Source organism: Bubalus kerabau, chromosome 4 (genome assembly GCF_029407905.1).
Source record: "Bubalus kerabau isolate K-KA32 ecotype Philippines breed swamp buffalo chromosome 4, PCC_UOA_SB_1v2, whole genome shotgun sequence".
In the NCBI taxonomy this organism is placed as follows: domain Eukaryota; kingdom Metazoa; phylum Chordata; class Mammalia; order Artiodactyla; family Bovidae; genus Bubalus; species Bubalus kerabau.
This window is the reverse complement of record NC_073627.1, coordinates 88,721,851-89,875,283: the sequence shown is the minus strand read 5'-3', so window position 1 is coordinate 89,875,283 and position 1,153,433 is coordinate 88,721,851. Positions and strand designations below refer to the sequence as shown.

Genomic DNA, 1,153,433 nt, shown 5'->3' with positions numbered 1-1,153,433 from the left:
CATACAGGCTGTGAGGGCACATTGTGAGTGTGCCTGGGGACCAACATAATTTCCATGAGGACATTATGTATTTTGAACAGACTTTCTCCCAGTGGAAGCAGGTGTTTAACGATAATAATAGCTAATGTTTGGTCAGGTGTCAGTCTTTGAAGCATTTAATATGGTTGAACTCTTCTTAATGAAATTGTTATCTTGCTATAATCTCCATTCCACAGATGAGGAATTGGAAGCACAGAGTGTTTGGTCCAAGACCATCCAGTTGAGAAGTGGGGGAGTCACATGCAGCCTAGTTGGAATATCTACAGCATCCAGCCCTCAGTCACTCACTCTTTCCTAACATTCAAGAGATGGGGCAGGATATGTGCAGTCAAGGCAGGCTGGCCTATGCCTCTGCCTGCTTTAGAGATGAACAGGCATGTGCCCATTAATCTCTTGGATCCCACTCTCAACAGGCAGCTAGACTGGGCTCTCTGGGTGAGGGAAAGGGAAGTTTGCACAAAAACAGCACGGTCCAACTTTTTAAGATGAGTGCCTAAAGACAGGTCTTTCAGAGACATGGAGTTAAGGGGGTGGAGTTAACAAAGACACTTGTAACTGGGGTTGTTCACGAACTGCACAAAGTGAGGAGTGTTGTAACTAATGAGGAGGGGAATTAAATATGAAGCTGGGAAGGAAAAGCAGGCTCCAGGACTTCAGAGAGCTCTGCACCAAGGAGTTTGATTTTATCCTGCAGGTCAGTGCTTCACCAATGTTTCCACTTTAAAATCTTAAGGGAATGATTGCCTATCTCTGTAAGTTCCCGGTCAGGAGCCAACAGCCCCAAGTGTGAAATTCCTCTGGAATTCCATGTTTCATCTTTAACAGCCAGAAAAATATACTCCATAATATATTTTCATTTGTTAATGTAAAAATTATGTTTTAAATTTATCACCAATGACATTACAAAAGATCCATTGTATTTATCATGTGCCCTTGCTTATACCATGAGGCTCCTCACCTAGAGAAGGACCCCTCCCCTGGTTTGAGAATCATAGGTCTAGACAAGAGGAGCCATTGAAAGGTATTAAACTAGGAAGGGACATCATTCAATTTGAATTTTAGAAAGCACTCGGTGGCAACAGCATAGGGGAGGGAGTAGAGAGGAGGGAAGGCAAAGGAGAGGGAGACAACCGGTTAGGAAACAGTGCCAATATCACAGGTCAAAGATGGTGTAAAAAGCCAGAAAGAAAACAGTATAGAGCCCTTTGGCTAGGTGTGTCTGTGGAGAATAAGAACCAAAAAGAGGTATTTTTCTCAAGACTGAAAGAAATGTCTAGAATTCAGTCTAGAAGAGGACCTTTGCTAGTTCTTTAAAAAAAATTTTATAATCTAATGTTGCTGCTGGATTCTCAATATTCAGACTCTGCATGAGTTTATGGCACCAGCAAAGTAGGGGCACAGAGAGAAAGGGAAAGAGAAATTAGAAAGAATACACCATAGTGCCATCCTACATCTAAGATCTATGCCATTTTGAGAGATGAGGTTATCTAATGATTTGATACTGTTTTCCTTTTTACTTGCTTATGGGAGTGTGGGCACTGTAATCTTTCAGGGTGATGCTCCTTAAACTTTAGCCCAGGGGGAGGACACTGAGTTCCCATATTTTGGGAGCCTGAGCAGACCAGAGGACAGGCTATGAGTCATGCACACTCACCCAAAGACAGAAGGGTTTTCTCAATTGCTGATGCACTTTCATTGGTGAGGAAAGTCACAGAATGTACTGAGTATTTACAAATGGTTCCACTGCTGGAAAAACTGGCATACAACAGCACCTGGAGGCCTGGCAAACAAATGTCTAGTCTTCACAATGCTACACAGGCTCACTTCTTAGATCCCATATGATGACATGGTTGGATTCAGCCAATAAATTTTCTCTGCCAATGGAAATAGTATTTGTATAAACAGTTAATTTGCCGCTGCTTCTCACTGCAGGCATGAAACTCTTATTTTCCTTCCCAACTTAATCCTAATTTGAATCCTGGTTTTATCAAGAGAAGATAAATTGTTAATTTTCTCTGACTCTTTCCAACAGGGCTTCCTAGTTGCTAGCTCTTCATATCTGACATCCTCATTTTCTGGGCAAAAATAAAAAATAAAAACCCCAGTAATATTGGGGATAAGTTGTAAAATAATAAAAATTATAATGATAACGTATCTCTTATTTAGCACTTATTCTATGCCAGAGCCTGTGCTAAGTGATTTACATTCATAGTCTCAGTTGATCTCCACAAGAAATCAATAAGATCTGTAATCATAATTATCAGAGATTGAGGCTTAGAGATGGCAAAGCTGAGATTCAAACCTTGGCAGACGAATTTCGAATCTGTCTCTCTTCACCTATGAGCTATATTGATTGTTCTTCTGCCAAGAAGTTTGGGTCCTTCCATTCAGGGGATAACTCAGCCAGAATTGGTCTACACACATCCCATTTTGAGCTCAACATTTTTCTGCTGGTAGTACTTCCTGAAGCCTTTCAGTGATTCACTTCCGGGTCACCTCTACCCTCTGTGAGCCTTGTGAGACATTTAAACATCAGAGCCACATTTGTTCTTTTGAGCTACAGCACTTCTTTTCCTGGGGACATGCTATTTTCCTTAGGATTAAAACTGCCCTCAGCAATAAATATTAAAAACCTGCCCAGTGAAAAGAGCAGCTTCCTCAGAAGCTTATGAGGATTAGAATTTTTAAGAAGGCCCTGCTACATACGACCACCCCTCTTCTTCGCTACCCCTTTGTGTGCTCCTGCTTGGGTGTGCTTTCAGCATCAATCAGATTTGGTATTTTGCGCAAATCCGTTCATACTAATTGTCTGCCCATATTGCTGTATGCCTCGGATAGAATGGCCGGGGGGAAATGGAACCTCACTCCTTCTCTCACCCCTGGGGGGATTCAGATTTCATGTGCTTGATCTTCGTTGGTGGCGAGATGAAAATGCTTGCTATACACAGCGGCTTTCCTCCCTGACATTCAATGGCAGCCCTGCTGATGGGGGACCTCAGCCATCCTATTTGTTAGTGAGCCACCCACGGAAGACTCAGACCAGTACAAGCCAGGAATCAGCTAGCTGGGGCACGGAGTCTCTCTGTGTGTGGCGAGAGACTTGTGCAAGTTGATTATTTGGGATATGGATTGTGGTTCCACTGCTTCATGGTATGAGAATAGTGATCCCCAGTTTACTTGTCTATAAAATGAAGATGATAACACCTACTGATTGGGGCTGGCTGCTGAAATAATTAAAGGTCTTATATAAAGTGTTTAGCATAAAGCTTGGAGCAGAAGAATGCTGAGTGTTAGCTTTACCCCGCTCCGCTCTCTGGCTGGAAGCCTTAATGGAAGATGAGGTATTTGTTATCCATGTTCCTAAACATCCCCAAAGACTTGTGGTTCCTGCATCGAAAACCACATTCACTGTTCCCAGCTAGTTGGGTGTCCTTGGGCCTGAGCTTCCCCATATGAATATATGAGTGTGGAATTTTTTTTTAAGTATATAGTAATTACATTCTTGGACAAATGGTACATTTTCTAGAAAAACACAGAATTCTTTCAGCACCCAAAACTGGGTAGGAATTGCTTGATATATGGGTAGCAACTCAGAGAAACTAATGATTTACAATAAATACTGTAAAGAAAAGTCTGGGTAAGCTCTATATTTCATCCCTCTGGCAATGAGCTATACAAAGGTTTGCATCTTAAATCAACTGGTGGTTGTGCACCAGAAGGATGTGGTCTAAATAGATTTGTATGACAGGGCAATTACTCATCGTGGAAAGGATCCCAGCTGTCATCATGGCTTCTCCCTAAGCAGTCAGTGAACAAGCAGTTAGGAATTACAGGGCTGACCTCCTGTTTACTGCCCCAAAGTTCTCTGAGTCAGAGTCACAGAGGAAGTTCATCAGCAAGACCCAGGAGGTACAAAGTGCAGTCCGTGCCCACAGCTGGCAATGTGACATCTAGGAGGAACCTGTTTTCCCCACTCCTTCTTGTGATTACTGGTGGCAATTTTGGCAGGGAACAGAAGGGCCATACTGGTACTCCCCCAATTCAGGATCTTCATGCGCTAAGGGCTAGCTGTGGGGGGGTGCGGGGCAGGGGAGGGCAGCATGGAGAGGAGCAGAGACTGTAGTCTTGGGGACTGGAATCCCAACTCTGCTAATCACTGACTGTGTGACCTGGGACAAGAAAACTACATTTCTCTGACTATTTTCCTAGCTAAAAAATGGGGGTGATAATTCCTACTTACAAAGATCATTGTGAATGAATGTGTATGAATGTGGCTGGTACTCAGCGAATGTCATTCTATCTTATATTAATTATAGTTAATGTCCACACAGTGCTTCTATATGTCAAGAGCTACACTAAGCACAGGACATGGATTTTGCTCACAACAACTCCCTATTTTATAGACAAGGAAAGAGAAATAACAAGGGCTTCACTGACTTGCCTGTGCATAGCTGGGATGGAGGTAGCATATGGCAGAGACAGGCTTGACCAGGCAGATTGGATCCAGACTGCCTTGCAGTTGTCACAGGGAGGAAACTTACCTTGGATTAGAGTTTAGGGAGCACCTTCTGTGCTGCCTGTAAATAATCCTCAAGGATTCTGCTCAGCCTTGCTGAAGAGTGAGAGAGAAATCAGAAATCTCAGAAGTCACCATGACATAGAAACCCACAGACCTGCCACAGAAGCTCAGAGGGAGTTGGTGACCACAGGAGATACCTATTCCTTCTCCTATGGCTTCCAGCTCCATCACTTTTTGCATTTGGGCACAGGCAGGTGTTCTGCTTTGCACCACAAGACTTAGACATCAGAGGAGTATTATTTAGACCAATAACACTGTCACGCTGTGCCTCCTCAGCACTGTGTGTACACAGACTGACAAGCCTGCACTGCCTCACCAGCAACTAGATCATGTCTCTGTACAACACGTGTTGCTTCTGTGTTAGGAAAAAAAAAAAAAAAGCATTTTCTTCTACATTGTCTACTGCTTTCCCCTCCTCCCCCACTAAAAATAATCAGTTTAATATCCACTTGAAAAGATCATAGTGTAACACCAAGAAAATCCACCGATGACCCAAGGGGATGATCAGACATGAAAACAGAAGGATCTTTCCTACACTTACTGTTAAAGCAAACCATACGAGACAGGTACTCTTATTAAACCCATTTTGCAGATGAGGAAACTGAAGGTAGCTTCTCCAGGATCTCATAGGCAGTCAGCAGGGACTTCAGCTCAGGCAGTCGGACTCTGAGAGCTCATGCTTTTAACCACAGAAAGGACAGGTAGGTGATGGAGACTCCAGATTGGTTTATTCAGAGTGACTGTCATTGAGGAGGCCACAGAAGTGCCTGACCTTCCCTCTTCTTGATGTAGAGTGGCCAAATCCTTCTCCCAGATGTTTCTGCCATCCCTGCCCACTCCCTGCGTCTGATGATGCCAGCAGGGCTTGCCTGTAGGGGCTGACTGTCCTGTACATATCAGGGTTCTTATTAGCTGTGGCCTCCATACACACACTCTGCCCACGTGTAGAACTGGCTTCATGGGTGTGCATTCACACAGTGCCATGCACTGAGAAGGGTGCTGTGCTTGGTTCAATGCCAGGCTGTTCCTATCTTGAAATTCTTAATAATTTTTGTCATGTTTCTCTAGGCCTCAAAATTATGAAGCTCATTCTGCCTGCTTCTTTGGTGTTCATTTTATGTTTGTCAAAGTGATAAGATTGTGGTTAGGTGATTTTGTGTGGCAAATCTCATAAGAGAGGATTCTCTACAAAATGCATGGAGAATGGTCACTGCAGGTGATAACATGGCAACTAGCCAAACCGTTGAACAAATAACACACACTCACATTGGAAACCTACGGCTGTGACAATGGGTGCAAGACTAAGACTATGCCCCTGAGACTCTCCTCCAGCAATTAGCTGTGTATCCACAGGTCAGCCCAAGTCCACAGCCATGTCCATGTGGTAGACACCCTGCTGTCAGAGAAATGCACCATTATGAGACATATTGCTTTGTTTAATGAGGTTTTAATGAGATTATGAGGTATCAAAGTTTTCATACCTGATGTAGTAATCCTACTTTAGAGGATTTAGGTTAAGGAAATCCTTTTTTAAAAAAGAAAAAAATGTAAAAACTCTGATATTCAGTGAGGTAGCAGCAAGAATAAAGGAGAAATGAAACTAAATATTCAGAAATACGGGATTGGTTACATAAATTATAGATCTCAACTCAATGAAAAGTATGTGGAGGTTGATGAACGTTTTATCTAAAGGGCCAGAGGGTAAATATTTCAGGATTTGTAGGCCATAGTTTCTGTCACAACTACTGTGTTTTGCCATTTGTAACAGCCATAGGCAGTACATAGACATGACTGAGTTCCAGTGAAACTTTATTTACAAAAGCAGATTGAGCTGGTGAGAAGTAGTTTGCCAACTCATGGCACCATCACTGAAATGACAGTTATTAAGACTGTATTAACAGGAGATAGTTAATGAAAAAGGCAGGATAAAAAACAGCATAATCTCGATAATAACAACTGTGTATAATGTATTTGTCTATATTTTTTAAGCAAGTAGTAGTTGGGCTGGAGAGCTAGGATTATGAGATGATTTTCTTCTCTTCGCTTTGAGGGAGATTTTCCTAGTCTTGATATTCTTTCATATATGTAACTCTGAATATGTACAAAGTAGATTCAGGTCCCTTCAAAACAAGTCTTTCTACCAAGCAGTCAAAGGATGATGAGAAAGCATGGACTGTGCTCACACATAACAGGCTTTTCTCCCCTAATCTTTAAACTGCTATCTTTAGATGTTTCCCTCTGGCTGGAGTAAAATCACTTTCGCTGACCTGGGCTCAGCTGGGCCTGTGGTCACTGTGGTGGTTGCCCTTTTCCAGGGAAGCTGGGTGCACCATTGGGCACCCGAGAATTTGCGAAGGGGAAAGGGAGGAAAGAGAGGTGACATTCTTTACAAAGTAAGGAGAACAGTGTTGACTCTGTCTTACCACGAATCCTTCCAGTTAATAACCGAACACAAGCTATCAAGAATCTGTGTTACGAGACCACCTGCCTAAAAGACTCTCTTGTTTTGTTTTGCTTTATTGAACTATGGGGTGGTCCCCATTAGTGGATTTCACTGTATACAGATTTAGTCAAAGCCATTATTATATTTAAATTTGTTGAGCTGGAGTTTAATAAGGGATTTATCCCCAAAGGAAATCGACTTGTCTTTGTATATGTGTTCATTTCAAAATACAGTATCTTGTCTCATTAAATCCCAAAGAATGGGGGATTATAACAGAACAAAGCAGGCACTGCTTTTATTAAGCAGTCCCAACAATGTGCTGTGAAGACAGTGAGCTTTCTTTTCTTTCTTTGGGATTACATAATTGAACTTGAGTTGATATAAAGAGAAGATTTCTGAAAGAGGCAAACTTGAAAACAATATCATTTCTTAAAAAAAACTTTTTTTTTCTCTTTCCTTCGAGGATCTAATACTAAATAAGAGATTTTTCTTTCTAGCGCTCCAGTCTGTTAGTTAGCGCAATGAAATAATTTCCCAAACTATAGCTCTTGTTACCAATTATTGTGGAAATAGATGGGCTATATCCAAAGTCGAGCACTGAAATGTCACAATAAAATTCACAGAGAGAAGAGTGCCTGGAGCAGTCTCTTTAATTTTAATCTGCGTGTATCTGATAAGCACCTCGAAGATAAAACATTACCATTGCCTTCATCCACAGTTGATCGTAAAGTCTAACTGGGAGGCTCTTTTCCCTTTGTACAAACTGTTGCGTCCTGGAAATCATCCATGGCAAGTATGGGGACAAAGACAATCAATCACCTGGCAATCCTAAAAGTAGAAGGGCTTAGGGAGTAGTGATAATAATTAAACATGATTTGAGGGCTTGCTCTGTCACTTATACTATATATGTGTACATGTGTTCAGTTGCTCAGCTCTCCAGGGTCCTCTGTCCATGGGGATTCTCCAGACAAGAATACTGGAGTGGCTTACCATGCCCTCCTCCAGGGCATTTTCCCAATCAGGGATCAAACCCAGGTCTCCCACATTGCAGGCAGATTATTTACCGGCTGAGCTCTCTGGGAAGTGCGTATGCCTTATACTATATGTTAACTCATTTAATCTTCTCAGTAGCCCAAGGTGTAGACACTAATGCTTTACCCATTTTACAGATGAGGAAATAAGTTCGAATATCTTGCCTAAGGTCACAGAGTTAAGAACTTGCTTTTTTTAAAAAACAAACAAACAACAAAAAAAACCTTTTATTTTACATTGGAATATATAGTTGATTAACAATGTTGTTAGTTTTGGGTATATAGCAAAGTGATTCAGTTATATATATATATACATATATCTATTCTTTTTCAAATTCTTTTCCAGTTTAAGTTGTTACATAACATTGAGCAGATTTCCGTGGGCTAAACGGAAATAATAAGTGGGTCCTTATTGCTTTTCCATTTTAAATACAGCAATGTATACATGTCAATTTCAAACTCTCTAACTAACCCTCCCCTACTCTTCCCCCCGGTAACTTTTAGTTCCTTCTCTAAGTCTGAGTCTGCAGTTTTGTAAATAAGCTCATTTGTATAATTTCTTTTTAGATTCCACATATGAGATATTTCTCTTTCTCTGTCTTACTTCATGCAGTATGACAATGTTATGAAGATATTGAGCAAGATTTAAACTCAGGTCTCTGAGATGTTCAAAACCTCAACTCATCCAGCATGTTGCTTGCCCAAAGGGAAAGCTTCCAAAACCTCGGGAAGGGGGTGCATTTCTTGAGTGTATCAAAGGAGGCTTTTCCCAGAAAAAAGTTCTTTTGGGTGGAGTGGAACAAAATAATTCTACCTTGTTGGCTAAATGTGAAATTATTCTATGAAACTAAGGGCCAATGATTGAAGCAGGTACTAAAGATGGAGTAGAGATGGAAAAAGATAAATAGTTCAAAACGATCAGAAATTCAAGGATCTCATTCCCTGCTTCTCAAAAAATAAAAAACTTAAGGCTATTGATCATATATATGAAAATGACCTGAATTCTGGGGGTGGGAGGCATAGGATCAGCTGGTAACTAGCATTTTAATAGCTTCTCTTAGGAAATTCATGTATGTCATATCACATACATGCGCTTATACACAAGCATAGTCACTCAATTTATCTGGCTTAATAGTGGACTACATGATATACTATATGTAGTATAATACAATATATATACATTGACTCTTCTATAATATTTTATAGTATTTTAACTTCAAAAATTAAAAATTCTAATTTACCTACCTTCCTCACTTAAAGAGCATGTTAATCAATGTTTTCTTAATGACAGGGTAGTAATCAGAAACTATGCATTATTGTTTTCTAAAATGTATGCCTTTAAGTCTCATTAAGGTCTAGGGACTATCTGCTCCTACATTACATGACACCAGGCTGCTATTCTCTTGGAAATATATAAGCTGCAATTTGGAAAATTCTTTGTGGTGCCAAGAAAATAATATGTACTTTGGAGATTTAAAGACCTGGATTGATTTCCAGCTGTGTGTTTTTGGGTAAGTCATTTAAGTTCTATGAGCCTAAATTTTTCTCATCTACAAAATGGGAATAAATTGTAATACTTGTACATATGACTTGGAACAAAGTTAAAAATGTAAAGTAAATGGAAATTATTCTTACTATGTCACCCTTTTTGTCAGTATCCTGGGTTCCTACTATTAGCGCTATTTACTCTATTAAATCCTCACTATTAATTAGCTTACTCTTTCATGCTGTGGACTGACATACTAGGTGACAGCTGGTGGTGGCTCAGTGGTAAAGAATCCACCTGCCAATGAAGGAGACACAGGTTTGATCCCTGGGTTGGGAAGATCACTTTGAGAAGAAAACAGCGACCTACTCCAATATTCTTGCCTAGGAAATCCCATGGACAGAGAAGCCTCATGGTCTACAGTCCATGGGGTTGCAAAGAGTGGGACACAACTTAGCAAGTAGATGACAACAAAGAATAAATAGGCTCTGAGCAAATAATAGGCATAGTTTTCATGGCTGCTTAAAATCAGACTCCCTGTTCCAGATTTGTGTTCTAGAATCTTGAACAGGATGACAAACAAGTTTCATCTTGTATGCCAACTCTGATCTCTTGGAAGTGGCTTCCTGGAATGTTGGCTTGAAAAGAACTCTGCACTCCAGTCCTGGCTCAGTGTGAAAGACGGCAGCGATCAATTAGTAATGTCTGCCTTGGGCAAGGGATGGAGGTGGGGTGAGACAGGTGATACCTGTGCCACATATTTGCTGAAACTAATCTAGGTTCTCAAGCTTTCCTATCCAACTCAGTTATCTTCATATAAACGAGGGAGTATGTACATGTATGACTATAAGTAAGTAAGGTCGCTCAGTCGTGCCCGACTCTTTGTGACCCCGTGGACTGTAGCCCACCAGGCTCCTCTGTCCATGGGATTCTCCAGGCAAGAATACTGGAGTGGGTTGCCATTTCCTTCTCGAGGGGAACTTCCCGACCCAGGGATCAAACCCAGGTCTTCCGCATTGCAGGCAGACGCTTTAACCTCTGAGCCACCAGGGAAGAACATGTATGACTATATGTGTATACAAATCCACAAACATATCTGTATGTGTATATACATCTACTTATATATCTATAAAGTATCAATTTTATTGAAGTCTGAATGCATTGGGGATTCTAACATGACATGGTTTTATTTTTCACTAATCACTGTTCTAAACTGTTATGTCAGAGGCCCCTTTGGGCATATCCCATTAGTTTTTGTTAAAAATGTAGCTATTTAAAAAGGAATTAGTTCAGCCCACTTTGAAAGTCTAACCCCAAAACTATTACAGATTCTCTCCTTTTCTCTGCAGTACAGGCTTAGTCTATATTTCAAGAGACTTGCAGAAGTGAAATCAAGTGGGTTTCTCCTTTAATTCATTTTCCTCCTTTCTCTCCTGGGTCAGACTCTGGGACACCTTCTCTCCCTCAGCCCCATCCAATTCTGGGTCTGTAGATCCTCTGGAAAAGGAAAGAGGGGAGAAGGTAGGGGTCCTGACTGCCTGTCTATAGTCGGAGGCATCTTTGATCTCTGGCTTGGTCTGGTTTTGTCTGCCACTGGTAGCCTGTGCTCATGGGATAGTCTCTTCATGGTTTTAGGAGGTGACGGCCATCTTCATTCCATCCCCCCATTCCTGAAGGGCAGTCACGTTACTTTTGTAGACAGAGTTCCACACATTCAATCCCTTCTCCTGATGGGGTAACCATCAGTTGGGAGACACCTTGGTAGCCCCAGAGTTTCTGCCTCCTGCTATGGAGCCCTGGGAAATCCTTTTACATACTCTCAATGATAAGGTGGGTGGGAATTCGTGCCTGATTTCTTCTCAAGCACAATAAACTGCTGTGGGCTATCTTGCTGTCATCAGAAACTTCCAAGAACGAAACAGATCCCAGACTCCATAGTCACTCAAGCCACAAACTCTAGAGGATGCGTCGAGCTCTCCCATTTACTCACTCTCCACCCTCTGCTTCACCATGCTGGCAGGACCAAAGGGAGTCTTCAGGGTGCCCGTCAAAATAGCATGCATTTAAGTGAAGAGATGCTAGTCTTCCCTTCACTGGGGAACCTTCAATCTCTAAATCATTCTCTTGAATGCTCCTTTATGTTCATATGATTCATTTATAGCTGTACCTTTTGAACCTGATACTGAGCCTAACATCAGCAGGTCAGGCAGTCAGAAGGGAAAGAAGGAAGTAAAGTAGGGGAGAGCAAGGATGAGCCACAACCCACAGGGATGAAGTGGAATCTGGGTCAGTCTTTCACTGTCTCCAGCTTCAAAGACAGGACTCCTGAGAAGCTGGTGCCTTTTGTCATAGCACAGAAGGCACGTCTGACCCAAGAGTTCAGCTGAAGCAGGAAATCTCACAAGAACTAGAAGAGTCATGGGCTGGGCTCTTCTGCCTTATGCCTGGAAATCAGTGAGCAGGTTCCAACAGAAGGCTTGAGCTGCAATAGCATCTCATCTTCTGAAAGCAAAGATGGCTGCTGCCTCACTTCTGCCTTTTGTTCCCAAGAGAATTTCTCTTGTGGCCAACCCTAGCCCAGACCTTATGAAGAAGGGGATTCTGGAAAACTTAGTTCCAGCTTAGTTACGTTGATCCAGTGTAAAATACCCCCAGGCTTAAGACTTTTAACTCCAGTGTTTCTTTCATCCCTCCATGACCCTGTCTTCCTGTCTTCTCATATAGATGTGAATGGATATAAGAAGTGGGGAGTGGATGGTGATAGCAGAGCTAATCTCTTAGTAGACCTGGATGAGAACCAGCCCCAGGTGTTGGAATGTAGGGTCCCTGAATCTTGTTACTTACAGTTTCAGGCCCCAGTCACCATTTCCAAGGCAGCAGGAAAAGTCCTACTATCTAAGACTGTATTTGCATAAGATTGTATTTCATTAAAGCACTTAAGCTTCTAGCTTACAATCCCATTACATAAGATTTTTTTTTTTCTATTTTAAATGAATTTTTCTGAGTGGGATGGGATCAATACTGGATTGTGCTGGTATAGCTTTAGCTATTTAGACATTTCTATGATCACCTGAAAATGTTCACAAGTGTAATAAGCAAATTTTAAAAAGTATACATGACAATTTCACTAATGTAGGTCTGCACCACAGAATGCAAAATCTAAACCAGTGCTTTTTAAACTATGAAAGGAATGTAAAAAATGATATCAAGTAGATCCTTGTTTATCCTAACTATATAATCCATCCCCTTTCTTAGCAATATCAGATTTCTACAGGATCAAAATGTTATTTTTAGCTTGATTCTATTGTATTATTAAAGAACTCAGAATCCTTTCACTAGGATATTGTTTTTAGGAAAAACATGAAAATGTAATAGATACTCTATTGATTGATACATACAATATCTAATTCTAGGACTTGGATTAGAAAGCTATTTATTCAAGATATAAGTGAGATGTATAATAGAGAAACTTATGAAACAGTTCATGAGGTTAAGTGAGTGGAGTTCTATGTTGATTCCCAAGTGATTTCCTGAATATGTTTTGCTTATAATTTTTGCTACATTCACCCATATCCATCCACTACCAAAAAGGATCTGAGGTGACTGATTTTCTAGATTTAACCTAATCCTATGCATAATTCAAGATAAATAAACTATGAACTATGTATGATTTATTTTACTCCTCAACTAAAGCTGTATAAATATTTTCTCAAAGTACTAAGTGTTTTTTAAATCATAGAGGATGTATTTAAGTTCAGTGACTGATTTGTTGAAAGTGAATATAACAAAAAACCTCCAACAACATACACACACATAAATGTTTAGGAGAAGGTATGGGAGGATCCACTCCCACCTGTGAGTGGCAGATCTTTGGGGAGGACAGTGAGAATGCCCAGGGAGGGAGAAGGGGGTAATTTGGTATTAGGGGAGATAAAAGAGGGCTCCCTCTTGTAATTTTCACAATATAAATGTGTGTTTTATTTACTACTTGTACACTTAAGGAAACAAGTACTGTTCTAATGAAAAGACGACAGATTTAAACTTCAAAAAGGCATAGGTCTGAATCAAAATAAAATCAATCTAAATATTCATAATAACATGTGCCTGTTAATAATTATAATCTTTTCTATGTTAAAGTATAATTAATTTAAAAATATTGAAAAGCATGCCTTGTGTGATTTCAATTTTATAAAACTATTATCTATCTACCTACCTACCTATTATCTAATCTATCTGTGTACCTATCTATCAAGTATGTGTCTGCTTGTGTTTCACAGGTGTGTGTGGAGGAATTGGTACAAGGCTAATGTATGCACTAAGGCATTAAAGAGCTCATCTCTAGGTGGAGACTGCAGCCTGTCTTCCTCCTCTTATGCTACCTGTACCTTTATTTTAAAATTTAGGTAAAAACTGTTAAATCATAGACTCCAGTACATTCAACAGTGTTTAAATGAGAATATATGGGAAGAGTCCTTCCTACCTGGTACTTTCCTTCTAGTCTTTATTTTTCCTTTGTCCCCTTGAAGATCAGAAGTTGAGTCATCGTCTACACTCATGAGTACATGAGTACTTTTGACACCACATTCTGTGTGCATAGACATAATATGAATAAGTGTATTTATATATTTTCTGTATATACATATTGAAATACAGGAGAAGTAGACTGAAAGATGAATATTTTCATGTTAAAATAAGTAACTATTATTATACAAATAATTAAATATCTTCCCTTTTTAAAGGAGTTCCATAAATTGGGAGGGAAGTGCAGGTAGATGTGTGTGTGTGTACAATCCATTTTTTTTTTTTAACAAAAGCATTTAGTGATATTTATTTCCTTCTTTATGAGGAATTGTGGGAAGGCTATATAAATATATATATATATATATACAGATACATGTGTGTGTGTATCATTTTACACAGATTCATGCATGCACACAAGATAAAATCTAAGGCAGCTGTCACAGCTGTAGAAATCCAGGCGGGTTGACAGAAGCTGCAGTACCGGGAGAAGGAGCTCTGTTTCTCTTTGCCCTGGAGTGTTTCCATGGTGAGAAAGCTGTTAGAGAAGAGACAAAGCAATGAGACAACACAGGTTCACTCAGAATCAGACTGCAGTACCAAAGAAGTTTGCAAGCACACGGATGGGTTCAGTGCAGCCTCCTGTATGGAAAACTCTGTCCGTTGTTCTTGTGCTGTTTTCTCTCCAACTTCCTCCCAAACTCCAGCTCAGATTGTGGCCCTCACGTATTGGGCTACTCCTAATAGCCATTTACTTCTTTTCCATCTGGTGTCTCTCATCATATTATTAGTTGAGGAGCCATCGGTCCCCTCTGCACTAGCGTCGCTTCCCACTCTACCTGTCAGGAGCTGGGAGAGGACAGTCTGTGTCAGCATTAGTTCTCAGCAGACTCGCCTCCACGGTTGGACTCAACTGTGATCCAAACTCAACTCCCTCAGGTCCCTCCCTCTAACGGACCTTAATCCAAGAACTTGATGTGAGGAAAGTGAGTTGGTTGTTACTAAAAACCAGCCACACTAACAAACCTGGTGTGATGCTATTATCCAGCCTTGGATATTCCCTTGAACAGGTGTTTACTTGCTAATAAGGATGAATATTACAGATCTGAAAGGGGTAAAATCATATACTGAAGTACCTATTGTATAACAGACATCTGTCTAGGCATGTTCACCTGAATTAACTTGTTTGATTTAAGAAGATGGTACGGGACAGGTATGACTGTGAAGTGGGAGGAGGTCTGGGGTCAACACCAGAATAATCAGAATAAAATATTAAATTTAATTAGGGCTATATGCTTCACTTACTAACATAAGAGAACGTGAAATGACACTGTAGTCTACTGTCATTCACATACTGAGCAGTCTGAAAAATCAGCCTACTCAATTATAAAAACTACAACAGACAGGACTGTTAAAGCACACTCACTATATGTTTTCACAATAGATTTGAGCAAGAACATGGAAATAAAATGCTTGGTCAAAGGTTTGAAATGATTCATTTGACATAATATCAAAGTAGTGCAATGGAATATAGTTAATAAATTCAGTTCACAAAGGATGGGTTTCCCATACCTGCATTTAAAGCATATTTAATGTTAACCCCTCTGCATTTGCATGGAAACACAAAGGGAACTCCAAAGTGAGGTAAACAGGAGGTGATAGAGAAAAGGGACAGAATTACCAGCCTTGGTTACTGTTAATAATTACCTGGGTAGCAATGATTGCTTTTGGAAATTACACAATCTTTGTAGCTGTCACTCACTTGTGACCTCAGATTTCACATGGACTGGAAACCAAGGAGTTTGGTTCATTTCACAGGCATTCAGAAACTCCCCCACCTACCATCACCAATTCAAGTTATGGTCAAGTACTTTTTCTCTGATCTTGCTTAGAAAACATTCATCTGTGGGAGAAAAGGCACAACCTGCTTGGCCTTAAGTTACCTACTTTTTCATTTACCCAGCTCTTGGCTCCTGGTGATTTTGTTCAGGATTAGAGAAGAGTTAGCCAAATGCCCAGAGAAGCAGCTGTTCCTCAAAAACAAACCAGGAAGGAAAACAATAGGACCTCCTGCCCCTTAATCAGAGAAGGCAAATGGCTGGGCAATGTGTCCAAAAAGGGATGTCTTTAAGGAGTGCCCACCATTCGAATTGAAACATATGTTCCAATGAGCTAAGGCCCATGGACATCCTAGAGCTAGGAACTTCTGTACTGTAAAAGACTATGGTACTCGGGCAGAATAAAGAGTCAAAGAAGACCAAGCTGACTACTCTAGCCTTTAATTTGCCGCATCTCCACGGAAATGCTTTCCCATTTTCCCAGTTGTCTCTGTAAATCAATTTAGAGCTGCTTTGCTTAGACTCCAGGCAGACAGAGTGGAATCACAGCCCTTCCAAGAGGTGTGAGTTTCTCCCATTTATCATCCTGGGGGCTTGCTTCAAAGCCTGGTTGGGGGACTACTTAAAGGAACACAAATCCAAACAAAATGGGACTGTGCTGTCTGGATTTGGTTAAAAATCTTGAGAATGTGTGGCAGAAAATTCCAAGCACAGACCTGGAAAGCAATTGGGAGGAGACCTCACAAACGGCTTAAAAAAAATAAACAATTGTTGAACTCCCACCCACAACACATATACACGCACGCAAGCATTGGGACTGGAATAGGTATGTGAACTTTGTTGGAACCCACAGTTGGTTTTTCCGGCTTTGGCCTTCAGCAAGCAGGTTACTCCTGAATTACTGACACCTCTGCCAGACTTGACTGCCTTTTCACATTTATTGGTTCCCATTCAACCCTGTAAATATTTAAGCTGTCTGTGGCATTGGAATGTGATTATATGATCTTACGTGATTAGAGTTAGTGGATTCCCTGATAAGAAAAGCCTTGGAGTTTACAAATGTAAAGAAAGTATAACAATATATGCATGTATGTGGTACATGTGTGTGTTTGTATATCTAGCTAATTTCAGTCACTGTGAAAAGAGGAGACAGTTTTCAGGCCAAAAAAGAGATCTAGTCCTGAAGCATGAAGCATCTGAACCTAAAGAGCTTCGGACTAGTATTTTCAAGTGCTTTTCAGTCTGTGGACATCTGTTGACTTACTGGAAAACACCTGAGGGGCAAAGTAAAGCCTCGTAATTCAGCCATCTGGTCATCTTCTTGTTCAAGCAGCTGTCCCTCTATAGCCCCTTCCCTAGACCACCAGACCAGTAGCTTTCAATGCCTTTTGATCTCAGTCTTTTGTAAGAAATCCTTTTTACAATGCTATGCAGGATGTTCACGATGCAGTCATAGATCCTGTGGAAAGAAATGTTCATAAAATAATACCCAAAGTGCATTTTGATATTTTCTATTCTATTCTGTTTTATTTTCTTTAGTGCTTGTCAGGACCCACTACATTCATTTTATGTCTCACTAATGAATTGTGTCCTGCTGTTTGAAAACCCTGTAGTAGAATTAATACTAGAAATGATCATCGCTCTGTATCCCAGCTCCTAATACTTGGTCACTTGGTAAGCATTTGTTAAATAAATGAGTGGTGAATACATAAATGAATAAGTTGAGGCTAATATTCTATATTCGAGATATATAAGGCAGGGATGTTGGCCAACCTGGAAAACTATCATTTACAAATTAATCAGAAAAGATAGAAGCATAAAATAAAAGATAAGTGTCACCTTAGGTGGTGGGTGATTCTGGATACTTGGGAGAACATTACTACCTGCCGGCAGCTCTGCCGTCGTCATTGTCTTCACTGTAGTAGAGTACTGCTATTCAGTTCAGTTGTCAGCCGTATCCAAACCATTGCTATTCTTTGGTGAAAATATTAACTAAGATAGCGGCAATAATACTAGCCTGCTCTTGTTGCTTAGTGGCCATGGACCAGTTTCTGTGTCGCCAGATAAAGCCATAAGGATGGATGCCACTCGCGCCCCTCTTTTGTTTTGAATATTTATTTATTTATTTGGCTGCACCAGGTCTTCGTTATGGCATGTGGGATCTTTAGTTTTGGCATGTGAACCCTTATTTGCAGCATGGGGGATCTAGTTCCCTGTCCAGGGATCGAACCCAGGTGCCCTGCATTGGGAGTGCAGAGTCTTAGCCACTGGGCCAGTGGCAAGTCCTGCTGTCTTTTCTTTAAAAGCTTCTACTTTGGCATTTTTCTCATGCATCTTCCAATCCAGAAACCAAAGGAACTGAAATCCTAATCACAGGTGAGTTTACAGCTGTTGGCCAGTATAGAAAAATGGCATTGAGGTCTGTGAGAGAGGCAGAGGTGGGAGGGTCAACATCCCCATGCCAGCAGCTTTTACAGACGGCTGTTCAGTGAGCAAAGAAGCGAGGGGACAGGAAAGAAGGGATGATGCATCGTGACCATTGTCCTTAAAGAAAAATACTAAACCATCCTGTGGAAACCTCGCCATGACAGTAGGGAACACAGTGTATTAGTTAATATTAGTTAATATTGTTCCCTGATCAGAAGAATTTGTTTTCAAATCCTAACCTGCTTACCAACTGTGTGGTGTTAGTTAAGTTGCATATTCTTTCTTGGCCTCAGTAATAAAATGGGGACTATGTAGTAATAAAATGGGGACTATGTATGATCTATTTCATCTGTTTTAGGCTGCTTAAAAGCAGAAATCACAAATGCAACTGCCTCCAGGGGTCTGAATTGAAGGGGGTCAAAATTAGGGAGTGCTCCAATACTTTGGCCACCTCATGCAAAGAGTTGACTCACTGGAAAAGACTCTGATGCTGGGATGGATTGGGGGCAGGAGGAGAAGGGGACGACAGAGGATGAGATGGCTGGATGGCATCACCAACTTGATGGACAAGAGTTTGGGTGAACTCCAGTAGTTGGTGATGGACAGGGAGGCCTGGTGTGCTGCAATTCATGGGATCGCAAAGAGTCAGACACGACTGAGTGACTGAACTAAACTGAACTGTGAACTATAGAAAACTGAAGAATGCAGGTCCCATTTAAAGACATTCAGATTTATGTGCAGAAAACAGAGTTTCCACCTAGGCCAGTTTGGCCTGCATGCCACCAGTTTGCAATTATTTAAGACAATTATCATAAAACACTTCACATAGAGCCTAGCACATAGTAAGCACTCTATAAATTGGAGCTATTTTTAGCTATTATTTCATCACTTAAAAAAAAAGGCCTCTGGAACTATTTGAAGATTCTCTTTAAGAGAGAAAATAAATGGCCTCAGAATTATTCCTTTGTATGCCTCAGTTAATGGCATCATTAAAAATAAACGGGCCTTAGGCCACCCAGGGATGAAATAAGTAGAGGAGCCTGCAGTCTACTGTCTGAGGATGAGAGAATATATATAAGCTCATGGTTAAAAAGCCAGAACCATCCCTGAAGGGCAAGGAACTCATAAGGGAGACCCTTGGACCCATGTTTTAGGGACCTGTATACTGTCATAGGGCTTCCCAGGTGGTACTAGTGATGTAGAACCCACCTGCCAATGCAGGAGATGAAACGGAAGAGATCAAAATCCAGGTTTGATCCCTGGATTGGGAAGATCCCTTGCAGGAGGGCATGACTACCCACTCCAGTATCCTTGCCCGGAGAATCCCTTGGACAGAGGAGCCTGATGGGCTACAGTCCATAGGGTCGCACAGAGTTGGACACAACTGAAGTGACTTAGCACGTACACACTCATTGTCGCAACAATGAGCAGCAATACAGTCCTTTAAGGGAGCTGAGATGAATGCATTCCTGCCAGCTGATATTAAATTCCAGCCCTCCTTTCCAAAGCAAAGTGATACTAGATGGTTTTAGAACCAGGCAGACATGGGTACAAACCTCAGTCCCCCCCCACTTGCAATATACAAGGTGGATTGAACCAGTCAGCCCCTCAGGAGTCTCCTCTGTCATGTCAAGGATGGTAATGGGTTAGCATTAGTGATCCAGCAGCATAAGAGGGGCTCAATTCTTTTAGCCTTCCTTCCTCTCCATTTCCTGTGGGTTGCTTTAAGTTGTTGCGGCTTATTTTTTGCTCAAACATCATCTTGATTTCCGTGTGGGTAATAATGGGGACAGGACAGTGCCCAGAGTCTCATTTGTCCTGCAGGTTCCTTACCCCTCCACTCCCTTCCCAGATTAACTCCCATGGGTCCCAAATGATCCAAATGGCTTCCCACCCTTTCCTCACTCTGCCATCCTTCACAGAAACATGCCATTCTGCTGGGGCTTCCGCCCTGCTCACAGAGCCCATCAGGTTTACTAGAAAGCTCTCCAAAGGGCAATAAAAAGTTTATGTCAATCGCACGCCCACCTGCAGCATCTCTGGAGTACACAGCCTCCTATCCATCCTCCTCCTTTGATTCCGGGCTTTGTAAATCTTTTACCAGATGTTGTCAAAAGCCTGGCAGATCCCCAACTCCTTCCCTGATAACACTTGGTCTCTTTAAACAACCTGGCAGCACTTCTAAGTGAGAAAAAGCCCTAAAATAAAATACACCATGTTTAGTCTCTAAGGTCATTTCCTGGCTTTGTCCTGCAGTTTCTGTTTCCTCTAACTAATCACCAAGCGACAGTCCTGGATTTATTGTGGAGGCTACTTGAAAGTTTGGGTGAGCTTCTCAAGCAGGCTACACACCCCCTCCATCACTCTTCCTCCTACTCCGCAGCCATTTATCATTCGCTGTGATTTAGTGAGGAGGCTTGAGGTGCGACGGTAGCAGGAGCCAGATCTTTGTCACTGAAGCTTTTCAGAAGGCAAAGGGGCTAAACCCAGCTTGATCTGCAATGTGGAGCATTGTGGGCACAGTGCAGCCAATGGATCACAGCTGGTCTGGGCAGCTGCCTGCACACACTCCTGGCAGAAACTGTCAATGGGAGCTGTGCGTTCACCTTGACATGCTCATCATTCATTTCCAACTTTTATAATGATACCTAACCTTTTTAAAAGATTTACGTGCGCAAGGTGAATCACTTTATTTCATTGACTATCCACAGCAGGCATGCGAGATAAGAACTCTTATTATACAATTTTTCAGACTCCACAGCTCAGTATGGCAACCTGAGTGTCTTACTGCAGAGTTCATGCTCTTAACCCAAATCTTTGTTGAGCTGTCCTATACTTGACCTGCAGTGCTGATCCTCTAGTGCTGAAGGGTTCCTGATTGTGAAGAAAAATAATATAGTAAAATTTACTGAGCACTTATGAAATGCCAGGCAGTATTGAGAAACTATGGATTATCACATTTAACCCTCACAATAATCCTAGGAGTGCTAGCTCTTATGAGATCTGTCTTACAAGTTCCAGTTCCATTGCAGAAGCAGAATTTGAAGCCTTTAATTCTGATACTGGCTAGTTACTGGGACCTGTGTGTGTGTCTGTGTCTGCATGTATGGTACGGTAGTGAAATGAAACAAGCAAACAATGTGACAAATAGTACAATGTGACAAATAGTACAGTGTGACTTGGCTCGTTAGAATTATACAAAGGGTGCTCTGCATGCATCGAAAATGGGCCTATTGTGTTAGTCCATTCACACTATCATAGCAGAATACCACAGACTGGGGTGGCTTACAAACAACAGAAATCTAGTTCTCACAGGTCTGGAGGCTGGGAACTTTATGATAAAGATGCATAGATCTGGTGTCTTGCGAAAGCCCACTTCCTGCCTCATAAATGGCCATTCTCTGCTGTGTCCTTACATGGAAGAAGTTTTGAGGGGGCTCTTGTTTGTCAGACACCTATCCCAGTCATGGGGAATCCATCTTCTTCATCTAATTGGCTCTCAAATGCTCCTCCTCTAAACACCATCGCACTGGGGGTTAGGTTTTAGAACACAAATTTTGGAAAGACACAAACATTTGCGGCACTCACATTAAACTGGAGGTTTTGGATTGGCATCACAGAGGAGGTGATGTTGGAGGTGACCTTCGAGGTGTCACCGCCACATTAGCATGTTCAATGGGGTCTCTCTGGAGCCCACATGGCAGACACAGGGAGCAGCATATGCAGAGGCCTAAAGCCAGGCAGGGGCAGGCTGGGGCCAGGTGCGGTGTGGCTGGAGGGAAGGGGTGTGGCTTTAAGAATAAAGCAGAGGCCAGATGTGAAAGGCTTTTTAGCTATTCTATTGCATGAAAGGTATGAGGAGGTTTGAAGGGTTTTGAGAAAAGGAGTAGGGGGGGTCGCATGTGTGTTTTTGATAAATTACTACCTAAGGGAGAACCAGAGAGAGGAAGACATACCTGAGGTCTGCGGAGGGGGAGGCAAGGAAGAGGCTGCCTTAGTTACTGAGCTCAGCAGTTACTTAGGGAGAAGAACCTGAACTCCTCTCATATGATTACAATCACGTAGGAATGTCATGTCCTGGCTGGTACAATTGCTTCTCTTAGGAAGACTCCAAATCAATCAGGGGACCAAAGAACTGGACCCACGGGCTGAGCCAGTCATTGGTCACTTGTCATGTTCCCTCTGTTCCTGTGGGCTTGAGGGCCTCCACACAGATACCCGCACAAACCCCTCTTTCCAGCTCCCTGTCTTTGCTTAGGAAGAAGCAGATATATTGTCTCTTAGAAGGTGATGCAGCATAGCTAAGTGATGACTTTCCCCAGCCATGGCTCCCATTTACTCCTACCTCACACCCTCACCAGTACTTTCTGCCATAGAAATCCCTCTCTGTGAGGAACATGGTTGTTACCCAGCTTGGTCTTTGCTCCCAATAGAAATGTCATGTATGTTGTGACAATGCCTCCCTGCCATTGATAAAACATAAAAGGACCAAAGACATAAATTTCCTTCTGAATGCATATGTACACATACTTCATAAGCAGAAAAAAATCTTATTTATTCAAATGCTAAGAATTTGTTTAATTAAAAAAGAAATAAAAGAGTAAGCCACTAACAGATTATAAATAAGTTTTAAAGTAATAGAGAATAATTGTGAGGGAAGTGTGTACTATTATTTTTTTTTTTTAATCAAAAGATTGCTGGGAACAGTAACTGTCTGTGACAGAGTTGTTTGAGGATTCAATGAGATGGGCTGTGCACACGACTGGATGTGGAGCACAGACTTGCAACACATCAGGTCCAGGGAACAGGTTCCGAGGACAGAACTCTAGCCTGCAGGTAAACCTCAAAGCTGACCAGGACTCTTGCCCGGGTAGACAGACAATCCAGGACTCAGTCACAAGTTGTCTCTTCTTCTCTAGGGGTAGTAGTGTGTTGGTAAATGCTTAATAACCAGCACTGGGGTGGGGGGGGGCGCGGGGGTGAGGAAAAGCCCTCATTTGAGAGTGTCCCAATTTCTGAGGTGTAAATACTCCCGCAGTGACTGATTTCAGACTGCTAATGTGATGTCAAGGAAGCAGAGTTGGGAAGATTCGCATAGCTGTCCCTTGGGAGCCACTGTCTGTTTCCTGCACACAACTGCTTCAGGGGACTCTAGATGTCCAGGCTGACTGGCTCCTGCCTTGCTCCTAAGCCCTGACCTATACCTTGGAGAACTGGCTATTAACCAGCCATCTAGTCTGGTGCTTTGGTAGGAATTACCCTGCCCCACTGTAATTGGTTCATGCTTTGGGTAGGAATTGAGGTTGGAGCTCTTGTCTCTTTCAAATGGGAGATGTGTGTGTTAGTTGCTCAGTCATGTTAGACTCTTTGAGACTCCATGGACTGTAGCCCACCGGGCTCCTTTGTCCATGGAATTTTCCAGGCAAGAATACTGGAGTGGGTAGCTATTCCCTTCTCCAGGGGAACTTCCCGATCCAGGGATCGAACTCAGGTTGCCTGCACTGCAGGCAGATTCTTTACCAACTGAGTCACCAGGGACACCCAGATGGGAGATACTCTAATTTAAATTCCCTGATTTTCTCTGTTATAATGATTTTAAATCTCTTCACTGTTTAATTAACAGAGAAGATTTGTTTCTCCCATATTTTTGGCCCAGAGCAATTAAGCCACCAGCAAAGTTTGCAGGGGAAGGAAAGATGATCATTTAATTAGAGGTTAAATAATTAATTATTAATTATTGAATTGAGTTAGCATTCATTAATTAGTTTGTAAAGTGCAATAATTACATCTTTTGTGTTTTAATATGGAACTATTTGATAATTATCTGCTAAGTCAATTATGTGGCCATTAGCATTTTGCCCAAGGGTTAGGTTACCATTGTTTTTTGTCTTCTGCAGACTGCAGATGACAGAGAAATGTGGTAACTTGGTCCTTTCACATAAATGGTATCCTGTTTACAGTAAAATGTTAGACAACTTGGGTCACTGAGTCAACTAACGCTTTGCAGTTATGTAGACAAAGAGACAGACAACTCTGCATTATTTACAGTAAAAAGAATTCTGTTAAAAGAGAGTTTCCTGTTGTGAATGAGATGGTTGTGGGAGCTGGTTCTAGTGGGAAGGACCCAGGCCAGGGAGGAGTGGTGGGGTGAGGTGATGATGGGTGTGGGGGTGGGGAAACACACACAATGTGAAGACTGCTTCTATTTCAAGCTGGCTTAGAGCAGTGTGTATACTCAGTTGTGTCCAACTCTTTGTGACTCCAAGGGCTGTAGCCCACTAGCCTCCTCTGTCCATGGGATTCTCCAGGCAAGAATACCGGAGTGGGCTGCCACTTCCTCCTCCAGGGGATCATCCTGACCCAGGGATCGAACCCGGGTCTCTTGCATTGGCAGGCAATTCTTGACCACTGTACCACCTGGGAAGCCCTTATGATGACCTAACTATTCCTCATTCCCAGCAGCTGATCAAAACTAGGAAGTGACAAGACACAGTTCCAATTTCTTTCTTTTTCGGCTAGTGTTTTTTGCCTTTTGGGGGCAAAAGACCCCTTTGAGAATCTCAAAGATACTCTCTGAATAATGTACCTACAACACCAGCACCAAAGTTTGAGTGCAGTTTCAGAGTTCATAGGCTCCTGAACTGCCCTCCTGAACTCATCTAAGGATTCTCAAATTTGGATGTGAATGAGGATTATCTGGGGAGTCATGTTAAATGCAGATTTTGAGCTCCATACCCACATATATGGATTTCCTGGGTTTGGAAATCTGCATCTTAAACAACCACTTAATGGAATTTTGATGTGTCTGAGAAATGTGACCCATGGTTCTTCAGATTAAAAATCCCACTTAGTGTTTTCAAATAGACTTTGAGCATCCAACTCAGACAGACCTAGATCCAAAGTCAAAAATTTCTCCACTTAACTGCTAGGCATGTCATTTAATGGGTTTAGGGTTCTGTTCCTTCATCTGTGAAATGGCTGTGATACCTAACTTGCATGGCAGCTAAGAGAGAAATGAATGAGAAAACCAATTGGAAAATGCTGGCCATGAGAAATGTTCAGGATCTCTCTTTTAATATTTAGTAGATAAGGTAGAATCTTGACAGAAACAATTTGTAACAATGGAAAGAATTCACATTTCAGTGCCTAGGAAAAACTGAACAGTTGCTGAAGAAGTGTGTAATTTTTAGTTTATGTTTGTGGTATCTGCTGTCAAAGTACATCATTCTAGCTTTGATATAGTCAGTTATAAATATCAAGGCCAAGGGGGAAGGGCATTAGAATGGAAAATATAGGGACCACCTTAGCACTATAAATATTTTTTAAAACTTCATTGGAGTAGTGAGGATGAAATTGGCCAGAGAGAGAAGGTTATAGACATGGGTGGGTGGGGGGGGTGCGGTTTATCAAAGATCTGAATACACCTCAGAAACACAGCTCCAGACCAGAAGTCCTCCATGCTTGGTTATCGACACACCCCTTCCTTACAAAATGGTTTCAATCTGCCTAAAATTTTTCTTTATCACAGGAATATTCTTCAGGTTTTGTAACAAAAGTTGATATAAAAGCATAAGATTTGCTATACACAAATTCCACTTGTGAACTACATCTCAGATGAAATGAAAGATGCTTGTATTGATTTTTCGGCAGCTTTCTTTAAGTCACTGCATTACGTTTGCCTTCACCCCATTCTTCAAGATATTTTACAAATAGACTGAGCTACAGGGGAAAATGTGCTTATTTGTAAGCACTCTGGTCACTTTAAGATTCAAAAAACCGGTAGATACTGTAAAATAGAACTAGTGTTAATCCCAAATTTGGTGTGAAAAAATAGGAAAAAATCTCAATTTTACAGGAGTTTATATTATAAAATTATATTAGTGAACATGTGTGATGGAAATTCATACTGTATTTCCTCTATGCAAATATCATAAATTATAACATTTCCCGGGTTTTCTCAAATAACCCATTGTTCTAGAATGTAGTTAAAATATACTATGTAATTAAATAGAAAAGATAGTAGGGAAAAATGCTATGCTAGTTTTAGAAATATAGTACAGTAGGGAAAAATAGAAGCAATAAATTTAGTGGAATATTTTTGACCAAGGTTTGAGTCCTGGTTCTGTCTTTTCCTGACTTTAGGAGAAAACATGTAAGTTCTCAGAATGTCCACATGCTTTGATATGCATACCCTTAATTTGATGTCTAGAATGATGTAAATTCTAAATAACTTTAAGTTAAACTATGCTGATTAAATAAGACAGTACTTGTAAAGCACTTAGAGTGCCCATCATAAAGTATATACTCAGTAAATACTAGCTACTATTACCAATATTCTTCCTTTTGAATTGTTGAAAACATAATTATATAGGTTTGCTAAGAATATGCTAGTTCCTGGAAAACAGAGACCTGCAATGAAAAATAAAGCTGAAGAATAAAATTTCTATCCAGATTTTAAAAGGCGCATCTGTCTACCTTTGAAAGGTTTCAAAGTTGATGATGCTAGGTCGGTTTTCATCTCACCCAAATTTCTCAGCAACACATGTGCCTTAACTTTTCCTGGAAAGGGAAATATCAATAACAGAGCAGTTCCTCCTTATATGAAATGGCTAGGATTATATTTTAGCTCATAGGAGTAAAGAGGGCAAAGAAAAAGGAAACGGAGAAATAAAATGACTTACTAAGGTAATTAGAAAAGAATTAGTAAAAAGAGAGGATGTAGAGAGGGTATGAGGTTGCTAAGAACTCAGTGATTCTCACTAAGGAGAAGTTGTGGAAGTCAAGAGAAGTGGATTCGAATAGCTCTGCATGCCATCTCCCAAGTGGCAAGGACATTTTGCTTAAGTTCTTGGGCAAGAATGAATAAAGCACCGGTCCCATGCAGACAAGTCAGGTGCTTAGGATTTGGGCAATGTCTAACACAGTGGTCCTCACCTAGGGTTGATCTCACCTCTCAGGAAATATTAGGCAATGCCTGGAGACATCTTTGATTGTCATGACTCTTTAGAGAAAGAAAGGAAGAACAAGAACTGAGATGTGTTCTCAGGCTCTAGTGGGTAGAAACCAAGGATCCCGTTTGACAGCCCATGATGGACAGCACAACCTTCACAACAAAATGGTCCAGCCCGAATGTCAACAGTGTCAAGGTTAGAAATCCTGACCAAATGCTAGCTCACAACATAATTTTTAGGATTATGATGACAATATCACCTTAAAAGGCTAGGTCTGATAATATCAGAATTGGCAGAGTTTAGAGAAAAAAGTGATAATTCTCCCTTGTTTGATAAAGTAAAGGTTTCGGCCCTTTGGGCTCATCTTCATTCCAGAACATGATAAACTATTTTAAAATCGAGTCTTCTCAGAATAGTTGTGAAAACTAGGGGCACTGGCTATGGATCTAGGCTTCCTGGATTGAATTCCAGCTCAGCCATACTAGCTGTTGAAGCCTGGACAAGTTACTTAACCTCTGAGCTTCAATTTCTTCATCTTTTAAATGGAGATCATAAGACCACCTTCAGGAGGTTGTGGGAGATGAACAAGTTGAACGATGTAACATACTTGGCCCCAAACCTAGCAGCGGAAGTGCTCCTTAAATCTTTGTTATTATCTTACTCACTGTTCTAATTGTTCATCCTCAGGCTGCCATGCCCAGTAGGGATGTTCTTTTGTTACTTCTAAGGGTTGAAGTTTACAGGTGAAAAGTTCAAGACAGGAAGCCTGACTCTCAAGGCAGAGCTCTTTGCACATGACCCTTTGAGTAAAAATTCAGTAGATACTTCAGAAACACTGAGCGTGAGGCAATCTGACACGTGGTGCTGTTACTTCTCCTGCCTTCTTCCCTTCTATGATCTTTCTTCAGCTGAATCAGTAAAAGTACCAGAAAAGAAGGCTTTTCCCCCAAATATAAAATCAGGAATTAAGCTAAAACCACCAGCCTCCTCATTACATTTAAAAAATACTGGTTTCACGAAAAAGAAGCAAGAATGGATTGTTAGATTACAGCCTTGATGTTACAGCGGCACGGACAATAGGAAGAGCAAAGCTACATCGAGGCAGAGAATAATTGCTGCTGCTAAAGAGGCAGGAAAGATAAGCCAAGAAATGTGCTAGAATGAAAGAATCAAATGGATTTTTTTCTTAAAGTTATATAAATTTTTTAAAAAGCAGACGCAAAATATGTTTTTTAAGTAAGAAAAATGGATGAGTTTTAAATGGAAATGGAAATTCAATGTAATATAAAATGTCACAGGAATAATAGACTAAGAGGGAACAGATGTTAAGACTTAAATTAAAAAGGTGTGGGTGAGGGAGAAATAGAAAGCAAGAGGAAAATATAGACAGAGTGGGGAGAAGGAGGTGAGAGAGTGTGGTGGAAAGATGCTGAACCAGTCTGGACCCGCGAGTCCTAGGTTTGGTGTGTCTCACTCTGTGACCCTGGCAAAAATTCCTGAACTTCCGTGGTCCATGACCCACATGAGGGGTGGGCTAGATGGAGTCTGCTGTGTCCAGAGCACTCTGGGCTTGCCTTGGTTAATTGCAAGAGTCTAGGACAGAGCTCGGAGAAGGCAATGGCACCCCACTCCAGTACTCTCGCCTGGAAAATCCCATGGATGGAGGAGCCTGGTGGGCTACAGTTCATGGGGTCGCTAAGAGTCAGACACGACTGAGCGAATTCACTTTCACTTTTCACTTTCATGCATTGGAGAAGAAAATGGCAACCCACTCCAGCGTTCTTGCCTGGAGAATCCCAGGGATGGGGGAGCCTGGTGGGCTGCCGTCTATGGGGTCGCACAGAGTCAGACACGACTGAAGCGACTTAGCAGCAGCAGCAGCAGGACAGATCTGGAGTCTGGAACTGGGCATGCCCACTGGAATGGGGCAGTTAGAGGAGGGATTGGGTGAAAGGATGGAAGGAAGTCCAGTCCAGGGCAGAATCCAGTGTCTGGAGGGTATAAAAATAGTGATGAGCACTAGGGAACAGAAGGAGCTGCACATAGCAAAGGTATTCCTATGGGTGACTGGCTACAGCAGGTGAAGCAGGCAGGCAGGAGACTGACATTGTGGATATTGGCAGTGAGACCCCAGTTCCTGGGCTCTGGTTTGTGTGCATGATGATACTCCTTAGTGACTCATTGGTGAGACAACTTGGAGCTCAGTGCTAGAGACCTGGAGGAACTGGGCACAGGAGATGATGATGGCAAGCAGCTGTAAGAACTAAAGGACACAGTGGCCACCAACTCACAGAAGGGAGGATAAATATCTCTCCTGTATTGGGAGGGGGCAGGGCTGGAACTATAGGGCAGGAAGAGCAAGGATCAAGGGTGACATTGAGAAAGTTCTCTAGAGCTCTATTATTCATCCATTCATTCCCTCAGCTTTGGGTCAACAGCATATGTGGGGCTCTTAAAGTTGTGCTGACTTGTAATCACATCTCATGGCTGCTACTTCACAGCTTCGCGACACTGGGCAAGTGACTGGACATTTCTAACAGTCTATTGTGAAATAAGGTTGAGAATATCCACCTCATAGGGTTGTTGTAAAGTCTTTAAATATGTGCTTGGCACTGCTAAATTGCTTCAGTCATGTCCGACTCTGTGTGACCCCATAGATGGCAGCCGACCAGGCTCCTCTGTCCCTGGGATTCTCCAGGGAAGAATACTGGAGTGGCTTGCCATTTCCATCTCCAATGCATACATGCATGTTAAGTCTCTTCAGTCGTGTTGGACCCTGTGCGACTCCATAGACGGCAGCCCACCAGGCTCCGCTGTCCACAGGATTCTCTAGGCAAGAATACTGGAGTGGGTTGCCATGTGCTTGGCACAGTCCCTAACACAAAGCATGCCCTTCGTAACTGTAAGCGATCCTCATGCATGCAGTCAAGATTTACTCAACACTCGCCATCTTTTGAATCTAAGTCAAGAATGATGGAACATTTTGTTGTTGTTGTTATTTTAGAGAAATCATGGTGCTAAATAGAACAAAAGCAGGTATGTGTGAGAAGTTTGAGAGCAATTTTTGCTCTGAGGAATGTGAAAAGCAGCGGAGAAACTCATGCTAATGCATACAGTGTAGAATGATTCCAGGTTTAGGGTGGGAAAGAGGGTTGGTTAAGATGGAATACAATGAATCGAATGCTGGCCGTTTTGTTGCCAGGACTTCTGAGCTTACAGCAAGACGAAAGAGAGCCTTGCCAACTCCATCCCAATGTGCGTCACCCAGTTCTTTTGAACTTCCACCAAATGACCGAGGCGAGCATGGCTTCTAGTACAAGAATCTGAGTTCCATTTGGGGCTGCTTCCGTGAGTTCCACTGTCAGATTTGTCCTTTGTGCCTGCAGGAAAATATATCAAGTAAGTTGGGTAGTTCCAGAACTCTCTGGGATTGTCCAGAGTTCTCCACAGCTTCCACTTGATCATGGAGAGGTGAGTCAAGTCACCCATCAGGGCTGTTGACAGCTGGCGTCCCACCTGGCAAGCTGACCCAGGGAAGGAATACTACTTACAGCCTACTTGAGGTGCTTTCCATATTCCCCATATGACTGAATCCTCACGACAAACCTGAGAGTTGAGCCTTTTGTCCACAGGTGTCAGATGAAGTCTAAGAGTTAAGTCATTTTCTGTGGGTTGCATGGGCTATACAACTGGGGGACTTGAGCACAGGCTTGCTTAACACTCTCAAGGTAGTGCTTTCATTCTTTATTTTACAAGAGGCCTCTCTGCTAATAATAGGCGTTGAATTTTTAGAACATTTAGTTTTTTAAAAGAAAAGTGAAAGTGAAGTCGCTCAGTCGTGTCCGACTCTTAGCGACCCCATGGACTACAGCCCACCAGGCCCTCCGTCCATGGGATTTTCCAGGCAAGAGTAGTGGAGTGGGGCGCCATTGCCTTCTCCGTTTTTAAAAGAAGTAAAGTCTAAAAGTCAGGCAAGTTAACCTGTATACATGCACATGAGCTGAGTGGTGTGTGTGAAAAAGAGAGAGAAAAAGGGAAAGAAAGTTATCTCTTCTTTTACGTATAGAGCAACAATGCCTCCCCACTCATTTTCATTCCAGTGTAATCTATGCACATGCAAAATAATTACTTCTTCCTGTAGGAAGTGTCAGTCCTCCGAGCAAAGAAGAAAAGGCTACAGCATATGTTACCGACACATGTTTTCGCTAGTCTTGTCTCTGTTCCGCCTGCTGTGGCAATCAGCTTTTGCAAATACTGTCACTTACCAAATACAAAAAGCATGTGAATGCCCAGCCAATGGCCTGGGATAAACACAACCAGGCTTTCTGACTTGGAACATCCACCCAGAACAGAGTCTTTGTTTCAAAAGAACAAAACCAGCCTTGTATCATCAAAATCAGAGGGGGCAGTGAGGGTAGAGGAAAGACATGGACCCAACCCAACACACGGCTTTGAGTCAACCTCATACATATGAAGGAAAATTGATAGTATCTGATAGTGGGTGTGCTCAATCCAGCCAAGCCAAAGATGGGGTGGGGCTCAAAAGCACTGCTGGAAGAGTTGGGATCTGGCCAAATGGCTAAGTAGCCAGTTGGGGGTCTGAGAAGCGCATGCACAGAAGGGCTTTGAGCTCTGCCTCTTGGCTGGATGCCCACTCGTCAAGTTCTTGCAGAGGGTGTGTTGGCAATGGGCACTTCTAATCCCAGAAGCCCTTGACAGGTAGGCTGTCTGCCGAGACCAACCGCGCCCCCCAACAATCCCCCTCAGGTGCCAGACTGCACTTCGGACACAGCAGCTCCGAGAACAATGATGAGACAAAGGAGGGGAGTCTGGCACTTAGAGTGGAGAGCCTGTGGTCTCAGGCATTTGTTTGATGATTCCTGGCCTGGTAAGTGTGGTGCTGAGAGGTGCATTGTCCCTGGTGGGAAGACTGTGGCAGGATTGGTTAGGGTCAAGAGGGCACAGCTCTAGACATCTCCAACCTACCATTAGTCCAGCACTTTCTAGAAGGCAGCCTCTAAGTATATTTATATAGTGAACAGTGACAAGAAGGTAGAAACTCCTGGTATTGGGGAAAGGACAAGAACAGTTTCATTTAAAGAGTCTCCCAAGAGACGGACATACGTGCGTGCATGCATGCATGCTGTTGCTTCAGTCGTGTTCAACTCTTTCTGACCCTATGGACTGTAGCCCCCCAGACTCCTCTGTCCATGGGATTCTCCAGGCAAGAATACTGGAATGAATTTCCATGCCCTCCTCCAGGGAATCTTCCTGACCCAGGGTTTGAACCAGCATCTCTTATGTCTCCTGCACTGGGAGGCAGATTCTTTACCACTGACATCACCTGGGAAGCCCAACTGACATTTACATACTACTTTATATAAAATAGGTAACTAACAAGAACCTGCTGTGTATAACACAAGGAACTCTACTCAGTGCTCTGTAATGGCCTATATGGGAAAAGAATCTGAATAAAGAGTGGATGTATGTATATGTATAACTGAATCACTTTACTATACACCTGAAACTAACACCTTGTAAATCAACTATACTCCTATAAAAATGGGGGGGCGGGGGGAAAAGAGTGTCCCAAGAAAAATCTGAATTAAGTTTGCTTCCTGTGGAGCTCTGGGATATTGAGAAGGCATCAGGGGTTCCACTTGTATAAGGATGTTTGAGCCTTCTGGGAGAAATGCTAGAGAGAACTTTCAGAGTCTATAGTTAAATACTACAATCCCTAGAACTAAGGTCCCTGAAGGGACAATGGAAACCAAAGTGGCCTAAGCCTTGAGGACTGAGGCCTGGAGGACGTACTGCTTCTTCCATGCAGGACTGGACATAGTGCCAAAGAAATGCAAATGATTCTTTTCTACTGCACAATCAGAACTCTTCTGATTATCCTATTTTATTTACTTGTCTGTCTTGATGCCACCATGCATACAGCTACTACTAACTCATTGGGCTTCTATAATCTCTAGCGAAGCCAAAATCACCACAGCAACTCATAAACTGGTCATTGTTAGACTTGCACGTGGCTGATGTAAGCTTCATCTTGCTGTGCTGTGATTTGTCTGATGCTTGGCTGTTGACCTCTGACTAGGGCTTCTTGAGATCAAGAACCATCTTTTCTACCTCTGCCTAATGATTGGTTAATAGCACAAGGTCTGGTACAGAGTGAGTGCTCAGTATATTTTTGTTGAATTAGATACAAACTTACTGATTTAGTTGCTCTAAATGTGTCTGTGTGGGGGTCACTCACTCATGCATTTGGCAAAAACTTATTGAGCATCTACTATGTGCTAGAGTCTGTGCCAGTCACTGGGTATACAATGATCAAAGGAAGGTCACAGCCCAGTGGAGAAGACAGACACACACACCAAGTGATTACATTTATAAACCTATGATTGCGAAAGAAGAACAGATTTCTCTGAGAACATGTAGCAAAGTGAGGTGGAGAAATTTCCCTTAAAAAGTGACACATAAGCTGAAATTCAAAGGGAGGAAGGATGAGGATTAACAAGGCTCAGTTCAGTTTAGTCGCTCAGTCGTGTCTGACTCTTTGTGACCCCATGAATTGCACCACGCCAGGCCTCCTTGTCCATCACCAACTCCCAGAGTTCATTCAAACTTACGTCCATCGAGTCGATGATGCCATCCAGCCATCTCATCCTCTGTCGTCCCCTTTTCCTCCTGCCCAATCCCTCCCAGCCTCAGAGTCTTTCCCAATGAGTCAACTCTTTGCATGAGGTGGCCAAAGTATCGGAGTTTCAGCTTTAGCATCATTCCTTCCAAAGAACACCCAGGGCTGATCTCCTTCAGAATGGACTGGTTGGATCTCCTTGGAGTCCAAAGGACTCTTAAGAGTCTTCTCCAACACCACAGTTCAAAAGCATCAATTCTTCAGCGCTCAGCTTTCTTCACAGTCCAACTCTCACATCCATACTTGACCACTGGAAAAACCATAGCCTTGACTAGACGGACCTTTGTTGGCAAAGTAATGTCTCTGCTTTTGAATATGCTATCTAGGTTAGCCATAACTTTCCCTCCAAGGAGTAAGCGTCTTTTCATTTCATGGCTGCAGTCACCATCTGCAGTGATTTTGGAGCCCCCCAAAAAAACAAAATCTGACACTGTTTCTACTGCTTCCCCATCTATTTCCCATGAAGTGATGGGACCAGATGCCATAATCTTAGTTTTCTGAATGTTGAGCTTTGAGCCAACTTTTTCACTCCCCTCTTTCACTTTCATCAAGAGACTCTTTAGTTCCTCTTCACTTTCTGCCATAAGGGTGGTGTCATCTGCATATCTGAGGTTATGGATATTTCTCCCGTCAATCTTGATTCCAGCTTGTGCTTCCTCCAGTCCAGCGTTTCTCATGATGTACTCTGCATATAAGTTAAATAAGCAGGGTGACAATATACAGCCTTGACGTACTCCTTTTCCTATTTGGAACCAGTCTATTGTTCCATGTCCAGTTCTAAGTGTTGCTTCCTGACCTGCATACAGATTTCTCAAGAGGCAGGTGAGGTGGTCTGGTATTCCCATCTCTTTCAGAATTTTCCACAGTTTATTGTGATGCACACAAAGGCTTTGGCATAGTCAATAAAGCAGAAATAGATGTTTTTCTGGAACTCTCTTGCTTTTTCGATAAGTAAGTCATAAAAAGGGAACACGTACATGCTATTCTTATGTGCCAACACTGTTCTGCTTACTTTACATACATGTTTATTTTATTCTCCCAACAGCCTTAGGATGGAGCTATCATCATTATGTCTAATTGTATAGGTGAGGATATCAAGGCGTAAGAGGTTAAAAACTTGACTGAGGTCACAGACAGTGAGTAATAGGCGAACCTGGTAGCCTGGCCTTGGAGTCATGCTCTCCATATATAGAAGAGCTTGTACAAAGGGCCTGGGGCTTAGCAAGCAACAGATCTTCTTAACCCCAGGCTAGACAGGCTCCCAGCTGTCATCTTATCAAATCCTTCCCAACACTGACAACTCTCCTTTCCTCAGAATTTTGGCAAGGGAAATATTTTCCCTTTTGTTTTATCTGTAAGGCATCTTTCATGGTGTTAACTCACAGCCATTTTTAGAGCCAAGTCACTGAGGATGAGTGACCTAAAGGAAGGAGGAAAACAAGTGCCCACTGCATGGAGTGGCCAGGAAGTGTCTCATTACTTGTTGAGAGGCTTGTTGGCATCTGCTAATTGCTTTGGAAAAAGAGAAGAAAGGAAAGGAAAGGAACAGGCTGACCCAGAAGATTTCTCCATTGCATCTGGAGACTGTAAGTCACAGAGCAAGGATGTACTTAGGTGGACAAAGCCAAACCTTTGGCCAGAATGGTAGCATCAAAGGCTTTTTCATGGGCACTTGAAATTGGTTGTCAACAGAAATGCAAATTGAGCCCATCTTTGTCTTGAAGCCATATGTCCACTGGGACAGAAACAACATTTTCCCTGCTGAGAATGCTGTTCAGGGTTTACTTGGTTACAGCTTGAGCAAGTACTGCATGGTAATCAAGGGGGAATGGTAAAGGGAAAATAGAACACCCAAAGAATTATAACCAAGCTTAGACAACCTTTAGAAAGAAAAAGAGAATTCACAAGCTACTCATCTCCCATCCTCAGAGAATCTCATTTACTATTTGATCTCACTTACTGCCTTGCAATTTTTTCAAGCAAAGTTTTCTCTCTCCTTAAAAGTGTTTCTTCACAGTAAATTTCCAGGCTATTATCCCATCTATCTACTTTCTCTTAAAACCTAGGACTCTTTGTTTTTTAATTTCTAATTCCAGTCTCCATGTGGAACAACCAGGAAGATCACTTAAGGAGCCTTTGTTTCTTAGGGGATTGCTGTTCCTGTCCTTTATTATGTAATTCTAGTTTGTGGCACTAGAGCTCGGGAGGGGGTCATGTTCAGCAGGAGTCTATCAAGGAAGACTGAAGTTCAGAACAACATCTTCCTTATCTAGGATTATGGGATTATCCTATTGCATAGGATCCTGCGAGATGATCTTTAGGAAGTGCTTAGCAAAGCATATCACAAGAGTGAAAAATCAGGTTAGATGTTAGCTATTATCATTATTAAGATAAGGGGACCAAAAGCAGTAACTGGAACCAAGATTACAGTAAATAGGTAAGTTGTGTGTGATCAATGAACAAATTATAGGTGATCAGTAGCTCAGTCCTGTCCGACTCTTTGTGACTCTTTGGACTGTAGTCCACTAGGCTTTTCCATCCACAGAGTTTTCCAGAGAAGAATACTGGAGTGGGCTGCCATTCCCTTCTCCAGGGGATCTTCCTGACCCAGGGATCGAAGCTGCATCTCCTCCATTTCCTGCATTGTAGGTGGATTCTTTACCACTGAGCCATCGGGAGAAGATAATAATATGAACATATAAGTAGATAGGCTGGTAGTTAGGAGTTAGGCTAGAGTGCATAATATGGGAAGAGAACATAGGCAGGGGAAGGATCAAGTGGATTGTATATTTATCCCTGCTTGATTCCTTGTGTGTTCGTCGCTCAGTAGAGTCCAACTTTTTGCAACTCCATGAACTATAGCCTGCTAGGCTTCTCTGTCCATGGAATTTTCCAGGCAAGCATACTGGAGTGGGTAGCCATTCCCTTCTCCAGGGGATCTTCCTGACACAGGGACTGAACACATGTCTCCTGCATTGCAGGCTGATTTCTTTAACATCTGAGCCACTAAGGAAGCTTGATTCTTTACAGCAGGGAAAACCCAGAATCGGGATGTAAATTCCCAGATTATCAGCAATAACTGCCATGTATTGAGCACCACTATATGCCACGAATAACACAAAATGCTTTAAATAAGTTGTTTAAATATAATCCCCATCAAATTGTGAGTTTAGCTATTATAACCTTGGAATGCTTAGCACAGTGCTTGGCACATAGTAGATGCTCAGTAAATATTTGTTAATTTTGAAACACTTTGCAACATTCTTAGTTTATCCCTTTTGAATGCACATAATTTGCTTGGCAATTCAAATGTGGAAGCAATATTATAGATGTTTGCCTTTTAAGCATCTGAAGCACAGAGCCCATGCTGATGTTAATCAAGTCTATTGCTAAGATCTTTGTTCATTGGTGACAAGACTTTTCTACATTGGCCTAGATTGAAAGAAAGCAGCACAAGCCAATGATGTGCCAAAGGGGATATTATGAAGAGAGATTGCTTCAAGTTTTACAGACTAAATTGGCAAATGAATAACAAAGTAATTAAGGGAGTCAACATTCAAAACAAGGAAGTGAAAATCTGAAACAGGCACCAAGACAAATAAGAGTATGGCTTCAGCTGGAAATACCAATTGATAGAACTATCCAGATACTAAAAGGGAAAAAAAAAAAAAGAATTTTCTAATATAATTCCTTTTAGTATTTTTTCTTTAAATAAGGATCTCTATTTCTCATGTGAAAGAATTTTATAAGTAGTGAAACCAAGGTTTAAAAATTCTCCCAGAATAATTTAGGCCTAGGATGCTTCTTTCCCGTCCTATTTTTAACTCTTTGAGGGTAGTTTATCAACAATCCTGGGTATTGGGTGAATATTGGAATCTTCTATCCCATTTAGAGGACAGGTATTATGGTTAAGAATAACTGTATGTGGCAAGGATTTTCCTGGGATTTATCTAGCAATATAAAACTTATTGAGATGGACAGCACACTCTATTGACTTTCAGGAAAAAAAAGGATATAGTCTAAGCACGAAATGGATTATTTTCTGTTTTGTACTTTTATAATAGCTATTGTTTCAAAAGTATCATATCAATCAGTCAACAACTATATGTTTGAACACCTATGAAAATGCCCATATAATTCAGAAAGTCACAGTCACTGAGTAGGTATATTAAGTCGTTCAGTGACTCCAATGATATTTTTCCCTTGGAGATCTTGCTAGCTTGTAGTTTAGCAGCTATAATATTTTTGGCAGTGTATAGGAAGCCACAGTCACTAAAGTGGGTGACTCTTATTCATTCCTAAACATAATCAATCTCTCTCACTTTCTTTGTCTCTCCCTCCTTCCTTCTTTCCCTTCCTTTCTCTCCACCCCCCATCCTCTGCCACCACCACACACACACACACAATCACTCACACGGTTTCAATAGTGGTCCAACAAGGGAAACAGAAGCCACACTAAGTATTTATACAAGAAGGCATTTAATCCAGGTGACTGGTTACAAAGATGATGGGATACATGAGAGCCCATGCTGCATGGCAGCCATGGAAGTAACCCAGAGATTAGCAACATCAGAAAGAATTACCATCCTAAACTGGAAGGATTTTAAAAACTCAACCATAATCAGAAGTCACTAAGTGGAAGCTAGAAATGTACTGCATCTGTTCAGAGGAAATTGGAGCAATAAAATGGAAATAGCCAGTTGGGAAGATGGCCACAGATACAGAGAGAAGGGGAAAACACCATGGCTTCTTCTGCCTACAGTCTCACTAGAGTGACCCATTGGCCAAACTTAGCAAGAACCCAGCTTACAGGGGACACTGGGAAATACAACCTTCAGGTCTCAGTCACCCTGCTGAACTGAGCAGAGGAGGGAAGGGACAGGGGACACACCTGGTATCCACAGGCCAGAAACTAACATAAGCATATACCCCTATATGCATGTGCACGCACACACACAACTTGGTTCCAACACCAGAACTGTCCCTCTTTGAATCTGAAGATAATTGAATCAATATAAAATAAGGCTAGCCATTCACAAAATAATTTGACTTTCCAAGTGTACTTGACTCTAAGATTCCAGAGTATTGTCTTTAATCTGGTCAGGGTATAGCCTAGAAAAAGAAAGGCATAATAGAAACCCAATGGTTACCATGTATTAGGATCCGTATTTAGTGCTTTTCAATATTATATCACTTTATCTTCAACCCCATAAATTTATCACAGTTTAAGCTTATAATGGTATATTCACCTCATTGCACAAGTGAAAAAACTGAAGAAAGTAAATACATTGTCCAGGATAAGTTTTAGAACCCACATAAGATAGTCTGACTTAAATTTTTTACTGACAATATACAGGCTGTGATGCAACTGATAAAAGGTGTAAGCTGTTAATTTGCTTTGTATTTTGCTGTTTATTGTAGTGATATAGATATTGAAAAGAGGCAAATAACAACTTGAACTAAAGGATAATAAAAATATTATGACTTTCAAATTAACAAGAAAAATGGGAAAAATTATATAATCAGAATAAGGGAAGAAAAGGAAAGATTGACTTTAAAAAACAAGAATTATTGGAAAGCACATAGTAATATAGTAGATTTAAGCCCCTGCTGCTGCTAAGTCGCTTCAGTCGTGTCTGACTCTGTGCGACCCAATAGACGGCAGCCCACCAGGCTCCCCCGTCCCTGGGATTCTCCAGGCAAGAACACTGGAGTGGGTTGCCATTTCCTTCTCCAATGCATGAAAGGAGAAGTGAAAGTAAAGTCGCTCAGCCGTGTCCAACTCTTAGCGACCCCATGGACTGCAGCCTACTAGCCTCCGCCATCCATGGGATTTTTCAGACAAGAGTACTGGAGTGGGGTGCCATTGCCTTCTCTGAGTGTCCCTAATTCTATTAAATGTAAATGGACTAAACGTACCAACTAAAAAATTATCAGACTGGCTAACAACCTAAAACTAACAATATGCTGTTTCAAGTGACACATAGAAAACAGGACAGAGATAATTTAAATGTAAAAGGATAGAAAAAGTTTAAATATAAGAGGATAGAAAGAAAAGTTATTTGGATAGCAAATACTAACTAAAATAACAATGATAATAATACCAAGCAAAAAAAGTTTTATTAAAAATAAGGAGGGATATTCTATAATGATAAAGTTTTATCAGACTTAAAAACCAGTCTAAATTTTTATACATTGTGTAAAACCTTTAGAGCATATAGAGGAAAACTGACAGAAGTATAAGAAGAAACAGACAGTTATCACAATACCAGGACATTTACATATCTGAGTAAGTGGTAAAACAGACAACAAATCAGTATGGATAGAGAAAATGTGAATAACATAGTTAACAAACTGAACAATGTGATTTAAAAACTTGACATAATAGACACATATAGAACAGTTTTGCCAACAACTGCAATAGAATCATTATAGTGAAGCATATGTTGAAATTCTCCTACAAGTTACCATAATCTGAGCCATAAATTAAGACAAAGGCACTCTCTGACATGGTGGGTTTCTTTTTCTTTTTTTAATTTCCCACCCCTCTTTACTTGCCTTGGCCTTCATATTTTATTTTGAAGTATTTCTGAAATTTATGGTCATCTTGAAGTATCTGCTAATACTTAGGAGTGAAACACTAGACAGCTGGTTTTAAGCTCTGAGTATGGGAGGCAGGGCTTTCCATCATTCATTAGGGGACCCTTACTGTCACTGTATGTGGTCATTTCAATGATTCAGTTTCACTGAGAAGGTACCTTTAATCCCCTGTTTTCTCATATGTAAACTCAGGATAGCAATTGTCCCTAGTTCACAGGGCTATATTGTAAGGATTAATGAGACAAAGCACTTGATGTGTTCCTGGCATACTGAAGTATTTACTATATATTAGCTATTATTATTTGAAGTTTTCAACTACTCTCATGGTTTTGGTATCATTGAATCAAAATGTTGATGGTACCCAGATATATATAAGCAATCATTTCTGTAACATCTCCATGTTACAGAAATGATTTCTTTCTGTAACATCAGCCATTTCAAACATATAACATCCACTCTTTCTTCACTCAGTAAATAATCACTCAGTAAATCATCACTGTCTTAGTAAGCTCAAGCTGCCATAACAAAATACCTTAGACTGCGTTTGCATAAACAACAAAAATTTATTTCCCTCATTTCTGGAGGCTGAAAGCCTAAGATCAGAGTGCCAGCATGGTCAGGTTCTGGTCAGGATCACTTTCCTGGCTTTCAGATGGTCGCCTTTTCACTGTGCCCTCATGTACTGTAGAGAGAGTCAGTTTAGTCTCTTCCTCTACTTATAAGGACCCTAATCTCATCATGGCCTCCCAAAGGCTCTACTTTCAAATACCATCACATCAGGGTTAGGGCTTCTACATAAGAATTATGGGGCAAATAAACTTTAAGTTTATAACAACCACTTTTGCAATTGCTCAAATGAGAATCCCAACTCATCCTTAAATCTTCCCTTTAATTAGTTTATGGCCTTTTCTCCCCTAATCAAAATGGAAGCTATTAGACAGCAAAGACATTCTCTGTCTCCTTTTTGGGGGGTAATGGAAAGTGAGTCTCTGCATTGGCTGTGTCTGAATCAGCATGTAAAATAGAATAAAGGCACTGAAATAAGGAGCCATCGTACTTTACCACACTGAGTTGTGAAACTTCATTCTTTTAAAAGCTGGGTTTGTTTCCAACTCCTTGATCTTCCTTTTTTCCAAGTTTTTTCTGTTTTTGTTTTTACTTGTTTCATTCACTTCCAATTACTTTAAGATAGAGCCTCATTCTCTCCTCCATTTAGATTTTGTTTAATCTTTAGTTCTCTCTCCTTTGTAAGATTTGCTGGTGAGAGCTTTACTTAGTTCCGAATTATGTTCTGACTGCCATTTCCAGGGCCCCTGGGCATCATAAAAAAAAAAAAAAAAAAAAAAAGTCCTTAGATTCTTGATGGCAGACTGTTGAATTTGGAAATGTAGACTCCTTTCAGTTATTTCTGGCTTTCTCTTTCAGACTGTGCTGGTAGGCCTTTGGAGCTTCATATTGCTTATTCTTGGAGACTTCCTGGAGCGTCAAAAATGACTTAAAATGATTACTATGCTGTGCATCCGCATATATGACATTCAATCGCCCAACTCTGAGCTGAATTTCAATGAGATTTGTGTAAATGAATCAGAAACATATGGATTCCATCCTCCCTAACTACCTCTACTCTTTAAAAAAAAAAAAAAAAACCCAGGATCTCAGCATTTATGTTTCACTGGATATGAAAGGTCTGAAACAGAACAAGTAATGGCAAATCAGAGTGAGAGAGGCTTTCCCATTCTTGATAGCCATCTTGTCTCTCATATATATCATCCTAGTCCATGATTAGGGGTTGTTAATTTCTGCTAAATTTCATTGTCCTCTTGCCTTGAGATTTTCCTTCCTTACTATAGTTCCCTATAAACCAACCCCCTGCCTTTTGTCCTTCTGTCCTAGAAATAGTTACCTGTTGGTCACTTCCTTGCCCTCCTGGCACTCACATCCTAGAGAGATGACAGAAAGATATATTATAACCAAGGAATTCTAATAACATTGTGAATGTGCCACAATAGAGGAGCATAAAAAGAATTCTGAGGAGACAACAACTTTGGGGGCATTTTGTTTTTTCCTACCTTTTGCTTGCTTTACTTTTTACTCTATTTTACTTTATTTCCTTGCTCTGGTTTCCATTTCCAGTCTTTTTCCTCCCACCTGAGTTTTCTCCAGTCACATTGGCTCTTTCCAATTCCTTGTAAAAACTCTTTCCTTCTAGTGCTGCATAAGGAAGGCAATGGCACCCCACTCCAGTACTCTTGCCTGGACAATCCCATGGACGGAGGAGCCTGGTAGGCTGCAGTCCATGGGGTTGCTAAGAGTCGGACATGACTGAGCGACTTCACTTTCACTTTTCACTTTCCTGCATTGGAGAAGGAAATGGCAACCCACTCCAGTGTTCTTGCCTGGAAAATCCCAGGGATGGCGGAGCCTGGTGGGCTGCCGTCTATGGGGTCGCACAGAGTCAGACACGACTGAAGTGACTTAGCAGCAGCAGCAGTGCTGCATATGCAAAAGGGGTTTGGTACCGTCCTCTCCTAAACTCTTCTCCATTGTCCTGAATGGAATCCTCACAGTTGGAGCCTTTTGCTGCTCTTAGGCTGCCTCAGTCTGGTGTAGGTCTCCAGAGAACAGAGCCAGCTCCTGTGGGGCACAAGCTGAGCGACTGCATTGAGATCTCCAGTTGCACAATACAGAATATGTGCCGTGAGTGGCCAAGACTGATGAAATCCTGTCACAGTGAGGAGACAGAATGAAGTGTTGAGTTACATGAGTATATATACTCATAACAGATACAGTACATAGGATAGTCAGCAAGTCTGATTAATGTTGCTCTTTTCCCCACTGATACGTGTGTTAATTTAGTCACAATGCCCTCAATCATAAAAAAAGAAATATTCCTCTATGTAGTTTTTTTGTTAACTACAACAGGGATTGTGTCATTTCTCTTTTTACCACATCTGAAGCATTCTACTAAAAGACAAGTTAATTCTATCAGTCATGTATATGTCAAGCCAGAAGGTTCAGATTCTCAATAATGTCCCTCTAAATCACTCATGCTATTTTTAATGCTGTTGTTTCTAAAAGACTAAATTTGAGAATATTACAGTCTTTACCATTTATAAAGTATTTAATAATTAGTTATAAATATTAGTGGTCCAATCCTACTGTTTCCATGTACCTGACAAAGTACTTTACTAGCACGAACTTTGCGCGTATAACCCATCCATAAAGGAACTTGTGTTTTTAGCTCCTGTCTTCTGTAGTAGGGGTAGATTTGCCTATCCAGTCTTTCCTAACCAGATACCAGTGATTTGTGAGATAGCTGATCATAGTTGGGACTGTGGTTAAAAAGTAGAGAGAAATCTCACTGGCTCACATGGAGATAAATGGATATAATGTTTGCATTTGTCCCATTAGCCTCCTAATCCAGACATCTGAAACTCATTGTATTCTCAGATGGAGTTCCTATTCCCACAGAATATATTCATCCTTGATGATGACAATTCACATATGTGTAATTCCATTAATACCATTAAAGTTGAAGTTGTTTGTTTGCTTGCTTTCATTTGAGAGGAATGATGATCCATTTCATTTATTTGGTATTTGACAGTGTTCAGAACATGTTCTCATAACTCTTCAAACTGTCTGAGGCGGATATTATTATCCTCATCTTACATATGAGAAAACTGAGACTTAAAGAGATTATTTGACTCCCCCAAGGTTCTGTAAATTGCAAGCATCAGAACCAGGATACAAAACCGCATCATCAGACTGTACTCTAGTAGCTTATCAAAATTATTCCCATGTTACTTTCCATTGCACTTTGTGGTTACCCTTCAAAATTTCTCATTTTGGTAAACAAAGACTTTAAAATAAAGTCTAACAAAGGAGCTCAACACTCAACATTAAATTTACTGTTCAGAAACTTCCTGGCTCACAACTAGAGACTTCTAAGTGATGGAAAGAGGGCAGTTAACATGTTGCAATGTTCTCTCTTTCAGCCATAACTTTTCTTCTAAGTTTATGGTTATGGTTTGGCTTTGGAGTACAAAACCGTAAAACTTAATTGAATATAAGTCAGATCAAGGTCTTTTCAAGCTGGACATAGTGTGAGTAACACAAATAGATGAATCAATACTTTTTTTTAAATTTCAGTTACAAAGACCTCAGTGGAAAACATAACTCCTCACTTATAAAATCTGCCCACCGTGAAGCTTATATTGTGTGACATACACACAATTAGGCCCATAACTATTATTATTAAAAATTAAAAGTATACTATAGAACTCATATCTAGAGGCCCAAAGTATAATTCTGATACAAATCTATGTCCTTCAAAAAAACCCAGAAATATTTGTGGGTGAAAATGCAGAAGAAAAATGACTCCCCCATGTAAAACCTTTTACCAAGTCACATTTAAATACATTTAATTCAATAAATACATTATACTTTCCTAGTCTAATTTCTACTGTCCTAGAAGTTAAGCCCCTTTTTATTATGACAGAATAATATCCACATTCTGATATTTTAGAACTCTTCAAAATGCTACTTTGATGTTATATTTTGCATCATATTATTGTAGTTGCATGCTCTTTTCCCAGTTTCTAAATCAACACTGTCCTATATTAAAGGTAGAGAGTGTGCCAACTACAGATTAAGTATTTAAGTATTAAGTATTTCAGCTAAGGCTGGATAGTTATGATGGTAATGGTCTCCCAACTATGTTCACTTCCTTTCCCTGGAACTGGTAAATATGTCCCCTTAAAAAGAAAAAGGAAGGTTGCAGCTCTGATTAAGTTAATAGTGAGATGGCAAGATATCCTGGATTACTTGAGTAGTCCCAATGTAGTTACAAGTGTCCTTGTAAATAGAGGTAGAAAAACATCTAGAGAGGAGATCAACAAGGATAAAGAGAACGTGAACAATACTATAAACCAACTAGTAGACCTAACAGACATATATAAAACACATCACCCAATGACAGTAAAGTACACATTCTTCTCATGTGCTCAGAGAATATTTATTCTCCAGGATATACCATAAAGCCACAAAACAGATCTCCATAAATTTAAAAAGATTAAAATCATACCAAGTATCTTTTAAAACCACTGTGGAATGAAACTATAAATCAATAATAAAAGAAAAACAAAATTTTACAAATATGTGAAATTAAGCACACTAAACAACCAATGGATCAAAAAATCAAAAGGGAAATTAGAAAATACTTTGAGATAAATAAAAATGTAAACACAACATACTCAAACTTCTGGAATGCAGCAAAAGCAGTGCTCAAGGGAAATTTATAGTTGCAAAAGCCTACAGTGAAAAAGAAAACTCTCTCTCAAGTAAATGGCCTAACTGTACCTAACGTTACTCAAAGAAAGAGAAAAAGAAGTACAAACTAAACCTAAAACTAGCAGAAGGAAGAAAATAATAAAGAATAGAGCAGAGATAAATGGAATAGAGAATAGAATAAAGTAGAACCAACAAAATCAAAATTTGGTTGTTGGAAAAATTTAACCAATCTTTAGCTATAATAACTTGAGAAACAAGACAGAGGATGCAAGTAACTAAAATCAGAAGTAAAAATGGAGACATTATTATCAAATCTCACAGAAATAAAAAGTGTTAAAGAATACTATCAGCAGTTAAAAGCCAACAAACTGGATAACATAGATGAAATGGACTGATTTCCAAAATCATATAAATTATCAAAATTGACTTGTGAAGACCTAGAAAATCTGAACAGGTTTATAACAAGTAGAGAGATTAAACCAGTAATCAAAAACACTCAACAAAGAAGAGTCCAGGACCAGGTGGCTTTACTAGTGAATTCTACCAAACATTTAAAAATTTTACAACAATCCTTCTCAAAATCTTCCCCAAAAACATAAGAAGAGAGAACACTTTCTAACTCATTCTATGAAGTCATCATTCTCATGTTACTGAAGCCAGAAAAAGACATCACAAGAAAACTATAAACCAGTATTTCTCATGACCATCAGTTCAGTTACTCAGTCACGTCTGACTCTTTGCGACCCCATGGACTGAAGCACACCAGGTCTCCCTGTCCATAACCACAGATTCAAAAAATTCTTAAGATATTAGGAAACCAAATTTAGCAACGTACAAAAATCATTACAGTCAAAAGCCAAGTGAGATTTATCCCAGGAATACAAGGTTGACTTAATAGATGAAAAATCAACTAATATAATACATTATTGTAGCATAATAAAGGACAAAAACCTATGTGGCCATCTTACAGATATAGAAAAATCACTTGACAAAATCCAACACCCATTCATGATTAAAATCTCTCAGCAAATCAGGAATAGAAGGGAATTTCCTGAATATAATAAAGGGCACCTATGAAAAATCTTCAACAAGTATCAAACGTAATGGATAAAGACTACAACTTGTAAACTAAAGAAATTAAAGGAGGGAAGTAGACTATTTGCTGATGACGTCATCCTATACATAGAAATTCTTAAGGAATACACACACATATGGACACACGATGAAAAACTACTAAAACAACTTCCTGCAAGGTTTAGGATGCAAGGGCAATACGAACCACGCAATTGTTTTTCTGCAAATTAGCGACAAGAAATCCAAAAGTAAATTTAAGAAAATAATTCCATTCACAAAGAATGAATCAGAATAAGATACTTAGTTCAACAAAAGAAGTTCATGATTTGCATGAAAAGTACAAAGCACTGCTGAAACTAATTAAAGAAGATATCAATAAATGGAAAGACATTCCACTTTCATTGATTAGAAGATTCAAGAATTTTTTGTAGAAGTGACAAGATAAGACTAAGATTTATATGGAAATGAAAGAATCTAGAATAGCCAAAACGATTTTTAAGAGAACAAAGTTTACTTACTATAAGGTTACAGTATCAAGATAGTATAGTATTTGCATAAAAATAGCCCTGAGGATCAGTGGAATAGAATTGAGTTCAGAAATAGAACCTGACATTTATGGTCAATTGATTTTTAACAAAGGCTCCAAGACAACTCAGTGAAGAAAACATAGTTTTCAACAAATGTTTGTACCAGCACTACACACACACACACAGAACTCAAAGTAGATCATAAGTATCAATGTAACAGCTAAAAATATAAAACATCTTGAAGAAAACATAGGAAATCTTCATGACCTTTGGTTAGGTAATGATATGTTAGATATGCTACCGAAAGCCCAAGCCATAAGAGAAAAACTGATAAATTGGATTTTATCAAATTAGAGCTTTTGTACTTCAGAAGACACCATTAGGAAGATGAAAGGACAAGCCACTGAGTGGGTGAAAATATTTTCAAATCGTATGTCTGATAAATGCCTTGTATCTAGAAAATATAAAGAAATCAATGTTCAGTGAGAAGACAGTCCAGTTACAAAAAGAGCAAAATTGCATATGACTGGTTAACAAGTACATTAAAAAGTGTTCAACATCATTAGTTATTGGAAAAATTAAAATCACAGTAAGTTACCATTGTATACCCACTAGAATGGCTCAGATTTCAAAAGACAGAGAAGGGAATTCCCTGGCAGTCCAGTCGTTAAGACTTGGCCCTTTCACTGCTATGGGCCTGGGTTCAATTCCTGGTTGGGGAATTAAGACCCCACAAGTCACACAGTGCCCTCCTCCCCCCAAAACATACAACATCAAGTGTTGGTAAATATGTGAAGAAAAATGTACAGCCACTGTGCAAAAGAGTTTGGCAGTTTCTTAACAGATTACATAAGCTTATCAAAGGACTTAGTGATTCCAGTCTTAAGAGTCTACTTGAGGAGTGAAAACATGCACGAAAACTTGAACATAAATGTTCATAGATGCAGTGCCACAACCCAAACAGGAAATAATCTAACAGTCTGGCAACCTGACAGCAGATAAATAAAACATGGTACCAGCGCACCCGGACTATTATACGGCAGTCAAAAGGAATTAAACAACAATACACAACTGAAACACAGATGAGCCTCAAATATGCCATAGTAAATGAAAGAGGCAAGATCTACCAGAAGATACACTGTGTGATTTCATTTGTATGAAATGCATGGAAATGCACATTTATAGAAACAAGTAGATTAGTGGCTGCTGAGGGAGGGGGTTTGTGAGTGAGGATTAACTGCAAATAGGCTTGGGGAACGTTGTGAAGGTGATGAAAAGGTCCTAAGATCAGATTGTGATGATGGTTGCACAACTTTGTAAATTTACAACAAAACACTGAATTATGTACTTATAGTATATAAACTATTTTCCAACAAAGCGGTTTTAGTTGTTAGAGGGAAGATAAGTTAGCCAGGGGAAAAACAATGAAGATTAAGCTCTTCTTTGATCACATAGCCTGCTGTGGTTACTTCTATTCCAGCAGTTAATAACAGTCTTTTCAAATCAGCTGCCTTATTCTCTGATTTACATTCCCTATTAGAAAGGTCAACAGAGCAAGTTGATGAATCTGGTAACTATTCTTTCCTGCTCAGGAAATTATTCCACATTAGGTCTTTAGGTGGAGTGTACCAGTCTTGGCCAACTGACATCTCAAGCACCTGGCACTGAGACCAGAAACAGAAATCAGGAAGAGCTGGAGACTACAGAGAACAAGGGCACACGATCTGCAGTTGCCAAGAAGATGTGGTTTGTGGGACTGCTCAGTGCACTCCAAGAGCCCCGTGTGAGAACTGGCTATCAATGTGCCTGCCAGTCAGCCTGAGGCAGGGAAGGGATCCCAGCACAGAAGAGGAAAGGGGGAGAGAGGACAGGAGGAAGTGAGGAGAGAGAACAAAGTGTTGGCAAATCACCCTGTTGCAGGCAATTTCTGCTACTCCAAAAACAGTATCCAACTGACGAGCCTCCAGAGACATGTGAAGGCCATTTGTATTATCAGACAAACTGAAAACACTTGGTTCAGGGCCCTAAAACTGTGAATCCTAGAACGTTATGATCACATTTCATAGCTGTGGGGAAAATTAGAAAAGGAAAGACTGGGCAGAGGTTCAAAGAAGAAATGCCTTCTGCCAAACCAGGTCACCTGAGCTTCCTGTCTAAGCATGGACCCAAGGAGAATGGATGAGACAAAGGGTCTTATTCGTGAATCAAAATTTACTTCAACAGCAAGGCAGGCTGGGACAGGATGGGACTGGGTTCACATCTCATTTGTATTTTTCCCTGTGAAAGGTGGAGGATGCAATAAGAAGGCTCGTCCCATGTATGTGTGCGTGGATGTTTTCATGGGCCAGGCAGAGGAAGAAGAGACACATGGGAGGAGGTGGTGCTCAGAGGATGCACTTGTTTCTTGAGGGCCTGCATGCTGAGCACTGTTGGGCACTTTTCCTTTATTTAGTTCCTCTGGCAACTTTGTAAGATGTGTGTTATTACACCTACCTGACAGATGAGGAACTGAAGCTCAAAAATCTATCCTACCTGTAAAATAGGTAACATTATCCATGATACACATTATTTACAAGTAAGAACTTCAGGCTCCAAATTTTGAATGGCCAGTATTATTATTGTTCAGTCGCTCAGTTGTGTCTGACTCTTTGCAACCCCACGTACGGGAGCATGCCAGGCTTTTCTGTCCTTCACCATCTCCCGGAGCCAGTGTTACATACTTAGTAAGTGACAGAGCTGGGCTTTAAATTTAGGTCCATGTGAGCCCAGAGCTCCTATTTTTCTTTTATAGCTCACTGCCCATTCAGGTTTGGATAGTTTAAAAAAATATTCAGCTTTTCAGCTTTGGCTCTATTTCTTGTTTCTGGATGATAATAAGCCAGCCAACAGTCCTCCTGGGAATTCTTTTCGCCTCTAGGGCTAGAAGAATAGAAAAACACAACCATGCCCTTGAAGCCTCACTAACAATCACGACTATAAAGGCTGGAGTCAGTGCTGAGAGGATATTATTAACAAATGGCTTAAGAAAAACCTTCAGAGCGTTTGCAGCCACCCACACCATTTGTAAAATCTGAGGGAGGAAACCTGATCCAGAAAATGGTTGGAAGGAAACAAACCCCAGTATCAGAAAAATAAAGAGGGGGATCATTGCCTTCAGACAACTTGTTTTATTGAGAGCAATAAAAGTGTTCCAGTTGATTCAACAAAAAATAACCAAAAACAAGGTCATATTTTAAAAGGCATTTACAGGACTGTGGGTTTCATTTCCTTTGCTTTTAGATCTTTAGCCTCTCATTCTGAGCAGCAGATGCGATGCTGTCGTATAAGGAAGACCACCTGCTTTCCAGGGCATCTCTGCAACAAATAGCTTTGAGGGAGAGAGAAGAAAGATCACAGGATGAAAAGGAAAGAATTAGAAAGGGGGAAACGGGAAATTAAGAGTTGGCTTAATGCACATCTTCTGAATTATTCAATTGCTAAAAAGCCGACAGATTTCTTTTGACACTTGACTGTCTCACAGTGTCGATATCCATATTCCACTTTTTAAGGACCTACTTAAAGAGAATTCTGTCCATCTGCACAGCCCAGTTTTGTGACATATTTATCTTTCTTTGCAAAATGGAGGCATAAAAAATTTATAGAACATGGGTATTAATTAAATGGTGTTTTAGTTGAGGAAAGTTGCTCAGCTTGAAAATGACTCCCAAGGGTGAATCTTTTTGTAAAAGAAAGACTCTTTTGGAAATTAAAATAACCCACAGTCACTCATCCTTCTCACCCACCACCACACACACACACAAAAAGGCTTAGTATTTTTAAGTTTCAGAGTTTCTAAAAATGTGTTAAAAACTTGTACTTGAGGCAACAGGTATGACTTGATTCACTTGAAATTATAACCTCAGGGGCTAATCGTTTGGAGAGAACTGTGTCCCCACATGCCAAGGGAAATAAGACATTAAGGGAATTATTCATACAATTCTGATCAAATTGACATACTCACCTGAAGCACACCAGTAATAAAAGTAACAACAGGAAAATGTCTACAGTTTGAAGTTTCAGGAAATAATTTGTTCTAGAAAGTTGTATTTTCCATATAGTGAAGGTTTTCTTTTTATTAGACACACAAATATTATTTTCAGTTTTAAATAGTTTTAAGATTTTTGTCAAATATATCATGCATTGCTTTGCCTTCTTAAACAGTGCTTATTTAGTTATAATTCATTCTATTAACACTTTTAAAAAGGATCTCAGAGAACTACTAAGCTATAGTCTAAACATAATTAGAACTCTCTTCGCTGTTGCAGGATCTTCATATTAAACATCAGCAATAGCACAAGACTATAATAAGGCAACGCCCTTAGGAAGATAAACATACTTGGTCCTTTACTCTGTGGTGGCCATATCCTCCTTTGGTGTTTTAATTCTTGTGTCTGCTTCTTGAAGTTGCTCTGTCTCTTCCCGTACTGCCAGGCAATCTCTTTTTGTTCCTGTTACAAGGCTCCCTCTGATAGTACCCTCCCTCTCTTAAAAACTATCACTTCTAATATTCTACAAGCTCAGAAACCAAATGATCCACTAGAACAAAAAGGTGCTAAGTAAGGACCAAGAGAGCACCTGCTCTTCTAACATATAGCCCAGCAACCAGAAAAAAGCAGGTTGGAATAGGATTTTTCTAAAAGTAGCATTGACAGATGACATTCAAGGTGCAATATTTGGGACATGTTTTTGTTTAGTCACTCAGCTTTTGGAGGGATGCAACACTTACTTGCATGGCTAAAGGAAGAGCCTTTGAGCTAGGCTGGAATTTTTCCTTTCTAGATTTTGCTGATGTTCTTGTGCCTATGTTTTCTGTGCTTGGGCATTCTTAGAACTTGAAACTCTTTGAAGAGTATTCTTTGCTTCTGTTAATGTAGTTGTTTAAAAGTGACTTCAATAAACACACCTTCAAATGTTGATTTTTGGGGGGGTTATTTAACCTCCTGGAATCTACTTTGCAAAATGAGCATTAGAACTCACATTTTTTTACCTGGGGCAGCTTGCTTCACTCAGGACACTGCCAAGATAAAGAAGTTAAGGTCTAAGCCTTTTAGCAAGGAGATTCTTCCACGGCGCAAACTTGGCTGTCACAGTACTTCCTATGCAATACCACCAATATCCTCTCCTCCCTTCAGAGGAGAAGAGAATCCAATCAGAGTCACACAAAAAATCTGAAAACTGTGGATGATGTAATGTTGATTTTGATGACATGTATGCCCAATAACCATAGCTTTCTTTTTGGTTATTAAATATATTCCAGATAAAATAGTTGACAATAATTGAGATCTGGATAAGTAAGATGTTTCAGCACTAGAGAGGACTAGATAAGTCAGAACAATTCTCTACTTCAACGCTCAAAACACAGATGAGGCTATTGCTTCCGTGGTATTACTGCCAAAATGTAGAAGCCAAATCTAATCATAATGAAATAAATAAATGCCAAATAAGGGCCATTTCTATAGAAGGCTTACACTCTTCAAAAGTGTCAAGATCAACAACGACAATCTTAGGAACATTTCCAGCCTGAAGAGTTAAGAGACATGTTTTTTAATCAAACCCCCCCCCCCCAAACCTTAAAATTGAAATATGAAGAGATTTAGGGCAACTCAGTAGGAGAAATATGGTAGGGAAAAATGAATGACTACCAATTCCTTTTGATAATACTGTATCTTAGAATTTGCTCTATTCTGATTCTAAAAGCAATAGATTCAGTTCATAAATGTTGTAGGAAAACAGTATATCACAAAACTACATTGAATCTCTTCTTCACACACTTTCATAATGATAAATCCTCAATCCAATTATCAAGATCCAAAAGTTTTCTTGAAAAATTCTTATATCTACGTATCTTTTAGAATGAGCTGAGATCATGGGCCTTCCACTTTCCAATTCTTCTTATAAGGAATTTGAAAATCATCACTCTGTTCTCACAACAAGTAAAAAGATAAACAGTCTGAAAAATCAACAACTCTCCTTGGATACATAAGAGAAGAGACAAAAAACAGATCTCTGTGCCCAAGATTGGAGAGACAGACAGGTGAATACAGGGAGTCACAGCTTACTGGAGTAGAGATTCATGAGTGGAAACCATCTGATTGGAAACTACTTAAGTTAAAACTGCTCAGGAACAAGTGCCAGGGCAGGAAAACCTAAAGTTTAATTGACAATTACTGCAAGCTTAGTGTGCACAATGCTGAGTGTTAAAAAACCTTCAGGTGACTTAGTAATTGGTAGCCCCTCCTGCTTTTGTCCCTGGAGAAGGGAAAGGCTACCCACTCTAGGATTCTTGCCTGGAGAATCCCCATGGACAGAGGAGCTTGGCGGACTTCAGTCCATGGGGTCGCAGAGTCGGACACAACTGAGCAACTAAGCCATGCTTTTGTAGGGCTTCCTAGGTGACTCTAGTAGTAAAGAACCCACTTGCTAATGCAGGAGACATAAGACTTGTGTTTGATCCCTGGGTGGGGAAGAACCCCTGGAGGAGGGCATGGCAACCCACTCCAGTATTCTTGCCTGGAGAATCCCCTGATCAGAGGAGCCTGGCAGGCTACAGTCCATAGGGTCTCAAAGAGATGGACATGACTGAAGCAACTTAGTAAGCATGCAGGCTTTTGTAAAATTTACCTCCAGAAACTTAACCATGTTCTCATAATGAATATTGAGGAAAATCTCTTCTGACAGGGAAAAAGTAAGCTGTTTGAAATATATCAGAGCATATTTTTTAAAGCCTGCTCTTAGGAGAAACTAGTTGGCTAGAGCCTAACATGCTGAGATGTTATAAGGGAAATGTCCAACTGCAGTCAATGTTAGCCTTCTACATGGAGAAAGAAAGTATTCAACACTGGCACATTCTAGCCATTCTGTGTCACCTAAGAGGGGAGAAAAACTGAGAAACAATTGTGAAGTTCACAATCCAGACACATAGGTTCACTAGAAGACTAAGACCTAATCATAGGATTATAAAATTCTTCTTTCCCCACACCATGCCACCACTTTACTAAATGCCTATTTATAGCAGTTCCTTTCACATAGTATGTCGTGTCCAACTATTAAGAAAAAAATTACAAGGCATACTAAAAAGAAAAAAAACACACACACACAGAATATGAAGAGACAGATCTGCACTGGGACGACCCAGAGGGATGGTATGGGGAGGGAGAAGGGAGGAGGGTTCAGGATGGGGAACACATGTATACCTGTGGCAGATTCATTTCAATATTTGGCAAAACCAATACAATATTGTAAAGTTTAAAAATAAAATAAAATTTAAACAAAATAAAATAAAAAAATAAAAATAATAATAAAGTAAAAATCAGAAGCAGGCATGGCAGGGGGATTGAACCTATCAGTCCAGAAACTTAAAACTGTTTTGATTAACATGTTAAGGGCTGCAATGGATAAAGTAGATACCATGCAAGAACAGAGGGACAATGTAAGCTGAGAGATGGAAATCCTAAGAAAAAGCACAAATAATTTCTAGACATTAAAAATATTGCAACCAAAATAAAAATTCCTTTGATTTGCTTATTCTAGACTAGAAATGGGTGAAGAAAGAATCCCTGGGCTAGAGGATATATCTATAGAAGCTTTTAAAACTATTGAACACAAAGACTGAAGAAAATGGAACAGAATGTCCAAGGACTGTGGGATAACTACAAAAGACGAACCATATATATAATGGGAATACCAGAAGGAAAAGAGAGAAAGGAACAGAAGAAACATGTGAAACAATATTGACCAAGAATTTCTGCATATTGATGTAACAAAATAATCCATAGATCCAGAAAGCTCAGAGAACAGTAAGCAGGATAGATGCCAAAATACCCACACCCAGGCATCTCATTTTCAACCCCAGGAAGTCAGAGAAAAAGCTCCTGACAGAAGTATGAGGGGTAAACAAACCTATAAAGAAACAAAGATAAGAATTATACCTTCCTTCATCTCACAAATCATGCAAGCAAGAAGAGAGTAGAATGAAATATTTAGTGTTGAGAGTAAAAACCACAACTACAGAATTCTGTACCCTGAACAGTTACCCTTGAAAAGTGAAGGTAAAATAAAGACTTGTTCAGACAAACAAATTGGAGGGAATTTGTTACCAATAGACCTACCTTACAAGAAATGCTTTAAAATGCTTTTTTATAGGGAAAGAAATTAATATGTCATAAACTCAAATCTTAAAGAGAGAATAATGTAAATAAATTAAAAACTTTTATTTCTCTACTTAATTGATCTAACAAATAATGTGGGCTTCCCCGGTGGTAAAGAATAAGAAAAAGTGGTGAGGTGGTAAAGAATCTGGCTTCAGTGCACTAGAACACCTGTAATGCAGGAGACAAAATGATCCCTGGGTCGGGAAGATCCCCTGGAGAAGGAAATGGCAAATCACTCCAGTAGAAAAGCGTTTATTTTTCTACTTATTTGATCTCGCAAATAACAGTTTGAAAATAACAATAGCAACAATGTATGTTTACATATTGGAGAAGGCAATGGCACCCCACTCCAGTACTCTTGCCTGGAAAATCCCATAGATGGAGGAGCCTGGTGGGCTGCAGTCCATGGGGTCTCTAAGAGTCGGACACGACTGAGCGACTTCACTTTCACTTTTCACTTTCATGCATTGGAGAAGGAAATGGCAACCCACTCCAGTATTCTTGCCTGGAGAATCCCAGGGAAGGGGGAGCCTGGTGGGCTGCCATCTATGGGGTCACACAGAGTCGGACACGACTGAAGTGACTTAGCATAGCATAGCATATATATATATAAAATTTGTGTGTTAAATGAATATAAGAGATAAGAGAAGGAATTAATATTATTTTTATAAGGTACTAACACTATCTGTGAACAGATAGCGTTATTTGATGGTGGACTTCAATTAGTTGTAGTTCCCAGGTGGCACTAGTGATAAAGAACCTGCCTGCCAATGCAGGAGATGAAATCGTGGGTTGGATCCCTGGGTTGGGAAGATCCCCTGAAGGAGGAAACAGCAACCCACTCCAGTATTCTTGCCTGGAGAATCCCCTGGACAGAGGGGCCTGATGGGCTACCGTCCATAGGGTCGCAAAGAGTCAGACCCAACTAAAGTGACTTAGCACTGCTGCTGCTGCTGCTAGGTCACCTCAGTAGTGTCTGACTCTGTGCAACCCCATAGATGGCAGCCCACGAGGCTCCCCCATCCCTGGGATTCTCCAGGCAAGAACACTGGAGTGGGTTGCCATTTCCTTCTCCAAGTATATTGAAAATTCTAGGGCAACCACTAAAGAAAAAAAGGAGTTAAAAATAGAAATATAATATGCTAAAAAAGAGAATGAATCAAATAAAATTCTTAACTAAAACCATAAGAGGCAGAAAAAGAATGGAAAGCAAAAATAAGAAAATACAAAAGTGACAAATAGAAAATAGTAACAGACATGGTGAATAATGGGTTTCCCCAGTGGCTCAGTGGTAAAGAATCTGCCTGAAATGCAGGAGATGCAGATTTGGGTTCAGTCCCTGGGTTGGGAAGATCCCCTGGAGGAGGACATGACAACCCACTCCAGTGTTCTTGCCCGGAAAATCCTATGGACAGAGGAGCCTGGTGGGCTCCAGACCATAGGGTTGCAAAGAGTCGGACATGACTGAAGCAACTGAGCACACACATGCTGGATAATAATCCAACTATATAACCATCACTTTGAATGTCAATGGTCTAAATATATCAATTAAAAGATAAGGATTGTGAGTGAATCAACAAGAAAGACTCAACTATATATTGTCTACAAGAAAAATCACTTTAAATAGAAAAACACAAGCAGATCAAAAACAAATGGATGGAGAAAAACACACCATGGTAACACTAATCAAAAGAAAACAGGAATAGCCATCTTAATTTCAGGTAGGGCAGACTTCAGAGCCTGGAGCATTATTAAAGATAAAGAAGGGAAACACATCATGATAACAAAGAATCAATTCTCCAAGAACACATAACAGTCTTTAATATGCATGTGTCTAACAACAGAGCATCAAACTACATGAGGCAACACCTAATAGAATTGCAAGGAGAAATAGACTGATCTGCTATCATAGAGACATCAATACCCATCTATCAGAAATGGACAGGCAGAAAATCAGTAATGACATGGTTGAGCTCAATAAGCCCATCAGTCAACTGGGTATAATTAAAATCTGTAGACTATCTCACTCAACAAAGGTGAAATACACTTTCTTCTTGAGCTCACATGGAACATTCACCAAAACAGATTACATTCTGGGCCATAAAACACACCTAACAAAATAAAGAATAGAAATCATACAACATCTGCTCTCAGATCCAGTGGAATTAAACCAGAAATCAGCACAGAAAGTTAATAGGAAAACCCCAAAATATGTGGATAACAAACAACACACTTCTAAGTAACACATAGATCAAAGAAGAAATCTCAAGAGAAATTAAAACATTTTGAACTAAATGAAAATATAATTTATCAAAATTTGTGGAAAGAAATTGAAGAAGGCACAAATGAATGGAAAGATATTCTGTGCTCATGAATTGGAAGATATTGTTGTTAAATGTTCAATATGCCCAAAGTGATCTACAAGAAAGCACTCTACATTTAGTGCAATCCTATCAGAATCCCAAGGACATATTTCAAGAAACAGAAAACACATTCCTAAAACTTGTGTGGAACCATATAAGACCCCAAATAGCCAAAGCAATTTTGAGGAAGAAGAATATAGCCGGAGGCACTCATTTCCTGATTTCAAGTTATATTACAAAGCTATAGGAATTAAAGCACGTTGGTATTGGCATAAAATAGACACAAATTTCAATGGAAGAGAATAGAGAGCTCAGAAAAAAAAAACCACACATGGGTATCAATTGATGACTAAGAGGCCAAGAATACACAATAGGGGAAGGACAGTTTCTTCAATTTTGGACAGCTACATGTAAAAGAATGAAAGTGGACCACTATCTCATACCATTCACAAAGATAAACTCTAAATAAAGGACTTGAACATCAGACTTGAAACCATAAAACTCCTGGGAGAAAACATGGGTAAATTTCCTGACATCAACCTTTGCAATAATTTTTTAATTTGACACCAAGAGCAAAGCCATCGCTGGCACTCTCTTTGAGGACTTGCATCTCTACCTTTGTCTTCCTGTAGCCACCGAAGGTAAACTTTTGAATCACAATTCTTTCCCAATCCTAATCAAGCTCCCACATTGAATTGTTGCCTTAAACCAGACTCTAAAACTCCATAAATATTCAAATTTTTCCCTCTGCCCTCTGAAAGGCACTAGAATTCTGTCAAGACAAGACTGCTTAGCCCACAGTTTATGCTTTCTACAAAAAGGTGAGAATACTTTCAGGGTGCTTGGACAAATATATTTCATGGCCAACAAGCTTACTAATGCCTCAAGCAATACTGAGCTTGAGAAATTGGAGTTGCATTCATTAGCAGAGGTATAGGGTCCAGAGTGGCAATTACACAAGTATTTGTACTATAAATATTACCTTTAGCATGGGAAAAATAAACTCAGATTTGTCTTATTAAGAGGTTGTTTTGATGATATTTTCAAGGAGCCATCATAGTACATTTGATTGAGTTTGTAAATGAACCAAAGAGACCTCAGGCAGCATATTCAGGTTAGAGAGTGTGTTTTGGCATAGCACAGCATTCCTGTGAACTGCTAAAGCACCTAACACTTTGCAAAGAATAACAGAGAGGCAAAGCTTTCCATGGAGATCAAATTATAAAGGCCTGATACTTAAAGTTTCTATTTAGTGCAAGAACATTAGGAAAGTCTGGACAGATGCACAGAACAATATATTAATATTAACGATTCATAGCAGCTAAGGAGCTACAAATAGTTCTTTAAAACGAGACTGTTCAGCCCACATTTTATGCTTTCTACAAAAAGGTGGAAAGAGTACTCTCAGCATGTCTGGACAAATTTATTTCATGGCCAGTGAACTTTCTAATGCCTCAAGCACACTGACCTTGTGAAATTGAAATTACTTTCATTAGAAGAGGTATAGACTCCAGAATTTCTAACCATTGCCATCACTATCATCAACAATGCCTCATCGTCATCCTAAAGTCATATCAGGATAAAACAGTGCAGTGGCTAAGGATGGAGGATTAGGATGGAGGGACTGTATTTGACATGTGAGATGGATATGAATCATTGGGGAATAGGAGGTGGACTGTAGTTGGATGAATAATGACCCACCAAATTTGTCATCCTAATTCTCAGAGCCTGTGAATGTTACTTTATAGGGCGAAAAGGGCTTTGAAGATATAATTGTTAGTATTGAGATGGGAAGATTATCCTATATTGCCTAGTTGGCCTGATGTAATTACAATATCTTTATGAGGGACATCAGAGAAGTCAGATAGATTATTAGAGTTCAGAGTCAGAAAGTTCAGATTATCAGAAAGTTCAGAGTAAGAGAAGGTGAAATGATGATGGAAGCAGAGAGGGGAAGGATGCCCTTTGAAGATAGAAGAAGGGGGTCATATCCAGGGAATACAAAAGTAGCTCACCTTAGAGCATTCAGAAAAAAGCAGCCCTGTTGACACTTGAATATTAGCCAGGGGAAACTGATTTTGGACTTCCGACTTCCAGAACTGTAAGAGATAAATCTGGAGTGGTTTAAACCACTAAATTTGTGGCAATTTGTTACAGCAGCCAGAGGAAGCTAATACAGACAGAGACATTATACACAGTTCCACTAACTAAATTCAGATACTACATTCATTTTTGACTTCTCATACTTCTAGGGTTGCATAACAAATTATTATACATGTGAAGTCTTAACACACATGTATTATCTGTTTTCATAGATAAGGAGTTCAGGCATGTCTTAGCTGGGTCCTGTGTGTTGGCTGGGGGTCTCATCTGTGGCTTGAGATCCTCTTCCAGCTCCTGTGGTTGTTGGTAGAATTCATTTTCTTGCAGCTGTAGATCTCATGATGTCTTGGAAATTGTCTGTTTCTTCCATTTGACTCCTAGAGATTCTCTTTTAAATGACTCATCTGATTAAGTCAGGCCCATTCAGGATAATCTTTCTTTTGATTAATTAAAAGTCAACTAATTCAGAACTTCAATTAATCTTCAGAATCTTCTCAACTTTGCCAGGTAATATAACCTAATTATAGGACTGATATCTCATTCTATTCGCAGATCCTGCTTAAGCTCAAGTGGGGGGGGTATCATATAGCGTACATAAGGCAGTGAGAATATTGGGGGCTCACTAGAATTCTTTATAACACAGACACATAAAATGTCATTTTTAAGACATTTTAGATGACATAAAATCTTAGATTCCTAAATTAAAATTCTCATACTTCTAGGATTTACAGAAAATCTAATCCTAGCAATTGAGGAAGTTATTTTTGTAGATACATAAATATGTTTTAGTGTAAGTGTAGATACACAAAATACGAATAAAGTTTTACATCTGTCTATATATATTCTTTGGCAGGTCAGGAAGTGACAGTTAGAACTGGACATGGAATAACAGACTGGTTCCAAATAGGAAAAGGAGTACGTCAAGGCTGTATATTGTCACTCTGTTTATTTAACTTATATGCAGAGTACATCATGAGAAACGCTGGACTGGAAAAAAGACAAGCTGGAATCAAGATTGCTGGGAGAAATATCAATAACCTCAGATATGCAGATGATACCACCCTTATGGCAGAAAGTGAAGAGGAACTCAAAAGCCTCTTGATGAAAGTGAAAGTGGAGAGTGAAAAAGTTGGCTTAAAGCTCAACATTCAGAAAACGAAGATCATGGCATCTGGTCCCATCACTTCATGGGAAATAGATTGGGAAACAGTGGAAACAGTGTCAGACTTTATTTTTCTGGGCTCCAAAATCACTGCAGATGGTGATTGCAGCCATGAAATTAAAAGACACTTGCTCCTTGGAAGGAAAGTTATGACCAACCTAGATAGCATATTCAAAAGCAGAGACATTACTTTGCCAACAAAGGTCCATCTAGTCAAGGCTATGGTTTTTCCTGTGGTCATGTATAGATGTGAGAGTTGGACTGTGAAGGAGGCTGAACACAGAAGAATTGATGCTTTTGAACTGTGGTGTTGGAGAAGACTCTTGAGAGTCCCTTGGACTGCAAGGAGATCCAACCAGTCCATTCTGAAGGAGATCAGCCCTGGGATTTCTTTGGAAGGAATGATGCTAAAGCTGAAACTCTAGTACTTTGGCCACCTCATGCGAACAGCTGACTCATTGGAAAAGACTGATGCTGGGAGGGATTGGGGGCAGGAGGAGAAGGGGATGACAGAGGATGAGATGGCTAGATGGCATCACTGACTCCATGGACGTGAGTCTGAGTGAACTCCGGGAGTTGGTGATGGACAGGGAGGCCTGGCGTGCTGCAATTCATGGGGTCACAAAGAGTTGGACATGACTGAGCAACTGATCTGATCTGATCTGAAGAATCTTAGCCCAAAAAATCAAATTATGAAACAAGCAATCCACTGGAGGCCTAGGCTCAAAATTCAGATCTCAACAATTCTTGCTTAAAGTTCTACCCACTATACCATAATATAATCAGTATTTGATTATCAGGAAACACATTATAAACTCAGAATTCAGATTTATATGGTGTTGATGTCAATAATTTCCAGCAGGAGACTATAATACAAGTCCTCATAAATGCTGGTGTTTTCCCTTCACGCCCCAAGGGAAGCTTTAATCATCCAACATGATCAAATAAGTGCTAACACTGTGTTCTTATTGCCTTTTTGTAGGTATAAGAAGTTGACATGGCCTCATTACTCAATGCACACACACTATTTATGAGGTTCATGTCCTGACCATTTAATCATGGAGCCCAATAATTTATTATTCATTTAGGACAATTAATAGTTTTGTTGACAAATCACTTTGAAGCTGTAATTTGGCATTCCTGATTAAATCATGGCCAGTAGCCTCATGAAACTAATCAGGAAGAAATAAGAAAAGGGGAGGGGGAGAGACAGACAGACAGAAGCAGAGAGGGAGAAGAGGCGAGCAGGAAGATAGGACTTGTATCTTTATTTTTCAGTCTTTTTAGTCATAATATTTTCTGGTAGAAGCCAGCCTGTCAGTACAGATCAAGTTTTTATTCAATATGCAGACCCTCTAGTCATAGTAGGGATCTAGGAGAATTAGAATTTTCTCTAACATCCCATATTGCTTCTATTTTTCTCTCCTCATTTGTCTTTTCCTGGAAATCAGAATTTCTACTGCAACTCTACGAAACTCTAGGACAGAAGCTGGGGGCTGTGGCTTCTGGTTTCAACTCTGCCTCTAACAGCTTATGTGATCTTGGCAAATTATTGTTGGCCTTGGTTTTGCATCTGAGAAATATCAGAAGATTTTTAAACTCCATCTAGTTGTAAAATTGTATGATTCTCGATTGAACTGAATCCAAGTGAAATTCAGTATCTATTTAGTGAAACATTATTTTGTATCACAATTTTGGTATTACTACTTTTATTGCTTTTTAATAGCTTGGAGGCAACTCATATTAACTATAACAGCAAAGTAGAAATGAAATTGGGAGCAGAAATAATGATAAAACTGCCATCTAATGAGCACTTAGTATGTGTCTGGTGCCATGCTAGGTGCTTTAAACACTTTATTTACTCCTCAGGACAATATTCTGATAGGATTATTACCTCTACTTTACAAATGGAGAACTAAAGGCATCTTAGAATGGTTAGGTGACCTCCCCAAGCTTGCATTGCTAAGCTAGTCAGCAGCAGAGCTCAAATTTGAATCTATATCACTAGAGTCTGAAGACTGTGCTTTTGAGGTTTAAGCTCTTCCGATATCACCTGCTCCATTCACTTGCATTATGGCCAATCAAACCCAACATTGTTAGACAGTGAGGTTACCCAGACTAGGCAGCATATGCTGTTGTTCACACTCTCCTTCCCACACCCTTTGGAGCACACCAGTGGGAGACTGAATGGCTTGCAAGTGTGGGCTTATTCCTTCCTGCTTTCAAAAACTCCACAGGGTCTCTGTTTCTCTTGTCAGCATCACCATGGCTTTAAGAATCAGGGAAGTTCAAAGGCAGATCTTCCTCTGGAAAAATCTGGAAGACTGCACTACCCCAGTCCAAACTACTTGCCCTTGCTAGTGTACAATTGCTGGCAGAAAGTGACCTATCTTTCTTTCCCATTTTAAAAGAAATTATTATAGAATTAATACATGATGTAAAATTTAAGACTGATTAAAAGGGTAAAAGTAAAAAGTTAGAGCCCCTAGAATGTGATACTTGGATGAACATGAGAAATCACCCTGATCCTGGGAAAGGAGAATTCTCAGACAGCAGAGGATGAGATGGTGAGACAGCATCACTGATGCAATGGACATGAATTTGGGCATACTCCACGAGATAGTGAAGTACAAGGAAGCCTGGTGTGCTGCAGTTCATGGAGTCTCAAAGAGTTGGACATGACTTGGCGACTGAACAACAACAACAAAAATATGCTGGTGAGTTTGTACAAGTCACTCAGTTCCTCAGTATGGTAGGAATAGAACTGGTGCCTAGTTCTCTGACTCTCCTGCTTTGGGGCTTTTGCTACTGCTGGGCAGTTCTGATTAAAGAAAGAACACAATATACACAAGAAGAGAATGCCAGGGAAGGACCAAGGTAGAGATTGAAAAAACCAGACATTGTAACTGCAAGCCAAGGAGTGCCAGAGAGTGACTCACAATATACGTTGTCCTCTTCTTTCAGTCCTAAGGGAAGACCAGCCTTCAGCTGAGTACCTCTTGCCTCCTAGTTGCCCCCAACTTTCTGGGGGGAAATATGAGATGGGGAGAAGCTCAGAGGCATTTTTTAAAGTCTCATTCATAGCTTGACCAGATGTAGTAATGCTCTGACATCAAAGAGTTAGACATCCTTTGCAGCTGAAGAACTTTGGGGAGGAAGAGACCTCTATTACCTGGAAAAGCTCCCAAGAGCCTCCAGTGGCTGCAAACTTGATTTCTACGATTCCCAGGTCAGCCCTAGTGAATCCTTTCTGATATTTTCGTTTGTTTGTTTCTTCCCAACTAGCTCACTCTCTGCCTATTCTCTCTGAACATCCCTTCCCAAACACCAGGGAGACAAAATAATACAGATGCAAGAACTGATTCAGAACTGGAGTTTAGGCTCCCTCAAAGACAATATGTAGGGTGTATGTAAGTGCTGGTGAAAGTGGTGTGCAGAGGGGCGGAGCTCTGGGAGAAGGTGTGGGGTTTGTTCTCTGGCACTGGATGGCACAGGGTTTTCCAGTAGCCTCTGGGGAAAAGGGTTTTTTCCAGCCTGTTAGCATCCCTGTTCTTTATGGGTGCTGGTGGAGGGAATCCCCACTGGCCTCGTGCTGGTCTGGCGTGGCCAAGCCTATGTGCTTCACATTCACTGTAAGAAGTAGGAGGGAGCCTGAGCAGAGTCCCTTGGTGGGAATTATAATTCTTCTATCCTCCCTAGAGAATATTTCTAGGGTCATTAAAGGACTCCCCATTGCTTTCAGCCTCTCCCTTCCAGGGTGGGTATGGAGGAAATTAACCAGAACGGCAACATCAGTTGTTATTCCATGTTTGGCAGCTCAGTCATGTCCAACTCTTTGTGACCCCATGGACTGCAGCACGCCAAGCTTCCCTGTTCTTCGCCAACTCCATGAGTTTGCTCAAACTCACATCCATTGAGTTGGTGATGCCATCCAACCATCTCATCCTCTTTCATCCCCTTCTCCTCCTGCCTTCAATCTTTCCCAGGATCGGGGTCTTTTCTAATGAGTAGGCTCTTTGCGTCAGGTGGCCAAAGTATTGGAGCTTCAGCTCCAATATTCTTTGCAATGAATATTCAGATTGATTTCCTTTTGGATTGACTGGTTTCATCTCCTTGCAGTCCAAGAGACTCTCAAGAGTCTTCTCTAATACCAGCAGCATCAGAGCAGCTCCTATTCTACCCTCTGCAGAGAGCCTGGCTCTGTGCTCAATGTGAGGCTTCCAGCCCATCTCCCCACGGGTGAAGTGACCTGAAGCCTGAAGAACAAGATGGTGACATTCATCTTCTTGTCCTTCTTCCCTTCTCCAATACAAAAATAGTCTTCAGAAACTCTAGCTGTGAGATAGGCACCAAAATCCCACTCAGGCAGGCCGTGAATGTGAGCTGGCTGCTTCCAGAACCATTCCACACTCCTCCAGTCCCTTCCTACTACTCTTTCTGTGCTAAGCTGGCTCCCTCTCTCCTCTGCTTTCCAGTTAGCCTCTGACCTCTCAAGTTGCCTACCCTGGTTGCTCTGACCTTTTCTTTTTTCTGCAAAAGAGTCCCTCCCTGTCCCTAAATCTTCATCAGTAAACACTCCCCATGGCACCCCTCAGTCTGTACTTAGGAAGAAAATAACTGGGAGATAAGCTGAAATAAAGAACAGTAGACAGTTTCTAGTGAGCTTGACATGGCTATGCTCCCTTGAGTATGTATACCTTAAAATACTAGTATCTTGATGTAGTGAATTAAATGCTTGTACTTGCATGCTAAGTCACTTCAGTCATGTCCGACTCTTTGTGATCCCATGGACTGTAGCCCATCAGGCTCCTTTGTTTATGGGATTCTCCCAATGGGACTACTGAGTGGGCAAGAATACAGGAGTGGGTAGCTATTTCCTTCTCCAGGGGATCTTCCTGACCCAGGGATCAAACCCACCTCTCTTATGTATGTCTCCTGCAGAAGAGTTCTTTACCATTAGTGCCACCTGGGAAGCCCCCATGAATTAAATGGTCCCCTTCAAATATATACCCATACCCTAACCCCTGGAGCTTGTGAATATGACCTTATTTAGAAAAATGATCTTGGCATATGAATTAATTAAGGGTTTTGGAATGAGATTATCCTGGATTTATCCTGGTGGTCCCTAATCCACTGACAAGTGTCTTTAGAAGAGAAGAAACACACAAGGCCATGTGAAGACAGAGACTGACGGGGCAGAGACTGGAGTTTACAGTCACAAGCCAAGGGTCTCCTGGAGCCACCAGAACCTTCCTAAACATAACCACGCTTAGCAGGTTTTTGCATAAGTCTTCCTGCAAGTTGCTGAGCAAATATCAGCTTACGTGTGCTTATTCTTTTGTTTAACACAAGTGGGATTATATTATCCTGTCTTGCCTCTTGTCTTTTCCACTTAGTATATCATGGATATATTACACATTGGCCATAAAAAGATTTGCTCACCTTTTGATGACTGTAATATTCTCATTGTATGGCTCTATCACAATTTGACTATTCTCTATGGAAGAACATTTAGCTTATTTCTAGAGTTCTGCTCTTTTAAATAATGGTACGATCACAACAGTATACATACATCTTTGTGGTTTTGGCAACATTTTTTAGAAATGGAACAAATTTTTTAGAGTAGGTCAAAGGGCATGTCACCCAGTTAGCTTCCAGAAGGATTGCACCCAGTTTTACTTTCACAGGATTTGAGAGGACCCAATTCCCAGGTCACTGACCATACCAGGTACGATCAGCAATTTTAACTGCTACTGGCCTGTATTTTTCATATTTTTCATGTTATTGGGTGGGATAGGGAGAAAAATATTCCATGCCTGGGAATTATGACCTAAAACTCAAATAAAAATTCTAATTAATGTTATTTCTTCCACCTAAGGGAAAATATCCTCCCCAGACAGATTATATTGTAGCTTTATTCCCTCAACCCTGACATGTACTGTTGGGTTAACCCCAGCTGTTCCTCATCACCTTTTAGGGGATTCTCACTGTGACCTGAAAAATATTTTGACTTTTCAAATCCTGATATGATGACTTGAATGGATTTCATGCTACTCCATTAATCTTATGCCAGAGAAACTTGTCTGTAGCACATCGTACCTGAGGTCTCTGTTCCAGTTGGCTCAGATTTTATTTAGGGCTTGTTTGACGTTGATTGACAACATTCCAGGAAATAAAGATGCAAACTTGATATCCTCAACCAGAGTGCCTGCCAGAGAAACACAGGCTGCTGTATTTCTTTGGGATAAATTGCCTCCTATTAACCCTGATTTTGTGTTTGTGCACTTAAGGCTTCTCAGTTGCACAGCAGCAGATCCAGGTCCTGAAACCTCCTTTTTAAGCTAATTTCTGATTCCCAGACATGTCACATGGAAAGAATATGTTGGAGTGCCCCACATAACCTCCGTCTTATTGCAGTTTAGTCACTCCTGTTTGCAGAGCTTTGTGACTGACACCCAAGGCAGCAGATGTGAGGTTCTGCAAACCCACCGTTCTCCTTGCTCCTTGCCAGGAGTGCTGTAGCCCGAGATCCCACCAGCTGCCACGTTCTGTGGTGATTTTCTCTCTGCATGGCTGTTCCCCAGCACTATTGCCAATTGGCTGCCTGTCAGCACTGTGAGATGTGCATGTTGCTGTGCTCTGCCCTCCTTTCCCATCTCTTGACGTTTGGCTGTCATCTAGAGATGGAGAGAGAGGATGCTCTGGATATCCCACCTCTCTTCCCCATGGTGGGGGTGGGGGTATGCTGCTGGCTGTTTCTTAGAAATGGACTTTAACTTAGCTTTCTAAGAACCAGTTAAGAATGTCACACTATGTATATTTTACCCAGTAAAACAGCCCCAAACAAACAGAAAAACAAATTAACAGCTGAGTGTGTGTGTGTGTTAGTCACACAGTCATGTCTGACTCTTTGCGACACCATAGACTGTAGCCCACCAGCCTCCTCTGTCGATGGAATTCTCCAGGCAAGAATACTGGAGAACCCCTTTCTCCAGGGGATCTTCCTGACCCAGGGATTGAACCCATGTCTCCTGCTTTAGAAGCACAGTCTTAATCACTTGATGGCCAGAATGTCCCATTATTTTGCTTCCAAAAAAGCCACCAAAATAAGATATTTGATCTGTCTGCTCCTTTGCATTATTATGTGTCTTAATAGAAAAACATGAGGGCAATCAGGCCTCGCCATGACATGCCTTCCTTGATGTCTAGGGTGCTGGTTAGCTAAGCTAATGAGGTACTATACTGTTGGTACTGGGGATATTAAGCATAGTAGATTTCACTGGGGCAGCACGTGGTGAAATCATGAATTTGAGCTTCTGAAACTTTTGTCTCTTGATTACAGTAGAGTCATGGATATTTTCTCCTCTGTATCCCCTCTAAGCTCACCTTTTATATCACTATATAGTATCAGATCACATGAAGTCAGGTGGGAGGCATGATGAACACAGCGCATTGCCAGACCTTTCGTTCTTCTTAGCCTTGCTACTTCCTCTCTGGAGTTTCAGGGAAGGCTGCCTTCTACCTCTGATTTCCCCTTCTTAGCAGCTCTGCAGCACCTCACACCTGAGAATAAATAGCAGACCACATCTTTTTCATACTGCAGCTCAGGTATGAAAGGAACCTGAAAAAAAGGTGAAAGAAGTAAGAAGTGTGCCAAAAATTGGATAGAGGTCAAAGATGGAAGTGAAAAGAATCACGAAAAAGGATTTTGATCCTGGCAATGTGGCCTGATTGCAGTACCTTCTTCTGTACTGTATTAGAGATGCATTAGCAGCTGAATCACCATTTCCTTGGCCTACTGGTGTCTGGAAATCATTTTAAATACCATTTAGTAGCATTTAGGTTATTTTATGATAACACAGTACCCACTGAAAAGATTATTAAACTCGTATGTGCAGTGGCCTGGGAAAAAAAAATAATAAACCTTATCTCTTTGAATGATAATTCCCACAATTGCCCCTTCAACAATTATTCATTTAAAAGCCCTTCTGCCTACATTAGAACCTGAGATAAATTGGCATATGCTAATGCAGGGTTCTGCTGTGGGTTTCTCCTTTAGGAGTTCAGGCTGTCATTACCTACCAACTGATGCTCAGAATCCTCTACCCCATTCCCTTTAGCTTGTTGTCACTGTTACGTTGTTTACTGTGAGCCAAAGTCATTTCTTTTCTATTCCACATACCTATCGCTCCTTTGACAATGGGTTTCCAGGGCAATATTGCAAATAATAAGCCCATGGTCAGAGCTCTCTTGCTTGCCTCCCCAGGTAATACCTCATTGGGAAATAGATCTCAGCCTTTCACTATGGAATGGGGGGATTTTGTAAGAAGCATCACTTTTCACGGCTCACAGAAGCCCATAACTCACTGGAGGGAGATAATGTTGTCAAGCGAATCCTCAGCTTCTCTGTGGATCCCTGAAAGATGAAGCAGGTTAGCCGTGTGCTAGATGACTCGGTGTGCCTTGGGAGAGTCCACACTGATCATCTCTCCCCAAGGCCAGATCTGGTGACTTGTATGTGTTAGTCACCCAGTTGTATCCAACTCTTCATGACACCACAGACTGTAGCCCACCAGGCTCCTCTGTCGATGGAGTTCTCCAGGCAAGAATACTGGAGTGGGTTATCATTCCCTTCTCCAGCTGGTGACTCAGGGTAGCCTGTAATTGGCTGGGAAAATTGGGAAACACTACAAATCAGAATTTCCTTCCTCCGTCCTTTCCTTTCTGTTTTCCTGCTTTCCCCAGAGCTGATGATTAAACATTTGCCACACCCAGCCACCTCAACAGACTCTCTAGCATGAAACAGTTCCCCAGACACAGCTGGGCAGAAACCAAGACTTGTTCACTGCTGGAGGTTCACTGTGCAAGTGGGCTGCCGGTTCTCTTCCCTGGGTAGCAGCACCAACTCTCTCCTGGCTTATTATTTCTGGGCAACTTATTCAGCCCAGTACCTATACCTTTAGCTTCTCACATATTCATCTGAATCATAACCAAGAAATTTCTGCAGTGAAAGTACCATGAGCCTGATTGTACTTGGTTTTGAAAAGGAAAATAAAAAAAAGCTTCTTCTCAATGATTTAATTATGAAACATGTTGAGAAGTTTGGAGCACAGTTGAAGGTTTTGAGAGCAAGAGGAGAACGGGAAAGGATTGCTTCTATTATTACATCTATTGTTTTCCTAAAACACGGTAAGCAGGACAAGTCCCAACATCTGTTTTAAATTCCTTTAACGTAAGCCTTTAATTACTAGTGAATCAAAATTTTATTATTTAAACTCTTATCTTTACTCTAATGTACAAGAGAAAGATTTTGATGGAGGATGAAAGATATGGAGGAAAAAGGGTTTGTGAGCATGGAGCTCCCAAATAAAATATTTCCCACTTTATTTTCTCATCATAATTCCTAGAACTACCCTAGACTATATTAGTATTGTCTGACTAATATTTTAATTACACTGTTGTACTTAAGTAGCATGAAGAGTACAAATGAAAAGTAAAGTTTACTCCCCATCCTACTGTTCATAATTAATGGCAAATTTTTGTTGTGTACCTTTCCAATCAAAAATAGAATATTTGAATGCTAAATAGACTGTTGCATTTGTTGATTAAATATTCATTACAAGCCCACAATAGTTTCAAAGAATGTTTTTCCAAGTATGCTTTTACTCAGACATACAGACATCAAACAATGTTCATTAATATTAAAAACCTGGCTAGTTTGCTGCATTAATTACAAAAGCTTGTGGTTTTGCTGCTTTCCCTTTGGAATTTTTTTTTTTTCTTTCAAAGTAACCTGAATACAGTAGAGGAAATGCATGGGAAGTGAGAGTCCAGAGCTGACTTAGCTTCTCTTGGCAGGATTTTTTTGCCCTGAAAGATACAGGATACCAGAAGAGTGTATCCTGCCTGCCTCCCAGGTCCTCCCACACCACTGGACTCATAACACCAAACACCACCACCTCTTCTCCTCTCAGAGCAAAGGACTCTTCAGTAGAGTCACATCTACCAAGAATCTCATAAAATGTTCATAATGGCAGCCACCGGATATCTCCTCTCCAGTAGTACTAACGGCCTGTCCTCAAATGCTCATTCCTCCTCTCTCCCACTGTTTCATTTATTGGACCACAAGGGCTATGTTGCCAGGGCATCTACTTCAGGGCCTCCCACTTCTGTCTTCCAGGGCCCTGAAGCTTGAGATTCTTCCAGGTGAAGAGGAAAGGGTGGGGTTCTGATCCTGTCAAAGTGGTCCTTGCTGCCTTCACTTGTTTAGACATAGCCTCTGGACAGTTCTCCTGTCAGGAGAAGTGGGAGTGACCAAGTTCCTAGCTAAGGGCTCCTCTGTGGCTGGGGGACCTCCCCTCACAGGTATTGTTTCCATTGTTACAATCTCATCTGTCTCAGCAACAAAGCATCTACTTCTGGGGCTCTAGTCTTTGCTACTTCATTGTTCCATCCTTTTCTGGGTAACTCTCAGCTTCCTTGTGACACACAGGTCCTAAAGCCTGAATGTACTATCGTTCAGTCATGTCCGACTCTTTGCAACCCCTTGGACTCTACCCCACGAGGCTCCTCTGTCTATGGGATTTTTCAGGCAAGAATACTGGAGTGGGTTGCCATTTCCTCCTCCAGGGGATCTTTCTGACGCAGCGATTGAAGCAGTATCTCTTGTGTCTCCTGCATTGGCAGGTGGATTCTTTACCACTGTGCCACCTGGGAAGCCCGAATAGCCCTAACCTATTTGATATTACATTCATCTTTTTGCATCTTATTGAATTCATTCATACCCTTAAGCACATGAAGGCTTTCCTGGTGGCTCAGTTGGTAAAGAATCTGCCTGCAGTGCAGGAGACCTGGCTTCGATCCCTGGGTCGGTAAGATCCCCTGGAGAAGGAAATGGCAACCCACTCCAGTATTCTTGTCTGGAGCATCCCATGGACAGAGAAGCCTGGTGGGCTGCAGTCCAAGGGATCACAAAGTGTCAGATACAACTGAGCGCATGACTGAGCACAGAGCCTTCAAGGGCGGCTGTGAAGATTAAATTCGCCATAGTGAAAACTGTAGCTGAACCACATCTACCTGGCTCTTGTCTGGAGTTTGCTGATTTTCACTGCCTCTTCCCCTCCCCAACACACTAGTCTAAGGATTAGAAGTTAGAGAGAGAGACCTTGATTCATTCTGGCTTCAAACAAGGACATTCATTCATTCAATAAATATTTACTGAGCACTTACTGTAAGCCAGATACTGTTCTAAATGCTAGAGATATCAAGGAAGATTCTTAATCCTCCTTAGCTTCCCCATAGTACAACTGAAACAAGAATGGAATGTTTACATAAGAATAGATGTTACTAACGGAGACATAGATACAGAGAATCCAAGAAATTGAAATTATTTGGTTGACAAGATACACTTGATCTCTGTGTAGATCATGTATCAGGCCACATGTGAAATCTCAGCCTCGATTTTAGATCCAGCACTCGGGAAACCATTTACATAAATCTACTGCCTTCAAAGTCTAAACCCCTTTGCTCAAGTCTCAAAGAAAGATAATATTTCCTCTCCTTACAGCTGAAATCCTATCTTACTCTGCCTTACTCTTACTTTGCAGGAGGCAAAGTTGATATAAAATCATCATGTATTATTTGGATGCTCTATAGCCTGTCTTTCTTTTCTTCCTACTTGATCTAAGAAAGATTTAAAAAAGATTTGTTGGTCTTCCATTTATAGTTATCTTTCTTTCAACTTCTACTTGTATTTGTATGCCTATTTTTATTGTTTGCTTTAATATATAATATATTTGGTTCATAAAGCTTTAGGGCAGCAGCTCCTTCTTTGTAGAACGAAACCATGGCCAAGAAAAATAGCTGTCTTGGTTCTGTTTAATGATTTCTGATGTGAATTATACTTTGATAATATTTTGATTCTTGCTTCCTTTATGTTCTCAGTTTTTAAAATATACTTATGCATCCTTTTCATTTTTGAGTCACATTTTTTATGTCTTTTTGAAATAGCATATAAATGAATTTTGTTTTCCATGAAATATTTTTCTTTAGGTAATACAAACACCAAAAAAATGTAAGACATCTTGGGTTACAAACTTTGTCTCTCATAATTTCTGTTGCTCCATTATATTCTCACATTTAAAAATTTTACATGTGAGAATACAGAGGTTTTTAAATGCCTTTATAGTAAACCTATTTTTGTCTGTCATGATGCTTCAGTTCACTCAGTCCTGTCCGACTCTGTGACCCCATGGACTGTAGCACTCCAGGTTTCCCTGTCCATCACCAACTCCTGTAGCCTGCTCAAACTCATGTCCATCAAGTCAGCCATTCAACCATCTCATCCTCTGTCACCCCCTTCTTCTCCTGCCTTCAATCTTTCCCAGCATCAGGGTCTTTTCCAATGAGTCAGTTCTTTGCATCAGGTGGCCAAAGTATTGGAGTTCAGCTTCAGCGTCAGCCCTTCCAATGAATATTCAGGACTGATTTCCTTTAGGATTGACTGGGTTGATCTCCTTGCAGTTCAAGGGACTCTCAAGAGTCTTCTCCAACACCACAATTCAAAAGCATCAATTCTTCAGTTCTCAGCTTTCTTTATGGTTCAACTCGCACATCCATACATGACTACTGGAAAAACCATAGCCTTGACTAGATGGACCTTTGTTGGCAAAGTAATGTCTCTGCTTCTTAATATACTGTCTAGGTGCTCACAAAGTAGTGATTCTGGAAGTGTGGTCTGAGGACCCATGGTGGTCCCTGAGACTATTCAGGAAGTTCATGAGGTCATAACCATTTTCGTAATATTACTAAGATATTCTTTTGTGGTGTCGACATTTGTACTAATGTGCAAAAGCAATGATGCCTTAGCAAGAATCAAGGCAGTGGCATCACTGTGCTATTAGTTATTGTATATTCTATTTAATGATAAGGGAAGGAACACAAGGTGTGTTCTGCAACACACCTGAGTATGATGACTGACTTGAGGAAAACAACGGGGGCAATTGTTTGAGTAGCAAACTGAACTACCCACTTCATGAAACACTCCTTTTCTCTTGAAAGGACAACTAAGAGACAAGCTATGGTAAATCAAACTTCAGTATTTGTCAGGCATTGTCTTTCAAATGGACTGAATGAAATTCATTTTCAGGAAAACAACTGACTCTATTTGTTGTCAATAATAACATTCAAACTCCCAAGTGAAACGTTAGAGCTCTGGAAAACTTTTAAATGACCACTGTGACCTTGTTAGCAATTTGTAGAAAAATCCAATGCCTGGATTTTTTGGATGATATCAGTGTTGATATTAACGAATGTGATCTTTAAAATTTGTATAATGAAATGTGTCACATTTGGAGATCTGTATAGCTCAGGGAAATAATATATTTTCAAATGATTAATGAATGAAGTTGTAATAATAATATATAGGTGGAGATCCACCCAAAGTGTAAGATAGATTAGTGGATTTGGCTATAACTGAGTATGAAAAGTTATTTAATATGATTTCAGTTTCCATATCACAATTAACCTTTAAAAACTACCACATTTTAAATTGGGGTGCAGTATTTTTAAAATATCCACAATTGTCTGAAATGGCTTATACTCTTTTTACCACTACATATCTGAGGGATGATAGCTATTTTTCACACACTTCAACGAAAATAGCATATTAAAACTAATTGAATGCAGAAGTAAATGTTACTGCTTCTGTCTTCTACTAAGTTAGACATTGAAGAGATTTGCAACAATATAAAATAGGGTCACTCTTTCCAGAATTTTCTTTGTTTTGGAAAATAGAGGGTTCTTTTCTCACAAAAATATACTTCTTATGTTAACATGAAATAGGATTAAAAAACTAAATGTAGAAATGTTTTTGTTAAACTCTAATTTCTAGTATCATAATTGTTGATAAATACAATCTATATATAAACAAAGTCCTTTGGGGTCCTGATTGATTTTTAAGAGTGTAAAGCCATTGTGAGACCAAGAAGTTTGAAAATGTTGTTATATAGTATGAAACATTACATGTTAAAAGTACTGCCAGAGTGTGACCAAAAGTGAGTCTTTCTATAGATTTTTGCATGAGTTAGCCACCTTAATCTATAAATCATTCTTTCTCTCAAGCATATCTCCTTGTGTGTATCATTTATTATTACTTGTTATTTATTTACTATCCTTTAGGGACACCAGCTATCCATGTTGAATCCCCATTTTCCATCCTCCTCATCCTCTCTGATCAGGTTTGCTTTCTTTTTTACTTTATTCTATGGATTTCAAGTCTGTTATCGTATTTTATACACCTCTTGTTGAAACTTATGTTGCGTTTTTATCCCGGCATTTTATCTCTTCTTGGCTTTCTATTTCTGTTTATTTTTTGCAAATAGTTTCCTGATAGTTTTTTTCTGGAATAAAATCTTATGAAAAAAGAGAACATTATTTTGGAAATTTAACTTTTCTCTGTCTTCTAAAAAATTATTATGTAATATTTCTTAGGTTCAGGCTGGATTTTCCTTTTGTCTTTGTTAATTTTTAATTAAGTTCTTTTAAAATTTGTTTTGTTTCTAAAAACACAGTGTTTGGCTGAGGTGACATTAGGCCTGCTCACCGCCTTTTCTGTGTCAGTCCCTCCAGTCCCCAAAGCCACAGCTGAAAGGTACAGTGACACATGGGAAAAAGTGAAAATGAAGGCGTTAGTCACTCAGTCTGGTCAGACTCTTTGCGACCCCATGGACTATAGCCTGCCAGAATCCCATAGAATTCCCCAGGCAAGAATACTGAAGTGGGTAGCCATGCCCTTCTCCAGGGGATCTTCTGACACTTAATACACTGACATTGTATTAAGTCTTAATTCAATTTCCAACGTCCTGTGAACTTTCCCCTAGTTGAAAACTACTTTACCAATAGTCCTTTTTTTTTCTCCACAATCTGATTCTTGGTCCTGTCAATCAATATTACGTCATGAGAAACTATAATTCTTGGCTTATACTTTATAATAAATATATTCCACTTCTACCCTACCTACAACCTTTTACTTAGGAGCTACAACTATGAGAATTAACTGTGTCATTACCATTACCCCTCATCTGCTTCCTCTAGGGATCCTTAATGTTAACCTATACCTCTGATGGGAATAATCTAATGGTTGAGAGCAAGGTTGATGAACAGAGTACTCAGGTTGCCTAAGAATTCATCACACCTTGAGATGCATTCTGAGAAATTTGTTTTCAATATAATTCAACCTGTCTACTTTTAGAGTCAGCAAAGATTCGCCTCCAGATATTGGCAATGGGTTATCTAACAGATTTAGTGTTCAGTGTTGATATGAGTTTTTTCTCTTTTTTCTGTTTCTTTATAAATACTGAAGTGGATATTGGGAAACAACATAGTAGAGACTAATAGACTCCACTTTGAAATTGTTGGCAATATTAAACCAGTCTCCAAGTTACTGTAACTCTGTATGTGTATGTGTGTGTGTGTGTGTGTGCGCACGCGCACGTGTGCATGCAGTCAGTCATGTCTGACTCGTTGTGAACCCCTGGACTGAAGCCCACCAGGCTCCTCTGTCCATGGAATTTTCCAGGCAAGAATACTGGAGTGGGTTGCCATTTCCTACTCCAGGGGATCTTCCTGACCCAGGGATTGAACATGCATCTCTTATGTTTCCTGCATTGGCAGGCTGATTCTTTACCGCTGTGCCACCTGGGAACCCTATGAAATAGTCCTACAGTTTCTTCTACTGAAAATACAGATCAAACTTCTTGTAGGATAAACAGGGTACCCGAACTTCCCCTTAAGGTGGCTGGGGCAATCACAATACGGATGACACCCAAGTAGACTAATATCAAGACTGGATCCAGGGTTTCAGAACTTTGAACAGTCTGAAGCAAATGGCACCAGGATATAAATATAAAAGTTGGGGGAAAGACTCTTGGGTCAAAGCAGAGAGCACTTAGTCATTAGTTCTTAGAAAGGAGCAAAGGTCCAGATATAGCTAATGAAACTCAAGGTCATTTATTCAACAATATTATTATACATATTTGCTAACTGTAAATTATTTTATCAGTGCTTAAGCCTAGGAAATGTAGAAATCAAACAGGAAGCAGGAATAAAATAAGTGGGGGAGGTCTAGAACTTTTGTTGGAAATAAGGCTATGATGCCCAAAGTGTTTTCTTCTAAGTTGCAAGGCATCCTGATTTTAAAGATTTAAGAACTAGATACATACTGAAATATTTCCATGGCATCATACACACCCTATGTATCTTTATTTGATCTCCTATCAGTACCAACTGAATTCAGATCAAACCCAGTTTTTCAAAGAAAAAAATTGACCCTGTGTTCCAAATGTAAGTAACTCAGCATTGTGTGTGACCGTTCAGTCATGTCTGACTCTTTGTGACCCCATGGACTGTAGTCTGCAGGGCTCCTCTGTCCATGGAATTCTCCAGGCAAAATACTGGAGTGGGTTGCCATTTCCTTCTCCAAGGAACTTAATGTTAGGGTCTAGCAAAAGACTTCTTGTCAGCCCCCCAAAGATACTGCCTGGCTATTTTCTCTTTAACCCTAAAGTGGGAAGAAACATTCGATCCATCTTGTCTCTTGAATAAACATGCTAGGTTATAAGTCTGCCTTCAAGTGATTTCTGCAGAATCCATATCCCACTTGTGGCTGTCTCTTAGTAGAAGGCAGAATAAAGATACCTGTAAATCCAAGTCAAGCTCTCTTGCAAAACCTCTCATACTTTCTTTACTTACACAAGGAGTAGCCTTGGGGTGGTATTTTCAGAGGTGCTGCTAGTTTCTCTTCTTTCCTCCTCTGCCACTAAATTTTGGATGCAGTGCTCCTTTTCAAACATTGATTTTAGAATACGTGTAACTTAATGAAAAGAAAGCCAAAGAGAAATAAAAGCTTTAAGACACATCATTATGCAGATAATAATGCCTTAGCTGCTTCTGCTGTCAACAGAACAAAAAGATAAAGGTGTATGTACCAGCTGACAAATTTAGGTTAGACACCAGAGGAAATGAATATTACCAATCAAAAGATGACAAGAAGAAGACATAGGTTCCCCAAGGGAGACTGCATGACTTCCTTTGTAGGTTTTTGAAAGAAATGGTTGACATTTCTATTTCTCATAGAGAATAGAGTTCTATCAGGGCATAGGGGAAAATACCTAATCACTCTCTGGCCAGCCCTTACCAATAATAATTGTAAATCATATAACTGTAATAATTCATTCACCTGGAAAAGGACACTTGCCTTTATGGCCTTCTTCCTTAATTACCTTTCTGAGTTGAAATCTGTTCATGGGCTGGTTTTGGGTACTGATTTTGCCATTCATTTACCAGGCTGATCAAAGTGTACATATCCCATAAAGTCTTTAAACTGTAATGAACTTCTAGAACTCTTCCCCTCAAATGAATAAACAAAACAAGGAAAATAGTAGGTTGTCACAGGATAAAATGAAGACAAACTGTTCCATGTTTGTGTCTGAGGTCAGATCCCAAAAGCTTTCCCGAAGTATCTTCCATGCTTCATCCAGGGCCAGACTGAACACCAGACCTACATACAGCAATGAAAGATTGGAACTGTAGTAGTTGTGTGTGTGTTTTTTTTTTTTTTTTTTTTTAATGCCTGCCAAGTAGCCTGACAAGACTCAACTGTACTTTCTAGATACCTCTAGTTTTGTGATGTGTACTGTTTGGTTCCATAGAAAAATAGCTTTGATATGTAATGCTTTGATAATGATGGAATGTTAATAGGATTTTTTTCCCCCTCTGGTCTTCTCCTACCCAGATATGCCCAAATTTTATCTTTCCTGACAATCTCATGTCTCCTCCCATAACCACTCATTCCTGAGCATGTTGTGCAAAATTTCTGTGTTGTGCTGACAAGTTGCATTTTAATCCCTTGTCGTGAAGTTCATTTCCATCTCTTATCTTTCAGTTCGCAGCGTAAATGCCCTTTCTCACAGATTTCCCTGATGTTAAGATTAGATTAAGTATCCTCGCTGCATATACTCCATGTTCAGCTACATTTCCCTTGCACAGTTCTCATTGTAAGCGAGAGATACTTGTACAAAATCTGCATCTCACTAGATTCAAAGTTCATGAGGGTCAGAAGCTTGTCCAAGTTCACTGCTCTATTCCCAACATCTAACACAGTGCCAGACACTTAGTAGTTATTCAGCCGAAGTTGTAAATTTCGAATAAACCCATGCCACCATTAACACTCAAGAAGGTCAATATTACTTCTTACGACCACATTCTCAAGTTTTCAGGCTTCCCTGGTGGCTCAGATGGGAAAGAATCTGCCTGCCATGCAGGAGACACAGGTTTGATATCTGGGTCAGGAAGATCCCCTGGAAAAGGGAATGACTATCCACTCCAGTATTCTTGTCTGGGAAATCCCATGGATAGAGGAGCCTGGAGGTCTACAGTTCACAGGGTCGCAAAGAGTCAGACATGACTGAGTGATTAATACACTCAAGTTTTCAGTTTTAATATTCTCTTTCACAATTAGTATTTATTTAAAATTCCTTCCACCCTGATTACTTCTCTTATTAGGGATGGTTTCCAGGTCTTGGTTTTGCATTTTGTTTTTCTTTGTCATTTCCTCCCACCACCATGTCATCTTCCTGGCTCTTTTAGTTTGGAAACAAGTAAAATTCTTAAAAAAATTTTTTTTTTCTTTTCTTGGGGGGGCCATTCTGTGCAGCTTGTGGGATCTTAGTTCCCTGACCAGGGATTGAACCTAGGCCCCCTGCAATTGAAGTGCAGAGTCCTAACCACTGGACAGCCACGGAATTCTCAAGAAAGAAGCAACATTCTTAACGATACACTTTTCCTAGTTCATGGAGACTGCTTACCTTGGAACAGGTCTTTGTTCTCAGAGGACTTTTGTAACAGCCCCCTGAGGTAGGAAAACAGACAAGACGATATTTATTGCTCTTGAGGAATGGTGTGATGGATCACTTTGGGCCTCATAAAGACCATCCCACCCAATACCCACTTGGAGATTGAACTCAGAGCTCTCTGGTCAGGCAAATTTATAAGCAGGCCAAGGAATTTCCTGGAAGGAAAGGAATGGAGATTTGACCTTTTCCCTTTTGAAAATGAATGATGCTATAATCTCTAATAACTTGAAATGGCATCAGCTCAGCTTGAAAAAAAATTTTTAAAGAAAATGATAGACACTAAGAACTGCCAAAATAAACTGACCACGAGGGAAGACAGAGTATAAGCATGGAAAAGAGATCATGGTGGAAGCACGGCCTCACTATTGAAAGTCTGGATGAAGATCTGAGAACCCAGAAGCCCTGAAGGCTTCTGGTGACATAGGATTAATACATCTGAGATTAACTCTAAGGAGAAAGACCTCCTTTTTCTCTTTCAATAATCCTTGAAGCCTCCTTTATTCTAGTGAACAGGGACAATATCTTATGGTACAGCTCTTCCATTTTACAATATGACCCCATATGGTAACCACAGAAGCTACAGGTTAAAGCTTGGGTTCTCTCCAGTAGACTAGACTCCTTAGTTCTTTCTTTTTCTGTTCAGTTCAGTTGCTCAGTCGTGTCTAACTCCCTGCGACCCAATGAATCGCAGTATGCCGGGCCTTCCTGTCCATCACCAACTCCCGGAGTTCACCCAAACTCATGTGCATCGGTGATGCCATCCAGCCATCTCATCCTCTGTCGTCCCCTTCTCCTCCTGCCCCCAATCCCTCCCAGCATCAGGGTCTTTTCCAATGAGTCAACTCTTTGCATGAGGTGGCCAAAGTATTGGAGTTTCAGCCTCAGCATCAGTCCTTCCAATGAACATCCAGTACTGGTCTCCTTTAGGATGGACTGGTTGGATCTCCTTGCAGTCCAAGGGACTCTCAAGAGTCTTCTCCAACACCACAGTTCAAAAGCATCAATTCTTCAGTGCTCGGCTTTCTTTCTCTGTAAGGAGTTGAAATTTAGCCTATGCCTTCTGCAATGAGTAAGTCCAGAGTGTACTGGAATGAGGACTCCCATAGCCCATAGCTGGGGCAAAAAAGGTTCCATGAAATATATTAGATTTTCTACTTCTCTGGGCAGAGAGAGGATTGAAAAATTAATATGAATAAAAATAATTCAAGGAATATGCATAACCTCCAGTCTTCTCCAGACTGGTTAAGCAAGTCAGACAGAAGAGAATTAACATAGTAGGCCTGCAACTTAGACTTAAAGCCTGTTACCCTTAGAAAGGCTCGTTTGCAAGACTAGCCTTTGACTGGCATCTGGTGACCTGGATTTCAGGAATGTTCCCATGACCCTAACTGATAAGAGGGTCTCACTGTTCCTAAACTGTTTGTACAACCAATATGGTTTATACTGAACATCTGCTTTCCTTCTAGGAGTCTTGCAAATTTCAGTACATGCTAAGTAGAGGGTATCTCTAAGACCAGTCCCCATGAAAACCTTGGACCCTGAGTCTCTAATGAGCTTCCCTGGCAGATGTCACATGCATTATCACAACTCGTTTCTGGAGGAATTAAGAGTGTGACTCCACTGTGAGAGTGGAAGCATGAGCCTGGTTTCCTCCAACTTTGGCCCATACACATTTCCCTTTTGCTGGTTGGGCTTTGTATCCCTTTGCTGTAATAAATCACCGCCATGAGTCTGACTGTACACTGAGTCCTCCTAGGGAATTATTAAACCTGGGGCGTTATCCTGGGAGCCCAAGAAAAACACAAGAAAAGCGCACAAGTAATATCCATTACATAGGATGTCCCTTTTTCAATGTGAGTAGCAGATTTTGCCAGATATTTCCATCAACATTTTAAAACATTTTCTCATTTTATGTTTATTATAGTATAGTTTTGTGTACAAACTTTTGACTCATTTTCCTTACACATTAACTGCTGCTGCTAAGTCACTTCAGTCGTGTCTGACTCTGTGCAACCCCATAGACGGCAGCCCACAAGGCTCCCCTGTCCCTGGGATTCTCCAGGCAAGAACACTGGAGTGGGTTGCCATTTCCTTCTCCAATGCATGAAAGTGAAAAGTGAAAGTGAAGTTGCTCGGTTGTGTCAGACTCCCAGTGACCCAATGGACTGCAGCCCGCCAGGCTCCTCCGCCCATGGGATTTTCCAGGCAAGAGTACTGGAGTGGGGTGCCATTGCCTTCTCTGTACACATTAACAGAGTTATGTTAATTTTTTTTAATGGTTCCTATTTCAATGTCAAGCCATCTGAACTGAAAGAGATTTTAGAAGAAATATAGTCCTACTTACTCATTTCAAGAAGAAACTGAAGCCACAGCAGAAGAAATAAAAGATGGGCTTCCTAGCTTTAGAAATGAGGACTCTGGACATGTGGCTTTTGGAAACCACTTAAACCCTACAAAGGAAGTCACTGTTTACAGTATTTGAATTTGTGACATTAAAGCAAGAAAAATAATTAACATATAATGTAGTTATAGAAGGAAATTTTACTCTTACTTTAAAATAAGTATTTATTTATTTATTTATAACTGGGTACTTACTGACCCAGTTATATTAGGAGTTCAAGAAAATCTGATGATATGTGGTACCATCAGCCTGGTAAAAAGTTTTATAAATACTTAATCAAATCAACTCCAAAATAAAATCTCACCCAAAGTAGTCCAACTTCTTCCACTACATACACTGCTTTTTTCACTCTTGCCTTAACCGAAATAATTGTTCAAAGGCTGGGTTGGCTCAGTTCAGTTCAGTTCAGTCGCTCAGTCGTATCCGACTCTTTGCAACCCCATGAATCACAGCACGCCAGGCCTCCCTGTCCGTCACCAACTCCCAGAGTTCACTCAGACTCACATCCATTGAGTCAGTGATGCCATCCAGCCATCTCATCCTCTGTTGTCCCTTTCTCCTCCTGCCCCCAATCCCTCCCAGCATCAGAGTCTTTTCCAATGAGTCAACTCTTCGCATGAGGTGGCCAAAGTACTGGAGTTTCAGCTTTAGCATCATTCCTTCCAAAGAAATCCCAGGGCTGATCTCCTTCAGAATGGACTGGTTGGATCTCCTTGCAGTCCAAGGGACTCGCAAGAGTCTTCTCCAACACCACAGTTCAAAAGCATCAATTCTTCGGCACTCAGCCTTCTTCACAGTCCAACTCTCACATCCATACATGACCACAGGAAAAACCATAGCCTTGACTAGACGGACTTTGTTGGCAAAATGTCTCTGCTTTTCAATATGCTATCCAGGTTGGTCATAACTTTTCTTCCAAGGAGTAAGTGTCTTTTAATTTCATGGCTGCAGTCACCATCTGCAGTGATTTTGGACCCCCCAAAAAATAAAGTCTGACATTGTTTCCATTGTTTCCCCATTTATTTCCCATGAAGTGATGAGACCAGATGCCATGATCTTCATTTTCTGAATGTTGAGCTTTAAGCCAACTTTTTCACTCTCTTCTTTCACCTTCATCAAGAGGCTTTTTAGTTCCTCTTCACTTTCTGCCATAAGGGTGGTGTCATCTGCATATCTGAGGTTATGGATATTTCTCCTGGCAATCTTGATTCCAGCTTGTGCTTCCTCCAGTCCAGCGTTTCTCATGATGTACTCTGCATATAAGTTAAATAAGCAGGGTGACAATACACAGCCCTGAAGTACTCCTTTTCCTATTTGGAACCAGTCTGTTGTTCCATGTCCAGTTCTAAGTGTTGCTTCCTGACCTGCATACACATTTCTCAAGAGGCAGATCAGGTGATCTGGTATTCCCATCTCTTGAAGAATTTTCCACAGTTTATTGTGATCCACACAGTCAAAGGCTTTGGCATAGTCAATAAAGCAGAAATAGATGTTTTTCTGGAACTCCCTTGCTTTTTCCATGATCCAGCGGATGTTGGCAATTTGATCTCTGGTTCCTCTGCCTTTTCTAAAACCAGCTTGAACATCTGGAAGTTCACGGTTCATGTATTGCTGAAGCCTGGCTTGGAGAATTTTGAGCATTACTTTACTAGTGTGTGAGATGAGTGAAATTGTGCAGTAGTTTGAGCATTCTTTGGCATTGCCTTTCTTTGTGATTGGAATGAAAACTGACCTTTTCCAGGCCTGTGGCCACTGCTGAGTTTTCCAAATTTGCTGGCATATTGAATGCAGCACTTTCACAGCATCATCTTTCAGGATTGAAATAGCTCAACTGGAATTCCATCACCTCCACTAGCTTTGTTTGTAGTGATGCTTTCTAAGGCCCACTTGACTTCACATTCCAGGATATCTGGCTCTAGGTGAGTGATCACACCATCGTGATTATCTGGGTCATGAAGATCTTTTTCTTACAGTCCTACCATCCTTTTCCTCTTCTTGGTCTCCAAACTGTAAGAGCACAAACTACATGAGAACTGTCTGCAACCCAAACAGTAATACGTGAGGCTATTGTTCTTACATTTTCCCTTTGGTGGCGTATTATGACTCACTGGTGCATGAATTAAATTTTAAATTACTTTGAAGGCAGAGAAAATGTTGGCCCTTTGAAAATTCATTAGCCCAAGAATACTGGAGTGGGCAGCCTATCCCTTCTCCAGCAGATCTTCCCAACCCAGGAATCAAACTGGGGTCTCCTGCATTGCAGGTGTATTCTTTACCAGCTGAGCTACTAGGGAAGCCCTTGCATCCAATTACTCAAATGATTATAAAGTTTCACATTGATCTTTCCTTGGTTTGGGGCAGGATTTAAGAAAAATACATTTCTGTGTTTCACCAATTCTAACATATACATTTTTTTTTTTCAAATTTTAATCTCTTGAATCAGGATTCATTTTACAATCAATGGCATATCAGGTTTGATTGACAGCACTTTTCCTTGAAGTAGTGTTAGTCGTTCAGTCATGTCCAACTCTTTGTGACCCCATGGACTGTAGTTCTGCCAGGATCCTCTGACTATTGAATTCTGCAGGCAAGAATATTGTAGTGGGTAGCCATTCCTCTCTCCAGGGGATCTTCCTGACCCATGGATTAAACCTGAGTCTCCTGCATTGTAGACAGATTCTTTACCATCTGAACCACCAGGGAAGCAAGAATGCTATTGGTTATAAGATGAAATACAGCAGGCATGTTTAAAGTATCTATTAATTCAAGTAAAATATGCTGTTGAATACATTCCTGCTCTCCTTCCAGTTCTACTTTCCCCTTCTCCACCTTGCTTGGGGCCCAGGAAGCTGAATTGTGTACATGGCATCAACCAGGCTCCCTTGCCATACATGCTTTTGGTTAGATGTGGTTAGAGGGAGGCACTGGCAGGCAAGCTGGAGGGCAAGGGGAGAGTGAAGTGGGATATATATTCCCATTCTACCCACTTAAGGATCACCATGAATTGGATGGGTCCCCCCATTGAAGGCCAAGGCTGCTGTCAGTCCATCCATCACCCTCCAAGTTGTTCTTTGCCTTTGATCCTTGAGATCTAGGGTTAGTGTCACCATCCAGGTGTTAATAGTCCTGGGTATTGTACCATCTCTTGTTACTTCTCTAAATGATGCCTACACATCTGTAAATAAGTCCTTTATTAGTCTCTCCTCAAATATCAATCTGAATATGCCATCTATTTTTGCCAGGGCGCTAACTGATACATACTTCCTTTAGCCCTTGGTTTAGAAGCCTCTTCATCAGTTGGGAGCTTTTGAGAACTGCAGGCACTTGGGCTCTTCCCAGTTCAGTTCAGTCACTCAGTCATGTCCGACTCTTTGTGACCCCATGGACTGCAGGATGCCAGGCTTCCCTGTCCATCACCAACTCCCAGAGCTTACTCAAACACATGTCCATTGAGTCGGTGATGCCATCCAACAATCTTATCCTCTGTTGTCCCCTTCTCCTCCTGCTTTCAATCTTTCCCAGCATCAGGGTCTTTTCTAGTGAGTCAGTTCTTCACATCAGGTGGCCAAAGTATTGGAGTTTCAGCTTCAGCATGAGTCCTTCTAGTGAATATTCAGGACTGATCTCATTTAGGATTGATGGTTGGATCTCCTTGCAGTCCATGGGACTCTCAAGAGTCTTCTCCAACACCACAGTTCAAAAGTATCAATTCTTCCTCACTCAGTTTTCTTTATAGTCCAACTCTCACATCCATACATGACCACTGGGAAAACCACAGCTTTGACTAGATGGACCTTTGTAGGCAAAGTAATGTCTCTGCTTTTTAATATGGTGTCTAGGTTGGCCGTAGCTTTTCTTCCAAGGAGCAAGCATGTTTTAATTTCATGACTGCAGTCACCATCTGCAGTGATTTTGGAGCTCAAGACAATAAAGTCTGTCACTGTCACTGTTTCCATTGTTTCCCCATCTATTTGCCATGACGTGATAGGACCAGATGCCATGATCTTAGTTTTCTGAATGTTGAACTTTAAGCCAACTTTTTAACTCTCCTCTTTTACGTTCATCAAGAGGCCCTTTAGTTCTTTGCTTTCTGCCATAAGTGTGATGTCATCTGCATATCTGAGGTTATGGATATTTCTCCTGGCAGTCTTGATTCCAGCTTGTGCTTCATTCAGTCCAGCGTTTCTCATGATGTACTCTGCATATAAGTTAAATAAGCAGGTTGACAATATACAGCCTTGACGGACTCCTTTCCTGATTTGGAACCAGTCTGTTTTTCCATGTCTGGTTCTAACTGTTGCTTCCTGACCTGCATACAGATGTCTCCAGAGGCAAGTCAGGTGGCCTGGTATTCCCATCTCTTGAAGAATTTTCCACTGTTTGTTGAGATCCACACAGTCAAAGGGTTTGGTGTAGTCAATAAAGCAAAAGTAGATGTTTTTCTGGAACTCTCTTGATTTTTTGATGATCCAGTGGATGTTGACAATTTGATCTCTGGTTCCTCTGCCTTTTCCAAAACCAGCTTGAACATCTGGAAGTTCATGGTTCATGTACTTTGAAGCCTGGCTTGGAGGATTTTGAACATTACTTTACTAGCATGTGAGATGAGTACAATTGTATGGTAGTTTGAGCATTCTTTGGCATTGCCTTTCTTTGGGATTGGAATGAAAACTGACCTTTTCCAGTTCTGTGGCCACTGCTGAGTTTTCCAGATTTGCTGGCATATTGAGTGCAGCACTTTCACAGCATCATCTTTTAGGATTTGATATAGCTCAACTGGAATTCCATCACCTCCACTAGCTTTGTTCATAGTGATGTTTCCTAAGGCCTACTTGACTTTACATTCCAGGATGTCTGGCCCTAGGTGAGTGATCATACCATTGTGGTTATCTGGGTCATGAAGATCTTTTTTGTATAATTCTTCTGTGTATTCTTGCCACCTCTTCTTAATATCTTCTGCTTCTGTGAGGTCCATACAATTTCTGTCCTTTATTGTGCCCATCTTTGCATGAAATTTTCCCTTGGTATCTCTAATTTTCTTGAAGAGACCTCTAGTCTTTCCCATTCTACTCATTTCCTTTATTTCTTTGCATTGCTCACTGAGGAAGGCTGGCTTTTTTATCTCTCCTTGCTATTCTTTGGAGCTCTGCATTCAAATGGGTATATCTTTCCTTTTCTCCTTCACCTTTCACTTCTCTTGTCTCAGATATTTGTAAGGCCTCCTCAGACAACCATTTGCCTTTTTGCGTTTCTTTGCCTTGGGGATGGTCTTGATCACTGCCTCCTGTACAATGTCATGAACTTCCACCCATAGTTCTTCAGGCACTCTATCAGATCTAATCCCTTGAATCTATTTGTCACTTCCACTGTATAATGGTAAGGGATCTGATTTAGATCATACGTGAATGGTCTAGTGGTTTTCCCTACTTTCTTCAATTTAAGTCTGAATTTTGCAATAAGGAGTTCATGATCTGAGCCACAGACAGCTCCTCCCAGACCTACTGAAATGGAATCTTCACTTTAACAGGATCCACAGACGATTTGTGTGTATTTTAAAGCTTGAAAATCACTCATTTAACATATTGGTGGATATAATCAAATATAACATAGAATGTTAACAGCTTATTCAGAGACTATTTTCTGGTCCTCACTGTCTGTTGATGTATGCTTTCCCAACTCTTCCTCCATTCTTTGAACCAAAAAGAAAATACAAAATCTAAAGTGAAAATGTCCTTATTTGACAAACCTAAAGAATCTTTTGTAAAAAGTTGTTGATTCTCATCTCAAAATAGTTTAACTTTAATTTCAGTGGAGCATTTGGAAGAAAAAGGAGAGGGAAACAGTAGTTACAGATATAGTAATGAACAACAACTTGGCCTGTCTATGCCAAACACCACTAAAATAAGAAAATAGTAGAGTTAACTGGAGAAAAATGTTTGCCACATTGCATGCAAGTATTGGTAATTGGAGCCTCATTTGTCAGCACTAAGCCATTCCCATTGATTTTTCTACTTCTGCAAACTGGAAGTCGGGATGCAGAATGAAGAAATAATTGTTAACCAGATCTCTCTGGATAGAAAAAAAGAGAACATTTAGTCAAATTAAGAAAGCAGTCTTCAGTAATTTTTGACACTTGTCTGGATGTAGAAAACAAGGCAGCATCCCAGGAGGTTTTAGAACCTGCAAATTTGCTGGTCTGTTTAAAATGCTCCACACATTACTCAAGGAAAAATCAGACATACCTTGTATGCAGGTAGCTTTTAAGGCATCCTTCCAGGTTTAAGAAATTTATGAGAGTGCAGTTGCACTTACTCATTCTCCTTACCATGTAAGATTACCTTACTTTGTACTAGGTGTTCTTGAAAATAATCAAAAACTTCCTTACATTAAAGGAGAAATGTTTGATTTATAACTTGGGTTTAAACCTATAATGAGGCATTCCATTCTGAGTGATCTCATGTACCTGAAGCAATGATAGACCCAGGGTTTCAGTGAATGAGGAGCCCTGCCTGGATGGACGTTCTTCAGAGTTTGGGTCACCCTTTTTTCTCCCTGCTCAGAAAGTGTGGCCTCTGGGGCTCTGAAAAGGGGCTTGGCTGAAGGTGAATAACCTCATTTTTCATGGGTCAATCTTGAACAGCCCTTCCCCCACCCTCATGCAATCCCCACCTTCATCCTTAACATCTTTCTTCTATCTAGGTGGTAGTGGCCTTAAATCTCTAGATGACAGGCCCATAGTTATGTGGTGGGAGGCACCTGGTTAGAGTGGGAAAAGTAGAAGTGAAGCAGGTAGCTCTAGGTTCACATCATGGCTCTGTTACATCAGCTGTTTGGCCCCAGCTAATGGGGGACAAACAGCTGGTCATCTGTTTGATGCCCAGAATTTTTCTAACACAAAGCCTTCCCTTGCCATTGAGTACCTTCCAATTTCAGTGCTGATGCCTTGGTTTTCCAGGAATCACCTGGAAGGGCTGTTTCCCAGGCTTCGTCAAGAAGGCTTCCTTAGTCCTTTCTACCTCATAGTTCTAGGTAGCAAAGCAGCATAGTGTGGTGACAAAGAACAGACTCTGGTCTAGCCTGCCTAGGGTCAGATCCTGATGACATCATTTAGTAACTGGGGAAAGTGAGTTCCATGCTCTGTGCCTCAGTTTCCCCTATGAAGACATAATTATTACTCTTTTAAAGGCTTGTTGTAAGGATTCAATGATTAGCATATACAAAGCACTTAGAACAGTGCTTGTTGAATAAAAGTGGGCTTTTACAATGTTTATGATTATTCAGTTCAGTTCAGTCACTCAGTCGTGTACGACTCTTTGCGACCCCATGAATCGCAGCACGCCAGGCCTCCCTGTCCATCACCAACTCTCGGAGTTCACTCAAACTCATGTCCATTGAGTCAGTGATGCCATCCAGCCATCTCATCCTTTGTCGTCCTCTTTTCCTCCTGCCCCCAATCCCTCCCAGCATCAGAGTCTTTTCCAATGAGTCAACTCTTTGCATGAGGTGGCCAAAGTATTGGAGTTTCAGCTTCAGCATCAGTCCTTCCAAAGAACACCCAGGACTGATCTCCTTTAGAATGGACTAGTTGGATCTCCTTGCAGTCTAAAGGACTCTCAAGAGTCTTCTTCAACACCACAGTTCAAAAGCATCAATTCTTCGGCGCTCAGCTTTCTTCACAGTCCAACTCTCACAATCCATACATGACCACTGGAAAAACCATAGCCTTGAATAGATGGACCTTTATTGGCAAAGTAATGTCTCTGCTTTTGAATATGCTATCTAGGTTGGTCATAACTTTGCTTCCAAGGATTAAGTGTCTTTTAAGTTCATGGCTGCAATCACCATCTGCAGTGATTTTGGACCCCCAAAAAATAAAGTCTGACACTGTTTTCCAATCTATTTCCCATGAAGTGATGGGGCCAGATGCCATGATCTTCGTTTTCTGAATGTTGAGCTTTAAGCCAACTTTTTCACTCTCCTCTTTCACTTTCATCAAGAGGCTTTTAGTTCCTCTTCACTTTCTGCCATAAGGGTGGTATCATCTGCATATCTGAGGTTATGGCTATTTCTCCTGGAAATCTTGATTCCAGCTTGTGTTTCTTCCAGCCTAGCGTTTCTCATAATGTACTCTGCATATAAGTTAAATAAGCAGGGTGACAATATACAATGACGTACTCCTTTTCCTATTTGGAACCAGTCTGTTGTTCCATGTCCAGTTCTAAGTGTTGCTTCCTGACCTGCATATAGGTTTCTCAAGAGGCAGGTCAGGTGGTCTGGTATTCCCATCTCTTTCAGAATTTTCCACAGTTTATTGTGATCCACACAGTCAAAGGCTTTGGCATAATCAATAAAGCAGAAACAGATGCTTCTCTGGAACTCCCTTGCTTTTTCCATGATCCAGCGGATGTTGGCAATTTGATCTCTGGTTCCTCTGTCTTTTCTAAATCCAGCATGAACATCTGGAAGTTCATGGGTCACGTATTGCTGAAGCCTGGCTTGGAGAATTTTGAGCATTACTTTACTAGTGTGTGAGATGAGTGCAATTGTGCAGTAGTTTGAGCATTCTTTGGCATTGCCTTTCTTTGGGATTGGAATGAAAACTGACCTTTTCCAGTGTTGTGGCTACTGCTGAATTTTCCAAATTTGCTGGCATTGAGTGCAGCACTTTCACAGCATCATCTTTCAGGATTTGAAAGAGCTCAACTGGAATTCCATCACCTCCACTAGCTTTGATCGTAGTGATGCTTTCTAAGGCCCACTTGACTTCACATTCTAGGACGTCTGGCTCTAGGTGAATGATCACATCATCGTGATTATCTGGGTCATGAAGATCTTTTTTGTACAGTTCTTCTGTGTATTCTTGCCACCTCTTCTTAATATCTTCTGCTTCTGTTAGAAGCATACCATTTCTGTCCTTTATTGAGCCCATCTTTGCATGAAATGTTCCCTTGGTATCTCTCATTTTCTTAAAGAGATCTCTAGTCTTTCCCATTCTGCTGTTTTCCTCTATTTCTTTGCATTGATCTCTGAGGAAGGCTTTCTTATCTCTCCTTGCTATTTTTTGGAACTCTGCCTTCAGACGCTTATATCTTTACTTTTCTCCTTTGCTTTTTGCTTCTCTTCTTTCACAGCTATTTGTAAGGCCTCCCCAGACAGCCATTTTGCTTTTTTGCATTTCTTTTCCATGGGAATGGTCTTGATGCCTGTCTCCTGTACAGTGTCACGAACCTCAGTCCATAGTTCATCAGGCACTCTATCTATCAGATCTAGTCCCTTAAATCCATTTCTCACTTCCACTGTATAATCATAAGGGATTTGATTTAGGTCATACCTGAATGGTCTAGTGGTTTTCCGTACTTTCTTCAATTTAATTCTGAATTTGGCAATAAGGAGTTCATGATCTGAGCCACAGTCAACTCCTGGTCTTGTTTTTGCTGACTGTATAGAGCTTCTCCATCTTTGGCTGCAAAGAATATAATCAATCTGATTTTGGTGTTGACCATCTGGTGATGTCCATGTGTAGAGTCTTCTCTTGTGTTGTTGGAATTGTTATGTGTGTTGTTATGATTATTAGGTTCATTAAAATAGATTCTCCAATAAACATCATGACTTAGGGTAAAATTTAGCTTTGCTGGTCATTTCTTTACTGAAACCCTCATTTTTGAAAAGTTTTATTAATATTTTTACTAGATAATTATTGATTATAAAGAAAATTTTGAAAAATGCAGCACTGTTAACATTTTAGTGGATTTGCTTTCAAATCTTCTTCTCTGAACATGTTTTTGATTAAAATTGAAATCATAAAAATAAATTTACACGTAGCCTTTTAAAACAAACATGATATTACAAATATATTCCCATGCCAGTAAGTATTCTTTGAAAATGTATTTTGAAATGGCTGTACAATATCACATTATACTGATACCATAAAACACATTATATGGATATCACAATTACACCATCCTGTTTGCTGTTTTTATCCACTTTTATCCTGCTTTTTTGTCTATTTCTAATTACTCTTCATAAACAATAATGCTTTGATGTTCTTCTGCATAAATTTTTATGCACTGGCTTCTGCTTTCAGTCAAAATGGAGTAACAGAGCTCAGATTTAATATTCCCATATTGAAACTAAAACAACGACAACAAAATGAAACAATGGTTTCAGACATTGAACAACAGGCAACTTAGGACAGTGATCCCTGGGAGTGGAGAAACAAATGAGATAAATCTTACAATTTAGATTATTACCTTAAAAGAGGTTCCATATCATATCCCTGACTGGGAGAATCCAGGAGGAAGACAGTGGTTATACTATGCTGTAGAGATGGGGTTGGGAGTTCGAGAAGTCCAGGTGGCAGAGTGTTAAAGAGGAGAGAGCTGCATCTACTAGCTGGACATTAGACTGGCTGTTACAAATAATGTTGTGGGAGCTCTGCACAGGAATCCCACCCCCACCTAGTACATGTGTGAGAAAACACTCTCTGAGACTAGGGAAAGAACCACATCAAAGGAGCAGTTGGAATAACACATGCAACTCATACATGTCCCCACCAACTCTATGCAAAAACCTCATAATACCTGGAGTATCAGGAAAAGTACTCAGAAGGGAATCACCTCAGTTGTGGGGTAAAATTAGCTGTAGACTAAAAAGGCTGCTCTGGTCCCACCTAATAAAGCCTAAAAGCAAAGACCAGAAAGAACAAGCTTTCCAGGAAACTTAACTGCGTCACTTGCTAGTGTTTTCTAATAGATGAAATCAGAGGAATGAAGTATATAATCATAAAAGTGCCACACTACACCTAGGGAGAAATGTCTGGAGGAAGGCAAGCCTACACTGCTGTAGAGAATGGGCAATGTTCTGGTCCAGCCATGTCCATTCATTTGTTCATTCACTCATTCAAGTATATAAGGAGCACCTATCATGTACCATGAACCTCCATACATTTTAGCACAAAATAGTGGAGTCAGTCCATTTACAGAGCTGGTGAAAGTGAGTGTTAGTCGCTCAGTCCTCTCTGACTCTTTGTATCCCCATAGACCGTAGCTCACCAGGTTCCTCTGTCCATGGAATTCTCTAAGCAAGAATACTGGAGGGGGTAGCCTTTCCCTTCTCCAGAGGATCTTTCCAAGCCAGGGATTAAACCAGGGTCTCCTGCTTTGCAGGTGGATTCTTTACCATCTGAGTCACCAGGGCTGGCGCTCAGTCACTATTTTAGGAACCAGGACATAGCCAATTGCATTTCACTCTGGCCAGCCTTTCTGGAATATACCTGTAAAATGAAGGGAGTGAGATGTATCTGATGGACACATCAAACCTGGTTTCCTAAGACCAAACTGCTTCCCCTGAATGTTTGATTTAATTTGTACTAAAGTCACAAAAGGATCTGCTGGTTGAGACCACCCTGTTATGAAATTTGCTGATGCAAATTTCTGGGGCAGGACACACTGAAAGTTCTGTTTTTCTCCTGTTATTGGATCATAGGCTCAATGAATGGACTGTTTGTGGTGTGTTGAATCTCTCCCATCTTCTTCATTCCAAAATTGTCTATTAGATGGTTTCAATTTGAGACAATTTTCAAGCAATGATTGCATCAAACTAGAGTCTAATTGGGGGAAAGTAATTTCTGGCAAAATCCCAAGCCAGGAGATTTTCTATCTGAGAAAATTATATACTGAAGCTGCCAACTCGGAATGGAAAGCTTAGCAGCCTTAAACACGACTCTGCCATTGTCCATTTCTGTGCCCTGTGTTTGGTGAAGAGCCACACGGGACAAAGCAGAAGTTACTAGGATCTATTCTGCAGTTTTCTCAAGACTGCAGAATAAATATTTGTTCCATTGAAAGGAAACTTAGTGGTAATGTCTAGTCTATTCTCCCACCTCAGAACTCAGCACAGACCATGCTATTGTTCAAACTGCTCCTGCACTGGATTGCGATTCTCACAACTCTAAATCCATTCAAAACAGGTTGAAACGTAACTTATCCAAAAGCTTTTTCTGTCTGCTCCAGCCCTCACGTATCTCCTCTCTAAATGCCTGCAGATCTTAGGATCCATAAGCATTTAGTGAGGTGTGGATTTCAAAAGAGAGCATATACATTGTTTATGGACTGTTGTGAAGGAGAAGGCCAAATCATCCATCACAGCACAAATCCAACTCAGAGTCTACCTCCTCCTCAAGGGGCATTCTCCAATGGGCCCTCACAGTGTCCCAGGCTTACTTCCTTCTCAGTATCTACTGCACTGGGTTATGGTCTTTTCAATGCTGGTCTCTCTCAACTACTAACCATGAGTTCCTTGAGGCCTGAGATCATGGCTGGGATGTATTAACATTCCCAGAATATAGTACAGAATAGCACTACCATGGATACTCAAGGAATGAGTGCCAAGTGAGGGAATAAATGAATGCATAAATGACTGAATTCTAGAAGCCCAATTACTCCTTGTGGATCAATTCATTGATTCTGGTACAAGGGAGCAGAAGAAGGATTGTTTTCCTCTGTGCTTAATGAAAGTTGAAGATGGTAGGTAACTCAGATCATCCTTAGCAAGCATGAATTATACTAAGGGAAAGGAATGAGAAGCAAAAGCAACCATAGTCATGTTCATAATAATGTAAGGCCCTGTTAATACCCAAAATACATAAGATCAGTTATGTAAGACCTGTCTCCATCTTTTGTACAACTGAACACTGTCTCTTTTTTTCTACTCTTATTCCCCAGGAAACCCACCTCCACCACTTTAGAAGGAAATCAAGCCTGTCCCTCTCATTTCATTTGGTAGGATTAAGCTAGAAATGTATTTTGGCAGAAACTGATAGCCCCATGAACACCCATTATCATTTCTAGCCAAAAGTAACAGCTCCTTTCCTACCATCTGGGTGTGGTCAAGTAACTAGGTTCTGGCCAGTGAGGTATGAGCAGAGGGGAAGCATATGACTTCTGAAAATTTTTCACAAAAGATGGAAGCATGTTCTCCCCTCCTTTTTATCCATATACCAGAGGCTATAATGTGGAGGAGGACAGAGCAACAGCATGGAAGGAGACTGCATCCCTGATATTAGGCTACATACCAGCCCCTTCCATGAAAGGAGATAATTGTTATTTTATGATTTCAGGGCTTTTGTAACAGTGGCCTAACCTATATCTTAACTACTACTTGTTCTTTAGGCAACAAGAATCTAGCTCCTACATCTGTATGGGATAATACATCTAAGAGGGGACTAGAGAAAAGATATTTTATGACAATCCTAGAGAGCACTTATAATAGTCCTCCTTTTAGAAAATGAAGACACTGAAGTTCAGAGAAATCACCTACTGGTACAAGGTCATATGGCAACTAAAGAGCCTCTTGATAAAGGTGAAAGAGGAAAAGAGCTGACTTAAAACTCAGCATTCAGAAAACTAGGATCACAGCACTCAGTCCCATAACTTCATGGCAAATAGATGGGGAAGCAATGGAAACAGTGACAGACTATTTTCTTGGGCTCCAAAATCGCTGCAGATGATGACTGCATGAAATTAAAAGACACTTGCTCCTTGGAAGAAAAACCTAGACAGCATATAAGAAAGCAGAGACATTACTTTGCCGACAAAGGTCCATCTAGTCAAAGCTATGGTTTTTCCAGTAGTCATGTATGGATGTGAGAATTGGACTATAAAGAAATCTGAAAAAAAAAAAAAAAGAAAGCTGAGTGCCAAAGAATTGATGCTTTTGAACTGTGATATTGGAGGAGACTCTTGAGAGTCCCTTGGACTGCAAGGAGATCCAACCAGTAAATCCTAAAGGAAATCAGTCCTGAATAATCATTGGAAGGACTGATGCTGAAGCTGAACTCCAATACTATGGCCACCTGATGTGAAGAACTGACTCATATGAAAAGACCCTGATGCTGGGAAAGATTGAAGGCAGGAGGAGAAAGGTATGACAGTTGACGAGATTGTTGGATGGCATCACTGACTCAATGAACATGAGTTTGAGTAAGCTCCGGGAGTTGGTGATGGGCAGGGAAACAGTGTGTTGCAGTCCATGGGGTTGCAAAGAGTGGTACATGACTGAATGACTGAACTGAACTGAACTGAGCGACTGAACAACAGCAACAACCTGGGTCTTATTGAGTCCAAAGCCCATACTCTTTCCACTTTATAATAACAGGAATAGTGACAGTAATATTAATAGTCGACATCTACTAAATGCTTATCACATGTCAAAATCTGTGCTGAGCATTATGTGTGAATTATCTCATTTAATTCTCAAAACAGCTCTTTGAAATACCAGCTACTATAGTGTCATTGATTTTATAGTTGAGGCAAGTGAGTTTACAGTTTAATTAAATAACTTTCCTAAAGTCACAAAGCTAGTAAGAGGCAGTTTAAAGTGTCACAGTTTAAACTGTTGTCTGACTGACTTGAGCTGCAGGTCCCACCCTCTGCTTGACTATGAGCACATCCTTAGGTTAAATTCTTACTCAGTTAGAAAAGGAATATCTAGTTCGCAGTTTTTGCCTTAGCCTGTAGAGTAAGTCATCCTTCTGAATTCAAGGGTCTAATCACCATTTGGTGACACATGTGGCCAGTTCGACCCCAGTGTAGAGCTGGTGAAAAGTAAAAGGAAAAAAACCCCACATTTTCTTAAGTTATCTAATGCACGAGAACTATATAGTAAGACTCATTTGCCTACCTGCCACTGCCAGTGTATACCTTCTTCACACAGTGGTAATTTGCACATCCAGATCAATGAGTTATTGAATAGAAGTTGAAAGAAATTCACTATATACATTTAGCTGTTTAAGTTTAATCCTGCTAACATCCTATCAAGAAGCTAGGGATCTTATGAAGGATGACTGATGAACTATAGACATGATTAAGTTTTCATAGGCCTTTGACTGAGGCTTGAATGATGATCAGTACTTTTTTAGTGGCCACTGTGGACTTCCTCTTTTATAAAAAATAAAACTATTAGTGTTGTTCTCAAATATAGTTTTGTTTTTGCTTTCATTTTAAATAATATATTCTACTATTCTATGATTCTTTTAAGTCATATGTTCCTATCAACAATTCAACCTGGTATTTGCATCTGAAAATCAGTTGAAAATGAGGGAGAAAGAAAAACATGAGAATAAAAAGCATTTTCAAAATTGATCTGCATAACTCAAATAACAAAACCTGACAAAGGCATTATAAGACAAGAAGATGGTAAACCAATATCTCTCATGAACATACATATGATAAACAGATCTGTGGGAGCTCCTAGTGTTCGTGCCCTTGTATCAGTTCAGTTCAGTTCAGTTGCTCAGTCATGTCCAACTCTTTGCGACCCCATGAATCGCAGCACGCCAGGCCTCCCTGTCCATCACCAACTCCCGGAATTCACTCAGACTCACGTTCATCGAGTCAGTGATGCCATCCAGCCATCTCATCCTCTGTCATCCCCTTCTCCTCCTGCCCCCAATCTCTCCCAGCATCAGAGTCTTTTCCAATGAGTCAACATTTCGCATGAGGTGGCCAAAGTACTGGAGTTTCAGCCTTAGCATCATTCCTTCCAAAGAAATCCCAGGGCTGATCTCCTTCAGAATGGACTGGTTGGATCTCCTTGCAGTCCAAGGGACTCCCAAGAGCCTTGTCCAACACCATAGTTCAAAAGCATCAATTCTTCGGTGCCCAGCTTTCTTCACAGTCCAACTCTCACATCCTTATGTGACCACTGGAAAAACGATAGCCTTGACTAGATGGACCTTTGTTGGCAAAGTAATGTGTCTCCTTTTGAATATGCTGTCTAGGTTGGTCCCTCTAATTTGAGTGCTGTGGGAACTGCAGCTTGTTTCTAATCAACAGAATATGGCAAAAGCAATGAGATGTCACTACATGACATTTATGTACTATGTCTTGTTAGTTGGGAGACCCGAATGGCAAGAAAGTGAGGGTTCACTCAAAGAACTGAAAGCAGCCTTCAGACAATAGCCAACAAACAACTGGGGCCTTCAACTGTACAACCACAGGGAAATGAATTCTGCCAACAACCTGAAAAGGCTTGGTAGGATATTCCTCCCTAGCTGAGCCTTCAGATGAGAATACAGCATGGCCAACACTTTGACTGCAGCCTTGTAAGACATTAAGCTTGGACCCAGTTAAACTGCAACTATCTAGCCCACAGAAAGCTGTGAGATAAGTTTAAAACTGTGTTTTAAACTTTAGATAACTTGTTATGCAGCAATAACACATGTGTGAAAATTGTCAAGAAAATATTAACAGATTAAACTCATCAATACATTTCAAAATTGTGAAATCGGTTCAACATTCAAGAATCAATTAAAAAATTTGTCACAAATGGCAAATGAGGTAGCATCATATAAAAGGTGCAGAAAAAGCACTTGAAAAAATTTGATACCTCTATAATAAATATTCCTAAGTGAACTAGGGAAAAAAAAACAAATACTTCTTCAATTTGATAAAGGGCAAACCAACAGCTAACATCATATTAAATGGTGTAAAACAGAAAGCTTTCCCCAAAGATTTAGAACAAGACAAGGATATCTACCCTGACCTTTTCTGTTCAACATTGTACTGGAGTTCCTGTCCAGTGCAATAAAGAAAAACAAAGAAGTAAAAGTCATAAAGATTAGAAAGTAAGAGGTAAAGTTGTCTTAATGCAAACACAACATGATTGCTTACCTAGAAAATCCTAAGGAATTAGTTTCCTATTGCTGCTGTAACAATTACCACAAACTTAGTGGACTTAAACCACACAAACTCATTATCCTCATAGTTCTATAGGTATAGAATGTATACCTAGATGTATATGAGTTTCCACAGGACTGAAATCACAAGTGTTGCCAAGGCTGTGTTTCTTTCTGGAGGCTCTCAGGGAGAACTGGCTTCCTCAACTCTCTGCCTTCCAGAGACCACCTACATTTCTTGGCTTGTCACCCCCTTCTTCCATATTCAAAGCTAGCATAATTGCATGTCTCTGACCATTATTTGCATACAAATATTTTTTTTCTCCACCAGTATTTTACCTTTAAATTTTCTTCGTGGTGTCTTTTGAAGACACCACGAAGATTTAACTAGAAATGTTAAATTTTGATTAGGCCCATATAACACATTTTTCTTTTATGGTTAGCTCTTTCCTGTGCCCTTTTAGGAGTCTCTGGCTAACTCTAAGTTCTATAGGTTCTACAAGGTTTATAGTTTTATCTTTTGTATTCAGGTCTATGATCATTTTCTGATCCATTTCAAATGAAAATTTGTGTATGGTATGTGAAAGGGGTCAAGTTGGCTATCCAACTGATTTAGATCATTTGTAGAAAAGATTAGCCTTTTTCCTTGAATTACCTTGGTGTCTTTCTTGTAAGTCAATTGATTATTTATGTGTAGGCCTGTTTGCAGACTATTCTATTCCTCATATACTTGTCTATCCATTACCCAACATCACACTGTCTCAATTCAGTTCAGTTCAGTCGAGCAGTTGTGTCCAACTCTTTGCGACCCCATGGACTGCAGCACGGAGACCTCCCTGTCCATCACCAATGTCTGGAGTTAACTCAAATTCATGTCCATCCAGTTGGTGATGCCATCTAACCATCTCATCCTGTATTGTCCCCTTCTCCAACTGTCTTCAATCTTTCCCAGCATCAGGGTCTTTTCAAATGAGTCAGCTCTTCACATCAGGTGGCCAAAGTACTGGAGTTTCAGCTTCAGCATCAGTCCTTCCAATAAATATTCAGGACTGATCTCCTTTAGAATGGACTGGTTGGATCTCCTTGCAGTCCAAGGGACTCTCAAGAGTCTTCAACACTACAGTTCAAAAGCATCAATTCTTTGGTGTTCAGCTTTCTTTATAGTCCAACTCTCACATCCATACATGACTACTGGAAAAACCATAGCTTTGAATAGATGGACCTTTGTTGGCAAAGTGATGTCTCTGCTTTTTAATATGCTGTCTAGGTTGGTCATAACTTTTCTTCCAAGGAGTAAGCATCTTTTAATATCATGGCTGCAGTCACCATCTGCAGTGATTTTGGAGCTCAAGACAATAAAGTCTGTCACTGTTTCCATTGTTTCCCAATCTATTTGCCATGAAGTGATGGGACCAGATGCCATGATCTTAGTTTTCTGAATGTTGAGTTTTAAGCCAACTTTTTCACTCTCCTCTTTCACATTCATCAAGAAGTTCTTTAGTTTTTCTTCACTTTCTGCCATAAGGGTGGTGTCATCTGCATATCCGAGGTTATGGATATTTCTCCTGGCAATCTTGATTCCAGCTTGTGCTTCTTCCAGCCCAGCATTTTTCATGATGTATTCTGCATATAAGTTAAATAAGCAGGGTGACAATATACAGCCTTGACGTACCCCTTCCCCAATTTGGAACCAGTCTGCTGTTCCATGTCCAGTTCTAACTGTTGCTTCCTGCCATGCATACAGATTTCTCGAGGCAGGTCAGGTGGTCTGGTATTCCCATCTCTTTCAGAATTTTCCACAGTTTGTTGAGATCCACACAGTCAAAGGCTTGGGATATTAAATAAAGCAGAAGTAGATGCTTTTCTGGAACTCTCTTGCTTCTATGATGGTCCAGTGGATGTTGGCAATTTGATCTCTGGTTCCTCTGCCTTTTCTAAATCTAGCTTGAACATCTGGAAGTTCATGGTTCACATACTGTTGAAGCCTTACTTGGAGGATTTTGAACATTGCTTTGCTAGTGTGTGAGATTAGTACAATTGTGTGGTGGTTTAAGCATTCTTTGGCATTGCCTTTCTTTGGGATTAGAATGAAAACTGAACTTTGCCAGTCCTGTGGCCACTGCTGAGTTTTCCAGATTTGCTGGCATATTGAGTGCAGCACTTTCACAGCATCATCTTTAGTATTTGAAACAGCTCACCTGGAATTTCATCACCTCCACTAGCTTTGTTCTCAATTACTGAAGTTTTATTGTAAGTCTTAAAATTAGGTAGTGTGGCTCTTCCAACCATGCTTTTCTTTCTCAATCTTTTGTCAAAATTCTTTTGGATGTTCCCGATGCTTTGCATATCTTTGTACATTTTAGCATCACTCTGATTATTTCTACAAAAAAGAAAAGAGCCTGCTGGTATTTCAGTTGGAACTACATTGAATTTATTTAGATCAATTTGGAGTAATTGACACGTTAGCAATATGTAGTCTTCTAATCAGTAAACATTGTATAGCTCTAATTTTTTAAGGCCTTAATCTTTTAGGAAATACATAGTTTTCAGTGTAGACATTTTAGATTTATATTATGCTATTATAAATGGAAATTTTAAATGTAATTTCACCACTGCTTGTCTAAGGGCCAGCAAAAAAAAAAAAAAGAAAGAAAGAAAGAAAGAAAGAAAAACTAAAGTTAAAAAGCTTAGGTGCAGATTGCATTTACAATGTCCTTTAACAAAAGAATTAACATCATATTTGATGTTACACCTGTCAATAAAAGTTGGTTGAGTGCCTACTAGTTGCAAAACTCTAGTTACCCCAAGAACATAAAGTTGATCACATACAAATCCTTCAGTAGATATTTTGGAGATATATCAGTGCTTATCAAAACTGTCCACTTCTTCCAGTGAGTTTTTAACTCAGTGATTCCCAATCATGGTTACACATTAGAGAGACCTGGGGTGCTTTAAGAAAACACCAATACCCCTATCCCACCCAAAGCTACCCATAAGCAGAAATTCAAAACTTCTCTCTCGAGAACTCATTCTGAAGTATTATTGTCCTCAGCACATTCATTTTGGCCATAGTGCTGTTATTCTTCCTTCTTAAAAAAAAACACTCAGGCCCCTTTTAACTGTATTACTTTTCTTCATACTCACCTAGAGCTTTATACATAGCACACATTATACATAGCCTCAAAGAGTGGGTGGGTGATCGTTTGCTAACAAAAACAAAAAGAAAAGGGGAAATCTGCTAAAGCAGCATTCCGAGGCATCTCCTGAGAATGTGTTCATTGGACTGAGGACATTTCAGTGAGGTGAGCTAGGAGACACCAAATGTTCCAAACAAGCCTGGCTGCATAATTTGCCCAGCCAGGTGCAAAATGAAAATGGAGGTGCCGTGTTCAAAAATTATTAAGCATTTCGAGACGGTGATAGGAGAGCATTTTTATCCAAGCATGGAGCCCTTCTAAGCACTGGTTCCTTTCTGACTGCACAGCTTACTTGTCCATGAAGCCAGCCTTGGTTCCCAGGACCAGAATGCTCTGTTTACACTCAACAGTTATGCATACTTGCTGGTAATCAAGAAGGCATAGTAAAGAAGTTGATTGTATTTCCATCCCAATGGCCTTGTCAAAAACAAAAACAAGAAAACAAAAAACCCTAGTTTAAAATTTTTGATTTATCCTTACCTTGACTCCTAGAGAATTCACTGGAGACAGAACCACCCTCTCTTCCTGTTCTTGTTTTGAATAAACATACATATTTTTAGAGTTGCAAGTTTTCTTTATTGACCAATTTCCATAAAGCTTAAAAATCTGAGTTAAGGACTCAGTTCAGTTCCACTTTTTTTACCCAGAGCCAGTCACTAAATGCCATTCCTGTAGCTTTCAGCTTTTAGCTTTTAAAAAAGAAGTATCTACTGAGTACCCTCTAAATGCTTTATATTAATTTTCTCCCTCACAGTAAAGTTTTATTATAAAGGAGGAAATATTTTCTCTACATTTCAAGTGACAAACCCAAGGCTCAGAAAGGTTAAATGATTTGTCCAAGAGGGTACAGAGAAGTAATTAACATCATAAACTTGAAATCAGGCAGATCTAGGTTCAAATCTCATGTTTGCAGTTGTACGCATGAGACTTGGAAAAACTACTAAACTATGAACTAGATTTTCTGTAATTATACCATGGAAAGAGTAATATCTACCTCATAAGATTATCATGTGGATTGAGATAAGTAAAGTGCTTAGTACAAGGTAAGCACACCATCAACAGTAGTGCTTATTATTAAAGTCACATCTAGTAAGTAAAAGTGCCAAATTTTTACTCTCTGTCTGAAGATAGCATTGGTAAATTTCCACTCTCTTGTTTTAGATAACCCCTGGATTAAAGAAAAAGCAATAAGCATCAATTACCTTAAAGTTGAGCTTAAGGCTAGGACAAGAAACTTTTAGAGGTAAATACTGGGGAAAGTCAAAATACAGTGCTGACTAGCATTTTGAAAATAACACACCTAAGTGTTCAAGGCCTTGACTTCTCTTCCCTATTCCTGATGATTAGGCTTAAAACACCAAAAGTATCTTCAACTCATAGAAGAACATAAAGTGTTGTCTTATAAATGCACTTAAATGAGTTGACAGCTTTTCCAGTAATTTCTATCTATTCCTTGAATGCTTGGCCCTTGTTACCTCCTATTATGATACAGTTTTTGATGAGAAAGGGCGAGGGAAAGAGAATGGGACCAGAGGATTTTCCAGGTTCCTCCAGCTCAAAAATAATCTGTGATTTTGTACTGCAGACCTATAGAGAGAAACAGCAAATATGTCATTTTAAAAATTTAAGCTTACCAGGTGTTTTTTTTTAATTACCAAAAAACACCCTGCTTATTATAAAAAAAATATATATCTGATAATACAGGAAGTTAGAAAAATTTCAAAGAAACAGTTGGCCTAGTTTCTGCCCTCAAAGCCAATCTTATTCTGATGCCTTTTCTTCAGGGGCTTTATTCCAAGCCTTTGGCTGCACCCTTCTGCCCCTGCCTTCCTCCTTCCTTTGTCACTGACCTAGGTCTTCATGCTGTCTTTCATTACCACCACCACCCACACACTCCTCGTGTGCTATGGTCAAGCACTGAAACCTGACCTCCCACAGGGTCCCCATCCACCAGACTTCTCTAATCCTCTCACTCTCTGCAAGGTTTTGCAAGCACTGGGCTTCCTTCAGGGCTTCAGCCCTCTGCCCAAGCTAGCCTGGTAATGAACCTGCTTTTGATTGGCAACTATATTCCATGGAGGCCTTACCATATTCAGAAGATAAACCAGAGGGTAAGAATTTCAGGTAGCCCAATGAAAGATCCATTCAGTGGAGATGAGACCATTGAATGTATTAAACAAATGTGTGCTCAATACAACTGGAGGCAGCATCGTGGCAGAGTAAAAAGAACATGGACAAACAGATGTACATTTAAATCCAACTGCTCACTAACAGGCAACTAACTTAACTTCTCTGAACCTCTGAGAAGTGCTAAGGCCAACTTCATAAGCTTGCCATGCAGCTTTTAAAAATGCAAGTATAAAATGCCTGATCTGTAAGAGTTCCTTTAAAGGATTAAATTAGTGAAAAGTGCTGTGAAATTTTATAAAATGAATCAGACATGATTCATGTCCTCAGGGAGCTTACTATCTAAGAGAATAAATAAGACATACATAAAAATAACATGAATATTGATTTTTAAAAACTCATTAAGACCCAGGTCCATAGACTTATTTTATAGATGAGGAAACAGAGGCTCAGAGAAAGGGAAATGACTTGACCAAGTTTACATAAGTAGGAAATTGCAAGGCCAGAATTTGAACCTTTGTCTGCCCAAATATATACTAATACACCAAAGGTGCTTGCTTTTATCGCTATTTATAAGACTAACCCTGGATACCAGAAAATACCATCTTGCTCAAGCAAAATGTGGCTTCCCTGGTGGCTCAGACTGTAAAGTGGGAGATCTCTGGGTTTGATCTCTGGGTTGGGAAGATCCCCTGAAAAAGGAAATGGCAACCCACTCCAGTATTCTTGCCTAGAGAATTCTGTGGACAGAGAAGCCTGGTGGATTTTTCATCTTCACTTTCAACCTAGGATCCCAGAAAATACCATCTTGCTCAAGCAAAACTGTAGGTCCCATTTTGAAATTTTTTCTACTATTTAGGCTGTGACCCATCACAGAAAAGGGTTGGGAGTTGAGGCAGTAGATTTTAGGGCCTTGAATTTAGGTTTTTGACCCCCCTTTTCAGATGAGACTATACATATACTCACAGAGATTCACTGTGACAACTTCAATCACATGACTTAAAACTAGTCCTGCTACTGGTTCTGCAAGGTGGCTTAGAGTGGTTCAATTTAAATATTTAAAATGTACCACATTTTTATTCTGCCATTTTGTTATTTTTATCCTGAGAGCTTCAAAAAATGGAAAAGGCTGTACTTCTCTCCATTAATGTTCTGATTTTCATCAAGGCTCAAACAGGAAAGAATCACACCATCATATATGCTGGGCCTTAATCCTTCCATATAGCCCATGTACTTCCTCAGTAACACTGTACCCTAAGAAAGAGGAGCAAAGACTTCAAAGCCTAGGGAATTTCCTCTAGAACAGTTACTACCATTACCAGGTGGCCAGGCAGCAGGATGAGTCATCAGGGCCTCTGAGTCTCTATACAGATCCTCTGGGTCTTACCCAGGTAAGGTTGTCACACAGGCCAGGTAGCAGCATCGTTATTCTCAACCACACTTTCTGATAACAGCATGAAAACTCTGACCAGACTCATTTTGATTGTGAGGATGTCCATGTTGAATTGTCATAAAACTTTCTTTTTTTTTTTTTTTTTAATTTTATTTTATTTTTAAACTTTACATAACTGTATTAGATTTGCCAAATATCAAAATGAATCCGCCACAGGTATACATGTGTTCCCCATCCTGAACCCTCCTCCCACCTCCCTCCCCATTCCATCCCTCTGGGTCGTCCCAGTGCACCAGCCCCAAGCAACCAGTATCGTGCATCGAACCTGGACTGGCAACTCATTTCATACATGATATTTTACATGTTTCAATGCCATTCTCCCAAATCTTCCCACCCTCTCCCTCTCCCACAGAGTCCATAAGACTGTTCTATACATCAGTGTCTCTTTTGCTGTCTCGTACACAGGGTTATTGTTACCATCTTTCTAAATTCCATATATATGCGTTAGTATACTGTATTGGTGTTTTTCTTTCTGGCTTACTTCACTCTGTATAATAGGCTCCAGTTTCATCCACCTCATTAGAACTGATTCAAATGTATTCTTTTTAATGGCTGAATAATACTCCATTGTGTATATGTACCATAGCTTTCTTATCCATTCATCTGCTGATGGACATCTAGGTTGCTTCCATGTCCTGGCTATTATAAACAGTGCTGCGATGAACATTGGGGTACTCGTGTCTCTTTCCCTTCTGGTTTTCTCAGTGTGTATGCCCAGCAGTGGGATTGCTGGATCATAAGGCAGGTCTATTTCCAGTTTTTTAAGGAATCTCCACACTGTTCTCCATAGTGGCTGTACTAGTTTGCATTCCCACCAACAGTGTAAGAGGGTTCCCTTTTCTCCACACCCTCTCCAGCATTTATTACTTGTAGACTTTTGGATCGCAGCCATTCTGACTGTTGTGAAATGGTACCTCTTGGTGGTTTTGATTTGCATTTCTCTGATAATGAGTGATGTTGAGCATCTTTTCATGTGTTTGTTAGCCATCTGGATGTCTTCTTTGGAGAAATGTCTATTTAGTTCTTTGGCCCATTTTTTGATTGGGTCATTTATTTTTTTGGAGTTGAGCTGTAGGAGTTGCTTCAGAATGGGAGAAGATAATAGCAAATGAAGCAAATGACAAACAACTAATCTCGAGAATATACAAAACTTTCTTTTTTAAGAAAGGTTGTGGGACTTTCAGTTTCTGGTTTGGCAAGAAAGGAGCTTGGAAACTGCTGTTGCTGCTAAGTCACTTCAGTCATGTCCGACTCTGTGAGACCCCATAGACGGCAGCCCACCTGGCTCCACCGTCCCTGGGATTCTCCAGGCAAGAACACTGCAAGTCTATCCTAATAAAAAGAAAAAACTGAAGAAACTTAAAAATCAGCAATTCTAAGAGAAGTTGGATCATGGAACCAACCAGTGCCACCCAAATGTGAGAGGTAGACAGACAGACACACACAGAGAATCACAACTCACCAGAGCAGGAAACTCTTTGGGAACAAGTGCCAGGGTAGAAATATGTGAACTGTAATTGCTGAATTGCTGTAGGCTCAGTGTGGACAAGTCAGAGTCCAGGGGTACCCAGCCATCTGGGATGGGGGCAGCCACACTTTTATGAGTTTTTACCTCTACAAGCTCACCCCTCTTGCTTCCTAGAGGAGGATTGGAAAGTAACCACTTTGAAATATGCCAAGCACTGTGTTCTTCTTTAAAAGGTTGCTCTCAGAAGAAACTTTACCCAGAGCCTTTTCTGCAAGGGTTTTTATCAGAGCCTAAATGACCTGGAGGAAGGGAAAGACCCAACACCATGTGGCTCTAGACTTCATTCGGATGAAAGGGAATATCCAACTCTAGCCCATTCTAGCCATCCTGTCCCACCTAAGAGGGGACTGAGACGTACTTGTGAAATTTCACAGTCCAGAGGCACAGACTTACTCAGAGACTGAGACCTAATCATAGGACTTAATACAAAGCTTGCCCTCCACCCACATGGCATCACCACATCACTAACAGCCTAGTTATAGCAGTTCCTTTTATCTCGTTCATCATGTACAGCTATGAAGAAAAATTGCATACTAAAAGGGAGAAAACAAAGTTTGAAAAGATAGAGTAAATATCAGAGCTAGACTCAGATAGGACAGAGATGTTGGATTATCAGACCAGGAATTTCAAAGAACAATGATTACTATGTTAAGGACTTGAATGGATAAAGTAGACAGCAGCGCTACTAGCAAGGCAGTTATCAAACTCCTTCCCAAAGTGATTCAACCCTTTTATACTTCTCTGGACGCTGTATGAGGTTCCTGTGGTTCTACATTCTTGCCAACCATTAGTACTGCTCAAGTTTTTGACAGGCTTGTAGGTATGAAAACATATCTTTCTGTGGTTTCAAATTGCAATATATTGGTTAGGTTTACCATCTCCTTGTATGTTTTTGAAAGCATGAGTATTTCTTCTGTGAAACCCTGATTTATAACTTTCACCTTTCAAAAACTAGGTTGTTTGTCTTATAGACTTGTAGAAGTTCTTGTCTAGATATGAAACTCTGTCAGTTAATTGCCTTTAATCTCCCCATTTCCACTAGCTTCTTCCTGGAAGTCAATCAACAAGGTTAACTTTCTGTAGGAACTTTCACCATACATGCTCACCTAATTGTCTCAGAATTCTTTTCAGAATCTGACAGGTAAAACTTTAAAAAGACCCTTGAACACGATTAATACAACTAAACATACTTTTTCTTTCATTCTTACCCCATAGTTAGGGAAAGTGCCGGAAATGAATGAGTCTAAGGATCAAAAGTTTTCAACAGAATCTTAGTTGAGGAATTTTGCTAATTCACTGTTCCTCTTTATATTTTTGGTTTGAGAGCACAATTAAACATACATATATTTTATATTCATGAGTAGCCTTAATTCCCCTAATTATACCAGCTCTGAACTGTAGCAGCAACAGAAGGTATCAGGGGAGGGCTGGGAGAATGTGGAGCCAGAGGCAGGAAACTTTATTGATGTTGCCTCTGTCTATAGGGTGTATCATATTTTTAGGAAGAGGCGGGAAAAACACATTCTGAACTGGTTTCAGTTACTTACGTTACAAAGGGGATATCCATGCCTAGAACAGCTTTCATGGATTTATTTGCCAATTGACATAAATTAAAACCAGACCAAACTTCATTCCAAATCTTGTTTTTTTCTTCCAATGATTTCCCTTGTCTTCTCCCCACATTCTGTCTACTCCACCCCAAACCCTTCTTCTCTTAATGTCTTTAAAAATAATCTTGCTTTGCATACATTTTCTGCTTTCTCAAGAAAACATTTTCCCAAAAAAAAAAAAAAAAGAAAAGAAAACATTTTCCCATTCCATTCTGCCTGAGGGAACGTTTTCTTCTCTCCTTCATTCCTTCATTGTAATCCTTTCAATTATCTATGAGTCTCTGCCTCAAATCTCTAATAAACATTTGGAAAGAAGGAGAGGGCTCAGGCTTGTTGATTGAATGGTTTTGATGTTTTTGGTTGTTTTTTGTTTTTTGTTTTTTTTTTGGGGACCAGGAAACTTCAGTTTAAGTCTAACATCTTCTTTTAAGAAAACATCCTTTTCATATTAAGGCAGTCATTTACATTTGGGGTCATTTTAACAACAAATGAGAATTCCTTAAAATCATAAAAACTTCTAAAGCACAAAAGCTTATCCAGCTCTGGAGAGACAGCCTGCAATGATGGAAAAAATAAAGAACATTATCCTTATTAAAACCTGTGTTCACCCAGTTTTCTCTATTCCCAGGGTAGGGCTTTCCTGTGAGCCTCAGTTTCCTTCTCTATAAAATATTTAATGCGTAGCTATGTTGTAGAGAGCTTCCCAGGTGGCACTAATGGTCAATAACCCATCTGCCAATGCAGGAGACGTAAGAGACGCAGGTTCGATCCCTTGGTTGGGAAGATGCCCTAGAGGAGGGCATGGCAACCCACTCCAGTATTCTTGCCAGGAGAATCCCATGGACAGAGGAGCTTTGTGGGCTACAGTCTACGGGGTTGCAAAGAGTTGGACTTGACTGAGTGACTAACTTTCACTTTTGCATGTTGTGGAGATTTACAATAAGCTGAATAAAAAGCCGGAGAAGGCAATGGCACCCCACTCCAGTACTCTTGCCTGGAAAATCCCATGGTTGGAGGAGCCTGGTAGGCTTCCGTCTATGGGGTCGCACAGAGTCGGACACGACTGAAGCGACTTAGCAGCAGCAGCAGAATAAAAAGCAAATGTTTTCTCATTGTTCTAGTTAGAGTTATAACTTGCACTTGATCTTAGCCAAAAGGCCAAGAAGCAATTAGAGTTATAACTTAAAGTGAAGGAAATTAGAAGGATGATGTGACTAAGAGGTGGATGGAAAATGAGGAAACATATATCACCAGGAGCATTAACTGGGAAGCTCTGAACATCAGCAGCTACAGTAACTCCAGGCAGCAGGCTTGGGAATGAATCAGCTAAAACCATTACTAGCTCCATGGCAGCTCCTTATCTGAAGGAGAAATGGTCCCCTTATCAACAGCCAAACCTTTCCCCCAGTCAGACAGCTAATGTCCCAAGGAAAATGGGGATTATTTTTGGAAGGGAATGAGGATGCCTGATAGTCAAAAATCAATGAGAGCTGTCTACACAGGTTATTAGACCTAATTTCATTCCCTGAATCTTGATTTTACTTACATTCCCTAAAATATAATTCCAAGGAGGAGATTCAAGAGATATACCTACTTCATGTGAAATACAACAGTCAACCACCCATAATGACCCAGTCCTTATGTCTGCTCAAATATTAACATCCTTTCAGTTCAGTTCAGTTCAGTTCCGTTGCTCAGTCATATCCGACTCTTTGCGACCCCATGAATTGCAGCACGCCAGGCCTCCCTGTCCATCACCAACTCATCACCTCCTCCATGAAACTTGCCTCTGCCATGCCAAATTGAAGGATTTTCCTCTCTTGGAGCACCACGAACCCAAACTGACACCAATACTGAACATACACATGTTGCAGTCCTAGCTATTTGCACGTGTGTGTGTGTGTGTGTGTGTGTGAAACAAAAACCTTACAAAATACTTAGCCTTAATATGTATGAGGCATGTTGATATTTTAAAGTTCTAATTATTTAGTCAGCACTAAATAGTCATACTCAAGTGATTTCACAATCCACTGATGAGTTTCACAATCCAGTGAGTTTCAGATAGCTTGAAAAATATCAGAGTTGTAATGGAATGTGGACTATAGACATAAAAGAACCAGATTCAAGACTTGGTTCTGTCACTCAGATGTGTGGGCTTAAACAAGTCACTTTACCTCTCTGAGATTCAGACTGTATCAAACAGAAGTCATAACAAACCCTTTCTTCTACCTAAAATGACTGTGAAATGATACACAAAAAGCATTTAATAACATAGTGCCAGAAACATAGTAGTGTTAGCTATTATTAGTATTAAGTACTTAATAAGTAACAGAATTGGAATCAAAGATTAGAAGACTGTGAAGTGGGAAGAAAAATGTAAACTCAAATATAGTAAATTTACATCATTCTTCAAATGGACAGGATCTGTCTACAAGCCTCAGGTGACTTCACTACTATTGGAAAACCCAGGAAGGGAAAGTCATGTGTACAGACTATAGAGAGCCTTTCTTTTTAGTCAGATTATCTGAATAGTTCTCTTTCTTGATCCTGCCATGAATAATGATGGAGAGTGACCTGGAGTTTGGAGTTTTCAATCAGGTTATAAATGTCTTCATGGATCCATCATCTTCATTCCCATTCTCCCCATGTATGTGGCCCAGTCCCATTTCACTTCTTCTTCTCTGTCTCCACTCTCTGTACCACAGTCCACATGGTAGCTCAAACTAGAAACTTGGCCTCACTCCTCAACACCCAGTCTCTATCTCTTAACAACAAATTCTACCTTCAAAATATTTGTATTCACACAGACATTGCCCTAATTCAGACTTTGCTCAATTTTCCTTGGACTGTAATCATCTATTAAATGGTCTTCCTGATAATCTCCTCCTGTCCCCAAACCCACTTTCTGCTTTCTACTGTGCTCCCTGAGTATTCTTTCTAAAACATAGATCGATTTTCATGTAACTGTCTGTATCTCCCACTTCTGTCACCAACCTGGGCTTATATATGATCCATGGTTCCGTAAAGCCTGAAAGATAATCTCCCAAATTTCTTTAATATTACATTTGAGGCTCCCTACAAATTAACCCTTGGCTACTTTTCATTCAGAAACACAAGCTGGAATCAAGATAGCCGGGAGAAATATCAATAACCTCAGATATGCAGATGACACCACCCTTATGGCAGAAAGTGAAGAGGAACTCAAAAGCCTCTTGATGAAAGTGAAAGTGGAGAGTGAAAAAGTTGGCTTAAAGCTCAACATTCAGAAAACGAAGATCATGGCATCCAGTCCCATCACTTCATGGGAAATAGATGGGGAAACAGTGGAAGTAGTGGCTGACTTTATTTTTCTGGGCTCCAAAATCACTACAGATGGTGACTGAAGCCATGAAATTAAAAGATGCTTGCTCCTTGGAAGGAAAGTTATGACCAACCTAGATAGCATATTCAAAAGCAGAGATATTACTTTGCCAACAAAGATCCATCTAGTCAAGGCTATGGTTTTTCCTGTGGTCATGTATGGATGTGAGAGTTGAACTATCTATGTCTCTCACCAAATAGTAAATGCTTCAAAACATGAATATCTTTCAGATTCTTGCAATCCCACAATCCACCCCAGCGCCTGAGAACCCATAAATAATGTCCACTCTAGGAACAAGAGTATAAGCCATGTAAAATGGAATAGTGTGATCAGAGATTGATTTAATCAGGACTCATATTATCAGCTCATGATAAAAGAAAGAGTAGGAAAGACAGGTGATTCACATAAGTTAGAAATGAGTACATATTATATTCCACACAATTTTTCTTCTCCCCTCTGTCCATTTTTCAGTTTTTATGATTGTGGAGGGACTGGTGTGGGGGAAAAAATGTCATCTTCAAATGTGCCCAGATAAGAGACTCATGCTCTGAAAGTAATGTTAACCTAATATTTGTTACTGGATCATATATCTTAGAAGATTCATGTAAATAGGAACTGCCTAGAATTCCTAGTATTTTACTACTAATAATAGTGTTAATATCATCTCAGCAGGAGATTATGATCCAAAACTACAGTAATTATAATTTACTTGACTATTAGCCTACATTCCTATAATGTGTTAAAACCAGATTATTCAGAACAACATTCAAAAGAGAACATGGAGTTTTCGAAGGCCCCTTCCCCCAGGATCTCAAAATGTATTAGTAGTATCTCCATTTTAAAAAAAGTAAGATTTCCTATAGAATTGAGAGCTCAGAAATTAATCTATACATTTATAGTAAATTGATTTTCAACAAGGATGGTAAAACTGCTCAATGGGAAAAGAAAAATATCTGCTACAAATCATACTGACACACTGGATATACATATGCAAGAAAAAATGAAGCCTGACCCTTATCTCACACCACATATAAAAGTATGGTATATCAAAGACATAAAACTCTGAAAAAAAATAGGGATATGGGGATAAATCTTCATGACCCTGGATTCAGCAAAAGATTCTTACTTATGATACCAAAAGTAGGAACAACAAAATTGAAAATAGATAAAAAGGATTTCATAAAAATTAAAACCTTTTGTGCATCAAAGGATACTATTAAGAAAGTAAAGACAATCCACAGAATGGAGAAAATACTTGCAAATCACTTATCTAATAAGGATCTAGTTTCTAGAATATAAACAGCTCTTATAATTCAGCAACAAAAGAGGCAAAAAAAAGCAAAGCCCAATTTTTAAATGGGCAAAGGACTTGAGTAGATATTTTTCCTGAAAGAAATGGACATACAAGTGGCCAAGAAGCACATGAAAAGATTTTATAAATCCTTAGTCATTAAGGAAATGCAAAGCAAAATAATAATGAAATACTATTTCATACCCACAAATATGAGCTATAATTTAAAACAAGCAAAAAAAAATTTTTAAACACATGAGTTGGTAAAGATGATGTGAAGAGACTGGAATCTTCACACTGGTAGAAGTATGGTAGAAATGTGAAATGGTGCAGCTGCTGTGGAAACCCATTGGTGGTTCCTGAATAAAAACAGAACTGATAGGACATATGAATACATTTGTTATAAGGACTTGGCTTACTCAATTATGGAAGAAGTCCACGATCTGCCACCTGTAAGCTGGAGACCACGGAAAGCTTGTGGTGTGATTTAGTCTGAATCCAAAGGCCTGATAACCAAGGGAGGTGCTTGTATAGATTCCAGTTCGAAGAACCTGGAGCACAGAATGCTAGAGTAGATCAATGTGCCAGGTCAGCAATCAGGCAGGAGGAGCAGAGTTCTTCCTTTTTCCACCATTTTGCTCTATTCAAGTCCTCAATGGATTGGATGATGACCACCCATATTGGGGAGTGCAACCAGTTTACTGAGTCCACCGATTCAAGTGCTAATTTAATCCAGAAACACCCTCCCAGACCCACTCAGAAATAGTATTTAGATAAATATCTGGGCACTGTGTGATCTGGTCAGGTTGACACACAAAGTTAACTATCACAATAAGCTTAACGTAGAATTACCGTATGACTCAACAATTCAGAAGAATTGAAAACAGGTGTTCAAATGACAGCTTGTACCAGAATATTCATACAGCACTATTCATAAGAACCAAAAGGCAGAAACAACTCAAATGTCTACCAGCTGATAAGCAGATAAACATAATGTGGTATATCCATAAAATTGGATATTATTCAGTCATAAAAGTGGATGGAGGATTGACATGTAGTACCACATGAACCTTGAAAGCATTGTGCTAATTGAAAGAAACCAAGAACAGAATACCAGATGTTGTATGATTCCATTTACCTGAAATATTCAGAATAAGAAAACCCAAAAGATAGAAAGTAGATGAGTGATTTCTGGAGGTTTGAGGGAGAGAGGGGAATGGAGTGACTTCTTCATGGTTGTGTGGTTTCCTTGGAGGTGCTGAAATTGTTTTGTGAATCTCCTAAACATTACTAATGGCAAATTTTATGTGTCATTTACCACAATACAAAAAGTCAAGATTTCCTAAAATGTTTCTCTGGCCTACCATTCCCAGTCTCTTCAACCTGAAGCTGCTGTGAAGAGATTTTCTTCGACTCTAAACAGTCCTCAGCCAAACACCTTTGTCACCTTACCTCAATTCTCCCATGTATAATTCTAAAAATAGCTGATAATTGTGTGCCAGGAACATTTTATTTATTTCTTAATTACTTAAAAAACTCCTATTACGTTACACCCTCTATATAAGAAACTGGAGATAGCACATTGAACAAGACAAATGAGAAATCTACTCTCAAAGAACTTAAATCATAGGAAAAAGGCAGGAAGTAGATAAATGAAACATAATTTTATGAGCACTCAGGGTTATGAAAATGATAAAACAGAGTGATATGATGGAGAAGGATAGGGAGGGGGGAATCTAGTTGAGCTGAGATTCTAAATGCAGAAAAGAGCTCATTAGGAGAAACCTTCCAAGCAAAGGGAACTCACGTGCCAGAGTCCAAGGCAGGAAAGGGCTACAGTGGCTAAAGCAGAGTAAATGAGAAGTGTAGGCATGCATCAGATCCTATAAAGAGTAAATGAGAAGTGTAGGCATGCATCAGATCCTATAAAGCCTGTAAGTTTATTGGGAAGCCACTGGAAGGTTTTAGGAGAGAGAAACCATGATCCGATTGATGATTTAAAAAGACCACCACTCTGGCTGCTGTGCGGAGGCTTTGTAGGATGCAGAGTAGAAGTGTGGAGACCAGATAGGACAGAGTTATGTTAGATTTCACATGAGAGACAATGGTGGCCACAGCTGAGTGGGAGTTGCAGAGACAGAAAAATCACCCAGGACTCCTTGCCCTGTCTCCCGCTTCTCTCTCTCTCTCTTTTTTTTTTTTTTTTTTTTGCCACTCCTGCCTTTTGGACATCATACAATACTGTATGCCAAACCCAGCCTCGGGACTTTGCCTCATCAGACTTTGCTCCCACTTTCTCAGCAGGACCTACCCTGTCCTGGTCACTGTGAGGGCAGAGAGAGGCAGAGGTCTGAGCACATCCATGAACAGCAACAATAACAAGAAACACAAGAAAGCACAGTAGCCAAGATTTCTTCTGTTTTCTAGAATGTGGGCTCTGTTGCAAATAAACTGGTCCAGACACTTCCTGTTTACAGAAGGAGATCCTGCAGTTCAAAGCAGAGCAGGCTTTAAAAGGAGGCTTGGCCTCTGACGTGATTCCATGCGGACGATCCCACAGACCACAACTTGGAAAGCAGTTTATTTATCCCATTATCAATGGGGAGGGCAGACTGGGTGCCCAACTTCTGGTCACCTCAAGTTTTCTTTCTGCTCATTCTCAAACTGAACCAGAGGCAGGTAAACTAGACAAGGAACCCAAGTTAGAGAATTTGAAGGAAGGGAAAATGACATTCATCAAGAATATGTCTTGGAAAACAAAACTTCTTCACACTTCAGCTTCCTTAGGGAAGGCCCAAGTTTTTAAAGGAAGATGCCTCACGTGGATCCTGTGTTTAAAGAAAAATATAACTTTGGTGTAACAAGAAGTCAAAGGCCTAAAAAGTAAGATGAGAGAGAGCTGGGGGCTACAGGAGGCTTCCAATTATACTTAATTCAGTGTGTATAAGAAAGTGGAAAGGAAGAGCGGCTGAAAGCTGGAGGGCTCCAATAGATATTTGCATAAGTTCAGAAGTGTGGCAGTCAGAGGGACAAAGGTCACCCTAAATTTTCTTAAATTTATAAGCAGATAGCCAGACCGCATGTGCAGGCTATTGAGTAAAAGCAGCAGTGATCTAAGTGGGTTGAACGTACAGGTTTAGCATTGTAATAGAATAGCATTTACCGGCAGGTTAATCTAACATATATAGCTAATGGAGTGCATAATCATGACTGTGCTTTGGGGTAATTAGGCATAAATGGTAAACAGTTTACATAATTAAGCATAATTGGTTTTACCTTTATATAACTGAACACATTTTAGCTTTTCTTTTCTCACTTTAAGTTTTCTGCATCCATTCTGCTATTAGAAGGGCTGATTTTCCCTGATATTAACACTGAGTTATCAGTGTTAATATTGTAAGGAAGGAAGACCCAAACCAATTAATGTATTACTGTGAATGTTCAGTCTCTCTTCTGCCTACTTCAAACACTTTAGACAGCCTTTGTCCTCCAGAGAGGTTCCTTCCTGGTTAACAGTTATTGGGGCTTTCCTGTTCAGAAGGAGAAAGAAGAAAAGAAAAACTGATACTAAAAAATTAGCAAAAAATTTGTAGAGGAAATTGCAATGGAAGGGAGGTGGATGATAGACAAAAAGAGGATTCTTTGAGTGATGTGTTATTGCATTAAGAAATAGAAATAAAATCTTCAAGTTATTTTGAAATTTCTTTTGATGGCTAGATATTTATTATTTTTTTACCATGATACAGCTGTGAAACTGGACCACATGGATCTTGATGGTGTTGATGACATTTTAAGTGTTTTACCGATTGCCATTATCAAACACTGACACAAGTATCTTTTAAAGGTCTCAGATCTTACTCTATAATCATCTAAATTCTACTTTCTGTCATTCCCAAACTATGTGTCAAGGCTGAGGACTCTTGGATTCTATCCAATTCTCCTCTGTCAGTCTCTCTCACCCAGGATTTTCTTTTTCATATGTGGAAAGCCTTGTGTACAGAAAAGACTATTTACAGCTATTTGGCTGATTATAACTGCTGAAACCATAAATACTAAAACCTAGGTTTCCTCATGTCTTTCAGTTCAGTTAGGTTCAGTCGCTCAGTCATGTCCGACTCTTTGTGACCCCATGGACTGCAGCATGCTAGGCTTCCCTGTCCATCACCAACTCCCAGAGCTTGCTCAAACTCATGTCCATTGACTCAGTGATGCCATCCAACCATCTCATCCTCTGTTGTCCACTTCTCCTCCTGCCTTCAATCTTTGCCAGCATTAGGGCCTTTTCCAATAAGTCAGTTCTTCACATTAGGTGGCCAAAGTATTGGAGCTTCAGCATCAGTCCTTCCAATGAATATTCAGGACTGAATTCCTTTAGAATTTGCTGGTTTGATCTCCTTGCAGTCCAAGGAACTCTCAAGAGTCTTCTCCAACACCACAGTTCAACAGCATCAATTCTTTGGAGCTTAACTTTCTTTACAGTCCTCTCACATCCATACATGACTACTGGAAAAATCATATCTTTGACTACATGGACCTTTGTTGGTAAAGTAGTGTCTCTGCTTTTTTTTTTTTTGTAAATTAAGTTTTTTATTTTTATTTATTTTTTTTTATTTTTAGACTTTACATAACTGTATTAGTTTTGCCAAATATCAAAATGAATCCGCCACAGGTATACATGTGTTTATGCTGTGTAGGTTCGTCATAGCTTTTCTTCCAAGGAGCAAGCGTCTTTTAATTTCACGGCTGCAGTCACCATCTGAGGTGATTTTGGAGCCCAAGAAAATAAAGTCTGTCACTGTTTCCACTGTTTCCCCATCTATTTGCCATGAAGTGATGGGACTGGATGCCATGATATTAGTTTTCTGAATGTTGAGTTTTCTGAATGTTAAATTCTGAATGTTGAATCTCATGTCTTTAGGTTTAGCTTATAAATGGTGTCATTTTATTTAGAAAACTAGAAATTCTATCTCAAAAGAAAAATATAACTTGTATTTTTTATTTGTATTATGTTTAATTATAAGTTTAACAGATTAGATGCCACTAAGGGTCCAGTAAAAGTGTTAGTCGCTCAGTCGTGTCTGACTCTTTGCAACCCCATGGACTATAGCCCACTAGGCCCCTCTGTATATGGAATTCTCCAGGCAACAATACTGGAGTGGGTAGCCATTTCCTTCTCCAAGGGATCTTTCTGATCCAGGCATCGAACCTGTGTCTCCTGCATTGCAGTCAGATTCTTTACCATCTGAGCAATTGGTAAGCCCAAAGGGTCCAACCCATTTACAAATTAATTAAAACATGTTAAACACTTTATGATGGGGTTTTGATGTGTCAACTTGGCTAGGCTACAGTTTCCTGGTTAATTAACCAAACATTAATCTAGGTGCTGCTGTGAAGGGATTTTGCAGATGTAATTAGCACCCTTACTCAATTCACTTTAAGCAAAGGAGATTATTCTGTGTGAGCCTGACTTAGTTCAAAAGCCTTAAAGGCAGAGCTGTGGCTTTCGCAGAAGGAAGAAAAAAAGGAACTCCTCCTGTGGACAAAGCTTTGGCCCATGTTTATGGAGTTCCAGTCTACGCATGGTCTTCTCCCCTAAGGACTTTCCTAACCTCAGACCTCTTAGCCAGTGCCCACAATCGCACAAGCCAATTTCCCTATGATAAACCACACACACACATATCATACATTCTCCTGGATCTGCTTCTCAGATTGAACTCTAACTGATACACATTTCAAACTTGGTAAAGCTGATTCTCTCACAAACTTCGAATAACTGACAGGGCTGACTTATAAACCCTATGAGCAAAACTTTGATTATTCTAATAGAAGAAATGTTAAATTAAAAACACACACACACAAAACAGGTTTTCTTAAACTTGCAAAACTGTTTACAAAGCTAATCATGTTCTTACTTTTTCAAATTTAGAAAATCACAAATCTAATAATAATTAAGCATTGTAAATTAAAATCACAAAGCAAAGATGCCAGCTTCTTGAAGTGTCAAATTAAAGTTTCAAATGCCTAACTAAAATAACTGATACAATCATCATGATAATCAAAACTTTTTTCTTAAAAACACAAAGTATAATAACTATAGGTTTAATTTATTCCCCTATATCTACATTTATTTATATAAGTTGCCAAAATTGCAATGTTGTTTACCCAATTTTTAAAAAAATCATAAAAGTAAAATTGGACTTGAATCAGGGTAAGAGAATTTATAACTCAGGCAAATGGTACGAACAACTGAACAGTAATCTCAGCCAGCCTAAAATATGCTCAAGAAACCTCATCTCACAAATGTGTCAGAGAGTTTTATAGACAAATACTTATGAGAAGTAGCTGAACATGAATTTCAGTTTGACCTAATAAGGTAAATTCTATTTGAATCTTCCCTGTTTTGACAGAGGAAAAACTTCCAAAAAGCTGGAGGTGTCTGAAATGAAGAGAAGGGGATGTCAATGAAAGGAAACAGGAGCAGAAAAGAGAGGCCCAAGTTAGGGAACTGATCCAACGATGGGCAAATATTTGTTAAAACCTTCATGACAACTTTATACTCAGCCGATGCTGTACAAATGGAGGGCAAGGGAAATATTTAAGAAAGCTTCCTGTAGAAAAATCAGCAAAGCTTGATGAGGTCACAGGAAAATTCTAGTATAATTTGAGAAATGATACTTCAGGTCAGTCAATTGATTCTAAACCCTACCTATATCAGGACTTCCCTGGTAGTCCAGTGGTTGGGACTCTATGCTTTCAATGCAGGGGGTGTGGAGAGGGGCAGGTTTGATCCCTGGTCAAGAAACTAAGAAACCCCATGCCGCAACTAAAGATCCTGCATGCTGCAACCAAGACCCGGCCCAGCCAAATAAATAAGTAAATGCTACCTATACCTCAACTTTTGAAGAACTATGTCAGATGAAGTTAAAGGGAATTGAGGAAGGGAGGAAAAAAGGAAAAGAAAAACCAGCACAAAAAGAAATTAACTCCCAAGGCTGAGAAAGAGAGGTCTGGAGTCTCAGAGGCCAGGAAAACCACAGATCCCCCAGCCACTTCCAGGAGAGGTGAAGCCACTGGGACCCCAAGAAAAGAAGCAACAACAACAACACAAGCCTTGGGTTAAAGGATCTAAAGAGATTTTTGCATAAAGTTTTGAGAATATGGATTTAGAGACTGGTAGGAGTAAGAGTCTTTAGTTTGCCAACAAAGGTCTGTCTAGTCAAGGCTATGGTTTTTCCAGTAGTCATGTATGGATGTGAGAGTTGGACTATGAAGGAAGCTGAGCACTGAAGAATTGATGCTGTTGAACTGTGGTGTAGAGAAGACTCTTGAGAGTCCCTTGGACTCCAAGGAGATCCAACCAGTCCGTCCTAAAGGAGATCAGCCCTGAATATTCATTGGAAGGACTGATGCTGAAGCTGAAACTCCAATACTTTGGCCACCTGATGTGAAGAATTGATTCATTTGAAAAGACCATGATGCTGAGAAAGATTGAAGGCAGGAGGAGAAGGGGACAACAGAGGACGAGATTGTTGGATGGCATCACCGACTCAATGAACATGAGTTTGAGTAAACCTCGGGAGTTGGTGATTGACAGGGAGGCCTGGCGTGCTGCAGTCCATGGGGTCGCAGGGTCGGAGACGACTGAGAGACTGAACTGAACTGAACTGAGGAGTGAGAGTAGCTAAAGATGTAAGAAAATTGGAAAGAGAGAGAAGAATTTTCCAGAATGTTATTAGATTCCCTTTAATTTCCTTTGAAAATTCAAATAAAGTCCTGAACTACATTTTAAAGATTTTTTTTTTGGCTGGACTGTGTGTCTAACTACAACAGCAGCCTAAGTCCAGGCCACCAGGCAGCCTGGGATTTATTCAGATCACATATTTTGGAAAGTGATTCACTTAATTCTTCGATGCAGAAATAGAGAAGAATACTTTCTGTTGCTGGAAAAAGTACAGATTTATCAGTTGCTTTTTCCAACAGAGCCAATCTGCTTTACACGGGGTCATCTCTATTCTTTTATGTGGGGACTAGAAACCTATTGTAGATATACTTCTAAAGGCAACACATTATGTAGGTTTCAAAGAAAATCTATAACACTGGTGATAGTGTCCATTTATTTAGTAAGTTATTCAGCAAATATCTGTGAAGAAGTTACCACATGCTCAGCACTGGGCTTAGGTTCTAAGATTAGAGAGATAAGACACAAACTGAGAAATTTGCAGGCTGGTGAGGAACATTGTGAATTGATTCCTCTAGTCATTTTGGAAATTAAGTTAGCCACAGCTATTAAAAGGAATACAAATTTCACCCAACTCAGTAAATCCATGCCCAGAAATTTGACCAAGTGAAATAATTTAAAATCTTTGACTCTTAATTTAATTTTTAATTAATTTAAACTTATTTGAAAATTTTTGTGTTGAATAACTTTAGTCAGCCAGATGTCAGTTCAAATCCTGTTTCTGCCATTTATAAGACTACGACTTAGCTTCCTGGAATTGTGCTATCGGTAATATAAAAATAAGGATTCTAGCACCTGGAGTCCTTGTAAGTCATCGCAATTAACTGAGACATGTAGAGTTTATCATTGTGTCTGGGACATGAAAATGCTTAATAAACAATAATGTCTCCTCTGAACCACAGAAAGGTTACATTACATGTCGTTGTTGTTTTGTCTCTAAGTTGTGTCCAACTTTTTGTGATGCCATGGACTCTAGCCCACTAGGCTCCTCTGTCTGTGGGATTCCCCAGGCAAGAATACTGGTGTGGGTTGTCATTTCCTTCTCCAGGGGATCTTCCTGACACAGGGATAGAACCCACATCTTTGCTTGGCAGGTGGATTCTTTACCACTGAGCCACCTGGGAAGCCCTACATCTATATATAAGTTTCTAAACATGCAAATGAGGCTGAAAAAACATGTACTTTTTGGATTGTTTTTATTTATTTAAATTTTAATTTTCTACAGTGTTGTTCTGTAGATGAAACTTTGAGCCCCAGATTCTGAATTATGTTAATATATTTCATTGTGTTGGGGAACGTAATGCTTTTTCTTTTTCCAAAGGCAAGACACGTTTTGACACATAATAAGGAAAGAGCAATCCTTCTTGGTATCCATGTACCCTCGTGGTTGGGTGCTCAGCCTCACTACATTAGCCATGCAATTATTAGCCACTCAATAAACATTTATTGAAGATCTACAGTGGGCTAGATACTGGCCCATGGTTTCAGAATGAAACCATGTGATTCTTGTCCTCAAGGGGTCTATTTCTGGTATTTACAGACAAATAAATCTATTATTATAGGACAAGTAAATCCTATCACAGAATTACATCCAGTGCTACTATGGGAGCCGGGAGGAGAGGCACCTAAACCAGACTGGTTGGTTAGAGAGGGCTTCCTGAGGTTGTGCTTAAGCCGAGTCTTTAGAATGATGAGAAGTAGTAAGATTTAAAAAAGCAGAAGAGTCATGCCCAGAAAAAAGAAAGGTATATGCAAAGGCAAGGAAACAGCATGATTGATAATGGAGAGCCAAAAATAATCATTCTGCACTTCACATTTACATTATATTCTCTGGAATTTTGTTCTTCAGATGAATTCAAACCAATTTTCTCAATTACCAGATATTCTCACAAGACAAGAAAGGAAGACTTAACTCTGAAATTACCCCCCCAAATATTCACCACTTTGCTCCTTGATGTTGGCCTCTCTCTACGAATTACAGAACAAAGCAATGATTCAGAAGAGCAAGGAGGCAGAGCATCAACTAATACATTGGTTTTCTTGGCCATGTTAATCTGGCAGAAGATTGACTCCATTGGAGGAACCAAAAGCACTGAACATTTACCCAAAATGCATCTGCGTACTTTTCCTTTAGTGCCTTTCACCTCCAATCATGAACTTTTCAATTGCATTAAAGATAAGAAGTAGGAATGGATAAATTGAGAACAACTGGCCAAAAGGGCATGTTTCTTGAAAATATAATAAATGGAGTCACATCTCACACAGGGTTTAGTTTTAACAGTTAGAAATCAGACACAATGAGTGTGGTCAAAAGTACTCTTGAATATCTCATAAGCCACCCACAAAGAATAACGTGTATATTTCATGTTGACAACCCTGTTCTTCAGTATTGTGTGTGTATAAATGTATAATGCCTACAGTAGTAAAAGTCTATAGTAAGTGGCACGTATGCAAAATAACATTTAAGCCATTTTTATGTAAATTATTTAGAAGAGCACTTGGAGAGTTGAATTTAAAAACGAACATATGATGGGTCTCTACTTTATAAATCCCTGTTCAATATGTAATGTCAGTCCAGGAATTTAAGATCTTTGTAGGCCTAAGGACTAATTCCAGCAGAAAGAGCACTGGACTTGGAATCCAAAGACCTGGGATCAAGTCCTGCCTCAGTCACTAGACACAAAGGTCCTAGGGGTTTCTAAATCCTTTGGTGTCAAAGCCTTTTGTAGTGTTTTTCCAAGACAGTAAACGTTCACATTTCTGTTTGACATTTGACATGTTGGCCCCATGCACCAGACGTGGATATGAAAGAGCACTGGGCAGCTCAGCCAGGAACCCATGACTTCTACCCCTTTCTGTGCTTAGTAATCAGAACTAATCAAGAATCTTTTTATTTCCCTTAAATACCTTCACTCATTCTCTTATTTACTGCTTAATAAATATTTAGACTATTTTTAGAATGGACTGTTTTAAAAGTATAACACAATCTTTAAAGAGAATTAAAGAGGTTTCCCCAGTTTATATATGGAATGAAAAACAGCCACAGGAATCATGTGTGTGGTAAGTTGACCACAAGTTATTTTTCAGAAAGCAAGTCTCATTCAGGATTGACAATGACTGTGTTCAAAAATTAGGGAACAGAGCAAACAATGAAGCGTTAACCTATCTGCCAAATTGGTACTAGGAGGGAGGGAAAAAAAGAGGAAGATGGAGACAGAGGGAGGAAAGGAGATCAACCTTGGCTTCACTGGCTCTGCCCTAAGAATTCCAGAAAGTTATGGGTATGATCTTCACTGTCTCAAGTCCCCTCATCTGTGGATCCCTCAGAACTTAGGAAAACCAGCTAACTTGAATCTTAACCTCTACACACTCTAGCAGAGATGGCCCTTTTTATATGAATGGCTATATTTCATTTTTAAAAGGTGGTTGGTAAACTGGGTTCCTTTGGGGATTTCTACAGTATCATGGGTCTGTTTTCCAAATAATTCAAGCTCAATAAAACTGCCAACTGTGCTTTGTCACTTGATTTTGTTTTTCAAATATGGGTAATTTAATCCATATGTTGCTCATTCATAAAAATCTCTACAATGCAGTTTAAGATATTTTAAGAGCCACTTGTTTTCCCAGGAGATACTGGGGCTTACTTAATACTTTTCTAGAAACTGTTTTTAAATCAGATTTCAAAACAGGAGGCTCTCTTTTTCTTATGAAATCTGGATCCTGAAATTTTAGGTTGGGTTTGAAAAGTGATTCCAAATGTTGGGTCTTGTATTTTGTTTGTAGACCACTTGCTCTGAGACCCATTTCAGTGGGTAAGTCATCTCAGCTTTGGAGCTTAAAATCTCTTTAAAGGGAAGAAGGGTGACCAAAGAATGCAAGCAATATTAGTCAGATCCCATTGCACAACTTGTTTTAGGAGCAGGCATCCCAGGAGCTAATGGAAAGATCCTAAATTTCCTTCCGTGTGTGCTGACTGTATTTTCCCAGGGAACTAAGGTTTCATTTAGAAAATTACTTTTTTAGGGTTCTAATTATGCTACTTCCCTGCAAGATTGACTCACATCATGCAGACATGAAGTGACACGTCTGTTGCAAGAAGAATCCTCCCCCAATGGATGTGGCTCAAGTTTTAACCTCAGAGAAGTTGTTTCACTTGCAGGCAAAGGCCTCCTTCACGATGCCAATTCAGAAGCTCTGCCTTATTTCCTCCCCTTTCCAACTTTAATCTTCAGAAAGATAAAATCTGCCTCAAGAACAGAACAGAAATCTGTGCTCACCCCGATGTCCCCCTGCGTCATGGTCACCCTCCACTTTCTTTACTCTGAAAACAGCTGTAAATGCATTCCCTTCTACATTGCTAATTGCTGGGGAGGCTGAGAACGCAGAGACTGCAAATGCGGCTTTGTTTTTCCTTGCCATTTTAAAGTAGAGCTGGTCTTTTAACTGCTTTGGGGGAAAAAAAACTCTACTACCCAAATGGAAGAGGCCTGAGAGAATTCCCTATTACATCATGATTAAACTATAGGGTCTCCAAAGCTGACTGCCCATATTAAAACCCCAACTCTGTCACATACTAGCTGTGGGACCTCAGTCACTCTAGTCCCTCTGTGCCTCAGTTTCCCATATGTCAAATGGAGATGACAACAGTCCCGAATAAAGAGATTGCTCTGAGTAATGAATGAAATTAAACAGGTATGGAGCCAGGCATTCAAAACACACCGGCGTTACCAGGATCTTTCTCCCTTCTGACTAGTTTTGCCCTGTCAGCCAGCAACACCCTTCTGAGAATCCCCAAAGATTTGTTTCAGGAGACGTACACTTCATGTGTTTCTACTTCCCATTTATTCCACAGATATCTAGCTAGGTGGCAGACTCTGTTAAGCGTTGTTGTATTATTTTGTTCCCCTAAAAATACAGACTCAAGATTCACTTTCATCAAATGGTAACAGAGAAAACCCACTACTCCATTCAGCCTGTCCCCAGCTTCTGTCTGATTCAACATGCTGAGGCTGGAGGACCCAATTTCTTCCAAAGGTTCACCTACACCAGAGACTCATTAAATGAAAAGAAGCATGGATGCTTCTGAGAGAAAAAGGCTAGATGACATCAGCACTTTGTATTAACATCATTCACTTGGTAGACCCAGGCTCCTGACCCAGCTAAGAAGCCCCTTTCGCATGGGAAGAGCCCACACCGCTGAAGGAGACTAAGTGATGCGTTCTCTTCCGGTGCCCAGGGACCTATGTGTGCTGCTCATTAGTGGTAAATGGTAGCTGCGTGTGGAAATCCCTGCACATTGAGAAGACAATACAACCCTCAGGAACCATAAGTCACCTGCACTGATTCTAAAACTGACTGAGATGTGGCTGGAGAGTTGTTTGTTCAGAATTTAATTTGATGCACCAGCCATTGGACCGGCTTTTATTTGGTGTTAAACTGCTACACTTCTAAGCTACTGGAGCTGACTCAGGTGTTCTTGAGGTTTTGTCTTCCTCCCCGCCCTGCCTCCCACCCCCAACCCCCAGGTGTGCAGCAAAGAGAGTAGAATACATTTCTTTCAAAACTTGCTTCTGCCCTTGTTGAAAAGCACCCGTGTCAGGGGAAAACATGCTGATCGAGTGACAGTAGACTGTGGTGCCTGTAGCAACCGCTGGACTCACAGCTGGGCACAGCTGGATGAGGGTTAGGTTTGGCATCTTCCAGGGGTGACCTCTCTATACCCTTATAAAGATGAAGGCCCGCTGGAAAATACAGCCCAGTGTATTTATAGCTGTTGGATACAGTTCTAACAGCAAGTGAAAAAAGAGAAAATATGAGCCCCTTATTTCCAGCCCTCAGTTAACTAGCCACCTGAAATCCTGACCATAGAAATTTTCACCTTCCTGCTCTGCACCTTCGTGCATCTCCTTCCACACTAGCTGCTCTCTTTACCAAGCTTAGCCTGAGCCACCCATGGTCATACTCCATCTCCAAGGACATGGTGTTCCTCCTCTCTATCCACACCTTTCCTTTCTCCCATGTCCCTGTCTGGCTCAGGTGATTCCTCTCCTGCTCCTTCACTCACTCCCTGCCTCAGCTGTCCATTGGCTGGCTTCTGGCTGCACTTGACCTCCTAGCTTAACCTGGGCTCTGAGGTTAGCCATATTTAGGTGACCTTTACTCATTCATCCCTTTCAGATGCTTCCATACCCAAAGGATAATCCACATGCCCAATCACTCTAACCATCTGTAGGAAATGCTCCATTTCAGAGCTTGTCCCACAGGACTTGAGAGAAGTCTTGAATTAATTATTGCAGTTATAGTGAGTGATTTCACTTTCACTTTTCACTTTCATGTATTGCAGAAGGAAATGGCAACCCACTCCAGTGTTCTTGCCTGGAGAATCCCAGGGATGGGGGAGCCTGGTGGGCTGCCGTTTATGGGGTTGCACAGAGTCGGGCACGACTGATGTGACTTAGCAGCAGCAGCAGCAGCAGTGTGTGCCCATAGAAGTCATCCTTCTAGGCTCCTCTCCAAGCCTTTTCCTTCTAGATGCTCTTCCTGATGGTCTCAGCCAGATTTGAATTCTCCCACCTGTGAATTCCCACAGCTCTTTTCTCATAAGCCTTTTACCTCCTTAAACCTTTTAGTGTTTCCTCTGTCTAAATTATCTTCTCTGCAAGATTATGACCCTCTGAATGTAGGAACTATGTTTTTATTAATCTCAAGCCTAGTCTTTTACTTTTTGTCATTATACACGTGTTTTGTTTGATTAATTTGGACTGAGCAACCAAATTGTCACTTGACAGTACTGGTAATCTTCAACCTTGCACACTGAAGGTTCAGTTCAGTTCAGTTCAGTCGCTCATGTTCATAAATCAATGCTTTTTATAAGCGATATTTGCAACAAGTATTTCTACATGTTTCTTTGCTGTTGTGGCTAAGCCATGGAGTTTGAATAAGTGACAGAGAAGCTAAAATTGATGAAGAACCCCACCCAACATGAAAGAGGAATAGCAATCCTTCGGCAAAAAGGGGGAATTCAAAGAGAAGAAAAGGAAGGAGATCAGAAATGGGAAGACACTGACTCACCCAGGATTCAACTCACTTGGATGGGGTTTAGTGAGCGCGAAATTTGAAACCTTGGATGAATTAGAGAGGAAGGTAGACAAGCAGAAATTCTAATTTACTGTGGTTATACTAGATAGTATAATCTTCATAAGAAGAGATGAATCCAATATAGTCACCTGGGAGTGCTGAAGTGGTGGTCTCAGAAAATTGGGTAGCAAGAGAGCCTGAATGAGTATATTCATTAGTATGTACAGTTGACTCTTGAACAACATAGGTTAGGGGTACCAACCCTCAAGTCTTTGGAAATCTACTGATAACTTCACAGCAGCCCCCCCCCCAACCACCCCCAGTATGTATGTGTGGTTCTACATAGGTGGATTTAACCAAATGTGTACGGCATAGTTCCATAGTGCATATTTATTGGAAAAAAAAGCCAGTATGAGTGGGCTGATGCAATTCAAACCTGTAGTGTTCAAGCATCAACTGTATAAGCACAGTTGTGGGGAAAAAATCAATTTCCTTTATTCCTACTTGAGGGACCCAGCAAGCTCTAGCATAATAGCATAAAGCTGTAGGCTGAAGTAATGAATCCATGCTAGCCCTATCCTAGGTTGGGACTGATCTTTGGACTTAATTTTCCTATCCCTGTAGTCAGCTGGTGGCTGCCTTCTGCCCTGACTCTGGCCCCGTCAAAGGCTTTATTATCTCCTGGATTTCCCACATTTAGGAAGTCAGTGTCCGAACAAGATTATTATTAGTGATTTTATGCTTTTCAAATGCCTGGTGGGCTATTTAGTAGCTATGTGACCTTGAGCAAGTTTCTGTGTCTGCAAATTGATGATCATTATTTCTATGACACTTAACTATTGTGATAATTAAGAATTAATACAATGTGTGATGAACCTGGTTGGTACACCCAATTTCACCACATTATGAAATCAATTACACTTCAGGTTTTCTCCATCTGCTACATGCCTTTGCTGCTTCCCATACCTCTGCTCTCTACTTTATTCCCTTCCATCATTTTATGGACTTGCCATCACAATTATCCTTCCTACCCCAAGACTGTTCATGGTCCTCTCTTTTTTGTGGTTTACCCCTTAATCATCTAACGTACTCTGATCTTCCCTATTTTGAACAAAATCTACTCAAGTTCAACTATCTTGGCTTAGTATCATACTTTCACTTCCAAAATGATTGTTAAGAGTGTTCAGCTACATGCTAACTCCTTGTCACAGCCTACAATCTCAATTAACTATAATCTAGGTTATAGATTCTACTAGATTCTATCCTACTTGAAAATGCCCTTTCTCTTGATTCTTTTCAATAACCTAGTTTATCACCAGTGACCCACCCTTCCAAAAACATTACTTGCATCCTTGAATTATCTTTCTAGAAGGGAAAGACACTTTCCTTTCTAGAAATTTCAGTGCCTTTAAAGAGTAAAATTCTGAGTCTTCACTTTAGCATTCACTCTCCATGACCCCAGTTTATCTTTCTACACCTGATATTTCCATAAAGACAAAATTAGAATAGAGTTTCCTGATGAAAGAAAGTTCAGAAAACTTTGCTTACTATTCCCTCTTTAGAGATTCTTCATGTGTATTGTGATACTACAGGCTGTATGAGGAGCTCTGGGGCTTCCCAGGTGGCTCAGTGCTAAAGAATCTGCCTGCAGTGCAGGAGACTCAGGTTCGATCCCTGGGTTGGGAAGATCCCCTGGAGAAGGAAATGGCAACCCACTCCAGTATTCTTGCCTGGGAAATCCCATGGAGAGAGGAGCCTTGCAGTCCATGGGGTCTCAAAAGAGTTGGACACAACTTAGCAACTTAACAACAACATGAGGAGCTCTTCAGGAAAGAAAACTTATTCAATAAGTCCTTACCTATTGCACAGTAAAATCTACAAAATATTTTTATTACTATTTGACTTTTTAGTGAACAAGTCTTGTTTCAAGTTGTTTTTAAGCTACTAAAATAAGTATCTGGGGCTCTATATTTGCAGCCCTTTCCAAGACTGTTTTGGACTTAGATGTAGTGTGTGACCAATATCAACTGGATTTCTAGGTTGCTTCCTAGTATAAGCATGACTTTTTCTTATTTAAAAAAAGTTTTATACCACATTTGTCTGAAATGAATAGGAAGGCAATGAACTATAGAGTCTCTATGACACAAATATTTTCTTTAACTCTCCCAAATGGCTCATTTCTCAATATCCTATATGACTCAAAGGGAGGATGAACAGACTTTTTTAAATTACCTCCTAGAGCCAGAAGTCAAGCTGATTCTGTTCAAGTACACAATGGTATATATAATTTACAAGTTTATGAAACAGACATGATTATACACAATTTTACCAACGATAAACCAAGGCTCGGTGTCACCCACCAATTAAGTGACACTTTATTCAAATTCAGAAATGCTGGTTCTAAAAATCTGTACTCTTTGCACAAAACGGAAGCCTTTACCAATAGTGAGGCAAACAACAGAAACATGCCAATGCAGGTGATGAAAAGGAAGGCCACCCAAGAAAAGAAAACCATTTGGCCTGGGTGATTATCTTTGCCAAGAGTAGTGGGAGGAGCAGGAACTGTAGGTACCAGGTGCCAAATCCAGTCCTACCGTGAAGAACCAAAATGAAGGAAGCCAAAACAAAGAAAAAAAAATCCAATAATGTGCTCAAATTGCCTCAACTCCTGCAAAGCTGTTTGCTCTAGGAAAAAAAATCAACTGCAAGCCATTTTTCTCTCCTTGTCTTCATGCTGATTATCTGGTATAACAAAAATTTGACTCGACTATGCCAAGTAGGTTATCTGCTGCAGAAGATGATGAAACAAGAAACTGTAAGCTTCCATTAGAGCCACTATGTTTTACTCTTTTCTCCCATGTGTTTCCCACTTCCTAACAATTACATTCTTGAATATTCATTGAATGCTACTTGAATGAATGAGTGAATGAATGAAAATAGGTTTACATAAGAGAAATATTTAAATTTCCTACCAACCCCTTCATTAGTTTTGGCAGCCTCAATATGTATGGGGGCTTCCCTAGTGGCCTAGATGGTAAAGAATCTGCCTGCAATGTGTGAGACCCAGGTTTGATTCCTTGGTTGGGAAGATCCCCTGGAGAAGGGAATTGCAACCCACTCCAGTATTCTTGCCTGGGAAATCCATGGACAGAGGAGACTGGCAGGCTACAGTCCGGAACAAGACATTTACAAGTAAAATGCTTTCAAAATGTGTATTCTGAAAAGAAGAAATGTATCAACATTGCTTGTGGGTGGCTGAGTACATCAGTCATCAACATGTCAATATTTCTACACATATGACTGTAATATTTTGATAGTGCATTATCACAACACCTAGTGTTCACTCAACACTTCCATGCATTCCTGACCTCAGAAGCAAATCAAACTGTATCTTGTGGATCTACATTGAGTGCAAGCCCTGCTGAGAAAAACCTCTCCACCTACAAGACACTGATATTTTTTATATGTTACCTGCTAAGTTGGAAGAGTACAATGAAAAAAAAAGTGACTTGGTGGCAGCATTTCACTAGATATTAGAATGACATGATCAGAAAATAAAATAAGAAAACTTTTGTTCTTGATGCTTTTCACCGAAGATTCTAGGACCTTCTCTGAAAATCCAGTTCTACAAGGCTTTTTCTGCAAAATTATTGGCAGATAGGAACTTTTCAGCTAGCACGTGTCAAAGTCTCTGCCAGGAATGTAAACTGTACAATAATTTTTTTCTGCCTTCAGACACCTAGAACAGAAACCTTAAACACCCAAGTGTCAAAAGAAGACAGATAACCCAATAAATTTGCTAGAGCAGGGACAGGGAAAACAAACACAGCCCTTCTGTTATACAGACGTCTGTTAACTCGCTTGGACCACTAGCCTGAAACCTCAGCCTGCCACACGTCTTTCCTGTCGGGCTGTTTATTTAGACTCCTGTAAAGCCTCTTGGCACCCATTTTTAATTTTCAGCTTGCTTCTTGTTAGTTTTCTGAAAAGCATAGCAAGATCCACTGTTTAACAAAAACACACACAAACCAGGGAAGGAGGAGATGGATAGTGGGAGGCAGTGGGTGCAGGCAACTCCCGGCAAGTGCAAGAAGACCACATTCCTGGTCCCATTTGTTTGTAACGGGGTGCAAGGTTTGCAACTGGGGTCATTCCATCACACGTGCTCGGGTTTAACTCTCTGTTCATCCTCAGGAAGGGTTTTGCTTCATGTAGTCTTGTAGTCTGCATTCACTCATGAAACATTTTCTTCATGCTCCTTGCTAATGTGTAAGAAAAAGAGCCTTCAGTGGCACTTTATATTTCATTCTGGTGGCTTTGATCAGAGGGCTCGAAGAGGCTGCAAGCAATCATCATGTCCCACTAAAGAGGAAAGATAATAGACTGTTGAATTCAAAGATCATCATCAAGTAGTAGTATTTTTCTTCAATGTGACTGATAATCCATGAAGCAGCAACTATTTATCAAGGAACTGTTACATTCAAAGTGCTGGACCTGATCTATGGGAAAAGTGAAAATATTTTGGGAACCAAAAATTGGAATTCAGAGTCTTACATGAAATAACTGTGGCAGGTTCCAACTCAAGAGGCAGTCCAGACAATGAAGTGTGGGTGCCCAAAGTACTAGAATTTATAGGCATTTTGAAGTCTTTAGGGGAGCCATGTTAAAGACTGTTTAAAAGTGGGCTGCTTGTTCTGCAAAAGCATGGCTTAGGGTCTCTGTAGTTATGGGGAATATAAAATTTCTTCATCTCTGCACTGTCTCTTGGCTCCCAGCCTCGTATAGTTGGAAGCAATCTCTCAGTTTCCTACAAGCCCAAAGACTCAATTTATACTTCTTTTATAGTTTTCATCAGTTTCTACAGTGAATAGTAATTTATCCTGGAACATAGTGATTTCCTTAAAATTGTGAGGTTGTCAGGGACTGTTGGGTAAGAGAAGGAAAGAAAGAGATTCTTTAAAAAAAAAAAAAAAAAAAAGTAAATTTCACCCATAATTCAATTACATGAGTGTGTGCTTATGTATGTCTGTGTGCCCACATGCACATATGTGCATATAAAGGAAGAAGTGACAGTCTCAGATTATCTCTAACAAACAATCCCACCCCTCCCCCAGGATTAATCGCATTAGTATTTAAAGGCATTACTTTCCTAGATTTTGTTCTGGTGCTTAAATCTGATCTATCAGATCAGATCAGATCAGTCACTCAGTCATGTCCGACTCTTTGCGACCCATGAATCGCAGGACGCGAGGCCTCCCTGTCCATCACCAACTCCTGGAGTTCACTCAGACTCATGTCCATCGAGTCAGTGATGCCATCCAGCCATCTCATCCTCTGTCATCCCCTTCTCCTCTTGCCCCCAATCCCTCCCAGCATCAGAGTCTTTTCCAATGAGTCAACTCTTCACATGAGGTGGCCAAAGTACTGGAGTTTCAGCTTTAGCATCATTCCTTCCAAAGAAATCCCAGGGCTGATCTCCTTCAGAATGGACTGGGTGGATCTCCTTGCAGTCCAAGGGACTCTCAAGAGTCTTCTCCAACACCACAGTTCAAAAGCATCAATTCTTCGGTGCTCAGCCTTCTTCACAGTCCAACTCTCACATCCATACATGACCACAGGAAAAACCATAGCCTTGACTGTCAGACGAACCTTTATATACATATATTACACAAACCGCCACATATGTACTTCTTTTCCACAAAGATGGAATTTACTATACCTATTGATACACAACTTGTTTTTATAATTCCATTATATTATATGTATATCTGATGAAGTACATATTGTTCTATACATTCTTTCTAATAGTTGCATAGTATACTTTTAAATAAATATACCATCTTTTATATAACTAATTCCCCAGCTGGATGAACACAAAACTCATTGCCAACTTTTGGTTTGACAAACAAGGCTGCAATTAACATCATTATGTATATTTTTTCATGGTTGTTGTTTTTTGTTTAGTTGCTAAGTCGTGTCTGACTTTTTTGAAACCCCATGGACTGTAGCCCACCAGGCTCCTCTGTCCATAGGATTCTTCAGGCAAGATTATTGGAGTGGGTTGCCATTTTCTTCCCCAAGGGATCTTCTTGACCCAAAGATTGAACTCACATCTCGTGCATTGGCAGGCAGATTCCTTACCACTGAGCCACCAGGGAGGATGAGATGGTTAGATAGCATCACCAACTCAATGGACCTGAATCTGAGCAAACTCAGGGAGACAGTGGAGGGCAGAAGAGCCTGGTGTGCTGCAGTCCATGGGGTCACAAAGAGTTGGACATGACTTAGCAACTGAACAACAAAAAATGTATTTTTTCACTGATTTTAGTTACTGCTGAAAGATATTAATATCTTCCTAGAAATAGTGATGCTGACAACCGGGACTCGTCTTTAGTTATTCATGTCTCATAAGAAGGAATTTGAGATGGAAGGGGAAGAGATCATCAGCAACATAAGCACAGAGGGTCTGGAATACAAATGTCAGCAGGGCCGATCTACATGCTGTTGGGAAAAAAGGAAGCCTGAGTCTCTAACGTCTGGTGTCTGGTCTCATTGGGAAAGGATCTCTGAGAGAGCAGTGCTTCCAGCTCTCTTAGGTGGTCATTTTAATTCTAATGATTATTAGGTAAATTTAATAGCACCTAATTCCTATAACTTATTCAGATTCTATTCTCACTAAATGACATTCTCTGCCAAGTCTGTCTTTTGGGTTTGTGTAACTCCTCCCTTGAGACACGGATCCTCCCAGCATGCCCATGAACTCCTTGAATGTACAGAATTATTGTCCTGTGGGCCATTTGAAAGCCATCTTGTCATTAATGGCACCAACAACTTGCCCCCATGCTATATCTTCAGTTACATGTTTGGATAGATGATCACAAGCTTCTAGAAAGTAAGAGCCACAGTGGTTTGAGTTTGTCAGTCCTATAGCTAGAGGACAGTGGCAGAGGGGACACTGCTAAGTCAGTTTCTCAGCATCTTCACATTGAGATCTTCCTGGTTCAGGCTGTCATCCATGACATCAGTACTACCTGCTGTTGACTCTACTGTCTTCAGTCTCACTCTCCTCAAAAGCACTCTTAAAGAGCATCCTATTGTTTATAAAATAAAGTGCAATCCCCTAAGAGCTGGCATTTAAAACCTGAGTCCATCTTAATTTAGTGGTCCAATTTCTCACTACACTACACACTTTTTTATTCCCATTTCCAGGTCTCTGCTTTTACTATTCTTTCCACTTGAAAGATGCTTCCATTCCCATCACTTTGTCATTGAGAAACACAAACTGTATTTGTAAGATAGAAGGTAGAAAAGTCTCACTGAAGGGTGGGAACTTCTGTGGAAATGTGAAGGTTTGACAAGGCTGGAGACTTGTGTGGGGAGGAAGAGTTTGGGACAAACCAGTCAGAGACCTAGCTCCCTCCCTCCCATCACTGGCTTTTCTTTTTGAGCTATGGTGGCTAACCAAAGAATATGGTCTTTTAATAATTAAAAAATATTTTCATAAATAGTTATTGTTGTGTATTATTTTTATAAAGGTAAAATTGGTATTTTATCTCAACCTTTCTTGGGTGGCCAAGGTAGAAAAGCTGTGAAACAGACATTAAGTCTTTATTTGTTAGATTAACATGATACTGCCCCTTGGAACTGAATAAAAAGTGAATTATTCAATGAGGGGGAAGAAAACTTTCTAAACTCAACCAACATGATGCTTATTTTCTTTTTGAACTTGGTTCATTGACACCACCACCAGGCAATCATTTATGAAGTTGTTTTAGAAACAATTTGGCCAAGTTGGTCAGATTCATGTTAATACTCATTGTAAATTTAACATTTTTTTTTCTTGAGAAAAACATAGAGATTTTTTAACAAGTTGTTAGATATTATTCTATAAGGCAATTCAAGACCTAGAGTACTTTATTCAGAAGGATTCTTATTTTATTTTATTATATCATGTGGAATATGTAATGTTTTCCAAGTTTCAAGGATAAATCTTTCCTAAAAGTTGCCCTGACTTGCTGTTTACCTTGCTGTAAAGAACAGAGGGAGACCCAACCATGAACCCATCTCAAATGAAGTTCAGACTTAAGGTTGAATACCTTTGCTTCCAATCAGTTCTGCCCCCAGAAAAGTTATAAAAAGATCCAGGACACCTCTCTCCTTTGAATTGGCTGTTCAGTTCTCTGAATACCCCCACCTCCAAAGCTGAGATACTCAGATCTGCTATACTTATGAAAAAGGTAAAAATTTTCCCAGAGCATTGAAAACTACATGGCAGTCTATTTTGTGCAATAAAGCTTTGACACAAAAATAAATGGGCCACATCACATCAACTTGACTGGTTTCTAGATCTCTTGATGTCTGGAGATTGCTGCTTTATATCTTATTTTAGAAGAAATAAAAACTGGGCCGAAGCTGGAGAAAGGAGCTAATTCTGAGTTTGGCAAGTGTCCAATATAGATGTGCAGTAAATAGGTGATCAAACAGAATACAACTCCAAGATTCAAGCCTTTAATCAGAGTTTATGATTTCTTTCTAATGGAAAACTTCATCTACCAGTTTTGGAGGACAGCCTGTGTTCAGGACCTATTTTACCAGTCTTGAGCGGATAGCATCACAAAAGAGTGCAGTTAACCAGGGGCAAAGGAGAGGATGGGATGAACTTCTGAAAGCAGCGTTTCCATATATTCACTACCATTGTATAAAATAAATAGCTAGCAGCATGCTGCTGTATAACGTAGGGAGCTTAGCCCAGCACTCTGTGACTACCTACACGGGTAGCATGGCAGGGGTGGGAGGGAGGCTTCAAATGGAGAGGATATATACTTTCAACTGTTTGCACTGTTGCATGGCAGAAACCAACACAACTTTGTTGGAAAGGCTTTTAAAGGAAACCGGCCAAGCACAAAAAGAAAGAGAAGGCAAAATAGAACTCTCTCAGGAGAGGAAAGGTACAAAGAGCTATCAGATGAATCTGTTTCCAAACCAGGTACAACTTACCCTTGAAATTAAAAAAAAACTATCCGCCTGTACCTTTGATGATGGCGCAAAGCCATGAGAGACATTTTTCCAGTGAGAGTCGAATGTGAATTATGACTAGTTTAGAAGAAAATGCCTTTCACAGGAAGTCTTTGGCAGCTGTGGAAGCTGGATTTAGAAAGGAGTTAATTTAAGTGCACAAATAAATGGAATCTATATACATGGGTATTAGGAATGTCATTTTTGACATTTAAAAAGAATAGATCTTGACCTCAGTTGGAATATATATGTGATGTGTCTCCCATCTCATTCCTAACATCACTAACTGGTGCATTACAACTTGGAAAGTAAATGAAGAGAAATGGCATTCCGTCACTGGATCAACATGTTATTTTAGAAATCCCAGTTTTAACACAAAGAATATGTTGACAATGGATGGAGCGTGCACTCTCTGAAAACCTCACACAGCGCAGCTGGTAAATCACCCAGAAAGCCAATTCTATATAAATGCTTATGGAACCTCTAAGGGGAAATCCAAAACTTTTTTTTTTTTTTTTAAATCACATCGAAAGTGAAACACAGTCTTCCAGCAGTAACAAACTGGGAAAGTGAATGGCAAAACTCGGGTTTCTTTCTCCACTTGGGAAGCCAGTCTTTTCTTCCTTTAAGTTATTTATTTTAATGGGAGGCAATGAGGGCTTGTGTTTGTATCCAGGTTGATTCTAAAACATTGAGCGGATTTATATAACAAATCCTCAGGAGGTAAAAGATCCTGATGAGAAACTCATCTTCTCTAACTTGTAACTACAGTGTCTAATTCAGATGACCTCCTGGTAATTCCAAGAGCTTTCCTCTCTAATTCCAGTCCAACTTGGCTGTTGGGCCTCAATTTTCATCAAGCTTCTCTTCAGGGCTCGGCCACACACACAGTAAATATGCACATCAACCATGAAGAGATTTAATATTTTTGTTTGTTGGTTTTGAATTCAATGAGCTGAATTTGAAACAGTTAGCAAATAATCACTTTCCAAGAGGTGATATTTTTCATCTTGAAAAGACCATTGTTTTCTTTAGTGCCATGTCTAAGATCAGAGATTAGCCAACTTTTTCTGTAAAAGGCCAGATAGTAAACAGTGTCTGTACAACTCCTCAATTTTGCCACCGTAACACAAAAGCAGTCATAAATAGTACATCAACAAGTAGGGTTGTGTTTCAATAAAACTTTATTTAGACATATATATGAATTTCATATAATCGTCATGTATTAAACAATATTATTTTTCTTTGGCTTTTTTTCCAACCATGTAAAAATACAACAGCAATTTTTAACTTGCAGACCGTGCAAAAACATGACACATTTGGTCCAAGGCCCAAACCTTGCTGACCCCTGTCTGAGAACCTCAGAAGAGAAGAGAGTGCCAAAGGACACTTCCAGGAGTTATTAAAAGATGCAGTCCCTCCCTCAAAGGTTAAGGTCAACTAGGTATGATAGTCAGTATTGTTGTCCATGAACTATTCCCTGATTTGTACCTGGGCACAAAGATGATAACATCATCCTTTCCCACACCTCTGTAGTCAGTGTGGTCACAGGGCTTAATCTGGCCAAGGAGCTATGGGAGGAAGTGACAGGTGCCCCCCCAGGTGAAAATGAAAGAGCAAATACATGACTTACCAGATTCCCTTATCAAGTTTAAAGCAGTTATAAATGGCAAAGTACCAACTACTGGCCTTTAGAACAAGAAGTAAAGTTCTGTTGTATTAAGCCACTGAGATTTGATGGTGATTTGTTATCATGGTTTAGCCCAGCCTGTACTAAATGAAGTCAGCTTGTTGTACATTATGATCAGAGAACACCTATGGCTTCTTAAAATGAAACATTTAAGCCCATTTCAGCAGGAGCCAGTCACTTTGCCAACTAAAAATCAGCTACCAAATACATCATGAATTTATTACCCTTGAGTCTTTTTGACTGCAGAGAAAACCATGAAAAGTATAGATAACTTTAAGTGATACTGTTCAATGTAGATGAAAGTGTTATAAGTCATTTCATTATCTGCTGCTTGGAAAATAAACTTCTGGAACCTTTCTGGAAAGCCACTTTCCGATACATCAAGATCTTTTACAATTTTTCAAACTTTTTGGTCTCCAGGCAAGACAGAGGAGCCTGGCAGGCTACAGTGCATAGGGCTGTAAAGAGTTGGACACAACTGAGCGCCTGAGCATGCATGCACACTGTAACAGCAAAGCTCAGGGGCTTAATGTATTTCCTGCTCACTTGACAGTCTGGTCAAGTATTTGGGGGGCAGCCTCTGTCTGATAATGCCAGCACCCAGTTTCTGCCATTTCATGGGACCACCATCTTCCAGGGCTTCCGTGGTGGATCCACTGCATTCAGCTAGCCATAAAGCAAACAGAGCTAGTTAGGAGGAAATGGCTTACACTCTACCTTCATTCCATTGTCAGAGGACAGTCGCGTAACCCATGTGACTACAGGAGAGGCTGGGAACGTAGTCTCCTTGTGCATTCAGAAAGAGGGAAAGAGGTTGGGAAACATCTAGGCTGCTTCTGCCATGTTCACTGCAGGCAACTGCGAGGAGCCGTCTGCTGTCAGTTCTCGATAATACATACTTCTGCTTCAGCTCCAGTTCTTTACTAAATGGACTCCTCCACGCAGTCAAGCTTTTCCTGCCAGATTCCAAATTGGTTTTGAATCTGACCTCTGAGGAGCTTTTCTAAATTGCTCCAATCAGAATGAACTTGTCCCTTTCTCCATGGTTCTGTTGCATGAATCTCTACTACAACCCTTCTCAGAGACTGACTTGTATGAGAGGAAATCATGTTATGTTTCTCCATCAGAGAGAAGGTGCTCTGGGCACTTTCACACAATGGGCTCTCAGCAAACGTTAACTCCCTTCCTTTGCCTTTCCATCAACATCTGTAAAAGCTAACGGAACAAAAATGCACTGAGCAGCACTTCACATTAATGCTGCGGGTTTTAGCTCTCCCTCTTAGCAGATATTATATGAAGAACATTTATAGGAAGGTCCAGAAGAACCATCCAAGAAGCGCATGGGCTTTAAACCCTCATTGGGGATTGATTTAAGAACCAAAGGATCTAGCATAAGATTTCTTATTCCTCTGATAATCCTGTCGTATTTTGCAGATTTTAAAACCCTCTGTGGATTTTTCCTTTCCCTGGAAAATCCAAGTTCTTCTGTAAATCAACTTTTCAGCCCAGTGGGTATGAAAACAGCCTGTGTAGTGAATGGGCTTCAGCTTTGCTGAGTTTGCAGGCAAATGGAAAGAAAAGCAAAGAAATAAAATAAAAGTGAGAGGTGTGAACCTTCCCCATCCATCTTAATGGAGTGCTAACCTTCCTGCCTCAAGGTGACCATTTGAATTCTAGAACTATTAAACAATGAGCTGAAATCCAAACACTCAGTCTGGGAGTGAAATCTCCTTGAGAAAGGACAGCTGTGTCCAGTTTTGACTACAGTTCGGGCTTAAGAAAACAAACACACACCAAACGAAACTGATCTTGGCTGTCCTCTGTCAGCTTTAGGCTCTAGAATCTCCCCTCTTTGCTCTGCCCTGAAAAATTCACCCTCTTTAAAAGGTGGATGGAATGCCAAGCATGGTCTTGCTGTTTGAGGTGGCACCTGAGTTGGGGAAACTTAAATCAGAGACTATCTTTCATCAAGGAATGTGCCTCTTAGAATTTAGAACCTCAGCAATGGTTGGTGTCCACCATTTGGAGTGATTGGTATGGTGCCAAGTATTATCCTTGGCCCTGCTCATTTGAATCAGGGCTCAACAAACACACATGGATGATATGGTAGAAAGGGGCCAAAAGAGAACAAAGACTAGCCAAAAGAGCTTAACAAGAACCCAGAAAGAGCGCAAGAGTACTCGTTTCTAAAGCATTCTGCTTGGTCGCCTCCTGCTTTACAAAATAAAAGAATTGGAACCAAACAACAAACAACTGCCTGCTGTTTCTGATGTTTGGTAGCGGGGTAAAAAAAGAACACCTGCCTGGAAGTCAAGTCAGACACGGCTTCATTCCCAGCTTTAGGACTTAGCAAGCTGCTTTACCCCTCAGGCAGATGCCTTAATTTCCCTCACCTAGGCACCTCATCCTTAAATTATGAATCATAACATTGCTTCGTAATTTTGTTAAATTTTGAGAACTAAAGGATATCTTGGATATAATAAGCAATCATACTATAATACTTACTCGTCTGTGATGAATAGGGACTCAGGAGAAATTTTCAGGGAGTCTTTCCTAATAACAGACATCCCTTCAGATTCTCCTAACACCTTCATTTTGCCTGGCCAATGGCTGCAAACAAACCAACAAGCAAAATCCCACTGGAATCTATATGAAGAAAAAAAAAATTATTGGAAAGCAAAACACCAAAAGGTGAACATCATTTCAGATTGTAGGGAGTTGGCTGGTTTCTGGTTTTCCCTCTTTGTCTGCAGTTTCCAAATTTCCTATGTAAGCATATATTAAACATTTTAATAAATATTTTTGACCAGAAAGGAAAGAGTGAAGAATCAACAAACAAAGAGTGATCAGTAGACTAGTTTATTAAGCAGCCGTTTGCAGGTTGTTAGACATAAACCATGCAAACCTACCCTCCAGGTTTTAGGGGAGAGTTCTAAGTGTGGCTATTCCATTCCACGTGCTTGATTTGCTCCAGTGTATATGGTTACTCTATATACCAAATGCTGTAACACATTAGGGAAAACACACACAATCCCACCTATCTGAAATTTTAGATCCTAAAACAGTTCTGTGTGCATATTAAAATGAGGAAATCAAACTATGTGATGCCTAAGCAGAAAATGAGCACATTGGAAAGTGGTAAGTCAGGAAGTTATACTAAATACAGAGAGCACAGTGTGTTTTTAGGCAGAGAACTCCAGTTCCTATGGAGTACTTCATGTTGGTGGAAGAGATGGCAAAGGAGAAGAGAATCCAGGGTAGGTGAAAAACAAATTAGAAATGATTAAAAACTTTACACTGAGGATGAAAGGAATGCAGCAGAGAAGGGGTGTTGGGAACAGGATCCTGGAATTAGGATGATTGTAGAGAAATTCACACGTCTTCAGCCCAGAACAAAAGAGTTGTGATCCTATAGTTCTGTTAGATAACAAAGTTACCTATGATGCAGCTAAAATCATGTTAACGTTTTTGCCAAGTTAGTGTTGTTTAATGTGAAAAATTGGATACCCTACTTAATCAAAATGTGTTTGGCTGTATGTAATAGAATGTGTCACTAAAAGTGATTTGAATAACAGAAGCCTAGTCGGAGAAGGCAATGGCACCCCACTCCAGTACTCTTGCTTGGAAAATCCCAGGGACGGCGGGGCCTGGTGGGCTGCCGTCTATGGGGTCGCACAGAGTCGGACACGACTGAAGCGACTTAGCAGCAGCAGCAGCAGAGGTAAAGTATCTCAAGGTTAATGACTCAATAACATCAAAGATCCAGACTCTTACAGGTAGGTTTCTCTCTGCCACCTCCTGAGTGCCATGACTCCCTGCATAGCTGCAATATGACTGTGACCATTCCAAATATCATATCCTTATACAATCTCTGACTCTTTGCAGACCTCATGGACTATAGCCCACCAGGCTCCTCTGTTCATGGAATTCTCCAGGCAAGAATACTGGAGTGGGTAGCCACTCCCTTCTCCAGGGGATCTTCCTGAACCGGAGATTGAACCCAGGTCTCCTGCATTGCAGGCAGATTCTTTCCCATCTGAGCCACCAGGGAAGCCCTGTACAACCTCCTAGAAAGTAGGAAAGAGCCATAATGGAGGTGGGCAAGGAAAGCCAGAGTAGCAAAGGATTTCTCCCCATATGTCTCTCCATCTTTATAAGAGAGAAAGGTATTTCACAGAAATTCCCCCAACAAACTCCTCTGTATATTCAATGGTCACCACTGGGTAAATGGCCACCTCCATCAAGAAAGGTAGGAAAGCAAGTATCTGCATTTTCCATTTCTGATGTGGGCTGTGGTCTCTACCTGCAGGAAAAAAACAGGGTAGCAGTTAGCTGTTGTATAGAGAATCAACAGTAGGCATTACAACTACTGTTTGTAAAATAAAACACGTTCCTTCTGTTAATTTACTTTCAACTTCTCTATTCCTGCAGAAGATTTGCTATTTCAGCAAGTGATTCAATGGGGTTACTTTAGCAGATATTTCTTAAAATAAAAGTACTTGGACTCCATACTATGCCCCCACCACATACACACACGCGCGTGCACACACACACACACACACACACACACACACAGCAAACACTCCTAATACTCGCCTCTATTTTATTTTATTTTTCTCCTTGCTCTTTCCAAAATATTTGTTCCTTGGCTGAAATTACAGAATAAGATAATCTCACAATTACAAAAAACAGTGTTTATTTCTTGTCCTTTGGATTTTTGTGGACTTTCCTTTTTGGTTTCAGATGCTATTACAGGAATTGTGATAACAACAACAAAACCCCCAAGAGCCAAGAATATGTGGTTTCTACGACTGTTTACCTTTTTTTCTGCAAAGTTTGAAAGCAATATTTCACAAAAACTTTTGAAATCCCACAATAAATGATGAACATTTATTCATCAAGCACTGAAAGAAAACTAAGCAAAAATAGAAGTTAGGCAAAAATATAGTGCATATTAAAGTAGTTTCTATTAACTTACTCAGATACCATGAACATAATTTCAAACACCAAAGGTGAATATACATTCACAACAATTTAATTTTTAAACAAATAAAAATGATTTCTGAATATTATTTGAAATCAAAAGCTGTCTGTCTGGAAGGGGTTAAGAATAATTAAACAGTGAAACTAAAAATGGGCGACAAATTTTTATCTGTTTTGTTTTACTTTCAAATAAAAACTAAATGCAACACAAAATAAGAAGAGCAATTTAAAATTGTCATGCATTATAATAATTGCTTTGTAATTAGAGCACTTCATCTTTTAAAAGAGCTTATTACCTGTATAGTGCATTCATCTGCACAAACATTCCTGAATTCCCTAAGGTAATTAGCTTATGAAATATTGCTGCATGGCACATCCTCTCTCTTCATTACTCCTGAGATTTTATAAAATACAAGAACTCTTACCACAGTGTTATGTTGTGAAATGTAATTAACAGAAAATATTGTATGATACCCATGTCAAACATTACTTGGGCAAAATGCAGAGACCCTAAGTATTTCTAGATGACCTAATTAAGCAGACCAAATTTATCTCACAAACCTTGACACCATAAACCTTCACCAGAGAAGACACGAAAGGCCTTGGAAAGCATCTGATTCTGTTAAGCCTCTCTTAACCACACAGCTTCCCAAGACTCCATATCACACAATGAATCTATGAAATGACCCAGGAGAATTCCCTTCAGCTCCTTTTCGGTGAAGTCCTTATCTCTCTAGTCCACTAGAGCCAATCCCACTTCTCTTCTGGCTCCTCTTTATGATCTCTCTATTACTGTCTTCTTGGAAGCCATAGACCATAAGAGATCTTTCACTCATCAGTACTCCACTCAAGGCACATATGTTGCTGAATTCTATCCAGTAATTCAGAAGAAAGGAAACTTCCTTTTGCTAGACAGTGACATCATATAGTTTTCTTTCCCTTTCCTGTTCATATTGAATCCTGCCTTTGCTCTTCTATCTACTAATTGCTCCACCAATGTCCAGAGTTTACCTGTGTGTTAAAGTCTTGCACCCTTGTACTATTCTCTTAGTACTCATAACAAGAAAAGTATTTCTTTTTAAAGGTAACTATTGTTCAGCATTGCAGCATATCAACCAACAGTTCCCGAAGTCAACAGCACAAAGATCCAAGACCAAGGTAAAGGAGGGAAATGTTTTGATTCATCAAAATCGAAATTGCTTTTCCAGCTAAGAGCAGCTGTCATGAGAAGTGACTGGTTCTGAGACTAGGGTGTCTGTTAAAGCCACTATCACTTGTATCCAAAGCAATCAGACAATAAAAATGATTTTAAAACATTATTATAATTTTCTTAGATTAATTCATTTGTTGGTCATCAACTAAGTCCTCATTATTTTGATAAATAACTAGGGTCAAGACCTAGGAAAAATAGAAAATAACTGTTAAACTGAAAATATTTTCTATTCAGGAGAATTATTACCAGTGGGATCAAATCTCCATACAAAACTATAAGATCAACAAGAGGGAATAAATAAAACTTCACATAATCTACATTTATCATTATCTGAAAATGCTACACACTTCAAATTACCCATAAAAAATAACACCAATTTTCAAATTTCCTCGGAGCTCCACTTTCACTACGTATTTATGAATGCAGAGAATAGAATGAGGTGGCTTGAGAGACTCCATGAGAAGGGGTGAAGAGAGTAGAGTACCTGGGATGAAAGACAGAAAAACAATCACTCTCAAAAAGATAAAATTATCATTAATTGCTAAAAGATGTGTCTTGATATTTCACAACTACGTGAAAGGGACTTGAAAGTAAAAGATGTTGGGGAGGGCAACTTCAGAGAAGTATTGCTTTGAAGGGAGAAGCAGATAAATATAGAAAATAAGGTGACCTTTGGAGATGTAACAATGAAGAGAAAGAAATAGAAAGGAGAAATAAAAATTAATATTCTACAGAAATTAGGTAAATAAGATACTATACTGTAATCATTCTTCCTACCCTTACCACCATCAGCATCATACCTTACAGAAATTTCACTACATGATACTAAGGAGGGCACTTTTGAAACTAGAAAACATGACCACAAAATACCTAGAAATGAAATCTAAAGAGCAATCCAGATTAATGCAAAGATCCTCCAAGGATAACATAAGAAAACAAAAACTGACTCTCGGTTGAAAATTCTGTCCCATGAAACATAGGAAGAAAAAATAATAACCCTCAAAGTAAATGAAAAATCCTTGAGCAATCATTTAGGGAGATGTTTTAATGCCTAGAATCAGAAATTTAAAAACTGAAAATAGTGAATTGCTGGAACTCAGGAAAGAAATTTAAGAAAAAAACAATTATGAAACACTGAATAAATTACTAGTTGCACAAGGGAGACTAGATTTAAATGAAAATTTAATAAAAGATATTTAGAAAAGTTCGGGAAACAAGTAAGAGAATGAAAATGAGAAAAGAGGGAACAATGACAAGAGTAAAGAAGGCAACAAATGTCCAACATATATGTAACTGGAAAACAAAATTACGGCACATTTGCACACGGTTAATGGGGATGTTAACTGGTGCAGCCACTGTGGAAAACACCATGGAGGTTTCTCCAAAACTTAAAACAGAACTACCATATGAGCCAGCAATTCTACTCCTGGATTCACATCTGATAAAACCAAAAATATTAACTCAAAAAGACACATGCACCTCAATGTTCTTAGCGTTATTTACAATTGCCAAGTTATGAAAGCAACTTGTGTCCATCAACAGATTAATGGATAAAGAAAATGTGAATACACACACACAACACACACACAATGGGATACTATGCTAAGTCGCTTCAGTTGTGTCCGCCTCTGTGCGACCCCATAGACGGCAGCCCACCAGGCTCTGCCGTCCCTGGGATTCTCCAGGCAAGAATACTGGAGTGGGTTGCCATTTCCTTCTCCAATGCATGAAAGAGAAAAGTGAAAGTGAAGTCATTCAGTCATGTCCGACTCTTAGCGACCCCATGGACTGCAGCCTACCAGGCTCCTCCGTCCATGGGATTTTCCAGGCAAGAGTACTGGAGTGGGGTGCCATTGCCTTCTCCAATGGGATACTACTCAGACATAAAAAAGAATGAAATTTTGTCATTTGCAGCTGGGTGGTCTGGGAGGGCATTATGCCCTCCAAGTGAAATGAATCAGACAGAGAAAGACAAATACTGTATGATATTGCTTGTTTGTGAAATCTAAAAAATACAAAAAAGGAAAAATAAAAAAACCTAGTGAATATAACAAAACAAGCAGATTCACAGATATGGAAAACAAACTAGTGATTACCAGTGGGGAGAGGTCAGATTGAAGAGGGGAGCAGCAATATAGGGGCAGAGGATTAATATATACTGTAAAATACAGGGAAAATAGCCAATATTTGGTAATAATTATAAATGGAGTATAACCTTTAAAACTGTAAATCAATATACTGTACAACTGTAACATATAATATACATCAAGTATATGTTAAGGAAAAATACTGGAAAAAATGCTGTATCATGGAAGTGAATATTTAAACTATAACCAAGTAAAATGTTCCAGAAATAAAAGAGCATTTGACTCTATATGTTGCAAAGGCCTACCTTATGTTGGGAAAAATTGAGATAGAACTATTCTGACCAACCACTAGACCTAAACTTTAAAAAACAAAGAAAAAAATCACCAGGAACTTCAGGCAAATGAACAAATTACCTATAAGGACCAAAAAGTCCTTAATCTGATAGCAGAGTTTACAAGATCTATTTTAAAAATACATCCATAGTGAAGCTGAATTTTCAAGGAATTCTGAGGAGGAAGTGCAAGTCAAGAATTTTATGCCTATCCAAGGTTTGCTTCAAGTAAAAATTATAGAAAAATTTTTTGAACATCAGTAACTCAGGAAATATACACATGAGTCATTTCTAAAGAATCTACTAGAGCAATGTTTCTTAACTTTTTATTTTCCCATTATTGCCCCCAAAGGAGTCTTTTAAGTTATGCCTGCACACACACACCCACAATCATGAAATGTTAACATCTCACATACACTGTATATCTGTTTATGTACCATTGTTTTCTTTTGTTTTTTTCAAGATTATATATCTAAGAAATTTTCACCCGAGCCCCCAAAACCAACTTTTACTCTCTTGGATGTACTGAAGAACAAACTATTCTTTAAATGAAAAACTTTGGAAAAGTACTGATGAAGCATGTATTTCATTGTAGAGTTAGAACTAAAGTAAATGGTAGGGACATGGGTTGAAAAATAGTATTTAAACATCTTGTATTCTGACAAAGTATAAAGAATATTAACCACCTCCCACCAAAAAAAAAAAAAGGAAAATGAAAAAGGAACGAGAAATGGTAAAGTCAAATAAGATCAATTTATTACTGTATAGGTAAGAGGTTGATGTCAACAGATATCTATTTAATATAGGCAAGCCAGAGAATAAAAGAATAAGCAATATATATTTATAAACCACATATGAGATTCCAGACTGGAGGAGAAAAAAACATTATGAAGGACAGTACTGGAACAAAATTGGCATATGTTCAATAGAATAAAGCACTGTATGAGTGTCAATCTTCCTGAATTTGAGAACTGTATTTTGGTTATCAGTTCAGTTCAGTCGCTCAGTGGTGTCTAACTCTTTGTGACCCCATGAACCGCAGCATGCCAGGCCTCCCTGTCCAGATTTTGGTTATATCTGAGGTTACTGATATTTTTCCTGGCAATCTTGATTCCAGCTTGTGCTTCATCTAGCCTGGTATTTCGCAGAGATCAAATTTCCAACATCTGTTGTATCATCGAAAAAACAAGAGAGTTCCAGAAAAACATCTACTGGGCTGGAAGAAGCACAAGCTGGAATCAAGATTGCCAGGAGAAATATCAATAACCTCAGATACGCAGATGACCCCACCCTTATGGCGGAAAGTGGAGAAGAACTAAAGAGACTCTTGATGAAAGAGGAGAGTAAAAAAGTTGGCTTAAAACTCAATGTTCAGAAAACTAAGATCATGGTATCCAGCCCCATCACTTCATGGCAAATAGATGGGGAAACAGTAGAAACAGTGGCAGACTTTATTTTTTGGGCTCCAGAATCACTGCAGATGGTGATTGCAGCCATGAAATTAAAAGACACTTGTTCCTTGGAAGGAAAGCTATGAATAACCCAGACAGTATATTAAAAAGCAGAGGCATTACTTTGTCAACAAAGGCCCGTCTAGTCAAAGCTATGGTTTTTCCAGTAGTCATGTATGGATGTGAGAGTTGGACCATAAATAAAGCTGAGCACCGAAGAATTGATGCTTTTGAACTGTGGTGTTGGAGAAGACTCTTGAGAGTCCCCTGGACTCCAAGGAGATCCAACCAGTCCATCATAAAGGAAATCAGTCCTGAATATTCATTGGAAGGACTGATGCTGAAGCTGAAACTCCAGTACTTTGGCCACCCGATGCAAAGAGCCAGTTCATTGGAAAAGACCCTGATGCTGGGAAAGTTTGAAGGCTGGAGGAGAAGGGGATGACAGAGAATGAAATGGTTGGATGGCATCACTGACTCAATGGACATAAGTTTGAGTGAACTCCGGGAGTTGGTGATGGACAGGGAAGCCTGGCATTCTGCAGTCCATGGGGTCATAAAGAGTTGGACACGACTGAGCGACTGAACTGAACTGCTTTATTGACTACGCCAAAGCCTTTAATTGTGTGGATCACAACAAACTGTGGAAAATTCTTAAAGAGATGGGAATACCAGACTACCTGACCTCCCTCCTGAGAAATCTGTATGCAGGTCAAGAAGCAACAGTTAGAACTGGACATGGAACGACAAACTGGTTCCAAATTGGGAAAGGAGTATGTTAAGGCTGCATATTGTCACCCTGCTTATTTAACTTACATGCAGAGTGATGGCTACACAACATTATAAAGCATCCTAAAGGGGATTTGATCTGAGTTAGGAGGACATGGAGGATGTGGAAGGGCAGAAAGTGAGGGCCCATTGAGCATGAAAAGCCGGGAGGACTTGACAAGTTGCATGCTTCCATGAAGCAACGTGGCACTAGGGACATTTTTGTTCTTACCTTAAAGGCACTTCAGTAAAATCTTTTCCTTCTAGAGTAAAGCCTCAGTGAAGCTCAGGTGGGTCAGGTGATCAAATAAGCAGCTTAAAAATGGAGTAAGGAGCCTTCTGTGTTACTCACTCAGTTGTGTCTGACTCTTGGCAGTCCCATGGACTGTAGCCCACCAGCCTCTTCTGTTCATCAATTCTCCAGACAAGAATACTGGAGTGAGTAGCCATTCCCTTCTCCACAGGATCATTCCTACACAGGATCGAACCTGGGTCTCCTTATTGCAGGCAAATTCTTTATCATCTGGGCCACCAGGGAAGCCTCCAACGAGCCTTCTATTCTTCCCCAAATAAGCCATTTTTCTGAGTAAAGTGATGTCTTCTGATTTAATTAATTTTAAGTTAAAGTTAAGTGATTTATGATTTACAAACTTCTAGCTGCAATTTTAGTTAGATGAGTCAGATGGTAAATCAAACCACAGAGAAAGAACCAAGAGCCTGAAGATCAATCAGAGACCATTCTAACTGAAATTTCAAGTATAAAAAGAGAGGTCAGCAAAGGTTTGGGAGAGTAGTAAGAAAGCTCTTGCAAGAACATAGTCATTAAAATAAGTTTGTGTAATCTCCCCCACTAGAAATAAACTCTGGAAGGATCTGGAAACAGCAATGTCTTGGGAACACAGTGTACTATCTTGCAGATGAAAAATGCCAGCCATAGACACTGTTGGACATGCATAAATTTTATTTCCAGGAATTCAGCCAGGGATACAAAGGAGAGAGTTAGTTGATATTGATGACTATGACTCTTAGGTCTATTTTGAATATAAACATCCATCTCCATGCCTATTCTTCTCTCACTAGTTTGAGAAAATGGCTAGTCTTGATCTATAACATACTGAAATTGAAAGATGAAAAACCAAGTTGCAAAATCTGTAAATACACACTTAATAATGTAACACTTAAAGTTCTGGAAAGTATACAGTAAACTTTTAATAGTTACTTACAGTGGGAGGTGAGTGGGGAGGATGGTGAAGCAGGGAAAAGTAGAGAGAATTTCCCTACTATTTATTGTTCCTCATGTGTTTTTTTCCCCTTGTGTGCTTTAATAGTAACAATTATTTATCAACACTTGGTATGTACTTGGTGGGTTTCCCTGGTGGCTCAGACAGTAAAGAATCCGCCTACAACACGGAGTTCAATCCCTGGGTTGGGAAGATCTCCTGGAGAAGGAAATGGCAACCCACTCCAGTATTCTTGCCTGGAAAATCCCAAGGACAGAGGAGCCTGTCGGGCTACAGTCCATGCGGTTGCAAAGCATTGGACATGACCGAGCAACTAACACTGTGTGCTAGGCACTCCTCTAAGAGTACATTAGATGCATTAACTCATATAATACTCGCCTAAACCTCATGAAGTAGGGACTATCATTATCCCCATTTTGTAAATAGGAAAACTGAGGACCGAGATTAGCAACTTGCTCAAGGTCACACCCCTGGTATGTCAAAGAGCTAACGTTCAAACACAGGTAGATTTGCTCTACTGTACTGTACCTTCAAGCACCCAACAATTGGATACTCAGAAAAGAAGCAAAATTATAATTCATGTAAGGAGTATGACACTTAGAAGGAACTATTGCTATCTAGACCATAAATTTGTGAGTCCTCCTGCCCAGAACCATTATCATCCATGTAGGAGTTGCTGTTGAATTTCTTGGTCTCATCACAATTGCCTGAGCCTAATTGGAGAAGGAAATGGCAACCCACTCCAGTGTTCTTGCCTTGAGAATCCCAGGGACGGGGGAGCCTGGTGGGTTGCCATCTATGGGGGCGCAGAGAGTCGGACACGACTGAAGCGACTTAGCAGCAGCAGGGTCAGAATGGGTAGGGCTGGTGACTCAAGCTGTCCAATCAGAATCGCCCTTCTGAATTTCTTCAGCTAGACCTGGAGGGGCGTAGAGATCCCCATTCAGTGGTGGGAGCTATGGGCTATGAGGCTCCAAAGGGCTGGAGCAGCCGTATTTCCCATCTTTTGGCGGACACAAAGTAAGTGAGAAACAAGGCAGCGAGTAAACAGAGAAACATCGGAGACGGAGAACTTCAGCCAGGGATCGTCTACATCTTGAGCTACGGTGGCCCCCAAGGCCAAGGGGCAGGTCTGCCCTGCCATAGCCTGCCTGTTCCACTCCTCTGTCACTCCCGAGAGACCTCCCATCAACCTTACATTCCCTTTCTTGTTTACACAATTTGACCTGGGTTTTAAATGTTTTTGCCTCTACTAGTTTGATCTGGTTATTGCATGTGGCAACAATAAATCATATTTATCAAGGGGAAAAGGAATCATTTTGATATTTTTGCTCTAAGGGCCCAGAATTCCAACTTTTGGTGCTAAAAGAATTTCATGCAGTAGCTCCAGAGAACAAAGAAAAATGTATAGTCACTTGAAAGAAATAAATTTACTACTTAAAAAATTCATTGATTCACAAAAATTTATAGTTTTGAGCCTAGTTATTTCGACTGTATATCTCCATAGAAAATATTAGATGAACTGGTATTTATTTTTACTCATTTCTTTGAAGTGCTTTAGTTTTTTCACTTATTCTTCATAATATGGGCCTTTCGTCAAATATATGTGTGTATTTGTTCTATATTTTCATAAGACTTTTTATATAAACTTAAAAAAATACCTTATCAAACTTTATTTCCTGGCTTCTAAAATAGTCACCAAAAGTTCTGCTGGTACTGTATTTACTTCACCTATTTCTCTGCTCACCATCTTTAGAAGGAAATATTCATTTCCTTTCTATAAATTATTTCTCCCCAAGGAGCTACTTTGTCTTCTCTGAAGCAACAGAACAATACCTACTCTAAAGACTCAGATCAGAGCAGATAAAGAGGTGCAAATGACCCTTTTTCCTGAGGAGCAGGACTTCAGGAAGAGGTGTCAACGCTGGTTATGCAATCTGATCAAGTCTTGAGAGGAAGTGTGTGGTGTGTTTGGAACCTACAACGTAAGGCTGGGGAACCAAATTCTAACCTGTAGTAGCTCAAGTGAATAATAAATTAATTAAATATATTCTAAAATAAAAGTAAAATATGCAAGACAAGAAAACTAGTATTTATTGAGTGCCTATTATGCCATATGGGCTTCCCAGGTACGTCAGTGGTGAAGAATCTGCCTGCCCATGCAGGAGACACAAGTTTGATCCCTGAGCCGGGACAATCCCCTGAAGGAGTACATGGCAACCCACTCCACTATTCTTGCCTGAAAATCATGTGGGCAGAGGAGCCTGGCAGGCTACAGTCCATGGGGTTGCAAAGAGTTGGATACCACCAAGCATGCGCGCATTATGCCATATATGGTATACGATGTGTGATTTCAACAAATACTCAGAATAACTCTAAAAGCAAGAAATAAGCACCCCTCCTTTGAAGATGAGGGAAGCTGAGTTACAAAGAAATTACATATATTGCCCAAGCAGACATCCTCAGTAAGTGGAGAGCCAGAATTTGAACCCCTATCTGTAGGCCTCCAGAGTCCCTGCTTTTCCCACTCTATCACACTACCTTTAAGCAAGCCATTATTTTACTTCATCCATTCTAAGAGTTACTCTACCATTGATAGCATCCAATATGCAAGAATTTGGATTGATAAGATTCTATTTATTCCTTTAATATAAGCTTAAATATTTTCAGTCTTACAGGTACAGGTAAAAAGGTGATGATTTGAACGCATCCTGATGAGTCTATATCCACAAATAAAATCACACTGTTTTCCTAAGCCAATCTTGCCAAGACAAAACGTTTCTTTAAAGGCAATAAGTCATTGCAAGGGTCCTGCAGCCCATCAGCTGTAACTGTCCTCGAGCGTGAGACTGCTGTCTGCCTCCCCACTGCAGCCTGCAAAGGGCTTTATTATTACCAGCCGAGAGCCACGGCAGCTGAAGGGCACGTTGTCACTACAGTTTGCTCTCCCACATGTCAACATATTCTGAGAGCTAGTGACATCTGATTTTAGCTCTTTGCTGCCTTCTGTTCCTCTGGCTTTGACAGATTTTAATGAGACAAATGCTAGCTGTGGGTTTCCTGTCTCTGTATTCTTCTACCACCTTACCCTTCAGAAACTCACTTTCTGCTGCTGTCTTTGGCAAAATGGCAAATTCAACATGACAAACTACTGATAAGGAGAAGTAGACTTATGCCCAGAGGGTAAACTTAGCAGAGCTTTCCCACCGCATCTGACACTGACCCCTGCCTTTACCTCTTCAGTACTGGCAACCAGACCTGCTCCTGACATTCAGGGATGTCAACATCCAGTGACTTGTGAGAGAGCAACAGCCCATGCTTCTAGGACTCTGATGTAATAGGAATGCTAGGATATGTGTTGGGAATTGTGTTTGGCTCAGGTTCTTAAGCAAGTTGATAGATTAGTGGTTTCTTAAAGAAACTTGGTTGAGTCAGCCCAAATACCTAGGAGGATGCTCAGAATAATGACCATTTATTGCGGATTAGTTACATGTCAGTTATTTTGTGTATTTTTTTAATCTGTGATTTAAGCTTTTTTTAATTTTAAATGTATTTATTTTTTAACTGAGGGCTTCCCTGGTGGCTCAGACAGTAAAGAATCTTCCTGAAATGTGGGAGACCTGGAAGGATAATTGCCTTACAGAATTGTGTTGTTTTTCTGCCAAACATCAATAAGAATCAGCCATAGGTATATTGTGTATATTTTCTTAATTATCCTCAAGGTTGAACTATCAACACACTCCTATGACACTGAAAGACCAGCTTTCAGGTTGGACAGACTTGTATCTAAAGTCATATTTCTATCACTTGGGGAGATTCCTTCAGTTGGAAAAGTTTCTTTCCATACGGCTGACCTTCATCTAGGTGAACTGAATTATTGTGACCACCTCTTCCCTAATCTGCTACCAGGTTTCCTAATATCACAATTTAGACGCTCAAAGTTTGGGGGCAGCTGGAAGAAAGAGGAGGTCCTAGAAATCCTGAGTAGGTGGGGCAAGACTCTGGGCACACACAAGGTTTATGCTTTGCTCTCCTGGAGAGTGATCACTCATAGATTGCCCTGTGGTTCAGAGCAGTGGAATGTCATCAGGACAACGGTTCTGAGGTAGTGTTCCCCGTTCCCTCCAGCTTGGTCAGAGCATGTGAGATATTGAGAGGACAGAGGGAATGAAAGACGTGGTCAGGGGTACCTACAGGAGACCCAGACTATGACATTATCACAGCTGAGAGCCAGGTAGGATTGTCAAACACTAGCAGATGCTGATCCAAGTCCAGAGGCCAGGTTGGGGCCCCTTTGACCACCAACAGAAACTGGAAAAGGACACAGAGGCCAGAGAGCCCTCCTCCTGTGGCCATGTTGTTATTTCTGAAAGCTTCCCTCTGTGCACAGATGTCTTCTGGAAGAAAGAAAAAATGAGAGGGAGGGGAAAGAAGTCCTGAAAGACTGTGCTTTATGCCAAAGTGAATGGATTAAGACTGAGATAATAGCATGTAAATTGACTAGGAAAAAACAGCATCACAAAATGGAATACAATAGATTGTGTGCTCTAGGACTTAAAAGTTGAATTCAAATATACAGAAGAAAAAATTACATTTTGGTACCTTTGAATTACAGAGTATGCTAATATTACCTGATAGACATGTTCTTCATGCTTTTATCTATTGCTTAAAATTACTGAACAAAATTGGACAAAGGAGAGTGCTTGGGACATGACTAAAGAATTGCTTCTAAAATGACATCAATCTATATGTCAATATCCATTGATTACATTGGTTCAACTAATCACAATGCAATATATTTACAGTCTTTATGTCCCATACTTTCCATGAAGATATCAATGAAGAGTTGGTCATTGCCTGGTTGAAATCAAGATACACAATATTTACATAAAGTATAACATAATAAATAAGTGTTGGCATTGGAGTTAGAAAATCTCTTGAATCCTGTAATTTACTAGCTGAGTAAGATTCTATAAATTGCTTAACTTTTCTAAGATTCCATTTTTAAAGTTTTATTATCTGTTAAATGAGGGTCAAATTCAGCAATAGTACCTGACTCAAAGATTTGTTATGAAGATATGAGCATCAGCTGAGTCACATATGTAGTGTTAATCACCACATAGATGTCAGTTGTCACCTCTTGTTATATGCGTAAGTTTTACTTAAAACTCATTATTTTAGAAAGAAATGGTTGATTCAGGTATGTCTTTGTATTAAACCTATGTTGGCTCCCAGTGATCTCTATTTAACTTTCTAAGTGCTTATAAGCCATCCATTTTAAAATTCCAAAAATCCAAACATTTTGCCAAGGATCATTTCAGAAATCCTTTGCCCTTTCATACTCAGGAGCCTGGGTATGTCTACTTCTCAGAAACAAGGACTCTTTTGGCATCTTTCCAGCTCCCCTTGATTCCATGGAGATTATTGGCATGGTTCAGTGATCACATCCACAGTTCCTATGTTTCCAGAAATATTAACAATCAGAACCTTAGAGACTTGGGCATAATTTTCACCATCCCTTTTTGCTTCTCAATTAACCTGTTTTTCTTTCCCTACATCAAGTGAAATGCACAAACCTCTTAGTCATATTGGTTTGCTTCTCTCCAGTTTGAAGATACTCATCCTTAATAGATGAGAGGGGACAAGCGAGAAGTTCAGCGCTCTGCTTTCTCTTCATTCACTTGTAACATTGCATAATGTGTTGAGGACAAGAGATCTTTCCTTCCCATTTCTCTTCCTTGCCCTGAACTAACCTCAGCTCACCCCGGGCATAGACTTCCTCACACTGACAGTCTTTGCGGGAATTATTCTCTTTGGTTATGAGCCCTTCCTGCTACCTTCGGCACATGCTCATGTCAGTAGAAACTGTCTTCAGAGAGAGCCTATGCAGGAAGGTTCTTGGCATTTGAAACAGCTCCAGGTACCCATCCGGAGCCTGGGATCATGAGCGATACTGACTGGAAGTCCCATTGGTGACCATTGGCAAGGCCAGTCCAGCCCGACAAGCTTCCAGCATCACTAAGTCACCTTGTCCTGGGGGGCACATAAAGAAACTCAGGAGAAAAGGAACAAGTTCATGTCAGTACATAAGTATCAAGGTGAGGAAACAATTTAAAGTAAATAACCAAAATCTTAACAATTGATATATTTGAGCAATAATCTGATCTTCTACTTGTCTGAATGTTCTAATATCTCTTTAAGAGGCAAGAATTACTTTTAAAATTGTTTTATACAAACTATTTAATAGTTCAGTGCTCCCTAGAATGACGATAAGACAGATGTTTGTTTTTTTTTCTTTTTTAAACTGTCTTATTTTTAAAAGTTACTTAGAAGAAACACTTCTTGGAGAGAAGACAATGTTTGACTGACTATAAAATCGAGATCCAACTTAGTGACTCATAACGGGACGTGGGAAAAGAAATTTTATTTCCATTGAGCATGTATTGAGTTCTTATTATATGCTCAGTCCTCAGATAGCTGGGGGGAAGACTGAGTATAATACCTGGTTCCTGATTTCAAGAAGCATTTTTTTAAATTAAATGCAATAAAAATGTGTCCTATTTCATGTTATGAAACATAAATATAAGAAAGAAGTTCAGAGAATAGGAAGATGAGCATGAATGGAAGCAAAATGTCTCCATGTGTTCTCTACAGACATATATTTGTTAGTATATTTAAGGTTCTGAGATGTCTACAGTGAAGGGAGTCATTTAACTTTGCATAAATATTAATACTATCATTTCCCAAATGTATTTGACAATAGGGGCTCTTTTCTCATGGAATACCTTTAGTATCTTGCAGAGTTGCCCAACCTTAGAGCTAATGTTGCCAAAAACAGATTTATGTAGGATATGCTGTGGAAAATTCTTCAAGAGATGGGAATACCAGGCCACCTGACCTTCCTCTTGAGAAATCTGTATGCAGATCAAGAAGCAACAGTTAGAACTGGACATGGAACAACAGACTGGTTCCAAATCAGGAAAGGAGTATGTCAAGGCTGTATATTGTCACCCTGCTTATTTAACTTATATGCAGAGTACATAATGAGAAACACTGGGCTGGAAGAAGCACAAGCTGGAATCAAGATTGCCGGGAGAAATATCAATAATCTCAGATATTGAGATGACACCACACTTATGGCAGAAAGCAAAGAAGAACTAAAGAGACTCTTGATGAAAGTGAAAGAGGAGAGTGAAAAAGTTGGCTTAAAACTCAACGTTCAGAAAACTAAGATCATGGCATCCAGCCCCATCACTTCATGGCAAGTAGATGGGGAAACAGTGGAAACAGTGGCAGACTTTATTTTTGGGGACTCCAGAATCACTGCAGATGGTGGCTGCAGCCATGAAATTAAGAGAAAATTGCTCCTTGGAAGAAAGTTATGAACAACCTAGACAGCATATTAAAAAGCAAAGACATTACTTTGCTAAAAAAGGCCTGTCTAGTCAAAGCTATGGTTTTTTCCAGTAGTCATGTATGGATGTGAGAGTTGGAATATAAAGAAAGCTGAGCCCTGAAGAATTGATGTTTTTGAAGTGTTGTGTTGGAGAAGACTCTTGAGAGTCCCTTGGACTGCAAGGAGATCCAACAGTCCACCATAAAGGAAATTAGTCCTGAATAGTCATTGGAAGGACTGATGTTTAAGCTGAAACTCCAATACTTTGGCCACCTGATGTGAAGAGCCAGTTCATTGGAAAAGACCCTGATGCTGGGAAAAATCAAAGACTGGAGGAAAAGGTGATGACCGAGAATGAGATGGTTGGATGGCATCGCTGACTGAATGGACATGAGTTTGAGTGGGCTCTGGGAGTTGGTGATGGACAGGGAGGCCTGGCGTGCTGCAGTCCATGGGGCTGCAAAGAGTCAGACATGGCTGAGCGACTGAACTGAACTGAACTGCACTCATTCTGAGCTTTGAAGAATGGATCGCTTTTTTGATGGGCAGAGGATGGAGGATGGAAAGAATCCTATGGACGTGAACACACAGACTCAAGACATCATAACTAGGGTCCAGGTTGATCCTGAGAGCTGGAAGCAGGCCTGGAGGGAGTGAAGGAAGTCAAGTGGTCCTGATGGAAGGATCAGAGGGGTGCTGAACAGTGGTTTGCAAAACATGCATCTACGACCATCTGCACCTGAATTTTCTGGGGTGCTTGTTGTAAACTCTTCAGCCTCAACCTCAGTTCTACCAAAGGTGGGTCTTGGAAATTTGCATTTTATAATAGCAGCCCAAGTGATTCTTAAGTGCTCTAAAGTTTATAGGGAGTGAAAGCCAGGCTAGAGAATGAAAAAGAGATTTGACAGGAAAATGAAGTTCAATGGAAAAAGGTGAATCCCCACACTCGTGCTTTCATTCATCTAATGTGTACTGAGCACTTGCTGTATGCCAAGACCTACCCGAGGTGCTGAGTCTACCTTGCAGGTTGTGACTGGAAAACCCCAGTCATGGAGTAAATTACATCCAATGATCAATTATGACACATTTACTGTATCTGCCTCTGGCCCCTTGACGAGTTCTGAAATTTTGGCTTCTGCCTCATCTCGAAACCCATCCCCATATATCCGCCCCATTCAGTTCAGTTCAGTTCAGTTGCTCAGTCATGTCCGACTCTTTGCGACCCCATGAATCGCAGCACTCCAGGCCTCCCTGTCCATCATCAACTCCTGGAGTTCACTCAGACTCATGTCCATCGAGTCAGTGATGCCATCCAGCCATCTCATCCTCTGGCGTCCCCTTCTCCTCCTGCCCCCAATCCCTCCCAGCATCAGAGTCTTTTCCAATGAGTCAACTCTTCACATGAGGTGGCCAAAGTACTGGAGTTTCAGCTTTAGCATCATTCCTTCCAAAGAAATCCCAGGGCTGATCTCCTTCAGAATGGACTGGGTGGATCTCCTTGCAGTCCAAGGGACTCTCAAGAGTCTTCTCCAACACCACAGTTCAAAAGCATCAATTCTTCGGCGCTCAGCCTTCTTCACAGTCCAACTCTCACATCCATACATGACCACAGGAAAAACCATAGCCTTGACTAGACGGACCTTTGTTGGCAAAGTAATGTCTTTGCTTTTGAATATGCTATCTAGGTTGGTCATAACTTTCCTTCCAAGGAGTAAGCGTCTTTTAATTTCATGGCTGCAGTCACCATCTGCAGTGATTTTGGAGCCCAAAAAATAAAGTCTGCCACTGTTTCCACTGTTTCCCCATCTATTTGCCATGAAGTGATGGGACCGGATGCCATGACCTTCGTTTTCTGAGTGTTGAGCTTTAAGCCAGCTTTGGTAAGCGAATTTCGGCCCCAGTCCACTGCTTTGTGCCTCTCTTCTGTTTACCCACCTACTTCTGGCCCCCTGCATCTTCTCTGCACTGCCCCTGCCTCCTTGCCTTTCTCACTGGAGCATTATAGCCGAGCTCCTGCTAGCTAACAGACTGACCTCCCTGGTGCAGGCTGCCTCCTCTCCATCTCCCTGCCTGGAGCTTCACGTGTGTCCACGGGCAGACTCCCAGTCGCTGTGCCTGGACTACCTCACTACTCCTTCATGCTGAACCCTTTCTTTGCCGACCACCTACCCAAACTACAGTCGACTTTTGCTGTTGATCCAGGTCATTTTGTAGAATCAGCTTTGGGGTCAGTCCTAAGTCTAAATCTTAGTTCCTACATTTTTCAACCATGTGGCCTGAGGAAATAGAATTATTTCTCTGAACCTTAGTTTTCTCAAGTGAAAAAGGGGGATGAGTAATAATAATGCCATTCCAGATCATCAAGAATGAAACATGATGGTGTATTTTAAGCTCCTAGTGCAAAGCCTGGCACATAGCAGGTGTTCAATCAATGAGAGGCATTTTATTCGTCTTGGGCATCTTTGCCTTCCAGGCTGTAATTTTCTTTTAGCATCTACCTCCATACCTGTTTCCACAAATTCCAGGGATGGGGGCTGTTTTCTGAGTCCTGGCTCCATGTACACTCTGCAAAAGTGGCACCTATACAACTTTCAAAAGGTGATATGTGACTAGTCCACCAGCAAGGCTAAGATGAAAAGCCATGAGAGGAAGCAGTGTGAAAACAAAACATCAAGATAGTGTCCCTCAACCAACCAGCAGAGCAGGTCCTGCTCTCCCCCACTCCCCATCCCGTGCATGCACCCAGGCTTATTGCCAATGGTGTCAGCACCATTTCAACCCCTGCCACCACTCTGCCACAAAACAGAGCTTAGCTGACCACAAATATGGCATTAGCCTGATAAGCTCATGGGTTCTAAATAAGTCCAGTTTTTCAGAAGGTAAATTTCCTGTCCTTCATTTAATTGCCCTATAATTTGCCAATCACAACAAGGCTAACATTTCCAAGAATGGATAATAACAGGGATAATTCTCTGCCTACATGTTCTTCTTTCTCTTAGGTTAAATATCTTCTCTCCATCACTTACTTGATGAAGTCCATACTTCTTAGCCTAGGGCACAAGGGCCTATATGATCAGATGCATGTTGCTCACCTCAACAGCCTCATCTCCTGCCACCTTTCCATTCTTAAGCCTTTTGCTGCTGTCATTCTGAAATTCTTGCAGTTCTAGAACTCTCTTGTCTCCCTCTATTTGTACGTGCTGCTCTTTTTACATCCTTTCCCCCAGTTCTTTGCCTGGAAAACTTCCATTCAGACTTGTCATTTCCTCTAGAAACCATCCCATCCCCTCCCCGCCCAGCCTTGGCTAGGTGCATCTTCATGCTCAAAACATTTGTGGATTTGGTGGCAAAGCACTTATCAGACTTTATCATAATGAAGCATGGATTGATGATCAGTCTTGTCTACACCTTTGCCACTCAAAGTATTAGAAATACAGAATCTCTAGGTCCATCTCAGAGTTGCTGAATCAGAATTTTTGTTTTAGCAAGATCTGCAGGTGATTCCTAGGCTCACTGAAGTATGAAAAGGCTTCCCTAATTTAAGACAGACTTGGGAGGAGCCTCAGGAGGAGAACTTGTCTTTCATCTCTGAATTCCCAGTACCTACGATGGTACTTAGCACAACATAGGGGATTTTTGGCACCATGCCTGTACTTGAACCCCACCTGGCCTTCTGATTTGGCTTTGTATCTCTATTGAGAGCAAAATCTGTTTTTAAGAGAGGCTTTTGTAGGACTCCTAACACAAGCAATGTTTTATGGGGCCCACATGGCAACATAGAGCCCCAAATCTGGGGCCTGACCAGGATCACAATGGTCCTTACAAGAGGGATGCAAGAGGAATCAGAGTTGGAGGAGTAACAGAAATGACAGCAGAAGCAGAGGTTGGAATGATGGAAGAAAGGGATGAGGAGACAAGGGATGAGGCCAGGGATCTAAGGGATGAGGACAGCCTCTGGAAACAGGGAAAGCAAGGAAACAATTTCTCCCCTAGAGCTTACTGTAGAAACCAACCCTGCTCAAACCTTGATTTTAGCCCAGTGAGATCCATGTTTTAGACATTGATCCTATAGAACTGTAAGCAGAATAAATGTGTGCTGTGTTAAGTCTCCAGATTTGTGGTAATTTGTTACAGTAGCACTGGAAAGCTGGTATAAGTAGGAAAGCTGAGTTATTTTTATTAATGTGAATTTTTCTGTTTAGACAAGCTGGGGCATGAAGTAACATCTGGGATACTCAAGCTAAGCTCCAACAGTCCTGGTCTGCCAGGAACTGGTTATATTTCCAGCTGATTGGCTCTTGGAAAGCTCTAGAAAGAAACCTACTCCCTTGGGTGGGTTGGAAGAGGGAGGGGAACAAGGGCCTGGTTCTATCTCAGTTTCAAAAGCATTTTGTGGGCAGATTTACTACTCTATGCAAGAATGTTCTCCCAAAGGCATCTTCCTAGCCTAACACCCTGAGCAGTTCTCAAGAGCCAAGCTTCCAGATGGCAACGATGGATTTTCATCCTGCATTGATAAATTGACCACTGAGAGCTCTGGAGTCTTGATGGGGAAAGTTAGTCATCACAACCATGGAGTGAAAAGCCTGGGGACCATCAAGGCAGAAAACCAGTAGCTTCTATTAATAAATCAATCCTTTCCCAGAGGAACGTTAAAAATTTTTATGACTGTTGGTTTATGGAGAAACCTTAAAGAAGACAAAAAAAAGGAGCGGGCAATTTCAGATCTGTCTAGACCATGAAATCCACATGACATTATGATTCTTATGGGCCATTTGAGCTCTTCTCTTTGAAAGATCTCATTAAGAGTGCAGCTCTCTCTGCAGCTTTGAATTTCACATGGCTTGAGCCTCCCTTGGGAGAGCTAACAATGGTCTAGGTGTCGAAGAATCCCAAACACTGAACAGTTTCCTTGGTGTCCACAGCTAAAGTGACTCTCTCAAGATCTCTGCAAATCGCATTACTTTAGCTACGGGCAACTGATTCTGAGCCCCCATAGAGGAGGTTTCTCCTGAGTTTCCAACCCTACAAACAAGTGGCAGTGACCGCCGCATGATATTGCTTCCAAAGGGGAATGCCCATCTCACCTGCTTAGATCAGTGTTGTTCTCAGTCCAAGGGCAGCAGGGAGAAGAGGGGAGATGGGCTGTCTTTCAGGGTCTCTGACAGCCACCGACAGGGGCCTGAGCCACGAATCCAAGAGGAATGACAGCTTCATTCCCAGTCCCCCACCAGGAAGCTGAGGCAGAGGTTAATTAACTTCCTTTCCACCAGTTCCCTGGGAGAGTTTCCACTGGTTCCTAGATGTATGAACCCACAATACTCCCTGCAGGAGATCTGGGGAAGTAGGCAAAACTAGCTTGTTGCTCGCTGGGTCTTTGTTTCTCCATCTCTTGAAGAGAGCCAGGTAACTCACTGCCTCTAAGTGGAAAGTGCAACGGGCAGCACAGTCTTCAGGGAAGATAGACCAGGTTTGTAGCTGGCTTCTTAAAGGAATCCTTTTAGGGCCCCTTCCTCTTATAGACATCTTCCTACTCCTCTCAGATCTATGCCCTGTCACATGAATCCAGTTGAGACAGGTAATATATGAAAAATGTAATTGCCTATTATATACATTTAATAAGCATATAAATATCTACTCTGTGCCAGAAACTAGAAAGAACAGGTTAATAAGGAAAATGACATTTAATGAGCATCTGCTACAGACTACATCGTGTGCTTTTTTATACTTACAATTTCATGGCCTTCTTTTTTCAGATGAGAAGAGCAAGGCTCAGAAAAGTCAAATAATTTACCCAACATCATACAACTAGTAAGTTATGCACAAAGCAAGAATTTAAGCTGACTCTCTCTCGCTCCAAGCCTGGGCTTTTTCTCTACTAATTATGAACTTGAAATCTGGAATGAAAAACAAAACAAAAAACCTAGGTTCAAATCTTGGTTTTACTATTTAGTAATTATATGACTTTGACCCAATAACTTAAATTCTTTAAATCTTAGTGTTTTCCTCTTCAAAAGGGGGATGAAAAAAATAAAATCTATTTCAAAGGATTAATGAGGGTTCAATTAGATAATGTTTATGTGCTGTTTAGAACAGTACTAGGCACACAAAAAGTTCTCAAAAAGTATTAACTATACATGATTTTTTTTTCATGCTATTCTCAAGAGACTTATCTTCTAATGGTATTCCTTTACCAATATACTTTCACTCTTCTAAAATTAATATCTACGAATTGACTTTTGAAGATTGTTTCTCCAATAGCAAAAATCTCAGATTGAGTGATCTCGAGTCACGCAAGGTCATTAAATTGGCCTAATCAAGCTGTAGCCACCATGTTTTCTAGACCACTTTTTCTTGGGACAGACTTTTAGATCTCTCACTTCCACTCATGAAAATGTCCATTATTGCTTTTAGTTTGTAAAGTATCCTTGATGATCTCCTTAGTGAATGTCAAGTTTTTTTTATAGTCATTGTTTTAGTAGACATAAAAATATCTCAAAGAATTTTTGTAGAATCACAACTTTAAGATCCTGACTCACTTTTTTCCTATAAGGTCTTAAGTTCGTAAGTGGTGCCTTCCCTTGCCAGGATGGTTAACAGGGACTAAATCCTCACAAAGAAAAAGTGCGCACAAGAGGGGGTGATTGCCTCAGACTAGAAGAAAGGCAACTCTACAGACAGATGCGGAGCATTCTGGAAGTGTCTGGTGAAGCCGAGAAAGCACCTATGACTAGGTAATCCCATTCTTTAGCCGCTATTTCAGAGAAATTCTCACGTAGATCCATCCGGGCCTACCTACAAGGAGTGGCCCTCTTGAGAAAATATAGTTGTGTTGACAGGTAGAATGTTGTGGTGAATATCCCCTAAGGATTACTATGCAGCAGATAAAAGTAATAAATTTGACTTAATTTCAGCAACATGGATAGATTATTAAAAAATCTAGGGTGGAAAAAGAGAGTGAGGTTTCTAGCAAAACAAAACATATAGGTCAATTAGAAGCATCTACACGCAAGACAACAAGACTTATTTTTGAGGGTATGCACATATTATGGATACTGTCCAAACATATTAAAGGGGCTTACATTGACCAATGAAGATAATATGCTGTGCTGGGGGTTGGGGCCAGAATGAACTTAGCTTTCCATAGCTCAAATCCGACCAAAGAAAACAAAATATAAGGGACATGCAGGTCAATTGCACTAGGCATGAACAGAAAAGCATTAATTACCCAAATTTGAAAAGAGGAAACAAAGCTCCAAGAAAGCCATGGCATTCTAGTAGCTCAAGAGCAGGATTTCCATGGGCCGAGGGGGACAGGCTTTTGAAGGCAGTGAAAGTGAAGTTGCTCAGTCGTGTCCGACTCTGCGACGCCATGGACTGTAACCCACCAAGCTCCTCCGTCCATGGGATTCTCTAGGTAAGAATACTAGAGTGGGTTGCCATTTCCTTCTCCAGGGGATCTTTCCAACCCAGGGATCGAACCCAGGTCTTCTGCATTGCAGGCAGACGCTTTAATCTCTGAGCCACCAGGGAAGCCCTTTGAAGGCAGAGGCATAAACAAAGGCTCTGAAAGAAGAAGTTAATTCCAGAAAAGGATCCAGCGTGCATATCAGAGAGGGGTTGGAATAGAGATGCTGAGAAGGTCAAGAAGATGGATAAAAACTGGAGGGGAAGGCCTGCAAAGCCACCATAAAGACTACATTTTGAATACATTGGGCAACCAGGAAATGTTTTAAATTTGGGAAGATGTACGTATTTAAGAAAAGATATTCTGCGAGTCAAGTTAAAAGTAGATGAGGAGAGTATAGACTACAGTGGGTAGAGCGGAAATAATTTAGATCACCATCATGTGGACATTTGTTATAAATGCAGATTCTTAGACCCTATTTCAGTTCACTGTACCCAAAGGTGTCTAAGTAGAGCCCTGGAATCTATATATTTTTAAACTAGCTCCCAGGTGACTCTTAGCTCATTGAGGATTAAGAACTATGTCATTTTCAACCACGGCAGCATACAAGAATCAGTTGGGAAATTTTTAAAATTCTTGATACCCAGGCAACTCATCAGACCAATTAAATTGAAATCTCTGGGGTGGGGTCTGGGCATCAGTATATTTTAAAGCTCCATAAGCAATTCTAATGTGCAGCCCAGACTGAGCACATCCTGCACTCCAACAAGCCTTCTTTAGAAAACTCAGGAGCCAGCAAGACTTCTCTTTATTCCATCTTCATTTAATCTCCAGCTAATTTGATTCTCTACTTAATTGGATCAAAGCCGCAGGCTCTAAATCACTTATATTAAAAATATAAATTACCCAACCTTTTATTTCAAGAACCCCCAGGCACCCAGTATAGTGCTTTTCCATCCCTGGTTCTGGACAATTGACATTTGATTATCATAAAAGGACTAAAGTTGGAATTAAATAAAAGTAGCAAGATCCTTGCTCTGGTTTGGTCTGATGAAAAGAAACAACACCAGGTGGTAGAATACGGCCACATACTTTGTATAGTAAGTACACCTTGAAACCGTATACATTTAAAACTCAAACATACACAGATATGAGATACATACATCAATTAAAGTGACAGGAGTGGGTTTGAAATAAAGAAAGCAACAGACTAGACCTGCAACCTTGAGCAGCACTAAGATACATAAATTATGCCTTGGGATTCTATTGTTTTTCAGTCAGTGAACAGACTTCTGATTTAAAATGGTGCCTGGCTGGAGTTTCCTCCTGTATCTTCCCAGTTTCCCACTAAAATATCATCTATGGAGACACAGAAAAACAAGGAAACTTGAAAAACTCAAATCACCCAAAACAAGGACTGTCAACTCAGGGCCAGAATCTGGGAAGACTTGCCAAATATTAAACAGAAGGAAATAGAATGTATTTTTTAAACCCCACTGATATCCTCTAATGAAATGCAGCTAATCCTTTAATGCAAAAATAAATATCTATTAAATGAGATTCTAAAATTAATACTGGATGCTGAAACCCATAAACAGGATAGTTTGTTTAGAGATGAGAAATATTTAGGATGATAATAAAGAAAAATAGAAAACACAATAGAGAAACATACAAAAATAACTGAATAATTGGAAACAGAAGGTTCTTGAATAAGAAAATGCTATATTGCTACTGAAAGTAATCTGTGAATTCAGTGACTTCTCTGTCAAAGCCCCAATGGGGTTTTGTTTTGATTTTATCTTATTTTGCTTTAAAACGTGGCAAAATGATTTTAAGATGTATTTGATGCAATCATCCAAGAGAAAGTGGCAAGAAAATACTGGCAAGAAAGATTTTTTCTTATCAGATTTTAAAATGTATCTTAGAACAATAGTAATAAAAACATAGGAATAACAGAGGACTAGAACCAGTAGAATGGAGAGTATGTAAATATGAAATTTAATATGTGATCAAATTAGGCATTTTAAATTATCAGAAAAAGGACTGAGCTGGCTCTCTGGGAAAACAAAATTGAGTTCTCCCTCTGTTTTTACCCTGGGTAGGATTCTAAGCAAATCAAGGACTTTAAACGTTTAAAAATGAAGAAGAGTCTTTCAAGCATATTATCAAATCCAAAAGTCAAAAAGTAAAGACTAATAAACTTGATTATCTGTAAATCTTAAATTTGTGTGCAGAATAAAGAAGTAGAAGGAAGAAGAAGAGAAAATCCTGTCATCAACCAGTAGTTATGGGCTTCAGATAGACAGTACTCTTTGGCGGCTTAAGCCCCAAGTCCAGATTCTGCAAGGCCCTCTGCTTCCTCCTCAAGATTTCTGTACACACCCTACACTCATATGCTCGTGGTCACTACTCAGCTTTCTTAAAGAACCCTTGATCCAACTCTACATACATCTCCCTCTCTTTGAAGGGAGAAATGAACCAATTTGGTTACTTTTCTTTGATTTCCTCAAAATCACAGACAAAATATTTACATATTTAATGAAATTTATTGAATGTCTAGGGTGAGGAAACATGTACAGCAATAGCAAATTGAATATTGAATAATTTTGTCCTAAAAACTACTTCATACACTCCACTGATTGGAAGAAATCATTAACAGTATTTTCCTGCAGGCTTTAGCCCCCTGCTCTGTCATCTTTTCTCCCAGTATTTCTTTTTACCTCCTGTATCCTCACTTCTCTGCATTTTTCGAACTTCTGAAATCTCTATTTTATTGCTAAATGTAAAATACATTAGAAAAGTTTAAAAGTTAAATAGCAAACACCTGCATCAAGAAAGAGATCACTGAAACTCTAAGACACTTCTCAAAAGAAAACCACATGCACATACAAAAATACTCTTCCCCATCACAACCACCACTCCTAGAAACAGCCAATATTTTAATTATTGTGCATTCTAAGCTGCTTCAGTCCTGTCCAATTCTTGGCGATTCTAGGGACTGTAGCCCACCAGACTCCTCTATCCCTGGAATTCTCCAGACAAGAATATTGGAGTGAGTTACCATTTCCTTCTCCAGGGTCTGATTATTATTTGTGCCCTTAATTTTTTAAATAATTAGTAATCATGTCCTTGTTTTTCTTTGTAGGTTTACTACCTGAGCATACATCCCTAAACTATATAATTTAGTCTCTTTTTTACCTTTGTATACAAATAATGACACCCGCTGTGTTCTTTATGCCTCTCTTTTCTTTCTCCCAATCCATGTTAGTAAGATTTATCCATGCTGGAGCATGTAGCTTTAATGTATTTGTGTTCAGAGCTGTATAGTTTTCCATACCACAGTTTATCTATTCTGTCCTAATGGCTATTTAAGTTCTTTTCAGTTTGAGGAAATTATAAACAAGGCTTCAGTGAACATTATTGTGTGTGTATGTGTATCTGTCTATCTATACAGATAGATATATATACACACATATAGATAAACATATCTTGATATAAAAAGCATGCATATTTGTAGAAATTTATATATGTATATATATCTCCATCTCCCTTGGTCATGGGATATATGTATCTACATTAGGAACTTTTCTAAAGGTTTTACAGTCCCACCAGCAATTTTGAAGAATCCCTGATATTCCATATTCTCAAAAACATTTAATGGCAGTAAATATCTGATAGGTGCGCTTTTCTTTATGTTTTAATTTACATTCATCTGATTATTAATTATGTTTTAGAAATTTTCCATGTATTTATTGGTTTTTGGATGTCTTCTTTTGTGAAGACAAACTCCACTATATTCAAATATTTTGTTCATGTTTTAAATTGGTTGTCTGCTTTTTTCTCTCAATTTGTAGGAGCTCTTTAAAAAATGGCTTTGTTGGCTTTAAAAAAAAGGAGTTGGCTTAAAACTCAGCATTCAAAAAACTAAGATCCAGGCATCTGGTCCTATCATTTCATGGCAAATAGATGGGGAAACAATGGAAACAGTGAAAGACTTTATTATTTTGGTTCAAAAATCACTGCAGATGGTGAATGCAACCATGAAATTAAAACATACTTGCTCCTTGGAATAAAAGCTATGACCAACTTAGACAACATATTAAAAAGCAGAGACATTAGTTTGTCAACAAAGATCCATCTAGTCAAAGCTATGGTTTTTCCAATAGTCATGTATGGTTGTGAGAGTTGGTTTATAAAGAAAACTGAGTGCCAAAGAATTGATGCTTTTGAACTGTGGTGTTGGAGAAGACTCTTGAGAATCCCTTGGACTGCAAAGGTATCAAACCAGTCAATCTGAAAGGAATTCAGTCCTGAATATTCATTGGAAGGACTGATGCTGAGGCTGAAGTTCCAGTACTCTGGCCACCTGATGTGAAGAACTGACTCATTGGGAAAAAAACTTGATGCTGGGAAAGATTGAAGGCTGGAGGAAAAGGGGATGACAGAGGATAAGATGGTTGGATGGCATTACCAACTCAATGGACATGAGTTTGAGCAAGCTCCACAAGTTGGTCATGGACAGGGAAGCCTGGTGTGCTGCAGTCCATGGGGTCACAAAGACTTGGACATGACTGAGTGACTGAACTGAACTGTAGGAGTTCTTTATGTATACTGAATACTAATACACATCAATTATATGTGCTGGGAAAATCTCCCACTTTTCTCTATTTTATTGTGTCTTTGTTTAACATCTTCCAGCACTCCACTGTGTTTAGCTGTCTCTGTGATTCATTGTTTTCATATAAACTGAATCTTCATATTTATGACCTAAATTACTAATTAATGTATTCTCTTTAGAAAAATTAAATTTCCACTTCAAATACTGTCATGGCAGGTGTTAAAATGATAAAAAATTTTATCTCACTATACAAGGTTAAGAGACAAATGAGTAGTGTTTTTTAATTTTTTTTTATTGAAGCATAATTGCTTTACAATGCTATGTTAGTTCAGTTAATATTCTGAGTATACAAAGAAGTCCTAAGCCACAAGAAAAAGTCAACAGACAATTTTTAAATAGGTAAAAATATGAACAGGCAATATAAAAAATAAAAAGTATTTACCAAAGGTCAATAAACACATTTTTGCTTAATGCCATTAATTAAAGAGATGTACGTAAATATAATTTGATATAAATATTAATCTGTAAATCAATGATATGAAAAAGTTTTACTAACCTCTGTGCTGGTGAGAGTATGAGAAATGAAGACTCTTGTGAACAGTAAATATAAATATAAATTCATTTGAATTTGGTGGGAAACTATTTGACATTATGCATTAAGATAAATTATTGACTATGCCAAAGCCTTTGACTGTGTGGATCACAATAAACTGTGCAAAATTCTGAAAGAGATAGGAATACCAGACCACCTGACCTGCCTCTTGAGAAACCTATACGCAGGTCAGGAAGCAACAGTTAGAACTGGACATGGAACAACAGACTGGTTCCAAATAGGAAAAGGAGTATGTCAAGGCTGTATATTGTCACCCTGCTTATTTAACTTAAATGCAGAGTACATCATGAGAAACACTGGGCTGGAAAAAGCACAAGCTGGAATCAAGATTGCCCGGAAGATTGCCGAGAGAAATATCAATAACCTCAGATATGCAGATGACACCACCCTTATGGCAGAAAGTGAAGAGGAACTAAAAAGCCTCTGATGAAAGTGAAAGAGGAGAGTGAAAAAGTTGGCTTAAAACTCAACATTCAGAAAATGAAGATCACGGCATCTGGTCCCATCACTTCATGGGAAATAGATGGGGAAACAGTGGAAACAGTGGCAGACTGATTTTTTAGGGCTCCAATATCACTGCAGATGGTGACTGCAGCCATCAAATTAAAAGACGCTTACTCCTTGGAAGGAAAGTTATGACCAACCTAGACAGCATATTCAAAAGCAAAGACATTACTTTGCCAACAAAGGTCCGTCTAGTCAAGGCTATGGTTTTTCCTGTGGTCATGTATGGATGTGAGGGTTGGACTGTGAAGAAAGCTGAGCACCAAAGAATTGATGCTTTTGAACTGTGGTGTTGGAGAAGACTCTTGAGAGTACCTTGGACTGCAAGGAGATCCAACCAGTCCATTCTAAAGGAGATCAGTCCGGGGTGTTCATTGGAAGGACTGATGCTGAAGCTGAAACTCCAATACTTTGGCCGCCTCATGTGAAGAGTTGACTCATTGGAAAAGACTCTGATGCTGGGAGGGATTGGGGGCAGGAGGAGAAGGGGATGACAGAGGCTGAGATGGCTGGATGGCATCACCAACTCGATGGACATGAGTTTGAGTGAACTCTGGGAGTTGTTGATGGACAGGGAGGCCAGGCATGCTGTGATTCATGGGGTTGCAGAGTAGGACACAACTGAGCGACTGAACTGAACTGAACAGAACTAAACTGATTAAAGATAAAACCATGTCCATACCATTTGAATCTAAAACCTAGCTTTGTTAAGTTCACCTTAAGGATATAATTGCCTAGATATGAAAAGACAAACATGGGAGCCTCTTCAATGCAGCATTATTAATAGTAATGAAGAGAAATGACATGCCCAGAAGACCCCCAATCTAGTGGATGATTTCACAGGATGGCAACATGTCCTGCCGGCTTCAGCCTGCATTGTCTACGAGTAGATTTCAAAAGGATGACCAATAGCTGGGTTTTTTGTTTGTCCAACACTTGTAGTCAACTTTTTAAATGTAAATTTATTGTCTTCATTTAAAAATTAATAGATTTCACTTCAAGCATTGCCTTAGGACTTCTCTAGAAAAATCAGCAACTCTGAGCTATCTGTATCTCCACATGATAACAATCAGCTGAAACTGGAGATAATCTCTATAGTTTGACATTTTCTTATACCATTCCTGGTCCACTTGTGTATATTACCTGCCTAATACCTGTGTTTTAAGTGTTAGGTATAATGGTAATTAGGCTAATAATTCATTACATCTTGCCAGGGGCATTGAGCTATCAAAGGTTTGATACACCCACCTTTTAAATAACTTCTTTCTCCTAATTATAAAAGTAAGGCATAGACGCTATAGAAAAGTTAGAGGCATAGAAATGCATAAAAAATAAATGTCAGTAATCTGATCCTTCCTAAAGATAACTCTGGTGGAATTTGTGTATATATAACTTGAAATTATGCTTGGTATTCTGCTATTTTCCAGACTTGCATGTCCAAGGCATTGCAATGAAAGCAATATTGCATCATTTTGATAACTGTGTAATATTCCATGGTACAGATGTACCATAATTATTCTTCTAAAGTTGGGCATTTAATTAGATTCTTTGTGTTTTGTGGGGGGAGGGGTCTTTTGTTTTTTTGGGGTTTTTTGTAATATATAATGCTATAGTGAAGATCTTTTACTACAGTTTAATGACTTTCTTTTTGTAATATCTATAAGAGGGATTTCCAGAAATGGATCTTCTGGATCAAAGCATATGAGCATTTTTAAGGTCCTTGATATAGACAGGATTGCCAAATTGCTTTCCTAAAGGTTAGCTGGATCAATTTGTATTCTCATAGTAGAGAACAGGCCCGTTTTTAAGTTTGTATGTTTTCCCCAGGATACAGATGGTTTGGGGGCCATGTCTACTGTGATTGCTTCTAAAGTCAGTTTAATTCTGTTGAATGGGGTCATTATCTATATCAGTTAACACCTAAATAACTTTTGTCAAGCAGAGTCTTGCCAGACTCCAGAATGAACCCAAGCAGAACTGAACCAAAGAGACGAATATCATTTCTAAGGTCAGGTCTGCATACTTGCCCACATGCGTAAAAGGTGGAAAATGAAAAGGTACAAGAAACAGTCACCATGACCTCCCTGACTTTCCCCATAAATGCTTTCCAGAGGGCCATCTCAAAGCCACAAGTTTGCTGAGGACTTTGCTGCCACTTGGCCTCATCAAGAGTGAGAGGAGTTACAAAGCGATCCACTTTCAAAGGCAGTTCCCTCCAGATGTGTCAGCCCCAGGTACCAAGGCTCCGTACCAGATGTGATCCCTGGGAGCTGAGGTGAGGGGAAGAGGTTGGCGTGCACAGCTGCAGGTGATGAGGTCATCAGCACAGTTTGGGGAATGGAAGAGTTCACTCGGGAAAGGAAAAAAAAATGTCACTTTTCTTTTTTCTTGTTTGAAGTCACTAAGCTTCAGGGTTCAGGAGGGAATTGTTGCTCTGACTTTATTCTCTGGGAGGCGGGTGGCTGCCTGCCAGAGGCAGCTGCACGCAGGGTCATTTGCATTGCATGTCCTCTCTGGTTTTGAAGGGGAGCTCTTCCTTCCCCTTAGACCGTCTGCTTCTTTCGAGTCAGGGCCACTGCCTCACACAGATTGTATTCGCCCTTTAATCTTTTCCCCACCCCTCCCTCTCCCTGACTTACTCCATGCAGTTTAACAAGCTTCCCAGACAGGTCCTGCGGACTCATCCCAATCACTTTGAAAGCCAGCTGGCAGACAAAGGAGGAATTATTTCCTACACTCCTGGTGGCTGGGTGCTGGAGAGAGGTACTTTGGGGGACCCACTGGGGTCCCCTTGCGTCTCTCCCTCTCTCTCACCCTTCACCCCGAGGTGCTGACACCTAGTAGCTGGGACCTCAGCTGGGTCTGACCTCCTGAAGCACAGTTAAGACTGCTGAACTTTCAGCTGGCCCTGACAAACCTAATGGGGCCCTGAGAGAGCAGTTTCCCAGAAGGAGAAGCAAATTCTCTTTTGTGTCTGGGCACATTCTTGAAGTTTCACCAAGGTGATGCCGGGGCTAAAAGGGATGGAGAGCTGGTTCTCTGATGTGGAGAAACTTGCTTGCAGTACAATGAGGCACCTCTTTTCTTTTGGAGGGTGCAGGGAAAAGAAATCAGAGAGGAGTGAGACAGAAGGTAGCCTAGGCAGGAGACAGGGACACAAGGCCTTTTTTTTCCTCTCTGCAGAAAAAAAAAGCTCATTTCTAGTGAGCCAATTGCTTATTAAGTGACAAGAATGTTTCAGGTGTCATTTTATTTTCTCTCTCTCCAGTTAGAGATGATTTCAGCCATTATTTTAGAAATGATACCAAATGAAGAATAAGTGGTCCATTTCAGTTTGATCTTTTTAAAATTCAGACTGGATAGAGGCCATGTGCCTTGAACCAATCAAAAGAACAGAGAGATGTAATAGTCACTGTTGAACACGGATGTCACGGAACAGCCGCCGTGTTATTAAGCCCCCAAATGTTCCTCCTATCCTCAGAGAATCTAGCAATCAATAAAGCAGAGGGGTGCTTGGTAGCTTCAGATGGACTTTGCTTCTTCCCAGTGGCATTTGGGAGGTCTTGATTCTTACTATTAATGTCACTATGAAGCATCTTGAAGAGGTTTTGAATTTTTAATTATTTAGTGTGAGAGTACTTCTAATTATCTAGAATCTAAATAACCATTCTCCTCAATATTTTCTCCAACAATCCACTTTGACAGTAAACAGGCAAAAAAAAAGGAGGGAGGGGGAAGTAACATCAGACATTTAAAAAAAAAAATGTGTTTCAAAGACAATCACAATCTCCCAAGCTTTCTGATATCCAGTTTTTATAGCGAAGATACTGAAATGCTTGAAATAAGAAAGAAAAGAGCTAGGGCTTCCCTGGTGGCTCAGTGGTAAAGAATCTGCCTGCCAAGGTAGGAGACGTGGGTTCGATCCCCGACCCGGTAAGATCCCACATGCCTCGGGGCAACTAAGCTCAAAGGCCGTAACAACTGAGCTCATGCTCTGCAACTACTGAACTAGAGTGCCTGGAGCCTGTGCTCTGCAACAAAAGCCCCCACAGTGGGAAGCCCGCACATCACAAGGAACAGTAGGCCCTACTTGCTGTAACTAAAGAAAAGCCTGCCCAGCAGCTAAGGCCAGCACAGCCAAAATAATAAATAAGTAACTTTTAAAAAGCCTGTGTTTAAAAGGAAAGAAAAGAAGAAAAGTACCTTTATTTCCCTGACATTTATATCAGATGCTGGTTAACACTGCCACACACCTCATTTTGTTTAATCTTCAGCATAACCTGACAATATATTTTATCCCCATTTAACAGACTAACTTCTGATTCCATACATTTCAAACCCAGTTTCTCCTCCTTCATTAAGTATATATTTTCAGTGCCAAGCACCAGGGGACATGTTCATATGGAGAGTTATCTTCTCCTTGTGCCCTGCCTCTTTGTGTCACATTGCCAGTCTGAAGGCATGTACCTGGAAGCCATTCTTATACCAAGATGGACAGCAATAAAGTAACCATACAAAGAAGTGGCTTTGATCCTCATAAATCTAACTCACTAAAGCCCAAACTGAGTGAATTTCCAACTCACCTGCTTTGTATCACTCCAACTCCACAAAATGGGGGAAATACAGAAGTCGAAACCGAAACAGCAGTCAACTCATTGGACTTAAAATACCTTATTTTTGATACAAACATGTGAACACATTGCTAGGATCCCTCTCAGGGCCTCAAAAGGGGCCCAGAAGCTTAAGCTTTATTAGCTTCATGGTAAATTGGCCTCTGCCCAGGGATCCTGCCATTGTCCAAAGCTTTTGGCATTGACTTCAGAGCTTACTTCATGCTTGTCTGAATAGTTTTGCTGGTAGCTTTATGGGTTGATTGGACTTTGGGAAACAACCAAAGTCTTTTGGACTCAAATGTCATGGGGTTCAGGTAATTGGTCAGGCTGTGGAGTCCCCCTTTAAAGGCAAAGGGTTTTCTTCTGTTGCTCATTAACTATATCTGAGAATAGTTCTCTGAAACAGGGATTGGCCCTGCAAACCAAAAAATACAGCCCAGGATCATTCCAAGATCATTCAACAGAGTACTCGCGTCTCTCAAGACCCAGAGTTGGCCTGTAACTTGGCCAGTTGTCCTGTTCCTTCAAGTGCACAGAAAGCAGAACCCAGGGCTGGGGTGCCCCTTGGCCGCACACGCCAGACATGGGGGACTTGGTTATCCTTACAGCTAACAGCTCTCAGGAGCTGTCTTTGGGGAAGGGTTTTGTTGTGCCCAAACTTCATCCCATGGCTTTAATCCCACTGCATTTGTCATCTTCAGCCTCACTGAATACAGAGAAAGAGAGGCTTCAACCAGCTTGCCAGAGAGGTAAATAGGTTTAAACTTCACCACAGATGGCCTCATCTCTCAGTGCCAGATTTTCATCAACAACTGGTGTAGCTAGTGACAGGGCAAAGAACCACGGCTAAGCCTGGCTCTTGTCCACCTTGCTGATAACAGACACCACGTGGGTGGGGGGTGGGGGACAGAAAGGGAAAAATGGAAGTGAGGGATTGTGGGGTGAAAGGGAGGCATCGTGTTAGAAGCCAGAAAAAAAACACTGCAACAGGAAAAGAATGAAAACCTAATATTCTGTCTGATTTATTTATTTACTAATTGCCTGCCACATTCCATAAAAGACTGATTCCCCCCATCCCCGCCCCTTTTCTTCTGAGTTAGAGCCAGACCAAGCTGAAAACTGCCCCTTTCGTTCCCTTCTTTGGGTTTGTTTATAGGGAGGGGAAAGGTAACAGTTAAAAATGACTTGTCATTTTAAAACGTCATTCTTCCTCTCTCCCTGTCATCAGCCTCTACTTTCCCACTATTCTCAACTTCTTTTCCTCAAAAACAGGGCAATTACAGCAAGTATGCTTTTGCCAGTGCTGTTCGGCCATACTTCAGCAGTTAACTAGAATGAGGAGAAAAAGAGAGAAGCATACAAAAAAATTCAAGGGAAGGAAAGGAAAAACATGAACTGACCTGTAATCTTTGGGAAGTTGCCAGAATCCTTGGCTAAGAAACCAATTCCATTCCACGGTGCGTGTGCATGGGTGTGTGTGTGTGTGTGTGCACTGCACATCTCTAAGCCTGAGTGAGCACAGAACATTCAACTCGCCATGAATTGCTGCGATATATGAAGCATAAGAAGTGCTACTCGAGGCAGTCATGGTCCACGCAATTATCAAAGAACTGCTCTCCTGATCAGGTTTTGTGCTCAACACACCAGAAAAAGAAAGGGAGCGCCGATGGCTGCTTGCTTGGCATTTCTTTGTAGTCCGGCCCTTTTCTTCCCCTGAGGTGGTTGTTGTTGTTAACCGGGGTTGTGTGAAACCCCTTCTGTGCAGGAACGAGTTTCCGCTTTGAAGCCGGAGAGTCTTTGTTCTTCACCTAAGTTGGTGCCATTTTCGACAGGAGCATTTGTATTGAAGTCTGGTCAATGCCTGCCACCCAGAATTCAGTGAGGCTATTTGCCAGGTGGGAAAACATTGTGATAGTCGGACCAGACGGGACAGGGTGGGTTGGGGGCAGAGGAAGGATGGGGAGGCATTGCCTGTGTATAAAAATGCAGAATAAGACACTGTAAAAGTTGGCTTGGATTTGGGGGGAGTCAGAGTTCACAGTCCTCCTCTGGGATTTGAATGCTCCAAAAATGACTGGGGACAGAGAAGAAGAGGGGAGAAAGGCAAGTGGGATGTATTGCTGGATTATAGAAAAAGAAGTGGGAGGGAAGGGTAGAAATGTATGTAATATATATAGAATCCCTTAGTAACTGGCATTGAGACCAGGAATGGGTTTAGAAGGTACCAGCATGGAAAGCAGTAATTTTCAGGGTTTCCCCAGAATGTTTCTTCTAATTTCACTTTTTGAAATTTATACTCAAAAATTTTAATTTGGAAAACAACTCAATTGCGTTTTGAATCTCTAATACACCAACGTAAAGTGGATTTCCATTTACCCAGAGTTAGGTTTCAAGATTGGCAAATATTGCTTTTTAGCCAAATTGGCTTGAATATCCTTAAATCTCACATTAATTACATATATCCCTGAATAGTAATGCTTATTCACACTAAAGCTGAGGAAGCATTGACCTAAAGGGATAAACAAACAAACAAAAAGAGTGGGTTAGCTTGTCTGTTATCCTTTCCCAGCACCATCCAGTCCAGCTGTGATGCGGGTGAGAGTAGAGAGACCTCTCTGGGGCTTGGCAAGAGGATTTACTCCTACTCCTTTCAGTGTAGAGCCCCCATTACCTAATACAGGACATGATTCTTTTGTTGTTGTGACAAGCTAGATGATGTAATTCCTTTTTATGGCAGGGAGTTGTCCCTAAAGTTGTGTGTAAATTTGCTCCTAATTCAGCTCCACTGTATATCAAAGCATTCGCTGTTGGCTCAGTCAGTGCTACTGTGGATTAGCAGGTGAACTCAGGCAAGTCACTTAAGGTCTCTTCAAGTCTATGTATCCATGGTCTAGATGGCTTCAGGATTCCCTTCAGTGAGAACTGTTCATGCTGCTATTAACACAATCAAAACCTCATCTTTAGGTGGACAGCATCCCACTGGGCATTAATTGTACTGCATTGTAGTCCCATGACAGGGTCATTCAGGTAGGGAGAGGTGGTCAGCATATGAAATGGTGAAATTTGCTCTGTCCTGGAGCCAGAAGCTGTCCCTCACACTCTGAATGAACACCTACAATCCTGGACTTGGGGTCCAGGGTAAAATGGGAAAACACATTATTACTAACTAGAAAAAAATACATCTCAACCCAGACTCTAGTGCCGGGGCACTTCATCATTCCTGATTTTTGAGATGACTTGTAGTATATACACATTGCATGCTCAGTCACTCAGTTGTGTCCAGTTTGTTGTGACCCCGTGGACCATAGGCCAACAGGCTTCTCTGTCCAAGGGATTTCCAGGCAAGAATACGGGAGTGGGTTGCCATTTTCCTCCTCCAGGGGATCTTCCCAACCCAGGGATCAAACCTACCTCTCCTGAGTCTCCTGAATTGGCAAGCAGATTTTTTTTTTAACCACTGAGCCACTTGGAAAGCCCCACAGTGCGTACACATTAGCAGATACCTAATGTGTGAAAAGGAACCCTTTCAAATCAACATCATTTGACTATTTATTCAACATTTATTTATGGACAGAAACTCTCCTTCTAGAACAACAACAAAAAAAGTGTGTTCAGGAACAGATTCACATGACTAATTCTTTGGCTGAAATAAACTCAACATACAGAAGAAAACTCAACAAAAGTTTATTAAGAAGTGGATTCAGAGTTTGAAGTTAAAGGACTTAAAAATATTTTAAGTATAGATGTAGTGAAGACTTAAAAGCCAAAAATTATTGCTTATATCCTTTGAACTAGAAGTGAAGATGCCCCAGAGGCATCTTACAGGGTAAACCATCAAATTGCATTGGCTGGAAAAGCATATACAGTAGCTGAGACAATAAAGCCTTCTAAAGTTGAATTGCTAAATACCTGCTATATGAAAAGTCAGTAAAAAGAATTCAAGCACTGTCACATTCCAATACTACAGTAACTCCTTGAGTTAAAGGTTTAGCTGGAAACATGAAGACTGAGTTGCCCTCTTTTCTGTAGAATTGTACTTTTGCCTCACAAATGGAAGAATCTACAAACAACGATTTTGCTTGTATTGATATTTGTCCAATATCAGCACCAACGAATCATTAAAGAAGATTATCCATTATTTGAATGCCTGATAACAAGCATGAGTAGTGCTGAAATAATGTTCCATACATTTTCCAAAAAAATCTTTTGATTAATTTTGGAAAAACCACATTGACCTTGTGTTGATGTTACAAAATAATGGGGGATAAAACTGTTCACATAGGGCTCCCCTGGTGGCTCTGCAGTAAAGAATCGTCCAGCCAATGCAGGAGATGTAAGTTAGATCCCTGGGTTGGGATGATCCCCTGGAGAAGGAAATGGCATGGCAACCCGCTCCTGTATTCTTGCCTAGAAATCTCATGGACAGGGGAGCCTGGCAGGCTACAGTCCATGGGGTGGCGAAAGAGTCGAACATGACTTTGTGACAAGATGACAATGACAAAATATAGGTTACATCTCATTATGCAGAAAAGACCTTTGAAATACTTAGAACAATATGATCATAAGATATGAAAGCAAATAAACCCCCCCCCAATTATAAACAATTGAAAAAAGCTGCTTGCATCTTGGCACAAATCAGTGATGGCACCAAACTGTGCCAGGAGTTACTGTATTCTTTACACACCAGAAGTAAAAACAAATGCTTGTTGCACTTAAGGTGATGCTTGATGAAGCAATAAGAAGATTACTTTTTATTAAACTTGACCCTTCCGCCCACATTTAAAAACTCTGACAAAATGGGATGTAGACTCAAAGCACTTCTGCACATTGAGATATGATTTACTTCTATGAACATATTGAAGAAAAGCACTTACATGCTTCAGTTGCAAGCTGAGTTACTTTTTCCATGGAAAGCCATTTTTACTTGAAAGAACGACATATAAAAGCTGAGACTATTTCGAGCTGGATATTTGGCTGAGGTTTTCTAGAAAATGACCTAAGTAAACCTATAGCTTTAAAGAAAACAGCTGATACTATTCACTGCCAGGGATGAAAGCGGAACTTTCAAACAAAACTGCAAATTTTGGTAAACTTGTCACCATGAGCTTTATGGTTTCCTGATACTTGTGTTCTCTTCTGATGACATCAACAGTGATGTTTATGAATTTTGTAATGTCTTATGTTTGTGATATTTTATCATGTTATTACATATTTTGTTTATATTATGATTTGATGTTTTACAAGGAAACACATCTGTGGTTCACTCAGTGAACCAATATTTTCCAAATAACTAATACCTGATGTTACAAAATCCTGCCTGGTTAAAAGATCCATTCAAAATACAACGTGGGCCAATACATTTTTGTGTGACAGAATAAAAAAAATGTTATGGATTAGTTTCAGATTCTACATTTCAATTAACTTTTAGGAAACTACCACTTATCAAGTTTTGATGGAGCATCAAAGAATTTCCACAATCATCTGAAAAAGCTATTGAAACACTTCCCCCTTTTCCACCTGCACAACTGCGTGAGGCTGGATTTTCTTCATGTTCTTCAACCAAAATAGCATATAGTACTCTTTTTGGTAAATTTTTGTGAAAGAAAAAGAGTGGTAAGATATAGTTACTTTGAAAATATTTATGCTAGCATGTAATTTCTTTAAGAGAGTCATTTAATTCATCTTTTACAAATTTGTTTTAATTTCTAATAATATATATATATAGTCCTCATAAAAGTTTGGGGAGATAGTCAATGTTATTCAGGAGAATAAAGAAGCCCTAAAGCGCAGAAGAACTGATGCTCTTGTACTGTGGTGTTGGAGAAGATTCTTGAGAGTCCCTTGGACTGCAAAGAGATCCAATCAGTCCATCCTAAGGGAAATCAGTCCTGGGTGTTCATTGGAAGGACTGATGTTGAAGCTGAAACTCCAGTATTTTGGCCACCTGATGCAAAGAGCTGACTCATTTGAAAAGACCCTGATGTTGAGAAAGATTGAAGGCAGGAGGAGAAGGGGACGTTAGAGGATGAGGTGGTTAGATGGCATCACAGACTCATTGGACATGAGTTTGGGTAAACTCCGGGAGTTGGTGATGGACAGGGAGGCCTGGCGTGCTGCGGTTCATGGGGTTGCAAAGAGTCGGACACGACTGAGCAACTGAACTGAACTGAACTGAAGTAAACAATCACTATAGGAATGAATGCTTCAGTGATTCACTTTAGTGTCTGAAATTTTCCTGAATTCTGTAATGCTGTTCTTGGCCTCACTGACCAAGAAAAACTCCTGCCATCACAATGTCCAGGTTGTGAAGAAAAACATAAAGGAAAGATCACACATTCTTTCACATGCCTTCCAAGATCCTCCATGACATCCCCTCCAACCTCACCTCCACCACTCCCTGCCTGAGACTTTATATTTCAGCAGCATCAAACTACTAGTCACATGCTTGATTATTGCCCCCAGAGCCCAAAATCTACACACACACACACAGACGTCACAGTTCTAACCCTGAACTTTGAAGGTTCAGATCAGGCTTGGACACGAGGCATGTCTCTATTCTCTGTGCTACCATAATACTCTATGCTTCGTTTTCTCATTGCACATGCAACACTTTGCCTATAATTGCCTCTTTGTGTGTATGTCTTCCTTTCCCGACTATCAGTTCACACATTCTTATATCCTCAGTACCATACACAGACTCTGACACCTAATAGGTACTTAATAAGAACGAATTACACTGAAATGGTTCCTTCTCATGATAAAGCTTAGGTATAAGTCATCCAAGCCCCATTCAATTTCACTTCCTTTTATTGAACAGTTACATGTAACAACGACTATGGTGAGCATTCGGGATTATAAATATTTAAATCAGTGACCTTACAGTCCAATGGAAGACAGAGAGACTTGAAATGACAGACTAAAATAAGCAAGCTATATACACGTGTTTCTACAGAGCTCAGGAGAAGCATAGTCCTTCAACGGATACCTAGAACACCTTCCATGTGGCAAGACACTTGTGCAAGACCCTCATGGAAGCATGTGCCCTTAGTGAATGTAAAGTCTTATGAAGGAGACAGGCATTAAACAAACGTCACACAAATGAGATGCGTAATTACAAACAGTGAGCAAGACTGGGAAAGAAAGTTCATAAAAAGATACTATCATCAGGGATCAGTTTTGACTGGGGAGGGAAAACAGATCAGATTAGGTGTTTCTGAGAAAGTGCCCTGAATGTGCAGGTGGGTGGGTGCGCGATGGAGTAAACCATCATTGGAGGAGCAGAGGGAGTACTGAGGAGAGCGGTGAGAAGGGTGGGTCATTGGTTAGGGCAGAAGGCTTGCCATGAACGTCAGCACTTGCCAGGTTTGCTGGGCTGGAGAGCTGGAGGAGGAAGGGAGGGATGAATATGGTGCAGCACCCAGGCCTGAAGAAGCCTAGGGCCAAGTTTGGATACTTCTGTGTTCCTCTTGTGATAGGCTGAACCACGATTCTGGGTGGTCTGCATTCATCTCACATAAGCCCTCACAAGATAAATAGAGCCTGTTTCCTCAAGTATCTACTGCTAAGAGAAAAGTTTTCTTATGTATTTTTCCATTGGCACTTCCCCATAGGGCACCTAAAAACTTGATTTATCATAAATGTTTCACCCAGAATACGTGTACAGTAATACGAATGTAGCATATTTAAATGCACTCCTCAAACAAATTTGCTGGCAGTGACCACAAACCATAAATAAAGAAAAAAATAGCGCAGCTGTGGTTGTTTCCAGAACAACTAGATAGACCCCTACTCGGGCTACTGCCCAGAAGCTGACAAATAGCTCAAGAGAGTCGTGGCGATATTATGGGAACATCCATCCTGGGGCTGGGACCAACTCTTACTTAAGGGTTGGCCCCTCCAATGGGAGGAATTTACTAGCAAGGCCCCATAGTTTTTTCAGCTGGTTTGCTAAAAAAAATAGGGAGAAACCAGGGCTGACCAATGAGCAGCCTACGTCCTGTCGAGTAATTAAGGTCCACTGCCTAAGTGGCTCAGTGCCTGCCAAAGCAGGGTGTGTGGGTTTGATCCCTCGTTTGGGAAGATCCCCTGGAGAAAGAAATGGCAACCCACTCCAGTACTCTTGCCTGGGAAATCCCACAGACAGAGAAACCTGGTGGACTATAATACAGTCCATGGGGTGGCAAAGAATTGGACATGACTGAGCAACTGAGTTTGCACACATCTTAAGGGTAAACCCCAGCTTATCCATGAACTTGCCCTGTGACCTCGGTTGTTAACCTACCTGTCACTCATATGTTCCTCTGTAAAATGAAATAATACCAGTTACAGGTGTTAACTGAGATCATGGAAATCCATGCTTGGCACAGCATTCACTACAGGTCATCTGTTCTTACCATGACTCCCCAGCCTCAATAAGTCAGCAAGGAGGGTTTCCAAGGCTCAATGTGCCAGGCCTCAAGACCAGCCTAGCTGTCCGCTTCACCCCTCATCTGTAACCATTCATTTGGCATTTGAAGGACATAGTTATTGTAAGAAATCACCCCGTTTTTAGTCTTCGTGCAGATAGCACTCATTTCATGAAATCCTAGCCAACAAGCCTTGTGAGATTTTACCCCCTTTCTTATTGCTGTAACTTCTATACCCTGTAAAAAATATTCTAAGAAAGTTCTCTATTAAAATCTATAACATGGTTCTAAAAGAGCCCTTTCTTTGCAGAATTTGCCAACTGCTTCCTTTATGGTTCTGAACAGACACTGCTGCCTTGAGAAGAGCAACCTCCTCCCCTGTCCCTCACCTACCCTCCCAGCATGGGGACGCCCAAGTCCCCACTCAGACGGGAGCACTTTCACGAGCCCTCACTTGACACCCACCAACATCCTGAAACCAAGCGCCCGCCACATTCACCCAAGACTGGGCAAAGCATGAAGTAATCACAGATTTTGATATTTTTCCACCCTCAAGCACCCTCAAGGTCCAATGTGCCTGTGTGAGTAAAGTGACTCTCTCTTACCTAACCCACAGTGGAACAAGGATCAGTAGAAACCACATCAAGATTGTGCTTGGTGAGAAGTTAGAAAGACTTTCAAAAGTATACATTTGGCTTAAGCATTCCTGAAATATGAAATAACTAGAATAACATGCCTCTCTGACCTTTGCATAGGGCCTTTCATTGGAATATCTCAGGACCTCAAATGAAAGAAAGTACTTAGAACCTTGAAACACTTTTTAAAACCTGCAGACAGCTTAATGTGAGGGGTCTTGTGAACAGTTCGTTGTCAGGAGTTTCTAGCAAGTGTTATTTCTTCCTGAATTCCAAGAACCAAGTGCTCTGATGTTTACATTCACACAGGATGAACAAGCCCACCATAGCATTAAAAAGGACAAAATACCTGATGTGGTTTTCTTTGAGGGACAGGGTTAACACCAGTACACACACATCCAGGCCCAGTTTCTGGCAAGGTGGCAGAGAGGCAGGTGGCCTCCCATGGTTAGCGCCACACTAACACCACTCACACAATTTAAAACAAGTGCTGGGAACCAGAAAAGTAATTTTTGACAATAAACAAATGGCTCTTTAAAAAACAAAAATCTGTAGGGTGATAGAAAGCAGTGATAAAAGACAAGCATTTGGCTAAACAGCATTTAATGAAGAAAAAAAAATGGACAGAATCATCATGCTGAAGGTTCTCGTACATATGAAGGGTGCTGAGAGATAGGGTTTGTGAGTAACAAGAGGGGAAGAGAAATCTGAAATGAGCTGATCATTGCAGTCACACTGCTGAATTCTTCTTTTCTACTTCAGTCTGGACAGTCAACATAAACCCTTCAGCTCTAGAAGGGGTCCTGGAACAGGCAGAGGTTTTGTAACGTTTATGGTTTTTTAGGTTTTATGAAGAGAAGCTTGACTTTGGCATTAGGAAGAAGAAAAAAAAAATCATTACGGCCATTAAGACGTATGTATATCTGATTCCAGGACCTCCCTCAAAAAAGCTGCTGGTGCTCAAGGTACGAAAACATTGTGCAAAGTTTTAACAAGCATTTGCTATTCTGATTGGTATGGGCACTTGTCTCTTCTACCTTTAAAAAAAGCCCTCTTACGTTTATGGTTATAAAATAATACATACTGGTATTTACATTTGTTATAAAACAATACAAATAATCGTACAGCTAAGAAACTCAGAATGAATATTGAAAACAGTTATACATGGATGTCAGTCTAAACAACTGCACTAAGCATGGCTGCGAAACAAGTGTTGTCTATAAATTATTCTTAAAAGATTAGGTATAAAATATAAAAACTAATTATAGCAATAATTGAATAAAATAATTTAGTGTTAACTACTCAAATTATGCTTTCAAAAGTTGGGAAATATGGAGCTGGAATAAAACATGACAAAATATAAGAATATTAAATTATTTGTCTAAAATACAGGATTTCCAAAGAATTCGTGGTTATTTTTTTATTAATAACTAAGAAGATATTGGTCAAAGGACAATATTTTTAACTTTTTTTTTTGTATGGGATATAGCTGATTAACACTGTTGGGACAGTTTCAGGTGAACAGCGAAAGGACTCAGCCATATATATATACACGTGTCTATTCTCCCCCAAGCTCCCGTCCCATCCAAGCCATTAAAGAGCAATTTTTTAACTTAGAAAGAAATAGAACTGAGGTGGAAAATGAGCCTTCTAGGCACTGCAAAAAATAAAAGAAAGTAAGTTACAGGCTACATGGGGGAAAACAAAGACACCTACAGAGAATAATTAAAATATGACATTAGAGGTAAAATCAAACTAGCTACATCAATAAATGAATTGAAGTCATTAAAATACAGAGAACTTCAAAATAAATTTTTAAACTCAATGATAGTTTATTAAAAGTGAAAAATTTTATTAAGGTTTATTAAACCATAAAGTAAAAAAGATTTTAAAATATTAAATGTATTCCCTTTCCTGTCCCCTGGAAAAAATATAGGTGTCATAATACTAGTACAATAAAAATGAAAGTTCATGGCAATAAGCATGAGACACAATTATAATTTCATGTGGATAGGTGGTTCAATTCATAATGAAGATATGTCAGCAAATTTTGTGTGCCAAACTCATTACATACAAATGTATAAAGGAAAAATGTTTAAAATAGGGGAAAGTGACAGAAAAAAAAAAATAGAACTGTTCAATGAAAAGAACCCTCTCAGTTTTAGATGGCTCTCTAAAGCAAAAGTACCTGGGACATGGAGGAGCTGAAAAATAGCTATTGATAGGAATGATTTATTAAATCATTCCACAGATATCTACAGGTATCCATCTCAAACATTACAGCCTACAGATGACACTTTTTTGGCTCCTGTGAAACATTAAAAAAACCAGAGAGTGTTGTACATGTATAAAATGTAGGTAAATATATACCACCTGATCTGCCTCTTGAGAAATCTGTATGCAGGTCAGGAAGCAACAGTTAGAATTGGACATGGAACAACAGACTGGTTCCAAATAGGAAAAGGAGTACGTCAAGGCTGTATATTGTCACCCTGCTTATTTAACTTCTATGCAGAGTACATCATGAGAAATGCTGGGCTGGAAGAAACACAAGCTGGAATCAAGATTGCCGGGAGAAATATCAATAACCTCAGATATGCAGATGACACCACCCTTATGGCAGAAAGTAAAGAGGAACTAAAAAGCCTCTTGATGAAGGTAAAAGTGGAGAGTGAAAAAGTTGGCTTAAAGCTCAACATTCAGAAAATGAAGATCATGGCATCCGGTCCCATCACTTCATGGGAAATCAATGGGGAAACAGTGGAAACAGTGTCAGACTTTATTTTTTAGGGCTCCAAAATCACTGCAGATTGTGATTGCAGCCATGAAATTAAAAGACACTTACTCCTTGGAAGGAAAGTTGTGACCAACCTAGATAGCATATTCAAAAGCAGAGACATTACTTTGCCAACAAAGGTCCGGCTAGTCAAGGCTATGGTTTTTCCAGTGGTCATGTATGGATGTGAGAGTTGGACTGTGAAGAAAGCTGAGCACCAAAGAATTGATGCTTTTGAACTGTGGTGTTGGAGAAGACTCTTGAGAGTCCCTTGGACTGCAAGGAGATCCAACCAGTCCATTCTGAAGGAGATCAGCCCTGGGATTTCTTTGGAGGGAATGATGCTGAAGCTGAAACTCCAGTACTTTGGCCACCTCATGCAAAGAGCTGACTCATAGGAAAAGACTCTGATGCTGGGAGGGATTGGGGGCAGGAGGAGAAGGGGACGCCAGAGGATGAGATGGCTGGATGGCATCGCTGACTCGATGGACATGAGTCTGGGTGAACTTCGGGAGTTGGTGATGGACAGGGAGGCCTGGCATGCTGTGATTCATGGGGTCGCAAAGAGTCGGACACGACTGAGCGACTGAACTGAACTGAAATATATATATTTATAAATATTCACAATAAAATGTATATAAAAGGTAAACATTTATAGAGACGATATGCTTTTAAGAAATACAGAATTTTATCAATCTCTTGTAAAATTGACCATACTGTAAAAAATCCTTCATTTTAAAAGTCGAAATAAGCATCAGCCATTTGAAAGCTTTAAGATGTTCCTTTAAGCAACTCTTTATTAAAATAAAAAGTAAAAACTGGAATTATATATGATTCATAAAGTAATTAAATAAATATCATAACCTCTAGGATGAAGGCAAGTTTATATCAGATAAAACTTCAGTCTTAAATGTTTTGATTATTAAGAAGGACTAAATATAATAAGCTAAGCATTAAATTTAAGAAGCCAGAAACACATTTGTAAGAAAAATTGGAAGAAGGTATGGAGGAAGAGAACATAAATAATTAACTTAAAAGTAAAAAATAAATAAATATATTCAAACATAAAAATACTTTAAAAAGTTAACATAATTTCCCAACTGCCTTTCCTTAAATCTAAAAAAGAGAAAAATAGGAAGAAAAAGGTGTGAATAACCATAGACATGAAGATTTTTAAATTATAAGATCATATTCTGTATACTTTTATGCTAATGATAAAGTGGACAATACTCTCAAGAAATAGACACTATCAAACTTGGCTCTGGAACTTAAAAAAGTGTATAAACTAATAATCCAACTCAAAAAATTTGAAAAAGCTGTCAAATAATAGCAATAATATTTTTTGAGTGCTTACTATGTGCTTTGCCTTAGATCAGGTACTTTATTCACTACCCCTGATATAACAACCCAGAAACGTAGGTATTATTATACACATTGCTCTGATTCCATATCACTCTGTATTTCTCTTATCAAAAAAACTCATTACATTCTGCTGTGGTCATCTGTCTTCTCTACTAAACTCCACCAGGCTCAGTCCACCATGAGCAGCCCCTATGTTCCCAGCACCCACATTCACATAAAGCCTGAGACATAAGGGTAACTCAACAAACTATTAAAAGAATGAGAACACTGGGAACTCGTATAGTATATTTGTAGTGTAGTGTAGTATACTGCAGTATGGAAAAGCTACAGTCCAGTCTCACTTATGTGGGCTCCCTGGTGGGGCTAGTGGTAAAGAAGCCACCTGCCACTGCAGGAGACATATTGAGATGTGGATTCAATCCCTGGGCTGGGAAGATCCCCTGAAAGAGGGTATGGCAACCTGCTCTAGTATTCTTGCTTGGAGAATCCCGTGGACAGAGGAGCCTGGTAGGCTACAATCCATAGCCTGCACAGTCTGACATGACAGAAGTGACTTAGGATGCAGGCGTGCACTCACTTACGTATATGAATGTGAAAACCCTACCCAACATATGTGTGCGTGTCTTTAACTTTAATGTAAAAGTTGCATTCCTAAGAAACCTCATATTATTGAGAAATGTTTTATTAAAAAATTCTTTCAGTGGGATGAAGGGGAAGACACACAATAACAAAGATGCTTTCCTACAGAAAGTTGAATAATTTTTCATAGAAAAAAATATGTGTAACTACAGCAAACCTACACCGAGCAAACCCATGCTTTGATTATGATGTATGCTTAAGTCAGGCCTTTTCCTGTATCTCCCTGTGCTGTCATTAGCCCAGGCCCTTATACCGCTTACTAATGTTTTCACCTTTATCAGACCACTTTTCCTTTTTTCTTGTACTGTTTCTATTGGTAGGCTGATGACTTCAGCTATCATCTTTATAGTGCTGTGCTGTGCTATGTGCTAAGTCGCTTCAGTCATGTCCGACTCTTGGCGACTCCATAGACTGTAGCCCGCCAGGCTCCTCTGTCCCTGGGATTCTCTAGGCAAGAATACTGGAATGGGTTGCCATTTCCTCCTCTAGGGGATTTTCCTGACCCAGGGATCAAACCAGGGTCTCTTATATCCCCTGTATTGGCAGGAGGGTTCTTTACCACTAGCGCCACCTGGGAACTCCAAGCCTGGTATTTCCAACCATATTCTGCCCCTGAGGTAGAGGGCCTCTGACCTAGGCTAGTCCCCTGAGACTGCCTCAGCCACAGTGAATGACCCAGGAAATGAGCACTAATCCAAAGTAAGTGGACCTTTTAACCCTAGAGAGAAAGCATGTCTGTTGCTCACACTTGTTCCTGGCCTTGAGGTCTTGCTGTTTAGCCATTACTTCAAGTCTTCAATTTTCTCAGTATCCTCCCAATAAATCCTTTTGTAGTGTTGGCTGTAGTTCAATTTAGCCTGAGTCCATTTCTGTTACTTACAAGGGAGGGAAAAACACCTTAATTGATAGGCCTATTTTTTAATGATAAATCCTAAAGCCATTCAAACAAAACAAGAGGATTTTTCCTTCCATTTCCATTGCAGTGTTAATACCTGATATCAGTTAGTGCCTTGGGCAGTTAGTCCAATGCAAATGTGTTTCCTAAATAATGCATCATATTGTATCCAGTTTGCCTCAGGAAAATGTGTGCTGTGAGAAGAACACAGTCCCTAGAAGAACAGGATGACCTGTCAATAAATTAAGCTTGATTTTGTTTTCTTTCTCTGTCTCCTTTCTCAAAGAGGAAATAGAACAGCCTTAGTCTTCCTTGGAAAACGAATTTCTTCTAAGAAGAGGTGAGGGGATGGAGTCTGGGAATAAGCATATTTAAGAGACTTATACAAATCTTGGCCTCCCGAGGTAATAAACCTCTACAGATGTGAGTTAGACCATAAAGAAGGCTGAGCACTGAAGAAATGATGCTTTTGAACTGTGGTTCTAGAGAAAAATCTTGAGAGTCCCTTGAATAACAAGATCAAACCAATCAATCCTAAAGGAAATTAACCCATTCCAATGAATATTAGAAGGACTGATGCTGAAGCTGAAATTCCAATACTTTGGCCACCTGACGCGAAGCGCCGACTCATTGGAAAAGACCCTGATTCTGCGAAAGACTGAGGACAGGAGCTGAAGCGGGAGACTGAGGATGAGATGATTGGATGGCATAATCAATTCAATAGACATGAGTTTGAGCAAACTCCAGAAGATAGTACAGGACAGGGAAGCCTGGCGTGCTGCAGTCCATGGGGTCAGATACGACTGAGCGATTGAACAGCAAATCTATCTTTATCAGAGAAGAGAGAATTATCAAGTGTTTCTGTTAAAGTGTCAAAAAAGAAACATTTCTTTTTTATATTATGGTATACACAGACCATGATAATATTTGAATTGTACATTGGGGTGAAAAAAAACAGGTTGGTTTTTGAAGTTAGTTGTGGGGTTCCCAAAAGACACTCCAGCTAACAACACTTGGTTCTGACCCCCTATCACTGTCTCTCGTGGGGCAGTGATGATCACCATGCCTCACCTGTAATAGGTTCAGTGGACAGGTATCCTGTGCTTTTCAGTAGCACCACTGAACAGAAAATGGGTTCAATTTTGGAACAAAGGCTTCTCACAGTATGCTTATAAATAAGCCTGTATAATAATGCTTCTGATCAAGTACATAAAGATCTTGGCCTCAGTTGAGAATAATAATTCATAGTCATGATTGGCTGTTTTCATCTTTTTTTCAAGAAATAGAGAGAGGAAAAATAATTAAATGTGTTTTGAGCCCATGAAACCTCAGACACATAAAGGAAATACAAGCAGGTTATCTTGAAAGACTCTTAAAAGCTGGTTAAAAGAAATGTGTACATATGCTCACCAGAAGAACATAAATTTTCATGACAGACCCAAACTGAATATATTCATACAAGGGAATACTATACTATGGAATACTATATACTACTACTACTAATAATAATAAATACTAATATTTATATATTTATATATAAATATACTAATAATAATACCAATAGAATACTACACTATAATGAAAATAGGAGATGTATAACAATGTAACACATACATGAAACTCACAAACACAATGTTGAATGAAAGAAGCCAGGTGTAAAAACTATATATAAAGTTCAAGATCAGGCAAAACTGATCCATGCTGTTAGCGGGTGAGTAGCGATCAGAAGAAGATATTACCATAGTGGGTGAGGGGAAGTGCTTCTAGAGTTCTGGTGATGTTCAACATCTTAATCTGGGGGCTGGTTAAACAGGTATGTTCAGTTAATATAATTCATAAAGTTGGAAATCTATTATTTGGGCTCTTCTCATATGTGTACAATATTTGATGTTAAAATGTTTACCGATAATATTTAGAAAGAAGAACAAGCAGAGGGTGTGTCTTCTAGGCCTGTGGGTCCTAACCTTTTTAAATGTATGGCACTCAGAGACAATGATAATATTTGAATGCTCTTTAGAGTGAAAAGAGAGATTGGGTATAGCATGAAGAACTGGCCCAGGGGCTCCGGCTTCCCTGGGGACTGAGAGGATCAATTTTTTTCAGAACCCTGCTTTGTCTTCATTAGCAGGGAATCTATGACTTTCCCTTCTAGTTAGAGAGATCTGAGTGCACAGCCAGGAAGGACTGGAGGAACATGGCATCAGACACATAGACTCTAAGAATCGCATCCTCTCTTTGTATCCATTGACCTTCTGTGGCTTCCAAATTCAATTAGCCAGGTTTGACCACTGCACAAGCATTAGAGACCCCATTTGTCTTAACTGTGTTAGCCCACTACCCACTAAGGCTCTCACCCTACTATTGCTTTCCAGATCTCTTTCTCCAGAAGAGTATCTGTTTCAAATTATTGTCCCCCAGATGTTTTGGGTTCTCCTTCTCCAATCTGAACCACATCTGGCTATTTCCTGCCTATATTCCTGATCTCAGGCTGCTTTTGTATTGCTTTGCTATATTCATTGGAACTTGCAACACCTTCCATTTTGCATAGTTCATGCATTTTGTTCAATCAATTATATCTGTCTTTCAATGATCTCAAAGAAAACAGTGATCTGGGAATCAGAAGTCCCAGATTTATTTCCTGAGATGATGCTATGTGGCTTTAGGTTAGCAATTTGTCTTCTCTGGATATGATCTGTAGATTGAGGTGACCATTTTCTTGGCTCTCCATCAGAGAATATTCCGTGGGAAGGAGGTTCCCATAATGATGAACCTGGAGCTTTCAAAAGATATTCAAGGGAAAATTAATTTTAAACAATGAACTGTGCTTCCACCATCATTAGAACCTATATCTCCAAATCCATCCATTCAGATGCTCCTGTTGGTTGTCACATCATAGTCTCCATGGATTCTGTCTTTCATATTTGTCCACTCAGTCATTGGCGTTTCCCATTTGACTCTTGGTAACGGAACAATTTCTATGTCACTGATGTGTAATTAGACTTTGATATTCTTCTCTGTACTCACCTTGTTAATCTTAAAGCTGGAAAGAGAGATATTATCTTTGCCAAAATAAAAAACATGTTATCCTAAGGACCTATGAGGCTTCATCCATTCTGCTTTGAAAATCAATATTACTGACCATATGGCCCCTTTTCCCTGAAAGCTAGGAAACTGGGCCAAATTGGTAGCTGGATCACAGAAGCAGTGCCGGTTTGACCTGCACATCTCCTTTCACATTTCAGGGCACCTCTTTACAAAGAAACTGGCATTATCAAAAAATAGACCTCTGGCATCTTCCAGGCAATGGTCTGCTTCCGTTTTTTTCAACATTTCATCTTTGAATTATTGGTTAATGTTCAGTTAACAGTCCCTCCTTGATGCCTTAGAAACCCCAGTCATGTTTCTATTACTTTGAGTTCCTGCCACTTTGGATATGCTATCCCTTCTGACAGGTTTACTCTGGTTTGAAAAGCAGTGGTGGGATCTACATTTTATATTTATTTCATTAAGCAGCTGATGCATCTTTTGTTGCAGGCAACTTCACCTTCCTTTTGTAAAATATAAAAAATTTCAAAAAAGAAAACTCAATATTTTCATTCCAGAACTTCAGTATGATGCAAAGGTAAAAACCTAGAAAAATATTTTGTAACATTCTAAATATATCTCTCCTGTCAATTGTTGCCCTCTCATTTAAAATATATTTTTATGGCTCATATGGTAAAGAATCCACCTGCAATGCAAAAGACCTGGGTTCAAACCCTGGGTTGGGAAGATGCCCTGGAGGAGGAAATGGTAACTCACTCCAGTATTCTTGCCTGGAGAATTCCATAAACAGACGATCCTGGCAGGCTGCCATCCATTGGGTCACAAAGAGTTGGACTAAGAAATTAACACTTTGATATTAATTAGACATTGAAATGAAGCAATGGGGTAAAACTGTTAACCTAGAATTTTCACTTTTTTGAGACAAATTAGTCCCAAGTCAGTCCCTTCTTTACTCTTCTTAGGGAGATAGAGTCATCACCAAGCCCTCCAGCTGCTCAGAATCCCTAAATGGCACATGGTGAGGTATGGATCCCTCCAGAACAGGATAGAGAAAGGAAAAGATGCGGAGATACAAAGGACTGTAGATCTTATTAGGCAAATGTGGGGTAAATGAGTAACAACAGCCCTTAGCTATTTATAGTTTTAATGGAGCCAAGGTGACCAAAAATCATTTGATACTCAAGGAAAATGATTTTGTGTATAAGGGGACCCCAATGATGAAGTGTTGGTGGCTTAATTCACATTTTAAAAAATGAGAAAGTTAGGAAATTGAGAAAGGAGAAGTGTTAATGAAAGAGTACCTCTGTTATTGAGGGTGAGGGAGGTAGAGACCAGGGCTTCCCAGGTAGCTCAGCTGGTAAAGAATCCACCTGCAATGCAGATGATCCCACTTAGATTCCTGGGTCAGGAAGTTCCCCTGGAGAAGGGAGAGGCTACCCACTCCAGTATTCTTGGGCTTCCCTGGAGGCTCAGATGGTATAGAATCCACCAGCAACGCAGGAGACCTGGGTTCAATCCCTGGGTTGGCAAGATCTCCTGGAGGAGAGGACATGGCAACCCACTCCAGTATTCTGACCTGGAGAATCCCCATGGACAGAGGAGCCTGGCAGGCTACAGTCCATGGGGTTGCAAAGAATCAGACGTGACTGAGCGACTAAGCACAACAGCACAGAGATAGAGACCTCCAATTTTGAGTTACTCAATGTGGTTTTTTCCACTTCAGTATTCTTGCCTTGAGAGCCCCATGAACAATATGAAAAGGCAAAAAGGTATGACACTGAAGGATGAACTCCCCAGGTCAGTGCCCAATATGCTATTGGAGAAGAATGGAGAAATAACTCCAGAAAGAATGAAGACAGGGAGCCAAAGCAAAAGGAACAACCAGTCTTGGATGTGACAAGTGATGGAAGTAAAGTCCAATTCTGTAAAGAGCAATATTGCACAGGAACCTAGAATGTTAGGTCCATGAATCAAGGCAAATTGGAAGTGGTCAAACAGGAGATGGCAAGAGTAAACATCAACATTTTAGGAATCAGTGAACCAAAATGGACTGGAATGGGTGAATTTAACTCAGATGACCATTATATCTACTACTGTGAGCAGGAATCCCTTAGAAGAAATGGAGTAGCCACCATAGTCAACAAAAGAGTCCAAAATGCAGTACTTGGATGCTATCACAAAAACGACAGAATGATCTCTGTTCATTTCCAAAGCAAACCATTCAATATCATGGTAATCCAAGTCTATGCCCCAACCAGTAATGCTGAAGAAGCTGAGTGGTTCTATGAAGCTAGAACCAACACCCAAAAAGGATATCCTCTTCATTATAGGGGACTAGAATACAAAAGTAGGAAGTCAAGAGCTACCTGGAATAACAGGCAAATTTGGCCTTGGAGTACAAAATGAAGTAGGTCAAAGGTTAACAGAGTTTTTCCAGGAGAATGTGCTGGTCATAGCAAACACCCTCTTCCAACAACATGCGAAGACTTTACACATGGACATCACTAGATGGTCAATACCAAAATCAGGTTGATTATATTCTTTGCAGCCAAAGATGGAAAAGTTCTATACAGTCAGCAAAAACAAGACTGGGAACTGACTGTGGCTCAGATCATGAACTCCTTATTGCCAATTCAGACTTAAATCAAAGAAAGTAGGGAAAACTACTAGACCATTCAGGTATGTCCTAAATCAAATCCCTTATGATTATACAGTGGAAGTGACAAATAGATTCAAGGGATTAGATATGATAGATGTAGTGCCTGAAGAATTACGGATGGAGGTTCATGACATTATACAGGAGGCGGTGATTAAGGCCATCCCCAAGAAAAAGAAGTGCAAAAAGGCAAAATGGTTGTCTGACATGGCCTTACAAATAGCTATGAAAAGAACAGAAGCTAAAGGCAAAGGAGAAAAGGAAAGATAAACCCATTCGAATGCACAGTTCCAAAGAATGGCAACAAGAGATAAGAAAGCCTTCCTCAGTGATCAGTGCAAAGAAACAGAGGAAAACAATAGAATGGGAAAGATTAGAGATCTCTTCAAGAAAATTAGAGTTACCAAGGGAATATTTCATGCAAAGATGAGCACAATAAAGGACAGAAATGGTATGGATCTAACAGAAGCAGAAGATATTATGAAGAAGTGGCAAGAATACACATAAGAACTGTACAAAAAAGATCTTCATGACTCAGATAATCCTGATGGTGTTATCACTCACCTACAGCCAGACATCCTGGAATGCAAAGTCAAGTGGGCCTTTGGAAGCATCACTATGAACAAAGCTAGTGGAGGTGATGGCATTCCAGTTCAGCTATTTCAAATCCTAAAAGATGATGCTGTGAAAGTGCTACACTCAATATGCCAGCAAATCTGGAAAACTCAGCAGTGGCCACAGGATTGGAAAAGGTCAGTTTTCATTCTAATCCCAAAGAAAGGCAATGACAAAGAATGTTCAAACTACCACACAATTGCACTCATCTTACACGCTAGTAAAGTAATGCTCAAAATTCTCCAAGCCAGGCTTCAGCAGTACGTGAACCATGAACTTCCAGATGTTCAAGCTGAATTTAGAAAAGGCAGAGGAACCAGAGATCAAATTGCCAACATCTGCTGGATCGTCAAAGAAGCAGGAGAGTTCCAGAAAACATCTACTTTTGCTTTATTGACTACACCAAAGCATTTGTCTGTGTGGATCACAACAAACTGTGGAAAATTCTTCAAGAGATGGGAATACCAGACCACCTGACCTGCCTCCTGAGACATCTGTATGCAGGTCAAGAAGCAACAGTTAGAACTGGACATGGAAAAACAGACTGGTTCCAAATAGGGAAAGGAGTACATCAGGGCTATTTATTGTCACCCTGCTTATTTAACTTACATGCAGAGTACATCATGTGAAATGCCGGGCTAGATGAAGCACAAGCTGGAATCAAGATTGCCAGGAGAAACATCAATAACCTCAGATATGCAGATGACACCACCCTTATGGCAAGAAAATGAATAAGAACTAAAGAGCCTCTTGATGAAAGTAAAACAGGAGAGTGAAAAAGTTGGCTTAAAGCTCAACGTTCAGAAAACTAAGATCATGGCATATGGTCCCATCACTTCATGGCTAATAGATGGAGAAACAATGGAAACAGTCAGAGACTTTATTTTGAGGGGGCTCCAAAATCACTGCAGATGGTGACTACAGCCATGGAATTAAAAGATGGTTGCTCCTTGGAAGAAAAGGTATGACCAACCTAGACAGCATATAAAAGAGCAGAGACATTACTTTGCCAACAAAGGCCCGTCTAGTCAAAGCTATGGTTTTTCCAGTAGTCATGGATGGATGTGAGAGTTGGACTATAAAGAAAGCTGAAGAACTGATACTTTTGAACTGTGGTGTTGGAGAAGACTCTTGAGAATCCTTTGGATGATGAGGAGATCCAACCAGTCCATCCTAAAGGAAATCAATCCTGAATATTCATTGGAAGGACTGATGCTGAAGCTGAAACTCCAATACTTAGGCCACATGTTGTGAAGAACTGATTCAGTGCAAAAGACCCTGATGCCTGGAAAGATTGAAGGCAAGAGGAGAAGGGGACGACAAGATGAGATGGTTGGATGGCACCACTGACATGATGGACATGAGTTTGAGTAGGCTCTGCAGTTGCTGATGGACAGGGAAGCCTGGTATCCTGCAGTCCATGGGGTTGCAAAGAGTCGGACACGACTGAGCCACTGAACAGACTGAACTGACTGAAGGGGGTTTGTAAACCCCAGGACGTTCCCATTAGTGGACCATTTTGCTGACACATTGTAAACATGGATGGCAAGAGAAGACAATGAATACTTGCTGGTGAAGTGAACCAAGGGACAGCCTCCTATTAGCATGTGGATGCCCACAGTGCAGAGTGGGTTTCCAGGCAGTCATGGGAAGAGCACTGGGAGCCTGCAGCAAGCAGGTCTATTACCTCTGCCAGTGTTGGAGCAGGACACTGATGTTGAGAGAAAAAAGAGCCAGAAAAAAAAAGTGAGAAAAAAAAAAAGAGTAGGGATTTTTGAGTAAGTCACCTAGAGCTGGAAGAAACATTGTTTTGTTCTTTTTGAGCCTCTTTGGCATGCTGCCTTGACACTAGGCCAGTCTTGGAGATTTTGATAATATTTCCTGAATTGGATGGATTTGGGCATTCTAGCCAATACATTGTCTGTGCCAAGCTTCTCCTAACTGGCAAGTAGTGCTTATGTTAAGCAATTTTTAATAGTGCCTTCATTGGTAGATTATTAAACTTTAGGTAAATCAACAGTAGCTCTTCATCAAGAAGGTCAATGACCCTTAGCACAGGATAAGTGCCAAGAACACTTGTATTTCTTGTTCTTGCGTCTGTGTGGTCTTTGGACATTGGCATGTTTAGTAGGGTACATGATGGAATACTGAGTGCATAAGACTTAACAGTTACTAAACTTGCTCCTGGGTCCAGTTGTGCCATGACTAGCTATGTGATGTTTGGAAACTGACAACTTCATAATTTCCTCAATTCAAACTGTAAAATGGGAACTAATAGAATAGTGATTAAAAGCAATGAATGCATTCAGCACTATACTAGATCTTTGTGGTGCCAGGAGGGTTAAAGAAATATGGCTCACTTCCTGCTTTTAAATGGTCTGTTTTCTCTACTTAACAGGATTGAAAATACTAAATAGGGTGGTTTATATGCTTTGAAAAAGTGTAACATACTATATAAACACAATTTATTATTGCATTTAGTAAACAAAAACTGCTGGTTCCTATAGATGAAAATAATTTGTTTTCCTGACAACATGATGCTTCCATGTATTTCTCAGGATTCCCCATCCAAGCAAATGCCTGGCTCTTAAGGTCAATGACAGCATCCTATAACATCATCACTAGGCAAAAATGGAGGTCATCCTTTCCTCCTTTGTCATTCCTTCTATTTCCAACTGACTCCCCTCTCTGTCCTCCCTTACAAGGGCCTGGTGGAAAAGTAATCCCTTTGTTTCACCACTACCTTTGATGCCCCCCCATGCTGACTCCAAACAGCTCATGTTCACTAAAATTGAGCTTTCCTCCTATTCTCACATATTCAATCAGAGCTCCAGATGGGTAAGCAGGAGATCCCAGATGGCCTGACCACTTCCTGGATCATAAAGCTTCTCAGTATATAAAATAGAAATCTCTTTGATGATCCATGTATTTGTCAGGATTTGTTACACAACACATGTCCCAAGCAAGTCTCCTGTGATTTCCAGCACCTCTGTCATAAGCCCAGAAAGGCAGTTGGTTAGTTTGTTTGTTTATTTAGCTTTCACTTGGGCAGTTGGTTGCAGAGTTTCCTATTTGTTTTTTCTGCCTGCCCCATCGTCCTTTAATTTAGAATGCAATCATGATGCCCTTCCTTTTAAAAAATACATGAATGCTAAGATCCGGGATGAACTGCTGATTCTCTGAAATAATGCCATGTTCTTAATTATTGGAGATTATTTCTCATCATTTATTTTTAAATTTCTTGGCTCTCATTTACCTAACTGGAAAATGTCTAATTCGAATAAATTTCATCCCCAAAGGAAATGGTCAAGATAAATCTTCCTTTAAATATATGTATTTATTTAACAAATATGTAATGAAATCTTACTTTGTGTCACACTGTTCCAGGTGCTTAGCATACAGAGTTTACAAAATAGACGAACATCCTTATCCTTGTAAACATATTCATTCTCATCTTACCAGAACTTATATATTAGTGAGAAAGAGAAACAGTGAAAAGAATAAGAATGAGAAGGGAGAGGGGAGGAAAAGGAAGAGGAGGGGAAGAAGGAGAAAGAGGAGGAGAAAAAAGAATAGAGAAGGGACCATATGAGTGTGTGTGTATTTTTTTTTTTAATTGTGTAAGCTCCATGGAGAAAAAATGGAGAGGACAAGGAGGAAGCCAGGAGTGGAGATGCAATTTAAAATTTTAAGTGCTAGGACTAGACTATGGGGAACAAAGGAGAAGCAGAAAGCTAGTGGTGGCTTAGGATAGGGTGGTGACAGTGAGAGTGGTGAGAAGTGGTCACTTTCTGGGTTTATTTTTAAATTAGAACCAACAGGATTGTTAACAGACTGAATTTGAGAGAAAGAAAAGAAAGTTAACATGAGAGAAACTAACTTGGGGAAGAAGGTGAAGGATTTGTTTCGGATGATGAGGGTAGCAGAGGTGATATTTAAAGAAAGAGGAGAAGTTATGAAAGAGTAATTTAGGAAGAAACAATGTAGGAGAAAAAAGATCTGAAATCATAAGAAATAATAGTTTTCTAAAATCGAAAGAAGACATAAGTCCTCAGACTGGAAGTACAAAGTCTTAAACTGAATATATAAAAATAAATCCACATGTCGCCACTAGAATGAACCTGCAGAACATCAAAGAAAATAAGAAGACTTTTAAAGCTCTCAGATAGCAGGCTTTTCCTTAGCTGCAATCAATGCCAAAAAATAACAATACTATCTTCAGGGCTCACCGGAAATAACTGTCAATCTGCGATTTTATGCCCTAACAACCTTTCAGTTGTAAGACAAAAAGAAGTCCTTTTCACCATTCAAAAACTTGGAGTATTTACCACTTACTGATCCTCACAACGGGAACTATTAAATGATTTACCTCAAGAAGAAAAATGAACCCAGAAGGAAGAAACAAAACAGCACACACACAAACATGCACACCTCAAAATAACTATTTATTTTGAATTTTTAAAAGTACAATAGAAGCTGTGAACTCAATAAAAAGATGGGGTGGAGGCATCGTTCCTTGGTAGTAGAAGCAGGCTAATGGATCTTGTAATGTTTGACAGGAAGACAGAATTATTACATAGCTAAAGGTTGCTGAACATGGGTTTGGGTGAACTCCGGGAGTTGGTGATGGACAGGGAGACCTGGCGTGCTGCAATTCATGGGGTCGCAAAGAGTCGGATATGACTGAGCGACTGAACTGAATGGAACTGAAAGGTTGGTAGAAAAATGTACCAGTAAATATTGTGGTAAACGTTTAAGAGTAATAAATAAAATGGCAGGAAAACAATCTAGTTTATAAAACAGCAGAAAGAAGAAAAGAATGTGGGTATCTGTCTATGGCCATACCACCCTGAACATGCCCAGTCTCCTCTGATCTCGGAAGCTAAGGAGGGTTGGGCCTGGTTAGTACTTGGATGGGAGAATGTAGGTATCTTATTAGTCTTCTAGAAGAAAGAAGTAAAAGAAAATAAGCAAGAATGAAGAAGGCAATCAGAAAACCTAAAATAAAAAAGGTAGAAGTAAACCCAAATAGGTCAGAACACAAGCAATGTTAAGTATTTTAACTTACCTAATAAAAAATTAAAATGAGAAGCATCAAACTTGAGAAGGAAACCTCAAACCTCTTCTTATTTATAGGTGATGTGATTGCCTACAGAAAATAAGAGTATACAAAGTTAGAATCGGTAAGAGAGCTCAGGAAGAGTTTATACAAACATCTGTCATGTTCCTATGAACTAGTAATAACCAGAGAGAAATATAATAGAATAAAAGTTACCACTCAAAATATCAATTGAATGTGTTTTTTTAATCTTAATGATACATCTAAGAAAAGATATGCTATAATTTTATGGGGAAGACTTTAAAATAGCATTGAAGGACACAGAAACAGACCTGAATAAATTCAGTGATATACCATGTTCACTGATGGAAAGTTTTAATAGCATAGAGATATCAAGTCTTCTCAGATTGATGTGTCAATTCAATTCCACACAAAATCTAACAGAAACTTCCAAGAAATTTTAAAAAGTTAATCCTAAAATTTATATGGAAGAAAAAAGGACAAAAATCACCTGGAAAATTTTGAAAAACAAAATGAGTAGTTGGACCCTATCAAATACCATGATTTATCATAAAGCTATAGGACATAAGTGATCATGATATTTGTGCAAGTGAATAGACAAATAGATCAATGGGATAGGATAGCAAGAACTGAAAACAGATCTGTGTATAGGGGGAAAATGGACTCATTACAATTAGTGGGATAAGATGGATTATTTAATAAATGGTGCTGTGATAATTGGCTACTTATGTACAAAATAAAATTATATCCCTAAGCTACGTCCTAAAAAAAAAAAAAAAAAAAACAATGGGTGGATAAAGATCTAAGTGTGAAAAATAAAAGCTTAAATTTTTTTAGAAGAAAATAGACTGCTTTTATATTTCCAAGCTAGAGAAGAATTTCATAATAACTGTACCCCTAAAAAGTACAAAACCTAAAAGGAAATATAGATAGATAAATTTGACTTTATAAAAACTTTAAACTTTTGCACATGAAGAGACACCACAAAGTAAAAAGTCAAGTCATATACAGGGAGAAGGTATGAGCAAAATTAACCCAAAAGGAAAAAACCCAAAATACATAAAGAACTCCTGTTACCGAACCAGTCTGCTCACCTGCTCAGTAAAGCCGATCTACTGACACCACGCTGTGGTGAAGGAAAGTGCAAGTTTATTGCAAAGATCAACCAAGGAGCGAGACAATCTGGAGTTGGCATCATCAACCTGGACCCACCTGGCCTGGGGCTTGTGGGCAGCATACAGTTAACTTCTTACACCTTGTGGGGATTTCACTAGCTGTAAAATAACTCAAGGATGTGGCTCAGAATATTATCTCTACCCCTTAGGGAGGAACTAAAGGTCCTTGATTTTGTTTAACGGCTAAACTACTAATATTTGTCTTGCTTGACTGTTTTCTTTTGTTTCTGCATTTTCTCACTTTTCTGATTAAATCTGTGCTTCAGAACTCAGGAAAGACCTAGGAAGCTAAAAGTTTTTCTACAAACAAGAGGCACGGGGAGGACATAGGAGTGGGAAGGGGGTGGTCTGTGGACCAGAAGGCCCCATGGGGTCCTGTTTAATTATATTCCTAGAAGTTACCAAAAAGAACAAAAGGCAATGCATTATGAATGGTCAAGTTACAAAAGGGAAACATTACAGATTCACAAACATGAGGAGTTGCTCAATTTGAGTCATAATCAGAGCAATTCAGTTTACAACACTAATGATATAACCAATTTGCAACCATAAATTTAATAAAAATTAAAGTCTGAAAACAATAATAAGTATCCCCATTCATGGCAGGTGATAAAACCATACCTGGCAGAAAAATAAATCAGTAAAAACTGTTTTGCAAAGCCAGGTAGTATCTTCCAATGTAGATGCTGTGCATATCCTTGGCAATTCCTCTTCTAGGCAAATCTCAGAACGGTGTTTCTAAAACTTGAGGTTTTCACCCATTAACAGATAATGAGATCAATTTTAGTAGGCAATGAACAGAATGGAGGGGGAGGAGGAAGAGAAGAGAGGCTAGAATAAACACATTTAGACTTTGACTCATCCATGAATGTGTGTGTGTGTGTGTGTGTAGATGAGGGATATAATTTTGCTTTATTTTCTACATAAACAGCCAATTATTCCAGCACCATATATTGAATACTCTATCTTGTCCCCACTAATTCAGTAAATTAATGAAATCAATTTAGTGGGAATAAACAGAAGGAAGGGGAAGGGGGGAGGGGGAAGAAGGGGAAAGGGAAGACGAAAGATGAGGGGAAGGGAGCGGAGAGGGGAAAGAAACATCAGAATATATCACAGGTTGGTAGGTGAAGTCAGTACTGGCGGTGCCCTGCCCAGATCCCTTTTACTGGGCGAGCACACTCACCCCACCTGCTCTATTAGCTGCTAACTGCGCACACCTGCACTCTTACCGCGACTTGCCAGTAAGCGGAGAGGAGCCTCTTTACCTGGACAAGTCTGGGCAGTTGCCCCGCCCCATCCCCACGCCCCCCAGGTGGCCAGCAGCCAATGGCTGACGCATGAGGGGTATAAAAGCCAGACTCGCCCCCGGCATGGTTAAGCAAACTTGCGGTGCCATTTGTAGCTCAGGTTTTTATGTTGGGTTAAACGGAGGCTGCTGCTGCTAAGTCACTTCAGTCGTGTCCGACTCTGTGTGACCCCATAGATGGCAGCCCACCAGGCTCCCCTGTCCCTGGGATTCTCCAGGCAAGAACGCAGGAGTGGGTTGCCATTTCCTTCTCCAATGCATGAAAGTGAAAAGTGAAAGGGAAGTCGCTCAGTCGTGTCCGACTCTTAGCGACCCCATGGACTGCAGCCCACCAGGCTCCTCCGTCCATGGGATTCTCCAGGCAAGAGTTCTGGAGTGGGGTGCCATTGCCTTCTCCCTAAACGGCGGCTAGTTTTTTAGCAGAAACCGCATCTTTCCTAAGCTTCTTCGTCCCCTCTCGTCTTTCTCACACCAGCGATACTGTCTCAAACTCAAGCTCTGCTGTTCGGGAACCTGACCTTAGGCCTAAAGGGGGGGTGGTAAGTGCTTTTAAGGGTGTGTGTAGGGTGTGTAGGTGAGGTCTGAGTGGCCCAGTGGGTAAAGAATCCCCCTGCAGTACAGAAAACACAGGAGACGTGGGTTGAATCCCTGGATTGAGAAGATCCACCGGAGGAGGGGCATGGCAATCCACTCTAGTATTCTTGGCAGGAAAATTTCATGGACAGGAGCCTGGCGGGCTGTAGTCCATAAGGCTGCAAAGGCCACTGAGCACACACACACATGTAGGTGAGAAAGGTTATGATGTAAAATAGGGTCTTAAAGGTTTAAGCGCTTCTGCTCCAGAATCTTGTAAATGTTCATGCGCAAGGAGATAGGGACAAGAGTGTCTGTTGTGAAAACTCGAGTGTAATCTGCTACCAGTAAGAGGACAGATAAAACATGTGTGAAAATAACAAACCCCTTGCTCATGTTAGCCTTAGTCCACGAAGGACTAAAGGTTGAAGAAACTTGGGAAATTTCAGCCTTTATGAGGTGGCACTGGGTGATTCTGATATTTTTTATGCTTCTCTTTTCTACACTTCTCTCTTTATTTGAAATATTTAATGAACAAGATAAAAGCCCTAATCCTCACTTACTTGCCCACTCACCTTCTCTTATACACCCCCATGGATAAATGAGGAAGCAATGTGTTTCCCACTCTGATAAGTTATGTAAGTTTCTCTTGTTCTTTATTCTAAGGATACACAGGAGAACTAGGTTATACGGAGGCTCAATAAACTCCTGGTCTTTACAATCAGCTGATACTCTCAATTGCCATGGGGCTGGGGTTATTGTTTAATTGTGGTTCTTGTTTACTCAAGTCTTTCATGAAGTAAGAAAAATACGTGGGAAGGAGAATTGGAAGGAGAAAGTCAAGTGAGAAGGCAAAAGAAACCGTGAATCTCATAGTTTCAGTGAGAACGCCATGGTTTAACATGGGGATGGTTTATTTCCTTGCAGTTCCTAAGGGTGAATCGGAACCACTTGGGAGAAAGCCCCTGTGGTCAACTATATTTTTGACTGCAGGTGATTTCCTTTTTTGATTCTGCTTTTTGAATGCCTAAGGAAATCAAGGAAAAGCTGACATTCCCTCCCTTACCAATTGTAGCTTCTCATGCCGCAGTTCCACGAGGAGTAGAGGCTTCCCATTTTTCTATGTAGAAGCTCCCAATAAATGCATATTTTATTCCAGCTCATTTTGGAGTCTGGTGAAACATATGGGAAATTTGCAGGAGATTGAGTCCATCAGCCAGGCATCAATCTGGAATGATTTGTGGCCATGTACATATAAAGAGACCATAGTTGTCCGCTAACTGCATACATATGGCATCCGGGAATATAAACTCACAGCCTTTGCCTTCAAAACCACATGCTACCCAGGGAGGTAGAAGTGTGGTTCACAACATGTGGGTTGTGACCTGGAGGAGTCTGCCAACTTTTGGCAGGTGGGCAGCTAGAGATGAATTGTGTGCCTACTGCAATTTCCTTTCTTTGAGGTTCCCTTGGGTGTACACATGCACATACTCTCTAGGCCATAATGTATACCTGGAGTGGAGCTGGAGCAATGCTGATGAAGACTTGGACCAATACATATACATATTCCTGTCTCGTCATTTTGTGGGCACATTCTTCCATCTGTCTTTATTTTAAATACATTACAGATACATGTTTATATATTTCATGGACCTATGCAATTTTTGTAATCTCTATCAACCATGTGTGTGTCTTACAGCCCCTATGGGGAAACCTGACCGTCTGCAAATAGGTATATCTAGCCAGGGAGGTGGGATCTGACTAACATCAGGGAAATAATTTAAGACTAGAGTATTTGTTCTAATTTTGAATTAACAGGAGTAACGGGTGTGGGGGAGGCCCTACTTGAATAGTGGTCTTTCTTATTCTTGAATCAGAAGCAAATTTCCCAAATCTTTTCTAATCAATGAATTTTATTGTTCATTCTATAAATCCAATATCCACAGTAACTTCATCTTAGCACTGTAATAAAGTGAGTCCCTTTTAGACTATTTGACTCAAGTTGGTTCTGAATGGCTTGAAATGTTGCCTCTTTGCAAATGGTCAGATTTTCATATATGCTATGACACAGTCAATTGCTTTAAAATATAAATATGGTATGTTGACTCTGCTGCTGGAGTCAATTAAATATTTTAGCTGCACATTGCCAATGAAAATCTTTGGTTTGTTTATGGTTTCTTTGGTATGTGATGGTGGTAACCTCACTCTTCTTCAGGCTTGTGATGCTCTAGTAACCTGGCAAAGTGGTCCATATCTATTTGCATCATCTTTCTGGTGTTTTAGTAACCATTTAGCCATGAAAATATTTAATGACAGCTCAACCCCTTGAGTTGAAGGTCTCGTAAACTAATGCACAATCTTTTGCAAGCCTACACATTTCGAAGAAATGGCCTGAGCAGAATGAATTAAAGATGACTGCTGCAGAAGTCAACTATGTTTCTGTAATGCACTGTAACAAAAATAGTGTCTGCTACACCCTTCCAAGCATGGCCATCAGCATAGCCTTAGGGCATTCCAGAACAATCTAGGCAGCCAATTATGTTCAATAATCGCCTGAGCTCAGACCCAAAGACTTGATCTCTTAATGTGATTGCCTGAAGTTTTCCCACGTCTCTATTGGGATAACTGCTTCATCCATGTCTCACACTCGTGGCCCAATTAACACTCGGGATTGTGTGGTATGCAGTGTGTGTTTTTTCCTAAAACTAGTCTCAAAAATTTGCACCCCATCCACCATGAAAACAACCTGTGCCATTTTAGCTATTTGGAATTCAAGTCTAGAATTTTTTCCAAATGGGACCTTCACTTCCCTCTACAAATGGGCTTCCGCAATGGCTCAAGCAGTAAAGAATCTGCCTGTCAATGCAGAAGACATGAGTTCAATCCCTGGGTTAGAAAATTCTCCTGGAGGAGGGCACGGCAACCCACACCAGTGTTCTTGCCTGAAAAATCCCATGGACAGAGGAGCCTGGTAGACTACAGTCACAAAGAATAGGACTTGACTAAGCATGCATGCACATTCCCTTTACAAAATCAAAGGGCCCGAGGAAGTCAGTCTTCCATAAAAACAGGTTATCATTCCCCTCCCCCCACATCTTCATCTCTTGTAGCAAAAAGAAATGCAAGAAGCTTTGACATGACAAAATCCTTCACTTCTATATTCTAAGTTCACAAATTTTCAAACCTTATGCACAAATTCTTTTAGTCACAGGTCTTGAACAAATGGAATTTGCAACTGCTTTGACCTAGTGTCTCCACAACTGGAAGATATGCTGAACTGTGTTTTCCAAAGATCAGACCTTATGGCTTGAAGTCAAAGGCCTCAGATTTCCTTTTCTTCTCTTCTGCAAGACACTAGCTTTTCTCCAGCTCTTGCTCTCAGGTACAGAGCACGGACTCGGGTAGGAGGCTCACAAATGCATCAGCTGTGCCTACAGTTTACTCAGTTTCATGTATGTAAGCACCCAGAGCAGGAAAATTGATGGTGGAGTATGAATTCCCAATTATGGGAGTACACAATCAAATTTAAAAAAAAGAGGGGAAACATTAGTGTGGAGAACAAAGAGGACAAGATAACTCAATCTTCCCAGGTGTGCAAGTGGTAAAGAAACCACCTGCCAATGCAGGAGACATAAGAGACACGGATTCAATCCCTGGGTCAGGAAGATCCCCTGGAGGAGGGTATGGCAACCCACTCTGGTATTCTTGCCTAGAGAATTCCATGGACAGAGGAGCCTGGCAGGCTATGGTCCACAGGGTCGCAAAGAGTCAGACACGATTAAAGTGACCTGGCAAGCACCAGGGAGCTCAAGTGGAAGGGGTAGGCTGGTTTGCGGGAGGATGGGCACCAGAAGTGATGATTTCCTCAGATGCTCCCTACTATAGCCCTGAGAGGGAAGGAGAGAGAATATCATCCTCCCTGATCCAGGAAGGGATTGAAGCCTAGACTACAAGCAGATAGGCCCCAAACTCTTGTTTACCCACCAACCCCACGTGTAGCTGGAAGCACACAGAAGAGAGACCTCCTTCAGAGGAAGGAGAGATGATAGTGAGGCTGAGGCTGCTCACTCCAGGGAAGGGGCAGCTGTTAGCACTCCATGCAGGATGAGGCACTGTGGGGCCTGTAGCATGTGGATTCTTCCAGAAGGCCCCAAGGCCACCAGCCAGAACCAGTCATCCCTGAGAATGCAGATTTCCATGGAGTCATGGAAGAAGATACCTGCTTTGGGCCAAAGAAAGGAATTTAGCAAACCCGAAGAACCTGGAGGCAGGTGATAAAGGGGCAATTGTCATAAGCTATGTTATTTCTCTCCTTGCTCTTTTGTAACCCCCACCATGTCTTCCCTGGAGGAAGACATGCTATTGACATTTATTTCTTTTACATCACCATAGCTCTTCACGTGCCTTGAGTCTATGCAAAGCTTCTTAACTTGACTAGAAGTAATATAGCACAGTGGTTAGAGACTGATGACCAAGGTTCAAATCCAGACTCTGCCACTCAATAACTTACGTATTATGTGAACTTGATGAATTGCCTTAGCTTCTTTGTGCATTGATTTTTTTTTTCTTTTAATTCTTGTTTAAGTAATTGAAGACACAGTGCTCACACCCACCTCAGAACTTTAGGGGAAGGATGAACAGACTAATAGACATAAAGAACTAAAATAGTGTCTGGCCCATGTTAGACACTCCATAAACACTATGTACAAGTTTTTACTTGTTTAAATTGGAGGCCCTTGAGTAAAAAGGGCCTCATAAAAGAAACTTCATTCACACAATAGACTGAAAATGTCAGGCCCTGGGCAAGCGTCTAGAGATAAAAAAATAATTGTGCTATGCAATTCATGACTTTGTCAACATCTTCCTGCAACAGTTTACCATCTTAATTTCCTAATCTTATGCTCTTTTTCTTCCCTTTTTAAAAACTTTTTGCAATACAATATTAATCACAGTGAATAAACTTGGATTTTTCATGATTTTTCTTTAATATTGGTCACTTGCATACTCTATAGACTTCCCAAGGGCAGGATCTGGGATCTGTCTATTGTTGTATCCCCACTGTCTAACCCAAAATCACATATGAGATGCTCAATGAAGGTTTGAGTGAAAAAATGAGGCAAGAGGAGAAATTATCATTTTCCAGAAGTTCTCACTAAAACTCAGCACAGCGACAGAGACAGGTGGTAAATGTTAAATATCTTACCACCAGCAGTGATGATGTGCTTCCTGAGAGTAAACCACATGCTTCTCTGTGCTACAGAAGTCATTTCTCTGAAAGATAACATGGAAACCCTGCTACTCCATCTTCAGGTTACTTCCTCATCCGAAACCAGGAAATGTGGCATCTTGGTAGCCAAGCAGATAACTTACCCTCAATTTAAATATTCAAGAGAGGATACATAGATACTATTTTAGTAGGAGACAGAGGAGAATGTATCTGAAATAAGTGTTCTCATTATACATGGATGGCTGTTTATTGATTTCCAAAAATCTTTATGCCAGTGTGTTGAAAGGGAAAGGATCATGAAAGTAAGCACTCTGCATAAACCACAGGTTGTGAATCAAAAATTTTCAAAGATAAATTTTTCTCTGCACTTATTTCTCTGCCAAAAGGATGGCCACTTCTCTTGTCCATATCCACTGTCACGTTTGAGAAACACAGAGCCAAGTTGAATCTCAACCAATCATGTCTGGGCTTTCCGGCCAGCAAATGCTGAATTTACAATCGTGTACTCAGAAACCCCTGAATAATTGAACTAAAAAAAGACAGCAGCATCCTGAATAATTGAAAGGATTCTGCTGCATAAAATCAGTCTTCTCCAGCCCTGAAAAGTAGAATTGTTTTCACCTCCTGTGGGTGGAACTGTTTGCATAGTGGGTCACAGCAGGGAGCTTGTTGGGGCACTGGTACCAGCCGGTGGGGCGATTATGCTATCTGAAAGGTATGCGCCTGAGATTTCTTAATGATGGCTGCCTGCTTGTTTAGTCCTGCAGGTAATCAAGGATGGTTACGGGGAAACGTGAGCCAGATCAATGAGGGATAGAGGAGGTGGGGACAGACAACCACAGCAAGCCCGCAAAGTGAGGTGTGCCTCACGTTGTCAGGCAAAGCTGGAGACTGAATCACAAAAGCCAGAGGCTCAGAGGAGCCCTCCAATCTGGGGACTCAGGGTTGGAGGGAACCCCCAAGTTATGCCTTTGGCTGACTTCTGCTTTTGTGATCCTGAAAAATTTGAAAAGGCAACCTTTCAGGAAGTGGTTCATTCATTCATTCACTCATGTATTTATGCTTTATTGAGCATAAAGTATAATCTTATATATATTGGCCATTATCTTCCACAATAATGATGGCCCCCATTTAACAAGCACCTTCTAGGTGCCAGGCACTGTGCTAAGTGAAAGTAAGTAGTATTATCACTGTTACAAGAGAAACTGAGACGCAAAAAGCTTCAGTAGCTTCCCTATGGTGATGCGGAGGTGGCAGAGCTGGGACCCAAGTCTTTCTGACATCAGAGTCCTTGTTTCCTGCTTCACAATGCACCACCTTCCTCTTGAAGGTTTTTCTGAGGATTTCTAGCTGATGACTAGAAGCTAATTTGTTAGAAGGAGGGGAAGAAAAGGGAGGGATGAATTAGGAAGATGTGAGAACATCAACTAGTGAAGACCAGAGAAACCCTGTGTTGGGAATGATTTGCTTTTCTGTTTATTCACCTGGCACTGAAAAGAAGTCAGGCTTTTATTCAATAATTGTTAGTAAGACTTGATCTTAGTAGCCTTCACATAGTTCTGGGGAATAATCCAGACCTTTGTTCTGATGAATGACTTAGCCCTATCTTGGTGAGGAGGGTCCTCCTTGTTCCCCAGACAGAAGTCATCTCATAGCTCCCATCAGATCAGATCAGATCAGTCGCTCAGTCGTGTCCGACTCTTTGCAACCCCATGAATTGCAGCACGCTAGGCCTCCCTGTCCAGCACCAACTCCTGGAGTTCACTCAGACTCATGTCCATCGAGTCAGTGATGCCATCCAGCCATCTCATCCTCTGGCGTCCCCTTCTCCTCCTGCCCCCAATCCCTCCCAGCATCAGAGTCTTTTCCAATGAGTCAACTCTTCGCATGAAGTGGCCAAAGTACTGGAGTTTCGGCTTTAGCATCATTCCTTCCAAAGAAATCCCAGGGCTGATCTCCTTCAGAATGGACTGGTTGGATCTCCTTGCAGTCCAAGGGACTCTCAAGAGTCTTCTCCAACACCACAGTTCAAAAGCACCAATTCTTCGGTGCTCAGCCTTCTTCACAGTCCAACTCTCACATCCATACATGACCACAGGAAAAACCATAGCCTTGACTAGACGAACCTTTGTTGGCAAAGTAATGTCTCTGCTTTTGAATATGCCATGGTGTAGTATAATTTTGAGTTGCAGACGTAAGAGTTAGATGGTTCTGGAAGGCCATGCTCCTAGGGTTCATTGATCAAAATACTCCAGAAGGCTTGGATGAAGGTGACCTCGCTGCTCCATGACTCAAGAGCCATCTCGGCCTCATGGAAGATCCAAGGGCCCCAGGCTGGAAACAGAAGTGTGGGTGGTCCAGCTGAGCCTTAAAAACAACAACAACAACAAAAAGAGGCCTGCTCCTGACTATGCAGACCCAAGTGCATTTATGAGGTTCGACACCTGTCAAGTGCTTGGATACTTTCACGTGTTAATTCACTTCACCCTCACACTCACTCCAGGAGGCTGGGATATTTCTCATATGTTATAAATGGGGGAAAAAATGAACTCAAGAAGTGTAGCATCTCATTCATGGCCGGGCACCCTTTACGCAGAAAAGTTGAAAATGCAGGCCCGCACACCCAGCAGCTTGTCCTTTTTACAGACTGAGAGCCCCTTGAAGTCATCTGTATCCACATGGAAACATCCCTTAGACTGGACTTCTGAGTGCCTTGTTCCAGCCCCTCACCCCAGATCCAGCTGAAGGTGAGGTTGACGAAAGGGGTCATGTTCTGGAAACTCATGACTATGGAAATTACACATGAAAACTAAGCTAGTTAGATGATAAAGCAGTCTATGCTTTAGGTGTGGTCTGGGGTACAAGCACATTCCTAACAAGGATACAAATGCAGGGCCCCAGTTGGCCCCCTTTTCTCTCTCCTCAGGCTGCTTCTGGCTCTGAGGGGCCCTTGCCTGCCTGCCTTTGGACACTCAGTTGTGCACGTCCAAGCTCTGTGCAAGTGCCACTCAAACAGCCAAATCCTGGAAGTGGGCTGGGACTAGGGTTGCCAGAAAACATACAAGATGCAGTCGAACCAGAATTTAGATAAATAACTTTTTAGCATTACGCATGTTCTAAATATTTCATGGGACATAATTATACTAAAAAAATTTGCTGTATCTAAAATTCAAATTTAATTGGTCAGCCTGTATTTGCTACCTCTAGCAACTCCAGCTAGGACCCCTTGGTGAGGGAGTTCCAGGAGACTAGGCATCCAGTGTATAGCCTAAAATGAAAGGGGGGCAGGGGGGCAGCAAGGCGTCCCTGGGTAGCAGAACTATCCAGTTTCCCAGACTTTTTGCCTCCCAGGAGGGGCCCTCTCAAGCCTGGAGCCTGGGGTAGGGATTCCTGGTGCCCAGATCTAAGAGCAGTCTGGTAGTCTTGGAAAGCCAGCACATGGAGGGGAAAGGCCTTCAGCTATAAAACAAAGAGACTGGGCTCCACCATGAGCCCTGGGCAAAATCACGTTCTCTTTCTGAGCCTCAGTTATCTGAACTGTGTATAGAATGGAGGCTTTCCTGGATTCCTATTTGTCAGAAACCTAGCCTGTGCTCAACACTTAGTAGGTCTCAATACACCTTCAAGGGAAATCCCCGGTGGCTTAGAAGGTAAAGCGTCTGCCTGCAATGTGGGAGACCTGGGTTCAATCCCTGAGTTGAGAAGATCTGAGAAGGAAATGGCAACCCACTCCAGTACTCTTGCCTGGAAAATCCCATGGACGGAGAAGCGGCCCCACTCCATGGGGTCACAAAGAGTCAGACAGGACTAAGCAACGACACATTTGTAAAGGGAGATCAATGCTAGGAGAATGCTGTGAGTTTTTCTGCTTCCTGCTTTCTGTTAAGTTGATTGACCTCAGCTGAGCTGGGAAAAGGTATCATATCAATGTTTCCACTGCTTATACCTGGATTAGGAACAATCACTCTCTGCTCAATGTAGCAGCCAATGAAGCTCAAAGAGAGAGAGACTGGGGCTAAGTTTTCCAGGAGAGCTGAGGGCTTATTCCATTCCCCACCTGCCTTCACTGTTCCTCAACATCTATATCTGGGCTGGTAGGTAGGTGAGGCACTGTCGTTTCCAAGGGGAGCGGGGAAGGCAAGTAACAGAGCAGACACCTTGCCTGGCCTGAGGGGCGTGAAGTTGTTACTCACTTACCTCACAGACTTGTCTTCTGTCTTGGGTGGAGCCAGCCAGACTTCTATGAGAATTTTAGCCCTTTTGTTGTAACTCAGGGCTGCAGGGCTGCACACAAAGGGAGCCCGAGCAAACTCACCCCCAGGCAAAGTGCTCAATGTTTGAGGAGAGAGGCAAATGAACTTGGACCATCATGAAAGCTAAGACTCTTTTCTTAATTTCAGTCTCATTCCTAACCACCACTCCATGGAATCTGACTCAGGGTATCTTTCTGTTTAAAAGTCCAGAGTAAGAAGTAGGGGGGTGAGGGTGGTAACGACAAGGTGGCTCAGAGTCAAAATGATCAGCTTCCTTTTTAACTTGGGTGATTTAATGGGAGTAGAATTTGTTTGAACTTTAAGGCATCCAGGTTTCTTTCTTTTGCAGACTACAAGAGTTTAAGTTGACTAGGGGCTGAAATGACCTTGTTTAGGGGCTTGGACTGTCCCCAGGACCATTGTGGTTCTGCATTTTGATGCAAGCAGATGAGATGGTACAGGGTGGGTGGGGGTTCCCAGGAAGAGGCATTACCCAGAGTTCAGATGGAGATCTGTCAGTTGAGGTGATAACACTTCTCCAGCCCCTTCTGCATCTCTGAGGGTCTCGTGTAACCAGATGTAGAGCCTTTGTCCCTGAAAGACCATTGCACGAATCACCTCTCTGCCACATCCAGGTACATTCATGAGTCTTCATAAAAAGTGAAGCTGCTTTTCCCTCCTTCCTCTCCTCCCTTCAGATCCACCCTTCTCCCAGAAAAAGGACTCTTCCTTCAACTTTGTTACAGTAATAAAGAAAATATAAAAATAATAAAGTGCAGATATCTTAGCTAATAAAAACCATACGTCTTTAGAACCCCCACCACCACCTGTAAGGACACATAACCGCTTTGCTCACCTGATAATAATACTGAGGGGGGGTTTTTTTTGGCCCTATTCATGTTAGTGTCTATGAGAGTGACTGTTTAGACAAATACTTGGCTTTTCAGGCAGGAAGAGAAGGGGCAACGAAGGATGAGATGGTTGGATAGCATCACCAACTCAATGGACATGAATTTGAGCAAACTCCAGGAGATGGTGAAGGACAGAAGCCTGGCGTGCTGCTGTCCATGAGGTGGCAAAGCTTTGGACACAATTTAGGGACTGAACAACAACAACAAATACTTTTCAGCTTGACTGAGTTTTGAAATCAAATAATTAAGCACCTACTACAAGTAATAAAATAAGTTGCCAATTATTTTGGCAAGTTGCCAATGCAATTTAGCAAATATTTTGACCGCTAGGGCAGTGGGTAGCATGATGATCAAGAGCAAATCCTGACTCCACCACCTACTAGTTGTGTGATCTTGAGCAAGTTACTTTAATCCCTTCAAGCCCAGCTCCCTTACAATATGAATTACGAAAACACTGCTTCATTGGGTTGTTGTGAGAAATCATGTGTGTTAAGTAGCCATCACAGTGCCTGGCACTATTGACTGGTAAAGGAATAAGGATAATCATGTGGTTTCTGTCCTTTAAGGAGCTTACTACCCTGAGTGAGAATAAAGGAAGAAAATTGCCACCTCTCTTGGAAAAGGATGTACTACTGTGCTCAGTAGGTATATTAATCAGGATTTTTCAAAGAAACATAGCCAACAGGAATATACAGACAGAGGGAAGTTTGTTTTTTTTTTTTAATGAGGACTAGTTAATGCCATCAGAGAGGCTAAGAAGTCCCATTTTCTATCTGTAAGCTGAAGGCCTGGGAAAGCCGGTGGTGTGGTTCAAGTCCAAATCTGAAGGCCTGAGAACCTGGGCAACTGGTGGTATGTAAGTTCTGGTCAGAGTCCAAGGGCCCAAGAAATGTGGAAGCCAATAGTGCAAGATCCAGACCAAGTCTGAAAGTCCAAGAACAGGAGCACCAATGCCCAAAGGGGATTGAAAATGCCCCAGCTCAAGCAGAGAGCAAATTCCCCCTTTCACTGTCTTTTCATTCTATCAGGCAGATAGGATACCACCCACCCACACTGGTGAAGGTGATCCTCTTTACCCAGTCTACCTATTCAAATAAACCACTATCACACACACACACACACACACACACACACACACAACACTATCACACATATACCCAGCAATTATGTTTTACCAACTATCTGGGCATCCCTTAGCCCAGTTGAACTGACACATAAAATTATCACAGGGGTCCATGAGCCACTAAACTCCACACAGGCATGGGTGGAGAGGGGGGAGAGGAGTTTGGGGGGCCAAGCCAGGCCTTGAGAGTTCACTAGCCTGCACTGAACAGGTTGAAGGGACAGAAAGAGCAGAGGTAAGTCATACCATCATGACTTCTAAAAAACACAGTCAGCAAATGCCTGGTCCCTTCTAAATCAAATTAGTTGCCCCTACTCCTAAAGCTTACCCCTTCATTTCTCCTTGACATTTTTCTCTAAATTTTAATGACTGCCCAGCCTTGTTCCCTAGGGCCTCAGTGGTAAAGAATTTGCCTGCAATGCAGGAGACTGCAGCTTTGATCCTTGAGTAGGGAAAATCCACTGGAGAAGGAAAGGGCAACCCACTCTATTTCTTGCCTGGGAAATCCCATGGACAAAGGAGCCGGGCAGGCTTCAGTCCAGGAGGTCACAAGAATCAGACGTGACTTAGTAAACACCACCAGCAACCTTGTTCACCAAACACATCTTCTGCCCTGAGCATCCTATCCACCATTCCCCATTCCATGTACTAAATTAGCATCCCAACTCAGTAGTTCTGGCCCAGTTCTCAGTCAAGCTCCAGGAGATTTGACACTTTGTCTTCTCCACAATTTCCACATGAGCTTGGCTAAAATACTACTTTGCCTCAGTGTTCCTGTTCATAAATAGACACATGCCTTCTAGCTACCTAGATAAAAGGAGTCTGGTAAGCTTCACAAGCCTACAAAGTCTCAATAAATGGAGTGGAAAAAAAACCCACTTAGAAATGGGCTTCCCTGGTGGCTCAGTGGTAAAGAATCCACTTGCCATTGCAGGAGGCACGGGTTCCATCTCTGATCCTTAAGGATCCCACATGTCATGCAGCAACTAAGCCTGCGTACCACAACTATTGAGCTTGTGCTCTAGAGCCCAGGAGCCACAACAAGAGAAGCTTGCACACTATGTCTATGGTAGTAGCCCCGACTCTGCAACTAGAGAAAAGCTTGAGCAGCAACGAAGATCCAGAACAGCCAAAATAAATAAATAAAACTATAAAACAAGGCCAAATTTTTTTTAAAAAGACAAATAAATAGCAAAAGAATGCCATCTGACTCAATTCACTGAATTGGTGGGCTGGCTTGGTCATATCCAAGAATGCTGCTTACAGATCAACTGGAGGCAAGGAAATCCAACTGGAAGCTCAGGCTCCAGCAAGATGGACCTGTATGTGTTAAGAATTATCCCCCAAGTTAACGACTAACCGCAGTTCATCCAACAGGAGATGTCAGGTCTCCCACAGGAGGGTCCCAACCTCTAAGGCTCTAGCACAGGAAGGGGAAGGGACTTTGGAAGAGACGGCTGGTGATTCTGGCTCACGTTGAATGTGTTGGGGTTTTCCTCCCCTCACCACATCCGATTCTAGGATGCAACACCTGACAAGGGAAAGAACCTCCTTCTAACTGGCTGCAAGAAAAACATCCTGAGGCTAATTAAAAACAGAACTTAAGCTCAAGTAGAAGTAAACATCGCTCAATGAATGGCTTTGTCATTTGCCAAAACCTCACTTCTTTGCTGCCTTCATTTAGTTAATTAGCCTTTCACTGTCGATCTGCTGCTGTCAACTAGGCAGCGTATGCAAACCACATCTCTAACGCCAGTCTTTGAAAGATGGGAGGGAGGGCGTTGTAACCAACCTACAAGCCAATTGCAAAATGAAAAGTTTCATTTCCCATGCATAAGGTGCCAAGATCTTTCTTCAATAACCTAGCAGAGTTTTCTTTCTCTGCTGGTGGAATTTCAAATTAGCAGAAGCTTCCGTGGTTTCTTGCAGACCACCTCAGTTACAGATGAAAGGGCCCCCCAAGCCCCCATTTTGCATGTTTTCACTTCTCCTTTTATTGCTAAGCTTGCACTTACATTCTTAACTTTCTGGGCACAAGTTTTTTAAAAACTATAAATTAGCACCTTCATTCCCTCATAGTTGACATCTGCATTTCAAGTGAGAATGCTTATATGCCTTTATGATACTGATAGTTTCATAAACAGGTGATTTTAATGCAGAATACTGACCTGGCTCCGTCATTTTTTGTGATTGTGTGTATCAAATATTTCATAAATATGGAATATTATAAAACTTCATAGCATGCTAAACAGTATATAATACTGTTGGTGAATACATGTATATAAGTAGTACAAATATTCGGACATGCTTGAAAATGATAAACATCACTTTCAGCTATTGAGGAAACCTTTCACTCAGGATACTTTTTTCTAGCCAGGTTGTAAACACGTTTACACACACACACTATTACATGTAAAAACACATTCTCAATTTCATTTTATATATATATTATATGAACAAGGCATTCTGGAGTTTGTCTTAGAAGACTTCATTCTACCTTTAAAAGAAAAGGAAGGCAGAGCAAGTGAGAGTTTGTTGATGTGGGGGGGTGTTCATGACCTCACTTTCAAGGGTTTTGACTGCCTTCCAGTAGCTCCCCTCCTGGGTTCATTTTTTGAGGCAGGCTCAGGCTTGGCTCAAGGCCAGTGTGACAATCAAGGCTGGCGCAGTCTCTTCTTTCAGAGATTATTTCTCAGGTTTCTTTGTTTTATTGGTGGATGGGAGGAGGGACAGTGAGCAACCGGGAATGGGAGGGAGAGGGGGTCAAGCGGGAATCTCTCAACTCAAAGCGGCGTGTCCCGCTGCCGCCCCACAGACGGCCAGGCTCACAGCCTGGGCGGAGGGCTTCAATTAATCCAGTGAGTCTGGGCAGCCAGACTGATCCCTTTGAGAGGCTCCAAACCCGGAGGAGCACCCCTGACTCAAGCTGTCTGGCCAAGGTGGTTTCGAAGAATGATGAACTCAAAGGAAAATTAAAAAAGAAAAGATAAAACTATCAGGTTAAAATACATGCCTTTAAATAGCCTATGGGCCAGACACCAAAATGAGTCTTTATAAGCTTCCAAGGAGACAATTAAAGAAACTGGGAACAAGCTGAAGAACCAGATGATTTCAACATTGGAAAGAGCAGAAGGAGGGAGGAAGATCAGAAAGGGGGCCCCCAGGCCAGCAGTGGGGGAGGATGAGCAGACGGACCTCACCCCCAGGCCAGCCAGAGGAGCCCCCCACCCCACACACAGCCCTCTTGTGAAACGTGTGCCCCCAGATCCTGCTGGCCTTACACCCGCCTTCAGCGGGGACTAAAGAGGAGAGAGGGCACCAGCGCTGAACATCTTTGAAATTCTGCTTGGGTTCCAAATGAAAAATTGTTCTGCCTTCAAAGCCTAATGGAAGTTTGGTGAAAACATGTGCTTCCCCCTTAGGTTCAAAAGAGAAATTAATATCCCTCTCATTTCTCTGTGCATTTATATTTCCCTTTCTCAAGCAGAGAGCAGAAATTATGATAAGAGGCATCCTATAAAAATAGAAGGTATTACAGAATAACAGTTCTGCTCCTTTATAAAAGCAGATGTTTCCATATTTTCTTTAAAACAGAGAAACACAATTTGCTTTAAAGTCTACCATAGTACCAGCGTAACTAATAAAAAAAAATCAGTTTTTAATAGGACATTATCATAATTATTTACTCCTATTCCATTTAAAAACATTGTGTTTGCAAGGCAGATGTCAGAAATGATGTCCATAAACCTTGGCAGGAGATAGCATTGGGTGCAGATTACAGGGAACTTTCACATCTTAAATCATTTATTCCTATAAAGATTTTCTTTTCTGATGAGAACATTTTAATTTTATAATAGGAAAAACAAAATTAATTGAGCAGAAATCACCAATCAATAGTGGCTCTTTTCTAGTAAACCCAAGAATCTTTTTCCAACACAGCCATTCAGGAGCCAATAACACAATTCAACCTGGCAAGTGAAGTGAAACTTCTGTGTCACCCAGGCACTAGGCCTTAAAGAATGAAAACTCAAATCCCTCCAACAGGGACTAGACTGCTCATGGAAATAAAATGGGTGGGATGCCAGTCCCCATGGACACTTCATGTGAGAGTGCTGAATGAAGCATCTGTCCTGGATGAAGGGGCAGCCAAGCCGCTCCAGCTATTGTCTTCCCATGTTGAAGTGCATGTTCAACATTGCTTTATCTTCATATTTTTTAGTAAAAACCTGAGCATGGGAGCATGTATCTCAAAATCTCAGTTTTTCAACACTATGCTGCTGCTGCTGCTAAGTCACTTGTTGTGTCCGACTCTGTGTGACCCCATAGACGGCAGCTCACCAGGCTCCGCCGTCCCTGGGATTCTCCAGGCAAGAACACTGGAGTGTTGACACTATGCAGCCTAAACAAAATGCACGTTTGGGTCACACACAGCTCAGAGGCCATCACTTTGTAACCTCTGCTATTAGCCAAGTCTGTAATCCTTTCCTTTCTCTGAATTCTGAGCATCTGGGTAAGTTTCGTGACTTGATTTCCTGGAAGCACTGCTCTCACCTCGATTAATGAGATCCCTAAGATGCATCTGGACAAGTTGCTCATATATGCAAGGCACCAGCTGGCTCCAGTGTTTGCCTCCTCCAGACAGAAGGGTCAGGGCTAGTCTCTGCCCAGCGCGGCTCCCAGCGAACAAGAAGACAGTGGAAAAAGAAAGGCCCGTTTTCCTTAACATTGGCAAGAAAAACCGGAAAGAGGGGGGTCTGACCAATGTTTGGGAAAATCTCAAAGGTTACATATTGTCTGAGAATTTCCAATTCTGTCTCTTCCCGAATGTCTTGCGCTCTGTGGTACTTTCTCCCAATGAGGTTTCCCAGATATGCCCTCACTCTTCTGGTAATTTTTTTTCCTTCGTCTATACCCCCAGCTGTCTCAACACCTAGTCCCAAATTAGCAAGAATGTCTCCAAAAAATGTAAGACACCCACTCCAAATTGTCACACTCTAGAGCCCCTTCTGGCTCCAGGCTCCCCTGAGTCTTCTGTTCTGCCTGACTAAGCAGCTGGTGCTTTGCTGCTCTGAGCTCCTGCCATCTCCGCTTTCATTGTTGCCTCAAGGCTCTCTGACCTTCCAGTGGGATCATTAGTTAATCTTATCAACTAATTTGCTGAGGAAAGACACCAGGCTTTTGGCCTTCTGGGGGAGAATAACAATGGAATTCTAGAAACAGGGCACCCATCTTTGTAGTCTGTCTCAGGCCAATTATCTCTGTAGTGTGTATTTGTGGGCAGGCTAGAGGGAAGGCTTGACCCTTAGACCTTAGGTGGGTAGGCATCACTCCCATAATTATCCTAAAGGAGGGGAAAGGGAACAGTGTGATACAGCCCAAAAAGAGGCCTGATCTTAGAGAAGACATGTCTACTATATGCATGCATATGTGCTAAGTCTCTTGAGCTGTGTTCAACTCTTTGCAACCCTATGGTCTGTAGCCTGCTGGGCTCCTCTGTCCATGGGATTCTTCAGGCAAGAATACTGGAGTGGGTTGCCATGCCCTCCTCGAGGGGATCTTCCCGACCCAGGGATTGAACCCGCATCTCCTATGTCTCCTGAATTTGCAGGCAGATTCTTTACCACTAGTTTCACCTGGGAAACCCATGTACTATACGATCTTACTATTAATATCTCAGTTCCCATTTATAAAATAAAGATCCTAACTCCAGCCCAGCCTTCTTCCCAGGGCTTTTATAAGACTTTATCAAATCACTTGTGAATGAGTCTTGAGCTAAACAGATAGGTAGCTATTAAAGAGTTGCATTTAGGGCCATAGATGCTTGAATTTGGCATGGCTTAGATAATCATTGTTTGCATTGTCTCACTTCTGAGAGTTACCAGGTGAACAACAGGAGAAAGACAGATCCCACTGCTATTTATCCTAGGCTAAGTTTCCAGGGCAGGGTTCTCAGCCTAGGCTCTATATTAGCATCATCTGGGGGAGGTTTATAGACCATAATGTTCTGAACCAATTAATTTCTGAGGTGGTAGGACCCAAACATCAGTACTCGTTTAATAGCCCTCAGGTGATTCTCTGCACACAGGGTTGAGAACCCCTGCACCAGGGTGAGTCAGCAGCATAGAGATTAATTGGAGTCTTCTTCCATCAATCATGCAACCACACTTGAGGGACAGAGTGACACGGTCAACTCACAAGGGGTCAGAGCACCCTTGGTTTTCTTTCTCGGCAAGTGGGTCAGCATGGGCGATGCTACGTCATGACCCACTCTGGGCGTTGCATTTACTCCTCAGAACTACTGGAGGTTTCATGTCAAAGGTTTTAAAAATGTGACAGGGGCTTGGAAGATGGAGGGCAGTGAGGAAGAATCATGTTGGAGAAAGGGAATATGAGGTTGAAAGAAAGAGATAAAAGCAAAAAAAAAAAGAGAGAGAGACAAAGACAGGCAGGGGGTGGGGTGCAGAGAAGCAGCAGCAGAAAATAAAACTGCTGATAATGGCTTTCAGAATTCAGACCTGCTTTCAAACCATATGGCAGAGATATTAGCTTGCCTGTAATTACTACAACATTCTCAACTGCAGAATGACTTTCATTAAAACCCATGGATTGAGGCACTTGGAATTTGTGAATAATTTTGCTTTGAGCTCCAGCTCTATTATGCTTCTGTTTGGAGTTGATATTTTTTTAGGGAGGGAGAGACTCCACTTGTTCATCAGGCAACTATTTTGGAAATAATGCTGTCAAAATCCACTTAACGAGCATTTGTTGAGCACCCATCATGTGCCAGGCTGTGTGCTAAGAGCTGGGTAGTAGGAATAGATAAAAAGGACTGATCCCGTCCCTTGGCCACATCCATTCAATAAATATGTTCAGGATCAACAGCTTGCCAGGCACCCTGTGAGGTGCTAGGGCTTGAGAGAACCCTGGAAACTGACAGGAATGCAGGCAACTACTTGTAGTAGGGTCACTTGAATGTAACCCATCAGACATCCATTAGGCTGCCTCCAGTGATGAAGGGAGGAACATGGTAGATGCATTTATCCTTGACTGCAGGGGTACCTAGAGTGACAAGCGTGACCACCACTTAGTGAGCCATGAAAGAGACAGAGGTGACAACTTTCCATTTCCTGATGCAATCAGGTTCCAAGCAGGTTCCTGCATGGAGAATGTCCCTCTCTTTCTAGAATGGAATGTGACCAAAAGAACTCCCAAGTTCAGGGTTTAGCTCATTTAATATCTATACCACCCTTGCTAGCCATTTGCCACTTAGCCCCGAGAGGACAAATTGCTTGCCATCCCTGATCAATTGGTAATGACTGCTCAGAGTACTGCTGATAAGGTTTCTGAGCTCAGAGGCAAAAAGTTTGGTGACTGATAGGTAATGTCTGCCAATGCATTAAACCATATAGTTTGCATCCCTCTCTCAGCCCCATCGCCTTTGTTATCTATTGCTGCACAACAAACCACTCCCAAGATAGTAGCTTATCAGTGTGCATCAGTTCCTCATCAGTCTGCAATGTAGGCAAAACTCACAGGAGACAGCTAGTCACAGATTAGGGCAGAAGATCTCCTTCTAAGATGGCTCATTCACATGGCTAAAACATTGGTCCTGCCTTTTGGCTGGGAGCTCAGATGGGGCTACCCACCAGGGGCCTTAGTTCCTTTACACATGAGCCTCTTTAAGGGGCAGCTTGGGCTTCCTCACAGCATTGTGGCTGGGTTCCAAGAGACAGTAAATGAAACTTCTGGTATCTTACAACCTGGTCCTTGATGATGACCGAACATCCCTTCTGCCATATCCTGTTTGTTGAAGTGGTCACAGAGTCTGCTCAGGTTAAAAAGAGAAGAAAAAGCATCAGCAAAGTTGTGGCCAGCTTTCTTCAACCAAATTTTTCTATTTTGTGAAGCAAGTCGAGTCTAAGCTTCAACTGTTGGTTGAGTTTATCATAAAAGTGGTGGGGTGGGGAGCTCAAGACTGATGACTTGGGCAAAATGGTTTAGAATGTGAGAAGTATCCTTGCAACCGATTCTGTGCTACTCTCTCTGATGTCCTTCCTGATAAGCCTCTGCTCTCCAGTACCTTCTCAAGAACTTCAAAGGTTTAGTCCTTGGTGAAGGCAGAGCACTGCCAAGCCTTTGCCAGTTGTTCTAGGAAGTGGGCTGTCTGTACTTCATAATGTTTTCCTCTCTCTCTCTACCAACTGAGGCCTCCACTTTCCCCATTGTGTCTTTTGCCCAACCTCTACTTCCTGGGGTAATTGTCCCAAAGCTTCTCTTGTCCCACTCTTCCAGGCTCTGTCATAGCATTATAAAGGCTGTGGCTTTCCAAACCTCGCTGTCAACATCTGTGCCGGGGAGGGGATGGGCTCATGATTTCTAGAGCTGTGCATTCAGCAAGGGTTTTCTGATGAGCCCAGGGAAGGGAGAAGTTTCTCCTACCTCTCCCAGGTAGTAGAAGCCATCTTTGGAGTTAATAAATTCTAAACAAGTTTATGGCTCTTTTTTATTTTTATTTGCTCCTGCCATACCCATCGAGAATGAAGTGGCTCCCAAAGAAAGAAAGGAAATTGGGAGGAAAAAAAAACAAAACAGAAAACTCTAACATGCACTCTCTCTTCCCTAAGGTGAACAAATGTGCGCTGACAATCCTATTTTTAGAACAAAGAATTTCTATTTGCCTTTGGTTACTGAAAGCTTAATCACTTCATAAAATCAGAGGATTCAGCACTCTAAGGTACTGCTGCTGCTGCTGCTAAGTCGCTTTAGTCGTGTCCGGCTCTGTGCGACCCCAAAGACGACAGCCCATCAGGCTCCCCTGTCTCTGGGATTCTCCAGGCAAGAACACTGGAGTGGGTTGCCATTTCCTTCTCCAATGTATGAAAGCAAAAAGAGAAAGTGAAGTTGCTCAGTCTTCGACTTAGCGACCCCATGGACTGCAGCCTACCAGGCTCCTCTGTCCATGGGATTTTCCAGGCAAGAGTACTGGAGTGGGGTGCCATTTCCTTCTCCAACTCTAAGGTACTAAGGTACTCTAAATGAGAGGCACTATCAACCTTGTTTTAAAATTGGTTGTGGGTTTTCCAAGGTATATTATTTCAGCTTATCCACAATGTCTAGGAATTCTCCCAAGTCTCTTGGTCTACCATATACACTACCAGACTGATTTGATCCTAATTACAATTAGTGATAAATACTCGGGAAAAATTTTTGAATTTAACAATTAGAGATTTCCAGACAGGCTGCCAAAATAGAAGAAAGCTCTCACCTAAGCTTTAGAAATGTAAAGCTCCTAAGATTAAAATCTGCCTCTTTATAGTTGTTAACCAAATTGAAGAACAATGTCATAACTATTTTTTTTCATGTAAAATTTGCTATTTTTTAATTGGTAAAGCCTGGTCTTTGGAAAGCATGGAAAACACCAAAAAAAATTTTTTTTTAATCACACCATTGACAAAAGACAGCACTGTTCGCATTTTATTTCCCCAGAACTGATAGAAAAAGGAGAAATGACCCTGTAGTACATTATTCCTGGCTACCCAGATTACTCAGAATTTTACTTTTGAGGCAATAAAACTGACCCTCCCAAAGGCGTAGTGTTCCAGTGGGGTCAGACGCACATAGTTTGAATTTTGGTTTGGGGCTTTTCCTACCTGTGCAGCCCTGGAAAATCCGTTATCTGCAGCTGCCTCAGTTTCTTCATCTGTAAATGAGAATCATCAGGACTGCCTCCTGGGCTTTTGTGAGGGTTGGAGATACTATATGTAAAGCTTCTAGCACAGTGCTTAGCAAAGGAAAGTGGTCTATGTTGGCCCAAAATTAACTTTTAATGAATTTGTGAACTGGATTCTTGAGGGACTCCTAACAGATTTGCCAGCCACAGGAGTCTGAGCCACCTGCAACTTGGCTGCCAGAAACGGGCCTTCACCTCAGCATAGCCCAGAAATAATTAGGTCTTGCCAGTGGTAAATAACTTGCCTGCCAATGCAGGAGACGGAAGAGATATAGGTTAGATCCCTGGATTGGGAAGATCCCCTGGAGGAGGGCATGGCAACCCACTCCAGGATTCTTGCCTGGAGAATCCCATGGACAGAGGAGCCTGGTGGGCTACAGTCCATGGGGTCACACAGAAGTCAGACATGACAGAAGCGACCTACACACTAAAACTGGAAAAAAATGGCTCTTTTCCACTATGTATGCTTTATCACAGGCATCCTCTCACTTCATATTTGGGCATCAGCCTGTATAAAATGGAAGCTATCATTCTAGAGCACCCACCATCTGGATGCTTCACTCTGGCTCCCCTGAACGGACTTCCTCTGAGGAATGTTCTCTCTCATTCTCCCCATTCTTCTCATCATGTTCTCCTGCCATCCACTCTGGAGTTGGTACATTTTTCTACTATCACATGTCTCTTTCTAATCTGCAAAGTTGGTTGTAATGTTTTTTCTTGAATAGGAATTTTTATCTTCACCCCCCTACCCCCTGTACCTAGCAGAGCAGCACTTAGTAAATGTCAATAAACGTTTGCTGAGTAAATGAATCAGAGTTGAGTAAAAGGGTGCATAAACAGAACATGTGTAGATTTACCTGAACCTACAATAACACTGCGTGCTTTCCATAACCCAAGATCCAAGCCATTTTCCAGATCATGAGCGATAGACATGCACTTTTTCCTCTCTTCGCTACTGATTTGTTCTGAGGTTAACTGGGGAGGTATTGACCAGCAAGGTTCACCAAGACCTGGGCAGGCGAATCTTCAGGGGAGAATTTGTTACAGTTCAGGTCACCACGTGCTTTCTGGGGAGAAACTAGGAAGCTTGTAGAACTCCAAGGGCACACTTTCCACTGGACTCCAAGTGAATGACGGCCCCTGCATCACAGTGCCTCTTCTTATATGAATGATGCCCTCGGGAACAGTTATAGTCCAGTGCTAGTTTCACCCTATAATATGTGTCCCTTTGGGAAGAATTTTGCAATATTTTTCAGTGCTGTTGGAATAAAGCCAAGCCTAAACACTTCCATGACTACAGGGAGGAAACCAGCTTATCCACTTCCCTTGGGCCCTCCTGGTGTCCTCCATCAAGACCCACACAATTAAGGCTCTGAGTCAATCTCAAACCTGACAGAGATACACATCTCCTCCTCTCTTGCCCCAGGCTCTTACTGGTCTCATTCTTGCTCTGCACCTCTGGGCTGGCCAGGTGTCTGGAATGACTAAATTTTGACAAGAGACCCAGAAGCCACTTCCTCCTGCCAATCTGACTTCTATCACTGTCAGCCCTGAGGGCCCCCATCTCCAGCAATACCAGGCAAACTGTCAGCACTCACTAAATAATGCAAGAGATCAGGAGAAGCTGATGTATAACAAAGGCTGTGGAGAACAGGGGCACTGAGGTTACTATGCCCCCATTCAGACAGCTCTGACCAAGCTGAGCCCCTGACTGGGGTAAATTCCACAAACCACTCTGAGCCTCAGTTTCTACATGTATGAGGTTAGGATAATGATACCTACTCTACAGGATTGTTGAGGGAATTAGAGTTCCTATTCAAGTGTCTGAACAAAGCTGGCGCCTATTCAGCCCTTGATCAGTAATTGTGGGCTGTTCTTTCTCAGATAACTCAGTTTATCTCCTCCACCCTGGGCAGGACCAGCAAAAAGCTGAAAGTCAAATCAGTCAACCTTGGTTCACATACTACAGCTGAACCTTGTCCTTTCTCAAAGATTTTTTTCTTATGAAAACACCAAGTCAAAGAATTTCTAAAACAAATCTTTCCTCCATGGAATGGCGAAAAGCGATGAGCTAAAGCATTTAAAACAATCGGTTCCATCACTCACTCACCAGAATTCGGGGCAAAGGGCAGTCTCAGGTTCGGGTTCCTCCTCTGAAGATAGGAGAATGAATGATATCTACATTAGTTGGTCATTGCGAAGATTAAGGGAGATAATATGGAAGATCCTCTGGGACAAAATGTTAATACTAGTTCCTCCCATTCCTAAAGTTTCCATTTTATAGAAAACTGAGATTTAGGGACTTCCCTTGAGGTCCAGTGGCTAAGACTCCACACTCCCAATGAAGGGGGCCTGTGTGCCACACCTAAGGCCCGGTGCAGCCAAATAAACAAACAATTTTGTTTTTTTCAAAAACTGATGTTTAAAGGCTTAGGCAAGTCACTTAATCTCTGTGAATGTCACGTTTGCATGTTAAGTCACTTCAGTCATGTCAGGCTTTGTGCAATCCCATGGACTGTAGCCACAGGCTCCTCTGCCCATGGGATTTTCCAGGCAAGAATACTGGAGTGGGTTGCCATGCCCTTCTGGAGTGGGTTGCCAGGGGATCTTCCCAACCCAGGGATTGAACCTGCATCTCTTATATCTCTTGCATTAGCAGGTGGGTTCTTTACCACTAGCACCACCTGGGAAGCCCCTCTATGAACGGGCATGCCTATAAAATGGATTGATATAAAAGGCCTCTGAGGGACTCTCCATGCTAAAACATGTAAGTCTCTGAGCTACAGCTGATGCATGGACTCACCACTGTTACAACATCTTCTGATGAGTGAGCACTGAAGTAGACCACTGAGTCCAGGACTCAGACCAAGATCCGGACCTTGGGTCCATCAGCATGGCACTGTTACCTTTTGAAGGATATTTCTAGGCCAATCAGAGAAGCAGCACCCTACAAATGTCCTGGAGCATGCCCCTGCTCTTACAGCACCCACAGCAGGGGATCCACGTAAATGATTATCCATACTGCTGAGATCTCTCCAGTCACATGAGCATCACAGCCAAGAGGACAGATGTGGCTGCTGGCAGACCACTGGACAGGCACTGCCATCCCCTGTGTGGATTCTGGGCAAAGGCAGAGATTTAAGTGTCCCTAAGTGGTGGTGATGATGATGATAAAAGGGAGCTGAAACTATTTAAAATAGCTAGAACATGGAATGGCAACCCATTCCAGTACTTTTGCCTGGAAAATCCCATGGATGGAGGAGCCTGGTAGGCTGTGGTCCATGGGGTCACTAAGAGTTGGACATGACTGAGCGACTTCACTTTCACTTTTCACTTTCATGCATTGGAGAAGGAAATGACAGCCCACTCCAGTGTTCTTGCCTGGAGAATCCCAGGGACGGGGGAGCCTGGTGGGCTGCCATCTATGGGCTGCCATAGAGTCAAACACCACTGAAACGACTTAGCAGCAGCAGCAGCAGAACATGGAAGCAACCTAGATGTCCATCAACAGATAAATGGATAAAGAAGTTGTGGTACATATACACAATGGAATATTACTCAGCCATTAAAAAGGAGCACATTTGAGTCAGTTCTGATGAGGTGGATGAACCTAGAGCCTATTATACAGAATGAAGTTAAGTCAGAAAGAGAAAAATAAATATCAAATACTAACGCATACATACAGAATCTAGAGAGATGGTACTGAAGAATTTATTTGTGGGGCAGCAATGGAGAAACGGACGGAGAACATACTTATGGGCATGGGTAGAGGGGAGGAGATGGTGAGATGTATGGAGAGAGTAATATGAAAACTTACATTACTGTATGTAAAATAGATAGCTAACGGGAATTTGCTGTATGGCTCAGGAAACTCAAATGGGCTCTGTATCAACCTAGAGGGGTGGGGTGGGGAGGGAGATGGGAGGGAGGTTCAAGAGGGAGGGGATATGTGTATGCCTATGGCTGATTCATGTTGAGGTTTGACAGAAAACAAAATTCTGTAAAGCAATTATTCTTCAATTAATAAATAAATGTAAAAGAAAAAGAAGGGAGCTGAAGAAAAGTCATCCCATCCCTGCCTTCAGATAACTGCTTTTCAAGGTTTCACAAAGGCCCAGGTTCCCTTGTCGTGCACATCCACTAAGCACCTAATTGGCTTCCCTGGTGGCTCGGCAGTAAAGATCTATCTGCCTGCCAGTGCAGGAGACACAAGTTTGAACTCTGGGTTGGGAAGATCCCCTGAAGAAGGAAATGGCAACCCAGCCCATATTCTTGCCTGGAGAATCCCATGGACAGAGGAGTCTGGCAGGCTGCAGTCCATGGGGTCACCAAGAGTCAGACACCACTGAGTGATTAAACAATAAGCACCTAATACATGTTTCTTTCTAGGGCAATTCAGGAGACACACATCACCATAAGTCACGGTGTTCCAAAACTTCCTGAAATATGAGAGCTACATTTCACAACCTATATTCTTAACACCAAGAGGCTCTCCAGATTCAGTAGGTCCCGCACATGTGAGTTTGAGAATTTCTGCATCCTTGGAGATTTACAGTTCACTTCATCACAACCGAGGCACTGAGCAATGAAACGAAAGCTAATTTGATCCTATTTAATTGACAGGTCAAAAGTTAATGTAAAACCCAAGACTTTTTTTTAAAAAAAATGAGAAGCAAATGTTCTTCAGACCGAATTTGGAAGCTGCCATGCTATAATTTTAAAAAAAGTTTTTATTTTTAAAATATTTTTGGCTGTACTGGGTCTTCATTGCTGCAAGGGCCTTCAGTAGCTGCAGCGAGCAGGGGTACTTCGTTGTTGCTCTGCGTGGGCTTTTCATTGCAGTGACTTCTCTTGTTGCGGAGAACAGGCTCTAGGCGCAAGGGCTTCAGTAGCTGCAGCTCAAGGGCTCTAGAGCACAGGCTCAGCAGTTGGGGTGCACAAGCTTAGTTGCTTTGTGGCATGTGGAACTTTCCTGAACCAGGGATCGAACCAATGTCTCCTGAATTGGCAGGCAGGTTCCTATCCACTGAGCCACCAAGGAAGTCCATCCTATACTTTTAAATGGAGATTAGACGTCCTCTTTTCACCACAAATAATGGTATTTTCACTATGTTGCAAATAGTTTTCACCATCACTATCACCCACCCACACTCCCATCCCTACCCATCTCAGGTATCATGTTAACTTTGGAATAAGAATATGGCAACTGCTTGCTCATATCCCACTTAGAACTCAGTTTCAAGGTTAGTGTGGCCTCTTAAGCCCACTGCAGGGCCAGGCCCCCCTCCCCGACAGCTGCATTTTCTTTGGCGTTGGGGGGCAGGGGAGCCTGGGTAGCAGTGATCCTCATTAGTGGTAGGGGAAAGACAGCATTCTGACTACAGGATTCTGACCTTTGAAGGGGTGTTGGGTAGGCAGTCAGGGGAGACCCCAAGGTGAGGAGTTAGATGTCCCATCCTTCCGGGAGCTCCCATACACCCTCTGAAGGCACTTTCCCAGAGCCTAGAGCAGAGTCTGCCACTATCAGTGAATGAATGAATCACTTTTTTACATTGCAGGACATCATGCTCTTCCATATACGGGAGAATCTTTGCCTCTGGACTGTGAAACCTGTAAGGGAAAATTCATGTCCTCTTAGTTTTGTATGCCCGGTGTCCACACTGGGCCCAGCTTGGAGACTTAACCAACAAGGGGGTGACTGGGTGAATGATCTTGAGCTTCTTGCGCCTGCCTTCTGGGTGCCAAGAATTGGAGGTAGAGCACCCAGCCCTCTCTCTATTTTCTCTTCTCCCCCTTTCCACTTCCTCCTTCTCACCTGGGTTCTCTGCTACTTGGTTCCTGTGCTGGCGAGAGGGAGAGAGAGACAGGACTGGCCTGAGGAGAAGCAACCCTTCTAGCCATGCATGCACGATGAGGTTCGCACTGACTGGGAACCAAGACTTAGGGATCAGCTCCCTCACTCTCAGAGTTGGTTCACAGCACTTTGCTGGAGGTCACTCTGGAAAACTGGACATGCAGGAGGAGCCGGGAAGTGGGGAGGGAGAGAGGATGTTGGGGTTGAAGGAGGACAGGGGTAGGAAGATAGGAGAGGGGGATTGGGAAGCACCAAGGAGGGAGCTCCCTCACCCCCACCCCACCCCCACCCCCACCCCAGTCACTGGCCACGAGCCCCAAGCTCTTCCTTTGCATCAGGCCTCTAATCCCACCTCTTCAGGCTCAGCTCTCTGCTCTCACAGGATGCAGGCACTCTTCCAGGACCCATCTGAAGACTTCAGTTAAGACCTTTCCCATCTGCCCACTGCTCACAGTAGGTAGTCTCTGAGCAGAAATAAGTGCTGCGTCGGGGGAGGAACAGGAAAGTGGGCTTTCAGAGGGGTGCCCTTCCAGGACTCTAAGGACCTGCCATCTGGGACATCGTCTCCAACAAGAAGCCACAGGAGCACCACTCACTGTGGACACTTGGCAGCTAGGGATTTTTTTTTTTTAAGGCACAATTTTGCAGCTAAAGATTTAAAATTCTCTGCTTTGACATTTTGCAAGTGACTCCAATGGAGCACTGGGGAGCAGAGTCCTACATCACTGTGCCTGAGTCATGAATTTCAACGTCCAGGAATTCAGGCTGGTATGGGGGAGGGAGCCCTAGCTGGGTCCTAGATGTCACCTAAACCTCACCAGTTTTGTGGCTCACTTAATACAAATGTGTATGAACCTTTCACTTTCCCTGGTAGGGTAGCTGTTACTATACCAGTTGTATAGATAAAGAAATGAGATACACATGTGATGTAATGCCATTTGATTTGGGGAATTATGGATATAATCCTCTCAGAAGGAAAAAGTGAAGTGAAAGTTACTCAGTCATGTCCCTCTCTACGACCACATGGACTTCTCCAGGCCAGAATACTGGAGTGGGTAGCTGTTCCCTTCTCCAGGGGATCTTCCCAAACCAGGGCTTGAACCCAGGTCTCCCACATTGCAGACAGATTCTTTACCAGCTGAGCCACCAAGGAAGTCCAATTAATTGGAAGTGCATGCATACATGCTAAGTCGCTTCAGTTGTGTCCGACTCTTTACAACCCCATGGACTGTAGCCCGCCAGGCTCTTCTGTCCATGGGATTCTCCAGGCCAGAATACTGGAGTGGGTTGCCATGCCCTTCTCCAAATCAATTGGAAGGACTGATGCTAAAGCTGAAGCTTCAATACTTCAGCCACCTGTTGGGAAGAGCCGACTTGTTGGAAAAGACCCTGATGCTGGCAAAGACTGAAGGCAAGAAGAGGAGGAGATGATAGAGGATGAGATGGTTGTATGGCATCACCAATTCAATGGACGTGAGCTTGAGCAAACTGCAGGAGAGAGTGAAGGACGGGGAAGCCTGGCGTGCTGCAGTTCATGAGGTCTCAGAGTCAGACACAACTTAGTGACTGAATAACAGCAACAAGCCACTCAGGAATACCCACCTATTTGGTGATTCTGGATCCAAACCCCAGTGCCCCATTTCTCAACTCATCTTTCCCTCCAACTCCTTAATTCCCCAAACTCCCTTCTCATTCATCTGTTCTCAGCTCTTAAGTTCTGAAGGAGGTGGGGTACAGTGAGAAGGGGAATATGGGGAGAGAGTAGAGTTCTGGATGTTTCTTTTCATCCCCAACATCTGTTTCCTCTGCTTTCTTTGTCTCCCTGACATCAGCTATCCTTTAACATCCAGACAAAATCAGCCCGAAATCCCCTTCTACAACCAGAGAGAAATATAAGCTCCCCTCAAGATTTCGTCAGCTTCTCAGAAGTGTGCCTTTCCCTGCTGCTGCTGCTGCTGCTGCTGCTAAGTCGCTTCAGTCGTGTCCAACTCTGTGCGACCCCATAGACGGCAGCCCACCAGGCTCCTCTGTCCCTGGGATTCTCCAGGCAAGAATACTGGAGTGGGTTGCCATTTCCTTCTCCAATGCATGAAAGTGAAAAGTCAAAGTGAAGTTGCTCAGTCGTGTCCAACTCTTAGCGACCCCATAGACTGCGGCCCACCAGGGTCCTCCGTCCATGGGATTTTCCAGGCAAGAGTATTGGAGTGGGGTGCCATTGCCTTCTCCGTGCCTTTCCCTAGTTACCTCTATCTCATACTTGGTTTTTCTTGAATTTGTCAATCAGGGTCATCTAGGCTTCTATTGTTGCTTTTTAAAAAAATCCTCTTCTTGGTATTGACCCAGACAAAGAACTCAGCCCCTTCCTCTTGATGTCTTAATGTACTTTCCAGTCTCACTCACATGGAAGACTATATTTTTACAGGAGGTTGGGGATCATAGTAAGGTGTTTCTACACAGTACTGTACAGCCTGTAATTGAAGAGCATTATCATGACTATTTATAACAAGCCCAGTCACTCATCCTCTCCATCTCTCTCTGCGCAGCACCTCCTCCCTCTCCCCAGTAGATACTTTTCCTTTCTCAGCCTAAACTTCCATCCTACTCATTTATTCATTAGCCTAATTAATAAATATTTATTGAGTGCCTACTAGGTGAGAGTCTGGGAATACAAGAGTAAACAGCAAAGCAATAATCCTTGTCCTCATAGAGATTACATTCTAAGGAACTCTGCAAACCCTCATTTGGGAAATAAAAAGGTTTCAACACAGTAAAAGCTTGAAAGGTGATGTCTTAGAATCTTTAAGAAAACATTTAGAGTCAACCATAGCAGGTTGCTGATTTTCCTATTTATTCCTTTTAAAAGGAAGGGGAGCTGGAGGGAGGAACTGGCTCCTGTGTTTTGGGATCCAGTTTCCTTTTTTACTTTCCTCCTCTTTGAAAGGACTATTTCCTCCTCTATTCTCTTAGGCCGTGCTAACCACCTCCTATTTCCTGCTTAACCCTCTCTGAGACACGCAAAACTGCCCTTCCCACCCTACCCCCACTCCATCTCACCCCTGCTTTTAAGGTTATTATATCCAAGGGCTCCTTCCCACTGAGCCCTGTTGCCCACTCATCTACCTCACCACGCTTTCTTCTCCCACCTAAATTAATTCTCTTGGCCTATTTTGAAGATGTTATCTGTGCTGGCAGGATGTGCTGCTTTGTAGGTCATTAAACCGTCCCCATATAATTTACCGATCCCTCCAATGATGCATGTCTGACTGTAGATATCACCAACAGATGTCTGGGGAGTTACATTCTACCCAGAATCTGCTCTCCTGCAGTTTTAAGAGTTAGACTGTGCATCTTTATTCTTCCTTTCCTCCTGGGCTAGTGGGTTTCACCAGACATGTGCTGCCGTTTCTTTTATAGGATTTCCTTTTTAATTTCTCCAGCCCATACCCAACAGATCATCTTTGGAAAGTCACTTTACAACTGGCTGCGATTATCAGGACATGGAAGGCCTCTGTCACAGCACTGCTAGGTGCAACAGACGAGACCTTAGACGGCTTTCTACACGTGCCTCTATTCCTGTGGCATCTGAAGAAAGAAAAGCTCCAGCAGGAAACTGGTGCAGATGTCACAGATGAAAGGACAGCATCTAACAACATACACTACCCAAATGATTCTGTACTTTTATTATTTACCTGGACTCCATCTTGCTTAAAAAAAAAAAAACTGGGGAGGGAGGCTCTAGAGGGAGGAGACATATGTTTACCTATGCTGATCCATGTTGATGTATGGCAGAAACCAACACAATATTGTAATTATACTTCAATTAAAAATAAAGTTTAAAAAATTTTAAGGAGGTTTACAAAAATGCATGGTAATGTTATAATATGTAAATCCCAACAAAAAACAGGATGCAGCAACATGGATGGACCTGGAGATTGTCATTCTGAGTGAAGTTAAATCAGAAGCAGAAATATTGTATGACATCCCTTATATGCGAAATCTAAAAGGATATGATACAAATGAACTTATTTACAAAGCAGAGATTCACAGACTTAGAGAATGAACTTACAGATACCAGTGGGGGACAGGGGGTAGATAGAGGAAAGGGGATTTGGGATGGATAGGTACACATTGTCATATTTAAAACGGACAGATAATCAACAAGGACCTACTGTGTAGCCCAGATAACTCAATGCTATGTGGCTGCCTGGATGGGAGAGGAGTCTGGGGGAGAATGGATACATGTGTATATATGGGTGAGTCCCTTCACTGTTCATCTGAAACTATCACAGTATTGTTAATTGGCTATACTCCAATACTAAAGATTTTTTAAAAACAGTAAGGAAACTCAGTTAAAAAAGAAAAATGAAAATATCCTTTTGCAAGAATTGTGTATAACTTGCCGGTTATGAGAGTCTTTGTAGATCTTTGAAGGCACTGACTAGCTTTGGCTCTGAGCTTCCTAATGGCCAAAGCAAAGAGGAAAACACAGCTTCCTGTGAAGCCCATCTGGAGAGGGGAAGGAGGTCCTATTAGGGCACGTTTATTTTTTCACAATGACTTGAGAATATTCTGTACATCTAGTGGGTGGGGTCAGTAAGCCTAAATATCCTGCAGTACATAACCCTCCATAGCAGGGTTGTCCCATCCAAAATGCCAATCACACACCTTCGAGAATGACTGACTTTTATGATTCATCGAGTCTAAAAGCCAAAAATTCAGACTAGTAATTCAGGAGAAGCACTGAGATCAGAAGACAATATCCTTCTGAGACCTAATAGGGACTCGGTGGTGTAACAGACAACATCAAGACCCTCTAAGTAAGAGATGTAAGATTTCTATCACCATTCCTAACATCATCCAGAGAGAATTGCTGTTGAGGGTTTTCATGGTTTGACATAGCCGTTAATGGAGAAGTTCAGCCTGATAAATCTGTCCCACAAATGTGTGAAATGAGTGCCAGGTTCTGTTCTAGACCCTGCTCTGGTACCCCTGAGGGTTATAGACCCCACCTCTATCTCAAGGAACTGATCGTCTAACAAGGCCACAATCCCTTCAAAAGCAAGTTAGGAAATTGACCAAATAAAACTCCAAACTGTCTCACTTATCTCTCTGATAAACATATAAACCAGTCTTTGAAATAAACCAATAGACTGATCAGGCAACTCAAAACAATGAAGAAAAACTATGGCAGCAATCTCTGAGAAATCTGTTTTGTTCTGGTCAGGGTGCTTGGTGCAAGCTCTAGAAATTTATTCTGGCTCCCTTCGGCAGAAAAGAAATTTGTTGGAAGATTATCAGTGACCCACGGTATGTGTGGGAAGCCAGAGCCAAGTGAAACATCAGTAGGAGACTCGCCACGGAGCCCAGCAGCAATGCCCTTGGTGCGGCGCAGCTACTGCAGATGAAGATGAAGAGCCAACAGTGCTTGTCACTCAGTCCTGACCCAAAATCCTAGGCTGGGATCTGGTTGGCCAAGCCTAGGTTACACTTGGCGGCCAGGGTGCAGATGAAGAGCATCCGCATCCACCCTCGGCAAATTCTACAGAGGGAGGAAGGCTGTGTGTCCAACTACTACCACACCCAATAGAGGATGCGCACAGCTGAAACGTGACGCTTGTCCCCAGCACCCGATTTACATCTCCACTCAATCAACAAGTGTGTGCTTGACACTATTCTGAGCACCAAGGATGTGAGTGAGGAGACCAAAGTTTCTGCTCCCATGAAGTTTATAGTTTAATGTGTGCGTGGGTGGTGGAGTAGGTAACGAACAAACTAATTAAGACACCGTGTGTTATGGCCTCAAGGACTCTGGGTATAACAAAAAGTGTGGTTAGAAGAGCTGGGGGCTGCGATTCTACATAGACTGGATGGGGGTATCATGTCATATGGATGGAGGGTCATGCAGGTATATGAGGGAGGAAAATTTCCAGCCAAAGGGACAGCAAGTGTAATGCCTGAATCAGGAGCACACTTGCTGTGTTTACAGACCAGCAAGGGGCCTGCAGCTGGAGTGAAGTGGATGGTGAGACTGGATAAGCGGGGAGATGATGCAGGGTGCTCTCGGCCACGTTGGGGACGTGGGCTTTAACCTTAAGTGAGCTAAGAAGCCCTTAGAGAATTTGGTCAGAAGAATGGCTTGATTCAACTAATGTTTGAACAGGATCCATCAATCTTCTGGGTTAAGGATCAACTTTTCAGGTGCAAGGGGGAGGCCAGTTCACCCCTAGGTCCTCTCCTGACCACTGCCCTATGACTGTGGAGTGGAGAGTTTACAGGAAAAGGGGACCCTGGCGAGGTTCCAGACAAAACTATTGAAACTCAGGAATGTGAAGGGTCCACTGTGTTTCACTCTCAGGGCTGAGGGGAGAACCAGGCCTCCTAACTTGGTCCTGGGATATTTTCACCAAGCTGCAATGACAAGTTTGCAATGACAGAGGAAGCTTGGTGTGTCTTTCTCTTTTGCCCAAGGATGATGGAGCGTGGCGTACATTCTGGGGATGAAGAGACTGTCCTTCTCGGGCCTCTCCCCCACACTGGGAAAGGAATAGAAGCTTGAATGGCAGAACTAGACATGACGGTACCTTTTCCTGCTTCAGTCACCATCCATGTGAAAGAGGCAGTCTTTATGCACTACATGTTGTAACACGTGGCTTTCTTCCTCAACCTTCACCCCAGCCTGACTCCAGACGATAGGTTCAGGCTGGACTCTTGATCTGAGCTGTGGAATCTGAAGGCTGGCCAAGCAGTTGAGATGATGCAGCCTGGCCCAAAAAAGACAAGAATGGCCAATCAGAATCCCTCTCTGGAATCTGAATTAAGAAATACCAATAAAAAGAGGTTCTCAGCAGTGGCATCTGAAGCTAAAAGTGAATATAGATGCAGAGCTGGGTTAAGGCTTATGGCAAACAACTGGTGAAGGAGCAGACCTACAGAGAAAAGCACAAAGGCCTGAGTACTGTGGTACCCATAAGAGTCACAGGAGGGGCTGGGTCATACTCACGCCAGAGCATTCACAAGGAGAACCACGAACCATCTTTGTCCAAATTCCCTGAGACCAGCGGTGCTGCTTTTTCTGAAAATGGGTATATGTACAGTAGCATCTCCTTCTGAATGTCCAAGCCTTAAAGTACCCACCTCTGCTTAGCCAGTCTCCACACAGGAACACACCCAAGATAATGTCACACATTCTCCTTAGAACCACCCCTTCATATAAGTGAGATCATATAGTATTCTATCTCTGATTGACTTATTTCATCCAGTATAATACTCTCTACATTCATCCATGTTGACCCAAATGGCAGGGTTTTGTTATTTTTTATGGCTGAGCAATATTCCATCCTATGTGTACATGTAACATCTTTTTTATCTATTTGCACACACAGAGGTTGCTTGCATATGTTGGCTATTGTAAATAATGCTGCAGTGAACATAGGGGTTCAGATATCTTTTTAAATTAGTATTTTCATGGGAAAAATCCCCAGAGACATAACGGCTAGATTATATCATAGTTCTGTTTATAGTAGAACTCCATACTGTTTTCCATAGTGGCTACACCAATTTACATTCCCACCTACAGTGCACAAGGGCTCCCTTTTCTCCTCATCTTTGTCAACACTTACTTCTCGTCTTTTTGGTAATAACCTTTCATACAGGTGTGGGGTGATATCTCATTGTGGGTCTGGTCTGCAGTTCCCTGATTAGTAACGTTGAACATCTTATGTGTCTGTTGGCCATCTGTATGTCTTCCTTGGGAAATGTCTATTCAGAGTCTCTGTCCATTTTTTAAATGGGTTATTTGGTTTTTTCTAATGTTGAGTCATCTCAGTTTTGTTGTACATTTTTTATATTAACCCTATATCAGATGTATCATTTGCAAATATCTTTTCCCATTCTGTAGGTAGCCTTTTAGTTTTGTTGATAATTTCCTTTGCTGTACAAAGGTTTCTTCATTTGTAGTCCCGTTTCTTTTGTTTTTGCATTTGTTTCACTTGCCTGAGGAGACATAACCAAAAATACATTGCTAAAATTTATTTCATAGTGTTCTGCCTATGTTTTCTTCTGGGGGGTAAATGTAAGACCTGACACTATAAAAGTCTTTATCAGTTTTGAGTTTATTTTTGCATATGGCATGGGAAAGTCCATTTTCTTTTGCATGTAGCGGTCCAGTTTTCCCAACACTCCTTACTGGAGGCTGGACAGTAGCTGTAATTTTGATGTGTCTGTGGGAGGAGGCGAGCTCAGTATCTTCCTACTTTTGCCACCTTGACCTCCCTCCAAATCTGCCTTTAAAAGAACTAATGTTGATTGGGTAAGTCCATCAGCAACTCATTGATCCATTTCTAACCAAGATGTCTGGACAATCCTCCTGCCAGACTAACAGCTCACTTGGCTCATAAAATTAAATGCTGGGGAGTTCTAGATTTTTTACTGTCTTGTTTAAAGTATAATTGGAAAGATAAGATCACATTTTAGGAGACGGAAAAATCTTTTCTCAGATCAATGAACTGACCATTTCATCCCCACCATGAAAATAAGTCTTCTTCCATTGGCTTGTGGAGCTGGTCACAAGTCCTGGCCTCAGGGACTCGCTCTCATGGCATTAATGATTTTGATCTTTCAAGCTAAGTATTTATAAAGTTTTCCAGTAGAACCATCCAAGGTCAAAATTGAGATTGCCATCCTTAGGATCTTCATCTGTGTGTGCCTGCCATCTAAATGAAGCAGTAGGGTCTGGCAGAAAGGAGGCTGTTGCCAATGGCAGTCATTGTCTTAGTTTGGATCTCCAAGAAGCAAAGTCTGAGATGGGGATTCTTAAGAAGGCAATGTATTAGGGGAGTGTGCTCAGGAGAAAAAGAGCAAGAAAATGAGAATAGGGCTGAGGAGAAAATAAATGAAGGATATGGCTTAGATGGCTTCAGTGTGGTCCCATCAGGAGCTCTGGGACATAAATTGTACCACAAAGTTGATCTTATGTCCAAGAAGGATTACCTTCTACCCCTTGTCAGTCATCAGCCTCCGGTGGGAGGTGGGATATGCATAACTCCAGATGGAGACAGCCTCCATGTGACCAAGGGCAACTCTGCAAAGATAGCAACTGTGAGTTGCTAGGAGCCAATAGAGCACTGGAGGACAGGGTGGATCCACCTGGTGAGGAAGGTCTGGGCCAGTCACCCACTCATCCTGTAGAAGCAGCAGGAAAAGATGGGGTGCAAGTTTCCGACACATTCTGTCCCTGCACAGGACAGAAGACACTTTGGGGCACCCGAGAAGTTGTCCTGAATGACTGTATAAACAGCAAGTGTGACCACTGTTACCAAAGAAGAATTCTCTAGTACTGGAGCAATGTCAGATTTTAGATTGATGGTTTTGATTTTGTCTTTGTTTTCATTTTGAAGGAAATGGAAACCCACTCCAGTGTTCTTGCCTGGAGAATCCCATGGGCGGAGGAGCGTAGTGGGCTGCCGTCTATGGGGTCGCACAGAGTCGGACACGACTGAACCGACTTAGCAGCAGTAGCAGTAGCAGATGTTCAATGAACCTTACTTTCCCATCTCTCTTCTGCCTATACTGGCCCTAAACAAAGCTGTATGAAGTAGGTTCTCACTTTCCCTTTCCACTGTGGCAACCCTAACACCGTAACCATAGAACCTTAGCACCTCTCCTCTCACAGATGTATGATGTCACTGTGCTACCAAAGATCAAAATAAGGCCAAACAGAAAATTTTCAATAAAGCATAACTTCAATGAGAGCCTATTGGAGGATCATATATATACATATTATTAGTAGAGAGTTTGAATTTCCACAAACTGAGCACAATCATGTAACCAGCATCTAGATCGAGACACAGAACATGACCAGCTTCCCCTCTCCCAGAAATTTCACTTGTGGTCCTTTCCAGTCACTATTCCACCACAAGGGAAACCATGATGCTGATGAATTTTGCCTGTTTTTGAACTTCACATAAATGGAACCACATGTGTCTTTTGTGCATATCTCCTTTTGTGCCATGTAATGTTGATGAGACTCACCCATTTTATCTGTAAGGGTAGATTGCATGTTATCATTGCTGTATAACATTTCCATATGGGGACTATACAATAATCTATCTATTTTACTAATGATGAATATTTGGGTTGTTGCCAATTGTTGGCTATGACAAATGGTGCTTCTATAAACATTCTAGTTTATATCTTTCAGCAAACATGCTTATGGGCTTCCCTGGTGGCTTAATGATAAAGAAACCACCTGCCAATGCAGGAGACATGTGTTCGATCTCTGGGTCAGGAAGATCTCTTGGAGAAGGAAATGGTAACCCACTTCAGTATTCTTGCCTGGAGAAGTGCATTGACAGAGGAGCCTGGCAGGCAACAGTCCATGGGGTCACAGAGTCCGACATGACTGCGTGACCAAACAACAGCAACAACAAAGCATACATAATGGATTAATCTGGGAAAATTGACCTCCCTATAGTATTAAATCTTCTAGAACATGAACATGGTACATCCTTCCTTTTATTTAGGTGTTTTAAAATGATCTCTCAACAATGTTTTATGCTTTTCTTTGAAGTCGGTCAACATCTTCCCTTAGATTCACTCCTAGTGTTTTATTAATACATTTTTGATGCTATTGTAAATGGTATTGGGACTCTGTGGGGCTTTAAGGGGGCTTCCCAGGTGGCTTTCGTGGTAAAGAACCGACCTGCCAATGCAGGAGACATAAGAGATGAAGGTTCGAGCCCTAGGTTGGGGAGATCCCCTGGAGGAGGAAATGGCAACCCACTCCAGTATTCTTGCCTGGAGAATCCCATGGCCAGAGGAGCCTGACAGGCTACAGTCCAAGGGGTTGCAAAGAATCGGACATGACTGAAGTGACTGACTGACTGGGATTTTAAGGAGATGGAAATTTTCAATAGCTTGACCTTTATTGCCTCTCCAGACAAGTAATATAAGATTTCCTTTAATTAAACTTGTAGAAGGAGGAAAATTATTCCAAACTGTTAAAGCTGGCAAAGGGGAAAACAAATGGGATCAGAAGTTGCAATTAGTCCATTTCAGTCATCAATGACAAATTCCAGCTTTCATCATCAATGGTATCTAATAAGTCCTAAGAAACCCTTTTCCAGAAAAGTACCCAAAAGAAACAAGTTGAAATTCTGTGGTTTATGTAAAATAGATTAATTCTCTTGATCTTTGGCCAGAGTTTAGTACTTTCTCTGATTTCAAAAATTTGAAAAGGGAGACAAAATCCAACATTTATATACTCTATTATGTGTCAAGTGCATTTACATAATTATCTCTTAATTCTCATGATAAACCCATATGCTGTTAGCATTTACTCGATTTTACAGTTGAGGAATCTGAAACACAGATTAATGCCCCAAATCACACTCCATCAGTGATAGAAATGCAAATCCAGGCCTGACAGATGCCAAAGGTAATTTTCCCCTCCTTTAAAAGTACGTTAATTAATATCTTTTCAACTATTAAAGGAATGTTCATTATAGAAACTCTGAAAAATATAAAGTATGGACAACTGGTTTTTATAAATACATATTTTTCAGTTAATATTGCTTCATGGTAACTACCTTATAATCTTACATATTCTTCTGACATCATTCTAATGTATATATAATTTTTATCAGTTAAATCCAGCATATTTTTTTAACCAACTATCTTTCATGCTGGACCCTTAAATTTTTTGTGTGTGGGTTATTCTTTTTTTATTAATTAATTTATTTTAATTGGAGGCTACTTACTTTACAATACTGTAGTGGTTTTTGCCATACATTGACATGAATCAGCCATGGGTGTACATGAGTTCCCCATCCTGAACCCGCCTCCCACCTCCCTCCCCATCCCATCCCTCAGGGTCATCCCAGTGCACCAGCCCTGAGCACCCTGCCTCATGCATTGAACCTGGACTGGCGATCTATTTTACATATGATGGACCCTTAAATTTGTTTTTCATAGAATTGATAACTCTGCAATGAACTACATAGGCATTTGTATCATTACAACTTTGCATACACTTACAATTTCTCCTTTATGATAAATTCCTCAAAATATTCTCCCAGGTTAAAGGAATAGACGTATGTGGAGGCTCTTTAATATACCTGGCCAAGTCCTCCCCCCTACACCTGATGCCCCACACCCTTGCGATGGGTCACTGTTCCCACTCCCCACTGTCTGAGAGAGTGCCAACCACTTTGTCTTTGCCTGTGTTGGGTTTTATCACTTAGAAAAATACTTAACAAATTGGATAGGTTTAAATCATGTAAATTTATATTTCTTTAAGTAATAGTGATGTTAGACATTTACTTATAGGCCACATGAGTTTTCCCTTTTGGGCACCACTGTTTCTCAGAATATGGTCTGGTAATTCTGGATTACCTGTGTTAGAATGCTGAGGTGCACAGGGAATAGGCAGATTCCCAAGTTTCAAACCAGACTTGATCAGACCTTAGTTGGTGGCCTAAGAGGGGAATCTGATTCAGTTAGTGCTTTGCTATCAATTCATATGCTTCTAGACTTTGAAAACCACCATCCTCCTTCATCCTGCCTCTGCCAAGTCTGTCCCTAGGAGTCACAGGCCAATAGCCAAGTCTCCATTCCATGAGAAGCAATAACCCTCACAGGATGCTCTTGCTCATCTATATCATGTCAAATGTGCTTTCAGGCACATTAATAGTTGCAGAGAGACTTGTTGAATGTAATTGTTCAATCCTGGCCATGTGGATAAACTACAACACAGTTTCAGTGGTCCAGGGTAGGCAGCCACTGTGAATTTAGCCTCTGTGCCAAGAGATCTTAAAAGCAGAGGGTACAATTTTTATTTTGAAGTGTTCAAAAAAAAAATACTGTAAAAGCTATGAAAGCTATACCTAGAAAGCCTAGCAAAATAACATGCCATCCAGTGCTGGCCTCTGAGGGACAGAGGGGAAGTACAGCTGGGTGGGCTGCTCAGCCTCTCTGAGCTCACCCCCCTCCACTGACTCCAGTCTCATCAAATAGTGACAAAAGGATTGTTTTTCCTGAGGATGGCATGCGTATGTTTACAGGCAATTGGTTTCCGTTTCTCATGCCTTACAGGGAGTTCTAGGGACATAACATCTGCAGTGGTATTATTTGGGGGTCAGCTATTTTTTATTACGCTTGTGCAATTCAAACAAGCAAAACTTAATTTCATTAGCAGTTTTAGAACTTTATAGCCCAAGGAGTACCTATGGGTTTTTATTACCAAGAGGCCAAAAGACCCGAGTCATAGGCCAGGACTGGTAGGATGAAGAGAGGATGACACACCACGTTCTAAGATGCAGACCGTGTGGGAACCTCTTAAGGAAACAAGCTAAAAATGTCCTCTTCCTGGGAAGGAAGAGAAAACAATTTTATGTATGAAGCCCCTTAGTCCTTCAGGTGCTACATGCTTTCATACACTCCCTCCTTTATCCTCATGACACTGACCCAAGGTGGCTCTTCATGTCTTCATGTGGTTGGTACCCATACCATGATGACTTGACCAAATGAAGGGTTGTTTTTACTTATGTGCAACATGTGTAGAGAAAGTGCCTTTGACAGAGTTGGTGCTCCATGGATGATCAGAGATGAATGAATGAACAAAGGAAGCAACAGCAGACACTGACCTGTGGCCTACTGATGCCAAAGCCCCTCTTCCTGTTGCATCATGCTGACAGAGGGCTGGGCATCAGCAGAGTTGCCTTTTCTGGCCAGAAACTATGTGCTGGCTTGACCCAGAATGGACATATTGGAATGTCTATTGGACTTATTGGAATGTCCATAGATTCATAGACATGCTCAAAATTTCAGAATTTAACCACAGGTGTCTCTCTCCCTCTCTCTCTCTCTCTCACACACACACACACACACACACACAGGTGCCATCACACAGTGATCATAATCAGGGCTGAGATGCCCACTTCTTGAACTCTACTGCCCCAACCTCAGCTGAGCTCTGCCAGGAAGAGAGCAAACAGGGCTCCCTTCACCCTGCTCCCAACCCCTCCTTGAACCCTGCCACTTTCCCAGCCCAGCAGAACTGTGCTCGCTGCTCTCTGCTGAAACCCAGGGAGGGAAATCATTTTCTTTCTAGCCATGCTGAGCACAGCATGCAGGGTAAGGCTGAACTCTGTCAAACAAACAATGCAGAAAACCCAAATTAATACTGAGATGGACCCAATTCTCTGACAGGCGTGTTAAATGTGATTAAAGCTGCATAGCATTCCCCACATACCCATCTGCTGCATTGAGGAGCCCACAGCTGTTCTAATTTCCGACGACGTACAGTGTCTTGTCAGTTGTGGCAAAAGCATCTCATCTTGCGCAGTCTCCAGGCCCTCCCTCCTTCGTCGGCTGGCCCTGGCCAGCTTCTCTAAGCAGTCGCTGATATCCACATGCCTCTGGCCGCGGGTCTGTGGAGGAATGTGTGAGCCCTGGCTGGTGCAAAAATGTGTGATCACAGGGAAAACTTAGCGCTTTGGCGGCTGGAATGAGTCTCTTGGAGCCTAAGCTGTGGTGACGCCACCACCTGCAGCTCCTGCTGGCTTAGGCTGTGGGGTGAGAGGAAAGAACAGGCACGAAGCATTTTGGATGCTAAAGGGAGCTGCCCCTGAGCAGCCCACCAGCTACCACAGAAAGAGCTACCATAGGAACAGATTCTGAAAGCTCTTGAAATCCAGTGAGATCCTGAAGGCTGAGGATCCTGGGGAGAGGCAGAGAAGCAGAGACAGATGGGGTTCTACTGGGTGAGGGAAGGGGGGTCCACAGAAGCCACTGGACACCTTGAGACCCAAGAAAAGGCAGAGGACACTTCATTTCGGGATAAGAACCAGGCTGGCCAGCATCTTCATGAAAAAATTTTAAATGTTGCCCCTACAGGAGTGTGGTCTTGAGCCAGGATACACACCCGGCAAGCATAGGATTGTTGCCCTATTTGTCCCTTGGACCAGGAGTCCTTGTGCAGTGAGCCACCTCTGCAACCATACCCACCAGCTCTGGACAAAAGAAGAGGTCACAGGTTACCTGAGGAGGTCACCATCCGAAGCAGGCAGACAAGATGAGGGGGAAAATACCTGCCCTCAAGCAACCAATAGGAATAAAGCTAGCATATGAATGTGGAAAATACAAGGGAGCCAAAAAGAAGAGCCAGGAGAGAAATAGCAAAACAGAGTAGCAAGTGGATTCAAAGAAGTTGAAGTGTCTTCTTAGCTTCTGGTGGTTTGCCAGCCAGCTCTGGCATTCCTTGACTTGTAGATGCATGCCAATCTCTGCTTCAGATGTCACAAGGCATTTCCCCATGTGCCTCCATCATCCTATGGCTTATAAGGACACCAGTCATATCCAAGGGAATTCTTTCTAAAGGACTGATTGTTGCTTTACATCCCATATGAGATGAAGCGTCATAACTTGCTCCACCCAGTTGACCAGCCTGGGCAGGGCTATTGTTTTCTATTCTGGGAAAAACCTGGGCTGGGGCTTTTACTTGTCTCTAAAACAATTCAAATTTTTCCCTCAAAGCCCCTGTTTTTTAGGTCTGATGAACCAGTACTACCACAAGCTAAATGCAGAAAACAACAGCTCTGGATTAAGAGAAAAACCTAACCGAGCATAACCCCCTGAGTTCTATCAAAGATATCAGAAGTTACGTATTGATTTTTCTTAAAGAAAAAATATGAATTGAAAAAGAAAAGCTGGCCATTATATGAGAGCTACAGTTTAATTCAGTAAGCATTTGCTGGACAAATACTATATTTCAGGCAGGAAGGATGCAAGAAAAATAAAACATTCTGATGTCAAGGAGCGCCTGGTGGTGACAGAAGTACCACATGCAAGGCCACAGGACACCAGGGGACAATGTCAGGAAGTCACGTTCCTTCAAACCCAAGCTCTTCCTTCCCCTAAACTTCAGATCACATCTGTATCACTCTAAGATAACTACAAAATTTCAGTTGTCAGCTAGTAACAACACCAATTTTAGATCAGGTGTAAAATAATCAGATAAACACACAGATACATCTGTGTGAGTGTATATGTATAATACACATCAGATCAGTCTCTCAGTCGTGTCCGACTCTTTGCGACCCCATGAATCGCAGCACGCCAGGCCTCCCTGTCCAGCACCAACTCCTGGAGTTCACTCAGACTCATGTCCATCGAGTCAGGGATGCCATCCAGCCATCTCATCCTCTGTCGTCCCCTTCTCCTCCTGACCCCAATCCCTCCCAGCATCAGAGTCTTTTCCAATGAGTCAACTCTTCACATGAGGTGGCCAAAGTACTGGAGTTTCAGCTTTAGCATCATTCCTTCCAAAGAAATCCCAGGGCCGATCTCCTTCAGAATGGGCTGGTTGGATCTCCTTGCAGTCCAAGGGACTCTCAAGAGTCTTCTCCAATACCACAGTTCAAAAGCATCAATTCTTCGGCACTCAGCCTTCTTCACGGTCCAACTCTCACATCCATACATGACCACAGGAAAAACCATAGCCTTGACTAGACGGACCTTTGTTGGCAAAGTAATGTCTCTGCTTTTCAATATCCTTGACTAGACGGACCTTTGTTGGCAAAGTAATGTCTCTGCTTTTCAATATCCTATCTAGGTTGGTCATAACTTTCCTTCCAAGGAGCAAGCGTCTTTTAATTTCATGCCTGCAGTCACCATCTGCAGTGATTTTGGAGCCCAAAAAAATAGTCTGCCACTGTTTCCACTGTTTCCCCATCTATTTCCCATGAAGTGATGGGACTGGATGCCATGATCTTCATTTTCTGAATGTTGAGCTTTAAGCCAACTTTTTCACTCTCCACTTTCACTTTCATCAAGAGGCTTTTTAGTTCCTCTTCACTTTCTGCCATAAGGGTGGTGTCATCTATACAAATACAGTGTGTATATGCATTTAAAAAAAAAACCCAAGTGGGCATCAAAAATAAAACCAACTTTATGATACAATAGACCAGTTAGACCTAATTGATATCTATAGGACATTTCACCCCAAAACAATGAATTTCACCTTTTTCTCAAGTGCACACAGAACCTTCTCCAGGATAGATCACATCCTAGGCCATAAATCTAGCCTTGGTAAATTCAAAAAAATGAAATCATTCCAAGCATCTTTTCTGACCACAATGCAGTAAGATTAGATGTCAATTACAGGAGAAAAACTATTAAAAATTCCAACATATGGAGGTTGAACAACATGCTGCTGAATAACCAACAAATCACAGAAGAAATCAAAATATGCATAGAAATGAATGAAAATGAAAACACAACAACCCAAAACCTATGGGACACTGTAAAAGCAGTGCTAAGGGAAAGGTTCATAGCAATACAGGCTTACCTCAAGAAACAAGAAAAAAGTCAAATAACCTAACTCTACACCTAAAGCAACTTGAAAAGGAAGAAATTATGAACCCCAAGGTTAGTAGAAGGAAAGAAATCTTAAAAATTAGGGCAGAAATAAATGCAAAAGAAACAAAAGACACCATAGCAAAAATCAACAAAACCAAAAGCTGGTTCTTTGAGAAGATAAATAAACTTGACAAACCATTAGCCAGATTCATCAAGAAACAAAGGGAGAAAAACTAAATCAACAAAATTAGAAATGAGAAGGGAGAGATCACAACATACAACACAGAAATACAAAGGATCATAAGAGACTATTATCAGCAACTATATGCAAATAAAATGGACGACTTGGAAGAAATGGACAAATTCTTAGAAAAATATACCTTTCCAAAATTGAACCAGGAGGAAATAGAAAATCTTAACAGACCCATCACAGGCACAGAAATTGAAACTGTAATCAGAAATCTTCCAATAAACAAAAGCCCAGGACCAGAAGGCTTCACAGCTGAATTCTACTAAAAATTTCGAGAAGAACTACACCTATACTACTCAAACTCTTCCAGAAAATTGCAGAGGAAGGTAAACTTCCAAACCCATTCTATGAGGCCACCATCACCCTAATACCAAAACCTGACAAAGATGCCACAAAAAAAGAAAACTACAGGCCAATATCACTGATGAACATAGATGCAAAAATCCTTAACAAAATTCTAGCAATCAGAATCCAACAACACATTAAAAAGATCATACACCATGACCAAGTGGGCTTTATCCCAGGGATGCAAGGATTATTCAATATCTGCAAATCAATCAATGTAATACACCACATTAACAAATTGAAAAATAAAAACCATATGATTATCTCAATAGATGCAAAAAAAAGCCTTTGACAAAATTCAACATCCATTTATGATAAAAAAAAAAAAGCCCTCCAGAAAGCAGGAATAGAAGGAACATACCTCAACATAATAAAAGCGATGTATGACAAACCCTCAGCAAACATTATCCTCAATGGTGAAAAATTGAAAGCATTTTCCCTAAAGTCAGGAACAAGACAAGGGTGCCCACTCTCACCACTACTATTGAACATAGTTTTGGAAGTTTGGCCACAGCAATCAGAGCAGAAAAAGAAATAAAAGGAATCTAGATTGGAAAAGAAGAAGTAAAACTCTCACTGTTTGCAGATGACATGATCCTCTACATAGAAAACCCTAAAGATTCCACCAGAAAATTACTAGAGCTAATCAATGAGTATAGTAAAGTTGCAGGATATAAAATTAACACACAGAAATCCCTTGCATTCCTATACACTAATAATGAGAAAACAGAAAGAGAAATTAAGGAAACAATTCTATTCACCATTGCAACGAAAAGAATAAAATACTTAGGAATATATCTACCTAAAGAAACAAAAGACCTATATATATAAAACTATAAAACACTAGTGGAAGAAATCAAAGAGGACACAAATAGATGGAGAAATATACCGTGTTCATGGATCAGAAGAACCAACATAGTGAAAATGAGTATATTACCCAAAGCAATCTATAGATTCAATGCAATCCCTTTCAAGCTACCAATGGTATTTTTCAGAAAACTAGAACAAATAATTGCACAATTTGTATGGAAATACAAAAAAACCTCGAATAGCCAAAGCAATCTTGAGAAAGAAGAATGGAACTGGAGGAATCAACCTGCCTGATCTCAGGCTCTACTACAAAGCCACAGTCACCAAAACAGTATGGTACTGGCACAAAGACAGAAATATAGATCAATGGAACAAAATAGAAAGCCCAGAGATAAACCCACACATCTATGGACACCTTATCTTTGACAGAGGAGGCAAGAATATACAATGGATAAAAGATAATCTCTTTAACAAGTGGTGCTGGGAAAACTGGTCAACCACTTGTAAAAGAATGAAACTAGAACACTTTCTAACAACATACACAAAAATAAACTCAAAATGGATTAAAGATCTAAACATAAGACCAGAAACTATTAAACTTCTAGAGGAAAACATAGACAAAACACTCTCTGACATAAACCACAGCAGGATCCTCTATGACCCACCTCTCAGGATATTGGAAATAAAAGCAAAAATAAACAAATGGACCTAATTAAACCTAAAAGCTTCTGCACAACAAAGGAAACTATAAGCAAGGTGAAAAGACAGCCTTCAGAATGGGAGAAAATAATAGCAAATGAAGCAACTGACAAAGAATTAATCTCAAAAATATACAAGCAACTCCTGCAGCTCAATTCCAGAAAAGTAAAAAACCCAATCAAAAAGTGGGCCAAAGAACTAAACAGACATTTCTCCAAAGAAGACATACAGATGGCTAACAAACACATGAAAAGATGCTTAACATCACTCATTATAAGAAAAATGCAAATCAAAACCGCAATGAGGTACCATTACCCGCCAGTCAGAATGGCTGCTATCCAAAAGTCTACAAGCAATAAATGCTGGAGAAGGTGTGGAGAAAAGGGAACCCTCTTACACTGTTGGTGGGAATGCAAACTAGTACAGCCACCATGGAGAACAGTGTGGAGATTCCTTAAAAAACTGGAAATAGAACTGCCTTATGACCCAGCAATCTCACTGCTGGGCATACACACTGAGGAAACCAAAATTGAAAGAGACATGTGTACCCCAGTGTTCATCACAGCACTGTTTATAATAGTCAGGACATGGGAGCAACCTAGATGTCCATCAGCAGATGAATGGATAAGAAAGCTATGGTACATATACACAATGGAGTATTACTCAGCCATTAAAAAAATACATTTGAATCAGTCCTAATGAGGTGGATGAAACTGGAACCTATTATACAGAGTGAAGTAAGCCATAAAGAAAAACACCAATACAGTATACTAATGCATATATATGGAATTTAGAAAGATGGTAACGATAACCCTGTATGCGAGACAGCAAAAGAGACACAGATGTATTGAACAGTCTTTTGGACTCTGTGGGAGAGGGCGAGGGTGGGATGATATGGGAGAATGGCATTGAAACATGTAAATTATCACATGTGAAACAGATCGCCAGTCCAGGTTTGATTCATGATACAGGGTGCTTGGGGCTGGTGCACTGGGATGACCCAGAGGGATGGGGAGAGAGGTGGGAGGGGGGTTCAGGATGGGGAACACATGTACACCCATGACAGATTCAAGTCAATGTATGGCAAAACCAATACAATATTGTAAAGTAAAATAAATAATTAATTTTAAAAACAGAGAGAGAAAAAAAACCTTTATCACAGTCATCCCATGCCCCAATGTAAGTTGAGGTCAGCTGAGAATGTCAAATAGCACAGAAAAGTCACATTGAGAAAGCAAAGGCATTTTATCCTTAGTGAGGATAAGAAAAAAAAAATAGTCATGTTTGAGTGCTTATCATGTGCCAAGCATTTCATTTATGTTTCACATCATTCTTTTATTTAATCCATGTATTTGGATTATCTCATATAATCCTTACCTTGACTCGGAGAAGAAGGTCCATAATTTCCTCTTTTTTACCAGTGAGCAAGCCGGGGGTTGACAAGCAATTGACTCAATAAATGGCAGAACAAGGATTCAAACCTAGGTCTCTTGCATTCCAAATACAATCTAGGGTAAGGTTCTAGAATGAGCCCCAAGGTCCAGGCTGGGCTCCAAGTGACCAAATCAGCAGTTTTACATTAATTCTGATGGAGGAGAGAAACCACACAGGGAGACCAAAGTAGCTGTATCCAGGGGCGAGGGCGAGGCTGTCAATAGGAAATCAGGCTGCAGCTTGGAGGCCAAGGGTTCTGAAACCTTGGGGGAGGAGGGGAATCGAAGCTGAGCCTGGGGAAGGGTTGGACACATGATCTGTGAGTGAAACAGGGGTGTCTGGGCTTCTAACCAGTCATTGGTGGGCCTGCCTGCCTAAAGAACGGTGACGGTCTGGAAAAGACCCAGAAGACTCAACAAATTCTCACTGGGCCTTCCAAGCAGCTGGCACCTCCCTGGCACATACCCGTCTGCAGCAAATAGAAGCACTTACCCAAGAAAGAGCCAAAGCAGGCCCCAGGCAGGCAGCTGCCAGGAGTCCCATGCAGAGTCAGGCAGAGCTGGGTCTGGCCTGTGACAGCTTTCAGATACAACACAGGTAGCTGCCTGGGGCGCTCCCTCGGAGAGGCCAAGCACAGCCCAAATAATGGACCACAGGCTTCAGTGGTCCTCCCGACCAAGCCTTTTTAGGTCACAGAGGATGCTGTGTTTATACTCCCCGGGACGGAACATCCTTTGCTCATAGCCCGTGCCCCACCCCCACCCACCACCTCCCTTCCTCTGGCAAATGGCTGGACTCTTAGCAAGCTGTGCAGATGTGTCGTGAATCACTGTCAGTTCAAGTACACAGTATTCCCTGACTTTAACCCCCATCTGCTTGCCCCACATACCTCCCTCTCTAAGTGCAGATGGAAGCCGACTCCACAAAGCAGGAGCTCCCTACTCTCAGCCACAGTCAGCCAGAGCAGGCAAGGCAGCCACCACACTGGCTGACCGAGACCCCGGATGCAGAGCCAGGGTCAGTGTTGCCCTAGAAGCTTGAGATCCCCACAGCCCTGTGAGCGAGCGTGGATCACGTCTATCACAAGAATGAGGAAACAGGCTCAGGGAGGCTGATCTGCACAAATGCTGATGTGAATAAAAGAGCTGAGATTCAAAACTAAATGTGTTCTTTCTCATAGACAACATCTCAAATCAATTATTTTTATTAGCAGTCATAATAGCAGCACCTTGGGGGCTATACTCTGTGTTAAGTGCTTCATATGTATTAAGTTATTTAATCCTTCCCCAAAGCGCTGAGGAAGATAAGGATTGTGATCTGTTTAGAGATAAGACTCAGAGAGCTCAGCAGGCAAGAGAGGATGAGGAAGAAGGCAGTGAGCCTCCCACCCCCTGCAGTCCTCATTTCTTTGACCCCTCTCCTGCCAGAGGCTACTCAGTGAATCTGGGCAGACTGAGACTCATGTGACTTCAAGTCCTTAGGTCCTCCACAGACCCTTGCTAGGGGTGGAAGGATCCAAGGGGATGGGCAGCCATGGAGTGTCTGAGAGATGTTTTGGTGGTTGAGATATTTTTATGTGTTGGGCTTCCCTGGTGGCTCAGCCGTAAAGAATCCACCTATCAATGCAGTTTGATCCCTAGGTTGGGAAGATCCCCTGGAGAAAGAAATGACAACCCACTCCAGTATTCTTGCCAGGGAAATCCTATGGACAGAGGAGTCTGGTGGGCTACAGTCCATGGGGTCGCAAAAAAGAGTTGAACACAGCTGAACAACTAAAACAACAACAAATAATATGTATGTATATAGAGATATGTATGTCTATATACACATATCAGCCTCATAAAATTGCTCCCTGAGGAAAGCAGAGAAAGAAAAGGTGGGTTGGGGAGGTCTGGAGCTACAGAGGCAAAAATGTACATTGGAAAACTTGGAAGTTTCTAAACACCATGGGCGTGGGCAGGATGGTCAAAGGAACAATAAAGATTAGCACTTCCCTGTGGCCAGCCCTTCATCCTGGGTCACGAAGGACCTCCACAGACTCAAATGCATATTTTATGTAGCAGAGACACAAATATTCTGTGTATAAGGCAAGATGACATAGGGAAAAGGAGCATGGAAACTTGGGAAAGGATATTGAGCAGGTGGGAATATATGGAGGGTGGTCCCAAGAGGAGCCGGCCATGCCAGAAAGAAGATTGATGGGCTCTGGAATGAATCACGTGAGTGATGGTAGAAGCTACTCAGCGTCAGTCATGTCCAGCCACACTCCTCATGCTCCCTGGAACACGATCCTTCCTTGAGAGGTGTGCAGTATCTCAGTTGGGTGTTTCTCTACTTCATTGGTAATTTCGGCTATCATAGGACAGGAAGGGATGGCTCCCAACAAACTCACTGAACTGCTGTATTCCTGAAGACCTAGAATGGTCCACAGGGGATTGGAGAACAAGCTTCTCTACTCCTCACCCCAAGACCAGCACCAAATTCAGCTTTTATTCATCTTCACTAAGCATCTGCTAGGCCCAATGCTAAATGCAGGTCTAATTTGGAAGACAAGGAAACTTGGTCAGGGAAGGGGCATGCCCAGTCACAGAAATCGAAAGTGGCAGAGCCAGGATCCAAACCTTAGACCTCATGCTCCACGTTCTCAACACGCCATGTTGCCTTTCGGAAACATCAGCCAACTCTGTGCTTCTGTGGCAAACATCATGTTCGATAATTCTGATTACTTTGAATTCAGAAATGCCTATCAGTTATATCAAGATCCACAATATAAGCTTACCTTTATATCTAGTACTTTCTGAGAGAGAGAGAGGAGTGTGTGTGTGTGTATAATACAGTATTTTGAAATAGAGATAGATGACTGATAATGGATAGATAATGGAAGGATAGATGGACTTTAAATTAAGCTTTGGTCTTAGCTCCTCCATCAAGCTTGGTGATCTTGAAAAACAGTTTTGTTTTTCTGTAAAATGACCCGGTCAAACCCTCTCTCACAGGATTCTTGTAAGAACACAGTCTCTAACAATGCCTGGGGTACTCATAGACTCTCACTATTCTTCTCTGTCTTAAAACTGCCCTAGAATTGTGTCCAAATTTCACAGCAAGGACCCAACTCAAACATTGTTGAAAACATGCGGAACGTCTGTTTTTGACATCAAGTTGGCCGGAAGGTTTAACAGCCTAGTACCCATAATGTCCCACCCAAGAACCTTTCTTCAAAACAAGTTCCTGTTACAGAAACAGCCAGGGTTTTCAATATCCTCCCTCTCCTCATAAAATGCCCCAACCAGCTAAAGCCATCCTGCCTAAAATATTTAATTAATACCCTCACAGCGGTCTGGTCCATATTAAAGAATCTTGGGGACCATGTCTTAGGGGCAGCTCTTTATTCTAAGCAGCTCTATGTGTTACAGATAAAGCACTGGAGTGTGCTTTCTATTAAGAGCAGGGAGGCTGTTCTGCCCACTGCTGCAAACCCCTTTTGTCATCAGAGTGACACATTAAAGCATAATCCAAGTACAACACACAAACAAAAACAGTGGAAATCCACCCACTTAGTAAAAGGAGTCCCGGTAAAACCACAAGAAAGGGCTGGTGATTAGCCGAGGGGATTAAAAACTTGGATGAGCTCTGCCTTTACCTCGGCTCCCCACTGAAGAGGCCACAAACTCATTCTGCTCCCCAAGCAAACAAGAGCCAACCTAGAGGCACTCGCTGTGCTCTATAGTCCCCTCCCAGCATCTTCTGGGCTTCTCGGCCTTGGGCAGGTAAGAGGAGCCTGGGCTAACAGTCTGCCCTTGTCAGAGGCAGGCCCACCCTCTGCCCACATTTGTCTCCCCAGTCAGAAACTGGCAAATGCTTCTTTATACTTTTTGGTGTTAGAGGAGTTGTTGGCCTTGTTGTTATAAAACAGTGTAAGCTCAATTTTGAAAATTTTGGAACAAACAGGAAAATAGGAAATAAAAATTAATCTTAATCCTACCACCTAGAAGTGTGCATGTATGCTCAGTCAGTTGAGTCCGACCCCTTGGACTGTAGCCCACCACGCTCCTCTGTCTGTAGGATATTCCAGGCAAAAATACTGAAGTGGGTTGTCATCTTCTCCAGGGGATCTTCTCCACCCAGGGATCGAACGGGCATCTCCTGCATTGGCAGACAGCTTCTTTACCACTGCACCACCTGGGAAGCCTCAGGATACATTTCACTTCTTCTCTGTGCACCGTTTCACATGACGATCCCATAGATTTCCACTCCATTTCCTGCCTCTTGTCTTACTGTTCCTCACTGAGCACTTCCCTCTGTCATTTCTTTTTCATCACCAAGGAGGAAACCACTATAGGCTGGCCCACCAAGACTAGAACCCATCATTTCCTTGTGATAAACATGGAGGTTCTTTGAATTTTTCCCTACTGTAATCAGTGCAATGATAGCATCTTGCTACATCAGTCTTGGTCCATTTTTTGGATTATCTCCTTCAGACAGACTCCCCCAAAAGGGTATGGCTAAATCAAAGACTAGGAATATTTTGCAAGTATTGATATCTTTTGCTAAATGTATCTCTCAAAATGCTGTACCACTGTATTGCTTACATGTGAGAACGTCTATCTCACTACACTTTAAAATTATTTTTTAATTACTAAGATATATAGATAGCTACATTTTTTAAAGCAGAAAACCACCAGGAGGCTGTTGTCCTTTTTTATGTATCATAAGAGCACAGTTACCCCGTCTCTGCTGGCGCTTCCATTTACACAAAATGGAGTTCTGGGCCCCCTAAAAGAAGGGTGCACCCCTCCTTCCACCTGAATGAATTGCCAGGGAACACTGAGGGTTTTTGCAACATCCAACATGGTTGAGAGCAGGGATTTAAACGTCGGCCCCTGTACTGCAGCCAAGATCTTCGAAGAGTTTGTTTATTTTTCTCTACTTCTCCCTTTGAAAATCAACAAATTTAATGCATTCGTTTAAAATCCCACAAGTCTGTTCCCTTTCCCAGGAGCAGAATGAGTAATCTAGTTCCCACGTTCTGACAGTCCTGTCTGGGGGCCACAAAAGATGATAGCCCCCAGCCTCTGTAGAGCCAGGGGTGGTTCAAATAACTGGACATTTGCTAACACAATCAAGCAAAAGGACGTCTGTACCAAAGCCTTGGAGATCGTCTAGCATTTAGCTACCCATTATTCCTTCCTACCAGAGTTTCCTCCACTTGAATGTAGCCAGAGCTTGACATTTAACTGAGCTTTGCTATCAGAAGATTCCATTGTTGTCTTCTTAGAGTTGCAAGTGATGCTTTTCTTGGGTAGGCAGAGCCTCTTGGTGTAACCTCACAGTGTTCCAGGTCTTTGCATCCTATTTGAAGTTAACACGGAGACATGGAGGTGGGCACCCAGCTCAGTGTGTGCTGAGTATTCTAGGCTCTGGGGGTTTGGATAGGTGAGACTTGGGAAGTACTTTAGCCTTATCATCCCTAACCAACAGTGACTACACAAGATATCCCCAAGCCCACTGAGGGTCTCAGGTTACATCTCATGATGTGGCTGTAAAGCCATCCCAGGTATGGATCAGTTAGTTTCAGGTTTTATGCCGAGTGACTGTGAGGCTAACTTCCGTTTGCCCTCTGAAGGCCTGGCTGGGATTTGTTGCTGCCCCTACACAGTCACAACCTGGGTCTACCCACTTAAGGGACAGGCAGGCAGGTTAACTATTTCACTGCTGCATACCAGCTCCATCCCACATCCCCCTAACTCCCAGCCCACAGCCCTAGGCATCCATTCTGCAAACACTTAGCAGGCTCAGGGGAAAGCTGACCATCTGACCTGAGTTCTCCTTTTTTAAAGGAAGAGAAGATATTGAGGACAAGTTCATTGTACTGAACACATTTAAAATTTGTTTTAAAGTTTTAAAAATTACAGAGAAGAATTAAAAAAAAAATAAAACAACTCATCAGCCAAATAATCCCTATGGTTATTTTACATAAAACACATCTGTAAGTTTAGAAAGTTTAGGTTATTTAGAAAGGTACAAAGTTAAAACGATGAAAAGGCAAAGTCTACTTTACCCATCAGAATAAATATAAAACTCATAATATATTTTTCCTATTTAATTATGCACAGTTTGAATCATACTAAGAGCACAATCCTTACATAAAATGAAACAGCCTTGCACTATTTTCATCATTCTGTTTTATAGAGGAGTCAACTAAGGTAAAGAGAGAAAAAAAAAATAACTTGCTAAAGTCTCAGAGATACTAAGCAACAGAGCAAGGATGTGTATCTGTCCAGAGTCACTGGACCATACATCCCAGCTCCTTACAGTTCACCTGGGTCATCTGATAACAGACCAGCATTTCTGCTGCCAGATCTAGCATCCACCAACCCATGCCCCTACTCAAGTCTCTTAATGTCTCTCCACTTCATATGCCCTCATTGGGGAACTGATTGGGTATGGGAAATACCATTTTGAGACATGCTTTTTAAAGAGAATGGACTCTACCAAGCAGGGTGATAACCATTTTAGTAGTTACAAAAGAGTTAGTGTAGGTGACTACCTCTTCCTGTTAAGGGCTGTAAGATAATGGCTATTAACATCTTATTAAGATTTAGATCAAGAGTTGACAGTAATAGTTGGTTGTGTGTATATGGGGGGGGGGGGTGTTTGTTTTTATTTTTTGTGTTTTTTCCTTGCCTTACACCCCTTTTGAAATGGGAGGGAAAGGGAGATTAAGCAAATAAAAGTGAAATAGTTACCAATTGTTTGCAGTATCTACAGTGTAGTGGGCACTTTGCTAAGTGTTTTACGTGTATCAGCATATTTAAGCACGTAACTCTGAGGTAAAAACTATCATCCCAATATATATATGAGGACATTGAGACTCAGGGAGGTGGTACCATCTATCCAAGGCCACCCAGTGGTAAAACAGTGTTAGGGCTAGTTTGCTAAGGCTCCCGTAACAAAACACCACAGACTGAGTGGCTCAAACAATGAGCATTTACTTTCTCATAGTCCTGGAGGCTGGAAGTCTGAGATCCAGGTGCTGGCAGGGCTGGTTTCTTCTGAGACCTCTCTCCTTGACTTGTAAAAGGCTGCCTTCTCCCTGGGTCTTCATATGGTTGTCCCTCTGTGTGTTTCTATGTCATCTCTCTTCTTACAAACTCACTAATCCTACTGAATTAGGGTTAGTTTTGTTCAGTCATGTCTGACTCTTTGCAACTCCATGGCCTGTAGCCCACCAGGCTTCTCTATCCATGGGATTTCCCAAGCAAGAATATTGGAGTGGGTAGCCACTCCCTTCTCCAGGGGATCTTCCTGACCCAGGGACTGAACCTGAATCTCTTGCAATGCAAGAATACTCTTTACTATCTGAGCCACCAGGGAAGCCCTATTGAATTAAGGCCCACCCTAATGACCTCATTTTAAATTACCTACCCCTTTTTAAAGACTCTGTCTCCAAATATAGTCAGATTCTCAGGTATGGGGTTAGGACTTCCACATATGAACTGGAGAGGTTGGGGGGTGGCAATTCAGTGCATAATAGGTAGCTGAACCAAGATTCTGATCCAAATCTATGATGATGGAATCTGGTATTGTTTCTGTTGCCTTATGTTGCTTTGGAATTCAGAAAGATTCTTTAACACCTTTGGCCAGTTTCAAACTGATTTAGGGAAGGACAAAATTGACGATATCTGTTGATATTTATCATCACTATAGCTCTTAACCATACTGAGCAAAGAAACTCAAGGCCCAAAGCACAGCAATTGATTGGTCTCTACAGTACACAAATGCAAGATGATGAGCCTTTATGTGGCCAGATTGTTCATTTTCCCCCAAAGGCTCCACAGATAGAGGAAAAACCTGAAGACATCTGCTTAGCCATGGATGGGATTTAGGTGCACATTCTTGGCTGGGATCAAGACATATCCACATCCTGTCTAGGGACGCTCAGGCAGAGCCCAGGTCTAGCCATGTGGAGTGCCCACAGGTAGAGCAGGGCATGACCAGATGGCTGGGTCAGGTGCCTTTGCTTCCTTTCATGAATAATACAGCCATGCCCCTTTACATTCCCTTATGTTCTCATCCCAGATGGACTCACTTGACTATTACCTTTATAATTTTTATCAAGCCTATATTCAACCTATATTTTTTTGTGTACAATTCCTCTACAATGTGGGATTAGTTCCTGCTGTACAACATGAATCAGCTATATGTATACATATACTGCCTCCCTCTTTCAACCTATACTTTTTTTTTTGAAATCATCTTACATGTTTTATCTAAATTTCTCTTCAAAAGGAAGATTTATAGAATTGTCTTAAATGAAAAACCTATATGTTCTGCTACAGATAAAAAGTAGCCACAAAAAAGTACAAGAAAACAACATATGCTATTAATTTCTAACTAGATAGAGGCAGTGAGCAACTCTATCTGTTTATAAGGGGGATGGGTCTGGGGGAGAAAGGATATGAGGAAATGTTTAAAAGAAGTGTTTGAGACATTTTAGTATTAAAGTGAGATTTTGTTTGAAATTAGTTGGAAAGTTGGAAATAAACTTAAAACAGGAATAGCTCTTACCCTATGATCGATGTTCTCTGGGTCTCTGTCCTACCTAAAATCAATTCCACTCACATCTGGGAAATGCTGCTTTCTATTTTTCAAAGCACTCTCATGACAACCCTCTCACACAAGCAGAGCAGATATATTTTATCCTTGTTTTCTAAGTGGAGAAAATTCCAGCAACTTGTAGGCACTCTTAGAGCCTCCTAAACCCCAGGCAAGCCTCTTAATTAGAGTTGAGAGTTGGGCGACTGTTCTCGGGGGGCCAGGAATGCAATCCAGACCTGGGGAGGAGGGGACGGCAGGAAACACTTACTGCTGAAGAGATGACTTTCTATAGTTGGCTCAGCCCCTCTGCTGGTCTCGAGCCAAGTGCTACACAACTGGAAACCAAACCTAAGTTCATACACACACATGCTAGACCCAAGCTTCCGGGACCTTGCCTGACCAGGCTGAGGAGGGTGTGGGGACACTGTCCGCTTAGCCCAGGGAAGGAGGGACCGCTCTCTTCTCTTTGCTCAGCTGCAGCAATTAATTTGACCACAAGATTTACCAGCTTTTTCCTTCCCTGCCTTTGTTTTACAAATAGCTATCCCAGTTCTCAAGTCAGAGGACCGCTAAATCCTGGCTCTTAAAGTGTCACCTGGGAGCTTGTCAGAAATGCTCAGTGTTCCGTCCTCCCCACCGCCCTCCCTACCACACAGGCCAATGGATTCAGAATTTCCAGCTTAACCAAGTCTCTGGGTGATTTGAGAAGCATTGCTTTAAAAGATGGCAGTCAAGAGGTCATCCTGGATCAGGCCATGGATCATTCAGCTATGTGACCCCCAGGCCCAGAGCTAGGAGCCACTGCTCTGAATGTTGCAACAAGGACAAGCATGGTTCTCACCTAGGGTCTCCTTCTTACCAGCTAGGGGCTCTTGAACAAGTTACTCAGCCTTTCTGGGCCTTTGTTGTGCATACGTACATGCTAAGTCACTTCAGTCATATCTGACTCTGTATGACCCTATGGACTGTGGCCCACCAGGGCTCCTCTGTCCATGGGATTCTCCAAGCAAGAATACTCGAGTGGGTTGCCAAGCCCTCTTCCAGGGGAATCTTCCCAACCCAGGGATCGAACTCACATCTCTTAAATCTCCTGCATTGGCAGGCGAGTTCTTTACCACTAGCACCACCTGGGAAGCCTGCTGCTGCTGCTGCTAAGTCGCTTCAGTTGTGTCCGACTCTGTGCGACCCCATAGACGGCAGCCCACCAGGCTCCCCCGTCCCTGGGATTCTCCAGGCAAGAACACTGGAGTAGGTTGGAAAAACAAGATCTACATCCCAGAGTAACGGTCCATGAGAGGAATGGGAGGAGTCTGTGAGAAGCCCTGCCCAGCTCTTCCCCCAGTGACCCAGGGCACTCATGCGCACACAGGCATGGAGCGTGAGGTCCAGCCTCTTCTCCAGGCCCTGGGGCCACAGCACTGAACAGGACAGAGAGGATCCTGCTCTTGGGGTGCTTCCATTCAAGGGGTTAGAAAAGAAAGACAAGATCTTCAGTAGTGATAAGGACCCAGAACAAAAATCCCATGAGAGAGAAACAGGACCGGGACTTGGCACCATGAACAGGGTGGTCAGGCATGGGCAGGTCTGAGGAAATGACATTCCAGCCAAGACCCAAATGAAGGAAAGGGGCAGCCAGGCGGAGATGTGAAGGCAGAGCCTTCTGGACAGAGGCTACCACGGGCAGAGCTAGGACAAGCTTGGTGCAGAAGAGGAAGAGAAAGGTCGGGCTGGCTGGTGTGGAGGTGTTAGGAGATGAGGCTGCAGAGATAGCTGACTTCATTTCTATCACCATGACGATCTCTCCATGGGCTCATCCTTCAGCTTTGTGATCATCCACACCTGCCCATCAGCTCTACTCTGAAAGTCACTCATGTTCACTGGCAAGACAGAAGGCAGAGAGGCTTGGAGACCAAGAGAGCTCCTTGTTTCAGTGTCTGGCTTCACAGGGATGTACCTGCCTGTGTTCTTAATGGGGGAAAAAAATGCAGACCACCCCCAAGTGCTTTAGAAGGGAGAGTGAGACCCTCCCAGGAATATAGCCTCATGCGCTTTGGCTAGACGGAGTGGATGGACATCTCTGGGGTGGGATGATTTTCTGCTAATTTCACGATTAAGCCAACACAGATGTCAAATAGTGCGAAAAGCATTCCCAAAGCCACCAACAAGATCAGATTTGGAGTTTTCACCATATTCAGGGTGTTAGCTCTGAGCCAGACCTGATAGTTCAAGGTTGCCTCAATTGTGTGAGCCAGAATTCAGGGAAATTTGGGGCAAAAGGGCAAACAAATAGCTTGCCTCAGAGTCTTACATTTCACATGACACCATGTTATAGATCCAGAATCACAGTTCACCAATAATAGTTGCTGCTCCTCACTTGATCCTAACAACCCTGGAGGCAGAGGAAGTCTCCCCATCACAAAGGACAGTTCTGATGCTCAGAACAGCCTGGAGGCGTCACTAGGACTCAAAAGCAGATCTTCTGGGCCCTGACCAGTGGCTTGTGAAGTGGATGAGGCATCACCATAGGTGGCATACCCCTGTCCTTCACAAACTTCACAAACAAGAACGTCTCCCTCCCAACCCCCTCCACTGTTCCAACCTCCTGCCGGCCCTTCCCACTATTGCCATTGCTAACTTTGGTTTATCCTCTCCTTGCTATCTCCATTTTTGCCCAAAGCATAATCCAGGATAATCTTCCTAGTTTAAAATCAGCATCTTAGGGACTTCCCTCATGGAGCAGTGGCTAAGATGCCGAGCTCCTAATGCAGGGAACCCAGGTTCAATCCCTGGTCAGGAAATTAGCTCCCACATGCTGCAACTAATCGATTCTGCGTGCTGCAATGGAGATAGAAGATCCTGTGTGCCACCACCAAGACCTGGTGCAGCCAGGTAAATAAAGTAAATATTAAATCAGCATTTTCATTTCCCTTTGCCGTGTACCCTAACATACCCCCCGTCTCTGGGAATAAGGACTGTTTTTGGAGGGGGCTGAGCGCAGGCAGTATCCCCCTGAGCTGCCATTACTTGGCAATAGCTTTACACTGTGGACAATTTACTGCTACTCTTGAGAATTCACCACTTTCATCATCACCTTCGCGGCTCCAAACACTCAGCCAGGTGTTTCTAGTTTGGGGTGATTTCATCGTTAAGAATCTTTAATTCTGTAAACTTGATTGGCGTGATTCCTTTTTTAAGAAACCCTTCCTACATCAGAAGGAAGACCAGTCCCTCCCTCACCTCTCCAAAATATTGAGACTTAGAGAAAATTTAAATTCCACTTTGAGTGCAAACCAAACCTGCAAGATTCAGTTTCAGGGGAAAAATGCACTCAGAGCATTTCGGCTGGAGAAGGGGCAGCCATTTCACAGTCTTAATGAGAACATGCTTGCCTCTGACAGTCAGCCTAGACAGTGTTTATAGCTGTACCGTCTCTGTGCAGTGTGCGGCATCCCACCTCCTCCCAAATGGGGCCATTTGCTTTGAAGAATGCCTCAGAGGCTGCACAAATGCATTCAACTAGTTCCTTTGCTAATTACATCACACATTCCGGAGTTACCGTGGCTGGCTGAATCTAATTACGATAAATGCATCTACATGGAGATTTCCTAAACACCCAGAGAGAGGTTTTGAAGATTTCAAGCTTTGGGGGGGAAAAAAAAAAGGCTGTAATGGAGTCTGGCCACATTGTTCTGTTGGTCTGGGGTAATCTAAACACAAGGCAGGGCTCTGTGTATCTGCTTCTTCCTGCTATAAACCCTTGACGGTGCCATAGGAACAGAGTGTGCCTTCCTCACTGGATGGCTCCCCTTAGAAACTCGGTATTACGAGCACAAGTATCCCAGCTCTTTGGGAAAATTCAAGACTCACACCTGCCTCTTTCATTTCCAAACCTTTACTGAGCATCCGCCTTTATTAAGAGCTCTGGGTGGTGATATGGGGAAGACAAAGATGGTTAGGTAACTCAAGGTAGGCCAGTATGTGGAGGATCCTGAGCAGTCTTATTATTTGATGCCACTTTTAATGAATATTCTTTAGGTATTTGTTAGATATTTACTTAGTGGGGATGGGGAGAAAATGATTTAACAATCATTGTATGTAGCCGTAAATTCACTTACTTGACCTCCACTGGCTAAAATAAAATATTCTTTAAAAATTGACCATTTTCTAGAGTTTGTGGTTTTTTCCCCCAGTTTTACAAACCAGACTACCTCTTAGGCAGAGGGATACATTGAAGAGTTTTGAATTCAAGCAAGAAAATAATTCATCCATTGCCAATAAATAGCTCCCTACCAGCATTATGTGGTTTCAGAATTATGGCTGCCACCGCAGGCCACTCTTCCCTGGGTAGTGTGGCCATTGGTTCACTGTGAAAATTACATGTGTGTGTCACAAAAACTCTCAGCAAACTTAGGTGGATGCTGGAAAGAGATACTGTCTTTCCATTCCAGGATGCTATCTACTATAGCAGGAGAGAAATTAACTCACATTTTGTCATATACCTGAGTTCATCGGCACTACGCACACATTTTTTCTCATTTATTCAACAGATATTTATTATGTGCCTGCTGCTGCTGCTAAGTCGCTTCAGTCACGTCTGACTCTGTGTGATCCCAGAGACGGCAGCCCACCAGGCTCCCTTGTCCCTGGGATTCTCCAGGCAAGAACACTGGAATGGGTTGCCATTTCCTTCTCCAATGCATGAAAGTGAAAAGTGAAAATGAAGTCGCTCAGTTGTGTCCGACTCTTAGCGACTTCATGGACTGCAGCTTACCAGGCTCCTCTGTCCATGGGATTTTCCAGGCAAGAGTACTGGAGTGGGGTGCCATTGCCTTCTCCAACAGAGGAGCCTGGTGGGCTATAATCCAAGGGGTTGCAAAGAGTCAGACCCAACTCTGTGACTGAACAACAGCAACAAATCTAAGTATAGGTTTCTCAAGTAAAGGAGAGGAAAACAATATGTGCAAAGCATGAGGCAGGCCATATTGGTAAAGTTCCATGAAACAAACAAAATATATATCTGTATTTCCCATGTTAAAAGCTGGAGCAATGCTTAATGCAGAGACAAGAAAAATATTCCCATTAAAATCAGCAACAAGGCAAAGTTTTCCATTTTCACTACTACCTTTTAACACCGATCTATCAATACACTCAGAGAAGCTAAGGACCTAATGAGTTTAAGACTTGCCAGGAGGTTAAATTCTCAGTATGTGTAGAAGATATGATCATAAACCTAAGGGAAAAAATAAAAATAGGAAAAAATTAAAATGAATGCGAAAATTCAAAAAGGTCGTTATAAACAAAGTTAGTACTATGAAATCAGTAGCTCTAAATATGGGAACAATAATCAACTGGAAAATATAGTAGAAGAAAAGGTCCTATTTATGGCACCCCAAAGAATAGACTAACTAGAAATAGACCTAAACTTTGATTTCAAAGAAAATACTGACAGAACTTGATCTCACTAAACAAACTAATTTTAAAATGTATATGAAAAATGCATAGTAACAAGAATATCTAGAAAATTCTGAAAAAGAAAAGAAAGGCAGACTGGTCCTACCAGCTGGTGTTACATAAAGTTAGAGTAATTAAAACATCATGGGACTGATTAAGAAAATAAAATCCAGAAATAAACTCTAAAACATATGAGAATATAATATGACAAAGGTGGCATTTCATATCAGTGTTTGAAAAACACAATTCAGCAAATGATACTGAGACAACTAGGAAGCCATTTAGAAAAAAAAAGTTGGATTATTAAATTTATTATCAGGTCAAAGTAAATTCTGGTTAGGGGTAAATCACTAAAAAAAAAAATACTAGCATTATTTTATAATCTTAGAGAAGGAAAAGCCTAAGTATGGGGAGAAATCTGAGAAACAAGAAAAGAATAAAATTGATAAACTCAAATGCATAGAAATTTAAAATTGCATCACAAACAGAAGAAAGTTGAAAGACAATGGCAAGAGATCTAGGAAAGTTTTTATAACACATGTATCAAAGGACCAATTCTCTAAACACATACAAACACTGTAAATCAATTTTACAGAAAAAGGCCAAAACACAATAGAAAAATTGACAAAGGAGCCAATCAAACACTCAAACAGCACACACAAATGCTAACACACATCTACTACAAATAGATTTAGAACACATAAAAATGTTTAAGAGAAAGCAAATAAACCAGATTTCTCACATTTCAAATTGGCAAATATTAAGCCCCTGAATGCAGCCCTCTTGGAGACAGTATGAGGAAACAGTCCTTACCGTGTTATTGCTGGGACTGTAAATTGACGCAACCTCAAGGCAGGGTAAGTTGAATACTTCCATAGAAACCATAACACGTATATCCTTCAACCCTGCCTTTCCACTGCTGAGAATTTATCCCACTGGCACATGTGCAAAAAGATATAGTCTCAAAGCTGTTCTTGCAGCATTGTTTATATTAGCAAAGGAAATAACCTAGGTGATAATCAATAAAGGACTGGCCTAATAGATTACAGCATTTCCTTACAATGTTTCAACAGAAGCCATTCAGAGGTGATATGCTCTATCCGTATAAATATGGAATTACTATCAAGATAGTGTTTCAAAGTTTTAGAATAATGTGAAAATTTTACAATTTATTATTCTAAATCTCTAATCTCCCATTTCTGCAAAATCAATCAAACAAACAAAAAATGCATGCATTTATGCATGTGTGTGTGTGTAAGAGACCAGTACCAGTGATTGCCTTTAGGGAGGGGAACAGGATGGTTGAGATATAGAGATGGGAAGGACTTAACTTTTCACATTTGGATCTCTGGAATCATGTGCATGCATTACCTTTTAAAAACCAATTAAGCAGCAGAAAGATGAAGACCATAGTCATTTTACCGTGCAATTTGAGATTACATTGTGCAGTGGGAGGAACAGAGATGAAACTGAATAACAAAATGGATCTTGTGGAATTTTGAACATTAGAACATTCTTAACACTTAGCAAAGTGCCTGGCCCATTTTAGGTGTCCAATAAATGTTAGCAATTATTACCCACAGATTACATAACAGAATCACACATCATTTAGTGAGGTGGGAGGTTTGATTTTGCAGGTTTAACTAGAGTAGAGTGAATTCTCCTGTTACCCTGTGTTGCAGATGGTGGCGTCTGGTGAGAGCCAGCTGTGAGTCCCGGGGGCCTGACTTTGAGGTGAAAGCTGGCGCTTGGCCTGGAGCCACAGCTGGTACCCAAGTATCAGCCCAGAGGACATCAGCCCAGAACACACCTTTCTTCTTGGGCAAATAGACCTTGCAGTAAACACCTGTCCATCCCTTAGCACTTGAAACTCTCCCAACCAAATGGGCCAAGTGCCCACATCTTGAACACAATAAGGTATGGACACCTGACCCAAGCCAAGGCAATCAGATTTCCTTCTTTGGGAATACAGAACTTGAACCAAAGGAGAGTCAATTTATCTTCCCTGTGAGGCTGAGAGTATAATCTGTACAGGTGGGAGTTGTAGATTAGAGCAGCAGAAAATTTCTGTCTTCCCTGAGGAAAAAGGAGGTCTTTTACTTTTCACAACAGAGGGTTTCCAGTTTCTGGTTCCAATCCCTTCCAGAAGCACAATTATGTTAGTGACTTTGTTTTTCATCTGGGTTCTTAAATTTTGTGCCTTTTTACCCCCTTAGGCTAGGTGAACTTGATTTCTATTTTCTGTTTTGTTTTTTTCAATGAAAACATCCAAACCAATACAGGCAGTGAAAACAGTAAATCTCAACCTCTTGATAGTAACAGAGGATCGATCGAGGGGAGAGCCAGAGCCTGCCCATGGCCTTCCCAGCTCCTCCAAAGACTCACGTGCCCACAACTGGCCTGGAGGCAGAGGAATACCTCTGAGGCTGCCATCTTGGGCCTCCTCTCCCATCTAACAACTTAGGCAAAATAGGATGTCCCTGGAGCAGGGGCTGGAGGCTCTCACCATGTGTTCAGAATCCTCACGAAAGCCCTGGGCTTCCAGTGCAGACCCAAGAGTTGGAATTTCCTGCTGCTCTGGCAGGAGGAGAGCTTAGAGTCAGCTTTGATTTTAAGAAAATAAATAAATGTGCATTTTCACACATGAATTGTGGACTGAGGTTCTCAGCCACTCGATTTGTTGCATGTCAGACTTCCCTAAGTCCCTGACAGCCAAGACAGTCAGCCTTAGCTTACGGCCCAGTGCAGACTAAGTGCCTGTCAATATTTGCTGAATTGAGCGAGTGAGCAATCTTGGAAGGCAAATCTTGGAACAGCGGGCATTAGCTGCACGAAGCCTCCGCGCTCACTGTCCTCTAAAGCTGGTTGCCCCAGAGCAGATGCTGCAAGACGGCCTGGGTGGTTTCTGTCTAGGCAAGCATCCCTTCCTGGCGAGCAATACCTCTGAAGCTGCCTCGCATCTCGGGGCTTCATGCCCATCTTTTGAATTTTCAAGTGCCCCAAGCTATTGTGAATGCATTCTATGTTTATATTCCAAGCAGCTTGAATCTGTGCCTAGCAAAAATGCAAGTTGGAAAGTTAATTCATTCCTTTATGTCAAGTTAATTGCAATTTCACCCTAATCCTCTCTTGTCAAAGACGTTTCTACAATGCAGGGAGTTATCTTTTACAAGAGACACTTCAAGGTGATTTAATAACAGCACTTGCTATGAGTCACATTTTCCCTGTAGTCATCCACTCTTTGGCTTGGGAGAATAGAGTTTCAAGTATAGAAGAGAAAAGGCATTTGGCTAGGCTTAGAACCCACTTACATGCTCTCAGCCAAATGCACACCTTCGAGAAAGAACACCCTAATGAGTACTTGCAACTAAGGTACTAAACAGATCTTTCAAAGCAACGCCATTTTTGTTTGCTTTAGGGCAACTGCTATTCATGCAGGGCTCTGAAACTTCTTAAGACATTTAGGAGTTTGACAACTGTGAACAAAGGGGAAATTCAATACTGAGATCAATTATTAATTCAAAAACAATTTGAGTTTGGATTCAAGTGCACACAAGGTTTGCCTGCTAGCTGCACTCACCCAGCTTAGAGTCTACTGAGTAGCTTCCTCATCCTCACTCTCCTTCTCTCAATTGGAATACTAGGAATTTATGTCCTAGAAATCCTCCTTTTTCTCTTTTTTTTTTTTTTTAATTTTTTACCCTAGCTTCCTAGTAAAGGGAATAGGAGTGGATTTCTCTGATCTAACAATTTTTCCCCTGCATGGTGGGGGAAAACTTCCGTGTGCTTTATGCTTTCTATTTCTCATCTCACACTAACGCATACCAAAAGGCAGAGAAAGAGCACTGGCTGGATTGTGGCTAAGGACAAGGTGATTTGAGTCTAAAAAGCCAGCAGGTGGCCCCATCTTGAAGACTTCTTGGCCCCAGAGAAGTCAAGTCTCCCCCCACAGCCCCGCCTCTAGAGCCCTCATCTAATGGTAACATCTACCCCTGAGAAATTGCAGCTGAAGAACAGAACTCTCAGTAGAAACTATCTTCAAAAGACTAACCATAATGTCTCCCAGAAAAACATACACAATACACTTTAACATCAAGACTAGACAATTAGGACAGGAGGACCCCTTTGCCAAGTGCCACCTACTCCCACCTCCAGTTGGAATTCCCTGGGCATGCCGGCACTGGCGTTACTTGCTGGAGGCAGATTCCTACCCGTACTTACAAAAACCCAAACTGGCTACTCCTCATGGAGTTCTTAGCGTGTCTCTTTCAACCGGATTTCTAAAACAAGGAACAGTGTAATTGGCAGGTAACAACAGGTTAACAGGATCGTCTTAACAAGGTACTGGTGCATTTTCAGTTGACTTTCTCTGGCCAGGATGTTCCATACAGATGTCTGAGCCATGGGAAGAGATGCCAAAACACCAGAGAGCTGTAACCCAGACTAAAAGAGTCTGGCTTGTACCTTAATGGGGGGGCGGTGAGGGGGGAGGCTACTGACTCACCCTTGTGTGATGTCATACTTTGAATATGATAAGTTCAGATATAAAATTACTTGGGAGTTTAGCCGCCTTGAAACATTTGTGAAATGAAACAGGATAGAAGTGAATTAAATGGTGGAAGGCGTTAACTGTCTATGCCACACTTTCAAAACTTAGAAAAACAAAAGAGCAACAGCAGCTGTCTCTGTGCTGACAATCATTTCTTATCCCAGAAATTGACTTTGCTTGGTTGAACTGATTCCTTTGCCTTAACTGAGAATCTAAACTACCAGCAAAGTACCCTTATGTCCAGGATAGATTCCTGTGAAAATAGAGCAGAACCTTTGAACCAGGGTCCCCTGTGGGTCTGAGTGTCTGAGTCTCTCTCCAAGGGGCCCACCATGTCACCAGCCATGACTCTGTGGGGAGCAACTCTCTACCCTTGCCTTCCATAAGTTGCGTTACTGTCCCTGATGACCTTCGTATGAGCTAATGACCCCACCTGAAAGGCATAGACACTCCTTATGTGATTTCAAGGCAGAGACTTAAGCTGCCATAACCACAGAGAGTTTAGCTAAAGCCCAACTAAATCTCTAGGTGTGGGGCCCTGGGTTCTCTCCAGGACTGAGAACCACTGATTTATGTTAAAACAGCTGTCTTGGGACTTTCCTGGTGGTCCAGTGGTTAAGACTTCACACTCCCAATGCAGAGGGCCCGGGTTCCAGCCCTGGTCAGGGTACTAGACCCCACATGCCGCAGCTCAGAGTTCATATGCCACAACTGAAAGATCCTGCATGCTGCTGTGATGATTGAAGGTCCCATGAGCCATAACTAAGACCCAGTGCAGCCAAATAATAAAGTATTTAAGAAGGCAACTGTCTTTCTTGACCAAAATATGTGGGCCAATAATACACCCTGTCTTCCTGACAAATAATACAAGTAAGTGCTTTGGCAAGGTCTTTCTGTCTCTCCCAGCGTTGGTGACAAGACAGCTGGAGAAGGATGGCTGTGGGGTAGGAACACAGTGGTGCCAGGAGCCAGACGTGTAACTCCCAAAGCAGAAGTCAGTGCCCTAAAGTGATTGAAAGGGGAGAGCTAAAGGGAGATCTTTACTATGAGATAGGGTGAGGAGCCCCAAAAGGAAGCCCAGGCAGTGCTAAAGGGGACACAGAGCAGGGCTGTCAGCAGGGAAAGGCAGTGCTGGTTTACAGACAGAAGGAAGTCAACTTCCACATTGCACACCCAGTGGGATGGCCATAAGCATGGACCTGCGTCCCTGGGCACGCCCTCTCCTCAGCTCACTGGGTGCTTAAGGTCTTGAGCGGCTGTAGTTAGGTTCTGCATATGAGAGGCAACTTGGAAGGGGATGTGGGTTTTAGTTCAGATCAGCAAAATGTGTGTAACTTCGTGGGCATCAGGTCCTAGGGTTTCAAAACCCTCAACATTGATACAATTCAGTGATAAGAAAGTTAAAAATCTAAGCCACTCTGGAAAACCCACATGAATCAGTCACTGAATTATGGTTTTCCAAAGAAACAGAACCAATAGGATATCTGCAGACATATAAGAGGAGATTTATCATGGGCATCAGCTAATGTGACACCGGAGGCCAAGATATGCTCCCATACAGTGTCTGCAACCTGGAAAAGCAGGAAAGCCAGTGGTCTAATTCAGACTGGGTCTAAAGACCTGAGACCCAACAGCGCCAGTGTTTCTGGGAAGAAGAGAAATGTCTCGCTCTGAGAAAGAGAATTTGGCTTTCTCATGACTTTCTGTTCTATTTAGGTCCTCAGTGGATTAGATGTTGCCTGTCTACCTGGCTAAGTTAGCTGTGATCATTGGCACTCCACTGGGACTCTGGCCATGACAACCTGTTTGCTTAGCCCAACCACACTACTGGCCCAAGGATGGTCCATGACATTTGGGATGTCTTGCTCTAACAACTTGAGAGTAACCAATCCCATTTTTTTTCTACACTGTGCAAAACTTAAAACTATTCCCTTAATAAATCATGTTGGGTCTCTGTTGCTGCTGCTGCTAAGTCGTGTCAGTCGTGTCCGACTCTGTGTGACCCCATAGACGGCAGCCCACCAGGCTCCCCCGTCCCTGGGATTCTCCAGGCAAGAACACTGGAGTGGGTTGCCATTTCCTTCTCCAATGCATGAAAGTGAAAAGTGAAAGTGAAGTCGCTCAGTCGTGTCCGATTCTTCGCGACCCCATGGACTGTAGCGTACCAGGCTCCTCTGTCCATGGGATTTTCCAGGCAAGAGTACTGGAGTGGGGTGCCATTGTCTTCTCCATGGGTCTCTGTTACTGGGTCCTATATTCTCTCTCCAAGTTCAGGAGCCCAGAACTGAGTCTTAGTTGCATATTAGTATCACCTGAGAAGCTTGAAAAAATGTTAATGCCTGGTACCCCACCACTCAAGATTCTGATTTAATCGTGCTAAGGTGGGACAACGATGATAGTATTTTTTTTTTAACCTTTGTTAGGCTTCTTAATATTTCAGCCAACTTCTGCTCATTGTTTTTAGTGAGTGGGCACTTATAACCAACCTCCTGCCTGATTAAATGCAGCACCTATATTTCCTCCTTGACACTGTTCAGCAATTAGCCATCTCCAGTTTCCTAAGTGGAAATCTAAAGATTATAGGGACGTTCTTGGCTCACTGGAAGCCTGATATTTTTAATGAAACTAAAATACACCAACTCTTCCTGGTGAATTTATTCTAAGAGGTTTCTAAGAATTCTCCATAACATTGAAGGTTGGTAACGTAGAGTTTATTGACTCTCATAGCAGGAGGGTGTGTTTGTGGAATAGAGTTCTCCTTGCCATCTTCCAAACCTCTTCCTACTATCTTTGTATTTAATGGCCTTAAAAGTACTGACATTGAGGCAACCTGCATTTTCAATCCAACTTTAATCCAAAAGTCTCCATTAACAATGTTTTTATCAACTGCAGAAAAATCTACTCCCAAATTCTGCCCCCATTTCTCTCCATCTTACAAATAAAAGAACAAACTAGCTGACTGACCCACTTGAATCTTATCTTGAGGAATTTTTAAGAAAATGCTTATGTTAAGGGTTGGGGAAAGAAATGGTGAGGACCGAATTCACTTTAGGCTCCCTTGTAGTTTCTCAGGGAACTTCAAATATATGTCACCTCTTGATTCTTATGTTTAATCCTCATTATGAAAGTGGGAAGGTGAGTTCTCCACCCTGCAGGAATTTCTCAAGGCTCTTTCAACCCAGTCAAAACACCAGGTCCTGGTTCTGAGATACTTTTCAGACTGCTCTGCCTTCTGGATTTTCACTACATTTTTGTCTGTGTTGCTACAAAATTCATTATCATGGTTTGATTAGCTGGGTTGTTTCCTGTCTCTCTCCCATGAGGTCCTTCAGAGCTGAGGCTGCATCTTTTCTTCTAAATATATCCAACCTGACACAGGAGGTACTCAAGTGTGGGGTCATAAAGAATGACCCAACAAATGAAGAGTCAGTTCCCCCCAAAGATGCCTGAAAGTGGTCTAGTTGGAGGACAAGAGAGAAAGGTCAGGACCGTGGGTACCCTAGCAGGGCCTGGACTGCAGAGATTTATTGCTAAGTCTTCTGCTTTTGCCTCCATTTGTCCACTGTTGTTTTGCCAATCAATATCATTAGTTGTTGAATAACATTCATTTATACATTATTTAGTAGGGGCAATCAGTCAAAGTCCCCATGATTGTGGCCCAGCTTTTTAAACTTGCCTCTTATCTGTAAACACATTTCCTGAGCTGCTCTATCTTTTCATCTTGTCTAGGTGATCTATAGCAATATCCCCGAACCTGCCTATTTTCTTTTTAATCCCCTGATGGATTATAAATAGCCCGCTCTCAACCTTCCCAAAGCTTTGAAGGCAAATTCCGGCTTCCTAAATTACTATCAACCTCTTGCTCCACACTCAGACCCCTTCAGGAGACTGCACTCCTTCTCCAGGACAGATACACAAAGCCTCCTACACTTCTCTGCCCTCAGGCTGAAGTAATACTACAGCAACTACCAATGTGTGGAAAGAAAGCACGTGAAAGAAAACAGTGAGTAAGAGGGAAGAGAGAGCCGCAAGAATAGATGTGAGGGAAATCCAAGGAATACAGACATGAGGCCAGGAAGGCAAAAATGAACAGAGGAAACCCGGGAGAGCCTGGGCTTGCTCTCTTTGACATTAAGGCACCACACTTGTGGTAAAACACCCAAATCAGTCCAACCTGCTCTGATGTCAATGCCATTATAAGAGGCAAAATGGCCTGGAAAGAACTCAACTGTCTGCCTTATGGATCCTTTTTACTCTCTGCACAGAGAAAAAGAGCCCCATTACCCACCTTCCTAGATTTCAGACAAGTGCCTCCATCAAGGCACATTGTGGGGTTTGGGACCACAGATTTTTGTTTTAATTGGAGGATAATTGTTTTACAATGTTGTGTTGGTTTCCACCATACAAAAACATGAAATCAGTCATAATTATATATAGGTCCTCTCTCTCTTGAGCCTCCCTCCTGCTCCCATGCCACCCATCTAGGTCATCAAAGAGCGCCATGCTGGGCTCCCTGTGTTTCAGAGCTTTCAATTCACTTTAATGAACACCTCAGGATATTCACTTCCAACAGGACCAAGCTCCCAAGACACCCTTGAGTCCCTGCTTGTAAAAGCCACTCACAGGGCAAAGTGGAATCTTCTCTTCCCCAGGTCCCCAGGTCTGCCATTCAGACCAGAGGTGAGCAGCCACGGTGCCCTTCTCAGATTTCCATTCTTTCTGTGGATTCACTTTGCATTTCTGGTTATGGCCTAATCCATTGAGAAGCACTTATTCTCAGCATACCTCTTGAGCAAGCTCTAAGTTGCTGCTTCTCAGTACAAAATCATTCAACTAGAATGTAGCTGCAAGAGGGGAGAATTTTTTGTTCCCTTCTGAACGCTCGCAGTCTAGAACAGTGTTCTGAAAGAAACATTCCTGAATAAATTAAGATATTATTCTTCCCTCCATTTTACAGTTGAGATGAGAAAGAGTTTAGGGTGACTAATTTTAACTTGTCTAGGTCATTGAGCCAGTACATGACAGAGCTACACAAATAGTAGTAGGGCTTATCAACCTCCCTCCCCAAGCTCAACATGCCTCTGTGGGAAACATTTTTGCCAGGATCACTCAACTGGGGGTTCAGTCCAGTTCAGTCGCTCAGTCATGTCTGACTGTTTGCGACCCCATGAACCACAGCATGCCAGGCCTCCCTATCCATCACCAACTCCCGGAGTCTACCCAAACTCATGTCCATTGAGTCGGTGATGCCATCCAACCATCTCATCCTCTGTCGTTCCCTTCTCCTCCTGCCCTCAATCTTTCCCAGCATCAGGGTCTTTCAAAATGAGTCAGCTCTTTGCATCAGGTGGCCAAAGTACTAGAGTTTCAGCTTCAACATCAGTCCTTCCAATGAACATCCAGGACTGATTTCCTTTAGGATGGACTGGTTGGATCTCCTTGCAGTCCAAGAGACTCTCAAAAGTCTTCTCCAACACCACAGTTCAAAAGCATCAATTCTTTGGCGCTCAGCTTTCTTTATAGTCCAACTCTCACATCCATACATGACTACTGGAAAAACCATAGCCGTGACTAGATGGATCTTTGTTGACATTCGATAGATGTTTAGTAAACAAATTAATGTCACTGGAAAAGAAATTTTAGATTTTCCTAGGAAAATATTGGATACTGGTCGTCTTGTCCAGGCCAGCCAATTACATCCACCTCCGTGAAAATGATGGTGACCATTTGAGAAATTTGGTTGGGGGCCATAGAAGTTAATCACATTTGAGAAGAAAGTCATAATCCTAATGGAAAGTTTGAAAAACAAAATATATAACTAGTAGAATGGAACCTCCTTGATAACAAGAAAGAAACCCGGAGCAGAATCTGTCATGTTAGTTCTGCCCAGGAATACACAGAGATGGGATGTGAGTTCCACAAGTCAAGCTGGGAGGTGGGCTGCTTTCCAACTACTAAAAACATTCCAGAAGGAAAGACAAATGGCCATGACTTAGAAAGCAGAAAGTTGAGTTGGTGAAGCATAAACAGGCAGTCTACGGAAATCCAAGCTGACACCTTCTAATATATATATCTTTTCTTTCTCTGTTCCCCCTGTGCAGGCTTCAGAGTTTTGCCACATTTGCTCTCAGGGGAGGAGGATGGAGACCAGCTAAGGAACAAAAATTCCTTCTCTGTTTCCTTGAGTCTGTCCAGGGGTCTGGGATATCAGGAAGTGCCTTCAAGTTCACAGCTCTTTTGGGTCAAGAAATAACATTGCTCCTTATCCACTACCAAACTCCATCTGAGAGGAAGATTAGTGCCCCAAATGAGGACTCACCCAGCTGGCAGCTCCAGATTCCTTTTATTGACATGACAACAGAAGGAATCTCTCCTTAAGTGTCAATTGGACCTAGTGACTTGCTTCTCATGAATAGAATATAGAAAAAGGTAATGGGTGTCACTTCCATGATTAGATTATAAAACCATGACTTCCATTTTGCTAGCAGACTCTCGGCTTGCTGGCTTCTCTCTGCAAGCTGTCAGCTGGAGAAGCTCACACAGCAAGAAACTGAGAGTGTCCTCCAGCCAACAGCCAACAAGGAACTGAGGCCCACAGTCCAACAGCCTGTGAGGAATTGTTGAATCCTGCCAACAACCACTAAATGAACTTGGAAGCACATCATGCCAAACTGGAGCCTTGAGATGACTATAGCCTAGCCAGCCAGCAGCTTGACTGCAGCTCTTGGAGGGGCTCTGAGCCAGAGGACCCAACTAAACCAGGCCTAGACTCCACAGTAACTGTGAGATTAAAAAATATGTGGTGTTTTAAGCTGCTAAATGTACGGGTAATTTGTTATGTGGCAACAGATAACTAATACAAGAGTAGCAAAAACATGAGATGCATGTTGCAGAGGTTCATGCTAAGGGTACCATGAGAACACAGAAATTTGGGGTCAGAGGATACTTAATAGTATACTGTTAAGTATATTGTGGAGGGGAAGAGTAGGGGACCCTACCTAATAATGCAAAGCTGGCCTTGCTACTCCTACCCACTACAGCTGCCCATTTATCTGGTGGGTGAAGCCCAAGTGTGTTAGTCTGGCAACAAGGATGGCCAGCATGTGGCCTTTGCCTACTTTTCCAGTTTTCTCTCTTGCTTTCCCCCATCTGTAGCCTATCTTTGAGTCAAATTGAATTAGATGTAATTGTCCTCAGTACTTTCCCCTTTGTCCATAGTGGGCTCTCTTCCTGGAATGCCTTTCTGTACCAGGCATTCCATGCCTCCTGGGTTTTCTGTGCAGCTCCATGCAAACCCCCATACCTGGCCCTATGGTGACTCCCTCATACCACACATTGCCCTGCCCGCAACTTCTGTTTTTCTTGCCTGGTATTCCATCTAGCTCTAAGGCTCAGGGCTTATCCTCCAAGTTACTCAAAGTCTGGAAAATCCCTCAGTCAGCAGCCAATGAAATAACCATGGGGTGGACCTTCTAGGAAGATGAACAATTATTTATTGGCTAAATTATAATTTCTATCACGCTACTGAATACAGATACCTGACACCTTTAAATCAGTGGCATCTTATCTTGTGGACGCCTTCCATTTTGAAGAAAGAGAAAAATTGATGACTTAGTTTGTCAAAAATTTTGCTTCCATACAAATAAACTTATTGTTCTGATGGATTTCAAAGCAAGATCAATAATGACCAATAATGACCCTTGGAGAAAAAACTTTGAATTCTATGAATGTAGGATGACTTGGAAAAAAAAAAAATACTACTCCTCCTCAGTCAACTTGGAATCACCATCATCTTTCATCCACAGAAAACATCCAAAAGCTAAGTTGACATCTCTATTCCTTTAGGTCATAAGTCAACACTGTAGTCAAATCTGTGGAGATTCCACACAGCAAGTGACTTTTGAGTTTTTATAAGTTGGTGAGGTATGAGGACACCATCAGTGGGCTGGGGACTCAACTATGTAAATATGCTGGGAAAACACCTTTGAGGAGGATTGGATGATTCTGTACAAAAATTCTGGAGCCTGAACATCCATACCATAGACCCTATTGAGGCTAACATAGTTACAAAGGAGAAAGCTAATTTCAGGCAAACAATTTTTCCACCTTGGTTACCGAGTTAAAGACACGAGGAAATAATCCATTTACCGAAAGGCAAAACTAAAACAAGAATAAACAGTGATCTTCTTATGCTAGAATTGCTAACAAATTGGATCGTATAAAAGAAACTAAAAAGGTCTACCTGGTGCACAAAAACAATCAGGAAACATTCAGTATTTCAGGGCCAACACGTTGTCTCCATCAGAGGAAATCTGACTAGTGCCTTCTTAAGTACCTCTGCTTTATTTACACCCAGATATGATTTCCCTCATTCCTATGTGTGGTACTTTAGAGTGGTGGTCTCCAACCTTTTAGGCACCAGGGATTGCTTTTGCAGAAGACAGTTTTCCACAGACCAAGGGGTGGGAGAGGGATGGTTTCTGGATGATTCAAGTGTGTTACATTCACTGTGCACTTTATTTCTATTATTTTTACATCATTTCTATTATTATTTTATTTCTATTATTATCATATCAGCTCCACCTCAGATCACCAGGCATTAGACCCCAGAGGCTGGGGATCCCTACTGTAGGACATCCCTCCCTCTTTCTTGCTGTGAACCGATCAGATGACCTAACAAGGAAATGATACATCACTGTCCAGACAGCCCTCAACGGAGCAGAAAATCCAAGGAGAATCAGTTAAGCAAACTGGCCCATGCTACTCATGCAATGCCCCATCCTTGGTATGCCACCAAACCAAGACCAGGAATACTGGCCACAAGGGCAAATCAGCCAAATGCAGGGAACTGAGAGTGGATTTGTGGGCTAGATTACAAATCAGTGGAAGTAAAGGCACAACTTTAAGTTCTTGGCCTCAGGATCCTAAGTAGCTCTACAGTGTTAACTACAATTTCCAGGTAAGAGTCACCTAGAGAACTTGTTAAACCCATAGCTTTTTAGCTGCAGCCCCCAGAGGCTGGGGTAGACAAGCATTCCAGAAATCTGTACCTGGAACAAGTCCCTGATGAGCATTGGGGATCCCTGGGAAACAGAATCCTGATAGCTGAAGGTGCCAGAAGATTGTTGCTAGGATTGTAACCTCCAAACCTGGCGGCCTGTTAGAAACTTTAACGATCAGGATCTGTGGCCCCTATTCTAGGCTTATTAAATCACAATCTCTGGCAGTGGGAACCAGGACTTTAATTTTTTACACTCCTATCCTGGCTGCACGTTAGAATAATCTAGGGAGCATTTGAAATTACCGATATCCAAGGCTTCATGCAAATGAATTAAGTCAGAGCCTCTGGAAAAGGAATGGCTTGTAAAAGCTCCCTGGGTGATGCTGATAAAACCAGACCACAGCTCAGCATATGGTACTCACTGGGGTAGACGGTGTAGGATGCTGCTGACGTCATCGGGTTCTCATCTTCATTAAACAAAACGGAGCAGCGAGGAGCAACTACACGCTGACTCGGTGGCGCTGCAGGGCCGGCTCCTGTGTTCTGTCAGTGCCCCAGACTGCTCCCTGTGCGCTGTTTGAACTATGTATTCTGATGCTGGGAAAGAGTGAGGGCACAAGGAGAAGGGGGTAACAGTTGATGAAATGGTTGGATGGTATCACTGACTCAATGGCCATGAGTTTGAGCAAACTCAGGAAGACAGAGAAGGCCAGGGAAGCCTGGTGTGCTGCAGTCCATGGGGTCGCAAAGAGTTAGACACTACTTAGCGACTGAACAACAACAAATTTACTTTTGGCCATTCTTTAAAAAGGTTGTGAAACTCAGATCAGATTAAGAAGTTTGCCATCAGCCGTGAGAGTGAGAAGGCTGGGAGCCCAGAGAGGCTGTTTGGTCTGTCTGCCAGTTAAGGATTTCCATATTGCTTCAAACAAATCCTAACCACATGATGACATTGTAGCTCAGGAGGGAAGAGTCTCTGTCCCAGCAAAGTGGGAGGGAAATTCTGTAGGCATCACGGTTACATTTTCACAAGCTCCTCAGGAGACTGGTTGGCACATGGTAGATACTCAGTAAATATATGTTGAATGACAGACTGAATTTCCATCACCACAGCCAGAACCTTAAATAACCTTCAAGATGTTCACGGTGGATTTTTCAAAAATTGCGACTACAGTCATCACAAAGGATGATGCCGTGAACTATTAGAACTGGAGGCAAATTTACTTTCATTTTTAACGTGGGATGGACAAATTCGACTTAGTTACCTAAGCAGAAGTTGATTTCCTTAAACTTCCAGAAGGATGGGGATTTCAATACTGGCATCCTCCCACTGTGGTGGACACAGTAATTGCCCCCCAAAGATGACCATATCCTAATACCTAAAACCTGTGAATATATTACCTTACGTGGTAAAGGGGCAAGTTTGATTATGATTAGTAAAGAATCTTGAGATGGGGAAATTATCCTGGATTCTCTGGATTGTCCAAAGGTAATTACAAGAGTTCGTAAAAGATGGAAGGAGGAGGCAGAAGGTAAAAGTCAGGGAGATGTTTTATAAAGCTATACTGCTGACGTTGAAGATGGAGGAGGGGACCGTGAGCCAAGAAATGCAGGCAGTCTCTAGAAACTGGAGAAAGGCAAGGAAACTGATTCTCCCCTGGAATCTCTGGAAGACTTTGTGCAGCCTTGCTGACATTCTGGGAGAAGGCAATGGCACCCCACTCCAGTACTCTTGCCTGGAAAATCCCACGGACGGAGGAGCCTGGTGGGCTGCAGTCCATGGGGTTGCTAAGAGTCGGACACGACTGAGCGACTTCACTTTCACTTTTCACTTTCATGCATTGGAGAAGGAAATGGAAACCCACTCCAGTGTTCTTGCCTGGAGAATCCCAGGGATGGGGGAGCCTGGTGGGCTGCCATCTATGGGGTCATACAGAGTCGGACACAACTGAAGCGACTTAGCAGCAGCAGCAGCCGACATTCTGAGTTTAGCCTGTGCTCAGTCGCTTCAGTTGTGTCTGACACTTTGCAGCCCCTTGGGCCATAGGCCACCAGGCTCCTGTGTCCATGGGATTCTCCAGGCAAGAATACTGGAGTGGGTTGCCATTTCCTCCTCTCCAGGGGGTCTTCCCAACCCAGGGAACAAACCCGCATCTCCTACGTCTCCTGCACTGCACACAGATTCTAAGTTTGCACTGTTTTAAGCAACTAAGTTTGTCATAATTTATTATAGCAGCAATAGAAAATTAACACATCACATAATTAAGAGAAAAAAGAATATAGGGAATAGTAGTCACTAAAGTGGGCATTTCTTTGCCTTGCAACATAGCAAAGGGCTATACGGGGGTCCTCTACAAAGCAATATGGCCAACCACATCCCATCAAAACCGTGGTATGGCTTTTAAGAGTACAATACTGAAATAAGAGTTAGGGAGATACTTGCTATAAATCAGATCACAGGATTACAAGATAACAGTTCAACATAGTATATATATCTGCTTTCAAAAACAAAAGGAGTAATATCATCCTAAGGTCTACATGATAACTGAGTAGAATGACTGTCTAACCAAGGTCACAACCTTGGTTTATTCCAGGTAAAATTGCCAATATTATTGAGAGGCTGGTCACCCAACCAAACACCCTTTACCAAAATAGTAAGCCATGGGTGCCTTAAGATGGCAATGATGATAACAATGTATAATAATCCCCCTTCAGAAGATGTTATGAAGTCATGTTCGAAAGGACAGGCTCTCTCTCTGTCCTTCTAAGACCCTGGACTTCCTAAGACTGGAAAGTTTGTAGCCATACAAGGGGGAAAACCAAATGGGCTCGGAAAGGGGTTGAACCTATGACCTCAGCTTCACCAACATTATCTCCACCAAACAAGCTCACCAAGAGAAAATGTGCTCAATTCAGTTTAAGGTGACCCAGCCCTGAGGCCAACTAGAAACCTGAACACTATCCCATTACCTCTGTCTGCTTTTCTTTTCCAAGCTGGAAACAGCTACCAAAGCAGCAGTCAGTTGTGTAACTGATAACTGTTTTGCAAGAAAGTGCATGTGAGGATGGCCAATGCTCACAGCTGTTTGAACCACGGGCACATCACAATAGGTGGACAACTAGAATAAAGACACTTGAGGCTGAACAGCAAACAGTAACAAGGTCCTGCTATGTGTTGGCAAAATTCTCAACCACAAGAGCGAATCAGAGGCTCTCATCAGACTCCAGCAGCAGAAGCACCGTAAAAATCACTCTGGTGCATGCCAAGTGCTCTTACAAGTATCTCATCTCTGTAACAACCTTAAAACAGAAGTACATTTTTATTCCCATCTCACAGATGAGAAAACCAAGTGACAAGAAAGGTTAAGGGTTTAAGGACTAGGAGTGGCAGCTCTGGGATTCAAAACCAAGCCTTTCTGACTCCAGCATCTGTGGTTTGTGTCCCCATAATACACTACCTTTAAAACAGTAGCAGAATAAGGGAATTTTGGAGGAGGAGGCAGTAGAGTGTGACAATGTAGCAACCCCCTTGCAAGCCAAGAGGTTTATTTACAGTCATTCATTCACTCAACATTTTTGGAGTCTTTGTTCCGTCTCTACTAGGAATTATACCTGTGCAACCTAGAACCACTAAAACATCAAAGGATATCACATAGCAGGGCATGAAGGCAGAGTAAAGAGCAGCAAAATTCCAGAACACACTCCAACAATAAGCAGGGAGAGGGTGTCAACCCCCAGGAAGCAGCAGCAGGAGCCAGAGTGACTCAGCAGGTGGCAATGAAGAGGTGACATTTGGTGCAAAGGTGGAAGATATCCTGTGTGAAAAAACACCACAACCTCAACATGCAATAGGCTCTGGGAACAGGGCCAGGGACCCAACCTGTTGGGTCCATACACATATCTGTATGGTGCATCTATTGTAGAAAGCACTGATCATCTACAGCCTATTCACCTATTCAGTTGATAGGCTCCGGCTTGGGGTGGGTCGGGGGGCAGCGGTTGATGATGGGCAATGGCCCAGGGGCCACTTCAACACCTGTAGATCTTCAGTAACTTTGAAAATGCCCTTTCCAACCTGGATCCTAAGGGCTTGCCCCTACCTTGAGGAGGATGCTCTTGTTACCATACATAACCCAACCACTGTTTATGATGTACAGGCAGAAATCTGAGGGTAGAAGCAGAAACCTGAGGGTAAATTTTCAGTTCTCCATGTCCAATAGTGCATTCCTTGGAAATACGATGCCCTGCCACATATTCTAGTTTGCCAAAGACAACCCACTTTACTCACGTTGTCCTGGAATAATTCTCCAGTGTTCCACTTTGGATGGTAAGTGGTCACCTAACCCAGAAAACAATTTCTGGGGATATTAACAGCTCTACTGTCCTTCTGTGAACCTGCAGCACCCCAACTTTAAGTTGTAAGCCTTGAATGAAATATAGTGTAAAATTATGTTGATCAAGGAACTTTAAAGCAAAACATCTGTTACTGTCTTCTGCAACTCCTGTTGTTACATACAACCTAAGAAATAGTGTTCAAGTTAAACCAGTTTGGTGGTTGTTGGCAGAATATATGGCTTCCCAGAGATTTACTAGAGGAGTGAGTGATGAATTTCCAAGAGGGTCAGATACTGGGCAGGTTTCCCAAACTCGCTTTAACTCAAAACCTTTTTTCATAAAATGTCAAAAGAGGTCAATGTTTTACAAAATACTCCCACATTTTCACTCAACAAATATAGGGACCTAGTTTGTCCAGGAATTGTTCTAGGTCCTGGAGTCAGCAGTATAACAAGACAAAGCCTTTGTCCTCATCAGGCTTTCATTTCAGTTGGAGGGGGGTGCGGAGGGGTGGGTAGGAAATAAACCTGTAAACAAGCATACATCATAATGTGGAAAACAATGATCTATTCCCCCAGTGATGGATATTCAAAATAAAGACCACAAGAGTCATCAATTCTGAGGAATATTCACGAAGCAACCTGTCTTCAGACAAAGATCCATGTCTGTCAAAAGCCATGAATTGATGGGCACCTATCTTCTGAGTAGAAGTCTCCCATAACAAGTCTCCCCCTTTGAACTGAGTGTACTTCCTTTGTCATCAATATATATGTGCCTCTGGGGGGAGTCCATCTGCCTTTGGCTTTTGTTCGTGGACTATATTCATAACATGTGCTTTTAATACTCTTTCGTGTCCTATCTAGACTGAGGTATTATTTAAAATAGCATCTCTTTCCAAAGGAACGTGTATAGTTGCCTAGCACTCAGGGGATAAATTAGAACAAATGGAGAGTTACTACACTCTATGCCATACATCCCATCCCCTAGAGCTGGGACACAGGACAAGGAGGTGCTTTAAAACACCCGCACACACACACACCCCCCCTACCCTTTGATTCTGTGCAGAACAGAGACTCATATTTAAATGAATAAGCTAAGTTAAAACTTTCCCTCCTGGAACAAAGCAAAAGGAAAGCCTCTTTATGTTGCAGGGGCTATAGATGCCAGGGGCTGAGCCTGTCCCAAAGCTTCCCTCCGCTGCTCAAAAACTAAGCCAGCTTGCTGCATTTAGCACTTCTCCCCAGACCACCCACCCAGACACGGATACACAAACCACATGTGTGAGGAATGCTGTTCGGCTAGGAAATCGGTATCAGTATTTCAGCCTTATTACTTGCACAGACGGCCCTTTTAGTGCGACTCATTTGTTTTATCTTTTCAATAGCTTTGATTATTTTCTTTTAATGGCCTGGATTTATCCTTTTCTACCCTTTTGAAACTTCAGAGCTCCGCAGTGGGGGCCACATGTGCTGGGAGACGTGTTACCAGGCAGAAGGAGCAAATTGCTTTGCCTTCACGCACCACCATCTCCCTGTTCCCTGTGGCCACCTCTTCCGTGCACATGATCCCAACACCCTGAGTTATTATCAACGTGGACTCAGGACCTTCTCATTCCAGCAGATTATTTTTGTATGGCTATAGGGCCCAGTTATAATTAATGGAGTGTTTTCTCGTTTGTGCCTTGTATGTCTCTCCCTAGCGCTTGGGAACCACACTGGTTACCCTTCTCTAATTAAGGGGAAATTAAGACCAAGAGGCTGCGCCAACAGCCCAGGGCAAGTTAACAACCTCTGGAAAAGACTGGAAATGCCTCCAAGAGGAAGAGGCCACATAAACAGGAAGGTGTGGATACTATTACCGGGTGGAGAAAGCAGAAGCATTGAAATGTGCTCAGGCTTTTCTAGTTGGGTGGTATTCTGAGCAAGGGAACCCATAAAATACTCTTAGTTACTCCACTAATCAGAACAAATGAGTCCATTCGTTTTGGACACCGTATCCCCAAATTCCCAAGCAGAGAGGTCTGGGCGTCAGGTCTCACTTCAGCTGCCATCTCTCTCTCCAGGACTCCCTGGGTATACAAGTGGGAATGCGATTCTGCGTATGGCATGGGGCGGTGGAGGGAGGGGGATGGGGAGGTTTGGGGGGAGACTGAGGTTCAGTGCACTTCCCATGTGAGAGCACTTGGGAGACGACATCCTGTCTTCAGCAAGCCCAGGATGCTTACTCTGACTTTCTCCATGTTGGAGAAAATGCAAAGCCATTATTTTAAAATAAACAAATGAATATCTAGGCTGAAACAAGGGGAAAAGATAGTCCAATTCAAGCATGGTCATTAGAAAGCTTAGCTGTCAGATGAGCCCATTTGGGACTGAGGCTTCCACACCTAAAACCAGTTGCTAGTTGATAAGATACAAAGCAGTCCACTATCGTCCCCTCAAGGGCTTGTCACCTGAAGATAAGGTTTCTCAAATCTGGCCTCTCTACTCTTAAGCAGCATTACATAGAGCATTACATCCAATCCCTTGGTTCCTTGCAAAACCAAAAGCATTCTCTCCTCTCTGTTGATACAGTCTTTCTCCTTCCTGTCTAAACAAGGTAGCATTTCTTGCCGCTAGAGTAAATGCAAGACCTTTGTTAAGTTTGTAAACAGAACCTCCCAGAGAAAAAAGGGGAAAAAGAAAAAAATACCATGCACAAGTAACCTGGTTTATTCCAAGAATGTACCCTACCATTTCTTGCCCAATCTTTGCAGAGCTGAAAAAATGTACTGGTTTTAGGACACAGAATACGGTGCTAGACCCTGGGGACTCAAAGATGAATGGAGCAAAACTGTGTCCCCAGCTGTTTCTCCTCTCATCATTTATTCTTCCTTAAGACCAGCATCACTTCTTGAGAAAGGCTGGGGGCTCATTTTTCTTGTATGCAAAGGGAAACCAAATCTTGGTCAAATGACTCTTAATCAGGAAGACTGTACGCTGAAAAGAAAATGGAGCCACAACAAATTTGATATGAATTTAAGTAAAACACCTATTTCTGTCCATCTGTACTTACATTTCAACATGGGTTTTAGAGATGGGAAATACATCTTAACGAATGCCTTGTAGTTCACATAGTAGCATCTACACACCATACACAGTGTATCTTTCAACATTACTACACATACACACTCCATTAAAAAAAGATACTGACAGATTTATAAAACGTGCTGGCCTTGCACTGATAATCTCAAGAATACAATTACTTAATTTATTTTTGCACTGCCTGGTAGCCCTAGCCACCATTAGGGATCTGTCAGCATTTCCATCATAACTCTACTTTCAGAATACTGGAGTACAAGTGCCAAAATACATATTTACAGTTTACAGACAGTGGTGGCTTTGTCTTCCTTTGACTTCTTCAATGCATCTTTACAAGGGATATTCAAGGATGGCAGTGCCTACATAATAAAAAAGCATCATAGAAAACAAAAGAGGTCAAAAGATGTAGACTTCCAGTCCAAGACTCGACTAAACCATGGGAATCGACTCCTCAACATTCATTGCAGTTGTAGCAGTCTGTACATTATACTCATAGCTTTAGAGCGACAGTCCAAAGCAAGATTTTAAGGTATGTGTACGTATGGAGTACACAGCATTAGTACACAAAAGTGCTAAGGGTGGAAAGTAACAAGCATACAGCAAACAACTCCAGAGCAGATCACCTCCACAGTGAGAAAAATGAACACACACCATCCAATAGCAACACGGGCCATTTCCAACACGAAACATCCACCTCCGTTACCTAGGGACACCTAAAACATTTTAAGAATAAAGTCTCTCTCAAATACAAGTATGTCAACTTATTCACACGTGTGGGGCTCTAAATAGTATGTGGGATGGTATGCAAGCTGAAACTTTTTTTTTTAAAGAGTAGCTGGGTCTGTAAAAGTTACCAGCAGAAACATTTTTGGTAGAAGACGTGTTTAGTGGAAGGAAACCAATTTTATTGGTTCTTCCCACAAAACAGGTGGGTAATTATTCAGATTACAGTAATTTGCTTTGCAATTTAAAAATGTTTGGGACACTCTTCTAGGAATTTTTTCTCCTAGAGATTTTGTCTCCTGATCTTAAGTTTTTATGTCCTCCCCTACTTTGACACAATATACAAGCATATATAGACATATCTATTTGTCTATATCTATTTGTCTACATAAAGACAGGCGGATTATAGTGAAGAAACAAAATAGCTGCACACATTTTTGTTGCTAACATGCCTGCTATAAACTAAGCATATCTTTTTCTAAATATCCAGCTGCAAAACCAGAGGCAAATGCTAATTGATAAGGGGAGGGGAGGAAGTACTGTACATAAATTGTTTTTTCCTTTGAATTGCTGAGGGAAAATTTAAAGTTTATTATACTCTGGTTGGCTTAAACCATATTCACACTCACCCAATTAATTTTATTGGAAACATCATATATATATATATATATATATATATACACACATACACACACACACACACACACAAGAAATTAAACCCTGCCATTTTCCCTTCATGCTTAAAAAAAACTGAAGCCACTGTTAAAACACACATGTCAAAAATACCTTAACAGGTTTCAAAGGTGAGTGTACATAAGCTTGGCAGAACTCAGTGGGTTTCTAACTATTAGAATTTAATTGAAAGGGGTTTATCATTTCTGCATTTAAAAATCAGATGAGAGCAAAGAGTTCAACTTAAAAAAATTAATAATATGACTCTTATTCTATTGGAATTTCATGAAAAACTCATTTTTCTGTCTCAGTGAAGGGTTAAATTTTCCTGAATTTTATCCATTCCAGACAATATTCTGAAGACATTTGCTTTATTACCTAAATTTTAGGCCTAAAGTTTATCACTGTAATAGCTACCCTTCTTACTATCCTTTGTGTCTGCTTACTTATGTTAACCAGTTTCTTGGTCAGTAACCTAGGGAACAAAAACATCTTTACATTGCCAAATCACAGTTTTGGTCACACAATTAAAACACAAAAATAAAAATGGCCCATACTACATATATACATTTCTAGTTAAACTGCACAGATATTTTAGTTAAGCTACATACATTTCTGGCTTAATTAGAATGTGTGAATTAACATTTAGAAAAATTTCAAGAGTTTTAAATGTCGCAAACAATTCCATATAAGCATTGTCCGCCCCTTTCACCTGTAAAGTTAAAAAAAAAAAAAAAAAAACACAACTAAAACCACACAATTCATCAGTCACCTGATGTTCAAAATGACTCAAAGTTCCTCTGTAATTAAACAGTGAGAAGTGGACTACGAAACAAATGCTTCAAGGATGGTCCTGCCAATCATAAGAGTCATAACATTATTGAAAAAGTACATTTGTCCTCAGAGAGGATGCTTTTGAGAAGTAATTTACAAGGAGCATGGCTGTATTACTATTTTTTTCCTTAAAAAAAATTATGTCTTTGGATAGAAAAAAACAATGTAAAAAAAAAAAAAATCCCCTTTTTAAAATGCAGAAATAACTCCATTATCAATCTGCATTTACATTCCTGCCCAAAAGAATGGGTCTGGAAAGACCATTTTCTGTACAGACCCTAGTTAATCTCTGTATGAAAAGACAGCATCTGGCGTGGGAATCAACAAGGGAGATACTGGTCTATTAGCACACATAGAGACTTTCTTAAGGCTGATCCAGTGAACGAACCTTTGGATCCAGAAGTATTTCTTCATTTTCTTTTCTTTTCAGTTGAATTCCTAGCACAAAAACTTGGAGCTGAGCTGTTCGTAGTTTGCATGTCTCCACTTACGGAGAAGATGGAATAATGACACCAAAAGTACTTTGGGTTTTTTTTTTTTCTTTTAAAAATAATTTGCTTTCTTTTGCATGCCACAGGACAGATTTCTAGTTTCAAAACAGGGTACATCAAGAACAAAAATATCCCCCCTCCCCAACCATCTTTATTGTCACCAATACAAGAAATCCTTCTGGAAACATAAGCAAGTGACTAAATAGGTATCGAACCACTGAATCTACAAGTTAATACATAATCTGTTATGGCAGAATAATCAAGAGTTTTCCCCCAAAGATTTTAATTTTTCAAATATAAAAGAGTCTAAGAGGATCATATGAGAACAAACAAAGATCTCTTACTCCAGGTTTGATGGTAAAGATGGGTAACACACTGGCAGCTGAAGAAAGCTGAACCTCTTACTAATAAATAGACCCAAATTAAGAATTTCTACAACATTTCTTTAGAAAACAGAATCAGAATTCTTTTTTTTTTTTTCAATGATGATCCTGTGGAATGCATTCACTTCCATATTTATCTAATATCATAACAGTGAAACAGACACAAGGATGTTGATGGCAGCTCGACAATGTAGGATGCAGGACGTTTACAGGTACACGTTTGTTTAAAAGTCCTACAGGTTTATTGACTAAGGCTAGACAGCAATTCATATGATCCTATTTGGTGCATTTACTACCATGGTCCAAGATCATTCATTATATGGATACAGCCAAGGACTGTAACTTTCAGGAAAAAAAGACCACAAAGAAGAAAATCAGGGTGGCTATTTGGTCCCCCCAGTTGATCATTTGTGTCCTGGAACTGGAAAAAAAGGTGGAAAATACAGACTGCAACGAGTTAAGGGACTTGGAAAAAGTTGCTGGAGAGTGGCACGGTATACAGAGTAAGGTCACTGGGCTTGGGATGGCAAGGGCGCTGCATTGAAAGAGCATCCACGGGACCGAGAGATTAGAATGTCTTGTGGTGTCATTCCCTCAACGACTCTATAGTATGCGATTAATAAATAGATCAGTTATGTAATAAGGCAGTGTGTTGAATATGCATTCGTCCTGTGGAATGAACCACCACAGAGAGAGACACGTGATACCATACACATTCTTTAAGTTTTCTCGTGTTGTGTTTGATCTGTTTGTTTTCAAGGCTATCCAGGCTAACTCTTCCTGGGGATCTCCTTGGAGAGAAGAGTGGTCCACTGAGGCTGGTTTGCTGAACCTCTCCTTTATCAAGAGATGATGACTGGCTTTAAAGAAAAATAAAGCTGAAGGTTGTTTGCTTTTTATTTTTTTCCCTTTTGGTTGCATCATTCTGAGTGTTTTCATATAAACAAACAAGGAAAAAAAAAATCACAACCAAAAAAAAAAAAATAGTCTTTGATGCATCCAGTTGTTGTATCCTCAAGATGTTCCAGATGTTTCCAGGTAACTCTGTAGTTTACGAACTGTGGTTTTGTCCAGCGAGCAAAGGTCAAAATCAAATGTTGTGTTTGTGATATGAAAGTGTCCAGTTTCTTCTATAAGGTTCACAATCTAGAGGAGTGAAGAAGAGAAAGTTTAGGCAATAAGCAATAGGCGTCAAAATGCAAAAAGAGACGGAGAGTAAAATATGAAACCCAAGGGGTTAAGAGACTCATTTATAGAAAAAAGGTCCCATATTATTGATGGCACCAAACTACCTCTTAGCCAATTTGGTAGGTCAAAGGAATATTAACCCTTTGAACTTCTCAATGAGAGCAGGTTACCTGTTCTCATCATTCATATTCTTTAAACTGATTCCTAACTTTTAAGTCATCAACAGACTATTTTACTATAGGGGTGGGAGTGAGAATGGGTAGTTAGTGGGAGATACAATTTCAAGACCCTTTTAAAAATTAGTTACTGACCCAAAGGACAGTGGCTGAACTTAACAGATGAAAGGAAATTCCAGCCTAGGAATAACAAAACTCCTTATAAAAATATGTACATGCAGAACAGATACCAATATAATGATCATTTTTCTTTCAGGTTACCTTATTGTTGAAAGTTTAGAAAATGCAATAAACCCACCAAAAAAAAAAAAGGAAACCATTTCCATCTCCACCTCCCTAAAGATATGGGTAGTGACTATAGAGGGGCTCAAGGAAGACTTCTGGGGTGCTGGGACTGTTTCATTGCTTGATTTGGGTACTGGTGACAAAAGATGCATTCACTTTGTTAAAATTGATCTAGCTGCACATTTTGTTCTGCTTCCACAAAAAATAAATAAAAATCTATATTCATTCCAACAGTCATGTTCAGTGGATGGCCTTGAGTGTTTGGAGGTAATAAGTATTATCTACAGAAAGAAAAGATGCCTTGTCTCCCCATTTGGAATAGCTATACCTCATTCCTTGAATTGGCTCCAACTTCCAGAAATATGATCAACAACAGTGGCAACAGGGGCACGGTTGGTTTTGCCGGGTTTTCAGGAGGACACTTTCTAAGGTTTCAACATTAACAATGATGTGGTTATGATTTGAAAGAATTTTGTATCCTGTTATGTGTCTTTCTATTCCTGTTTTACAAATAATTTTATCAGAAATAGATACTGTGCCTGGGCAGTGTGGGTTTTAGGTATGTTTGTTGTGAGTAAATTGGAATGGAGGGAGGTTAATTTTCGCAAGCTTTGTGAAGGAAAGAGGAAAATCACCATCAAGATGAAAGAAAAACTATTTGTGCAGAGAAACCAACTGGCAACCCATTTGGCTTATTTGTAGTTGTCTGTTATCCTCTATCACTTGCTTCTGTTCTTTTTCAGTCATCCTAAGAGGAGTAATTTTAATTATTCAGTCTATTATTTATTCAATGAAGTTTTAGATTACCTAATCTGGAGTTGAAAACAGCAGAATGGAAACTTTTGACCTTTTCTTCTTACAATTAGTTTTCTTCAAAAAACAGTAAATTTGCGAACTGTTCCCTATGGGTCAGTGGCTCTCAATAGAAAATGTGCTCCCCATTCCTGACATATTTGACTGCCACAGAAACATAAAAGGCACAGTGAACCTCATTCCAATTAATTGCACAACTCCAGACTGAGCTGTTATTGCCGTATTCAACTTCTGAAACTATTTTTTTTACAGATACAACTATGGGTTTAATAACAAAGCCAGTTACTCCCCTTGCAAAATCATGACAGTCACAGCAGACTGCCTACCTCCTATTCATGTGTCCCTTCTTCTTTCCTAGCAGAAGCTTGACTTTCTGGAAGTGGCAATACCCCAGCTAAAACACTGGCCTCCCAGACCCACTTGCAGCACGAGGCAGACACTGCTATTCACAGTTTGTCAAAAGTCACTGGGCTTTTAGGAAAAGCTTCAGAAGGGTGTGGACTATGGGCAGGTGGCTTTTGCCCTCTGCTCCCTTCCTGTCTGGAAAGAAGATGCAACTCTGGAAGTGCAGCAGCGTCTTCCCCTCATGTGGATGAATCAACGATATGAAAGATGGCAGAGCAGAGTGGCAATGAGTCTATGTCCTCAGTTCCATCTTTTAAGCCACCACACCAACCAAGAATCACTTACCTCCAGGCCTATTATTATATGGGGTGGCAGGGAGGCAGGATGCAGGGGTAGAGAGGGAGCCTTACTTGCTTAAACCACTAGACTCAGGGTTCAATTACATGCATCAGGAGATTATCTGAAGGCGTGTTTCTGATTATGGTTAAAGTACGACATTCATGTAAGCATTTATCAAGCTAGATCTTATTAACACTAAAGATCTAAAATGAACTCTCGTTGGCTTTATTAGTTAATAGTTACAGGGTAAGTCACCCCCATACATCTATATGCATAGAGAAACACGCACATACAGCTATGTCCACAAATACAAGCCTTTCAAGGCAATCCAATACTTACTATATATTTAACATTAATTGAATCAAGAGTACTTTCCAGAGTAAATTATCTTTTTGCTACATCGATTAGAAATACTAAAGACGAACTGAAAATGTGTAAACTTCAGCACAGCAACAAACAGCCCCTTCAGAGAGCTCTTTTAGGATGGAAACAAATAGCCTTTCAATTTATGCAATAGAAGCAAATGACAACTATCCCACAGTGTGGCTCCTCTTCTCAACGAGCTGGCCAGCAGGTAAATGCCCAAGCATTCAGAACAGAGAATCCTGAATTTGGCATATTTAATCCTGACTCTTTTCATACTGTTCATGGGGTCCTCAAGGCAAGAATAATGAAGTGGTTTGCCATTCCCTTCTCCAGATCATGGCATCTGGTCCCATCACTTCATGGCAAATAGATGGGGAAACAATGGAAACAGTGACAGACTTTATTTTTCAGGGCTCCAAAATCACTGCAGATGGTGACTGCAGCCATGAAATTAAAGGACACTTGCTCCTTGGAAGAAAAACTATGACCAACCTAGACAGCATATTAAAAAGCAGAGACATTACTTTGCTGACAAAGGTCCATTTAGACAAAGCTATGGTTTTTCCAGTAGTCATGTATGGTTGTGAGAGTTGGACTATGAAGAAAGCTGAGTGCCAAAGAATTAATGCTTTTGAATTGTGGTGTAGAAGAAGACTCTTGAGAGTCCCTTGGACTGCAAGGAGATCCAACCAGTCAATCCTAAAGAGATCAGTCCTCAATATTCACTGGAGGGACTGATGCTGAGGCTGAAGTTCCAGTACTCTGGCCACCTGATGTGAAGAACTGACTCATTGGAAAAGACCCTGATGCTGGGAAGGATTGAAGGCAGGAGGAGAAGGGGACGACAGAGGATGAGATGGTTGGATGGCATCACCGATTCGATGGACATGAGTTTGAGCAAGCTCCAGGAGTTGGTGATGGACAGGAAAGCCTGGCAGTTGCAAAGAGTCGGACATGACTGAGCAACTGAACTGAACCGATCCCAACTCTGCTCTTTGAATGGCATTGGACAGAACATCAGAACCTCTGAGCCTCAATTTTCTCAACTGTAAAATGGGGACAATGCCACCCGTTCTACCTATCATGCAATGTTGTTTAAAGGATCAAATAATATACAGAACATGAAGCTTCTTTATAAGCTGAAAACTGCGACACAGATGAGGGCAACATGATTATGACTACCGTGTAAACATAAACTTATCCTTAATTATCCAGGAGGTAACTATACAACACATGAGTTTTCACACCCAGTGCTTTTTCCTCTGCCCCTCATTGACTGTTGGCTATTTCATCAGCACTAAAACAAATGAAGCAGGGAAAATGCCAGAAACTAAAAGTCAGAAAAGATCTCCTTAAAATTAAAAAAAAAAAAAAAAGTATAATAAAAGTTTGCAGGAGGGAGGAAAGAAAACAGGGAGAATAGCAGCTGCAGGAAAGTAGTTGAAACAACAAGGGATTTCCCGGAGGGTCAGTGGTTAGGATTTTGCCTTCCGCTGCAAGCAGTGTGGGTTCAATCCCTGGTTGAGGAGCTGAGATCCCAACTCACGGCGAAGAAATCAAAACATTAAACAGAAGCAATATTGTAGTAAATCCAATAAAGATGTTAAAAATGGTCCACAGCAAAAACAAAAAAATCTTTTTTAGACGACAAACTAAAACCACAATGTGGGGGTAAAGAAGTACAGTCCTTCATTTTCCCTTGAAAATGACAGGTAACTCACCATTATAAGAAAATAAAATTCTGTGACTCAATCTGGTTGCTTACTAATTACTAAACAATAAATAGAAGACAGAATAAAAATACCTTCTAGAAAAGGCCACTTGGTTTTAAAGCAAATAAACGCATTTACTCACTAGGATATTCAACCCCCTCACCTCACGGGCACTGTACTATCTCACAGGTTCTGGGGCTTCGATTACAGCTCTCCTGCCTCGTCCACAAACTTCACACCCCACCCTGCCTGCAGCCACACACACACAAAGAAACGAAGGGGATCTGATCAATCTCACTAAATGAACCCTGCATTTTTATGGGAGCTTGTAAGAATGCATCAAGGTGGAGGCAAAGACGGCCTTCGAGCAGTAGCAGTGCCAACAGATGGGGCGTTCAGGACTATTTGCCAATGGGAACAGCATTAATGATTTGAATTATTAGAGCATGAATCTACACCCTCAATTAAGTAAAGACTTCATAAAGAAAAATAAATGTGGGTTCCTTTCCAGGAATCCTGATAGTTAGAACATCAGAAACAGAGCATTAACATGCTTTATGGTAATGACACAAGCCACACAGCCTACAGACACCACCCCGCTGGTCCCTGAAGGACGCCCTGCTGCCGTGCCATAGGATTCCCCGATCTGCAAATGCACACGCTGCCACCCTGGTGTCGTTACCTTGCATCATACTGCAATGATGAATCTAACTCCAAAATAATAGTAATAATAAAAGACAGAGTGACTGCAGAGGGGGAAAGCAGCCAGGGGCACGCGGTATGTTATAGGTAGTGAAAGAGGAAGAGCATGTAAATTGCTGGGCCCATTCTTCAGATGATAGTGGTTGTGAAAATATTTGTGATGGATTATTTCCTGCCACATCAGCTTTGGAGGGGGTACTATGCAGGTTTGTTATTTTTTTTTAAGGGGTAAGATCCACTTGTTTAAGTCTACGGCTTCTTCCCCCAACCCTGGTTATAAAAGTCATAAAAAATTATAAAAAGGTAATAAATTATTTGTAGTCTGATTTTACATATATTTGCATATATATATACATACATATGTATGTATATAGGCTTCCCTGATGGCTCAGTGGTAAAGAATCTGCCTGCAAAGCAGGAGACAAGGGTTTGATCCCTGGGTTAGGAAGATCCCCTGGAGAAGAGAGTGGTAACCCACTCCAGTATTCTTGCCTGGAGAATCCCATGGACAGAGAAGCCTGGCAGTCTACAGTCCAGAAAGTTGCAAAAAGTCAGACACAACTGAGCGAATGAACACACACACACATACACACACACATACATATATATTTTTTAAAGGATTCTTTTCACCCAAACAGCCTCTTCACTGAGTGAGAAGTCATGAACAAGTTTTGCTTCTGCCTGGAGGGGAGTCAGGGCTGACAGGTGAGCTAGGTTTTCCTGCAGAATGGCCCCTGCTGTGCAGACAGGGAAGCCCCCTCTATGTGACAACATGTGCTCTGTTGGGGTTAGGAAGTGGGCCATCAGGCTCCAGTCTTCAAGGAATTCTAAAATACAACAGGAGATTCTCCAGGGTGGAGAAGATCACTTTCGGCAAAACACTTCTCAGGGAGAGTTCTCCACATTGTTGTAACACTCTGCCATACCATTTATTCCCTATCTCCCTAAAGAAAATTCTGAGTATAATAGCTGTTACCTAAACTGCTGAACCAGCCTCTAAGGAAGCCCTGGTTTTCCTCAGAGGTTATTTTTTTTCTCCTGAGGAGGATGCAAGCCCAGACGCAGAGCTGGAACTGCAAGAGAGTTTAGAAGTCTTCAATCTCCCTTTCCAAATAAATGTTAAACATGTGGTTTAAAGAAGAATGGAATTATTAGTCAGTCCAAGGTACTGACATCTCTGGTTTTGGCTGTGTCCACTGTACTACATTGTACCTGATGGAAAAGGGCCTTAAGAACACAGCCTCTCTTGATCCAATGCTTTCTGTTCATTAACCTAGATGCCGGGTGCCAGCACTGCATGACCCCAGAATAAAAAAAGAGATAAACCATTTTTTGTGAGCCAAATAAAAATGTCAGGCCAGATTTTCCGATAGGATCCCTTTCATAGGAAAAGAACTGGGATAGGATCCCGGGCTCACTAGAAATCCTGTCTCAGGTGCTGTGGTCTGCATGGCAGAGAAGACGTAGACTCGGTGGAATGCAGTCCACAGGATGCGCAGCGCTCAAGGTGGGGAATAACATCAGTGCTCAATAGTGCTATGCTTTACAATAGGAATTAATTAAGCAGTAAACCATGACAGGACATGCATCATGGTATCATAATCACAAGCCTCAGCTGCATTACAAGGCAAAAGGCCAAAGACTGAAAGCTTTCAACCAGCCTGGGAATGCAATTAGGTTGAAATGCTGTGGGCCCTGGAGTGCCTTTATGCCAGGTTAAAAATTCATAGATATCACTCTCTCCCTCTAGAATGCTAAAATAATCCACTTCCATGAAACTCTCCTGTTAAGCCACCTTCCCTCACAATGCTTTCAAAGGTCAAAATAAAGGGCAATGTGAAATTGGGAATGCCAATGACACCCCATGGTAAGACCCTGCCCAATGCCATAGTATCCTCGATTCACTGGCTGGCTTTCTGTGAGAAGGGGGTCCCAACGCTGCCCAAACATCTATCTTGCTCTCCTGTGAGACACTATTTAGGTCCAATTTGTTCAATAATAGCTTTGTTAGACAGCTTTTCCACAGTGGTTCAGAGCTGGTGCTCAGGAAAAAAATGGGAAAATCAGCTAAATAGATTTACTATCACCATTCAGGCAATGGGCCCCAAATAATTGCCAAGTGGCAGGCTAACCGACTAATTTTCAGTTGTACAGAAAAAAATTGAAGAAAAATACTCTCGATATACTAGGATATGTCTTAGAGCAAGCCACTCAGATCCTGCTCCCTGACCTATTGCACACTTAGATAGACATGCAAGAAATGCAACTTATCCTCAATTAAGAATTATAGGTCTGTAGTCTTCTGTTCAAGTCTGAAACTCTAGAAGTTTAAACCTTATCAAACCGATCAGGGAACTTGCAAAGTTTGAGAGTATGTATTTATAGATTTAACCAAAAATGTACACAGAATACAAATGTGACCATCAGCCATTAAATATTAAACACACACACACATATACACACAGCTGGGGTAGATTAACTTCTAACATCAAGTCATTTGAAAGCAGTCTTTAAAAAAAATTCAAGCAGCAAAATAATCTACAAACCTACCCTGGAATTTAGAACACAACCTTCACTTTGAGTATTAAAGAAAAATTATTTTATCTTTAATTTTTGATGCAATGGGAACACATACTATAACCGTATGAAAACTAAAAACCACCCTCCTTCTCAAAACATCAAATTGTACTAATAGAAATGTCCCCACTCAAAAGTATTCCACAGTTGAGTTCATAATAATAGAATGTATGTTAAACAAGATAAGACAAAAGAGGAAAATATTTATTTTCCTTAGAATAGCATTGGCAAAGGTTACTAAATTGAATCACAAATGTTTACAGCACTTGACTGCAGTTCTTATCACTGCTTTCCCATGAAACCAGAAGCCTGGCCCCAAAGGTTTCTGCATTCCTCCCATCCCTCCGTCAGCCCACATGACAGCATCAGACGGCTTGAGATCAGTATGTTGCAGCATCGTCACTTCCCCAAGTGCCCCGTTTTCACTGTCTGTGGCACCAAGGAAGCCCCAGGTAGACTTCCAGGTAGCCTTGGAAATAAGCCCCCTCCCCAAATACTCTGCAGGTGGCACTGGCCCAGACAGCATGCGGCCAGTGTGCCTCCAGGTGCTGTCACACCAGCGCAGGGCAACCCAGACCTCAAGGCTTCTGGCAAGGGTGGTGTTCAGAAGCCCTCCTCACCTGCTGCAGAATGTGTCTTTCCCTCAACGTCATCAGCCTTCTGTGAAGCTCTACCAGTTCATCGAGGTATGCCTGAAAGAGAATGGTATGCCCCCAATGACAAGCATTTAGGAAACAGTTCAAAAACAAAAGGATAAACAAGTAAGAACATAGCAGAGGTGGTTAGAGGTTGCACATTCTACCTTCTACCCTAAGCTGTGTGGATCCACTGCCCAAGGCCTTTGCAGACCAACTCTCCTTTGGCCAACTAGTACTTTTTCAAGGCAGCTTTTTTACAAAATAGGGCTATTTGTGAACTTATTTGCTCCCAAGTGAACAGGATTAACCCTTTCCCAACCATGCCTCTAAAGAGAGAAAAGGAATTCAATGAAAAAATGTGAGCTTAAGCATATTATCACAGTACATATTCTTTTTTTTTTAATTATTCTTCCATCTTAGGCTTTTTTCTCTTAGTTATAATGTTTCCAAGTTTGAACATGGAAGTATCAATGCACATTACTATGTAATTAGGGCAAATTGGAGGGGGGGAAAAAACAACCTCTCCTGGTCATACCTAACATGGCCAGTGAACAGCAAGTAACAGGACAGAAGAATGTCTTACGAAAAATAGAGGTCCCTATCCAAATTAGCATCTGGCTTGTCAAGAGTTCCCCTGAAAAGGCAGAGGTGCACCTTCATGTGCTCAGACTCGCGTCTTTGTCAGCATAAATGCCTGGGTATTCTTTGTGCCATTTGCAATGAGCGCAAATAAAGGTTTGTGAGGCATTATCCAGGCCTACCCCGATCCTGCAAAGCATGTGAGGACCCTGCTTACAACAGGACACAAACCCCCAACAACCCTTGAAGTCAGATTTTGGAAGCGTGACTGCACACGAGGGGAAAACACTGGGATCAGATGTCCTGCTCACTTTAGTCTGAGATTCCTGAACCCTCCACCTCCACCACAGCTCTCTCACCTCCTAATTCCATGTGCCCAAAATCCCTTGGCAAGCATGGATAGCAAAAGGCCAAGTTTATCTTGTTTACTGGAGATGTAAACAAGACTTGGAAAATAAACTACAAAGCACTGGGAAGAAGTGCCTGTCATTTGGGAACTTCAGGCCCTTCTGATGAAGAAAATGAAATGAGAACCAGCAAGAATGATCAAGGGAAACACAAAGAAACAGAAGAGTTGTCAGTGCTACGTTCCTCACAGTAACAGACTAGAAACCTACCTTGTCACATTCGCCATTCTTTATTTGCTTATCTGATTTGCTTTGCTTTATTGGACTTTTCACTTCAAGAATCTAGGGACCAAAGAGAACACAGTTAAATTTGATTGCTAGCACTGCTTGGCTAACCTGCCACATAAACAAAGGCAGTATGAATGAAATGCATAATAACATCACTTTCCAAAGAGCATTTTTCCTCCTCACATTTTATTTCTTCTCCTCTAATCTGACTTTCTCTCGGAAAATAAACTACTTATATCTGAAATGCTGAGTCAGGGCAATAGAACTTTAAAAAAAAAAGTGACGATAAGGAAATTGATCTATGCTTCCAAGGCTGCTTCTCTTTAGTGACAACACTCTCACACACATGCACAGCAGCTGAGTTGTAGTAGATTACAGTCCCCTCTGGCAAGAAATTTTTCTTATTCATCCTGTTGTTTCAACATGACTACCCGTGTTCAGTGCAGTAAGAATAAGACAAACACTCAAATACCCTTTCTAGTACCTGCCTCTCGGATTCTAAAAAGTACTCCTGTCTACTAAATTGAGGAAGGTTTGGAAGTGAAGGTGGCTGTCACGCTGGCTGCTCCCAACTTGGAATCCTCCTACTCAAGAAATAAGAGCCAGGACCATTTTCTGTATTCTAAGAAATAATGTTTACCCATGATAAAATCCCCAGTGCCTTTCCTTTGACCTGAACCAATTATAGCTTAGGTTATGAATAGCAGTTTTGCATCCTGTTCAGATGGTGGGGAGTTACATTTCTAATTAATAAAAAGGAGAAATACATTATTACTTAATAAACACAGTTGATTAATTAGCACTTTCAAAATTGAGAATTATGCTTAAAATGGTGAGAACCACTGAAATTATTGATGAGTGTTTACAGACATATAAAAACATAAAGGCAAAGGTAATTTGTCTTTTTCATTATATTCTCATTATCAAGTGAGTTACAATCTGAAGCTAATATTGAGGGGAAAAAAATGCCAAAAAAGGAGATATTGAAGAAGTTTACTCTGCTTTAGCACACACACACATACACACACACGTCTCACGGTTCTGTTCAAAGGTCTACCACTTCCAAAATGCACAGATTTTTAAAATGAGTCCACATTTATTTTGTAATTTAACTTGTAGAGAGAGCATTGATTGGGCTCAGAAACCCAAGTTCAGGTACCAGCCCTATCATTCAATGGTTTTTGAACTTTGACAAAAATGAGACAAATAAAATGAGAGCTACGAGCAAGGGAGCATCCAGGTTCCCATTTAGCCATGAAATTTTCTACTGCTAATAAGCACTTTACTTGCTGAGGATGACATCCTAGAAAAGACCAAATACTTCTCAAAAGGAATACATATTCATTTGAATTTAGGAAAATGTATAAGAAGTGAGCTCCTAACAGCATCTTGCCTGAGAATCTTCCTTCGTTTTTAAGATTAAGATACCAGATGACCAACGTGACCGGGCTAATTTCAAACATAATACTTCTGGCAACACAAGGAAATTACTTAATCGCAGAGGCAAAGCAATAGCTTTTAGTAAAGGAAACCAAACACCCCCACTACATTCAGAACTCCCTTCTCTATTTTGGCTGGAAATGAGACCTCGAGGGAACATCCGTTTGCACTGAGACCTAGGAGTAAGTAGGTCAGTAGATGGCACTCCTCGCCAACTCAGATACAGGGCTGGGCCAAGCAGAGCCGATCTGCTGTGAATGCAGGCAAAAGGAAAAATACAGCCCCTGTCTGCCTGCCTTGTGCATTAGAAAACTGAATTTTGTTCCCATCATATCCTTCCCCTGAGTACCCCGCCATTCCCTGACCCAAGTCATTGTTCTCTGGGGACCAAGTGACCGAGAACTCTCTATGGGGCACACAGAATTATGAACAGGTTGAGAGAGTTCTACCACCTTTTCTTCAAAGCAGAAAATAGAACACGCAGGGTGCTGAAATCCCATCCTACACATTCCATAAGGGCTGCGGCACAGGAGGCCCAATGACACTGAAATCCTGGTTTCTTTCTTCTGAAGCTGCAGAGGCAGGAACAAAAGCCCCGGGTGTCAGTGATCCGCCTCGAGTTACTGAGTGGCTGCCCAGAGAGGGCTCAGTTAATCTTCCTGCTTTGATCTCTCCCTGCTCCAAAATAAACAGCTTTGTCAAAACCTCATTCTGAGAGCTGATCCATGCTGAAGACAATTGTTTTATTTATGATCATTTCTTATCTTTAAGGAAACGACTCCAGAATAGAAAAATATGGCACCTTGTCTTCCACAGGCCGATTTCAAACCAGTTTAACTGGATGGACTCTTTGATTTCATTCAACACGCCTCGCAGGCTGCTAGGTGATTTATGATATTCTGAATATTAACTTGGGTCCGATGAATCGCTTCCTTCCTTTGAGGCCCCTCCCTCCCCTCCCTCCCCTTCAATACTTTCAGCCAAAAAGGATCTAGAATTTTGATTTTGTTTGAAATTCACATAAAGAAGTTTGAAGTTAAAAAACAAAAACAAAAAAACTTTGGTGAAAATGGCACAGCATTATTCCTCTCTATTAAGCTGTAGGGAGAAGAAACAGCCACCCAGACTGCTGAGAGGCACCAAGTACGCACGTGACAGTCTCTGAAAATAGAACTATGATGAGTTGCACTTCTATCCTTAATCTGAGGATCTGGCTTGAGAATCAGATTTTCAACATTATTATTTTTCTGTATTCTTTTGTGAGGACTGACAACTCAATTACTCAGCAGATGGATTCTCTACCGCTGGGTCTTTGATGTTAACAATCACTAGTAGCTCCTAACAATACTCAGGTTAATTACTTGCTTTGTTGACATATGGCTCTCTCTCTTTGTTCACTTTTTTTCCAAGAATTAGAAATGTCTGACTCAATGAGCACTTTCTCTCTTCCCCAGTCCCTAGAAAATTGAGAAAAAGTAAGGAAACCATAGCTTTGCCTGGTAATTTATAGAAACTTTGAGACTATTATCAACCTACACAGAGAATAGTCAAGGGATATGAAAGAAGAAGACTCAAGAGTCTGCCCATTTCATAGTTTGGCCTTCCTGGTATGTTTTCGCTTATTTCATGTGAAATTTCAGATCATCACTATCACACACACACACACACACACACACACACGACTAAACACACTCCAGTTCTAAGACACAGGTCCAGAGGAAAAAGCACCCTTGGGGTACATATATTTCCTACCCTAAACTAGTTAAAACTGAAAGCATATGGACCCCCTTATTATGCTTATAGGTATATGGAGAAAGTGACATATAACTGAGTATTCCTGACAGATTGATGACTCACATGTGTGAAGCTACATTTGTCAAATAAACATATGCCAAGAAACCAGTGGTATGCTATTTAATCGGATAAAGCAAATTTTACCCTTTCTAGATAGATGGTACCATTTCAATTTTGTTTTGCTTTTTTTCATCCTGCCAGACAGTCAATAAAAAAAAAAGTCTTGACAAAGAATCTAAACCTTTCCCTGAAACCAGGGTCACGTCAAGACTGCAGCAGATCCAGGAAGAGACTGGGGCAGTTCTGTCTGCAAGGTAAGATGGTGGCTTGTTGAAGCTGCATTTACTTAGCAAGCATAGTCTTCACTCCACCTGGGAACAATGCTGAAGGAGACTACTACAGGGCACAAAAGCACAGCCTATAATGCCCTGCACTCCTGGCCCTGCCAAGGCCACCGTCACCGCCCAGGAAGAATCCCAATTTCAACACACCACTCACTGGAAGCAGAAATCAGGCCTACGTAGGTTGAAATTGGATATAAAAATATATTTCAAGGTCCAAATGCTATTCTATTGACAGCTTATACTGAAGCACACAATTACAAAAGAATCCTCCAAGTTATCCAGTCAGCCAGCCTAGGGCCCTTCTCCACTGACTGGCAATGATGGCCATGCCCATGGTCCTCACTCTCCCCAGCCATGCTTGACTTTGGAGTACTGGGCAGCCACACTTGAGGGGACGCTGGCTGGGTCACGGGTATGGCTGGCCCTGGAGGTGGGGAGACACATGGGCTGTGCGGAGTCAGGATAAGGAAGAAGAAAGTACAACTCCTTGCAGGCCAGCCTGTAACGGGTGACGAGGTTGGGCCTGCAGTCACATGCAGGACACAAAGAAACTGCAGTTGAACTCCAACTGGTGAGGTAAAGAACACTGATATTATTCCTACTTAATAATGGAGGCTTTAAGTTGTAGATCAATTAGATGAGGAATTTTAAATTTTAAGAGATTTTTGCTTTATATGAAATTTGAAATGAAAAAGTCTTCGGCTATAAAAATCACATTTTCCCCATTAAAGAAAGATCACAGATTTCAAGGACAAGGCCACTTAAAACAACAGGTAGGACACCTGTGAAACAGAATACTTTTACAAACCACATTTTCAAGTTAACATTCATACGGTAACTTGAATTAAGCAATTATTGTGAGGTCTCGTGGAATCTGTCTAAATAAGGAAAAAAGAATAACATGGTAATAGAGAATCAACCTAATGCATAATGAGGTTTTTTTTTTTACAATACTTGAAAACAGCTTATTTTATCAAGTGTTTAAAATAATCATTCGTTTAACGAAAGCTCTTCATCACAGCTTTGCAAGCTCTGCCTAGACCTATCCAAATAACTATATTCTTTACTCTGATTATCAAATTAATAAGCTTTCTTTAGCTGGACTTATAACAACAGTGATAATGACCATTGTTTACTCTATAGTTTATAAATGATTCCTTACAATCCCAAGTGATAATCCTTTTTCCCTGGATAAGCACAGAGGCAGAGCACCTGTACTAACCATATATCATCAACTGTTTGCTAAGAGGTATGAACCATGCTTCATGCTCTTTACACACACTTTTTTGTTACCCTCTCAGTAGCCAGTAAGGTAGACATTAATATCCTCATTTACAGATGAGAAAACGGAGGCTAAATTAAAAAAATTTTTGTACCAATAAACTACTATAAATCAGTAAAACAGAGAACCAGGCTTTATACAGCTCCAAAGGTCATATTCTTCCCAATTGACAGGGGGGAAATATACAGAAGTCAGGAGTAAATGGGTAACACTTTTTGTCACCATCCTGTCCTGCATCTATTGACATTTAACTAACTCATCCAATACCATACTTTTGTGACAACTTAAGTACTTTTACCCTATGTGTTTAGTCCTAAGGTTGTAGGTTCCCAGCTATTTGCTGTCAAGAGGGACTTTGTTTAAAATTTAAGGGGCAAAATGCCTGGCATACTTTGAGTTCTGCAGAATCGTGAGCAGTGCAGACCCGGAAGCTTACCTGGTTGTTGCTGGCTTTTAATAAGGGTGGCGGGGGGTCATGATGTAGGGGTGACGAAGCAGAACTGCTTTCACTATCACTGCCATCACTTAAGCTAACTCTGAAAAGAAACAGAGAAGTCAGTCGCAGCGTTACAGGCAATTCTTGAAATATCCAAAGAATTAGGGGTAGAGAGCAAGGCATCCAAACATTCATCTTCGGGAACTTGTTTTAGCTCATACAATCGCTACTACGTGCCAGCATTTACTTTGTATCTAGAAAGGGGTTAAACATTTGACTTGCTCCTTCTCATTTAATAATCTCCATTTCATAGGTAAGGAAACTGAGACAAACTGGATCACTCACATAGCGTCACAGAGGTAAGAGTGCTGGTTCTAGGATTCAAATCCAAGCAATGTGACTCGCAGCCCTGGTACTCGGCCAGTATATTTTGCTGCCTTCATTTATTCATTTATCTCCCTGTTCCAGATCCATCCACCTACTGTCATAAGCATGTCACCCAAGCTGGAAGTTCAGCAAAATCAGACAGTCCATAGGTTACTACCCTTTTCGCCCTTCCTTTTCCTCTGCCTATTTGTTACAGGTGAAAATTTTACAAGTACGGTTGAAATACAGGGTGCAGGAATGGAAGTAACTGCTAAGAAGAATGTGGACCACGGCCCTGCAGGACTGACAGTTCAGGGTGATGTCTGAGGGTGGGAGGTGTGAAGCTCAACATGACAGACCCATCACCAATCATTTCCACTGTGTCATGATGCAAAGTTGACCCTAGTTCTGATGCAATTCCCTGGAAATACACCACCGAACAGGAAAAGACAGTGTGTTTGGGAAAACTGCTTTAGAAAAATACAGTGTCTTTCAACAATGAAAGACAATAAAAATATCACCTCATTTTTTTCTTCCTTTCCATTCAAAATGGAATTTTCTTTCAGCGAGAATAGGAGATACGTCTTTATTTACTCTGCTGAATGTGTGCACTCTTTTAGAAATGTCCTTCAGGGTTTGCTCCCTCGCTTCGGTTATATAGTAACCTAATACAATATTCTTCTCAGAAACAGAAAATGCTTTAGAAATCGGATAGTTTTCCTGTCGTTCTGAATAGGCAATCACATTCCAGCCCTATAATACATTCAGATAGACAAGACACGAGATAGGAAATGAAAAGGATACACTGGGACGTTCTTTTAGGAAAAAACTGACGGAACTTGTTTTTCTTAACTAAATTACATTAATGAAGTGTTCAGTTGAAGCGCTGCTTTAAAATGCTTCTTGACTGAAGTGGAAGGCTGAGTATTTAAACTGATTAAACAGTTGAGACTTCACAAGTGCCATGAAGATCAAATGTTACCCGGGCGGGGGCTGTGCCAACAGCATATGTCAGGAGGGAGGGAGAGCCTTGCAAACAACACACATCACACATCAGTCAACTCACAAACATGTATGATCTGACCCATGTTGACTCAGGGGACAAGGCAAAGAGGGAACAGGCCACAGCCCATCACAGAGTGTCTAGATCGTCTACATACTAAGTTGGGAGATGTCTAAACTGGTTATGCATTTTTTCACCAGCTAAATGTAAAAACAGTCAGTGGTCAGGATTTCGATTGTTATAAAGATGCTCCTCGCCTACAAGTGTCAGTTCATTTTTAGGGGTTTTTTTTTTTGCCCCATCAGTTTCCTTCTTGTCAGATTAAAACTTGTAAAGGGAAACATTATAAGGCCAAGACCATAAGGTTCCTTATGTCTCTCTTATTTAAAAGGAATACAGATGGGTGATTTTGGGAGATGAGTAGAGAAAAAGGAATTGAGTACAGCCATAAGGAAGAACCACTGAGAGATGGGACAGGGTATATATTCTAAGGAGACTTTTCTCCAAGGACACGAAGGAATTACCAATTAGCAAACACATGGTCTGTCCAGTTTGGGTTAAGATCACATCATTGTGGGGAATTTTAGGGCCTGCTACCCAGTAATGGATAATGAGAAAAGACTTAATGCAATATATTATCAATGTAATTGGATTTTAAGTTCAAATAGATTCATATTTTTTCCTACTCAAAACCCATTAAAGTAAGCACAGCTATTTGTTTTGCTCATGATAAATAAAATTCTCGAGGCAATTTCAAGTTGACTATTAATTATAAGTGACATGAATTAGCATCTTTCCAATGCAGAAGTATGCCTCGCCGCATTAAAGCTACTTAAGTAATAGCGCACTTAAAAGGAATTTAGTTTCTGGAAAACACACAGGTGATCCCAGTTTTAATTAGGTCACACATAATTCATTGAAATCAATCATGCATTTCTAACTACAAACAGCGAACACATTTCCTCAAATTCTGAGTTATGAATACCTACAGCAACGAAGCTACACAAATTCTTCAAATGAAAGCAGAGTTCATTTCAGCCGCCGGTCCAGCCACCATGGCATTTACTTTGAAGAGCAAAAGCTTCCAATAGGACTTTTTCTCTGTAAAATTTATAGAGGAAAAACCTCTCCTTTCTGAGAACAAGGGATAAAATAGTTCCCTGGGGAACAGTGAGTGTAAGCATGCCAAGGTGCCCCAACTTAAACTTTGTAAGGCGTATAATCTATAAAAATAGTATATATTATATACAAATATCGTGTATTAACATCTATAAATGGAATCTAGAAAGATGGTACTGATGAACCTATATGCAGGGCAGGAATAAAGATGCAGATGTAGTGAACCAACTTGAGGACACAGCATGGGGGTGTTAAATAGTGGGAAGCTGCTACATAACACAGGAAACCCAGTCTGACACTCCCTGATGACCAAGAGAGAGAGAGTTATGGCTAATCTGTGTTGTTGTATAGCAGAAACTAACACAACAGGATAAAGCAAGCACCCTCCAGTTAAAATATACACACACACTATACTATCGAATTACTATGCTGTACACCTGAAACTAACATAATATAGTAAGTCAACTATACTTTAATAAAAATAAATAAAACAAATTCAAAATGCTTTAAAAAAAATGAATGTGACTATTTACTTGCCATCGTTTTTGGTGTTTCACATTTTTGCTGTGGTTATACTCTTAGATCCAGTGAAAAGGTATGATTCCATCCCAGGGAACCTCATCTCTACCAAGACACTCACCTGCGACTTCGGCTGCCCCCTCTATTTACAGGTCTCTCCATTTCGGAGTCATTGTCATTATCCTCTGCTTCATCTGATTCCTCCTCATTGTCATCAGAATGCAGATCTTTCATTATAGACCTTAAAGGACCTGAGCAATGAGAATGAACCACAGGCAATCAAATACACTTAGCCATAGCCGACACAGGGATAGCTCACCAGCACAGAACATTGCTTACAAATTACCATCATCAGATACAGTTATACAATTTACATGATAAATCTGGTAGTTTCTGGAATGCAACCTCTGCCAAAACACTACTTTCATAACACATGCCCCAAAATGTTCTTTACAAAATCTCTTATTTCCTAGGAATTTTTTTCCTATGCATTTTTCTTCCCTAAGAAAAATCACACCTAAAAAGAAACAGAAAGATCTGTTAGTAAATTGAATGTTTTGTTAGGTTAATCCATGTATTGAAAAGTTGAGACTAATAAATCACCATGGTTGTAACTTGTTCTTAGCAAGGCGGCCTTTGTGTGGTAGTTTTTGATCTATTAAGGTTTAGCTGTTCCTTTTATTTCAAGGTCAATTTCAGGTCAAGCAAGCATTTCAGTCAAGTTCAGATTATAAAGTATTTCAATTCCATGGTGCAATGTCCTATTTCTGATCTTCATATTGATCTTGGACACAAGGTCTTGTTGCAACAATTTTGTTTAGCCAGTTTTATTTTTTTGTTATTTTTTATTATTTTTGTGTAGCCAATTTATACTTTTTAAGAATTTCCTGGCAAAATATTGGCATGAATTTACCTAAATAAGACCATGTAATAAAACAGTGCCCAGAACATTCAAAACAGTATCCAGTATTAGATGGTAGAGAAACATCAAGGCAGAACTAATTTTATTCTAGAATGTAAAAAAAACAAAAATTAAATTCACAGAAAAATGCATTAATGTGGCTTATTTTCATCATACTACTATAAATGTAATGAAATCAAAATACATATTTCTAATCTTAACAGAAGAGATTGTAAGGACAATGGAGAGAGTGAGAGAGGCACTTTCATCCTAGATTAGCCAATTCCTAAAGGCTAATCTGTGATAGGACTATCTGAGCTATCATTGCCTTACTTCAAAATAAGTGTTGACTCTGTGTAATCTCACATTCTTCAAACTCCAAATTTCTCTGCTTTTGTAATGGGCTTTTATCTTGGGAAGTCAGTGGAACAAGAACTCTAAACAGCCAAAACGAACAGTGTCTTTTACTTTTTTCCTGGAAGCTTAGCCTTAGCCTAAACGCACACAACAATTTAATCCTTTTCAAAACATGCAAGGCCATCAGGAATTCAATGCAGTCAATCAAAAAAAAGTAATGTGCAACGTGATGCTCAGAAACAGATTATTTCTTGATATAATCTGTTTCCCTGTTTAAAAAAAAAAAATTGAAAAACGGGCCTGTGTTTGTAGAGTTTCCACACATGAAAAATGGAACATATATTTAGTTAATGTTTCAGTTTAAATTTTTTTACTAAATTTATTTTGAGTTTGAGTAGAAGAAAATATATTCTAAAGACAGCAAATTAACACTCACCACAGAAAAAAGTCTATTAATCTGTAGAAAAATAATAAAATGAAAGATGTCCAGGAGGGGGGCTAAAAACCTATTTCTCTCTGTCAAAGCCTCTCAAGTCTAGCTTTCACTATTGTATTTCCTTTGGGAACTCCCTGGAATGGGCTGTGTCTATAATCCTTTTGTAAAATGGGACTCTGATGGCAGGGACTGGAAAAAGGGGAATTTCTAGAGGCTGGCCTCATACATCAGAACAATACTCAAGTGCATTCCTAGGGGAAATAAATACAACTGCATAAAAGCCAAGTTATCATTCAAATAATAAAACAGTAGAAAATAGGCCATAAATCAAGTCATTAAGATGTTTTATGAGAAAAATGTTTCCGAGCTGGCCCGGGAGATGTGGATACCTTGTTGCCTGGTCTGGGATGGTGTGAAGCTGGAGCTGGAGCTGGAGCTGGCAGGACTGGGCTGTTCAGACTTGAAATAAGAAGAGAAAAGCACCATCAGTAAATGCATAGGATGCTACACACCTAAAATTAGAAACACCATTGCTGCTCAAACAGATTTTGCCCTACAAAAACAGTCTGACACTGTGCTAGAAAATGACTACAAATTGCCTCATTTCAAAAATGCTAACACAGGAAAGTCAGTGTCCTTTTTGTTTTGTCCACAATAGTTTCATTAGATGCAGAAACAAGTGTAAAACCTCAAGGATAATGAGGGACACTCGTAAGGCAAGAAACCTGGCTTTGATTCCACTCCTATGTTTACTGTCATCCGCGTTGCTTTCTGAAAGATACCTTGATTACCCTTTCTGCAACGTTTGATTGACTCAACTGGTTAAAACATAGTGGTAATGAGGCCAAGGTCATTAGTTCAATCACATTATGAGCCAGTTAATTTTACTCTGGTCCAAGGCCATGACCCAACCCTAACCTCGTTCATCCACAGTTCACAAATGGAGGCCAGTGATTGCAAGGAGACCTGGCCAAGTCCCACAAACGAGTCAGGGGAAAATGTTCCCACCACTTAAAACAAAACACACCCTTTAATTCCACAGTACAGTGATGCAGGGAAAGAGCATCATGTACACACGCCACTCTCAACACATTCTCTTCATTCCTTAGTACCCAGAACAAGTTCCACATCCTCCTTGACCCACCAACTCAGAGTTCTCTTCCTTTCCCAAACCCACTGAAAATGTGGATCATCCGTTTGCTTAGAAGATCTGCTATGGAATCATGCTACCTCTGATGTAGATGTTTTTTCTTTCCAGTAACCTGCCAGCACTTGAAAAAGCTGGGATTGGAGCCTCCGCCTCGTGCTTCTTGTTATGCCCTCATACTCAGCAACACGCACTGCATACAACAGGCGCTCTTTCTCTGTGACATTAGGCCCTCTGGTCCACCATCTGTTTTGTTTTGTTTTTTTTTTTTAAATTTATTTATTTTAATTGGAGGCTAGGCTAACTACTTTACAATATTGTAGTGGTTTTTGCCATACATGGACATGAATCAGCCATGGCTGTACATGTGTTCCCCATCCTGAACCCCATTCCCACCTCCCTCCCCATCCCATCTCTCAGGGTCATCCCAGGCCACTGGCCCTGAGTACCCTGTCTCACACATTGAACCTGGAGTGGTGATCTATTTCACATATGATAATACACATGTTTCAACGCTATCTGTTTTTATGAGACTTTCTCGTAGGTAACAGTGGGAGGAGAAAACAGATGGACAGAACTATGCAGAGAAAGTGATCATGCCATCCAGACACTTGAATTGTACACATTTGAGGCCCAGTTTGGAGAAGGCAATGGCACCCCACTCCAGTACTTTTGCCTGGAAAATCCCATGGACGGAGGAGCCTGGTAGGCTGCAGTCCGTGGGGTCGCTAGAGTCGGACATGACTGATCGACTTCACTTTCACTTTTCACTTTCATGCACTGGAGGAGGAAATGGCAACCCACTCCAGTATTCTTGCCTGGAGAATCCCAGGGACGGGGGAGCCTGGTGGGCTGCCGTCTATGGGGTCACCCAGAATCGGACACAACTGAAGTGACTTAGCAGCAGCTTAGCAGCAAGGCCCAGTTTGGGCTTCTCTGATGGCTCAAGATGGGAACGAACCTGCCTGCAATGCAGGAAACCCAGGTTTGATCCCTGGGCCAGGAAGATCCCCTGGAGGAGGGAATGGTAACCCACTCTGGTGTTCTTGCCTGGAGAATCCCATGGACGGAGGAGCCTGGTGGGATATAGCCCACAGGGTTGTCATTAATTTAAAATAACTTAATGTTGATCAATTTGGTTGGAAGAGGGCATTATTTTTCTCCCATTTCTAATATGCTCATAGTTTAAACTACATGCTCATGTCACTTGAGAAACTTCTGAGGTCTTCTCACGGTCAGGACACATCTTCGTTGCTCAGTGGGTGACTACGTTTATCACGGCCACATGGAGGACAACCTGGAGCACAATCAGAAGCCACTCCATGAGGATGAGAATCTCAGTTCGATTCACACTGCAGTTTCTCCCCCTTGATCTTCTCAGCTCCCCTCCCTTCATTGAATCCACTACCCCCTCCCCTCCAAGCAGCACCAAGCTCCACAGACTCAGACACAAGGAAGCACTTTCAGGCATTCCTAATGCATACTTCATATCCCGAGGCTGGATGGGAAAACAGGTGTCAGCAATCTACCACTCACCCTCCAGGAAAAGAGCCAGACGGGACCTCTAATGAGCAGCAGGTGGCCCACCAACCCACCACCCCTGCAAGTTTTCCTTGAAATTTGCAGCACGAGGTCCACATTGCTATTCGTGACCCACAAAGAAGAGCTGGTGGACAAGTACAGAGGCCTGTGAGAGGTACCCTTCACTCTGTCCAGTGTCTTCCACTTCCCAGACCCTGCGGTGAGTCACACAACTGAAAGGGGAGGCAGCACAATGCCCAGCCGCAGACATTTCTCTGGGGGTCCGCAAAGCACTCCCGCTCCTCTCCAAGTTGCTCTCTTCAGCCATGAAAAGTGTCTGCAAATGGTAATATTTTGATAGTTCTGGAAACCATTTTGGAGCCAAAAAAGAGGTTTCCTTAGAGAGAGCTGCAATCCCCATCCTGCCTGGCCAGTACACGCTATGCTGGACTTTGAGGAGATGTTCTGCCAGAGCTATTTGCTGTGAGTGACATTAATTAGGATCAAGAGGACAGTGGCCATCTCTCCAACTCCCCCATGCTAAATGTGACCCATCTGTCTCAAGCATCATGCCAATGCTGGAACCAAACCTGGAGGCAGCCTTCTTTTAGCTTCCTAACCATAAAAAGGTTAATAATGCCACAGTTGCTAACCATCAGAAAACTGGCAAATGCTAAAGAACATAATACAACCAGAGCAAAAGGCTTTCTATTCAATGTTTATCATTAACACCCTGGCTCTTTCACCAAGCATTTGAAGGGGTTTACAGTAGAAGACAGTCATTCAGTGAGAATATTAAAATGGAAACTTTAATATGGAAACTTTTCACGGTTGAAAGCAACGGAGGTGGATGGAGAAGGATAAAGTGTTGAATGGTGGGCAGAAAATTCCCATGTCCAGAAGGTTTTTTGCCATCAGGACAAGGACTTGTAGAATGTGAGAGCTAAGGAGACCTCTGAATCATCAAAAAGAGTGATTGTCATACTTCCATGAGCAGTAGAGAACCAACTGGGAGAGCTGGTAAAATGCAGACTCCTAGGCCCCACCCAGGGTGTCTAAGTCAGGGAGAGTGATAAGAACCTGGATTTCTTACAAGCTGCTGTTCTGAGGGCCAACCAGACTTTTGAGAACCACTGGCCAAAGACTCACAGATTCATAGCTGTGAATATTCATCGGAATCAGCTAGGGGGATTCTACACACGAGGAGACTCTGATCCAATATATTTGGCAGGGCCAAATCAGGGAAGCCCTCTCTTTTTATACATGCAAAAATATGTTGTTAAAAGAATCATAACTTTAAGAAAACATAAGAGTTTGCATCATGAGAAAAAATATAAACTTATCGATCTATCCAGAGGTAACAACCCAGCATAATCTTCAAAGTATTTGGCAAAAAAGCCCCCTGACAGAACATAGCTGCTGCTGCTGCTGCTGCTAAGTCGCATCAGTCGTGTCCGACTCTGTGTGACCCCATAGACTGCAGCCCATCAGGCTCCCCTGTCCCTGGGATTCTCCAGGCAAGAACACTGGAGTGGGTTGCCATTTCCTTCTCCAATGCATGAAAGTGAAAAGTGAAAGGGAAGTCGCTCAGCCGTGTCCGACTCTTAGCGACCCCATGGACTGCAGCCCACCAGGCTCCTCCGTCCATGGGATTTTCCAGGCAAGAGTACTGGAGTGGGGAGCCATTGCCTTCTCTGACAGAACATGGCTACCAGTGAATAAAAACATTCATGAAGCATGTATAATTGTGTTTTGGTGGATAGACCTTACACTAACCAAAGGTGACCAGGACAAAATTCAACTAGATGTTAACTACTCAAAAGCCATTCTGCTACTAGATGAGGCTGATCCAGCCTTAGATTTTATCAAGTCCAACAAAACCAAGCTGGAGGTCACTTTGTTTGTTTTAAAATCAGATTTACCCACCAAAAACACAAGTCAAAGATGACTATATAAAACTAGGTATGGTTGTGTGTGTTACAAAAAGTTTTCGCCATAAACAGAGCTAGATTAAGATCTTAACTAGGCCCCAAGGATTGAAGAGATTATGTATCTTCCTTTTCCCTCCCTAGGTGTGCCAAAAACTAACTGCAGGGAATTCCAATGAGGTTCCGATGTCCCCCTTAATTTAAGACTTATTTTTGAACATTAAAATTTCCACTAAGAAAAAAAGTTTTTTGTGTGCTTCTTCTTGCTTATGCCCTAAGCACGTGTTTAGCTGATGTACTAAGCAACGCACACTAGACATGAAGTTTCTTTAAACAGTCTGTTCCACAGTGACAAAAGTATAGGCTGAAGAATCTCAAATTCTATTGCTCATTAGTATATGTTTTTAGGAAGATTACTTAAGCATTAGTTTCCTCAGTGAGGGCACTGAACCTCATGTAGAAGTGCTAATGTTAAGTTGATATAATAAAGTAAAAAATCCTAGCCCATGGCTTATATAACGGCAGCTAATCAATACTTAGTTGCAACTACTTTTTACAATAGATCATAAACGCCTCTATTGCCTAAAACAAGATATATCTTTACTACCAAAACAATGGGCCTACCAAGATTTGCAAAGCAATCTTCAACATTAAATGGCTATGCAAAACCATTTTGTAATGGATTTTCTATGGAGGATTATTCTTGTCCAAGACAAGTAAGAAAAACCGCATGTTTACAACTCCTAGAAGTTAAGTCCTAGAAGTGTTGTTGCTTCAAACAAGAACACCTGTCAATGTAGGTCACATGATAGGACTTGTAAAATCTGCCATTGTTTCTTATGCTTGGAGCAGATTTCCTCTTAGGTAATCAGAACCCAGAATTTTCATCTTTTCTAATGGGCAACTATATTTTTGAACAAAATTTCAACTTGATCTTTAAAACAATAAAAATAAAGAAAAGGTGGGAGAATTATATATACCTTTCTTCAGGGGAAAGGCAGAGAATATGGTATAAGTAAATTATTTTAGACATGTTTTAGACATATTGCTACTTTATTTTCACAAATTTCTGTTTTGTTTAGGAAAAAAACACATACCCTGCAATAAAGATTATCTTTTCTTTGCACAAATATTCAGACTTTGTCAAGGATGAGTACTAATCAAAGAAGAAAACACATATGTAATACACTTTTAAAAGACTACATCATTCATGATGTATATCAACTAAATTTATCATAGCAATCATTTCACAATATATACATATATCAAACCACTATGTTATGAACCTTAAACTGATATGATGTTTTATAACAATTATATCCCAACAAAACTGAGAAAAAAAACTACCTCATTTAGTTTCTCTATGATAAGAAACTAATCAAACTCAACTTTCAAATAAACATTTGATTTTAAAGAAAAATGACATTCAACATCCATTCTAGACAATGTTCTTCATCCTATGAACACACTCTTATCAATTCCCATTAATAGGTAATATATTGTGAGAGCTATGTCAATAAAAGGTAAGGTAAAAGTTAAGCTAGGAAATAAGTATTAAAAGTTACAAAATAACACTTAAATTTAACAAGGTTATTGCAACAGTTAGAGAAGGCAATGGCACCCCACTCCAGTACTCTTGCCTGGCAAATACCATGGATGGAGGAGCCTGGTGGGCTGCAGTCCATGGGGTCGCGAAGAGTAGGCCATGACTGAGCAACTTCCCTTTCACTTTTCACTTTCATGCATTGGAGAAGGAAATGGCAACCCACTCCAGTGTTCTTGCCTGGAGAATCCCAGGAACAGGGGAGCCTGGTGGGCTGCCGTCTATGGGGTCACACCCAGTCGGACACGACTGAAGTGACTTAGCAGCAGCAGCAATGCAACAGTGAATTGTCAAAAGGCTAAAAACAACAAGAGTTTTAATCTTCATTTGGTTTTACATTAATAACTTTTTCAAAATAAACATGCTAAAAGAACAAAACCTTATTATACAGAAAGGTATATGAAAATAAGAGTAGAAAAATCAGTCAATAACTCTAGCCTCTTAATGGATCTTTGTGTAGATCTATCATGGTCTTTATTTCATTTGTTCTGCCATGAGAAAGGCAAGTAGTTGTATGGACTAAATGTGTTTTCCCCCAAAAAAATTCTATGTTGAAGTCCTAACCCCCATGTGATGGTATTTGGAGATAGTCTTTGGGAGTAATCAGGTTAGATGAGGTCATGAGGGTGGGGCTCTCAGGATGGGATTAGTGCCCTTATTTAGACAAGACACCACAGAACTTGCTCCTCCCTCGCTTCTCCTATGTCAAGATACAGTGAGAAGGTGACCAGCTGCAAGCTAAGAAAACAACCCTCACAGAGACGCCAAATTGACCAGCACCTTGATCTTCCCAGCTGATTTCCCAGCTTCCATAAATAAAAATATTAAAAAAAGTTTCTGTTGTTGAAGCTACACAGTCTATGGTATATTATGGCAGCCAGAGCTGACTAAAATAGCAGAACACATTTTTAATCTCCATTTACTGGTGATGAAATTGAAGCACAATAAAATGAAGTGACCAATGGGTCACTCTGGACTTTCCAGGTGGCTGAATGGGTAAAGAACCTGCCTGCAATGCAGGAGATATGGGTTTGATTGTTGGGAAGATCCCCTGGAGGAGGGCATGGCAACCCACTCCAGTGTTCTTGCCTGGAGAATCCCATGGACAGAGGAGCCTGAGGGCTACAGTCCATGGGGTTGCAAAGAGTCAGACATGAGTGAAGTGACTGAGTATAAGCATGGGTAATATTTAGGTGGATTACAACCAAGTTTTGTGACTTCTAATCTAGCCCTCTTTATACTGCACCTATTAACATTAAAGAAGATCTATCAGTTTAAAGCAGAGTTCTGAACAGACTAACACCACTTTATAACACTAGTCATGGAACAAAGTTTTCTATGTCACTGGGAAACTGAATACCCCTCTAAGGGACAGCTTGTGAGCAGCATCCAAAGCAAACTAGTGGTAAAAACACTTCACCCCTGGGGCTGTATGTCTGTATTAACTGCTTCTAACATTCGTCCAATCAATACTACATTAGATCCTGGCTACTCACCTCACTAGTACAGTAAGTTTTTTTCTTTTCTTTTTTTCAAGAAGCAAGTAAGTTTCCCCTCTGAACTATCCTGATCCTCTTGACACTAGCATTGATCAAGAAGACTGGCAAACACATCAAGCAACACACTACAATCATTTACTTTATTTGCCTTCAAGGGTGAACTATCACTTTCCCCAAGCCATGAAATCCAGGGTTTAAAAAAATAGATTTAATGCTTTAAATAATCTGTTAACAACTCTTTCTTTGAAACCAAGGTTTAATTGGAGAAAGAACACTGGAGTAGGAAGCTGGAACCCTTATTGCCAATTACTCAGGTCTGTGAGCACACGGAAGAAAGCACATCTCTCTTGGGCAAACCCTCTCCATTTGTAAGTATCATGACAACGTGAGTGAATCCGATGTTAAATTATAATTGTATTTAGTCTCTTGGACCCTTGTATTAGCAAAAGCTATTGTTATGTCCACCATATGCTGGTAATAGAGGAGGATCCTAAGAACTACCTTACCTATGGTTAGCAAAACAGAAAAGATATCTATTTCTATTATATTTTCAACTTACAGACAAAGTCATTCTGGGTGCCAAGATAATTGGCTTTACATCGAGGTGCCTCTGTTTTTACAACTGCATTTGTATTCTTCATTATTATTGCCATCTTCACTATTATTATTAAGTGCCGTCAACATTTGTCACCATCCCTCCCTGTCTGAGAACACAAAATCCCATTAGGAAACGAACTGGCCTTGGGGAACAAGGGTCTATAAATCTTTCCATAAGACCCTTTTCCACACTTGGCTATAATTTTCTTTCAGCTTCTTCTCTTTTAAACAGAGGAGCCTCAAGTCTTTTATCTCTCATCACCAGTTGTACTTTGAAGGCTGCTACTGACTATTGTGGACGGAACATGTGATCTTTCAAAAAAATCCAGTTGTTGCAAGATGGTGCATGTGCCAGGTGTGTTCTGAAAATCACTCACTTGTTAAGAGCTTTAGGAATGAGAAATCATCTGGAAAAGACCATGTACAGTTGTGCCGCCTCTAAGCATGTAAGCATTCCCTGAGTAAAGACTGCACACATTCATTTTGATATTTGGCAAAACTAATACAATTATGTAAAGTTTAAAAATAAAATAAAATTAAAAAAATTAAAAAAAATTAATAAAAAATAAATAAATGTAAGCAAAAACCACACACACACACACAAAAAAAGACTGCACACAGAAGTTGAGTTTCACAACTGGCCGTTAATTATACCACCTATTTGTAATGTTAGAGACATCTTTTAACTAGTCTTTTTTTTCTCTTTCATACATTTTAAAAGTAGAGGAAGAAAAAGTTACAGGAGAGTTTAGAGCTATAATGCCTCACAAAAGAGAAACAGGAAGAAGAAGAAGAAGAAAAACAGTTTCCTGATAGAATTGCCGCATAATTAACTGTTATTGAAGCTGACCAATGAACATCAAAACACCACTGCTCATCAGCCAACAATAAGATCACTTAACTGTTGTCAGAACTACTATTCAGTTGCTTGTGAAATAACCCACCTGTGTAGTGCACGAGACACTTGAAATAATGAAAAAGTGTCAGTGGATTCTTTGTATAAGGGCAGGGCCCAATAGAATAAAATACTAAAAGTACATTTTATGTGGTTATAACTCTCAGTTTGGGATTATAACATTTTAAATATAAAAGTAAGTTAAATCGAAGGAATTCAGAGTATCATAAACATGGTAAATAATTGAAATCAAGTAAAACAGAGATATATCTAAAGAGATCATCTTGACAAGACATTTACCTGCATTTCCTTGTTAATTTTAGACCCTTACAAAATGGCTTACTTAAAAATGGTCATAGAGTAATTGATTGACCCAATAGAATCTTTATAGACCTACACAAATGTCAGGACGTTTTATTAATTTTAATCTTTTAGCCATCTTAGAGAATTTTCCCCATTAAATGTGAAGCTTAGATTTACCACCATAGCCGCAGCATTAAGAGTTCATTTTATTCACTAAATGCTTATATCCATGGTATTTGGACTTCCAAAAACAACCAAAACTCACTGGGGAAAAAAGTACTGATTTAAAATTAACCAATCAGCATCAGGTTAAAAATGCAACACTTCTCATGGTCAGTCTACACAACAAAGATTATTAATAGTTGCAAGAACTCTTTCTTTACAAACCTGTATCTTCCTAATCAGAGTAATAGTGTATTTTTCAGGTTATTTTACTGGAACCCTTTCTTCTGGATGACAGCATCTCAAAGTTCCTTGGGTGTGGATATGCACATGTGTTCACAAAGATGTGTGTAATTTAATCCATAGGGGTAAGAGAGAATAGGACCTTTTTCATGTTTATTTTCTGTCTTTACCTTTTAAACTTTCAATTTTTTTGTATGTGTTTTCCTATATATGTTAATATGGCTATTACTATATGTATAATCTGGAAATATGCATATACTTGGGGGCACATGTCTATTAAGAGAAGAGTTTTAATATCAACTCTATAGATAGTCAGTTTTAATTCTGTAATTTACCTGCTCAAATCTTAATTATATGACAGATTTCAAATTCTGGGGTGATATGTGCTAAACCTATAAGGCACCATCATTACAATTTACTCAGGGACTGTCCAGATTTTTGTATTTTGTGCTCAAAATTGACTTAGAGCTTAAATGTTTAATTTTTAAGTTAAAAGTATTTCAACAGAGTTCCTTAACAAATAAGAGGCAACACAACCTATTTAAAAGATTTTAAAGTACATATATGTCTTCTTAAAAGTCCAACGAAAAAATACTCTACATGACCTCCTTCTCCCCAAAATTTGAAATTACCTTCACTGTGGCTCTATTTGAAGCTCTCATTTTATAGTATTGGCTGAAAATTACACAATATTAAGTGAAACTGAAAATTTTTTTTAAAACAGGCTAACATCTAAATATTTTATACTTGCATTCACTTCTCTTAAAATATTAAGTACTAACAAACATTTTAAAAAATAAAGCTATTTTTTAAAATTCCCTTCTATCAAAAAAAAAAAAAAAGAACTAAAATAGCAAAAACACAGCACATTTAAAAGATTGTTCTCATGTGAAAACATTAGGAGGTGAACTTTTTGTTCTCAATGTACTCCCTTAAAAAACGTAGTATTTAGAATCAACAGATTCCCTATTAGTAATATTAGATTCTTGTCAAGAATAGGAGGAATGTTGCTGCTTATAAGGCTGTAAAGGAACCTACATTTCCATGCACACATCTTATATAGGCCTAACAGTTGCTTTTCTTCATAAATCAATCTATTGTTGCACTTCATAATGAGAAGGCAGATTTACTGCCTTTTACCGCCTTTTCTCACCATCAGAAAGATGCCTATTTGGGTCATAGAACGTTTCTCTTCTTCAAGGGTGTTTGGGATTAGGGAGGCAGGGGCAAGAACCTTTAACATCTGCTCCCTTCAAGTGAATGACACCTCCAGTTCTCACAGCCGGAATGTTGAAAAGCAAATACCCATAAGTTGATAAAATTTTCTAACCTGAACAAGCACAACCCTTGAAATCCACTGAAGACACACACATCTCTAAAATACACATTTGGGATTTGAGGGTTATACTGTAAAAAACAGTAAAACGTATCATTTTGATTGCTAACATTGTAATTCAAATGCCATGAAATCATCATCATAGTTAGAACAATAGGAGTTTAGAATAAAGACCTCTGAGCCCATCATCTTGAATTTTCTCTAACACTGAAAAACAATCTAAAGTGCTGGGCAGTAAGACTAACATTTGTCATCTCAGTATTTTGTGCAGTAATAACAAAATAGTTTATAATATAGACGTACACTCTTCTGTTTTTATTTATTTAATTTATTCTTCCCTTAGGGAGAAATATTTAAGATTTGTGAACTTTAAAAACAAGAGAAAGACACTTGTCAGCATCTAATGCTTAACCATCTGCCTTTTAAAAATACACACACATGTACTTACCCGCTCACTCTAGTTAGGCTAAACATTCTTAGCAAGTAAGTAGAGTTTGATGGATCTAAACAGAAGTTTCAGTAACATAGTTATACTTTTGGAAACACAGCTATCTTTAAACAAGGCATCATGATTTCTATGAGCAAATGCAATCAGCCATAAATTAACAGCAAATAGACACCATCCAAAACAAATAAATAAAAGTGAGGCAGGTATTGGATTCAAGGAAGAACCTCTTTTTTTGAAGAAAACGAAATTACGTCTTCTGTCCATGAATATGGAGTATTGCCTAGTGAGCTAACACTTCTTGTTACTTTGGGCTATCTTTTGTCACTTAAGCAATGCTTTCTGACAGTTTTACAGGCTGTTATCCCAAGGACTTCAGTATTTATGGCCTTTATTCACTTGGGCTTTCTGCTCTTATCCACTAGTTACTAATCACTAAATAGATTTTTTTTTTTATGGGACTGAAATTAGCTCAAAGGATGTCCTTTGACAATGGCAGCTCCGGACAGTACCGGCTAAAGGTCTTCTCCTCAGCCTCTTCTTGTTCTCCTCAATTTTCTCTTCCTTACAGACAAGTTAATGAGGGTTCAGATCCACGCTGTTCAATTAGAGCAACAGCACAAATGATTTACAGTATTCTTAGAGGACAGTTTTGAAACATTTGTGAATTGATTCTCAGAAACTCATTCAATTTCAATAACTCAACGATGATTTAAAGACCTATATTTATTTTTAATCTTCATGAAACTTGTAGAATCATTATTCAGGAAAAGCTACAAACCTTACTATACATATTTATAGAGCGACAAATTCTACAAACCTTACTATACACAAGCATGCATAGACGTTTCAAATATATACATTATATTTTAAAACTTCGGCACATTTAGTTTACAATATGGTACTCCAATTTCTCCCTAGACAATAAAGGCTACTTAATACCTTTTTATCCACTACACTTAAAAGAGCCAAGTGCTGAAAAGCAAGTAGAAAACACAGACGCTTCTTTCCCCTTAATTGCATTTGACTTAAAACATCTCCTAAGAGCTTGGTTTTTATCTTATGAACAATGTGTAATAGATTACATCTTCTACCAGAGGGCTGCTAGAAGCTTTAAAGTCAAATTACTCTGGAAAGCAGTGTATTTTTATAAACTAAAAATCTGAAAGAAAACTAAAAATACTGATATTATTCCTCTCATAAACTTCTGGATGAACTAAGCAGAGGCACAGTTTCTTGAGTGTGTGCTAAGCAACGGGGTGGGAAGGGAGTGGGGAAGGGGGAGGGGAACTAGCTCTGAGGAGCAGTAAAGCTCCACATACTGCTCTACAACACAATTCACCAAATATGACTCTTCCTGGAATGAAAGGGATTATTATGATCAGCTTCTGTTTTCTCTGAAATTATGCTGGAATGAAACATTTAAACAGGAAATGTTATTTTGTTAAAAAAAAAAAAAAGAAAAAAATTTTTTTCTTTAGTCTTTAGATATTTTCATGTCTGGGTAAAAACAATATGTTTTACCCTGTCAGAAAAACAGTTTTAACTTATTGAGCTTAGTATTTACATGAAATTACTTTGCCCATTTATATATAACATTAATTATTTGGACATCGAGTGACTGCATTTACTTTATAGAGACCCATGTGGTAAATTCGTCTTGAATGTGGTTCCAAGAAATTTATTTCTGCCAATGAATGTACATGCTTTCTGACATTCCAAATATAAAAGAATATAACTCTTTCTATAGGAAATTTTGCCTAAGTCTGAATGAGTGCTATGTTCTTTAAATTTTGTTACTTCTCTTAATTTATATTTGTCACATATATTAATATGTAAGCCTAATTCCATTCAAACTGTCCTACAGTATGACTGTTAAAGAAGTTAAAAATTAAATACTTGTATAAGAATTTACATACTCACAAATTTTAAGAAAGTAAGTTAGTATATCTACGATTATCAAAATAATATTAAGAAAACAGCATTTTAATGCACAATTAAATGATAGCTAATCTGTATCAAATATTCTAGTGGTTACATGACAAGGAGTGTCCTGTTATTTTTTTCCATAAGTTAAAGATAATATGTAGCTTGCTTTTACATCTAAAAATATGTGAATGGAAAAAGAAAAACACTTTGTGTGGATGGCTTTGTAAAATATGATAAGCTATATAATTATAAAAAAAGGAAGAAGAGTATTATTCTTTTCTAAAGGAAAAGATTCATTACAGATTAGTAAGATATTTATGTCTAATAGCTTCTTTAAAAAAAATAAGTCTATAATATAATAATCATGAATAGAAAAACTTCAATTTCTTTAATATTCATTTTAATAATTCCTGGGTAAATAAAATACATGTAAATACTTCAAAGGCATAGGTGAAGGGCATCTTTTATTATTCCTACCTTAAATCACACCAGGGCTCCACTATAAAATGAGTTATCATAAAAATTATACCTCATTTTAGAAATACTTTTTTAATCTAATTTTTCTTAGATTATAGCATGCTAGGTGCAAATCAGTGATCTGAAAATGAAATTCTATAAACAAAACCTGTAGGTCTTTTCCTTATTTCACCACCCTCACCCCCTCACCCTTTCTTTCATTACCTTGTAGAACATCCTAGAAGCTATCTTTCCTACGAAGTTACTGCTCATGGTAAATAAACTTAACATACGGATGGCCTTTAAAAATCAGAAATACAGCAAGCAAAGAAATCACCCTCACCTCTTTTAAAAGAAAACAGAGTAGCCCTCAGGAAAACAGAAGTGCCCCAAAGTTCATGTGTCGGCAAGGACTTGAGAGCTGTTAAGAATGATCCTCTTGAAAAGAAAGAAGTCTCCTTAGGCACCCACATGTATATTTAGATTAGATTGGCAGTTTAAATGACAGCAAACACATGGTCATGACTTCCCAATTGCTCACTCATCCAACACACACACACACAGGCTAATCAGAAGCAAACATCCACCCTGAGCTGTTTTAGAAACGGGCTTCTTCCATCTGATACAGCCGTATGTGTGGTAAGCATACTTTCTGCTGGAGAGGTCAGATGTCAAACACTGAACAATCTCTCCTAGTCTACCCGGATCTTGAATCACATTGCTTGAGTTTTCCAGGACATTTCTCTAAAGTCTGACTTATCAACTTAAGTCACTTGAGTAAACTGCCTGCTCTGTCTAACCTGCAGAATGTTATGAAGTACACAGTCAAGAAATGGCCACGGGAAGGTTCCAGGATCTATTTGTCTTAGGAGTATTATAACTGTAAGACCTGCCCATCCTATCAGTAATAGCACACACTCCTATTCCGTAAACAGGGCAAAGTCACTACAGAGGATCACATTTGCTTGTGCAAATAAAGAGTAGCAGAGTTAAAAGGTAAAGATACTGAACATGAACTTTAAGCTCCTATTCATTACTGGGGTTCCAATAACATTTTCCAGTATATAAAGGAAGAAAAAAGAAAACACAGAAGGCACTATTTGGAAGCAACTATGAACTACACCTACAACACTGCTGTGCTATATATGTTCATATTACACTGTGTTGTATATATGCACATATCTTGAGATTCATAACTATTAAGATGTGTTAGATTCATAAAGGGATTCCCTAGTAGCTCAGCTGGTAAAGAATCCACCTGCATTGCAGGACACCCCAGTTTGATTCCTGAGTTGGAAAGATCCTCTGGAGAAGGGACAGGCTACCCACTCCAGTATTCTGGGCTTCCCTGCTGGCTCAGCTGGTAAAGAATCCACCTGCAATGCAGGAGACCTGGGTTCGATCCCTGGGTTGGGAAGATCACCTGGAGAAGGGAACAGCTGCCCACTCCAGTATTCTGCCAGGAGAATTCCAAGGACTATGAAGGCATAGGCTATCCACTTCAGTATTCATGGACTTCCCTGGTGGCTCAGATGGTAAAGAATCTGCCTGCCACACGGGAGAACTGGGTTCGAGCCCTGGGTTGGGAAGATCCCCTGGAGGAGGGTATGAAAACCCACTCCAGTATTCTTGCCTTGGAGTGGAGAATCCCCATGGATAGAGGAGCCTGGTGGGCTACAGTCCATGGGGTCACAAAGTCAGACACAACTGAGCCACTAAGCTCAGCACAGATTCATAAATATTAAGATGTGTTAGTACATGAGATACAAAAAGTCAAATGCTCTGTGATAGAGGAACAAGTTAGAAGAAATGGCAAACAATTTTGCACTTAGATCTAATGCCAAATACTCCAAAAACTCAAGACTAATACGAGTGTGAAGGTGAAAAGGGTAGGATAATAAAACGATTTGGGGCTCAGGTTCTGGAAACCCAGATCTGGTTTGAATCCCAATTCCACCACTTTCTTGCTGTGTGACCTAAGCCAAGTCACATGCCTTCTCCAGGTCTCAGCTTCTTCATCTCTAAGTGAGGAAATTGAATTAATAACAGTACTAGTTCATATGGATAGCATGAGAACATAGTTAATGCAAGCACAGCATTTAGGACAGAGCATGGGATAAATGGGGCTTCCCAGGTGGCGCTAGTGGTAACGAACCCATCTGCCAATGCAGGAGATGTAAGAGAGACAGGTTTGATCCTTGGGTCGGGAAGAACCCCTGGAGGAGGGCATGGATACCCACTCCAGTATTCTTGCCTGGAGAACCCATGGACAGAGGGCTATAGTCCATAGGGTTGCAGAGTCAGACACGACTGAAGGGACTTAGCGTGCACACACACACGCATGGGATGACTAAAGAATTAACTGCTACTATCACCAAGAAGAACCGTGAAAGTCTGATATGAGAAAAGTCACATCTGAGTCCATTTGGCTTCATCTGAGTCCATTTGGCTTGTCCACCTCTCACCCTATGACAATCTTCCCTGAAATATATTGGACACTTTCAGAAATAAGGCAGCCTCCTTCAACTGACCCTAAATTTATTTTCCCTCAAACTTCTCTTAGAGCAGGGAGCTAGCTGGCCAAATGCCTCATTAAATGCCTGGTATAAAAAAGACATCCTAGAAAGGACTTCCATAGAACAAAGATGAGAATGAAAACATGGCCATTAATCTAAATATAAATCACCTACTGGAAAGTAATAATTACTGGTCAAGTAACTTACTGGTCAAGTAAGAATTAAGAATTTGCAGAAAAATGAAAGTGAAACTCATTTAGGGCATTCCACTGACTGAGATTCAGAAGTTTATCCTCCTACAGAAAAATGGGGGACCCCAAGAATATCAATAAAAAGATCCATTTAAAGGAAATAAATATCATGCTGTGTTCTTGATATTTCATCTCAATTTTACAGATGTATACACTTCTGTCATAGGTTAATTTCTTAGTATTAAAAAGACAAAAACAGATGGATTCTGATGGTTTAATGGCAGAAATACTTGTCCTGTGGTCTGTTACTTTATAAAAATATTAGTAAGGAATTCAGAAGTGGGGTGAAACCTCAAACTTAATTGAAACTCCTTTAGAGTGTCTGACAAATTAAGATTGTAAGCAGTCTTTATTATATAACATCTGCTCATGTGGTAACATCAATGTCAAGTTATTTCCCTTTTTTCTTTAAACCCACAGTCACTACATGCAGTTCCTGCACTTCTCGTTAAGAGGTTTTGATATATAGTCAAGTAAGCAAATTTGATGTACTTGAGAAATAAGATTATTTCCAATGTTAATACTATCCAAAACTTGTTCTTAATATTCATCTGTATCTATCATTAAAATGTAATATAACCTAACACAGTTATCATCAATAGGATGCAGGTGTCAGATAATTATATTAGTATCAACACTACAGGCAAATTAAGATTTCTTCCCATGTGATGGAGTTCTGATAAATATCAATTCCTTGGCTTACTGAATCTGAAGATCAAAAGGCCTTGCATATGGCACTAATAAATCAAACAGAGTCATCAAATCTACAGTCTGTTTTCTTTGGCTAAAACTGCAAAGTTTTACTCGCAGAGCCTTATCTACTCCTAAAAATTCTCTGCAAAACCAAATTTAGCTTACCAAGAGTACAGAAAATATAGCACTCCCCAGCTGCACCCTCCTGGGACTTTTGAAGTTCAGGGATACTATTGTGTAGTCTAGGATATCTGGTCTTTTCCTCTTCTGTTCTTTTCTACATCTCACAACCAACTGAAAACTCATCCAAAAAGTAAAACGCTACCCCTAGGTTCAGACTGAAAAGTTACAAAATACTTCGACTTATTAACAAGACCAAACATAAATAAAGGTACTAAATAGAAACTTCTAAGTTATGATGAACATATACTCACTAAAAATACTAAGATATCTTACAAAATTTGTCTCTCAGATACCAATAAGAATTCCTGATGTTGGGAATTCTACAAAAGTATTTATAGTCTAAATAGTCACTTTCTGATAAACTGAACCTAACTGTGTGTGACTGTGGTGTTATTTAAAACAGAAGAGGCTAGGAAGAGATAACAGAAGCAGGATGAAAGCCCAGAAAAAACCCCACTATCTTTCAGTTGCTTTCTCTAAAGAGAATATTCTGATAGAGAAACCATTCTCTTTCTTAATATTTCCAATCTTGAAAGAAATACACAAATCAGTGATGGAATCAGGTTGTGTCTAATTTTTTTCTCTATAAAAGTAGCTTGTAGCTTTCAAAGTTTTTTACATAACCATATTGAAAACATACAAACAAAAATAACAAAATGTATTTCTTTGGCTCAACTGAAACTACCTTAAAGCAGTAAGAAATACTCCCTTTTCATGCCCAAAAGGATTTTAGAAAGGTTTAATAATTTGTCCCAATAAGCAGAAATCTCAGCTAAACATTTTTGCCCGCTATCCAGAGTTTTTCAACATTTGCATTGTTATGTAAAACTCAAAAATCGTTTGTTGTAAGGGCTGGCCTGTGCAGTGAAGAAGATTCAGAAGCATCTCTGGCTTCTACCCACTAGATGCCATTAGCATTGCTCCTTGCCATCCCCTCCCCCACACCCAGGTGATGACAAAAATGCCTCCAAACAGGAAAGACCTTCTGTGCAGCACAGGGAACTATATTCAATATCCTGGAATAACCTATAATGGAAAAAGAACCTGTAAAAGACTAGATATGTGTATGCATATATACATGCATATATTTTACATATATATACACATATATATATAACTGAATCACTTTGCTGTATGCCTGAAACGCTGTAAATCAACTATACTTCAATAAAATAATTTTTAAAGTTATAATCAATATATTCTTTAAAAAGTCTCCAAACATTGCCAAATGTCACAGGGTAGGAGAAATCAAGTCACCTAGTTTGAGAACCACATCTCTAGACTAATATTTTCTTTACAAGCCAACTACAGGAGTTTCATAGACTCATGTACCATGAATTGGCATGGCATTTCATTTTAATAAAGTTCTAATTCTGAGATCTCCAGGAAATGACACCTTTGGCCTGACAAGATCCATTTCAATGGGCTCTCTCTGGTATTTATGCAAAGATGCATTTTGGAAAAAACTAGAATCTCTTTCTTCTGCACTATTTGCATTCAGTCTCCCCCTTTAGTATTCCGGCCTATCACTTCACGCCACTTTAGTTCTGGGTTGAATCCACCACCGTCTCTTAGACTGAAATCAAATTCCCATTTCCAGTTGGCACTGCCATGTCTGTATTCCACACGCAGAATGAGGACAGATGCATGCCATTTGGTGAACAGTGTCCAGAAAGCACTTTGTGAGACTTCATACATAATGTTATCTGAAGCAAAAAAGGGTTTCCAGTTAGAACTGGTGGATACAAGAGTGGTATTATGAATCAGTTTACATTTAGAGAAAGCTTGTTCTGAGCTTGAAGTGACACAAAACAATGTTTACAGAATAGCTTCCAAGGCACAGTATGTCACACAGTGGGGAGAAGGATCATTCAAACAACTCTCTGGTCAGGAGTCCCAAGACGACTACTCCCTAAGAAGCCAATAAACCCAAAGTCTGTCAAGTTAGCCTCTGAAATTGGGGGTTTTCTTCTTCTTGGCTATAGCTTCGCTAAAGAAACACCAAGAAAGAACTAGTCTGGTCTCTGTCATCAAGATTTGTTTGGAGGCCCAAAAGCTGGACAAATGAACCTTCGGGAGTGGACAAAGCCTATTAATAGAAGCTTTCAGCTGCCACAGACATCACTGGAGGTGACAGGACCCCATTCCACAGATGCCCCAAGCTTCTATGTTAAAGATGTGCTGGAATGATACAGCCCAAGGAATACATGACTGCACTGACTATTGCAGACCTCAGAGAATTCCCGGTAAGGAATGCCAACTGCCTTTTAGGGCTATTCATAATAGCCAATCTGTTCCAATGGTGATAGCCATGTTACTTTCTGGATAGGAATGTGTGTGTGTGTAAAACTCCACACTGTTCTGAACTGAACCTAGATAATGAATTATAATCCAACTATGGCTGTTTTTCTCTGATATCCATTATTCATCTACATACAAATTCTGCTTCTTAGGGAAGATGCCTTTTAAACCCTTTTCATCACTGATTAATTCTGTTGTTCTACATTTTGCTTTGTGTATGAGTTATCTGAATATTGATACTAACTGCTACATAAGCAGTTGAAGAAGGAAATGGCAACCCACTCCAGTGTTCTTGGCCTGGAAAATCCCAGGGACGGGGGAGCCTGGTGGGCTGCCATCTATGGGGTCGCACAGAGTTGGACACGACTGAAGCGACTTAGCAGCAGCAGCTACATAAGCATGAGTGTGAGGCTATAAGTGAAAGTGAAAGTTGCTCAGTCGTGTTTGACTCTTTGCAAACCCATGGACTATATAGTCCATGGAATTCTCCAGGCCAGAATACTGGAGTGGGTAGCTGTTCCCTTCTCCAGGTAATCTTCCCAACCCCGGGACTGAACCCAGGTCTCCTGCATTGCAGGTGGATTCTTTAACAGCTGAGCTACCAGGGAAGCCCAAGAATGCTGGAGTGGGTAGCCTATCCCTTCTCCAGTGGATCTTCCTGACTCAGGAATCGAACTAGTATCTCCTGCATTGCAGGCGGATTCTTTACCAACTGAGCTACCAGGAAAGGAGGGTGAGGCTATAAAGTACATCTTACTTGGCATTCTTTATAGAAAATGTTGATAACTTTTTCCCTGAAAGAGTCCAACAGTAAAGTTTTAGACTTCACATCTATACATTCTTTGTCAGAACTACTCAACTTTGGCCTTGGAGCGTGAAAGCAGCCACAGACAATACATAAACAAATGAACATGGCTGTGTGCCAAGAAAACTTTATTTACAAACACAAGCAGCATGCCAGATTTAGTCCAAGAAATAGAGTTTGCTGATTTCTAACCTACAAGTACTCAGCATAACTTCATACTTACAGTGGGTTAAACCAAATTTCTCTGATTTAATTTACCCTATTATTTCTCCTGCTCCATTTCTGTTTATATATACAAAATACATTGTGGTTTTATCTTGAAAAAAAAAAAAAAAAAAAAGCAGCAGCTTAATGATCTCAGTCACCAGCTATGTGGCTTACAACTCCTTTAAGACACTCTCCTCTGGCAACTAAATTTTATCCCATAAAAGAGCAGTGTTCAAACTGTGTTGTCCAAGTTTCTCACAGTTAATACAGAGACATAACTGTTTTGATTATACCGAAAAATGAGTTTTCAAACTAATGATATTATTGATTGGACTTCCCAGGTGGCTCAGTGGTAAAGAATCTGCCTGCCAATGCAGCAGACATAAAAGACGCAGGTTCAGTCCTTGAGTTGGGAAGGTCCCCTGGAGAAGGAAATGGCAACCCACTCCAGTATTCTTGCCTGGGAAATCCCATGGACAGAGGAGCCTGGTGGGCTACAGTCCATAGGGTCGCAAAGAGTTGGATACAACTGAAGCGACTTAGCATGCATGCACACATATTGTTGATTATATACAAATAAAAATCTCATCAATTAAATAAATTACTCTCTACCAGATAAACAGCAATTCCTCTGACAAAGCAGAACCTTGGAAATGCAGCTGGAAAAAAGTTACAAACTTAGGATTCCAAAGTCACTGCAAACACCTACAGGAAAGCTATCCAAAGGTTACTCATTTATCAAGTGCAATTACGAACTTTTAAAAGTTCAAAAGTATTTAAAGTGGTAAGTTGTGGTGCTGGAGAAGACTCTTGAGAATCCCTTGGACTGCAATGAAATCAAACCAGTCAATCCTAAAAGAAATCAACTCTGAATATTCACTGGAAAAGCTGATGCTGAAGCTGAAGCTCCAATACTTTGGCCACCTGATGCAAAGAGCTGACTCACTGGGAAAGACCCTGATGCTGGGAAATATTGAAGGCAGAAGAGGGCAACAGAGGATGAGATGGATAGATAGCATCACTGACTAAATGGACTTGAGTTTGAGCCAACTCTAGGAGAAAGTGATGGATAGGGAAGCCTGGTATGCTGCAGTCCATGGGGTTGCAAACAGTCAGACAAGATTTAGCTACTGAACAACAAGTTTTAGTTATCTGGAGGGTCAACTTCTGTAAACAGAAATATAAGACAGGCTCATGGTGGGGGTGGGGGGAGTTTGTAACATCACAATCACCCAAAATAATATCTAATCAAATAAACATTTGTGCTTTAAGTTCAAATTAACATTTAGAAGATCAATGTTTTGATTCTTATCTAGAAGAAACTTACCACAGTAGAATCTTTAACCATACTGATAGCTGTGTAAATCTCAAAACAAAGCAAGCAGATCAAGTACTGGATGAGGAGAAAAACTTGTACTTGATTGTTTTCTTTTGAATACTTATTTTGTTCTCAAAAACAGTAAAACTGATCAACTAAAAAGAAAAACCAAAGGTTGATGAAGAAGATGGTAAAATTTATCTTAAAAAAAGAAAGAAAAAAAAAACTATTTCCCCCCCCAAAGAATCTCCTATTAAAGAACAAAAATGTAACTGTCAAAAACAAACTGCCAACTTCCAAAATGTCCATGTTTTTCTAAACAGTTGCATAACTATATCAGATCAGATCAGTCGCTCAGTCGTGTCCGACTCTTTGCGACGCCATGAATCGCAGCACGCCAGGCCTCCCTGTCCATCACCAACTCCAGGAGTTCACTCAGACTCATGTCCATTGGGTCAGTGATGCCATCCAGCCATCTCATCCTCTGTTGTCCCCTTCTCCTCCTGACACCAATCCCTCCCAGCATCAGAGTCTTTTCCAATGAGTCAACTCTTTGCATGAGGTGGCCAAAGTACTGGAGTTTCAGCTTTAGCAACTACAAATAATAAAGCTGTGGGTAGGGGCATATTGTCCTGAGGATACCTAAATGACTGACCCAGAGGGACATTCCATGGGGAGAAAAACAACCCATCTCCCTGAACAATTACCAAAATTCTCCAAACTTTCTCAAGATGCTCAGAAGTAAGAAGAAATAGAAAAGTTATACCAATAAGAATGTCAGGGATTCTGAATGCTGTTGTCAGATCAGAACATAGTATTTCATCAGTAACTCATTATGTAAAAATAGCAGTATTCACAGTAGGGAAAAGATGAAATCAATCAAAATCTCTTATCAACTGATGAATAGATAAGCCAAATGTTGAATAGACATGTAATGGCATATTATTCAGCCATAAAAAATGAAGTTCTGCTACATACTACAGAACAGATGAGCCTTGAAAATATCATGCTAAGTGAAAGCAGCCAATTACAAAAGACCATATATCATGTGATCCCACTGGCATGAACTGTCCAGAAGAGACAAATCTATAAAGACAGGAAGTAGATGCACTAGGGCTGGGGGAGATGAAGGAATTGGGAGCTGTTAACTAAAGAGCAAAAAGTTTATTTGGGGGAGACAATAAAAATGTTTTAAAATTAACCATGGCAATGTTTGCACACCTTTGAATATACTAAAAACCACTGAATTGTACACTTTAAATGGGTTAATTACAGGCATGGGAATTATATCTCATTAAAGTTGTTTGGAAAAAAACTATAATGAATATATACTGATACTTGTTCATTCAATTGTTTTCCTTTTTCTTATTCTGTCCAGTAAGGCAATTTGATTCAAACCCTATGTTTTTAAAGATTAAAACATAATTAAGTTATGTATACTTTGGGGATATTTAGTACATCAGATTATTATGGCAGTTTTTAAAATGGAAATGTTATGAGACTCAACCAAGAGACTTTAATGGTGAATTTGGCAGTAAAGTTTCCAATGAACTACAGATAAAGTGTAAAATATTAGCCAAAGAAAATAGTAGTAGATTTGATAGTGTTACATTAAGAAGGATATAAATTAGAAAAATATGTTGAGATATTTGGAGATAAAAGGTGGTTAAGTTTAAACAGAAAACTGAAAAGTGGGAAATTAATTTTTCTCCAAGATTGTAAATATAGGCAGGGCTTTGAAAATAAAACTTAAACCTTATTACATAGACAAAGATATACTCACTGACAAAGAAAAGGCAGCATTAAGGTAAAATGAAAATAGAGATGTAAGTATACAGACAAAAATAAAAATCAGATAAAAATCAGATGAAAGCACCGATCACAAAATAATCATAAATTAATTCCTCTGTGTAAAGCATATCAGAAAATTTTGTACGTCAAAAGCTATCTTTTATTGACTTGTTCTTATATGCCTTATATGTTCTTATAAGTGTGTCTGGCAATGTATTAGCACCCTGGGAAACCAGTGCTGGGCAATCCAGATATGATTCCTGACCCACAGGCTTTCAGTCTAGCTTATGACTTAACATTAAACTGCCTTTTGCTTCACTTTTACAAAGAACTCTAACAAACGGGCTGCTTTTATTTCAACATTTAAAATCAAAGCTAGAAGTACAGATTAACAGTCAGATAAATCACTTCCTTCCTATAATGGCAGGACAAATTAGATATTTCATAGGTTCAACTGAGGTGTAATTTACATGCAGTAAAATGCACAAATCTGGATATATAGTTCAATTAATTCTTACATAGGTGTACACCCATGTAGACACCACAGGTCAAGGTGCAGAGTAGTTCCCCTGATAATGATTATAGTTTGCTACTATAGTGTTGATACTAGATTGCTTGCTGGCTCCCAGCAACTCTCCTAGGGCATTGGACAGAAGATTTTGTAAAAGGAAAACCAACTGATATTAGTCAATCATTCTGAGGAAATAAAACCACATCTAGATGACTGGTTGTCTTCACATAGAAAATACTAGCTCATTTCTAGCAAAGGGAGAAAGATGGGATAAAGGAAGCAGAATGGGTTCCTGCAGAATGGACAAATATAAGTGGTCAATAAGAGTGACTTTGCATGGGGGGAATTCTCTTGATTTTCCTCACATTTATTTTGCAGGGAAAGTAGGTAGTGAGAAGAAATTGTTACCATAAGGCATGGAACCAAAGACATCAAAGCTAGATTTGACGGCAGCCTAGGAGAATCAAAGAGCAGCCTGAAACACGTGGAATAATTGTTTCATCCCATCTACCCATCCATCTGGGCTTCCCTGATGGCTCAGTGGCTAAAGAACCCACCTGTAATGCAGAGACACAGGAGATGTGGGTTCAGTCCCTGGGCCGGGAAGATCCCCTGGAGGAGGAAATGGCAACCCACTCTAGTATTCATTCTTGCCTGAAAAATCCCATGGACAGAGAAGTCTGACGGGCTATGGTCCAAAGGGTCACACAGAGTTGGAAATGACTGAATGACTAAGTATACATGCATACGTATACCCATCCATCTATATATTTATTTAACATTTTCATTAGAAAATATTCCAGCCTGTGAAAAAGACCCTGGGCTTATCTGTCTCCTGACTCACTTCCCGTATCTACCTCTTTTAAATTTAATCACATGCTGTTGCATCTAAGCATTATTTCTATGAGCTACACTATTTTTTCTACAACAAGGTAGGGCAAAAAGATATGTCATTACCAAACATCACTTTGTAATGCTGAAGTTAATTGAAGGAAGCCAAGGATGTGACAGATGTCTAATGAAGAGCTAGAAATTATGCAAGTTTGGGAAAGTTAACGTTTTAGTATGTATCTACTCATATTTCTTCCATCTTATTGCACTACAGCCCAGGTGCTGCAGAAGCTTAAAGACTGAAAACAACTAAAGAAAAAGACAAAACTATATGGAATTCAGTAGAGGGAGTAAGAAGGGGCCTATCAATGCTAGCTTACCACAAAAATCAGCGCAGCCAGTGGGTAAGAGAGACCCTCCCTGGATAAATACCATACAACTTGCTCATCTTAGGCTTCTCCTGAGCTGCTTTATCCTGCCTCAGCTCCCTGAGTTGCCAAGAAGCCAAATCCTATTGATCAGAGCACAGAGTTACTTCCAAGAATACTATTTCAAAAAAGAAAGAGAATTATTATGTCTCTTTTCCCAATCTTGCTTCCTTAAACCATGACTGGTGGCTCCTAGACCCATCAGAGTTCACAAATTGCTCTAAGAACTCTATTTCTACTTTGTCAGCATCTTTAAAATGTGGCACCAAACACGTGACTCAGATGTGGTCTGATGGGGGCAGCAGGTAATGGAGCTGTAATTTTCCATGACTGACACACAGTGTTTCTATGAATACAGTCTCAGATTAAACGAGCTCACAGAGCACTAGTGAGCTGCTGTAACCAAGATCATCATCCCACCCCTCCCCACCTTAAAAACCGTCTCTAAGGTCAATGTCCCTTATCCTTTACCAATCAAAACAATTACTTGCTTTTAAATGAAGGAGCTTACATTTATCTCTGGTAAATTTCACTTTCTTGGGTTTAGCCCAGCATTTCTATTTGATAAGACTTTCAAATCTTAATTCTAAAATAATATGGAATATATGATCCTTCCCATTTTTAGGTCACTGGTGAGCATGCTTTCCATCTTTTTTAGGAAACTCACTATAAAAATAACAAACAGGACAGCAAAAATGCAAAGCTCTGCAAGAGCTCTCCACAGGGGATCTCTTGACAGGCTGATATAGATTTTTTTAAGGGCACTGTTCAGGAGGTACAAATTCACCTGTCTCAAGAACCATGCAGCTTTCATATCTCCTCCACCCGATCTTAATGTATCATTAAAAGACTGATGAGTCACTGTATTCTCCAGTCAACCTTATAATTAGAATATTAGATTCCTTAAGTACAATAAGCTATTAGAACCTAGTGACAGCCAGTCTTTTGCAAATGCTCCTTGACTACATATTTCAAATTCAATTCTAGAGTTTTATTAGGAAATAATATAGGACTTACCAATTCAGTTTCTAGAATAGAAGGAATTGTGAGGTCTACTCATAGATCATGCTTACTTTATCACTGTTTGTTGACTGTTGCAGCTCCAAGGCTAGAGGAGCCTTGTAGGTTGCAATTGCTGGGAGTCGGACACGACTGAGTGGCTTCGCTTTCACTTTTCACTTTCATGCATTGGAGAAGGAAATGGCAACCCACTCCAGTGTTCTTGCCTGGAGAATCCCAGGGACGGGGGAGCCTGGTGGGCTGCTGTCTATGGGGTCGCACAGAGTCGGAAACCACTGAAGCGACTCAGCAGCAGCAGTATATTATATTACCTTCAGCGGACTTGCTATAAAGATTTCCCATCAATTTCAAAATTATTCAATGATGGTTTGGGTTATTTGATAAGAAAAGGCCAATGTCTGAAAGTTGTAAATGTTCAATGCCTTTTTTTTTTTAATGTTTATTTATTTGGCTGTACCAGGTCTTAGTTGGGGCACATGGGATCTTTAGTTGCAGCATGTGGATCTAGTTCCCTGACCAGGGATTGAACCCAGGCCCCTTGCTCTAGGAGCACAGAGTCTTAGCCACTGGACCACCAGAAAAGTCCAATGCCTTCTTTCTTTATCTCCAAAGCTATGCCTGGCATAACTATGTTTAATTGCCTGGCGAAAGTAGTGCTAATTGAGAGGGGGAAAAGTCATTATTGGCCCTATGTAATAATTAATCCTGCTTTTTAAAAGTACCAATTACTTAATAGAAATGGCTATAAGACCACAGACAATTGGAGTAACAAGAAAAAGTGATAACCCTAACTTGAGATATTTTAATACTTGTTACTGTCATCTTGAGAGTCCCTTGGACTGCAAGGAGATCCAACCAGTCCATTCTGAAGGAGATCAGCCCTGGCTGTTCTTTGGAAGGAATGATGCTGAGGCTGAAACTCCAGTACTTTGGCCACCTCATGCGAAGAGTTGACTCATTGGAAAAGACTCTGATGCTGAGAGGGATTGGGGGCAGGAGGAGAAGGGGATGACAGAGGATGAGATGGCTGGATGGCATCGCTGACTTGATGGACTTGAGTCTGAGTGAACTCCGGGAGTTGGTGATGGACAGGGAGGCCTGGCGTGCTGCGATTCATGGGGTTGCAAAGAGTCGGACACGACTGAGCGACTGAACTGAACTGTCATCATCGATTTTTAAACATATATAATAAACTGGTTCTGATTATTTGATGCTTTACTTGAAAGCATTTCATCATTGATTAATAAGAGCTATCATTCCCACAAAGTTTCACATCTAATGAAAAAAGATTCAGAGCCATTTTAATTATCCTTTACAACATCACAATCAAATCTCAGTGCCACCATCCCTGCTTCAAGCCAGGTGAGGAAAATGACTCTTAAACGCTTTGTAGAATTTTTACCAACTCCTCCACAAGGAGCTGGCTGGATTCCTATATAGTCTACCGGCTGTGGACTAAGAGACTCAACACAGAGGACCTGACTCCCCAGAAAGAGGAAAGGACCTCTTCCAGACTCAGAATCGAGTTTTCAGAGGGAGGCAGGGGGACTAGAGAAGCTCCTCCCAACCTGAACACAGAATAAGATGCTAGCTGTGCCAAACAGGTAGATGGTGAGCAGTTTTAAGACATCTGACTGTGGTTCCCCCACCTAGACAACGAGCCAATTGGTAACTGGCCCTGATTAGAGAATGAACAGTTCAAGTCTACCAGAAAGCCTTAATCAGGGGTGGGAGTGTTGGGTTGAGTTCTATAAGGAGGGGAGTTAAATGGTGATAATTTAACTCAATACCCCAGTAGGAAAATTTGGGGTTCACAAAGAAGACATCAACTCCATGAAGACAACAATTCCATCAAGACAAGAGAGGAGAGAACTACCCTACTCAGAAGACAGAGTTGTAACTTTCCTCCATCTGTCTTTAAGAGATCACCTTGTCCAGGGGTTGTCTTTATTTACACAGGCTGTAAGATACACTTGTAAAAATCACAGAAAGTATTCTTAACTTTTTCCTCATATAAGACAGGAAAAATAAGGAACAGAGTAATAGAAACAAAAAAGCTTGGGGGAAATAAAGCTTCCAGAGAAAAACAGAAAGTCCTGGCCTATTCTATCTTTTTATTTTTTAATGGATCTATTAAAGAAGCTGTGTCCTGATATTGTGTTGGCAGGTGGGGAGGAATTTCAGTGCAAGGTGACCCATGTGAGAGAAGGGCAGCTGAAAGAAAGGCCCCACAAGAGTCATGAAGGCCATAATCTCCCCAAGTTCATCGGTCACCACCTGTGAAGCTCATACTGTATTTGGAGAACCAACCCATAGTGTCTCTCAAAGCAACAGATGGATCAAATGAATTAGTCGGAGCGCTTCCCAGGACGCCAGGCATACAGCACTTTGGAGGGAAAGCAGTTCATCAGTGCATCCTGTGACAAGAGCCTGACATCTGCTTAATCTTCTCCCTCAGACTCCAACCCCACACTGGATATTTCAAATGGGTAACAACGTGAAAGCTCCATGTGGACTTCCCTTTCATTATTATTATTTCAAATGCTAAATGTTATCTACTTAAAGATCTTACCTTGGCTTCCTGCCTTGGCAGAAGGCAAGATTTTTCTGCTAATAAGAGCCTGGAGGCTCTACAAGACCATGGGAGTTTTCAAAATATTCCTACATATTCATAATAGTCAAATTAATAGATCTGATGCCAGATGTAAAGTGGCATTTTATAGGTAGCTTTAAAAGGTACCAATGGAGTAACTTTTAAAACTACTTTAGAACATGCAGCCATGAATCTAAACTACAAGCTTGTTGCCTTTTGATCTTGGCTGTGTGCTCACTGTCCTATAACTAACTAATCAGAAAAGGTTTGGCATATTTCTTCCCTGGAAAGATATCTGGCATTCAGGAAAGAAATTTAGGTTAAACACCTTTCAACTATCCTCTCAGTAACAATTAAAAGCTTTTCCTTTGACTTACTGACATGGTTCACAACTACACACAATGAAGGCAAAATAAATCTTTCCTGTGCGGTACATTATACGCTCTTAGATGGATTAAGACATGCTATCCAAGTCTGCATTTTTACAGGTTTTAGGTCTGCTAAAAAGCCATCATAATTAGTGACAGCTCGAGCAGCAGGTAAACAGGGTAAAGGAAAACCACTGGTAAGATCTACTTTGGGATCTTCTGACCCTGAAGTCAGGACAGACCTGGACTTGTTTTCTGAGCAAGCAGAGTCCCCACCTTCATAATTCACAAGCTTAATTGGGAGACAAAAGGAAATATACTGGGCAACAGTTACCTAACACGTATGAACAAAGCATCCACAGCAGCAATTTTACATCAAGCAAAACAAAATGTGCCAACTAGAAGAATAAAACGCTTAGTATAGATCATGTTTTCAGCTACACATTTAGATAAAGTCATCTCTTTAAAATCTTTTGAGCAGCCATTTAAAATTTGAGAAGTCCTTTATACAAAGAATCCTAATAATCCATGAGGTGGGCGTTATTAGAATCCCCATTTTATTAAAAGTAAGGAGGAAGGGGGAAACAAGTTGAGAAATATTCAGGTTCTACTACATTTACAAACTAGCAATGATGTGTCATTTGGTTCACGCAATTGTGGAAGCTCTTAATCACATTTCAGAAATTATGAAATTAAGATTCAAAGAGGTTCTTTTGCCTCAGATCACAAAGCTAACATAACTGTCAGACCTGGAGCTTTTTCCCAGTTCTCAAGACTTTTTCTGGGATATCGTTTTCACTTGGTTTATAAAAATGCACGGTCTGTCTTCCTCACCAAAATATGGACAACCTGCTTTCTGGGCCTGACACTCCATGGTCACAAGCAGATATCTGGATCCAGAGTGCATCACATAAGCACACTGATGCTTAAGGAAAAGGCGGACGGCGTAGATGCTGCCAAACGCGCTGACCCCATAAGCTCATCTGGGAAACACTCTATGTAAGAGGTCAGATAAGGAGGGGATCATCGTTCACAAAATGGAGTAACAGGGGAAAGGAGAGGAAAGACATGGATGTTGATGCAGTCTCACCTTACCTCAAGGTTCAAAGAAAAAGTACCAGAATCATAGGTGAAGGGCAGTCAAGATTTCTGGCTAGTGGACGTCTTTCAGATGAACATCTGAAATAGTCTAGAACTAGTCAAAAAATTAACTCACATCCCTTAAATATTTTACCTTAACTAAAAGCTTATAAATATTACTATATATTATTCATTATAGTATACTATATAATATTATATGTTAACAATCATATAGTATATAATATATGTTAATGATTATGCATATTATTGATACATATTAACCAATTTTTTGATGTCGGATCAAGAAGTTTACTTTGAGTGAAAAAGTGCTTGTTAAATAAACCAGCTTCAATACATTATTAGTGATTACCACCTATAAGCAAGAGTCCAGAGACTTGCATAGTTATTGAAAAGGAAAAGTCCTTCTAGATGTTTAAGATTTTTTTCTTCCCTCAGTGTAAAACCTTCACTTCACGTTTCAATTTCGTTTTTTGCAGAAACAATCACTTTTTGTGTATGTTACTGGTTTATATAAGATTTAACTAATTAATGCAATTACAAGTGGAACACTCATACATGTTTGAGAACAACTACTTGGCTTCTTGGTGAGTTTACCATTCAATCTATGCAAGCAGGAGTGTACAGTAGAAGAAAGCACCCCCCAGCAAGAAGCAACAGCGAGGATGTTTCATAGGCAAATGGAGAGTCCTGTTAAGAGTGCAGGTCCATCAGGGAAGCTTCTGGGTGCAGATCATGCAGGGTCACTTAACAGCTGGGTAGAGGGGCTGCAGTTCAGGGCACACTAACACACAAGTTCCAGCTTAGGAGATGCCCAGAACTGGAGATAGAAGGGAACACATCTTGAAGACACTGCAGATTCTGTTTCAGACCACCGTAACAAATAAATATTGCAATAAAGCTAGGGCCACAGATGTTTTGGTTTCCCAATGACTATCTATTAAGTGTGCAATAGCATCATGCCTAAAAAAATGTATATATTTTAATATTTTAAAAATATATTGCTGGGACTCCCCTGGTGGTCCAGTGGTTTGCCTTCCAACACAGTGGATGTATATTCGATCCCTGGTCAGGGAGCTAAGACCCCACACATCCCACGTCCAAAAAAGCAAAACATAAAATAGAAGCAATACTGTAACAAATTCATAGACTTTAAAAAATGGTCCACATCAAAAAAAAAATCTTTAAAAAAAAATTTCTAACCATCTGAGCCATAATCTTTTGGTTGGCGAAGGGTCTGAAATATTCCAGGAATTACCAAATAAGACACAGAGACATGGAGTGAGCAAATGCTTGTGAAAAAAAATGGCGCTGATAGACTCGCCCAAAGGAAACTTTCCACAAACCTTCAATTTGTAAAAACAAACAAAAAACCCCACAATATCTGTGAAGCACAATAAAAATAGTTACATCTGTGTGAGTTTTAGGATACCTTAGTAAGGTTTCAAAGTACCTATGCTGGGGCAATGCATTCCTTAAGATATGAAAAGATGGACGTGGTAACATTTTCCTCTCCAAAATGATGGCTGCTGTGTTTGGTCCATTTTTTTTCTTTTAATAGATTCAACCTCCCACAGTGATAAATTATACTGGTTATGATTTTAGTTTTATAGTAGAATGATGACTCTCTTAAAACCACCCTTAGAAAGGCTAACAGTCTCTGATGACTATAATTAAATATATATTCGAGTATAATTAAACATATATTTGAAAACTAAGATGATAATTCTTTAGGGAAACTAAGTGAATCCCCCATGTCTTGCTTCTCTCAGCATGTTATTGTTCAGTAGAACTCTCTCTCTTTTGTTTTTCTAACAATGCTTGCCCCTTGTGGTTAGGAACTTAAATTGTTTGTGAGTATGGTTTCATTCATTCTTCCACATATACAATAAGCATTTAATTGGACAGTTGCACATACTCAAGTGTGATGGCTTAATAATTATTTAACAACCAAATTAACATTATTAATTTAAACTAATCTGTCATGGTCATTATGCAACCTGAGGAAACAGAAGGGGGAAAAATAGTTCCTTTTATACAAGTGGTTTTTTACCAGTTCATTTCAAGAGTACATATAAACATTAGAGAGAATATAACCATATTTCACGATCACAAAGACAGCAAAACAAGGTGGTCGTATAGCTCTCATGTTATCATGCCTCCACACAGTCCCTATAGGAAACAGGGAGGCAGAAATTTCTTTCACTTCAACATCCTGTTATTGAAATTTCTCTGAAAACGATTTGCTTTTTCAAAATACAGAAGCAAATGTTTTGGGATTGTACACTCTGACATCCCTCTGTTGTCTCAATAAAAGATTAATTTGTGGTCCTCCCTCCCCTTTATTATTTTTGTGGTTTAATACTCCTCATGATAGAATCAGTTAACAAAAAAAAAAAATCTCGGGTCTTTTCATGGCCGTTTTCAAGAGCTCCATACTCCTTGGCTAGTTTCTGTCCTCCAACATAGAGGCAAAGGCTGCAAAGACTCCTTGGTCCCCAACTGATCCCAGGATTCTGTTGTATAAACTTATTCGTACAAGGGTGGGTTATTCCCTGAACTGTGGTCATCTAAGAGGGCCAAGACAGGTCTACCAGGGAGTCTCCCATTCTGTGTGGCCTGTCCACTCTACCCCCATTAAGGGGAGGAGCCAAGTATCACATTTCCAGATCATCTGGATGTATTTGCAGTTAAGACACTGCAACTATGAATACATAAATCAGTTAAGAGAAGTCAGTTACAAATATATAAACAAATCTTTGCACTTTTTAACTCAAAATTTCTTGAGCACCAATTAAGTACCAGGCACAGTCTGAAGTGCTGAGAATTCAGATAGTTAAGCATCTATATCTTCCCCCCAAACACCTTACTGATCAGGAGAAAAACACTTTAAGATGAGACAGTAACAACTATAATCAAAATATAGATAAACTGTTAATGGAGGGAGCACACAGGAGGGAGGGATTCATTAAAGTGGGGCAGATTATTTAGAAAAGTTTCAGAGAAAAGATGAGTATTAACCAGGTCATAAAGGACCAAGGGTATTTCATGAGGACATTAAATAGCATGGGATGATCAGGAAATTCAAGATGGCTAATATATTAGGATCACTAAAGTATAAGAGCAAAGAAAGATGAGGGTGGATAGGACACATTGAAGAAGTCTTAAAAGCAATGCTTAAAAAGCTAGCTATTGTTAAAAGATGCCAGGAAGCCAAACCCACCCCTTTGAAAACTGGTGTTCTTTTTTTTTTTAAAACAAGAGAAAAGAATCAAGCGCCATGTTTGACTTTCCCTATGCAAACTAACTGCTGGTTAAACAAAGGGTAGAAGAAGAAGAGTTTCTCTTGATAGGTGAGTTCTGGCTGATATTATCCATGAAGAAAGAATGATGGGATAAAAATACCACTGATTCACAACCCATAATGGACTAATGCATCCAGGGTCCAAGCGTCAGTGGGTACTAACCTCACGAAAAAAGAGATGAAGTCACTTTATAGGCCTCCCAATTAAAGACAACAACTCTGTCCATGAAATAGTCTTCCCCCAAAACCAAAACCAAAGACCTAACTTAAATCTGGCCATATCCCTAATTTACAGAAAATACACCACAAAGATACTCTCAGCAAAATTCAAACTTAGAAATTTTATAAGGCAAACTATCCATTTTTTTTCTTGCACTTGTACAGAAAAAAGAGAGATGAGAAGATCTACAGACTTGTTGTTTAGTCACTAAGCCTTGTTCAATTCTTTGTGACACCACGGACTGTAGCATGCCATGTTGCCTGGAGAAGCTACAGATTAAAAGTGACCTAAAAGACATTTTTACAAATTACAAAATGTGAGCCTTACTTGGGTCCTCATTCAAACAAACTGTAACAACAAAAAGAAAATTTATGAATTTTGATTCTATTGCAAATTTGCCCAATGACTAGATATTTGATATTATGAATTATTAATTTGCTTAGATGTGATAGGGTATTTTAGTTCTGTTTTTTAAAAGTTCTTATCTTTTAGAGATTCACACTGAAATATCTATGAGTGAATCAATATGACATCTAGGATTTTATTAAAAATTATACTGGGGGAAGAGTAGATGATACTACAGTTGAAACAAGAATGGTCAGCTGTTAATAACTGCTGAAGCTGAGAGATGAATGAACAGGGAGGTTCATTATGCTATTCTGCATATTTTGTGTATATTTGAAATTCTCATAACAAAAGATTATAAAAAGAAAAGAGAGAACTTAGTGTTTAGCATACATAGGATCTGAGGTTTTGAAATATTGAGATACTCTTTAAAAATAGTGATATTAAAGATATTTTGAAAATGACCCATAGTACCATTTTAACTAGTTGTTTTAGATTCTTTCACATATCTCCTTCCAGAATCTATCTATGTTTTAGATAGTTATATAGAGAAGGGTCGGAGAATAAAAGAGACAAGTAAGCAGTGATTGTCCAGGGAGAGATTATAGAATAGAAAGGAAACAGGATGGCAAATTAAGGTTGGTAGAGGAAGACCAGTTGTTGGAGGAGACTCACAGAGAATGGTTAGAGGGCTCAGGGCAGACATAACAGGGCCAAGGAATAGAACAGAAAAGCAAGTCAAAGATGCCAGAAAGGTAAAATCCAATGCTTAGAAGATGTTATCTACATAAGAATCTGGAAGGCACTGGTGACCTTTACCGATGGCAGCTTTAAGGATAGTTTCTAAAAGCCAAACCACAATGGGATGAGGAATGAGCTTTTGAGATGTCTGTCAGCAGGAAAGGAAGTGAAGAGATTATAGCGTGAAGAGCATCAAGGTTAACTGGAGAGCTGGAGGCTGTATGAGAGGCTGGTTGGTGTGAAAGATGCTGTACTCTCTTCATTACTATTGTAGAAGAGACTAAGGGGAACAACAGGACACAGAGGCAGATACAGAAGATACTGGAGGGTAGGAGAAGGAAATGGCAACCCACTCCAGTGTTCTTGCCTGGAGAATCCCAGGGACGGGGGCTGCCATCTATGGGGTCACACAGAGTCAGACACAACTGAAGTGACTTAGCAGCAGCAGCAGCAGCAGCAGGAGGGAGTAGGACCCAACTCAAGTTCTACCTGGTAAGAATATCAGCTTGTCCAAGGAAAGGCTTCATTTATGCTGGAGGTTTTTAAAGCTCTTTCCATGTTTTTATTACTAAACAATATTAAGGCCTCTGATTTGTCAGATATTTAAATGTGCCATTTTCTGTTTTGCCCATATCATGATTTATTTTTTTCCCCTGAAATATACCAAGCCATGATTACTCTGGTTGGTGTCTTCCCCATGACAATCAAGGATGACCAGGGAACAGGTCTATCAAATCTTTCACCAACTAATCTCTGTAATACCCACTGAGACTAACACACTATCCTCACTTAGACATGATATGGGGCTTTTCAAGGAGATTCTGCTGAGGATGTGAAATGTAAGGGCCATTCATTCAACAAAGAGACGTAGAGCGAGATGCCGGACCAGGAGGTCTCATGCCTAGTGGGTAAAACCACTCATTGCTGCTGCTGCTGCTGCTGCTAAGTCACTTCATTCATGTCCGACTCTGTGTGACCCCATAGACGGCAGCCCACCAGGCTTCCCCGTCCCTGGGATTCTCCAGGCAAGAACACTGGAGTGGGTTGCCATTTCCTTCTCCAATGCATGAAAGTGAAAGTGAAAGTGAAGTTGCTCAGTCATGTCCTACTCTAGCGACCCCATGGACTGCAGCCTACCAGGCTCCTCCATCCATGGGATTTTCCAGGCAAAAGTACTGGAGTGGGGTGCCATTGCCTTCTCTGAAAACCACTCATTAGGAAGCAGATAAAAATGTTCAAGTGGAGAAGGGTTTGAGAAAAGGAGTGAAGAATGTATGAAGGGTTATAAATTGTTGCAACTGGCACATCAACATCAACTGGCACACCAACCAGGCGCCTACCTCCTGAAGGCCTTTTGGGGGGGCAATGAGAGCATCCTGATCTTGGGCAGGTTATAAAACCTGGTTTCAAGGTCTCCTCTGCAAAAGACAAGTTGTAAAAGGAAATTTCCAAAGTCTTCCTGCTTTTAAAAATGCTAGGATTTTCTAAAGGGTGAAATAAATGCTGTATTAAAAATAGATGTTCATGGTTTCCAAATTTGGTCTTATATCTTTAAAAGAGTACATAGTAAGCTGTGGAGGGTTTTCTAAAAAGAGAAGAAAGACAACAAAGCTATTAATATGATTAAGATCAAAAGACAGGCACCATGGAACACATCACCACCTTCCTTTAAACCTTAGTTTTAGGAGAGGGATCTGAGACTCACTGGTCTTATTGTACAGTCCAAGGAGGACTGTGCATGGCTTGTCTTTAAAAATGGAGAGGAGGGACTTCTCTGACTGATGGTCCAGTGACTAACACTCAGCACTCCCAGTGTAGGGGGCCCAGGTTCAATCCCTGGTCAGGAAACTAGATGCCATATGTCACAACTAAGAACTTGCATCCTGTGACTAAAAAAGATCTCACATACCACAACTAAGACCTGGTACAGCCAAATAAACAAATACTGTTTTAAGTATGAAAAAATAAAAACATAAAAGTGGAGAGGTGACTTGTTGCATGTTTCTGAAAGTTAATTGCTAGACAGTGAATGCAAGCTTCGTAAGCAAGTGTAAGGCATGACTCTCACATAAGGTTATCAGATAACGTAGCACTTTAAAATAACCCATCATGGGACTTCCTTGGCCATCCAGTGATTAAGACTCTGTGATCGCAATGTAGGGGGTATGGGTTCGATCCCTGGGAGGGGAACTAAGACCCCACATGCTGTGTGCAATGTGGCCAAAAAATAAATAAATAAAATAATCCATCAAAAGATCAGAAACAAGTTTGATGTTCACCTTTAATTAAAATAACCCTGGAGAATAACAAGAAAGAGGAGGAAACATGAAAATAGAGTGAGCACTTTACAACTCTGAAAATGTGTCAGATCACTTCACGTAGAATCTGTCAGATACTAAACATTTTAATCCAGGGTGGACTTTCAGCAACACTCTGTTTTGATTCACAACATGATCTAAAGTTAGGCCAAGTGGAAAGTGACTCCTTAGAAAGAGTACTGAAATTAAAAATATGTGATGACCGTGGATTATAAATCACTAAATTCCTAGACTGCAGCTTTGCCTCTTAATCTTTACAAGAACACCTCCAACACCGGGTCTTCATAGAACACTATTAGTAAATTACTAAACAAAAACGTTAAGTCTTTGTCTATGACATATTTAAAATTTTTGCATGAATTAATACCTGAGTGGAAGTTTGCATTCATAATCTCATCACTATTGTTAAAATCCTCATTTTACAGCCTACCACTATAAAGTTGATTTGGTTTCATCTTTAGATTCCAAGTTGATGCTGGAGGGCCATGCCTCTCCTGGGCCCAGGATGCGGGCCCAGGGATGGCCATGTTCTAGGACAAGGGAACTCTACATTCCTAATAGTTTCAAAGGATTAGATCTGGTAGACAGAGTACCTAAAGAACTATGGATGGAGGTTCATAACATTGTACAGGAGGTGGTGACCAAAACCATCCCAAGAAAAAGAAATGCAAGAAAGCAAAGTGGTTGTCAAAGGAGCTTTACAAATAGCTGAGAAAAGACGAGAAGAAAAAGGCAAAGGAGAAAAAGAAAGATATACCCATTTAAATGCAGAGTTGTAGAGAATAGCAAGGAGAGATAAGAAAGTCTTCTTAAGCAAACAATGCAAAGAAATAGAGGAAAACAATAGAATGGGAAAGACCAGAGATCTCGTTAAGAAAATTGGAGATACCAAGGGAACACTTCAGACAAAGGTGGGCACAATAAAGGACAGAAACTGTATGGACCTAACAGAAGCAGAAGATATTAAGAGGTGGCAAGAATACACAGAACTATACAAAAAAGGTCTTAATGACCCAGATAACCATGATGGTGTGGTCACTCACCTAGAGCTAGATAGACATCCTGGACTATGAAGTCAAGTGGGCCTTAGGAAGCATTGCTATGAACAAAGCTAGTGGAGGTGATGGAATTCCAGCTGCTCTATTTCAAATCCTAAAAGATAATGCTGTTAAAGTGCTTCACTCAATATGCCAGCAAATTTGGAAAACTCAGCAGTGACCATAGGACTAAAGAAGGTTAGTTTTCATTCCAATCCCAAAGAAAGACAATGCCAAAGAATGTTCAAACTATTATACAATTGTGCTCATTTCACATGCTGGCAAGGTAATGCTCAAAATCCATCAAGCTAGGCTTCAGCGGTATGTGATCTGAGAATTTCCAGATGTACAAGCTGGACTTAGAAGAGGCAGAGGAACTAACCAGAGATCAAATCGCAAACATCTGTTGGATCATAGAAAAAGCAAGAGAATTCTAGAAAAACACCTACTTCTGCTTCAATGACTATGCCAAAGTCTTTGACTATAAGTACAACCTTAAGACGATACAATGTGGTAGATAGGAGCTCACACAGTCACACTGGCCGGGTCCTAGCCTCTGGTATAATGTGTAAGAAAAAAGCTAGTAAATCAGTACATCTGATTGGATAGACTCTAAAGAACCACCACTTCTAAATATATTCTGCAATTCTACTGCTTTGAAAATTATATAAAGCATGAGTTGATCAGCACTGTGAAACTCAAAGCCAGCTCACTGCACCCATTATTCATAGCCAAGAACCCAAGTACTGTGGCTTTATTATTGTTTAGTCACTAAGCCATGTCCAACTCTTTTTGACCCCATGGACTGTAGTACACCAGGCTCCTCTGTCCTCCACTATTTCCTGGAGGTTGCTCAAATTCATGTCCATTCAGTCAGTGATGTCATCCAACCATTTTATCCCCTGCTGCCTGCTTCATCCCTTTGCCTTCAATCTTTCCCAGCATCAGCGTCTTTTCCAATGAGTACATGACTAATACATCTTACTTCTTATTCCCCGCCTTTCACTGAACTGTGGTACCACTGTCAGGGGGTCAGAGGAAGCCAGGAGGTCAGAGAGTTAATGCTGCTAATTAGTCTTTTTTCTTGAAAAGATTTAATCAGTCCCACAGTGGTTTTAATTTGATGCAATTCCTTTCTTTCTCAACAAGGTGTAATCGATGGTACAGTACATGGGCTTGGGCATGGTTTAGACCTGGATTCAAATTCTAGTTCTGCTGCTTTCACATAGTAACATGGGGGGGGGGGGGATCTATCTCACATATTATACAGAATAAATAAGAGGCTGCAGAGTGAAATGTGACTAGGACATGCCTCACGAAGTTGAGTTCAATTAAGGTTTTCTTCATTCCTGACAAACCAGTTTGATAAATTAACTGCAGGGATTCGTACGTAAGAGCTCTCTTCATTTGCAGTAAGGTCTACACAGATTTGTCTACATTTGTTCCTCCAATCATAAACTGCCTTCTCCAGACTTCCCTGGTGGTGCAGTGGTTAGGGATCCATCTGCCAATGCAGGGGACACGGGTTCAACCCCTGGTCTGGGAAGATCCCACATGCCATGGGGCAACTAAGCCCATGGGCCACAACTACTGGAGCCCACGAGCCCACGCTCAGCAAGAAGAGAAGCCACCACAGTGAGAAGGCGTGCAGTGCAACCAGACAGCTGCCTCCACTCACCGCAACTAGAGGAAGCCTACACACAGCACCGAAGACCCAGTGCAGCCAAAAGAGGGAAAAAAAAAAAAGAACGCCTTCTCCTACCCACCTACCCCGAACCCCACCAATGCATGCTTCCCTTCCCTCACAACTGAGCCTAAATTCCAATGTGGTACCATCAGTACCACCGAATCCAGTGTTTGTATATAGGAGTGAGCGACTGACTGAACTGAACCACATAAATATTTTCAAATGTCATTAAATAAGACAAATGTAATCAAAGAACACTAAAACCAAACATGTTTAGAAGGAAATGTTCGTAGTTACTCAAAGGGACATGATGATTTTATCATATTTAAAGCAAAAACAGAAGAAGAGTCAGAAAATAAAGCAAGGGTCAACAATTTAATTTTCAAAAAACACCAGTCCTGTGATTCTAAACACTCAGGTCCTAAACCAGGGCATTCTAGTAATTACCTTACTTATTTACTTAAGTAACATCTGAGGACCCCATACATATATTTTCTTCCCATGACCAAGCAAGGCAAGGAAATCTCCTTTTCTCTGTGTCACCGACTCTGACAGTTTCTCCCTATCCCAAGCCCCCACCGTCCCCATCCCCCACATCTTCAGAATTCAAAGGCAAAGCCTGTTGTCTCCACACACTTCAGTAAATGCTTTTCCATTTTCTTTCAACTAATAGAAGGATCTTTGACTTTATCTGGGAACATCTCACTGTGCAGTCACCTTTAGTGACCTAAAGAAGCCTCTTAGGGGTAATTTTTCTTTGTGGACCTTGACACTGCCTTGAAAGTTTACAGTCATAAATTGTTACCCACTGAGAACAATTTCTCAAACTTGGTTAAATAATTACATAGACACCAAAAGAAAACCACCCTCTACCTAAATCCACTGCATTATCTTGTCTCCTAATTCAAAGAAAGCCCAGTCGATGTTTTGAATACCTTAGAGGCATTGTAACATGAAGTTACAAAATGGAACTAGAAGATTCAAAAAAAATCTTCAAACTGGAGGACAGCATTTGTTATTTGGTGGCACCTTCTGGGAAAGCTCAAAATTACAGCTCAGCTCTGTTATACATAAATTCTCACACAGAAGCAAGGTGGGGAAACTTTTGAGAGCTGGGAACCAGTGCTGATGATACATCACAATAATGTTAAAATTCAGAACTACGAGGGTGGGTTTTATTTTAAGTGAATATGTGTATGAAGTGAGAGGTCCCTGGATGTTTCATTGCACATCCCTCAGTTCTGACTGTGCATGCCAAACCCACCCATGAAGACAACCTGTCACCTCCTGAAGGCTGTTGGTAGAGCCCAAACAAATGGAGAGGTCAAAGAAACAGGATTCATAAATGGAATAAGAAATACGGTACCAAAGGCTTTCATCAAAACACATACACACACACACGAGACTTCCCTGGTGGTCCAGTAGTTAAGATTCTGCACTTCCAAGGCAGGAGGCAGGGGTTTTGATCCCCGATTGGGGAACTAAGATCACCCTTGCCAACCAGAGTTGGCCAACACACAAATAAACACAAAAGGCTTTCATAGCAATGATGCCAATTTCATGAAGCACATCTCTGTAATCACAATATGAATTCCTGGAACAGTAAGATTTCCCTCACCCCTGAATCCTCTTGAGTGCATCCTCTACCAAGTAGGATCAAATTCTGGCTCTACTTTAAACACGGTGATGTTGGGCAAGTTTCTTAATCTTTGAGCCTCAGTTTCCCCATCTATAAAATGGGAATAATGAGTCTTTCACAGAGTTGTTTTGAGAGTTAAGTGAGTTAAAACAAGTGAAGGGTGACTGGCACATAGAAAGCACTGAAGGAAAGTTTAGCTACAAATATCAGGCATCATGATGACATGGTAAAGCTAGTTGTGCAAATACCATGTTGAGTCACATTCTTGACTTTGTGTCTAGATGACAGATGGGACAATGACATAAAAATCACGGGCCCTAGGATAAGAAACAAGAATGCACTGAACAGGCAAAGCAGCTTCCTTAAAGGAGGCTCACGAAATTTACTGGGAGAGAGAAAATTCAATACAAGCAAGTGAAAATGGTGAGTGCTGGCAATTCTTGATGACAACCAATTCTTCAATGATAGGGCCCCCTGTCTGTTCATGACCCTCAGCTACCTAAGGGCTTCTAAGGAATAATTTAACTTAAAAACTGAAAAACCATTCGGGCATGGTATAGCACCCAAACACGGAAGAGAAAGAGCCTCTTAGTTTTTTGTTTTAATATATCCGGTTTAATTGTTTCAAATGCTTTTTGGAATAAGTGAGGAATGTGTCTGAACAAAGGACCAGTGGACTGGCTAGGCTGCACCTCCTCCATCTGATCACATTGAGCACAGACAGCAGACAACAACCAACCAAGCATTAGGAAACAGGTCAGGTGCAATGTCTCCTGGCATCCAACAAAGTTACCTTTCTGCCAAGGATGTTAAAGAATGTTCCACCCCAGGGCTACATCTACAGAGGAGAAGTACACGCCTTCAGGTACTGTTTACTTCCAGTTATAATATGCAGAGAATAGGAGTCCAGAACAAGAGAGCACCCCCCCCTCCCTAGAGGGTCAGGGCAGCCCTTTAATGAATGGCCTCTCCAGCTGCTCACTCACCATCCTTACAGACTTTACAGCTCTTGCATGTGCTGGAATTACAAGTCATTAAAAAGCCACTTTGAAAGCACAATAAAGACCTTCTTCTCTGACTGCCACAACGTTCCATCACATAAAAACCTGAGGCCAGTGCTTCAACAGCAGGACATTTACTGCCAGCTCCAGACAGTGTAAGCAGGGCAGGGGACAGGGCGGGGCCAGAGGAAATGAGGCCCCACAAAAGCGGGGCTGGGGGGCAGTGCAGGGAGGAGAGTTTCTTTTTCCTTCTTCCTTTTTTTCTTTCCAAAGAAACTTTCTGCTAAGCTGGTTTGAAGTCTTTACTCTGTATCTGAACCACCAACCACCCTCTGGAAAACCCACTCCATCTGATGAGATTTCATTGTTCTTTGTCAAGATTTTATCTAAGAAAACACTGGTAAGCCAAACTATCAAGATATGATTAAAATTTCATTTCTCACACTGCCAAATGTAGTCTGCCCATTTACAAGGAAACATAATGAAAACTTTTAACTTCTGTACTTTTAAATTATGATTAAATCTCTACAAAGCAAGATTTAAAAAAAAAAAAAAATGAAGGCAATGATAAGGAAATTACTACCATAACTGAATCTGATCATAAATGGTTATTTTGATTTTCTTTTACTGTTTTTCCCTCTTTCCTGCTATGAATACTGAACTTCCTCATATCACAAAACAACATCAACTCAATAAACTTCCCTTTAGAAGCAGAGTTACATGAAAAAGAAAAACTAGGGAACTACAGTTAAAGGATTTGTTTTTATTCTAAATTAACCTTTCAACAAGTTAATGAAAAACAGAATTACAAACTTCTAGTTGACCCAGACACACTCAGATCCTTACCCTTTCTTGCTGCTAGTTAGTGCCAGTTACTAGCAAGAACAATCACTTGCCACAAGTGACCATTATGGCTACAGAAAGATGAATTCTTCAACCAAGAACAGCTTTACTCTAATGGAATCACCTAAGTTCTTAAATGCAAAGTATTCTTAATGCTGACATTTACATACACAACAAAAACAGGCCCTTATCATGTTTTCAGTCTTTGCGAAATGTTCACCCACTATAAAAGTCCTTCTGCCTCCCTCCTCACCCTCCCAGCTTCCACCTCCCAAATTCTGTAAAGGAAAATTATTGATGGACTTTCATGTGACAATTTTAGGTTTCTTTATAAAATGAGAAGCATTTCAGGAATTTCAAATCCTATTTAAAAATTACTCTTTCAGTCATATTAATAGTAATCCAAAGATAAATCATTTCTTAGGATGTTTTCTTTTAATAGTAATAGCAATAAAAAAAAAAAAATCTACCAAGTGCCTACCAATGCAGTACTAGGTAAGCTCTAGCCCTTAATTTCATTTAATTAAAAAGCTAAAAAGATCCTGGGAAACTTTGGCTTAACTTTTTATTTAATACTGAGATTCCCTGTCCTGTATTTTTCCAGTTACCATATTACACGTGCACATCACTATCAAGGCCGTATACCTCCTCAACGCAAAATCCAGGGCAAAGTGACATATATTTCAAATGCTTTTTCCCCTTTAAAACATTAAACCCACACTTGAAAAAGTACACTAGAATTCTAAAGTATTTCTGAATATAAAAAAATCTCCTTCAAAGCTATAGGTAATAAGGACTGCCAGAAGCCAAATCATGGAACAATAAATAGCTCATAACATTTTTTGGTTAGTGTATTAAGTGCTTTACCTAAATTGACTATTTTCACAATAATCCTGAAAAGTAAAGGCAATATCTCGATTTCACAAAAGTAAAAAATAAAGAAAAGAAAATTAGAAATATAGAAGGTCAAATTATTTGCCCAAGATTACTGGTAGAGCTGGGATTCAAAACAGCTTATCTGACTCACAGATTTAGAGAACAAACTCATAGTTGCCAGAGGGGAAGAACAGGGGGGAGGGATAGTAGGGAGTTTGGGATGGATGTGTACACATCCCTATATTTAAAATGAATAACCAACAAGGCCGTAATGTATGGCACAGGGAACTCTGCTCAATGTTATGTGGCAGCCTAGTGGAGAGGAGTTTGGGGGAGAATGGATACATGTACATATATGGCCTGAGCCCTTTTACTGTCTACCTGAGACTATCAGAACATTGTTAATTGGCTATGCTGCTGCTGCTAAGTCACTTCAGTCATGTCCGACTCTATGTGACCCCAGAGACGGCAGCCCACCAGGTTCCCCCGTCCCTGGGATTCTCCAGGCAAGAACACTGAAGTGGGTTGCCATTTCCTCCTCCAATGCATGAAAGTGAAAAGTGAAAGTGAAGTCGCTCAGTCGTGTCCGACTCCTAGCGACCCCATGGACTGCAGCCTACTATACAAAATAAAAAGTTTATTAAAAAAAAAACAACAGCCTGTCTGACACCAGAGTACAGACTCCTAATTACTTGATTACTACCTCCCTACCCACATGCACATCAACAAATAAATTATTCCTCAAAAATCATACAGGCATATAAACCAAGGATACACTTCTTTTTTCTCTACTCACATACAAAGTATATAAAAATCAGGGACTTCTCTGGTGGTCTAGGGGTTAACAATCCACCTTCTAATGCAGGTGACATGAGTTCAATCTCTGGTAGGGGAACTAAGATCCCACATGCCATAGAGCAGCTAAGCCCACAAACTGCAAACTTCTGAGTGCGTGCCACAAGTGGAGAGCCAGCGCTCTGCAACAAAAGACCTCATGTGTCGCAGCTAAGACCCAACACAGCCAAATAAATAAATCAATATTTTTTAAAAACCAAAGTATATAAATAATAACCAAGACACATACGAAGAGAATCAAATGAAGAAACATACGAATCAACAATCTAAGCTTCCTAATCCATCTTAACAGCACTGATTTTTATTTTTTATATAAAACCCAAATCTAACTTAATTATGGAAAAGCTTTTTTTAAAAAATTCTTCATTTTAATCCTAATTATCCTGTGCCAAGACAAGATACTTTCTTTACAGACATACCAGGTGAATAACCCTTTTCCCCTGGCCCTTCCCAATTCCTCACACTTGGTTCAATTTCTTTTTGTGTCCTTCTACTGTTTCCAAAGTCCATGATCTCTGCCTGCTATGTGTTAAATTACCCTCTACCCGGCCCTCCACCAATGAACATAAATCTGACTGATGTTCAAATAATGAAGCCGGAAAGGTCCTCAGACAGATCAGGTCATCTGATCCTACTTACTCAGATGCAGACAGGCTCACCACCAGGACAAAGGGAATGGTGTCCTTGAAGGTGGGTCTGTCCCAAGCTATCCAATCAATTGCTTGCCAAGGGAAGGCTAGGGGTAGCTTAGTGCTGTCCATTACAATTGCTTCCTGTTACTTTGGTCTTAACCACAGAAGGGTCACCAGGTAGCAGAAAGGCCAAACACAAGTTACCTTAACCAGTGGATAAAGAGAATTTCAGCTCTCTTTCATCCTCCTTTGCAAACATAAAGTCTTTTGGACCCTGGCTTACTTGAAACAACTTTTGGTCAATTCTTTTCTGTTCTACCACCTATATGTAGAATATTAAACCAATAGCAGCAACGATAAAAGCACTACTAGAAAACCAATAAGGAAAGTACAGCTGTTGGATTTTACACCCAAATAACCCCAAAATGAAGTACAGCAAAGGCTAACAGAGTTTTGCCAAGAGAGTGCACTGGTCATAGCAAACACCCTCTTCCAACAATACAAGAGACAACTCTACACATGGACAATACCAAAATCAGATTATATTCTTTACAGCTGAGGATGGAGAAGCTCTATACAGTCAGCAAAAACAAGACTGGGAGCTGACTGTGGCTCAGATCATGAACTCCTTATTGCAAAATTTAGACTTCAATTGACAAAATTAGGGAAAACCACTAGACCATTCAGGTATGACCTAAATCAAATCCCTTCAATTATACAGCAGAAGTGACAGATTCAAGGGATTAGATCTGATAGACACAGTACCTGAAGAACTATGGACAGAGGTTCGTAACATTATACAGGAGGAGGTGATCAAAACCATCCCCAAGAAAAAGAAACGCAAAAAGGCAAAATGGCTGTCTGAGGAGGCCTTACAAATAGCTGAGAAAAGAAGAGAAGTGAAAGGCAAAGGAGAAAGGAAAGATATATCCATCTGAATGCAGAGTTCCAAATAGCAAGAAGAGATAAGAAAGCCTTCCTCAGTGATCAATGCATAGAAATAGAGGGAAACAATAGAATGGGAAAGACTAGAGAACTAAAGAAAATTAGACATACCAAGGAAACATTTCAAGCAAGCAAGAGAGTTCCAGAAAAACATCTACTTCTGCTTTACTGACTATGCCAAAGTCTTTGACTGTGTGAATCACAATGAACTGTGGAAAATTCTTAAAGAGATGGGAATACCAGACCACCTTAAACTGCCTTCTGAGAAATCTGTATGCAGGTCAAGAAGCAACAGTTAGAACCGGACATGGAACAACGCACTGGTTCCAAATTGGGAAAGGAGTATGTCAAGGCTATATATTGTCACCCTGCTTATTTAACTTATATGCAGAGTACATCATGTGAAATGCCAAGCTGGATGAAGCACAAGCTGGAATCAAGATTGCCAGGAGAAATATCAATAACCTCAGATATGCAGATGAAACCACTCTATTTTTAGTATATGTGCTGCCGAAGCGAGCACCAGATGACACCACCTTTATGGCAGAAAGCAAAGAGGAACTAAAGAGCCTCTTGATGAAAGTGAAAGAGGAGAGTGAAAAAGTTGGCTTAAAACTCAACTTTCAAAGAACGAGGATCATGGCAACTGGTCCCATCACTTCATGGCAAATAGGTGGGGAAACAATGGAAACAGTGACCAACTTTACTTCCTTGGGCTCCAAAATTACTGAAGATGGTGACTGCAGCCATGAAATTAAAAGATACTTGTTCCTTGAAAGAATAGCTATGACAAACCTAGGCAGATATTAAAAAGCAGAGACGTTACTTTGCCAAAAAAGGTCCATCTAGTTAAAGCTAGGGCTTTTCCAGTAGTCATGTATGGATGTGAGAGCTGGACCATAAAAAAAGCTGAGTATGGAAGAATTGATCCTTTTAACTGGGTTGTTGGAGAAGACTCTTGAGAGTCCCTTGGACTGCAAGGAGATCAAACCAGTCAATCCTTAAGTAAATCAGTTCTGAATATTCATTGGAAAGACCAATGCTGAAGCTGAAACTCCAATACTTTGGCCACCTGATGCAAAGAACTGACTCTCCGGGAAAGATCGAAGGCAGGAGGGGAAGGGGATGACAGAGGACGAGATGGTTGGCTGGCATCACCGACTGAATGCATATGAGTTTGAGCAAACTCCGGGAGTTGGTGATAGACAGGGAAGTCTGGCATGTTGCAGTCCTTGGGCTTGCAAAGAGTCAGACACAACTGAGCAACTCAACTTAACTGAACACCCAAACGCTTTTAGAGGCTTTCCTTGTATGATATGTAAACTAATACAAAAACCCCTGTTACGATCACTGGATAGGTGGCTCTAATATGTCATGAACCATCTTAAAAATTTCCTATTTACCAAACGGAATTACAACTCTAACTCTTCATTCCAGAAGGTTTTTCAAGATATTGCTTTGGATAAATTTATCAAGTTGAACATGAAATTTAGGAAAAGTTGTATCTTAAAAATTACATATGAAAGGGAGGGAGCAAGAATCAAATAAAACTAAGAATACACAGAGTTAGCTAAAGAGGAAGATCATTTGTGATAACTTCATGTAGAAAGCTCATTCATTCCATAGTGCTTTATGGGGACTTCCCTGGTGGTCCAGTGGTTAAGATCTGCCTTCCAATGCAGGGGACACGGGCACAATCCCTGTCAGGAGACTAAAACCCACATCCTGCAGGGCAACTAAGCCCAAGTGGCAACTACTGAGCCTGTGCTCTAGAGCCCGAAAGCTGCAACTATTGAAGCCCGAGAGCCACAACCATGATTCAATGCAACCAAATAAAAAAGGATTTTTTTAAAAAATAGTGTTTTATTAATGTTATTTGGTCTTCTCACAAATCAGCAAAGATTCAAGAAAGGTGCATTTCAAAATTTTGATGATGACCTACTACTGTAAGAAATATACACACAGTCTTTAAAATAAAAATTTTACAAAGCATTACTTACCATACTAGTTACAATATATTCTTATTTCCTTTTTTAATGCTGGTGATGACATGCTAAATTGACTTCATGGCTCACTAGTAAATCACAAACCACAATTGGAAAACCTCTGTTCTAGAACTACAACAGGAAAGAATATGGAGAAACAAAGTTGCTAAACTTGATGATCTTGATAGACTGGTCACACCCCAACAGCATCAATGAACGTTTCAGAGTGACTTCAAATAAAAGTCAAACATACCAAAAAAGTTCTGTACTGAGAGCAAGTTTCAAATTAAGAGGAGAGGAATAAAGCAAAGGAGGAAAAATAAATGCTTGTGAAATCCATTGCTTTCATCTCCATTTCACAAATGATCACTTTAAGGCCTTTACCAAACACTGGAACAGATTACCCCATCTCCAGTGTTTATATGCTACTCTGCCCATAATCTGATTTAAAATTTTGACATGAGCTCAAAATACTCTACAGAGACTAGGGAGGAAGGAGGTGGTCTCTTGATCTGATGCCATGTCCTAAACCTGGCTGCCTTTCTACCCAGACCAGTGCAAATGGAGAATCTGCTAAGGCCTCCTAGCCCTTGCCAGCCTTTGAGCTAGGAACTTTAGTGTAGCCTCTCTATGTAACAGAAAGAAAAGTATTCTAAAATGATCGGTGATTTTTAGCCAGAAGTCTTCCCTGAACATTGTTTAGAAATACTGATATCTCAAAGGGATTAGTGGGACCAATCATGACTGATAAGTAACAGCAGAGGACCAAAGTTAGAGAAAAATGGGAAGTGAGGAAGAGATAACTTCATAGTAAATAATGTTCATTCTCCAGAAATAGAAAGGAATAACTATATAGTACTGTCACTAGAAATGTAGGATCTCCTACATTGGAAGGAGGTTAGAAGAGGTAACCTGAAATTCCTTTTCAACTCTAAGAAATCTATAATTGTAAGTTTAAGTCTTAACATCAAACAATATTTTGGGGGATTATTAGATGGCCAGATGTTCTTTAAGGAATACACAAAAGATAATACTACCAGTCAGCAAACCTTGTAATGAAGATTATACTCTTCCCCTTTCTAAATGGGCAGTTATATTATGGGAGGAAAAATTAAATATTTCATTTTCAAAATACCATTATCTGGTTTCATGACACACATATACATCAAAATGTATCAAATCACACATTTAAAATATATAGTATATTGTTATAAAAATTTTGCCTCAATAAAAGTACTAAAAAAATACTATCACCAATTTTTAGTCTATATAAAAAAACTACATAATTCTGAACAAAAAGATCAACACAGTAACTGTACCCTAATATTTTGTTTCTTTTTAAAATTTACTTTCTGATGTATTCTAGTTTCATCGCATTCTTCTCACTTTCTTAAATCTGCAGTCACTGAAAAGCACAGCAACTAAGTGCTGATGAGCATCTAGATTTTTCAGCTGCTATTCAAATGACCCACTATTATACTATGGAATATATCTTTCCTTAAACAACTTAAATCATAGCCTACACATCTGCAGATTCCTTAATGATTTCATTTCCTTCTTTCTATTGGTCAAGCAAATTCATTTCTAGGCCATGTCTCCTTTCTTGCTACCATTTTATGGTGCAACTGTCATTTTTCTTTCTCCGTCTTTATCCTGAAGCTATCGAAAAATTAACAAGGGAAAGGAGAAAAAAACAAGCAGACTACTCACATCAGACTTAGAGGACATATTCTCTTCCACGTCAGAATCATTGGGATCCACAATATCATCAAATGGTGGTAAAGTTGATTTCTTCTTCTCTGATGTCTCACTTTCAATTTTGACCTTTCCCATCTTGACATGAGATTTATCTTTTATCTGTTTTTTATCAGCAGAACAAGTGAGTATCAGTGGTGGTGCGCTAGAAAAACTTTTAAATAAAGCCTCTGAGCTACTCTTTTTCCTTTTTTTGGCTGAGAGTTCTTCAGAATCTGAAATGGGGGGTCTTTTACTAGGAGCCTTCTTATCTTGCTGTCCACTGGTGATCGTGAGTAAGTTACTGTCGGGTTTTGGCTCTTTTGACATGGGTTTCGGTTCCTTGAAGGCCATCTTAGGAACAATTTTTTCTTCTTTCAGTGGCTTATTTTCTTTGGGTTTCTTAGAGGATTCTTTGGAAGATTTGTTGTGATCCCTGGAAGGTTCTTTGAAGGCACTTTTATGTTCTCTGGAGTCTTTAGAAGGTTTTTCCTTGTGCTCCTTCATTAATTTGTGAGGCTTGGAAAAACTGGTGCTGCTGCTGCTGCTGCTGCTGCTGCTACTGCTGCTGCTGCTGCTGCTGCTGCTACTGCTGCTGCTGCTGCTGCTACTGCTGCTGCTGCTGCTGCTGCTACAACTGCTGCTGCTGCTGCTGCTGCTGGTATGGATACTCCTGTTAGGATCCTGCAGAAAGGTGGGAAGAAAAGCAAACTCTCAAAATGAAACGTCAATGAAGGCTAAACGCCAGTCCCCTTGCACTCCAGCTCTTCAACATGATCCTCTGTTGAGTGCTCCCAAGTGCATTTTAATAGAACCCGACAACCACCATAGAACAGGTGGGAGTAAGGTCTGCAAGCAACAGTGAGTGCGGGCAACCGTGATCGAGGAATTTAATGAGGCAAGTTGTTTTCTCAATCATGACAAGCATGGCGTTCTGAACATTTCAATTCAACAAATGTTGGCTCGATGCTTGTCCTAGAAGAGACAAAGCTGGGTAACACATGGCCCCCATTCTTAATAACTATGACACATCTATGATGAATAGCTAGCTGTTTGGGAGCTACCTATAAAGGGCTACGATGACAAAAAGGAGAGAGGAAATTAATTCTGTGGGGGGATGGAGAGAAGAATAATTCAGAGATTTTTGGAGAATCAACACCTCAGTTAGGTCCTCAAGGATAAACAGGTAATTTCTAGACATATAAGAATGAAAAGGTACATGGAGACCATGGATTATAATGAACTAAAACAACTAAAACAGATTATATTTAGGGAGTGGCATACAACTACAGCAAAGATTGAAAAGGAGGTAGGAAAAAACAGCCAAGGGTCACATACTGAGGTAGATAATATTAAATTTTAATAACTTTTTAATATGAAGAATCACAAGACCTCAAAAAGAAATAAAATAATTCTCAATTTTAGATAAAGAGCAATTTTTTCTAACCAAACTTCTTCAGTTAAGGAATATGTCTCCCACCCACTAGCAACAACAAAAAAAGCAAAAAAAAAAAAAAAGGAAGAAAAATGAAGGGAAAGAAAAACCTAAAAGAACAAAGATTTTGGGCTTCTTGTTCAACATGGAGGAGTAGAAACACATGTACTCATCACCTCCTGTGAGAGCACCAAAATCACATCTAGCTGTTGAATAACCATCGACAGGAGAATGCTGGAACTCACCAAGAAAAAATACCCTACATCCAAAGACAAAGAAGAAGCTACAGTGAGATGGTAGGAGGGGCACAATGATGATAAAATCAAATCCCAAACCTGCTGGGTGGGTGACCCACAACCTGGAGAACAATAATACCAAGGAAGTTCTCCCACTGTTGTAAAGGTTCTGAACCTCACATCAGGCTTCCCAGACTAGGGATCCTACACAGAGACTGGGAATCCCTAGGGAATCTGCCCTTGCAGGTCAGAGGGATTTGATTATAGGACTTCCACAAGACTGGAGGAAATAGAGATTCCAGTCTTGGTGGGCACAAACAAAATCTTATGCACACCAGGACCCAGAGGAAAGGAGCAGAGCCCCCACGGGAGACTGAATCAAAACTACCTGCTCGTGTTGGAGGGTCTCTGGTGGAGGTGTGATTGGCTGGGGTTCACCACAAAGACAGGGGCCCTGGCAGCAGCAGTCCTGGAAGGTCCCCCTTGGTGTAAACCCTCTTGGAGTTCACAGTTAACCCTACCATACAGCCCACAGACCCCAGGGCTGGGTTGCCTCAGACTGAATAGCTCAATCCCATCCATCAGCAGATAACCGGATTAAAGCTTTACTGAGAAAGATCCTGCCCACTAGAGCAAGACCCAGTTTTTCCCACCATTAATCCCTCTCATCCAGATGTCTGTCTACACAAGCCTCTTAGCCTCCTCCATCAGAGGGCAGACAGAAGAAACAAGAAGAACCACAATCCCACAGCAGCTAGAACAAAAACCACATTACAGAAAGTTAATCAGAATGAAAAAGCAGAAAGCTATGTCACAGATGAAGGGACAAGATCAAACTCCAGAAAAACAACTAAATGAACTGGAGATAGGCAACCTTCCAGAAAAATAATTTAGAATAATGATAGTGAAGATGATTTAGGATCGTGGGAAAACAATGGAAAAGATGCAAGAAATGTTTACCAAAGACCTACAAGAACTAAAGAACAAAAAGAGATGAATAATACACTAGAAGGAATCCGCAGTAGAATAACTGAGGCAGAAGAACAGATAAATGACCTGGAGGACAGAATGGGGAAATCACTGCTACAGGACAAAATATAGACAAAGAGAAAAACAAACAAAAAAATTAAAATAGCCTAAGAGACCTCTGATCAGATCAGATCAGATCAGTCGCCTCAGTCGTGTCAACTCTTTGCGACCCATGAATGAGCACCGCTCTGCCAACCCGAGTCCTCAACGCCATGAGTCAGTGATGCCATCCAGCCATCTCATCCTCTGTCGTCCCTTCTCCTCTTGCCCCCAATCCCTCCCAGCATCAGAGTCTTTTCCAATGAGTCAACTCTTTGCATGAGGTGGCCAAAGTACTGGAGTTTCAGCTTTAGCATCATTCCTTCCAAAGAAATCCCAGGGCTGATCTCCTTCAGAATGGACTGGTTGGATCTCCTTGCAGTCCAAGGGACTCTCAACAGACCTCTGAGACAACATTAAATGCACCAACACTCACATTATAGGGGTTCCAAAAGGAGGAGAAAGAGTAAGGACCTGAGAAAATATTTGAAGAGATAATATCTGAAAACTTCCCTAACATGGGAAAGGAAACAGTTAACCAAGTCCAGTAAGCACAAAGTCCAAGGCAGGATAAACCCAAGGAGGAATACACCAAGACACACAGTAATCAAACTGACAAAAATTAAAGACAAAGATAAATTATTAAAAGCAACAAGGGAAAAATGACAAATGACATACAAGGGAATTTTCATCAAGTTATCAGCTGATTTCTGATTTGTAGAAACTCTACAAACCAGAAGGGAATGGCATGATATATTTAAAGCAATGAAAGGGAAGAAACTACAACCAAGAATACTCTACCCAGCAAGACTCTCCTTCTTATTTGATGGAGAAATCAAAGGCTTTCCAGCCAAGCAAAAGTTAAGAGCAGCACCACTAAACATTTTACAATGAATGCTAAAGGAACTTCTCTAAGCAAGAAACACAAGACAAGGAAAAGACCAACAGGAAATAAACCCAGAACAATTAAGAAAATGGTAATAGGATCATACATATCAATAATTACCTTAAATATAAATGGATTAACTGCACCAACCAAAAGACAAGGATTTGGCTCTGGAAAACATGTATATTTCTGCACTTCTACTTACCACATCACTCTGCTTGACCCCCCAAATCATATGTAAACTATTTTATATTGTTAGGCTAATCATGTTCCCATCATGGTTTACAAGTGTAATTATCTTTTTTTTTGGTCTGGCTATTGATTGTGAAAACTGATAAACATCTTTTACCATTGTGATTATGTAACTATTACTCATTTAATACCACTGCATCATGATTGGTCAACGGAAAAATAATAGAATTCTATCTCACCAAAACTACCATTTACTAGAAAAACCTGTAATCACCTTTTAAAATCCAGATGCATGTCAGAATTATCTTGGAAAATCTGAAAAATACAAATGCCCATGTATTGCATTTTTTCTCCAAAGCTCCAGATGTTTCTAATGAGCAGCCATGTTTAAAAACAACTGGACTATATGATGATCTTTTACTTTTATCTAGTTTGTCTCACTTTTTCTAGTTCATATTCAGTGCTCCCATTTAATTTAGTTTATGTTTTCCAATTTCTCCATCTCTTCCTTTTTTTCTCTTTTGATATTTTCTCAAGCCTTTATCAGCATAGTAGAAAAGCTTTTCTATACATATATATAAATAATATACATAATATATATATTTTAGAAACCTATGAACTTTTTTGCCTAACTAAAAATTTATGACATTTTGGTTCCATTTGTTTGACTTAGTATGAATACAAAGCTAGATTTCTCATTAAAAAAATAGATATGCAACAAGCAACAAGGTTTACTGTATAACACAGTGAACTATAGTCAATGTCTCATAATAAGCTATAATGAAAAATAATCTGAAAAATAATACATGTGTATATGTATAACTGTATCAACCTTGCTGTACACCTGAAACACTGCAAGTCAACTATACTTCCAAGCAAAATAATAAATAAATAAATAAAAGGACAAAGATTTCACCTAATGGTCATCAAATGGACTGAAAATCTTCCAGCAATTACTATTGTATAATCATAAGGAAAGAATTAATCTCTATTTCATTTTAACTGTGTTACCAATATTTTTACTCATATAAATACCTCAGAATATAAAACCTATAAATAAGCTTTCTATCTAGGAACACAGTCTGAGTTCATACTTACCAGTTTCTGAACCTCTATCATGAATAGTAAGAAGAAACAGAAGAAGATAAAGTAGATTTTTGCATCTGGACATGCAAAAACCCAGACCAGTACTAAAAGACAAGCTCTTTCCTGCTTACTTCCACTTCCTAACAGAATCACAGGCAATTAAATGCCCAGGTTTTCAACTAGAACCTGTTAATATCTTTCACCTGTAACTTACCCACTGAAGTCTAATGATATGTAAACCAATCTTATATTCCTTAAATATCTAGCAGGACCCAGGAAAGACCAGTAGTCAAAGACTATGCTTTTCATGAAAAGGAACAATCTACCAATTGGGTCTATACAAGGAAAAAAAAACACAAAAACAAAAAACCACACAAATATATATAGATCAACTTCATAAAGCCATATCCCAAATGAAAAATTATTGTTTTATGATAGTGGAATATACATTTTTCTTATTATAAAAAGTTGTGTCTTATTTGCTCAACAAAATGACATTTGTCAACAAAATGACATATACCAATTATTCCATTTATTATTCTCAAGTGAGCATTTGATGTAAAAATTATGAAATGAATGAAGTTACTAAGGAAAGACATGCTTTTATCCATTAAACTAGATAATTCCTTATAAAATATTTTAATCTGAGATTTAAAAGCAGAACGCTAAAGTCAGTACATATTCATATTGCTGAAAGGATGTTATTTTATAAATCCTATTATAAGACATTTCCTGGCATGTTAAGCAATACTATGAATAATAAATATAAAGTATAATGGACAAACTAAATTAAGGAAGAACATTTTGAAATCTAATATCCTTGAGGTTTTTTTTTAATTGGTTTGTTAACCCACAGAATATTGGCAATTTGCAAACAGTATTCTAATTATGGCTCTAGAACACCCAAGCACTGCTGTTTAATATTCAGTCTTCATGGAGTATTACGTACAGTTTTATAAATACACAAATTTTAACCTACTAACATATTTTCTAGAGTTAAGAATTTAAAAATAATAACATTTCTGCACCAAGAAAAAAAAAGGACTTCTATAGGGGTCCTTCCATGATTTATTTTCAAAATCCTTTTGTAGGACAAACAATTCTTAAGGCAAAGTACATAGTGGTAATGACACAGGTTCTTGTGTCATAGAAAGTTCAAGTTCTCGTCTTAATTACATACATATGATGTTAAGTACAAAACTCAAGAAGTTTTATAACTTTACTCCCCTTGTTGGTCTAGGTATTAAATGCCTACTGTCACCTTTTCACCCACCCAACAAATCTTAATATAAGCAAGTAACCAATTATTCTGGCTCCTTCCACTTTATCCAAAAGCTTTCTTTAAGCTAAAGCAACTGAAAGTTAAGGGAAACATAAAAAAAAAAAAAAAGAAGAAGAAGAAAAGAAAAAAAGAAGGGAAACATTTCATAATAACACCCCAGACAAAAAATTAGAAAATAACAAAAAGGTGAGAGAACAGTTTCTATTCCAGAAGGTTACATTTTCTTTGGCCTGGGCCTGTGATAAATGGCAAAGTTCACATGTAGTCACCTGCCTCCATATTCATACATATAATAAATGTAAACAGAGACTTAGATACAACATCAGGAAGTAAATTCTTTCTGACACAGAATAGAAGCTTTCACTAATTCTCAGCTTATCAATCCCATATAAATTGGGGATCAAGTCACTGACCTTTAAAATTTTTTACTGAACTATTAACCTCAATATTAAGTGCCACTAAGCTGCACAGAGTAATTACCATTCAATGTGAAGTTTACACATGTTGTATAATTTAAATTCTCTTTGCCTGAGGCTGATTAGCACAAACTGAATATCAATATTAGGGAGAACATGTGTGCATAATTCAAATCTCAAATATTTAAGGCCAATGTTTAAACATAAATATACATACGTTTGTACTAACTTTACAACATATGAATATAGGGTACAGTATTTTCTTTCATCCACTGAGATTCAACTGAATGCTTCCTTGTTTTAATTTTCTGGAACAGAATGGGTCCCTTTAATTCATAATCTTCTAATACTGCTGCTGCTGCTGCTGCTAAGTCGCTTCAGTCATGTCCGACTCTGTGCGAGCCCGTAGACGGCAGCCCACCAGGCTCCCCCGTCCCTGGGATTCTCCAGGCAAGAACACTGGAGTGGGTTGCCACTTCCTTCTCCAGTGCATGAAAGTGAAAAGTAAAAGTGAAGTCACTCAGTCATGTCCGACTCTTAGCGACCCCATGGACTGCAGCCTACCAGGCTCCTCCGCCCATGGGATTTTCCAGGCAAGAATACTGGAGTGGGGTGCCATTGCCTTCTCCGCTTCTAACACTACTTGTTGGCAAGTCCAGTAGATGGCTTATGAAAAGAACAGATTATGACTATTGGCCAGAAAAAGGTTTTCTGATTATACATGACTTTCAATGTCCATGTTATTACATCCTTTTACTAGCACCACTGATAACACAAAGCTGACTCTTCCTCCAGCTCCTATTTCTTCATCTATCTATCCTCTTACTCTTGGTCTCTGTCCTAGTGTAACTGGCTTCTGTGTTGCGTAAAGATATTCAGATCATTCATATCTTGTTTAATAAAATTTGCATAAGAACAAATAAACTCTCTCAGAAGTGTATCTAAAACCAAGAAACTCTCCAAAAGGAGTTTATTTGTCCAAAGCATGTCTTAAAAGGGCATTTCCTAGACTATTCCAAGTATAGTACAGTCCACTTTCTAGTAAAGTCCAAGAGGTTATGTATATGGGTTGGAGAAAACCATGACAGTCAAAGATAGGCTTTCCAAATAGAAATTTCTTCTGTAATGCCATTAAACACATGATAAAGGCACAGAGGGATGAAATACCAACTGAGGCTATGACTAAGCATAAAAATTCAAGACTCTGGGGAGAAAAAGAACCCTGGATTTGACTTACCTTCTCCACTTCAATCCCAGATCCAACCCATTTGCCTCTCCTGAGCCAGCTGGTGATATAGAGGCCAGCAGGTAGTGAGCAGGGCCTGAAGAATGTGGCCATGGATTATAAGCATCTTGAAAGAGGACCGGTGTAGGACTTGCTCTGCTCTGGGCTCCAAGCAAGACCCAGAAGAGTTCTACACATACATAAGTGCACAAGTGTGTGCTCAGGAGGCACTCAAGAGGAGAAGGAGTCCCTTGTCCCCCTGAGGCTGGGAATGCAAGAAGATTAGAAGGAAGGCACAGCATCCTCCAAGTATACATGAAATATACAACATGCCTGCTGCTTCAGTACAGGCTGAGATTTTTTATAGGATTAAAATAACCTAAGGTCCACTAACAGTCGACCTGAACCCCAATGCACATGTGAACCACATACCCAATGACAGGAGAGAGAAGGAGAGAACAGACCTAACAGATTTCCCAAAGGATAGGGACAAAACAGAGGTCAAAAATAGTGTGACTACTTAAGAAGAGTTGAGCAGAGAGCAAAAAGTAATTGCTACAGATTTTAAGAAAATAAATTAAGTGAAAAATTTAAAGGTAAAATCTTCAAGCTGAATAATTCAGTAGATAAATTAAAAGAGAAGATGGACTGTAAATGGTGACTAAGAGTGACTAAAGGATCAACTGGAAGAAATCTCAAATTATGAACTGAAAATATGAAGAGGTGAAAATCATAAAGGAAAAAGACCAAGGCCGAAGAACAAGGCCGTGAAGAACAGATTAAAGCAACCTAACTAACATACCAACCACAGGAAGAGTTCCCAAAGAGTCTCTAGGAGGGGGAAGAGAAAAATATAATAGAAGAGAGGCAATAGCTAAAGTAATATGAAAAAAAATTTCTGTAAACTAAAGAAAAGATTGAATTGCAACCTTACAGGGCATTCCAAGATCCAGGCAAGACTAAAGAAGAAAAAGGAACACCTTCAAGAATATCACACTAAAATTCCTAAACTTTAAGGATAAAAAGGAAATCTTACAAGTTACCAGAAAGAATAATTACTTAACACTAAAAAATAATCAAATTAACATTGTACCTTTCATTTGTAATGCTGGAATTGACAAGAAAGAACAGTAACATCTAGATTGCTAGGAAAAAAGCAGTACAAGCTAAACATCCTTCAGTGGGAGAGAAATGTTTTCCAAAATTAAAGATTCAAAGATCATATCACCTACTGCCCCAATTAATGAAAGAACTTCAGAAAGGATTCTAATGAATCAATAACTGAATCAGAAATAAAACCATTCATGTAACAAACAAAGAATGTAATTATTTTACCTTCTATACAGAATTAACTAAATGAATAATAAAATATACATAATGCAGAATAACTGTTCAATACGAATTTTTAACACAGAAACATCTAACATAAATCTGGACCTAAAAATTAAATTATCTCCAAAGAAATTTAGGAACATTAAAGGAGAGAATTAGTGTATGAAGGTGAGGGAAAATGTTGGTATCATTTTTCATGTTAAAACAAAGGGAAAAATTGGATTTATGAACAATTGAAAGGGAAGGTGGCCAATAATGAAATGGAAAAATACAGAATAACTGACACATAAATAAGGGAAAACTTGGAAATAAGTATAAACTTGAAAATATATGCTAAGTTAAGAAAAATGAAAAAAGTCACAAACGTAAATAAGTAACAAGGTAAAAATTTTTTTAAAAATCGCACATTAGAATTCAAAAGAAAGCTGAATTCTCCCACTAAAAGACAGACTGTTAGATGAGTTAAAAAGACAAGGGTCATATACAGGCTGTTTATAAGAAACATTTAAAATTGAATGACTAGGAAAAGTTTAAAATAAAGGGAAGAGCCAAGAAATATCAGCTAAAGTGCCCCCCAAAGAAAGCATGAGTGTTATATTAATATCACACAATATGCAATTCAAGGTTAAGCTGACTAAACAGCATAAACAATTTAAAAGTTAAATTATATAAAGCAAAGGGTATTGAATATGCAAAAAAACTTATTTCAATGAAATAAGAAATCAGTACATTTTTGTCAGAAATACACAGATAGACAAAATAAAGGGAAATGAATATAGAAATAGTGAAATTGATTAATACAATCCACAAACTTGATTTAATAACTATACAGAAAACTTCCTATCTCTTAAACAAAGCTTATAGTTTTATATATGCCTATGAGACACTGATAAAAATTAATCATAAAGGTATCATAAAATGAATTTTAAAATAATCTTTTAAAAACATCTGAATAGATTGTATTGGTAGATCATACTCTAATAAATTAGAAAGCTAAAAAACTAAAAGCAGAAGAAAATCAGTCAAAAGAAAAGAATGAAAAGATCATTTCATATAAAAAATATAGGGGCACAGGAAAACATTTGCCCTAAAGAAAATGTATTGTTTTTATTGCATTTTTTATTTTAAAAGCAGAAGAGGAGAGAAACTAGTCCTAAAAATATACTTACTACTCACTCTAAGAAACTTTTAGAAAAAGGTCCACAGATATAATACCAAATACAATAAAGTAAATGAAACCAATTTCACCAACATTTCTGCTCTAAAATAATAGTGTTCAATGTATATGTAGGAATCAAATTCTAAAGAGAAATTTAACAAGTTAATTCCGATTTAAAGGAGAGCTATACTCTACTTTTTAAAATCTACTAAAAGAGGTTATCCCATGGACAGAGGAGCCTGGCGGGCTACAGTCCACGGGGTCACAAATAGTCAGACATGACTTAAGAACTAAAAAGCAACAAAGAGAGGTCAAGTTTCTTGAATTTAAAATTTCTTACATGTAAAAACCATGATCTTCCATGAAAGGAATAAAATCAGTGAAAGGATAGCAACTTATAGATATCAGTATCTCAAAATAGGTAGGCAAATACCAGAAGATAGAATCAAACAGTTCAAAATGGTTGAAAGAGAAAGAGTCCAGGGAAAGGATGGAGCAAAGTGGACCACTGATGATTTTTATAGACTTTTAGCACCATTTGAGTTTTGTACTATAAATGTTTTATTAAAAATAAATTTTATAACACAATGAGATGGTGAAGCAGAAAACATTTTTTAGTTTTAAAAAATGAATCAAAACTTACTTAAACATCAAGGCTAAAGAGAGGCAACAAGGCCCCAAATTTAACATGTATCACTCAATCAATAGGGAACTGAAAGAACATTATACAAATGGAAAAGAAATGGCATTTGAGAATAGCAACAAGGGTCTTTCATTCAATAACAATCTAAATGGCCTGCGCATAAAAAGAACATGAAATATTTAGACTACAAGAAGGAAAAAGAAAAGTGTGCCATTAAAGGACACAATGCTTTGGAATGTTTTACTTGTTTTGATTTTTTAATAACGTGGTACTGTTCTTGAAGGTGATACTCCACCAGGAATTTGAAAGAACTCTACAGTACACACCTACAGCACAGAGAGAGAGAGAAAGAAAAGAAAACCATTTCAAGATCTGTCCAGGGAGGGGCAACAGACAGTTTGAAGAAATGAAGACTCATCCTCAATTCCTCAATTTGCCTGGATCTAAATAAAAGACAACAAATAAAGATATAAAACTACACCTATAGCTGCTGCTGCCGCTAAGTCACTTCAATCGTGTCTGACTCTCGTGACCCCATAGACGGCAGCCCACCAGGCTCCCCCGTCCCTGGGATTCTCCAGGCAGGAACACTGGAGTGGGTTGCCATTTCCTTCTCCAATGTATGCATGCATGCTAAGTCACTTCAATCATGTCCAACTCTGTGTGACCCCATAGATGGCAGCCCACCAGGCTCCTCTGTCCACAGGATTCTCTAGGCAAGAATACTTGAGTGGGTTGCCATTTCCTTCTCCTATAGAGATACAGGTAAGTGCGGATTTTGCACAAATGACAGAAGATGCAGCAACCGTTCTATCAGTTAAGCGTGAACCAACAAGGAACATGAAGGAACATCAAAAGATGATGTTGATCATTCCAAGAGAGAATCTAAACAAGAATAACAGACATAATCAGCCATACCTGGCTAGGAGTCCTGCCAATTCTTTATAAAGAAAGACTGGCTTTAATAACAGGTACAAAGAACAGTTACATCTAAGAAGCAAAGGAGACCCATTTGAGGACTTTTAAAGAAAAAGTCAATATTAACAACTATCCACCTAAGGAGGATCATTCAGGAGCAATGTGGGAGAGAGGCTGGAACAGGCAGAGGGTGAAAAAGGAAGGCTGCTTAAGGAACCACTGTACTGACAGTGATGGTGGTGAGAGCAACAGGAACGGCTCACTGACACACTTACAGTCCACACACCAATGTAGGAGTTTTACCACTATCTTATGAACCAGCTTCTATTTGCCCATTTTCCACGTGTAGAGACTGAGGCACAGAACCTAAAATGTCCAAAGACGTATCCATAATTTAGCGCTAGAATTGAGATTTAAGCTCCAGCAGTCTGCCTTCAATGCCTGTACTATCAATCACTATGCTTCTGTTGACTCTCAGAAGGAGAGCTGGTATCCAAACCAACTTTTCATCTTGCCAACATAACCTGAGCTGTAAATGAAAGAAGGATGGGAAGAAACAGGGAGGGAATCAATGGCTTTAAAAGAACATGCCTGCAGTCTAGGCGTAACTATATAAGGAAGTTCTATTTAGTTCCAGCAGAGGGGGTACAATATATCACTTTGGGGTAGGTATTAATAGCAAATAACATATTTTGAAACCAGAGGCTCTTCCTGTATGTTTCAAGTGACTTAAACTTCAAGTCTTTTGTTACTAAATAAATATTTCAAATTTGACGGACATTAAAATAGTTGTGTTCTGTCTTAGAGAATGAACATACGGTCACCAAGGAGGATGGATGGGGGAAAGGGATAGTTACTGCGTTTGCAATGCACATTGTACACGTTGCTATATTTAAAATGGATATCAGGGACCTACTGTATAGCACAGGGAACTCGGCTCAATGCTATGTGGCAGCTTGGATGGCAGGGGAGTTTGGGGGAGACTAGATACAAGTATATGTATGGCTGAGTCCCTTCGCTGTTTACCTGAAACTATCACAACATTGTTAATCAGTGATACTCCAATACAAAGTAAAAAGTTAAAAATAAAAGTTGTGTTCAGAGGGCGTGTTTGGTATTAGAACATCAACCTTTCCTATAATATTCTTTCAGAACATGTTATCTCTAATCATTTTAAAGAGTATCACAAAATTATAGGAAACATTTCTCTCATAATTCAGTTTTCAAAATCAATGTAAAAATCTGCCACATTATATAATTCAAAATAACAAAAATTTATAGTGCTCAAATAAAATAAATGCTCACCTCCAAAAAGGGTGAGTTGAGGAGATCCCTGAATAAGAAAACTGCAGAGATTTTATAAAGGCCTCCATATTTGGAAAGAGAGGAAACTGGGGAATTTTAGCACAAAAACAGGAGGCAATAAAGAAAAACAATAATTTTCAAAATCACAAAATAAATGTTATAAGAAAGGAAACATGATAATAGTATATATCTTGACAGTGGCAACTTTTACAGTCACAGCTGTGAACAACATTTACTGATTTTCAATTTCTATATTTTAACCTGCTCAGTTCTACCACTTCCTAAAGTGACTTAAATTTCCTTGTCAGTAAACTGGAGACTATAATATCACCTATACCATCAAGGTCAACTAGATGATTAAGTAGGTTTAATATATGTAAAATATCTGTGTGTGTATACATTGTATGTATTATAAAATTATATATATATATATATATTTAATACATGCAAAATGCTTGGCACATAGCCAGGACTATCTAAGTACTTTCAATTACCACCACTAGCAGCCATGAAATTAAAAGACACTTGCTACTTGGAAGAAAAGCTATGACCAACCTAGATAGCATATTAAAAAGCAGAGACAGGAGGAGCCAAGATGGCGGAGGAGTAGGACGGGGAGAACACTTTCTCCCCCACAAATTCATCAAAAGAGCATTTAAACATCGAGTAAATTCCACAAAACAACTTCCGAATGCCGGCAGAGGACATCAGGCACCCAGAAAAGTAGCCCAACTCTTCGAAAGGAGGTAGGAAAAAATATAAAAGACAAAAAAAGAGACAAAAGAGGGAGGGACGGAGTTCCGTCCCGGGAAGGGAGTCTTAAAAAGAGAGAAGTTTCCAAACACCAGGAAACCCTCTCACTGCCGAATCTGTGCCGAGCTTTGGAAGCACAGAGGGCAACATAAAAGGGAGGGGAAAAAAAAAAAAAATAAACAATTAAAAATCGCGGACTGTGAGCCCTACGGGAACTCCCCCAGCGGAGAAGCAGCGCAGACGCCTGCACACGGCATTAGCAAGCGGGGGCTGGGCAGGGAAGTGCGGCGCGGGCTGTGTCCCTTAGAGTAAGAATCGGGCCGAATGTCCTGAGCGCTATCTGAGCGAAATAATTTGGGCTAGCAAACCAGACTGTGGGATATCTACCACGCGAAAAGCCAGCCCTAACCTAAGACACCGCCAGGCCCGCGCACAGAACAAAGGACTGAACAGAGATAGCCGGCTGCAGACCTCCCCCTCCGGTGACAGGCAACCAGAGCCGGAAGGGGGCAATCGCAGCCCCAGAGAGACACTATCTATAAAACTGTAAGCAGGCTTCTTTGCTAACTAAAACTTCTTGGGGGTCTGGACGGTCAACATGTGCCTGAGAAGGTGCGCCGGTTTTACACCCAGATAACCGAGTGGCGGGGAGGCGATAAGTCGCAGCATTGGCGCCCGCCAAGCACCTCATCGCCTGAGCTGCTCGACCTGGGAAGAACACAAAACACAGGCCCAACCGAGTCTGCGCCTCTGAGGACTACCCGAGTGCCTGAACCTGAGCGGCTTGGACCTGGGAGCTCAGTCCAGGGCCGGCCTCTGATTGTTCCCGGCGGAACAACCTAGAGCCCAAGCAGTGTGGGCAGGGAGGTTACACGCGCCGTGAGCGGGGGCAGACCCAGTGTGGCTGAGGCACTTCGAGCGCACACCAGTGTTATCTGTTTGCAGCATCCCTCCCTCCCTCCCCACAGCGCGGCTGAACAAGTGAGCCTAAATTAAAAAAAAAAAAAAAAAAAAATAGGGTCCTCCACCGTCCCCTTTGTGTCAGGGCGGGAACCAGACACTGAAGAGACCAGCAAACAGAAGAAGCTCTAACAGAGGGAAACGCCTTGGAAGCTACAGGCCATAGATTAAAACCCTGTGGTTACTACGGATTACATAGGAAGGGGCCTATAGATCTTGAGAAATATAAGTCGGACTAAGGAACTGCCAAAAATGAACTGAACCCACAATACTCACAACAAAACCAGAGAAAGACCTAGATATATTTTTACTATTTTTACGATCAATCTTTCTTTCTTTCTTTTTTTTTTAATTAAAAAAAAAAATTTTTTTTAAGTCCTCTATTGTCCTTTAATTTTCACTTTTATAACTATTACTTTGCAAAAAAAAAAAAAAAGACCCTATTTTTTTTTTTTTCTTCTTCAGCAAACTTCATATATATATTTTATAATTTTTTGACCGTGGTGTTTTTTTTTTTTTTCTTTTTCTTTTTTCTTTTTCTTCTTTTCTTTAACATTGCATTTTTGAAATTCCAAACTCTACTCTAGATTTTTAATTTTAGCCTTTTGATATATGTTATCAATTTTGTACCTATAGTTTTTTTCATAATTGCTGTGACTTTTTTTTTTTCCTCTGTTTCTTTCTCTTCTTCTTTTATATAACATCGTATATCTGCAATTCCAAACTCTACTCAAGATTTTTAATTTATGCTTTTTGGTATTTGATATCAATTTTGTACCTGTATTTTCTTTATAATTTTTGCGACATTGTTTTTGTTGGTTTGTTTGTTTTCTCTCTTTATTTTTCTTCTTCTTCTTTTTTTTTTTTTTTTTTTTTTAACGTTGTATTTTTGAAATTCCAAACTCTACTCTGGATTTTTAATTTTTGCTGTTTGGTATTAGTTATCAATTTTGTACCTGTAGTTTCTTTATTACTTTCACGACCTTGTTTGTTTTTCTTTGTTCGTTTTTTCTCTCTTTCTTTTCCTTCTCCTTTTCATTAACATCGCATTTTTGAAATTCCAAACTCTACTCTAATTTCTAATTTTTGTTTTTATGTATTTGTTACCAATTTTGTACCTTTAAGAACCCAATCTTCAGGACCCATTTTTCACTAGTGTACGAGATTACTGGCTTGACTGCTCTCTCTCCCTTTGGACTCTCCATTTTCTCCACCAGGTCACCTGTATCTCCTCCCTAACCCCTCTCTACTCTACCCAACTCTGTGAATTTCTGTGTGTTCCAGACGGTGGAGAACACTTAAGGAACTGATTACTGGCTGGATCTGTCTCCCGCCTTTTCATTTCCCCCTTTTATCCTTCTGGCCACCTCTGTCTCCTGCCTCCTTCTTCTCTTCCCTGTATAACTCCGTGAACATCTCTGAGTGGTCCAGTTGTGGAGTGCACATAAGGAAGTGACTACTGGCTAGCCCACTCTCTCCACTATTGATTCCACCTCATCTCATTTGGGTCACCTCTAACTCCCTCCTCCCTCTTCTCTTCTCCATGTAACGCTGTGAACCTCTCTGAGTGACCCTCACAGTAGAGAAACTTTTCATCTTTAACGTAGATGTTTTATCAGTGGTGCTGTATAGAAGGAGAAGTTTTGAAACTACTGTAAAATTAAGACCGATAACTGGAAGTAGGAGGCTTAAGTCCAATCCCTGACTCCAGGGAACTCCTGACTCCAAGGAACATTAATTGACAGGAGCTCATCAAACGCCTCCATACCGACACTGAAACCAAGCACCACACAAGGGCCAACAAGTTCCAGGGAAAGACATAACAAGCAAATTCTCCAGCAACAAAGGAACACAGCCCTGAGCTTCAAGATACAGGCTGCCCAAAGTCACCCCAAAACCATAGACATCTCATAACTCATTACTGGACATTTCATTACACTCCAGAGAGAAGAAATACAGCTCCATCCACCAGAACATCGACACAAGCTTCCCTAACCAGGAAACCTTGACAAGCCACCTGTACAAACCCACACACAGCGAGGAAACGCCACAATAAAGAGAACTCCACAAACTGCCAGAATACAGAAAGGACACCCCAAACTCAGCAATTTAAACAAGATGAAGAGACAGAGGAATAGCCAGCAGATAAAGGAACAGGATAAATGCCCACCAAACCAAACCAAAGAGGAAGAGATAGGGAATCTACCTGATAAAGAATTCCGAATAATGATAGTGAAATTGATCCAAAATCTTGAAATTAAAATGGAATCACAGATAAATAGCCTGGAGGCAAGGATTGAGAAGATGCAAGAAAGGTTTAACAAGGACTTAGAAGAAATAAAAAAGAGTCAATATATAATGAATAATGCAATAAGTGAAATTAAAAACACTCTGGAGGCAACAAATAGTAGAATAACAGAGGCAGAAGATAGGATTAGTGAATTAGAAGATAGAATGGTAGAAATAAATGAATCAGAGAGGATAAAAGAAAAACGAATTAAAAGAAATGAGGACAATCTCAGAGACCTCCAGGACAATATTAAACGCTACAACATTCGAATCATAGGGGTCCCAGAAGAAGAAGACAAAAAGAAAGACCATGAGAAAATACTTGAGGAGATAATAGTTGAAAACTTCCCTAAAATGGGGAAGGAAATAATCACCCAAGTCCAAGAAACCCAGAGAGTCCCAAATAAGATAAACCCAAGGCGAAACACCCCAAGACACATAGTAATCAAATTAACAAAGATCAAACACAAAGAACAAATATTAAAAGCAGCAAGGGAAAAACAACAAATAACACACAAGGGAATTCCCATAAGGATAACAGCTGATCTTTCAATAGAAACTCTTCAAGCCAGGAGGGAATGGCAAGACATACTTAAAATGATGAAAGAAAATAATCTACAGCCCAGATTATTGTACCCAGCAAGGATCTCATTCAAGTATGAAGGAGAAATCAAAAGCTTTTCAGACAAGCAAAAGCTGAGAGAATTCTGCACCACCAAACCAGCTCTCCAACAAATACTAAAGGATATTCTCTAGACAGGAAACACAAAAATTGTGTATAAATTCGAACCCAAAACAATAAAGTAAATGGCAACGGGGTCATACTTATCAGTAATTACCTTAAACATAAATGGGTTGAATGCCCCAACCAAAAGACAAAGACTGGCTGAATGGATACAAAAACAAGACCCCTGCATATGTTGTCTACAAGAGACCCACCTCAAAACAGGGGACACATACAGACTGAAAGTGAAGGGCTGGAAAAAGATTTTCCATGCGAATAGGGACCAAAAGAAAGCAGGAGTAGCAATACTCATATCAGATAAAATAGACTTTAAAACAAAGACTGTGAAAAGAGACAAAGATGGTCACTACATAATGATCAAAGGATCAATCCAAGAAGAAGATATAACAATTATAAATATATATGCACCCAACACGGGAGCACCGCAGTATGTAAGACAAATGCTAACAAGTATGAAAGAAGAAATTAACAATAACACAATAATAGTGGGAGACTTTAATACCCCACTCACACCTATGGATAGATCAACTAAACAGAAAATTAACAAGGAAACACAAACTTTAAACGATACAATAGACCAGTTAGACCTAATTGATATCTATAGGACATTTCATCCCAAAACAATGAAGTTCACCTTCTTCTCAAGCGCACATGGAACCTTCTCCAGGATAGATCACATCCTGGGCCATAAAGCTAGCCTTGGTAAATTCAAAAAAATAGAAATCATTCCAAGCATCTTTTCTGACCACAATGCAGTAAGATTAGATCTCAATTACAGGAGAAAAACTATTAAAAAATCCAACATATGGAGGCTGAACAACACGCTGCTGAATAACCAACAAATCACAGAAGAAATCAAAAAAGAAATCAAAATTTGCATAGAAACGAATGAAAATGAAAACACAACAACCCAAAACCTGTGGGACACGGTAAAAGCAGTCCTAAGGGGAAAGTTCATAGCAATACAGGCACACCTCAAGAAACAAGAAAAAAGTCAAATAAATAACCTAACTCTACACCTAAAGCAACTAGAAAAGGAAGAAATGAAGAACCCCAGGGTTAGTAGAAGGAAAGAAATCTTAAAAATTAGAGCAGAAATAAATGCAAAAGAAACAAAAGAGACCATAGCAAAAATCAACAAAACCAAAAGCTGGTTCTTTGAAAGGATAAATAAAATTGACAAACCATTAGCCAGACTCATCAAGAAACAAAGGGAGAAAAATCAAATCAATAAAATTAGAAATGAAAATGGAGAGATCACAACAGACAACACAGAAATACAAAGGATCATAAGAGACTACTATCAACAATTATATGCCAATAAAATGGACAACGTGGAAGAAATGGACAAATTCTTAGAAAAGTACAACTTTCCAAAACTCGATCAGGAAGAAATAGAAAATCTTAACAGACCCATCACAAGCACGGAAATTGAAACTGTAATCAAAAATCTTTCAGCAAACAAAAGCCCAGGTCCAGACGGCTTCACAGCTGAATTCTACCAAAAATTTAGAGAAGAGCTAACACCTATCCTGCTCAAACTCTTCCAGAAAATTGCAGAGGATGGTAAACTTCCAAACTCATTCTATGAGGCCACCATCACCCTAATACCAAAACCTGACAAAGATCCCACAAAAAAAGAAAACTACAGGCCAATATCACTGATGAACATAGATGCAAAAATCCTTAACAAAATTCTAGCAATCAGAATCCAGCAACACATTAAAAAGATCATACACCATGACCAAGTGGGCTTTATCCCAGGGATGCAAGGATTCTTCAATATCCGCAAATCAATCAATGTAATACACCACATTAACAAATTGAAAAATAAAAACCATATGATTATCTCAATAGATGCAGAGAAAGCCTTTGACAAAATTCAACATCCATTTATGATCAAAACTCTCCAGAAAGCAGGAATAGAAGGAACCTACCTCAACATAATCAAAGCTATATATGACAAACCCACAGCAAACATTATCCTCAATGGTGAAAAATTGAAAGCATTTCCTCTAAAGTCAGGAACAAGACAAGGGTGCCCACTTTCACCATTACTATTCAACATAGTTTTGGAAGTTTTGGCCACAGCAATCAGAGCAGAAAAAGAAATAAAAGGAATCCAAATTGGAAAAGAAGAAGTAAAGCTCTCACTGTTTGCAGATGACATGATCCTCTACATAGAAAACCCTAAAGACTCCACCAGAAAATTACTAGAACTAATCAATGACTATAGTAAAGTTGCAGGATATAAAATCAACACACAGAAATCCCTTGCATTCCTATACACTAATAATGAGAAAACAGAAAGAGAAATTAAGGAAACAATTCCATTCACCATTGCAACGGAAAGAATAAAATACTTAGGAATATATCTACCTAAAGAATCTAAAGACCTATATATAGAAAACTATAAAACACTGGTGAAAGAAATCAAAGAGGACACTAACAGATGGAGAAATATACCATGTTCATGGATTGGAAGAATCAATGTAGTGAAAATGAGTATACTACCCAAAGCAATCTATAGATTCAATGCAATCCCTATCAAGCTACCAACAGCATTCTTCACAGAGCTAGAACAAATAATTTCACAATTTGTATGGAAAAACAAAAAACCTCGAATAGCCAAAGCGATCTTGAGAAAGAAGAATGGAACTGGAGGAATCAACCTACCTGACTTCAGGCTCTACTACAAAGCCACAGTTATCAAGACAGTATGGTACTGGCACAAAGACAGAAATATAGATCAATGGAACAAAATAGAAAGCCCAGAGATAAATCCACGCACATATGGACACCTTATCTTCGACAAAGGAGGCAAGAATATACAATGGATTAAAGACAATCTCTTTAACAAGTGGTGCTGGGAACTCTGGTCAACCACTTGTAAAAGAATGAAACTAGAACACTTTCTAACACCATACACAAAAATAAACTCAAAATGGATTAAAGATCTAAACGTAAGACCAGAAACTATAAAACTCCTAGAGGAGAACATAGGCAAAACACTCTCTGACATACATCACAGCAGGATCCTCTATGACCCACCTCCCAGAATATTGGAAATAAAAGCAAAAATAAACAAATGGGACCTAATTAACCTTAAAAGCTTCTGCACATCAAAGGAAACTATTAGCAAGGTGAAAAGACAGCCTTCAGAATGGGAGAAGATAATAGCAAATGAAGCAACTGACAAACAACTAATCTCGAGAATATACAAGCAACTCCTACAGCTCAACTCCAGAAAAATAAATGACCCAATCAAAAAATGGGCCAAAGAACTAAATAGACATTTCTCCAAAGAAGACATAAAGATGGCTAACAAACACATGAAAAGATGCTCAACATCACTCATTATCAGAGAAATGCAAATCAAAACCACTATGAGGTACCATTTCACACCAGTCAGAATGGCTGCGATCCAAAAGTCTACAAGTAATAAATGCTGGAGAGGGTGTGGAGAAAAGGGAACCCTCTTCCACTGTTGGTGGGAATGCAAACTAGTGCAGCCACTATGGAGAACAGTGTGGAGATTCCTTAAAAAACTGGAAATAGACATGCCTTATGATCCAGCAATCCCACTGCTGGGCATACACACTGAGAAAACCAGAAGGGAAAGAGACACGAGTACCCCAATGTTCATCGCAGCACTGTTTATAATAGCCAGGACATGGAAGCAACCTAGATGTCCATCAGCAGATGAATGGATAAGAAAGCTGTGGTACATATACACAATGGAGTATTATTCAGCCATTAAAAAGAATACATTTGAATCAGTTCTAATGAGGTGGATGAAACTGGAGCCTATTATACAGAGTGAAGTAAGCCAGAAAGAAAAACACCAATACAGTATACTAACGCATATATATGGAATTTAGAAAGATGGTAACAATAACCCTGTGTACGAGACAGCAAAAGAGACACTGATGTATAGAACAGTCTTATGGACTCTGTGGGAGAGGGAGAGGGTGGGAAGATTTGGGAGAATGGCATTGAAACATGTAAATATCATGTATGAAATGAGTTGCCAGTCCAGGTTCGATGCACGATACTGGATGCTTGGGGCTGGTGCACTGGGACGACCCAGAGGGATGGAATGGGGAGGGAGGAGGGAGGAGGGTTCAGGATGGGGAACACATGTATACCTGTGGCGGATTCATTTTGATATTTGGCAAATCTAATACAGTTATGTAAAGTTTAAAAATAAAATAAAAAAAAAAAAAAAAATTTAAAAAAAAAAAAAAAAAAAAAAAAAGCAGAGACATTACTTTGCCAACAAAGGTCCATCTAGTCAAAGCTGTGGTTTTTCCAGTAGTCATGTACGGATGTGAGAGTTGGACTATAAAGAAAACTGAGCGCCAAAGAGTTGATGCTTTTGAACTGTGGTGTTGGAGAAGACTCTTGAGAGTCCCTTGGACTGCAAGGAGATCAAACCAGTCAAAGGAAATCAGTCCTGAATATTCATTGGAAGGACTGATGCTAAAGTTGAAACTCCAATACCTGGGCCAACTGATGCAAAGAACTGAGTCATTTGAAAAGACCCTGATGCTGGAAATGACTGAAAGCAGGAGGAGAAAAGGGGACAACAGAGGATGAGATGGTTGGATGGCATCACCGACTGGATGGACATGAGTCTGAATAAGCTCCTGGAGGTGGTGATAGACAGGGAAGCCTGGCGTGCTGCAGCCCATGCAGTCTCAAAGAGTCGGACATGACTAAGAGACTGAACAGAACTGAATTATTATTACTACTACTGCTACAGACAAGCACAGAAAATGTAAAATTTCTATTATATAAGACACTGTTATCTCCTGTGACGATGCAAAAGTGTTTAGATGATAAACATGAAATGTAGATATATAAACAGAGAAGGGAAAGAAACTCTAGTATACCCTGAGGCTACAAAGTTTACAATCAAGAAGCAAAATCCATGATTAGTGGCACAAGAAATAAACATGCAGAAAGCTATATACAAGGTAAGAATTAAAAATGGTATCATACTGGGAGGAAAAGAGATAGAGCAAACAGATTGGGTTCTCGCACAGAAATAGAAGCATAAGCACATAGTTTGGAAACTTAAAAAAACTTAGGCAGTAAACCTAGAACTTAAAAAAAAAAATAAAGAATAGAGTAAGAAAGAAAGTTAAAGCGCTTCCTTCTAGGAAATGGAAAGAAGATTGGGGAAGAATACTATATAGGACTTCTGGATTTTCTTAATATCACCCTTTGCTAATTCTTTTAAACTATGTAAGTGCACTATTTTGGCAGAAAATACATGTCTTCAACCTCCCAAATGTACTTTTGTCTCTCCTCTTCACATACCCATTTACACTTCAGAGATTTTGTGAAATAAACTTTGTGTTTGAAAAATAAAACGAGAAGCTGTTCAACTACATCACTGCTATGTGGTTGTTTAGTCACTCAGTTGCGTCCATCCAACTCTTAAAGACCCCATGGCTGCAGCACGCCAGGTTCCCTGTCCTTCACCATCTCCCAGAGTTTGCTCAAACTCATTGTCCACTGAATCGGTAATGCCATCCAACCATCTCATCCTCTGTCATTCCCTTCTTCTCCTGCCTTCAATCTTTCCAGCAACAGGGTCTTTTCCAATGAGTCAGCTCTTCGCATCAGGTGGCCAAATTATTAGAGCTTCAGCATCAGTGCTTCCAATGAATGTTCAGGGTTGATTTCCTTTAGAATTGACTGGTTTGATCTCCTTGAGATCAAAGTCTTGTCCAGCAGTACAGTACGAAAGCATCGATTCTTCAGCGCTCAGCCTTCTTTATGGTTCAACTTTCACATCCATACATGACTACTGGAAAAACCATAGCTTTGACTAGATGGACCTTTGTCAGCAAACTAATGTTTCTGCTTTGTAATATGCTGTCTAGGTTTGTCATAGCTATTCTTCTGAGGAGCAAGTGTCTTTTAATTTCATAGCTGCAGTCACCATATGCAGTGATTTTGGAGCCCAAGAAAATAAAGTTGGTCACTGTTTCTACTGTTTCCCCACCTATTTGCCATGAAATGATGGGACCAGATGCCATGATCCTCATTTTCTTAATGCTGAATTTTAAGCCAATTTTTTCACTCTCTTCTTTCACTTTCATCAAGAGATTCTTTAGTTCCTCTTTGCTTTCTGCCATAAGGGTGGTGTCATCTGCATATCTGATGTTATTGACATTTTTCCCAGCAATCTTGATTTCAGCTTGAACTTCATCCAGCCTGGCACTTTGCATGATGTACTCTGCATATAAGTTAAATAAGCACGGTGACAATATACAGCCTTGATGTACTTTTTCCCCAATTTGGAACCAGTCCATGTCCCATTGTTCCACGTCCAATTCTAACTGTTGCTTCTTGACCTGCATACACATTTCTTAGGAGGCAGGTAAGATGGTCTGGTATTCCCATCTCTTGAAGAATTTTTAACTTTCTGTTGATGTGGTTTCAATGTTATCTCTTCTTCTTCTTTTTTTTTTTTCCCCAAAGCAAACTACAATCAATCTCCAAGCTACAAATTTAGCTTGGATACTTAGATTGCATTTTGAAATTTATTCACTATACTAAGATCATTAAAAGATGAAGAAAACAAAACCTATAAATCATATTTACAATTGAGAAATGGAAACTGAAAAAAATTTCTTTCCGTTCTAAAGAGAATGGAATTAATAGTTAAATTTTCATTTCCCTAGCCTTCTGTTCAAAAGCCTTAACAGTAAACCTAAAATATGTCTTCTTCAAAATTAAAAATATATTGAAGTACTATATGTGCATGTAAATATGAAATTTAACTGTAAAGTATCATTTGCAAGAATATTAAATATTTCACAAAATAATACTCCAAGTAAATTTCCAAATGTCTTCCTTTCTCAAATGATTAGTTTTAGCTATATTCTATGTACTAAAAAATACTTTTGTTTCACAATTCAATCTCATTTAAATTGATCCATTTTATACACTACTCCCTCACTTGCTACAGCTTTAAGTCTAAATTATAATTAAGTACTGTTAAAGTAAGTTATATTTAGAAGACTTTGCAGTTTCAAGCAAACTTCTGTTTACATTTGTGGTTTTAAATTAGAAACTCAAAGTAATAATTATATAACTTCTCTTTCTAGATATATATACTTTGCACAATTTCTTTGTACAAGCTCTAAATAAAACATATTGGTCAGATCATTTGGTCTCTTTCAGTACTAGCTGGAATTCTGACAATGAGCCTTGATAAGTAATTATTACTCACAAAGAATAGTCAAATCTTCAATGTTTAATGTATAATACTAATCACAATAGAGTGGCTGGAGGCATAAGATGAAAAATCGTGCCGATATTTAAAAATTCAATAAACCTACTGTAAAAATAAAAAACCCAAAGAGAGATACAATTAAACAAGGGGAAAATATAATCAGGGTTAGGCTGTATTGCCACCTTCTCTCAATAGTTCTTCAATTCATATTTATTGAGTCTCTAACAATGCAAAGTACAATGCTGAAACTGCTAGACATACCATGGTTTTGGGGGGGAAATCCTTTTAATTGGGTGATATATAGTAGCCTCTTTGGGAATACAATTAAATATTTGATAATTATAAAACTCTTCACTGTGGAGCTTATTAAAAAAAAAAGAAAGAAAGAAAATTCCAAGAGTGATGAGCATATAAAAGAGATAGAGATAGAAAGAGAAAAGAGAAGGGAAGAGTTAAAAAGTAAACTGTGAGCTATAGTCAGGCATGAGAGATGAGGACACTTAAAGGGCATCATAGGTCCACATTCTCATGAGTTTCTAAAGACCAAACTTGGGGCCTAACTCAATAGGCATGAGTTTGAGTAAACTCCAGGAGTTGGTGATGGACAGGGAGGCCTGGTGTGCTGCAGTCCTTGGGCTCACAAAGAGTTGGACAAGACTGAGCAACTGAACTGAACTGAAACTTGGGGCCTACAGCATATTTGGAGACGTGAACTTCAGACTCTCTCAGAAATCCAGGAGAAGCCTTGACAAATCTGCCACTGGGGAAAAGTACTCTGCATTCAGACCTCAGGATTGCCAGAGTTCAACTAAATCAAATAGAACTCACGATTTTAAAATATCCCTAAACACAAAGAAATAAGCCACTATGATCTGAGAGTCTCTAAAAGGGTCTTAAGGGTCTCAGATACTGGAATCATCAGATGCAGAATATAAAATAATGACATACAAGTTAGGGAAAGGGAAAATGTTGGAATCCAAAGCAATAAGAGATGAGTTTGCTCAAACTCATGTCCACTGAGTTGGTGATGCCATCCAACCATCTCATCCTCTGTCATTCCCTCCTTCTCCTGCCTTCAATCTTTCCCAGCATCACGGTCTTTTCCAATGAGTTAGCCCTTTGCATCAGGTGGCAAAAGTACTGAAGCTTCAGCATCAGTCTTTCCAATGAATAATCAGGACCAGTTTCCTTTAGAATTGACTGGTTTGATCTCCTTGCAGTCCAAGGGACTCTTTTACCTGTGGCGGATTCATTTTGATATTTGGCAAAACTAATACAATTTTGTAAAGTTTAAAAATTTAAAAAAAAAAAAAGAGTCTTCTCCAGCACCACAGTTTGAAGCCATCAATTTGTCAGCACTCAGCCTTTTTTATTGTCCAGCTCTCACATCTGTACACAACCACTGGAAAAAACACAGCTTTAACTATATGAACCTCTATCAGCAAATTGATGTCTCTGCTTTTTAATATGCTGTCTAGGTCTGTCATAGCTGTTCTTTCAAGGAGCAAGTGCCTTTTAATTTCATAGCTATAGTCACCATTCACATTGATTTTGGAGCCCAAGAAAATGAAATCTTACACTGCTTCAACTTTTTCCCCATCTATTTGCCATGAAGTGATAGGACCAGATGCCATGGTCTTCACTTTTTGAATGTTGAGTTTTATGCCAGCTTTTTCACTCTCCTCTTTAACCATCATCAAGAGGTTCTTTAGTTCTTCACTTTGTGCCATTAAAATGCTATCATCTGCATATCTGAGACTGTTGATATTCCTAGGCCCACAAGAGTCTATCATTAAATTTTCAGGAATTTTGTCAACAGTTTTTAAACAAGGCTTTTGTGTGTATGTGCTCAGTTGCTCAGTCATGGCTGACTCTTGCAACTCCATGTACTATATGTAGCCTGCCAGGCTCATACCATGGAATTTTCCAGGCAAGAATACTGGAGTGGCTTGTCATTTTCTACTTCAGGGGATCTTCCTGACCCAGGGGCCAAACCCCCTGTCTCCTGGGTCTCCAGCATTGGCAAGTGGATTCTTTACCACTGTGCCCCCTGGGAAGCCCCAAACAAGGCTATTACTAAGTGTTAAATGATAAAAAAAATATATATATATATATAAGAAGAAAAGTATTAAAAACAGAGGTAACAGATAATCAAAATTCATCACTCACTAGTTTACTACATTTACTATTATCTGTGTTCTTGAGGTTATTATTGATGTTTATTGTATCAGGATGGTGGAAATATTTCACAATTACATGCCACTGCATGTCTATTTTCAACCCTACAATTATTGACATACATGGTAATAGAGTATTTACACCACAGAAATGAGCAAACACTAAAACTCAGGAATGTTTCCTCCAGAGAGGGAGATGCTCTATCTCTAGGGGTATAACCCTGATTTAAACAGATAAAAAACTTCAAAAAAACAAAAGAAATATTTTCAAAGCATTGAAAGTAAACATCAACCTAGAATTGAATAATCAGCAAAACTACTTTTTATAAGAAGGATAACAAGCAAAATTTGTACAGTTAACAAAATTGAGAATTCACTAAAAGAAAACATCACTAAAAGAACAATAGGATTTACTTCAGGAAGAAGGAAAATACATTCAAGAAGAAATTATGATAATACAACTAAGCTAAAAATCAAACAAATTATTTTTATTTAAAGAATTTCCACACATTTGGAATTGTAAAAATATATTTCTAAATAATTCGTAGGTAAAAGAAGAAATTAAAATGGAAAATGTCAAATTTACCATATGGAACTAAGAAAATACTACATATTAATACTTGTGGGATGTAAATAGTTAAAGCAATAATTAAGAGAAAACATTTTAGCTTTAATGCTTACATTTGAAAAAAATGACTGATAGAGAATTTTTCATAATAACTCAAGCAAAAGCAGACTATAAATATTTTTTTTTTAACTAAAAAATTCAACAACATAAGAAAAGTGCTTTGCGGTAAAGAATCTGCCTGTGTTGCAGGAGACTTGTGATGGAACCCTGGTTCAGGAAGATACCCTGAAGGAGGAAATGGCAATCCACTCCAATATTCTTGCCTGGAAAATCCCATGGACAGAGGACCCTGGCAGGCTTCAGTCCATATGGTCGTAAAGAGTCAGACACAACTGAGCGACTGAGCATGCATGCACAATAAAAACCAGTCTTCTCGCTAAAACTGACCCCAAAAGAAGTAAACATCAAGAACAGTCCCTCATTTAAGTCAAGTATGTAGTTTAAAATCTTCCTACAAAGAAGGTATCAAGCCCAAAAGATTTGATAAGCAAGTTCTAGGAAAAGACAATATTAAACTTACAGAAACTCTTCCAAAAGATTAAAAAGAGAGAACATTTCTCACTTCCTACAGTGAATATTATCAAGTACAAAACTTGCCAAGAAGAGTAAGAGAAAGAAATATCCAAACTAACCTCAAGAATATGAATGCAAAAATTTTAAATAAAATATTAACATAATTAGTCCAATGGAGGAGGGACCCTAATAGGACTAGACCAAATTGGTTTTATCAGCACTCTTAACCAACTAGTATTAGGAGATAAATTCCTTAACATGAAGAAAGATAGCTACTGAATTCCCATGCAAACATTATTCTAAATGGTCATTTGTTAGAATTATTCTTTTTAAAATCAGGAATATTTATACCTAACATTTTACTAACACAGGACCACAAAAGGCAGGGGAAAAAAAGAAAACTGAAAATGAGAGACATATGTCGTTATTCACATGATATGACTGCCTACAACGAAAAACAAAAAGAGCTTTATGGAAAAATTATTGGAATTAATAAGTTTAGTAAGATAGAAATATGCAAAGGTAAACTGCATGTTTACACATCAACAAAAAAACAGGGAATTCAATATGCTGTTTATAATAGCAATAAAAAATATGAAGTTCCTAGGAATAAACAAACCATACAACTATGTAAACTTTTATCAGAAATATCTTAACACTTCAACAACACTAAAGAATACCTAAATAAACTCATAGAGAGATTAGTTGCATGGATAAAAATACTCACTATCTACAAATTCAATGAAATTTCAATCGAAATCCCAACAGAGTTTTTCAAAGAACTTAAACTAAACCTAAAAAAGAAAATGTAATAGAACTTGTCATGCCATATAGCAATTATAAAACTATAGTAACAACACTGGGGTATTGCTGCAGAGATCAATGAACTGACCAAGGGAACGGAGTTGAATCACACCCCTCCAACAGTTTCACAAATATTTGAAAATCTGAAATTTGACAGGGTAGGCAACTAGAGATCTTTGAATAAAGCACAGACAACTCAATAAATTGCTCTGGGACTGATTTTCTATATAGGAAAAAATTTAAATTAGACTCTTACCTCATACCATACATAAAATCAACTCCAGATGTTTGAAAATATTTAAATGTTAGGCAAAACTTTTCTCAAATGTGTTGAGAAAAAAATACAGTAGATCATCTATATGACTATGGAGTAGAAAGCATATTAACAGGACACAAAAAGAACTAGCTATAAAAAAATCTGACCACATTAAAATTAAGAATTTCTATCAAAAGATATAAAGAAAATTAAAAGCCACTAAATAGGCAAAGTAGGAAAAGATATCTATAACAAGTATAACTAACAATGCATTCATATTTCCAGAATTAAAAAAATCTTCAACAAATAAATAGAAAAATAAGCAGAAGACATGAACAAACATTTCAGAGAGAAAGAAACATGAACGGCCACTAAAATGTATGCTCAGCCTTAATACTAATCACTTAAATATAAAATAACAGTGAGATATTATTTAAACACTCTATAATGGGCATTGATGAACAAGTTTAACTAGAAAAGAGAGCAATGGTACTTCTTTACACATTGCAGATATAGAATTCTAAATTGTGGCAACTACTATATAAAATAATAAAAAGTTAAATATGTGAATATCCTATTGAGATAGGAGGGGTGCAGAGCACAACCTTTAAAAGAATGACACAGCTGTTGAAGACACGACATAAACTGGTTAGAACCAACCAGGTCCAAAATGGTGGACCTTCCAGTGGACCTTGAGCCTCATTATATGCTCACTGTTACTACATTAGCTAATGACACATTCACAGGTGCCATGACAGTTCTGAGGCCAATCATAAAAGGCCAAAAAGTAGGTGGTGACCCAATTTCTGAAAATCCCTGCCCCCTCCCCAAAACAGTTGGAATACCCCTCCCATTCATTAGCCTATGAAATTACCCTCCCCTATAAAAACTGACAACCCCTCACCCTGGAGCCTCTCACCTTCTGAGATAGCCCATACTTTGTTTGTGGAGTGTGTTTCTTCCATAGACTCTTGCCTTCTGAGATGGCCCTCAATCTGTTTATGGAGTATGTATCTACCTTAATAAATCTTCTTTCACTTTACTACTGCTGCTGCTGCTGCTAAGTCGCTTCAGTCATGTCCGACTCTGTGCGACCCCATAGATGGCAGCCCACCAGGCTCTGCTGTCCCTGTGATTCTCCAGGCAAGAACACTGGAGTGGGTTGCCATTTCCTTCTCCAATGCATGAAAGTGAAAAGCGAAAATGAAGTCGCTCAGTCGTGTCTGACTCTTAGTGACCCCATGGACTGCAGCCCTCCAGGCTCCTCCGTCCATGGGATTTTCCAGGCAAGAGTACTGGAGTGGGGTGCCATTGCCTTCTCCGTCACTTTACTACAGCTTGCTCTTGAAGGCTTTTCTGCACAAAGCCAAGAACCCACACTTGGTGCCCCATCCCTGAGATAGGCCTGAGACCTGGGACATGTGTGACCATCCTCTGGCCTACCCCCTTTCTTTCCTGCAACACTATGACTTGGAAATTTCATTCATGAGTATATACTCTATAGCAATATTTCTCAAATGTGTCAGCAGGCCAGCAACATCACTATTACCTGGATACCTATTAGAAACAGATTTTTAAGCTCCATCCCAGACCTACCAAATATGACTCTATGCAGCAAAGCCCAGGAATCTTCACATATACTGACCCTCCTGGTAATTCTCATGGGCCCTAGAGTTTGAACCACTTGTTTAGAGCTATGCTATTCAAACAGAACTTGTTAGTGAGACTAGAAAGCAAGAGTGGATTACATTGCTATTTATAAGTCAACCTGTATAAAATAAAGTAGATTGAGTCTCATGTAGTACAGGTAAGTATTGATTTGTAAAAGTTTTGTCTCATTTATCTATGTATACTTCCATGAGTGGGTATTTACTTTATTACAGAAAACATATTTCTTACTATGGGTCACCATCATAAAACTTCGAAATCCACCACCCTAGAAAAACTTTTGTATATGTGTACTGGAGACATAGCCTACAAAGTCTACAGTTTCATCATTCAAAATAAAACAAAATAAAAAGGAGTAGTCTAGACATCTAGATAACAAGAGAATAGATATACCAATCATACTGTACAGACTAGTATAATGCAGAGAAATCAATAATATGCAATAACAACAGCAAATCTTACACAGTGCTGAGTAAATAAAGCAAATCACAGAAAATTACATACAGTATCACACTATTTTCACCAAAAATAAGCAAAGCTGAGCAAATATAAGAACACATACAATTGAGCTAAAACTATATTTAAAAGCTCAGGAAAATGTAGGAGCACAGTTACATCTGGGGGACACAAAACAGTGGACGGTAGAGCTGTATACAGGTAATCTGAACGGTACTAATGTTCTCTCATTCTTAAGTTGAATGGTGGACTCATGGTATTCTTTTTATAATTTATACATAAAATACATTTAACCGTCATATATATCAATTATAGCATAACATTTTTATTTTAAGAAAAACTCGTAATACCTGATGTCAAAATCCTTGAGTTTAGTAAGGGAAATAACACATTCAGATTCAATGGACACTTATCTATTAGCTGCTTTGACCAAAGCATACACATAGTCTCACTGAATACTTTAAGAGTCCTGAGAGGCAGGTACTTGGCAAAGAATAGGCAATCAAATATATTTTGAGTGAATAAATGCCCAAATAATTTTATAATTCAAAAAGAGAGTTTGATTATATGCTGTGTATTATGGTCCTACCCATAGGAGTTGAATGAAATAAGAGATGATTAACTCTATTAATAGAAAGGAACTTATGCTCTATACTTACTGTTTCTACAGTCTAATACTTATTACCAAATCTATAATGAGAAAAATCACTTTTCTTGCTGGAATTATCTCCGGTTAAAGGTAAGAAAAAAATTAACAAACTACAGGGTAGAGCTAACTAATATAACATTTCTACATTACTAGGATTTCCATCTTGCACTTAAAAGCCAAGTTAGCTATGTGCAAGGCACCAGTTCTCCTCAGGGTAGGGAAGAGCAGAGCTATAATGATACAAGAAAATAAATTACCAAGGCTAAAAAAAATCTATGACATATTTAGTCTATGCACTTTAATAAGAACTACACTTTAAAAAGTGCAAAGTCAAATCCTTTTTTCATTGAATACACATTAATATAAATGAACACACTGGAAATGGCTGCCTCACAAAATTATTTCCATCCTTCATAAAGAACTATTTCCCTTTACAGGGCTCCCACAAATGTATGCATTATGTTTTTCAAACTTAGTTCATTGTTGTGTTCCCCCCCAGCACCAAACACCCCCAGAACCTGGAATAATGACCAACCACTAACAGACACAGAATTAAGTATTTGTCTTTGAATGAACTTACAAACTTATTGAGCATTTATAAAGGGCACTTGGGGATACCAGATCAAAAGTGTTATAGTATATACACATATATATATGTGTGTATGTGTGTGCCCATGTTGATGTATAATAAATATAAGAACAGACTTAAATTTAAGGAGGAATGGGATATTTATATTTTCTCTAAGTATCTCCCAATAAAACACTTACTAATTACAAAGGTGAAAAAAAAAGTAATTTGCAGTGGAGAAGCCGGCTGACACCATCTGAATCAAGTGTTCAGAGTAATATTGCAGTAGTAATGGTAGGGTACAATGGAAATCATGATCATATGATTGGAAACAATGAGAGGAACCCAGTATCACTTCTGTAATATTCCTGCCAGAGATGCATAGACTGAATCTGGTCATGAGGAAATGTCATACAAACCCAGATTGAGGGCCAGCTACTAAATAATCAGCCTGAAATAATTCAAAGAAGTCAAGAAAAGACCAAGGAACTCTTCTCAGATGACAGAGACCAAGGAGACATAATAACCAAATGCTACATATGATTTTAGACAGGATTCAGTTCAGTTCAGTCACTCAGTCGTGTCTTTGCGACCCCATGAATCGCTGTATGCCAGGCCTCCCTGTCCATCACCAACTCCAGGAGTTCACTCAAACTCATGTCCATCGAGTCAGTGATGCCATCCAGACATCTCATCCTCTGTCGTTCCCTTCTCCTCCTGCCCCCAATCCCTCCCAGCATCAGAGTCTTTTCCAATGAGTCAACTCTTCACATGAGGTGACCAAAGTATTGGAGTTTCAGTGTTAGCATCATTCCTTCCAAAGAACACCCAGGGCTGATCTCCTTCAGAATGGACTGGTTGGATCTCCTTGCAGTCCAAGGGACTCTCAAGAGTCTTCTACAACATCACAGTTCAAAAGCCTCAATTCTTTAGCGCTCAGCTTTCTTCACAGTCCAACTCTCACATCCATACATGACCACAGGAAAAACCATAGCTTTGACTAGATGGACCTTTGTTTGCAAAGTAATGTTTCTGCTTTTGAATATGCTGTCTAGGTTGGTCATAACTTTCCTTCCAAGGAGTAAGCATCTTTTAATTTCATGGCTGCAGTCACCATCTGCCGTGATCTTGGAGCCCCAAAAAATAAAGTCTGACACTCTTTCCACTGTTTCCGCATCTATTTCCCATGAAGTGATGGGACCAGTTAGGCAGGATACTTCTGATATAAAAACAAAGGATATCAGTGCAACAATCTAAAACTTGAATGGGATCTGAGAAGCAGAGGCTGGTAATGTATCAGTGCTTCAGTGCTAAATCCTGCCTTTGATAACATTAACATGCTTATATAAGAGAATGTCCTTGTTTGCAGAAAATAACATATTCAGGGATGACGGGACATTGTGTTGGCAACTAATTCTCAAATGGTTCAGGAAAGAAAATCTCTTTGTACTAATAACTTTCCTATAAGTTTGAGATTATTTCAAAATCAAAAAAAAATTGAAGTATATAAAGGATTTAGAAGAACCCCATGTCTTAATCTGTGCCCAGTGGACTAAGGAACCCTGGGAGGGACATCAAAATCAGAGGATGTTCAAGAAGCAGCCTCAGTCTGTTTAATTTGCTCACTTGGTTCTCTCTCCAAGGACCCATATCATGTTAAGAAGAGCTAAACTGCACCATATTTCTTCTAAGTGGAATCTAAACACCATTCCAAAACAAACTAAAGCTTTCTAATAAGTTATATTTGTCAACTAACTTGAGGCTTTCCTAATATAATAAAAAGCAGTGGTTTGATCTCAAAAATGCCAAATGAAGTTGCATTTTTAGACCATACACAAAAACAAAGAAAACAAACACATCTGATCTGGGGCTCTAGTTCATCTCCTCTCCATTAAAACCAATTGTTTCTGTTGAAGTAAAAGACAATAAACTTGTAATACAAATTCAAGATGTACTTGGAAACAACTTATCTATTGCTTATTTGGGAAAATCTGTTCCACTTGGTACAATCTGTTGTAGAAACAAAACAATTTTATATACATTCATTATAATCATCTAATGGGTATACACAAAAGACCAAAGGAGAAAACGTTGTTGTTTTTGCCACCCTTTGTCTTCAGAAGCCCACAGAACCTGCTCGGGGTATGACAGCAATGGGGTCCAGTGAGAAAGTGTCTGGTCCCCCAGAAAAAGCAGTGATTGACTCAAAGCACTGCAGCTTTTTCTCCTAAAAGCACACCCAGGCAGCCTGGATGAACAGGTAGACATTTGTCTTTCTTTCTTTCTTCTTTCTGTTCCTTTTTCTTTTTGTAAAGAAATCGATATGGGTTATTTTAGTTTTCTGAGAAGATGAGAATGCATTTTCCCTTGAAACTGACGAAGAGTAGAGTTGGTAAAAAGAAAGAAAGAAAAATCCATTGTTCATTTACTGTATACCTAGTACCTGGCATTAAGTATGGCCCATAGCAGGCCCTCAAATATTTTAGAAGTACTTATGCTTTCTAAGGATAAGGCAAGTGCTAAGCTTAAAAAATACACACACACACACACACACACACACACACAGATTGGTACCTGAAGACAAGGGATAGGACAAGACTTAGCAACACTTAAGAATGTCCTCTCAAACTTGATTTTCAGAAGAAAGAAAAATCAGTTTTGTTCAGGGAATTTCAATATATAAGCAAGAAACAAAAGGGTAAAAATCTTCTGCAAGAAATCTTGTAGGATTTGAAAGGCATCTTGGATTTGAGCCAAAGGCATCTTGAACCTGTCCTACCTGTCCCAGATTCAAGTATTCTGAACCATCTTCAGGTCAAGTATCCTGATTTTAGTGCATGCGTGTATGCCTGGGTGTGTGTGTGTGTGTGTGTGTGTGTGTGTGTGAGAGAGAGAGAGAGAGAGAGACAGAGAGAGAGAAACAGAGAGAAGGGAGAGGGAGAGAGAGAATCCCAAGAAGTTAAAAGCAGTTTCCCAAAGAAGTGGCAAGCCAGCCTCAGTAAGCTGATTCTAATAAAGCATATTACCAGCCAACTTTCCAACCCTGAGGAGAAAAATCTTTTAATATCTAAGCATTCAAAATCACTCCTACCCCATGACTTATTTGCATCTCTACTTTGAAAAACCTGGGAGATTACAAACTTATTTGTTGACTTTATTATAGCCTTTTTCACATGCTGGCTAATGCCAAGAAAAACCACTTCTAAAGTCATGCATACCCTTGCTATTCAACTGAGAAAAAAGACTCCAAAAATTATGCTTGTATCTAATTCATAGAAAATGAAAATGCAACCCATCCCCACAGATAAGCTGATGTTGACTTTAGAAAATTTGGGTGGTGGGAGAACAACTTCCTAATTATCATTTTCTTTACATAAATTGGATTTTCAGACACAAGATACAGAGAACTTCAGTCTACAAAGCAAGAAACAAAAGGATAAAGTTGGCTACCAGCAGCAAATGCATGGCTCTACTCTGGCAATTTATCTATTAAGGGCTTTGGGTTTAATCCCTGGGTTGGGAAGATCCCCTGGAGGAGGGCATGGCAACCCACTCCAGTATTCTTGGCTGGAGAATCCCATGGACAAAGAAGCTTGGCGGCTACAGTTCAGGGGGTTGCAAACAGTCAGACACGACTAGGCAACTAACACTTTCAGGAGGGGACTTGTGTATAATAAGCTTGTCCTAGTGGCCTGACGGAGAAGGCAATGGCACCCCACTCCAGTACTCTTGCCTGGAAAATCCCATGAACGGGGAGCCTGGTAGGCTGCAGTCCATGGGGTCGCAAAGAGTCAGACACGACTGAGCGACTTCACTTTCACTTTTCACTTTCATGCACTGGAGAAGGAAATGGCAACCCACTCCAGTGTTCTTGCCTGGAGAATCCCAGGGACGGCGGAGCCTGGTGGGCTGCCGTCTATGGGGTTGCACAGAGTCAGACACGACTGAAGCGACTTAGCAGCAGCAGTGGCCTGAAGGCAACTAAAAGAAGTGTCCCTGGAGATTTGTTTTATTTTTAATACTTTGCCGCTTTTAATTGCATTTTTAAAAGAAAACTAACATTCCTCTATGTTATGATAGAAAGAATATGCCAGAACAGTGAACAAAAACACTGGCTCCGCTATGCCTTGGTTGGCCAATCATTTCAGTATTTGACCACTTACGCATTTACAAAGCAGGAAGCTTGACCTATTGTATCAGAGAATCTCTTCAACTATAAAACTGCATGTAAACGCATGTTTTTCTCCTTTTACAAATGAGGAAGCAGAAGGATGGAGATTAGTAATTTGTCCAAAGTTACACAGTTACTAAGTGCCAATGCTAGCATCTGGGCGGGGGGGGGGGGGGGGGGGGTCTGTTTTCTAGAGAATTCTACTCTTCCCACTGCTGTGCTGTTTTCTTCATCAAAAGACATCAGAATAAGGTGTTCAGAACACAAAACAGTGAGAAAGTGACCACCTATCACAATAGTCAATATAGGTTGTATAATTACCTTCAGAGCTGATTAATCAAGGAAGATCTTTGTGCCTGTGAGATATTCACCCCTGTGTTGCTCTGCAGGTCAGAGGCTCATACATCTTTAACCTCAATGCATTTTCTTTTAAGAAAGGTAAATCAGAATAAATATTTAATTATAACATGTTTTCCAATTAAAAAGCAAAAAAGAACTGAAGCCAAAATCAGGAGTATGTATACAAACCACAAAAATCCGTTCAGGAGAAGAATAGAAAAGATGACCACAGGGGACATTATAGATGGAGAAGAAGAAAAGCCCAAGAAACCTGACCCTGGCAGGGAGCATGATGGACATAAGAAATGGAGCCCTTCTTCATCAAGAGGAGGAAGAGTAATCTAGGGAAAAAATACAGAAGGGACATAAGGGAAAGAAGACTCATGAACTAGTTCCAGCCCTAGCCTGGGGAACTATCCATGTGCTGTGCTCAGTCACTTCAGTTCTGTCTGACTCTTTGCTACCCTATGGACTGCAGTCCACCAGGCTCCTCTGTCCATGGGACTTGCCAGGCAAGAAAACTGGAGTGGGTTGCCATGCCCTCCTCCAGGGGATCTTCCCAACCTGAGGATTGAACCTGTGTCTCTTATGTCTCCCTCATTGGCAAGCTGGTGCTTTTACCCTTAGCACCACCTGGGAAGCCCAAAGGAACTATGAAAGTGAAAGTGTTAGTTGCTCAGTCGTGTACAACTTTTTGCAACCCGATGGACCATGGCCCACTAGACTCCTCCATCCATGGAATTCTCCAGGCAAGAATACCTGAGTAAGTTGCCATTTCCTTCTCCAGGGTATCTTCCCAACCCAGAGACCGAACTCAGGTCTCCCACATAGCAGGCAGGCTCTTTACTGTGTCAAGAGTCAGATCAGATAAAGTGCATCTTAAACTTGGAACAAAGTGGAAGGCATTCTTAAGCAAGAACGGTCACTGTTAAGCTCCAGAGTAACCCTAATCTGGAGCACATTGATGCTCTCTTTACCATAGCACTTAGAGCTCAAAATTATCAAAAAGGAAATGTCCACCTTATTTCATCATTACATAAAAAAAATAATAAATCACCACCCACTGTGTGAAATTCGCAATAGCAAAGGCTATATTATTCAGCTGGTCTTCCAGTTTTTGTAGCCATGTCCTTTCAAAGTGTTAGCCTGGTTTAGCACAATAGTCTGATCAAAAGCCTTCTTGCTCCCTGTGCTTAAACCAGATCTTTACAGTGATCTGTGGATGATAAATAATAGTATCATGAGGTAAAAAGCACAAAGCAGAGGGGCAGAATAAGCAGCCAGGCTGAACCTTCAAAGGACATGGCCATTCAAAACTGGAGAACAAATTTTCAAGAAGTTTTATTTATTATTTCCCTAGAAATAATAAATCACTCCTGTCTAGACTATCTCAGGCAAGACAGTTTTAACATCAAAATCACTTTTTTGGCCTGGACCCATAAATAGTGCCATGACTGTAAATGACTGTCCAGATGGTGCAACAAGGATGCCTGGCCAATGGGAAAAGGACTAGCTGCGGTCCCGCCGTGCTCATCCTAGCCACGCCATGTTCCCCGGTCTAGGGTTTCATGAGGTAGAGGAGGAAGCACTTATTTCTAATTTGCCCAAAGATGCCACGGACACAGTATGAGCAGACTTCTGTCTGTATAACCCCCTATAACCCACTCAAATCCATCTCTTCAGTCACCCGGAGTTCATGTGAAGACTAAAATTTGCAAGGTTAACCAAATTTTTATTATATTTCCCTTTTACGCAAACTATAGTTGAGTGGACTAGTTTGTTTTACAGATAAGGCATTCTTATTTTACTCAATGTTTCCATTAATGTCTTTTTATATTAGGGCTTCCCTGGTGGCTCAGACAGTAAAGAATCTGCCTGCAATGGAGGAGACCTGGGTTTGATCCCTGGGTAGGAAAGATCCCCTGGACAAAGGAATGGCAACCAACTCCAGTATTCTTGCCTGGAGAATTCTATGGATAGAGGAGCCTGGTGGGCTATAGTCCATGGGGTCGCAAAGAGCTGGACACAGTTGAGTGATGTAACCATCTCATATTACCCACAGGTCTCCAATCTACCCTATAAAGGGCAGAAAGGCAAAAACAGCATTTACAAAGACAAGCTACCAAATATACACCTATAATAACCTATCAGATCAGATCAGATCAGTCACTCAGTCATGTCCAACTCTTTGCAACGCCATGAACTGCAGCACCCCAGGCCTCCCTGTCCATCACCAACTCCCGGAGTTCACTCAGACTCACGTCCATCGAGTCAGTGATGCCATCCAGACATCTCATCCTCTGTCGTCCCCTTCTCCTCCTGTCCCCAATCCCTCCCAGTATCAGAGTCTTTTCCAATGAGTCAAGTCTTCGCATGAGGTGGCCAAAGTACTGGAGTTTCAGCTTTAGCATCATTCCTTCCAAAGAAATCCCAGGGCTGATCTCCTTCAGAACGGACTGGTTGGATCTCCTTGCAGTCCAAGGGACTCTCAAGAGTCTTCTCCAACACCACAGTTCAAAAGCATCAATTCTTTGGCGCTCAGCCTTCTTCACAGTCCAACTCTCACATCCATACATGACCACAGGAAAAACCATAGCCTTGACTAGACGAACCTTTGTTGGCAAAGTAATGTCTCTGCTTTTGAATATGCTATCTAGGTTGGTCATAACTTTCCTTCCAAGGAGCAAGCGTCTTTTAATTTCATGGCTGCAGTCACCATCTGTAGTGATTTTGGAGCCCAAAAAAATAAAGTCTGACACTGTTTCCACTGTTTCCCCATCTACTTCCCATGAAGTGATGGGACCGGATGCCATGATCTTCGTTTTCTGAATGTTGACCTTTAAGCCAACTTTTTCACTCTCCACTTTCACTTTCATCAAGAGGCTTTTGAGTTCCTCTTCCCTTTCTGCCATAAGGGTGGTGTCATCTGCATATCTGAGGTGATTGATATTTCTCCCAGCAATCTTGATTCCAGCTTGTGCTTCTTCCAGCCCAGCGTTTCTCATGATGTACTCTGCATATAAGTTAAATGAACAGGGTGCAATATACAGCCTTGACGTACTCCTTTTCCTATTTGGAGCCAGTCTGTTGTTCCATGTCCAGTTCTAACTGTTGCTTCCTGACCTGCATACAAATTTCTCAAGAGGCAGATCAGGTGGTCTGGTATTCCCATCTCTTTCAGAATTTCCCACAGTTTATTGTGATCCACACAGTCAAAGGCTTTGGCATAGTCAGTAAAGCAGAAATAGATGCTTTTCTGGAACTCTCTTGCTTTTTCCATGATCCAGCAGGTGTTGGCAATTTGATCTCTGGTTTCTCTGCCTTTTCTAAAACCAGCTTGAACATCAGGAAGTTCACAGTTCACATATTGCTGAAGCCTGGCTTGGAGAATTTTAAGCATTATTTTACTAGCGTGTGAGATGAGTGCAATTGTGCAGTAGTTTGAGCATTCTTTGGCATTGCCTTTCTTTGGGATGGGAATGAAAACGGACCTTTTCCAGTCCTGTGGCCACTGCTGAGTTTTCCAAATTTGCTGGCATATTGAATGCAGCACTTTCACAGCATCATCCTTCAGGATTTGGAATAGCTCAACTGGAATTCTATCACCTCCACTAGCTTTGTTCGTAGTGACACTTTCTAAGGCCCACTTGACTTCACATTCCAGGATGTCTGGCTCTAGGTCAGTGATCACACCATCGTGATTATCTGGGTCATGAAGATCTTTTTTGTACAGTTCTTCTGTGTATTCTTGCCATCTCTTCTTAATATCTTCTGCTTCTGTTAGGTCCATACCATTTCTGTCCTTTATCGAGCCCATCTTTGCCTGAAATGTTCCTTTGGTATCTCTGATTTTCTTGAAGAGATCTCTAGTCTTTCCCATTCTGTTGTTTTCCTCTATTTCTTTGCATTGATCGCTGAGGAAGGCTTTCTTATCTCTTCTTGCTATTCTTTGGAACTCTGCATTCAAATTTTTATATCTTTCCTTTTCTCCTTTGCTTTTCGCTTCTCTTCTTTTCACAGCTATTTGTAAGGCCTCCCCACACAGCCATTTTGCTTTTTTGCATTTCTTTTCCATAGGGATGGTCTTGATCCCTGTCTCCTGTACAATGTCACGAACCTCATTCCATAGTTCATCAGGCACTCTATCTATCAGATCTAGTCCCTTAAATCTATTTCTCACTTCCACTGTATAATCATAAGGGATTTGATTTAGGTCATACCTGAAAGGTCTAGTGGTTTTCCCTACTCTCTCCAATTTAAGTCTGAATTTGGCAATAAGGAGTTCATGGTCTGAGCCACAGTCAGCTCCTGGTCTTGTTTTTGCTGACTATATAGAGCTTCTCCATCTTTGGCTGCAAAGAATATAATCAATCTGATTTCGGTGCTGACCATCTGGTGAGGTCCACGTATAGAGTCTTCTCTTGTGTTGTTGGAAGAGGGTGTTTGTTATGACCAGTGCATTTTCTTGGCAAAACTCTATTTGTCTTTGCCCTGCTTCATTCCGTATTCCAAGGCCAAATTTGCCTGTTACTCCAGGCATTTCTTGACTTCCTACTTTTGCATTCCAGTCACCTATAATGAAAAGGACATCTTTTTTGCGTGTTAGTTCTAAAAGGTCTTGTAGGTCTTCATAGAACCGTTCAATTTCAGCTTCTTCAGCATTACTGGTTGGGGCATAGACTTGGATTACTATGATATTGAATGGTTTGCCTTGGAAACAAACAGAGATCATTCTGTCATTTTTGAGATTGCATCCAAGTACTGCATTCGGACTCTTTTGTTGACCATGATGGCTACTCCATTTCTTCTGAGGGATTCCTGCCCTCAGTAGTAGATATAATGGTCATCTGAGTTAAATTCACCCATTCCAGTCCATTTCAGTTCGCTGATTCCTAGAATGTAGACATTCACTCTTGCCGTCTCTTGTTTGACCACTTCCAATTTGCCTTGATTCATGGACCTGACATTCCAGGTTCCTATGCAATATTGCTCTTTACAGCATCGGACCTTGCTTCTATCAGTAGTCACATCCACAGCTGGGTATTGTTTTTGCTTTGGCTCCATCCCTTCATTCTTTCTGGAGTTATTTCTCCACTGATCTCCAGTAGCATATTGGGCACCTACTGACCTGGGGAGTTTCTCTTTCAGTATCCTATCATTTTGCCTGTTCATGGGGTTCTCAAGGCAAGAATACTGAAGTGGTTTGCCATTCCCTTCTCCAGTGGACCACATTCTGTCAGATCTCTCCACCATGACCCACCCATCTTGGGTTGCCCCACGGGCATGGCTTAGTTTCATTGAGTTAGACAAGGCTATGGTCCTAGTGTGATTAGATAATAACCTATATCAAAATATAAATTTTTCCAAATAACACACCTAATTTGGCCCATCCCACTGCAACAATAAACCTAGACCATCATTCTTTTGTATTGTCAGAACCATTAAGAAACAACCTCAAATTTGTGAAAAACAAATTTTCACAAAGTTCTTTTGTCTCTAATTTCATCTATAGTATTTAGGTCTTAAGCCAGTGACTTTAATTTTGAGAAGCTGAGAGTATAAGGAGAAAATAATAACAAACAAAAACATAGAACACATTACCAGTAACTTCTTAGCAAACAACCAAAAATTTTACATCAATACTCCTAAGTTTGGGAATATGTCTTTATAAAGAACTAGAATAAAGTAACTCATGTAGTCTAAAGTGTATGAAATTCATGTTTAATATATTAAGTGCAAAACACAAACATTTTGTACAATCCTATCTACATGAAAAATGCAATGTAAAATACACATTACAATCACTAGAGGGATTATAAATGATTCTTCTTCTTTTTGCTTTTCTAGAAAGTCTACATTGTTCTAAAGTTAGCATACATTTATTTTAAAATCTGTTAAAAAAAAAAAAAACAACACCAGATTCCTTCTTGAGGCTAAAGCATGTTCTTTCTTAGCAGAAAACCATCATTATGTCAGTCCTGAAATGGAAATCTTTCATTTTCACCTTTCTAGGTAATAAACAATGTGGTTTAAACCAAAACATAATAAAAAACCTATAGAAAAAAGAGGCTGAGTCAATGAATAAAATAATTATATTCTGACTGCTTAACTATGTACCACATTTTATTTAATAATCTCAGAAGGAAGGGGATAATTCAGATTTATACCAATCTACAGCCCAAGGTAAATTAGTAGCAGATTCAAGAATTGAATTTGTGCCTTTAGATTTCAAATCAAACATTCTTTATACCACACACCATGGCTGTGTCCTTTGTGGAATAAAGGATATTATGTTAAACTACCTACCATTTGTCCTTACTCCTCAAAAATAAGACAAATATCTATTTTAAAAGTCTCAGATATTTATTTCCTAAACTGCTACTACAGATCCTAACCACTGTCAAGTTTTCTTATAACTTACAGGAAAAGAAAAATTTATAAAATAGAATGTTAATCTCTGTTTCCCTTTCCCTTTTCTACTCCCTCCTCCCAAATTGTTTTTCTTGTAATATTATAGAGTATGAATCCAAAAAATATCCAGGGGTGACGATCAACACAAAAATTACTTTACCATCCTAGGAGTCTGGGAATGGATTCAGATATATTAGATAAACTTTCTGTGCAGCTTTGAAACTAGGGCATAAAGAACCACCTGAGCCAAGAAGGGAGAAAGAAAGTGAACCAATAGTTTTCAACTATACTATTTTTGTATTTAAAGAGAGAAAGAACTATTCATTTCTTAACTTGAAATTCTTCGATTTCTTCTTTTCTTGGCTTTTTTTGTGTGTGTGTGCGTTGGAGACAGGAGCTAGGGGCAGGGCTATGTGATGGTTTTCTTTCAGATATTACAGCATTTCCTTTCAAGACTAAACTAAGGTTCCTACGCAGGGTCAGCTGAACTGCTGCTCCTGAGTGGCCAGCCGAAAGCAGCGTGGTGCACCATCCAGCACGAACAACTCAAACACTCGTCACGGCTTTCCTACTCCACACTCCAGGAATATCTGCCTGTTTCTTTCTCAGCTTAGCCTGTGCTCAACTTAGGCAGGAAAAGTATTTGAACTTTGGACTCAGTGAAAAGTGTGCCTCTATATTTTCCCCTCCTTACTGAACAGGTAAACAGGTAACCTAGAAGAAAGGAACAAATGAAGGCAGGAAGATCTATGCCACAGATGCTCTTTTGGTGCATATTTTCAAGTCTTTAACTGTCCTTCAAACAACATATGTGATTTTCAGAAGATGTTAAACTATAAATTAACCATGAAGTATGCTGAGTGACATAAATAACTTTTCTACTATCATGACCATACTTTCCAATTGATTTCATAACTTGGACATTCTAGTTATCATGTATGTATCTGTTCTACTTTCATGATTTACTTCTCCAGACTTTTGGTGAGGGGCGGGGGCTGGGAGTCAAAGAAATGGAAAGGAAAAAACACTAAATATGACATAAAATTGACCTCAATTCTGAGAAACAACCAAATAGATGAGGCTGCCTTCTTGATCTTACATTCATTTAAATATATCACCTTTTATCAGTGCTAGTGAAAAACGGCAGCATCCTTTTATCTCTTGAGGCAGACGTTTACAGGATGATATATATCGAAAAATTACATAAAGGCACACTAGTCCCAAAACAAATATCCAAAAATTCAATGAAGCTGTCCAGTAACAGCAACTAAAATAATTTTCTATGTATTATTTCCTTTGAGTTATTTTAAAAATAAGCAGCCAGTTATCCCTCTCTGGGCACTGTTAAGATGAGTTTGCCACAAAAGCCACTTATATTTTTAGAAGCCAAAGTCTTGACAAATCAGTTCCGAGGAACATAATTTGTTACATGCTGAAGAATGCCTGAAAACACAGACCTTGGTTAAAGAGGCTTCCGTATCTTTTTGTAACCTTTCCAAATGTAAGTATGTGGGAAGAATACTCATAAATTTAAGCTGAACTGAAACATTTAGAACATCTCCAATTTAGAACACATTAAAATGCGGTCTTTGAAGGAAATGAAAATGGCTTTAAACATATGAAAAGATGCTCATCATCACTTGTAAGAGAAATGTGAATTAAAAATGAAATATCATTTTTCACCCATCATATTGAGGGGGAAAATGTTTAATGAATCACTGTATGGCGAAATAGGCACTCTTACACATTGTTGATGCAAGCATAGAGTAGTATAACATCCTTGGCAGGCAATTTGTAAATGTCTATCAAAATCTAAATTCCACTTTGCCTTGGAGCCACGATTTTACTCCCAGGAATTTATCCTACAGATACACTCATCCATGTGCACAAACAACTATATAAAAGGTTATTCACTACAGCATCGTTGGTGGCCTGGAGGAAGACTCATTATATGTCATTTTGTATTGGATGTGTATTTACCTATTAAAAAAAATTAAAATTTGAGGGGAAGAGAATGTGATCTGTACTGTTTAGAAATTCAAAGTGTTCTGAACTCCCCTACAAAAGGAAATACTAAACCATCCTACACAAGATTCATTCCAGAACCCTGAGATCAAATGCTATGTTCAGATGGCTTGACACGGCTGCATTAGTGAAAGCCCCTTATCATAAGATCCCTTTGGCCCTTTAGTAACCAAAACCCTTTGTTGGGAGTCCACTGTGGGTCTGATTTCTACTTCACAATAAGTAGTGCTTCAAAAAATTCCAATTTATTCCTTGCAAAAACATATCAGATATAAATGAGACTGTCACTCTGAGAAACAGGACTGCATTATGCTGCAGACTTAACACAGACTGAAAGCATGTTCCCCATGTCTTCTCCAGCAAATCCTGCCAAATGGGCGTCTGAAACGTCCTATTGAAACAGGTGGTGTCTGAACAGAATTGGATTTCTGCCTATAGAAACCCTAGTTTTAACAACTGCTGTGGTTAGTTTTAATTTTCAGTCCTCAGAATTAACTGCTTGCCAGCGATTCAGAAATAGACTGAACAACATGTTTAGACCTTGCTCTGTTTAATTGAGGAAAGAAAGAAAGGGGGAAAAAAAGCCCACCAACACCCTACCACCATCCCATAAAAAACAACAGAACCAAAGCAGACCACTTGATTTCTAGGCCAAAAAAAAAGGGAGCAGCTGTAAAACAAACTCAACTCTCTAAAGATGATTGTCCCTTTTGTGCCTTCTTCACAGAAGCACAAGATGTACATACATACTCGCTGAACACACTACTTAGGAAATCTAAGGGTTTTGAGAAACTTTTAATCTTCTGGAAATTTAGAATTAAGAACAATGGTAAGAATCGATCATTTTTCCAATGAAAATGGACATCTTAAAAAATGATATTGCCAACAGACCTCTGTTTCAATTTATACAAGCAAAATACAAACAGCCAGAATGCAAATTCCTTGAAGAAAAATACAATGGGCTAATTCCCTTTAAACCCAAAGGGTTGGTCACACTTGCTGGTGATAAAACACATATTCTTGTGAATAAAGCTACGGTAGCTTACACTAAATAACGAACTTTTTCCACTGTACCTTTAAGTGCTTGATATAAAAATGGATAAAGCTCTAGTTTTCTAGGCCAGCAATCAAATGAAAAGGAATCCAGGGACTGGTAATCTACTATTGAGCCACACAACATGGTTACCCATTCTCAATGAAGGCAACACTGTCTTGACCACTATACAGATGATGAACTGAGATTCAAAAACATGTAATAATTTTCCAAGGGTCATTCAGTTAAAAGATGACAGAGATGAGGTTTTAATTTAAATCTGCCTGATTTCAAAATGTCTCCAATTGTCTCATACTCCCTCCCAAAAGAAAATTGAGAGATAAATTAATAAAATGACAAGTTTCAGTTATATGACAAACATTGTACCATTGCTTTGCCAACACCCACATAAAAACTCATCCTCTCTCAATCAAAAGTGATGGATGTCAAATCCTTCTGCATTTTTCAGTGTGACTGAATTCCAGCTATTAAGAAGGTGATTAAGTAAACAGAGAGAAACCCATCTATCGTGATCGTAACTCCTTAAAAAAAAAAATCCTGACATTGTAAAGAGCATATTTGAAAATCCTTCCACATGGATTCATCAGTTCATGGAAAAAAAAAAGTATCTCGGTGAAAGTGAGAGTTGCTTCCCAATGGGGTACATTTGATCCTTTTGCTTATAACTCAAGTATAAATAGATGACATCAAGTCTGGCCCTCAGAAGTTTATAGTTCACTGTGCTCTACCTCTCCTACCAACGAAAGAAGAAAATAAGATCTCAAAATGAAGGCAATCTCCTTTCAGAAGTTCTTAGATTATTATTTTCCATTTTTAACCTCTGGCCTGGTTTAGTTACTAAGTTGTGTCTGACTCTTGCAGCCCCATGGACTGTAGCCTGCCAGGCTCCTCTGTCCATGGCATTTCCCAGGCAAGTATACTGGAATAGGTTGCCATTTCCTTCTCTGGGGGACCTTCCCGATCCAGGGATCAAACCTGTATCTCCTGCATTGCTGACAAATTCTTTACCAACTGAGCCATAAGGGAAGCCCCGCTCTAACCCCTATCTTCTGTCTTTTTCTTACACAGGCCCCAGAGAGGCTAGCTCGTAAACCAAATCTACAATTTCCCTATAAGCTCCAATGACATCTCTCATTTAAAGAAAAATACCTGCATGTAAATACAATCATTTTGTATTTCTGTATTCTCTGAAAATGATGCTTAAATCCAAAGATATCCTTTCCACAAATTTTTGTCTCTTTTCTTTGAAAGCAATGATTCCTTAATTTTAGATAGCTATTCAAGAGAAGAACACAGACAGTGTAAGCTTCTTCCAAGGGGGAAGCACACCAAGATTTCTTTGACACTATTTAGAAAAGAATTACAACTTTTTTTTAAGAAAAAAAAAAAAAAAGAGTAAAAAGAAGAAAATCTCACTGACCCCCTCCCCAAAAAAAGTTGTCATATAGCTTACAGGTTTATAGATTATGAAAATCTGCCATTTTTCAAGATTCTTCTGGCAAAATGTTCTTTGGAATCATTTTCTTCTGAAAGCTGAAAATCATTTTCTAAGATGTTGCCAGCTCTAAAAACAACCTTTCTGATCCCTTGAAAAGCCAAGTTCTCCTTTTAATAGTGCTATGTACTTTTGTTTTCAAAGAAAAAAGTGAAAAGAAGGAACTACAGCCAAATGATAAGTTTACTCTACTCGTGCCTCAAGCTATACATGATTTCACATAGTACATATGAAGAAGGGATCGATTTTTTTCCTTTAAAAACAATATATACCTCCATGGTACATATGCAATATTTAAATATGAGGAAAAACAGCACCCCCTTTCACCCCAGGCTCCAGTTAACAAAAATGTTTATACAAAGAAACAGTCATGAGCATAAGATTTTCTAAAGCAAAAGCAACAAAAGCAAAAACAAACAAGTGGAACTACATCAAACTAAAAAGCTTCTGCCCAGCAAAGGAAACCATCAAAAAAATGAAAAGAAATGGGAGAAAATACTTGCAAATCATATATCTGATGAGATTAATATCCAAAATATATAAAGAACTCATACAACTCAATGGCCAAAAAAAAAAAAAAATTCAAACAGTATGATTTTTAAATGTCAGAGAATCCAAATAGATGTTTTTCCAAAGAAAATATACATATGGCCAACAGGTGCATGAAAAGTTACTTGACATCACTAATCATCAGAAAAATTCAAATCAAAATAAGCTATTACCTTATACCAGTAACAATGGCTATCACCAAGAAGACAAGAGATGGTAAGTGTTGACAAGAATGTGGAGAAAAGGGAACCCTTGTGTGCTATTGTCAAGACTGTAAATCCTACAGTGCAGTCGCCATGGAAAATAATATGAACCTTCCTCAATAAATTAAAAATAGAACTACATATGAGCCAACAATCACACTTCTGGGTATATACCCAAAGGACATTAAAACAGGATACTGAAGATATAATATATCTGTCCTCCTGTGTTCACTGTAGCATTTTTCACAATAGCTAAGATATGAAATGATGCTAAAGCTGAAACTCCAGTACTTTGGCCACCTCATACAAAGAGTTGACTCATTGGAAAAGACTCTGATGCTGGGAGGGATTGGGGTCAGGAGGAGAAGGGGACGACAGAGGATGAGATGGCTGGATGGCATCACCAACTCAATGGACGTGAGTTTGAGTGAACTCCGGGAGTTGGTGATGGACAGGGAGGCCTGGCGTGCTGCAAATCATGGGGTCTCAAAGAGTCGGACATGACTGAGCGACTGAACTGAACTGAACTAAAGATATGAAAATAACCAAAGTGTCCATCAACAGATGAATGGATAAAGACAATGTGGAGATTTGTGCATGTGCACATGCGTACATAACAGAATATTATTCAGCCATGAGAAGGAAGGACATCCTCCCATTTACAACAACATGGATGAACCTTGAGAATATTAGGCTAAGTGAAATGAGTCAGACAAAATGTATGATATCGCTTATACGTACAATCTGAAAAAAGTTAAACTCATAAAAACAGAGGCCAGAATGGTACTTACCCAGGGGTGGGAGAGGGGAGGTGCGAGAGAAGGGAAGGTATGGATCAAAGAGCACACACTTCTAGTTATAAGATGAATAAGTTCTAGGGATCTGATGTGCAGCATGATGGTTATAGTTACTAACTAAATTATATATGTGAAATTTGCTAAAAGTCAAATGATAGAGAAATGGTAATTACCTGATGTGATGCAGGTGTTAGCTAATGCATGGTGATAATGATTCTGCAATACACAAGTGTATCAAATCAACATGCTATAACCTTAAGTTATACTCCATGAAGCTGGAGAAAAAGATCTCCAGTCAAATCAAAACGGCTTATAAAATAGCTGACACCATGACAGTATGCATTAATAGTAAAGAGTTGGACGCTACTTAGCAACTGAACAACAACAATGATAAAAATTAAAATGTCAGGTGAACAAAATATTAGGTATACAACAATCTCAGTAAGACAGTTTAATAGTTCAGATTCTCTCATTTCCATCAAAAACTATTTTAACCCTCCCATGTGAAATGGACAGAATCTATGAGATTACTAGTATTTCAAATGAATTTTTAAATGTTAATTTTACTACAAAATTTACTCAAGTCAGTCACTTAAAGAACTTATGTCAAATAATGGGTGTGCTTGAGTACTTCACATTTTAGAGTTGTCAAGACACAATGTAAATCTAATGGGGGAAAACAGGCAGGCTTCGAATAGCACTTAAAGAAATACAAAGAAGGGAAGTTAGAAGTCAAGGAGGATAATTCTGAGATAAAAGCTCAGTGGAGAGAAAGACAGAAATCAACGAGAGACCTTATCAGGGCGCAGTGCTGCACTCTGCTGCATTATCACTGACCTGTAACCTCTTCTCCAGCTCACAAACAACCCTTGAGTACTCCAGGACTAAGTGGATGTTTTAAAAAGTTCTTGTGTCATATTTACTTTTTCCGACGACCCTTATCAGAAGCCTGATGTACTCAAGCTCCATAATTCACATGCTCCAATTACCTACCTAACTACATACCCGAGAGGAATAACCAGAGGCGTAAAATGCCACCCTCTTAAAAAGAAAAATAATGGGAATGATTAGGATTTAAAATGGACAGGCTCATTTTTAAGGGCATAGTCACAGATAAGTAGCATCAACACTGTGCTCTAGATAACTAAAAAGAATCAAATAGGGTTTGTTTAAAAAACATTCCTGAATAAATATATAATAAATCCCTAACTTTAAAATAAGTTGTATGACAAAAGCCCATTTCTTTACCAAGATACATTTCCCCTTGAAGTACTATAAATGGTCATTCATTTCCAAAGCTGGCCCATCAATATCTATTTAACCCATAATCTATTGACACGCAATGCAGTGTGGAATGAAATGTGGTAGCAGTTCTTGTAAAACTTCAGATGAATGTTGCCCTGTATAAAATCCAATTCTTTCCTACAAAGCTCTCAGGTAGAGTTTATCAGTGAAAGGAGACATCTTAAGAAGTTACCATCTACAATACCCTTCATATAATAAGCTCATGAATGCAAAACTTCAAAAACATTTCAGTAAAACTAAAGGAAGGAAATCCTAAAGAATGCACTGGGAAAAAAAAGGGGGGAAATATATATAATAAAAAAAGAAAACAACACACTGCAAAATGTTACGGGATCTGAACTGCCTACATAATATGACACAAGGAGTTCAGCTAAAGTAGAAGCTGATGGTCCCAGTAGCACTCAATGTTAAGTAGATTTCGACCCATCAATAATGTTTGTCTGTGCAGCTGACTTCGCTGCAAGCAAACATTCCATGTTTATGAGAAATTCCACTTAAAAGTCTTTCCCTATCCTAGCCAATTCACATGGGCAAAAACTTACCATGCTAATTATCATTATCTTAAAAAGAAAAATCCATCTATTACCTACACACAATTCAAACAAACAAAAATCTGCTTTTAAATGAAAAATACGTAATTTGAATGAGTACATCTTTTCTATTAATTTTGACCTTAAAATTTGGACAATATAGTTTTTAATGTAACTTTCAATACACCAAAATAAAATTAAGGCACTGTTCTTAACTGAAAATAGTTTGGGTTTGGATTGCTGTCACAATAAATCTGAACTGTGTAGACTACACGTGCATGCTAATTCACTTCAACAGTGTCTGACTCGTTGTGACCCTATGGACTGTAGCCCACCAGACTCCTCTGTCCATGGGATTCTCCAGGCAAGAATACTAGAGTGGATTGCCACGCTCTCCTCCAGGGGATCTTTCTGACCCAGAGACCAAACCAGAGTCTCTTGCGTTGTCTCCTGCATTGCAGGCGGATTCTTTATCACCGAGCAAGCAGGGAAGCCCAAATAAGACTATAAGGCTGTTCTAACCAATAATGTAATTTCAGACTCATACCTACTTAAAATATTGTTTGCTTACCTCTTCTTTTCAAACCATGAGTACACAGTGAGGTCATTAAGGTGCTTCATTTCTTTTACCTCTCTCAAAACACTATCGTACTTCTTGACACACTGCTGCTGCTGCTGCTAAGTCGCTTCAGTCGTGTCCGACTCTGTGCGACCCCAGAGACGGCAGCCCACCAGGCTCCCCCATCCCTGGGATTCTCCAGGCAAGAACACTGGAGTGGGTTGCCATTTCCTTCTCCAGTGCATGAAAGCCAAAAGTGAAAGTGAAGTCGCTCAGTCGTGTCCGACTCTTAGCGACCCCATGGACTGCAGCCTACCAGGTTCCTCCGCCACGGGATTTTCTAGGCAAGAGTACTGGAGTGGGGTGCCATTGCCTTCTCCCTTGACACACTAGGAGCTAGCTTTTTATGGGAAGGCTTTTTACAAGAAGATGGTAACACTTACCCCTCCTGCCTTCAGCAACTTTCTTCTGAACTCCTCTGTGGGATTGTTGAAAGTCAGTTTTTCACAGCGGAGGTGATTCACTGGTGGATGGCCTTCAAGATGCAGGAATAAGTCATAATCAAAGCGAACTTTCTTAGGTTCTTCCTAAATGTTGGGGAAAAAAAAAAAAAAAGAAGAAGACAGAGAGTTAGGCATAAATAGAGATTTAAAGCAAAAGTTTACTTCTGATAAGGATCAGAAAAGACCCAGAGGTCTAACAGCTACAGTGTCAAAGAAGTACCGGGGGGAAAAAATCATCATGGAACTATCTACAAAGCAAAATGGAAACACCTGAAAAATTAGTTTTTCTTTGAGGAAAACTGAAAAGAATAAATTCATCATCTTTCTTGCAATCTCTCAAGAGGTATAACACCACTAACACAGTCACTCAGCTGGAACCCTAAGACACCCCTGAAGCCACTCTTCCTCCCCTGACTCTACCACCCTACACCCATCATCAAGAGCTGCCATTTTCTCTTTTAAAATATTTCCTGAAGAAGCCCTCTAACCCATAACTGGCATGCTCTTACACATTGCCCAAACTACTATAAAATCCTTCTTCTAATAGTTCTTCCCACTTCAGGATAGATTATCAATTCCTTCTTCATTCAGGCCTCCAAATTATCCATATGAAACAAAAACCTAGCCATTTTTGCTCCTTGATTAAAATTTCACAAGTTCCCAATGCCATCAGAATAACAATCTGAGCTCACCTATACGCCACTTAGGAGAAGGCAATGGCACCCCACTCCAGTACTCTTGCCTGGAAAGTCCCATGGACAGAGGAGCCTGGTAGGCCGCAGTCCATGAGGTCACTAAGAGTTGGACACGACTGAGCGACTTCACTTTCACTTTTCACTTTCATGCATTGGAGAAGGAAAAGGCAACCCACTCCACTATTCTTGCCTGGAGAATCCCAGGGACGGGGGAACCTGGTGGGCTGCCGTCTATGGGGTCGCACAGAGTCGGACACGACTGAAGTGACCTAGCAGCAGCAGCACATGCCACTTAGGATTTTCAACATCTACTCTTGGTTCCGAGTCTCACCATAGCCTTTCCACCCATCTGATGGTCTAGCCACATGCTGTGGTTGGTTGCTCCCAGATTTTACTTGTTCTCAGTTAACTCTGGGTTTCACTCTTGCTTTACATTACTATGGTCATTACCTACCTCCATTTCTCCACCTTCTGCTTTACATGGGTAACTTCTACTCATCTCTCTCTCTTCAGGTTTTACTGGGAAGGCTTCCCTGAACTCCGATCCTAACCACCTCCCCTCTGTTCTGTGTGCCTCTCTCTCTTATCCTTGCCACGTCTTAGAATAACTCTCTTCTTACTATCTCCCTTTACCCTGCTGGATCATAAGATCTTTGAAAGTAGGAATAATGGCTGGGTCATCATTGTACCCTCAACAACTAGCTTAGTGCCCTGTGCATCGTAAAAATGCAATAATGCCTTGGAAATGAATGAACATGTGGCATTTTCCTGGAGGACAAAACAGCACCATATCCAAGAGAACACAATAATTATAATTCCATGATACTCAAGGTTCTACTCTCCAGCCATTACTTTAGCTAGCTAAACATCTAAACCTTTCCTGATTCTCAGGCATCCACAGGGAAATGAATACTCAGCATAATAATAACAACAATATGTTTTTTAACATTGATCTCATTTAATTCTCATAGCTCTCCTTAGGGTCAGTTGTCAGCTCTGTTTCACAGATGAGGAAATTAAAGCACTTAGAATTTATTACTTTATATATAAGTCCTTGTGTATTATAGATATTAACCATCTCTGTGAAATGTTACATTTTTTCCATTTGTCATTAGCTTCGCCATTTTACTTTTTTAATAACAGCTATTTATGTTTTTTTAATAATAGCTTTATTGAGAAATAATTCACATATCGTAAAATTTACCCATTAGGAGTGTAATACTTACTGGGTTTTAGTACATTCACAGAGTTATGAAATTATTACCACCTTCTAATTTCAGATTTCCATCACTCCAGAAAGATATCTCAAACTCTTTGGTAGTCATTACCCAGTCCCCCAGATCCTGCATCCCCTGGCATCACTAATCTATTTCTGTTTCTATGGAGTTGCTTATTCCAGACATTTTGCATAAATACATGAACATACATAAAATATGTACACAATATTTTGTGATCTTTTGTGACTGGCTTCTCATACTCAGCATGATGTTTTTGAGGTTTATCCATGTTGTAGCATCTGTCAGTTCCTTTTTACAGCTGAATAATAACACATCATATGGGTATTCTTGGTTTTGGTTATCCATTTGTTGGTAAATAGAAATGTGAGTTGTTTCCATTTCTGGCCATTATGAACAATGCTGCTAAATTTCTCCTGAGTATATACCTAGGAGTGCAGTTTCTGGGTAATAAGGTAACTCTATGTTGCACATTTTTTAGGAACGACCTTACTGTTCTCCAGGGTGACTGCACCATTTTAAAATCCCACCAGCAACATGAGGAATTTGTGTGTTTTTTTAAATACAGTATTTTCTAAAACTACACGGTCAAATAAACAATGTTTTTCTTTTTCGAAAAAGAGTTTGTTATATTACTAACACATAATATAACCAAGTGATTTGAACCCAGTTCTTTTGACTAAAAAATCTTAGCAACTGAAACTGTCAGAATGTAGGCATTACCTTCTATATATTCATGGGTCTTACCTCTTCATTCAAACTTACCTAAATCATAGTCTCTACTCATTCACTCACTATCTCTCACTTCTATTACTCATCTGGCAGAAAACTTGCTACTTCTTTCCTTGATCAGAATGCCATTCTCTCTCAGGGTGCCATTTTTCTCACACTTACTGGCATTCCTTCTTAGTTTTCATCACAAGCTGCTGCGTTTCCTTTTTCATTGACTCTTAAATGCCCTTTAATTTTTCGCAAAGTTCCCCAGGAAGACAACACCCACTTTCATGAAGTTAGTTCCTCCTATATGACCATGACTCCCCTCTCTTTACCTCTAGCCCAGCACCTGACTCCATTTGCACGTGTTCCAGTCTAACCACACCTCCACTGGGATGAACCGCAGCAGCAGCAAAGCCATGCATTATCCTAAACTGAAGTTATCTTCATGTGTCCTTTCCCCTATACTCTATAGATGGCAAGCAGAAACCAAGGCTAACATACCCAAAAATCATCCCTAACACTTCCTTCTCCCTTACTCATCACAGTCAAACTGTTCCTGAGGTCTATTCAGTATTCCTCCTTAGGAGCTCTCAAATCTATCCCCAGCGCTCTAGTCACCCTAACCACTGCCTTAGCTTGCACCTTGATCATTCCTCATCCGGTTGCCTCTGTTTTTAAACTTACCCCTTTCTACCACCCACAATGACAAGAGAGTGATCTTTCTAACACAAAAGTAAGATTACTTCTTCCTACTGACATAAAAGCCTTTAATGGCTCATCATTTTCTACAGGATAAAATCCCACTTCCTGGTAATAACCATTACAGTCTTTTAATACCTTTCCTGCATTCCCTTTGTGCTCTTACTATGCTCTGTCCTTTCACAAAGGTGAAGCACTTGCTGTTCCCCAGTGTTTCCTACTATCTCAGTCAATTTGCCTTTCACATATAGTCTTCCCCATTGTCAAAAATGTTTCCCCTCCCAGCAGACAGACTCATCATTCAAGACCTAACTGAAGCAAGAACGCCTGTGAAAAGTCTCCCAAACCCTCCCAACCCATCTGAATTAGACACCGTTGTTAGAGCATTCCTTTACTAATGTAATTATCATAATCATTTTTTTTAGCTTATCTGCCTTTTCTCTGAATTGAAAATAGTCATTATAACCATAGAATTCATTTGAAAAATAAGAAGGGCCATTTTCTATCTTACAATTGGGAATGCAAATTGGTAAAGCCTTTGAGAAGACACACTAGCAATATCTATCAACATACTAAATGCATACAATGTTTAACTCAGTAATTCTGCTTCTAAGAATCTCCTCCACAGAAATACTCAAATATGTGTGCAAAGGTACATAAATGTAGATATAGATATAAAATACAATGTTCGAGGTAGCATTGTTTATAACAGACAAAAAATGTGGATAATCTGCATGATATCATTACCATGGAATACCATGCAGATATTTCCAAAAACTTGGAAAGGCATATCACTAGGGGAATTAAAGGCAAGTCACAGGAAAATATTAAAATGTGATATATTATGCTCTTGCCAAGCTCTACACAGACATACTTTTTTATCTATGCAAATGCATGGGGAGAAAACTGGAAAGGCCATACCAAATAGTTAACAATGATCAAATGAAGTGAAAGGAATAACGCCTAAGTTCTATTCCATTCACTTTTACTAGCAGTATACTCCTGCACACTTTTTAAAGGAAAAAAAAAAAAAATAGACTGATGAATATAATAATTACCAGAAGAAAAAGAGTGAGGTAGTAACATCACTTTACAGTTCATATCAGTTTAAAACCAAGAGCAAAAAGAAGAAAAAAAAAATCACTTTTCAGTAAAACTAAGGCTAAATGAACACAGAAAGTGGCTATCTTTGCATGAATCCTAAGGGCAATTTTCTTTTAAAATTTTTTATAGTACCCATAATATAAATAAAATATAATATTTTAATATAAATAAAAATAAAAGTACCCATAAATGTGTGTTCTGACCAACTGAATATCTTTCTCAGAGGGCTGACATCAATCTAACATCAATCTATGCTCCATAGAAAAGATTTTTCTTCAAAGTTCAAACAAGGAAGCATATACTTATTCTCCATATAAAACGGATACATTTCCTAGAGGTTGGAAATCTGGTTTTGGCAACATTAAATTATTCCTCTCAGTCTGCTTCAGACCTTGACATTTACTTATGTACTTTTCTGAGGACAGAATGAAAGAGAGAAGCATGGGATCTTTTCAAACCTGAAGTGCTACAGTCAATTATGTCTCAGTGGGCCTGTTGGTTTAGTTTCTGAAACACACATGATTCTCACAGATAGGCTTGTTTCATTGCATACAACCACAAAATAAGAGAAGAAACAAACAAGAACGCAAAACAAGCACTGACACTCCACCACCCCTCTTGACTCTGACCTCTCAAATAAGTGAGCAAAACTGAAGACAAGCTTATTGTAAGCAGGAAAAGTACTAGGATGGAAATGGGACCAAAGACAGGATGATATATATTGAATATGCGGTGGCAGGCCCCTTCTAACACCAAGTGCAGGTCTTTTGCTGCTTCCTCTCATCCCCTATGAAAACTTGAAATAATACTTTTTTTAAATAAACCATTATTATAATGGATGTTCTTTCTACAAGACAGAGTTAAGTAAACTCCAGGGATAAATACAGTGATATACACTCAAAAGAAATGAAATGAACATTCTGGAGAAATGGCCCAGACCTACTAAATTTTCACCCATGGGTCATTTCAGTAGGAAGAGAAATAAGAAATATATCCAGCTTGGAGATCCAGAATAAAAGACAGCAAAATTTTGGTTTCTAAGATAGTCTAAGATAAATTAAGAGAGATGACACAGTAATCATTTTAATTAAAGAATTAAGAACATACAGAAAAGTACTTAAAATACTACACCCATGCATTTTCCACTGAGTTTAAACAGATGATAACACTTACACCATGTTAGTTTGCCTTTTTCTCTAAAGAAATAAGTTTTATAAATACAGGCCTTTCCATCCCTCTTCCCCCAGTAAGCCATGCCTTTGGTTCCTGTGCTGTCCTTTCCACTCAGGCTCTTGTACTACATATGTGTGTCTCTGGAACCTCATTTATTCTTGGCTTCACACATAAGAGATGGCTGCATACATAAGTGATATCGTAACTGTATACAACGACTTCTGTAACATTTAAGTCATCATTTTTGTTTTATAGACATGTTCATCTTGCTACATTAATTGCTAGATAGCAGTGTGTGCATTATTAACCCATCAGTAATTAACACCCATCTCTACAATTAGGTATATCCTGGCACAGTGGTAAAGAATTCGTCTGCCAATGCAGGAGACCCAAGGGATGTGGGTTCCATTCCTGAGTCAGGAAGATTCCCCTGGAGGAGGAAATGTCAACTCACTCCAGTATTCTTGCTGGGAAAATTCCATGACAAGAGGAGCCTGGTGGGCTACAGTCCATGGGGTTGCAAAGAGTTGGGCATGACTGAGCACATGTATGTATGTATATATGTACTTTTTCATATTATAAACACTGAAATACTTTTCATTGTGCACCTGGGGGCGGGGGAAGGGAAATGGCAATTATTAAGTATAAAATCTTAAAAGAAAATCTAAAACTAGAAAATAGAAATCAACTAATCTGGACACTAAATAGAATACCTACTAAACAGTGGTCAGCCAACATGTCTATTTCACACTGGCTCCCAAGGAATAACTATTTTCCATCTCAAGTGCATTTTTCTTCTTTCATATTTTAAGAAATTGAAACTTCCTCACAAGTGAATAAATAGTATGTCTTTCAGTCACAAGAGTTGCTCCCCAAATTACCAAGAAGGCCGCATTTGAGGTTGGCCACGTGTTACACACATTACTTGCTGCCTCTTCATCCTGCATTTATTTTCTTTTTCAATCAGGTGGATGAGGAGATTCCAATTATTTCTGTAAAGAAGGGAACTTGGCAGTTCAGAAAATATATTTCTCTGAAGAAATGAGAGCTTGTAAAAGTCACCAGAGAAGTTAAGAACAAAGTAGGAGGCAAGATACTTCATTGCAGCATTATTTTCAAACTAAAGCTTTCAATGTACCTTTTATACACTGCCGGTAGAAATGTAAAATAGTACGGTCATTTTTGGAAAACAGTTTGGCAGTTCTTCAAAAAGTTAATTTAAACACAGAGTTACCACACGACCCAACAACTCCACCTAGGTATATGCCCAGGAGACTTGAAAACGTATATCCACCCAAAAACTTGCATATGAATGTTCATAGCAGCAGTATTCATACAGCAAAGATGGAAACAAGTCAAACGTCCATCAAATTATGAATATGAATATAAATAAAATGTGGCATATACAGTGGGATACATTATACAATGGAACAGTCTTCAGTTATAAAAAGGAGCAAGTATCGGTACATCCCATAACATGGATAAACCATGAAAATACACTAAATGAAAGAAGCCAGACACAAAAGGCCACACATGGTATGGTTCCATTTATAGGAACTGACCAGAATAGGATATTACAGAGAGAAAGGAAATAGATGAATGGTTTAAAGGAAACAGATTCATCCCAGGAGTTGGGAGAGGAAGAAATGAGGAGCAGTTGCTGATGGAGGCAGGGTTTTCTTATGAGGTGATGAAAATGTCCTAGAATTAAACACTGGTGATGTTTGTACAATATATTAAAACCCACAGAGCTGTACACTTTTAAAGGATGAATTTTATGATGTGTAAGTTATATCTCAATTTTTTAATGAAGGAAAAAAAGAAAGCTAAAAACTAATTTCTTAAGGGAAATCTTGAAATGAGAAAAAAACAAATCCATACCTCAGCGTGAAAGCATGTCATATGAACAGACATAAGCACATCTCACCAAATTCTGATGTGATGAAAAACATGTGAACATTTCAGCGGTATTACTACTGAGGAAGGTAATTATTCTGGCAAAGAGTGACTTATGCTAAGGAACAGAGTTAAGAGAATTGCCCATGGAGAGAAAGACCTAGATTAAGAATCTGGTTTTAACACTTTCCAACTGTGTGTGGCCTTGGACAAGCCATGTTAAAAAAAAAAATCTTTCCATGACTCAGTTTCCTCTCCTGTAGAGCAGGAATAATAACCTCTCAAAAGTTCTTATAAACCAGCTGAATAAAGTAACATATGTAAAAGGTTTAGCAAACTGCCATGGACAAAGTAAATACTCAAATATTTACACAGAAATAGATTATGTGTAATACTGTGTAATACCACCAAATAATGTTCCCAAAATACAAACATAAAGAAAAACAATTTAAAAGGGTAACATGTGTAGGAGGATCAGGGAGCAGCAATGTGGCACATGAGGAAACTGGCTTTTGAAAAAAATTTTAAAATATGGAAAATAAAATCTACCCCTGTTTTCTACACATTCCAACTTTTAAGGATAGTTTCATTAGAGCTTATTTAAAAGCAAATTATCTCTTAATCACAAAGAGGCTTTTATTGAATCGAAGGCTGAACCTTCTATACATTGAAAAAGTCGGTGGAGGGACTTTCATGGTGGTCCAGTGGTTAACTTCACCTTCCAATGCAGGGGATACGAGTTTGATCCCTGGTCAGGGAGTTAAGATCCCACATGCCTCTCTGTCAAAAAATCAAACCATGAAACAGAAGCAATATTGTAGCAAACACAACAAAGACTTAAAAAAAAAAAAAAAGGCCAATGGAACACAATATTGCAATCAACTATACTTCAATTAAAAGGAAAAAGAAAAAGTTGGTGAGGCAGTATTCCAGGAGTGGCTTATCAGGGTTCTCATACTTACTGGTGTTTGTTTACCTGGAAGGCCAATAAAGATGCAGATTTCCAGGCCCCATCCCAGAGATTCTGATTCAACAGATCTGGGATAGAGCCTGAGAATCTCATTTCCAACCAGCTCTTGGGTGATGCCAATGCTGCTGGTCCAAGCACCAGACTGTGGAACACTAGCTCGGATGACACAACATTCTAACAGCTCAATTCTTTTTTTTTTTTTTTTTTTAAAGTGAATTATCTCACTTTGGGGCAGGTTTTAGGAACTATGATTACCTTAGTAATCAGGAAAGGAATGAAAGAAAGAAACAGGGTGATTAAAAATAACAGCTAGTATTTACTAAGTGCTTACTTACATATGAAGCATCATTCTAAATACTCTACATTGCTTTATTTGATCAATTCCCCTGAGCCACTTTACAAGGTAGGTACTCTTATCCTATCCCCATTTTATAAATAAGGACAGTCAGCCCCATAGAGGTTGAGCAATTTGTCCAATATTATATAGTCTGTGTGTTTTGCCATATATGCACTGCTGAAATTTTTAAAATCCAGTAGAATTCATCATATCCACTTCCTGATATAACCGGAGAAGGCAATGACAACCCACTCCAGTACTCTCACCTGGAAAATCCCATGGATGGAGAAGCCTGGTAGGCTGCAGTCCATGGGGTCGCTAAGAATCAGACATGACTGAAGCGACTTAGCAGCAGCTGATATAACTGTATATTTGTGTGTTCTGTGTGTGTATCAGATAAAGATCAAATAAAGAAAAATAAAAGACAATTCTTCAAAAGTCTCAAAATTCTAGAAGTATGAAAATGAGAAAAAGATCATTTCACTGAAAAGCCATAATTTCTCTTTTCTATTTTACAAACATATATTAATCTTCTTTTTCAAATTGATAATCACTCTTCTCTTAAAAGAGACATTTAATGAATTTCACATAATCTGATTCCTCAGAACTGAAATTATCTTTCTCTAGCCACTTCCTCTTTATTTAAGGACAACAATAGCCAAAATTCCTAGAAGACAAATTTGACTTTTTTTCAAAACCATCTGGTGATCAAAGTGCTTATAAATCAAACTATTTTAAACATTGTTTGGTTAATGAAGGATCTTCTATTGAAAGATTAATGAGTAAAGATTACATACCTTGTTTTTAAAATAAACCTCAATTGGCAAAATGAAACCAGCATACCCAGATTCTTCTACTTTGTAAGGTGGATCTTTGCACACTGAAACATTAAAAAAAAAAAAAAAAGAATATGTGAGATGAGAGTTATAGGCAAAGAAAAAGACATTCTTCTTTCCTTTAAAAACAAGAAAAAATAAATAAATAAATCCCATTCTTCCACCTACATCGTTCTAAATTTTCATGGCACCTGGCCAAGCCCCAGCTAACTCTCTGAGTTATTATTTCTTGTTTAGAATCTACAATAATAATCAGATCAGATCAGATCAGTCACTCAGTCATGTCCGACTCTTTGTGACCCCATGAATCGCAGCACGCCAGGCCTCCCTGTCCGTCACCAACTCCCAGAGTTCACTGAGACTCACGTCCATCTATAAATCAAATACATTAATTATTTATCCAAGTCTTGATAAGGGATAGAGCATCAGTGTCACCCATGGTCATGAATGACTTGACCTCAGTTGTTAAACCCTGCCCTAACGCTTTAGGGAAACTGAGGACAGCTCCTTGTGACCCAAAGCTTGAAATCAACTATCAGTTTCCTAACAAACATACTATCTATGTCTAGTCTGTGATGTATATCACTCTACCCCAAACCTCTCAGTTCTCTGAGATATCCTAATTTTCATATCAAAAAGTGGCAAGACCACCCTCCTTCCTTAGAAAAATCCCAAACCCAGTATCTCCCAATGTCATTAAGACTCACTATTCTCCATTACCTCCACCAAAGAATATTTACTGAAATATTGTGATACATATAAACACTTCAAATCTATTTATATCATAAGTATATATAAGAAACAATATGGTTTTTGTATTCTTATGAAGAAAGACTTATTAGACTTGGGAAATGAGATATGCCCTATGAGCTAAATATGATTCACCCCACTAAAATTTCCATTCATTCAAAATCAATCACAAGCCAACTGAAACTATGCTAGCTAAGGCTGCATATTGGTAGTTAATATCACAAAGAAGTCGAAATGTACATGTTGTACATCAGGACCATATAGCACATAACCCAGGTCTGCAGGGCTCCAATCGACCTTTTCAACCTTCCTCCTTTTGTTAGCCACCAAACCTCTTATACTGGATCCAACTGCACTGATTCACCACCAACAGGCCCAGTATTTCCCACCTATGATCGGTCCTCTTCCTGTCTCTCATTCTTTGATTCTACTCTTATTATCTTCTGCTAGTTCCAATCCCAGTTTCCTTATAAAACCTTTCCAGCCCACAAGGTACTATCATCTCTTCTCCCTTTACCCTTCTGAAGTATTAACTGTCTGAAGTACTGATTTGACACTTAACAGACTTCCTTTTTATCATATATTCAGGGACCTCATCTCTAATTCCCTTTCACTTCTTAAGGACAGAAACATTTGCTCAGGAACATGAAGAGTGTCCAGGGCTCGGGTACACCTGGATGCCAATCTGGGATCCATCTCGAATTAGCCAGGCCACCTTTGCAAAGTTACACCAGTCGTCTGAGCCTCAGGTGCCTCATCTGGACCATGTAAGGGTCAAACAGGATGATGTATGTGGAAGACCCAGCACAGGTCCTGGCACACACAAGTTCTCAAGATGTGACAGAAGCGAGGCAGGAGCTCTAACCTGTACAATACCCAATGGTCACGTAACTTTTTCCAATGAAAACAGAAAAAAGAAAACAAGTACAAAGCCCTGGATTTGGATTAGAAGACTGAATTCCATGGCCCTGGACTAAGAATTCTCTAGACAGCTCCAGCTCCATTCCTTTTAAAAGGGAGGGACAGGTATACAGTGCTATATTTAAAGTGGATAACCAACAAGGACCTACTGTATAGCACAGGGAACTGCTTAATGTTATGCGACAGCCTGGATGGGAAGGGAGTTTGGGGGAAAATGGATACATGTGTATGAATGGCTGAGTCCCTTGGCAGTCCACCTGAAACACTATTAATCGGCTATACTCCAATATAAAGTAAAAGTTTAATGTAAAATAAAAGAAAGGGAACATGAGTTAAATAATTTTTAAAAGAGAGAAAGAACACCATGTGTACATTGTAAGCACAGCTGTCAAGACTCAAGAAGATTACATATGTGGGGAAATACAAGTCTAAGGCATTTTTAATGCAGAAGATGAGGACGATGTACCTAAAAATTGGTTAGACATTCCATGGATACGAATACGATTACAAACAGTTATACTGAAGACAGGATTTTAACATTAGGCTATCTCCTGTAGCCCACTTTAGGAAAATTTCCCCAAACTGACATCAGAAGTAAATGATGAATGAGGCATCTCACCTGACCTTACAAGTGTCTCTAATAAAAAATGAAAAAAGCAAAAGGACTCAGAGTGGCTTCAGCCCATCATCCACTGACCACCTGCCAATCTATCATGAATTATCAAATACCCTGAACGTTGAGTGGGGGCGGGATGCCACTAAATGCATGGGCACCCCACCCCACCCCACCCAGAAAGCATGACATTTCCAGGCTGCGGAGCCCCTTTTCAGAACAGCAGTTTCACTGGCCAGGTTGCTTGGGATTTAATCATGCCAATATCATTTGAAGGAAGTTTATTCCGTGGGCTGCTATACATGCCAGAGAAGTTATAGCTGTTCCTCTATACACCCTTTGGTATAATTCATTTTCTCTGTTCTGCATGCAAATTGCTCCTATTATAGAAAACAGCTGTTAATGAGCACATCTTATAGTTGATGGTCTTAGTTTTCTTTTTTTCCACCCTCTAAAGGAAATGATCTGTTATGTATTACTATTCCATAGAAGTCTGGTTTTATAAGAAACTGTTTACCAACTCATACCTCAATTATTTTTAAATGCAGTATTTTTCATCAAAATGAACAATGTCTGTTGAATACCCTGAGTTCTTAATTAGAAGCAAACAACAGAAATGTTTTATTCACAGTAAACAGGACAGAAAATCAGTAGCAGTGCAAACAAACTTATAGTTCTAATAAGAAAAAAAGTCAAATTGGGGGAAGTAGTTTGGTTTATTTATTCAACTGTTTTATAATCAGAATCATTAACACAAGTCTCTAACCCTAAGAATCTATTAAGATCTATGTAATAAGATGCCAAATGTCATAAGTTATTGAGGGTATACCCATCTTTAGAAAGCCATCAAATTTTTTTAGGTGACAATAAAATGAGAGATTCATATTCACTTTTAAATTATATGCATTAATTAAGTAGAAATCACTGGGAACTCTTATTCCTTTCGAAATCCAGCCCAGATTTTAGCTCTTTCAGAACGTCTTCCTGTTTTTCTTCCAAGCTTCTCCTGCTGCACTTATGAGGCAGGCTGATAATATTCATTCACCTCTCAGACTCCTCACTAGACTAAGCAACATAAGGTCAGCAACACCACCATTATTATTTGAGCACCAAATAATAGGTGCTCAATAAATGTTGAACTGAATTTCTTAAAGATTCATGCCACTCTTGATTTTGGGGTTAGTCAATGTAAACTTGGAAAAGGCGATAGCACCCCACTCCAGTACTCTTGCCTGGAGAATCCCATGGATGGAGGAGCCTGGTGGGCTGCAGTCCATGGGGTCGTGAAGAGTCGGACATGACTGAGCGACTTCACTTTCATGCATTGCAGAAGGAAATGGCAACCCACTCTGGTGTTCCTGCCTGGAGCATCCCAGGGACAGGGGAGCCTGGTGGGCTGCTGTCTATGGGGTCACACAGAGTCAGACAAGACTGAAGTGACTTAGCAGCAGTAGCAGTAGCAGCAATGCAAACTGGTATACGTAGAACAGATAAACAAGACCCTACTGTATAGTATAGCACAGGGAACTATATTCAATATGCTGTGATAAGCCATAAGAGAAAAGAATACAAAAAAGAATGTATGTATATGTGTAACCGAATAACTCTGCTGTACAACAGAAATTAACACAACATTATGAATCAACTACATTTCAATTAAAAAAAAAAAAAAGACTCATGTCACTCTGCTGATCTACCATTGCTAAAGAAGTTGCAATTCCACAAGCAGCAATGAACTGATATTAACCAAATTCCTCTCCAAACTCCCTCCAATCAACATAATATTATAAAAATGGTAGAAGTGATCAAAAGTGTTGCCACAGAGAGGTCTTCTCTTGAAAGTTGAGTATCTAATGTGGAACTGGTTCTAACTTTTGTTAAGGACATGCCCCAGCTGCCCATTGATAATTATTGCTTTTACTTTATTCATTGTGCTAAGCTCGATAAAGGACAGAAATGGTATGGACCTAACAGAAGCAGAAGATATTAAGAAGAGATGGCAAGAATACACAGAAGAACTGTACAAAAAAGATCTTCATGACCCAGATAATCACGATGGTGTGATCACTGACCTAGAGCCAGACATCCTGGAATGTGAAGTCAAGCGGGCCTTAGAAAGCATCACTACGAACAAAGCTAGTGGAGGTGATGGAATTCCAGTTGAGCTATTCCAAATGCTGAAAGATGATGCTGTGAAAGTGCTGCACTCAATATGCCAGCAAATTGGGAAAACTCAGCAGTGGCCACAGGACTGGAAAAGGTCCGTTTTCATTCCAATCCCAAAGAAAGGCAATGCCAAAGAATGCTCAAACTACCACACAATTGCACTCATCTCACACGCTAGTAAAGCAATGCTCAAAATTCTCCAAGCCAGGCTTCAGCAATATGTGAACTGTGAACTTCCTGATGTTCAAGCTGGTTTTAGAAAAGGAAGAGGAACCAGAGATCATATTGCCAACATCTGCTGGATCATGGAAAAAGCAAGAGAGTTCCAGAAAAACATCTATTTCTGCTTTATTGACTATGCCAAAGCCTTTGACTGTGTGGATCACAATAAACTGGGAAATTCTGAAAGAGATGGGAATACCAGACCACCTAAGCTGCCTCTTGAGAAATTTGTATGCAGGTCAGGAAGCAACAGGTAGAACTGGACATGGAACAACAGACTGGTTCCAAATAGGAAAAGGAGTACGTCAAGGCTGTATATTGTCACCATGTTTATTTAACTTATATGCAGAGTACATCATGAGAAATGCTGGGCTGGAGGAAACACAAGCTGGAATCAAGATTGCTGGGAGAAATATCAATCACCTCAGATATGCAGATGACACCACCCTTATGGCAGAAAGTGAAGAGGAACTCAAAAGCCTCTTGATGAAAGTAAAAGTGGATAGTGAAAATGTTGGCTTAAAGCTCAACATTCAGAAAACGAAGATCATGGCATCCAGTCCCATCACTTCATGGCAAAAAGATGGGGAAACAGTGGAAACAGTGTCAGACTTTATTTTTTTGGGCTCCAAAATCACTGCAGATGGTGACTGCAGCCATGAAATTAAAAGACACTTACTCCTTGGAAGGAAAGTTATGACCAACCTAGATAGCATATTCAAAAGCAGAGACATTACTTTGCCAATGAAGGTTCGTCTAGTCAAGCCTATGGTTTTTCCAGTGGTCATGTATGGATGTGAGAGTTGGACTGTGAAGAAGGCTGAGCGCCAAAGAATTGATGCTTTTGAACTGTGGTGTTGGAGAAGACTCTTGAGAGTCCCTTGGACTTCAAGGAGATCCAACCAGTCCATTCTGAAGGAGATCGGTCCTGGGTGTTGTTTGGAAGGAATGATGCTAAAGCTGAAACTCCAGTACTTTGGCCACCTGATGCGAAGAGTTGACTCATTGGAAAAGACTCTGATGCTGGGAGGGATTGGGGGCAAGAGAAGAAGGGGACGACAGAGGATCAGATGGCTGGATGGCATCACTGACCTGATGGACGTGAGTCTCAGTGAACTCTGGGAGTTGGTGATGGACAAGGAGGCCTGGTGTGCTGCGATTCATGGTGTCGCAAAGAGTCGGACACGACTGAGCGACTGATCTGATATGAAGCCGTCTAGAAAGGAAACATACTAAACTCTCTCTGGTTTCTGTAGAGACTGGGTATTACCATGGCTTTGGGCCGAATGTCCCTTCCAGTTGGACTCCTCTTCCTGCTTCCATTGCACCACATCAGCGCCCCTAAGAAAAATGAAGCAGGTACTATATGGCCATCTTGCTGTCCCCAACTGCTCTGTGCATCTGGGATTAATGTCTAGGCTGGGCAAAGCCCTGCCACTGAACATAGCCAAGACTTTACATTCCTGACATTTTGAAAAGAACAAGAATCAACAGCTGGATTTTTTGTTTTCATAAGCACATGCATGCATGTGTGCATGCACACACACACACAGAGATTCTGCCATTGCTTCTATTCAGCCCATTTCAAAACAGGTATTTCCAAATTAAAAACAAAAAATGTTTTCCCACTTTCCTTATTTCCCTGAAAATGTATTAAAGATAACATCAGGCAATTCATGAATTGTATTGTTGAGTTGTTTTTACCTTGTTGACTTTTTTTTTTTCAAATTAAAATGCAATTATGAAAATCTAATTGTTTTCTATGCAATAGAGAACAGTGGCCACAAGAGATAACTGCCCAAATAACTTTCACAAAGTTATACAGAAACAGCTAGATATAGTTAGCTAGCTGGGCAGATGTGAAACACATGGCTGCCTTCTCAGGATTCACCACTCCAGGACCACTCAAAGCTGGAAAACCTTCAGCCAATGCTGCTGCTGCTAAGTCGCTTCAGTTGTGTCCAACTCTGTGCAACCCCATAGATGGTAGCCGACCAGGCTCTGTCATCCTTGGGATTCTCCAGGCAAGAACACTGGAGTGGGTTGCCATTTCCTTCTCCAATGCATGAAAGTGAAAAATGAAAGTGAAGTTGCTCAGTCATGTCCAACTCTTCGCGACCCCATGGACTGCAACCTACCAGGCTCCTCCGTCCAGGAGATTTTCCAGGCAAGAGTACTGGAGTGGGTTGCCATTGCCTTTTCTGTCAGGCCACTAGGACAAGCTTATTATACACAAGTCCCCTCCTGAAAGTGTTAGTTGCCAAGTCGTGTCTGAGTCTTTGCAACCCCCTGAACTGTAGCCCACCAGGTTCCCCCATCCCTGGGATTCTCCAGGCAAGAATAGTGGAGTGGGTTGCCTTTTCCTTCTCCAATGCATGAAAGTGAAAAGTGAGAGTGAAGTCGCTCAGTTGTGTCCGACTCTTAGCAACACCATGGACTGCCGCCTACCAGGCTCCTGTGTCCATGGGGTTTTCCAGGCAAGAGTACTGGAGTGGGGTGCCATTGCCTTCTCCAATACTCTACAACAAAAACGGCCCTGTCCCTCTTCTGGGTTCAGCCTTTTTTCTCATTGATCCCATTAGCTGATCCTAATATACAAGCTATGATCAAGCCCCACCCTCACACTAGATTAATTCTGTGCTTTCCAACGGCTAAGGTTGTGTCTCAGGCCTCTTTTCATCTCTGAACCCAGCCTACTCTTTATGAAATGCAGTAGAATTAATAAAATGTAACTTTAGTATGACCTCAAAGGAAGAGATGGAGCAAGCCTGGAAGTTGAGAAGAAATGCCTGGGTGGCAAACAGAAAGTATGAGCCTGAGTTTTGCATCAGGAAAGTAACAGCCTAACAGAATAGTCAGTATAAGAAGAAACACTGAAGATGATGCAGACAAAAACAGGTAATATGGAAGAAGCTTATATACTTCCATAGAGAATTCACACCATACACACTTAGAAATTCACATCCAAACCCAGGGAGGGTAAAATGGATAACATATATAAAAAAGGGATTGTTAATTTTGAATGTTACACAAAACTCCTAGACTTGGAGTAAGAGTTCACAACTCCAAACTGGCTATGTTGAAAAAATCTTAATGATGATACATAAACACAGCTTCATTGTTTAGTAACTTGGGATCTGTATGTATAGACTCAGAAGATCCATGACTCTCTCCAGAAGGGGGAGAAAATAGATGATTTTTTTTAATGTATACACATTTTCAGCTTTCGGAGAAGTTACATCACTAGCCCAACTAGCTGAGTTAAATCAATACATTTCATCTGGAGAAGACCTAATTACCTTATTAAAATAAGACCTCCTTCATAATCATTTCTTCAAGGATCATATAACAAGCCAGCAAAGGAGTACAAAATGGCAACCCACTCCAATATTCTTGCCTGGAAAATCTCATGGACAGAGGAGCCTGGCGGTCTACGCACTCCATGGAGTCACGAAGAGTCAGAAGACAACTGAGCATGCAGGCACACACACACACAGATTGCAGGATTTTAGTTCCCTAAATCCCAGTACACAGCTGTGAAAGCACAAAGTCCTAACCACTAGACTGCCTGGGAATTCTTGCCATGTCTTAAAATGTCAGTTATCTAGGTGCAAAATTCACCAAAACACTACATCATATACTTCAAAGTTGCAAAAGGCTGGATTTTAAATGTCCTCATCACAAAAAAAGAAATGAAAATTATGTGATGGAATGACGGCGTTAGCTGATGCTATGGTGGGAATCATTTTGCCATATATAAATGTATCCAATCAACATGCTAGACACTTCAAACTTACATAATGTTATATGTCAAGTATATCTCAATAAAACTGGAGGGAAAAAATAAGCCAACAAAATACAAAAACTGCCTAAAACAACATATCATTAAGAAATGTTCGGAAATATTAAATGTAAGTCTTCAAGCTTATATCTTTCACTAAAGTTGATAGCGCTGACACCAGTTTGCCCTGAGTTCCTTCAATATAACTCAGTATATAGCACTGCTTCAGCTGACTGGCCCAGTGGAAACACATATCCCAGCTAATATGATAAGAAAGAGCAAAATTAAATCTTCAGAGAAAGTTCAACCTAGAGACAGACCTAATTCTTTTATTAAGAATTATTAAATCAAGAGATCTATCTTAAAGAGACTATCACTTTTAAAGTTAAACCTTGGGCAAAATATTTTTCAGAAAACCATACTGCAGAAGGTTCATCAGGAAAAGCTACATGGAAAATGATCTCTTAGGGAAACTAGAGAAGTAACAAAGAACCTCACAATATGTGGCAGGAGCATCTTCATTTCAATACGTACTATCACATCAAAAAATGAAAAAACAAAACTGGTCATTAGAACTGTTAGTAGAAATGTAAGTTTTCAGAGCCACTATGAAAAACAGTATGGCGGTTTCCTCAAAAAACTAAAAACAGAACTACCATCTGATCCAGCAATTCCACCCCCAAGTATATACTCAAAGAAAACAAAAACATTAATTGGAAAAGATACATGCATACCAATGTTCATAGTAGCATTGTTTACAACAGCCAAGATACAGAGGCAACCCAAGTGTCCATCAACAGATGAAAGGATAAAGAAGATGCGGTGTACATATACCACGTGGAATAGCACTCAGCCATAAAAAATAATGAAACTTTGCCATTACAACAACATGGATGAACCTGGAGGGTATCACACTTGGTGAAGTAAGTCAGACAGAAAACAAATATGTTATCACTTATACGTAGAATCTAACAAATAAAATAAGACAAATCAATGAATATAACAAAACAGAAACAGACTCACAGATACACAGAACAAACTAGTGGCTACCATTGGGGATAAAAAAAAAAAAAAAGAGGAAGGGGCTTGATATGGGTAGGGGATTAAGAGGTACAAACTGCTATGTATAAAATAAATGTACTCATAAAAGCTACAAGGATATGTTGTACAGCACAGGAGATATAGCCAATATTTTATAATAAGTTTAAATGAAATATAAGCTATAAAAATTTTGAACCATTATATTGCACATCTGAAACTAAATATAATATTGCTTTTCCTTATTTAATCAAATATATTAAAAGCCACTGAAAAATCTAACTTTCTAAAATAATCACCTCGTGATTTTTGGAACAGCGTAAGTCACCAATCCTTGGGACAGTCCTTCAGCATCAAAGTTTTACCCAGTTTTAACCCAGGTTTTACACTTGGCCCCTCTATCACTGAGACTGATACTGCTTCTTATTTAGAGGGAAAAAGGGAATGGAATGTCTTCATTAATAAAGTTATCCTACCTTCTCACTTTTTTCAATTATGTTAGCCTAAATAATTCAATTCAAGAGGCACTATATAATCATAGGGCTACAAAGATAAGGCTGGCTTCCCAAATGCCTCAGTGATAAAGAATCCATTGGCCAATGCAGGAGCCACAGGACATGTGGGTTTTATCCCTGGGTTGGGAAGATCCCCTGGAGAAGAAATAGCAACCTACGCTAGCATTCTGGCTAGGATATATCCATACACAGAGGAGCCTGGAGAGCTACAGTCCATGGGGTCCCAAAGAGTCGGACACGACTGAGCAGACACACACAGAGATAAGGCGGAATCCTGCTCTCAAGCAGATGACAGTCTAGCCAAAGACACTGTCCGCTAAGTGCAGGTTCTATTCTAGGGACTGGAAATAGAGCGATAAACACAGCTGACACGGCCCCACACTTATTAACCTTATGTCCACTGCTGGGAGGCAGGGAGGGCGAACAGGAGAGAAGAAAAAATACATGTACAAGAAAATACTGAGAGAGTATTGGATAATAGGGACTTCAGTGAAAATACAGCAGGCTGATGTGAAGAATATTGGGAGTTCCTCCTTATTTTAGATGAACATTTCCCTCCCTGAGAAAGTGACATTTAAGCTGAAACCTCAAAGAAAAAAAGGAGCAGGGTATGTGTTGGCCAGGCAGGAAAAAAAGCCCTATTTATGTTGCTTACAGAGACAGACGTGTAAACAGCCTAAAGAAAGCCTGTCTTTACACCTGCCTCCAGGGCTGCTCACCCGGATTTTCCTCTTCAACTGAGGTGAAGGCTACTTCCTCCTTCCTGAACATTCTCTCCCATTCTGTATCCACCAGTTAACACTCACAAACGTTTGGCTCTTAGAATCTCACAGTTTGATTTCTCAAATCTTAAATTCTCCCAATGCTATGAACTCCCAAGAAAACAAAACACCTACTTACAAAATCTTTATGAAGATCCTTCATCATGAAGGTTTCTTTAGGGAGATAGAATTCTTGGGATTTGTATAATCTAAAGTAAGAGTTGTTTGTTTGTTTAAGTCTGTCCCTTGAAATAGAGCTCCTAAACACAGTACAGAGGGAAGCATCTAGATTAAAGAACGCCAACCACAAAAAAGGAGTGGATTTTAAGTGCAATCTGAGAAAAAGAAAGATCGTAAGTATAAAGCTACCTACTCAAGGGGAGGGAAACAATGCTGCAAGGGGAAAAAAACCATATGAATCAAGAAACGAAGGAAGAATACAGAAGTGATGACACTCGAAATATTAGAATACAGAAGTTATGATTTTCTCCCTTTCATATTAAAGGGATATTTTTCAACTTAATTTTTTTCTTTTAATAAGTGCACAGTGTGTAAGAGCCACTTTTAAATGTGGTACATCCATCTTTTCATGTAGAGCATGCAATTCTTAATACTTGCCCTTTAAGTATTCAATGCAAAGGATGATGAAGTGATATTACACGCAAGATAGATATCGACTGCATTAGGGTGAAAGAAGTGGCAGTGTGTTATAAAAAATAAACAAATACAGTCAATTAAAGTTAACACTCATTTTCTGTTTTAAAAAAAAATATACAACCGCCTAAAAGATGACTACAACCTAACTTCACAGAAAGTCCAAAAGATAATCATCCCCAAAAGGTCAATGATCCAAATTTTCTCTTCTTAATTTATTTTTGCTTTATTCCTTTTCAGTAGGGAAAAAAAAAAAAAATACTTCCAGGAAAGGAATCAAAATTGTCCTAACTTAAAAAGAACTTAGAAAGAACTAAAAACAAAATTCCTTTTCAGCATCTTGTGGATTCTACTTTCTTTTTTCTATTTGGCATTTTGCACAGAAATAGCCTATCCTAAGTACACTAATTGATTTAAGCTCCATTAGATATTACAATGGCATCCCACTCCACTACTCTTGCCTGGAAAATCCCATGGACGGAGGAGCCTGGTTGGCTGCAGTCCATGGGGTCTCCAAGAGTCGGACACGACTAAGTGACTTCACTTTCACTTTTCACTTTCACGCATTGGAGAAGGAAATGGCAACCCACTCCAGTATTCTTGCCTGGAGAATCCCAGGGACAGGGGAGCCTGGTGGGCTGCCATCTATGGGGTTGCACAGAATCGGACACGACTGAAGCGACTTAGCAGCAGCAGCAGCAGCAGATATAACAAATGAAGACAGAATGGGGCAATGCTCACATGAGGGCAACTGTTCATACATCGTGCATACAAGAATGCGGTTCCTGTTACGCCTGACGATCTTTCAACCTTCCCAAATAAACCAAGGAAAATACTGTAGCTGCACTCTTGTAAAACAAGGGTTTTAAAACTGATTCCAGAAAACCCTATACTCCAGCAGTATGGATTGCTTTCACAAAAACAATAGAGCACTAGCCCCAAACAATGAAAATTTAAATAGCCAAAGGACCAATCCTGAGTTTTAGATACAGAATTAGTGTCCTTTTTATGTGAAAAAAAAAAAAAAAAAAAGAAGTAAGCCACTGCTAAAATAAACTCCGATATCACTGCTCAAATATACATTATAAAAATTTAACCATATCATTAAAGTTATGATTTTTTTCCTTGCTCCTACTAAACACAGTAGTGATTTAGTGTTTTCTGTCTGTCCTGACTATAAAAGTGAGCTACACTTATTTTTCAGTGAGATTTGCAGTTCTGACATGTCTTTGAGCTAAATAGAGATACATAGTAAGAGGAGAAAACCAGCTTCCACTCTTCTTGAAAGGGTCAAATTTTATAAAATACCTTCTTCTTATTAAATGCAGTACTAGTTGTAAGGTAATTCTCATGGTCTCTGAATTCCAGGATTTAATGGGGAAAATAGTACAAACATAAAAGCTAAATCAGAATGAACACAAAACCCACTAACAGTCAACATTATAGGTCAGTTTGGTCAGGCGCTCAGTTGTGTCCAACTCTTTGCAACCCCATGGACTGTAGCATGCGAGGCTTCCCTGTCTGTACCAACTCCAGGAGCTTGCTCAAACTCATGTCCATTGAGTCGGTGATGCCAACCAACCATCTCATCGTCTGTCGTCCCCTTCTCCTCCTGCCTTCAATCTTTCCCAGCATCAGGACCTTGTCCAATGAGTCAGTTCTTCACATCAGGTGGCCAAAGTATTGGAGTTTCAGCTTCAGCATCAGTCCTTCCAATGAATATTCAGGACTGATTTCCTTTAGGATAGACTGGTTGGATCTCCATGCAGTCCAAGGGACTCTCAGCGGTCTTCTCCAGCACCACAGTTCAAAAGCATCTATTCTCCAGCAATCAGCTTTCTTTGCAGTCCAACTCTCACATCCATACGTGACTAATGGAAAAACCATAGCCTTGACTAGACGGACCTTTGCTGGCAAAGTAATGTCTCTGCTTTTTAATATGCTGTCTAGGTTGGTCACAGCTTTTATTTCAAGAAATAAATATCTTTTAATTTTATGGCTGCAGTCACCATGTGCAGTGATTTTGGAGCCCAAAAAAATGAAGTCTCTGTTCCCATTGTTTCCCCATCTGTTTACCATGAAGTGACGGGACCGGATGCCATGATCTTAGTTTTCTGAATGTGTAGCTTTAAGACAACTTTTTCACGCTCCTCTTTCACTTTTATCAAGAGGCTCTTTAGTACTTATTCACTTTCTGCCATAAGGGTGGTGTCATCTGCATATCTGAGGTTATTTATATTTCTCCTGGCAATCTTGATTCCAGTTGTGCTTCTTCCAGCCCAGCATTTCTGATACAAGTTAAATATATACTCTGCATATAAGTTAAACAAGCAGGGTGTCAATATATAGCCTTGACGTACTCCTTTTCCTATTTGGAACCAGTCTGTTGTTCTAACTGTTGCTTCCTGACCTGCATACAGGTTTCTCAAGAGGTAGGTCAGGTGGTCTAGTACTCCCATCTCTTTCAGAATTTTTCATAGTTTATTGTGATCCGCACAGTCAAAGGCTTTGGCATAGTCAATAAAGCAGAAATAGATGTTTTTCTGGAAATCTCTTGCTTTTTTGATGATCCAGCAGAGGTTGGCAATTTGATTTCTGGTTCTTCTGACTTTTCTAAATCCAGCTTGAATATCTGGAAGTTCACATATAGCTGAAGCCTGGCTAGGAGAATCTGGAGCATTACTTTACTAGCGTGTGAGATGAGTGCAATTGTGCAGTAGTTTGAGCATTTTTTGGCATTGCCATTCTTTGGGATTGGAATGAAAACTGACCTTTTCCAGTCCTGTGGCCACTGCTGAGTTTTCCAAATATGCTGGCATACTGAGTGCAGCACTTTCACAGCAGCATCTTTTAGGATTTGAAATAGCTCAACTGGAATTCCATCACCTCCACTAGCTTTGTTCGTAGTGATGCTTTCTAAGGCTCACTTGACTTCACATTCCAGGACGTCTGGCTCTAGTTGAGTGTTCACATCATCGTGATTATCTGGGTCATGAAGATCTTTTTTGTACAGTTTCTCTGTCTATTCTTGCCACCTCTTCTTAATATCTTCTGCTGCTGTTAGGTCCATACCATTTCTGTCCCTTATTGAGCCCATCTTTGCATGAAATATCCCCTTGGTATCTCTCATTTTTCTTGAAGAGATCTCTAGTCCTTCCCATTCTATTGTTTTCTTCTATTTCTTTGCATTGATCACTGAGGAAGACTTTCTTATCTCTCCTTGCTATTCTTTGGAACTCTGCATTCCAATGGGTATATCTTTCCTTTTCTCCTTTGCTTTTGGCTTCTCTTCCTTTCACAGCTATTTGTAAGGCCTCCTCAGACAGCCATTTTGCCTTTTTGCATTCCTTTTTCTTGGGGATGGTCTTGATCCCTGTCTCCTGTACAGTGTCACAAACCTCTGACCATAGTTCATCAGGTACTCTGTCGATCAGACCTAGTGCCTTAAATCTATTTCTCACTTCCACTGTATAATCATAAGGGATTTGATTTAGGTCATACGTGAATGGTCTAGTGGTTTTCCCTAGTTTGAATCTGGCAATAAGGAGTTCATGGTCTGAGCCACAGTCAGCTCCTGGTCTTGTTTTTGCTGACTGTATAGAGCTTCTCCACCTTTGGCTGCAAAGAATATAATCAATCTGATTTCGGTGCTGACCATCTGGTGAGGTCCATGTGTAGAGTCTTCTCTTGTGTTGTTGGAAGAGGGTGTTTGCTATGACCAGTGCGTTCTCTTGGCAAAACTCTATTAGCCTTTGCCCTGCTGCATTCTGTACTCCAAGGCCAAATTTGCCTGTTACTCCAGGATATTCATATTTATCCTGGCAATCTTGATTCCAGCTTGTGCTTCATCCAGCCTGGCATTTCACATGATATACTCTGCATAGAAATTAAATAAGCAGGGTAACAATATACAGCCTTGACATACTCCTTTCCCAATTTGGAACCAGTCTATTGTTCCATGTCCGCTTCTAAGTCTTGCTTCTTGACCTGCATACAGGTTTCTCAGGTGGCTGGTCAGCTGGTCTGGTAGTCCCATCTCTTGAAGAATTTTCCACAGTTTGTGGTGATCTGTACAAAGGCTTTGGTGTAATCAGTAAAGCAGAAGTATATTTTTTTCTGGAATTCCCTTGCTTTTTCTATGACCCAACAGATGTTGGCAATTTGATCTCTGATTCCTCTGTCTTTTCTAAATCCAGCTTGAACATCTGGAAGTTCACAGTTCACATACTATTGAAGCCTGGCTTGGAGAATTTTGAACATTACTTTGCTAGCATGTGAGATGAGTGCAACTGTGTAGTAGTTTGAACATTTTTGACATTGCCCTTCTTTGGGATTGGAATGAAAACTGACCTCTTCTACTCCTGCTGAGTTTTCCAAATTTGCTGGTATATTGAAGTCAAGAGACACCTGGAGTAACAGGCAAATTCGGCCTCAGAGTACAAAATGAAGCAGGGCAAAGGCTAACAGAGTTTTGCCAAGTGAACTCACTGGTCATAGCAAACACCCTCTTCCAACAACACAAAAGAAGCCTGTACACATGGACGGCACCAGATGGTCAATACCAAAATCAGATTGATTATATTCTTTGCAGCCAAAGATGGAAAAGCTCTATATAATCAACAAAAACAAGACCAGGAGCTGACTGTGGCTCAGATCGTAAACTACTTCTTGCAAAATTCAGCCTTAAATTGAAGAAAGTAGGGAAAACCACTAGACCATTCAGGTATGAACTAAATCAAATCCCTTACGATTATACAGTGGAAGTGACAAATAGATTCAAGGAGTTAGATCTGATAGCCTGAAGAACTATGGACAGAGGTTTGTGACATTGTACAGGAGACCAGGAATCAACACCATCCCCAAGAAAAAGAAATGCAAAAAGGCAAAATGGTTGTCAGAGGAGGCCTTACAAATAGTTGAGAAAAGAAGAGAAGTGAAAGGTGAAGGAGAAAAGGAAAGATATACTCATTTGAATGCAGAGTTCTAAAGAATAGTAAGGAGAGATAAGAAAGCCTTCCTCAGTGACCAATGCAAAGAAATAAAGGAAAACAATAGAATGGGAAAGACTAGAGATCTCTTCAAGAAAATTAGAGATACCAAGGGAATAATATATTGTGCAAAGATGGGCACAATAAAAGACAGAAATGGTATGGACCTAACAGAAGCAGAAGATATTAAGAAGAGGTGGCAAGAATACACAGAGGAACTGTACAAAAAAGATCTTCATGACCCAGATAATCATGATGGTGTGATCCCTCACCGAGAGCCAGACATCCTGGAATGTGAAGTCAAGTGGACCTTAGGAAGCATTACTACGAGCAAAGCTAGTGGAGGTGATGGAATTCCAGCTGATCTGTTTCAAATCCTAAAACATTACAGGTAGGGACCAACAAACTGAAAATCTCGGGAAGAAACTAGAGAGAAAGAAAGAGGGAGTCAGTCACTGGGTTTCATTTTGTATGTTTAAAGAAAGCAGGTATGATACTGCCAAAAGGAGGAAAAAATTTTTAATGAGTGGTAATTATTCTAGAAAAAGCTTAGTAGGAAAAGATTATAGTCCATCTGGAGTGTGGGAGAAACATTCCAGTGGATGGGTAACTTTATTAGGGATTTCTTCATGGTTCTTTTCAATCTTGAGATACTAAGGAAATAAGTTCCCTAAGAGGAAGGTAAAAAAACAGGATATTAGAAAAGAATTAAGGAGCCGGTGGCTAGCAGCTTTAATCTTATTTGGGAATAATAGAGAATCACTTAAAGTTTTTTTGAAAATAGAAATGAAGGTATCCAAGTTAAGCCCAATACACACTGAGTTGTTGCTCCAAATGAGCCAAGAAAAGGGAGAAGTGCAGAAACTTAAGAGTGAACATGAAGAAAGAGAAGGAAAAAGAGGCTGCAAGTTAAGATGGTCCTAGAAAACTACTGCATCCCTAATAAAAGTGAGAGAATTCTCAAGCATATGGCCAAAGTTTACTGAAGGAATTGTAAAAATGTTCGCTAATCTAAAGCAGAGCCCCTTGAAAACTTTTATCAGTGGGTGGCATTTTGTGGTGGAGGAAATTATTTGTAACATGGAGGTTTATGGTCAAGAGCCAGAGCTTTGGAGAACTCTGTGGTTCAGATCCCACCTTGGACACTCACATAATATATTGTGTTTTCTCAGTTACAAAAGGGAGTCGGTGCTATTACCTACATCATCCAGCTCTTGAAGCTTTAAGAGACCATCCCTGCTAAAGGCATAAATGAGATAATCCCTACAAAGCTTTACAACACTTTCTGGAAACTAGAAACCATCCAGTAACCTAACGGTAGTCAAACACAAACCATAAACATTAGAGAACTTCTTTTGAACTTTCCCCAAGATCTTTCCAAAAAACAGATTTAAATTTACATACTTACCATCAGTTTAATTAAACATTCTGGTTTTATTTTGAGCCTTAGGGATTCTTGACAGGGATAGATGAAAGAGGAAAATATTCTTCACTTTGGAATTCTTTCGACTCAACTCACCACTAAAAGTCCTCACAGGAAGTTCACAGAGTCAGCCCACCTTCAGACTCATGAAGCCTAAACTAGCACAGATTGTGAAAAAGCCATAAAGCTTCTAAGGTTATGTATGGGCTTCCCTGGTAGCTCAATTGGTAAAGAATCCGCCTGCAAGGCAGGAGACCCAGGTTCAGTCCCTGAGTAGGGAAGATCCCCTGGAGAAGGAAATGGCAACCCACTCTGATATTCTCTCCTGGAAAATCCCATGGACAGAGGAGCCTGGCAGGCTACAGTCCATGGGGCTGCAAAGAGTCGGACATGACTTAGTGACTAAACCACCTAAACCAAGGTTATGTATCATAAACAGTAACACTAGAATACGGTACTAAAACAAAGCAACAGAAAAGAGAAGCATAATCCAAATTTGAGTCCTGTAGTGTAGTAACAGATAAATTAGCCAGAAATCAAGAGATGCGGTTCTGGCTTCATTTCTACCACAAATTTGCCATCTGACCTTTGGAGAGTTTCTTTCACACACACTGGAGCTCTTCTGTGGTATAAAGAAGCCAGGCAGCTTCTAGATCTACAATTCTGTTATTCCAAAGACAAGTCATATATGTAACTTCTATTCTGACTTGAAGGCAAATGCATTTTACCTTTTAGTATCTTCCTTTAAACATAAAACATCTATCAGCTAAATACCATATATCTGCTATAGCATAGCCAGGAAATCGGGACAAAACAAAAGAACAACAGAAACAAAAGAGATTCAGAATCACACTTGAATTATTAAAAAGGTTTCATCGTAAGTGCTTTTCAGAAGAGAATTTTTATTAGACCAATAAGTAAATAAATACTGGATTTCTTTAATAGAGGAAAAAAATTCTATAAATTAATTTTTCGTTTTCTACTTTCCATTTTGATTATTAAGTCAGACTAAATCTACTGAGTGAGAGCCTGTTTTACCTGCATAAATCAAACTAGAAATTCAATTCCTCGGGAACTTGACACAATTGAGCAATAGCAGCAGATCAGCTCAAGTTATTAAGGGATGAAACATCAGAACATACTGGCAGCATTTATGAGAAGCATCATGCTTTTAAAAAGCTGAAGTCAAAAATTAAATCAACTGTTTGCACATTAAGCATAACACATTATGTTAAAAAAAAAAACCCTTGAGTGTTATGATTTTACTATATATTGCACTTGTAACACCCTTGTTCTTGATCACACTGAAACATATTACATTGCTTTTTAAATAGAATGCACCCTGCCACAATGCACTCAATATTAATAGTATTCCAGAACAACATGCCCATATGAAAGACAGGCTGATGAATAGGTTTATGTCCTATTCAAGGAGATGAAACAGCTCAATAGCAAGATTAAATAAGGCTCCTGCCAATGACTGAATCTTAAAGTCAAAGAGAAGAACACAACTCAAACCAAATGTTACTGGTAAAGGTCAAACAAGAGAATAATTAAGACCCTAGCTTGAAGAGCTAGCTAATGTTCACTCATTCAGTGTAAATCAGAAGAAAAATTCCTCCTCTTAAAGTGGGACTATAAAAATTTTTACTGAGTCGGCTTCAGAGATCCATTATAAAAATGAATGAATGAAGGTGAACTAAGTCCCAAAATAACCTTTAGAGGAAACCACTCCTATTATGGAACTATTGCACCTTAAATGCAAAATTCCCTAGTGTCACACTGTACTTTAAAAATTTATTCTAGATTTATTAAGTATCAAATATTAATAGAAATAAGAATTTTGCTAAGAGCCTTGATTAATTCTTTTGTAAAACTCTATTATAAGCCAATTCATTATATAAAAAGAAAGTTTATAAAGAGTAAACCAGCAGTTTATGTTTCCAGGGGTTTTTTTGTTTGTTTGTTGACTTGATTTTCCCTCCACTAGTGACTTCCCTTTCACTTTTCACTTTCCTGCATTGGAGAAGGAAATGGTAACCCACTCCAGTGTTCTTGCCTGGACAATCCCAGGGATGGGGGAGCCTGGTGGGCTGCCGTCTATGGGGTCGCACACAGTCGGACACAACTGAAGTGACTTAGCAGCAGCAGCAGTCCCAACTCATTTTAACAGGAGATTTAAATGGATGAACGTATTTCTATCTACACACACTAGCTACAGAATGGAAACACAAGCCTAGCTATAAGAAAATCTGGGAAGTATAAAATAGTGCTAAAACAATAGGAAAAAAGAAAAGTTGCTTTTCAAGCTAGTAAATATTTTGAAGGCATTGTAATCCCATCTGGAGAAAAGCTTACTACATTGAAATTTATCATGGGAAAATAGGTACATTTGTGTTTTTTTAAAATCATTCTGTACATGCACTGTCATACCCTATTTTGAAAACTCACTATCTAACTTGTTTCTCTTCCAAATAACCATATTTTTGGACAATGTCACTGGTATCACCTAATAAACTAAGTAAATTACATGAATTAATATGCATATACCCCTATAATGCCCATGGAGTAAATACAATCAATAAGAGAGAATACCAAGAAATCAAATAAGCTTTCCTGACTTTATCAATTTCTTTTCCCTATTATTCTATTTTCATGAAGAAATGCTGGTAGATAAAATCTAAATCCATCTAACTATAGTTTGGGCTCAGGGAGGGTGGAAACTAAACAACAGAACTGAAAATATCATAGGAAGAAGTTTTTAATATTTTATAATGATGATTTATTTATAAATAAATACATTTGTTCTCACACATACTCCCACCCAAATAAACACATACCTTATATTGCAAATAAGTCATTTTCTTTCTTATGACAAACAGCAGTAAGATATTTAGAGACAGCAAATTTCAAATAATTTCTTCCTCAGAGATAATAATAAAGGTATGATTTATTTAACACCTTTCACCAAGTCCCTGAAAGATGGCTGATGTCAAATAAATCTATAACGTAAGGAAATAAGTAGCACAAGAGCCCTGCCAGCCACCCCTTTTTACAGATGGAATATGACAACTTAAGCAATTTACCCAGAGGTCAGGGAGCTAATTCCTGGCATTCAATCAATAGATATTTATTAATGGCTTCTATGCCCAGCACTCTGTGCTGAATGCTTGGATGAAAAGTATTATCTTCTTTTTGCTTATTTGCACCTTCTCATTTTTCTACAAAAGAAAAAAAGTCTTGTACAATAAAAGAAAAATGTTTAAAACAACAATAATAATGAGATGCTGAATGAATGTGGAGAAGAACAAGGTATCTGGAATATGAAACATTTGGAAAGTAAGAAAAAGTGAAATCAAAGTCTCCCATCTGCATGTCCCTTCCAACACATATACCTTTTCCTATGAAAAAAAATGCAATATACCAGTAGTTGAATTTTATAGAGAAACCTAATTTAGAGCTAGCAAATCTGTGTCCTTTGTCTCATTCTGACATTTCCTAGCTGGAATAATTAATTTTAGGCAAGTTACTTAACTTCTTTCTACCTCAGATTCTTCTATCCATAAAAATTTTAAAGCATAAAAAATTTGGAGCACTGTGTAGCTCCAAAGTAATATGTAGGCGCTTATGAGAAAATCATCTTATAACTGCTAAATTCCTACAATTTTTCCAACAGTTATGCATATTTTCACTGAGTAAGGACAAAGGAAAGGTGCCATTTAGACAAAATTTCTGACAAACCAAGAGTTTGGTGTTAGAGATATTACAACACAGCCTCTGTCTGCACTTATGAATATCTCCCATCATTTCATGCTTTCAGTCTCTAGTAGAATCTGGATATTATGCCCCTGCCAACAATGTAGCAGGGAAGATAAAGACCTTAAAAAATTAACAGATTAGGATAACATGGTTCTGTTAAACTATTAAAATGAATGATATAAATTTGGAAGTTTCTTAATTTCATGATTAATTTGGAAATTTAATTAATGATTAATGATATGAATGATCTAAATTTGGAAGTTTAATTCCTTTACCAATATAGCTTACTTGGACTTCATATTTTATGAAATGCTTTTGTTATATCTCCATGGCTTTAACCCTGGTTTCATTTAGATAATGTGTACGCCTGTCAAAAATAATGGTTTCTTGAGATTCATTTTGATATTAAAAATTCAGATATCATTTAACTCTACTAGGATTTTCAGTTTGCCTAAATTTGTTGAGATAACAGAAACTATATTAATAAGCTGTGTACTATGCTAAGCGTGTGTGTGTGTGTTAGTTGCTCAGTTGTGTCCGACTCTTTGCAACCTCATGAACTGTAGGCCACCAGGCTCCTCTGTCCATGGGATTCTCTAGGCAAGGATACTAGAGTGGGTTGCCATGCTCTCCTCCAGGGTATCTTCCCAACCCAGGGATTGAACCTGCATCTCTTATGTCTCCTGCATTTGCAGGCTGATTCTTTACCACTAGTGCCACCTGAGAAGTCCATTAATAAGCTAATATGCAAATTTTTCAAATCATCAATAGATTCCCTATGTGAGTTATCTGGGGTGGTTCCCATCATTACCACCATGGTCTAATTATTTCCAACAAATGTGCTACTGGCCATTCATTCATTCCTTTCATAAACACTGCACACATTACATACCATGACTAAAAATGCAAGCATGAAAAAAAAATGAGAATTTATCCTTGAAGAAATCATAAGCTAGGCATTTTCTATACAGACATTTTAGATCCAAATTAAGAAATTCAATTAACTCCCTTCTCTCCTTTCCCGGGCTGCAGTATAAATGAATACAAGTGCCAAGCCTCTGGTAGCAACAGTTGACCATTCCAGATAGAACAAACTTCAGGATGGTCTGGAACTACGTATGTAAGCAAATGCATATTTTAACGTAACAGCTCTTAACCGATACCAAGTAAACCCAGTTTAGAAACATATTAAGTTCTAAACCATATGATTTTGTTAATCATATTAGTTCAGCCACTTAATTATAATTCAATTATAATTCAATCCTTTCCTAGTCAGCCTAGAGCCAGTCAGTTCACCCTCTCGAACAGACTTCAACTGCCATTCTTTCCATTTTCTGTGGTGTTACCAGCACCACACTTAAAAAAGTTTCTTAGCTAGGACTCCATTAGTTTAGACTCCATTAGACCACTACAACAGTGGCCTCTGGATCAACATGACCATCACCTGAGGAAACTGTGCAACATGCCAACCAATTCTTGGTCCTCACCCCAGACCTCGTGCATCAGAAACTCTAGGGGAGTCTCTGGCAATCTACTGCCCGAAGTTTTCCACATGATTCTGATGCCTGTGCAAGTGTGAGAAACACTGCCCTTGAGACCGTCTCTCACATACTCAGCCAGAGCAGAAAGTCTTTCTGTGAATCACTGTTTCTCACTGCTTCAGTTACATGGCTGTTTTTCCCTCCACCAACTGGGTGAAGTTACTTCCTTCCAGATAAACTACATCACTTTCTAATACATGATTAATTTTGAAAGGACCAAAGGATTGTGTACAATCATCCCCTACAGTTTCCTTTTCTGACGCTACTTAATAATAGAAAAACTGTTATAACATTCAATTTCTCCCACTGTAATTTGTCTAAAAAGAGAGAGAGAATGAACAACAACAAAATAAAATGTTCAGAGTACCCTTATGATTCTTAACGTGATGATAGCCCAAGAGGTATGTCTATTTACTGCTCAAGCAATGCCTACCAGAAAGACACAGACATGGTCATAGAAGGAACTTTCAAAACATCAGAGGCTAAATAACAGTTGCTTTTCATTTGTTGAGTAGGAGTAGGACTAAGTCCAATAGTCAAGCTTAATCCACCAGATAATGTGCAAACTTTTCCCATAAGAAATGTCAAGAACAAAGTAATCCCATAATGTCACTACTATGAAAACCATAATCCTATAAAGAAAAAAAAAGGAAAAGACAACAAAAAAAATCCAACTGTGCTAATAAACTCAGAGCAAAGTAGTTGCAGGCTATTTAACAGGAATGGACTCAAAGCCTGGCCCATGTACAACAATGGAGCACAATACATAAATAATTATTGTGCAACTTGCAAATTCTTACTGCACTTTCTAGTCATTGCACAGATAGAATTTATTGTACCACACTCTTGCTTGATGTCTGCTCCTAGAAGGCTAGAGATGATGCCCAATAGAAGCAGGAGCATCAAAGTTGTCTCTACTCAAATGCCTAGAGACATGAAATAATGTCGACTCCCTTAACTGATAAAATAACCAGCCCCTTAACACACAGGGGCCCTGACCTTGCTGCAGCTGCTTCTGATTTGTGAATGTCAGCTGGGAGTATCTTTTTCTGTCTCTTGGCTCCTAAACTTGTAATATGTCATTCTGAGGATCCTACATTATTTCTATAACTCTAATTACTGGACTGATTTGAAACCAAAGGTTCTTTGGTAACTTCAGCTCAAGACCACACAGAAACTTTTATAATAACCTATTTAAATGAATGAGTTGTGTAAACTGGAAGAGAAGGTTTGGAGTAGTGGTAAAGAAGTAACTGTTATTATCTAAACGCTGGCTAAATTCAGAAGACTAAACACCTTGAAAATTAGGTTTGGGCAGATACATAAACGTTCAAATGCAGCTGAGAGTACTTTCATTTTCAGTGACTACCTGGCCCACAATCAATATTCACTATACTAAGTCAATTACTTTCAAGTTATTGCTGATAAATGAACTAACCCTACCTTGTCAGTCTGCTCCTGTACATGAATCCACTTACTCATATATTACAAGCCTCAGTCTGAAAACAAAAGCCTCTGCCTCATTCAGCATAGCCCATGAGCATCCTATACACCTTAGCTTCCATCCCATCCTGATCTGATTTCACCCTACGGACAGTTCCCTCTCCGATCTAGCTGTTAGTTCAAGAAGACAGTGCCCTACAGGCAGTCTGACCAAAAGGATAAAGAAGCAGACCAAAGAAGTATCCTATGACTGTAATTTAATGAGAGCAGCTTTCTCCCACAGTTCTAAAAGTAATTCTGAAGACAATATCCACTAAAAGCACTTTAAATAAATATACTCATCTGCAGGGATATGTTCTAAATATTTCTAGTCTAAAGCCCATCAAATACTTGTCAAATAAACTTATCAAATATCTTTAAATGGTTGATAGGTGCAAGAAACAGTGTTCTAACTGACCAAGGACTTTACTGTCATAAGTCAATATCTAAAGCTCATGGATGAACTAGAATAATTTGATTCTATGAACTGGCTACAAACCACTCATCAACCCAAAGCTTTGAGGTCACCTGACATTACAAAGCAATTGCAAGAGAAAATAAAAAGAGAGAATGAAAAATCCTTTGTCTTACAATTTGATTCCTGCATTTTAAAGGTCGGTATGATTTATACAACCTTAAGGCTCAAAGTGAAGTTATTTGTGCTGATGGGAAGACAGTCTAGAAAGCAGAAATTCAAACACAGCAGAAATGCCAACCACTAGATTGTTAATGGCTGTGCTTTCTACAGTAAATTTTTATAATGTGAAAGAGGGCAGCTAAACAGATATCCCTCAATAATTCATCTAAAAAAGGCACATTAATACCCCTAAGCCTTAACAAATTTTCTCAAAGATAACCATCATATCTCCCCTTCCAAGAAGCCATCCTGCACTCTATTCACTTGATATAATTTTCAAATTCTGATCTGCTGCATTAAAACTAAGGCACAAATCACCTTCAGTGAAGAAATATGTAAGAATGTATGAACATTTATTAAACGGGTTCATACAGTTTGCTACAATTAGGCTAAGGTATTGAATTAAGTCATGCAGATATTAAAGGCAATCCAACAGCATCAGAAATGTACCATTTACAGCTGATGGGAAATGGTGCTTAGCTCACTGGGACTGGCCCAAAGTCCCTGGGTCAGGAATGGGGGCCCGCATGGGTTGTATGGAAAAATCACATTTGACTCCCACTGCTTTTCTTTACATTACCTACCTTTTCCCAAAAATTGACATATTCTAAATATGAGGGCCACTGACCCACCAAAGTTGAGTCCTCCTTCAAAATACAGACATTGTGAGTGTTGAACGTAGCATATCAGTCAGGGTGCTATTTAGCAACAAAACTGTCCCACCTGGGCAAACCATACATTTCACTAAGGCATATTTCCTAAATATCCAATATGAGAATGCTACCTAAAACTTTTCTCAACTGTTCCAAATTTACTTGATCCAAAACCAGGTAGGAAATGATGGTCCAAACATCAGTCCTTCTATTTGGTGAAGACATTTCTGGATAAAATGTCTTATGATAAATAAAGCTAACAAAACACGGGAAAACTAATACAATACTTGAGCAATGTACACACTCTTTCCATTTTGTGCCATTTCCTCTACAAGGACTGAAGGGGCGAGTCAGTGGGTTGGTTCTCTAAACAAACTAGAGATGACCCAAATCCGAGAAATACTTTACAGTAGAGTCCTGAGACAGCAACTTTACTTTGATCAATATACCCCAGAGTCAAATACGTTATCTAGCAAAGGTTCCCCGTATACTCCAGTATGCCTCACCCACACGTTCCTTCTTTATATTATGTAAATATAAGTTACAGCAGTCACTTGTGAAACAGTACAAAAAAAAAAGTCAATGATTTACACCTTTAAGACAAAAAAGAAATGGCATCTTAATTCAAACATCATGGAGAAATAGATGTTTGAATAATTGGTGAAGTGAAGTCGCTCAGTCGTGTCCCGACTCTTTGCAACCCCATGAACTGTAGCCAACAAGGCTCCTCTGTCCATGGAATAAATGGTAACATAATTATAAACCAAAATTAAACAAAAGTTTTCCGAATTATACTGGAACTCTCTTAATCATATCATACCTGGTTGACATTCCTTGGAAAGGCTATGAAACCCAATCTTCTAAAAATTTGAAAGGAAGAACGTTTTACTTTCTAAGACAGTGTCATATTGAAACCCCGCTATGCTCATCTAAAAATAAGTGGCATCTTCATCCTGAAGACTGATATTTTATTGATTTCTCAACCTCAAACACTAATTGTTGATAATGAAGATGATAAAAGTCATCAGTTGGCTAAAATGCCATGGTTTAAATTCATGTCAATTACTATGGAGCATGTTAAGGAATCTATTCTTTAAAGCAAAACAAAACAGTCTTTATCATCTGTGAATAAAAGCCAGGCTCTAAAACCTATGGTCTTTTGTTTTTTCCATCATGCTATAAACATGCTATAAATAGTCTGACAGACAGCTTCACCTTCAACTGAACCAACCCTGGCTACAACAGGGATATGGACTTTTGTCTCCTCCCTTCCCTGGGGCCCAGTGGGATAAATGCCAGAGGGATTCCACGCAAGCTTTAGATGTCTTGGACTTAGACCCTATTTGTTTTGGAACCATGGGTCCCTTTCTTATTAAATTCTCCTATTTGCCAGGAGAAAACTGGAACAAAAATGAAAAAGTCTAATGTGTTGACTTCAAGGTTTGTTCCATCAGTTATGATAGGAAATTTCAAGACTTTTTTTTTTTTTCTTTCCTTTTTAAGGCAATAAACTCGACAAGTTGCTTATGGCCTTTGCTTTTTTTGAAATAGGCTTTTAGAAAAGTGAAACAGAGGCTCTGGTTTATAACTGCATTTGGCTAGCAAACCCTGATGCAGCTGCACTTGCATCTGCAATTTAAAATCTTTGAAAGTAGACCTCCAAAAATGAAAACAAACCCAACACTGAAGCGGACCGTTAACCTATGACCAGAGGATGATAAAACTGGACAGAAAAAAAACTCAATGATACCTTCCTCTCCTACCTGCTCTGGGGTCCGTGAGGCCTAGGCCCAGATTCAGTCACACACACAACTTCTCCCTGAGACTCCATTTCTTCCACAAAATGAGGGATGAAGACAGTGTCCTTTCAGGCTCCACGGTCCTTCCATTCCAAAGAGACACTGAGAAGAACCAGCCCTTAATGGTCTGAGTTATGTTTGCAAGCTAACATCTACCTGAACACGGGATGCTCAATCACTGGGATATAAAAGAAACAGAGAAAATTTCAAAGAGAAAAAAAAAAAAAAAAAAAAACAGTTTCTATGACTGTATGTTTCAGATTACAAACCAGTAAAACATTAAAGTATGTAGGGTTTTGTTTTGTTTTGTTTTTAATTGCATTGCAAAGCCTTTGCCAACTCCACCCCCTATTCACAAGTGCAAAAGTAGAAGCACAATCATTGTCTGGGCTAGGTCAAGAAAAACACAGCCTCTTTCAGATACAAAATGCCCTAAACCTTGCCCTAGGGCTGAGTGTATGAGGGATGAGGAGGTCCTTTGCCACCCATCCATGACCTGGGATTCCTATTAAACTGACAGCATTTGCACTAGGCTTTCCTGGTGGCTCAGATGGTAAAGCGTCTGTCTACAATGCGGGAGACCTGGGTTCGAGCCCTGGGTTGGGAAGATCCCCTGGAGAAGGAAATGGCAACCCACTCCAGGACTATTGCCTGGAAAATCCCATGGACAGAGGAGCCTGGTAGACTACAGTCCACGGGGTCGCAAAGAGTCGGACACAACTGAGCGACTTCACTTTCACTTGCACTTGCACTTTCACTTGCACTAGGAGCAACATCCTGTCCTCAACCTCTGCATGTTAACTGAAATTAACATGGCATACTTCTCAATGTTTAGAGGGCTCTATAAACACTGCTGGCTCTCCATGAAGAGGTAACCAGAGGAGAGGGGATGCAAGATCTGTGCAGAGTTCTTAAGCCTTGTTCTGTCCCCCTGTGCCTAGCACAATACCCGGCACAGAACAGATGCCCGATAACCCTACACCAGTTGACGGGACAGACAGACCTCTTGAAAGTTCACCAGAGATGTGACTCAGAATTCCAGCTGGTGAACAGCAGAGGGGGCCACTAAACCCTATGCAGGGACAACTCAAACTACTGATCATGGTCTTATAAAGGCTCCAAGATGAATTAAACATCTCTTCCTCTGCAAATGATCGAAACACTTAAGACAGAAGAGACAGCTATGGCAAGGTGAGAAGAGCTCAGGTCTGGGAATAAGATGACCTGGTTTTAAATTCTAAATCCGACACTTAATAGCTATGACCTGGGGCAAGTCATTTTAACCTCTCAGCTCTCCTCCAGTGTAACCAGGGAATACTACTTACTTCACAGTCTAGTTGTATTTAGAAAGGAGGCCAGGTCTGTGAAAACACCTGGAGGGAGGGAGGGAAGAAAGGAGGTGGGGAGGCGGAGACAGGGAGGAGCGGAGGGGAGGTGCGGAGAGAAAGGAGAAGAGAGGGAGGAGGCGCTGGCTCCAGCAAGGGGAAGTTCCACTTCTAGGAACTCAGAACGGAATTTTCCATAGCGGGCTGGAGTAGAATAGCAGCTGTGGGAATGCACTTGAGAGACTATGAAGAAAGAGATTGACAGGACCTGATGACAGTTTGAATGTGAAGGCTCTCAATTAAAGAGATCCTGGCCTGCCCTCCTCTGGCAGGGCCTGAACTCGTCCCCTCCCCCCCTCCGTGTTATTCCTAACATGATGGATCTCTTTCATTACTGAGGAGGAGGAATAATTTGGAAGGCACTGCTTAAAATGGTTTCCTTTATATGTCTAATGTCCTAGGATGACATAATCCTGCTGGCCCATTTGGTTTTTTATTTTTTTATTTTGGGGGGGTGCAGGGGCAGGGGATACTGCTGGTTCTTTTGATGCTATTAGGTTTCTCAAGAAAGTTTTTAACTTTGTACTAGAGCCCCAAGGTGATTATGTGAAAGGTGCTCTTTGAGCAATAGGACAATTTCTCTAATTAACTTGTTTATTATGTTTTTACTGTTGTTGGCCATTCTTTACATCTGGAGCAAACTATTTGCTTTCTTTCTTACGTCATTTTTTTCTTTTTTAAAGAAGAACATAGGTGATTCCATGTCTCCACTGCAAATTCTTAAAATAAAAGTTTTTCAAATTAGTCCCCAGTTCTAAGCTGAGACTTTCTGCTTGGAAGAGTTAACTTAATTAACTCAAAGCAAGCAATTTAGACAGGAGAAAAGAATAAGACTTAGAGAAAGCAGGTACTGTGGTTTATCTGGATCGCCACTAACTAAATAACTGTAAGAGTCAAGGTTAGGCAAAATTTCCCTGTGACTCAATTTCCTTAATCAGACATAAGTGGCAGTATCTTTCTTCATCTTCTTGGGATGTTGTGAAAAACCTTTTTAAAAAAATAAAAGTATTCTAGAAATAAAGAGTATGAAAATCAACATGTGAAATGTCACAGAGATAACAGTATTTATCTGTGGGTAGAACCAAATTTTGAATAAAGACTGTGAAATATTTTTCAGGGAAATCATGCACAACATGTTTTAATTTCCATAACTTATAACAACGCTGGGGTATATATTACACAACAGACTGACTCATGCCCAGGTATGAGTAGAAATTTCCTAAAGCCTATGCTCTGAACCAACCCAACAATGTAAAAGGTGAAAATATCATAGCCCATAACAAGGTACCGTCCTTTCCGCAAATACAAGAGGTATATTATCTGCCCCCTTCCACTGCCACACCCTGTATCCTTTTTCCCACCAACCTGGCCTTTGGAAAGTGGGTTTAAGGCAACAAAGCAAAATGCGAAGGTAAAACATAGGAATTTAGTTACTCAGTGGTGTGCAGCTCTTCGTGACCCCATGGACTGTAGCCTGCCAGGCTCCTCTGTCCATGGAATTCTCCAGGCCAGAATACTAGAGTGGGTATCCAGTCCCTTCTCCAGGGGATCTTCCCAACCCAGGGATCGAACCTTGGTCTCCTGCATTGCAGGCAGATTCTTTACCACCTGAGCCACCGGGGAAGCTCACAGGAATGTAAATAAAATAAAAAATTAGCAGAAAGAATTGATGCTATTTCCCTGAGAGCCAAACTATAGGCCACAAACCTGGGGTCTTTCCATTTCAATCCTTCTTGTGGCCTTCCCCAAAACAAGGGGGCCTCGGAATCAGTATGCATGTGACATAGCTCCTCCACTGGCTCCTGGGACTAGGCCTTCACTGCTTTCACTCCCAGCTCCTGGTCTTTCATACGGAGGCTTCTAGAGCTAGAAGTTTCCTTTCATGCAAACAGATATACCTGAATTCTCCCAGCAGAGCAATGACAAATTGCTACATGAAACTCAGTGATGGTGAACTAACAGCTTCAGGTGGAGCCAGTATACTGGTGGCCTACACCAAAGCCACCTCTCTCTGCAAGGAGGGCCAGGATTTCTTTTCCTCCATATGTTGGAGAAACAGCCTTGCTCTTCTGGTGGGCACTCAGAGCAACTGTGCTCTTCAAGACACAAATGTGTTTCTGAACAACCCAGCAGAATCAAATTATAACCCAATTAATTCACAAAACACTCATGTACTAACTCACTTAAACAAGCCTTCCTACATCTTCAGAAGAAAGGCCATTCATTAAGAATCCAATCATTTTAAAATCTCAGAGTTCCTCATGTCATGATGAATACACAGTAGATACTCAATTGGTTCTCTGTTGACCACCTGTTAAGTACTAGATGCTACACATGTAAAGATCACTGGAGCAGAAAGACCCTGTGTAAAGGAGAACAAAAGACAAACCTGTAGAAATAAATTATTATAATGTCAGAATTGCAGTTTTAGAAGTAACGGCAAGGTAAGGGTCAGAAATGGTTTCATAGAAAGTATTTGAGAGATATTCCTAAAGCTAAGCCTTGAAAAATAAGTATTGTCAGTAAAAACTTACTTATGATTCAACAACCTGAAGTAAGAAGAGAGAATGAGAGTGAGAAAACTATTGCCAGTCACTCTACTGAAGTTGAGCTTTCCTTAATGAACTCTCTAAGTTTGGGGCAGCTGGAATATTAATATACTTTTCCTAATGATGAACCTATATGTTTCAGCCAGAAAGCTAAGAGTTATTCAATCTCTCATTCATATTCTTGGCCATTTCTTAAATCAAAACTTACAGTGAGGTACCACCTCAAGCCAGTCAGAATGGCCATCACTAAAAAGTGTTGTTGTTCCTCAGTCACTAAGTTGTGCCCGACTCTTTGTGATCCCATAGACTGCAGCACACCAGGCTTCCCTGTCCCAGGGTGTGGAAAAAAAAGAGAACCCTCCTACACTGTTGCTGGGAATGTAAATTGGTGCAGCCACTATGGAAAACACTATTGAGGTTCCTCAGAAAACGAAAAATAGAATTACCATGTGATCCAGCAATCCCACCCCCGGGCATATATCCAGAAAAAAACTATAATTCGAAAAGATACATGCATCCCTATGTTCATAGAAGCACTAGTCACAATAGCCAAGACATGAAAGTAACCTAAGTGTCTATCAACAGATGAGTGGATAAAGAAGATGTGGAACACACATACAGTGGAATAATACAAAGCCATAAAAAGAAGGAAATGATGTCATCTACAGCAACACAGATGCAACTAGAGATTATCATACTAAATGAAGTAAGTCAGAAAGACAAAGACAAATATCATACCTATATGTGGAATCTAAAATATGAAACAAATGAGCCTATCTGTGAAAGAGAAACAGAATCAGGGACATAGAAAACAGAATGGTGATTGCCAAGAGAGAGGGTAGGATTGAGACTTTGGGATTAGACGCAAATTGGTATACACAGAATGGATGAACAACAAGAGATATATAGCACAAGGAACTATATTAAATATCCTATAATAAATCATAACAGAAAAGGATATGAAAAAGAATGTATATATGTAAAACTGAGTCACTTTGCTAGACAGCAGTAACTAACACAACACTGTAATTCAACTATACTTCAATAAAAAATATATTAAAAACACTTACCAAGGAGCCACTGGGGAAGCTCCAAGAACAATTTAAGAGACACCTAAATGGGTAGCCTCAAATTCTACAGTCATCTGATTTTATCATACCTGATGTCACTGTGAGGTAGCTACCAGGAATTAGGAATCAAATTGCTCCATATCCACCCCCCCCACCCCCCCATCTAGATCTTCCTCTCAAGAATGTATCATGGGTTAACAATGCCTTGTACTTCTTAGTCATGGAGCGTTGGGAAAAAATGTAATTACTTCACGCACTCTTGGAAGAGGTTACAAGCTGCTTATCAAAGTCAAGACTGTGAAAAGTTAAAACAGTATTTTTCTAAAAGTCGAACAAAAGAAAAGTTCCTTCCGTAGCACTACAAAATAAGCAATGCCATTGATTTGGGCCAAAATCACCCTAATGGTAACTTGAGCCAACTACAACTTCAGAGAAAAAAAGTTTTAACTTCTTCCTGTCACTGTCAGGGTGGTGGGTGGTTTCCTATTCAGTCAGAGCACATAAACACAAAAGTCAATGATTTAAAGGGTCTATTACCCATGGGAGGACATGATTTTAAAAAAGACATTATGGATACTGCAGAGTAAATGGAATGGGGAAAGAGCTGGCTGTCCGCTAAAATAACTGTGGTGGGCCAAATCCCCACTACATGTTTTTTCAACCACAGCCTCATCTGGTTAACTTTCCTATGATTTCACCACTAGAACCAAACTGGCAAGTTGTCTTTCAAACAAATATTAAATTCCAGGGCCAGAAGGAACAGAGAGGTCATTCAAAACACCTGCAATTCAAGATGACCAAACCTTAAAGCCATCCTCAAATAAATAAAAACGTAACAGCTTCTTAAAATTGTGCCGAGAAGGCATTTTAAATGTCTAACTTGACTGGCATGCATTTATTATGCTTGGTATTTCAGGAAATATTTATTGACTTCTCTCCAAAGTCTCTCCTGCCATAGTTTAATTCTTATTTCATCATTTCTTATTTCATCATTCCAAGTTACATTTTCTACAATTTTCAAGTATGCATTTCAAGCTCTTTTCATCTCCAAATCAAGGCATTACATTTCATTTTTCCTGTAGTTTTTGGCAATATACAATCTATTACTATTTTAGACATTTGTTTTCTTAGAAATTTAAGCTAACTTTGAATTAGATAAGTTCCCACTATTAGCTCTCCACTTTAGCATGCAAATGAGAAACCAACTTTCTTAATATACACAGAGAAGACATCGTTCAGTGAGAAAGATTTTTGTAAACACTGCCTTTTGAAAGTTCATCTTCTAATTTTATCTTATTAGCACGCCAGGCCCATGAGCCTCTCCTAACGCTTTACCACTGAGAGTAGGTAATTCCCCATTTCTCCTGAAGCTAAATCCTCTGACACCCAGAGATCTTGTACCTACCTTCCTGTTCATAAATCTTCATAGTCTCAGTACACAGTCCACCTGACATCTGAAACCTCCAACCTGAAGAAATGTGCTCTAAACTCAGTCCTGTTTAGATATATGTCAATCCAAGAAAGTCTGCTAGCAACCAGACTTTTCATCATCACATCCTCTATTTTTCTTAGTCATACCTGAATTTAAATCTCTAAATGGTGCTATCTCATAAAGATATAATACCATACACTATTAGGAGTCCCTATCTATTACCAGTCATAAGGCTGAACAATAGATTATCATAAAAATACAAGTTCAAATAAGCCCCAAAGACAAGAATGCATTAATGACTCAGATAATGTAAGAGGTTTTAAAGGATTGGTTTCATTTTATTATCACAATTTTTTAATCAAAGAAAAGTTCAAATGAGTGTACATTTACTTCTCAAGTAATGAACCCGTTTTGTGACGGGGGACACCCACACATCTATTCTTTCCATTTACACATCCCTATTGTTTTTCTTGTACAAATCATAAGTTTGACACATTATCCCATACCCTGTCGGGTGATTGTTTATATCCTAAAAATGGGTCCTCCACCTCTTAACTCACCCCATCTCCAATTTTCTTTGCTGATCTTAGAACTGTACTTAACTCTTCAGATGCTAAGAATTGGAACTGACAAATGACAAGTGACTCTGGCATCTTCAGGTGCAAAAATGTTGTGAAAAAGAAAAGGACAGCTGCTGCTGCTAAGTCACTTCAGTCGTGTTCGACTCTGTGCGACCCCAGAGACGGCAGCCCACCAGGCTCCCCCGTCCCTGGGATTCTCCAGGCAAGAACACTGGAGTGGGTTGCCACTTCCTTCTCCAATGCATGCAAGTGAAAAGTGAAAGTGAAGTCGCTCAGTCGTGTCTGACTCTTAGCGACCCCATGGACTGCAGCCCACCAGGCTCCTCCACCCATGGGATTTTCCAGGCAAGAGTACTGGAGTGGAGTGCCATTGCCTTCTCTGGAAAAGGACAGCTAGAGGCCAACGACTATGAATCATTTCAGAATCCTTAAGGGAAATGGCAACCCCATACCCAGTAACCCTTACCAAGGCAATTGATCAGAAATACTCCATGGCATACCATCATAGATACTCAAAACATCCTTAAAAATAATTACAACTTTTTAAAGTAAAAAAAATATATATATATATTTTTTTAATGACAGACCAGGAAAACATTAACATCATATTTCAAGTTTAAGGTGCCTCTGACAGTAAACAGATGTAACGCTCCTTTATGCTACACTAGAAGAAAACATAGCCAGGAAACTCTAACTTTGTACTGAGTAGTAGACATAAAGGACATTTAGAGATGTTAAAATGTAGATCTTAAAATCTATGAAATATAGTAGTGATATAATTATACTTGAGTATTTGTGGGTACATGAACACATTATAAGAGATTTGGTTAAAGAAAATGTGCTCAAAGGGGTAATCCAGCAAAGTTGATCAGGGGGTGAAGTATCATCAAATCAAATTTATTTTCCTTCTGGTATCACTATATTTTCCATTTAGGCCTATTTGAAATTTTGGTGAAAATGGTTCTTCTATCAGACTCAGTTCAGTCACTCAGTAGTATCCAACTCCTTGCAACCCCATGGCCTGCAGCACACCAGGCTTTCCCGTCCATCACCAACTCCCAAAGCTTGCTCAAACTCCTGTCCACTGAGTTGGTGATGCCATCCAACCATCTCATTGTCTGTCGTCCCCTTCTCCTCCTGCCTTCAATCTTTGCCAGCATCAGGGTCTTTTCAAATGCGTCAGCTCTTTCCATCAGGTGGCCAAAGTACAGGAGTTTCAGCTTCAGCATCAGTCCTTCCGATGAATATTCAGGGTTGATTTCCTTTAGGTTTGACTGGTTTGATCTCCTTGCTGTCCAAGGGACTCTCAAGAGTCTTGTCCAGGACCACAATTAAAAAGCATCAATTCTTTGGTGCTCAGCTTTCTTTATAGTCCAACTCTCACATTCATACATGACTACTGGAAAAACTACAGCTTTGACTAAACAGACCTTTGTCAGTAAAGTAATGTCTCTGCTTTTTAATATGCTGTCTAGGTCTCCCTACTATGTACCCACCTGGAGAAATACTACTCATCTTTCAAATCTCAACCCCAAAATTACTTGTCTTCCCTGCCTTCCTCAATAAGACTTTTCTGACATCTTCCTCTTAAATTCCCCCAAATTACCAATTTCTCCTCTGGCATCTAAATGAGGATACTTATCCTCATTTTACTGAACTTGAAATTTGCTTCTCCATCCCTGCTACTATCTGTAACCTATGCTGCTGCTACTGCTGCTTAGTCGCTTCAGTTGTGTCCGACTCTGTGCGACCCCTGAGACGTCAGCCCGCCAGGCTCCCCCACCCCTGGGAGTCTCAAGGCAAGAACACTGGAGTGGGTTGCCATTTCCTTCTCCAATGCATGAAAGTGAAAAGTGAAAGGGAAGTCGCTCAGTCGTGTCCGACTCTGAGCGACCCCATGGACTGCAGCCCACCAGGCTCTTCTGTCCATGGGATTTTCCAGGCAAGAGTACTGGAGTGGGGTGCCATTGCCTTCTCCGATCTGTAACCTATAAAATCTGCCAAAAGAACTATTCTTTTCTCCTTTTATTTTGCTTGTCATTACCAGGGCCTAGTATGGTGCTTAACCTGAAGCATTCAAAACAGTTGATAAAATACTAAAATTTTGAACATAAGAACACTATGACCCAGAGAACAATAACTATATAATCGTACCCACATCTTGGATATAGTTAACGACTGTGGCAAAGGTTTTTGAACAAACGAATCAAACTTATACAAATTCCCTGATATAAAATCTATAGTTATTTTTCTTAATCAGATCTTTAAAGCAACAGCATATTCAAGCCTCAGTTAACAGCTTGATTTTTACATTAAAAAATACCTGTTATATTTAAATTTATTTTGATTGGTGAAATTCTTTTAGGGAAATATAAATCCCACACATGATTTTAAGGCAGTTTTCACTAACTGGCTCCTAGGACAACTGATTTCTATATGTATGAAAATCTAAACAATTTATTTTATTTTCAAAGAAGACATTTACTGTGATATACATTAACTTGTTTATTTCTCATATATATGCCCTAAACTTAAAAAACTATGAAATGTCACCAACATAATAATGTACAGAACACTAAGCAAAGACTTTTAAAATGACACTAGAAAGAGATATATATTTAATTACTAAGTTTTTAAAAAACAAAACTGCTATACTTTCTGCTTTAAATTATCCCATATTCATGAAAAAATATATAAATACACACACACATATGTGTGTGTGTGTGTGTGTAGACTGATTTAATACATATAGAAAACACTGGAAAGCTACAAAACAAACTTAACAGTGATATGCCCCTGGGAGTGGGACTGGAAAATAAGGACAGCTTTTTATAAGGACAGCTTTTTATAATCTTAAAATGATAAATAAATCAATGCTATTAACTGCAATAAGGCTGAACAAACAAATTTTACTTGGCCTAAAATTTTCACTGTAATTCATCAGTTGTCAAAATGATGATAAAATTCTAAGAATGGATTCTGCACACAGATGGACAGATCATATTATTTTCGGCCATAAAGTAACACTTCCCTCACATGCCAAGTTATGGTCAAGTCATACATTTCCTAAAATGTATTTTTGTCTGTCATCAGCATACTCAAGTGCTGAGCTCTGCTTTTTGTGTTTGCCAGAATGGTATCATTGAAATCTTGTATGTCTTCAACAGGAATGACCACTAATAACAGCATAATTCAAAATTATTTTGAAAATCCTAGTGAATATAATAAAGATTTAGAAAAACAACCAAGAGCCATACATATTTACTTATAGAAGATTACTGTCTACTCAGAAAAATGGATCCCTGGTCGGGGAACTAGATCCCACTTGCCACAGCTAAGACCTGATGCAGTCAAAGAAATAAATAAAATAGTTTTTTTTAAAAGAAAGTCTATTGAAAAAGTATTAGTATCAAAAGGATTTCCAGAAATAAAGTAATATACAATAATATATTGATTTCCTTCATGGCCTCAATAACTACTTTCTGGAATAACCACTTCTGAAATACAATGGAACAGAAGTCTCCATTTATAAAAGCAACAAAAACTTTATGAACTCAAGAAATACAGATTACCTATAATTACAGCTATATAACTTTAGTGAGAGAAATAAAAAAATAAGACCCGAATAAGTGAAAAGACATGACATACTCTTAGACAAGGAAGATGAAATATCACAATAAGATTAATTTCCCATAAATCAATCCATACCTTTAACACAGTTCCAACAAACATCCTGTCCCCTATAGGCCAACATTAACATAAAGTGGTCTTGATGATTAATGAGAGAAATGGGGAAAGCACACGAGTTGGCAATCCTCCAAAGCAAAGAGCAGCTAGTAAATATATGAGAGGCTATTCCACCTCGCTGGGATCAAAAAATGCCAAAGACAATTTTTCTAAAAGATTGGCAAAGAGTTTAAAATAAGATAAGGTCAACTTATACAACACAAATCAGTATCAGACACATTGCAATAAATCTTTCTACCTATTCTTCAAGGTTTAAACTTTTTGGCAAAGGTGCTCCCACAGTGCCCCCAGAGCCTTGTATGCTTGCTCTTTTCAGTAAATGTCTAGAAGCACCCATGAACTGGTTTACTCTGCAAAGGTAAGGCACATACATTTTAGTCTTTATATCAGCATTTGTTGATTAATAAAAAATTGCAATAGACATGAATCCAGAAGGAAATAAAGAGCCATTTAACTATCCATGACACCGTAACAACAACAAAACCACTTTAGAACATTATAGAAATGCACTAATGATTATCAATTGTTGGTTGTCAAGATTCTAAAACAGAATAACTTTGTGAAAAATAAATTATTTACATACATAATCAGCTATGTTCATCACCTAAAATTATAACACAAAGAACATCAGTGAAAATGTTCTGAAACTGGTACAGAAAAGTTGCAAGACAGAAAGTGAAAGTGAAGTTGTTGCTCAGTCGTGTCAGACTCTTTGCAACCCCATGGCCGGTAGCCTACCAGGCTCTGCCATCCATGGGATTTTCCAGGCAAGAATACTGGAGTGGGCTGCCATTGCCTTCTCCAGGTGATCTTCCCAACCAAGGGATCGAACCCAGGTCTCCTGCATTGCAGACAGACACTTTACTGTCTGAGCCACCAGGGAAGCCCAAGACAGAAGTAGTCAATACTAAAAGATTTCTCATCTCATCTTCATGTGTTCTCCTGGTCTACTAGGTGTTAAGGAGGAGAAAACGGTAAAAGGGCTCTTTGTAAAGCCATGGTTTCTGTTTACCTATGTGTGCATGCTAAGTCACTTCAGTCGTGTCTGACTCTTTGTGACCCAATGGACAGTAGCCTGCCAGGCTCCTCTGTCCAAGGAATTCTCCAGGCAAGAATAGTGGAGTGAGTTGCTATTCCCTTCTCAAGGGGATCTTCCTGACCCAGGGATCAAACCCACATCTCCTACGTCTCCTGCATTGCAGGCGGGTTTTTCACCACTAGCCTCCTGTTTACCTGTAATTCTGACTATTCAAGGTCAAAATCTTGCTGCTATCTGGCAAAACCACAGGACCTTAACTACTCGAATGCAATTCTATTTACATTCAACAGATCACTCAACTGTCTACAAAAAGAACGAATGTGATTATAATCCTCCACTGGGAGAAGCTTACAGACACTACTCAGAAGACAACCTAAGCCATTTTTTAATTCAAGCCTTGCTTTCCCATGCCAAAAATCAGAAAATTGGTTCATATTCCTTAATCAGTACTATTCAGAAAACTCTTTAGTTATCAGGCAAAGTATCTACAATCCAAATGGTATAATTTACCAATAGTGCAATCTCATCAAGCTAATTTCAAACAACCTGTGGCATATGAGACATACTGCTGTCAAAAATCAAGGCATTAGTTGTCTTAGAAAACAAGGAATTATTACCATTAAATACTAGTAGCACAGACTAAACATTCAAGATGGAAAGTCAAATAACCTGAAAAAAAGCTAAATTGAAATATATATATATTTGAAAGATAGGAATATCAGTAAAACCCATAACTCAAACTTCAAAGCTTTACTTTTTTCAATCAAAGATGCTCTATTTTAAAGACAAGTTATATAGTCATATATTCCTAGTGTTGAAATCCTCCAGATGAAAAGGATTCAAAATATACAAGGCAGGTAAAGGTTACTTATTAATTTCTTAGGCAATAAATTAAACAGATGCCTATAAATCAAGTCTTCGTCCTTGTCCCTGGACCCACCCTACTCAGGCTTTGAAGGATAAATTCTTAAGGTGAACATTACAAAAACAAACCAATTAAGTCAAATTCATAGAGACAGAAAGGAAAATGGTGGTTGCCAAGAGACAGGGGAAGAAAAGGATGAAGTTATTGTTTAATGGGTACAGACCTTCACCTTGGGATGATGAAATAGTTCCAGAGATGGAGAAGGGTAACAATTGAACAATGTGAATGTTCTTAATGTCACTGAACTATATACTTCAAATTGGTGAAAATGGTAAATTTTATGTATATTAGCCACAACTTTAAAAAAGTAGTAATCGGATAAGTTGACCCATAAAAGTTGAACGAGGTACATCAATTTTAAAAAAGGCTGAAAAATTGTCAATACTTCAGAAAACTTTAAACACAGTGCTAATCACTTCCCTGATTATAAACTAATGACTTCAGAAAGAATCACAAATTCCTCAACAAACTAAACAAATACACTTCTAATTTATTCTGGTAACAGGATAGCTTTTCAAAAATAGTCCAGAATAAGCAATACAGAAAATGTGGATCTTTCAAAGAGATTCTAAAAGATCTTTCTCCTGAGAGAAAATTTGGTTTTTTAAAAAAGCTCATATTCAGTTTAAAAGTAGTTGAAGGAAAAAAGCAAATGCCCAGTTTTCCATGAGAGAAACCAGACTGCCAGATGAAACTGCAAAACATATAGAAAGATCAAAGAAATAGTGAATAGACACTGTTGATCCTAGATTTAGAGAGAAAGGCATTTTTGAAAGGACTAACCAACCATACTGAACGTTCACCCAGCCCTTGTGATGAAATTCAAAGGCAGCAAGGTAAACAAGGAACTTTGGCAAAAGGTGCTTAAATTTTCTGGTACAAAAGAGTTACTTTACATTTTGCACCTTTTTAGGTGGAGAGAAGAGACAACATCTAAGTGTCAGAAAAAGCAAGAAAGATTAGAAGACATCATTTATGAATGAAAGGAACAAAGTAAATACTTGTCCACAAAAGGATATTAAACAAACTCATTTCTCCTGGTATAACACAGGATTATAGGGGTGAAGGTTGTAGCAAGTGGAGGGCTGAGGAAGTCAATTTAATGAAAAGAGTAAAAGAAAAAAAATTTTTTTTGTTTAATTTTAATGAGTAGAGTCCCTGAGACAAACAGGTGTTCATATCTACAGAGAAAGGCCTATGGAAATATCCTAAATACAGTATCATTAGATAGCTTTAACCATTTTTTCAAAAATCTTGCCATTTTAAAGGTAAGAATTGCTACCCTTTTTTTCTTGCCAGGTCCCCAATACATCTAATAAAATCAAAATTATCAAACAAAGACTGAAATTTGTTTATCAGGGAAAATCTAAAAACGGTAAGAGGAACAGAGGCTGATTATCACCTTGCAGATGTGTGTAGTCATAGGTTCAATAGTTAAGGATACCACCCTGAAGAGGCCAATAGGGTACCTGCTTCTGCTGGGGCAGGTGGCCACCTTTACACTCAGCTATCAACAGTGTTCTATACTCACAGATCAGATAAGATCAGATGAGTCGCTAAGTCGTGTCCGACTCTTTGCGACCCCATGAATTGCAGCACGCCAGCCCTCCCTGTCCATCACCAACTCCCGGAGTTCACTGAGACTCACGTCCATCGAGTCAGTGATGCCATCCAGCCATCTCATCCTCTGTCGTCCCCTTCTCCTCCTGCCCCCAATCCCTCCCAGCATCAGAGTCTTTTCCAATGAGTCAACTCTTTGCATGAGGTGGCCAAAGTACTGGAGTTTCAGCTTTAGCATCATTCCTTCCAAAGAAACCCCAGGGCTGATCTCCTTCAGAATGGACTGGTTGGATCTCCTTGCAGTCCAAGGGACTCTCAAGAGTCTTCTCCAACACCACAGTTCAAAAGCATCAATTCTTCGGCGCTCAGCCTTCTTCACAGACCAACTCTCACATCCATACATGACCACAGGAAAAACCATAGCCTTGACTAGATGAACCTTTGTTGGCAAAGTAATGTCTCTGCTTTTGCATATGCTATCTAGGTTGGTCATAACTTTCCTTGCAAGGAGTAAGCATCTTTTAATTTCATGGCTGCAGTCACCATCTGCAGTGATTTTGGAGCCCAGAAAAATAGTCTGACGCTGTTTCCACTGTTTCCCCATCTATTTCCCATGAAGTGATAGGACCGGATGCCATGATCTTCGTTTTCTGAATGTTGAGCTTTAAGCCAACTTTTTCACTATCCGCTTTCACTTTCATCAAGAGGCTTTTGAGTTCCTCTTCACTTTCTGCCATAAGGGTGGTGTCATCTGCATATCTGAGGTGATTGATATTTCTCCCAGCAATCTTGATTCCAGCTTGTGTTTCTTCCAGCCCACCTATCTTCAAATACAAGTTACAGAAGACTCGGGTAAGAGTACATACAAGTCCAACAAATGCTAAAAAAGCATAAGGCAAAGAAATTCAAAACATGTGGTCCAATGACAAAAGGTCAGTTGTGGCAGCTTCCTGTACTCTTGCACCCAAGCTATGTTATCTTTGTGATATGATGACAATCAAAAGTAGGAAAAAAGGGGAAACTCAATGTTATGATTCATCTTTCCAAGGAGGCACAAGAGATATTAAAACTTTCACACTACTCGTGATGATTCAGAGACAGAAAATGAATAGAATCAAAAGGTAAATTACATTCAAGTTATCAACCAGTGGCAGGTATTTAAATAGCTATATGACAAACTCCAAGGTCCCATGGATCTGAAAAAAGTAAGGAACAGTGCCTACCTACAAGGAATTTACAATTTACTCTATGCTCCTGTGGTGAAGATACGATTTCTTTCATCACTGTTGGTTGCCTCCAAGGCAACTTTTCACCACCACTTTTGAGCACCAGGATGGGGAGAATTTCAAAGCTGTCCCTCAAGACTCCTGTCCTCTGGTTATTCAATCAAACACTAATCTAGGTACTACTGTGAAGAGATTTTTGTAGATGTAATTAAGGTTATTAATCAGCTGACCACAGGCTATGGAGACCATCCTGGATTATCCAGGCAGTCTCGAGCTGATCACATGAGACCACAAAGTGGGGAGCATTCTCCAGCTGTAAAGAGAGCGATGTGGTACAAGAGGAAGAAGAGATGCAGTAGCAGAAGAGAGGTTTCCCAGTTGAGAAGGCTGTGCCGTGCCCTTGCTGGCTCTAAATGCAGGGGCCCACGAGCAAGAACTAGAGAGCAGCCTCTAGGAGCTAAGGGCTGGACTCAACCTTACAACCAAAAGGAATGAGATTCTGCCCACAATCTGAATGAGGCTGAGAGCAGATTCTTCCAACTCTTCTAGTAACACGCCAGCCAGCTGACAACATCTGGATTTCAGGCTCACAAAACTCTGAACAGGGAAACCAGGTAAGCCAATCCTAGCTTCTACAGAACCATGAGATAATGAATACGTGTTGTTTTAAGCAGCTTTCTTCTGGCAGCAATAGAAAATTAATGCAAGCACTTACATGGAAGTGATAGAAGACAGTAACTCATTTAATTCTCATAACAACCCTGAAAAGTTATCCCTCTCCGTTTTACAGATGAGGAAACTGAGAATAGAAAGGTTAAATAACCAGCTTACTTACAAACTGGAATCACTAATGATCAGAGTGGCTTACATATACTAAAGTCATTGATAATACAGAAAGAAAATCAGGGGGGAAATACAAGCCAAAAGTGAAACATATTATTTAGTTTATGGGAAAGACTGACAGACACAATCAATCACGAAAATGTCTATAATGAGAGGAATGAAATTTGTTTCCTAACCTTCAAAATGTTATTGCTAAAGACAGCAAAATATTTTCAAGAATTTGGATTTCTTTACTTTGAGATTCAGTCAAAATTCAGATATCAACAACTGTTACATTCTAAAACAATAATTAACAAAAGTACAAATATTTTGAGGGGAAATATGCAGAAACCTTTAAACAATCATATTTAGACCTTGAACTTTACTAATTAATAGTACTTTCCTCTAGCGATGATGTTTTCTTGTTGGACTTTTAACCTTGAACTCTTGATTCCTAGAGTTGGAGGCAAAAATCTCAGAACACAGAAGGTCCTTGGCTGATAAAATACAAAATTTCCTCTCAAATAAACCAACCTTGGATTTCCAACATGTAATGGGAATTTAAGTCATTAAATGAACACCTACTTGGTCTTTTATGTACGAATAGCGGAGAAGGCAATGGCACCCCACTCCAGTGCTCTTGCCTGGAGAATCCCAGGGACGGGGCATCCTGGTGGGCTGCCGTCTACGGGGTCGCACAGAGTCAGACACGACTGAAGTGACTGAGCAGCAGCAGCAGTGTACTTGTGTTGTTTTAGATTCAGTAATAAAATATTTTTTAAATAGCTTATTAGAAAAAACAGAGACACAATTTCCAGTTTAAGAAATTTATAGGAAAAAGTTTATATCTGGCCATAGTTGAAATTTTCAATGCTAATGTCCTATTTTTAAATATCTTTTTTATTATGAATTATGTACATGCATTGATATCTATCATTAATTTGCAGGTACTCCCAACATAAACTGCATATACCTATTTAGATTTTTTTAAGGCTACTAGCATACTAATTCAGAGAAGGCAATGGCACCCCACTCCAGTACTTTTGCCTGGAAAATCCCATGGACGGAAGAGCCTGGTAGGCTGCAGTCCATGGGGTCACTAGAGTCGGACACGACTGAGAGACTTCACTTTCACTTTTCACTTTCATGCATTGGAGAAGGAAATGGCAACCCACTCCAGTGTTCTTGCCTGGAGAATCCCAGGGACGGGAAGGCCTGGTGGGCTGCCGTCTATGGGGTCACACAGAGTCGGACACGACTGAAGCAACTTAGCAGCAGCATACTAATTATAATTTAAGAAAAGAATGTGGCAAGATCTTTCGAACCTGTACCTTTCCTACAGGCTAAGAAAGGAACTTAGAGGTAATTTGGTCATGTTCTAGTTCTTAAATTGGATGGTAAATTCATGGCTGTCCATTGGATAATCTTGCTTTGTCACTTACACATTACCTATGTTGTCCTATATGTACTAAGTGCTACATAAATTAAAATTAACAGGTGGTACAGTTTCTTCAAAGTATAGTCACAAACATAAAAATAAAATTATGAATATTGTATTTCATGACTTCCTATATGTATATAGACACTAATGCCTTGGAATTTATAGGAAAAAAAATCCTTTACAAAACTTTAACTATACAGAACAGCACAAAATAGTTGCAATCCAGAAAAATGTAAATCTACTTAAAAGCCCAAATTTCTAAACTAAGAACTTTAGTAAATTATATATAGAAAATACAGCTTATAGATCTGGTCTTAAAAACCTTTAGTTCTGGCTATAAATCCTTTACCGAAGACTATAAGGGTAACTAACCTATTGCTGATAAGCCAGAAGTCTGGGTTGTTTTTAACTTTATGGAGTAACTAGGATGGATCCAGTTGACAGGATGGAGTATCTAGTTGATTACCTTGCCTCTAACAAACTGGCTAAGAAAGAGTATTACAAATCAGTCTTCAGTCTAAATTGTAATCTGGTTTCTGTTTTTTTTTCTACTACAGCTATTATTCTTGTCTCCTTTTTTTAATTTGCTTAGTGAATCACAACTATCTCAATACTTTTGCCCTAAATTAAATTCCAGAGAGTCAGGCATTAAACATTACAAACTTGATCTTATTATTAGAAACTTTATTGTCAAGTATTCTCTTATTCTTATTTATTAGCAGAATATTTTTTTAAGGCATTTGCCATGTAAACAATTCATTTCTTTGGAAAACATCTTACCTCTCAAAACTTACCAAAAGACAAGTTTCTGGCCTTTTCCCCCCACTACAACAAGTGTTAAAAACAGGTGTCAAAGAAAGAACCAGGTTATTCTGACCTATCCAACTCCAGCTTAGCTTCTAACACCTTGTCATAACATCCTTATGGGATACAGTGGCTAAGCAGTAAAGAATTCGTCTGGAATGCGGGAGATACAGGAGATGCAGCTTCAATCCCTGGGTCAGGAAGATCTGGAGGAGAGCACGGCAATCCACTCCAGTATTCTTGCCTGGAGAATCCCATGGATAGAGGAGCCTGGAGGGCTACAGTCCAAAGGGTCGCAAAGAGTCAGAACAACTGGGCACTTGCACAACGTCCTTATTTTTTAAAACCCAGGAAGGCTTAGTATTTCTTTGTAAACAGTCCCTCAACTTCACAGACGAGCTTTTAAGGAAAGGTTTTCTATAAGACTTAAGAATATTGATTTCAGTTCTGGCAATCTGTTCTAAGCAGAAAACTCTCATCAAAGAATAGCATCATACTCTTATGATGTTCATTATAGTATTATTCACCTGCATGCGTGCTCAGTCACTAAAGTCGTGTCTGACTCTTTGCGACCCTATGGACTGTAGCCCCCCATGCTCCTCAGTCCATGGGATTCTCCAGGCAAGAATACTGGAGTGGGTTGCCATGTCCTCCTCCACGGGATCTTCCTGACCCAAGGATCGAACATAAATCTTCTGCATCAGCTGCATTGCAGGCAGATCTTACTGCTGAGCCACTAGGGAAGCCTGATATTATTCATCTGAGAAAAACATAGAAATCCACTTAAATTCTGATAAGAAGGAATGGCTACCTAAGTGGTATACCTTTTACAAATGGAATATGACACAGCATAAAAAATCATGTTCACTGCTAAAAATGTGCAATTACATGAGAAACAGCTTATGTTACAGGAAGTGTGAAGAAAAGGACAATTACAATTTTTGAAAACTACATTAAAAATATTAGAAAGGATACAGGGTATTTTTTTATTGTTTTTTCCCAAAAGGTATATACAATGTACATATACAATTTTTTTAGTAACACCATAGCTACAGTCCTTCTGCTCACATTTTATGGCATGCGGCTATCAATACCTCCTTGCTCACTTTCCCAGAATGCATACTTCTAACACATTCAATCATCTGAAACACAGATGAAAATTTTTCAGATAGAAACTAATAGCCTCTGTCTTTCAGAGGACGCACTTGGGTGTGTATTATCTGAAAACTATTAAACTATCATAGTTAAAAATAATTGGGCTATCAATTATTATTATAGCAGATAAACACAATTTGACTTTCAGGATCCCTGGGGATTCTCTTTCCCACACGTGTCAGAATCCTAAGGAACTTTCACTGTTGTTGAATGATTTCTATGATCCATCACATCATCTATAGAGACACATCATTCCCCCATTCTTCAGGGAAGATCAGATTTATGCAGCAACCCAGAAAGCTTTAAAGATGATCATTTAATCTTCAATTACACTACAAGAGTTTGACCTAAATTTAAGAAAAACTAGGCTACTTTAAGAAATAAGCAAATAATTCCTTGAAGTAGTTGATCTTATCTCCCTCTGAACATTTTTTTCTTAATCCCAAATTCACATTTCAATGATATTTCTCAGATAAATCCAGCTGCTTGAAGTTCTCTTTGAAAATATTCAAAACCAATACATTTTAATAGCACTTGGGGCAAATTTACCAACATCTTACAGGCTGCCCTTCTTTAGGGGCTCAAAAAAAAAAAAAGAAAAAAAGACAGTTAAAAAGTATTTTCAAATTAGTCTCCCATTTTCATTTTTCAAGCAGACAAGTTTCCCCATCATGAACATTTCCTCATTACTAAACTATTCTTCATAACCAATCAAGTTGGCCCTGAGTTTAATACCCACCACACACTCATTTTTATTTTATATACACTGACATTCAATGATATAATTATTTCATTAGTTTTATAGATACCAAAGGGATATTTCCAGGGGAAAGAAGTTGTACTGTACATATATACAAAATGATTTTTCCCCCCTCACAGGGAAATTTGCATCTTGATGAGAGGTTGTCTTTTAAACTACTCTACTTTCACACATTTAATAGGTAATAAATTTAATAAAATTTAATAAAGGTAATAAATTTATAGTTAGTTGAATGGGAAATGCTTGTGCCTCATTTCTGCCAAACCATAAGCAAGCTTCTTAATTAAAGGGAGTTCACCACTATCTTTTCACCTTCGAGGAAAAACTGGGGATTGTGAAGACAGCCGTTTCTCTCTATTTCCACCACACCTGCTGCGCAGTGTTGAATATTATGCTCCACCACACCAAAAACGACACTCAGAAACGCCTACTCCCTTGTTTCTCAGAGTGTGGTTCACAAGTCAGTGATGTCATCACTCGGGAACTTGTCAGAACTAAAAATCTCAGACTCCACCCCAGACCTACTGAATCACAATCTAAATTTACCAAAATGCCCAGGTCATTTGTCTGCACTTTGAAGCGTAAGAAGCACTAGTCTAGAAGTTCAGGTAGAAGGCAGCACGGTAAACGATCTCCTGCTTGCACATGCTAAGCTGTTGTGAAAAGCTGCAGAAAATCTACAGTCAGCAACATATAAATCACTCCTAGAGATTGTTAATAAATCTTTTAATTACATCAAGTCTTTCCACAAAGATAAAAAACATGCAAGTGACTGATGCTTTGTGCCTATTAACAGGATTTTCACTGCACTACCAGAACTAGATATTTTTTAATAACAAGCTGAAAATACATACATCTGTTCTCTATTCTCTAATAGAAATCTTGCTAAAAGATATTTCCTCTTCTGTTCAAACCTAAAATGGATCTTGTGGATGAAATCTATTTTTAATTGTTCCAAGTTAAAAATGAGTCAAAGCACCTTAATAGAAAAATCCTAACTGATCAGTTTTAGGAACCAATGTAATTCACCTTATAAATGAATGAAGTATGCATATTTAAATCACATATATAGCCCTTATCATAGTCTGTGGTCTCACAGTAGGTCTCATAAGGGGGTACCTGTAACAAAGGTCCTCACACTTTCAAGAATAACTTTCATAAGAAAATATCAAATGTCAGGCTTCTGGGAATTTACAATACAATGTGACTCACAGAAGTGTAATTTATACAACTTTCCAAAGGTGGATCCAATACGTAACATGGTACACCTGTACTGACCCATGCTCTATTAGTCTACAGATCTTTAAACAAGCTGCTTCTATAAGGACTTCAAATATAGCCTACCACAAAAGTGTTTTGGGAATAACTTTATCCCCCTACAATCCTAGTCTTGTTCTAAACAGAGCCCTTAAGTAAATTAAATCTTTAGAAAAACACACTTTTTTTTGTTTGTAAAGAAAGAAACATTTCCTGGATGCCAGAGAATGTTTCCTTGAGAAACTGTTTATGTTACTGTGTTGAAAAGGTGTTTATGTTGCTATAAACACCTTCCTTGTAAGAGGGTATGCAGAGTTTCCCCATTGTTTACATTGTAATCAGCCTTATTCTGAAAAGATCTACCCTGATTCCTCATGCCTGGACTCATTCTTCCTCCATTCTGTCCCAATTAGATCACTCTCAAAGATATTCTGTATTTGTTTAGCAAGATCGACTCATCTCATGCGAACAAGGGAGTTTAGGTTCATAATCAGGACTACAATTACCAACCTCATTAATGAGCAAGCTGTGGTGGTTTGTCCACTTCATTAAGTGGAAATTACATTTCCTGGAAAATTCTTGTCTGTGTAGTTCCAGGTTAAAGTTAACCAAAGGTAGAACTGGCCTAGACTTGGAAGAAAGGATCTGCATGGATATGGCAACCAATATTCTCTGAAGGTTGTCATGGTTAGTACCGTGACCAGACATGGCTGTGTAGGTGGGTTCAAGCTTATCTTTGCTCTTCTCAGATCCCTGTCCAATTTCCAAGCTGGTCCCTCAGGTCAATAGTGACTCCAGGCCCACCAACAGACCCATAGATGGTAACTCTATGGAGGCACAGCCTTCCACAGACCCACTCCCATGAGCCATGTCTTATGTTTGGCTTCTCAGGCTAACTAACTGGAGACTTCACTGACACTGTGACTTGCCTCCTGAACCTTCAATTCCCAAGCACCTTTCATTAATGTTTAAGGAATAATTTCTATAATAAAACTCTTACTCAATAATCCATTGTAGTCTTCTTCCATGATTAAACCCCAACTGATTTGAAAGGCTTGGTTTACCTGTTAGCTCTGCATTGAATGGTCTCCTGCCATTAATGACATGGCATATTCAACAGTAAATGGCACAACAAACTTCGCTTGCTGATGCTCAGCTGTGCTAACATATGGCCTAAGGTTTAAGCCTATCACTAAACCCTGCCTTTTTCCCATATAACTTTTTTCTTTTTGTTCTGGCTTCATTGAGACATAATTGACATATAAGAAATCTCATATTTAAAGTACATAATTTGATATGTTTTCATCACAGTCAATAAAATACACATATCAACCCCAAAATTCTTCTCACCTCTCTTTAAAATTCTTTTCCCTATCTGCCTTGCCCATATCTCCCATCTCTAGGCACCATTGATCTACATTCTATCACTAGAATTATTTTGCATCTTCCAGAATTATATATACACATGGAATCACACAATATGTACTCTTTTTGGGGGTGGGCAGGGGTATCTGACTTCTTTCAGATTCATTCAATGTTGCTGTGTACATTAAAGCTCCTTTTTATTATTTAATAATGTTTCACTATGTAGATCTCTAACAGTTTATTTATACACTCACTTATTGGTGGACATTTGAGTTGCTTCTATTTTGGAGCTATTATAAATAAAGCTCTCAAGCACATTTGTGTAAAAGTCTTTGCATGGACATATACTTTCAAGTCTGTTGATTAAGTACCTATGATTAGAACTAGGAAGGTATATGCTAACATTTTAAGACACTGAAGGACTATTTTCCAAAGTGATTAAACCTTTTCAGTATCAATTAGCAATTTATGAAAGTTCTGGTTGCTCCATAACCTCATCAACATTTGGTATCGTCAGTCTTTTTAAATTTAGCCATTCTAATGGTTAAAATGGTGGCATAATGATATCTCATGGTAGTTTCAATCTGCATTTTCCTAATGACACATGATACTGAGCATCATTTCATGGGCTTACCTGACATGTGTATTTCCTCTGTTGAAGTGTCTATCCAAATATTTTGTCAATTTTTTAGCTGGATAGCTTTCTTATTACTGAATCGTTGTTTTGTTATTCTAAGTAGTCACTAAGTCATATCCAACTCTTTGTGACCTCATGGACTGCAGCATGCCAGGCTTCCCTATCCTCCACTATCTCCCAGAATTTGCTAAAACTCATGTCCACTGAGTCAATAATGCCATCCAACTATCTCATCCTCTGTCGTCCCCTTCTCCTCCAGCCCTCAATCTTTCCTAGCATCAGGGTCTTTTCCAATGAATCAGCTCTTTCCATCAGGTGGCCAAAGTATTGGAGTTTCAGCTTCAGCATCAGTCCTTCCAATGAATATTCAGGGTTGATTTCCTTTAGGATTGACTGGTTTGATCTCCTTGCTGTCCAAAGGACTCTCAAGAGTCTTCTCCAGCACCAAAGTTCAAAAGCATCAGTTTTTCAGTGCTCAGTCTTCTTTATGGTCCAACTCTCTCATCTGTACATAACTGCTGGAAACGCCCACAGCTTTGACTATATGGACCTTTGTCGGCAAAGTGATGTCTCTGCTTTTTAAAGGCTTTCTAGGTTCGTCACAGCTTTTCTTCCAGGCAGCAAATGTCTTTTAATTTCACTGAATCGTAAACCCTTTAAATAATCTAGATTCAATTCCTTTGTCAGACATATGCTTAGCAGATATTTTCTCCCAGCCTGTGGCTTTTCATTTTCATAACTTCTGAAAAGCAGAACTTGTTTCATTTCCCTACTTTAGGCACAAAGTCTGTCATACTAAAGCACTAAAACATCTTTGATCCTGGAAGTCTGAAATCAAGGTGACCAAAGTGTCAGCAGGGTGATGCTCCTGCTGAAAGCTCTAGGGTAGAATCCTTCCCTAACTCTTCTAGCTTCCGGTGGTTGCTGGCAATTGTGGAACTCCTTAGCTATGGTAGCATAACTCCAATCTCTGTGCTGTCTTTGCACAGCATTCTTCACTGTGTGTCTCTGCGTGTCTGTATCTTCACACTGCATCCTCATAAAGACACCAGTCATTGGCTTTAGAGCCCACACTTAATGCATTACAATCTTAACTTGATTACATCTGCAAAAAAACCTATTTCTAAATAAGACCACATTCACAGGTGAGGGGGTTAGACTTTCATCCTATGTTTTTTTTTTGGGGGGGGGTACAAAATTCAATACACAGCAGGTGCACAGATTTTAATATTAAAAAAAAAGCACACTGAATGATAAATTATTCAACATGAGTTCTAGCCTCCTTGACAACAGTCTGTTTTTGCCTCTTTCACTGTTCCCATAGAGATATCCCCAAGCTCATTTGCAGAATGTCTTGCCCATGGTCTTACTTCCTCAAAACAGATGGATTCCTTGCAAGAGTCAGTTCAGTTTAAGCTTCTGCCCTTGGTTCGTTTGTCTGTACCAACTATTAGGTAAATGAACATGAAGAAAAAAAAAGTTGCCATGATTTTCTCTGTTATGATCTCTCCCACTTGGTCTTCCCCCAACTAGGGTACTAAATTTGGAGGGAACAGGGTTAGTTACAGTTAGTTAGTCAGTGTTAGTTGCTCAGTTGTGTCTGACTCTCTGTGACCCCATAGACTGTAGCCCGCCAGGTTCCTCTATCCATGGAATTTTCCAGGCAAGAATACTGGAGTGGGTTGCCACGCCCTTGTCCAGGAGATCTTCCTGACCCAGGGACTCCTGCATTGCAAGCGGATTCTTTACCTACTGAGCCACCAGGAAAGTTAGTAACAAATCTAAATCTAAGAGATGCGTCTAATTACAGACCTGTCTTCCTTCAGCATCACCTAGAAGAAAACACAAATTGCTTCTCCAAAGAAACATGTTCTAATTATCAACTGTTGCATATTAAAGCACCCTAAACTTAGTTTAAAAATAATAACAGCCATTAACTATCTTTCCCTCAGGACGTTGGGAAGATCTGGCTGGGCAGTCCTGACTCAAGAGTTTCTCATTTCTCACTTGGCGGCAGACAGACGGTAGCTGGAGCTGGAGCGACAGGGCTCTCAGGAGGCTGAGGGCCCTTTCCTGTGGTCTCGCCTCAAAACACGATGGCCTCAGGACAGTTGGACTGCTCCTATGGTGGCTGCAGGTTTCACAATCAAGTCTTGCTTTCCAAGAAAACAAAAAAAAGGAAGCAGCACTGCCTCTTATGATCTCACTTCAGAAATCACAAAGGGTCATTTCTGCAGGACTCTGTCAGCTGAAACAGTCATAAAAGCCCACTTAGTTTCAAAGAGGAAAACACAGACCTCTCTCTTGATAAAGTGTCAAAATCAAATTGGAAGATGAACATGTCAGATGGGAGATAACACTGTGGAAATCTTTGGAAAGCAAAATTTGCCGCAGAACATATCCTATGTCTCCCCGGGGCTCTGCTCCATTTACATTAAATGCCAAGCTGAAGGTATATACTCAAATTCCTAGCACTCAATATTTTCCCCATTCTTGTTTCTGCTGATACTGCCTTCCATCTTGACTCCTATGGTCTAGCATACACTAGTGATTTAGGCCCTCTGGGTATTCTGTGTTATAAACAGTGGATCCAGAATTCTTTACTCAAAGTCATACAGAGAAACTAATGGCAACCACTTAACTCTCTGTAATTAGCAATTCCCCCCATTCCACCCTTTTCCTCATGATGAAGGCCCAGAAACCGAGGTTCTATTCTAGCCCTACCAAAACTTATTCAGAACCATTTATAATTCAGTTTCAAATCATTCTTTCATGGGTTTGAAGTTAATCCCTCACTGTAACATACACACACACACACACACACACACACACACACACCCCAACACCTTCTTCAGTCAAATGTGAATGTCTTTTGGGTCATTCATCAATTATGGTTCATGATAGCTATTCATTAGTCTGAGTGCCAAGGAAATGTCCCATGATCCGTTCTACTTCCATAAATCAGGATAAATCTTCATTCAACTACACCATTTTTAGGCACTTCCTTTAAGATTCCCTTCTTTTCTATAAAATACAATGGAAAATAAACTAAATTTCATACAATAAATATTTATGGAACCCTGACTGCCTGCCAGGCCGTCTGCCATGTGCTGGGCCACAGAGAGAAGTAAGACACATTCTCCTTCCCCTTATGGAGCTAAGCTTCCAACATGGGAGGCGAATTTACCAGCAACCACTATACAACTTCACCACAAACAAGATATGACTAAGGTTTAAGCGACTTGTTTAAAACCGTAAATAAAAGAGATTACCCAGGTAGGCAAGGAGAAAACATAAGAGCCCAGAATATAAAGAAGACATAGCTGGATAAGGACGCACCAATGAACTTGAAGGTTCCTCTTACAGAAATACTCCAGGTCCTTGACGGCTTGTGACCAACCATAAGGCTAGAAAGGCATGCAAGTGCTAATCTGTGTTGTTCCTTACACGATATCATGAGGAATTGAGTTCTACAGGCAACAAACAGCAACTAAATATTTCTAAGAGGTGAAAAGACTTAAGGAGACCCAAGTTTTCAGAATGACAATTGGGCACTATGTGGGAAATGGTTTGTGGGAAAAGAGCCTGGAAGTAGGAAAAACTACTAAGTTCAGGCAAAAGGAAAAAAGGGCCCAGGAATGGAATGAACAAAGCAAATACAAGAACATCCAATCTGGTGACAGATACCTTGAACCAGGGCTGGAGGGAAGGCGGGCGATAAAAGCATCCTGTCAGAATAAGAATCTACAGAAGTTGGAGAGAATCATGTGTCAAAGTCAAACAGATCAAAAGGCTAAGAGAAGAAATAAACCAAGACGACAGTGATTTTAAACTTACTTTCTGCAGGAAGCTTGGTTAATTATAGAACAACATCACTAAACGACACCCTAAGTGACAGACTATGAGCTAAGTACATAATCACAAACTCAAGGAGAGTAACTTTTCATCCTGGTGATCGTCTTACTCGCCTTATAAACCACATTTCTCTCCTACCACAAAACTAGAAGGTAGAAACCAGAGGCCCTGAGATGTCAGGGAACAAGAAACTTTAAAAACAAAGTCATAAAGAGGAATAACAGAATCAAAATGGAATCTGTACAAAGTACACATATATAACAGCAAAAATAACAACTGGCATAGGATGAAAACTGTAAGAGGTTAGCCTGTAAGCTCTCAAATAAAAATGTTCCTATAGGAGTAATTCCTCATCCATTCTTACTTTGGCTGTAGCCCTTCTTCCCATGCCTCACTTGAAGATGTCTGAAAGGCCCCCTGGTAGCAAGCATGTCTCTTATTACAGACAAGAAATGAGCTTGTAGTTGCACCTTCAACAGGTGGGTTTTTCTCTTCCCTTTTGCTTCTCTATCCTCACCTTGGGAGGTTTATATTACAGGTGAGCAGTAGGTCTGGCACATAACATTAGAATATCTCCAACCGCTAACTGTTCATATTAGCTACAAGCATTAGATACCACTTCTGCCTGATCCAACTCTGCCATTTTTCAGCTGTGTTTTGTTTTGTTTTAATATTTATTTATTCATTTGGCTGCACCAGGTCTTAGTAGTGACATGTAGGATTTTTAGTTGCAGCATGTGGGATCTAGTTCCCTGACTAGGAATCAAACCTGGGCCTCCTGCATTGGGAACATTGAGTCATAGCCACTGGGAAGTCCCTCACTGTTTTAAACGTAAGCTGAAATGTCTTTCACGATCCATCTTCACATTCCCAAAGACAGCAAGAAAAATATGCATTTCTGTTTTGTCATCTCTGAAAAATAAGCGACAGTGGTCACTAACAGGGGTCACCTACCCAGCTTGTCCAAGAGGAGAGGCTGGTGAGCACTGTGGGGGCACCACTGGCTTTCCCCTGCCACTGCAGCCTCTCCATCCTGAACAGTTTCCAGGGCCATAACCATCGAGTAAATACTATTTTTTTTTTTACCTTTTAAATATTAAACACCCATACAAAGCCAGTCTTCAGTGAAACATGTTGTTGGTATAAGGATACAGATTTCTGGCTTTGAATCACATCCAGTTATTATGCATTCCAAATCACATGCCAAAATTTTAATGAACTTTCAAATTTACATTTATGAAAACAGACCTTGGCACACATAAATGGGTTATTTTTCCATATCACTTTTCAAAAGGTGCCTCGTAGCTAAAATGATTCTGAGCTGTCTTCTGTCATTCAAAATGAACTCTACAAAAGAACTAAATGTTCCTACTTTTACACTAATTTATTCTACATTGGTTTTACTCAGCATATGGTAAACATATGGGAAAAAGAAGTGTATCTGGAAGCTGTTAGAACTGCATGTAATCAAAATCTACCAGTAGAAATCTAATTTGATTAATTGAAAATTAAAGTAGTAGTTAATCACTAGCTATTTGAGAAAGCAGAGGGGAGTGGGTATCACTAAAAAATGAATCGTTCTCAAACACACAAAATTAATTCTCTTTGTTCCAAATCAACACTTACTATTCAATTGGCAACAGCAAGGGTTGCCAAGGCACTCCTAAAATCTTCAGTGGGTCAGCCCTGGCTTAATGCTAAAGTGAGCGGTAAATTTTGAAAATGAAATCTACTTTTGGCAAAGAACCCTGTTCCTTAAAACATCACTTTAAGAGCTAATTGATCTTTTAAGAGAGAAGGAGATAAGTGGAACCCAGGTCAAGTTTTCCACCCATATCTAACTCCAAATTTTCATGCTGACATACCATCTACAAATTCACATAATGTGTTAGCTGTGTATCTAGAGCAATCCACTTCCTACCAAAAGAATATCAGCATCTGATGAAAACCTGAGAGAATTTTTCTTAAGTTTTCTTAAATTTTTCTTAATTTTCTAAAATTGCCTGCTCTAAGTGACCAGGGCCTAAGATCAAAACTTTTATCATTTTCTAAAGATGACAATGGTATTATCATAAAAGATATTTATGGTATGATCAAATTTTATATAACCTTTCCAAAGCCTGCTTTAAAAGTCAGACCCTTATTCTTCCCTCCCAAACCTCTGGGATAACACTGTAATCAAAACCAAAATTAATCCCATGTTCAAAGCTAGCATATGATTTCTCAGGATTACTCAATTTCCTCCTGCCCATGCATGCAAGATTTTGCTTACTAACTATAGCAAGTTCACTGTCTTCTTCAAGGCGGAGCCTCAGTATTAGAAGAACATTAATCAATCACATAATTTCATGCAGCCTATTTCTAAACTGGAAAAAACAAATCAAATCAGGATAATAGATAAATCAACATTTTAAATGTTAAATGTTAAGACCAAATAAAATAAAATGTAAACAAAAAGTTTATGTTACAATAAGACTATATCATCAATCCAAATGAAGTTAAGTTCATTTGGTTAACCTCTAGGTTAAGTGTCAAAATATAACACATTAAAAAAAATAAAAGAAAACAGCTTATACCGGGTTTGAAGCAGGCATACTAAATGTGAAAGTAAGGAATATTAAGATACAGAATTTTACATTCCCTGCTGCTTAATACAAAAAGGGAGGTTCTATTTCAGTGTTATCACAATAAAATATTTTAGGGTCCACTATTGACCAGAATCACAAACAGTACCATTGCTTCTGAGACTGCTCTAAATTTAAAACATTGCAACTTTCCTCTCATAAAATCCATTTGTATTGGCCCCAGAAAATCCAAGGTAAATGCAAAACCCACAGAATGCTTGAAATGCATAATGAGGACAACAGATCTATTCCCTTACCTTTCCCCCACATTCCACCCTTGCTCTTTAATGAAAAAAAAAAAAAAAAAAGTCTTCAGTCTTATCAGTTTCCTTTCACAAACACTCTGCTTCATGTATCCTCCAGAGGCCCATCCACTAAAGGCAGAATGAAAGTGTTTACAGATGGTAGAAAGAGATAGGGGAGGACACCACCCCTGAGCCAACACTATCTTCCCAGGATCTAGAGACCTAAAGAGAAGAAATTCTAGTCCACAAAACCCCAGTCATAGCTTTAGTGAGGAACTGAAAGTAAATCTTAGAGGTAAAGAATGAAGACAAAACATAGCTAAAGATTCAGGCTATAGGAAAGGATTAGACAGATAAGCACAAACTGCTTTAGAAAGTCAGACTCCAAACAATTCAAGTCTATAGAAACCAGCCTCTTGAATTAAAAAGAACTAAACAAAAAGGAGGACAGTTTTTAAAAAATGTTTTAAACCCAGATGGCAAACTATATTTGCCATATTCACTAAAATAAGTATAAAGACTCCATCAACCCAACTAAAAAAAAAAAAGAAAAAGTATGGCTAAGAATCCCAAATTTTACTCTACTCAAACCATTTCTATTTTATGGTATCACTAATTTATACACCTGTCCTCTCTGTGGCCTCAAGGAACTAGGAACCAAAAGAGCATAATACATGATTTCCATTTAAATCATTCCATTTTAGAAGTCAAGTTATTCTGTGTTTGGAGAAGGGTGGTGAGGACATGACAAGGAATTACAAGCCAAAATAAGCCAGTGGGAATTAGAAGAAGTAGGGCTCTGCTCTTTTCATGCAAAAGAGATCCCTATTGTGGTAGGCACCATGTTTTTCTAAGTACGCACAATGCCCACAGTTAACATTTTGTGAAGATCTAAATGAACACCAGGTCAACTTGAGCTCCTCAAATTCTCTCCTTTCAGAGTCCAGACTGGGGCCCCTTCACATTCTGGTAGTACAATAACTGGCTACCTAAGCTGGTGATCTTTTTTTTTTTTTGAGTATGTTCACTATGGGCAGTATGCTCATTAAAATGTGTGCTGAAAGGTATATTTACTGGGTTCAAATTTCAGATGAATATAGTGGGAAGAAATGTTTACTATATTCTTTGTAATTCTTCTTTATCTTCAGATAAAAGCGGTTATTACTCTCTAGTAGTGCCTGGTCTGAGTCATTAAAACATCCTTGTTGGAGGGTTGTTTCTTTTCTACCTTGCTTCTTCACCCGAGACAAGTACTCATTAAATGTCTGCACTTGAGGTTTGAGTTTGTTTTTAAGCATAAGTAACTGAAATACTGAGTGATACACCATATTAAAAACAGCTCACCACTGCAAAACTAATTATACCACGGTTCAAATTGTTTTTGTTATGTATATCTCAATGCATCTTTCACTAACAGAATAACTTATACCTTCTATCACATGTATCTCTAAAACAGATTACAACTATTTCATTAATACCACGGATTTTTGTTTTATATTCTGCAAAGTGACTTCAGTAACTTTTATTGTAAGAAGAACTATCAATCAGAGCACAATGCAATGGCCAGGGTACAGTATTTTTAAAACAAGTTAATTTGAATCTGGTAAGCACCACTTACAGACTTGGGCAGGCCACTTGGCTTCTCTGAAAATTGGAGTCCTCATCTAAAGATGAGAATATCAACATTATACCCTATTTATCTCAGGGATATTAAGAGGATCAAATGTGAAAATGTTTTATATATCCTAAAAATCCTATACATAACCATAAAAGAAAGAACTGATAAGCTGAATTACATAAGCATTTACTATTTCTGTATGGCAAAAGACAAGTGATAAACTAAAAAAAAAAATATTTTCAACACATCTGTCAATACCTCTAAAGGACTCCAAAAATTTGATAAGTGAAAGAATCCAAGAGAAAAAAAGATGATCAAGAAATAGAAAAAATGCAAATAAATTAAAAAATATAAAGAAAGATATTTAACCTCACTGGTAGGCAGAGAAATGCAAAGATCAAGTTTGCTAAAAACGGACATTCTCATACACTGCCTTTTTGGAGGAAGAGGGTATAGTATGAAAGTCTAGAGTCTTCTGGAAAGATACATACATTATTTAAACTTTAAAAGTCATATATCCTTCAATTATGGGCTTCCCAGGTAGCTCAGTGGTAAAGAATTCAACTGTCAAGCAGGAGACATGGCTTCGATCCCTTGGTCGGGAAGATCCCCTGGAGAAGGAAATGGCAACCCACTCCAGTATGCTTGCTGGGAAATCCCACAGACAAAGGAACCTGGCAGGCTGCACTCCATGGGGTCGTAAAAGAGTTAGACATGACTTAGCAACTAAACAACAACAAAAACATCCTTCAATTAAGGGACCCCATTTTTCGTATTTCTTCAACTGAACTTAAAGCACCAGTATTTAAGATATATATTCAGGGATATTTTCATTACTGTTTAGAAGAACAAAAACTGGAACTGCAGTTTCCATCAATAGCAGAAAACCTGAATAAATCACAGTTGATTCTCTCTATAGAATATTTATTTATTAAAAATAATGAATTCTATGTCTGCATCTGTTGATCTTGAAATATGTCCAAGATACATGTATGTTGAACTGAAAAGTTCAAGTTGGAGAATCATGTAAATGGCATTATCTAGTTAAGTTTTTACATGTCTATTTTATTAGCCATATGAGAAAGATATCGGAGAAATATACCATAATGTTAATACTAGTCATCACAAACAGTTGATACTGGTGGGGCTGATTGTGTTTATTTGCACATGTGTATGCAGGGATATTTATTCATTTCTGGAGTGACTGACTTATGAAAATTAAATGTATTACATTTTATAATTTAAAAAATTTTCAAGAAAAAATAAGATGAAAAGAAACTGTTCCCAATATTAGAAAGAATACATACAAATATGCAATTAAAAATAAATAATCAATATTCCATATATTCTTTCAAATAGGAAAAAAGAAATCTACCAAGACAATCAAAGTATACTACAATGAGTTCTACGTTGAATACTTCACAATATTCTATCTCATCACTCCTTGTCCCAAACTGCTACCAGAAGTAAAAATAAGAGAAGTAGAAAAAGTTAAGCTATGAAACATCATTAAACACGTCATTTCTAAATGCATAGATACCACAGGTGCTCACACACACACACACACACACACACACACACACATTACTCTGTCACTGAAGGGAAGGAAAAGCAAAAGTGAGAAGACAGGTACCTGCAGCTGAGGTTGAGGGTAGGGGATGGCAAGAGTAGTCACAGCAGACATTAATAATCAATCATGTGTTCATTGATATGGAGCTGAGAATTCCAGTCTCAGAACTGAAAAGCAGGAGAAACCCATCTGCCTTCCCTGGTTCAGAAAGGCAGATAGCCTAGCTGTCTTTGCCAGAGGAAAAAGGCTTACAAGTCTGAACCAATGATGAGTTGCACACCCTTGCCTACCCTTTGCTACCTAAGCAGTTCAAGAGCAAGTCTTCAAAAGTCTTCCTTCAATAAAAGCTACTAAAATGCTCATTCTTGATCTGCCTCTAAGAAGGGCTACAATGGTGTAGTTTTAGGGATTGTGGAACAATAGATCCCTCCCCATCTGGCAACTGGTATGAAATTCCATTAACAAACATGTTTTCATTCCATAATAGATCCTTCTTAATTTCATATGGCAACAGCATACCAGCATGAATTGGTAATATCGGACACTTGTCCATTTTGATAGGTCCTCCTTACCTTTAACCAGCAGTTATTAAATTGTGACCTCAAGACTAGCAGAATCAATACCACCTTGGAACTTGCTGGAAATGCAAAAATGATCAGGCCTCACCCTAAAACAAATGAATCAGAAACTTCAGGGGAGGAAACCAGTTCATTTTTCACCCAGCTTTCCAGTTTGTTCTGATTCTGATAACCACTAAAGTTTCAGAACCACTGCGTCAAACTACCCGTGTGAAAACAGCATCAATATCTGTAGGTGTTTTTATCCTGCAGGCCTGCAAAGTTTAATAGCAGTAATGCTATTTCAGTAGTAGCATAACATATAACGACATCATTAAGTAAATTTCGTCTGTTATTTGGGGTTTTTTTTTAATATAGCTAATTTTTTTTCAAGAAACTCTGTTCCTAGAAGTCAGTAACTGAGGTTACTAAAATAGCTATGGCAATCACCAGAACTGCCTCTAACCTCACTGCCACTGACAAAGCACAATACATGACCAATCCCTCCCCATACTAAGGATACAGTTTGCAGAGCCTGCCTTTTGACTGGAACGCCTGCTGTTTATGGTACTTGCCTTTTTTTGCATCACCAGCTGTAAAAATGACTTTACTTAAATGTATAAATCCATACTCCACAGCATAGGACAATTCAACAAACACAGATGATCTAACATCTACTATACATAAGACACCATATGAAGAACAGCATGGAAGGCCCTGACTTCAGCGAATTTACAAACTAGCTGGAGAATACCATGCAGAATGTGGCAGAGATTCCCAGATTTCCACCAAAATCTGCTCCTCCCCCTTCCGTGCTTCACAATATTTCCCGGCTTCCTTTGTAGTCGAGTGGTTGTATGAACAGCTCTTACTAATAGAATGTGAAAAGTGATATATGACGTTAGACATCTTAGGCTTTAAACCATCAGATATGTCTCTCCTTCTGTCCTGTCCGCAGAAAACCTGGACCTGGTGGCCACAGGGCTTCAATCACGCAAATGACAATGTGTCATGGGATGGGGACAAAAAGACTTGAAAGGAATCTGGATCTCTGAATAAACACAGGTCCCTCAACCTGGATCATGCCTATCAAGACTTACATAAATGAGAAAAACATCTTTGCTATTGAAGCCACTGTATTCTCAGGTCTCTTTGTTATAGCCTCCTGGCATAGTTTGACTCATCGACTATCTAAATCCTAATGTACTAAGTGGTATACAATACAGAAGGGGCTGCAGAGAGGTGGTCCCCTCTATAGGGGGCACCAGAGAGAAAACAGAAGTTGCAGGAGTCCAGTAGTAGAAAAGATTGTCAGCCCCCTAACCCCAAACCCCAAGCAAAGTAGAGGGAAGACATGAGAGAGGGTGTGGCATGATTTGCTAGGGAACAAGCTACTGTGTCTGGTGCTGAGTCATAATGCCATTCACAGGGATTTCAGTTTGACGGCCCTACGTACAGTTGTGCCTCAGTGAGCCCTGAGACCGCAGTCGTTCTGAACTGTTTCTGAAACCCCGATGTAACCTCAGACTATCCACTCAAAAATACACGTGCAAAAAAAAGTTTTCACACGTAAAAAATTTCCGTACCATTTCAAAAGGCTTGCGCCCCATACACCAAGTTCATGCACAGACTCCCTGATGGAAATGTTTTGTGATCGCGCTTATGTCTGAAAAAAAAATGATGTACATTCTGCATCAGAACAACATGGATTCTGTGAAGGTTTTCACGCAACAAATGATGCACAGGCAAACGTCACTAGATGTGTTATATTATGTACCACGGGAATATAATACATAATGACAAAGAAATACAAAATGAAAGCAAAGTCACTAAGAAAGGCATCCAGAAGATGTTAGCCATAAACCCCAGACCCAGCTCCAGGTCTTTACAGCTGTGAACACTGAACATTAGCCCTGCTTCAGATGTGTCCCCCTGACTCCTACAAGACTTCAGCAATCCCACCTGTGATGTACATGAAGGACGAAGCAGCTCCATCATAAAAGCTTGGAAACAATGTTAACACTAAGTGGCTCCTCTGATCACAACAAGGCTTTATGTGTGTACTGAAAAGCTATAGCAACTTTAAAAAACTGATGTAGAATTGACATACAACATTATGATTCAGTGTCTGTAAATACTGCAAAATGATCACAATAAGTCTAGTTAACATTTTTAAATCACATTTAAAATCACAGTCCAATCTGATAGGTAGTCTTACAAAAATAAATAGAAAAGCATAAAATTCTAAACACATACACAGCCAAATACTTTAAATTACAGCCAATCAGAAAACTTCAGCAGTCTTACTGTTCTCGTTCTTTGGCTTATCTGCAAAACTTTCATTACCTATCAGGTCCCCCTGTTGTTCCTCACTTTCTGTGTCTACAGAATGTTATTTTATTAAATAATTGTCATGCCAAAAGGCACACACTACTATAAAACTTTATCTGCGATGCTGAGCAGAAACATCTATTTCTCTTTTGTCAAAACGTATTATAATGCTCTGTCACCTACAGAGTGTGTAGTATGATTTCCAGGTACACTTGAACTAAAAAAAAAAAAAAAATCTGTTTTTCTCCTAAAAGGGTACCAATAGTTGCAATGATGTAAAAAGATTATGTGGTAATCTTGAATAGGCAACATATTTCATGTTTCCAAATATCTTAGCTGGTTCAATAGAAGACTAAAAGGTAAAATCTTTCCTAAGTATATTATTTTTACACTATCATGAGATAATTGAAAATGTGTTCTAATAAACTTGACTCACACATTTTAAGTACCTACTTAATTTTCAGTAATTTGCTGGAAATTACTAGCCAGTGAAGGATATATGTTCCACTTTATTAACTATAAGAAATAATTATACTTAATATGGTATCTATTTTTTAAACCAGTTTAATTCGATTTGTTAATGAACATTTACTTACTGCCCATGTAGTAATATAGGTTTTTTTTCAGACTTTAAAGAGTTCAAAGTTTAACGTTTCATAATGCTTATTGAATATCAGTGTCATTAGAATCCTGAACATATAACCTTAGAGACATAAAATGGTCTCTAAGTCTATACTAGGATTTTTTTTAGTGGGCTAATAGTAGAGGGCTATACAAACATCAAAATAGAATCTCACACACTTAAATCATAGCACTATCCACTGAGAGGAACAAGAAGAAATGGCACTCAGTAGCAATGATCACAAAAGGTGCCCCGATCTAAATACTGCTGCTGCTGCTGCTGCTAAGTTGCTTCAGTCGTGTCCGAATCTATGCGACCCCATAGACGGCAGCCCACCAGGCTCCCCTGTCCCTGGGATTCTCCAGGCAAGAACACTGGAGTGGGTTGCCATTTCCTTCTCCAATGAATGAAAGTGAAAAGTGTAATTGAAGTCGCTCAGTCATGTCCGACTCTTAGCAACCCCATGGACTGCAGCCTACCAGGCTCCTCCATCCATGGGATTTTCCAGGCAAGAGTACTGGATCTAAATACTAGTCCCCAATAAAAGAAACCAAGGCTCTCTGAAAAACTGGTTGAACCTAGGGCTGGGAAAATGAAAATATAAGATGCACTTGGATAGTCTCATGGAGTCAGAAAATTTGAAAACAGGGCAGTTCTGGGAGTGGGAATGGAAACACGTCTTAAAGCCCCAGGAAGCAACCTGCAGGAATTCCCACTGGCCAAAGCTGGGACAACTTAAATAACAAAATACACAACAATAGTAACATGGAAAAAAATATCCATGTGGCATACTGATATAAACAAACAATCAGGGAGAAGTGATCAATTTTCTTTCTGGAAGAATTCCAGTTAATAAATGAGAAGAAATAAGTAAAACTTATTTAGAACTGCTGCAGGAAAATTCATGGATGAATGCCAAAACAGGTGGGCAAAAGTTTAGGCAGAAACAAAATATCATATAGTCTCAAAAGCATCTTTCCCAAAATATTTAATAATTACAAAGAGAAAAATGGTAACTTTACAGTGGAGTATCCTGGTAGATACCACTTAAACAAAGGGAACAAAGTAACAAATATTGACAACATGCAGCCCCTGAGATGATGCACTGAGAATGGCTCAGCAAGGCTGTGCTATTCTTCCCAGTACCACATAACCACAGTCTAATCATGAGAAAACATCAGTGAACCCCAAATTCAGGGATATTCCACAAACCACCTGGCCAGGACTCTTCAAAAATATCAAGGTCATGAAAGACTAGGAAAGACTGAGAACTGCCACAGACTGGAAACTAAAGAAACCTGACAACTAAGTGTGATGTGGGATGTGAGACTGGATTCTGCAACAGAAAAAAAAGACTGCTAGTAGAATTGATAAAGTTAAAATAAATTCTATATTGTACCATAACTGTTTTATGTTTATTTAAAATGTTAACATAAAAGGAGCTAGGTGAAGCATGGACAGAAATTCTTTTTCCTATTTTTGCAAATCTTCATTAAGTCTAAAATTGTCTCAAAATAAAAGCTGTGGAAAGCACAACAGAAAAAAATAAACCAACTGCACCATCAGCAAAAAATTACCAGCTATAAACCTGACAAAAACCACAAAATAATTATAGAGAACATTATAAAATTTTATAGGACATAAAAAAGAAGGCAGGAGTAGAGGAAAATACACTAAAATCACAGGATAAAAAAAGCTAATAATTCTCAATAAAGGTTAAGATGGATCACTATTTTGAATTTAAAACGGGCAGGGACTATTTTCATTTTGCTGGTCCTGTAATACTTTTTAAAAACTTAATGGTTCAGTTAACTAACAGTGAGTTCAATCTTCCTACATGACAAAGATCTTCCTTCATGACAAAGATAAAAGAAAAAGCAATGCTTTTAAAAAATTAAATTGGTGAATTGAGATATGTAAATGTTACAAAGAATCAAAATTAAGGATGAAAAATGAGAAATAAAAGTTAGTCTTCCAAAACTAAAAAAAAAATAAGGAAAACTACAGAAGTACTTATTAAACAGAAGAAATTTATGTAAGTATTTAAATTAAGACTTCTAACAGTTCTCCAAACACTTCTAATGTGGTGTCTAGACTGGATTTGAAACACAAAAAGGATATTAGGATAAAAACTAAATAAGTCTGAAAAAAGTCTGGAGTTTATTTAACAGTGATGCACCAACATTAGTTTCTTAGCTTTTACAAAAATATCATGGTAATGTAAAACCTTAACAACAAGGAAACTGGGTAATAGCTACACAAGAATTTTTTGTACTGAATTTGCAATTCTTCTGAAAACTTCATTCATTTCAAAATAAAAAGTTTATTAAAATATATGTCTTATAATTTTTAGTTGTACAAAATAGTTCCTGCATTCGATCATGTCATTTTATTAAACCATATTGGTTTACTTGATTATATGGCAATTTTTTCACACATGTACATACATATATTCATTCCAATCCCAAAGAAAGGCAATGCCAAAGAACTACTGCATAACTGCACTCATCTCACACACTAGCAAAGTAATGCTCAAAATTCTCCAAGCCAGGCTTCAACAGTACGTGAACCATGAACTTCCAGGTGTTCAAGCTGGATTTAGAAAAGGCAGAGAAATCAGAGATTAAATTGCCAATATCCATTGGATCATCAAAAAAAGCAAGAGAGTTCCAGAAAAAACATCTATTTCTGCTTTATTGACTATGCCAAAGCCTTTGACTATGTGGATCACAACAAACTGTGGAAAATTTAAGATATGGGAATACCAGACCACCTTACCTGCCTCCTGAGAAATCTGTATGCAGGTCAGGAAGCAACAGTTAGAATTGGACATGGAACAACAGACTGGTTCCAAATCAGGAAAGTGTACATCAAGGCTGTATATTGTCACCCTGCTTATTGAACTTATATGTAGACTACACCATGAGAAATGCTGGGCTGGATGAAGCATAAGCTGGAATCAAGATTGCCGGGAGAAATATCGATAACCTCAGACATGCAGATTATACCACACTTATGGCAGAAAGCAAAGAACTAAAGAGCCTCTTGATGAAAATGAAAGAGGAGAATGAAAAAGTTGGCTTAACACTCAACATTCAGAAAACTAAGATCATGGCATCTGATCCCATCACATTATGGTAAATAGATGGGGAAACAATGGAAGTGAGAGACTTTATTTTCTTGGGCTCCAAAATCACTGCAGATAGTGACTGCAGCCATGAAATTAAAAGACGCTTACTCCTTGGAAGAAAAGTTATGACCAATCTAGACAGCATATTAAAAAGCAGAGACATTACTTTGTCAAAAAGGTCCGTCTAGTCAAGGCTATGGTTTTTCCAGTGGTCATGTACAGATGTAAGAGTTGGACTATAAAGAAAGCTGAGCACCAAAGAATTGATGCCTTTGAACTGTGGTGTTGGAGAAAACTCTTGAGAGTCCCTTGGACTGCAAGGAGATCCAACCAGTTCATCCTAAGGAAATCAGTCCTGAGTGTTCATTGGAAGGACTGATGCTGAAGCTGAAACTCCACTACTTTGGCGACCTGATGTGAAGAACTGACTCACTGGAAAAACCCTGATGCTGGGAAAGATTGAAGGTGGGAGGAGAAGGGGACGACAGAGGATGAGATGGTTGGATGGCATCATCGACCCGATGGACATGAGTTTAAGTAAGTTCCAGGAGCTGGTGATGGACAGGGAAGCCTGGAGTGCTGCAGTCCATGGGGTCGCAAAGAATTGGACACAACTGAGTGACTGAACTTACTGACTGACATACATACATAACTCATGATACACATGGTTGAACTCACAGAATTCATTGGCTCAAATGGAATAAGCTGAGCTACAATCATATATTGACTCACAAAACTTATCAATTATCAGTTTAAAAGTACTTATTTTGAGTTTAGTTTGTACCAACTAAGTCCCATTCGAAGTGCTCTGAATTCCAATTTCTTTCATGTAACATAAATCTAGTAAAATAGAAAGGCATGTAAATAACTGGAGAATCATATAAAGACTAATACAAGAAAATAATTAGAGAATAAAGAGAAGACCACCGGAGTAAAACCATAGAAGAGTTAGGTACACAGAAAGAAGGGATGACTGATTACCTAGAAGACAGAACAGACTGTTTCCTAGAGGTGATTGTTGAACTAGTCTGGAATGAAGACTGGATACCTGGAGAAGGAGAGAGAATGTCTCAAAGGCACAAGGACAGGAGAATTCAAGGCACATTTGAAAGTGGCAAAATGTTAAGAGAGAATGCTGACCCACGGCCACAGTACAACAACTACACAAAAAGCCATAGAAGCAGTGGTGGGTGTTTGTGGGTGTGTGTGTAAAAGGGAGACAATGGATCTCAAATGAGTTAACATTTAACAAAAGATTGACAGGAGAGGAGTATTTAATTGTACCACAAATCCAAGTCTCTACAGAGACTCTTGCTTCAAAACCATATTACTATAACTCTACCATAAAAGGAACATTCAAACTGCAAAGAATTTTAAGTGTACATGCTCTAGACAGGAAGAAAAAATTAGGAAAATGTGTTCTCAAACACTGTATGAAAAAGATGACAGTGCTTTCTGTCCTTTAAATCAGAACTGAATCCTGAATTTAATGAAGAGAAATCTCTTATTGTCCATGATGCCATAAGCAATTAAGACCAGCTAGAACTCATTAATTGCTAGAAAAACAGCCATAGTATGCTCATTCTATTTATCCAATGCAGCCTAGTATTCAAGATCAATGGCAATCTAAAACAGGAGATATAAAAAATGAATGCATACGAACCAAAGAGAGAAAGACATCATTTGATAGTAAAAGGGACTTATCCTTTAATTGTCACAAGTTTCTTAATATTCTTGAAAACATATTGTGAGGAGTTTCCTCATAAACTAAATGTAAAAATGTAAAGCACATTTATTCCAGAACCCAGAATCAAGTTTTGATACAAAAAAAATTTAGGAAGAAATAAAGACCCTCTTGCTATCACCAAACTATTAATGTTTTTTAAATTACCACTGAAGTAGATGAACAAGCTTTATACAGAAATCCTTTTGATAATTCACACTTCAAATAAGACCACCAAAGTCACCTCTTTCAGCTTTGAAAGCCACCAAAGAAAGCATTAGTTTAAAAACTAAACTAATCCTGTACTGTACTTACTGTTCTTAGACTTGTATTCTACTTCTGCTTTATTGACTATGCCAAAGCCTTTGACTGTGTGGATCAAAACAAACTGTGGAAAATTCTTCAAAAGATGGGAATACCAGACCACCTGATCTTCGTCTTGAGAAATCTGTATGCAGGTCAGGAAGCAACCATTAAAACTGGATATGGAACAACAGACTGGCTCCAAATAGGGAAAGGAGTACATCAAGGCTGTATATTGTCACCCTGCTTATTTAACTTAGATGCAGAGTACACCATGAGAAATGCTGGGCTGGAAGAAGCACAAGCTGGAATCAAGATTGCTGGGAGAAATATCAATAATCTCAGATATGCAGATGACACCACCCTTATGGCAGAAAGTGAAGAACTAAAGAGCCTCTTGATGAAAGTAAAAGAGAAGAGTGAAAAAGTTGGCTTAAAACTCAACATTCAGAAAACTAAGATCATGGCATCTGGTCCCATCACTTCATGGGAAATAGATGGGGAAACAGTGGAAAGAGTGACAGACTTTATTTTTTGGGCTCCAAAATCACTGCAGATGGTGACTGCAGCCATGAAATTAAAAGAGTCCTTGGAAGGAAAGTTATGACCAACCTAGACAGCATATTAAAAAGCAGAGACATTACTTTGCCAACAAAGGTCCATCTAGTTAAGGCTATGGTTTTTCCAGTAGTCATGTACGGATGTGAGAGTTGGACTATAAAGAAAGCTGAGCACCAAAGAATGGATGCTTTTGAACTGTGGTAAATGAGAAGACTCTTGAGAGTTCCTTGGACTGCAAGGAGATCCAATCAGTCCATCCTAAAGGAAATCAGTTCTGAATATTCATTGGAAGGACTGATGCTGAAGCTGAAAACTCTGGCCACCTGATACTTAGGCGAAGAACTGACTCATTGGAAAAGACCCTGATGCCAGGAAAGACTGACGGCGGGAAAAGAAGGGGACAACAGAGGACGAGATGGTCGGATGGCATCACCAACTCAATGGACACGAGTCTGAGTAAATTCTGGGAGTTGGTGATGGACAGGGAGACCTGGCGTGCTGCAGTCCATGGGGTGGCAGAGTCGGATACAACTGAGGGACTGAACTGACTGACTGTACTTGGACATAGATAAACTGGATATTAACGCTTAAACATTATTTGGAGGAAAACAATGGGACACTTTAAAATTAGCTTTACCTCTCTGAAATATTGATAGACTCTTTCTGGATCCCAGTACTAAAGTCATTACTCTTTAGAAGATAGAATTATTGCCCACTAATGGAGTTACACTTAAAGGTGGCTCTGTTTGTCTTATATCAAATTTCAAAGTCATATGTAACATTTATTTCCTCTTGTTTCAAATATCCAGGGAAGTTCCTGCTCAGCATGTGTAGCATAAAGAAGAATATAAAAATAAATAAAAAATAAGTATTCTGTCCCTTAAAATACTATTTGTATCAAGACCAGAATTAATAGTATCCTTATCCTGGTTCCTACATGACAATCTCCATGAAAACATCTATGAAACTATCTCACAGTACAATGGCATGATAAAATATTTCTGCCAGATGAAATTTACTGCTGCTGCTGCTGCAAAGTCGCTTCAGTCACGTCCAACTCTGTGCGACCCCATAGACGGCAGCCCACCAGGCTCCCCCATCCCCGGGATTCTCCAGGTAAGAACACTGGAGTGGGTTGCCATTTCCTTCTCCAGTGCATGAAAGCGAAAAATGGAAGTAAAGTCGCTCAGTCGTGTCTGATTCCTAGCCACCCTATGGACTGCAGCCCACCAGGCTCCTCCGTCCATAGGATTTTCCAGGCAAGAGTACTGGAGTGGGGTGCCATTGCCTTCTCCTGAGATTTACTACATAAAATAAAAATTTTCTTCCTAATTTTCTAAAGCAGAGGAACAGAATGACTGACTAACTAGAAAGAACATTTCAAAATAAAAATACTGAAGAACATGACTGGGGTGCAGGGTCGGTAGCTGTCATGAATGGTCCAACACAAGCTTTATCAATGGCCTCAGGAATGATTACCACACATGTTCAGGCTTCCCCTCCCATTCAGACGAATCCAGCCCACCTCTGAGTGAGGCTTCGGATGGTCACTGATGCTTCCCAAACTACACAGCCCCCCATCCCTGCTTAGTTTTTTAGATGTATCCCAAAGGGAGACAAGAAATTAAAACTCTTGCTTCCAAAGGAACACAACAAATGAAAGACCCTTGTGTGGGAGCCATGGCAGCCTCAACTGTCTGGAAGACCACCTACTCACTAGGAAGGGGAATGGGGGAGGGACGCACAGGATGAAGACGCAGAGGACAGGGAAGTGGGCACGAACGAGAAACTGAAGAACTAAAGAAGCAAGACTGGACAAAAAGGAGCAGTGGAAAAAGCACTTGGTTCCTTAACATAAGTGAGTTCTAGCAACAGGAAGACAAAAATCAGTTTTTGAGTCTTTTTTTTTTTTTTTTAAAGGGCCAAGGTTTTTAAATGAAATTTAAAGCTCTTGTTTTTGTTCCTCCTATCAAATGTAACAGTATCCCCACTACACATGCTTCTTATTTCATTCATTTGTAAACCATTCCTGTCAACTCTCAAATGCAGGTCTAGTCAATCTCAAGGTCACTGGGCACACATGCTTCTCTGTTTAATAGGTTTGGGATACAACGGCTTTGCTGTACAATTTTTTTCAGCTCTTTTAATGTGTCAGTTCAGGCTTTTAATACCTTTCATCAAACTATTACTCATAACTGGTCTCACAAGACCCATAGTAGTTTAGCTCGAAGTCTAACCCTCTAAATTTACATGTTGTGACATTCTTTGAAGGCATTTATTTAAAATCATGGCAAGGGTATTTGTACGGAGACCAAATAAGAAATATCTTTTGTAATTTTGGCCATGGCTAAGGAAGACTTAGAGGTCGACAAGGTTGGAGGGAATGGAGAATGGGTAGGGTTGCTGTAGAGAAGATATGCATGTTTAAGATTAGAAAGCACTAAAATATCTCATGTGAAAATTTTCATAAGGTACTAGAAACATAAGAATCAAGTAAAACCAACAAATGTTTATTGGGCAATTAGGCGCCCACGAACTGCCAAGGACTTTGCTGACAATGATTAGCTTTTTGTAAAGTAAACTTATTGAAGTTTAGTATACATGCATACAGAGAAGGCAATGGCACCCCACTCCAGTACTTTTGCCTAGAAAATCCCATGGACGGAGGAGCCTGGTAGGCTGCAGTCCATGGGGTTTCGAAGAGTCGGACACAACTGAGCAACTTCACTTTCACTTTTCACTTTCATGCATTGGAGAAGGAAATGGCAACCCACTCCAGTGTTCTTGCCTGGAGAATCCCAGGGAGGGGGAAGCCTGGTGGGCTGCCGTCTATGGGGTCGCACAGAGTCGGACACGACTGAAGCGACTTAGCAGCGGCAGCGGCAGCAGCAGCAGCAGCAGCATACATGCATACAGAAAAGTGAAGCAGATCCTAAGTATACAACTTGATATACTTCTCAGCAAATCAACAAACCAGAATAACCACCACCCAGTTCAAGAAACATATTATAAGCTTCTGAGAAGTCTGCTCCCCCAAACTCAACCTATCCAAAGGTGGTTGTTGTTCAGTCGCTCAGTCATGTCCAACTCTGTGGCTCTGTGGACTGCAGCACACCAGGCTTCCCTGTCCTTCACTATCTCCTGCAGTTTGCTCAGACCCAGGTCCATTGAGTCAGTGATGCCATTCAACCATCTCATCCTTTGCCCCCCTCTTCTCCTCTTGCCCTCAGTATTTCCCAGCATCAGGGTCTTTTCCAATGAGTTGGCTCTTCACTTCAGGTCGCCAAAGTACTGGAGCATGATTCTTTTTTTGAACTTCCTAACAACAGAACTGTGGAATACATATTCTTTTGTGTCTGGCCTCTTAAATGTTATGTCTGTGAAATGCATTCATACTGTTGAGCATAGCAGTAGTTGGTTCATTTCTCTAATGTACAAAATTATATTTTTCCAGTGTAGAAACATTCAACAATGTATTTATCCATCCTAAAGTTGATGGACAGTTTTAAGTTATTACAAGTAGTTCTGCTATGAATATCCTTGTACATGTACACACACATACATACACACATTCCTAGAAGTAGAATATATGGATCATTGAATATGTCTATGTTTCAATTTACTGACAGTTTTCCAAAGTGCTTGCACCAATTTACATTCCTACGAGCAGAGTTAGAGTTTCAATTGTTCCACATACCTGTCAACACTTTATTGTCTTTCTTAATTTTAGCCATTCTGGTGAGCATGTAGAGGAATTACATTGTGGTTTAATTTGCATTTCCCTAAAGACTAATGAGATTAGGCAACTTTCATATGTTTGTTGTACATACTGGACACTCATGGAGTGTTAGTTGAGGTCTTCTATCCACTTTTATTACTGGGTTGGCTGCCTTTTCTGTATTTTGATTTGGCCGAGTCCTTTATATGTTCTAGATACAAGTGCATGGGCAGAAGTTTGTAATCTATTTGATACAAATATGATATATACACATGAAAAAGGTCTCAGTTCAGTTCAGTCGCTCAGTCGTGTCTGACTCTTTGCGACCCCATGAATGGCAGCACGCTAGCGCTCCCTATCCATCACCAACTCCCAGAGTTCACTCAAACTCATGTCCATCAAGTCAGTGATGACATCCAGCCATCTCATCCTCTGTCGTCCCCTTCTCCTCCTGCCCCCAATCCCTCCCAGTATCAGAGTCTTTTCCAATGAGTCAACTCTTCGCATGAGGTGGCCAAAGTATTGGAGTTTCAGCTGTAGCATCACTTCTTCCAAAGAACACCCAGGACTGATCTCCTTCAGAATGGACTGGTTGGATCTCCTTGCAGTCCAAGGGACTCTCAAGAGTCTTCTCCAACACCACAGTTCAAAAGCATCAATTCTTCTGCGCTCAGCTTTCTTCACAGTCCAACTGTCACATCTATACATGACTACTGGAAAAACCATAACTTTGACTAGATGGACCTTTGTTGGCAAAGAAATGTCTCTGCTTTTGAATATGCTATCTAGGTTGGTCATAACTTTCCTTCCAAGGAGTAAGCGTCTTTTAATTTCATGGCTGCAATCACCATCTGCAGTGATTTTGGAGCCCAAAAGAATAAAGTCTGACACTGTTTCCCCATCTATTTCCCATGAAGTGATGGGACCAGATGCCATGATCTTAGTTTTGTAAATGTTGAACTTTAAGCCAACTTTTTCACTCTCCTCTTTCACTTTCATCAAGAGGCTTTTTAGTTCCTCTTTACTTTCTGCCATAAGGGTGGTGTCATCTGCATATCTGAGGTGATTGATATTTCTCCGGCAATCTTGATTCCAGCTTGTGCTTCTTCCAGCCCAGCGTTTCTCATGATGTACTCTGCATAGAAGTTAAATAAGCAGGGTGACAATATACAGCCTTGACGTACTCCTTTTCCTATTTGGAACCAGTCTGTTGTTCTACTTATAAAGTCTATGACTTTTTCACTAAAGATCCTACATCTCAACAACCAAATCTATTTTAAGATTTAGTTCCCACCATCGTAGATCTTGAAAAAGAGTAATTAGATTAGAACACTGGAAGTTTCAGAACTTCCTATAGGTACTGCTCACCTTCTAACATAATGCATTTCAGAAAATGTGCTCAAACTGAATATCCAAGAGTTGAATCTGAAAAGTCCAACAACAGACCTGTTGAAGTGTCACAATTCTAAAACACCTTTAATTCAGAATGACATCATTTTGGAACATCTTTGGGTGAGGAAAAAAAACATTAAATGAACACATCTGTAAAGGAACACATTTATTGTAAGATCTGAATTTGATAAAAGAGACAAGTCGTACACCTTAGAATCAAAGAAGCAGAGTAAATGTTATAAGAAATGATCTATTCCCAGTGCAATCGAAGTTTATTAAAATCCCTAATTATCACTCACATTTTTAGAAATAATCTTCAACAAAACAGTTTTAGCATTCAGTACATGTTCATTAATTGTGTTCTTTTACTTCATCATTAAACACAGCTTAAATCTAATGAGCATCTAATTGAGGTTAAAGACCCATCCTAATGATTTTCATCTTTATTTCAAAAACATTATTATAGGCTACACTACTGTGTATGTGTATATATAAACACAAACACACATGTGTTCAGAAACACACAAACCTCTGTGATTTCAACTTATTTTTATAAAATGGGGTAATGCAATTAAGGATTTAATGGATTACACAAATATGTAGTGCTGTGTAGAGAGACAGAGCAGGCCACCAAAACCCAACCGTACACGGAAAGTGGCCATATCAGTCTCCGCCGCCAACTGCTGTAACAACCAACCACAAACTTGGTGGCTTAGAACAACACACATTTAATCTCTCACAGTTCTAGAGGCCAGGATTCCAAAAGCAGTGTCTCTGAGAATAAATTAGACATCAGTCAGGTGGCACTCTCTCCGGAGACGCCAGGGGAGAATCTGCTCCTCGCCTCTTCCAGCTTCTGGTGGTTGCAGGCATTCCCTGACTTGTGGCCCCACCACTCCCCCCCCCTCCCCGCCTTCATCTTCACAGTGTCTCCTCACTGTGTCTGCCGAATTTCCCTCTTCTTTCCTCATCTTAAGATCTTAATCAAATTTACAAAATACTCCTTTTCCATATAAGGTAAGATTGACAGATGCTAGGGACTAGGACTCAGACAAATCTCCAGACCACATCCAGGCCTAGTACAGCACCCTGCTGTAGGGTTGTTTAAAGGACTCATCAGTTTGTATGTCAGCGTCCAAACTGTAGGAGAGGGTAATGCAGGGAATTTCAATCCATACTGCATGAAAGTTCAGGGTGCAGTGAAATACAATGTCCAGAAAAATCAGACGGCCAGTGTCATACTATAAATATCCATTACAAATAAGTCCCTGGCACAAGGTTATCAACTCTGGCTAAATATTAAATCACCAGGGAACATTTACAATTACTGATTTTACAATTACTGATGCTAGGGCCCCACCTGAGATCACTAAAATTAGAATCTGGATGTACAGCCCAGATTTGGGGATTTTTGTTTACTTGCTCTTTTTTTCAGAGAAGGCAATGGCAACCCACTCCAGTACTCTTGCCTGGAAAATCCCATGGGCGGAGGAGCCTGGTGGGCTGCAGTCCATGGGGTCACAAAGAGTTGGACATGACTGAGCGACTTCACTTTCACTTTTCACTTTCCTGCATTGGAGAAGGAAATGACAACCCACTCCAGTGTTCTTGCCTGGAGAATCCCAGGGACAGGCGAGCCTGATGGGCTGCCGTCTTTGGGGTCACACAGAGTCGGACACGACTGAAGGGACTTAGCAGCAGCAGCAGAAGCTCTTTAACTCAGGTGATTCGAATGTGCAGCCAAGGTTGAAAAACCACCATCTCCAGCAGAAAAAAACAAATAAGATGGAAAACTTAATTATACGGGGAAAGATTTGTTTGTTTTTACAACGAATTTAATGGAACCACATTTTCTCCTTAGGGAAAAAGAGTATCTTTAATAATCATATTCTTAATTTAATTTGAAAATATGTTGAGATCTTAAGTTCTAAAAACTTAGATCTGTAACTCTTTTAGCCAAATTAGAATATGTGAACAGCAGGGCCAACTGAGAAACTACGAAGTTTAATTACAAGGAACCTCAAGTTTGTTCACTTAATTGACACAGCTTTAACAGGCTCTGAAGGTAAAGAGTCTGCCTGTAATGCAGGAGACCCAGGTTCCAGCTCTAGGTCAGGAAGGTCTCCTGGAGAAGGGAATGACTACCCACTCCAGTATTCTTGCCTGGAGAATTCCATGGAAATAGGAGCCTGGCAGTCACAGTTCACAGGGCCGGAAAGAGTCAGACATGACAGAGCAATTAACCCTTAGCACTGCTAGCCTAGAACAGGAGAAGGCGATGGCACCCCACTTCAGTGCTCTTGCCTGGAAAACCCCATGGACAGAGGAGCCTGGTAGGCTGCAGTCCATGGGGTCACGAAGAGTCAGACATAACTGAGCGACTTCACTTTCACTTTTCACTTTCATGCATTGCAGAAGGAAATGGCAACCCACTCCATTGTTCTTGCCTGGAGAATCCCAGGGACGGGGGAGCCTGGTGGGCTGCCGTCTATGGGGTCGCACAGAGTCGGACACAACTGAAGCAACTTAGCAGCAGCAGCAGCAGCCTAGAACAAGCAACTCATGGAAATATTCATGTTACACTGAGGTTATTTTAGAATTATGCCTACTGTTTCATGATTTTATTTTTATATAGAAAACCATTACCAAAGCATGGGAAATGACAGTCAAAACTCAAAGATGATAAATCAAATTTTCTATCACCCAGGTTAATTATCCAAACTGAGGATTTTATATTCATATCTCTGACTCCTCTTCCTTCTTTCTGCAACTGCTCTTTTATCCAGCTACCTAGGGGATTTTCTGCACCTTCATGACAGAGAAACAAAGGAAAATCAAAAGTCAGTTGATTCTATTTCTTAATATATATTTTTTTAAATGCTTATTAGAAAAGGGGAAACCTATATATGTCAAAGGTTGAACAAACAATGTTACTGTTTGTTAACTCTGCTTAGAAATATCTTTATTTGGTTGATCAATATGATAAGTAACTACAAAGCCAGCAAAAAAAAAAAACAAAAAAACACAGTACCTCAATATACTGAGTTCACAGATATAGCAGGATCAGATCAGGAAGCAATAAAAAGGCTGAATCTACTGTTACCCCTATTTGCCATTATATAAATAAAAAATTACCAAGATGAGAACATACATGTTTTAATATGAAAACTATAAGAAAGAGTCACTATACTTCTGAAATGAGATATGCATTTCATTTTTATACAATGAAAAAGCACTTCAAAGTCCCTTAGGAAATATTCTACCCAACTCACCTGTCAAATTTTCCAGAGCTTAAACAGGCCAAGATATAGAGGTTAAGGTGTAGTTCCTAGCTGACATAAAGGGGAATTTATCCAACAACTTTCAAAATCTGAAAAATATTCTTCAGAAAATCACACCTATTTTTCACATTCTGTTTCCTGGTAAGTATCTTCACAAAAACAATTACTGAATATAAACTGGTATTTGGTCTGCCACAATCTGAAAGTCTTTTGTAAACTGCTTATACATTTCAGATGAATTATGAATTATATCTTTCATTTACAACATACTTCTTTGTATCCAAATTTATTTTAATAACCTACTTATATTCTTTGATACCTCTTGTTTTCCCCTCAAAAAGAAAAATCCAAGAATAGCCTAGTTTTGCTGTTGGCTTTCACCATGACAGAGCAACCATTGTTTTCTCCTCTCTGTCCATTGCACAGTTGCTTTTTCAAATACATTTTCCTTTCAACTCTGTATTCATTTTGTTTTCTTTTTATCTTTTTTAAAGCACTGCTTGTCTTTATTTTAATTCTTTGTCACGTACTTAATTAGGATTTCATCTTGGTGGCGGCCACTCTAATTCTATAGACTCCTCATTGAGAAGCAGGTTTTGCTTCTCATTTATCTTCCCCTAAACTTTTTTCTTTTTTCTCACTTTCACTAGCGATTTTAATTACAATCAATTTCTAAGGCAGGAAGTATGACATGAAATGTGTCACTGCATTTTATATTAGACTAAGAAACTGTTGATTCCATGTCATTTCCAAAATATAAAAACTACAAAACTAGTTAAAAACAAATTTTAAAAATCTTTGAGGTAAAGGATGGCTTGATGTCTCCTCTCATAGTTCCAGTAAGGCCTCTGAATCTTATCTGTTTTAACAATCTGTGTAAACTACTGATTTACAGTAAAGCTATAAAAAAATCTCAATTTTAGTTTATACAAAATAACTAAAATATTTACAAGTCATCCACTATTTGTTAATACAGTGATAGGCAGCAGTCCTCCACATCCCACAAAAATGACCAAATTAAATTAATCTCAAAGTTGTTTTCATAGCTGCATTAAATTATAGATTTGGTATTGGGCCCTAAATGTCATGATTTCCAGCAAAAGATTAAACCTTACAGCCTTCGTTTAATCTGTAAAATTAAGATATTCAAGCATATGATGAAGTCTCTGCAATAATCTAGAAAATATTGCTTGACCCTTGAAAAAGATTCACCAGCAGCACTTTAGGGAGTTTTTTGTTGCTGTTATTGTTGTAGATACACAGTATGGAAAACCTAGTAAATGTAGAAATCTATATAAAAGTTAAAATCATTCATAAACCTAACAACCAGGATGAACCAATGATAACATTTACAAACTAGAAAAAGACACCAACATGATATGTGTTCATAAATGTGAAAAATTAATACAGTTGCATCACATGGTATATAATTTGGGCCTACTTTTTCAACTTATATCATGAACTCTGTCCTCCATCACTAGAATACCTAAAAAAAATAGCATCTTAGTGGCTGACATCTACTTCCAGAAAATTTAAGTTACTACACAAATGCAGTTTTTCAAAGGAGAGATATTTAGCAAATTTATTTGTGAAATTTTATAAGACACGTTTTTGGAAAGCTCCTCTGGAGAGGAATTATTCCAACCCTTAAAAAGCAAATAAGATAAACAGCAATGGCAATGACGGGAAAAAAAAAATCTTCATTACAGATCCTTGTTTAGAGTCTTCCATGGCTAAAATAGTTGGGGAAAGATCCAACTGAAACACTGATCCTATGTTTCTGCTTCAGTCCTATATATACTCAACCAAACAACTTTAAGTTTAAAACAACTTTAAGTTTAAAATTAGTTATGAATTGACAGAATCATGTGAAAAGTTCTGAGCTTCAGGGACACTGCCCTTCATTTTTACCCAACCTTGTCCTACCTGGATACATGGAAAATGAGTTTGAAATAAAAATTAAAAATATGCTGCTTTCTGCAGATCCCTCTCAATAAGCACACGAAACCCACAAGCACTCACAAAACTAGAAAAAAAAAATTGTTTAAAGCCAGCATTAACCATGATCTACACAAACAAGAAGGAGCATTCCAAAATGCAAATACTAAGTCTTCCACAGGCATGTAAACATTAGGAAAGATACTCAGCAACAGTTCATCAGGTCTAACCCCTGGGAGCTCTGGTGCCAAAGAGGCCAGAGCCTGTGATGGTTTTTTAGACATGATGGACCTTTAATAGAAACCAAGAGGAAGCAAGGGAATGTACATCCAAAAAAATCAATCAGAAAATATTCAAGTAATGAGAGACATAAGAGTTACTGAAAGAAAACTGCGTTCGCTCAGCAGAAACAGACACTGCAAAGAACACATTTAAGGTTCCAATAGGTACTGTGGGACGGGTACTGAAGTGGCAAGGTCTGGGAGGAGATGCTCCCCACAATGAAGGAACATCCGAGAGACCTGAGGAGCTGATCATCTCAGCCCCCACCTGCTCCACATCCCAAAGACACCACCACATGTTCAAAACCTGTTCGATACTGGCAAATGTTAAAAACAGACAGAAGTGGGAGGATGCCAATCCAGACATAACTCAGCTAGAAATATCCATGCAAGGCAGAAATTTGGCCCAATGAGGTTGTCTTTGAATCCATCAAGAGGCAGACAGGGCTATGTGATTCTATTACTAAACAGGAGGTTGTAGCAATTCAGGGGAGAATGCCTCCAACTTACAAAGACCTTCTGCGCTTATTAAATATAAAAAAGCTTTTAAGAGTCCATCACAGGTATATTTCTGACTGTAATTCTTAAAAGGGGATTTTTTTTCCTAAATGTAGTCAAGCAGGCAAAAAGCCAATCAATCCATTAGAAAAATCAAAGAGAGAGAAAGCTATGCTTTGTCATTAATTCAGTCATGCAAAAAGCAATACTATGGGCATTCTTGTTTGTTTTTTAACTGGACAGCAGTGGATAAATGGATAACAGAACAGGAAGTGGACAATGCCTTTGTAATATTTATCCTACAACTGAGACAGAGCTCATACTTCTGCTTCACACCACGTCTTCGGGTCTGAGCAAGTGTCCCAAGTTTCAGGGGCACATGTAAAGATAAAAGAAGAAAGCATGTTATCACGAAAAAGTTGTTTCTGACTCTAGACTTTGATGACTATCATTTAGGCAGAAAGAATACACTGCGTTTATCCAAATTTTTCCCTCACTTAAGGTGAGAATTTCATAAAAACCACCATTGTTGTTGTTTTCAGTCGCTCAATCATCTCTCACTCTTTGTGACCCCTTGGACTGCAGCACACCAGGCTTCCCTGTCCTTCACCATCTCCCAGAGCTTGCTCAAACTCATGTCCATTGAGTCAGTGATACCATCCAACCACCTTGCTATGCTAGGTGGTAAATTTAATATGCTATATCCCTATGGTTCTTTTGTTATCAGTCTAATGAGCCATAATTGACCTAGAAGAAAAAGTTGAGTAAAGGAGAGGGTAAAACCATTGGCGAGGCCGAGACCCTACACCCTGGTTACACAACACTTTAATCAGAGTCCCTCCCATTTAAATTCATTCTTGAATGCTGATGAGTATTCCTGAAGGGTGATCTTTTGTATACAGAACTGTTTTAATAAAATCTACCACGTGCAATTTTTTGAATTACAAAATTATTTCATACGACAGCCAAGGCTATTTCTTTTCGGCTCCGGTATGTGACTCCTCCTGTAGGTAGTGGCTGTTTAACTAGAAAAACAAAAACACTGCCAACAGGCACATACTGTGCAGAAAATATAAGTGCTACATTTATAGACAGGAGCAGCTTTGTAGAGCATCTAAGATCGGCAGCCCAAGTGAAGGACAACCATCTGGTTTTTCACTTATGACCAGGGTTTCTCAGCCACACAAACATCCAGGAGCATGAAACCTAGGTGTCTGTACTGCCCACTGTCAAGCTATCAATGGGAAGCCATTAAATAGCCAATTACTTAAGGCCATGTAGGAGGTATTCAACATAAGCATTCATGGACACTTACCTTTCAGTTAATGGCAGATATTAAAAAAAATTTACACATTCCAAAATGGCTTGGAGAAAACAGACAAGTATTCAATGTTATTACAGCTGGGCAAGAAACTGCTACAATTCAATCAATGTTTACTACCATAGAGGATTTGGAGAAGGCAATGGCAACCCACTCCAGTCTTCTTGCCTGGGAAATCCCATGGACAGAGGAACCTGGAGGGCTACAGTCCATGGCGTTGCCAAGAATCGGACATGACTTAGCGACTAAATAACAATAACTACAGAGGACTGGTGCTATACACAGGTGTGCCTCCCTTGGTGCCAGAGATGTATACTACAAAAGTGAAAATATTCCATTTGTCTAATGGAAGGGGTGATGTGATTTTTAATGTAAAATGTAGAGAAAGATATGTGTAACATTCCTTTTGTACAAGAAATCTTAGAATCACTTTCTTATTCAAAGAATGCTTTTACTTCCCTAGTGATGATCATCTCACCATTCATGAACATCTTGAATTATAAGCTCTAGTCCAAGATTTTTCTAATAAACGAACACTTAAGACTTTTCATTACTTACAGCTTAAAAAAAAAAAGGGGGGGCGGAATGAGGGAGAGTGAAGGAGTCTTGTCCCTCCTTGGTTCCAATGTGAACTTTCATCTGTTTATTTTTCAAATTTTGGAATAATTCAAATAAAGCAACACAAGCTATAAAAGTTCAATGTAATTAAAACACCAAGAAAATGAAATTTAAAAGCACTACCATTAAGTTTTAAAACTTAAGATCCTTCAGATGATTTATTGCAGTGTGAAAATAAAGTCTAAGTTGCAAAATTTATTTGACAGACATGGCATATTATAAGCACTTCAATATCAAAGTGTCACCATGGTTTATGCTGTTCAAATACATTAATCTTCATCTTACCCTAGGTTTTACACATACATTAAAAAACTAATTACAAGCCCGAAGACAAATGATAAACCACACAGCAACATTTGTAATATCCCTTAATATAAATGTAATGTTCATATAATCATTAAAAGATTTGGAAACCTCCTGATCTAAGACTGTATAACTCCTGTTACACCATCTGGGTGTTAAGAGTTCTCAATGACAGAAATAATGTGTGCCCGATTTGTTCATTATTTCTGGTGGAACTAGAAAGGCTGGTCACCTCCGAACCCAAGAATTTAGCAAGTGTTCTAGTTTTTAATATTCAGAGTAATAAAACACACGCTTATATAGCACTTAGTATGTGCCAGGCACTGTATTTAATTCACTTTGCCCTCTGAATGTTCCTGTGAGAATTTCTGAACATTCCTGTTCAGAACTTCTAACATTAACTTCATTTTATAGATGAGGAAACTAAAACAAATATGCAAAAAACAATTATTTGGCCAAAATTTACAGCTAAAATTCAAACCTGGGCAATCTAGCTCCAAAGTCTTCATCTTTTTTTTACCACATTTCTACTGTACAGCATATCAAACAATCCCAACCATCCTCCCTGTCTTCCCACCTCCATCTGAAGATCAGGAATACCCGAGAAGGCAAGCATTCCTAACTAAATTTACACCATCTGCCATCCCTTTGGATAAGTAGATTCACATACCTACATTGTTCTAAACATGCCTGAGGTAAAAGGGAAAAAAGAAAATACAAATTCCCTTATTCTTCTGGGAAAGAGATACTGGATACAAAAAATGCAGCAAGTTATAAATTATAAAGAATTAGAGAAGGTATTATCAATAGAATAGAGTTTTCTAAACAGTCCTACTGAGATCCTTAAAAACATGAAAAAAACTCAATGCTTTTTAAAAATTACTCTAATGAGATAATCAAAACAGTACGGTGCTGGTATAATGACAGACACACAGACCAATGGAGTGGGTACGCGGTCAAATAATCTTTGACAAGGAGCAAAGACTACTCACTGAGAAAAAAGACTCTGTAACAAATGGTGTTGGGAAAACTAGATATCCATATGCAAAAGAAAGAAGTTGGACCCTTAAGTTACATCCTACACGAATATTAACTCAAAATGAATTAAAGACCTAAATGTAATACCTGAAAGTATAAAACTCCTAAAAGAAAACGTGGGCGGGGCGAAGCCTCATGATACTGAATTTGACAAGGATTTCTTAAATATGACACCAAAAAAGCACAGGTAACACAAGAGAAAAAGACACAAATGCGCTATATCAAAATTTAAAACTTCTTCACAACAAAGGAAACAATCTAAAGAGTGAAAAGGCAATCTATGAAATGGGAAAAAAATATCTGCAAACCATGCATCTGATAAGGAGTTAATATCTAGAATATACAAAGAACTCCAACAGCTCAATAACAAACAAATATCCCGATTTAAAAATGGATAAAGGGTTTGAATAGACATTTTTCAAAAAAGATACATAAATGACCAAGAAACATATGACAAGATAGTCAACATCACTAATCACCAGAGAAATGTATATCAAAACCACAACGAGACATCACCTTATACCTGTCAGAATGGCCACTATCAGAAACAAAGAAAGTAATAAATATTGCTGAAAATGAGGAGAAATTGGAGCCTTTGTATACACTATTGATGGGAATATAAATTGGTTCAGCCACTACAGAAAACAGTATAGGTGTTCCTCAAAAAATTAAAATACAACTTCTGTATGCTAGTATCCCGCTTTGGGTATATATCTGCTGCTACTGCTAAGTCGTTTCAGTTGTGTATGACTCTGGGCGACCCCATAGACGGCAGCCCACCAGGCTCCCCCATCCCTGGGATTCTCCAGGCAAGAACACTGGAGTGGGTTGCCATTTCCTTCTCCAATGCATGAAAGTGAAAAGTGAAAGTGAAGTCGCTCAGTCGTGTCCGACTCTTAGCAACCCCATGGACTGCAGCCTACCAGGCTCCTCCATCCATGGGATTTTCCAGGCAAGAGTACTAGAGTGGGGTGCCATTGCCTTCTCCGGGGTATATATATAAAAGAACTGAAAACAGGATCTTGAAGAGATATTTGCATACCTGTGTGACTTCCAGCATTACTCATAATAACTAAGTAGGACTTCCCTGATGGCTCAGACAGTAAAGAATCCACCTGCAATGTGGGAGACCTGGGTTTGATCCCTGGGTTAGGAAGATTCCCTGGAGGAAGGCATGGCAACCCATTCCAGTATTCTTGCCTGGAGAATCCCCATGGCCAGAGGAGCCTGGTGGGTTACAGTCCATAGGATCCCAAAGAGTCATACACAAGTGAGCGACTAAGTACACAGAGCAACATGAATGTATATGGATGGTGAATGGATACAGAAAACACAGTATATTCATACATTAGAAGAGTATTCAGCCTTAAAAAAAAGAAAGAAACCCTGTCCTATGCTACAGCATGGATAAATCTCTAGCACACTATGCTAAGTGAAATAAGCTAGTCATAGGAAGACAAATACTCCACGATTACACTTACATGAGGTAGTTACGTGAGTAGTCAAATCTGCTCAGGGAAACAAAGTTGAATGGTGGTTGCCATGGGTTAGGGGAGGGTGGAGGGGGGAAGTTGTTAGGTGAGTGTGGAACTTCGGTCATGCAGGAAGCAGAGGCAGGTTCTGGAGATTTGCTGCACAGTGTACATACATGTGGTTGACAGTACTTCACTGTAAATTGGAAATGGTTGGGAGGGCATATTTTGTTATATATATTTTTGTGGCCAAAAGCAGGAATATACAACAGGAATATATTACTTATACCTAAAATCTTATTTAACGACCTCATGTTTTAGTCATGGATCTTTAACCCTATTAGATTTAAATCAACCGCAGCAGTAAATCTACTTGTAAGACACTCATTTGAATCATAAAAGGGTTCAGGGTTGAGATTGTTTTTCATATTCAATAAACATTAACCTCATCATTTTATTTCCAGATGATTTTTATTTCTCATGAACTCTTCCAGAACATGATCTCCCAAAACACAGGAACATCTGAATATGTTAAAAAGCTTCCAAAGACACAGATAGGGGGAAACAACCTCATACAGCGCTGCCCAATAGAAAAAGAACATGAACAACACATGCAATTGAACATTCTCTAGTAGCCACATTTTTTTTAAAAAAAGTAAAGATATTTTTGAAATTAATATTAAAAATTACTGTGGCATTTTACATCCTTTCACTCATACTAAGTCTTTAGAATCTAGTGTATACTCTACACTTACAGTACATCTCAATTTAGATGCTACATGTTCACTGGCATCTACTTGACAAGTATCTAGGATTCAAAAAATTTACAGCTGAAAAAGTAGATTCACATACCCAAGTTGTTTTAAACATACTTACAGTTTTCTAATAATTTGAATCAAATCTGATTTAAATTGTAATTTAATTAAAATTCAATAAAATCTAAAATGCAATTTTTCACCCTGAGACACATTTCAGGGGCTCAACAAACACCAGGAGTTAGTGACTATCAAACTGCACGGCAAGCGTTTCTAACAGGAACATGAAAAGGCATCAGTTTCTTCTGTCTTCATTCTCCTTTAGTCCTACAACATTCATTTATGATGACTCTCAAGGTATCTAATTGCTACAGTCCCAGATTAGCCAAGAAGTTCCTTCTCCCCAAGGAAGCTGTTTTTGTTTTTCTGGAAAGCAGTCAGCATTTGATGCTTGGAAAAATAGGAAATGAAAAAAGTGTAAGTCATCCAGGGCGAGTGCTAAATGCAGATTAGATTTTACATCCCATTGGTGTGCTTACGGTAAATGAATTTTCATTGTAATAGTTAATTGTTGGAAACACCAGAGGTAAAATATGCTTGCCCTAATTATGTGAAATTGCCCTAACATCCATTTGGAATGGTCCTTATAAGAGTAAAAGCCAAAAGAAGCCACCCTCTAAAAAGGGAACCCTTCTACACTGTCGCTGAGAATGTAAATTGGTACAGCCACTATGGAAAACAGTATGGAGATTCTTTAAAAAACTAAGAATAGAGTTACCATATGGTCCTGCAATCTCATTCCTGGACAAATACCTGGAAAAGACAAAAACTCTTTAACTCGAAAAGAAACATGTACCCCAATAGTCATGGCAACACTATTTACACTAGCCAAGACATGGAGGCAACCTAAATGTCCATCAACATATGAATGGATAAAGAATGGATACACACACACACAATGGAATGTCACTCAGCCTTAAAAAAAAGAATAAAATAATGCCATTTGCAGCAACCTGGATGGACCTGGAGATGGTCATAATTAGTGGAGAAGGAAAGGGCAACCCACTCCAGTGTTCTTGCCTGGAGAATCGCAGGGACAGGGGGGCCAGGTGGGCTGCTGTCTATGGGGTCGCACAGAGTCAGACACTACTGAAGCGACTTAGCAGCAGCAGCAGCAGTGAAGTACGTCAGACAAAGACAAATATCCTATCACTTATATGTGGAATTTTAAAAAATGACACAAATGAACTTATTTACAAAATAGAAATGAGTCACAGACATAGAAAATAAACTTACGGTTACCAAAGAGGAAAGATAGGGGAGGATAAATTAGAAGTTTAGAATTAACAGATACAATACTACTATTTGTAAAAGATGAACAACAAGGACCTACTGGATATAGCACAGGGAGTGATAGTCAATATCTTGCAATAACCTAACCTATATAGAAAAGAATCCGAAAAAGAATATACACAAATATATATAATTGAATCACTGTGCCATACACCTGAAACTAACACACTGTCGTAAATTAACTTATTTCAATTTTTTTTTAATAAAAAAAAGTCATCCTCTGTCTCAGGTATAATCTTTCCTGGGAATTCTGGGCAGCAGGGTGATAAAAGGGCAGCAAAGAGCTGCAAAGGAGGAAACTATTCACGTGAATGTCTTTGAAAGTTACTCATGAACGGTATTCTTTGTTGGGAACCTCAATCTGCTCAGACTGACCAACATACTCATTTTACTCAAAGACATCAACAAAAACGATAAAATTAAACAAGGTGTTACAAGTACAGCCTTCCTTGGACAAGGCATAAATCACTCAAATCACCCATAAATGATGAGAGCCTCCTTGGAAGCTTCCCAAAAGAGAAAAGGCAACAAGTTATAATGGGTGTGGATCCAAACACTGGACTGAAAGATAGAACTGACAACAGGCTTTGCTTTCTCTACCAAGAAACAGCATTTCCGTTACCACATTAAAAACATGGTTTATAGCAGCAACGACTAACTCTTAAAGAGTAATAATAATAGTAATAACAACAATAGCTAACACATGTGTGTCACGCTGTGCCAGGAATTGTTCCAAGCCTACATTACATATTTCACATATATTGCTGAATCTGCACTCTGACTCTATAAATATGTTATAACCCCTACTTCGAAGATGAGGAAAGTAAGGAAAGTACATTTAAATGAAGAGAGGTCACACGGGTGATTGGCAGAACAACACCTGAGATTTGAACCCCAACAGTCTGACTCCACAGGACATACTGTAACCACTACAATGTACAGCCAAGACTGTAGCATTCACCATGGCTGGTTTGAGAAGAACGTAAGACCACTAACTACCCAGACCCTCAAACCCCAACCTGATAGATAATACTTCTCCCAACCTCGCCGCCCAAAGATGCCCAGTGATCTCTCCACTGTGATCTTTGTCTCTTTATTTAGCACACATAGGTAGGAAATCTGGTTCCAGAACATTGTCAATATAATCACATTAGGGAATTTCTACCCCCTCTGCCCTAAATACAATCACATTAGGGAATTTCTACCCCCTCTGCCCTCTCCAACCCCAGGGATTTCATATAGTTGAATGTTGATCAAAACAGAAATCCTGTGGCTTACCAGTGATGGACAGGAACCTGTGAACCAGGTCCTTGCTCCCAATATGATAAACTCCAAACCACTTTGAGTTATGGGTGCATGAAGCATGCACTGAAATCTTACCTACAATGTGAAAACTCACAATTCCACTTTAGACAACATTTCCAATCCCATACTGTTATATATTTAGGGCTGATAATGAATTGCAAACTGTTTCAAGTCTCACTCCTCTTATTTGCCCTAAATGCTCAAAGCACTTTATGAGGGAGGTGGCTTATAAATAATAAGGAGACACCCAAGTGGACGAAAGAGGAGAAAAAAGAACCTAGATATGCAGCCCTTCCTAAATCAGAGACAGGTATTTAACCATGTTCTACTCTGCGTGTTTCTATTGAGTTGGCCAAAAAGTTCATTTGGGTTTTTCCCTTTAACCACCTTACAGAAAAAACTTTTTGGTCATCGAAGAAACTTTTTGGTCAATGCAATATATAATTCACCTTTTTCCTCCATTTAGATTTCTTCCTTACTGACACTGGTATGTACCTATATCTATATAGATATATAATATATGTAATATATATAAAGAAATCATACATACGTATATGTGTGTATACATATACACACGTATATGTGTGTATACATATACACACATATACGTATGTATGATTTCTTTATATATATTACATATATTATATATCTATATATATGTGATATATCTATATTACATATGTAATATATATCATATATTTGATTTCTTTACTATGTTGCTGCTGCTGCTGCTAAGTCGCTTCAGTCGTGTCCGACTCTGTGCGACCCCATAGACTGCAGCCCATCAGGCTCCCCTGTCCCTGGGATTCTCCAGGCAAGAACACGAGCAGGTTGCCATTTCCTTCTCCAATGCATTAAAATGAAAAGTAAAGTGAAGTCGCTCAGTCGTGTCCGACTCTGAGCGACCCCATGGACTGCAGCCTACCAGGCTCCTCCATCCACAGGATTTTCCAGACAAGAGTACTGGAGTGGGGTGCCATTGCCTTCTCCGCTTTACTATGTTAAAGCTTGTTTAATATATTTAAGTCTTCTTTAAATGACTAATACTATTGAGGAAAAAAAGTACTATGAAAATTTAACAGGTAAAGGAACATAAAATTTAACAGGTAAAGAAACATCTTGGCTAAAATTTCCAAATGGTCTTTGCAGCCAACAGACATGAAGGTAAAGTACAACACCCCCAATTCTGGAATTTATTCTTGGGCCCCCCAAGAATAATACCATACCTGGTCTAACTTCTAAGGTACTCCCATACTTGATAATTGAATGAGCTTCTTCTTACAGCCTATGCAACTCTTTATTCTACAAAGGAAAGACTGCTTTTAAAGTACTCTACTCAACCCCCCACCCCTTCAGCCTCCTGCCCCAAAGGTGATATTTCCCTTTTTCGATTCCCTTTCAGTAAATTATTACTTGGAACGGCATTCCTTGGGAAAAGTCCAGAGGAAATATGTTCTAATTGAAGGAATTTACCAAACATTCTGAGCCCTATAAATTCTCCTGATTGGTCATGAATTTAACAACCATCCTTCCCTGTGACATTTTCAATTCAAAAACAAACCCAAAGCAACCTTCAAAGCTAAAAAGTGCTGAAATTCCAGAATCTGAAAACAACTTGCTTAGTGACCAAGATGGTACCGTTTATGAGTTCAGTATTCAACATGGAGTTAATTATACTAAAATCAACTTTTCATAAACTCCCAGTGATAATATATACAAACTATTTACCTGCTGCTGCTGCTAAGTCACTTCAGTCGTGTCCAACTCTGTATGACCCCATAGAGGGCAGCCCACCAGGCTCCCCCGTCCCTGGGATTTACCTGGAGGCCCCCAAATACAAATTCTATGAAAGGAAGCAAACCACATATTTATTACAAGCTCTATGTTAACAGAATTTGATATCATTTTTATTGAGCATTAATAACATACCCTATGAAGACGGTAATATTGCCTGAGATTTATATAGAGTCGATTTTTATAGCCTCTTGAAATTAATGTTAATTGTTATGTCTATACTCAATCCCCATCCCCGTATGTGCACATACACACACACACACAACTGCTCTGATAAAATCAACAATTACACCTGCTTCCCTTTCTCAATTGCCAAGTCATCAGATCCACCCACCCGGGTACCCTTATGACTGTAAAGTTTATGGATTACTTATTTCTCATGCTTTTTTCCTGACACACTGTAACCAGCTTCCTTTTAGAACTCTGATCAGTTCTCAGAAGTTTATTGGGGGAGGATAGTAGGCAACAGAAACAAAGACGTTTTAAGATTTTTCTTTATTACTTGGAGGCTTGTTTGCGAAGAACTTTACAGTCATATCAGAGCCTTCTTACAACACTCTAGAAAAGGCAGCATTCTTAATCCTATTTAACGCAGAAAAAATAAGGTTAAGCAAGTTGCAGAAGGCCACCCAGTAGATCCAAGGTAGAGTGCAGATACCAGGTAGCAAGCGCCACCTTTAAAAAAATGATCCTTTTAATTTCCTAAGCTACCAAAATTTTAATTTATTTTTAATTATGGCTGACATCACTCACATGAGAGACAGTAACCTTTATCATTACAATCACCTTGTTACCTCTGGCACCACTACCAGCTAAGACTCTAGTTGGTAAGACATCTCCCTGACGAGTTTTTATGGGTGTTAAAAGGGTAACAAACTTTGAGAGTGAAGGGGATGAGAACAGAACCTAGAAGGTCAATAACTGGTACGACATCAAGGATAAGCTTTGATTTTCTGATCAACTGTTGTTTTTAAGGCCCCCAAACACTCTACCGTGGCACTCTTCACAAGTAATATATTAATGTATACACTGGGCAATACTGCAATTTGTTATCCAAATAAGCCTTAATTTACTTGAAAAATAATTTTAATAGAAAGTTTAAGAAGCCAAATTCAAGACTGTAGTATTTAGTTAAAAAAAAAAAATCACATAGAATCTTTTTCTCCCCTGGCAAGATCCCAAAGACAAACCAGTTTTAGTCATGAGCCTCATAACACTACACCCTAAATGTTATTATAGGTTTATTAAAAAGCCTATGCCGAAAAATAAAGTTTTTTTAACACAAAAATTGAAAAACACACACTAAAACACTTTTTCTAATAAGGATATTCTTTGCATTAGATATCCAGAAAGTACCAGAGAAAATCTGAGAATCTGACTTTTTATTATGAGTCAGTTATGGGTGTTTATTCTTCACCACCAGAGGTCAGAATCCAGAAGGAAGTCCTTGCTTTATGGTCACACTTTTATACTTTAACTCCATGCATGAATCTCAGAGAAGTTTTAAATGTAGCTTCAAACAAAAAAGCCCTCAATTCTCAACACTAAGTATAAATCTGTAGAAAACAGGTTCATCAAGGAAAAAGAGACAGGAGGCTCTCACTTTGGTTATTTCTTCTTCCAAAATAATTCGAGGCAGTTACATTCATATCCACAAAGAGGCTGCAGTCCTTGTCTTTGCACATACCTCATTCACAACAAAGGACAGAGGAGCCATATACTGGGCATGGTTTTAGGTGCCTTGAACACACTAAATCAGAATCTTCATCCATACTCTTGAAGTCCACCAATGCCAGCTGGTCTCAACTCATCCCTGAAGTGAAGTGAAGTGAAGTCGCTCAGTCGTGTCCGACTCTTGGCGACCCCGTGGACAGTAGCCCACCAGGCTCCTCCATCCATGGGATTCTCCAGGCAAGAATACTGGAGTGGGTTGCCATTTCCTTCTCCAGGGGATCTTCCCGACCCAGGGATTGAACCCAGGTCTCCCACATTGCAGGCAGACGCCTTAACCTCTGAGCCGCCAGGGAAGCCCCAACTCATCCCTAACACTCAACAAATACTGAACACCTACTAGATCAGCTTCTATGCTTTGCATCAACATTTTGCCTATACATATAGAATATTGCTCATTTTCTTGCCTCAGTCTTAGAACAGGTTTTATCCCTCACCTATGATTGAATATTCAACTCCAAATATTAATGTCAGTATTCACTGGGGCTTTCTCAATGAAGCTGGTCAAATTACTTGAACTTTTAAACACTCTTATCTTACAGATCTGGAACACAGGAAACAAACTGGAGCCTGAATGTGTAACTAAGTTTTCAGAACTACATTAGATGCTTTCCTAACTTCTCGAAGGCAGGAAACAGTATATATTTTTTAAATTTACAAAATGCAAATACAGACATTCACAACACTTCTAGCAAGGAAAATGTCTCTAGAATACTAAATAAGTTACACGAATTTTTAAAAACTGTTATCACAAATCTTTGAATCAAGTATTTTTCTCTAAACAAAAGCAAATCAATTATAACAGCCCAGTAGCTTTCTATATCCTTGAAAATGATGATACCTTTCCTATAAAAATTTTCCTTTTCTTCTCTGTTCAATTCCAAACACTGCTTTTTCAAACTAAATAAATTTCACATCTATGATTTTTAACTAGCATCACACTCTCTGCCTAACATTTTTCATACAACTCTTCATTAAGGAGACATTAATGATTTCAATCAGACCAATTTCACTTCCTTACCCCAAAATTTAATTTCCTGTACAGTATTGCTTTCATTTCACCTTTGGAAAAAAAAATCTTAGTTCACAATTTTTTAAAGACCTCTGTTTTCTATTTAAGAAAATTCATAGCCTGGCTGAATATAAATGAATACAAGTTGTTACAAGTTCTGTTACCACTCTCTGACAGAGAAAAGCTGCTAGTACACTTATAAAACCAGTCCCACATTCAAGCAACCGTCCTTTAAAACTCTTTTATAAATTACTGAACACCAAAGATAGGTGATAGGAATAAAATATGTTCACAGAACATTGCAACAGACAACATTACATGCAATAGGAAAGAAAATCAATGAGAAAGATTCTTATTTATTGGGCAAAACTCTGACAAGGGCACCTACTTTCCCTCTTTAATATACACACGTGATGGCCTCCATATAGCAAATGCTTAAAGCTACTGAATACCTCCTGCATAACAATATACTTACCAGAAGCATTTTGTTTATTCCCCAATCCGGTTTGGTTCTGTTGAGTTTTTCGGGGTGGGGGAGCGGGGGCTTACGGTGGGGTGTGTGGTAACTATTTGCATTTGTAATCATAATGAAATGAAAGTGAAAAGTACTACCTTTAAAGAATGAAATGAGGGTGAAAAGCATTATTAAAAAAAAAAAAAAAAAACAAAGCAAATGCTTTTGCAAATACTCAGTGAAGGGGAGCATCTAAATTAATATCGGCCCCAACAACTTTGGCTCAGCTGGTAAAGAATTCACCTGCAATGCAGGATACCTGCGTTTGATCCCTGGGTTGGGAAGATCCCCTGGAGAAGGGAAAGGCTACCCACTTCAGTATTCAGGCCTGGAGAATTCCAAGGGCTGTATAGTCCATAGGATCTCAAAGAGTCGGACAGGACTGAGTGACTTTCACTTTCACTTTCCAACAACTTTGGGAAGAGAACTTGAGACTAGAAGTAAAAGAATAATTTTAATCTGCAAAGATTCTAACCTCAGATTACAGAACTTCAAATTCTTGCTTCATTTTTTAAATGAATGATGTATTAGTGTGTGGTTAACACAAGAGAAACCACACAGAAAAACCACTCAGAACCCCAATCAGTGGAGATATATATACAGACACTCGTTTTTTTAAATGATCATTCCTCAGGATATTGGATAATAGGGTATATTTATGTTTTCAGTTAAAATGCCTAAGGTAAATGTATATATCTCAATTATCCCTAACTAATTAACAAACTAGAGCTAGGCCCAGTAATAGGCTCATATCAAACTAAGAGTTTCAGGGAACGGAACAATGACAAGCTGGCCACATGACCGACCACCCTCCCCACTGTGGCCAGCCCAGTCTCTGCCAGCACTCCTCCTGAAGCTCACGTAACGGACCCCACAAATCATCTTCTCAATCTAAACTTAAACTGGATTCTCCAGTTGATTTTCATGCTGGAAATAGCATTTTGGTGTAAAAACCAGTCTCCCATGTAAGTCTAAATGTATACAAGCACCCAAATGACACTTCTAGAAGCTAAAACTGAATTCCTGAACACGTAGAGCTGAGCAAATAAATTTAAACTTCACTAATACACTACATCCTACAACAATAGTCTTCAAACTGGGCTATGTTTACCCTTTAGGGTACACGAAAACTGTTCTAGAGGAAAGAAATCAATTTCTCCATCTTCAACTGCTTCGAATCCTCTGTCCCAAAAATGACATGGCTGGAAATGTCACCATTTCTTTCCTAAACTGCCCTTTCCTCGCTTGCTCAAGTAAGGACACTTCTCAGACATCTCACCAGGGATACAAAACTTTCAGGGCACCAGAGAGGACAGCCACTTGATACAAGTTGGTCGGAGTGCAAAGAATCATGTAAGAAATAGCAGCCTCTACAGACAAGAAAGCAAATACTTCTTCAAGCCAGATTGCTTCAAACAAAACATGAGGATCCAAGCTTTGAGTCTTCAGCCAATTATTAAACCTAATTTTTGATGACAGATCATTGTGTGAGTTTTGCCATGTAACTTCAGAAAGTGTCCAAAGGATTTGTTGTCTTTGACATAATACTCCTCCCATTTTCATTTTTGGGAACAAGTTTTTTTAGTCCCTGCATATGTTAAAAAGAAAGAGAGAGAGAAAGGAAGGAAGGAGAGGGAAAAAAAGAAAATAAGTGATGACTAATCTTTTATCAGCTACTGAAATATGAATAACTTGTAAGAGATAAGTTTTAAAAGAGATATATTTTTACTTTTTATTTTTATTTATCATATATCAGAATTTGTAGTATAATCATGCTATTTTCATCAACTTTGTTCTACTAACTATTGAAATGTTTAATCAACTACTTCTAGATTTAGTAATTCTTACAGATACTGCTAAGTTACTTCAGTCGTGTCCGACTCTGTGCAACCCCAGAGACGGCAGCCCACCAGGCTCCCCCGTCCCTGGGATTCACAAGGCAAGAACACTGGAGTAGGTTGCCATTTCCTTCTCCAGATACTAGACATTTTTAAAGTTTTTATACATTTTTATAACTATGACATGAAAATCAACAAAAGACTCTGAAACATAAACATGTATTACATTTGAATAAACGCTGGAGGAGAGAATAGGATAAAAAACAATTCAAGGTTAAGGGGGATAGATAAGTTTCCAATTTAAAAATCTGTTTTTGTTTTAATGAATGGTGGCTGGTATGAAAATGTTAAATTTATTCATCAACTACACTTAAGAGCATCATGTAAAGAGCATAAATAAAAAGGTTTATTTTTAAAAGTAAATTTTTATAATATGCCTAAAATTATCTTTTGATACAAACTGAACTTGTGGTGAAAGTTGAGATATCAGTACAAATCTGAAGACCACAGAGCCACAGAAGTAGAGTCTGTTGGCATCCATGGACTCTCATTCAGAGGAATGCTCCAGCTACCTTTCTGGCCTCTACTGCACTTGGAGTCTAAGAAACACCATTTCCTCCACAAACTTTTGTACTTTCTCGCCCCCTCATCCTTGTCTAGACTGCCGACTGCCAGAAAGACAGATCCAGTCCTCCTTCAAATTGTACCTTTCTCCCTTGAAAGACCAGCTTCTTCTGCTCAGGCGCCATGACCTGCTAAGTTGGTAAGAGGGTCAAACAACATAGTGGGATTGACAGCATGGAATAAGGTGACAGGTGGCATCATCTCAAAAGCTGGCTCTGCCACTCACTAACTTAAATCAGTTACTTAATCTCTCTATGGTCCAGTATCCTCATCCATCAAATGGGGATTACAACCAACACTGCCTGTTCAGGGTTGTGTAAAAATTGAACGAGCTAATTCATTACAACCCTCACTACTACTTGACACACAGTTTTTGCTACATCATCATCAGTAATAGCACCACCAACCACAATTGTTACTGCCTGCACACTCAGTTGCTCAATCATGTCCGACTCTTTGCAAGAAAACTTTTTGTCCTACTCTGTAGCCCACCAGGCTCCTCTGTCCATGGGGTTCTCCTGGCAAGAATACTAGAGTGGGCTGACATTTCCTCCTCCAGGGTATCTTCCCCACCCTGGGAGCAAACCTGCATCTCCAGCATCTCCTGTACACTGGCAGGTGGGTTCTTTACCACTGAGCCACTTGGGAAGCCCAGAATTATTACAACTACTATAATCACACCCTATGTCAGGCTACCATTTAGCTGGAAGGAACAGACAAGAACATCTATCCACCACATTTGTTCCCTCCTAGAGAAAGATGGCTAGTGAAAGCATAACTGGGTCCAGAAAAACTCTACACAGATCAACTCGTGTTAAGAGAGAGGAATATTAGCAAGGATATTATAATTAACAAAAAATTCTACCCGGGGCCTTTTCTCAGGGTCTCACCCTTTGTGTTCCAAAAACGGAAAAATCTAGTAGCAAGAAATACAGAGAAAGAGCCCTAAAAACAAACAACTGGGAAAAGTCACACTTTCCATCCTCAGGGCTTCTTTCCATTCCTTATCTTGCATCAAGAGACAATTAAGTGGAAAATAATTGAGGCAGAAGGAAAAATCTCTATTCATGACCAAGAAAAACCAAAATAGAACTGTATGAACTCACTCTTCAAACTGATATACTGGTACAGTGGATAAGAACCTGCATGCCAATGCAGAGGACACAGGTGTAATCCCTGGCCCAGGAAGATGCCACATGCCCTGGAGCAACGAAGCCCATGTGCCACAACCACTGAGCCCACGAGCTGCAACTACTGAAGCCTGCCCGCCTAGGACCTGTGCTCCACAACAAGAGAAGCCACCACCATAAGAAGTCCACGTACCGCAACAAAAAATAGCCCCACCCTCCGCAACTAGAGAAAATCTGCACACAGCAACGAAGACCCAGAGCAACCAAATAATAATAATAATAAATAAATAAACTTTTAAAAAACTGATATGGATACCACTGCCTGCTGCCCTCCAATCACTGTGGCTTAGCTGCTGCTGCTGCTAAGTTGCTTCAGTCGTGTCCGACTCTCTGTGACCCCATAGATGGCAGCCCACCAGGCTCCCCCATCCCTGGGATTCTCCAGACAAGAACACTGGAGTGGGTTGCCATTTCCTTCTCCAATGCATGAAAGTGAAAAGTGAAAGCGAAGTCGCTCAGTCGTGTCCAACTCTTTGTGACGCCATGGACTGCAGCCTACCAAGCTCCTCTGTCCATGGGATTTTCCAGGCAAGAATACTGGAGTGGATTGCCATTGCCTTCTCCATTGTGGCTTAGAGCTGGCTGTAAAAAGAAAAGTGCAGGAAGGAAGCCAAGAAGAAGACCACCAGAGCAGCCCTGGAGCACATGGAGTGGCAGGTGTATGGCTACAGAAGAGCTGATTTCACTGATTAAAACAACAATCCCTTCCACCAACATTCCCTCCAAATCACATCTTTAGGAAAGCAGTTTTTTAAAAAATAAATAATTTGCCATAATAAATATGAGCCTGTATTTGACCCTGATGAAACCAAACTGCCATAAACCTAACTTATTAACAGCAATAAACTTAAACATAACTTGCACCTAAAGTAAACCAACATCCTCGCATCCCAGGTGGAAGAACAGGCTCTCATCAATTCAGTAGCACCCAGGGGTATTAGAATCACTTGCACTGTTTGTCTGAAACACAGCTTCCTAAATTCCCCAGCCAGCTGGTTCAGTCTGTGGTGAACTGAAACTGCGAGTCCCTCAGTTGTGTCCGACTCTTTGTGACCCCAAGGACTGTAGCCTGCCAGGCTCATATGTCCATGGAATTTGCCAGGCAGAACACTGGAGTGCGTAGCTATTCCCTTCTCCAAGGGATCTTCCCAACCCAGGGATCGAACACAGGTCTCCTACACTGCAGGCACATTCCTGACCATCTGAGCCACCAGAGAAGCAAGAATCTGCCTTGTTAAACAAACTCTCAGAGAACTCTTGAGTATATCCACTATAATTTTACGACCACTGCCTGGAGGACATCCCTGGAATATCAAGCAGCAAATGCAACTCATATTCACTTTGCCCACTTGGAGAAACTCAGATGTGCTGGTATCATCTTCATCAGTGAGCTCTGGCTCCACAAGGCTGGAACCAGGACTGCAAACTGCTCTGGGTTGGAAACGTCCCATTCTGGAAAGCAGAGGAAGGGGAGAGCATCTTTCCCACAGCTTCAGGCGGCACAATCCTGGCATAAAATCCCAGTTGGCCTGGCTTAGATGATGAGACCACACTGCTGTCTTCCTATTAGATGGGAGATGATGGGCAGAGACACTGAGTTTGGTTTGTCCTGTCCTGAGTCCACTGCTGGCCAAGATCGTTGTAGCAGGAAAAGGGTGCATGTGCGTGCTAAGTTGCTTCAGTCATGTCTGACTCTTTGAGACCCCATGGACTGTAGCCCACCAGGCTCCTTTGTCCATGGAATTCTCCAGGCAAGAATACTGGAGTGGGCTGCCATTTCCCTCCTCCAGGGGATCTTTCTGACCCAGGGATCAAGCCTGTGTCTCTTATGTCTCCTCTATTGGCAGGTGGGAAGCCCTGGAAAAGGGCTCCCTGCAAATGTGGCTCCTGGAGAATCACTCCTATTGAAGCAGTTTCCCTCATTTGTGTCTACAGGTTTATATAAAAATAAGGAAAGGAAAAGCAAAGTGAAGTCGCTCAGTTGTTTCTGACTCTTTGCGACCCCATGGACTGTACCCTACCAGGCTCCTCTGTCCATGGGATTTTCCAGGCAATAGTACTGGAGTGGATTGCCATTATATAAAAACATTAAACTATTATACTTTATAATATGACTCCATTTTAAAATTCTGATATAAATGCAAGTATTCTGGAATATGTGTGTTCCTAAAACAAGCAGTAAAGGACGCTGGTTCCTACTCCTTAAAGATGGATGTTTGAGTACTTTTAAAAGATGAGAGAGACACTTTTAACTTCTGTTATGAAAAAATGACTTAAACCAAGCTCTAGCTAACTGGTTGAAGCACGTTGTGTTCAAGTTAACATTCCAGTTTCCAAGCTGCTTTTATGGGGGGGGGGGGGAAAAGCCTCAGGGGGGTTTCTACATCAGAGCTGGGGGCAGGAAGACATGCTCTGGTAGGCTGAAAACCCTCTTCATTTTGGTAATCCATCTTAACTCACTGACTTGCCCCTCCAAATAAATTGCTGGGTTTATCTGATGAGGGATATCTGTTTCAAAGTCTCTCAGTAAAGCAGCACAGGGGCATCGTGACAGGCCCAGCCAAAAGAAACCTTACTGTGATGGAACCTTTGGCCAAATCACTTCACACCTTTGAAATGAGTCACACTGTGTCCCCCAATTTGAGTGACACCTCCACCTGATTTATGTAGGATAAAGTATTTCGTACTATCAAATGTTGGCTATCTGTCATGACCACTGCCTGAAGGGGTATAAAACAAATACTTATGGGGCAGTCATTCATGAATGCTTGATGCCACTAACTTCCTCAAGAAGTTGTGATGAAGAGAAAAACTGACTTTCTGCCAAATACGAAGGTTTTGTGGCACCAAGAGGACCCATGTGGACTCAGGTGACAGGGTTCTTAACCCTACTCATATACTAACCGAGTTAACCAGTCATTTTGCTTTGGGGAAAGACAAGTAACCTCCTTGTGTGCTTGGGTTCATCAGATACAAAATGAGGGAGATGGAGAAGGAAATGGCAACCTCCTCCAATATTCTTACCTGGAAAATTCCATGGACAGAGGAGCTGGGCAGACTACAGTCCATGGGGTCACAAAGGATCAGACACAACGGAGTGCACACACACATATACATACACACACACACAAAGGCAAAAGTACTGTGGACCCAACAAGAGTCATAATGTGACCTGGATTGCCATCATCTTCGCAGAGTAGACTCGGTAGACTGAGTGTTCTTAGGATGTGGCGAATGTAACCTCCCAGGGCGGTGTCCTGTAATTTTTAAACACTGGAAAAGTCCCTGATGCTGAAAAGATTGAGGGCTGAAGGAGAAGAGGGCGTCAGAGGATGAGATAGCCAGATGGCATCACTGATGCAATGGACAGGAGATGATGAGGAACAGAGAAGCCTGGTGTGCTGCAGTCCATGGGGTCACAAAGAGCGGGACACAGCAACAACATCCCCAGTCCAGTGCCTGATAGTCAGGACAGGCTCAATCAATGCTTTCCGAATAAAGTGGATAAGCAAATGAAAAGAAAAACAGATGAGGGAGTCAGGAGACATTAGGTCTGAGAGCTCACACTCCGTGACCCTGTTCTTTTCAAGAAGTCTCAGGTGTTGTTGCTATTTGTACCAACAAAGATAAAGAATATTGTACGATTTAGGTACAAATTCATTACTGCCTGTTTATTCCTGCTTTGGGTTCTGGAATTATAAGCCTGGGAAAGAGCAAAAGAATAGCTGCCATACATAAGCTGGGAGGAAAAAAAAAAAAAGGAGAACATCTGGACACCCAGGCAGCAAACCTTTTCGAATATGCATACCAGCAGGTATGCAGTCATTTAAAAAACTAAAAAGCCACAACTGCTATTTTGGAAGATGCTCTATATGAAAATTAACAAAAGGGGAAAAGTGATATATTTATACATACTAAGGCAGCACGATTTACATCAACTATACTATCACTTACTCAACAAATATTTACTGACTACACATTACAAGCCAAGAACCGGGAATAGAGCAGAAAACAAGACAGAAACAGTTTGTTTTCTGGAGCCAGATAAATAGCAGGAGAGCCAGGTTAATGAAAATTAAATAATTAATTATTACAAAAGCAGCACCCACTGCACCAGAGAAGAATGTAAAGGGTGTGCCCAGAAAATCTAATAGTGTAAGAAGCTGGGTCTGAGAGCCCTGAAGACTTTCCCCAGGGAATAATAATTTATCTAAGATGTGAGGGATTGTGGAGATATCACATGCTAACAGGAAAGAACATTCCAAACACAAGAGAATAACCTTGGAATCAATCAAATTTTATGTCTATAGGGCCAAGTTTCAATTCCTGTTCTGCCCTCCAGATTTAACCCTACCTATGAAAGCTACTTTATTATTTAAAAAAAAAAAAGTCTATAAATGGAGACCGTTTAGACAATTTAGATGCACTGCTGAACTTAACTAGAAAACAAAGGGATCAGGGAATATGCAGCTACTTTAAATAAACAAAAGTGAGTGAAGTCACTCAGTCGTGTCCGACTCTTGGCGACCCTGTGGACTGTAGTGTACCAGGCTTCTCCATCCATGGGATTCTCCAGGCAAGAATACTGGACTGGGTTACCATTTCCTTCTCCAGGGGATCTTCCCGACCCAGGGATCGAACCCGGGTATCCCGCATTGGAGGCAGACGCTTTAACCTCTGAGCAGTTATACTCATTGTGACCATGACAGAGCATATATACAGCCATTAAAATCAAAGGGAAGAATGAAATTGGATCATTTGGAGAGACATGGATGGACATAGAGATCATCATATAGAATGATATGTCAGAAAAAGAAATAGCAAATATTAACACATATATGTGGAATCGAGAAAAATGGTATAAAAAGATCTTATCTCAAAGCAGAAATAGAGACACAGATGCAGAGAATAAATGTATGGATACCAAGGGGAAAGCGGGGAGTGGGATGAATTGGGAGACTGGGATTGACATATATACAGACACACACACACACACACACACACACAGTGTATAAAATAGATAATTAATGAGAACCTATTGTATAGCACAGGAAAGTCTAGTTAATGCACTGTGGTGACTTGAATGGCAAGGAAGTCCAAAAAGAAGAGGATATATGTATATGCATGGCTGATTCATTTTGCTGGACAGCAGAAACTAACACAACATTGTAAAGCAACTATATTCCAATAAAAATTAATCTTAAAAAAAGGTGGGCGGGAATCACTGGCACACATATTTTCCTTTTGTCCTTCGAAAAATAATCAAAAAACTCAAACTCTTAATTTTGAAGACTATCCCCAAAACAATTAATCTCAAACTAAATTAGTATAATTAAAAGTTTTCTGATTAAGAGAAAACTCCAGTCCCTTCCAGAGACCACCTGGGCAGCCTCAGAACCAGTATTCTTCTATGTTAATGATTCCTGGTTTTAATCATCATCTTTATGAAAAACAAATAATCACTGCATTCCAGTTGACAATCCATGTTCCAAGTTTCCTTTCAAAAAGTTGTCTTTAAAGTTCAAGGCAAACAGAAACCACGATACATGGTTGCTTACAGAACTGACAAAGACTTCTTTACTCCAAAAGACCTGGTTGGCATCAATGATTCAAGCACATTATGAAAATCTCCACACCACTCAAAAAGTTTTCAAGTACAGAACTGAAGTTTACATCCACAAATCTGTTTGATCTCTGCAGTTGCAAAACCATATGGCACACAGAGAAAAACAAATTATCTCTGCTTATGAAATAAGAACCTTCTGTAGGCTTTGGGACAGACCAACAGCTACGATTGTCCTACTTGCTATATATCACTATAATTTAACTCTCTCTGATCCTTTTGAAGAATTGAGAGTTTGGATTCTGTTTGTCTATTGGAGGACGGGAGTGGGTGATCAGAGGCAAAAAGGTAGATCACCACTGGGAGATGGGAGAGTATAACAGTAACCTCAGATACAAGAATTTCCATATTTTCTTTCTACAAATATTTTATAGGTAACACTTTTGTGCTTTATTTAATCACATTTATTACTGAGGAAATAGACAAAGCCACACATGTCAATATTTACAATGTAGGGCAGAGCATTGTGCTGGTAAAAAGCCTATGTCATTTATTATACTCTGTCGTTTCCAGAATAAAACCAGTTTCACAATCCATGTAATTCCCCACTCAGCAACGACACAGAAACAACAGCAAAAATACAGCCTGGCAAATGAAATTAAGCAATTTAAAATGTGGTTAAAACTTGCTGTCCCTGATTCCATTCCTGCCACTAGCCTCCCCCTCCACCACTATTATTTACAAAATAAAAGCTTAAAAATAATTTAAACTTCCAAAAGCAAAATGCATCTCTTTCTATCTCTAGAGTAGTGAGCAAAGGGATTTAAAATCTGATCTGACACTAGCAGGATTTAAGAAACTATCATAAATATAAACAGCCAACCAACTGTTTAGCACCAGCTGACTCTTAGCACCAACAAAGACAATTTCAGAGACAATTTCGTTAAAAAGATCCAGAAATGTAATAAAAGAAAATGCAAGTGAAGAGTGACAACAAAAAAGCGCTGAATATTCTTAGAGGTAGCAGGCTCACCTCTCATGGATATACATATCATTTTACATAGAATGTGTATTTAAGGAGTGTATATATAGGGGTATAATTTGCATTTCCTAAGGAAGACACTGCTCTTAAGAGGAACAGCCTTGAAGTCCTGCCCCTCTTTCCACTTGCAGGCACTGGGTTTGTGAAAGCGTTTCCCTATGGCTGGATGGCATCACCAACTCGATGGACATGAGTTTGGGTGAACTCCGGGAGTTGGTGATGGACAGGGAGGCCTGGCGTGCTGCAATTCACGGGGTTGCAAAGAGTCGGACACAACTGAGCGACTGAACTGAACTGAACTGAACTGAATCGCTTGATGTGATGAAGCAGGTGATGCAGTAGGATCTCCAGGGAAGGCCTGGCTTTGAGTCATAACTATTGAGAGTTGTGGAATCGCAAAAACCCTGGGTCACAGGAGCATTCCTGGCATTTTGTCTTCATTTTACTCATACTGCACCCAATCCAACACCACCTTCCAGCAACACTGCATCCCACCGCCACCAAACCACAGCTGGCTTGAGACACCCGGAGGGATCCAGAGACCTGGGACAGAGGAGCATGACAGCCTATCAGAACTGTCCGGCAGGCTGGGGAACATTCCCAAGAGGCAAACTAGGCAGGATTCAAGGGAGGAACCATATCTCTTCTGCTATGATCACCTCCAAATTTAAATACCTTTAAATCATACAGATTACACATACAGTGGTGGGAAAATCAGTAACACATCACTGGGTAAAGGCATTAATGGGTTTACCTGGAATTCGATCTGCTTATCTCTGAATATCCTTATACTTTTTGTAAAAAAAGATCACTTTCTATACAGAGGTGAACTATAATGGAGAACACCTTTTATTCATTCACTATCTAATCTTGCTGTCCCCAGGTCAGGTCCCTACTGAGGTGGGGCAGCGAATAGTTGAAGATCGCCTTTTCCTTTTCTTTTCTCTTGGTTGACAGTTTATTCAGATAAGCTGTTCTAAATACATTTCTGGATTGTTTCAGTGTGGAGGAGAGAAACAGCCCATAAATGTCCACAGGGACATCTAGAATATGCAACATCTCTACCTACTCAAGAATAACCATGGCTTTTCTGCCTTCCCACTGGCACTTCTAACTCCTCCCACAACCTAAAGCTTCTTGGCTGGATTAGAAAGCTCATTGTTTTGTTCACTTTTCCCTTTAGTGAAGGCCTTGTCTACACCTCTTGGCTACAGACAGAGAGAACAAAGGGTAGTCAGACCTATGGATTTCTGTACTTGACCTTCTTTATGTGGTAAAGATGTTAGTGTCCAAAATTGCAACAAGAAAAAAGGAATCTGAGTTGCAGGAATGACAAACAGAACCTACAAAAGAAGGGGAAAAAAAAAAAACAGCCTGAAGTTCTTTGTCACCTAGTTTAGGATATAACAAAAAAAAAGGTGACTTCTCAAATAAGTAAAAGAATCTAGTGAGGACAGAAATTCACTGAACAAGGAAACACCATCCGCATTTTTTTTTTTTTTACAGTTGCATGTTGGTGTTTTCCTGTTTTGATAAATGAGACACTGACTGATATACTTAGCCAAATATTCTGATCTGTCATCATTCTAAATATATGGGCCCATCTTTCAGCAAACAAATTAGCAGGTAATTATCACTGACTGCTCACCCTTCCCTGGAAGCTCTATAAATATAGAGTGATCATGACTGGCAGTTAGTGAGCTTAAAACTTAAAATACTACTAACTTCACTGGAGTCACAAAGCAAAATTCCAGAGTATCCATCAAAAGGAGGGTGTTAGGGAAAGTTTTGTGCATTGAAATTCTTCCAGGAGAGGGAAAATAAGGAGACACCCCCTTTATTTAATCATGGAGAAAAGAAGAAAGGGTCTCGGATGATGAATGACTCCAGTACTTTTTTTTAAGTGGGTCCAAGTTAGGATGAGCCCCAATTTTGGGAAAACTGCAAACTGAAAGGAAAAACAGCCCACTCCGCCCCCCCCCCCCCCCCCCCCCCCGCTCCAAACCTCCCTACTAAGAGCAATGTTAGAGCATATAAGCTTCCAAATACAGTAAGAGCTGCAAAGCAAGCCACAGCCTTCAGGACTCAGAAATGACTCATGCCGTCTCCAAGATTCTGATTTAAACAATGATCAACTATTTTCTGAGGGCAAAAGGGGAGTAAAGTTCTTAAATCATTTAATTCTGCCAATTAGTTCCGCAACTATGGCATTAAAGAACTATGGATATTTATCCACTGGAAGTGGATCAAAAAGTGGACTCTCTTAATGCCTATTAAATAGTGCTGATTTTCAAGCATCACTGACCAAGGTCAAATCTGAACCAATGTGAAAGCCTCCACTTCCCCATCACTAATCCCTTGAGCCATCCATTCTTCCAAAAGGCAAATGTTTTGTAGGAAGGGGAAGAAATACCACACAGTATGTGTAGGCACTTCATATGACTGCTTTCTACACTCAACTCAGCTCACATACTACCATTTATCTATGGTTAAAGAATGAAAATACCCTGGAAACTTCCAGAAGAGATATCACTACAATATTGACATGAACGGAGAATCAAATAACTAAGTGCTTTATTCCACATAAATTAGGTAAAATCTCGGTGGTATTGACTGACCATGTGTTTTTTTTTTGGGTATGTAGCTTTCTTCCATTGATTCGAAAAATAAAAGGACGCCCCCTTGACAGTATGTTTCCAACTGACAAGATTATCTCCTGCAAGTGTTATTGTTGTTGTTCAGTCACTAAGTCCTGACTCTTTGCGACCCCATGGACTGCAGCATCCCAGGCTTCCCTGTCCCTCACTATGAGTTTGCTCAAATTCATGTCTATTGAGTCGGTGATGCTGTCTAACCATTTCATCCTCTGCTGCCCTCTTATCCTTTGGCCTTCAATCCTTCCCAGCATCAGGGTCTTTTCCAATGAGTCAGCTCTTTGCATCGGGTGCTTTTCACTTCAAGAAGTGTGCTGTTGGTCAAACTGCACAATGGTGAAGTTTAGGTTCCATTGAGTTATCAGCTACACTTTAAAAAAAAACTGGGGCTCAGGAGCTGGGAGAGATGAGTTTAAAACAAAAACAAAAAAACCACTGTGAGTTGTTAGGCAACTGTGCCCTTGGTGGGGCAGAAGACCTGAGAATTAACTTACCAATTCATAGCCCAAAAGGGAAAGCTTCCAAAGTGCCCAAATTAAGAACTTAACTGTTCACTTTCTTTACAGGACAACTGCCCTAAAGACCACCCTGCCACCCTCCCAATCTAATACATACTACAATGTAACCTTCAACTTAATGTTATGCTGCTGCTGCTGCTGCTGCCAAGTCTCTTCAGGCATGTCTGACTCTTAGCGACCCCATGGACTGCAGCCTACCAGGCTCCTCTGTCCATTGGATTTGCCAGGCAAGAGTACTGGAATGGGTTGCCATTGCCTTCTCCAATGTTATATTCCTACTGAAACAAAGCTAAGCATAGTCCAGTTTAATTGTTCACTTCTAATTATGTCTACTCACCAATTACGGCACCTTTTCAAGAATACTGAATATATTTGAAGTATATTTAAGCAAGTACGTTCCAAGTCCCCCAAGAAAATACAATTGCATGCTACCTGTCCACTCTCCAGGAAGGAAAAGCTGTAGTGCTCAAAGAGCTGGTGTATCTAATCACTACTGAAACTCTAAACAAAACAAGGGGCTCCATCAGTCTTAGGCACATTCTAATCTCTCCTGAATGAAAAGCTTTCTCCCTGTCTCTGCACATCCCCCTCCTACTCAGGGAGGAGAAAAATCTTTCAAAAAATATGCTTTGGCCTCTGCTCTCCGTGGAGCTAATCACTTTCCCACTGTATTTTTATACATCTCTTCTATATATCACAACATACCTTCTTTTTAACTGCCTGGACAGTATATGCTTCTAACCAATTCAAACATTACCTAGACATCTACAGTAAAAACAGGTCTACTCTCTCCTCCTTCCAACCCTTGCTAACCATTTGATATGTATCCTTCCAGGCCAGTGTCTATACTTAAACATGTACCTGTTTGTCAGTTTATATCTGTCACATCTTATAGATTATACACCCAGAAACATCTCCTACCTCCATTCCCCACCCAGAGCTGCCTTCAGGGACAAATAAGATGTTGACTTGGAATCCTGATTCCAAAACTACTACTCAACAATTGCAAATTAATGAGAAAAATCAACTAACAGAATCACTAAGCTATGAAAAATTAAATACAGTGACCAGAAATAGCTACCTGAATATACTCTAAAGTATAAGAGGTACGTGGGGGTGGAGGTAGAGGTGGGGGAGTAGAAACTGTGACAAATCACATTTTAAAAGTATATGTCACTGAGATATTTATGGGTTAAATGATGAGATGTCTAGGACTGAACTCAAAATAAATTCATTTAGAGAGAGGGAGGAAAAGAGGCTGGGTGATGGTACTGGTAACACAAGACTGTCTGTGAGTTAACGACTGTTGAGACTAAGTAGACTTCCCAGGTGGCTCAGTGGTAAAGAATTCACCTTTCAATGCAGGAGACGCAGGAGACTCAGGTTTGATCTCTGGGCCGGGAAAATCCCCTGGAGAAGGGCATGGCAACCCACTCCAGTATTCTTGCCTGGAAAATCCCATGGACAGAGGAGCCTAAGAGGCTACAGTCTATGGAGTCATAAGAGTCAGACATGACTGAGCAGCACACACATACACATATACACAAGCAGTGAATACTATTATACTACTCTCTGCTTTTCTGAAAATCTTTAAATTTCCAAAATAAAAAGCAAGGGAGTGGGGCATGAAGTATGTATATCAGTTCAGTTCAGTTCAGTTGCTCAGTCATGTCCGACTCTTTGCAACCCCATGAATCACAGCACGCCAGGCCTCCCTGTCTATCGCCAACTCCCAGAGTTCAATCAAACTTACGTCCATCGAGTCGGTGATGCCATCTAGTCATCTCATCCTCTGTCATCCCCTTCTCCTCCTGACCCCAATCCCTCCCAGCATCTTTTCCAATGAGTCAACTCTTCGCATGAGGTGGCCAAAGTACTGGAGTTTCAGCTTTACCATCAGTCCTTCCAAAGAAATCCCAGGGCTGATCTCCTTCAGAATGGACTGGTTGGATCTCCTTGCAGTCCAAGGGACTCTCAAGAGTCTTCGCCAACACCACAGTTCAAAAGCATCAATTCTTCGGTGCTCAGCCTTCTTCACAGTCCAACTCTCACATCTATACATGACCACAGGAAAAACCACAGCTTTGACTAGACGGACCTTTGTTGGCAAAGTAATGTCTCTGCTTTTGAATATGCTGTCTAGGTTGGTCATAACTTTCCTTCCAAGGAGTAAGTGTCTTTTAATTTCATGGCTGCAATCACCATCTGCAGTGATTTTGGAGCCCCAAAAAATTAAGTCTGACACTGTTTCCACTGTTTCTCCATCTATTTGCCATGAAGTGATGGGACCAGGTGCCATGTATATACAGTTAAATACTAATGACGCCTCAGTGGAGAGATTCAGGATTATTTTATTTTCTTCTATGAGCTTTTTGCGAAGAAGGCAATGGCACCCCATTCCAGTACTCTTGTCTGGAGAATCCCAGGGACAGAGGAGCCTAGTGGGCTGCCATCTATGGGGTCGCACAGAGTCGGACACGACTGAGGTGACTTAGCAGCGGCAGCAGCATGAGCTTTTCGACAAAAATATTATCACTTTTGTGTTCAGAAAGTAAATATTTACTGTTAGCTTGGTGATGATTGCTAAAATATTTCTGGTGAAGAATGATGCTCTTATCTAGATGCCTTTAGAAGCCACTCCTGTCACAGTAAACCAGGTTGTAGCAAGATTCAAATTTAAGAGAAAACCATTGTGCCCTGAGGCACACACACCCAGAAATCCACATAAAAAAGTTTCAAGCAAGGATGTAACAAGTACAGAATGAAAAGAATCTGACAAAAATATCCCAACAGAAAGTAAAACAAATTAATTCCTTTTCCTGAAGGGCAATATCATCTTTTAAGAAGGCTTATTTTTCCCTTTCAGCTAAAGTTGATTGAGCCCTTGCTAGGTACAAATAACTTGACTGTACTTTCACCTAATCCTCATAATAACCCTGAGAGGAAGTTCGAGTATAACGTCCTTTTCAGAAATGAAGAAACTGAGATTCAGAGAGTTTAAACAGAGTGGAGTTGGGAGTAGGGATTCCAACCAAGAATGTGATCACATCTTTGTCTTCAGGATGTCTGAGAGAAAAATAGGAGAGGAAAGTCCCAGGTGGATAGAGAGAAATTAATCTACTTCAAAAAATTCCCAAAGTAAATAACCCAGAACCTGGACCCTGTTAGCATTTACATTCCTTCTGTCCATCCTCAAGACCAAGGGAACACAGTGAGTGTAAAAGGAATATATCAAGAAGAATTAAAAGTTTCATAAACTAATTCACAAGCTGATGATTACTACCTATAATAAAACTCCAATAATCTGGTGGCTTATTGGTAAAGAGTCTGTCTGCAATGTAGGAGACGCAGGAGATGCGGGTTCGACCCCTGGGTCAGGAAGATCCTCTGGCGTAGGAAATGGCAACCCACTCCAGTATTCTTGCCTGGAAAATTCCATGGACAGAGGAGCCTGGCAGGCTGCAGTCCCTGGCGTCGCAAAGAGTCAGACACGACTGAGCATGCACACAAACCAGTGCTATGAGAAATTCAGGGATGCCCTCAGTGTTCAGAACCCCCAGTTACAGAGAGAGATTTGCAGTAAAGAGACATTTTCAAATCCCAGCTTTGCAGTTTACAAGCTCTATGACCCTAGACATGTCATCATTTAGTCACTTCTGCTCTCACTTTTGGTCCCTATTAGTGGTATCAGCAAGACCTATTTATATGGTATTTATATGTAACGGTCAACCATAGCAGCTGGCATTTGTGGAATGTTTATGTGCCTAGCACTCTGTTATTCACAACCACTTCTAAAGAAACCACTGTCATTCCCATTTTACTAAAAGTGAACCTCAGGGAAGCCAGGTAACTTGCTCAAAATGACTGCTAATAAGCAAAAACTGTCTTTTAGATCCCAAAGTCCCCAGGAGCTGGATATTGCATGCATCAAGACACAATGATGATCCTTGAAAAATAGGCTCACTCACTCAATGAAAGTCATAAGTCCACCCCACAGAGCAAGCATCTATGCTCCCAAATTAACACCCAAACAAAATGGTTACCAAGATACCTTAAGACTTTTCAAAGTTTAAAGATGTTAGGAAGATTATAGAGTAGATTTCCTACAACCTATTTAAAACTTGGATCTTACGAAAGATACACAAGCTGATGATAACAACCTATAATAAAACTTTAGCAGATTGGTGCCATGGGAAACACCAGTGGCGTCCTTGTGAACACCCAGTTTCAGAAAGAGATTTGGAGTCGGGAGATAATTTCAAATCCCAGCTTCGCAGTTTACAAGCTCCATGACCCTAGGCATGTCATCATTTAGTCACTACCAATCTCACTTTAGGTCCCTATTAGCAGCGATAACAATACCTATTTATATGTAAAGCGCCTAACTCAGGGCTTGGCTCTAAACACTGGGCAGACGCTCAGTAAAGGCTTCATCCCCACATAAAGCACTGTGGCCATACCAGCCAGCATTCTTCCTCCTCAGTAACCCCAAGGGGAAAATGAACCCTCAGCTCCCCATTTGTGGATCAAAGTAATACCCCAGCTGGCCCAAACTACCGCCCCTCCCCTCTCATAACACAATAACATCTTTATAGCAAAGATCCTCAAATTGTGGGGATTTAGTTCAGTAACTCTCTTATTTTGCAATACTATAATTTTATTTTATTGGACTTTCAGATGAGCTTTGTTTGGCATTTGATTATTTCAGAGCCAACTTCCCACTTAAAATTCTAGACCTTGGCTTTGATAATAGAATATGAAAAATGCCAGGACATTATATCTGTCCAAGGGACAAAAACTCTGTGAGCAGCCAGAGATTGTTTTATTTGTTTATACAGTGACAACAGTCAGAATTCCAAAGAATCAAGTCATAGAATCTTAATTTTCTTCCTTACTAGCTAATTCTGCCTTATTAGCTTGGTAGTCATAAAAAAGCTACAGAGTACTCACAGTCAGAGTATTTTGCTTTTTAAATTTTGTATTTTGTTATCCTAATGCTTAATATAGAGAAAAATTAATAAGGCTAACCACTGCATTTTCAAACATATAAAAAGGATCTCTCCTACTTCTATTACTGTTTTAACAATATTTCAAGCTAATTACTTCAAACTACTTTTGTTTAAGATTTTTGGAATGTCTATGACAACAAAACAGATTTAGATATATGCATATTTATGACATGAGGGCAAAAGGAATTCTGAATCTCTTTGTTTGCTGTTTTTGTCAATGTGATACAGAAATTAAACATTTAAATAAAAATTTCAATCCAAAGGTCTGCTTTAATGAACATCACTTAAAAAAAAAATAAAAAGATTAAGTCTCAAATTCGTTGACAATTCTGGGAATTCCTCACAATATAGACTGTTCTCCTTCAAAGAACAACCCCTTCCCCCAAAAAACCTACTGCTCTAAATCCAGACCCAACAAATTCCATACTTTTTAATTCTTTCGAGTCTCACTTCCCAGTTAGAAAAGGCAGGGTTAAGAACTAAACAGACTCTGACCTTTAAGTGTAACTTGAAAAAGCCATAGCCTGAAGATGAGTCATACAGAGACTTTGTAAACTAACTACACAATTGCTAGACTGTATTACATACAAAGAAGCTGGGAGGAAAACTACTCACTGAAAATAGAACTACATGCCTTTGTAGTACAGAAACACGCTCAGTCACACAAACAAAACCAGGACCACCACTCATACACACATACACACCACCCCTTAACCAACAAAGATGTATTTTCATATAGTGCCATTTAACTTTGTAAAGTAATGTTTTATTTAAGTCTTATGAACGCAGGTGAGCTTACAACTTCTAGATTTCTCATTCAACTTATTAGCTTCAGAAACAAAGAAAATTTCTGACCTACTTCTTTATTATCTGAAAGAAAATTAAAGAAAACCTCTTCTTGCTCAAAGTGTTTTCTCCATGAATAGATACCATCTCTCTTTTAAAAAAGTATACACTTACATACAAAAAGAAGTACCTCCAGGCTGCTGTCTAAAGAAAGCTTTTGGTTTGTTCTCCTGTTGATCTTTTCATGTTGCCCACAAGTTTGAAAACTAGGTCAGAGTCAAAAAGGATTTTTTAAAAACTACAGAAATATGATACACAGAACACCACTAAAATGGAAACAGAAAAAGGCCTAGAAAAGAAGCTAGAAGAAATTCAAATAACTTTAAATTTTTAAACTGGATAAAAATAAAGTTGCAATAAGTTAAATGCTATCTGAAATATAAATTATACACTCTGACACAATTTGAGAGGGCTAAACCAAGCAGGTTAGATATATTTCCATCCTGCGTCCCCTTCGTAACCTGGAATCAAGTTGCTGTGCTGTGCTTAGTCACTCAGTCGTGTCCGACTCTGTGAGACCCCATAGACTGCAGCCTGCCAGGCTCCTCCATCCATGGGGATTCTCCAGGCAAGAATACAGGAATGGGTTGCCATGCCCTCCTCCAGAATCAAGTTGCTACATCCAAAGTATTTTTGAAAAATGAGCTATAATAGCAATAATCATAGTAGTATTTATTGAACTATTCTATGCATGATACCAATCATCTATCTCGTTTAATCCTCCCCAAAACATCGAACTATACATTTTCTCATTTCACAGGAGAGAAAACTAAGATACAGAGGCCAAAGGACAAAATTTTTTGCCTTTTACTTTTTAATTTTATTTAGAGAGAACTGATGGGTAGGAAGAACTGGTGACTGGCAATCCCTTTAAAGAATATGGACTCATTCAATGTCTGTGTTCTTAAACTGAAAATCAAAATCACCTGGAAGGTTTGTTAAAACACAGATTTCCATGTGCTGAGCACTACCTCCAGGGTCTAAGATTCAATAGGTTTGAGGTGGAGCCCAAGAATTTGCACTTCTATCAAGTTCCCAGGTGATGCTGCTGCTGGAGATCCCATATAGAGACCCACTGCTTATACTAATCACAGTGAGATACACTCAATATTTAGAGATGCAATAAGTGAAAGTGAAAGTCACGTCCGACTCTGTGACCTATACAGCCCATGGAATTCTCCAGGCCAGAATACTGGAGTGGGTAGCTTTTCCCATCTCCAGGCGATCTTCCCAACCCAGGGATCAAACGCAGGTCTCCCGCCTTACAGGCAGATTCTTTACCAGCTGAGCCACAAGGGAAGCCCAAGAATACTGGAATGGGTAGCCTATCCCTTCTCCAGCGGATCTTCCCAACCCAGGAATTGAACCGGGGTCTCCTGCATTGCAGGCACATTGTTTACCAACTGAGCTATCAGGGAAGCCCAGAGATGCAATAAAAGAATGATAAATTGGGTATAACTGAACCTAATTCCAGTGTCTGAATTTTCAAATTATTTGATTTATACACATTTTGAAGAACAAGTGTTCTGTGAGAAGTTGCTATAGTATAAAGTATAGTATTTTCAAGGATATTTCAGGATTAATTCTATAACACGGCCCAATGTCTATTATCTTGACCCATAATAATCCCATGGAAACATAACTCTTTCTACTTGTCTGTTCCAAAATTACATTCTGCTCCTTATAGTGATTTATCCCCATATTTGATATATCTAATAATCCCAGTTAGAACAACAGTAGGGCAAAAATTTCAATGTACTCTCTCATCTTTCATATTTTAAAAATCTTGAATGTTCAGACACACAAAAACATCACAAAGTAGGATAGAATACTAACATAAGTATTTAGACAACACTGATCTATTTATGTAGAATCAAACTCTCAGATTTTCAAATTACAGAATAATCAAGTTTGGTCCAGGACTATTACCACTTATCCATAATTTTCCAGAAGTTATGGACATGGAGAAATGATCTCAAGAAAAAAATACATATATACTCAATATCTTGCTGCTGCTGCTAAGTCGCTTCAGTCGTGTCCGACTCTGTGCGACCTCATAGACGGCAGCCCACCAGGCTCCCCCGTGCCTGGGATTCTCCAGGCAAGAACACTGGGGTGGGTTGCCATTTCCTTCTCCAAGGCATGAAAGTGAAAAGTGAAAGTGAAGTCGCTCAGTTGTGTCCAACTCTTAGAGACCCCATGGACTGCAGCCCACCAGGCTCCTCCAGCCATGGGATTTTCCAGGCAAGAGTACTGGAGTGGAGTGCCATTGCCTTCTCCACTCAATATCTTAAATAACCTATAATGGAAAAGAATCTGAAAAAGTATATGTGTGTGTGTGCAACTGAATCATTTTGCTGTACACTTGAAACTAACACAACATTGTAAATTAACTACACTTCAATTTCACTCAGTGAAATTGTCTCTGCAAGACAAATAGCCCCAGGTTCAGTGGAGATTTCCATTGGTCCATCTTTGACTTCTGTATCAATAAGTTAATAACCACTTGGGCAACTACTACACACTTGTTCATTCACATTATTCTAGCCCCTGGATTGCACAACATAGAACAAGAGAAGACCACACTGCCAGAGCTTCTGCCATACACAATGAGACAGATCTGAAAGGAAGAGGGAGCACTATCAGGCAGGGCTGTGCTTCTAAGGCTGAGGTCCTGGTGTTCAGCCCCCAGTTGCAAAGCCAACAGCCAACACCCACACTATTTTGCCAGCTTAGGTTATGAGGTCCTGACTGCAGCTGCTGTGATATAGGAGGCTCCTTGCCTGCTCAGCTTTTTTATTACCGCCCAGGTGGCAGTTTCCCTGGCTAACCAGTCTTACAATGTTATTCTGAGAGTCTTTCTTAGAAATTCAACCCAGAGCCTGCTCTTCCAGCTCCTCCAAGATTCAAGAAGGACCTAATATCCTATACTAAATCCCTCCCTGCTGAACCTGGCTGGAGTGTGTGATTTCAACAGGTTTCAACAGGTCAATGCCACTAAACAGAAATGGATTCCTTCTAACTTCTTATCACTTGTGAAAGGAAATGCTCCATAGCAAGGGGAATGAGTAGAATTTAGCACAAGGGAAGAGACGGACAGCACTCTGGAAGATCTGGATTCTACCCCAGACTCTGGCACTGATCTTCACTAAGTAGGAATTTAAGAACTGCTAGATGGATTAAAAATAAATCTAGATAAATCACTCCTTCCCTCAGTATGTGTTCTGAATATTATAAGAGCATAATGAAAAAGAGGTGATTGATTAACAATCTGATTCATTATCTGAAAATGGGAAACCGGCTACCTCATGCAAAGAGTTGACTCATTGGAAAAGACTTGGATGCTGGGAGGGATTGGGGGCAAGAGGAGAAGGGGACGACAGAGGATGAGATGGCTGGATGGCATCACTGACTTGATGGACGTGAGTTTCAGTGAACTCCGGGAGTTGGTGATGGACAGGGAGGCCTGGCGTGCTGCGATTCATGGGGTCGCAAAGAGTCGGACACGACTGAGCGACTGATCTGAATCTGAATCTGAATCAAAGAGAGAATGACAAATAAAGAAAACTATGCTATTCAATACAGCAGCCACCAGCCACATGTGGCCATGGAGCATTAGCAATGTGACTAAGTGCAAATGAGGAACTGCATTTTTTATTTTACTTAATTAATTTAAACCTTTAAAATATAACTGATCAATAACCAGAAAATTTGAAAATATTTGGAACAATTCAAGTATATGAATATGCTTTTTTTAAAAAAAATTATTTATTTGGCAGTGCTGTGTCTTAGTTACAATATGCGGGATCTTTAGTTGTGGAATATGCGACCCAGTTCCCCAATCAGGAATCAAACCTGAACCCCCTGCACTGGGAGTATGGAATCTTAGCCATTGGACCACCAGGGTAGTACCAAGAATCTACCTTTTTAACTGCATATTTTATGAAATCTAAACACAAGCCAGACTTTGAAGACTCAGTACAAAAAAATGTAAAACACCTTAGTGATTGTTTATATTGATTACATATTGAATGATAATATTTTGGATATATTCAGTTCAGTTTAGTTGCTCAGTCATATCTGACTCTTTGCGATCCCATGGATTGCAACACGCCAGGCCTCCCTGTCCATCGCCAACTCCTGGAGCTTGCTCAAACTCATGTCCATCAAGTTGGTGATGCCATCCAACCATCTCATCCTCTGCTGTCCCCTTCCCCTCCTGCCTTCAATCTTTCCCAGCATCAGGGTCTTTTCCAATGAGTCAGTTCTTCACATCAGGTGGCCAAAGTATTGGAGCTCAACTTCAGCATCAGTTCTTCCAATGAATATTCAGGACTGGTTTCCTATAGGATTAACTGGTTGGATCTCCTTGCTGTCCAAAGGACTCTCAAGAGCCTTTTTCAACACCACAGTTTAAAAGCATCAATTCTTCAGGGCTCAGCTTTCTTTATGGTCCAGCTCTCACATCCATACATGACTATTGAAAAAACCATAGCTTTGACTAGACAGACCTTTGTTGGCAAAGTAATGTCTCTGCTTTTTAATATGCTGTCTAGGTTGGTTACAACTTTCCTTCCAGGAGTAAGCATCTTTTAATTTCATGGCTGCAATCACCATCTGCAGTGATTTTGGAGCCCCCCAAAATCAAGTCTGCCACTGTTTCCCCATCTATTTCCCATGAAGTGATGGGACCAGATGTCCTGATCTTAGTCTCCTGAAAGTTGAGCTTTAAGCCAACTTTTTCACTCTCCTCTTTCATTTTCATCAAGAGGCTTTTTAGTTCCTCTCCACTTTCTGCCATAAGGGTGGTGTCATCTGCATATCTGAGATTATTGATATTTCTCCTGGTAATCTTGATTCCAGCTTGTGCTTCATCCAGTCTGGCATTTCTCATGATGTACTCTGCATATAAGTTAAATGAGCAGGGCGACAATATACAGCCTTGACGTACTCCTTTTCCTATTTGGAACCAGTCTGTTGTTCCATGTTCTGTTCTAACTGTTGCTTCCTGACCTGCATATAGGTTTCTCAGGAGGCAGATCAGGTGGTCTGGTATTCCCATCTCTTTCAGAATTTTCCACAATTGTTGTGATCCACACAGTCAAAGGCTTTGGCATAGTCAATAAAGCAGAAGTAGATGTTTTTTTCTGGAACTCTCTTGCTTTTTTGATGATCCAACAGATGTTGGCAATTTGATCTCTGGTTCTTAAACAAATTATATTGTTAAAATTAACTTTACTTGTTTCTATTTTTTTTAATATGATGACTAGAAAACTTAAAATTACACCCATGGCTTGCCTTCTATTTCTACTGGACAGTGCTACCTTAAGGGTTGTAAAACATTTAACAGTTTTTGAAAACAGAGTTAAGAATAAGGATAAATCAAATCAGCATCACAGAGAAACAAGGAAAACATGCTTTTACAAAGAGCCATGATGACACTTAAAAAGCATCTCTCCAAAAAAAGAAAATACAGAAAAAAAATTTTTTTAATACAAATGAAATTTTTAAAAACTGAAAAACAAAAAAGCATCACTCCAAATTAAACATTTAAGTATCCTAGTAATTTACTCACAAGAATTCTGACCTATGCATTAACATATATAAATCTTTTTTTTTTTTTTTTTAATTTAGCAGTAAGCTGGTAAGAGCCATTATGGGGGTACACAAAGTTAATATTCCACAAAATAGCAAAGTATGAAAGGTATGAGGAAATGTAGGCTTGTGGTTAGAGTGAAAGAGCTCTGTCTTCTAACCCTACCCTTTTTACCTAGGACTAAGTCCAAAATCAGGTTAGGGACACAGAGGGAAGACCAGACAGGACACAGTAATACCATAAGTGTGAAGCAGGCCTCCTGCCTGCTGACCTATAGAGGTCAGTGTGGGACACGTAGGGAGGGAAAAGGATGGGCCGATGGCTTTATTTTCTGCAGGCAAGGAGCAGGTATCGGGTGGATCCACCTTACAAGCAAGCCCCAGATAGCTTTCTCTAAGTACAACTAATTAAATCTCACCAGACTTGTGTGAGGTAAATAGGGAGCAAAGCGGTCCTCAGTCATACTAATGAGGCCCCAAAAAAGCAAGCCCTTGCTTGTTGTCACCTTAGTGAGACCCAAGTGCTCTGGCTTAGCGACCACAGTCTCACAATAGAAAGAGACTACCCATCTCAGTCATGGACGGGCACACAATGCCACCCACCTCCTTCTTCACTCTCTTTCTTCCCTGTGAACATTTAGTAAGTTCTTAAAACAAACAGAAAGGTCACATCTCTTCTCTCCATTGATGGAAGTTAACCAAAGTAAATCCATTGCATAACTAGACAGAGACAAGAGTTACATCTAACACCTTGCCTTGAGTTAGTAAGATTTTTTTTTTTTTCATGTTGAACTGGAAAAAAAAAAAATCTTATTAAACCAATCTCTTGACAAATACCGTTCCACAGACACACTGGCACTCTTTTCAGTCCTGAATAAATTCAGATTAGGACCCACCACTGGTAAGCTACAAACTTTCATAAGATAAGTTCTTAGGCTCTCTTAGGACAGCTTTTTAATCCACTTACTTTCAGCAGTTTTATCCAGAAACTCAGTATATAATAAGTCCGAGAGGAGACCAAGGTTTCAGTCAAATGCAATCATGGATGGAATGACTTGAAGTACCTTGTACCAGCTGACCCTCGAATGATGCAGTTTTGAACTGTGTGCCCGGTTTATAACAGATATTTTTTCAATATCACAATCTGTGGTTGGCTGAACCCGATGCTGCTAAGGAACCAACTATAAAGTATATGTGGACTGATCCCCACGTTGTTCATGGGTCAATTGCAGTTTTCCTTTCAGACAGGCGAGCCTTACCAATGTTTCCTTTTTGCACCCCCTCCCCAAACATGCCCAGGTAGCACCCAGAAATAAAGCAGTCAATGCTCATTTTTATTTAAAATAGCTGCCATATCAGACACAGCATTCTAATCATATTATATCAGAGTGCTGAAAGAGACAGTACCCCACCCTCTAGTCTGAGGGATTAGACTAGACCTACAACAACTAACGGCAACCTACTCCAGTACTCTTGCCTGGAAAATCCCATGGACAGAGGAGCCGAATAGGTTACAGTCCATGGGGTTGAAAAGAGTTGGACACGACAGAGTTGACTTCACTTTCACAACAACTAACACAGGGCCAGCCTGCCTAACCACCTAAAGAGAAAAGCTTCTGTCACCAGACTTTATTTGTAAATATACACTATATTCCAAACAAGCTATGCTATGTTGCATTTGTTTATTCACAGGAGAGGATAGTGCCAAATTTCAATTCAAGATTATCACAGACACACCCAATACTTTTTGGCACTTTTTAAATTCAAGTTATCAATAGATTCATTTATGACTTAGGGTTGATGGACAAACCTTTCAAGATGATGCTTCATTTCAGAGGATGGTTGAACTCAATCCCTGACTTAAATGTAGTAAACCTCGACAATTCAGACACTGCTGTTTCTCAAGTTCTTTGATATTAAAGTGAGACGGAGAAGTTAATGTTTACCCTAGCAGTATCAACGTGAAGTGGTAGTGGGGGAGATTTTTAAGCAAAAGAATTACATAAACAAAATTAAAGAGGTGTTAAACAAATTCTTTTCATTCCCTTTAGAAGTTCCATTTACATACTCACAATGTAAACAGCAGCCACAGTAGAGCTTTGATCTGCTAATTACAAAACATTTTTATCGGTTCATCAAATCAGGAGTTCTAAAAGGCCACTTTAATTATTAAAAGAGCAGCCTGAAGAAGTCTTCTCTAACTCAAAGTAAAAATTCTCTTGGAGGAAAAAAAATTATTTTTCAACAAAAAGAAGCTAAGCAATTCACCTTTAACTCTTGGGGTGGTTGGCTCTATTCTAACAAGTCTCAAACCAAGGTTCAGGAACAAGGACCACGGATTAAAACGCTCAAGCTCTTAGGGGCCTGGCTAAGAGATACTCAGTCCATGAAGCTCCTTAACCTGATCTACTACCCACCCAATGACTGGGAAATACTACACAATTTTATTAAGTACCAGGAAAACATTTCACATCCAACATTTATTCACAGATCTAACCCTTCAGTTTGGTAAGAGAAATACTATCACCTTTGGTTCTTTCTCTAAATGATAAAAAACAACAACAGAAACGCATTTGAGAAATGCCAATGAGCTGCTGAAAGACAGTAAATCCCTTCCAGTTGGAAAATACCTCAATTTTTCTCTTTTATTTTTCTCTCACTTTTAAAGCAACAGAACAGAGTCTTGAATCTGATACTCAATTGGTGAAAAAAAAAATTTGAATGCTTTTTATTACCTTAATTTCAATCCTCTATAAACTGCTCATTTTAGAGCAGTTTTAGGTTTATAATTTTAAAATGAGCAGAAAATACAGAGAGTTCCCATATATTCCCTTATTCATCTCACTTCACTCCACTACATTCCTGTTTTAAGCATCTTGCACTGGTGTGAGACATTCGTTGCTACGGACTGCACCAAAACTAAAGTTTATCGTTTACATTAGTGGTCACTCTTTGTGTGATAATTCAACCAATTTTGACAAATGCATAATGCTCTGTATCCACCATTACAGTATCATACAGAACCATTTACTGTCCTAAAAATTCCCTGTGTTCCACTTATTCATCATCCCCTCACTCCCCACAGAACCCCTGGCAACCACTGATCTTTTCACTGCCTCCAAAGCTCTGCCTTTTCCAGAAGGTCACAGAGTTGGAAGGAAACAATATGTAAGCTTTTCAGACTGACTTCTTGCACTTAGTAATATGCATTCAAGATTCTTCCATATTTTTTTGTGGCTTGATAGTTCATTTGTTTTATTACTGAATAACATTTCAATGTATGAATGGACCCCAGTTTGTTTACCCATTCACCTACTGAAGAATATCTTGGCTGCTTCCAATTTGGGGCAATTATGAATAAAGGCCGTTATAAACATCCATCTGTAGGTTTTTCTGTGTGGACCTAAGTTTTCAACTCATCTGAGTAAAAACTTAGGAACACAATTGCTGAAGGGTATAGTGTATTATTAGTCTGCTTGGGCTGCCATAAAAAAATACTATGGACTGGGTGACTTAAACAATGGAGATTCACTTCTCACAGTTATAGAGGCTAAAATGTCCAAGATCAAGGTGTCAGCTCATTAAATTTCTACTGAGAGCTCTCTTCCTGGCTGGTAGATAGTTACTAGATCCTCACATGACTGAGGTGTGGAACACTGGGGAGGAGAGCTCTAGTCTCTCCTTATAAGGATACTAATACCATCAGATCAGGGTCTCATGCTTACAATCTCATTTAACCTTCAGTTCAGTTCAGTTGCTCAGTCATGTTCGACTCTTTGTGACCCCATGAATCGAAGCATGCCAGGCCTCCCTGTCCATCACCAACTCCCGGAGTTCACTCAAACTCATGTCCATTGAGTCAGTGATGCCATCCAGCCATCTCATACTCTGTCATCCCCTTCTCCTCCTGACCCCAATCCCTCCCAGCATCAGGGTCTTTTCCAATGAGTCAACTCTTCGCATGAGGTGGCCAAAGTACTGGAGTTTCAGCTTTAGCATCAGTCCTTCCAATGAACACCCAGGACTGATCTCCTTTAGAATGGACTGGTTGGATTTCCTTGCAGTCCAAGGTACTCTCAAGAGTCTCCTCCAACACCACAGTTCAAAAGCATCAATTCTTCGGCACTCAGCTTTCTTCACAGTCCAACTCTCACATCCATACATGACCACTGGAAAAACCATAGCCTTGACTAGATGGACCTTTGTTGGCAAAGTAATGTGTCTGCTTTTGAATATGCTATCTAGGTTGGTCATAACTTTCCTTCCAAGGAGTAAGCGTCTTTTAATTTCATGGCTGCAATCACCATCTGCAGTGATTTTGGAGCCCAAAAAAATAAAGTCTGACACTGTTTCCACTGTTTCCCCATTGATTTCCCATGAAGTGATGGGACCAGATGCCATGAGCTTCTGAATGTTGAGCTTTAAGCCAACTTTTTCACTCTCCACTTTCACTTTCATCAAGAGGCTTTTTAGTTCTTCTTCATTTTCTGCCATAAGGGTGATGTCATCTGCGTATCTGAGGTTATTGATATTTCTCCTGGCAATCTTGATTCCAGCTTGTGCTTCTTCCAGCCCAGAGTTTCTCATGATGTACTCTGCATATAAGTTAAATAAGCAGGGTGACAATATACAGCCTTGGCATACTCCTTTTCCTATTTGGAACCAGCCTGTTGTTCCATGTCCAGTTCTAACTGTAGCTTCCTGACCTCCATATAGGTTTCTCAAGAGGCAGGTCAGATGGTCTGGGATTCCCATCTCTTTCAGAATTTTCCACAGTTTATTGTGATCCACACAGTCAAAGGCTTTGGCATAGTCAATAAAGCAGAAATAGATGTTTTTCTGGAACTCGCTTGCTTAATTTAACCTTAATTACCTCCATAAAGGCTCTATCTCCAAATGCAGTCACATTGAGATTTTGATATACAAACCTGAAGGGGATTCAAACATTCAGTCCATAACACATGCTAAGAGTACATTTAGCTTTGTAAGAAATTTCCAAATTGACTTCCAAAGGGTCTGTAACATTTTATACCAGCAATGGATAAGAGTTCCTATTGCTCCACATCCTTGTTAGCATTTGGTGTTGTCAGGGTTTTAGATCTTAGCCATTCTAATAGGTGGGAAGTAGTATTTCATGTTGTTTTAATTTGAAATGTTCTAATAACACATGATGTGGAGCCTCATTTCATATGCTTATTTGCCATTGTATATTTTCTTTGGTGAGGTGTCTGTAACATATTCTGTTCACTATTCTAAATGTATGTTTTCCAAAGTGTGATCCTACAGGCACCTTAGGGCTTCCCTGGTGGCTCAGCTGGTAAAGCATCTGCCTACAATGTGGGAGACCTGGGTTCAACCCCTGGGTTGGGAAGATCCTCTCAAGGAGGGCACAGATACCCACTCCAGTATTCTGGCCTGGAGAATTCCATGAACTATATAGTCCATGGGGTTGCAAAGAGTTGGACACAACTGAGCAACTTTCATTTCTAGAGTGGGATCACCTGGGCTGCCTGTGAGAGATGAAGAAGCTTGGGCCTCATCCAACACTAACATACGGACTCTTCTTGGGTTTTCCCGGTAGATCAGTGGTAAAGAATACACCTGGCAATGCAGCAGACTTGGGTTCAACCCGTGGGTCAGACAGATCCCCTGGACAAGGAAATGGCAACTCACTTCAGTATTCTTACCTGGTATATCCCATGGACAGACTAGCCTGGCAGGCTACAGTCCATGGGCTCACAAAAGAGTTGGACATGACTTAGCGACTAAACAAAGATTTTCTTAATATATTCAAGAGCGAAACATTAAAGGGACAGATACACAGTGGGAGACAGGAGAGGACACTTATTAAGAATCACCAATGGGTAGCCTCACTCTTACTGAACTGACTTGTTAGAGACCTGCATCCTTATCTTTTCCTCACTGGAAGCTGACAAATTCTTTCAAAAAGAATAAATATAATATGGATGGGTATTCTGCCATGATCAGGAAGTCAAGGTTACTCAGTGATGAAAAAAGGGGGGTCAGAATAGGAATTGAGTTGTTTGACCTCAATCCCCCAGGAAAATCACTGGAAGCAGGGTGAGGGGTGGTGGGGTGAGGTGGGGGGAGACAACTGGTTCTACTCCTTCAAAATAAGCTAAACTAACCTGCCAAGAAAGAGAAGAGGCAGAAGTTGGACATGCAGCTGGGAAGCTGAGATAAGCAAAATACCATGGAAGCAAATTATTCAAACTATGACAGGTCACAAATCAAACTCATTTTTAAAGCCCCTAATAAGCCTCAAAGAGTTTTGGGTTTTGTTTTGTTTTGTTTTTTTACTTCTTTCCTTCCAAGGAAGGAGAGGAAGGAAGGGAGAAAAAGTAGTGAAGCAGTGGGCCTTACTGGTGAGGACAGGAAAAGAAACAGTTGCCCCTTTTCTAAGAGATGGGGGCGGGAAACAGAAAAAGAAAAGCAAAAATGTAAGAGAATAAAAACTATTGCTAGCATAATATTCTTATCTACATTCTACATACTTTATTTAGATTTTTAAATTTGAAATGAAACCTCCAATCTGTTTTTAAGCCAAAAGCATGATTCTTGCCTGAGTAGTAAATCTGATTAATTAATTTTCTCCAAACTTTCTAGGTAGTAGCCAGCTGATTCTTCAATAAAATGTCAAAGCCATGATTTTGCAGTTTCCAGTAATAATACACTAATTTCTCTTAAGTATTTTAAACAAAAGTTGACTTATTTATAGTTGAAATTTTACATACTATCTTTTAATCTCAACAGTATAAGTTGGTAACTACTGCACATTTGCAATAGATAAGCAACTGGGGAAAAATTATTTCCCAATAGGTTCATATCTACAAAGAAAACTTATTTAAAAAACCAATAAGACACAAAATAGATTAAAATGATTTTCTTTCGTGGCTAAAACACTAAGCTATAATCAACTGTAAATCAGACTATTTACTCTAAACATTCTTTTGGTAATGGCAAATAGTAATAAATTTCTTAACATCATTGATTTATTAGCATTTTACCATTTACAACACATTCTTATACATAATTTCTTTTTTACTCGATCCCATTATCACTATTCGGAGTGAAGTGGAGAAAGTTGATCTGCCTATCCTCATTTTACATAAAAGAAAGCAGTCTCTTGGAGATTAGGGAAGCTTTCTCAGTACATAGCTTTGAGCACACAGTAAAGCCAGAATTCAAACCCAGAACTCCATCTCCAAGACAAAGAAGCCACCTACTCTTTCCATTTTGCAATACTATGATAATGTTTAAATTATAAGACACAAAGAAAAAATCCATAATGTAGTTTTAGAGTATATTGGGAAATCTTTTTTTAAAAAAGAATTTGAAGATTGTGCTCATAAGCTTTGTATCTCTCAAATTCCCTCTGTAATATTAATAGCACTAATATTTCAGACCATGGCATTAACCAATGATTTCTAGGCAGCCCTCTATATTGCAAGTTATCTGCCAGCACAAGACATCCTGCAGGTAATGAACAGCCTGTTTGCAGAGTCATCTATACCAGTTGTTGGAAGCTGGAAAATCTCTGTCTCCTTTTCTTTTCACCAAGCATTCTAACATAATAAGCCTCCACAGCTGCTACATCCATTTCAACAGGCAACAAAAACTCTCTTCAAACTTCTAAACACCAAGAAGGCAGGATAGACAAAAATGGCAGTTATGTCCTAGGAATTTCAAATCCCCTTTTACATTAGTGCTAAGTAAGGACAGTCCCTACACTTTTTTGCTATCCTGACACTAAAAAAGAAAAAGAAGAAGAATACAGGAGACATTTAATTACATTAACCATCACCACCCCCACACCCAAAATATATCTATTTTAGTGAAATACAAAATAATATCAACATTTCGAAGACTTGAGTTTCAAGGGGTTTATAAATCCATATTACTTTCAAATAATGTTGGCACTTTAGTAAATGTAGTGGCACTTTTCATCTTGTTGGACCTCTTTTTCAAATCTGGTGTATTGTTCTTCCTAATTTATTGAGTTTTTTTCTAACTTACCAGGGCAGGACTCTGAAGAAGATGAGTGAAGTGGCTCCCCCTACTCCACAGTGGAGGTGCTCCAATTCAGAATCACCAAGGAGCTTGCTTAAAATGCAGCTCCCCAGACTGCACTGGAAAAGGTTCTAAGTCAAGTCAACATGACTGGGAGAGTGTCCAGGAAGCAACATTTTAAGATGATTCCAGTGTAGGTGGTGATCTGACAAGCGTGTCCAGCAGATGCTGCCACAAAAGGATTCACTCTGACCCACAGGACAAACTTATAAACAGACATTTTAAAACAACCTGAGAGTACTGAAGGCCATAAAAAGGAAACTGATTCCAGGTGAGGCACCAAGGCCATTCCAAATTAAGGGGGCACAACTTACTTACATAAAGGAATGAAATAATGAAAGGTTTGGGAAACAAAGAATCATCTGAAAATTAACCGATGTCCAAACAGTGGACTCAGCCTCTGAGGAGTATCTTGCCCTGTAAAATTTTTCACAGAAAAAGGTTTTTAAGACATAGGTGTTTAAGCAAGGAAGTGAATGACTGGATGTATATTAAATGTGAAGGACAGTTTCTAAGGAAGATTAAGCTGAGAGCAAGAAAATGACTTCTCCAATGGAACATAAAGGAAGAGCATTTTTTAAAGAGATACTACAGAAACAGAATGAATGGAAACTGGTGAGCTACCAATCCTATTACCATATGTCTACTCCCAAGTGAAACCAATGAAGACCTACTTCAGAGAGAAAACAGGGTGAGTTCACAGATGGACATTTTAGCTATTCCAATCACATATCTCAGTAACGCCAACTGGAAGATGAGAAATTGGATTTTAAAGCTCACAATCCATCTTCACTTTAGCCTTTGGTTATTTCTAACCTATACTGCCCCTACCCTGCTTAGTAAGTAGCTTTAGATACAAACCAGAATAATTATACATTACATTTTAATACACACATAATTTTTGACAAATTAAATGTAATATATATGCATTAATACACAGCACTATTGCTGGATCATATGGTATTAGTCTGCACAGGCTGCCATACCAAAATACCATAGACAAGATGACTTAAATAACAGACTTATTCTGCCACGTTTCTGAAGGCCAAAAATCTAAGATCAGGGTATCAGCCGCACTGATTTCTCCTCCTCTTTGGCTAGTAGATGGCCATCTTTTTCCTGTGTCTTCATAAGGTCTTTTCTCTTTAGGCCTGTTTCTGAGTCTCCTCTTCTAGAAGGACATGATACTGGATTAGAACCCATCCTGCTGCTGCTGCTAAGTTGCTTCAGTCGTGTCCAACTCTGCACGATCCCATAGACGGCAGCCCACCAGGCTCCTGCGTCCATGGCATTCTCCAGGCAAGAACACTGCAGTGGGTTGCCATTTCCTTCTCCAATGCATGAAAGTGAAAAGTCAAAGTGAAGTCGCTCAGTCGTGCCCGACTCTTAGCAACCCCATGGACTGCAGCCTACCAGGCTCCTCCATCCATGGGATTTTCCAGGCAAGAGTACTGGAGTGGGGTGCCATTGTCTTCTCCTAGAATCCATCCTAATAACCTCATTTAATCTTAATTACCTCTCTAAGGGCTCTGTCTTCAAGTACAGTTATATTCTGAGGTGTAGGGGTTGTACCTTCAACATAAAAATACGGCAGGAGGGAGGACACAATTTAGACAGTAACGCTATTGCTAGCTATACATTTTTTTTCATTTAAAATAAACATTACTTCAGAAAGTTTGAAAATTCCCTTAATAAAGCTCATCAGCAAAAGAAAATGAAAGGCAAACAAACAACAACAAGAAAACCAGCATTACACTCAGGACTCTTCAGGCCCCTCTTAGAATCCATGCTCACTTCAGGAAGAGGATTACCGAGAGGTCTGTTCCATCATTCCAAGATCAAGAATCAGCTCTAAAACTATCTTGGGAATTTTAAGTCACTCCCTAAGGGCAACAAAATTTCAGACAAGTTACTTTCACACCCATCCCTGGTGATAAAACCAAAGAAGCAGTGAAAGAGAAGGAAAAAGGGGAAAAAAAAAGTTTACATAGTTACATTCCAACACTTGCTTCCAAAGCTGTTAAGAGTATGATGGCATTCTTGATATCCATGCCCAGAACTTAATAAGAGCTCACAAAATTTTCCTAAACTGTAGCTAAATCTACAGAGGCACAAATTTCTTCTGAAACTCTTCAGAAGCCAGAGCATATTTAAAAGCAAGAAACAAGGGCTTCAATACTGTAAATTAAAATGACCACAGACTAGAATTAGTTCCCTCCCCCTAGACTCACCTTCATCAGATCTCAACATTTAAAAAATACTGGAGAAATTAGAGGACACAGAAAACTTTATATTATCACATATTTCTCTAAACCATATAGTCAGAAAGCATTTGCCAAGACATAAACTGTTTCAAAAACTATATAGCATGGATAAAAGGGGGGGGGGGGTGATGGAATAAATCCTTATTCTCTTAAACATAAGTACCACAAAACTAAGAAAATAACCAATATGCAATCCCAGGGAAATAGCTAACCAGGTTCACCACAACGGATCATCAGTAGATGCTAAAACATTACACAAAGACTAATGTGTAATGCGGGCTTCCCTCATAGCTTAGTTGGTAAAGAATCTGCCTGCAATGAAGGAGACTCTGGTTCCATTCCTGGGTTGTGTAATATGACTTGTGAAAGATACAAAGTATCATCACATGGCCACTTTGTAATTACAAGAGGAAAAATGTATCTTTTCAATAGCCTTTGCCACTTCCACTGAGTGATAAAGCTCTGTATCACTAATACTGGGATAATCAACACTAAGTGCCTCCTGATGTGAAACACAACAAGAAATACCTATGGAAATGTCTTGCTAAAAATATTTAACCTAAATGGAATAAAACTTATCGATCTAACTCCAATTCACAAGAAAGAAAGGGGATAGAAAATTCAAGTTAAACGAGTCTATAAAGAAATGATCAAACAAATCCAGACTGTAAGAGGTTAGATAACACAACTGGCCTACCCACCTATAAGACAACAATGTTAAGATCAAAAGTGGGGAGAAGGGGGAGGCAGGGGAAATGTCCTAGATTAAAGGATACCAAAGAGACATGACATCTTAAGGCTAATGTTAAATCTTACATGTGATCAATGGCTTTGTGGTTCACTGGAGAAAATTATTGTTCTTAGGAGATACACTGTTAAGGACTTAGGGTTAAGAGGCCATGATATCTGTAATTTAATTTCAAATGACTGAAAGGTATAAACAGAGATAAAGTACATGAAGCAAAGCATTAATAATTGATGAATGTGGGCATTCCTTGTACTACTTTTCAACCTTATTGTAGGTTTCAAATTTTTCAAAATAAAGTTGAGGAGGTTGTAATTTCATGAAAATAAAAAATTAAAGTTGTAGGGATGCTCAAAACTACAGACTTGCATAAAACTTGATGGCACCCTAACTGGGGAAAAGAGAAATTTAGGAGACAACTGGATGTTTAAATAGGCCTGGCATGGTATGGTATTACGAACAAATTGATCATTTATTTCTTGAGTGATGATGATAATATTGTTACCCAGGATAACATTCTGGGTCTTAGGGGATGTGTGCGCTAAGTATTAAAGGCTCATGTATGGTGACTGCAACTCACTTTTAAGTGATACACACACAACCAAATATGGTTGCATGTTAATGAATGGTGGCATACGAACATTTGCACCATTATTCTCTCAACATATGTTTTCTTTTCATCCTCATTAAATGTTAAAAAAGCATATATGACAAAAGCCTTCACATTTCCTTTTGCAGTTAATGGATAGCTTACTAAATTCTTAGGAGCATACAGAGGGCACTTTTTAATAACACAAAATTCCATTTAAAAAGCAGCATAACACACTTTAAAATATTATTTACCAACACTTCAGTTACCTATTATTTTTCAGTTCGGAAGAGACATTGTGAAGATACTCCAAGGTCTTTAAAAAAAATGTAACACATATTGTTTCTGGATTGGTGAACACATGGAGATTCAGGGAGAATGATGAGCTTGGAGAGAGCAGGGAAAGAACTCCACGCCTTTCTCCCTTCCCTGTCATAGGCATCTCCTCCAACTGGCTGTTCCTGACTTGCATCCTTTTATATAAGCTGGTAATCCACATGGTAGACTAGACACACTGACTGACAACCCTGTGAAAACAGCGGATGAAAAGGGGGGGAAATTACTTAAAAATTGAACTGGCAAAAAGGTTAACTAATAAGAGGCCAAAAGCTTAGAAAGGTCAAAAACTTCATGTGAGAGGAGGCTTCCCCATACCCAGAAGAAGGAAGCACCCTAATCTAGGAAGACAAAGGACAGTGAAGAAGAAATTTCAACAAACAGGTCCTGTTAAATTTCTCCCAGTTTACTACAGTTACCCATACGCCCCCAACCTATCTTACTTCTTCATGACCACCTACCCTTTATTAAAGCTTGCATAAAAATACACAGCTATGTTTCATTGGCTCTTCATTTCCTTATGAAGGCTCCCATGTCACATAAAACTTATTTATATGCTTTCATCCTGTTGAAAAAAGAAAGTGTAATGTATACTTTTAAATAAAAAGTCCCATCAGATCCTTTTCCTCCACTTTTCATTCCCCACAAAAGCACATGGACCACCTTAATTCCTGTAAAAAGAGTGGATGTTACCATTTCTCTAGTCCTGTTCTGTCCAATATGGCAGCCACTGGTTACACACAACTATCAAACATTTAGAATGTGGTCAGTGATTAAGGAACAGAATTTTGCATTTTATTTAATACTAATTAATTTACATTTAAATAGACACACATGTCTAGTGGCTATTGTTTTAGATCGTGCAGCTGTAGCATATGTACAAAAATACAGGCATGAACGGCAGTATAATTTACAAGCTTAAATTAAGGACAGGTTTCAGGGAAAAGTATTTTATAAGCTTTTATCACCAGCTAATTCTAAATCGGGAATTGCCTCCTTTGGACTTTCTTACAGCACGTTTTCTTTACTACAAAAAATAGGTCCTCAATAAAAGTTTGCAGAATGAAACTAATAAAGCTTTAAACCTACCCCAAATCAATAGAATTACCAGAGAAATTACTGCACTCAATCAAATGTATAGGAGTGCCCTGATTTAAGATGCCACAATTGTCAAGACTGATAAAAAAAGAACTGATTTATTTGCAGGTTCAATTTTAAATAATAGGCTCCTTTAGCACACTAAAAATATGGTTTCACTTACAAAAAGTTATTTTAAACACACACTGTCAGAAACATCTATCGTATAAGGTAAAATATGCCTGGCCCAGAATAATACAAAGCATTGCTGCTACCTAGTACCATATTCTGTCACTTACCTATTATTTGACTTTGAGTAAGTTATCTAAATCCTGTGCCTCGGTTTCCCCATCATTAAACCCAGAATTACTATATTTACTTTGTAGAATTATTGTGAGATGTACTGGATAACACATTAAAATCACACAGAAAAGTATCTACACATGGTAAGTCTTCAATGAACACTTGTTACCATTTCCTATCAACTAAGAGCTTGAATTTTTGATGAATGGAAACAAAGCAAACATACATATAAAGTAACTTAGAGTAAAATCACCAAAGCAGCCAGATATACACTTTTAATTAGGTCTTGCTCAACCCAGGAAGCAAAGCTCTTTTAATAAACCATACTGTGGCAACCAACAACCCTGAAATGATGACATGTGCCTTATCAAGAGAAAAGACATATCATCAAGGTTTATTTCTCTAATAAGGGCTTCCCTGATAGCTCAGTTAGTAAAGAATCGGCCTGCAATGCAGGAGACCCTGGTTCGATTCCTGGGTCAGAAGATCCACTGGAGAAGGGATAGGCTACCCACTTCAGTGTTCTTGGGCTTCCCTTGTGGCTCACTGGGAATCCGCTGTAATGCGGGAGACTGGGGTTCGATCTCTGGGTTGGGAAGATCCTCTGGAGAAGGGAAAGGCTACCCACTCCAGTATTCTGGCCTGGAGAATTCCAGGGACTGTATCAGACATGACTGAGCGACTTTCACTCCAGTGTATAATTAAAGATATTGCTTGTGTCAGCATTTTTATTAATGAAATAACAGGCTTATTGAGATCGAATTCACAGACTATATAGTCACCTTTTTTAAACATGCAATTCAACGGTTTTAGTATATTCAGATATGTACAACCATCACAATTCTACATTATTCTCATCATTTCAAAAAAAGAAATCCTGTATTCTTCAGCTGTCATCTTCTGTTTCCCCTCAAAGTCCCCAGCCCAAAGCAACCACTAATCTTCTATCTGCCTTTATAGATTTTCCAATTCTAATCCTTTAATATAAATAGAATTATACAATATGTGGATTGTGACTTTTTTTTTTTTTCACTTAGCACAATGTTCTCAAGGTTTATCCACACTGTGAACTTCCCTAGTGGCTCAGATGATAAAGAATCCGCCTACAACACAGGAGACCTGGGTTTGATTCCTGGATTGGGAAGATCCCCTGGAGGACGGCATGGCAACCCACTCCAATATTCTTGCCTGGAGACTCCCATGGACAGAGGAGCCTGGTGGGCTATAGTCCATGGGGTTGCAAAGAGTCGGACACAACTGAGCAACCAAGCACACACACATCCATGTTTTAGCATGTATCAGTATTTCATTATTTTATATGGCCAAATAATATTCCATCATATGAATTTACCACATATTACTTGCTGCTAAGTCACGTCAGTCGTGTCTGACTCTGTGCGAAATTGTCCATTGAAATAGAAAAGCTTTTGATTTTTATAAAATCCAATTTATCTAGTTTTTCTTTTGTTGCTTATACTTTTGGTATCATATTTAAGAATGCATTCCCTGCCAAACTCAAGGCTATTCCTTGACAAAGATTAATGCATTCTTCTAAGAGTTTTACAGTTATAGCTCACATTTTTGATCCATTTTGAGCTAAGTTTTATGTATAGTATAAGGTAAGGATCCAATTTCATTATTTTGCATGTGGATATCCAGTTTGCCCAGCACCATATATCAAAAAGATTATTCTTTCCCTACTGAATGGTCTTGGCACCCTTGTTAATCTGAGACACATAGGTTTAGTTCTGGACTCTCAATTGATGAACATGGGTTATTTTTCACTTATATATTCTTTAATTTCTTTCAAAAATGTTTTATAGTTTCAAAGCGTAAGTTTTATGCTTCTTTTGTTAAATGTATTCTTAAGTATTTTATTCTTTTGATGCTATTATAAACAGAATTGTTTATTTCATTCTTTGAATATTCATAGAGAGTGTACCGAAATACTACTGACTTTTGGACGCTGATCTTGAATCCTACAACCTGGATTAACTCATTTATCATGGGGGTAGTACCAGTAGTGTTCCAATTCATAGGGTGACCATCAGACTAGGTAATTCTTTTAGGTAACATGCAGTATGTATTAAATACCAGCTATTACTACTAAAGTACTTTTATATATTGAGTACTTTACAAAAGTATCTTACTATAAAATGTTTATTCAACACTTCCCATGTGCAAAAGTGTGAGTGATACAGTGATAAAAAAAAAAAAAGAAAGAAAGAAAAAAACCCTATCCTTAATGAACTAGCAGTCTAAGAGCAGAAATAGATCCTACCTGTCCCTCAAGTGATTTGTACAGATACCACAATAATATAAGCTATCTTTTGCAACAAATTTGCCTTCAAACACTCTTGAAAAGGCTCAGGAAGCTATTACTTTGAACCATGCAAATGAGGTTTAGCCCTCCTTTTCCTTCATGCACGGGTACACCCTTTCAATGCCTCTGACCAGACGCTTCCATACTTCTTGGGAACACAGTATGGTTGCAGAGCAATGCTCCTACACTGCCCTTGACCAGTATGACAGGAAAGTTGTAGTGTCTTGCAATTAGTATCATTGTACTTTTCATTCTCTGAAATCTATTTCATGCTTTTGAATTTCCAGTAAAGGGAAACAGAAATGGGAGGCAGGGAAGGGGGCGAGAAGGGGGATTACAACAGGTAAGGATCCGCCAGGACTTCAGTCTCCGATCCTACTATCCCACAGAAGAGTTTACTAGTATTTCTTCTCTAAAACAACTTTATTCCAAACACCCTTTAAGCTGAGACACCTGCTTACTGTTTTAAAGCACCATTTATAAATTAACCAGACCCCCTTTTGTCTCACCAACATTTTGCTTTACTTCTTTCTAAATAACTAAGTTACAGTTATTTGTCGGAACAATAACAGCCACAACCTACAATCCAAAATTTGTGCCACAAAGTCCCATCTCGGCCCAGATCTATCTTCAGCTCCACAACAGCTAGAGGTAAAGAAGAATTTCATTGTATTGTTCAAGCTGGGTCATAAACTGTCACTGGGTGGGGGGAAAAAACAATGCAAAACAACATAAAATGCTCTTTTATAAACCAAACATGGTACAAAAGATGAAAAGAGACTCAGGTTGAAACATGTTACATAAATGGAAACCACTGTGCTCATCTTCAATCTCAACTTGCCCATTTGTGCGCCCACAAAACTCCATTCTGACATCAACTATAATTCTTAACTTACACTGAAATGTATCGCAGTATTTGCTTACAAGTAGACCTACCCTTCTCCCCACAAGCTTCTGAGCTTTTCAAGGGCAGAGAAGTCATATAACTGCACAGAATTTTAGATGTGGCCCAGAAGTAGGATGAGAACGACCTGGGGCATTTCCATCCCACCCTAACCTGACCTATCCCAGAAGTTTTTGAAAATGGCTTTATTTTGCTTCTACCCCTCTATGTGATTCAAAGGCTAACAGAAAGCTGACATGAGTCCTCCTTCAAGTAAAGAAGACTACAGCCTCAGCGAGGTACAGCTCAGATCACACTGTCTACTGATGAAGTGTCATAGCATGTAAGAGGAGTGACACAAAAGTTCTTTAATTACCAGAACTAATTATTAGTAAAATCAATCCATTTAAGTTTTAGCTAACCTACCTGACAGATAGTACACATCTAAAACTTCACCCTGCTTAAGTGCTGAGCCTTGTTAAATGGGACCAAATAAGTGACATTCTCAATATTCATCCAGCAAAGCTGGTAGAAAAGCTGACCCATCTGTGCAGATCAGAACATCAGTTTCCTATTTTCTTTCCCAAATTAGAGTTACGTTCTTCAAGCACTCTTCTGCTGCTCTAAGCTTCTGATTAGGTGGGGGAAAGGAACAAAAATTAAAGGAAAAAGCAACATGTTCAGTGATCAAGAGATGCAACAAATTTCCATTTATCCAGAAGACACAAGTCACCAGAATTTTCTTGATTAGTACCATGCAATGATGACTGATATTTACAGATATGTTCCCAAGACTTGAAGTTCCTTTCATGCCTAAATTTCCTTTGAAATTTCTGAGGGAAAATTAAATCACATTCTAAAACATTTTGGTAACAGGATGTTTAGAAAGAAAGAGAGAGGAAGGAAGGAAGCATGAAAGCTACCATGTTTTTCCCTTTCACCCATGATAAGCACCGCCAACCAAGTACTGAGTACTGCACTGAGCCAGATCTATGTCTCAGCATCCTTCTCATCAGACCAACCATGGAATTAGAGTCATGACCTAGAACCACAGAAGAAATAGGGTATAACAGTGGTGAGCCTGAGATTCGGAGTTTAAATCTTAGTTTAATGCCACTCAAAAACAGAGTAATCATACAGCCTATATAGAAGGCTGAGTGCTGAAGAATTGATGCTTGTGGTGCTGGAGAAGACTCTTGAGAGTCCCTTGGATAGTAAGGAGACCAAACCAGTCAATCCTAAAGGAAATCAGCCCTGAATATTCATCGGAAGGACTGAGGCTGAAGCTGAAGCGCTCTAATTCTTTGGCCAACTCATGAGAAGAGCTGACGGAAAAGACCCTGATGCTGAGAAAGATTAAAGGCAGGAGGACAATGGGATGACAGAGCGTGAGATGGTTGGATTGTATCACCGACACAATGGACATGAGTTTGAGCAAACTCTGGGAGACAGCAAAGAATGGGGAAGTCTGGAATGCTACAGTCCATGGGATCACAAAGAGTCGACCACGACAGCCACTTAACAACAACAGATTATTGAAAAAGCCCCAGTTCTGAGAGTGACACATGACAACAGGCAAAAACTGGGACTATCCCCAGCCAACAGGCCATAATGTCACACTGTATTCAAGCCATACAGACCTTGGACAGCTTATTAATATTGAGTCTTGGATCTACACCTGTAAAATGTGAATAACAGGTACAGAATTAAAACTTCAGTAACTATAAATTGCCTTCCTACTCCTGTTCAGCTATATAACCCTATATTCTACCATGCTAACCCAGAGTTAGGAAACCGAAAACATCACACAGAAACACCAATCATGTGAGAGATACTGGATAATTTTTTAATCCATGTAATTTTTATTAGACTTTTCATTTGCAATTTTTTTAGCTTAATTCAAATTCTGATATCTCTGATTAGTAGAACTAATCTCTCAAAATTTTGTTTCCACAGCTTTGCTTTTTGTAACTTCATAAAAGCATTCTTTTTTTGGGGCAGGGGTAGGCAGGGGGTGGGGCGGATCATGCCTGATGCCAGACTAAGTGCCCTGAGTAGATGAGAACTGCTTCAGTTCCTATTGCTATCTTCAATGTTTGAAGAAGTTCCTGTCATATAGTAGGTAGTCAGAGTTGGCTGAATAAATGATGACTACTTTAGAAATACAACTCTTCACTAGCCAGCCCTAACCTCACAGTACATCCTCAACCCATAAAGGTGATCTGTAACTACTACGTCCTTATCTTTCCCTACCTGAGTTTTCATATTCCTGAGGAGTACCAGCAACCCAGACTGTTTCTTCTCTACAGAGTGGTTTCACCTATGGTTTCCCATAGAGGGAATCCATCTTGAAATCCAATTAAGGTTTTTAGAAAAGCTTAATTTTAGAAACCTTTTAGAAAATTCTCATTTTAAATCTTTATTCAGATGCTCCTGATCCTTCACACAGATTACTAAAATTGTAACTCTTCATTCAAGTAAAAACAAAACTGACTGTCCCAATACCAGATTTATCTCTATGGGTTCCCACACTTTTTCCCTACCCTCCGTGAACTCTCTTTGTCCAGTCAAAACTACAGGGCCTCCCCCCAGAAATTAAGGTACACTTGACAAAGACCATTCTCCTTATTATTGGAGGATCAGGATCCGATGAAAAAAATTAAAAGCAAATTAATACATTCTCAATTTGACAGCCCTAAATGCCTCCAGTGGTAAAATGGTTTTAAACTGTAACAAAGCCCCACGGGTCCCTAAGACATTTCTAGGGTTTCTTTAAAAAAAAAAAAAAACTGTAGTCAATCACAGACATGTTTGCTTTTTCTCTGCACAGTTGCCCCCAGACTCAGACTGCTCTCGGGACTGGGGGGTTTCAAGGCAAAACAGTGAAGCATTTGACAAGCTCAAAAGGTCTAAATGACATTCTGGTAAAACAAACTTCACTTTGGGTTGCTCACTGACTTACAGTCACATCATGATACACTGCCCACCTTGAGCTTGGAATATCCTCGAGGTGAGAGTCCCAGTGTATTCAAAAGACCTCTATGAGCTGACAGATTAAGAACAGTCATTCAAAAGTTCTCCTGCATGTTTCCTAAAAGCCAGGAAAATTTACCTGGCAAATCCTCACCCACTACTACAGTAAACAACCTATGACTGCTTGTTGAAAATATAATTTTATTTGGAAAGAAAAAATTCACTGTAGCAGCAGCAAATGGCTCTTATCCCGAGCTAAATAACAACAGTAAAATGAAATATTAAAGGTCTGTTAAGAAAGAATGGAAAGCTCTGAGATTTTCACTGTCCCTCCTCCAGAGTTTCTTTTGCTCCACAAAAATAATTTTAATCAGATGGGAATGGGGTGAAAAAAAAAAAAACTGCCAACAGAAAGAAGTATAGTTTCAGTGTGAGTACAATATTAAACGTCCTAAAAGCAGACAGTTCCTCAATAACGTAGCTTCAATAAAAACTTCCTAAACCCTTTCCTTTTTTGTTCCTTTGAGAAAACGGTGAAGCAATTTGCATTTACAGCTTAGTTCCTGTTTCCAAAATACCCCTTTAACTTTTTCTTTTCTCTTTTTATGGCAGGTATAAATAGCACCAAATTGTCAAATCACAGCTATTTTGTGTGCTACCTATACAAATAGGTCTGATTTCTGGCCAGCCATAAAACAATTACTGCCGAATTCCTCTGGCTCTTTGATATCCAGCTTGTCCACAGGGCTTCAAAGCTAGTCTCCAGGACTTTTCTTGGGGCACTGCAGAGAAACAACCTCAACAGAAACACAGAAGATAAAATGTTCCCACTCCTATAAACACACAAAGACATAACTACAGAAGTAAAATAATTCAGCAGCATTGTGGTGTGGTTTCTTCCCCACAAAGGAATGTAAGATGGCCAAGTACTCTGAATTATTTTTCAGCGATGGGAGCCAACTAGACTTTTTTCCCCTCATACATAGGGGCATATCCCCATTTTCAAGCCACCAAAAATTAAGAATTACTTTGCTCTCAAAGAAATTTTCTGATTCACTAAAATAACATATCCCATGGGAACAGACTGGGCTTGAACGAAAGTTCAGCTTCTTAAGCACATAAATAACTGTATATCACAGAATTTGTGCAATGTTGCAAAATGCATTCAAGCTAGGAGTTCTTTGTATAAGGTTAAATCTGATCAGAATATCAAGTAGAGGAAATTTATGGGTGATTGTACGTTTTGACTATTAATAGGACTTTATTACCACATGACTTATGAAAAATCACTACTTGTAATTAAATGGGATGGCACATACAAATACCTAATATACATAACACACACATGTGCTCAGAGTGCCAGTCAGCCTATTTCCTATTAAGCCACAGCAAAATCAATATACATGTCTATTACAAGGAAATAAATGCTAAGTTCCATTAGAGAAACTTCTAATTGGGCATCTTAGAGGAGTGACAAATATGATATAAAATCTCCCACTACCCAGGTTCATATAATAAAACTTTATCAAGGTTGACAGAAACACACATACATACATACTTATATCTATACCTATATAATATGCACCCAAAAAGACATCACTTTTTTTTAAAATTCTTCCTACCAACAGCAGCATGCCAAATCAGTTTTCCCTTAACCCAATATTTTTGGCAGCTCTATCATATGCCAGTTAGGTGGAAAAAGTATTTCACAGATTAAGTAGCTGACAAACGTGATTCTGAATCAGAAGTATAAACGATAGTATCCTTGTCGTATGAAAAGAGATCATTTCAGACACTGCATAAATAGTAAGAACTACCTTTGCACCTCAAACCTGCCTCTTATTTCTCTTCTCTTCTCTACCTGAAAAAAATCAAACACTTTAAAAATATTAATCCAGATTGGATTTCAGCACCCTTCCATGACCTTATCCAGGGAACCACTTGTAGATATTTTTCCAAAGACAGAAAGCCATGTTGTTTTTTAAATCTACATAATAAATCAACTCTTAGTAGTACATAGATGAGCCTTCCTCATTATAACTGGAAAACTTACCACTCAAAATTAGAGCCACCTGTTTACAGCTCTGATCTCAAGTACATAGCTTTTATCTCATAGGTCAAATCTGGCACCTAACATGGGTACTAAATTTCCTCATAACAATATGATTATGTAATCTCTCACATTTAATTATATTTTTTCCCTTCTGGATTTTTTTTTAACCTAGGCCAAATGCATTAACATACAACAAAATTCTCAACATGAATGATAAAAATGCATTAAAAGTAACCTTTAATCCATGCTATTAACTGATTTTATTCTATTTTGGCACGTTTGAAGTAACTCATCTAAGGATTAGTTAGGCTTTTCTACACTTCTTTTTTATCAGGTCTCTACCATTCTTGATTTAGTTTTGAGAGAAAAGGGTTTGCAAAAACTATAATAATCTCACAGCTGGAGATGGCTGGAAAGTCCGTTAGTACTCATTGTGCCCTTAATTTGCAGGAAGCCTTTGTGCTCTTCTACTCCTCGTTTTACATGCTGAGCAGTTTTCACTGATAAAGTACTTATAGACCAGTTATTTTAGATTAATGAAAAGCCCAGTAAAATTTTATGTAAAATGGCTATGAACTTTCTCTTTAAAACATTGAAATGTACCTGCAGTCTTAATTGCAAGAAATTCTTAACCCTGATCACTTGCCTCAATAGTTTTCATGTGAGCAAGCAAGAGCAGTCTTAACATTTTCAAGAAGTATTATTTTTCAAACAGAAAAGAAATCCAAAATTTTATACTATGAATTCAGATTGAATGGCTCAAGCCTCAGGGCAAACACACTGATTTAATCACATAGCGGTAGGTTTCCAAATCTTGCCCTCTTTAGCCTGAACAATAAAGTATTTCCCTGCCCTTTAAACCTCTAGCAATAATGCAAACACATTATACAAAAGGAACCCAACATCATTGGTATTTTCAACATTATGACATCAATTTCAGGAGTAGATGGCATTGTTCTAATTTTACACTTATCCAAAACAAGATATTAAAGTCGAGGACTTAGTATTTCCTCTGAATTTCAGGCCCCAAAAAGGATATTTAAATATCCAATTATAATAGATTATAAGTCACACTCAACTTTCACAATTTTTAGAATTCCCTAAAGGTCTTCAGATACAAATGCAAAGTCTAACTTTGAAAGGTAAAAGCTGAAGTTTTTAATCTGTCTGAATATAAGCAAAAATGTTGAGCTCAGTCATATTCAAGACATGAAACTATTGTAGTAGAGTGCTAAAATTACTCATTTTCTGCTATACTGCCTTCCCATAAATTAGACATTCAAATCATAATCACAGAGATTCATATCTACAACAACAAGTATATCACTCATACTGAAGAAAGTAAACCTATCTGCAAAGTAGAAATGATAGTGTCTGAAACTAACAGGGTTAAACAATTTCTTTTGTGAGACCACAGGCAAAATCTACAGCAGCTGTCTAACTTTGCCTTTAACGATCATAGCAAAAGCTCAAGGAAGTGATCCAATACAGCGCTGGTCTTTAGTAACCAGATCGTTTCTATTTCATTTTCAGCCAGGGGACTGGATAATGAAAACAAAATTATTCCTCAGTCAGTAATTTTACTTGACAAGCTAATTTTCACCAACCTTTAACTTTTATTCACATATATAGCCAGAAGACCTGTTTCTTTTTTGTGTGTAGTCAACCTTAATAACATTTAAATACTGGCTACACAAGATAAACTTCAGATGACTATCACTTCTTTAAACCCACTTGTAAAAACTACTGGAAAACTTTTTAGCTATTCAAGGACTAGTACTGAGCTAAAAAAGAAAAGGCAAACATTTAGTCATTGCTGTAAGCTGTTGAGCCACAGAGCTTTGAGTCTATCAGTGAAGAAAACTACAGAATTCATACCATTTTCATATGACCTGAAGCAAGTGTACACCAATTTTTGTAAAAGAAACAAATTCTTTAAAAATTACAATTTTCCACCTAAAACTACTGACATTGTTTAAAACAAACAAAAATGCTCTCTCATCATATATCATCATTCATTTATTTATCAATATATCTGAGATGCCTACTCCGAAATTCTCTATTCAGCCTATGGAAAATAGGTAGGTCAGACTTCGAACTAATCAGGACTTATATTTATTTTAAATAGAAATTCAATATTCTCCATAAATTAATTTTGTGAAGAATGTGAATAAGGAAAACAAAGTAATCAAATCAATAACCCGATAAAGTTATGTTATCACTAATGACAAACTTACACTAGATATTCCAAAGTAATTTTAAACTAAATTATGTAGGCATAGGCATGAGTACAACATTCCCCATTTCCATATTTACAGAGCATAAGTACATGTATTGTTTTATTGACGTTTAAGTAAAAAGAATTGTTTGTTTTCTAAAAAGCAATTTTAATCCAGTATTTAATGTATCATTCCAATCCTGTGTGTTTCTACAAAGGTTTGGCCCAAAGCAATTTTGGTTATAAATTTCAGGGTAGAATACATTTATGCTACTTGCCACAGCTAAGAGGTAATGCTTATAATAATACCTGATATCCTTTCTGATTATAACAGATCCTATCATTTTACACTATCCCCATAAGGAGAAATAAAGCTTCAATTAATAAACATTTGGAAATGACCATAGGTGTTGGTTTCCTAAAGGAGGAGAATTAAAACAAACAAACAGACACCTATGAACTAAAATATACACACAAATGAGTATTACTGAATTGACATATATACAAATGTCTTACTTGTTTTAAAAAGTAGAACTCAAATACTGAGTTAATATGTGTCATTTTTAGGGATTTATGCCATAAATTCTTCCGATAAAATTCAAATAAATTGGTTTGCCAGTAATTAACGATGGGACTTCAATAGTGTAAAACTACCTCTGTATATTCTGTATGGCTTGGGAATTTAACTAGTTATGTTCAATATAATACATTTAGTGGGTCTTGGAGCCCACTGCCTGTAAAAATCTCCCATGGAGATTCAAGACCACCCATTGAAAATAGTACGACATTATTGCCTCCAGCAAGAAGCGGGTACATAGGACTAGTTATTCAAGTCTTTTAAATACTATTTTATTGAGGGATTGTGGGAGGTGGGGGAGGGGGAGAAGGGGGATTCATGAGTGGATGGGGGAGAAAAACTCAGACACAGAAAAAAACAGCAATTTCTAAAGCAGAGGTTCCTATGGCATCCCCCTTCCTTATCCCACGCCCCTCTTTTTAAATAACTAGGTAAACAAAGTAATAAGTGCTCAATTTCAGAGAATTACATTATACTCCATCTGAACAGGCTACAAAGTACTTTTATTTGAAAAGCAGCTTCTCCTCTGTTACAAACAGTTTTACTCTGCACCAATTTCAGACAAGAGAAGATGACTAGGGAGATGGAGGTGGCATTAGGAAAAATTCACTCAGTGTCTTTCAATGCCTTAAAGAGTTGATCCAATAAAGATCCTTTAGAGGAAACTTTAAGTCTATTTTTTTCCTCCAAGTAAGCAAATCATACAGGAGGGCTTTTCTTTTCTAGGGTACTGCACCCTGTCTCTTTAAATTCCAGGCCTGCCCCATTTCCCACGCATTCAATGAAAGCAACACGTTTGCTGGCCTCCGGCCCACAATGTCAAGTAGTTTTCTTGCTATTGAATTTCAAGATTATTCTTTTGGATCATTTGCCCTTTAGTTTTAAGCACGCCAAAGCAAAAATAATGTCTTTCTACAATAACATAAAGAAAACTCTGAGGTCTTTACAAGTAGAGAACACCTTGTCCTTTAGTCTCCCTTTCACTGCAAAACCTGCTCCCACTCTATATGCTCCAAATAAGAGCCAGTCACACATTTTCTTGGTAGATCACAGCTTTGTCTGTCCTATAATAAAATTCTATGAGTATATTTATTTAATTTATGCCAAATTGGGAAGCTCTTCTTACAATCTGCAATATTCAAACCAAGTCTTCGTACTGTTGAAACTTTCAAGTCTTCAGTCTGGTCCCCTAAGTGGTCTTTCAAAGTTTTCAAAACAGGCACTTTATTTTCTATATCTGCAATTAAGACATCTATATAAATTAATTTTTTTTTCACTCAGACAGCATTTTCTCCCTCTTATTCTCTCCTATATAAATTAATTTAATTAGAACAATAGGAAGCAAACATGGTACGTTGTAATCAAGGTGCCAAAGAGTGGATTTTCCTCATTCTCATACACACCTTAATCTTGACAAAAGGAATCCAGGCCACTCTGAATCCCATTTAGGATTCTCTCAAAAAGACCAGAAATAGTTAAAATAAAAATTTATCAGCAGAACTAAATTAAAGCTCTGTGAAATATACTGTTATTCCAAATGCTACCCAATAGAACTTAAAGTGGCAATCTTATTCAAGGAGCTAATAAAGAAACGCTCAAAATCACCAACATCAATTTTTATATTTTACATTCTCAGGTAGAATTAATCTGGCTACCTACTGAATATAATTTATGATTTTTATAAATGCATCTAACACTAAAGGGAAAACAGTTTTGTTTTTATTTGACATACAGTTTTGCTATGCATTTGAGTATAATATACTTGTAATAGTAATTTTTTAATGTTAAAAAGGCAGAGATGTTTTCCCATTAATCATAATATTGTGGACTTAATCAGATAAACCAAGACTGCTAAGAAATCTTTTAAGACAACTAAAATCAACTCCCTCATTCTGCAGAAATTGTTTTATTTAGGAATATTTATATCAATCTATCTGCATTATCTATAAAACATGAAATTACATTTTATTTTCTTTTAACTTCTAGTTATTTTTAAAGCCTATATATTGAACAGTATTGAAACACCTTTTAATGCTAAATACTGTTTGTGTTTATGCAATTATGCATCAATTCTCCATCCAAAAAGGACTACTTACTTCCCTGCCCCAAACATTACTTTTGCCTTGGTTTTGGCAGTTGTTTTTGTACCTTTTATTTCTCATAATTTAATGTTTAACTTCCAAATTATATACATGCATGCATGCTAAGTTACTTCGTCGTGTCCAACTCTGTGTGACCCTATGAACTGTAGCCTGCCAGACTCTCTGTCCATGGGATTCTCCAGGCATGGATACTAGAGTGGGTTGCCATGCCCTCCTCCGAGGGACTCACAAACAAGAATTTCCAACTATAGATCCTATTTGTTCCTAACACACCACCATATATCTAAGCATAATGACAGTCCTTTCATTTGCAGACAATTTTTAAGTCAGATGTAGGCTCTGAAAATTTTTCTACCAGTATGCATCAAGATAAACATATTAATCAACAAAGTTATATTTATCAAAATTCTACAGGTTAAAAAAGGTCAAACTTCTCAAAACATTCCTAAGTACTCCAAAAGTGTATGTTCTACTGAAATAATAAACACAGTTGTCTTTCTGTTACAAAGAAAAATTTATAAATATATCAAGTACTTACATATCAAGTTAATCTGATTAGTTTTACACCTTAACACAATTAATTGTTAAGAAAGGTAAGAATATGATTTACATGTGTCTCTTTAAAGGTTACAATCAACTTATGAAACATTTATACATATATTCATAGTAATATTAAAAGAAAACACTCAGAATGACAAGGTGGTTAAATTTCTTGGGGAAGACATTTCTGTTAATTCTTCAAGTGAGATTACTTTTTAAAAAAACTAAAAAGCTTATTTTAAACATAGCCTTATATACATTTAAGTATCTAGTTTAACTTTCACATAAGTAGTATGTATCATTCAAGAAAGCTTGAAAAATCCAACAACTTTTTACTGGTGACAAGAATTTCCTGATATCCCACCTCTCAGAGATAACTTTCATTAACACTGTGTGAAGTTATTTTCTTCCCATCTTTTCACTGATGTATTTTTATCTGTCATACAATTCTCCAAATGTGGATAAAGATGAACAATTCTGGCCATTCGCCAGAAATTTTTAGTTCATAAAGAAAAATGAACTAAATCATACTAAAATCAATGATCATGATAAATCCAAAAAAAAAAAAAAAGACTCCACAGAAAGATACTAAACCAAGTAGCATTAACTACAAGCTACTGTGTAGCCTTTACAAGTAAGAAAATTCTCATTCATTTGCTACTCTCTTTAAAATATCTGCATTTGTGTATTTTGTATAATTAAATTCTTGGCTCTAGTTGGTCACTCAACAATTCCCATTAACCAGCTGGAGTGATAACTAGAACTATTTTTCTTTAACCTAAAAGTTATGCAGCATGTTGCAAGTGAAGACTGAAAGGGTACTTGCTTTTCAAGGCAACTTCAATTAAGCATCTGCATTATTAAACAGAAAACTCCTGCAAATATGTTGAGTGATCAAAGATCTGACATACTTTCTTCTAACCTGTTCACCTGATAATGTAAGTCCAAGCCCCCCCTTATTACTCTATTGATAATAGATATATAAATAGTTACCTGAAACATGATACCTTCAAAAAGCAAAACAAGTGACAAAATTTCAAGGTCTGGCTTATGTTATATGAAAAATTTTTTTTAAATTATCAGTCAGCTTTCATGAAAAAACCCGAGGATCTAATGACCTGGTCAAGAGCCATATTAGAGGGAGAAGTTTCAAATAAACAGTCTCATGAGTTCCTGAACTGCTCCAACCTACAAGTAGTAGTTGAAAGTAGGTATAAATGGCACCAATATAGTCAGAAAGTAGCTTTTCATAACCAAAACTTAACCACCTACTTGGTGAATTATCCACATTATCATCTACTTCCCTGATATTCAACAAGTCTTTTACCAATTCCACTGTTCACACACCATTTAAGTAGTGTAATATTCCAATATACTGAAGTTCATGTCAACATTTGGTCTTTTTTTTCTTTTTAGTCATTCTCCAAACTGCTACACTCATAAAAAGTGAGAAATTAAACACATCAACACATGTCTATTGTCTAGCATGGTAACCAATATACACCTGAAATGTAATAAGTGGTAGGTATCTCATCATTATAAAAAAACAAGGTAAATCATTGACACACTCAGAATGTATCCTTTTTTAAAAACCAAGGAAAAATAATATTTTAGAGCTGGAAAAGCCCACAGAGTTTTCTCAGTCCAAACACATCCCTTTTACTTCCCCCGGCCAGAGTCTTTTCTGCTGCATTGCTAAATACTGCTCCTACCAGTTACTGGAATACATCTGACTCCTATTTTTAAGCTAAAAGGCTAGTTCTATTTCACGGATTAAGTAATAAAAAAAAAGACGGACCTGGCCAAGTTGCTCAAATTTGTTTTTAAAAAAGCACTTGAAGTAGGTAAGAAAGAAAAGAAAGAAAAGGAGAAAAATTCACTTTTGCCTATAACTACTATGCTAAAACAATTCTAGAAAATGTGATTCTGGGCCAACACAATGTTTTTTGCTAAATTCAAATGGTGGTTCTGTTTACATGAAGTCAGTTATTAGAGGTACAGAGGAAATAAGTTTCAGAAGACTGAGTAATAATTTACCACTTAGAGGAGGGGACGCTTAATCAGGATTCTAACTCTTTCTGACTTCCGATAACCGCTTTGATATTATACTGTTGCCCGTGTCTAGACTACATTGATTAAAGGTATGAGTACTACCCATAGTGATAATATTGGTCCCAGCTCCTTGGATGGGTAACTCTAAGGCAGCACAAAAGAAACAACAGATACATACACAAAGAGAAATGAGCACGGGACTAGCTGAAACATGTAATGCATGCTTTGTGTTCCCTGTGGTGAAGAAGGTAGCTCCCCACTTCCCTGTACTACTTCTGGGCATAAGTAGGAAAAGTTATAAAATGAGCATCTCTGATTAGACAATCTGGAGCTATGTCAACATTTTACATAACTTATCCTACCAAAGGGCTTCCCAGGTGGCTCAGTGGCAAATAATCTGCCTGCCAACGCAGGAGACACAGGAGATACGGTTTCAATCCCTAGGTTGGGAAGATCCCCTGCAGTAGGAAATGACAACCCACTTCAGTGTTCTTGCCTGGAAAATTCCATAGACAGAGAAGCCTGGCAGGGTACAGTCCATGGGGTCGTGAAAAGTCAGGCACAACCGAGCACCACACACACACATATCCCACTATTAATAAGAGCAACCAAATCCCAATGGCCTGAACTCTGTTTTTCCATAAAAGTCAGTACAAAACAGCTGCTTATATTATAGGAACAAGGAAAGAACCGAAATGAAGAAAAACATTTCGTAAAATAGAAGAATATTTCTTCAACACAAAGGAAGCTTTCATTATTCACCAGCTCATATCAATGGAGTACTTCGGGTAGAAGGTATGGATGACACGAAGTCTACAATGAACCTTCGTTTGTTTTTTCATGGTTCTATGTAAATGAACTTTGTTTTTAAACATTCCAAATGTTATAAATGCTTATCAAAATAAATAGACACATGGAATCATCTGATCTTAATCTTCCCCAATACTACCCTGGGGAGGAAGGGAAGAAGGCTACAAAACCTATCCGCAAAAATTAAAGGCATCATGCAGATTAAATTTATATCTAGAAACAGTAGAAGAAAGTAAATCTCTCCACTGTCTAGGCCACTATTATTGTATTAATATTTTAGGAAATTGTTCATGTATATTTTGCCCTTAAAAATCAATACTTATACATAGCATTTGGCTTAGTATTGATGGGAAAATAACTAATGATTTCTGCTGGAAAGGAACAAAGAAAAACATTGATATTTGGCAAAATTAAATATATTAAAATGTATTTGCTCTGAAAATATCAATCTTCTAACATGGGTCATAACTAATTAAATTCAACTGATCATCTTTATAATCACCTATGAACATTATTTCAAATAAATGGACCTCAGAATTAAGCTCAGTATAAGCCATAATTTTCTTTCATAAAAAACGATGCATTGATTTTATCCAAAAAAGGTAACTGTTAACTACTGACATACCAACTAAATCACACCCAGATGCTAGACTCTCTGGGCCTTGATCACTACAAACTTAACACACTTAAGTTAAAAGGATTAGGTTTTATTTCTTAAAACAATGTTCTATATCCTTCAAGGAGATGGAATCTTACCATGGAGGTGGTGGGGGTGGAAAATATCAGGGAATACTTACCATTCAGAAGCAATTTCTCCTAATGATTTAATTTCAAAGGAAAACCTTAAATTAATCCATAAAATGAATTTGATTTTACCCAAAAGTGGCTATGGAGAACCTCCTCATTTTAAAAGGCATCTACCATGTTTACCACCACTTAATTAAGTCCTAGATCATGTCTACAAAAGCAGTTATGGCTGAACATTTGTCTGCTAATATAAGTGAATAATTACTCAGTGTTTTAAAAGTAAACATTTACCACCGTTTATTAGTAGTTATCTTTGCACCAGCACACTTGTGACTCATTGTGTCTACATGCAAGATCACTTCACATTTCTAGGCTTCTGATTAAAAGTAAAATGAGAGGGTAAACAAACATGAAGACTCTCAAGAGTCCTTGCCAACTCTAAAAGACACAAGCACACTGAAGGCAGGGACCGCCTCTTTCTGTTATTTCCATCTCCCCCAGTCCTTTCACTGCGTCCTGCACACACAAAGCCTGTTGGTTAAGCACATTACCATGCCCACAAATTATATTCTTCCACAAAACCCCAAAACCAGACAGGAAAACAAAATAAAACAAATCAATTTGACAAAATTAAAAACTTATGTATGACAAAAAGATACCATACATTAGGCTACCAAGAAACAGAAACAAAAATGGGACAAGATGTTTTCCACACAAATAACAAAGAATTAACATCCCACAGATAAGGAAAATCTTTTTTTTTTTTTTTTTTTAAGACAGAGGATAGAAAAAGAAATCAATATAGGCAATCTCCTTCTGTTTCTAAAGAGGGAATCTAAATGGTCAGTAAACATATAGAAAATGCTTAACCCCATTAGGAAACAGAAATGCAACTGAAAACAAAAAGACACTACTGCAACTAATAACAAAAATGAGAAATTTTAAAATATTCAATGTTGGCAAAGATGTAGAGAAAATGATACTCATTCCCTGACAGAATATAAACTGTCACAACTACTTTGTGGAGCAATTTGACAATGTCTATTGCAAATGGAAACACACACAGCTGGTATCCTAGACCTATATCCAAAATCTTGCTCATTTGCACAAGGTAACAAGTACAAAGATATTCACTGCCCAGAACAGAAAATGACCCATATATTGCTTAATAGAACAGAAAAGTTAATAGAGAACATATTCCTAAACAAAATACTAAGCAGAAAAAATTAAAGGGAATGAATTGGGCCTCTAAAGACAAAATGGAGAAAGGTTCAAGATGTACTGAGGCCAAGAGAGGTGGGGGGAGCAAGACACAAAATGATTTACTCATTGAATTGAATAGTTTTTGCACAATCTTATGAATATACTAAAAACACTAAATTTTCCACTTTAAAAAGGTGAATTTTTTGGTGTATGAATTATATCTCAATTGAAAAAAATGATTCACCCGTTATGATACACTTCATGAAGATTTTAAGACACAATATACTATCACCTGTAGCAGTATAAATGTGCAAATGTACATAAATAGATGGGGAAGAGATTGAAGACTTGGAAGAAAAGATTGGGAATCATTTAAAAACTTGAGCCATATCTATAATACTTAATTCCCTCAAATCAAACAAGGAATCAAATAAGAAAAAATGAGCCAAAAAGGACCTACTATATAGCACAGAGACCTCTACTCACCATTATATAAAGACCTAAATGGGAAAAGAATCAGTAAAGAAGAGATATACGTATATGTAAAACTGAATCAGTTTGCTATATACCGGAAACTTTCACAACATTGTTAATCAACTATACTCCAATATAAAATAAAAAGTTAAAAAAGTATGATAAAATGTAAATATATGTTCATTCTCGGTAAAGGGATGTGAATGTTTATTATATTATTCTTTCCTTTGTGTTTTCCTATACCTCCCTTTTTTGAGAATACAAAAAGGGCTCAAAACAAGCATTATCACCAACAGCAAATGGTAAATATGTATACACAAAGATATGTGGCATTACTAATCAAATAAATGCAAATAAAAATGAGGTATCAGTTCATGCAGCAGATTGGCAAAGATTAAAAAAAACCTTTTAATCCCTAGTACTGGCAGCCATGTGGGGAAATGGGCAGTCTCCCAACTCCTAAGGAAGTATAAACTGGTACAATCTTTTTGAAGGGAAGTTTGATAATGAATGTCAAAATGTAAAATCTATATACATAAGGAAATTATTGGAAAAACCATAAAAATGAATGTCAAGGATGTTCATCAGAGCACTATTTATAACAAATTAGAAATGAGAACAATATAAATTTTCAAATAAATAAATCTATATTTAATGTGATACCATCAAATTCAGCTTTAAAATGATATCCCACCACATACCATGAGGGCAGGAATGCTCATCTGTGTTTTATCCCCAACTTCTAGAAATACTCTAGGCACATGATAGGAGCTCCGAAAACCACTTGCTGAATAAATTATAATTTAAAGTTAGTTTTTGTGTGTATACAAATATAAACATAATTATAAAAAGATGCCTACCAAAATATTAATTATGGTTATCTATGAAGAATTTTCAAGTAACTCCTTTCTTGATATTTCTATGGTTTGATTTTTCTACAGTGAACATATATGTATAAGTTAGAAAATATAATTTTAATTTGTATATAAAAATTAATATATGCATTCTTCATGAAGGCTAAACTGTAAAATTGTGCAATGTAATGTCTCACTGTGTAATGTAAGGTATCACACTTTCTATGATAACATAACAAAAACTTGTCAATTACCTGTAACATCATCTATGGGAAATTATTTCCCCAAAAACTCTTTTCAGACAAATCATATTCCCAAAAGCAAATATAGCACTACGAAATAATAAGAACCACAAAATATAAGAGAAAACAAGATTAATGGATTAAAGTAGCTGTTATGAGGAAGAGAATGAAGTAAAGAGATTCTGGCCACACACACAAAATGTTTTAAAAGAATATAAATTTGTATCACTGAGACAAGAGAATCTCTCCTACATATTAGTAGCTTCGTTGAGAAGTGAAAACACAAAAGCGGAGGGAAAAAAAACTACAGAATTCTGTATTATTTCTATTGGGACAGTGTGAAACATTGTTTTAGAGATCAAAAATATCCTGAAATCTGGCCAATAAAGATTAAAGTCCAGTAAGTTCAGTAATATATTGAGTCCTTGCTTAATTACATAACTGCTATAATTGTGTTTAACATTTCCCCTGTTCCCAAGTATCTAAACTTTTCCAAGTTCTCTTTTGAAGACTTAAGTCACTAAGAGATTTAAAAAAAAAAAAAAAAGACACCAAAAAAGTTCCACATCTTAGAACTGTAAAAGCTGTGTTAAGTACTGGGTATCACTGTATTAGCTGATCAGGAAAAGAGCTAAAGGGCTCAGGTTGGTCCATGGAAGACCATTAGAAGGAAACTTCAAAGAGCCAAGAGAAGGAACAAAAAAAAATCTTTAAAGAAAAATTATAAAACTGACTGATCTCCCAGCTCTGTCTACCTCCCAAAGGTACTTCTACAGGGGGTTACCCAAAATAATAGATATAAAAGGCTTCTGCATCATAAAACGGACAGCAATGTTAACTATAAAATATAGCCAGTAAAACCAAGTTTGGATTTTCCTTCTCAGAAAAAAAAAAAAAAATGTGTTAGATAATTGTTACACTGGAATTTAACCATGCAAATACCTTGGAAATTTTACCCTTTCTCTTTCCACTAAATAAGTATTTTTATTAGCAACAATAATAGTGGTTACAAAGAAAATCACCTTCCACATCTTAACAGAGCTGTTTATCTGTGTCAGGTAGTATTTGATTATTTTATATCAGAGGTTCACCAAGTATAAGTCTGCGGATCCCAGGATGCCCATAACCTTTTCCAGGAACTGGCAAAATTAAAACTATTTTTATAACAACTCTAAGACGTCATTTGCCATTTCACCCTTGTTCTCTCATAAGTGTACAGCAGAGTTTTCCAAAGGCTATATGATGAGTGGTAACACAACAGACCAAGTACAGAAGACATAAGCAGATTCGGTTGTCTTCTATCAAGCAAAACAGTTAAGAGACTGCATACAAACACAAATAAAATGATGCTACTCCTCTCACTTTTCTTTTTGTTTTAGAAGATAATTTTTCATTAAAATAGTATCTATACACTCACCTAATGGGCTGATGATTGTTATTCGTAAATTAGTAAGTAATTTGTTTAAACCATTTCTGGTTAATTTCAAATACAGGCAATATTAATACATACAATTTACATAAAAATTCGTAAATCTAATTCCTCCTCATCACTGGTCAACAACATCTACCCAAGAAAGTTCAAGAGCACTTTTAGAGAACTACATGGTAATCCATGTCCAAAAGGCAGTAGTATTTACTCTCATTGTTTTGTCTTAAAAAGTAATGAGTGCTCATTTGAAGGCTTTAAATGTAAAGAATTAACATTTATCTTTAAAAAAATGAAACACTATCAAAAAAAAAAAACCTCTCATCACCACCAATACCATAGCATCCACTTAAGAAAACTATTAGTAAGACTTTGATGTTCATTCATCCAGAATTTGTTTTATCCACATACATACATATACTTTTTATCTGTATAAGCACATTTTTTAAATGGGATTACATTGATTACCTTATTTCACCTAACATCTCTTGAAGATCTTCCTGCATCTACAAATAGATTTACCCTCTTTTTTAAATAGATCACCAAGATCTAACTGTACCCCACTGAGGTTCCTTCTATGGATTGCTTCCAAATGTTTGCTATCCAAATACAGTCCAAAAAAATGCTGTAACTCTGTGGAGTTGTGAAGCCATATCTGTTGGAAAATTCCTAGAAGTAAAATTGCTGGGTCGACGTGCATAAACATTTAAAACCTTAATAGATTTTGCCAAATGTCCTCCAAAATGTCCGTGCGCAATTTACATTCTTACTAACAGCACGAGATTTCCTCTAGCAATTCAGCTTTTTAAATGCGCTTTGGTAAATTATACTTTGTGTTGCTTCAAAATGTCAAGCTGTAAAACTGTTCTCACTGGTCATCTTAATTCCATACAGAATTCTACACAAATCTCATAACACTCATGGACTGTATCAGTATAGTCACCCACCTTTTTTTTTCTTCTATAAACCTTTTAAATATCTCAGGAGACAAAATGCACCAGGTGCACACAATATTTTCAACTAGTAAGCCCTTAAATTTTAGATACCCTGATAAAAAGTTATTCAAACTATTTCGGAAGACTAACACAAATCAGAACTACACAGTAAAACCGGGCTCAAACACTTAAAGGAAAGTTACAAGTACAGATTTACTGCGCTTTATCTGCCCACTCAAAGGACTAAGGCTGCAAATAATAAGCTATCAAATCATACCAGTGGCCAAATTAGCTTACATAAAATAATAAGCAACAGATTTCATATCGTAAATGTCAATGGAACAGATTGCAATAGTAAGGATGGCAGTAATTGAAAAGAAAGTTCACTCAAATTCACATGATACTGAAAATGAAAACATTAATATTTTAAATGAAATGTTTTGAATGTGACTATTCATTTCAGTCATACCAGACTATTATAAATCTGTGCTAGTAATAAATAAGATATAGTCTTTTTTTGCAAGCAGATAGTTTTAAAATGCATTATAGTTTGACATGCCTATTCTGTAATGGCTAATGGATATTCCAGGCTGCACTATTTCATCAAAATCTCCTTTCTAGGATTTTGTGCTAGTAGTTTTAAATGAAACTGTCTTTAGGACAGAGTAAAATCTTATCAATTCAAGTCCAATTAGTTCAGTTTTGAAATGGCATACGTAATCCTCAATGGGCAACAAGTTGAATTTACTGTAATTTTTTCCCCTATAAGTTCTCATAATATTACTATAGAATAAAGGAAATCAACATGAAAATCAATTTGCTTTTCCAAACCAAAGATTTATGAAACTAAGAACTCATCCATCTTAATGGCTTGAGCAGTTCATCCTCAGATCTAAGTCCACTTCTGTTTATCAACTACCATACATTTTGGAAGTGACTGAAACTGGTATTATTAATAGCCATTTACAGTTTACAGCATGCATTTCTTGTAACTCAGATTTCTCACAAAGCCATTTGCAGTTTCTTCCATTTTCAATCCCCTTATTTATAATATCAAATATATAACACTTTAAAAGGTACAGAAGTAGACTTAGAAATGCCTGGCATTCTTATTCTGGATTTATTCTTATCATTTCAAAAGACCTCATAAGCCAAAAAATAAGTCCCCAGGATTAAGTGGCATGTTTGGTGTTACTTGAATTTACAACTAACTATTCCCAATGAACAGAGAAACCTTCTCTTGCAATCTGAATCATGTGTAATTACAGTATGACAAGGTCTCTCCTGGGCTATGTAAGCTGGCATTTTTCCCAGGACTTGTCACATCATGGGAAGCACACATACAAATAAAAATCCAAAAATAAACATTTTGAAACAATGGCTTATAGACTACATCAAGAAACTCCACAATTGAGAATAAAAATTGAAGAACCCTACCAACAAGCATACATCTCTCACTAGAGAGGTCTGAGAAGACCTTGGTGTTATCAAACCACTTACCACACCTAGCAACAAAACTCCCAGGTGTGGGCTGTGCAGGCAGCACTCTCATGTCCCCTCAGGCTGGACAGAAAATCATTAAGTATGGGAAATAAAAGGAGACATCACCACACACACCCACTGAAGCAGAGAAACAGTGGTGAAATGTGGAGAGGTTGATCACCTCTAATTTCATAACGCCAATTTGTGGATTGTTAAGCAGCCTAAACAAAGTTATCTTAAGAGCTACATCTTCGGCCAACTGGCTTAGTTTTCCTAATACAATAAATATTGCTTTTTTGTTGTTGTTGTTAAGGGTGTTTCACCTGGAAGTGAACAGACAGTCAAGTAGTCCTAACAGTGTGTACCAAGCAAGGATCTTAGAAGGTGGTTTCTTTTGTTTAAACTCCTCTGCTGTGGCTCTATGGACAGATGGAAAACGAAAAACAAGATCCCAAGAAACATCAGACCCAACCTCACAGAGGGACAGAAACTTGACAATACTCATCTTCATCACAGTTCAGAGGAAAAATTAAGTATACTATCTCTGGCTATCTTCTGATACAAAGTGCTAACAAAATCTAAATGTTATTTCCAATAGGCCATGCATATCCCTACCCCTCTGTAAGAAGCTGGACTCATTTATTAACCAACCAGCAAAGCCCATCAAATTCAACTGTTGGAGTTTTCAAGAGCAGCTGTAAAACAAACCATTATAGGCAAAACATACAATCCTAAGACCCATTACAGGAGCTCTGGAAACAAAAATAAGCGTCAACACAAACCTCTGCCACCTCTAAGGCACACATTTCTCCTTTCTTTATTCAAGCCCTTGAATGTTCAATAATTTCCACCGTAGCTCTAAGCAGACTGGATTTATTATGATGTTAAGCTAAGAAACTGCAGGAGTTCTAGATGCCAATAAAGATTACGGATCAAATGGAAGATAACTGCTAACCATTGTGTCCACTTAGATAAATAAACCTGATCACAAACAAAGCACCTTACTGTATTTGTACTGTTACCTCCACTAATCCAACTAAAACAACAGGTCAGTAGCTTTCCAGAGGCTGAAGGGACCAGAAATTGGGATTTCTCAAACCCTCTTTAAATGTCTCGTAAAATAACACTCCGTTCCTCTTTTTCCCAAAACTGTCCTTTATGGAAAATGTTTTGAGACCTCAGAGGCTGAGCAGAATTATGCAAACCAGACACCAAGGCTGCTAAAAACCAAGGTGAGGGAAGACTGAAGGAGAAGGCAAGACAACGCCATTCCTCTGAAACTTAGCTTCGACCTCTGGCAGGGACCCTCTCCCCTGCAGATCACATTGGGCAAACACTTATGAACGTGGCTCAAAATCGAATGAGCAATCAACTGCCATCAGGGGGCTAAGGCGCCCTGCTCCCCCCACTCCCAACTGAACATAAAATCCTGACGGTGGGAGGTCGGGGTGGATAACCCACAAAAAAGAAAAGTCTATGACAGCTGGCACCTAACGCCTCACACAAGCAGGAAGGCAGAGAGGATCCTAAAGACAGGCGACTTCTCAAGACGGAACAATAACTACATCCCATGCATCCTCTGCTAACAACACAGGTAAATCTCAATTTCCCTAGGTTTAAAAAAAAAACGCGCAAGCTGTTTATTCCCTCCAGCCCCACTCCCCACGCCTCCAAACCCAGCAACTAATTGCAGTTTCCCCGCAGAACCCGCGGCTAACCCCAGAGGACCGGTGAGAGCTGGCTTGGGATGAATAAACACTCGACACCTGACGGTCCTTTCTCTGCGGTGACTTTCAAGGAGCCGAAGTGGCGCGCGCGCGGGCGGGAGCGGGGACCTGGCCAGCGCGGCGCCGCGCACCCCGGTCCCGAGCTACGCCGGCGAGCGCGACGCGGGGGGCGGGGAGAGGGGCAGGGGGACCGCCCGGACCAAGCGATTGTTTCCACCGCCAGCAAAGACATTTTTTATCAAGCTCCTTTTGTATTCGAGCCCTACCTCTTTTTGGCCTAGGAAAGCTTTCGTGCAAGTGGAAGACGACTTTCTCCACAAAGTGCTGTATGTTACTGTGCTCCGGGCCGCGCACGAACACCATCCAGTCGTGGGTGAAGCCCTCCACGGTGGGTTTTTTCCTCACCTGGGCGCGGTGCCCCAGCTCCAGCTTCACCTGCACGGCACACTGCGGGCAGGGGGGAGGAGAGACAGCCGTGAACAACAGGAAGGCGACCGTTCGACACTGAACATTGCGCCTGACATTTTTTTTTCCTCCTTCTTGAAACGCACATAAAAGGAAACGGCAGTGCCCTCTGCATCCACGTTTCACGCGCGTGGGCGCGCACACCCCACACCCCCCAAATGCAGCCTATCCGGCCTGCCCGGCCCCCGGCACCCCCGGGCCCGCATCCATACAGGCCGGGATTGTAACGGAATGTTACCCCCGATAGGGAAGGGGGTCCGGTGGTCGGGGCGGGGGGCGGGGGGAAGGGTTAAGAGAAGCCAGCACACTCAGCCACTACAAGCACGACAACGAATGCATCGGAAACAAATTAGAGACAATTAGGAGGCGATGCCGGGGCGGTTGCCCGCCGTGGGAGGGGAGGTAGCTAGGACACCCGAAGGGGGTTCTCGCAAGCCCCCACCCCGAAAGTGCTGCGGCGACAGACACACGCCGAGGAAGTCTTTGTGTACGTGTGTGTGTGCGTGCGTGTGGAGCGCTGTGCCAGGCGGAATGGAAACTACAAGCTGCCTCTGCCGATGGGCACAAACTCCCGTGTTCTTACCACGGGGTTTGTGCACAACAAAAATGAGACGTCGTCACACACACACGCACACACGCCCGCAGGAAAACACGCCGAGGCGTCCATAACTTAATGCACCCCGCACCCCCATCGAAAAGCCCCACGCGATCGGCGAGACCAGCCTAAGAAAGCCCCCGCAACACACTTCCAAGAACCAAAGTGGCCCCAAAGTACCTCCCACCTCCCCCAAAAAATGAAATTCAGAAAGGCAGGGCGGCGGGCGGACAGCCGCGGAGCCCCGACTGCGCACAGCCCGGCGCGGGGGCAAAGTTGCGTGCGGCCCCGCTGCTGTCAGCCCGCTCACTCCGGCTCACACTCGCGCGCCGCGGAGAACGCACCATCGTAGCGGCCAGCGAGGCTGCTCGCCGCGTCCCCCGACTGTGCCCGCGGCTCCCGGCGGCGGCGGCGGCTGAAATATGGCTGAGTTATTATTCGCCTCCTTCCACCGTGTGTGTGTGTGTGTGTGTGTGTGTGTGAGTGCGCGCGTGTGAGCGAGAGTGCGCTTCTTGCGATTGCAAAGAGGCGAGGAGGGAGGGAGGCGCGGGGGGTGGAGGGGCTAGTGTGTGTTAGTGTGTGAGTGTGTGTGTGTGCGCGCGCGCCGGGGAGGGGGGTGAGAGGGAGGGGAACGGAGACTGAGGGAGAGGCAGCAGCTCCCTGCAAGCCGTACCAACCTTTCTCTAATTGGAACCGCTGAGCGCTGGCGCTGTCTGGGCTGCGGTGGCGGCGCAGGGCGAGGGAGGAAAGGCACGGGGGCGGGGTGGGGGGGGGGTCTTTTATTATTATTTTTGCAGGTACTTACCGAGCTAGCCATGCCTGGGGGCCCGGAGGTTTGCTGGGGTGTTGTGTGGTACCCCCCCTCCCCCGCCCCCCTCAGCTGTAATTCATGAAGAGGCTGCTATGAATGAGAGCGCGCCCAGGAGCGGAGGGTAGATGGCGGACATTCTCTGCCTTTTTCCCCCCGCGATCGCTTGCTCGCTCGCTCGCTCGCTTATTAAACTCAGCCCCAAAAGCAAAAGCAGCAGCAGCAGCAGCAGCTCCAGGGCCAGAGGATGAGATTCCGGAGCATGCGCCGTGGCGCCTGACACCGGGGCTCCGAGCCTCACGGGGCGGAGGGAGGGCGCGCGGGCGGGGCGGAGCGCGCGGGGAGGCCGAGCGAGCGAGCCAGGGGGAGCTCGAAAGAGCCAATCACCGGCCACCTCCCGAAACCCGGGCTGCCAGCACGGCCACACTGGAACGCCTCGCTTAAAGTAACAGGTTCCTGCTGGGGGGTGGGGAGGAGGGCGGGGAGGGGGCGCTGGAGTGGGGAGAGGGGCCAGCTGGGGAGCCATCCCAGTCTCTGTGTAAACTGCTCTCTCCCTACAATAAAAAACGGATTAAAACTGCTGGAATGTAGCCACTGCTTAGAGCCCCCAGCCGCCGGAGAAAGGGTGTTAAATTAAGTCTTTGGCGTTAGTTAGCACGCTCCGGGAAGAGAGGGGGTTTCTTTTACTTTCCACCACGTCTTTTTTACGGTTTTGTGCTGAAAAGGCAAGAACTCACACCCAAACAAACTTATTTAAAGACAGAGCGAGAGAAATGCCACCCTTTCAAACAGCATCTAAAAGCAATCGCTCAGTTTTATAACCGGCAATGATTCCCTGGCCCCCTTTCCCATCCTCTCACCCCGCCCTTCTGCTACCGCTACCGAAAATTTTAAAATGAAATGAACAAGAGCAAGAAATAAGAAGGCTATTTCCTTCCCAGGGAACGCCTCCCGCGTTGGTAATCCACAAATGGAAGGCACCACAAAGCGGTGCCCAGGTGCATCGCGAGATACCTGGGAGTGCTGGGTGCAGACCTTCCGGGACCAGGCTGGGAGTTGTATTTTGGGGAAGGGTCCCACTCCTGACAGCCTGCTGGGTTTCATCAGAACGTGAAAAATTGTCCTCTAAGGACGCGGGGGGGCAACTAGGAGTCTTAAAATAGCAGATAAAGTTAATACTGACTGTAATGTGCATAAATTGGATTATAATCTTTAGGCGTATTGGTGACAGCTAACGTAATCCATCTCTGGGTATTAATCCTGTTAGGCTCCCGGGTGATAACCAGTCGCAGGAGTGTTCCCAGAGTCGCGCTTCTACAAAGGTTTCCACTCGGATTTTACTTGGTCTCGGTGGCCGAGGTAGAACAGCACAGACACGCGTGGGACGGGGTAGGAGGACTGACTAGCTTCCTTTAGCAACACAGACAACCTTTACAAAGGAAACGGATAAGATCTAGACGATTGATTTGAAAGTGAAAGATGGGTGTAACTTCGGTTCGTTATAGAAGGATCGTTGCATCTTCCTAGCCCTCATTCCTTTTTTTGCTCCCTTTATCTTCTTTCTTTTCTCCCCTTTTTCCTACCTCCCAACTTCTTTCTGAATCTTTCCCCTGGTTTCATTCTCTTCTCCCTGTCTTCCCTCTTTACTTGCCTCTCTTTTATGTTTTTGGCTCAACTATATTGCTTTCTTCTTTTCATTTTTTTCTTTCTTAAAACCACGAAAGCGAGTTGTCTGGGCCCTTGGATTAAAGAGAGCGATATAGGGAAAAGGAGTTAGCTGGGACATCGGGGATCCTCGATGTTAATTTGTCAGTCCTTCCAGCTGCTCACATGAAGATAACCAGAATTAGATCGGACCGCTTCGGGCCAATTTTAATTTCCACTGCAAGCCTCCAACTTGAGTGGCTTGAACCCCTAAAACTGATACTCTGTTCTCTCCCACTTAAAACCAAGAAAGCTTTTACAGGTGGATCCCAATTCCTCCCACCCTTTTACTGGACCTAGTAAAATAACTGGACCTAGTAAAATAATGGAGAGAACGGTTGCGGATAGAAACATTTTAATCCAAGTCCAAGAATTTAGATTCTCAACTGACCCACATGTACACTGATGCATGTCATCTTGCAGGCATATGTGTGGTTGTGTCTGTTTTTGTATATAAGAACTAAGTTGACATGCACCCAAACAAACTGTGTGTTAGGATCTAAGTGAAGGATGGACCTACTTGCTATGCATTATTAAATTGTTAAATAAAATAATCAAATTGGAAAGAAGTCCTTTGGAATAATAAGATAGAAAATTGATGGCTATTTGGATGTGCCATTAATAAAGCCGTTTCCTATAAAGCGCAACCATTAGGCAGGGAGTCTAGCTTAGCACACGGGTGAAAAATAATAATCCATTCTTCGCTTGAGTTGACTTCGGGGTTTGGCTAACTTCTTCCAAAGCCATCAGGGCTGTCTTGGGATTCTTCCTATGATTCATACTGCGCTGAGGGACTGATGTCTCCTTTCTGAATTACGTGCTCGCAGAATTCAGATTTATTCCAGGAGTCATCTAAGCCATAGAATCAGAGAAGATCTTTTACCATTATTTCTCCTTTCTCAAAGAATGCTTTAAAAACCTTAAGGGTAATTCTTTCTCCGGACCCTGGAAATACAGATTCCGTCAGTAGATGGCGCAAGGAGCCCTTCCACGGACGTCCTTATGTGACCTCTTTGCAACAACAACAAGAAAAACTCAGGATGGGGGAAAAGAAAGAAAAGAAAATACAACCCTGAATACTCCAGATTCTACTTTTGAGCAAAGGAATTTATGCCAGTCTTTCAATTTATGCCAATATATTACTTATAGCCTATTCTAGAAACTGTCTATTAATTAAAAGGATTCAAAACAGGATTAACAACAGGTTAATTTTGTATTCAGCATATCTGAAGCTCTTTGCACTTCAGGTGAGGTGCAAATATGAAACAACCCTTTGGGTACTTGACAGTGTAATTATAGAAAGTATTTTGCAAATAAGTTTTTCAACCAATTTTTTTCAGTTCTAAATACCACCCCCTCCCCAAAATAAAATGGAAGTGATGAGGGATAAAAACCATTTGTGTATCCAAAGAAACAATTATCTTACCAAAATTCATATTGCAGTGTTTGGCAGAGTGTGAACCAACATAGAGTTAGTTTTTGAGGAGCAGAAAAGAAAAGCAATTGACATCATCATATCAAATAAAATACTTGATGGAGAATAAAAGAGGAATATGTCCGGGATGGATCTTCACTACTGGATCACTGCTACCACCATGGCTACTTCCCTGCATCATCTTCTGGTTCCAGTCCTTTTATTTGCAATTGATTTGTTTCTTTCAGAAGCTGAGGCCAGTTTGGATGTTCTAGCACCACATAACTTCTTTAAAGAGTAATTAGGGTGTTGCTTTTTAATACAGTTTTACTTAATTGTGAAAGATTATTGATGTATAAACTCCAATAATTAGATCAATTAAAATTAACCCTTGCTCATTCTTTGCTGTCTGGATTTTGGGGGGAAAGGAAGAATAATGCATGGGGAAAAAATAGATGATGAGATACACATAACCAAACATCTTGCAAATATTAGATTCAGAATAATTAGGGATTTTTTTCTATAATAGTGCACTTTTTCTATATACTTCACCAGTATGTTCATTCACCAAAATGATATTTCTCCCATTCCAGTGCCAGGCACAGAGCTAGGCTCTAAGAATATAAGAATGACAGGATTCCCGCTCTCTCAGAGTCTATGACCCAAAGGAGATACTTTATCAAAACCTTATCTCTATTTTAAATTTTATAATGCCTAAATTTGGGATGGAGACGTGTGTCACACATAAGCAAGCAGCATGCAAATGTGACTCAAACATGCCAAGGATAGGAAAAAGAGTGAAACAAGATTAGAATCCCAGGAGCATTGTCCTTATTCCACCTTTCAATAAGGTAGGAGGGGAATAGCATCTTTTTTTGCAACAGCAGCCAAGTTAATTTCTTTTTCTTTGATCTGAAGTGTTTTCTATGTTCACCTTATTGCAACTCTTTTAAGGAATAAAAAAAAAAAAACTCACAGTCAAAGAAAGCTTACAAAGCCTTTCAAGATCACGAGCATATTTTCTCATTTAAAACAATCTCCATTTTTTATGAAGATTTTTAGTCAAAATGTTATTTTTTAACATTACATTTAATTCACAGCTCTAGAATAGTGTATTGGAAACTCCTGAATAGTACAAATCATTACCACTTTGAAAAAACAATTGCTTTGATACCCACTTAAGCACCTAGTCCAGAGATAAGAAACACACAAAGCCATTTTAACCACCAGAGCCTCTTCATGTGTAAATTATTCCCTGACAGTAATTTAAGCAATGTACTTATACATTCAGAATACAAGAGTGCCTCCACAATAATAATTTATTAATTTAGTGGGCTGTGTCCCTAATTTAATAAATAGCACCTCAAGGCCTGAAAATTAATCAAAGATGTTATATAAGACCTACAAATGAAACAAGATAAATATTGGAGGGCAGTTGATATGGTTTGAATGAAAATGTCTTCCTAATATATACAAGGATCCCAGTAGAATATTTATAGGTAAAATACATGTTAAATTGAATCTGCTTGCTATAAAACAAGCTATCTAAAAAGTAGACCATTTTGCTCTACGTGTCTCTGGCATCATTTCAAAGGCCACTGCACAATTTCCTATCTTTCTTTAAAGAATGATTTAACCTCCTTGATTTTCAGTGCAAATTCTGTTTTTATATATGATTTCACCTCTCCCATTCATATATTACAATAGAAACGGAGTTGTTAAAACAACCTAAAATCATAAACTGTATTTGGCCTTATTTGATAAAATGGAGAAATATTGGGCCTATGAACTAATGTCAACAGGTAAAACTTCAATCAAAAGTGCAAAAGAAATTTAGGAAGAAGAAATTACTCCCTTCCTTGTACTAAATGACTTGAGAGTGGTTTGAAAATAATACTAAGCCTCTGAGAAGTGAGTGATTTACTACTTTCTGGTAGGATCAAGTATCCTGGTTGAGTTAAACTATTTACAGTCAGCTCTGAATAATCCATGAGCATATTATCCACTTTGTAGATAATCTACAGTGACACAATTTACGTGTGTGGTGTTTTTGTTAATGTAAATTTATATTAGAGTCAGATTTTTTTTTTAAATTGTACGAAATGTGCGTGACTGCCTCTATTTGTTAGTTTCCATTCATAGTTTTCTCATAGAGAAGTCCATATTTCCTATCTTTAGCGCTTTGTCCAAAGTCCAAAGACCTCTTTTGGACCCCACTTTCTAATTTTTATAAGCAATTTGTTATCCCAGAGATAGACTTATTTGACAAAATAAGTCTACTTTATTTTATTTTATTCCTTATTGGTCTAGGAAGCAACAGAAATCTATAGCAAAGAAAGACTACTCATTTACCAGTGTGGTGAATCAAAAGAACTCCTAGGGACTATTATTATTTATATAGTTCTAGTATGTATTCTTGGAGAAGGCAATGGCATCCCACTCCAGTACTCTTGCCTGGAAAATCCATGGATGGAGGAGCCTGGTAGGCTGCAGTTCATGGGGTCACTAAGAGTCAGATACGACTGAGCAACTTCACTTTCACTTTTCACTTTCATGCATTGGAGAAGGAAATGACAACCCACTCCAGTATTCTTGCCTGGAGAATCCCAGGGACGGGGGAGCCTGGTGGGCTGCCATCTATGGGGTCTCACAGAGTCGGACACGACTGAAGAGACTTAGCAGCAGCAGCAGCAGCAGCAGTATGTATTCTTCATGAAATCAAATAAGGGAAAGATAGGGAAGGATGATTTTTTTTAATAAAATATCATTTATTTACAATATTATATTGGTTTCAGGTGTACAACATAGTGTTCAATGTTTTTATAGATTAAACTGCATTTAAAGTTATTGTAAAATATTAGCTATATTTTCTATACTATGCAATATATTCTTGTATCTTATTTATTTTACATATAGTAGTCTGTGCTCTTTAATCTCCTACCCTATATTGCCCTTTCCCCATTCCTCTCCTTACTGGTAACCGCTAGTTTGTTTTTTATATGTGAGTCTGCTTTTGTTATATTCATTCATTCTATTCTTTTGATTCCACATGTAAATAACATACAATATTTGTCTTTCTCTGGGAAGGACTATCTTCTGAACTGTAGTGGTAGCAATGTGGTGGAAATTTCAAGTTTCAACAAGGAGATAAAAGTCACTGATGAATAAAAAAGTACTTTACTTATTTCTATACAATTATACCCTTAATATATATTATTTCAATCTTTTGGCTTCTGCTTCATCACTTTGACATTTTGGTTTTATTATTAATTCAATGCATTCAATTAACTTTTATTGGCTGTCCATTGAAGGTCAGCCACTGTTCTTGGTCCTTTGAAAAATCAGGCTACAAGTATAGGATACCTTTAACACCATCATTTATTTTAAGTCATTTCATAATTGTTGCCTTAGAGTTGATAAGTTGTTACAAATAATAAAAGATGTTATTAAGCACTTAACAATAAATCTTTGTTATTCACTTATATCTCTATAAGAAAGAGAGATTAGCCATGACATTGGCAATAATCCTTACAAAGGTAAAGGAAGAAAGAAAACATGGTTGAAATTTACTAAGGTCACAAACAGATATCGAGTGTACTTCCAAATCAAAATTTCATTTTTAAGCCTAAATTGGTCCATTTGGGACAATTTGAGTCTCAAAACGAATCTGTAAGTCGATACTTTGAGAAAACTAGCAAGCAGATAAAGAAAAATGTCTCCTCATAGAAAAATACTAGCTAATTAATGTATGTAAAAGGAATGATAGACTTTGAAAGATCATTATTTTGCAGCAACCAATGCAGTAATAGATTTAGTCAAAACTCACCAATATATGTTGAAAATAAAGAGTGAAAGATTTTTGGAGAACATATTATTCACAATGATATCATGCCTCATTGCATCATTCCACAGATTGCATATTAATTACAAAGAAGAAAAGAGTCTTAACAATGGAGAAATCTGGTGGAGATCACTTAACCAAGTGACCATAACCAATGAAGATGATCTGACATGTGCCTCTTGATATGATTAATAAAAAGCATACAGCATCACCTATGTCATATTCCTGTCAAAAATGTTTGCATCTGTGAGGAAGAAATCAGACAAATCCAGGTCATGTGGGATATTTTACAAGATAACTGGCCTGGAGTCTTCAGAAATCAATATCATAGCTGACTTCTCTCCTTAAAAAGTGAGGAAATGTTTCAGACTAAAGGCAACGAAAGAAACATGACAACTAAATACAATACCTGATAGTTAACTAGATTCTAGATCCAAAAGCAAACATATAAACAAAAAAACAGTCTAAGGAAATTCCTGAAACAACTGGGGAAATTTGAATATGTACTATGTATATATGGTAGCAGCGCCTCCCTGTTAGCTCAGATGGTAAAGAATCTGCCTACAATGCAGAATACCTGCGTTCAATCCCTAGGTTGGGAAGATCCCATGGGGAAGAGAATGGCAACCCACTCCAGTACTGTTACCTGGAGAATCCCCATGGACAGAGGAGCCTGGCAGGGTATAGTCCATGAGGCTGCAAAGAGTTGGACACGACTGAACTACTACCACACACACACACATATGGTCAAGGTTAAATTAAGTGGATGTGCTAATGACTTTGTGGTTTACAGAAGACTCTCCTAGTTCTTAGGAACTACATGCTCAAGTGTTTAGAAAAGTATTCTGATGTCTACCTTATAACTTAATCTCAAGTAGATTAATGAAAATAATAAATCCATTGTTATACACAATTATATGTTGAGAGCAAGAGAGAATATAAATGAATTGTAGTGATCATTGCACTACATTTTCTGTAGGTTTTTTTTTTTTCTTAAAGTATAAGTTTTAGGGGAAAAATGATCCTCAAGATTCAAAACTAATTTCACAGTTCAGTATAAGAGTTTTCGATAGCATGTCTTTTTGTTTCCTAAAAAAAAAAAAAAAAAAACCTGAACAAGAACAAAAGTAGGGGAAACAGAAAATATTGTAATCAAAAGGATTTTGTTTGAAAGAAAAGATAGAAGATCAGATTTGGTGGGGGCGGGCACTCGATCCTTTATAATCTTTCTTTTGAGCTCACCACCAAACTTGTTTTTGAATTATAAAACTGTGATGGCTTTTGGTTGATTAACATGTTTAAGGTAAGCATCTTTGGTGATCTTTGCTTTTCTCCAGTAATGCAGGGTTCCAAAAGGGAGCAAGATGCAGGACATGAGTCTGGCATGCCCTGCTGAATTAGTGGCAATATTTTCATGTGAAGGTTCTTTCAAAAGTAGATGCTGTATGTGAAAGGTTTCCTTCATGAGATTACAGCAATTTAAAGGTCATTCAGTTCTACAGATCGCTTAATTGTGCACCATTAAGCATTTCTCTAAAAGAAGTGTGTGTGTGTTTAATAGCATTCAAGGACTGCCAATATCAGCATTGTCTAACTTAGATTTTTTTTTTTTCATGGCTTTTATCACTGACCCGGTGTATAATGCCCTGACTTTCCTTTTTTATTGCTCAAGGGCAGCTGGGTGAGTAGCCTTGGCTCATTTAGAAACCATCTAATACTTTTGTTCTCTGTTAATATTTTCTTTAAAGGTCACCTACCTCTGACACCTGTCAGGTTTGCACTTCTCAGAATCAGGAATAGGACCTTCTCTTGATCCATTACAGGCTATGCTGTGTCTAAAGACTGGACAGCAGTTTTGAACAAATAGCAGATTAATAAATTACTCTTCAGGCTCTCAGGGCCAGGATCCTAGTGAGGATTTTTTGTTGTCATTGTTAACCATGTACCAGAGAAAGGAATGGGTAAGAGTAGACAAAATAGAAGCAAGGCAGAGACCTCTGTGTTTCCGTTCCAAACTTCAGAGACAGTAGAGTACACAAAGACACCACTTTCCTCAAAATGTCAGTCAGGAGCAAAGAAGGTCATCGAGAGAAACAAGTGGAGACAAAAAATCAGACTCCAAATAAAGGACACATAAACAAGATAAATACAAATCACTTTAAGGGGAAAAAAAAAAAAAAAAAGCTAAACCACAGAACAAAATGTATGGGTATTACAAGTAAGATAAATTTACTGTAAAAAAATTTCTCTACTCTGAGGGTAAAGATTTTAGAGATGGATTTTGACTTTGATTCAGAAACCCCAATGTAGTAGCTATGACTGCATATAATATAGTCCATATAATTTCCCAATTAATTAGTTGTTATACTGTGGTTCTTACCCAAACTGTGGTTTCTCTGTAGACAAAAGGCACCAGATCATCCTTCAGAGACGTCATACCTCTTTTCCTTCAGTTAAGACTTTTGATTCTCTTATGCAAATGCATACAGCTGTGTACTGATCCTGCCATACCCCAGACATTTTGATTAAAGATCAACACATTGGCCTACAAGTCAAAAACTTCCGTAGAGCTTGAAGGCTAAGATCATTTGCACTTAGCAGGTAAACGATGTAAAGTTTCCAGGCCACAGTACAAAATATCTCAAATCGCTTTGTTTTCCTTGACTCACCAACTTGGTACAAATGTTTTCACTGTCAGACACCCAAGGTTTTGATTTTTGTTGTTTTATCTTGGGAAGAAATTATGACTCCTCTAATCCTTATTAAAAGTGTGTGATGTGGGCTAGGTTGCTTCAATTATGCCGATTCTTTGCCATCCTACAGACTGTGTAGCCCGCCAGGCTCCTCTGTCCATGGGATTCTCCAGGCAAGAATACTGGAGTGGGTTGCCATGCCCTCCTCCAGGGGATCTTCCCAACCCAAGGATGGAACCCATGGCTCTTAATGTCTTTTGCATTGGCAGGGGGGTTCTTTACCACTAGCACCACCTGGGAAGCCCCCTATTAAAAGTGATAGCTACCATATAAGTGGATGACATTGCTTCTGCTCCTAGATCCACCAATCTGTAAAACTGTTGATGGTCTCCATTAGAAAAGTGTTTCCCTAACAGCTTCTTTTAAACAGATATTTATTGTATATGTCTTATATGCAAAGGCTTCTCTGGTGGCTCAGACAGCTAAGAACCTGCCTGCAATTCAGGAGACCTGGGTTCAGACCCTGGATAGAGAAGATTCCCCTGGAGAAGGGAATGACCACCCACTCCAGTATTCCTGCCTGTAGAATTTCATGGGCAGAGGAGCCTGGCGAGCTCTAGTCCATGAGGTAGCAATGAGTCAGACACAATTGAGCGACTTACACCTTTACTTTCCCTATTATACACAAAGCACATGCAGAATTAAGCTTTGCAGTTTTAGAATAGAATTCAATCGGACAGGGCTTCCCTGGTCATCCAGTGGTTAAGAATACACCTGGCAATGCAGGGATACATGTTTAATCCCTGGCCCCAGAAGATCCCACATGCCCCAGGGAACTAAATCTGAGTACCACAACTACTGACGGCCAAGTGCTCCAGAGTCCATGCTCTGCAACAAGAGAAGCCATAGCGGTGAAAAGCCCGCACACTGCAACTGGAGAAAGCCCATGCAGCAACGAAGACCCAGTGTAACCAAAAACAAATAAATAAATCATTTTAAAACAGAATATAATCAGGTAAGCAAGTTGGTGGAGTAATGTTGGTTAAAGGAGAGAGAGAGGAGAAAAAAGAGAAGGTACAGGAAAGAAATACTTGGAAACAAGCAAATAAATAAGAAAATCTGCTAAAAGGCAAGGTTGAAAATTTTACAAGTATTTAATTTTTTAATTCCTCAAGATGATATATTTCCTGGACTAAATCAACTTATTAAAAAAATAAGAAACAGTATGAATAACATACCATGGGCACAGTTAGAATTTGAAAAAAACTTGGGAATGAAGAAGCAAGGCTTCTCCAGAAGCCCTATACAGGATTCTGTCTCTATGAACAAATGCCATCAAGGCTGAGGTGCACCAAACTTCATTTTTACTATTGGGATAAATTAAAACAATCTTGGCCCTGGTTTTATTATAGCAGCAGTTTTTAACTGCACTCTTTTCCCTGCTACTCTAGTACTTGATAAAATTGGTCATATTCAAAAGCTACTTAGTGTTTCATGGGTTGACACCTTGAAAAAGCAGGTCTGAAGGTAACTGCAAAGGCTTCATTATTTCAGTTTACATGTTTGGAGTCAAGACTTCATTGAACTCATGTAAATATATGTGGAAAATTCTATAAAGCAGAATTAAATAAATCTTAGCAGATTTTTTTTTCTTTTAAAAGTATTGACCTAAATGTTAGTTGGCTAAACTGCTCCCCAATGTCAAAGATAGAGTGGTTTAATTCTTGGGTATAAGCAAGCCCACTTGGCAAAACTGGGGGCATAAGTAATTCTGAGCCAACTACAGATCCATTGATCATCCGTTGGATCATCAAAAAAGCAAAAGAGTTCCAGAAAAACATCTACTTCTGCTTTATTGACTACGCCAAAGCCTTTGACTGTGTGGATCACAACAAACTGTGGAAAGTTCTTCAAGAGATGGGAATACCAGACCACCTGACCTGCCTCTTGAGAAATCTGTATGCAGGTTGAGAAACAATAGTTAGAACTGGACATGGAACAACAGACTGGTTCCAAATAGGAAAAGGAGTACGTCAAGGCTGTATATTGTCACCCTGCTTATTTAACTTATATGCAGAGTACATCATGAGAAAGAAACACTGGACTAGATGAAGCACAAGCTGGAATCAAGATTGCCAGGAGAAATATCAATAACCTCAGATATGCAGATGACACCACCCTTATGGCAGAAAACGAAGAAGAACTAAAGAGCTTCTTGATGAAAGTGAAAGAGGAGAGTGCAAAAGTTGGCTTAAAGCTCAACATTCAGAAAACTAAGATCATGGCATCTGGCCCTATCACTTCATGGCAAATAGATGGGGATACAACGGAAACTGACAGATTTTATTTCGGGGGGCTCCAAAATCACTGCAGATGGTGACTGCAGCCATGAAATTAAAAGACTTTTACTCCTTGGAAGAAAAGCTTTGAGAAACCTAGACAGCATATCAAAAAACAGAGACATTACTTTGCCAACAAAGTTCTGTATAGTCAAAGCTATGGTTTTTCCAGTAGTCATATATGGATGTGAGAGTTGGACCATAAAGAAAGCTGAGTGCCAAAGAATTGATGCTTTTAAACTGTGGTGTTGGAGAAGACTCTTGAGAGTCCCTTGGACTGCAAGCAAATCCAACCAGTCCATTCTAAAGGAGATCAGTCCTGAATATTCATTGGAGGGACTGATACTGAAGCTGAAACACCAATACTTTGGCCACCTGAGCAAAGAACTGACTCATTGGAAAAGACCCTGATGGTGGGAAAGATTGAAGGCAGGAGAAGAAGGGAACGATAGAGGATGAGATGGTCGGATGGCATCACAGACTCAATGGAAATGAGTTTGAGTAAACTCCAAGAGTTGGTGATGGACAAGGAGGCCTGGCATGCTGCAGTCCATGGAGTTGCAAAGAGTTGGACATGACTGAGTGACTAAACTGAACTGAACATTTCTCAAAACGGAAGTTCTTTGACGTCAAGAAGTTGCCTCCAGTTGGCAGACTTTCCAAAAATAACAAACTTGAGACATCTTATTCTATTGTAGTAATAGAAAAAAATTTCAGAATAACTTTTGATTACTAATAGTATAAAATTCGTTTAAACTAGAAATAAAGATGGCCCCCAGATAATTGTTAAACCAAGGGGAAAGCAGTATTTTTTTTAACCTCCAAGTCAATTTTCATGTTGTTTTTTTTTCTTTCAGTGAACGCACAGTTTTCTAAGTATTCATTCTGTGAAACAATCACAGTAAAACTAAAATAAAAATTAGATCTTGTTTGAATCATGATAATTATCATCTACTAGTCACTTAAAATCCATTTTTTAGGAAAGAATATATTTTCTCAAAAAATAAAATTGTGATGGGGAATTATATCAGAAGTGGGGAGGGGAAAAACAAATAGTAATTGGAAATTTTTACATAAAATTTTAATCCCGTGCTTCTCCTGGGGGAAAAAAGTCAGAAGATCTGGTCACCCAAGGCTCACTTATTTGAATGGGAACTCAGTTGACTTTGAATGTAGGCTGCCGCATTAGCCTAGGTTGTCCTCCTCTGGTTACCTAGAGTACTGCTTTCTGCATTTGGCTCATTTATTTAACTGGCCTACTGCTTCAGACCTTTCCTGTGTCAGTGAAGATAATCTTATCCCTGCTGCTGCTAAGTCACTTCAGTCGTGTCCGACTCTGTGCGACCCCAGAGACGGCAGCCCACCAGGCTCCCCCGTCTCTGGGATTCTCCAGGCAAGAACACTGGAGTGCGTTGCCATTTCCTTCTCCAATGCATGAAAGTGAAAAGTGAAGGTGAAGTCACTCAGTCGTGTCCTACTCTTAGCGACCCCATGGACTGCAGCCCACCAGGATCCTCCGCCCATGGGATTTTCCAGGCAAGAGTACTGGAGTGGGGTGCCATTGCCTTCTCTGAGTCTTATCCCTAGCATCCCACTATTGATTTAGAACAGATGTGGTTAACCTATGGTGGGCAAGCTATGTCCAGCAGGACCAATCAGGCTTCAAGCCTTTTAAGCCTAAAAAAAAAATTATATTTTTAAATAGTCAAACAGAAGTGTTAAAGAATATTTCATGACATGTGAACACTGAGATTCAAATCTCAGGGTCCATAAGTAAAGTTTTATTTGAAACACGCCGAAGCTTTTCGTATGTTTTATCTATGTCTGCTTTCATGCTACAAGGGCAGAACGGAGTGGTTGTAACAGGGACTACATGGACCACAAAGCCTTGAATCCTTTCTGTCTGGCCCTTTACCAAAATAGTTTTCTGACCCCTGTCTGAAACTATACTATCCAATAAAAATGAGATGTGGGCCCCATATGTAATTTTGAATGCTCTGCTGTTGTGCTAAGTCGCTTCAGTTGTGTCCGACTCTTTGAGACACAATGGCGGTGGGTAAACTGATGGGCGGGGTCTGCCGATCCTGGGTCTCTCATTTCTGGTGTTAACAGCTCCTGGCCCATGCTGTCCTTTCCTTCCCTGCTCTCAGCTGCTGTGCTGGCTCTCCCTCCGTGCTTACCCTACCCCTTGGATGTCCTCTCTCCTGTGGTAATAGACTTGAACAATTCTAATACAATACAGTAATTATTATAATCAAGCTTTGTTCAGAATAGCAAGAGAGTGAAAGGAAAGAGGGTCAGGGGTTTGGAGGAGGTTCTTCACAATCAGTGGTCCTTCTTATTCACATTACATAGCACCATTTTGCCATTCAACATTATTAAGAAAATGTTTTTGAGAATGAATTGTTGTATGTGAAAATCAGACCATAAAAACTTGATGAGTCAGAATGTTTCTATGTGTGTATGTAAATACACAGAGAAATAAGAAACTCACTGTTGTGAGTCCCCAAAATAAGGGCAGAAAATACAATCCATGGGTGAACACTGAGCTTTTGCCCAGAGGAAAACTATGTCTTTCTTAATTTTTTAATGTAAAAAATACTTATATATGCCTAAACCTCTTATAAGCACTTTACAAATGTTAGCTTTTTGACCTAATACTTCCATAATGTTAGGATAGTATTAGTACTCTCATTCTAGGCCTGAGCAATCTGAGGTCCTAAGAGGTTAAATACTTTGTTCACACAGCTAGTTGTCACCCACTAGCATCTGGTTTGCCCAGAATGTCCATTGACAAGCCTGCATCCTCATGAAACTCTTTGATCCTGGGAAAACCAGGATAAGCGGTCACTCTAAAATTCAAACCTTGGCAATGCGACTCCAGACTCCATGCTACTAATGTGCTGTGTCCCTCGCAATAATGCAGTGATAACCCTAATAAATGTGGAAACACCATGCATAGAAATGGGCAAAACAAAAGCAGACCTGAAATCTTGGCTGTTACATGATGGGTCTACTGGAAAAATTCATCTTCAGCTCACTTAATCTCCCAATAAACACTCCAGAATGTGCTGAAGTTAATTTGCATCAATTGCTTGCAGCTGGAGAGCAGACCTGACCATTGCAGTATGCATGTGTATGTGTTCAGTTGCCCAGTCATGTCTGACTCTTTGAGACCCCATGGACTGCAGCCTGCCAGGCTCCTCTGTTCATGGAATTGTCCAGGCAAGAATACTGGACTGGGTTGCCATTCCCTCCTCCATGGGATCTTCCCCGACCCAGGGATTGAACCCGCATCTCCTGCATTGGCAGTGGCATTCTTTGCCACTGCACCACCTGGGAAGCTCAACTGAAGGGTGAGAGTTTTCCCCATGGATTGGCAGGTTGCAGGGGGTTTAGTGGGGAGGGGAGGTGCAGGGAATGGAAGGCAACACTGAACAGATATTCTTCCCTCAGCCTGGAGAGACACTAGGCAGCTGTGGGGTGAAGAGGCGCAGACAGGAGACAGCATGGTGTTCTCAGCAGCCAGAGGGAAGAACAGCAGTGGGAGGTGAGGAGCCTGCTCCTGAGGAGCCTTGTGTGTTGTGCTAAGAAATTTAAATTTTTCTGTGCTGGTAGGATGCCGCTGAAATGATCTGAGCAGAGGACTAATATGATTAGATTTGCATGTTAAAAAGATTGCAGTAGGAGAATGTTTGTCAAACAGTGTCCTCAGGAATGTGCCATGCAAAAACACAGTTAATGGTAACCTAGTTATTAAATGGACCAGAACAAATTTAAAAAGAACTTTGACAATCTCCTGGAAAGGGAATATAAAAATGATAAAAAGATGTAAACGTATCAAAGAAAATAAGTCAGAAAATATTTTAAGCCACTTGAACTAACAGTGTATTTAAGGATGAAGAAGGGGAAGTTTATTAAAGGAACAAGTTCTTGACCTCAATAGTGATTGAGGAAGGGTTAGGGAGGTTGCAGTTTCTAACCCATCCCCAGTGGAAGCAAATAGTGGTCAATGGTTGGGTATTCTAAATCAACTGGAGAAAACATAAACAAAAATCGTGGTGACTGACTAGAAGTTCTTATTACCTCCCTGAAGCATGCTTTATCCTTTTTTAAGAAATACTTCTTTTCCACATGCACAGATTTCTAATTGAGAAGGTAACATTTTGCTTTGTGATCTATTTTAAAAATTGGAAGGAGAAAATTTGTTTTAATCTTTAACATATATGTTTATTTCAGTTTTTGTACATTATTAACTTTTAAAATGTCAAACCTTTTATCCTTTCCTAATGTTTGCATCACAGTTTATTTTCTAAAACAGATAATCTCTCTATATTTTTATTTGGTTTAACACTTATTCATTAACAAATATTTCCTGAATACATTTTTCCCCCTTAGGCCACAAAGAACCAATAATTGGCAAGATAGAAAAACCTGGCTACTCCTTCATGGAGAATATAGGCTAGTGGCAGAAAAAAAAAAACAAAACCTATAACGTGATGTGTAAAGAACATGATAGAAACTCACTTTGCTTACCCAATATCGATCTAGCACATGTTTCCTGTTAAGAGAACCCCAGTTTGGTTGGATTGTAACAGATTGTATTTTCCCCAAATGGCCACACCAACCACTATTTTGATCCTACATTCTCTTCCAGAACCTGCCACCCCTACATTTAGAGGTAAAATCTATTTCCCCTCCCGTTTAACCTGGGCAGTCTTTTGTATTTGCCACAATTAATAGAGTATAGCACAAGTGAGGCTGTGTGACTTCCAAGCCTAAGTCATAAAAGGCAATATGGTTTCCATCTCAGTCTCTCTTGGAACCCTTACCCTTGAGGCTCAGCCATTATGCTGTGGGAAGCCAAGCACCCACATGAAAAGGTCATGTGTAGGTATGCTAACCACAGTTCCAACTGTGTGAGTCTGCTTGGCCGGAAGCCAGCAACAACTGTTGTAAGTGTTGATGCCAAGTAGAAGAGAGACAGGACATTTCTGTTGAGTTTTGCTCAAATGGCATATTTGTGAGAAAAGCATGTGTTTTCTTTTTAAGCCAGTAAGTTTTGAGTTGGTTTGCATAGCAATAGACACCCAGAACACCAACTTTTAAAACTACATTTCCCAGCCTTCCTTGCAGATTGGAGTGACCAGGTGACATGATTCTGACTAATGAGATGTAAGTAAGTAGTCTTCTGGGAAAGACTCAACCAGTTCAGGACTTCAGGACCTGGATCCTTTGTTCTTTATTCTGCTTACAACTCAGAGTGAACTCCTGCAACCATTTTATAAGAATGAGAATGAAGACCACATCCTAAGGATTCCAGAACAGAAACAGAAAAGGTGCTTACTTTCTTCTGCCTACAACTCAGAGTGAACTTCTGCAACCATTTTATAAGAATGAGACTGAAGACCACATCCTAAGGATTCCAGAACAGAAACATAGAAAAGGTGCTTAACATCCTTAGTCTTCAGAACGATGCAATTTAAAAGTGCAATGAGATACCATTTCATACTTCTAAAGTGGCAGACGTTAAAAAAAAACAACAACATCAGATTTTGGTGTGGATGTGGAGTAACTAGAACCTGAATACATTTCTAGTTAGAGTGTAAAATGGTACTAACACTTTGGAAAACTGTTTAGCAGTTTCCAACAAAGATAAAAATATACCTCTTCTATGATCCAGCTATACAACTTCTAGGTTTTCAATTAAATTTGAAACATATATTTACAAAAAGACTTATCAGGGAATGTTTATAATGGTTCTATAACTCAAACAACAAGAGAGTTGATTAAAAATGGATAAACAAGTTGTATATACACTATATTGGAAAACTGGTAAGAAAATCAGATAAACTACTCATATATGCAGCAACATGGATTAATCTCAAAAACATAGTTTGAGCAAAAGTAGCCAAACATTTAAGAGTGTTTACTACATGATTCTATTTCTTTGACATTCAAGAACCTGTGAAACTAATGGATTGTGACAGAAATCAGAACAGCAACTGCCTCATGGAGGGATTGATTAAAAAGTCACAAAGGAACTATCTGGAATAATGGAAAAATTCTACATCAAAATTGAGATGTTAGTTCCCCAGGTATACACAATTGTCAAAACTCATAAACTGTGTACTGCTCTAAGATGTATGCACTTGACTATATGTAATTTATTTTAAAACTAGATAACTAAAAATAAATATGAACTTACTTTTCAATTGGTTATTTAATCCTGAGATGCACTTAGAGGAACTAGGGCTTAAATATTACTGATTTGCTGTGATAGCTAACTTACAGTAGAAATATTTAATGTTAGGAATGAAAATATTTTTGTGACCAGGTCTTGCTGACCGGTAAAATATTATCTCTAATTCACTTACCCAAAACAGTATATTCCAAATCAAATCATGTTCAACATGAATTTTCTTTCTCCCTTTTCCCAAGCTAAGATAATCATAACAAAACTATTTAAGCAAATCCTCATACCAGCAAACTATCAATAACAGGGCTTCTTGACAAAAAGGGATGTCTAAACTTGGATCTGAAACACAGCAGGATTAGCCAGGAGAAAAGGGAGAAGGGAGAATAGGGGTGAAGTGAAGTCCCAGAGGCAAAGAAAAAAAAAAATATATATATATATATAGAGAGAGAGAGACAGACAGACAGAAAGAGACAGACAGACAAAAAGAGAAAAAAAACTGAAAGATGATCAGTGAGTTTATTGCAATACACTCAATCACTGAAAAGGTTAGTACAATTACCTAACTAAAAGAAATAATGTTTGACAGGGAAAGGTCACAGAGAACTTTGAAGGGCATCTTGATCTGGATGGTGGGTGTGTGCATATGTAAAATTCATTAAGGTTTACATGTATATTAATATGCTTTACATATGTTACTACATCTATGTTATACCTCAGTTTAAAAGAGAGGAAAAAAAAGAAATAAAAGATATGAGATAAAGATAGAGGTAGAACAGAGGGACTGAACTTTAAATACAGAGTTAAGAGGTATGGAAAAAAAGTGGCTTGAATGAACATATATTTAGGTGGTAAATTTGATTATGCCTGATGACTGGATGAGTTAGACCAAGAATGTAAGTAAGAGGTACCCTCATTACTGACTCGGACAGCTGGTTGGATGATGGCGAAGATGACTGAGATAGCAAAGACAAGGATTTGGGTAATACGACAAGGTCGATTTTGAACATGGTAGAGCTCTGGCTAACTTCTAAATTGAAGAACACTCTATTTTCCTGTGACTGGTAACACAGCTGCTCAGTTAAATTTTTATTGAATAAATAATGCTCAGTAAATGGTTGAATAAATAGTTCTGAATTTCAGAAGAGAAATCTGGGCTAAAAAAATATATTTAGTAAACATGAGTGTATATAGAAAGGGTTTGCTGCTGCTGCTGCTAAGTCGCTTCAGTCGTGTCCGACTCTGTGCGACCCCATAGACGGCAGCCCACCAGGCTCCGCAGTCCCAGGGATTCTCCAGGCAAGAACACTGGAGTGGGTTGCCATTTCCTTCTCCAATGCATGAAAGTGAAAAGTGAAAGTGAAGTCGCTCAGTCGTGTCCGACTCTTAGCAACCCCATGAACTGCAGCCTACCAGGCTCCTCCACCCATGGGATTTTCCAGGCAAGGGTACTGGAGTGGGGTGCCATTGCCTTCTCCGATAGAAAGGGTTTATAGAGTGCTATTTTTCTATAAAACAGAGGTTTAGCTAGGTACCGGGCTCCTCAATAGAGATTTTATTTCCCAGCCTCCTATTGTAGCTAATCGTGGCCACATGCCTGGGTTCTGACCTGTGGGATTTAGCAGAAACAGTGTTCACAATTTCTAGGTCATGGCCTTTATAGGAAAGAAGCATAGTTCCCATCTTCTGTGGACTTGAATACAGATATGGTAATGAAGTAACTTCGGCCCTATGCATGAAGGCCATACCAAACAGATGTAACTTAAATGGATCATGAGTTCTCTAAATCATTGGGCTACCCTATTATTCATGGACCATATACATAAAGTATTACATGAGAATTATCTGTTTAAGCATTTTTTGTCTTTTGTTACAGCATTCTATTCTCTATTTGAACTAATCTAACTGTTATTTAAAGCCAGGGAAGAAGGTGAAAAATGAGAAGTACCAGGAGTGTATGGAATTGTAAAGGCTGAGGAAAAAGACGAGAAAGGAATGGTCCACTGTGTCAAAGACTTTGATCCATCGAGAAAGGAAAAGATTCAAGAGAATCCCCTCGGGATGTTGAATTTCACGGTTTTGTTCAGTGATATTAAATCACACTCAGCACCACATGAACTAATTTTATCTCATTAATTACGACTAAGTACAGTCAATGTCTTCTCATTTTTGTTTCTCTTCTACTTGGTCTAGTAAACACTGCTTTGTCTTTGTTAAAAATCTCACCAATGATTCTTATCCACGAAGGATTTTAGCAATCTAATATTGTGTTTAGGTAGACACCGTGGACGGAGAAGGCAGTGGCACCCCACTCCAGTACTCTTGCCTGGAAAGTCCCATGAACGGAGGAGCCTGGTAGGCTGCAGTCCATGGGGTCACTAAGAGTCGGACATGACTGAGCGACTTCACTTTCACTTTTCTCTTTCATTCATTGGAGAAGGAAATGGCAACCCACTCCAGTGTCCTTGCCTGGAGAATCTCAGGGATGGGGGAGCCTGGTGGGTTGCTGTCTATGGGGTCGCACAGAGTAAGACACGACTGACGCTACTTAGCAGCAGCAGCAGCAGACACCCTGGAAGGTACCAGTATTGGATCCATTTTGATTCCAAATTAATTAAGCCTGGACTAGAACCAACTGGAGAAGGCAATGGCACCCCACTCCAGTACCCTTGCCTGGAAAATCCCATGGACGGAGGAGCCTGGTAGGCTGCAGTCCATGGGGTCGCTGGGAGTCGGACATGACTGAGCGACTTCACTTTCACTTTTCACTTTCATGCATTGGAGAAGGAAATGGCAACCCACTCCAGTGTTCTTGCCTGGAGAATCCCAGGGACGGGGGAGCCTGGTGGGCTGCCGTCTGTTGGGTCGCAGAGAGTCAGACACGTCTGAAGCGACTTAGCAGCAGCAGCAGCAGAACCAACTAGCATGACTCCAAACGACTGGTTGTTGTTTTGTTCAGTCACTAAGTTGTGTGCCTGACAAGCCGCTTCGGTCGTGTCCAACTCTGTGCGACCCCATGGACTGTAGCCCACCAGGCTTCTCTGTCGGTGGGATTCTCCAGGCAAGAAGATTGGAGAGGGTTGCCATGCCCTCCTCCAGGGGATCTTTCCGACTCAGGGATCGAACCCGTGTCTCATACAGCTCCTGCATTGCAGGTGGATTCTTTATGCTGAGCCACTGGGGAAGCCCCCACTAAGTTGTGTACCTCATAACAAAAATTATATGGTATGTTAATCTAGCAGAAAGAAATGATAGGCATTTCAGGCCAGAGTCGCTGTTAGTTAATAGTCTTCCTGTGCAAGGGACAGGAACTGAGGGAAGTGAGGGAAGGACTCATTGGAAGAGTCCCAAGGAACCCGGGCTATTCTAGGAAACTCCAGGACTAGACCCAGGGACTTAATGCTATCCCCACTTCCTCCGTGCCCTTTTCCTCTGGTTGTCAGTGTTACGTTTTCACACATATTTATGCTTTGAGGGCAGGAGCTACAATTTGTGCTTCTAACAATTACACTAGTTTAGATTCCTAGAAAGAAAATTTGGGAAAAGGACCATGGACCCTTTATAAAATTATTGATATGTTGCCAATTATTTTCCTCCAAAAATACCTTATAATCAAGTTAGGCTCTCAATAAAAGGGTATGACTATGCTTATTTTTGAAACAACCTCATCAGCCATAACTTTTATAAATTTTAGAGTTTTTGTTTTTAAATAAAATAAAATTATTGGTCATTGATATTTTACTTTGTGACTTCCAACAGCGAATCATTTCGCGTATATACTGGTCATTTATGTTTCTGTGTCTGAGATTTGTCTACACATTTGTTGTTGTACCTTTTTCCATTGAAGTTTCAATGTTTTCCTGATTTAAAACTGCTAATCATTTCTTGTCAGATATTTTTACTTTGTAATTTACTTCTCAGTTTTTGATGGTTTCTTTTAAATTTTTCACGTAGTCAAACCTTTGTTTTTGATTCCTTGGTGATTTAGCCCATTGATTTTATGCTTAGACAATTCCTCGTTCAGCTCAAGGACAAGCAAATATTTTAAATAGTTCCCTAAACATTCTTTTAGCATTCAAACCAGACTTTGGCACACATAGATTATATTTCAGGTACATGTTTTAATATTTCTCTATTTGTTTACTTTATATTTAACACTTTTTATGTTTAACATCTGGAATTTATTTTATTTTGTAAACTGACAATTTAACTTCCATAGCTAGCTAATTTATAGAATAGTTTCTCTTTTGCCCCTTATAAAGTGATAACTTTATTATTTACATCATTTTTATAAGTAATAGTATTTATTGATGGCTATTTATTCTGTTCAAAAAATATGGATCATAGAAAAAGCAAAGAGTTCCAGAAAAATTATCTACTTCTGCTTTATTGACTATGCCAAAGCCTTTAACTGTGTGGTTCATGGAAAACTGTGGAAAATTCTTCAAGAGATAGGAATACCAGACCACCTGACCTGCCTCCTGAGAAATCCATCTGTATGCAGGTCAGGAAGCAACAGTTAGAACTGGACAAGGAACAACAGACTGGTTCCAAATAGAAAAAGGAGTTTGTCAAGGCTGTATATTGTCACCCTGCTTATCTAAATTATGCAAAGTACATCATGTGAAATGCCAAGCTGGGTGAAGCATAAGCTGGAATCAAGATTTCAGGGAAAACTATCAATAACCTCAGATGTGCAGATGACACCACCCTTATGGCAGAAAGTGAAGAACTAAAGGACTACCTGATGAAAGGGAAAAAGGAGAGTGAAAAAGTTGGCTTAAAACTCAACATTCAGAAAACTAAGATCATGGCATCTGGTCCCGTGGCAAATAGATGGGGATATAATGGAAACAGTGACAGACTTTACTTTTTTGGGCTCCAAAATCACTGTAGATGGTGACTGCACCCATGAAATTGAGACGCTTGTCCCTTGGAAGAAAAAATATGACCAAGCTAGATAGCATATTAAAAAGCAGAGACATTACATTGCCAACAAATGTCCATCTACTCAAAGCAATGGTTTTTCCAGTAGTCATGTATGGATGTGAGAGTTGGACTATAAAGAAAGTTGGCCTTGGAGTACAGAATGAAGCAGGGCAAAGGCTAATAGAGTTTTTGCAAGAGAACTCGCTGGTCATAGCAAACACCCTCTTCCAACAACACAAGAGAAGACTCTACACATGGACATCACCAGATGGTCAACACCAAAATCAGACTGATTATATTCTTTACAGCCAAAGATAGAGAAGCTCTATACAGTCAGCAAAATCAAGACTGGAAGCTGACTGTGGCTCAGATCATGAACTCCTTATTGCCAAATTCAGACTTAAATTGGAGAAAGTAGGGGAAACCACTAGACCATTCAGGTATGACCTAAATCAAATTCCTTATGATTATACGGTAGAAGTGAGAAATAGATTTAAAGGACTGGATCTGATAAACAGAGTGCCTGATGATCTATGGACCAAGGTTTGTGACATTGTACAGGAGGCAGGGATCAAGACTATCCCCAGTAAAAGAAATGCAAAAAAGCAAAATGGCTGTCTGAGGAGGCCTTACAAATCGCTGTGAAAAGAAGAGAAGCCAAAAGCAAAGGAGAAAAGGAAAGATATACCCATTTGAATGCAGAGTTCCAAAGAATAGCAAGGAGAGATAAGAAAGCCTTCTTCAGTGATCGGTGCAAAGAAATAGAGGAAAACAACAGAATGGGAAGGACTAGAGATCTCTTCAAGAAAATGAGAGATACCAAGGGAACATTTCATGCAAAGATGGGCTCAATAAAGGACAGAAATGGTAGGGACCTAACAGAAGCAGAAGATATTAAGAAGAGGTGGCAAGAATACACAGAAGAACTGTACAAAAAAGATCTTCATGACCCAAATAATCACGATGGTGTGATCACTCACCTAGAGCCAGACATACTAGAATGTGAAGTCAAGTGAGCCTTAGGAAGCATGACTACAAACAAAGCTAGTGGAGGTGATGGCATTCCAGTTGAGCTATTTCAAACCCTAAAAGATGATGCTTTGAAAGTGCTGCACTCAGTATGCCAGCAAATTTGGAAAACTCAGCAGTGGCCACAGGACTGGAAAAGGTCAGTTTTCATTCCAATCCCAAAGAAAGGCAATGCCAAAGAATGCTCAAACTACCGCACAATTGCACTCATCTCACACTTTCATGCATTGGAGAAGGAAATGGCAACCCACTCCAGTGTCTTGCCTGGAGAATCCCAGGGACGGGGGAGCCTGGTGGGTTGCCGTCTATGGGGTCGCACAGAGTCGGACGTGACTGAAGCGACTTAGCAGCAGCAGCAACAGCACACGCTAGTAAAATAATGCTCAAAATTCTCCAAGCCAGGCTTCAACAACATGTGAACTGTGAACTTTCGGATGTTCAAGCTGGATTTAGAAAAGGCAGAGGAGCCAGAGATCAAATTGCCAACATCTGCTGGATCATTGAAGAAGCAAGAGAGTTCCAGAAAAACATCTACTTCTGCTTTATTGACTATGCCAAAGACTTTTGACTGTGTGGATCACAATAAACTGTTGGAAATTCTGAAAGAGATGGGAATACCAGACTATCTGACCTGCCTCCTCAGAAATCTGTATGCAGGTCAGGAACCAACAGAACCGGACATGGAACAATAGACTGGTTGCAAATAGGAAAAGGAGTAAGTCAAGGCTATATATTGTCACCCTGCTTATTTAACTTATATGCAGAGTACATCATGAGAAATGCTGGGCTGGAAGAAACACAAGCTGGAATCAAGATTGCCAGGAGAAATCTCGATAACCTCAGATATGCAGATGACACCACCCTTATGGCAGAAATTGAAGAAAAACTAATGAGCCTCTTGATGAAAGTAAAAGAGAGGGTGAAAAAGTTGGCTTAAAGCTCAACATTCAGAGAACAAAGATCATGGCATCCAGCCCCATCACTTCATGGCAAATAGATGGGGTACAGTGGAAATAGTGGCAGACTTGATTTCTGGGGGCTCCAAAATCACTGCAGATGGTGATTGCAGCCATGAAATTAAAAGATGCTTACTCCTGGAAGGAAAGTTGTAACCAACCTAGACAGCATATTAAAAAGCAGAGACATTACTTTGTCAACAAAGGTCTGTCTAATCAAGGCTATGGTTTTTCCAGTAGTCATGTACGGATGTGAGAGCTGGACTGTGAAGAAAGCTGAGCACCAAAGAATTGATGCTTTTGAACTGTGGTGTTGGAGAGGACTCTTGAGAGTCCCTTGGACTGCAAGGAGATCCAACCAGTCCATCCTAAAGGTGATCCGTCCTGAGTGTTCATTGGAAGGACTGTTGTTGAAGCTGAAACTCCAATACTTTGGCCATCTGATGCAAAGAGCTGACTCATTGGAAAAGACCCTGATGCTGAGAAAGATCGAAGGCAGGAGAAGGGAAAGACAGAGGATAAGATGCTTGGATGGCATCAACGACTCAATGGACATGAGTCTGAGTAAACTTCAGGAGTTGGTGATGGACATGGAGGCCTGGTGTGCTGCAGTCCATGGGGTCACAAAGAGTTGAACACGACTGAGTGACTGAACTGAAGTGAACTGATGCTGAAGCTGAAATTCCATTACTTTGGCCTCCTGATTCGAAGAACTGACTCATTTGAAAAGACCCTGACACTGGGAAAGATTGACGGCAGGAGGAGAAGGGGACGACAGAGAATGAGATGGTTGGATGGCATCACCAACTGGATGGACATGAGTTTGTGCAAGCTTTGGGAGTTGGTGATAGACAGGGAAGCCTGCTGTGCTGCAGTCCATGGGGCTGCAGAGTCAGGCACGAATGAGCGATTAAACTGAACTGATTTCTTCTGTTCAAAAAATATGCTTATAGACATTTATGCTAGTAGTACACTGTTTTATTTACTGTTTTGGCATTGTTTGATTTTGCTTTTTGAGGGTTTTTTGACTGTGCCATGTGGCATGTGGAACTTAGTTCCCCAACCAGGGATCAAACCCATGCCCCTCTGCAATGGAAGCACAGAGTCTTAACCACTGAATTGCCAGAGAAGTCCCTAAGTACTGTTTTAATACATTTTAATATATCATGGGGAAAGTCCTTGTAATAAGCCTTTTTTTTTTTTTTTTTTTTAGTTACAAGTAACAAAAATTCATTAAATTTGCTTTAAGGAAGAGAGAGAATATCTACAAACCAATCAACTGTGCCCAGAGAGAAAGATGACTTTGAACAGGAGAGACAATTACAGAGGCACCCCTATTGAATTCTTTAAATCATGTAGGGCACCCAGTAGGTGTTCATTGTTCGCTTTGTCAGTTGTCTTTTTTCAAAATTTCTTGGCTCATCTCTATTTTTTCTAGCTAATCAACTTTAAAATCACCATTTCAAGCTCCAAAAGATATCCTATTTGGATTTTGATTAGAGTTACATTAAACCTATAAATTAATTTGAGAAGAACTGACACCTTTATAATAGTCTTTGTTACCCAGGAACATGGTAGGACTTTCCATTTATTCAAGTCTTCTTTTATGTTCTTCAGTAAAATTTTGTAGTTTTATTTATATCGTTCCTGTCCATTTCTTATTATGGTTTTTCTGAGCTGTTTTATATCATTCATTTTTAAACCAATTACAATCTGACTTCTACCTATTAATCTTAATTCTTTTGTTACTAAAAAAAACAGAGGGAAGCACCTGAAATTATTGGAAGGACATTGAGGAAGCTCATAGAATTACGAGAATTAAGTTTCAGGAGAAGGAGACAGGACTGGCATCAGGGATGACTGGATCCATTGAATGAAACACAGATGAGTCTTTCAGTCTTTCATGTTGCCCATCTCTCATCTCTACATATCTCTGTATTTTTACTTCATTCTAATATTTTTATTATCTAGGAGAAAAAAGAGTGCTTTCCTCACTGGTACCAGATAGTAAAGTCTAAAGTGTTAGTGGCATAGTTATTTCCAACTCTTTGTGACCCCATGGATGAAAGCCCACCAAGGCTCCTCTGTCCCTGGAACTCTCCAGGCAAGAATGCTGGAGTGGGTTGCCATTCCCTTCTCCAGGGGATTTTCCTGACCCAGGGATGGAACCCAGGTCTCCTGCAATGCAGGCAGATTCAGTGCCAGATAGTGAGACCCCAGGCAAAAGTTCAGATTGGCCCAGTAGGTCATATGTTTACCATTAAACTTGTGATGAGCTACTGTGATGGGCACAGTCCAAGTCATGTGCCTGTCCCTGGGTATAGGGAAGCAGATTTGTGGCCAGATGAAGGGGAGAATATCCTACTTGGCACATAATAGACCCTATATCCAATGACACCATTCTGGTCAAATCTTTACTTTCCTCTCTGGAGATTTTGATGTTAACAATCTCTTGAGATTCTTGCCTTCCTTTGTTTCAAGAGCACATTTTTCTTTTTCTTTCTTTTATTTTTTCTCTCTCTCTTTTTCTTTTGCCATACCAAGAAGCACGTGTAATCTCAGTTCCCCAACCAGGGATTGAATCCACACCCCCTACATCGGAAGCGCAGGGTCTTAACCACTGGAATGCCAGGGAAATCCCAAGGACACATTTTTCTTATGGTTTTCTTTTCACTCTTGCTATTCCTTTTCATTTTCTGTTTTAGACTTTTCTTCTTCCAACTACCCTTCTAACTGATTTTATCCAGATACTCATCCTTGGTTTATTTATATTCTCTTACTAGAGCACATGTTTCTGGATTATCTCATGTAATCCTGTGTTTTTGATTATCACATGATGATTCCCAAATCCATTCCTCCAGGCCAGATCTCACTTTACATTTCCAGACTCAGCTGCAGAGATAAGGAACTCAATGCTGTAACTCTAAGGAAGAATGGTAGATTAAACTGTTGGCTGCAGGAGACTGTGAACATGAAGTGTGAATACTCTAGAAAATATCAACTGTCCCATGAGAGTTTATTCCATTCTTGACCTATTTATTGTATTTCCAAAGTAAAACATTTTCCTGCTATTTATACTTCACCTATAAGAATAAAATAGAGGCCAGAACATGACATAATAATTAGAAAAGTGCTAGAATCAATATCTGTAGACTTGTGTTCTGAAATATTTTTAGTCTTGAATCTTTGTGCCAATAGTTTTTAATACTTTTAGTAATTATTCAAATAGGAAAATAGACAGAAAGCAAAGTACTAAAATAAATCACTCAGATTCTCCACTTTTCTCCCCCAAAGAATGTGAAAGCAGCAACTATGGATTCCAGATTCCCCAAACTACCCCATAGCTTGGGTTATCAAAATAATCAAAAGAAAAACAGTGTTTACCCTATTATTCTCAGGATCCAATGGTTCACTGCAGATCTTCCTGGATTTCCATGGGGCTCCCTCCTGACACACCCATCCCAAGTTGAAAATGTCCTAAACACACCTCACTTACCTACCGAGTCCAGCCCATCTTTGTTACCGACGAGGGTTCTTGGCCTCCTTAATCAATATAAATTGATCAGAGGCTGGAGGAGTAATTCAGGCAAGGCTTTACTGGGGCCCCTGCTGCAGCAGGAAGGGAGCAAGAACAAACAACAGGTTCCCTTGCTTGCTTGCTCCCTGAGAGGGGGGCAAGCTGCTCTCTAATATGGGGTGATGGTAGTGGTGTGTCCAGGGGTTGGGCCAGTAATGATTGCATTATATAGTCGTTACATTTAAATAAGTGATGACTACATTACTTATTTAAATTTAAGTGTTAGTATCTTAGTCCTGTCCAACTCTTTTCAATCCCATGGACTCTAGCCCTCCAGGCTCCTCTGTCCATGCAATTCTCCAGGCAAGAATACTAGAGTCGGTTGCCTTTCCCTTCTCCAGGGGATCTTCCTGACCCAGGGGATCTTCCTGAACCTGGTCTCTGGCATTTCAGGCAGGTCTATTACTGTCTGAGCCACCAGGGAAACCCTTACACAGTGGGCAATCAGAGTACATCAGGTTTTTAAAATTATGGAGGTGTTCCAGTTATCTATGGCTACATAACATACCACTCCAAAATTTAGTGGTTTAAAATAATGACTGTTTATTACATTCTGTGGGTTTGCTAGCGGATTTTTGTTTTCTAGTTATGACTGGGCTCACCCATGCATCAGCATTTTGAGAATCAGCAGGGAGCTCGGCGCATCTGGGAAAGCTGAGATGACCTCTCCTTCTATGGGATTCCCAGATGGCTCAGTGGTAAAGAATATGTCTGCCAATGCAGGAGGCAAAAGAAACATGGGTTCAATCCCTGAATCGGGAATGTTCCTTGGAGGAGGGTATGTCCACCCACTGCAGTATTTTTGCCTGGAAAATTCTGAGCACAGAAGAGTCTAGTGGGCTACAGTCATGGAGCCACAGACTCAGACATGACTGAGTGCGTGCACACACACACACACACACACACACACACACACTTTTCATGATGTCTTTGCTCCTTAAGAAGACTCACCAAGTTTCCTCACATGCTAGAGGCAGTATTCCAAGAGGCAAGCCCCGGTGTGAAGAAGTTAACAAAACTGTGTCTCAAAATCAACTCCAAATCAACCACCTAACCAAATTCATGGATACCAGAAGGCAGATTCAGTGGGGCCATTAATGTAACACTCTGCCAGGGGAATATATTTAATAATCTGGATGAAATGAATAACTTCATAGGAAAATATAATTCACTAAATCTAAGCCTAGAAAAGATTTTTAAAATCTATGCAAATTACCATGAATAGAAAAAATACTTGCAAAAATTATCAACTGTTCCCAGTCCCTTGCAAATAACAAGGCTGAGATGTTTTCACGAGGGAATTCTGCCAAATTCTTGAAGAAAAAACATCTCTATTGTTATACAAAACCTTGTAGAACATAGGAAACAAATGTCACAAAATTTTTTTAAGAGAGGATTATATCAATACCATAAGAAGACAAGGATAGAAAAAAATGACATACTGACTATATTTAATCTCTCATTCTCTCTCTCTCTCTCTCTCTCTCTCTCTATATATATATATATATATATATATATATATATATAAAACCCTAGAAACTCATTAGAATACTACATTATTATGAAGAGTTAATTCCAATAATGCAAGATGTTCAATATTGGAAAATTGTTAATATACTGATTATATTAATAGATCATAACATAAAAATCATAGCATCTCCATACAGTGGTATTTTATAAAGTGTAACATAAATACTTGTTTAAAAAAAAAAAACTCTCATTAAGATAGTAATGGATGGATAATTCCTTAATTTCATGAAATGTACCATGATTCCCAAAACCTGAAATCATGTTAATGAGAAACAGCTGAAGACATCCCATTAAAATCAGGAGCTAGATGAGAAGATGTCCTGTCACTGCTATTCAACATTCCCGTAGATGGAAGCCATCACAGCTAGAAAGGTGACAGAACTGAGAAATATAAAAAATGGAAAGGGAGGAGGAAAATTATAATTCCTCAGTGTTGCTGTTGTATTCTTAAAATCCTCGAGGCATTTGAAAAGCTACTATAGATGATAAGACAGTTTACTAAGCTGGCTGAGTACGAAATTAGGATTCTGAAATGAACAGCAAGTTTATTTACATATATCAACTAGCTACTTAAAAGATATATTGGACAAAAAGAACTTATGTTAAAAAACAACAAAAAAGAGAAACATTTTGAAAATAATAAGAAATGTGCAAAATCTATTTGGAAAAAAAACGTTTAACCTGCAGCTGAAGCCCCCTCAAAACCCTGGACAGATGCAGAGACATACCATGTTCTTGAATAGGTTGACTCAGAATCTAGCAGAGATCAGTTCAGTAAAAATACAAAGAGGACTTTATCTTAGCTAATCTGATTCTAAAATTTATTTTTAAAAGAAACAAGAAACAATATCTAAGAAAATGTAGGAAAAGTGTAGAATGTGGGATCGGTTCAGTTCAGTCGCTCAGTCGTGTCCGACTCTTTGTGACCCCATAAACCGCAGCATGCCAGGCCTCCCTGTCCATCACCAACTCCTGGAGTTTACCCAAACTCATGTCCCTTGAGTCGGTGATGCCATCCAACCATCTCATCTTCTGTTGTCCCCTTCTCCTCCTGCCCTCAATCTTTCCCAGCATCAGGATCTTTTCAAATGAGTCAGCTCTTCACATCAGGTGGCCAGAGTATTGGAGTTTCAGCTTCATCATCAGTCCTTGAATGTGGGATAGTCTCATCTTTTTATATATTGAAAAGAATCAATGGGTCAAATGAGAACAGTCAGAAATAGAATTTAGTAATTATAAAAGCAGCATTTCTAATCAATGGGAAAGATGATTTATGTTTAGCCTACTGATAGACATCTAGAAAAAATAAGGAAAAATAAATTTGGATCTGTACCTCATAAGTTTCATTGAAACAAATCCCAGTAGGGTCAAATATTCACATGTAAAAAATGAAACGGCAAGGAAACTAGAAAAAATCATTGAAAATTCCCTTTTTAAAAAAATACGTGGGTGGGAAAGTAATTTCTACATATGTCACAATACTCAGAAGCCATAAAAGATAAGATTAATAAATAACCACATAAAAATAAAAATAAGATTTTGTAAGGGAATAAACAGAAAAGTCAAAAGACAAATGACAAACTGGGAAAAGTATTTGCTACTTACACCACCAGCAGGTGTAAAGTTTTCTAATATAGAGAGAGCTTTTATAAATCAATAAAAAGATCAATAGACTCTTCTTATAAAAGAAAATACAAGTGACCCATAAACATAAAAAGATGCTTAATCTTGCTTACAGAAACAGAAATACAAATTAAAACAAACTGGAATGTTACTTCTAAATTATCATATTAGCAAAGATCTAAAGGTTAGACTGGATTTTTTGCTCTCATACATCATTGGTTGAATATAAATTGAATGTAAATCAGGCACTGTCTCACAAAATTAACAATTCAACCCAACAAGTCTTCTTCTGGAATTTATCTCAGACTTTCTTCACTCATGTATGTAACAATGTATGGAATAGATTACTCATTACAGCATTGTTTGTAATGCCTAAAGAGTTCTTTAGGAGAGGGTTACATGAAGATACATCCTTATATTGGAATATAGCAGGGTTACATGATGATACATCCCTATGAAGACATCCTCTATGTGATATGAATGAGCTCCACTGTCTAATATTGTTCAGAAAAAGCAAGCTATAGTGTGTATAGTATACTCTCTTATGTGTAAAAATGAGGAAAAATTAAGTGTAAATTAGCTTTGCATGTATGATTTATCTCCAGAAAGATACTAAAAAAAAAACTTTTGTATTATATGCCTCTGAAAAAGAAAGCAGTATAGCTGGGGTCTAGAGGTAGAGAAGCATAGGAATCGAGTCACACTGGTGGGGGTGTTCCATGAAGGTCTCCTTCTGGGTCTGCAGTCCCTGGCACTCATCCCTGGAGCAAGTGCCATCTGACTGCCTCCTCAGGGAAGGGAACAGAGCTTTGGACAGCATCACATAGAGAGGAGGAAGTCATCACTCAATGACACTGTCTGTGAGATTAGGGAAGGGAAGAGATGCCTCACAAGATGACTGTGATCATCCCTGATGTATTTAAAGTTAGAAAAATAAATTCTCCTGTACTGGAGAAATGGACTTCTCTTGAATGGACAAAGCAAAATCCAGTTTCTGCCAGGAGGCAAGGTCTGTGGGGACCAGGTCCACTTGGTCCACCAAGTGGTCCACCAGGTCCACCCTCACCCTGCCTGGAGTGCTGAGAGGGGCAGTCCTTTACTTTTCCTGTGCTGAATGTCTTCTCTTTCCCCAGGTCCTGGGCAAGAGTTTATATTTTGTGACTGCTTCTTTTGTCTATAGGCTCACTGAAAGTGAAAGTGAAGTTGCTCAGTCTTGCCTGACTCTTTGCGACCCCATGGACAGTGGCCTGCACCAAGCTCCTCCGTCCATGGGATTTTCCAGGCAAGAACACTGGAGTGGGTTGCCATTCTGAGTGCTATCTTTACACTAGAAAATATAATGAAATTCCATCAGACCAACACAATAACATAATAAATCACTTGCTAATATATGGATTTGGGAATGTCAGAAAATTCTCGCATGAGGTCTGAAAGAGAAAGTTTACCAGGGACAAGCATGGGAGTAGTGGCAGTCTAGTCAAAAGGAGTAGGTGACACAGAAGAACCAGACAAATAGGGTGTTTGGGGAAACTGTGTCCAATCTGGAATTCCTGGACTATAAAGTGGCAGAGAAATAGCAAGGGATGAAATTGGAAAGTTGAAAGGGCCAGATTATAAGTGTATTTACATGCTATAAGGACTAACTCCACCCTTAACTGTATGTGATTTTTATGGGGGCTAAATTTTGTCCCTCAAAATTAATATGTTGCAGGTCTTACCCCCAGTACTTCAGAGTGTGACTGTATTTGAAGTTAGGGCCTTTAAAGAGGTGATTAATTTATAGAAAGAGGAAATTTAGACACACCCACAAAAGGACATCAGGGATGTGCATGCATAGGGAAAAGATCATGCTCAAATTAAGAGAGAGGCCTCAGGAGAAATCAGACCTGACAGCACCTTGATCCTAGACCTCTAGCCTTGAGAACTGTGAGAAAATGAATCTCTGTTGTTTAAGCCAGTGGTCCCTAACCTTTTTGGCACGAAGGAAATGACTATGCAGGAGACATAAGAGATGCTAGTTTAATCTCTGGGTTGGGAAGATCCCCTAGAGGAAGGATGGCAACCCACTCTAGTATTCTTGTCTGGAGAATCCCATGGGCAGAGGATCCTAGCGGGCTAGAGTCCATAGGGTCTCAAGGAATCAGACATAACTGAAGCTACTTAGCACGAATGCACATGTGCATGGCCATAGAAATATCTTCTTTATTAAAGGAGCTTATGGGTGATATATTTCAATGAGAGCTAGTTCTCTTTCAAGACTCACAAGATTAGGCCTCAATTAATAAAAATAGCTATTCTTTTTGAGCCCATGTTTTTATTAAGCATGTGAGTGTTTCAAAGATGAGTAAGACTTCCTCTGTCTTTCTGAAGAGTTCATAATACATTCAGGAATCATAAAAGCAATAAGCAAGCAGTAAGAGACAAATCCCGTAAAGATGAGATCATCTCAACTTCAAACTCTAAGGTAACACCTTAATTCTGGTGATGGGTTCAAGAGAACATACTTATGCCAAAGCTTATTAAATTGTACACTTTAAATATACAGTTTGTTGTATGTCAAAGCTACCTCAATAAAGCTACTGTTAACAATAACAATGTAAGAAGATTTTATACAATATTATACATAATAAAAACTACAGTTTTTAAAGCAGAGAAATTATAAAATTGATGTTCTGTTTTATAAATAAACTGGTGACAATGTTAGTTGACTGAATTAGAAAAGGAAAGTCATAAGCCCCAAAAGTACCTCAGGATAAGGTATTCTGCTAGATTTGTTAAGTATTTTGATAGTTAAAGGTCTTATAGACCTAGTGTTACTGGCTTAGAAACTGTTAAATAAAAAAGAAAAACTATGCTTGAAGTTTTATTAAGACTAAGAATGATTCCCAAGAGGTCCAAGAGCCTGGGATAATTACATAGTTCTCCTCCTAGTCATTTTTTTTTTTTTTTTTTTTAGTTTGCAAATTTGATTTTTCTTTCTTTTTTTTTTAAGATTTCTTTTTTGATGTGGACCATTTTTAAAGTCTTTATTGAATCTGTTATAGTATTGCTTCTGCTTTATATTTTAGTTTTTTGGCCACAAGGCATGTGGGATCTTGGGTCCCCAGCCAGGGATCAAACCTGCACTCCCCACAATGGAAAGCAGCCTTAACTGTTGGATCGCCAGGGAAGTCCCTTTTTTATTTTTTATTTTTTTAAAAACTTTTTTCTTTGGCAGCACCTCAAGGCATGTGGAACTTTCCCAACCAGAGATCAAACCTGTGTCGCCTGTAATAGAAGTACAGCATCTCAACCACTGGACCACCAGAGAAGACCACTTCCTAATCTTACCAAAGAGAATGATCATGATGATAGAGTATGATAGCTAAAAATTAAAACACCTCCTAACTTACATTTTTATATGGGAGGTTATGATTAATACTGGATTGATTTACATTGGCTCCAGTCAATAAAGCCCAATTCTGTATCTTTTTCAATATAGGAGCAACTCTAAGTCATCTCTTTATCTAATTAGAGGATTATGAGTAGTGGTACAGTATAGTCACTTCCTTCTATATGTGATCTGTGTTATGTAAGGAGCAGATTAAGTGTGTTTATGCTTATGCTATGTTCACACAATTAATTGATTCCATAAATATGAAAGTAAAAGGAAGAAATGAGCGAGTTTGTTGGCAAAAAGTGTGAAAACACAAATCAAAGTAGGAGAAAAGAATACAAAGTTGTTTTTGAAGGAAAAGAATTTCTTTATTTGCTTTTCCCAGGTTTTAAGCTCTCATTATCTAGAATATAATGAAATATATTGTTTCAAAATAGAATATATTTCCCAATAAGATGAAAATTTTCACCCAAATCTCACATGGATTATAAAGGATCTCCCTGTATTCAGTTCAGTTCAGTTCAGTCGCTCAGTCGTGTCCGACTCTTTGTGACCCCATGAACTTTAGCATGCCAGGCCTCCCTGTCCATCACCAACTCCTGGAGTTCACTCAAACTCATGTCTATCGAGTCAGTGATGCCATGCAACCATCTCTAAAGTTTCTCATATTACATAATTTCTCAATCATGTTATTTGAATTATAAAGTTATATTTTTGAAGATCCATTGGCTTGAAGCAACCTCAGTAAATAAGAGTTTTGGATGTTTAAGTAATGGAATAAACTTAAAAAGAAAAAAGTAGAGCAGGCCTTCCCTGGTGACTCAGTGGTCAAGAATCCTCCTGCTAATGCAGGAGACACTGGTTCGTTGGATCCTTAATGGGGGAAGCTCCTGTGTGCCATGGAGCAACGGAGTCGGCATACCCCAACTACTGAACCTGTGCTCTACAGCCTGGGAGCTGCAACAACTAAGCCCACCTACAGTAACTACTGAAGCCCAAACGCCTAGAGCCCATGCTCAGAACAAGAGAAGTCACCACAATGAGAAACCCGTACATCGCAACCAGAGAGTAGCCCCACGCTCGCCAAAACTAGAGAAAAGACTGTCAGCAACGAAGAAGATAAATACATAAATATATGTGTGTGTGTGTATATATACACTTTATATTTTTATATTATATATAATATACTTTATATATTATATATTTTATATATTTTAAATATATTTAATATATATTATATATTTAATATATATATTTTTAAAGAACAGACCAAGAAATTTAACCAGGTTTACCATAGTCATTTGGCGAAGGCAATGGCACCCCACTCCAGTACTCTTGCTTGGAAAACCCCATGGACAGAGGAGCCTGGTAGGCTACAGTCCATGGGGTCGCGAAGAGTCGTATAAGACTGCGCGACTTCACTTCCACTTTTCACTTTCATGCATTGGGGAAGGAAATGGAAACCACTCCGATGTTCTTGCCTGGAGGATCCCAGGGACGGGGGATCCTGGTGGGCTGCCGTCTCTGGGGTCGCACAGAGTCGGACACGACTGAAGCGACTTAGCAGCAGCAGCAGCAACCATAGTCATTATTCCTGGTGTGAGAGGAAAGAAAAACAAAAATATCATACAATAATGGAAATGTTATTATAGCACACAAGGTGGTTCAGTTGTCACTCTTAATATAAGCATCATAATGTAAACACTGAGTATTTGATTTAACTCCAAATTGTGATACTATATTAAAAACATGGAGAGAGAGAGAGTTTGCAGAGGGAGACATATATTCATATAAGAGAGATTAAACCCTCATCTTTCAAAGTAGGAAGTCTATAGATATTATCTAAAACTTTTTTGAAAAAATCAAGAAATACTTGAATAACCCACTTAAAAATAGGAAGGTGAATAGTGAGAGAAAAAAAACAAACAAAAAAAGCCCTAACTGGCTTGAAAGTAGTGGCCACTAGAAATCTGGAGTCAGGGGTGAGGAGGAGAGATCAGAAGACTTCTGGTTTTTGTAACTGTTGTTGTAGTTAAAAATACTCTTAACACTCTCTGATTGTTTATTTACCCATACTATTAAGCATTCTATTAAATGGTTACTTGGTGAATATCATGAATATTACATATAGTATGAATGAAAATAACTGCCTTAATCTTCCTTAAATAGGTACTTATGACTTAGAATAAAATTTCCAGTTACAGCTCACATACAGATTCAATAAATGCTTAGTCTTAAGCAACTTAGATGGAAGTGAAGATGATGTGCTAGAAAATTAAGATGATTTAAAATGTGGCTGTCTTGGTAACAAAAATACTGATTATGAATATGCCCATGGAAAGTTTGAATAAAATTGTTTAATGAATATATATGAGTAGGAAAACATCTGAAAATAATACTAGGTAATTGTAAATTTGTATATGTGCATGCTCAGAGTCATGTCAGACTCTTTACAGTCCCATGGACTCCTCTGTTCAAGGAATTTTCAAGGCACGAATACTGGAGTAGCTTGCCATTTCCTACTCCAGGGGAACTTTCCAACCCAAAGATTGAATCCATGTTTCTTGGGGGGGTGCTTGGGTGCTAAGTCACGTTAGTCGTGTCCCAGTCTTTGTAACCCTATGGACTGTAGCCCACCAGGCTCCTCTGCCCATGGGAGTCTCCAGGCAAGAATACTGGAGTGGATTGTCATGTCCTCCTCTGGGGGAATCTTCCCTGACCCAGGGATCGAATCAGTGTCTCCTGCGGCTCCTGCATTGCAGGTGGATTCTTTACTGCTGCGTCACCAGGGAAGCCCAAGTAAGTATATGTGGATGTGTAAATTATTAAATGATTTTTTACTATGTCTTCAAAGGTTCTAAAATATTATATATTCTCATAGGGCAAAACAAACCCAATATCTCACTATTTTTGCATCTTCTTATTAGGAAAATAAGGGACTGATTTAAATTTGAGGTCACTTTATATTTAGGAAAATTTGGTAGTTGCTTCCAGCATTGTTTTCTGAAGCTACTAGTGATTACATGTGAATCAACTTAATCTACCACTAACTAGCTTTTGTTTCTTTGTTTATCCTATATAGTTATTGAAAACATGCTTGTGTGAAATGCATATGTTGTGTTATGTCTCATATTGTCACCTTAATTAATTAAAAATTTATTCTTTCATACCACTCAAAATATTCTGATAAGTCATCTTAGGCCATACACTTTAGGAAAAGTTAAAAATCATTCACTCATTCAAGATTGAAATTTTCTGGTATAACTCTGGTTGACAAGCTCTTAAAGGAAAGTCTACAGATTTATTAATCCAGAAGGAAGAGACGATATATGTGCTATATAATTTATAATTGAGAATTTAAACTGTAAAGGAAAAAATATTCAATAAATGTCTCATCTTCTGTGTTTTAACCTTATCCAAAATCAATCCCATCCTTTTGGCTACGTCTCTGACAATGGAATCTTTCATTCTAATTCTATAATGTTAGCCTGGGGTCCAGGAACATCCCTGAGGAGACAAAAAAGAATCACCAAGGAAACCACTACAGAAATTCCGATTTACATTTTAGGTGCTTTACAACTGATAGCTGAAGATCTTTTGTACATGGTCACTCTTTTGATGAGGGAAGCTTCAGGGTTGGTCTATGGCAAGATTATGTGTGGAAAACCTTGGGTTTACGCAGAATAAAGAAATCAGAAACCCCCTTCAAAACAAAAACAAAACATCAAACCAAAATAAAAACCAGACTATTCATTTTCCTAATAGAGAAGGTGATCTTTCTCTATTGTATTTACAAAGATCATTCTGATATCATGTAGACAACAGCAATGGAGACAAATTATTCATTATTTTTTTCAGTTGTTTATAAATGCCACTAGAAAAAGTTTAACTGCATTTAGAGAGGGAAGAAGGCATGCACTTTTTTCACCTGTTACTCTTCCCCAGAAAGCCAAGTATTTCTAATAATTTCTTAGTGAAATGTGATTTAATTGCATAGCTTCCTGTATATAAATGCATTTTCTTGTTTAATATAACAGTGAAGAAATCCATTTTTATTTGCATCTCTTTTTAGTATTTTTAGAATAAGGTATTAAATTGTAATAATAAAGTTCTCTTTGTTTTCCTTTCTTTGAGAGCTCATTACTGAATACTTATTTCATCATAAAGGGGAAAAATGACCCAAGAATTATCTGATTTTTAATGACTTCATTTTGACAACTAGATACAAAAAGAGAAGCAAGTTGAAGGACATCCTATTAACCTATTCAGATGGAAATGTAAATCAAAAGGAAACATTCTATAAATGTGTATTGATATGAGCAAAGTTACATTATCTTCTAGTGTTATTATGCTGTACAAGAAAATACTCACAGTGATAAGAAGCAATTACGAACAGCTAACTATTGTTCTCATATTTTTATTTTTTATGTTCTGATATAGAGCAACATCTATATTAAATATATATATATGGGGGGAGGAAAAAAAGAGAGAAATCATTATTACATTCTGGGCTATAAAGGTCGTAAAAATCTTAACTGGTGTGGATGCAGGGCATGATGGTCACTGAATAGTTCCATTAGTCATAATTGTAGCTGTCAGGAGCTAGTTAAATGGCTGTCTCTGAGGAGGTCACCTTCCACATATGAGTTGCCCTATACCAACTGTTAGGCTTGTCAGGAGGTTGAATCCTGACGCATCTGGACAAACCTTAAAAACCCTTTCTTTTTTCAACTTAATAGAAATGAAGTAGCAAAGCTCAAAAGTAATTTAGTGTTTCTGGACTGAACTAACACACATAGCATACATACTGGTAATAACACTAGAAAAGCTTTATTGTTGTCTGTCTGTCTGTCCTGTTACCAACGTGTGCTGGGTAGTTTACCTTTTCAGTGCCGCGCAGCTGGCCTGACCTCTGAGGTCTTCATTAAAAGAAATTCCGTACCCTCTGACTTCCACTTGGATTCAGCCCATGGCAAGTCCTAGTGGGGACTGGAGGAAGGAAGAGAGACTTTTCATTTCCTTGCTCTTGGATATTTTGTTCCTTGGTGTTTTCTTCTTGGGCCATGTGCTCCCCCAAGGACCACAGCAGGGACAGATGAGGATGAGGCAAGTGAGATCTTGGGTATGAAATTCAAGGGGACACTCAGTCTCAGGATTATGCAAGGGTGGGGCTGACACACCAGAAAGTAAAGTGTTAGTCGCTCAGCCATGTCCCACTCTTTGCCACCTTATGGACTGTAGCCTGCCAGGCTCCTTTGTCCGTGGGATTCAAATTTGATGACTAATTCCTTACATTTATCTTTCCTTTTATTGAGGGGATTCTGTTCCTTATAATCAAAGCAGCACAGAGCAAAATAGTGAGGGAACAGAAGCCTGAGAAGTAGCTGGAGAATACCTGGTTGTTCTAAATGAAATCTGGATTCTAGGACCCAGAAACATTACATTCTGGGTAGGACAGGCTACATAACTTGCAACAGCTAATGAAAGAAAGGAAAAAAAGAAAATGTAGGGCCTTCGTTGAAAAGTTATCCATAACTTCTAGAAAGCAATAGCAGAACACTAAACCAATACCTGGGGACTTTCTGAGTGTGAGCCCTGTGTGATTACATAGGTCACACACCCAGGAAGTCAGCTCTTCTGGGATATTTGCAAATGAAATGGTTGATCTTTGAGGAATTGTGTAGAATTGGAGAAGCATGAAAAAATTAAACTATAAGTCATTTAAAAATCTTGAAAGACCTGTGACAGTAGCATGAGTTTCTTATGCATCTTTTTGGTACAGGGTATTTATTAAACACAAAGTGAGAACTAATATTCACTGAGATCTTATTATGATCTCAAGGCCTGCTACATGGTACGTACTCATACTCATTGAAGGAATGGATGGATAAGAGAAATTCAGAAACTGGCTAAGGGTTTTATATAAATGAGCTCATTTAATACCTTAAGCAACCTCAGGAGTTAAGTATTATTATTATCCCCATTTTATAGATAAGGAAAATGATGCTTGAAGAGTTACAAGTAATTTGCCCAAGGTCACCTAGTTGGTTAACCTCTGAGATTGGCACCCAATTCCTCTGATTCCAAAATTTAAACACTTAACCATTCTGCCTGTCCTAAGCACTTTGAATGATTGCTTGGTTTTTTAATTCCTTTTGGTATTATCTTTTGGCATTAACTGGGTCATATCTCTTAACAGTTAATGAACTTGACACCAGAGAAATATAATAATTATTAAAAGCTTTAGAAATTCCAACTAGTAAATACTAACTGTACAAGAGACTCTGATCATGTATAAGAGTGCTCTCCTTAGACAGATATATTCTCAGACATATTTTAATTACCTTCCTGATCTTCTGTCATAGGGCAATGAAATCACTATATCATGGATATAATATATGATGTATTATATCATGGATACCTATAGTCTTACAAATGTACCATACTAATTAGAACTCAATAGTCATCAGGAAATATTCATGTGAATAAAATTACATAGATACAGAAAAGCTACACATCTGCACTCTTAGTGGCAAATTTCAAGGAGTAAAAGCCTTAAAGAAGAAAAAGTCCTTAAGAATGGAATGTATATGTTGATATCGGTGAAAGCAAATCTACACTTTTTTTGTATGCAAGACCCTCTTATCTAGTACCAGTTTTCTGAAATCCACAGGCTATAGGACGGTCTCCAAACCTGGAGGCAGCCCGGGACATCTTTTCTCCTAAGTGGATGCAACTTTTTCTGAGCACCTCAATGTGCACAGAAGAGAGCGAGCCCCTGAACTTCAGTGTATGGCGACTGGCTCACCAGCTATTGGCCATTCTTGCCTAGGAGGCACCATTCTCTCACAAAAGTAAATCAGTGAATTAGCAGGTAATAAAAATTAAAAATAGGAGAGATTAAAAGAAAAAAAAGCAGAGAAAAGAGAGAAAATGTGGTATCAAACAGATGCTGGAGAGAACAGCTGTGTTTCCTACAAGGGTAAAAAGAGGCAAAGAACTGCTTGCATTGCTCCCCATTACAGTAACTCTTCAAGGTGTGATGGGCCTCAATTGTCATCCCTTCCCCTCAAAACTGATTCCACATAACAGGCATCTGAACCATAGTGGTCACTACGAATCCAACACCCAGCTTGTATGGGTTCCTGTGTGCACAGCTCTTCCTAACTACATGTTCACTACTGTTACTTTCATTGTTTGAAATGAAAATAGAGTATTTACACTAAAGAAATCAACAAGCACTGCATTTTCCTCCCCTTTCAGTTTTAGTCTGTTTGGGCTGTTATAACAAGATATCCCAGAGTAGGTGACTTTTATTTATTTTTTTATTAATTTTTATTGGAGCATAGTTCCTTTACAATGTTGTGTTAGTTTCTGCTGTCCCGCAAAGTTAATCAGCTCTGTGTCGACATATATCCCCTCTATTTTGGATTTCCTTCCCATTTAGTTCACCACAGAGCACTGAATAGAGGTCCTTGTGCTATACACTAGGTTCTCATCAGTTACCCATCTTACCCATAGTATCAACAATGTATATATGTCAATCCAAATCTCCCACAAGTTAAATAACAGAAATTTAATTTTTCACAGTTCTGGAAGCTGAAATGCAAGAGATCAGCCTCATTAGGAGAGCGTAAGGCCATTTCCAGGCTTCAGACTTATCTTCTTATCCTCACGTGGCCCAAGGAGGCTAGGGAGTTCTCTGGAGTTAAATAAGCACTTAGGTGAGGAGTTATGTCAGAATCCGGGGTTGGGTGAGGTAGGATGGGAATGACCATAGCTAAACAGAACCAGAACCAGCAGAAACAGAACCAATTGCTACTTTTGCATGCATTCTTCACAAAAATCAATTCAAAAGCCAGGAACGAAGGCAAATGACTTCTTCCTTATAATGCCTTCTTTTTCTGGTTAAAGACAATCCTCTAGAAATCTTATAGTTCTGTATGTCTTATAGGATAGAACTGAATCACACGACCACACCTTGCTATAATGGAGTCTGGACAAGTTTCTGGCAAAGGGGAACACAATAGCCATAATGGGCTTGGGATATGCTAAGTATCAGCATACAGTGTGGGAGTCAAATCTAGACCATCACCTGTTTTTGTAGAGCCTGCAAGCTAAGGATAATTTTTACTTTAAAAAATACCAGTACAGATCCATCATGTCAAAGTAAGAAAAGTAAGGGACTTACCTGGTGGTCTAATGGTTAAGAATCCTCCTTCCAATGCAGGGGACACGGGTTTGATCCCTGGTCAGGGAACTAAGATCCCTGACATACTTTGGGGCAACTAAGTCTATGCTCTGCAACAAGAGAAGCCCCTGCTGCTGCTGCTGCTGCTAACTCACTTCAGTCGTGTCCGACTCTGTGTGACCCCATAGACGGCAGCCCACCAGGTTGCCCTGTCCCTGGGATTCTCCAGGCAAGAACACTGGAGTGGGTTGCCATTTCCTTCCCCAATGCATGAAAGTGAAAAGTGAAAGTGAAGTCGCTCAGTCGTGTCTGATTCTTCGCAACCCCATGGACTGTAGCCTACCAGGCTCCTCAGTCCATGGGATTTTCCAGGCAAGAGTACTGGAGTGGGGTGCCATTGCCTTCTCCGAGAGAAGCCCCTACATAGCAACAAAGACACAGCGAAGCCAAAATAAAAGAAAAAAAAGCTACCCCCACCCAAGACGTATCCGTTTGTGTGTATGTGTGTGTTAGTTGCTCAGTTGTGTCCAACTCTTTGGAACCCCATGGACTGTAGCCCGCCAGTCTCCTCTGTCCATAGAATTTTCCAGGCAAGAGTACCATAGTGGGTTGCCATCCCCTTCTCCAGGGAATCTTTCCAACCCAGGGATTGAAGCCAGGTCTCCTGCATTGCAGGCAGATTCTTGACCACTGAGCCACCAGAGAAGCCCCAGGTACCAGTTTAATAAAAGGCTAAAAGAGAGGGTATGATTCAATCATACTGCATTTAACCTGAAAATAAATATAAAATAATGTACTTCTCTTTTTCTCCTTCCAACTTAAAAAAAAAATTAAGAAAATTAAGCTTTCTGTGTCATGCTTTTTTCCCCCAACTTTAGTGATTGACATATATGATTGACATATAACACTGTGTAAGTTTAAGGTTTGCAATGCATTTATGTGATACATTTATATATTATAAAATGATTATATCAGAGATAGCTAATATCTGTCACATTAAATATGAATAATTACTATTTCTTTATTTTTGGTGAGACTATTTAAGACTTACTCTCTTAGCAACTTTCAGTTATATAATATTATTAGCTAGAATAACCATCTTGTATTAGTTTCCTAGAACCAATTCATTTTATAACTGGAAATTTGTACCCTCTAATCAGTATCTCCCATTCCCTCCTCCTCCCCCAATCCAGTTCCCAGTAACTATCTAAATTGGTGGTTACTTTCTGTTTAGAGCCCACATATAAGTGAGATCATATAGTATTGTTCTTTCTCTTATTTCTTTCACTTAGCATAATTCCCTCAAAATTCATGCATGTTCTCAGGATTTCCTTCTTTCTCATGGTTAAATAATATTCCATTGTGTTTACACATACCACAACTTTTTATCCATTCATTCTTGACAGAAACTTAGATTGTTTCCATATCTTGGCTATTGAAAATAGTGTTGCAATGAACTTGGGAATGCAGGTATCTCTTCAAGACTCTGTTTTCAATTTCTGTGTATACATACCCAGAAGCGGGATTGCTGGATCATTTAGTGGATCTATTTTTAATTTTTTGAGCATCATTCATTTTATTTTCCATAGTGGCTATACCATTTGCTTTCCTAGCCACAGTTGCACAACTGTTCCCCTTTTTTCAACACCCTCACTAATACTTATCACTTGTCTTTCTGATAATAGCCATTTGTTTTGCTATTGGGTTATGTGAGTTCTTTACATAATTTGAATCTAACCCCTTCTCAGATTTTCAAACGTATTTTCCCATTCCATATGTTGCCTTTTCATTTTGTTGAGTGTTTCTTCTGCTCTGCAGAAGTTTTCAGTTTGATGTAATCCTACTTGTTAGTTTTTGCTTTTGTTGCTGTGTTTCAGGTATCATATCTAAAAAATCATTGCCAAGACCAATGTTGAGTAGATTTTCTTGTATGGTTTCTTCTTGAAGGTTTACAATTTCATTTCTTATCTTTAAGTTTTTAATCCATTTTGAGTAAATTCTTTTAGGTGATATAAGATAGGGGTCCAGTTTTATTCTTATGCATGTAGTTATCCAGTTTCCCTAGCATTATTTATTGAAGTTTGATGAAAGTGAAAGAGGAGAGTGAAAAAGTTGGCTTAAAGCTCAACATTCAGAAAACTAAGATCATAGCATCTGGCCCCATCACTTCATGGCAAACAGATGGGGAAACAGTGGCAGACTTTATTTTGGGGGCTCCAAAATCATTGCAGATGGTGACTGCAGCCATGAAATTAAAAGACTCCTTGGAAGGAAAGTTATGGCCAACGTAGACAGGATATTAAAAAGCAGAGACATTACTTTGCCAACAAAGGGTCTTTCTAGTTAAGGCTATGGTTTTTCCAGTAGTCATGTATGGATGTGAGAGTTGGACTATAAAGAAAGCTGAGTGCCGAAGAACTGATGCTTTTGAACTGTGGTGTTGGAGAAGACTCTTGAGAGTCCCTTGGACTGCAAGGAGATCCAACCAGTCCATCCTAAAGGTGATCAGTCCTGAATATTCATTGGAAGGACTGATATTGAAGCTGAAACTCCAATACTTCGGCCACATGATGCGAAGAGCTGACTCACTGGAAAAGACCCTGATGCTGGGAAAGATTGAAGGCGAGAGAAGGGGACGACAGAGGATGAGATGGTTGGATGGCATCACCAACTCAATAGACATGAATTTGAGTAAGCTCTGGGAGTTGGAATGGACAGGGAGGCCTGGCATGCTGCAGTCCATGGGTTGCAAAGAGTCGGACATGACTGAGCAACTGAACTGAGCTGAACTGAGTTATTGAAGAAATATCCTTTCCCCACTAAATTTTCTTGGTCCCCTTGTCAAATATTACTTGACTATATATTGAACCATTTATGCCTGGGCTCTTCATTCTGTTGCATTGGTCTATGTGTCTATTTTTTCCCCCAGTATGTTTCTCTTTTGATTACTGTAGCTTTGCCAAACAGTTTGACATCAGAAACTGATGTCTCCAGCTTTGTTCTCTTTTCTCAGGATTGCTTTGGATATATGGGATCTTTGGTGGTTCCATACAAACAGTAAAATTTTTTTTCTACTTCCTTGAAAAAGGCAATTGAAATTTTGATAGGGATTTCATTGGATAAAGATGGCTTTGAGTAGTATGGACGTTTCAACAATATTAATTCTTCTGATCCATCAGTATGGCATATCTTTCCATTTGTTTGGGTCTTTTTTAAATTCTTTCATCAGAGTCTTATAGTTTTCAGTACAGATCTTTCACTTTTTTGGTTAAATTTATTCCTAAATACTTTATTGTTTTTGATGTTATTGTGAATGGGATTGTTTTCTTTGTTTCTCTTTTGACTGTTGTTTTTAGTGTATAGAAGCACAGCTGATTCTGTATATTGATTTTGTATTGTGCAATTTTACTGAGTTCATTGATTAGTTCTAACTATTTTTTTTTGGTGGAGTCATTAGGATTTTCTACGTATCATATTATTTGCAAAAAACCCAGAATTTTGCGTCTTCCTTTTTGAGTTGGATGCCTTTTATTTCCTTTAATTGCCTGATTGCTCTGGCTAGGACTTCCAGTACAATGCTGAATACAAGTGAGAGTGAGCATCCCTGACTCAGTCCTGATTATAGAGGGAAAGCTTTTAATGTTTTGCCATAATGTTATCTGCGGATTTGCCGTGTGCTGTGCTCCGCTCAGTCACTCAGTCGTGTCTGACTCTTTGTGGCCCCAGGGACTGTAGTCCACCAGGTTCCTCTGTTCACAATGTTGAGGTATGTTTCTTGCATACCTGATTTGCTGAACATTTTTTTAAAAATTATTTATTTTTAACTGAAGGATAATTGCTTTACAATATTGTGTTGGTTTCTGCCATACATCAACATGAAGCAGCCATAGGTGTGCCTATGTCCCCTCCCTTTTGAACCTCCCTCCTGAGCCTCCCTCCCACCTCCTCCCCATCCCACCTTTCTAGGTTGTTCTAGTGTTGAGCATTTATTATCATGAGAGTTTTTTGTATTTTGTCACTTTTTTCCCTACATCTATTGGGCTTATCATATGATTTTTATCTTTTTTCTATTAATGTGGTATTTCACATTTATTGATTTGTATAAGTTGAACTATCCTTACATCTCAAGGATAAATCCTGAGAGATTGTGGTGTAAAATCTTTTTATATGGTTTGCTAATATTTTGTTGAGAATTTTTACATCTATATTCATTAAGGATATTGGCCTGTAGTTTTCTGGTATTAATAGTATTCTTACTTATCTGGTTTTGCTATCAGGATAATGCTGGACTCATAAAGTGTGCTTATTAGTGTTCCTTCCTTTTTAATTTTTTGGAAGAGTTTGAGAAAATTGGCATTAATTTTTCTTTAAATGTTTGGGAGAATTTACTAGTAAAGTCATCTGGTCCCAGGCTTTTTTGGGGGGAGGTTTTGATTACTGATTCAGTCTCTTTACTCTCTGGTTTATTCAGATTATCTTCATGATTCAGCAGATAGTTTCTTTCTAGGGTTTTTTCTATTTCTTAGAATTATCCAATTTGTTGGTGTATAGTTGTTCACAGCAGTCTCTTATGATCTTTGTATTTCTGTGGTATCAGTTACAGTGTCTCTTCTTTGAGTTCTTATTTTATTTAACTCTTTTCTTAATTTTTCTTGTCTAGCTAAAGATTTTTCAACTTTGTTTATCTTAAAAAAATTTTTTTGGTCTTATTAACTTTTTATACCGTTTTTTCTGGTCTCTACTTCACTTTTTCCTTCTGCTAAAGTTTAGTTTGTTCTTCGTTTTCTATTTTATTACTACAAACATCCCTCTTAGAAATGCTTTTGCTCCATCCCATTAGTTTTAATATATTTATTTCTGCCCCCTAGGGCAGGCAGTGATTGTGACCAGAGTCAGTGCTGACCACAGAGGGTCAGCTGTAGGTATCTGCATAGTGGCGAGGGTCAGTTGCAGGTAGAAATGCAGTGATGGGGGTCAGGGCAGTCAGCAAGGGCTGGGGTCAATACGGACTCATTGGCAGCTGTGGGGCCCTGGCTGTTGTTGTGTACTACCATGGCTGCTGGGTCTTCCATGGGTGCATGGCAGTGAAGGACAGTCACAGTAGCTGAGCCAGGGGCATGCACATGCCTAGCTGGAGGGGCTTAGTTGCAGGTGAGAGCAATGGTACAGGCCAATAACAGAAGACAAGGCCCAGTCTGGTCCCAAAAGCAGCTGCATGGGCCCTGGTCATGGATGTGCTCTTCTGTGGCTGTACTCCTCCTGGGTGTACATCCTACAGTGGAGTCCAGTGACAGGCATCAGGCCAATGGCATACAAGTGCACACTTAGAAGGGCTAACCCTGAGTGTATGTATTGTAGTGATGATTTAATGGACTAAGTGGTTAAATGGACTGAATTGTGTCTGATTGTTGTGACTCCATGGACTGTAGCCCGCCAGGCTCCTCTGTCCATGGGATTTCCTAGGCAAGGATACTGGAGTGGGTTGCCATTTCCTGCTCCAGGGGCTCTTCCTGTCCTAGGAATTGAACCCAGGTCTCCTGCATTGAAGGCAGTTTCTTTACCAACTGAGCCACCAGAGAAGCATAGTGTATGTATAGTGATGAGGTTCAACTCACAGGTCTAGGCTGGTGTGTTGCATTTGCACAGCTGCAAAGGCCTGGGCTGGTTGCTAGTGAAACCCCCTGGCTCTGTTAGGGTGAAGGGTGGGAGAGGGAGCAGGGAGGGACTCAGGTGGCTGGTGTCAGTCTTCAGGGCTCCTTAGTGACTATTTGGGCCATTGGTTCCTTCAGTGGCAAAATCCAAAGCTGGTCACTTGGAACTGTAATTGTTCTAGGTGCATGGCTGCTACTGGGAGCCCTTGCTTCTCTTCCTTGTTTCTAGCCATCTCTATACGTCTTATCTTTTCAGGTCTGAGTTGGGTGACTCAGAAGTGGGTTTGTGCAATGTCCCAAAAGGCTGGCAGAGCTAGTTACTCACCTTGCTCTTCCTTTCCTTGGAAGGAAATTCTTTCTAGCTGGGAAGGTTCTTCTTGGCACTGAGCCATGCTGGCTTAGGGGTTGGGATATCATGCAGAGTTAAGCTCTCTTCCTTCTTTTCCTGTAGCTGTTCTCAGGTTTTTGTTCCACTGCGTTATTGAAGTTTGTCTTTTTTTTTGGCTGTACTGTGCAGCTTGTGGGATCTTAGTTCCCCCTCCAGGGATTAAACCTGGGCCCACAGCAGTGAAAGCACAGAGTCCTAATCACTGGTGCATGCAGGCATGTTAAGTCACTTCAGTCGTGTCCGGCTCTTTGCAACCCCATGGACTGTAGCCCGCCAGGCTTCTCCGTCCATGGGATTCCCCAGGCAAGAATTCTGCTGTGGATTGCATGCCCTCCTCCAAGGGATCTTCCTGACCCAGAGATGGAACCCGTGTCTCCTGCAGATCCTACATTGCAGGCAGATTCTTCACTGCTGAGCCACTGGGGAAATCTGCTAATCACTGGACCACCAGGGGATTCCCTGTTGCTGGAGTTTCTTAAGTGGACCCAGAGCTCTCCCAGAGCTGCCTTTCCTGGGATAGCTGTCTAACTGTTAAGGCTGAGGTCTCCTAATGCACCATTTTGGTAACATCACTCACCTTTTATGTCATACTTTTCAAGGCACAATAGATATGGATTGTTTTACTTTCAAAATAAATGACAAAGCACGTGTTAATTGTGCAGTGACATTATACCTGTGTGAAAAGATTACAATATATATTGACATTCCCAGATTCATCACAACAGTCCCAACTCACAAGAAAACAGTGATCAGAAAAATATGAAAATTTGAAACGCAACATCTCATCACAGCAAGATTTTTTCACAAAACTAAAAATGAAAAAGTTTCAATGAAAGTACATTTTTGAGTGGCTCATTTTGTTAGCTGAGCCAGGAAAGCTGTTTACTGATAGTGAGTTAATTAAGTCATGTTTAATGGCAGCAGCTAAAGAAATACTTCTGGAGAAAATAAAGTTAAGACCAGGAGCTTTTCATTGAGAACAGTTGCTTGAAGAGTTGAGGACACTGGGAGCAGCATCAATAGTTAATTAAAAATCAAAGTCAATGATATCCACAGGCTTTCCTCAGCTCTTGATGAGCTGACAGATGTTACTAATACTGTTCAATACATTGTTTATTCAAGGAGTCAATGCTGAGTTTGAAGCAACTGAAGAATCAGCCTCTATAAACTGTCTGCATTGGAACAACTAAAGATGAGAATATTTTCAAAGAAATTGAGAAAACTTTAACTCAGTCCAAACTGAAGCGGAATCTGCTGAGATAAGTTCCAGCTGATGGTGATAAAAATATGTGTGGAGAAGACTTATTTGAACAAATTTATAAAGCTTGTAGTTAATCACTGTATTATTCATCTGTAGGTCATTGGCACAAAGTTTTTCAATTTTTTATGCTTTTGAACCAGTAGGCTCCATGTTAAACTTCATTTACTCTGGTGGATTTAACAACTATCAGTTCTGTGGACTTTTGTCAAAAATAGAGACTGAATATTTTTGCCTTGCTCTACCACACAGCAGTTGATGGCTTAGCCATAGTTTCGTTTTATTGCAATTTCAAAGCTCAAGCCTGAGACTGAATTTTTTTGAAATGAGAACTTCCCTCAATCAGTTTTATTGAACACTGGTTTTGAAAATTCTTTTTTGCTGCAGACTTGGTCATATTTCTCAATATAAAATTACAAAGTAAACAGTGCTTATATGTAAATGTAACACTGTGAGAAAGTCATTTTAAGAACAACTGATGTTCTTTGAATCACAAGTAATGTCAAGCTGTTTGATACACTTCCTGTGCTGTCAAAGTTTTAAAAAGAAGCAAGATCTTCATTCCCACAAAAATTTGCAGGAGATATATTTTCTAAGCTCAAACTACAGTTCCAACAGCATTTTTGGATCTCAATGCATGTGGAAAGGAAATTTCCATATTTCAAAATCCATTTAACTTTCCAACTGAATATCTTCCACCTAACCTTCAATTGAAAGTGATTAATCTGCAATATCATGGCATGGTAATTGGCAAATATCAAGAGAAGAACCTAATAGAATTCTGTAAATTACTTCCAAGTGATAAATATGCTCAATTAAAATTATATGCTCATAGGTTGATATCAGTATTTTGCCATATCGATCTGTGTAAAGGATACTTTCAAAGATCAAATGGATAAAATATCATTATAGATCAACATTAACAGATGAATATTTGGAATTGACTTTGATTAACAGGGAATACTAACTTTGAATTCCTATTAAATGAACTATTATCTTCTAACAAAGAATTCCATTCTTCTTATTAGTAGACCTGAATTATAAATGATTGTTATTGCACTTTGAATTTCATCAATAAAAATTTTATGGAAATTTGCCTTTTCTTTCTCTCTGTTTAGTTAACTTTTTCTATAATGTACTCAATTTTGCCTTGGTTCATAAACCTAGAATATTTACTTTTTGGTTCATTATAGAAAAAATTTGTTGATCTCTGGTTTTGAAGGAAATGGCAACCCACTCCAGTATTCTTGCCTGGAAAATCCCATGGACAGAGGAGCCTGGAGGGCTACAGTCAATGGGGTTGCAAAAGAGTTGGACACGACGGAGAGACTAACATTGGTTTTGATCAATCCTGTTCTATCCCCTTTTTTAAAAAATAATTTTATCTATTTGTTTATTTTTGGCTGTGCTGGGTCTTTGTTGCTGCGAGGGCTTTTCTCTGGTTGCAGCGAGCGAGGACTACTCTCTAGTACTGCATAGGCTTCTCATTGTGGTAGCTTCTTTTGTTGCAGAGCAAGGATTCTAGGGTGCTTGGGCTTCAGTAGTTGCGGCCCCCGGGGCTCTAGAGCACTAACTCAATAGTTGTGGCACACAGGCTTAGTTGCTCTGAGGCATGTCGGATCTTCCTGGTTCAGGGATCGAACCTGTGTCTTCTTCATCAGCAAGCAGATTCTTTATCACAGAGCCATTAGAGAAGCTCTGGTATTGTTTTAACATGGGAATTCCATCAAAATAATGTATCTTGATATTATTAGTAGCGAGGATCTGATGGTGTCACACAAATAAGGAAAGAGATTGGTTACAGTTAATACAGATACATGGCCACCTCATCCCTATTGCTCCAGCTGACATTGAGCAAGCCACCAGACATGTGAATGGGGCTATTCTAGACCAGCCAAGCTGTCAGTTGACTTGAAGTGACTGCAGATATATAAGCAGACTCAGGGGGAACCAGCAAGAGCCAGCCTTTATCAGAAGAATTGTCTAGGTAACCCGAAAATGAATATGTGTTTCTGGGTGTGTGTGTGCGTTTGTGTGTGTGTGTGTTTTGTAGACAGTCTTTTTGTCAGCACAATTTGCTTGTGCTCATTTATTGTACCCCTTTTTTAAAGGCCTACTTCTTTTCCTTTGTTAAAAACAAAAAATTCCTAGCACCTTACTGTGACAAAATGCTCCAGGATTAAGTTATGCAATTGCTTTGCAAAATAATAATACATCTACCTTTCAGCAGCCTTATGCAAACTGCTGTTTGATATTACCTACTCAGATTTCACAATTCTGCGGGGTATAACAGCCCTTTAGGTGACTTCCTGGGAGGGCCTGGAAAGGGCCCATTTTTTTCAGTGTTGAGTATGGCAGATCTTATATTCTTGGTCACCAAATCCTGGAGTACATCCCTGGGGTTTGAGCTTGCAGATCACCATGGTTGTGCCTGTTTCAGGCTTGGCATACTCTGTGTAGGTGACTTCAGAATGACTGATCACCCTACTGGTCTCCCCATGGAAGGGGCTAGAGATGGGCTTAAAGCCCCCGGTACTAGACCAGGCACTGAATGGCCAGCTTCCTGACCATGGTTGTTGCACAACAGCTTTCCATGGTGCTTGGCCCCTTCCTTCTTGGGCCTTTTCCACTCTTACCATGACTAGACATGATTGCTTTTGCAATCTAAACACTCCTGATTTCAAGCTGCTGAGTTCTAACGTAGTTTGCTAACACAGCAAATGCTAAGTGTTGTAGGTGATCAAATAGGAAAAAGAGTACGTCAAGGCTGTATATTGTCACCCTGCTTATTTAACTTATATGCAGAGAACATCATGAGAAACGCTGGGCTGGAAGAAACACAAGCTGGAATCAAGATTGCCGGGAGAAATCTCAATAACCTCAGATATGCAGATGATACCACCCTTATGGCAGAAGGTGACGAACTAAAGAGCCTCTTGGTGAAAGTGAAAGAGGAGAGTGAAAAAGTTGGCTTCAAGCTCAGCATTCAGAAAACTAAGATCATGGCATCTGGTCCCATCATTTCATGGCAAATAGATGGGGAAACAGTGGAAACAGCGTCAGACTTTATTTTTCTGGGCTCCAAAATCACTGCAGTGGTGATTGCAGCCATGAAATTAAGAGACAATTGCTGCTTGGAAGGAAAGTCATGACCAACCTAGACAGCATATTGAAAAGCAGAGACATTACTTTGTCAACAAAGGTGCATCTAAGCAAGGCTATGGTTTTTCCAGTGGTCATGTATGGATTTGAGAGTTGGACATACATAAAGAAAGCTGAGCGCTGTTGGAGAAGACTCTTGAGAGTCCCTTGGACTGCAAGGAGATCCAACCAGTCCATCCTAAAGGAAATCAGTCCTGAATATTCATTGGAAGGACTGATGCTGAAGCCGAAACTCCAATACTTTGGTCACCTGATGCGAAGAGCTGACTCATTTGAAAAGACCCTGATGCTGGGAGGGATTGAGGGCAGGAGGAGAAGGGGATGACAGAGGATGAGATGGTTGGATGGCATCAATGGACATGGGTTTGGGTGGACTCTGGGAGTTGGTGATGGACAGGGAGGCCTGGGGTACTACAGTTCATGGGGTTGCAGAGTTGGACACGACTGAGCAACTGTACTGAACTGAACTGTAGGTGATCAAGGTAAATGTGCAAGATATCTTCTTCTTGTTTTGCATGCAGCATGTGGGATCTTAGTTCCCTGACCAGGGATTGACCCCTTGCCCCCTGCAGAGGAAGCATGGATCACCAGGGAAGTCCTGAGATACCTTCTTTTTGCCCCTTTCCTGTACGTCAGGAGATGGTCTCATATGAACTGCAACATTGGCTTCCCTGGCTTCAGAGAACAGAAAGAGGGGAATGATGGCAGTCAAGGTGATAACTCCTGAGCCCTCTCCCTGTCAGGTCACTGTGGACTGGCTGTGTTCTGTGATCAAAAGTTCCAGTTCCTGTCAGGTAGTCTCCTATGTACACAGCCTTCTCCATGTTTCGTAACTACTCCTTCTTCTTGCCCTAATTTAGGCTCAGAGGTGATTTTGGGGGACTGAATGTTCCTGAGTCTTCCTTGTGATCTCTTTATTCCATGCCCACACCTCTGTTTATGGCCCCTTTATTAACTGCTACTCCATTTTCCTAATTTGATTGTGCCATCTGTTTCCTGCTGAGACCTCGACTAAGAGAGTAGTCCTTATCCAAAAGGTAACCGACCTCTCAGCAAAGGCTTGAATGATTCACTGGAATGAGTCATGAAAATATGAGAGGGTATGTGCCAAGATCCTGTAGCAGCAAGGGGGCAGGATGACTGGAGTGGAGTGGGTTGGGGTGAGTGTAGAAGGCAAAGATTAACAGGGTGTGTGTGTGTGTGTGTGTGTGTGTGTGTGTGTGTTGGGCATGGAGATGCATCATTCAGGGAGGCAAATCATGTATATAGTTCGTTGACCTTTGTGGGACTTTGGCTTTTACTCTAAAAGAAATGGGGAACCACTGAAGCCATGTACTCACATCTAATTAAATCTAATAAGACTACTTTCTGTTATGTGTCAACAGTGGAGCCCTGTGACTCAGTTCTGAATTTCTCCTCCCAGTTCCCTGCCTGCTGATGAATGCGTGGGCGTGCTGCACTAGCCCAGCATGCTGGGGCCTGAGTTCAAGGCTATGTGCCTCTCCTGATGCTGTGGGGGACATGACCTTCTCTTACAGTACAGGATTCAGACTACAGTGTCTTTTTTTGTTAGCATATTCTTTTCAGTTCAGTTAATGATTTGGGAGTGGACAGATTTTTCTTACTCTCTTTCTTTTTTTGTTGTTGCTAAAGTCAATAGGCCCTTCTATACTGACTTCAAAAAGGGTACTTATCTAAAGGGTCTGGTACAATAGAGAACTAACTGCTTAACTATCAGCACTCCAGGGGTCATAATACAAGGAGTTTAACAGAGAAACGCTGTCTGCTTGCTTACTTCTGCAAGATGGTGGTTTGTCTTGAATATTTAAAAAGCAGAGAGTTCATTTGTATATATAATCTAAGCCTATCCAGAAAATAATATACAGATTTGAAATCTGTTTTAACCCTTCAATTGAAATTTCCATCTGTGCTGGGGCTTCTGGTATTAGGTCTAGATCACCCTCTGCAAGTTACATGAAAGAAATTGATTCTCCTCCCATGGTTCTCGAAGGGGTCCACTCTCCCCCTGTTGATTCTCAAAAATTCTCCCCAGGCTGACTCTTGGGGAATATAGACTCCACATATCTATATCAGACATGCGTGTTCCCTCTCAGTCAAGCTGATCTTTCCTAGATCTTACCCCAATCAAAATGTCACTTCATAGATTAGCTGTATTCCCTTAGGCCCCATTCTTTGCTTTCAGCTCAGAAGGAAACCAAGATAATCTGATTAATTAAGCAGACTGAAGACTGCTCTTCCTGGCTAACAACCAGCTGGCCTATCAGAATCAGTTCTAATCTTTGTAGTCTAACCTTGACCTTAATTTCTTCTTAAATTTGTTATCAACATGACTATTTTTAAACATTTCTAACCCTGCTCATGAAATGGGCTATTCCAATGGGTATGCAGTAGAAAGAGAACTGAATTTTGTCCCTTTGCAATCTTATTCAATTTCCCTCACCATCAGCTGATAGTCAAACTAAATCAGTAAAACATCAAAAATTTTTGAGAATCAAGACAGGACTTCAAGGTCATTAAAGTAAACAAAATTGCCAACAACTTAACCTACTAATTATTATGAGAGAACTTTTTACGAGAAAAAAAATCAAAACACAATCTCAAAAAGAACAGTCCTTTACACTGAATAAATTTATTTTTATGAAAACTTGATACACTGTCATTTATTTACTTATTCTTCATTTCCACACTTATCAGTGAAAACTTGTCATAGGCAACTTCTAACATCCTTTCTGGTTCTAAAAGTCTACACCTCTCATCTTGTCCAAATGAATCTCCAGGATGAGCTGGCGCCTTGTGTCTCTGGACTGTGTATTTCATCTTGGTATCTCTCATGTCTAGCACAGTGCCAGGTATAGCAATAAATTAAATAAATTAAAAGACAGAACAATCCTTGCTGAACTACAGTCATGTATGGAAGGAGTCAAACCTAGAGGCGGGGTGAGTACATCCCAGAAGAGGGTGAGCCCTCGGGCTTCCAGCCTAGCCCAAGATCCGTCACAAGAATTGTCAAGTAAATTCTAGGTTCTTGGTTTAACAGCCATAGTCCTTCAGTCCTGCCCAGAATCCAGGGGAAGTGTCAAAAGTGAAAAATCACAGACTCATTACCATTCTTCAAATGGGCATTTCCTCCCACACACCTAAAGCAAGTCTTTATGTAACAGAGGTAGTATATTTACTTATTGAGAGCCAGAGTACCTGGATTCAAATTTTGCCTCTTGATTAAGATGTTTACTCCTTGTGCCTAAGTTTCCTTATTTAAAATGTAGGTCATAACAGTATCTGCTTCATACAGTTGGATTAAATGAGTTGATATACATTTAAAGGTGCTGTTTACATAATTAAATGTTCAACTGTAATATTGACTAATGTATCTCAAGAATTAAGGGAATAGAGGAAGAATTTTTAAAAAGAATTAAACTAGTCCTAAAAGAAGAGCTGTTGTATTGCTATTTGGAGTTATTAAGATTGAAGGGGAATATCATCAAAGTCTATAAAATAAAAAAGCAATTATAAACCTTACAATGCTCCTTTCTCTCAAAGGGTTACATACAGAGATTGAATATATAAGTAGTTTCAAAATTAATTTAGAAACATTCTTACAGAATGAATGCATAATAGATTAGTGAGAGAATGGAAGACGGTTGGTGGTATATAATTACTTTTCTGAAGTGGAGTCTAGGAAACCAAGTCCTTCTTATAAATAAGTAGAGCTTCTTGTCAGCACATTACAAAAACTTTGGAAACTTAGAAAAAATACCAATGCCAAGGCTCCTCAGCAGAGTTATTAAAGCAGACTTTCTAGAAAAGGGGCCCAGGCACTGGTATTTAAAAATACAGGCTCTCCAAATTCTTGTAAAGGTGAGCCAGGGTTTAGAAACTGTTGGATAAGGCAGGTTCTGTAGAGCAACTTGTCTTAACTATTTTATCTTGTATATAATTCCCACTTTTGTCATCCACAATCAGAATTCCATTTTGTCATAACCTTTTCATTTTTTCCTGCTCCTTCTTTTAGTTTCTGTTCCATTGTGCCAGGTGCCTTACAGTCTTCTTATGAAAATGCGTGTTCATGCACGGGTGGACAGTCAGTAGGTATTAGGAAAAAATAAAAACAATAAAAGTAACAATTACTGGTGCCAGTTCTCGCCAGATTAAATCAACAGGATGACGTGTAGGACTACTCAACAGGTGGATATATCAGACTAGCACCAAGAAGCTCAATGTTCTGTGTTGGCCAAGTGAAGTAAAGATAATCAAGCAGCGACTACCAGAAACGAAACCGCAAGTCTGCTGTCTGCATTAAAATTTTTGAATCCTATAATTATCAGTACTGTTTTTTCCCCCCGGGAAACAAAATCTCCCAATACCAAGAAGCTGCTTTTGCACCTCCAAAAGCTGCATAGGGGCATGCTGCCAGTAGGACCATCCGGACACGCTGCAGTGGTATCTCCAGGCGGGTTCCTTTAATCCGCCTCTCCCTAGGCTAACTCCCCACTGCGGCGCAGTCCCACAGCCAGCCCTCGCGCGCACCACCCTTCCAGCTCAGGGACTGCTGCTGAGCGCTTGGCCGCCCACGCCGCCTTCCAGCCGCAGTGCGCGGCCTTGGCTTTGAACGCGCGTGCGCTTAAGCAGGGATGGGCGGGTCGAAGTTGGAGGAGGCGGGGCAAGCCCTTGAGGTCTGCAGGCCATTGGCTGTCTCCCCATAGTCACCGCCCCCAGGCGTTCGAGACGGCGGGGCGGGCCACGTCAGGCAGCCGGCGTGGGGCTGAGCTTGTGGCAGAAGGGAGGTAAGCTTTGCGGGTGTTAGGCGGCGGGCTGCGGGCCTCTGCCTCCTGCACAGAGGTCTCCCGATGGCACTCGCCTACGGCCTGACTCAGCTTGCTGGGAGGGAGGCTGAGGCCCGGTGGGCCTGGAGCTTTAATGGGAGATGGGGTAATAGAGCATGTGGTGGCAGGGCCGCGTCGTGGTTTGGGCGGCCGGGGAGGGGACAGGTCTTGTCGATTGCCCTCGTCCTGTCCTGCTGGGGTTCTGAATTCCCAAAGGAGTAGGCCTTCGGCGTTAGAGAGCTCCCGGATGCCTGGGTGGGGCTGGCTCTGGTGACTGCGGTGGGGCTCAGCGGGATCCTGATTCGGAAACAGGTCGGCGCGGTCCTTGCATACCTTCCTGCAGCAGGTTGCAGTCATCCCACTTTTCCCTAGTCTGAAGGCAGCACAGGGGACTCTAGCCCTCCCCTCCTTGTCCTGGAGTGACTGTCTCCTCCTAATTCCCGGTGACTCACTCAGATCCTGTCTACTTTAATGCAAGGGCTTGTGGGTGAGCAGGGCCTGTTTTCAGGTCTCCTGGCTCTGTCCTCACTTGCAGGAATTACTTGAAAGAAGTAGTATGTTTCTGTTATCTCTGTATATATATCACATACACGTATGAACGTATGTTTTGAAATGTCAGCAACAGCTATGCAGAGATTTATGGAGACTTGCCCGTTGTGTTGCCCCTTACTCTCTATCAGTTTTAGTTTCAGCATGATATCCTTAATTTAGTTTCTGAATTTGGAGCTTCTGAAATCAATGAAGTCATGCTATCAAGTGTCATTGCAATCAGTCATTCATCTGTTCAGCACTTTTTCCGTGGGTTCCTTGGTGGTCAGGGTCTTATGCCATAAAGTAAAACGGTCATTCCCTGTCTTTTTCTTCTAGTTTATCAGCCAGTTTTATTGTCTAGATTTGATGATTCAATTTCAGGTTCTAGATTTAGGCACAGAAGCTTGAGATCCTGTATCATAAGCTATATAGCTCTTCTGGGACCTCATTCAGTTTTCCTTACTTTTACCTCCTGTAAGCCTCAGACCATTATAGCTCTGAGGCATAGTCCTGCTAAGTATCACTAAAGACCTAGGTCTCAGGCACCTATCTGTAAAGTGAGGGGATGGGGTTAGAAATATTTAGTAATAGTGAGACATTCAAGGACAGGATGGGCAGATTGCACGTTTACTGAACTGTGTTAATATTTGAGAAGTGACCATTTACAAAACCCTGGATATATTTTAAGATTATATGTTTTACTCTTCCTGAATCTGTCCACATTGACTTTTTGACTAGCAAGCAAGTGCCTGTTTACAATTTTGATTCACATATAATTCCCGCACTCAGAGCACTATGACTCATCTAAATTTTGAAATGTAATAATCAGGAGATTTTAAATGTTACATTTAAAGGTATGATATAAAAACATTGGATAAGAATGCAATTTTCAAAGCATTTTTACTTGCTTTAGTAGGTTAGTGGTAACTAACACTGCCTTGGTTATTTGCTTACTTGGTTAATATTTGGTAGTTGTCATCACCTGGTTAATGTCTTTCACTATCATGTCTATGTTAACATTTATTTTATCAACCTAAAATTTACTGGATTTTAATTGATTGCTGCTTTACAGTTGAGAATTAATAACCAAAAGGTAAGCACATCATCAGTTTGAGAGTAAAGATGCTAATAGAGATGTAACAATAGATTTTCATTTGTTGATTTATTGATGGTACTTATTAAGTAATCCATTTGGTCTTCCTGCTTTTGAGGCATAATATTCATAGCCTTGGAGAAGGGCATGGCAACCCACTCCAGTGTTCTTGCCTGGAGAATCCCATGGACAGACGAGGCTGGCAGGCTACCGTCCATAGTGTCACAAAGAGTTGGACATGGACTAAAATGACTTAACACACACATTCATAGCCTTGTGATACTTTTTGACTGTTATTCACAAACCATTTAGTGAATTAAATTAAACCCCTATATCACTACTGGGGGTTGGGAAAATTTAAGAAAACTGAACTTTAAAAAATTTTTCTAGTTCTAGAAATGGAGCAGATCAAGATGGGAAGACTGGGGAGAAATGCAGGAGCTGAGGGAAAACATTCCAAGTGGAGTCTTCTGGCTTAAAATTTGGGGAGACTCAGGGATTCAGATTATATATTAAAATATCTGTGTGAAGGAAAAAAAATTAAAATTTGGGGAGAAAAACAGTGAAAAATGAAACTATATTTGGAAGAAATGTAAGGAAATAGTAGTGTCAGGATTATTTTTGGATCTGTAGCAAAACCTGGTCATAATATTTCTTGGTTTATAACAATGAGCTCAGCTGTCTCGAAAAAGAAACCTAGGGTGATCATTTAAATCAAGTTGGCAATAGATATTTCTTTAGGAAATGTGAAATCTGTAAGTATTATATTTCTTAAAAATCTAAAGATGAGTAATATAATAAATATGGTATAGTTTTATAAGTATAATATAAATCTTTGATTCACAATTAGTGATAAATTGGATGGAAGTTGTGTGTACTGCTTCCACAGGATAGGATACAAATTTGCTAAGCTAATAGAACAAGGGATACTTGTCAATTTTCTCCCATTTCAATTATTTGAAACAGAGTTTTCAAGCAATGCAGAAGACCTCATCCACTTTTCAAACAATAGATCGAATGTTGTTCTTATAAGTTGGGTCTGCCAAGTAGTTCTGGCCTCATAATTTTTTTTAACCTATTCTAAGCCCCATTGGAAGTAATAATACTGCATTTAGGATTTAAAATTTTTGTTGATTTATATTGGATTACATTCAGTTAGCCTGAGTTACTTTAGTTTTATATATTTTGAAAATATATCAAAAGCTGTGACATTAAATACTGTAAAATTTTCCGTTGTTCATGAAGGGAAAATATTTCTTCAGACCCAAGGAAGCTGAGAATTCAAATTGCATAGATAGTTTGTTATTATTTATTTTAAAATCCATAATTTCACTTACTGTGAACCAGTGTTTCATTCAACCTTCTAAACTGAAGAATTCAGTTCTTTCCAGTGTATTAGAGTATATCCTCTAATCTTTTGGGTCAGATGAGTAACTGCTAATTTGGCTGGTAAGTGTGTTCAACAAATGTTGTAATTGTGAATGTTGAACTGTAGTTCTGTCAGAAGGTTTTCTGGTTGGTTGGATCCATGGATGCAGAACTGTAGCTAGGGAGGGCCCACTGTAGAGTCATGTGTGAGTTTTTTACTGCAGGGAGGGTCAGCACCCCTAACCCCCAGGTTGTTAAGAGTCAGCTGCACTTTTCATTACATGTGACGACTCTCATTTTATTGGAATGCCTGGAAGGTTATGTTGAACATTTTTAGGTTGATTCTCGTCTGGGAGGTATGAAAAATGCCTTGATACTAATGACAGTTGCCATGGGTGAGAGAGGTGGGTGTACCTACATTTACCTCTGATTTCCCTCCAGTTATTTTGGGACTGAGAGTCTTGGGGAATAAGGTTGTGTTTCTAAGGAGAACTCTGCACCCCTGCATGAAGATTTCTTTCACCTACTCTGAGATTTGGCTCCAGCATCTCTCTCCTGCAAGATCACATTTTCCCTCATTACTGGGTTGTTCCCTTCAGTATCTAAATATGCTGTTCCTTCTCCTACCTTAAAATAATTACTCTTTCTTGACCCCATTTCCTCGTTATGCCACCACACTATTTTCCTTTATGGCAAGACTTACACTCATGTGTCCAATTACTTCCCCCCATTCTTTATTAAACTCACTTTCCTCAGACTTTCTCCCTCAGTTCAGTCCAGTTCAGTCACTCAGTCGTGTCCGACTCTTTGTGACCCCATGGACTGCAGCACTAAGTCCAAAGGTCTGTTTTTAACTCACAGCTTTTACACGACTGATCGTCATTTCGCCCCCAACTTTATTGACATATGATTGACACATAACATGGTGTGAGTTTAAGGTACAGCAGGTTGATTTGATACATGTAGAAACTGTAAAATGATTTGCACCATAGCATGAGCCACCCCCTGTATCCTGTCACATGGTTACTATTTCCTGTCATGTAGTTCCATAGTTGATCACTTTCTGCTGCTTGAAACAGTCTCTTTCTTTATTATCAAAGATGCTACAATTCCTGGTTTTCCTCCTGCCCCTCTGCACCTTTTCAATTCCTTTATTGGTTCTTTCTTATTGCCCTCACCTCTCAAACAGGAGAGCTCCTTGGCTCAGTCCTCACAGTCCTTTAATCATATTATTGTCTTTTTTTTTTCATTTTTTTTCTTTTGAAAAATATGCCCTGCCTCCCATTCAGTCTTTACATAGTAATAATACCCTATTAGGCTTCTCCCCATGGTCTAGTTGTAAAGAATCCATCTGCAATGCAGGAGATGCTGAAGACTCAGGTTTGATCCCTGGGTTGGGAAGATCCCCTGGAGGAGGGCATGGTAACCCATTCCAGTATTCTTGCCTGGAGAATCCTATGCACAGAGGACCCTGGTGGGCTATAGTTCATAGGGTCAAACATGACTCAAGTGACTGAGCATGCATGCTCACATGCAGTAACTATTAACTCCCAATTTATATATATATATATGTGTGTGTGTGTGTATATCTATATCTATATATATAGATATAGCCTGGACCTATTAATCTTTTTAAATGATTTACATAGATGGGATTTTACAGATTGATACTTGATATTTTTAAAATTTTATTTTTGAATGTTCTGGGCCTTGCGTGCAGGCTTTCTCTCATTGCAGCGAGTAGGGGCTGCTCTGTAATTGCAGCGTGCAGGCTTTTCATTGCAGTGGCTTCTCGTGTTGCGGAACACAGGCTCTAGGCATACGGGCTTCAGTAGCTGTGGTTCTCAGGCTTAAGTGCTACACAGTATGTGAAATCTTCCCAGAGTAGGGATTGAACCTGTGTCTCCTGCATTGGCAGGTGGATTTTTAACCACTAGACCACAGGGAAGTCCTGTATACCTCTTCTTTTGAGCTCTAGACTCCGTGTATCTAGATGCCTACTTAGCATTTCTACTTGGATGACTAAATAGAAATCTCAAATACAGCTCCTGATTTTCTTCCTACACCTACATCACCTGTGGTCTTCCTCATTCTCAGATCATGGAAATTTTATCTTTTCCATTACTTGGGCCAGAAACTTGGGTGTCAGCCCTGATTCTTCTCTTTTTCTCACAATCCACTTGTAAACTATTAGGAAAGCCTATTGTCTATCCCTTCAAAATATGGCTAGAATCTGAGTACTTTTCACCATCCACTGCTCCCACCCTAGTCTAAGCCTCCATTGTGTACGTTCTTGATGTTGTGATAGTCTCTGTATCAGTTATTTATTACCACTCACTGTTGGAATTTGGTGGCTTAAAGCAACAATCTTTTATTAGTTTATGATTCTGGGGTTGGCAATTTGGATTAGGCTTGGGGCGGCTAGGTGTGGGGGGAGCTTTTTTTGCTGGTGGGTTAATGGCAACCAACCGTAGGTTTGGAGGCATCAGCTGGAATGGCTTATCTCTGCTACATCTGGTCCAGTAACCTGTCCCATGGTTGGTCTAATAGAGCCAAGAGAGCAAGAGGAAGCTACATGGCCTTCTGAGAGGTAGACTAAGAATTCCCACTTTACTTCTCCCATTGTTGCTCAAAGTAGTCACAAAGACAGCCCAAAGCCAAGGGGATGGAGAAGTAGCCTACTTATGAGAGGAGCAGTTAAGTCACTTTGTAAAGAAATGTGCATACCAAATTGGGAAGAGTTTGGGGCCATTTTTTGCGATCTACCATAGCTTTCTAAGGGCTTCCCCAGTGGCTCAGTGGTCAAGAATCTACTGGCAGTGTAGGAGACAGAGGAGACGTGGGTTTGATACCTGTGTCAGGAAGATCCCCTGAAGGAGGGCATGGCAAGCCACTCCAGTATTCTTGCCTGGAGAATGCCATGGACAGAGAAGGCTGGCAGACTACAGTCCATGGGGTCATAAAGTTGGGTTACCAACTTTGTCCACTTCAGTTGGACATGATTGAAGTGACAGCATGATAGCCTTCTAACTGGTCTGTTTTCCCTTGATCTCCTACCATGTTGTCAGCAACGGAAGTGACAGTGGTGCTTCCACAAGTCAGCTGAATATGAACAAAGTGACTTCATATCTTTAAAGGTTTTTTTTTTAATAAATACCTTGGAATTTTCTTCACATTTCTGTTTACAGTATCACTTCGCAACCAGTTGACCCCTTTCTCCCTCCCTGAATCCCAAATCTGCTCCTGTTCACAGTGCCTGAGGAATGTATTGAACATTTAACAGAAAGCTTGGAAGGAGATATGAAATGGAATGGACAAGGAGGGCTGGGGGAACAGGATAGTAAGGATTGTCTACCGACCCACCCACTAATTTACTGTTTCCCCTCCTTCCTTTCTATCTCTCTCTCTTCAGTTTATGAGATTTTAAGCTGTGTAGAATAGTTAGGGTTTAACAGGCCACTGAGTCCTTATGGAGCTTGGAAAGGGGGGCAAGTGCTGACAGCAGCGTTGGAATTGGGTGTGAATCAAATGCAAATCCAGCCTAGAGCTGTGCTGTGTGCTTTGTCGCTCAGTCGTGTCCAACTCTTTGTGACCCTACGGACTGTAGCCTGCCAGGCTCCTCTGTCCATGGGGATTCTCCAGGCAAGAACACTGAAGTGGGCTGCCATTCCCTTCTCCAGGGGATCTTCCCAACCCAGGGATCCAACCCAGGTCTCCTGCATTGCAGGTGGATTCTTTACCTTCTGAGCCACCAGGGAAGCTAGAACTAAGCATACAAAATTTAACATTAATTGTGTTATAGTGAAGATTGGCTTCAAATAAAGTTGAGAAAAAGATGAAGTTTGTACTCTCTTCACTCTGCACCCTTTTGTCCTGTAGACTCTCCTTCCAGAGATTTGTTGTTCAGTTGCTAAGTCGTGTCCAACTCTTTGCGACCCCATGGACTGCAGCACATCAGTGCTGTCTCTGTCTATCACCAACTCCCAGAGCTTGCTCAGACTCATGTCCATTAAGTCGATGATGCCATCACACCATCTCATCCTCTGTTGCCCCCTTCTCTTTTTTGTACCCCATTGATTGAGGATACTTGTGCATTATTGCCCTGTTTCAAAAACGAATGAAATGTCCCAGGCAGTCCAACAGTTGGGGCTCCATGCTTCCAATGCAGGGGGCATGGATTTGATCCCAGGTAGGGGAACTAGATCTCACATGCTGCGTGGCCAAAAACAAACAAATGACTCTTCCTGTCTTCGGCATCTCACTGTGTGACTGCATTTTTCTTCCACTTGTCTGAACCAGAAACCTTGGAGTCATCCTTCACTGTTCTTGCATTCCACATCCAATCCCTTAGCAAATTCTGTCAAAATAAGTGTGAAGCCTGACTTCTTCTGACCATCTCTACTACTCTTCTCTTTGTCCATGGCAATATGGTTTCTTTCCTGGATTATTGCCATAACCTCCTAACTGGTCTCCCTTTTTTTTATTCCTGCCCACATATGGTCTGTTCTCTAGAGGAGTTAGATGACCTTTTAAAAATGACAGTCAAGTGTGCTATCTCCCTGCCCCAAAGCCTCTAGGGCTATCTATCCCACTCAGAAACATCCAGAGCCCACAGTGTCTGTAGGGGCTTCTGTCACTGGCTCCTGCTCCTCTCTGTCATTTCTCACTTCCCAGCTTGCACATCTGTATCAACCATACTGGTGTCCTTGCTCTTCCCTGAATTTGCCACACATGCTTCTATCTCAGGGCTGTTGCCCTTAGCCCTTCTGTCTGGAACACTCATTGTTTCCTCTAGGTCTTTTTCCAAATGTCACTATGTCAGAAAGACATTTCTTGTGATTCTTTGGCAGATGCCAAAACATGTAAAGACCTCCTGAAAATGTATCTATTGATGACAATTTTTTTAGGTATTATATGCTATCTGCATTTTGGGAAAATTAAAGGAAAAATCAAACTCTTTGTACTGTAATTTAAGAAATTATAAATAGCTATCCTTTATAAAGTTTCAGTTATGCTAGATAAATAAGTTTTAAAGATCTGCTGTACAGCCTGATGCCAGTTGTTAAAGTACAATATTGTGTACACCAAAAAGTGGAAAAAAAAGGACACAAGGGAACTTTGGAAAGCGTTGCATGTGTCTGTTACATCGATTGTGGTGATGCATCATGGGTGTTTGCACATGTCCAGAGTCATCAAATTGTACACATTAAATATGTGATTTCTTTGTATATCCATTATACTTCAGTAAGTCTATTAAAAAATACCTCTGTCAACAGAGGCCGACGTCCTTGATTAAAATGAGATTGGAGGAAGTTGAACACACTGGAGGAACACTTAATTTTTTTCAGGGACCAGGTGGATTAATCTCCTGGCAAACGATTTAGAATCAAAGGTAATTCTGTTAGCTTAGTTGTTTGGAACACTGCAGGACCATTATAGCATCTAATAACTCCAAGGTGTGACTTTCTCATTAAATAGCTCTTAATAAGTGGTGTAATTGGATCAAGTGAGGCTTTTTATCTTGCTGTGTGCTGTGGTGAAACTGCCTCTTTAGACAGTGATAGAAGACCATGGTTCCAAGTGAATAAGTAAGATTACTACTTTTTTTTAATTGAGACTAAAAAAATTGATTTTTTGTTTGAAGAGAAGTGATAATTTTTATTTAATGTACAAAAGTAATGTATGCCCATTGTAGGAGGGGAAAGTTAAATGTAGCAAATATCAGGAGAAGAGGAATAGTATGTAATCAGTCATTAACTTGTTAACTAGAAATGAACTTAACGTTTTTGCATATTCACTTTTTCCCCTTAGTCTTGTCTTTATATCTGTAGTTTAAACTTGGTTGTGTTCATGATTGTGTATAAAAATTTCTCTCAGTATTTTTACTCTGCCATAAGCATATCTATGTATTGTTAAAACTCTTTGTAACTGTTTCACATTACTAATCAATACTTTATCTACATATTCCTTAGCTTACCTTTTAGAGCAATTAATGAATGACTTTGCACAAAAGATGCTGGCTTTACAATGGGAATTTGCTGTATGTCTCAGGAAACTCAAACAGGGGCTCTGTATCAACACGGAGGGGTGAGCTAGGGAGGGAGATGGGAGGGAGGCTCAAAAGAGAGCGGACATATGTATACCTATGGCTGATTCATGTTGAGGTTTGATGGAAAACAACAAAATTCTGTAAAGCAATTATCCTTCAATTAAAAAATAAATAAAAAGATGCCAATTTAAAGCCTTTTGTAGTTTTACACTTTTGAATTGGGAGGTGGCTAGAATTTGAAGCACATGTGCCACGCTTTGGGATATTGCCAAGAAGTGCCAAACGCTAAGGCCAAATGCTCAGTGAGTACCCTGACAGCCCACTTTCATAGACTGGGTTTAGTTGTTGACCTGCCCCAGACTTTCAACTTTACTGTGCTAAGTTCCCTATGGAATTGAGAACAGTGGGCTGGAGAGTGGCGAGAGGCTTGTGGTCCTGGGAACGATGCTGATCCTCCCTTACTGCTGTGGCTTTGCTTCCCAGCTGGTCTGGCCTTTGAGGACCCATGGATATTGGTTTGGAGGTAAGACAGGTTGGGAGCACTTTCATAAATAGGGCTTGCATTTGGACTGAGAGGCAGAAGTAGATTTTGAAGTTGAAATGGAGCTCTGAGCGTTGGCTTTATTGTGAGTTGCCAATTCACTGTCGTTTTTCTAGTCAGACAGTTACTTCCAACACAGCATTGAGAAGTTCCATTGAACCCTGTACATGTGAAAATTGTATGTATTGGTCTTAAAATTTGTGAAGTTAAAAATTATTCTCATGAGGAGCTAATGTTCCTTCTCTTCCCCCCTCTTCCACCTCCTCTTCATCCTTCTTTCTTTACATAAAGTTCTTGACTTGATCTGAAAGAGATTCTACACACTACACTGTGCCAACTGGATATTAGCATTACTTTGCTGAATCCTCTTCTGATTCTTGAATATACTGCTTGATGTCTCTTACTAATGTGAAAGGATTTACTAATGATCATCTGCCCAGGATGCTTGTGAAGGTTAACTAATATCAGATTATTAAGAACCCCACAAGTAAAATAGCCATGAATACTGCTAGCTATGTAATGGAAAATTGGTAAATGTTACTTCATTGGGTAATTATGTATTTAAAATGCCTTTTACCCCAGCGGGAAATACACAGAGGTGATACCATGGGCTTCTAAAGGGTTGTAATACATAGAAGATTAAGAATATAGCTATGATAAATAATAGCTGTCAGCTGAAGCATTCATGTAAAACTTATGATGTATTCAAGTAACAAAGACCCATTTCCCATCACTATTAGATTTAGCTGGAAACAGTAAAGAACCAGTCTTATGTTGACATGTGTTCTTTGACCTTTTATTTGATTTTTGTAAAAAAAAAAAAATGTACCAAAATAAATAACAGCATGATAAAATCTCACTAATTTGGATTCTGCTGATTTGGGATTTGGGCTTGGCTGAAGTTCATCTTTATCCTATCTATATAAAAGTTATTTTCTCAGCTTAAAAAAGCTGGTAAAAAGAACTACTTATTTTCAAACCCTAAATGTGTTGACAATTGGATCTGGTTACTGTATTAATTTGAAAATAAAGTTGTTTACAATTTTTCTTTTTACTTTTCAGTTTAGTTCAGTTCAGTCACTCAGTCATGTCTGACTCTTTGCAACCCCATGGACTGCAGCACGTGAGGCTTCCTTCTTTTAAATTTATTTTGGTCTGTTTCATGGGTGAGAAAGATGTGGATATAGATTCTTCTCTGTTTCTCACTTTCTGTTTTGGAAAGTTGATCTGAAAACAAAATAAACAGTAGAATTCTGATTTGAACATATTTTTGAGTCTATTGTATATTAGGTGCTGTACTAAAGACAATAACTCAAAAACATTTATGAACTGCTTAGTACCTGCCAGACTTGGCAGGCAGTGAACAGGGTTCAGCTGTTTCTCCCAAGAAACTTGGAAGTGCAGGAGAGGAACGCAGCAGGCTTGGTCAGTGAGGAGTCCTTCCTGCTTGAGATTCTCCTTCACTTGCGTCTGAGCAGGTGCCGCTGCTGCAGAGGTGGAGCTAGCCCCTTCAGAACTAGACGACATCTACAGCCTGAGGATTGGTGACAGTCCTCAGAGCGGAAAGGGCCATGAGAAACAGGCCCAGCTCTAGCACGGCCTCCGCGCGCCGTACCATTGTGCTCTCCTTGCATCGAGTGCACCGCCAGTTGGAGGTCAAGCTCTGTTTTCTGAGGCAGCTGCAGGAACTGAGAACATATCAGTGCCTTCCTCTTGATCTTCCTGGTTCTGAACACTACTTCCAGAACATTCCACCGTTATCTCAAGCTCCCGTGTGTTTTTACACGTGAACACATCCACGTGGAAATTGCCCAGCTTTGCTGAGCTGCATCTTGAACTGTCACCCGGTGGAGCTGCCTGCCAGACAAGCATTCATCTGCAGCAGTGTAGCCGTCTGTGTTTGGGTGGTAATGTTTGAGTAACCATTTGGGCAAATAATTGCTTTCATCTATTGCAGTGAATATTTACTGTTTAAAAAGATGGAAAATGTAAATGTGAAAGCGTTGCTAGCAATGACAAGAAGGCTAGACTTACTAAAGATTGATACCAGTTGCCATGACCAAAGTGGCAATCTTTAGCTTTTGATAGATGCTCATTGAACTTGGAATGAATGGTCAATGATAAAATACAAGTATAAAATCTCAGAACATACACAAATGTGGTAGATAGATGTGTTGCTGGTAATGGTGCCACAGGATAAAGGTTAAGTTTAGATTGATAATTTTTGTGTTTTGTGCATGGCGTGGAGCACCCCTTTCATATGTAACTTTCATGCATCAGACTTTATATGTTTTTAGGGTTGCAATATACACTAAGATACAGAGCTATTTGTGGATGCTGATGAGCTGCTTTGGGAAACTGATCTAACACTATGTCCAAACCTAGATTGTTCTTTTTAAGATTTGCTTGATTCCCTGGGATGCAGCAAGATATAATAGAAAAAAAAAGAAAAAAAGAAACAAGGTATTGGATTTAGACTAAGATTCATAATAGTTAACATTTAGAAAGTGTTGGTTATGTGCCTGGTTCTGAGTGAATTGCTTTAATGGATTATTTTAACTTTTTAAAAACTCTGTGTCAACTCTACTTTATAGAGGAGTGGTTAAGAATGTAAACTTTGCTTAGATTCATAGGCTGCACAGTTCATATCCATGCTCTGCTTCTTACTTAGGCAATTAATTTTGACCTCTCTTTGCCTCACATGGTTTTTCATATGAAAATGGGGATAATAATAGTAGTCATGTCATGGAGTTGTTTTGAATATTGGGTGAGAGAACACACATAAAGAGCTTCAACTGTGCCTGCCTGGCACGTGGTAAAATTCTCAGTAAATCCTGGCTATTAATATCACTGTATAACCTCAGGCAAGTTACTTCCTCTCTGAGCTCTTATTTTCTCATACAGGAAATGGAGTTAATAATACCTAACTCAGAGTGGTTGTGACGATCCAATGGGATTAGTTACTTAGAGTGTTTGGTGGATGTGTGGCACACAGGAGCTGTTTCATCCAACGTGGTGTTCCAAAGCCCGTGTTGTGCTTTGTGTTTGTTCAGTGGATCTGTATTGAGCAGATAACTTGTTATATGCTGGGGTATCCTGGTCAAAAAGAGATCAGGTCCCTGCCCTCAAGACTTTGCATTTTACTGGCGGGGGGAGGGAAGAGTTTGCATTTTACTGGTGGGGGAGGGGGAGAGAGAGTCAGCAGAAATAAGTATATGATGATCCTTTGAGATTGTGATCAAAGCAATGAAGGATGTGGTAATGGGTCCCTGGGGGTAGGGAGTGGGGAACCACTTGGGGCTGGGTGGGTCGTGGAGTCTCAAGAGAAGATGTGAAAGGTGAGAGGAGTCAGCTGTTTGAACAGCAAGGGCACGAACACTTGATGAGGGACCTAGGGGCTCTAGACCTGCACACAGAAAGAACTTAGGGGGTCCACAGAGCAAACTGGAGGTTATTGTGGCTGAAGCCCCTTGGTTGAGGGAGAGTTGTGAGACCAGATCATGTAGGACCTTTTGGCCATGGTTTGGAGTTTGAATTTTATTACAAAGTGCAGTGGAATGCTGTTGAAAGGCTTTCAGCAGGTGAGTTAGAAGTCAACTATGTTTTGAATGGAATCTCATGCATTTCCTAACCTGAGGGCTGGTGTCTTATTTCTCTAGCTTTTGACTTACATATAAGATCCCACCCTAGTCTTTGATTAGAGATGCCTAACTTATCACTGCAGATGGTGACTGCAGCCATGAAATTAAAAGACGCTTACTCCTTGGAAGAAAAGTTATGACCAACCTAGAAAACATATTGAAAAGCAGAGACATTACTTTGCTAACAAAGGTTCGTCTAGTCAAGGCTATGGTTTTTCCAGTGGTCATGTATGGATGCGAGAGTTGGACTGTGAAGAAAGCTGAATGCCGACGAATTGATGCTTTTGAAGTGTGGTGTTGGAGAAGACTCTTGAGAGTCCCTTGGACTGCAAGGAGATCCAACCAGTCCATTCTGAAGGAGATCAGCCCTGGGATTTCTTTGGAAGGAATGATGCTAAAGCTGAAACTCGAGTGCTTTGGCCACCTCATGTGAAGCGTTGACTCATTGGAAAAGACTCTGATGCTGGGAGGGATTGGGGTCAGGAGGAGAAGGGGACGACAGAGGATGAGATGGCTGGATGGCATCACCGACTCGATGGATGTGAGTTTTAGTGAACTCCGGGAGATGGTGATGGACAGGGAGGCCTGGCATGCTGCGATTCATGGGGTCGCGAGGAGTCGGACACGACTGAGTGACTGAACTGAACTGAACTTATACCTAAACTTAAATTCTTCTCCATCCTTTACCTCCCTTGACTGTCCCACATTGTATCAAGGGAGGGAAGAAACACATTTTTAGAATGCATACCTACTGTGTCAACATCCTTTTGGCTTTCAGACTCCTTATTGTTCTTTGTATCATCTTGTGAGGCCAGTGTCCTCAGATTTATGCAATGAGGAATCAGGCTCCAGGTAGTAAGTGGTTAACCTAATTTTTTTAAAACCTAGTGGTGGAGTTAGGTTTTGCATCCAGTCTGTTTTTCCTGCTTCCCAACTCCTAACTCCGTGCATTTTTCTCTCTGTGTCATGTTACTCTTCATGGAGACAGAGGTATGTAAGACTAAGTATAATCAAACTAAAGATGTTTTCTCATCTTCATTATGGATCGTCTTAGGGTTTGCAAAAGAATATATGACATTGCTTCACAGTGCCCCATTCATCTTATTCACTGGAAATTTTCAAAGTGGTTCTTCAAACAGTGTGGTGATGATGTTGTTTTTGTGATTGTGTCTATTCAGGTCTGGAATATAGAGGTGTTCTCCAGCTTGGGCTACACTGAGTTAGTTAACAGCAGGGAGATTTACTATCTTCCTGTAAAACTCCTCGGCTCATTTGATCTTCAACTTTCTTCAGTACTAAGAGTGCAAGTTAAAATAACTCTATTCCATTTTACATGAATTTGATAATTTGCTTCTCATGAAAAATAAATGAGTTTGGCCAGTTTGCGGTAATCAGGAGAAATGTTTCCATTTGACTCGTCATCAGTCTACATAATTCTTTTCTAGAGTGAGAGTTCTTATTTTGGTATAAAATTTCCCAGGAGTCTAAAATAGGAAGATAATAATGGTTGTATTTTTCTTTGAAGATGAAGGAAGATTTTTAAATGGTCTAAAGTTAATTGAATCTAGTTAAATTATATTGACCCCTTTTCAACATTACTCTTTCCATAGGACATTGTAAATGGCTAACAAAGTAATCTTTTATCATTTCTAAAATTTTCCTAATGTAGTACTGTTCATTTAATGACATCTGTTAATGATAGATTTCTACACTTGTAATGATGTAGGTTTTAGAAAGTCACATCCTCTGTTTCTAAAGAGTGTATAAGTATTTCAATAAAAGTTTTCATAATTTTTGAACTTTATTCAAATTACAAAAGACATATTCTTGTGTAAAAATTAGAAAATAGGAATAAGCAAAATTAAAAAGCACTGTAATTTATATTTTCCAAGTTTTTCTATGCACATACGTAACCAGGCTACCTGGATTTGAATTTCAGCTTATTGTATGACCTTGGGAAAGTTATCTGTCTTCTGTGCTTCAGTTTCTTCCTCTGTACAATGAGTGCCTATTTCATAGGGTTATTTTGAGGATTAAATGAGGTAATTAATGTGAAGTGCTGAGAATATTGCCTGGTCCCTAGTGAGAGCCACACACATGGGTTTTTTTTTAAAAAGCTTATTCAGAAAATTTCAAACATATATAAACATAGAATAGTATTATGAATTCTAATGTACCCATTTAGTATCAGCATTTAGGTATTCTTGTTTTACTTATGATTTCCTCCTTTTTTTTCCCCTGGAGGGACATTGGTGTACTTCAGTTTGTGCCAAATTAATATTTGCTAAGAAGTAAATTATTTTAGAAGGCCAGTGTGCAAAATTTGAGTAATTTTATTAGAGGAAGAATACAAATCAAATATGTATAAAATACATTCTTTGGTGTTTGATTAAATTTTAGTTAACTGGTATTTGAAGTAATGTGATGAATTTGGAGATTTTACCTATGAAGATTAGACATTTATTGGTCAGTAAGGTCTCCAGTACTCTTGCCTGGAAAATTCCATGGATGGAGGAGCCTGGTAGGCTGCAGTCCATGGGGTCGCGAAGAGTCGGACACGACTGAGCAACTTCACTTTCACTTTTCACTTTCATGCATTGGAGAAGGAAATGGCAACCCACTCCAGTGTTCCCGCCTGGAGAATCCCAGGGACGGGGGAGCCTGGTGGGCTGCCGTCTATGGGGTTGCACAGAATCGGACACAACTGAAGTGACTTAGCAGCAGTAGCAGTAGCAAGGTCTTTAAAATGGGCAACAATTTTATAATAAATATACAGTAAAGGTTATTTTGTATCAACATAAAATATTTATTTAAAAACATAGTGAACAATTTGAGTAATTATTCTTTTGATGAAACAAAAGTATTTTAAAATTGTAATATTAGAGAAAATAATCGTCATAAAGGATGTAATTTGAAGACTTCTTTGAAGACTTAGATTGGATACTGCAAAAAATTCTAGATTTAAATCAGTCTTTCAATTTTAAAAATTATTAATACTGTTTTTTAATTTATGTTTCATTATGTATTTGTCATATATATGCACATAAAAGACACTTTAGAAAAAATAATCCAAGAATAATTGAAGAAAATGTAACAAATCAGATATTATTCAAGTCGGTGGTTTTGTTTCCTACTTTCATGCTTGGTTCTCCTGGACAGTAATCAGTTCTAACTTGGAATTTCCTGCCTTTGATCTTATTTTAGACTCATTTCAAAATCTATGAGTAAGTAACATGTGATGGGACTGAGAAGAAACTAAATTGTAAAGGCAGGAATCTGATTGCAATTTGATGTATTTTAGTAAATTGCAGCCGGTGAGATCATCAGAACCCATAGTCACCTAACTTTGCTCAGCACTTGAATTATAGCTCTTAAAATTCCCGGGACTTGACGCAAGAATGTGGAGTGTGCTGGCTGTGCCTCATGTTACCCATGGTCCAGGGAAACACTGGGTTGGAAGTCACGAAACCTTTCTTCTTACATGAACTGCTGGGATGAGTACCTTTTCACTGAGTTGCTCAATCATTGTTTCTCTAGTGACAGAAGGCAGATGCTCCCAGGTCCACTATATTAGGGGTCCCCAACACCTGGGCCATGGGCCAGTACCAGTCCATGGCCTGTTAGGAACTGGGCCATACAGCAGGAGTTGAGTTCTGTAGCTTAAAGTGTGAAAGGAAGAAGCTAAGTAAATGGATAACTAATAATTGAAATAGCTTGATAAAGAAAAAAAGGCCTAGATTTTGTATCTCTGAAATAGGATCCCATTAATGTGAATGCAATTTGCTTTCTCTCAATCTGATGATGACTTTGTTTCTATAGACCAGTTTCCAGAAGGTACTGTCTGTAGCCCTGACTACCACCTACGTTGCTACTCTGAATCTTTGCTATATAGAAATTTGATAGTGAAGAGAGTTCAAAGTCATGGACTTTCCTGGTGATTCAGTGATTAAGACTCCTTGCTTCTCCTGCAGGGGACATGTGTTCCATCGCTGGTTAGGAAACTAAGATTCCACATGCAGCACGGTATGGCCAAAAAAAAACCCACCAGAAAACAGTTCAAAATCAATTCTTTCTCTGTGACCATTGAATAATGCCCCCTGCAAACTACCTTGCATAGTCCTTCTGCTGGGCTCCCATAGCTATCATGAATATAAATACAGTTGACCCGTGAACAACACGGGTCCACTTGTAAACAGATTTTTTTCAGTAAATGCATTACTGCAGTACTACATGATCCAAGGTAAGTTGAATTGGTGGATGAGGAACCACTGCTTTGAAGGGCAGATTATGATGTTGTATAGATTTTCAGTTGTGCAGGGGTTGGCATCCCTAACCCCTGCATTGTTCAAGGGTCGACTATAGATAACATTTTTCTCGTGTTTTTCAGATCATACCTTTTATTTGAAGTTTGACACTAAAGACTTTTGTGTGGTGTATGGTTTTGTGTTTTGTATGCTAGAGAAAGAAATGAGAAAGTTGAAAACCTAAGGTGTTTTATCTATCTGCTGCTTCTTTATTACTGCTAGAGTGCAACTGATTTATTGTTTTGAAAGTGTTCTTACATGGCTAAAATACTCTGGCAGCTAACTCAATAATTGGTTAAGTCAAACAAATGCTTTGATTCACCTGGAACTTAAAGCCCTCATTAAAAATTCTCTTTCTGGTTTAGATTCAGGCAGACAAAAAAATCACAATGACAGGTTGGAGAGAAATCTTTTCAAATCAAACGTTCTTTTTTGTCACACATGGTTTATGGAGCAAAATGTGACTAGTTCCCTCTGAGTAAAGAATGTCATGGTAAGAAGTAATATATAATTGTTTTCTTTAATGTATAAAATGCCCAAGGGACATTGAGATTAAAAATAAAGTAGGACACAGGCTACGCTGCCAATGCTAAGCAAACATTTGTACTCTTTCTTGAAATTCCCTGAGAGAATATGATGTTTTGATACGTTGAAAGGCCAAGTGGTTGTGATTAACCTTGAAATAAAAATCTCTAGCAGATGAAAGACACTTGCAATTTGTAGCCCAAGGATAGCAAATCAAGGATGGTATCAAATCTATATTGCAGCTTGGGTAGTGGCTTTGAAACTGCCTTATGGCCATTTGTTAGGAAAGATAAAGTTACTGTAGATTTAAAAAACTTACTTGTTCTCTAAACCATTGTACCAAAACTTTGGACTGTCTTTTATATGCTTAGGTATTTGTCACTGATACTTAGACAATTTTGATAAAAGCAGTACTCTTTTTACTCCATTGGCCCACCTCCTCCTGGAGACAAAAGTCCTCTTTCTGGATGGTTCAACTTCTTCATTGCCATGATGTTATTAGCCTAACCAGCTGTTGGTCTGGTCTCTAGAGCATTTTGGAAGTCTATCATTCAGGTCTGGATCAGAGAGTATAATCCCACATTTCCTTCAGTTTAGCTCTGTCACTCTTGACATTTGGGTAAGTATATTATGTGATAAGCTAATAACCTCTGCTTCTCTCAATATTCTAGACTTGGCTTTCTTGAGTTAGATCAGATCATCAGAAAGCTCTGTTGAGCTTTGACTCCATTAGCTGAGGGTTTTTTTTTTTCTTCCTGAGTTACATATTATGATACAACCTTGACTTTCATTTTTTGTTTAAAAAAGAGGTAACAAAATTCTGTTTTGCTTATGTTATTGAGATTATTGTTTATTATATCACCCTGTATCCCATGGTGGTGGTGGTGGTGGTTTAGTCGCTAAGTCATGTCCGAATATTGTGACCCTGTGGACGGCCACTTGCCAGGCTCCTCTGTCCATGGGATTCTTGTCCAGTATTCTGGACAAGAATACTGGAATGGATTGCCATTTCCTTCTCCAGGGGATCTTCGTGACCCAGGGATTGAACCCGGGTCTTCTGCATTGCAGGCAGATTCTTTACGAACTGAGCTACAAGGGAAGCCCCAGTAGAAAGCCTAATGTGAGAAATTTCCTTCAGAGTTTAGGGGCATGAAAATTGTTTTCTGTGATAGAACTTTTCCATTTTTAGATAATAAGACATGTTCAATTTATCTTATTTATGAATTATCTGTGCTTGGATGCACAGGGGCAAATTTGAATATCAGTTTAGCAGTTTTTATCGATAAATTTTACAAATTAATTAAATAAATAGTATGTAAATCAGGAGTCAGTAACTACAGCCCACCTGCCTCCTATTTTTGTAAATAAAGTTTTATTGGAACACAACCCTGGTCATTTGTTTATGTATTGTCTGTAGCTGCTTTTCCTGCTACAGTGGCAAATCTGAGTGGTTGCTATTTGCCTTTACAGAAAAATATTAACAATCCTAATGTAATTAGTCACATGGTAGTATGGGTCAGGCCAAATGCAGTAGCACTGAAGAAATATAAAGTAAGGTGAATGCTCTTAAGATGTGGCTCCTTGAGAAAGGTTAAACAGAGAATATGCAGTATAAAAGGAATTTCACCTATAATTGTAGGAACATATCAGTTCAGTTCAGTTCAGTTGCTCAGTTGTGTCTGACTGTGACCCAATGGACTGCAGCACGCCAGGCCTCCCTGTCCATCATCAACTCCTGGAGTTTACTCAAACTCATGTCCATTGAGTCGGTGATGCCATCCAACCATCTCATCCTCTGTCATCCCCTTCTCCTCCTGCCTTCAATCTTTCCCAGTGTCAGGGTCTTTTCAGATGAGTCAGCTCTTTGCATCAGGTGGCCAAAGGATTGGAGTTTCAGCTTCAACATCAGTCCTTCCAGTGAATATTCAGGACCCATTTCCTTTAGGATTGACTGATTGGATCTTTTTTCTGTCCAAGGGACTCTCAAGAGTCTTTCTCCAACACCACAGTTCAAAATCATCAATTCTTCGGCTCTCACCTTTGTTTGTAGTCTTTGTAGTCCAACTCTCACATCCATACATGACTACTAGAAAAACCATAGCTTTGATTAGATGGACCTTTGCTGTCAAAGTAATGTCTCTGCTTTTTAATATGCTGTCTAGGTTGGTCATAACTTTTCTCCCAAGGAACAAGCATCTTTTAATTTAATGGCTGCAATCACCATCTGCTGTCATCATATAGAGGAGGACATATTATGTGGGAGAGAACAGCATAAATAAAATCCCTTAGGGACTTCCCTGTTCCCTGACAGTCCAGTGGTTAAGACTTTGTGCTTCCACTGCAGAGGGCATGGGTTCCATTACTGGTTGGGCAACTGAGATTCCACATGAGGGGTGGTGGGGATGGTGGGGTAGGCGGGAATCCCTTAGGAATGAACTGATTTTTGAGCACGTGGGTCTATTCTGAAAATGGTTTTCAGTTCAGTTCAGTTCAGTCACTCAGTTATGTCTGACTCTTTGCAACCCCATGAATCGCAGCACGTCAGGCCTCCCTGTCCATCACCAACTCCCGGAGTTCACCCAAACTCATGTCCATTGAGTTGATGATGCCATCCAGCCATCTCATCCTCTGTCGTCCCCTTCTCCTCCTGCCCCCAATCCCTCCCAGCATCAGAGTCTTTTCTAATGAGTCAACTCTTCGTATGAGGTGGCCAAAGTATTGGAATTTCAGCTTTAGCATCAGTCCTTCCAAAGAACACCCAGGACTGATCTCCTTTAGGACTGGCTGGATCTCCTTGCAGTCCAAGGGACTCTCAAGAGTCTTCTCCAACACCACACTTCAAAAGCATCAATTCGTCGGCATTCAGCTTTCTTCACAGTCCAACTCTCACATCCATACATGACCACTGGAAAAACCATAGCCTTGACTAGACGGATCTTTGTTGGCAAAGTAATGTCTCTGCTTTTGAACATGCTGTCTAGGTTGGTCATAACTTTCCTTCCAAGGAGTAAGCGTCTTTTAATTTCATGGCTGCAGTCACCATCTGCAGTGATTTTGGAGCCCAAAAAAATAAAGTCTGCCACTGTTTCCACTGTTTCCCCATCTATTTGCCATGAAGTGATGGGACCAGATGCCATGATCTTCCTTTTCTGAATGTTGAGCTTTAAGCCAACTTTTTCACCCTCCTCTTTCACTTTCATCAAGAGGCTTTTTAGTTCCTCTTCGCTTTCTGCCATAAGGGTGGTGTCATCTGCATATCTGAGGTTATTGATGTTTTTCCTGGCAATCTTGATTCCGGCTTCTGCTTCTTCCAGCCCAGTGTTTCTCATGATGTACTCTGAAGAGAAGTTAAATAAGCAGGGTGACAATATACAGCCTTGACGTACTCCTTTTCCTATTTGGAACCAGTCTGTTGTTCCATTTCCAGTTCTAACTGTTGCTTCCTGACCGCATATAGGTTTCTCAAGAGGCAGGCAGCTTAAAATTAGACAACTTCCCTCATAGCTCAGTCGGTAAAGAATCTGCCTGCAATGCAGGAGACCCGAGTTCAATTCCTGGGTCAGGAAGATTCTCTGGAGAAGGAAATGGCAACTCACTCCAGTATTCTCACCTGGAGAATCCCATGGACAAAGGAGCCTGGCAGGGCTCCTGTCCATGGGCTCATAAGAGTCAGACATGACTTAGCGACTAAACCACCAGAATTAGACAACAGTGAAAATGAAGTTGAATGTGTGAGATTGTTGTTGGAGACAACTTAAAAGCTGGAAATAAGTATTTGTATTTAATCTGCCAGGCTATTAAAAACCTGCTGTGTATTCTTTACAGAGAATTGATATGATGGAAATAGCATTTTAGGACAGTTAGTCTGACAGCCAGTGTATGGGGTAGAGAACCCCAAGTTTAACCAGTTACTGAAGGAAGTCTCATGTGAGCACTGACGATGATGAGTAGAGAAATGGAGGCATAAACTCTGAGATGCTGGAAGGAATGAAGCTGACTTTGTGACTGACTGGACTTTGAGAATGTTGGTGAAGAAAATTGTGAGAGGAGAACTGGGAAAAGATGCACTGAAATGGGAACAATTTTTTATGAGAAAATATGTTTTGTTTTTAACAAAAAAAAGCCTCCAATCTGATGCTTTAGAGCCTCCTGAGAGAGGGTAGGGAAGTGTTTGGAGATAGGGACTAGATGAAGACTCTGGGAGAGTTTTCATGAAAGCAGAACAAGACAAGAGGCTTGGGAGCACCTTTAGGAAGGAAGGTGGCGCACGAGAAGCAGAGTGGAGAGAGGAATAGGAGGAACCAGTAGAACAGTGTTTACCAAGGTGTATCCCAAGGAAGGTTGGTTGTATAGACTGTTAACAGCTAGTTTCAGAAAAAAGGCGGCCATGACCAGATAAGTTTGGTAAACTCTGGATTAAGCAAAGTTTATCAAATTTCTTGCATTAGAACCTCTCAGATTCTTTAGTAGTGCACACCGTTATTTGTATCACCAACTAATATCTGTCTCTTCAATTATAGATTCATGTATCCAACTTTCTCCCTGATGTCTCTGCTTGGATATCCATTAGGCATCTAAAACTTACTTGTGCAAAATGGAATTCCTAGTCTTCCCTCAAAGAACTCATTTCCCTATCTCAGTTGATGGCAATTCTGTTTTTTCCTTTTCGTAAAAAATGCCATGGTAATTAATATATTCATGGTTTTTTTTTTCATGTGTAAAATGCCCAAAGGGATTGAAATTAAGAATGAAGCTGCTCAGATCAGAAACATTGGAGTCATCGTTGACCCTTTCCTTCTGCTATACTCTCATCCAGTCTGTTAGTAACCACATTGACTCTACCTTTGAAGATACCCAGAGTCTGACCACATCTCACCTCAAGTGATTCTATTAAAATCTTACCACTTTTTTTTTCCCCTGTAGTGGTTAACCATTTCACTCTGTATAAATACATCAGTCCTTTCAGTGGCCTACAAGGCCCTCTATGGTCTAGCTTCTCATTGGCTCTCATATGCCATTTCCTTCCTCCTTTGCTCTGTTCCTAACTCATCCTTTTGCTCTTTCTGAGATGTATCTTAAGCAGATCATTAGTTTAGAGCTTTTGAATTCACTGTTTCCTGTGCCTGTGATACTGTTTCCCTAGATTATCTGCGTGGCTAACTCCCAAATGGCACCCTCTAAAGTGACCACCATATTTAAATAGAAAGTGTATCCATCCCCCATTTCTCATCTCCTCCCCTTTGTTCTATTTGCTTTACTTAAAATTTTTTTTTTCTTCTTGTTTTATTGAGCTACAACTGACATTTAGCACTCTAATGCATAATGATTTGACATATACATCATCAAATGATTACCACAATAAGCTTAGTGAACATCCACTATTTCATACTGATACAAAATGAAAGAAATAGAAATGCAATATTTTTTTCCTTTTGATGAGAACTCTTAAGATTTACTCCCTTAACAACTTTTCTATGTAACATTCAGCACCGTGTTGTACATTACATCCCTGGTACCTATTTATCTTATAACTACAAATTTGTATGTTTTGACTGCCTTCATTCACTTCTGCCTTCCCCTCTCCTGTCTCTGGTTCCAGCTGCAAAATAAACCAGTCACAGGTATGAAATATATAGTGTGGGGAATATGTCTATAATTATTTAATAACTTTTGTGTTAGTGATGGTAAATCGACTTACCATAGCAATCATTTTGAAACGCTTAGAAATATCGAATCATTATGTGTGTAACAGGAACTCACATAGTGTTGTAGGCCAGTTGTACTTCAAAAACAAACTCATAGAAAAAGAGATCAGATTTATTTTTTTCCGGGCTTCCCTGGTAGCTCAGAGGTTAAAGCGTCTGCCTGCAAGGCGGGAGACCCAGGTTCAATCCCTGGGTTGGGAAGATCCCCTGGAGAAGGAAATGGCAACCCACTCCAGTATTCTTGCCTGGAGAATCCCATGGACAGAGGAGCCTGGTAGGTTACAGTCCACGGTGTCGCAAAGAGTCGGACACGACTGAGCGACTTCACTTTCACTTTCACTTATTTTTTTCCATTGTATCACCTGCTAACATATTTCATGTTTTATTTGGCTTTTTATTTACTTTTTGAATTTTCAAAATGGCAATATATGTCCCTACAAAATTCTTTTTTCCTCTCGAAGAGGTCTCTATCTTGGCTTTCCCCAAGACACACTTTGGGAAATTCTGTTATGATGTCTTATGGAACAACAGAGAAGAACATTTCAAGAAAGGTGAGATTAATACAACTGGGAAGTTGAATTTTTGACCTGCTTAAAAGCTAATGAGTGGATTAGATAAGGGACATGGTTTGCAGTCAGAACATGTTGTTTCAGTGCCGTGAAATGGCTAGTTCAAGGGAGTTAAGTTGGACCCATATGTTGAGGAAGAAAGGTAGCATAAATTATCCAGGGAGTTTGGGTTTAGAAGAAAAGCAAGACAGTAGTGAGAAAAAGCTACAGGTTCAACACAAAATGCCTTCATTTTTAAGATCAGGAGAGCTTGGTTGTGTTGCCTATTATTTTTATAAGGTAACTTAGAGTACAGTACTAATGTAAACATTTTTTTAAAGTTATACTGTAATAAATAGGTACAGCATCCTGCTTTTTACAGTGGGGTGTAATTCAGTGGGTTCAGTGCTGTGTGGTTAACTGGATCAAGTGAGATCCTTGGGAAACCCCCTTACGAGTTCTGTGCCTCCACTTTACTACTCTGTCCTCCTCTATGATTTTTTGTGATTGTTGTACTTGAGAACCCAATAGGCATGAGAGGCATGATGTACATATTAAAAGTTGGTGCCGATTGCTTGCTGTTCCTCTTTTAGAAGACAAAGGATCTGTCTGGATGTGTGAATTTCTAGGTCATTTCTATACTTCCTGAAAAAAACTCACCAGTGCTTCACACTGGTCACAAACGGGTGGATTCATGCTTCAGTGGAAGCTTGTACCAAAGTGAGGCACAGATTAAACAATTTTGTGAAAGTTTGGTTCTTTCTTCCTCAGAAGTTTTGATCCACAGAAGGATGAATTTCTATTTCAAATATGTGGTTGAACTTTTAAAATTCTACTATTTAGACATGAACTTTTGGATTTTTATTTGTTTCTGTGGCGTGAATTCATCTGTTTTGGGATTTGCTCTCATGGGAAAACTAAGAACGGCTGGGCATTTTTAGTTAACTGTGCCATGAGTCGTGGCATTTGAGGGCTGAAGTGCTTAACAGTGAAGGGTGTGCCAAGGGATTGTTCTCCAGGGCTCTGTGCTGTATTGCCATTGTTGTCTTTGTACAGAATTAACTTTCATGTTATTTGACAAATAGTTATTTGAACTCCTTTTCCAGAGTAACAAATATTCTTTTGTTTTGGTTACAGAATCTGCTTATATGTAAGAGAAGTAAAAATGTCGGATGACATAAGGAAAAGGTTTGAATTTCCAAATTCTCTTATCCAGTCACAGGTAATTTTATTTATTTGTTCATTTATTTATCTATTTATGTTTTATGGTAACAAATGAACATTTTTTGTGGATTGTTAATTGAAATTTATATTTTTAACATTATTTATATTTTTAACATTTTAAAATTTTTATTCATCTATATACAGGAGTATATATTAATAACTAACTTTTATATCAGTTAATTTGAAAATTTATATTGGACATAGGAAAGTAAATAGTGAAACTGACCAATCTGTGCTTTTATTTATGTCATACTTTTCTTCTTAGAGATAAAAAACTTTGATTAACCTCTGAATATATATTTGTTGGTCTGTAGTTAATTATTGGGAACAGAAGTAAATGGTTATACATCTTCAGAATGTCAGAGATTCCTGTTTAAAAAGGTATATTCTACTCTTAGTACAACTATTAAGAATAATAAATTTTTATAATAATGATATTAAATCAGTAAATTATCCTGGATTGAAAAATTAGATCTATATGCTAACTCAGGTAGAAGATTGTGATAATTAGTTTTAGAAGAGCTTTTTGGTTATTATGGGTAAAACAGAACTGGTTTTCTGGTTAACTTTCAGCTAACTAGAAGCATTTTGGTTAATCAGGGTACATAATAGCTACTGTCTTTTCTCATGAGAGTAAAGCAAAGGGACCAGCAGAAGCCTGCCTGAAGACTTACCAACCTGCAGCGTCTTGGATACTCTCAGCAGTTACCTTCGGAGATGCCTGCTGTGGGAATTGACTTAGCTGGGTAGTGGGGAACCCTTCCATGAGGAGTAGAACACTCCTTATGCAAGATTCCCTTCTACCTGACTGGGTTGGAGTCATATCCTGTGCAACACAGGTGATTACCATGAAGAAGAAGATGAAGGCTTGGAGGATGCTGTCCACAGTTTCTATTTTTCTGTGCGTGGAGTCCCTTCATTAGCATAGATCAATCAAGAAATGCCTATGTGTGTTGCTGTTAAATTAAGAGAAAAGTGTATATGTATTGTTTAGTGTGCGGTATCCATTTAAGCTACTCTTTGTTATGGAAAACTTATGTGGAAGCATAGGCTGATTTATACTTGGATTTTGTATTTGAAAATCAATTTAGGCTATACTCTCTCATTTGTTAGAGAGATAAATTGGAAGGTAAATTAGGGAAATTGAATTTGGTGGGCAGTGGGGGATATTTATCATGAAGCTTATTTTCTGTTAGTCCTTTTTCTAAATATGAATGGTAGCTTTTTTTGTCCATGTTGTGTTTCATATTGGTTTTATTAGATTCTTGCAATTGTTCCCTGTCCTCTATGAATACTTATTGTTCTTTTGTAACCACTGCTCAGTGTTAGCACCATATTTCATTGATTCACACATTTTTTTTTCATATTTTAACATCTGCATTTAGTAATTGATGGCAGCAGTCATTATACAGTTGATATTGCCTGCACATTTATGCATTTGGCCATGATTTTCTAAGAGTCTGAAAGAGCTCTTTCATTAATGTAAAATCAAAAAATTATAAGAAGCGTTGTATAACATTAATTGGCAGCCTTTTTTCTTTCTTAGCGGTTCATAAAGTAATGGTGCATCTTGCATTTGATGGCCATTTACATTCAGTGAAATATGGTTATTTTGTAAACAGGAACTGAAGCTGTTCACTGGTCCTCAATTTTTGTTACTATCTCTTTAACAAGGAGGTAAGAGTTTGTTGATCTAAACTTAAATTTCATGTAAATGAGTGACTTATAAAGACCATTGATCATTGAGGTCTGAATTCAATTCTAGTGTGTGAAATGCAAAAGGAAATGAAGGAGCAGGTGCTGTGCTTTTGTTTGAGCTTTTCTGGAGACTTTGCAAGGCTGATGGGTGTTTATACATCCATATCAGACATTGGTTGCATGGGCAGACTGAATAGTTCTTGCCATAGCAAAATTTTTCCCAACCCATACCTAGAATGGCTGTCGTTGTTGCTAGTCTGTGGTTCTACGACAGCAATGCTGGGTGGTGCTGAAGATCTAGGAGAATGGAGTTGAGATGATAGGAAGTAACAACGTTTATATATTTATGGAATCAATCAGCACTCCTATGAGAATCTTAGTTTAACTCTGGGTTTTTTGACCAAAGACGATATGGAAAATTTTTAGAGATTTATGAGACTGAAAGCTTATTAAGGAGCTGAAACCTATGAGAAACCAACAGGGATATTAAATCCTAGATCCTAGAGGAGAGAGAATGTTTGAGGTGGGGGGAGGACCTGTTGGTTCAAATCTGTGTGGGCCATAGTCATGAAGATGGTGATGAGTTTTCTCTCTCTTCATTAAGGGCATGATGAAGCATGATGCATTTCATTTAGTTGCAAAGATGATTTTAAAAGCTGTGGAGTTTCTCATTTGTCTCATGGTTTAATGGATTAAGCAATCTCAAATTATCTTGTAATACCAAGTGACAACAATTTAAACAGAAAATCCAGCAATTTTCTCAACATCTGTGAACTGTAGTTTGCTTACTGGGATAAAATGTAGGATAAAAATGCTTACCTTGAGGGTTGTTGTGAAGATGAGAGATTCCATTTGTGGAGTGCCAAATACAGTGCCTTCTTCAGAGCACACACCCTCTGAATGGGGGTGTTATTACTGATTGACTGGTATACTCATATCCACTACTACTGCTGTTAGTTAACCTTCAAATTCACTGTTGAGAGAGAACTTCTGAGGGAATGTATTCATTAATCTTGTTTGTTTTAGGCTGTGGGTCATCTTATTGCTGCAGTTCTAAAGGAAAACAGCTTTTCAGAAAAGATCCACCAGTGCACAAACCAGGTCTGTCTTTAATTTTGTGCTTAGTTCTATTCGGATATTGCTGGTAACTGGACCACCTTTGCGCTTCTTCTGTTTTCCTCACAGTTCAGGTCACTATAGAAATGATTTTATCTATTTTTGTCTCTTTGTTTGCCATGTTTTTCTTTTAAACTTTAAAAAGTGTTACAACAGACTCCAGGAACTAGACAGGGAAGGGGTGGAGGGGAGTATTCTTATGACTATAAATGAAAAAGAACATGGGTGGAATGAGCGTAGGCAGCCTTTAGAAGAAGGCCAGTAGAGTTACTGCTGAGGGCATCTGTTGAACGGACAAAATGAACACAATGGCTCTGTTGGGGTGTAGGACATTTCTCAGGCTTTAGGTAGCCCCACACACGAGTTCTAAGTTAGAAAGGTCATGCTTTGACAGGTAGAACTGGAGGAAAAAATTCTGTATCCTTCATAGGGTTGGTCATATTTACTGACCTATTTACCACTTGGGTTTTGGTTGACCAGTGTTATGTAGCTTGATATGCTGATTGGAAACTCTGCTTAAGTTGGGCCTCTAAGGTAAACTCTATGGAGAATATAGGTGATGGAAATAAGATTTTTTTTTCATAACAAATAAATTGATTTCCTTTCTCTCATATTCCTTTATATTAGCTTCTCCAAGTTGCGTTTCTTTATCACTTCTGCTGACACATTGAAGGCAATGCAGAGGCATACTTCACTAATTGGCATTTATCTGGTGTTTGTATGTAGTCATATAAATTAGGTTTTCTGAGACCTCTGATCTTAATCCTGCCTATAATCACATTATGTACACTGAGACGATCTAGTGGTTTTACTTAAACTGCCAGAATTTATTGAATGTCAAATCCCTGTAACTAAATGTTTTCTCTTCTGCTAATAAATGAGTGCTTCCTTCCATGAAGGTGCAATGTTACCTGAGGCAACAGTTTTTTATTCATTTATTTTGTTATTCTGGCTTAGGAGTGGAGTTATGACATTTAGAAACTTTTGGTATGGTCCACACAGGTGAATAAAATTTCCTTTGGAATAAAAGAAATAGAATATAAATATTTCTTGCCTTCAGTGACTGTTAACTATCTTGTTCTGTACAGTTAGTTAGTGGGATCCTGAGATTGAAAAGGCTCTCAGAGTCAGCTACCATGGGAAAGTGGGCACAATTTATGTTGATTTTCATTAGTTTAGTTATTCCATGGGAGCTGGGGATTGTATTTTTTTTTCTCTCTAGATTTTATGTTTCCCTAGTAAATTATGTCAGAAGAAAGGAAAAATAGCTTCATTTTGTTCTTTAAAAAAAAAAAAGCAAAAATAAATAACCCAAACCCCATGTAAAATCTTAATGGACTTAGCCCAGAATACATTCAAATGTAGGTTCATCATTAGTAGTGAACTTTTTTTTTTTTTTTGAGGAGAATCATAAGTTCCTGAGCAAGTTATGAGAGCTAGAACCTCTGCTTTAGTAGGAATTTTCAAAATGAAGACCTATTTACTTTTGTGTCTTTCTGATGCTTTCCTATCAAAGATGACAGGTTCACAGTGTGAAGGGAGAAGTCAAACTCTCTTCCTTGGGTGAAAAAGTTTTTCTAGGTGTTTTTTGGTAGTCCTGGAACCAGCAGCTTGCTTGTAGCCTGAGCTGCTTCTGTCTCCTTCCTCTGGGTCCACATTCAGCTTCAATCACTTGGAGCAGGGGTGCCGTAAGGGACAGTGGGGTGGCATCAATCAGGTGCGCTTTCCTCCATGTTTGACCAGTTGACGGTTTAAATAGAGGATGGTGGGAGGAGAGTAGGAATATTTTCTGAAAATGTTCAGGGCTTGAAGCATAGGTATGATTTGAAGTCCAGCTTAGACTAACTGATATGCTGGTATGGTTGGTGTCTGGTTAAAAGGCTTGGTTAGAACATAGTGCTAGAACCAAACCGTAGTTTTGATCTCCTAGTAGCTGCACAGATAGAACCTCTGCAGCCAGCCTCAGTTTGCTGCAAAGACACCAGAGGAGAGAGAGTTACTATATCAGAATACATCCACTGCCTCTCTTGGAAAACCAGCTTCGGTGTATCCTACACATGGTGTGACACAGCCTCATTTTTGTAGAGGAAAGCCAGCCTACGGTGAACGAATTACACTTTGATGAACTGCTGGGGCTGTGTATGCATTTGCTAGTCATCAGACGTGTGTTTTAATCGCTGGTTTGATTTCAGACTCCTGCCTTGAACTTGCTGTGGGAGAAGTGCTGCAGCGATAATGTCGTAGTTCGAACAGCTTGTTGCGAGGGTCTGGTGGCCCTTGTTGCTCAGGATCACGCGGAGTTCAGCTGTGTTCTCAATGGGATTCTCAACCTGATTCCATCAACCAGGTGCTCCTTTCCTTCATATTTGATCAGTTAACAGTTTAAATTTTTAGACAAAAATTCGCTGATTTGCCATTAAGGGTCTCCGTTCATCCTACTTACTAGTTATTTTTCTTTCCCTAAAAATGTCATACAGTTGATATTTCATATGTGGTGAAAACATGCTAAATTAAGCTCTGAAAATTTGGGCATTTGTGGTCATTTTGCTGTACTTAAGTTTTGGGACTCTGCTTGAAAGTGTTATTGCTCTTTTTAATGAATAGCTAAGTTTATAACTCACATTTTGCAGTGTAATTTCCTGTCTTATTTTAAGAAAGGAGGTTGCCCATAAGCAATACTCATTCCACAATGGTAAAGTTGATACCCCATTGGCCTTGGTCAGCCTTTAACATCAGTGCATGCATTAGAAAATAATGGCATCGATTTCTTTAAAAGCATTTTGTGATTTAGACATACCTTCCCCTGATTATTCGAAGTAAATAATGTTTGGTTTTTTGAATTTGTTTGGTTTGACCATATTTATTCCAGTCACTGCTGCTGCTGTTTGGTTGCTGTTGTGTCCAACTCTTTGCAACCTCCTGGTGGACTGGGGGTTCCTCTTCTCTGGGATTTCTCAGGCAAGAATACTGGGGTGGGTTGCCATTCCCTTCTCCAGGGGATCTTCCTGACCTAGGGATTGAACCTGTGTCTCCGGCTTGGCAGGGAGATTCTCTGCTGATTCAGCCACCAAGGAAACCCAGAACTGAACACTTAATCTTTTTTTCTGCCTTCGGTGGAGATGGAATATAGCTGCACCATCAATCTTTGGTTAGTGCCTTCCTGGACTTGACGTCTATTGAATTAAATAACCTCTGGCCTTTTTTAATATATATTTTATTTTTTTAAATTAGAGGATAATTACTTTTCAGTATTGTGATGGTTTTTACCATACATCAACATAAATCAGCATTAGGTGTACAAATGTCCTCTCCCTCTTGAACCCTCCTTCCACCCCTCCCCACCCCACCCCTCTAGATTATCACAGAACACTGGGTTTGGGTTCCCTGTATCATACAGCAAGTTCCCACTGCTGTCTATTTTATGTATGGTAATGTGTAGATTTCAATGCTATTCGCTCATATAATCCAACCCTCTCCTTTCCCCTCAGTGTCCAAAATGTCTGTGTCTCTTTTGCTGACCTGCAAGTAGGATTGTCAGTACTATTTTTCTAAATTCCACATATATGTGTTAACGTATGACATTTGTCTTTCTCTTTCTGACTTACTTCACTCTGTGTAATAGGCTCTAGGTTCATCCGCCTCATTAACTGACTCAAATGTGTTCCTTTATATAGCTGACTAATATTCCATTGTGTATGTGTACCATAACTTTCTTATCCATTCATCTGTTGATGGACATCTAGATTGCTTCCAGGTCATAGCTATTGTAAATAGTGTTGCAGTGAACATTGGGGTACATATACCTTTTTCAGTTCTGATCTCCTCAGAGTATATGCCCAGTAGTGGGATTGCTGGGTTGTATGCTAGCTTTATTTGGAATTTATAAAGGAATCTCCATACTGTTCTCCATAGTGGCTGTAGGAATTTGCATTCCCACCAACAGTGCAAGAGGGTTCTCTTTTTTCCACACCCCCTCTAGCATTTATAATTTGTAGACTTTTTGATAATGACCATTCTGACTGGTACTGGTGTGAGATGATACCTCATTATAGTTTTTGTTTGCATTTCTCTAATAATGAGTGAATACCTTCCCAGGTGGCGCTAGTGGTAAAGAACCTGCCTGAAAATGCAGGAGTCAAAGAGATGTGGGTTTGATCCCTGGGTCAGGAAGATCCCCTGGAATAGGAACTGGCAACCCACTCCAGTATTCCTGCTTAGAAAATTCCATGGACAGAGGAGCCTGATGGGTTGCAGTCCATGGGGTCTCAAAGAGTCAGACACAACTGAGCAAGTGAGCAGACGAATAATGAGCAGTGTTGAACATCTTTTCATGTGTTTAATAGCCATCAACCTGTGGCCTTTTAACCTTTCTTCACAAATTTTATTTTGTTCCCTTAGATCATCTTTTTGGAGCTTTTTGGAACCTTGATTTTTCTGTATAGTCTGCATATAGTCTTTTTAGTCTACATTTATAAGTCCAAGCCCTTTAGTATGGTATACATGCCCTTCCCAGACTAGTTCCTACTTTCTATTCAGCCTGCGTTTTCTGCCATGAACACTCTTGTTAGCCATACACACCTGATCCCTGTTCTGAAACCTGTGCACACTGCATTTCTGCATGTAATGTTCCTTCCCTTTCTTTTTCTGAAATCTCTTCTTCATATTTCAAAGCTTAGCTCAGATGTCAGCTCTTCTACCTAGATACTTCCCCCCCTCAGCTGGGCTACTTGCTCTTTCACGGTATGTTTATATTTTTAACCTGTATTTTTGTCTCTAGCACACTCTTTGACAGTTAGTAGATAACTATATCATTCTGAATAAAGATTTGATCAAATTGATGCAAAATTTAAATTGGTTAGTTTCAGAATTACTCTGTCTATATCTCACATGGCTACCAATTTAGACAATATGAATACTCTAAGAAACTTAAAAAAAACATTTTTTTTTAGGATCCTTCAATTGTTAAAGTTCCTATATTTGTATACAATAAAATTCAAAGCTTTTGTCTATATCTTGGCCATATTTCCAAAGACTCTTGAAAACTAATGGTAACCTTATGTTTAAAATTACTCACTGAAGCACTGCCTGTGATTGAAAATAATAGGAAACTGGTAAATTATGGCATATTGATATAGTGGAATATTATACAGCTGGAAAAAATAAGGAATGATGGCCAAGATATATTTTTTCACTAAAAAATGAAAAATAAAGAATACTATGTCTAGTAGGCTACTTTTTTTATTTTTTAAAGAAAACACATGTACCTATAAATTTTCAGTGACATGTGCATACAACATCTTTAAAAGGATAAATGAGACCTGGTAAGACTTTTACCTCTGAGGAGAAAAACTGAGGTACAGAGGAAAGACAGAATATTTGCCTCATATGCCTTTTTGAATTTTTAACTCTGTGAGTGAATCTGCTCAATCGTGTCTGACTCTTTGCAACCCCATGGACTGTAGCCTGCCAGGCTCCTCCATCCATGGGATTTTCCAGGCAAGAGTGCTGGAGTGGGTTGCCATTTCCTTCTCCAGGGGATCTTCCCGACCCAGGGATCGAACCCGGGTCTCCCACATTGCAGGCAGATGCTTTACCGTCTGAGCCACCAGGGAAGCCTATTTAACTATGTGAATATGTTGCTAATTCAAAAGTATATTTTTTAATAAAAAAATCTAATATTACTGAGAAATTTTAATGTATACAGATGGCATGCTGATCCACTATCAGCAAAACTTCTGCTTTCCAGTTTACACCAGTGATGATGGACTTAGACTGATGTGCAAAGGATGGCCCATGCCATTTTCTAATGAGACATTAGAAACATCTTATTTTCTAATAAGACATTTTTGAATTAAAGGTGTAATCTAACTTGCTCTAATTATCTCTTAGAGATGTTCTCTTGGCCCCTTTGAGATGCTGATAGTCTTACTTTTGGATATAAACAATACAACTACACAGTGTAAGGAGGTTCTAATGTTGTGAATTTAGGGTGAAAGCTATTTAGGGAGGAACTAATACTACTACCCACATTTGAAAAAATGACTGAGGCGAAATCTCGGTGGCTTTTTTAAGGACAACCAATAAATTACATAAAGAGAGACACATTAAAAGTTAACCTTTTAAAAGCCCCCTCAAAACTGATATTTTTGTGGTTATACAATAGGATCCTTCTAAAAAATATTTAGATATGAGAGTTGGACCATAAAGAAGGATAAGTGCCGAAGAATTGTTGCTTTCGAACTGTGGTGCTGGAGAAGACTCTTGAGAGTCCTTGTACAGCAAGGAGATCAAATCATTCAATCCTAAAGGAAATCAACCCTGAATATTCATTGGAAGGACTGATGCTGAAGCTTTGATGCTCCAATCCTTTGGCTACCTGATGTGAACAGCTGACTCATTGGAAAAGACTCTGATGCTGGGAAAGATTGAGGGCAAGAGGAAAAGGGGATGACAGAGGACTAGATGGTTGGATGACATCACCAACTCAATGGACATGAGTCTGAGCAAGCTCCAGGAGGTGGTGAAGGACAGGGAAGCCTGGCGTGCTGCAGTCCATGGGGTTCCCAATGAGTCAGACATGACTGGGCGACTGAACAACGACAACAGAAAAAAACATCTGTTCAAGTGTGCACGCATGTGTGCGTGTGGGCATACACACAAAGAAAAAGACAGAAAATAAGTTTTTAGCTGTTTTAAAAGTTTTTTTTAAGTTTCTTAGAGTATTTATGTTCTCTACATTGGTAGCCACAGGAGATGTAGACAGAGTAGATTCTGAAGCTGACCAATTTAACTTTTGCATCAATTTGATCATGAAATGTGTTATAAAACTGCTGGGTTTTCTTTATTCTTGCCAGTAGACATAATGATTATTTGTGAAGAATTTTCTTTCTTTGTTTTATTTCAAGTAGCACAGCTTTGTGGTTTGCACTGATTACAAAGACTATACTCTGCGTTGTTTACAGCTTAAAAAAACCAAAATGAGAATTAAATTTAAGAAATTAGGTTAAATTTAATTACAAACAAGGAACCCACACAGCCTGCTCTTCCAAATGCTCCTCAGGGAATCTTCTGAGACAGAAAACTGTTTTTATCTTTGGGATCTAAAAGCAGAAATGACTTTGTCATTTCCCTGTGGTTCTTGGCTGAGACATTTTGGATCTTCGGTTTCCAGTGTTTAAATTTCTGCTTGTCTCTGGCTTTCTCTTTTTGAAATAGAGATTTATTGCAACGTAGAGGTATCTTGGGCACAGAACCACACAAAGATTGCTCAGCTTTGATGTAGAGAATGAGTGTAAAACTGTTATTTTTTCATTTTGTCTGCCTAGCATTCTTCAGAGGGAGAGAGAGAAGAGGAGAGAGGGAGAAGAAGGGAGGGCAGTGGGCAGGGGGAGAGAGAGACAGAGGGTGGGAAGGAAGGAGGGAGAAGCAGCATCCTTCTATGGAATAGACATTTAGACAATGTAGCTTCTGGAGCTTTCTCAGCATTAAATGTTGAGAGCTGTAAGGGAAGTTGGAGGGACAAGTCAGTGTGGTTCTTCCTCTCTCTTTTAACCTACTCCTTGGCTCTTTTTTTCTTTTTTGTTCATGGAATTCTCCAGGCTGGAGTATTAGAGTGGGTAGCCATTCCCTTCTCCAGGGGATCTTCCTGACCCAGGGATCCAACCTGAGTCTCGCTCATTGTGGGCAGATTCTTTGCCATCTGAGCCACCAGGGAAGCCCCTTTGCAGGTCTAGTCTGTAAAATTCCCCTGCAACATGTATGAAAAGCTTCCCCCTCTTCCACCCCTCTCCCCCCCCCCACCCCTCCCCCTCCAGATCCAACCCACAATTTGAGAAGCATTGGTTTGGAGCCTGCTACATTGTATAGTCTAACTTTGAAAAGAGACTTGACATTTGTAAAGCTCTGGTTGTCTAAAATTCAGGGAGTGGCTGGGAAAGTGTCTGGCTCTGTTTGAGAGACTGTTCCCTTCAAAGGAATAGTCTGATGTCCAAGAGCACTCTGGGGTTCAAAGCGGAGGCAACATGAAACAATTGTAAACTAGTTTTTATAGCTTCTGTAAACAAAGAAATGGACATAAGAGGTCTAAAATGTTCTTTTAATCAGCAAGGAAATTGAAAAAAAATTATTTCCTAGGGAGGGAGGGTGAAGGAAAGAAGGGGACTACAAAGGAAACACAGTAAGGAAATTAGTATCAGCAGTTAAATGTGAATTTTGAAATTAGATGAAATTAAAATAAAGTGAATGATATGTGGTAGCATGTACTTTTATTGTCCTTTAAGGAACTGCTTGCGTTGTTTTTGGTTTTGTTAGTTTTTGTTTTTATATTGAGTTCATCCTAATATAAAGATTCCCATAAGCAAAGAGTTTCCCTGTTTTTCTTTCCTTAGATCGCTTAACTCTGCTAACTTCTAGAAAGCTTCATGCAGCCATTGTTACAGTTGCTTAGTAACAGCATTGTGAATAAAAACCATACTCTCCTATGGAACCAGGTATTTAGTTTTAGATATTGAGATGTCATGACAGCCTGTAATTTCAGTTCAACTGCTTCCCCGACTCCCCCACCCCTTCTTTCAAAAAATATGTTTGCTGCTGCTGCTAAGTCGCTTCAATCGTGTCTGACTCTGTGCGACCCCATAGACAGCAGCCCACCAGGCTCCTCTGTCCATGGGATTCTCCAGGCAAGAACACTGGAGTGGGTTGCCATTTCCTCCTCCAATGCATGAAAGTGAAAAGTCAAAGTGAAGTCGCTCAGTCGTGTCCGACTCCTAGCGACCCCATGGACTGCAGCCCACCAGGCTCCTCTGTCCATGGGATTCTCCAGGATGTTAATGCTCTAGATAAACTAGCACTTGATTTGTGTTCTCTTTTGTGCATTCAAACAGGAGAGGAACCTGTAATTTATGTGTGTTGGGGAAAAATAAAGTGCATTAAGGTGTGAGAGATGAAAGTCTATTTTCTGAGACTCCTTAAAGCTACTTTTTAGTAAATTTCAAATGAGATGTTTAAAATGCCCCTAGTGGGTCCTGGCTAAAGCTGCTGGATCCAGTGAGTCCTGGATCATGGACTGATGAAGGTCTAGTTTGGTTAAAAATGATTTTGAGAACTAATTGGAGTTAAGACTTAGGGCAATTTAATGAGAAAATTCTTGTCTCTCAGGATCTTCTCCTTTGTTGATGACCCTGTTCCTTGGGAAACTTAATTGTTTTGTTATAAAGTAAGAAATGGTTCAATCCCTGGGTCCAGAAGATTCCCTGGAGGAGGAAATGGCAAGCCACTCCAGTATACATGCCTGGGAAATCCCATGGACAGAGGAGCCTGGCCGGCTACACTCCATGGAATCATAAAAGAGCTGGACACGACTGAGTGTCTGAGTACTCATCAGTACTCAGGAAATGGTTAGCAACCAAGGAGACTACTGCATTCATACCTTGTATTATAGAAGCTTTTCTATATTATTTAGCTTTATTTTATTTGGCAGGGGAAGAACTAAAGAAGGATGCCTTTTTGAGGTTTCCCCAAGATTTGAGGAAGACAGTAGTGGTTAGCATGCTTATTTGCAGCCAGGGAGTCAGAGAATTTTTTGTGACTTTGAGATGGTTTCAGGGTTTATATCTACATTGGTGTCATTGCTCATTTAATTTTAACTCTTATCTGACAATGACATAATTCCTGGTTCAGGGCTACTTCTTCATCTTGTCTTTCAAGTATTCCTTAAGCCTTTTAACTTGTTTTCAGATGCTCTCCTTGCCTTTTTCAAATCCTTTTTTTTCTCTAAACTTACAGAATCTCTTTCAACTTGCAGCTCATAATCAAAAAAGTAATTCCAGCCACTTTCCTCATCTAGGACATTCTGCCCTATTTCTTGTTAAGTTAGCTGACCTGGTTGAAGGCTTTGTTTGTCAAAAAATCTTCCATTATAAGAGTCACGTGTTTATGCGAAGATGTTTTTAGGTGATTTTAAAAAAGTGACTACTGAAATACACGATACTTCTTTTATAATGGAAAAATGTTTCAGAAGAAATCAGGCTGTTTTCTGGTACTTAGAAGATAAATAAATATGCAGAACTTTTCGAAGCAAAATCTCAGTAACATTATATTACTTAAAATTTTTTTGAAAGAAATATCATTTTTTGTTATTTATTCAACCTTGGGTTTCCCAGAACTTTTTAAAATTTTTTACCTCTCTTCCTGGCTTTTTTTTCTCATATAATTTTATAACAAATACAGGAAATGACTTGATCATTAATCTGATGTTTAACACTTATTTGCTAGGACATACTGTACTTAAGGCTGACCACTTACCCTTTTGAGTTAAAAAAAGACTTGGCTACATTTGTACCATTTGCTTCCATGATACCCAGGGATGCTCTCTTTTGGAATGTTTGTATAATTCTCTTCAACACAAACTTTTGTTATTCTCATCCCTGGTCAAAAAATTAGTGTGGGTACTTTCTTGCACCTTATATTTTGAATATTTTGAAAATAAAGAACCAAGCATTAATTGTAGTCTTTTCAAAAGGAGAGCGAGCATATGGTATTTATGTATGCTTACATACATAAGTACAGTGTTTAATGCTGTAATCAAGTAAACCTCAGACAAAGGAAACCTGAGACATGGTATTCATATACACAATAGTAATTATGCTATATTTACCTAGGGAAGAACAATTTTTATGGGTGGTTTTGATTAGTATAGTCTGTGCAGCTTGACTAAAAATGTTTTTTTCTTTTTTTTTTTTTTCTGGAATATTCAGCATCATTATTGACCTACACTCCCTTTTATGATGAGATCTGGGTTTAGCTCTTATGCCAGTGAACATTGAGCTTCCTTTTTAAAAAATTAAAAAAAATACAGTTATTTATATTAGTTTCATCTGTGCAGCAAAATGATTCAGTTATATATATATATTTTTTTTTTCTTTATTACAAGATATTGACTATGCTTCCCTGTGCTATACAGTAGGTCCTTATGGGTCTTATAAATAGTATTTTATAAATAGTAATATGCCTATGTTAATCCCAAACTCCTCATTTATCCCTACTGCCTCCTTTGGTAACCATGTTTGTTTTCTATGTCTGTGAGTCTATTTCTGTTTTGTAAAGAAATTCATTTATATGATTTTTTTTTTTAGATTGCACATATAAGCAATATCATACATATATTTGTCTTTCTCTGTCTGGTTCATTTCACTTTGTTTGATAATCTGTAGGCCTATCATGTTGTAGCAGGTGGCATTATTTCATTCTTTTAATAGTTGAATAATATTCCATTTATATATATGGATGGCATCTTTGTTATCCATTCATCTGTTCGTTGACACTTAGGTTGCTTCCATGTCTTAGCTATTGTAAATAGTGCTGCTGTGAACATGGGGGTGCATGTATCTTTTCAAATTATGTTTTTTTCCCCAGATAAATGCCCAATAGTGATTGTTGGATCATATGGTAGCTCTATTTTTAGTTTCTTAAGGAACCTCCATACTCTTCTCCATAGTGGTTGTACCAATTTACATTCCTACCAACAAGGGTTCTTTTTTCAAACTGAGCTTCCTTTTTGCATTGTTTCTTGTCACTGTGCTTATAGCTCAAGCCTGAAGTTTCCTTTGCTCCCTCTTAGAGAGTTCATGGGGTTTCCCTGGTAGCTTAGCTGGTAAAGAGTCCTCCTGTAATGCAGGAAACCCTGGTTCAATTCCTGGGTCGGGAAGATCCCCTGGAGAAGGGACAGGCTACCCACTCCAGTATTCTTGGGGTTCCCTGGTGGCTTAGATGGTAAAGAATCTGCCTGCTATGCGGGAGACCTGAGTTCGATCCCAGGGTTGGGAAGACCTCCTGGAGGAGGGCCTGGCCACCCACTCCAGTATTCTTGCCTGGAGAATCCCCATGGATGGAGAAGCCTGGCGGACTGCAGTCCCTGGAGTCGCAAAGAATTGGACATGACTGAGCGACTAAGCACAGCAAAGCACAGAGGGTTCATGAGTCATTTCAACTTGTTTTGGTAGCTACCCAAGGAGGGACTTGTTCCAGTTGATCTTTACTAAAGGGCTTTTGGCAACAGGTTCTTAAGTGTGACAGGACTCTGTGGGCTACAAGTTACAGAAACTCGCTTGTAATCCTTCGAGCATAAAAGGGTGATTTTATCTTCCTAAAGGGGTATCCTATGGGACTTCAGAGGAATGTACCTGGGCTTCAGATGCAAATTAGAGACACAGGCTATGTATTTTTTCTCTCTTGCTGCAGATGGATTTCTCTGCTCCCTAGTTACAGGGCACCACCTGCCTCCTGGGCTGACATATCTGTAAGAGATAGCCAGACTGAGGTTGAAATTTCCTGACCACAGTTAACAGGTTTCCCAGGACCAGCATGTTTGAGATGTTTGCTCCTGGACCAGTCGGTTCTGCCAAGGGCTGTGTATTATTAGTTCTCTAGGAGTGCTGTAACAAATGACTACAAACTTAAAGCAACAGAAACTTGCTCTTCCACAATTCTGAAGGCCGGAAACCCAAAACCAAGGTGTCATCAGGATTGGTTCCTTCTGGAGGCTGGGTGGCTCTGTTCCATGCCTCTTTCATGTCCTCTGGTGGCTGCTGGCAACCCTTGACATTCTTAGACTTGTGGTTGTGCTTCTGACTTTTCATGACCTTCTTCTCTGTGTGCTTCTGTGTTTCAAATCTCTCTTTCCTGTCTCTGATAAGGACACCAGTCATTGGACTGAAGGCCTACCCAGGATGATTGCATCTCAAGATCCTTAGTTACACCTGCAAAGACCTTATTTCCAAGTAAAGTTACATGCACAGGAACTGAGATTAGGACTTAGATGTACGTTTGCTTGCATGCTAAGTCCCTTCAGTCGTGTCTGACTCTTTGTGACCTATGGACTATAGCCCACCAGGATCCTCTGTCCCTGGGATTCTCCAGGCAAGAATACTAGAGTGGGTTGTCATTCCCTTCTTCAGGAGATCCTCCCCGACCCAGGAATCTGATCCTGCATCTCTTTATGTCTCCTGCATTGGCAGTTCTTTACCACTAGCGCCACCTGGGAAGATGACAATTTACCCTTTATTGGCTGTGTCTTTATTCTGTGAATATTTGTATGCTAGGATCCCTTCTGTAGTAACCATACGAAGGGAGAAGGAGTGGTAATTCTCAAAACAGAGAGGACACTGGGACATTTACTGAAGATTGAACTTGGGGGAAAGCCATAACTTTGGAAATAGGTATCTGTCAGCTTCTCAGCTCTAGCTTTGAAATATTATTGTATTTAAGTATAGGTAATGATATTCGATCTGTGTTGCTCCGACTGTAATAGAGGGAATAGCAATTGAGTGGATGGAGAGCAATTGTCAAAGATAACATAATTGTTTTGTTGTGATGGCAAGATGACACCATGTTTTCCATCATCTTCATCATTATAACCATCCTCTGGAATATTGTTTTGAAAGCATGTATTATCTCTCCAAACAGAGTAATATAGAAATAGCCATTGACTTGGTTGCCAAGGGAAGGAAGGTAAAGGAAGGAATCTAGCTTGGAGCGTGCCACACACACATACACATGCACACACACAAACAAGAAAGTTTTAGAAAAAATAGGTGTTACAAAGAGGAACTCTTTGATTTTAAAAGCTTTCTATAGAAAATTTCAAAAATTATGTAAAGTTTAAAAATAAAATAAAATTAAAAAAAAAATAAGTAGAATAGTGTTATGAACCCTCATATTCCTATTACTCAGCCTAACAACTTTTTGCTCATGGCCAGTCCTGCTCCTCCATAATTCCCTCCTGCCATATTCTTTTGTAGCAAATCCCAGATATTGTGTAATTTCTTCTGTAAATATTAAGTGTATATGTTTTTAAAAATAAAAACATTAGTAATATTATACCAGGATATGTGTTTGTGTGTGTGTGTGATTTTTAAATATCTAGCCAGTATTCAGTTTTCTAATTGCCTCATAATTTTTTTAAAGCAATTTGTTGGAATAACCATCCAAATAAGAGTTAGTTGTTATGTCTTTAATATCTCTCTTAACCTATAGGCTCTCTGCTTTGCATCTCTCCATCTCTCTGTCTCTTTCTTACATTTATTGAAAAAACTTGGTTGTTTGAAGTGATTCCCACAGTGTGAATTTTGCTGACTGGTTCTTTGTATTTCCTATAAATTAAAAGTGTGCTCTAGAAATTTGATGAGATTTAAGTTCAATTTTTGTTGTTGAGGGGGAGTGTCAGAGGAGGGAAGACTTCTGCATAGATGGTAAACTGTTCTTCCATCCAAAGGGACATAACAGCCCATTGTTTTCTCTTTTGGTGATGTTAGCTGTCTGCGCTTAATGGCTAGATTGATTAATTCATTAGGAGTTTCAAAACAGTGAGTTTCTAATTCTTTTTTTTTTTTTTTTGCTTATTATTTGAAATATTGCTATAAAGAGAACTTTCCCCGTATCTACTATCTGGTTAACCAGTAGTACAGTTTGTATAGGAAAGGTAAGATATCTACCTGATTTTTTCTTTTTATTAGCTAAACTTCAGAATATCAGTTTTTAAAAACATCCATCAGTGTTGAACAATTAGATTTTATTTTATAAAAATTACAATGAGCTCATGGATTTAAACATAATTGATGTTTTTCCATCCTCTGTCCCTTTTAAAAAATTATATTTTGAGCCTTTATTATCTTTTCACTATTTTGAGTTTATTTTAGACCCACTCTTTTAGAAGCAGCTTGAGAGAGAGACAAGGTAAAGGGAGAGGGAGGAAGAAATTTTATTAGTTTCAAAAGTCCTATTGCTACTTAATGATTTTCATATATAACAAATGAATTAAGAGGGAAGGGGGTGAAAAAAATAGCATCCTCCAAAGACTCCTTTCATCTGCTCTGATCTTAAGTCAAAGGAACCATCTAATACTCGTAAGATTCTCTTAGGTGTTAATTTATAGTGTGGTGAACTTGTCTGCATGGTGGGCAGTCTTCAACATAGTAGTTAAATCTCTGTTGACTGTGCTGAATATTTCTTGTACTTTACTTATTCTGTCAGGAGTCTTAAGTTGGTTTTAATGTTATAACTATGTGGCTTAAGATGTATTTTAAAACAAACAAACAAAAAACTCCCAACAAAAAACCCCTGCCTCCCTTCCCCAAGGGTTACTTCATTGCTTGATAATGTAAAGGATATTATATTAATTTTATCTTCCGAGTATTTACGATTCCCTCATTTGCTAAGTGTACAATCCCAGAAAGGACTGTAACCATAGCCAGTAATATCATTCATGTTAGCCTATTTAGTAATAAACTAAGAACTTTGGGCTTCCCCAGTGGCTCAGCAGTAAAGAATCCACCTTCTGTGCAGGAGACGCTGGTTTGATCCCTGGATTGGGAAAGACCCCCTGGAGGAGGAAATGGTAACCCCCTCCAATATTCTTGCCTGGGAAATCCCATGGACAGAGGAGCCTGATGGGCTACAGTCCACAGGGTCGCAAAGAGTTGGACATGACTGAGCGACTGAGCATGCACACAAATAATGAACTTTATAATTATATAGATATAAGATACTGTAATTTCAGTGTGCATATATAAGATCACATAATTATAGAACTAGAAATTACCTTCAGAGGTCACTTCTGAATCCAAGCAAGACAATATCTTAGCTGTCTTCCATCCATCCACCTGTTCATGTACTAATTAAACACTTATTGAATATCTCTTGTATGCCTGTACTAGGTGCTGTGAGATCACGGTGAGGAAAGCAGATGTAGTCATTGCACTCATGATGTTTTTCGTTTAGAGAGAGATGCCATAATCACATAGTCGTACAATTATATCTTCAACTGCATTCAGACAGAGTACCCTGTGCTGGTTGTGCCTTTAACATGAGAGTTCGACCTTGTCATGGAGGTCAAGGAAGACTTCCCTGATGAAGTGACTCAACATGAGACTGAGGCATGAATAAAATTTATTTCGGGAAATAGAAGAGGATAGACTTTTCCAGTTATAAGAAGTAGCGTGTGGCAGGTCCCTGTGGTGGGTGGGAGATGACTTCTTAGGAAGGCCTGAAAAATGCCAACATTATGCAGAGAGTGGTTTGAGATGAAGCTGGGGATAAGGGTAGGAGTCAGACAATGCAGGCCATGATGGCTGCTGTAGAGGATTTGGGTCTTTATCCTGAGTGCAGAGGGAGTCTGTTGAAGTGTTTTTATCTGCTGAGTATCAGTGATTACAAAAAGACCATTCTGGCTGCAGTGTGAACATAACATTGAAAGTGCTGCCTTCTGGCTAGGCAGTTAGAGTGGTATAGGGAGCTGGGTTCAGGTGGCTGTTACTACAGTTCAGGGGAGGGGTGATGGCTGCTGCCTGGAGTTGAAGGGAAATAGATGGATTTGTGAGATATTTAGGGGATGAAGCATTTGAGGTGGATTGAATACAAGAACGACTGAAGGGAATATATCAAAGGTGATTCCTTGATTTATGGCTTCCCTGACAGGCAGGTAGGAAACATTAGAAGACCAGGTGTGTGAGAAGAGCATGAGTCTGGTTTTGGACGTGTTGGATTTAAGGCACAATTTAGGCACCAAAGTGGGAATATCTAGTAGGCAGTTGGATAAGCCATTTTTTGGTAGTGACATCTCCTGAACACATTGTACTATGAACAGGTTAGTTGTTATGTCTAATCAGATCTCTTCTGCATTGATTAAAGTCTTCTCTTGTATTTTTAAAATAACTTTCTGTGTATCTTATACACAACCAGCCTGCTTGTCTCAGGGTTAATTTCAGATCCTGATACTATTCTCAGAGGTCTGTTCCTCAAATTAGCATGATTTTATGTCAGTGCTAAACTGTGACTGAAGGCAGGTTCTCAATAAATGATACTGAGCTATTTCATTGTTTATTTAAATTTATGCTCATACTGTCTATCTTGCAGATGAGGTTTAATCTTCTATTTGTGTTCAGTGAGTCCCACCTCACCTTGAGATTATAAATTTCACCCCCGCTTTTTTCACTATTTAGGAAAATAGAAGTAATACATACTTTTTTGAAAACTCAAGCAATGGCACTTGCAGGTAGTGAAAGTAGTAAGTGGCAAAAATTTTCCTTTTTATAATTTTTTCTCTTTCTTTTCTTCTTTTTAAAAGTTCACTTTCTTGTTGAGCCCTGGTAGAACTAGGAAGTGACAGTACTAGAAAGGCTTAGGGCATGTAGGGTGGCTCAGAGGTTCCTCCAAATATTGATCTTTGTTTCCTCTAGAATATAGGGAAAGTTGTTCAGTCCCTCAGTCGTATCCAGCTCTTTGCAACTCCATGGACTGTAGTATCCCAGGCTTTCCTGTCCTTCACCATCTCCTGGAACTTGCCCAAACTCATGTCCATTGAGTTGGCAATGCCATCCAACAATCTTGGGAAAGTTAGGGTGATCTGAAATCAGATCCAGGCACACAGGATCAGGGACCAGCTAATTCCAGTGAAACTGGAGCCCCATTTCTAGACCTATAAAAAAAGCCCATACTTTACATTCAGCCCCATACACTTGAAGTATTTTCAAATTGGATATTCTATTCATATGTATAGTGTTCTAAAACTTGTTTTTTTCACTTAATATATGTTGGAACGTCTTTTCATAGATCTGTTTGCATCTTTATTAATAGCTGCAAACTACTTTATGTGATTATATCATATTTTATGATATGATTTTTTATATGATTATATCTTATTTTAAATATTTCTCCTTTGTCAAATGTAGTTTTCTTCTTCCATTTCTTTAAGATAACAAATGGATCTTCTTTTGGGTATATGTAAGGGTATTTCTATATGATAGGTCATTTTTTTGGGGGTGTGCCTCAAGGCATTTGGAATCTTAGTTCCCTGACCTGGGATCAAACCCAGGTCCCTGGCAGTAAGAGTGTGGAGCCTTAACTACTGGACCACCAGGGAATTCCCATGATAGGTTTTTAGGAACGCAATTTATGGGGAAAAGACTGCATTTAAACTTTTAAATTGCCAAATTGCCCTCCATAAAGTCTGAACAAATGCATGCTCAACCTGAAAATACTTATTCCCCATTCACTCATCCACCCTGGATATTATGAATCTTACTCTTCTGTGATCTGCTTATCTATATTCTCTGCTCACTTTTCTGTTATATGATTTGTTTCATTTTGTTGCTTATTTTTGTTTTGTGGATATTTGTCATATATGTAATATTTCATCTCAGTTTATCTCTCATGTTAATTTTATGTTTTCTTTCCCCCAAAACCCTTCGCCACTAACTTTGCTAAAGTGATCTGGAATTTTTATGACAGGTCGTCTTCCTTTTTTTGTCTTTTTTACACTTTTCCCTCTAAAACCTCTCTTAACAGTGGCTTTAATCTTTATAGTGACATTTGAAAAATGTTAAAACTGGATTGTAAATTCTTCTGGTGTTCATTCTGACCAAAGTTTTTTTTTTTTTCCTCCACACTTAGTGGCTTGTGGCATCTTAGTTTCCTAACCAGGGATTGAACCCTCAGTGAAAGCACTGTGTCCTACTCATTAGACCACCAAGGAATTCCTTGGTGACCAAAGTTCTTTGTATTTTGTGTCTTTCAATCTATTCATTTCTTTCTTGTACTTTATCTTAAAAAAAAAGTTTTCTTGGTATAATTCATTTATTAAAATCATTTTTATAAAGTGTACAATTCAGTGGGTTTTGGTATATTTACAAAATTGTATAATCATTATACATTATCTTTTAACTGGAGAGCCTCTTTAAGAAAAACTTTCAGAAAATTATGTCTGAAAATTATTTCTTTTGTCTTCATGCATTACACTTAGTCATTCTGGGAGGTTAGATTTATTAAGTTATATAACCTTTCCCTCATAATTCCATATGCATTGCTTCATTTAGCATTGCAGATGAGAAATCTTATGCCAAATTAGATATGATGTCAGTCTAATCGTCTTTATTTTACAGATTTTATTTTATAACTGAAAGTTCATAGGATTTTTTTTCTCATCTTTGGATTTGGGAAATGTTAGCAATTAATTTTTTCAAGACTCTTGCCTAGCACTTGGTAGCCCTTTCAATTTGAAGACTTTGAAATTTTCTTCTCTCCTTTCTTTGATTTTAGCTTCTCTAATGACTATGTTTTTTCTTTTATTATTTTGATTTTTAGCACTATTCAAATTGTTGTAACCTCTTTCTGCAGTCATATAGAATTCAGTTACAGAGTTTTAATTTATTGACTATGCCAAAGCCTTTGACTGTGTGGATCACCATAAACTGTGGAAAATTCTGAAAGAGATGGGAATATCAGACCACCTGACCTGTCTCTTGAGAAACCTATATGCAGGTCAGGAAGCAACAGTTAGAACTGGACATGGAACAACAGACTGGTTCCAAATAGGAAATGAAGTAGGTCAAGGCTGTATATTGTCACCCTGCTTATTTAACTTATATGCAGAGTACATCATGAGAAACGCTGGGCTGGAAGAAGCACAAGCTGGAATCAAGGTTGCTGGGAGAAATATCAATAACCTCAGATGTGCAGATAACACCACCCTTATGGCAGAAAGTGAAGAAGAACTAAAGGGCCTCTTGATGAAAGTCAAAGAGGAGAGTGAAAAAGTTGGCTTCAAGCTCAACATTCAGAAAACTAAGATCATGGCATCTGGCCCCATCACTTCATGGCAAATAGATGGGAAAACAGTAGAAACAGTGGCTGACTTTATTTTTGGGCCAAATCACTGCAGATAGTGATTGCAACCATGAAATTAAAAGACGCTTACTCCTTGGAAAGAAAGTTATGACCAACCTAGACAGCATATTAAAAAGCAGAGACATTACTTTGCCAGCAAAGGTCCGTCTAGTCAAGGCTATGGTTTTTCCAGTAGTCATGTATGGATGTGAGAGTTGGACTATAAAGAAAGCTGAATGCAGAAGAATTTATGTTTTTGAAGTGTTGTGTTGGAGAAGACTCTTGAGAGTCCCTTGGACTGCAAGGAGATTCAACCAGTCCATGAGAATGTTCATTGGAAGGACTGATGTTGAAGCTGAAACTCCAGTGCTTTGGCCACCTGATGCAAAGAGCTGACTCATTTGAAAAAACCCTGATGCTGGGAAAGATTGAGGGCAGGAGGAGAAGGGGACGACAGAGGATGAGATGGTTGGATGGTGTTGAGACCAGCTCAACAAGCAGGGTTTCCGAAAGCGTGATACGGCGAGAGAATGAGAAATGAGACACAAAAATTCAGAGAAAAATGAGGATCAGGGGACCAACACTGCTCCAAGGTGAAGGTGCCAAAACTGAATCCAAGCCAGATTTATTATACTTTCATCCATGAAGGAAAGAATATTCAGGGAATTAAACTATAACTCATGTGGCCTTCGGGGCCAAAGAACAAAATGATCATTAACCACTGAGTAATTAGGAAACAGTAATCAATAACAAATCAGTAACTATGACTAATATTCTTATCTATAGATTTTCTACCAGATACATAAAACATGTGACTCTGAGACACCAGTTGAGAAACAGTCTGGGGTCAGTTTTCTGACCCCAGAATCATATCTTGTTTTCAAGATTATGAACTAACTGTTCCCTCTGGACTTGTTCCAATAGTCTCATGCCTTATAGAATCCAGTTTATCAATAATTGTAAATTTATTTTGTGGCCCTTGCCGGGGCCTGCTTTTCTTTTATTCTTCCTGTCTCCTACAGGATGGCATCACCGACTCAATGGACATGAGTTTGGGTGAACTCCAGGAGTTAGTGATGGACAGGGAGGCCTGGCGTGCTGTGGTTCATGGGGTCGCAAAGAGTCAGACACAACTGAGTGACTGAACTGAACTGAATTTTGTAACAACAAATTTCAGATGCAAAGTAACAATGGCTTGAAAACAAGAGAAAGAGATTTTTGTGAAGAAAGATGGAAAATGCTAGGATTTAGGCATTTATGAATTAACTGTAGTTAGTTTTAGGAATGTTCTAGGTTTTTGTATTCATGAACTCTGACACTTTTGTTTGCGTAACCTTACAAAGGGAGAAACATTGCAATCTTAACGGTGTAAGTATTAGATTATTAATTTATCGAAAAAATAACTACTTTACTGACATACATTAATTTATTCTTTAAAACAACACAAGATTGAGTTTATAATCATGATTCTAAGTTACTCAGATGAGGATGTTGGCCTTAAGTAACTTGCGCATAGGCATTAAGTGACTTGCCCAACATTTTCCAGTAAATTAGAATTAAAGCAGGGACTTAAATGAAAATCTGAAACCATCCATCCCTCTCAGCTCACTTGAAATATTTAAAAATTTAAGAAAATATTCAATTGAATTTAAGGCAACTATGTTACTACTTGAATGGATCTACACATGATTTATTGATGCCATCATCTTTCAATATTCATAATCTATTCATGTTACACTCTTGCTTAAAATATAGTACGGACTCAGTTATCCACATAGTAAAATCTCAGCCCACAAATAAAAGCAAGGTATAACATAAAGATTTTAAAATCTGAAAATTTGCAGGTCACAGTGGATCTTGGAAATGCCTTGAATTAAATGTACATAGGATGTATGTGCTTTCTGTGTGATTGTACTGCTTTCACAAAGAAGTAAGTGACCCCAGTTGGTTGAAAATCGTGTCTGTTATCTATCTTCTCTTAAACTATTCATATGACAAATAGATCATTAGATAAGGAAAACCAATTTAGTTTTACATACAAAAAGGGATTATTTAATTAATTCATATTTCATGGAAGAAATTCAGCCAGAAATTCAATCAGTACTGATCATTTAATATGAGTACCCTTTAAACTCATCATTAGGCCCAGGGAGTGGTCTTATGAGGTTACTAGGTGAGGTCTAGACTTTTTCCATCTCCATTTCATCCATATATAAATCGGGTTATTTTTGGCTGAAATCAGCTTTAAAGCTGATCATCAGTTGCATAAACATTGAAGATGAGAAGACAAGGAAACTTCTGAACACGTAGTGCTGCTCTCACCAAGGCAAAAAACCACAGTAGACCTCCGGTGGTAGGTCTTAGTCAGACAGAGGGATCTGAAAGTGCTCACTGACTCAGTGATGATTAGAATTTGTCTGCTAAACCTAGGTATAGACCGGAGATTTCATAGTCTTGTCGAAAATCTGGGCACTGGCTTAGGTCAGAGTTGTAGGATTTTTGAAAGACTAACTTTCAAAAAGCAAGATTGTAGCACTAAGGCCTGATGAGTTAGCTTTAGCCAATTTGCATATTTGGAGGAATTGAATCCCCCTGAAGCTTCAAGGAGCATCTGTGTGACTGAGGTCAGACCTTCATACTCAGAATAGGTTCTTGATAAACTAGTGATAGATCAGTTATGATCTCCATGCTGAAGGATCTCTGCTGCTGCTGCTGCTAAGTTGCTTCAGTTGTGTCCGACTCTGTGTGACCTCATAGACTGCAGCCCACCAGGCTCTCCCGTCCCTGGGATTCTCCAGGCAAGAACACTGGAGTGGGTTGCCATTTCCTTCTCCAATGCATGAAAGTGAAGTCGCTCAGTTATGTCCAACTCTTCGTGACCCCATGGACTGCAGCCTACCAGGCTTCTCCGTCCATGGGATTTTCCAGGCAGGAGTACTGGAGTGGGGTGCCATTGCCTTCTCTGGAAGGATCTCTAGATCTTGGTAAAGGAAAGTATTCAGAGTTGTGAAGAGCTGGAGCATAGACTGGAAAATACCTTTTCTTAAAGTCCAGGGTCCTTAGCTGCAGGATGGGTCTCATTCTGTAAAAGGGAATGAATGGTGTGAGGAATTGTAAAGAAGGAATTTATTCTGAATGTTTGGATGTTAAGATATTTTCTTCCTAAGCTTCAGAGTAAGAGGACTCTAGAAACTCAAGAGTGTCAACAGAGAAGGCTCCTGGAAGAATCTGAGCAGTCATGAGGGAAGAAACATTAAGACAGAACCTCTGTTCCCAAGGGCATGCCATACCATCAGACCTTTCTAAGACAACTGTACTTCCCACTAGTTTTCAAAAAATTTACTTTTTAATTTTCACTGAGTCACAGTGGGATTCACTGGCCATATTTTTAGTGAAAGCAAAGTGGAATTGATGCAACACCAATATAGGGTATGTGAGAAAAGCTGAACCTCGGTTTGACATACAGCAAAGAACACACAGGAAAGAGAATCTTAGGGAACAGGCTTATGCAGTGTCAAGATATCTCTCTTCACCAGAGGATCCACATAGGAGAGAAACCATGTTTGTGTGCTGCCTGTCACAAAACATTCATGAATGTACACTGCATGGTCATAAGAGGAGCCACGTGGAAAAGAAAACATACTGTTGTGTAGATTGTGGGAAATCCTTCAACTGCAAGAAAAGCCTCACTGCTCACTAAAGAATCTACTTAGGAAACAAACCATGAGTGTCTTTAGCAGTACTGTGAAATAGAAATATATTCTGAGCCACAAGTGTGAACCACATATATAATTCAAAATTTTCCTAGTAGCCACATTAAAAAGTAAAAAGAAACCAGTGGTATTAACTTTAATAATCTATTTTGTGTAACCTCATATATCAAAAATATGTATGTAATCAAGATGTAATCAATATTAAAATCTACATATGATATTTTACAGTATTTTTGTGTTCTCAGTCTTTTTTTTTTTAAGTATATTTTATTCCTCTTGTTTATTTATTTTTATCTTTGCTGGGTCTTCTTTGATGTGTGGGCTTTCTCTAGTTGCCACGAGTGAGGGCTACTTTTCTTGCTGGGCTTGGGTTTCCCACTGCAATGGCTTCTCTTATTGTGGTGCACGGGCTTAGTTGCTCTGTGGCATATGGGATCTTCCCGGACCAGGGATCAAACTCATGACTCCCACATTGGCAGGAGGTTTTTAACCACTGGATCACCAGGCAAGTCCCTAAGTCTTTAAAATACAGCAGGTATTTTACACTACAGCACATCCCAGTGCAGATTAGCCATGTTACAAGTGCTCAGTAGCCTGTGTGTCTATTGGCTGCTGGATTGGACAGCATGGCCAAACCATTTACCAGTTGTAAAACTTTAAATGCCATAAAAGAGTACACTAAATACCATCTCACATAATTGCCCTAAATGACTTTTATTAATTAAGTCCAGGTCTTGTCCTAGCCCTATGGTAAAGTTAGCAGTGATTTCTAGATAATAATGACATAATACGTGTTAAGCACTCAAGAGAGTACTTAACTTACAATAGATGCTCCTTAATTATTAACAGTTATGATTTTTAAAATATTGTTTTTTTTTCATTTAGCAAATAATCTGTATTTCTAAGATTTCTTTCTCATTCCCAGGGAGAATCTTACTTTAAAGAGATCAGGGTAATTTGTGACAACGTGGATGAACCTGGAGGGCATTGTGCTAAGTGAAATAACCCAGACAGAGGAAGATAAATACCATATGGTACCACTTATATGTGGAATCTAAAAAAAGAAATTGAACAGATAGAAGCAGAGAGTAGAATGGTGGTTGCCAGGGGCGGGTAGGAGAAATGGGGAGATGCTGGTCGAAAGATACAAGCTTCCAGTTATGATTAAGTTCTGAGGATCTAATGTACAGCATAGTAACTAAAGTCAACAATGTTGTATTGTGTACTTGAAATTTGCTTAAGAGTATTTAGCATTTTATCCAAAAAAATGAAAATTAAAAAGTAACTATGTGAGGTGATATATGTGTTAATTAACTTGATTATGGCAACCATTTTAAAATACACACGTAAATCATTTTGTACACATTATATTACAGTTGTTTTTGTTAGTTTTACCTCACGAAAGCTGAAATAAAATCCTTATTTAATAGTTAGAAAACATTAGTAGCAGGAAAAAAATTTAAAAAGCAGGCCATTTTTTCTGATTTATTATCCTGCTGCTGCTTACAGAGAATAAGGAGAAAACTTAAATTTCTCTTCCCTGCTCCCATTAGCTTTATTTTAATGGGGGTTATTTGCTCTGATTGGTCCCCTGGCCCACTTTTTTTTTAGTGGCCATTCCATTTCATCTGTCTCATTATTTTCCATGGTCTGCTAATATTTATAAATGAAGGACTTGATTATTCAGTGTGGGTAATTGATGTGGTCACTGCCTGCAATTATGTGGGCTAATGTTTACTTTTCCCCGATTGATTTCCCCCCAGTATATGCAGTGAGGTGATAGATAGGTTGGTAGTTTGATTCTTTGACTTCACTTCTCCTTTCATTGTGTTGAATGGGAGCTTGTAGGCCTCTTGGCTGTGCTATGGAATAAGCTAGGTATATGTGGATGGCTACTGTTCAGTGTGGGTGGCAAGTGTTCAACTATTCAAAAGTGGTAGGATTAAGTACCTGAGTAGACTGTTCACTTTATAACATTTGACATGCTATTATATTTCTTTACAGAAATACACATGGCTTGATAAAAGCCATTATGAAACTATTACAAATGCAAGCTGTTAAGGAAGGACACAGCGGGGAGAAGAATATTCAGGATATATATAATATTAGGTAAGCCTTTTCTCCTTTCTTTTAAAACTTTTGTTTTTAGCGAATTGTTAAATAAGTTATGAATTAAGACATGCTAATTCATTAAGAATTAGTTATTGAAGTTCACAGAGACTGTGAGTCTTAACTTCTCAGGAAGTTAGTATTTCCAACACTCAGTATTGAGATAGAATTGACTGCCGTATGCTGAGTATCATTACTGTGGCTTTCAGCTTGCTTCCTTGGAATTGGAATCTTTTGTCCAAAATTCAAGTCATTCATTTTGATCTGGGATATAGAATCATTTTCCCAATACTGTGAAAACTGAAGAGTTCATTGAACCAATGTATTAAAAGCAGGAAGGTAAACTTCCTTACTATAGAAAGTAACGGGACTAGCCAAGGGTTATTACCCAAGGCAGGGTCAGTAATTAACAGCATTGATTTGCCTTTTTGTTGTTGTTATCTATATAGGGCTTCTCTGGTGGCTCAGAGGGTAAAGAATCTACATGCAATGCAGGAGACCATAGAATGTAACATGGTATATACATATTTTTAATATATATATTTTAAATAAATATATATTAAATAAATATATATATATTTTTAATATATATATACAGCAATAGTTCCAGTGAAATGCATTGAATTTTATGGGAGAGTTTGGGCAAGGGAAGGTATACTTGTGAAGGTGACCTTAACCATTGCCTTGAATGTCCTAGAAAGTCATTTCATAAGAGAGGGGCTCCCACTTAGTAGAGGATGCCAGAAGATGTCCTATAATCAGTGTATATTGTCCTAGAAAATCTGTTCAGTGATGCATCTAGAATATACCTTTTATAAAGCATGAATGCATGGCCCCCTAAACAAGGGCACTGGTTCTGGGGGAAAATGACTTACAAAGGCTGTGGTGATGCAATAGGGAAAGTTGGACATACTTGGGAATTGTCATTGGCTTGAGCATATAAATCCTGCAGTTTCAAGCATTTGACACCACTGCTATCAGAAGCCGTGAGTGCCTCTCCTAATATATAGTGCCTGTTACTTACATACATGTATACCTCTGCTGCTGCTGCTAAGTCGCTTCAGTCGTGTCCGACTCTATGCGACCCCATAGATGGAAGCCCACCAGGCTCCCCGTCCCTGGGATTCTCCAGGCAAGAACACTGGAGTGGGTTGCCATTTCCTTCTCCAATGCATGAAAGTGAAAAGTGAAAGGGAAGTCGCTCAGTCGTGTCCGACTCACATTACCTTAACCAGGATTGAACCTAAGGAGTAAATGAGCAGGACTTAATGTTTCTAGATGGGTCATACAAGCATTTGTGTTCTCTCTTTTTTTTTTTAATTTAAATTTATTTATTTTAATTGGAGGTTAATTACTTTACAATATTGTATTGGTTTTGCCATACATCAACATGAATCCACCACGGGTGTACACATGCTCCCCATCCTGAACCCCCCTCCCACCTCCCTCCCCGTACCATCCCTCTGGGTCATCCCAGTGCACCAGCCCCAAGGGGATGATTTGGGAGAATGGCACTGAAACATGTATAATATCATATAAGAAATGAATCGCCAGTCCAGGTTCAATGCAGGATACAGGATGTCTGGGAAAGAGGTTCACACTCTTGGGGCAGAGTTCCAGGATAGGAAATAATTCCACTTCATCATTATTCAGGAGGAGTTATTTACTTATTTTAAAATAGGAAAGCTACTGGAGCTTTAAAATTTTATTTAACAGTTTTATTGAAATATAATTCACATACTGTACTGTACAACTGACCTGTTTAAAGTATACAATTCAATGATTTTTAGTATATTCATGTAGTCATACAATCATTGCCATAATCAATTTTAGGACATTTTCATCATTTCCTCAAATTCCTCACCCATTAACCATAGCTTTATCAACCTAGAGCTACCCAATTAAGTATTTTTAATTTCATTGGTTCTCAACACTGGCTATTCATGAGAACCGCCTTTTGCTGCTGTTGTTCAGTCACTAAGTCTGGGTATGCCTAAAACCAGATGAACATAGGAACAATGAAATACCTTAGACCAACTGAATCAGATTCAGAAAAGTCCCAGGTGATTCTGATCAACAGTGAGTATAAGATGGTGTGTTAGCAGCTCTCTACCATGCATTTTCATCACCTGAGACCTTGTTGAATGGCAGATTCTGTTTCCTTAGACCTAACATGGGCTCAGTATTCTGGTCTAACAAGCTCCCAGGTGATGCTGATACTGCTGTTTCCCTACCATACTTGAAGTAGCAGAGCTTTGAGCAGCATTAGCAGTTCCTGGGAGCTTGTTAGGAATGTGGAATCTCAGACCCCGTCTCAGACAATCAGAGCTTGCATTCTGGTGAGATTTTCCAGGTGGATCATAGCCATCTTAGTTTTTTTGATGATGATTTAAGGACATTTTTAGTCATGCAGAATAATTTTCACACTGATTGTGCTCCCTGTAAATGAGTGCTAAACTTTGTTACCTGTAATGTTTCACCTGCTTTCTATTTATAGTTTATTTTCTCCAGTAGTTGGCTCTTTTAGCCGTAGGCTTGTTCTTAGAAGACAATAGATGCAAGGTGTGGATCGGGAGCCTCATTTGAAGAACTGAAATCATACTGGATATATAAGGATTGTGTGTAGAGCGGTGGCACATTAAGAGGCCCAGAATCAATCACTTGAGTTGGCATAATCCAGTAATGTTTATGGAGGGCCCTCGTGTGAATGGCTGTTTGGCACTATAAATCAGTAGAGTGTAATTGAGTGTGTAAGAGCCTGAGGTTCCTCCACGGGAGATTGTGGATGGCAGAAACGCAGGAGAGGTGAGCCTGAAGAGCAGATTTCCCTCAGGAGAGCTATGATTACCTGAGTCAATCATAAAATTGTCATGCTGTTTTAGAATCTTGTATGCCACGTGTTGATGAGCAATATCGTCCAGCCTTGGAGAGGAAACTGATGAGCTGTGTGTGAAAACATAAAAAGGGTATGAGGAGCTTAGAACTCCACTGAAAGGTTTTCCTTGGTTATGTTGTAGGTTTGATCTAAAATAGAAGTAGTATGACAAGTAATTGTAAGCTTACTAGGCAGGAAACTCAACTATAATTTTATGGTATTAAGGACTCTGCTAGTATACTGTTGGAGTTTCTTTTTGCCCTAGTAGCTGATTGACTTGCAGTATAGTAAAACAGAATATTGGTCATCTTATTTTTTATTAAAACTTTTAAAAAATTGAGAAAATATTAGTTTGTATTACTGTTTAATGTGTACAACCTTATATTTTGACCTCCATATACGCTACAGCACGCTGCTGCTGCTAAGTCACTTCAGTCGTGTCCGACTCTGTGCGACCCCATGGACTGCAGCCCACCAGGCTCCTCCATCCATGGGATTTTCCAGGCAACAGTACTGGAGTGCGGTGCCATTGCCTTCTCCGATGCTACAGCATCCTTATCACCAAATGTTTAGTTTCCATCTGTTACCATAAAGTTGACCTCATTTACCCATTTTGCCTTCTCCCTACTCCTATTCCCCTCTGGTAATCACTTAGCCTGTTCTCTGTATCTATGTGTTTGTTTTTGGTTGGTTTGTTTGTTTATTTTTAATATTCCAAATGTGAGTGAAATCATATTGTATTTGTCTTTCTCTGTTGGACTTATTTCACTTAGCATATTACCCTCAGTGTCCATCCATGTGTTGTAAATGGCAGGATTTCATCTTTTTTATGGCTCAGTCATATTCCATTGTGCATATATACCACATCTTCTTTGTCCATACATCCATCAATGACACTTAGGGTGTTTCCATATCTTGGATGTTGTAAATAACGCTGTGATAAACATTTGGGTGCAGAAGTAATGAAACACAAACCTTTGGGTGTTTGGTATTTCTCCTGGGCCAGTTCAGTTCAGTAACTCAGTTGTGTCCAGCTCTTTGCGACCCCATGGACTGCAGCACTCCAGGCTTCCCCGTCTTCTCCAACATCACAGTTCAAAAGCATCAATTCTTCAGTGCTCAGCTTTCTTTATAGTCCAACTGTCACATCCATACATGACTACTGGAAAAACCATAGCTTTGTTGGCAATGTCTCTGCTTTTTAATATGCTGTCTAGGTTTGTCATAGCTTTTCTTCCAAGGAGTAAGCGTCTTTTAATTTCATGGCTGAAGTGATTTTCAGTTCAGTTCAGTTCAGTCGCTCAGTCCGACTCTTTGCGACCCCATGAATCGCAGCACGCCAGGCCTCCCTGTCCATCACCAACTCCTGGAGTTTACCCAAACTCATGTCCATTGAGTCGGTGATGCCATCCAGCCATCTCATCCTTTGTCATCCCCTTCTTCTCCTGTCCCCAATCCCTCCCAGCATCAGGGTCTTTTCCAATGAGTCAACTCTTCGTGTGAGGTGGCCAAAGTATTGGAGTTTCAGCTTCAGCATCAGTCCTTCCAGTGAACACCCAGGACTGATCTCCTTTAGGATGGACTGGTTGGATCTCCTTGCAGTCCAAGGGACTCTCAAGAGTCTTCTCCAACACCACAGTTCAAAAGCATCAATTCTTCGGTGCTCAACTTCTCACAGTCCAACTCTCACATCCATACATGACCACTGGAAAAACCATAGCCTGATTTTAGAGCCCCCCAAAATAAAGTCTGTCACTGTTTCCATTGTTTCCCTAATCTATTTGCCATGGCTCTTTAGTTCTTCACTTTCTGCCATAAGGGTGGTGTCATCTGTGTATCGGAGGTTATTGATATTTTCCCCAGCAGTCTTGATTCCAGCTTGTGCTTTATCCATCTTGATATTTCACATGATGTACTCTGCATATAAATTAAATAAATAGAGTGACAATATATAGCCTTGACGTACTCCTTTCTCAATTTGGAACTGGTCTGTTGTTCCATGTCCGGTTCTAAGTGTTGCTTCCTCACCTCCATACAGATTTCTCAAGAGTAAGGTCAGGTCTGGTAGTCCCATCTCTTGAAGAATTTTCCACAATTTGTTGTGATGCACACAGTCAAAGGCTTTAGCGTAGTCAATGAAGCAGCAGTAGATATTTTTCTGGAACTCTCTTGCTTTTTCTATGATTCAACAGATGTCAATTTTGTCTCTGGTTCCTCTGCCTTTTCTATATCCAGCTTGAACATCTGGAAGTTCTCGGTTAACGTACTGTTGAAGCCTCACTTGGAGACTTTTGAGCATTACTTTGCTAGCGTGTGAGATGAGTGCAATTGTACAGTAGTTTGAGCATTCTTTGGCATTGCCTTTCTTTGGGCTTGGAATGAAAACTGACCTTTTCCAGTCCTGTGGCCACTGCTGAGTTTTCCAAATTTGCTGGCATATTGAGTGCAGCACTTTCACAGCATCATCTTTTAGGATTTGAAATAGCGCAGCTGGAATTGCATCACCTCCATAAGCTTTTTTTGTAGTGGTGCTTCCTAAGGCCCAGTTGACTTCACATTTCAGAATGTCTGGCTCTAGGTGAATGATCACACCATTGTGGTTATCTGCATCATTAAGATCTTTTTTGTATAGTTTCGTGTATTCTTGTCCCCTCTTCTTAATACCTTCTGCTTCTGTTAGGGCCATACCATTTCTGTCCTTTATTGAGCCCATCTTTGTATGAAATATTCCCTTGGTATCTCTAATTTTCTTGAAGAGATCTCTAGTCTTTCCTATTCTATTGTTTTCCTCTATTTCTTTGCATTGATCACTGAGGAAGGCTTTCTTCTCTCTCCTTGCTATTCTTTGGAACTCTGCATTCAGATGGGTGTATCTTTCCTTTTCTCCTTTGCCTTTTGCTTCTCTTCTTTTCTCAGCTATTTGTAAGGCCTCCTCAGACAACCATTTTGCCTTTTTGCATTTCTTTTTCTTGGGGTTGGTTTTGATGACCACCTCCTGTACAATGTAACAAACCTCCATCCATAGTTCTTCAGGCACTCTGTCTATCAGCTCTAATCCCTTGAATCCTCAGCACCATTCTACAAACCAGTGATGGTTTTCAGTGTTTTAGTGTGGAAGGAGTTCAGCGTTTTTCATGTATATGTCTGGAGCACACACTTTACCCATACATCTGGGTACACAGATGATCTATTTACCCACCATACTTTGAGATACATCAGATTAGAGTGTGTATAGCCAGTAAAGTTCATTTTGCTTAACTGAACCCTTCTGTAGTCTTGTGACTTAAACAAGATTAAAGGAGGATATTTAAATGGAGTTTCAATTCCCAGGGCCTTTTAGAATGGGGATAAATTGGAAGAGCAATAGAGCACAGTTGGCTACTGTGATTAAATGAAGAGAATATGCAAGTTTTACTCTAGGCCCAGGACTCTCAATTCTGGTTGCACTGTTAGAGTTCTCTGAGGAACTTTTGACTGTAGTGCCTGGGCTCTCCCGGGAAGGAGTAGGCTCAGCCTCCAGCACTGGTAACACTCAAAGCGTCCTGGGTTGTTACATGCGGTGGTTGGATTGAGGACTGCTGCCAGTTGTTGCAGTGAGGCATGGGGCTTTGTTGTCGCCAGACTCTCAGATCCTTCAGTATTAATAACATTTTATATGAAATATTTCAACTAATAAATGTTGGAAAACAATTCCAATTTTTCAAAATACAGAGTCGGCAGACCGAACACATCTGCTCACAAGATGCAATCCAAGGGCAACCGTTTGTGACCTCTGATTTAGACATTTAACTGTTTTCAAAAACTTTAACCTCCCCCCTCTCCTTTTTTTAATCTGTGAACAATTTTTAGTTTAATCACTTAAAAAAAAAAACATGAAAGATGACCACTAAGATATCCTCTATTTCAGGCTTATTTTTCCCCTCCCATTTTTTGTTTGGTCTAACTTTTCTTCTTGTTAGCTTGAACTCCACTTTGTTATAAACACTTATCTTTAAGTTATTTCATTCCAGTACTCTTGCGTGGAAAATCCCATGGACAGAGGAGCCTGGTAGGCTGCAGTCCATGGAGTTGCTAAGAATCAGGCACAACTGAGCGACTTCCCTTTCACTTTTCACTTTCATACATTGGAGAAGGAAATGGCAACCCACTCCAGTGTTCTTGCCTGGAGAATCCCAGGGACAGGGGAGCCTGGTGGGCTGCCGTCTATGGGGTCGCACAGAGTCAGACCCCACTGAAGCGACTTAGCAGCAGCAGCAGCAGCAGCAGCAGTGCTCTATAACATTGACCATGCAGCAGACCAGCGTTTGCCTGATATTTTGATTATAAGAAAGAATGACTAAATTTTGTTGTTGTTGTTATTGTTTAGTCACTAAGTTACGTCTGATTCTTTTGCGAATCCATGCTGCAATTTCCTCCCCCAGGGGATCCTTCCCACCCAGGGATTGAACCTGTGCATTGGCAGGTGAGTTTTTACCACTGAGCCACCAAGGAAGCCCAAACTAAAATTTTAAGATTCATTAATTATGAGAGGCTCATTTTCTTTGTAATATGCCATTTTTTCCTCTTAAAATTTTATCATGTACTCTTGCTTTTAATTTTTCCTCTATGTATTCATATTATGGCAGTCTTTTTAAGATCTCTCTTCCCTCAGCTGAAGTGAGGAAATAGCTGTGAATTCATGAGCGGTAACTGCTTGTTCCAGAATTTGTGTGTTATTCTGATGTGCCAGACAGTGGCTGACATGCACAAATATCACATGTTGAGAATCTTGTTTATGGAAAGAGTTGGTCTGATCAACATCAAGCTGTACTTTCTGAAATAAGGGAATATTAAATGTTTTGGGCAGATGGTATGCTCTGAAATGGGTGATTAGGCCAATAGCAATGGGTGATTATACCCAGAGTAGATGAAAGTTATTTACTTTGTCAGTATTTGCATATCTGTTTGTGTAGTGTTATGAGTTTATTTAGATGTAGAGTTAATTTTGAGATCTTAAAAGATGTGTGTCCTGAAGGTTGAAGTACTTTATGGTTCATACCTCTTTTCTCCCTGAAAAGTAAAAGTCACTTCATAGCATTAGACTCTTTTTGCATTGTCTCTTCTCTCCATTTTGGTGGGTGAAATGGAATTGGCTGTGCGAAGAATGCAGAGCATCTCAGATCTAGGGAAAAGCATGTGCTTAGCTGCTGCTTTGTGAGGGCCTGGTGCCCTAGTGGAACTAACAGGAGGTGGGGTGCCTGGAGCTTAGTGTTTAAGGGAGGAAGAGGCCAAGACAGAGGCTCAGGAGAGTTAGACATGGCCTAGAAGATGCAAGCCATGGTAGAGACTTTGGGTTTTCTTTCAAGAGTAGTAGGAAGTCATTGAAGGTTTTATTTTTTAAACTTATTTTGAAAGAATTTTAAAGTTCCAGAAAAGGTGCAAGAATAGTACAGAAAATTTCCATCTGGCATTTACCCCAATTCACTGATTTTCCACATTCTCATTATCCTTCTCTCTATAGAATTAAAAACTATTGGAGAGTAGATTGTACATATTCAGTAGGGTATGTTTTCTAAGAACAAGGATATTTATATAACCAGAGTACAGTTATCAAATCAAGAAAATTTGATGTTCATTTAACACTTTTACCTATAATCCATATCCTAGTTTTGCCATTTGGCTTAATAACGTCCTTTCATACCTCTTTCCTTTTTATTTTTAGTGTACGGGCTCCAGTTTAGGATCATATGTTGCCTTTAACTATCATATCTTTTTAGTCTTTTAAAGCTTGGAATTATCTCATCCTTTATCTTTTAGGACATTGACATTTTCGAATACTGTGAAAGTTTGCTGTACCTTTCTCAGGACATCTGGAGACACTGATGTCCATCTTGCCTTTCATTGGTGATTTTAATTTTCATTACCCTATCAAGGTAATATCTGGTTTCTATACTGTGTAGTTACCATCTTCTTCTTGTAACTAGTAAGCAGTCCGTGGAGAAGATGCTATGAGACCATGAATATATCGTGTTCCTCATTAAACTCACAGCTCCCCCCTCCCTATTAGTTTTCACTGAGATAATTTCAAAATGGTAATTTCCCAACTCTACCACTCCTTAGATTTACTAATGGCAGTGGAAATACAGATAAGCTTTAGATGTGGACATCTATATGACTTGATTCTTACTGTCAAACTGCAGGTTTTGCTTCTGTTTTCATTTCTTCTTTTCCATCGTCTTTCCCACCCAGGGGAGTCTTTGTTCACAATTCATGGTTCCAGTCACCTGGGGTTTACACTTGGTGTTTAAAAATCACACCTAAAGAATAATTTGTACATATACTATCTTCCAGTTAGCAGTTGCCACCAGGAAATATTTCATAAGTTCTGCTAAGTGCACATGCTTAATTTAAAAATTGGTATGGTGATTTGGTGGTAAGTGTCTTTAAGAGCACAAGATATTTTGATTTTTGCCTTATTAGCCTATTTATCTTATCTTTAGTTTCTTTTCTTTCCCAATCTAGGATGTAACTTAATAATAGATGTTTTGAACCCTGTGTGTCTCTGTTTCCCCTAGCCACCAACTAGTACCTAAAATAGTTCTAGCCTTCTGACATTGGCAGACATCTTTGTGTTAAAACCTGCCTCTCAAAATAGGAGTCGTGGGAAAGGTTCACTATGAGGGCAGAACCATTGTAATATGAAATCTCTTTTCAAAGAAATCTTATCTTCCCCCTATCTGCCTTATAGACCCAAAGAAAAAAGGAAATTAATAAAAAATGTCAAAATTAAATTTTTTTTTTGTTCCAAGTCTTCTTTTTCTGGCGTGGATGAAATGCATTTGTCTTACGACTCTATAGGATAGATAAAGATACACTATTATCATTTAATTTTTCTTTTTTTAATAGTAATATTTATTGTAGAATCAATTTTTATTCATTTTTATCTTAAAATCTGCAGAGCTTTTTTTTTTCTCTTTTTTTAACCCACTTTGGCTTCTAACCAACATTTTCAAATCAAAATTCAAAGCAGGTAGAGAAATGCTTTTAAAATGCATATTTGATGTAGTAAGTGGTGTGCTATGCTTCTGAAAGCCCCGGGGTCACAGCTGCATACATGAAAATGCATGGTGACGGCAGGCATTGTTTCCTCACACAGAAAAGGCAATCTGTGTCTATCGCTGAATCTATGATATAAATCAAATCATAGCTTTCCTACATGTAGAGATGTAGCAGAAAGGTGGAGGTGACCTAAAGATTACAAATAACTTTTGCTTTTTGATTTGCCTACCACAAGACTATTTCTTTTTTTAACTCTTTCTTTTCTATTAAGATTGATGCATTTATACTTGGAAAGGTGAATCTAGTTACATACCTTATTTTATCGTTGTCTCTGTGCTAGTCTAGTGGAACCACGAATTTTTCATTTATTCCTTCCCTCACTCCTGTCTGCTAAGATGCATGCACTGCTCTGTGTTGTTGACAATGTTATTAAAGGGTAGGGAGTCCTGAAGTATTAGGTAGGTACTCTGCCTGCTTCTTCTGTGCTTTTTTTTTCCTCTGAATGTTGTTAACTTTGAAACAGTGTACTTAGAGGGGTTGTGATGTTGGTTTTTCATGATCCATTCAGTTTAAAAAGGTGCTTTGGGAAAAGTGTATGTTTGTTACATTTATTTAAAATGTGCATTAGGCACTGAAAGGGAAGCATAAGAGTAAGAAGATAGAGACCCAGCTTTCAAGCTGCTTATGCTCTAGTTTAAGAATCAAATTTATCTGCATGATAATCATAATAGAACCACATTTACAAAGTATTCTTTGTGTTAGGTACTGTGTTGCATGCTTTACTTAAAATGGCAGTTAAAACATTTACAAATTATGAAATGGGCAAGTGCCAAAGAACATACAACAAATTGGCTCATCTGTGGCAGGAAAACAACAGAAATATTAAAAACCACAGAGTGAAGGAGAAATTAGAGGCACCAGAGGCCAATGAAGGGTGACCTGGTTGCCTGTTTTGTATTGACTTCAATCTTTACAAACAATGTTATTCTCTTTTAAGAAGAAAGCAGAGCGTATTGGATGTATGTCTTAAGAGTTAGGAAAGCCTGATTTGAAATTTTCTGTGGGCTTATTCTGGATACAGTACTGCATTTCTCTCTGAAATGAAAAATATAGGGTGATTTATTTATTTGAGATAAAAATAGAAGACCACTGTTTTGAGGCCTTAGATTTTATTAGATGTTGACCTTAGAGCTGTTTAAACTTGGCATAGAATTATTAATAGTTGAGAGCCATCCACCTCTGATCTTGAGCAATTCAAAGGTTAGAGCTTTAATGGGTGACTTGGGTTATAGAACTTTAGCCCTGGAAGGTACTTAGTCTGGTTTCCTCATTTTACAGCTGAAGAAACTCTTGCCCAAGCAAGAGAGGTTAATTCTCTTGCTTGAGATCACACAGTGTGTTGCAGAGACAGCAGGTGAATTTGGAATGCTTGATTCTTTCCTTTAATTCAGTGTGTTCCCTCCACTATTTCACATCACTTCTCCATTTCTGGTTTTTGTTTCTGAGACGTGGATGTGGCAGCATAACAGTAAATGATTCGGATGATGCTATGTAGGCACTGCTTATGTAAATAATGACTTCAGTGCCCCACATTTGTGTTTGCTTTTCCAAGTTGTATAGAGCTTATTGTCTGCCAGTGTTAGCTTTTCAAGTGATCAGGATGATTGTATGTTCAACCTATCTATCATTTTGAATAAAGTGTTGTAGTCAAATTACTCTTTATGACTTGACTACTAGTTTGGGGGATAATTGACATTTTAAGGCATAACCCAGGTTTTGTTTTGATGTTCTTTTGTATCACATTTTTTTTATTCCTCAACAGTGCTTCTAATGACGAGTAAAGTTTGAATTGTAGATTTATCTTGACCTTTCTCAGAGGTACTTGGAAGAAATGGAATGGCTAATAAGCAGTGAGAAGAAAGAAAAGAAAAATCTTGAATAATCTATAAATTTAAGAATCAATCCTTGACTATATGAACAGTGAACTATACTTAGCCTTAGGACATTTTAAATGTGCTAATTATAGTATTTTAAATAGGAAATTAACACTGTTTTCTATCATACCCAGATCAGCATGCATAATATTTAATACTGTTTGGAATACATATTCCATGTATACTGTTTGGAATACATATTACATAATTTTAATACTGTTTGGAATACATATTCCAAAATTGTTTATTTTGGAATATGCTTCTGTTTTTTGCAAGGAATAATTGTACATTTGTTTTCCATTTTAAGTCTTCTATTTTCTACTGTACCATTACCTTTGTGTACCTAATGTTATTATTGGATGACTATATTTCCATGCTGCTAAGTTGCTTCAGTCGTGTCCGACTCTGTGCGACCCCATAGACGGCAGCCCACCAGGCTCCCCCGTCCCTGGGATTCTCCAGGCAAGAACACTGGAGTGGGTTGCCATTTCCTTCTCCAATGCATGAAAGTGAAAAGTGAAAGTGAAGTCGCTCAGTTGTGTCCGACTCTTTGCGACCCCATGGACTGCAGCCTACCAGGCTCCTCCATCCATGGGATTTTCCAAGCAAGAGTACTGGAGTGGGGTGCCATTACTTTCTCCACAAGTTTTCCATAAGAAACTTCAAATTTTGGACATGATTGATTGATTGCTTTTGGCTCAGTAAAGAAGGATAATGGTGGAATCATTGTCTTTTTGAATAGCTCAGGGCTAGTACCATGTTTGAATTAGTTTTGTACTTTGCACAGTGCTTGCCATTTTACCTAGTTCAGTGGTTCTTAACCAGGGGCAATTGTAGACTCAGGGAACATTTGGTAATGTCCTTCAGAATTTTCCACAGTTTATTGTGATCCACACAGTCAAAGGCTTTGGCATAGTCAATAAAGCAGAAATAGATGCTTTTCTGGAACTCTCTTGCTTTTTCCATGATCCAGCAGATGTTGGCAATTTGATCTCTGGTTCCTCTGCCTTTTCTAAAACCAGCTTGAACATCAGGAAGTTCACGGTTCACATATTTCTGAAGCCTGGCTTGGAGAATTTTGAGCATTACTTTACTAGTGTGTGAGATGAGTGCAATTGTGTGATAGTTTGAGCATTCTTTGGCACTGCCTTTCTTTGGGATTGGAATGAAAACTGAACTTTTCCAGTCCTGTGGCCACTGCTGAGTGTTCCAAATATGCTAAAGCCTTTGACTGTGTGGATCACAATAAACTGTGGAAAATTCTGAAGGAGATGGGAATCCCAGACCACCTGATCTGCCTCTTGAGAAATTTGTATGCAGGTCAGGAAGCAACAGTTAGAACTGGACATGGAACAACAGACTGGTTCCAAATAGGAAAAGGAGTTCGTCAAGGCTGTATATTGTCACCCTGTTTATTTAACTTATATGCAGAGTACATCATGAGAAATGCCGAACTGGAAGAAACACAAGCTGGAATCAAGATTGCCGGGAGAAATATCAAGAACCTCAGATATGCAGATGACACCACCCTTATGGCAGAAAGTGAAGAGGAACTAAAAAGCCTTTTGATGAAAGTGAAAGTGGAGAGTGAAAAAGTTGGCTTAAAGCTCAACATTTAGAAAACGAAGATCATGGCATCCTGTCCCATCACTTCATGGGAAATAGATGGGGAAACAGTGGAAACAGTGTCAGACTTTATTTTTCTGGGCTCCAAAATCACTGCAGATGGTAACTGCAGCCATGAAATTAAAAGACACTTACTCCTTGGAAGGAAAGTTATGACCAACCTAGATAGCATATTCAAAAGCAAAGACATTACTTTGCCAACAAAGGTTTGTCTAGTCAAGGCTATGGTTTTTCCTGTGCTCATGTATGGATGTGAGAGTTGGACTGTGAAGAAGGCTGAGCGCCGAAGAATTAATGCTTTTGAACTGTGGTGTTGGAGAAGACTCTTGAGAGTCCCTTGGACTGCAAGGAGATCCAACCAGTCCATTCTGAAGGAGATCAGCCCTGGGATTTCTTTGGAAGGAATGATGCTCGAGCTGAAGCTCCAGTACTTTGGCCACCTCATGCGAAGAGTTGACTCATTGGAAAAGACTCTGATGCTGGGAGGGATTGGGGGCAAGAGGAGAAGGGGACGACAGAGGATGAGATGGCTGGATGGCATCACTGACTCGATGGACGTGAGTTTGAGTGAATTCCGGGAGTTGGTGATGGACAGGGAGGCCTGGCGTGCTGTGATTCATGGGGTGGCAAAGAGTCGGACACGACTGAGCGACTGATCTGATCTGATCTGATCTGAGAGACATTTTTGATTGTCATTTAACTAGACTGAATGCTATTAGCATCCAGTGGGTAGAGGCCAGGAATGCTGCTGAATATCCCATGGTATATTGAACAACCCCTATGCCAAAGAATTATCTGACTCCAAATATCAGTATAGCCAGACTGAGAAAACTTTATGTATGGCAACTGCACAATAAAGTGATTGAATTAAAAACTATGTCCATTCTATGAACCATAAAGCTTTATATATTATTTTATAGGTGCATTCATATGCCATTGTAGTGATTCACGAGGGAAACCTTAGCTCTTTTCATTATATTCAAAGTATTAAAACAAAATTTTGGTAATTATAATTGATTTTAGCTTAGTTGTACCAAGTTGAAATAGTATAATGGTAATCAATGTTAATCAGCAGTAATATTCAGTGTTCTTAATTTGGACTTCCTTTCTCTGTCAAGGTTTTTAATTTCTTGGAATCGATATTGTATATTATTCCTACAAATTTTCACTTGGATCTGACATAATTAATTATCTGGAAAAATTAATTTTCCAGATGTCTAAGTCAGTAATTCGGCTTCCCTGGTGGCTCAGTGGTCCAGAATCCACCTGCCAATGCATGAGACAAAGGGTTTGATCCCTGTACCAGGAAGATCCCCTGGAGGAGGAAATGGCAACTCACTCCAGTATTCTTGCCTGGGAAATCTCATGGACTGAGGAGCCTGGCAAACTACAGTCCATGGGCTTGCAAAAGAGTTAGACACAACTTAGTGACTAAACAGCAGCACAAGTCAGTAATTAATTTGGATAATCCCTATTCTATATTCTACATAATTTCATCTTTAGAGTTAAAGTCTGAGATATTGAATAGAATTTGCTGAACCCAAAAGCTAGCAGAACGAGCCTCCAACAAAGTTAGTCATACAACAAAGTTACAGGGGGTCCCACAATTCCAGTAAAGTAGAAGCTATTAATAAAGTATGATAGAGTTGTTTGCTAGTATATGCATCATTTCTAATCTAATTTAAATTATTATCTTTTACTTCTGTTGATATGATTTAATTTGGACAAAACTTTTTAAAAGAAGATACATTCTTTATAGTTTTTAAAAAGAGATTAAAAAAATTTTTTTTAAACCTTTTTATTTTTTTGGGGTATAGTCAGTTAACAAACAATGTTGTGATAATTTCAGGTGAACATCAAAAGGACTCAGCCATACCTATGTATCCATTTTACCCCTAACTCCCCTCCCATCCAGGTTGCCACATAACATTGAACAGAGTTCCATGTCCTGTACCCACATGCTGGTTATCCATTTTAAATGCAGGAGTGCATACATGTCCATCCCAAACTCCCTGACTATCCCTTCCCCACTTCATTCCACCCAGCAACCATAAGTTTTTGTCTAAGTCTGTGAGTCTCTGTAAAGGAGGTAGATTCTTAACAGCTTTTTGGAGGAGGAAACATGAGAAGTGGGAAGAGGTAGGAGGTGACATAAGGGAAGAGTATTGAAAAACATTTAAGTGTTTTATGATCACACAGAAACTACGTAGTATCTTCTTGGATTTTCTTCTTAAATAGTAATGAATGCCACCATTAGCTGGAGGACTAGTGGGTGGTCATATCTGATGCTCCTCATTTCAGTATGGGGCTTATCAGAAGGAAAACCCATAGCTAAAATTAATTCCAGTTGCTGTTCTTTCCTTTTCATTCATGTTTGCTTGAACATGACCTACTGAATTTGTAATCTAACAAGTTCGGATGATGTGACATACCTGAGAGGCTTTTAGGATTTGTAGCATTTATTTTCTTAATATCTGTAACAACTAGGGTAGAAGCAGATTCTAGATAGGATTAACTGCCAAGGAGTTTGGAATTTGGAAATGTGATTTCGATAGGATTTTTAAGTTTTGGCATAAAGAGTTGCTTGGAGCAGTCCTTTAGCAATGGCAGTAATCTGATCACTCAGAAATAGCCTGTGCTTTAACAAACAGGAGCTTGCCAGCATTTGAAGTTAGTGGCTGATAGATTAGGTGAGGTTGAGGAGAGAATAGAGAGATGGTGTTATAATATCCAGAAACTGTGTAGTAGTGTCAGAGAGGTGTTTAACATGAGTGTTTCAGTGTGAAGTATCTGCCATAATTTTCTGTTTAAGAGAGAGAAAAAAAAAAATCAGAAAACTTCCCAACTACAAACCTCCCTCTTATGTGGTTTTTAACTTGTACCAATTTTCAACTCTGGCAACACATCAGAATTGCTAGAAGAATTTTTTAAAATTACTAATGCATGGGCTCCACTCCTAGCAACCCCGGTATAATTGAAGCCTGGGCACTCGTATTTTAAAAAGAGCTCCACAGATGAATCTAGCTCACAACCGGGCTGAGTAGCACTGCTTTATAGCAGTGCATCAGAATTGTCTGGAGAGCTGTTTATTAGGGCTGGCTGAGGCCTGAGAATTTATTTTCATTTCTAACAAGTTCCCAGGTGATGCTGATATTGCTGGGAAGGCGATCACATTTTGAGAACCACCAAGAAGGCAGTTTTAAAAAATCATTTGAGTGTGACTGATGGTCTGATCTTTTTCTTTCTTTTTTTTTTTAAACATTGCTAGTGCTGTATTATTGAATTAAAATTATGTATATAATTCTTTTTATGTAAAAAAGATAGATGGATCTATATGGTGTGAATTTCTTTCAAATAGCATTTAAAAAAATTTTTTTTTAATTTGAGAAAATAAACACATGTGTGTGTGTGTATATATATATAACTGAATCACTTTGCTGTACACCTGAAACTACCAAAATATTCTTAATAAACTATTCTGCAATGTAAGATAAAAAGTTAAAAACAGAATAAAAAAAGAATGAAATAATACCATTTGCAGCAACATTGATCAACCTAGAGATTATTCTATAAATCAAGTCAGAAAGACAAATATTATATGATATCACTTATATGTGAAATCTCAAAAATAGTACTAATGAACTTATTTACAAAACAAAAGTATTTTCACAGACATAGAAAACAAACTATGGTTGACAAACAGGAAAGGATAAGGGAAGGATAAATTGGGCGTATGGATTAATAGATGCATATTACTATATATAAAATAGATAAACAATAGGATTTACTGAATAGCAGGGGGAACTATGTTCAATATCTTATAATAAATTATAATGGAAAAGAATAAAAAAAGAATTTGTATGTATGTAGGTATGACTGAATCATTTTTTGTATACTTGAAACTAACACAATATTGTAAATCAGCTATACTTCATTAAAAAAATAAGTAGCATTTTTACCGGAGAAGGCAATGGCATGGACAGAGAAGCCTGGTAGGCTGCAGTCCATGGGGTCGCAAACAGTCGGGACATGACTGAGAGACTTCACTTTCACTTTTCACTTTCATGCATTGGAGAAGGAAATGGCAACCCACTCCAGTGTTCTTGCCTGGAGAATCCCAGGGATGGGGGAGCCTGATGGGCTGCTGTCTATGGGGTCGCACAGAGTCGGACACGACTGAAGCAACTTAGCAGTAGCAGCAGCAGCAGCATTTTTAATTAAAATTTTTTTCTTGGAGGAAAAAGCCACGTCACTAATAACTGAAGATTCTTTGTGTAGTACTTCATAGTTTAAAGAGCTAATGAATTTACAATTTCCAGTAGACTTTTTTGTACTACTTAGAATAATTTGTTTGTCTTTTTTCCTTTTCTTTTTTAACCCCATTATTTGAGAATCCTTCACATTTCAGATCTTTTATACAGTCTTTTTGGCATCTTGATTGATGGAGCCCAGATAAAAAGATTTGTTCTTGTTCAACAGAAATTTTCAGAATTTATAATTTGAAGAGTTTGTTATTTGAGATGGGAGAAATATTTTCTTTTTCCTTACCTGAAGTATATTGGGGGAACACAGAGCTATATATTGAGAAGAATGGGGGTAAATGGGAACAGAGACATAGCTGTTGTTTAATTGCTCATTTGTGTCAGACTCTTTGCGACCCCATGGACTGTAGCCTGCCAGGCTTCTCTGTCCATGGAATTTCCCAGGCAAGAATACTGGAGTGGGTTGCCATCCCCTTTACCAGGGGATCTTCCTGATCCAGGGATCAAGCCCACGTTTCCTGCTTTTTAGGTGTGTTCTTTACCGCTGAGCCACCAGTGAAGCCCCACGGAGACAGAGAGATGGTGCTTATAGGTTGGGACAGTGTTAGAGGAGATGGTATCTTTCAGGTCTGGAAAGAGATTCATCAGCAAGAAGAGGAGATTTCCAAGAATCAGGGAATCAAGGGAGTGGATAATGAGAGAGCTACTGGATTGAGGAGCTTGGCCAAAGTCATAGAGCTATTAGATAACAGAGACTGCTGTCAAATTTGGATCTCTAAGACTCAGGTTCTTTTTTCTGGAAAACAAATTAAAAAAAAAATAATTCTAATGAGCCAACTCTGCAACAAATGCAGCAAATGAGGATTCTGTGACAATTATGAATCCTGGAAAAAAAGTTTCTAGATGTCAGTGGCTTTTTCTCTTGTTATATTTGGATATTAAAAATGTGTATCCTGAAATGACAGCTTCCAGTGTGACTTTGTGTGTTTTTCAGAAACCATCCTCAGCCTTTGATCACTGTTCTTGAGCACAGACCTGATTGCTGGCCAGTCATTTTGCAGCAGCTGACAGCTTTTTTCCAACAATGCCTTGAAAGGTAATATAAAATAAAATAAATTAGGGAGATGGAATAGTATATGCTAATTTTAGAGTTTTTCTTTTAAGCTGTTTTGATTGTAATGTTTTCTCCTGCCGAAATGTCTTACAGCAGGATATAGTTTCCTGTTTTCTTTTTAAGAGAAAAAAATCCTATGTGTTTTATTGATTGTTGAAATATTGACCATGAGAATAGCTACTGTTAAAGAAGCTAAGCATTGGACAGTTGGAAGGTTGATTGGAAATATTCAGTAAGCTACTACATAGTACATATGGATGACAGGTCTTCCTGCTGGAAATTGATTAGTGAGTTAATCTCTCCATTAGAAACCAGTGCCAGTTGGGATTAAACAGTATTGCCGACTGGGACCAGATGACCACCATATGTGCGGTTAGTTTAGCTTCACCAAGGCCTTCTGCCTTCTGATGGTCCTCAAAGCTTTCTCCCATTCTGTTACCATGGCATTAGCTCAGGTGGTCATCTCTTGCTGTGACTGTTGCCACCTGTTCTTAACTGGCAGCTCTGCCTTCCATGTCATCCTGCTCAAAGCCATTCTCTAAGCCATCCATCAGGGCGACGTATCAGGAGAGCAGATCTTTGTGTCACTGCCTAGCTTAGGTCACCATCACTGTGATTTCCAAACTGGACTTGCAAATGTAGAGGCTAAACATGGAAACACCCTCACACCGCTTCAGCTTTTTTTATTTTAAGTTTTGTTTTTGTTTTTTAATTTGATGTGGACCATTTTTAAAGTCTTTATTGAATTTGTAACAATACTGCTTCTGTTTTATGTTTTGGGTTTTTGGCCATAAGGCATGTGGGATCTTAGCACTCTGACCAGGATTGAACACATATCTCCTGCATTCAAAAGTGAGTTCTTAACCACTGGACAGCCAAGGAAGTCCCAGCTCTGTTTTTATTCACTGTTTTCTTCTTCTTTTTTTTTTTAATAATATATTGATATCTCACAGCAGCTTTCTATTGGAAAACAATAGTTTGGTCTCTGGACTAGCTGGAAAATCCCTGGGCTACAGGATGAGATCTGTTATGTCATATACTAGGCTCTGTGTATGATCGGTTTCACCAATTTTATTTTCTCCTTTATCTCATGATTTATGAATTCCATATTCAGCAATACACTGACTTGCTTTGGTTCCACACAGCAAGAAGTGCTATTCCCTCGCCTCTTCTTTTGCTTATTAATTTCTACTTTACTGTCTTGAATCTCATCACATCCCTTGTCTAACTAGCCCTTTCTTGATTACTTTCTCTATTTTAAATTTCTTTTTAGGTATTGTCTCTTCCAGGAAGTGTTTACTTACCACAAGCTAAATTAATACTTTAGTTGTGATTTCTGACATGATTATATTTATTACATTGTCTTATAATTATTATCCTCCATTAACTGAAACTTTCTTGAGGGCAGGAACTCTGTCTTAGTATTCTTTATGTTAACAATGCCTGGCACAGTTTAGGTGCTTACAAATGTTCAAAGTATATATGTATACACAGGAGGCTCCCAGATTGGTGGGGCCCAGGCAGTGGGTTGTAAAGTGGCTCCTAAAATATAAAACCTAACTGCTTACTTAGTACTTCTATACAAGGTCATGATAGGATAGTACCATTGACCATGTAGTCCAATGCCTGAGCTACTTTTCCCACACTAGCTATATTCATGTGTTCTTGTTCTTGAAGGTCTTAGAATGTCCTATAGATGCAATTTATTAGAATTCCATTTTGGAGTCTTTAACTTCAATTTTAGACAGAATTTCCAGGTAGGATATACTATCAGAAGAAGCTTTAAAGAGATACAGGGAAGCTTGGAATCTGCCAGTAAGAAAAATCTGTGTAACAATTGAATAAATATCTTAAAATAAACATTACCATCTTCTCTTCCCTCACCCATGACTGCATTTTCAAAGATAAGATATTAATATTTACTAAAAATGTCTTTGTTCATCCATGTCAGAAAGCAAAATTAACAAATTTATAAACAGTTGTTTAATGAAATTTTTCTTGTTAAATAGATTGGGATATTTTATAAAAGATGTGCTGCTTATGTGCCAAATCTGTTATTAAGCTTCTTTTTAGGGTAATCCTTACAAATATCTCACTTGTCTCATGCTTCAGTTAGCAAATAATTATATTACATTTTAGTTGTTTTCGTGTCAAAGGAGTATTATTTTGGAATTTGGAAGTAGTTCTAATGATAATGTCCAGATGTTCATAAGGAGAAAAGATTATTTATTGATTCTGATTTATTTACTGATAAGCTTTTATTGACTTAATCCTTTCATTTGTTTTTGTTTTTTTTTTTTTTTTAATTTTATTTTATTTTTAAACTTTACATAACTGTTAGAGTATGCTATCTAGAGCTTTTTAGAAGTTCTAAATAATTTTATATTTCTTTGCAAAGAATTTCAGTTGTCTCATTTCTGCTTTTGCACCATGAGACTATTTTTTGCAGGATGAAATTGATAATTCTGGTTGCATTTTCAGCAGACTGTTAGTTTCCTGAGATTTAATTTTAGAGTGAGTTAGATTAGTACTTTTTACATTTAGAAGATAATGAAGGAAATTTGGTAATTTAGTAAGAATATAAATGGTGATTCACAACTACAAGAAGGAGGCAAAATATTGTGATGATAGCTAGTATTCCTAGACCTTTCTATCTTAGAAATTGTTGGTTAGAATAGCTGTTTGGTTTCATTTTTAATAGAATGTAGATGTCCTGAAATAGCAGTGTATCTTCATGCTAGATTTGTGGGGACGTGATTCTCTAGTTAAATTCTGCACTCATTTGTAGAAGGCCTCTGATGTCAAGACTTCATCTCTATAGAACTAAGAATTGGGTAAATTGACAATGATGTCATGGTGTTTTGGAGAAGGAAATGGCAACCCACTCCAGGATTCTTGCCTCATGGACAGAGGAGTCTGGTGAGCTATATAGTCCATGGGGTTGCAAAGGGTCGGACATGACTGAGCAACTAACACACATGGACTTTAAGCGTGGCTTTTTCAAGATTAACTAGGCTAACACATAGTTTTTTAGAGAGGGAACTAAGGAGAGCAACACTAAATGATTTGCTCAAGGTCACGTGGGTCACGTGGCTATTCAGTTGACAGAGTTGGGCCCTAAGCCTCAGTATTTTGACTCTTATTCCAAGTCTTTTCCCACTATTTCTCCCTCCTTGTTGAACATACATGTGAAAGCCTTGTTTGTAAACATGCACAATGGGTCACACTTTTAAACATTCTTAGTCACTTTGGGATTTCAGGTTACCTGTTTTATTTTCCTTTTCTCCTTAAGACCAGTTGATTTCATACTCCACAGCATTGATAGTAAATCATCAGATAGCACATCAGTACAGTTCAGTTCAGTTCAGTCGCTCAGTCGTGTCCGACTCTTGGCCACCCCATGAATCACAGCATGCCAGGCCTCCCTGTCCATCACCAACTCCCGGAGTTCACTCAGACTCACGTCCATCGAGTCAGTGATGCCATCCAGCCATCTCATCCTCTGTCGTCCCCTTCTCCTCTTGCCCCCAATCCCTCCCAGCATCAGAGTCTTTTCCAATGAGTCAACTCTTCACATGAGGTGGCCAAAGTACTGGAGTTTCAGCTTTAGCATCAGTCCTTCCAAAGAACACCCAGGACTAATCTCCTTCAGAATGGACTGGTTGGATCTCCTTGCAGTCCAAGGGACTCTCGAGTCTTCTCCAACACCACAGCTCAAAAGCATCAATTCTTTGGCACTCCGCTTTCTTCACAGTCCAACTCTCACATCCATACATGACCACTGGAAAAACCATAGCCTTGAGTAGACGAACCTTTGTTGGCAAAGTAATGTCTCTGCTTTTTAATATGCTATCTAGGTTGGTCACATAGGAAATGCAAAATCTAGAATCAGAACAGATTAAGCATAGAGATTTTAGATAGTATATTTCCTAGGAAAGCTCAACATTATGCTTTTAGTGTCAAATAATAACACCTTGGAAATACTTTTCTTTGCATGAACCTTCCATTTCACCTTTAGCACCTCAAAGTAGGAGAAAACTGATAAGCTATTTATGGATGTTCTTAACACCTCAGTTCAATCCAGTTCAGTTGTGTGCAACTCTTTGCTACCCCATGGACTACAGCACGCCAGGCCTCCCTGTCCATCACCAACTCCTGGAGCTTACTCAAACTCATGACCATTGAGTTGGTGATGCCATCCAACCATCTCATCCTCTGTCATGTCCTTCTCCTCATGCCTTCAATCTTTCCCTGCATCAGGGTCTTTTCCAATGAGTTAGCTCTTCGCATCAGGTGGCCAGAGTATTGGAGTTTCAGCTTCAACATCACTCCTTCCAGTGAACACTCAGGACTGATTTCCTTTAGGATGGACTGGTTGGATCTCCTTGCAGTCCAAGGGACTCTCAAGAGTCTTCTCCAACACCACAGTTCAAAAGCATCAATTCTTCAGCACTTAGCTTTCTTTATAGTCCAACTCTCACATCCATACATGACTACTGGAAAAACCATAGCCTTAAAGATGGACCTTTGTTGGCAAAGTAATGTCTCTGCTTTTCAGTATGCTGTCTAGGTTGTTCATAACTTTTCTTTCAAGGAGTAAGCATCTTTTAATTTCATGGCTGCAGTCACCATCTACAGTGATTTTGGAGCCCAAAAAAATAAAGTCAGCCACTGTTTGCACTGTTTCCCCATCTATTTGCCATGAATTGATGGGGCCGGACACCATGATCTTAGTTTTCTGAATGTTGAGCTTTAAGCCAACTTTTTCACTCTCCTCTTTCACTTTCATCAAGAGGCTCTTTAGTTCTTCTTCACTTTCTACCATAAGGGTGGTGACATCTGCATATCTGAGGTTATTGATATTTCTCCCGGCAATCTTGATTCCAGCTTGTGCCTCTTCCAGCCCAGTGTTTCTCATGATGTACTCTGCATATAAGTTAAATAAGCAGGGTGACAATATACAGCCTTGACGTACTCCTTTTCCTATTTGGAACCAGTCTGTTTTTCCATGTCCAGTTCTAACTGTTGTTTACCACCTGGCTAGTATTTATTCTTTGGGGAGTATATTATTGGACAGAGACGGGGGAACAAAGTATTTTAAGTCTCTTTTCTGTTCCATAGTCTAATCCATATATACATCATCTACTTGCTTGATCTATGAAACATTTTTTAGTTTCCTATAGTAGGTATTATGATAAAGACAGTTATTAATGTTTCATTAATAATTATGAACTCACAGGTCCTTTTGGTTTTTTTTTTATAGATTGTGTAAGTATTGGTGCTGATGAGGGGGGAAAAAAACCCAACTTCCTGCAGATTATGAGGAACACATGCTCTGTCAGAGCATGTGTTTAATTTTGTTTCTAGCACATAGAAGAGTGAAGATATCTGTAGGAGCTTAGTAAATTTTGTGACACGAATGAATGAATGAATGAATAGATTAAATCTTATCAATTTGGTAACTTTTAAATTTTTATTAGTGTTAATGGTGTTTTGAAATCACATTGCTGTGGAATGTATAGCATTATAAAATTAATGTCATCAGTCATGATTTAAATACCATTTCCTCCATTAAGTATTGCACCTTTACCTTTCTTTTAGCACCTTTTTCACTTTGTATTCTCTAGTCCATGAACAGAGCTGATGGTCCCTGTTAAACTACATGCTTCTTAAGGATAGATAATGCCTGTTTCATCTTTGTATCTTATGTAATAATAACTTATTTATAATAAGTATGAAAAATATTAAAATAAAATCATATTTAATCAATGCATGCTAATTATAAAACTACTCTATGACAGTGTAAATGAATCAATTAATTTAATGATTGAGCATCTCTGAGGGCCTAGTGTGTATACTTATTGGTAATAGAGCATTAAACTGAAACCCATGATTCATGCCCTTATTGACTGATAGTCTAGCAGGGGATGGAGATATAAATAAATAATGACAATAAAGTCATTATGCTGTGCAAGCACACAATGGGGATTTGACCAAGGCTGTGTATCAGGAAAGGCCCTCAGGAAGTCCTTTTAAAGGGGAGAACTGAAAGATGATAGAAATTAGGCAGAGGAGGGAACAGGAAAAGGAGAAAGGGGAGAGTATTACAGATGAATGTAACAGCAGGTGAGAAGAAAACCCAGATGACTTCACTGATGATCAGAGCTAAATTTAGTGTAGTTCAGCGGAGAGTGGAGAAGAAGAAGAAATGAAATTAGAAAATAGAGGTCAAATTATGAAGGGTTTGTGAATACTTTATCTTAAGCATAAACTCTGTCAAGCTGATTAATGGCATGATCAAATTTTTATCTCTGAAAGGTCATTCTGGCATTTTAGTGACTTTGGACTTGGAGTTATAGGGATGTATTATAATCTAAATAGATATGAAGGATTTGTAAAGTCTTCCTCCCTTGAGTGGGAAAAACTTAGGAGGACTTGGCAAATTACTTCACTTCTGTCTGCCTCAGTTTCTGTGTCTGCATAATGGGATAATAATATTTTTATTTTGTAGGGTTGTGGTAAAGATTGATTGGATTTAAAGGCACCAAGTGTAGTAACATGCACACCCTAAGTGCTGACAAGTTGACAAGTAAATATTGACTGTCGATCATCTTCTTGGATGTCTGTATGAGTTTTGTTTTGTTTTGTATTTTACTTAGGACCTTACCTATTGAGCTTTTCCAAAACTGCATGTTTGTATCATACTCTTGGAAAAATGGATCCTGATGTCTAAAATTCTCAAAAGGTTCTCAGATGATTCTGATGTTCACTAAAGACTGGACCTGGAGATGTAGATGCTATTTTAGTGTGCAAGTAGACCCTCTTAGTCCTGGGCATCAGGCTTATGGGCTCCAGGTATTAAGTCCTTCTCCCCAGTGTAGAAACAACTGTTTGGCATGAGTTTAGGTGGGTCATGGTAGAATAGAAGAGTCGTGATAAAAAAGGTACACTCAATGGTATCATAGTTTATGACATGTCATGAACTCTAAGTTGATGCTTGACACTTACCTGGTTGGTACTCTGTGTAATTCAATGACTGGCTTCTACATTACATGACTTACTTGCAGGTCTGAAGTTTCATGTATCCAAATTATGGCGCCATTTCTATGGTATCTATATTGTGAACCACCCCAGTTACAAGAATATGCTAAACTCCGATTAACTCTGCTCAAAGTCTTACTTAAACCCCGGGTCCCTTGTGACAAAGAACAACCATCAATATTGGAACAACAGATACTACAACTGTGTTGTGACATGGTTCCATGTTTGCAGGTAAGGCCTTTTCTCCTCTTTCGTTAACATGGCACCTGAATTAATAAGTATTGATTGTTATTGTTGTACATAAAATAGAACCCGTGTGATGTGGCAAACAGCTCTAGAAACACTTTCTGGGTTTTGGAGATGATAATGGAAACAAATCTAGATTTCACTCTGATATATACAATGTTAACTAAATTCATAGAAATGTAAATCAACATAATCCATTTTAGGATTAGTAGGAATGAAAACTTTAAGGAGGACTCCTCAAGGAAAATAATTTTGACCTGAGTTTCCCCTTGTGCTGGACACTGAGAGCGTTATAAGTTAAAAAAAAAGTCCTTTTTGTGTAAGTTGGAAAAAGACATCTCTCTGGGTACATACAGCCCTGGGGGCTTGACTATCTGAGTGCTGGCTAGATTCCAGTTTTCAGAAGTTTCCTTATAGTGTATGTGGTGACCTGTATGGATCCTATTCTTAGAAAGACCACAGTCTAGTAAGGGAGCTAAAACAGGTATATGTATTCTTATAATTCAAAGTAGATGGACAAAGATGTATAGTAGAGGTATGGACAGAATGCTTAGGGAGTTAAGAGGAATGATAAATTTGAGCTAATATCTCTGTAACTACAGAATTTTTTTTTTTATTTCAGTTGCCAGATTGTTATAATTTGAATATAATATTCATTTATCCCATCTCACCATCTAATTTGTTTTTTCCCTACAATCTGAGTACCGTGCTGCTTAGCCAATGGGAGGGAATTTGTGAATATTTTTCAAGGTGATCACTTGAGGTCACAGATGACCTGTTTCAAGTTTGTGTTATCAAGGAGTGACTAGAGTGAATCTTTTGTGACTCATAATCAGGCTTTCCTGCAATCAAGGCAGAGAAAAGTTAATCAAAGTGAATTCCCCTGTGGCTTTTTCAAAGCTTTTGTTTTGTGTGGCCAATAAAGCGGGGTATGTGCAGAACATATAGCGCTAGGCTACACTTGTCCCGCAGCGTGCTTGTATTGCCCTGTGCTATGCTCTTCGGTAGATGTTTGCCTTCACTGTCATCAACCTATATTAACAAGCCTAAATACTTCTAGAAGTGTGTTTTGTGAAGTATTTTCAGAAATCTGTGCATGCTTGCTAAGTCACTTCAATCGTGACTGACTCTTTGAGACCCCATGGAGCATAGCCCGCCAGGCTGCTCTGTCAATGGGATTCTCTAGGCTAGAATACTGGAATGGGTTACTTTACCTTCCTCCAGCAGATTATCCTGACCCAGGGATGGAACCTGTGTCTCTTAGGTTTCCTGAATTGACAGGCAGGTTCTTTACCACTAGTGCCACCTGGAAATCTGTGGCTTCTTAATATATTTAGTCACGGTATTTGAGAAGAAAAAGTCAGATCCGTCATTTGGAACTAGTGGGACTAGTGACATAAATACATTTAATTATTAACAAATCAGCTTTATTGGAATGAAGAACAGAGCTGGGAGGGATCTTGGTGGTGTAATTCATTTTCCCACTAATTATATGTATTTGTTATACTCGTTAAGAGACAACCATCCCATGACTAATTAAATATTTCAGTGATAGGAAGCATGCTATTTTGCAAGGCAACCGTTTTTTATATGTATTTTTTTTAGCAAATACTTCTAATTGACCTGCATTTTCCTAAGATTACCCATTAGTCTCTGTTCTTCTCAGAGCAAAATAAAATAAGCTTTTTAAACAGCTTATCTGAATTCTATCTTATACATTTCTTCCTTCCTTTTCTTCCTTTTAATCCTTTACTCCCTTCCTCTGTTCTTTCTTTTCATCAATTTCTTTACTTTTCTGCATGAAATGGTTTTGACTTTTCACTGTTCTTTGGGGGAATTTCTATAGTCTGTTGGTGTTGAGAATGTATTATTATAAAATGTTCTTTTTAGAGCTGAATGTAGTACTGTAGATGTGGTCTGATCAATATGGAGCATTTCAAAACAATCATATAATTAAAAGTTTTTCCTTAGAAATAGCCATCACACTGTTGATCCATAAGTCAATGAGATGCTGACCAGTGAAACTCCTATTTCTTTTTTTTCTCATTTCAATTCTTTCATATTGTATCTATGGAGTTGTGTTTTTACCTGCCTTAAACTTCAGTACTCACTTTGGTCCCAGTCGTTCTTCTTAATTGTGACTTGTCATCTCACATATTATTCATTGCACATGGTCTATTTCAACATAAAGAGAAACCGTTACTTACAAAGTAATCTTGTTAAGAACTTTGGTAATGCTAAAGATTGGAAAGCCTTTAATGTGAAGTTACTGAGCTGGTCTTGAAAAATTTTTTTTATTACAGAAAATTTTAAGTATGTAGAAAAAATGCACTCAAGGAAGTATGTTGTCAAATAAGCATGAGGCTTTACTTTGTTTTAAATCCCTTTCAATTCTTGGTGGCCTTTTGCCTTTGCAAATATACTCCTTTATATGTTTGCAAAGGAGTAAAATAATTTGGCTACTGAACTGTTCACATATTTTCTTAATAACATAGCATTTTCTGCTGTCTCCTCCCCCTTGATCTTTTAATAGCTTTTTTCTTTTTATTTGTTAGAAATTAATTTTTCTGCGTATAACTTACAGTCTTTTAGGATTATTATGGTGGTAACGGCTGGGTGAAAGGTACAGCTGGTCAACTGTAGGCCTTCCTCTTGATGAATTTAACAGACACAAGGCTCCTGATTGAAGCAGATGGTTCATTGTTTGTAATCTCTGGGAAATGCCAGTGTGTCTGTGAGTAGGACCATATCCTTAGTACTAACTCCAGAATTTTGATCAGAACAGCTGGGTTTGAATTGAATTGGGATTTTCAAGAGCATTCAAGTCCTTCCTATCTAATACATTAGCCAGTTGAGAAGACACTCTACTATTTGAATATGGTCTTTCACTGCATCTGCCGTGTTTGGAAATGATGCTCTCAGTTAAGGTTGTCTGAACAAATTTCTTGCAGATGGAGGGCTTAGCAGTGCATTAGAATAACATACTAATGCTTTTCTTGCAGGTAACTATGTTGGAATTATAGAAAGGCAAGTTCATTTGAAGGATTCAAAACCAACTTTAATTTATTTACTTCAACATGTGGTACTGTCATGTAATTTGTCTTTTAAAATCTGCACTAAGAGTAGTTAGAAAAATAAATGAGAAGAATTTGTGCCAGCCAGCAGTAACAAAAACAGTAGCAAATTGTGTTTCAGTTAGTGACAATAGGAGAAGGCAGAGTTGTATGTTTAACTGTCTTTGAGTTACATAAATTTCTTCATTTCTTTTAAGTCTTTATAGGTTTAGAGAAAAAATAATTTATTGGTAAACTTCTTGTATAAGTTAAATTATCCTTTGGTTTGTGTATTTATTTTAATATCCTATAATGATTGTTTCTCAGATCAAAGATTTGATACAGACAACAGAAGTGATGCTGTTTATTGAAGAAGTATACTTAAACCTTTTGCGTTATCCTGTTTTCTGGAAAATTCAGCTTACCCAGCTGACCCTTCAGCTGCTGTGTGTCTGTGAAGTCAGCTTAAACATAACTGGGGAATGCTCATCTTTAATTCACCTTTTAGAGCACAGTGTTGAACTTCTGAAGGAGGTAAGGATAGTAAGAAGTTTTAATATCAGTTATCACTTACATTGGTCTTTTAGTAGCAAGGTGAGTATACTCTTTTACTTATTGCATATCAAAGGTTTTTTTCATCTAATACTATTAGATCATACTTTTGTGACCCCATGGACTCTAGTTTGCTGGGCTCCTCTTTCTATGGAATTTTCCAGGCAAGAAAACTGGAGTGGGTAGCAATTACCTTCTCCAGGGGATCTTCCCGACCAGGGATTGAACTCGGGTCTCCCACATAGCAGGCAGATTCTTTATCATCTGAGCCACCAGGGAAGCCCAGTAATATAATGCTGCTATTATCATTTATTATAAAAATGAGTCATTACATACTGTTTGGAGCATCAGTTAAGGGTCTACCACAGTGATAGTTTTTTCATTTACTCATGTAGGACACAAATATTCAACATTTATATGCTACACCCTATGTAATGCTCAAAATACTCCAAGCGAGGCTTCAACAGTATGTGAACCAACAACTTCCAGATGTACAGATTGGATTCAGAAAAGGCAGAGGAACCAGACATCAAAATGCCAACATCTGTTGGATCATATAAAAAACAAGAGAATTCCAGAAAGATATCTACTTTTGCTTCACTGACTATGCTAAAGCCTTTGACTGTGTGGATTACAAGAAACTGTGGAAAATTCTGAAAGAGATGGGAATCCCAGACCACCTAAGCTGCCTCTTGAGAAATCTGTATGCAGGTCAGGAAGCAACAGTTAGAACTGGACATGGAACAACAGACTGGTTCCAAATAGGAAAAAGAGTACTACAAGGCTGTATATTGTCACCCTATTTATTTAACTTATATGCAGAGTACATCATGAGAAACGCTGGACTGGAAAAAACACAAGCTGGAATCAAGATTGCTGGGAGAAATATCAAGAACCTCAGATATGCAGATGACACCACCCTTATGGCAGAAAGTGAAGAGGAACTAAAAAGCCTCTTGATGAAAGTGAAAGTGGAGAGTGAAAAAGTTGGCTTAAAGCTCAACATTCAGAAAATGAAGATCATGGCATCCGGTCCCATCACTTCATGGGTAATAGATAGGGAAACAGTAGAAACAGTGTCAGACTTTATTTTTCGGGGCTCCAAAATCACTGCAGATGATGATTGCAGCCATGAAATTAAAAGACGCTTACTCCTTGGAAGGAAAGTTATGACCAACCTACATAGCATATTCAAAAGCAGAGACATTGCTTTGCCAGCAAAGGTCCGTCTAGTCAAGGCTATGGTTTTTCCAGTGGTCATGTATGGATGTGAGAGTTGGACTGTGAAGAAGGCTGAGTGCCGAAGAATTGATGCTTTTGAACTGTGGTGTTGGAGAAGACTCTTGAGAGTCCCTTGGACTGCAAGGAGATCCAACCAGTCCATTCTGAAGGAGATCAGCCCTGGGATTTCTTTGGAAGGAATGATGCTAAAGCTGAAACTCCAGTACTTTGGCCACCTCATGCAAAGAGTTGACTCATTGGAAAAGACTTTGATGCTGGGACGGATTGGGGTCAGGAGGAGAAGGGGACGACAGAGGATGAGATGGCTGGATGGCATCACTGACTCGATGGATGTGAGTCTGAGTGAACTCCGGGAGTTGGTAATGGACAGGGAGGCCTGGCGTGCTGCGATTCATGGGGTGGCCAAGAGTTGGACACAACTGAGCAACTGAACTGAACTGATACATTATTACCATATCCCAAGTGGCACAGTGTAAAGAATCCACCTGCCAGTGCAGGAGATATAAGAGGCATGGGTTTGGTCCCTGGGTTGGGAAGATCTCCTGGAGTAAGATATGGCACCCCACTCCAGTATTCTTGCCTGGAAAATTCCATGGGCAGAGGAGCTAGGTGGGCTACAGCCTATGGGGTTGCAAAGAGTTGGACACAACTGAGCACTTACTTAGATGTTACAAATTATGTAGTTAATATAATAAAATAATCATACTTTTTCAGATTTTTATATCAATTTTATATAGTTATACCTATTAGATAATAGCTATAATAGATAATATATTTATATATATTATACTAATAAAATACATATAAAATATGGATAAATAGTATTTGTAGCTAAATAATATATAGAAAATACTATATAGATAATATTATATAGTTAAATTACTTGGAATTGCCTATCTTAACCATATATGTAATGTACTTAACAGGTAAACCCATAATGTTCCTTGTTTGTGTAGATTCATGTGAATAGGAGACAGTTTTTTATGGCAAGTACTTTGCTATGGCAGTTAGGTGAAAAAGACAAGATCTGTGAAGTTTATATTCCAATCAAATTGTTCAGACTAGAGTGCATCAAAATCACTAGGTAGATTTTATTTAAACTGCAAATGCCTAGGTCCTACCCCTAGAGATATTGAATTAGCTGGCTTGTTGGGTCCAAACATCTACCTTTTAAACTAGCACCCTTAAATAATTTGATTATTATTATATATATTTTTTTGCATAGAAGGTAAACAACCTTGTAAGCATAAAAAATCCAGAAATAGAGCTTTTCTGGCAACCCTAGAAGTTTTCTAGGAGTGCAGTCCTAATCACAACCTCCTTCCTCCCCTGACTATCCTGACTTCTATAGTGATATCTTCTTTACATTTGTTTATAGTTTTATCACCTCCATGTGTATCTGTACATTGTTTACGTGTTTTAAAAAAGAAGAAAAACCTGGCTTATGTGAGCTATAGAGTTTTGTAAATCTTGAAATCTGCTGATTGTAATCTCTTGGTGCACTTTGACATGTCTCTCCGTTCATAGGTTGTTAGCTATAGAGGCCTGATCAGATTCAGATTTTTGTTTTATTTTTTTGTTTCCAAGACTACAGGGCATGGTGTGTTCTTTCATCGAGAAGCACATAATATGTGTTGCTCTTCTTTTTATGATGTTGGTATTTGTTGATGCTGGTGCCTAGTTCCATTAATTCATTAGGAATTAAAGAAATGATGATCTAATTCTGTTCTTCTTCATTTGTTAGCTGGACTACTTCTCTTAAAAGAAGTAGTTGGTTCCGCTTAGTATTTGGTTATCCAGTAGCAGAGTTTATACAGAAAAGTTAGAATACAGGCTTGACTCTTTCCCTTTACTTACTAATTTCTGAAAGTTTTCTGAACTTATAGATTTAAACATATTTGATGCATTTCAACTTCTTATGGATAATATCCTTATTAAAATTCACATTGTCTCGAGTGAATTTTTGAGTCAAATATTTTTGAGTCAAATTTTGAGTCAAATATTGAGTCATATTTTTAAGTCAAATATTGAGTCAAATATTTTTGACTTGAGTCGGATTTTAAAAATATTTTTGATTTTAATGTAGAATGACAGAATACTTTCATTGAGAATGATGAAATGGTGTTTGTGGGAGAAGGTCTTATTTATGTTGTGTTTTCCATCTGCCCAATATTTTAAAAATTTTAGAAGGAATTAAAAATATGTAGAACTGTTAAAATACTTATGTTATGAAATTTCCTGTCCCCCAAGAAATTTAGCTAAATGTTCAATTCAAATATTACATTAACTTGTCTTTTCCTCTTTATTCCTTTTCTGTTCTTATATCAGATTTATTTCATCGCACACTGAAAATGGATGTATTTCTTAGGCTACATTAGTTTCAATGTATTTGGTCTTAGCTGAACTATTTTTAGCCTATTTGAATGATCATATAACCTAAGATGTTTTCCATTTCAAGCAAAGTATATATTCTTTTCTCTCTCTCTCTTTTTTTTTTTTTTGGCTATACCACACGACTTGTGTGACCTTAGTTCCCTGACCAGTGATTGAACCCATGCCCCCTGCATTGGAAGCACAAAACCCTAAGCATATGTACTCTTAACAGAAAATATTGTTTGTGGGGAGACTAGGTAGCTTTCAAAGTGAAGAGTGCTAAACCTCCCAGCTTTGGTAAGGCTGGAAACCTATGTTCCCTAACACATTACCATCAGATGACTCAGCCCCCCCTACCTTTCTTCACTGTGTAAAGAACTGAGGTTTAAGTTAAACTGAGATTTAAGTTCTCAGATTCCTAGGAAGAATGGTCTGATTGGCCCAGCTTGGGTCAGTCAACTCTGAGTGGCGGGCAGGGAAGGTTGCAGAGCCGTGACACTGGGGGATTGTGTGAGCTGGGCTGTTGAGCTTTGTTATGTCTGCTGCAGATACTTACCTCTGCTGTGGCCTTTCTCATTCCTTGTTTTTCACTAAACAAAACAATAAGAAAAAAAAATCCAACAACAATGTAAAAACTTTTTCATGCTCTCTTGTTCACAGTAGCATCCCCGAGCCCAGCATATGTACTCCCTGCCTGGAACACAGCTGATGCTCAGTGCTATCTTTCATTTGATTGAGGCGAGGGCACTCCAGGTGTTTGTTGTCATCAAGGCTCCAGTGATATCTGTGGTCCAATATAAAGGTTTTCTTACTTCTTTTCTCCAGTTAGGCTTTTGAATTAGCCTTGGTTCTCCCCAAAAGTAGACCCTGAACATCCCTAAAGGCAAAAACAAAACCTGGGTTTCCACAAAGGCAAAAGCTTATCATCAGGAGTCCATCTGTGGCTGTGATCTCAGGAAGCAAGTGGGAGAGAGACAGGAAGAGTGAAATACTAAAGGTAGGAGAGGCAGTACGAGTATTATCAAGTTGGCCACTACTGTAAGGAGCCAGTTGCTCATCTCATGGAATATGCTAAGAAGTGTTATGGAAGATGTTTCAGAAGCTGCCAGAAGCATCCAGAATAAAGACGGAAGTGTTTATCCCTGGACTTCTCTTAACAACTTGTCAAGGCGTGGCCTATGGGGCTTTAACTTCCCTGTACTTCTGGATCTCTCAGTGGCCTGGGGGCAGGCAGTATGAGTCACGATAATGATAGCTTATAGTATTTGAAGGTGTTCATGAGATGTCCAGCACAGGCTTTTATTGAAAGACCATTAAATGGTACCATTCTCAGGTGTTCATTAAAGCAGTGGAAGTGAAGTGTTAGTCACTCAGTCGTGTCTGACTCTTTGGGACCCCATGGACCCACCAAGCTCCTCTGTCTGTGGGATTCTCCAGGCAAGAATACTGGAATGGGTAGCCATTCCTTCTTCAGGGGATCTTTCCAACTCAGAGACAGAACCTGGGTCCCCTGCATTGCAGGCAGATTCTTTTACCGTTTGAGTCACCAGGGAAGCCCTCTAATCACACAAAAAGTTTGTGACCTCTCAGAATCATGAACAATTTAAAGTCATCTAGTCTCATCCTCTGCCATTACTTTTCCTTATTTTAGGTGTCTTGATCTCCAGCTCTTTCTCTTCCACCCTTTGTTCTCAACAGGCCAGTCTCATGAGAAGCTATTTGGTGGCCTTTCCAATGATAGCCTGTGTGTTAAAGTCTTTCTTTCATTGGCAGGAGGATTCTTTTTACCACTGAGCCACCAGAGAAGCTGAAGATGTAGATATACATTTAGTAATTTGTACCAGAGTTGGTGGCATCTCCAGGAATATAACTCTAGTTGTGTCAGACTAAGTTGATTTCTCTCTAGTGTTTCTTTAACACACAGTTCTATCTCACATTTCGTTTTTTAATTTTTTGCCTACACTCATGATTCATGGGAAATTTTCTGCTTGTAGAATTGTAGAATTCTGAAGAATTTGTTACAGAATTGTAGCTGCTGCTAAGTCACTTCAGTCGTGTCCGACTCTGTGTGACCCCATAGACGGCAGCCCACTAGGCTCCCCCGTCCCTGGGATTCTCCAGGCAAGAATACTGGAGTGGGTTGCCATTTCCTTCTCCAGTGCATGAAAGTGAAAAGTCAAAGTGAAGTCACTCAGTCGTACCCGACTCTTAGCGACCCCATGGACTGCAGCCTACCAGGCTCCTCCGTCCATGGGATTTTCCAGGCAGGAGTACTAGAGTGGGGTGCCATTGCCTTCTCCAACAGAATTGTAGACACTTCTGTAAATTTCAGAATGAAGTGATTTTAGCAGAGGGTGTTGGACCTTCTTTAGTTCCATAAAACATTATTGTTTTCTTTATTTAGAAACTTCAAATGGCATCTTATGCCACTTGTATTTTCCTTATTAGAATTTAATGTACATGTCCTTTTTATCTTTTTTTTAATTTCATTTATATACTTGGTGAAATTAATGACCTTAAGTTTCTATGGTTATTGCTTTACTATATTTACATATACTTAGTTACTGTAATTTAAAAATAATCTCTGCTTCTCTGGTACTAATGTTTCTTTTATTATAATAACATGATTTATCAAAATTTGTTAAGTGTAATTTATTATATAAGTTGTATAGATGAGCGATGTCTGTATTACCTAAGTAGACAATTCAGCTACTTTCCAGAAATGAAATATTCTTAAGTATTTCAGGTACTTTTTATTGGTTTGCAAAGATTGACTGTTTTGAAGACTGCAGGTTTTCCCTCTGAATTAATATGGTTTATAACTTATTGCTCTTTGGCCAGATATGATAACATTTTGAATTTACTTGTAACTGCTGTGGAATTCAACAACTCTTCCTTAAGTAGAGCAGGCTTACTGTGAGTAATTTTGTACAATAGGTTTATAATATTTCATGTTAAATATACTTTTCCTAGATACAAATTATAAATCAATGGGTCTTGGAAACTTCTTCAGCTCTTTGCTTTTCTTCTTTTCCTTTAGGATTTTCCTGTTGAACCGGTCATAATTGGAATAGCTTTACTACTTCTACAGACTCCAGCAAGTCAACAGAAGCCAATCTTAAGTCTAGGTAAATAAAAATATGCTCACAAGAGTAACGTAAGTTAACATGAGTATTGGCAGGTGTCACTTGATCTACGTATTGTACTGTGCTGTAAAGTCCTATATATTGTGAATGTCCATTCTGGAATTTTTCTGTTTCATCCTTATCAAATAGAGCTTTCTTTTTCTTATCAAGGTGTTTTGTGCAAGATTCCATATACCATAATTTACCAAATATCTCAGCTGTTCTTTAGGACATTATGTTCTAAATTATATAGCAGTGACATTGGTAAATATTTTGAAGGGTGTGTCAGCTCATTCAGTTGTACAGCAAACAGAATCAGTAGCATAAAACCCTTGAAGCAGAATAAGTGTTTAGCATTTGAATTTACTTTTAAAACTCTATACACCTTTACTATTCAAAACTGGTGACACATTGAACAAGGCTTAATTTATGATTATTTTGTTAACCTACCTAGTACAAATGAAGATAACATTCTTTTGACTGTCCAGTATTGACTTAAAAAAAAGTAAGGAATGGGGCTAAAGGGAGGCAAAAAATGTTCTGTTTAAGAGTAATGTGGGACAATGAGGTACCATCTCATGCCAGTCAGAACGGCTGCTATCAAAAAGTCTACAAACAATAAAGGCTGGAGAGGGTACAGAGAAAAGGGAAACCTCTTACACTGTTGGTGGGAATGCAAACTAGTGCAGCAACTATGAAGAACAATGTGGAGATTCATTAAAAAACTGGAAATAGAACTGCCATACAACCCAGCAATCCCACTGCTAGGCATACATGCCGAGGAAACCAGAGTTGAAAGAGACACATGTACCCCAGTGTTCATCGCAGCACTGTTTACAATAGCTAGAACATGGAAGTAACCTAGATGTCCATTGGCAGATGAATGGATAAGAAAGTTGTGGTACATATACACAATGGAATATTACTCAGGTATTAAAAAGAACACATTTGAATCAGTTCTAATGAGGTGGATGAAATTGAAGCCAATTGTACAGAGTGAAGTAAGTCAGAAAGAAAAACACCAATTCAGTACATTAATGCCTATATGTGGAATTTAGAAAGATGGTAACAATGACCCTATATGCGAGAACAAAAAAGAGATAGATGTAAAGAACAGGCTTTTGGACTCTGTGGGAGAAGGTGAGGGTGGGATGATTTGAGAGAAAACCATTGAAACATGTATATTGCCATATGTGAAATAGATCAACAGTCCAAGGTTGATGCATGAAACAGGGCACTCAAAGCTGGTGCACTGGGACAACCCTGAGGGATGGGATAGGGAGGGATGTGGGGGGTGGGGTTCAGGATGGGGGACACTTGTACACCCATGACTGATTCATGTCAATGTATGGTGAAAACCACTACATTATTGTAAAGTAATTAGACTCCAATTAAAATAAATAAATTAACTAAAAAAAAGAATAATGTGGGAAAGAATCAAGTTTGCAGATCAGCAAACAAGTCATACCTTTAAATTGTGGCTTTTACATTAATATTGCCTCGCTTTACTTGGTCCAATATAATACATGCAGTAATGTAGGATGTTGTCTAATTCGTGATGTGTATGTTATGATGCCATGATTCGTTGACTCATTCCCACTTTCATTTTTAAAACGTGATTGAGGTAAATACTAATTGTGTAACTCCTTCTGGGCATTTTAATCCATGATTTTGAGGATGAATTACTCTTTCATTTACAGTGTCTTAGAAATAGCTTTAGCATATGGAAGGGACCCTTGGCTCTTTTAAGGACTTTGATTCCTACCCTGATTTTGCTTATTGGCCCTATTCTTTTTGTGCCTTCCTCCCTAGTCTCTTACTAAACTGTTTTTGCCTCCTCCCCTTAAAGAGTATACATGGCATCCTCCTATAGGTATAATTTTTCAATCCTGTTACTTATGACAATCATAGTTTTATTATTTTTAAAAAGCAGCTTTATTGAGGCAAATATGTTTACCATACAGCTCACTGTTTTTAAATGTACAATAACATTTAAAAGGAAATTTATGGGACTTCCCTGGGTGTACATTGGAAAAGAAGGGGACACGGGTTTGATCCCTGGTCCGGGAAGATTCCATATGCCATGGAGAAACTAAGCCTTGCACCACAAGTAATGACCCCATGCGCTACAGCTGCGGAAGCCTGCAAGCTCGAGGGGCCACAGCTAACGAGCCTGTGTGCTGCGACTATTGAAGCTCTCATGACTGGAGCCCGTGCTCCACAACAAGAGAAGCCACGTCAATGAGAAGCCCATGCACTGCGACTAGAGTAGCCCTTGCTCGCTGCAACCAGAGACAAGCCCACACAGCAACAAAGACCCAGCACAGCCATAAATAAATAAATTTTTAAAAAGTAAATTTACAGAGTTGTGCCGCCAGCTCCACAGTCTAGTTTTAGAACATTTTGCATCAATCCCTCTCCCCCAAATTTCTTGCACCCATTTACAGTTAATCCTCATTCCCACCCTCAGTCCCAGAAAAACACTAAAGTTCATTCTGTTTCTAAATTTGTCTCTTCTGGATATTTCGTATACATGGTTTTTGTTTTTGGACCAGAAAAAACTTTTTGATGCCCTACAGAATCTGCATTCCTAATTCTGAGGCTCCAGTCCTTCATTATAGCTCATGTATGATAGGATAATACAGGATCAAACACTCCAATACTTTTGTTGGAGAAGAGCCAAGTTTTCCTTTTGTAAACCAGTGTCTCTGATTTGAAGTTACCTTCGATAGAGTGAATAAACCATTCTGAAAACTATTGAGCTAGTATATCATGTTGAAATGTAAATAAAAATCTATTGTTTCCTATATTGGGAAAGAATGCTCAAAGCAATAGGATAGCGGGGAGAATATTGATTATTTCAAGTTTTAAAAATATACAGCACTAATACAATGTTGGGGCTTCTCTGGTGGCTCAGTGGTAAAGAATCTACCTGCAATACAGGAGACACAGAAGATGCAGATTCAATCCCTGGGTTGGGAATATCCCCTGGAGGAGGGCATGGCAACCCACTCCAGTGTTCTTGCATGGAGAATCCCTTGGACAGAGGAGCCTGGCAGGCTACAGTCTGTTTGATTGCAGAGAGTCAGACACAACTGAAGTGACTGAGCATGCATAATACAATATTATGCTTCTTAATTATTAACACTGGCTATGATTGTAAATAGCAATTTGTAAAAATGCCTGCAAGAGCCATAGTACAGAATATAGAAATATTTGTATTAAATGAATTTCATATTTTGTTAAAGATACTCAGTTCAGTTCAGACTCTCAGTCGTATCTGACTCTTTGCGACCCCATGAATTGCAGCACGCCAGGCCTCCCTGTCCATCACCAACTCCCAGAGTTCACTCAGACTCACGTCCATCGAGTCAGTGATGCCATCCAGCCATCTCATCCTCTGTTGTCCCCTTCTCCTCTTGCCCCCAATCCCTCCCAGCATCAGAGTCTTTTCCAATGAGTCAACTCTTCGCATGAGGTGGCCAAAGTACTGGAGCTTCAGCTTGAGCATCATTCCTTCCAAAGAAATCCCAGGGCTGATCTCCTTCAGAATGGACTGGTTGGATCTCCTTGCAGTCCAAGGGACTCTCAAGAGTCTTCTCCAACACCACAGTTCAGAAGCATCAATTCTTCGGCACTCAGCCTTCTTCACAGTCCAACTCTCACATCCATACATGACCACTGGAAAAACCATAGCCTTGACTAGACAGATCTTTGTTGGCAAAGTAATGTCTCTGCTTTTGAATATGCTATGTAGGTTGGTCATAACTTTCCTTCCAAGGAGTAAGCGTCTTTTAATTTCATGGCTGCAATCACCATCTGCAGTGATTTTGGAGCCCAAAAAAGTAGAGTCTGACACTGTTTCCACTGTTTCCCCATCTATTTCCCATGAAGTTATGGGAGTAGATGCCATGATCTTCGTTTTCTGAATGTTGAGCTTTAAGCCAACTTTTTCACTCTCCTCTTTCACTTTCATCAAGAGGCTTTTTAGTTCCTCTTCACTTTCTGCCATAAGGGTGGTGTCATCTGCATATCTGAGGTTATTGATATTTCTCCCAGCAATCTTGATTTCAGCTTATGCTTCTTCCAGCCCAGCATTTCTCATGATGTACTCTGCATATAAGTTAAATAAGCAGACTGTATATGTGACAATACACAGCCTTGACGTACACCTTTTCCTATTTGGAACCAGTCTGTTGTTCCATGTCCAGTTCTAACTGTTGCTTCCTGACCTGCATATAGGTTTCTCAAGAGGCAGGTCAGGTGGTCTGGGATTCCCCTCTCTTTCAGAATTTTCCACAGCTTATTGTGATCCACACAGTCAAAGGCTTTAGCATAGTCAATAAAGCAGAAATAGATGTTTTTCTGGAACTCTCTTGCTTTTTCCATGATGCAGTGGATGTTGGCAATTTGATCTCTGGTTCCTCTGCCTTTTCTAAAACCTGCTTGAACATCTGGAAGTGCACGGTTCACGTATTGCTGAAGCCTGGCTTGGAGAATTTTGAGCATTACTTTACTAGCATGTGAGATGAGTGCAATTGTGTGGTAGTTTGAGCATTCTTTGGCATTGCCTTTCTTTGGGATTGGAATGAAAACTGATCTTTTCCAGTCCTGTGGCCACTGCTGAGTTTTCCAATTTTGATGGCATATTGAGTGCAGCACTTTCATAGCATCATCTTTCAATGATTTGAAATAGCTCAACTGGAATTGCATCACCTCCACTAGCTTTGTTCATAGGGATGCTTTCTAAGGCCCACTTGACTTCACATTCCAGGATGTCTGGCTCTAGGTGAGTGATCACAGCATCATGATTATCTTGGTTGTGAAGATCTTTTTTGTACAGTTCTTCTGTGTATTCTTGCCACCTCTTCTTAATATCTTCTTCTTCTGTTAGGTCCATACCTTTTCTGTCCTTTATCGAGCCCATCTTTGCATGAAATGTTCCCTTGGTATCTCTAATTTTCTTGAAGGGATGTCTAGTCTTTCCCATTCTATTGTTTTCCTGTATTTCTTTGTATTGATCGCTGAGGAAGGCTTTCTTATCTCTTCTTGCTATTCTTTGGAACTCGCATTCAGATGCTTATATCTTTCCTTTTCTCCTTTGCTTTTCACTTCTCTTCTTTTCAAAGCTATTTGTAAGGCCTCCCCAGACAGCCATTTTGCTTTTTTGCATTTCTTTTCCCTGAGGATGGTCTTGATCCCTGTCTCCTGTACAATGTCACAAACCTCAGTCCATAGTTCATCAGGCACTCTATCTATCAGATCTAGGCCCTTAAATCTATTTCTCACTTCCACTGTGTAATCATAAGGGATTTGATTTAGGTCATACCTGAATGGTCTAGTGGTTTTCCCTAGTTTCTTCCATTTAAGTCTGAATTTGGCAATAAGGAGTTCATGATCTGAGCCACAGTCAGCTCCTGGTCTTGTTTTTGCTGACTGTATAGAGCCTCTCCATCTTTGGCTGCAAAGAATATAATCAATCTGATTTCGGTGTTGACCATCTGGTGATGTCCATGTGTAGAGTCTTCTCTTGTGTTGTTGGAAGAGTGTGTTTGCTATGACCAGTGAGTTCTCTTGGCAAAACTCTTAGCGTTTGCCCTGCTTCATTCCATATTCCAAGGCCAAATTTGCCTGTTACTCCAGGTGTTTCTTGACTTCCTATTTTTGCATTCCAGTCCCCTGTAATGAAAAGGACATCTTTTTTTGGTGTTAGTTCTAAAAGGTCATGTAGGTTTTCATAGAACCATTCATCTTCAGCTTCTTCAGTTACTGGTTGGGGCATAGACTTGGATTACTGTGATATTGAATGGTTTGCCTTGGAAACGAACAGAGATCATTCTGTCGTTTTTGAGCTTGCACCCAAGTACTGCATTTTGGACTCTTTTGTTGACCATGATGGCTACTCCTTCTTCTAAGGGATCTTCTAAGGGATTCCTGCCCACAGTAGTAGATATAATGGTCATCTGAGTTAAATTCACCCATTCCAGTCCATTTTAGTTTGCTGATTCCTAGAATGTCGGCATTCACTCTTGCCATCTCCTGTTTGACCACTTCCAATCTGCCTTGGTTCATGGACCTGACATTCCAGGTTCCTATGCAATATTGCTCTTTACAGCATCGGACCTTGCTTCTATCACCAGTCACATCCACAACTGGGTATTGTTTTGCTTTGGCTCCATCCCTTCATTCTTTCTGGAGTTATTCACTGATCTCCAGTAGCATATTGGGCACCTACCGACCTGGGGAGTTCCTCTTTCAGTATCTGTTAAAGGTATTAGATTATTGTAATAATTGACAATTATGAATTAAGACTAATATTTAGGCAAAAAAAAGTAAGTTTGTAGTGTTGGAGTAACAAGTGTTTGTATTTCATACCACATTCAGGTTTGACTTCCAGGTGACTTAAAATACAATACTAGCAATTCATTGACATGATTTAAAGTTCACTGTAGTGTTTTTTGGTGTAGTGGGGAAGTTAAGTTGATTAATAATCTCACTCTGAAAGAGGTTATTTGTAAAAATAACCTTTTTCAGTAAATCAGCATTCATTCAATAACTGTGAAAAAGTTTATTCTTTAATTCATCCTGTTCATAGTCTAAGGGAGACTACACATATAAGTAAATTATTCTGCGTGTGTGTTTGTTTCCATGTTAAAAAAAATCTTTTATAAAAATGGGTTGTATTCCATGGGTAATGGACTTTGAGAATTCGCTGATTTGCTTCTTGGTAGTTACTGCTGAAGGTCATCCCCTGCTTCACCTTGTTTACTTTTGCATCTCTTGATACAATTCTCAGCTGGGCTTGAAAGAGAAGTGCACATGTTGATTTTCTTATCCATAGATCAGGAACTCTGGTCTCTTGGCTCAGTTTGTGAGGGTAGAGGATCTGACAGGGTATAAGGACAAAAGTTGAGTTGAATTTTAAAGAAATTCATATTGACCTGAAAGAAAAAAGTTGATTTTACTTTATGATATGAATTTTCTCTAAGAGCATCCTCAAGTAAAAACTCAAAAGTTCTGGGCATTAACAGCTTATTTTTGCTGAGTTAATTTTTATGTTCTTTTATTTCTTAAAGGATAAGGTTTATCATCTTAATTGTATGTATGACCCAATTGCAAAGGGGCAAGAAAGCTTTTTGCATATTTCTGTTAAACAAAACAGCATTTTGTTTGACTGCAGTATTAATTTTGAAAACTGTGAATTGTTGTTTGGATGACCAGCTCTGAAGCTCCTTTCTTCTGCTGAGAGTCAGAAGATCCCAAAGTCCTCGTTGCTGCTAGTGATGCCAGTTCTGCAGATACTGTCTTCTACTGCCTTGGAAGACTGTATATCCGTGGATGAAGAAGGTCCCTCTAGGCAGCAGTTGGCTGTAAACCTTTTAGAAATGGTGCAGCAGGAGCGCTACAGAGACGAGCACCAAAAGGTAATCACTTCATCCTTGTTTCTCTTAACATAAAGTTTAATCAGTTATATGGGATCTAAGTCACTCCCGGAAATCTCAGCTCCTGATGATATATGTGTTTGGGTTTAAATCCTGTCGTTGAATTTTACCACTCCGTCAGGCACTGGTGTAGATGTTAGTATATTCTTCTGGACTGTGATGGGGAGGGTAGTCCTGCTTGAAAGAAGTGTTGGAAATCTGTCTAATCTTTTTTGCTTGTTGAGTTTCCAGTGTCCATTAGTGGTTAAAGGTCCTAAGGAATCCTGCAGGAAAGGAACTAGTTCTAGTTAACTAACCTAGTGTTTCTACAACACATGTGAGCATGGAGCCTTTCTTCCCCTTCTTTATATTGCTAAATAGTGCAGCGTAATTAGACCTGCAACAATCCATGGTGGGGAACTGCAATTGCCTGGAAGTTCTGGGATCTGTAAGAACTAAGACTTGACTTTTGAATATGGCACCTTACGCTGTATTCCCCAGCACATGGTTCTTGATGTCCCTCGTGTGGGTTCCTACTCCCTTCAGCCCAACTGTCACACTTCATTCTGATCCATGCCTACTGGGCTTCCCCCATTTGGCTTTGTCAGTCTCACTGGTCCTGTTAGAATAATGGAGAAATATGAGTAATATCTTGTTAGTGGCTGAATTCTAGGCCTACATTCATCATATTTTTTTCTGTTTAGGTGCTTGGGTTTTAACTTTGGTAAAATGTGATGTGTGTGTGCTAAGTCACTTCAGTCGTGTCCAGCTCTGTGCAACCTTATGAACTGTAGCTTGCCAGGCTCCACAGTCCATGGGATTCTCCAGGCAATAATATTGGAGTGGGTTGGCATGCACTCCTCCAGGGGATCTTCCTGACCCAGGAATCAAATGCTCATCTTTTACGTCTGTCTGTGTTGGCATGCAGGTTCTTTCCATTAGCGCCACCAGCGAAGCCCAGTAAAATGTGATAGTACTTCCCAACTATAAAGGGTTAAAGACGGTAAAACTGATGAAGCATCTTAAGTTTCCAGACCAAAGACATTACATAAATGCAAGCAAGTGCCTTAGTTGTTTTGTTTGCAAAAGTAGAGATACCACTAATAACGTATTGTTAAATGTTCTAGCAGCAGAAATCGAGGCATTGTTGGGGATTCTTGGTTATGTTCCTTGTTAGATCATGCAGCAGAAACTAGCCTGCAGGCATATTGAATGTATGCTGCAGCCTCCTCCATCCTAATTGTTTGACTAAAGCATAAAACTTGAAATAGGTAATTGATTTGCATTAAAAGAAGAGAGTTCTTAACATCTGCTCTGATAGGATGACAAACTGTGACCCCAAATTTCTAATGGCCTTTTACCTCCCCTTGTAGTTTCCCATATAGACCTGAATGGGGGTGGGGACAGGGTACTATGTCTGAGAGTTCTGTTCCTTTAAATCATGAGTGATATTTACTGAGGATCACCCTAAATCTAATGTGTAAGTACTCGGCTTATTATTTGCTCAGGTGTGTGTGAATCTTATTCATCAGCACTGCATGGTGGATTTTCTCTTTAGCAGCTGGTGAAGAGGGAGGAGGAAGGAATACTGCTGCTGCTGCGTCGCTTCAGTCGTGTCCGACTCTGTGCGACCCCACAGACGGCAGCCCACCAGGCTGCCCCGTCCCTGGGATTCTCCAGGCAAGAACACTGGAGTGGGTTGCCACTTCCTATTAGGGTGTAAGTGTCCTCCTGATGGTAGTGTGCTGCTGCATTGAGGCTCTCAGTGGATATATGATCTCCCTTTTGAAACATTTAAGCCACAGTTTACTGTTGGCTTTTCTCCTACACCTGTCCAGAACCTATATTCCAAACATACCTATAAATTTAACCTGCCCCAAACTCCCAGTTCTCCTCCTGAATCTTTGCTTTAGTACATAATGCACTTTTGTCTCCTTTGCCTGAACTACTCATTCTTCAAGACCCAGCCAAGTGTTTTCAGCCTCCCTGAGTCAGAATTTATTACTCTCTCTCCTTTGCATCCACACACTTTCAGCATTAGTGGATTGTGTTGTGTGTCTTAATTTAAGGGGTACATATTTGTACCTCCAGCTGTGCCGTGAGCTCACCCAGGGAAGGAAGCTTGGCCTTTTTCACACTTTGCCTTTATTTTTTTAAGCACATTAATATTTAAATTGCAACAGTTGTTGAACTTTTGATGTTTTTTCCACCCTAGGTGTTTCTGCATTATCTTTTTCAGCTGATCATGGATGGGAAAATTAAAAACACTTTAGCGGTGGTGAAACTGAGTATTTTCCACATATTCAAGGAAATAGATAACACCCTAGCTTATTTGTCTTTGCATCCTCCACTCCTGACCTATTGTTTACTACGTAGTAGACAGTCAAGAAATTTCTGTTCAGTGAGGAATGTATGCTTCTGATACAAATACAGATCATTTTACCCTCTTGATTTATTACAGAAACACTGTTTAGAATCACAGATTTTTGTTGTTTATATTTTTATTGTTTCATTTTAAATTGGTGATTCTGACTTGAGTATTTGGCTTAGAACTAAAGCATTTCTTCAGAAGTATAATTCTTTTGATAAATAAATCCAAGGGTAAATATTACTGTACCATGCAGTTCTCTGTTTCCTGTCTATTTCTTTTTTTTTTTTTTTCCTTCATTTTTTGGTTATGCTGTGTGCCATGTGGAATCTTAGGTCCCTCACCAGGGATTGACCCACACCCTGAGCTGTGAAAGTAGAATCCTAACCACTGGACTGCCAGGGAATTCCCTATCTGTTTCTGAAGTGTTGATAACAATGAAATAAAACACATTTTAACTTCTCTCAGTTTCTAAGAATTAAAAAGTAAAATATCAAAGCAGCCATTCATCTCTTCATTTTGATATTTGGCAAAACTAATACAGTTATGTAAAGTTTAAAAATAAAATAAAATTAAAAAAAAAAAAGAAAAAAAAAAGATTAGCATAATCTAATAAACTTCTCGGACAAGGCAATGGCACCCCACTCCAGTACTCTTGCTTGGAAAATCCCATGGATAGAGGAGCCTGGTGGGCTGCAGTCCATGGGGTCGCTAAGAGTCAGACACGACTGAGCGACTTCACTTTCACCTTTCACTTTCATGCATTGGAGAAGGAAATGGCAACCCACTCCAGTGTTCTTGCCTGGAGAATCCCAGGGACGGGGGAGCCTGGTGGGCTGCCATCTATGGGGTCGCACAGAGTCAGACACGACTGAAGCGACTTAGCAGTAGCAGCAGTAATAAACTTCTATTTGTTTATTTATGGTGTAAGAAAAACAGGATCCTTTGTGTTAGACTATGACAGGTGATGTTTAAAACCTATTTGTGTTCTCTTAGGTGAAAAACATCAAATACTAGTCACAACTCTAAAGTCCTTAAAATTTTGCTGCCCCTACCCCCAGAAAATGGGGGCAGGTGGTAGTGAGAAGAAAGCACCAGGGTATGAGTCAGGGTCTAGTTAGGAGAGAGAAGCCACACTGATAATTTAAATAAAGAGAAACTTAGTACAGAAATTATTAACTAGTAAAAGGTGTTTAATTACTGAAAGCAGTAATGAGGCTCTAAGGAATATTGCCATAATAAATGATGAGAACAGCTTCTACTTCTGAGAGTGAGGCAGGGGACACCCAAAGAATGAACCAAATGGATCTCCGCACTCAAGGCTGAGATCACAGCCTGGTGGGAAGATTGTAGCTATGATCTGCTAGCTGGTGAAGTGTGTGGGGTGCCACAGGCCAGAGCTGGCCCATAGGAAGCCATCTGCTGGAGTCTCTTGCATGCCCCTGGCAGCCAGGGGTGGGTGAAATAAAGCAAGAAAGAGACTTAATAGTCAAATTCCTGCAGTTATACAGTAGGGCAAGATTCATCTTTGGAGAACTATTTTAGTCAACAGAAAGATTTAGAGAAAGTATGACTGAGGTAGGATCTGTCATACATTTATTAATTGCTATTTTTGGATAAAGTACTTTGTTCATACTTAAAGCACTGTGAGCTTTATTACCTTTTAATAAAGCAGTACTAAGTAGGTTTCACTCATTGTCACTTTGAAGTAGTATATAGTAAGCAGAAAGTATTTTGAGTATTTGTCTCTTAAAAAATCAAACTTTATAATATATTGTTGTTGTCCTATTTATAGCTAAAGTTAAGATTTATTGAGCACATGCTCTATTTAAGAAGTTATGTGGATCAACTCTTTTCTCACAATAACTTTGAAATAGTTTTGTTTTGCCATTTCCACATGTGTGGCCTTGGACTAATGGTTGAAGCTCTCCGGGCCCTGGCCAAATGGGCAACAAAGCCCTGCTTCATGTGGTTGTTTATTAAGCATGTCTTATGTTCAGGCTCCATTCTAAGTACTTTGCCATGTATTAAGTCATTTGATTTTATCCCAAACTCTTTGAAGTAGGTATTATTATTATTGGTCTAATTTTATCCAAGAGTTAACTGAAATATAGAGAAGATAACTTGCCAAGGGTCATGCAGTGAGAGTCTGATTATTTTTTTAAAATAGATTTATTGAGATAAAATTCACATACATACATTTTGCTCATTTAAAGTTCACAACTCAGTGGCTTTTGTATGTTTACAGAGTTGTGTATACAATACCACAGTCAATTTTAGAATACTTTTATTACTCCAAAAAAGAAAGTGAAGTGAAGTCGCTCGGTCATGTCCGACTCTTTGCGACCCCATGAACTGTAGCCCACCAGGGTCCTCCATCCATGGGATTCTCCAGGCAAGAATATTGGAGTGGGTTGCCATTTCCTTCTCCAGGGGATCTTCCCAACCCAGGGATCGAACCCAGGTCTCCCGCATTCCAGGCAGACACTTTATTGTATGAAGCTACCTCATTTTATTTTTTCATTCATCTATTGAACATTTGGGTTTTAATTTTTTAAGAAAATTTTGTTTATTGTGAATAATGCTGTTGTGAATACTCCTGTACAAGTTTTTGTGTGGACATAGATTTTCATTTTTGGGGGGTAGATAACCTAGGGAGTGAAATGGCTAGATCATATGGTAACCATGTGTTTGATCATTTGAGGAACCATGAGACTTTTCCAAAGGGACTGTATCATTTTACATTCCCATTAGCAGTGTGTGAAGGTGCCAGTTTTTCTATGTACTTGCCAACACTTGTTACTACCTGTCATCTTATTACAACCATACTAGTGGTTGTGAAGGGCTTCCTTGGTGGCTCAGATGGTAAAGAATCTGCCTGCAATGCAGGAGACCCAGGTTTGATCCCTGGGTCACGAAGATCCCCTGCAGAAGGGAATGGCAACCCACTCTAGTATTCTTGCCTGGCGAATTCCATGGACAGAGCAGCTTGATGGGGTGATAAGCCTGATGGGGAGTCCGCGGGGTCACAAAGAGTCAGACATGACTGAGCAACTAACACAGGAGTGGTTATGAAGTGCTATTTCATTGTGGTTTTGATTTGCATTTCCTTGATGATAATCTTACAGTACTCATTTTGTAAGTGAAGAAATAGAAATTATGGAGGTTAATTAACTTCCCCCTCATTACACAGGGAGTGGATGTAGGACTTAGATTCAGGTTTTGTCTTTATGACAAATAGAGTTTACATTTGCCTACACTCTATTGCTGCCACTTTGATTTTATTAACAGTAATTTATCATCTTTGTGCTGAACTTGGAAGTTAATAACAGTATTTCAGATTTACAGGAAAACAGTAAATCAATAGTAAATTGAAGTAAACTGGTTTCTTAAAAGCTTTTGATTGGAAGTTAATAGGAATTAGATCTTGTGCTTCTATCATTGTCTTCTTAATAACATGGATACAGAGAATGGTATTTTGTCTTTCGGTGATAATTAACCACTACCAAGGCTTTTAACTCTTGATTAGATTCTTCATAGATGTATAGAAGAGAAAGTGAAAGTGAAAGTGAAGTCACTCAGTCCTGTCCAACTCTTTGCGATCCCATGGACTGTAGTCTACCAGGTTTCTCTGTCAATGGGATTTTCCAGGCAAGAGTACTGGAGTGGGTTGCCATTTCCTTCTCCAGGGGATCTTCCTGACCCAGGGATCCAACCCAGGTCTCCTGCATTGCAGGCAGATGCTTTACCCTCTGAGCCACCAGGGAAGCCCCGTATAGAAGAGAAGGACACTCTTAAGGCTTTATCTATTCCAGTCTACTGTTTCTGGTCTGGTGAGTAATTAAATCCCTTTTTGCACAGACCTGTGCTACTTTTAAGTGTCTCTAGGTTTGTTCCACACTCCCTCTCCTGATCAAATCCTGGCCTCACTTGTTAAGCCTGTTTTAGTCCACATTATAGAAAATTGTTATTCTTTTAAGTTAATGAAAACCCATATTGTTCACCTGCATTCACAATTTCTTTTTCAGTCCTCTTTAGACAAAGAAGTATGAACAGATATTGTTAGTATTCAGTGTACCTGAACATTTTTATTAAAATTTTTAAAAAGTAAAGATTTGCAACTGTTTTACATATGTAGAAGATGTTGTGCAACCATTTCATATTCACTTAAATGTTACTTTTCAATTGTTTCTTCTTTTTTTATTGAGATATAATTCATTTAACATAAGCCTGTCTTTTATCTTTAAACACCTACCTTCCCCTCTAAAATTCAGGGCCTACAGCACTCCACGGGGCCAGGATTTGGTGGCGGGTGCTGAGAGAAAAGCCTTGGTGCACCTTTGCGCTGGGATCATGCCTGCGGCAGCTGTCACTCAGTGGGACAGAGAGACCATTCTGTGATCTCTTAGTCAACGTTGTGCCTTTTTCCTGTGACTCTAACCTTAGGCAAACAGATGAAAAACAGAGCCTAAACCTGGACTAATACTTTAAGCACAGTAGGATTACTTTTCTGTTTTAATATGTTTACTCCGTAATATCACTGCTGTCTAGTCAATTTATGGTTCATGGTGATTTCCAATTATTTTCTTTTATAATCATATCCAGCAATTCTATTTTTCTCTCCTGAAGATGACAAGGATAATATTTTCCTTTATTTCGCAACTTTAGGCACGGTGCTGGGTGCTTTGTAGATACTATTTCTTTCTCAACCTCAATAATTTTGGCAGGGAGATACACATTACTTCCATTTTATAGATGAGGAAAGTAAAGCTCAGAGAAATTGTGTAACAATTTTTAATAACTGTCTAATAACTGTCCTGGCTGTGCCAAAGTCCTGGTCTTTTAAATCTGAAGTCCAACGCTGTTTGTCATTAGACTAAAGAACTTGACTCTAGTCTTTAATGAATTTCATTTTCTTGGGGAAAAAAATTCTTAGCGAGACAGGACTATAATAAATAAAGTATTTTTAATACATTGAAATGGTTCAAGAATCATAAATGGTATACAATGAGCAGTCTCTTTCTCACCTTTGATTCTGATTGTCCAATTTCCACACTCTCAAAATGAAGATGAAGATTAGTAGTTATTAATTTCTTATGTTTGTCTAAATACTTTTGTGTGTGTGTGCAAGTCCCTGTGAGTCTTTAATAACAGGATAGTTATACTCTAGAGATTTCTGATTTGTCTTCAGTTCAGTCACTCAGTCGTGTCCGACTCTTTGCGACCCCATGAATTGCAGCACACCAGGCCTCCCTGTCTATCAACAACTCCCGGAGTTCACTCAAACTCACGTCCATTGAATCAGTGATGCCATCCAGCCATCTCATCCTCTGTCATCCCCTTCTCCTCCTGCCCCCAATCCCTCCCAGCATCAGAGTCTTTTCCAATGAGTCAACTCTTCACATGAGGTGGCCAAAGTATTGGAGTTTCAGATTCAGCATCAGTCCTTCCAAAGAACACCCAGGGCTGACCTCCTTTAGAATGGCCTGGTTGGATCTCTTTGCAGTCCAAGGGACTCTCAAGAGTCTTCTCCAACACCACAGTTCAAAAGCATCAATTCTTCAGCGCTCAGCCTTCTTCACAGTCCAACTCACATCCATACGTGACCACTGGAAAAACCATAGCCTTGACTAGACGGACCTTAAAATAATGTCTCTGCTTTTGAATATGCTATGTAGGTTGGTCATAACTTTCCTTCCAAGGAGTAAGCGTCTTTTAATTTCATGGCTGCAGTCACCATCTGCAGTGATTTTGGAGCTCCGAAAAATAAAGTCTGACACTGTTTCCACTGTTTCCCCATCTATTTCCAATGAAGTGATGGGACTATTTGCCATGATCTTAGTTTTCTGAATGTTGAGCTTTAAGCTAACTTTTTCACTCTTCTCTTTCACTTTCATCAAGAGGTTTTTTAGTTCCTCTTCACTTTCTGCCATAAGGGTGGTGTCATCTGCATATCTGAGGTTATTAATATTTCTCCCAGCAATCTTGATTCCAGCTTATGCTTCTTCCAGCCCAGCATTTCTCATGATGTACTCTGCATATAAGTTAAATAAGCAGGCTGTATATGTGACAATACACAGCCTTGACGTACTCCTTTTCCTATTTGCAACCAGTCTGTTGTTCCATGTCCAGTTCTAACTGTTGCTTCCTGACCTGCATATAGGTTTCTCAAGAGGCAGGTCAGGTGGTCTGGGATTCCCATCTCTTTCAGAATTTTCCACAGCTTATTGTGATCCACACAGTCAAAAGCTTTAGCATAGTCAATAAAGCAGAAATAGATGTTTTTCTGGAACTCTCTTGCTTTTTCCATGATCCAGTGGATGTTGGCAATTTGATCTCTGGTTCCTCTGCCTTTTCTAAAACCCGCTTGAACATCTGGAAGTGCACAGTTCACATATTGCTGAAGCCTGGCTTGGAGACTTTTGAGCATTACATTACTAGCATGTGAGATGAGTGCAATTGTGCGGTAGTTTGAGCATTCTTTGACATTGCCTTTCTTTGGGATTGGAATGAAAACTGATCTTTTCCAGTCCTGTGGCCACTGCTGAGTTTTCCAAATTTGCTGGCATATTGAGTGCAGCACTTTTACAGCATCATCTTTCAGGATTTGGAATAGCTCAACTGGAATTCCATCACCTCCACTAGCTTTGTTCATAGTGATGTTTTCTAAGGCCCACTTGACTTCACATTCCAGGATGTCTGTCTCTAGGTGAGTGATCACACCATCGTGATTATCTGGGTCATGAAGATCTTTTTTGTACAGTTCTTCTGTGTATTCTTGTGAATGTGAACATCGACATTGTAGGAATCAGGGAACTGAAATGGACTGGAATGGGTGAATTTAACTCATGACCATTATATCTACTACTGCGGGCAGAAATCCCTTAGAAGAAATGGAGTAGCCATCATGGTCAATGAAAGAGTCCAAAATGCAGTACTTGGATGCAATCTCAAAAACGACAGAATGATCTCTGTTCGTTTCCAAGGCAAACCATTCAATATCACAGTAATCCAAGTCTATCCCACAACCAGTAACACTGAAGAAGCTGATTTGTCTTATCATACTCCAAATGTGTGTGTGTGTGTTTGTACATATTTATGCAAATACAAATATATAGTCCCTATGCTTCTCTTTAAAATAATCTCAGCATTTCAGGCGCACTGTATGTATCTTGTATTTTCCTGTGTGAGGTCTTTCCATATCAGAAAAGATAAAGCTTCCTCATATGTTTTTATAATGGCATTTATTTTCAGATAAAAGTGATCTTCATTCTTAAGCATATACTTGAAATAACTGAACAGCTATGTCCTCACAAAAACTTTTACAGTAATATTCATAGCAACATTATTTGTCATAGCCAAAAAGTGGGAAAAAACCCAATGTCCATTAATTGATGAATGGATAAACAAAATATATACCCATACAGTGGGATATTATTTGATAATGAAAAGAAACGAAGCATTGATAGATACCAGTCAACCAGAACATGGATGAACCTTGAAAAAGTTTTATTTTATGTGAAATAAAAGAAGCTAGTTACTAAAGACCACATATTGTGTGGTTCCTATTATATGAAATAGCCAAAATAAAAGATTAATGGTTGCCAGGGCTTGGGGATCAGAGGGAATAAAGAAGGACTTTTAATGGACATTGGAGAAGGAAATGGCAACTCACTCCAGTATTCTTGTCTGGAGAATCCGATGGACAGAGGAGCCTGGTGTCTACAGTCCATGGGGTCACAGGCAGACATGACTTAGTGACTTACACTTTAATGGGCATGGAGTTGCCTTTTGGGGTGAAGAAAAATGTTCTAAATTTAGCTGGTGACGATGGTTATACAACTTTATGAATTACTAAAATCCTCTGAGTTATTAACTTTAAAAGCCTGGATTTAATGATATGTGAATTATATCTCAATAAAGCTATTATTAAAAAGTTTTATAAGGCTTAACTTTTACTTCTCATCCTTTCAGTTGTTACCCTTATCCATGTAAGTGAGTCTCTAATAATTGGACAGTGATACTCTAGAGATTTCTAATTTGTCTCGTCACACTCTAAATGAATTATTTTTTGAGCATGCAATATCTAATTCCTCTTTAGTGTCTGTGGCTTCTTCTGGGGTGTTTGGGCACACCACTCACAATGGCAGAATTCTATCCAGTCTCTGACCCTGACTGTACCACTTGACTTCCACGAGGAGCCATTGCTCAGATTGACTTAAGCATAATGTCTTCTTTGGGTATCATTTCGATTTAGAGCTGTCAGGCTGCTGCTGCTTGCAGGAGTTATCCACAAACTATTAATGAATTTCCAGACTCCAGCTGAACCAGCTCTGTTCCTATCAACATACTATTACAAAAATGAATTGTCCTCAGTCCAAATCTGCCATCTGCCCCAAGTTGCCTCTTACTGGGGCTTGGGGATGGGCAAATACAGTGTTGTTGCTGTTGTTTTTTCTATATCCATTCTCACTGGTAAATACCTCTTACATAGTAATGGCTTTTTCCAAATTCTGTTGCCTCTGGATTTTGTATATTGAGCTCAGCCCCCTTTTTTTTCTCTGCCTTGCTTGCTCACTCAGTTGTGTCCAAGTCTTTGCGGCCCCATGGACTGTAGCCCACCAAGCTCTTCTGCCCATGGAATTTTCCAGGCAAGAACACTGGAATGGGTTGTCATTTCCTACTCCAGGGAATCTTCCCAACCCAGGGATTGAACCTGTGTCTGTTGCATTTCCTGCATTGGCAGGCAGGTTCTTTACCACTAGCACTGCCTGGGAAGCCCCAACAGGGAGCGAATGGTAAACATGAGGAAAATTTTTAATAAAACTGTTCTAGGGTTTCCATCTGGCAACTCTTTTCTTTTTGTGTAATCCTGTTAGCTCAGATATATGCAGAGAGGTTTGGGTCAGGAATTGAAAATTTTGTATTCATTTTGTTGGAAGGATCGATTTCTTCTATTTCTTGAAATATAAAGAATGAATGAATGTCAGAAATATATTTCTGACAGATTTATCTCATTTATTCATACTTCTTTGTGTGTTTATTTTTCAGCTCTCCTACAAGCTTGCGTTCCCCATAACCAGCATGTATGGTTCAATATTTACAGCCTGGAGGATCCTTGAAGTAATGAGAGAAGAGTCTGCGGCAAGTGACTGGTTGGCTTCCGTGGAGTCATTGCTCCCTATAACCACAGTGATCCCTGCTCATGTGTTTCTTCTGCTGGCTTACCTCCTTGTTGAAGATAAGGGACGAAATCTTCACCAGATACTGAAGGTCACTACAGAATTAGCCCAAGCCGATTCCTCTCAGGTAAAGCAAGAAAATAATAGAACAGTAATGAGGGAAAAGCTTGACGTTGGAATCGAAGATTATTCTTTCTTTGTGGATGATTTTTATCAGTTTTAAAGTACAGGCTTCTTTTTTCTTTGCTATCTTTATTTTTCCAATTTTTTCCCCTCCTTCCTCTGAGTTGATGTATATTTAATGATGCGAATATTTTCTTTAATGAAAGCACTTCAAGTGAGAATCTACACAGGATGCTATCTGCTGTTTTTGTTATTGGTGGATTTGCTAATTTTTTTTAACATTTTCATTAACTCTTGCACCCTATTCCAAGATGCATGGCCCTTGGTTCTAATATCAATCTTTTAAGGTGGAAAAATTAATTAATTCAGAATAAATGTGCCTATATAATAGGCATTAATCTCTTTTTAACTTCTTGGAATTTAATCCTATTTTTATTCAGTCATTTAATAAGCAAAAAAAATACTGGGTCCTTGCTATATATAGTACTGATCAACATGCTGGGATGTGAAGACAAGTCATTTTTTCTATCTGTACAGTTCTTGGAGTATAATAAAGACGTCAGACATTATTAATAAAGTCCCTCCTCCCCCTTTTAATGAACCATATATTTAGCATAGGCATCTGTAATTTTTTTCCATTGGGTAGAGTGTCTAAAATGTATTTCCTATGAAGGGAAGGATTTCATAACCAAGTAGGTATAGTGTTTTTATTGTCTTCTTTATCTTAGTGCCTGTGCTTGTATTCCGTTTTAAGCATGGTATAGAAAAAGTCCATCTCTTTAAGGAAAGTTATATGTTCCTTTTGGAACACAATTTGATAGTAAAGGTGGGATAAGTGTGTTTCTTTAAGATGTGAAATTAGTGCATGGGGAATTCTTTTTTGTCCCCAACTTGTTGCACTAATTCCCTTTTGTCAAGTAAACAACTGCTGATTTGTAACAGAAGTTTTCTCTCTGACTAGACCTTTTCTGGTCTGATTCTGCAAGTGGATCCATAATGTACTCAAAGCACCTTTGTCTTATGGTGTATGAGTAATGCGAGTCATTTCAGCCTGCTTCCTACTTTCTCTATCCCTTCACCTTCCGTAACAATCCTGGTTCTACTGGATGCTTTTTTCACTGTGACACCTTGTTTGGTAATCTCTTTAGGAAAGTATATGCCTGGAGATGATCTGAGGAAGTCATTCAGTAGGTTACCTGACCTGTGTTTGCCACTGGTATAAAACATATGTCATATCAATATGTGTATTGATACTCAGGAATACATTTAGTCTTTGAAGTTTTAGTGTGATCCAGTATTCTTTTAAATATTTTTCATGTGTGCCATGAAATGGAAATGGTTAGGAAGCACTGGAGTGACCATCCAGGTTCATTTATTTATTCAATAAATGTCCTTTAATAAGCAGTGCTATTAATATAAATTAAAGTAAATATAATGCTTCTGTTGATAATTTCTCAGAAGTTTTGAAAGAAATGAGAAAAAAAAAAGTGTAATTTTGCTTGTTAAGGTGATTGGTGAGGTAAAATGTTTAAATATAGTTACCCAAATTCATTTGGTGAGGTAAAATGTTTAAATATAGTTACCCAAATTCATGCAGCAGCAAAGGCGATGTAATTAATTAATAAGAATTTACAAGTGGAGTTAAAGTCTTTTGAAAAGTATAAAAGAAGACTAGAAGTAGGAGATCATGTTCTTTTCTTCACTTTTCATTATGAAGTAGCCATATCGTATCATTTCTCTGGCCTTTAAATAGAAGGAAAAGCAGCCAAAAGGATAAGAATGAGTATTTTGAAAAAGCATGGGTGTACCTAAGGCTGATTCTTGTTGATATATGACAGAAAACCACAAATACTGTAAAGCAATTACCCTCCCCCCCACACACAAAAAGAATGAAAAAGAAAAAGCAAGTTCTCTAATTGTGAATAACTCCTTGAAGTAGATTCAAATAGATGCGTTAGGGTCACGATCTCTTATTGGAGGAGTATTTACTATTTTTTTCATCAAGTTGACATGACTACATGACATGTATTCTTGTTTCATGTGTGTTTGACCTTTCTTACTTTATAAAAAGATAGTGTTGTATTTTAGCAATCATTGGCTCAAATTCATGGGGGAGTAGATAAATACTAAAGAAAAGTCTTAGCCTACTAGTAAGCAGATGCTAAGTTAATAGGTAGGTAAAAGTAGGAATTTAAAGGCTATCTTCTACCTCTATATGGGCTTTCTTGGTGGCTCAGATGGTAGAGAATCTGCCTGCAATGCAGGAGACCTGGATTTGACCTCTTGGTCAGGAGCTCCCCTGGAGAAAGGATAACCTCTATGTAGAGTTTACTGGCATGCAGTATGCTTATCTAAGTATTGTGTTTGTGTAACACCATAATTTATTGTAGGAATCCTACTGTAAAATCTTGTGAAAGAAAATCTTTGAAAAGTTTGAAAGATATGCCAGGTTTGAAGTATGTTTGGTATGATGGTTATTATTTATTATAAGAGACTAATAGAAATTATTTTTGATAGTACTTATCAATGGAAATTATTAATATCAACTAATAATTTTGGAGTTAATAATGATGAGAAAAATACCTTTTTAAAACTGTAATTTTTTAAACTTAGATTTATTAAGGAAAAATTTACATACATTAAATTCACTTTTTAAAATTACAGTTTGGTGAGTTCTGACAGTTATACACAATCACATAATCACCACCATAATCAAATAGAACATTTCTGTTTGAATCAGTCCAAAAAGTTATTTGTTTTATGCATGGGTATTCAATGATTTCAGCAGCAGTTGTTGAAAAGACTATCTTTTTTTCCATTGAGTTACCTTTTGTTGAAAATCAAGTGTTCACATCTTTGTTGAAAATCAAGTGTTCATTTAATATCATATCTGGATTGTCTCACTTTTGGTAATGTTAAGATTGATCAGTGCATTCACATTCTATAAGCCTGATTCTCATAGTTCCTTATTAATTAGTCACCTAATGATTTTATTTTATTTTTAAATTAATTTATTTTAATTGGAGGATAATTACTTTACAATATTGTGATGGTTTTTACCATATATCAACATGAATCAGCCACAGGTGCACATGTGTCCCCCCATCCTGAACCCCCTTCCCACATCCTTCCCAACCTCATCTCTCTGGATTGTCCCAGAGCACGGGCTTTGAGTCCCCTGCTTCATGCATCGAACTTGCACTGGTCATCTATAAAAAAGTGATTATTATTCTTATCATGCACATTGATGGATCACCTTCCCCCCTGAGTTTTCATCCTCCATCCCTCCTCACCTGGGTCCCCTGTGGCATGCATTTTCCATTGGGTTTAATACATTTAGGGCTGTGGAAGTCTAATGGAGCTAGATGGTCTGAAGGAAACTTGGCCTTTTGAGTACCATTTTAGTTAACTGGATACAGATGATGGTGTTAAAATAACTAGATAGTTACTTGAGGCCACGGCAATAAATCAACACTTGAAAAAAAGAGTAAGAAATGTTTTCCCCCCATGTCTAGAAATGCTGTCAGCAGTTACTAATAATCCATATAGTTCTCTTACCCAGACATCATGAGACTTAATTTGCAGAAGATATAAGCTCAGGCCAGGTGGTGCTCAGTAAAAATTAAGTGCCTTTTATATTCTTGGAAGGAATAGCTTAGAGTGTTCTGGGGAAAGATCCAAGAATAAGCATTCTGTGTGAATTCCCATGGAGGTCTTGAAAGTTTTAAACACATTGATTTAGTTTAGAGGAAGATTTTCATATCATAGCCTGTGCTTATAATATATGGGAATGCCATCTAATTCCTAAAATTAGTGTTTTTTCTGGAAATTGCAGTTGATAGATTCATGTACTTTTTGGTTATGTTTCTGTAACAGTTCCTGCCTTTCTGGTACTGTGAGTAATTTTGTTTCGCCACAATTTGATGTAAATCATTCAGTCTGCCCTAAGAGATGCCCGAATGACAATTGAAACATATGGCTTCATGGCTCATAAACAGTAATGTCCAGTTGGCCTTATTCTTTCTTCTTCAGAAAGCTATTTCCTGCCTCTGTGATTTGTCCAGATCTGGTCATATCTAGTTTGAAATCAGTGGTGTGAATATAAACACAATCTCTAATCAAGAGATGATGTGGACCCTAGGCCTAAATGGGGACATTTTATGAACTTTAATTTTATAGTATTTAAAAAAAATTTATTGGGGTATAGTTGATTTACAATATTATGTTTCAGTGTAGAGCAAAATGAATCTTTTATATATATCCACTCTTTTTTAGATTTTTTTTTTTTTAGGAAAATACTCCTTAGGGAGTATTCAGTAGAGTTCCCTGTGCTATACAGTAGGTCCTTATTATTAGTTATCTACTTTATATATAGTAATGTGCATATGCCAATTCCAATCTTCCAATTTATCATCCTACTTCTACGGGCTTCCCTGGTGGCTCTGATGGTAAAGAATCCACCTGCAATGCAGGAGACCTGAGTTCGATCCCTGGGTTGGGACGATCCCCTGGAGGAGGGCATGGCAACACACTCGAGTATTCTTGCCTGGAGAATCCCCATGGACAGAGGAGCCTGGCAGGCTATAGTCCATGGGATCGCAAGGAGTCAGACACAACTGAGTGACTAAGCACAGCACCCTTACCCACAGTAAACATGTTTATTTTCTATATCTGTAACTCTATTTCTGTTTTGTAGATGAGTTCATTTGTATCCTTTTTTTTTTTTAATTTCACATATAAGCAGTATCTTGTGATATTTTTCTTTCTCTGTCTGACTTGCTTCACTCAATATGACAATCTCTAGGTCCATACATCGGAGAAGGCAATGGCAGCCCACTCCGATACTCTTGCCTGGAGAATCCCATGGACGGGGGAGCCTGGTGGGCTGCAGTCCATGGGGTCGCACAGAGTCGGACACGACTAACGCGACTTAGCAGCAGCAGCAGGTCCATACATGTTGCTGCAAATGAAGTATTTCATTCTTTTTTTTTTTTTTTGCAGCTGACTAATATTCCATTGTATATATGAACCACATCTTCTTTATCTGTTCTTCTGTTGATGGACATTAAAGTCACTCCTATGTCCTCTATATTGTAAATGGTACTTCAGTGAACATTAGGGTGCATGCATCTTTTAAAAATTGTTTATTTTATTTTTTTAACTACACTGACTAGGACTCCAGTACAGTCTCAAATAGAATTGATAATAGCACATTTTTTTAATTGCTTGTCTTATTATAGATTATTTCAATAAGTGTGTTGATCATAATATTTTTTTAGAGTATAATTACAGTGTTACGTTGGTTTCTGCCATACAACATTGTGAATCAGTCATAACTATATACATAAATATCCCCTCCCTCTTGAGCCTCCCTCCAAGCCCCGCCCCATCCCATCCTGCCCCTCTAGGTTGTCACAGAGGGCCAGGTTGGGCTCCCTGTGTTATATAGCAGCTTTCCACTAGCTTCATGTCCTGACTTTTGTAAATAGTGCTGCAGCAAACATTGGGATAATGTGTCTTTTTTGAATTGTGGTTTTCTCAGGGCATATGCCCAGTAGTGGGATTGCTGGATCATATGGTAGCTCTATTTTTAGTTTTTTAAGGAGCCTCCATACTGCTCTGCATAGTGGCTGTACCAGTTTACATTTTCCCCAAACAATGGGCGGCTTCCTTTTCTCCACAGCCTCTTCAACATTTATTTCTTTATAGATTTTTTGATGATGGCTGTTCTGACCAGTGATCTGTACTGTGTGCCTCTTAATCATACTTGATGGAGGGTGGGATGACTTGAGAGAATAGCATTGAAACATGTACATTACCATATGTAAACTAGATGGCCAGTGCAAGTTTGATGCTTGAAGCTGGGCTCCCAAAGCTGGTGCTCTGGGACAAACCAGAGGGATAGGGTGGGGAGAGAGATGAGAGGGGGTTTCAGGCCTTTTCTTCCTCTCTTCCTAACTCTCCTTCCCATTTTGAATTTTATGTTTATTTCTTTGCCAACTCTGACTGATGTTGATTTCCAGTAATACCCACCCATATTCCTTCTGGCAGCTTCAAATAAACTTCTCTCTCTCTGTGTCTGCCTGGGGTTCACCCTCACCCCCAATTTCTCACAATACTTCTCTGGCCCCTTGAGAAGAAAGGGATATTGCTCACCTCTTAAAACCTTCTCTAATGTCTATTAGCTTAGTTAAATTATATTAACTGTATCATTGGCTAATTAGTATAATATTTGTTATAATTATTATGTAGTGATATAATATATGAAATATATAATAGTTATTATATTAGTTATATTTTTTACTATACAGTACAATACAGCTTCCCTGTAACTATTGGAATTGAGATTTCTCTACCCAAAGCATTACATCCTAAAGAATATAGAAGTGTTGGAAGAAGCTACTTTTTACATAGATGTGTGATTCAACAAAAGCCTCCTATAGGTTATTAGATACTCAATAGTATGTCTTAATAAATAGATGTAAAGAGAACACCTGACAATAGATTATATTCTCTTTTGGAATCCAGGCTGCTTGCTAGCAGTTTTAAAACGTGAGAAAATGTGTTTTCTTTCTATGTTTCTACTTATATTGTTAAGCATTTATGGCAAGACTAAATACTTAAGACATCTGAATGGAGCATTAATCATGAAGATGAATAACTTTTAGATAGGCTGAGATGGTTTAAAGTAAAATCGTACAGTAGCTTAGTGTTTCACCTTCAGTGGAAGAACTCCAACTGCTACATGTAGGGCATAATAATTTCTTTTTAACTTGTTTATAAAATGAAATATGCCAAAGAAGAAAAATTTATAAACTTTGGCTTTAAAGAACCAAAGATCTCCTCCTTACCTTCCTTCACTGAGGAACTTAACAATTTTTTTGTGAAACCCAATGCCTCTTTCAAACCCTTGCTACTTGCATGCTTTTCTCTTGTTTGTAAGTGGGGATAGAGTTGTGTTTTTTTGGTTTGTTTGTTTCTTTCTTATTTTGGTTTTGCTTGCATTTACAACTCTTAGGACTTTTGCTTTCTTTTTACCTTTTGATTGTTAAGTCTAAAGGTCTTGATGAAACAATTACAACCTTTGATAATTTTATTTTATCCTTTGTAATGTTTTCAGGGCTTTTTTTGTTGTTGTTTTGACAGCGTACCCATGCTTGAGCCATTTAAATCACTTATGAGGGCAGGTTCATGGCCCAGGATGTGCTGGTCTTTTAGAAGTCATAGATTATCAAATAGTAAAAAGTTGACTTTCAGGGCAGAATCCTGTGATGGTTCTACTCTGGGTCACTAGCCATATTTTAACATGGAAAATGAATAGGAAATGTGTGAAATTTAATGGTCTGTAAGTTACTGCTGTGAGAAAAGGAGAAAATATATTCTATAAAGGAACTTGCACAAAGAGTCTTTGGACACATTGCATTCTGTTCTGTTGTCACCGAGTTCTATGAATTGCTGCCCCTCTGAAGTCAGCCTGCTTCCTGTGTTCTTCACACCAGCAAAAAGAAGCCAGAGTGTACAGTACTTTTAATAAAGAGCTTTCCAGATAAGAAATGCTGTACTACTATTCCCTTGTAGCCTTGGTATCGATTATGCCTAGAGCAAAATTGGGATGAGCCTGTCAGCATGAGACAATTAGACAAAGAGAAACACAGATGAAAATACAAGGTCAAGTATCTACTCCATCCTGTGGCAATATGTTTATTTAGTCTTTATAAACCCCACATAGATATCTGTAGAATGAAATGTTTTTAACTGGCATTTAAATTTTTAAATATTTTTCAGTTTTTTTTTTTTGCATGAAGCCTAGAGTTTATATTCAGGAAAGCAGTCCTGTGCCAATTTCTTACCTTTCCTGAGTTCCTGAGTGCTCATAGTAGGCTGAGTGTCTTCTAAGAAGACTACGGAGTATGAATTGCTTAAAATTCTCACTGATAGAATTGTTGTGATTTTTCAGTTTAACCCTATGTCACTGTGACACTCACTGGCTTACTAATAGACTGAAACAAAAGCCATTTGTCTCGTTGTGTCACTGAACAGTGAGTAACAGAAAGGATGTGGGTGGAATTTGATGAACATGGGGCCTAGAACTGCATTTGTAACAGCGGAGTCTTTCTGCTCCGAGTTGACTATTAGTTAGCAGTAGCTTTGTATTCTGCTTTAAACCTGCTTGGAATGGGCTTCTGGTGTTGGCGAAGGACTCAGAGGGTAACAGATTTTGTGGTAACTTTGAATTTCATAACAGGCATGCGGAATTCTTCTAAAGGGGGAAGTACATGAAGTCCACCACTGCCAGAATATATTTTTTCTTATTTAGTCAGAGGGCAGGGGGAAGAAGAAGGTATTGGTCTCCTGCCTACTTGTATTGTGGCCAGACACCTCAGGGTGAAGCTGTCAGGAGGCAACTCCTACCATTTATTCTTAGGCCTTTCAGTAGTCAGCCCTTCATGTGCCTACTGGCCATCTGTATGACTTCTTTAGAGAAATGACCTTTTAGTGAACAAAAATGTAAGTTGTTGTATTCCCTTTATTTTGAAAACTAACTTTTACAAAATGTTGAGAAAAGTCACACCTTAACTTTTAAGTTTGAAGTATTTAAAAGGTTTAATAAGATATGCTGTTCATTTGAGAGCTTGAAAGGGCATTAAAGAATCATTTAGTAAGTAGTCATGAAGAAGCTCTTTGGGGCACACAGTTTAATTGGAACTTGGGATACAAAGATAATTTTTGGTGGATTCACAGTACATAGGGAAGATGGACAGTATACAGTTAGAATATTCTGTGATACATGCTATGATGCAGAGAAGCCTACAGTGTTGTAAAGGCCCAGAAAGCAGTGGCTAAGTCATAATAGGATACCTGGAATAGGTGATTCATGAGCTGTTGCTGAACAAGTCCAAGTGAAACAAACATCTTTGAAATTAACTTAAAGAGTCTTATTGCCTGTTTCCATTACAAATGAAGTGCTACTTTTTATATACGACACTCATGTGATCCTTTTTGAGTGCTCCTGTTGGGCAAAAGGTGGGAATAAATAAGTTTTTGGAGGTACTGGAGTTTTTTATGTGGTGAACCATAGGTTCATTAGCAGTACCTTTCTACTTTAGATTTAGTATTCTTGTTGGGAAGTGAAAGAAAGCCGTTGATACTTCATCACAATTATAGCTACTCTCTGATAGCTGTAATTGAGATGATGGGCCATGATTTGCTGGGTTTAGTGGGAAAAGTTTACTTCAAAATTAGTAAAGTTAAACAACTATGTGAGCTCCGCCACTGGAAGTCTTGAGACTTAACGCTATTCCTTTGTCTTTTCAGCATACTGGGGTTCTACCATACTAGTGACAGTTATGAGCTTTTCATAATAGACAACACAGTGGACGTCTTGGCAAGTTTTTAGAGTAGTTGATATACTGAAATTGGGCATTCTAAAGTCAGTTTACTTCAAATGGGTTAGAGTAGTTGATATACTGAAATTGGGCATTCTAAAGTCAGTTTGTGGCGGATTCATTTTGATATTTGGCAAATCTAATACAGTTATGTAAAGTTTAAAAATAAAATAAAATTTAAAAAAAAAAAAAAAAAAAAAAAAAATAAAGTCAGTTTACTTCAAATGGGTTAGAGTAGTTGATATACTGAAATTGGGCATTCTAAAGTCAGTTTACTTCAAATGGGTTAGATGTGGTTACATATTCAGTGGAGCCAGACAGATAGTTAAGAAGTGGGATCATTTCTACATGTCAGGCTTCTGGTATATTGATTGGACTTTTGGAGACCACGTGTCTTGCCACTCTAGTTTATGAACACTCTTGTGGTAGTGGATGACATCTGCATTTAAGAGAATTTGTGTATTTCTTTTCTCAATCTAAAGAAAGCCAACATACAAAAAAATATGTAACCTGAACTTGTCATCTCACAAACAGCGTTAAAGATAAATAAGGACAAGTTAACCATCCTGAAATGTCCTATAGTTATCGTCAAAGGAAATTTTCAGTGAATCACAATTAGATTTGGACTTCATAAAAGGAATTCCTCAAGAGAACCTGTGCCTCCCTTGTTTTGCCTCCTAGTAACCTTGCCCAATTGCTGTGTTTGACCCTTGTTTTGTTGCCTCATTGAATTAATACACAAATGTATTAGATGTATATGCCCACCATCCTAGAAACAATAAACTCTTTTCCAATATTTGCATGTGTTTTCCAGACTAATTGAGGAAACAGTGTGGAGTCCAGGGACAGGGTTTAGGTTAGATTACAGTAAAATCTTATTAAATGAAATCCTATTAATTTAGTGTTCAGGGTAATTTTATATAGGCTGAGTTAAAACATAAGCTGATGTTGATGTTATTGTTTTTAGGCAGTTTGAGCTTGCTCATTTGCATTAGTACAATGAATGTGCCAGTTTAAAATGATCAAATTAGCTATTCATTAAGACCCATCAGCAGGGACTGGTACTTGGCAACACTTGGCTAATTAGTTTGTTAGAGTATATACGTGACAGTAATCGAATTTTATTTCCTTAACATTTTTCTCTAATCCAGTCTTGTCTACCTTCATTGTTTCTCTTAGTCTGAGTTATTAGTGATAATTATACTGGTGGCATTTTACGGTACTTATGTGTATTTAGTTGTCAAATTGTATTCAAGCTTTAATGCTGCAACTTGATCTGCACTAAGTGGAATTATCATGGAATTATCATTTAGCTTGAAATACTGTAGATATCTTGCTTTTATTAGGTCCCATTTTATTTATCAAGCATTTTCAAGCCATTGGTTTAATCATTCAACATGTATATATTACATACCCTCCACATGGCAAGTTCAGGTGATACTAAGATGAAAGGACACAGTCTTAGTTTCCAGGAATCATAGATCCCAGTCTGTTGCCAGAGGTATTAAAAATTACTTTTCAGTACAAGGTGGTGATTGCCATTGTGTAGGTAGATAAATGTCTCTGGAACATATAGGAAGAGGTCCATGGGTTTCCCTGATGTGGGGGACTGGAAAGGTGTTCTGGCAGGATGGGAGAGCATATGCAAAGACACAGATCTGTGGCAGGCGACAGTGGGGTAACAAGACTGCAAGTATTAACTGTACCATATTAAACTAGGATATATAGGGTGAGGAAAATTGATCCTGGAGTGGTAGTGGACAGTTATTTGGAAAGAAGATCCTGAAGAGCCTTGCAGTCAAGCTGGAGATGAGAATTTATCTAAAGTATTGAAATAATGAGACATAGAGGAGATAAAGTTATACAACAGAATGTTAGAATTTTCAGTAGGGACCTTGAGATACCAAAGTAAGTTTTAATACAGAATACCCTCTAGAATTTGAAGAGTAGTAGGAATAAAACTCAAGGCTGGAGTACTATTACAATTTTTAACCTGTTACTCATATCAAGGTTCTAGAAGTTAGGAAATGAAAGGTTAGGTGAAGAAAAGGGGGAGGATTCTTGGCGAAAGTTGCTGGAGTCTGCTGAGTCCTACAAGGGCCAGCCCCTTATCTCAAGCCTGGTGACAGAGATTGCAATGAAACTCCATACCCCCCATCCAGCTTGACGTGGACCCCTTGTAGCTGGGGTGGACAGACACATGCGATGAGTTGATGACTACCTTCCCACCCAAATCTAATGGGAAGTGATGGGCTGGCTGGCTGCTGTGATAGTGGAGACAAAAGAAAGAGTACCAGCATGCAGGAATTGACTTGTGTGCCTAGAATTTATTCAAAGCAAAAGATATGTTAGTGTTTCCTATGGATAAAATGTGGGCAGCAGGGGCAAGGGAAGTATAGTGGAATTGTTTCAGCTCATTTTAGAGTTTGCTTAAGGAGCATATGGACTTCCCTGGTGGTTTAGCAGTAAAAGAATTCACCTGCAATGCAGAAGCCACAGGAGATGTGGGTTCGATCCCTGAGTTGGGAAGATCCCTTGGAGGAGGGCATGACAATCCACTCCGGTATTCTTGCCTGGAGAATCCTATGGATATAAGAGCCTGATGGGCTACAGTTCATAGGGTGGCAAAGAGTCAGACACGACCGAAGCAACTTGGCACTCATGGGACATACAGACCTCTGCTCAAAGAAGCAGAATTCCTGATGGAGTGGAACAATCAAGCTGGAAGAGAGGATCTTACCTGCATCAAAAGTCTAAATAGAACTTAATCTTACAGGTTTGGGCTGCTGACCATGGAGCAGTAGAAGAATCTTTTTGAGCAGGGGAGGTGTAAGGACACTACTAGCCTTGTAGCAAAGGAGTGCTGATGCTACTACTCAGAGAAGGCTGCCCAGATCCAGAGATGGGAGGGGGAAGCCAAGAATATTAGCCTAAATTAAAGGTAGTAAGGTTGAGGGACTCTAAGAATTCTTCCAACTGTCACTATAGCCCTTTGCTGCAGAGATTCTGGATTTAAGCTTCTCAGTCTCATCAGCAAGGCAGTAAGAAATGTATGGACATTCTTCGGTTTAGGCGTCTGTGGGCATTGAATGATGCTGAACTGTTTATTATCGTAGAAATTGCCAGATGGTTGTTTCATTTCACACCTTTTCCTCTGGTTTCCGATTTTAAATTTTTTGTGCTTTGCTGAGGTTTACAATGGAGTTTCAGAATTCACTTTATCTGAAGTTTTTCATGGTAATGCCATATTGTCTTTATAATTAACAGTGCATTGTTGAAATGTTGTGAAACAGAAAAGTAATTGCAATAACCAGTTATGCTCATTCTGTCCCTTTTCATGGTTTTTTTTTTTGGTTTGTTTTTTGAGATATTAGTAGAATTTCATTTGGTCCATGTAGAAAGGAGAAGCCTTATACACATTTCTGTTTCCTGGTAAATTCTTAGTACCTGACTTAGAGTGCTCACTGAGCAATTTGATGAGTTCTTAATTAGTTTTTGAAACCAGGGAAGGGTTCAGGCAATGGTCTGTAAGATTGCTGAAGAAAGTCAGGAATCCTTTTTAAAACAGCAGAAAAACGAAGAATCATGCATGTATATATTAGGTCATCTTAAATCAAACCCTAGCTGAAGCTGTAATGACACATGCTGTTCATGAAAGACTTAATATAGTCCTTCTAATCAGATGAATTGTCTTGTTGTGCAAAAACTGTTATTACACTGTGTGGGAAACCAACCATGCTGCAGGGGGAAAAATTAAATCGCCTGACTGAGAGGTCACTTGTGAATAGTAACACAAGATCTATTACTGTTATTAGAGACTCTGGAGGACATTCACCCTTTTATGGTCTTTCAACTGCTGGAATGAAATATTTTAGTGGTAAACGACACCCTTCTGGGAGATCCTCCTAAAGATTCATTTTTTGGTGTTTGTAAAAAAAAAAAAAAACAGGTTGGGGGCAGGTGGAGGGGCCTCAGGGGGAGGAAATCACATTGTTCCTTTCAGATCACTTTTAAAATGTACTCATTTTGATTTGGTGTGATGGCAGTTGCTTTTAAATGTTCCTTATTACACCATTCTTAATCTAAGTCTATTAGCCCCACAGTTTATCTTTTGTAACATGTCATGCACATTCTGTAATATTTTCCATAGGGAAATTCATGATAGCGTACAAGTTCAGAGACTAGGATGTATGTGGTTTATGTCAAAATCTGGATTAAGCACTTTAAAATACATAAAATGAAAAGTCTATGGGATTATTTTGTTTATCTTTTTTAAAGTCTTTGTATATAAAACATTATGTGAGTATATATTTTAGCTCTGTGTGGCAACCATGCTGAGCATTAATTTTAGGAAATATTTTTAGAAGTGAATGAATAGCTATTGATCTGAGTTGATGCTTTATAACACAGTTATTAAATTGGGCACCAGAGTACCTTTCCAATAGATTGCATTCATTATAAACTGTCAATCCATTTGTTATAGTTTAGTACCACTCTGGAATCTTCTGCCTTTTTGCTCTTTTGCTATATGGTTGCAAATAGTTTTTGTGAGGATGAGAAAGAAATAAGACTAACTATCAATAGCTTTGCAAATAATTTGGGTAGATTTTTTTGTTAATTTTGAAGTAAAAAAACTGACTTTTTTCTTCTCGTTATTTGACTGCAGTGTCATCCTTTCTTCTTCTGAAGCTTCGTTTATTGCCCCAAAGATATGGAACTATTAGAGTCTGTGAATAGGCATATAAATTCTGTTGGATTTCTCAGTGCCTGCTTTTGTTACAGATATTTTGTTGGGTTCATTAAAACATATCTGTTGAAATGGGGGTTGGTAAGAAGGAAGAGGGAAGAGACTATATTGTCAGTAAGAATAATACATAGATACATGAGCTTTACCTGAAAATAAAAATAATTTTGTAAAATGGGAGATAAAAATGCCTTTTCAGGTTGCTAATGAGAGGCTTGACCTAGCTGCTGCTGCTGCTGCTGCAGCATCTTGGGGGATGATGAGAGATGCAAAATGCACTGTTGCTAGGCAACTCTCATGGCTGCCTTTGGAGCAGGTTCATATGTGCTAAGAGCTAATGAATCCTCATGTCTGCTCTTTGAAACTGTTCAAAAGCCAGTGAAGACATACCCAGACATTTAACATTTACAAGTACCTGAACCATTCTTGCCATGCCATTTAAACATTAAAAATTAAGTTGACCATTTAGTGGGCATTGAATATTGCTTATTTTTTCAAGGTGGTCAAGATTTCTGCCCTAATAAGTACATTTTCAAAAAGGAGCTCAGTAAGGATGAATGTTTTGATCGATGCTTATTAAATTATTCTATATGAAGGCTCTTTTAAATTTGAATGCTTTCCTCCCAACAAAGTGATAAATTTGTTGGTACTGGCCTCTTTAAGCCTCATAGAAAGTTTTTAATTAACATTGTCTTCATGCCTTGCTCAGCCCAAGGCCATTATTTCTGAAGATGATAGGAATCTGGAATCCAGAATTAATTTTGTAGGTGACTTGTCTAAAACTCCCTGTCACCCTACCAGAAAATTCCTGGACAGTAATCATAAGACTACTGTCATAGAACATGAATTAAATTCATGTTAATTAAATTAAATTTAATTCATAGAACATGAATTAAAACCTGATAATGGATCAGATAATGAATCTAAGTATTTGTAAGATCCTATCCAATCTCTAACAATACCTGCCTCTAAGAAGTGTTATAATAGTTATGAGTTATGAAAAAACATTGTGAAGTGCCATATAAATGCTGTGTTTTACAGTGAATTTCAAGGGATTGCCTGAATTTGTAAGAATTTTGTGTTACCAGATAATTATTCAGGCTTATTAATATTTTGTTGTAGAATATTGATAATCATAGTGAGATTTATAGCCTATAACCACTTATATTTTGACTGAATTAACCTGTGTTTCTCTTAATGTCATAGCTCCTAGAATCATGTGATAGAAAGCACTCAATAAATATTTATTCCTTAGAGTTTTATTGAATATCTTATATAGAATATATGTATTGTTTTGTTTCTTATAATATTGTAGATTCATTATAAACCTGCATATACTTGTGTTCTCTAATCTCTAAAATGAGAATAATAGAAGAGCCCACTTCATTAAATTCTTCAGGTGGGTTAAATGAGATAATCCAATATATAATACCTGATTTATAGTCAGTGCTCAACAGAAGTTATATGTGATTAAAATTGTGGTTGATTTTTATAGCTTCTTTATTTTACAATTATTTATCTGCTGCCTTATGTTCTAGGTGCAGTGCTGGGCTATTTAGCAAGATAGACATGTTCCTTGCATATCTGAGACCTATTGTCATTCTTTATCCCCCAAGTACATGTAAAGAGGGACGTTAACTGTTTTAAGTGTTCTTGTGTGTGCACGTGTGTGTGTGTGTGTGTGTGTGTGTGTGTTTTAAACTGCGTTTAGATGCATACAGGAAATAGAGAATAGTGCTGCTCAACAGAGGTATATGAGGCACATATACAGATTTAAATTTTCTGGTAGCTACGTTTTTTAAAAAGCGAAAATAAATAGGTTACATTAAGTTAAAATATTTTTTATTTACCTCAATATATCTGAAATATTATTTCAGTATATAATCAACATATTCATATACATCTTTGGCATGAAACTTTCCAAATCTGGTGTGTATTTTACCCTTCAGCACATCTCAGTTCACACTCATTACCTTTAAGGGCTCCTTAGCCACATGTGGTTAGCAGCTACTGGATTGAATAGTACACATGTACAGTAAAAAAAAAAATCCTAGTGTTCATTTCTTTGATATAAGTATACCAAGGATTTAGAATACTCTTCTTATTGATCTTCTTGGCTAAAATAGCCTCACAGTCTCTGCAGTGGAATAGAAACCTGAAATGGTTAAGAACAATAATTCTTAAAATGGGCTTTTCAGAGAGGTACTAAGAGGGCGATAGAGTGTCAGGCAGATCTTCTTGGGGTGGAAGTAGTCAGTCTCAAACAGTATGTTAATTTTTCTTCCTTCTTAGGTCAGCCTTGAGTTTAATTCAGCTCTTATTTACTGAGTATTTGCTGTATGTGTGGTCTTGGGTAAATTCAAAAAGAATAGGAACAGAGTAGTTACTTATAAGGCGTTCACAGACTACGATAGGCAGCAGTCTTGAGAATGAATAACTGTTACCCAAAATATACTGAAATGTGTTTACAAAGCTAGAGTGACAAACAGGGCCTAGGGTATTCTTTGCCTAGAAAAGGGCAAACAGTTACTCTGTTATCCTTTTAGACATTTTTCATGGTTGTGTGTGTGTGCTAAGTCACTTCAGTCATGTCTGATTCTTTGTGACCCCATGGACTGCAGCATGCCAGTCTCCTCTGTCCATGGGATTCTCCAGGCAGGAATACTGGAGAGGATTGCCATGCCCTCCTCCAGGGGATCTTCCTGACTCAAGAGATTTTGTCTCTTGCATTGGCAGGTGGGTTCTTTACCACTAGTGCCACCTGGGAAGCCCCTATTTTTCGTGGTTAGTACATGAGTAGTTGAACTATCGTTTTGATAAAGATTGAACACATACAAGCTTCAGTAAGCCAGAAGGACTAGATTGTCTTGAAAACTAAGTTCAGCAAGAAAGCAGGGGAGAAGCATAATCAGATTTTGTTCCCGGACAGGATCCATCTTCTTTGGGCAGAAAGTCTGCAGTCTGTTTCATTCCTCCACTGAGCCTTTGCTGGGTTCTAATGCTCCCACGTCTACTTCCTACTATTCTACGTACTGGTCCTATAGCTTCTGGTCATTTAATGCAAATTCAGTCCCATCACATACTGAAAGAGTGCTGAAAAGAAATTTAGTAAAACAACATTACTATTTAAATTACATTTATTAACATAAATAAAGTAAAAATATTTTACTGAAGTAATATTCTTGTAATATATAATCGTAGTATGTATCCAGACAATATAGTAGTATGTCCAAGTAGTCATAAACAAATACATTTGTCTTAAGGCACTTTCTTCCCTCTGAACCACCTACAATACATTCGCATATATGAACGCAAAGCCATCGCGTTATACTATATATTCCTTTGCGGTTTGTGTCTTTCTCTCATTAATACAATATAGTCACCTTTCTGGGCTAGTTTGTACAGATCTAATTTATGGTGTTTGAAGGTTGCTGATGTTCTACAGGGTATCAACAGTTTAATGTATGTCATTGTTTCTGTATTGATAGATATTTAAGTTGTTCCTATTATTGTTGTTGTTGTTATTGCTGCCATTACAGATAATGTGGTAGCAAACATCTGAGGAATTCTTGGGCACTTCAGCCTTTTATGATACCACTGTTCAACACAGAAGTTTCTGCAGTGATGAAATTGTTCTGTTGTTCTGTAATCTGTGTTTTCCAATATGGTAGTCACTAGCCACTTGTGACTTTTGTGCACTTGAAATTTGGCTAATGTGACTAAAAGACCAGAGTTTTAATCTTATTTAATTTTCATTAATTTCAAAGTTAAGTAGCTGTATGTGGAAAGTGGCTATAGCATTGGGCAGCCCAGTGCTAGAATTTCTCCTTTCCTCGGAAAAAAGCATGCGTGCATGCTAAGTTGCTTCAGTCATGTCCAACCCTTTACAACTCCATGGACTGTAGCCTGCCAGGCTCCTCTGTCCTTAAGATTCTCCAGGCAAGAATACTGAAGTGGTTGCTGTGCCCTTCTCTAGGGGATCTTCCTGACCCAAGAATTGAACGTGTCTCTTACATCTCTTGCATTGGCAGGCGGATTCAACCACTAATTCAACTTGCCACCTGGGAAGCCCATACTATTCAGTATATTGCAATTATCAAAGTTTGAATTGTTGTTTTCTTGTTCTTATATCTTCATTTCTGTCTATAGAAATTATTTTCTATGCTTTTAACCCTCAGAGTTAAGTTTGGCTTATTCAGTAAGTAATGATGGAAGTTTTAATTGTGAGTTCCTTGAATAAACTATAAACTACTTGAGAGCAGGGTCTGTCTTTTCGCAGCTCTGTTGCTAAAGCTTGACACAGCCCCCAGTGCAGTGTCCCTCAGGTGTTTTTGACTGTTAGGTATATAACTCAGGGGAGAATTTACTGTTGTTATTGATTGAGAAATACTCTAGAAGTTGCTGTTTTAAAAAATTCTACATAACATTTGTGTTTTCTTCAATGCTAGGTTCTTTTAAGGCAGAATATGAAATGCTTCTGGGTCAGGAGTCTCCAAGACTATGCTCTGGTTTGTTGATTTGCTTTAAGGACTCACAGGACTCATTATCTAGTTCCAAATACAACTATGATTTATTACAGCTAAAGGGTAAAAGCAAAATCAGCAAAGGAAAAGGTTCATTGGGTGAAGTCCAGAGGAAACTGGGCACAAGTTTCCAAAAATCCTCTCCTAGTGGAGTTGCACAGAATGTGCTTAATTCCTCCAGCATGGAATCATGACAGCACATGTGGAGTGTTGTCTAATATGGAAGAGCATTAGAGACTCTGCCCAAGGGTTTTATTGGGAGCTGGTCAGCTCAGGCACGAGCTTCCCTGATGGCTCAGCTGGTTAAGAATTCGCTTGCAATGAGAGAGACCTGGGTTCAATCCCTGGGTGGGAAGATCCCCTGGAGAAGGGAATGGCTACCCACTCCGGTATTCTGGTCTGGAGAATTCCGTGGACTGTGTAGTCCGTGGGGTCACAAAGAGTTGGACATGACTGAGCAACTTTCACTCACTCACTCAGCTTAGGCACAGCATTAGCATTGCAACTGTCTGTACAAACAGTTTAGGGACATTTATATCAATAAAGAATGGTAGGAACCTTCCCAAAATCCACTTTCTGAGACTCTACCCAAAGCCTAACTTTGCAAGGTGGCTTTTTAAGGATTATATGCTCAAGCCTGCTATGTTAACTCTTTTCTGCACAGATATTTGCTTACATTTTGATTAATTGAAGCTATGTTTTATATTTTAAATAGTAGTCCTGGCAATTTCTTCTATTATTCTTCTTTTTAATATTTGAATATATAAATATATATACCTTAAACAACTTCTCAATAGATGGTTATCATTCTCTTATTGAGCACCTCTGGTTACAGAAAACTTACTGCCTTCTAAGGCATCCCACTCTATTCTCTAAAAATTTCTCTTAAAACTTCTTTTCCATATTAAACTCAAATATGCCTTTCAATTTGAACCTTGGAATTACATGAAAAACCTAGTTTGTCTTTTACATGTTAGCCCTTTAAATTTTGTAGGTAACTATTGCCTGTCTTCAATTCTTCTATAACAGGAAAACAGAGTTTCCTGTTTCTCTTTGTCCTTTTTCTTTGTGGTTATAACAACAAATTCTATTTATAGTATTTTTTTCTGGCATATGTTTTCCATATTGTATGGTGTTTTAATAATATGAAATTTTGTTTTGTTTTGCTTTTTTCTTTTAAGCTGATTTAGACATAATGTTGTATGTATATTGGGGGGAAATCTTGTCTCCTACATTTTATTGAATTTCTGATTTAAAAAAAAATACATTTATGTGATGAGACTCCTAGATTAGGAGATTTTTATTGTTTTATTTTTTAAAATTTCAAGCATAATTAAGAATGGATGGATAGTATAATAAACCTGATTGATTCATCCCTTAGCCTCAGCAACTATCATTCCCTAGCTGGGCTATGTCTTCGTACCCTCCACTCTCCAGTCCTCAGCTCAGAAATGTTATTTTGAAGTAAATCTCAGATTAGAGCTAAACTTCTTAAATAAAATTTGAAAATTTTCTCTTCAGAAACATTGTCATCACTTTTTACTCCCCCATAATTGTGTGAAAATGTTTGTCTCACTGTATCTTTACATTACGTTTTAGAATTTTAAAATATTTCCAACTGCAGTATGTGAGGAAACTATCTTGTTTTCATTTTCAATTTTAAAAATTAGTAGTGAGATTTAAAGTTTTTATTCACTGCTTTTGTTTTTCTCTTTGAATTTTAGATATGTATGTGTTGTCCATTTTGGAGGGGGTGGATTCTGTATTTACTTAAGAATCTTTGCATTCTTTATTTAAAGTATCAAATCTTTGATTGAAAATTGTATGTATGTGTGTTTTCTTTTTTGTAACTATTAGTGAGTACTTTACTTTATGGCAGAGATTGGGTTAGTTTGACTGGGTGTAGAATTCTGCATTTGGAACCATTTTTCTTCAAAATCTTATTTGTTTTCTAGTTCTATAGCTTGCAGTGCTGCTATGAAGAAACCCAAAGTTACTCTGATTCCTGAAATCCTGAGTGTATGTTTATGTGAACCTAATGTTGGTTTTTATTTTTCCTCTCTGGAAGCTTTTAGAATCTTCTTTTTGCCCTGGTACTCTGTAATTTCAATAAAGATGTGTATTGGTGTGAACCTTTTTTCATCTGTTGAACTGGTAATTGATGGCTTTTTTTTAATGTGGAAATCAAGGCCCTTGAATTCTGGGGAATTTTCTTTATTATTTTGTCATTAATTTCTTTCCCTCTACTGATCTGCTCTTTCTTTCTGGAACTTCTCTTACTTGGACCCTGAATTCTGTACCGGTCTTACATTTTTCGGGGCTTCCCTGGTGGCTCAGAGGGTAGAGTATCTGCCTGCAATGTGGGAGACCTGGGTTTGATCCCTAGGTCGGGAAGATCCCCTGGAGAAGGAAATGGCAACCCACTCCAGTATCCTTGCCTGGAGAATCCTTTGGAAAGAGGAGCCTGGTAGACTACAGTCCACTGGGTCACAGAGAGTCAGACACGACTGAGTGACTTCACTTCACTTACATTTTTCTTTTCTTTTCTTTCCCGGTTTTCTTCTCTCTACACTTTTACTTCACTTTCAAGGTGATTTCCTTAATGTTATCTTTCACCTTTTTTTGTTGTGCTAACATGTATTTAAATTCAGATGCTCTTAATGTTTTCTAAATGTTCCTCTGGAATTGTAGCCTCATAGTGAGATTTTTTTCCCGTAGGGAGCATGTAAATATTCACTTAAATTTTCTTCTAGATTCTTTTATTACTTTTCTTTGATATTTAATTCCTAAATCCATTTGGAATTCTTTTTCTTACATAGTAGTGTGTTAGGATTTCTCTTCTCCATTAACTAATCAGTTTTTCTAAAAACCATTCATGGATTAATCATTATCACCTTTTTCCCCTTACTGTTGGTTTGCACTGTTTCTATCATGGATGTCACTGTCAGTGTCTACTTACTAACATTCATCTTTCTAGTCTTATATTTTTCCTTGATGCAGAAGATTAGGCAGGATAGGAGTTTACTAAATCTGTTTTGTGTCATTCCTTAATGATACCCTGTCTACTCCAAGCAATTGAATGTCTTCTTATTCATTGTTGTAAGACATTTATATCAATCCTTTTTTATGTTTCTGACTTTTTTCATGAATTTTACTTCATCCTGGGTGTGAATCTTTTTGGTTAATATAGCTTTCTAGTCAGGTCATTTGTTTACCATTATTCATGTAAACCCTGTTTAATGTTCAGGCATTCATTTGAGACTGAACTGCAGCCTTATACAATTTATGGTATAAAATATCTACCACTTACTTATACTTCAAAAGTTTTTTGTCTGTGAAAAAGGAAAGTGAGGATTTGGAGTCGTACTTTATGTTCAGCCTATTTGCATTGTCCTTTTAATCTTTTTTTGCTTCAAGTGTACTATGAATTGGCTCACATTTACCATTGTCAGTCTTGCATAGTTTTTATTCCAATAAATTGATCTGACTGTCATAGCTTTGGGATCCTTGAGCAATTTACTATTTTAATAAATTCAAAAACATCGACTGTCTCTAGTTTTATTACATAGTTGCTTACCTCGCTGAGCTGTATTTAATTATATCTCATTCTTGGAGGGCATTCAAACTCCTCCTTTCAGCTCTCCAATGTAAGACTCATTGCCAGTGACAGACACAGTAGTAGAAATTGACTGTTCTGAACTGAAAGGAAAAATAAACACATTATGCTTTACTTATGGGACATTGGCTTTTAACTTTTGTTCTACCAGTCAGACTACAAAAGATTTAGATCTTACCATGATAGAAATGTATTAGGGCTTCCCTGAAAGCTCACTTGGTAAAGAATCCGCCTGCAATGCAGGAGACCTGGATTTGATCTCTGGGCTGGGAAGATCCCCTGGAGAAGGGAAAGGCTACCCACTCAAGTATTCTGGCCTGGAGAATTCCATGGTACAGTCCATGGGGTCACAAAGAGTCAGACCGGACTGAGCGACTTTCACTTTCACATTTTCATGACAGGAATGTAAAACAAACTTTCGTTTAGGAAGGAAATTTTATGCTTACAGGAATTTACTCATTATAGTTGTTATTTAGATCAAGTTTTTTAAATATTAGCAATTGAAAAAAGTTGTGGTTTTACTCCTTTGTCCCACTGGTATTTACATCTAATAGCATGATGATTACTTTCTGTCAACAATTAAGTTTTCTTATACCATTTTCTAAATATATAAATTGTCCAATTCTGAGAGAGAAATTCAGAAGACCAAGGAGACTAACCTAGAAATTAAGTTTAGGTAGAGAAAGGTCACGGTTACTTTCTTCCAGGTATTTCAGACTCTCCAGTGATATGGTACTTGAGTTGATCCATTCTAATTTGTGGTATTTCCTTGTTTATTCTTTACTCGGAGCTCCTATGTTGATGAACTTATTTTTCTATGTACTGGGAAATTCTTAGCTCAGATTCTAAAGATGTTCTGATAATATTGATATCTGGTAACACTTAACCTAAGAGGTAAATTTTTGTGATTCAGAGTTGTTTGGTCAGAGTACTGTCTCTAGGTACTTTTCTTTGCAAGTGGTAGGCTTTTAATAATTGTGTACCAGATGAAATATCTGCAGGACTATTACAAGATCTATCTTGCATATAGAATTTGAGCAGATAAAGAAATTAGGAGTGGTTTTTGCATTCTGAAAGCACTTATGATATGCTGGGACCTGAGATGCAAAGGCAATGAAGATGTCACCCCTATTTTTGGTAAGCCAAACTGGCAAGTACATGGGCTCTTCAGAGTTATATTGCTTTGCTTTAGTCCCAACTCCAGTATGTACTACTCTGTTATTAATACCTTGGGCAAATTATTTGGCCTTTATGAACTTCAGTTTTATCATTTGAAACATGATAATCATGATTTCTATAAAGTGCTAAGGAGAGCATTTGTAGTCACTGTTCAATAGATGTTAGCTGTTACTATTAGAGGAGTCATTATGGATCATATGCTCAAGCTGAATTGGAATAAAGCTAGAGTGAATATCAAACAGAAAGAAGATTGCCTAGTTGAGGCAATCTTTCTTCCCTTGACCTTATTTGACTCTCAAAGGTTAAAGGTCAAGACCCTAAGCCACTTATTTAGTTATAACATTATGAAATAATATGAACCACAGAAGAAAAAAAAATTACACTGTGTTTAGATTTCTTTGATGTTGCTGCATTTCTTCAGATTCTTATAAGAAAAAGAAATGATTAGCTTTTCAGCGCGTCCATCAGTGAACTGCTTTCTACTGTATTACTGAAATAATAAGTAATATTGTGAGTAGACATGTCAAATAATTTAGGAAGATGGAATTAACTGATGTTCAAAAACACCATAGTACATTATGTACGTTTTTTTGTAAAATAAATCACTAAAAAAACCTCTTTCACTGTTAAAATTATTTAAGAATTCTTTTATGCTTCTGTTTGTATGTACCATCCTAGCATATTCACTCTTTGTTTTATAAAATTTCACATTTTGCCAAATCACTATGCAGTACACCTGAAACTCACACATGTACACTAAATCAAGTGCACATCAATACAAATTTTAATCATGTTTTATCTTTTCACTTCTAACTTAACATATAATGTTACCACTGTTTTATAAATGGCAAATACCTTTGTATACATAAAATTACTTCCATATTTTCATAGGACACTCTTGTGCAAAGATATTTCAGCAATTATCTAAGGGAGTTTATAAAATATGGTCTAGGAATTCACTTTATATTTCAGGTCTAGTTTATAAAACATAAGTCAGAAAAGTTAAAGAAAACCAGATACCACTTTGGATATTTACCTCTTACTTCCATATGATGAATATGCCTTGAATTTTTTTTTCACTGGTGTCTTAATTTTTCAATGTTAATTTATAACTATCTCTTATATACTGTTAAAGTATAAGCTCTCTCATATTTTTTAAAAAGAGACTAGTTATAGACATTAATTATATCTCTCATCTGGAAACCAAAACGAATAATAACAAAGCCCTCTATAGTTCTCAATTTATAAGTGGATAGCCCTACTCATGATTTTCATTATAGGACTCTGAAAGATTATGCTGCTTTCTGCGTAACTTGTACAGTGTTGCCCACATGGATATTTTTTGTGGAATCCAGAGTAAAATTTTTCTACTCTGTTCTTTATATGATTGACTCCAGGGAGATGCTGAGTTTTGTCTCTCCTGCTTTTTTCTTATATGTTTAGTCCAATTATAGGAAGAAGACTTAACATGATAACTCTTTATCCTATTATATACAGCCTGGAATCTTGTGTTGTTTTCATTTCTCCCAGTATAGAAGGGAGGAGTAAACTGAGATCTGAACTTCCATCCTCATTCTGCCACTAACTTTGTAATTCCCTCCATGCCTTACCTCTATCATCTGTAAAATAAAGTCGTTTACCTAAATGAACTCAACAAGACTCTTCTGACTCTTAAAAAACAATCCCATGGTTCTTTTAAAAACAGTAGTGAAGAGCAGATAACATAAAATATACCTTCTTATCAAAATGAAGGTATACTGTATACAGGTTTTCGTCTTGCAAGGCTAAATTTCTGTACCCACTGAGCAAGTCCCCATTTCTCCCTTCTCCCAGCTCTTGATAAGCACATTCAACTTTCTTTTTCAAAGACTGGCTAGTTTAGATACCTCATGTGATAGAACCACGTGATATTTGTCCTTCTGTGACTGGCTTGTTTCACATAGCATAATGTCCTCAAGATTTACCCATATTATAGTATATGACAGGATTTCCTTGTGTATGTATATTCCACATTTTCTTTATCTATCCATCCATTGATAGTATTTAGGTTATTTCCATCTCTTGGCTATTGTGAGTAATGCTGCAGTGAACATTTTGTTGCTAAGTTGCTTCAGTCGTGTCCGACTCTGTGTGACCCCATAGACAGCAGCCCACCAGGCTCCGCTGTCCCTGGGATTCTCCAGGCGAGAACACTGGAGTGGGTTGCCATTTCCTTCTCCAATGCATGAAAGTGAAAAGTGAAAGTGAAGTCGCTCAGTCGTGTCTGACTCTAGCGACCCCATGGACTGCAGCCCACCAGGCTCCTCCATCCATGGGATTTTCCAGGCAAGAGTACTGGAGTGGGGTGCCATCGCCTTCTCCAGTGAACATGGAGGTGCTTAATATCTCTTTGAGATCTTGATTTTGGTTCCTTTGAAATATTTGATTCGAAACATTTTTAATTGCCCATGTGTATTTTATTATAGAAACCAACAGTGCCAGATGAAACAAGTCGAACAATTAAAGTTTCTTGACATTCCATAAAATATTACAGAAAATCTTGTGTTTCAATCAAAAGACTATTGTTGTAGAATAAGTAGCTAATAGCAACTGAGCAGTTAATTTGTGTGTGTGTGTGTGAGTGAATAAATTTTAAAAGAGACTACTGCCGGTACTGGTATTCTCAGAAGTGGGATTGCATATATTAGTTTTTAATTTTTTGAGGAACCTCCATATTGTTTTTCATAGTGACTGCACCATTTTACTTTTTACCAACATTGCTCAAAGGTTGCAGTTTTTCTTCATCCTTGCCAACAGCTGTTATTTTCTAGTTTATTGATAATGGCCATTCTAACAGGTGTCAGGTGATATCTCATCATGGTTTTGATTTGCATTTCCCTGATGATTAGTGATATTAAGCATCTTTTCATGTATCTGTGGCTGTTTGTATTTCTTCTTTGGAAAATGTCTGTTCAAGTCCTTTGTTCATTTTTTAATTGAGTTATTTTATTTTTTGCAATTGATGTTTAAATAGTTCATCCGTATTGATTCTGTTTTTATGGCAGAATAATGGTCTATCATATGGGTATACTACATTTTATTTATCCCTTCATCAGTTGATGGATATTTGCATTGTTTCCACTGTTTGGCTATTGTGAATTATACTGCTGTGAAGGTTCACATGTAAGTTTTTGTATGGGTATATGTTTTAATTTCTCTTGGGTAAATACCTATGAGTATAGTTACTAAATCATATGGTAATTCTATTTAGCCAATTGAGAAACGGACAGGCTGTTTTCCTAAGGGGCTGCACCATTTAACTTTCCCACTGGCAGTGTATGAAGGTCCTGATTTCTCCACATCCTTGTCAGTATTTGCTATGATCTGTCTTTTCAAGTCATCCTGTTTGGTATGGGGTGGCATATTACTTGGTTTTGATTTGCATTTATGTCATGGTTAATGCTGGTTGAGTATTTTTTCCTGTCTTTATTGGTCATTTGTTTGTCTTCTTTGGAGAAATATCTATTCAGATCTGTTACTCTTTTAAAATTGGATTATTTGTCCTTTATTATGGAGGATTCTTGATATATTTATATTCTGGTTCTGTAAGTCCCTCATTAGATGTATGATTTGCAGATATTTTCTTCCATTCCGTGGGTTCTTTTTATTTTCATTTTCTTTATAGTGTCTTAAAAAAATCTTTTTTTTGTTGTTGGCATATAGCTGCTTTACAATGTTAAGTTAGTTACTGCTATATTACAAAGTGAATCAGCTATATGTATACATACACATCCCCTCTTTTTTGGATTTCCTTCCCATTTAGGTCACCACAAAGTGCTGAATGGAATCCCTGTGCTTATACAATAGATTCTTATTAATTATCTATTTTATACATAATAGTGTATATATGTCAATCCCAGTCTCTCAATTCATCCCACCTCCTCTCTTCTTGCCCCTCCACCTCCCCCCTCCCTGCCACTATCCATATGTCCATTCTCTCTGTCTGTGTCTCTGTTTCTGCTTTCCAAATAAGTTCACTGTAACATTTTCTAGATTCCACATATAAGTGATATTATGTGATATTTGATTTTCTCTTTCTGACTTAGACAGTCACTAGGTCCATGTACATGTTTGTGAATTCCACAATTTCATTCCTTTTATAGTGTCTTTTGAAGGACAAATATTTTTAATTTGATAAAATATATTTTATTTTGTTGCTCATGCTTTTGGTGTCATATCTAAGAAGGCTTTGCCTAACTCAAAGTCAGAAAGATCTACTCCTATATTTTCTTTAAGAGTTTTACAGTTTTTGTTCTTACATTTTAGTCTAAACTCTATTTTGAGTTAATTTTTGCTCAAAGGTTATTAATGTAGTATGAGGAAGGAGTCCAAATTAATTCTTTTGTAGGTGGAAATATAGTTTTCAAAATCCGACACCAGTTTTCAAAGACTCTTCTTTCTCCATCATGTTTTCTTGGCCTGTCTAAAATCAATTAAGATAAATGACAAGTTTTATTTCTAGATACTGAGTTCTATTTCATTGATCTATATTTACATTCTTATTCCAGTACCACAGTATTTTGATTGCTGTAACTTTGTAGGACATTTTGTATTTGAGAAAGTTGATTGTTCAAATTTCATTCCTTTTCAAGATTGTTTTGGTTCTTCTGGATCGCTTATTTTCATATGAATTTTAGGATTAATTTCTCAATTTTGACAAAGAGGCTAGCTGGAATTTTGATAGGGTTTATATTGAATCTGTAGATGTATTTGGGAAATATTGCCATCTTAATAATAAAAGGCATCAAATCAATAAATGATTTGCTTTTCATATTTTATTGTGATATGCATAGGGATTGAAATATAAACTTGCAAGGAATTTTTTGTGTATTAATTCCCATAAAGTACAATTGATTTTAATTATTTTGTCTTGGAATAACATCACTGAATATTTCATTAGGTTGCTCATTAGAATTGTAAGCTTCTTTTTTTTTTTTTTTTAAAGAATTTTTAAGCTTCTTTAGGGCAGGATAGATCATAACTATTTTTTATTACAAAGAATTAATGTTGTGATTTTAGCGCCAAAAACCTAGAGTATTTAAACATGTATAAATAGATAGAACAAGAGCTCACAGGCAATTTAAAAATAAATAGGATATTAGTGATACTGTGAATTTATCATTAACAACAAATGGCTAACTGGCATTTTCTGTCTTTAAATTCATATATATTCATAGTATTCCTTTGGAGAAAAATGAAATAATGATTGCTTTATAGATTGATTTCTTTTAAAAGACATAATTTTTATGTTCTTTAAATTCATTTTAGGTACCGAATCTGATTCCAGTTTTGATGTTCAAATTAGGAAGACCACTGGCACCTGTGTTATACAATGATATCTTGTATACTTTACCTACACTTGGTGTTCACAAGGTTTGTATATTAACTGGTTTACTTGGGACCAGAAAGAAAGTGAGGCATGAAGAATACATTGAATTTTGTTTCTTACCATGTGAAATTTTGACCCTTTAATTTTGCTGCGATCACTACTTCCTTTGTTGGGCCAAAAATATTCGTTAAAATATTTAAGAATTAGTTTCTAAAATCATCTTTTCATTATGTTTTCCCACTGGCTTATATTGTCTGACATAGGATTTTTATGCGCCCAGAGTTGCTAACTAGCTCCTCCCAAAGCTATCTCTGACCTCTGAGAAGATAGGTAATACTGTAATAAGCTTCCATTTCAGTCTTTATTTTATAATAAGAGGTTTTTAAGTTTTTTTGTTACCATTGGGATTTTATCCACATTTGCATTTATGAAACCAAAGTTTCTTCAATGTTTTGTAGGTGTGCATAGGACAGATTCTACGAGTAATTCAACTTCTTGGAACCACTCCACAACTAAAAGCTGTCACTTTGCGCTTGTTGACATCTTTGTGGGAAAAACAGGTAAGCTCAGATACACACTTGTGTGGATATTAAGCATGTCCCTTTCACTGAAGAAAACAAATGTTGTCATTATTCATGACAGTCCTTTGATATAGTGATATTAGTGAGTGGCATAAATGATTGCATTGAGAAATTTTAATTTAGTGTTGTACTTTTGATCTATGAAGCTGTCAGTTGTGATTGACTCTCAGAGAGAAATTGAGAATAGAAAATCATCTTGTTTCCTTAATTTTGAAATCTGTTTTTCCATTTTTGTGAAAAAGTAATAGAAATTTAAGTGATTAAAGCCTTTGTAATTAGAGTGAGATTTTGCCACTTTTTTCCTAGTTTTATGAAATGAACAGTACATAGATCTGCAAGAAAATCTCTAGCAATCATAACAGCATTCTTCTTTGCTGATTAGAAGAAATACATTATAATTTGCAATGCAAATGTAAGATTTAGAGGTGAAAATGTTTCATAGAAGGAGATAATGATTATTCAACTCAAGTTGTAAAATTACCTTTTTTGTGAAATTGCCTTCTTAGGATCGTGTCTATCCTGAACTGCAGCGTTTCATGGCCATGTCCGATGTGCCCTCTCTGTCTGTGGGCAAGGAAGTCCAATGGGAGAAACTAATTGCTAAAGCAGCATCAATCAGAGATATATGTAAACAAAGGTAAGACATGCTTGACCCTTGGGAATGTATATCATGATACATATTTTTGCATTTATACATATATATATAAATGCATGATATATTTTTGCATTTATTTTGCATGATATATATATTTGTATTTAATCTTTTTATTGCAAGCAAGACACTCGGAAAGATAGGCAGAGGATATTTGAGTAAGAATAAATGAATATTAAGTGCAAGTGTCTGACTGTAAAATTTAGTAACATCAGACAATTACTTTGAGTAGCAGGCATGTCTTTTCAGGTCTAGTCTTATATCTAGGTTTAGCAGATATTTATATCCTTTTCTGGATAATAATTTAATGTTGTAATAAAACATAAAATGTTATGTTTTGTATTTTTCTATATATCAATTCCTCAAACCTAAGCAGTGGGTTATAGCTCAAATTGTTCTTTCTTATAGTCTCCTTATGTGATGCTTGATTTTTTTTTTTTTTTGATATATGAATAATAAATGCTGGAGAGGATATGGAGAAAAGGGAATTCTCTTCCACTATGGCTGGATATGTAAATTGACACAGCCACTGTGGAGAACAGTATAGAGATTCCTTAAAAACCTATGGTTGACTTTTATAAGATGTAAATAGAGAAGGCCTTATTTGTGACTCATTGAATGGAATTAATTCTTGGGAAATATTACAGGGAAGGAAATGATCTTGAATTCTTGTATATGCTCTGGGGTTTAAAAAGACTTGAAGATATTAGGGAGATGCTGCTGCTCTTCTAGGTTATGGGTAAATAGCTAGGCAGGAGTTCCTAAGATTGAAATAACACTAAGCAGAGCTCCACCTCATCAGATTTCTATTTTCTTGAATTAGGTCAAAATCTTTAATGAGGAAATAGATTTAACACATTTGAAATAGGTTGTAATCTTGCAGTTTCATGTTGATTGAACCACTGCACTGTAGAATTCTTAGCGCATCATCCTCACTTCTGTCAATGATGACACTGCGAATGGTACTTCCTGAAGTTTTGCAATGAATGAGTTGGCCTGGATGCTGATAATGCAGATGATTCTTGTGTTAGGTAAAATTTCAGATTAGACTGTATTTAAGCCTTAGCAGTTTTGCCTCTTTTCTAAGCTCCAACCTTTTGGCAACACAAAAAATCACTTGGTCTAAAAGTTATACACATGTATCCCAAGACCTCAGAGTTTAGATTCTCTTGAGGTATTGGCATGGAAAAAATTAAGAGATGAAAGCTGACATTTTAATTTTGCATACTTAAAGCTGGGGCTCAGGAGAGGTTAAATATCAGACCAGATCAGAGTCTGTGAAAAACTTATTTAGTGCACCTGTCAGTTACCACCTCAAGATCCTATCAAAATTTTCCATTTTTGCTAAATGATTTCCATTGGTGAATTTCATAGAATTCAATCAGGCAATTTTTTAATTTACATTTTGTTAAGTAGAGAGAAATATATCACTGAGGGGTTATAAAGAATGCAGACCTGAGCATTTCTTTATGAAGTTAAAAGCACTCTATAGATAGCACAATGTATGTGCAACAGAGGAATGAGAGGAAGAAGAGTCAGTGAATCTGGCACAGTTCCTGACATGAGATAAGTGCTCAGTCAGTTATAGTTCATATTATTATTAACTTTATCATCATACACTGTCATCATCATGGTAGGTATAACCATCTAAGTTTGTAACACTACTATAATCAGTCATCTTCTGATCTCATAACCCTGGCTTTACTGATGATCTCAATAAGGTAAGTCATTTCTTTTCACTACTACTATAGACTTGAGTTTTTGTTGATTCAGACAATAGGGTTTTTTTCTTCACATTCCTCTTTTTTTTGGCTCTGCCACACAGCATGTGGGACACTCGTTACCTAACAGGGATCAGGCTCATGCCCCTGCAGTGAAAACACAGAATACAGACTATAGGTTTTGTGATTCAGGGAGAATAAAATTTGTTAATAAGTGTCTTCTTTTTTGGGTAATAATATGAAAAATTAGCATGAAGTTATAGCAGAAATGATGAAGTTGCAAATCTTTGAAAAAAAAGCATATGGTTTTATTTGTTGCTGCTGCTGCTGCTTCTAAATCACTTCAGTTGTGTCTGACTCTGTGCAACCCCATAGACGGCAGCTCACCAGGCTCCCCTATCCATTGAGTATCCATGTTTAACAGGTATGAGGGTAAAGAAAAGCATTAATGTTTTTTATTCAGGCAAAAGACCTTGGAGTAGTAATATAGGTCTTTGACTTTAATCTTGTGTCTAAATGTCATTTCTTATAGGCCATATCAGCATGGTGCAGATATGTTGGCAGCTATTTCCCAGGTGTTGAATGAGTGCACTAAGCCTGACCAAGCTACTCCGGCAGCCTTGGTGTTACAAGGTCTTCATGCACTCTGCCAAGCTGAGGTGGGCTTTTTTGAATTGTTTTTAAATTGTTTTGTATAATTTGGAAGAAAATAATTTACAAGGCTTGTGCTTAAAAGGATGCAAGACAAATTCTAGTAACTGAAAGTCAGGCTGTTTATATCCAGAGATCTTTCTTTGTTCAGTAGACTGAAGCAAGATTGTCTACAAATTCTCTATAAAGGGGAGTCTTGAAACATGTAGACGTTTTCTAGAGGCTAAAGAAAACTATGCTTTATGTTCTTCTTCATTGTTATTTATTCTTGATAATATAAAATGAAGAATAATGCTTATAGAAGAAATCTTGAGTATATTTGCTTCTTGGTTCTATGATTAGAGAGCTTTAGAAGCAGAGGAGGCGAGGAAATTGACATGGTATCTCAGTTTTATAGATAGCAACAACTTTTGTTGGCTTGAAGATTGGCAAAAGATTCTTCCTTTTCTGGTGATCATATTGGGTAGGATGGATTAATGTTAGAACTGAGCCTCTAAATCATCTTCTAAACTGTAGACTGCTTCCAAAAGTACAGCACAGCAAAGGGAATCTTTAATGTTTTGGAGAAATGTAGTAATTACATCAAAGGTCATTCACTGACCAAACTAAATTTTTTAATATTTTTATGCAGTCTTGTAAGTAGCTTTATTATTTTTTTTTTAATGGAAGTTAATTTATAATATATTAGTTTCAGGTGTACAGCATAATAATTCAATACTTGTATAGATTATATTCCCTTTAAGTTATTAAAAAAATAATGGCTATATTTCCCTGTGCTATACAATAATATTCTTGTTGCTTATTTATTTTATGTGTAGTATTTTGTATCTCTTAATCCAATCCCCTTCCCTCATCCCCTCTCCTTCTCCCCACTGAGAATCACTTATTTGTTTTCTGTATCTGTGAGTCCATTTCTAATTTGTTATATACATTTGTTTGCTTTCTTTTAGTTTTCACATATAAGTGATAACATAGTGTATTTATCTTTCTGTGTCTGACTTATTTTACTAGGCATAACAATCTCTAAATTCCTACACATTGTTGCAGATTACAGAATTTCATTCTCTTTTATGGCCGAGTAATAGCTGACTGTGGCTCAGATCATGAACTCCTTATTGCCAAATTCAGACTTAAATTGAAGAAAGTAGGGAAAACCACTAGACCATTCAGTTCAGTTCAGTTCAGTCGCTCAGTCGTGTCTGACTCTTTGCGACCCCATGAACTGCCAGCACACCAGACCTCCTTGTCCATCACCAACTCCCGGAGCCCACCCAAACCCATGTCCATTGAGTCGGTGATGCCATCCAACCATCTCATCCTCTGTCGTCCGTTCTCCTCCCGCCTTCAATCTTTCCCAGCATCAGAGTCTTTTCAAATGAGTCAGCTCTTTGCATCAGGTGGCCATTCAAGTATGACCTAATTCTAATCCCTAACTATTATACAGTGGAAGTGAGAAATAGATTTAAGGGACTAGATCTGATAGAATGCCTGATGAACTATGGATGGAGGTTCGTGACATTGTACAGGAGACAGGGAGCAAGACCATACCCAAGAAAAAGAAATGCAAAAAAGCAAAATGGCTGTCTGAGGAGGCCTTACAAATAGCTGTGAAAAGAAGAGAAGCCAAAAGCAAAGGAGAAAAGGAAAGATATACCCATTTGAATGCCAAGTTCCAAAGAATAGCAAGGAGAGATAAGAAAGCCTTCCTCAGCGATCAGTGCAAAGAAAAGAGGAAAACAATAGAATGGGAAAGACTAGAGATCTCATCAAGAAAATGAGTGATACCAAGGGAACATTTCATGCAAAGATAGGCTGAGTAAAGGGCAGAAATGGTAAGGACCTAACAGAAGATATTAAAAAGAGGTGGCAAGAATACACAGAAGAACTGTACAAAAAAGATCTTCATGACCCAGATAATTACAATGGTGTGATCACTCACCTAGAGCCAGACATCCTGGAATGTGAAGTCAAGTGGGCCTTAGGAAGCATCACTACAAACAAAGCTAGTGGAGGTGATGGAATTCCAGTTGAGATATTTCAAATCCTAAAGATAATGCTGTTACAGTGCTGCACTCAATATGCCAGCAAATTTGGAAAACTCAGCAGTGGCCACAGGAGTGGAAAAGGTCCGTTTTCATTCCAATCCCTAAGAAAGGCAGTGCCAAAGAATTCTCAAACTACTGCACAATTGCACTCATCTCACACACTAGTCAAGTAATGCTCAAAATTCTCCAAGCCAGGTTTCAGCAATACGTGAACTTTGAACTTCCAGATGTTCAAGCTAGATTTAGAAAAGGCAGAGGAACCAGAGATCATATTGCCAACATCCGTTGGATCATCGAAAAAGCAAAGGAGTTCCAGAAAAAACATCTATTTCTGCTTTATTGACTATGCCAAAGCCTTTGACTGTGTGGATCACAATAAACTGTGGAAAATTCTTCAAGAGATGGGAATACCAGACCAGCTGACCTGCCTCCTGAGAAAAATCCATATGCAGGTCAGGGAGCAACAGTTAGAACTGGACATGGAACAACAGACTGGTTCCAAGTAGGAAAAGGAGTGTGTCAAGGCTGTATTGTCACCCTGCTTATTTAACTTATATGCAGAGTACATCATGAGAAATGCTGGACTGGATAAAGCACAAGCTGGAATCAAGATTGCCGGGAGAAATATCAATAGCCGCAGATATGCAGATGACACCAGCCTTGTGGCAGAAAGTAAAGAACGTGAAAGAGGAGAGTGAAAAAGTTGGCTTAAAGCTCAACATTCAGAAAACTAAGATCATGGCATCCGGTCCCATCACTTCATGGGAAATAGATGGGGAAACAGTGGAAACAGTTGCAGACTTTATATTTTGGGGCTCCAAAATCACTGCAGATGGTGATTGCAGCCATGAAATTAAAAGATGCTTACTCTTTGGGAGACAAGTTATGACCAACCTAGACAGCATATTAAAAAACAGAGACATTACTTTGGCAACAAAGATCCATCTAGTCAAGGCTGTGGTTTTTCCAGTACTCATGTATGGATGTAAGAGTTGGACTATAAAGAAAGCTGAGTGCAGAAGAATTGATGCTTTTGAACTGTGGTGTTGGAGAAGACTCTTGAGAGTCCCTTGGACTGCAAGGAGGTCCAACCACTCCATCCTAAAGGAAATCAGTCCTGAGTGTTCATTGGAAGGACTGATGTTGAAGCTGAAACTCCAGTACTTTGGCCACCTGATGGGAAGAGCTGACTCATTTGAAAAAATGCTAATGCTGGGAAAGATTGAGGGCAGGAGGAAAAGGGGAAGAAAGAGGGTGAGATGGTTGGATGGCATCACCAATTCAAAGGACTTGAGTTTGAGTAAACTCCAGGAGTTGGTGATAGACAGGGAGGCCTGGCGTGCTGCAGTCCATGGAGTGGCAAAGAGTCAGACACAACTGAGAGACTGAACTGAACTGAATATTCCATTATGTATATTTGGAATACACACACACACACACACACACACACCACATCTTTTTACATTCATCTGTTAATTTAGAGCAAAGTCTTTTAGTTTTCACCATCTTACAATTGAGTGTGATGTAGGTTTGTAATAACTGACCTTTATTATGTTATGATATATTTCATTTACACCAACTTTGAGATTTTTCTATCATGAATTGATTTTCTATCATGAATGGATATTGAATTTTGTGAAATACTTTTTCTGCATAATAGAGATGATTGGAGAAGGAAATGGCAACCCGCTCCAGTCTTCTTGCCTGGAGAATTCCATGGATAGAGAGAGGTGCCTGGCAGGCTCCAGTCCATGGAGTTGCAAAGAGTTGGACACGACTGAGCGGCTATCACTCATAGAGATGATCATGTGGTTTTTATTTTTTTCTTAGTGTGGTGTTCCACATAAATTTGCCAATGTTAAATTATCCTCGCATTCCTGGAATTAATCCTACTTGATCATGGTGTATGATTATTTTTATATATCATTGAATGAAGTTGCTAATAATTTTTTAAGGGTTTTTGTATCTATATTCATCATTATTGGCCTGAAACTTACTTTTTTGTAGTGGCTTCGTCTGGCTTTGGTATAAGGATAATGTTAGTCTTGTAGAATAAATTTGTGAGTGTTCATTCTCTTCAGTTTTTTTGAATAGTTTGAGAAGGATAGGTATTAGCGCTTCTTTATGTTTTGGGTAATATTCTCCTGTGAAGCCCTCTGATGCTGGACTTTCTTTGCTGGGAATTTTTTTTTTATTATAAATTCATTTTCACTAGTAGTCATTAATTTGTTCAGATTGTCTGTTTCTTCCTGATTCAGTCTTAACAGTTTGCATGTTTCTAGATATTTGTTCATTTCTTCTGGATTGTTCGATTTGTTGACATATTTGTAGTATTTGACATTTTGTATGTTGATATATTTGTAGTATTGTCTTATGATTTTTTGTAACTCTGTGGTATCAATTGGTATTTCTCTTCTTCAATTCTTTTTTTTTTTTTTTTTCGGTCCTCTCTCATTTCCTTCTGATGAACCTGGCTATAGTTTATGAGTTTTGCTTATCTTTTTAAAAAATCAGCTCTTGGTTTCATTGATCTTTTTGTTTTTGTTTTTATGCTGCCAATTTATTTATTTCCTCTCTGTTCTTTATTCTTACCTTCCTCCTGGTGACTTTGGGCTTTATTTGTTCTTCTTTTTCTAATTCATTTAGATGGTCGGTTGGGTTGTTTATTTGAGATTTTTTTGTTTTCTGAGGAAGGGCTGTGTCACTGTAAACTTCCATCTTAGAACTGCTTTTGCTGCATCTCATAGATTTTGGGAACTTGTATTTCCATTTTCAGCTAGCTCAGGGTATTTTCAGATTTCCTGTTTGATTTGTTCATTGACCCTTTGTTGTTTGGTAGCATATTGTTTAGTCTCCAGGTATTTGTTATTTTCTCAGTTTTCTTTCTGTAATTGATTTCAAGTTTCATACTATTGTGATCGGAAAAAAAGTTTTGACGTAATTTATATCCTCTTAAACTTGTGATTTGTGGCCTAGAATTTGCTCCCTTCTGGAACATGTTCCATGTGCACTTGAAAAGAATGTGTATTTTTCTGCTCTGGGATGGAACATCTTGGAGATATCTATTTAAGGCCACCTGGTTTATTGTGTCATTTAAAACTATGGTTGCTTTATTGATTTTCTTGTCTAGAAGATGTGTATATACATCCATTGATGTATATAGAGTGTAAAAGTTTATTATTATCATTTTATTGTCGATTTCTCCCTATATGTCTGTTAATATTAGCTTTATATATTTAGCATTAGTCACTCAGTCATGTCCATTCTTTGCAACCCCATGAATTATTGCCTGCCAGGCTCCCCCGTCCATGGGATTTTCTAGGCAAGAATACTGGAGTGAGTTGGCATTTCCTTCTCCAGGGGGTATTCACAAACCAGGAATTGAACCTGGGTTTCTCACATGGCAGGCAGACGCTTTACCATCTGAGCCACTAGGGAAGCCCCTTATGTATTGTATTGGGTACATATATATTAAGGAGTGTAACATCTTCTTCTTGTACTTATGCCTTTATCATTATATAAGGCCCTTCTTTGTCTTCTGTTAAAAGCTTTGCTTTAAAATTCTATTTTGTCTGAAATGAGTATTGCTACACCACTTTCTTGTCATTTCTGATTGTATGAAATATCTTTTTCCTCCCTTTGCTGTTACTCTGTGTGTGTCACCCTGAAGTGAGTCTCTTGTAAGTAGCATATAGACAGGTCTTCTTTGAGTCAGTCAGCCACCCTATGTCTTTTGATTGGGACATTTAGTCTATTGACATTTAAAATGATTACTGATAGGCTTATACTTATTGCCATTTTATTACTTGTTTTCCAGTTGGTTTTGTAGTTCTCTGCTCACATCTTCTGTTTGTTTCTTCCCTCATGGTTTGATTTTCTTTAGTAGTTTTCTTGTGTTTCTTTCTAGTTTTTTTGGTGTCTATTGTAGGTTTTTGATTTGTGGTTCATGTATGCTGACCTGTAACCATATCTACTTGTTTTTAACTGGTAGAATTTGTTTTTTACTGCCTCAGTCCGTCATCTGGAATTGGAAAGTACCACTGTAATAATTGTATTAGTTTCACAATAAATAGTTCTACCATTTGAAAGTATTTCCTTGTCATTATTTTTTCCAAACAGAAATCACCTTGTTTCTGAAACTACATATAGGAAGTAATTTTTTCTGTCATTCCATTGTGCTCTTCCCATCCTTTCCTTTCTATAAGGCTCTGTTGTCTATAAGTGCTTATTAACTCATAAGAAGTGATTTTCCTCATTCCACTTCTGTAAGATATCATTGTTAACTGTAGTTAAAACTAATACAGTTATGTAAAGTTTAAAAATAAAATAAAATTAAAAAACAAACAAACAACAAAAAAAAATGTTGCCTGAAGTGGTAGAAAGCATCTTTGTTTTTAGACAGACATATTGTCTGCCTAGTATATATGTCATTAGCTGTGTGTCCTTTGATTTACTTAACCCCTTTGACCCTCGTTTCCTCAAATGAGGGTAAAATGGCATTACACACAAAATAGATCTAGTAATGTGGGTAATATCCACCCACATAGGTGCTCTTTAAATGTCAAACTTGTTCCTAAAAAATTGGTTATAGTCCATGCCTTCAAGGAGAGTCTAAGTAGTTTTTTCATCTTTCCCCTAAAACTCATATAAAATATGATAGTAACTTAGTTTCTTCTCATAAGTGGTATCCTATCAGTTCCCTGCCAAAGCTTTTGGTATTTTTTTGTGTATTGAAAGGAGACCTCTTGAGATTGTTACACTGTAGCCCTAAATCTATTTCTCCATTCCAAACCACTATTCATAAAGACGGTTCTGAGCCCACTATCAGACACTCTTGGCAATCTGAATCCATTCAGGTTGCTATAATAATAACATAATGAATAGCTTATTAACATCAGTTATTTATTTCTCACAGTTCTGGAGGCTAAAATGTCCATGATCAAGGCGCTGGCACTTTGACTGTCTGCTGAGGGCCTACTTCCTGATTCATAGCTGTCTTCTCACTGTAATTTCACATAGCCAGAGGGGCAAGGTAGCTCTCTGTAGTCTCCTTATAGGCACACTGATCCCTGGCATGAAGGCTCTACCTTCAAGACCTAATCTCCTTCCAAAGATCCCATTTCCTAATACTGCCACCTTGGGGATCAGGATGTCAACACCTGAATTTAGGGGGGTAGGTACAAGCATTCATTATATAGCAAATAACATCTTTTTAATGGAAAGAACATGTTTAATTTTTTTAACTTTTTATTTTGTATTGGGATATAGCCAATTAACAAACAATGTTGAGAAAGTTTCAGGTGAACAGTGAAGGGATTCAGCCATACATCTACAAGTATCCATGTACATGTATGTGTGTATGTGTGCTTAGGCATGTCTGACTCTTTTGACCCCATGAACTGTGTAGTCCACCAGACTCCTCTGTCCATGGAATTTTCCAGGCAAGAATACTGGAGTGGGTTGCCATTTCCTACTCCAGGGGACCTTCCTGACCCAGGAATTGAACCTGCATTTCTTGTGTCTGCTGCATTGACAGCCAGATTCTTTACCACTGCACCGCTGGGAAGCCCATACATGTATCCATTCTCCTCCAAACTCTCCTTCCATCTAGGCTGCCACATCACATTGAGCAGAGTTCCATGTGCTATACAGTAGGTCCTTATTGGTCATCCATTTTAAATATAGAATTGAGGCATCATGTTCTAAGTATTTTATTTAAAAAAGCCTGTGTCTAATTTGGTACTTCAATACTTCTTTCCTTGGCTTGGTTAAAGACCTTTCTCTTACTGTGTTTGTCTTTCTCCACCCCCCTCTTTTTTTTAATGCTGTAAAATCCAAATCCCGTATTCACTGCAAAGAAATTTCAACTGAGATGTTACAAATGAGATAAGAATTTAATATATTGTCCTTCTACAACTATATACTAACCTCTTTAAGTACTTTTTATAATAAGATGGGCATTCATAAGTCAAAAAGCAATGCCATTAATCAGTTAACTTCATTTTATTATAGGGCTTCCCTGGTAGCTCAGCTGGTAAAGAATCTGCCTACAATGGGGAAGACCTGGGTTTGATCCCTGGGTTGGGAAGATCCTCTGGAGAAAGGAACAGCTACCCATTCCAGTATTCTGGACTGGAGAATTCCATAGACTATTTAGTCCATGGGGTTGCAAAGAGTCAGACATGACTGATACTTATTTTTTATCCCTTCATTTTCATCTGTCTTTCTTGTCTGGGGGAAGAACCCACTATTTTATTGACACTTACTAATTGTGAATAAGTGTTATTTACCATATTTTCATTATAGATATTAAAATGTCTACAGTTGTGAAATTTGTTGAAACTGCATCACTGTTAATTTTGGTAATAGAATGTTCTTTTTTATGTTTGGTAGTGAATAACTCTATGTTCATCTAAATAAACAGAAATAATCTATTCCCCTGTGGTGGGCCTTATAGTAATAATATCTCTTTCTCTTTTGCTTAATCTTTCCAAGCTGTGTGTATGTATGTGTGTGTTCATTATTTGTGGAGCTGCTGCTGTTATGTTCTGTGACGTGTGTTAAAGTTGTAAAATATACTAAATTTGGTGGCCCTTGCCAGGCCACATTTAGTAATTTTGGGCTAATCTTTTGGTGTTTTGCCAGTATGCTATCCACAGAAGCCAACATGCATTCTATGAAGCTATTTATTCTGTCTTTTAATTGATACCATGTGTGAAGCATTGATGGCTGCCAAGAGTTTCAAGAATGAAAATATTCAGCATGGTTATGGATCTTCTTCCCAGAAACATTTGGTAGTGATTTCTCTATTTCTCTGTGGATCCTTTGCTATCAAATATAATTAAGAATATGAAAAGACAACCTAAAACTGTGAAATTTTTAAAAACAATTTGAAGAGAGTAAATTGGATAACCCTATATTTAAAGAGGGCTTCCCTGATAGCTCAGTTGGTAAATAATCTGCCTACAATGCAGGAGACCCCAGTTCAATTCTTGGATCGGGAAGATCCACTGGAGAAGAGATAGGCTCCCCACTCCAGTATTCTTGGGCTTCCCTTGTGGCTCAGCTGGTAAAGAATCCACCTGCAATGCAGGGGACCTGGGTTTGATCCCTGGGTTGGGAATATCCCCTGGAGAAGGGAAAGGCTACCCTCTCTAGTATTCTGGCCTGGAGAATATCTATAGACAGAGGAGCCTGGAGAGCTACAGTCCACGAGGTCGCAAAGAGTCGGACACCACTGAGCAACTAAGCACGCAGGCTTTCTCATCCTGGCCTTTGTGTTATGAGTTAACTCTTTTTCCGAAGGTTGACAATGGACTCTTCAATTTTGAGAGTCATTATGAGACTCATTTGTCCTTGATAGGGTCAGATTAAACCTGTAATTATTGCTGCTTAATCATTTATCATGGTCTCCAGTGAGAGATTGAAAGGATGGATTCCATCTGAATAAAGACAACATATTGTCTTTTGTAACTGGCTTCTTTCACTTAACATATTTTTAAGGTTCATCACCTTTAAAGTATGTACCAATACTCCACTTCTTTTTATGATCCAATAATATTTGATGCAATTATCTTATGTTTTATTCATCCATTCATCATTTGATGGACATTTGGATTTTTGCTGATTATTATGAATATTGCTGCTGTGAATATTGTGAACATGTAATTGCATGGACATATGTTTTCATTTTTGAGGGATATATACCTAGGAATAAAATTGCTGGATTATATGGTTACTCTGTGTTTACTATTTAAGGAGCTTCCAGAACTGTTTTTCCAAAGTGGCTGTGCTGTTTTATGTTCACACCAGCAGAGTGTGGATGTTCTAATTTCTCCCCATTTCAGCAAAGCTTATCTGCTTTTTTGTTTTAACTGTAGCCTTCCTAGTGAGTACAAAGTGTTATCACATGTGGCTTTGATTTGCATTTCCCTGATGACTAGTGATATTGAGCATATTTTCACATGTGTGTTGGCCACTTGTGTATCTTTTTGGAGTAGTGTCTATTCAGGTCCTTTGCATATTTTCTTCTCTGTTGCTTTTAACTTCCCTGGTGAGCTGTGTTAGATTTCATTCCTATAGGAATGATTGGTAAAACAATTTTGTCTTATTGCTTCTAAGAAGCAAAGGATACTGGATACTGGATAAGTATCCTTATAACCAAAGGATAAATAAAGGATACTGGGAAATCATGAACTCTTTTCTGGGCCATTTACTATAAAGAGAGCTTTTTATGAAGCCATGCGAAATATCAAGTAAAGACACATATGTTCCACTTAGCTATTTTGTCCACAGATGACATTTCCTTTATTTTTATATGAAATTAGCAGAGTGCTTTCAGATGGAAAACTATTAGAGAGATTTTAATAATAATAATAATAATAGTAAGCATCTATTGATTTCCTGAGTGCTTTCTATGTAGTAATCACTGTATACTATAATCATTATATTTATTATATGATTTAATCTTATGGGAAAAAGCTGTTTATGTGATAAGGTGCTGTTTTCTTCTGGGAGGCTGACAGAGGTTAAATAATTGCCCAGAGTCATCCAGCTAAAATGTTGTAGAGCCAGGATTCAAACCCAGGTCTACCTGAATTCAGAGACAATATGTTAATCACTTAAAAAAAAAAACACAGCTTTACTGAGATATAATTCATATACTGACACTCTGTGTTTTTGTTGGCCATGTTTTTGTTCATTGCCCTTGTCCTGTTCTGATATTAAATGGATAAGTCTTTTTGTGAGCATTAAGTTTGAACTCTTTCCCTCATACTTCTCTATTTCCTTTATGATACATTAATGCATAAGATTTCAGATTATTTAGGCTTTGCATAGAGATCCTAATGAAAAAGATATTTGAGCCAAAATAGATTGATTTTTGGTGCTTTATGGGTTATTTATTGAATTTTATATTTTAAAGATGTATTGACATGTTTCTTCATATATGCATGCTCAGTCACATCTGACTCTTTGAAGTGTTTTTATCCTACTTTAGATTTTTATATTAATAATATCACATTTACTTTGGATAATGAAAGCATCCTTCATCCACATTTCACAAAACCATTTTGATTTTTCCATTTTTCCCATTGTATTTTCTTTGCACATACATTTTATACTTTCCATCTTCTCAATTTACATTTTACTAGAATGATTTTTGATGCAGCTACAGGTTTTCATGGCTTAATTATTTTCCATTGAGTGAAAGTATCATATGTCATCAAATAATTCATTTTCAATTGGATTCTAAAGTTTTATAATTAGTCTAAGAAGTAATTACATATGTAAAGTTTTTCCTTTCTTTTGAATTGTTTTCTTGAACTAAATATTTTAGAGTTTTATGGATATTTTATGATCTTATGGTTAGTTTACTTTTTTAATGTTAATTAATTTTTTATTGTTGATTGGTTTACAATATTGGTTTGATTTCTGTCATATGTCAGTGTAAATTAGCCATAGGTGTAGATATGTCCCCTCCCTCTTGACTCTCCCTCCCGGCTCCTGCCCATTCCCACCCCTCTAAGTTTGAATTCCCTGAGTCATACAGCAAATTCCCATTGGCTATCTCAATAAACATGGAAAGTTACTTTAAAAATAAGAGTGGATAGCCACTCCCTTCTCCAGGGGATCTTCCCAACCCAAGGCTCGGACCCAGGTTTCCCACACTGAAGGGGCATTCTTTACCAGCTGAGCCACCAGGGAAGCCCAACTAACACTAACATATATAAATAATTAGCTTATTTTTAAAGTAACTTGCCACATTTATTGAGCATGAAATAGAAAGTTGTAATGTAACAATTGTTCCTAAGTTTCTGACAGTGTTATTTGTTAGTACAGAGAACAGTTCAATTATATCATCACTTCATTGAGGGCAGCATTTCTTCTTGTTACATGACAATTCTGCTTGTTACCCATGAGGGGCCCATAAGGAAAAGGAAGGTCTAAAATGAGTATTTTTTTCCTCACAGTGGATTTGGACTGGTTTAGCTTTGGAGCTTTGGAGAATATTTAAGAGGAGTGGAAGTGACTTAAATTTTTTATTTTAAAATCATTGATGTATTGTTATTATGAATGCTTTTAAAAGATGTTTTAGAAATCCATCTTGTTGACTAAAGATCATATTTAAATCCATACTTTTTATTTTACACTTAAAAAGTGCTGTCATTGTTTTGCTTTTTGGGTTTATGGGCTGTAAGTGTAAAAGGGATCCTGTTTATCTCATAATTTCATAAAGTTTGTTGCCTGTTGGAAAAGATGTTCAAATAGAAGGGTTGGCAGCCTTTCAACAGTGTTCTGCCAAGTTTTTCATTTATTCTCTGATGAGTAGAAGTAGTGAGAAGACCAAGGGAAAAAGAGATGGCACAGCTTCCCCCAGTCCTATGTCCACTGCAATGCACACGCTGGGCAAAAATTCCCTAGGCAGGACACCAAAAACATCAATTTTAAAATAAAAATATTGAAAACTGAAGCCAGGCTATGCAAGGTTCTCTGGACTTTCTAGGGGCGCACAGCCTAGTAGGGGAAAGCATTGTGTTAAGTACACCAAATGTATTTGAAATTCAGAAATAGTGCAGAGGAAAGATACAACATCAAAGGAATGCTTTTCTAAATCTCAAGCAGCAACACCAGGTGGCAAAGGAAAAGAATATTTAGGACTAGAAGAAAGAGACTCTGTGAATCACTAGTACCTTTAGTTTTTCTTTCTTTTTATGTAAACAGTTGTATCAAGGTATAATTCACATACTATCCAGCTCACCTATTTATAGTGTGAAATTTAGGCACTTTTTGAATATTAGTTGTTCATGCACCATCACAATCAATTTTAGAACATTTCATCACCCCCAAAAGAAGTTACATACCTTCCATACCACCCCTATGCCCCACACCTCGCCCCCACCATAGGGAACCACTAATTTAATTTCTGTCTTTATAGATTTGCCTATTCTGGACATTTCATGTAAATGAAGTCAAACAATATGTGGCCTTTTGTGACTGGCTTTTTAGTTAGTGTAATGTTTTCAAGATTTCATCCATGTTGTAGCAAATATCAATACTTCATTCCTTTTTATAGGTAAGTAATATTGCACTGTATGGCTATACGACATTTTATTTATCCATTCATCTATATTTTATTCATCCATTTATCAGTTAATGGACATTTGGTTTGTTTCCAGGTAGCTCAGTGGTAAAGAATCTGCCTGCCCAGGCAGGAGATGCAGGTTCAATCCCTGGATCAGGAAAATCCCCTGGAGAAGGGAATAGCAACCCATTCCAGTATTCTTGCCTGAAAAATCCCGTGGAAGGAAGAGGCTGGTGGGCTACAGTCCATAGGGTCACATAGGGCACGACTGAGCACACGTGCACCACACCTGGGTGTTTCCACTTTTTGGCTATTATGAATAATGCTGCTGTGAACTTCCATTTTCAAGTTCTTTGTTTTTCTTGGGTATTTATCTAAGAGTGGAATGGCTGGATCATGTAATTATGTTTAACCATTTTAGTAGCTGCCAGGCTGTTTTCCAAAGCAGTTGTGTTTTATATCCCATCAACAGATATCTTTTCTTCTGTTCTCCCCAAATAATGGATATACTCCTAGGTAGGCATTGCCACTGAAGTATTTTTAGCTATGACTTTCATTCTTACTAAAATGTACATGATACGAATAGTCACTGAAGAATAAGAATATCCTAGAATATGTTCTGTAATATGGGAGGCTAGTGGGAGCCTGGCGGGCTGCCATCTATGGGGTCGCACAGAGTTGGACACGACTAAAGTGACTTAGCAGCAGCAGTGGGAAAAGAGGAATTGGGAGCTGCCCTCACCAACTTTTTCTTTCTAACTTTTCTGGGGCACTGTTGCCTGCCACTCAAAATGATTTTGTCATCTGTCTTTGAGGTTGACAGCCCTTGTCTTAATATAATAGATAGCTTTTTTGAGGGGTTTTGGTTTTTAATATTTATTTATTTGGCTATATCACGCATCATGTGGGATTTGGTGTTGTCGCACATGGTCTCTCTCATTGCCATGCTCGAGAGAGTTGTGGCATGTGGGCTTAGTTACTCCATGGCATGTGGGATCCTAGTTCCCAGATCAGGGATCAAACCCATGTCCCCTGCACTGCAAGATAGAGTCTTAACTATTGGACCACAGGGAAGTCCCAGTAGATACCATCTTTGACCAGTAATCAGTAAGGACCCTGAATGGTTTAATGTTTATGATATTAAGGATGTTTGTCTTTATATAAATCACTAACATTTATAGAAATCAGAATTTAAAAACTTTTGCCAATTTTCTTTCATTATCATAGGACTAATATTTTTAATTAATTCTAATATTAATTAAAAGTAAAAATTACAGATATCTACCCTCTCTTGTTAAAGAGGAAGATCTTGCAGAACCTGACCTGGTTCTCCATGTGGGAGGGACAAGTTAATACCAAGTAACATTAACAGCTACCTTTTGAGAAGTATGTACTTTAATTTGCAGCACTTCTCTTGGCTTTTAGATTTACATTTTCTGCTTGACTCAGGTAGTCCTTAGAATTATGTCCCCTATTTTAATCATTGAAATAATTTCATGTAAGTAATCTCCGTTTGCCCATGTAACAACTCTCCCTTCATTTTTCCAAACCACTCTTTAAAAAAGATGTCATATGATTGGCTAATAAATATGGAAAAATGTCAACATTGTTGGTCATTGGGAAACATACACACCACTGAAATCAGTAATTTAAAAAAAAAGAAAACTGATGATATCAAACATTGGAGAAGGTGTAAAGTAACTTGATATCTCTTACACTATTGGCAGAACTATAAAATGATACAGTCATTGTTGAAAAATATTTGGCAGTTTCTTATAAAGTTGAATGTATACTTATGATCCAGCATTTTACTTCTAGATATTTATCTGAGTCAATGAAAACATATCCACAAAAAGACTTGTATATGAGTGTTCATTTCAGCTTAACGATTATAACATATCTGGAAACAACTCAAATGGGTATTGTGTTTGTACATTTGAACGCTATTCACCAATAAAAAGGAAAAGACCACTGCTACGTGCAACAATATGGATGAATCTCTGAAGCATGCTCAGTGAAAGGAGCCAGTCACAAAAAGTCCATACATCTCATTTTTATGAAATTCCTGAATAGGCAAAATTCATCTATGAGGATAGAAATCAGCATGGTAATTGACTTGGCGGGGGAGAAGGGTAGACTAGAAAGGGGTAAGAGGCAATCTTCTGGACTGTGGTCTGTATCTAAGAGCTGTTAGATACTTGAACTATGACTAATTCAAATTGTGTTGTGCTCTAAGTGTAAAATGGACAGCAGATTGATATCTTAGTATGAAAAATTGTATAAACTATCTCAATATTTTTAGGTTATTTTACATGTTAAAATGATGTTTTGGATAGATTGGGTTAAGTAAAATGACAATAATTCAAATTAATTTAATCTGTCTCCTTTTACTTTTTAAAAATGTGGTTACTAGAAGATTTTAAATTGCATATGTGGCTCACATATTTCCATGGTGTGTTTCATGATGGAGGTGGTGGTTACAATAGTGTGTACATTTGTCAGGATTCATTGAAATATACAATTAAGATCTGTACTTTTTGCAGTGTGTTGCTATACTTTAATACTACAAAACTATTAAAGCTGCATATTTTCATGCTAGTGAATATGTTTGGCATTTGGTGTCCATTATAGTCTGTATTACACTTCATAGTAATCTTGTAATGTAGGTGCTATTTGCTCATGAGCCTGTCAAGTCAAAGTAACATCCAAATTGACATGATAAGGTAGACATTCACATACTCTCTATACTTCTTGTGCTTTTCCACTGTATCATGTTGCTTTTCCACTTGGGAGAAGTGTGAATGTACTTTGGGGACAGTACAAGTTTTGCTTCTTCAGCCATTGATTTCTAAATCTGTGCTCTGGGTGGTGGTGAATGAGTCATAGTTTTTCTGAAATTTAATTCTTTAACCGCATAGGAATCTAGTAACATTGCCTCTAATGCTTCAAGGAGGAAAATGACTTCCAGTCTAAACAAATTGCCCACAGTTAGAGGAGAAACAGCTTTTGGTGTGTGCATAAATGAAAATCAGTACATTGTACTGAAAAAGAGGGCTCATTCACTTTTAAGATTTTTCTCTCTTAAGTCCTTGAGATGGGAATGTGAGGCAGTGCTAACCCTCTGTTTTCTTAATCAGCTGTGAGTCTCTTGTAGCAAAAATTAATAGGCGTTGCAGGATCATGAAGAAAAGCTCTTTCATCTCGCCTAGCTCCAAGAGGGTGTTATATTTTCAAAGCGGAGTATTGTACAATTGAGCAATAGATAAGGAGGGGAGGGCCCTTTCCTGGGGATTCTTGACCGCTGGAAGAGTTCACTCCAGGCTGTTTGTCACTGAAGTGATTTTCCCGGAAATACCCTATGCCAAGGTTATGTTTTGGCTATTCTACCCTCTTTTATTGATTTATTTCTGAAATCATGGGGTAAGGTAGTTCTCCCTGCCCTCTCCCATCGTCCCAACTCTTTGTCTAGTTGCTCCTTCAGGGCTCCATGGGGTGGGAACGATTTTCAATGGGACTCAGGTTTTCAACGGGATTGGGTTTGGAAGTTTTAAGGAGTCAATGTGGTATTAAAATGGCCAATAGAAATCCTGCATTTTGTTTAAGCATTTTTCAGCGTGGTAAATATAATTTAATATGGAAATGTGATACATTGTTCCATGGCAGATTTTCCTCAGCTGTGTACAGTAAGGGTTCTGTCACCTACTGTGGATTCAGTATTTATTACTTATTCTCTGGAACCTCTTTTGTTGTTCTTACGTTTTGTTTGTGGGGACATTTAAAGGTGGATTGCCTGTTCGACCTTGCAGAGGAGTTGATTAAGTTTAATTTGCTATGCATTAGGCAAGGAATTTGCTTGTCTTTTTGAACTGAGCTCTATGTTATTTGTAGTTGGGGCATGTTTTTTGATGCCTTCAGTTCTTCCTGGGCATGAAAACGCTTTTTGTACATTTGTTGAATCTATTTCCACGCTGAGCTTTTTATGTACTACACAATGACTCTTTACAGTTGAAAGTTGTAGTTTGGCTTTATTTTTAACTATAAAGGGACAGCAGGAACTTGCCTTTTATTAAACATGCGTGGATAGTATAACATTTACTTTGTCACACTGTAAGTAGATTTTAAATATGGTTTTTCATTTTCAAAATAAAATTTTAACTGACTGTAGTAAGTTGTATAATGGAATACTATTGAACACATGTGTGAAATGTGTGGGAAAATTCAAATACTGACATTTCCTGTTTAAATAGAAAAGACTTCAGCTTTCAATAATTAGTTAATTGGTCATTTTCAGTTTTTTATAGACAGTATTTGTAGATCATGCAAAGTCAAACACTAAATCAAACTTAGAGAAAATTTTAAATTTGAAGTCTTGGCATTTTATCATTTCCTGATTTTGCACTTACGATCCCATCTTCTCTCCTCTGTCTGACCTTTACCATACCTAGATTTGGTGTGATCTTTTAGATACTTCACTCTGAACATTTTACAATCTCAGCTTTCTAAGTTATGACATTTAGGAACCCCTTCTCCCTCCTATTCATTATTTTAATTCCATTTCCGCTTAATTCCGTTTTATTTTGTATTTAAAATTTTTTTGTATGAAAAGATTTCCCTCTTAAAGTGGAATTTGCTCTCTAAGGATTATTAACTCATGTGAGTAGTCTGTGACCAAACATGAACGCTGTTCAGGGTATCCAGCCGTGAGTTTCCGGCTCAGTCACAAACCTAGGGTATTCTTTAAAAGATCAAATGAACTGGACACTAGGAGGGTTTTAATGATGCCAGTTAACATCAGAAGAGCGGGGCTCAGTGGTTGCAAATTGTGCTCATCTGAATAAATGCCACTGAGCTAGAAATAATGACATGACTAAAAGGATGCTAATTGTGTGCCATTCTGCCATTCCTGTGAATAAAATATATCGTTTAAGCTTATACAAGGGTTGGGTTTTTCTGGGGGTAAATGGAGACATAGGATGTAGAAAGGGGGTCTCTGAAGGAGGGTTGTAGATTAAATGGCATTACATGTTTGAAAGGCTTTATGGATTTTGAGACGTGATGGAAAACATTATTTTGGTACCTTCTAAGAAATTCACATATACCCTTAAGTGACCTAGAGTTTTTAAAAACTTATTCATCATATACCCATGTGAACCTAGAATTAAACTTTTATAAAAAATGTCATTGTTACCTGTGGTAATTAAACTCATCTCCATGCTACATAAATGTGTTGACCTTTTTTTAAAAAAAATCTTTTTATTTTGTATTGGGGTATAGCCAGTCAGCAATGTTGTGAAGTTTCAGGTGAACAGCGAAGAGACTCAGCCATACATGTATCCATTCTCCCTCCAACTCCCCTCCCATCCAGGCTGCCACATAACACTGAGCAGAGTTCTGTGTGCTATGCTGTAGGTCTTTGTTGGTTATCCATTAAATGTGTTGATCTTACCTCCTCATTTCCCAAGATAAAATATCACTAAGAGACTCATTTCCAGAAACACTAACATTTCCAGGTTAGACTTCACTTTGATTAGATGACTAAAATCATGTGTTAGTGAAAGGCTTGGGAAGTATTGGGAATTAAATCAGTAAACTTTTGGTAAATATTTATATAGGTACAGAATTACCTGGAATGCCTCTTTTTTTTTTTTAATTTAATTTTATTTTTAAACTTTACGTAACTGTATTAGTTTTGCCAAATATCAAAATGAATCCGCCACAGGTATACATGTGTTCCCCATCCTGAACCCTCCTCCCTCCTCCCTCCTCATTCCATCCCTCTGGGTCGTCCCAGTGCACCAGTCCCAAGCATCCAGTATCGTGCTTCAAACCTGGACTGGCAACTCGTTTCATACATGATATTTTACATGTTTCAATGCCATTCTCCCAAATCTTCCCACCCTCTCCCTCTCTCACAGAGTCCATGCTTCCAAATCCAGAAGTCATATTTAAGGAGATAGTATATACATTTTGTTTTAAGATTCTTTATTTATTTATTTTTTAAAATTTTATTTTATTTTTAAACTTTACATAATTGTATTAGTTTTGCCAAACATCAAAATGAATCCGCCACAGGTATACATGTGTTCCCCATCCTGAACCCTCCTCCCCCCTCCCTCTCCATAGATTCTTTAGTTTTAAGTTTGAAAGACTTTGCAAAGTTGACCAGAAAAGGATTTGTTCAAGTCTATGGACTGTACGATTAATTCGATGTTGTTCTAATGCTCTTCTCATGTTTTCAGTATATATTACTTATCTTTCATGATTTAAATGACTTCATACCCATGTAGGCCCTGTTGTTAGGTTTTTGAGCTTTATTAAAAGCTGGGCTTAGATCTTCTCATAGTAGCATAATGAAACCTGTTGCTCTAGATTCTAATTCAACAGTAATGAGTAAGATATTCTCAGAGGTACCATTCCTTTTGCTTCAGGGCCATGGCACACTGCCTCTACTTACGTAAGTGGTTGTTTGAACAATTAACTTGCTTCAGTGATTCACAGGGTTGTATGACTTTGATCTGAAATTGTTGAAAACAGGTCAAACAAAAGAGTATTGTTGACTTTGTTTCATCATGTTACACTTATAGCTTCAGTGAAAGTGAATTTCCTTCACTTTCACTTGTTTGGCTCAACTACTCTGTCCACATTATGGACTTCATTGAGTATACCTGTGGCGGATTCATTTTGATATTTGGCAAAACTAATACAATTTTGTAAAGTTTAAAAATAAAATAAAATTAAAAAAAAAAAGAATGGCAGTGATGTCTAGTGTGGTCTTCAAAATTCTGTGGATAACTTGCACTACAAAATCAGAATCCTTTAGAGATGAAGCCCAAGCTCTCTATTTTTTAATGAGTTCCTCAGTGACTCTGGTATTCAGTGATGTTTGCGAGCATTGTCAAGAGCAACAGTCTCTAAAATGTTTTGTGTATAAGTCCAGCCATGAGGTATGGGAAGAAGATATTAGAATATTTCTTATTTATCGTTTATCTCAAAAAAGAGAGTAAAATTAAGCTCTCGTAACATTTAATATACGGATGGATGGTTTCTTTACTTGTATTTCCATCAGATGGTCACATGTCACCCAGAGTAGCCAGGTATCCTAAAGGAAAAATGGGAGTTCCACAGTAAACTGGTTGTACCATCATCTCTCCTGTGTTAGAATATAACAGTCTGTTGCAGTTTATGCATATGTATTAAATACATTTATAAAATGTATACATACATACACATATATACAAATATGTAGTTGTGTCATTTAATATATATTTACATTTATATGTGTACAGTTATATGCATATATGTATATGTGGTTATGTCATTTTACTAGACATGCTGATTCCATATATGGGTTGTTGAAAGATTTATCTGAAGCACTATTAACCTTGACTTTATGGAATTTTCTTCATTCCTTTATGGTATGCCTGAGCACAACTACACACAAATTGTTTGCCTCTTATTTTTGGAGCTGTGTAATAGCTATATTTTTTCTGACGACTGTGTCTTTTTAAGAAAGTGACAGTTTTACTGAGATATAATTCACATATCATAAAGTTCACTCTTTTAAAGTTCACAGTTTGGTGATTTTTTGGTAGATTCATAAAGCTGTACATCAACTACCACTATGAAAGCATTTTAAAATCATTCCTGTAGGCTGAATAATGACCCTCAAAGATATCCAGGTCCTAATCTCTGGAACCTATGAATGTTACCCTATATAATAAAGAGGATTTTGTGTACATGATGACGTTAAAGATCTTGAGATGTGTAGATTATCCTGGACTATCTGTTCAGTTCAGTTCATTTCAGTCACTCAGTCATGTCCGACTCTTTGTGACCCCATGGACTGCAGCACGCCAGGCCTCCCTACCTATCACCAACTCCCAGAGTTTACCCAAACTCATGTCCATTGAGTCAGTAATGCCATCCAGCCATCTCATCCTCTGTCCCCTTCTCCTCCTGCCCTCAATCTTCCCCAGCATCAGGGTCCCTTCAAATGAGTCAGCTCTTCACATGAGGAGGCCAAAGCATTGGAGTTTCAGCTTCAACATTGGTCCTTCCAATGAACACTCAGGACTGATTTCCTTTAGGATGGACTGGTTGGATCTCCTTGCAGTCCAAGGGACTCTCAAGAGTCTTCTCCAACACCATAGTTCAAAAGCATCAATTCTTCAGCACTCAGCTTTCTTTATTTTTATTTTTATTTTATTTTATTTTATTTTTAAACTTTACATAATTGTATTAGTTTTGCCAAATATCAAAATGAATCCGCCACAGGTCAGCTTTCTTTATAGTCCAGCTCTCACATCCATACATGACTACTGGAAAAACCATAGCCTTGACTAGAAGGACCTTTGTTGGCAAAGTAATGTCTCTGCTTTTTAATATGCTGTCTGGGTTGGTCATAACTTGTCTCCCAAGGAGTAGCGTCTTTCAATTTCATGGCTGCAATCACCACCTGCAGTGATTTTAGAGCCCCCAAAAATAAAGTCAGCCACTGTTTCCACTCTTTCTCCATCTATTTGCCATGAAGTGATGGGACTTGATGCTATGATCTTAGTTTTTTGAATGTTGAGCTTTAAGCCAACTTTTTCACTCTCCTCTTTCAGTTTCATCAAGAGGCTCTTTAGTTCTTCACTTTCTGCCATAAGGGTGGTGTCATCTGCATATCTGAGGTTATTGATATTTCTCCTAGCAATCTTGATTCCAGCTTGTGCTTTATCCAGCCCAGCGTTTCTCATGGTGTACTCTGCATATAAGTTAAATAAGCAGGGTGACAATATACAGCCTTGACGTACTCCTTTTCCTATTTGGAAGCAGTCTGTTGTTCCATGTCCGGTTCTAACTGTTGCTTCCTGACCTGCATATAGGTTTCTCAAGAGTTAGGTCAGGTGGTCTGGGATTCCCATCTCTTTTAGAATTTTCCACAGTTTATTGTGATCCACGCAGTCAAAGGCTTTGGCATAGTCAATAAAGCAGAAATAGATGTTTTTCTGGAACTGTGTTGCTTTTTTGATGATCCAGTGGATGTTGGCAATTTGATCTCTGGTTCCTCTGCCTTTTCTAAGTCCAGCTTGAACATCAGGAAGTTCAAAGTTCACGTATTGCTGAAGCCTGGCTTAGAGAATTTTGAGCATTACTTTACTAGCGTGTGAGATGAATGCAATTGTGCAGTAGTTTGAGCATTCTTTGGCATTGCCTTTCTTTGGGATTGGAATGAAAACGGACCTTTTCCAGTCCTGTGGCCACTGCTGAGTTTTCCAAATTTGCTGGCATATTGAGTGCAGCACTTTCACAGCATCATCTTTTAGGATTTGAAATAGGTCAACAGGAATTCCATCACCTCCACTAGCTTTGTTTGTAGTGATGCTTCCTAAGGCCCACTTGACTTCACATTGCAGGATGTCTGGCTCTAGGTGAGTGGTCACACCATCGTGGTTATCTGGATTGCGAAGATCTTTTTTGTACCGTTCCTCTGTGTATTCTCACCAACTCTTCTTAATATCTTCTGCTTCTGTTAGGTCCATACTGTATCTGTGTGGTACTCTAAATGTAATCACAAGTGTGCCTTTAAGAAGGAGACAGATTTAACTACTGTAAAGAGAGAATGTGATGTGACAACTGAAACAGAATAAAAGGTGGTGTGATGGTGTGAGGAAGGAATCATGACCCACGGAATACTGGCAGCTTCCAGAAACTAGCTGCTGCTGCTAAGTCGCTCAGTCGTGTCCAACTCTGTGTGATCCCATAGATGGCAGCCCACCAGGTTCCTCTGTCCCTGGAATTTTCCAGGCAACTATACTGGAGTGGGTTGCCATTCCCTTCTCCAGGTGATCTTCCTGACCCAGGGATTGACCCTGGGTCTCCCACATTGCAGGCAGATACTTTACTGTCTGAGCCACTGGGGAACACCCTTTATTGAGCATACTATGTATTATAAGCTGATTTTTTCATCTTAATATAGTGTGTACTTTTTTCCCGGCAATGTGTATATACATTTTTTTACACTTACATAGTATTTCATTGTATATTGCATTTTCACATGTTGCCCAATCTTTTATTGATGAATATTTTGTTTTCAATTTTTTTATACTGTGATAGTACATTTTCTATGCCAACTTGAGAGGCCTACAAAATGCCCAGATAGTGGGTAAAACATAATTTCTGGGTGTGTCTGTGAGGGCATTTCTGACAGTGGTTAGCATTTGAATCCTAGGCTTAGAAACAAGATCTGCCCTTAACAGTGTGGTGTCAGCCACTAATCCAATGATGGCTGGAATGGAACAAAAAAGCAAAGGAAGGGTCAATTCTCTTCTTGATACGGGGCATCCTTCTTCTCTTGCCCCCGAACTTTGGAGCTCCTGGTTCTTGCACCTGCAGACACTGTGACCTACACTGCAGCCACTTGGTTCTCACGTCTTTGAACTTGAACTGATTTGCATCACTTGCTTTCCTGGTTCTCCAGCTTGCAGACTGTGGGACTTCTTGACCTCCAAAACTGCTTGAGACAATTCCTCTAATAAATCTTTTTGTCTATCCATCTCCCTATCTTTATTTATCTTTCTTCCTTCCCTCCTTTCTTTCCTTTTTTGTTGGTTTTATTTCTCCAGAGAGTCCTAGTACAAGCACAACCCTTCATTTTGCAGACGAGGAAAACCTAAGATCATTTAGCTAATTAGTGGCACAGGTAAGGTTACAGCTTAGAGGTCTCTGATACCAAAATATCTGTTTCCCTGGTGTCAAACAGGTCCACACTAAATCTGAATCTTTTTTTTTTTTTAATAAAAAGATTTAGTGAGATAAAATTCACAAATACTACAGTTCACTCATTTACAGTTTATACTTTGATGATTTTTAATATATTGACAGTTTTGCAACCATCATGACTTTCAAGTTTAGAATATTTTCATCACTCCCAAAAGAAGCTCTGTATCCCCTAGCTATCATCACACAATGCCTTTATCCCTCCCCTGCCCCCAACCCTATACAATCAATAATTTACTTTTGGTCTCTCTAAATTTGCCTGTTTTCCATTTTGTATAAATGGAGTCATATAATGTGTTGTATTTTGTGACTGGCTTCTTTCACACAACCTGGTGTGTGTGTGTGTGTGTGTTTTTAATTGGAGGATAATTGCTTTACAATGTTGTGTTGGTTTCTGCCATACCACAGTGCGAATCAGTCCTAATTGTGTGTGTGTGTGTGTGTGTGTGTATTCTCTCCCTTGTGAGCCTCCCTCTCCCCTTCCATCCCACTCTAAGCTGTCACGGAGCCAGGCCGGGCTCCCTGTGTTATATAGCAGCTGCCCACTAGCTGGCTGTTTTACCCATGATAGCGCACATATGTCAGTGCCACTTTCTCAGTTCATCCCACCCTCTTCTTCCCCGACTGTGTTCACAGTCTGTTCTCTACATCTGCATCTCCATTCCTTCCCTGCAAATAGGTTCATCAGTACTATTTTTCTAGATTTCATATATATGCATTATATGGGATATTGTTCTCTTTCTGACTGACTTCATTCTGTGTAACAGGCTCTAGGTTCATCTACCTCACTAGAACTGACTCAGATTCATTCCTTTTTATGGCTGAATAATATTTCATTATATATATCTGCTATATATACATATATCTATCTGCTATATAATACAGGGAGCCCAGCCTGGCTCCGTGACAACTTAGAGTGGGATGGGAGGGGAGAAGGAAGCTCAAGAGGGAGAGAACACACACACAGGCACAATTAGGACTAACTTGCACTGTGGTGTGGCAGAAACCAACACAACATTGTAAAGCAGTTATTCTCCATATACATAGATATATGCGTGTATCCTCCACATCTTTATCCATTCATCTGTTGATGGGCATCTGGGGTGCCTCACGTCCTGGCTATTGTAAATAGTGCTGCAATGATCACTGGCATACTTGTATCTTTTTGAACTCTGATTTCCTCAGGGTATATGCCCAGTAGCTGGGTCATATGGTAGTTTTATTCTTAATTTTTCAAGGGATCTCCACTGTTCTCCATAGTTAGCCTGGCGTTTTAAAGCTTCATCCATGTTGTAACTTGTTCAATCTAAACTCTTATGATGTCACCGGCTAGTATTTTCTTTGAGACTCTACAGGAAACTCTTTGGTTACACCTGAATTTAGGCAATGGCACCCCACTCCAGTACTCTTACCTGGAAAATCCCATGGACGGAGGAGCCTGATAGGCTGCAGTCCATGGGGTCACTGAGGGTCGGACACGACTGAGCGACTTCACTTTCACTTTAATTACTTCAGAATTTTTTCAGCTTTGTGCAGTATTGTTTTCCTGGGGTATGTTTATTGATTATGTAGTTATTATATAGCCATATATTTTTATCTGCTAAACAACTTCTAAGCAGTTGGGTTTTTTTTTTTTTAATTTTAGACAAAACTGAAAAATTATAACCATATCCATCAGTTTACTCAACCTGTGTAATTAACAGTTTTATAAAGCCATCAGTTTCACCCAGGTCAGTGGTTATGACAATTACAAAAAACCTGTATTTTTCAAAAAACCCTTCCTATAAATCTTCCTAAAGATGAGGCATCAGGTTATCTGTCTATGAATGACAAAATATTTAGAAGGGCACAGTTAAACATCTGACTACAATGCAATTGACAAAGAAACATCATTATGCTAACTAGAATTATGACTGATAACATTCTATCAGGAAATAGCAGGTTTTTAGGAATTCCATATAATTTTTATACCTGTATTAATAATATTGACCCATTTGATAGTAAGGAGATTTAGCACTCTTGACATTGATTCCCATGTCATTTAACTCACCAAGTGAACCCAGTTAGTTTAGAATTTCTCTTTGGGATACTCCAGGGACCCTTTAAAGCACCCTGACATTAACTGAAGGTTAAAGTAATTTTAATTAGAATTTTATATTTGGGAAGTCTGTCAAAAAACTGTGGGATTTTTAAAGATTTAAGAAAGGAGGAGGATCATTTATAATTTTTTTTAAGCTATTTTGATTGAATTTCTATTATTTTTCTTTTTTACCTTGAAGTCTAAATTCCACTTATCTGAACAGGGGAAGGAACTGGCCTTTTTGAAAAATTCCCTCTGGTTATTTGTGAGGAATAAAGCACTAATCATTTTCTTGTCAAAGAATATTTCTGACACAATCTTACTGTGAATTTGGTAGTTCATGCCAGAAGAATGTCCGACATGAAATAGATAATTAGTTCAGACAGAATCTAGCAAAACTGAAAAGTGAACGTCCCTGCAGGGAGCTCTTTGTGTCATTTCTTTCTGTTCCTGCAGAGAAATCAATGGAGTTTGCATTGGAAGATACTGTTCCCTATAGGGAAGTGTCTCGGGGATGCTGCAGCTGCTCACGAGGGGAAATAAAAGAGAAACCTAAAATCTTGGGCCACTGCATAGTGAATCTTTTGGGTGACTTGATATCTAGATCAGTCTGTTTAGTATTAATAAATACTTGTTTGTACTTGAATCACTTCTACAGTTCCAGCCTCTTCTATGCAGATACAAGAATTATATATATCATATATAATCTACTTATATATATATAAGTCTGTACTGCAAACTGCCAATTTTTCAGAAATATGGAACAATCTGAAGACCTCGGTCTTGCCTTCTTTGGAAATGGTATAGTGATGTTAGGGATTGTTAGTATGAAAGTCGTTTTATCCCATCAAGCACACTTATTTTTTATTTACTATGCCACAATTTGGGATTTAGATATAGGTCTTTCCATTACTTGCCACAACAGGATAGAAGTTGAGCAACTCTAATCATCAGAAATACTGTCCCTTTACATTATAAGAGACTTTTAAAAAGGCAACTCAATATTTATTCCTATTGTTTTCTACAACACTGCTTTGATAATACCCTGGACTCAGACATTAAAAGACTGTGAAGTTGCTTAAATAAACCTGTGCTAGTCATTTTTTAATACTTATAACCTTTAACCCCATGTTATTAGGCTTAGAAAGAATGTTATTTTTCCCATTGTTTCTGCTCCATTGATTGTGGCTCCTTAAACTCTCTCTTAGCCCCTGTTATTGTATTTTGGTAACAGAAGTGTCCTGTTTTATGAATTGTGTGGGCTGAATTAGCTTAAGAGGGTTTCACTGCATGATGATGACTCGAGTCCTCTTAATTGTGAAGGCAGTTTCTTTTACCTTCATTATGAAAAGGGCAAATAAGGCAGTTTTCATAGCCTAAAGGTTTTTATAAAGCTTTCCCTCTGCTGAAGTAAAACATCAGGACAAAAGGAGTAGGCTGTTCTTTGGAATTGCTAGAAATAGCTTTTGGAGGTAAAATTAGAGTAATAGGCATCTATTGCCTCTGCAAAGGAACAAATGCATTCTTACGGCACAAGAATTGAAGCAAAGACCCTGATTCTTTTATGATTCATTATTTTTCCATCAATATCTTTCTTTTACAGTGTATAAAGCGTGTTTGCATACAGTTGCCTCAGTATTGCCTTTACTATTAACCTTGTGCTGTACATGGAGCGGATGTTAGTAGTAGTATTTCTGTTTTGCAGCTGCGGAAACAGATTGAAGGAGATTAATGACTTTGCCGTAGTCCCACAACTACCAAATAGGAGAACCTGGGCTTTATAACTGCAGTCATGAGCTCTTTCCAGTATATCATGCTGCACTGGGTCTCCTTAATCTGTGCTGTTTAGTGTTGCTAAGGTTCTTATGGAAGAATAACATGGAAAAGTGTCATTCTCCCCAAGAAACAGAAATGGCAACAAAATGTGCATAATGTTAGCACTCGGAATGAATTCTCCAGAATCTCATAGACAAACTAAGCAAGATATTCTGAGTCGTTTGTTTGTAAATATTCATATGCCATATCTGCATAATATAATACCTAGGTATTTCTCGTTCTGTTTTGTTTTTGCTTGTTTTAACATTACTGTTGAATTGTGGGTTTAGTATTGTAGGCTGATAGTTTCCTCAGCACTTTTAAGATCTTATTTCATGATCATTTGGTCTTGTTAATTTTGACAAGTTTGTTGTTATTCTAATTTACTCCTTTGTAGATAGCGTGTATTTTCTACCATTTAGCTCTGACAATTGTTTGCCTTTGGTGTTAATTAATCATATTATAATGAATAAAGCTATAAACTTATTTTTAGAGGGGCTTATTTTATTTTTCTGTGCAAATCATTTGGATTATGTATTATGGGAGTGCTTTCCAAGAGTGATCCAGGAGCCCCCACCTCACTGCCATTTTTCATGTTAATTTCTCAGCTCAGTGGTTTCTAGTCCAACCATTACACTAAGGGTACAGCCCTTCATGCTGGCTTTATGTGGAGGTCTCCGTTCCAACTCCCTACCTGATATAGGCTAAAGGCAGGATCTCCTCTTTCCATGTGTGCATTTAAACTCAAGCTATTAGGTTACGGAAACTGACAACCTCCTTTTAGTACCATAGTGCAGGTATTTTCCTCTTTATTTCTGGCCCTGGCTAATTACCCCTACTCTCAATTTTTCCATTTCAGCTCAAGAGTATGTAAAAAATGTTCTTTATCAGTCATTTCAAGTGTCACCCATTATGTGTTGGAGCCTGAAGTCAATCTGTATTTTGAAAATAGACAAGTCATTGGGTAATGAATTGTTAAGGTAAAACAAGCCCGTTGGGACCAGGACCATGAACTTGGCTCATCTGATATATTATGACAGATCATAAGGCTGGTGGATGAAATCCATAAGGTTCTAGGAGATGGACATAGCAAGGTGGTAATAGGTTGAATCCAAGGAGCCCTCAGGGTCAGACGATCTCTAAGATCTAGTCAAGAAAGGCCCAGTGTTGGGAAGGTCAGAGAAAGCAGCATTCTTTATTAAAGACTTCCCTGCTCCTGATTGTGTATGGGCAAGCCTAGATTTACTGATAATTCCTGGCAGGTATACCTTGCTTACAATTAAGGCACAATTCACTGTTGAGATGCTAGAATGTCTTCTCATTGTCTGTGTATAGAGTACTATTTCAGGCATTCGTTTCCAAACTTTTTAGGAAAAAGACTTTTTCTTTTTAATTTTATTTTATTTTTAAACTTTACAAGACTTTTAAAATGTGTAAACCTTTGAAAATACTTGGAAGATGTCGCCTCACTCCCCATTCACCACTATGGAAAAAACAAGGCCCCTTTTTGTACTTCCATAATTGGTGGCCAGGCATCTTTTTTGTTGATCTGCAAAGTGCATCAGAACATGTATGAGACTATACTTCTTCCTGGATTTTGATATATACAAATGTTTAAATGACGAAACTGTCATTAGCCAGCCTTACATCTGAGTTTTTCCCTAATGCCTGCAGAATATTTCTCTCTGGATGTCTTTCCATGAACTCCAGTAAAACATATCCATCCCCCCATTTCCTGCAAAGATGCTCCTTCCAGCTTCCCCTCCATTTTATTAAGTTGCTTTTTATTCACCCAGGTCTCTAGGCCCAAATCATCTTAATTTCCAATTCATTGTCCAAGACCTTTTAATGCTTTCCTTTTCTATCTCAGATTTACTATTTCTCAGGTTCCAGTATCATCAGTAGTTGATAACTACTGGTAATCTGATATAATTATTAGTGTGCTAGATGAGCAGGGAGTGAGAACTAGAAGATGTGGTCATTGTCTTCATGGAGCTCAATATCTAGTTGAGAAGACAATTTATATTCATGAAAATAGTGAACAATACTAGGCAGTATATAATTAAATGCTAAGTTGAAAAGTATAGAGTTTTAAGTGCTGGAAGTTAGAGGAAAGAAAGGGATAAAATAAGGCCTGAATTGTAAGAGAAAAGTTAATTGTAGAATTGAGATGTGAACTTGGTCTTGAAACAAAGAAGGTTGGAATTAAATAGGCATTTAAAATAAGGAGAAGGCATGGATAATCATTATATTGAGCGTTTGCTTTTTGGAAAACTTTTGAGGCTCTTTATGTGAAGGACTAGGGAGAAATAAGAATTAGAGAAGTTCATGACAGCTTTGAGTTTGACTATAGACTATCAGAAGAATCTTTCAAAAATAACCTTGGAATTTAGTTTATTGCCCAACTCAGAAATCTCTGGAGGCTTCCTTTTCCTTTTGATTCTGATCCAAACTGCTTTGCTATTCTAGGTGCTCTTTGATCTACACCAGCCTTTCTTCACCAGGACTCATGCATGCCTACAACTAGCTTTATTTGTGTTTTGGCTTATGCTTTCCACTTCCTTGTGAAAGGTCTGCCTGATTTCTTTCCATTCCATCTTCAAGTCCTATCTCTAGACTTTCTGCCTCTTGACACTCTGATGATTCCCACTCACTGACATAGCTTTCCTACCTGGATTCCTCCTAAGCCTATTTTCTGTTGGAAATATTTCAAAATCTTATCATGTACCTTTTGTTTTCCAATAATTTAGAGTTATGTACATTTCTCTTTCTTTCCGATAAGGTGGTAAATTCTTTGAAGGTTAGATTATATTTTATTATTCCTCTTAGTGCTGTATACTACTCTGGGTATATACTCTATGTTGAGTTGGTAGCTTTTAAAGGATTGTTTTGTTGTTGTTTTTTTTTTTAATTTCAAATATTGCTGTTTTGTAATATTTGTATAAATGTGCCTAATGTCATTCCTGACAGATAGTAAAACCCTTAGTGATGGTGGAATCCAAATTTGTAGTGGATCCCAAGTCAAAGAGCATTTTTCTGCTCTTTCATGGAAAGTGGAAAATAAGAGCAAAAGCACCGAATCCAAGTTTTCTGAAATACTTTCTGCTATATTTGAGTCTTTCCTTAATCTGTGTCCTTAAGTATATATTATTCACTTACCTTATATAGTGTTTCCTAAATAATTTGAGTTAGTGTGTGTGCTCAGTCACTCAGTCATGTCCAACTCCTTGCGATCCCATGGACTGCAGGCTGCCAGGCTCCTCTGTTCATGGGATTTACCCAGGTAAGAATACTAGAGTGCATTGCCATTTCCTACTCCAGAGGATATTCCTCACCCAGGAATCCAGCCTGCGTCTCCTGCATTGATTGGCAGGCAGATTCTTTACCACTGAGCTACCTGGGAAACCCAGTTTATGTTAGTATATGAAAATAAATTGTGTATGTTAATTGAAGCTTAAGATAAAAGATTGTAGTGTTTTAGAAAGATTAATCCTTGTCCAACTCTAATTGATGTGTGTTGTCACTCTTCCTGCCTGAGTTTTAAAGTTTTAGTAAAATATCTGTAAGTGAAGAAATCATCTGTTGTAGTTGGAATTGAACTTAAGAAGATATTTGAACATCCATAAATCAGATCTTGAAATGGCCTAAGAATACTTGGTTTAAGGAAATTGGATCAAGCTAGAAATGACATTTATTAGTTTAATTTTTATCATTTAACAGCCTCTTAAAATCTGAAATGACTTTTAAAACAAAGTTTTAAGTTACTATTTTAAATAACAAAATAATTCACTTACCTCATTTAGAAATTTGTAAGATGATTTGAGAGTGTTTTATTTGTATTTACTAACATCTCAATTTTCTGAGTGGTAATATAGTTTCAGCAAGATGGAAAACTATAAAAAATTGTGAATACTTGGATTTAGAAATGTACTAGCGTTATCTTACCTGTCTTTGTTTTCGGAGAATGGCTATTCAGCAATGTTTGTAGCTAATCTGGTGTTAATCTGTGTAGCTAATCTGTATATTCATGCATGAGAGAGAGAGAGAGTTTTATTTCTTTGGTTAACCAAAATAAAGCTATAAAAAAGCAGTTGTGGGAGGCAGGCTGGATCTTCTTCAACAACAGTTTATGTTAGTTTATATAATTTCTTCTGAGAGGTGATAACTTATCAAATCCTATCTTCTAAGAGTTCTTATTCTTAAGCTTCCTCATAATAAAAGACAGTACCCTTTACTAATGGCTTCAGATGAGCTGAGATTTTGTTAGGTATTGACTTTTGTGTTTGCTTCACAGGTGGTTTGTATTCGCTCCACTTGGAATGCTCTCTCCCCAAAGCTGAGTTGTGACACGAGGCCTCTCATTTTGAAGACCCTCAGTGAACTGTTTTCTCTGGTTCCTTCCTTAACAGTCAATACAGCTGAGTATGAGGTATGTGTTTGGATCTCAACAAATTGTCTGTTTCCACATTGGGGAAATGTGTGCTTTACCATGACTTTTGGGAAAAAATTATTTGTAATTTCGTGTTTGCCAAAAATCCTTTAGCGCTTTTAGTTCTGCGAACATGATGATATCTTTATGGACTCCTAGGAATAGATGGATATCCACCCTTATCAGTCCTCTGTCTTTAAGACTTACTTACATGAAGGATGCCAAGTTTCATTATGAAAGTATAGTCAAGATTATTAAAAGCCAGTATGTTTTTAAAATAATACAATTTGTGAGACCAACAGTTTAAATGTGTCTTGTTGGTGTTTAAAATTCTAGGAAGTATTATAAAGGATTTAGTAAGGCAGGGCAGACTTTCCCAGTAGTGTAGACATAGTGTTATTTGTGCTTTGCTTCTAGCTTGGGCATAGAGATTTTATTTTTTGTGTGTTATTAATAGTTTACATTTTCAATATACATCTTCGCTCTTCGTGTATATTCTTCCATGAAGATGACTGTAAAATCAAACTGTCCTAGGAAAGGAAAATAATTTTATGAACTAGTCAGTATTTGGCATTGTAATGAACTACTTGGTGGAAGACATTTTGCTAAAAGATTCATGCGCTTCTGTTTAACATTTTCTTTATTTTCTCTTCTTTGAATGAAATGAGAGGGTGGCAGATTCATTTATATCTCCACTTTTGTAGCTATAACCTCATTTAAGCTCATGTTTTTTACTTTTCTTTCAAAGAGCTTCAATTAATTTTCACTTGAAGTCTTGGTAAACTTTTACTTTGATTTAGTGCTTCACAGAGTTTGATAAACTCCATAAGATTCCAGGAATAGCCCCTTACTTGTTTTAGATCACATGATAAGACAGGAGTGTAAGATAATACTTGCTCTAATCATTCTAAATGCTACACAGTGAGTAAAATCAAATTTGTCCTCACCAAGGACACAATATCTAGCATGGTACATAATATGTATTCAGAAACTAGTTATTGAATGAATGAATGAAGCAGTACAGGATATTGTGGGTTTATTCTCACATTTGGGCTTTTATTTGGGGGTATTAAAAAAAGAATCAGACTCCTAGATTATATAATTCACCAACAGTTTTTTTTTTATGACTGCCATTCACGGGTACATACCTTTATGATGTCAGAAAGTCTGCCAGGCTACTGATAAGGAGCTCAGACTAAAAACCAAAATAAGGACTTTGTATGTTGTGTTGTATATATTTATTTTCTGTCTTCAAGAGCTGAACTCATGTACCTTTGTGCTGCCTGTACTTTGAGTTTTTCAGATTTTATTACAGATTAAAGTGTGAAGTGATTTGTGTGTTGGTTTTTTATGTTTGCTTACATTGGTATAAGTTGTCTTTTGGACTGTGTTTTTTTCCCTTCAAATTTTCATTCTTTTCCACTGACATTTTATTTTGGTTTATCTTCATGCTTGTAATCATATTAGGATTCCCCTGTTGTTCAAATAGCAGCTTTGGGATGTTCTATCCATCAGTTTTCTCCTAGTAAGGGAGATTCCTTCAGTGACCAGAGCCCACCTGGAGCAGAAGGGGAGAAATGTAGAGAAAGCCCCTCTCCATCCGTCATTCTGACTCACTCTGTCCCTTCCTTTTTTCCCACCTTTCCCACTTTATCTTTCCTTCTCTTTCTCCTTCCCCCTCTCTTTTCCTGTGTGTAAGTACTTTTTTTTTTTCTGTTAATTGCTTAGAATTTGTTGGCATGTAAGCCTGAATTAAATGTAATTTTCCCAAAGCATTTCTTAGGTTATTGCTATCCCATGTCACCTCACCTCAAATGCATTTTTTTTACCTAAAAATGAAGTCCAGTTGCCTTATACGGAGCCAAAGGTCTTTTAGAATTGGACCTCACTCTATTTTTCTGCCTCCCACACTCCAGGGAAACCAAACCACTTGTAGTTTCCTTCTCTGTTTCCAAATTTTTCTATTTTTTTTTTTTTCCTTTGTTCATGTTGTTCTTTCTGTCTTGAATTACTTTCTTTTTCATCTCTAATTTTAAAGTCTATTTTAGGAAATAAAGAATCAGTTTAAGTTATCCCATCTGTTGAGACTTTTTCTTCAAGCAGGAGTCTGTTATTCCTTAAGTTCTTTATCTATACTGTCTTAAGAACTTTTATTTCTATTTTATATTTACTTCAGGTACATGTACACAAATATTATCTCCATTAAAATATAAGCTTGTTGAAAATAGAGTCCATGTTTCAATTAATGTGTTTTCTGATTTGCTTTTTAAAGTGCTGGATACATTCATTCTTTGACTCAGGATATATTTATTAAAGCTGTACTAGGCCTTAGAGATACTAATAAATAATAATAGATACTATTTTAAGTAGTTATAGTCCCAGCACTAGTTACTTTATGTCAAAGTATTACTTCTAATATCTGATAAGAAAGTATTTTTCATATTATAACAAGAGAATCTGAGGTTTTGAGAGGTTGACTCATTCATTAAACAAATATTTACTGAGTATCTGCTACATGCAAGACAAATAACTGAGCCAATACTTCAGTTTCTAAGTGAAAGCTGTTTTCTAAACCCAGCACTTTCTAGCTCCATTATACCACATTGTCAGTCCCTGCCTTTGAAAGCTCAAAAGTTGGTAAAGGACATAGACATAAGCAATAATAATTACAATAGCATTTGTTGAGTGCATTCAAAGGGTTAGGAGAGTATGGTGGTGGACGTGACCAGCATCTTAGGAGGACACTAAAGAAACCTTATTTAGTTGGTGCTGTTGGACTAGGATCATGAAGAATTACTAAAGATTGCTTTCCATTGAAGTTTTGAAGAGAATATGCAAAGTCAAGGAGGTATAAAAGAACCTCATATGATCTATCAGGACAAGAAGTTAGATGTGGCTAAAATGAAGGAGACATTAAGTGCCGGAAGATAAATGGCTTTTTATGCTCACTTATTTATTAAATATTTGTCATTTGAGGGAGTGGGCTTTATATTCTTTATATACCAGCCTTTGAAATGAGAAAGACAGATAGCCCTTTAATGATTATACAAGCTAGGAGAGAGTTAACCACATACCCAGATAATCACATTAAATGCTAAACTGTGCCAGGTGCCATATGGCTGCTTGGAAAAGGGAGAACTCTCGTCTGGGTAGGGGATTAGGAATAGTGGCCTGAAAGAAGAGAGTAATCTAACATTTGTACTGAGATTTGAGAGGTCAGTAAGAAATGGTTGGGGGAAAAGTGAAAGTGAAAAGTGAAGTGAAATTTAATAATCTAAAAGTCTCACCTTATTTAACATATCCATATGTTTGGATGATGAATCTGAGTGTTTTCATTTTATGAATGATAAGTAAGTACAGATTAAGTTCGTTACAAGTGGTATAATTTTGAAAGTGATTTACTTTTGACATTTGCTGCTTTAGATTGATTACTGTCAATTTTATCTTTGTCTTAGAATTTATTCTGTTGTTTGTTGATTTTTCAGAATTTTAAAGTTCAAGTCCTCAGCTTCCTCTGGAACCATACTCAAAACAAGGTACTATCAGAAGGGTGTCAGAGAAACAGAACCAAGCTGGGGTAGGAATTGTAATACAAGAATATTATAAGAATTATAGAACTGTGTTATAAAGAACTATAAGAATAGGATAAAAATTTTAAATTTTTGATTTAAAAATTATGACTACAAGTTTAGATTTTTAAAATTATTCTTAATTTATGCCAGTTAATACATTTTCACCATAAAATGCACTTAATACTTTGTGATGCTGATGGATATGAAGAGGGACTATTGCCATTGTCTCTCATTTTTAATGGTCCTTTCTCTTTCCTGCTTTGCCCCTTTCCCACCAATAAGGACATCAAATGAATAAAAAGCCCACTCCATTTTTTAATGTCATTTCCAATCAAGAAATATGGAGAAAAAAATGTCGGTGATATTGTACCCAACTCACGAGTGAAAAAGCTTAGATTCCAAAAGATCAACTTTCCCGGTGAAGTAGCTGAAGAATCAGAGAAGAATCATATTTTTATGTTTAATGTCCCAACGAGGATAAATACTTGGTGCTTCTTATGTGTCTGCCCAATGCTGTTTACTCTCTACTTTTAATTGGGACATACTAAGTGAGGCGTGAATACCATTTCCAAAGCACTGACTATAGAACATTAAGGTTGGTGAGGGAAAATTTTTTTTCTTCCTCCAGAGTTGATATTTAATATATGCCATTTCTTTTGTTTATTTTACTAGGACCCAGTTGTCGCAAATGCTGCCTATAAATCTCTGTCACACTTTGGTGCCGGGGACCACACGATTCTTCATCTGCCTGAAGAGGTAGAGCTTTCTGCTTTCTCACTGCTGTCTCTTTTCTCCTGGGTGTATAGCTTTATTTGTATCCCTCTATGGAAGAGAGTCTTACCTGTAACTGTAGATATATTGTGCTTAAAAGATAAGAATTTATATTCACTATTTGTTTTATCTGTTATAGATTATAGAGGTCTTAGACGTCACAGATAGTGAATTTAAATCTCTTTGAAGCAAATGGAAGACATGTATGGAGCAAAATGTAGTCTCCATAAGGTGACCAGTTGTATGACTGTATTCCTGTGCCCAAAGCAGATCTCTGTCACTCTGGAACCACTTTACCCAAACCCAGACTACACAGAGTATGGTTTTCTATCACCTGGGCACCCAAAGATCTTTATTTGTGATGGAGACTTGAGATGCCTTGTGAAAACAATCTGCTATTTATTTGTTTTGAAATGATAGTCCTGGAGAACTGGGTGAAGAAGGTATCACTCTCTTTTAAGTGTTAACACATTATATGATATTTTCTCAGTTTTTAGACTAAAAACAACCAACCTTTTATAACATCTACCTAATATAACCAGCTTTCAATTCTCAGGTAATATTAAGGAGTAAAGTGTATGGTTTCATGTTTAGTGTTACTGCTAATTCAAAAACATACAAATGTTTATTTTATTTTTTAAAGTTTTTTTTTTAATGTGGACCATTTTTAAAGTCTTTATTGAATTTTTTACAATATTTCTTCTGTTTTATGTTTTGTCCTAACTCCTCAGTTCAGTTCAGTTCAGTCTCTCAGTCATGTCCGACTCTTTGCCACCCCATGAACCGCAGCACACCAGGCCTCCCTGTCCATCACCAACTCCAGGAATCCTCCCAAACCATGTCCATTGAGTCGGTGATGCCATCCAACCATCTCATCATCTGTTGTCCCCTTCTCCTCCTGCCCTCAATCTTTCCCAGCATCATGGTCTTTTCAAATGAGTGAGCTCTTCACATCAGGTGGCCAAAGTATTGGAGTTTCAGCTTCAAAATCAGTCCTACCAATGAATACCAGGACTGATCTCCTTTAGGATGGACTGGTTGGATCTCCTTGCAGTCCAAGGGACTCTCAAGAGTCTTCTCCAACACCACAGTTTAAAAGCATCAAATCTTCGGCACTCGGCTTTCTTCACAGTCCAACCCTCACATCCATTCATGACCACTGGAAAAACCATAGCCTTGTCTAGATGGACCTTTGTTGGCAAAGTAATGTCTCTGCTTTTTAATATACTATCTATGTTGGTCATAACTTTCCTTCCAGGGAGTAAGCATCTTTTAATTCTATGGCTGCAGTCATCATCTGCAGTGATTTTGGAGCCCAGAAAAATAAAGTCAGCCACTGTTTCCACTGTTTCCCCATCTATTTGCCGTGCAGTGATGGGACCAGAGGCCATGATTTTCGTTTTCTGAATGTTGAGCTAAATTTAAGCCAACTTTTTCACTCTCCTCTTTGACTTTCATCAAGAGGCTCTTTAGTTCTTCTTCACTTTCTGCCATAAGGGTAGTATCATCTGCATATCTGAGGTTATTGATATTTCTCCCGGCAATCTTGATTTCCAGCTTGTGCTTCTTCCAGCCCAGAATTTCTCATGACGTACTCTGCATATAAGTTAAATAAGCCAGGTGACAATATACAGCCTTGACGTACTCCTTTTCCTATTTGGAACCAGTCTGTTGTTCCATGTCCAGTTCTAACTGTTGCTTCCTGACCTGCATATAGGTTTCTCAAGAGGCAGGTCAGGTGGTCTGGTATTCCCGTCTCTTTCAGAATTTTCCACAGTTTATTGTGATCCACACAGTCAAAGGCTTTGGCATAGTCAATAAAGCAGAAATAGATATTTTTCTGGAACTCTCTTGCTTTTTTGATGATCCAGCGGCTGTTGGCAATTTGATCTCCCCAACCAGGGATCAAACCCTGAACCCCTGCACTGAAAGGCAATGCTTAACCACCGGACCACCAAAGAGGTCCCTACAAATGTTTATTGAATGCCATTAGAAAGTGAGGAAGACATTGTGTTAGAAAAAGTTATGTGTAACATGACCCAGAATCCATTCTAGGGGTGAAATGGCAAGAAATTTTGTTATGAATTTCTTGGGATCCTCAAGCATTTTAAAATGGGTTGATTGTTTCTTCTGGATTGAGTTTATTCAACAATTAGATGCCAGTAGGAACCAGGCAAGCTTCTGTTTATTGAATTGAATTGAAGGGACTGATGATAGGCTCTTGTAAAACCAAATCCATCACAAGGCAGGATTTCCCGTGTTACTGAGAACTCAAAGACAGATCAGCCAGCTTGTCATGCAGTTATCACAAACAGGAAGTCTTAAGAAAAGATTTGTTCTTTGACTCATAACATTTAAAAAGATGGGATTTCAGACTGCACTATGGTGATCAGCAATACCCATAGCTTCTTAAAAAAAAGAAAGACAAAGGAAAAAGTTACATGTATATTTGATTTACAGACTCTTACCAATAGGTTAGCTACAGTTTCTAGAAAGATACTTTTTTGTTATTATTATTTTAAATAAGCATTTTCTAACTTAGATCACAACATAATGATTGCCTTATTTTTAGCTATTATTACTGAAATATTCCAGCTGGCATAATAGCTTTTATTAAATAACTGCCATATACTCTTTACTATTTAGTCTCCACCTCTTTAAATGTTGATATGTTTATATTTTATTCTGTGGCGGTTTAGTTGCTAAGTCGTGTTCAACTATTCTGTGACCCCCAGGACAGTAGCCTGCCAGGCTCCTCTGTCCATGGGATTTCCCAGACAAGAACACTGGAGTGGGTTGCCATTCCCTTCTCCAGGGGATCTTCCTGACCCAGGGATCGAGCCCATGTCTCCTCCATTGTAGGCAGATTCTTTACTGCTGAGCCACCAGGGAAGCCCTGTATTTTATCTTACTTGAGGGTTATGTTCAGTTTCTGATTATGTTTGTTAGAGTTAATACTTAGTTAAGTGCTATACTCAGTCAAATATTACTTTCTTAACCTCACTCCTATATCCTCAGATCCTTGAATAACCATAAATAGCTCTTTATATCTTCCAATGTAAAGAGTAGTGATTTAGAGTTGGGTTTATATATATGCTTGGGTTTTCACCAGCAGAGCCTGAAGGTCTGTAAAGGAAATCTCTAAGACTTATTTTAGCCCTGCTTTTTCAGCCTTTTTTTCCTGCCCTAACCCCCTTCTGGGATATGACTCACTTCTACAGGTATCTGGTTCACTGGTGGTAGTTTGGTGGTTAAGTCACTTAGTCACGTCCAACTCTTTGTGACCCCATGGACTGTAACCCACCAGGCTCCTCTGTCCACGGGATTTCCCAGGCAAGAATACTGGAGTGGGTTGCCATTTCCTTCTCCCGGGGATCTTTCCAATCCAAGAGTCGAACCTGGTCTCTTGTATTGTAGGTGGATTCTTTACTGACTGAGCCACCAGGGAATCATTCTCTCAACTGGGATTAAGGTGAGAGGACTTAATGGTTTAACAGAGTCTACCTCCCTCCAAGCCCCAGCTTCTGATATAGAGGACCTTCCTCCATGTAAAGAAATCATTACTTCCAAAGCCACGCACCATCCATTCTTCTTTTTATTCATTACTGATTTTCAGTTTGATTGTTTGAAGGACTAAAAGCCCCCAGAATGGTCAATATGTTCATATTCCAAACAAGTCCCCATAGGCAAAGGATGCAACCAGTCAGCTCCCGCCTCTGTGTTGTGGATGATGGCAGTAATGTGAAACTGATTCCCTTTCTCTGAAAGCACACTTTGAACTGTTTCAGAAGTCTCTCCAGGTAGGGACTTTTCTAGTTGTAAGATCTAAGATTCCTTCTTGTTATCAAGTTCACTCACTCTGCACCACGGGCAATTGGCTTACTCACAAAACTGAAGGCTACTTGTATACCTTTCCAGTGAAAGTGTTCCCACAGTCTCTTTTTCTATTTATGGAAACTTGTGAAATAATCTGTTAGCAAAACATTCTGTGAATTTCAAGTAGAAAAAAAATGTTAAAAAGATACAATGGGGACTTCCATGGTAGTCCAGTGGTTATGAATCCACCTTGCAATGTAGGAGAAACTAAGATCCCACATGCCACAGAGCAACTTAAGCCCATGTGCCACAACTAGAAAGTCTGTGAGCCACAATGAAAGATCCCGCATGACACAACGTAGATTCCCAGTGCCACAACTAAGACCCAATGCAGCCAACTAAATACATATTTTTAAAAAATAAAAAAAGTAGATACAGTGGATAATTGGGCTTCCCTGGTGGCTCAGTAAAGAATCTACCTGCATTGAAGGAGACCTGGGTTCGATCCCTGGTTTGGGAAGATTTGGAGAAGGTAATAGCTGCCCACTGCAGTATTCTGGCCTGGAGAATTCCATGGATTCTATAGTCCATGAGGTTGCAAAGAGTCAGACACGACTGAGCGACTTTCACCTTCACAGTGGATAATATCCACATGGTTACTTTTGTGGAATATAGTTCAACTACTTTTGTAAGTATACCTTTCTTTAAATTTACTAAAGAAAGATTTCTTGTTCATTGCTGCATCCACTTAAACTGTGAAACTTGTTGAAAGAAAGCTAACAGGCTGGTAAATCAAAAGCCATTAAAGGAGTGGCAGACATCAGCAGGAAGGTGTAGGGTTAAATGAAACAGTGCATGTAAGGTAAGATGGAAAATGTCTGTGGAGAGCAGAACTGAATAAGATACCATGTGAGCTAGGGATTTGAATACCAGATTCATTAACTCATCTTTCTTGTCACTGGTGTATTATTAGGGACTTCTGTGGATTGTTGTTCATAGACACTTAACAGTTGCATTGCTTTAATAATTATTTATTGGACATATATATACTAAGTGCTAGGCTGTCTTAGACTGAGCGACTGAACTGAACTGAACTGAGGTGGTCTTATGAGCTGGGAATGTTGAATGAATCCATGTGTTTATTCATTTGTAACAGTATTGTTAATCATTTGAAATATGCACATCTAAAATTGATTAAAAAATTCAGTGGGGCTTCTTTGAGGACTTATTTCAATATTAAATAGAATGATTTTTTTCCCCATTTAGTTTGTATTTCTTAGTCTTTTAGCTATTTATCCTTCTCCTTCGCCTTATTTAGCGCCCCCCAACACCCCACAAATGAAACAAAAGGAAAAAACAAACCAAAAAAAAAAAACTATAGAGAATTGTGTTTCTGGTAAAACAGTTAATAATGGATAAACATTTCAGTTGATTCTTCTGTGACTTGGGTTCATTAAAAAATATTTGGCTGTTTAAAAATTGAACTTTTTATTATAAAGCTCTTAACGTAGATTGTGTTGTTGATTTCTGGAGTTAATTTTAGAAGTGAGTAATATAAAAGAATTCATTATGCACCCTGGGTTGGTATTAATGTGGTGTAACCTGTTTGGCTTTGATTTAAGTGAATGTCATTGCATTCATCAGAAGCTATTTCTTTTTGTAAATGAATTTATGCAGATACTTGACATGTTCCAAATAAAATTCTCTGCTTATCCACAAACTCGTGGATTTTTATATGTTGCACACACAGAAGAATGGCTGAAAGGTTGTCTGGCTCAGAATGTGTAGTGAAGCATTTTGTAGGATAAGCTTTTCAATATTCTACTTAAAGCAGATTTTAATAGTAATTTATTATTTTATATTTGGCTCTCCCTTTAAGTTTCTTCAGCAAAGCTTAGCTGTAATTGGAAGGGCATAGTTGGTGTCTGTATGTGCACGCATGCATGTGTGTGTGTGTGTGTGTGTGTGTATGTTCTGAAAAGAGCCCCCCCCTCTTTTTTTCCCCTGGATGTTTGAGTAGCTAATGTGATGCAGTTACCAACATTTTATCATTTTAACAAGTATTCTTTCATAAGTCTTCCCTCGATTTTCCCTAGTTGTACGCATGTTGATCTTATTCCATTGTTGCATACAAGTCAAGGGAAAAGGCTGGGACTAGTATAGGGAAGCTGGAACAAATGCTTGAAGAAAAGTGAGCGGAGGAGGAGGGATGTGTAATGAAGCCAGGGTCTAACAGTAAGTGCTAATCTGTTCAGGAGAATCAGCTCACTTTTGAAGAAACATAATTGAAGGAGTAATCATACCATTATAAGCAGGCAGAGTATTTCTGTACTTAAATGACAGTACATTTCTAATTTCTTTGTTAAAATATATGCATATATAAGATATAGACAAATGTTGTTAAATCATTTTTTATATATTTTATATATATATATATTATAAGGTTGAGCAGAAACACTGGATAAGCTAAAATGTGTGCAAAAAAGATCATATTCTTTTATATGAAGTAATTCTGGTAATAAGAGTGTTTGGTGATCTGGCATAGTTCACACGCCAGTTCAGGTCCATCTGAAGGGTGCGGCAGCTTCTACTTCTGTTTCCTATGCTTCCGCTTATGTGGCTACCTCCTCAGCTGCTCCCTCCTCCAGATCATACTCTCTCCCCTTTCCTCTCTTTCTTATAGCCTTCCTTCCTTTCTTTTTAAACAACTTTGAAAAGTGAAAGTGTTAGTCACTCAGTTGTGTCCAGCTCTTTGTGACCCCATGGACTGTAGCTCGTCAGGCTCCTCTGTTCATGGAATTCTCCAGGCAAGAATACTGGAGTGGGTTACCATTCCCTTCCCCAGGGGATCTTCCCCACCCAGGGATCGAACCCAAGTCTTCTACATTGGCAGGTGGATTCTTTACCATCTGAGCCACCAACTTTATTGAGATATAATTTGCATCCCATACGGTTCACTCATTTAAAGCATACAATTCTAGTGGTTTTAGTGTGTTCAAAGAATTGTTCATGTAATCACCGAGCTACCACAATCTAATTTTAGAACATTCTATTAGCCACCAATTCCCATTACCCTTCCCCCCCCGCTCCCCAGCACTATTAGTATGCTTTCTGTCTCTAAAAATTTACCTGGCCTGAACTTTTCCTATAATGAAATCATATAATATGTGGTCTTTAGTGACTGGCTTTGTTCACTTAGCATAATGTTTTCCAAGTTCATGAGTAACACATATCTGCATTTAATACCCACTTATGACTGAATAATATTCCATTGTATAGATATGCCATATGTGCTCATGGACATTTGAGTTGCTTCCATTTTTTTGGGCTATTACCACTAATGTATTCACATTCATGAACGTTGATGGGCAAGTTTTGTGTGATCATTTATTTTTACTTCTTTTGGTCATATACCTAAGAATAGGATTGTTGGGCAGTCCTACTGGGTAACTCTGCATTTAACTTTCTGAGAAACTGTCAAACTATTTTCCATAGGGGCTGTACCATTTTACGTTCCTATGAACAGTGTGTAAGTGTTCTGATTTCTCCACAACTGCACCATCCCTCTGAGTTTTCATCTTAGCTTAAGAGTTTAGTGCTGCCTTCCACCTCCCAGAGTCCCCTATCTCTGTGAACATGACACGCTGCAGAGTTTCCCAGTGCTGTGGTACTCTGGAGGCTTCCCAGGTGGCACTAGTGGGAAAGAACCCACCTGCCAATGCAAATGCAGGAGACATAAGAGACACGAGTTCAATCCCTGGTCAGGAAAGTCCCTGGGAGGAGGGCATGGCAACCCACTCCGATATTCTTGCCTGGAGAATCCCATGGGCAGAGGAGCCTGGGGGGCAACAGTCCATAGGGTCTCAAAGAGTCAGACATGACTGAAGTGACTTAGCATGCACACACTGATGCTCTGGTGTGGTAACCAGTGTTATTCATATAGTCTCCAGCTGTAAGCATTATTGTCTGTTTCCCCCTGTATGCCCTTCAAATACTTTTTTCAATTTGTACTATGATGTGTAAAAAGTCAAGAAGCAAGGTAAACAGACCCAGAACCAACTCCTTTTGGAGAACTTTTTAGGCAGCTAGGAATAGTTAAAATCTCTAAGATAGAGGATATCTCTGGCAGTCCAGTGGTTAAGAATCCTCCTTTCTACTGCAGGGAATGTGGATTCTACTCCTGGTCAGGGAACTAAGATCCCACATGCCACAGGTATGGCCAAAAAAAAAAATCTCTAGGATATCTCTTGAGGATACTAAATGTGGCAAATTCCAAGTATACAAGCAGACCAGAGATACTCAGAAAACCCTCCTTGTCAGAACGAAAAGGTTTGCAAATGTGCCACGGTTTCTCTGGTATACACTGATAGCAGCAAAAGCGGGCATGCCCTCCACAGAGCATACATCATTGTTATCTCTGTAATTATGGCTGGCTCAGTCCTCTGAGAATTAGGTCCTCAAGATTGAATCAGAATTAAATCTTGTCTTGGAAAGTACTCGATAGTCAGGCTGCTTTCACTCCTTCACTAGCAAAAAAGAACACTAGTTATGGTTGAAAGGCTTCATCAGAGTTGAGGTTATTATACTTGAGAAACATTTTATCCCTGTTTTCTTTTATCCCCTTGCAAGTTTCCTGACTCAGTGCAGTTCCTAAATGGAACAGTGCTTTGGGGACCTATGAAGAAGGCAGTCTGCAGGAATTGTTAATTATTTCTAAAAATAACTCTGGGAGACAGACTAATGGTAATGACTGGGTTCTGGCACTTTATGGTTATAGCAACCACTTTTATATATTTTGATTTCCTCCCCTAATGCTTAATTATCTCCATGGGCATGACAATGGTATGTCATTGAAAGTATTAAAAATTTAATTAATTGCTTGACAGTTATATCTTGTGGAAATTACAATAGTGGTAATCTTTCTACCTTTTTAATTTTTGGTTCAAACAAACCTAACTAATCACAAATCTTCAAATGGCAAATTAGACACAGTAAAGTAGAGCTACCAATTACAGATTTTAGTGTTTTTATATTCTCTTGCAACAAACTGTAGAGTCAAACAATAAGTCAACTAAAGCATTCTGTGTCTTCCTGATCTCTACTATATATCCTACTAGAAGATTTTAAGCTTTATCATAGAAATATAGCTAAAATCACCGATTTAAAAAAAAATGTATTCAGAGAAGGCAAATATCTAATTATAAATAATAGAAGTTCAATATACTGAATGTGTTTGCATTTTATTGTCTGATGGCATAAAATTTTTATTAGTTTTCTCTAGTAATCATTGCTTATGCTGGTTTATGATGATTTTCTTACTATGTTACCATTAGTTCTTTACATTGATCTGGGAGTGTATCTAATAAGATGATTAGAATTTACTATTTAGTTAATTTGAAAATGAATAGATTTTGAAAATCAATTTTAATGATCTTTTGACATTGTAGAGCAATGAGTCTCAATGAACTTTGAAAAGGGCAAGTAAAAGGTTTTAGTATCACCTTCTCTATCATTTCAGGTAAGACCAGAAATCCAAACTCCTGATGACCTAGATGAAGATGAAGATGAGGAGGGTGATGAAAAAGAGGTGGATCTTTCCATTCCTGGCTCTTGCTATCTCAAACTTTTGTCACTCACAGCTCCTTCAGTTTTACCAGGTGGGAAAACTGGTAAAAAAAACTTTTGTCCTATTTGGTGGGACAAAAGCTAGCATTTTTGTGTGTGTGTGCTTTTTTCTTCCTACTTCTCTGATTAATTGTGCTCTTTTGTGACGTATGCATAGTCTAGCTTACTTTAGTCTTAAATACTTATTTTCTATCTGTGTCCTACAGGGACTCCTTGAGATAGTATGGTGTTCCAAACACACTGAAAAATGTTAGAGTTAAAATTAAACTGGAGAACTAGTTTAAACAATCATTTTCATTGGAAAATTTAAATTCATTTTAAAAGTTAAATTTATTCTACAAGACAGATTTGCAGTGTGACTCTTAAGTTACTGAGTCAAATGGTTCTTTACCTTATTTATAAACTGAATGAAAAGATCATTAGAATCTTTAGGAATTTCCTGGGTAGTTTCATCACATTTCCTGGCAGTCCAGTGGTTAAGACTCAACCTTCTAATGCAGGGGCTGTGGGTTCGATCCCTGGTCAGGAAACTAAGATCTCATATGCTTTTAGGCTTCCCTGGTGGCTCAGATGGTGAAGAATCCGCCTGCAATGTGGGAGACCTGGGTTCAGGGTTGGGAAGATCCCCTGGAGAAGGGAATGGCTATCCACTCTAGTAATATTCTTGCCTGGAGAATTCTGTGGACAGAGGAGCCTGGTAGGCTACAGTCCTGCTGCTGCTGTTAAGTGGCTTCAGTCATGTCTGACTCTGTGCGACCCCAGAGATGGCAGCCCACCGGGCTCCCCTGTCCCTGGGATTCTCCAGGCAAGAACACTGGAGTGGGTTGCCATTTCCTTCTCCAATGCATGAAAGTGAAAAGTGAAAGGGAAGTCGCTCAGTCGTGTCCGACTCCTAGCAACCCCATGGACTGCAGCCTACCAGGCTCCTCTGTCCATGGGGTTTTCCAGGCAAGAGTACTGGAGTGGGGTGCCATTGCCTTCTCCAGGCTACAGTCCAAGAGGTTGCAAAGAATCACACATGACTGAGTGACTTTCACTTCACTTCATCATTAGAAATATATTCTTCCTTTAGAATTACTCTACAGAAATGGTGGTACCAATATTTGAGAACTATCCATTAATGCTTTTTAAAAATAGATTAAGTTATATGGTCATTTAGTTTTGATATAAAGTGTATAGGACCTTGACTCTTAAATAATTATTCTAATTATATCCAATTATTCCAATTCAATATTAGCCAATGTTTTTACAAGCATGCATTTATTACCTTTTTCAGTCCGAAATCTACCCTGAATATTCATGGATGTAAAAATTAAGTTCAGTAAACTCACAAAATGTCATCTTTGTCTTCTCACTAATGATCATAGTCTTCTCACTTCATAATCTCACTGGCCTATAATGTTAGAGATTTTTTGGTGGTTTTAAAAAATAATTAATTAATTAATTTGACTGCATCAGGTCTTTAGTTGTGGCATGCAGGATCTGTTAGTTGTGGCAACATGTGGGATCTAGTTCCCTAAACAGGAATCGAACCCAGGCGCCCTCATTGGAAGCACAGAGTCTTTGCCACAGGACCACCAGGGAAGTCCCATGTTAGATGTTTTTATCCTCGGTTTCATCCTACATGGAGATGCCTGAGGAATTCAGCCAAATACATTTAGTATTTATTGCCAGAGCAGGCTTCTGTCCCTAAGTCCTGCCTCCTTTCACTAGAGAAAACCGAACGGTACACCTTAGACAGAGTTCATCTTTTCTTTCCCCCGTATGTCCAGTACAAGCCTTAAAGACTTGTTGCCATTTTCTTTCTCCTGTTCATCCCCACTTCTTACCTCAAGGCTCCTCAGAGTCTAGGACCTCCCAAATCCCCTGTGGTTAATAGTGGGTCCAAAGAGGAAAAACGCCTCCAGTTATCTAAGTTCCACCTATATCCCCAGATAACTGAAGAGTTCAAAGTCCTCTTGGGCTTTTAAAAGGACATTGTTCCCTCTTAAATGGACCCTTACTCTAGTCTCCTGGCACTAGAAACAGGAGAAGGGGTATGTGTGTGGCCGAGGTATACTGTTGTTTCTGTCCATTCCGTATGTGCAGAGCTGTGATGGCTGTTAACTGGCTCTTCTGCATGTTTGTACTTGATATTTACTAGTATCTGTCCCTAAGAAAGAAGGGGAGGAGTTGAGATTATCTGTATCTATTTGAGAAAATTCAATAATTAGTCAGTCAGGTGAATGACCTAGAGGCTGACTGTGTCTGGCAGACCATGTCACCATGAGCAAAGTTCTTCATTTTTTGTTGCTTCTTATTCCCTGTGATTGTAAGAACCAGGAAAAGACACTGCCTTAGAGATGTACAACCTAAGTACAGGGTGGATGATATATTTTAAGTTTCTAGGTACAGCAGGCAGAAGACTGAATTGCAGTGAATGTAAACTAATCCTGGCCCCTTTCTTCTTATTCCTTTCAAGTGAACAAAAGCAGTTGCAAAGTAAATCCAGTGATTTGAATTATTTTAAATAGGGATGTTACTGCTGCTGCTGCTAAGTCGCTTCAGTCGTGTCCGACTCTGTGCGACCCCAGAGACGGCAGCCCACCAGGCTCCCCCATCCCTGGGATTCTCCAGGCAAGAGTACTGGAGTAGGGTGCCATTGCCTTCTCCGTATGCTGTAAAAGATTTTTTAATTTTGAAATAATTTCATACTTATCAGAAGTTGCAAAATTAGAGAGTACTTTTACCCAGCTATTCCCATTGATAACATCTCACATAACTTTAGTTCATTATTAATACCAGGGAATTCACTTTCATACTGTTAATTAAACTATAGACCTACTTGGATTTCATCAATTTTTTTTTTTTACAGTGTACAAGTTTTGGGAATTAGCTTTTTTAAAAAGCTCAGTATAACATCTAAGACCCATCTAAGTAGTTATCTGTATCAATTTGTTCTTTTTTTATTCTAAGTAATATTCCATTTTGAGATGTACCCAGGTGGCATTAGCAGTAAAGAACCCACCTACAAATGCAGGAATTGTCAGAGACACAGGTTTGACCCCTGGGTTAGGAAGACCCCCTGGAGAAGGGCACAGCAACCCACTCCAGTGTTCTTGCCTGGAGAATCCCTTGGACAGAGGAGCCTGGCAGGCTATAGCCCACAGGGTCACAAAGAGTTGAACATGACTGAACCAACTTCACACGCACATAAAACGTACCATAGTTTGTCTATGTCCTCATATGTTGGAAGGCATTTGTTTTATATCTAACACTCTGTGTCCTACAGATTTTCAGCTCTTTTCAAATCCTCACTTGATCATCTGGAAGGAAGAGACTAGGGCAAGGTTCAAAGACAATGGGGAAAATTCCTAGTTGCTAGCTTTTTCAAGCTAGCAACTTGGGACAGATGGTACTGTACATATCAGTTGCATGCATGGTATTTTACTTTCATTTAAACTGCTTTCAGGCCTGGAATTATTTGAGAGTCCTTAGTTCTCTGAAGTGCCTGACAAATAGACAAATTTTCATTTCTGGGTTAGTCTATGTGGAAATATGTACTTATCTCTTGACATATATTATCTTTTACCAGAATAGGATGCCTTCTGTCCTCACAAGCACATAATTCTTAGGTACATTCTGAAAAGTCTAGACTCCTCCCTGGCTTGAAGCAGTCATTCATGTGGTCGTGTATATAGGACTTGGGATATGTGACCTGCCAATGCGTATTACCCACATTTTTCATTCAAATGACATATTGGTCAGGGTCTTCACAGGAAATTCAGAGGGAATAGTCGAGAGTTTAATAAAGGACTGCTTAAAGGGGTACTGTCAGGGTTAAAAAAAATTCACAAGCAATGGTGGATCATCTCAGAATGACAAATGTCTCTCAGCCTGAAGAGCTAAAGGAAGGTAATAGTTACGAGAATAAGAGAGAGCTTCTGTGTCATAAATAGGTCTGCCTAAGGGGAGTTAGGTGGAGAAGGCAATGGCACCCCACTCCAGTACTCTTGCCTGGAAAATCCCATGGACGGAGGAGCCTGGTAGGCTGCAGTCCATGAGGTCACTAGGAGTTGGACACGACTGAGCGACTTCCCTTTCACTTTTCACTTTCATGCATTGGAGAAGGAAATGGCAACCCAGTCCAGTGTCCTTATCTGGGGAATCCCAGGGACGGGGGAGCCTGGTGGGCTGCCGTCTATGGGGTCACACAGAGTCGGACCCGACTGAAGCGACTTAGCAGCAGCAGCAGCAGCAGCAAGGGGAGTCAGGACCTTCAAAAGAGGGGTACAGGCAACCCAGGGCATTCCTGCAGGAGGATGTCTAGAGAGTAACACGCCCTCACCTCTGTTCTCAGCCTCTGATCTCCTACCAGTATCTCCCATTGAGTGAAGCCAGCTGAAAGCCAGAGGACAAGGGAGCCTGGTGATGCGGTTGTGAAAGGTTATTCTTCCAGGGCACAGAGCAGGGTTGGGAGGGTGGATCTGGAGGGCAAAATGGAAAACTTACTACATAGGTGTTCTCTGGACTTTGAATGGAGAAGCTTGGTTGTGCCTTGAAAGGCTCCATATAAGAATGACAGAATTGGATATGTAATCCATGTTCTGGTGAGTATTTGCTGCCTTTAATTTAACTGTGGTCTTTTAAAGGGGACATTTAGACCTGTTCAGAATGAAATTCTAGTCTAGGTAGGTGGACTCTTGCTTTTTCTTCCTATAAGAAGAGGCACATGTAGTGGTTTCCTTTTTTGTTTCCCTTATGATTTGTTTAGCTTTATTTTTTTGTTGCTGTTTTTGTTCTGCATTGGGCAACCTCTAGTGGTGCTTGGGAAAATAACACTTGAATATAAACCTATAGTGTTAATCAAGTATTTTGCTTGAATATCCTGTCGTCTTCTGGTCCTGGATCACTGTATTCCCTTATAATAAGTAAAGATGTCAAGCAATAAGGATCTTGGGCTTAATTAGAAGGAACACAAATAAATAATGAATTAGTTTTTAAAAATAAGTGTACTGATATTACTACACAATGAAGGACAGTCATAAAAGGCTCTTTCTAAATGATAAGAAAGAGCCAGTCACATGGCAATCAAGGATTAGTGTGTTCCAGGTAGAAGGAATAGCAAGTGCAGTGGCCTTGTCTTAGGTATGAGCTTTGTGTTATTGAGGAATGGAGTAAAGCCCATGTGAAAATGTGCCTTTAACATAGCTAGGAAGGAAGGCAGGTGGTAAAGATGTAGTCAGAAGGAGAGTCGGGGGCCGGGTCACAGGAAGCTTTGATGTTATTCTGTGTACAGTGAAACACCAGAAGGTGTTAGAGATGGAAATGGCATAAAATTCTAGCTTCGGAGTAGAGGATGGTTTGGAGGAGTAGTCATGAGGAGAAGAAATCAAAAAACAAGTTTTTAAATTCATCCAAATGACAAAAAGAGAAGATAATGACTGGGCAAGTAGCAGCAAAAATGGAAAGGGGTGGATTTGAGATATATTTTAAAAGATAGATCTAAAAGGACTTGCTAATGAATTACATATACAAACTATGAGAAAGAAGAATTAAGAATGACCAAGTTTTTAAACTTGCATAACTGAGTGCCATGTTCTGGTTTTAGGAAGACTAAGAATGGGATGAGAATCAAGACTTGTTCTTTTACTTCGTGAAATTTGATCTAAAATATAGCTAAGTTCTTGTTTTTGTGGGTGTGTGTATATGACTTAAGAATGAATGTTTCTCTCTAGCATACGATATTTACTTTTGATCTCCTTTTATTTCTTTCAGCTTTGGAGGAATTTTTTACATCACTTGTGAAGCAAGAAATGGTGAATATGCCCCGTGGGGTGTATCACTCTGCATTGAAAGGAGGTGCCCGCTTAGATCAAGGAAAGACTGTAGCAGGAATCCCCAATTTTATGTTGAAAATGTACGAAACAAACAAGCAGCCAGGTTTGAAACCTGGCCTTGCGGGTAAGTGATACATCAGTGTATAGGTTTTTAATGTACCGATTTAAGCTTCTCTTCCAAGTGGGATGTGATTGGGCATGGAAAGGCATTGCTGCTGCTACTCACATCTAGACACACTGGATAAATTACAAATATGAATCACATCTTAAAGCCATTTAGAGAACTGCAGAAGCAAAGACATAAATAAAAGCAAAGAAGAGATAGACTGAAATTACAGAATAGGGGGAACATTTTAGATGTTTTCGATTTTTTTAGGTTGTTCCCTGCCCCACGCACTGGCCCCCACCTCATAGGGGATGTTCACCCGTTTGGGTTGTAGACTGGAACGGGGAATTGGCTCAGGCAGAGGCCTGTTGGAGGCCAGAAAAACCGGTAAAGCTTTTAGTGGCATCAAGGGACTAGGGTGATGTGGTGATTAATTTTACATATCATCTTAATTGGGCTAAATGATGCTCAGATAACTGATAAATATGATTTCTGAGTGTGTCTGTACGTGAGTTTCCAGAAGAGGTTAGCATTTGAGTCAGCAGACTGAGTAAAGATCATCAGTGTGGGTCGGCAACATCCAAACCATTGAAGACCTGAATAGTACAAAAAGACAGAGGAAGGGTGAAGCTGGGAGATCCATCTTCTCCTGCCTTTGGACGGTGGTGCTCCTGGTTCTTGGGCTTCCTGACTCAGTGGCTTTCCTGGTCCTCTTGTTTGCACACAGAAGATTGTGGGACCTCTCAGCCTCAAAATTCTTGTGAATCAATTGCCATTAAAAAAAAAAATCTCTACTTGCTTATCTACATATCTATATCTATACATATCTTGTTAGTTCTGTTTTTCTGAAGATTCTAACTAATATAGGTGACAAACTGGAGATTTTCCTCTTGAGATATTTGGTGAGTTTGGAGTTTGCACTGAAAGTTAAAGAACTATGCTGATGCTTCTGAAAGGCAGTGGTCTCCAGTCTTCCAGTACTTGGAAAACAAAGACTGACTTTATTTTCCTGAAAACAAGTACACAAATAGTGAGTTGATACTGGAGATCTACAGGTCTTTTCACCTGGTTGCCTTTACTCATTTTGGCCTCAGTTAGAGGCTGAAATTCAGGCTTGACCTTAACAAGAGGGTGATACAGGAGGCAGAGAAACCAATAGAGATCCTGACATTTTTGTGGTAACCTAGTGACAAAACTGAGCTGGAGGGACTTCAAGCACACGGCATGTTTCTCCCTTAAGGTATTTGTCAAATTTTGAAGCTTTGTGGGATGGGAATTTAAAAGGTAACCTGAAAACTTCTGAGGACAGATGTAAATCTCTGAATCTCCCGTAATCTTCCCATACTGAAGAGTCAAAGACCGATTAGGCTGTCAGTTGAAAATCTTGAAGAAGGTGTGCCCTAGAAACAGGGTTGAACTAGAGGTAGACTGAGATTTACCAAAGCTATAATCAAGCCTGGCTCAGTTAAATCCCCAATTCAGTTGAGATGGTCAGTCCTTCACTCTGCCTAACAGAGGAGAAACTCCTCTCAGATAAAAAAATAACATCATTTAGAATTTCTCTGGATCTTTCATTACCATCCAGTATACAGGGAAAAGGTTCTAGGCATTTGAAAAAGGAAGAAACTAGAAAGGAAGGGAATATTACATGGAGATAAAGCAGTCAGTATATCAGGAAGGCATCACAATTCTAATCAGTGTACACAAAATAGCAGAGTTCAAACTACATGACAAAAAATTAGAACTAACTAAATAGACAAATCCATAATACTAGTAGGAAACTCTAAAACATGTTCTTCAATGACTTGATGAATAAGCAGACAAAAAATCAAGTTCACAAAATATATGAACAATACCCTGAACAAACTTTACTTAAGTCATGCATGGAACATTGTATCTTATAGTGATATACTTTGTATGCTTTTAAGTCAGATATGCAGATGACACCACTCTTATGGCAGAAAGTGAAGAGGAACTAAAAAGCCTCTTGATGAAAGTGAAAGTGGAGAGTGAAAAAGTTGGCTTAAAGTTCAACATTCAGAAAACGAAGATCATGGCATCTGGTCCCATCACTTCATGGGAAATAGATGGGGAAACTGGAAACAGTGTCAGACTTTATTTTGGGGGGCTCCAAAATCACTGCAGATGGTGACTGCAGCCATGAAATTAAAAGATGCTTACTCCTTGGAAGAAAAGTTATGACCAACCTTGATAGCATATTCAAAAGCAGAGACATTACTTTGCCAACAAAGGTCCATCTAGTCAAGGCTATGGTTTTTCCAGTGGTCATGTATGGATGTGAGAGTTGGACTATGAAGAAAGCTGAGCACCGAAGAATTGATGCTTTTGAACTGTGGTGTTGGAGAAGATTCTTGAGAGTCCCTTGGACTGCAAGGAGATCCAACCAGTCCATTCTGAAGGAGATCAGCCCTGGGATTTCTTTGGAAGGAATGATGCTAAAGCTGAAACTCCAGTACTTTGGCCACCTCATGCAAAGAGTTGACTCATTGGAAAAGACTCTGATGCTGGGAGGGATTGGGGGCAGGAGGAGAAGAGGACGACAGAGGATGAGATGGCTGGATAGCATCACTGACTTGATGGATGTGAGTCTTAGTGAACTCGGGGAGTTGGTGATGGACAGGGAGGCCTGGCGTGCTGCGATTCATGGGGTTGCAAAGAGTCGGACACGACTGAGTGACTGAACTGAACTGAAACTGTACATTGGGTTATTTGTCTTCTTGTTGATTTTTAAGATTTCTTTATATACACTGATAAGGAGGAAATGGAAACCTCTTGGAGGAGGAAATGGCAACCCACTCCAGTATTCTTGCCTGGAAAATCCCCATGGACAGAAGAGCCTGACGGGCTGTATAGTTCATGGTGTTGCCAAGAGTCGGACATGACTGAAGCGACTTAACACACACACACACACACAAACTGTACGTTGGCAACTTATCAGAATGATCATATGGCAGATCATAAACTTCAACAAATTTCAAAATATTGAAGTCATTGAGTCTGTGATAACTAGCCTGGAAATTCCACTAGCCTGGAAATTGAATAATATAGATCACCCATGGATCAAAGGAAAAATCAAAATGGAAATCAGAAAATATTTTGAACTGAATAATAATGGAAATAAGCCAAATTACAACTTGTGGGATGCAACTGAAACAGTGTTAGTGGGAAATTCATACCTTTAAAGCAAATACTGAAAAAAGAAAAGGAAAGAAAATCAATGATAATTAAAGTTTCTATTTCAAGAAAAATGGAAAATAACAGTGAATTAAACTTAAATTATAAAGGAAAGAATAATAAATATAAGAATAAAAATCAATGAAAATAGAAAACATATAAAATAAATAAAATCAGCAAAGCCAAACATTGACTCTTTGGAAAGTTGAAAAGAATTGATAAAACCATTGTAAGTTTGAAGAGAAATATAGAGAAATATAGATTACCTATACTAGGAACAACAAAGGAGACAGCACTTCAGACCCCATAGCATTCAAAAAAAAAAATATTATGAAGAACTTTTAGCCAGTGAATTTCACAGTTTAGATGAGACGTAGAAGTTCGTCAAAATATAAAACTTTGCAGAACTGACAGAAAGCAGACTAGACTATATGAATAGTTTGAAATTGGGTATTAGTATTAGTATTAAAGAAATTGAGTCTGTAAGAACCTTCCCACAAAGAAACCTTAGGTGCAGATGCTTCTTCGGTGAATTTTTCAAAAAAATTAAGAAAGAAATAACAGGGATCTTTATAAACTCTAATGTAGGAGAGAAAAAAAGAACCCTCTAGATGAGGTCAGCATAACCTTAATACCAAATATCAGAAGGGAATATTAAAAGCCACTCTTTTCCATGAACATAGTTGCGAAAATCTCCCCAAAATATGTTAGAAAATGGAATTCAGCAGTACATCCAAAGGAAAATAAATAATAATTAGTGGGGTTAATTTAATGTTTGAAAATCAATATAATTTATTACATTAATAGCAAAAAGGCAGTATAATCTTTAGATGACCTCAATAGATGTAGAAAAAGCCTTTGAAAAACTTAGCTCCTATTCATGTTACATAAAAGACTCTCATTAAGCTCTGAATAGAACTTCTTTTATTCTGATAAAGAACATCTACAATGCCATCTTTGTACTTAACGCTGAAATAATGAAACTTTCACTCCTTGAGATTGGGGGAAAAGATATGGATGCTTGTTGTTACCACTATTATTCAGTATTGTAATGGAAGCCATAGCTAGTTGTAATGAGCCAAGAAAAAGAAATACAAGTCATACAGATTAGAAAGGAAGAGATAAAGTAGTCATTATTTGTTGATGACATGATTGTGTACATAGAAAACCCAAAATAATCTGCAGACTAATTAGGATTAATAAATGAATTAAGATTACTTTGTACAAAGATCATATAAAAATGAATGGTATATTTGTATATACATAACAAAAATGAAACTTAAAAATTGTATCATTTATACCAGTACCAAAAACCATCAAGTACCCAGAATAAATTTAACAAGAATTGTGTAAAATCCTTATACTGTATGCTATAAAATATTATGGAGAAAAGTTAAAGAAATTCAAATAAATTGAGTTATATAAAGTGTTTATGGACCAGAAGACACCATGCTGTAAAAATGTCAGCTCTCTCCAAGCTAATATGTTGTTTCAACCCAGCCCAATCCACATCCCAGTAGATTTTTGGAAATTGACAGACTGATTCTAAAATTTGTGTGGAATTGCAAAATACCAATAATGGCCAAGGTAAGCTTGGAGAACAAAAGCAAAATAGATGGATGTACATTACCAGATATCCAGACCTATTATGAAACCATGATAATTGACAGTGTGATATTGATGCAAAAACAGGCCAACTGACTAGTGGAAGAATATGGAGTGTACAGAAACAGACCTACATATACAAGGTCACTAGACTTGTTACAAAAGTAATACTCGGGTGCTGTAGAGAAAAGGGATGATCTTTTTGAAAAATAACAAATTATATTAAAATCACAAACATGTATTAATGAAAGTATACCATTAAGAGAGTGAAAAGGCAAGGCACAGAAGACAAGTATTTTTAGAACATATATCTGATAAAGAACTTGTATCTAGAATATGTAAAGAATTTTTAAAAATCAATAAGAAAAAGACAATTGAAAAACAGGGAAAAGAATTGAGTTTACCCTTCAAAAAGAGGGTGTACACAGTATATTAACACATATATATGGAACTTAGAAACATGGTGATGATGACCCTATATTCAAAACAGCAAAAGAGACACAGCTGTAAAGAACAGACTTTTGGACTCTGTGGGAGAAGGCGAGGATGGGATGATCTGAGAGAATAGCATTGAAACATGTATATTACCATATGTGAAATAGATCGCCAGTCCAGGTTCGAGGCATGAGACAAGGCGCTCAGGGACGGTACACTGGGATGACCCTGAGGGACAGGATGGGGAGGGAAGTGAGAGGGGGTTTCAGGATGGGGAGCACATGTACACCCATGGCTGATTCATGTCAATGTATCCACTGCAATATTGTAAAGTAATTAGCCTCCAATTAAAATTTAAAAAAAAAAAAAGAGGGGAAAAAAAGAGGGTATACAAATGCCTGATGAACATATGATTAGATGATCAACTTCATTAGTCATCTGAGAAATGCAAATTAAAACCACGGTAAGATACCACAGCAGACCTAATGCTATGGCTAAGATGAAAAAAATGGAAAATACAAAGTATTGATAAATATGTGGAGTAAACAGAATTGCTATTGGGAATGTAGGTTAGTAGAACCACTTGGACAATTTATACTGAATAAATTCATACTCTGTTACCTACCTATTTCATTTTTAGGAATAAGCCCAAATTAAGTCACCAAAAGACATAATAATATTCACTGCAGCATTATTTGAGTAGCCCTAAACTTAGCAACCTAGATAGCATACTCAAAAGCAGAGACATTACTTTGCCAACAAAGGTTCATCTAGTCAAGGCTATGGTTTTTCCTGTGGTCATGTGAGAGTTGGACTGTGAAGAAGGCTGAGCACCAAAGAATTGATGCTTTTGAACTGTGGTGTTGGAGAAGACTCTTGAGAGTCCCTTGGACTGCAAGGAGATCCAACCAGTTCATTCTGAAGGAGATCAGCCCTGAGATTTCTTTGGAAGGAATGATGCTAAAGCTGAAACTCCAGTACTTTGGCCACCTCATGGGAAGAGTTGACTCACTGGAAAAGACTCTGATGCTGGGAGGGATTGGGGGCAGGAGGAGAAGGGGACGACAGAGGATGAGATGGCTGGATGGCATCACTGACTCAATGGACGTGAGTCTCAGTGAACTCCGGGAGTTGGTGATGGACAGGGAGGCCTGGCGTGCTGCGATTCATGGGGTCGCACAGAGTCGGACACAACTGAGCGACTGATCTGATCTGATCTGAAACTTATTTTTGGAGAAGGAAATGGCAACCCACTCCAGTACCCTTGCCTGGAGAATCCCATGGATGGAAGAGCCCGGTGGGCTACAGTCCACGGGGTCGCAAAGAGTTGACACGACTGAGCACTTTCATTCATTCATTCAAACTTATTTTTGGAGAAGGAAATGGCAACCCACTCCAGTACCCTTGCCTGGAGAATCCTGTGGAGGGAGGAGCCTGGTAGGTTACAGTCCATGGAGTCGCAAAGAGTCGGACTCAACTGAGCAACTTCACTTTCTCACTTTCTTTAAACTTATTTTAGTTTAGTTGCTGAGCTTCCCTGGTAGCTCAGCTGGTAAAGAATCCACCTGCCATGCAATCAAATGACCCCATTCGATTCCTGGGTCTGAAAGATCCCCTGTAGAAGGGATAGAAGCTATCTAAATGCCTATTGACAGTAAAATTGTGGTATGTGCACATTATGGAGTGTTATTCAATAATGACAATGCATATACTACAACTGCCAATAGCAATATGAATGATTCTCACAATGATTATGTTAAGTGAAAGAAGTCAGATATAAAAGTGTGCAGCCTGATTCCAGTTGTGTAAAGTACCACTCCATGGACTGTAACCTACCAGGCTCCTCCCTCCATGGGATTCTCCAGGCAAGGGTACTGGAGTGGATTGCCATTTCCTTCTCCAAAGGTTGCTACAAAGTTGTTATCTTTGGGCTGGGGGTGGACATGATTGGAATGAGACATGAGGAAGGGCTTCTAAGATGTTAACAATGTTTTGCTTCTTGATCTGAGTACTGATTACACTTTTGTTCAGTTTGTAAAAATCCATAGAGCAGTATGCTTATGTTCACTCTTCTCTATTATACTTCAGGAAGAGATATTTTTAAAGGTAATTTTTTCTGTTTTAGTGTCTTAGTCCTTGAATATGTCTTCTCATTGGCTCAGAATCACCCAGATAAGGTCCAAGACTACCCTAACTCATACTCTAGTGTTTGGCTGCCTGCCTTTGCTTTGTAACTGACATGGGGTCAGCTAACGCTGAAAGTTCAATTTAGTTAAGCAGAGTAGGAAGGATTGGGAGAAGGGTAACAGATGGCGGAGGGCAGGAAAAAGGGAGAGTGAATGTATGTGAGTATAGGTATGATGGAAAACTAGTCCTCTTATGGGTGTAAACTAAAGGAACCCATATTATCAGGAGTTCACAAAAACTGGCATGCACAAGCATTTCTCTTTAATTGAGATTTATTTTTAAAGGAAAGTTAATAGAATCTCTAGAAGTAACAGTTAACAAAATTTAAAATAAACATGATTTGAAATTTTCTCATTTATTTACAAATGAATAACACTCCTCTGTAGTTTCAGGATGCTAACTTCTTATGGCTCTTCTGTTTTTTCTTTCCTGTACCAACAGTTTAAAAAAAATAGTAATTTGCTTAGCATATTCTTTTGATTTCTAAGTGTCTCTATCCAGATTGAATATCGACTACTGAGAACCTAATTAATGACGTTTTTCCATAAACAGTGTTTTTATATTTCTTTTTTCTAAGGTGGTATGTTATTTTGTTATGATATTTCAATGTATCAGAGTAAAGATGGCAAACCATTGAATCGACTGATGGCCAGTAGAGGGCGAAGCTTCAAGCAGACCTCACTTGCTCTAGTGCATGAGGTAGGTACCTCTCCATTCTCTGAAACAGTGCTTCTTGTTGTATATGCTTTGGGGTTTCCCGCCTTTGGTTTATGGTGATGAAATTTAGTGCGTGTTTGGAAATAATTTTTCTATTATTCATAATGAAAGTAGCTTTTAAAGACAACCAAAATATTGATCCAACTGTAGGATTTTGATGTACTTCTCAAAGAAACCGGCATGTTTTCCTTAGGGCTCAGCCTGTTAGAAAGTAGTATCTAGGAAAGTATCTAGTTTGGTTTATTTATCAATATTTAATTGCCTTGGTTCAGAATAAATACCAGTTTAATATTTCAAGAAATAATCTATTTCTTAATTGTAATCCTTTGGAAGTATGTAGGGCACCACTGTTTATATCTTGTGAATATTGGAAATTAACAGTAAATAATTGTGTTGGAGGAGGGGAAATCCTTTGATTTTATTGTTTATTTATGTTTCTTTTATGCTACTCTTAAAGTTATGTGATGCCATTAGGTGTTGCTTGAAATCTGCTCATTACAGATTGTACAATACCAGAGGAAAGAAGGAAGGTGGAAAGCACTTGGGAAATCTGTGGGAGTTTTTAGTTTTTTAAAATTGTATGACAGTTACTCATTCAGGTGGTATATAGGCTAAACTGTATGAATGACTAACAAAACAAAATACCACAGCAAAGAGGTTCATTTCATATAATTTAGACATAAGTTATATAACAGGTATAAATGAAAATGTATGAATTGTAAAAATTTTAAAAGATCTGAGATAATGATAGTGCTTCTACAATATGTTTGCATTAAATCTTATTTTGATGCATAATTTATAAATATTGGTATCACTTATTTGATTTGATAATATTCTGTGTCTTACCAGTTGCCACCAATTAGCATAGCCAGATTTTTGTTTGTTTATTTGTTTGACCACACCATGCAGGATCTTCCTGCCCTGCAGTAGAAGCATGGAGTCTGAACCCCTGGACCACAAGGGAAGTCCCAGCATAGCCAGATTTTTAAAGACCCACCTATGCTACCTATCTATTTCCCATGAAGTGATGGGACCAGATGCCATGATCTTCGTTTTCTGAATGTTGAGCTTTAAGCCAACTTTTTCACTCTCCTCTTTCACTTTCCTCAAGAGGCTTTTGAGTTCCTCTTCACTTTCTGCCATAAGGGTGGTGTCATCTGCATATCTGAGGTTATTGATATTTCTCCCTGCAATCTTGATTCCAGCTTGTGCTTCTTCCAGCCCAGTGGAAACAGTGTTAGACTTTATTTTGGGGGGCTCCAAAATCACTGCAGATGGTGACTGCAGCCATGGAATTAAAAGACGCTTACTCCTTGGAAGGAAAGTTATTACCAACCTAGATAGCATATTCAAAAGCAGAGACATTACTTTGCCAACAAAGGTCCGTCTAGTCAAGGCTATGGTTTTTCCAGTGGTCATGTGTGGATGTGAGAGTTGGACTGTGAATAAAGCTGAGCGCCGAAGAATTGATGCTTTTGAACTGTGATGTTGGAGAAGACTCTTGAGTCCCTTGGACTGCAAGGAGATCCAACCAGTCCATTCTGAAGGAGATCAGTCCTGGGTGTTCTTTGGAAGGAATGATGCTAAAGCTGAAACCCCAGTACTTTGGCCACCTCATGCGAAGAGTTGACTCATTGGAAAAGACTCTGATGCTGGGAGGGACTGGGGGCAGGAGAAAAAGGGGACAACAGAGGATGAGATGGCTGGATGGCATCACCAACTCAATGGATGTGAGTCTGAGTGAACTCCGGGAGTTGGTGATGGACAGGGAGGCCTGGAGTGCTGCAATTCGTGGGGGTCACAAAGAGTCGGACATGACTGAGCAACTGAAGTGAATTAAACTGATGCTACCCATATTAGTTTTATATATTTGGTTAGAATTGAAATTATATAAATCTTTGTTTAATACAACGTCTTTAACAAAGGAAGGAAGATCTGGGGAGAGTAGTGTTTCTCTGGGAAGAAGAGAAGTTTAATTTCGTAAGCGAAGAAAAACAATAGGTAATTTCTAGATTTGTTCTCCCTATTATCTTATTTGTTGTTATGGAGAAGAAAGAGATTTGGTACTTTTTTGTTCTTTAAAGCTGTGTACTTAACCAACATGTTAACTCTTAAGGGAAGCCTGAATTTAAAAGTCGCTATCATAACAGATGGAGAAGGGAATGGCTTCCCATTCCAATATTCTTGCCTGGAAAATCCCATGGACAGAGGAGCCTGGCGGGCTACAGTCCTTGCAATCACAAAGAGTCAAACACAACTGAGTGACTAACACTTTCGCTTTCATCATAACAGAAACAAGGAAAAGTGTTAATGTAGGGGTGGCAGAAGACATCCGATAAATTAAGCAAATGGTATCAGAACTTGGGAGGTGTACCTTAGTTTTGTGAACAGAGAAAATATTTGAGTTATGATACTTGTTGCTTGTATTATAGAATGTGGACGGAGAAGCCTGGTAGGCTGCAGTCCATGGGGTCGCTAAGAGTTGGACACAACTGAGTAACTTCACTTTCACTTTTCACTTTCCTGCATTGGAGAAGGAAATGGCAACCCACTCCAGCGTTCTTGCCTGGAGAATCCCAGGGATGGGGAAGCCTGGTGGGCTGCCATCTAAAGGGGCCGCACAGAGTCGGACATGACTGAAGCAACTTAGCAGCAGCAGCAGCAGAAAATTTCAAAGAGATGAGAAAAGATGTGCACTGGGACGACCCAGAGGGATGGAATGGGGAGGGAGGAGGGAGGAGGGTTCAGGATGGGGAACACATGTATACCTGTGGCAGATTCATTTTGATATTTGGCAAAACTAATACAATTATGTAAAGTTTAAAAATAAAATAAAATTAAAAAAAATAAAAATAAAATAAAGAAAAAAAAATCATAATTTTAGGAGTTACTTGGAAGTTGAATTAGACAGAATTCTGCTGCATCTGTGGCAGGATTTTGGGTTGGATTTATATCCTGCTTATTATAATTCATTTTTTAAAAAGGCAGAGAGAGAGAATGACCAAGCAGTTACTCAGAGTATCTGGCAACAAATAATAAAAAATTTAAGAGCTAGTTAATGAGAATAACAATTGCAATAATAATAACTCATAGCCAGCTCAGGCACTTTAAAGTTTGCTGTGCATATGTTCATTCGTTTAATCTCTGTATTCACACTGTGAGGTTGGTACTGTTTATGGACTTGACACACATAAGTAGAAGAGCCTGGAAATTGAACCCCAAAGTATGATTTCACAGTTCTTGATTCTGTCTTATTTTTAAGGTCTGTCATCATAGTTTCAATTTGTTTATTAATTTACCCATGGATGGACATTTGGGCTGTTTCTACTTTTTCCAGATTATGACTGAAGCTGCTATAAACATTACTATACAGGTGTATATGTGGACATCTATTTTAATTTCTCTTGATTAAATAACTGCATACGAGTGGACTCGCTAGGTCTTTGGGTGAGTGAATATGAAAACCCAACTGTTTTTCCAGTGACTGTCCCGCTTTGAATGCCCCCAGCAGCATAAGGAAGTTCTGGTTGCTCTCCCTCCTTGCCAGCGCTCAACATGGTCAGTTCTTAAAATTTAGCAGTTCTCATAGTGGTTAGTGGTTTTCCTTTTGTGGTTTTTAATTTGTGTTTTTTTAATGACTACTGATGTTGAGCTGCTCTTCATGTATTTATTCACATCATGGAGTGTTGTGTTCTTTTGCCCATTTTAAATCCAGGTTTTTGTTTTCAAATGAGAATTCTTTATATATTCTGGATATAAGTTTGTTTTTTTTTTTAATTAGAAATGTGTCTTGCACATGTTTTTTCCTACACTCTAACTTGTCTTTTTATTTCCTTAATAGTGTCTTTTGAAGAGTGTCTCTTCAGTTTTGCAGAATTTATCAAGTTTTTCTTTCTTTGGTTTTTGCTTTTTGTCTTATCCAAAGTCTCAAAAACTTTCTGTTTTCTTTTTTTCCCATGTTATCTTTTTTAATTTTCAAAAAAGGAGGTATAATTTATAGACTGTAAGGTTCGCTCACTGAATGTGTGCAGTCAGCGGTTCCCGTGTGTACACAGAGATGTAGCACCATCGGCACAGTCAACCTTAGAATATTTTCCTCACAGTGCAAAGCAACTCTATACCCATTAGCAGCCACTCTCCATTTCCCTCACACCCCAGCCTTCCGCAACCGTGAGTCCATGTTTTTTAAATTTTATATTGGAGTATAGCTGATTAACAATGTGATAGTTTTGGACAGCAGAGGGACTCCACCATATATATACATGTATCCATTTTCCCCCAAATCCCCGTCCCATCCAAGCTGCCACATAGCATGAGCAGAGTTCCCTGTGCTATAGAGTAGGTCCTCGTTGGCTATCCACTTTAAATATAACAGTATGAACACGTCGATCCCAAAGTCTCCACATACGTTTTAAATCAGCTTTGAGAAACTATTTTAAAAACCTGCTGTGATTTTGGTTACAAATGCACAGAATTTGTATATCAGTCTGGGAGAAAACTGATATCTTAATAATTTTGAGTTTTTTAACCAGTATGCAAGGTATATTTCTCCATTATTTTAGGTCCGTGTTTTGTTGTTTTCTTACTACAAATCTTGCACCTATTTTGCTAAATTTAATAAGTACTGCACATCCCAAAGTATTTTTATGCTAGGGCAATTAGAATGTTTTTTGGTTTGTCTTTATTTCCAACTGTTCATTGATAAAATATAAACATATAATTGATACTTTTTTATGGCCTTACTCTACCTACTTATATATTCTTGTAGATTTTTTGTAGATTCTTTTTGATTTTCATTGCAATGTTGTCTATGAATAGAGATTGTCTTAATGTTTTTCTTTCCAATCTGTATGCCTTTGATTTCTTTTTCTTGCCTAATTGCACTGTCTAGGGACCTTTGGTATGGTTGAATAGAAGTGGTGAGAGTAGACATTCTTATTTTGTTAACAAAGTAGTCTTGGGGGAAAGCATTCAGGATGCTTAACATTACATATGATGTTATATTTACTGTTAGTATAGAGATTTTATGGATATTCTATATCAGCTAAGTCGCTTCAGTAGTGTCCGACTCTGCGCGACCCCATAGACAGCATCCCACCAGGCTCCGCCATCCCTGGGATTCTCCAGGCAAGAACACTGGAGTGGGTTGCCATTTCCTTGTCCAATGCATGAAAGTGAAAACTGAAAGTGAAGTCGCTCAGTCATGTCCAACTCTTAGTGACCCCGTGGACTGCAGCCTACCAGGCTCCTCCATCCATGGGATTTTCCAGGCAAGAGTACTGGAGTGGGGTGCCATTGCCTTCTCCTTAGGTTGATGAAGTTTCCTTTATTCCTAAATTGGGAAGTATTTTTTCTTATTACAAATAGATGTTGAATTTTGTCAAATGTGTTTTTTCTACATTTGTTGAAATGACTATATACTTTTTTCATTTGTTAGTAGGATGAATTATTTTGATTAATTTTTATAATGTGAAGCAAATCTGCATTCATAGGATAAACTCCACTTGATTATAATATAGTATCCTATTTATTGCTGAATTTGATTTGCTAGTAATACTTTGTTAGAGGGCTTCCCAGGTGATCCTAGTGGTATGCATCCTGCCAATGCATAAGACATATAAGAGATGTGAGTTCAATCCCTGGGTCGGGAAGATCCCATGGAGGAAGACACTGCAACCCACTCCAGTATTCTTGCCTGGAGAACCCCATGGACAGAGGAGCCTGGTGAGCTATATAGTCCATAGGATCACACAGAGTCAAACCCAACTGGAGTGACTTAGCACTCACACACTTTATTAAGGATTTTTGCCCCATGGCACCTATGAGGGATATGGTTTTGTGGTTTCCTTGTACTATCTTTGCCTGATATGTTATCAGGATAATGCTCTCCTAGTAATTTTTCCTTAAGTGGTAGAATTTTCTAGTGAAAAGTCTGGGCTTGGAGTTTGCTTTAGGAAAGTTTGTAACTATGAATTCAAGTTACATAATATATGAGACTATTTACACTATCTAGCCATCCATCCCTACTAATCCTGAAGAGGGAATTTCGGTGGCACAGCATACATGGCAGTTAGTGTGTATCTCTCCTTTTTAGAAGTGTGCACGTCATAAAATCAGGGAGTTTGTTTTGGCCATATGTAGTTCCAGTGGTTGGTATTCCTGGCACATGGTAGACACTTTATAAATGATTTTAATCCTTTTGAAACTTGGGTGTGTCTTATATTTTACATGTGCATTTAGTGGGATCATTTCCTTTTTCCAGAAATGTTGCAATTAAATTGATGGTGAATCTAATAATTGTTGAGATCTTACTAGGAAATGACATTATTGTCATTTGAACAAGCTATTATAAACTGTGTTGTTAATCATTTATATGGTTTAGCCTCCCCTCTCTGCCAAAGTTTACATATACCTATAGGATATTCTATAGCCCTAATGCATACAACTATAGATGAGTGAGTGAGTGAATGAATGGGTAAATGAATATTCAAATGCTCTGCTTTTCATTTTTTTAAGTGTATTTTGCTCCATGGAATTGTCAATATTTCTCAATAATGACATTAGTTAAATCAAGTATATTCAGTGTCTTGGAGAACTAGCTGTTTAATCTGTGATAAATTCTTTAACACCCTTCTTTCTAAAAACTGTTTTTGTTTTAAATTGAAACTCTCCCTTGTACTTTGAGAAGACTCATGGACCTAAATCTGAATTGGGTTTGACCTGACCTACCAGGGGTAGTTTAGATTTCTCTGAAACTGAAGTGCCCTTGCTCTCTTTGCTCCTTTGAAAAGGGGACCAGCAGGGGTCATTTCAGACCTACCAGTGCTTCTTCAAGCTCCTCCTCTGCCCTGATTTATGATTACTTCTTCTCATCCTGAGACTGACTTGGCTCCATTTGATGAGGAAGCTGAAGGTGAATGACATGTCTCTTTCCCTGGAAGTTGCTGCCTGTCTTGTCATCCTTTGGCATTTCTAACTCTGACATGACACTTTCCCCTAAATTGGATGATACTGATTTGTCCCTGGATGAGAATGGCAGCCTTGCTTCATTATTTCCTACATCTTCGGGCACATGCAAATTTCCCAATCCTGCTGCTGCTACCTAACCATATTTCTGCCTTAGCACTAGGTAATGAGCTCTTTTTTCATCTTTTTTTTCTGCAAAACCTTTATTGGGCTTATTGCCGGCACTACTCTGAAAGAGATTTTTTTCTTCTTTCTTTCTTTCGAAATTGATCATCACTTGTTTATTTTGCCTTGTAAGTTATTTTTTTTTCTTCTGCCTTCTTTACATTTTCCCCTAGATACCCAAAAGTACATGGGCTGTAACCCATCATTTCCCCTTTTCTTTCAGTGCCTTCTTTATTTAAAAACGTATTTCTTGTGAAAAGCATGGAGCGTGTTAGCATTCATGCAATAAGAAACAATTAGACAAAAATTTTGAATAATAATTGGGAGAAGTGGTATCTGTGCTTGTTACACATTCCCCTTAGAAAACACTGTGAAAAGTATGGTTTGCTATATTTTAGAGACTCTGTAATTACTGTGCAGTGTGAGTTGTTATGGTAACAGGGTTTTCCCCCTTCCTATTAAATAACAGAGTAAATGGTTGCTTGAGACATGATTGAATTGTCAGCTTTCAAGCTAATGTTATCCTGATGGGAAAGGGGAGTTGGGGGAGAGAAGAGAGACTGAGGTAGAGAAAGTGGGAGGGAGGGAGGAGAGAGAGAGTTTAAAATGTCCAGAAAGCACCTACAAAGTGACGAGTGTCATTCTCCTTTAAAAATGTGTCCGTCACAAGCCCTCCCTTCTTGTCTTCCAGTCAGTATTTGTCAGGGGACGGGAATAACGAAAAATTATTCTGTGTAAACAAGATTACTATTGACAGACAACTGAAGCCTGTGCTTCCTTATCTATATACAGTGGAACACTGAGCAGCCTTGGGGGTCTCTAACACTAAGTACAAATGGTTTTTCTTCTGGGAATGTGGGAGGAGTGTGCGTATGTCACAGACCAAATGCAGTGACTCATATTGGTGTGCCTGGGTAGCAACTGAAGTTAAATGCTTTTATTCTTTTGATAATAAGATATACATCTGGGAAACATGAAAACGCCTTACTTTGTGAGATTGAGGTTTTAAAATCCATAGGAAACACTTGACCTGTCAGTTTTACGTGCTGGTCTGCCTCGTCCCATTCCAGTTTCATAGTCAACCTCCCCAAAGCTTGACTTACACGATTTAAGTTATTTGATGAAGGGCTGTTGAAATGACTATTTTCTTATAAATGAATAAGTATATTTGTTAAGATCACTCAAGAGGCAGAGAACATTACCAAACTTTTAGGCAATGTGTTCTGAACAGTAAATTATCAAATTAAGTGGTCATGTAGTTCCTGCTACGGCTCCCTGGTAGCTCAGACAGTAAAGTATTTGCCTGCAGTTCAGGAGACCCAGGTTCAGTCCCTGGGTCAGGAAGATCCCCTGGAGGAGAAAATGGCAACCCACTCCAGTGTTCTTGCCTGGAGAACCCCGTGGACAGAGGAGCCTGGCGGGCTAGAGTCTGTGGGGTAGAATAGAGTCAGATGCAACTGAGCAGCTAAGCACCCATGCACATAGTCCCTTCAAGTAAAGTATGTGTCCGTGGGGAAACTAGATCTCCTCTTTCATTCTGTCTTTTGACATTTGCTCTACATTTGTGAATTGTGTTTCTAAGCAGCATATTCTCTGTCGAGCTAGCATTTCAGGTATATGTCACTAGAACTTGTGTGACACTAATTAAAATGTTTAGTTAGGAAATTTCAAACTGTAAAGTTTATAATACTCACTTTAAATTTCGCTTTGTCACTCACTGTGGTTTTAATCTGGAATGAAACATTTCCCAGCCAGAACATTTTGAACATGTTTTGTAAAATTTCAAATAATCATATCCTCAACAACTTGTATTAGAGTTTGGCTGTGCCTATTAAAACGGTTTTCTGACATTGTGTTTTCACACATCATAACTCTCTGTGATTACTTGTTTATGATAGTGTAGTTTTCACATGACAAGATTTTGCCTTAAAGCGAACACTGTACATTTAATGTGGTTAAGCTCAGCAGGTCTTTAAGGGAACATTTATGTGTGAGACACTGCTGTGGGTTCAGTGTCCGTGAGAGGGATTCCAGGGTGAATAGAATATGATCTCTGCTCTTAGGTTGGTATGATTAGCGTCCAGTCACAAAAAAATGCAACCTGTTGAGTATAACAAGAGAGGTGTAGTATAGTGTACTGGAAGTGTAGGGATGGGAGAAATATTTCAGAAAGTAGAGATGAGAGGAAGGAACACAGGACATTCAAAGCCATGGAAGCAATCAGTGAACGCGAAGGTCTTGAAGAGTATTGGACAGGCTTGGAAATTGGTTTATAACCTAAGTGAACCAGAATACAGGTTAAATGAAAGAGGAGCAGAAAGTAAGTGGGGGAACTGGTTAAGGATCTTAGCCAGCAGAGTTCTCACATAACAACAAATTATTTCTTGAAGTAAATGGTGTACTTTTAATTCTAAAATACTTTGGACATAGCATGGAAGAATTTTGGACTTTATTCTTTAATGAGCTATCAAAGGTTTTTTGAAAAATTCTGAGTTAATGTAATAGTAGCAACATCGTTCAGGATGTATTAGAAGGAAGGAAGATTTTAGACTGTTAAGAGATGAGCTAGATGGCCTCAATAATTAAGACAGGAATTAGGACTAACTCAGTGAGGAGGAAAGTAGGGACAAGCGCAGTGAACATTTCAGAGGCAGAGTTGACATTTGAGTTGGAGGCAAGGGAGAAGACCAGGATAAATCAGAAGTTTTAAATCTGGGTGACTGCAATATTGATGGGGTAATGTTGATAGAGGAATGATAAGAGGGAGAGTGGTTTTTGAATGATGATGCAAAGAAGTGTACAGAGGGTATTAGATAGTGGAAGGTGAATGTTTGAGAAGTACATGTTCTAAAAGTGGTCATTTTCAAACTATGTATTTTAAATTTTATTTTATTGAGTTATATGCATATGGTAGGTTTCTCCCATTTTAGTGTATAGTTCTATGAATTTTGAGAAGTGAATACATTCGTCTAATCAGTACCACAGTCAAGATAAGGACATTTCCAGTACCCTAAAATCGCCCCATGCCCCTTTGCAGTCAGCCCCTCCCATGCTCCCCCATCTCCTGACAACCACTGATCTCTCTTATGTGCCTCTAGTTAAGACTGCATTTTAAAGAATTCTAAGGACCACCACAGGCTAAGAGATGCAGGTTCTGTCCCTGGGTTGGCCAGATCCTCTGGAGAAGGAAATAGCAACCCCCTTCAGTATTCTTGCCTTTGAGCATCCCATGGACAGAGGAGCCTGGTGGGCTGTACAGTCCACAGGGTCGTAAAGAGTCAGACACAACTGAGCATGCGTGCATGAGCACTCACCAGGGCCCACTGCAGAGTAGACCAAGATGGTCATGAGGGCTGAGCACCCAGCCCCCAACCTTCCTCCTTACTTTCTCCAGACAAATTCTGCTTCTCTGATTCATGCTTTATATATTGGCATTTTACTTAACATTTGGGGTGAGGTGGAAAAATTACATAACTAAATACTTGAAAACTATTATTCTACAGTCTAAATGATACCACTCTGAGCCACCAATATCTCTTACCTATAGTTTTGCAGGTGCCTCTGAGCAGATTTCTCTGCTTTGACCTTTGCCCACGATAGTCTCTTCTCAGCAGAACAGTCCATAAGATCCTTTTCAATGTAGATTAGATCATATTATTTGTCTCAAAACCTCATAATGACTCCCCCTTTAGTGAGAGTAAAGGCAAGTCCTGAGGACTGACCTAGAAGGCCATCCTTTCTCCTGTTGGCTCTCCAGCCCTCTCTCTTTCCACTCTCCTCTCTGCTTCTCTGTGCTCATCATACTGGCCTCCCTTCTGTTCCTAAAACAGTGAGCCATGCAGTCACTTTAGGGATCTTTGCCTTATCTTTTATTTTGATTTTTGATTGAATTAAAAGTCATGTAGCATCAAACTAACCATTTTAAGGCTTAAAGTGTGTACGTCAGTGGTATTTAGTACCTTTTCCGTGAGTAACCATCACCGCTATCTAGTTCTGAAACCTTTTCATCACCCTCAAATGAGACCATGTATACACTAAATGTTCCCTCCCACTTCATCTCCCCATCCCTGGCGACCACTAAGTTGCTTTCTATCTGTATGGATTTCCCTGTTCTGGACATTTCATATAAACAGAATTGTATAATATGTGACCTTTCGTGTCTGGTTTCTTTCACTTTCACAGCATGTTTTCAAGGTACATCCATGTTGTAGCCTGCTTTAGTACTTCGTTCCTTTTTATGGCCGAATAACATTCCATTGTGGATATATCATTTTTTTGTTCATCCATTTATTCTTTCATGAACAAATTCATTTATGGGTTATTTCCGCCTTTCACCTGTTGTGAAAGTGCTGCTTGAGCATGTATTACAGTATTTGTTTGAATATGTATTTTCAGTTCTTTTCAGTATATACCTAGGAGTGGGACTGTGTGTGAGTCTGTGTGTGTGCATGCCCAGCCGTGTCTGACTCTTTGCAACCCTGTGGACTGTAGCCCACCAGGCTCTTCTGTCTGTGAAATTTTCCAGGTAAGAATACTGAAGTGGGTTGCCATTTCCTTCTTCAGGTGATCTTCCCAACCCAGGGATTGAACCCATGTCTCTTGAGTCTCCTGCATTTGCAGGCAGATTCAAGCCCAGGAGTGGCATTGCTGGGTCATAATTCTATGTCTAACTTTTTGAGGAACCGCCAAACTGTTTTCCATAGCAGCTGAACCATTTTCCATTCCCACCAGCACTTTCCTTTGTTTTTACATCTTCATCTTCAAGTTTTCACTCAGGCTTCACCTTCTGAATGAGATACACTGATCACCCTATTGGTCCTGTAGTCTGCTTCTGTCCCCACTCTGGCCTTATTATCCTTCTTTCCCCCCTTTCTTCTATTTGCATATTTCCATAATGTGGTCTATTCTTTTAGGCACATGCAGTAATGTTTCATTATACTTAGTACTACCTCTTATACACAGAAACTCTTACTCTTTCCTAAATCATAGAACCTGCTCACCTCAGCAGTCCATCAGACACCTGTCATTGCATGGGTATGCAGAGTTAGTCTTAGAAAAAGTATATTGCACATGTTAATTAAAACTTGGTGCACAGTGCTTGAGAACCTTGCTTTATCATCTGTTGAATAACAGGGTTGAAACGTCATGATTTGGAACTTGTTTGTTGATTGGCTTTCCTTCAAAGGCTTCTCACAAATATAGCAAATGATACATGATTTTCATACTTTAAAATGCTAATTATATTTGTCAGCCTAGAGACATTAACCTATATGGGAGGGTTATGTGTTGAATTGGAATGGGATCCTAAAATGTGTTTGTGTTAAAAATGGTCAAGGAAGTCTCTTGTGTCTGTAGCACAGCTGGAGAGTAAGGGCATGGCTGTATGCAAGCCGCTTCCCTAAGTCTCTCTTCTGTAAGGGAAAAAGTGAGAAAGTGCATTTTACAGGAGATTGGCCCCAGCTAACTCCACAGAACACAAAGACTAGGTATAATCTCAGGAAACCTGGGGAGTTCATGCTGGTGTCTAGGCTCAAGCCTGACTGCCTCCCTGCACCCACCCTCAGATGTGGTCTGAGTAGCAGCAGGAGGAGTAGCTTTAACCTTCAGTTTATAACCTCCTTTTAAATAGGTTTCCTGGCATAAGCGTCTTTGTTCTTAGAAGCTTGACATTTGATTTGCTTATTTACCTTTACATTTTTTTCATACTACTTTCTTTTCTTAACTCAAGAAGCAATTGAGATCATTGTCTTTCCAAAAACATTCAGTGCTCTCTTTTCCAATTTGCCGAGACTTGAGCTTCCCAGGTGAGTTCCCTGGTCGGGAAGATCCCCTGGAGGAGGGCATGGCAACCCGCCCCACTGTTCTTGCCTGGAGAATCCCATGGGCAGAGGAGCCTGTCTGTCTATGGTCCGTAGGGTCACAAAGAGTCAGACACGACTGAGCGATTTAGCACACAGCACATGGATATTCTCAGTTGTGCAGTGATGTCCGTGGATTATTTGGCAGCAAAATTTTAAGATATTTTGAGTTCTGAAGTAAGAGGTAAAAGTTTTAGTTGTGGTGTTGGTTTTCTTTCTCTGTAATCCAAATCTCAAAGTAGAACTCAAAGATTGTTCATCTATTTTATGGAAAGAAAACAGAATTGATAGGAAAAAAGTTAAAGGGAAGTCCCCACATTTTGGAAACAGAGAGCAAGATCAAGGGCTAATTAGTGCCTCCACAGCTTCCTGAACAATGAGAGAGGAAGCAGGAATTGGTGAGTTCATTCTTTCAAGGAGTTTTGCTAATATGTCAACAAGGCTCCCCCTACTCTACTTGACAGAATGAGTACTTAACCAGAAAAGCAAGAAACCTGTCTTTATAATATTTTTAAGTTTATTTCATGATCTGAATATCTCTTTCATACTGTTTGAGTATCTGATTTTTAAAAAAGAAGCAATGGGATGAGGGGTGTAGATTTCAGACAGAGCTGATCTCTTTGTTCCCACAGACGCTTCATAATCTATTTATGTCCATTTGTGACTCTCTCTGCCCATTTCTGAACCCTCTGCAGTCACTGATCGATTTATAATCCTCATATCCTTCCAGAGTCCCTTGCTTGTTGTAGGCCCACACTGAGACAGGGATGAAAGAAAATGCCAGAAGCCATGGAAACCAACCCGGTTCAGAGAGGCTGTTCTCTTCCCTATCACAGAGCACTTGAGAAAATTAATTCCTGTCGTATAGTAAAAATCTCCGTAAACACTGTATTTATCATGATCCTGGGGCAATCATATAGAAATTTGTCCTTTTTGTGTGTTTATTGTTATTGTTTGTCTGCGAGACACAGACTGACGTTTCCGTTGTTTGAGTTTAGATGAGATGAGTTACAGGAAACATGAAATGTGATGCACTGTGACTGTTTTTTTCTTGAGTGATCTTTCTTTAACAGAAGCAGACCTTGGCAAGATTTGTTGCAAGATAGCCGTATACTAATAGGTAGAAACAGAAATGACTATGAAAACCAGATGTTTTGTCTGGGCCTGTCTTCAGAAACAGGATTTCAGTGTTGGCATATATCATTTTTCTCTTGTTTACCCACACTGATTAAAGGGCATTTATCTAGTGGTGTGCACAATTGCTGTGTGCGGGACTCATTTGCATGCTCTTACCACGACGGTTTCTACACAACATGATATTTCTGTTGGCAATTTAAGTTTATTACTTCAGAAACTGTCATACTGGAAGTGCAGGATGTGAGCAATATTTATTTTTATTTAAAATTACTAGGGGGATTTGTTAGACAAAACCTAGTTTCCTGACATTGACAAGAGGCTTTCTAGAGTTTCTCCCTAATTTTCAAAGACATATTTGTATTACACATGCATCTTAACTTGTGGTCATTGTAGGATTTTATTTGCTTTAATTTAGAAAATTCCAGGCTTATTTTATTTTGTCTTTGCAGGACTCTAAACTCCTCTCCTTTGAAAATCTCCAAAAGATCTTATTTGCGGTTATGATCCTAGACAGATTTGGTTTGTTTTAGAATCTAAACCATTGAAATGAAGGGGAAGAAGGAGTTCCTGATACAGTTTTCATTTTATTCTGTTTTAATATTGTGCAGCCTGACTTCTGGTACATTTTCCCCACAGGTTCATATCCAGCCTTCCGAGTGGCACCGGGCAATTTTTCTCCCCCAGGCCTGGCTCGCGTATATGACTCGTGCTTATCATGCCATTTTACAGGTAATGAAATCATGGTATGGCTTGCTTTAAAGCTTATCTCTTTTTTAAGTTTTACTGCAAATATGTATTTAATGTAAAAGCACTTAGGAAAATAGCATTATCAAAAATGCAGCAGTTTTCTTCTTTCTGACTTATAGTAATGCAAATCTGTGGCATCTAGAAAAATGGTACAGATGAATCTATTTGCAGGGCAGGGATAGAGACACAGACTAAAGAATGGACATGTGGATTCAGACAGGGAACTGGAGGGTGGGACAAATTGGGAGATTAGGTTTGACATATATACCCTACCATGTGTGACGTAGGTGGCTAGTGGAAAGCTGTTTTATTGCACAGGGAGCTCAGCTGGGTGCTCTGTGATGACCAAGAGAAGTAGGATGATGGTAGGTTAGAGGAAGGCTCAAGAAGGATGGGAAATATATATACATATAGCTGATTCACTTCATTGTACAGCAGAAACGAACATGTTTTAAAGTGATTGCTGCTAAGTTGCTTCAGTCGTGTCTGACTCTGTGTGACCCCATAGATGGCAGCCCACCAGGCTCCCCCATCCCTGGGATTCTCCAGGCAAGAACACTGGAGTGGGTTGCCATTTCCTTCTCCATTTAAATCCTTTAAAGTGATTATACTCCAATAAAAAATGCAATGGTTATTTTTGTTCATAAAGGAATGTGAAGCATACATATATAACTGCACTTAAATTTTAAACGTGATGCCCCCCCACATGTGTGTTCCATCCAGAGCTCCCTCTTGAAAGCTGCTGTCCTGTGTCCTGCTGCTTGGTGAATGTCTGTTATTGTGCCTGATGTGCCCCATGGCTGGCCCATAGCACTTCAACTTGAGTACATCCCAGACTGAGTTATCATCTTGTACCTGCCCCCTCTCCATCTAGACTTGCTTATGTCTCCAGCTTTATGTCTTCACCCTTCCCCTGCATTTTCAACCTTGCTCAATTTCTTTGTTTTCCTAAACACAGCATGTCTTCCCTAACCTCTTAATTTTTTAGTTCCTCAACCAGGGATCGAACCTAGGCCCCCTGCATTGGAATGTAGGGTCTTAGCCACTGGACCACCAGGGAAGTATACCCTAACCGTTTGACTTTTACCTACACTGTTCTTCTATTGCAGGCGCTGCCACTTCCCTTTGCCTATTCAAGGCTCTTTTGCAGCTTTTCCCTTTTTGTCAAATTCCAGGAGTAAGTTTCACTTTGTATGTATAGTTAGTCATGGTGGTTTAAGGGGCACATGTTGGAATGGCAAATTTCTACTTGTTCTTTGTAGTTTTATCTGTGTGCCCCCCATCTCCCCCCGGGGTTGTCTGCCCCTCGCGTATGTTTCCTTAGAACCCACGCTTCCCTTTAGAAACCCTCATCACCTCAGTTATGTGTCCAGGGTCTCCCTCCAGTTGTCTCTCTTCCTTACAGTAGAAGCTGTTTTCCTATCTGTTGTCTCTCCAGAACCTGACATGTCTAAAACATAGTAGGTACTCATTAAATAAATGAATTATGCTTAATTTGACTTCTTTTATTCCAATAATATTGTAAGTTATAGTTTATGAATTTCAAAAATTAGAAATAATTTTAACCAGTTGGGGAATATATAAACAATTAACAATCCGAGAAAAAAAAAAAAAAAAACACCTACTAACTTAATCCTTTTTCCTAGCTTAAAATTCATTGTTAAGGATGATAGAAAAAGAAAATCTAAATTACTTAAGAAATTGATGGCCCCAAATAAGATTTGCATGAAGTCTTAAGAAATAAGGTGTTGTGGTTAAATATAACACGTGCCCGCAACCTCCGGGATCTAATGCCTGATGATCTGAGGTGGAGCTGATGTAATAATAATAGAAATAAAGTACACAATAAATCTAATGTGCTTGAACCATCCCAAGACCACCTTCCTCCTACCTTCTGGTCCATGAAAAGATTTTTTTCCACTAAACTGGTCCCTGGTGCCAAATAGGTTGGGGACCACTGTCCTAAAGGATGGAGGTGGGGCCAGAGGAATGACTAAGCATCTCAGCACTCATGTTTGCATCTTAAAACCTTGCTACAACATATTCAGTCTTTGATGCTTTAATAGAGGATGTACTCCAATACAGGAACCTGGAAGCAGCAAGAATAACTCCTTCTGCTGCAGAATGTCCTGAGAATTTTATTTAGCTCTTAGCATAAGGAAGGTCAAATAGGACAGGATTGTGGTATAACATGGGCATCCCTGGTGGCTCAGGCAGTAAAGTATCTTCTGCAATGCAGGAGACCCAGGTTCGATCCCTGGGTTGGGAAAATCCTCTGGAGAAAGGAATGGCAACCCACTCTAGTATTCTTACTTGGAGAATCCCATGGACAGGGGAGCCTGGCAAGCTACAGTCCATGGGGTCGCAAAGGGTTGTACCCAACTGAGCAGCTAAGCATACACTCATGGTATATAACATGCAGATGACAAGCAATTGATTTTTTTAAAAATACTCTACGGTTTCCTTTTCATAATAAGACCTTTATTAAATGACTAGTGTCTGCCCATCAACATGTAACATTTAGTATTTCAATTCATCTTTACAGAAGCCCTTTGAAGTAGGTATTGTTAACCTCATGTAGAATGGGATTATAGATGGGAAAGCAGGGTTAGCAGGAAAGCAAAGCAAACAGCACACAACCCAACAGTCAGTAAATGAGAGAACTAGAACTTAACTTGGATTTGTCTGATTCCAGAGCCACAGCCTTTGCCACCATGTCATGCTTTTTCCCTAACACCATCATTGTGTGCCTCTGACTTTTTGCAACTCTATGGACTGTCGTCCGCCAGGCTCCTCTGTCCATGGGATTTCCCAGGCAAGAATACTAGAGTGGGTTGCCATTTCCTTCTGCAGGGGAATCTTGCCTACTCACAGATCAAACTCGCGTCTCCTGCTTTGGCAAGCTGATTCTTTGCCACCGAGCCACCTGGGCAGCCCAACACCATTATTAGTTGTTACAAATAATGCAAATTGGTTTAATATTTTCAAGATCAATTTATGAAAATCCAGCTGAGTATCTGTAATAATACAGGTCAATTATTCTGCCTTTTCTATTGTTGTTGGTGACAGTATGTATCTTTATATGTATTTATTTATCAATTAAAATCTCTTTCCTTTGGATTTCTAATAAGTCTAGTTCCATTGAGAATTGGTGATTAAGAGGTGAAACTCAAAGTAGGGGCTATAAAAAAATTTTCAGTATTATTTTAAAAGTATAGCTGTGCTCTATGGGCTATCAGTATTATTTGATATGCTGATGCATTTTAAGTGTTCAACAGGTTTGTTTTTTGTTTTTTTTTTAATGAGCCCACACACTTAAATAGAATTTACAGGATCTTAGAAGAATTAGAGCGACTGCCAAACTCCTCATCTATATCAAGAATTTCCGTCCTGGAGGATAGCTCTTTGGTACAGGAGGCGTAGTTACTTCCATCTGGTGCTAGACATGTTTTGTAGACTAGAGCATCATTTAGAGGAGCCATGTTTTATTCAATAAGCCTAGGAGACACTCTGAAAGGTACATTCTGCATTATTTCCTGGAGGTTGACTGTAATGTGAATAAGTTTGCAATTTGAACACTTCTAGTGGCTTTCGCTTGGGCATCAGCTTCTAGCCTCATCTAATTTTCCACAAGAACATGGGATTTTGAATTATAAGCATATCAAAGTGATTGACATGGGGAGGTATTTGAATTTCTTCCCATGACGTTGAAAAATGCAGCTACAGCTTGACTGACAGTTTTGAGTCCATTTTGGTAAGGTGCCGTCCAGTCGACTTGACCTTGCTCCTTTTGAGAGATGCTAAGGAGGTTAAGGTTTCCAACCTTTGTGTAAAGGGTCCTTAGGGATTATGACTATGACCTCAGACAGGACAGAGGGGTTAAAAATAGCTTGACTGAAGATACTTGTTTCCTGCATTGGTCAGCTGGCCACATAATAATCTGAAGTCAAAACCAGTCAGGAATTGTGACTACGAGTAAATTACTCTTTGACCATTTGTAAACGTTGTTTTCAGTGTGCAAGTTTAGAATGAGGCAAAATTGCTCCCTGTAATCAGCAAGTTGTAGTTACACAGGCTGAGGGTATTTTTTTTTTTAAAGGAAGATGAATGGATAAATTAATAATTGAAATCTACAGGCCATCCAAAAATCTCAGTTCAAGTGATCATTTCAGCCTTTTCTCTCCCAACGAGTGTTCCCCCCACCTCACCCCTCTTCTTAACCATAGCTGTTAACCAGAAGCAGAGGAGACTGAGTTAAATGCCACTGGATCTCGTATCAGTAGGTGAAGAATTGGATGGCAAAGTGGGTCTGAATAAATAGCCTAACATTGACTGGGTGGAAGGAGTTAGAGACATTTCAGAAGAGAAGATTGAGAAGAACCGAAACTCTGAGAAAGGAAAAATGAAAAATGTACTTAGTCACAATAGAGTTGTACTGATTTATGGCTACAGAAGAGATCAGAAAAGTAGACCTTCTGAAGAGGCTGCACGTATACCAGCCTTTTTGTGTTTTGTTTATTTCTGAACGATTTTTAACCTTTTAATTTCTTATCTTTTATGGAAAGCATTATGGAACGTAAATATTTTAGGAGGAAAGAGGAATGATTTAAGAAGCATAATAAACAGAGGTAGGCAATAGGCATGATTTTCTGTTTTGCTTACCCTCTTAGAAGGCTACAATCAATATTAAATATTAATGTCTTGCCAGTTTGACCATCTCTGATACCTTGCTCCAAGAGACAGAGGGAGAATGAAAAGGTCAGAATTCTATCATTGAAAACACAGAGGCGGGAATGGACACTGACTGAAGTAAATAGAAACTATGAAGGACGTGAACAGAATGCCCACCAGATCTCAGTGTGCTGAACTGGTGAGCCTCAGGGCACTATGTGCTGGAGGTTGTGCAAAATACAGCGCCTCCTTAGGTGGATAAATTGTCCTTGTCCTTGTCAATGAGCTTACAGGCTAGTAACAAGAGTGTATAAGAGAAATACAGGGACATGCAACTGTATAGTCTGAATATTACATTTTGGGGAACTTTTTACTCTTTGAGAGTATGCAGATTAAAAATATGAATTATTTCAAGAAGGTTTTATATACATATATATTCATGAGAGAATAGCTTATAAGAAGATAATAAGGGGAATTTGTTTTCTACAGCAGACCTGATAATGGTAGTAATTATTCCCAGTCACTATACTAAATAGACACTTTTTCACATTATTTAATGTGATACTGTAATACCATAAGTTAGGTGTTTGCTATATTTTACAAATGGAAACTGAAGCTTGGAGAGGTGAAGTAACTTGCCCAAATTTACACAGCACACAAATAGAAATGCCATTAGGTCAGGACATCATGATTTCAGAACCCACATCCTTAACCTAAAGATGTATTGCTTCCCTCTCTAGAATATATAGAGAGATACATTTTTCTTCTGTAGAGCACACCCTAGAACTCTAAAATCAACAAGAAAAATCAACCAATAGAAAAATGAACAGAATAAGAAACCCGAATAGTCTTTAAACATTTGGAAAGATGCTTAATCTCAGTAAATAGTAAAATGAAATTAAAACTGTAATGGGCCCCATTTTCACACTCCCCAAAATGGTAAGAATTTAAAAGCCTGACAATCCCAAATGCTGTCAAGGATGTGAGATAGCCAGAAATCAATTACTGCTGCTAAGTCACTTCAGTCGTGTCTTGACTCTCCGCAACCCCATAGACAGCAGCCCACCAGGCTTCCCCGTCCCCGGGATTCTCCAGGCAAGAACACTGGAGTGGGTTGCCATTTCCTTCTCCAATGCATGAAAGTGAAAAGTGAAAGTGAAGTCTCTCAGTCGTGTCCGACTCTGTGCGACCCCATGGACTGCCACCTACCAGGCTCCTCCGTCCATGGGATTTTCCAGGCAAGAGTACTGGAGTGGGGTGCCATCGTTTACCACTAGTGGGAACAAAAGCAACACAAACACTTCTGAAAACAGTTTGGTATTACTCTGTAATGCATACTAATAAGTTCTTGTTTGATTCAAGGTATATCAATAAACCAGAATTTTAACTACATTTAAATAATTTAACTTGTGATGCAGGAAAGGGGAAAGCATCTGATCAAAATAATTGAGTGTAAAAAAAAAAACAGAAAATAAATATTTGAAGGTTTTGCCTTTAACGGGTTGATGATATTAGCTATATATATATGTGTGTGTGTGTGTGTATATATATATATATATATATATTTTTTTTTTTTGGCCTGGTACTGGTTGAGAATTATGTCTGTAAGTTTAGTCAAGAAATAGAAAATGTAGTGTGCAGCTGTTTGATAATAATTTTTGTTACACCTTACCTAAATCTTAAGTATTATGTACTTCTTACTCATTTTCTAACCATTCTGTTGTAATGGTGGTAATCCAATCTCGGTATTGTGTCAGTTCAAATTAGCAGCTGCTGACACAGTCAGATGATTACTATATGGAGGATTTGTTGAATGGGACCTATGAACTTCAAATCTGCTTTTAATAGATATCCCAACATTTAATGCTCTGCACTAAATTTGCCAAATATACAACTGCTCCAGCATATACTTATTTGGTGAATGTGGAAATCCCTAGCAGTCATATAATTCTCTCTCCTTACACATCCTCTGTCATAATCTGCTATCTTATCAGGAACACCTAAGGCTACTTGGGAAAGGATCCATCTGTTACCTAAGTGTTTTCCAAAGAAATTTTAAGATCATTTTGACCATAGAGTTTGCATGCTGATGGATGCTGTGCTTTTTGCAGGGAAGGATAGGAGAACTGGATTTGCAGTTAAAACATGGAAAAGAAGGACCTGAAGAGGTGCAGTACAAAAAAAACACAGCCTGGCTCTGGTAAGGGATGGCTTTCTGTGCTCATTATTTGTCATGGGAAATGAACTGTAAAGGAGAAGGTGACTACCTTTAAAGACTTAAATGTTGGAATTTTAACCTCTCTGTGAGCCTAAGTGGGCAATGGCCAAAGATGTGATGGATGTATTTTCCATCTTCTCCCCAGATAAAAGAAGGAGAGCTTTATTCATGGGTTTTATATATTTTTATTGTTTTCTTAAGCAGTGTGGAAATGGTTTGTTTTTCCCTTTTTTCCCTATAATTGATTATTTTACATGCTTTTGAATAAAGGTTGAGTGTTTTTCTCACTCATTTAGTCAAAGAATACCTTCTGCTGCCCTGCTCTTCCCTCCTCAACACATCTTCATTACTAGGCACAACTTTACCATGTTAAGACTGTAATTTCTTTGGCAGACATCCCCCAGTGAATTCCCACTATATTATCTAGAAATGTGTAAGTGCTGGCACATTAAAAGCAGTTTAAAGTGTTACATAGGTTGGGATGAATACCTTGTCAGATTAATGTTACAGCGGCCTAAATCTAAGTAAAGTGCCCAGAATCTAATAAATAACTTTGCCTGTAGTCACAGATTTCTTTAATATAAAAATCTGTTCAAAGGTTACTTGGGTTTCAGTTTTTAATTTACTAACAATTGGCATATGTAGAAAAGCAGAAGCTGTGTGTGTGCGTGTGTGTGTACTCGCATGTTTAAATAATTCTATTCTAAGTTATATTTCCCAGATTCATTTTAAAAATAGCCATGCAGTTTAAAACATTATGACATTGGATTTAAGATTAGAGATTAAGCATTTGGATTTTGCTTCCTATTTGCTATTTTCCTTTACACATGGTTTAATTTCATCTTCTGAAAATGATAATCTGGGGAGTGGTATGTTAGCTATACTATTCCAAATATACACGGTGACATATGGAATCAAGGATGTGAGAGAGAAATGGAAGTCAAGGATAACTCTAAGATTTTGACTGTGAATAAGTAAAAGTATGGCATTCTCATTTACTAAGATAGAGAAAACTACAGAAAAACAGATCTATCTAGAGTAGAAATTAGATCTGAGACATGCTAAGCCTGAGATGCCTAATTAGACCTACAATTTGGAGGTATCAAGTAGGTTGTTGACTATGAGTCTAGAGTTCAGGGTGCGTTCAGGGCTGGATGTATAAATTTTGGAATCATCAGCATATCGACTGCATTTAAAATCAAGATGCTGGATGAAGTCATCTAGGGAATGAACAAAGACAGAGAAAAGGTCAGAGAACTGAGCCCTGGAGCACTTCAACATTTAGAAGGCAGATGAAGAGGGAGCCAATAAAGCAGATGGAACATTAGTGATCCGTACTGTAGGAGGAAAACCAAGAGAGAATGGAATCTGAAAAGCCACCTTAAAAGCTTAAGGAAGAAAGTGTTTCAAGAGAAGAGCAATCAGTTGTGTCAGATACTGCTCTGAGACTGTGAAAGATGGAGACTGAGAGTTGAGCATTAGATTGGCCTCTTGACAGTCATTGTTAACCAAGAAGGAGCTGTTTTGTAGGGACAAAAGCCAAAGTATAGAAGGGTCTAGAGAGAATGGAAGGAGGTGAACTTGAGTCCTAAGTATAAACTGTTCTTTTAAGTGAGTTCTGAGGTGTGAGATGCAGTGAAATGGGGCAATAGCTGGAGGGCTTCTTTTCCTAAGATGGTAGATGTTATAGTGTGTTCAGGAGCTACGGGGAGTAAGGCAAGTGGAGGAGGAAGAATTGGTGATGTGGCAGAGAAGGGAGCGTAGGGAGGGGGAGGGATCTCGTGGAGGCTGTCGCCCTATGTAGAAGTACAGGCAGGTCATCACGTGTAAATATTTCATGTTGACCAATAGAAGAATACACTGAACGCACTATACTCCATTTAGGAAGGCCAAGATTGGACAGTATGTTTTAGAGAAGTTTATTGTCAAATGGTTTTATAAAGTACAAGTTTAAGGATCATTTTGAAACTATCTGAAGAAGTTGGCTCTTAAGAATGACTCATTCTGAGAGTGCTGGATAGCTAAGATTTTATTTTAAATGCAACTACTTATAAATGCAAATATAATTTATATTTGCAAAACATTTATTTAGTTATAAAAACTTTAAATTTATGAAACTCAAAGTGTATAGTGAAAATATTTATGATATCCTCTTCATAATATAAATTTGTCAATGATTGTTTTTCACTTTATCTTAAGACTCTTATATGAAAAAAAATCCTATGAATATTTGAATTGAACATACCTTCCTTTTAAATCCATAAATGTAGTTTTTTTAGTTCAACTTTCTAACCATGTTTTTTAAAAAATTGAGATATGATTGACATATAAAATTATATTAGTTTCATGTATATTGTAACCAACATTTAAAATTTTATTTTATATACATACATAGTGACAATGCTATTATGTATAATTTGGGAGTAATAAATTCTTGTCTTGATGAGCTCCTGTGTAGAAAAGAGAGAATGTCTTGTTCAGGCTTCTGTAACAAAAATATCATAGACCAGATGGCTTAAACAATAGAAATTCATTTCCCACAGTTATAGGAGCTGGGAAGCCCTAGACAGCCCACGTGGTGCTGGCGAAGCCCTGCTTCCTAAGTTTGTTGATGGGCTGCCATCTCCTTGTAGCTTCACTTGGTGGAGAGCAGAGAGAAAGCAAGCCCTCTGGTCTGTCTTCTTATAAAGACACTTATCCCATTCATGAGGGCCCCACTCTTATGACCTCCTAAAGGTCCCACCTCCAGATGCCATACATTCAAAGTTAAGATTTCAGTATGTCAGTTTGGAGCAGGAGACACAAACATTCAGTCCATAACATAGAGTAATATAAAGGACACTTGAATACCCACCACTCAGTGTAAGAGTATATGGCAACACTGCCTATACATGAGTTACATTCACCTCCTTCATGTTTCTACTAAGTAATCTAAGGAATAAGAAGATGAAACTATCTTGGAGGTGAAGCCCTTTATTAAGTTCTTTCACCTTACACTAAAATTCTACATGGAAATTTTAAGATCTGGAGTCATTGCCAGAGGTTCTTGTTAATTGATGAATAAGCAAAAAGATTGCTTTCTTGCTCTACTATAAGATCTCAAACCTGTTTTCCAACTGTATTGCAGGGTTCGAGACATGTTGACTGATGAAGTCACCAAAGCAGCTGCAAAGTAAGATCCATTTATTCTCTTACCAGAAATTTTCTATAAACATTTTTTTCTCCTTGCAGGTATGAATAATTTCTCCTTTTCAGGCAGTTCATAAGGATTTTAAAGGACTTTTTAGTTCTTTTTTAAAAAATCAATCATTGTCCTTTCTCATATGCAGTTAATTCTTACTACATGTCTTTCTGTGAAAATACAGAGAAAGCAGTACAGGCACATAACTTTTACATCAAAGATATGTCCATGTTGTACACTTTACAAAACGCTCTGTACTATGGCTTAGATTTAAAGGATTGCAGTTTAGTACGGGGGAAGAAGTCTTTGCTAATGTGAGTTATGTCTGTTTTACAAATAGATTAAATCTCAAGTGTGAGCCAGTAAATAATTTAAGGCAGAGCCTTTTATTCTCCTGGTGCTATTGGACCAAGTGTATCTAAATATTGAATTTTTTAATACTAAAAACTAATGTGAAGACTCAGTTAAAAAGGCAGTTTCTATCATATCTTTATGATTTAACAAATCTTTATTATTTAACAAAAGTAGCTTGAGCATTACTACCTTAAGGCTTTTTATTTATCTGAAGCCACCTCTCACTGAGAAAATTATACCCTAGTGAACTTGCTTGAACAATCTCTTCAAGTCCCTTTGTTAGCATGCTGCCTAATTTTTCCTGGTAGTAAGTTACATGTCGGTTACATACACTTCTTTTTCACTATTCTTCTCAGTTGCTGCCATTTCTGTTTGACTTCCTTTCTTCTTATTCACCAAGTAATATAGATATACCTTTGACCTAGAGGATTTCATATGTACTGAAAGTCCATATTATCTAGAAATATTTAACTACAGTATAGTTGATCTCTCTCATTTCCCAGAACCTTCTTTAGCTAAATAGGCTTTGCCTAAAAAAAGATAAAACATAATCTACCTTAGACTTCACTTTCCACTGGCAGTTTCTTACACAGATAGTTTGCTGTAAAATCTGATCTCAGTACCTGATCACTATTCCTCATGTCCTCTGAATAAAGGGAGAGAGAAGTGGTAATCCTCCCCTACCCTCAGTTCTGTGGGCAGCCCTGGGAAATACCTGCTGACGTATCTGTTGACAAAATGAAAACTAAAGTACAGAGAGGGTTCCATAGGAACTCATTTGTGTCTGCTTCTGTAGTTTGGTGAATTGCAGACACAGTGGGAGAGCTTTCAGCTTCTTATTGGAGGGGAGGAGGTGCTGGGATGGGGACCGCCTTTAACCTTTACCTTTCATAGTTTGTTCTATTGAATAGTCTACTTAGTTCCTGTAAAAACAATGCCCTGACGTTTGCAACAAAAGCTCAAATGCTGAAGAAACTAGCGTCTTTCTATTAAAACAAATTGTAATTTTGCCTCTGCAGTAACTTTTGCAGATTCCATTCTAAAATTTTATTTCGCTAAGACTTTAATCTTCAAATCTGCAAAGCATCATTTCATGACTAAGTGTGTTCACATTCCCAGTGACATTGAGTACCAATAATTTATGTTCTCATGGTGTTACCTTTTCAGCAAACATTTCAAAGTATCTTATAGATCTTATCTTATTAAAACCATCCTGACAATACTAGGGATTCACAAGTGAGCAGGAGATAGTTAAGGTCCAGAGGCTGAGAGATTAATGATAGAGAGGAAGAAAAAAATCACTCTGCTGCCTTCTCTTTACTTTTTCCCACTGGCTTCCTCCAATCATGTGAGGACCCCCTTATCACCTCCTGCCAGTTTAGTCTTCTGTTCCTTGGACTGTGGCCACCTTAGGTGGTGGTGGTTGTCGTTTTAGTCACTAAGTCATGTCCAGCTCTTTTGCATGGCCTAGAGCCCACCAGGCTCCTCTGTCCATGGGATTTCCCAGGCAAGAATACTTGAGCTGGATACAATTTCCTTCCGCAGGGGATTTTCCCCGCCCAGGAATTGAACCCATGTCTCCTGCATTGGCAGGCAGGCAGATTCTTTACCACTGAGCCACCAGGCTCCTTCGGGCCAGTGTAGGGCTTATTTTGTTCTGAGGTGTAAATTAAATGTAGGAAATGAAACACTAGTTACAGGATTAGACTGATGTAAGTTTATTTTTGTTGTTAATAATTAAATAGGTTTGAACCTAAAGATAAAAATCCCCAAAGGATTGGGTCACTTCACTAATATGTAATGTAATACTTTGTCCCTAAGAAAGCATCAGTGTAGCTCATCCTTCCTTGAGCTTTTTAATTAGGTTAATGGCATCCGTTTCAAAGGACAATTTAATTAAAATGTCAGTGGTGTTGCCTGGATAAACACTGTACTGATGCTGACCTGTTATTATGCAAATTAGTCACCACGGCCTGACTGGTTGGGGATAGTTACGTGACCAGCAAGGTGAAGCGTTTCTGCTGAACAAATTCTAGAGTTCCACCTGGCTAGCTCCTCCTGGAATGTGTCTCATGAGTGTGTATGGAGTGTCTTCTCTCCATAAGTCACTATGCAAGGCCTGTGGGGAATGTAAAGATGATGAAGAGCTAGTCACCGTGCCTTTATCAATGTGTAACTTGGCCTAAGCATACCTTGTGTGGCTGGGTTTTTTTTTTCTATTCAAAGATTAATGTACAGATATGCTTTTAGTCCGCATCCAAAGATCTAATTACCAGTGACTTTAAATATATTTTTCTCCATTTTATAAAAACAATATATGCTTAGTAATAAAGACCAGTGAAACCTTTCAAATACAACTATTTTAAAACTGTTTTAAAACTGAGGATAAATTCTCTTTTAGAATTTTAGGGTTAAAAAGACACTTTATGTCATCTTGACAAGTTTTTTTTAATATGGACCATTTTTAACGTCTTTATTGAATTTGTTACAATATTGCTTGTTTTATATTTTGGTTTTTGGTACACAATAGCTCCCCAACCAGGGATCAAATCCAAACCCCTTGCTTTGGAAGACGAAGTCTTAATCACCACACTGCCAGGGAAGGTCCAGACCAATATTCTTGATTTAGAAGATTTGTTATGCAATTTCTGGTGACCATCTAAGAATTTCTTCAGAGTGATACATTCACTGAGAATTTAAAACTTTTTTTAAAATCTAACTTCAGGGATTCATGATCATTTTTGCAGAACAGACTTCAAGATATTCTCAGCTAAAGGAAAGAGAGAATATTAGAAATAAAAGATTTAATTTTGATTTTAACTGGTTTTCTGGCTAGGGCACCTGGGAATGCCCACATCTTGCCTTACTTACTGGTATGTTATTATTAACTATAGGAGTTGCCAGTAATCCTCCTTGCAAAACTCCTTCAACCTCAAGTCTTCCTTTCTGTTCTTTCCCCCTGCCCCATCCCACAATGTAAATGTTCTCTTATCAAACATATGACAGGCCTCTTAGAGAAATGATTGGAGAAGGAGTAAACAAAATGACCCAGAGTACAAAGCCTTACTGAGTTTAATCAACCCTAGAGTGGGAGTGGGAGAAAGAAGGAAGGATTGGATGAATTGATAGATGGAAGAACTTTATAACGACGAGTCCCGAATTCCATTCTTACCAAATGGAAACCAAAATGCAAGAACACAAGTTTATACTAACCTGTTAATGCCCACTAGCTCACATGTTCAGTCACGACTGTGGCCTAGGGCTGGATGTACTAGACTTGCCTGGGGAGCAGATCTGCAGATCCACGTATCAGTTCTCTTCCTGCACCAGGGTAAGCAGGGAGTCGTTCTCATATGTACGCATTGGTTCAAGTTCAGGTCCAAGGTCCAGGTTCAGAGAAACATTCTCTATATTTATAGGAACCCAGCTTCCCAGGTAGCTCAGATGGTAAAGAATCTGCCTGCAATGCAGGAGACCCCAGTTCCATCCCTGGGTTGAGAAGATCCCCTGGAGAAGGGAATGGCTATCCACTCCAGTGTTCTTGCCTACTGAATCCCATGGGCAAATCATGGGATCACAAACTGTCAGACACAACTGAGCGACTAGCACTACACACAATCCTAGGACTAATTGAGAACTGAAGTATCTGGTGGTAAGGGTACCCTATTGCCTGAGTTCTGTTATGATGGAGTCGGCAGGCCCAAGAGCGTGTCATCAGTGACCCCTTGGGGACTTTATTCGGTAGGAGGACTTTGGAATTATGAAATAATATTAAATGTACATTTTCAAGTAGTAAGTATATTTAAGAGGTTCAGTTTTCTTGATACCAAATTCAGAAGTCAAACTGAAGATTTATTGCCAATGTTAGAAAACTACCATTTGGATGATATAAGAAGACATCTCTCAATCCAAATTGCCTGAGAACAAGCCTTTTTTGGATCTTCTCTAGTGGCTCTGAATCATGTTACAGAATGACTCTAAGGTTGCTGGCTTTCGGCATATTAAGAGAGAGAAGGAGAAAATGATAACGATGGAGGAGAAGGCTGCCAGTGTGTCGAGTTGCTAGTGAAGTATGCCTTGTGAAGCAATTCCCTAGAAGTTGGTTCCACATACCAGTGCTTTAGAAAAGCCAGGGACCAATTCCATTCTGTTGGGCTTATTTACATAACTGTCCTTGGCTGGGTTTCTAAAATAAATCTGTACATGTATACTGACTGAGGATGATGCTGAAGAAGATGGCTTGGGAAATGTAAGGTCAAATGATGAAATAAAAAATTTTAGGGAGAAGGAGCTTAGATATCTGAACTTGGATTTTTTTTAGGTTCCCCAAAGCATAATGACCATACATTTATAAGAAGAGTTAAAAATTAACACTAGCATCGGAAGAAGGACAGAAGCTTCTAACTCCAGGGAACAAACAGACCTGCGTTTCCAAGGCTCTGTGAAGGGGTGGAAGTGCTTTTTGACCTCATCTGCCCTCCCTATAATAGCGCCTTCTCTTCTCCTGGTTAATGCCCGCAAATCCTCTCTTGGGATCTTTTTCTTTTTAAACAGAGACAGCCCAGTGGTCAAAGGCAACGCGCTGTTAGCCTTAAGCAGCCTCGCTGTCGTCGTTTCCAAACATGAAGCCAGCCTCTGCTCAGACTCTGACGGAGTCCTGGAGGTGAGTTAAGGGTGATTAGAACCAACTGGGCTTTGGTTGTGTAATGTGTGAAAAGTGAGACTTTTCCTTAAGCCTGGCCCTGAATTGAGGAGATTACCGTCATGGGCTCTGCTACCCAATGCACCTTTATACCAGAAGCCTTGGTGTCCTCTAAAACACTTTTCTTCGCTGCTTTTCTGTTTTGCTTTCTCCATCACAGTTAAGTGGTCATTTCCACTTGAAGGTGCCAATTTTATGCAACAGGGGTTGTCTTTCTGTGATTACATCATGGTAACCAATCTTAGGAGGTTAACTAGGCCTACTGAAAGTGAACAGTGCTGTCAAAAAATGATAAATAAGCAGTGTTTACTGACTGCAAAAAATCGCACTTTGCATTTTAATTGTAGATGTCCATGACAAAGTGCCTATTCATTTTTGCAAGGCATTTATTTCTTAATTAAACATGTGGCAAGCTGGCCAGTGTTCATTTTCAATGTACTTTTTCAGATAATTCATATCTGTCAAAATAAAAAAGCTTGGATTCATTCTCCTTTTAAGCCCCATTATCTGGTAGCTATCATTATCTGGAGACAATATAGTCAAGTGGTTAAAAAACATAGCCTTTGGCATAGGAGTAGAGCTAGTAAACACAGGTATTAGGATTTAAATCCTATTGTTGTCTCCTCACCTTTCAGAGCCTATTTGCCACCTGTAAGATGGGGATAATAGTACTTACCAGACAGGATTATTGTTAGGATTAAATGAAGTTATATATGTAAGGTACAATGGCTGGTAAATACTCAGTAATAGTAACTATTATCAAGAGCATCAGTATATACTTCACCACTTCTTGTTGCAAAAAAAATGGGCTTTTTTTCAATGCTTTTCAGCCTATCTCTGTCCCCGAAGAGTGCCTTTTGGACCACTTATATTCTTTTTTCATGGTATGGTTTTTTGGTTCCTTTTTTGGTGGGTTCTTTGGGGGCAAGAAACCAACTCTTAATTTAAATTAAAAATGGAGCTAGAAGAAAAAGGAATCTGGACATGCACAGAATTGAAGGCAAAGCTTAAAAACCAAGTTGGGAGAAGAACAGGGGTCCAGGCCCAGGTACTGATGAACCATCTCTGCAGACTACTCCTATTGGGATGGATCAGCTCTAGTCACCTACTGTCTTTGCATCGCTCCCTTAAAATTTGGAGTCCCATGAGTCCCAGTCCTACACCTTCGGCAGGGTAGGATGAGTAGCTTGATTGAGCATTTAACCGGGCTTCAAATTCTGAAGGAGGGAATTCCCCACAGGGTGCTCTTACCAGTAAACAAAAGAATAATGCTGCGTGGCAAAATCTCTACATGTATATTACATGTGGAGAAGAGAAGGAGGCCAAGGGATTATTGCATGAAGGATAAAAATGTAGCTAGTTACCATATGGTAATTTAAGGCCAGAATCTTATTTTAATAATGAGGAAGATGAAGATCTTTTAGACAGGAAATGTTTCATATTCTTGAAAAAGGTATGGAATACTTTAGCAGAAGCAACATGCTAGGTAGATCTACAGCCTAAAAAGTAAACATGCCTTCCTAGGACCCCTTTATTTTGGTGTTATTTATGTAGGACTACCAGTGGTGCAGGATGTTTGCCTCAGTAGTAACTGGAGGTCTAGCTCAGAGTTTGAGCTCTAGGCTCTCTTATTCTCTATTCCCTGAATCTGTGTCCTGTCCACAAAGCACATAGTCCACAAAACATTGAGAAGCCACCCAAGCCAAAAACGGGGCTTTTCTTTTCCTCTTGATGACCTCGCCTTTGAGCTTTACTCAGCATGAAGGCAATGGCACCCCACTCCAGTACTCTTGCCTGGAAAATCCCATGGACGGAGGAGCCTGGCAGGCTGCAGTTCATGGGGTCGCTAAGAGTCGCATACGACTAAGTGACTTCACTTTCACTTTTCACTTTCATGCTTTGGAGAAGGAAATGGCAACCCACTCCAGTGTTCTTGCCTGGAGAATCCCAGAGACGGGGGAGCCTGGTGGGCTGCCGTCTCTGGGGTCGCACAGAGTCAGACACGACTGAAGCGACTTAGCAGCAGCAGCAGCAGCAGCATGAACTCAAGACCTCATTATTTGACTAAAGTTGAAATTTTCAAACTTCATTCAAATCTACATTTGAGCAACAACTGAAAATCTTAAGAAGCAGATCTTCTTTGATTCAAGGAATTAATTCCAAGGATTCTTAACACTATTTCAACTTTTACAGTACCACCTGGGTGTTACCGTGTGAATTAATGAATGTTTTTTGACATCTGTTGTCATGAATGATTTTTAAAACCAAGTTCTCTTTTTATTGAGTTGGGTTTTGTTGTTGTTGTGTTTGTTTTTTTCATTCTCTTTCCTCTTCTTTTCCAAACTGAAGATCATTTATGTTTTCATATCTACTTGACTAGGCAGTTGTTGTGATGATCTGTGAATGATAAGTACAGTGATAATAAGCAGCAAAGCTAGAAGTGGTCAAAACATTTTGTTGGCGGCTTTATTGAAATGACAAATCAGAAATGGAAGGTTTGATTTGCCTTCCCTGCACATCTCTCCCTTTAAACTTCCATATTATCCTCACTGAACACAGGAGCCCTGTAAGGAACTCTCAGATTGTCCTGTTCTGCTGCCCCCATCCTCTCACCTCTGCTAAGTTTTGTCTGAAAGGCAAACTTTATTCACGTGGGGGTGCAGGTGAGGATGTGTAGTTGTCAAATACCCGTCTACTTCGTGCGGTCCTGGCAGATGAAGTTTAGTTTCTTTTATACAGAAGGAGGTTGTACCCGGGATCTAGAAACCATGGTTAGGTTTTTTTCTTTTTTCCCATTATCATTTCATGTTTTCCTTCATCTGCAGGTTCAGCCTCACTTCCTGTCAGTGAAAGACTGGGTTTCCATGATATTTGATACCCTTCTGGTCATCGTTGATAGCCACTACCAACCCAGAGGACACTTTTTCTCCTCGTTTTATCATGTAAGTTTGAAAAACAAAAAATAGTTTAGAAACTCAAGAGTTGATTCTAGTATCAATTGTTCACATGAAATCTATGATATAATGTAAATCTTGGCCTTAGCTATACATTAGATATGTTTCAACCTTGACTGTACATTAGAGTTACCTGAGGAACTTTAAATATATATATATGTGAGATATTGATGTGTAGGCCTCACTTCTGATTTAAATGCTTTGGAATGTGTCCTGGGTATCAACATTTTGGAAGCTTTCTAAGTTATTTTAATGTATAATCAGAGGCAAGTGTTGAAGTAAAATAAACATTGGCTGAATACGTAGGATCCTAAGTTTATTGTCACAGCTTTTTTCATTTCAGGATATGTGACCACAGGAAGTTCAGTTCATTGGTCTGGCCCTTTGTATCCTTATTTATAAATTGAGATTATTGAACAGTATTATCTGCAGTGATTGTAGCCCCAACTTCACCTCTTATTAGTTTTGTGACCGTTGACCTGACAGCTACTTAACTTATCATCTGATTTTTCCCTTCCTGTAAAGTGAAGGTAAAAATGAGTGCTTTGCCAACTTTAAAAGATTGTGAGGATCCAATTATATAATTTATGGGAAAATGGAAAGGCAAAATGCTCTGTAAATACCAATTAATTTTGTTGGTCATATAAAAGCACCTGTTACTCAGTCATTCTCTTTCTTCATGCTTATATGCTAAGATTTGAAGCAAATTGAAACCACACTTTGTTGGTTAGGTTTTGTTTTCCCTTAACTGGCTGTCGTGCATGCTGTATTTCTGTATCTGCTTGGAATTATTTTGGTTCTACCTTATCACTATCCATTGCTTAGGGAATTATAGGGATCATGGGACAATCAGCAGAGTAGCAGAGAATTAGAGCTGATTTGAATGAAAATATAGCGCAGGTCCTGAACTGTTGCTAAGATTATGAATTTAGCCTGAAACTTCATCGCCTTAGGTCTTCTTTCTGCAACATTTGTGTGCCCCTGTGTGTGCTTCTGCCCTGGACCTGATGTGTACCCATCTAGGGCTGAGGGTCAGGAACTGGCTTTTTGACTAGAAAACAAAATTACTTACTAGATAACATAATTATATTGGAAAATAGATTTTGCTCAAAGAAGTACTTTCTCTATGATAATCTGTTTTCTGTCAGAAGTGTTATTTCTTTAACGATGGATGAAAAACTTGTTAGCTTATATGGAGGTATTTGCAGTAGCTATATGCTTCAGATATGCAGCAGGACAAGATATCTATTAGATTTCTAATAGTGCCGCTTAGTTCTTACAAACCAGTAAAAATAATGTCTTTACTAGGCAGCTCCAGGTTTCCTCTTACCTTTGTAAGTCTTGCGTTATTATACTTTTTCAAACCGCTACTTCAAAAGCCACTTCCTTTATTTCCTTTGTCCTAGCAGCTGGGTCATTTTAAGTAGCATTGTCATTATAATAGCGCTGTGTTAACTTAAAGAATCCCTTAGCACATGTTTGCTTTTTATCCTTAAAGGACTAAAGCTTAGAGAGCAAATGAGGATAGAATTAAAAACACTTTTTAATGTGTTTTGACTGCAAGGGACAACGCGGCCTTTATTGTGCATCTGCAGATTTGAAGTGGGTAATGCTCAGGAATGATCAACGGGCTTTCTTCCTCACTTGAGACATATTGATAAATGTATATAATGTCTGGTGGAACTCTCTAACGCAGGATTCTTGTTACAAGCTGTTCAGATTCAGCTGCCCTGTCATTTTATTAGGGCTGTTATTCATTTCTTTTCCCATAATTACATATAGGAAAGGAGCATTATAGTGCTCTCCGTTTCATTTTGAATAGCTGGTTATTGCTTTGTAACCAGAGGCTTTTAGGATTTCAACTTCCTTTTTAATTAAAAGGAATTAACCCCCTGTAGGAAATAATCCATCTACTGGGAAACGTTCCCACCAAAATTTTTGGGAGATCCGCCAATAGCTCCCTGTGCTATACTTACACTTATCCTTCTGTAGCTAAACTTGAACTGCCCCCACCCTAACCCCTTTTCTCTCTCCCAGAAAACTCCTGGCTTCCTGGACATGTACAATGTGACTCGGTGGTTTCTCCAAGCTTGGATAGCTTCACTTGGAGCTTTTTCATTATATACACATGTGGGCTTTCAAAACACCAAAATTGTTTCAGGCTTTATAGTGAGGGAATTCACACCCATTAAAAAGAGACACTGTTTTTGTTTTTGTTTTTTTTTTCAAATTTAAAAGGATATTATTAGTTAACCAATAGCTTAGCAGCAAATTGTTTTCCTAAGAGTAAAATGGTAACCTGTAGATAAACACGGAAATAGATTTGTTTTTTTAATAATTTTTTTGAGGTGGCCAGGGTGGGTTTAACAGAAGCTTGTATTGTGTCATGCTTTCGTGATAGGTGTGCTCCCTTCATGTTTTAAACAAAAGGCCAACCCCTTGCTTTCTTTCTCTGGCATGTCCTAGAAATCCTATTCCGGTGAAAACACGGCCAGTGCCATTGCCCGTTCTGCGGCCGCCACGGCTTTGTCTCTCCTTGTGCCAATTTTCATTATCTCTTGCAAAGAGAAGGTTGAGGAAATCCTGAACATGCTGACTGCCAGGTTACCTGGGAAACCAAGCGCTGATGAGTCTCAAGCCGTGCAAATCCACATGGGCCTTGCACTGGGGATGTTTCTCTCTCGCTTGTGTGAGGAGAAACTCAGGTACAGTTTATTACAATATTCCTTTTTTTCCTCTTTGTGACTTAGGTGATTGATTTCTCTCTCTCTCTCTCCCTTTCTGTCTCTTTCACACACACAACACACTTACATTATATCTGAGCTATTTGTGGTGCTAAAGTTTTCAATTTGAGCAGATTGATCCTTCTTTCTCTTTTATGAATGAATTTGTCTCTCTCAAATACCATCACAGAGATATTCATATGTTTTAAGGGTTGCTTTTTTTTTTAAGTGATTGATTACTTGAAAATCATTTCACGCTTAGATGAAAGCCCTTTGTAATAGACATGAGGAAAGTCTAATCATATGGTGCTATAAATTTTAAAAAGCATCTTTTGCTTCTGGTTTATAAGGGTGAAAATAACTGCTCATTCATTGATATCACTATAAAATGGGAGGAAAGATTGGGGTAGCCCTGTGCCTGAGGGTGCGGGCATCGCTGAATCACCTGAGAACTGCATGTACTGGTTTTAAGTATTGCTTTTATCCTGTGCCCTGGCTACATTTTAGTAATCCTTAAAGAGTCTTAATCTGTGCATATTATACTGGGTGCTTTATTCAGTTTGATTGCTCATTTGTAGACTGCTAGCTTTACTCTTGAATGGAGCTAATAGAATATCAAAGACCCAGGTGGAAAATTCCACTAGTGAAAAAGTTTCCTTGTGCACGAATCGACTTTAGTTTTGGTGTTCATTATATTTATTCTTTATTTTATAACTGATCTTAGAATTTTTATATCCAGATCGATGGTAGTGTGGTACAACATGAATATTTGAAGATCATGAATCTTTAGATGTCACTGACTTGGAATTTCAGCCCCATTTTCCTCCACTGGAAATAGTAGGGCCGGTGGGGAGAGGCATTCTATTCTGATGTTAGCAGTCCTGATGCTTCCCTAGCTGGCAGAAACCATCTGTCCAAAGGCAGGAAATGGTGTTGATGTGGGTAAATTGGATGACATTATGCTATATTTAGATTTCTGTTTGAAACCAGTGGTTAAGTTTACATTTGTTAATTCCCATAGTTTTGTGCAAACATCAGTATGTGAAACCTTTATGAGAACTGCTGTGAATCTAGGGAAATACTATATTTCAAATGATCATTTTCAGCCCTTGGAAACATCTATGGAGTATTTGGGAAGATAAGCTTAGTCTTTGTGATCATAAATGAAACGTTGCCAGAATATTCATTTTGTTCTCTTCACCAGTATTAGTATACACAGGCCTGGTTCTGGACACAAACAAGAAGCTGCCCTTTGCATACGAATGGACTGTGACATATCTTGTGTGTGAGTGGTAGAACACAAAGTATTTTTAAAGATTTAAAACTTGAAAGTGACTCCCCCCTCCCCCCTTTGCTTCTGTGTTACAAATGGCAGTCTCTTCACCATCTGTGTTCATGTTCTTCCTTCAGTATCTTTTCAAGCTACATGTTTTACAACTAAAAATGAGCCATGGCAGTTTTTAATTCCAGACAACTCATTTCATCCTGTCCTGGCTCTCGCTCTCTTCTTTTTAGTTTAGGAGGAGATGCTGCTGGTTTTAGGGTTTGACAGACTTGCATATTGTGGTAAATTTAATTTTACTACATGGAGAAACCTACAGTGATTCTCCTAAAGCATCCTTCCCTGGTTCTTAAGTTGCCTTCCACCCCTCTCTGCTGACTTACCGCCTCTGCAGGAAACCCTGGGGAAGGACACCAGAAAGCTCTTCCTCTGGCAGAGCGCCCACGGTGTAACTGCAGATTTTACCTTTGCCATAATGATCCTGCATTGATAACAATCTCCTTCTGGTTGGTGTTTTAGTACTGCAGACATTAATGTAATTATTCATGGTTCCCACCTTACTATTTCACAATGGTGGTGGTTTTAGATGCCAAGTCATGTCCAGCTCTTGTGACCACCTGGACTAGCCCACCAGGCTCCTCTGTTCATGGAATTTCCAAGGCAAGAATACTAGAGGGGGTTGCCATGTCCTTCTCTAGGGGATCTTCCTGACTCAGGGATTGAAACTGGGTCTCCCACATCTCAGGTGGTCTCCTGCATTGCAGGTGGATTCTTTACCAACTGAGCCACCAGGGATGCCCCTATTTCATAGAATTAGGAAATGAATTAGGGAGGTCCTAATTTCATAGAACAGGGGAATCTGAAATATTTGGCTTTTGGTACTAATAAATATTTTACTAGATAATGACAGTCTTTACCAGGTAATGACGTTTTTGGAGAAAATTTCTATTTTTCCAAAACTAAAGTGTTTTGAGGGCTACTAACTCTGAATAATCAATGACATCAAATAAGTGGCTCAAAATGGCCCCTTGTGACAACAGGATCAGGACAATATCTTGGTCTCAAAAATGAAAAGTCACTTTGTGTAAAAGAATTTTGACATTCAAACCATTTTTTTTTCTTGCTAAGGCTTATGAAAAATCTCCTGAATTTCAATTTCAGTCTAGAATTTATTCAGAAAAGCATATTATTCCAAAGCTTGCTTCTGTCGTAACTCCCAGAGGATTCTATTAATGGTCCAGCCTCTTTAGCATTTGTTTAGGATATTTAAGTATACTTTGCTCCAGAGAACATCTATAAGACTTACTTAGTTAAAACTATTAAAATTGTGTGTGCTTGTGTGCGTGTTTTCTCATCACAAAATGTAATCCTTCACCCCAGGCAAAACCACTATAGTCTTGGTTGGAGAGGATATTACTTAAAGTGCTCTCTGGCTGGCTGGCATTCCTGGAACTGCATTCCACTCAGCATGGTCCAAGACTGCAGCCAGAGAGCTGAAATGCAGAGACCCCTTGATAATAAAGTGTCGGTGATGAAGCCCACAGCTCTGCCTGAAAGAACAGACAGAGCTACCTTTTAAGTTTCATTTTACCCTAGAAGTCATAGTTCTTATTAAGTTCTCATAGTTCTCATAGTTACAAAATCCACATCAATTGCTTTATAAAGGCAGAAAAATAAAGGGCCAGGTTTTTTCCATCTCTTTAAAAAAAAAGAAAATAGAACTTCATATTTGACACATAAAATCAGAAGTGCCAGATGGATCTGGAATGAGCATTGATGGCATCAGCTGAGCAGGTTAGTATATCCTCTGAGGAAAGTCACCTTAGCATTCCTAGAAATATTCTTTTTGGAATTCTGAGCTCTTGTTTTTCAGTGATTTAAAATTTGAATGAGCTGAGAAAATTCAAAACACTGGTTTGCAAGTAATGACGATGTTCAGAAACCTAACTATTGAATGAATTCTTTGACTCAGTTTCTCTGTTTGCAGGATATATGTGCTTCATCAGTATTGTTGTTTGCTACTTTCATGTTTTTTTAATGAAATGATTTTCAGTAATATACTAAGAGCAAAATATTACATAGTAAATATGTTGGAGAGTTGCATGATTTTCAATAACTCATTTTTCGCTCTTGGTCTTCACCCAGTGATATATCTAGCCAACAGATGAACCTTCTTCTGATGAAGTCTTTGGATGCCCTGGAAAACTGCTGCTTTGACCCTAGTCTTGAATACAAGTATGTTGATTCCATTCCCTCTCTGATGCTCAGAGATTGGATCTTTCTTTGCTATAAAATGTTTCATTCTATGGTGAAATATTTGTAGGACCCAGTCCTGAATTCCTTTACTCAGAATAATAATTTTTAAAAATCTGTAATTAAAGCTTATTTGTTCTGAAAACCATGTTTCAGAAAATAGACAACTTGGACAATAGACAATTGTTTCCATACAGAGCAACAGATGTCATTTTGTGGCTGTCGTTAAGTTTCCAATACCTTAGATTCTGTCTTGTACTTATCATATGAGACATCTGTCTGGGGATGTGTATGTATGATAACCTTTTTAAAGACCTGTTGAAAATATTCTTTGAATTTGATTTGACTAAGAGAGGCTTTGACTCATAATTTAGATTTCCTTATGAAATCGTGTCAGAGGCATCAAAATGGAAACAAACAGAGGTTACACCAGGCGTTCCCACCCTCCTCACTATTAATAGATCCCTTCCCCAAAAGAAACTTTGTGCATTTTAAAGATTTTCTCTATTAAACTAATATCTTAAAATTTATTTCCTCATTCCAGTTATAAAAAACAAAAACAAAAGAGAATAATCAGAAAAGAACCTCAAAAAATGGTGTTAAACATACTGGTTTAGTGAGACATTGAGTGCTTTGTCTCATCCATGTGGTTTGTGTGGGAAGATAAACGCAGTTTTATTATGCCTCCTGAGATACTGCACCAATGAGAACCTGCATTGGACCTTTTTGGACCTTCTTATGTTTTGGAAGCTTGTGTTTAGATCTTCTGGGGTTGAAGTTAATAGGAAACTCAACAGATTATAAGCATCTATTATAATCTATTATAACTTCCAATCTATTAATTCATTTACTTCATACTATAATGGGTACTGTTCAAATATGAATTACATCAGTGTTTACCAAAATTATCAGTGTTTAAATGTCTGGCCTTTAGGAATTGATGATCTAAAGTGACCTCCATACCATCTCACCTATTAAGTTCAGACTTACAAGAGCATAATGGTAGAAGTACTGAAGGTATCACATATTTTATCACGTGTAAGTGAAGTCAGATCTTCACGGGAAACCCGAGTTCGATCCCTGGGTCGGGAAGATCCCCTGGAGAAGGAAATGGCAACCCACTCCAGTACTCTTGCCTGGAGAATCCCATGGAGGGAGGAGCCTGGTAGGCTACAGTCCATGGGGTTGCAAAGAGTCGGACACAACTGAGCAACTTCACTCTCTCACTCACAAATATGAAATCTTTCACATGCAAGCTAAGGTTGAATAAAAACCCCTGATATACACCTGCTTTATCACCCTTTAAAGTTGAATGCTTCAGAGATGAGATGACATGTTAAGAGTGTGGTTTTGAGTATGGGCAAAGAAAGAGTTTGGAGGCATAATTGAAGTCTCAAATTTTAGAGAATGATTAATGGAAGGGCTAGGGTCCTTAACTGTTTTGGGGACTGATGAAGATTTTTGAGCCTAATTCACATGTTGGTGGTGTTGCCTTTTACAACCAATGAGTAAGAAAAATTTCTCTCCCTTCCCCTCCCCACTTCCTTCTTTCTCTTGCCTGGCCCCAAAGGTGTTCAACATATCTGTAGCTCTAGGTATTTAAAGCTGGGGGGTGGGGGATGTGATTAGCCTGCTGTAAACTTTCAGGTAGTTGGAACAATCAGGAGTGACTCTCGTGTATTGTCTCCACTAGTTTATAGGAATGTTGTTTGAGTATAGGGAGGACCATGGAGATAACTGAATTAGCCAAAGTAGGGATATTTATACATTGAAAACCTTCATATGTCTAAGCATATTTAACTTTAAAATTAACTTTTTATAATATAGTAATAAGATTCTTATTTCTTCATTCTTACCTCCTTTCTTTATTCTTGAAAGTGTTAGTTGCTCAGTCATGTCCAACTCTATGGAACCCCATGGACTGTAGCCCACCAGGCTCTTCTGTCCATGGGAATTCCCCAGGCAAGAATATTGGAGTGGGTTGCCATTTCCTACTCCAGGGGATTTTCCAGGGATCGAACTCACGTCTCCTGCATTAGCAGGCAGATTGTTTACCACTCAGCTGCATGGGAAGCCCTGATTATACCCTAAATATTGATACTAAAGCAGGAGTCATCATCACTTCGGTTTACAGATAAAGAATGAGTCTCAAATAGGACACTGGTTCGAGGTCACACCCTTCAGTGGCAGAGTCAGGAGAAAAACCCAGGTTGTCAGACTTTTCTTTCTCTTGCTTAGCACAGCATGGAGAATACATTTCAGTAGAAAGAAAAAAAAAATTTGATACAAAAAGCAATTTGATACTTGACAGTGTGGTGTTGATTTCTGCCCCACCCCCCTCGTTGTGCAGATATTGCCCACCATTAAAAGCAAAACAGAAATTCTAACTTGATGCAGACCTGAATGCTTGGCTCATGGCACAAAATATTCCCCCATCCAGGGAGGTTACAGGAGTCTGGTCCTCCCTCACCTGAAATACTGGAAGTATTACCTGGAGGCAGTTAATAGATCTAGGAGCATGCTGCCTCAAGTGATAGAATTCACCCAGAGCAAATTCACCACGCTTCTTGGATTTAATGGACCTGTCCCTGCTGAAAGAACCCAGCACCTGGTATTTGGGGTCCTATCGCTTACATTTTGCTGCCATCTAGTGGTATTTATTGGCCATTGCAGTCCTCCCAGCCCTAACAAGTCATGTTATCCATCGATGACCTGAGCATTGGTTAATTACTATTGAGCTTTTACAAATATAACATTTGAATAGCACTTTGTAAAGGGCAAAGCACTATACAAATGTTAACTTATATTAGAGCTAATTATTAGATGGCCTACTACTTAATCTGCAGAATAACCTACAATAAACTAGGGAATTGAAGATTTATCTCTGGTTAATTTTAGAAAAATATATCATGTCTCAGTTGATATAGCAACATACATGTCAGAATTGCATAGATCTTAAGACTAAGAATTTCTTTTTGCCAGTGATATTTTAATACGCTTGGATAAGAGATTCAAATAAGTAATGACATAATGGGGCATACCATTTTAAAACTCAAATTCTCTTCATCATTTGTTAGTATTCTTATAAGGGATTTATGTTAGCAAGTCTAAAACCTCAAATTTGTATCTAACATAATTTATTTCATCTGTTTAAGACACCATCTACACAACTCCTTTTTGTTTTCAATAGACAGAAAGATGTGAGAGCTACCTCTGCCCAAGTTAATCTCAGTTTAGAGCTGGTAGAGCAGTGAAGTTAGAATGAGGCAAATGTGTAGAAATGCTAAACTAAGCACCTAGGAGAATCTTTAAGACTTAGGACAATCAGTTCAGTCACTCAGTCGTGTCCGACTCTTTGCAATCCCATGGACAGCAGCACGCCAGGCTTCCCTGTCCGTCACCAACTCCCAAAGCTTGCTCAAACTCATGTCCATCGAATCAGTGATGCCATCCAACCATCTCATCCTCAGTCGTTCCCTTCTCCTGTCTTTAATCTTTCCCAGCATCAGAGTCTTTTCCAAGGAGTCAGCTCTTCGCATCAGGTGGCCAAAGTATTGGAGTTTCAGCTTCAGTATCTGTCCTTTCAATGAATATTCAGGACTAATTTCCTTTAGGATGGACTGGTTGGATCTCCTTGCAGTCCAAGGGACTCTCAAGAGTCCTCTCCAACACCACAGTTCAAAAGCATCAATTCTTTGGCACTCAGCTTTCTTTATAGTCCAACTCTCACATCCATACATGACTACTGGAAAAACCATAACCTTGACTGGACGGACCTTTGTTGGCACCTAGGAAAATCTTTGTGGGCACCTAGGAGAACTAGGCACCTTTGTTGGCACCTTGGAGGACCTTTGTCGGCACCTAGGAGAACTAAAGACCTAGGAGACTCTTTAAGACTTAGGACAAAAGATACATTAAAATACAGAAGATTCAAAAATCAGAAGGAAACATCAGGAATGAAGCTTTAGGACTTCCTTCTTGGTGTACGCTGGAGCAAATTAGAGTAGATGGAAACAGTTCAGAAGGTCAATAGATGCGTACAATCTAACATATTTATATTGGCACCCGTATATGGTCAGCTAAAAGCCATTATACCAATGGATGATAACCTTGCCCAAAAATAATTCTGCTGTGATAATTTTCAGATAAATGTGAACTAAAAACCGGGATGTCTTTCTCTCGACCTTTGTGCAAAAGAGAAGGAGGATAGAGATTTTTGTGTGCCCAGAAAAGCAAGGCTTAGGTACCTGCCTATTATTTGAAAAGGATGAACCCCAGTAGTCAAGGGAGCTTTGAGAAGCATCTTTTTCCCTCACGAACCTGACACCTCTTTCCTAAATTAGTCTGGCAAAAAATAGAAATCAGGTTTTCTTGATTGAATCTTGGATGCTATATTTGGTGAATTTTGCCTCCACTCATCAATTTTGCCTCCAACTGAACATGAGAATCAAATATGGGGGTTTTTGGGGAGGAGGTAGGATTTTTTTCCTTGATAAATGTTCTCTCAGCTTTATTTCCTCTTAAAACTCTGCATCTGGTCGGTTCTTTAGCATTCAGTAAATGTTGGTTGAATGCCTGTCGCTGTCAAGCAGGGTGCTAGGTGCCACAAATATTGAGGAAAAAAACAGAAAATGTACCCACCCTCATGGAGGGTGGTGAAGAATGTGGACACTAATTAAATCAACTCCCAGATAATCTTCATCAGAATTTATCATTAAAATTGTCTGAAGTGAATTAGTACAGGGTATTAGCAAAAGTAGCAGTTACTTAGTCAAACAAGGAGAAGAAGTTAAATTTTAAAGTATTAATCACATTTGTCTAACTATATCTTTGGTTTAATTTCAGGTTTTTATATTCATCAATATAGAAAGACGGCCAAAAAACTTTCCTGTAGAGTATAAATGAAAACAAAGACTTTAAATCCATTCTAATCAACAGCAGCCTTTCCTCTTTCAGAAATGTGATTTGTCTCTAAAGCACATAATGTTCAGATGTTAGATGTTGATTTCACTGGTTAAAATATGCATTATGCTAGTCGAGCTTGCTGTTAAGTTCATGTAAGCCAAAACAGCAGTCCTGCCTGACTTGGAGTGTTGCTGAAGTAACTGCTTGATACAAGATTTTCTAATGCCAGATTTTTGTGCAATAGAACCTGGGAAAACACACCTGAGACATGTTGCCTTCTCATAAGCATTCCATCCTGGCATCACGCAGGGTGCCTAGAAGGGCTGGGTTCAGACTGGGAAGACTAAGAAATCTCATCTTCTCTCCGTGCTCTTCTGGAAACTCTCTGCCTGACCTTGAGCAAATCCTGTAGCCCCTCCATCCTTCTGGGCATCTCTTATCAGAGGTGGGAGCTCCGTTGTCACAAAGGTGTCAGGGGAAGTAACTGTCATGTTTGAGAAACGTGTGAGGGTCTTGATGCCAGCCAAAGATGCTATGTAAGAGTAAAATGACATAACATATAACATACGGGCACTGAAATATGTTCTTGGAGAGACGCCCTGGAATGTCTTCTTAAGCAGCAGGTAGCAGGAAGCGAGGCAAGCCAAACCAGAGAAAGGATGATTTCTGAAAAACTCAGCATTTCCTCAACTTGAAAAACAACAGTGATGATAGAAGAACTTTTTCAAAAGAGTAAAAAATTACCCTCAAGCCGCATTATCTTATCATACTGACTAGAGGTTTTCTGGGAGAACAATTCTTTTCTTTAAATGGATGTGTATTCTTTCAGGGGAATGGGGGCACAAAGCCCAGGATTCCAATTGAATTGTCACATGGGGTAACTTTTGACAAGCCTGTCATTTGTCCATTTTCTCTCCTGACCTGGTGGTACTTGGAGGGATCAGAGGGGAGAAGAGGATTAATGTCATTGTGCGCAGACAAATACACAGTTTCTTTGAGACAGAAATTCCACTTGTTGAAGTTGACTAGGAAACATGAAGCTCTTAGCAGTACCTCGTAACCATGCCTTGCATTTGTTCCCCACCCTGTTATTAGTCAGATGTCCTCAGATCATACCCTGAAATCTAGGCTTTTCTCTCCTTATGCAGTTAATCAGAGTGCTCTCATCATAGGTGGGGAGGGGACCACAGCGTTTCTCTAAATGCAGAGATAGAACTGGTTTGACTCATTTTTATACCTCCTTCTCATATAGAGTTTATCAAACTGTTTGGTTTTTAAAAAATTATTTTGTTTCAGCTGAAGGATAATCACTGTACAAACTATCTCTTTTTAAAAATGGTTTATTTCTTTATTTTGGGGGCTACTCTCTAGTTGGGATATACAGGCTTCTCACGGAGGGGGCTCCTCTTGTTGCAGAGCACAGCTCTAGGATTCATGGGCTCCAGTAGTTGTAGTACGTGGGCTCAGTTGTTCCAAGGCATGTGGAATCCTCCTGAACCAGGACTCAACTCGTGTCCCATACTTTGCCAGGCAGATTCCTACCCACTGCACCACCAGGGACGAACCTATCAAACTATTTCATGTATTTATTTGATGTATTTATCTATTTTCTCCATTGGGTACACAGCACTGGCATGGGCCATAGACACCTGTTTGGATGGTGGGTATCCTGGGGAAAGAAATAGCAACCTGCTCCAGTATTCTTATCTGGAGACTCCCCATCCACAGAGGAGCCTGGTGGGCTATAGTCCATGGGGTCGCAAAGAGTGGGGACACGACTGAGTGACTAAACAACAACAATCCTTGTGGGGGGCTTATAGGGTGTGCATGTATACCAATCTGCAGTTAAAATCCAGCCAGCTCACCTTGGGTTGTAGAGCACTGGTAACTCCCGTGATAAGTGAAAAGCGAGGGCATGGATTTCTTGTAGTTTTCACTCCTCATCTTTTTTGGCACCCAAGCACGGGCTGTATACTGGGAGTTGGACTCGTCCTGTCCCTCATGAGTCACAGCGGCCAGACAGAGTCCCGAGTTCATGTGGCAGCCTCACTTCGGAAGCTCTCCGCATACCTGGATGACAGCGGGAGCCAGAGCAGAACCTTCCAGGAGGTAGGGGACCAAGGTTCCACTTCCCTTCCCTCTGCGGGCTTTTGTCTTCCTCTCGCTGCTTATTTTCTATTTCCCCTGTGTTGGTGACTCTGAAACTAAATCCTTCCTCAGTTTCAACGGGGCTAAGAAGAAAATCTGAATGGCAAACAACCTATATATTAGATCATAAGGATTTCAAATAGTGCAGCTGTTTAAATCAACTTAGACTTACATGTGGCATATAAGATAAGAGCCCTGCGTGAATACAGAACCCTAGCTCAGCATCACTAGAAGGCCGTTTCTAAGAAAGCTGCGATTTCTGGAGGAAGGTTAAATGGAGATTTTTAGAATTAGGATCAAGCCAAATATAACTTTAAGAAATGGCCAGGGATAAGCTTAAGAAGTTACAGATCCAAAAGGCATTTGATTTCTTTTTCTTTTTTTTTCATGTCAGCCAGCATGAAAAATTATTGAGGAAATTCCCTTTGCCACACTTAATGAAAAGATTTTTCTGTGATGGCGCCAAAAATACGCAGAATCAGGATCCTGGGCCCCCGTCTGTGTGTGGACCGTGTCCACCAGGTCGTCTGAGGCCCGTGTGTCTGTGAGCCCAGGTGAAGCCTCGTCGCCAGGCTCTTCTCTCTGGGAGGTGCCTGGGCCGACCTCTTGGCCTGGCCAGATTCTCCCTCTCATTAGAGCAGATCCTATTTCTCCCAGCCTGCCCACAATCTATTGATGAGTGCATAATGGCTGCTGTGTTTCCCGGCTCGGCTCCTCTGCTTTCAGCAATAGGCCTTGTTGAATCGGTGGATTTCTTTGGTGCACAGAGGCTTGAAGTTTTGTTCTAAGACATGCACCGCATTTCCATGTTTAAAGTGGTACAGAGCATGATTGGAAACTATGTGTTTTTTTAAGCTGAAGGAGAAAATGTCATAAGCGAGGAGCAATGCGATTAATAAAGGAAAACAAGGTTTTTATAAATTGAAGCATCTGTCTGTCCTAATGTTTTGATTTAGAAGGCCTCAAGCAAGCAGTTTTGGTTTTTCCTCTCCTCTGATTTTTGTTACCCAATTTCTACCTTAGAAACTGCCTTTCTTTTTTTCATGCTGTATCAACCAGTGTGAGGAGCTGAACATTTCTACTTTGTCTTAACAGCATCTTTGTGAGGGAGGGATTCATCCTGAAAATGCCAAGGCAGAGAGGGATGCGTCACCTTGATTTGGGAAAATGGAAGCTCAAACTGATGGAGTGACTTGCTTAAAGTTACTTAGCCAATCAGTGGTCAATTTTAGATATACACTTAAATATTCTGTTTCTACTCCCAGCATTTTTTAAAAGATTATAATATGTTCGCTTATTTATTCATTTGCATATTAAAATCACACCAGTGCTCTGAAGTAAATAGTATTATCCCTATTTTACACAATTATCTGACTCTGAAACCTACCTTCCTCGTTTATCATGCTCCACTGCTTCTACTAGGGAATCTTAATGTAGCAGCGTTTTACTTCTTTGAATTTCCTCTCTTGTTTGACTTTGGATCAGAGTCCATTGCCGTTAGCAGTATCCACTGGTGATGAAACTCTACTTCTACTGTTGAAGGAACTTTTTGATTTAGTCTAAAGACCCAGGTTTGAATCTCACTTCTGTCACTTGCTAGCTATGTGTAGTTGAGCCTCAAAACTTCTATCCAGAAAGTAATAACCCCTATCTCATAATATTGTTATGAAATATAAAAGTTGGGGTTTCCCTGGTGGCTCAGCAGGAAAGAACCCACCTGCCAATGCAGGAAACATAGGTTCGATTTCTGTGTTGGAAAGATCCCCTGGAGGACGTAATAGCAACCCACTCCAGTGTTCTTGCCTGGGAAATTTCATGGACAGAGAAGCCTGGTGGGCTACAGTCCATGGGATTGCAGAGTCAGACACAACTGAGTGACTAAACAACAGCAGCAACAATAATATAACAATAGCAACAAATAAGTTAGGTGGCAGAACAGTGCCCAGTCTGTAGTGGGCATACTCGAATCCAATCCTTATCCTAGGAGTAAGTTTGAGAAAGTATTCGTGTCGACTAAACCGTGTTCTTTCATTTCCCCTCATGAAGCCCTGTGTTTCTGCTGTCTTTTCTTCTCAGGTCCTTGCCTATACCCTCAGCTGTGTATGTACATCTGCATTCAGTGCCGGCATCATTGAGGCAGTGGAGGCTGAAGATATCATGAACAAGCTTCGACTGTTAGTGGACAACAACCGGCAGGTGGAATTTCTGGTTATTTCTCTGTGGGTTTCAGGCTGCTTTGAAGTCCTAGTTCTTATTTACTCTGATTTTGACTTTTTAATGAAGTACTTTTTTGTGCCCAGAAATGAGAAACGTCTAATTCTTATCCAAGCTTTAGCCAGTATCTACAGACATCTTTTTCTCTCTTTATCCCCTATAGACACTTTTTTCTTTTTTGGTATGAGTATGAACGTCTTTTTGCTCTCTCCAATTATTGCTCTGTATAAGATCTTAAAGCACATGGCTAGTGAATAGAAGAGCTATGTAAGGCAGAGACAAAAATTCATAAAGATAAAAATACATAGAATAATCTAATCAAGTAAAACCTCCACAAATTCAAAGCAGAGAATCTCTGCTCATGACTAAATATATAGGAAAATTTAGATTACTGCAATGTAAATGAAATACCCCTTAAAATGTCCCTCTGAAATATTAGTCAGCCTTCAAAAAGAAGAAAATTTTGACATAGGCTATGATGTGGATAACCTGGAGGGCATTATGTTGAGTGAAACAGGCCCATAGCAAAAAGACAAGCACTGCATGTTTCTGCTGATATGAAGTACTCAGAGCAATCAGAAGTGTAGAGATGGAAAGCAGAATGATGGTTGCCAGAGGCTGAGGCAGGAGCAATAGGGAATTAAAGTTTAATCCGTATAGAACTTCAATGTTGCAAAATGAAAAAGGTTCTAAAGATGATTGGGAGTGATGGTCACACAGCTTTGTGAATGTACTTCATACCATTAACTGTTCACTTAAAATGGTTCAGTTCAGTTCAGTTCAGTGGCTCAGTCATCGCTCTTTGCGATCCCATGAATCACAGCACGCCAGGCCTCCCTGTCTATCACCAACTCCCGGAGTTCACTCAGACTCATGTCCATCAATTCAGTGATGTCATCCAGCCATCTCATCCTCTGTCGTCCCCTTCTCCTCCTGCCCCCGATCCCTCCCAGTATCAGAGTCTTTTCCAATGAGTCAACTCTTTGCATGAGGTGGCCAAAGTACTGGAGTTTCAGCTTTAGCATCATTCAAATTTTATGTTACGTGCATTTTGCCATAATTTTTTAAAGTTGGAGGGGGAAAAATGCTCCTTCTGATTATGCATGCTCTAGAATTTCCGTGTTTGTACTTTGTTTGCTTGGTTGTTTATTTTTTAGATTTCTCTAAAGTCTTAATATTGGCCATTGTGGGTTATTACAGGATTCAGGCCAGATGTTAAGCCTATGTTGTATTTTACTGTTATTATTTTATGGTTATAGGCCTATTGGCTTACATTCAGAATAGATTTTGCCTTGTAAATCAACTATACTTCAATACAAAAATAAAGTTAATGTGAAAAGCAGGAAAAAAGAATAGATCTTGCAAACACCAAAATGTAGAATTTTCATATGCTGTACTCATTGCAGGACTTTTTCCCTTCTTGTTTGGAGGTTGACTAGGCTTGGGTGATTCACCTTGATATTTTCACTCTAATTCTTTTCTTAGAATTGGGATTGTTTGACCCAAGTCAATCACTAGTGCAGTGTTTTTTTCCTGAAATATACCACTCACTGAAACTGAATTCCTTACAATTAGGCTGCAATTGCTATTGCAAACTGGTCTAGGTTTTTTAAATCTCTGAGGTACAGATGGCAACAGAACGTGTCTGTAGGAAAGGAGCCCCTCAAAGTGCTTGTTTTGCTGTACATGAACATTCTTGATCTGTGCCAGTCTTCTTTTCTCTCACCTCTTTTTAAAATTTATTTCTAACAGACTTCAGGTTTTGCCCTGGCGTTAGGAAACATAATTCACGGCTTGTCTGTGTGTGGACATGGAAAAGCTGAAGACTTGGGCAACAGATTGCTTCCGGCCTGGATCAAAACTGTCCTAACAGAGGTAGAAGGCACCTCCTGCATGTTATTTTATATTTTTATAAAGGAAAAAGAGCCACTTTATTGGACCATTTATAGGTGCTGCCATAAAAGCTTAACCATAAAAAAAAAAGGCAGTATCAAATGAGACAATGTACTTTTAATGCCTTATAAATGATACATCCCGTTAACCATTGTAGTTGTTTTTCTTTTTTTTTTTAACTGGCCATTTTGTTAGTGTTTTAATTTTATAACAGCACTGTGGTTTTGAAAACTAAAAAATAACAAGAAGCCACCTGGGATCTAGCAACTTTAACTTGCTTACTTTATTCAAGTCTGCTGCCTTCCTCAGTTCAGTAATGCAGGTTGTGTTGACCCTACAAATTTTGTACCATTTTGACCATTTGTTTCTCTGTGGTACAATTCTTATCAAATTCAAACCCAAGGATTGTTCCCCTCTTGACATTTTCTGATGCTTTGTTTTCAGGGCGCTCCCACAATGCTTTGCTTGGCAGCTCTTCACGGCATGGTGGCCTTGGTAGGCTCCGAAGGGGATGTAATGCAGGTAAAAAAAAATGAGGGTGACACCTGAAAGTGTGCATAGTCACAGCAAGGAGAGAATACCCAATATCTCATCATGCTAAGGAAGACCGATATATGCTCATGGTAGTGGTTACACTGGGCTCTCTGGTGTCTTTATATATGCTCTTGGCCAAGAATTCTTTTTGTACAGATTTGTTCCTTGTTGTATTTGGATTGTAGGAATTAAACCTAGTCAACGTATATACTTTCCATAAAGTTCTCTGCCTAAGGAAAGCAATTGGATCCTAAGAAATTTCAAAAATTTGAAATAGGAAGCTCCACCTTGCATCTGTAATGTTTAAATATGTATCTATGTAATTATGCTTTCTATAAACTTCAAAAGTTTCTAAAAACTTTAAAAGCTTTTCTACTGTAGACTTGAAAGAAAGTGAATGTGTTAGTCTGTCAGTAATGTCTGACTCTTTGCGACCCCATGAACTATAGCCCTCCAGGCTCCTCTGTCCATGGAATTCTCCAGGCAAGAGTACTGGAGTGGGTTGCCATTCCCTTCTCCAGGGGATCTTCCCGACCCAGACAGTGAACTCTAGTGTCCTGCATTGCAGGCAGATTCTTTACCTTCTGAACCACCAGGGAAGCCCATATGTATGTATAAATTTACAAGTAATTCTAAGGCATTCCTTTGTTCATACAGTAAAGGTTTATTAAGTGACTAATACTTGCCACACTGAACTAGCCCTGGGATATCAGTAATTTAATAAAACATGGATCTTGCCCTCAAGGAGCTCACGGTTTTTGTTTTTGAAATATAAGGACATATGATGAGTTATTCCATAGCTTAGATGTTGACAACTGATACGGTGGGAGTATCATTATCTACTTTTTTAAGTGGTTATTTCTCCTTTTTCTTTCAGCTGAAGTCAGAAGCCATCCAGTCCTCTCAGTCTCAAGGCAGACTTAATGAAGTCATTAGAACTTTAACTCAGGTGAGAAGAAGAATTTCAAATCCTTAAGTGGGAAAACAGATATTCCCCTTTGCTGTCTTTTCCTCTCTCATGATACAAAATGTCTTACGTAGAAAATGGGGAAATCTCTGGTTATTCATGGTGAGTTCCGGGGCAATGGAGAACCGCTTAGGGCCCTGTATTTGCTGACCAACATGCACCACCTCTGGAAAAAAAGAAAGCTTGAATTATTGAGTTAACTTAAGTTGCTTTGGTTTCTCTTAAAAATTTAAACCTGACCCTGCAAAGAATGTCAGGCCCTCTGGACAAGGAAAAATAGAAGACAGCCAAAGGGCAGGGCAGATAGCTAAGCTGAATGGTCAAGAGGCGCTAGTTCAGATGTCACTAAAAGTATTTGGGTGAATTATTATCAGAGTTATTCTTGGCTAAAGAATAAAAATGTCCATCTGCTCAGAAATGATTTTATATTTTCAGATTTTTATTTAAAACGTCATGACGTTCATTGAATGGAAGAAGCTAAAAAAATATCACTGAGGCTCCTCTCAACCTGAAGCAGCTGCTGCTCACATGTAGTCATGTTTCTTTATAAGCGTTCTTATTTTCTCTGCATAGTTGCATTCTTACCACATGTAGAACTTTGTGTCCTAGGTTTTCACCTGGTGTACTTGTCTTTTTTTTTTTTTTTTTTTAAACATAGCTGGTTATAATACTCACCACATGAAGAAGTTGTAGTAATTCATGCCTTTGAAAGCAAACAAATCCTGAAACAGAAGAAATTGTCTTTTGCATGTATGAATGTAAATATTCTCAAAAAATTTTCCTGAAACTTAAATTGCTATAACTTGGGTAAAAAAATCTATAAATGAAAATATTATTTAAAAGATCATATTGTGAATGGTAAAATAGTAATAGAGCACTGTTTAAAGAAGAGAACTAAATAATATCTCCTCCTACTTTTAAACGTATTTTAGTCCTAAGCAACTATCAGCCCTTTTTACTTTTGGGATTTTCTTTTCCCATTTTTTGAAAACTCCTTTAGACCAGTCTGACTCAGTGAAATCTGAGACAATCACTGATCCCTTCTGTCATGACTGATAGATTCATTCATTCTTTCATTCAGCAACACTTGTTGATCACCTCTATGTCCCACATTTAGTGTACTACACAGAGGATAGTACATCTTGTCATAGAACTTCTCATTACCAGCCAAGCTACCACCTCATAAAAGATTAGCGACCTTCTGTGTGTGGCCTTTTATTGAGTGGAATTTGTATCTTGCCCATCGTTGAACTGTTAACATTTCATTCATAGGTCATCAGTGTGTCTGGGGTGATTGGTCTTCAGTCAAATGCCATCTGGCTTCTAGGACATCTTCATCTGTCTACTCTGTCCTCAAATCAAAGTAGAACCTCGGGTAAGATTGGAGTCATAGAACATGGGAGCTGGAAGGAGGGGTGCTGACGTGGGGCTATCTACTTTGTTAAGAGCGTTAATTTTCATAGCCGCCCTCAGGGCTGCGCATTATTGTCCCTCTTTTATGTCAGAAGAGGATGGATATTTCATTAAAAGACTCTTCATATGGCTGGAGTTCTTCTGGCCCTGGCATTGAGAAAAGACTGAGGTAAGTACTTTTAAAGATATGTGTCTCCTTGGCCTTGGAATTAAAACCCTAGGTCTTACTGCAACAAGATTTTTTCTATTTCTATTGCTTTTAAATAAAAGCAATAAAAATATTTGCAGTTCCCACGTGGTTAATTTATGTATGTACTTGGAGGTTTTCTGGGGAAGACATCAGTGTAATACACTGGGACCTATATCTGCTCCTTGCTCTTTATAGAATTTTGACCACTGGCTCCCTTGGACTCAGGCCAGGGCGGTTTAGGTACCAAAGTTTCCTCATTAAAACCTAGTTTCACACATCCCCTGACAGGTAGTCTACCCACAGCATTACCAGGAACATGGGCCACCATAATTACTGTCTCCCTGCCTTTCAGTCACTCCTTAGCTATAGAAATAGGGCATGGTTCCACAGCATTCCCCACATAATGAACATTATACATTTAAAAGCTGTCATACCGTGAAGTGAAGTGAAAGTTGCTCAGTTGCGTCCAACTCTTTGCAACCACATGTACTGTAGACTGCCAGGCTCCTCTGTCCATGGAATTCTCCCCTCTGTCCATGGAATTCTCCAGGCAAGAATTCTGGAGTAGGCAAGAATACTGCTGTTCCCTTCTCCAGGGTATCTTCCCAACCCAGGGATCGAACACAGGTCTCCCACATTGCAGGCAGATTCTTTACCAGGGAAGCCCAAGAATACTGGAGAGGGTAGCCTCTCCCTTCTCCAGGGGATCTTCCCGACCCAGGAATCGAACCGGGGTCTCCTGCATTGTAGGTGGATTCTTTACCAACTGAGATACCAGAGAAGCTGTCTTATTAAAACTGGAAAAAGAAAAAAAAAAACATTGTCATATTGGAAACCCTTGGTAATACTTGTCCTGAAGGACAGTGGTCTCTCAATGTCCTGGTAAAAATAGCATGTTTATGTCAGGCTTTTGCTTTTTAACATAGGCTTGTCATTGTTATGCTATGGGCTACATATATTCAAGGTCAGTTGTAGTAAATCATCTTATACACAGGTTCTATGGAGCAAAATGACTGTGTATCTGGAAAAATACAACTGCTCATTTCTGATGGAATTTTCCATTGGAGCCATCTATCCCAGTAAAAACCATCTCATTAAACAATATGGGGAACCAGGAGGAAAAGAATCTAAGAAACTCATAGGACTCGACTAGCATAAATGTTACTGCTTCGCTATTTCAGGTCAGCAGGCACATCTGGTTTTTTGTATGTGTTGGTCACATAGAGGTCCCTGTCTCATGAAATAAGAGAGTGACTAGTATTAATACTGATTGACATATTTCCATGGTTCATGTATCTGACTCAGGATGCCCTTGATAGCCCATAGAATGGTGGTCTCAGCTTAGAAGTCCAGCTTAGGACTCCTTGCTGACACAGAGGTCACTGGATTGGAGTTCATTGATGTGCCAAAGTGGAAAAGGGTGGTTTTTTTTTAAACCACTTCAGTACAATTTTCGCCTTCTATGGTTTTTTTTCCAACCACTCCCAGGTTTACCACCGTTTTAGATTTGCTTGCATAGTCTCAGCCACTTAATCTAATAGAATTAGTTGCAACCACAGAGTATTGTTCTGAGATTAATGGCATAAACATCTCCGCTTTGTCTCTAGGTTGATACGGCAGCATGAGATCATTATCCTTCCTTCATTAGTCCTGCCAAGTTCACTGGTTAATTTGATCATTTTCTGTCTCCACAGTGCCTACTGACTACAGCTATTTGCCTGAAAGCAGTTTTATTAGAGCAGCCATTGGCTTCTTCGTTACAGGAGGAAAAAAAGGCAAGTGAGCACATTTCTTGACTCTTTCTACCTGTTAAGTTTGTATGCCCTAAGCTTGCTTCTGTAGATTAAACAGTACAAATCTGGAAGGGTGAATAATTTCCCCTGCCAGATCATCTTTGCAGTAGAGCTGACTAGGAAACCAACTACAAAATAAGTGATACACAAACATACATACTGTGTATCCTCCTGAAATTACCAATTTAATATCTAATCTTCCTTTTGGCCATTTCAAAAGTATAAGTGCACATTACTTTTATTGTCAGTTTCAAACGAGTGTGACCTAAAAAGAGAAAACACACATTTGTATTACAGGACCTGACTTGGAGGTAGGTCTTCTTGAACTTTGTGTGATCACTGTATGTTGTTGGAATCACTGGCTCTGGTTCTTAATTTTAGCTTGTGTTCTTTTTCTTTGCAGTAATGCCTTTGTGATTCTTTGTTGCTGCCACCAACAACCGACAGAGATTTAGTGCTTTTGTTTTTAACTGGAGCCAAAATAATCCCACATTAATTTTTAAGTAAATGCACATTAATGATACACACCTATAAATTTATGCTTTGAGGAAAAAATGGATCCAAACTGAGTGTGTTGTGGCTCAGGAACCAGTTTTATGTAATGTTCTTTCATTGATGTTTTGCTAGTTTCATTCTTCGTTGGGCTGATTTTGTCAGTCTGGGCAAAACCAATGCCTGTATTATAACAAATCCATCCAAATTTTAGGGGAAAAGTCTTTAAACAAATTAAAATGAAGACATCTGGAGGAAGAAAATTTGATTAATGGAGGTCATGGAGGAATAAAATCTTACCATTGGAAGGGACATTAGAGGTCATGTCTGTTGTCTAAGTTTGTACTAGGTACAGTAATCCCTGGAGCTTCCAAGTTATAAACTACTTTCATAGCTTGGACATAAATTCCCTTAGTTTCTGGAGTTCCAGAAATTGTGCTGTTATCCTAGAGTTGTGAGTTAGCATAACTTGCTTTTCATATCTTCAGTGAAAGTTGGTATAATGCTATGTCATTGTCAGACAAGGTATGTGTAGGCATGACCATGTCATTTATTACACATAATATGGAGTTGTTTATATATTGCCATAAAGTAAGTCTTTTTAAAGTAGATGTTGTAGCAGAGATGTCTCCATTAATAGGAAATTGAATTCTTACTAAAGGAACATCTATAATTTCCATGGCTAGAATAATTCTAGGAACATCTAAAATTTCCTTGGCTAGAATAATTCTAGGAACATCTAAAATTTCCATGGCTAGAGTAATTCTAGGAATATATATTTTTGCTCTAGTTTTTTGTTGGTTTGTTTTTGTTAGTTTGCTCACTGATATTTTATAAACTTTTAAAATGATGCTAATGTGAGGTTTTTTCCATGAGATATTTCTTATTAGATCTTATTAGATTCTTAAACCAAATGAAACACAGACTCCTTTTCTAGTGACTAAAATGTCATTTTGCTCCCTAGATTCATATTTCTTAGCAGAAGTGAATTTTCTCTGAATCTTGTGGAAAATTCTTGATAAAATGTAAGATTTTTATGATTGGTCTGTCATGATACAATAGGATATATTCTGTTCCAAAACTGAAAAACATCAGGTGAAATTGACATCAGAAATGTTATGTAAAATCTTGCTATTAAAGCTATTTGAAGACAAGTAAATGAAGTATTTTAAAAATGGCTTATTACCAATCAGATTTTTGGCATTTTCAGGTTGTGGGAGAGGGCTGCCTTTTTGTCAGGTTTCCTGACTAGATTCCAGGGAAAATCTATTCAGCCTTACACATTACTAATGATGACCCCAGAGGAGTGGGGGCCGTGGGAGGCTGACCTCCGCCTCAGAAGCCCATTTACAAAGACAAAACCAGACCCTGCTCTATGGGTCTAAATGGGATGGCCAAATGCGGAGGTGTGCATGCAAACGAGTGTTTTCTTCTTCAATATGCCCAGCTCATTTGAATTTTAATAACTCCCTTCTGAAGCAGCTTTTGAGTTTAAATGTCTGGATGTCACTCATCAGAGCCCAGTGGGGCTGCTGATAGGAAGGATGACAACTTTGGTGAACTCTTTTGAGGAAGAAATGGCTTGAGAGAATAAAAATCAAGCTTGGCATAGGCAAAAGGGAGAAAACTTTTGGGATAGCATGGCTCCATTGCCTCTGTGTGCCATTTAATAACTTACGAGAGGAAGAACAATGTTATACGTTATCCTTGATCCACACATATGCCGGGATGAGATTGGATGAAATGATCTCAATTTTAACCAATCACATCTGAGACAGTGAATATATTAGTCTGCGTTCTCATGTTTAGGACTTTTCTCATTTTAGATGCCCACTTTAATACTCATACAATAGAACATACCAGATGTTCATAGTATCCATTCCTTCACACAGGCCTACATTTTTAAAACATGCCAAATAGATAAAATTCCTTCCATTTTTGAAAGACTTCAGTTAATAGTTTTAAATATAACTGGTTTTTTGCTATACTCTATAACATTTTATTTTCTTCCCTAATAGTCCCACCTCCTGGCAGATGTAATATTCCTTAACCTTTGTAATCATCATAATCTATTCCTTTGGATATTTATTGACTGTGCTGGATTTAAAATTTGCTTATAATCTAATCCCTCCTATTCTGGAATTATTTTTTTCTTCTTAAGGCCCTCTAAGTTTTGGCTCTTATTTTTCCTTCTTTTCTATTCCTTTATTCTTTCTCCTGATTTCTGATATTTGTTTTTTCTCAACCTCAGAGTATATTCAGATTTCAAGGTTTTTCCTAATTTTAAAATAAAACAGTTAAACTGTCTTAAAAGTACTTACTGAAAGTCATCATTTATTTTTGGTGATAATGTTATATATTTCTACCTAACAATTAAGGGGGACTTCCATGGTGGTCCAATAGCTAAGACTCCATGCTCGTGGCTCAGCTGGTAAAGAATCTGCCTGCAATGAGGGAGACCTGGGTTCAATCCCTGGGTTAGGAAGATCCCCTGGAGAAGGGAAAGGCTACCTATTCCAGTATTCTGGCCTAGAGAATTCCACAGACTGTATAGTTCATGGGGTCACAAAGAGTCGGACACGACTGAGCGACTTCACTTTCTCTAACAATTTAGGGTTATTTTCTTACCAATTCTCTTGCTAGGGAATATGACTTTCCAAGATTTTTCTACTAGGCTTTAAAGTTTACAGTAAGAAGTATTCATTTAAATCCTTAAAATTAAGTCATTATGAATGGCATTTCCTTCTTGATATGGATTCATTGGTCAGTGATTTGAGTGTATAAGAGTTGGACTTGTACATAAACTGGAAGTAGGTAGATTGTTGATTGATCATTTTTGGATTACTAGCATGAGATATAATTGTTGATGAGTCTAACCAAAAGAACAGAATTAGTGAACTCCAAGTATAGAATAAATGATATGAGAAAGCTATCCTGTTTTTCTGTTGAAATTATAAAGTTGGTTACCAAAGTATATTATTTTTAAATAGGTTAGTTTAGTAATAGCTTACCAATACAATTCTTTTTACGAAGTTATTAGAAATGAACACATGTGTATAACAGGCTTCCCGGGTGGCACTAGTGGCAGAGACTCTGCCTGCCAACTCAGGAGACGTGAGTTCCATCCCTGAGTTGGGAAGATCCCCTGGAGGAGGAAATGGCAACCCATCTAGGATTCTCACCTGGAAGATTCCATGGACCAAGGAACCTGGCAGGCTACAGTCCATAGGATCGTGAAGAGTCGGACACAACTGAGCAAAGCAACATGTATATAACATGAAGTTCAAAAACAGTATGAAGAAAAAGAAAGAATTCCCTGTAAACTCACCACCTAGAGATAGCCTCAATAGATATTCCAGTGTGTGTTCTCTAGCTGTGTATGTGTTTATATTGAATTATAAAATATATATTATTTTATTGTCTTTTATATATATAACAAGTTTCCATGTAAATGGACATGATCACCACTAATCTCCTGCCTAAGGAAGGTTGGGAAAGTATGAAGAGCATTCTTGCATTGCTCTCTAGACTAGTGTTAATAGAGTATGTTGGGAGAGTATTTAATTTCTATTTTTTGTTGTTGTAAACATCATAAAAATATTTGAAAGAGTAAACAATTATCCCATGGCTTTCAGCGTATGTTAGTTGCTCAGTCGTGTCCGACTCTTTGAGACCCCATGGACTGTAGCCTGCCAGGCTCCTCTGTCCATAGAATTTTCCAGGCAAGAATACTGAAGTGGGTTGCCATTCCCTTCTCCAAGATATCTTCTTGACCCAGGGATCGAACCCAGGTCTCCTGCATAGCAGGCAGATTCTTTACCATCTGAGCCACCAGGGAAGCCCTTTCTAACAGCTATTATCACTTTAAAATTTTACCTTTTAATTTGTTCCTTTTATGTATACACAATGTTTACATATTTCCCAGTATACATATGCTTTGTATTCTTTAAACTAACATTGTAAACATTTCCCTATTTTCCATATATCTCCATAATTATCATTTTTAAATGACTGACTATAGAATGTTCTGTCAAGTTGATGAATCATAATTAACCCATTTCCTTATTGGTCATCTAAAATGTTTCCATAATAGAGAATATCCTTGTGAATGTGCCTTTCCTTAGGATAAATTCTCATCAGTTTATAATTAGACTCTGAGGATGTGATGACTATAAGGATGGCATGGCCTCGTTGCTCTTCAGAAGGATTGTATCAGGTTTCAGTACCTCGGCCCTGTATAAATATCATAGCAGCTTGTCGTCATAGAGGTTAAAAGCTTGGGAGCCAGACTGCCTGGGTTCATAGCCCACTTATATGGCTTCTCAGCTGTGTCACTTCAGGCAAGCTGCTTAAGTCTGTAAGGCTCAATTGCTTCTGTAAAGTGGAAAAAATAATTGAATCTTCTTTCTAGAGTTTTTGTAAGGATTATGAGTTTATGAGTCATTTTATGTAACAGTGCTTAGAAAACAAATAAAGAATAAACCCTTTCTAGTTATCATATTACAAAGCAGACCTTCATTTAGGTAAACAAATGACTATAATACAAGCCAGGCAGGTATAAAATGATGCCTTAAGGCTAATTTGCATTCATTGTCAGAAGGAATGAACATTTTTGTATGTATTTACCATTTGAGATGTGGTTTCTTTTTTTAATTAAATGTTAGACTTCCTTTTTGGGGCTCCCCAGATGGCTTAGCGGTAAAGAATGTGCCTGCCAATGCAGGAGACACAGTAGATGCAGATTCAATCCCTGAGTCGCGAATATCCCCTACAGGAGGAAATAGCAATCCACTCCAGTATTCTTGCAGGATAATCCCATGGACAGGAAAGGCTGGCGGGCTACAGACCCTGGGGTTGCCAAGAGTCAACCCCGGCTGAGCACACACACACACAGGGAAGTACATAACCCTACAAGCCATAAGGAAGAAAAAGAAAATTCCATTATCCTGTTTACATTTTTTTGTAGACTTTCTCATGTAAGGAAAAGCTGCCTGCCCTTCTTTCTGTGCTTCCTTCCTATCTTTCTTCCTCTTTCTTTCTGTCTTTCTTTTGATATGGACCACTAAACTCTTACTGTATTTAATTATTATTCAGTTATTCATTATTTTGAATTGTCCTCAAATTGTTCCAGATTAGATAAGAGTCTCTGACTCTTGTGTCCTCCTGAGATAACCTCATCATTCTTTGAGTGCCTTTTGTTTATGGCACACAAAGATGTTCTAGGTTCATCTTATTTTATCCTCAGACTTGTAGTAGCCTAAGAACTCAAGTGTCTTTTAGTGGAGAATGATATTTAGAAGTCAAGATCTGAGTACAAATTACTACATTGCTACTGAGTTAATCAGTGCTCCTAGGCCCTTTCAGTGGACACTTAGAAAATTTGTTCTCTCTCTTCTTCCCTCCCCTCCCTTCTCTTTCTCTCTCACATATGTCTGTATTTTCGTGTCTAGCTATGTGTGTTGAAAACCATGAGTTTACACCAATATCTCCAAACCAGTATCACAGATTTCCTTCTGCGTTTTCCTCTTCTTACTTGTAACCTCCTCTAGAGTTGTAAGAAACCCAGCTCCTGTTATTCTCAATATATTTGCCAGAGTCCTGCTAAACCTGCCTTTCTCTCTCTTGGGCCCTGATTTCCCCTGGGCAGCTACCCTGCTTGGCAGCCTTTCTGGTGCTCATGGGCTCAGGGATGTTTTTGTTTCTGGTAACACCAGATGATGTACTTGGTCCTAAGACAGAACATCCTACCAACTCTTATGTCTGACTGAACCATCAGAATCACCAACTGCTATCAACAGCTGTCTTGATTAGCAATGCAGAAAGAGGACGAGATGGTTGGGTGGCATCACCTGACTTGATGGACATGAGTTTGAGCAAACTCCGGGAGTTGGTGATGAACAGGGAAGCCTGGTGTGCTGCAGTCCATGGGGTCACAAAGAGTCAGACATGACTGAGCGACTGAACTGAACTGTACTGATCTTGATTATATAGTGGTTCCTGGCAAGGGGCTTAGCATCTGCAAAAATATGCCTGCTGTCTTTATATTGTCTACCTGTGTTTCCTAAGGACTTTGTCTAGAAAAATCCTACTCATCCTTTCCATCTTGTTTTAAACATTCTTTCCTCAGTGGAAGGCCAGGGAGGATTCCCAGATGTTCCCAGATTAGTGTATATTTGCTATGTGATCCGTTCCTTTATGTTTTTCGTAGTACTTTACATATGTGTAATTATCTGCTTAATTATTTGTGATTCTTTGTTTAAAGTCCATCTTTCCCATTAGATTGTAATTTCCTCAAGGGCAGGAAGAGCTTCTGTGTTTAATTCTAAATGCTTAGTACAGAGTACTTGGCATGTTAACAGTTTTCACATATTTGTTTTTCTACTGCTTTAATCATGTATACACACACACACACACACTCACTCACACACACATTTCTTCTAAACAGTGCTAAAGATGGAGAAGGTAAAGATATATCCACACTATATAAGGGACATTATGCTGATGATGGAGCATAGACACACCAGCCACTGTTAGCCTTCTTGTTACCAAACTTTTCCTATAAGGGTTATGCATGTACATTATAGGGTTGAGATCGGATCCTGTGTAGCCAAAGTATGTGTGATAATGGGTCCTGTTGTAATACATTATGTTCGGATATACCATTTATATCAGGGTTCTTTGAAGCTGTCAACTGGGTGAGGGATTTAAAGCAACTTTGTACCCAGATTTTAAAAACATCTGGATCCTTTTAACAAGTACTGTTAGGCCTTTTGAGTTCCAAATCCATTGTCTATAAAGCATTCCGGTATTTCTTTTTATCTGAGGCACTTGTGTGAAAGACGGAGCTCTGTAATAAGGGAACTGATCATTCCCATATCCTAGGTATGTGTTCTTGTGTCTGATGCTGATGATCTCTGGGGAGAGAACCATGTGACTCTGTTCTCCCACTTTAGGGCTACCTCTCTCTCCATACCTCCCCCCACATGCTTAGAACTACCACGTATTTCCTCCATTCCTAACATCTACTATAATTTCTTTCATTCCAGTTAGTATCAGAATTAACCTGTAAATATAGTGGAAAATTTCTGTGTGATTCTAGCTCTGTTAGTCCATACTAATTCTCTGCTTTTTTGAAAAGTGGAAGATGTATTGCATGATAGCACTTACTGGATATTCTGTGCTCCATCTGACAAGTTCTGCTCATTTCTGACACTTGCTTATATATTTTGTTTGTTTGTTAGTCGCTCAGTCTGACTGAGTTGCTCAGTCGTGTCTGACTCTGCCACCCCATGGACTGTGACCCACCAGGCTCCTCTGTCCATGGAATTCTCCAGGCAAGAATACAGGAGTGGGTTGCCATTTCCTTCTCCAGGGGATCTTCCCGACCCGGAGATTGAACCCACGTCTCCCACATTGCAGGCAGATTCTTTACCATCTGAGCCACTGAAAGGTTGTTACTGAACCACGAAAGACACCGGGATTCTTGGCCTCCGGAGGAGAAGAATTCAATTCGGGGCCAGAGACGAGGCTTGATCGCTCAGAGCTTTTGTGTAGTAAAGTTTTATTAGAGTGTAAAGTGTAGATATCTCCCCTTGGAGCTCAGTCGGTAAAGAATCTACCTGCAATGCAGGAGACCTGGGTTCAATTCCTGGGTTGGGAAGATCCCCTGGAGAAAGAAATGGCAACCCACTCCAGTATTCTTACCTGGAGAATCCCTGTGGACAGAGGAGCCTGGCAGGCTACAGTCCATGGGGTCACAAGAGTCAGACACTACTTAGTAACTAAACTACCACCAAAGAATAAAAGAGATAGAGAAAGCTTCTGACATAGACATTAGAAGGGGACAGAAAGAGTGCCCCCCTGCTAGTCTTTAGCTGGATCTTTTATAGCTACTGCTGCTGCTGCTGAGTCACTTCAGTCGTGTCCGACTCTGTGCAACCCCATAGATGGCAGCCCACCAGGCTTCCCCGTCCCTGCGATGCTCCAGGCAAGAACACTGGAGTGGGTTGCCATTTCCTTCTCCAATGCATGAAAGTAAAAAGTGAAAGTGAAGTCGCTCAGGTGTGTCTGACTCTTAGCCACCCCGTGGACTGCAGCCTACCAGGCTCCTCCATCCATGGATTTTCCAGGCAAAAGTACTGGAGTGGGGTGCCATTGCCTTCTCCTACTAGCAAGCTGTTAATTATAGAAAGGAGATTTCTCAAAACTCAGAGTGGCACCAGGCCCCTCACCCACAACATGCATTTTGAGATAACATTGGCACCAGGTGAGTCATCCCAGGCCATAAAATGATTAGATTAGGAGAACAGTGTATAAGTGAAACATACAGGTTTGTCAAATAGGTTCTGAGTCTTAGACGGAACTGACTTGAAGAAAGACAGAGTCTAGGGTAAAGTCATAGTTCATTAACATAGCTGAAGACAAACATTTCCATAAGAAAAACACATTGGTTAGCTCAAGGTTTGAGAAAAGTTCAGATGGAGCCAGGTGTCGTCATGGCAACACAGAATTTTAAGAGATACTTCCTTTTAAATTTGTATAGAGAAGGGGAAAAAAATCTAACACTTGTTGGTTTCCTCCTGCCAATTAAGAGAGAGATAAGAAATGTCAGGCTTGCAGCCTGTTTCCTCCATTTGGAGACCGCTGGCCTTCCTGTCTATTACCCTCTCACCACCAGGGAACTTGGTATATTAGGTCAGTTCTAAAGAGTGTAGAAACAACACACAAAGTGTGTAGATAGTGATGTGCAGGTACTGGTGAAAGTTTTGTTGTCCTGTCAAGGGAGAGCTCGCTGTCTAAGCAAAAAGTGAAGTGAAGTGAAAGTCGCTCAGTTGTGTCCAACCCTTTGTGACCCCCTGGGCTATAGAGTCCATGGAATTCTCTAGGCCAGAATACTGGAGTGGGTAGCCTTTCCCTTCTCCAGGGGATCTTCCCAACCCAGGGATTGAACCCAGGTCTCCCACATTGCAGGCGGATTCTTACCAGCTGAGCCACAAGGGAAGCCCCTAAACAATAAAGGATCTAGAAAATAGTCATATTTCACTTTGAGACCTGGTTTAGAGGACAGGTTTAATGTCTTCCCTGATTCTCTAGCTCCTCTGGAAAGTTCAAATTTCCTAGTGAATTCTGTAGAAGGAACTGGGATATAATTTTATATAATTATAAAAACACTTGATCTGAGAAAAAATTTAATAGAAATCTGCTTATGAATTAAAAGATTTCCAATATAGAACTGGATTTATGTCCTCAATAGGAGAGAAGAATAATTCTATGCCCAGATTGTCACTACACTATCTGCCAATTCATCAGACTATTTCTGTGAATTGTGAGCCAAAACTCCCCCAAAAAGCATCTTAAATTTTGTTGTTGCTATTGTTTTGTGAAATCAAAGACCCCAGTTTGCAGCCAACTTTGTGTGTGGACAGTCACCACAGTGTATATACTCAGTATACAGTTATGTGAATACCCAACCAGGTAATTCCTATCACAGCATTTTTTTTAATCACGCCTAATTTTTCCTCGTCTGTTCGTCCTCTCACTAGAATGTCAGCTCCACGGTGACTTCTTCTGCCGTGTTCGACACAGTTTCCACTGTCTGGTAGCTAGTAGATCCTTAGCTGAATAAGTGAATGTGTTTATGAATATATTTACTTTTTTTCGGTTAGAAATTCTTCTCCTTGTAATAGCAATAGTTAACTCCCTGATAATATCTCCTGTACTCCTAGTATTATATCACAAGGTGGAATAGAAATAAAGCTTCAGTTACTGGTAACACAGCATAGAAGAGTGGCAGGGGTGTTGAGCTTTTAACATTTTCAAAAAGCAAAAAAGTGTTTGTTGGCAGGGAGAAAAACAGCGCTGGAAAGCACACTACTAATTTTACCTTCCCAAATCAGCAGAGGCAAAGATAAGGAGGTTTGTTGGTGACTACTAAGAAAACATGCTGATCCTTGAGATAGCTGAAGTTCCAAAACATCAGAGAAAGGCCTGGATTAGAAGGATGGGTTTACTAGTCATCAATGCATAAGTAGTCTGTGAATCTATGAGTAAAAGAGCGTAGGCAGTGATAGAAATTATGTTACAGTGCTTTTTATTATAGAAAACAGTGACTCGCTTCAGGTGACTCAATATTTACTGCAAGGATTCATAGGTTTCTCAGAAATACAAGGACAGATACTATTCTCAGCCCTCAGAGTATCAGAGGCAGGAAGATATCAGGCATCAAGACTTCATCTTGCTCTTTCTGTCAACCTTGCCAGGGCTGCATCATATCATGGATCCTGCCTTTCATCCCAAAGACTGCTTCATCCCTTTCTCTTCTTTTGTGTTTGTGTGTGGGGGCTGAAATACATATAACATAAAATTTACCCTTGTAACCATTTTAAAGTCTACAGTTCAGTGGCGTTTAGTACATTCACAGTATTATGCAGCTGTTACCAGTATCAAATTGCAGAACAATGTTCATCACCCCCAATCCAATTTATTTTTTTCCTTTTGTTGCTCATGTTTTTGGTCATTCCTAAGAATCCATGAGCAGATCAATAGACTTATCTTTATGTTTTCTTCCAAGAGTTTTATAGTTTCTTGTATTATCACTGATCTACTTTAAGTTAGTTTTTCTGTATGGTATTAGTATTAGTAGGGATCCAGCTTCATATTTGCATGTGAATATCCAGTCATCCCAGCAGTGCTTGTTGAAGAGACACCTTCTTTCTTCTATTGAGTGGTCTTAGCACCCTTGTCAAAAGTCAGTTAACCATAAATGTTTGGGTTTATTTCTGGCCTCCCAATTCTGTTCCATTTTTAATACATGTCTATCCTTAGATTTATCAGTACCACACTGTTTTGATTACTATAGCTCTGTGGTAAGTTTTGAAATTGGTATGTGTGTGAGTCCTTTAAGTTTTTCTTCTTTTTTTTTTTAATTTTATTTTATTTTTAAACTTTACAAAATTGTATTAGTTTTGCCAAATATCAAAATGAATCCGCCACAGGTATACATGTGTTCCCCATCCTGAACCCTCCTCCCTCCTCCCTCCCTGTACCATCCCTCTGGGTCGTCCCAATGCACCAGCCCCAAGCATCGAGTATCATGCATCGAACCTGGACTGGTAACTCGTTTCATACATGATATTTTACATGTTTCAATGCCATTCTCCCAAATCTTCCCACCCTCTCCCTCTCCCACAGAGTCCATAAGACTGTTCTATACATCAGTGTCTGTTTTGCTGTCTCGTACACAGGGTTATTGTTACCATCTTTCTAAATTCCATATATATGCGTTAGTATACTGTATTGGTGTTTTTCTTTCTGGCTTACTTCACTCTGTATAATAGGCTCCAGTTTCATCCACCTCATTAGAACTGATTCAAATGTATTCTTTTTAATGGCTGAGTAATACTGCATTGTGTATATGTACCACAGCTTTCTTATCCATTCATCTGCTGATGGACATCTAGGTTGCTTCCATGTCCTGGCTATTATAAACAGTGCTGCGATGAACATTGGGGTACACGTGTCTCTTTCCCTTCTGGTTTCCTCAGTGTGTATGCCCAGCAGTGGGATTGCTGGATCATAAGGCAGTTCTATTTCCAATTTTTTGAAATTGTTTTGACTATTTGGGCCCCCTTTGCAATCTCATGTAAATTTGACAATCAGCTTTTCCATTTCTGCAAAAAAAGTTGTTGAAATTTTATAGGTATTGTGTTGAGTCTGTAGATAGTTTTCATCTAGGTTATCAAATTTGTTGGCATAGGACTTGTCTACATAGAGCCTCCAGCATTTCACAAAAGGTAGTTCAGATCTTCCTGCTCCAGCACTGTTCAAGCAGCATTCTCCACTCTGAGTTTCTGCTCAGATAAGCCATGACTCTCTGTATTCATCTGTTTGTCTCTCTGGTTTTGGAGACAACATCTTGCCCTGTGCTCTTCCCTTTCTTAAGGATCCAAGAGAGTTGTTGATTCTTCAGTCTGCTTAGCTTTTTACATTTATAATAGAGTGGTAATTGCCAAGCTCTTACATGTAGAACTGAAAACCAAAAGTCCCCCCTTTTTTCTAACTTTTTTAAAGTATAAAAAACATAAAATTTACCATCATAACCATTTTTAAGAATGCATTTATATAGGATTACACTATATTCACATCATTGTGAAACTAATCTCTGGAATGTTTTTATCTTGCAAAACTGAAACTTGGTACCCATTAAACAAGAACTACCCTTTCTTCCTTCCCTGATCCTGGTAACCACCATTCTACCTTCCCTATCTGTTAATTTGACTATTCTACTTGCTGGATTTAAGTGGAATCATAGCATTTGGAAGAAAAGCTATGATCAACCTAGACACCATATAAAAAGCAGAGACATTACTTTGCCAACCAAGGTCCATCTAGTCAAAGTCATGGTTTTCCAGTAGTCATGTATGGATGTGAGAGTTGGACCATAAAGAAAGCTGAGCGCCAAAGAATTGATGCTTTTGAACTGTGTTGGAGAGGAACGGGCTTCCCTGATAGCTCGGTTGGTAAAGAATCTGCCTGTAATGTGGGAGACCTGGGTTCGATCCCTAGATTGGGAAGATCCCCTGGAGAAGGGAAAGGCTACCCACTCCAGTATTCTGGCCTAGGAATTCCATACAGTTCATGGGGTTCCAAAGAGTCGGATGCAACTTTCACTTTCACTCCATGTTTTTCTCTTGGAGAAGACTCTTGAGAGTCCCTTGGGCTGCAAGGAGATCAAACCAGTCAATCGTAAAGGAAATCAGTCCTGAATATTCATTGCACGGACTGAGGCTGATGCTGAAACTCCAATACTTTGGCCACCTAATGCAGAGAACTGACTCATTGGAGAAGACCCTGACGCTGGGAAAGATTGAAGGCAGGAGGAGAAAGGGATGACAGAGGATAAGATAGTTGGATGGCATCACCGACTCCTTGGACATGAGTTTAAGCAAGCTCCAGGAGTTGGTGATGGACAGGGAAGCCTGGCATGCTACAGTCGATGGGGTCACAAAGAGTCGGACACGACTGAGCAACTGAACTGATATAGCATTTGTCTTATTTGCAACTGGTTTATCTCACAGCATAGTGTCCTCAAAGTTGAGGACACATTGTAGCATATAACAGCATTTCTTTTCTTTTTAAAGTTGAATACTATTCCACTTTATGTATATATCACATTTTGTTTATACACTTATCCATCAATGGACATTTGGGTTGCTCTTGGCTATTGTCAATAGTACGAATATAAGCATACAAATGTCTCTTTGAAACTCTTTCAATTTTGAAAGTGGAATTGCTAGGTTATAAGGTAGGTCTATTTTTAATTTCCTGAGAAGTCATCTTACTGTTTCCCATCATGGTTCTTCTGTTTTATAATCCCACCAAAAGCATATAAGGGTTCTAGTTTCCTCACATTCTTGCCAACACTTGTTATTTTTTTCTTTTCATTCATTTTTTTTCCCCAAATAGTGGCCATTCTAATATTTATAAGCTGGTATCTTATTGTGGTTTCGGTTTGCATTTTTTGTTGATTAGTAATGTTGAGCATCTTTTCATATCTCTTTTGGCTATTTGTGTACCATCTTTGGGAAAATGTCTATTCAAACTCTGTCCATTTTTATATGTTTCTCTTTTTCCCTATGCTTCTCATTTCTTCAATTGTTTGACCTTTTGTTGATTCTGTTTCTGGTTCTGCTTCTCCCTGTTTTTCAACTTCTACTAATTGTTCTACGTTTCTTGCTTATTCTGCATACACCACCCGTTTTTCTAGGCTCCTTTGGTAGCTGGCTTTCCCTTGCTGACTCTGCCCCACATCTATTTCTCCCTTTTTCAGGGTCTGCTGATTCTGCTGCTTTTTCTACCTTAGCTTCTCCTTTTCCCATGCTTTTCCTTTTTGCAGCTGGTTTTCTTTTTGTTGACTCTGTCTCCTCTTCTGTTTCCCCTCTTATCATAGTCTGCTGATTCTGCTGCTTGTTCAGCCTCTGCTTCTCCTTTCTCCTGCACTTCTCATTTTCCCATGCTTCTCTCCTTTGGGCAGCTGTTTCTCTTTCTGCTAACTCTGTCCCCTCTTCTGCTTTCCCGCTTTTCATGGTATGCTGATTCTGCTGCTTATCCTGCCTCTGCTTCTCCTTTTGCCTCTGCTTCTCCTTTTCCCATGCTTCTCCTTTCGGCAGCTGTTTCTCTTTCTGTGGCTCTATCCCCACCTCTTCTTTCCCACTTTTCATGATCTATGGATTCTGCTGCTTGTTCAGCCTCTGCTTCTCCTTTCTCCTGCACTTCTCCTTTTCCCATGCTTCTCCTTTCGGCAGCTGTTTCTCTTTCTGCTAACTCTGTCCCCTCTTCTGCTTTCCCACTTTTCATGGTCTGCTGATTCTGATGCTTGTTCTGCCTCTGTGTCTTCTTTTGCCTCTGCTTCTCCTTCTCCCATGCTGCTCCTTTCGACAGCTATTTCTCTTTTTGCTGACTCTGTCCCCTTTTCTGCTTTCCCACTTTTTGTGGTCTGCTGATTCTACTGCTTATTCTGCCTATGCTTCTCCTTTTGCCATGCTTCTCCTTTCAGCAGCCATTCTCTTTTTGTGGCTCTATCACTACATCTGCTTTCCCACTTTTCATGGTCTGCTGATTCTGATGCTTGTTCTGCCTCTGCGTCTTCTTTTGCCTCAGCTTCTCCTTTTCCCATGCTTCTCCTTTCGGCAGCTGTTTCTCTTTTCCTGACTCTGTCCCTCATCTGTGTTCCCACTCTGTGGTCCGCTAATTCTGCTGCTTGTTCTGTCTCTGCTTCTCCTTTTCCCATGCTTCTCCTTTTGGCAACTGTTTCTCTTTTTGCTGACTGTGTCCCCACTTCTGCTTTCCCACTTTTCATGGTCTACTGATTCTATGCTTGTTCTGCCTCTGCTTCTCCTTTCTCTGGTGCTTCTCCTTTTCCCATGCTTCTCCTTTTGGCAACTATTTCTCTTTTTGCTGACTGTGTCCCCACTTCTACTCTACCACTTTTCATGGTCTACTGATTCTATGCTTGTTCTGCCTCTGCTTCTCCTTTCTCTGGTGCTTCTCCTTTTCCCATGCTTCTCCTTTTGGCAACTGTTTCTCTTTTTGCTGACTGTGTCCCCACTTCTGCTTTCCCACTTTTCATGGTCTGCTGATTCTGCTGCTTATTCTGCCTCTGCTTTTCCTTTTCCCATGCTTCTCCTTGCAGCAGCTGTTTCTCTTTCTGTGGCTCTATTCCCACTTCTGCTATTCTAGTTTTCATGGTCTACTGATTCTATGCTTGTTCTGCCTCTGCTTCTCCTTTCTCTGGTGCTTCTCCTTTTCCCATGCTTCTCCTTTTGGCAACTGTTTCTCTTTTTGCCGACTCTGTCCCCACTTCTGCTTTTCCGCTTTTCATGGTCTTCTGATTCTGCTGCTTATTCTGCCTCTGCTTCTCCTTTCTCTGGTGTTTCTTCTTTTCCCATGCTTCTCCTTTTGGCAACTGTTTCTCTTTTTGCTGACTGTGTCCCCACTTCTGCTTTCCCACTTTTCATGGTCTACTGATTGTATGCTTGTTCTGCCTCTGCTTCTCCTTTCTCTGGTGCTTCTCCTTTTCCCATGCTTCTCCTTTTGGCAGCTGTTTCTCTTTTTGCTGACTGTGTCCCCACTTCTGCTTTCCCACTTTTCATGGTCTACTGATTCTATGCTTGTTCTGCCTCTGCTTCTCCTTTCTCTGGTGCTTCTCCTTTTCCTATGCTTCTCCTTTTGGCAACTGTTTCTCTTTTTGCTGACTGTGTCCCCACTTCTGCTTTCCCACTTTTCATGGTCTGCTGATTCTTCTGCGTTTTCTGCCTCTGCTTCTCCTTTTCCCATGCTTCTCCTTTCGGCAGCTGTTTCTTTTTCTGTGGCTGTATCCCCACTTCCGCTTTCCCACTTTCCATGATATACTGATCTGATGCTTGTTCTGCTTCTGCTTCTCCTTTCTCCTGCACTTCTCCTTCCCCATGCTTCTCCTTTCGGCAGCTGTTTCTCTTTTTGCTGACTCTGTCGCCTCTTCTGCTTTCCCACTTTCATGGTCTGCTGATTCTTCTGCGTTTTATGCCTCTGCTTCTCCTTTCCCATGTTTCTCCTTTCAGCACCTGTTTCTCTTTTTGCTGACTCTGTGCCCACTTCTGCTTTCCACTTTTCAGAGTCTGCTGATTTTGCTGCTCTCCTGCCTCTGCTTCTCCTTTCTCTTGTACTTTTCCTTTTCCCACACTACCTTCTGTAGCTGTTTTCCTCTTGCTCACCCTGCCCCCATCTTGGCTTTCCCCTATTTCAGTGTCTGCTGCTGCTTTGTCTTCTGATTCCACCCCTGCTTCCCCCCGCCCTTTTGTTACTTCTGAGTCTCTTTCTGCTAATGCTGATTTGCCTTCTGCTGCCTGTATTGATCCTGCTGCTGCTTTTACTTCTCCTTCTTGGTCTCCTAGTTTTTCATACATCATTTCTGACCTCCTTGTAACTTCACTTCTTCATGATCCTCACTGGCTACTCTAACCTTGGCTTTACTTTATGGCTCCACTCAAAACTGCTAGAGCATCTGATTTTTTCAATTTCAAATTACCTCCCACCTGAAAAAAAAATTTTTTTTTAAAGAATTTATCACTAAAGTCATGGTGCTGTGTCTTAGATAGCTGGTTAAAGTATGGATTAGCTATTTTGTTATGTTCACCTGCCGTCAGCCACGGTGCAAGCTGAGGAGAAGCAGCAGCAAGGAGTGCATGGGACAGAGTGTAACCATTTAGAGCCACAGGGACTGAAGTAACCCTTATTCTGAGAAGGGGATAGACCTGAGTGGCAGTAATTATCTCCTCTTCTGGAAGTAAATTAAGGAATGAGTGAGTGATAAGGCAGTAACATAGAGTAAGTTACTCTTTTTAGGAAATTCAATGAAAAGATATGCGAGAGCATGGAAGAGAGTTAACTAACAATGTGGAACATTCCTATCCAGATAAGAAGGAAAGACTGGAAACAAATAAGAGAAAGGAGAATAGAGGGAGCAAAGTTTGTAGCAAGTAGGATTGACTTTAAGGGCACAGAATTGAAAGGCTAAACACAGCTGAAGCTGTGATACCAAATCCATTGAAATGAGTAGAAAGGAGGGCAAGTGGCATCTTTCACTTTCATGATGCTATTGAGGTGTTTTATTATTTTTTTCCTTTCTGTTGCAGGCCCTGAATCTGTGCCCCCTTCCCTTCTCAAAGTTGTGATGAAACCCATAGCAACTGTTGGAGAAAACCACCAGTATCCTCCTGTGAACTGGGCTGCTCTCCTCTCTCCACTTATGAGACTAAACTTTGGTAAATATCATGGGTTTTTTGGTCTTCAGACTCTGCTTTTAGGTTGTAACCTGAATAGAAAATGAGATTTTGGGGATTACAATCGATAGTGACTGAATGGACCTCTGGGAATGTAAGGTTTGCCTTCTTGGGTGGGACAGCTGGGTTACTTCATTGAGTCACTTTTTAAATAGCTGAGGAGGACGTTTGAAGACATACCAGATGTACTCATCAAAACAGTACTTGACTGAGATGTGCATGTTGCTGGGTGTGCAGTATCGAGCACAGAAAGCCTGATTTGATGGTTATCAGGCTGCACTTCCAGAACTCCAGGTTTCAACGAAATGCCCTATGGGATGCTGTATTAGTTTTCTGTTGCTGCCGTAACAAATTACCACAGACTTAGTGGCCTGAAACTATACAGATTTATTATCTTATAGTTCTGTAAGTCAGAAGTCCAACATAGTTCTCACTTCACTAAGATCAGGGTATCAGCAGAACAACATTCCTTCCTTTGTTGCCCAGGGGAGTGATGTGGCTTGAATGTTTGTGTTCCCTGAAAATGCATATGTTGAGATCCTAACCCTCAGTGTGATGGTATTAGGGAGTGGGTCCTTCAAGGGCAATTAGGTCATGAGTAACCCTCATGAATGGAATTAGTGTCCTCCTAAAAGAGGTCCACAGTCCACCTCGACCCCTTCGGGGCCCAGGCAGAGCCCAAATCTCCACCAGCGCCGCCGCCATCGTCTGTGCCACATTCCTAGCTTGGTGAAGGACAGGCCTCGTGCTGGGACCCCCATCGACTTCTGAGGTGCCAAGATGGTGGGGGAACTCTATTACAGGGAATTCAGGGTGCCCCTGGGGCCCGGCTTGCACGCTTATCCGGACGAGCTGATCCGCCAGCGAGTGGGCCATGATGGGCATCCTGAGTACTAGATCCTCTGGCTCATCCTCCAGCGTGGGGATGATGGGGAAGGGGGCTCCAACCACGTGGACTGCAAGGCTGAGCACATCCTGCTATGGATGTCCAATGATGAAATCTATGCCAACTGCCACAAGATGCTGGGCTAGGACGGCCAGGTCATCGGTCCCTCCCAGGAGACAGCAGGGGAGGCTGGAGCACTGGACAAATCCATGCTGGGGGAGATGGAAACCGACATGAAGTCTCTGATTCAGAGGGCGCTTCGGCAGCTGGAGGAATGTGTGGGCACCATTCCTCCCGCTCCTCTGCTCCACCACACTGTCCATGTGCTCAGTGCCTACGCCAGCATTGAGCCCCTCACCGGGGTCTTCAAAGACCCAAAGTTCCTGGACTTGCTCATGCACATGCTTAGCAGTCCCGATTATCAGATTCGCTGGAGCACGGGCCGGATGATTCAAGCCCTGGCCTCCCATGATGCTAGGACCCGGACCTAGATCCTTTTCTCACTAAGCCAGCAAGAGGCCATTGAGAAACACCTGGATTTTGACAGCTGCTATGCTCTGCTGGCACTGTTTGCACAGGCCACGCTCTCTGAACACCCGATGTCTTTTGAGGGCATTCACTGCCACAGGTCCCAGGAAGGCTGCTCTTCTCCCTGCTGAAGTGCTATTTGCATGTCACCTTCCTCCTGGATCAGTTGAATGACACTGCTGCGGAACCAGGAGCCCCGAACTTCACTCCTGAGGAGCTGAGTGGGGAGAGGGGTCGCCTGGAGCTGGAGTTCAGCATGGCCATGGGCACGCTGATCTCAGAGCTGGTGCAGGCCATGTGCTGGGACCAGGCCTGGAGCAGACAGGGGCCCTCGGGATAGCCCTCTGGTTCCATCTTCCAGCCCCAGCTGGTGGATGAGGGCCCAGGGCTCCCACCTGCCCATGCCTTGCCTTCCTGCAGGAGGTCAAGGAGGTTTCGACCTCACTCTGAGTTCGCAAGTGGCAATACCTATGCCTTGTACGTGCGGGATGCGCTGCAGCCGGGCATGTGAGTGCGGATGCTGGATGACTATGAGATCAGCTCGGGCAATGAGGGCAAGTTCCAGCAGAGCAACAATGGCATGCCCCCTGTGCAGGTGCTGTGGGAGTCAACAGGCCGCACCTATTGGGTGCACTGGCACATGCTGGAGATTCTGGGCTTTGAGGAAGACATTGAGAACATGGTTGAGGCTGCTCATGAGTACCAGGGGGCAGCGGTCAGTGCAGCCATGGGTACAGCCCTGCCGTCCTGGCACTGGAAGCCCATGACCAAGCTCTATGTTGTGCCCTACTGTGGCCTGTGGACGAGGACGCTGAGGAGAGTGAACACCTGACCCAGGCCAAGTGGTGGGAGCTCCTCTTCTTCATCAAGAAGCTGGACGGCCCCAACCATCAGGAGGTTCTCCAGATCTTTCAGGAGAACCTGGACAGGGAGGTTCTGGATGACGAGATCCTGGCTGAACTGGCCATGCCCACGGAGTTGGCCCAAGACCTGCTGCTGGCTCTGCCACAGCGATTCGATGGCAGGGCAGCCAGCCACCCGTCCCTACTGGAAGCCCGGGCCCAGCCTCAGGAATCAGCTGACTTGGCCAGAGTGGAAGCAAAAGAAGCCCTGACTCAGGGCTCCAACACGCTGCTGCAGCATCTGGCAAAGGGTTTTGGTCTGGCTGGGAAAATCTTCCTGGATCTGGAGGGAGCGTTCCGCTCAGAGGGGACCCGGCAGGCAGAGGCCAAGCCCCTCTTCCTGCAGCTGCAGCAGCAGCCCCAGCCCTTCCTCATGCTCATGCGGAGCCTCGACACTCCTGCCACCAACAAGCCCCTGCACCTGGCTGTTCTGAGAATCCTGATGCAGCTGGTGGATTTCCCTGAACCACTGCTGCTCCCCTGGCATGAAGCTATGGACGCCTGCATGGCCTGCCTGCAGTCCCCAAACACTGACCGAGAGGTGCTCCAGGAGCTGATCCTCTTCCTGCACCGCCTGGCCTCCGTGAGCAGGGACTGTGCTGTGGTGCTCAATCAGCTGGGAGCCCGGGATGCCATCTCCAAGGCCCTGAAAAAGCACCTGGGAAAGCTGGAGCTGGCTCAGGAGCTGCGGGACATGGTGTTCAAGTGCGAGAAGCACGCCCACCTCTACCGGAAGCTCACCACCAACATCCTGGGAGGCTGTATCCAGATGGTGCTGGGCCAGATCAAAGACCACAGACGAACCCACCGCCCCATCAACATCCCCTTCCTTGATGTGCTCCTCAGATACCTGTGCCAGGGCTCTAGCATGGAGGTGAAGGAGGAGAAGTGCTGGGAGAAGGTGGAGGTGTCGTCCAACCCACACCAGGCCAGCAAGCTGACGGACCGCAACCCCAAGACCTACTGGGAGTCCAACGGCAGTGCCAGCTCCCACCATATCACCCTGCACATGCAGCAGGGCATCCTCATCAGGCAGCTGGCTCTGCTGGTGGCTAGCGAGGACTTGAGCTACATGCCAGCCAGGGTGGTGGTGTTCGGGGACGACAGCACCACCTCCCTTAACACAGAACTCAACTCGGTAAACGTGATACCCTCCACCAGCCAGGTGGTCCTCCTGGAGAACCTGAGCCTGTCTGGCCTGTCATCCAGATCCTCATAAAGCGCTGCCAACAGGGCGGCGTTGACACGCGCATTCAGGGGTTGGAGGTCCTAGGCCCCAAGCCCATGTTCTGGCTGGTGTTCCAGGAGCAGCTGTGCTGCCACACACGCCTCTTCTACATGGTTCGGGCGCAGGCTTGGAGCCAGGACATCGCGGAGGACCGCAGGGGACTCCTGCACCTGAGCTCCAGACTCAACGGGGCCCTACACCACGAGCAGAACTTTGGTAGTCGCTTCCTCCCTGATGAAGAGGCCACCCAGGCACTGGGCAAGACCTACTGGGAGGCCTTGGTCAGCCCCCTGGTGCAGAACATCACCTGCCCTGATGAAGAAGGCGTCAGCCCCCTGGGCTGGCTGTTGGACCAATACCTGGAGTGTCGGGAAGCTGCCCACAACCCTCAGAGCCACGCAGCAGCGTTCTCCTCCTGGGTGTGCCGCATCACCCACCTGCTGGTGCACGTGGAGCCGTGTGAAGCGCCCCACAGGGTGGCGGCCACACCTCGGCCCAAGGGCAGAAACAGAAGCCATGACTGGAGCTCCCTGGCCACCCGGGGGCTTCCCAGCAGCATCATGAGAAACCTGACGCACTGCTGGTGGGCGGTGGTGGAGGAGCAGGTGCACAGCTTTCTGACCTCATGCTGGCAGGATGATGACTTTGTGCCCCACTACTGCGAACACTTCAGTAATCTGCAGAAGGCGAGCTCTGAGCTGTTTGGGCCACGGGCAGCCTTTTTGCTGGCGCTGCAGAATGGCTGTGCCGGTGCCCTGCTGAAGCTGCCTTTCCTCAGAGCTGCCCACGTGAGCGAACAGTTTGCCCAACACATCGACCAGCGGATCCAGGGCAGCCGGATTGGTGGGGCATGGGGAATGGAGATGCTGGCCCAACTGCAGCTATGCCTGGAAACCGTCCTCATCTTCTCTGGCCTGGAGATTAGCCACCACTTTCAAGCATTACTACCAGCACTACATGGAGGACTGTCTCCTGGGCGTGGGCTCGAGCTGGCGGGAGGGGGCCATGCTGGAGCAGATCAGCCCCTGCTTCCCCAACCGCCTCCCCCAGCAGATGTTGCGGAGCCTGAGCACCTCGGAGGAGCTGCAGCGCCAGCTCCACGTATACCAGCTCCAGCGGCTTGATCAGGAACTCCTGAAGCTGGAGGACACAGAGAAGAAGATACAGGTGAGCCGTGACGCCAGTGGCAGGGGCCATGAGAGGGACCGGGGAGGAAGCTGAGCTGGAAGCTGGGGCCATGGAGGCAGCAGCAGCAGCAGCAGCAGCAGCCGGCGTGGCGGGGGAGGAGGAGGACGAGAGCGAGGATCTCTACTGTGAAGGGGCGATGCCAGAAGTGTCTGTGCTCGTCCTGCCACCACGCTGCTGGCCCACCGCCTCCATCTGCCACACACTCAGCCCCAGAACCTGCCTGCCTGCCTACCTGAGGGGCACCTTGAACCAATACTCTAACTTCTACAACAAGCGTCAGAGCTACCCTGCCCTGGAGCGGGCCCCGCAAAGGCGACTGCAGTGGACGTGGCTGGGCCGGGCGGAGCTGCAGTTTGGGGACCAGACGCTGCATGTGTCCACCGTGCAGATGTGGCTGCTGCTGCATTTCAACAAGCTGAAGGCGGTCTCTGTGGAGAGTCTGCTGGCCCTCTCGGGGCTCCCTCCAGACATGCTGAATCAGGCAGTTGGGCCTCTGACTTCCTCAAGGGGCCCCCTGGACCTTGATGAGACAAAGGACTCCCCAGCAGGGTTGCTCAAGATTCGAGATGGCAGCGAGGAACCCAGGCCTTGGAGGGGCAACATGTGGTTCATCCCAGCTCAGACATACCTGAAAGCTGAGGACGAAGAGGGCCGGAACTTGGAGAAGAGACGGAACCTTCTCAACTGCCTCATCGTCCGAATCCTCAAAGCCCACGGGGACGAGGGGCTGCACGTCAACCAGCTTGTCTGCCTGGTGCTGGAGGCTTGGCAGAAGGGCCCGTGTCCTCCCAGGGGCCTGGTCAGCAGCCTTGGCAGGGGGTCCACCTGCGGCAGTGCTGACGTTCTCTCCTGCATCCTGCACCTGCTGGGCAAGGGCACGGTGAGACGCCAGGACGACTGGCCCCAGATGCTTCTTATGCAGTTCCCATGACTGTCAAGGAGCCTCACACTGAGTCCCTGAACCCAGGCTCCTTGGGCCCCAACCCACCGCTCACCTTCCACACCCTGCAGATCCGTTCCCGGGCCGTGCCCTACGCCTCCTGCACAAGCACCCAGAGCTTCTCTACCTTCCGGCAGCCCTGGAGACAGGGTCAGGGCTAGGTAGGGCCGGGGCTTTCCACAGAATAAAACGCAGGAGTTTGATTACTTGGCCTGTGTGGTAACTGCCGGGGATCTGCCAAGGGTGGGGACTTTCCTGGCTGAAAGGAGACAGGAGCCCTCAGCTCTGAGGCTGAATCATGCCATGCCAGGGTCCTTTGGGTAAGGATGGCAGGCTATGTGGGACTGAGCACCCTCCTCTTGGCTGGGGTAATTAAGTGGACTCCAGGGGTGGGCCTTCTTGGAGGGTATGTGGTCAGACGAACTTTCACCTGGCAGGCTGGAGAGTCAAGCCCATCTCGCCACAAGCTGGATGGCTTGCAACTTCAGCAGATCATCAAGCAGGAATCTATTTTCCTTGTTTGTGGAATTGATTGGACACTGTGCCCTCCGGAGCTAAGGCTGACAGGGAAGGTGAGATAAAGGCCTTGTGGCCACTGCAGGCCCCCAGGACCTTAACATGTTCCGCCTGGAAGCTCTAGGATCTGGGGTAGAAGGAACTGCAGCTCCTATCGCTCCTCCTTGCCCCTGTGCACTCCCGCACACCAGTAGCCTTCCCTGCCCTCGGGACTTTCCATCTCTGCAGGGCAAACATTCCCAGGCTACGACTTTTGCTTCCCTGATCCTTATAGTCCTAGAGCTAGTTTGCACACCAAGGAGCACATAATGATCCCGTTTATAGTCATGTCCCCCAGCCAACCAGTCTAGAGACAGAATGTGGTTTAGTGGTTGCCTGTAGTTGGGGGGATTGGGAAAAACTGAGGAGTAGCTGCTACAAGGTGTGCCATTTCTTTTGGGGGTGTTGAAAATGTTAAAAATTGTGGTGATGGTCAATTCTGTTAATATATTAAAAATCACTGAACTGTTAACACTTTAAATGGGTAAAGTATATGCTATGCAAATTATATCTCAACAAAGCTGTTAATAAAAACCAAAACCAACCAAAAAAATAAATAAATAAAAGAGGTCCACAAAACTCCTCAGTCCACACTGTGAAGACACAGAAAGAAGCCAGCAGACTGCAACTCAGAAAAGGGCTCTCACCAGACACCCAACCATGCTGACACCCTGATCTTGGGCTTCCAGCCACCAGGACTGTAAGAAATAAGTCTCTGTTGTTTACAGACCACCCAGTCTGGAGTGTTTTGTTATAGCAGTCCAAACAGACTGAGATGGGAAGAATCCATTCCCCTCCCTTTCCCAGCTTCTAGAGGATGCCCACTCCGTGGCTTGTGGCTCCCTTTCTTGGTCTTCAACGCAAGCAGCAGAGGGCTAAAGAATCCTCATGCTGTCATCTTTCCAATTCTCTGAAGGCAGAAAAGGTCTTCCATTTGTAAGGATTCATGTGATTAATGGGTCTATTTGAATAATCCAGGATAATCTCCCCATCTCAAGGTCTTTAACCTTAATCACATCTGCAAAGTTCCTTTGCCAAGCAAGGGAACATATTCACAAATTCCAGAGGTTAGATGTAGACAGATTATTCTGTTTATCCTGGGTACTTTGTGGTGAGAGGTGAAGGGAATGCACACCTCTGTTTGTCCAAAGCAAATTCTGTGATGGAGCTAGCATATTAGCATATGGAAATTTAGCTTCATATATCAATATTTGCACCCCCAACTCCAAAAAAGAGGGAGCAAGAACAACTTTAACAGTGCTATAAGTTATGGATTATATATATGTTTATTTGCATGAGTGCTCTATTATTTACAGTAGGTGCTTACTTACATATGATATACAAAAAGATTTGTATACTATAATTTATGTGCAATTTACAGGATAATCAAAGATGATTTTAACTAAACACAGCTTTTCATTTGAATGCTTTCATTTGAACCTAATCCTATGTAAGATATGGTGTCACCATACTATATATCCACAGATTTCATTTGAAAACTATGTTCCCCTGCCCCTCCCCACTTTTATGTGCTATGTTGAAGATGTTGGTATTTTAGTAGAAAGAAGAAAAGGCCTGGTTAGTGTTGAGGTCCTTTAATGGACTGGAACCTGGTGGTCCGGAGTCGATGATAAGAAAGTAAAGGAGAGAAAGAGGCTGATATTCCTTGGTTTACACAGAAAGCCAATAAAGCCCCTTCACGGGGCTTGCTCTGTTCACGAAGGCCTCAGGCGCCCTCTCAATGGGGTGAAGGTGCAGAGCGCCTTCTCGAGAGGGTCTTAGAAGCCCAGGCAGGAAAGTGAACTCAGAGAGCCTCTGCACTCCAGGGGATCAGCCTAAAAAAGAGAGGGGGAGAGAGAGAGAGAGAAAGAAAGACAGACACGGGGACCAGAGCTCTGATGGAGCAAAGGTGTTTTATTCAACATTGTGTAGATATTTATACTACAAGATAGCTATTTTCAGCAGAGATAAAATCAAAACTTACAAGTTACCAAGAAAACATGAGGTCATCCATATGAAAGAGAGAGTTGTAAATAACCACTTTTACCATATGGTTCATAAAAAGGAAGAGGGTACTTATCACGGAATAGAAAAACTAACGAAGGAAATGCCTGGATTCCTCAGTCCCCGGAGAGGCTTGCCTCTCCTCTTAATTCCTGAATATTCAGGAATTAATAAGAACAGAGAATTCCTGACAGATCCAAAACAGCACACAGGAAGCCTCCTGTTAAATGCTTCCTGACAGGTTAGGAAGATGTATCTGCTGATGGAGATCAGGCTTAAAAAAGACTGGATCATTAGAGAATGTGACCTCTTTAAATCCTTCCAGATCTGGATTTGTCTATGTGCTGATTGCAAGGTGGAGAGGAGGAAAAAAAAAAACAGAAATGAGATTTTTAGCTAGAATTTTCTCAAATTTTTAATAATATTTGAGTCTTTAGATTTGTCTGGACATTGTAAGAGAAATTTGCCAAGCTAGTTCAAGATTCTTAACAGTTCCAAGACGTAGGCCTCTAATCCAGTAGATACATTCATTTGCTTCACAACTAAAAACGTCTCTTGAAATACTTTATGGTTTGCTGAAGTTCTATTACTGTTAGACATCATACAAAAGTTCTTTTACATTTAGCTGTGTTATTGGGAACACTAAAACCTAAACATGAGTTACAAGAGGCACCTACCTACATTACAGATATTCTTCCCCCTTCCTCCCTTTCAGGTGAAGAGATTCAGCAACTATGTCTTGAACTCATGGTGACCCAGGCACAGTCCTCCCAGAATGTCACCGTACTGTTGGGAATGTGGGTGATGCCACCTCTGATCCATGGTCTGAGTGTGAGTAGTAATTAAGGGTGTTGAGCAACAGGAGGGTATAGTTGTTGTGGGGGAGATCAACATTCATTTGGGTATGAGTTCTCAAAGTCGAGAGTGGACAAGTGGGATCTCACAAAGAGTGAGCAATTGACAGTAGCTGGCCAGGAGATTGGGAAATTGTGGGACTTGAAACTCCGCCATAGCCATCACCATGGATGCTTTCGACTTTTCATGCTTCTCATGTTTATTACAAGAAAAGGGGGAAATGATCAGAGATATTCAAGTTCCTTTCTCAGGACCACATAGGTAGAATGTTGTAGAGTTACTGGAACCTGGGTTTATTTGTTTATATGATCTACATAATCATTACAGCAGGGATTAAAAGAAAGGCAAATCTACATGCTTTGGATAAACAATCCCTCATCCCTCCCTTTCACAGAAAGGCAGCAGTTAAGGTGAGCCTTGAAAGCTTGGTAGGATTTTATTAGGCATCAAATTAGAGACCCCAGAGGGTGTACGTAGGAGGGTGTAGGGGGAGAGAGCAGGATATCTCTGTCCATAGGTGTTCCGCTTGAGTAAAGTGCTGAGGAAGACGTGATCCAGCCTAGTCTTTGTGACAGAAGTGGCAGCAGCTTCCAGGGTATAGACTAAGGGTAGGTAGGAAGAATGGGGTGAGATTATTTAAAGATATGACATAAGCAAAGATGTATCATTTTGGTTACATTTCAAGTTAGGACAAAAAAAGCATATTCCATGATTCCTTAGAGGTTCACCAATTGATTATGAACTAAATGATCTCCTTTTTTAAATTCTTCTATTGCTGGAGGCTTTAATTCTTTGAGAATGGTGAAAAGCTCTCTTATTATTTCATCTTTTTTTATGTATATAATCATCTTTATTGTAATTCATGAGTGCATTAAAAACTGATATAGATCTCTTTATTAACACATGTAGATTCTCATGGGCATCTACTTTTTACTTTTACTTGAGAATGGTAAAAGAGGTCAATAGCTTAGTATCATTACATCAAGTTCTCAACTCCTGGAAGCCTGGGAGGCTCTCTTAGGGTTTCCAGATCACTATACTGTCTGCTGAACTGCCCACACTCAAGTGTCTTCTGGAATTCCTTATAAATATCAATAGGCACCTGGGCAACAGAACACTCTGTTACTTTGCTTGTTTTTAAGGTGCATTTCCAGGGCTAAACATTGTGCCCAAACATTTTCAAATTGCCCTGGCTAATCTTCCAAGTAGTCTGTTACTCATTTTACTAATCTCCCTGCCAGATTAAGAACCCCAAAGCTTTGTAAACCACAAAGAAATCAGACGAGGCTCCTTTTCTTTTCCCAGGTCAAATTATTTGGAATCCCAAAAGAATGCTAGTATCAAAAGTGGAGGACAGTAGTCTTTCCTGAAAAAACCCTTGTCTTTTGATTTTAGTCTCTACTCTGTGCTTTTTTTAAAAAAAGTTTTCCTACATCTCCTAATTCTTCTTAATTGAAGGGCAGTGTTATTGACATCTGTAGCTGCTACCTGTCTGCTCCAAGCAGCTCCCATCTAGCTGCCATTTAATGAGCACTTGTTACGTTCCTCCTGCTGGTAAGCACTCAGTGAACACTGTCAGTCATCAGATTTAATCTCTCTTCAACCCTGACAGGGGCTTCCCAGGTGGCACTAGTGGTAGAGAATCCACCTACCAGTGCAAGAGATAAAAGAGACACGGGTTTGACCCCTGGGTCGGGAAGATCCCCTGGAGAAGGGCATGGCTATCCACTCCAGTATGCTTGCCTGGAGAATTCCATGGACAGAGAGGCTTGGCAGGCTACAGTCCATGGGGTCACAAAAGAGTTGGACGTGACTGAGCACACATGCATATGTACAGCCCTGATAGGCCAATTTTTTTACAGCTCTATTGAGTTATAATTTATATTCCATAAAATATGGCTATTTTAAGTGTATAATTTGATGAGTCTTAGTACGTTTATTGGAGAAGGAAACGGCAACCCACTCCAGTGTTCTTGCCTGGAGAATCCCAGGGAGGGGGGAGCCTGGTGGGCTGCCGTCTGTGGGATCACACAGAGTCGGACACGACTGAAGCGACTTAGCAGCAGCAGCAGTACATTTATACATTTTCATCCATCATCAATAGCATTTCCACCACCCCCAAAAATTCCATTGTGCCTACTTATAGTTAATCCCCACTCCCAATCTCAGACCCAGGCTACCATTGATCTTCTTTTGGTCTCTATAATTTTGTTACTTTGAAGAACTTTCATATACATTTACATTTCATATAAATTTTAGAAATTCTTTAGAATGGAATCGTACAATATGAAAACTTTTGTGTCTGACTTACTTCACCTCTGAGAAGTAGATTTTTTTAAATTGTTTCCATTTTACAGGTTGATAAACTGAGGCAAGTAGAGGTTAAGCAAAGCTTATATAGCTCATCAATGGAAACACTGGCTGACTCAAAAGCCTGTGCTTTGAACACTGTTCTATTAATGCTTCGTTCCTTTTAAATCATTTATAATTCTAACTGCCTGTTTTTTTGATCTCAGATATTTTTCTAGGTTTTAGTTATCCCTCCATTTCTCCTTTAAATCTGTCCTTTTTTTTTTTTAACATTCATCTTTGATTAGGAATCTTATTATCTTTGTTAATTAACAAATTGTATATTCATTTTTTTAATTATGTACCTTCTCATTTAAAAAATAAGATCTGAAATGGCATGTTCTTTAACGTGAAATATTGTGTAACTCATGCAGCTACATTGATCTTTTTAGAAATTTACCGATTTTTGTCAGATTTTATTTTATAAAACACTTCTTTCAGACTTGCTGCTCCTTTAGTATCATACTTAACGTTTCTAAGAATTTCTGAAGCCTGCTTCCTTACAGTCTATGGCTCATAGCTGTCATTACCGCACCCCTTCTTAGCTATCCTGAACTCTAAGACACTATGGTCAGTTTCACATGCTCGACTGGTTCTTCTTGGCTCAGAACTGGCCCCAGAACTCCTGTTCCCCCGATTATTTTCTCATGCTTTCTCAGAAGAAGAAATGAATAATACCAAATATTCTGTTTAGCCAATTTCCAGCAGTCGAGCCTTCATCTCCAGTAGCTTTTCTGGCTAGAGAATGTGACCTTTTAAGACTGAATAGCAACTGTCATGTACTTGGAGAAGTAGCATTTATTCCCCTCACCGGAAAGACCCAAGATTTGAGATGAGTAGTTCACAGATGGATTGGCAGATACCATATATCCACACAAGCACCCTTGATCAGAAGTCACTGCAGCAGCTAACATCACAGGCATTGTTGGTCCATTGGCCCATGAAGCTGTGGGGAAATGGGGGTCTAGGAAGCAACCTGAACCTGAACCTGAATTTTACTCTCAGACACGGTGATGACCTAGAGGTTTTGAGCATTACAAACCCAGACTTGCTTGTTTACATCTGACCTCTTCGGTTTCTCTTTCAGCTGAATGTCAAGAAATACCTTCTCCTATCTGTGCCTTCATGGATAAAACATGTCTCTGATGAACAGATCGTGGGTTTTGTTGAAAGCTTAATGGTGGCAGTTTTTAAAGCAGCTTCCCCACTCTCCAGTCCTGAGTTACGCCCAAGTGCCTTACAGGGCCTGAGTCAGGCCATGAAACTGCCCAGCCCTTCCCACCACCTCTGGAGTCTGCTCAGCGAAGCTACTAGGAAAATTTTTGACCTCCTGCCAAATAAGATTCGGGTGAGGAACAAAAATATTTGCATTCCTGACAATTTGTGTTTGGGATTCTTTAAAGCCTTTTTGGCAAAGCGGAGAGGTATATGTTTTTAAGAATGTGGTAGGAAGACTAGCAAGAAATAACCACATTCTTCACTAAGAATGTTTGCTTCCAAAATCTAAATCAAGGTTGAAAATTTAGAACTAAAGTTTTGAGCACGCTTTGAAGCAGGTTAACCAGTGTAGCACCAGGAAATTTGCTCTCAAGTCTTTTACCAAATGCCTGTAGAAGATGAGCAAGTTCAGAAACCCTTACACCTGAGGAATCCTTGGGCGTGTTGTCCAACACACTTAACATTTGCATCAGGTGACTTAATACTAGCTTTGCCCCTCCCCCAACAGACTTCTGAAATGTAGTTGTGCAAAGAAGTAGAAAATCCATCTAGAATGATGGGTTCTGATCAGGAGAAAAAAGTACAGGCAAACAAAATACACCAAATAACAGGAAAGATGCTGTATAAATGATAAAAAATTGGCCACGGGTTTTGGCTTGGTTAAAATTAAAATCTCATCAACCGCTGTTCATGGAGATAAGCAAAGCTAAAGATTTGTCAGAGCAGTGAGAATATGCATATTATCTTATACTGTATTTTGACATGCTTGGGATTTTTCTTCACCAGAAAAATGATCTAGAGCTGTATATCAGTGTAGCAAAGTGCCTCTCGGAAATGACAGATGATGAAGCCAATCGGGTTGCCCAGATTACTGAGGTAATAACATATCCATGTGTTTTTTCATTATTGAGATGGGTATTACAATTGATATGGTTATAGTGTCCTTTTGGCTGAAGCTCGCTTTGTTTCATGTTTGTTAGTTACTGACCAATTTCAGGAAACTCTCTCTTTCACTGAGGGGTCTCATGTCCAGGCTAGTACAGTTGGATATGCAGTAGTATAAATGGGTAGATGAATGAATAACTTTTTTTTCAACTGGAGCATAGTTCCTTTACATTGTTGTGCTAGTTTCTATTGTACAGAGAAATAAATCAGCTATATGTTGTGTACCTATATCCACTCTATTTTGGATTTCCTTCCCATTTAGGTCACCACAGAGCATTAAGTAGAATTCCTTGTGCTATACAGTAGGTTCTCATTAGTTATCTGTTTTATTCATGCTAATGTATATGTGTCAATCCCAGTTTCCCAATTCACCCCACCTCCCCATTCCCTTCTTAGTGTCCATACATTTGTTCTCTATTTCTGCCTTGCAAACAGATTCAGCTGTACTGTTTTTCTAGATTCCATTTATATGTATTAATATACAGTATTTTTCTCCTTCTGATTCACTTCACTGTGTATGACAGTCTCTGGTCCATCCACATCTCTACAAATGACCCAGTTTCATTCCCTTTTAGGCTGAGTAATATATATTCCGTTGTATATATGTAGTAGTATAAATGGACAGATGAATGATAACTTTTTAGCCAACTAATCGCACTTTGTCAAGAACATTTTAGTGTTCCCTATGGGTAAAAAGCATTAGTCTCTCAGTTGTGTCTGACTCTCCAAAACCCCATGGACTGTAGCCTCTGTCCATTGAATTCTCCAGAAAGATCCCCTGGAGAAATGGCTACCCACCCAGTGTTCTTGACTGGTGAATTCCAGGGACAGAGGAGCCTGGCAGGCTACAATCCATGGGCGGCAATGAGTCGGACATGACTGAGCTACTAAGCACAGCACAGCCCAAGTAATTTAATAAGGAAATGCCTGAGAGAATGGACTCTGGTGCCTCACTGCCCAGGTGTGAAATCCAGTCTCTAATTCACTAGCAATGTGACCTTGGTTAAGTGTCATATTCTCTCTCTGGCTCGGTTTCTTGATCTATAAAAGGGAAATAATAGTGCATACCTATTAGGGTCGTTTTGAGAGTTAAATGACTTAATCCATGTTAAGTTTTGGAAAAGTGCCTGACCCAAGGCAAGGATTCAGTAATAACATTATCATAATTATTGCATTCATGTAATGTATTATATCTTGTTATTATATTCATGTTGTATAGTTGGAAGTTAATATAATTTACTTTTTGGTACCTAAAGCTCAAAGTGGCTATGTTACTCACTTGCATTTCTAAAGTGCCATTCAGAACATTGTCACTAGAACATTCTAAATTGTGTTCTGATGTCCCCCAAAGAGTATGTGTTCTGCTGAGCCCTGTGTTTTTCTCTTCATTTCTAGAAAAAACAGAGATAAGAAAGTACAGGTGAAGAGCTGAGACTCCTTGGGTTTCAGTTCTTACTCTGTGTCATTAAGCAAGTTCCCTAACTTCTGTGCTTCAGTCTCCTCATCTGTAAAGGACGTGATAATAGTAATCTATTTCTCAGTGCTACTATGAGAATGAAATGATTAATACAGTGGTCCTCAAACTTTTTGGTCTCAGGGCCATTTTAGTGTCTTAAAAATTATCAGGAACTTCAAAGAGCTTTTGTTTATGTGGGTTATATTTGTCAATGTTTACCATATTAGAAATTAAAACTAGAAAGTTTTTAGAACATTACTTAAAAGTAGTAATAAATCCATTGCATCTTAACATGTAAGAAAAAAATTTTTTTTTCCAAAAAACAGGTTAGTTTAGAAAATTAGAAAAGTGTCATTGTCTTACATTTTGTAAGTCTCCTCAGTGTCTTCATAGAAGACAGCTGGATTTTCAAGGCTGCTACTTCATTCAATCTGTCGTGATGTCATTTTGGTGAAGTGTGTGAAGAAAACCCAGCCTCACACAGATATGAAGGTAGAATGGGAAAGAGTATTAGTAGTCTTTTCAGATAACATGTGGATATCTTTCTTTGATATTGTACCAAAACTCACCAAGTGGTGATTTCTTATAGGTTAGTTGCAGTGTGGAATCTGAAAGCAGATCAGTGAACTTCACATACTCTGTTACAGTAAAATCCATTGGTCCATTGCACTGTGGATTTTTTACCAATGCATGATTTTATAAGATACTATTGCAAGATCTGTAAGATATATTGGTCATTTGGAAAATATTGAGTCACTAAATTTTGAAAATCTTCCAAATGTTGATACATTTCATTATAAACATCAAAACATCGTATTTGTCACTATTACCAGCAACCTCATCAGAAAAGTCTTTTATGCATATATGTCTTACATGTATCTTGGGAAGCTGCCAAAGTCATAGTAGCAGTTACAGATTTTCCAAAAATCTAATTTTCGCTTAAAAGCACACATTTTGTCATTGGCAGTAACTGCTATCAAGTATTCTCCTTGGAAATGGCAGTCTCACTTCCTTCACTTTTAAAAAATAATCAAATACTCAGTTTTCATAACCATCGTTTGTTTATCAATCATTCTTTCAAGTAAATGGGGGTCTGTGAAAAGAGTGGCTATTTCAGCTCACAACTCACTCTCACAACTTTCTCCTTGAGACGAACATCACACTCGGGGGAGCAGCACAAACCTTTATGGATACTTCCCACTTGGTCATGCAGAACATTACAGAGATGTGTATTCAAGGGCAGAGGTTTAACAAAACTAGTAATTTTATTGTTTACAAGGATATTTTAAATGAAACTAGCTTTTTAAAAAAATTGCCAGTGTCAGTAAAAAATACAATGAATATTACTCCTGTTTGGGGTCTATTATGAATATAGTTTGACCTCACAGACCCTCTCTTCTAAAAGGGTCTTGGGGTCCCCCAGACGTCTGTGTACCAAACTTTGTGAAATGCCAAATTAACACAGGTTAAGTGCTTCAAATATGCCTGGCACATTGTAAGTACTGTATTTGTTGGTTATCATTGTTATTATTTGTCTTTACTAAATATCCTCACCAGTTGACCCTTGAAATCATTGATGGTTTTTATGAGAAAACAAAAGGTGACATCACAACTGTCTATAGGTACATTTTGAGACAGCACGCAGGCAGATAGGTTTCACAGTGCAGGAAAGAAACAGTTTTAGCATTTGGAGTGGTAATCAGCTTCAAACTCACCCTTTCTCTTTTGCCCTTGCCCCAAGGTCCTGTAACAACTTCAGTTAATTTAATAGCAACTGAAGAATTTGCTTTTTTGCAGAGTAGCCTAGAAAAGGCTGCCTTTGTCAGGCTCTACTTGGTCTCTCAAGGACGATTCCCCTTGATGGGCTTGACTGATGTGCTCAGTGTTGCTGTCCGGCACCGTGAAAAAGACACACTGGCCTGGATGACGCTGCACAGCTTATACCAGGCACGGATTGTGAGCCACGCCAACACTGGTAAGGCCTGCCAGGGAGCACGTCGGGACAGACAAACATGCCTACCATCTCTTTGAGGTTATCATTGTTTCCTCAACTTAAAAACTAGGTTAGGGCTTCTTGACACAGGTGAGAACTTGTTACCCCCAAATGAGCAGCACCTGGGATAGAAAAGCACAATTACAGCTCACAGCATCAACTCTTCGGAGGTGAGAATAAATTCTGTTGGAGATTTGGATCTCATATTTGGCCCTCCAGGCCCACAGAGACATAAGCAGGTTTATCAGGTTGAATCTGCCTGCTTCTGTTTCTCAAACAGATGGATGCTAATGGATTCTGCCTGATGTTTGCATGAACATGGCTTTTGGGTGGTCATTTAACAAACAGAAAAAGAAAGCAGCAACCACAAATTAAATAGTTATTCTAGAGAAGAACTTCTCAGGGGTGAGAAGAATAATATCTGGACACCCTGAGTACATCCTCACGCCAGAAACTGCAGGCCTGAAGCTCTGCTAATGAATGGTGCAACTTTTAGGCCATTTTAGACATTTATGCTGTAATCATCTAAAGATTGGAGAAGGAAATGGCAACCCACTCCAGTGTTCTTGCCTGGAGAATCCCAGGGACGGGGAGACTGGTGGGCTGCCGTCTATGGGGTTGCACAGAGTCGGACACGACTGAAGCGGCTTAGCAGCAGCAGCAGCAGCAATCATCTAAAGAGAGGGCTCCCTCAGCCCATTGCTCTGTGACAACTTGAAGGGGTTGTCACAGAGCACTTCTTAACCTCCCCTCCCTTCTTAACCCCCTCCCCTCTCCCACCCCTTCCCACCCACTGGTATAAATGTGTACCAGTGGCTGATTCATGTTGATGTATGGCAGAGGTCAGCAAGTATTGTAAAGCAGTTATCCTCCAGTTAAAAATTAATAGGAGAAAAAAGAATAAATAGGGAGCTCCTTCATTTCTCCTCCATGCCTTTGGTCATATGCTTGTAATTTTCCAAATCTGTGTTCAGGTCCTGATCAGATTGGACGTGACTAGAAGGCCCTTGTAAGCCATATTCCCCATCTCTTGTATTTTGAAGGCTATGAGAGAAGACTGACAAATGCAGTTTAAATACTCTTTGCAAGATTATGTAGGAAATTTTGATTCCTCTTCCTCGCTGGCAACTGAGATAGTTGTCTCCTGCACATTAGTGCCTGCCCAATGAACAGTGAACCTGTGATGAAAAATGAGATTTTTTTCACTCGACCTCAGAAGTATATTTATCCGGTAGAAAACCAGTTCAGTTCAGTCGCTCAGTCGTGTCCGACCCTTCGCAACCCCATGAATCGCAGCATGCCAGGCCTCCCTGTCCATCACCAACTCCCGGAGTTCACTCAGACTCACGTCCATCGAGTCAGTGATGCCAGCCAGCCATCTCATCCTCTGTCGTCCCCTTCTCCTCCTGCCCCCGATCCCTCCCAGCATCAGAGTCTTTTCCAATGAGTCAGCTCTTCTCATGAGGTGGCCAAAGTACTGGAGTTTCAGCTTCAGCATCATTCCCTCCAAAGAAATCCCAGGGCTGATCTCCTTCAGAATGGACTGGTTGGATCTCCTTGCAGTCCAAGGGACTCTCAAGAGTCTTCTCCAACACCACAGTTCAAAAGCATCAATTCTTTGGTGCTCACCTTAGGTGTTCCCAATTAAGCATGCTGCTGCTGCTAAGTCGCTTCAGTCGTGTCTGACTCTGTGCGACCCCATGGATTGCAGCCTACCAGGCTCCTCCGTCCATGGGATTTTCCAGGCAAGAGTACTGGAGTGGGGTGCCATTACCTTCTCCGAATTAAGCATGAAGATACTTGAAAGAAACAAATTTGATATTGCCTTTGGTCAGAACCAGTTGGCCTTCAAATTTAGTTTGAATTTTCAAGTGGCAAGAGTTTTGAAAATGGCAAGAGTAGGAAAGTACTTCCTTCATTTTTTTAATCTTTTTTTCTTTTTTTGTCTTATTCACCTAATACAAGTGGTAGTTAACCTCTTTGGGGTCATAGATCATTTTCAGGTGGGGTGCAAATTCCCCTTCAATATGTGCGTGTAAGTACCGGCACAAACACAGTGCCATTTTCCTCATGCACTAAATTTTGAAGATCTTTCCAAGTAGTCTTTGCTGTGCTGGGAATCCTCATTTTTGAAAGGAAAAAATAATATTTATGTTAATGTTTGTTCTCTATTTAGCCTACTACAGCTGGGTTTTGGTTTTGGCGCTTTTTTTAATGTCTTTAGGATAGGTATTCTGTATGATTTTGTCATAAATTGAGAACTTTAAGCAAGGGAGGACTATAAGAACAATTAATTATCAAAGATTTAATACTACTAACCCGTGGGCATGCCCAGTTTCTCCCAGTGTTTAGAAATTCCATTAAATGCATTTGACCATTTTATCAGGTTTGAAGAATAAATTTAGCTTTTAAAAATAAAGACCAAAATAAGCTCATCTGATGTGAACAGTATCAAAAAAAAAATCTCTCTTGAGTGAGAACAAGTCTCAGGTAGCATAAGAGGACTTGTAACTGTTGTAGAGTCCTCAGCGGGTCGTTTGCTTTAGTTATGATAATTATTGTTGATCTATCTTACATTGCAAAGAAAAACCATGGTCTGGTAATACATGTCCTTTTGTTTCAGGCGTGTTGAAGAGAATGGAGTGGCTCTTGGAACTGATGGGTTATATCAGAAATGTTGCTTACCAGTCAACGTCTGTTCAGAACGTGGCTCTTGATGAGGTACAGTCTAGAGCAGTCATTTGTGGCTTTCTTAAAATACAGAGTATATTTAGTCTCCCAAAAGAGGAACATGTTGCTGCTTGCAGCTCTCTTTTCTCTCTTTATTTTTGGGAAACAAGGATGACAATTCTCTAACATCACAGGAAATGGGTGTTCTTACCAGAATCTTGAAGATGCCCACAGCTGCCCTTTGAAAAATATTTTCAGCAGAACACCTCCCTTGACAGGCAGCACACAGAAGTTCTAGCTGGGGGGGAATCTAGGGTCCTGTGCACCTGAGCTGGATCCCACAAAGACTGTGCGGTACAGGGCTCTGGCCTCCACCGTGGTCCAGAGCTTGGCTTTAAACACCTGGTTTGAAGGGGTTCCTGAAGTGTGTGCAAGTAATCTGTGTTTGTGCCAGTACTTACACGCACATATTGAAGGGGAATTTGCACCCCACCTGAAAATGATCTATGACCCAAAGAGGTTAACCATCACTAGTATTAGGTGAATAAGACCAGAAAAAATAAAGATTAATGAAAAAAAATGAAGGAAGCACTTTCCTATTCTTGCCATTTTCTTGACTCAGCTGTGCATTTTTTTTTTTCCCCATAGCCATGTTTCATAGATCTGCTGTTTACTTGTGTGAGTAAAATATGTGTAACCTGGGATATTGTTTGATATTCTGCCCAGCTTTTCTCCAGAGCTGTGTGTCTTTTTGAAATTTTCATTAATGAGATTAGGCATTTTAAGAGATTGAGGGGTACTTTTTAAGCCTTTTTTGAGCTTTCTTCTTATTTCCAACATTTATATTAACTTTCTCTGCTTTCTTACAAAAATCTTTTGAAACTTAGAAAATATAAATAAGCAGAAAGAATCATTTAAATCACAGTAATGCAGTAACTCAGAGGTAGCCGTTGTTATCACCATTTCTACGTGTCTAGTCTATAAAATCTAAATGCATGGATTCTAAACAGATTTTTTTAATGCATATGGAAAGTCATATGTTGTTTCTGTTCAAAAACAGAATATACTATACATATTTTTTAAGTTTTGGCCACATGATAATAAACCTTAATATCCCTGTTCATATCTCTCTTAATTAATTTTTAAATCTCTTTGAAAACACCAAAACAGAGGAGGAATGTTTGGATCTCAGTATGATTAGGCATTAAATAAATTATGTTCCTCTTGAAATGTTAGAACAATAATAATGAAACTGTTGGGCCTTCTCTACTTACGAAAGAGGATCCTTCAAACCTTCTGAAAGCCTAGAATGTCTCTTCATTAAGCATGGAAATGGTCTGGTATCCCATCCAGTTCCTCTTCTGGGGGAGGGGAGGGGCAGGAGGAAGGCTTCGGCCAGGGGGAAGATAACATTTCCTCCTGATGCGAGCTGTGTGTGAACACGTGGTACTTTGCAGTTAAAGTCTGTGACCTAACCCTGTTTCTTCTTTGCCGTAGGCTTTGGACTTCTTGTTGCTGATATTTGCAGCCGCAGTGGTTGCATGGGCAGATCACGCTGCCCCTCTCCTCCTTGGCCTCAGTGCCAGTTGGTTGCCATGGCATCAGGAAAAGGGCCCAGCTGGGCCAGCATCAAGCTTGCTTGGCAGGAGTCCATTACACAGGGTCACTCTGCAGGAGGCTCTCACTCTCCTTCCCAGTAGCATGCCTCTTCTGCTGCAGAAAGAGCCGTGGAAGGAACAGACCCAGAAGGTGAGGCGGCAGCCACCTGCTTCAGGGCAGGCAGCCATTTTCTCTTCGGCAGCTTCTGCTGTAGAATTGCAGTGGGAGATAAGTGAAACCTGAGTCACACGACAGGCTTTCTTACTCAGTCTCAGATCTCAGCCAGATGCAGGGCCTCAGAGATTGAGGGTAGCTCAGGCTAACTGCTCACTGAAAACAACAGCGATAATGGCAACAACTTGCTTACAGTTAGGGGTGAGGTGGAGGGAAAAGCTTGTGCTTGCCTTCATTTGTTGAAGACTTACGTGTTCTTGATACTGGGGATAAAGGATGAGTAACTCTCTGAAAGCTCAAAATTTCCTAGTGAGGACAGACAAGAAGGCAAGTTCAAAATTGCAAGATGGTACAATAAGGATGAGCTTCCCCGGTGGCTCTCAGTGTTAAAGAATCCACCTGCCAATGCAGGAGACCCAGGTTTGATCCCTGGGTTGGGACAATCCCCGGGAGTAGGACATGGCAACCCACTCCAGTATTCTTCCCTGGAAAATTCCATGGGCAGAGTGGCCTGGTGCGCTACAGTCCATGGGGTCACAAAGAGTCGGACATGACAGAGCATGCTCACACGTGATAAGGATACAGTTGATGAACAAGGGAGGGGGTGATCAACAATGCGTGGGGGGAAATCTTCCAGAGAGCTGTGAATCTGGAGTACCCATCTTTTACCATATTTAAGGCTCCCCACAGCTCATTCCATGTAGTAGCCACATTCTAGGCATTTCATGCTAGATACCATGGGGAGATCTGTAAAGGCCTCATGTCATCACCTTTGCCCTCAGGAAAACACAAACTATAGGGAGTACCTTTTGGTTTTTAATAGAGTTTCCCCAGGCTACTAGCTGTCCTGCAGAGCATATGAAAATGAGGTACATCTATATTTCTCATTGCATGGCTCTAACCTGTCTTGAATTGCCAATTGAAGGATTTTTTTGAATCCCGTTTAATCAAACTGGATCTTTATGAGGTTGAAAGCTTACAGCCAACTTTGTGGCTTACTTGTAAAATCTGAACCTTAGTCTTTAAAAATATTTCTGAACTGTGGACCCACAGTTCAGCCATGAACAACTCCATTGAACATCTCAAATAAAATGCCTTTGTTTTCTTAAACCTGATAAACATTAGTGTTATTACCTCTAATTTTGCATTTTCTTTTTCACTTTAATTATTTCTGGTCTGGGACACCCTGTTCATTTTGGACTACAGCGTAGATAGATATCTTGCATCTATTACGTATTTGTAGTACTTATTTACTTACCAGCAGGATATGATAAAACAAAATTGAGGAAAAGAAAATAAAGAAAAAATTTTAATTAAAGCAGGGAATTAGGAATATTTTATTTTTCTGTTTTCAACCCACAGTCTATGTCCAAAATTAAAATGCCTAGTACCTATGACTAGTGTTTTTTAGTGAGTCAAGATAGGGAACATTCAGTCAATGAAATTACCCAGTATCTAATTCAAAAACAATTTTGGCTATACCTGGGAGATCAGTCAAACTCATGAGTACGTGGAGTTTCTACCTTGTTTGCAGGATCTATTTGCAGTTAACATGCTTGGGTCTACCTAGCAAATTGTCTTATGCCTTTTCTGTTGCGTTTCAACTTGGCTTCATATCCATTTGGGCACAAACTATTCGTAGCTACAGAAACATATTTTAGTAACAGGGGCTTACAGCTGATGTGTTTACCTATTTGCTACCCACCTAGGAGCCTAGGCCTGATGCACACGGAACCAGGTGGCAGGCAGCATGGTGTGAAGAAGGAGTGTGAGGCTTTGAAGCCAGGTGTACTTGGGTTCAGATCTTGACTCTGCCAGTCATGGGGAGTGGACTTGGGCAAGGCTCTTACCCTTTCTGGGGCCTCTTAGAGTGATGAGAAAGAATGTTCATGGCACACCAGAGGCCCTCTGGGCCCCTGTCTACCCCACTCTTAAACTATAGTAACTCCCAGGATAATCAGCGAAAGAAGGAGGTTTGACTTTGCTGGGTCATTTAACTGAGGGCTGTCTCCAACATTTCCATCCCTTGTGCCTGGTCACATCTCCTCTTCACTCTCCCAGCCCAGGCAGGTATCATCTGGGGACTACTGTCCTGTTAGGCACATGGGCAGGTCCAAGGGTTTGAATGATGTCTTACCAATCCTGGGATTGTTTATCTGATACAATTCATTTTCACTCTAGGTCATTGACTGGCTGTTCAGCATCATGGAAAGCCCTAAGGAAGGACTCTCAGCAAAATCCAAGGATCTTTTAAAAGGTATTACTTTCATCCCTTATACCCAGCATAGGTGAAAACCATCCAGTGTTGTCTGTACTGGAGAACAGCATCCTAGTGTGTGCTGGCTCCTGAAAGGGCTCATCTTGGTGCAGTTTAGAGAAGTAATCTGAAGCTGCCACCAATATGGCATTTTTGAATTAGAAAGTGGATTTAAAAAGAAGAGTTCCATGGCCTTTAATTTTTATTTAAGTGGTTTTTTAATGTTTTATTGTGATCATAAAATGACTGAATAAAAATTAGAAAATTCAGAAAAGTAAAAAAGAATAAGCAAAGAGGAATCCAGAATCCCATTGCACAATGACAATTTTGATTATTTTTCCTAAGTGTTACCCCCTCTGTGTGTAAGTTTTAACATTGTTATAATCATAGCCAATTGAAAAATGTACATACACACTTTGAGTACTGCCTTTTTTTACTTTAAAATTATTAAAAGCATTTTAACCTATTCTTATACTAGCTTCATAAGTATTTTTCATGGCTGTATAGTATTTTGCCAGGGGAATTGGACATTTCCCATGCTTCCAGGCATTTAGATGGTTTTCATGTTTTTTATTGGAGAAGGAAATGGCAACCCACTCAAGTGTTCTTGCCTGGAGAATCCCAGGGATGGAGGAGCCTGGTGGGCTGCCGTCTATGGGGTCATACAGAGTCAGACCCGACTAATGTGACTTAGCAGCAGCAGCATGTTTTTTATACATCTCTGCTGCTGCTAAGTCACTTCAGTCGTGTCCGACTCTGTGCGACCCCATAGACGGCAGCCCACCAGGCTCCCCCGTCCCTGGGATTCTCCAGGCAAGAACACTGGAGTGGGTTGCCATTTCCTTCTCCAATGCATGAAAGTGAAAAGTGAAAGGAAAGTCACTCCGTCGTATCCGACTCTTCGTGACCCCATGGACTGCAGCCTACCAGGCTCCTCTGTCCATGGGATTTTCCAGGCAAGAGTACTGGAGTGGGGTGCCATTGCCTTCTCCTTATACATCTCTATTGACTGTTATACTATGACTGCAGGATCCACAAATATAAGCTATCTTTCTGTGCAGATTACATGGATGTTTTTACTCAAACCTCAAACATCTTCTGGGTGTTGGTTCTGTGGTCCGAGACAGCTTGTACTGTCATCCACATCTTGGGACTTGGGGGTCAGGATCCTCCCAGTGGCTGCCACTGATGCCCCTGACATGCTTTAAGTTACTGCACTGGAAAGTCTTACCTTGGGAAAGTTGCCTGTTGGCCTACCCTTGTGATAACTGACCATATTTTGCTTTAAGTATGGTGTATTGTATTGATTGCCTAACAAGCAAGAATTATCTAATGTATTGTTCCTACCTCTAAAGTGGGTGGCAGGGCATGTGTAGGAAGGTGACTCTGATCAACCACAGAGCTTCACTGAGGATCAGAGCAGTGGTCTGACATATTTTCACTTGACCATTCCCAAGAAACTTGCTACTAGGACTTCCTCTACTTATTTTCCTTGGGGAGTTTGGACTCATTTTTAAGGGCCATGTGTCCATGATACCATTGGTTGTTCCCAACATATGCTATCTTAAGTCATGAAGATAACAGTTAATTCCAGTGAGAGAAATTGTTATTTGGGTCAAGGAAGTACATGATCACTTGGTCATATATTCAAGGGCTTATTAGAGTCACACATAATTATTGTGTAACTCTGGCTTATCTTCATTCTCTCACACTATAATGCATAAAAAAATCAATATATTGATATTTATATTCATATTCTAAAATAAGATATATAATAAGTTACCTAGAGGGATTACACACAACTTCCTTACTTTAAATTGAGCCCATGAACCTAACTTCATTACAGGACCAGTTTGTTTACCTTTTAATAAGACATTTAGTGGAAAAGTCATATTCGTGTAGAAAAGTGCTCAAGTAGATTTTTACAAAGGGAACATACGTATGTAGTCAGCACTTGGATTAAGAAAAAGAGCATCACCAGCATCCCAGAAGTCAGTTTGTTTTAATTCTGTGGAATTTCCCACTAACTGTTGCAAAGTAACTTAAAACAGACCTTTTCCTCAACCTTTACTAATGGCTTCTTCCATTAAAATTCTATCTAAGGCATGATAGTCATTCTTAAAGATTAGCCAAGCAGGAACAAGTCAAGTTCTGTTCTGACACCTTTTTGATCTAAATGATCTTTTCAAATGTAACTGCACCAAATGAAACAGTGTGCTTTTTTTTTGTCCCCTTTAGCTACCCTGCTGTCCTTGAGAGTTCTCCCAGAGTTTAAGAAGAAAGCTGTATGGACCAGAGCCTATGGTTGGTGAACAGCTTCACAGTAGCCAGCAGCATTCTCAGCTGGATGAGGAAAACCATATAGGCAGAAGGAATTTTTCAGAATTCGTGTCTGGGATTGCTGAGACATGATGCAGAGAGCTCAAGGGCATGAAAGGGTGGCCACAAAACTCACAGTTTGAACGGTGCATGCCTGGAGAGGTTGCTTTGGTTCCCAGGCCAGTTGAGACTGAAATAAGAACTTGAATTTTATTTGGCTGAGATCTGAAGGTTTTCTTTTGTGAAAATTTGACTATATCATCTCCTCCCTGCTAAATTCTAGTAAAACAATCTTGTGAAATCTGTGCATGTTGACTTTTGCTTTAAGGCATGGTGGAAGTTTTGCTCGCAAAACCAAACTATAGTGGTGACGGCGGAATCTGTTTCCCATGAAGTCTCTAGAGGATATTATTGACTCAATAAGTTAGACATGTTTTCTTATTCTTACTGCTAAAACACTCTTGGAACTGCTCTACATGCTTAAATAATAAGCGTGGTGTTAACCACTGCTAAATCAGACCCAAAAGTGGTGGCTATAATTTTTTATGCTTGAGTCTCTTGAATGCAAGTGAAAAGTTACCCAGTTCAGAATAAGAAAGGAAAGGTTTCTTTGCTCATAGGTATGATGGAAGCAGCATGGGGTGTAGGGGGGCACTCTAACTGACTGGGCCTGGGTCATATGTCCATCCACCTGAACTGGGTTCCCCCAGAAGACAGGTGATGGGATGCTAGGCTAGCAAAAAATGGCAAATAGCTCCTCGAAAGATCAAAAGATTATACGTTTTTAATAAGTACAAATCTCAATCTTAATTAGGGTGACTGGTGGCATAATGGCAAGTAAATGAAGGAATGCGACAGTATCCTTAAGGGTTGCATTTTACTCAGGGGCTCGGAATCAGCCAGGAATTTAATTTTGCTCTGATTGCTAATTATTATTCCTTCATGCAGCCATTACTCAGGGCAGTCTTTAGCCAATCATATAAACACAGTGATATAAGTGTATAAGGGATTACTGGGGAGAAGAGGTGTGCCACTGGAAGAATATACCTCTGTGGCATGTACCTTCATGTTGTCACCAAGCCTACCTACCACCTGGGTTAAAAACAGCTCTACTAATGTTCCAAATATATGGATTTATGATTCCAGGTGTCAAATATTTGTGGTTCACTGGGTAATTCACACTCTGTTTCCAGGTCACAGCTCTTTCTTTTGCTGAACTCCATAGTGTGCTGAGACACTTACAGAAAAGGAGGAAAGGAAGTACTTAAGTCAGGTAGTACTTAACTGCATCACAGTATTTCATTTCTATTACCTCCTTAGAGGCTGAGCCACAGGAAAATGAGTTTTAAGGAAGCAGAAATGGAGAGCATTGCTGTGAGAAGCCAGTCTCCCCCTCTCTCCCACCCACCTTGACTCTCTCATATTTCCTACCAATGAGAGGCTGAAATTCTTCTAACATTTATTACTAGGTATCAAGAGTATAAATGACTAGAATTTCTCTTGCATTATCTTATTTTACCCTTACAACTACTAATAATACTATAAAGAGGCATTATTCTCTATTTTTAAATGAAGAAAACATCTAATACATAGCTGAGCTACTACCCTTGAAATCAAGGTTCTAGAACCCCAGGCCCAGAGCTTTCTACTGCATCAGGCTTGTCAGCACCCACTTTCGGATGAAAACTCCCACCAAAGATTACACTTCATTCATGCTAAATATAGATTGCTGGAATCAGATAAAAGAAACCCCCTGCCTCATATTAATAAGCCTCTGGAATTGGGAAGCTTGGAGTTACAGTGTAAAAGAGCAGGTCCTCATGGATTGAAGGACGTTACATTTCCAGCCAGCTGGCAAATGTGGATGGCAGTAAGAATAGTGAAGAGGAAGTGGGTGCTGACCAACTACTCTGACATCCCCACCCCCTACAAGTCAGCAGAAAGACTTGCTGATTCTCATGAGAGGGATGAAGAATCAGCCCAGTCTTCCAGACCCAGACTGCCTTGTTCAATTCGGCCCAGTTTCTTCTCAATCAGGCTTTGTCCTTGCTCCTGCCCTGACAAGAAAACAGAAGAGTGCAAAAGGGAGGAAATAAAATCTATCTGTATCCTCTCTTCCCTAGCTCCCCTCTTTGTTTTCAGCAGTCTTATGTTTAAGATTCATAGGATTTTCCTATTCATGGGAAGCACTTAAAGAGTCTAAACTGTCATATTCTAAATTTGAAGCTCTAAAGGTTCTAAACTCCAACTATTCTACGGATGTAGCTCACTGGAATAATAAGACCCTTTCTCCTGGTTACCTGTCTCACCTCAGGTAAGAATGAAGGCATTCCTTTAAATATTTTAGTTTGTTCTCCAAAAACCAGAAGTCTCTGCTTTTTTGAGACCAGTCTATATACAAAAAGAAAAGCTCCAAACTATATACAAAAGGAAAAGTTTCCTTGTAAGTCATCTTCTGTTAGTTTTTGAAATCACAAGTTGCCAAGACAAATAGTATGCTGGGGTATACTAACAAAGCATTGTGTGGGATTAAGTCTATGTTGTGTGTCTCAGATGTATCCAAACAGTCTGACCCTTGATTTGAAAAGTATATGTTTGAAACAGATGTTGGGATCCATGCAAGTGCCTAAAATCTTTGTGTTTTATTTGTAATGTAATGGCTCCATGGTAACTAACAAGCTGTTAATAACCTTTTTTAAGTTAATTGCCACAAGTTCTCCAAAATGATTTTAACCAAAGATGATATTATAATTCCATAAAGGGTAAGTCTTTGTTAAGGACGCAACTGCTGTCTTGAACTATCTTAGTTACTTTGAAAGCAAGAAGTAGTTTTAGATTTGGGGTAAACATTTTAGCAAATTGCTGTTTTAGAAGAGAAATCTGAGCATGTGGTTAAGAGCCTTCATTAAAAGCCAGAGTTGTAAGTCCAGACTTTAGGTCCCTGCCCTCAGCCAGCCTACTGGAAGCTGCAGGCGTTCCGAATGGAAGCAGAGGACAGAATGTGGCGGAGACAGCTCACAGCCCTCACCAGTCTTCTGGAAAGATGCCTCACAGCGTCATCCTCAGGTGTGAATCACTGCTGTGGTGCTGGACAAGATAATTTGCTTTTATATTCTCTGGAAGGAAATGCTTTATCCTAATCCTAGAAACTTTTAAGTCTCATCTTTTTAATATATGATGCAGTGTAATCTATTAATCTTCATAAACCAAAATTCTTTGAAACTGCAATTTAGAAAGAGCATCGTTTCTTGCCAGACACAGGGAACTTGTGAAATAATTTCCAAGCTGTTAGAAATGGCAATGAATAACAATGACATTGATGACTCCGTGACTTTGGTTTTACTTCTCATATGAAAGAAGTAACCCACCTAACAAAGTAGTTGTGAGAGCTGAAAGAATTCAGAAATATGCTTCATAAATTCTAAAATGTAAAAGAAATGCTTTCATTTTTGTACATTTCCCTGACAATAAATAGTAGCTACAATGCTTGAAATGGGCCTGACACCTTATATGCTGGGACTTGGGAAGATAACGGAAACATCTTAAGTAAATACATTCTGTTAATAGAAGCAAGTAGCACATTAAGGAAAGATTTATATAAGTTTCTTAAAAAAAACCCTCTATATTGTGTCTTCTGAACATGAGGTGACCTTTGAGATAAATCCAAAAAAATCACCTAGTTAATCTGATATGTTTATTAAAATGTAGTTTTTTCTGGATATTGTAGTAGTAATCCATAAACTCAGAGTTGCACAATTGTGTCTACTATGTACCACAATACAAGGTTCTGGAGTACAAAGTAAACAAGACATGACATTTTTTGCCCTTGTGGCGTTTACATTCAGAAAATATAAATCAGTAAAACATCATGTAATAAAAGCCTCTACTGCTAAGTTGCTTCATTCGTGTCCAACTCTGTGCGACCCCATAGACGGCAGCCCATCAGGCTCCCCCGTCCCTGGGATTCTCCAGGCAAGAACACTGGAGTGGGTTGCCATTTCCTTCTCCAATGCATGAAAGTGAAAAGTGAAAGGGAAGTTGCTCAGTCGTGTCTGACTCTTAGCGACCCCATGGACTGCAGCCTACCAGGCTCCTCCATCCATGGGATTTTCCAGGCAGGAGTACTGGAGTGGGGTGCCATTGCCTTCTCCGATAAAAGCCTCTAGGAAACATAAATTTCCTATGTCTGTATGGCTATTTATAATTTACAAAGATTTATTTACTTTACCATATTTCATTTGCTCTTCACAACCTTGGGCAGTTGAGAAAATTAGAACTCAGAGTCATTCAGTTAGTAAATACTGGGGCTGCATTTGAAATCACAACCAATGTTCTTGAGAGGACTGTGCAGGATGGCAGAGCAGAAGGACCCTGAGCTCAGCTCCTCTCACAGGTGCACCAAAATCACAACTATGTGCAGAACAACCATCAGTGAAAAAAACCAGAACCTACCAGAAAAGATATTTTACAACTTAATATATAAAGAAGGAGCCATAATAAGACAAGTAGGGATAACAGAATTATGATACAGTCAAATCTCACACCAACCCCGCCCCCTCAGGTAGGTGATCCAAAAATAGAGTAATAACAATTGCAAAGTTTCTCCCAAAGGAGTGAGAGGTCCCACATTTAGCTCCCTAGCCCAGGAATCCTGCACCAGGAAGATAAGCCCCCAGAGCATTTGGCTTTCAGGGCCAGCAGGGCTTACTTTAGGGAGTCCCAGAGGGCTGGGGGAAATAAAGACTTCACTCTTAAAGGGCACACACAAAATCTGACACCTTTCCTGGACCCAGGACAGAGGAAGTAATTTGAGAGGAGCCTGGGTCAGATCTACCTACTAACCTTGGAGAGTCTCCCAGAGAATTAAGAGGCAACTGAAGCTCACCTTGACAAAGACATTGCCATCGGCATCTTGGGGAACTACTTGTATCACAGGGACTCTGGTGCTGTGGGTTGCCACTGTGGAATCCTTCCCCTATCTAGCATATTAGCTCAGGACCCACCACACCCTGGTCCAATAGTCTGCAGGCACCAGTGCTGGGACATCTCAGGCCACAAAACTAAAGAAAACAGATGGTCCAAAACATAATGGATGCAGCAAAAGCAGTTTTAAGCAGGAAATGTATAACAAAACAATCTTACCTTAAGAACAAAGAAAAAATCTCAAAACAACCTAACCTTACACCTAAAGCAACTAGAGAAAGAAGAACAAACAAAATCCAAAGTTAGCAGAAGGAAAGAAATCATAAAGATTAGAGCAGAAATAGATTAGACAGAGATGAACAACAGGAAACACCAATGAAACTAAAAGCTGGCTCTTTGAGAAAATAAAATTGATAAATCTTTAGCCAGACTCAGCAAGGAAAAAAAAGGGAGAGGACTCAAATCAATAAAATTAGAAATGAAAAAGGAGGAACTACAACTGACACCACAGAAATACAAAGGATTATAAGAGACTATCACAAACAACTATAAGCCAATAAAATGGACAACCTAGAAGAAATGGACAAATTATTAGAAACATACAACCTTTTAAGACTGAACCAGGAAAAAACAGAAAATATGAACACATCAATCACAAGTACTAAAAATGAAAATGATTTAAAAACTTCCAACAAATCAAAGTCCAGGACCAGATGGCTTCACAGGTGAATTCTATCAAACATTTAAGGAAGAGTGTTTAACATCTATCTTTCTGAAACTTGTCTAAAAAATTGCAGAAGGAGGAAATTCTCGAGTTCATTCTACGAGGCCACCATCACCCTGATACCAAAACCAGGCAAAGATACCACCAAAAAAAAGAAAATTACAGGCCAGTATCACTGATGAACATAAATGCACAAATACTCAACAAAATACTAGCAAACTGAATCCAACAATACATTAAAAGGATCATACACCATGATTGAGTGGGGTTTATTCCAGAGATGCAAGGATTCTTCAACATCCACAAATCAGTGTGATACAAAACATTAACAAACTGAAAGAAAAAAACCCAATAGATGCAGAAAAAGCTTTTGAAAAAATTCAACACCCATTTATGATAAAAATACTCCAGAAAGAATAAAGGGAACCTACCTCAACATAATATAGGACATATATGGCAAACACACAGCTAACATCATTCTTAACAGTGAAAAGCTAAAAGCATTCACTCTAATATCAGAAACAAGGCAAGGATGTCCATTCTCACCACTTTTATTCAATAGAGTATTGGAAACCTTAGTCACAGCAATCAGACAAGAAATAAAAGGAATTCAAACTGGAAAAGTAAAACTGTCATTGTTTGCAGGTGACATGGCTAAACATAAAATCCTAAAGACACCATCAAAAAACTACTAAAGCTCATCAATGAATCTGGTAAAGTTGCATAATACAAAAGTAATATACAAAAATTCGTTGCTTTTCTATGCATTAACAGCAAACAGAAAAAGAAACTAAGGAAATAATCCCACTTATGATCCTATCAAAAGTAATAAAATATGTAGGAATAAATCTTCCTAAGGAAGTAGCAATAAGAGACCTTAGAAAACTATAAGACCCTGAAAGAGATTGAAAACAACAAACAGATATATTGTGGTCATGTTTTAAATATTGTTAAAATGATCAAGGAAATCTACAGTTCAATGCAATCTGTATTAAAATGCCCAAGACATTTTTCACAGAAATAGAAAAAATAATTTTAAAATTTGTATGGAAACACAAAAGGCCCCAAATAGTAAAAACAGTCTTTATAAAGAAGAACAGAACTGGAAGGATCTCACTCCTTAACTTCAGACTATATACTACAAAGCTACAGAAATCAAATCAGTATGGCGCTGGCACAAAAACAGACATGCAGAGCAATGGAACAGACTAGAACCCAGAAATAAACTTATGGTCAATCTCTGATTAAAAAAAAAGCAAGCATACACGATGGAGAAAAGACAGTCTGCTCAGTAAGTGATACTGGTAAAACTGGACAGTGACATGTAAAACAACTAGAACATGTTCTCACACGATTACAAAAATAAAATGGATTACAGAACTAAAAATAAGACTGGAAACTATAAAACTCCTAGAAAGAAACATATGATGAAAACTCTTTGACATAAATCATAACACTATTTTTTGGATCTGTCTCCTAAAGCAAAGGAAACAAAAGCAAAAATAAACCATTGTCACCTAGTTAAACTTAAAAGCTTTTGCACAGCAAAGGAAACCATTGACAAAATTTAAAAAAAGGCTGAATGGGAGAAATATTTGTAAATGATATGACCAATAAGGGGTTAATATTTAAAATATATAAACACCTCATACAACTCAATATCAAAAAACAATTTGATTAAAAATGGGCAGAAACCTAAATAGACATTTTTCCAAAGAAGACATACACATGGCCAACAGGTACATAAAAAGATGCTCAATATCACTAGCCATCAGGGAAATGCAAATTAAAATCACAATGAGATATTACCTCACACTTGTCAGAATGGCTGTCATCAAAAAGAATACAAATAACAAATATTGGCAAGGATGTAGAGAAAAGGGAAAGCCACATACTCTCTTTTTGAGGATGTAAACTGGTGCAGCCACTAGCGAAAACAGTGTGTCAAAAAAACTAAAAACAGAACTGCCATATGACCCAGAAACTCCACTCTTGGGTATTTATCCCCCCCAAAATCCAAAACACTAGTTAAAAAAGATACATGCACCCCACTACTGAAGCCTGTGTGCCCTGGAGCCTGTGCTCAGCAACAAGAGAAGCCACTGCAATGAGAAGCTTGTGCACCACAATTAAAGAGTAGCCCCCACTCGCCACAACTAGAGAAAAGCCCTGCAGCAATGAAAACCCAGCACAGCCAATAAATAAAATTATTAAAAATAAAGATCAGTTCAGTCAGTTCAGTCACTCAGTTGTGTCCGACTCTGCGACCCCATGAATCGCAGCACGCCAGGCCTCCCTGTCCATCACCAACTCCCGGAGTTCACCCAAACTCATGTGCATTGAGTCAGTGATGCCATCCAGCCATCTCATCCTCTGTCGTCCCCTTTTCCTCCTGCCCCCAATCCCTCCCAGCATCAGGGTCTTTTCCAATGAGTCAACTCTTCGCATGAGGTGGCCAAAGTATTGGAGTTTCAGCTTTAACATCAGTCCTTCCGATGAACACCCAGGACTGGTCTCCTTTAGGATGGACTGGTTGGATCTCCTTGTAGTCCAAGGGACTCTCAAGAGTCTTCTCCAGCACCACAGTTCAAAGGCATCAATTCTTTGGCGCTCAGCTTTCTTCACAGTCCAACTCTCACATCCATACATGACCACTGGAAAAACCATAGCCTTGACTAGACGGACCTTTGTTGACAAAGTAATATCTCTGCTTTTTAATACGCTATAAAGATACACACACCCCAGTGTTCACAGCAGCATTATTTACAATTGCCAAAATATAGAAGCAACCTAAATATCCAACAACAGATGAATGGATAAAGAAGGTGTAGTATATATATACATTGGAATTCTACACAGTCATGAAAAACAATGAAATTTTGCCATTTTCAACAACGTGGATGGACTTGGAGGGGTTTATACTAAGTGAAATAAGTAAGATGAGAAAGATAAATTCTGTATGATATCACTTATACATGTAATATAAAAAATAAACTAATGAATATAACAAAAAAGAAACAAATTTGCAGATAAACAAACCAGTGGTTACCAGTGTGGAGAGGGAAAGGGGAAAGGGCACAATAGGGGTAGGGAATTAGGGGGTACAAACGACTATGTATAAAACAAGCCATAAGGATATATTTGTACAACACAGGGAGTATAGTCAATGTTTTATAAGTAGAATACAACCTTTAAAAATTGTGAACCACTCTATTGTATACATGAAAATTATATAATATTGTACACCAGAAAATTATATAATATTGTACATTAGTAAGAAGCAAAAACAAAAAAACAATGCTCTTACCTCCACATTATGTATCACAGGGCCCCATGGTTCAGCTGAATACCATGACAGATTCCTGCATTTCTCTGATGAATTAAGATGTATTTTTACTAATTGATTTTCATATATTAATAAAATTGACTGGAACCTTTTTTTAAGATGAGATGTGAAACTCTAGCTATCCTTAGCAAAGATAGACTAATTTGTTAATAATTCCTATTTAGTGGGTTCAAAACTATACAAGAGAAAATGAATGCCCCATCATCTCAGTTGTACAGAGAACTACATTCTATGATGTCTTTTATATAAATAGTTCTTGTTAGCAATTTTCTATCCAAACTGAAATACATTAGACTCAAAAGCAGTGGCTGTCAAACTGTAGTGAACATGAGGCTCATTTGAGGAACCTGTCAAAATGCAGGCTCCTGTGTTCATTACAAAGCTTCTGATTCAACGTATCTTTCATGGAGCCCAGGAATCTGGATTCTAAACAGGTACTCTTGTTAATTCTATGACTCCTGCTTCCTGGAATTACTCTGAAAAACTGTCCTGGAGAAATGCCATATCAAAATTAGCTTATCACTTAGACCCAGAAGAAGAAAGTAAAAATTATCTGAAAGAAAGGAAGACATGATGTTTTTAAAACCAAAATAAACCAATGAGAAGAAGTTGTCAGGGAAAGGGGAGCTTTAATTTTTAACTTTAATATTTTAGCACAATAAAATACGACTTTTCTTTGTACATAAACTTAAATAAATGTATGATTCTTTCTTTGGAGAAACAGATATTGATGATATTATTTCCTTCAACTTTTGAAAGAAATACAGATTCTTGTAAGTGATGGATTTGCTCAAGATAGCAAATGTAATAAAAAAAAAAAAAGTTAACTTTGCTTAGGAAGTTCAGTGAGACCTAGTACATTTTTTGACAACAAACCTGTATACAGGAAGTCTGGTAAAGATGTATTATGTTGTGCTGTACCTGACATACTGCAGGCACAAAATAAGTTTCTTGAGTAAATAAATACAGGCATTTGTATACAGCCAACAAGGGACCAACTCATTCTATTAAGGTTAACCTTTCTATTGAATGAAAAGACCAAGATAAAGAGTGTTTCTGAAAAAGCATGCTGGGAGTAAAATAAAACACATCTGAGCTGAACGGATGTGTTTTGAAGTGTTAATTATTGGTTTTCATTCAACTGTCTTCTTAAAGGAAAATCTCAAGGACTCTGATGACATTATTTGTGTTTCACTTGTATTTTTTGGTAGACTTTTGCTGAGTGATGAAATAAATTCTCCAAAGCAGTTTTGATTCAATTAAGTTTTACCTTTTTTTTTTTTCCTTAGCACCAGAAGCACTGCGGATGTATTAATAATTAGTATTCTGTAACTTGGGTTACATGGAACCTCACACAATACAACTTTGCACTTGAAACCCCAGAAAGTTTATTTTAAAAGTTATGTCTCCTACATTCAAAATATCTAGTTTTTCCTACTTCATGTATATTAACTAGATTTCAGAAAGTAAGGCTTTGATAACACTGAACAAAATTAAATGAAGATTTGGTGGACGCGGTTAAAACAGATAGCCAAAGATAACAGCTTTGCAAACTGAGTAACATCTGATTAGCTAAATGTTTACTGTCTCAGATTCTTAATCTTGGGAACACCAACTTGAGTGGGAAAAAAACTACATCCTGATTTTCACCAATCTCTATCAAAATGTATTTCTTTCAGTAAAGACAGGCAGCTAGCCACAGTACTATAAACAACTGGGAAAAAAAGTAAATCACAGATTTTTTTTTTAATGTTACAATTGTTGCACATATCTCAAATTATTGTGAATCGTTATCTCTGCTCCAAAATTACCAGAATTATACTGGTATTTACTGTTTGTAAACCAAATTTACTGTTTGGTTTTATACTTGGAGAAGTAGGAAGGTTCTTAAGGTAATCTGGTTTAAAAAGTAAAGTTATAAAATTTTAATTTCTTACAGTAATCCCATCAAGTTTATTTTATCTAATTCTTCATCTTAGATATATTTCATATATAATAACATATTTCAATTGACATATATACACTGATATTTTATACATAGTTAATACTATGTGTAAAATAGGTAACTAATAAGAACGTACTGAATAGCACAGGGAACTCTGCTCAATGCTCTGTGGTGACCTAAATGGGAAGGAAATCCAACAAAGGGGATATGTACACATATAGCCCATTCACTTTGCCGTACAGTAGAAGCCAACACAATATTGTAAAGCAACTATACGCCAGGAAAAAAAAAAAGGAAAATAGTATTATGTATTTCAGCAATGGAGGTAGCTATTTTTATTGGGAGGAAGCTAGGCTAAGTCATCTAAAGTTTCCAAAGAGATTCTCTTCTTTTTATCCACTAAAGCTTTCATTAATTAAAAAAAAAAAAAAATGGGAAGTGGGGGACTTCCCTGGCAGTCCCATGGTTAAGACTTCACCTTTCAGTGCAGGGGGTGTGGGTTTGATCTCTGGTCAGGAAGCTACGATCCCACATGCCTCATGGCCAAAAAACCAAAACATAACAAATACAATAAACATTTTTTAAGTGGTCTATATTTAAAAACTCCTAAAATTTTTTTAGAAGTGAAATAAGCAACATAAAAGCAAAATAGAGAAAGGGGATCAAGGTGGTGGAATATGAGGATGGATGTGGGGCTCACCTCCCCCACAAACACATCCAAACTACATGTATATGTAGAACAATTCTCATGCAAAACTAACTAGGAACTGGCAGAAAAATCCCTATACAACTGAGGCTGCAAGCCGTTTACCTTTTGGAGTAAGGAGGGGAAGACCCACAGACCTGGCATCCCAATCTTGGGGTCCTATGTGGAGGAGACAAGCCCCGTGGCTGCTTGGAGAAATACTGACAGAAAAGCTGGAAAGGCCTGGACTCCACTGGTGAGGAGGGCACAGGTGCTGGCTTGCCAACAGAGCAGAGAGTCTGCCTTAGTGGCTGCTGCTGCTGCTGCTGAGTCACTTCAGTCGTTTCCGACTCTGTGCAACCCCACAGACGGCAGCCCACCAGGATGCCCCGTCCCTGGGATTCTCCAGGCAAGAACACTTGAGTGGGTTGCCATTTCCTTCTCCAATGCATGAAAGTGAAAAGTGAAAGTGAAGTCGCTCAGTCATGTCCGACCCTCAGCAACCCCATGGACTGCAGCCTTCCAGGCTCCTCCATGGGATTTTCCAGGCAAGAGTACTAGAGTGGGGTGCCATTGCCTTCTCCATCTCACTGCATTCCCCTATCCCAACTGAATGGACACCACGGCCCTGCTCACTCCACACCACAGCATGGCACTGGATCTAGGGCAGCTGGTTCCTGAGAAAAGACTCCACCTAGGGGTGCAGAGGCAAACTGGGGGGGCCTCAGATGAGGTCCAAGTAGGGCAATGGCAGCCACTGTTGGTGGTGACTCAAATAGCACCCCAGAAGCAGTCCAGACTTCTGACAGAATTCCTGTAACCAATACACTGTGACCCCCCCGCCCCAGTTGCAGCTGAGCAAGTGCTCCAGCACCACCCACTCCATGCCGCAACACAGCACTAGATCTGGGTCTACCACAACAGGGGCAAAGATGCAACCTTGGGCCGCATCTGAGCAGAGCTACAGACACATATACAGGTAGCACATCTTACCTCTATAAGCACATAAGCCCCACTTATTTCAGCACTCCCCTCCTTTGGGGCAAAGGCCTCAGTGGAGGGAGAAGAAAACATACTTAAAGGGAACAGACGGAGAAGGCAATGGCACCCCACTCCAGTACTCTTGCCTGGAAAATCCCATGGATGGAGGAGCCTGGTGGGCTGCAGTCCATGGGGTTGCTAAGGTCAGACATGACTAAGCGACTTCACTTTCACTTTTCACTTTCATGCACTGGAGAAGGAACTGGCAACCCACTCCAGTGTTCTTGCCTGGAGAATCCCAGGGACAGGGGAGCCTGGTGGGCTGCCATCTATGGGGTCGCACAGAGTCAGACACGACTGAAGGGACTTAGCAGCAGCAGCAAAGGGAACAGAACCAGCTCAGGCCCAACCATCTGGGCATCTGCTCTATCAATTGGGATCAGACCCTGCCCCTGACAGGGCAGCGATGGCCAATGAGCAGAGAGGAAGTCCTGCCTCACAGCACACACAGACTCTTGCTCCTCCAACACCAGCCACGTGCCATACCAAGGTGACAGTGGACAGCACAAGCTGAGAAGAATGTGACTACTGTCCACGTTAAATCTAGCCCTCACACCAAAGATACTGGGCACACAGTCTACAAAGGGACACTTTCACATAAAAATGCCCCTTCAGGACCATAATAGATAAATGTTTCACCTAAATCCATAGAGACAGAGATGGCTAAGTGAAAAGGAAGAGAAAACTTCTGAAAAAAATAATGAAACTGGTAGATCATTAGTCTAGTAGACAAATTCAAAACATTGGCAATAAAAGTGATAACTGAATTAGGTGACAGAATTTATCTAAGCACAGGTTATTTTAACAAGGAACTAGAGACTATAAAGAAAACCAAATCAAAAATAGATAACTGAATTATCCATTATTGATAAGGGCTTCCCTAGTGGCTCAGATGGTAAAGAATCTGCCTGCAATGTGGAAGACCTGGGTTCAATCCCTGGGTTGGGAAAATACCTGGAGAAGGGAGCAGCAACCCACTCCAGTGTTCTTACCTGGAGAATTCCATGGACAGAGGAGCCTGGCCAGCTACAGTCCATGGGGTCTCAAACAGTCAGACATTACTGTGCGACTAACACACACATTTTTGATAAAGCACTCTAGCAGTACTGAATCACAGACTAAATGACACAGAAGAAAGTATGAGTGACCTGGAAGACAGAATAATGGAAATCACCCAATCAGAACAGCAGACAGAAAGACAAATGAAAACGAAAACAAAGCAACATACAAGATCTATGGTACAACATAAAAAGTGCCAACATTCACACTACAGAGGTTCTAGAAGAAAGAAGAGGATCAAAAACCTATTTAAAGAAATTATGGCTAAAAACTTCACAAACCTAAACAAGGAAACAGATACCCTTATACAGGAATCACAAAGGGTCCCAAGCAAGAAGAACCCTAACAGACTCACACCAAGACACAACATAATTAAAACAGCAGAAGTCAGAGAGAGAATTCTAAAGGCAGCAAGAGAAAAATAAATAGTCATATACAAAGGAACCACCATAAGGCTATTAGCTGATTTCTCTGCAGAAACTTTGCAGGTCAGAAGGGAGGGCATTATACATTCAAAATCTTAAAAGGGAAAAAACCTGAAACTTAGAATACTCTACACACCAAGATTATCATTTAGAATAGGAGAGATAAAGACCTCAGACAAGTAGAAACTAAAAGAATTCACCAATACGAAACCTAAAAGAAAAGTTAAAAGAAATGTCAAAGAATCTACTCTAAATGGAAAAGAAGTAAGAATATATAGGAAAAGGAAAATCCCAATAAGAAAGGCAAATATAAGGATAAAGATCACTTAAATAAGGCAGTACATAGATCAAAACAAAAGTAAAAGATTGTAAAAGCAACTATAATTGCAATCAACAATAAAGGGTAAGCATGAAGATGTAAAATATGGCTTCAAAAACACAAAATGTGGGAAAGTGAAAGTAAAGTCATTCAGTCGTGTCTGACTCTTTGCAACCCCATAGACTGTAGCCTACCAGGCTCCTCCGTCCATGGGGTTCTCTAGGCAAGGATACTGGAGTGGGTTGCCATTTCCTTCTCCAGAGATCTTAATGTGGGAGAGGGGAGTAAAAAATGTAGATCTTTTCAGTTTAAAGCAAGTAGATACAACTATGAACCAATATATATGAACCCACAGTACCCATAAATCAAAAACCTACAAGATACAAAAACCAAAAGAAAGGAACTTAAGCACACTAAAAAAGAAAATTATCAAACCACAATGGGAGAAACAAAAAGAAGTGAACACTGAAGAACTACAAAAACAACTGGAAAAGAAAGTAACAAAATAAGTACATAGCTATCAATAATTACTTTAAATGTCAATGGACTAAATGCTCTGATCAAAACACACAGGGTGGGCTCTCACATTAGAAGAATTAATACTATTAAAATGGACCTACTACCCAAAGCAACCTACAGATTTAATGCAATCCCTACAAAATACCCATGACATTTTTCACGGAACTAGAAAAATAATCCTAAAATTAACATGAAACCACAAAAGAACATGGAACCCAAACTGCTAAAGCAATTCTGAGAAAAAAGAACAAAGCTGAAGGTATCACCTTCCAGGACCTCAGACTCTACCACAAAGCTACAGTCAAAACAGCATGGTGCTGGCACAGAAACATAGATCAATGGAACAGAATACAGAGTCCACATATAAACCCATGCAGTTATGGTCACTTAATCTATGACAAAGGAGACAAGAATATACAATGGAGAAAAGACACTCTTTTTAATAAGTGTGTATGTTTGAGTGTATTAGTCACTCAGTTGTGCCCGACTCTTAGAGACCCCATGGACTGCAGCCCAACAGGCTCCTCTGTCCATGGGATTTTCCAGGCAAAAATACTGGAGTGGTTTGCCATTTCCTTCTCCAGGGGATCTTCCCAACCCAGGGATCGAACCTGGGTCTCCTGCACTTCAGGAAGATTCTTTACCAACTGAACTACCAGGGAAGCCCCTTTAATAAGTGGTGGTGGAGAAAATGGGCTGCTATAGGTAAAACAATGAGATTGAACATTTTCTCACACTATTACAAATATAAGCTCAAAATAGATTTTAAAGAATTAAATGTAAGACTGGAAACCATAAAACTAAAAGAAACATAGAAAGACACTCTTTGACATAAAACAGCAATATTTTTTGCTTTCTCCTAAGGCAAACAAGGAATGATGCTAAAGCTGAAACTCCAGTACTTTGGCTACCTCATGAGAAGAGCTGACTCACTGGAAAAGACTCTGATGCTGGGAGGGATTGAGGGCAGGAGGAGAAGGGGACCACAGAGGATGAGATGGCTGGAGGGCATCACTGACTCGATGGATGTGAGTTTGAGTGAACTCCAGGAGTTGGTGATGGACAGGGAGGCCTGGCGTGCTGCAATTCATGGGGTCTCAGAGAGTCGGACACGACTGAGTGACTGAACTGAACTGAACTCAAGGCAAACAAAAGCAAAAATAAACAATAAACAAATGGGACCAATTAAACTTAAAGCTTCTGCAGAGCAAAGGAAACCATCAAGAAAATGAAAAGACAACCTACTGAATGGAAGGAAATATTTGCAAATGATGTGACTGACAAGGAATCAAAATCCAAAATATACAATCAGCTCATACAACTCAACATCAAAAAACAATCCAATCAAAAAATCAGCAGGATTTGAATTCCTGTTGGTAGGAATGTAAATTGGTGCAGCCACTATAAAAAAGAGTGTGGAGGTTCCTTAGAAAAATTATGAATAGAACTACTTTATGACCTGGCAGTTCAGCTGTCAAGAATCCACCTGCAATGCAGGAGATACAGGAGTCACGGGTTTGATCCCTGGGTCAGGAAGATCCCCTGAAGGAAGAAATGGCAATCCACTTCAGAATTCTTGCCTGGGAAATCCCATGGACAGAGGAGCCTGGTGGGCTACAATCCATAGGGTCGAAGAGTCAGACACAGCTGAGCAGGCATGCACACACACATATGACCTGACAATTCAACTCTTGGGTATATACCCAGAAAAAGTAAAAACACTAATTCAAAAAGATTCATGCAACCCAATGTTCATAGCCACACTGTCTACAGTAGCTGAGACAAAGAAGCAACCCAAGTGCCCATCAACAGATGATTGAATTAAGAAGGTGTGCCATACATATTCTTATGGCACACCTTCTTAATTCAATCATCATACATATCGGAGAAGGCAGTGGCACCCCACTCCAGTACTCCTGCCTGGAAAATCCCATGGATGGAGAAGCCTGGTAGGCTGCAGTCCATGGGGTCGCTGAGGGTCGGACACGACTTGAGCGACTGCACTTTCACTTTTCACTTTCATGCATTGGAGAAGGAAATGGCAAGCCACTCCAGTGTTCTTGCCTGGAGAATCCCAGGGACGGGGGAGCCTGGTGGGCTGCCATCTATGGGGTCACACAGAGTCGGACACGACTGAAGTGACTTAGCAGCAGCAGCAGCCATACATATACAATGGAGTATTAGTTAACCATAAAAGAATGAAATACTGCCTGCCACCTGGATGGACCTTCAGTATATTATATTAATACTTAGTGGAAGTAAGTCAGAGAAAGACAAATACTATGATATCATTTATATGTGGAATCAAATAATGCAAATATATGTATATGCAAAACAGAAACAGACTCACAGACATAGAAAACAAACTTGTGGTTACCAAAGAGGAAAGGACTGGAGGAAGTAACAAATTAAGGGTATGTTAAATTCTTTGTTAAAGAATTAACAAACTACTCTAAATGAAACAGTTAAGCAACTGTGTGACACAGGGAATTATACCCATTAACTTAAAATAACCTACAATGGCAAATAATGCAAAAATACTGAATCACTACGCTGTACACTTGAAGTAACATAGCATTTTAAGTCAACTATACTTCCAATAAAAACAAAAGCAAAATAAAATGTAGCTTCTTACAAGGATAATTTTAACATTTATTTTAAAATTCCAAAAATTATTAACTATATAAATACACCAACTATCTTTAGTAATACTCAATTGTTTCTTTTTAAATATTTTATTTAGTGGAAATAAGTTTACCCATTATTATAATGACATCCCCATTACTTGGTTCTTATTGTTAACACAATATTTAATACTCTTTTTACATAGTTACTTGGAGAAGGAAGTGGCAACCCACTCCAGTATTCTTGCCTGGAGAATCCCATGGACGAAGGAGCTTTGTGGGCTACAGTCCACGGGTCGCAAAGAGTTGGACACGACTGAGCGGCTTCACTTTCACTTTACATAGTTACTGGATAATAAGATTTTATAATTCTTTCAAGAAAAATGAATGATATACTGAAGATACAAAAATTCTATTAGTAAATTATTCACATATATTTTAGATCTTCAAAGAAAGGAACATTTTTAAAAACTGTAAGTGATGACATATATGGTTTATAGTAATTAGCAATAATAATTCAGTAATAAATAATCTGAAGCATCACTAGTTCTCAGTTTTCTTTAAATTGATTTATTATATTTGTGTACCTTTTATCTCTGTGTAAGGTATGTATATGGCCTGATTAAATGTTCCAAAAAAGGAATATGGGGCATGATTTGTGAAACAAAGTCTGTGCTGTTTTCCTCAGGGTCCTCTTTTAAGACAGCAAAGTCCAAACAACTTGTGTAACATTAACAAATACTCTTTCAGTGTTTGGAAAAATGTTTTATTTTCCAAGTTTGTCTAATGTTTAAGGTGGGTGTTAACTATGGGCACAGTGATATCAGTCTATAAAATAGGCTATTCTAGAAAAGTACAGGGCATATTACACACCACTCCCCTCCCACAGATTAGCTGCTACATGGGAACTCAGAAGTGAAAAGAAATAGATGTAAATAGATGTCATTTAAGTTAACAACTTTGGTTTCTTAGTTTAATTGAATCTACTCCAGTTAAAATCCTATTTCTCATTAACTTTACAGGAAAATAATCAGGCTTCACACAATACAAACTTAACTTGTGTAAAATTCACAGCTTTGGTGAAACAGGTTGTGAAGAGTATATGAACTAAAAACAATGTGTGGGGAAAACAGACTGTGGTGTATGTCAAGAGTTCTGGGGAGGAGTGCAATTATTCCATGTTATGGATTTTTGTCAAATACTAGATATCTGTTCACCAGAATACTTCCCATGTTGTGTTTCCTGCAGCTGACTCCACAAGCCTCTTCTTTCTCATGTCACATCCCAGTGCTATGCTTCACATTTTCTTCTTATTGGGAAACACTCTGAGGATGTCTCGTCTTTCTGAGTAAAGATGATTGTAGGTGAAATACATACCTGAGGTAGACAAGAAAATGGGAAAATTAAGATTGATTAACCATCACTTTGGAGAAGGCAATGGCACCCCACTCCAGTACTCTTGCCTGGAAGATCCTAAGGACGGAGGAGCCTGGTGGGCTGCCGTCTATAGGGTCACACAGAGTCGGACACGACTGAGCAACTTCACTTTCACTTTTCACTTTCATGCATTGGAGAAGGAAATGGCAACCCACTCCAGTGTTCTTGCCTGGAGAATCCCAGGGACGGGGGAGCCTGGTGGGCTGCCGTCTATAGGGTCACACAGAGTCGGACACGACTGAAGTGACTTAGCAGCAGCAGCAACAATTTCTTTGGAAAGAACCATGGTTTTGAAATACAGCGTATTGCCTGGAGTCCAGGAAGAGGACACTTGCAAAGGAGACTCAAAGAAGAATACTTAAAGAGGGATCAGATCTTCTGCAGAAGGGGAAGTAAATTCCTCCATCTTACTGTTCTGCATATTACAAAGAAGGAACTTTTCCCCGTTCTTTAACTCTCTCCATTCCCCCCAAAGTTTCACATTTGTCTTCTCTTTTATGTGTTGTTCTTACATACCTGATAGTTGTTATCTTCTAGAGGTAATACTTATCTTAAGGATGTATGAAGGTTAGAGCTGATGAAACTAAAATTTAACAAGAGAAGTCTGTTTCTCGATTTCCTGGACAGATTAATTAATTGATCAGGTTTTCTCAGCTTAACTTTTTGCTCCATATATTTTTCTTGAGTCTTTAGCACCTACTCCCACTTGCCTGCTAGGAAATGCTAGCACATACGGCCAAACAAACAGGAATGAGAAACAGATACAAATGGGAAATCCAAAGATAGCCAAGTTTACTTAGTTTGACATCCTGATTTTCTTTGTAGATGCTTGTGTCTGTTGGTGAAAATTTCATACACAAAGCAGTTACATTTTCTGCCAGTAAAACTCTTTTTGTTCATACAGTGATATATTTGATCTCATAATGTCCTGCAAAAACCATTAGAAATAACTTCTAAGTGCTTTACTAAGTAATAAGGTCCAGTTCATCATTCCAGGTTTCCTCTTTCATCTCTTGCATGTTTGCAGACCTTTCTATTGATACTAAGGTAGATGGCAGCACAAACCAAAAAGCACAGGAAGAATGCAAAAACAAAACAGAAGAGCCACTTACCTACAAACAGCATCATGAGATATATTTTCAGCACATATGGGAAATAGAAGGATAAGTCAAAGGGCAGCTTTGTGGAGTAAGTGCCAAATGATTCGAAATAAGGCAGCGACTGATAGATGGTAAATGCTGTTTAAAGAAAAAACGAATCATGAAGGTTTCCCTTCTTAACTTGCTACATGGATATGTATGTATGTTAGCACAATTGAAGGATATTCTGAATTTGATAATGACAACCCTGCGAAAGCTGCTGAATCCTTTTGCCAAAGCTATAATTTGGTATGGAAATGCACTGAAGATCAGATTGGCAAGGCCATTACAGTAGTGGGATCTGCTAAATTTTTATCCTTGTTTTATTTTATTGTGCATATACAGAGTTTACTGTGTTTCTCTGTTTATTGAGGTATAGTTGATGTATAAGTTTCAGGTGTGCAACAGAGTGATTCACAATTTTGTATAGTGGAGTTTAAATGGCTATACTCCATTTATAGTTATTATAAAACATCAGCCATATTCCCTGTCTGTATAATATATCCTTTTAGCTTATTTATTTTATACATAGTAGTTTGTACCAAAAATGGTATCTCAAAATACCTGTCCTCTTAGCCACAAGTAGTGGTGATAGATGAGTGAACATGGAAAATGCTTCATATATTTTCCTCTTAGAGTTTCACAACACACATTGGTAGAATGGAGATTCTGTCAAGTTCTGCAATAAAGAAACTGGTTTCACCCATTTCCTCAGTTTAACTGGTCTTGGAATAGCTCCTTCTTCCTCCCCATCCCCAGCAGTACTTAATAAAACTTCTGAGGAATAGTGTGAGAAATGCTGGCCTCCAATTACTTTGAAGGAGGAGGCTCTTGTCAAATAAAGAGTTGAATATTCTATGGAATTATACACCATATATAGACCTTTCATAACATTTCATGGAATAAAATGACAAGGTACTATGGTTATGTAAGATGTTGTCATCAAGGTAAGCTGGGTGAAGGTACATGGCAACAATGCACTATTTTTGCAACTTATTGTGAGTCTAAAATTATTATTTTTAATTTCTTTTCTTAAAAGATGGAGGAAAAGTCAGGTGCCTACAGCTTCTATAGCCAGACAGTGGCATCAGCATAGAGTCTGCACTTGACACCAAAAAAAAAAAGGAAATATATAGAAACGTACAAAATTGCAGTCACCTACATTCCACCACCCAGAATTAATCATTATTGATATTTTGTTTTATATGCTTTCAAAATGTTTCTGCATATGCTTTTTTTAATTGCAAGAATAAGTATATGAATCTAATTTTAATAAAAGAATATGCATTTTACAGCAACCATATACAAACATAGCTCTCCTAAGAAACAAGAAGGCTTACAATTACGGAATAAAAAGAAAAGTCTACTACATATTTATTCATCCCTTATTCTTAGGAAAATATTAGTCATATTTCTACTTTATTACTTTATATGTTCTTTACAGTATTTTTCATATTATCTAACAAATGAATGTACTTAATAAATGTTTCAATGAGTGAGGGATTTTGTTCTCAAATAAATGTGCGATCCATTTTTTATGGTTTTTAAGATTTTCTAGATTCTTTTGGCATAGTCTAATTTCAAAACTCAATAATAATTCTTCCTTTTGAAAACAAAACATATTTTAAGATTATACTTAATATGATTTACTAGAATGTAAGCTCTTTTTCTCTGGTCATTGGTGGATAGAAAACATATGGGTATATCATATATACTTTACAATTATTATCAACATCACCATCATTTTATGTTAAATATTTCTGTATGTTTTCCTTTAGTTACCTTAACATGTGCTCTCTTCATATCTCTACGCCTTTGGTTTTCAAAAACTTTTATCATGTCTGTTTCAGAGTTTCCTTCCTGTCTGCTAAATCTATTACAGAAGGAAGCATATATTCCACAAATATCCTCAAGCTCTATGCAAATAGATGTTTAATCACTCGATTTTAAGCTTAAGTTTTACATTTAGGCTTAGTAATCAGCTTACTTCACATTGTATTTAATAATTCATTGTTTATTGATCATGTACATTGGGTTCATAAGAGAAAGGAAGGAAGAAACAAAGACAACCCCATATTCCCGTGAAGCTTAGAGACTAGACAGGGAAATCTATATTAATCGAAGAATCATGCAAATGTCTAATCACTGCTAAGGTTTTACTAAAGAGATTCATAGTGGGAACTGGTGTAGATGAGGAAGTTGAGAAATGTTTCCCTGAGAAACCAATGATTAATCTATATGTAGAGTTCATTGCCTCTGGCAAAGTAGGCTGCACAATAGCTGGTAAGTGGGAAGGCTAGGCCTGCTCGGGGGAACTGAATTTCTATGCATTAAAAATAATCACTAAGTCACTAAATGTTAAACCCCCTTTGGATGAGGAAACAGACTTAGAGAGGTTAAATGATTTACCCAAAACTCAGCGAGTTAATGAAGGTAAGGGCCTGCACTCAGATGTCCTCATTCCTCATCCAATATTTTGTCTACTGTGCAGAACTGCTTCCTCCTCTAACTTTGCTTTTTAATGCTTTGCTTCTTTGCATCAAGGGAAGTATGCCAGGAGAGATAACACTGAGTCAGCTGAACAGTGGCAAAAATAGTAATTTAATCATCAGAAAGTGTTGTAAACCATTATTGCTTTGTCAGTAAACAATACAGAAAGTCACTCTTTTCCTACCTTCAGCGAGAACACACAAAGGATAAATTGGCATCCACAGGGTTTGACTGAACCATGTCAAGACAGCATAGGATATTCCAATGACTGACAACATGCTATAAGTGTACCTGAAAGGAGACAAGTTTGCTCATAAACATTTGCTGCTGGTGTCTGGGAAATAACAGGAGAAGAAAACACTTTACTTTGTAACTGAATACACAGGTAAAACCAGAGAGCATGCAAATTCCTTACTTTATTTCCTGTAATGTAAGCAGAAGAGGTAAAAAAACGGAGGGAGAGGAACCATGTCAGTCTGGCTTGTCTCGTGGGGTGGATCATAGATAATTATAGAGGTAAAGAGAAAAAAATGTAACTCTTGTCCCTTAGCAAATTACAGTTACAAGTTTCCTCAAATAGTGACTTCAATTTCACTTGGAAGCCAAACCCATTTTATACAGCAGCTAAGTTTCTTAAGACAGACAGACCTATAAATATCTATGGAAATAATTTTAAAACTTTTTTTTTAAATGGGCCATCCTGTGTAAACAACTAAATAACGGGCCTTAGGGGCTTGTTTTGAGTACAGGAGGTGATTTTAAACCTGCCTTACTGATGTAACCTGCCTTTATTTCTCAAGCTTAAGCATACATCAGAATCACTCAGAGGGCTTGCTAAAGCACAAATTGCTAGGCATCTCCAGAGCATCTGATTCAAGGGACCTGAGAATTTGTATTACAAACAAGCTCCAGGTGATGCTGACGCCACTGGCCCAGGGACCACACTTAGAACTACTGGCGCAGGCAGTGCATACATATGGCAAAACAAAATCCAAAACTCCGAAAACATGAATGCAGTAAAGTAAATCTTTCATTCACTCCAGGACCCTCATTCCATTTCTCAGAGGCAATGTCCAATGCCAGTTTCTTACATACTCTTTCCAAAATCCTTTGCCTATGCTTATCTCTGTGTATATACTATATATAATATACATCAGTAGCGCAAGCACTCACCAAATATGGCATGTTATCAAACTTTTTATTCTTTACCAATACAAGGAAAAAATGACATTTCACTACTCTGATGTTTTTTTCTCTTATTACAAGAGTAGGTAAGCATCTTTTCATATGTTTAGAAATCATTTCTGTAGAAGTCCAGAGTGTCTCTTTTTTGCTGTTGCTTGTGGTTTGGGTTTTAAACCTAAAAATCCATTGTCAAATCCAAGATCAAAAACATTTACCCTTATGTCTTCTTCTGAGTTTTATAGTTCTAGCTCTTCTGTTTATGTTTTTAATCCATTTTGAGTTAATTTTTATATATGGTGTGGAGTAACAAACCGAATTCCTTCTTTTGCATGTGGATATCCTGTTGGCCCAGCATCATTTGACTGAAAGATTATTCCAAAAGACTATTTTTCTCCACTGAATGATCTTGGCATCTTGTCAACACTCAACTGACCATAAATTTGAAAGTTTATCTCAGAACTATCAATTCTATTCCACGCTATATCTTTATGTCTGTATCACACTCTTGATATGTACAACTTTTTTTACTTTGTAGTAAGTTTTGAAATTGAGAAGTGCGAATCTTCTAACTATGTTCTTTTTCAAGATTCTTTTGGCTGCTCTGGTTTCTTGAGGTTTCCATATGTGTTTTAGGATCAGCTTCTCAGCTTCTGCATTGAATCTGGAATGCAGAAGATCAACTTGAGAACTGTTTCATCTTAAAAACATTGTCTTCAACTCACAAACATGGGACATCTTTCCATGTATTTAGATCTCCTTTCATTTCTCTGAACAATGTTTTTAGGGCACCAGTTGTGCACATCTTTTGTTAAATTTACATCTAAGTACTTTTTAGATGCTATTGTACATGGAACTGTTTTCTTAATTTTATTTTAGGATAGGCCCTTGAAATGGGTAGAATACATTTAATTTTTGTAAAGCTGACCTTTGAAAAACACAGATTTGAACTATGTGGGTCCACTTATATGAAGATTTTTTTCAATAGTAAATACTGCAGTGCTACACTCTCTGGTTAGTTGAATCCAGACACAGAACTGCAGACAGAGAGGCACTCTATATATGAAAAGTTATATATGGATTTTCAACTGGGCAGAAAGTCAGCACTCCAACCCTCACCTGTTCAAGGGTCAAATGTATATCAATTTTGTATTCTACAACTTTGCTGAACTAGCTTATTCTAGTACTTTTAGTGAATTCCTTATGATTTTTTAACATAAAATTGTATCATATGAGATAATTTTACTCCTTCCTTTTTGATGTAGATGACTTTTATACCATTTTCTTGCCTAACTGCCATGCCTAGAACTTCCAGTGTAATGTTGAATAGAAGAGACAAGAGTAAACATTGTTGTCTTGTTCCTGATCTTTGGAAGAAAGATCAGTCTTCCACCATTAACCATCGTGTTATTGTGGAGTTTTCACAGAGACTTTCATCAGTTTCAGGAAGTTGCTTTTCAAAACATCATTCTAAGGTAAACTTGGAAGTTAATTCTACCCCCATTTTACACAGGAAAAAAAGAGTTTCAAAATGGTTGAGCAGTTAGGAATTTCAGTCCTAGATTAAGAGAAATGAAAACATATGTGCACACAAAAGCTTGTACATGGATGTTCATAGCAGTATTCCTCCTGACCAAAAAGTAGAAACAGCCCAAAGTCCATCAGCTGACAAATGAATAAATAAAAATTGGTATATCGATATAATAGAATATTATTCAGCCAAAAAAGAAATAAATACTGATACCTGTTACAACATGGCTATACCTTGAAAACATTATGCTAAGTGAAAGACACCAATCACAAAAAGCACATGACATGTGACTCCATTTATATGAAACGTCCAGAACAGGCAAATCCATACAGACAGTATACTAGAGGTTGCCAGAGGCTGGAAGGAAGAGGGAAGGGGGCATGACTGCTGATGGATTTGGAGCTCCTCTGGGGGGCAATGAAAATGGTCTCAAATTAGATAGTGGTGAAGGTTACACATATCTTTGAATAAACTAAAACCAACAAAATTTATACTTTAAAAGGGTAAATATTAAGGTCCATGAATTATCGCACTGCTGTTATTTTTAAGATTATGTGATTTGTCCAAGCATAAGTAGTAGAGGTGAGGTTCATCTTGAGATCTTCTACTTCTATGTCCCAAAGTCTTTCCATCACATCACAATACCACTCTCAATGCCAAAACTACTTTGTTCTCTAATGGGTCTACTGAACTTATCTGAGACTGGACTGATACTGAAACAAGTGAGCATACAGAGAATAAAACATCAGAAAGCCACGGTTCCCTGGGACTTCCCTGGAAGTCCAGTGGTTGAGACTTCCCCTTCCAATGCAGGGAGTGAGGGTTTAATCAGTGGTCAGAGAGCTAAGATCCCACATGCCTTGTGGCCAAAGGACAAAAACATAAAACAGAAGCAATATTGTAACAAACTCAATAAAGACTTTAAAAATGATGTACATTAAAAAAAAAAAACAACAACAAGAAAGCAAGACACAGTCCCAGATGAGGCTCCATGTCTCATAAACAGAAAGTCACAGGCTATAAAAGTCCCTAAAGTTTGCCCCAAGTCCACAAATCTTTCAGTTAAAAGTGAGAAATAACTAAGTTATATATAACAAAGAATTATAGTCACTTTAATTCAACAAAATATTTCATTTTAATCATTCTACTTAGAATATGTTAACTCAGCCAAGATTTTGACAAAAAAGAATTTTATATAACCTCTGCTAAAATGCTGTGGACTTTTGTTACCCATTCACATCCAGGTCTTTCCAGCAAGAGGGACAGTTCTCAAGAAGTAGCAGTTAGGAACCTCTCCAAAGTGAGCCACTGTGCAAAGAGGCTATTTTACACCATTGCTGGTAGAGATACTACTGGGCGCATCTCATTGCAAAGCTTTAGAATTTAGAAGTCAACAGAACACCAACTAGGGCAAGGATTCTAAACCTGAGGTCCAAGGATTCCCAGTGAGCTCATGAACGAGCTTCAGTTATTTGAACCTGCTGGAGCTGTATACACATGTTTTGGAGGTGTGTTTTTCACCCCAGAGAGGTAAAGCCCTATATTTAAAATACTCTTGAATTCAAAGAAACCAACTTTGTAAATTGTGACTATGATAGAAAAGTCTGGCTTTGTTTATTAAAGTAACATGCTGGAGCAATTGCCGAGAATGCCTTTCATTAGCAAACAGCTGTGAGGTTTATTCCCAGTTGGTGTTATGCCTGAATGCACTGATTTGCTCTTGTAATACCATGGTAGGTTTTCATTATCTTTGATATGCCCATTATGGAGAGCACAAAAAATACATTTCCATATCAAGATAAAATAATATGAAAAGAGGTTATGTATTTATCTCTGAGCAATCAAACACAGGCAACTAATACTGGTTTCACTGTAGAAAGTAATCTGGCTTTAAGAGGTTATTTTGCCTCCTTACCTAACCATATCCAATAGATTCCAAAAGATGAATAAAACACACACCACGTATTTCTCTTGGACTTCTTCTTGACTGGTGATCACCATAAAGAGGACAATTATTCTTTCTGTGAGCTAACAAAAGAAATAGCAAAGTCAAGAATTAGGATCATCTATTTAGCATGTAGGCAATTTTCTAATTTTAAAAACCAAAGTTCCTCTTAAGAAATATGCTTTAACTCTAAATATGTATACTATACAATTAATATGATCTCTGGGGGAGTAAGGTTATGGGTGAATTTCATTTCCTCCTTTTTGGTTTCTTTTTTTCTGTATTCTTCAAATTGAACGTAATGGATAAAAACATAACAGATATTTCATCTGGATCACAGCATGTCCCTTCTTGTGACACATGAACACATGGTTTTACTCACTTTAACAAGCTTTCATTGGGTGTCCACTAAATATCAGGTGCTAAGACAACATATACAATGAAAAGCATCGTCCTTGCTACATAGGGTAGCAACGGTAGGAGAATGTGGGGCTTTCACTATAGCACAGTGTGAGTAATGCTGTCATTTAAAGGGTCGTGTATGGGAGGAGAGGTGGGGGAGATAGACTGTGTGGGAAAAGGATGCAGAGAGATATATGGAGACAGGCAACATTTCAGCTGGATCTTGAGGAATGGACAGGGTTTGTCAGGTAGACTGGATAGGAGAGTGGGCATCCTGGGGAGCAGCCAGAGCAAAGAGGCGGAGGTGTGAAAACACAGCTGTGCTGGCATCCCTGAGGGCCGGAAAGGAAGTGCACAAACAGAACCATGGGAGATAAAACTGAAAACATGCTGCTGGTGAAGAGTTTTGAATGTCAGGCCAAGAAATTGCCATTTCATCCAACCAAGAAGCCACCATAGCCTTTTTTTTTTGAGGGGGGTGGGGTGTGGTGCAGGGGTGTTGAGAGTTGAGAGGTGGGAAATAATATAATCCTAACCCTTAAGCTAGTGGAAAGTGAATAGAATTCACAAATTCATATTTTTTCCTAGTCAGTAAGCATTTGTAAATCACTGAGAATGCACACACTTATGGCTTAGCTCCAATTACTGACCTCGAAATACACATTTCTCTTTCCAATCTAAATATATGTATTTTTATGCTGTATTAATATACTTCGTATATTCTGCATTTTTGTTGGTTTTTAATAGAATATTTTACTTTCCTCACAGTGGTCACAGGAAAATATCCCTGAGATTGAGAGAGCATATTAGTGATAAAGACGAGGGCTGACTTGTGTCTTTCAGTAGCTGCCTTTATTTTAAAAGCAGATCAGGGAGAAAAGACTTGGATAATCTGTGACTTTGAAGCACAGCCTGTTAGTCCTGGAAAATCACCTAGTGCAGAGAAATCTAAAATTTGCCAATATCAGGCCAGAGGATCAGAAATACACATGTAGAAGCTGTATCAGCATGTTTATAACCACATTGGTGAGTCAAGAGGGCCCTTACTTAGCTAAGGAAATTAGACACAATTCAAACCTTAGTCAATCGATGGAAGCTACCTACATGGCAGTTTTCTTTTGTTAGTCTTTCTTTCAATGCTCTAGTTTCTTGACTTAACCATATTTATGTAATGAAGTAGACTTTACTGAAATGATTAATTATTGAATGATCTGAGCTTGCTGCCATGACACACAGCAACCTTAAGATAACAAGATCTTAACAGCAAACAAGTACTTAGGCACTGCCTAATCTTACATTTCATCAGTGTCTGCTAATTGGGAAAATTATCTAATTTTTGATCAAAATCTCAGGAGATAAACACATGAATGCGTGCACACAAACACAGTTCTAATTACATGGCTGACTACTGAAATAAAGAACATAAAGTGAAAGTGAAGTCACTCAGTCGTGTCCGACTCTTTGTGACCCCATGGGCAGTAGCCTGCACCAGGCTCCTCCGTCCATGGGATTTTCTAGGCCAGAGTACTGGAGTGGCTTGCCATTTCCTTCTCCAGGGAATCTTCCTGACCCAGGGATCGAACCCAAGTCTCCCGCATTGTAGACAGACGCTTTACCATCTGAGCCACCAAAGAACATAAGCTACTTCTGATAAGACAGATCTCTAGGAGCCCTGCAAGATACATGCCCAACCCCACCTTTTTACAAACAAGGAAATTGGGAACCAGAGAAATCAAGTGATTTGCCCAACCTAGAAGCAGACCTGGAAACATATATATCCTGAGTGTCCTGGCTTCCAGAGTTGTAAGCAATCTCTGATGCCAGGCTGTCCCTCAGTTGATGAGTAGGGAGGGAAAAGAATCTCCTAAGAGGGGCTGGAGCTGCACAAAGAAACACTGTTGAAAATAATCACTTAAGGGACTGTGGTACATTGGTGATGGAATCCCAACTGCATAGAAGAGGTAATAAGCATGCCCCCCAAAACACAACCACATACATACAGGTATGTGAAGACCCATCACCCCCTCTATGATATCCATCTAATTAACAAATTATCTGATGGTTATTTAACTCTATCTTGACCATTCAATGGCAAGACAATGGGAGAATATAGTTGGCAATATTCCTAAATTGGTAAAAAAAAAAAAAATTATTGATTACTTTGTGCCAGTATCTAAACACATGTCATCTCATTTAATCTCCATAACAACCCCAGGAAGTCCTACTGCTATTTTCTGCCTTTTACAAAGAAAGAGTTCTTTGTAGTCATTTAACAAAGTGAAAATGACTTGCCTACAGATGTGGAATCAAAATCTAGACCATGTCATTCTAAATTCCTTGTTCTGAAACACTAAGACATTTTCACCTTTGCTTTTTAATGGGCTATACCCTCATATAATGTCTATCAGTGAACCAGTGAAGTTGCTCAGTCATGTCCGACTCTTTGCGATCCCATGGACTGTAGCCTACTAGGCTTCTTAATCTATGGAATTTTCCAGGCAAAAGTACTGGAGTGGGTTGCTATTTCCTTCTCCAGGGGATCTTCCCAACCCAGGAATCAAACCCAGGTCTCCTGCATTGCAGGCAGATCCTTTACTCTCCAAGCCACCAGGGAAGCCCTTTCTCCTTCAGCAACTGTAATATTAGAAAATCACAATGGCTTTTCCCTGTCAAATAAAGATGAGTGTAAAACATTTTAAAATGTACAGAAGAAAACAAACATATTTTTGTGAGATACAAAAATACATACACACACATATATATGTATATATATACACACATATATATGTATATATATACACATACCACCATCAATTGATATTATACCTGTGATCCTAATTGCTCAACTAGCTAATTGTTCCTACTGCTTTTGGGAATTACTCACCTTCATATTTTGGCAAAGCAGTTTACAAAAAAGACAATTCCATTGTGACTTATCAGTGTCACAAAGGTAATGTCAAAATAATAACACACACGAGCAGAATTCTCTTCAATCTACTTCAAAGTAGCTAGATATTGTGCATTTTTTCAAAATACTGTATGCAATCAGCTATGAGTACTGTGTGAGTAGCTTGGCCACATTCTTAACTACAGTTTCTTCATTTAAAGATGGGGAAACAGGAAAACCAAGAACGATTACACAGCTTTAGAGTTTTGTTTGGTTATTTTAAAGAAGGGGCCTCAGAGTCATCTTATAATGTGGGAATTCTTCTAGTTGTCTGCAGAATTCTAAGGAAGGGGGTTAAAATGAAACTTTGGACCTGACCACATGGGTTTTTGAAGCTTTTTCGAACATCATGTCTATTCTGAAAACCATAGAAAAGATAGTAAATGAATAAAAGAAACAGAGGACAGATAAAATCGCAAAGAGATAAAGAGGAAGACAAACGTAACAAAAATTTAATAATAATTGGCCCAGGGTGAGAATAACTGTCTTCCCTACTATGATGATTCCCTGATTCCTCCCAACAACAAACACTTAAAAACCATTTGAGCCCCGTCAACAGGAGACTTTGCCTGCTCACATTCAAATAAAAGTGCCAATATATACTTGCCATTACTTTTTAATTACCAAACCAGGATACAGTCCAATTACAAGTGATCATACTTCTATAAATCAATAGAGTTGCAATTAATAGGGATTAAAATCACGCTTAAATATCCTGGAATTTCTAGAACTGCAAGAAATCAGATTTCTAATAACAATTTCTGTTATTGGACAAGCCTACATACTTTTGGAAAGCAGAAATACCGTACAGATTTTTGAGACATATTCAAGGTGCTTTTCTTTCTTACAAATTTACCTGTCCAGTTTCTCATTTGCATTTCCTACTTTGGAAATAACTCTTAACTTTGAAACTGTTTTACCATAAAATTAGTATTATCCACTTTAGCCTAAAAAAGTAAAAAGTCCAAAAAGGTATGCCAAAAGAAAATATGACTTAGATTCAGATGAATTTGATCATAGTCCAAGAAAAATAATTCCATATGCTAGAATACAGCTTTCACTTAACCTGGGTTAATTCTGTTGTCTAAAATGAGCATTTAGTTGCTAAATTGTGTCCAAATCTTTTGTGACTCCATGGACTGTAGCCCACCAGGCTCCTCTATCCACCAGATTTCCCAGCAAGGATATTGGAGTGGGTTGCCATTTCCTTCTTCAGGAGATTTTCCTGACCCAGGGATTGAACCCATATCTCCTGCTTTGGCAGGCAGATTCTTTACCACTGACCCACCTGGGAAGCCTGTAAATTTAATGTTAAGCAATGCTATATGCATCTTAAGTTGTTTACAGATAATACATATCAATAAATCTTGTTCCTAAATAATATGCTTCTTCTGGGACAGATGTGTACCCCTTTTCATATTGTAAGGACATACATTTAAGGCAATTCCATCTAGGTCTTAGCTAGCTAACTAACTACTCTTAGTTTGTACTCTAGATATTGCCCCAATTTTTACTTTACATTTGATATTTCAACACTAAAGTAACTTCATCCTAATACTATTTCTCCACTTCTAATGAATAAGCAAAATTTAAAATCTCCCATCAACTTGTAATGCAGAGTTCTCAATAGGCTCCTTAAGTTTATACTCTGATTTCCATCTTTTAAACTTTCATGATATTTCAGCAAATTTTAATATAAAGATCTATGCCACTATTTCATTCAACAAAATTTAAGGTGTTTATGTTCTAAGTACTTTGCTCGGTGCTGGCAATACAATCAGATTCTAACATTTTAATTATTTTTACGATGCAAATTTGTCACATTTAGTTATCCATTTTTTAAATTTATTTTACAAATTGTTAAAATTATACTAATGAAAATACTTTTTTCTGTAAATTTTAAATGTATGTTCATATAGCCACCTAACCCTTATCTCTCCTTGTGGAAAATATCACTTTTTAATTTTTCTTGCCTTAATTCAGCAATGCTTTCCTATACTAAATCTCTATCAGTGAATTTCCCATCTTCCTTCAACCTGCCTTTAAAAGGAACATGGTCATCTAAGGCTCAAGACATGGCAGAGGAACCAATGATACCTAAAATAACAGCAGCAGCTACCAGGTATTGTACTCTTAACTAAGTGCTAGGAACTTATCCCACCCACTTACTCAGTTACTCCAGAAGATACATGCTATTTGCATATCACATGAGAAAATGAAGCTCAGAACAATTACATTACTTGTTTAAACTTATATAACTAAGAGATAGAACTGGAATTTGAAGCCAGTTCAGTTCAGTTCAGTTGCTCAGTCTTGTCTGACTCTTTGTGGCCCCATGAACCGCAGCATGCCAGGCTCTCCTGTCCATCACCAACTGCCAGAGTCTACCCAAACCCATGTCCATTGAGTCGGTGATGCCATCCAACCATCTCATCCTCTGTCGTTCCCTTCTCCTCCTGCCCTCAATCTTTCCCAGCATGAGGGTCTTTTCAAATGAGTCAGCTCTTCATATCAGGTGGACAAAGTATTGGAGTTTCAGATTCAACATCAGTCCTTCCAATGAACACCCAGGACTGATCTCCTTTAGGATGGACTGGTTGGATCTCCTTGCAGTCCAAGAGACTCTCAAGAGTCTTCTCCAATTTGAAGCCAAGTCTACAGCATTCCCAGGTCTGTACAAGTAGTGAAAGTCACTCAGTGGTGTCCAACTATTTGCAACCCCATGGACTATACAGTCCATGGAATTATCCAGGCCAGAATACTGGAGAATCCCCTTCCCTTCTCCAGGGGATCTTCCCTACCCAGGGATTGAACCCAGGTCTCCTGCATTGCAGGAGGATTCTTTGCCAGCTGAGCCACAAGGGAAGCCCCTGTACAAGTAGATGCTACACTAAATAAACACGAAAGACCACTCCTTTGCAACTGCATTCAGTAAAAGGGGCAGAATGAACAAGAAATGGCTGGGGAGTATTCTAATCTCTGGACTTGGATGAAGGGTACTTTTTTTTTTTTTTTGCAAATTTATTCTTTTCCAGGTAATGTATGTGGCGTCCTTTTCCCTACAGAGCTGGATGATGGTGGTTAATGTAACCCAGTGTAGGTAGAGGAGCCAGGCACCAAACCCCAAGTCTGAATGGCTCCCATCCTATGCCCTTCCTCTGTACTACACCGCCCAAGGCCGTGGCATAGTAAGACTGGGCAGTGGCTATGAAATCTTGTCCCAGGAGAGGATCACTATAGTGCTGCACAAAGCAGCAAGCATCATTTCTCTGAACGCTTCCAACTGGCAATTCTGACTGTGCAGTGTTTTACGATGGGGTCATTTTTTTCATGGAATTCTCCATGTTAGTGACTTGGGTTGCACATTAGCAAAGGTTGGCTTTTTCACTGCCACAAAGTCGAGTGGCTGTAAACAGAACAAAGTTACGTATGCAACAGATTCTATAATATAAATAATGTGATTAAGACCTACCTGCAAAATCCTAGGAAGAAGATGGTTTGATTCAATGCCAACATATATGTGCAGCAACTCCAAGAGGGAAATAGACTGGCAAAGTTGCATCACAAGTCCAATTGCATAAAAAGTGTCAACCATTGAATCTGTGTCCAGTGAATTAAAAATACAGACATAGTAAGTAAAATCTAGATCACAACCCAAATCTAGGAAGCAGTTTGAAATACAACTGAGATTCCTTACTTCATTTTCCTTTGTACATGTGACAAATTTCCTAGATTTCTAAATTACAAATACTATGTAACCAAAGAAAGCACATCACATCATTGTACAGTTTAATTGCTCCTCTTCCAAAAAGAATTTAAAACTTGAAAAGGAAGGCTCTATGACCAAAGCTAAAGCATTTATTTCCCATTTATATGATTCTAAAGGAATTCCAGCTGAAAGTGAGTTTATTAGAGAAACTGCTGTGCCCTCTCCTTGTCTATGGACAAGAAAATGACAGAGATGAGAAAATATGATTTCAGAGATTTATGAAAATGACATTAATGATGCCATGATATCAAATAACATCTTCCATTTATATAGCATTTATGTCCTGCACATACATGGTTAGGGCTTTCTGGATTTTTGTGAGTCGGGCCCATTGCAGAGGGCTCCAAACAAATACTACATTTGACACAGCTGAAATGGATGGAAACAAATGTCTCTCTAAATAGAATAAATGTGCTGTTTTTTAAATGAAATCCTGCCATATTAAGAAACATCTAGGGAAATCTTTATCGTCTTCACTCCCTAGTTATCATTCACATGATAGTAATTTATCAAAGAGTTTCTCTTCTCAGCAGCTCTATGAGGTAGACATTCTTATCATTCCCACTTTATAGATGATTCCTGAGGCATATACAGTCCTGCACTTGCCATAAAAGCATGATCAGTCACACGGCTCCCTGAAGGAAGAAGGAAGCTGGTGTCTATTCCAGGTGCTTGAGTGCTGTTGAGCTATTTAATTTATATACTGATTTGGAAATTGTACTGACCTCCCACACAGTTCTTTTCAAGCTACCTTCTGTAGAAATGGGTTGTGTTTCTTTAATAAAATGCAACTTCTCTAATTATGGATGGCGAGATCACAATTAAGAAATAAATACACTGCTGACTAAGGCATTTTCCCCCCAATGGAAAGGCCAGGCAGCATAAGAATAAATTCATGTCTTGTTACTCATATTGTGAATGACCTATAACAGGCCCTTGAAGCCACAGCTAACTTCCAAGGTCTAGAAGTGATGCTTTTTTCCTAAAAACAAAAGGAAGTTTTCCAAACACCTGTGTTGTCCTCTGCTTGAGGACTCCCAACACTCAAAGCTGAAACACAAGCCTCAAGTTATATCTTTGGAGGTTCTTAACAAAGGCAAGAATTTATCCGCAAATCTGCAGTTAAAAAAAAGCAACATCAAATAGTTTATGGTATCACAGAAATAGATTAATTTTCTCATGATATTGAAGGCTGAATTGATGAGCAGAGCATGACTTATCCCAGATATATACTAATGTTTGTTTTTAGCTGAAACCAGCAATTGCTCAAATTGTCAAGTCATGCAACACTTGGAAACTGTGATGACCCTTATCCATGTGGGGATGGAAAATGAAAAGAATTTTATTTTGACAGTCATTTAATGATTTGTTTTTTTTGAAAATTTAAATGCATTTAAAATCTTTACTTTCAGGAAATTGGAGAAAGCTTATGACTTAAACCTTTAGCACTAACTCCCCTATATGTGATGAGTCATCTACAAAATGTGTCATTTTCCTATGGACACACTGCCTTTTAAAAGGATTAAATAGAAGAATGGGGAATATAGAGTTTGTCTTTCATTTGTTAGTAGTTTCCAGTTACCTTAAACCTGGGGAATAAGAAACCAGAGAAGAACTGGTTAATTTCTAATTTCTATGCAAAAAAAAAAAGTTACACTGGAATTTACAGATTTCTTCAACACACACCAGATCTGCTAAGGTTTGGTGCAGAACCAAGAAAGGAAGAGTGAAATGGTACACCTCAATGCCACGTCTATGTTTTCAGGGCAAATGCCTACTCAAGGAGAACTCACTTCCCTTTCCCTCATTTTACTTACTGCCTCCTCCAAAAAGGTTTTGGTTTTTGCATTAAGAATGAAGCATGCTTACTGAAAAAATATGGTCACTAAATTTCAGAGAAGTGAAGGATATTAGGTGAAGTTCACAGAAGTTAAATTATAACTAGGACTAGGTGAAAATGAGGATTAAAAGTTAAAAATTCAAAACTGTTTTGGGCTTTTACCTTTTCCAAATGAAAAGAATCTGACTGTCATATTTGTAAATATCCAGGAGTGGCCGCAGAACTGGATTAAGTAGTAGATGAAAAGATAGGCATTCTTCCTATACCTACAATACATACAAGAAAATACTTCCTTTAAGCACATTAAACACTTCCTTTATAATCACCTTTTCAGCATTATACACATGTATTTTAACTAATTTACTGGCCAATCTGAGACAGCAAGAGACAATTAATCCATATCTGAGTTTTTAATTTGGATACCCTTCTAATCCCCATGAGATTTTGAAAGCACACACTATCTGTTACAGTGACCATCCTGGGTTTGTTTAAAGCCAGATATGGTTCTATTTCAACATTCACTTTCAGCTGTGATAAACCTCTCACTTTGCTGCTTCCCAAGGGATAAAAGCAAGCATTGCAAAGTTAGCTTTGAGTATTTTTGAAAAGAAAATATGGATGGAGAGAGGCCCATGTGGTCAACGTGTTCCTGCTAAGTGCATAACTTGAAGGATAACTAGTTTATTGTTACAAGATGGGAGTAGCAATGGTGGCATGCCCAGGCAGGGTAATTCAATCACTGAATGTCAGGTCCACGAACCAAGGCAAATTGGAAGTGGTCAAACAGGAGATGGCAAGAGTGAACATCGACATTTTAGGAATCAGCAAATTAAAATGGACTGGAATGGGTGAATTTAACTCAGGTGACCATTATATCTATTACTGTGGGCAAGAATGCCTTAGAAAAAATGGAGTAGCCATCCTAGTCAACAAAAGAGTCTGAAATGCAGTACTTGGATGCAATCTCAAAAATGACAGAATAATCTCTGTTGGTTTCCAAGGCAAACCATTCAGTATCACAGTAATCCAAGTCTATGCCCGGACCAGTAACGCTGAAGAAGCTGAAATTGAACAGTTCTATGAAGACCTACAAGACCTTGCAGAACTAACACCCAAAAAAGATGTCATTTTCATTATATGGGACTGGAATGCAAAAGTAGGAAGTCAAGAAATACTACCTAGAGTAACAGGCAAATTTGACCTTGCAGTACAGAATGAAGCAGGGCAAAGGCCAATAGAGTTTTTCCAAGAGAACTCACTGGTCATAGCAAACACACTCTTCCAAAAACATAAGAGAAGACTCTACACATGGACATCACCAGATGGTCAATACCAAAATCAGTTTGATTACATTCTTTGCAGCCAAAGATGGAGAAGCTCTACACAGTCAGCAAAAACAAGACTGGGAGCTGACTGTGGCTCAGATCATGTACTCCTTATTGCCAAATTCAGACTTAAATTGAAGAAAGTAGGGAAAACCACTAGACCATTCAGGTATGACCTACATCAAATCCCTAATGATTATACAGTGGAAGTGAGAAATAGATTCAAGGGATTAGATCTGATAGACAGAGTGACTGAAGAACTATGGATGGTGGTTCGTGACATTGTACAGGAGGCAGGGATCAAGACCATCACCAAGAAAAAGAAATGCAAAAAGGCAAAATGGATGCCTGAGGAGGCTTTACAAATAGCTGTGAAAAGAAGAGAAGTGAAAGGCAAAGGGAAAAGGAAAGATATACTCATTTGAATGAAGAGTTCCAAAGAATAGCAAGGAGAGATAAGAAAGCCTTTCTCAGTGATCAATGCAAAGAAATAGAGGAAAACAACAGAATGGGAAAGATTAGAGATCTCTTCAAGAAAATTAGAGATACCAAGGGAATTTTTCATGTAAAGATAGACACAATAAAGGACAGAAATGGTATGGACCTAACAGAAGCAGATATTAAGAAGAGGTGGCAAGAATACACAGAAGAACTATAAAAAAGATCTTCACGACCCAGATAATCATGATGGTGTGATCACTCACCGAAAGCCAGACATCCTGGAATGTAAAGTAAGTGGGCCGTAGGAAGCATCACTACAAACAAAGCTAGTGGAGGTTGGAATTTCAGTTGAGCTATTTCAAATCCTAAAAGATGGTGCTATGAAAGGGCTGCACTCAATATGCCAGCAAATTTGGAAAACTCAGCAGTGGCCACAGGACTGGAAAAGGTCAGTTTTCATTCCAATCCCAAAGAAAGGCAATGCCAAAGAATGCTCAACTACCACACAATTGCACTCATCTCACACGCTAGTAAAGTAATGCTCAAAATTCTCCAAGCCAGGCTTCAGCAATATGTGAACCATGAACTTCCAGATGTTCAAGCTGGACTTAGAAAAGGCAGAGGAACCAGAGATCAAATTGCCCATTGGATCATCGAAAAAGCAAGAGTTCCAGAAAAACATCTACTTCTGCTTTATTGACTATGCTAAAGCCTTTGACTGTGTGGATCACAATAAACTGTGGAAAATTCTTCAAGAGATAAGTATAGCAGACCACCTGACCTGCCTCCTGAGAAACCTCTATGCAGGTCAAGAAGCAACAGTTAGAACTGGACATGGAACAACAGACTGGTTCCAAATAGGAAAAGGAGTACGTCAAGGCTGTATATGTCACCCTGCTTATTTAACTTATATGCAGAGTACACCATGAGAAATGCTGGACTAGATGAAGCACAAGCTGGAATCAAGATTGCCAGGAGAAACATTAATAACCTCAGATACGCAGATGACACCACCCTTATGGCAGAAAGCAAAGAACTAAAGAGCCTCTTGATGAAAGTGAAAGAGGAGAGTGAAAATGTTGGCTTAAAACTCAACACTCAGAAAACTCAGATCATGGCACCCGGTCCCATCACTTCATAGTGAACAGATGGGGAAACCATGGGAACAGCGAGAGACTTTATTTTGGGAGGCTCCAAAATCACTGCAGATGGTGACTGCAGCCAGGAAATTAAAAGACGCTTGTTCCTTGGAAGAAAAGTTATAGCCAACTTTTAATATGCTAGACAGCATATTAAAAAGCAGAGACATTATTTTGCCAACAAAGGTCTGTGTAGTCAAAGCTATGGTTTTTCCAGTGGTCACGTATGGATGTGAGAGTTGGACTGTAAAGAAAGCTGAGCGCAGAAAAACTGATGCTTTTGAACTGTGGTGTTGGAGAAGACTTTTGAGAGTACCTTGGTCAGCAAGGAGATACAACCAGTCCATCCTAAAGGAAATCAGTTCCTGAATATGCTGAAGATGAAACCCCAATACTGTGGCCACCTGATGCGAAGAACTAACTCATTTGAAAAGACCCTGATGCTGGGAAAGATTGAAGGCAGGAGGAGAAAGGGTGACAGAGGATGAGATGGTTGGATGGCATCACCAACTCAATGCACATGAGTTTAAGTAAACTCTGGGAGTTGGTGACGGACAGGAAGGCCTGACATGCTGCAGTCCATGGGGTTGTAAAGAGTCGAACACGACCAAGCGACTGAGCTGAACTGATTTCTGAATGCATTTTTGTGATTGGGGTCAGTATCTTACCACTGCCTATTATAGTTTGCAAGAGTAGATAGTTTCCTTCACCAGGCACACACAGAAAGCAGTTTAAGGGCCAGAAAAGGGAAGTGAAGCTTAGTTTGAAAATTGGTTGATGGGGATATGACTAAGAAAAGATGAACAGATACATGTTTGAGGGGGTCAGAGGAAGCACTGTTTAAAGTGTTGTCTCTAGTACTAAAAAGTGGCGGGAGTGGCCGGATCAGGGTAGACAAGATTTTTTTCCTAGCTGGAGATGTGAAACCTCTGAGAAATAAAGCAAAAAAATTGAGAAGCAGATAAAATGTAGCTTGATGAGCGTACTCGGGTACCCCTACAGATGACTACGGCACACTACTAAAAAAGTAGGGGAAAGGAATGCCTCCTTGAAACCTACAGCAGTCACTTGGCTTGTGGGATAAACATAGACATCCCAGGCTCTACCCTCATATCACCGAATCAGTTTTTCTGGAACCGGGGCCCCTGAAATCTACACGGGTGCTTGGTGCTTCTGCAGCAGGTAGAGAAAAGGCAAGGGAAGCGCTCCAGGTCGGAGGAACGGGAAGAGAAGAAAGACCGCAGAGAGCGTACAAAAGGAAGGGTGGCCACGCAGCCTGTCCTTTCTCTGCTGTAACATGGGGAAAATAACAGTTATTCCTAGGGTTGCCGAGAAAATTGTATTAGCTAATATCTGTCCAGAGCCCCAGGGAATGTGAGGCGTAAGGCTGCTCCGGCGCTGGCTGGTGCTCGCCCCGCGGAACTATGTGGGCACCACCCACACACCCCCACCCGCACCCCTCCCGCTGGCGGCCCTTCCTCCCGACCCCCTCCCCACCCTCCGGGGCGAGCGCCCTACCTGGGCTGCAGCCAGGCGGGCAGCGCCACGGGTCCCATGGGCCGCCGCCACCAAGTCTTCCAGCGTCGTCCGGAAAGGAACACCCACCGGGGAGCGCGGGAGGAGTGACTGGGTGGCTGGGCTGCCGGGCGCGGAAGGGCGGGGCCTCTCAGCACTCAGCAATTTACCAAAAAAAAAAAAAAAAAAAAAACAACAACCCAGGTCGTGCAACGGGCACCAGAAGAAAACCAAGTTCGTGAAGTTCCTGAGGCGGCGGAAGCCAGCAGCACCACGACTGCCAGCGGGGTTCGGCTGGTGCGCGAGGCTGGGCTGGTCTGGCGGGGACCCCAACACACCCTAGTCCCAAGTTAAGGTTCACCAAGCTCCTTACCCAGCTTCCCAGTCTTTGGGTTGAGACTCCCAGTTGCAGCCTGGAGGAAGTGCATAGATCCCACCCCTGACCCCTGATCTCCAGAAGCGTGCAGTCAAGCAGTCCCAAAGCCTTCTGGGATGCGTGAGCCCCAGCTGGGCGCCTCTCAGGACCCTCAGCTGTGAAAGTCACGATTCGGCGAGGATGCCTGTGAGCGCGCCTTCCCTCACACCTTTTCAGTCAAAAGGCCTGATTCCTCAGGTATCAGACTCCTTTGCCGTTAATCTCTCCTGGATGCACTCAGTTCTTGCTCTTGGGGAGCGTTTGATCTAAAGGGGAAACTGATTTACAAGCAAACACTGGTGGCTAATCAGTCATCGGTGTCATCAGTGCCCAGGCCAAGCAGCAAGAGAGGAAGAAAGTCCTGGATGGCCTGGAGAGAGGGGAGAGAAGGCAGAAGGACTGCCAAGAGGGAGTGATCTTTTATCATCAAACACAGCCCGCCCCCCCGCCCTCCCCCGTCTACAGCTCCTCCTCTTCCACAAGTCCACGGCATTTACCAGTTTCACCCCTCCTCCCGGTGCCATGTTGGACTTTGCTTGCGCCTCCCTCCTTTCTCTCTCTCTAGTTAGGTACCCTCCCCTCCTCCCCGTCCCCCACCCCGACTCTATTTCCTCCAAGGTCTAACAGGGACCATCTTTTCCCTTTGCAGCCCCCTTATGCCATAGCACAGACATTTCCACATATGGTTTTATCTCCATGCAGACAACTGACTGACATGGCAGTAACATATTGGCTCAAGATTTTTTAAAACCATACATAAAAAGTAACAAAGTGTACCATTTCACAGTGATCTTAAGAGAAATTAAATCCAGTGGTTGGATATCCTGAGTTTGGATATTTATCCATCCATCTATTCATCATCTTGTTCCTGCATTTTTTCCCCTCCCATTCCCTGGCAGTCTCATTTTTGAATGCCGGTACTTCCTGTGATTTTTACTGAGAGCAGAAATTCTGGAAAAGTGCCCTATTGCCCCCCTTTTCTTCCATTACAGACAAAAAGCTCTATAAGGAACCAGTTATACTCTGATAACTTTCTATCCTGAATTTCCTGTTTATTTCAACCACTTGGAATTTTCAAGGACCACAGCCTCTCTCTCTTTCCACACCCAGTCCCATAGCACTGATTGGAAATTTCACAGGCTGCCAGATCTACATAGAACCTTAGAGATTATGTGGTCCAATCTCTTAAATCTAGTTGAAGTTGTGTTGAGATCTCTTTCTACAGCATTGTGAAATTTTTCTGCCATATTTGCCTAGTTACCTTACTTGGGCATTAATCATAGTCATTTATTGTAATCTTTGCCTGTACACACTCTCAGCCTCAATTATCATTCTTTTCCAGCTGACCCAAAGCATTGCTTCTGCTTCTCTGCTAGAACTTTAAACTATTCACCCTTTAAATGGCTTCTGTCTTTGCTATTCCATTCAGAAGACTAAACCTTCTACTTCTTGGACATCATTATTCCCCAATCTATCCTCTGAATTATTCCAAGACAAATATGTTCAGTTGTGTAATTGGTTTATTCAACCATGCAGGAGCCATTATAAAAATCTCTTGGCTCACATGATTATATTATTTTCCAGAATCTCTGCTCTCAGTGAATATAACAGGAAGTACTAGCGTTCAAAAAAATCTCCTAGTTCACCATAAAGCACACTATGTGTGTGCTTCACAGTGCTTTCTATGAGTTATCTCACTTAATCCTCAGAGTGACCCTATGAAGTGAGTGGGAACTATTCTTAACTAATTTTATAGGTGAGAGAAAAAGGTCAAAGCAGTTAAATATCTTGACCAAGGTCAACACAGCTATTTAAATGCTGGAACTGAGATTAAAACTTTAGTCCATCTCTAATCTAAAGAGATATGACACAAATGAACTTACTTATAAGACAGAAAGAGACTCACAGACTTAAGAGAATGAATTTACGGTTACTGGGGAAGGGAAAGTTAGGGAGCTTGGGATGGATGTATCAGTTCAGTTCAGTTCAGTTCAGTCGCTCAGTCGTGTCCGACTCTCTGTGACCCCATGAATCACAGCACGCCAGGCCTCCCTGTCCATCACCAACTCCCGGAGTTCACTGAGACTCACGTTCATCGAGTCAGTGATGCCATCCAGCCATCTCATCCTCTGTCATCCCCTTCTCCTCCTGCCCCCAATCCCTCCCAGCATCAGAGTCTTTTCCAATGAGTCAACTCTTCACATGAGGTGGCCAAAGTACTGGAGTTTCAGCTTTAGCATCATTCCTTCCAAAGAAATCCCAGGGCTGATCTCCTTCAGAATGGACTGGTTGGATCTCCTTGCAGTCCAAGGGACTCTCAAGAGTCTTCTCCAACACCACAGTTCAAAAGCATCAATTCTTCGGCACTCAGCCTTCTTCACAGTCCAACTCTCACATCCATACATGACCACTGGAAAAACCATAGCCTTGACTAGACGGACCTTTATTGGCTAAGTAATGTCTCTGCTTTTGAATATGCTATCTAGGTTGCACACATTGCTATATTTAAAACTGATAACCAACAAGGACCTACTGTATAGCACAGAGAACTCTGACAACATTATGCGTCAGCCTGAATGGGAGAGGAGTTTGGGAGAGAATGGATACGTGAGTATGTATGGTCGAGTCCTTTCACTGTCCACCTGAAACTATCACAGCATTGTTAATGGGCTATACTGTAATACAAAATTAAAAGTTTAAAAAAAAAACCTTTAGTTCATATCCAGATGTTGAATTCTTAACCATCATGCTATATTAACTTGTTTCATGTGATTTTTCAGTGTTTGTTTGCAAGTACTGATGATTTTCTTTCTATTACATATAATAGAGTCAAAATGTGACACTCTGTAAAACCTAACACTATATAAATTCTAACAAAAAAATTGGATAAAATCCATGTGCCCTTGGGTTAGGCAGAGGTGTCTTAGATCCAACCTTTCACATTTCAGATACTTCTTAAATATCTAAGCAAGTATTTCTTAGGTACTCGGATCTTCAAAAGTCACTTTTAATAGAATGAAAAGATAAGCTATAGATTGAGAGAAAGTATTTATGAAGCATGTAACTAATAAAGGGCTTGTATGCAAGTATACAAAGACCCCTCAAAACTCAATAATAAGAAGACAAACAATCTAATTAAAAAACTCAAAGGATTTGAACACATTTCACCAAAGAAGATACACAGATGACAACAACGTGAAAGCTGCTCAACATCATTAGTCATTCAGTTCAGTTCAGTTCAGTTCAGTTGCTCAGTTGTGTCTAACTTTTTGCGACCCCATGAATCGCAGCACGCCAGACCTCCCTGTCCATCACCAACTCCCAGAGTTTACTCAAACTCATGTCCATCGAGTCGGTGATGCCATCCAGCCTTCTCATCCTCCGTCGTCCCCTTCTCCTCTTGCCCCCAATCCCTCCCAGCACCAGAGTCTTTTCCAATGAGTCAACTCTTCGCATGAGGTGGCCAAAGTACTGGAGTTTCAGCTTCAGCATCAGTCCTTTCAATGAACACCCAGGACCGATCTCCTTTAGGATGGATTGGTTGGATCTCCTTGCAGTCCAAGGGACTCTCAAGAGTCTTCTCCAACACCACAGTTCAAAAGCATCAATTCTTTGGCACTCAGCTTTCTTCACAGTCCAACTCTCACATCCATACATGACCACTGGAAAAACCATAGCCTTGACTAGACGGACCTTTGTTGGCAAAGTAATGTCTCTGCTTTTGAATGCGCTGTCTAGGTTGGTCATAACTTTCCTTCCAAGGAGTAAGCATCTTTTAATTTCATGGCTACAATCACCATCTGCAGTGATTTTGGAGCCCCCCAAAAATAAAGTCTGACACTGTTTCATTAGTCATTAGGGAAATGCAAAATAAAACCACAATGAGATATCATTACACATCTATGAGAGTAGCCAAAATGAAAAAGACTCAGCATATCGAGGCTGAGAAGAAACTCAATCCATCCCTTTGCAGCTTTGCTACAACCAGCCCAAATCTAAGGCAAAGTCAGCAGGCTAGGAAGAAGGTGACATACAAAGAAACGCAAAAGAGAAAAATCACGTTAGTGTAATTCCAAACTGTTATCCCTGTTATATACCATTAAGGTTTTATTTAAATTCACATACAATTTTCCTTTCTATTTATTCTTGCTCCATGCCATTGTCTATGATTACTAACAACTGCTTTCTTTAGATTAATTCACTTTCCAAGCTACTTAGAGGAGCCACTCACAGAAAACCAACTTAATACAGTAATTTTTAGATAAGGTTTAGTGTTCTAATGATGGAACATTATTTGGGTCACAGATATAAACACTTTTAAGATCATTTTTATATTGATCTCTTTAGATAAAATTATTATTGTAAACATATATCCAAATCACTTTAAAGACAGGGTTGCTTTTTGACAGTCTAGGGTAAGAGATTTTTTAAATGTATTAGGCTTTAAAATTTTAAGGCTTTGTGATTGTATGATATACACAGAGTCAAAAAGCAAAGCTGCAGCATTTTTTGTAATCATTTTTTTGAATAAGGAAAGTTACACAACTGAAGGGATAAAGTTAAAGGAAGCAATTTAAACATTAATTTATCTAAAAGTTATTGAATTTTATTAGATATTTAAATAGATGAGCATAGCTCATAATGTGCATTTTTATAGCTTCATAATGGTAGGAAATGCTGGTCCCCAAAGAATACTGACTAGAAAGATTCCTTCCTTAAATAATGAGTTTCTGAAAAACAAAAGTCTTGCCTCTCAGATTGTTTTATTCCATATTGCCTTCTCAATGTTAGCTATTCTGTTAATTGAGGAGGATTAGATAAAAAGATTATAGAGATCTCCATGGTCTGGTTCTGATATTCTATAAACCCACAATCTATTCCTTATCTCAAATACTTTTAATAAGTGCTGTTCTTAGAAAAGCCATCAGCAGTAAGAGATGTTAATGTTCATACTTCTTTATTTATGACTGATTTGATACTATCATTTTGCTCCTTGTGTTTAATTTCCCCAGAAGTAATGTTTGTTTATCAAAATATTTCATGCTTGACCTTGTACTATGTGAGCTCTTATTAGCTGTTTGGGAGATTGGATGCATTTAAAGACAAAAAGACACGTTATCCATCCTCAAGTTGTTTATACACCTCAAGGTATTTTTTAATTTATTTTTTACTGGTGTACAGTTGATTTGCAATGCTGTGTTAACTTCTAATGTACAACAAAGTGACTCTGTTATATACATATGTACATCCTTTTTTATATTCTTTTCCATTATGGCTTATCCCATGATATTGAATATAGTTCCCTGTGCTATACAATAGGACCTTGTTTACTAATTCCATATGTAATAATTTGCAACTGCTTATCCCAAACTCCCTCAAGTCATTTTTAAATGGCTGCTTTGGGTTTTTGTTTTTTTTTTAATCTATGCTCAGAAACAGAAAGAAATTGTTTCAGGGAGCAAGGAATTTTCAGTCAGAAGACCTGGCTTCAAGTTTAGATTTCACTTCTGTGTGATGTTGGACAAGTAATAATCCCGTCTGAGTCTCAGCTCCTTCATTTTTTAAGGTGAAAATAATATGATACAGACCCTAGTCAGCTTGCCTTTTGAGGACCAAATGTGATAACTGCCAAGCCTCAAACACAAACAAAGTCAGGGTCCCTTGCCAAAGGCCTACGGGATGAACCACTTGCTCCAGCAGTTGCAGGTGGAGCCCTGGTTTTTATTTTTTTCTAGTCACTAAGTCGTATCCATGCCTATCAAATTGGGCAGAAACCTGAGGAAGACAGAACAAGGGGATGGAGCAGGGAGAGTTGTGATGGTTGGAGAGGGGGCCAAGCTATGGTGAAAGTGAGAGTGTTAGTAGCTCAGCTGTGTCTGACTGTTTGCAACCCCATGGACTGCAACACTCCAGGTTTCCCTGTCCTTCACCATCTCCCAGAGTTTGCTCAAACTCAAGTCCTTTGAGTCAGTGATGCCATCCAACCCAACTAGAGTGGGTAGCCATTCCCTTCTCCTGGTCGCCTGCATTGTAATCAGAGGCTTTACCATCTGAGCCACCAGGGAAGCCCCAAGCTATGGTAGACAAAGGAATTAAAAGGAATTATCATCCTAAATGAAATTCAAGTTAGACTTCCAGCAATAAAATGTTCAGTGTATGTTCTGGATTTGGAGCAAGTTATAGAAGAGGTCATAGTAAGTGTATTGGTGGGATGGGGGTGAAGGGGTAAGAGGATCGAGAGGAGGAGGGGAGATCAACTCAGAAATAGAGAGTTCCATTGTGAGCCAGGTCAAAAAGCCAAATTAAACTCAATATGAAGTGTTGGTTAAATGAGAACTGTCTACACAGAAGCAGGAAACTGTCGTAAGTGCTTGTGTTTGCCTGTTGTTCAGACAAAAGTCTGATTTCTCTGTGTCTGGTTGAGGGTATTGGGAGTACTGGAGATTGGACCTTTGCAGGTGGTAGCAATAGGGGGAAGACAAGATGGCTAAATTGCATTATTATCATATTAGATACCAGAGTCAAAAGAAGATAAGGGAAACTTCCCTTACTTAACATTATTGTTGAAGGCTTACCTTGCATTGAGATTTAGCCTGTTAATTTATAAGGTTTATGAGCCAAATCTAACCACATTTAAATGGCCATCCTTAGAGTTTATAATAATTTCTTATCTGCTATTAGAAATAATCTTTACTGCACAGATAACTTTTAAGACCATTGTAGAGATAGTTAATTGTTTTACATCAGGGATATAAAAGTCTTATTCCATAATAGCTGAGATCTCATGAGTGATGTCTATCAGATTACCTGTGAGATAGGGTGAATCTGGTCCTCTACTGGATTGCAGCCCTTAAGAAGCAGCATCCTTTCAGGCTAGCCTGAGGGGCAAGTGTGGCATTGAATGATGACATGTAGAATTCAGTCAAGGAAAAACAGAAAAGAACTGCAAAATAGTTGTCCAAATAAGAGAATAGACAGGTAAGGGAGCTACTGGGAGACAGAAATTTAGAACAAAATTGGGACTGAACTTCATCAATCCTAACTGATAATTTTGTTATCTCAGGCTTGCCTTTACAGGGCTGGGTGATCTTGTCCCACATTTCCAAAAGTCCAGATATGAGCCTTAATTTAAAAATATTTTAAATCCTTTCTCTATAAAAGCAATAATCAGTTTAAAACAAAATAGAATTATAATTTCATTCACAAAAGTAACAAAACTAAAGATACCTAATATAAAGAAGAAAGATACATATTCTTTAAGAAGGAAGTTATAAAATCTTATTGTAGAAGACTAAAAAATGAAACATTGGAAATTATACCATCTTCTTAAATGGAATCCTTAATATCTCCAAATTTAAATATTCTCTGATTAATCTATCAATGGAAAGCAATTATAGTTAGAATTAAAGTTAGAATCCCAAGAAAAGTTTTTTATTGGAGAAAATAATCTTAAAGTCATACAGGGAAACAAATTTATAATAATAACCAAAAAATTAATTAAGAGGAATAGTGAGGAGGATATGCATTGTCAAACAATAAAGTATAAGATACTATACTGGTATAGGAACAAACAAATTGAACAATGGAAGACAGTCAAAATTCCAGGAATGGATTTCAACATATGTAGGAATTTAATGTTTGACAAAGCTGAAATTTCAGTTCCACGAGAAAAGGCTCACATATACCTGATTCATCCATCGAGCAGAAGATAAAGTTGGAATGCTATCACATACCAGGTGTTGTTGTTGTGTTGTTCAGTCACTAAGTCATATCCGCCTCTTTGTGAGTCAACGGCCTGCAGCACGCCAGGCTTCCCTGTCCTTCGCATCTCCCAGAGTTTGCTCAAACTCATGTCCATTAAGTTGGTGATGCTTTTCAACCATCTCATCCTCTGTTATCCCCTTCTCCTCCTGCCCTCAATCTCTCCCAGTATCAGGGTCATTTGCAATGAGTCAGCTCTTCGCGTCAGGTGACCAAAGCATTGGAGCTTCAGCTTCAGCACTAGTCCTTCCAATGAAATTTCAGGGTTGATTTGCTTTAGGATTGACTGGTTTGATGTCCTTACTGTCGAAGGGACTCTCAAGAGTCTTCAGCACCACAGTTCAAAAGCATCAGTTCGTTGGCACTCAGTCTTCTTTATGGTCCAACTCTCACATGACTACTGGAAAAACCATAGCTTTCACTATATGAACCTTTGTCAGCAAAGTGATGTCTCTGCTTTTTAACATGCTATATAGGCTTGTCATAGCTTTCCGTCCAAGAAGCAAGCGTCTTTTAATTTCATGGCTGCAGTCACCACCCACAGTGATTTTGTAGCCCAGGAAAATAAAGTCAGTCACTGCTTCCACTTTTACCCCTTATATTTGCCATAAAGTGGTGGGAACCAGATGCCATGATCTTAGTTTTTTCAATGTTGAGTATTAAGCCAACTTTTTGATTCTCCTCTTTCACCCTCATCCAGAGGCTCGTTAGTTCCTCTTCACTTTCTGCCGTTAGAGTGGTATCATCTGCATATCTGAAGTTGTTGCTATTTTTCATCCTCTTTTGCCCCCTTCTCCTTTTACCTCACTTCTCCTTATCCACCATTATCTTCTCATTCCCATGCTTTCCTTTGTTCTCCTCCTATGAAATCACAGTGAGAAATGCAATGTTTCCTGCCAAATCAGTAAACAAATGATGTCATAGTCATCAGTGACTGCAGTCTTCTATTGTGAGCTGGTGAGCCCTGAAGAAACACAGGGCTGAAAAGAATACCTGCCATCTAGCAGCCATCAGACAGCAGCCACTCCCTATGCCGAGCCCAGAGAAAACCCAAGATAGGAAAATACAGGATATTGGCACCAGGTTGCTGAGGTGCATATCAAAAGAGTCATTTCAGTGAGCTCAGATTCTTGCATCTTTCCGTACATAGAAAAGCTCTAAATTCCTTAACTTGGCATATCTGGTTTCTTTAATTAACAGTAACATTTTGATGCTCCCAACTACCTGCCCTTTGATGCAAAATTCTTATATATTCTAGCTCCTGCCCTTGCCTTCTCAGAGAAGTTTCTTATGGCTATCAGAAAGCTGTCTCTAAGCTGCAGTCCTCATTTTGCCCCCAAATAAAACTTAACTCGCAACTCTCGCATTGCACATTTTTGAAATCAATACATGTAATGTCCAGAATAGAAAGAGCATGCTCAGGATTGGGATGATGCTAGAGTGGAAGACATGTTTCTGTCCCAGCTCATGTTTATGACTTATTGATGGTCAGGTTAGAATAGGAAAAAGGAGTCCAGAATGGCCATGGCTAAAAGACAAGGAAGGGAAAAGCCCGAGAAAATAGATCAAAGGAAGTGACGGGAGTGAGGACCTCAGGTAGAACAAACAGCACTCCTGGCTAGCCCAAATTACATAGGGCAGGTCCAAGAGGAGGAGAAAAAAACATATAAAAAGAGGAGCTAAATGGCGGGGGAAGGGGGGGTGCTCTCTGTCTCTCCCACTCTCTCCCTTCGCATCGTTTGGGTCATCATGCCCTCATGCCTCGAGGATGTATTTTCCTTTATTTTCTAAATAAAACTGAGCTATAACTCGGAGCTGGGACACTGGTCTGTCCAAGAGCTGTAACGCTGGCCTGTCCAAGAGCTATAATGCTGGTCCGTCGCTTCAAATTTTTGTTGTGACAAGACCGAATCAAAGAAATTACACACTCCCCCGACACTTCCAAGAATATTAGGAGACATTCAGGCTTCAAAATGTTGAAGCTCCATTGTAGCATTTCTTGGATGGCCATGAAACCACATTCCTTTGGAAACTGGTCAACTTTTGAAACCTGAAAGAATCCGAAGTTGCTCCTGTCCTTTAGATATCTCAGAGGAAATTCCTCCTAGGTTTTCAAAATGTTGTAAAATCTTCCAGTTGCCCCTTCTACAAAAGTGACAGTCCAGCGAGTAGGCAGTCAGGGAGAGAAGTAGCATTCAGGACCAAGATGCCAAGCTCCAACTGGTCATCATGGGCCCCTCAACAATGTACTCCTTCCTTGGAGAGAGCTTGGCTGTGGATCACCTCTGATTGCACTGTCTCCACACTTCTGAATTTGTATCTGTGGGAACTTTGGTTTTGCAAGACATTTCAGGGTCCCCCTAATTTCTTGTGATCTTTTCCACTTATTGTTTACTATTTTTCAATGATAAACAAAACTATAGCATCTTTGGTCATCAATTCACACATTCTATGTTAGAATCACGATGAATATAAACTACCTCCTGTGAAAGACCAACAATCAGTCAAGCGAAAACAAAACTGAATGTTTTCGCCTTAAATATTCTATGCATCTCATCTCTCATCCCTTTCCTTCCTCTAGTTATGTTGCCTGTTCTTGTTTCAATCAAGCAAGACTGTCTCTGGATTAAACACTTGTTTAGATATTTGTTATGGTTTTCAAGGCTTTGTTTTAGCTAATTGTGCTCTATCACAACCTTGCATTTCAAAGCTCTTCAAAAGTGATTACATACATTGAGATTTGTGTTAATTTCTTTTCCTAGAAAAATCAGAATTGTGAAATTTGTCTTTCTTCTCCTATCATGCCATTTAGCTGTGCTCACGTCCTTTCTACTCACCTCTTTTCCTTCCTCAGCAGTAAAGCAGAGTGATGGAGATAGCCAATGCTAAAGCCAGGCCATCTCAAACCCAAGCAGCTGATTAACTCTCTGAGCCTCAGTTCTTTGCTTATTCACATAAAAGGCTTAGGACAGTGGCTAGCAACTCTTGATGTTCAGTGAATCTTAGCTGCTCTTGTGATTAATGTTTATCAATCTCTATCATCCTGACCCACTCTCCACTGGCTACCATAATCCCTTGTGTGCTATGAACTAATGAAGACTCAAGATGCTGAAGGTCCCCACTCTTTCTTCTAATTTTATTGCAGATTAGCCATTGTAGGTCTCTGGATACAGACACAATGAAGAAAAGGAGCTTGGACCTCTGCCTTCAAGATGCTCACATCTTGACCAGAAGAGGGCAAGGACCTCTAGGGGTGTGATAAGAGCCATTAAATATAGTATGATGAGTTATAATAAAAGTCTGCAGAAAACTCTAGAAGGATTGAGTCATCCCTCTGGGAATGGAGATGGTAGTGGGAGCCAGGGACATCCTTATAGAGTAGCTGGTCTTGCGGGAAGTGAGCTGGAGAACATTGGTGGAGAGAATATCCTTGTCAAAGGCATGGAATGGTCCATTTTGGAAAGGCATGGAGAGGTCAGTGGGTTAAAGTGAGGATGAACTATGCTCAGTGCACTTGGAAATAAGACCACAAATAATTGCTTAAAGGCAGAAAGCCCTTCTGGTGAGACCAGTTGAGATATAGTTTTAAAATTCTTCTTCAAGGGCTTTCCTGGTGGTCCAGTGCTTGGGAGTCTGCCTGCCAATATAGGGGACATGGGTTTGATCCCTGGGCAGGGAAGATCCCAGGTGCCCCCAAGGGCAACTGAACCCCTGTGCCACAACCATTGAGCCCATGCTCCCTAGAGCCTATGTTCTGCAACAAAACAAGCCACTGCAATGAGACATTCAAGCATGGCAACTAGAGAGGAACCCTGCTTGCCACAAGTAGAGAAAGCCCTTCTGCAGCAACAAAAACCCAGTGAAGCTGGAAATTAAAAAAATAAAAATTATTTTCTTTAGGACATTATGTTTTGTAATTTATTTAACTGGGACAGATGATAGTGTGACCACCAACAATTGATGAGTGAGTAACATTACTAGGACTGAGTCACAAAGAGGTGGTGGGGGTGGGGCAGGGCTAATGTTTATGGGGAACCAATATGTGCAGGCTCTGTACTAAATGATGCACTACTGTGTGGAAGGCAGACCAGAATTTTTAGAAGGAGAAAGCCAATTATGGTAACAATTAAAGTGAATAGAATAAAACAAGCTATTGAATATATTTTCATAGTATTTTCATATACATTATCTTATTACAGACTCAGTGTGGGTCTAAAATAATCCTTATTTTACAGGTAAGAAAAGCAAATCTCAGGTTAAATGTACCAAAGATCACATAACTAGTGGAGGCAAAGAAAGGAGCTACAAGATTAGGGGAACTGTGCTCTAAATTGGAGATGACAAAAATAATTCATGGCAAATCAATTAGTCTTAGGCTTCTGGAGTCAGAAGGATCCTGAGGCTTCATCCGGGATGAATGGTAAGAGTACTGTAATCAGCTAGCAATGTCTATCATAAGATAGGGGGAAGGTGAGTTGCCATCCTTGTGTAAATATCATGATACTGTAAGTGTGTGTCTTATTTGTTTGAGCATGAATGAAGTAGGCTTTAAGTCTGAGGTAGATGAGGGAGGTTACACAAAGGTCACCACAAGCTATAAAGGAGGCCGGGAAGCCCAACCTGGCACTCTTGCCAAACTAGAGGGGATGGGAGAGGAGAAGGCAGCTCAAGAAGGAGGGAATATAATTACGACTGATTCATGTTGTTGTACAGCAGAAACCAACACAACATTGCAAAGCAATTTTCCTCCGATAAAAAAAATAAAAGAAGGTTGGAAGAATGATATAGGGGTTTTTCTAAGTTAATACTATTTTTACACCTGGTATTGTAAATATGGGGCTTCCCTGGTGGCTCAGCAATAAAGAATCCACCTGCCAACTCAGGAGACCTGAGTTTGATCCCTGGATTGGAAAGATCCCCTGGAGGAGGAAATGGCAACCCACTCCAGTGTTCTTGCCTGGGGAAATCCCATGGACAGAGGAGCCTGGCAGGCTATAGTCCATGGGGTCAAAAAAGAGTTGCACAGGACTTAGGGACTAAATAACAGCAACATCAACCTAGGAGGGACAACTGAGAAGCCTTGACTGCACACACATTTATTCACTATTCATCATAAACTCGTGAATTCTACAGCTTGTCATATGCAAGACATTCAAGACACAGTGCCTGGCTCCAGGGAGTTCCATCTCATTGGAGAAGACAGAAGGCAGGATGGTAGCCTCAGTCACATAGGTATGAGAGAGTTGCTGAAGTACAGAGAATAGAGAACAGTCCTTCTTGGCACACATGACTAGATTCCCTATCTGGTGAAGCAAACAGAAGCAGCTTGAGCCCATGAATTTCAGTTCTATCACTCAAATATTTCCTATTTTACCTGGTATTCACCTCTCTTTAAGATTATAATTGAATGTAAAAGACTTTTCCTGCAGTTTTTAAATAGGTTTAAAGCAAAAGGTCTGGATTAATATATATCTACATAAGAATCCTTATATTTATGTCTTATGTAGATATGTCTACATAAGAATCTTTATATTTATATTGTATTTAAAAATAATCCTTATATTTATATTTATGTCAGATTATATTTATGTCCTTATATTTATAAATTCTTATATTTATTAAATCCTTATATTTATATTTATCCTTATATTTAATCCTTATATTAAATCCAAATATTTAAATCCTTATATTTATTTATTAAAAAATCCTTATATTTATATCAAAATTATGTGACTTTGGACAAATTTCCTAATCTCTCTGAGGTTCGGCTTCATTGCTTTAAAAATGGGCTAATGATATGATATCACTTATATGTGGAATCTAAAATATAACACAAATGAATTTATTTCCAAAATAGAAACAGACTCACAGACATAGAAAATGAAATTTGTGGTCAGCAAAGGGCAAAGGGGGGAGAAAGATAAATTAGCAGTTTGGGATTAGCAGATACAAACTACTATATATAAGATGGATAAACAACAAGGTCCTACTCTATAGCATGGGGGCTATAGTCAACATTCTGTAATAAACCATGATGGAAAAAATATGAAAATAATATGTGTATATATATATATGTATAACTGTCTCAGTTTGCTGTATACCAGAAATGAATGCAACATTGTAAATATACTATGCTTCAATTAAATAAATTGAAAATGGGCTAATGAAATGATCTCTCTCTTAAGATTTAAAATATGAGACAGTCTAGCTAAATCTCTGGCACAATTCATGATACATACATATGAAGTGCTAGACAAATATTACTACTGTTACCATTGTCTACATCAACTGCTCACCTCTACTCAAACACAGATTAAGCCCCTGTAGTAAGAAAATACATAAGACTAAGAAGAGGAAAGCTGAAGTTTTCATTAGCACATATGTCTTCATTATTTTAAATAAACACTTTCATGTTGATGGCAAGCAGGAATAAAGGAATTGATGGCAAAAAGAAGAAATGATTCTCAATTAGAATCTCCTGATACCATCAAAGAAATTCTTAACACATAAGAACGTTAGAGTTGTCTTTTCTTATCATTAGTCAAAAGAATTTGGTTTAAATGTAACAGCAACCAAAACTTTGAATGCTCTAATGAAATCAACTCATTTCATGATAGTAGTTAAACGATGATTTAATTACAGTGTTTATTTCAGTACATTCTTTAATGGATAAATAAATGGTTCCATGCAAAAGTCTTCCTCAATAAATTGCATCTAAACAGTTTTAATACTTAGGCTTATACAAAAATTGCCTGTGATTTAAGATAGACAGCTGTTTTTTTAAGCAGCACTTGAAAGTGCTCTTGTAACTTAACCCCCAAATTCTGATTTTCAAATGGACAGCAGGGGATTTACCAAATATGTGATGAAGAATCATGTTTTCATGTTCTTTCATTTTGGCAGGAACTCTTGTTTCAATTGAAAACATTCCCTTACCATCGTGGAAACCCAGAGGGCAATCATGAGTTTAGACCTGAAAAATAAAACTGAGAGAAAAGACTGGAACAACATCTGGTTGTCATTCTGAAGGCCACAGAGAGGGGAAGTGGTTTTCCACTGCTAGTTAAGCAAAGGCAGGCACACGTTCCACATAATGTGGAGGCCAGACAGTAAAAATACAAAGACACGGAAGCTCCTCTTTCATTCACCATGAATGAATCAGGTGCTGACTGTGAATGAAGCATTTAGGATTGCTTAGTTTAGGATCCTGATGTCATTTTATATTTTTAATGTAAAGATTTTCTGTTTACATTTGGGGCCTCTCACAACCACTTTGAGAGATAAGGCCATGTCACTCAATTGGGCTCCTCCACCATAAAGATGAAACTTAGTAGATCCCCAAAGACCACAATTAGAAATATGATTAAAAATCACTATCTCTGAATTTTCAGCCTTACAAATTATTCTATGCCTAGAAAGAAACTAAGGAAGGAAGGGGAGAGGGAGGAAGGAAGAAAGGGAAAGAAGGAAGGAAGGGATAAAGTAATGCTTTTGTTTCAAATACACATTTACAATTGTTGTTGTTGCTGTTTCATTGCTAAGTCGGGTCCAGCTCTTTTTGTGACCCCATGGAGTGTAGCCCGCCAGGCTCTTCTATCAATGGGATTTCCCCAGCCAAGAATACTGGAGTGGGTTGCCATTTCCTTCTCCAGGGGATCTTCCCAACCCAGAGATCAAATCACATCTCCTGCATTGGCAGATGGAGTCTTTACTGCTGAACCACCAGGGAATCCCCCCCAAAAATGTGTACTAAATACAGTCCCTTTGTTGTCAAAGTAATGTCTCTGCTTTTTAATATGCTGTCTAGGTTCATCATAACTTTCCTTCCAAGGGGTAAGCGTCTTTTAATTTAATGACTGCAGTCACCATCTGCAGTGATTTTGGAGCCCAGAAAAATAAAGTCAGCCACTGTTTCCACTGTTTCCCCATCTATTTGCCATGAAGCGATGGGACCAGATGCCATGATCTTAGTTTTCTGAATGTTGAGCTTTAAGCCAACTTTTTCACTCTCCTCTTTGACTTTGATCAAGAGGCTCTTTAGTTCTTCACTTTCTGCCATAAGGGTGGTGTCATCTGCATATCTGAGGTTATTGAGAGTTCTCCTGGCAATCTTGATTCCAGCTTGTGCGTCTTCCAGCCCAATGTTTCTCATGATGTACTCTGCATATAAGTTAAATAAGCAGGGTGACAGTATACAGCCTTGACGTACTCCTTTTCCTATTTGGAACCAGTCTGTTGTTCCATGTCCAGTTCTAACTGTTGCTTCCTGACCTGCATACACATTTCTCAAGAGGCAGGTCAGGTGGTCTGGTATTCCCAGTATGGTTTTTCCAGTAGTCATGTATGGATGTGAGAGTTGGACTATAAAGAAAGCTGAGCATTGAAGAATTGATGCTTTTGAACTGTGGTGTTGGAGAAGACTCTTGAGAGTCCCTTGGATTGCAAGGAGATCCAACCAGTCCATCCTAAAGGAGATCAGTCCTGGGTGTTCATTGGAAGGACTGATGTTGAAGCTGAAACTCCAATACTTTGGCCACCTGATGCAAAGAGCTGACTCATTTGAAAAGACCCTGATGCTAAGAAAGATTGAGGGCAGGAGAAGAAGGGGGTTACGGAGGATGAGATGGTTGGATAGCATCACCAACTCAGTGGACATGGGTTTGGGTAAGCTCCGGGAGTTGGTGATGGACAGGGAGGCCTGGCATGCTGCAGTTCATGGGGTTGCAAAGAGTCGGACAAGACTGAGTGACTGAACTGAACTGAAATACAGTCTCATCTCCCTGTTAGGAAATAAAGAACTTGGGGCTTTCTTGATGGCCCAGTGATTAAGAATTTGCCTTGCAATTCAAGGGACACCAATTTGATCACTGGTCCTGGAAGATCCCACATACTGTGGAGGAACTAAGCCCGTGCATCATGACTACAGAAACGCATGCACCCTAGAGCCCATGCTCTGCAACAAGAGCAGTGGAGAAGCCTGTTTGCTCCACAACTAGAGAGTAGGCCCCACTCGCCACAACTAGAAAAAGTCCTTGAGAAACAACAAAGACCCAGCACAGCCTAAACAATAAGTAAATAAAAATAAATTTGAAAAAAGAAATGAAGAATTACTGAATAATACCATTGTCTGAGCCCATTAAAGTTTTGCAGGTCTTTGAATCTTGCCGCTACTACTTATTAACCACTTAACTACTGAAGTTTGGAGTGTTCAGATCCCTAATCTGCTTTTTTTTGAGCCTTTTTTTTTTATTATTATAAAATGCTGTTTTGAAAAAGATGTGATACATGCAGAGGGCTTTGGAATTACATGATTTTGGCCAGGAGGGAAACAGTATTACAACTAGTTAAGGATCACAGTATATTTTAGAGCCCCTGCAAACCTTGTTACTACATGATTGGATCTGGGGAAAAGCCCATAAAAATATGTTTTTCTCCTATTTTGGCTGTTGATGGTGGGCAAGATCTCTGATAGGTCGTTCTCTACTGGAGGCAAGATGTGTTTCACACACAGCCAGGTAGGTGACTACTTAATGTCACAGCCAGGTGCATTTGGACAATGGGTTCCATAGGGGATATCTTCTCCAAGTTGATCAGTGACAAGTTTATTAAGATCAACAAATCAGAATTGTAAACTGTTCTCCCACTGCTTCCCTCCCCTATGGTTTTCTCTGAATTGTTACCATTTATCACTTTCAGCCAATCAAAAGAAAAAAAGAATAAGAACAAAAAGTCAGGAGTTCTTAAGACTTGTTGATGAAAAATGTGTCACCAATGAGTGAGATGATGTCTTCTTGGAAGTTATTACGGCTTAATAGTCCATCATCCTTGCTCAGAACCTTCAAAAGCCTTTTTGGTTGCATCTCAGTGTTTCCTAGGGCTTCACAGGTGGCAATAGTGGAAAAGAACCCATCTGCCAATGCAAGAGATGTAAGAGATGCGGGTTTGATCCCTGGGCTGGGAAGATCCCCTGGAGGAGGGCATGAAAATCCACTCCGTATCCTTGCCTGGAGAATCTCCATGAAGAGAGGAGCCTGGTGGGCCACAGTCCATGGGGTCGCAAAGAGTCGGACACAACTGAAGCGACTTAGCACGCACACATGCACGGTGTTTCCCAATTACTCAGCCTGTGGGCTGCCTGTGTTTTTCTATTCCCAGGTGATGATCAGAGAGGGAAGCAAGACAGAAAAGGGAAGAGAGGCTCATTAGAAACTGGTAACAGCTCCCTGTGACACAACATCTAAAAATGGAATGCTGTCTCTGTCATCTTTTTCACTGTGGCATTTATTTGGCTGTGCTGTCAGGGAATGGGGAGTGAGAGTCAGCCTGAAAGTCCCATGTGGGGCACCAAACATAAAGTAGTTTCCAGTGGAAGGCTGGGTTCAAGCAACAATGTCTGTGAAATTGTATGATGAAAGGCAGAGAGTCAGAATAAACAAGTCCAGCTCAATTTTTCTTTCTAAAAATACATTTGAGATTGTCATGGCTTCATGCTAAGTTCTGTCTTAATGGCCAACCAACCATGCTGTTGATTTTACTGACATAGAAGAGAGTAATTGAGCTATCTGGGACTTTATGCAAATTTTATGAAATTCCATTTTGCCGTAAAGGTGGTGGTGCTTTGTAATAAAGGCTCCCATGCTTCAGCAAGGGAAGACAGATGGTAACAGTCAGTAAAGAAAAAAAAAATCTTCCATCTTTAAGCTCTTATTTGTGCTTAACAAGTGCCACACAAATAGCGATGCAGAATGCAATAGTACACCACACCCACTTCACACCTGCCTCCCCAGGACTGACCCTGGGGTAAAACCAAAGTGATCAGATGAAGCATCTTAAAAATGGAAACTTCTTTGTTGATCATCACAGAAAATATTATAATGTAGCTCAGAAAGGCTGAGCCTACTCTTGGCTTAATAAATCCAAGGTTATTAGCCCTAAGAAATAAGAACAAAGTTAAGTACATAGAAAATATCTTTCATGCAGGACACATTTATCATTTCAGGGGTAGGGTATACAGTAGGAAATCAATCCATGGGATTCAACTATGTTGGATTTTATGAGGGTTCAAGTTGCAGACCGAGATGAAGAAGCTAGTATTGAATGTTATCCCCCTCCCTACGTGTGGTTCCCCTTCCTCAACATTTGCTAAGATTCACACAGTGCCCAATCGGTCTGAGGCCCTTTCCTCAAATATATTCTGGTCTTTTAAACTATAAAGTTTACAGCATATATTAACAGCCTTTGAAGATTTTTATGGCATTTTAGTTGACCATTTTTCCTCTTGGCTTCCTAGCAGCATTTCAAGGAAAGTTGAAGTTGTCTGTGCCCCTGTCTATTGCAGCTAGAGGAAGCTGAGGTAGGGGATAAGTGACCCTCTTTCAAAGGCAAGATCCAATAGAAAAATTGATAAACTTCCTTCTGCCCCACACAAAGAAGTACCTAAGAGAGTAGGGGAGAAGACACAGAGGTACTTTATCTTCTGTATTATGTGTTGATATGTGTCCCTGGTGGCTCAGATGGTAAAGAATCTGCCTGCAATATGGGAAACCCAGGTTTGATCCCTGGGTCAGGAAGATCCCTTGGAGAAGGAAATGGCAACCCACCAGTACTCTTGCCTGGAGAACTCCATGGACAGAAGAACCTGGCAGGCCAATGCACATGGGTTTGCAAAGTGTCAGACACAACTGAGTGACTGACACTTTCACTTTCCCCTAAATTTAAATGTTGAAATCTTAACCCACAATACCTGAGAAGGTGAACTTATTTGGAAATAGAGTCATTGAGGATGAAAATAGCTAAGTTGAAATGAAGTCATTTACTAGACTAGGGTGGGACCCCTAATCCAATAAGACTGATGTCCTTATAAAAAGTGAAAATTTAAATACAGACATGCACACAGAGGGAACAGCAGATAGAGATAAAGGCAGAGATCAGGATGATGCAGCAGAAACTCAGGAATGCCAAAGATTCCAACAAACCACCAGAAGTTAGGAGAGAGGCACGGGGCTAAGATTCTCCTTAACAGCCCTAAGCCAACACCTTGATTTTGAACTTCAAGCCTTCAAACTGAGACAGTAGATTTCTGTAGTTCTAAGCTACCCAACGTGCAGTACTTTGTTATGGCAGCCTTAGCAAATGAATACAACCTGCCACCAAACTCTGAATTTCACCAGGGTTAAGAGAATGTCATCTGTAGGTGAGAAAGGAGACATTAAATAGAACTACCATAGCCTTGTTGGATGAGCTAAAGAGCAGACAACATGTCCTATACCATCAGCTGAAGGCTTGACAAAACCTTCCAGTGAATAGGAAAGCCTTCTCAGTGCTCCTAAGAACAGCAGTTGGAATGCAATCAGACAGGAACAATAGTTTTTTTTTCCTTGGCTGCACTGCACGGCATGTGGGACCTTAGTTCCCTGACCAGGGATTGAACCTGTGCCTCTTGCATAAGAAGTGTGAAGTCTTAGCCACTGGACCACCAAGGGAGTCCCTACTCTGTGTTGTATAGAGATAGCTTTATACCCAGTACATATATAGAGGATGGTGATCTCTTTAGGTGGCTCCCTGTGTCTAGCCGGTCAGGCACAGTTCCGGCTTTAGGGATCCCTCACTAACTTTGTGGTGAGCTGAGAAGAGGTTCTAGGGTCATGAAAGTAAAAGTGAAAGTGAAGTCAGTCAGTCGTGTCCAACTCTTTGTGACCCCGTGGACTGTAGCCTACCAGGCTCCTCCGTCCATGGGATTTTCCAGGCAAGAGTACTGGAGTGGGTTGCTGTTTCCTTCTCCAAGGGATATTCCTGACCCAGGGATCGAACTCAGGTCTCCCACATTGTAGGCAGATGCTTTACAGTCTGAGCCACCAGGGAAGTGATTCTAGGGTTACAGGGGTGTTTTATTAATAACACCAACTGTTGCTTCTCAGTCTGATTGAGAATTATAATTTCAGTCATTTCAAAGATTAATCCCTGTGATGCTGGCAACATTGGAGTGAAGTTGTGAATATGAAAAGAGCATATTAAGGCTGACAGGATTCTACAAAAAAAATTCCCATCATAGGTGTCTATAAACTGTCCCTTTCTCAGTCCTAGTTCAGCTACCATCTCCCCACGCTGAGACCCTCAGTAGCCTCTCGGCTTCCAGTCACAACCTGCTCTAATCCACCCCTTCCAGCCATGACCAGAGTCTCCTGTCATAAAAAGTTCTGACCAGGTCACTCCTCTCTTAAATACTCGACTCTCCAGGCCCTCAGCATCTACACCAATTTGAATTCCAGCTTCAGTTCCTTCTCACTCTTACCCAATTCCTGTCCTTCGTGACATTCCCCAAACAGGTCACTTGTTTCATGATCCTTCTTTTGTTCAGGTTGCTCTTTTCTGAAATGTTCTCTCACCCATCCTTTTTATTTTTAAATGCTACCATGTCTTCAAATCCAAGTTTGAACAGTTTCTCTGTGAATGCTGCTCAAGTCCTGTCAGACAGAATACATCTTGGCTTCTATAAGAAACTGTTCATTACGTTAAAATGACATTTATCATCATGCTATCCTTTTTAGTCATATAATTACCTGTTTCTTTCCTTGAAAATGAGCTTCTTGAGGATAGTGCCTGTACCTTGTTTGTGGATGTAAGCCCAGTGCTTAGCAGTGTCTGGTGTGGTGAGGTTGTCGGAAGTCTTATAAATCACTGACTTGATTAGTGTGTAAACAGCAGCTCACACCGAACGCACAAGGAAAAGGTCAGCCAGGTAAGCACCTCTCCTCACTTCTAAGGATGGGCAGACCTGCCTGAAAAACTTCATGAAATTTAGAGTGAAGCAATGTATAGATGGGGTTACTTCCAAAAGCAGGGGAGATTGATGAGGGAGTGGGTGGGTTTCTGGTTTCTTTTCCAGCCCCCTATTTCAAGGCTCAGATAAGAAACACTTAAGAAGGTTCACCTGGCTTCAGGTGCGGCTGAAACAATATATTCAGGAAGGTGTCATCATCTATCTCTCCCTTCTGCTCTCCTCTGAGTTGGTTTTATTCCTCAGCGTTTCTTCCAATGTGGGACATGTCAGACTCACCAGAGAAGGCCACCATCTAAAGCTGTGCAGAATGTAAGTTGTGCAGCCAGAAGTGGCAGTCCTGGTCCCAAGCTTACACTGAACCAGGCACCCGCTGCCAAAGACAGAGGCTCATTCTTCCTCAGCATTCCAGCCGGAGTTCTCCTTGTCACTCTCATGCTCTCAGCTTGTGTCACTTAGCTCCTCCTCACCAGTCACTGTGGCCATGATGATGCCTGTGCTCTCAGCACCCCAGCCTGGGTCAGAGGCCCATTCACACAGCTGGGCATGGCCCCTACCCGCAGCTGTCAGTGGTGGTCCTAAATGCCAGGTGGGCCATAACAGATGTCCAGTGTAATAGCTGAGCACAGTTCAGGTCATCACAGGAGATTGACAGAGGCTGGCTCTTCTTCCTATTCACCCTTTCCTATAGTCTTCTACCCATCTCTTTTCTTGACATTTCAAAATTTGTAAAACAATTAGTCTTGTTTCTTAAGACCTCTTTGCAGAGGCCACTTACAGAATGTTGAAAGTTGGAATTTTAGGAGTGTCTTATTTATACTTTGTAATCAGAGATGCTGAATGTTCTTTTCCAATATCTGTACATATGACTTTGGTAAAAATGACATTCATTTATTATCCCAAAGGACTTGCCTTTTGTGTGAGATTTGGGGAAGGCTGTTCCTTAAACTCACTTAATTTTATGTGAGAAATATTTCTACAATCTGGGGGACTTCCCTGGCAGTCCAGAGGTTAAGACTTCACCTTCTAAGCAGAGGGTGCAGGCTCAATCCTGGTTGGGGAGCTGAGATCCCAAATGCCTCACAGCCAAACAGCCCAAACATAAAGCAAAAGCAGTACTGTAGCAAATTCAGCAAAGACTTTAAAATTGGCCCACATCCAAAAAATCTTTTACAGAAGGGAAATTTCTACCATTTTTATTCATGTGTAATTAAGTTAAACACTGGGCACCTTCCACAGGCTAGGCCATGTGCTAAACTAAATCATACATCCTGGACATTTATTCCTCAAAAGTTTGCGATATGACTATCCCCTATTTGCATAACTTGCCCAAGATGATACAGCTAGAAAGTATCAGAACCCTCATTAGCTCTCAAGTCTATAAAACCTGTGCTTTTTTCACTAAAATAAGCTTTTTTTGAATATTTGGATTTTTAAATTCACAGATTGCCACTTCATTCTTTTCTGGATTAATAAATCATTTTCTGCTTTGAAAACTATTTACCTCTGGGTTTTCCTTAAAAAAAAAAAAGAAAGAAAGAAAGAGAAGGAGCCAAGTTAAAAGGTAAAAGGAAAGAGAAACTTTGTTGTGTATTTCCATTAAACAATAGGGCATGGGCCATTTTTCTTACACATGCCTATGAGATAACGAAAGCCACTGGTATGAGACTTGAAAAGGAAACTGCATGCGGAGCCTTCTTGCTACAACAAAGATTAAACCATAGTGGTTGAGAGAAGGAAATGCAGCCTCACCAAGGAAAACTGTGACTCACCCTTCAGACAGCTGCCTCCAAACACCTGAAGAGAAAATATTCTCCGTAGACGCTGGTGAAGAACGGATGGGAATTTCCTGCTAATCTCCACAGAGCAAGGGAGAGAAAGTCCTTTTCTGAATGGGTGGGGCTGGAAGGGAGCCAAACTTCTTGAGAGCAGGGAGCAGCCCTTCTGCAGAAGGTCCTGATAAGCCCTTGGAGCAAAGCCAGGAGCTGGAGCCCCTGGACCATAGAACTCCTTGTGCTCTCTTTAAACCACAAGATCAGTGCTATGATGTTGCATAAACGTTAACAGTTTGACCAGTTTGACAGATAGCTCCCAGGTGGTTCAGTGGTAAAAGAATCTACCTCCCAATGCAGAAGACACAGGTTTGATCTCTGGGTTGGGAAGATTTTCTGAAGGAGGAAATGGCAACCCACTCCAGTATTCTTGCCTGGGAAATCCCATGGACAAAGGAGACTGGTGGGCTACAGTCCATCGGGTCGCAAAGAATTGGACATGACTGAGCACACACACACACACAGATGATTACAGGGAGCTGAAAACATGGTTTCTGGTTCCAAATATATCTCTCTTCTTACCAACTATAGACTTGGGTAAGTTACTTAATCTTACTGAGTCTTGGTTTTCTTATATGTAGAAAGAAGACAGTAATACTTTCCTCTATGGTTTTCAGCAGCAGTAAGTAAGATGGTATACATTTATAACACATTTAGCAGAGTCCCTTGCAGAACAAATGTCCTTAAGAAATGTAGTTGTTATTGCTGTGTTTGCGTTATGCTATTATAGCAGATATTCACATATTATAAAGACATAAATATAGTTACCTTGATGATTCCTCAAAAATTGAATATGAAATTACCATATGATCTAGCAATTCCACTTCTGGTTAAACTTGTGTCTTTATGTAAATTACCCCCAGCCACTTAGCTATTGAGGTCTAAAAGATCACTAATGCAATAAATTCAGGTTATCATACTCAAAGATTTAGAAAAAATACAAATGCCTGAGGCTCAAATAGATATTTTCACACTCACATTTATAGCATCATTAATCAAAATAACCAAAAGTTGGAAGCAACTCAAAAGTCCATCAGTGAAGGAATGAATAAACAACATGAGATATATACTTACAATGGAATATTGTTCATGCATTAAAATGAAGGAAATTTTGATACATTCTACAACATAGCTGAAACTTGAAGACATTATAAGTGAATAAGTCAGTCACAAATGAAATAAAGACTACGAGTCCACTTATATGGGGTACCTAGAGGGTCCAAATTCATTGTTGTTATTTAGTTGCTAGGTTGTGTCCAGTTCTTTTTCAATCCCTTGGAATGTAACCTGCCAGGCTCCTCTAGCCAAGGGATTTCCCAGGCAAGAACACTGGAGTGAGTTGCCGTTTCCTTCTCCAGGGGATCATCCCAACCCAGAAATTGAATCACATCTCCTGCATTGCAGGTGGATTGTTTACCACTGAGCTACCTGGGAAGCCCCATTCAAATTCATAGAGATAGAAAATAAAGTGGTGATTGCCATGGTTGGGAGGAGGGGAAATAGAGAACTAGTGTTTCATGGGTATAGAGTCTCAGCTGGGAAAGATAAAAAAAAACTCTGAAGTTGTGCAGTGATGGTTACACAACAGTGGAAATGTACTTAGTGCTATAAAACTGTACACTTAGAAATGGTTAAAATGGTAGATTTTATATTGTGTATTTTTACCACAATAAAAGAAAAAAATAGTTTGGTCTTTGTTTTCTGCAGCTTGAAATGTAGTTGGTGCAGGTGTGTAACGTAGAAAGTGCCCTGAGCTTTTTTCCAGAGTTTTAGTAGGAGAGGATAAACTTCTTGGGCAACCTTTTAAAATATGACAGATTATTGCAATGTGACATAAAAACCTCTTACAATCTAACTGCTGACAATGTTGAACTTAGACTGTAAGGGCCTATTGGGGCTTCTCTGGAGGCTCAGTGATAAAGAATCCACCTGCCAATATAGGAGATATGTGTTCAATCCCTGGGTTGGGAAGATCCCTTGGCGAAGGAAATGGCAACCCACTCCAGTATTCTTGCCTAGGAAATCCCATGGACAGACGAGCCTGGCAGGCTACAGTCCATAGGGTCACAAAGGAGCCGGATATGACTTAGTGATGAAACACACATCACAAGGGCCTATTGATTTAATCTTATCTTGGAATCGTATTAAGAGATATTAGGCCATCAAACAATGTATACTGATTCTGAAAAAGGGACACGAGATACTGTGGCTTCATTTTATATTTCTTTCTTCTTATCTGTTTTTAAGAACTTTAATGAAGCATAGTTGATATCCAATAAACTGCATATTTAAAGAGAACATTTGGTTTTGACGCACATGTATACTCCTGAAATCCTGAACACCAACACAGAGAACATATTCACATCCTTCCACAAGTTCCCTCATGTCTGTTCGTAATTCCTACCTCCATCTGGTTCCATGGTCCCCCCACACCCATCCTCAGATAACCACTGATCTGCTTTTTGTCATTATAGCTTTCCTTTCTAGAACTTAGTATGAATGGGACAATACAGAATGTATTCTTTGTCTGTCTTATACTCAGCATAATTTTGAGATTTATCCATGCTATTGTGTGTATCAAAGATACATCCCTTTTTATTGCTGAGTATTATCTGGATATACTACAGTAATTTCTTTAATCATTCATTTGTGACAGGCATTTGAGTTGTTTCTAATTTGGGGATATTAGAAGTGAAGTTCCTACAAACATTCATATACAAGTGTATGCATAGAAAGATGCTTTCCTTTCTCTTTGGTAAATAACTGAGTGGAATGGCTGGGTCATATAGTAGGTGTATATTTACCTTTTTAAGAAACTATAGAATAGTTTTCCAAAGTGATTCTGCCATGTTTTACTTCTACCAGCAGTGTGATGAGAGTTCCAGTTCTTCTATATCCTTGCCAATGATTGATAAAGTCAGTCTTTAACTTTAGCCTTCTGATAAGTGTGCAGTGGTGTCTCATTGTGGCTTTAATTTGCATTTCCTTAATGACTAATGATGTTGATCGATCATCTTTTTCTGTCCTATTAGCCAACTTATTGGGTTGACCCAAAAGTTCATTCGGGTCTTTCCATAAGATGTTATAGAAAAACCCAAACAAACGTTTTGGCCAACCCAGTATCTTCTTTGGTGACATGTATTCAAGTCTTTATCCATCCTTTATTGGGTTGTTTTACTGTTTCTGAAATTTGAGAGTTCTTTATCCATTGAAAAATCCTTTGCCATGTATGTGTCTTAAAAATATGTCCCCCAGTCTGTCATAGATCTTTTCATTTCCTTAAGAAGGAAGGAAACTTTTGAAGGGAGCTCCATTTTTCCTTATTCCCAGGCTAATAATGAAGTTTGAGTTTCCTAAGAACATGCTACACAGGGAATTATAAACCAAAGCGAAATTTTGAAACAGAATGCCAACTGAAGCCAAATTTACTAATAATTGTTTGATGGTAACAAGTTTCTGGAGTATTATCCATCAAGTCAATTATCAAGGTAAGTGATTAACTTGGTCCTGCTAAATTAAGAGAGTATATTTCTGTGCTGGCAATTCTAGTCCACTGTCCAAGTTTAATTATTTTAAACTAACTAGTCTAAGAGATTTTAGACAATTAAACTGAGGTTCATAAAGCAACAATCTATGTTAAGAAAAACGGATAAATTCATAAACTGTTACTTTTTCAAGCTCAATAAGCATCAGTGCAACAGATTTAGAGAAAATGTTTGCAATTAGCAAGACCTGATTCTGGGTGCCCTTCACCTTCCAGCTGCACTACCAGCTTCTGGCTCTCTGTGTATGTCTCAGACCAGTCAAACCAGAAGTCCGTATCAGTGAGGGCCTTGCCTATGGCTGGACAGACCTCAAGTGTGTCACTTATAGAACTGCACCAGGATGGCTAGTGGAAATTCCGCAGGAAGGGTGGTGGCTACGGTCGGTCCTCATGTAATCAAATGGGTTCCTGTGTAATCAAAAACCATTTCACACTCATTATCTGATCTAAACCACCCACACACATAGCATGAAGCAGGCTTTCATGTTTCCTTGTACTTATTTGCTATTCATTTATCTCTTTGGTGTAGCATTCATTCAAATATATCACCCATTTTTATTGGGTTATTTTCTCATTGTTGAGTTGTGAGAGTATTTTAAATATATTTTGGATACAAGTCCTTCATCAGATATGTGATTTGTAAATAGTGTCTCCCAGGTTGTGGCATGCTCTTTTCATTTTCTTAAGAGCACTTTATGAACAAGTCCCTGCATCAGATACATCTGGGACCTAAAAGTGCCTGCTGCTCCTGCTGCTAAGTCGCTTCAGTCGTGTCCGACTCTGTGCGACCCCACAGACGGCAGCCCACCAGGCTCCCCCATCCCTGGGATTCTCCAGGCAAGGACGCTGGAGTGGCACCCAAAATTCCTAAACACCAGCTTTGTTAAGTGCAAAAACTACCATACAAATGTACACTGATATTACGCCCGTATCTACGTGTCCATTTGGTTAGGCAATATTTAAGTACTTACGTTAACTGAGATGTTTGCCAGGGCCTCCTAACTGCTTGACCCCTTAATCCATGTCTTCTGCATGATTTCCTTGGGAGGTAGAGGAGTGGGAGTGGGAAGCAGCTCGGCCTTCTGTCCCCACTGATTTGGTTCATGTACAGACGTCTAGACACCCTCTGCTTGCTTGCCATAAGATTTCACCCCTGAACATGTGAGGCCTTCGTGTGGGCAGACTTCTCCACTGAGGTTCTGAACAAGATGGAGGAGATGATTTCATCACATCAACGCACATGATTTCAGGTTGCCCGTGAAGCAACTTTATTTGCCCTCGCTAGAAATTTTTCACTGCTGGCTTATTCCAGTGCGCATCACAGCTCTAAGTGTTTCTCTCTCTTTCCTCCTCAAAAACAGATTCTTTCCTCCTCAAAAACAGATGCCCCAAAACATGCAATGTGTTGCAATATCTTTTGTGTTGCCATAGGCACCACTTTGTTTCGCAAGAGGCCTATTTCGTATTTTTTCCCAAGAACCAGCACTTTCCTAGTGAGGTTTTCTGGTACCAGCTAAAATAATTACTTCCCTCCTAATAGGTAGCGGTCTATGAAGACATGCTGCCTTATATGTGGCATAGCTGTTTAGCATAGGCAAATACAAATGCAGTTTGGGGTTAGCCTCACTCATTCTTATTAGAATTAATATTAATTTATCATTTATCCTCTACGATGATAAAGATACTGTTAAAAAAAACTTCTTTTGGCTGCACTGGGTCTTTGTTGCTCCACACGGTCTCTTCATTGTGGGGAGAGGACTTCTCTCCTTGCTGCGCACAGGCTGTAGAGCTCATGGGCTCAGTACTTGCAGCACACAGGCTTAGCTGTCCCACAACATGCTGGATCTTAGTTTCCCAACTCAAGATAGAAAGTGTCCCCTGCACTGGAAGGCAGATTCTTTTTTTTTTTTTACTTTTTATTTTGTATTGGGGTATAGCCAATTAAGAATGTTGTGATAATTTCTGTATACAGCAAAGGGGCTCAGCCATACATATATATGCATCCATTTCCCCCAAACTCCCCTCCCATCCAGACCACCACATAACATTGAGCAGACTTCACTGTGCTATACAGTAGGTTGGAAGGTAGGCTGTTAACCAATGGAGCACCAGGGAAGTCTCATGGACATACTCTCGATATTCTGGATGGACCAGCATGCTCAGCTGTGGCACAGTTAATTCTGCAGAAGAAGCCTCTCCTCTATCGGCTGGTCCCCTGCACACACCCAGAGCAGACCTTTCCAAGGCTGCCCAAGCCTCTGGCTGTCTCAGTCGATTTAGCCGTTCGGCCCAGGAGAACTTTGGCATTCTCTTGACTGCTCTAGACAGCCCTATCACGCGGCATTTCGAGGTCCGGACTTGTTTTTAACTCCTAGGAGAAAGGAAACATGGGTGCAGAAGGGCTTTTGGCAGAGCTGAGCTGTGGAGTCGCAGACTGTGAGGAGCTGGAGGGGGAGGGAAAGTTTATGGACCCCAACAACAGACGCGCTTCTTGGTCCCACAGCTGGTGTCTTACCCAATTTACGTCAGAAGGGGGAGCTCCGAGTTCATTGTCTGCACAGTAACTTGCCTAACATTTCTTTTCTTTTTTTTTTTTTATAGTTGGCTATTTTATTTTATTTTTTTAAATTTTATTTGTAAACTTTACATAATTGTATTAGTTTTGCCAAATATCAAAATGAATCCGCCACAGGTATACATGTGTTCCCCATCCTGAACCCTTTTCAAAGCTGAATCCCTTAAAGGCAAGGCAGACTCCTAGGCATTTACTCCAGGAGAAAATGCTCAGCACAATGCATGGATGGAGGCAGCTAATGACAGGAACAGTCACCAATTCAGGTTCTCAAAGGGTTCAGTACAAAGACAGTGTCCCAGCCATGCTGGCCAGGCGCCCCAGGAGCTCCTAGGGAAACTGTATTTTCCCAGGGTAAGCCCTAGGATAAGTGAGTGCCCCCTCTACCCTCCTGAACTTCCCTTTCTTCCCTGCTTTCTGGTTTTTCCTTTGGCCTGAAACCACTACATCTGTTACACCTGTCTTGGATTTGGCTTTAGAGAGTATGTGGTTTCAGAGATGCAGAGCAGCAGGAAAAGCAGATAGGATAGTCCTGTATGAACAAGGAAGGGAGAACGAGGAGCAGACTCGCTTTCCTGGGGGGAAAAAATGAGGGAAAAAAAACTAGTTAGATGGCGGGGGTATCAAGCAGAGTCTTTTTTTCCTCCTGGCCTCTATGCCCCGGAAGCAGACAGAGACCCCAGCTCTCCTAAGACAACCATACAGTTTGGCTGTTTCATGAAGAGTGCAATAAAGAGACTGCTACTTAACAGTTTCACGGAAGTGCCAGGGAACTTCTCACCCTTGGGCGTGGCTGGGGGGTGGGGAGGGACATAAACATTTTAAAATCCTATGGATGGGGGATGTGGAAAGGAAAGCAGGACATCCCACAGAGAATAGGGATGAATTAAGGGCAAACACAAGAGTTGAAATATTCCTCCAGTTACCCTGACAGCCAGGCAAATTCTACATTGAGGGCCAAAGAACCTGGGGCAGAGTGCAGAAAGTAGGCGCCCCTGCTTCTAAGGCCACAGTCATCTGCTTGTATCTACATTTTAATTCTGTAGAGGCTCAGGCCACAATTCTCCTCCTAAAATCACTTCCCTTACCATCTTTTACCTTGTATATTCCACATAACTTCCTTTCATTTTAAATTCATTGAGGGCAGGGGCCAGAAACTCTACAACTCGGCAGGCTCATTCTATAAAGAATGTCTCCTACGTGCTCTGCAATTTTAGTAATGTGTTGTCACATAAATCAAGTTGACATTAAAACTGCCACGTTGACTTTTGTTTCATAAATAATTTATTTCCCATAAAAAAGTTTAAATAAATAAATAAAGCATAAATCAATTTAAAAACAGCTTAGTCTTTAACTGTCCATTGAAATCCAGTGCATTGCATTGTCAGTTACTTTAAGAGCCTCTGCTGGCTGAAGAGTCTCACCTCAAAGTCACATTGTCCATACCCAGAGCTACAGGTGGGAGATGTTCAGTCACGGAGGTAACCTGTTAGTCTCATCAGGAAAGAAAAATTCTTGAGTATTTGCACTCTCACGACTGTCCAGGCACACCTGTTGTACTCCTTGGACTTCAGGTACTGCACGAGGTTGAAGTAATATTTCCTCAGGTGAAGAACGGTCTTGTCTCCCATAGTGGAGTTTTGCTTCTGCATTATTTCCTTCTGGATTGGCTCCAGACGATTCATCTGCCCATAGAGTTCCTCAAGGAGGTCCTCAATGATGGTCTCAGACCAGCCAGTGCTGGAGAAGTCTCTGGTGAGAATGCTGAAGATCTGCTGGAGCATCTCATACATGACCAATATGGCATCTTCCTTCCGGAACTGCTGTGCTTGCTTCATCTCCTCAGGCATCTGGAAGTCCATCCTGAACTCGAGGCAATGTTGAGGAGTTGAAGGTAACTGCCCCAGGAGTTTCTGACACACCGCAAGGTTCCGCCTTTGTTGGAATCGAAGCAAGCTGTAGCTCCTGGAAAGAGCTGTGGTGGAGAAACACAGCAGGAGAACCATCAGGAGGAGGCACCGGTAGGTCATGATGAAAACAGGCACAGGGCTACCTGTTCTGCTAGTAGATGCTGAAGCTGAGTCTTCGAGGGTTTGCAGAGTGAATGTCCTTCCTCCTTGAGTGTGGGCTACTTATACAGGATGGCCCTCCATTCTTTCTATTTGAGAGGAATTTCCCACTTTCAGTTCTCCCTTTCAGTTTTCCTGTGTCATTTAAATTATTAATTGCCTCTAAACTCTTTTTCTTTAAGCTCCCTGCTATTTTAAGTTATATATACCACATGGAAAAAAGATATAGAAACTGAGAATTTCTAATATTTTTTAAAGTTTCAATGAATTGCTAAATGTTAAAGAAAAATATAAGCCAAATCTTTTGAACTAGATTATTATAGGATTCTTTTATTTGGAAAAGATTTTTCTTTTTCTTTTTCTCTTTTCATATTATGAGATTTGGGGAGAGAGGGCCTTGTTTGTAAGAGAGTTTTCTTTTTCATAAAAATTAGGTTTAATTCTCAATTCTGCTATTACCAAACAATAATACTTGCAGTTTATGATTTTAAAAGAGACACCTATTTTTTCTATCTATAAGAGAATAATGTTAAACTAAGTTGATGAACAATAAATACATGATATATGTATGATTTAAATTAAATACATGCAGTTTATGATTTAAAAAAAAGACATCTACTTTTTTCTATCTAAAATAGAGTGATGTTCCTATAGGGGTGGGATGGGGTGGGAGTGGGGAGGGAGGTTCCAGAGAAAGGGCATTATATGTATACCTATGGCTGATTCATGTCAATATATGGCAGAAACCAACACAATATTGTAAAGCAATTATCATTCAATTAAAAATAAATATATGTAAATAAAAAGAAAAAACAATGCATATAAAAAACAAAATAGGATGATATTAAACTAAGATGATCTGAATTTTTTGGAGGCCTTAGCTACAAGCAGCAAGACATTACATAACTTTATCCACCTTGTTGTTGTTTTGCAGTCACTAAGTCGGGTTCGACTTTTTGCGGCCCCATGGACTGCAGCACTCCAGGCTTCCCTGTCCTTCAGTACCTCCCAGAGTTTGTTCAAACTCATGTCCATTGAGTCAGTGATGCCTTCCAACCATCTCATCTTCTGTCACCCCCTTTCGCTCTTGCCCTCAATCTTTCCCAGCATCAGGATGTTTTCTAATGAGTCAGCTCTTTGCATCATTTGGTCAAAGCATTGGAGCTTCAGCTTCAGTATCAGTTCTTCCAATGAATATTCAGGACTGATTTCCTTTAGGATGGACTGGTTTGATCTTCTTGCAGTCCAAGGGACTCTCAAGAGTCTTCTCCAGCACTACAGTTGGAAAGCATAAATTCTTCGGTGCTCAGCCGTTTTTACAGTCCAATTCTCACATCCATACGTGACTAGACAGACCTTTGTTGTCAAAGTGATGTCTCTGCTTTTTAATATGCTGTTTAAGTTTGTCATAGGTTTTCTTCCAAGTAGCAAGTGTCTTTTAATTTTGTGGCTGCAGTCACCATCTGCAGTGATTTCAGAGCCCAGGAAAATATTGCTTTATCTCAACTATCCAGAAAATAGCTGAAAACTAAAGACTAAGTAATATTTCTAAGCAGACTAAATAAATGTTACACCCGCCATGCATAAAAGTCCATGGTTCCTCTTGTAGTTGGCCTTTGTGACCATTATTGAGGGTCAATGAATTTTTATTTTGTACATACTTGTAACAATCTAGTCTGATTTTCCATTCTCATGCAAATACATACCACCTTTAAGAGGAGATCTAGAAGGAAAATGGAAGAAAAAAATACTAAACAATCAGGGGATTGAGACAAGGGGTTCTAGTTTGATATTTCCGAGACTATTTTTGTGTTTATGTGTAGGTACTGATGCTGATAAGAAAGGAATCAGTAAAAAAAAATCAAATTATGATTTTCATGTCTGGCTTATATAGATGGGGAGATGTACAGTACATTTTTAAAGATTTAAATATAAAAATAAGTTCTTCTAAGTATGCTATTTAATACTTAATTAATAATTTTCAGTCTTTAGCAATACTTGCCTTATCTTTCAACCTGAATTTACTAAATTTACACAATATGCAACTGTAGCATGAGACGATGCAGACTGTGACCCTCACTCTCCCGGGTTATATACTTAAGCAGGAGAGAAGAACATTAATCAAAGACATACACAAAAGTAAAAATGCAGTGGGCTTCCCCAGTGGCTCAGAGGTAAAGAGTCCAGTAAGGGAGACACAGGAGATGCGGGTTCGATCCCTGGGTCAGGAAGATCCCCTGCAGAAGGAACAACCCACTCCAGTATTCTTGCCTGGAAAATTCTGTGGACAGAGGAGACTGGTGCGCTACAGTTCATGGGGTTGCAAAGAGTTGGACATGACTGAGCAATGAGCAGAGCATAGAAATGCAATGGTAACCAGTGTTACAAAGGAGACGTACGTAGTACTGTGGGCACCTGTGATATAAGGACATAATGTAGTAGAAGAAATCAAAGAAGACTGTCCTGAGGCAAGGACACTGGAGCTAAAATCAGAAGGAAGGTCAGATGGGACTGCATGTGCTACGGCCTTGTGGTGGGAGACACATGTCAGGGTAAAGGACTGGACTGAAGGCCACTGTGACTTTTAAGTCAGAAAGTGGTCAGTGAATGATCTGAGATGAGGCCAGAAGGCAGGCAAGAGCCAGACAGCACACAGGGTGTAAGACCATGGAAGAAGTTTTTCTTTATCCTCAGAACAGTAGAAGCTATGGAAGGGTTTTGGTGGAGCTAAGTAACTTAATTAGATTTGAGGGGAAAAAAAAATAATCTCTCTACAGGAAGCAATAAGTAAAGGACAAAGAACAGAATGAGTGCAGGCAGAGTAGTTAGGAGATTTACCTAATTGTAGGCCTAGGTGCTAGTGGTAGAGAAGAATTAATTCATTTCTGTGAAATCTCTCATTTCCTGACAGGACCAGAAGCTGAAGAAATTCTCCATCATTTTACAGTTACCTCAGTACTATTGGTTATTATAATTTTAATGTCTACTTAGTGTACAGGAACATTACTTCTATTGTACCAAACTGAAGTAGAGGCTAGAAGTATCTGGGTAAATGTATAATCCTGACCTCCAGGTTTCTCATCATCAATAGATCTCCTGTCTTCTGATATTTACAATTTACTGAACAAGCTATATCTCCCAGATCTCCCAGAGAGGACTATCTATTGGTGATGTCCAAGGTATTCCTAAGAAACTACTTGTGCTTGAGCTGTGCTGATGCAATGTGGAGTAGAGAGGAAGAAATTCATCCTTCCTTCTAAACTGGGTGAGTGGGAAAGATGCCTGTGTCATTCCCTCAAATGAGTGAAGAGTACTAAGAATGGAAAAGATAAAGCAACCAATCCAAAAAATGATTCTGGGAAGATGACAGTGGCAGCGGTATAATTTTAAATTTCTATGAGTTCTCACAAAGAAACAGACATTGCCACCAGATAGAAACAAAAATCCTACTGAGCATGGAACTCATGGATATGAGCCACAAAAATGCAAGCAGATGAGGACTAATCACCAGTTGCCACAGGACCAGCCTGAGAGGAGCATCCACGTGGGAGAAAGCAGAGGAAAGCAATGGACCTAAGAACCCCAAAGTAGCTAAGAGGTATTTACTGGAAAGCCATCCGGGCCAATCTGAAAACAGCAGCTGAAACCAGAAGGGATTTGGCTCAATGTTATAGCTTTTGAGTTGTGATGATACCTCGGTAAGCTCTGAAAGGCAGTGAAATAGTCTAGGAGACCAGCAAGGTTCAAATCAACCAGGCACAGCTCTGCTTTGGAAATGGATCTACACTGAGGAGTAAGTGCTAACAATGGGATCAAATTTTAGCAGTATATAAACAGGAGAAACAAGAAAAGAGAAGACCAGACCAGGGTGAGAGGTGGGAATCTCAGAAAGCAAGCAGCCATATTTTTTAACATTTTACAGAAGCAGCAGAAGGGGGAGCTCTGTCAAACTAGAAAAGTCACCCTGAACTACTTCTATTGTAGAAACTGAGGAAGCATAAACTCTTGTAAAATCAAGCAACAGAATAGTGGTATTAAGATTAAATTTCATACAGATTATTGTTAGAAAAAAGAGAATAAGGTGCCGGACTAACAGCTCTACAGATGAAAATATACCAGGAATACATGCAAATGAAACAGATTGAATTAGTGTTATTGCTGCTGCTGCTAAGTCGCTTCAGTCGTGTCCGACTCTGTGCAACCCCACAGACGGCAGCCCACCAGGCTCCCCCGTCCCTGAGGTTCTCCAGGCAAGAACACTAAAGTGGGTTGCCATTTCCTTCTCCAATGCATGAAAGTGAAAAGTGAAAGTGAAGTCGCTCAGTCGTGTCCGACTTCTATCGACCCCAGGGACTGCAGTGCACCAGGCTCCTCCGTCCGTGGGATTTTCCAGGCAAGAGTACTGGGGTGGGGTGCCATTGCCTTCTCCCAAATTAGCGTTACCAGAGAAGTATTTAAATATTTTTAAATTACATAAACAACATAAACAATATTAGACAAATGCAGAAATGAAGTAATATATAGACAGGAAATCATTAGAAATAAAGGAAAAAACTAAATTTTGTTAAATAAGACATAGTCACAAGATAAGTTTTGAAAAATCTGTTAATTGAGAAAAGTTTTAATATGGAAAAATAAAGCAAATCAACAGCATATAAAAATATCATATATTGATCAAGGGGGATTACTTTTAGGAAACTGAGGATGTCTATATTATACAATTCATAGTGAAAAAGACAAATTAAATATCCATCAGTAGGGAATTGACAAAGTAATATTATCATACACACCAAAATGGAATACTTTATAGCCATTAAAAGGAAGGTCAGGTATAGACATACATTCAAGAATATTTAATAAAAAGAGCAATATCACACGAAATGCTAGGCAGGATGAAGCACAAGCTGGAATCAAGATTCCGGAGAGAAATATCAATAACCTCAGATATGCAGGTGACACCACACTTATGGCAGAAAGTGAAGAACTAAAGAGCTTCTTGATGAAAGTGAAAGAAAGTGAAAAAGCTGGCTTAAAACTCAACTTTCAAAAAACAAAGATCAAGGCATCCAGTCCCATCAATTCATGGCAAATAGATGAGGAAACAATGGAAAGACTGAGAGGCTTTATTTGGGGGGGCTCCAAAATCACTGCAGATGGTGACTGCAGCCAGAAAATTAAAAGACACTCGGTCCTTGGAAGAAAAGTTATGACCAATCTAGACAGCATATTAAAAAGCAGAGACATTACTTTGCCAACAAAGGTCCATCTCATCAAAGCTATGGTTTTTCCAGTACTCACGCATGCATGTGAGAGTTGGACTATAAAGAAAGCTGAGCGCTGGAGAATTGATGCTCTTGAACTGTGGTGTTGGTGAAGACTCTTGAGAGTTCTTTGGACTGCAAGAAGATCCAACCAGTCCATCCTAAAGGAAATCAGTCCTGAATATTCACTGGAAGGACTGATACTGAAGCTGAAACTCCAATACTTTCGTCACGTGATGCAAAGAACTGACTCCTTGGAAAAGACCCTGATGCTGGGAAATATTGAAGGCCGGAGGAGAAGGGGGTGACAGAGGATGAGATGGTTGGATGGCATCACCGACTCGATGGACATGAGTTTGAGCAAGCTCCGGAAGTTTGTGATGGACAGGGAAGCCAGGGGTGCTGCGGTCCATGGGGTCGCAAAGAGTCAGACACGACTGAGCGACTGAACTGAACTTAATAATGGACATGATATTATTATTAACTTTATAAATTAATAAAGATACACATATATATGCTGATATATGCCTGCAATTTTTTATCACTGGGCAGTTTCACTTATCTATTGGTAGTAGATATCCTAAATAAGAATGCAACAGGAGGAAAATTCTTTCACTTTCTGCCTTTAGAACTGTTTGTACATGGATTTTTTTTCCCATAAAAAGAGAATATCTGGGAGATAGGATTCTCAGGCATTTTTATCACTTAGTGCACTTTATCTGCAGGAAAGAATAAAATAAATGTTACTAAATGTTTAGCTTTCTTTTCTCACTTTTAAACTTTTTCCTATAATGAACACATGTTGTGTGATTACAAAATAAAAAGCACTTAGTTATATTCAAAATCAGGGCGTAAAATTATATGTACAATGCAACTATGTAAAAGCATGTAGAGAAAAAAACTAATTAAAGGAAATATACCAGTATTTTAATAGTGATTATGTTTGATTAGTGAAAGTAAAGGGTGATTTTTTTTTTCTTTTTTTCTTGCAAGGTTTCCAACTTTCCAACTGGTGAATGTATTCTTTCATTATTAACTAATCTGGGTTAATAAATGTGGCATTTTTGGGTTTATTAATTTCATTCAAAATCAGCAATGACCAGAATAAATATAATACAAGCCAAACCTGTGTAATTTAAATTTTTCTAGTAGCCACATCAAAAGAATAAAAAGAAACAAGTTAATTTTAACAGTATATTTTATTTAACGCAATATATTTAAATGCTATCATTTCAACATAAACCAATACAAAACTATTAATGAGATGGTTACATTCTTCTTTTTCATAGTGCCTTCAAAATTCAGTACATACTTTCAGTCACAGTACAGCTCAGATGGACTAGTCAAGCGGTCAGTTGGCCACATGGCGTTGTTGACTCCATGGTGACCAACACAGCTCAAGATGGAGGGAGTAATAGGAGAATAAGATCAATATTAAAAATCAACCACTTCTTTTTATATGATCAATAAAAAGTTGGAAAATTACATTTAAAAATGATACCATTGACAATAACATAAAAAGTCTACTACTGAGAAACTGTCATAGCTGGAGGTGCCTAAGAAGATACGGCAGTTAAAGGTAATGGGGCATCTTAAATGACATCCCAGAACAGAAAAAGAACATTAGGTTAAAAACTAAGGAGATCTGGGAATTCCCTGGAGATCTAATGGTTGGGACTCTATGCTTTCAGGGCAGGAGGCCTGAGCTCCACCCCTGGTCAGACAACTAAGATCCCACAAATCTCAGAACCAAAAATAAGAAAATAAATAAAAAGTTGCTGCAACCAGAGTGTGTGTGAGAGGGGGAGGCATTAAGGAGTTCTTAATAAAGTGTAGACTAGGTAATTTTTAATTAATTAATTTATGACTGGACTGGCTCTTTGTTGCAGCAGGTGGGCTTTCTCTAGTTGGAGCAAGCGTGGACTGATCTCTAGTTGAGGTGCTCAGGCTTCTCACTGTGGAGCTTTCTCTGGCTGCAGAGCACAGACTCTAGGGCATGGGCTCAGTAGTTGGGGTGCACAGGCTTAGTTGCCTCACAGCACATGTAATCCTCCCTGGCCGGGGATGGAACCCATGTCCCCTGCATTGGCAGGTGGATTCTTAACCACTGGCACACCAGGGAAGTCCCAGACTTTAATCCTTTTGAATGTAGCATTGACAGGCAAATTACCTTCACTTTTGTCCTCTAAGTACAAGGCTATAATTGAAATTTGATTCAAATTAGATGGCCAGAAACTAATGAAAAATAGAAGCTTTCTATGTTACATTGAGATTGTCCTTTTTTTTTTCATCTTGATCATCAGTAAGGATTAAGCAACTTGTCCAACTAATTCTTCTTCTGAGTGAGCAAAAGACGTGTAAGCATGTGATGAGGTGGTCAGCATCCGTGAGAAGGGAATACAGAGTCTACAATAGGAGACTGCCTAGGCCACCTCCTTCTGAGACTCACACTGTCATTTAGTGAGAAAATATTTAGCAAATGTTTCTTAACCACTTCATAAACAAAAGAAGCAAACGCTGCCAATTTATTGGACTATTTTTTAAATGTCTCTCAATAAACTTTTGCTACTGGCTTGATTATATATTTTTTACATTCTGAGGTTTTTTCCAACATATTTGTTATTTATTGTTGTTGCAAGAATGAATAAAACACTTTTTTCATTAAATTTTTCTACCATTTAATGGACTAGGTTTTCCTTGCATTTTCATACACAAACACATATCAAAATAATTTTGGTTTTTAATCTGGCTAACTTTACAAATGCTATATCTAAAAGTATTTGGTTGGATTTTCAAATTTTTAAATAAACAAATATATTGTCTGCAAATAAAAATTTTAAAGGACTGAAGATGTGAAGTGTGATGATCGTATAGAGCAACTGCTATTTGGTGTATGAAATTGTACTTTAAAAACTATTTTGTAGCAAAGCTGAAATATGCATAGCCTATGACCTAGTAAGTCCAGCAATCACCCTGGAAAAAAAATCAAGTGAATGTACATCAGGATATAAGTAAAGAATATTTATACCAGCACTATTGATAATAGTACCAAACACAAAATGACCTAAATATCCTTTAAAATGGCATAAATAAATAAGTTGCTACCTATGCTTATAATAGGTTTGTTAATAAAAAGATGTAAGAAGCACAATAAACACACAAACATAGTAGTGAGTAAAAGAAACTCAACTCAAAAGAAAACATAGATTTATATAAGTGTATACAAAACTTAAAAATAGGCCTGACTACACAGGAGACATTTTGCTCAGCAACCTAGGGCGTTCCTGTGAAACTTCAGGACACAATGTCTGTCTCCAGCTTGAGGGAAGAGCATGTCTTCCCACCTTCCAGCTGCGGCCTCGTTCTCGCCCTCTCTCAGCACCTGAGGCTGACTCTGCCCAGGCTGGGGTTGCCCTGTGCTCACAGCCAACACCTCATGGGCCCAGACCCCCTCCTCAGGCCTCCCACCTGCTGTGGAGAGGGACAATATGCAGAGAGATCTAAGTGCCCCTGGTTGCAGTCTTCTCTATTCTCCTTTCTCACACCCTGCACATCTTGTCACAGGCCTTGGATAGGCTCATTGTGCACTTTTTTTCTAGCTCACTTCAGGATGCAGCTGGAACTAGGTACTCCGCTGAAGGCCTCTCTGCCTAGCTCTCCTAACTCCTTCAGAACATACCCAACCAGAGGATCCCACACTGTGCTCCGCTGTCACTCTCAGAATGCGCCCATCAGAAGGTCGATGGCCCAGGAACAGGCAGGAGCAGCCCAGGCCTTGTTTTCACTGTTCGCTGCCAGGACCCGCTGCTGCTGGACACTCAGACCTGCCCTTTCAGAACGTGCCCGTCTGCATCAAGCCTGCGTTTACTTCAGATCCCAGGCCGTTCTCTGAGCTGGACTTTAATCCTCAGAATCACTATCAGGGGTGCAGTGAGTCAGGCTAACCCAAGGTTGAGAAAACGGTTAAAAGGACAACACATTGGCGGCAGCTGCTGAACAAGCCTCAGAGGCCCCCCTCTGCTGACACGTGAGCAAATCCCACTGTGTGGGTTCTGGGTTAGTTTCCTGTCTCTGAGGCAGTTTCTGAATCTTCCTTAAAGTGAAACAGCCTAAAGCAAAGCCATCTGCATACTCAAAACCGACAAGTGACTTGAGTTTTGTTACATCATCAGAGATTGCATAATGAACCCCAGAAAGCAAAAATAGCAACGAAGTTGATGCAACAAGTGAAAAGGAAACTAAATGCAAGCTGCCAAATGGGATTTCAGGATCCAGCCTGGGAATCCCCTCTGGCCTGGCCTCCTGGCTGAGTTGAGTGCACAGAGCAGAGGATCGTCCTGACTGCCTGCCAGACGCCTGTGTCTTCTTGGCTGAAACTCTGAGCTCCTAAAGTCCAGGGAAAACAAAGAATCCAGTGAGGGTGGGGGTGAGTCCTTGTAGACAGCTGGCCTGTGTGCCACATACAAATGTTTCCGTCTAGAACTCTGGGTATTGTTGCAACAGGCTTGGCCTCGTCATCCCAGTGAATGGCTATTTCCCCTCTCACTGAGTGGTGGGTGAGCTGCAGGAATCTGTCTCTGACCAGCTCTCTGGGAACTGCCTCATCTTCCTGAGCACAGACCCAGAACATCAGGAAATAATCTTCTAACCAGATTCAAACCCAAAGAGTTAATACGTAAGGAGCACTTGAGAAGTGTCTGGTACCATTCTGAGCATGTGCTATAAATTAAGGCAATTAATCTTACCACACTTTCAAGAGGAGCTTTTATGATTATCTTAGTAAGACAGTTATTGTAGTTAGTTATTGCAGTTAAGACACAATGTAGGAATTTATAACTAGGCAATCTAATTTTAAGTACTAATGAAGAAAAATCTCAAAGATCTATTAGCGGGAAAAAAGAAATTAGAAACTGAAGTCTATAAAAGATGATATTTTTGTGATATATTTTAATATGTCCATATGTATAAATTTATTAACTACATATGAAAATGTCTAGAAGGATACCCATTAAATTGTTAACAGTACAGGATTAAGGTGCATCCTCCTAGAGGTCAAGGGTAGGCATTCCTTTGTATGAGTTATTTAAAAGTTTAGCAATGACATGTGTGTTTTATAAATATAAATAAGCTTAAGAAGCCCTCTTTACTTCTTTTGAGTCACATTTATCATGGCAGCTACTGGTTCTCACATCTCTTAGCTGTCTCTGCAATCCCCAGCCTGCCTTGCTATTTTTGCCTCGTTTTGAACAGTTCAGGAAGGCTCTTTTCACAAGAGTGGCCAAATGTAGAAACTTACTCTCCTTTCAACATCCTACTCCAGGATCCTGGATTCCACATATGCAGATTGACCTCCCATGATGTATGTAGTTCTCCACTAATTCTTGAAAGTGCTCCAGTTTTTATTAGGCCCCAAGCAGGCAACTGTGTCCATGACCTGGGCTTTTCTCCACTCATCTCCCTCCCTCCTCTAATCTGTGTCTCAAGAATCACATTCAATCCCTCCTGAAACTGTCCCTTGTTCATTCTATGACCCAGAGTGGGTAACCCCATTCCCTCTTTATTCAGGAGGCTTCAGTTCAGTTCAGTCGCTCAGTCGTGTCCGACTCTTTGGGACCCCATGGACTGCAGCATGCCAAGCCTTCCTGTCCATCAGCAACTCCCAGAGTTTACCCAAACTCATGTCCATTGAGTCAGTGATGCCATCCAACCATCTCATCCTCTGTCATCCCCTTCTCCTCCTGCCCTCAATCTTTCCCAGAATCAGGGTCTTTTCAAATGAGTCAGCTCTTCGCATCATGTGGCCAAAGTATTGGAGTTTCAGCTTCAACATCAGTCCTTCCAATGAACACCCAGGCCTGATCTCCTTTAGGATGGACCGGTTTGATCTCCTTACAAGCCAAGGGACTCTTGAGAGTCTTCTCCAACACCACAGTTCAAAATCATCAATTCTTCAGTGCTCAGTTTTCTTTGGCAACCCACTCTAGTGCTCCTGCCTGGAAAATCCCATGGGCAGAGGAGCCTAGTAGGCTGCAGTCCATGAGGTCGCTACGAGTCGGACACGACTGAGCAACTTCACTTTTTTCACTTTCATGCATTGGAGAAGGAAATGGCAACCCACTCCAGTGTCCTTGCCTGGAGAATCCCAGGGATGGGGGAGCCTGGTGGGCTTCTGTCTATGGGGTCGCACAGAGTCAGACACGACTGAAGTGACTTAGCAGCAGCAGCAGTTTTCTTTATAGTCCAACTCTAATATCCTTACATGACTACTGGAAAAACCATAGGTTTGACTAGACAGACCTTTTTTGGTAGTGTAATGTCTCAGTATTAATATGCTATCTGGGTTGCTTATAATTTTCCTTCCAAGGAGTAAGCGTCTTTTAATTTTATGGCTGCAGTCACCATCTGCAGTGATTTTTGGGCCCCCAAAAATAAAGTCAGCCACTGTTTCCACTGTTTCCCCATTTATTTGCCATGAAGTAATGGGACCGGATGCCATGATCTTAGATTTCTGAATGTTGAGCTTAAGCCAACATTTTCACTCTCCTCTTTCACTTTCATCAAGAGGCTGTTTAGCTCTTCACTTTCTGCCATAAGGGTGGTGTCATGTCATCTGCATATCTGAGGTTTATTGATATGCAATCTTGATTCCACCTTGTGCTTCCTCCAGCCTAGCGTTTCTCATGATGTACTCTGCATATAAGTTAAATAAGCAGGGTGACAATATACGGTCTTGACATACTCCTTTTCCTATTTGGAGCCAGTCTGTTGTTCCATGTACAGTTCTAACTGTTGTTTCCTGACCTGCATATACAGGTTTCTCAAGAGGCAGGTCAAGTGGTCTAGTATTCCCATCTCTTTCAGAATTATCCACTGTTTATTGTGATCCACACAGTCAAAGGCCTTGGCATAGTCAATAAAGCAGAAGTAGATGTTTTTCTGGAACTCTCTTGCTTTTTCGATGATCCAGCGGATGTTGGCAATTTGATCACTGGTTCCTCTGCCTTATCTAAAACCAGCTTGAACATCTGGAAGTTCAGACTTTATGTACTGATTGCTAAAGCCTGGCTTGGAGAATTTTAAGCATTACTTTACTGGCGTGTGAGATGAGTGCAATTGTGCAGTAGTTTGAGCATTCTTTGGCATTGCCTTTCTTTGGGATTGGAATGAAAACTGACCTTATCCAGTCCTGTGGCCACTGCTGAGTTTTCCAAATTTGCTGGCATATTGAGTGCAGCTCTTTCAAAGCATCATCTTTCAGGATTTGAAATAGCTCAACTGGAATGCCATCATCTCCACCAGCTTTGTTCATAGTGATGCTTTCTAAGGCCCACTTGACTTCATCACATTCCAGCATGTCTGGCTCTAGGTGAGTGATCACACCATCATGATTATCTGGGTCGTGAAGATCTTTTTTGTATAGTTCTGCTTCCCTGGTGGCTCAGAGATTAAAGCATCTACCTGCAAGGTAGGAGACCCAGGTTCAATCCCTGGATCAGGAAGATTCCCTGGAATAGGAAATGGCAACCCACTCCAGTATTCTCGCCTGGAGAATCCCATGGATGGAGGAGCCTGGTAGACTACAGTCCACAGGGTTGCAAGGAGTTGGACACGACTGAGCGACTTCACATTCTTTCTTTCTTTTCGGTGTATTCTTGACACCTCTTCTACTTCTGTTAGGATCATACAATTTCTGTCCATTTTTGAGCCCATCTTTGCATGAAATGTTCCCTTGGTATCTCTAATTTTCTTGAAGAGATCTCTAGCTTTTCCCATTCTATTGTTTTCCTCTATTTCTTTGCACTGCTCACTGAGGAAGGCTTTTCTATCTCGCCTTGCTATCCTTTGGAACTCTGCATTCAGATGGGTGTATCTTTCCTTTTCTCCTTTGCTTTTGGCTTCTTTTCTTTTCACAGCTATTTGTAAGGCCACCTAAGACAGCCATTTTGCTTTTTTGCATTTCTTTTTCTTGGAGTTGGTCTTACTCCCTGTCTCCTGTACAATGTTACAAATCTCTGTCCATAGTACTTCAGGCACTCTGTCTATCAGATCAAGTCCCTTAAATCTATTTCTCACTTCCACTATATAATCGTAAAGGATTTGATTTAGGTCATACCTGAATGGTCTAGTGGTTTTCCCTGCTTTCTTCAATTGAAGTCTGAATTTGGCAATAAGGAATTCATGATCTGAGCCACAGTCTGCTCCCGGTCTTGTTTTTGCTGACTGTATAGATCTTCTCCATCTCTGGCTGCAAAGAATATAACCAGTCTGATCTTGGTGTTGGCCATCTGGCGATGTCCATGTGTAGAGTCTTTTCTTGTGTTGTTGGAAGAAGGTGTTTGCTATGACCAGTGCATTCTCTTGGCAAAACTGTATTAGCCTTTACCCTGCTTCGTTATGTACTCCAAGGCCAAATTTGCCTGTTACTCTAGGTGTTTCTTGACTGCCTACTTTTGCATTCCAGTCCCCTATATGAAAAGGACATATTTTGTGGGTGTTAGTTCTAAAAGTTCTTGTAGGTCTTCGTAGAACCGTTCAACTTCAGCTTCTTCAGCATTACTGGTTGAGGCATAGACTTGAATTACCATGATATTGAATGATTTGTTTTGGAAACAAACAGAGATCATTCTGTCATTTTTGAGATTGCATCCAAGTACTGCATTTTGGACTCTTGTTGACGATGATGGCTACTTCATTTCTTCTAAGGGATTCTTGCCCACAATAGTAGATATAATGGTCATCTGAGCTAATTTACCTATTCCAGTCCATTTTAGTTTGCTGATTCCTAAAATGTTGATGTTCACTCTTGCCATCTCCTGTTTGACCACTTCCAATTTGCCTTGATTCATGGACCTAACATTCCAGGTTCCTATGCAATATTGCTCTAATATAGAGCAACAATGCCTTCTATATTAGAGCAGTATTGCTGGAGGCTTCGTGTCGATCAAAGTAGTGGCACCTCAATGTCCTAGTAATTGTCATATTTTTACCCACAATATACTTGAAATTTTAAAAAAGGACAGTTTCACTTAAGAAGATCCTTAGTGAAACAGCAAGATGATGAATTTTATGAAGTCTGAACTTTGGAGTATACATTTTTAAAATATTCTCTGTTGTAGTCTTTGTAGTCTCTGTAATATGCTATGTGACAAGCACCTCTGCTGCATGCACAGTGATTGTTCTAAGGGGAAGAACATGGATGATGACTATTTGAGTTATGAGCTAAACCAGCCACTCTCTTTATAACACCTAGTTTTACTCTAGAGAATGACAGATAGTCAGATTATGGTTATTCACAGGTGGACATTTGACAGATATTTTCTTATACTATTTCTATTAATGGTATTTAAATATTCATGTTGAATTAATAATGAAGCCAATCTATTTTCTTTTTTTTTTAACTTTACAATATTGTATTGGTTTTGCCATATATCAACATGAATCTGCCACAGGTATACACATGTTCCCCATCCTGAACCCTCCTCCCTGCTTCCTCCCCGTACCATCCCCCTGGGTCATCCCAGTGCACCAGCCCCAAGCATCCAGTATCGTGCATCGAACCTGGACTGGCGACTTGTTTCATATATGATATTATACATGTTTCAATGCCATTCTCCCAAATCATCCCACCCTCTCCCTGTCCCACAGAGTCCAAAAGACTGTTCTATACATCAGTGTCTCTTTTGCTGTCTCGTATACAGGGTTATTGTTACTGTCTTTCTAAATTCCATATATATGCATTAGTATACTGTATTGGTGTTTTTCTTTCTGGCTTACTTCACTCTGTATAATAGGCTCCAGTTTCATCCCCCTCATTAGAACTGATTCAAATATTCTTTTTAATGGCTGAGTAATACTCCATTGTGTATATGCACCACAGCTTTCTTAACCATTCATCTGCTGATGGACATCTAGGTTGCTTCCATCAGTCTATTTTCAATTCATGTTTCCAGGATATGAATTGATCTCAGTGTGCAACTTTGCTTCTGGAAGTTTGAGGAATAATGATTTAATTTACATAACTTACTAAATTTCTTATTTTATGTTTTAATTTTGACCTGATATAATTTATCGGCATGATGTTAAATCTCTAAATGATGCTCTAAAATAATTTTAAAATTAATTGCAGGCATTGTGATCTGAGCACACAACTTATACAAATATTTTTGCCCTGGAAGAATTATGGATATTCTCTGTGAAGTCTAAGGTATGATAATTTTCATGAATGGTTTATAAATATTTGAAGCAAGTTATATTTCCTATTCTAAGTTAAGGGCTCAAGAGTCTTAATCATGAACTTCCTCTTCTAATCATACTTTCAATTCTTCGTCTCTTTATTAATTTTCTATATGGTTTTTTATAGACTAGTAGCATTGTACTGGGCTTGCCAGGTAGAGCTAATGGTAGAGAACTTGCCTGCCAATTCAGGAGACAAGAGGAGAGACCAATTTGATCCCTGGTCAGGAAAATCCCCTGGAGGAGGGCATGGCAACCCACTCCAGTATTCTTGCCTGGAGAATCCCATGGACAGAAGAGCCTGGCAGCCTATGCTCCATGGGGTCACAAAGAGTCAGACACAACTGAAGCGACTCAGCGCAAGCTCGGCATTGAGTTGAAACTTCAGTGCTACGGTGTTTCTGTTCATGTTGCTACATAACGTTACATTCTTTACTCAGTGTTTATACCATTTGAAATTTAGCTCAAGCGTTTTTATATTTAAATATAAGTCAATGTGTTTCTTATGTATATTGAACTTCTTTCTCAAATTTAACGTCTTTATTTTTGTAATTCTCAAGTATATCAATATTGATATTAATGACAAAGATCTTGGTGACATTAACATTGCCACCTCTAATTATTTCTTGAATTGTATTTTCTTGCTGTTTTGGCCTGCCTCTGTGTTGTCCTTGTTTTGGTATTATTTAGTATTATTTGATTTTCAGGTTTTTTTTCTTCTTCAAAGTAATAGTGAAGTTTGTGCTTTAATCAGTCAACAGATTCTTTTAAGTTTCACAGACTCTATTAATATTTATTATTTTAACCTTTATGAGGTTAGGTCTCAAATGTATTGGATTTATGCTTTACCTTTAACGTAACTTTTACATGTTTTTTGACCCTTGTCATTCTCCCTTCAGTTCTCCAATGGTCATTTATTTAAAGCAAATATATAATGTTAAAGCAATTTAGAGTTTCTCTGAATCCTTGAATGAAAAACTGAACAACCAAAACTGCAAAATTTAAAGTAATTTGAGACTTCCTTGGCCATTCAGTGGTTAGGACTCAGCACTTTGACTGCTGTGGGCCTGGGTTCAATCCCCAGTCAGGGAACTAAGGTCTCATAAGCCATGTGGCACAGCCAAAATAATAATAAACTTTTTAAAGCAACTTCCACTGATGTAACTATTCACTTCTAGTTCTTACTAGGACTGTTGCTTTAATCAACACAGTAAATGTTCACAAGAGATTTGATAGGAATAGAAATGCATGTGAAGCGATGTTCAAGTGTAAACAAAGGGGAATGTCTAAAAGTTAAATGAAAATAAATTGTTTATTTAAGAAAATAAAAATACATTAATTTTTAATGCACTGAGAATGATGGAAAGTTGGATGCAGTTTGCAAACGAGTGCCATGTATTCCAAATGTGATGATTGCAAATTTTTTGGAGTCCTGTGGTCAATAAGGCCCTAATCAACTTGAATGAAACAATTCTCACTTTAAGGTGAAGCATATGAGAATATAGCAATGAGTTTCATATTCTTATCTAGCTTGTCAACTTGCTCTGAAGACAGTTCTCACCCTGGGAGTCAAAATCTTTTTGAATGATAATGATACTATTGCTGTCATTAGACATCATGTCTCCTGACCTGTTCTTCACGACTTCTATCGAGACTGCATCCAAGTACATGTACAACTAAGGAAACAATGGAGAAATCTATTTGAGTGTCACATAGACGCTTCCACTTTGTTGGCTACCCTAGAAGCTTTAACCAAGAAAGCAGGTGACTCAAGTTAGGCCTGAGGGGACAGAGTTTAAGCGGCAGGGGTTACTTCATCACACCAGATTCTCCATGTGTTCCTGGAAGTCCTTCATGGCCTTGCTTCAGGGATCTGTTACCTAGTGATGGACTGGAGCAAGGACCAAGCTAAAGTACTGAGAGAATGAAGATCTGAGGCAACCTTCCTTCTCTGTGTTCCAGGTCCTCAGCTTTGGAGTCTTTCTTGACTAGTGAGTGATGCAGTCAAAACAAATGATGCATGAACTGGAGTTAGGCTGCCATCTATGGGCTGTAGTCAAATACTGGCTTAGAGACTGGCTATCTTGGTCTCCTCTGAACACCACCTGGGAAGAAGGCAGGAAATTGGAAATCAAAGAACATTTTGCTGTTCTGCCAATTTAAACACAAAGTAACAAATACAGAAGTGAAGAGAAAACAAATTCTCATTCATAGGTAGCGATTCTAGTCATGAGAAATGTATGTTCTTAGATCCACATATTCACCTTTGTTTTCAATAATGGAAAAAAATGGATTGTTCATTATTGCATACATTTGCCATTTTTCTCTATTTTTATATCCTTAGCCATGGACATTTTAATGACTATCATTTTTTCCAATTTATCAATTTCATACATTAAACCTATCCATTTTTTTACTTCCATAAAGTGAATTAATTAATTTTCTGTTGTTTTATTATTTTTCTTGATGAAACACACTTGACTCTGATATATTTGTTCATGATGAGCTACAAATGGTGTATAATTAAAAAAAGAAGGTAAAGTACTCTTCTTATGTTCTTGATAGTATTTCATATCTAACATGGTTTCCAAGTGGGATTATAAACTTTTTAAGTTTTATTACACAAATAAGACACAGATTCATTTTTATTGTTATAGTTTAAGTAAATGTATAAACATTCCAGCATTGGGATGTCTTATGAACTCCAAGAGGTGAATTGTTTTCTTATGTGAAACATAATAACATATAAAACCACACACAAACTTTCCTTTTTTGTTTCTTCAGTTTTATAGCTTTCAGCATGGTTGTTGTTTAGTCCATAAGTCATTTCTGTCCTTTTATGACCCCATGGACAGTAGGCCCCCAGGCTCCTCTGCCCAATGGAATTCTCCAGACAAGAATACTGGAGTGAGTTGTCAATTCCTTATAGAGGGCATCTTCCCAACCTACGGATGGAACCCGCATCTCTTGTCTCCTGCAGTGGCAGGCAGATTCTTTACCACTAGTGCCATCTCATCTGTTAAATTGAAAGCTCACAGAGAGTTTAATTAATTTTAACTTAGAAAAGCATCAGGATTTAACATGGAAATGTAGTCACAAATTCTATTTAAATGTTCTAATTGTTGAAATATTTCTTTTGCTTTTACAATGTTTCATTCAGCGTTATCACAATTTAGATTGTATGCATGGAAAGCAAAGCAGAGAGAAGGATTTTTTGGAATGAATATACCAATCTCAATAAATAAATTTTCCATTATAACATTAATTTCAAATATTCAAATTTTTAAAATCTTCATCCATCATGTAAAATAGATTCTCTATAACATCTATTGTTTCCCTGGTTGAAAGTAACCACCTTTTTAGAGAACTAATTTGAGGCATGGCTAAACCAGACCCCCCCAAATAAATATATATATACACATGTATCAACATTCCAAAAATGAAGATCATGGCATCCAGTCCCATTACTTCATGGAAAATAGATGGGGAAAAAGTAGAAACAGTGTGAGATTTCATTTTCTTGGGGTCCGAAATTACTATGGATAGTGACTGCAGCCACTAAATTAAAAGATTCTTTCTCCCTGGAAGAAAATTTATGACAAACCTAGACAGTGTGTTAAAAAACAAAGATATCATGTTGCTGATAAAGGTCCATGTAGTCAAAGCTATGGTTATTCCAGTAGTCGTGTATGGATGTGAGACCATAAAGAAGCACCATAAAGAAGGCTGAGTGCTGAAGAATTGATTCTTTCTAACTGTGGTGCTGGAGAACACTCTTTGAGAGTCCCTTGGCCAGCAATGAGATCAAACCAGTCAATCCTAAAGGAAATCAACCCTGAATATGCCTTGAAAGGACAGGTGCTGAAGCTGAAGCTCTCATACTTTGCCCACCTGCTGAGAAGAAACCAACCCATTGAAAATGACCCTGATGCTGGGAAAGATTGAGGGTAGGAGGAGGAGGGGTCAACAGAGGATGAGATGGTTGGATGGCATCACTGACTCAATGGACATGAGTTTGTGTAAACTCCAGGATTTGGTGATGGACAGGGAAGCCTGGCATGCTGCAGTCCATGGGGTCGCAAAGAGTCGGATACGACTGAGCAGAGCGACTGAACTGAACCGAACTGAAGCCAGTATTCGACTACAGTCCATAGATGGAAGTGTAACTCCAGTTCATGTTAATTGGCGTAAAGAAGGCTTACTTTGTAAGACTCTCAAATGTAAGGTGATGTACATTGTCCCCGAATTGAAAAAAAAGAGAGGAAAAAACCCCCACATCATATAGAGGGGCCCTCTGGCATGAGCTATCTGGTACATTTAAAGAAGTGAACAAGACAAGCTTCAGAGAAGGAAAGATAAGTTTCTATTATGAAAATCCTGTTTATTCTTTACCTCTATAGCACCTAGAATTAACTGAGAAAGATCTTTAAGAACAGAGGATCCTGAAAACTTGTCCATGAGAAAGGAACTCTGAACGTTGAGTATAGAAAATAACAGCCCCTCAGACATCAAGAGATCTTTTCAATGATGATAAAAAGATCTTTATACAAGAAAAGACATTCTTTTCTGCTGTCCACACCTGTTTCTGGAAAATCATGATTTTCATTTCAGACATTTTTCAATGCCTGAAGAATTATATGAGTACAATTGCTCTGGAGCAAGAAGCAAAAAATAATGTAATACATTAGCGAGAGTTACAAATATAAACATCTTTATTTGTGGAGGTTTCTTGAGGATTCTTATATGAGGGAAAGGCACTTTTAATTTCCACTGTGAGAGCCTCTCAGGGAAAATGGCTGTATTCCTGTTCCCTGAGGTAGAGATGGATGCCATGGAAATACTCCTGGGCAGGGAATCCCAAATGAGAACAGCACAGATTGTTTTCTTCCATCTGCTCCAATTGTTTCATGCTCTGATCCAGGCTGGAGAGGAGTTTATCCAGCAGAGAGTTGTTCCAAGTAGCACGGCTGTCCTCCGTGGTGAAGAGTTGGAAGCTCTGCAGGAGCATCAGATAGTGGTTGCTGGGGCCCTGAGTCATCTGCATTGGAGTGATCTTCTCTCTTTTTCAAGGAAGTCTGAAGTGGCTCTGTCCTTTAGGCGCGACTGAGAGCGGATCCTTTGCATCTGTTTCAAGTGTTTGAAGATTTCCTTGTTTTTCTGGCAGTGGATCCCAGGCACGTTCCAGCGAAGAGAGCAAATAGGGATGCTGCGGAGCATCACCCCTTCCACCAGCAAGTGGATGTGGGCCATAGAGAATGTCAGTGATTCTGTAGACGGCCGGGAGGGGGCGCGCGAGCACCGCGAAACAATGAGCAAAGAGCGCTGAGATGGAACCGCAGACCTCCTGCTTATCCGGGCGACAGCGAGAGCGCGCACGCTGTGGTTCGATCGCTTCTGCTTTCGAATCGCAGTCTTGGGGGAGTTGGCTGTTGACTCACATGCGCTGGAGAGATAGGACGCAAAGTTTCCACAGAGCTTTTTATAGGAGCACTGATTCAAGGGTGCGCATATCATTAGCCCTTTTATGGAAAAGGGCTGGTTTTCCGCTGTCCTGAGTAGGGAGCCAGAATATTGCATTTTAGGAAAGACCGCCTGAGTAGTGGGCTTTCTTTCCAAATGTCAAACAACCAAGCCCATGTTTGAGGAAAAGAACCCCCAAGGCGGGGCTTCTAAGCGAGATGAGGCTGATTTTACAGATTGGCGCTCACTTCCGGCGCGAGGGAACCCACAGCTCAGATAAAGGGACCGGGCAGCGATGATGGGATTATTGGCGACGCGAGGATGGACAGCGCTGTGCCCAAAGTGAAACTAGAAGGCATGAAACGATTGGTTACCGGACTCTGTGGGGGCGTTGCTGACAAAGTGAAACAAGGTAACTGCGATGAGACTATTGGCTGTACCACCATGATGGGAGGTGGGGAGCGGCGGGCGTTGCGGACACGCTGGAATCCCGCGGGCTAGGAAACTATTCGCTGTGGAGCGGTGGGAGGACGTTGTGCACAAAGTGAAACACAGCGGCAGCGATGACAGTTTTGGTTCTGTGGCGATGGTGGGGGCGGGGGGCGTTGCGCACGAGGAGCGCGGCGGCTAAGAGATTATTCTCTGTGGGAACCTGCTGGGGCGTTGCTCACACGGTCGAATCCCGCGGTGGCTAGGAGACGATTTGCAGTGAGTCGATGGGAGAGTGTTCTGCACAAGTTGGAGCATAGTGGAACACAGTGTCCGTGATGAGACTATTGACTTTACCACGATGTGGGGATAGGGTGGGGAGGTGAGGGGCGTTGCGAACACGGTGGAATCCCGCGATGGCTCAGAGACTATTCGCTGTGGAACTATGGGAGGGCGTTGGGTACAAAGTGGAACACAGTGGCCGCGATGACACTATCTGCTATGGGGCGATGGGAGGGCTAACCCTCAAGATTACTTTTCACTAATTTTTAATTGAGGGATTACCATATCTGACAGTTTTTAATGACCCCGTGACCGTCTTAAGTAATTTTTAACTCATGTTCCTGAAACCTCTTTCCCAGGACTACATTGTTAGAAATGAGGGTTGAAGTGTACAAGAAACTAAGGACATTTAGAAGGTCAGAATTTTTCATTTTCTGTAGTTAAGAATTTTATAAACTGAATGGAATTTGCCCAAAATTTATTGGCATCAAGAAGGCTTACTTTGTAAGACTCTCAAATGTAAGGTGGTGTACATTTTCCCCCAGTTGAAAAAAAGACAAAAGAACCCCACATCATATAGTGGGGCCCTACAGCATGAGCTGTCTGATACATTTAAAGAAGTGAAGGAGACAAGAGCAGGTAAACTGTACGGATCCATGGAGAATATGCCTGTAACTTGGACATTCTACATGTCTTCTATTTTAAATTCCTCAAAGGCAGGGGCTGGAAACTACTATTCTGCAGGCTTGTTTTGCAATACATGTCTCCAGGGTGCTCACCAATTTTTAATATATGTTGTCACATCAATCAAGTTGACATTAAAACTGCCACATTGACTTTTGTTTCATAAATAATTTATTTCCCATATAAAAGTTTAAATAAATAAATAAATAATGCATAAATCAATTTTAAAATAGCTTAGTCTTTAACTGTCCATTGAAATCCAGTGCATTGCTTTGTTAGTTACTTCAAGAGCCTCTGCTGGCTGAAGAGTCTCACCTCAAAGTCACATTGTCCCTTCCCAGAGCCACAGGTGGGAGATGTTCAGTCACGGAGATAACCTGTTAGTCTCGTCAGGAAAGAAAAGTTCCTGAGTATTTGCACTCGCACGACTGTCCAGGCACACCTGTTGTACTCCTTGAACTTCAGGTACTGCACGAGGTTGAAGTAATATTTCCTCAGGTGAAGAACGGTCGTGTCTCCCATAGTGGAGTTTTGCTTCTGCATTATTTCCTTCTGGATTGGCTCCAGACGATTCATCTGCCCATAGAGTTCCTCAAGGAGGTCCTCAATGATGGTCTCAGACCAGCCAGTGCTGGAGAAGTCTCTGGTGAGAATGCCGAAGATCTGCTGGAGCATCTCATACATGACCAATATGGCATCTTCCTTCCGGAACTGCTGTGCTTGCTTCATCTCCTCAGGCATCTGGAAGTCCATCCTGAACTCGAGGCAATGTTGAGGAGTTGAAGGTAACTGCCACAGGAGTTTCTGACATACCACAGCACTCCGCCTTTGTTGGAATCGAAGCAAGCTGTAGCTCCTGGAAAGAGCTGTGGTGGAGAAACACAGCAGGAGAACCATCGGGAGGAGGCACCGGTGGGTCATGGTGAAATCAGGCACAGGGCTACCTGTTCTGCTAGTAGATGCTGACGCTGAGTCTTCAAGGGTTTGCAGAGTGAATGGCCTTCCTCCTTGAGTGTGGGCTACTTATACAGGATGGCCCTCCATTCTTTCTATTTGAGAGGAATTTCCCACTTTCCAGTTTCCTTTTTAGTTCTCCTGTGTTGTTTAAATGATTAGTTACCTCTAAAACTCTTTTTCTTTTTAGCTCCTTGCTTTTTTATTTTATATGTATTAGGGGAAAAGATATACAGTCTGGGAGAATTTCTAATGTTTTTGTAAATTTTCAGTGAATTGTTAAATGCTAAAAATAAAAATGCCTAATCAATTTGAACTGAATTATTACAGGGTTCTTTCACCAGGAAAAGATCTTTCTTGCTCTTTTTTCATATTCTTAGATTTTGTGAAAGGGTCTTTATTTCTAAGAGTTTAACAATTGTAGAAAATAATTTTTGTATTTTTTTATAAGGTAAGTTTGCGTGAGTTTTTTTTAGGCCTTAACCATAAGCAGCAAGATATTGCATATCTTTATCAACTTTAATTTATTGCTTTATTTGGCAATCTCAAATTATCCAGAATATACCAAAGTAAAGATTAACTCTTATCTCTGTGCAGGCAAATGAATGCTACACAGGCCACACATAAAAGTTTATGATTTCTCTTGTAGGATGCCTTTTAACCATAACTGAGGGCCAATGTATATTTATTTTGTACATACTTTGAATAATCTAAATATCTGATTTTGCATATTAAGGTAAGGATGCAACAAGTAGGAAAATTTTTTCCTCTTCATTTTGTTCCTTTAGAACTGTTTATACATGAAATTTTCCCCATAATGAAAGAATATTTGTGAGATAGGATTCTTAGGTATTTTCATAATCTAGTTTCAAAGAATTTTTTAAATGTTACTAAATTTTTACCCCTTCTTTCCTCACATTAAAATTTTTTCTATAAGGAATATATTTTTTTGGTATCATTAGAAAATAAAAAGCACCTAGTTATATTCAAAAGCAGGGCATAAAATTGTAGATACAATGCCACTATGTAAAAGTATATAGGAAAAAATATAAACTAAAGGAAATATACTAACATTTTAATAGCAATTATATTTAATTTGTGCAACTAAACATTATTTGTTCTTTCTGTGATTTTCTGATATGCTACCAGAGAATGTATTCAGCACTGCTCAGAAGAAATATTATGGGAGCCATACAGGCAATTTAAGTTTTTCTAGTAGCCATGTCAAAAGATTAAAAAGAAACAAGTGAAGTTAATTTTAATAGTGTGTTTTATTGAACACAAAATATCCAAATGTTATCATTCCAACATATACCAATATAAATTAATAATGAGATAGTTACATTCCTCTCTTTCATAGTTCCTTCAAAATACGGTGCATACTTTTGCAGTCATAGTACAGCTAAGATTGGGCTAGTCAGGTGCTCACTTGGCCTCCTGTGGTGACGGCTCATGGTGGCGAGCACAGCTCAAGGTGGAGAGAGCAGCTTACACAGAGCCAGGAGAGTTGCTGAGTTTGCAGGGACCACGTAGAAGGAGCTTCAAATTGTGGACAAGTTATGAGCGAAGAACCAAGGGGATCAATGGTGGGAAAATCAGCTCAAGATATATTTGGGATGCTTTTGAAGGCCAGAGTGTGGCTTTGTATTTCATTCGAGAAGTCTTCAGGCAGAGAGGGCACTAAGTTGTGCCCTGAACAGAAGAATGGGCCCAAATGTTATTGGGAACTGAAGCAGGGAGAAGTCCTGCCCAGGCGCTCTCATGGCTGTAGAGACTGGAAAGAAAGACCAGAGTGAGGAACCGGAAGAAGGGGATGGGTGCAGAATTGCAAACAAGAACTCCTTCTGCTTTCTTCCCTTTGTCCTCCTCCCACTTCCTGCTATTGTGTTCATGAGGTGCTTCCTAATAGGTCTCTTTCAATTGCATTCACAGACTTTATGTTGGTATAATTAATTTTGGCTATGAAAATCCTTGTTTGCATCTTTTGGTGCATGTTTGTGTAGCCTTCTGTTGGATATATGCCTAGGATGAAGTAATTGGCTCATAGAATGTGCATATGTTCAGATTTAGTAGATAATGACAAACGTATTTTTCAAAGTTTACACCAATGTATATTCTCACTATCAAAAGTATGGGATATCAGTTGCATTACTTTCTTTTCAACACTTGGTATTGCCAGTCTTCTTAATTTTAGCCATTCTAGTGAATTGTAGTGATATCTTATTAGAGTTTTAATTCATATTGCTAGTTATTAATAAGGTTCAGCACATTTTCATATGCTTATTGACAATTTAGATATTTTCTTTGTGAGAGGTCTGTTCAAATTCCTTGCTGACTGCCTCAGATAATTTTTTTTCCATCTAAAGATGATGTAAGTGTGTACATACAAAATACAAAAGGACATATAAACTATTGAAATTTTAAAATAAATTTAACAAGGTCACTGAAAAAAAGATCAATATTAAAATCAATCACATCTTTTGACATTAGTAATAAAAATTGGAAATTGACATTTCAAAATAATACCACTGATAAGAACATAAAAAGTCTACTACTGAGAAATTGTCACAGCCTTGAGGTGCCTAAGGAAACATGGAAATGAAAGGTAATGTGCCATTCTAAATGGCATCCCGGGACAGAAAAACAACTTTGGGTAAAAACTAAGGAGATCTGGGAATTCTCTTGAGTTTCACTGATTGGGACTCCATGCTTTCACTGCAGGATCCTGCTTGGATCCCTGGTTGGGGAACTATTTAATAAGATGTCACAAGTCTCGCAGCCTTAAATAAATAAAAATGAAATTCCTGCAACCAGCGGGGCTGGGTGGATGGGTACAGGAATAAGGAGATTTGAATAAAGTGTAGATTTAAGTTTTTTTTAAAAAATAGCTTTGACAGGACAATTTGTCTTTACCTTTGACCTCTAAGTACAAGTCTATAATTGCATTTTTGACTCAGATGGCCAGAAAAAATAACAATTTCTTTCTCTAACATTGAGACAGTATGTTTTAAATCTTGATCATTAATGAGGTTAAGCAACTTCTCTCTTGTAAGTGAGCAAGGGACATGTAAGCACGTGATGAGGTAGTAAGCCTCAGTGAGAAGGGAAATCAGAGTGTGCAATAGGAGACTGTCAAGGCCACCTCCTCCTGAGAGACACGGTCTTTTAGTGAACAAACATTTACTTAGCAAACATGTCCTAACCACGTCATAAAGTAAAACAAATATTGCCATTTTCTTGAACTATTTTAAAACTATCTCTCAATAAATTTTTGCTGCTGGCTGGATTATGTGTCTTGCACATTCTTTCTGAGGTTCATTCCAATATATTTATGCTTTCTTATTGTTGCAAGTATGAATGAAATTTTTTCATGACATTTGCTAATTTTTAATGAACTAAGTTTTCCTTGCATTTTCATATATACATGCTTATGACAATAACTAATTTTGTTATTTTTCTCTGATCAGCTTTACAAACACTATATAAAAGTTTGGTTGATTTTTCAAGTTTTTAGATAAATACATTGCCTGCAAATAAAAAATTAAGGTCTGAAAATAGCAAGTGTGATGACCATATGGAGCAACTAATGTTTGTTGTGTATATTTGTACAACTACTTTCAAAAACATTATCTAGCAAAGCTGAAAATATGCATAGCCTGTGGTCTATGACCCAGTCATATGTGGATGTAAGAGCTGGACCATATTGAAGGCTGAACACTGACGAATTGATGCTTTTGAACTGTGGTGTTGGAGAAGACTCTTGAGAGTCCCTTGAACTGCAGGGAGATTAAACCAGTCAATCCTAAAGGAAATCAATCCTGAACTTCATTAGAAGGACTGATGCTGAAACTGAAACTGCAATCCTTTAATGAGCTGACTCATTAGAAAAGACCCTGATGCTGGGAAAGACTGAAGGCAGGAGAGTGGGACGACAGAGGACACGATGGTTGGATGACATCTCTGATTCAATGGATATGAGTTTGAGCAAGCTCTGGGAGATGGTGAAGGACTGGGAAGTCTTGTTGCAGTCCACTGGGGTCACAAAGAATCAGACATGACTGAGCGACTGAACAACAACATGACCCAGTAAGTCCACTCTTAGCAATTACCCTGGGAAAGAATCATGTAAATGTGAATCAGTATAGAAGTAAAGAATATTCAGATCAGCAATATTCATAAGAGTCCCAAACTAGAAACAGCCCAAATACCCATTAAAATTGCATAAATACTTTATCTATCCTGATAATAGGGTTATCACCTCAGAAGAAAATGTATACTATTATATAAATTTAAAAATAGGCCAGAGTAGACTGGAGACATTTTGCTTGGTGACAAAGAGAGTTCCTGTAAACTTCAGGACCACGATGGAAAGTCCGTCTCCAGCTTGAGAGAAGAGTGTGTTTTCCCACCTTCCAGCTGTGGCCTCGCTCTCGCCCTCTCTCAGCACCTGAGGCTGACTCTGCCGAGGCTGGGGTTGCCCTGTGCTCACAGCCAGGGGGCCCAGACCCCCTCCTCAGGCCTCCCCTCTGGTGTGAAGAGGGACAATATGCAGAGAGATCTAAGTGCCTCTGGTTGCAGCCTCTTCTGTCTTCCCTTTACTCACACTAAGGACATCATTCACAAGCCATGGACAATAATCATTGCCGTGTTTCTCCTGCTCACTTCAGATGCAGCTGGGACTCAGTATTTTGGTCAGGGCCTTGGCTAACTCTCCTAACTCCTCCAGAATGTACCCAACCAGAGGATCCTACACTCTTCACCCCTGTCACTCTCAGAATTCTCCCATCAGAGGGTCGATGGCCCAGGAACAGGCAGGAGCAGCCCAGGCCTTGTTTTCACTGTTTGCTGCCAGGACCCACTGCTGCTGGACACTCAGACTGGCCCTTTCAGAACATGCCCGTCTGCATCAAGCCTGTATTTACTTTTCCCTTCAGATCCCAGGTTGTTCTCTGAGCTGGACTCTGAATTCTCAGAATAACTGTCAGGGCTGCATTGAGTCGGGCCAACCTAAGGTTGAGAAGAGGGTTAAAAGGACAACACATTGGCTGCAGCTGCTGAACAAGCCTCCGGGGCCCCCTGCCCCACCCTGCTGACATGAGGGCAGGTCGCACTGTGTAGGTTCTGGGTGAGTTTTCCTGTCTCTGAGGCAGTTTCTGAATCTTTAAAGTGAAACAGCCCAAAGCAAAGCCGTCTACATACTCAAATCCGACAAGTGACTTGAATTTTGTTACATCATCAGAGATTGCGTAATGAACCCCAGAAGGCAAAAATAGCAACGAAGTTGATGCAACAAGTGAAAAGGAAACTAAATGCAAGCTGCCAAAAGGAATTTCAGGATCCAGCCTGGGAATCCCCTCTGGCCTGGCCTCCTGCCTGAGTTGAGTGCACAGAACAGAGGATCGTCCTGACTGCCTGCCAGACGCCTGTGTCTTCCTGGCTGAAACTCTGAGCTCCTAAAGTCCAGGGAAAACAAAGAATCCAGTGAGGGTGGGGGTGTGTCTTGTAGACAGCTGGGCTCTGTGCCACGTAGGAATGTTTCCTGTTTCCGTCTAGAACTCTGAGTAATTGTTGCAATAGGCTTGGCAATGTCATCCCTGCTGCTGCTAAGTTGCTTCAGTTGTGTCCGACTCTGTGCGACCCCATGGACGGCAGCCCACCAGGCTCCCCCGTCCCTGGGATTCTCCAAGCAAGAACACAGGAGTGGGTTGCCATTTCCTTCTCCAATGCATGAAAGTGGAAAGTGAAAGTGAACTCGCTCAGTCGTGTCTGACTCTTCATGACCCCATGGACTGCAGCCTACCAGGCTCCTCCGTCCATGGGATTTTCCAGGCAAGAGTACTGGAGTGGGGTGCCATCGCCTTCTCCAAATGTCATCCCAGTGAATGGCTATTTCTCCTCTTGCTGTGCAGTGGGTGAGCTGCAGGAATCTGTCTCTGAACAGCTCTCTGGGAACTGCCTCATCTTCCTGACCACAGACCCAGAACGTGAGGAAATAATCTGCTAAACAGATTCAAATAGAAGACTTAACGTAAGGAGCACTTGGGAAGTGTCTGGTACCATTCTGAGCATGTGCTATAAATTAAGGCAATTAATCTTGCCACACTTTCAAGGTAAGCTTTTATGATTATCTTAGTTTTGCAGTTAAGACATAATGCAGCAATTTATAACTAGGCAATCCTTTTTTATGTACTAATGAAGAAATATCTCAAACATCTATTTGCAAGGAAATATAAATAAATGAGAAACTGAAGTATATGAAAAATGGATATTTATGTGATATACATTAATATGTCCCTATGTATAGACTTATTAACTACATATGAAAATGTCTAGAAGGATACCCATTAAATTGTTAACAGTATAGGATTAGGGTGTGTCCTCCTAGAGGTCAAGGGTAGGCATTCCTTTGTATGAGTTATTTAAAAGTTTAGCAATGACAAGTGTGTTTAATATATATAAATAAGTTTAAGAAACCCTCTTTACTTCTTTAGAGTCACATTTATCATGGCAGCTACTGATTCTCACATCTCTTTGCTGTCTCTGCAATCCCCAGCCCGCCTTGTTCTTCTTGCCTCCATTTGAACAGTTTAGGAAGACTCTTTTCTCAGGATTGGCCAAGTGTAGAAAACTTGCTCTCCCTTCCTCATCCTACTCCAGGATCCTAGATCCCATATATGCGATTGACCTCCCACGATGTATGTGGTTCTCCACTAATCCTTGAAGGCACTCCAGTTCTTACAGGCCCCAAGCAGGCAACTGTGTGCATGATCTGGGCTTTTCTTCACTTATCTCCCTCCCACCTCTAATCTATGTCTCAAGAATCACATTCAATCCCTCCTCAAATTGTCCCTTGTTCCTTCTATGACCCAGGGTGGGTAACACCGTTCCCTCTTTACTCAGGTGACTTCAGTATAGGTTTATCTTGTAGGATCAGGCTTTGGGTTAGATTTTGTTCAAAGGTGTGTGCAAGCCAGCTTGCTTTTTTAAAATTACTTTTCTTTCCACTACTTAAATACAAATAGTAGTCTTCTACAAAATATAATACAAAACAACTATCTTATGAATAATAAATATTTAAATGCTATGAACAGCCTAAATATTTCTGATAATTTTAATAAATAAATAAATATTATAGGTTTTTAAGATATGGAAAAATGGATTCTTAAATCTGTTTTAAACAGTTATGGTAACAAAACATTTAACATACATTTATATAATCCCATATATTAGCTATTACTTATATGTCATCTGACACAAAACTAGAGTTAAAGGTTGCACTTTGAGTCTTAGAAAATAGCCATTTAGTTGACCAGATGAACTGTTTTCACATTCAATGTCTTTTTAATTTCCTGAGTTTTCCGATGAGCTTGTTGGCAAAGACCAAGCACCTTCTGATTTCCACGCTGACAACCTCCCAGGCACAGTGGCTGTATTCTTTCTCTTTGAGATACACACTGATTCGCTGGAAGTAACTCTTCACAGCCAATCTGGAGTTCTCACTCCCTAGAGGTAACTGTTCCGGTGTCCTTCCCTCCCTCAGACACATGTCCAGGTCCTCCAGCTGCTGATCAAGTCCCACGAGGAATCTGTCCAGGAGACTCTCGTCCAGACCTGCAGAAGAGCCCATGGTGCTGAAGAGCTGGAAGGTCTGCTGGAGCAACTCCTGCACAACAGCTATGGCTTCTGTCTTCTCAAGCCTGGTCCCATGCACCAGGGTCTGAGGCTATCTGAAGTCAGTCCTGTCCCTCAGACAGGACACAATGGGCACTCTCTCCATCTGACTCCAATGTGTGAAGCTTTCCAGATTGCCGTGACTCACAGGCAGCTCATAGCCCAGGGAGCACGTGGGGCTGGAGCAGAGCATCACCAGGGCCAGCAGCACAGAGACGGGGAGGGCCATTGGGACGCTGGGGGCTCACAGGACTGCCTGCAGGGGAGGTGTAGGCAAGTTCTGAGGGCTTGGGGTGATGGGTGGTCTTAAAGAGTGAGTAGAGAAACTTTCACTTTCTGGGTTTTTCCACAGTTTGCCCTTTCCTTTCTTTTTCCACTCTTTGTAATGAAATCAATAAAAGTGATAATTTGTGCCATGAGTGCCTAGGTGGGGGACATCAAATCATGCGTGCCACTGTGGTTCATAGCTATACAGCTGTATAGCATGCTTCTCACACCTCCTTAGTTGTTCCTGGGGAGAAGAGTCTGATCAAAGTCAGAGAAGGGAGAAATATTCATGCAAAATGGTGACTTTTCCAGGTCACCAAGAAATGATCAGTATGAAAAGAGCTTATAAGAGAAGCTTTTGATTTTTCTCATTTTTTCCTTATTTACCCTTTTTCCCTTCTTCAAAAAATTCAGTTGTGTGTGTACCTTTACAATATCTGAGTAGGCCTTAAGCTCACTGGAGACATGATAGGGAACAATATCACTGATATCATTTGTTAAAAATGAATTATGTTGCAACTGTAATCCACAAGGCACTTTTTTAGGTGCTGGTTGTCCTGCTGCTGCTGCTGCTGCTAAAATGCTCCAGTCGTGTCCAACTCTGTGTGACCCCATAGACAGCAGCCCACCAGGCTCCTCTGTCCCTGGGATTCTCCAGGCAAGAGTACTGGAGTGGGTTTCTCTGGCTAGTTGTCCTAAAAAATTCAACTTTGCCTGTGTTTATTTCTCTTTCTCCTCTGCTGCTGCTGCTGCTAAGTCGCTTCAGTTGTGTCCGACTCTGTGCGACCCCATGGACTGCAGCCCACCAGGCTCCCCCGTCCCTGGGATTCTCCAAGCAGGAACACTGGAGTGGGTTGCCATTTCCTTCTCCAATGCATGAAAGTGAAAAGTGAAAGTGAAGTTGCTCAGTCGTGTCTGACTCTGAGCAACCCCATAGATTGCAGCCTACCAGGCTCCTCTGTCCATGGGATTTTCCAGGCAAGAGTACTGGAGTGGGGTGCTATTGCCACTATGGTGATAATCTACCATACACTCAGGAATACTGAGGTTGCAATTACATTCAACCTTTGTAATGGCATGTCTTTACCAATTCTGTAAGGTACAGATAATTTTTAATAATATTAATAACAGAAATTTTTACATGCAGCCTCTCAGCAAAGTGTTTTTAATAAACATGACAGTAATCTTCACAGCTTCCTTATGAGATAATTACTATAATTATTGACATGTTTGCAAATAAGGAAACTGAAAACTCAGAGAGATTAGTCAGGATTAACTGCATAAGTGGTACTTGACCACTAAACTATTCTGCCTCCATGTTATTCCTCATTAACCTTAAGCATTCTCCTTTAGCTGCACTACGTACAGTTGTAATTAAGTAATCCCTCTAATTATGTAACATTTGACTGCCCTGATAGATTGTAAGCTCCCTAAAGGCAGTAATGGCACATGTGGGGAATCCAGGAAGGTGTCTGTCCCAGAGGAAGTGCACCGAGGGGTCTCTGTCCCATTGTTGTTCTTCACTAAGGCGTGTCCACTCTCTTTGACCCCATGGACTACAGCACACCAGGCTTCCCTGTCCTTCTCTATTGGTCAGATTTGCTCAAGTTCATATCCATTGAATTGGTGATGCGATCCCATCATCTCATCCTCTGTTGTCCCCTTCTCATCCTGCCCTCAGTCTTTCCCAGCATCACGGTCTTTTCCAGTGAGTGGGCCACAGAGCCAGTTGTAAGAGAATTATACACACCAAAGTTTGACTACTCAAATCTAGTATTTTAAGACTGTTTCAGAAAATTATAATCTTCTGAAAACAGAGATAGTAAGAGTAAATTTAAATGGATTTTTAAACTTTCTGGGTAATTTCTCAAAATATTTTCTCAGATGTAAACAGGGACTCTCAAAGTTCAGTTGTTGCTAAGTTGTTTCAGCTGTGTCCAACTCTTTTTGAAACTATGGACCATAGTCTGCCAGGCTACTCTGTAGATATCAACAAAACACCACTTGAAATATAGGACTGGAAGTTAGCAAGGGCAATGGGAACTGTATCCTCTTCAATTGTAGTGTAATGATTGTAATGTTCCTGGAATGAACAAATGACACGTTTGTGACAAAGAAGAATAGGAATTGGAGAGGAAGAACTTACTAAGTTCCTCTAAAATAGGAAGCACTTTGTCAGAGGACACAGGTCGGTCCAGTGCTTGAGACACTGGACATGGGGGCAAGTTTGCCTAGGTTGATGTCCCAGCTCCATCCTACACTGGCTATGTGACCTTCAGCACCCTGGTTTTCCTCTTGTATGGAAATGATAATCATATTTGTTTCACTGGATTGTTGGGAAGATTGAATGACATAGCATGCTTCTGACCCTGCCTGGACAAGACATAGAAGCATTCAGTATATACTAGCCATTCCCACAAGGGGGAAAATTCACACATCTAACTATGAGAACTGTCTCGAATTTCCCTGAGATGACCTGCTTCCCTTCCTTTAATTCTCAGCTCAGTGGTTAACATTATTACATCTAGTCTCATCTCTTATGTGAACATGAAGTCCTGTCCAAATCACTTATACCTAGTAGCTTCCAGGTTACAGCTGACCTCTCACACGTGAATAAAATGGCTGTCCAATCTGTGACCCAGTCTCTTTCATGGTGAGTTAATAGGTCTATATCCTCAGAATCAGATAACGTCCATGAAGAGTGAGTAATGTAAACAGACAAATAAAAATAAGTAAATAGATACTGGGAGTTAGCAAAGCTGACAACTTGCCTCTTAGGTAACACTCCGCCTAAGAGCCTGCTACCCTCCTCTGGTTCTGTCTGCAGCTAAACAGTCTCCCATAAGCTGGTCTGAAACCTGTCACTCTGTAGAGCTCTTCATCCCCATTTGTGTAGTTAACTGACATTTTGTCATTTGAACAGAGAAAATGTCACTATAGTTTTTTTTTCAATTACATTGTTTACTTTCTCTTTACCTTTGTACGTTACTTTTTCATTCACTGCTTACTTGTACTTTCTAGGAATGTTCAATGAGAGTGGAAAGTTTTGATATCTTGAAAAATCACATAAGAAATACATTTCCTCTTCTTTTCACTTACATTTTCCCTTCCTTTATTTTTGCACCAAACCTCAAAATTGAAATAGAAAAGACTGCAGGAGCATCAGGACGGCTTTTACCAAGTGAAATACAAATAACAAAGAAGAGGTAACGATATGAAAATTATACAAAAGTAGCAAAGAAAACTGGGTTGCTTAGACATAGCAAGGACAATTACCTGGACTAATACAGAGAGGCTGCCTGATAGGACCCACACGGGGTCTCATTGATGCTATGACTCATTATGTCGACCTTGCAAACAGAGAATAAAATTACAGTGATCTATGAGACTCACCAAATTGCCCAAATGGCATTCTGCTTTCTCACTGGTGCCTATCTTCTCAAAGCTACAAGACCACCAGATTCTAGACCTCCAGCTATGTGACCACAGGACTCAACTACAGGCTAAAAATTAACCAACCCTTCAGAAAATTTTTCATTTGTGGGGTATAAGTAGGACCCTGTCAGAAAGGGAGTAAGCTGGTTCTCCTTAAGGGCCAGTCACCCTCTCCTTTCCCTCTAGTAAATTTCCCTTTTCTTGCCTGACTGCCCAACTCACTCTCTTTTTCTCTGCACTCGCCTTACATTGCTGAAAAGCAGCAAAGACACATTCTAAACACCTGAACACTTGGAAGGAGCAGTGGTTACACTTTATTTTCTTGAAAGTGAATTTTGGAGGATCAATCATCTGAAAGAGGAGAGTGAAAACATCGGCTTAAAACTCAACATTCAGAAAACTAAGATCATGGCATCTGGTCCCATCACTTCATGGAAAATAGATGGGGAATCAGTGACAGACTTTATTTTTAGAGGCTCCAAAATCACTGCAGATGGTGACTGCAGCCATGAAATTAAAAGATGCTTGCTCCTTGGAAGAAAAGTTATGACCAACCTAGACAGCTTATTAAAAAGCAGAGACATTACTTTGCCAACAAAGGTCCATCTAGTCAAAGCTATGCTTTTCCCAATATTAATGTATGGATGTGAGAGTTGGACTATAAAGAAAGCTGAGCACCAAAGAATTGATGCTTTTGAACTGTGGTGTTGGAGAAGACTCCTGAAAGTCCCTTGGACAGCAAGGAGATCCAACCAATCCATCCTAAAGGAAATCAGTCCTGAATATTCATTGAAAGGACTGATGCCTAAGCTGAAACTCCAATACTTTGGACACCTGACGCAAAGAACTGACTCATTGGAAAAGACCCTGATGCTGGGAAAGATTGAAAGTGGGAGGAGAAGGGGGTGACAGAGGATGAAATGGCTGGATGGCATCACTGACTCAATGGACATGAGTTTGAATAAACTCCTGGAGTTGGTGATGAACAGGGCGGCCTGGGGTGCTGCAGTCCATGGGGTTGCAGAGAGTTGGACATGACTGAGTGACTGAACTGAACTGAAGTGAAATGAATCTCCTGGTATAGTCTGAGCTTGTAACCGGGAAGGGTTAATTTTGAATTTCCACTGGATCTGCTTCTATGACTTTAACTCTTTGTGTTATTGGAGAAGACCCTTGAGAGCCCCTTGGACTGCAAGGAAATCCAACCAGTCCATCCTAAAAGGAGATCAGTCCTAAGTGTTCATTGGAATGACTTATGTTGAAGCTGAAACTCCAATACTTTGGACACCTGATACAAAGAACTGACTCATTTGAAAAGACCCTGATGCTGGGAAAGACTGAGGGCAGGAGGAGAAGGGGACGACAGAGGATGAGATGGTTGGATGGCATCACCGACTCAATGCACATGAGTATGAGTAAGCTCTGGGAGTTGGTGATAGACAGGGAGGCCTGGCGTGCTGCGGTCCATGTGGTCGCAAAGAGACAGACACGACTGAGCAACTGAACTGAACTAAACTGAAACAACCATAATGGCCTGCCTCAGGGGATAACCTGACCCCACCTACCTGTGAAGGACTGTGATTCTTTGTGTGGCAATGGCACAGATGCCCTACTTGGCTACTTACCAGGTGGAACAGAAATTCACATTTGGGAAGGCCAGAATCACAGATAGATGTGACATCTTTGTTGACGTGACATGAGATATTCCATTTTACACCACCCATGAAATGATTGTAAGGAAGTGCAATTAACACATGCCCCTACCTGAGGCTTACTAGACATTCTGGGAGATATTTACAGGAATTAAAAGGTCCTTTGGAGAAGGAAATGGCAACCCACTCCAGTATTCTTGCCTGGAGAATCCCATGGACGGAGGAGCTTTGTGGGTGACAGTCCACGGGTCGCAAAGAGTTGGACACGACTGAGCAACTTCACTCTCACTTTACTTTGTTTCCTCACCTCCCCCCAGTCTCTGATCCATAAAAGAATCTGACATCCAGGTCAGGACAAAATGGTTATTTTGAGGAGTTAGTCTTCCATCTTTATGGATATTTTCAGTGTAAGTCTAATGTATGATAATTTTCATGAATGATTTATAAATATTTGTAACAAATTATATTTCCTATTCTAGGTTAAGGGCTCAAGCATGTTGATCACTAATTTCCTCTTCTAAATCATATTTTGAAATCTTCTCTTTATTACTTTTCTATACGGTTTTTTACAAACTAATAGCATTGTGCTGGGCTTCCCAGGTGGAGCTAATGGTAGAGAACCTGCCTGCCAATTCAGGAGACAGAGAAGACACCAGTTTGATCCCTGGGTCAGGATGATCCCCTTGAGGAGGGCATGGCAACCCACTCCAGTATTCTTGCCTGGAGAATCCCATGGACAGAAGAGCCTGGCAGCCTATGGTCCACAGACTCACAGAGAGTCAGACACGACTGAAGCGACTCAGCTCAAGCACAGCATTGAGGTAAAACTTCAGTGCCACCGCGTTTCTGTTCACGTTGCTACGTAACGTTACATTCTTTACTCAGTGTTTATACTATTTGAAATTTAGCTCAAGCGTTTTTATATTTAATTATAAATTCCATTTGTTTCTTATATTTATTGACCTACTTTCTCAAATTCAACGTGTTTTAACTCTCAAGGATATCAATATTATATTAATGAAAAAGATCTCGTTTATATTAAATTGCTACCTCTAATTATTTCCTTCATTATATTTTCTTGCTCTGTTTTGGCCTGCCTCTGTGTTGTCCTTGTTTTGGTATTAAGTATTTGGTATTATTTGATTTTAGGTTTTTTTCCTCTTGCAAGTTACAGTGGAGTTTGTGTTTTAAATAAATCAACAGTTTAAGCAGATTCTATTAATATTTATTATTTTAACCTTTATCAGTTTGGGTCTCAAACGTATTGGATTGATGCATTACTTTTAACGTGACATTTACATGTTTCGTGACCCTTGTCATATTCCCTTCAGTTCTCCAACAGTCATTTATTTAGAGCAAATATATAATGTTAAAGCAATTTAGAGTTTTGAAAGGTTGTTGTTGAATCACGCGAAGACACTGGGATTCTTGGCCCCTGGAGGAGAAGAATTCAATCCGGGGCCAGAGACGAGGCTTGATCGCTCAGAGCTTTTGTGTAATAAAGTTCTATTAAAGTATAAAGGAGATAGAGAAAGCTTCTGACATAGGCATCAGAAGGGGGCAGAAAGAGTACCCGCTTGCTAGTGTTAACAATGAGGTTATATAATCCAAAGAATGTCTGGAGGTTGTAAAGACCTCATCAGACCTACTCTCATAATTTACATTTTAAGATAACAGAATTAGCCAGAAGGTTTAATCCAAAGACTGTCCTCAGGCAGGATACATTATTGTTATATAATCCTAAGGAATGTGGAGAAAGAAAAAAAGTTTGTCCTTTCTTCCTCCTGGAGAATTCCAGACCCCTCTCTCCTTGGGGACCCTTAGACTCCCTATCAACCTGCCTAGGAACTGACTCTCTCAGTTTCTCTGGATACTTGAGTGAAAAACTGAAAAACTAAAACTGCGAAATTTGATTTGAGACTTCCTTGGCCATTCAGTGGTTAGGATTCAGTACTTCCACTGCCGTGGGTCTGGGTTCAATCCCCAGTGAGGGAACAAAGGTCTCATAAGCCACGTGGCTGTCACAGCCAAAAATAATAATAAACTTTACAAAGTAACTTCCACTGATGTGACTATTCACTTCTATTTCTTACTAGGACTGTTGCTTTTAGTCAACATAATAAAGGTTCACAAGACACATGATACCAATAGAGATGCTTGTGAAGTTCTGTTCAGGTATAAACAGAGGGGAATATCCAAAAGTTAAATGAAAATAAATTGACTCCTTATTCAAGAAAATAAAAATGTTAATTTTGAATGCACTGAGAATGATGGTAAGTTGGATGCAGTTTGCAAAATGAGTGCCATGTATTCCAAATGTGATAACTGGAAAATTTTTGGAGTCTTGTGGTCTCTAAGGCCCTAATCAACGTGAATTAAACAATTCTCATTTTAAGGTGAAGCATATGAGGATATAGCAATGAGTTACATATTCTTATCTAGCTTGTAAACTTGCTCTGAAGACAGTTCTCATCCTGGGGGTCAAAATCTTTTTGGATGATGATGCTGTTGCCATCATTAGACATCATGTCTCCTGACCTATTTTTCAAGACATGTTGAAACTATATCTAGGTACATGTACAACTAAGGAAACAATGGGAAAATCTGTGTTGAGTGTCACATGGATTCTTCCACTTTGTTGGCTACCCCAGGAGCTTTAACCAAGAAAGCAGCTGACCCAGGTTAGGTCTGAGAGGAGAGTTTAAGCGGCAGGGGTTACTTCATCACACCAGGCTCTCCATGTGTTCCTGGAAGTCCCTCATGATCTTTCTTCAGGGATCCGTTATCCAGCATTAGACTGGAGCAAGGAGCAAGCTAAAGTACTGAGAGAATGAAGATCTGAGGCAGCCTTCCTTCTCTGTGTTCCAGGTCCTCAGCTTTGGAGTCTATCTTGACTAGTGAATGATGCAGTCGAAACAAATGATGCATGAACTGGAGTTATGCTGCCATCAAATACTGGCTTAGATACTGGCTATATTGGTCTCTGAACTCCAGCTGGAAAGAAGACAGAAAATTGGAAATCAAAGAACATTTTGCTGTCCTACCAATTTAAACACAAAGTAACAAATACAGAAGTGAAGCAAAATAAATGATCATTCACAGTAGTGATTCTATAATGTGAAATATATGTCTTTTAGATCCACATATTCATCTTTTTCAATAAAGGAAAAAAATGGATTTTCATTATTACATGCATTTGCCATTTTTCCTTTATTTTTATACTCTTAGCCATGGACATTTTCATGTCAATATCATGTTTTCCAGCGTATCAATTTCATACATTAAACCTATCCATTTTTTCACTTCCATAAAGTGAATTAATTATTTTTCTATTATTTTACTATTTTTCTTGATGAAACATACTTGACTCTGATATATTTGTTCATGATGAGCTACAAATGGTGTGTAATTTAAAAAGTAAGGTAAAGTAACTTTTCTTATGTTCTCGATAGTACTTCAGATCTAACATGGTTTCCTATCAGGATTATAAGTTTTTAAAATTTTATTACACAAATAAGACCTTTTATCCTCAGATTTTAACTAAATATAGAACCATTCCAGCATTGGGACTTCCAGTGATATCTGTGAACTCCAAGACGTGAATTGTTTTCTTATGTGAAACATAATCACATCTAAAATCAAACACAAACTTTCCTTTTTTTGTTTCTCTGGTTGTATAGCTTTCTGCATTATTGTTGTTTAGTCGCTATGTCATGTCTGACTCTTGGTGACCCCATAGACTGTAGCATGCAGGCTCCTCTGTCCAAAGGATAGTCCAGGCAAGAATACTGAAGTGGTTGTCATTTCCTTCTCCAGAGGATCTTCCCAAGCCAGGGATGGAACCCACATCTCTTGTGTCTCCTGTATTTACAGGCATATTCTGTACCAGTAGTGCCACCTCATCTGTTATATTGTAAGTTCAAATAGAGTTTAATTAGTTTTAACATAGAGAAGCATCAAGATTAAACATGGAAATGTTATAGTTTCAAATTCTTTTTAAATGTTCTAATCTTTGAAACATCTCTTTTGCATTTAGAATATTTCATTCTGTGTTATCATAATTTAGATTGTTTGCATGGAAAACAAAACAGAGAGAAGGATTTTTGGAATGAATATGCCAATCTCAATGAACACATTTTCCATTATAATGTTAATTTCAAAATTCAAATTTGGAAATCTTCAGCCATCAAGTAAACGACACATAAAATCTATTTTTTTCCCTGCTCTGAAGTAACCACCTTTTCAGAGAACCAATGTGAGGCATAGCTAAAACAGACCCCCCCTGCCATATCTATCTATTTACCTATTCGTATATAGGTGTATCAACATTCAAAAAATGAAGATCATGGCATCCAGTCCCATTACTTTATGGAAAATAGATGGGGAAAAAGTGGAAACTGTCAGATTTCATTATCTTGGAGTCCAAAATCACTACAGAGGATGACTGCAGCCACAGATCAAAAGATGCTTGCTCCTGGAAAGAAAAGCTATGACTAACCTAGACAGTGTGTTAAAAAGCAGAGACATCACTTCGCCATAAAGGTCCAAGTAGTCAAAGCTATGGTTTTCCAGTAGTTGTAGGGATGTGAGAGTTGGACCAGAAAGAAGGTTGAGCGCTGAAGAATTGGTGCTTTCGAACTGTGGTGCTGGAGAACACTCTTGAGAGTCTCTTGGACAGCAAGGAGATTAATTCAGTCAATCCTAAAGGAAATCAACCCTGAATATTCATCGGAATGACTGGTGCTGAAGCTTTAATACTTTGGCCACCTGCTGAGAAGAAAACAATTCATTGAAAAAGACCCTGTTGCTGGGAAAGACTGAGGGCAGAAGGAGAAGGGGGTGACAGAGGATGAGATGGTTGCTTGGCATCACTGGCTCAATGGACATGAGTTTGAGCAAGCTCCAGTAGATGGTGAAGGACAGGGAAGCCTGGCTTACAACTTAGCAACTGAACAATATGTGTGTGTATATATATACACACACTTGTAAAATTTATATTAAATAAGTATACACATGTGTGTTGCCACTTTAACATAAAAGGGTGAAAAACAGATGTTTACTTGAATTGTTATCTTATCCTGTATTATTTACCTTCCTGCAACATAAATACTATCTCATCAGCAGGATAACAGGAAAACTAATTAAGTGACTGTTGCTGCTGCTAAGTCGCTTCAGTCATGCCTGACTCTGTGCGACCCCATAGACGGCAGCCCACCAGGCTCCCCCATCCCTGGGATTCTCCAGGCAAGTGACTGTTAGTGGTAATTAATCAGAGAAGGCAATGGCACCCCACTCCAGTACTCTCGCCTGGAAAATCCCATGGACAGAGGAGCCTAGTGGGCTGTAGTCCATGGGGTTGCTAAGAGTCGGACACGACTGAGCGACTTCACTTTCACTTTTCACTTTCATGCATTGGAGAAGGAGATGGCAACCCACTCCAGTGTTCTTGCCTGGAGAATCTCAGGGACAGGGGAGCCTGATGGGCTGCCGTCTATGGGGTCACACAGAGTCGGACACGACTGAAGTGACTTAGCAGCAGCAGCAGCAGCAGTGGTAATTAATAGACTAAGCGTAATAATCTGTCAAATATTTTATATAGTGTTTCATAAGTTGCAATTAGTTTTAACTGCTAACTCTTCATTGCTACAAAAATTTTGTTTTATTCTTCTTTGGTCCTTGCCCACAGCACGTGTGTGATATTTTTTGAATATCGTTTTGAGGAAGACTGAGTTCAACTTTCCATTTCCTATATTTAGATCAGAATGAGACTCATGACTGTGCACCCAAATGGAAGACTCACTCATCAATTTTTCTTCAGTCATCCTCAAGTACTTGCAAGGAATTGCCTGATTACTCTTTTCTTGTCTCCTTTGGGTAGTAAGGAAACAGCAAGTAACCTGTCTACACTGTGGATATTTTCCTGTAGGCAATGCCTTTGGGGATCAGCTTGGACGTTTCTTTCAAACAGCGGATGATACTGTGAACTATGACTGGCATTCTTGTCATTCTCCCCAAAGCTGAACTTGGAGAAAAAGCATTTGGGTTAGATTGTATTTTAATAAAGTGTGTGCAAGCAAGAACATTACTTGTTCCCCTCGACCCCTACCCAGAACTTCATTTGGACAAATAGTGCAAACGTGAAACGTGGTCTCATGCCCTGTCAAGTACAAACTAGCACATGCCATTGGCACTTGCCATCTACCTACAAGGATGTAATCATGTGCTTTTGAGGCTGCTGATTTTTAACACCCCTGGAAAGGAATTCAGGGTGGAAAGCAGAAGTGAGGCATGCTGTGAGCAGGGAAAACTGGCAGAACAAGTCTTCAGAAGGTTAGATGTTTTCAGGAGCCCATTTTATGAACCCGATTCTTCTATCTCCTCATATCTAGAAAGCAGGAACATCCTTCATGGTGATGACTGCTTCTTGTGACTCCAAGAAACCTTCACGACACTGGCAGAAAACTTCTACAAAAAATAGGCACATGGTTACATATACTCTCCCTTCACCAAAATCACGTATATCCCTCTGTGCCTTTTTGGAACAGCTTCTCAGAGCTATCTGATGTGCTGTCTCCTGGGCTACAGTCCTCTTTTTGCCCCCTCAAAAACTTTCAACTTTCATGTTGTGCATTTTTGAAAGTCAGCACCCTGAACTTATTTTTTCATGCATTCCTCACCCAATAATTTCACAACTTGATTGCAGTGAGATTCACATGAGGATAAATCCAGGCCATGGAACGTGAGAGGAAGTGCTCTTGCCCTGTGTAGTCCTGGTGTTTGGAAACATCTCATCCCTTTACTGGTGAGTGTAGTAATTCAAGTACCACATTCAATTTGGAGTCACATGAGTTGATGATGGGAAAAGCCACTGAACAAAAGGTACCTGTGTCCCTGAATCATTCATTCATTTCAGTTGGTCAGTCATGTCCGACTTTTTGCAACCCCATGGACTGCAGCACCCCTGGCTTCCCTTGGTCCATCACCAACTCCCACAGCTTGCTCAAACTCATGTCCATCGAGTCAGTGATGCCATACAACCATCTCATCCTCTGTCACCCCCTTCTCCTCCTGCCTTCAATCTTTCCCAGCATCAGGGTCTTCACCAGTGAGTCAGTTCTTCACATCGGGTGGCCAAATTACTGGCTTTTCAGCTTCAGCATCAGTCCTTCCAATGAATATTCAGGACTGATTTCCTCTAGGATGGACTGGTTTGATCTTGGTGCAGTCCAAGGGGCTCGCAAAGGTCGTCTCCAACACCACAGTTCAAAAGCATCAATTCTTCGGCACTCAGCTTTCTTTATAGTCCAAATCTCACATCCACACATGACTACTAGAAAAACCATTGCTTTGACTAGACAGACCTTTGTTGGCAAAGTAATGTCTTTGCTTTTTAATATGCTGTCTAGGTTGGTCATAGCATTTCTTCCAAGAAGCAAGCGTCTTTTAATTTCATGGCTGCACTCACCATCTGCAGTGATTTTGGAGCCCAAGATAATAAAGTCTGTCACTGTTTTCATTGTTCGCTATCTATTTTCCATGAAGTGGTAGAACGAGATGCCATGATCTTAGTTTTTGAATGTTGAGTTTTAAGCCAGCTTTTTCAGTCTCTTCTTTCACTTTCATCAAGAGGCTCTTTAGTTCTTCTTCACTTTCTGCATAAGGGTGGTATCACCTGCATATCTGAGGTTATTGATATTTCTCCTGGCATTCTTGATTCCAGCTTGTGCTTCATATAGCCTAGCATTTTGCATGATGTACTCTGCATATAAGTTAAATAAGCAGGGTGACAATATACAGCCTTGCTATACTTCTTTTCCCAGTTTGGAGCCAGCCCATTGTTCCATGTCCGGTTCTAACTGTTTCTTCTTGACCTGCATACAGATTTCTCAGGAGACAGGTCAGGTGGTCTGGTATTCCCAACCCTTCAAGAATATTCCACAGTTTGTTGTGATCTTCACAGTCAAAGGCTTTGGCTTAATCAAAAAGCAGAAGTACATGTTTTTCTGGAATTCTCTTGCTTTTCTATGATCCAACAGATGTTGGCCATTTGATCTCTGGTTCCTCTGCCTTTTCTAAAACCAGCTTGAACATCTGGAAGTTCACAGTTCACGTGTTGCTGAAGCCTGACTTGGAGAATTTTTAGCATTACTTTACTAGCGTGTGAGATGAGTGCAATTGTGTGGTATTTTGAGCATTCTTTGGCATTGCCTTTCTTAGGGACTGGAGTGAAAACTGACCTTTTCCAGTCCTGTGGCCTAACCACCTGTGGCCACTGCTGAGTTTTCCAAATATGCTGGCATATTGAGTGCAGCACTTTCACAGCATCATCTTTTAGGGTTTGAAATAGCTCAACTCGAATTCCATCATCTCCACTAGGTTTGTTCGTAGTGACGCTGCCTAAGGCCCACTTGACTTTGCATTCCAGGATGTCTGGCTCTAGGTGAGTGATAACACCACCATGGTTATCTGGGTGATGAAGATCTTTCTTGTGTAGTTCTTCTATGTATTCTTGCCACCTCTTCTTAATATCTTGTATTTCTGTTAGAAAAACGGTCCATACCATTTCTGTCGATTTTTTGTTGCCTGTCTTTGCATTAAATATTCCCTTGGTATCTCTAAGATACCAAGATTCTTGAAGAGATCTCTAGTCTTTCCCATTCTACTGTTTTCCTCTATTTCTTTGCATTGATCGCTGAGGAAGGCTTTCTTTTTTGTCCTTGCTATCCTTTGGAACGCTGCATTCCAATGGGTATATCTTTCCTTTTCTCCTTTGCCTTTCAGTTCTCTTCTTTTCTCAGCTATTTGTAAGGCCTCCTCAGACAATCATTTTGCCTTTTTGCATTTCTTTTTCTTGGGGATGGTCTTGATCCCTGCCTCCTGTACAATGTCATGAACTCCCATCCATAGTTCTTCAGGCACTCTGTCTATCAGATTTAATCCCTTGAATCTATTTGTCACTTCCACTGTGTAATCACAAGGGATTTGATTTAGGTCATATCAGAATGATCTAGTGTTTCTCCCTACTTTCTTCATTTTAAGGCTGAATTTGGGCTTCCCGGGTGGCTCAGATGGTAAAGTGTCTGCCTGCAATGTGGGAGACTGAGTTCAATCCCTGGATCAGGAAGATCCCCTGGAGAAGGAAATGGCAATCCACTCCAGTACTCCTGCCTGGAAAATTCCACGGACAGAGGAGCCTGGTAGGCTACGGTATATCGGGTCATAAAGAGTCGAACAGGAAGGACTGAGTGACTTCACTTCACTTCACTTCACTTTGGCAATAAGGAGTTCATGATCTGAGCCACAGTCTGCTCCTGGTCTTATTTTTGCTGACTGTGTAGAGCTTCTCCATCTTTGACTGCAAAGAATATAATCAAACTGATTTCAGTATTGACCATCTGGTCATGTCCATGTGTAGAGTCTTCTCTTGTGTTGTTGGCAAAGGGTGTTTGTATGACCAGTGCATTCTCTTGGCAAAACTGTTAGCCTTTGCCCTGCTTCATTTTGTACTTAAGTCCAAATTTGCCTGTTATTGCAGTTATCTCTTGACTTCCTACTTTTGCATTCTACAGGGTGGGCATAAGACAATTGGTTACAGGGCCATGGGGTGGTGGTGGGGGGGGGGCGTTGCTGACAAAGTGAAACATTGTAGCTGCCATGAGATTATTGTCTGTGCCGCGATGAGATATTGGCTGTCCCTAATGATTTGGGGTGGGGGGTGGTGGCGGCTTGCGTTGCAATCACGGCGGAGTCCCGTGGTGGTGAGGAGACTACTGGCTGTGGAACAATGGGAGGGCGTTGTGCACCAAGAGGAGCACAGTGGCAGTGACGACACTATTGGCTCTGCTGCCATGGGGAGGGGCGGGGGCGGGGGGTGGGCATTGCGCAGTTGGAGCGTGGCAGCTAAGAGACTATTCACTGTGGCACCCTGCTGGAGCGTTGCTCACAGGTCGAATCTCGCGGTGGCTAGGAGACGATTTGCTGTGGGATGATGGGGGAGCTTTTGGAGAACAAAGTGTAACACAGTGGCCGCTATGAGTCTATTCGCTGTGGGACTGTGGGAGGGCGTTGAGCACAAAATGGAACATGGTGGCCGTGATGATACTATCTGCTACGGGGCGATGGGAGGGCGATACCCGGCGGTGGCAATGAGAGTACAGCCGATGTGACCTTATGACAGCGTTGAGGACAAAGTGAGGCCGGGGATCAGCGAGGAGACCGTTGGTTATGGGATGACCGGAGGGGATGCGCGCACAGGAGGGCCTGCGGTGGCGATGAGACTATTTGCTATGGGACAATGGGACAGAGTAGAGGTCAAAGTTAAACCAGGCTGTGGAGATGAGACCTTGGGCGATGGGAGTATGGGACAGCTTTGAAGAAAAGTGAAACACCACGGTGGAGATGGGATTATTGGCGATGGGACTACAGGACAGCGTTGTACACAAAGGGGAAACCGGCCGCGCCGTGAGCCTATAGGTGATGAGACCGTGGGCGGGAGCTGGACACCAAGGGGTAATCGGCGGTGGCTTTGAGACTTTTGGCTTTGAGAAGCATGGACGGCGATGCGGACAAAGTGAAAGCCAGCCACGGCGATGAGACATTTGTCTATGGGACGCTGAGAGGGTGTTGCGCACAGTGTGAAACACTGTGGCAGCGATGAGACAATTGGCTACTGGACGATGCGAGGGAGTTGCGCACAAAGGGGAACCTGGCGCTGGCGAGGAGACTCTTCGCTAAGGCGCAATGGGAAGGCGTTGTGCAGAAAGTGAAACACGGCGGTGGGATGAGACCTTGGGCGGTGGGAAGACTGGGACTGCATTGAAAAAAAGTGAAACTCGGCGGCGGCGATGAGCCTATAGGGAATGGGACCACGCGAAGCCGATGCGCGCACAGGAGAACCTGCGGTGGCGATGAGACTGTCAATATTTGCCCTGGGAAGTCAGAGGGCGTCGCGGACACGTGTAAAACAGCGGAGGCGGTGAGAATATTGCGATGGGAAGATAGAACCACGCTGTGGACAAAGTTAAACCTGGCGTTTAACTTTGGGGGTGAGACTATGGGCGATGGGACGATGGGAGGGCCTTGAGCACAAAGAGGAGCCAGGTGGAGTCTGTGAGACTATAGGCTTAGAGCTATTTTGGACAACGTGAGAAACAGCCAAGGCGATGAGACTGGCTATGGGACCCTGGCAGTGCGTTGCAGACAGAGGAGAGCTCAGCGGTGGCCAGGGGACAAATAACCATGGGACGGTTTGGGGGGACTTCCTAGGGCTGAGACAGACTGCGGCCACCACCTGGGCAAGTGACCAGGAAACAGTGAGCTCCTGGAATGCTCTGAAACTTTCAGAGTGTCTTTCAGGGATTCAGCCGTGAATTGGGGGTGTTAAGTATTCAGTAGCTAAAAAGTAGGAATATTTAAAAAACACAGCAGTTTATTTTTAAATTAATTTTCTAAATAATTAATATACTTATTTTAAATGAAATATTTCAAGTTTCCAGTTTTATAATAAATATATATAAGGTATTTAAAGTATAATTTTGTTTAACAATAGCATTTTAATAAACATTATTTAAACTAAATTTTCTTTGTATTAAAACAAGTCTTTAATATACTTTTACATCTCTGTTTTTAGTGGATGTAAACTTGTTAATAATTTCATGATTACTTTTCACTTACTTTTAATTGAGAGAATTACCATTTTTGACAATTTCTAGTGACCCGATGGTAGTTTTAAGTAATTTTTAACTCATATTCTTGAAATCTCTTTCTGAGGACTACATTGTTGGAAATAAAGGTTGGAGTACACAAGCAACTAAGGCCATTTAGAAGGTCAGAATTTTTCATTTACTTTAGTAAGAATTTTATAAACTAAATGGAATTTGCCCCGATTTTATTGGCATCAAGAAGGCTTACTTTGTAAGACTCTCAAATGTAAGGTGATGTACATTTCTCCATAATTAATAATAAGAAAAAAAAACCCACATCATATCAAGAAGCCCTACAAAATGAATTGTCTGGTACATTTAAAGAAGTGAAAAGACAAGACTAGGTAAACAGTATGGATACATGGAGAGCATGCATATAACTTAGACATTCCACATGGCTTCCTTGTATTTTAAATGCCTCAAAGGCAGGAGCCAAAAACTCTACTACTCTGCAGGCTTGTTTTGCAATGAATGTCTCCAAGGTGCTCTGCAATTTTTAATATGTGTTGTCACATAAATCAAGTTGACATTGAAACTGCCACATTGACTTTTGTTTCATAAATAATTTATTTCTCATACAAAAGTTTAAATAAATAAATAATGCATAAATCAATTTAAAAATAGCTTAGTCTTTAACTGTCCATTGAAATCCAGTGCATTACATTGTTAGTTACTTCAAGAGCCTCTGCTGGCTGAAGAGTCTCACCTCAAAGTCACATTGTCCCTTCCCAGAGCCACAGGTGGGAGATGTCAGTCACGGAGGTAATCTGTTAGTCTCATCAGGAAAGAAAAGTTCGTGAGTATTTGCACTCGCACGACTGTCCAGGCACACCTGTTGTACTCCTTGAACTTCAGGTACTGCACGAGGTTGAAGTAATATTTCCTCAGGTGAAGAACGGTTGTGTCTCCCATAGTGAAATTTTGCTTCTGCATTATTTCCTTCTGGATTGGCTCCAGGCGATTCATCTGCCCATAGAGTTCCTCAAGGAGGTCCTCAATGATGGTCTCAGACCAGCCAGTGCTGGAGAAGTCTCTGGTGAGAATGCTGAAGATCTGCTGGAGCATCTCATACATGACCAATATGGCATCTTCCTTCCGGAACTGCTGTGCTTGCTTCATCTCCTCAGGCATCTGGAAGTCCATCCTGAACTCGAGGCAATGTTGAGGAGTTGAAGGTAACTGCCCCAGGAGTTTCTGACACACCGCAAGGTTCCGCCTTTGTTGGAATCGAAGCAAGCTGTAGCTCCTGGAAAGAGCTGTGGTGGAGAAACACAGCAGGAGAACCATCGGGAGGAGGCACCGGTAGGTCATGATGAAAACAGGCACAGGGCTACCTGTTCTGCTAGTAGATGCTGAAGCTGAGTCTTCGAGGGTTTGCAGAGTGAATGTCCTTCCTCCTTGAGTGTGGGCTACTTATACAGCATGGCCCTTCATTCTTTCTATTTGAGAGGAATTTCCCACTTTCAGTTCTCCCTTTCAGTTTTCCTGTGTCATTTAAATTATTAGTTGCCTCCAAAACTCTTTTTCTTAAAGCTCCTTGCTATTTTAATTTACATATACCACATGGAAAAAAGATATAGAAACAGAATTTCTAATGTTTTTTAAAGTTTCAATGAATTGCTGAATGTTAAAGAAAAATATAAGCCAAATCTTTTGAACTAGATTATTACAGGATTCTTTCATTTTGAAAAGATTTTTCTTTTTCTCTTTTCATATTATGAGATTTGTGGACAGGGGGCCTTGTGTGTAAGAGTTTTCTTTTTCATAAGAATTAGGTTTAATTCTCAAATATGCTATTACCAAACAATAATACTTGCAGATTATGATTTTTAAAAAGATACTTATTTTTTTCTATCTAAAAGAGAATAATGTTAAACTAAGTTGATGAACAATAAATACATGATATATGTATGATTTAAATTAAAAATATGCAGTTTATAATTTTTAAAAAGGCACCTATTTTTTTCAATCTAAAATAGAGTGACGTTCCTAGAGGGGTGGGAGGGGGCAGGGAGGTTCCTGAGGGAGGGGATATACCTATGGCTGATTCATGTTGATATATAGCAGAAACCAACACAATATTGTAAAGCAATTACCACTCAATTAAAAATAAATATATTTAAATAAAAGAAAAAATAATGTATATAAAAAACTAAATAGAATGATGGTAAACTAAGTTGTTCTGAATTTTTTTGGAGGCCTTAGCCATAAGGAGCAAGACATCACATAACTTTATCAACCTTGTTGTTGTTTTTCAGTCGCTAGATTGGGTCCGACTTTTTGCGACCCCATGGAATGCAGAATGTCAGGCTTCCCTGTCCTTCAGTACCTCCAGGAGTTTGTTCAAACTCATTATCACTTCATGGTAAATAGATGGGGAAACAATGGAAACAGTGACGGACTTTATTTGCTTGGGCTCCAAAATCAGTGCAGATGGTGACTACAGCTAGGAAATTAAAAGACCACTTCTTTTTATATGAATGTGCAATTTAAATTTTTCTGGAGGCCACATCAAAAGAGTAAAAAGAAAAAAATTAATTTGAACAGTATATTTTCTTTAACAATATATCTAAATGTTATCATTTCACCATAAACCAATACAAAACTAGCAATGAGATAGTTACATTCTTCTTTTTCATAGTGCCTGCAAAATACAGTACATGCTGTTAGTCACAGTACAGCTCAGGCTGGACTAGGCAAGCGCTCAGTTGGCCACATGGGGTTGTCGGCTCCATGGTGACCAACACAGCTCAAGATGGAGGGAGCAGTAGGAAATCAAGATCAATGTTAAAAATCAACCACTTCTTTTTATATGAGCTTAAAGTTGGAAAATGACATTTAAAAATGATACCATTGACAATAACATAAAAAGTACTACTGAGAAACTGTCATAGCCAGAGGTGCCTAAGAAGACGTGGCAATTAAAGGTAATGGGGCATCCTAAATGACATCCCAGAGCAGAAAAAGAACATTAGGTAAAAAACTAAGGCGATCTGGGAATTCCCGGGAGATCTAGTGGTTGGGACTCTATGCTTTCAGGGCAGGAGGCTGGAGTTCCAGCCCTGGTCAGAGAACTAAGATCCCACAAGTCTCAGAACCAAAAATAAGAAAATAAATAAAAAGTTGCTCCAAGCAGAGTGTGTGTGTTGGAGGGGGTGGGGGCGGGGTGGGGGGGGAGAGGCATTAAGGAGTTCTTAATAAAGTGTAGACTAGGTATTTTTTAATTAATTAATATATGACTGGACTGGCTCTTTGTTGCAGCAGGTGGGCTTTCTCTAGTTGGAGCAAGTGTGGGCTGATCTCTAGTTGAGGTGCTCAGGCTTCTCACTGTGGAGCTTTCTCTGGCTGCAGAGCACAGACTCTAGGGCATGGGCTCAGTAGTTGGGGTGCACAGGCTTAGTTGCCTCACAGCACATGTAATCCTACCTGACAGGGGATGGAACCATGTCCCTGCATTGGCAGGTGGATTCTTAACCACTGGCCCACCAGGGAAGTCCCAGACTTTAATCCTGTTGAATGTAGCATTGACAGGCCCAATTACCTTCACTTTTGGCCTCCAAGTACAAGGCTATAATTGAAATTTGATTCAAACTAGATGGCCAGAAACTAATGAAGAATAGAAGCTTTCTCTGTTGCATTCAGATTATCTCTTTTTTTCATCTTGATCATCCATAAGGATTAAGCAACTTACCCAACTAATTCTTCTTCTGAGAAAGCAAAAGACATGTAAGCCTGTGATGAGGTGGTCAGCATCAGTGAGAAGGGAATACAGAGTCTACAATAGGGGACTGCCAAGGCCACCTCCTACTGATACTCACACTGTCATTTAGTGAGCAAATATTTATTTAGAAATGTTTTTTAACCACTTCATAAACCAAAGAAGCAAATGCTGCCAATTTATTGAACTATTTTTACAATGTCTCTCAATACACTTTTGCTACTGGCTTGATTATATATTCTTCACATTCTTTTTGAGTTTTTTCCCCAACATATTTATTATTTACTGTTGTTGCAAGAATGAATGAAAACAGTTTTTTCATTACATTTTCTACGTTTTAATGGACTAGGTTTTCCTTGCATTTTCATACACAAACACATAACAAAATAATTTTGGTTTTTAATCTGGCTAACTTTACAAATGCCATATCTAAAAGTATTTGGTTGGATTTTCAAATTTTTAAATAAATGTATATTGTCTGCAAATAATAATTTTAAAGGATTGAAAATGTCAAGGGTGATGTTCATATAGAGCAACTGCTATTTGGTATATAAATTTGTACTTTAAAAACATTTTGTAGCATAGTTGAAATATGCATAGCCTATGATCTAGTAACTCCAGCAATCACCCTGGAAAAAAAATCAAGTGAATATGCGTCAGGATATAAGTAAAGAATACTTATACCAGCACTATTGATAACAGTACCAAACATGAAATGACATAAAATCCCTTACAGTGGCATAAATAAATAAGTTGATGTCTATGCTTATAATAGGGTTGTTAATAACAAGATGTAAGAAGCACAATAAATGCACAAACATAGTAGTAAGAGAAACTCAACTCAAAAGAAAATGAACCATTTGTATAAATGTATAAAAATTAAAAAATAGGCCAACCTAACTGGAGACATTTTGCTCAGCAACCTACAAAGCTCCTGTGAAGCTTCTGGACCACAATGGAAAGTCTGTCTCCAGCTTGAGGGAAGAGCATGTCTTCCCACCTTCCAGCTGCGGCCCTGCTCCCGCCCTCTCTCAGCACCTGAAGCTGACTCTGCCCAGGCTGGGGTTGCCCTGTGCTCACAGCCAACACCTGGTGGTGGGCCCAGAACCCCTCCTCAGGCCTCCCACCTGGTGTGGAGAGGGACAATATGCAGAGAGATCTAAGTGCCCTTGGTTGCAGTCTTCTCTCTTCACCTTTCTCACACCCTGGACATCTTGTCACAGGCCTTGGATAGACTCATTGTGCACTTTTTTTCTAGCTCACTTCAGGATGCAGCTGGAACTAGGTACTCCGCTGAAGGCCTCTCTGCCTAGCTCTCCTAACTTCTCCAGAACATACCCAACCAGAGGATCCCACACTGTGCTCCGCTGTCACTCTCAGAATGCGCCCATCAGAGGGTCGATGGCCCAGGAACAGGCAGGAGCAGCCCAGGCCTTGTTTTCACTGTTTGCTGCCAGGACCCGCTGCTGCTGGACACTCAGACCTGCCCTTTCAGAACGTGCCGGTCAGCATTAAGCCTGCATTTACTTCAGATTCCAGGCCGTTCTCTGAGCTGGACTTTAATCCTCATAATCTCTATCAGGGGTGCAGTGAGTCAGGCTAACCCAAGGTTGAGAAAACGGTTAAAAGGACAACACATTGGCGGCAGCTGCTGAACAAGCCTCAGAGGCTCTCTGCTGACACGTGAGCAAGTCTCACTGTGTGGGTTCTGGGTTAGTTTCCTGTCTATGAGGCAGTTTCTGAATCTTCGTTGAAGTGAAACAGCCCAAAGCAAAGCCATCTACATACTCAAATCCGACAAGTGACTTGAGTTTTGTTACATCATCAGAGATTGCGTAATGAACCCCAGAAGGCAAAAATAGCAACGAAGTTGATGCAACAAGTGAAAAGGAAACTAAATGCAAGCTGCCAAACGGGATTTCAGGATCCAGCCTGGGAATCCCCTCTGGCCTAGCCTCCTGGCTGAGCTGAGTGCACAGAGCAGAGGATCGTCCTGACTGCCTGCCAGACGCCTGTGTCTTCCTGGCTGAAACTCTGAGCTCCTAAAGTCCAGGGAAAACAAAGAATCCAATGAGGGTGGGGGTGAGTCCTTGTAGGCAGCTGGCCTGTGTGCCAGGTAGGAATGTTTCCGTCTAGAACTCTGGGTATTGTTGCAACAGGCTTGGCCTCGTCATCCCAGTGAATGGCTATTTCTCCTCTCACTGAGTGTAGGTGAGCTGCAGGAATCTGTCTCTGACCAGCTCTCTGGGAACTGCCTCATCTTCCTGAGCACAGACCCAGAACATCAGGAAATAATCTTCTAACCAGATTCAAACCCAAGGAGTTAATACGTAAGGAGCATTTAGGAAGTATCTGGTACCATTCTGAGCATGTGCTATAAATTAAGGCAATTAATCTTACCAGACTTTCAAGATAAGCCTTTATGATTATCTTAGTTTTGTATTTAAGACATAATGCAGCAATTTATAACTAGGCAATCTATTTTGATGTATAAATGAAGAAAAATCTCAAAGATATTTTTGCAAGGAAATATAAATAAATGAGAAACTGAAGTATATGAAAAATGGATATTTATGTGATATACATTAGTATGTCCATATGTATAGATTTATTAACTACATATGAAAATGTCTGGAAGGATACCCATTAAATTGTTAAGTCTAGGATTACGATGCATCCTCCAAGAAGTCAAGGGTAGGCATTCCTTTGTTTGAGTTATTTAAAAGTTTAGCGATGATGTGTGTTTAATATATATAAATAACCTTAAGAAACCCTCTTTACTTCTTTAGAGTCACATTTATCATGACAGCTACTGGTTCTCACATCTCTTAGCTGTCTCTGCAATCTCAGGCTGCCTTGTTCTTTTTGCCTCCATTTGAACAATTTAGGAAGACTCTCTTCTCAGGAGTGGCCAAGTGTAGAAAACTTACTCTCCCTTCCACATCCTACTCCAGGATCCTACATTCCACATATGCAGATTGACCTCCTATGATGTATGTGCTGTGCTGCTAAGTCGCTTCAGTCGTGTACGACTCTGTGCGACCCCATAGATGGCAGCCCACCAGGCTCCCGTGTAGCTGGGATTCTCCAGGCAAGAGTATTAGAGTGGGTTGCCATTTCCTTCTCCAATGCATGAAAATGAAAAGTGAAAGTGAAGTCGCTCAGTGGTGTCCGACTCTTAGCGACCCCAAGGACTGCACCCCCCAGGCTCCCCCGTCACTGGGATTCTCCAGGCAAGAGTCCTGGAGTGGGTCGCCAGTGCCTTCTCTGCATGATGTATGTGGTTCTCCACTAATCCTTGAAGGTGCTCCGATTCTTACAGGCCCCAAGCAGGCAACTGTGTCCATGACCGGGGCTCTTCTCCACTCATCTCCCTCCCACGTCTAATCTATGTCTCAAGAATCACATTCAATCCCTCCTCACATTGTCCATTGTTCTTTGTATGACCCAGGGTGGGTAACCCCATTCCCTTTTTATTCAGGTGACTTCAGTATAGGTTTATCTTGTAGGATCAGGCTTTGGGTTAGATTTTATTCAAAGATATGTGCAAGTCAATTTTTTTTTCAAATAACTTATATTTTCACAAGTGAAAAACGAGTAGTCATAAAAAATATAGTACAAAGCAAATATCTTATGAGTGATAAAGATTTAAATGCTATGAACAGCATAAATATTTCCAATAATTTAAATATTACAACTTTTTAAGATATGAAAAATGGGTTCTTAAATCTGTTTTAAGCAGTTATGGTAACAAAACATTTAACATACATTTAAATAATCCCATATATTAGCTATTACTTATATGTCATCTGACACAAAACTAGAGTTAAAGGTTGCACTTTGAGTCTTAGAAAATAGCCATTTAGTTGACCAGATGAAGTGTTTTCACATTCAACACCTTCTTTATTTCCTGAGTTTTCCAATGAGCTCATTGGCAAAGACCAAGCACCTTCTGATTTCCACGCTGACAATCTCCCAGGCACAGCGGCTGTATTCTTTCTCTTTGAGATATACACTGATTCGCTGGAAGTAACTCTTCACAGTCAATCTGGAGTCCTCACTCCCTAGAAGTGTCTGTTTCGGTGTCCTTCCCTCCCTCAGACACGTGTCCAGGTCCTCCAGCTGCTGATCAAGTCCCACGAGGAATCAGGAGGCTCTCGTTCCAACCTGCAGAAGAGCCCGTGGTGCTGAAGAGCTGGAAGGTCTGCTAGAGCAACTCGTGCACAACAGCTGTGGCTTCTGTCTTCTCAAGCCTGGTCCCATGCACCAGGGTCTGAGCAAATCTGAAGTCAGTCCTGTCCCTCAGACAGGACACAACGGGCAGTCTCTCCATCTGACTCCAACGTGTGAAGCTTTCCAGATTGCCGTGGCTCACAGGCAGCTCAAGCCCAGGGAGCACATGGGGCTGGAGCAGAGCATCACCAGGGCCAGCAGCACAGAGACGGGGAGGGCCACTGGGACGCTGGGGGCTCACAGGACTGCCTGCAGAGGAGGTCTAGGCAAGGTCTAAGGGCTTGGAGTGATGGGTGGTCTTAAAGAGTGAGTAGAGAAACTTTCATTTTCTGGGTGTTTCCACAGTTTGCCCTTTCCTTTCTTTTTCTACTCTTTGTAATGAAATCTATACAAGTGCTAATTTTTGCCATGAGTGCCTAGGTGAGAAACATCAAATCATGCGTGCCACTGTGGTTGATAGCTACACAGCCGTATATTATGCTTTTTAGACCTCCTTAGTTGTTCCTGGGAGAAGCGTCAGGTCAAAGTCAGAGAAGGACGAAATATTCATACAAAAGGTGGCTTTTCCAGGTCACCAAGAAATGTTCAGTATGAAAAGAGCTTATAAGAGAAGCTTTTGATTTTTCTCATTTTTTCCCATTTTACCCTTTTCTCCCTTCTTTAAAAAATTTCAGTTGTGATTGTACCTTTACAATATCACCTGAGTAGGCCTTAAGCTCCCTGGAGACATTATAGGGAACAATATCACTGATATCATTTGTTAAAAATGAGTTATTTTGCAACTATAATCCACAAGTCACTTTTTAAGGTGCTGGTTGTCCTAAAACATTCATGTTTGCCTGTGTTTATTTCTCTTTCTCCTCTACCACTACAATATTTCACATGATAATTTGCTTCAGTCTTTGTGTGAGATAATCTCATCTCCTTAAATATTTCCCTGGGAAGTGATAATCTACCATACACTCAGGGATACTGAGGTTGCAATTACACTCAATCCTTGTAATGGCATGTGTTTACCAATTCTATAAGGTAAAGATAATTTTTTTTTATTTTTTTAAATTAATTTATTTATTTATTTTATATTTATTTTAAGTATATATTTTTTTAATTTTATTTTATTTTTAAACTTTACATAATTGTATTAGTTTTGCCAAATATCAAAATGAATCCGCCACAGGTATACATGTGTTCCCCATCCTGAACCCTCCTCCCTCCTCCCTCCCCATACCATCCCTCTGGGTCGTTGCAGTGCACCAGCCCCAAGCATCCAGTATCGTGCATCGAACCTGGACTGGCAACTCGTTTCATACATGATATTTTACATGTTTCAATGCCATTCTCCCAAATCTTCCCACCCTCTCCCTCTCCCACAGAGTCCATAAGACTGTTCTATACATCAGTGTCTCTTTTGCTGTCTCGTACACAGGGTTATTGTTACCATCTTTCTAAATTCCATATATATGCGTTAGAATACTGTATTGGTGTTTTTCTTTCTGGCTTACTTCACTCTGTATAATAGGCTTCAGTTTCATCCACCTCATTAGAACTGATTCAAATGTATTCTTTTTAATGGCTGAGTAATACTGCATTGTGTATATGTACCACAGCTTTCTTATCCATTCATCTGCTGATGGACATCTAGGTTGCTTCCATGTCCTGGCTATTATAAACAGTGCTGCGATGAACATTGGGGTACATGTGTCTCTTTCCCTTCTGGTTTCCTCAGTGTGTATGCCCAGCAGTGGGATTGCTGGATCATAAGGCGGTTCTATTTCCAGTTTTTTAAGGACTCTCCACACTGTTCTCCATAGTGGCTGTACTAGTTTGCATTCCCACCAACAGTGTAAGAGGGTACCCTTTTCTCCACACCCTCTCCAGCATTTATTACTTGTAGACTTTTGGATCGCAGCCATTCTGACTGGTGTGAAATGGTACCTCATAGTGGTTTTGATTTGCATTTCTCTGATAATGAGTGATGTTGAGCATCTTTTCATGTGTTTGTTAGCCATCTGTATGTCTTCTTTGGAGAAATGTCTATTTAGTTCTTTGGCCCATTTTTTGATTGGGTCATTTATTTTTCTGGAGTTGAGCTGTAGAAGTTGCTTGTATATTCTCGAGATTAGTTGTTTGTCAGTTGCTTCATTTGCTATTATCTTCTCCCATTCTGAAGGCTGTCTTTTCACCTTGCTAATAGTTTCCTTTGATGTGCAGAAGCTTTTAAGGTTAATTAGGTCCCATTTGTTTATTTTTGCTTTTATTTCCAATATTCTGGGAGGTGGGTCATAGAGGATCCTGCTGTGATGTATGTCAGAGAGTGTTTTGCCTATGTTCTCCTCTAGGAGTTTTATAGTTTCTGGTCTTACGTTTAGATCTTTAATCCATTTTGAGTTTATTTTTGTGTATGGTGTTAGAAAGTGTTCTAGTTTCATTCTTTTACAAGTGGTTGACCAGATTTCCCAGCACCACTTGTTAAAGAGATTGTCTTTAATCCATTGTATATTCTTGCCTCCTTTGTCAAAGATAAGGTGTCCATATGTGCGTGGATTTATCTCTGGGCTATCTATTTTGTTCCATTGATCTATATTTCTGTCTTTGTGCCAGTACCATACTGTCTTGATGACTGTGGCTTTGTAGTAGAGCCTGAAGTCAGGTAGGTTGATTCCTCCAGTTCCATTCTTCTTTCTCAAGATCGCTTTGGCTATTCAAGGTTTTTTGTATTTCCATACAAATTTTGAAATTATTTGCTCTAGCTCTGTGAAGAATGCTATTGGTAGCTTGATAGGGATTGCATTGAATCTATAGATTGCTTTGGGTAGTATACTCATTTTCACTATATTGATTCTTCCAATCCATGAACATGGTATATTTCTCCATCTGTTAGTGTCCTCTTTGATTTCTTTCACCAGTGTTTTATAGTTTTCTGTATATAGGTCTTTAGTTTCTTTAGGTAGATATATTCCTAAGTATTTTATTCTTTCCGTTGCAATGGTGAATGGAATTGTTTCCTTAATTTCTCTTTCTGTTTTCTCATTATTAGTGTATAGGAATGCAAGGGATTTCTGTGTGTCGATTTTATATCCTGCAACTTTACTATAGTCATTGATTAGTTCTAGTAATTTTCTGGTGGAGTCTTTAGGGTTTTCTATGTAGAGGATCATGTCATCTGCAAATAGTGAGAGCTTTACTTCTTCTTTTCCAATTTGGATTCCTTTTATTTCTTTTCCTGCTCTGATTGCTGTGGCCAAAACTTCCAAAGCTATGTTGAATAGTAATGGTGAAAGTGGGCACCCTTGTCTTGTTCCTGACTTTAGAGGAAATGCTTTCAATTTTTCACCATTGAGGATAATGTTTGCTGTGGGTTTGTCATATATAGCTTTTATTATGTTGAGGTATGTTCCTTCTATTCCTGCTTTCTGGAGAGTTTTGATCATAAATGGATGTTGAATTTTGTCAAAGGCTTTCTCTGCATCTATTGAGATAATCATATGGTTTTTATTTTTCAATTTGTTAATGTGGTGTATTACATTGATTGATTTGCGGATATTGAAAAATCCTTGCATCCCTGGGATAAAGCCCACTTGGTCATGGTGTATGATCTTTTTAATGTGTTGTTGGATTCTGATTGCTAGAATTTTGTTAAGGATTTTTGCATCTATGTTCATCAGTGATATTGGCCTGTAGTTTTCTTTTTTTGTGGGATCTTTGTCAGGTTTTGGTATTAGGGTGATGGTGGCCTCATAGAATGAGTTTGGAAGTTTACCATCCTCTGCAATTTTCTGGAAGAGTTTGAGCAGGATAGGTGTTAGCTCTTCTCTAAATTTTTGGTAGAATTCAGCTGTGAAGCCGTCTGGACTTGGGCTTTTGTTTGCTGGAAGATTTTTTATTACAGTTTCAATTTCTGTGCTTGTGATGGGTCTGTTAAAATTTTCTATTTCTTCCTGGTCGAGTTTTGGAAAGTTGTACTTTTCTAAGAATTTGTCCATTTCTTCCACATTGAAGAATTCAATCCTTGTAATGGCATGTCTTTACCAATTCTATAAGGTACAGATAATTTTTAATTATATTAATGACAGAAATTTTTATGCAGCCTCTCAGCAAAGTGTTTTTAATAAACATGACAGTCGTCTTCACAGCTTCCTTATGAGATAATTACTCTAATTATTGACATGTTTGCAAATAAGGAAACTGAAAACTCAGAGAGAGTACTTAACTTGCTAACAGTCAGGATTAACTGCATAAGTGGTACTTGAGCACTCTACTCTTCAGCCTCCACTTTATTCCTCATTAACCTTAAGCATTCTCCTTTAGCTATATTATGCACAGTTGTAACTAAGTAATCCATCTAATTATGTAACATTTGACCGCCCTGATAGATTGTAAGCTCCCTAAAGGCAGTAATGGCACATGTGGAGAATCCAGGAAGGTGTCTGTCCCAGAGGAAGTGCACCGAGGGGTCTCTGTCCCATTGTTGTTCGTCACTAAGGCATGTCCGACCTGTCATCTATCTCTCAGAATTTGCTAAAATTCATGTTCATTGAGTCGATCCAATGCAATCAATTCATCTCATCCTCTGTTGTCCCCTTCTTATCCTGCCTTCAATCTTTCCCAGCATCAGGATCTTTTCCAGAGAGTGGGCTCTTCCCATCAGGCAGCCCAAGTATCAGAGCTTCAGTCTGTCCCAGGAGTAGTTCTAAGAGAACTATACAAACCAAAGTTTGAGTAGACCTAGTATTTGATGGCGATGGCACCCCACTCCAGCATTCTTGCCTGGAAAATCCCATGGACGGAGGAGCCTGGTAGGCTGCAGTCCATGGGGGCTCTAAGAGTCGGACACAACTGAGCGACTTCACTTTCATTTTTCACTTTCATGCATTGGAGAAGGAAATGGCAACCCACTCCAGTGTTCTTGCCTGGAGAATCCCAGGGATGGGGGAGCCTGGTGGGCTGCCATCTCTGGGGTTGCACAGAGTCGGACACGACTGAAGCGACTTAGCAGCAGCAGTAGCAGCAGTATTTGAAGACTGTTTCAGAAAATGATAATCTTCTGAAAACAAAGAAAGTAAGAGTAAATCTAAATGGATTTTTTAACTTTCTGGATAATTTCTCAGAATATTATCTCAGGTGGAAGCAGAGACTCTCAGAGTTGTTGTGTAGTTGCCATAATCTGCCAGGCTCCTCTGTAGATCTCAACAGAACACCACTTGAAATACAGGATTGGAACTTATCAGGTGCAAAGGGAACTGTGTACTCAGCTCTCATCTAATGATTGTCATGTCCCTGGAATGAGCAAATGGCACTTTTGTGACAATGAAGAATAGGAACTGGAAAGGAAGACCTTGCTAAGTGTTCCTCTAAAATAGGAAGCACATTGTCAGAGCAGACAGCTCGGTCCAGTGCATGAGACAGTGGACATGGGGGCAAGACTCCTGGGTTGATGTCAGAGCTCCAGCCTGCACTGCCTATGTGACCTTTGGCACTACGGTTGTCTCCTCTTATATGGAACTGATAATCATAAAAGTTTCTCTGGATTTTTCTGAAGATTGTAGGACATAACGTACTTCTGACAATGCTTGGACACATAAGATTTCAGTATCTGTTCCCACGAGGCAGAAAATTCACACATCCAACTATGGAAACTGGATAGAATTTCCCTGAGATGACCTGCTTCCCTTCCCTTAATGCTCAGCTCACTGGTCAACATTATAACGTCTAATCTTATCTCTTGCGTGAACATGATGTGCTGTCCAAACACTACATCTAGTAGCTTCCAGCTAACAGCTGACCCCTCACACATGAATAAAATGACCGTCCAGTCTGTACCCCAGTCTCCTTTCAGGGTGAGTTAATAGGATGACATCCTCAGAATCCAATACCATCCACGAAGAGTGAGAAATGTAAACAGACAAATAAAGATAAATAAACAGATACTGCTGCTAAGTCGCTTCATTCGTGTCCAACTCTGTGCGACCCCATAGACGGCAGCCCACCAGGCTCCGCCATCCCTGGGATTCTCCAGGCAAGAACACTGGATACTGGGAATTAGCAAAGCAGTCCACTATCCTTTTAGGTAACACTGTGCCTAAGAGCCTGCTACCCTCCTCTGGCTCTGTCTGCAGCTAAACCATTCACATAAGGTGGTCTGAAATCTGTCACTCTGTAGAGCTCTTCATCCCTGTTTGTGTAGTTAAGTGACATTTGTCATTTGGACAGAGACGTCACTGTAGTTTTTTCATTACATCATTTACTTTCTCTTTACCTTTGTGCGTTACTTCTTCACTCACTGCTTCCTTTTACTTTCTAGGAATGTTCAATGAGTGCAAAGTTTTCATCTCTTGAAAAATCGCAAAGGAAATACATTAACTATTCTATTCATTTACATTTCTGTTCCTTTTTTTCCCAGAAACCTCAAAGTGGAAATAGAAAAGATTGTAGGAGCATTAGCACAGCTTTTACAAACAAATACAGATGTCAAAGAAGAGGTAGCAATATGAAAACTGTATAAAAGGACCTAAGAAAAAAGTGGGTTACTTGGACATGGCAAGGACATGGCCTGGGCTAAAAAAGGGACATTCTAACCACTTGAACACTTGGACAGGAGCGGTGGTTACACTTTACTTTCATGAGAGTGACTTTGGAGGATTCCTCATCTTGGTATAGGCTTAGTTTGTAACCAGGAAGGGTCAATTTTGAATTTACACTGGATCTGCTTCTGTGACTTCAATTCTTTTTGTCCCAGAAATTCACATTTGGGAAGGCCAGAATCACAGATAGATATGACATCTTTGTTTGTTGACATGACACGAGATATTCCATTTCACACCACCCATGAAATGCCTATCAGGAAGTGCAACTAACACATCCGCCTACCTGAGGCTTGCCTGCTGTTCTGGGAGAGCTTTTCAGGAATTAAACGTCCTTTACTTTGTTTCCTCACCTCCCCCCATCTCTGATTCATAAAAGAGTCTGACACCTAGGACCCCCCCCAAGATGGTTATTTTGAGGCACTAGCCTTTCCCCTTCTCAGTCAGCCAGTTCCCGAATAAAGTCCTTTCCTGCTCCCAACACCTCGTCTTGGATTCATTGATTTACCCTGCTGCAAACAGAGCAACGTGGACTCTGTAACAAGCTCAGCATTTTGATTGGCACATAATAAATGTTTAGTAATTTTCTCAGTTATGGAGAGTAAATACAACCAAAATTGACAAATTAAAAGTTCTGCTGAAGAGAATAAGGTGAGATCCATGCATATAAAGCTCAGATATTTTTCACATCTGATCAAGTCTTTCAAGAGGACTATGCAGAGGCAGCAAAAGAAGATTTGAAAAAGAAGTCTAACAAAGTTTCCTTAACAGTTGATTTTAGCATCAGGAAGAAAGATCCAATAGCTCTTAATATATCATTAGTTCCAAGTTACTGAGATGATAAGCATTCCATTGAATTAGAACATCTACGTTTTAAATGAATACATTTTACTACAATGTAAGGATACAGAAGAGCAGAAACTCATAACATATTACCAGGCTCTTGAAGTGAAAGGCAAGCCCAAAATGAGGTAGTACGTGTATCTGGGTAAACTCAGAATATGAACATTTTGGACTTAATATTTAAGAGACACACAACAGAATATCCTTAGATGAAATGAAGATGAAACAAAGCTCACAACCGCTCATCTCAACCGGAATGCTTCCTTGAGGAATTGACCAATGGTTCTTTATCTCCTCAATGATGATACTGATGATGCTCATCTCTAACCCCATCTCTTCCTCTGAATCCATGAACTGCCTCAGAGCCTTGACTTGGAAAAGCAGGAGATCTTCACATTTGGATCAAATAAACACAATCTCTCTCTTTCCCGTCTGGGCTACAGGAAAGACTTCAGATTCCCTCAGGAGCAGGTGAGTGGTGGTCAGCTCCAGAGGCCCAGACCTTCTCTGTGCTCCACGAGATGCTCTAGCAGAGCTTCAACCTCTTCCACACAGAGCGCTCCTCTGCTGCCTGGGACACCACCTCCTGGAGCAGCTCCGCACTGGACTCCATCAGCAGCTGGAGGACCTGGACGCCTGCCTGGGGCAGGTGATGGGAGAGGAACACTCTGCCCTGGGAAGGATGGGCCCCACACTGGCCATGAAGAGGTACTTCCAGGGTATCCATGTCTACCTGCAAGAGAAGGAATACAGTGGTTGGGCCTGGAAAACTGTCAGAGTGGAAATCACGAGGTGCTTTCTGTGTTAACAAGTTCCTAAGAAAACTCAGGAAGTAAGAAGCAACCTGATTCTCAGTGACTCGTGTCCTAGCTCAGACTCTTCATTTTCAGTCATTTCCAAAACTCTGATTTCTGCCTCAGCTATGAAATAGTTTGAGTGACATTTGATATTGGCATTAATATTGAGAATATCAATATCCATCTGCTTTTAGAATTAGAGGAAATATATCTGATGCCCTATGGCTGAATGTTATGGAATAACATGTTTTTCTATGAATGTAACTCATTTATTGGAGAAGGGGACCGACAGAGGATGAGATGGCTGGATGGCATCACTGACTCGATGGACGTGAGTCTGAGTGAACTTCGGGAGTTGGTGATGGACAGGGAGGCCTGGTATGCTGCGATTCATGGGGTCACAAAGAGTCAGTCAGGACTGAGCGACTGAACTGAACTGACTGAACTCATTTATTTATATTAATTTATTTACTTTTATGGTACTTGCATTTATATGTTATATTTATTACATGCATGCATGCTATTCATACTAAGTCACTTCAGTCATGTCCGACTCTATGCGATCCTATGGACAGCAGCCCCCCAGGCTCCTCTGTCCACAGGATTCTCGAGGCAAGAATACTGGAGTGGGTTGCCATTTCCTTCTCCAATTTATTCCATAAGAATATAGAATTTTCTTTCATAAAAATGTACCTTTTATTTACTCATGAAATGTATTTGAAGGCATGTTTCTTCCTCTTCCTTTTGAATCTTTGCCCCGAGGCCTAATGCTGTAAAACTACATTTTTACAGAAAGATGTTGTGCAGTTCGTTCCTTTATTTGCTGGCCTTGTGGAGAGTCTTGAGTATGAGAGGCAGAGGCCCTGACCTTACAGAGCTCACACTGGAGCAAGGACATTGCCACGAAAGAAGTAGTTAGAAGATAATTAGGTATTTACATTTGGGCCCTGGGCTACACAGAAGTATCAGATGCTGATGGCAGTGAGTATCCTGGGAAGCTCATTTAGACCACCTTTAAATGACTTAGCAGCAGCAGCAGTCTCCCCAGGGAAGTAATGCGAAGTACGAGACTTGAAGAATGAGTATGAATTTGTCAAGTAACTCATGAAGAACAAAATTTACCAGAATAAAAAAAAAAACTAATAATACAAAACAAAGCATAGCATATAGAGTGTCCCTGCACAGGAATGGTTCTGGCACTTTTAAAGACGTGAACAAGACCGGAGTCGGTAGACTGTATTCATGCATGTAGGGACTATCATGGCATGACCCTTGAGATATGGAAAAGGGCCCAGAGATAGACTTTTGAATGATGTTAGATTTTATCTTAAGAACCAAGGAAATTACTTGCGAATTTAAAGCTACAGAGCCACTCGGACCAAAGCAGATGCAGGAAATTCACGAAACCAGCAGGTCTCAAAGTGCGGTCTGTGGGCCCTGCAGATCCCCAGGACACTCCACAGGGATTCGTGAGGAAAAATAATTACTGTAGTGACATCAAGATCTTATCTGTCTTTTCCACCACACTAACAACTTCTGCTGGTGGTGCGAATACAGTGCTGGGCAAGACTACAGAGCTGCAGTGTGGATCTGAGCAGGGGCACCTCAGTGCCTAGTCATTGTCATGCTTTTACGTATCATATACTTGAAGTTTGGAAAAAGGACAGTTTCACGTAAGAAGATCCTTAGTGAAACAGCATGATGATGAATTTTATGAAATCTTAACTTTGGAGTACACATTTAAAAATATTCTCCGTTGTAGTGTTTTTAACATGGTGTGTGACAGGCACATCTGCTGCATGCCTGGTGATTGTTCTGAGAAGCACTTGGATGATGATTATGTGAGTTATGAGCTAGACTACCACTCTCTTGATAAGATCAAGCTTTACTCCACAGAATGACAGTCAAATCGTGGTCACTCAGAAGTGCCCATTTGACAGATACTTTCTTATACAATTTCTATTAATGTTATATGAATATTCTTGTTGATTTTAATGAATTAGGCCAATCTATTTTCAATTAATGTCTCCAGGATATGAATTCATCTCAGTGTGTATCTTTGCTTCTGAAAATTTGAGCAGTAGTGATTTAATTTCCATTACTTACAACATTTCTAATTCTATGGTTTAATTTTGACCTGACATAATTTATCAGGATGATGTTACATCTTTAAATGATGCTTTAATATAATATTAAAATTAATTGTAGGCATTGTGATCTGGGCACACAACTTAAACAAATATTTTTCCCCTGGAGGAATTATGGGTATTTTCTGTGAAGTCTACTGTATGATAATTTTCATGGATGGTTTATAGATACTTGAAACAAGTTATATTTCCTATTGTAGGTTAAGGGCCCAAGAGTGTTCATTGCTAATTTCCTCCTCTAAATGATAGTTTCAATTCTTCTCTTTACTACCTTATATATGGTGTTTTACAGACTAGTAGCCTTGTACTGTGGAGAAGGTACTGGCACCCCACTCCAGTACTCTTGCCTGGAAAATCCCATGGACACAGGAGTCTAGTAGGCTGCAGTCCATGGGGTCAATAAGAGTCGTGTCACTTTCCCTTTTCCCTTTCATGCATTGGAGAAGGAAATGGCAATCCACTCCAGTGTTCTTGCCTAGAGAATCCCAGGGACGGGGGATCCTGGTGGGCTGCCGTCTATGGGGTCGCACAGAGTCGGACACGAATGAAGCGACTTAGCAGCAGCAGCAGCAGCAGCATTCTACTGGGCTTCCCAGGTGGAGCTAATGGTAGAGAACTTGCCTGCCAATTCAGGAGACAAGGGGAGACACCAGTTTGATGCCTGGGTCAGGAAGATCCCCTGGAGGAGGGCATGGCAACCCACTCCAGTATTCTTGCCTGGAGAATCCCATGGACAGAAGAGCCTGGCAGCCTATGGTCCACAGAGTCAAAAAGAGTCAGACATGACTGAAGCAACTTAGCTCGCAGGCACAGCATTGAGGTAAAACTTCAGTGCTCCGGTGTTGCTGTTGACATTGCTATATAATGTTATATTTTTTACTCATTGTTTTATACTATTTGAAATTTAGCTCAAGCATTTTTAAAATTTAATTATAGATTCAATGTGTTTCCTATGTATATTGAACTTCTTTCTCACGAAGAATAATTTCTTTCTCATGTGTTTGTTTCTGGAATTCTCAAGTGTATGAATATTGATATTAATGACAAAGATCTCGTTGATGTTAACATTGCCACCTCTAATTATTTCCTACATTTTCAGGCTGTGTATTGGCCCCCTTCTGTGTTGCCCCTGTTTTGGTACTAAGTATTTAGTGTTATTGCCAAATTCAGACTTTAATTGAAGAAAGTAGGGAAAACCACTAGACCATTCAGGTATGACCTAAATCAAATCCCTTATGATTATACAGTGGAAATGAGAAATAGATTTAAGAGCCTAGATCTGATAGATAGAGTGCCTGATGAACTATGGAATGAGGTTCGTGACATTGTACAGGAGACAGGGATCAAGAGCATTCCCATAGAAAAGAAATGCAAAAAAGCAAAATGGCTGTCTGGGGAGGCCTTACAAATAGCTGTGAAAAGAAGAGAAGCAAAAAACAAAGGAGAAAAGGAAAGATATAAACATCTGAATGCAGAGTTCCAAAGAATAGCAAGAAGAGATAAGAAAGCCTTCTTCAGCGATCAATGCAAAGAAATAGAGGAAAACAACAGAATGGGAAAGACTAGGGATCTCTTCAAGAAAATCAGAGATACCAAAGGAACATTTTATGCAAAGATGAGCTCGATAAAGGACAGAAATGGTATGGACCTAACAGAAGCAGAAGATATTAAGAACAGATGGCAAGAATACACAGAAGAACTGTACAAAAAAGATCTTCACGACCAAGATAATCACAATGGTGTGATCACTGACCTAGAGCCAGACATCCTGGAATGTGAAGTCAAGTAGGCCTTAGAAAGCATCACTATGAACAAAGCTAGTGGAGGTGATGGAATTCCAGTTGAGCTATTCCAAATCCTGAAAGATGATGCTGTGAAAGTGCTGCACTCAATATGCCAGCAAATTTGGAAAACTCAGCAGTGGCCACAGGACTGGAAAAGGTCAGTTTTCATTCCAATCCCAAAGAAAGGCAATGCCAAAGAATGCTCAAACTACCGCACAATTGCAGTCATCTCACACGCTAGTAAAGTAATGCTCAAAATTCTCCAAGCCAGGCTTTAGCAATATGTGAACCGTGAACTTCCTGATGTTCAAGCTGGTTTTAGAAAAGGCAGAGGAACCAGAGATGAAATTGCCAACATCTGCTGGATCATTGAAAAAGCAAGAGAGTTCCAGAAAAACATCTATTTCTGCTTTATTGATTATGCCAAAGCCTTTGACTGTGTGGATAACAATAAACTGTGGAAAATTCTGAAAGAGATGGGAATATCAGACCACCTGATCTGCCTCTTGAGAAATTTGTATGCAGGTCAGGAAGCAACAGTTAGAACTGGACAGGAACAACAGACTGGCTCCAAATAGGAAAAGGAGTTCGTCAAGGCTGTATATTGTCACCCTGTTTATTTAACTTATATGCAGAGTACATCATGAGAAATGCTGGACTGGAAGAAACACAAGCTGGAATCAAGATTGCCGGGAGAAATATCAATAACCTCAGATATGCAGATGACACCACCCTTATGGCAGAAAGTGAAGAGGAACTCAAAAGCCTCTTGATGAAAGTGAAAGAGGAGAGTGAAAAAGTTGGCTTAAAGCTCAACATTCAGAAAACGAAGATCATGGCATCTGGTCCCACCACTTCATGGGAAATAGATGGGGAAACAGTGGAAACAGTGTCAGACTTTATTTTTCTGGGCTCCAAAATCACTACAGATGGTGACTGCAGCCATGAAATTAAAAGACGTTTACTTCTTGGAAGGAAAGATATGACCAACCTAGATAGCATATTCAAAAGCAGAGACATTACTTTGCCAACAAAGGTTCGTCTAGTCAAGGCTATGGTTTTTTTCTGTGGTCATGTATGGATGTGAGAGTTGGAGTATAAAGAAAGCTAAGTGCTGAAGAATTGATGCTTTTGAACTGTGGTGTTGGAGAAGACTCTTGAGAGTCCCTTGGACTGCAAGGAGATCCAACCATTCCATTCTGAAGGAGATCAGCCCTGGGATTTCTTTGGAAGGAATGATGCTAAAGCTGAAACTCCAGTACTTTGGTCACCTCATTCGAAGAGTTGACTCATTGGAAAAGACTCTGATGCCGGGAGGGATTGTGGGCAGGAGGAGAAGAGGAAGACAGAGGATGAGATGGCTGGATGGCATCACTGACTTGATGGACGTCAGTCTGAGTGAACTCCGGGAGTTGGTGATGGACAGGGAGGCCTGTCGTGCTGCGATTCATGGGGTTGCAAAGAGTCGGAAACGACTGAGCGACTGATCTGATCTGATCTGATTATTTGATTTTAGGTTTTTCTTCCTCTTCCAAGTAATAATGGAGTTTGTGTATTAAATCAATCGATAGCATCTTTAATGTTTAAGCAGATTCTATTAATTTTTTTATTTTAACCTTTACCATTTTGTGTCTCAAATATGTTGGATTTATGCTTTACTTTTAACATGACTTTTACATGGTTTTTGACTCTTGTCATACTCCATTCACTTCTCCTACAGTCATTTATTTTAGTAAATATGTAATGTTAAAGCAATTTAGACTTTCTCTGAATCCTTGAATGAAAAACTGAAGAACGAAAACTGAAAAATTTAAAGTAATTGAGACTTCCTTGGCCATCAGTGGTTAGGACTCAATGTTTTCACTGCTGGGGCCTGGGTTCGATCCCCAGTCAGGAAACTAATGCCTCTTAAGCCATGTGGCACAGCCAAAATAACAACAAACTCTTTAAAGTACCTTCCACTCATGGGACTATTCACATCTAGTTCTTACTAGGACTGTTTCTTTTAATCAACACAGCAAATGCTCACAAGAGACTTGATAGGACTAGAGATGCATGTGAAGCTATGTTCAAGTGTAACCCCAGGGGAATGTCTAAAAGTTAAAGGAAAACACATTGTTTACTTAAGAAAATGAAAACACATTAAATTTGAATGCTGTTAGAATGATGGAAAGTTGGATGCAGTTTGCAAAATGAGTGCCATGTATTCCAAATATGATGATTGGCAATTTTTGGAGTCCTGTGGTTACTAAGGCCCTAATCAATTTGAATGAAACAATTCTCACTTTTAGGTGAAGCATATGAGAATATAGCAATGAGTTTCATCTTCTTATCTAGCTTGTAAACGTGCTCTGAAGGCAGTTCTCATCCTGCGAGTCAAAATCTTTTTGAATGATGACGATGCTCTTGCCATCATTAGACATCATATCTCCTGACCTCTTCTTCAAGACTTCTCTTGAGACTGCATCCAGGTACATGTACAACTAAGGAAACCACGGGGAAATCTACGTTCAGTGTCACACAGACTCTCTCATAAAACTACCCCGCAAGCTTTAACCAAGAAAGCAGGTGAAGCAGGTGAGGTCTGAGAGGAGAGTTTAAGCGGCAGGGCTTACTTCATCACACCAGGCTCTCCATCTGTTCCTGGAAGTCTTTGATGGCCTTTCTTCAGGGATCCGTTATCCAGCGTTGGACTAGAGCAAGGAGCAAGCTACAGTACTGAGAGAATGAAGAGCTGAGGCAACCTCCATGTCTGTGTTCTAGGTCCTGAGCCTTGTAGTCTTGGTTGACTAGTGAGTGATGCATTCATGAACAAACATGAACTGGAGTTACACTTCCATCTATGGGCTATAGTCAAATACTGGCTTCAGTTCAGTTCAGTTCAGTGGCTCAGCTCAGTCGTATCCCGCTCTTTGCGATCCCATGGACTGCAGCACGCCAGGCTTCCCTGTCCATCACCAACTCCCAGAGTTTACACAAACTCATGTCCATTGAGTCGGTGATGTCATCCAACCATCTCATCTTCTGTCGTCCCCTTCTCCTCCCTCCATAAATCTTTCCCAGCATCAATGTCTTTTCAAATGAGTCAACTCTTCACATCAAGTGGCCAAAGTATTCACGTTTCAGCTTCAATGTCAGTCCTTCCAATGAACATTCAACTGATTTCCTTTAGGATGGACTGGTTTCATCTCCTTGCAGTCCAAGGGACTCTCAAGAATCTTCTCCAACACCAGAGTTCAAGCACATCAGTTCTTCAGTGCTCAGCTTTCTTTATAGTCCAACTCTCACATTCATACATGACTACTGGAAAAATCATAGCTTTGACTAGATGGACTGTTTGGCAAAGTATGTCTCTACTTTTTAATATGCTGTCTAGGTTGGTCAGAACTTTTCTTCCAAGGAGTAAGCTTTTTATTCCATGTCTGCAGTCACCATCTGCAGTGATTTTGGAGGCCCAGAAAATAAAGTCTGCCATAGTTTCCACTGTTTATCCTCTATGTGCCATGAAGTGATGAGACTGGATGCCATGATCTTAGTTTTCTGAAAGTTGAGGTTTAAGCCGACTCTTTCACTCTCCTTTTTCACGTTCTCAAGAGACTCTTTTGTTCTTCACTTTCTGCCTTAAGGGTGGTGACATCTGCATATCTGAGGTTATTGATATTTCTCCTGGCAATCTTGATTCCAGCTTGTGCTTCACCTGGCCCAGTGTTTCTCATGATGTACTCTATATATAAGTTAAATAAGCAGGGTGATAATATACAGCCTTGACGTACTCCTTTTCCCATTTGGAACCTGTCTGTTGTTCCATGTCCAGTTCTAACTGTTGCTTCCTGACCTGCATACAGATTTCTCAAGAGGCAGTCAGGTGGTCTGGGATTCCCATCTCTTTCAGAAGTTTCCACAGTTTATTGTGATCCACATAGTCAAAGGCTTTGGCATAGTCAATAAAGCAGAAATAGATGTTTTTTCTGGAACTCTCTTGCTTTTTCGATGACCCAGCGGATGTTGGAAATTTATTCTCTGGTTCCTCTGTCTTTTCTAAAACCAGCTCGAACATCTGGGAGTTCACAGTTCATGTATTGTTGAAGCCTGGCTTCGAGAATTTTGAGCATTCCTTTGCTAGTGTGTAAGATGAATGCAATTGTGCAGTAGTTTGAGCATTCTTTGGCATTGCCTTTCTTAGGGACTGGAATGAAAACTGAGCTTTTCCAGGCCCATGGCCACTGCTGAGTTTTCCAAGTTTCCTGGCATATTGAGTTTAGAGATTGGCTATATTGGTTTCCTCTGAACTCCAGCTGGGAAGAAGGCAGGAAATTAGAATCAAAGAACAGTTAGCTGTCCTGCCAATTAACACAAAGTAGCAAATACAGAAGTGAAGAAAAACCAATTCACATTCACACTAGTGATTCTAGTAATGTGAAATGTATGTTCCTAGACGCACGCATTCATCTTCTTTTTCAATAATGTGAAAAAATGGATTTTCATTATTACATGCATTAGCCATTTTCCCTCTCTTTTTATATCCTTAGCCAAGGACATTTTATGACCATATCATTTTTTCCAAACTATGAATTTCATATATTAAACCTATGCATTTTTTCACTTCCATAAAGTGAATTACATATTTTTCTATTTTATTATTTTTCTTGATGAAATACACTTGACTCATATATTTGTTTTTGATGAGCTACAAATGATGTACAATTTAAAAAATAAGGTAAGGTACTTTTCTCATGTTCTTGATAGTATTTCAGATCTAACATGGTTTCCAAGTAGGATTATAAATTTTTTGAATTTTATTACACATATGAGAAACACTGGGCTGGAAAAAGCACAAGCTGGAATCAAGATTGCTGGGAGAAATATCAGTAACCTCAGATATGCAGATGACACCACCCTTATGACAGAAAGTGAAGAGGAGCTAAAAAGCCTCTTGATGAAAGTAAAAGAAGAGAGTGAAAAAGTTGGCTTTGAGCTCAACATTCAGAAAACGAAGACCATGGCATCTGGTCTCATCACTTCATGGCAAATAGATGGGGAAACTGTGGAAACAGTGTCAGACTTTATTTTTTTGGGCTCCAAAATCACTGCAGATGGTGACTGCAACCACGAAATTAAAAGACACTTACTCCTTGGAAGAAAAGTTATGACCAGCCTAGATAGCATATTGAAAAGCAGAGACATTACTTTGTCAACAAAGGTCTGTCTAGTCAAGGCTATGGTTTTCCCATTGGTCATTATGGATGTGAGAGTTGGACTGTGAAGGAAGCTGAGCACCGAAGAATTGATGCTTTTGAACTGTGGTGTTGGAGAAGACTCCTGAGAGTCCCCTGGACTGCAAGGAGATCCAACCAGTCCATTCTGAAGGAGATCAGCCCTGGGAGTTCTTTGGAGGGAATGATGCTAACACTGAAACTCCAGTACTTTGGCCACCTCATGCGAAGTATTGACTCATTGGAAAAGACTCTGATGCAGGATGGATTTCGGGCAGGAGGAGAAGGGGACAACAGAGGATGAGATGGCTGGATGGCATCACTGACTTGATGGATGTGATTTTAGTGAACTCCGGGAGTTGGTGATGGACAGCGAGGCCTGGTGTGCGGCAGTTCATGAGGTCGTATAGAGTCGGACAGGACTGAGCGACTGAACTGTAGTCGGACACAAGTGAGCGACTGAACTGAACTGAACACATATAAGACACTGAATCATTTTCGTTATTATATTTTAACTAAATGTAGAAACATTCCAGCATTGGGACTTCCAGTGATAACTTGGGAACTCCAAGAGGTATATTGTTTTCTTATGTGAAACATAGTAACATCAAAAATCACACACAACCTTTCCTTTGTGTTTCTCTAGTTTTATAGTTTTCCGCATGGTTGTTGTTGTTTGGTCCATCAGTCGTTGCTGACTCTTTGTGTCCCCATGAACAGTAGCCTGCCAGGGTCCTCTGACAAGAACACTGGAGTGGGTTGTCATTTCCTTATAGAGGGGATCTTCCCACCCTAGGGATGGAACCCGCATCGCCTGTCTCCTGCAGTGGCAGGCAGAGTCTTTACCACTAGTGCCATCTCATCCCTTAAATTGTAAGTTCACATAGAGTTTCATTAATTTTAACTTAGAAAAGCATCAGGATTTCACATGGAACTGTTGTAGTCACAAATTCTATTTAAATGTTCTAATTGTTGAAACATGTCTTTTGTATTTAGAATATTTCATTCTGTGTATCACAATTCAGCTTGCATGCATGGAAAACAAAACAGAGAGGATTTTTTGGAATGAATATGCCAATCGCAGTACATAAATTTTCCATCATAATAGCAATTCCAAAAATTCAAATTTTGAAAATCTTCAGCTATCATGTAAAACAGAATCTCTATAACATCTATGGTTTCCCTGACCTAAATTAACCATGTTTCTAGAGAACCAGTTTGAGGTACAGCTAAATCAGACCCCCTCAAAAAATACATATACATATATAGTTGTATCAACATTCAAAAAATGAGGATCATGGCATACAGTCCCATCACTTCATGGCAAATAGATGGGGAAAAAGCGGCAACACTGTCAGATTTTATTTTCTTGGGGTCCACAATTACGACGGATGGTGACTGCAGCCACAAAATTAAAAGACTCTTTCTCCTTGGAAGAAATTATATGAGAAATATAGACAGTGTGTTAAAAAGCAGAGATACCATGTTGCCAACAAAGGTCCACGTAGTCAAAGTTCTGGTTTTTCCAGTAGTCATGAATGGATGTCATTTGGACCAAAAAGAAAGCTGAGCGCTGAAGAATTCATGTTTTTGAACTGTGGTACTGAAGAAGATTCTTGAGAGTCTCTTGGACTGCAAGGAGATCAAACCAGTCAATCCTCAAAGAGATCAACCCTGAATATGCATTGAAAGCACCGGTGCTGAAGCTGCAGCTCTAATACTTTGGCCACCTGCTGAGAAGAAACCGACCCTTTGAAAATGACCCTGATGCTGTGGAAGATTGAGGGCAGGAGGAGAAGGGGGCGACAGAGGATGAGTTGGTTGCTTGGCATCACTGACTCAATGGACATGAGTTTGAGCAAACTTGGGAGATAGTGAAGGACAGGGAAGCCTGGCATGCTACAGTTCATGGGGTCACAGACAGTCGGATATAACTAAGCGACTGAACAAAAATACATACACATATATAAATACACACACTTGTACAATATATATTAAATAAGTATATACATGTGTCTTGCTACTTTAACATAAAAGGGTGAAAAGCAAATGGTTACTTGAATTGCTATCTTATCCTCTATTATTTATTCTCCTGCACCATAAATGTTACCTCATCAGCAGGATAACAGCAAGACTAATTAGGTGACTGTTAGTGGTATTAATAGACTAAGCAAAGTAATGTGTCAAATATTTTATAAAGTGTTTCATCAATTGCGATTAATTTTCTCTCTTAACTCTTTGTGGATACAAAAATTTGTTTTTGTTTTTTTGTCCTCTCACAGAGCATCTGTGAGATATTTTTTGAAGCTCATTTTTAGGAAGACTGTCTTCAACTTTCCATTTCCAATATTTAGAAGATCAGGATGAGGCTCTTGGGCCTGGACCCAAATGGAAGACTCACTCCTCACGTTTTCTTCAGTAATCCTCAAGTAGTTGCAAGGAACCGACTGATTCTTCTTTTCTTGTCTCCCTCAGGTAGTAAGGAAACAGCCCATAATGTGTCTACACTGTGGATATTTTCCTGTAGGCAATGCCTTTGGGGATCATCTTGAATATTTCTTTCAAACAGCGGATGATACTGTGAACTATGACTGGCATTCTTGTCATTCTCCCCAAAGCTGAACTTGGAGAAAGAGCATTTGGGTCAGATTGTATTTTAACGAAGTGTGTGGAAGCAAGAACAATACTTATTCCCCTCGACCCCCATCAGAACTTCATTTGAACAAATAGTACAAACGTGAACGTGGTCTTATGCCCTGTTAAGTACAAACTAGCACGTGCCATTGGCACTTGCCATCTACCTACAAGGATTCAGTCACGTGTTCTTGCAGCTGCTTAATTTTTAACACCCCTGGAAAGGAATCTAAGGTGGAAAGCAGAAGTGAGGCATGCTGTGTGCAGCGAAAACTGACGGAACAAGTCTTCAGAAGGTTAGCGATTTTCAGGAGCCCATTTTAAGAACTCCATTATTCTTCTATCTCCTCATATCTAGAAAGGCATGGAACTCCTTCATGGTGACAACTGCTTCTTGTGACTCCAGGAAACCTTCATGACACTGGCAGAAAACTTCCACAAAAAACAGGCACATGATTACATGTATTGCCCCTTCACCAAAATCACATATATCCCTCTGTGTGTCTTTGGAACAGCTTCTCAGAGCTATCTGATGTGCTGTCTCCTGGGCTGCAGTCCTCATTTTGCCCCCGAGACACTTAACTTTCAACTATCGTGTTGTGCATTTTTGAAAGTCAGCACCCTGAACTTCTCTCTTCATCCATTCATCACCCAATAGTTTCCCAACTTGCTTGCAATGAGATTCCCATGAGGATAAATCCAGGCCATGGAACGTGAGAGGAAGTGCTCTCACCCTGTATAGTCCTGGCGCTTGGAAACATCCCCTGTGAGCCACCAGACATCATCCCTTTACTGTCAAGTGTACTAGATCCAAGTACCACAGACAAACGTGCAGTCACATATTGATGATGGAAAAAGCCACAAAACAGAAGGCACCCATGTCCCTGAATCACCCTTTGAATGTGAGCAAACCAGAAGACTCACCTGATCCGGAAGGTGCTCTTCAGGAAGAAAAGATAAGTTTCTATTATGATGAAAATCCGCACAGTTTATTCTTTATCTCTATAGCACCTAGAATTAACTGAGAAACATCTTTAAGAACAGAGGATCCTGAAGACCTGTCCATGAGAAAGATACTCTGAACTCTGAATATAGAAAATACTAGTCCCGCAGACATCAAGAGATCTTTTAAAGGATGATCAAAAGATCTTTATAGAAGAAAAGACACTCTTCTGCTTCCACACCTGTTTTTGAAAAATCATGATTTTCATTTCAGTTTTCAGTGCCTGAGGAAATATGAGCTGCAATTGCTTTAGAACGGGAAGAAACGAAATGGAATTCATTAGCGAGAGTTACAAATATAAACACCTTCATTGTTGCCATTTTTTTGAGGATTCTTACATGAGGGAAAAGCACTTTTAATTTCCACTGTGACAGCGTCTTAGGCAAAGTGGCTATATTCCAGCTCCCTGAGGTAAAGATGGATGTCATGGAAATACTCCGGGGCACCAAGTTCCAATGAGAACAGCACAGAATGTCTCCTTGCATATGCTCCAGTTGTTTCAGGCTCTGATCCGGGCTACAGAGTAGCACGGCTGTCCTCTGTGGTGAAGAATTGGAAGCTCTGCTGGAGCATCAGATAGTGGTTGCTGGGGCCCTGAGTCATCTGCAGTGGAGTGATCATCTCTCTTTTCCAAGGAAATCTGAAGTCGGCTTTGTCCTTTAGGCGCGACTGAGAGCGGATCCTTTGCATCTATTTCAAGTGTTTGAAGATTTCCTCGTCTTTCTGGCAGTGGATCCCAGTCCAGCGAAGAGAGCAAGCAGGGATGCAGCAGAGCATCACTCCTTCCACCAGCAAGGGGATGGGGGCCATAGAGAATGTCAGTGATTCTGCAGATGGCCGGGAGGGGGCGCGCGGGCACCGCGAAACGATGAGCAAAGAGCGCTGAGATGGAACCGCAGACGCCTGCTTCTCCTGGCAACTGCGAGAGCGCGCACGCTGTGGTTCGACCGTTTTTGCTTTCGAATCGCAGTCTTGAGAGTTAGCAGATGACTCGCGTGGTGGTGCTGGAGAGACAGAACGCAGTTTCCACAGAGCTTTTTATAGGAGCACTGATTCAAGGGTGCGCATATCATTAGCCCTTTGATGGAAAAGGGCTGGTTTCCGCTGTCCTGAGTAGGGAGCCAGAATATTGCATGTTCGGAAAGATCGCCTGAGTAGTGGGCTTTCTTTCCACACGTCAACCCGAACTGGCCATGTTTGAAGAAAAGAACCCCCAAGGCGGGGGTTCTGAGTGAGGTGAGGCGCTGAGAAGTCGGAGGGCTTGAGGCAAGTGTAACACAGCGGAGGCGATGAGAATATTGGCGAGAGGACGCTGGGACAGAGTCCTGCACCACGTGAAATCCGGCGGGGGTGGCGGGAGGGTGAGGCTGTTGCAGATCAGACGGTTGCAAAGTGTTGCGGACAGAGTGAAAGCCGATGTCGCCCTGAGACCAGAGGCTGTGGGGCACTGGGGGCGGTGTTGCGCTCACTTTAGATGCCGCGGTGGCTAAGATTATTCGCTGTCGGACGATGGGCGGGCTTGGTGCTCAAAGTGAAGCACAGCGGAGGCGATGAGACTATTGGCTATGGGGTGATGGGAGGGCGTTTCTTATACTGGGGAACCTGCTTTCGCTTTGAGATGCTGAGTCCGCGTTGCGGACACGGTGAAACGTGACGGTGGCGAAAAACTACTGACGGTGGGACGATTGGACAGCTTTGCGACAAAGTTAAACCCGGCTGAGGGATGAGACTACCGGACGATGGATGGGTGTGGTCCACACAGGGCAACCTGGAAGTGGCGACGAGACTATTCGCTGTGGCAAGACGGAAAGGCGTTGGGCACAAAATGAAACACGGTGGCAGCGCTGAGGCTTTTGGCTTCGAGTTGATGGGACGGCTTTGCGGACAAAGTGAAAGCGCGCGTAGGTGAGGAGACAATCGTCTTGGGGCGGTGGCACCGCGGTGTGGACCAAGAAAACCCGGCGGTGGGGGTGAGAGTGTGAGAGATGGGACGATGGGAGGACCTTGCGCACAAAGCGGAGCCAGGTGGAGTCAGTGAGACTATAGGCTTGGAGCCATTTTGGACAACGTGAGAAACAGCCAAGGCGACGAGACTGGCTGTGGGACCCTGGGAGTGCGTTGCAGACAGAGGAGAACTCAGCGGTGGCCAGGGGACAAATAACCATGGGACGGTTTGGGGGACTTTCTGGGGGTGAGACGGAACGCGGCTACCACCTGGGTCAGGGACCAAAGATCTGTGCGCCCCTGGAATGCTCTGGAATTTTCAGGGTCTTTCAAGGATTCGGCCTTGAAGTGGGGGGAGTAAGTGTTGAATAGCTGAAAACTAGGAATATTTTAAAAAGCACAGCACTTGATTTTTTTGAATTAATTTTATATTGAATTATATACTTATTTTAAATGAAATATCTCACGTTTCCAATTTTATAATAAATTTATAGAAAATTTTAAATATTAAGCATAGAATATTAAAATATATTTTGTATATAACAGTAGCATTTTATTAAACTTTATTTAAACTATATTTTCTGTGTACTAAAACAAGTATTTAATATCATTTTACTTTTCTATCTTTCATGGATGGATGTAAACTTAATATTTTCAAGATGACTTTTCACTTACTTTTAATTGAGCGACTTAGCATTTTTTACAATTTCTAATGACCCCAAAGACAGTCTTAAGTAATTCGACTCATGTTCCTGAAACCTCTTTGTGAGGACTACGTTGTTGGAAATAAGGGTTGGAGTGTACAAGCAACTGAGAACATTTAGAAGGTCCGAATTTTTCATTTACTTGAGTAAGAATTTTATAAATTAAGTGGCATTTGCCCAAATTTTTTTGGCATAAAGACGGCTTACTTACTTACTTACTTACATAAAGACTCTCAAATGTAACGTGGTTTACATTTTCCCCGAATTGAAGAAAAAAGAGAGAGGAAAGAACCCCCACATCATATAGAGGGGCCCTCCGGCATGAGCTATCTGGTACATTTAAAGAAGTGAACAAGACAAGCTCAGGTAGACTGTATGGGTACATGAAGAGCATGCATAGAACTTGGACATTCCCCATGGCTTCCTTGTATTTTAAATGCCTCAAAGGCAGGGCCAGAAACTCGACTACTCTGCAGGCTTGTTTTGCAAGGAATGTCTCCAAGGTGCTCTGCAATTTTTAATATGTGTTGTCACATAAATCAAATTGACATTGAAACTGCCACGTTGACTTTTGTTTCATAAATAATTTATTTCTCATACAAAAGTTTAAATAAATAAATAATGCATAAATCAATTTAAAAACAGCTTAGTCTTTAACTGTCCATTGAGATCCAGTGCATTGCATTGTCAGTTACTTCAAGAGCCTCTGCTGGCTGAAGAGTCTCACCTCAAAGTCACATTGTCCCTTCCCAGAGCCACAGGTGGGAGATGTTCAGTCACGGAGGCAACCTGTTAGTCCCATCAGGAAAGAAAAGTTCGTGAGTATTTGCACTCGCACGACTGTCCAGGCACACCTGTTGTACTCCTTGGACTCCAGGTACTGCACGAGGTTGAAGTAGTATTTCCCTAGGTGGGGAATGGTCGTGTCTCCCATAGTGGAGTTTTGCTTCTGCATTATTTCCTTCTGGATTGGCTGCAGACGTTTCATCTGCCCATAGAGTTCCGCAAGGAGGTCCTCGATGATGGTCTCAGACCAGCCAGTGCTGGAGAAGTCTCTGGTGAGAATATTGAAGATCTTCTGGAGCATCTCATACATGACCAATATGGCATCTTCCTTCCGGAACTGCTGTGCTTGGTTCATCTCCTCAGGCATCTGGAAGTCCATCCTGAACTCGAGGCAATGATGAGGAGTTGAAGGTAACTGCCCCAGGAGTTTCTGACACTCTGCAAGGCTCTGACTTTGTTGGAATCGAAGCAAGCTGTAGCTCCTGGAAAGAGCTGTGGTGGAGAAACACAGCAGGAGAACCATGGGGAGGAGGCACCGGTAGGTCATGATGAAATCAGGCACAGGGCTACCTGTTCTGCTAGTAGATGCTGACGCTGAGTCTTCAAGGGTTTGCAGAGTGAATGTCCTTCGTCCTTGAGTGTGGGCTACTTATACAGCATGGCCCTCCATTCTTTCTATTTGAGAGGAATTTCCCACTTTCAGTTCTCCCTTTCATTTTTCCCATGTCATTTAAATTATTAGTTGCCTCTCAAACTCTTTTCTTTAAGCTCCTTGCTATTTTAATTTATATATACCATGGAGAAAAAAGATCTAGAAACCGAGAATTTCTAATGTTTTTTAAAATTTCAATGAATTGCTGAATCTTAAAGAAAAATATAAGCCAAATCTTTTAAACTAGATTATTACAGGATCCTTTCATTTCGAAAAGATTGTTCTTTTTTTCTTTTCATATTATGAGATTTGGGGAGAGGGGGCCTTGTGTGTAAGAGTTTTCTTTTTCATAAGAATTAGGTTTAATTCAGAAATCTGCTATTACCAAACAATAATACTTGCAGTTTGTGATTTTAAAAAAAATACCTATTTTTTTCTATCTAAAATAGAGTGATGTTCCTAGAGGCGGGGGTGGGGTCAGGGAGGTTCCAGAGGGAGGGGATATACGTATACCTGTGGCTGATTCATGTTGATATATGGCAGAAACCAACACAATATTGTAAAGCAATTATCATTCAACTAAAAATAAATATATTTAAATAAAAAATAATGTATATAGAAAACAACATAGAATGCTGTTAAACTAAGTTGTTCTGAATTTTTTTGGAGGCCTTAGCCATAAGGAGCAAGACATCACATAACTTTATCAACCTTGTTGTTGTTTTTCAGTCGCTAGGTCAGGTCCAACTTTTTGCGACCCCATGGAAGGCAGAATGCCAGGCTTCCCTGTCCTTCAGTACCTCCTGGAGTGTGTTCAAACTCATTATCACTTCATGGTAAATAGATGGGGAAACAATGGAAACAATGACAGACTTTATTTGCTAGGGCTCCAAAACCAGTGCAGATGGTGACTGCAGCTAGGAATTTAAAAGACCACTTCTTTTTATATGAATGTGCAATTTAAATTTTTCTGGAGGCCACATCCAAAGGGTAAAAAGAAAAAAGTTAATTTGAACAGTATATTTTCTTTAACAATATATCTAAATGTTATCATTTCACCATAAAACAATACGAAATTAGTAGTGAGACAGTTACATTCTTCTTTTTCATAGTGCCTTCAAAATACAGTACATGCTGTTAGTCACAGTACAGCTCAGGCTGGACTAGGCAAGCGCTTAGTTGGCCACGTGGGGTTGTCGGCTCCATGGTGACCAACACAGCTCAAGATGGAGGGAGCAGTAGGAAATCAAGATCAATGTTAAAAATCAACCACTTCATTTTATATGAGCTTAAAGTTGGAAAATGACATTTAAAAATGATACCATTGTGAATAACATAAAATGTCTACTACTGAGAAACTGTCATAGCCAGAGGTGCCTAAGAAGACGTGGCAATTAAAGGTAATGGGGCATCCTAAATGACATTCCAGAACAGAAAAAGAACATTAGGTAAAAAACGAAGGAGATCTGGGAATTCCCTGGAGATCTAGTGGTTGAGACTCTATGCTTTCAGGGTAGGAGGCTGGAGTTCCAGCCCTGGTCAGAGAACTAAGATCCCACAAGTCTCAGAACCAAAAATAAGAAAATAAATAAAAAGTTGCTCCAACTAGAGTGTGTGTGTGAGGTGGTGGGGGTGGGGAGTGGGGGTTGGGGAGAGGCATTAAGGAGTTCTTAATAAAGTGTAGACTAGGTAATTTTTAATTAATTAATGTATGACCGGACTGGCTCTTTGTTGCAGCAGGTGGGCTTTCTCTAGTTGGAGCAAGCGTGGGCTGATCTCTAGTTGAGGTGCTCAGGCTTCTCACTGTGGAGCTTTCTCTGGTTGCAGAGCACAGACTCTAGGGCACGGGCTCAGTAGTTGGGGTGCACAGGCTTAGTTGCCTCACAGCACATGTAATCCTCTCTGGCTGGGGATGGAATCCATGTCCCCTGCATTGGCAGGTGGATTCTTACCAGTGGCCCACCAGGGAAGTCCCAGACTTTAATCCTTTTGAGTGTAGCATTGACAGGCCCAATTACCTTCACTTTTGGCCTCTAAGTACAAGGCTATAATTGAAATTTGATTCAAATTAGATGGCCAGAAATTAATGAAAAATAGAAGGTTTCTCTGTTACATTCAGATTGTCTTATTTTTTCAATCTTGATCATCAATAAAGATTAAGCAACTTGTCCAACTAATTCTTTTCTGAGAGAGCAAAAGACATGTAAGCGTGTGATGAGGTGGTCGGCATCAGTGAGAAGTGAATACAGAGTCTACAATAGGAGACTATCAAGGCTACCTCCTACTGAGACTCACACTGTCATTTAATGAGCAAATATTTATTTAGAAATGTTTCTTAACCACTTCATAAACAAAAGAAGCAAATGCTGTAACTTATTGGACTATTTTAAAAATGTCTCTCAATAAACTTTAACTAATTGCTGGATTATATATTTTTCACATTCTTTCTGGGGTGTTTTTTTTTCCCAACATATGTATTATTTAGTGTTGTTACAAGAATGAATGAAACAGTTTTTTCATTATTTTCTACTTTTTATTGGACTTGGTTTTCCTTGCATTTTCATACACAAACACATAACAAAATAATTTTGGTTTTTAATCTGGCTAAGTTTACAAATGCTATATCTAAAAGTATTTGGTTGGATTTTCAAATGTTTAAATGAATGTGTATTGTCTGCAAATAAAAATTTTAAAGGATTGACAATGTCAAAGGTCATGTTCATATAGAGCAACTGCTATTTGGTGTATAAATTGTAAATTAAAAACATTTTGTAGCATAGTTGATATATGCATAGCCTATGATCTAGTAACTGCAGCAATCAGCCTGGGATAAAAATCAAGTGAATATGCATCAGGATATAAGTAAAGAATACTTATACCAGCACTATTGATAACAGTACCAGACACGAAATGACGTAAAATCCCTTAAAATGGCATAAATAAATAAGTTGTTGTCTAGGCTTATAATAGGGTTGTTAATAATAAGATGTAAGAAGCACAATAAATGCACAAACATAGTAGTGAGTAAGAGAAACTCAACTCAAAAGAAAAACAAACCATTTGTATAAGTGTATACAAAATTTAAAAATAGGCCAACCTAACTGGAGACATTTTGCTCAGCAACCTAGAGAGCGCCTGTGAAGCTTCAGGACCACAATGGAGAGTCTGTCTCCAACTTGAGGGAAGAGCATGTCTTCCCACCTTCCAGCTGCGGCCTCTCTCTAGCCCTCTCTCAGCACCTGAGGCTGACTCTGCCCAGGCTGGGGTTGCCCTGTGCTCACAGCCAACACCTGGTGGTGGGCCCAGAACCCCTCCTCAGGCCTCCCACCTGGTGTGGAGAGGGACAATATGCAGAGAGATCTAAGTGCCCTTGGTTGCAGTCTTCTCTCTTCCCCTTTCTCACACCCTGCACATCTTGTCACAGGCCTTGGATAGACTCATTGTGCACTTTTTTCTAGCTCACTTCAGGATGCAGCTGGAACTAGGTACTCCGCTGAAGGCCTCTCTGCCTAGCTCTCCTAACTTCTCCAGAACATACCCAACCAGAGGATCCCACACTGTGCTCCGCTGTCACTCTCAGAATGCGCCCATCAGAGGGTCGATGGCCCAGGAACAGGCAGGAGCAGCCCAGGCCTTGTTTTCACTGTTTGCTGCCCGGACCCGCTGCTGCTGGACACTCAGACCTGCCCTTTCAGAACGTGCCGGTCAGCATCAAGCCTGCTTTTACTTCAGATCCCAGGCCGTTCTCTGAGCTGGACTTCAATCCTCATAATCTCTATCAGGGGTGCAGTGAGGCAGGCTAACCCAAGGTTGAGAAAACCGTTAAAATTACAACACATTGGCGGCAGCTGCTGAACAAGCTTCAGAGGCTCTCTGCTGACAGGCGATCAAGTCCCACTGTGTGGGTTCTGGGTTAGTTTCCTTTTCTCTGAGGCAGTTTCTGAATCTTCCTTAAAGTGAAACAGCCCAAAGCAAAGCCATCTGCATACTCAAAACTGACAAGTGACTTGAATTTTGTTACATCATCAGAGATTGCGTAATGAACCCCAGAAGGCAAAAATAGCAATGAAGTTGATGCAACAAGTGAAAAGGAAACTAAATGCAAGCTGCCAAAAGGAATTTCAGGATCCAGCCTGGGAATCCCCTCTGGCCTGGCCTCCTGGCTGAGTTGAGTGCACAGAGCAGAGGATCGTCCTGACTGCCTGCCAGACACCTGTGTCTTCCTGGCTGAAACTCTGAGCTCCTAAAGTCCAGGGAAAACAAAGAATCCAGTGAGGGTGGGGGTGAGTCCTTGTAGACAGCTGGCCTGTGTGCCAGGTAGGAATGTTTCCGTCTAGAACTCTGGGTATTGTTGCAACAGGCTTGGCCTCGTCATCCCAGTGAATGGCTATTTCTCCTCTCACTGAGTGGTGGGTGAGCTGCAGGAATCTGTCTCTGACCAGCTCTCTGCGAACTGCCTCATCTTCCTGAGCACAGACCCAGAACATCAGGAAAAAATCTTCTAACCAGATTCAAACCCAAAGAGTTTGTACGTCTGGAGCACTTGGGAAGTGTCTGGTAGCACATTCTGAGCGTGTGCTATAAATTAAGGCAATTAATCTTACCACACTTTCAAGAGGAGCTTTTATGATTCTCTTAGTTTTGCAGTTAAGACATAATGCAGGATTTTATAACTAGGCAATCTATTTTGATGTATAAATGAAGAAAAATCTCAAAGATCTATTTGCAAGGAAATATAAATAAATGAGAAACTGAAGTATATGAAAAATGGATATTTATGTGATATACATTAGTATGTCCATATGTATAGATTTATTAACAACATATGAAAATGTTTAGAAGGATAGCCATTAAATTGTTAACAGTATAGGATTTGGGTGCATCCTCCTAGAAGTCAAGGGTAGGCATTCCTTTGTATGAGTTATTTAAAAGTTTAGCGATGATGTGTGTTTAATATATATAAATAAGCTTAAGAAACCCTCTTTACTTCTTTAGAGTCACATGGCAGCTACTGGTTCTCACATCTCTTAGTTGTCTCTGCAATCCCTAGGCTGCCTTGTTCTTCTTGCCTCCATTTGAACAATTTAGGAAGACTCTTTTCTCAGGAGTGACCAAGTATAGAAAACTTACTCTCCCTTCCACATCCTACTCCAGGATCCTAGATTCCACATATGCAGATTGACCTCCCATGATGTATGTGCTGCTGCTAAGTTGCTTCAGTCTTGTCCAACTCCATGTAACCACATACACAGCAGGCCACCAGGCTCCCCCATCACTGGGATTCTTCAGGCAAGAACAATGGAGTGGGTTGCCATTTCCTTCTCCAATGCATGAAAATGAAAAGGGAAAGTGAAGTCACTCAGTCAAGTCCAACTCCTAGAGACCCCATGGACTGCACCTACCAGGCTCCCCCATTCCTGGGATTTCCTAGGCAAGAGTCCTGGAGTGGGTCGCCAGTGCCTTCTCTGCATGATGCATGTGGTTCTCCACTAATCCTTGAAGGCGCTCCGATTCTTACAGGCCCCAAGCAGGAAACTGTGTCCATGACCTGCGCTTTTCTCCACTCATCTCCCTCCCACCTCTGATCTATGTCTCAAGAATCACATTCATCCCTCCTTACATTCTCCATTGTTCCCTCTATGACCCTAGGTGGGTAACCCCATTCCCTTTTTATTCAGGTGACTTCAGTATAGGTTTATCTTGTAGGATCAGCCTTTGGGTTAGATTTTATTCAAGGTGTGTGCTAGTCAATTTGTTTTTTCAAATTACTTTTTTTCTCTACTGAAAAACAAGAGTAGTCTTATACAAAATATATACAAAGCAAATGTGAATGATAAAGTTTAAATGCTATGAATGGCGTAAATATTTCCAATAATTTAAATAAATAAATAAATATTACAACTTTTTAAGATATGGAAAATGGATTCTTAAATCTGTTTTAAACAGTTATGGTAACAAAACCTTTAACATACATTTAAATAATCCCATATATTAGCTATTACTTATATGTCATCTGACACAAAACTAGAGTTAAAGGTTGCACTTTGAGTCATAGAAAATAGCCATTTAGTTGACCAGATGAACTGTTTTCATATTCAACGCCTTCTTTATTTCCTGAGTTTTCCGATGAGCTTGCAGGCAAAGACCAAGCACCTTCTGATTTCCACGCTGACAACCTCCCAGGCACAGTGGCTGTATTCTTTCTCTTTGAGATACACACTGATTCGCTGGAAGTAACTCTTCACAGCCAATCTGGAGTTCTCACTCCCTAGAGGTGACTGTTCCGGTGTCCTTCTTTCCCTCAGTCACGTGTCCAGGTCCTCCAGCTGCTGATCAAGTCCCACAAGGAATCTGTCCAGGAGGCTCTCGTCCCGACCTGCAGAAGAGCCCATGGTGCTGAAGAGCTGGAAGGTCTGCTGGAGCAACTCCTGCACAACAGCTGTGGCTTCTGTCTTCTCAAGCCTGGTCCCGTGCACCAGGGTCTGAGGCTATCTGAAGTCAGTCCTGTCCCTCAGACAGGACACAACGGGCACTCTCTCCATCTGACTCCAACGTGTGAAGCTTTCCAGATTGCCGTGGCGGCTCGCAGGCAGCTCACAGCCCAGGGAGCACATGGGGCTGGAGCAGAGCATCACCAGGGCCAGCAGCACAGAGACCGGGAGGGCCATTGGGACACTGGGGGCTCGCAGGACTGCCTGCAGGGGAGGTCTAGGCAAGGTCTGAGGGCTTGGGGTGATGGGTGGCTCTTAAAGAGTGAGTAGAGAAACTTTCATTTTCTAGGTTTTTCCACAGTTTGCCCTTTCCTTTCTTTTTCTACTCTTTGTAATGAAATCAATAAAAGTGCTAATTTTTGCCATGAGTGCCTAGGTGGGGGACATCAAATCATGCATGCCACTGTGGTTGATAGCTACACAGCCGTATATTATGCTTTTTAGACCTCCTTAGTTGTTCCTGGGAGAAGAGTCTGGTCAATGTCAGAGAAGGACCAAATATTCATACAAAAGGTGGCTTTTCCAGGTGACTAAGAAATGCTCAGTACGAAAAGAGCTTATAAGAGAAGCTTTTGATTTTTCTCGTGTTTTCTTCATTTACCCTTTTCTCCCTTCTTTAAAAAATTTCAGTTGTGATTGTACCTTTATGGTATCACCTGAGTAGGCCTTAAGCTTCCTCAGACATTATAGGGAACAATATCACTGATATCATTTGTTTACAATGAGTTATTTTGCAACTATAATCCACAAGTCACTTTTTAAGGTGCTGGTTTTCCTAAAACATTCATGTTTGCCTGGGTTTATTTCTCTTTCTCCTCTACCACTACAATATTTCACAGGATACTTTGCTTCAGTCTTTGTGAGATAGTACAGATAATCTCATCTGCTTAAATATTTCACTAGGAAGTGAACTAAGTAATTCCTCTAATTATGTAACATTTGACCGCCCTGATAGATTGTAAGCTCCCTAAAGGCAGTAATGGCACATGTGGAGAATCCAGGAGGGTGTCTGTCCCAGAGGAAGTGCACCGAGGGGTCTCTGTCCCATTGTCGTTCGTCACTAAGGCGTGTCTACTCTCTTTGATCCCATGGACTATAGCACGCCAGGCTTCCCTGTCCTTCTCTGTCTCTCAGAGATTGTTAAAATTCATGTTCATTGAGTCGATCCAATGCAATCGAAGCATCTCATCCTCTGATGACCCCTTCTCATCCTGCCTTCAATCTTTCCCAGCATCAGGGTCTTTTCCAGTGAGTGGGCTCTTCCCATCAGGCACCTGAAGTATTGGAGCTTCAGCTCTGTCCCAGAAGTAGTTCTAAGAGAACTATACACACCAAAGTTTGAGTAGACCTAGTATTTGAAGACTGTTTAAGAAAATGATAATCTTCTGAAAACAAAGATAGTAAGAGTAAATCTAAATGGATTTTTTAACTTTCTGGATAATTTCTCAGAATATTATCTCAGGTGGAAGCAGAGACTCTCAGAGTTGTTGTGTAGTTGCCATAATCTGCCAGGCTCCTCTGTAGATCTCAACAGAACACCACTTGAAATACAGGATTGGAACTTATCAGGTGGAAAGGGAACTGTGTACTCAGCTCTCATCTAATGATTGTCATGTCCCTGGAATGAGCGAATGGCACTTTTGTGACAATGAAGAATAGGAACTGGAAAGGAAGACCTTGCTAAGTGTTCCTCTAAAAAAGGAAGCACATTGTCAGAGCAGACAGCTCGGTCCGGTGCATGAGACAGTGGACATGGGGGCAAGACTCCTGGGTTGAGGTCACAGCTGCAGCCTGCACTGCCTATGTGACCTTCGGCACTACGGTTGTCTCCTCTTATATGGAACTGATAATCATAAAAGTTTCTCTGGATTTTTCTGAAGTTTGTAGGACATAACATACTTCTGACAATGCTGGACATATAAGATTTCAGTATCTGTTCCCACGAGGCAGAAAATTCACTCATCCAACTATGGAAACTGGATAGAATTTCCCTGAGATGACCTGCTTCCCTTCCCTTAATGCTCAGCTCACTGGTCAGCATTATAACGTCTAATCTCATCTCTTGCATGAACATGATGTGCTGTCCAAACACTACATCTAGTAGCTTCCAGCTAACAGCTGACCCCTCACACATGAATAAAATGACCGTCCAGTCTATACCCCAGTCTCCTTTCAGGGTGAGTTAATAGGATTACATCCTCAAAATCCAATACCATTCACAAAGAGTGAGAAATGTAAACAGACAAATAAAGATAAATAGACACTGGGAGTTAGCAAAGCAGTCCACTATCCTTTTAGGTAACACTGTGCCTTAGAGCCTGCTACCCTCCTCTGGCTCTGTCTGCAGCTAAGCCATTTCACATAAGCTGGTCTGACATCTGTCACTCTGTAGAGCTCTTCATCCCTGTTTGTGTAGTTAAGTGACATTTGTCATTTGGACAGAGACCTCACTGTAGTTTTTTCATTACATCATTTACTTTCTCTTTACCTTTGTGCGTTACTTCTTCACTCACTGCTTCCTTTTACTTTCTAGGAATGTTCAATGAGTGCAAAGTTTTCATCTCTTGAAAAATCACCGAGGAAATACATTAACTATTCTATTCATTTACATTTCTGTTCCTTTTTTTCCCATAAACCTCAAAGTGGAAATAGAAAAGATTGTAGGAGCATTAGCACAGCTTTTACAAACTGGAATACAAATGACAAAGAAGAGGTAGCAATATGAAAACTGTATAAAAGGACCTAATAAAAAAGTGGGTTGCTTGGACATGGCAAGGACATGGCCTGGGCAAAGAAAGGGACATTCTAACCACTTGAACACTTGGACAGGAGCGGTGGTTACACTTTATTTTCATGAGAGTGACTTTGGAGGATTCCTCATCTTGGTTTACGCTTAGTTTGTAACCAGGAAGGGTCAATTTTGAATTTACACTGGATCTGCTTCTGTGACTTCAATTCTTTTTGTCCGAAGTTCACATTTGGGAAGGCCAGAATCACAGATAGATATGACATCTTTGTTTGTTGACATGACACGAGATATTCCATTTCACACCACCCATGAAATGCCTATCAGGAAGTGCAACTAACAAATCCGCCTACCTGAGGCTTGCCTGCTGTTCTGGGAGAGATTTTCAGGAATTAAACGTCCTTTACTTTGTTTCCTCACCTCCCCCCCATCTCTGATTCATAAAAGAGTCTGACACCCAGGACCCCCCCAAGATGGTTATTTTGAGGCACTAGCCTTTCCTCTTTTCAGTCAGCCAGTTCCTGAATAAAGTCCTTTCCTGCTCCCAACACCTCGTTTTGGATTCATTGATTTACCCAGCTGCAAGCAGAGCAACTTGGACTCTGTAACAAGCTCAGCATTTTGATTGGCACATAATAAATGTTTAGTAATTTCTTCAGTTATGGAAAGTAAATAAAACCAAAATTGACAAATTAAAAGTTCTTCTGAAGAGAATAAGGTGATATCAATGCATAAAGCTCAGATATTTTTCACATCTGATCAAGTCTTTCAAGAGGAATATGCAGAGGCAGCAAAAGAAGATTTGAAAAAGAAGTCTAATAAAGTTTCCTTAAAAGTTGATCTTAGCATCAGGAAGAAAGATCCAATAGCTCTTAATATATCATTAATTCCAAGTTACTGACATGATAAGCATTCCACGGAATTAGAACATCTACGTTTTTAATGAATGCATTTTACTTCAATGTAAGGATACAGAAGAGCAGAAACTCATGACTGATTTCCAGGCTGTTGAAGTGAAAGGCAAGCCCAAAATGAGGTAGTACATGTATCTGGGTAAACTCAGAATATGAACATTTTGCACTTAATATTTAAAAGGCACACAACAGAATGTCCTTAGATGAAATGAAGATGAAACAAAGCTCACAACCGCTCATCTCAACCGGAATGCTTCCTTGAGGAATTGACCAATGGTTCTTTATCTCCTCAATGATGATACTGATGATGCTCATCTCTAACCCCATCTCTTCCAATGAATCCATGAACTGCCTCAGAGCCTTGACTTGGAAAAGCAGGAGACCTTCACATTTGGATCAAATAAACACAATCTCTCTCTTTCCTGTCTGGGCTATAGGAAAGACTTCAGATTTCCTCAGGAGCAGGTGAGTGGCAGCCAGCTCCAGGAGGCCCAGGCCATCTCTGTGATCCACGAGATGCTCTAGCAGAGCTTCAACCTCTTCCACACAGAGCGCTCCTCTGCTGCCTGGGACACCACCCTCCTGGAGCAGCTCCGCACTAGACTCTATCTGCAACTGGGCGACCTGGACGCCTGCCTGACCCCGGCGGCAGGAGAGGAAGATCTGCCCTGGGAAGGGAGGGCCACAGACTGGCCGTGAAGTGGTACTTCCAGGGCATCCATGTCTACCTGAAAGAGAAGGAATACAGTGACTGTGCCTGGGAAACTGTCAGAGTGGAAATCACGAGGCACTTTCTGTGTTAACAAGTTCCTAAGAAAACTCAAGAAGTAAGAAGGAACCTGACTCTCAGTGACTCGTGTCCTAGCTCAGACTCTTCATTTTCAGTCATTTCCAAAACTCTGATTTCTGCCTCAGCTATGAAATAGTTTGAGTGACATTTGATATTGGCATTAATATTGAGAATATCAATATCCATCTGCTTTTAGAATTAGAGGAAATATATCTGATGCCCTGTGGCTGAATGTTATGGAATAACATGTTTTTCTATGAATGTAACTCATTTATTGGAGAAGGGGACCGACAGAGGATGAGATGGCTGGATGGCATCACTGACTCGATGGACCTGAGTCTGAGTGAACTTCGGGAGTTGGTGATGGACAGGGAGGCCTGGTATGCTGCGATTCATGGGGTCACAAAGAGTCAGTCAGGACTGAGCGACTGAACTGAACTGACTGAACTCATTTATTTATATTAATTTATTTACTTTTATGGTACTTGCATTTATATGTTATATTTATTGCATGCATGCATGCTATTCATGCTAAGTCAGTTCAGTCGTGTCCGACTCTATGCAATCCTACGGACAGCAGCCCCCCAGGCTCCTCTGTCCACAGGATTCTCGAGGCAAGAATACTGGAGTGGGTTGCCATTTCCTTCTCCAGTTTATTCCCTAAGAATATAGAATTTTCTTTCATAAAAATGTACCTTTTATTTACTCATGAAATGTATTTGAAGACATGTTTCTTCCTCTTCCTTTTGAATCTTTGCCCCGAGGCCTAATGCTGTAAAACTACATTTTTACAGAAAGATGTTGTGCAGTTCATTCCTTTATTTGCTGGCCTTGTGGAGAGTCTTGAGTATGAGAGGCAGAGGCCCTGACCTTACAGAGCTCACACTGGAGCAAGGACATTGCCACGAAAGAAGTAGTTAGAAGATAATTAGGTATTTACATTTGGGCCCTGGGCTACACAGAAGTATCAGATGCTGATGGCAGTGAGTATCCTGGGAAGCTCATTTAGACCACCTTTAAACGACTTAGCAGTAGCAGCAGCAGCAGTCTCCCCAGGGAAGTAATGCGAAGTATGAGACTTGAAGAATGAGTATGAATTTGTCAAGTAACTCATGAAGAACAAAATTTCCCAGAATAAAAAAACCAATAATACAAAACAAAGCATAGCATATAGAGTGTCCCTGCAGCAGGAATGGTTCTGGTACTTTTAAAGACGTGAACAAGACCGAAGTCGGTAGACTGTACTCATGCATGTAGGGGCTATCATGGCATGACGCTGGAGATATGGAAAAGGGCCCAGTGATAGACTTCTGAATGGTGTTAGATTTTATCTTAAGAACCAAGGAAATTACTTGCGAATTTAAAGCTACAGAGCCACTCGGACCAAAGCAGATGCAGGAAATTCACGAAACCAGCAGGTCTCCAAGTGCGGTCTGTGGGCCCTGCAGATCCCCAGGACACTCCACAGGGATTCGTGAGGAAAAATAATTACTGTAGTGACATCGAGATCTTATCTGTCTTTTCCACCACACTAACAACTTCTGCTGGTGGTGCAAATACAGCGCTGGGCAAGACTACAGAGCTGCAGTGTGGATCTGAGCAGGGGCACCTCAGTGCCTAGTCATTGTCATGCTTTTACGTATCATATACTTGAAGTTTGGAAAAAGGACAGTTTCACGTAAGAAGATCCTTAGTGAAACAGCAAGATGATGAATTTTAAGAACTCTTAACTTTGGAGTACACATTTAAAAATATTCTCCGTTGTAGTGTTTTTAACATGGTGTGTGACAGGCACGTCTGCTGCAGGCCTGGTGATTGTTCTGAGGAGAAGCCCTTGGATGATGATTATGTGAGTTATGAGCTAGACTACCACTCTCTTGATAAGATCAAGCTTTACTCCACAGAATGACAGTCAAATTGTGGTCACTCAGAAGTGGGCACTTGACAGATATTTTCGTATACTATTTCTATTAATGTTATATGAATATTCTTGTTGACTTTAATGAATGAGGCCAATGTATTTTCAATTAATGTTTCCAGGATATGAATTCATCTCAGTGTGTATCTTTGCTTCTGAAAATTTGAGCAGTAGTGATTTAATTTCCATTACTTACAAAATTTCTAATTCTATGGTTTAATTCTGACTTGACAGAATTTATCAGGCTGATGTTACATCTTTAAATGATGCTTTAAAATAATATTACAATTAATTGCAGGCATTGTGATCTGGGCACACAACTTAAACAAATATTTTTCCCCTGGAGAAATTATGGATATTTTCTGTGAAGTCTAATGTATGATAATTTTCATGGATGGTTTAGAGATATTTGAAACAAGTTATATTTCCTATTGTAGGTTAAGGGCCCAAGAGTGTTCATTGCTAATTTCCTCCTCTAAATGATAGTTTCAATTCTTCTCTTTACTACATTATATATGGTGTTTTACAGACTAGTAGCATTGTACTGTGGAGAAGGTACTGGCACCCCACTCCAGTACTCTTGCCTGGAAAATCCCATGGACACAGGAGTCTAGTAGGCTGCAGTCCATGGGGTCAATAAGAGTCGTGTCACTTTCCCTTTTCCCTTTCATGCATTGGAGAAGGAAATGGCAACCCACTCCAGTGTTCTTGCCTAGAGAATCCCAGGGACGGGGGATACTGGTGGGCTGCCATCTATGGGGTCGCACAGAGTCGGACATGACTGAAGTGACTTAGCAGCAGCAGCAGCAGCATTCTACTGGGCTTCCCAGGTGGAGCTAATGGTAGAGAACTTGCCTGCCAATTCAGGAGACAAGAGAAGACACCAGTTTGATCCCTGGGTCAGGAAGGTCCCCTGGAGGAGGGCATGGCAACGCACTCCAGTATTCTTGCCTGGAGAATCCCATGGACAGAAGAGCCTGGCAGCCTATGGTCCACAGAGTCAAAAAGAGTCAGACACGACTGAAGCAACTTAGCTCGCAAGCACAGCATTGAGGTAAAACTTCAGTGCTCCGGTGTTGCTGTTCACATTGCTATATAATGTTATATTTTTTACTCATTGTTTTATACTATTTGAAATTTAGCTCAAGCATTTTTAAAATTTAATTACAGATTCAATGTGTTTCCTATGTATATTGAACTTCTTTCTCACGAAGAATAATTTCTTTGTCACGTGTTTGTTTCTGGAATTCTCAAGTGTATGAATATTGATATTAATGACAAAGATCTCATTGATGTTAACATTGCCACCTCTAATTATTTCCTACATTATTTTTTCGGGCTCTGTATTGGCCCCCTTCTGTGTTGCCCCTGTTTTGGTATGAAGTATTTAGTATTATTGCCAAAGTCAGACTTAAATTGAAGAAAGTAGGGAAAACCACTAGACCATTCAGGTATGATCTAAATCAAATTCCTTATGATTATACAGTGGAAGTGAGAAATAGATTTAAGAGCCTAGATCTGATAGATAGAGTGCCTGATGAACTATGGTATGAGGTTCGTGACATTGTACAGGAGACAGGAATCAAAACCATTCCCATAGAAAAGAAATGCAAAAAAGCAAAATAGCTGTCTGGGGAGGCCTTATAAATAGCTGTGAAAAGCAAAGGAGAAAAGGAAAGATATAAACATCTGAATGCAGAGTTCCAAAGAATAGCAAGAAGAGATAAGAAAGCCTTCTTCAGCGATCAATGCAAAGAAATAGAGGAAAACAACAGAATGGGAAAGACTAGGGATCTCTTCAAGAAAATGAGATACCAAAGGAATATTTCATGCAAAGATGAGCTCGATAAAGGACAGAAATGGTATGGACCTAACAGAAGCAGAAGATATTAAGAAGAGATGGCACAAATACACAGAAGAACTGTACAAAAAAGATCTTCATGACCCAGATAATCACGATGGTGTGATCACTGACCTAGAGCCAGACATCCTGGAATGTGAAGTCAAGTGGGCCTTAGAAAGCATCACTACGAACAAAGCTAGTGGAGGTGATGGAATTCCAGTTGAGCTATTCCAAATCCTGAAAGATGATGCTGTGAAAGTGCTGCACTCAATATGCCAGCAAATTTGGAAAACTCAGCAGTGGCCACAGGACTGGAAAAGGTCAGTTTTCATTCCAATCCCAAAGAAAGTCAATGCCAGAGAATGCTCAAACTACCCCACAATTGCACTCATCTCACACGCTAGTAAAGTAATGCTCAAAATTCTCCAAGCCAGGCTTTAGCAATATGTGAACCGTGAACTTCCTGATGTTCAAGCGGGTTTTAGAAAAGGCAGAGGAACTAGAGATCAAATTGCTAACATCCGCTGGATCATGGAAGAAGCATGAGAGTTCCAGAGAAACATCTATGTCTGCTTTATTGACTATGCCAAAGCCTTTGACTGTGTGGATCACAATAAACTGTGGAAAATTCTGAAAGAGATGGGAATACCAGACCACCTGATCTGCCTCTTGAGAAATTTGTATACAGGTCAGGAAGCAACAGTTAGAACTGGACATGGAACAACAGACTGGTTCCAAATGGGAAAAGGAGTACGTCAAGGCTGTATATTGTCACCCTGTTTATTTAACTTATATGCAGAGTACATCATGAGAAATACTGGACTGGAAGAAACACAAACTGGAATCAAGATTGCCGGGAGAAATATCAATAACCTCAGATATGCAGATGACACCACCCTTATGGCAGAAAGTGAAGAGGAACTCAAAAGCCTCTTGATGAAAGTGAAAGTGGAGAGTGAAAAAGTTGGCTTAAAGCTCAACATTCAAAAAACGAAGATCATGGCATCCGGTCCCACCACTTCATGGGAAATAGACAGGGAAACAGTGGAAACAGTGTCAGAGTTTATTTTTCTGGGCTCCAAAATCACTACAGATGGTGACTGCAGCCATGAAATTAAAAGACGCTTATTCCTTGGAAGGAAAGTTATGACCAACCTGGATAGCATATTCAAAAGCAGAGACATTACTTTGCCAACAAAGGTCCATCTAGTCAAGGCTATAGTTTTTCCTGTGGTCATGTATGGATGTGAGAGTTGGACTGTGAAGAAGGCTGAGCACCGAAGAATTGATGCTTTTGAACTGTGGTGTTGGAGAAGACTCTTCAGAGTCCCTTGGACTGCAAGGAGATCCAACCAGTCCATTCCGAAGGAGATCAGCCCTGGGATTTCTTTGGAAGGAATGATGCTAAAGCTGAAACTCCAGTACTTTGGCCACCTCATGTGAAGAGTTGACTCATTGGAAAAGACTCTGATGCTAGGAGGCATTGGGGGCAGGAGGAGAAGAGGACGACAGAGGATGAGATGGCTGGATGGCATCACTGACTCGATGGACGTGAGTCTGAGTGAACTCCGGGAGTTGGTGATGGACAGGGAGGCCTGGCCTGCTGCAATTCATGGGGTCACAAAGAGTTGGACACGACTGAGCGACTGATCTGATCTGATCTGATTATTTGATTTTAGGTTTTTCTTCCTCTTCCAAGTAATAATGGAGTTTGTGTATTAAATCAATCAATAGCATCTTTTATGTTTAAGCAGATTCTATTAATTTTTTTTTATTATTTTAACCTTTATCATTTTGTGTCTCTAATGTGTCGGATTTATGCTTTATTTTTAACATGACTTTTACATGGTTTTTGACTCTTGTCATACTCCATTCAGTTGTCCAACATTTATTTTAGTAAATATGTAATGTTAAAGCCATTTAGACTTTCTCTGAAGCCTTGAATGAAAAACTGAAGGACGAAAACTGCAAAATTTAAAGTAATTGAGACTTCCTTGGCCGTCAGTGGTTAGGACTCAATATTTTTACTGCTGTGGGCCTGGGTTTGATCCCCAGTCAGGAAACTAATGCCTCTTAAGCCACGTGGCACAGCCAAAATAAGAACAAACTCTTTAAAGTACCTTCCACTAATGGGAATATTCACTTCTAGTTCTTACTAGGACTGTTGCTTTTAATCAACACAGCAAATGCTCACAAGAGACTTGATAGGACTAGAGATGCATGTGAAGCTATGGTGAAGTGTAAACCCAGGGGAATGTCTAAAAGTTAAAGGAAAACACATTGTTTACTTAAGAAAAAGAAAACACATTAAATTTGAATGCTGTTAGAATGATGGAAAGTTGGATGCAGTTTGCAAAATGAGTGCCATGTATTCCAAATATGATGATTGGCAATTTTTGGAGTCCTGTGGTTACTAAGGCCCTAATCAATTTGAATGAAACAATTCTCACTTTAAGGGGAAGCATATGAGAATACAGCAATGAGTTTCATCTTCTTATCTAGCTTGTAAACTTGCTCTGAAGGCAGTTCTCATCCTGGGACTCAAAATCTTTTTGAATGATGATGATGCTCTTGCCATCATTAGACATCATATCTCCTGACCTCTTCTTCAAGACTTCTCTTGAGACTGCATGCAGGTACATGTACAACTAAGGAAACCACGGGGAAATCTACGTTCAGTGTCACACAGACTCTCTCATAAAACTACCCCGCAAGCTTTAACCAAGAAAGCAGGTGAAGCAGGTGAGGTCTGAGAGAAGAGTTTAAGCGGCAGGGCTTACTTCATCACACCAGGCTCTCCATCTGTTCCTGGAAGTCTTTGATGGCCTTTCTTCAGGGATCTGTTATTCAGCGTTGGACTAGAGCAAGGAGCAAGCTACAGTACTGAGAGAAAGAAGCTGAGGCAACCTCCATCTCTGTGTTCTAGGTCCTCAGCCTTGTAGTCTTGGTAGACTACTGAGTGATGCATTGATGAACAAACATGAACTGGAGTTACACTTCCATCTATGGGCTATAGTCAAATACTGGCTTCAGTTCAGTTCAGTTCAGTGGCTCAGCTCAGTCGATTCCTACTCTTTGCGACCCCATGGACTGCAGCATGCCAGGCTTCCCTGTCCATCACCAACTCCCAGAGTTTATGCAAACTCATGTCCATTGAGTCGGTGATGCCATCCAACCATCTCATCTTCTGTCGTCCCCTTCTCCTCCTTCCATAAATCTTTCCCAGCATCAAGGTCTTTCAAATGAGTCAACTCATCCCATCAAGTGGCCAAAGTATTCACATTTCAGCTTCAATATCAGTCCTTCCAATGAACATTCAACTGATTGCCTTTAGGATGGACTGGTTTCATCTCCTTGCAGTCCAAGGGACTCTCAAGAATCTTCTCCAACACCACAGTTCAAGCACATCAGTTCTTCAGCACTCAGCTTTCTTTATAGTCCAACTCTCACATTCATACATGACTACTGGAAAAACCATAGCTTTAACTAGATGGACTGTTTGGCAAAGTATGTCTCTACTTTTTAATATGCTGTCTAGGTTGGTCAGAACTTTTCTTCCAAGGAGTAAGCTTTTTATTCCATGTCTGCAGTCACCATCTGCAGTGATTTTGGAGGCCCAGAAAATAAAGTCTGCCACAGTTTCCACTGTTTCTCCACTATGTGCCATGAAATGATGAGACTGGATACCATGATCTTAGTTTTCTGAAAGTTGAGGTTTAAGCCGACTCTTTCACTCTCCTTTTTCACGTTCCCAAGAGGCTGTTTTGTTCTTCACTTTCTGCCTTAAGGGTGGTGTTATCTGCATATCTGAGGTTATTGATATTTCTGCCGGCAATCTTGATTCCAGCTTGTGCTTCATCTGGCCCAGTGTTTCTCATGATGTACTCTATGTATAAGTTAAATAAGCAGGGTGATAATATACAGCCTTGACATACTCCTTTTCCTATTTGGAACCTGTCTGTTTTTCCATGTCCAGTTCTAACTGTTGCTTCCTGACCTGCATACAGATTTCTCAAGAGGCAGTCAGGTGGTCTGCTATTCCCATCTCTTGAAGAATTTTCCACAATTTGTTGTGATCTATACAGTCAAAGGCTTTGGCATAGTCAATAAAGCAGAAATAGATGTTTTTTCTGGAACTCTCTTGCTTTTTTGATGATCCAGCGGATGTTGGCAATTTATTCTCTGGTTCCTCTGTCTTTTCTAAAACCAGCTCGAACATCTGGTAGTTCACAGTTCATGTATTGCTGAAGCCTGGCTTCGAGAATTTTGAGTATTCCTTTGCTAGTGTGTAAGATGAATGCAATTGTTCAGTAGTTTGAGCATTCTTTGGCATTGCCTTTCTTAGGGACTGGAATGAAAACTGAGCTTCTCCAGGCCCGTGGCCACTGCTGAGTTTTCCAAATTTCCTGGCATATTGAGTTTAGAGATTGGCTATATTGGTTTCCTCTGAACTCCAGCTGGGAAGAAGGTAGGAAATTAGAATCGAAGAACAGTTAGCTGTCCTGCCAATTAACACAAAGTAGCAAATACAGAAGTGAAGAAAAAACAATTCGCATTCACACTAGTGATTCTAGTAATGCGAAATGTATGTTCCTAGACACACGCATTCATCTTCTTTTTCAATAATGTGAAAAAATGGATTTTTATTATTACATGCATTTGCCATTTTCCCTCTATTTTTATATCCTTAGCCATGGACATTTTATGACCATATCATTTTTTCCAAAGTATGAATTTCATACATTAAACCTATGCATTTTTTCACTTCCATAAAGTGAATTACATATTTTTCTATTGTTTTATTATTTTTCTTGATGAAACATACTTGACTCATATATTTGTTTTTGATGAGCTACAAATGATGTACAATTTAAAAAATAAGGTAAGGTACTTTTCTCATGTTCTTGATAGTATTTCAGATCTAACATGGTTTCCAAGTAGGATTATAAATTTTTTGAATTTTATTACACATATGAGAAACGCTGGGCTGGAAAAAGCACAAGCTGGAATCAAGATTGCCGGGAGAAATATCAGTAACCTCAGATATGCAGATGACACCACCCTTATGACAGAAAGTGAAGAGGAGCTAAAAAGCCTCTTGATGAAAGTAAAAGAGGAGAGTGAAAAAGTTGGCTTTGAGCTCAACATTCAGAAAACGAAGATCATGGCATCTGGTCCCATCACTTCATGTCAAAAGGATGGGGAAACAGTGGAAACAGTGTCAGACTTTATTTTTTGGGGCTCCAAAATCACTGCAGATGGTGACTGCAACCATGAAATTAAAAGACGCTTACTCCTTGGAAGAAATGTTATGACCAACCTAGATAGCATATTGAAAAGCAGAGACATTACTTTGTCAACAAAGGTCCGTCTAGTCAAGGCTATGGTTTTTCCATTGGTTATTATGGATGTGAAAGTAGGACTGGAAGGAAGCTGAGCGCCGAAGAATTGATGCTTTTGAACTGTGATGTTGGAGAAGACTCCTGAGAGTCCCCTGGACTGCAAGGAGGTCCAACCAGTCCATTCTGAAGGAGATCAGCCCTGGGAGTTCTTTGGAAGGAATGATGCTAAAGCTGAAGCTCCAGTACTTTGGCCACCTCATGCGAAGTATTGACTCATTGGAAAAGACTCTGATGCAGGATGGATTGCAGGCAGGAGGAGAAGGGGACAACAGAGGATGAGATGGCTGGATGGCATCACTGACTTGATGGACGTGATTTTAGTGAACTCCGGGATTTGGTGATGGACAGCAAGGCCTGGTGTGCGGCAATTCATGGGGTTGTATAGAGTCAGACACGACTGAGCGACTGAACCGAACTGAACACATATCAGACACTGAATCATTTTCGTTATTATATTTTAACTAAATGTAGAAACATTCCAGCATTGGGACTTCCAGTGATAACTTGCGAACTCCAAGAGGTATATTGTTTTCGTATGTGAACCATAAGAACATCGAAAATCACACACAAGCTTTCCTTTGTGTTTCTCTAGTTTTATAGTTTTCCGCATGGTTGTTGTTGTTTGGTCCATCAGTCATTGCTGACTCTTTGTGTCCCCATGAACAGTAGCCTGCCAGGGTCCTCTGGCAAGAATACTGGAGTGGGTTGTCATTTCCTTATAGAGGGGATCTTCCCACCCTAGGGATGGAACCCGCGTCGCCTGTCTCCTGCAGTGGCAGGCAGATTCTTTACCACTAGTGCCATCTCATCCCTTAAATTGTAAGTTCACATAGAGTTTCATTAATTTTAACTTAGAAAAGCATCAGGATTTCACATGGAAATGTTGTAGTCACAAATTCTATTTAAATGTTCTAATTGTTGAAACATGTCTTTTGTGTTTAGAATATTTGATTCTGTGTATCACAATTCAGCTTGCATGCATGGAAAACAAAACAGAGAGGATTTTTTGGAATGAATATGCCAATCGCAGTACATAAATTTTCCATTATAATAGCAATTTCAAATTTTCAAATTTTTAAAATCTTCAGCCATCATGTAAAACAGAATCTCTATAACATCTGTGGTTTCCCTGACCTAAATTAACCACGTTTCTAGAGAACCAGTTTGAGGTACAGCTAAATCAGACCCCCTCAAAAAATACATATACATATATAGTTGTATCAACATTCAAAAAATGAAGATCATGGCATACAGTCCCATCACTTCATGGCAAATAGATGGGGAAAAAGAGGCAACACTGTCAGATTTATTTTCTTGGGGTCCACAATTACTAGGGACGGTGAATGCAGCCACAAAATTAAAAGACTCTTTCTTCTTGGAAGAAATTATATGAGAAATATAGACAGTGTGTTAAAAAGCAGAGATACCATGTTGCCAACAAAGGTCCACGTAGTCAAAGTTATGGTTTTTACAGTAGTCATGAATGGATGTCATTTGGACCAAAAAGAAAGCTGAGTGCCGAACAATTCATGTTTTTGAACTATGGTACTGAAGAAGATTCTTGAGAGTCTCTTGGACTGCAAGGAGATCAAACCAGTCAATCCTCAAAGAGATCAACCCTGAATATGCATTGAAAGCACCGGTGCTGAAGCTGCAGCTCTAATACTTTGGCCACCTGCTGAGAAGAAACCGACCCTTTGAAAATGACCCTGATGCTGTGGAAGATTGAGGGCAGGAGGAGAAGGGGGCGACAGAGGATGAGTTGGTTGCTTGGCATCACTGACTCAATGGACATGAGTTTGAGCAAACTTGGGAGATAGTGAAGGACAGGGAAGCCTGGCATGCTACAGTTCATGGGGTCACAGACAGTCGGATATAACTAAGCGACTGAACAAAAATACATACACATATACAAATACACGCACTTGTACAATATATATTAAATAAGTATATACATGTGTCTTGCTACTTTAACATAAAAGGGTGAAAAGCAAATGGTTACTTGAATTGCTATCTTATCCTCTATTATTTATTCTCCTGCACCATAAATGTTACTCATCAGCAGGATAACAGCAAGACTAATTCAGTGACTGTTAGTGGTATTAATAGACGAAGCATAGTAATGTGTCAAATATTTTATGAAGTGTTTCATCAATTGCGATTAGTTTTATCTCTTAACTCTTTGTGGATAAAAAATTTGTTTTTGTTTTTTTGTCCTCTCACAGAGCATCTGTGAGATATTTTTTGAAGCTCATTTTTAGGAAGACTGTCTTCAACTTTCCATTTCCAATATTTAGAAGATCAGGATGAGGCTCTTGGGCCTGGACCCAAATGGAAGACTCACTCATCACATTTTCTTCAGTCATCCTCAAGTAGTTGCAAGGAACTGCCTGATTCTTCTTTTCTTGTCTCCCTCAGGTAGTAAGAAAACAGCCCATAATGTGTCTACACTGTGGATATTTTCCTGTAGGCAATGCCTTTGGGGATCAGCTTGAATATTTCTTTCAAACAGCGGATGATACTGTGAACTATGACTGGCATTCTTGTCATTCTCCCCAAAGCTGAACTTGGAAGAAAAGCATTTGGATCAGATTGTATTTTAACGAAGTGTGTGGAAGCAAGAACAATACTTATTCCCCTCGACCCCCATCAGAACTTCATTTGAACAAATAGTACAAACGTGAACGTGGTCTCATGCCCTGTCAAGTACAAACTAGCACGTGCCATTGGCACTTGCCATCTACCTACAAGGATTCAGTCACGTGTTCTCGCAGCTGCTGATTTTTAACACCCCTGGAAAGGAATCTAAGGTGGAAAGCAGAAGTGAGGCATGCTGTGTGCAGCGAAAACTGACGGAACAAGTCTTCAGAAGGTTAGCAATTTTCAGGAGCCCATTTTAAGAACTCAATTGTTCTTCTATCTCCTCATATCTAGAAAAGCATGGAAATCCTTCATGGTGATGACTACTTCTTGTGACTCCAGGAAACCTTCATGACACTGGCAGAAAACTTCCACAAAAAACAGGCACATGATTACATGTATTGCCCCTTCACCAAAATCACATATATCCCTCTGTGTGTCTTTGGAACAGCTTCTCAGAGCTATCTGATGCGCTGTCTCCTGGGCTGCAGTCCTCATTTTGCCCCCGAGACACTTAACTTTCAACTATCATGTTGTGCATTTTTGAAAGTCAGCACCCTGAACTTATCTCTTCATCCATTCATCACCCAATAGTTTCCCAACTTGCTTGCAATGAGATTCCCATGAGGACAAATCCAGGCCATGGAACGTGAGAGGAAGTGCTCTCACCCTGTATAGTCCTGGCGCTTGGAAACATCCCCTGTGAGCCACCAGACTTCATCCCTTTACTGCCGGGTGTACTAGATCCAAGTACCACAGACAAACGTGGAGTCACATATTGATGATGGAAAAAGCCACAAAACAGAAGGTACTCATGTCCCTGAATCACCCTTTGAATGTGAGCAAACCAGAAGACTCACCTGATCCGGAAGGTGCTCTTCAGGAAGAAAAGATAAGTTTCTATTATGATGAAAATCCTCACAGTTTATTCTTTATCTCTATAGCACCTAGAATTAACTAGAAAGATTTTTAAGAACAGGATCCTGAAGACCTGGCCATGAGAAAGAAACTCTGAACTCTGAGCATGGAAAATACTAGTCCCGCAGACATCAAGAGATCTTTTAAAGGATGATCAAAAGATCTTTATAGAAGAAAAGACATTCTCTTCTGCTTTCCACACCTGTTTCTGAAAAATCATGATTTTCATTTCCGTTTTCAGTGCCTGAGGAAATACGAGCTGCAATTGCTTTAGAACAGGAAGAAACGAAATGGAATTCATTAGCGAGAGTTCAAATATAAAGATCTTCATTGTTGCAATTTCTTTGAGGATTCTTACATGAGGGAAAAGCACTTTTAATTTCCACTGTGACAGCGTCTCAGGCAAAGTGGCTGTATTCCAGCTCCCTGAGGTAAAGATGGATGCCATGGAAATACTCAGGGGCACCAAGTTCCAATGAGAACAGCACAGAATGTCTCCTTCCATCTGCTCCAGTTGTTTTAGACTCTGATCCGGGCTTTGTCCTTTAGGCGCGACTGATGGCGGATCCTTTACATCTATTTCAAGTGTTTGAACATTACCTTGTCTTTCTGGCAGTGGATCCCAGTCCAGCGAAGAGAGCAAGCAGGGATGCAGCAGAGCATCACTCCTTCCACCAGCAAGGGGATGGGGGCCATAGAAAATGTCAGTGATTCTGAATATGGCCCGCAGGGGGGGGCGCGGGCACCGCGAAACGATGAGCAAAGAGCGCTGAGATGGAACCGCAGACCTCCTGCTTCTCCTGGCGACCGCGAGAGCGCGCACGCTGTGGTTCCATCGTTTTAGCTTTCGAATTGCAGTCTTGAGAGTTAGCAGATGACTCTCGTGGTGGTGTGGGAGAGACAGAACGCAGTTTCCACAGAGCTTTTTATAGGAGCACTGATTCAAGGGTGCGCATATCATTAGCCCTTTGATGGAAAAGAGCTGGTTTCCGCTGTCCTGAGTAGGGAGCCAGAATATTGCATGTTCGGAAAGATCGCCTGAGTAGTGGGCTTTCTTTCCATACGTCAACCCGAACTGGCCGTGTTTGAAGAAAAGAACCCCCAAGGCGGGGGTTCTGAGCGAGATGAGGCGCTGAGAAGTCGGAGGGCTTGAGGCAAGTGTAACACAGCGGAGGCGATGAGAATATTGGCGAGAGGACGCTGGGACAGAGTCCTGCACCACGTGAAATCCGGCGGGGGTGGCGGGAGGGTGAGGCTGTTGCAGATCAGACGGTTGCAAAGTGTTGCGGACAGAGTGAAAGCCGATGTCTCCATGAGACCAGAGGCTGTGGGGCACTGGGGGCGGTGTTGCGCTCACTTTAGATGCCGCGGTGGCTAAGATTATTCGCTGTCCGACGATGGGCGGGCTTGGTGCTCAAAGAGAAGCACAGCGGAAGCGAGGAGACTATTGGCTATGGGGTGATGGGAGGGCGTTTCTCATACTGGGGAATCTACTTGGCTTTGAGACGCTGAGTCCGCGTTGCGGACAAAGTGAAACGTGACGGTGGCGAAAAACTACTGACGGTGGGACGATTGGACAGCTTTGCGACAAAGTTAAACCCGGCTGAGGGATGAGACTACCAGACGATGGATGGGTGTGGTCCACACAGGGCAACCTGGAAGTGGCGACGAGACTATTCGCTGTGGCAAGACGGAAAGGCGTTGGGCACAAAATGAAACACGGTGGCAGCGCTGAGGCTTTTGGCTTCGAGTTGATGGGACGGCTTTGCGGACAAAGTGAAAGCGCGCGTAGGTGAGGAGACAATGGGCTTGGGGCGGTGGCACCGCGGTGTGGACCAAGAAAACCCGGCGGTGGGGGTGAGAGTGTGAGAGATGGGACGATGGGAGGACCTTGCGCACAAAGCGGAGCCAGGTGGAGTCAGTGAGACTATAGGCTTGGAGCCATTTTGGACAACGTGAGAAACAGCCAAGGCGACGAGACTGGCTGTGGGACCCTGGGAGTGCGTTGCAGACAGAGGAGAACTCGGCGGTGGCCAGGGGACAAATAACCATGGGACGGTTTGGGGGACTTTCTGGGGGTGAGACGGAACGCGGCTACCACCTGGGTCAGGGACCAAAGAACTGTGCGCCCCTGGAATGCTCTGGAATTTTCAGGGTCTTTCAAGGATTCGGCCTTGAAGTGGGGGGAGTAAGTGTTGAATAGCTGAAAACTAGGAATATTTTAGAAAGCACAGCACTTGATTTTTTTGAATTAATTTTATATTGAATTATATACTTATTTTAAATGAAATATCTCACGTTTCCAATTTTATAATAACTTTATAGAAAGTATTTTAAATACTAAGCATAGAATATTAAAATATATTTTGTATATAACAGTAGCATTTTATTAAACTTTATTTAAACTATATTTTCTGTGTACTAAAACAAGTATTTAATATCATTTTACTTTTCTATCTTTCATGGATGGATGTAAACTTAATATTTTCAAGATGACTTTTCACTTACTTTTAATCGAGTGACTTAGCATTTTTTACAATTTCTAATGACCCCAAAGACAGTCTTAAGTAATTCGACTCATGTTCCTGAAACCTCTTTGTGAGGACTACGTTGTTGGAAATAAGGGTTGGAGTGTACAAGCAACTGAGAACATTTAGAAGGTCTGAATTTTTCATTTACTTGAGTAAGAATTTTATAAATTAAGTGGCATTTGCCCAAATTTTTTTGGCATAAAGATGGCTTACTTACTTACTTACATAAAGACTCTCAAATGTAACGTGGTTTACATTTTCCCCGAATTGAAAAAAAAAGAGAGAGGAAAGAACCCCCACATCATATAGAGGGGCCCTCCGGCATGAGCTATCTGGTACATTTAAAGAAGTGAACAAGACAAGCGCAGGTAGACTGTATGGGTACATGAAGAGCATGCATAGAACTTGGACATTCCACACAGCTTCCTTGTATTTTAAATGCCTCAAAGGCAGGGCCAGAAACTCGACTACTCTGCAGGCTTGATTTGCAATGAATGTCTCCAGGGTGCTCTGCAATTTTTAATATGTGTTGTCACATAAATCAAGTTGACATTGAAACTGCCACGTTGACTTTTGTTTCATAAATAATTTATTTCTCATACAAAAGTTTAAATAAATAAATAATGCATAAATCAATTTAAAAACAGCTTAGTCTTTAACTGTCCATTGAGATCCAGTGCATTGCGTTGTCAGTTACTTCAAGGGCCTCTGCTGGCTGAAGAGTCTCACCTCAAAGTCACATTGTCCCTTCCCAGAGCCACAGGTGGGAGATGTTCAGTCACGGAGGCAACCTGTTAGTCCCATCAGGAAAGAAAAGTTGGTGAGTATTTGCACTTGCACGGCTGTCCAGGCACACCTGTTGTACTCCTTGGACTCCAGGTACTGCACGAGGTTGAAGTAATATTTCCCTAGGTGGGGAACGGTCGTGTCTCCCATAGTGGAGTTTTGCTTCTGCATTATTTCCTTCTGGATTGGCTGCAGACGTTTCATCTGCCCATAGAGTTCCGCAAGGAGGTCCTCGATGATGGTCTCAGACCAGCCAGTGCTGGAGAAGTCTCTGGTGAGAATATTGAAGATCTTCTGGAGCATCTCATACATGACCAATATGGCATCTTCCTTCTGGAACTGCTGTGCTTGGTTCATCTCCTCAGGCATCTGGAAGTCCATCCTGAACTCGAGGCAATGATGAGGAGTTGAAGGTAACTGCCCCAGGAGTTTCTGACACTTTGCAAGGCTCTGACTTTGTTGGAATCGAAGCAAGCTGTAGCTCCTGGAAAGAGCTGTGGTGGAGAAACACAGCAGGAGAACCATGGGGAGGAGGCACCGGTAGGTCATGATGAAATCAGGCACAGGGCTACCTGTTCTGCTAGTAGGTGCTGAAGCTGAGTCTTCAAGGGTTTGCAGAGTGAATGTCCTTCGTCCTTGAGTGTGGGCTACTTATACAGCATGGCCCTTCATTCTTTCTATTTGAGAGGAATTTCCCACTTTCAGTTCTCCCTTTCATTTTTCCCATGTCATTTAAATTATTAGTTGCCTCTCAAACTCTTTTCTTTAAGCTCCTTGCTATTTTAATTTATATATACCATGGGGAAAAAAGATCTAGAAACCGAGAATTTCTAATGTTTTTTAAAATTTCAATGAATTGCTGAATCTTAAAGAAAAATATAAGCCAAATCTTTTAAACTAGATTATTACAGGATCCTTTCATTTCAAAAAGATTGTTCTTTTTTTCTTTTCATATTATGAGATTTGGGGAGAGGGGGCCTTGTTTGTAAGAGTTTTCTTTTTCATAAGAATTAGGTTTAATTCAGAAATCTGCTATTACCAAACAATAATACTTGCAGTTTGTGATTTTAAAAAAGATACCTATTTTTTTCTATCTAAAATAGAGTGATGTTCCTAGAGGCGGGGGTGGGGTCAGGGAGGTTCCAGAGGGAGGGGATATTCGTATACCTATGGATGATTCATGTTGATATATGGCAGAAACCAACACAATATTGTAAAGCAATTATCATTCAACTAAAAATACATATATTTAAATAAAATAAAAAATAATGTATATAGAAAACAACATAGAATGCTGTTAAACTAAGTTGTTCTGAATTTTTTTGGAGGCCTTAGCCATAAGGAGCAAGACATCACATAACTTTATCAACCTTGTTGTTGTTTTTCAGTCGCTAGGTCAGGTCCGACTTTTTGCAACCCCATGGAAGGCAGAATGCCAGGCTTCCCTGTCCTTCAGTACCTCCCGGAGTGTGTTCAAACTCATTATCACTTCATGGTAAATAGATGGGGAAACAATGGAAACAATGACAGACTTTATTTGCTGGGGCTCCAAAACCAGTGCAGATGGTGACTGCAGCTAGGAAATTAAAAGACCACTTCTTTTTATATGAATGTGCAATTTAAATTTTTCTGGAGGCCACATCAAAAGGGTGAAAAGAAAAAAGTTAATTTGAACAGTATATTTTATTTAACAATATATCTAAATGTTATCATTTCACCATAAAACAATACGAAATTAGTAGTGAGACAGTTACATTCTTCTTTTTCATAGTGCCTTCAAAATACAGTATATGCTGTTAGTCACAGTACAGCTCAGGCTGGACTAGGCAAGCGCTCAGTGGGCCACATGGGGTTGTCGGCTCCATGGTGACCAACACAGCTCAAGATGGAGGGAGCAGTAGGAAATCAAGATCAATGTTAAAAATCAACCACTTCGTTTTATATAAGCTTAAAGATGGAAAATGACATTTAAAAATGATACCATTGACAATAACATAAAATGTCTACTACTGAGAAACTGTCATAGCCAGAGGTGCCTAAGAAGACGTGGCAATTAAAGGTAATGGAGCATCCTAAATGACATTCCAGAACAGAAAAAGAACATTAGGTAAAAAACGAAGGAGATCTGGGAATTCCCTGGAGATCTAGTGGTTGGGACTCCATGCTTTCAGGGCAGCAGGCCCGAGTTCAATCCCTGGTCAGAGAACTAAGATCCCACAAGTCTCAGAACCAAAAATAAGAAAATAAATAAAAAGTTGCTCCAATCAGAGTGTGTGTGTGTGGGGGTGGGGGTGGGGGTGGGTAGGGGTGGGGGAGAGGCATTAAGGAGTTCTTAATAAAGTGTAGACTAGGTAATTTTTAATTAATTAATGTATGACTGGACTGGCTCTTTGTTGCAGCAGGTGGGCTTTCTCTAGTGGGAGCAAGCGTGGGCTGATCTCTAGTTGAGGTGCTCAGGCTTCTCACTGTGGAGCTTTCTCTGGCTGCAGAGCACAGACTCTAGGGCACCGGTTCAGTAGTTGGGGTGCACAGGCTTAATTGCCTCACAGCACATGTAATTCTCCCTGGCCGGGGATGGAACCCATGTCCCCTGTATTCGCAGGTGGATTCTTAAACACTGGCCCACCAGGGAAGTCCGAGACTTTAATCCTTTTGAGTGTAGCATTGACAGGCCCAATTACCTTCACTTTTGGCCTCTAAGTACAAGGCTATAATTGAAATTTGATTCAAATTAGATGGCCAGAAACTAATGAAAAATGGAAGCTTTCTGTTACATTCAGATTGTCTTTTGTTTTCAATCTTGATCATCAATAAAGATTAAGCAACTTGTTCAAGTAACTCTTTTCTGAGAGAGCAAAAGACATGTAAGCATGTGATGAGGTGGTCAGCATCAGTGAGAAGGGAATACAGAGTCTACAATAGGAGACTGCCAAGGCCACCTCCTACTGAGATGCACACTGTCATTCAATGACTAAATATTTATTTAGAAATGTTTCTTAATCATTTCATAAACAAAAGAAGCAAATGCTGCCAACGTATTGGACTCTTTTTAAAATGTCTCTCAATAAACTTTAACTAATGGCTGGATTGTAAATTTTTCACATTCTTTCTGGGGTTTTTTTTTTCCCCAACATATTTATTATTTACTGTTGTTGCAAGAATGAATGAAACAGTTTTTTCATTATTTTCTACTTTTTAATGGACTGGGTTTTCCTTGCATTTTCATACACAAACACATAACAAAATAATTTTGGTTTTTAATCTGGCTAAGTTACAAATGCTATATCTAAAAGTATTTGGTTGGATTTTCAAATGTTTAAATGTATATTGTCTGCAAATAAAAATTTTAAAGGATTGACAATGTCAAGGGTGATGTTCATATAGAGCAACTGCTATTTGGTGTATAAATTGTAAATTAAAAACATTTTGTAGCATAGTTGAAATATGCATAGCCTATGATCTAGTAACTGCAGCAATCAGCCTGGGAAAAAAATCAAGTGAATATGCATCAGGATATAAGTAAAGAATACTTATACCAGCACTATTGATAACAGTACCAAACATGAAATGACATAAAATCCCTTACAATGGCATAAATAAATAAGTTGATGTCTATGCTTATAATAGGGTTGTTAATAACAAGATGTAAGAAGCACAATAAATGCACAAACATAGTAGTAAGAGAAACTCAACTCAAAAGAAAACCAAACCATTTGTATAAATGTATAAAAATTTAAAAATAGGCCAGTCTAACTGGAGACATTTTGCTCAGCAACCTAGAGAGCGCCTGTGAAGCTTCAGGACCACAATGGAGAGTCTGTCTCCAACTTGAGGGAAGAGCATGTCTTCCCACCTTCCAGCTGCGGCCCTGCTCCCGCCCTCTCTCAGCACCTGAGGCTGACTCTGCCCAGGCTGGGGTTGCCCTGTGCTCACAGCCAACACCTGGTGGTGGGCCCAGAGCCCGTCCTCAGGCCTCCCACCTGGTGTGGAGAGGGACAATATGCAGAGAGATCTAAGTGCCCTTGGTTGCAGTCTTCTCTCTTCCCCTTTCTCACACCCTGGACATCTTGTCACAGGCCTTGGATAGACTCATTGTGCACTTTTTTTCTAGCTCACTTCAGGATGCAGCTGGAACTAGGTACTCCGCTGAAGGCCTCTCTGCCTAGCTCTCCTAACTCCTCCAGAACATACCCAACCAGAGGATCCCACACTGTCACTCTCAGAATGCGCCCATCAGAGGGTCGATGGCCCAGGAACAGGCAGGAGCAGCCCAGGCCTTGTTTTCACTGTTTGCTGCCAGGACCTGCTGCTGCTGGACACTCAGACCTGCCCTTTCAGAACCTGCCGGTCTGCATCAAGCCTGCGTTTACTTCAGATCCCAGGCCGTTCTCTGAGCTGGACTTTAATCCTCAGAATCACTATCAGGGGTGCAGTGAGTCAGGCTAACCCAAGGTTGAGAAACGGTTAAAAGGGACAATACATTGGCTGCAGCTGCTGAACAAGCCTCAGAGGCTCTCTGCTGACACGTGAGCAAGTCCCACTGTGTAGGTTATGGGTTAGTTTCCTGTCTCTGAGGCAGTTTCTGAATCTTCCTTAAAGTGAAACAGCCCAAAGCAAGGCCATCTGCATACTCAAAACCAACAAGTGACTTGAATTTTGTTACATCATCAGAGATTGCGTAATGAACCCCAGAAGGCAAAAATAGCAATGAAGTTGATGCAACAAGTGAAAAGGAAACTAAATGCAAGCTGCCAAAAGGAATTTTAGGATCCAGCCTGGGAATCCCCTCTGGCCTGGCCTCCTGCCTGAGTTGAGTGCAAAGAGCAGAGGATCATCCTGACTGCCTGCCAGACACCTGTGTCTTCCTGGCTGAAACTCTGAGCTCCTAAAGTCCAGGGAAAACAAAGAATCCAGTGAGGGTGGGGGTGAGTCCTTGTAGACAGCTGGCCTGTGTGCCAGGTAGGAATGTTTCCGTCTAGAGCTCTGGGTATTGTTGCAACAGGCTTGGCCTCGTCATCCCAGTGAATGGCTATTTCTCCTCTCACTGAGTGGTGGGTGAGCTGCAGGAATCTGTCTCTGACCAGCTCTCTGCGAACTGCCTCATCTTCCTGAGTACAGACCCAGAACATCAGGAAATAATCTTCTAAGCAGATTCAAACCCAAAGAGTTAGTAGGTCAAGGGCACTTAGGAAGTGTCTGGTACCATTCTGAGACTGTGCTATAAATTAAGGCAATAAATCTTACCACACTTTCAAGATAAGCCTTTATGATTATCTTAGTTTTGCAGTTAAGACATAATGCAGCAATTTCTAACTAGGCAATCTATTTTGATGTATAAATGAAGAAAAATCTCAAATATCTATTTGCAAGGAAATATAAATAAATGAGAAACTGAAGTATATGAAAAATGGATATTTAGTGATATACATTAGTATGTCTGTATGTATAGATTTATTAACAACATATGAAAATGTCTAGAAGGATACCCATTAAATTGTTAACAGTATAGGATTTGGGTGCATCCTCCTAGAAGTCAAGGGTAGGCTTTCCTTTGTATGAGTTATTTAAAAGTTTATGGATGACATGTGTGTTTAATATATACAAATAAGCTTAAGAAACCCCCTTTACTTCTTTAGAGTCACATTTATCATGGCAGCTACTGGTTCTCACATCTCTTAGCTGTCTCTGCAATCCCCAGGCTGCCTTGTTCTTCTTGCCTCCATTTGAACAATTTAGGAAGACTCTTTTCTCAGGAGTGACCAAGTGTAGAAAACTTACTCTCCCTTCCACATCCTACTCCAGGATCCTAGATTCCACATATGCAGATTGACCTCCCATGATGTATGTGCTGCTGCTGCTAAGTTGCTTCAGTCGTGTCTGACTCCGTGCGACCCCATACACGGCAGGCCACTAGGCTCCCCCGTCACTGGGATTCTTCAGGCAGAACAATGGAGTGGGTTGCCATTTCCTTCTCCAATGCATGAAAATGAAAAGGGAAAGTGAAGTCACTCAGTCAAGTCCAACTCCTAGAGACCCCATGGACTGCACCTACCAGGCTCCCCCATTCCTGGGATTTCCCAGGCAAGAGTCCTGGAGTGGGTCGCCAGTGCCTTCTCTGCATGATGCATGTGGTTCTCCACTAATCCTTGAAGGCGCTCCGATTCTTACAGGCCCCAAGCAGGAAACTGTGTCCATGACCTGGGCTTTTCTCCACTCATCTCCCTCCCACCTCTGATCTATGTCTCAAGAATCACATTCATCCCTCCTCACATTCTCCATTGTTCCCTCTATGACCCTAGGTGGGTAACCCCATTCCCTTTTTATTCAGGTGACTTCAGTATAGGTTTATCTTGTAGGATCAGACTTTGGGTTAGATTTTATTCAAAGGTGTGTGCTAGTCAATTTGTTTTTTCAAATTACTTTTTTTCTCTACTGAAAAACAAGAGTAGTCTTATACAAAATACATACAAAGCAAATGTGAATGATAAAGTTTAAATGCTATTAACGGCGTAAATATTTCTGATAATTTAAATAAATAAATAAATATTACAACTTTTTAAGATATGGAAAATGGATTCTTAAATCTGTTTTGAAAAGTTATGGTAACAAAACCTTTAACATACATTTAAATAATCCCATATATTAGCTATTACTTATATGTCATCTGACAGAAAACTAGAGTTAAAGGTTGCACTTTGAGTCATAGAAAATAGCCATTTAGTTGACCAGATGAACTGTTTTCATATTCAACGCCTTCTTTATTTCCTGAGTTTTCCGATGAGCTTGCAGGCAAAGACCAAGCACCTTCTGATTTCCACGCTGACAACCTCCCAGGCACAGTGGCTGTATTCTTTCTCTTTGAGATACACACTGATTCGCTGGAAGTAACACTTCACAGCCAATCTGGAGTTCTCACTCCCTAGAGGTGACTGTTCCGGTGTCCTTCTTTCCCTCAGTCACGTGTCCAGGTCCTCCAGCCGCTGATCAAGTCCCACAAGGAATCTGTCCAGGAGGCTCTCGTCCCGACCTGCAGAAGAGCCCGTGGTGCTGAAGAGCTGGAAGGTCTGCTGGAGCAACTCGTGCACAACAGCTGTGGCTTCTGTCTTCTCAAGCCTGGTCCCGTGCACCAGGGTCTGAGGCTATCTGAAGTCAGTCCTGTCCCTCAGACAGGACACAACGGGCACTCTCTCCATCTGACTCCAACGTGTGAAGCTTTCCAGATTGCCGTGGCTCACAGGCAGCTCACAGCCCAGGGAGCACATGGGGCTGGAACAGAGCATCACCAGGGCCAGCAGCACCGAGACGGGGAGGGCCACTGGGACACTGGGGGCTCGCAGGACTGCCTGCAGGGGAGGTCTAGGCAAGGTTGAGGGCTTGGGGTGATGGGTGGCTCTTAAAGAGTGAGTAGAGAAACTTTCATTTTCTAGGTTTTTCCACAGTTTGCCCTTTCCTTTCTTTTTCTACTCTTTGTAATGAAATCTATACACGTGCTAATTTTTACCATGAGTGCCTAGGTGGGAAACATCAAATCATGCGTGCCACTGTGGTTGATAGCTACACAGCCGTATATTATGCTTTTTAGACCTCCTTAGTTGTTCCTGGGAGAAGAGTCTGGTCAATGTCAGAGAAGGACGAAATATTCATACAAAAGGTGGCTTTTCCAGGTGACTAAGAAATGCTCAGTATGAAAAGAGCTGTTAAGAGAAGCTTTTGATTTTTCTCGTGTTTTCCTCATTTACCCTTTTCTCCCTTCTTTAAAAAATTTCAGTTGTGATTGTACCTTTACGGTATCACCTGAGTAGGCCTTAAGCTTCCTCAGACATTATAGGGAACAATATCACTAATATCATTTGTTAAAAATGAGTTATTTTGCAACTGTAATCCACAAGTCACTTTTTAAGATGCTGGTTGTCCTAAAACATTCATGTTTGCCTGTGTTTATTTCTCTTTCTCCTCTACCACTACAATATTTGACAGGATACTTTGCTTCAGTCTTTGTGAGATAGTACAGATAATCTCATCTGCTTAAATATTTCACTAGGAAGTGAACTAAGTAATCCCTCTAATTATGTAACATTTGACTGCCCTGATAGATTGTAAGCTCCCTAAAGGCAGTAATGGCACATGTGGAGAATCCAGGAGGGTGTCTGTCCCAGAGGAAGTGCACCGAGGGGTCTCTGTCCCATTGTTGTTCGTCACTAAGACGTGTCTACTCTCTTTGATCCCATGGACTATAGCACGCCAGGCTTCCCTGCCCTTCTCTATCTCTCAGAGGTTGTTAAAATTCATGTTCATTGAGTCGATCCAATGCAATCAAAGCATCTCATCCTCTGATGACCCCTTCTCATCCTGCCTTCAATCTTTCCCAGCATCAGGGTCTTTTCCAGTGACTGGGCTCTTCCCATCAGGCACCTGAAGTATTGGAGCTTCAGCTCTGTCCCAGAAGTAGTTCTAAGAGAACTATACACACCAAAGTTTGAGTAGACCTAGTATTTGAAGACTGTTACAGAAAATGATAATCTTCTGAAAACAAAGAGAGTAAGAGTAAATTTAAATGGATTTTTTAACTTTCTGGATAATTTCTCAAAATACTATCTCAGGTGGAAGCAGAGACTCTCAGAGTTGTTGTGTAGTTGCCATAATCTGCCAGGCTCCTCTGTAGATCTCAACAGAACACCACTTGAAATACAGGATTGGAACTTACCAGGTGCAAAGGGAACTGTGTACTCAGCTCTCATCTAATGATTGTCATGTCCCTGGAATGAGCGAATGGCACTTTTGTGACAATGAAGAATAGGAACTGGAAAGGAAGACCTTACTAAGTGTTCCTTTAAAATAGGAAGCACGTTGTCAGAGCAGACAGCTCAGTCCGGTGCATGAGACAGCGGACATGGGGGCAAGACTCCTGGGTTGATGTCAGAGCTCCAGCCTGCACTGCCTATGTGACCTTCAGCACTAGGGTTTTCTCCTCTTATATGGAACTGATAATCATAAAAGTTTCTCTGGATTTTTCTGAAGATTGTAGGACGTAACGTACTTCTGACAATGCTTGGACACATAAGATTTCAGTATCTGTTAACTGTTCCCATGAGGCACAAAATTCACACATCCAACTATGGAAACTGGATACAATTTCCCTGAGATGGCCTGCTTCCCTTCCCTTAATGCTCAGCTCACTGGTCAACATTATAACGTCTAATCTCATCTCTTGTGTGAACATGATGTGCTGTCCAAACACTACATCTAGTAGCTTCCAGCTAACAGCTGACCTCTCAGATCTGAATAAAATGACCATCCAGTCTGTACTGCAATCTCCTTTCAGGGTGAGTTAATAGGATTACATCCTCAGAATCCAATACCATCCACGAAGAGTGAGAAATGTAAACAGACAAATAAAGATAAATAAATAGATAATTGGAGTTAGCAAAGCTGTCCACTATCCTTTTAGGTAACACTGTGCCTAAGAGCCTGCTACCCTCCTCTGGCTCTGTCTGCAGCTAAGCCACTTCACATAAGCTGGTCTGACATCTGTCACTCTGTAGAGCTCTTCATCCCTGTTTGTGTGGTTAAGTGACATTTGTCATTTGGACAGAGGTCACTATAGTTTTTTCATTACATCATTTACTTTCTCTTTACCTTTGTGCGTTACTTCTTCACTCACTGCTTCCTTTTACTTTCTAGGAATGTTCAATGATGGAAAGTTTTGATCTCTTGAAAAATCGTAAAGGAAATACATTAACTATTCTATTCATTTACATTTCTGTTCCTTTTTTTGCGATAAACCTCAAAGTGGAAATAGAAAAGATTGTAGGAGCATTAGCACAGCTTTTACAAACTGGAATACAAATGTCAAAGAAGAGGTAGCAATATGAAAACCGTATAAAAGGAGCTAATAAAAAAGTGGGTTGCTTGGATATGGCAAGGACAATGGCCTGAGCTAAAAAAGGGACATTCTAACCACTTGAACACTTGGACAGGAGTGGTGGTTACACTTTACTTTCATGAGAGTGACTTTGGAGGATTCCTCATCTTGGTATAGGCTTAGTTTGTAACCAGGAAGAGTCAATCTTGAATTTACACTGGATCTGCTTCTGTGACTTCAATTCTTTTTGTCCCAGAAATTCACATTTGGGAAGGCCAGAATCACAGATAGATATGACATCTTTGTTTGTTGACAGGACACGAGATATTCCATTTCACACCACCCATGAAATGCCTATCAGGAAGTGCAACTAACACATCCGCCTACCTGAGGCTTGCCTGCTGTTCTGGGAGAGCTTTTCAGGAATTAAACGTCCTTTACTTTGTTTCCTCACCTCCCCCCATCTCTGATTCATAAAAGAGTCTGACACCCAGGACCCCCCCCAAGATGGTTATTTTGAGGCACTAGCCTTTCCTCTTCTCAGTCAGCCAGTTCCCGAATAAAGTCCTTTCCTGCTCCCAACACCTCGTCTTGGATTCATTGATTTACCCTGCTGCAAACAGAGCAACTTGGACTCTGTAACAAGCTCAGCATTTTGATTGGCACATAATAAATGTTTAGTAATTTTCTCAGTTATGGAGAGTAAATACAACCAAAATTGACAAATTAAAAGTTCTGCTGAAGAGAATAAGGTGAGATCCATGCATATAAAGCTCAGATATTTTTCACATCTGATCAAGTCTTTCAAGAGGACTATGCAGAGGCAGCAAAAGAAGATTTGAAAAAAGAAGTCTAACAAAGTTTCCTTAAAAGTTGATCTTAGCATCAGGAAGAAAGATCCAATAGCTCTTAATATATCATTAGTTCCAAGTTACTGAGATGATAAGCATTCCATTGAATTAGAATATCTATGTTTTTAATGAATGCATTTTATTTCAATGTAAAGATACAGAAGAGCAGAAACTCATGACAGATTTCCAGGCTCTTGAAGTGAAAGGCAAGCCCAAAATGAGGTAGTACATGAATCTGGGTAAATTCAGAATATGAACATTTTGAACTTAATATTTAAGAGGCACACAACATAAGATCCTTAGATGAAATGAAGATGAAACAAAGCTCACACCGCTCATCTCAACCGGAATGCTTCCTTGAGGAACTGACCAATGGTTCTTCATCTCCTCAGTGATGACACTGATGATGCTGGTCTCTAACCCCATCTCTTCCTCTGAGCCCATGAACTGCCTCAGAGCCTTGACTTGGAAAAGCAGGAGGCCTTCACATTTGAATCAAATAAACACAATCTCTCTCTTTTCTGTCTGGGCTACAGGAAAGACTTCAGATTCCCTCAGGAGCAGGTGAGTGGCGGCCAGCTCCAGAGGCCCAGGCCTTCTCTGTGCTCCATGAGATGCTCCAGCAGAGCTTCAACCTCTTCCACACAGAGCACTCCTCTGCTGCCTGGGACACCACCCTCCTGGAGCAGCTCCGCACTGGACTCCATCAGCAGCTGGACGACCTGGACGCCTGCCGGGGCTTGGTGTCGGGAGAGGAAGACTCTGCCCTGGGAAGGACGGGCCCCACACTGGCCATGAAGTGGTACTTCCAGGGCATCTATGTCTACCTGAAAGAGAAGGAATATAGTGGCTGGGCCTGGGAAACTGTCAGAGTGGAAATCACGAGGCGCTTTCTGTGTTAACTAGTTCCTAAGAAAACTCAGGAAGTAAGAAGGAACATGATTCTCAGTAACTCCTGTCCTAGCTCAGACTCTTCATTGTTCAGTCATTTCCAAAACTCTGATTTCTGCCTCAGCTATGAAATAGTTTGAGTGACATTTGATATTGGCATTAATATTGAGAATATCAATATCCAGCTGCTTTTAGAATTAGAGGAAATATATCTGATGCCCTGTGGCTGAATGTTATGGAATAACATCTTTTTGTATGAATGTAACTCATTTATTGGAGAAGGGGATGACAGAGGATGAGATGGCTGGATGGCATCACTGAATCGATGGACTGAGTCTGAGTGAACTTTGGGAGTTGGTGATGGACAGGGAGGCCTGGCGTGCTGCGATTCATGGGGTCACAAAGAGTCAGACACGACTGGGAGACCTAACTGAACTGACTGAAGTCATTTATTTACTTTTATGATTCTTGCATTTATATGTTCTATTTATTACATGCATGCATACTATGCATGCTAAGTCCCTTCAGTCATGTCCGACTCTATTTGACCCTATGGACAGCAGCCCCCCAGGCTCCTCTGTCCAGAGGTTCTCTAGGCAAGAATACTGGAGTGGGTTGCCATTTCCTTCTCCAATATATTCCATAAGAATATAGAATTTTCTTTCATAAAAATGTACCTTTTATTTACTCATGAAATGTATTTGAAGACATGTTTCTTCCTCTTCCTTTTGAATCTTTGCCCCGAGGCCTAATGGTGTAAAACTACATATAGAAAGATGTTGTGCAGTTCGTTCCTTTATTTGCTGGCCTTGTGGAGAGTCTTGAGTATGAGAGGCAGAGGCCCTGACCTTACAGAGCTCACACTGGAGCAAGGACATTGCCACGAAAGAAGTAGTTAGAAGGTAATTAGGTATTTACATTTGGGCCCTGGGCTACACAGAAGTATCAGATGCTGATGGCAGTGAGTGTCCTGGGAAGCTCATTTAGACCACCTTTAAACGACTTAGCAGTAGCAGCAGCAGCAGTCTCCCCAGGGAAGTAATTTGAAGTATGACACTTGAAGAATGAGTATGAATTTGTCAAGTAACTCATGAAGAACAAAATTTCCCAGAATAAAAAAACCAATAATACAAAACAAAGCATAGCATATAGAGTGTCCCTGCACAGGAATGGTTCTGGTACTTTTAAAGATGTGAACAAAACCGAAGTCGGTAGACTGTACTCATGCATGTAGGGGATAGCATGGCATGACCCTGGAGATATGGAAAAGGGCCCAGAGATAGACTTTTGAATGATGTTAGATTTTATCTTAAGAACCAAGGAAATTACTTGCGAATTTAAAGCTACAGAGCCACTCGGACCAAAGCAGATGCAGGAAATTCACGAAACCAGCAGGTCTCAAAGTGCGGTCTGTGGGCCCTGCAGATCCCCAGGACACTCCACAGGGATTCGTGAGGAAAAATAATTACTATAGTGACATCTAGATCTTATCTGTCTTTTCCACCACACTAACAACTTCCGCTGGTGGTGCGAATACAGCGCTGGGCAAGACTACAGAGCTGCAGTGTGGATCTGAGCAGGGGCACCTCAGTGCCTAGTCATTGTCATGCTTTTATGTATCATATACTTGAAGTCTGAAAAAAGAACAGTTTCACGTAAGAAGATCCTTAGTGAAACAGCAAGATGATGAATTTTAAGAACTCTTAACTTTGGAGTACACATTTAAAAATATTCTCCGTTGTAGTCTTTTTAACATGTTGCATGACAAGCATGTCTGCTGCATGCCTGGTGATTGTTCTGAGGAGAAGCACTTGGATGATGATTATGTGAGTTATGAGCTAGACTACCACTCTCTTGAGAAGATCAAGCTTTACTCCACAGAATGACTTTACTCACAGTCACTCAGAAGTGGGCATTTGACAGATGCTTTCTTATACTATTCTATTAATGTTATATGAATATTCTTGTCGACTTTAATGAATGAGGCTAATTTATTTTCAATTCATGTCTCCAGGATATGAATGCACCTCAATGTGTATCTTTGCTTCTGAAAATTTGAGGAGTAGTGATTTAATTTCCATTACTTACAAAATTTCTAATTCTATGGTTTAATTTTGACTTGACATAATTTATCAGGATGATGTTACATCTTTAAATGATGCTTTAAATAATATTGAAATTAATTGCAGGCATTGTGATCTGGGCACACAACTTATACAAATATTTTTACCCTGGAGGAATCATGGATATTTTCTGTGAAGTCTGCTGCTGCTAAGCTGCTGCTAAATCACTTCAGTCGTGTCCGACTCTGTGCGACCCCATAGACGGCAGCCCACCAGTTCTGCCATCCCTGGGATTCTCCAGGCAAGAACACTGGAGTGGGTTGCCATTTCCTTCTCCAATGCATGAAACGGAAAAGGGAAAGTGAAGTCGGTCAGTCGTGTCCGACTCTTAGCGACCCCATGGACTGCAGCCTACCAGGCTCCTCTGTCCATGGGATTTTCCAGGCAAGAATACTGGAATGGGGTGCCATTGCCTTCTCCGTCTGTGAAGTCTAATGTATGATAATTTTCATGGATGATTTATAGATATTTGAAACAAGTTATATTTCCTATTGTAGATTAAGGGCCCAAGAGTGTTAATCAATAATTTCCTCCTCTAAATGATAGTTTCAATTCTTCTCTTTACTACTTTATATATGGTTTTTTACAGACTAGTAGCATTGTACTGGACTTCTAGTGGAGCTAATGGCAGAAAACTTGCCTGCCAATTCAGGAGACAAGAGGAGACACCAGTTTGATGCCTGGGTCAGGAAGATCCCCTGGAGGAGGGCATGGCAACCCACTCCAGTATTCTTGCCTGGAGAATCCCATGGACAGAAGAGTCTGGCAGCCTATGGTCCACAGAGTCACAGAGAGTCAGACATGACTGAAGCAACTTAGCTCGCAAGCACAGCATTGAGGTAAAATTTCAGTGCTCCGGTGTTTCTGTTCACATTGCTATATAATGTTATATTTTTTACTCATTGTTTTATACTATTTGAAATTTAGCTCAAGCATTTTAAAAATTTAATTATAGATTCAATGTGTTTCTTATGTATATTGAACTTCTTTCTAACAAAGAATAATTTCTTTCTCATGTGTTTATTTCTGGAATTCTCATGTGTATGAATATTGATATTAATGACAAAGATAACGTTGCCACCTCTAATTATTTCCCACATTATATTTTCATGCTCTGTATTGGCCCCCTTCTGTTGCCCCTATTTTGGTATTAAGTATTTAGTATTATTTGATTTTAGGTTTTTCTACCTCTTTCAAGTGATAATGGAGGTTGTGTATTAAATCAATCGATAGCATCTTTTATGTTTAAGCAGATTCTATTAATTTTTTATTATTTTAACCTTTATCATTTTGTGTCTCAAATGTGTTGGATTTATGCTATATTTTAACATGACTTTTACATGGTTTTTGACTCTTGTCATACTCCATTCAGTTCTCCAACAGTCATTTATTTTATTTTATTTATTTTTTGGGGGGGGGTTCTTTTTTTTTTTTTTAAACTTTACATAATTGTATTAGTTTTGCCAAATATCAAAATGAATCCACCACAGGTATACATGTGTTCCCCATCCTGAACCCTCCTCCCTCCTCCCTCCCCATTCCATCCCTCTGGGTCGTCCCAGTGCACCAGCCCCAGGCATCCAGTATCGTGCATCGAACCTGGACTGGCAACTCGTTTCATAGATGATATTTCACATGTTTCAATGCCATTCTCCCAAATCTTCCCACCCTCTCCCTCTCTCACAGAGTCCATAAGACTGTTCTATACATCAGTGTCTCTTTTGCTGTCTCGTACACAGGGTTATTGTTACCATCTTTCTAAATTCCATATATATGCGTTAGTATACTGTATTGGTGTTTTTCTTTCTGGCTTACTTCACTCTGTATAATAGGCTCCAGTTTCATCCCCCTCATTAGAACTGATTCAAATGTATTCTTTTTAATGGCTGAATAATACTCCATTGTGTATATGTACCACAGCTTTCTTATCCATTCGTCTGCTGATGGACATCTAGGTTGCTTCCATGTCCTGGCTATTATAAACAGTGCTGCGATGAACATTGGGGTACACGTGTCTCTTTCCCTTCTGGTTTCCTCAGTGTGTATGCCCAGCAGTGGGATTGCTGGATCATAAGGCAGTTCTATTTCCAGTTTTTTAAGGACTCTCCACACTGTTCTCCATAGTGGCTGTACTAGTTTGCATTCCCACCAACAGTGTAAGAGGGTTCCCTTTTCTCCACACCCTCTCCAGCATTTATTACTTGTAGACTTTTGGATCGCAGCCATTCTGACTGGTGTGAAATGGTACCTCATAGTGGTTTTGATTTGCATTTCTCTGATAATGAGTGATGTTGAGCATCTTTTCATGTGTTTGTTAGCCATCTGTATGTCTTCTTTGGAGAAATGTCTATTTAGTTCTTTGGCCCATTTTTTGATTGGGTCATTTATTTTTCTGGAGTTGAGCTGTAGGAGTTGCTTGTATATTCTCGAGATTAGTTGTTTGTCAGTTGCTTCATTTGCTATTATCTTCTCCCATTCTGAAGGCTGTCTTTTCAGCTTGCTAATAGTTTCCTTTGATGTGCAGAAGCTTTTAAGGTTAATTAGGTCCCATTTGTTTATTTTTGCTTTTATTTCCAATATTCTGGGAGGTGGGTCATAGAGGATCCTGCTGTGATGTATGTCAGAGAGTGTTTTGCCTATGTTCTCCATTTATTTTAGTTAATATATATTGTTAAAGCAATTTAGACTTTCTCTGAATCCTTGAATGAAAAACTGAAGGACGAAAACTGCAAAATTTAAAGTAATTGAGACTTCCTTGGCCGTCAGTGATTAGGACTCAATGTTTTCACTGCTGTGGGCCTGGGTTCGATCCCCAGTCAGGAAACTAATGCCTCTTAAGCCACGTGGCACAGCCAAAATAAGAACAAACTCTTTAAAGTACCTTCCACTCATGGGACTATTCACTTTTAGTTCTTACTAGGACTGTTGCTTTTCATCAACACAGCAAATGCTCACAAGAGACTTGATAGGACTAGAGATGCATGTGAAGCTATGTTCAAGTGTAAACCCAGGGGAATGTCTAAAAGTTAAAGGAAAACACATTGTTTACTTAAGAAAATGAAAACACATTAAATTTGAATGCTGTTAGAATGATGGAAAGTTGGATGCAGTTTGCAAAATGAGTGCCATGTATTCCAAATATGATGATTGGCAATTTTTGGAGTCCTGTGGTTACTAAGGCCCTAATCAATTTGAATGAAACAATTCTCACTTTAAGGGGAAGCATATGAGAATATAGCAATGAGTTTCATCTTCCTATCTAGCTTGTATACTTGCTCTGAAGGCAGTTCTCATCCTGGGAGTCAAAATCTTTGTGAACGATGACGATGCTCTTGCCATCATTAGACATCATGTCTCCTGACCTCTTCTTCAAGACTTCTCTTGAGACTGTGTCCAGGTACATGTACAACTAAGGAAACCACGGGGAAATCTACGTTCAGTGTCACACAGACTCTCTCATAAAACTACCCCGCAAGCTTTAACCAAGAAAGCAGGTGAAGCAGGTGAGGTCTGAGAGGAGAGTTTAAGCGGCAGGGCTTACTTCATCACACCAGGCTCTCCATCTGTTCCTGGAAGTCTTTGATGGCCTTTCTTCAGGGATCCGTTATCCAGCGTTGGACTAGAGCAAGGAGCAAGCTACAGTACTGAGAGAAAGAAGAGCTGAGGCAACCTCCATGTCTGTGTTCTAGGTCCTGAGCCTTGTAGTCTTGGTTGACTAGTGAGTGATGCATTTATGAACAAACATGAACTGGAGTTACACTTCCATCTATGGGCTATAGTCAAATACTGGCTTCAGTTCAGTTCAGTTCAGTGGCTCAGCTCAGTTGAATCCTACTCTTTGCGACCCCATGGACTGCAGCATGCCAGGCTTCCCTGTCCATCACCAACTCCCAGAGTTTACGCAAACTCATGTCCATTGAGTCGGTGATGCCATCCAACCATCTCATCTTCTGTCATCCCCTTTCCCTCCCTCCATAAATTTTTCCCAGCTTCCAGGTCTTTTCAAATGAGTCAACCCTTCGCATCAGGTGGCCTAAGTATTGGAGTTTCAGCTTCAATATCAGTCCTTCCAATGAATATTCAGGACTGATCTCCTTTAGGATGGACTGGTTGGGACTCCTTGCAGTCCAAGGGACTCTCAAGAATCTTCTCCAACACCACAATTCAAGAGCATCAGTTCTTCAGCGCTCAGCTTTCTTTATAGTCCAACTCTCACATTCATACATGACTACTGGAAAAACCATAGCTTTGACTAGATGGACCATTGTTAGCAAAGTATGTCTCTGCTTTTTAATATACTATCTATGTTGGTCTTAACTTTCCTTCCAAGGAGTAAGCTTTTTATTCCATGGCTGCAGTCACCATCTGCAGTGATTTTTGAGCCCCCCAAAATAAAGTCTGCCACTCTTTCCCTATCTATGTGCCATGAAGTGATGAGACCAGATGCCATGATCTTAGTTTTCTGAATGTTGAGGTTTAAGCCAACTTTTTCACTCTCCTTGTTCACTTTCTCAAGAGGCTCTTTAGTTCTTCACTTTCTGCCTTAAGGGTGGTGTTATCTGCATATCTGAGGTTATTGATATTTCTCCCGGTAATCTTGATTCCAGCTTGTGCTTCATCTGGCCCAGTGTTTCTCATGATGTACTCTGCATATAAGTTTAATAGGCAGGGTGATAATATACAGCCTTGACGTACTCCTTTTCCTATTTGGAACCAGTCTGTTGTTCCATGTCCAGTTCTAACTGTTGCTTCCTGACCTGCATACAGATTTCTCAAAAGGCAGTCAGGTGGTCTGGGATTCCCATCTCTCTCAGAAATTTCCATATTTATTGTGATCCACACAGTCAAAGGCTTTGGCATAGTCAATAAAGCAGAAATAGATGTTTTTTCTGGAACTCTCTTGCTTTTTCGATGATCCAGCGGATGTTGGAAATTTGTTCTCTGATTCCTCTGCCTTTTCTAAAACCAGTTTGAACATCTGGAAGTTCACGGTTCATGTATTGTTGAAGCCTGGCTTGGAGAATTTTGAGCATTCCTTTGTAGCATGTAAGATGAGGTAAATTGTGCAGTAGTTTGAGCATTCTTTGGCATTGCCTTTCTTAGAGATTGGAATGAAAACTGACCTTTTCCAGTTCTGTGGCCACTGCTGAGTTTTCCAAATTTCCTGTCATATTGAGCTTAGAGATTGGCTATATTGGTTTCCTCTGAACTCCAGCTGGGAGGAAGGCAGGAAATTAGAATCAAAGAACAGTTAGCTGACCTGACAATTTAAACACAAAGTAGCAAATACAGAAGTGAAGAAAAAGCAATTCTATTTCACAGTAGTGATTCTAGCAATGTGAAATGTATGTTCTTAGACCCACGTATTCATCTTATTTTTCAATAATGGGAAAAAATGGATTTTCATTATTATATGCATTAGCCATTTTCCCTCTATTTTTATATCTTTAGCCATGGACATTTTATGACCATATCATTTTTTCCAATGTATGAATTTCATACCTTAAATCTATCCATTTTTTCACTTCCATAAAGTGAATAAATTATTTTTCTATTGTTTTATTATTTTTTTTGATGAAACATACTTGACTCATATATTTGTTTTTGATGAGCTACAAATGATATATAATTTTAAAAATAAGGTAATGTACTTTTCTCATGTTCTTGATAGTATTTCAGATCTAACATGGTTTCCAAGTAAGATTGTAAAATTTTTTAAGTTTTATTACACATATAAGTCACTGATTCATTTTCATCGTTAGATTTTAACTCAATGTAGAAACATTCCAGCATTGAAACTTCCAGTGATAACTTGCGAACTCCAAGAGGTATATTGTTTTCTTATGTGAACCATAATAACATGGAAAATCACACACAAACTTTCCTTTGTGTTTCTCTAGTTTTATAGTTTTCCGCATGGTTGTTGTTGTTTGGTCCATCAGTCGTTGCTGACTCTTTGTGTCCCCATGAACAGTAGCCTGCCAGGGTCCTCTGACAAGAATACTGGAGTGGGTTGTCATTTCCTTATAGAGGGGATCTTCCCACCCTAGGGATGGAACCCGCATCGCCTGTCTCCTGTAGTGGCAGGCAGAGTCTTTACCACTAGTGCCATCTCATCCCTTAAATTGTAAGTTCACATAGAGTTTCATTAATTTTAACTTAGAAAAGCATCAGGATTTCACATGGAAATGTTGTAGTCACAAATTCTATTTAAATGTTCTAATTGTTGAAACATGTCTTTTGTGTTTAGAATATTTGATTCTGTGTATCACAATTCAGCTTGCATGCATGGAAAACAAAACAGAGAGGATTTTTTGGGATGAATATGCCAATCACAATAAATAAATGTTCCATTATAATAGCAATTTCAAAAATTCAAATTTTGAAAGTCTTCAGCCATCATGTAAAACAGAATCTCTATAACATCTGTGGTTTCCCTGACCTAAATTAACCACGTTTCTAGAGAACCAGTTTGAGGCACAGCTAAACCAGACCTCCCCAAAAAATACATATACATATACAGTTGCATCAACATTCAAAAAATGAAGATCATGGCATATAGTCCCATCACTTCATGGAAACTATATGGGGAAACAGTGGAAACACTGTTAGATTTCATTTTCTTGAGGTCCATAATTACTGTGGACGGTGAATGCAGCCACAAAACTAAAAGACTCTTTCTCCTTGGAAGAAATTATATGAGAAATATAGACACTGTGTTAAAAAGCAGAGATACCATGTTGCCAACAAAAGTCCATGTAGTCAATGTTATGGTTTTTCCAGTAGTCATGTATGGATGTGATATGGACCATAAAGAAAGCTGAGCACTGAAGAATTGATGTTTTTGAACTGTGGTACTGAGGAAGAGTCTTGAGAGTCCCTTGGACTGCAAGGAGATCAAACCAGTCAATCCTAAAGGAGATAAACTCTGAATATGCGTTGAAAGCACCGGTGCTGAAGCTGAAGCTCTAATACGTTGGCCACCTGCTGAGAAGAAACTGACCCTTTGAAAATGACCCTGATGCTGTGCAAGATTGAGGGCAGGAGGAGAAGGGGCAACAGAGGATGAAATGGTTGCTTGGCATCACTGACTCAATGGACATGAGTTTGAGCAAACTTGGGAGATAGTGAAGGATAGAGAAGCCTGGCATGCTACATTCATGGGGTCACAGACAGTCGGATATAACTAAGCGACTGAACAAAAATATATACACATATATAAATACACACACACTTGTACAATATATATTAAATAAGTACACACATGTGTTGCTACTTTAACATAAAAGGGTAAACAGGAAATGTTTACTTGAATTGCTATCTTATCCTGTATTATTTATTTTCCTGCACCATAAATGTTACCTAATCAGCAGGATAACAGCAAGACTAATTAAGTGACTGTTTGTGGTATTAATAGACTAAGCACAGTAATGTGTCAAACATTTTATATAGTGTTTCATCAATTGCGATTAATTTTATCTCTTAACTCTTTGTGGATACAAAAATTTGTTTTGTTTTGTTTTTTTTGTACTGTGCACACAGCATGTGTGAGATATTTTTTGAAGATCATTTTTAGGAAGACTGTCTTCAACTTTCCATTTCCAATATTTAGAAGATCAGGATGAGGCTGTTGGGCCTGGACCCAAATGGTAGACTCACTCATCACATTTTCTTCAGTCATCCTCAAGTAGTTGCAAGGAACTGCCTAGTCTTCTTTTCTTGTCTCCCTCAGGTAGTAAGAAAACAGCCTGTAATGTGTCTACACTGTGGATATTTTCCTGTAGGCAATGCCTTTGGGGATCAGCTTGAATGTTTCTTTCAAACAGTTGATGATACTGTGAACTATGACTGGCATTCTTGTCATTCTCCCCAAAGCTGAACTTGGAGAAAAAGCATTTGAGTCAGATTGTATTTTAACGAAGTGTCTGCAAGCAAGAACAATACTTGTTCCCCTCGACCCCACCAGAACTTCATTTGGACAAATAGTGCAAACGTGAAATGTGGTCCTATGCCCTGTCAAGTACAAACTAGCACGTGCCATTGGCACTTGCCATCTACCTACAAGGATTCAATCACGTGTTCTTGCAGCTGCTGATTTTTAACACCCCTGGAAAGGAATCTAAGGTGGAAAGCAGAAGTGAGGCATGCTGTGTGCAGCGAAAACTGGCAGAACAAGACTTCAGAAGGTTAGCAATTTTCAGGAGCCCATTTTAAGAACTCAGTTGTTCTTCTATCTCCTCATATCTAGAAAAGCATGGACATCCTTCATGGTGATGACTGCTTCTTGTGACTCCAAGAAACCTGCATGACACTGGCAGAAAACTTCCACAAAAAATAGGCACATGATTACATGTAATGCCCCTTCACCAAAATCACATATATCCCTCTGTGTGTCTTTGGAACAGCTTCTCAGAGCTATCTGATGCGCTGTCTCCTGGGCTGCAGTCCTCATTTTGCCCCCGAGACACTTAACTTTCAACTATCATGTTGTGCATTTTTGAAAGTCAGCACCCTGAACTTATCTCTTCATCCATTCATCACCCAATAGTTTCCCAACTTGCTTGCGATGAGATTCCCATGAGGATAAATCCAGGCCATGGAACGTGAGAGGAAGTGCTCTCACCCTGTAGAGTCCTGGCCCTTGGAAACATCCCCTGTGAGCCACCAGACTTCATCTCTTTACTGCCGAGTGTACTAGATCCAAGTACCACAGACAAACGTGGAGTCACATATTGATGATGAAAAAAGCCACAAAACAGGTGGTACCCATGTCCCTGAATCACTCTTTGAATGCGAGCAAACCAGAAGACTCACCTGATACGGAAGGCCTGTATTGTGCTCTTCAGAGAAGGAAAGATAAGTTTCTATTATGATGAAAATCCGCACAATTTATTCTTTATCTCTATAGCACCTAGACTTAACTGAAAAAGATCTCTAAGAACAGAGGATCCTGGAAACCTGTCCATGAGAAAGTAACACTGACCTCTGAGTATAGAAAATACCAGCCCCTCAGACATCAAGAGACCTTTTAAACGATGATCAAAAGATCTTTATACAAGAAAAGACATTCTGTTCTGCTGTCCACACCTGTTCCTGAAAAGTCACGATTTTCATTTCAGTTTTCAGTGCCTGAGGAAGTATGAGTTGCAATTGCTTTGGAACAGGAAGCAAACAATAATGGAATTCATTAGCGAGTGTTACAAATATAGACATCTTTATTGTTGACATTTCTTTGAAGATTCTTACATGAGGGAAAGGCACTTTTAATTTCCACTCTGACAGCCTCTCGGGCAAAGTGGCTGTATTCCAGCTCCCTGATGTAGAGATGGATGCCATGGAAATACTCCCGGGCAGGAAGTCCCAATGAGAACAGCACAGATTGTCTCTTCCATTGGCTCCAGTTGTTTCAGGCTCTGATCCTGGCTACAGAGTAGCACGGCTGTCCTCCGTGGTGAAGAGTTGGAAGCTCTGCTGGAGCCTCAGATAATGGTTGCAGGGGCCCTGAGTCATCTGCATTGGAGTGATCATCTCTCTTTTCCAAGGAAATCTGAAGTCGGCTTTGTCCTTTATGCGCGACTAATGGCGGATCCTTTGCATCTATTTCAAGTGTTTGAAGATTTCTTGTTTTTCTAGCAGGGGACCCCATGCACGGTCCAGCGAAGAGAGTGAGCACGGATGCAGCAGAGCATCACTCCTTCCACCAGCAAGTGGATGTGGGTCATAGAGAATGTCAGTAATTCTACAGATGGCCGGCAGGGGGCGCGCGAGCACCGCAAAACGATGAGCCAAGAGCGCTGAGATGGACATGCAGGCCGCCTGCTCCTCCCGGCCACCGCGAGAGCAGGCACACTGTGCTTCGATCGTTTTTTGCCTTCGAATCGCAGTCTTGGGCGAGTTTGCATTGATTCTCGTGGGGCTGCTGAAGAGACAGGATGCAAAGTTTCCACAAAGATTTTATAGGAGCACTGATTCAAGGGTGCGCATATCATTAGCCCTTTGATGGAAAAGGGCTGGTTTCCGCTGTCCTGAGTAGGAAGCCAGAATATTGCATATTCGGAAAGATCGCCTGAGTAATGGGCTTTCTATCCACATGTCAACCCGAACTGGTCATGTTTGAGGAAAAGAACCCCCAAGGCGGCGGTTCTGAGCGAGATGAGGCTGATTTTACAGATTGGCGCTCGCTTCCGGCGCGAGGGAACCCACAGCACAGAGAAAGGCACCGGCCAGCGGTAATGGGATTCTTGGCGATGCGAGGATGGACAGCGTTGTGCCCAAAGTGAAACTAGAGGGGAAGCAAGAGACTACTGGTTGCCGGCTCATACGGGCCGTTAGTGACTAAGTGAAAAACGGTATCCGGAATGAGACAACCAGGTGTGCCATGTTGATGGGGTGTAGGGGGGAGCGTGGCGAACACGCTGGAATCCAGCGTTGACTTGAAGACCATAAGCTGTGGAAGGATGGGAGGGCGTCCTGCACCAGGTGAAATGCGGGGGAGTGGGCGTTGCGCACACGGAGCACGGTGGCTCAGAGACTATTCGCTATGGACCCTGCTGGGGCGTCCCTCACACGGCCGAATCCCACGGTGGCTAGGAGACGGTTGCTGTGGGATGATGGGAGAGCGTTCGGCACAACGTGGAGCACAGTGGCCGCGATGAGACGACCGGCTTTACCAGGATTGGGGGCGGACTGGGAGCCGGGATGGACGGTGGAATCCCGCGGTGGATCCGACACTCTTCGCTGTGGGACTATGGGAGGGAGTTCGGAACAAAACGAAACACAGTGGCCGCAATGACAGTATCGCCTATCGCGGGCGATTCCCGCGGTGTCGATGAGGCTATTTGCTGTTGAGGTCAAATATACACCTGGCGGTGGGGATGAGACCTTGGGTGATCTGAGCAGTTTGAAGAAAAGTGAACCACCGCGGTGGCGATGGGACTATTGGCGATGGGAAGGCAGGACAGCGATGTTGTGCACAAAGGGGAAACCGGCGGCGGCAGTGAGCCTCTAGGCGATGGGACCACGGGCGGACGTTGGGCATAAAGGGGAACCTGGTGGTGGCTTTGAGAAGAGTGGACGAAAGCGTTGCGGACAACGTGAAAGCCAGCATCGGCGACGAGACGCTGTCTCATCGTATAGACGTATCGGCACAGACGACGTCTACCGGGACTATGCGAGGGCGTTGCTCAGGTAGGGGAGCCTGGAGCTGGCCAGGAGACTATTCCCGATGGCACGATGGGACGGCGTTCTGCACAAAGTGAAACAGGGCGGTGGGATGAGCCCTTGGGCGATGTCCTTGGAGTTGAAGTGCAACACCGCTTTGCCGATGAGCCTGTCTATCGGCGCTGGGACCATGGGAGGTCGTTGGGCAAAAAGGGGAAGTCGGCGGCGGCTAGAAGTCTTGGTTTCCAGAGGATAGACTGCGTTGCGCACAAAACGAACGCCAGCACCCGCGTTGAGATAGACAGCTTGGAGACTACCAGCTTTGGGGCGATGCCTACTGGCGGTGAGACCTTGTCGGAACGTCGCAGACGGAAGAGAACCCGGCGGTGGCTAGCAGAGTATTGCCTATGGCACGATGGGAAGGCGTTGCGAACGGAGTGCATTTCAGCCCTGCAGTAGGGATGAGACCGGACAAACGGGGACCCTGAGATGGCGGTTGAACTACCGATGTTTGCGCTGAGAAGTCGGAGGGCTTGCGGCGAGTGTAAAACAGCGGAGGCGATGAGAATATTGGCGATAGGACGCTGGGGCAGAGTCCTGCACCACGTGAAATGCGGCGGGGGTGGCGGGGGGGTGGGGGTGGGGGGGGTGGGAGGGTGGTTGGAGGTGGGGGGGGTGGAGGTGGGGGGTGGGGGGGTGGGGGTGGGGGGGTGTGGGGGTGGGGGGGTGGGGGTATGGGGGTGTGGGGGTGGGGGGGTGGGGTGGGGGGGGTGGGGGTGGGGGGGGTGAGGCTGTTGCAGATAAGACGATTGGAAAGTGTTGCGGACAGACTGAAAGCCGACGAGGAGAGGAGAGGCTGTGGGGCAGCGGGGGCGGCGCGGCGCTCACTGTGGATGCGGCGGTGGCTGAGATTATTCTCAGTCGGACGATGGGCGCGCTTGGTGCTCAAAGTGAAGCACAGCGGAAGCTGGGAGACTATCGTCTATGGGGTGATGGGAGGGCGTTTCTCATACAGGGGAGCCCTGCTTGGCTTTGAGACGCTGAGTCCGCGTTGCGGACAAAGTGAAACGTGACGGTGGCGAAAAACTACTGGTGGTGGTGGGACGGTTGGACAGCTTTGCGACAAAGTTAAACCCGACGGAGGGATGAGACTACCCGACGATGGATGCGTGTGGTCCACACAGGGGAACCTGGACGTGGCGATAATAGAATATTTTCATAATAAAATATACGTATTTTAAATGAAATGTTTTCACGTTTCCAATTTTATAGTAAATTTATAGAAGGTGTTTTAAATCTTAAGCATAGAATATTAAAATATATTTTGTATATAACAGTAGCAATTTATTAAACTTTACTTCAGCTATATTTTCTGTGTACCAAAACAAGTATTTAATATCGTTTTACTTTCTATCTTTAAGGGATGTAAACTTAATATTTTCAAGATGACTTTTCACTTATTTTTACTTGCGTGAATTAGCATCTTTGACAGTTTCTAATGACCCCCAAGACA

General features: G+C 39.7%; 10 protein-coding genes and 9 long non-coding RNA genes across 34 annotated transcripts; 7 read left to right on the top strand and 12 right to left on the bottom strand.

Annotated features, from left to right (window-relative positions):
• Nucleotides 1–49,722: 49,722 nt before the first annotated feature.
• On the bottom strand, nucleotides 49,723–69,968 carry LOC129649950 (uncharacterized). 2 transcript variants are annotated; one of them, XR_008713450.1, is made up of 4 exons: nucleotides 69,687–69,968; nucleotides 68,706–68,940; nucleotides 67,419–67,527; nucleotides 49,723–50,869 (listed from the first exon to the last, which is right to left on the bottom strand). It is a non-coding gene; the product is annotated as an uncharacterized LOC129649950 (long non-coding RNA). The 2 variants fall into 2 exon arrangements; XR_008713449.1 differs by having other exon boundaries at nucleotides 68,706–68,882.
• A 132,106-nt stretch (nucleotides 69,969–202,074) lies between these two features.
• Nucleotides 202,075–205,075, bottom strand: LOC129649948 (uncharacterized). Of its 2 annotated transcripts, XR_008713447.1 has the most exons (4): nucleotides 204,525–205,075; nucleotides 203,823–203,854; nucleotides 202,717–202,797; nucleotides 202,075–202,354 (listed from the first exon to the last, which is right to left on the bottom strand). It is a non-coding gene; the product is annotated as an uncharacterized LOC129649948 (long non-coding RNA). The 2 variants fall into 2 exon arrangements; XR_008713448.1 differs by lacking the exon at nucleotides 203,823–203,854 and having other exon boundaries at nucleotides 204,525–205,073.
• Nucleotides 205,076–267,597: 62,522 nt separating this feature from the next.
• Nucleotides 267,598–275,183, top strand: LOC129649947 (uncharacterized). The gene is made up of 3 exons (XR_008713446.1): nucleotides 267,598–268,682; nucleotides 269,508–269,742; nucleotides 274,091–275,183. It is a non-coding gene; the product is annotated as an uncharacterized LOC129649947 (long non-coding RNA).
• A 15,351-nt stretch (nucleotides 275,184–290,534) lies between these two features.
• On the bottom strand, nucleotides 290,535–615,268 carry MLLT3 (MLLT3 super elongation complex subunit). 4 transcript variants are annotated; one of them, XM_055577941.1, is made up of 11 exons: nucleotides 615,178–615,268; nucleotides 584,979–585,159; nucleotides 425,848–425,930; nucleotides 416,165–416,308; nucleotides 363,359–364,066; nucleotides 312,632–312,701; nucleotides 310,670–310,799; nucleotides 307,542–307,641; nucleotides 302,228–302,299; nucleotides 301,014–301,085; nucleotides 290,535–293,036 (listed from the first exon to the last, which is right to left on the bottom strand). In XM_055577941.1, the coding sequence occupies exons 2-11, from the start codon at nucleotides 585,073–585,075 to the stop codon at nucleotides 292,905–292,907; spliced, it is 1,608 nt and encodes a 535-aa protein (XP_055433916.1). In that variant the 5' UTR covers nucleotides 585,076–585,159; nucleotides 615,178–615,268; the 3' UTR covers nucleotides 290,535–292,904. The 4 variants fall into 4 exon arrangements, with proteins under 4 accessions (XP_055433916.1, XP_055433914.1, XP_055433915.1 ...); XM_055577939.1 differs by lacking the exon at nucleotides 615,178–615,268 and adding an exon at nucleotides 586,578–586,853; XM_055577940.1 differs by lacking the exon at nucleotides 615,178–615,268 and adding an exon at nucleotides 586,117–586,260.
• Nucleotides 315,005–321,822, top strand: LOC129649945 (uncharacterized). Of its 4 annotated transcripts, none has more exons than XR_008713443.1 (4): nucleotides 315,005–315,130; nucleotides 320,195–320,308; nucleotides 320,751–320,892; nucleotides 321,262–321,822. It is a non-coding gene; the product is annotated as an uncharacterized LOC129649945 (long non-coding RNA). The 4 variants fall into 4 exon arrangements; XR_008713444.1 differs by having other exon boundaries at nucleotides 321,259–321,822; XR_008713442.1 differs by having other exon boundaries at nucleotides 320,751–320,983.
• LOC129649946 (uncharacterized) lies at nucleotides 597,126–606,987 on the top strand. The gene is made up of 3 exons (XR_008713445.1): nucleotides 597,126–597,247; nucleotides 603,708–604,018; nucleotides 606,686–606,987. It is a non-coding gene; the product is annotated as an uncharacterized LOC129649946 (long non-coding RNA).
• Nucleotides 615,269–617,635: 2,367 nt separating the features above from the next.
• Nucleotides 617,636–645,047, bottom strand: LOC129651547 (uncharacterized). Of its 2 annotated transcripts, none has more exons than XR_008714187.1 (3): nucleotides 644,842–645,047; nucleotides 623,080–623,381; nucleotides 617,636–617,958 (listed from the first exon to the last, which is right to left on the bottom strand). It is a non-coding gene; the product is annotated as an uncharacterized LOC129651547 (long non-coding RNA). The 2 variants fall into 2 exon arrangements; XR_008714188.1 differs by lacking the exon at nucleotides 644,842–645,047 and adding an exon at nucleotides 626,670–626,873.
• Nucleotides 645,048–645,186: 139 nt separating this feature from the next.
• On the top strand, nucleotides 645,187–950,364 carry FOCAD (focadhesin). 4 transcript variants are annotated; one of them, XM_055577936.1, is made up of 46 exons: nucleotides 645,228–645,242; nucleotides 670,724–670,808; nucleotides 672,433–672,487; nucleotides 673,535–673,609; nucleotides 675,817–675,971; nucleotides 698,998–699,102; nucleotides 717,832–717,933; nucleotides 725,019–725,223; nucleotides 728,619–728,825; nucleotides 735,499–735,586; nucleotides 742,805–743,007; nucleotides 749,109–749,205; nucleotides 754,479–754,681; nucleotides 783,433–783,537; nucleotides 783,952–784,053; nucleotides 784,581–784,711; nucleotides 786,980–787,106; nucleotides 819,177–819,311; nucleotides 822,797–822,847; nucleotides 823,556–823,639; nucleotides 832,989–833,127; nucleotides 838,853–839,038; nucleotides 847,020–847,141; nucleotides 861,922–862,014; nucleotides 868,815–868,903; nucleotides 872,049–872,093; nucleotides 877,011–877,119; nucleotides 879,984–880,100; nucleotides 882,579–882,817; nucleotides 886,263–886,352; nucleotides 893,237–893,384; nucleotides 895,500–895,619; nucleotides 897,390–897,512; nucleotides 897,975–898,052; nucleotides 898,942–899,013; nucleotides 900,304–900,406; nucleotides 902,329–902,409; nucleotides 920,091–920,219; nucleotides 929,184–929,299; nucleotides 932,760–933,020; nucleotides 933,677–933,766; nucleotides 937,089–937,266; nucleotides 939,908–940,005; nucleotides 941,452–941,703; nucleotides 943,909–943,984; nucleotides 946,223–950,364. In XM_055577936.1, exons 6-46 carry the CDS (start codon nucleotides 699,026–699,028, stop codon nucleotides 946,294–946,296), a joined length of 5,145 nt encoding a protein of 1,714 aa, XP_055433911.1. In that variant the 5' UTR covers nucleotides 645,228–645,242; nucleotides 670,724–670,808; nucleotides 672,433–672,487; nucleotides 673,535–673,609; nucleotides 675,817–675,971; nucleotides 698,998–699,025; the 3' UTR covers nucleotides 946,297–950,364. The 4 variants fall into 4 exon arrangements, with proteins under 4 accessions (XP_055433910.1, XP_055433911.1, XP_055433908.1 ...); XM_055577935.1 differs by lacking the exon at nucleotides 672,433–672,487 and having other exon boundaries at nucleotides 645,187–645,242; XM_055577933.1 differs by lacking the exons at nucleotides 645,228–645,242; nucleotides 672,433–672,487 and adding an exon at nucleotides 669,560–669,589.
• Nucleotides 920,921–926,980, top strand: LOC129649941 (cullin-7-like). Its single transcript, XM_055577937.1, is given in 7 exon segments — nucleotides 920,921–921,738; nucleotides 921,741–922,442; nucleotides 922,445–923,740; nucleotides 923,743–924,704; nucleotides 924,706–924,997; nucleotides 925,029–925,877; nucleotides 925,880–926,980. Coding segments are annotated over 7 exon segments (5,013 nt in total). The 5' UTR covers nucleotides 920,921–921,017; the 3' UTR covers nucleotides 926,071–926,980.
• LOC129649942 (uncharacterized) lies at nucleotides 929,747–937,145 on the bottom strand. 2 transcript variants are annotated; one of them, XR_008713440.1, is made up of 5 exons: nucleotides 937,007–937,145; nucleotides 935,861–936,009; nucleotides 935,655–935,766; nucleotides 935,115–935,226; nucleotides 929,747–929,925 (listed from the first exon to the last, which is right to left on the bottom strand). It is a non-coding gene; the product is annotated as an uncharacterized LOC129649942 (long non-coding RNA). The 2 variants fall into 2 exon arrangements; XR_008713439.1 differs by lacking the exon at nucleotides 935,115–935,226.
• A 14,299-nt stretch (nucleotides 950,365–964,663) lies between the features above and the next one.
• On the bottom strand, nucleotides 964,664–987,804 carry HACD4 (3-hydroxyacyl-CoA dehydratase 4). Of its 3 annotated transcripts, XM_055577929.1 has the most exons (8): nucleotides 987,389–987,778; nucleotides 987,019–987,139; nucleotides 982,758–982,861; nucleotides 980,459–980,586; nucleotides 973,608–973,720; nucleotides 969,164–969,270; nucleotides 966,463–966,588; nucleotides 964,664–965,290 (listed from the first exon to the last, which is right to left on the bottom strand). In XM_055577929.1, exons 1-8 carry the CDS (start codon nucleotides 987,441–987,443, stop codon nucleotides 965,211–965,213), a joined length of 834 nt encoding a protein of 277 aa, XP_055433904.1. In that variant the 5' UTR covers nucleotides 987,444–987,778; the 3' UTR covers nucleotides 964,664–965,210. The 3 variants fall into 3 exon arrangements, with proteins under 3 accessions (XP_055433904.1, XP_055433906.1, XP_055433907.1); XM_055577931.1 differs by lacking the exon at nucleotides 966,463–966,588 and having other exon boundaries at nucleotides 987,389–987,804; XM_055577932.1 differs by lacking the exon at nucleotides 987,019–987,139 and having other exon boundaries at nucleotides 987,389–987,539.
• A 12,479-nt stretch (nucleotides 987,805–1,000,283) lies between these two features.
• On the bottom strand, nucleotides 1,000,284–1,011,164 carry LOC129651546 (uncharacterized). The gene is made up of 3 exons (XR_008714186.1): nucleotides 1,010,741–1,011,164; nucleotides 1,002,047–1,002,164; nucleotides 1,000,284–1,000,437 (listed from the first exon to the last, which is right to left on the bottom strand). It is a non-coding gene; the product is annotated as an uncharacterized LOC129651546 (long non-coding RNA).
• A 7,078-nt stretch (nucleotides 1,011,165–1,018,242) lies between these two features.
• On the bottom strand, nucleotides 1,018,243–1,018,946 carry LOC129651545 (interferon beta-2-like). The gene has a single exon (XM_055580232.1). The coding sequence runs from the start codon at nucleotides 1,018,944–1,018,946 to the stop codon at nucleotides 1,018,386–1,018,388; it is 561 nt and encodes a 186-aa protein (XP_055436207.1). The 3' UTR covers nucleotides 1,018,243–1,018,385.
• A 20,246-nt stretch (nucleotides 1,018,947–1,039,192) lies between these two features.
• LOC129651544 (uncharacterized) lies at nucleotides 1,039,193–1,050,360 on the top strand. The gene is made up of 3 exons (XR_008714184.1): nucleotides 1,039,193–1,040,351; nucleotides 1,048,198–1,048,398; nucleotides 1,049,829–1,050,360. It is a non-coding gene; the product is annotated as an uncharacterized LOC129651544 (long non-coding RNA).
• On the bottom strand, nucleotides 1,041,043–1,042,576 carry LOC129651543 (interferon beta-2). The gene has a single exon (XM_055580231.1). The coding sequence runs from the start codon at nucleotides 1,042,253–1,042,255 to the stop codon at nucleotides 1,041,695–1,041,697; it is 561 nt and encodes a 186-aa protein (XP_055436206.1). The 5' UTR covers nucleotides 1,042,256–1,042,576; the 3' UTR covers nucleotides 1,041,043–1,041,694.
• Nucleotides 1,050,361–1,067,623: 17,263 nt separating the features above from the next.
• On the bottom strand, nucleotides 1,067,624–1,068,642 carry LOC129651541 (interferon beta-3-like). Its single transcript, XM_055580230.1, has one exon. It carries the CDS (start codon nucleotides 1,068,324–1,068,326, stop codon nucleotides 1,067,766–1,067,768), a length of 561 nt encoding a protein of 186 aa, XP_055436205.1. The 5' UTR covers nucleotides 1,068,327–1,068,642; the 3' UTR covers nucleotides 1,067,624–1,067,765.
• Nucleotides 1,068,643–1,099,377: 30,735 nt separating this feature from the next.
• On the bottom strand, nucleotides 1,099,378–1,100,364 carry LOC129649938 (interferon beta-3-like). Its single transcript, XM_055577928.1, has one exon. It carries the CDS (start codon nucleotides 1,099,947–1,099,949, stop codon nucleotides 1,099,389–1,099,391), a length of 561 nt encoding a protein of 186 aa, XP_055433903.1. The 5' UTR covers nucleotides 1,099,950–1,100,364; the 3' UTR covers nucleotides 1,099,378–1,099,388.
• A 26,657-nt stretch (nucleotides 1,100,365–1,127,021) lies between these two features.
• Nucleotides 1,127,022–1,128,110, bottom strand: LOC129649937 (interferon beta-3-like). Its single transcript, XM_055577927.1, has one exon. It carries the CDS (start codon nucleotides 1,127,580–1,127,582, stop codon nucleotides 1,127,022–1,127,024), a length of 561 nt encoding a protein of 186 aa, XP_055433902.1. The 5' UTR covers nucleotides 1,127,583–1,128,110.
• Nucleotides 1,128,111–1,136,251: 8,141 nt separating this feature from the next.
• Nucleotides 1,136,252–1,138,648, top strand: LOC129650927 (interferon omega-1-like). The gene is made up of 2 exons (XM_055579700.1): nucleotides 1,136,252–1,136,356; nucleotides 1,138,283–1,138,648. Exons 1-2 carry the CDS (start codon nucleotides 1,136,252–1,136,254, stop codon nucleotides 1,138,646–1,138,648), a joined length of 471 nt encoding a protein of 156 aa, XP_055435675.1.
• Nucleotides 1,138,649–1,153,433: the final 14,785 nt, after the last annotated feature.

Bases quoted from the DNA above. Each gene is read 5' to 3' on its own strand.
- LOC129649938 (XM_055577928.1), bottom strand. From the start codon at position 1,099,949: ATGACCTACCGGTGCCTCCTCCCCATGGTTCTCCTGCTGTGTTTCTCC.
- LOC129649937 (XM_055577927.1), bottom strand. From the start codon at position 1,127,582: ATGACCTACCGGTGCCTCCTCCCCATGGTTCTCCTGCTGTGTTTCTCC.
- LOC129651543 (XM_055580231.1), bottom strand. From the start codon at position 1,042,255: ATGACCCACCGGTGCCTCCTCCCGATGGTTCTCCTGCTGTGTTTCTCC.
- LOC129651545 (XM_055580232.1), bottom strand. From the start codon at position 1,018,946: ATGACCTACCGGTGCCTCCTCCTGATGGTTCTCCTGCTGTGTTTCTCC.
- LOC129651541 (XM_055580230.1), bottom strand. From the start codon at position 1,068,326: ATGACCTACCGGTGCCTCCTCCCGATGGTTCTCCTGCTGTGTTTCTCC.
- HACD4 (XM_055577929.1), bottom strand. From the start codon at position 987,443: ATGCACTTCCTCCAGGCTGCAACTGGGAGTCTCAACCCAAAGACTGGG. The intron at 987,140-987,388 runs GTAAGGAGCTTG...CGCGCCCGGCAG, and splicing joins CCCAAAGACTGGGAAGCTGG to CCCAGCCACCCAGTCACTCC. The intron at 966,589-969,163 runs GTAGGAAAAGAG...TTCTTTAAACAG, and splicing joins TTTGTGTGTTCTCGCTGAAG to CATTTACCATCTATCAGTCG.
- LOC129650927 (XM_055579700.1), top strand. From the start codon at position 1,136,252: ATGATGTGCTGTCCAAACACTACATCTAGTAGCTTCCAGCTAACAGCT. The intron at 1,136,357-1,138,282 runs GTGAGTTAATAG...TCTGGGCTACAG, and splicing joins TACTGCAATCTCCTTTCAGG to GAAAGACTTCAGATTCCCTC.
- MLLT3 (XM_055577939.1), bottom strand. The intron at 416,309-425,847 runs GTATGTAATCTT...CCCAACATTTAG, and splicing joins AGGTTTATTTTAAAAACAAG to GAAGAACCTAAGAAAGTTCG. The intron at 302,300-307,541 runs GTAAGCTTCCGG...TTTGGTCCCTAG, and splicing joins TAAAAGCCAGCAACAACCAG to ATTCTTGAAGTGAAAAGTCC.
- FOCAD (XM_055577935.1), top strand. From the start codon at position 670,752: ATGTCGGATGACATAAGGAAAAGGTTTGAATTTCCAAATTCTCTTATC. The intron at 783,538-783,951 runs GTTTGTATATTA...AATGTTTTGTAG, and splicing joins CTACACTTGGTGTTCACAAG to GTGTGCATAGGACAGATTCT. The intron at 941,704-943,908 runs GTGAGGCGGCAG...TTTTCACTCTAG, and splicing joins GGAAGGAACAGACCCAGAAG to GTCATTGACTGGCTGTTCAG.